This window comes from Leucopleurus acutus (genome assembly GCF_964270905.1).
Source record: "Leucopleurus acutus genome assembly, chromosome: 2".
In the NCBI taxonomy this organism is placed as follows: domain Eukaryota; kingdom Metazoa; phylum Chordata; class Mammalia; order Artiodactyla; family Delphinidae; genus Leucopleurus; species Leucopleurus acutus.
This window is the reverse complement of record NC_139143.1, coordinates 166226123-167235638: the sequence shown is the minus strand read 5'-3', so window position 1 is coordinate 167235638 and position 1009516 is coordinate 166226123. Positions and strand designations below refer to the sequence as shown.

General features: G+C 46.1%; 6 protein-coding genes and 1 pseudogene across 7 annotated transcripts; 6 read left to right on the top strand and 1 right to left on the bottom strand.

Annotated features, from left to right (window-relative positions):
* Positions 1-26577: 26577 nt before the first annotated feature.
* LOC309979072 (large ribosomal subunit protein mL42-like) lies at positions 26578-27203 on the top strand. The gene has a single exon (XM_082865650.1). The coding sequence runs from the start codon at positions 26640-26642 to the stop codon at positions 27066-27068; it is 429 nt and encodes a 142-aa protein (XP_082721776.1). The 5' UTR covers positions 26578-26639; the 3' UTR covers positions 27069-27203.
* A 341-nt stretch (positions 27204-27544) lies between these two features.
* On the top strand, positions 27545-46809 carry LOC309958263 (toll-like receptor 12; annotated as a pseudogene). The gene is made up of 3 exons: positions 27545-27749; positions 43601-45497; positions 46216-46809. The product of its transcript is annotated as a toll-like receptor 12 (transcript).
* Positions 46810-56792: 9983 nt separating this feature from the next.
* On the top strand, positions 56793-72815 carry ZSCAN20 (zinc finger and SCAN domain containing 20; the record flags this gene model as incomplete). Its single annotated transcript, XM_082834008.1, has 7 exons — positions 56793-57209; positions 60226-60412; positions 60754-60830; positions 61108-61192; positions 62613-63305; positions 70550-70975; positions 71557-72815. 7 exons carry the CDS (start codon positions 56793-56795, stop codon positions 72813-72815), a joined length of 3144 nt encoding a protein of 1047 aa, XP_082690134.1.
* Positions 72816-97711: 24896 nt separating this feature from the next.
* CSMD2 (CUB and Sushi multiple domains 2) lies at positions 97712-764133 on the bottom strand (the record flags this gene model as incomplete). The annotated part of the gene is given in 71 exon segments (XM_082863599.1): positions 97712-97871; positions 98055-98193; positions 99581-99668; positions 101512-101624; positions 103136-103297; positions 104512-104574; positions 112419-112598; positions 113174-113285; positions 116271-116344; positions 116673-116846; positions 119391-119564; positions 119952-120131; positions 121334-121510; positions 125643-125825; positions 129913-130086; positions 140596-140784; positions 143828-144001; positions 150156-150336; positions 150338-150401; positions 151945-152122; positions 153803-153997; positions 155036-155221; positions 167436-167624; positions 170333-170479; positions 172882-173070; positions 188410-188523; positions 189024-189104; positions 196158-196303; positions 197323-197500; positions 201137-201325; positions 207569-207778; positions 210883-210999; positions 212911-212980; positions 213485-213603; positions 216745-216849; positions 217964-218060; positions 218928-219052; positions 219427-219630; positions 220830-220925; positions 228788-228901; positions 231751-231867; positions 232893-233087; positions 243690-243877; positions 247583-247721; positions 252812-253003; positions 258307-258509; positions 290835-290961; positions 295879-296070; positions 297859-298015; positions 307737-307906; positions 313822-314010; positions 315465-315680; positions 330384-330500; positions 330693-330881; positions 331569-331756; positions 332653-332791; positions 344101-344295; positions 348172-348498; positions 378297-378479; positions 395355-395467; positions 398709-398812; positions 414047-414168; positions 423314-423438; positions 424144-424231; positions 429399-429476; positions 444163-444275; positions 514743-514950; positions 535935-536129; positions 649244-649356; positions 701795-702011; positions 763944-764133. Coding segments are annotated over 71 exon segments (10899 nt in total).
* On the top strand, positions 464305-464862 carry HMGB4 (high mobility group box 4; the record flags this gene model as incomplete). The annotated part of the gene is made up of 1 exon (XM_082863732.1): positions 464305-464862. The coding sequence occupies one exon, from the start codon at positions 464305-464307 to the stop codon at positions 464860-464862; it is 558 nt and encodes a 185-aa protein (XP_082719858.1).
* LOC309977488 (serine/threonine-protein phosphatase 1 regulatory subunit 10-like) lies at positions 571536-574301 on the top strand (the record flags this gene model as incomplete). Its single annotated transcript, XM_082863610.1, is given in 6 exon segments — positions 571536-571658; positions 571662-571860; positions 571863-573515; positions 573518-573757; positions 573896-574102; positions 574105-574301. Coding segments are annotated over 6 exon segments (2619 nt in total).
* Positions 764134-778322: 14189 nt separating the features above from the next.
* Positions 778323-814276, top strand: LOC309979071 (uncharacterized protein C1orf94; the record flags this gene model as incomplete). The annotated part of the gene is given in 8 exon segments (XM_082865649.1): positions 778323-778347; positions 778350-778650; positions 795278-795975; positions 799003-799263; positions 800324-800499; positions 804940-805017; positions 808635-808834; positions 814201-814276. Coding segments are annotated over 8 exon segments (1815 nt in total).
* Between the last annotated feature and the right edge of the window lie 195240 nt (positions 814277-1009516).

Here is a 1009516-nt window from a genome sequence, read left to right as displayed (position 1 = left end):
TGACTTCAGGCCCCCAGACTCTCCTCAGTTATTTTCTCCAGCAGGGGTCTCCCAGCACCTCCTCACAATTCCAGGTGTACCAAGTAGCTGAGAAAATCCTTATAGAAACTTTGTACAGTGTTTTAGTGTTTCCTTACAATGACCTTTGAGGTTAGTAGGCAGAACAATTACGGCTAAATAGCAGATGAGGAGAAATGAGGCCCAGAGAGGTGATGGTGACCTGTCTTTGGTCAAACAGCTATTAAGAACTACTGCGTAATTACTATGATTTACACTCAAGCTTGCTACTTTATAAACTTTTAAATTCAGTCTTCTCAACATGATGGTATTGCTATGACCATTTTACACTTTGAGAAACTGAGGCTTTGGGAAGTTAAGCAAATTGCCCAAGGTTACACAGCTAGGAAGTAGAAGATGAGGGTTCAAATCCAGGTTTATCTGGCTCCAAAGCTAGTCTCGTCGAGTCTCATTGTACCAGGTTCATTTAATTTAGACTTGGACTTTAGAACCCCTTCTCTCACAGAACTTTCTCTCCTCTCCTCTTAAGATGTGTCCATGTTCTCTCTTAATCCTGTAAAATATCACATGACAGGTGATACGTGTTAAGGTCACAGAGGCTAAATATTAAAAGAAAATAGAGTCACCCCCGCAAGTGGGTTAAGGACACTATAATTCTCAGCTCTTCATTTTACCCCTAGGGATTTGATCGTTCGCCTAAGACTGAATTGTTTAAAAGCATAGGCATCTGCATTTAGACTTTCCTTCTGCCTCTTCCTTTAGTTTAGCTCAGTGGTTCTCTAATTATTGGACAAAATAATAATGCCTCAAACCAACTATACTAAACTTTATAGGCATTTTAAGGGATTAACAAATGTAATTTTTGCATATATGTACATTTCACCTTACTGGGCTGACTTAAAACCCAATTTCCTCCTAAGTTGTGTTGTTGGATGTTCAAGAGCCCAAACTTGGAGGCAGACCTAAATAGGCTAAAAACCTGACTTGGCTAACTGTGTGAACTTGGGCAGGTTACATCTCTGTGCCTCAATGTCCTCATTTGTAAAATAGGATAGGAATGGCGTGAGAATTAAATGGATTCGTATGTAAAAATTACTTAGCACAAGCCCTGGCTCAGAGGTAAAACCTCCATAATTGTTAGCTGTTGTTGACACATAGGAACAGACAACCCATGCACAGAATTTCTCAAGGTTTCCTAGCTGGGTTTGGAATTCAGGAGCTGTCTCTCATCCCTTGTGGCATATTAAACAGCCTGTTGTGCTGTGAAGGCTTGTTATCTCTCCAAATGACATCCTCTCTTCTTAGGATCATAAATAATTCCTTGACTCAAAGGAGCTGGTTTCTCCTGCATATCTCCTAGCACCAAATTACCGGAGTGGCTCCTTGCAGAAGGGATCTTGACAAACAGCGGAGCCATAAGTCAGGCTTCTTGAAACACTTTTATGAGCGCCTTAATGAGGGAGATGAGTGTCATCAGGAACTCGTCCCGTCCTTCCTGGCCACAGGAAATGAGCTCTTTGTGCTCAAAGGGTTTCCAAAGCTGAGACGCAAAGAGTTTTCAGGAAGTGGTCCAGAGATGAGAAGCTGTTGACTGAGAGAATCCCAGGGCTAAACAGCACCATCCTGCCATTCACCTTATATTGTCAAATTACTCAGGGCTTATTGCAGCAATAGCACCGAAGGGTGGCATGTGAGGGCGGGTGTTAATCCTCTCCCCTTTCTCCCATCCACACACTTCAACAGCCATTCTACCACCACGCTGAAAGGGCAGTGTAGACAGTGGTTAAAAGCATTGTCTCTGGAGCCGAAGAAGCAAGTGTGAACCCTGCTTCCACTATTCTCTGTCTGTGTGACCTTGGGAAATTTGCTTAACCTCTCTGTGTCTCAATTTCCACATCTGTAAAATGGGAATAATACAGTGCCCACCTTATAGGCTCTTGTGAAGATAAATGAGTTACTAACATAGGGTGCTTAGAACACCCAATAGGAAGCTCTAGAGATATATTTGCTAATTAAACAAAATAAACATATAAGCCCAATACAAACAACATACTTTCTATAGAGGCAACCATAGCCTTAAGTGAAGTGCTTTGGGCCCTCTCCCAACTATATGCTGCCCCTTACCCACTCTGACTTGCAAGAGGAAGAATAAGTGCTTGGGAGCTCTAGTTTGAATGTGGACTCTGCCACATTCCCTGTTCTGTGAACTTTGCCAAGTTATTTTACATTCCCAAACCAGAGTTACATTATTTGTAAAATGAGACTAACTTCCTCCTGGAGTTGTTCTGGGCATTCAATCAGATAGTATCTGGTAAGAGGTGATGAGGGCCTGAACTGGACAGAGGTCCTGCTTGATCACAAGCGCTTTACCTTTTACTGAGCTATTTCTGGTGAACATCTTTACTTTCCAACAATGAAAACAACTAATATGTATTGAGCACTTACTCTGGCCCTGTGCTATATATACATCATCTAACTCAATACAGTAAAATGAAGACCCACAGGGATTAAGTAGCTTGTCCAAGATCACAATGGAAGTCACTGGTGGAACCAGGATTCAAGCCTGGACCGTCTGATTCCCAAGTCCATGCTAATTATCCACTATGCCCCAGGCCTCCCGCTCCAGCTTGGCTCAGAGAGCTCAGGGAATGAGTGTTCTATTTCTTTAGCATTCCTCCCCCATCCATACACACATACTCTCCACTGGTACCCAGCAGTGCCCAGCACAGTAAGTGCTCCACATGTGTTTACTGAATGAATGAAAGTAAATGACTTGACATCCTCTTATAGTGATGAAAGCCCCCTTTTTTCTTGGGCTGTCCCCAGCGGGGAAGAAAAGCAGCTGTCAACCCTCCTCCCCACACCCTAGCATCCTCTTCCTGCTAAATAATCATGTGGAAGGACTTCTTCCTTCCCCCATGGGGGAGTCAGGCTGATGCTGTTTTTTTTTTTTTCTTCAGAGATCCACAAGAGACACAATGATGACTCATCTTTAGTGAACATTTGGAGAGATGTCAGGGCCACTGGTGCCTTTTAGGGCTCTGTTAACATCCATCTGTGGGATGATTTCCAAATAATGGCCATCTTAGTTTCCAAGGGCTGCTGTAACAAAACATCACAAACCACGTGGCTTAAAACAACACAAGTTTACTCTCACAATTCGGGAAGCCAGGAGTCTAAAACTGAGGTGTCAGCAGGATGTGTTCCTTCCTGTGGGCTCAGAGGGAAAATCTACTCAGTGCCTCTCTCCTAGCTTCTGGCGGTTGCCAGCAATCCTTGGCTTGGGAGTGCATCACTCCAGTCGCTGCCCCCGTCATCAGATGGCATTCTCCCTGTGTGCTTGTGTCCAAATTTCCCTCTTCTTATAAGGACACCAATCCTTTCCGAGTAGGGGCCACTCTAATCCAGTATGACCTCATCTTAATTTGATTATATCTACAAAGACCCTAGGTTTTAAAAAGGTGTCTGTGTTCCGAGGCTCATTACCAGCTCCTCCAAGCTTCCATAGGCTGGTCCAGTATTTGAGGTATTTTGGAACCTTAGACAAAATCTAGAACCATCCCCTCTCTGAACTGCCATCCTGCAGCCTTTCTTTTCTTCAGCCCAGTTCACTGGCTAATCTTGGAAGCATCATCTTCTCTGAATCCCACAGCAGAACTGAGCATAAGGGAACTCCCTGTGGGCAGACACAATGCCTTGCTCATTCTTTTTGCCCCCAGTGTTAACACAGAAACCATCATGGAATTGGCTTTCAGTAACCATTTGTTTAATGAATGAAAAAACATTGTGCCATTTAGTACCAAGGGCTGCTTATTTCTTATTTTTTCTACATCTCATGCTCACTGACAGTTGCAGAGTTGGTCTGAGATACCTGAATTCCACTCTGAAAGTCACAGTTCTTTTGACATGAATATTCCATTTGTCACTACATGATTAGAAGAGATGGTAGCTTGCTCCTATTACTGATGGCTGATATGAATATTGTCCTGCCTCGAGCTGTTGTCATGTGAGCTCGCAGCCTGGAGCAGTGAGGCTGAAAACTGGGGCAGGCTAGGGTCAGAGATGGGGTCAACCCAGCAGGAGTTGTCAGATCAGAGCAGGGGTGAGAAGGAGGTCAGATGGGAGATCAAAGTCCAGGAACTAGGCAGGTACACAGGCAATCCCAGCTGTCCCGAGGATGGTGGCCTGTGGCTGGACCCCCTTTGGAAAATGTTTCATAGGCAGGTCCCCTGAGCTGGCCTTCTGCTCTCAGGTCCCTGGAGGGTTCTTTGTAATTGATCTGGGTTTGGGTTCCCTCCTCACAAAGGGGATACTATCAGTCAACATTATTTGGCAAGCCTCATGTCCATATGATCAGATAAACTTTGAAAGCCTGGCGGCAGCCTTATTTGTTTCAATCACATGGTCCCAGGCTTACTGCTAATTTTCAGATTTACAGTTTTAGGTCTAATTCTGGCTGTGCATCAGAATCAGCTGTAAAAGCTGTTCAAATACAGATCCCCAGGTCCCACCCCCAGAGATTCTGATTCTCTGAGTCTGGGTGGGCTGCTGACACCTCGAGAGGCTGTGTGGTGCTGCGGTTGAGCGCGGAGGCTCTGGAGCCTGCCTGCTCAGATCTGCAATGGTTCTGCCACTAACCCAGTGAACACGGGTGAACGTCTTCACCTTTCTGAGCTTCAGTATCTTACCTATAAAAGGGAGTAGAATAAAAGAGAATAATAATATTCAGCTACTTGATTGGCTATGAAGATTAATGATTTAATACAAGCAAAGTCTTAGAATACTAAGTGCTCAATTCATATTACTTATGATTGTTATCTTTCTTTGCACCAAGCTCTAGAAGTGATTTAGAAGCACAGTCCTTCCCTCCTCCCTCCCTTCCTTCCTTCCTTCTTTCCGTAAATAATTACCAAGGACTCCTACATGCCAGGACCCATGCTAGACACACACAGTCCTCCCCAGTTTATAGTCTAGAAGGGAATCCAGGATTGGGAAGCACTGTTCTACTCACTGACTTCAGCTCTCTGAACCCTTATTGGAGTCTGAGGCTCTGGGCTTCACCTCTGGTGTTCCCCCACCCTGGGGCACAATGACCTTCATTTCATAACCCTAAAATGGAGCAGAATGGAAGGAACACAGGAGTCTTTGAAACCAGTGTGCCGTTTTCTAGCTAAGTGACATTGGCTAAATCATATGTAGAGGGTACCTTCTGTCTACTCTCTGCCCAGTATCCCGGTTCTAGCAATGGCCCCGCCCCTTCTGTGTCCACAGGGCAGGGAGAACAGCCAAACATACCTGTGATTCCGCCCCTCACCCAAGCCACCAATGATTGGTCAGGGCAGGCGCCTGACCCAAACTGAGCCATTCACATCCCATCTCCAGAACCCTGGAATGGCACTGAAGCCGTGCTGCCCTGCCTGAAGCTGGCTGCTCTCATGAATGAAGGTGCTGTAAACGAAGGAGCTGTTGGCGGTGGGCATTTTTCACCATGCATACCAGGAAAAAGGGGCGGTCAGTCTGCCGTTGGAAAGAAAAGCAAAGCCAATGCTTGGATTTCTCAGGGCGCTGAAGCTCCTGATTGCATCCCTACCGCAGTCCTCAGCTTTGGATTCTGCAACACAACCTCTATCCTGAAAATTCCTCTCTATGTTGAGGTCAGATGTAGGGCATCTCTTGTTTTCACCTGGAAGGCAGGCTCTATCCCCAGCAGCTGGTCTCCCATGCTCAAGAAGTTTGTTTCCCAAGGGCTGCTCAAAAGAGAGAAGCAAGTTCAAGGGTCCTGGCCTGGATGAGACCAAAGACCTCCTAGCTCAGCTCTGGAGCCCCTGCCTCTACTTTGAATGAGGTTTTGGGTCAGAGAACTTTAGAAGCGCAGAGAGGAGGAAAGGGCCTTGTGTCCAGAACACTAGTGGGGGCCTGGCCAGGTCTTTCATGGAGGGACCCTGATTTCTGTCTTTCCTTAGTTAAGGAGGAAACTCCTGGAGAGCCACAGTCTCTCCTGCCACCTAGTCCTGTTCTGTTCTTTCATATTTGCTATTCCTCAGACACTGGCACCATTGGCAGATGGAGCTGGATTCCCCCCAACACTTGGCATTGGTTATTAGGATTTGTCTGTTTCTTGGGGCTGGAGGTTGGGGTGGGGAGCAGGAAGATGAAGACAGCCGTTTCCGTCCTAGTGTTTCCTAAGCTTCTGGTGTTCTCTTTGCCTCAGGCCTGCCTCTCCTAGCACGTCACAGAGCTGATGGCTGTTACCTCTCCCGGCACCCCTTTGATCAGCTGGGTATCAGTTCTTCCATTTCACAGACAGGGGTAACATCTAGCTGGTTTGTACCAGTGCAGCTCAAATGCTTGCTAATTTAGTGAAATGTTTTTATCGATTGCTGCTCCAAGTCCTCTAAGTGCCCCTCCAGCTTCCCATCACCTCACTTTCTCCCCTGGGATCCCCCAGACATCTGTACCATCCAGCAACTGAAAGGTTAATACCTGACACAGCAGGGACCTCTGACATACTCACTGCTCTAGAACTTTGGCTTAAACACTTGGCATGCTTTCTTTTTTTTTTCTGTTTCAAAATATATCTGTATTTTTATTTTATTTTTTAAAATTTTATTTTATTGAAGTACAGTTGATTTACAATGTTGTGTTAATTTCTTCCATACAGCAAAGTGATTCAGCTATATATATATATAGCTTTCTTATATGTTCCTGTCCCCCACCTTACTCATTAGATATTCTAAATACCCTCCTTGTTCATAGTGAAGTTTAGAGACGTTAACTAATGTAACTCATTCTTTTACTCATTTATCCATTCACTGAACACATGTTTATTGAATGGTAGCTTTCTACCAGGCCTGGGCTCAGTGCTGAACAAAACTAACATGGGGTGTCCATGTGATTGCAGAGACAGATGAAAAATTAGAAGGGAAGTAGATAAGCATATAATAAAAGCCTGACTCGTGCTGTAGAAAGAAAGATTAGGGTGCTGTGGGAGAGAATCACGCAGAGACCACTTTTATCTCGGAGGCCTCTGAAGGATTTCAGGCATTAAACAAAAGAGGGAACTGTTCGGGCACAGAAGGCACAGTGTGAGTGAAGAATGTAGCATTAGGTGAACTTGGCGTCAGGCCAAGGTCACTCAGCTGAGAAGGGACAGGGTTGGGTTCTGGGTTCTTTCAGACTCTGAAGCCTATGTTCTTTCCCTTTTTTTTTTTTTTTTTTTTTGCGGTACACGGGCCTCTCACTGTCGTGGCCTCTCCCGTTGCGGAGCACAGTCTCCGGACGCGCAGGCTCAGCGGCCATGGCTCACGGGCCCAGCCTCTCTGCGGCATGTGGGATCCTCCCGGACCGGGGCACGAACCCGTGTCCCCTGCATCGGCAGGCGGACTCTCAACCACTGCGCCACCAGGGAAGCCCTATGTTCTTTCTTTTCTCCTGGATTGTCTTGCCCTTTTTCCTCCAGCCACATTTCCTAGGTCCTTAGGTGTGAACCTTGGGTCTCCCGTAAACCACTGATGTCTATCGCACAAAATGATGCCCTTGTCATACAGGGCACAGCCTCAGCCAGGGACCTCTTGTCCCCCAGTAAGTGTATCTTTCACCAAACTGGGTCATCTCATCGCAAGAGGTACAGGAGCATCAGAGACGTAGACATGGATGGTGGTGGTGGTGACACAGCATTAGGAATGTACTTAGTGCCATTGCACGGTACACTTAAAAATGGTTAAGATGATACATCTTATGTTATGTGTATTTTACCACAATAAGAATATTTTTTTAAAAAAGGAATGTTAGAAAAACGGCGTAAGGGGAGCCTCCTACAGGCTAAACTCAGTGGCAGGGGTGGGGAAAGGCTTTCACTCAGCTGCCCGTGGTGTCTGCCTCTGGTACCTCTGAAGGCAGCTCTGTGTCGGATCCCCATCCAGCCCCTCTACCCGTGGGCAGAGCTGAGTAACCCAAGTGTGGGCACCTGGCCCCAGGGCAGGCAACCTCGAGTAAGGAAGCGGCAAGAATACGTGAGCTGCCCTCATGAATTAGAACCAAGGAGGACTTCTTACAGAGCCGAAGGTGAGGAAAATGCTGAGGAGTGAGAGGAAAAGGCAGCAGAGACACCAAGAAACCATGACCCAACTGTGGCAGAGTCTGCTGATTGCCTCCCAGTATCCATTACTCCCAGTGTTGGCAAATGTTTAATAATGGGCTCTTCTGGAAGATTGGGATGGCAGGGTGGGGGGTATACAGATTTGTAGTGTTTGCCAGTTTCTGTGGTGTCAGTACTCCCACTAAGGCTGGTTTCAAATCATGTCAATGAATACGGAATTGGGGGAAAATTACATGCAACTGGCTCTCGTGAGCCTCTGTGAGCCAGCTCCAGAATACCACCGAACTATCCCCTTCTTCCCTTTCCTAATAGGAAGCCCCAGTTGCATTTCATCAGCGCATAAGGCCACGTGGTTAGAAACTACCTTCGCAGCCTCCTTATACTGGCTATGGCCAGGTAAGTAAGATCTGATCAACAGACCGAGAGCAGTACATCCTATGAATGAATACAGATCATCCTTGCTCTCTCTTTCCTCCTTCCTGCAGGCTGGAAGGTGGTCATGGGGCAGATGAGGATAACACAATACACACAGCAGGAGCAGTGAGTTGGAAGGAACCTGGACCTCTGGGCAAGTTCATGGAGCAGAACTGCCTAACAACCCTGGGTCAGCCACTTACCTCTGCACTGTTTTATGAGAGAGGTCAGTGTCAACGTGTATCTGCTTCAAGACTTGTATTTTGGAGTTTCTTTATTATGGCAGCTTACCCTGATCCCTAATTAATACTTAACCCTAGGACTACCTGCGATTTGATTCATTTTACAGTTATCTCTACCACAGCCTCCCTTTTAAGATGTCCCCAGTGACACTATTTACAATAGCCAGGACATGGGGACAACCTAAATGTCCATCAACAGATGAATGGATAAAGATGATATGAGATATATGTATATATATATATAATGGAATATAATGGAATACTACTCATCCCTAAAAAGAATAAAATAATGCCATTTGCAGCAACATGGATGGACCTAGAGATTATCATACTAAATGCAGTAAATCAGACAGAGAAAGATAAATATCATATGATATCGCTAATATGTGGAATCTAAAAAAAAGTGATACAAATGAACTTATTTACAAAACAGAAACAGACTCACAGACACAGAAAACAAACTTATGGTTACCAAAGGGGAAAGGAGGGATAAATTAGGAATTTGGGAGTAACACAGACACATTACTATATGTAAAATAGATAAACAACAAAGACCTACTGCATAGCACAAGGAACTATACTCAACATTTTGTAGTAACCTATTTGGGAAAAGAATCTGAAAAAGAATACACACACACACACACACACACACACACACACACACACATGTATTTATATCTGAATCTCTGTGCTGTATATCTGAAACTAACACAACATTGTAAATCGGTTATACTTCAATAAAAAATAAATTAGTTAATTAAAAAAAATGTCCCAATGAGTCTGTCTATATTTTAAGCAAAAGATTATTAGTTGGCATTGGCTGGGCTATGCAGCAGAAACCACCCCATAATCTCAATGTCTGACAAGAGCAAAGGTTGATTTCTCATGTTACATGACAGCTGCAGGGCAGTTAGGTTCTGTTCTATGTGTCTTCACATTCTGTGTCTCAGACTGAAGGAGCAGGTCCTGTAGTAGTCTAGAGACAGAAGGAAAAAATGCTGCAGCTGAACCTTGCAATGGCTCTTAAAGCTTCTGCTGGGATGTGGCATACATCACTTCTACTCATGTTCCATTGGCCAAAGGAAGCCAATGTCCCAGGCTGACACCAAGGGGACAGTGAGGTATCCTCCCCCCACCCCACTCCCAGAGAGGCATTGCAAGTCTCATTGCAATGGGCAGACACGGATAATCCTCTTAGTGAGAGTCCAGCAAATAACTGGGAATAGTAATACAACTTATCACAAGAGCCTAAAGTGAAAAACATGCATTTATGTCAGGGCAGGTGCTGTCATTGCTCCCATTTTGCAGATGAGAAAACCGAGGCTTAGAGAGGATAGGGGCCCCACAGTCATATAGTCTTATACTTGCTCTTAGAACTAGAAATTTCTGAGAAGCTTATCTCAGTTTTTCTTCTATGGGTCACATTGTTGTTAATAAAACCTGGTAGTTAGTCTAGCATATCCTCTGCCTGCTATAGTCTATTTTGGGAAGCCAAGCTTAGGAGTCTGTGAAGAGCTCTCTCAAGCTCAGCATGTAGAAAGAGAAGAAAAGGCTGCGGATTATAAAGTTAGGAGATTTGGGGGCTAGTCCAGGGCTCTGCTACTAAATCACTGTTCAACTCCAGAAAGTTATTTAACCTCTCTGGGTCTCAGTCATCTGTACATGGAAGAGCTCAGAGTGTGCAATTAATAAGGTTAATCGAACTCTCAGATGCTAATATCTAATTCCACTATTCCCGGTAGAACTTCAGTGGTCCCTCTTAAGAAGCCCTGATCTTTATTTAGAAACTACCTTGGAAGATTCTCATCTATGTTCATTCATTTATTCATCCATCCATCCATTCATTCACTCATTCATTCATCAAAGGTTTAGGGCATATCCTCTGTGCCAGGCTCTGCTCTATGCTGTGGAGGTGCAAAGACGAATCAGATCTAGTCTTTTGTCTCTGGGAGTTCACAGTCTATTAGAGGAGACAGACGGAGATACACATAAGGGTAAAACCTGCAGCAAGTGGTCCTTATTACAAAACAGGGTGGTCAGAGGTGTACAAAGCTGCGGCACCAGGCCAGGGAGGAAGGGGTTTCCTCGGCCTAGGAGTGGTGCCCACGTGGGCGGAGAAGAGCAGCAGAGAGGTGAACGTGATGCGTTCAGATGGGGGCCTGTGGGACACGTCCAGCAGGCCATCGGATAGCTGAGTCTGAGGCTGGAGGAGCTGTAGGGTCAGGATGAGGATGGCGGGGGGCATTCACAAGTAGCTGGTCACTGAAGCCATATGAGATCGTGATTTTCCTTTTGTACACAGTCCCTGAACTCCCGGTGGCCTGACCTCACAGGGTGGCCGCACACACCAACATTTCCTGAGGAGGGTCCTGCAGGGGGTTGACCTAAGCTGGGTGCAACTGTACAAGTCGGCCCTGATAGCAACAAACGTGCAGCGCCGATTCCTTTTTATGGCCTTGTCTGATGCCGGAACACGTAGAGGGGGCACCAGGTCATCCTCGGTGCAGCAGGGACATAAATCAGGCAGCACCCTGCTTCCTGAGGCCCCAGCCTGAAGACGGGGCCTGCCGATCTCTAGCTGGGATCAATTACAGACCATTCCTCTGCCTGCCCGAGCTCACGTCCACAGACCCGTGCAGGCCTGACCGAGGAGGCCTTGGCGGGACACAGCTCTTAGGTTGTGTCCGTGATAAGACACAGAGCTCTGACCTGGACAGGGCACAGGACGGAGAGCTATTTGCCTAAGTGAAGAAGGTAACCGTGATGAGAACAGAACAACGATCTCCAGCTTCAGTGAACGCCATGCACTATGCCAAGCATTTTATATGCATTCTGTCATTTTCACCTCACAACAACCTTCTGAGGTAGGTTCTGTTGCTGACCTTATTTTACAGATGAGGAAACTGAGGCTCAGTGATTGAATGACTTGATCAGTAAGATTGAAGGCTTGGCTTGCACTTAGGAGGTGGTGGAGCCCCAACTTTAAACCCAAGTCTGTCTGCTTCCAGAATATGTGTTCTAAAGAATGGCAGAGACAGCAGGCCTAGGCAGCCTGTCCTTTGAAGTCAAATAGGGTTGGATTAAAAGTTTGGCTCTGCCGTGTCTTAACTGTGTGATATGAAGCAAGTTACTAAACGTCTGTAGCCTGGGTTTCCTCATCTGTAAAATAAGGAAAGAGAACCTACCTTGTGACATTGTTATGGAGATTGAGAATTACATATGTAAAGTATATACAAAAGTTTTGGTGGTGCAGTGGTTGAGAGTCCGCCTGCCGATGCAGGGGACACGGGTTCGTGCCCTGGTCCGGGAAGATCCCACATGCCGCGGAGCGGCTGGGCCCGTGAGCCATGGCTACTGAGCCTGCATGTCCGGAGCCTGTTGCTCCGCAACAGGAGAGGCCACAAGAGTGAGAGACCCGCGTACCGCAAAAAAAAAAAAAAAAAAAAAAAAGTTTTATAAGCGGTAGTGTTGGTCTCGTCATCATCATCATCGTCATCCTTGCCTTTTACCTTTGCTCACCACATTCAGGTAGATGGAAGAGTGTGCGCAGAGGCCTGGAGGCATGAGACAAGCAGCACCCTTAGAGACCTGAAAGTGATCTGATATGGCTGAAAGTGAAGGGAGGAGTGAAGGAACTGATCATTGAGGTTCAAAAAGTAGCTAGAGGCTGGATCATGCAAGGTTGCCTTTGAAACCATAATAAGAACTTAGGGCTTTATTCTGAGGTCAGTTAGGAACCACTGAAGAATTATATGCAGGTAGAGAGGTGACATAGCTGATTTTGTTTCTCAGAGAGATGCTCTAGGCTGTCTTTAGGGAGATACTTTATTCTCCCTGGTACCCCAGTGCCTACAACAGTGCCTAAGACATAGTAGGTATTCAAAAATATTTGAATAGAGAGCAGACTTGTGGTTGCCAAGGGGAAAGTGGGGTCGAGGAGGGAAGGATTGGGAGTTTGGGATTAGCAGGTGCAAACTATTATATATATTATATATATATGTATTATATATTATATATAATATAATATATAATATATATAAACTATTATATATATTATATATATGTATTATATATTATATAATATATATATAATATATAATTATATATATGTATAAGTGAATCACTTTGCTGTATACCAGAAACTAACACAAGGTTGTAAATCAACTATATTTCAATGAAATAAATTTTAAAAATTTGTTGAATAAGTTTACTCAGAGTTACTATTTTATCCAGGCCTGCCTGAATACGAGAAAGAGGTGTACACTCTTGCTAGCCCTGGGAAAGACGATGGATTTTAGGGATAATTGTAGTTGCTGTCTATGGAAAGCCAAGAGCAGAGACTGGAATGGGAAGATAATCCTGGATCCAAGTGGCTGTGTGTCGTCAGCAGACAGGAAGAAGGGGTCCTCACCGGTGCACTCTGCCTGCACCTCACATACCTGCTTCGCTCCTACCTGCCGGCGTCTCTCATTCTGAGTTTTGGCACATGGTCCATTGTAGCCTCACTGGCTCCCTCTACACTGTGAACTTTCCATCTTCCATCCTTTTAATAAGTGGCTCATGATTTGGTTCTTAGTTCAAAAGCTAAGGGAGAGAATCTGCTTGGTCTAAGCTCATCTTTTCATGCAGCATGAGGCCGAATAAGGGAAGTGTGAATACCTGAATAAAATCAGGATTCTGTGAGATAAAAAGAAGGGAAGGGAGATAGTTGCTGGAAAGGCAGTCAATAATGACCCCCACATTACACAAACAATGATTTAACCACAAGTCGTGATAAGTGCTTTGAAGGAGAAGGACAGGGTGCTATAAGAGAGACTTAAATTAGATTGGGGGTGAGGTAGGTTTTAAGAGGTCCGTGGATTGCCTGCTCTTGAGTCGATGCTATATTACTTCGAGTACAGGCTAAGCTGCTATAACAAAAACTTCCAAAATACAACAGCTTAAATGAGATGTAAATTTACTTTTACTTACATGAAAAGCCCAGATCTGAGTAGTCCATGGCTGGTAGGACCAGATCTGTCCCAAGGAGTCATCTGGGACCGAGGTTGATGGGTGGATGCTACTATCTTTAAAATGAGGCTCCCATTTCTGGGTCCACAGCGCCAAGGGTAAGACCAAGAAGTTGTTGCATCACTTCTGCTCACATCCTGGTGACAAGAACTCATAATGCGACCCCTAGCCGTGGGGTGAGGGGGCTGCTGGGGAGTGGAGAGTCCAGCGGGGCAGCCTTGCTCTCTGTTACAACTCTGGGGGATGTTAAAAAAAAAGAAAGAAGGAAAGGAGCTCACTGGGGCAACTCAGAGTCTCTGCTTCAGGTACCCTGCCCTTGAGGGAGGAAATGGAGGCCTCAAATGGTACTAAATAGTTAAATGCAGTAGGGAAGGCCAGTAAGATGAGGACAGAAGATACACACTGGATTTGGCATTTGAGAACTTTGTATGGTCCCAGAAGGGCAGGGTTGAGGATGAGAAGTGAGGTTATGGAGTTAAAAGTATAAGACAACCCTTTTGAATAACTTGGAGGAGAAGGAAAGAAAAGAGAGGCAGAAACACATCCGGCCGGCCGTATCCCCTAGTTCTGCGTCCGCAGATACAGAGGAACAACTGAATCACACCATTTTACGTTAAGAACTTGAGCATTCCCACAGTTTGGTATCTGCTGGTTGGGGGAGGGTCCTGAAACCAATCCCCTCTGGATATCAAGGGATGACTGTAGCCAAATCTAAAACAAAGAACTGTTTGTTGTTTGTTTTTAAGTTGGGAGAACTTTGATAATATTTACAAGCAGAAAATATTTTAAATAGTAGAGGAGAGTTTGAAGATGTGGGAAAGAGGAGTTAGCACCCTGTATTAGGTAAGAGGCAGCTCTCAGAGCAGACAGGAGGGGCTGGGACCGAGAGCAAAGATGCTGAGATGAGCCTTGAGCAGAAAGAAAAACATTTCTTCTGAGATGAGCAGAAGGTGGTGAGGATGAACGGTGAAGTGGTTATACTGGGGGATATGGGGTGCGGGTCGAGTCCACAGCTCCTGCCCCTCTGGCTCCATTTTCTCAGTAAACCAAGGGGAAGGTATTCCTGGGGCAGAGGAGGTGTTGGAAACAAAACAACAGTCTCTCTAATGGGCCATCTCAGGACTCCAGAAGTCCTGCTGTGATTTCCCCTCTAAGGGAGCAGAGCACCATGGAGGGGGATCAGTGTCTCTCTCCTTTCAAGAGTGAAAAGGCAAGGCTCAGTGTGAGAGGCCCAGGCATTGACCAGCAGTCCAGCAGATCATTAAAGGGTGGTCAGAGGCAGGACCTGCAATGCGAGCATCTGCCCAAGTGATGTCCAGGGCAGAGCAGAGGAGGCAGCCTGAGTGGCAGCCTTGACCGATGCAGAAGCATGCCTGAGACAATGCTGGGACTCTCAGTGATGCCAAGGACAAAGTAATCTTGTGATAATTCTGAGCCTGGCAGTCATCCGGGTTAGGGACGGCACAGTACTGAGCTAGCAAAACTTGTGTCCAAATGACATTGTGTCCTCCTTCGTCCTTGCAAGCTGGTGAGGCCCTTGGGTGTCCAGGTTATGCTTATAACACAAAGGGAAGAGACCATTCTCCCCTGTTCTTCTTCCCACCACTACATATTATCTAGGGAGCTCAGGGAACTGCTGGGTTTGAGAGGTCACAGGAAGGTCCAGGCACCAGATCAAAACATAAGAAGTAGACAAAAGCCCAACTGCTTTCATTTATTCACCCAGCGAATGACAGCCAGCAGTCAAGCAGAGGGCAGTGGCATTCCTCAGGCCCCGGGCAGCATGGCTGCAGGCATCATAGACAACAGCTGGTAAATCTGGATCGGAAGGATAGGTCAGCTCGGCAAAGGAGTGTGGCAAGGGTCGAAGTCAGCAAGATTGCAGGGCTGCCGTGGGAATACTCATTCCTGAATGTAAGTGAGGTGTGTCCTGGGAACCAGTAGAACTTGGCAGGGATGCTTTGCAGGGATCTGGAGGTATTCTGATCACTCAAAACCACTTGCACAAATGCACACGGACCCTCGCCTCTCTTCCCCTCCGTCGGCAGCTGGGTTCCAGCAGCCGGTAGAGGCATCCTTCCACCTCACTCTTCCATCTTCTGGGACTTCATTGCCCAAGGGAGTGGGTCCTACGTATTTCTAGGAAGTGACCTCCACATCTCAACAGGGAAGTGGGAAGAAGCTCTTCCCCACAGGAAGGTTTTGGATCCTGCCTTGGATAAGATCGGGTGAAGTAAGCCCCTTAAAGAGGGAAGGAGGCATCTGGGAGACAAGGTTCCTGGGATCCAGAGAGAAGAAGGTAGTTCAGACAGAGGAACAGTATGAGAAAGTGCACAGAGGCGTGGTTGGAGATAGCACGTTGAAGGAGTTCCATGGGGTGGTAGCGGAAGAGGCACCTGGTGGAGGATGGGGCTGGAGAGGAGGCCAGGGACCAGATTACGCTGCAAGATGCTGCTGGAAGGAGTCAGAGCCTGGCCCGAGATGACACCCACCTCAGAAGGACTTGTCACTGGAGTCATGAGACGCGTTGTAGCTTGGGATGTCTGCTGACTAATGATCCACTTCTGTAGATGGCTTTCCAGCATACACAATGCTTGCACAATTTCCTAGTGTTGTAACTATCTACTGCTGCAAAACATACCAACCCCAAATAGCAACATTGGTTTTGTTCACAGACGTGCAGTTTGGGCAGGTCTCGGCAGGACCAGCTTTCTCTGCTCCACTTGGCATCAGCTGGGTCACCTGGGATCCTCTGAAGGCTCTGTCACTCACGGCTCTGGCAGTGGATGCTGGGACCTCAGTGGAGACTGTGTGTTGGACTGTGACCTAGCCTTGTGGCCTGGGAGTTTTCACGACATCGTGTCTGTGTTCCAAGGGTGAGTGTCCTCAGAGTCAAGCAGAAACTTTGCTAACTTCACCTTGGGAGTCAGATTCCAGTACTTCTTCTGCACTCTACTTGTTAGCAACTGGGTACTAAGGTCTGCCCAAGTGCAAAGGGAGAGGAATGAGACTCCACCTTTGGTTAGGAGGAGTGTCAAAAAATTGTGGACATGTTTTAAAAATATTGGTTTGGCCAAAAAGTTCGTTCGGGTTTCCCCATGATATCTTACAGAAAAACTCAGACGAACATTTTGGCCAACCCAATACCACACCCTGGAAGTAGGTCTGATTAGGTCTACATTCCAGAAACTCTGGGTGACTCGCCAAGACCACACAGCCACCAAGAGACAGAACCAGGTTTAACTGTGTCATACTTGCACACATAAATCGAGTGCCTGCTACACCTAGCACTTTACATCATTTGACATCGTCACCAGGAGATATAATAGTCATTTTTAAAAATAGATCTTTATTGGAGTATAACTGCTTCACAATACTGCACTGGCCTCTGTCGCACAACAAAATGAATCCGCCATATGCATACATACATCCCCATGTCCCCTCCCTCTTGAGCCTCCCTCCCACCTTCCCTATCCCACCCCTCTAGGTCGTCACAAAGCACCGACCTGATCTCCCTGTGCTAAGCTGCTGCTTCCCACTAGCTATCTATTTTACATTTGGTAGTATATATATGTCGCTGCTACTCTTACTTTGCCCCAGCTTCCCCTTACCCCCACCCACGTGTCCTCAAGTCCATTCTCTATGTCTACGTCTTTATTCCTGCCCTGCCACCAGGTTCATCAGTACCTTTTTTTTTTTTTTTTTAGATTCCATATACATGCATATGGTATTTTTCTCTTTCTGACTTATTTCACTCTGTGTGACAGACTCTAGGTCCATCCACCTCAGTGCAAATAACTCAATTTCATTTCTTTTTATGGCTGAGTAATATTCCATTGTATATATGTGCCACGTCTTCTTTATCCATTCATCTGTCGATGGACACTTAGGTTGCTTCCACGTCCTGGCTATTGTAAATAGTGCTGCAGTGAACATTGTGGTACATGTCTCTTTTTGAATTATGGATTTTTCAGGGTATATGCCCAGTAGTGGGATTGCTGGGTCATTTTTTAGTCTTTTAGTTTTTTAAGGAACCTCCATACTGTTTTCCATAGTGGTTGTATCAATTTACATTCCCACCAACAGTGCAGGAGGGTTCCCTTTTCACCACACCCTTTCCAGCATTTATTGTTTCTAGATTTTTTCTAGATGGCCATTCTGACTGGTGTGAGGTGATACCTCATTGCAGTTTTGATTTGCATTTCTCTAATAATTAGTGATATTGAGCATCTTTTCATGTGCCTCATGGCCATCTGTATGTCTTCTTTGGTGAAATGTCTATTTAGGTCTTCTGACCCCTTTTTAATTGGATTGTTCATTTTTTCCATATTGAGCTCCACGAGCTGTTTGTATATTTTGGAGATTAATCCTTTGTCTGTTGTTTCATTTGCAAATATTTTCTCCCATTCTGAGGGTTGTATTTTCGTCTTGTTTATGGTTTCCTTTGCTGTGCAAAAGTTTTAAGTTTCATTAGGTCCCATTTGTTTATTTTTGTTTTTATTTTCATTACTCTAGGAGGTGGGTCAAAAAAGATCTTGTGGTTTATGTCAAAGAGTGTTTTTCCTCTGAGAGTTTTATACTGTCTGGTCTTACATTTAGGCCTTTAATCCATTTTGAGCTTATTTTTGTGTATGGTGTTAGGGAGTGTTCTAATTTCATTCTCTTACATGTAGCTGTCCAGTTTTCCTAGCACCACTTATTGAAGAGGCTGTCTTTTCTCCATTGTATGTTCTTGCCTCCTTTGTCATAAATTAGGTGCCCATATGTGTGTGGGTTTATCTCTGGGCTTTCTATCCTCTTCCATTGATCTATATTTCTGTTCTTGTGCCAGTACCATACTGTCTTGATTACTGTAGCTTGATAGTATAGTTTGAAGATTGGGAGCCTGATTCCTCCAGCTCTGTTTTTCTTTCTCAAGATTGCTTTGGCTATACTGGGTCTTTTGTGTTTCCACATGAATTGTAAAATTTTTTTGTTCTAATTCTGTGAAGAATGCCATTGGCAATTTGATAGGGATTTCACTGAATCTGTAGATTGCTTTGGGTGGTATAGTCATTTTCACAATATTGACTCTTCCAATCCAAGAACATGGTATATTTTTGCTTCTGTTTATGTCATCTTTGATTTCTTTCATCAGTGTTTTATAGTTTTTTGAGCACAATTCTTTCGCCTCCTTAGGTAGGTTTATTCCTAGGTATTTTATTCTTTTTGTTGTGATAGTAAATGGAATTGTTTCCTTAATTTCTCTGATTTTTCATTGTTACTGTATAGGAATGCCAGAGATTCCTGTGCATTAATTTTGTGTCCTGCAACCTTACCAAATTCATTGATTAGTTCTAGTAGTTTTCTGGCGGCATCTTTAGGATTCTCTATGTATAGTATCATGTCATCTGCAAACAATGACAGTTTTACTTCTTCTTTTCCAATTTGAATTCCTTTTATTTCTTTTTCTTCTCTGATTGCTGTGCCTAGGATTTCCAAAACTATGCTGAATAAGAATGGCAAGAGTGGACATCCTTGTCTTGTTCCTGAGCTTAGTGGAAATGTTTTCAGTTTTTCACCATTGAGAATGATGTTTGCTCTGGGTTTGTCATATGTGGCTTTTATTATGTTGAGGTAGGTTCCCTCTATGCCCATTTTCTGGAGAGTTTTTACCATAAATGGGTGTTGAATTTTGTCAAAAGCTTTTCCTGCATCTATTGAGATGATCATATGGTTTTTTCCCTTAATTTGTTAATATGGTGTATCACATTGATTGATTTACATATGTTGAAGAATTCTTCCATCCCTGGGATAAATCCCACTTGATCATGGTGTATGATCCTTTTAATATATTGTTGGATTCTGTTTGCTAGGATTTTGTTCAGGATTTTTGCATATGTTCATCAGCGATATTGGTCTATAATTTTCTTTTTTGTGATATCTTTTTCTGGTTTTGGTATCAGGGTGATGGTGGCTTCGTAGAATGAGTTTGGAAGTGTTCCTCCCTCTGCAATTTTTTGGAAGAGTTTGAGAAGGATGGGTGTTACCTCTTCTTTAAATATTTGATAGAATTCGTGTGTGAAGGCATCTGGTCCTGGACTTTTGTTTGTTGGAAGATTTTTAATTACAGTTTCAATTTCATTACTGTAATAGGTCTGTTTATATTTTCTAATTCTTCCTGGTTCAGTCTTGGAAAATTGTACATTTCCAAGAATTTGTCCATTTGTTTGTGGTTGTCCATTTTCTTGGCATATTGTTGTTTGTAGTAGTCTCTTATAATCCTTTATATTTCTGTGATGTCAGTTGTGATTTCTCCTTTTTCATTGCTAATTTTATTGATTTGAGTCCTCTCCCTTTTGTTCTTGATGAGTCTGGCTAAGGGTTTATCAATTTTGTTTATCTTCTTAAAGAACAGCTTTTAGTTTTGTTGATCTTTGCTACTGTTTATTTCATTTCTATTTCATTTATTTCTGCTCTGATCTTTATGATTTCTTTCCTTCTACTGACTTTGGGTTTTCTTTGTTCTTTCTCTAGTTGCTTTAGATGGAGGGTTAGATTGTTTATTTGAGTTTTTCTTGTTTCTTGAGGTGAGATTGAATTGCTATAAACTTCCCTCTCAGAACTGCTTTTGCTGCATCCCATAGGTTTTGGGTTGTCGTGTTTTCATTGTCATTTGTTTCTATGTAGTTTTTAAATTTCTTCTTTGATTTCTTCAGTGATCTCTTGGTTATTTAGTAGTGCACTGTTTAGCCTCCATGTATTAATGCTTTTTTACAGCTTTTTTTTTCCTGTAATTGATTTCCAGTCTCATAGTGTTGTGGTCAGAAAAGATGCTTGATACGATTTCAATTTTCTTAAATTTTCTGAGGCTTGATTTGTGATCCAAGCTGTGATCTATCTTGGAGAATGTTCCGTGTGTCCTTGAGAAGAAAGTGTATTCTGCCATTTCTGGGTGGAATGCTCTATAAATATCAATTAAATCTATCTGGTGCACTGTGTCATTTAAAGCTTGTGTTTCCTTATTTATTTTCTGTTTAGGTGATCTGTCCATTGGTGTAAGTGAGGTGTTAAAGTCCCCTACTATTATTGTGTTACTGTCAATTTCCCCTTTCATGGTTGTTAGCATTTGCCTTATGTATTGAGGTGCTCCTATGTTGGGTGCATAAACATTTATAACTGTTATATCTTCTTCTTGGATTGATCCCTTGATCATTATGTAGTGTCCTTCCTTATCTCTTGTAACAGTCTTTATTTAAAAGTCTATTTTATCTGATACGAGTATTGCTACTCCAGCTTTCTTTTGATTTCCATTTGCACAGAATATCTTTTTCCATTCCTTCACTTTCAGCCTGTATGTGCCCTAGATCTGAAGTGGGTCTCTTGTAGACAGCATATATATGGGTGTTGTTTTTGTATACATTTAGCCAGTCTGTGTCCTTTGGCTGGGGCATTTAATCCATTTATGTTCAAGGTTATTATAGATGTGTATGTTCCTATTACTATTTTATTAATTGTTTGGGGTTTGTTTTTGTGGGTCTTTTTCTTCTCTTGTGTTTCCCACCTAAAGAAGTTTCTTTAGCATTTGTTGTAAAGCTGGTTTGGTGGTGCTGAATTCTCTTAGCTTTTGCTCGTCTGAAAAGCTTTTGATTTCTCCATCAAATCTGAATGAGATCCTTGCTGGGTAGAGTAATCTTGGTTGTAGGTTTTTCTCTTTCATCACTGTAAGTATAACCTGCCACTCCCTTATGGCCTGCAGAGTTTCTGCTGAAAAGTCAGCTGATAACCTTATGGGATTTCCTTTGTATGTTATTTTTTGTTTTTCCCTTGCTTTTAATGTTTTTTATTTGAATTTAATTTTGGTCAGTTTGATTAATACGTGTCTTGGTGTGTTTCTCCTGGTGTTTATCCTGTATGGGACTCGCTGTGCTTCCTGGACTTGGGTACCTTTTTTTTTTTTTTGTGCAGTTTGTGGGCCTCTCACTGCTGTGGCCTCTTCCGTTGCGGCGCACAGTCTCCAGATGCGCAGGCTCAGTGGCCATGTCTCATGGGCCCAGCCGCTCCGTGGCATGTGGGATCTTCCCAGACCGGGGCACAAACCCATGTCCCCTGCATCGGCAGGCAGACTCTCAACAACTGCGCCCCCAGGGAAGCCCCTTGGGTACTATTTTCTTTCCCATGTTAGGGAAGTTTTCCACTATAATCTCTTCAAGTATTTTCTCAGACCCTTTCTTTTTCTCTTCTTCTTCTGGGACCACTATAATTTGAATGTTGGTGTGTTTAATGTCATCCCAGAGGTCTCTGAGATCATCTTCAATTCTTTTCATTCTTTTTTCTTTATTCTGCTCCTCAGCAGTTATTTCCACCATTCTGTCTTCCAGCTCATTTATTCATTCTTCTGCCTCAATTATTCTGTTTTTGATTCCTTCTAGTGTATATTTCATTTCAGTTACTGTGTTGTTCATTTCTGTTTGTTCTTTAGTTCTTCTAGATCTTTGCTAAACATTTCTTGTATTTTCTCAACCTGTGCCCACATTCTATTTCTGAGATTCTGGATCATCTTTAGTATCATTATTATGAATTATTTTCAGGTAGATTGCTTATTTCCTCCTCATTTATTTGGTCTTGTAGGTTTTTACCTTGCTCCTTCATCTGTGACATATTCTTTTGCTGTCTCTTTTTTTTTTTTTATAAGTGGGATTGTGTTCCTGTCTTACTGATTGTTTGGCCTGAGGCTTCCAACACTGGAGTTTGTAGGCTGTTGGGTAGAGCTGGGTCTTGGTGCTGGGATGAGGACCTCCGGGAGACCTCATTCCGAAGAATATTCCCTGGGGTCTGAGGTTCTCTGTTAGTCCTGTGGTTCGGACTCGGAGCTCCCACTGCAGGAGCTTCGGCCTGACCCCCAGCTCATGAACCAAGATCCTGCAAGCTGCGTGGAGCAGCAGAAAGAAAAAAGGGGAGAACAATAACAAAGTAAAAAATAAAATTAGACTAGGAAACTAACAGATATGTTAGAAAGAATATAAAAATATAGACGAAACAACAACCAGAAGGTGAAACAGAACCACAATAGTAAAAAAGAGGAGGAGAAAAAAAATGGTGGAAAAGACCTTGGTTATGGAGGGCAAGGCCTAAGCAGGAGTGGGGGTTGGGTGGTGGGCGGGGTCTATGTTTAGGACCCACAGGGCTGGAAAAGGCTCTGGGGGGTGTGGTGGGTGGGGCTTAGGCTCAATGGAACAGACGGGGCCCAGGCCTGCCTCCCACCTCTGGTCTCAGAGGGCAGGGGACCCCAACTGGGAGCTCAGTAGGTTTCCTGGGCTCGAGTAGGCAGGGCCAATGCCCTCTGCTTCTTTCCTGCCTGCTCCTCTGTTCCTGGAGGGCCCCTCCTATTCTCCCCCACCCTGCCTCCCTCCTATGGCCCCAGGACCCACGCGGCCCAGAGGGGGCCTCTGAAGGCATAGGACCTGGCCCGAGAGCTGGGCAGACTTTTCTGCTGATTGGGTAGGGGATACGCTGGGCATGCTCCTCCCTGATCTGAGCCCCCAAGGGTCCATGCAAGTGTGGGAACACCTCCCACCTCTCAGCTGCCCCTCAGGGGCGCCAGTACCGTCTGGCCTCTACTTCTCCTTCCCCTCAGTCCCCCCACGTCCTACCAGTTCACTTGGGAGTTCCTCCCATCACCTTGGGCGTTGAAGTCCCCCACCAGCGTCCCATGGGTGCCCTAGTTGTGGGGAGACGTGAACTTCGCGTCTTCCCACACCACCATCTTGACTCTGCCCCTATAATAGTCATTTTAAACTTAACATTTCCAAAGTCAAATTCCTAATTTTCCTAAATCCGTTCTCCCACAGTCTTGGCATCATCCTTGATTTCTCTTTCTCCCACATCCCACATGAAACTCATAAGTTAATGTTTTAAGTTCTGTCTTCAAAATACATCAGGATCTACCCATGTTTTTCCCCATGGTGGTCCAAGCCAACATGACCACTCACCTGAGTTACTACAATATCTCCTTGCTTGTTTTTATGCTCTGGTCTCACCCGCTGAGAGCCCTAGCCATTCTGGTCTCAACATAGCAGCCTCAATGATTCTTTAATAGTATAAGTCAGATTATGTCACTCTTCTTATGAAAACCCTGTAATGACCCTGCATCTCACTCAGAGTAGCCAAAGTCCTTACAACGACCTCTCTGACCTCATCTTCTACAAACTCTCCTGGCTTTCCCCACCTCAGTCTCCTTGGCTCCCTGCTTTTCTTCTAACAGGCCAGGCAAGCTCCCACTCCAGGGCCTTTGCACTTGCTCTTCCTTCTGCCTACAGTGCCCTTCTCCAGGGAGCTGCATATGCAAATGTGCTCACATATCACCTCCTTGGAGAGGTCTTCCTGGTCCACCCTATTTAAAATTGCAGCTCCCTCCCCACCCCTGCTTCTCTCTAATCCCCTTTATTGCTTTATTTTTCTCCCTAGAACTCATTATTATAATACATACTATATATTTACTTTAAAAAGTGTCTTTTCTCTCCACAGCTCAGGGGTTTTATGTTTTGTTCACTGCTTATTCCCTAACACTTAGAATGATTATTCTTATTCCCTAACAGCCTTATTCTTATTCCCTAACACTTATTCCCTAACAGTTTAGCACATAGTAGGCTATCACTTGTTGGATGAATAAATGAAAACTACCATTGTGCTTCTGCCAACTTCTCTTTATCTTTGTAAAAGCTATGTTTGGTGTGTTTTGTTGCTCTAGTAATATAGCTTTTATTGTTTCAACATAATCTTGTTTAATCTCACTTAATAATTTGGTCTCAAATGCTATTTTTTTTTCTCCTCCTCTTTCACCTCCTTTTTGTTCTTCTTCTTACCAAGTTATGGTCTTTTTTCGCCCCCATTGTTGGAAAGACTTCAAAGTGTTTCTTTTTGTTTTAGGTTCCAAGTCATATTATCTGCTAAGAAAATAAGATGGGAGAACAGAGCTTCTAGGTGGCCTAGGAAAATTGTTTTGTCTCAGGCAAAAAGTTCCTATGGTGGTGACTCATATGTAAAGTGATTAGTATTGTAGCATTAACTTATGATTAGTAAAAATACACACACACACACACACACACACACACACACACACACACCCCTTCCAAGGTGGGGTAGAGCATACTAGGCAAAGGGAACAGTTATTGCAAAAGCCCTTGGGTAGAGGTGGGCCTGGCCCTTCTGATGAACAGAGAGAAGGCCAAGTATGGCTGAAAGAGAGAGAGAAAGAGGAAGAAAGACAGTTGTGTGTGCGATACCTGAGGATGGCGGTGAGGCAGGCAGGGCCAGCTCAGGGAGGACATTGTAGGTCAGAGTAAGACATTAAATTTTTATTCTATATGTGATGGGAAGCCATGGAAGGGCTTAAGCAGGAGAGTGATGTGACGGGTTTGTATTTTTAAAAGCTCACTCTGGATTCTATGTGGAAACTAGATTGCAGGGGGCAGGAGTGAAAGCAGAGAGGCAAGTCAGGATGTCATTGCCATCATCTAGGCGAGAGACAATGGCCACGTGATCTAGGAGCCTAGCGATGGAGATGGAGAGAAGCGGGCAGATTCAGGATGGGTTCTGATGTGGCTTCCACAGGGCTAGCTGTGGGGGGCGGTGGGGGAGCAAAGAGAAGAATCAGGAATGATTTTCAGGTTTGTAGATTGAACAACTAAGTGGATGGTGTCCTGCTATGTACTGAAACATCGCCTGAAAGGGAGATACTTGGAGGGGAGCTGGTTTGGGGGCAGGCAGAGCAGGGCAGGAAATAGAGTTTGTTTTGGCTAAGTTGTTTCAATTGCCTGTTTGACCTCCAAGTGAAGATGACAAATAGGCAATTGGATACAAGAGTCTGGAGCTGGGGAGAGACGTCAGCGGTGGTGATAGAGATTTGTAAACTCATCGGCAAATAGATGATATTTAAAAACCGTAAGACTGGATGAAATCATGTAGGGAGAGAGTACAGAGGAGAGAAGGGAGCTTGGGAGTCCCTGGGAACAAGCCCTTGTTAGACAAACAGGAGCCTGGGGAGAGCAGGTCTCCCAGGGCTGCGGCTCCAGATTGGGGGTCCAGTGGAGCAGACAAAGGTGATAAGTGACAACCATATGAATTGGTGGAATATGTAAGAATTCTCAGAGATCCTTGGGAAAGGGAACTCTGTAAGAGACCGGATTTCCTGAAGTCTTGCAGACTGAGGGTTCAGTTTATTGCTGCTTATGCATTAAAAGGAAGTGTGACCTGCTAGCAAGAGAAACAAGAGGACGTCTGGATCAATCCTCTTGTCATGGGCTTGTCACTCCCACCTACCATGAGCCTCCCTAGGGCAGGTGCCCTGACTCCTTTGCCTCTGTGCCCTGCTCAGAATAGCTGCTGCTTGAATGAGGGAATAGAATGAACGTCTAACAGGACTTGTACAAATTGTCTAAAAAGGAGACTGTCTAAATAATGAGATCTGCAAGCCAACAGGAGAGGGGACGCTGAGAAACCAGGACCAATGGCTCCCTACAGCCCAGCCTGCAAGCCCTCTTCGGCCATGAAACAGTGGCGCTCTTTGCTGCTCCTCCTGAGCAAGAGAATACTTGCTTCCCTCTCCAGAACGGTGGAGAAACCCATCCATCCCCAAGCAGAGCACCCTGCAGGCTCACAACACAGACAGGAAACATAAGGAGCAGAATTTCTCAGAAGTCCCCAAGGAAGGAAGATGGTGGTTTCTCCGCCCTCTGAGCTCCCTCAGCGGATCCTAGTGGATGGGCAGGGGGAGCATCAAAACCAGTAGTGGGGGGACCCGGGCTGAAAAGCAGATTTTAAAAGCAGTTTCTCTTCAAATCATCTTTCATACCACCTGATAAGCATCTTGATTCACCATGGCATTGGCAGCAGTAAAATGGGCTATATCAAGCAGAACTATCTTGAAACATTTATTTCCAATTCAAAATGGAGCCTTATATCGTGCTTGTCATAAAACTATGTATCCTTCTCTTCCAGATGACTATAATTACAAAGTAGAGCTTGCTTTGACATCTGATGGCAGGACAATAGTATGCTATCACCCTTCTGTGGACATTCCGTATGAGCACACAAAACCTATCCCTCGGCCAGATCCTGTGCAGAATAATGAAGAAACACATGATTTAGTGCTGAAAACCAGATTAGAAGAAAAAGGTGAACACTTAGAGCAAGGACCCATGATAGAACAACTTACCAAAATGTTCTTTACTACTAAGCACCGTTGGTATCCTCGTGGACAGTATCATAGACGTCATAGGAAACTGAATCCTCCAAAAGACAGATGATATTGAGGTTTTCAGGAATCAAAGAGAAATGTTATCCTGCGTCTCATTTGCCATTTGAGAAAATACAATTGGGTATATTCACTAATATGTTATATAGTAAAATAATAAAATGTCTTCTCATATTAAAAAAAACAAAAAAAACAGTACTGGGAAGGGAACTTGAGCAGATGTGGTTGGTGGTGGGAGTGGTGGGATGGGGTAAACTAGAGCTTCTGCCCCCTCCAAAGCTGACCTTTGGTTTAGTTCAGCCGGGAGTTCCCTTGGGATGCAGTGGCCTCGTCAGCCATGAGAGCATAGAAGCAGAGATATCTGTTTAGGAGGAAGAGGAAAGTTGAAGTAGAGATGAGAGAGAAACTTCTGGAAGTTCTCTGATGGCTTCACTTCCTGACTTCAGGCTTTCCCCAGGCCCAGCTGATTTAGGGTTCAATGAGATACCCCTACATCCTCCCAACAAATTGTGCCTGGGGTAGTCTGAGATGATTTTTGTTCCTGAACGCAAACAGAACCTCCACCAAGACAACAGAGTAGCCCAGGACTCTCTTGGCCTGGCCTCTTTCACTTTCCCAGAAGGGCTGGTGCTACGGCAGTACTACAGGGAGCTCTTCTCCAAAAGTTCTGTCCAGCTGCCCCTGGCTGGATTCCCATTTGTTCTGTGTATCAGTGAAAATATCTCCTCATCCTGTAACCCTTGTTTAGACTCCACTGTCTGTCCTTGTGATGTTTGGAATAACAGGAAACAAGGGCATCCTTCACTCAAGGCTGTCTGGGAATTACACCTGAAAACACCAAAGCCACAAAGGCAATTACAACAAAGGAACACACAGCCAAACCCCAACTGTCCCCTGGAAACCCAAATGGGGAAGTAATAACTAGGACATTCTCACCTTTGACAGAGGAAGAAATTAACTACCCTAGGGACCTTGGACAGGCCACTGAACTTCCTTGGCCCACAGTTCTCCATCTGGAGAATGTTGGTGGGGTTGGGAAAGCACACACAAACTAGGTCATGAGGATGAAAAGAGAGCGTAGTGTCTGGCACATAGTATGTTCTCAATAAATGTTAATTCTTCTTATTATTAAAAGAGATTCTGGATAGGCAAAAAAAGGGGATTCTGGGAAATAAAATACTTCCAGGTTTATATTGCTTGAAGTGCTTCTCAGTATGCCTGGCATATAGGAAGGTGTAAAAAATGGTAGCTATCTGTTTAATGTCAGGACAAGAACCGAAGCAAATTCAGGTGAGCCAAAGCCATTTGATTTGGTGGTGGTGGAGCTGGGGGTCAACTCTTTCTTCTTTCTGTTTAGAATTCTAGTGATGTTACCTGAATGTGGTTATGCGATAAAATAGCTGAAAATTTGTTTGATTAAACATTATATTTGCTGACCAGTTAACAACCCATAGAGAAGGCAATCACATGGGTTTGTCAGAAGTCCATCCTGCAGGAGGACAGGAGTGCCTAGGCAGGGGTGGGGAGGAAAAGGAGGTGGTGGAGATGTGATCGAGGGAAAGTATGGGGAGTAAGGGTCTGCTGAGCTTGGAGGCAGGAGAGATGGGTGAATGGAGAGAGAAAGGAGAAAGTCCCTCCAGAAAGTGGCCCCCTGTTGAAGGCAAAGGCATCTATTTTATTTTACGCCATGTCACATTATTTCATTTCATTTATTTATTTGCAAAGCTGGTTTCTCAGCTCTCTTTATTTCCAGAGCACTTCTCTGGGCAAGTACTAGCCAGACCACAGCATGAGAACTGAGGTCTGACTTCAGGCTCCTTCCATAAACTCCTCACAACCCAGCCCAGGGAAGGGAAGCTGAGATCCCTGTCCTAAATGTGTGTGTGGTACAGTGGGCCAGGAGGATGGCAGGAGGGGTCTTCTAGGCTCCAAGAGCTTCACTTCACTCCCCTTGGTTGGGAGTGAAGGCTGCTTGTTGTCACTAACACTCCATCCTCACCTGGCTCGACCATGACCCTGGGTGCTGATCCCAGCTCTGCCATCTGCCCTCTGTTTGGCCCTGGAAAATCCCCTTCTTCTTTCTGGGTCTCAGTTTCCCCATCTGAAAGGGGAGGTGTTGGACTGAATGAACTCAGAGGGCCTCTCCAGCTCAGTCTGTAAATATCTGAGGTGCTCGAATGACTAGGGAAAGGAAAGAGACAGGGGCAGGAATCCCAGAGCTTCTGATCAGATGCTGGCCCTCCACCCCCGACTTGAGGAATTAGGGTAAAGCAAGTTAATCTGGTTACTGTAACAAAGGGAAACTGAAGCAGTCCCATTCTAATAGTTCCTTTTTACCTGACTGCAAATTTTACTCTTCTCACTTTTAAATAGGAAAAGCCAGGTGGACAATCACCTAAAGGGTACAGTCTATAGTTTTGCATTCTAAAGGCTCTGGAGTATGACTGTCCTAAGGAGTGACACAGTCAAACGTTGACCCAGGGGTCATGGTGTATTATAATGATCTGCTATGTATCCCTCTCCCACTAGAGTGAGAGCCCTCCAGGGGCAGAGGCTAGGTCACATTTAGCTGCAAAACAGTAAAAAATATTAGTGGGTTGAGGGGCCTCCTTTTCATCCCTGACTCATGAACCAGTTGAGAAGTATGCCAAAGAATAAACTTTCATCTTTCCTACTGTAGAGCTGTTATTGGAGACTATGTCTTAGAGCTACAGACATAATAGTGAACACTAGTTTTATCCATCCATTTATAGACATTGCAAGGAATATGCACATCTCCCCATGTGGCGTCTGTTCTTATAAAACTTGGTGCACAAAGCAGATGTGAATATGTACTCCCAAAGGGAAAGGAAAGAGGAAGGCACAGAGCTCCACACACTCATGTTCTCTCCCAAACTCATGAATAATGTAAGTTGCATTTCTTCCTCCAGGAGGTGTGAAGGGGGGGGAGACCCAGGAGGGTTATACTAATGGGTTTCTCTACAAGGAAGGAGTGGGTAAGAAGCATTCTCCCCTAAGCACTCCGTTCTAGGCATGTATCATGAACTCAGTATGTTCACATAGGGCAGTGGATGTTTATCATCTTTTTGGCTGTCCAGTATCCAAGCCTCTTTCTATGTTTCTTTTTAAGGGAGAAAGTTCATCCAACCACAGAGAGGTAGAGCCTGCTTCTCACTATAGAAGATAAAAAATACCAGAGCTTGCATCTCAACCTCCCTTGAACTGTAGTGTAGACTCATGGACTATTATTTACCAATCTGATAAAACTGATTTTAAATCATAAGATAAGTGACATTAAAAAGTAGGGACCAAGAGATTGGTTCAAGATCGCAGAGTAGAAGGATGTGCTCTCACTCCCTCTTGCAAGGAAACCAAAATCACAACTAACTGCTGAACAATCATTGACAGGAAGACACTGGAACTCACCAAAAAAGATACCCCACATCCAAAGACAAAGGAGAAGCCTCAATGAGATGGTAGGAGGGGCAGCAATCACAAAATTAAATCCCATAACTGCTGGGTGGGTGACTCACAAACTGGAGAACACTTATACCACAGAAGTCCACCCACTGGAGTGAAGGTTCTGAGCCCCACGTCAGGATTCTGACCCTGGGGGTCTGGCAAGGGGAGGAGGAATTCCTAGAAAATCAGACTTTGAAGGATAGTGGGATTTGATTGCAGGACTTTGACAAGACTGGGGGAAACAGAGACTGCACTCTTGGAGGGCACACACAAAGTAGTGTGCGCATCGGGACCCAGGGGAAGGAGCAGTGACCCCATAGGAGACTGAACCAGACCTACCTGCTAGCGTTGGAGGGTCTCCTGCAGAGGCTGGGGCTGGCTGTGTCTTACCATGAGGACAAGGACACTGGCAGCAGAAGTTCTGGGAAGTACTCCTTGGCTTGAGCCCTCCCAGAGTCTGCCATTAGCCCCACCAAAGAGACTGGGTAGGCTCCAGTGTTGGGTCGCATCAGGCCAAACAACCAACAGAGAGGGAACCCTGCCCCACCCATCAGCAGACAAGTGGATTAAATTTTTACTGAGCTCTGCCCACCAAAGCAACAGCCAGCTCACCCACCACCAGTCTCTCCCATCAGGAAACTTGCACAAGCCTCTTAGATAGCCTCATCCACCAAGGGCAGACAGCAGAAGCAAGAAGAACAACAAACCTGCAGCCTGTGGAACAAAAACCACATTCACAGAAAGATAGACGAGATGAAAAGGCAGAGGGCTATGTACCAGATGAAGGAACAAGATAAAACCACAGAAAAACAACTAAGTGAAGTGGAGATAGGCAACCTTCCAGAAAAAGAATTCAGAATAATGATAGTGAAGATGATCCAGCACCCCGGAAAAAGAATGGAGGCAAAGATCAAGAAGATGCAAGAAATGTTTAACAAGGACCTAGAAGAATTAAAGAACAAACAGAGATGAACAATACAATAACTGAAATGAAAAATACACTAGAAGGCATCCATAGCAGAATGACTGAGGCAGAAGAACAGATAAGTGACCCGGAAGACAGAATGCTGGAATGCACTGCTGTGGAACAGAATAAAGAAAAAAGAATGAAAAGAAATGAAGACAGCCTAAGAGACCTCTGGGATAATATTAAACGCAACAACATTTGCATTATAGGGGTCCCAGAAGGAGAAGAGAGAGAGAAAGGACCTGAAGAAATATTTGAATAGATTATAGACGAAAATTTCCCTAACACGGGAAAGCAAATAGCCACCCAAGTCTAGGAAGCACAGAGAGTCCCAGGTAGGATAAACCCAAGGAGAAACACACTGAGACACATAGTAATCAAATTGGCAAAAATTAAAGACAGAAAAATTATTGAAAGCAGCAAGGGAAAAACAACAAATAACATACAGGGGAACTCCCATAAAGTTAACAGCTGATTTCTCAGCAGAAACTTTACAAGACAGAAGGGAGTGGCATGACATACTTAAAGTGATGAAAGGGAAGAACCTAGAACCAAGATTACTCTACCTGGCAAGGATTTCGTTCAGATTTGATGGAGAAATTAAAAGCTTTACAGACAAGCAAAAGCTAAGAGAATTCAACACCACCAAACCAGCTCTGCAACAAAGGCTAAAGGAACTTCTCTAAGTGGGTAACACAAGAGAAGAAAAGGACCTACAAAAACAAACCCAAAACATTTAAGAAAATGGTAATAGGAACATACATATTGATAATTGCCTTAAACGTGAATGGATCAAATGCTCCAACCAAAAGACACATGCTCCCTGAATAGATACAAAAACAAGACCCATATATATGCTGTCTACAAGAGACCCACTTCAGACCTAGGGACACATTCAGACTGAAAGTGAGGAGATGGAAAAAGATAGTCCATGCAAATGGAAATCCAAAGAAAGCTGGAGTAGCAATGCTCATATCAGATAAAATAGACTGTCAAATAAAGAACATTACAAGAGACAAAGAAGGACACTACATAATGATCAAGGGATCAATCCAAGAAGAAGATATAACAATTATAAATATATATGCACCCAACATAGGAGCACCTCAATACATAAGGCAACTGCTAACATCTATAAAAGAGGAAATCGACAATAACACAATAATAGTGGGGGAATTTAACACCTCACTTACACCAATGGACAGATCATCCAAACAGAAAATTAATAAGGAAACAAGAGCTTTAAATGACACAATAGATCAGATAGATTTAATTGATATTTATAGGACATTGCATCCAAAAACAGCAGATTGCACTTTCTTCTCAAGTGCACATGGAACATTCTCCAGGATTGATCACATCTTGGGTCACAAATCAAGCCTCAGTAAATGTAAGAAAATTGAAATCATATCAAGCATCTTTTCTGACCACAATGCTATGACATTAGAAATGAATTACAGGGACAAAAATGTAAAAAACACAAACACATGGAGGCTAAACAATACATTACTAAATAAGCAAGAGATCATTGAAGAAATCAAAGAATAAATCAAAAAATACCTAGAGACAAATGACAATGAAAACATGACTATCCAAAACTTATGGGATGCAGCAAAAGCAGTTCTAAGAGGGAAGTTTATAGCTATACAAGCCTACCTGAAGAAACAAGAAAAATCTCAAATAATCTAACCTTACACCTAAAGGAACTAGAGAAAGAAGAACAAACAAAACCTAAAGTTAGCAGAAGGAAAGAAATCATAAAGATCAAAGCAGAAATAAATGAAATAGAAGCAAAGAAAACAATAGCAAAGATCAATAAAACTAAAAGCTGGTTCTTTGAGAAGAAAAACAAAATTGATAAACCATTAGCCAGACTCATCAAGCAAAAGAGGGAGGGCTTCCCTGGTGGCGCAGTGGTTGAGAGTCCGCCTGCCGATGCAGGGTACGTGGGTTCGTGCCTGGGTCCGGGAAGATGCCACATGCCACAGAGCGGCTGGGCCCATGAGCCATGGCCACTGAGCCTGCACGTCCAGAGCCTGTGCTCTGCAACGGGAGAGGCCACAGCAGTGAGAGGCCCGTGTACCGCACAAAAAAAAAAAAAAAAAAAGAAAAAAGAAAAAAAGAAAAGAAAAAGAGGGAAAGGACTCAAATCAATAAAATTAGAAATGATAAAGGAGAAGTTACAACAGACACCGCAGAAATACAAAGCATCCTAAGACACTACTACTAGAAGCTCTATGCCAATAAAATGGACAACCTAGAAGAAATGGACAAATTCTTAGAAAGGTATAACCTTCCAAGACTGAACCAGGAAGAAATAGAAGATATGAACAGACCAATCACAAGTAATGAAATTGAACCTGTGATTTAAAATCTTCCAACAAACAAAAGTCCAGGACCAGATGGCTTCACAGGTGAATTCTATCAAACATTTAGAGAAGAGCTAACACCCATCCTTCTCAAACTCTTCCAAAATATTGCAGAGGAAGGAACACTCCCAAACTCACTCTATGGGGCCACCATCACCCTGATACCAAAACCAGAAAAAGATATCACAAATAAAGAAAATTACAGACCAATATCACTGATGAATATAGATGCAAAAATCCTCAACAAAATATTAGCAAACAGAATCCAACAACACATTAAAAGGATCATACACCATGATCAAGTGGGATTTATCCCAGGGATGCAAGGATTCTTCAGTATATGCAAATCAATCAATGTGATACACCATAGTAACAAATTGAAGAATAAAAACCATATGATCATCTTAATAGATGCAGAAAAAGCTTTTGACAAAATTCAACACTGATTTATGATAAAAACTCTCCAAAAAGTGGGCAGAGAGGGAACCTACCTCAACATAATAAAGGCCATATATGACAAACCCACAGCCAACATCATTCTCAATGGTGAAAAACTGAAAGCATTTCCTCTAAGATCAGGAACAAGACAAGGATGTCCACTCTTGCCACTATTATTCAACATAGTTTTGGAAGTCTTAGCCATTGCAATCAGAGAAGAAAAAGAAATAAAAGGAATACAAATTGGAAAAGAAGAAGTAAAGCTGTCACTGTTTGCAGATGAGATGATACTATACCTAGAGAATCCTAAAGATGCCACCAGAAAACTACTAGAGCTAATCAATGAACTTGGTAAAGTCACAGGATACAAAATTAATGCACAGAAATCTCTTGCATTCCTATACACTAATGATGAAAAATCTGAAAGAGAAATTAAGGAAACACTCCCATTTACCATTGCAACAAAAAGAAGAAAATACCTAGGAATAAACCTACCTAGGGAGAAAAAAGACCTGTGTGCAGAAAACTATAAGACACTCTTGAAAAAAATTAAAGATGATTCCAACAGATGGAGAGATATGCCATGTTCTTGGATTGGAAGAATCAATATTGTGAAAATGACTATACTACCCAAAGCAATCTACAGATTCAATGCAATCCCTATCAAATAAGCAATGGCATTTTTTACAGAACTAGAACAAAAAGTCTTAAAATTTGTATGGAGACACAAAAGACCCCGAATAGCCAAAGCAGTCTTGAGGGAAAAAACGGAGCTGGAGGAATCAGGCTCTTGGACTTCAGACTATACTACAAAGCTACAGTAACCAAGACAATACTGTACTGGCACAAAAACAGAAATATAGATCAATAGAACAGGATAGAAAGCCCAGAGATAAAACCACGTACCTATGGTCAACTAATCTATGACAAAGGAGGCAAGGATATACAATGGCAAAAAGACAGTCTCTTCAATAAGTGGTGCTGGGAAAACTGTACAGCTACATGTAAAAGAATGAAATTAGAACACTCCCTAACACCATACACAAAAATAAACTCAAAATGGATTAGAGACCTAAATGTAAGACCAGACACTATAAAACTCTTAGAGGAAAACATAGGAAGAACACTCTTTGACATAAATCACAGCAAGATCTTTTTTCATCCACCTCCTAGAGTAATGGAAATAAAAACAAAAATAAACAAATGGGACCTAATGAAAGTTAAAAGTGTTTGCAAAGCAAAGGAAACTACAAACAAGACAAAATGACAACCCTCAGAATGGGAGAAAATATTTGCAAACGGATCAATGGACAACAGATTAATCTCCAAAATATATAAACAGCTCATGCAGCTCAATATTAAAAAAAACAAACAACCCAATCTAAAAATGGGCAGAAGACCTAAGTAGACATTTCTCCAAAGAAGAAATACAGTTGGCCAAGAAGCACATGAAAAGCTGCTCAACATCACTAATTATTAGGGAAATGCAAATCAAAACTACAATGAGGTATCACCTCACACCAGTTAGAATGGGCATCATCAGAAAATCTACAAACAACAAATGCTGGAGAGGGTGTGGAGAAAAGGGAACCCTCTTGCACTGCTGGTGGGAATGTAAATTGATACAGCTACTAAGGAGAACAGTATGGAGGTTCCTTAAAAAACTAAAAATGGAATTATCATATGACCCAGCAATCCCACTACTGGGCATATACCCAGAGAAAACTGTAATTCAAAAAGACACATGCACCCCAATGTTCATTGCAACACTATTTACAATAGCCAGGTCATGGAAGCAACCTTAATGCCCATCGACAGATGAATGGATAAAGAAGATATGGTGTCACTGTTTGCAGATGACATGATCCTATACATAGAGAACCCTAAAGATGCTACCAGAAAACTACTAGAGCTAATCAATGAATTTGGTAAAGTGGCAGGATACAAAATTAATGCACAGAAATCTCTGGCATTCCTATATACTAATGATGAAAAATCTGAAAGTGAAATCAAGAAAACACTCCCATTTACCATTGCAACAAAAAGAATAAAATATCTAGGAATAAACCTACCTAAGGAGACAAAAGATCTGTATGCAGAAAATTATAAGACACTGATGAAAGAAATTAAAGATGATACAAATAGATGGAGAGATATACCATGTTCTTGGATTGGAAGAATCAACATTGTGAAAATGACTCTACTACCGAAAGCAATCTATAGATTCAATGCAATCCCTATCAAACTACCACTGGCATTTTTCACAGAACTAGAACAAAAAATTTTGCAATTTGTATGGAAACACAAAAGACCCCGAATAGCCAAAGCAATCTTGAGAACGAAAGAAGGAACTGGAGGAATCAGGCTCCCAGACTTCAGACTATACTACAAAGCTACAGTTATCAAGACGGTATGGTACTGGCACAAAAACAGAAAGATAGATCAATGGAACAGGATAGAAAGCCCAGAGATAAACCCACGCACATATGGTCACCTTATCTTTGACAAAGGAGGCAGAAATGTACAGTGGAGAAAGGACAGCCTATTCAATAAGTGGTGCTGGGAAAACTGGACAGCTACATGTAAAAGTATGAAATTAGATCACTCCCTAACACCGTACACAAAAATAAGCTCAAAATGGATTAAAGACCTAAATGTAAGGCCAGAAACTATCAAACTCTTAGAGGAAAACATAGGCAGAACACTCTATGACATAAATCACAGCAAGGTCCTTTTTGACCCACCTCCTAGAGAAATGGAAATAAAAACAAGAGTAAACAAATGGGACCTAATGAAACTTAAAAGCTTTTGCGCAGCAAAGGAAACCATAAAGAAGACCAAAAGACAACCCTCAGAATGGGAGAAAATATTTGCAAATGAAGCAACTGACAAAGGATTGATCTCCAAAATTTATAAGCAGCTCATGCAGCTTAATAACAAAAAAACAAACAACCCAATCCAAAAATGGGCAGAAGACCTAAATAGACATTTCTCCAAAGAAGATATACAGAGTGCCAACAAACACATGAAAGAATGCTCAACATCACTAATCATGAGAGAAATGCAAATCAAAACTACAATGAGATATCATCTCACACCAGTCAGAATGGCCATCATCAAAAAATCTAGAAACAATAAATGCTGGAGAGGGTGTGGAGAAAAGGGAACCCTCTTACACTGTTGGTGGGAATGTAAATTGATACAGCCACTGTGGAGAACAGTATGGAGGTTCCTTAAAAAGCTACAAATAGAACTACCATATGACCCAGCAATCCCACTACTGGGCATATACCCTGAGAAAACCATAATTCAAAAAGAGTCATGTACCAAAATGTTCATTGCAGCTCTATTTACAATAGCCCAGAGATGGAAACAACCTAAGTGTCCATCATCGGATGAATGGATAAAGAAGATGTGGCACATATATACAATGGAATATTACTCAGCCATAAAAAGAGACGAAATTGAGCTATTTGTAATGAGGTGGATAGACCTAGAGTCTGTCATACAGAGTGAAGTAAGTCAGAAAGAGAGAGACAAATACCGTATGCTAACACATATATATGGAATTTAAAAAAAAATGTCATGAAAAACCTAGGGGTGAAACAGGAATAAAGACACAGACTTACTAGAGAATGGACTTGAGGCTATGGGGAGGGGGAAGGGTAAACGGTGACAAAGCGATAAAGAGGCATGGACATATATACACTACCAAACGTAAGGTAGATAGCTAGTGGGAAGCAGCCGCATAGCACAGGGAGATCAGCTCGGTGCTTTGTGACCGCCTGGAGGGGTGGGATAGGGAGGGTGGGAGGGAGGGAGACGCAAGCGGGAAGAGATATGGGAATATATGTATATATATAACTGATTCATTTTGCTGTGAAGCTGAAACTAACATACCATTGTAAAGCAATTATACTCCAATAAAGATGTTAAAAAAAAAAAAAAGAAGATATGGTACCTATATACAATGGAATATTACTCAACCATAAAAAGGAACGAAATTGGGTCATTTGTAGAGACGTTGATGAATGTAGAGAATGTCATACAGAGTGAAGTAAGTCAGAAAGAGAAAAACAAATATCGCATATTAATGCATATATGTGGAACTTAGAAAAATGGTACAGATGAACCGGTTTGCAGGGCAGAAATTGAGACACAGATGTAGAGAACAAATGTATGGACACCAAGGGGGGAAAGCAGTGGCAGGTGGGAGTGGCGGTGTGATGAATTTGGAGATTGGGATTGACATGTATACACTGATGTGTATAAAATGGATGACTAATAAGAACCTGTTCTATAAAAAAATAAATAAAATAAAATTCGAAAAAAATGTAGGGACCGAACAGAATCCCTTTTTGGTAAAGGGGTGGCCATAAGTCTGGTTCTCAATCCCCCACCCCCTAAAGAATCCATGAGGGCTTCCCTGGTGGCGCAGTGGTTGAGAGTCTGCCTGCCGATGCAGGGGACACAGGTTCGTGTCCCGGTCCGGGAGGATCCCACGTGCCGCGCAGCGGCTGGGCGCTTGAGCCATGGCCGCTGAGCCTGCGCATCCGGAGCCTGTGCCCCGCAACGGGAGAGGCCACACAGTGAGAGGCCCGCGTACCGCAAAAAAAAAAAAAAAAAAAAAAAAAGAATCCATGAGCTACCCCAAATCCTTTCCATAAGCTTCTTTTCTGCTTTGATCAACTAAAGTCAGTTTCTGTTGCATATAATTAAACCCTGACTGATGCAGAGGTGTGTACAGGGAGTGGGTGTAAACAACAGACCCTCAGGAAAAGAAGAAGAATCTGAAGATTGGTTAGTGGGCCTGTTGGGATCAAGGGCAGTGAAAATCCAGCTTTAAACAATGGGACTCTGACAGATCAGACATACAATGGTGAAAGAGTCAGTTAAATGAAAACTTCCAGGCACATAAAATGAAGTGCCCATTGAAAGCAAGGCTCTAAGAGGCTGAGTGGCTATTCTATAGAACAATGAGGGGCATATAGACTTCAAGCTCCTATACGAATTTCTCAGCTCAAGTGTCCACCTAAAAACTAAGGACTTTTTATGACTGTGATGGAAGAATCTCACCTTTCTTGCAGAGGCAGGAACAGGGGAAGAGGTGTATTACTTGGGCCAACCAGGTCAATCAGTGGGAAGCCAGAACTATAGCAGGTCTGCTCTACTGGAGCTGGAATCATGGAAGTGTTGTGGCTGGTGGTGGTGGTTCTACCAAAGCAGAGAAGGAGGGGGAAAAATATCTCAGCTTCTCCCTTTCTCTTGCCCTCCAACCTCTTAACTCACACAGAAGTCAGAAAACATGACTTACTTATATCAGTTTACCTGTGATATGGAACAGAGGAGGGGAAGGAGAAGAACGGACATGAGAAACAGATTCAGACATGATACAAATGGAAGGTCATCTTTTCCACAGTCTAGAGATATATAACTACTGTCAGATTCCAGTGTACCTAGAAGGCAATTACAAAGTCAAACCCAATAGGAGAGGCAAATAAGGGTAAATGTTTTTTGATTTGTATTGGCAAAATCTAAAGCATACATGTTGAAATAGACCCTGAGAGTGCTTGCTAGACCAAGGAGGGAGCAAAATAATTTTAGATTATACTGAATTTATTTGTATGGATCCTTTACCAGAGGTCCTTCAATAGGCTAGCTTGAGTAGCCAGAAGACTTCCAATTATTTGTTTGTTTGTTTGGGTGAATCTCGGACTAAAGAGTGGTCTACTAAACAAAGTTAAAGGTCATAAATTCCTTGGTATAAAATAGAGTTTGGAGAAGGGATAGAGAGGGGAGATTGGAATACTGAGGACACTTCCATGTTCAATGTTTTCTCCACCCACTAACTGAATTTCTAGAATCGTTCCAGAAGACAATCCTTTATTGAAAGTGTTGAGAAATACATTAGTGAGGGAAACACTGTCATCTTTGAAAAATACTATCATGGCTATTCTCTGTTTAGGCCGAGGATTGTCATAGGATGCTGCAGTTGAAATGGGCTCCCTGATTTCAATAGGGCTACCAGGATCCTAGGGTGGCAGACTCCAAGCAGTAGCACTAAAGGCAAGGTGGACATGGTTACCAAATAGGCACAAGAAAATAATTCAGATGCTAGATGAATAATAAATGCTCACTACTATCTACCTCTTTGCCTGTCCATTGACATAACTCCTTTTCCTAATACTTACACTTCAAAATAAAGCTTCCACCAACTATAACACAACCAACCATTAAAAAACAAAACCAAACCCGGTAATGTATTCCAATTATCTTCAAAAGATTCAGTCTAAATCTCACCAGTAACTGCATGTCTACAGTCTGTGGGTGATGGTCACCCCTCTGATAACTGCTATTTTGTCTAAAAATTCTATAATCTGAGCAATAAATTGTAAAATTAACCACCACCACCACCACACTATCAATAATGAAGGAAAGAAGAGAAAAATTACTTTAAAATAGATAAATTGCTGCATTTTATTGAATCTAAGAATCAGTTGTAAAATAACCTCTTATTTTATGTACCATCAAGGAAAATGATCCATTAAATGACGACACAATACTTTCTCATCACTTATAATTTAGAGCTATTTTATAATTATTTAATGTAGATATAGATTTTTATCTTATATAACTTTATGCATACAAAAATTAAAATATAAGAAGAATATATTGATTATGGCATTCCTCAGACATCTTCATATTTATAGTCCTACCCTGAATTCCTCCCACATTATTTCTCCAACAAAGATTACTTGCCCTACTGCTTTCTTTCCATGCTTTTTTTTCTGAACATAGAATAACTTTTCATTTCAATGTGGAATTGTACTGCAATATTTTAGAAGGCATTTTAAAGGACAATTAAACTAAAATGAGTATTATCAACAATATCCATAACTCAAATGCAGTTATAATAATGTGAACTGCCATGACCAAGTAAGCATATGTGCATATAGTAACTATACCATGAATGTTGACTGGTTACCAGCAATAGCGAGATAATCAATTTTAGGATGGTGATCAATTTCAAATTTGATCGATTTCAAAGGTGTTGAAACGTGAAAAAAATGAGCATCTTAGAACTGATGAAACACAATAGTTAATGTAAAACACACATGACACTACAAGGAAGAAAATACAGATCTGTAGTTATAGTTCTTTCTTTTCTGGTGGTATATTTTACTTCTGTTCTCCATTAACCCTTTCATGTTCTATTTAGCTTAATCCAGCACCTCAACTGCTGTTGTTTGTTTGTCTGCTTGTTTGTTTTATCCAGTAGGGTAACCAAAATCTTCATTCTTGAGGATTTTGAGTCATTGGTGGCTCTACCAACATAGGGTTACTGTAATGGCAATCCTTGTCTTTTTTCCTGCTTTTGTAATGGGTCACTTTATGTAATTTTCCTTTAGCTACCCATAAGATTTTCTCTTTATCAATTATTTTCAACATTTTGACACTCTTATTGTGGTTTTCTTTGTGTTCATTATCTTTAGGTTTTCTTGAAATTCATGGCATAATGGGTTTATAGTTTTCATTAAATTTGGAAGAATTTTGGTTATTTCTTCACACTCCCCCTCCCCTTTTTCCCCTTGGGACTCCAATTACACATATGTTAGACTGTTTGGTGTTTTCCTACAGGTCATTGAGGTTTTGTTCCTTTTCTCCTGACTTTATCTTTCTGTATTTCACTTAGGATAGTTTCTATTTCTAGGTCTTCAAGTTCACTATTTTCTTCTTGGTGTGGAATATGCTATTAATCCTATCTCATGGACTTTTCATTACAGATTTTGAAATTTTCAGTTCCAGAACTTCCTTCCTTCCTGTGAGGTCCTCTCATGTTGGATTTTTGACTCGATTGAATGTCATTGTTTCTCTCAAGGCAGCTGACCCTATAAGACTCTCTCTCCTTCCAGGTTCTGGTAACTTCTCCCAGTCCTTATCCCTTCAGTTCTAGCAGTGTTGATAGCTTCTATGATTGCTAGCCCCGGGTTCCTACACTACCCCTTGTAGTATTCCTAAGCACTGCTAACACCTTGTGATTAGGCTCTTTGCATACAAACCTCTTAGAAGAATCCTCATTTAAGATGCTGTTTCCTGTTGAGACCCTGACCAATGCACTGGTGTGTTAGAAAGTTTTTAAAGTATTTAGTTTCCAGTATCTTTGCTAAACATACTTTAGTTTTAATAGTTTATTTCTAGAAATTCTTGAATTTCCTATGTAGACAATCATAGCATCTTATAAATGGTGACCCTTTTGTTTTTTTAAAATACTTATGATTTTATAATTTTATTTTCTGTTCTTTTTCTTTCTTATTTTTCTAGATAAAACCTCCATTATCATGTTAAACAGAAGTAACTATAGTTGTCTCATTCCTGTAATGTGATGCAGGTGATGGTTCACCATTAATAATTATACTTATTATAGATCTGGGGTAGATACCCTTTTATAAGTCAAGGAATTTTTCTTCTCTTTGAATTTATTATTTTAAAAAGTCATGATCAGGTATTGCATTGTATTGAATGGTTTACGGCATTGTTTGAAATAATCGTAAAGCTCCTTTCTTTTCCTTGTTCTGCTCTCCCTTGGGGTCTTGCCTCCATTCTGGTAGTGGCAAATCAAGGTCAAGGACTCAGAGACTGTTCTTCTTAGCTCCAGCCTGGAAGGGCAGGAATGGAGCCCTATGGGTCCTCTTGGGTAAATTTTGGGCTTCTTGGAATCTTCCGTGTGGAGCATTACAAGATGCCCATGAAGGCCTCATTTTAATGTATTATTTTGCTTACAAAACAACTGCTTAAAAAAATCCTGATTTATTCAAGACCTCCTTTCTGTTGGAGTTAGGAGAGGAATTAGTAAAGAGAGTGTTGAGGAGAGAAACCTGTATGTATATTGCAGCAATCTTATGAAGTAGGTTATCTGTATGCTTGGCTTACAGGTGAGGAAACTGAAGCCCAGAGAGGGGACATGCACTGCTCAGGACAATGGCAGAGATCCTGGACCTCTGATGCCATACCTTGTGCTCACAAACACTGCTTGCTTCCTCACAACAGGGAAGTGAGACGTAGGTCTCACCTCCCACAAGTGTGCTTCTTTCTGTCTTTGCCTGACCCTTGGATCCTCAGTTCTAAGCATCTCTGAGTCTAGCCCCACCCTCCCAGCAGTTCTTCAGTTTGGAAGCATTGTGGCCCTCCGACCCTGCTTCCAGACCCTCCTGGGGTTCTGTGTATCCTGTCAGTGTTATGAGTGTTGTGTATGTATGTGTGCAGGGAGGGGATAGGGTCTGGGTTCCTCTCTGGAAAAGGGATGGGAGCAGAGAGGGGGGTTCTGATTCTGTTTTCTCTGTGGACCAGGCTTGGTGCTGAGATGGGACGGGCACTTGCTGTTGCCTGGTCTGCTCCTATCCCTTCTGTGACCGCAGGCTGGACAGCTTCCAACTGCCTGGTGACTGAAGACTCCCGGCTGCCTCTGGTCTCCCTCTTCTTCCTGATCTGCCCTTTGGACTCCAGCCTGCCCCTCCTTGTGGCATGCTCCTCAGTGACCAACCTGACACAGACCCTGGAGGCTGTGCCCCATAGTGAGGAGGGGCTCTGTCTCTCTGGTTCCACTTCTGTTCTGTGCCTGGATGACTTCTCCCACTTCCCTGGGCTCAAGGTCCTGGGGCTGAGTCTGCATCTCACCCAGCTCCTGCCAGGAGCTCTTGGCAGCTCGGGACAGCTGCAGCAGCTCTTCTTCACAGGCCCCTATACAGTTTACCTCTTCCTACCCCTGATGGCAACCTAAGCTCCCTCCAGGCCTCGCTTTCTTGGGCCCCTGCCTGGCTGGGAACACGGGTGTCCAGTTTTCTCCCGGTCTACGGCGGCTGAGTGTCAAGTATAGTTGCCTTCAGAATGTGGGGGAGCTGGCGGACATCTTCCCAGACCCAGTGCATGGCCCCTCCTTTGGCGATGCCTGGCTTCTGGAGATCTGGACCTGTCATTCAACAGTCAGCTGAAGATGGCCAGTCCCGGGGCCCTCCAGGGGCTCAAGCTGGGGACCACACAAAGATGAAGGCAGCTGCAGTGGTGGGACTGGGGCTGCAGAGCCTGGACACCCTGTCTGTGATCAATGCCGACACGGCCCAGCTGCCTGCTGGGGCAGTTGCACACTTCGAGCTGCAGGAGCTGAATTTGGCATCCACTCTTGTAGGGCACATAGCTCCGGAGGCCCTGGCTTCCTGCCACAGCCTGAAGAGCTTGGGTCTTAAGAGCAGTGGCCTGATGACTAACCTGCCTCCAGGTTTCCTGGAGGCCATGCCCAGCCTTCAGAAACTGAACTTGAGTAGGAACCAACTGCAAGTACCATGCTGGGCACGCACGAGACAGAGGCTGTCAAGACTGCGGGCCCTGGATCTGTCCAACAATGGACTGCACACCCTGTCCCCAGTCGCCTTCTCATGCTGCCCCAGCTGTGGGAGCTGCTCCTTCAGGGAAACCAGCTGATTTGTCTGCAGGGCCAGGCATTCCAGGGCTTAAGGAGGCTGGGGAAGTTGGACTTGGCCAAGAATCCACTGGGAGACCTGGGCAAGGGCTGGTTGGCTCTGCTGCCTGCAGTAACTGCCCTAAGCCTGCTGGATACCTGCATGGTGCTGGGCTCAGCCTTGGGCTTCCAGGGCGTCTGCATACCTTGAACCTGCAGCTCCCCTCTGGCCCTTCTGAGGTAATGTTATCCCTGCCCATGAGCTTGACCAGCTTGGAGTTTCATGCGGTCTCAGGCAGGAAGCCTGGGATTCTGGCTTCTAATGTCTTTCCAGTCTTGCAGACCTTGACTCTAAAAGGCTGGGGATTGCAGCTGGGGACCTGGAATGTCACCGAGATCTTCCCTGCCCTTTGCCAACTCTCCCTGCTTAGTGATAGCTTGCTTGCAGGCCCTCTGTTCCCAGGACACCTCCAACCTTTTCCTCCGGCAGCTCTCCAGGCTCTGGTATCAGAAGGTAAGGGGGGACGGGCACAGCCCCAAGCCCTGCTGCATCACGGGGCTGTCCAGCCTATGGGAGCGGAAGCCACAGGCACTTCAGTCCCACGCCCAGCCCTGCTCAGTGCTGCTTGAGGAGCTGCTGGGTGAGCTGCCCAGGGCAGGTGTTGCATCTGGTCAAAATGGGGTTAGAGACACTGTCTGCTGCTGCTTTCCAGGTCCTAGTGCTAGACTGGGAGGCAGGCCTCATGCTAGATGGCAGCCTCCAGGAGCAAAGTCCCCAGATACCCCAATACAGTAAGTCCCCTACATACAAACAAGTTCTGTCCCGAGAGCATGTTTGTAAGTCCAATTTGTTCCTAAGTCCAACAAAGTTAGCCTAGATACCCAACTAACACAACTGGCTACATAGTACTGTACTGTAATAGGTTTATAATGCTTTTCACACAAGTAATACATAAAAAACAAACACAAAAAATAAAGAAAACATTTTTAATCTTCCAGTACAGTACCTTGAAGAGTACAGTGGTACAGTACAACAGCTGGTGTACAGGGGCATCGGGTGAACAGGCAAGAAGAGTTACTGACTGGAGGAGGGAGAGGAGGTGGGAGATGGTAGAGCTGAAGGATCGTCAGCTATAGGAGATGGAGGGCGAGCTGCAGTTTCACTCACGCCTGACGCTGATGGCACAGGTTCTGGTTCCTTGCTGGATTCAATTCTATCTACCCTCTTGAAAAAATGATCCAGTGATGTCTGGGTAGTAGCTTTTTTTTTCTCATCATAGATGACACGGTAGCACTGGATTGCATTCTGAACGGCTGCTGAAACCTTCGTGTACCGTCCTACGTTCAGGCGCTGTGCCTCAAAAACTAACAGTGCCTCCTGAAATAAAGAAAATCCCCTTGCCATTTCCTGCGTCGTGAATCTTTTCGGTTCTTCAGTCACTTCTTCTTCCTCTTGTGTCTCTTCGTCCTTTCTCTGGGCCTCCAATTCCATCACGTCTGCATTAGTAAGCTCCTCGTGTTGCACAGCTGCTTCTGCTGATCTCCTTGCCCTTCTTACAGGAAGCCAGGAACTCCTGGATCCTCCATCTTGTTCAGGGCTTGGCTTCAGGGTCCGAGGAGTCAGAGGGGTGAGGGCAGGAGGTTCCTTTATGATGTGTTTGTGTCCCACTGAAGGCAAGACCGGAGCTGGGTGACTGGCGAGCTGCTGCCTACTCTGGAGGGCCGCCCTCCGATGGGCCGGGGGCTGTGCTTCTGTCTCCTTGAGTGGGATTTTGAGCCAGGCAAGGACGTGGATGACAAGGTGGCAGATGGCATGGCAGGGAGCTGGGTCACGCTCTGTGTGCTGAGTCGCCAGGCCCTGCACACCCCACGCTGCTGCCTGGACCTCTGCCTGGCTGCCTTCCTCCTGCTGGCTGCCCCCCACCCCCCAGGGCTGCTGCTGGTCTTCCTGGAGCTGGTCTCCCGCCACCAGCTCCCTTGTTGCTCTAGGCTGTCCTGGCTGCTCTGCAGAGGAGACTACTGCATGTGGCCCAAGGAAGATGAAAGAAAGGACGAGTTCTGGGCTTGGTTGGGGAGCAGGTTGGGGCAGCCTGGGTTGGGCTAGAGTGGGTGCATGTGTGTTGGAGGTCGGAGGAGAGGAAAAGCAAGCCAGCCTAGCAGGGAGAGAGTGGGTACGTGTGGGTGTGTGAGCCTGCCTCGGCTTCTGGCAGGAGGTCAGGGTGCTGTGTGTGTAGGGAGGATCAACTGGTGGCTTTGGGGACACAGGCTTTGGAAAGGCTCCGGAGGCTTTCCAGATGAATGAGAAAATTTGGGAGATGGCAAGTGGCAGTGCCGTATGTGATGTGATCTCAAAATCTCCAAGTCCTCAGTAAACCTACTAAATCCATGAAGTTCTCGGCTTAATTGGACTTTTTGTTTTTGATGGAAACCCACATGAGGCAGAGGGCAAAGGGGCTGGGGTCATGGACACTGTAGCCCAGAGGAAATAAAGTTGGGAATTGATGGAGAGTATGGGGACGGAAGGAGGGCTCTGAGCACTCTTAAGCTGTGGAATGGGGTCCAGGCCAAGTTCAACTAGATCTTCAAGGGGCAAAGGGGCCCCTTGGCTTATAGAGGAATTGGCAGCTGAGGACCAAAAAGCTGGGATACTGTCCAGGAGGCAGCAGATTGATTGCCTGTTCCCTCAATAAGAAAACAAAGGCACGGTCATTTCTATCATCTTGTTTGAGCCTCATAGCAGCACTGGGAGGGGAACCTGCCCCCTTGACACTCTGTGCTCTAGCCGTGCTAAACTACTTGTACTCCCAGAACACCATGTGCTCTTGCCTCTGGGCCTTTGCACATGCTGCTCCTTCACCCAAGAACACCCTTGCCCCCAATTTCTTTCCTCTGGGGAGAAAAGTATCCTTTAAGTATCCTTTAAGATTCAGCTCAGCCATGACCGGAAGCCATCCTGATCTCCCAGCCTGGGTAAGCTGCTGCCTCTGGGTTCCCACAATCTCCTGCACTTCCCTTTCTCAAAGTACTGATCACACTGTACTGGCCTTCACAGGTCTGGGAGACTTTTTTTTTTTTTTTAATAAATTTATTTAGTTTTGGCTGTGTTGGGTCTTCGTTGCTGTGCATGGGCTTTGTCTAGTTGTGGTGAGCAGGGGCTACTCTTCGTTGCGGTGTGCAGGCTTCTCATTGTGGTGGCTTCTCTTGTTGTGGAGCATGGGCTCTAGGCACATGGGCTTTGGTAGTTGTGGCACATGGGCTCAGTAGTTGTGGCTTGCAGGCTCTAGAGTGCAGGCTCAGTAGTTGTGGTGCATGGGCTCAGTTGCTCTGCAGCATGTGGGATCTTCCCAGACCAGGGCATGAACCTGTGTCCCCTGCACTGGCAGGCGGATTTTAAACCACTGTGCTATCAGGAAAGCCCCTGGAAGACTCCTGAGCAGTGGTTTTCAAAGGGGGGTGCACAAGATGAGCCACTGGAGTTTAGGAAGAAAGTGTTAAAACTTCTATTTCTATTTTGTTTTTAATCTCACTTTATTCTGAAGCTAGACTGCCTGCTTTTTAGCCATATGGCTTGAGTAATATGGAATAGTATTAGACCCTCTCTCAAAGGACTTTGAGAGACTAAATGACTTAATACATATAAAGTACTGAGAGCAGGACCTAATACTGCATTGTAAATGTTTAATAAAAGTTAGCTTTTCATGTAATTATATATGTACATGTATATCATTTATAAGTAGATAAATACACATATATTGGGCGTGTGTGCTTAAAAATGTTTTTGCTAATAGGGAACATTGCTAATTTACTAACAGGAAACTCGATTGGGCAAGTTTAGAGATCAGGCTCTGAGGATAGGGACCAGGTTTGATTCATCTCTGCATCCTTAGAGCCTAATGCTAGCCCAGTGCAGAGAGGGTCTTGATAGACAACTGTGGACAGAAAAAAATGTTGGTGGATGCTGGAGCAGAGAACTGGGATCTAGTTCAGGCTCTGTTGTTTATTTCTATATGACACTGGGCAGGGTGCTTGGCCTCCTGGGGCCTTAGTTTTCCTCTCCTGTAAAATGCCAGGCATTAATTAGAGGCTGAGGGAAAGCATGGAAAAATTCCAGGCTGGATTTAGGGTGAGGGGCGCCCTCTTGTGTCCTAATGGTGTCCTCTCCCTGTGCATCCTCACCTCCATTCCTCCCCTTCAGGGCAGGTGAACCTGAAGAGGACGTTCTTACCTGACCCTGCAAAGCTGCCTTTCCAGCTTCAGAGTCTCACGCTCTGAGTCTTAAATGTCTCCAGTTCTCCTAGCACCTCACACCGCTGCACCATCTCTCTCCCCACTCAGCACCCCGCTCCACCCGTGATCTTTTCCTTATGCAGGTATGGGGCCGAGAAGAAACCTTTGGAGTTATATACTCCGAAGTTCAAATCCCAGCCCTGGCTCATATTAGCTATTTGATCTCAAGCAGGTCACTTCACCTGTCTAAGCCCTCATTTCCCCCTTTTAAATTGGGGATAATAATACCCACCTCATAGGGTTGTTGTGAGGTTTCAACAACAATGAGTGCTTGTAGGTTGCTGTTACATTCACTGAGTAAAATCACATGAATTATTACTACCAATGAGTTGGAACATATTTCACAGGGGACAAGCGCTTTGAATTGGGTCTTTAAAATTAAGATATAGAATTCCCTTAATTTTAACAATAGCTAACATGTGTTGAGCACTTGCCATATGCTAGGTACTGTCAATTTCCCCCAAATCTCATAACTATTAGTAAAAATAATAATAGCTAATGATTATTAAACTCCTTCTGCCAGACACGTACCAAGGTCTTTACCTATTTTTCCCCATTTATTCCTCTCACAAACCCTAGCAGGTAGATGCCATTATTATAATTCCCATTTTATAGATAAGAACACTGAGGCATAAAGAGGTTAAGTAATTTGCCCAAGGTTTCACAACTCGTGAGTGGAAAGGCCTACATCCTGAATTTGAAAGTAAGACGTTTCAAACACAAGCACCTTGACTTCAGAGACCATGCTTTACCTGCATTAACTCACCTAATCTTCACAATACCCTGCAATGTAGGTTCTGTTATATCACCTGCATTTTACCAAGGAAAAAAACTGAAGACAAAAGAGACGCAATAATTCGTTCAAGGACACACAGCTATTAAGTCGTTGGGCTGGGATTTGAATCCGTTTCTGACTACAAAACCCACATTCTCAAACCCATTATTAGATTGCTCATACTCCAAAGTATCCACAACGGAACAAAGCAACTGCATTTATATTAAAATTGTTGTGATTATTCTAATAACGATTAACATTCTTCCAACACCCAGGAAGTGCCAAGTTCCATACTAACTGATTTACATAATAATAGCTAATATTCGCTATTAGGACCCAAGTTCTGAGCTAATGTTTTAGGTGTATTATCCCAGTAAGCTTCACAAAAACCCAGCGACATGGATGCTATTATTATCCTCACTTCACAGGTGAAGAAAGCGAGGTTCTCAATTGATCCAAAGTTACGCAGCTTAACTATGAGCTGGAAATTGAACCTACAATTGTTCAACTCTCTCCCGCCCACCAGTCTGGTCACCTCTAGTCACCCTCTCTCCCTTATTTCTTACTGTTTCTGCTTTGATCTCACCAGGGCCTCGGGCTCTCGCTTCGCCCCTTCAATACATCCCGCCCCTTCTCCTTGAATGCCCTCCCACTGGGCGGTGATGTTACCCCGGAGCTTGTGGAAAGGACCGGGATCACAACAGGCCCCACCCTCACGCTTAGACTCTGTTCCGATTTGTTCCGGTGCCAGGGACCCGGAGGAGTGACGCATCTATTGGCTGACGGCATCTGAAGGGCGGCAAGCGGTGGGTGCCGCCCACCGGCGCTCCCGCTGTTCCTTCTGGGAGTTGTAGTCCCAGATGCTCCATTCCCGGGGTGGCGCCGCTCGGACTCCGCGTCCCAGCATTCCCTGCGCGAGCCCTGGAACACTTCCGCCCTGTTGTGAAGTGGGTGTCTCGGTGGGTGAGTCCGGGTGGCGGGGCGGGGGCAGCTGAGACTCAAGGCTCTAGGCTGGAGACTTAGGAGTTGGTGGTGTCACGGGGGGCCGGGGAAGGTGAGAGGGGAAAAGGAAGCTTTTATGTGGGGTGGGGGTGAGGGGCGGTCAGAGGATGAAGCGTCCGGAGATGGAAAGGGTCATAGAGGGGTCGGGGATGCGGAGGGAGATAGAAGGCCCTGGGAGTGGAGGTTCTTAGAAGGGTGTGTAGGTGAGGGGACCGGGGGAGGTTCTGAAGGTGGAAGGGTCTGGAGACCTTATAGGGAAGGATAGAGGATTCTGGGGCCCTACAAGAAGTGAAGGTGAGTGGGCCTGAGCATGAAGCCGAACCTTAAAAATAGTGTTCCAGCCCCTACCTGCTCATCTAAAACAAACATCAGAGTTGATACCCCCGTACACTTTCTTTAATGGTCTTGACCTCTGGAACTCAGTGGGTGGGACTGGCTGTTGTGTTCCTCCCCAAACCTGCACCTCTTTCCTTCTGCCTGATGGAAGTGAATGGTACCAACATCCACTTTACCAGGCGCCCTCTGATTCCTCTTGCATTCTTCCACATCCAGGAATATTCAAATCTTTCAGTTTCCTTAATGTATCTTGAGACATTTCTTTGTCAGGGTTTTTGCTGAAGCCTACACCTTTTCACCTCCACAGTTTGGACAAACACATTGTAGCTACCGTGATCTATTGAACCCAAATCAGATTTGGCCTTCTACTTAAAAAGCTTCATTAACTCCCATCACCTATGGAATAAGTCTGAACACCTTAGCCTGACATTCAAGACCCTTAATGAACTCCCTTTCCAGCCTGATCTTCGTGTTGTCAAGGTTATTCCCATATCTCGGGGAGGCTGTTTGGTTTTCCACCATTATACATGCTGGTCTGTCTGCTGAGAATACACTCCCCCACCCCCCACCCCATTCTCTGCTAAGAGAACCATTCTTTGTTCTAGAACCAACTCAAAGTTTACTTTGTTCAAGTCACCCCCCACCCCAGCTCCCACAGACCTCTTTTATTGCATTTACCACATTTGATCATAATTATCTGTGGGGTTTTTTTTTTTCCTTTTTTGTCTCTTCCACTGTACTGTGTGCATCTCCAGGACAGGAACAGTTTCTGCATCACCTCCATTTCCCCACTGCCCAGCCCAGAGTAGTAAGTACTTGATGTAAATCAAGTAAGTCAGTAAATGCTTGATGAATATGTCAATAAAGACCATCCAGGGTGAGCTTTGCTATACCAGGCTTGAAAACTGCTTCGTCCAGTGGATTTCCATGGGTGTGAGCTTTAGTCTTCTCCTGCCTGTCAGGGCCGTCTTTGCTGGAAGCTGATTCAGTGCCTATGGGAGTTTAAGCCAGGGGTGGCAAATACACGGAGTGTGTGCTGCTACTCCCCCTCCTGTGTCTGGAAGTCACAACTCATTGGTCACAACACATACTCACATGGGATTCAGAATCCTTAGCACAGTTGACTGAAGGTGCCTTGAATGAAACCTATTTGCTCTCCCTGGTTTAAGCCCTTAAGTGTAAGGTCTGGCTGCTTTAAGCAGTAGCCTGGACTGTCAGCCGAGTGAGCTTGATAGCCTTCGGGAACTCCCAGTTTCTTTCTTTTTGCAGGTCACAGACTAGTCTTGACCTTTCCCATGGGACTGGGGCAGAGCTTCTATTCCAGCCCACTGTTCGCTGGCGCCCCACTAACCATGTCCACATCCACAGGAGCCCGGATGCCCCTCAGCTTCCCTGGGTTTATGAAGGGATCCTGGCTTTACTGGCAGATCCCTCATTGCTGAGAGGAATCTGTACCCTTTCTAGGTCTTCCTGGCTATTGGAAGAGACCCTTGAGATCATTTAGCTGAAAGGTGGCAAAGTGACAGCCCATGCTGAGTGAAGCCTACCATCATCCTCTATTTAATCCTTATGGTGTTTGAAACAATTTTGAGTTGGTTGCCAACATTTAGAATTGCAGAGTTCTAGCTTCTCTGGGAAAAGTTGGAAGGCCTGGGAACACTGGGCCAATGTGTGTCCTGGTGCTCTGTAGTTGGCTGCAGTCCCCACTCCACTCGTGTACTCACTTACATTGCCTGAACCATAGCCATTTAAATTTGTAACCGTTGATTCTAGTCTCCCTGTTTCTTTGCTGTGTTCCCATCTCACTAATTGGGGAGCCTGGGGCAGCTGCTGAGTAGAGTCTGGCTGTTAGCTGCAGTCTAGATAGGCGCTGACGAGACTACATGACCTGTGCAAAGTCACACAGCTGGTAAAAGGCAGGAGTGGAACTGGAACCCTGATCTGTTCCCTCTTGCCTTCATGTTCTTTGCACTCTCCATACCATCTTCTCAGGGGTTTGGAATACTGGCCAACCTAGAGGAGGCTTTGTGTGATGGTTAAGAAAAATGACTGGAGAAAACTGGGCTTAGATCCCAACTCTACCACGTGCTGGTTGTGGAACCTCACATGAATCTTCATAGAAGCTCAGTTCCCTATATGTGAATTGGGGACATAGTGAAGTCATACCTTACGGGCTAATCATATTCTAACGTCAGCACAGAAGGTGAAAATCACATTTAGCCAAAAATCACAGTCAGCTTGAAAATCCTTTGGCTAGGAGCCATTTAGAAACCAACGTGCCGTCTTTTAATAAGCTAATAGCACAGCTGGGGTTTATTGGTTGAACGTTAGATGAAAGAGCTGGCTTGTGTTTAGTGACCACAGTGTATGAAAGACACTCTGCTCACTCTCAGTGGAAAGAGGCTGGGGGGAGCTGAATCAATCTGGGGACCAGCAGAGTCATGGGTATCATCACCACGTGCTCTGGAATAGACACACAGTGAATGGAACTGGCTGCACTATTTAAATTATGTCCTTTCTTTCTCTTTCTGGTGTTTGTACGTAATTTAGTATGTGTAAGTTACAGATCAGTGTAAGTCAGCTCAACACTAATGACTCCTCAGCTGCTTGCCTGGAAGATTCAGTGAGATCATGAATGTAGAACACTTAGCGCCAAGCCTGGCACCCCGTGGGCACTCAGTAAATGGGTACTCTTTGAGGTTGCTGATCCTAGTGAGCCCCCATATTTCTGGTAGTCTCAGGACTGAGGAATGCCGTTGTCCATTTTTCCTCTGTCAGCTCTGTGTGAAGTCTGCTTTGCTGACTGTGTTGACCTCCCTCTGTGGCTAGACTGCTATTCATATTTGTCTAAGAGAGTAGCAGAAAAATCTTTCAGATTGTATTTGAAACTGACCTTTGCAACTTTCAAGTATTCCCAGAAGAAAATGCCTATTATCTGAGACTCTTTGGGCCTGGTGGGGCTACTAATTGCCTGTTTTTGTTAGTGTCCACTCTGTGCCGGAGCATACACCTCTTTGCTTGCTTTCTTGACTGTCTCTCTCATTAGACTGTAACTTTGATGAAGGTGGAGACTGTTTGTCTTACTCACTGTTGGCGCTTTAGCTCCCAGTACAGTGCAGCGTCCATAGTGGGACTCTGCAGATGACTGGCGAATTAGTCTTCGTGTGAGACAGTGATGCAAATGTGTTTGGACTGGTGCATGATTAAGGTGTGGTTAAAAAAGAAATTTCATGAAAGGTTAATTCTTTAGCTCAATGTAAGTTATGGACCTTCCATAGCCCATTAGGCTTTTGATGTATCTGATTTACCATTTTAATAAAAGCCAAAATTTCCGATGGCCCTGCTATTTATCAGACACTGGGTTGGGCACTGTGGATGCAGAAATGGGTAAGACACAGTAGTGGCTCTAGCAATACAATCTAATGGGACTGTCAGATGTAAGAACAGGTAACTACAATAGTGTCAGGTAACACCTATGTTAGAGGTACGTGCCAAGTGCTTTGGGCACACAGGATGAGGGGAGGTGATTTTTGGAGAGTGGGGATGGGAGCTGGGCATGACAAGGGCATGTCAAGAAACTCTTAACAGGTGAGGTGACATTGAGCTGGTAGCTGAAGGACAAGCAGGAAGTTGCCAGGTGGTCATGAGTTGTGTTCCTAGCCTCTCCCTATGTGTGTGGAGGTCCTTAGGACAAGCCTTTATTTTTCATCACCCTTGCCTGTTTGCAGACAGTCCAGTCAGATGGCCTAAATCGAAATATCACCCTCCCTCCATTCTCAATTCAGCTGTGTCATTCCCACTTGGAAGCAGCTAGCAGCCTCCTGTGAGTGGGTATTTTTAATGTTATCTATATCTGTTGGGAGTGACGCAGAGAGCTCATTTTTCCAGATAACCCAGCGTGAGTGTCCTCAGAGTCTTCATTGTGTAAAAGAAGCAACCCCCAGGCGTTCACTCAACAAGCGTTTACTGAGAGCCTCCTGTGTTTACTGCACCTTGCTTATTGTGGGGTGGCGGAGGGGAGGGGTGTGAAAAAAAAGAGTGAGCTATATTCCTTGCCCTCAGTGAGGCTGTAATCTTTCTGGGGACACACATGTGTACACACAGCCCTCTAGTACAATGTAGAACATGGGAAGTGTCACAGAGATGGAAATAAAGAGGAGGAAAGAATTCCTTTTGACATCAGCAAGAAGGTCATTCTCTGTTTTTTAATCTAGAAAGTGATTAATTATAATCCTTGCTTCATGACGCATCGCCGTTATCAGTTGGCCATTATTTCACTGTTATTGCTTCCTCTGTGTGCTGAGTGCTGTGCTAGGTCCCTTAGGAAGCGTAGGATCTAGTGGGTAAGATAATTACAATAAAGTATGATGAGGGTAATGGTAGAGAACACCTAAGTTGGCATGGGAGCATGTGGCTGAGGACTGAATCTTGTTTCAGGGCACAGGGAGGGCTGCTTGGAAAAAGTACAATTTCAGCTAACAGCTGCATGAAGGAAGGGACGAGACTGTTCCCAAAGGAGACGGTGGCGTGTGGGAGGGTTCAGAGGGCAGCCCGTTGCAGGAGCCACGAGCCGTGCCTGAAACACCCTGCCAAGTGGGAGCGTGGTCAAGAGATGAGGTGGAGACTTGGGCAAGGCTTGCCCTTTATCCTGAGGGCAATGGGAGGCCAGTGGAGGGTGTTTAGCAGGGAAGTGACATGGTCAGATTTTGATCTCATCTGGTTGTGTGAAGAATGAATCAGGGGTTGGGGTGAGGGGAGTGAAGGCAGGGACATGAGTTAGGGGGCTGATCAAGTGAAAGCATGATGTTTTTTTGGACAAGGAGGTGACACTCGCTGGGGATGGAGATGCTGAGAAGGCCAAGAAGACCCAGCTTGGTGATGAATGGATGTGGGAAATTTGGAAAAATATGATGACCACGTTTCTGGCATGGGTACCTTGATGGAAGGTGGTGCCTTCACTGGATGGAGAGCTCCAGAAGAGGGAAAGGTTTTCAAGAGAAAATGATGAATTCAGTTTTTGACCCATTGAGTTGGAGGTGCCCAAGAAAGAGTCAGGTGGAAATGCCTTGTAGGTGGTTGGACTTTGGAGCCTGGAGACAGGTCTCGGCTGGAGTTTTGGGAGTCATCAGTTTAGAGATGGTGAAAAATGGCAGATGGGTGGGATGACCAAGGGAGAGTGTAGAGTGAGGGATTTTGCAAGGAGAGCACTCTTAGAGGAAAGCTTAAGGCCCAGGAAGAAAGACCTTATGGAGGGGGCGACATTTGGAAAGCAACTTGAGGGAAGGTCAGACTTGGGACACATGTAGAGGGAGGAGGGCTGGGCTGGGACCAATCATGGCAGCCCTGATGCCCAGCTCAGGCGTTTAGGGTGTCCCGGAGGATTTAATACTGTGCTGTCTTCCTCCAAGGTGTGCCGGCGGCTGGTTTGGTGGTAGATTGTGGACTAACTTCCTGCTTACGGGAAAGGGCGTTTCTTAGCAGTCCCACCCCACGCAGAGCAGTGGAAGGTGTGTGGGGAGTGGGGAAGGTGAGGCTGCTGGTCCTCTTGCTCACACTGTCCCTTGTCTTTCTGCCTTCAGAGGCTGGGGGAGCATTTCCTCTCCCAGGAGCCCCTTGAGGACACACTACAGATGCAGGAAGACGCTGGACAAGGACGGCCAGCTGAAAGGAGGCATCCAGGAGAGACCATGGCTGTAGCCCTGGAAGCCCGGGCCCAGGCCTCCCCACTACCAGAGCCTGAAGAACTCTTGATTGTCAAGTTGGAGGAGGACTCGTGGAGACCAGACTCCCAACCCCGGGAGAAGGACCATGACCCTGTCCCTGGCCCCGAGGCCTCCCGCCAGCGCTTCAGGCAGTTCCGGTACAGGGATGCGGCGGGACCCCACGAGGCCTTCAGCCAGCTCTGGGCACTCTGCTGTCACTGGCTGAGGCCGGAGATCCGCCTCAAAGAGCAGATACTGGAGTTGCTGGTGCTGGAGCAGTTCCTGACTATCTTACCCAGGGAGGTCCAGGCCTGGGTACAGGCGCGCCACCCTGAGAGTGGCGAGGAGGCGGTGGCCCTGGTGGAGGATTGGCACCGAGAGGCGCGGGCTGCGGGACAGCGGGTGAGGCAAATAGTCTGTTCTCCAAGGAACAGGTCGGGCAAGGTAGTAGGGCTGCAGCTAGGTTGATAATTGCCAAAACCACAATAATAATATTATCAAGCATCTGACATTTATTGAACTGTACCATGTACCAGGCACTGTACTAAGTGCTTTCCATGTATTAACTCATTTAATCTCATTTAATCACCAGTTAAATGAGATAGATACCGTTAGCCTAATTTTACCCATGAGGAGACTGAAGCAAGGGAGAGAGAAAGGTAGTTGGCTCAAGGTCACTGGCTACTAGATGGTAGAGGCAGGATTTGAATTCAGGCAGTCTGATTCTGAAGCCAGGATTTGTAACCACTGCTCTAAGCCGCCTCTCAGTACCATATTCACAGTACATTTAATTTGTATTGTGTTTTATACTTAACAGAATCTTTTTACATATGTGATCGCTTTGGATGCCTACAGCAGTAATGTAGGTAGACAGAAATACAGACCATGTTTATGTTAGGGTTCACTCTGGGTGCTGTGCATTCTGTGGATGTGGACAAATGTGTAACGGCCTGTGTCCACCATTATAGTATTGTACAGAATAGTTTCACTGCCCTGAAAATCATCTGTGCTCCACCTCTTCATCCCTCCTTTCCCCCTAATTTCTGGCAGCCACAAAGCCACAGATCTTTTTACTATCTTCATAGTTTTGCCTTTTCCAGAATGTCATATAGTTGGACTCATATGGTGTATAGCCTTTTCAGATTGGCTTTTTTCAATTTGTAATGTGCGTTAAGGTTCCTCCATGCCTTTTCATGGCTTGATAGCTCACTTCTTCTCAGTGCTGAATAATATTCCATTGTCTGGATGTACCATGGTTTATTTGTCTATTCACCTACTCAAGGACCTCTTGGTTGCTTCCAAGTTTTGGCAGTTGTGAATAAAGTGGCTATACACATCCACGTGCAGGTTTTAGTGTGGTGCACAGGCATTTTTGATGGATTTTTTTTTTTTTATTGAAGTACAGTTGATTTACAATGTTGTGGTAATTTCTGCTCTACAGCAAAGTGACTCAGTTATACATATATATACATTCTTTTTTATATTATTTTCCATTATGGTTTATCACAGGATACTGAATATAGTTCCCTGTGCTATACCGTAGGACCTTGTTGTTTTTCCATTCTATATATAATAGTCTGCATCTGCTGACCCCAAACTCCCAATCCATCTCTCCCCTGACCCCCCTCCCTTTGGCAACCACAAGTCTGTTCTTTATGTCTGTGAGTCTGTTTCTGCTTCGTAGATAGGTTCATTTATGTCATATTTTAGATTCCATATATAAGTAATATTGTATGGTATTTGTCTTTCTCTTTCTGACTTACTTCACTTAGTATGATAATCTCTAGTTGCATCCATGTTGCTGCAGATGGCATTATTTCATTCTTTTTTATGGCTGAGTAGTATTCCATTGTATATATGTACCACATTTGATGGATTCTTAATTCACCTTACCCCAACCAATATCCTACTGAATTTTTGCCTCCTGATTGTCACTTGAATCTACTTCTTTCTGTGTCTACAATGACCATCCATAGAATGAGAATCTTTGCTTAGGTGTAGCAATAGTTGGAGGAACTAGGGCTGGGAGTGAGGATTATTGTTGCGTCTAGTCCACAGTACTTCTGTGGGTTATAAGATTGTAACTATAACAAAGTTATTTTTATCTTGAACACAAAGTTATTATTTTCTTAAAATGTTGATAAACAGGTGTTTTCTCTCTGTGAACCACACAGGACATTGTTGGGTCCCCTCACTGGGAATGGCTTTTGATGATCATGGCCCATTCTTATAGATCTTCTCAAAGATAAAGTTCCTCTCTGTGAGAGCGGATTTGAGTTTTCAGATTGGCCAAAAGATTTTTGATGAAGATGGATATTATTTTGGGTAAAAATAATAAGGTTCAGGGCAATGTATATATATATATAGTTGCTATCTTTTGTGTAAAAATGGGGAAAATAAGAAAATATATTTACAGTTGCCTGTATATAAAGAAACTTGAAAGGATGCAGAAGAACCGTGTTTACCTGTGGTGAGGAGTCCAGGAAGATACTGGGCAGGTGGAATGGAGACAGGTGGGGATGGGGTATTTTCACTGATTATATCCTTGTGTATATTTTCTATTTTTGAACGATGTGAGTATTGAAAATGCCTATTGAAAAAATTGTAATACTTTTTTTAAAGTTAGGTGTTTCTGTGACACAATGAGATTGTTCTATTGTTGGGGTTTTAGGGCCAGGAAATAACATCTAAACCACTACCTCTGAATTTGGAACCAATTGAGAGAGAGATAAGAAATTAGCTTTATGATTGATAGAGCTGAATTGGGTAATGTTATCTCTTAATTGATTATTTTCTTTTATTATATGTATATTCTCCATATCTCTGAGTACTTTTTTGCCTAAACATCTACATTGAAATTAAAATTGCCACTTCTGTTTTCTTTTTGAGTTACAGTGCCTTATCTCTGCGTATCTTTCTGTTTTGAGATCAGATGTGCCTTTCTGAAACAGCACATTCTTTCATTTCATTTTAAGATTCCATCAACAATTCTTTGAATTTTCTTTGCCTTTCAGCAGGAATATTTAGAGCAATTACATTTAGAGTTATAGTTGTATCTGCTTTTATGCTTCCTTTTGCCTTTTAACATATACCTGGTTAACTTTTATCTTTTTTTTTTAATGTCACAAAAATTTTACATAATTTATCTTGTTATGATTCAAAAATGTTTTGAGTAATAGTGGCCTCATTTAGACACTTGCATAGCCTTTCTGTGTTGAATAGAAGGTACTCATTTGGTGGTATAAATGCTGGTATGTTTACTGAAATTAGTTTGATGGCTTTGTCGTCAAACGTTAAGCCATCTTTGGTTTTTAAAAAGAGCCTGTTAACCTCTGAACCACAGCTGTACTCAAAAGAGCATGCCCTGCCCTACCAGTTATTGAACTTACGGTTGGGAATTTTGGCTGTCTGTGTGTAGGAACTGGAACTGTGTGCAGAAGAGACCAGGTCCTTAAAGACACTGAAGGAATCTCAGAGCTTCCAGCTGTGGACAGCAGATCACTGGCCCGAGGGACAGTCCCAGAAGCAGTGGGTGAAGAATCCATGTCCTGACCTTCCCAAGCATCTAGACACCAAGATGGCACTACAGCCCTTGAAAGAGGGTGGTGAGTACCAAGAGTCAGGGACAGTAGTGTCTGATGGACACCCTGAGAAGTAAGAAGATGAAGCTCCCAATGGTGTTAGCATACCCCACTGTAGCTGAATCATGTAGCAGGTTCAGGCTGGGCCTGGGGCAGGCTGGTGATCGTAGGAGTTCAGGGCTGACATCTCACACATGGCAACTTAGGAGCTAGATACTCTAGAAGGAAAGAAAGTGGAAGTCTGCGCTGGCTACAGGAATAGTCTCAGTTTGATCCAAGCAAGGGTTTAGGAAAGCTGGACCTGAGAGGGAGGTGGTTTTTTGGGAACCAGAGCTTGGGTTTCAGAGATATTTTCTCCTCCTCAGCTGTCCTCACTCCCCGAGTCCCTACTCTACCAAAGATGGGAAGCGTTGGAGATTGGGAGGTGACAGTGGAGTCTCAGGTAAGCTGCTGTTTGTTCCTCCTTTCCTGTCATTACTTCTCCTGTGCCCTTGCCCTGCTCCTCTCTTCTCTCTCTGCCCTGCTGTCGGGTGCAGGGTGCAAGCCTCTGCCCCTCATCCCCCATCCACTGGGCCTCTCCTGGGTCAAGCTGCTCCTTAGGATGCTAGCCTCACACATGGTGTCGCTGTGTCCATTATATTTCCTGGGGCCTGGTGGGACTCCCAGGCTGTTTTGAAGGGTCAGTGACATTTGACGTCCTTCTGTTGTACATCCCGCAGGAAGCCCTGGGTCCTGGCAGACACGCTGAGAAGGAGTTCTGCAAGGACCCCCCAGGAGACAGCTGTGGGAACGGCCTGCCCCTGGGTAAGGAAACAGTGCCCTCTGGATAAGATACGCTCGGGTTTCCAGTACACTCAGTTCCCAAGGAGTGTTTCATCACTCCCTAAGACTCATGGCTCTGTGAAGTCTCTGGAATTTCAGACCTAGGGAGAAGACGTGCTCTTTGTGGCCAGCACTGTGGCAGCAGGGACGGGGTGTGGGGCGTGGTTTTCTGGGCTGGCAGGCTGGCTGCCAAGAGCCTGCCCTCTCAGCGCTCATTATCTTTTATTTCCTCAGTACATTCACCACCGTCCCAGGGCTGCGCCCAGCCTGCTGGCCCAGAAACCCAGTCTTTTCAGCATCAAACAAGGTCCATCTCTCGGGGCAGAGTCAAGTGAACTAAGCCCAGGAGACTGACGTGTTTAAACCACAATGAGAAATAAATATCACAGGGCTCAAAATACTTGAAGCCCTTATGACCAGCACAGACCCCTTTCTCTTTAGGCACATTTTCACAGGAAGTCAAACAATAACGAACATTTCCCCATGGAGCCTGGGATCAGTAAGAGGAGAGCTAGACGTGAGAGTGGGATAAGGTAGAGAGACAGTGGCAGGTCTGACTCACGGCAGTAAAGTAAGACACTAGGAGCTGTTGGCTACTTGCTGGGCAGTGTATCCTTTTTACACATGATGAAAAGTGTGCCCTTTTTACACATGATATCTGGGGAAAATAGTGTTCAAAGGAACAACCTTTGGGAAATGCTGAACTACAGAATCCTTAAGCCTCTTTTAGCTCTAAACTCTTTCATCTAGTTTTCTTCAAATATCTATTTTAATTAAAGCCTTCCTATTTGCTGTGGTTGGGAGCTCTTGGGACATTTGTCCTTTAAACACAGCTAAATGTTTTGAGAAATATGGAAATTTATTTTCTCACAGTATTGGAAGTCCAGAGGAGGGTATGCTCCAACCACAGTACAAATTGGCTCAGCAACTTCACAGCAGACCTGGGTTCTTTCTTTCTGTCTGCTCTGCCATTCTTTGTGTCAGCTTCATATTAAAGGTATTTTTTGTCATAGGCAAAAGGTGGATGCCAATGGCATTTGAGACCTCAAGTTCCTAGCACGAGAGACTCACACCACACATAACCTTTCCTCCAACTGTTAAATTTATTCTGATTTGACTAATTTAGGGCATGTGCCCATCTGTGAACCAGTAACAGTGACTCTTTTGCATGATGTATTTCATAACACCAACCAAAAAGCAAATGAACAAAGCATACAGGTCAATATATTTCTGATGAGAATACCTCTAGTTACCTCTCCCTTTCTTTCCAGACTTCTTAAGGGATTAGCTTGGGAATTTCTCTTTAGTTTCTTGCAGGCAAATGTTTCAAGGACTTCTTAGACAAACGCCTTGCTCAACAGATCATTTCTACTTAATCATGTCTCTTTTTCCTTTTGTATAGGAGTTCCAGTTTCAAAACCAACCATCATCTCCCAGCAAGAGCAAGGACCAGAATTTTGGGGTCCAAGATTTGTAAATTCTGGACAAAAGAACCCTGAAGATTACAGCTGGGATACTGAGCAGACAAAACCAGCTCAGGCATTGGCCTGGAGGGATTCCAAGGCCTGGGAAGAACGATATCAGTGGGACGTGGAGGATGTGAAAGTATCAGGTGTGCACTGGAGCTATGAGGAGACTAAGACTTTCCTGGCAATTTTGAGTGAGTCTCCTTTTTCTGAAAAACTCCGGACTTGTCACCAGAACCGCCAGGTGTACCGGGCCATTGCAGAGAGGCTGAGGGCACAGGGCTTCCTGCGGACCCTGGAGCAGTGTCGCTACAGAGTCAAAAATCTCCTACGGAATTACCGGAAAGCCAAGAGCAGCCACCCGCCGGGGACCTGCCCCTTCTATGAGGAGCTAGAGGCCCTGGTGAGGGCTCGGACGGCCATCAGAGCCTCAGATGGCCCAGGAGAGGCTGTGGCTCTCCCCAGGCTGGGGGACAGTGACATGGAGGTGGATGAGCAGGAGGAAGGGGGCTGGGAGCCTGAGGAAACAACGGACGACTGTAATGGTGATGACAGTCACCTGGCCACTGAAGAGTTCGTCCACAGACCCAGGATTCCAGGGGGCCCAGCTCTGCTCCAGAGTCGTATTGGTAAGAACATTGGGGCTTAATCGGATCCAGATTCCAACCCTCTCACCAACCAAACCTCTGCTCTGTAGTTCAGGGCACAGTCTGGAGTGATGCTGCTAGAGTAGGTCATCTTCAAGCTCCTGTTCTCTCTCCTATGATCAGTTCTGCTTGTTTGAGTTTTCTTAGTTATAGAAGCAAACACTTAAATTTTTTTTTAAATTTTTTTACAATTTTTAAAGGTTACTTTCCATTTAAAGTTATTACAAAATTATTGGCTATATTCCCCATGTTGTGCAATACATCCTTGAGCTTATCTTACGCCTAATAGTTCGTACCTCCCATTCCCCACCCCTATATTTGCCTCTCCCCACTGGTAACTACTAGTTTGCTCTCTTATATCTGTGAGTCTGCTTCTTTTTTGTTATATTCACCAGTTTGTTCTATTTTTTAGATTCCACATATAAGTGATAACATACAGTATTTATCTTTCTCTGTCTGAACTTATTTCACTTAGCATAATGCTCTCCAAGTCCATTCACGTTGCTGCAAATGGCAAAATTTTGTTCATTTTTATGGCTGAATAGTATTCCATTGTATATATATATTCCACATCTTCTTTACCCATTCATCTGTTGATAGACATTTAGATCGTTTCCATGTCTTTGCAATTATAAATAGTTCTGCTATGAGTATTGGGGTGTATGTATCTTTTCAAATTAGTTTCTTTGTTTTTTTGGATATATACCCAGGAGTGGAATTGCTGGGTCACATGGTAGTTCTATTTTTAGTTTTTTGAGACACCTCCATACTGTTTTCCACAGTGGCTGCACCAATCTACATTCCCACAAACAGTGTACTCTAGGGTTCCCTTATTTCCACATCCTCGCCAATATTTGTTATTTGTAGATTATTTGATACCAGCCATTCTGACAGGTGTGAGGTGATATCTCATTATAGCTTTGATTTGCATTTCCCTGATGATTAGCAATATTGAGCATCTTTTCATGTGCATGTTGGCCACCTGCATTTCTTCTTTGGAAAAATGTCTATTCAGTTCTTCTGCACATTTTTTAAATTGTTTGCTATTTTGACCTATGCTTTTTTATATATGTTGGATATTAATCCCTTATTGGTCATATCATTTGCAAATATTTTCTCGCATTCAGTAGTTTGTCTTTTCCTTTTGTTGGTGGTTTACTTTGCTGTGCAAAAAGAAGCAAACACTTTTAAAACCTTAAGCGACCTTAAAGAGCTAATTCAGTATTTCCCAGAGTGTGTCACTGGTAGTATGGGGATGATCATAAGTGTTACCTGAGTGAACTTTTAATTTTAATGTGTATGAGCACATCAACAGGTGATTTCACAAATAGTAAATTTAGGCAAAGAAAGATGTTGAGTGAAATATTTAATAGATAGAGCAGAAATCATGACAGTATATACTTGAACAACTGATGCTAGGGAAACACCCAGTCCCTGTAAAACTGGAAATACAGAAGCCCAAGCTGTGAAGTGTCAAGACCAGAGCCCAGGGATCCCACCTCCAATTTTATTTGGTTTTCCCTCCACCATGCTGCCTCCCTGGCTGCATCATTTAGATGCAGAGGAAATGAAAATAGACCACCTCCTTTTCCTTCTTCCACAAAAGAGGAAAGGGATCTCAGTTGGACTCTATTGTAAGATTATCTGGAGTCCACTTATGTCTTTAGGGATTCTCAGTTCCCATGTTTGTTAAAAAGGCAATTCATAAAGTAAGTAGAGAGTAAACTTATACAAGCCTCTTAGATAGCCTAATCCACCAGCGGGCAGAAAACAGAAGCAAGAAGAACTACAGTCCTTCAGCCTGTGGAACAAAGACCACATTCACAGAAAGATAGACAAGATGAAAAGACAGAGGGTTATGTACCAGATGAAGAAACCAGATAAAACCCCAGAAAAACAACTAAATGAAGTGGAGATAGGCAACCTTCCAGAAAAAGAATTCATACTAATGATAGTGAAGATGATCCAGGACCTCAGAAAAAGAATGGAGGCAAAGATCGAGAAGATGCAAGAAATGTTTAACAAAGACCTAGAAGAATTAAAGAACAAACAAACAGAGATGAACAATACAAAAACTGAAATGAAAAATACACTAGGAGGAACCAGTAGCAGAATAACTGAGGCAGAAGAATGGATAAGTGACTTGGAAGACAGAGTGGTGGAATTCACTGCTGTGGAACAGAATAAAGAAAAAAGAATGAAAAGAAATGAAGACAGCCTAAGAGACCTCTGGGACATTAAACATAACAACATTCACATTATAGGGGTCCCAGAAGGAGAAGAGAGAGAGAAAGGACCCGAGAAAATATTTGAAGAGATTATACTCAAAAACTTCCCTAACATGGGAAGGGAAATAGCCCCCCAAGTCTAGGAAGTGCAGAGAGTCCCATACAGGATAAACCCAAGGAGAAACATGCCGAGACACATAGTAATCAAATTGGCAAAAATTAAAGACAAAGAAAAATTATTGAAAGCAGCAAGGGAAAAATGACAAATAACATACAAGGGAACTCCCATAAAGTTAACAGCTGATTTCTCAGCAGAAACTCTACAAGCCAGAAGGGAGTGGCATGACATTCTTAAAGTGATGAAAGGGAAGAACTTAGAACCAAGATTACTCTACCTGGCAAGGATCTCATTCAGATTCGATGGAGAAATCAAAGGCTTTACAGACAAGTGAAAGCTAAGAGAATTCAGCACCACCAAACCAGCTCTACAACAAATGCTAAATGAACTTCTCTAAGTGGGAAACACAAGAGAAGAAAAGGGCCTATAAAAACAAACCCCAAACAATTATGAAAATGGTAATAGGAACATACATATCGATAATTACCTTAAGCGTGAATGGATTAAATGCTCCCACCAAAAGACACAGGCTCGCTGAATGGATATAAAAACAAGACCCATATACATGCTGTCTACCAATGACCCATTTCAGACCTAGGGACACATACAGACTGAAAGTGAGGGGATGGAAAAAAGATATTCCATGCAAATGGAAATCAAAAGAAAGCTGGAGTGGCAATACTTGTATCAGGCAAAATAGACTTTAAAGTAAAGAATGTTACAAGAGACAAAGAAGGACACTACATAATGATCAAGGGATCAGTCCAAGAAGAAGATATAAAAATTATAAATATAAATGCATCCAACATTGGAGCACCTCAATACATAAGGCAACTGCTAACAGCTATAAAACAGGAAATTGACAATAACACAATAATAGTGGGGGAATTTAACACCTCACTTACACCAATGGACAGATCATCCAAACAAAAAATTAATAAGGAAACAAGAGCTTTAAATGACACAATAGACCAGATAGATTTAATTGATATTAATAGGACATTGCATCCAAAAACAGCAGATTACACTTTCTTCTCAAGTGCACATGGAACATTCTCCAGGATTGATCACATCTTGGGTCACAAATCAAGCCTCAGTAAATGTAAGAAAATTGAAATCATATCAGGCATCTTTTCTGACCACAACGTTATGAGATCAGAAATCAATTAAGGGAAATAAACATAAAAAACACAAATGGATGAAGGCTAAACAATACGTTACTAAATAACCAAGAGATCACTGAAGAAATCAAAGAGGAAATCAAAAAATACCTAGAAACAAATGACAATGAAAATACGACAATCCAAAACCTATGTGATGCAGCAAAAGCAGTTCTAAGAGGGAAGTTTATAGCAATACAATCCTACCTCAAGAGTCAGCAAACATCTCAAATAAACAATCTAACCTTCCACCTAAAGAACTAGAGAAAGAAGAACAAACAAAACCCAAGTGAGCAGAAGGAAAGAAATCATAAAGATCAGAACAGAAATAAATGAAATAGAAACCAAGAAAACAATAGCAAAGATCAATAAAACTAAAAGCTGGTTCTTTGAGAAGAAAAACAAAATTGATAAACCATTAGTCAGACTCATCAAGAAAAAGAGTGAGAGGACTCAAATCATTAAAATTAGAAATGAAAAAAGAGGAGTTACAACAGACACCGCAGAAATACAAAGCATCCTAAGAGATTACTACAAGCAACTCTATGCCAATAAAATGGACAACCTGGAAGAAATGGACAAAATTCTTAGAAGGGTATAACCTTCCAAGACTGAACCAGGAAGAAATAGAAAATATGAACAGACCAATCACAAGTAATGAAATTAAACCTGTTATTAAAAACCTTACAACAAACAAAAGTCCAGGACCAGATGGCTTCACAGGTGAATTCTGTCAAACATTTAGAGAAGAGCTAACACCCATCCTTCTCAAACTCTTCCAAAAAATTGCAGAGGAAGGAACACTCCCAAACTCAGTCTATGAGGCCACCATCACCCTGATACCAAAACCAGAGAAAGATATCACAAATAAAGAAAATTACAGACCAAAATCACTGATGAATATAGATGCAAAAATCCTCAACTAGCAAACAGAATACTAGCAAACAGAATCCAACAACACATTAAAATGATCATACACCATGATCAAGTGGGATTTATCCCAGGGATGCAAGGATTCTTCAATATATGCAAATCAATCAATGTGATACACCACATTAACAAATTGAAAAAGAAAAACCGTATGATCATCTTAATAGATGCAGAAAAAGCTTTTGACAAAATTCAACACCGATTTATAATAAAAATTCTCCAGAAAGTGGGCATAGAGGGAACCTACCTCAACATAATAAAGGCCATATGCGACAAACCCACAGCAAACGTCATTCTCAATGGTGAAAAACTGAAACCATTTCCTCTAAGATCAGGAACAAGACAAGGATACCCACTCTCACCACTATTATTCAACATAGTTTTGGAAGTCCTAGCCATGGCAATCAGAGAAGAAAAAGAAATAAAAGGAATACAAATTGGAAAAGAAGAAGTAAAACTGTCACTGTTTGCAGATGACATGATACTATACATAAAGAATCCTAAAGATGCCACCAGAAAACTACTAGAGCTAATCAATGAATTTGGTAAAGTCACAGGATACAAAATTAATGCAGAAAAATCTCTTGCATTCCTGTACACTAATGATGAAAAATGTGAAAGAGAAATTAAGGAAGCACTCCCATTTACAATTGTAACAAAAAGAATAAAATACCTAGGAATAAACCTACCTAGGGAGACAAAAGACCTGTATGCAGAAAACTATAAGACACTGTTGAAAGAAATTAAAGATGATAGAAACAGACGGAGAGATATGCCATGTTCTTGGATTGGAAGAATCAGTATTGTGAAAATGATTATACTAAAATCAATCTACAGATTCAATGCAATCCCTGTCAAATAAGCAATGGCATTTTTTACAGAACTAGAACAAAAATTCTTAAAATTTATATGGAGACACAAAAGACCCTGAATAGCCAAAGTGGTCTTGAAGGAAAAAAACGGAGCTGGAGGAATCAGGCTCTTGGACTTCAGACTATACAACAAAGCTACAGTAATCAAGACAATATGGTACTGGCACAAAAACAGAAATATAGATCAATAGAACAGGATAGAAAGCCCAGGGATAAAACCACGCACCTGTGGTCAACTAAAATATGACAAAGGAGGCAAGGATATACAATGGCGAAAAGACAGTCTCTTCAATAAGTGGTGCTGGGAAAACTGTACAGCTACATGTAAAAGAATGAAATTAGAACACTTCCTAACACCATACACAAAAATAAACTCAATATGGATTAGAGACCTAAATGTAAGACCGGACACTATAAAACTCTTAGAGGAAAGCATAGGAAGAACACTCTTTGACATAAATCATAGCAAGATCTTTTTTCATCCACCTCCTAGAATAATGGAAATAAAACCAAAAATAAACAAATGGGACCTAATGAAACTTAAAAGTTTATGTAAAGCAAAGGATACTACAAACAAGATGAAAAGACAGCCCTCAGAATGGGAGAAAATATTTGCCAATGAATCAATGGACAAAGGATTAATCTCCAAAATATATAAACAGCTCATTCAGCTCAATATTAAAAAAACTAACAACCCAATCCAAAAATGGGCAGAAGATCTAAATAGACATTTCTCCCAAGAAGACATACAGATGGCCAAGAAGCACAGGAAAAGCTGCTCAACATCACTGATTATTAGGGAAATGCAAATCAAAACTACAATGAGGTATCAGCTCACACCCGTTAGAATGGGCATCATCAGAAAATCTACAAACAACAAATGCTGGAGAGGGTGTGGAGAAAAGGGAACCCTCTTGCACTGCTGGTGGGAATATAAATTGATACAGCCACTATGGAGAACAGTATGGAGGTTCCTTAAAAAACTAAAAATGGAATTACCATATGACCCAGCAATCCCACTACTGGGCATATACCCAGAGAAAACCATAATTCAAAAAGACACATGCACCCCAATGTTCATTGCAACACTATTTACAATAGCCAGGTCATGGAAGCAACCTAAATGCCCATCTACAGATGAAGGAGTAAAGAAGATGTGGTACATATATACAATGGAATATTACTCAACCATAAAAAGGAATGAAATTGGGTCATTTGTAGAGATATGGATGGATCTAGAGACTGTCATACAGAGTGAAGTAAGTCAGAAAGAGAAAAACAAATATGGTATATTAATGCATATATGTGGAACCTAGAAAAATGGTACAGATGAACTGGTTTGCAGGGCAGAAATTGAGACGCAGATGCAGAGAACAAACGTATGGACACCAAGAGGGGAAAGTGGTGGTGTTGGGGGGTGGTGGTGGGATGAATTGGGAGATTGGGATTGACATGTATACACTAATATGTATAAAATGGATAACTAATAAGAATCTGGTGTATAAAAAAATAAATAAAAATTTTAAAAACCAAAAAAAACCCCAATAAATAAATAAATAAAGTAGAGCACATGTATTGAATGGGTACAGAGACAGTGTCTTGTATCTCAGTTACAGGCCTTTCCCTGAACCAATCAGCTGAAGCCAGGAACGTGGGTCAACTGGTATAATATGGCCACTTAAATCCTCCCCTTTAGCCAAGACTCTTAAATGTTAATAGAGTCTCTTAGAAGGGGGTGGGGATGGGAAGCCCTGGCACAGCCTTGAGAAACAAGGGTATATTCTTTGCTGGTGTGCCAGGCACCTGGACGATTTCCAAAGTGCCTAGGTGTTTAGCAGGGCAGGTGACCCCAATCCCTGATGACCTAGGCAAACCTCATCAAGTCTCTCAATTCTGAACTCTTCACTCCTGACAGCAGGTGTGCACTGGGGCTACGAGGAGACCAAGGCCTTCCTGACCATTCTCAGTGAGTCCCCATTCTCTGAGAAGCTTCGCACTTGTCACCAGAACAGCCAGGTGTACCGGGCCATTGCAGAGCGGCTGTGTGCACAGGGCTTCCTGCGGACCCTGGAGCAGTGTCGCTACAGATTCAAAAACCTCCTTCGAAGCTACCGAAAAGCCAAGAGCAGCCACCCACCTGGGACCTGCCCCTTCTATGAGGAGCTGGACTCGCTGATGAGGGCTCGGACTGCGGTTAGAGACATGGGGACCAGCAAGGAGGCAGTGGGTCTTCCTACTTCTGGGGAGAGTGGTACCCAGGTTGTCAACCAGGAGGCCTGGGATGAAATGGCAGGTGAAGATGCCATCAGATCTCCAACCCCAGGTCCTAAAACCCCAGACACTGGTAAGCTTGGAGTAATTAGCTGTCCACAAAATCTGCAAGCATGCAGAGAGAGTGTGGAAGCCAGGCACATTTCTTTTCTCTGAACTAAAAGAGAGAATGAAATTGAATAAGTTAAGGATTTGTGCTTCGCTGAGATTATCCAGTCTTTAGCTTAGTATAATCCCCTAAATAAGAAAAGCAGTCAGTCTAGATTTTACTTGGATTCATCTGGGAAGTTATAGAGTTTATTCAATCTCATATGACATAGGCCATACTGAATGTACCAGAAGAAAGTGTTCATTGTTCAGTAGTGGGATAGGGTAGCTGGCCATGGAGACTGACAGCTGGCTTACGGCTGTAAGTTGGGTTGGGGCTTACGGCTCCCTTGGTGGAGTTAGCATGTCCCAAACTCTGTTCCTAAGCTTTACAGGTCAGAAATGCATGTGTGCGCTGAAACTTGATCAATTTCATGTTAGTCATATTTATAAGCTGTGAGATATAAAATATAAGTACAAATTCATGTTAGCCAAATTCACAAGACACAAGATCCATATGTATAAATAGACACTAACTAATGAATGCATTTCTGTCCATTCTTTCAGGTTTTGAGATGAGGCATGAGGATGAAGACCAGATTTCAGAGCAAGACATCTTTGAAGATTTGCCTGGAGCCTTATCAAAGTGTACTACAGAGGATGATTGCTACCCTCATGATTGGGGGGAAGACAGTGAAAATGAAAACGAAGGTAAAGGGCAGTGGGGAAATCCATCCCAGGATCAGTGGGAAGAATATTCTTCTGAAGAGGACTTAGAAAAACTCATCGATCATCAAGGCCTGTACCTTGCAGAGAAACCCTTCAAGTGTGACACGTGCGTGAAAAGGTTCAGCCGGAATTCACAGTTAATTGCCCACCAGCGGATACACACAGGTGAGAGGCCCTACAAATGCCTTGAATGTGGGAAAAGCTTTAGTGACCGCTCCAACTTCAATACCCATCAGAGAATCCACACTGGAGAGAAGCCCTACAAATGCCTTGAATGTGGGAAAAGCTTTAGTGACCACTCCAATCTCATCACCCACCAGAGAACGCACACGAGGGTGAAACCCTATAAATGTGGGGAATGTTGGGAAGGCTTCACCCAGAGCTCAAACCTTCTGAAACATCAGAGAATCCACTTGGGAGGAAATCCTGATCACTTTGGTGAGCCTGGGAAAAACTCTGGCCAGAGCCCATCCTTTAGTGCTCACTGGAGGAACTCAGCAGAGGAGACATCTCTGGAACAAACTCAGAGTGCCAGTAAGAACTTGAATTCTCCTGGACTGCAAAGCACCAACTCAGGGGATAAACTTTATCAGTGTTCCGAATGTGAAAGAAGCTTCTCCAAGAGTTCTGCCCTCATCAGTCACCAAAGAATCCACACGGGAGAGAAACCATATGGATGTGCCGAATGTGGGAAAAGCTTCAGTAAGAGCTCCACTCTGGCCAACCACCAGCGAACCCACACTGGGGAGAAGCCGTATGAGTGTGCGGACTGTGGGAAATGCTTCGGGGAGCGTTCCAAGCTCATCACACACCAGAGGGTGCACACAGGAGAGAAGCCCTATAGATGCCTCGAGTGTGGGAAGTTCTTCCGTGACCGTTCCAACCTCATTACCCACCAGAGAATCCACACAGGAGAGAAACCTTATAAGTGCAGAGAGTGTGGGAAATGCTTTAACCAGAGCTCCAGTCTTATTATTCACCAGAGAATCCACACTGGGGAGAAACCCTACAAGTGTATGGAGTGTGGCAAAGATTTCAACAACAGCTCCCACTTCAGTGCCCACAGGAGAACCCATGCAGGAGGGAAGGTGTCATAGGAGACAAAAGAGAAAAACGTATATTTAAATCTCCCAAGATCCTAAGACGTATGCTAGAAAGAAACTGTCCCAATTTTTAAGATTAGCGTGTACCTGGGGAACTTACCTTGGTACAGTCCAGGTAATTCGGAAGTGAATTACAAATGCTAACGATCCAGATTTGAAGGCACTTTTCTTAAGTGTAATGTGTTTTTTCTCCTGCAAAAAACCCCACACAATCCTCAGGCTGCCCTTATATTTGCTGTCGTGTAAGAAAGAGCTTTATCAGTGTTTGAGCCAGACTGGTAACTGAGGGGATTAGAGGTAAATCAGTGATCCTGAGCAGTGATTCTAGACCTTGCTGTGCCTTCACACTGTCCACATGTACACACGCCCCATCAGTGTACATTGGCAAATTCTCATACGTGGCCATTTTCCGTTGGGGCGTAACCTCCTGGGAGAACTTTGAGACTCTCCAGTGATGGGGGCATAATTGAGAATCAGTGGCCTAGAGCAGCCACCATGAGCTTATCAAAGGGTAGAAACAACAGTGACATCATTACTAGATCATTATTAATAATAGCAAAAGTAGCCAGCATCTATCGAGCTCTTCGGCAGGCTCTGTGCTAAGCACTTTGTATACATCATCTCATTTACTCCTCACGGCAGCCCCAGGAGGTACTAATATTTTCCCCATTTCCCAGAAGAGAGAAGTGACTTGCTTGGGTCACACATCTGAAAATGGCAGAGGCAGGATTCAACCAGCTCTGTCTCTAGGGCCTGAGGTGCTTTCACTGCTTCACTGAACCCCCTTTCACATTGGGGCAGGTAACTCAGGTGCCAAAGCACTTTGTAGACCACATTTTCTGTTAAAATTCCCTGAGTTCTGTTTTTAACAAATATGGACATTGAGAATCCCAGAAGATTGAAGGACTGGGGATGTTCACAGTTGGCAATGTGCTTTGAGCAAGGCTGAACTCATCAAAGCACTTGATGTGAATTTCCATCTTCACAATAATATGGGTGAGAGACAGAGGTGAGTTGAGATTGGGAACAATAATGTAGCCAAAGTGATGTTTCTTCCAATGAGATACAGTTTTGGCTAAGGAAATGGGGTTTTTAAGAATTTCCCTTATTCTCAGGGGCTCAGCCCTGCTTCCTGTTAGACTTGGCTGGATCGTAGGTTGAACCTTAAGAAACCTGGGCTTGCTGGCCAGTGCTCACTCACCCTGGTGTGTCGGCCCCCTGGCCCTTTCCCTCCAGGCACAGCAGAAGCTTTGCGCCAAGGCTGAGGCAGAAGTGGGGTGGAAGGAGTGGTGTGTGTGGTGTGCCGTGGAGGGGGCTTTGAAGGCTATTGCTTAATCCAGGTTCATGGTGCACTCTTACTCTGAGCCATCTTGGCCCAGACCTACCCAGTGCTGTCTAAATGTTGGCCGTAAAGACCTGCCTCCAGCTCCAACAGGCTCAATCAGAAAGGTTCACACAGGATGGTTTCCTAGTTCGCAGCGCTTTGGCCTCCAGGATTTCTCCTCAGGAGGGTTAAACAATGTTGGCCAAGGACTATGGTTTCCAAAGGGTTTTAAAGGAGCATCCCTCTCCTGACATCCGCCTATGATACTGGGAATGCCGTTCATACCCTGGCTCGTTCATCAACTTGGGAAGTACTATTAGATAGTAGATGTGAGGGAACCTTGAAGAGTGGAACTCTGCATGTGAAGCAGTCAGTGGGGAGATTGGCGCTCCCACCGACGCTTATCACACCTTAGTCCCTTCCTCGGCTTCCCAAGAACCTGCTTACCTCGGATCACTGCCTATCACCCCCTTCCCGGTTTACGTCTTCTGGCTCACCTTACCTCTGAGGAGCAGGGCCCGTGAGTGAGCCCTGGCTTTGAACCACCAGGTGTCAGTAACTGCAACAGTAGGATGGTGGGTAGGGAACCACCTGAGCCAAGAGGAAGGATCCTGGAGGAAGGGAAGGGAGGTCCAGGGAAAGACCAAGTGGTATGAAATAGCATGGCTTCAGGGTGGGGCTGGGACCATAACTTCTGAGCTCTATTGGGGTGTAAATGGGAGATGAGGAGTGTTAGCTCAGATTAGAAGGGTGCGGGGGTGGGTCATGGAGGACCTGTGGCTGCTGAGGGGGACATGGTCAGATGCGCGGTGTTGAAACCTAATAGCTGAACAGAACCTGGCTATGCTGCAGTTAGGACACTGTTGGGACACAGTTGCAATATTCCAGGTAAATGTGAGGGTCCGAACTAGAGCAGGGGTAACGTTGAAGAGGAGGGGATGATTCGAGAGGTTGCACAGGTAGAATTGAGGACAGTAGAGGAGAGCCGGGACGCCTGGGTGGCTGGTGGAGCCTGCTGTCATTCAGAACTGGGATCACAGGAGGAGGTGGAGATAGGGCAGGAGGGCAGAAGATCAGAAGTTTAATTTGGGCCATTTTGGTTAGGGACATCCAAGAGGCGATACACTACGAAGGAGGCATTTGGATATCTGGGCCTGAAGCTGGGGGGAGGTTAGGACTAGACAGTTATCTGTATGCTTGGGAGTTACCTTCATGTTCAAGTCACAGAAAGGCTGGGCCTGGGACAGAACTGGAGAAGCACCACATGTAGAGGAAGATGCCCCTCAGAGGAGATCTAGACTACCCCCCAGTCCCACCACCTCCTGCGCACTCCAGCCAACTTTCGGACACTGCTTCAATCGCTGCTGACACCGGAATTGTCAATGTAATTCTGAATTTCCTGGAACCTTCCCTGTAGAAGCCAAGCTGAGCTCTGTGTAGAAGTGAGATAATGGCCCTCTCCCCTCCCAAGCATCACCCGTTCCCCTGCTCTTGGAAGTGTGCTGGTGTCTCATGTTCTCAAGTGAACAGTTTTGATGTTTATTACCTATTGGTCCTTTCTCGTAACTCAGGTTCAGCCATGAAATCGAGGGCATTGTGGGCCAGGAGAGAAAGTGGCCCAGGAGGACCTTCTCTCCTTGTGTACCTGACTCTTCCTTTGGAAGAAGTTCCCTTTCAGGTGGCTTCCATGTTTGGGGCCCGACCCATCACTCTGCCAGGGCACCCAGACATCCTCCAACAGGTCTTTGCTGCTCAAATAAACCGACATCTGGTTTGACACACCCTGAGCCTTGTTACTGTCAGTCTGCTCTTGGGAAGTAGATTCACTCTGCAGAATGGGTGGTTTCTCAGCCTGCGTGGCCACAGGTGAGACCCTGGTCATGGGAGACAGAAGCGGCACCTGCCTCCCTGGGAAGGTGTTTTGTGTGAGCTGCATCTCCTTCCTTGATTTCTGTACCCTCCACCCCAGGAAGGGCATTGGCTCCTTGGAGGTGACTAAAGGGTACCACCAAGACTCTCATTCCACAGACTCAGCAGGCAGCAGACCCTAAGGTAGCGGCAGGGAAAGGCGGGACCAGGCTGCTTTAGATACCTGTTTCTGTTCTTGCGCCTTGGCCCCAGCAGCTGAAGGCACGGTCCTGGCTGCCTCAGCTTTAACGTGTCCCCCAGCCCCCAGCCTGAAGGAGTGTCAGGCAGCTCGGTCCTCCTGTGCTGGAAAATGTAGCAGCCAGGTACCCTGGGTTCTCCCTGCCTCATCCTGTCTGGGGCCCGCAGTGGGGATGGCTCTCCACCTTCGGGCTGCAGAAAAGACTCCCTTTAGTCAGTCTGTGGAGAAGAGTGATACCCTTTGGGGCCGGGGGTGCGGAGGCTTTGAAGTATGAATGCAGTGATGTCCGGGGTGCGTGTGGGTGGTGGGAGGTCTCGTCCCCCAGGCCGCCCTGGGTCTCTGTAGCCCAGCCTTGGGGCCCAGGCCTTCTCCATTCGCTCCGTTCACTCCATTCCATTTGCATGTTTACTGCTGTGTAGATGCTGATAACTTCCGGGTGGCCTGGTGGCCAGCCCTGTGCAGGCCCCTCCTGGGCCCTCCAGCCCCGTGTCCACCGGCTGCTGCCTCCGGCCTCTTGGTCCACCGCTCAGCGCTGGCGTTCATGTGCACACTTGGGCTCACAGAAAGCCGCCTTCGCCCAGCAAGACGTGCACATCCAGACGTGGCCCCCCAGACACACGCTGTCCCTTCTAAGGGCATTTTCCAGTTGGGCTGTGGTTGCCCAGCGGCTGAGGAAGTCTTTTTCTGAACAGACTCAGAATTAATCAAGTGAAACATCACCTGACCTCAATTTTGATCCCACCCTTCCTTTGGATGTCCCTTAGCCTCCGCCTCTTAGCAGCAAACGCCCATCTTAAGCCCCTGTCACCGCCTACAAGAGGTTAGTTCTGCCTGTAGTGGGAGGTCAGGAAGGCTTTGCCAGTGAGGTGGGGTTCAGGCTGGGCTTTGGGGTCGAGGATGACAGACGTTTGTCTTCTCCCCCCGCCCGTGGCTGGTTCTCTCTGCACACTCCCAACATCAGCATTACCACCACCTTATCTTTAGCACCACTTCCCGCCTCACTCTGGTTTTAGGCAAATCTGGAATTACTTCCAAATGCAGTTTTTTTGGGTGTCGAGTTTCTCACCTCACTGTGACTTCCCCCAGCTAACCCTGTGGCAGAAAGATAACCTCATCTCCCTCTGGGGCCTCGCTTCCCTGGTCCTTGTCATGAACCCCAGTGACCCCAGCCTATGCTGCTGGGAGGAAAGGCAGAGAGCTCAAGAGCCCCTCTTCTTTTCAGCATGCGGCCAGTTCTCCCACTTCTCAAGGCAGAGAGCTGCTTTGTCCTGGGAGCCACTAGGTTAAGTCAAGGCCAGGATCCAATGAGACCATTTTGCCGAAACTCACTAGGGATCGATTTCCTAGTCCGGGCATGGCTAGTGATTCTCTTTGCATGTGAAGATGATTCTGATCTGGTCTGCCGTTACACTGTGCTGCTTTCTACAGTCACGTTTATTTTTCACGTTTTCATTGTAGGAAAATACCCCATAATCTTGCCATCCAGAGGGTGAGGGCCATGGGAGGGAAGATGAAGAAAACAGGTCCTACTGCTAAGGCTGCTTCTGGATCAGCCTTATGGGTCCATCTGAGCTCAAGCAGGAGAGGAGCTGCGGGCAGGGGTTGACGGAGCTGTGGTCACTGGAATCTCTTGAGAGTCACTGGGGGTCAGGGAGCCCTACTTTGGTGCCAGACGACCAGTGTGACACAGAGGGGAAAGGGTCTTCTCCCTCCTTCTGCACAGAACACAGCTTGGCTTTAGTGCTTTGGGGAATTCATAGACCACAGAGTCGCTTCTGTGTAGTTAGAGGCGGTAGAGACCAGCAGGAGGTGGGTCAAGGGGCTGCTCTGGAGGCGGTGGTGAGGAGCTCTGCATGCAGACTGCACCCAGGGTGCCAGGCCAGGAGCACCCTCTATGGACAGCACCCGGTAAGGACTTGTTCAGGATCACCTACGAAGTCCCTAACCCAACCCCACTCCTTGAAGTTGCCCAGAAATAGTCGGAGGAGGTGAGGCTACCTTGGCTGAAGGTCACGCTAAACCCATCTGGCGTGTCTTGGTGGGGGGAAGAGAAAACACCGGTGTTATCTCAGGGACCTTTCTTGAGCAACTAATTTCTTAGACATTTGTGATTGATTTTCATTCCCTGTTAGTGACTATGGCATTAAAATGGATTAAATTTTGGCCACTAGGAGGCGCAGAGATTTAAGGTCCAAGCCTAAAAACAGAACAGGCTCTTCTGATTTTCCATTTGTGCATCAACCCCTGCCTTCATTATTATTATTATTTTTTTTTTTGCTCTACGCGGTCCTCTCACTGTTGTGGCCTCTCCCGTTGCGGAGCACAGGCTTCCGACGCGCAGTCTCAGCGGCCATGGCTCACGGGCCCAGCCGCTCCGCCGCATATGGGATCTTCCCGGACCGGGGCACGAACCCGTGGTCCCTGCATCGGCAGGCGGACTCTCAACCACTGCGCCACCAGGGAAGCCCCCTGCCTTCATTTTATTTGGCTTTGTTTTCACTTCCCGATCCTTTATTATTTTCTTCTTCCTGTGATATTATGTACATCTCTTAAAATGAGTCAAATCCTATTTTGGGATGAAATGACCTGATAAATTAATAAATTATATTAATTGAACTGCAAACCACAAAAAAGAACTTGTCTTGGGTTCTTCTGGCATCTTGCTTGTTACACTAGAAGCATGGAGCAAAGGAGGAGGTGGGAAATCAGGGGGACACAATGAGACCGTCAGGGAGGATTGGGGCCCAAGATCTCACGCCCCTTGTGGTGGACTGCCATCTTTCACTGTTTTCTGTGGCTCTTCAGCCATGCGTGGATGTATGCAACACAGCAGTCTGCTTTTTTTTTTTTTTTTCTGTACGCGGGCCTCGCACCGCTGCGGCCTCTCCCGTTGCGGAGCACAGGCTCCGGACGCGCAGGCCCAGCGGCCATGGCTCACGGGCCCAGCCGCTCCGCGGCATGCGGGATCCTCCCGGACCGGGGCACGAACCCGCGTCCCCTGAATCGGCAGGCGGACTCCCAACCGCTGCGCCACCAGGGAAGCCCCAGGAGTCTGCTTTTTGTCCATAACAGATTGCTTCTTGGTCTGCTGGCCTTCTTCACACATCTACTTTGCTGTGTGCCCCAGGGTCTCTGTGCTGGGGAATCTGAGGTGTCTGGGACCTAAATAACATAAGGGTGATGATGGATGAAAAGAAAGGAAGGCGTTCCCAGAGGACTGAATCTTATCTGATTCCCAATTTGCTTCCTTGTTCAGGACCAGAGCTGACACACTTCATGCTTGAGAAAGAGGGAAGAGCTGGAGGGTCTTTAGGGGAGTTCTTTCCCCTCCTTCCTCCACCCATTCCACTTTTGGTAACGTCCAGAAGACATTGTAGTTTAAGGTTGAGGTTTCCTTTGTAAACTTTTACTCTTTCATCCTGAACGGGGTATAGGCAACCCTTTGCCTTTTAGACTCTGTTATCCTTGAATTCTGGTCGTGAATTAGAGAAAGAGAGTGATATTTCAGAGTTTGACGTGACTTTGATCAGAATCCACAGGAAACTTTCTTCCTGCAGGAGTCAGAATGTCAAGTGTAGGTTTAGTAGTGGTTGGAATGCACTGATGTCGTGTACATCTTGGGACAAAGACGAGACCTGGGAGAAAATGAGTCATGGTCTCCCTGGAGGAGAAGTTCTAGCTCTTGTTTACAGGTTTTCATGGAACTTCTTTTCAGCAGTTGCTCCAACAGTGACCAGAGCCACAGGGCTCGCCTTCCTGGAGACAGGACAGAGGCCATAGATAACTCATTGTCATTCTCTTGCCGTTAGCAGGGCCCAGAGATCAGTTACAAACGTTGGGGTCCACTAAGGCTGACCAGCCCACCGGGGCAGGGACAGGAACTCTTTTATTGATCTTGACAGAGAGCTGGCCAGGGCCCGCACGACTGAGAATGTACTACTAGGAGAGAAACCCTGCCTGAGGGGATGCCTGTGGGCTGGACCGGCTCTCTGTTGGCCTCACGTCCACAGGCTGCTGGGTGCTCCTGTTGCCAGAAGTTCTAGGCTGAACCAGGAATCGGACTGGCAGGGCACCTGGTCCCCAGCTAAGCAGTGGGAATCACCAGGTGAGGTCCGGGCATCCTTGCGGTTGAGGTCTGAAGAGGAGGCGTGTGGGATCCGATGGTTACAAGGCTCAAGCAGCTTGAGGAAGGAGCCAGGTCAAGGTCAAAGGAAGGACTGAGGGTGGAGGGAGCAAGTTGGAAAGGATGGTGGGTGTATGGGGAGGGCGGAGAAACAGAAAGGGAAGAGGGGCAAAGGGGCAGGCAGGGGAGGAGGCAACCAAGACTGGGAGAGAGGAAGGGTAAGAGGTAGAAGCGGGGGTGGGCTATCCTGGGTGTCCAGTGAGTGAGGTGGGGGATGGGCAGGCAGAACTGAACAGGGAGGAGCCGGAATTGCAGCAGGTGAGGGGCAGGGAAGCAGGGAAACGGGAGGCAGCTTCTTCATGGTTCCCAAGTTAGAAATGGAGGGCTGGGCTGCTTGGGGCAATAAGCTCTATCCTTCCCCTGTTCCATCCTCCTGTGATCCAGACTCCACAGTCACCGAGATCGAGCATTCTCGGCTGCGCTGCCCTGTATGGTAGCCACCTGGACACGTGTTCCTGGACACATGCTGTTGAGCCCTCCACATGTGGCTAGTCTGAACTGAGATGTGTTGAGATGTGTAATATATACACCAGATTTTGAGTACTTAGGTGAAAAAATGCAGACTCTCTCAAAATTTTTAATTTTAGTTATATCTTGAAATGATATTTAGGATATATTGGGTTAAATAAAATATATTATTAAAATTAATTTCACCTGTTTCTTTTTGCTTTTATATATGGCTACTAGAAAAATTTAAAGTGCTCATGCAGCTTGCATTTATGGCTTACGCTATATTTCTATTACACAGCATGGTTCTAGGGCATTTGAACTAGAAAAGACCCCTGAAAGCCTCATTATATAGGTAAGGAAATCAGATCCCAGAGGCTTGTACATGGTCACCAGGCAAATGTAGCAGCACTTGGACTAGGATCCAGGTTTGTTGATCCCCGTCAGTGTGGGGTCTTCTCCATAAGGTCAAGCTGGTTAGGCACAGTCAGGCTTGTGCACAGGCATGAGGTCACCCCCCAGGTATCGCGTGAGAAGCATGAAAGGCATACCTGTTGCCCCTCTATCTACCTCTTCTGCAAGCCCAGGGCCTTAAATGGCCCCATTATTGCTCTTGTCAGGAAGGCCGCTGAATGATGGGCCGTGTGCCCCCGATGAAAACAGCAGCACACCTGACCTCCTCAGTGGGCTGCAACTGAGCAAAGCTGAGTCTGGGTGCTGGTAACCGGGAAGAAGCTTCTGAAGCTGGAATAGGTTGAAGGAGAGAAGTCGAAGTCACAGTTTCAGCCTATATGTCACAACTCAGGTTTCAAAATCTTCTTGGAGTTTATCCCATTGAAATCTACTCATGTGAAGATTTCAAGAGAAGATGTTATGCTCATTTTCCAGGTAAGGAACCTAAGGCTCAGAACAGACACTTGGCCAGAAGTCTCCGATCCAATGAACAACGAGGTAGAATAGCAGATGCCTTTCAAGCAGGCTTCCTCGTCTTGCTTCAGTGCTCGCTCTACTTAATAGCCAAAAGGCAGGTGGCTAGGACACAGGGCATGAAAAGGAAGGCCACTGGCCGCTGGTGAGCGCCTTTCCCACTCCCTTGGCCCCAGTGAAGATAAAGACTCTTGGGCATTTCCAGCAGACACTTTCCAATGCTGATTTACTCTTGGTGTCTGTGGGATTCTGGGATGTGGGAGGAGGATTTCACTGGCTGCTCCACATGCACAGGGCCAAAGTCCACACAGCGCTGCCCATCCCAGGGTGCCGCCTGACCCGACTCAGCTCTCTTGTTCCTCGCCCTCTGCTGTGTGCGCTTCTCAGGCGGCTACTGCTCCACAGCCTCTCCTGGACCTCCTCTCGCTGCCCGTAGAATAGAAACAACCGTAGCTGAATTCTCTGAGGCTAAAGTGCCCCGGGTCAGGGCCACCTCTGCCAGGCCCCTTCTCACATCGCTGATTTTACTGATCAACCTCTCTACGCCCTGGGCGGCTGCTGCCTCCTTGAGCCAACCTCTTCAGACATTTGCTCTCCCCCAACCTGTCCATCCAGCCCTTTAGAAATCCTGGTCTGCACTGACCAACCCCTAGAGCCTCCACCCCCTCTTCACCTAGCCCTTGCTGCACCGCCCACCTTGTGCAAGCCCGCCGTTCTCAGGGGACCCTGCCCCCTCATCCCTCTCAGGCAGGCTGCTCGCCTGCTCACAGAGTTCCTCTTGCTCGGGAGGTAGGGCTGCTGTCCTCCTCATTCCTTCCTGCCGCCTCCAGATCATCACTTCTGTTTCTCCCTTATGCATGTGACCAATCACTGAGAACTAATAGCTCTAAAGGCTCACATTTGTCCAGTACCCGAGAGCTAGGCACTCGGCTAAGGACCGTGGGTGATGTAATTTCAGCTTCATCACAACTCCAGGAGATCATGTTATCATGCCTGTTTGGGGGCCAGAGGCAAATTCACAACTTGCCTTGGGTCACACACACAACTAGTTAAGTGGGAAAGTCCAGAGTCCAAATCCAGTAGTTTGGCTCCCAGGCCTGCACTCTTAACCTTGGGGTCCTTTGAAGCTTGCTTCTTTGATGTGAATCCCATTCGCCTGGATCACCTGGTAGCCTCTCCCTGCCTGTGCCAGCCCCAGCCCCTGGACATGCTCCCGCACTCACTGAAGACTCCCTCCTCTGCCTGGCGTCTTCCTCTGCACCCCAGCTCTTGCCATCGCCCTGGGTGACTCAAACATCCCCAGGAGGGCCACGCAGGCTTTGACTTCACGGCGGCCTCTGCCACGCCAGCTCAGCCACGTTTGTCCTTGAACCCACCACCTCTGATGTCATCAATCTGACCTATCGGGACACTAAGCTCTCTCCTGAGCTCCAGGTGTGCATACCTCATTGCTTGGCCTCTGCTCTGGGCCGATTCCCCCAACCTTGCTCCTCCAGCCTCCACCCCTTTCTTTTTCATCCCAAGAAAGAGTATCATGATCCATCCAGCTGCTCAGGCCAGACATCTGAGAGTCACCCTTGAATCTTCTCTCTCCTTTGCCTCTATAACCAACCATTGAGTCATGGGAATAACTCTCCAAAAGATATCTTGAATTCACCCATTTCTCTCCACTCCCATTGCTACTGCCTTCGTCCTGGCTACCATCACCCCCGCCTGGTTGACTGCTAACCTGCTGTCTTCTAACCTGCACTCCTACTTCTGCTCTTTTTTTTTTAACATCTTTTTTGGAGTATAATTGCTTTACAATGGTGTGTTAGTTTCTGCTTTCTAACAAAGTCAATCAGTTATACATATACATGTGTTCCCATATCTCTTCTCTCTTGCATCTCCCTCCCTCCCACCCTCCCTATTCCACCCCTCTAGGTGGTCACAAACCATCGAGCTGGCCTCCCTGTGCTATGCAGCTGCTTCCCACTAACTATCTATTTTACGTTTGGTAGTGTATATATGTCCATGCCACTCTCTCACTTTGTCACACCTTACCCTTCCCCCTCCCCATATCCTCAAGTCCATTCTCTAGTAGGTCTGCATATTTATTCCTGTCCTGCCCCTAGGTTCATCAGAACCTTTTTTTTTTTTCAAATTCCACATATATGTGTTACTATAGGTATTTGTTTTTCTCTTTCTGACTGACTTCACTCTGTATGACAGACTCTAGGTCCATCCACCTCACTACAAATAACTCAATTTCGTTTCTTTTTAAGGCTGAGTAATATTCCATTGTATATATGTGCCACATCTTCTTTATCCATTCATCGGTCAGTGGACACTTAGGTTGCATCCATGTCCTGGCTATTGTAAGTAGAGCTGCAATGAACATTTTGGTGCATGACTCTTTTTGAATTATGTTGTTCTCAGGGTATATGCCCAGTAGTGGGATTGCTGGATCATATGGTAGTTCTATTTTTAGTTTTTTAAGGAACCTCCATACTGTTCTCCATAGTGGCTGTATCAATTTACATTCCCACCAACAGTGCAAGAGGGTTCCCTTTTCTCCACACCCTCTCCAGCATTTATTGTTTGTAGATTTTTTGATGATGGCCGTTCTGACCGGTGTGAGGTGATACCTCACTGTAGTTTCGATTTGCATTTCTCTGATGATTAGTGATGTTGAGCATCCTTTCATGTGTTTGTTTGCAATCTGTATATCTTCTTTGGAGAAATGTTTGTTTAGGGTTTCTGCCCATTTTTGGATTGGGTTGTTTGTTTTTCTGATATTGAGCTGCATGAGCTGCTTGTATATTTTGGAGATTAATCTTTTGTCAGTTGCTTCATTTGCAAATATTTTCTCCCATTCTGAGGGTTGTCTTTTGGTCTTGTTTATGGTTTCCTTTGCTATGCAAAAGCTTTTAAGTTTCATTAGGTCCCATTTGTTTATTTTTGTTTTTATTTCCATTTCTCTAGGAGGTGGGTCAAAAAGGATCTTGCTGTGATTTATGTCAAAGAGTGTTCTTCCTATGTTTTCCTCTAAGAGTTTGATAGTTTCTGGACTTACATTTAGGCCTTTAATCCATTTTGAGTTTATTTTTGTGTATGGTGTTAGGAAGTGTTCTAATTTCATTCTTTTACATGTAGCTGTCAAGTTTTCCCAGCACCACTTATCGAAGAGGCTGTCTTTTCTTCGTTGTATATTCTTGCCTCCTTTATCAAAGATAAGATGACCATATGTGTGTGGGTTTATCTCTGGGCTTTCTATCCTGTTCCATTGATCTATCTTTTTGTTTTTGTGCCAGTATCATACTGTCTTGATTACTGTAGCTTTGTGGTATAGTTTGAAGTCAGGGAGCCTGATTCCTCTAGCTCCGTTTTTCTCTCTCAACATTGCTTTGGCTATTTGGGTTTTTTTGTGTTTCCATACAAATTGTGAATTTTTTTTTTCTAGTTCTGTGAAAAATGCCATCGGTAGTTTGATAGGGACTGCATGGAATCTGTAGATTGCTTTGGGTAGTATAGTCATTTTCACAATGTTGATTCTTCCAATCCAAGAACATGGTATATGTCTCCATCTGTTTGTATCATCTTTAATTTCTTTCATCAGTGTCTTATAGTTTTCTGCATACAGATCTTTTGTCTCCTTAGGTAGGTTTATTCTTGGGTATTTTATTCTTTTTGTTGCAATGGTAAATGGGAGTGTTTCCTTAATTACTCTTTCAGATATTTCATCATTAGTATATAGGAATACAAGAGATTTCTGTGCATTAATTTTGTATCCTGCTATTTACCAAATTCATTGATTAGCTCTAGAAGTTTTCTGGTAGCATCTTTTGGATTCTATATGTATAGTATCATGTCATCTGCAAACAGTGACAGCTTTAATTCTTCTTTTCCAATTTGGATTCCTTTTGTTTCTTTTTCTTCTCTCATTGCTGTGGCTAAAACTTCCAAAACTACGTTGAATAATAGTGGTGAGAGTGGGTATCCTTGTCTTGTTCCTGATTTTAGATGAAATGGTGAAAACAGTTAATTTTTTGCAGTTCATTTTGTCTTTAGTTCTATCCTGCTAAGGATGTAAGTTAATTTACTGTATTTATAAAATCATTTGAAATAGTGCCTTTCTTGTGATCATTCCAACTCCATAAGAATGTGTATTTATTTCATTTTGCTTTCAATTTGTAAATTTAGTCCCCTTCTTTATCATACAAGAGTAGCAAAATATACTCCTCTGCCCTTAGTCTTTTTTTTTTTTTTTTTTTTTTTTTTGCGATACGCGGGCTCTCACTGTTGTGGCCTCTCCCATTGCAGAGCACAGGCTCCAGACGCGCAGGCTCAGCGACCATGGCTCACGGGCCCAGCTGCTCCGTGGCATGTGGGATCTTCCTGGACCGGGGCACGAACCCATGTCCCCTGCATCAGCAGGCGGACTCTCAACCACTGCGCCACCAGGGAAGCCCTGCCCTTAGTCTTTTTAATTTAATATTATATCTTGAGAATCATTCCATATTAGTTCTTGACCAGCTTCCTCATTATTTTTAACAGTTGTGTGATACTTCATTACATGGATGTACCCTGGTTTATGCACAGATCTCGTACTAATATACATTGAGGTTGTTTCTAGTCTTTTGCTTTTATAAATAATGCTGCTGTGAGTAACCTTGTATATATGTTATTTCATATTTGAGGAGGTATATCTTCAGAAAAATTCCTACAAGTGGGATTGCTGGGTCAAAGGGTAAATAATTATGAATTTTGATATACATTGTCAAATTCTCCTTCGTGAGAGTTGGACCAGCAGAGCCTGAGAGTGTGTTTTCCCCCACATCTCTGTCAGCAGAGCCTGTTGTCCAGCTTTTGGATCTTTGCTGATCTAATAGGTGAGAAACGGTATGTCTGAGAAGTGAAACTGAGCATCTTTTCATATATTTAAGGGTCTTTGCTTATCTTGCTTTTCATTGTTTTTGACTATTTGCCCATGGTAGTACCTTTAGTCTTTTTTTCTCAATTATGAGGGCTATTTGCATGACTGTGTGACAGTTTATATTTCTTTAAAAAGAAATATATTCTCTAATATTGGGTTGCAGAGTTGGACACACAACTCTGTTACAAACTTGAGCCCTTGGACACTTTAATCAATAGAACTTGATAAGAGGTGAGACTAGGAATTCAGGCAAGGCTTTACTGGGACTCATGATGCAGCAGGAGGGAATGAAAACAAGTAATAGGTTCCCTTGTTTGCTCTCTGAGGAAGGCCAGCTGGTTCCTTAAATGGGGTGAGGGTAGGGGCAGATCAGTGGGTCAGACCAGCGTGGGGCTTAGGTGGTCTTCCCATCCCCTTGGTGGTGCTGTGTGGAGGGATCATGCACAGTACTCTGCTTTTGCTCCCAGCACTCAGTAGTGGCAGTTGGTTTGCGGCCTTTTTCTATCTTATTGCTCATAATTGCCCCAACTGAGCATGCATGCAGTTATTTTTAGTCTCTTGTAGTTTCTTTGTATTCTGTTGCTCAAGGGGACTTTGTCTAGGGGCAAGCCCTCCAGTAAAGGGTCCCAGGTCCCAGCCTATTTCATATTCACAAAAACTTCCTTATGATTATTTTGTTTCAGTCTTCAACAACATTACTCTTTTTTGTTGTTAACTTGATCTATTGTGTTCAGAGTGATGAGTTAAAGCTCCTTTTATTGGTGTGTCTCTATTTCTCTTTGCATTTCCTAGATTCTGCTTTGTGGGGAAAAAACACAGTGGCTGCTTCTTATTTGGTGAGTAGTTATGTCTTCATTGTGAATTGTGTCCTCTAGTGTCATTCTTTGTTGTGTTTAATGCCTTTGGGCCTGAATTCACTTTTCTGATACCAAGATGGTGATCCCTGGTTTCTTGTTTGCACATGCTTGCTGTCCCTTTGCCCATTGCTTTTTGTTGTTGATTCTCGCCTTTGAAAGACTAACAGTAATAACTGTAGCAGCTAAGTTTCCTTATGTTAGCACCAAGCCATGCCTCAGGTAAGGAAGCGTCCACTTGGCTCTAGTTCTCAGGGTGCCCATATCTGGCCCCAAAGTGTGGATGTGAGAGCCCCTCCCTCCTCACCCCTCCCCCACTAAAAGTTTAGGTTTCCAGAATGTGTAAATGTCTTGGACCACACAGAAGGTGTGCCTCTTCATTTGTTTTTAGCTATTTTGAGTCACTTTATTTTAGGTCTGCCTCTTATGACAGCATAGAGTTGAGCTTTACTTTGTGAGCTAATCTGAAAATCTGTTTATTTTATTAGGTGAATTAAACCTAATTACATTTCATGATACAAGGACTATGTTTGTTTTCAGATCTGTCATATTATTTTATGTTGTATTTACTTTGTGTATTTGTCATATTTACTAGTTCTTTCACAATGTGATATTTTGGGTACATTAAAAATGCATGTATTAATAGTTAACAATATAAATATTTTTATTTTAGCAATTTCACTTATACTAATATACTTATGTAGTGCCCTTAGTCCTCTTTTTCTCTACTTATGTCCTTGCTATTTTATTAGCTTTGTATCAGTGGTTCTCAATGGAGGGAGAGTGTGTGCGCATGTGTGTGTGTGTCTGTGTGAGTGTCAGTTTTGCTCCCCAGAAGATATCTGGCAATGTCTGGAAACATTTTAGGTTGTTTCACAGCTTAGGGAAGAGAGGTACAAGCGTCTAGTGGGTAGAGACCAGGGATGCTACTACATGTCGTATAATGCAGAGGACAGCCAAGACCAGCAACAAAAAAGCATTCGGCCCAAAATTTCAATATTTCCAAGTTTGAGAGATCCCTCTTTATACCATCATTTAACGCCCACCTATTACTTATGTCACAATCAATGACTCATTTTACTTTCCCCCTTTCTCTCCCTTTTCTTCCTGTTAACAAAGTATGTTATTTCCACTTTGTCAGAAATATGGCATTTACATACTATTCTTTATCTCCATCTTCATTTTAGATTTTGATATAAACAATTCTCAGTCCCAGTCATACCAGTCCTTTTGCTGAAGTTTCCCAATTATCACTTGGTTGGATGCAACTCGTCCTCCCATTAGATTTTTTTTTTTTTTTGCGGTACGCGGGCCTCTCACTGCGGTGGCCTCTCCCGTTACGGAGCACAGGCTCCGGACGCGCAGGCTCAGCGGCCATGGCTCACGGGCCCAGCCGCTCCGCGGCATGTGGGATCTTCCCAGACCGGGGCACGAACCCGCGTCCCCTGCATCGGCAGGTGGACTCTCAACCACTGCGCCACCAGGGAAGCCCCTCCCATTAGATTTTTGAGAAGGGCTCTTGAGTAAAATATTTCTTAGTTCTTGAATTTTTAATACTGTGTTTTCATAGTCTTGATGCTTAATAATCGCTGTATATACAACCCTTGGCTTATACTTTCTTTCCTTCAGTTTGTTGAAAATGTTGCTTTACTCATTTCACTTTGTGTGTTGCTATTAAGAAATCTGATGACAACTTGATTTTCTTTCCTTGCAACTGACTTAATTTTTAACCTGGAGGCCCAGAGAAAGTTTTCTTTTTCTTTAAAATAGAGTTTTACTGGGATATGTCTCAGAGTTGGCTATTCCAGGATAATTTCCCCTGGAACATGGTAGGACTTTCAATATATAGGTTAAAGATTTTTAGTTCTAGAAGTTTTTCTTAGAGTGCTATAAATATCAATTCTGTTCCATTTATTTATATTTCCTTCTTCAGGGACTCCTATTGCACATAAATTATCTTTGTTTGTGTTCCATGCTTATCCTTTTATTTTATTTTTATTTTTTTAAATCTAATTTTTATTTTATATTGGAGTATAGTTGATTTCCAACATTGTGTTAGTTTCAAGTGTACAGCAAAGTGATTCAGTTATCCATATCCATATATATATCCATTCCTTTTCAGATTCTTTTCCCATATAAGTTATTACAGAATATTGAATAGAGTTCCCTGTGCTATACAGTAGGTCCTTGTTGATTATCTATTTTATATATAGTGGTGTGTATATGTTAATCCCAAACTCCTAATTTATCCCTCATCCTCTTTACTTCTTTATTTGATTTTTATTTTCTTAAGTGCTTTAATTTTCTTTCTGTATGTCTTTATTATGCTTTCTTTCTGTGTCTATTATCTCTAGGACACTTTGCAGGTTGGTCTTAATTTCTAAACTATTACTTTTTTTGGTAAGCTCTCATTTTACTTCTTCCTGTTATATGTCCATTTGTAGTTTGAGTTTTTTAACTTATTTGTGTTGCACTGTAATATTTGCAATTGCCTGTTTAATTATGGTTAATTAATGTTGGAATGCTTTTAAAAATGATTCTTGTCCTTTATTTCTTAAGGGAGTATTTTCATTAGCTAAAACGTTTTACTACTTATTTTCTGTTTTGTTCTTATAGAAACATTGTAGGTATGTTGAGTGCCCCTTTTCTGTCCATGATAAAATAAATGTAGAGGATTTTCTTAGACCAGGAATAACAGGTGATCCTATTGGAGTGAGGGATGGAGTAATCTGGGTTCTTATTTGATTTCTTAGTTCAAAGGCATGCTCTTCTTTTGGTGTTGGGTGATCTTACAGGCACTGTCTCACAGGCACTGTCCCTCTGTGTCCTTAGGCTTATGAAAGCCTGTCCTAGCATAAGGTTTGGGAGTGTTCCTCACTCTAAGGGGTGTCTAGAAATTGTATGCAATTTATTATAAAGTGTTTCTATGCTGGGTGAATTTATATTTGGAACTTAGATTTAATACTTGCTACTTTGCCCTCCCAGCTCCTAATCCACCAGTTGCCTGTGTTTTACAACAGTCCAATTCCTGACCTTGAATCCAGCCAAGGTACTGACATCCCTGATGGGAGGGCTGGGTCTACACAGATGGTTCTCTGTGGCCAGGAGGTAAATACAAGACATTATGTCCCAGATGAAATGCGATTTTTAAAACTGGGAACGTTCATATAAATCAGGTTACTGAGGTGACTGGGGGACAATGGGATCCAGGATGCAGTGCAAAAGTGAAGGATAGCGGGAGTTGGGAACCCGAAGGTAGTCTGGATGAAATTTCCATGAAAATGATGACTTCTAATATATATATGCATTTAGAGAAGGAGACTCCTAGTTCCTGCCAGTCTTTCCTTCCCTTCCTCACCTCTCCTTTAGCAGCCTTTGCTCCTGGATGACCCTCCTGATTTGGCCTTTTTCTGCTATAGATTCCTTCTGCTTAAGCCACCTGCCCTTTAGACTGCAGTCCTTAGACCCTGACCTCCTCAGTTCAGGCCAGACCCCATCCTGAAGGGGAGCACCTTCTTTGTCCCCAGGATTCTGTCCTGAGCCGACCTGGGCATCACTATAATTAAAAAATTATTTATTATTATTTATGCCATTGTGTGTATATATACACACACATACATTATATATACATGTATATATACACATACACATTTTCTTTATCCGTTCATCCATTGACAGACACAAGTTATTTCCATACCTTGGTTATTGTGAATAATGCTGCAATGAACATGGGAGAACAGATATCTCTTCGAGATAGTGATTTCATTTTCTTTGGATATACAGAAGTGGGATTGCTGGATCATATGGTGGTTCTATTTTCAATTTTTTGAGGAACCTCCACACTGTTTTACATAGTGGCTGCATCATTTTACATTCCCAGCAACAGTGCACAAGGATTCCAATTTCCCTACATCCTTACCAACACCTGTTATTTTCTGTTTTGTTTTTTTCATGTTTTTTATAGTAGTTATCCTAATGGATGTTAGGTGGCTCTCACTGAGGTTTTGATTTGCATTTCCCTAATGATTAGTGATGTTGAGCATCTTCTCAGGTGCTTGTTGGCCATTTTATATCTTCTTTGGAGAAATGTCTGTTCAAGTCACTTGCCCATTTTTAAATCAGGTTATTTGTTTGTTTGTTTCCATTGTTGAGTAGTAGGAACTCTTTATATATTCTGGATATTAATCCCTTATCAGATATATGATTTGCAAATATTTTCTCCTGCTCCATAGGTTGCCTTTTCACTCTGTTGTGTCCTTTAATGTACAGATGTTTTAAATTTTTATGAAGCCCAATTCATCTATTTTACGAAATCATTGCCAAGTCTAAAGTTACAAAGCTTTCCCATGTTTTCTTGTAAACATTTTATAGTTTTAGGTCTTTTGTTTAGGAATTTGATCCATTTTGAGTTAATTTTTGCATATGGTGCCTCCACTATCACTTTTGCTGGGAGTTCCCAACATGTACTGGAGGCAACACAAAGCCATTTAAGAAAGGGATTTCCACATTTCCACTTGACTTTTAGTCCCAAATATCTTTCCTCCCCTTCCCCAACAAATACTTGCCCCTAGCCATGAAAAAGGCCATAAAAAAGGTAAGAAAACCAATGCAAAATTTATATTTTATTTGAATTCAAAAATTTTAAAATTGCTTTCAAATTCAGGAAAGTACCATAATGCAGGACCCCAGGGGGGGAAGCCTCATATACAGAGACAGATAAATTAAATGTATATACTGCAGACAAGCCAAGGAGGTGTGTAGATTACATATTTACAGCACTTGATGTTTTCTGAAAACCATATTTATACATTTTATTACATTTACAAAAAGGCTTCCACTACCATTTACCTACAATAATGAAAAAAAATTTACACCTTGTTTTTCTTTCTTTTTTGGTACTGTACAAACTTTGTATAATAAAAATATATCTCTGTACAAAAGATTTTTTTGTTGTTTTTGTTTTACTGTTTTTTTTTTTTTTTTTTTTTTTTTTTTTTTTGCCTCATGGGATGGCGGCGGGTATATGGTGTGAATGGTGGGTGAAGGGCCTAGTTTGCCCTGGTCGCTTCCAAGCCTCTGGAGGTGGAGAGAAAATGCCAGAGGTGGGAAAGGGTAATGCACAGCAGAGTGCTGGGCGCCGCACCAGCATGTGCTCCTTGGGCATCTCCTGGGACTTCACAAGGGGAGGGGTGGAGGCAGGGCTGGAGGAGGAGTCCACTGGTTGGTCTCAGAGGAGTGTGAGAAGTGGGGAAGGGAGCAGCCAATGAGCTTCCTGCATTTGCTTCCAGAGAAAGAGACAGATGAGCATGTGAGTGCGTTTGTCTGGATTGGTCCTCTCCTGCCAAGCCCAGGGATGCTGTGACCCAGAGCAGGTGTGGGCAGCTGGGCTCCTGCCATTGCCAGTTGCATCTGCTGGAAATTGACACTCTCACTTCAGTCCATCTTCACATGCGTCAGATCTCACGGTTTCAACTCAGAATCTGCTTACAAACGAGTGTCTCTGCCACTCCACTCCTGTACGTTTCTATCTGTCATTCCAATACGTGATCTGAACATCTGAGGCCAGCATGTCACACATGCACAGGGGCTTAAGCCCACAGGGACCTTCCTGAGGACAGAGAAAGGGGCTCTAAATGCCACAGTTTGATTCCCAAACTCATTAGCTTCTCAGCAATACTTAAATGGAATTCATCAATGACCCAAGCACGATGAAACTAAATTAATCAAACCTACTTGCAAGGAGCTGGAGAGAATATGCCTTATTCACTCCATTCTTTTGATTCAGAAGTTCCTAGGGCCTCTGTCTGCTATGGCGAGGGGCTGCTGGGAGCCGAGGGACCAGCACCAGCTCCAGGAAGCCTGGGGTAACGGGTCCTTTCCCTGATGCTGCCAGGGTGGAGAGAACAGGACCCAGATAGGACACGTGGGTCCCCTGCCTGGCCCACCAGCCTTGGCCACAGTCCTACTTAGAGATTCACCTACTCCTCCCCCTTCTATACCCAGATTGCAGCTGGTGTAGTGGACTTTGGAGTCAGACCCACACTTACTAACTGTGTGGCTTCCATCTCTTCACCTTTCTGCCTTCTCATCCATCTGGAATACTATTTCCTATGTTCTGGGGTTGCTGTAAGGTCTAGAAATGAACCACCTAAAGTGTCAGGCACAGAGGAGAAACTCAGTCCACGGTAGCCATTATTTTTGGACCCTGGGGTTGTCTTGCTGTCCTGTCCCTTCCAGCACCTCTCTGATGCCTGAAGACTTGGTGTCCCTGTCTGGGCCACATACCTGTTTCTCTTCTCTTTAACAGCAAGACTTGACCTTGGGCTCATGGCCAGCTTCCTGCCCTTATCTCCCCTGACGTGCCCTACTTCTTCAGTGTTGCTTTCAACCTAGGAGGACTTTTTATTTTATTTTTTAATTTTTTGTGGTGCGCGGGCCTCTCACTGTTGTGGCCTCTCCCGTTGCGGAGCACAGGCTCCGGACGCACAGGCTCAGCGGCCATGGCTCACGGGCCCAGCCACTCTGCGGCATGTGGGATATTCCCGGACCGGGGCACAAACCCGTGTCCCCTGCATCGGCAGGCGGACTCTCAACCACTGCGCCACCAGGGAAGCCCTAGGAGGACTTTTTAAATTCACTGGGTTTAGAGCTCAGTAAAATTATGTTAGAAAAAATAGAAACTGATTTCCAAACGATTTCTTAAGATTGTTTTCGGCCCTTGGGGTTATCCTTGCTGTCGTTCTGCGGCTGGGACTGTCCACTTGCAGATGGCTGGTCTCTGCGTACCGACCGCCATGGGATGTATCTGCTAACACATCCACTGCGTCTTCTTTACCTCTTCTCTGTGTTTGTGGGGAGCAGGGCATGGGGCATCTTTCACACACATTTCGCTTTTTTAAGCTTCTGTGGTCTCTTCTGTAGGACTCAACTGAAGGAGAGGTGTGTGTTTGTGTGTGTTCAGGCCCATACACACACGTGCACACCCACAAAATCCTTTGCTGTCTTCAATCCATAATGTCCTTCCTCTGACGGCAGCCAGCCCCTCTTCCTTTAGGGCCCCGAGTCGGGGTGGGGTGGGTGTCCTCTCCAGGGTGATGGGGGTGGATGGTGGCAGGGCAAGGGCCCAAGTCCCAGTAGTAGCAGACACGGGCGGAGAGACAGACGAAGATGGGCACTGGGCACTGTGCCAGGGGAGCTTACTTCCTGTCCCCTGGAGAACTGGGAACAAACGGATCACACCAGAGTTTGTAAAACAATAGGGGCAGTGGGTGAGGGGTGGGAGCAAAAGAAGGCAAGAGGAAAGAGGCAAAGCGAGGAAGGCATAAGGGGAAAGAATGAACGAAAAGTTGCCGTGATCTTTCCCTTTGCGTTTTAATCCTCCCGAACTAAGGGTGGAGGTGTAGGTAGGAAATATACACAGAGGAATATATATTTTCCTCGTGTCATTTTCTTCCCCCGGGGAAGGCCAACTTACCTGTCAGCCACAGGAGCCCCAGCGCCTAGGGGCTGCTACACTTTTAGGGGCCCAGGAAAGTTTTTTTAGTTTCTTTCAAAATCAGAAGGAAAAAAGTGAATATAATAATAATGGCCATGTCATAATGAATCCAGCCTGGATTATATTCATCTTTATAACAACATAGTTGTAAAGTACCATTTTTAATTTTAAACAGAGGAAAGGGTCCATGAAAGTCGTAACACAGCCCTGCCCCTTGCTCTCTACTTGCTGGCCCCACAGGCCTCGATGACTTCCCCGTGTGGGGTTTATTTTAACTTCAGCCATTCCTGTGAGGCATCATTTGAATTTATCACCTTGTCACTCATTTTAAATGTATGCGCGTCTATTCAGGGTGGTTTTTCATGCATCGCCTGCCTAAGTCAAGCAACACCTTCTCTGCTCCAGCTCCGGGAGGGCCGGAAGAGAGCAGGGGTCTTCGCGGAGAGCTGTGCGCTGGGCGGGATGCTCCGAGGCCTTGGATGCTGGCGAGGGGCAGTGCGAGGGCTGCCTAGACCTGAAGCAACCAACCCCAGGTGACCCAGAGGTGAGACCTTGTGCACACAGGCACCTGGGACCCAGCGGAGCCGCAGATGTGGAGTGGCAGTGAGGGTGTGTGTGCAGGTCTTGGGACATTCTTGTTTCTTTCCTCTACTGTTCAATAATTCTGCAACTCAAAGTTTGGAGTCACTACAGACCACCTGTAAGGCCTGATTTATGTCATCAGAGGGGATTCTTCTTTTTTCGTTTTTGCTTTCTATTTGTATGAGTAGGAAAAAGTAAAGATGGAGCAGAAAGGTGAAACCTCAGAAATAATTTGGACATGTTAAAATGACCCCACTGGAAGAATTTCTCCTCCTTCTTTAAGTATTTGTTCTGGTGCAGAAAAACTCAATCAATTACTTATTTGTATTCAATAGTTGCCTTTATATATTCTGAAGATAATTTTTATTTCTTTATGTATAAATTATCTTAGTACCTACCATTTTAAGCTTAGAGTTATGCAAGAGAGATGATCTAGAGAAAAAAAGTGGACCCAAAGAGGGGATGGGAGGGGAAGATGGGGGGCAGCCTGGCAGAGTGCTTAAAGCTGGGATGTTTGAGGGCTGGGCGTATGGTCTGAGACTCAGGCTGAAGTGGTGAAAATCCTCCTGGAGTTGTTGTGAGGATGAAAGGAAGCAATGCATGCCAGGGACCGGGCAGTCAGTGCTGGTTAGTGGTTTTACAATCCCTTTCTCTCTCCTGGCATTTACCGGTCCCGCATTTCCCGCCAGCCCACCCCTCACACAGCCTGCTCCCTCCAGGAGCTGCATACGTATCGGGCCGGGACTGCCCATCGCGTGCGCTGCCACAGACAGGAGCATGGAAGGAGAGCTGTCCCTGCTTAGGGTCTGGCTGATGACTCCCTTGCCCTGTTGGAACCCCACCTCTCTGGGCACTGGGATGCTTCTCCCCAGAGCCGGGCTCACTAAGGTCCGGGAGACACCTGAGAGAGGGCACCTGCATTCCCCAGAAAGTGGGGTATGCGGGAGACGATATGGTTCTCAGAAGGGTGTGGCTTGCACACCTTGTGGGGACAGCTCCTGCAGGTTCCCAGGCCCCAGAAGGAGGGCTATCAGTGAGGAAGGACACAGTGGGGAGTGGCCGTGCCTTCTAGACTTGTCAGCTCCTCCTGGCAGGCCTGTGTGTGTGTGTGAGAGAGGGTGTCCAGTGGACCCATGGGAGCCTCCGTGTGCATCTGCCCCTCTGTCTGTGTGACGGGGGGCCCTCCTGTCTTGCCCAATGCCAGGGATTGCAACTGCCCATCTATTACGCTCTAGGTGATGGATAGTTTTATATGCCAACTGCCTAGGCTCTGGTGCCTAGTTGTTTGGTCAAACACCAGTCTAGCTGTTGCAGTGAAGGAATTTTTTAGATGTGATTAACATTTAAATCCTTAGACTCTGAATAAAGCAGATTACTCTTCATAATGTAGGTGGGCCTCACCAATCAGTGGAAGGCCTGAAGAGAAAGGACTGAGGTCCCCTTGAGAGGAAGGAATTCACCTCCAGACAGCCTTCAGGCTCCAGATTACAACCTCAGCTCCTGATGGAATTTCCAGCCTGCAGGCCTGCCCTGTGGACTCCAGACTTGCCAGCCTCACAATCCTGTGAGCTAATTCCTTAAAATAAATCTCTCTTCCTCTATATCTACATATACAATACAAACATACACACAATATGTACATATATCTCTCTAGAGAGTTTATATATATATGTACATATATATATGTATGCATATATTGTGTATATATATGTATCTCTCTCTCTCTGGAGAGTTCTGACTAATACACCTACTTGGATATTTTGCTGAGCCTAGTGGCTAAGAGCACAGCCTCTGGAGCTGCCTGCCTGCTTCTTATTAGCTGTGTGGTCTTGGCCAAGTTAATTCCTTTCTCTGTGCCTCAGTTTTCCCATCTGTAAAAAGGGTGACAACAGTCTCCGACCCAGGTGTACGGAGGTGTCTGCCTCAGTGGCCAGCACAGGGCAGCACTGGGCACTCAGTCCCTCTCACACTGGACGTGTCTGTAGGGGTGTGTGTCTCACCAGCTGCCGGAGGTGGGGCTCTCAGTGGCGGTGACGAAGGCAGCCTGGCCTGGAGGCTATACCGCTGTACACACCGTGCTGACTGTGAGCTCCGCCTCGGTGGCCATGATGTCTGTGGGCTGGATGTTGCGGTCGTACATCGGGTTCTCAAACGTGGCCCGCACATTGGTGTTCTCGTGGCCAGCGTAGCCATTGAACGGAACTTTGGGTCTTCTCCTGGGAATGAGAGAGCGTGACCAAGACGTCAAGAGAGGAGACTCGGGGCCCTAAGAGGAGAGGGAGGCTCTGTGTTCCCTTCAGAAGGTCACAGCTCGCCTGAGCCAGGAGGGCTCTGGGTGGGTCAGGGAAAGGGAGAGGGCCTGGCACCCGTCGTGCGACCCTCTTCTCCCTTCCCCGTACCTGTGCTTGTAGAGATAGAGCACAAAGCCCGCGATGATGAGTGCGATGAACGGCACCAGGATCGCGGCCGCCACCGAGCTGCTGTTGGAAGCAAAGTGGCGGCCGATGGACTCGGGGTCTGATTCCAGCAGCCTGAGGTCTGCAAAATCCCAGAGCAGAAACCTCAGGTCACAGACACAGCGGCCACCGTGGTGGGGCTTGGGGTGCTGGTCGGGGCCCCCCAGCTGCCTCCCCCATGCACTGGGCCATCCTCCCTGGAGAAGGGTGGTCAGTCCACACGAGCTGGTCAGGCCTGGGGAAGCCAGTCTGCGGGAGAACCTGAAACCGTGTCCCAGAATAAAACCTTAAAAGAGAGCAGCCCTTTAGAAGCTTCCAGACTTCTTTCGGCCATAGAAAGTTTATCCCGTGAAACCTTACAAGGCAGCCGAAATATAAAGCACGTGCACGTGGACCTGCTCTGGAGGGCGTGGCAGCGGTGCTGGAGCTCCGGCCTCCGAGGGTCTCCCCTCCTCCCCCTCCCCCCTCGCCCCAGACTGGGAGCGCTCAGACGACCACGGTGAGAGCCTCTGCCCCTGTCAGCGAACCGAGGGGTGAGGCTCCGCCGGGCACACGGCAGTCAGCCGTGAAGCCAGAAGAACTCGGTTTCCTGAGGTCTCTCTGGTGTGTCAGGGGCCAGGGAACTGCCTTCAAGTCTTTGAAGGGCTGCCGTGTGGAGGAGGGAGTGCTTTAACTCCAGGCAGCTAAGAGGATAGAGCTAGGAATAACTCCAGGGCAGGAGCAGGGCGGAGTGGGAAGCACAGGGAAGCGGGTTTCCGCTTACGCCAAGGAGGAGCTTTCTGAAGGTCAGAGCTGGGAGAAAACGCAGTGCACTGCCTCGGTAGACAGGGGGTCCCGGGGGACAGGGCAGTCAGCACCTGGGGTGTATCGGGCTGCCCATCAGGCACCCGGGCCTGCCTCCTGTCTCCCCCTGAACTGCTTCCCAGAAGCCAGGACCCCCTCCCCACATTAGAGGCTCTGAGTCAAGGCCAGTCTCTGGAGTGAGGATGCCTGACACTGAGGATGCTTGGTCCAGGGTAAAGATGCCGGGGAGGAACTAGGGAAGGAAGCCTCCTTGATGCTTGGTTTTCCCATCTGTAAAATGAGGACAGCAATACCACCGTTCCGGGACTGAGACTGCCCTGAGAGCCCCACGTCGTAATGCTCAGGGGGTCCCGGGGATGCCCAAGGGCTGGCCAGATACTACTGTGGGACGCATCTGAGACCCAACGTCCCTTAAGCTGGGGGCTTTCAACTCCAGGGCTGAGCATGAAACTGTTTGGCAAAAGTTGAGGGTATTATGTATTGCGCTTCCTATTGGGGAGATATTACACAGCTTTTATCAAAATCTCAAAGGCGTCCCTGATCCAAAAGAGGCTAAGAGCCCCTCTTGGACTGTTGAACTTCACCAACCCCCTGCCCTCCATGCCAACATACAAGTTTCTCCGCCACCCGCACAAGCATACACTCCAGGGACAAATGCTAGTTACCAAGTCTTTGAAAGCCGAACTGCCCAAAGCCTTGGCCCTTGACAGCGCCTTGGTAAATGAAGGTGCCTCCGGAGAACTCTGGGGAGACCTGTGAGGGAGGGAGCAGACAGAGTGAGATGGGAGGCACGCCGGAGGGAGCTAGAGGTCCGGCCAGCCAGGCCGGAGACACGCCCACAGGCACACGGTGCCCACAGCTGGGCTCATCTGCCTGCCTGTCATCTCCACTGACATCGGCTCTCTGCCCACCCCCAGGCAATGGCGAGGTGCTGGGGATGGGGCAGGGGCTCCAACTGCTGGTAGGAGGGAGGGAGACATTTTTGTTTCTACTGGTCGAATCACTTAATCTGTCGGTGCCTCAGTTCCTCATTTTAAAATGGGAACAAAAACAGTACTTATGTCATAGGGTTGCTCTGAAGCTTTATATGAGCGAATACAGGAAAAGCACTTAGAACACTTAATAAGCCCCGAGTAAATGTTAGCTATTATTATTGTGATGAAAAACTGAGTTTTAGAGCACCGCGGAGCAAACCAAACCATGATTAAAATGCATCTAGCAGATTGAACGTACTTTGGAAAGTTCGTCCCAGTTCCAATAGCTGTTAATTTGGGGGCGGGTAGTTGGGGACATAACTCCTCCTGGCTGTCTCTGTATTTGCCTCTGTGATGCTCGTGTACCAGACACAGACACGCAAACTTGTGGGCTGGGGACTGCTCGGCCGAGGGCGTGCTTGCTTTGAGGATGCTTCTGCTACTGGGGTTCCTTCTGACTCATGCTCCATCCCCAGGTGCAGCTCTCTGTCTGTTGTGCTCTAGGCTGACCCCCCCTGCTGTCCCCCCAAACACACCCTGGGTGACAGAGAAGTGGGCCCGATTGCTGGCTGTAGTCCCAGGCAGCCCTTCCGGCTGTTCCTGGCCCTCCAGAGTGCCATTTACACGTAGCCCTTGGCCCGCACTCCAAGCTCCCAACTTTACCCTTGTTCTCTCCCCTCTGGCCATCCTCCCAGGACAATGGAGTCTGTTGTCCTGGCACAGCTTTTGGACTACTACTATTGACGCCAGCCAGGACCAGGATACACAAGGGGATCCGTAGAATACTCTCAAGAATCCCAAGGAACTAATCCCATGTACCAGCCCCTGGAGAAGCCACTTGCTTCTCATGTGATTATCAGCAAAGTCACTCAACCCACAGCCCTCTACCAGCCAGTTTTGTCCGTGAGGATCCACCTTGACCCCTCAGCTCTCTGCTCCTCTGGCCCCATGACCTCTTCCTCCTTCCCACCCCTCCGCTTCTAGCTTCAATAATCCAAGACAGGGAAGCTGAGGATGTGACAGATGACTGCTCCACTACCCTGCCTGTGAGATTGGAAGGTATGGGCAGAGGAGAATCACTGCAGAACTTCCACCTGAAGAATGCCCTTGCATGGAACAAGTCTTTCCCACAAGAGAATGCAAGAGAGTTGTCTCCTTTCCCCCAGCTCCTGGTGTCTCAAGCTGTGCTAAATCGCCCACAACAGGCATCTTCAAACGTGAGAAGACGCTCAGGGTGCATGTGGGACTCACCACCTTCTCCCAGCTCCCACCACCACATCGTGACCTTCAACTTGCTCGAATTTACTCATGTACTGCCAGCCTCCAATCTCTTGCTTCCTGCTTACACATCAGAACCTACTTCATCTCGCTCAGATGCACTGACCTTTAGACTCTCAGCCTCCTGGCCCTTGCTATGTTTCCCCGTGCCCACTTCACTAGCAGATGAGGACTCCCTTGCTCCCAGTCCTGGCCCCAAAGAAACCCTCCTCCCAAGTTTCCATGTTGATCCAAAGAGTTTCCACCAACTTCTCCCCTCGTCCTCCCTACCAGTGATCTGGGAATCAGGGATGGGGCAAGGGCACAGGGAGGTCAAGGACTGAGTGAGGTTTTGCTGAACTTACATGCCCATCTAAGGCCCAGTGATCACCTTTGAACTTATTCATAAAGACCTCCACAGGCCCTGTAACCTGGTAAACTTGGAGGAGGAGATGAGAATCTTCTTTCTTGTAAATTCCTGGGAAAAGAAAGTTCAGAGGGTACACTTAAAAGATCCAGGAAGATTTCAAAACCTGAGTCTGTGGGTATGTGGGTGTGAGTGTCTGAGTGGGATTCCATGTGTAGATGTTGGTGTCTACATCCCATGTATAACTGGCGTTAGGTAAGTGTAGTGTGTCCTGTGAGTTTGTGCAGGCTGAGTGTGAGGATACACAAGAATGTGCATATGTGTGTTAATAATCAACTGGATTACTGACCTGTGGTTGTCCTCCTGTTTATACATGCATGTGTGAGAATAAAGGGAATTGGATTTTGTATATGTTACGGGGTCAGTTAATGCGTGGGTGTGTTTACAACTCAGTGGGTACAGGAATACATGAGGGCATGTATATGGGAGTGTGTGAATGTGTTTAGGACTATGGCTTAGAGCCACTGAGTGAATATGAACGTTAGTTGTGTTTGTGTGTGTGTGCATGAATGAGTGGCTGTGACTACACGTGGGGTTGTGTATTCATGTGTACAGTCATTCACTCATGCATCCATCGTTCTACCCATCTATTCGAATAAACACTTGCTTTCTAAGATATTCGGTTTTTCTGATTATAGAAAATTTGAAAATTGGGGAAATTTTGGAAAATGCAGAGATGCATGAAGAAAGAAAATTCACTCCTGACCTCACTTCTGAGAAATAACCACTGTTAATATTTTGGTGTAATTACTTCCAATTTCCTTTCTTATGAATATAATTTTTTCCTTCAAAAACTGGAGTCCCATTTTAAATGCATTGTAGTAGGTGTATTTTCTCCCAAACTGGCATAATATTTTATCCGGCAGACATACTATAATTAATATATCCATTTCTTTTGAGACAATTTTCTATTCCCAGGTTTTATGTTATGGAAATAGCCCTGTAATGTGAACATTCTTTATTGGTAAATGTTTGATTCCCTCTATAACTATTTCTTATGATAAAATTTCGTAGAAGTGTAATTAATGGGGTCAGTCATTTTCATGGCTCTTGATACAAGTTGCCAAATTATTTTCTAGAACTATACTATTTTATACTTTGACCAGCACTGCCTTAGTCCCTTCACTGGGCTAGCACCAGAGTTTATTGCTTAACAAAATCTTAGTGGGATAAGTGGAAAGTGACATTTTATGTTTACTGTTTTTTGATTATTGCGAAAAATGTTTTTTCCATTTGTTTATTAACTGTCTGTACTTTGGCTTCTGGGAGTTCTCTGCCCCTATTTTTGGTTCAGTTTTTAGGGATATACGTCTCCTTTTTCTTTATTTGTAAGAGTTCTTTGTATGTTCAATTTATTAATGTTTGTCATCTAACCATTTCCCTTTAGTCTGTGGTGCTTTTATCATGTAAACAAAGATGAATAGACACTTCCTCTTCCCCTGCCTACCAGACTAGCCCTGCAAGATAGTACAAGGAAGTGACAGTAGACTCGTTCTTGTGAAGAGCGTGTGCCCATCACCCACACCATCCACAGGCTTCCCCAGAGCTGGCCTGCCTCTTACCAGCCAAGTGCAGCTCCACGCCACTGTGGTCAATCATGGTGGCGTTGACCTTGCTGTTGATGACCTGGAAACCGGTCACTCTGAGCATGGCTGGCTGCTTCTTCCCCTGGTACTCATAGGTCCCTTTCCATAGGGAATTCTTTGCAAAAACATCCCCAGGAACTAGAGGAATTGAGAAACAGATGTGAGAGGGGCGTTCACGTGTGCTGGTGGAATTGAGGCCACCTGATGACTGACCCCAGTTCACTCCCTGAGATTGTTTTCCCCAACATCAAACACGCAGGAGGTGGTGGAGTGTTCTGGCCTCCTTGTGATGCTCTGTGTCTCAGAGTGGATGGGTGGAGGGAAAGAGAGACAGAGAAAAAGTGGATAAAGAAAAAAGAGAACATGAGGGGATGGGGGAATGAACCAGAAGAAAGAGGAAAATAAAAGGAGGGAAGGGGTTGAAAAGATGGAGAAAGAGAAAAAGAGAGGAGAGAAAACCAATGTCATAAAATAGGAACATGGACTAATGGGGTCAGGCAGATCTGGAGTCTCATTTTGGCTGTCAATGATCAGTTGTTGGATTACATACAAGAGTCTCCACTTTCTCACCTGTGTAGGCCACATCTGTACTTCTGTAAATGGGGCTGTCCTGCTTATCTCGTCAGGGGCTAAATGATTGTATGTCACATGATGTTGGACACATAATGAACGATAGCAACCCAAATTGTTATTTATCCTTATAATAATTTTCTAAGGAGAGTATTATGAGCCTTATTTTAACAAAAGGTAAACTGAACCTCCAGAGGTGAAGTTTCTTTGTCCAAGGACACAGCTGGTCAGTGACCAAAATGGAACTTTAATTGAGTTTGATGCCAAATCTAGTTTTCTTTCTTGTATAACACACATGCTAATATGGTAAATAAAAGTATAAGGTTCAAAAAAGGATATGATAGTCTAGAATAATTTTGCATTGGTCAGGCCATACCTCAGTTCTGTGCCCAGTTCTGGACATCACACTTTGAAAGACACAATACCTGTCTTAAAAATGTAACCATTTCCAGCAAGCTCCCTAGGCAGGACCTGGGTGTATGTGTCTGACCACACACTGGCCAGCCCTGTGCCAGAAGGGGTTGGCTCCAGAGCTTGAAGCTCTGGACATGTTTCTAGAAGGCTTTGGCTCTCAATTCCGGATGCAGTTCCTGCTTCCTTCAAGTTCACTTCCTCCTGAGGTCTGCCTGGGGTTGGGAGGTGGGTGGGGAAATCTGTTCGGCTCTATAGACTGTTTTCACACCCTCCTATTGGGTACACAGAAACTCATGTGCATGTTTCTGGGTAAGTAGGTGAAGGAAGCAATACCAGTTTCTTGAGCCAAAGATCTAGAGCATATCTACCTGAAGCTTGAGTGAGCGGAGGCTCCCGGGCAGTGTTGATGGGTCTCCCACTGGGCCGGACCTCTGCTGGGGAAAGAGGATGGAAGAAAACAGGTTCACCCTCTGGTCTATGTTCTATTGGAAAAATAACGGTCAGCTCTCTGACATTAGGTCAGTGGGTTCTTTGAGATCTTGCTTTGGACTTATCCTCTTAGACCCGGAGGTGGGCTACTTTGTCTGGTGAGATGTAAAGAGTTTAAAGGAAATCCATTTACCAATTATAGTCATTGAAATATTAAGCAAAAAGTTAGAATATAGCTATATATGTGATTTTTTATTACTGCATTAAATAACAGGAACTAGTAGTAGGTCCAGTAACTATTCTAATCTTGAAGTAGTCAGGAACATAAACAACATTTCTTTCTTTTTTTTGTCCATGCCACACGGCATGCAGGATCTTAGTTCCCTGATCGGGGATTGAACCTGTGTCCCCTGCAGTGGAAGCGCAGAGTCCTACCTACTGTACTGCCAGGGAATTCCCAACAACATTTCGTAATATCCATAACTATTGTAGTGTAATGTGGAAATCTCTGCAGTTTCTACTGGTGACAAATTTATAGGTATTGCTAACACTACTACAAGTTTTTGTCTATATCCTAAATTAAAGAAATGCTAAATTTCAGTAAGAGGTAAAGGAAAACAAAGATGTCTATTTCCCATCCTAGCACACAGATCTGCTGAATGCCACTACTGAGGACCCTTGGTTGAAGGGCCTCTGCTTTCCTCCCAGAGGTCTGGCACAAAGGACGGCCTTCCGCCAGTCAAGAGTGAAGTGCCTAAGTTCTAGTAAGGGTCTCAGTGGAGTGCTTCCCTCCCCTGGAGTCACGATATGAAGACAGGGAAGCCCTCACAGGCAAAGGCAAAGGAGAAGGGTTTGGGCCTGAGCCCGACAGCCTAGGTTCCAGTCCCAGCAGTGCTACTTAGTGATTGTGTGACCTCAGCTAGTCACGTCACCACTCAGAGTCTTGTCTCCTCATCTGAAACATGGGAAAATACTGAAACATATCTCACAGGTTTATGCTGAATAAATGTGGTTATGAACGTGAAAGTCACAGTCAATAAATATTAATGTCTTTTCTTCTTTTGCAGAGAAACAACAGAAATATCTGTCTTGTTGCTAAGTAAAGGGGGGGACTCCCCCTACTGTCTCCAACTCTGAGGTCAGCTTATGTTCAGGTGTACAGAAGGCTGTGGACATATTTTCCAAGTGACTCCATGAAGGCACACCTCTGAACAAAAGGCCTGTATTGTCTTAGGTTTTATAAGATGAAGGGAGCAAAGAGGGAGAAAGCATTTTATGTGCCAGACACTGTGCTAGGCACTTTATTCATGTCATTTCATTTACTCCTTCTCTCAGAACTGTGAGGTAGACATTATTGTCTTCATTTAATAGAAGAGAAACTTGTTAGAGGCAGAGAGGTGAAGGGACTTACCCAGGGTCTTATAGTAAGGGGTTGAGTTGAGATTCAACTGCATCTAAAGCATTTTGTATTTTTAAATGCAAGTACCTATTATAGCTTAAAAAAATACTTAAGAATAAATGTAAACAAGAAAGTGCAAGACTGTACATTGAAAATTACAAACCGTCACTGAAAGAAATTAAAGATCTAAATAAATGGAAAGATATCCCATGCTCATGGCTTGGAAGACTTAATATTGTTCAAATGGCAATACTCCCCAGATGGACCTACAGATTCAACACCACCCTTATCAAAATCCCAGCTGTCTGTCTGCAGAAACTGACAACCCATTCCTAAAATTCATATAGAAATAAAAGAGGCCCAGAATAGCCAAAACAATCTTGCAAAAGAAGAGCAAAAAGGAGGACTTAGACTTCCCAACTTCAAAACTTGCTGCAAAGCTACAGTAATCAGGACTGGGTGGTAATGGTATGAGGACAGTCATACGGATCAGTGGAATAAAACTGAGGATCCTAATGTAAGCTCACACATTTGTGGTCAAATGGTCTCTGAAAAGGGTGCCAAGACAATCCAATGAGGGGAGAATAGTCTTTTCAACAAATGGTGCTGGGACAGTTGGATATCCGCATGCAATAGCGTGAATTTGGACCCCAAAACTCTTAGAAGAAAACACAGGTGCAAATCTTTGTGACCTTGGATTAGGCAATGGTTTCTTTTTTTTTTTTTTTTTTTTTTGCAGTACGCGGGCCTCTCACTGTTGTGGCCTCTCCCGTTGCGGAGCACAGGCTCCGGATGCGCAGGCTCAGCGGCCATGGCTCACGGGCCCAGCCGCTCCGCGGCATGTGGGATCTTCCCGGACCGGGGCACGAACCCGTGTCCCCTGCATCGGCAGGTGGACTCTCAACCACTGCGCCACCAGGGAAGCCCCAGGCAATGGTTTCTTAAATATGATAGTAAAAGCACAAGTAAACCTATAAAATATAGATAAATTGGAGTTCATCAAAATTAAAAGCTTCTGTGTTTAAAAGGACACCAACAGGAAAGTGTAAGATCCAAACTCATCAGATCGCATACATTAAATATGTGCAGTTTTTGTATATCAATTATATCTCAATAGGGCTGTAAAAAAATCCACACCTGAAAAGAAAAAGGAAAAAAATTAACACAGGATAAAATGGAGCTTAAATTTTAGGTGATGAATGAAATAAAAAAGAAAGTACTGTAAATTAAAAAAAAAAAGGCAGTGAAAAGACAACCCACAAAATGGGGGAAATATTTGAAAATCATGCCTCTGATAAGGGTCTTTTTTTTTTTTTTTTTTTGCGGTATGCGGGCCTCTCACTGTTGTGGCCTCTCCCGTTGCGGAGCACAGGCTCCAGACGCGCAGGCTCAGCGGCCATGGCTCACGGGCCCAGCCGCTCCGCGGCATGTGGGATCTTCCCAGACCGGGGCACGAACCCGTGTCCCCTGCATCGGCAGGAGGACTCTCAACCACTGCACCACCAGGGAAGCCCTGATAAGGGTCTTATATTCTAGATATATAAAGAACAGTTGAAGGGACTCTGGACCAAGATGGCAACATAGGAGGCTCCTGAATTCCCCTCCTCCCACGGATACACTGAATGTGCAGAAGAAAACAGATCAACTCTCTCCGAGAGAAATCCAGAAACTAGCTGAGTGACACCTACACATTGGGTGACTGAGAAAATACCCACATCAAAACAGGTAGGAAAGGCTGAGACACATTCTTGAAATAAACCCCACACCTGGCACGGCACCATACAATCAGGAGGGACTCCCAACTCCCAGCTTTTCCCTGAGAGTGTTGAGTTTGTACCACACGTCTAGCACCCTGACTTTTAAGGATGCCATCTGAGGGATGGGTGCCCAAATCACCTAGCTCTGAAGGCCAATGGGGCTTGGGGCTTGTGTTCATGAGTTCCACAGGACTACAGCAAACAAGGAAGCAGTTTTTAAATGGACACAGTAGAACCCCCTGTGGCTATATATACACCTGGTCTCACACTGAGGGAGCAGGTAAAAATGCACATCTCCCAGTTTCTCCCTGGAAGGGGTCTGACTGCATACTTTTCCAACTGTTGCCTGCTTCTAATCAGCCTGCATCTAGGTGCTGATCTCTGTGGGACACTGATGGGTCTTGGTACACCCTCAACTACTGGGAGCCACTAGGAATAAAGACGACAGCTTGGACAATCACAAAGGTTTGGGAGGCACCAGGAGATTGGGCTGCACTGACTGGTGAGGTTCATTGCCTAAACGAGGCCGGTCGGTCTGTGAAGACTGGGTGGGAGAGCTGCCTGTTTTATCTAATGAGTAGAAACCAACACAGAGAATCAGGGAAAGTGAATCAACAAGGGAAAATGTTCCAAACCAAATAATAAGATAAATCTCCAGAAACGGATCCTAATGAAACAGTGGTAAGTGATTGACCCAATAGAGAGTTCAAAATAATGGTCATAAAGATGCTCACTGAGGTCAGGAAAGCAACGCACAAAGCAAGAATTTCAACAAAGAGAAAATATTTTAAAAGTACCAGATGGAAACCATAGAGCTGAAAATGTAATAATTGACCTGGAAAATTCAATAGAGGGGTTAAACAGCAGGGGTTTAAGTGGAAGTGAAAATCTAGCATAAAAACACATGAAAGTATAAAACGCAATGGTAAAGATAAATATATGATTAAATTCAGAATACTCTAATATTGTAATGTTAGTGGGTAAATCACTTGTAACTCTAGTATAAAGGTTAAGAGACAAAAATGGTAACAATAACTATAACTACAATAATTTTTAATGGATATACAATATAAAAGATGTAAATTGTGACATCAAACACATAAAATGTGGGGGACTGTAAAAACACGGAGCTTTTGTATGCATTCCAAGTTAGGTTGCTATCAGCTTAAAAAAAGACTGTTGTAAATATGTGTTATGTAAGCTTCGTGAAAAACACAAAGCATAACCTACAGTAGATATACAAAATATAAAGTGTGAGGAATCAAAACATTGCCCTTGTACCAAAGTCAGACAAGGACACTTCAAGAAAAGGAAATTCCAAGCCTGTATCCCTGATGAACATACACGCAAACATCCTCAAGAAAATATCAGCAAACCAAGTGAACTGTACATTAAGAGGATCATACACCATGATCAAGTGGGATTTATTCCTGGGATGAAAGGATGGTTCAATATACACAAACCGATAAATGTGATACTTGCGCACATGTAACAGTGTGGAGGTTCCTTCAAGAATTAAAAATAGATAATGTGTAATCATAAATGTAAAGGATCAATAGTCAAATCTAATGTATAATTATGTAAAGGAATAATACAAAAGTTTTAAAAGCTGGACTGCTGTTAGAGGAGCAGACATGAATAGTAGATATTCTCTGTAATGAAGAAAAGAATAATGTAAACCAGTACAAGGATATTTTTATTCTACAAAACAAAGAATTAAAAATAGAAATACCATATGATCCAGCAATTCCATTTCTATATATCCAAAGGAAATGAAATCTCTGTCTTGAAGAGATGTTCACTGCAGCATTATTCACAATAGCCAAACTATGGAAACAAACGAAGTGTCCATTGATGGATGAGTGGATAAAGAAAATGTGGTGTATACATACAATGGAATATTACTCAGCCTTAAAAAGAAGGAAATCCTGCCATCTGTGATAACATGGATGAATTTGGAGGACATTATGCCAAGTGAAATAAGCCAGACAGAGAAAGACAAATATTGCATGCTACTACTTACATGTGGAATCTAAAAGTCAAATTTATAAAAAGAGAGTAGAATAGTGGTTGTCAGGGGCTGGGGGGAGGGGGAGATAGGGAGAGGCTGATAAAAGGATACAAGCTCTCAGTTATAAGATGTATATGTATAACATGGTAACTATAGTAGATAATACTGCATTGTATAATTGAAATTTGCTGAGAGAGTAGAACTCGTGTGCTCTCATCAAAAAAAAAAAAGATAAATACGTGAGGTGATGGATGTGTTAACTTGATAGTGGGAATCCTTTCACAATGTATATCAAATTATCATGTTGTATACTTTAAATATATTGCAATTTGTTTGTCAATTATACCTCAATAAAGCTGGAAAAAAGAAATCAACAGGACATAAAGGAGTTCTTACAACTCAACAATAAAAAGACAAATAGCCCAATTAAAAAATGGGCAAAGGATCTGAATAGACTTTTCTCCAAGGGAGATACACAAATGGCCAATAAACAAATGAAAAGATGCTCCACATTATTCGTCATTAGGGAAATGTAAATGAAAACCACAATGTAATACTACTTTATACCCACTTAGGATGGCTATACTCAAAAAGCTGGACAAGGGCTTCCCTGGTGGCACAGTGGTTGAGAGTCTGTCTGCCGATGCAGGGGACACGGGTTCGTGCCCCGGTCCGGGAAGATCCCACGTGCCGCGGAGAGGCTGGGCCCGTGAGCCATGGCCGCTGAGCCTGTGCTTCCGGAGCCTGTGCTCTGCAGCAGGAGAGGCCACAGCAGTGAGAGGCCCGCATACCGCAAAAAAAAAAAAAAAAAAAAAAAAAAAAAAAAAAAAAAAAAGCTGGACAATAACAAGTGCTGGCAAGGATGATGTAGAGAAATTAGACCCCTGGTGCATTGCTGGTGGGAATGTAAAGTAAATGTAAAGGCACTTTGCAAAATGGTTCCTTACACTGTTAAACATTGAGTTATTCTATTCCTGGATATATACCTAAGAGAACTGAAAACATATATCCAAACAGAACATGTACATTTATGTTGAAAGTAGCATTATTCATAATGGCCCCAAAGTGGAAACAACTGAAATGTTCATCAATGAACAAATGGATAAACAAAAGGTGGTATATCCATCAATAGAATATTATTCAGGCATAAAAAAGAATGAAGTAATAACACGTTACAACATGGATGGACCTCGAAAAAATTATGCCAAGTGAAATAATCCAGACACAAAAGGACAGATATCATGTGATTCCACTAACATGAGGCACCTAGAATCAGCAAATTCATAGATATAGGAAATACAATAGAGGTTATTAGGGGCTGGAGAGTAAGGGGAATGGAAAGTTATTGTTTAATGGGTACAAAGTTCTTGTTTGGAACGATGAGAAGATTCTGGAAATGGATAGTGGTGATGGTTGCACAATATTGTGAACGTACTTAATGCCATTGAATTGCACACTTTAAAATGGTTAAAATGGTAACTATTATGTTTTGTATATTTTACCACAATTAAAAGTTAAATGTACTCTAAAAAAGAAAAATGATACCACTACCATTTGTGGAACACAAATATTACTTCCCCTAAGTAAAAGAAATTTACAACAATTCATACAATGAAAATACAGCATTAAATTCTAGCTCTGATAAAGGCTCTGAACCTGAAGCCTTCTCTCTCTGAGGGGCAGGACAGCAGAGTACTTAAGAGCATGGATTCTGAAGTTAGACCTGCAGGGTTTGAATCTCAGCTCTCTCCCTTTACCAGCTGGTGACCTTGGGGCAGCTACTTAACCTCTCTGTGTGTCAGTTTCCTCATATATTAAATGAGGATACGAGTAACACCTGCCTCATAGGATGACTGCAAGGACTGAGTTAGTACAAGAAGTACTTAGAACAATATCTGGAATGTGGTGAGGTGAGGTCAGCACCCGTAAGAGACATCTTACTGAATGCCATCCTAGCACCAAACCCATCCTTTATCCTTGCTGGATTCTTTACTTAAGACTGGACTCAGACTACCTTCTCCAGGAAGCCTTCCCTGATTCTCCCCTCCCCCTTAGGCTGAATTAGTGCCTTTTCCAGCATCCCCACAGCATTCAGTGCATCTCTGTGTTCCTGAAGGTACTGTTATATCTGATAATGTGTGTGTCTTCCACAGCTGAATGTGAGCTCCTTTAGGGCAGGGTTTGTGTCTTTCACCTCCCCATCCCCCATGCCCAGCACAGCCACGCACAGTGATAATGCTCAATAAATAGAGAAGGAATGAATGAAGAAGAGGGGGAGGGAGGTGTAAGACGTTGCGGTAACCCGGAGGGATCTGTGAGCGGGTACTCTTTTATCAAGGTTATGATAGGCATATATGCATAACGTGTCATTCGCGTTTAGTGGGACACAGAGCTTTTCTCCGTCTGATGATTAAGTGTAATCCTTAGACACTATCCTTAGCACTGGGCAGGGTGTTTAAGCTCATGAGAAGGTAGCAAGGTGGAACTTGGGATGGCGTCGCTCTGTGCTCCTTAGAGCACTCTGGTTTCACCTCCTCGACTCAACACCTCAGAAGACCAGAAGCAGCCTCCAGCTTCCGGAAATTACATTTCTTTCTTCTCTTTGGCCCTGTTTCACTCGAGCTCGGCTGTCCCCTTTGGCCCCCACCCTGGAGAAGCTCGCCGAGGGGGCACACTCACCCAGGCAGACGGGTGGTTTGCCTGTCCAGCTGCCGTCTGCTTTGCACGTGCGGTGCTCGGAGCCACCCCTGAGGGAGAAGCCCTCCTGGCAGGAATAGATGAGCGTGTAGCCCATGGAGGGCAAGTCCAGGGCCCCAACGTTGGCATGGGTCGGCATCTCTGGCTGCTTGCAGTGGTGGGCTGGATGACAGGGAAGACGCTGCTGGGGGATGAGGGTCTCCAGGAGGCCTCTCCACCACTCCCCTGCTCCGTGATGGGCCACCCGCTTCCTTTCCCTTATGGGCCCCTTTCAGGTCCAGCATCCCCTCCCCAGCCCCAGCCCCACCCCAGCCTTGATGTCTATACGAGAGGCCAAGATGGAGATCGTGTGGGTATTGGCTCAGTCAACCCTGGGGGAACCTAAGCCTGCAGCAATTTTCCTGAGGGCAAAGGAGTAATTACGGTCAAAAGCCTGAAATCTCCCACCCTGAGGGCAGGCCTTGTAGTCGTTAGTATTTGCTGCCACGGGAAACTTCTTTCTTTTTCTTTGCGGAGGCACAGGAATTGCCTTCTAATATCAGAAAGGCTTCTGTGCGTGAATATCTTCTGTGGGGCTCCAAGGGGTAAGGAGCACAAAGAGACCAATACTGGTCCCAATGAGGAGTTGTGAGCTCTCTGTCATTCAGAGCACTCAAGCATCTCCTAGATGCCCAGCTGGGGGAGATTATGAGTTGCCAGGAGGAGTTGTCTGGGCTGTAGGCGAAATTTCCACTCACAGACACAGTCGGGCGGGGTTCCGCTCCAGGTCAGGTTGGGAAGACAGGTCCTGGTGGTGGAGCCCTGGAGCAGGTAACCTTTCTGACAACGGAAGAGCACGGTGCTTCCAACCTGCGGCCAGGACGAAGTTCCCACAATCACCTTCCATCCAGCGACGCTTCATACCTGTCACCTGACTGCTTACTTTCCCACGACATTACTCCTACCCACCCTTCTGTTTCTCTGCCTGATTAAATCTTATGTATCCCTTGAGGCAGCTTACGTTATGCCTCTTCCACAAGGCCTCACCCAATTCCCTGGGCCAGATCAACACTCTCATGGGATACATCATATTCTGCTGCGGGGGGCTGAGTGTCTGACCCAGAATCAGAAGACCCTGGGTTTGAGTTCTGGTATCTACATTTACTCACTGGATGCCAGGCTGCACGAAACTCTCTACACCTTAGCCTTCCTGTGTAGAGGTGGGATGAGCGGCCCTGCCACACTACACTGGAATGTCGTGACACTCAAATGTGAGGTAGATTTGAAAGCATTTTATGAAATGTGAAGAACTGTGCAAAGTAGAATATTACTGTGTGTGTGTCTCTTCCCTCCATGAATTTATAAATTCTTTTAGGACATGTCCCCTATAAAATCTGGAGCTATGCTTTGTAAAAAATCTCTTGAGCAGAATTGCTACCCTCCCTGCATCCCTCCCTCTGCTCCACTGGCCCCTCACCGTCTGACCTGACATTCCCTGCAGCCACCAGCTCCATCTCTCCATCTCTAATCCGTGCGGCACCATGCGGCCAGATGAGCTTCCAAAACTGCAACTCGGATCACACTATTTCCCAGCTCAAAACACTCACGTGTCTCTATTACCTCTGGGAGCAAACTGAAACGCAAGATGAAACCTAATTTCCGCTCCCTTCCTCCACGCCCATCACCTCGTTCAGCAAATGGTACCCCTATCCACCCAGTTGTGCAAGTCAAAAACTTCAAGTCGTCCTTGATTCCTCCCTTTCCTTCAACCCCTCCATTCAATCCTTCAAGAAGTCTTCTTGGTTCTACCAACAAAACACCTCTTGACCCCTTCACGTCTCTCTATGTCCACTGTCGCTACCCTGGCTCAGTCCCACCCTCATCTTTCTCTCAAGATGCTGCAATAATATCCTATTTGTCTAAGTGCTTCCATTCTTAACCCCTATTGTTCATCCTCTCCTCAGGGTCCTGAGTGCTGGTTCAAATGATGGATCAGATTAAGTCACCTTCAAATGGTTTCCTGTGGTATTTAGAATACAATCCAAAATGCTTATCATGGTCTCAAGGCCCTATATGACCTGGTCCATGTCCTTCTCTTTTCAAAATTTATTATGTGATATTTGGTGCATAGAAAAGAATATATGGCACATATACAGACGTGAATCACCATAATAAACTGGACACCTGCAGTGGAGCCCACCACTCAACCTAAGGGTTAGAACATCATTGACATGTTTGTCATCTGCGTGCTCCTTCCCTGCCCTGTTCCTCAGCTCCCCTCGGCGAAAACCAGTCTCTTGAATTTTGTGTTTTTTTAATTTTTTTTTTTGTGGTACGCGGGCCTCTCACTGTTGTGGCCTCTCCCGTTGCGGAGCAACAGGCTCCGGACGCGCAGGCTCAGCGGCCATGGCTCACGGGCCCAGCCGCTCCGCGGCATGTGGGATCCTCCCGGACCGGGGCACGAACCCGTGTCCCCTGCATCAGCAGGCGGACTCTCAACCACTGCGCCACCAGGGAAGCCCGAATTTTGTGTTTTTCATTTCCTTGCTTGGCTAAAAAATAATTCTATCACATATGCCTACATATATCTCTAAACAATATAAATTTTTCTTGGTTTTAATCTGTCTAGAAATAGTATCCTACCACTTTTGACGTTCAACACTATGTTTCTAACAGTCATCCGGAGCTATAGTTCCTTAATTGTCACTGCTGTGTGATGAACCATCCTGAGACTACACCAGGATTTTTCTCCTTTCTTGGTAACACGGACGAGAGCGTCTCTGGGGTTGCTTACTCTGGGTCATAGGATGTGTGGATATTTAACTTCACAAGGCAGTGCCAGCCTAGCTCTTCGGCTTCACGTCCTTCTCCTCTCTCTTTATGTTCCCGACCCGCTGGCTGGCCAGCTTTCTAGTCCTGCAACCTGCCAAGTTCCCTGCCTGAGCGCTCCTCTGCCCTGGCCGTTGTCTCTGCTGGGAACGCCCACCCAGCTCTGCACAGGGCTGGCCCTTCCCACCATGGGCGCCACAGTCCAAGTTTAGGAGGCCTCTTCCCTCACTCCGCTAAACAGCAACCCCCCCACCCCGTCACACCCTTTTATATTATGCCGCGTGTCGTGCCTATCGCTCCCAGAAGTGATCTTGTTCATTTATTGTCACCAGCCAGGGAACTCCCGTAGAGCAGGCACTCGGCCTGTCTTGTTCCCACTGTATTCCTAGTGCCTAGAATAGTTCACGGCAGTAAATATGTGATAAATCCCATTGCTAGGTAAGATCCCAACCCGCCGTTTCCGGCTTAGTCCCTGATATCCCCCGAGCACACTGGGGGCTTCAGTTCATTGTCCTGCCTTGAACACACCCATACTCTCCTGCTTCCTTCTGCTCAGAGGGTCCCATCCAGGCTGTCCATATCCTTTCCTTTTGAAGCACATTCTGAGATGTGTCCCTGGAGCCTGTATCCTGCTGGGACGGGCCTACTGGGCAGGAGACTGTCTCCCGTGTGGCACTCGCTGGCTCCGGCCACCCTGTCTGAGCCCCGTAGGGTATGGGTACCCTGGGGACAGAAGGTCCACCTGTCTCTCTCATTTCTGTCCCTGCCCCAGTCACAAGGGGCTGCCGGGAAGGGCCTGTGGAGCTACACGCGAGTCTGTTCTTCCACATCAGCTTCTCGGGTTGGTGTAAACGCCTGCCTGTTTCTGAGGGGGCATCCTGTGCAGCCTGGCTTGAAGAAGCAGGCTGCTTTCTCTCTCCAGCTTCCAAGGTCTCATGCCCCCTAGTGCTGTCCTGAGTCCTCTGAGACTGATGACAGTGACAAGGACAGAAGGCAGAAAGGCCTGATCTCGGTTGACCTCGTTACCTGGTAGCCCTGGGAACTGTTCTGTATCCCAAACTGTGGCACGCCAGGGTCCGCACACGTGGTCAGCGTGGGGTCTGGATGGCAAAACAAAGAAACAGACCACGGTCAGGGAAGCCTTCATCGCCCCTGCTCACTCTGAGAAACAGATGCGGGATCGAGGATGGAGTCACGCCCTGACTTCCCTGCCCTTGGGAATCTCCCCCCGAGTCATGCCCCGGCTGACAATGATTTCTGGCAGCACATGAGCTGTGGCCACTTCACCTCCTGTTCTGAGTAGCTTAGGGGAGCGCTCGCCCCTTTTCGCAGATGAGACCGATGAAGACAGGGAAGAAAATTCATCATCTCGGGCCCCAAAGAAGGATGCCCACCAGCTGGGACACTCTGCTCCCGGTCACCTCTCACCTATGCAGCTGGGCTGGGTGCCACTCCATGTCCCATCTGACTGGCAGAACCTCCGTGGAGAGCCCACCAGCACCAGAGGGGGCTGGCAGGAGAAGAAGACAGAAGACCTGTAGGAGAAGCCTCGGTCCTCTCTCCTGCCACGGGCCGGGACGCCAGGATCTCCGCAGAACACAGCTGGGAAGACGAGGGAGAAGGGCAGGTCCAAGTTGCTTTCTATAACTCAGTCTGCTCGCCCCCCTTAACCCCCACCCAGCCTTTGGTCCTTGTACTGCTTTCCTCTTGGTTCCACTTGAACTCTGGCTGTGGGGCAGCCCTGGGTCAATGATTACACCTGCCTCAGCGCTGCTGTGTGTTTCCTCTCCTTTCCACATTCAAATGCTTATTAATAACCATATCCATGTAATAGAGTAACATTACAGGAAGCCTAGAACATGGAGAAAAAATAAACTATCATCGTACTACCCCAAATATTTTGTTCATTTTTGTGCTCATTCCCTTCTAGCGTTTGTTCAGTTGTATGGCAACTTGTGCATGGCTGCAAACCTGATGTCCAGGTGCTGTCACCCTTGCTTTGTTCACTTGACGTTCTGTACGCATTTCCCGTGTTTATGACATCAATATCACTTATTGGCTATGTAAATTTGCAATGAGATGGTGTAACATGATTATCCTAACCATCCCATTAGGCATTTTCTATTATTATAAAGTTACTTATGGCTTTTCTTTAACTTGTATTATTTTCTTAGGGGAATTCTCTAGGAGTGAACTTCCCATCCTTAAGGGTTTGAGTGTGTTCGCAGCTCTTGATGCGTATTGCCAAATGTCTTTCCGTGGACTGTGTATTTACCCTGCAGTGAGCAGTATCTGAGTGTGCCCATTTCATTCGGATCAGCAGAGAGTATCTTTAAAAACTGACTGTGGAAGGCCAAGTTCCCCAAGACATCACTTCAAGCGTGAGGAACCTTCTTTATGCTATGGTGTGTGTGTATGTCTTTACATAGAGTCATGAGGTTCACAGTCAGATGCGAAATCAGATGGAAGCCTGGCCCTGGAAGCTGCGGAGTCTGGATGGAGCAATCAGAAGTCAGTTAAAGGCTGAGCCAATTGGAAGTCACCACACCCAGGAAGAGGCAACTCAAAGAATAAGAAATACGGGTGGATGACACAGAGCAGCTCAGTTTGGCTAAGAAGCAATGTGATGCCAATTGAAACAATGAGATATCTTTTAAAACTCCTCAGGCTGGTAAATATTAAGAATATTGGCAAAATCAACTGGTAGTGAGGGTGTGAGTCAAGAAACCTTCTCATCAACTGCTGGTGGGAGTGTAAACTGGGACACCGTTTCTAGAAGACAGTTTGGCAACATGCGTCAAAATGTATAGCATGCACACCAGTTGGCCCAGAATCATCACTCCTAGGACTTTGACACAGGCATAAAGAAATGCTACTATCGAGGCTATATATTGCAGAAATGCTTCTAACATGATTAAGTTGGAGAAACCCAACTTCATCACCAGTAGGAGAAGATTAAACCAGTTATGGCATATACAACAAGGGAATTCTTTAAAGCCATTAAAAATGATGATGTATAGATTAGTATGTATTGATAGAGCAAGGGGCTGATGGCCTGTGAATGAATACAAGTTGTGAAGAGCACGATTCAAAACCATTTATAGAAAATTGCATACATACTGCTATACATGCAAAAATGCATAGTGATTGTGTGGAAGTATGACAAGTCTAACTATGGCTATCTTTGGGAAGTGAGGGTTCAGTGAGGGTTCATTCTTCTTTGTATTTTTGGATATAGTACAGTTTTGGGTTTTTTTTTTTTAACAATAACCATAATTCATTGTTAGAAAGCAATTCAGCTATTTCTCAAGACAAAAAGCAAGGTTTCTGAGTCCAGACCCAACCTGGAGCCTTGCTCTCTTCCTAATGTTTCCCTGGAGGAATACGAAGGTCTAAGGGGTTAACCACACACCACATGCTGTCTTTCCTGTGTCCACTTCTACTGGCCCTTGTCTCTGCTGAAATTTCCCAAACTGAAGTAAATTTTCAGAGGTCCCCAAACAGTGTCATGTGTAGTTGATAGTTTTCTGCAGCATTAGATAAATGCCAAGTAGAAAGAAAAAATAGGTCCTACTGTTTGTCCAAGTTCCAGAGCCAGATTATGGGGTAAGGCAAGAAAAAGTGACCTGGAACCTGCTTCTCTCGGGGACTCGGTAAGAAATGAGCCCTGGCATGGACTTGAGGCCCTTTGAGACACAATCGGGCCAGGTAGATCAGAAATAACTCTCTCACCAGAAAATCACAAGGGCCCCAGCATCTCTTCTGTGCAGGGAATTTTCCTTGAAGACAGGCATGTTTCTAGCACTGCCCTGCTTTCCTGTCTATCACCCCAGCTTTGGGTTCTAGCGCATCCAGTTAACAACCTTTCAGGTTAAGAAACACCTCCCTTATCTCTGGCTTAATTTCCTTCCACTGTGACTCCACACGGTGAGAGGAGCCAGGGCTCAATTAAGATAGTCTCATATTCTTCCTTTAAAATCCCTTCCTTCTTTAATAGTGTCTTTGACAAAGCTCCTCCCTGATTTGGGGCCGGGAACCTCCACTCTAGGCCTCCTAGCAGCAGAGCTCTGGAAGCAGAGCAGCAGAGGAGGGAAGAGGATGGAGCCAGCAGATGGGATGCCTCGGAGGCCCCCGTGAGCAACTTACGGAAACACTGAGGCAGCTCTCCAGTCCAGGATCCGTTTCCCTCGCAGGTGAGCACCGCAGGCAGGGAGAGCTGGTACCCCTCCAGGCAGGCATACGTCACGCTTGAGCCCCACATGAAGTCGGACCCCACCACTTTCCCGTTGGGGATGAGCTGAGGCGGTTTGCACATGATAGCTGGGGGAGACCAAAGCAGGCTGAGTGCTGGGGCTACCCCGGGGGAAACGAGGCCCTGGTGGCCGCCGGCACTGACATCACTGGCTCCCTGTGCCTGCCGGGAGTCTGGGCTAAGCGGCAGGAAGCAGGGACGCCCCCTCTTCCTTTGGGAGCTTGTTCTTTTTGCACCTTATGACAACCCACTCCTCTCTGCACGGCCCTGCCCTCAATGTTCAAGGCCCAGGACCTTCCCGCTCCCTCCCTGCAGATGTTCAGGGACCACTCCTCACCGTGCACACCCCCCGATAAGATGTTAGGGCTCTGCCTCATCACACCCTCCCTTCTAGATGTTCAAGACTTTTGTACCTTCTCTGCCCCTGTGTCCACATCCGAAGCCCCCAGACACACCTTTGCAGACCGGCTTGGTGCCGTTCCACGTCCGGTCCTTGGTGCAGCTCAGCACGGACACCCTATGTGACTCCATCATGTAGCCAGGGATGCACTGGTAGGTCACAGTTTTGTTGTACCTGAAGTCACTGCCCAGCCGGAGGCCATTGGCTGGAATCCCAGGGTCACCACAGTTTATGACTAGGATGAGGAGATAGAGCTTTGTTCACTCTGAGCACAGGCCCCCCCTCCCCAGCACCCCAACGCCATCCCTATCACTCCCTGCACGTGTCTGGGAAGGAAAGCTGTCAGGGTAGGGATGTCCTGTCCCCTCCCCGGTTCCTAGTCGGGCACCATCCATTCTAAGTCCCCGCAGCCAAGTCTGCTTGCAAAGGCTGTCCTACACCCCCATCCTTGCCCGCACCATCCTTACACACTCCAGCAACCTGGGCTGGGAAACCCATCTTTTTCATTTAAAGCCCACACCTCTAAGAGGAAGTATCCAGACGGCTCGCTTCATAAATGAGGCTGGGGTCCGAGGAGAGGGACGTTTCCAGGCTGAAGAGCTTAAGATGTGCTGACGGACCACATAAGACAATTTGTCGCCGGAAAGGGCATCTTACTGCCTGCTCTTCTGCCCAGGAGACCTCTGTGGGTCCAGTGGCCTAGGAGCAGGGTCTTGTGACCGATGCAGTGGTCATACCGATGTTATGGTATCAAGTGAGGGTGGGGTTTGGTGAGCTCTGGCCTCAGAACAAAAGTGAACTTGACAGGGGATTTCAAATGGAGCCTGAAATCGCAGCTAGGATTTTGAAAGGGAGAATGTTGTCAGATTCCCTTATCTTATCACTTCCTTCCATCTGGGCCCCACAGTGATTTGCTTTTCAAGGAAAAGGGTCTGGAGCTGCCCTTAAGAGAAGCAAGAAAGGGGAGCCAGGCTGGGGTGGGGATGGGTCCAAGGGAGAGAAGGAACTAACAAAGATGGTAGATGGCAGCAGCTTTAAGGTGGAAAGAGAATCAGGCTGAACACTGGGGGTTTGCCCTAAAAGAGAAAAAGAAAGCCCAAGGAACTGGCTAGAGTCTGAGAGATAGCAAATCATTATATATTCTCAACCTCTCTGAGCTTCAGTTGTCTCATACATAAAGTAGAGCTAACAGTACCTACTTCATGGGGTTGTGGTGAGAATCAAAAGATGTGATGCGTGTGAAACAAAGCACTTAGCTCAGTGGCTGTCGCATACCGTGTGCCCAGTAAGTGGAGGCTATTTGTATGATTCTCATTCAGGGTCAAGTCCCACCATGTCAGCCAGCCTTCCCAGTCTCTTCCAGACAGCCTTCTTCTTTGGCACGGAGAAGCCCACTTGCCTTGGCCACCATTTGCCATGGAGCCCAGAGGTTCTCACCTATGCACTCCGGGTCGCTGCCTGTCCAGGTGCCATTGACCGAGCAGTGCCGGCTGAGCAGGCCTGTGGCATAGTAGCCTTCCCGACACTCATAGACGATGGAGCTGGAGAAAACCAGGCCATCGCTGAACGTGACTCGGGCATTGCTTGGAGTCCCGGGGTTCCCACAAGAGATCACTAGGAAGCCGAAAGGACACATTATTCATCAGAACAAGAGCAGGCATCCTCTGGGGGGCTGGGCCCTGCCCAGAGTGGAGACCTCGTGCTATGTAAGGACCCTGTGGATTGAAATGCCTCTTGGGATGCTTTCATGTCGGATCATCTCCCCCTTAGAAGGGGAGGAGAGACCTGTAGGGATTTTTTAATGATTTCTAAAAATGAAAGACTATATCTGTTTTATTATCACACCTGAAATTTTAAACAATTCCTTAATATCACCAAATGTCCAATCAGTGCTTAGCGTTTCTGTCTCTTTTTCACAGTTGATTTGTTTGAATCACGATCCAAGTACAGTCCACACGTGACATTTGGATGGCACGTCTCTAAGACTCTGAATCCAGAGATTACTGGATTACCCTCTCCTACAACTTATCTGTTACACAAATCAGGGCCTTTATCCGGGAGACTCTCCCACTTTCTGCATTTTACTAACTGCACCAATGAGGCATTGTTCAGCATATTCCTCTGTCCCCTGTACTTACTGTAGTCAAGTTCTACTCTTTGGCAAAGGTACTTTTCAAAGGTTTTGTGTTTTTCTTATCACATTGCATCGGGAGGCACAGAATGTCTGGTTGTTTCCTTGTTAGTGATGTTGAGGCTGACCAGTGGGTCGGGTCTGCCTGCCTCATCTGGCATTATAAAATTCCTGTTAGTTGTCACTTAATGGTTTTACCAGAAATTAAATATTGTTGACCAGATTGGTTATTTCATTAGGGGATAGAAATGGTGACATTCTAATTCTATAATTCTGTCTGCTTGAGCTAGTGTTTAAGAACTTGTCCATCATCAAATATTTGCTTACCCAGAAATAGAGTTCATGTAGGACGGCTGGATTAATGCTTGATTTCTTTTTTTTTAAGTCAGACGTGAGAACAATGAGTTGGTTCCCTAGCAAGCTCCAAAGGACAATATTTGAATTCACAGATTCGAATTTATTTGCTATGTTTCCATCTGTTGCCTCTTTTATTCTTACTGACGCTCAAATTATCCCATCTTTGACTAGTGGGAACCCCTTCAAGTTGGCTCCTGAGTTCCTTTGACATGACCCACTTGTGTTTGGTACATTCCTTGTTGTAATGACAAGATTTTCTATGTTCACCTTGCATATATCCTGCCCCAGTCCTGGAATCAGCCATTTCTCTAAAGAGCTCTGGTTCCTTTGAATGGGCAATGGATTTAAAAACTACAATCTGGGCATTAAGGGTACTCATCGCTACTGAGCTGGTCATTGATTCTAGACTTTTAGGCTGGGAAAATAACTTTTCAAATTAAAAATACATTATGACTTTATGCTGATATTACCAAGCCAAGTTTAGAATTGAGTTTTTCCTTAAAATTTTAATTTTTCTATGATATCCCTTTTATGCTGAAAATCTTGGTTCTTTTTTTTTTTTTTGAAATTTTTTTTATTTTTTGCGGTATGCAGGCCTCTCACTGCTGTGGCCTCTCCCGTTGCGGAGCACAGTCTCCGGACGCGCAGACTCAGCGGCCATGGCTCATGCGCCCAGCTGCTCCGCGGCACGTGGGATCCTCCCAGACCGGGGCACGAACCCGTGTCCCCTGCATCGGCAGGAGCACTCTCAACCACTGCGCCACCAGGGAAGCCCGAAAATCTTGGTTCTTAATGACAATAAATATTTTTAACTTGTTTTATCCATATATATTATGGTATTATATACATAATAGTTTCAGAATAGTAATACCAGTTTTATTACTAGCAATATGATTGCAAAAAACAGTTTAAGATTTCATTGTAGTTCTTTGTCCTCAGGATATATGTACCATAGTCAGATTTCATTTTTTCAAGTCAATTGAAATAATTCTCTGGGTTATTAAATCACCAACTTGATACATAGTTAAGTTCATTTGTTTCCATTTTGATTTGATATTCGGAGAGTACTTGTTTCTAATCTTTCATTTAATTTTATTTTGTAAGTGTGTACAACATTTACATAGTCCCAGAGTCAGATCTACAAAATGATTCCTATGTAATTAGCACAACAGATAGACCCTATCATCCATCCACTCAACAAGTATTTGTGCTGCCTAGGTGCTGGATATGCAGTGGTGACCAAGCCATGTCCCCTGCCCTTGAGGAGCCCAGTCTATCTTAAGAACCTACCTATAAACAGATGAGTTAAAATATGATGTAATAAGTGCTACACTTGAAGGAAAAAAAGCACTAAAAAGAGAGCAGTTTATTGGGGCTGGAGATAAGAATTTGAGTAGAGCCTTAAAAGATAAGTGGGAGCTTGCCAAGGGAAGTCACAAAGAGCTGTGTACATGTTACACATACACTCACTCAACACATATTTGCTTCCAGGTCCAAACTCTCAGCTGCCCACTTTCTGTTCCCTGAACACTCCTGACATTGATGGCTGACTCCATCCTGGGACCTGAGTGGCAAGAAAGGGAACCTGGGTCACAGTGGATATTTGAGAATATACTAAATTCTCCCCATGCCAAAACGCTCTCTCAGTACCACAAAACCTCTCTTACTATGCCTAGGAAGTCCTATAAAAACTAACTTTGCACCCCCAGAAAGGCAGGACTTTGGACAGACAAGTGGGCGAAGGCACTGACTCCATTTCTATCATTGGTGTCCCCTGATCACGGGCCAGAGCATCTCCCCTTGCTCTTCAGGACTATGCCACAATCTCAATTTCATGCAGCCCATTCTCTAACCACTGCTGTTTTTATTTTATTTTATTATTATTATTATTTTTTGTGGTATGTGGGCCTCTCACTGTTGTGGCCTCTCCCGTTGTGGAGCACAGGCTCCGGACACGCAGGTTCAGCGGACATGGCTCACAGGCCCAGCCGCTCCGTGGCATGTGGGATCTTCCCAGACCGGGGCACGAACCTGTGTCCCCTGCATTGGCAGGTGGACTCTCAACCACTGCACCACAAGGGAAGCCCATGCCTTTTATTTCTTTAGCTCGTTCCCTCTGGAATTTGTTCTCTGGTGATTGGGACCTATAATCCACTGATCCTACAACCTTTTCACAGCTTCTTACTCCACTCATAAACCCGTCCCCTCCTTACCCAGCTTAGATGCTAAGATTTATCATAATCACGGCTTTGTGTATACCCTCATCTTCCTTGCCACTTTCTTTCAATGTCTTGGTTGCCTAATAAAACCCCAACCCTACACCTAATGCTTCACCTACCCTGTGCCTGAAACTATGTAGCTAAATGTGTTTGAACAAAAACCCAGACCAATGCTGACTACTGTCACTTTATGTTAACGGCTCTTACCTTAATGAGCCCTCGGTGCTGCCTGGCAAGTATACATTTCCCTATTCCATTCCCACTCCTCCCTTGCTAGATGATGATTTCATATTGCATCCTTCCTCTTCCAACACCTCAGTCAATCTTACTCTTACTGTTAAACTGCTTCCTAACTAGGAGAGTGCTATGCAGGTTGTATTTTAGAGAGCGGGGGAGAGAGAGGGAGAGACAGAGAGAGAGAGAGAGAGAGGGAGAGAGGGAGGGAGAAATTTGGGGAGCAGGTACAAAACATTGGACTTTAGGGAGAGAGGTTTTAAAAAAGAGTTTTGTTTTTTTTTCCAGAAATTTAGGAGTGCGTGGAGAAATATATTTTCCCTACTGGGCCTACCTCAGGAACCATCATTAAGAGCTTATATTACTTTTAAAGGATTTTTAAAAGCTGGATCTGTATTTCTTTTGGCACTTTGGATGCTATTTAAACACAGTGTTTTCCCTTAAACTGTAAGCTCCAAGAGGGCAAGGTGGGTCTGTCTCCATCACCATTGTGTCTCTAGCCTATACTACAGTATTTGGCACACAGCTGTTGAATGAAACTGTATGGAAATAAATGCACAAATGTGCTTAACTTAGTTTATCCTGGTGTCTTCCCTTCTTAGGTAAGTGGGGAATATGTTTGCCTTTGGATTACTAATGAGATGAACATGAACTCTCTGTTGATGCCCACTATTCACCAGGCCAAGGGTTCAAATGGGGCCCTGCATTTTATCTGTGTATGTGAGGGCAGGTGCTAGGGCATAGGAAAACGGGGGAAGATCCTGGGGCCAGCACAGGGGAGAAGCAGAATGGTCACATACATTACCTCCACACTCAGGCTGCGTGCCGCTCCACGAGCCGTTGGCTTGACAAGTTCGCTCTGATGATCCCCGGAGCATGTGGCCAGCTTCACAGCTGAAGCGCATCAGGCTGCCCGGGGCAAAGCTATCTCCCAAACGGATGCCATGGGCTGGGATGCCAGGGTCACCACAGATTCCCATGCTGGTTCCTATGGACCAGAACCAAAAAATCCCGTTGTTTTTAGCATGGCAGGAGAGGCAGTGGAGGACTTGGAGAGAGAAAGATGCTGGGCTGATGCTAAGGAAGGGCAGTGGGCCCTAAGAACGAGGGCGGTGAAACTGACCGTGTGTCTAGCCTGAGTCACCAGGACAGGCTCCTGCCTTAGCGCTCAGTGATCAAAGGACACAGAGGGCTGAGGTCATGTGTGGGTCCCTGGGGACCATGAGGCAAGGGAAGAAAGAAGGCAGAGGGAAAGCTTTGTGGAGGAAGTCATGCCTTTTTGTTCTTTGGCTTGTGCCAGCGTGGGATGCCCGTGGTCCAAGCTGGCCTTCTCCCTTTCACCTCTTCTCCACCATCTGTTGATCTGGTACTCTCTCCATTACCAGTTCCACTGTCTTAGCTCAGATGCGCAACGTCTCTCTCCTGAACTACATTGCCGGAGCCTCCTAACTAATGTCCCTTCCTCTCAAACTCTCCCTCTAGTCTATCTTCACTTTATCCTTAAATCTTAGCAATGAACAACCACAACCACAATCTGATTTTGGTTCTTTCCTGCTGAATTAGCTCCACTGGCTTCCCACTGCGGAGAGAAAAAAGTTCCAACTTTTTAGCAGAGTTTCTGCTCAACAGCCCAGCTTGAACCTTGATCCTGGGCCTTTAATTGAGGATTTTCTATTCACAAATTGCGCAATACAGGTGAGCTCTAGATTACATATCTTAGATCCCTCATTTCATCCTTTCTTTGCCCCATGCCTCCTGCCATATTTCTGCATTTATCTGGCTTATTGTGCAAACCCAACCCAGGAGAGTTTTAAGGACCCAAGAGGTGGGGGAAAGTGGAGAACAGGAGACAAAGCTACAAGACCTAGTGCCTGTGCGAAACAGCGCATCTCAGAATACGGAGATGCACGGGAGACACCACTGGATCAGCCTAGGCCATGGTAAGCTTGAGGAAGGAGGAAGAAAATGAAGGAATAAATGGCAACTCCATGAGAAAATAAAGTTTCCCATTGATGTGGAATGCACCTCCTCGTGGATCCACGTGTGTAGGCATCGATAGTAACATCTTGACCACAGGTGGCTTAAGCCATGTGTACCCCACCATCCACTGTTGATGTATCTTCCTCTCAGTTTTGGGATTATTTCCTTTTCCAGTCTAGTCTCAGAATATGAGAACACTATATAACCCCACGTTCCCCATTCTGCTCCTTACCATGGGAGGGGGACTCATTCAGCCTTCAACTCCAACACTTGAAAAAACAAAGCCTATCACGTTTGGCCAGGTTTTCTTATCTTTTGACGTTTTCCAGGTTGTAGCTCATGCAACAGGCAGGACAGGGTCCCCTTGAAGGCAGCCCAGATGGTGAGTCGCTCGCTCTCCCTCACTGGCTAGCTGGCCTCAGCACTATTACACAACAGGCCTGAGGGTGGACTCCCGGGTCCTGGGCATTATCGGACAGAACAGTCCCCACTGCTGTGTTTGGCCTCTGTTTCAACGATATAAGGAAGTCTGGGACAGAACACTGTACCATGGGGGCATACTGTTGACTCTTTACTGAAGAGGTACATCAGCAAGATGATGACACTGCAGAGGTAGGCAATGAACTTCCTGAAGCGTGTCTCAAATGCCAGACATCTCTGCATCTCCTTTATGGCCCAGGGACTTACGACTTCTGTTATGCACCATCTGGGTGCACTGACTGTACAGAATGAGGTTTGAACATCTGACCCTGGAACTCCTGAATGTGTTTTTTTTAAGACTGATGGGAGATGATGTTGCAAAAGATGATATCTGTATCACTGGTGGAATTATATCCCACTCACTAGTACAGATCTAGCGTTACTTCCTAATCACCTATTTTTTTCCACCTTCACTTCCTTATCTAAGGTATTTAAGATTCATTCATTCCTCAGCCTTAGTATTTATGGAATCCCTTCTACTCCTGTCCTCAGAGGTCTCCAGAAAGCTCTGCCCATGATACTGTTCTCCTAAGTGTCTGTCGTCCTTGAAGAAGACACGGGAGAAGTACGATTGCAAACTATTCTTCAGAATATTCAGGATTGGGGATCAAACAGCTTAACGCAACATATCCCCTAATGAGTGAGGTCCATGTCTTCTGAAGGTTCTTTTCTGCTTCTTACTTTTTCATGTTCCCAAGGTGTCAGCGTGTTTCTAGTCTCCCCTTGACCTTTGATGTGGCCAAGGAAGAGTCCTTGCTTCCACACGCAGAACCAAGACTTAGGTAGTCACAAAATTATGAAATCTCAGGGTTGAAAAGGTTTTAGAGGTTTTCTAGCTTCGTTACCTATAAGAATTGTTTCTGGAATATTTCCAGTATGTCATTTCACAGCCTTCACAAAAACAACTTCAGAGAAGGAAAATCACAGTTTGGGAGAAAAGACTTCGGATTCTGTGCTTCTGGGCCAGGAGACACACTGTGGTTGGGTTACATATGCTAATGGGTAGGAGACACTGAAGCCTTTCTTTCTGATTTCTTCCTCCCCTACCTTGCACTTCCTTTTCCCATGGAGAACAAAGATCCCCAAATACATAAAACAGACCTTAAGAACACCATTAGTCCCATGTCCTAGAGAAACGTCTAGAGGGAGGACTTTATGCAAAAGGGACTGGTCACCAAAGAGACGGGGGCAAATGCACGCTTGGATGGGCATCTGGATGCGAAATGCACGCCTTTCTTCTGTGGAATACTTCTTCCTCCTGGAACTTGCTCTGTGGACAACTCTGGAGGCCTCAGTATACATGATCCTTGTTGTCCCCGTGCCAGCCTCCCCAAGACACTTCCAATACAAGTCCAAACAGACAGGAGTCTGGGGCCCAGCTAATAGGCTAAAGGAGTCCCAGTGGCTCACACATAGTCCTGCCAGTTCATGAACTGGGTGATTAATGAGATTAATGAGGGTGAGAGGCCAAAGTCTGGGGTGTTAACAGAGTGACGTGTCTGGGATTGTCCTGGGCAGCCCACAGCCCTTTGAAGCAGTGGCCAGTGCTTCAGGAATTTCTTTCTTAGGAGCCCTAACTAATATCTGGTGGGTATTCCAGCCGTGCCCTAAATTTTGGAAGACAGGCTCTGGGAACTTCAAACTGCAAGAGCAGCTGCACATCTTGTGGGTGAAGTCCCACTTTGAGGAGAAGGCTTCTTTCTATATCAGGAGGAGGTCAGGATCCTTACCTCTAGAGGGCATCTGGCATGGGAAGGCATAGGGGTTAATTTCAGTGCCATGGTAGGTCCCCTGAGGAACGGCAAGCTACATGAACAGCTGCCCTCTTGCGGGCAACATCCCATGTGGCATCCCTTCTTGGGGCCAGGCAGGCTCACCCCAAAGAAAAGAAAGCTGTGGGGTGCTAACTTTTTTGCTTAGTGGTTTCTTCATTGGTGGGACAATTCAATTTCAAATATTTTGTTCTTTTATGACATTACAGATGAATATCTGGAAATATGGACACGGGAGCTTTGGCAGTTCCCTACATGTGCTGTGTGGATAACATCTCTCTGCGTCCCCATAGAGATTAACAGGAAAACAAACTCATTCATAGGAAACGTCTAGGGGCTGGTGTGTTAGTGCTAAAGGGAAGAACTGTATTCACTGGGCAGTCAGGACACAGGACAAACGGGAGAGGTGGTGATACAGAAAGGGAAGCAGGCTGGGGCCCAGCAGTCCATAACAGGGAAGAAGAGAACAAAGGAGGGGGTTTGGACCTGGGCCGAACAACAGGAAGGCTTGGACTATTCCTGGGACCTCATGGTAATAAGGTCTGGACAGGACTCTGGTCATAGGGTGACCTCACAAACTGCGTCTTCACTAGTTTTGCAATCTCTTGGCTGTATGGGCTTGGCCAGCCCTGACTAAGGGCATGAAGCTGGGCTCAGACCACCAAGGGCTGAAGTCCAGTTGGGATCTCTGATAGCCGTGCTCTCTGCCTGGGAGGGATGCGATGAGGGCTCCAAAGGGCTGCTTCCCTCCCGTCCATCTGTCACACTCACACCCTCGGGAGCTCGCTCGCCTCCCAGCCAGGTGTTCCTTTGGACCCCTTTCTCCCACACCAGAGCCCATACCTGAGCAGTGGGGGAGGGAGCCAGTCCAGTGTCCGTCCAGCCCACACATTCGGGTGGCATTTCCCACTAGAGTCCGCTTGCTGGTGCAGCTGTAACGCACGACCGCCCCTGCGGTATAGTTGTCCCCGGACATCTGGGAATGGGGCGGGGAGCCCGGATGGCCACAGGACACCACTGTGGGGAAGGGCAAACATCTCAGCAACTCTGCACCAGGATGGATCATCATCACAGGACACGTGCTAGGCTTTTCATGGCGACAGGCGGAGAAGAAGAGAAGCTGGGGTATCTACTGAAGCAAACTTCCTGCTGGCACACCCACTCAGCATCAGCAGACAATGCCTACCCACCTTGCTGTCCAGTTTCCGTATCTGTGAACTGCAGAGCGATATCTGTTGTTTTAAGAGCTGAATGAGATAATACATGTGAAACTGCTCAGCACACAGTAGGGACACAGTAATATCCGTTTCTTCTCTTTCTTGCCTCTTGTGCTCACCTCTCCCTATTTCCTCACTGCCAAGGACATACCAAGAGGTCTCTGGCAGAAAGGTGGTACATATAGTATACCTATAACTACATATAAGTCAGACAGAGAAAGAAAAATATCATATGATACCGCTTATATGTGGAATCTTAAAAAATGGTACAAATGAACCTATTTACAAAACAGAAATTGAGTCACAGATGTAGAAAACAAACTTATGGTTACCAAGGGGGAAAGGAGGGGATAAACAGGGAGACTGGGACTGATATATACACACTACTCTATATAAAATCGATAACTAATAAGAACCTACTGTATAGCACAGGGAACTCTATTCGGTGCTCTGTAATGACCTACGTGGGGTGGAGTCTAGAAGACAGTGGATATATGTATATATATAACTGATTCACTTTGCTGTACACCTGAAACTAACACAACATCGTAAATCAACTATAATAAAAAATTAATTAAAAAAAGGACAAAGGGGTGATCTGTCATCCTGAGACTGTCGGCATTGGCCACAGGGTCCAGAATGAGAGCCAGTTAGAGTCCTCTCCAAAGGCATCGCACAGCTGCCCACATCAGTTGTCTCCAACTTGTCTTCTTCTGTTGCAAGTTCCCTTTCCTGAGACACCAAAGTGTAACTGTGGAAACCAGTGATGGGGTTAGAGTGCAGAGTTGAGATGTACGGGCCACGGCAGGACAGTGCTGTCGACGTCGCTGGGTTTGCCTTGCCGTTGTTCTTGCCACGGTTGATCCCAGGCTCTTTCATTTGCTCAACACATGTGTATTGAGTGCGAGGCACTGTTATATGCGTTTGGGAGAACAAAGTCCACGCTCTCATGGAGGTTATGTTCTAGTGAGGATGAGAGACCATGAATAAGAAAACAGGTAATTCTAGGGGGTGCTATGAAGGAAAATAAAGCTGCATCAGGAAAAGGGTGCTCAGGGTGGGTGAGCAGCTGATTTTGAGTAGGATGGTGATGGTCAGGGAAGAGCTCTCTGAGGCAACATTTGAGCAGTGATCTGAGTGATGTGAAAAGGCCAGCCATGTGAGATCTGGGGGAAGAGCATTCTGAGGGAAGGGACATCTAGTGGAAAAGCCCAGAGGCCGGAATGAGCCTGGGGTGTTCGCGAAACATTAAGAAAGCCAGGGTTGCTGGAATAGAAAGAACAAGGAAAGACCTGAAGGAGACATGGGTGGAGAGGTTACTGGGAGCCAGATTATGGCATAGAATTTGGACTTTATTACAAGCATGATAGGACCCCACTGGAGTGATGTGATCTGATTTACATTTTAACAAGATCATTCTGGCTACTGTGTGGAGAACATTCTAGGGCGGGGCAAGAAAAGAGGGGGCTGATGCAGTAGTTCAAGAAGAGATGATGGTGATTTGGACAGACTAAACCTTGGGGTCTGGCATGCAACTGGGAAGGATATGTACTCTGGTGGCCAAAGGGCTGTCTGTCTGTGAAGACGGCCACCACAATTCATCCTGGCACAGGCCTACCACTCTTCCCACTCCCAGATGTAGAGTCTCTTATTTCCTCCCTCCTTGAACCTGGGTTGGCCTGGGACTTGCTTTGATCAACAGAATATCGTTTTAGGAATTCTGAGCTCTGGCTTAAGAGATCCTTTAACTTCCTCTTTTTCTCTAGGAACCCAGCCTCCAAGTAAAGAAGACCACGTGTCATCCTGCTGGAGAGAGTGGCCACGTGGAGAACAGCCAGCCACGAGTCCTCAAACATGTAGGTGGGGTCATTTTGGATCCATTTTGGATCCTCCAGTCCTAACTGAACCACGCTGGGTGCAGATGAGCCAGCCCTGCTGGGACGGTTCATTTAATGTATCAACTTGACTAGGCCACAGGATGTCCAGATATTTGGTCCAACATTATTCTGTGTGTATCTGTGAGGGTTTCTGAATGAGATTAACATCCGAATTGGTAGACTAGACTGAATAAAGCAGATTGCCCTCCCCAGTGTGGGTGGGCCTCATCCAATCACATGAAGGCCTGAAGAGAACAAAAAGGTGGGGTAAGAGAGAATTCTCTCTGCCTGTCTTTGAGCTGGGACATCAATATTCTCCTGCCTTTGCACTCAGACTTGGACTGGAATTTATACCGTTGGCTCTACCCAGTTCTCAGGCCTTCAGACCCAGACTGGAACTCTGCCATCTGCTCTCCTGTGTCTCCAGCTTGTGCTCTACAGATCTGGGGCCTTTTCAGCCTCCAAAACTGTATGAGCCAATTCCTCATTATCTATCTATCTATCTATATTTGTATCTCTATCTATAAGGAATTGGCTCATATAATTTTAATATATATTATATAGTATATTTAGAAGCAGATATATAGATGGCTTATGGTTTCTATAGGTACAGATATATAGGTAAAATCATATATCTAAATCTATATAGATATAGATCTTATTACATATCTATATATACTATATATTCTATCTATCTATAAAATATATGTAAAAAATATATATATATCCTATTGGTTTTTGATTCTGTTTCTCTGGAGAACCCAGATTAATATATCTGCTAAGCTTCACCTAAATTCCTGACCTTTAGAATTGTGAGAAAACAAAAATAGATGCTATTTTAAGTTTTGAGATGGCTTACTACACAGCAGTAGGTAACTGATACAGTGAGTTCCAAGGATTACACTATCTATTCCTCAAGACAACACTTTGAGGTAGGCACTGTTTTAATCTCCACCTTCCTGATGAAGAAAATGAGGCATGGTGAGGCAGAGTAACTTCCACAAGGTCACAGGCCTGTTCAGCAGTAGAATTAGTTCTTGAAACCTGGCAGATTGACTCCAGAGGGCACACTCTCAAGCACTGTAACTGACTTCCTTCTGCAGTACTGCTTTAATACTGCTGATGAATTCTCTCATTCTGGAAGGAATGGAGTCCCCAATTATAATTTAAATGATTCTATGAGTGTTTACTAGAAATTTCTAGACTTCCAGAAATTGTCCAATTTTAACTCTGAAATGATTTTTCAAAAAAATTCTTTTTTAATGGAAATGTAACATACATATAGAAAAACACAATAACCATAAAAACAGAGCTTAATGAATTGTCACAAAGTGAATACACTACCCAGATCAAGAAAAGCATATCAGCAGTGCCTCAGAAGCCCCTTCACGCCCTCTCTCTATCACTATCTCTCTTCTTCCCTCCTCAAATTAAACTACTATCTCGACTTCATACACCATTACTTAGTTTGCCTGTTCTTGAATTTTATTTAAATGGAACCATATAGTATATATTCTTTTGTGTTGGCTTCTTTCACTCAACTTTATGTCTGTGACATTCGTCTACGCTGTATATAACAGTAGGTCATTATCATTGCTGTATACCAGGGTCAGCAAACATTTTCTTTAATTACTGTCCAGACAGTAATTATTTTAGGTTTTGAGGCTACATACAGTCTGTGTTGCATATTCTTCTGTCTCTTTTTTTTGTACAATATTTTAAAAGTATTAAAAATAAAAACTCTTCTAAGCTCAAGGGCCATACAGAAATAGGCCATAGGCTAGATTTAGCCCAGGAGCCAAAGTTTGCTGACTTCTGCTATATAGTTTACCATTTGTGTTAGTTATCTCTTCCTGTGTAACAAATTGCCCCAAAGCTTAGACAACAATAAGTGCATTACTGATCATGGTTTCTGTGGGTCAGGAATTTGGGAGTGGCTGGGCAGGTGGCTCTGACTCAGACTCCCTCATAAGTTGCAGCCAGGATGTTGACTGTGGCTGCATTCATCTGAAGGCTTGACTGGCTTCCCCCAGAGTGACTGATCCAAGAAAGCCAGGTGGAGGTGGGATAGCTCTTATAACCTAGCTTTACAAGTCACATCACTTTACACAGACCAACCCTGGTACAATGTAGGAATATGCTACATAAAGGTATGAATAGGTTGACTGTCACACCACTGTGGGAATATACCACCTTTATCATCCATTTCCTATTGATGGATGTTGGGGTTGTTTCTGGTTTTGGACTCATGAATAATGCTGATAAGAACATTTCTGTTCATGTCTATTAGTATACATATGTACACATTTATGTTGGTTACCCGTAATGATTTCTGTGACAGCAGCTGGTTGTTTTTTCTGATGTTATTATTTGGCTTTAAAATGTTTCTTTGGGGAATTTGAGGGTAGTGTTCAATTATGGTAATATCTAATAATCTCTAAAAATGTATATGCAATGCCAGAAATTATTTTTTCATTACTGGCTTGATCTAGCTACTTGGGTGTCTGTAAAATTAACAACTACAGTATACTCTCTTGTTTTATTCCCTTCCTGTGGTTTGTTCTTTTAAAGGAGGAAAAAGTCAACAATAATGATGCTTGTGACAAAAGAAAAATTAATGACAATACAATTTGCCTGCTATGGATAAGGAGAAACAAGAAAAGGACATATGATAAAAATAAAAAGAAACAACTTGCATTCATTGCATGTTTGCATAAAAATCTAGAAGGCGAAGAACAAAGACAAGGTGAATAGCTGTTGCTGCATTTCTCAATCTGTCGATATAAAAGATTAATGTTTTTAAAGTTCATGCCCATGTCCAAATGGGATCTCTTTGGATCATTCCAGTTTCTGCAGTGGCTCTCTAGCTGCTAACTATGTATTAAGCTTAAATGTGTACATAAAAATCAGCAAGATAGGTATTTAGCACTCCTAATAGTAGCAGATTTTCTTGCATTACACAGGATACACATATAACAGGGGACTGAGAAAGTATAAAATTGTAATTAAGCAAAAAACAATAATATAGGGCTTCCCTGGTGGCGCAGTGGTTGAGAGTCCGCCTGCCGATGCAGGGGACGCGGGATCGTGCCCCGGTCTGGGAAGATCCCACATGCCGTGGAGCGGCTGGGCCCGTGAGCCATGGCCGCTGAGCCTGCGCTCCGAGGCCACAGCAGTGAGAGGCCCGCGTACCATTAAAAAAAAAAAAAAAAAAGAACAATAATATAAATCAGCAATTCATGATTGGGTGCGGACTATGCTGAGTCCGATGGCAAAATGAAAAAGCCCCGCACCCTGGTTCCTAAACCATAAGTATGAGAGTTGGACTAATGGCCAGCCACCTCCAGAGCTTCCACTGTTTTTTAAAGCACTTTAGCAGGGAAGCGGCATATAACATAGATACGGATCATGCATTTTCCTTGGTCCCTGCATGTCCACACTAATTAAAGCAGTTTGCCTTCACCTGGAAGGAACAGCTGATTGACATGGTTGGGGATATGTATAGTCATCTTCAATTTGTCACAATCCTATTCACAGGTAATTGGATCTTCTAGGAGTAGAAATGCAATTAGTCCACTAAAATAATGTCATGATAACCATGAAACATCAGTGAAAATTATTTTACTGGGAGTCACCCGGGATGTAGAGACTTACAGCCAGTGGAAGTTCCTCAGGGCTGGTGTTTTTGAAATAGTCTCACCAAATCTCAGGGAAAACTTCTATGTTTTCCCCCTTCAACAAGTGAATAGGCTAATTGGATTCTGATGCTAGTATATCACTTTTATGGGAATCTTGCTGAAGTTCATATTTAGAGGAAGTAATAAACACTGCTGTCTTTGAATGGGGTCTGCTTTGGGAAAATCTACTCCAAAAAGAACTGGTCGGTCCTTTGGTTTCTGTGTCTCTAATAAAAACATAATGTGGTGGTGTCAGTGATTACTATAAGCAGAGTTTGGCACCATGTAAAACCCAAAGAGAAAAAGAAGTGACCGCTGGCTTTCTGTAGTAAAAAATACCAGCAATTGTTGAGCATTAGCCACTTTTTTTTTTTTTTTTTGAGAGAGAGAGAGAGAATGCCTAGCCTGTTTTTAGGCATTGGCTTCTACCAGACTGAGAGCTTGGTTCCTGATTCCCACAGATTAAGATCAGTCAAACAAAAGATCATAATGTAAACATAATAAAACAATGAGAAACAAGTCACCAAGAGTGAGAAGCAGCAGAAATGACAGTAGCAGAACTAGACTTGAAAAGACGCTGATATTGGAAGTGTCAGATATAGAATACATAGTAAGTATATTTAATATGTTAAATATAAAAAAAGAACACGTTTACATAGGAACAATACACTATGGAAATAATTAAGCAAATTTGAAAAACAAATATTGCCTTGATTTCTCAAATGCAAAATAAATAATTGGAAATAGGAACTCAATGAACAGTTAAACCTCAGCTTAACTAAAAAGATAATTATTGAATGGTAAAACATTCAATAATTATCTAGCTAAGAAAAATAAATCTCCATAAATTTTAAAAGACTGAAATCATACAAAGTATGTTCTCCAACCAAAATGCAATGAAACTAGAAACCAATAACAGAAGGAAATTTGGAAATATAAAATATATTGACATATATCCACAAATATATGGAAATTAAACAACACTCTCCTAAATAATCAGTAGGTCAAAGAAGAAATCAGGGGAGTGATTAGAAAATACTTGAGGTGAACAAAAACGAAAACATAGCATACCAAAACTTATGAGATACAGTGAAAGCAGTGCTCAGAGGGAAATTTATAACTGTAATTGCCTACATTAAAAAGAGGAAAGGTCTCAAACCAACAACCTAACCTTCCCCTCTAATAAATTAGGAAAAAGAAGAGCAAAGCAAATGGAAGAAAAGAAATAAAAAAGGTTAGAGCAGAGATAAATGAAATAGAAAAACAATAGAGAAAATAAACAAAATCAAAAGTTGGTCCTTTGAAGAGGTCAGAAAATTGACAAATGTTCTAGTCTGATGAGAGAGAGAGAGAGCCAGAGAGAGAGGGAGGGAGAGAGAGATAGATACGGGGGCAGAGAGAGGATTCAAATTCTAAAATCAGGAATGAAAGTGGAGACATTACTACCAACTGAGTTTACAGAAGTAAAAACTTCTGTAAGTTTTTACTTACAGAACATGAACATGAACAGTTGTATACCAATAAATTAGATAACCTAGATGAAATGGAAAAATTACTAGAAACACACAAACTACCAAAAGTGACTCAAGAAGAAATGAAATATCTGAAGAGAATTATAACAAATAAGTAGAAACAATCAATAATCAAAAAATTTTAACAAAGAAAAGCCCAGGACCAGATGAATTCTACCAAAATTTTAAAGAAGAAATAATACCAGTCTTTCTCAAACTATTCCTAAAAATAGAAGAAGAGGGACAATTGCCAACTCATTCTATGAGGCCAGCATTGTCCTGATACCAAAGCAAAAGATATCATAAGGAAATAAAACTACAGACCAATATTCCTTATGAATGCAGTTGCAAAAATCCTCAACAAAATACTAGCAAACCAAATCCAGTAGTATATTAAAATGAATTTTACCGTGACCAAGAGTGATTTGTTCCAAGAACACAAGAGTTGTTCAACATATGAAAATCAATCAATGTAATACACCATATTAATAGAATGAGGGAAAAAAAGCCCCACATGATCATCTCAATAGACGCAGAAAAATCATTTGAAAAAATCCAATACGCTTTCGTGGTAAAAATGTTCAACAAACTAGGAGTAGAAGAGAACTTCCTCAATCTGATAAAGGGAATTTGCAAAAATCCCACAGCTAACATCATACTTAATGGTGAAAGACTGAAGACTTTACTCCAAAGACTAGAAACAAGACAAGAATGTCTGTTTTGCCACTTCTATTCAACATTGTACTGAAGGTTCTAGCTGGGCAATTATGTAAGAAAAAGAAATAAAAGGCATCAGCTTGGAAAGAAAGAAGTAAAATTATGTTTTTTCACAGATGACATGATATTGGATTATGATATGACATTGGATTAAGCAGTGGTTTCTTAAATATTCCTTCAAAAGCACAAGCAACAGAAGAGAAAATAGATAACTCAGACTTCATTAAAACTCAATACTTTCATGCATCAAAGGACATCATCCAGAATTATCTTTGGGAGAAAAGTTTGCAAATTATATGCCTGATAGAGGTGTAGTATTCAGAATATATAAAGAACAGTTAAATCAAAAGATATTAAGACAAACAACCCAATTAAAAAATGCACGAAGAACTTGAATAGACATTTCTCTAAAGAAGAGATGCAAATGGCCAATAAGCACATAAAAAGATGTTCAACATCATTAGTCATTAGGGACATGCAAATCAAAACCACAATGAGATACCACTTCACACCTGCTAGAATGGCTGTAATAAAAAAGATGGACAATAACAAGTGTACATGAGGCTATGGAGAAACTGGAACCTTCATACAGTGCCCATGGGAATGTAAAATGGTGCAGCCACTTTAGAAAACAGTGAACCTTAAAAAATTAAACACAGAGTTACCATATGACCCAGCAATTTCATCCTAGGTATATATTCAAGAGAACTGACAACATATAGTCACACAAAAACTTGTACATAAGTGTTCACAGCAGCATTGCTCATAATATCCAAAAAGTGGAAACAACCCAGATGTCCATCAACTGATGAATGGATGAACAAAATGCGGTGTATCCATACAATGGAATAATATTTGGCCATAAAAAGGAATGAAGTAAACGATACATGCTACAACATGGATGAACTTTGAAAGCCTTATGCTAAGTGGAAGAAGTCAGACACAAAAGGCCACACACATAATTTCACTTATATGAAATGTCCAGAATAGGCAAAGTCACAGATGGAAAGTATGGTTACCGGGGGATAGAGTGGTGGTGGGCAATGGGAAGTGACTGCTAAAGGGTGTCCTCCTGGGGTGACGAAAACGCTCTGGAATTAGATAGTGGTGATGGTTGTATAATTTTGTGAATAGATTAAAATCACCGAATTATATACTCTAAAAGTGAATTTTCTGGTATGTGAATTATATTTCTCTACAAAAAAAAAAGGAAGAAAAATGGAAGTGGATTAAATCCTCCTAAGGAAATGATTATAGATAATATTGATGTAATGGTACATTAATTATATCAATATTAACATCAGATAAAATAAGCTTTGGGGCAAAAAATTAACATAGATAGGGTCACTTGATTATGATAAAAGCCTCATTTTACCAGAAGATACAGCAATTTGAAACCACCATGCACTCTGAATCTCAGCTGTCACCACTGTACTCAGGTGGCTGTCCATTTCCAACCCCAGATGATTTGTCAGTCATAAATGGGGCTGGATGGCCAGGTTGGGGTCCTCAAGCAAGCGAAATATGGGCAGGTGAGTAGCTGTACCAGACTCCTATCATACCTAGAGGCACAAGGGCATAACGAGATGGAGTCATCCAGACTGGGGGGCCTACAAAATATGTATGACCCACCACAGATAAGAGGACTACTGAATGGTACCAGCTCAATGCCCATCAGTCCCTCGGGACTGCATCTTCACCTCTACTACTGGGAAGAGGGGGGAGAGAGTAACCCACAGGGTTCATCATTAGCAACAAGAGAAGAGATCAGGAGCCCAGGGAATGGATTTTCTCTTCAGGATGTGTGAGGCTAGCAACCAGATGTCAGGATTCTGAGTGCCTCCCCCACCCTTTTTTTTCCCCACATGGTGTCCCCATATTTTTTCCTAATTACAGTTAAAGCAGTTATTGTTTATTGAGTAGCTACTATATACTAGACATATTGTACTAGGCACTTTTAATGGAAGTTCTCACTTAATCCTCTAATAATTCTATGGAAGAGGCATTAGCATCATTGTTACAGATGAAGAAATGGAGGATCTGAGAGGTTAATGGACTTCTTTCAAACCACACAGCATGTTTAGTGGCAGAGCCAGAATTCAAATCCAGGTCGGTCTGCCTCCAGGGTCCGTGGCATTTCTGCTTCAGTCTTTCAAGAGAAAGGGGTTCATGTGTTGTCTTTCTGGAAAAGCAAGGAGGGTGTAACATGGGAGACAGTGTCCCGCTATGCAGCCGGGACCCCTGAAGGAAGGGAACCCTGGAGGCTGAAGAGGTTGGTGGCAGCACTAGAGAGGAAAGAGAATAAGCCTGTAGCCAGGAACAGAGAGAGCGTGAGAATTGGTGTGGCAACTAACCCAACAGGGCCCAAGATGCTCTGTGACATCCGTAGAGCAGCCACAGTGACTGTCATCGTGAACACACACACACACACACACACACACACACACACAGAGGGGGCTGTTCTTTGATATGGACCATCCTGTCAGAAGGCACGGGTGATCATTGTGAGTAGATAACATCAACTTACAGAAACACTGGGGGCGGGGACGGTCCCATGTGCCATCTCCCTGGCAGCTGAGCACCGGGGTGCCCAGGAGGTAGAAGCCGTGGTTGCACTGGTAAGACACGGTGGTGCCGTAGCTGAACGTGTGCGGGCCGCTGGCGTGGATTTGACGAACGCTGTTTTCTTGGTGCCCAGGGTCTGTACAGTTGATGACTGCAATGGAACGGGATGATTAGATGTAGAGACCTGGACGTGAGGATTTTCCTACGCTTTTAAATGAGAATTCCGAAGTCCAAACAGGCACGTATTTCCAGTACAGCAAAATTTCCAGACCAAGACAGGCTACACAAAGGAGATCCTGCCTGGGAAGGTGAGCTTGTCCTTAGGCTGCTGTACTTCTCCCCTCACCTTGATCACCTGGTTAAGGGATTCATTCTTCCATGTCCAGCTAGACATCACCTCCCTGCAGAAGCCCTCCCACCTCCTCCCAGACTGGTTAACCTCTCCCTCCTCAGTGCTCCCGGTACAAACCTGGATCGCTCCATTGTGATTTGTTTGAATAAAAGAATCCCTTGAGGGCAGGGATGCCTCCTCTCTGTGAGCAGATCCCTGATACAATGTCTCCCTCAGCAAAGCTGTGGAAGCGGGGTGGGCTCTTCTGGAAACCGTTTTAACCACGTTTATGAGTATTTCAGGGGGAGATTAATCCTGGGGGATAAATTTGACTTTTAAATCCTGAAGTGTTTCCAAAGCAGCTTAACTCAAAATCGAGTGAGATTTGAGAATAATGACCATATTATTCATAACCCATGATGTGTACTTTAAAAAAAAAGTAAATAATTTATTTATTTTTGGCTGCATTGGGTCTTTGTTGCTGCGCACGGGCTTTCTCTAGTTGCGGTGAGCGGGGGCTTCTCTTGCTGCGGAGCACAGGCTCCAGGCGCGTGGGCTTCAGTAGTTGTGGCTCACGGGCTCTAGAGTGCAGGCTCAGTAGTTGTGGCTCACAGGTCCTGCTGCTCTGCGGCATGTGGGATCCTCCCGGATCAGGGCTCAAACCCATGTTTCCTGCATTGGCAGGCAGACTCCTAACCGCTGTGCCACCAGGGAAACCCGATGATCTGTACTTTTGCTTTCAAAACACTTTCACATCCATTATTTTACCTGAATCTCATATGCATCATAAGGGGGGCAGGGCCAGTACTTAAAATCTTTGATAAGCTTTTCAGGTGTGAGCTGTTTTAACTTCTGATGAACCTCTCTGAGGCTCAGAGCGGTTGGAGTCACAAAACAGGTAAGTAGCCTTTATTCATTCATGTTGTTTATCGTGATATACTGAGTGCCAAGCATTGTGCTGGGCAGTGAGGATATGACAGAGCTTACAATCTGGAGTAGGGTTTCTCTACCTTGGTACGAAGGATATCTTGGGTTGATAATTATTAATTGAGGGGGCAGTCCTGTGCATTGTAGGATGTTTAACAGCATCCCTGGCCTCTGTCCACTAGATGCCGATAGAAACCCTCCAGTTGTGACAACCAAAAATGTCTTCCGACATCTGTCCCCTGTTGGGACAGGGGAGCAGGTAAACTCATCCCCAGTTGAGAACTACTGGTCTAGAGAGAAAGGGACAAATGAACAATTATCCTGTTTGATAAGCGCTCTGAGAGGGACAGCAGAGAATGTTCCGCAAGCACAAAGCAGAGCATCTAGCCCCGTGCAGGGGGTGGAGCAGGAAAGGCTTCCCAGAAGGAGGCTCTTGATGACTGGGTAGAAATCACCCAGTCAAAGAGAGGGTGGGAGGGGACAGAGAAGAATGCAGTGGAGGAAACTGTGTCTGGTGCCCCGGGGGGTTTATGGGCACAGGGCACTGTGTGAGGACTCCGGAAGAGGTTCAGTGTGGCTGGGACCCAATGCAGAGCTGAGGCTGGGGGTGGACGAAGTGGAGAAGAGTGGGCTGGACAGGAGGCTGGGCCAGGTCTGTGGGCCCCGTTAAACCAGCAGAGGAGACTTTTATTATCTTAAGGGCAGTGGGAAGTCTCGGGAGGTGTTTTAAACATGGAGTGACTTGATCAGATTTGCATTTTAGGCAGGTCACTCTGTCAGAGTAGAGAACAGGCTGGTGGGAAGAAGGAGCAGAGGCCATCATCTCTAAGGATTTTACCCCAGCCGTCTGTTTCCAAGATCGGCCCTTGAGTACAGCACCCTGGGAAGGGGCTGGGACCGGGGGAGCTGAAGTTACAGGACAGGACCTTGTGTTGGGGAGACAGAGCACAGTTCTTGAGGAGAAGGGGGCATGGGATAACAACACCCCAAAGCATCAGTTCTCAGCTCCTTCCTGCCTAGATAGGTGATGGAAGGAAGGTCAACTCAAGGTCACGACAATTTCCCCTGTGTTCCCTAGAACCTTGTCTCACTCAAAATGGCACCTTGAAATGTTGAGAGGAATGTTATTTTAAGGTTAGCTGTGAATGTATCTTTAATGATTTTAAAACATCATTTGAAAAATTTGGTTCTTTAATATCAGTTACAAATGACATGTGACACACTGCACAGCCAATCGCCGTGCACCCCCAAACACCGCGAGGAGGAGCTGTCATCTGAGGGAGTCTCAGTCCTCACACCTTACAGCTGTGAAGACTTGATCAACCTCCAGACCAGGGCTGGCCTCGCTCACTGTTCACTCTGTCTGACTCTCCATTCAAACCTCGGCTAGCCTGCCAGGCCACTCTCAGGTGGAGGCAGACAGCTCCACTGCCCTTCATTGCTGTGAGCAGCCTTTAAAAGCCTTAGAAGCTATTTCCTAAATAGACCGAATGGGGCTGGGATATCCTCTACGCAGAGTCTGCCTCTTGAGTCCGTGGTTTCATTTCTTCCCTCCCCCTTCATCCCAACCCCTAGACTGTTGGCTTTTTACTTTTCATTTGAACCCTTGTCGGTTTTTTTTTCTTTCATCAAGAATGGGGCTCTATATGATAATGGTGAATTATTGGGTCTACGAAATGTAAACAGAAGATGGTTTTCCATTTCTAGTTTGAAAGATGAATGTCCTTTGCTCTCTTTACATAACCAGTGAAGAAATTTGACGTGGCTGTATCTAGGGGTTGAGAAAGCCCCCATTTATGGTTCTTTTCTGTCCCAAGTCTTCCCCATTTGGTCAAAGTAGCACCACAATGGAATCCACTGGCTTCCGCTTGTGGGTCACAGACCAGAGATGGCAGAGGTACTGGGGATGGGGGAGGGGAGAAGAAGGGTGACTCACTTCGGCAGGTGGGCAGCACGTCGCTCCACTGCCCGCTGGCCAGGCACTGGGACCGAGCAGCCCCCTCAGCCACATACCCAGGGTTGCAAACAAACTTGACCACATCGTTGAGGTTGAACTGGTTGCCCTGGGTGAGGCCGTTCATTGGGTTGCCTGGGTGTCCACAGGTAATCGCTGTAATCAGAACAGAAGAGAGGTAAGCCCTCCTCTTATTCCATATCCCCCAAAGTCCATCCTCTCCTCACCTGGCGTTTCTCATACCCATCAGTGAAGTTCAGCCTTAGGTCTAACTTTAGTCTCTTTTGCTGCAAAATTCTGCTTCCCTGAAATCAGCATGTGGACATTCCCTTTTCTTTGAAGGCATGTCCACTGCTTGGACAACACGAGAGAAGTCATTCTTGGACTTCCACAGGGTGTTAGGTTCACAGCGTCGTTCTCTGTCCCTCCCGCCTCGTTTCCTCTCCCTTATCCCCTGGCTCCCCAACTCCACTCTTCTTCGCCAGATACACTGGTGACTACCCCTCATGTCATGCAGACCCAGCCTAGTTCCTGGGCCAATCTGGATGGAGCCAGAGTCAATACTAACCATGCCTGTGTGGAGGGACTGGTCACTCTGACAGACCAGTGGGAACCAGAGCTCTTAGTGGGGGCACAACCCTTCCCCCACTCCTTCCACGTGAAGGGAGTTCAATTCATGTAATTCCTGGCCTTTCTCTCTGCTCTCTTCCTTACTCTGCCCCGGGTAACGTGGAGCGGCCCATCGTGCAATTTGGGAAGAATAAAGGCTCAGCCCTGCCTTTCTCCTCTTGGGACCCGGCGGCCTCTGGGCAGCGCTGCTCTGCCCCACTCCTCCAGAGACAGGCTCTCCGCAGCAATGGAGCGATGCCTGCCCCAGTGCAGCGCTGCCTCTGACTGTGTGTGAATCCACCCCGTTCTGGGGTTTATTGAGCAGATTCCACTTGGCTCTCACATTAAGCTATGGGTTCCAACTTAGTCTTTATCAGGAATAAAAGTGATACTTTGTCTTCCATCTATGACTCTGTTTCCTTTTGCAATTTGTTCAACCCTGGGCAGGGAAGGAAGAGTGTTCTGGTGCTTGTAGGGCCCAGGCTTTCACCGCTTCCTCCCAGTAGTGGAGTTCACTCCACCCAGTGGTGCTGGTCTCTTCGAGTTTTCTTGAACCAGCAAGTTCCTGCCCCAGAGCCTATGTACTTGCTTCCCTCTTGGCTGGAACATCCCTTGGTTCCTGCACTCATATCCTCCGGTGCCTCCTCAGATGTCACTAGCAGAGAGGCCTTCCCTTACGACCAGATAAACAACCTCCCCAGTACTGCCCAGCCCCCTAGCCCTGCCCTGCTTTTCTCCATAGCAGTTGGCACACTCTGCATGTACATCTTCATGTGTTCATTGCCTGTCTCCCTCTACCTGAATGGAAGCTCCCTGGGACAGGGACTCTGTTTCGCTCCTTGCTGTATCTTTCGGGTGTGTATCAGTGCCTGACACACAGGAAGAGCTTGATAAATATTTGCTGAGTGAATGAACAAATGAGTGAGCCATGAATGGATGGATGTCTGACTTCTGCTCTGCTCCCTCATCCCTAGTTCTGCTGAGTGCCTGCCTGGTACCTAGTCTCTTTGGGTTGAACTCCCACTTGATGGCTTTGAGGCCTCTCCCTTGGTTCTGGATTTTTAGCTGTGAGCGGTTGAGGAGCCATGAGGAATGCTTTCTTATCCCAACACTTGGATTTATGAGGACCCCACCCCAGACCCAAATGGTATGGACGGAGGTCGGGGAACAAGGCCAAGTAGGACCCGCTTTTGGCTGTGGCCACGTCTGCTGTCTTTCTGGGCCCGTTCTCTTATGTAAATCCCAACAGTAGCATCCCTGACTCTAGCAGAGAGAGCTGGGCAGAGGCGTGCTGTTATAATGGACTACAGGTGTTCAAGACTGCCCGGTGTGGCGGGACGAGAATGCACTAGGAGGCCAGCAGCCCAGGGTCTATAGTTCAGCTCTGTCTTTTCCTTCCTTTGGACAACTCACTCTACACCTCAGCTCCTATATCTGTAAAGTAAGGTTTTCAATATGCATTAACAGGGTTGCTTTAAAAACAGATGCATACATTTGCTCTTCATTAAATGTTTACCGCGCACTAAGTGCGAGACACTCTGCTACATACTGCTGATATGCAAGGAGCTCAGGGGGCTCACTTCTCAGCCTAGTAGGAGAGCAGGCAGGGATGCAGGCCGTCACAACACCACGGCTGGTGCCGAGACAGGCCGGTGCCCTGGAGGGGCACCTATCCTCTGCTAGGGAGGGAGTGGTTAAGGAGGGTCCACAGAGGGCATAGCGTACCCTATGAGCTGGGTCTCAAGGCTGAGCAGGACTTTGCCAGGTTAGTGAAGTGGTGGGGGAATGGAGGTAAGCTTCATAGGGTCTGTGAATCCCCTGAAATTATTTGCAAAATATTGGGTGTTTGCGATCAGCTTGGGAGAGGATCCATTTTCTCACCAGACTCACAAAGGGTCATGACCCCAAAGGCTAAAATAACCACTTGTATAGAGTGAGAGAAGAGGGCTGAGGAGTAAAACCTTTGGGAGGAGTACCAGCTTCTGAGCTGCAGATTGACCGAAATGCCCGCAAAGGACACGGAGGTGGTCAGCAAAGCAGTAAATCAAGCTCACAGGAGGTGGGAGTGTCACAGACCCATGGGGAGAGTTCAAGACTCGTCAGATGGCCCAGAGGGCTCTGTTTCTCTGGAGAGCCCTGACGAATACAGGCGCGAAGGGAGAAGGAGAACACACCACTGGGAAGGAAAAGAGGAGTTCTGCTGGACTGGGGCTTAACTGGACGTCGACCACATGCACCACTGGACCCAGATTTCCTGGGGGCCGAGACTACGGCACATTCAATTCATCTTTATCCACAATACCTAACACAGCACCTGGCACAAAGTAGGTACTAAGGAAAGGTTTCTTGAATTCGGTCTTACAGGCTGAGGGAAATTAATAGAAATGGAAGGTCCACAGTTCAGAGGAGAGAAGTAAAAACAGACTAAGCTTACTAGGAAGGCAGAAGGGAAGGAGGTCCAGAGACCCATGGAGGGATTAGCCTTGGGCCTCCTTCTAGATGGGAGGGAAGTGACAAGGACAGACGTGCGAGCCAGGGAAGCAGGAAGTGGAAGGGGTTATTACCTGATGGCTTTTATTTTCTTTGCACAGTAGAAAGTGAGATTATATGATTAGCTAATAATTATTGGGGTCTATATGCATTATTTCATTTAATCCTGACAACCCCCTGAGGTAGGCACCATCGTTATCCTCATAGGAAAAGAGAGTTTCAGAGGAGTCTGGGGACTTGTTCAAGAGGCACAGTTTCTAAGTGGCTTGTCTGAGTTCTAAACCTAGCTTCTCTGCTTTCAGGACATCTTCACTATTTGCTATTTGCTGACAAACAGAATACGGGTGTTCAGAAAGGAGGTGAAATTGTGAATCAGCTGTGAAATTGTGCAGAATGGACAAGGGAGCTGATTGAGGAAATGTAGATGGGCGGCTGGAAAGTTCTGAGAGTCTGGTTGATATCGTAAACCTTGAGTACATAGGTGATGGCAGCTAACACAGTACCTGCCACAGAGCAATCACTTGTTCTATTACTCTTGCCGTCCTACTCCAGATACTTCCTAAAACTCTGTGCTCCAGGAGAGAATGGAGCTTGGTACAAGAGATCCTGGATTCTGTGATGTGACAGGGCGGTGGCATCACTGCCACCACCACACTATCATCACAACAGCAACAGCAGCTTCTGACCGTTTCACATTATTGATTAATCCTCGCAATAGTCTCTGGGGTACCTGCTTTCCATAGATGAGGAAAGAGACCTAGTGAGATAAGCTAACTTGCCTAAAGCCACATGCTACGTAGTGGTAGATCTGGAACTTGAACCCAGGCAATCTAGGTCCAGGGTCCAAGTGTCCAAATGCTTTACTAGACTGCCTTTCAGTAAGGACCAGGTGCAAAATTAAGTATCTTAGGTTCGGCAGACATCCTCCATTTTTTCAGACTCCAACATTCCCTATTATTGGTAACCCAAATCTTTTCACACATATTCTGTGTCAATTTCTTAAAGGCATTTGAATTTGCATTTCCTGGATTAAACCAAACATGTTTTGTTTAGACACATCTAGAAGGCTGACTGAATATAGATAGGTCTTCCTTTCTGTAAACCTTCCTTTCTGTAAAGCATTTCTTAATACTTAAGAAACTATCAAGACTAGTTTTCATGCATTGCTTGTTAAGGCTCATTATTTCATTGTTCCATCTCATATATGAAAAACCAAATGAAAAAGAATTAAAAACAAAAACCTGCCTTACAAAAATTAAGAACAAAACCTGCACTCTATATAAAGGTTCACTTTATGGAACTTTAGAAAGTGAAAATTTTTCCAAATTACTTCCAGGCAACTGAGAATAAACAGTGGCCATCTAAATTCCCAAAATGCAGACTAACAAGAAGAAGAAATAAAACTGTAGAAAGTCCAGGCCTGCAGCATAACTAGAAGACAGACAATGCTGTAAACTTTTAAGTTACGTGTAAGTAGAAAAATAAACACTAAACCCAGAGAGAACTATTTCTCATGCTTCTGTCGCAAGCCTTTGTAGAGAGCAAGGCTGTATGGAGAGGAGAGGAGAGGAGGAGAGCAGGGGAATATTGATTTAAAGTCACTGCTAGAAAGAGAAAGTCTATCTTAAATGTGAACATATTGAAAAAGGATCCTGGTATGTCAATGCACTGATTACAGGAAAGGGACATACAAGTTAACAACCTTTCCTAAATTTCAAATGAAAAAAGAAAAAAAGCAAAGCAAAAAAAGCAAAGAGAACACATCATACAGAGAAAGAAAGAAATATGTGTATTATATTTTACACATAATTAAACATGACAGAATTAAAACCAAACATATACGTTATAACAATATATGTGAATGAATTTGACTAACCTATTAAAAGAAAAAGATCTTCAAATTGGCTCAGAAGGCAAGGCCCAACTCTATGATGTATATAACAGACACATCTAATTTAAGTGATTCAGAAAGTCTAAAATAAAGGGTGGTTAAAGGTATACCAGGCAAATGGGCAAAGGATGAGAGTAGCGGGCATAAGCCTAATAGTATTAGACACAGTACAATTCAAACTAGAAAATACTAAAAGTGATAATGAAGATATTTTTAAAGGCTAAAACCATAATTTGCAATGTAGATATAATAGTTATGAATATCTATGTACCAAATAAAGCAATTACTGTTACATAACAGAAACTACGGGAAATGTAAGAAAAAATAGAAGAATACTAATAAAAGAAAACTTTGAAACACAAATTTCAGAACAAAACAGGTCAGGTGGACAAAAATAGAAGTGAGCATACAGAAGACATAAACAACAAAATCAATAAGGCACGTCTTACGATTATACATAGAACTTAACACACTAATACACTTTCTTCTCAAATGCACACGGAACATTCATAACAACTGATCAAATATTAGGCCACAAAGGAAGCTTCAGTAAATTCCATGAAGTAGAAATATTATATACAGTGCAATCAATTAGAAATGAATATCAATGTAAAAATCCAAAAGGTCGGGGCTTCCCCGGCGGCGCAGTGGTTGAGAGTCCGCCTGCCGATGCAGGGGACACGGGTTCGTACCCCGGTCCGGGAAGATCCCACATGCCGTGGAGAGGCTGGGCCCGTGAGCCATGGCCGCTGAGCCTGCGCATCTGGAGCCTGTGCTCCGCAACGGGAGAGGCCACAGCAGTGAGGGGCCCGCGTACCGCAAAAAAAATAAAATAAAATAAATAAAAAATCCAAAAGGTCTTTCCATCTGGAAATAAAAACCACACACTCTTTTATTAAAAAAAACTTCTAGGCAAAAGGGGGAATTAATATCAAAATTACAGAATTTCTGAGAAATAATAAAACCCTAATTTTTATAATCTGTGGGGTATGATTAGAGCAGTGATCAGAAGAAATTTTATAGCTTTAAACACTTACATCCATAATAATCAATAAAAACGAAAGACTGAAAATAAATGAACTAAATTCCTAATTCAAAAGCAAGAAAATGAACAAAGAAGTTAATCACAAGGAAGAAAATAATAAAGGTGAAAGCAATAGTTAATGATGCAGAAAACTGAAAACAACAGATGTAATTATTGTCTTTGAAAAACATTAACAAAACATACAAAAACCTCTAGCTAACCTAATCAAGACAACACAAGAGAAAGTCCACGTTGCACCTGAGCCCGTGACTAGGGAGAGTGGGTACCATACTTACGCACACAGAAAGGGGTCTTGCCTGACCAGTGATGATCCTGCTGGCAGATGCGCACAGACATGCCGATCAGGCGGAAGCCGGCGTTGCACTGGTACACCACGCTGCCCCGGTAGTTGTAGTTCTCCCCATTGATTTGCCCGTTGACGATGGGCTCAGGGGTCCCGCAGTGTCCAGCTTTGGTGGGATGTGGGAAAAGAGAGTAAATTGAAGAGGAGCTTATAGAAAATAAGGTGGGACTTGGTCAAATGAGGGGAGGGGGAGACATGGACAGTGGGGAAAAGGACCACCCATCGTTTTTCCCACCTCCCCCTGACTGCAGCATCCAGGACTGACTTCAGGAATCCTAGACGTGATAGAAGTGGTGTTGAAGACTTGGCAACCCCAAATCCCAAGGTTGCATTCCAAATGGCTACCCATCTCTGAGCTTTAGTTTCTGTGTCTGTACATGGGTAAGAAACGATCACTGTTACTGCCCTGCCTCTGGGAACGTCCCACTCTTTTTCTCATCAGCCAGCATTTCCAGAGCATCGACTGCATGGAGGGCACCGTGGTCTCATTAAGGCAGTCAAAGCCTAGCTGTGAATGAGCTTATTTACAAAACAGAAACAGACTTACAGACTGACAGAACTGACTTATGGTTACCAGCGGGAACGGGGAATGGGGTGAGGGTGGGGGGATAGTTAGGGAGTTTGGGATTGATGTGTACACACTGCTATATTCTAAATGGATAACCAACAAGGACCTACTGTATAGCACAGGGAACTCTGCTCAATATTACATAACAACCTAAATGGGAAAAGAATTTGAAAAGGAATTAAAAAAATCTGGTCGTGTTGAAAATAACCATGTAAGACCAGGTGGCTCAGCTAAATTCATCCTTCTTTCTTGAGTGGCAAGGAACACAGATAATATAAACCTAGGTGAGTTATTTTTTTTAAATGGGGTTTAGGTAGAGTGAATTTCTCGTGTTTCCACTAGCATTTTTGGGCTCTGTTTGGAAATAACTCATGACTGTGTCTCTAACAGAGGCCTGAGACAGGGGGAGGGCAGTACTGTACACTCTGGAACAGACCGTCCAGTCTATGCTGTTGGGTCTGTGTAGCTGGGACCCTCCTTTGGAGTTGAGGGGTCCAAGAAAGGTGTGAGAGAAGAGAGAACTTTAGTATCTAATGTTTAGGCAGGGACTGGATTAACCATGGGGGAAATGATAACTCTGTCCTCTGTAAGCCAGGTTGCTTTTTATGCTTTTGTCATACACTGACATATTTTTGTCATAAAACAAGCTAATGACAAAAATATTTATTTATTATATAATATAGTACATATAATATTGTATTTTTGTATACATATGTGTGTAAAATTTGCTGATACATATTGGGTTTGTCAAAAGTTCCTCTGGGTTTTCCCCTAAGATCTTATGGAAAAACCAATAATATAAATGGTATTTTAGGTGTGCTGCAGGAATGTGTCTCTGTAAAGTGTCCCTGGAGGCGGAGACTGGGGCTTCACCCATCATACAAGGGCCAATAAGAAGGGGGTGTCTTTTTGATCAGAATGAGAGCCCCTCAAAGGTTTGTCTCCTCAGACTTGAAGTTCTTCTCATTCGTTTGGGCGCTCCAAGGGAAGCTTGTTCAGGGTTTTGCTTATGGTAGATGCCAATAGCTGTTTGGATTAAGCATTTTATGACAGTAGGTAAAACAGTTCAGTTCAAAGATTGGAATGCAGCTTTGGAAAGATCTAACCTGTCCTGAGGAGGGGAAAAGGGACAGGAGAGGTCCAGGGAGGTCACTTACCGAGGCAGCGGACTTCGGAGCCACTCCAGAGCCCGTTGGCCATGCACTCTCGCACCCTGGAGCCCACCAGCGTGTACCCGGAGTTGCAGGAGAAGATGGCCGTCGCTCCGTAGACGGACAGGGTTCCGATGCGGTGCCCATTGGGCGGGATGGGGAGCTCTCCACAGGAGATGACTATAAAGACCACAAAATGCTCAGGAAGCCAGCCCTGAGAGACGGGACACGTGCTGCTTCTGATTAGCAAGAATAATGACAAAAATCAGATCTGTTTAACCTACTCTAATGGGACTCTTGACCAGAATACGGGTCGCCACCGTGACTGCTGTGCTGTTACGCTGGGCCCGTGATTCTTAACTGGAGGTGTCGCCAGAAGCACCCGAGGAGCTTTAAAAATGTCCAGGCTGCACTCTGGACCCACGATTCACAATCTCTGGAGATATGGCCCAAGCGTGTGTATTAAAGAAAACCAAAACTCCTCAGAGGTTTTGGATATGCACCCTTGTTAGGAACCACGGCACCAGAGAGATAGCGACTCTGTGGTGTGCCCCTCGGCGTCCAGGGCAGACACTGCCAGGCACTCCCCTTGTGCTCTCTGCTGAGCCCAGCAGCAGCCCTACACTCGTTCTCCACACAGCACTGCGGACGGCGCCTGGCTGCACTGAGACGTGAGCGCCTTCATTGTAAGGAAGCTATGCCACGCTCGTGACTCCTACTCTGTCACATACATGGTTCCACTTCGGAATCTGGACTTGGATGAACAAAGGTAACAGTGTCTTGGGTCATAGGTGTTGGGAAGATACCACTCCTCCTACCCAGTCTCAAATGTCCCCTGTGCCCTGATAAGTGATCTCCTTCTGTCCCTTCACAAACACTTACTTCCTCTATCACATCTTTACTGATTCAGTAAATAGCATCAGAATATCCCTACTGGTGGATGCTGTGCTGACCCACTCAGACCCCCTTTTAGGACTGAAGGACTTCTTCCCCCAGCTGCTGGCAAACAACCCCTTGCTGCGAGCCCTCTTCAGACTGCCTTGGTTAAAGAGTCCTCCCACCTAAGGTCATGCTCTCTTCCCGGGGCAGCCTGCACCCAGTGTTTGGTCAGTGTGGAAGTATAAAGGCCTCCTGCCCTAACTTGTGACAATTCTGAAGGGCCACCAAGATTCAGAGCTCTTTGCAGGGTCAGCTGAGGCCTTCTCTGATACTGCATCAGAGATCACCTTCTCCATCTTCCCAGCCCCACCTCTTCTCCTCCTCTTGCCTCCCCTCCATCTCCCCTCCCCTTCCCTTCCCCAGGTGGTGATCCCAAGGGCATTCCCGAACAAACCTCCATCTCAGAGGTGCTTCCCAGGGACCCTGACCTTTGAAACTATCTTAAAGAACCAAAGAAAAACAACTTACAATGGAGGACAGGCAGGCACACATAGGTGGCCTGGTCCCTTGCACTATATTCATTCCCCCTATCCACACTCCCATTATAGGTCTTATCACACTTTGTTATCCTTTCTTCTTTGTCTGCCTCTCCAGTACACTCTCAGCTCCTTGTAGGCAGGAACCACAACCTTTTCTCCTCATACCTCCACAATACCTGGTATGAATGTGGAGTAAATGAATTAGTGGATGCTCACCTGGACAGAGGCAGCTTTTTAATAAGATGACAAGATGCTGAGAAGTGCTTCCTTAAAGGAATAGGCCTCTCCCAGCTCCTGGTTCTAGGCGAGTGATCAGAAGGGGGTTCACTGCAGTCCCTGGCTATACTCCTCTTCTCCCCCACCCCCACTTCAGCCCAGGTATGAGACGGCTCAGGCTGTAGGCACTGTGCCAAACTGGCCCACCCTGCCCTCCTCGGCTTACTCTGGCAGGTGGGCATAGAGTTGCCGAGGCTCCACTTGCCATTGGCCTGACAGCGGATGACCCTCTGGCCAGTGTAGTAGTAGCCAGGGTCACAGATGAGCATCAGCTGGGCCTGGAACTGGTACTGCGTCTCAAAGATGAGCCTCCATCGGCCGTGTTCCACACTGATGCTGCTGACGTCGGGACAGGTCACAGCTGGGGAGGTAAAAAGCAGAGAGGATTAATAAATTAATTATGGAAGACGCTGACAACCCAGAGCTGGGGACTGGGAGACCGTAACGCAGTAATGATGAATCCAAGAGCCGTTCGTCCCCAGGCAGGTGTGGTCAATGAGTGAAGTGAGCCGGGTGGGGAATCAGCAAGCTGGGGTGGGCAGATCTGCCAAATTAAAAAAGAAAGGGAGGGCTTCCCTGGTGGCGCAGTGGTTGAGAGTCCGCCTGCCGATGCAGGGGACATGGGTTCGTGCCCCAGTCCGCAAAGATCCCACATGCCGCGGAGCGGCTGAGCCCGTGAGCCATAGCCGCTGAGCCTGCGTGTCCGGAGCCTGTGCTCCGCAACGGGAGAGGCCGCAGCAGTGAGAGGCCCGCGTACAGCCAAATAAAGAAAAAAAAAAAAAGAAAGGGAGGTGGCACTAAGTCAGTGTTGACTGTGGATGTGAGACTGCAAATTCCAGTTGGTCAGATCTGCCTTTTTCAAGAGAAGCTAGAAATACGAATTTTTATGTAAAATTTTCTGATTTTAAAATGTTGGGAAGAAATTCAAAAATTTTTAATAAAGCACTGCATAGGCCAAAGAACCAAAGCAAAACAAAAACAAAAACATAAAACCTTGTATCTTCAGACTAGATATAGCCCATTAGGCTGCCAGTGTGTGACTTTGGCCTTAAAACCGAAGTATATCTCTGTTATTTTGGAGTTCCGTGATCAAAGGACATTCATGCCAACTTTCTGAGAGTTTTTCCATCTAAAAGGAAGTGGGCCAGTCATTCCTACATCCTGTGATGGTTTACGGAAACCTCTCAGGGAGCAATGGTCTATCAGTGCTTTGAAGCAGTTTCAAATGGGAACCCAGGTTGGTAGATGGCAGTACCCACTTGTCTCAGTTCTCTGAATCCCCAGCTTCCATGGGCATGTCTTTTCCCATCACTGGATTTTTAGCTCGCTCCTTGCAGGAATCTTTTCAGCTGCTTATCCAGCCCTTTGACACACCCCCCTCCCCTACCCAAGGACTCACGGACACACTGTGCGGGGACATTGTGGTTGCTCCATAGGCCTGTCTCCAGACATTCTGCTGTGGCCTCGGCACCTGCCTGGAGGTGATAGCCTTCGCTGCAGCTGTACACAGCCTTGGTCCCCACCGTGTACTCTTTGCCAAACACCATTCCATTCTTGGGGGCCTCAGGAAGCCCACAGGAAAGAGCTAGTGGAGGAAAAAAATGTCATGAGCATGTCTTCTTCAAGGATGGTGTTCTGAGAACATATTTTTATCTTTCCTCTCCCTTGAGGCCCTAATAAAATGACAGTAAAGACTAATAAGAGGGAAAAGCCTCATAACAGAAAAGAAAATGGGAAGATCAATAGAGGAGATGAAAAAAAAAAGCTTTGGAAGATGAAATGCACATAGAAGTGTGTTGATGGATTAAATGGAGTTGAGAAGCTGCAGCACAAAATATACAGGAGGGAGCTATGGAGTGAGACCAGTTCTCCATCCCTTCCCACAAACACAGTGTAGAGACATTCAGGTGGCCATTCTCCAAACTAAACAGAGAGGGTTTTCTTACCCACTGAAGGAAAAAAAAGAAAAAAAAAAAGGAAAGAACTCCCTTGAGAGAATTAGGGATGCTATGGTAGAAGTAGGCATCCTGGAATAAAGCTCTTTTAATCCTTAAATATAAAGGCTCTCAGCCTAAAGCCTGCCCCTCTGTCTGCTTATCTCTGCCATATACTCAACTCAACTTCTTATTCATGGGAGAGACCTAGTGGGCAATGACAGCTGCATATAATAACAGCAGAGGTAACGCACATCTGTTACCTGGAAAAATCAACCTAGCCTTTACTTTGAAATATGAACAATTAAAGATCACTATACAAATGAAAAACACCAGCAGCATGAAAGTGATAAACAAAGATAAGATTAAAAACAGAAAGAAAAGTCTCCTTAAGGAAACAGAACTAACTCAGGTAACAGAAAGCATATAACTTTAAACTTCTCATCTTGAGAAAGTCAAGGTGACGTATAATAAAATGAGAAGAGATGGCTTTGAAAAGAGAACAACAAAAAGTGAACAAGGAAGGGCTCTGTTAAGTTAAAAACAGGATCACCAAAATACGCATTAAATAGAAGGGGTGGAAATTGTAGACAAAGATATGGCTGCCTGCCGTTTCAGCAAACAAAGGATATTGCAGCCATCTCAGCCCTACAGCCACCCCCAACGGTGAGCGCTAAGGGAGCTCAGGATGGAGACCATAGGCTGCCCCCTCAGCCATAGCAGCAGCCCTCAACAGTGCATCCTGAGGGGATTCAGGAATGGAAAGAACAGGATGCTGGCCCTAGATAGCTAAGGTGCATTTCAAAGGAATGATTTCAAGGAGCCCTGACTCTGGCATCTTGTACAGAGAAAAGCGCTAAACTCATTAACCTGAGAGGTTTGGTTTTCTTTAATTAACAGTAATCTTTTGCTGTCCTGACCACCTGGTTTTTGTTGCAAAAACTCCTATACATCCTGGCTCTTCCCTTGCCACTTCGGAGCAGTCCCTCAGAGCTATCTGAGAGGCTGTCTTCTGGGCTTAAGTCTGTTGAATAAAAACACAATTTTCAACTTTTAGGCTGTGAATTAAAATTCATATTTTATGCAAGACAAGAAAAACTTAAACAAAAAATTTTCTGCCTAGTGTGCATGGTGTATCTGCCTTATGTCTCGACAAAACCTCCCCCATTGTCAGACATACCTGCTCCACCATAAAGAGCTACATTCTCCTACCATCAACAAGGCAACCCCTTAAAAGATAACATTCCTCTTGATCTTGTAAGGGGCCACGATGACATTTAGGTCTGGTTTGTGTAAGCTGTCAATAATACGTCATTTAACGTAGAGCCTTCTGCTCCAAAAAACTTATATAACTCTGACATCTAACGGGTGGAACAGTTCTCAGAGCTTTCTGAGATGCTGTTTCTGGGTTATAATGCTCTCATTTGGCTCGAATAAAATTTTCCACTTCTTGCATTGATTGACTATCAACTTTTGTCGACAAGGTTGTGCATCTTTTTTCAGTCGACAGTTTCGGTGACTGACGAAGGGACCTAGAGCAGACTTCTCTCCTTCACCTGAACTCTACAAGGGTCTGGAATCTGCACCAGCAGAGGCCTCTGGCGCCCATCTGCCTCCTCGGAGAATCCAGACAAATTCGGGTGAATCTCTCCTGGTTCTTGGAGCTCCTGATTATTGGTTGAAGATCCTGAGTTTTATTTGGTGGTGTCTAACAGGTACCTGCCTCCGCATTTGAAAGATACTAAGAGAGCCCAGTTGAAAGACACTGGGATTTGCTCAGTCGAAAGATACTGAGCGGTCTGGGCTGAGTGGTCAGGGAGGAGGCTGGGCTGAGTGGTCAGGGAGGAGGCTGACCTGACGTTTTCCCTCAAATCAGCTGCCTATGCGAGAACGTGTTGGGATAAAAGTGCAACATGAGAGCTTTTAGCTCCGAAGAAGGGACATCTCCTCCTGGCCGAGAAGGGCTTTCTCAGGCAACTGAGAAACCTGCGGGAGTGGTGGAGGCAAGTCCTCACACTGCGCACTGGTCCCACGGGGATGCAACAGGGAAGAGCCAATTTTGACTGCATGCTGGATCTGTTTCTTTGACTTTAGCCTCTGCTTTTCGTTACTTTCTTTCTTTTTCTTTCTTTCTTTTTTTTTTTTTTTTTTTTTTTTGCGGTACGCGGGCCTCTCACTGTTGTGGCCTCTCCCGTTGCGGAGCACAGGCTCTGGACGCGCAGGCTCAGCGGCCATGGCTCACGGGCCCAGCCGCTCCGCGGCATGTGGGATCTTCCCGGACCAGGGCACGAACCCATGTCCCCTGCATCGGCAGGCGGACTCTCAGTCACTGCGCCACCAGCGAAGCCCTGCTTTCGTTCTTATAATCATACATCATGGCCTCTCCCAGGGAACCCTGCCCACCTGTGAATGGCTGCAAGAAAGAAGAAATTAACACTTCCCCTCCCCAAGGTTGGCCATTCCAGGAGATGTTTTGCAAGACTGATGGCCCTTCTTACTTTACTTCCTCCCCGCCTCTCCCCCTCTATTCTGCCTTTTTACTTTACTTCCCTCTCTCATTCTATAAAAGAAATTGACATCCAGACTCTGATAAGATGGCTTTTTGGGGACCCTAGTTCTCCATCTTCTCGGTCTGCTGCCTTTCCGAATAAAGTCGTATTCCTTGCCTCAGCCCCTCGTCTCCCGATTTATTGGCCAGTTGTGCGGTGAGCAGAGTGAGCTTGGACTCGGTAACAAATCTGGCTGAGCCAGCTGGGAACCTTGCTGCTCGTGGCTAGCAGGTCCCCGTTGGGGAATATCGGGGTGAGGCCCTAGCAGCTGCCAGGATCATTTGTCCTGAGGATCTTCCCTTCAAAGTTCCCTGAAGCAGCACCGGCTACCCCAGCACTGGGCAGTTGAAGCAAGGAACCGACAAACTTCTACGAGTCGACGGACTCGATTTTGGAGGGTAAGTCGCTCTGGCGTGCACACAGGGAACACATTCCCCCCTCTGTTTGGGCTTTTCCTTTATGGGACAAGCCAATTTGGTTGGGGTACCCTGGTGGAGAGGGGAATTGTTGTTGGACTCGACCTGATTTTGGGAACTGGTCCGTTGGGAACTAGTTCGTTGGTTTTGGTCTTGGTTTTGTTTTGGTTTTGTGTGCACTGATGCTAGAATTTGTTTGTGCCTTTTGTGTTGTAATTTGCGTCTTTTGTGTTTTGGTGTTATCAAACTTATAAAAATGGGAAATACTCCATCAATCCCGAGAGAGAGCCCTTTGAGGAGTATATTAGATAAATGGGCAAAACATAGCCGTGAGCCTATGACTAAGAAAGACATGATATACTCTTGTAACAGGGTGTGGACCCAATATATGTTAGGATCAGAAGAACGATGGCCCCTAAATGGCTCACTCAGTTATACGATCTCGCAGTTAGAAGTGTTTTGCAAAAGAGCAGGGAAAAGAGATGAGATTCCGTATGTAGAAGCATTTATGTTATTGGATCAGGAGGAAAAGGAGTCCGAGGGCTGCCACTTTATGGTGCAGCGATCTGAAAGAAAACCTAAGAAGGAACGTATTCTACAGGGGGAAGAGGGAAAAAATTAGAGTGGGGACATGTTATTTCAAAACGTAACCCCCCCTCCAGCCTATCCAGCTCCCCCAGTGGCTGAGCAGCCTTCACCAGCAGGTGTTCCACCTGCAGCCCCCCTGCTGCCAACATATTCACCACGTCCTGGTTCCCCTACCCACGGGGATCAAATAGCAGTTTCTATAGTAACCCCTGGAGCACAGGAACCTGGTTTAGTATCACCATCTAAGACCCAACAGAGCAACCAATTTGGACCGGGAGGCACTTCTGCAGCAGGGCAATTTCCCTTGCGCCGATATCCTGTAAGAGGCCAGGGGACTCCGTTAGACTTGAGGCGTCCAATTCTAATTTCCCCTCAGGAGCCCCGGGTAACTTTGACAGTGGGGCACAAGTTGACTGACTTTCTAATAGATATGGGTGCCACATATTCTGTGGTAAACACCGAGGTGGCACAGAAAACTTCTCAGCCTATCCCGGTCAAGGGAGTTTCTGGAGAAGTACAAAACCGTTCATTCTTACAACCTCAGAATGCCAACTAGGGGACCTCACCCTACAGGGCCATGGGTCCCGAGCATATGTGGATCCCTCCTACCCCAAGTACCGGACCTTTTGGTTATGCATTTCATGGCCCAGTCTGCCTCAGACATCAGGAGCAAAATTCAGAAAGCAACTGCTGGTCCTCAGACTCCAATGAACGATTTGTTCCAATGGGCTTATTTGGTTTTCAATAATAGGGATACGGCCGAAAAGGCTGAATGTAAGTACCCAGAGAAATATGAAAAAGGCCCGAAAGATTGTAATGGCTTTGTCTGCTCAGAGACCAACAACGGGGAAACAAAGTCATCCTAGGAGAAACTTGCCGGTATCTTTGAGATGCAAATGTCCTATCTGGTCTTCTCAGGAACCCTTAACTCTGCCATCTTTTTAAAATGCAAATTATGAAAAAGAGGGTAAAGTAATTTAGAACCTGTTTTCCATAAATATTAGTAAAAAGGGTTTAGCCATCTAGACAGGTGAGGTTGATTGGTTCCATCTGCCAGAAACCCAATTTTAATCCAACCTCTTTTGTAAATTGATGGGTTTTACCTTGCTGTAACCGACGCAGGGCTGAAATTTTGAAATGAGAGCTATGATATCTCTCTGTTTGTGTGTCTGTATGTGTCTTTGTCTTTGGATAACATTGCTGCGGTTAATCTGTAAATGATCTCTATTTAATTGGCTTAAAGAAAAGTAAGTGCTTACAAACCAAACAATTCTAAATACAAGAGAAATTAAGATAAATGAGTTTTCAGGTTCACGTGAACTGGGAAATATTTAGTATTAAATTAATACCTGTTGTTAATGTTTGTTTGTTGATCTAATTAATATAGGCATGTCTTTAGAGCCATCAACATTAAGTATAATACTTTCACTGCACCTAGGTTTAATAGAAGTTAAATAAAATCTTGTTATACCTGTTGCAAATTTGTCAGCAAGAGAAATAACTTGATATGATGAAACTTTAAAGTAAATGGAAACGAGATAAGAGCTTTTAGGTAAACTCTATAAGAATAATTATGTTCTAAAAATCATCTAAAATACTCTCTCCAGATTTTGGTAACTATTACTTATCTCTTGGTTTTCACTAGAAATTAAGGTTTTTAAGAGTCGGGGATTCTAATTTAAATATATAGTTAAAGCTATTGAAAATAATAAAACATTTCAGTATGGTAGAATGTGTGCTTTCAGTTAAGAAGGTATGAGGAATGGAATTACATTTTACTGAGAAAGTTTTATACAAGGTCAGGATTAACTAAATTTAGATTGAAGTTAACTAAGTAAATGGATTCTGTTAAGTAAGCTAATACAAGACGAATTTGATCTCTCTCTCTGTTAGAAGTGATCCTTTTTGATAACATTGTATGAGTCTCTGTGCCCTTAGGTGATCCGTATTTGTTTTCTTTTAATCATTTTGTGACTTTGGTTAAATGAATAAGTATTGTTTCACAGTGACCTATGATCCTGTTGTTTTTTTTTGTTTTTGTTTTTGCAGTGCGCGGGCCTCTCACTGTTGTGGCCTCTCCCGTTGTGGAGCACAGGCTCCGGATGCACAGGCTTAGCAGCCATGGCTCACGGGCCCAGCCGCTCTGCGGCATGTGGGATCCTCCCGGACCGGGGCACGAACCCGCGTCCCCTGCATCGGCAGGCGGACTCTCAACCACTGCACCACCAGGGAAGCCCCCCTGTTGTGTTTTAAAACATTTTTGATATTTTTAACAAACTTCCCAAATATCAAAATCTGACTAAAGCCTTTTAGCCTCCAGCTGACTCCGGGATACTTTGAAACAGCATCTCTGAGACATCTCAGAGAGGAATGTCAAACTAAGTTTATTTGGTATGTTAAATTACTTCAAAAACATTGTCAAGTGATTGGAGATGAACCTTAGGTTACAGAATATTTAATATAGATATTCCAAAATTTATACAGAATCCTTAACAGCTAATATGATGTCCTGATATGTTATCAATTATAATTCTAGTTATTCTAAAATGTTATATGTCACAGAAATATCAGTTTCCTGCTATTTGCATTGTACTCAAATCTTTAACCATGCTATTTTAAGTTTTGTCCTGATGCTTTAACAAAATGAAGATTTTCAAGAAGACTCATAAAAAGGAACTTTTTGACAAATATAAGTTTCTGATAGCCTTCAGATAATATCACTGGATTGGGTGACAAATGACAAAACTAATGGAAAACGTGATAACTTCAACTGGATCAACAGGAATTAATCAATGAACTAGTAAATATGGGACTGAATGAACTGGTAAATATGATTTATAACTTTATGACTTTGGGAAATATACTGGCTTTAATCTTTGTTTTTCAGAAAAAAACCTTTTCTCTTATGCTATGACCTACAACAAGTTGATAAAGTATGCCTTTGTAAACAAAGATGAAACATTTATCTTTTTCTCTCTACCGGGTTGATCCTGCCAGTAGCATATGCTTTTCTCAAAGATTAAGCCATGCATGTCTAAGTATGCATGGCCAGTACAGTGAAACTGTGGATGGCTCATTAAATCAGTTATGGTTCCTTTGGTCACTCGTTATTGGAACTGGAATTACAACTAGTAATATATATATACTTATATATATCGTATACACTTATACGTATATCGTATATACTTATACGATTATACTAATCGTTTTAATTTGTTCTTTGTTTCCAAATTGTTTGTGCTTTGTGTGTCCCTGCTGCACTATGTCTTTGTCAGTGTTACTAGCTGCATTACTTATATCCTGTCTATTTCATAAGACTGTTGTCTCTTACAGTGCCTAGTGTGTAACCAGGCCCCCAGCAAAACTTCTCACATTTATAACATAAAATAGTTGTAATAGTGTGATTCTACGTATGGGAAGAAGCAACAAGGGAAAATGTCTCCTGATCATAATTAGACAGAGGATCCAGAGAATCTTTAATTATCAATAGGGCCTAATCCAAAAATTAGCACCTGGAGTGGCATATCAACAATTTTCGCCTGACCTGGGATGAGCCTCCCAGCACTGTGGGACAAAATTTGATCAAGACATGTCTTCCAAATATTGGTCAAATTCCCCTCCAACGTCAGCCGGTGAACCCTGAGGAAACTCAGGAAGGAGAAGAATACCTGCCATCTAGCAGGCATCAGACTGCAGCCATTTCCTATGGTGAGCCGTGAAGAAACTCAGAATGTGAAAACACAGGATACAGACCCCAGATGGCTGTGGTACACATCAAAGGAATGATTTCAGTGAGCCCAGACACTTGCATCTTCTCATACATAGAAAAACGCTAAATTTTTTAACTTGAGATGTGGCCTCCCAGGCTTGAAGACCTCAAAATTCCCGATAACTCTCAACTTGCTAGCTTGTGAATATTTTTTAAGTCTACAGGTGTAAAGCAGACACTTCCAAAGAGGAACAAAAGAAGACAAATCTCATCATTTGGATCACTGGCACCAACAGCGGACACTCCCAGAAAGATCCATCTGACTGAGCAGTTAGAATGGTGGTCACCCCTTTCCCACAAGATTGTGGAATGCACATTCACAGTGGGGAACTGTAACAGGGAAGAGCCAATTTTGACTCCATGTTGGATCTGTTTCTTGGACTTCAGCCTTTATAATCATACATCATGGCCTGCCTCAGGGAACCCTGCCCACCTGTGAATGGCTGCAAGAAAGAAGAAATTAACACGTCCCCTCCCCGAGGCTGGCCATTCCAGGAGATGTTTTGCAAGACTGATGGCCCTTTTTACTTTACTTCCCTCTCTGATTCTATAAAAGGAACTGGCATCCAGACCCCATAAGATGGTTTTTTGGAGACCCTGGTCCAACATCTTCTCAGGCTGCCAAACTTCCGAATAAAGTCGTATTGTTGCCTCAGCACCTCGTCTCCTGATTTATTGGCCTGTCGTGCAGCAAGCAGAGTGAGCTTGGACTTGCTAACAGGGAAACCAACTCATTTTAATTAAACAACTTTCTCTGCACGAATAAGAACCGGCCGTTCCGTGATCTGAGCACCCACAGTGCTCGGGAGGGAGAATCCGAGACATGAAGAGGAGCTGAAACAACTCTAGGGTAGAAACCTAGAGGCATTAAGATCGTAAGCAGCACATTGGCCCACCACACAATTTCACCAGGAACTTTTATCCTCAACAAATTCAACTTTAAGGTGGGAAATACAGTCTCTCAAACAGAAAAAACGAGGGGCATCAGAAAGCCAAACTCCAGCTAACACCCCAGCCAGATTCATGTCTTATACTTGCAAGTACCTAATTAATTGGGGAAATTATATCAAACGAGATCTCAACCTAAAATGGCCAATACAGGGCTCTTTTATTGCGTATGCCATTAAGTTAAAAAAAAGCCGGCTTGATAAAACATCTTTTCAGAATTCTGACCTTAGAAAAACAAAAGCTCGGGGCTTCCCTGGTGGCGCAGTGGTTGAGAGTCCGCCTGCCGATGCAGGGGGCACGGGTTCGTGCCCCGGTCCGGGAAGATCCCACATGCTGCGGAGCGGCTGGGCCCGTGAGCCATGGCCACTGAGCCTGCGCGTCCGGAGCCTGTGCTCCGCAACAGAAGAGGTCACAACAGTGAGAGGCCCGTGTACCGAAAAAAACAAAAACAAACCCCCCCCCAAAACCCAAAAGCTCTTCTAGGGGGAACTTGCATTTCTCTTCCTGTGTCTTTGAGGTGTAAATCTTCTACCTGATCTTCTTAGGTGTTTTGTGTGTGTGTGTGTGTTTTCAAAACTTGGTCTCTGCCATCTGAGAGCTGCACATATGATACACATCTGGCAATCAAGCAGACTGGGATTCTGAGCCGTCTTCTGTCTGACCGCGCCGACTCTCGGCGGCTTTTGCCGTCTTCACCTTTGTTGCATCAGCCTGTACAGCGAAGACCTTTACTTCCTTAGACTGTTTTGGGCAGTAAACTCTCTAGCTCTTGTGAAGGCTGCGTCCTCCACACTTTCTTATGGGGATGCCTCTTGCGTCTTACTGATTTGAGTCCGCTATTTACATATATCTCATTAATGGCCAGATTATGGATCCTTTAAATTGGAGGAACTTCTAAACTGATCAGTGTTTAGAGAACTTTCATTATGAAGCGCTGTTTTATTGGTACCTTTGGGGGTGGGGGAAACAAATTAGAAGGTGGAAAAATATATAATGGTTAACCTAAGAACTCCTTTAATTTAAAACAGACAAACAAAAACTGGTCTGGGAAGCCTTATTTCTGGTCTCTGATTCCCCTCAATGGGTCTAACAGATGCTAATAAAAACATTAGAATAACTGAGAGGATACCTTCCGGGCTTAATTCTGCCAAATAAAACATAATTCTCAAGTTTTAGGCTGTGCACTTTTTTTCAGTCGACAAAATGAAAAGTAAATGAAATTTCCCGGAATATAGACCAAAAAGACAGAGACTGAAAATGAGAGAGAAAAGGACTGGAAACACAGGGAATCAGCCCAGGAGGTCCAGCAGGTCTGGGCTGCAGGAAAAGAGAACAGAGAAAGTGGAGGGGATGGAATGATCATAGATGGGAGTTTCCCAGAGCTGGAGGGAGACAGTGTTCAGATTGAAAGGTGTCAAAGGCAGCTCATCTCACTGCCCCTCCCTGGCCCTTCTCTCTTGGATAACTGAGAGGACAGAAGGTAACCTCTTAGCCTGAGAGACTACCAGGCTGTCTAGTGATCTCCATCACACACCACAGTCCCCCAAACCCAGAGGGACACCTCCCGTGGGTAGGAGAGGAGGGGGGAGAATCACAAAGTACCTGAAAGCTTGTGGTGGAATGAGGCCTCTGAGGGAGAGAATGCGTAGTGAGAGAACGGGCAGGGGAAGGAGAGAGAAAGCATTAGGATGCATAGACTCTCCAATGTGCTGTGTTTGTCAGTGGAGAAGCATGGTTTGGAAAGCAGCAGCAGGGAAAGGGAAGCATGCCAGGCCTTTTGCCCTGGGTTCTGTGGGAAATAGGAGATGAGCCCCCTCCCCTGAAAGGGCCACAGCATCTGTGTTCTCAGATGAGAGCCACAGTCTCCGTGGAGGAAGGAAGTGAAGAGAGCCTTCTGGGCGGTGACTGAGGGTGTATACTTGTTGGCCATGGAACCAGGATTCCAGAGAGCACGGAGGGAATGGCAGAGAAGGAGGGCATCGGAGAGGAACTGGGGCTGGGGCTGGGGATGGAGAGAAGCAGCACAGAGCAGTATGGGGATGAGTGGACAGAGCTTGGTTTTGGGAAGTGACAAAAGATGGAGGTGAGAGGCCTGGTTGCTTCCAACTAGAACTTTGGGAAAAAAACTTGTCTGTATGGATACAGTTAGAAAAATGGAAACTGAAGCCAAAAGACGTTTGCCACTTGTGGACAATCAGTTCTCTGTGAACGTTGCTTAAAGCATTAACGAGAACATCAGTGATGCACTGCTTCTGTTCTTTGAGAAAGCTCAGGCACAGGCCCGAGAAGGTTGTGAGGGTCAGAGATGACAGACGTCATTAAAAAAGTACGTCACCATGCTGGGAACCAAAACACAAGAACCTCAACCTTAAGTGATTTCTTGTTTTTGTCTATATAATTGGTAAATTTTTTCTTTCTTTTTTAAAATGCAGTATATAATGTTGAGAATCTGGGAGGAAAGACAACAAGCTGCTGGTGGAGGTATAAGTGAAGACAAACTTTTTGGATGGCAACGAGTGTCAAAAGCTGTAGACTTTGTATACGTATGATTCAATAATCTCATTTCTGGGAATTTATTTTAAGGAAGTAAATATGGATGATCCAAAGACGGAATTATAAGGATTTTAACAGCAGCATTGTTTATAGTAGCAAAAAATACAGAAAGTCAAATGACCAACAGTAGGATGATACTTGAATAAATGACAGTTTTTCTATAATGCTGCACAACCATTGCAAATATTGATGACTAAGTGTATTTAATCACGTGATAGACGCTAACAAAATATGAAGAGATTTGTACACCAATAATGCCATTTTTATAAACAATATATGAACGACCAAAGGAAATGTTAACAGCAGTGATTTCAGTTGATGGGGTTATAGGTCATTTTCACTTTTTCTTTGGCATTATCTATAGTTTTTTTTTTCTTCTTCAGATTTCTAGTCTGAATGTATATTACTTTAAGGAAAATAAAATCCCATAAATGATCAAAAGCAATGCATGCAAACTTCCTGGTATATATCACGTACTTGATCACTGATGACTGCGTAGGTGATGGTCACTGTTCACCCTGCTTCCCTCTGCCCCTCGTCTCCTCCCACCGGACCTGGTACTTCTGCGAGCCCCAATTGCTTTGCATATTTTGTGATCTCTCTCAGTGTCTGTGGTTTTGCAAACGCTTTTGCTGTTGCCTAGAATGTTTTCCTTGCCAATGCCTGGCCCCCAACTTTCCTTGTTCTATGAGCCCAAGCAACCCCTCTTCTGGAAGCCCCCTAGCTGTACAGGAGCAGGTAGGTCCCCTCTTAACCTTGGGCTCCCACAGTACTGTTTGCGCTCCTGATACAGCACCTCCTTCCTCTGTCACTTGGCATTTTTGTGGCTACATAGCCATCTCCCTCCCTTCCCTGAAAACACTGACACTGTGTTTTACACATCTGTACATCCCCAGGGCTTCAGATATTACGGATCCTCAGTATATGTTTGCTGAAAGAATGAATTAATTATCTAGGAGGAAGCCCACATTTGGAAGTGATTGGTCCTGGGACAAGCCCAAGTTGCAGGTAGGACCCAAGCCACCTGTCACCTCTTTCTCACCTTGACAGAGAGGAATGGCCTCGCTCCACAGGTGGTAGCCCTGGGGGTGCCGGGTGCAAATGGCCATGCTGTGTCCCACCAACCGGTAGCCGGCGTTGCAGCCAAAGTGGATGGAGCCTCCAGGCTGGGTGGTGGTCTGGCCCAGAAGGAAGCCATGGAGCGGAGCCCTGGGCAGGCTGCAGTAGGGAGCTGGATAACGAGATGAGGGTCAGGGGACCACACACAGCGGGAAGACAGAGGTGGTCCTTCATGCAGGCCCCGCCCCCTTGCTTCTCCCTCTCTGTCCCTATCTTCAGCACTGCCAGGTCCACTGCTAGTGAGGAGGTTGATACTGAAAAGCAGCCAGTTTAGGAAAGCCAAAGAAAAGGAAAGGAAAGAAAGGAAAGGAAAGGAAAGGAAAAGAGAAGGGAAGGATAAGAAAGGAAAAACAGGAAAGGAAAGAGAAGAAAACAAGAAAAAAACAGCTCCATGAAGCACTGGGTCCCCTTTGCACCTGGAGGCAGCACTAGTTGTGCAGCTGAGTTCAGGCTCTCGAATCCCACCATATCCCAAAGGGACACAGAAAATAGAACCCAATGGGGTTGGTTCCAGAAGGGTGTGACCGCAGGGGTGAGGCCTCTGGAGTCAGGGCTGTGCTCAAGTCCCATTTCCCACCTTTCCACAGTTCTGTGACTTGGGACAAATCACTGAGGCGCTTTCAGGTCCATTTTCCTCACCTGTGTATTGCGATTGGCAATGCCTCCCTCATAGGTTTTGGGACAATTTAAATGGGATCGTGTCTGTAAAACCCCCAGCCCAGTGCAGGGCACTCAGTGCTCAGTAAATGGTCCCTGTCCTGCTTTCTGCTGTGTGTGGAGGATGGGGGGAGAGAGAGCTGTGGCAACCCAGGGCATCAAACCCACAGTCCTAATTCCCCCTCGACATCTGGCTTCAACTTATTTCATTCATTTATTCAACAGACAGATAGCGAGTGTCTATTATAAGCCAGGTGCTGTTCTAAGTGCTGGGGATACAACAGTGAAGAGAACAGACAAAAACCCCAGCCTTAGAGAACTTGGCAATAAAAACCTCTGCCAGGGATGCTCGGGGAAAGTTCTGTGAGGCCGGGAAAGAGGGATGACCAAAGGAGCACAGAGAGCAAGCCTGTTCATCTGCTCTAAGAGTCCCTGGCATGGGATCAAGGTAGGATGAAGATGACAGGACCCTTCCTGCATCCTCCCCACAGTATGGTCCTCTGGCCTCTTACGTGATCACATCCCTCTGCTGGTGAAATGGATGTGTTAAACACCTCCTTTCCAAGCCAGAAAGGCTTCCTTACTTCTGCTTTGCCACCTGTGTCCTGTTTATGTGGTATCTACAAGTCTACCTCGGTCAAGAACAAGAATCTCAGTTATAAAATATACTTAGTCACAGTGATAGAGGCATGTGCAAAGTATATGACTCTACTGTATTTCCATTAAGGACTCATTGTTTCACCATGTAATTAATTCACTTCCTATATGGCGTATGTATTGTAATTATAACTGACTCATTACCCACAAATAGGTGATTAATCTTTAAAAACATCAAGGGAAGCACAACTCCTTAATGGCTTTTAGTTCAGAGTTTAGCAACTAGCATAGTGAAATGCTCCTAAATTGCTTTATTTCTCTTTTGTGTTAGTAGCTTCTAGGAACTCAGCCTGAACCTCCCTGACAGATGGCTTAAGGTCTCTTTTCCATCATGAGGAAACCGAGGCCTGAAGAGGTTGAGTGACAGAGCCGACTGCCGACCCTGGGGGGCGTGAAGGTACCCTCCTTCTTGTGTGCGTGGGGGAAAGGAATTTGGGGTCCACTTTGCAGAGGAAATGGACGCTGAGATAGTAAAGCTCCTTCTCCTCCCAGGCTCCCCTCAGCTTCATCTGGCTGGTCCCCCCCACCCCCAAAGCCATACCTAAGAGTTTCTTAAGACTTCGATAGCCCACTAAGTTTGGGTTGGCCTTCCAAGTCGGCAGCCCATGAGAAGAGATGGATTGAGACAAGGGGCAACTCAGGCTATAATATGTATATCTGACATCCTTCTAAGCAATATTCTTTGAAAATTTATTCAACGTTTGTTTGGAACTCAGGCTAAATGCAGCCAGGGGGAAGAGTGCTGCAGGGGGACTGGTGCCTGGTGGAACTCGCCATGGTCTTAAGTAATTCATTTCTGCTCCCAAGCTCACAGAGCCAGCCAGCAGTTCAACGGACCCACTGCCCTGCAAAATGCTTGCCCTGCAAGCAGCTTTTCAAATTTTCTTTCCAGCGACAGACAGTAATCCCTGTGATGGGAGTTCAGATAACGTTGATTTTCTCCATCTCATTTTATTTCCAAGGATATTTTTGTGCTCCTTGTAGATGGCTGGCTGTTCAGCTATCCGGTTGGATTGGCCCTCGATCTGACACTGCCTATGAGATATGGCTTGCAGAGCAGAAGAGAGGCTCCTGGACTTGGAATATAACCCATCGTTTGCTGCTTGTCTAATATTTGCCAGTTGGGGACCCACATCTTAGGGTTTTTTGGTTTAAAGGACCTTCTATTAACATTTCAACAGTGTTAGGGACGGGACCACCTATAGGCCTTATCAGGTCATATACAATAAACTTATCCAAAAGACACAGGCTGGCAGCATGAGCAGAAAGAGGGAAGAGCTTAAAAGTGGGGAGAGGTATAGAAAAAGGGGAGGTGGGAAAATGTCAAGGACACTGTGCAGCTAGAGGTGAGAGTGCCTACGAGGAGGAGAAAGGCTGCCAGTCCCCAGGCGCGTGGAGGAGCTCGGCCAGGCACGAGGACATGGCCCATGGCTTATTCTTCTGGGTGAGAAATGTAAGGGGCTCGGGGGTTGTGGCCCTTCTCATGAGTCTTTATGTTTTACTCACCTGCATACCGAATTTTAAAGCCCTTCCGATTGTAGGCATGGTCAGACGACCAGCGCAGGTACACAGAGTTGCTTGAGCTGGTGACAATCAGGGGAGCTGAGTAGTTCCCACTGAGGGCTTTCAGCAGAGGACTTTGTCCTGAGGGACCTGGGAGGAGAGTGTGGACACAGGATTACAGACTATCACAGCTATCAGAGATACTAGATGTGATACCTTTAATGTAACCACCTCCGATTTTCCCCTCCTCAAGTGAAGACGTGAAGATTTGGGATGGTAACTCAGCACCATCACTGGTCCATCTGCTCCTCTCTCAGTATCCACAGGCTTTGCTCTAGGTGCTCTCCCCTCCTGAGCCCTAAAGCAGGGATCCAAGAAGTCCCTGACAACACATAGCCGTTGGCAGGTGAGATGACATCTATTTGCCATCCTGGGACTTGCCCACAGTCAAGCAGCGGGTTAAAAGAGCTGGTTTTCAACCTGGGAACATTTTCTATCTCACCATCCTACTTGTGCATACTAAAAACAGTTCAGTCCCTGCCACATAGAAAACATATTTATGAATGAATAGATAGCAATAAAGCTAGAGGAAAACACGATCATGTCTCAATGTCATAAATAACATAGCTCCCCAATGGTCCCTTCCAAGGCTCTTCCAGAAAGGCCTCCCTGTTCTTTCTCTCCTCCTTAGATGCCTGGAAGTGCATCCCAAGGGTGCTGATTCAAGGGAGGCAGAGTACAAAGCTAGATAATCCAAAACACAGGATTTATTTTCCTGGAAAGAGCCCTGAGTGATGGTTCTCATATGCTGCTGAGACAGCTCTTGGGAGCTTGGCAGAAGTAATAGACCACATTAAACAAAGGAGAGCCATCAGAACTGCTGTGACAAACTATGAAGGAAGGGGTCAAATGGCTCAGAGGAATGGCATGCTGGGATAGGTCTGCTGTATTAGAGCAGAACACCCACCAGCTGACCGTGACCTTCGGGAGGATCTGGGGGACACACCAGTTCCTAAAGCAATAAGGAATGCACTGCTGAGGGGGTGAGGACGAACATCAACAACCTGAGAACTGGCTGTCCTCTGTAGGCGGAAACTGATGGGAGGAGAGGCTGTCACCAAGCTGGGCTTCCTAGTATTGATGGGGAGGAAAGGAGCCTAAATACAGAGGCCAGGCAGAAGCACTGGTTGGCATAATTACTCAAATGGGCAGCAAGGTTGGGATGGCAGCCAGGAGGGCCTGACCTGCAGGACCTATGGAGATGGCTGACACAACATGATATTCCTAAGGGCAAGATAGATGGGCGGCCAAAAAAAATGAACATATGAAGAAAACAGATCATGAATATATAACCAAAAGGGTGTAGAAAGTTCCAATCCCTGGAGTAATTTGGAGACTTGAGCCAGGTTTTGTTTCTTACTCCAGAATACTTTGGCTGAAGGAGGGGCTGGGTCCTTACGAAAAAGGACCCTGCAAAATAACAACAGTTGGATACAGTAGTAATTCCCGAGTCCTTATCCCAAAAGACCCACCACTATTAATTCAGGTAACTGAACATTGGGGAAAAGGGAATGCCTGGATATTTGAAAGACTTTTGTATACAGAGTGTGTGAATTGATGCTGATACCTGGGACCCAAAGCACTATTATGGCTCCTTTGTTACAACAGGGTTATATGAGGGATGGGATTGGTAAGAAATGGAGTCTTGTCCCCAAAGCTTAACCCAGTAGTAGCCTCAACTGCAGTAGCTATGCCAGATGTAGTATATTCATTAGAGTAGATTATCATAGCTTTGGTTATATGAAATGCAGTTATTGATCTAGCAATGCATTCTTTTCTATACCCACCAGAAAGGAGGATTGTAAGCAATTTGCATTTACATGAGAGAGACAACAGTATACATCCACGGTCTTGCTCCAGAGCTATGTTAATTCTCCTGCTCTGTCATAATGTAGTATGAAGAGATGTGGACCATCTGGACATCCTGCAGAATACAGCTTATTGATTTACTATATTGATGACATTGTATTAATTGGATCTGATGTGCCAGAAGGGACAATTAGTGTAGATGCCTTTGCAAGACACACGCTCCAAAGGGTAAGAGGAAGCCTACAAAGAGTCAGGTGAATTTTTTAGGGTCCTGTGGTCTGGGGCATGCTGAGACATATCCTCCAAATTAAAGGGCAGGTTATTGCACCTTCCCCCTCCTACCAAAGAGAAAAGCATAGTGTTTGGTAGACCTCTTTGGGTTTTGGAAGCAGCATACTCTTCACTTGGAAATACTGTTATGACCCGTTTATTGGTTGACATTCAAGGGGCTAGCTTTGAGTGGTGGCTAGATTAAAGAAAGGGTGCTGTAGCAGGTCTAGGCTGTAACATGAGCAGGGCTGCTCATACAACTCATCAGCTTCCATGGTACTGGAGTTTCTGTGGTAAGGAAAGACCTTGTGTGGAAATCTGGAAAGTCCTAATTGGGAGGTTGCATCATAGACTCCTGGGGTTTTGAAGCCAGTCTGTGCTATCTTTAGCAGGGCACAATTTGATTTACTTACCATCAAAGATCTCAAACTCATCATACTGCTTCTCACTGAGAAAGTACTCCACTGTGAGAGTGATGTTATATTCGGGCTCCACTCTCACCAGCCAAGAGCAGGTCTGGAACTGGGGATAGCTTCCCGGGTAGCTCTGACTCAGGATCACACCTGTGGAGTCTGTCAGAAGCTCATTCGTTGGGCAGTGCACTTGGAGAAAGAAAGAGAAATACCAGGTACATGGGATGGAGATGGAACGAGTGCCAACACATTGGCTTTTCCCTGGTGAAGAAGACAACCATTGGAAAACCAGATGGCATCTGAGCACATTCAAGCAAGACTCCAATACCCATCATTTTACTGATCCATGGCATGAGTTGGTCTCAGATTCTGTGTCAACGTTACTATATTGCTGAGACTCAGGCTTGGTCAGTTGGTTGGAATCATTTCTTAGCTCAGATATGGGCTTTGGAGCAGGTGGGGATGATACGTACATACAGATAACTGTAAGGCATCCTCAAATCCAAGAGCTAAATGAGTGATTTGTACAAGGAGAGTATAGGGCAGAGGTAAGCCCATGGGATTTTGAGTCAAACACACCTGGATTTATAGTCCACCTCTGTCACTTACTACCTGTGTGGTCTTGAACAAATTATTTCCTTTCTGTGCAATAGCTTCACCATCTCCAACCCAAAATGATAACACCTACCTTACAGGGCTGTTGTATTACACAAAATGTTATATAATTATATATTATTTTAAGGTCTCTTTTTCCTTAAAATAATCTTTTAAGGAAAGATTATTTTAATCTTTAATATTTTAAAGATTAAAGATTATTCTTTAATCTTTAAAGATTAAAAGATTAAAGAATCTTTAATCTTTAAAGATTAAAAGATTAAAGATTCTTTAATCTTTAAAGATTATTTTAATCTTAATAAAGATTATTTTATTATAATATATAATCTTAATAAGATTAAGATTATATATTATAATATATTACCATATTATACTAAATAATATATGTATGGCATGCCTCCATAAATTATAGAGATGATGATGACAATTACACCAGGAACAGAAGGAAACAGCAGAGCATGACTGTGACCTGATTAGTAGTACTAAGATATCTAGAAAGAAATTGAAGATGAAACAAATAAATGGAAAGATATTCTGTGTTCATGGGCTGGAAGAATTACTATTATTAAAATGTCCATACTACCTAAAGCAATCTACAGATTCAATGCAATCCTTATCAAAATACCCATGGCATTTTTCACAGAACTAGAACAAATAACTTCAAAATTTGTATGGAAGCACAAAAGACCCTGAATAGCCAAAGCAATCTTGAGAAAGAACAACAAAGCTGGAGTTATCATGCTTCCTGACTTCAAACTATACTACAAAGCTACAGTAATCAAAACAGTATAGTACTGGCACAAAAAGTGACACATAGATCAATGGAACAGAATAGAGAAAAATAAGTCCACACATATATGGGCAATTAATCTATCCTAAAAGAGGCAAGAATACACAATGGGGAAAAGACAGTCTCTTCAAGGAGTAGTATTGGGAAAACTGGACAGCTACATGTAAAAGAATAAAACTAGACCATTTTCCCACATCATATACAAAAATAAACTCAAACTGGATTAAAGACTTAAATCTAAGACCTGAAACCATAAAACTCCTAGAAGAAAACATAGGTAGTATACACTTTGAAATCAGTCTTAGCAATATGTTTTTGGATCTGTCTCCTCAGGCAAGGGCAACAAAAGCAAAAATAAGCAAATGGGACCATATCAAACTAAAAAGTTTTGGCACAGCAAAGGAAACCATCAACAAAAATGAAAGGGCAGGCATTTCCTCTTGGTTAGTAAGCTGAAAGTCTTTAACATTTGGAGATGATTCCTGGTGACTTTGCCTGAGCTCCCAGAGCCGTGTGGCTGACAGGGTCTTGGTGCTCTGGCCCAGTGTCAGGCCTGATTCTCTGAGGTGGCAGAGCCGAGTTCAGGACATTGGACCACCAGAGACCTCGTGGCCCCATGTAATATCAATCAGTGGGAGCTCTCCCAGAGATCTCCATCTCAATGCTAAGACCCAGATCCCCCCAACAGCCAGCAAGCTCCAGTGTTGGATGCCCCATGCCAAGCAACTAACAAGACAGGAACACAAACCCACCCATTAGCACACAGGCTGCCTAAAGTCATACTAAGTTCACAGACATGCCAAAACACACCACCAGACGCGGCCCTGCCCATGAGAAAGAAAAGATCCAACCCCACCCACCAGAAGACAGGCAGCAGTCCCCTCCACCAGGAAGCCTACACAAGCCACTGAACCAAACTCACCCACTGGGGGCACACACCAAAAACAACAGGAACTACGAACCTGCAGCCTGTGAAAAGGAGACCCCAAACACAGTAAGTTAAACAAAATGAGAAGACAGAGAAACATGCAGCAGATGAAGGAGCAAGGTAAAAACCCACCAGACCAAACAAATGAAGAGGAAATAGGCATTCTGCCTGAGAAAGAATTCAGAATAATGATAGTAAAGATATCCAAAATCTTGGAAATAGAATGGAGAAAATACAAGAAATGTTTAACAAGGACCTAGAAGAACTAAAGAGCAAACAAACAATGATGAACAACACAATAAATGAACTTAAAAATTCTCTAGAAGGGATAAATAGCAGAATAACTGAGGCAGAAGAATGGATTAGTGACCTGGAAGATAAAATAGTGGAAATAACTGCTGCAGAGCAGAATAAAGAAAAAAGAATGAAAAGAATTTAGGACAGTCTCAGAGACCTCTGGGACAACATTAAATGCACCAACATTCGAATTATAGGGGTTGCAGAAGAAGAAGAGAAAGAGAAAGGGTCTGAGAAAATATTTTAAGTGATTATAGTTGAAAACTCCCCTAATATGGGAAAGGAAGTAGTCAATCAAGTCCAGGAAGTGCAGAGAGTCCCATACAGGATAAATCCAAGGAGAAACACGCCAAGACGCATATTAATCAAGCTATCAAAAATTAAATACAAGGAAAAAATATTAAAAGCAGCAAGGGAAAAGCAACAAATAACACACAAGGGAATCCCCATAAGGTTAACAGCTAATCTTTCAGCAGAAACTCTGCAAGCCAGAAGGGAATGGCAGGACATATTTAAAGTGATGAAAGGGAAAAACCTACAACCAAGATTACTCCACCCAGCAAGGATCTCATTCAGATTTGATGGAGAAATTAAAACCCTTACAGACAAGCAACAGTTAAGAGAATTCAGCACCACCAAACCAGCTTTACAACAAATGCTAAAGGAACTTCTCTAGGCAGGAAACACAAGAGAAGAAAAAGACCTACAAAAACAAACCCAAAACAATTATGAAAATGGTAATAGGAACATATATATCGATAATTACCTTAAATGTAAATGTATTAAGTGATCCAACCAAAAGACACAGACTGGCTGAATGGATACAAAAACAAGACCCATATATATGTTGTCTACAAGAAACCCACTTCAGACCTAGGGACACACACAGACTGAAAGTGAGGGGATGGAAAAAGATATTCCACATATGGAAATCAAAAGAAAGTTGGAGTAGCAATTCTCATATCAGACAAAATAGACTTTAAAATAAAGACTATTACAAGAGACAAAGAAGGACACAACATAATGATCAAGGGATCAATCCAAGAAGAAGATAAAATGATTGTAAATATTTATGCACCCAACGTAGGAGCACCTCAATACATAAAGCGTTTAAATATTAACAGCCATAAAAGGGGAAATCGACAGTAACACAATAATAGTAGGGGACTTTAACACCCCACTTTCACCAATGGACAGATCATCCAAATTGTAAATAAATAAGGAAACACCAGCTTTAAATGACCCATTAAACAAGATGGCCTTAATTGATATTTATAAGACATTCCATCCAAAAGTAACAGAATACACTTTCTTCTCAAGTGCTTATGGAATATTCTCCAGGATAGATCATATCTTGAGTCACAAATCAAGGCTTGGCAAATTTAAGAAAATTGAAATTGTATCAAGTATCTTTTCCAACCACAAATCTATGAGATTAGATATCAATTATAGGAAAAAACTGTAAAAAGTGCAAACACATGGAGACTAAACAATATGCTACTAAACAACCAAGAGATCACTGAAGAAATCAAAAAATACCTAGAAACAAATGACAATGAAAACACGACGATCTAAAACCTATGGGATGCAGCAAAAGCAGTTCTAAGAGGGAAGTTTTCAGCAATAGAATCCTACCACAAGAAACAAGAAACATCTCAAATAAACGACCTAACCTTACACCTAAAGCAATTAGAGAAAGAAGAACAAAAATCCCCCAAAGTTAGCAGAAGGAAAGAAATCATAAACATCAGAACAGAAATAAATGAAAAACAAATGAAGGAAATGATCGCAAAGATCAATAAAACTAAAAGCTGGTTCTTTGAGAAGATAAACAAAATTGATAGACCATTAGCCAGACTCATCAAGAAAAAAAGGGAGAAGACTCAAATCAACAGAACTAGAAATGCAAAAGGAGAAGTAACAACTGACACTGCAGAAATACAAAGGATCATGAGAGATTACTACCAGCAACTATATGCCAATAAAATGGACAACCTGGAAGAAATGGACAATTCTTAGAAAAGCACAACCATCCGAGACTGAACCAGGAAGAAATAGAAAATATGAACAGACCAGTCACAAGCACTGAAATTGAGACTGTGATTAAAAATCTTCCAATGAAAAAAAGCCCAGAACCAGATGGGTTCACAGGCGAATCCTATCAAACATTTAGTGAAGAGCTAACACCTATCTTCTCAAAGTCTTCCAAAACATAGCAGAGGGAGGAACACTCCCAAACTCATTCTACGAGGCCACCATCACCCTAATTCCAAAACCAAAGATGTCACAAAAAAAGAAAACTACAGGCCAATATCACTGATGAATATAGATGTAAAAATCCTCAACAAAATACTAGCAAACAGAATCCAACAGCACATTAAAAGGATCATACACCATGATCAAGTGGGGTTTACCCCAGGAATGCAAGCATTCTTCAATATACGCAAATCAATCAATGTGATATACCATATTAACAAATTGAAGGTTAAAAACCATATGATCATCTCAATAGATGCAGAAAAAGCTGACAAAATTCAACACGCATTTATGATAAAAACTCTCCAGAAAGCGGGCATAGAGAGAACCTACCTCAACATAATAAAGGCCATATATGACAAACCCACAGCCAACATTGTTCTCAATGGTGAAAAACTGAAACCGTTTTTTCTAAGATCAGGAAAAAGACAATGTTGCCCACTGTCACAGCTATTATTCAATATAGTTTTGGAAGTTTTTTAGCCACAGCAGTCAGCAAGGAAAAAGAAATAAAAGGAATCCAAATCGGAAAAGAAGACATAAAACTGTCAGATTTTGCAGATGACATGATACTATACATAGAGAATCCTAAAGATGCTACCAGAAAACTACAGGAGCTAATCAATGAATTTGGTAAAGTAGCAGGATACAAAATTAATGCACAGAAATCTTTTGCATTCCTAAACACTAACGATGAAAAAACTGAAAGAGAAATTAAAGAAAAACTCCCATTTCCCACTGCAACAAAAAGAATAAGATACCTAGGAATAAACCTACCTAAGGAGACAAAAGACCTGTAGGCAGAAAACGATAAGACACTGATGAAAAAAATTAAAGATGATACAAACAGATGGAGAGATATACCATGTTCTTGGATTGGAAAAATCAACATTGTGAAAATGACTATACTACCCAAAGCAATCTACAGATTCAATGCAATCCCTGTCAAACTACCACTGGCAATTTTCACAGAACTAGAACAAAAAACTTCACAATTTGTATGGAAACACAAAAGATCCCAAATAGCCAAAGCAATCTTGAGAAAGAAAAACAGAGCTGGAGGAATCAGGCTCCCTGACTTCAGACTATACTACAAAGCTACAGTAATCAAGACAGTACGGTACTGGCACAAAAACAGAAATATAGATCAATGGAAAAGGATAGAGAGCCCAGAGATAAACCCACGCACATATGGTCACCTTATGTTTGATAAAGGAGGCAAGAATATACAATGGAGAAAAGACAGCCTCTTCAATAAGTGGTTCTGGGAAAACTGGACAGCTACTTGTAAAAGAATGAAATTAGAACACTCCCTAACACCATACACAAAAATAAACTCCGAATGGATTAAAGACCTAAATGTAAGTCCAGACACTATAAAACTCTTAAGAGGAAAACATAGGCAGAACACTCTATGACATAAATCACAGCAAGATCCTTTTTGACCTACCTCCTAGAGAAATGGAAATAAAAACAAAAATAAACAAATGGGACCTAATGAAACTTAAAAGCTTTTGCACAGCAAAGGAACCCATAAAGAAGACGAAAAGACAACCCTCAGAATGGGAGAAAATATTTGCAAACGAAGCAATGACAAAGGATTAATCTCCAAAATATACAAGCGGCTCATGTAGCTCAATATCAAAAAAAGAAACAACCCAGTCCAAAAATGGGCAGAAGCCCTAAACAGACATTTCTCCAAAGATGATATACAGATTGCAAACAAACACGTGAAAGGATGTTCAACATCACTAATCATCAGAGAAATGCAAAGCAAAACTACAGTGAGGTATCACCTCACACCGGTCAGAATGGCCATCATCAAAAAATCTACAAACAATAAATGCTGGAGAGGGTGTGGAGAAACGGGAACCCTCTTGCACTGTTCGTGAGAATGTAAATTGATACAGCCACTATGGAGAACAGTATGGAGGTTCCTTAAGAAACTTAAAAATAGAAGTACCATATGACCCAGCAATCCCACTATTGGGCATATACCCTGAGTAAACCATAATTCAAAAAGAGTCATGTACCCCAATGTTCATTGCAGCACTCTTTAAAACAGCCGGAACATGGAAGCAACCTAAGTGTCCATCGACAGATGAATGGATAAAGAAGATGTGGCGCATATATACACAATGTAATATTACTCAGCCATAAAAAAAATGAAATTGAGTTATTTGTAGTGAGGTGGATGGACCTAGAGTCTGTCATACAGAGTGAAGTAAGTCAGAAAGAGAAAACAAATACTGTATGCTAACACATATATATGGAATCTAAAAAAAAATGGTTCTGACAAACCTAGCAGTAGGACAGGAATAAAGATGCAGACATAGAGAATGGACTTGTGGACAAGTGGAAGGGGGATGGTATGCTGGGATGAACTGAGAGAGTAGCATTGACATATGTACACTACCAAATGTAAAATAGATAGCTAGCGGGAAGCAGCCGCATCGCACAGGGAGATCAGCTTGTTGCTTTGTGACCACTTAGAGGGGTGGGATAGGGAGTGTGGGAGGGAGATGCAAGAGGAATGGAATATGGGGATACATGTATACATATAGCTGATTCAGTTTGTTGTATACCAGAAACTAACTCAACATTGTAAAGCAATTATAATCCAATAAAGATGTTAAAAAAAAATGAAAGGGCAACGTACTGAATGGGTGAAGATATTTACAAATGATATACCTGATAAGGGGTTAATATCCAAAATATGTAAAGTACTCATACAACTTAATAGCAGAAAAAACAAACAATCTGATTAAAAATGGGCAGAGGACCTGAACAGACATTTTTCCAAAGAAGACATACAGATGGCCAATAGGCACATGAAAAGATGCTCAACATCACTAATTATTAGAGAAATGCAAACCAAAACCACAGTGAGATACCACCTCACACTTGTCACGATGGCAATCATCAAAAAGACAAGAAATAACAAGTGTTGGTGAGGATGTGAAGAAAAGGGAACCCTTGTGCACTGTTGGTGAGAATGTAAATTGGTGCAGCCACTATGGAAAACAGCATGGAGTTCCCTCAAAAAATTAAAAATAAAACTACCATATGATCCAGAAATTCCACTTCTGGGTATTTAGTTGAAGAAAATGAAAACACTAATTCGAAAAGACATATGCATCCCAATGTTCATTGCAGCATTACTTACAATAACCAAGATATAGAAGCAACCTTAGTGTCCATCGATAGGTGAATGGATAAAGAAGAAGAGGTATGTATACACAATGGAATATTACTCAGCCATAAAAAAGAATGAAATCTTGCCAATTGCAACAACATGGATGGACCTGGATGGTATTATGCTAAGTGAAATAAATCAGACAGTTAAAGAAAAATACTGTATGATTTCACTTACATATGAAATCTGAAAAGCAAAACAAACTAACAAATATAACAAAACAGAAACAGACAACAAATACAGAGAACAAAGTGGTGGTTGCCAGAGAACAGAGGGATGGGGAGTTGGGAAAACCGCTGAAGGTGATTAAGAGGTACAGACTGCCAGTTAGGAAATAGAGAAGGCGCAGGGATGTGATATACAGCATGGGGAATATAGTCAATAATATTATAATAACTGTATGGTGCATAATCTATAAAAAGATCAAACCACTATGCTGTGTACTATGCTGAAACTAATGTAATATTGTAAGTCAATTATAATTTGATTAAAGGAAAAGATATCTAAAGATAAACATATCACCCTAAGGAAGATGGTCAGTGTGGGACTTAGAAGAAATGGAGAAGCAACATTGGAATTATATAAGAATGGCTTCTAAGGAGGAAACCAGCCTGGCTTTTGAAATGTTCCAGATTTCACTAACCTGACAGCCAGCACAGGTCACTGAGGTGGGGTGATAATTAAGTTCCCCAGGGCTTATGGTCTGCTCCTTCCAGTAGCAGGTCTCTTTCAAGCTTTTTACCTTCTACTTGAATCTGCCTCCATGAGGGGGAAACAGGGCATGCTCTCTCAAATGAGACGGGTCCATAGGTTTGTCTTTTTGTGTGCAACGTTATCAGATTTAGGCATTAGTATTTACAAGTTTTTTTGTTTTTTGTTTTTCCTATGCTTGAGATATCTGGCCTTTGAAGATTTAGTAGTATTCTTCCGTGAAACCATCTAGTCTTGATGTTTTTGGTGGGGTTTCCTCTGAAACCATTCTCCCCACCTTTTTAAAGAGAATATTGAAAGTATAAACTTTCTCTACTGGGGTCAATTTTATTAAATTATAGCTTCCTAGAAATTCATTCATATCATTAATTTTTTGGCATAGATATGTCCAAAATAGTCTCATAATTCAAAATTTTCCTTGGTTCAACGGTTATATTCCACTCTTGCTTTTTTATTTTTGTAAGCTCCTGCTTTTTCCCTTTGTTTAACTTACCTAATGGTTTGATTATTTTGCTACTCTTTATTTCAGGTACTTCTTTTTACTTTACCAGTAAGCCTGTTTTTCTGCTTATAACTCATGAATTTCTTTTTAAAATTCAAAAACTTAGAGATATAATTTATGTACAATAAAATGCACATATTTTAGGTACACAATTTAATGAGTTTTGGCTAATGTATATATCTGTGTGACCACTACCACAGTCAGGATATAGATTATTTCCGTTGCCCCAGAAAATTCTCTTATGCCCCTTTGCAATCAGTATGACCTGCCCCAATGCTCCAGGAAATCAATGATGCTATTTCTATAAGCATTAGTTTTGCATACCAGAGCTTCATGTAGTTGGAATCATATATGCATTATTTTTGTGTCTGGTTTCTTTTGCTAAACATAATTTTTGTAAGAGTCAACTCATGCTGTTTTATGTATCACTGTTTCCTTTGTTTTTATTATTCTGTAGCAATCATAGGACAATTTGCTTATTTATTCTCCTAGTGATGAACATTTGGGTTGTTTCCAGTTTGGGATTATTACAAAATTCATATAACAGTCTTTTTATGCATATGGGTTTTCATTTCTCTTTGATAAATAACTAGGAGTAGAATTGCCAGGTGATAGTGTAGGGGAATTTATCTTTAAAAGAAACTTCCAATCGGTTTTCCAAAGTGATTGTATGATTTTACATCCCAACCAGCAATATATGAAAATTCTATTTGTTCCACATCCTTTTTAACACTTTGTATTGTGAGTCTTAAATTGAAGCTATTCTAGGGGGTGCATAGTAATATTTCATTATGGTTTAATTTGCCTTTGCCTTATGACTAATGATGTTGAGCATGTTTTCATATACTTATTGGCCATTCATACCTTATTTTACAAAGTGTCTGTTCAAGTCTCTTGTACATATTTTCATTGGATTATTTTATTACTGAGTTGTAAAAGTTCTTTACATAGTCTAGGTACAGGGCCTTTTAAAAAATACACATACTCTGAATATCTTCTCTTATTCTGTAGTTTGTCTTTACTTTTTACATTCAGTTCTGTTGATTTTTCCTTCATGTGTTTTGAATCTCTTTTATCATCTGCATATACACTTGTATATCTTTTTTAATGTAGTTAGCGTATTTGTCATTTCTAAATATCTCTATTTTTGGTAATACTCCTTGATTGCAGTATTATTTGAAATTTCTTTATGTTTCTTATGTTTACCATTTGTATGGCATATCTTTTTCTCTTCTTTCCCTTGCAATCTATCTGGTACTTATATTTAAAGTACAACTTTTGTAGAAAATAAATAATTACTGTTTAAAGCCTCTAAATTTTGGCATGGTGTTTTTGCAACAAAAGTTCAGTAATATAACTATATTTTGCAAATATTTTATGTTAACTACTTATTCTTGGTCTGTCATTGAAAGAGATGTGTTGAAGTCTACCACTGTGATTGTGAATTTGTCCCTGTCTCCCTGTAATTCTATGAATTTTCCCTTTATACATTTCAATACTATTCTTAGGTGCACGGAAGTTTATGACTATTATATATTCTTGGTAGATTATGTTTACCAGCATGAAATATCCCTCTTTATGTCTTTTAATGCTTTCTGCCTTAAATTCTATTTAGTCTGTTATTAGCTTTGCTACACCAGATTTTAGAGGTTAGTACTCGCTATCTATTTTTTTTTTAACATTTTGCTTCATACCAGGGATGAGTGACACCTTTCTAGCTATGACCTTAGAGAGGCAAATGAATATATTCAATTCTAAGTTCATGGAAAGCTTATAATTAGACTTTTAAAATTTAACCAATCTGAAAATCTCTGACCTTTAATTAGCAGTTGGATTCAATTATATTTATCATGGTTGCACATATATTTGCACATGTTTTTTTGTTTAAATAAATAAATTTATTAAACATTGTCATCGTTGCTGTGAGTGGGTTTTCTCTAGTTGTGGCGCGCAGGGGCTACTCTTTATTGTAGTGCGTGGGCTTCTCATTGCGGTGGCTTCTCTTGTTGCGGAGCACGGGCTTTAGGCATGCGGGCTTCAGTAGTTGTGGCATGTGGCTTCAGTAGTTGTGGCTCGTAGGCTCTAGAGCGCAGGCTCAGTAGTTGTGGTGCACGGGCTTAGTTGCTCCGTGGCATGTGGGATCTTCCTGGACCTAGGGCTCAAACCCGTGTCCTCAGCATTGGTGGGCAGATTCTTAACCATTGTGCCACCAGGGAAGCCCTTGCACTTAGTTTTGCTACCTCATTTTGTATTTTCTGTTTACCATGATTTAAAATATATTTTTCTCCTTCAATGTTTCCCATTTGATTAAACAAATTTACTTTATTCTCTTTATTTTTGGTTATGAATTTAGAACTTACACATACTATGGACATACATACTTTAAGAAAACTATGCAGAAATTTAAACATTGTATTTAAAGGTATATATTTTTAATAATGTACATGGTTAATCAATATCTATGGCTTTCCTCAGCAGGAAAGGGTCCTCAGCTCTTTTTCTTTCTTTAAAATAGGTTCTCCAATGTCATTTATTTCTCAAATTGTCTTCAGATATTTCATTTTCTAGTCAATATATTTTAGATTTACTACCATATTTTACTGATTTCTTAGCTTATTGTTAATTTTTGCATCTGAATCATTCTACCTGTATTCATCTTTTTCTTGCTGAATGTGGTAGATATTTCTGGTGTTTACCAGTATCAGTCTTTCTTTTATTTCCTGAGCATATAAAAAACTTCACTTTCCATCCATGTGCCTATTTCTGGCCAGTTAGATGTGAGTAGAATAATGTGTGTCACTTTGGGGCTGAGGAAGTGAAAAGCCCTTATGTGAATGTCCATTCTCTTTCTTCCTCTGCTGCAATGGAGGATGGAGGCAGGGGCCTAGTTTTCAGATGGCAGCACAAGATTGAAGCAGCCTGGATCACTGAGTTATCAGCTCTATAGAGTTACCTGGACTACAGAAAATTTTGCCTGAAGAAGATACAAGCTTTTGTTGTGTTAAGCCACTGAGATGTGGGGATTGCTTGTTATTGCAGCATATGCCTATCCTATCCTGACTAATGCACTGAAGTGTATCCTTTAATTATGCTTTTAGTAAGATAGTAACTTAGTCCTTGTGTGTCTGAAGATTTCATTACTTCATTCTCACTCTTAATTGATAATTTGGCTGGGTTTAGAAGTTCAGTTTACAATTATTTTTCCTGCTGCATTTTATCTTTTGATAGGTATTATTGTTGATGCAATAATGCTATGAGTCTGATTTATCTTTTCTCCATGATGGTTTTAACATTTTATCTTTATCCTTGATGTTCTATAATTGCACTGTGATGTTTTTAGGTTTGAATTTCACCAAATTTTCTATGTTGCTGTAGCAAGCTTCTGAGCTGATAGAAAAATGTCTGATCTTTGTCATAGGAGACTAGGACATCATTGGACAAGGCATTAGCTGAAGCAGAAAAGAGAAGAAAAAGCCAAAATGTAAAAGAAAGTTGTACACTGAAGAGGTTATGAATGGAAAAACATCCTATATTCATGGATTGGAAGACCTAATATTGTTAAGATGGCAGTGAGACCCAGACTGGTCTATGGATTCAACTCAATCTCTACAAAAATGCCAGCTGGTTTCTTTGTAGATATTGATAAGTTGATCTTAAAATTCATATGGAAATTCAGCAGATCCAGCATATCCAAAATAATCTTGAAAAAGAAGAACAAAGCTGGAGGACTCACACTTCCTGATTTCAAAACATATGACCAAGCTACAGTAATCAAGATAGTGTGGTACTGGCTAAGGATAGACTTATAGATCAAGAAAACAGAATTGAGGATGAAGAAATAAAACCCCAAATTTATAGTCAATAGATTTCAACAGGGTACTAAAACAATTCAATGGGGAAAGAATAGTCTTTCCAGTAAGTGATGCCAGGACCACTGGATATCCATATGCAAAATAATGAAGTTGGACCCCTACCTCACACTATATATAAAAATTAACTCAAAATAGATACAGTCCTAAATGTAAGAGCTAAAATTATAAACTCTTAGAGGAAAGCATAGATGTAAATCTTCCTGACCTTGGATTAGGCAATAGTTTCTCAGCTATGACACCAAAAGCACAAGCACCAAAAATATATATACATAAATTGGACATCATCAAAATTAAAAACTTTTGTGCTTCTGAGAACACCATCAAGAAAGTGAAAAGACAACCCATAAAATGCGAAAAATTTTTGAAAATCACACATCTGATAAAGGACTTGTATCTAGAATATATATAAAAAAACTCCTACAACTCAATAATTAAACAGATAAATAACTTAAAGATGGGCAAAGGATCCAAATAGACATTTCTTCATGCAAATCAACAATAAGCACATGAAAAAATGCTCAACATCTTAGCCATCAGGAAGATACAAATCAAAACAACAATGAGATACCCATTATATACACTAGGATGGCTATAATTAAAAAGACAGTTAATAATAACAGAGAGGATGTGGAAAGATTGAAACCCTCATACACTGCTGGTGGGAACAGAAAATGGTTCAGCTGCTGTGGAGAATACCCTGGCAGTTCCTCAAAAGTTTAAATATAGAGTTACCATATGACCCAGCAATTCCACTCTTAGATACATACCTAAAAGAAATGAAAACATATGTTTCATCCAATAGCTTGTGCATGAATGCTCATAGCAGCATTATTCATAATAGCTAGAAGTAGAAACAACTCAAGTGTCCATCAATGATAAGTGGATAAACAAAATGCGCTATAGGTACAATGGAATATTATTTTCAACAAAAAGGAATGAAGTGCTGATACATGCTACAACATGAATGAACCTATAAAACATTATGCTATGTGAAAGAAGTCACAAAAAACCACACATCATAGGATTCTATTTATATGAAATACCCAGGATAGGCAAATTCATAGAGACAGAAAGTAGTTTGGTGGTTGCCTAGAACTGAGGGGGCTGGAAAGAAATGGGAACTGACTGCTAAAGGTTACAGGATTTCTTTTGGGGGTGATTAAAATGTTTTAAAATTGATTGTGATAATGGCTGCAAAACTCTGAATATACTAAAAACCATTGAAGTATACACTTCAAGCAGATGAGTTGCATGGTATATGAATTATATCCCGATCAAGCTGCTATTATAGAAAAGACTATGAAGGGTCACACCTTGGGAAGCCCAAGTATGATACCAAGTCCCAGAGGAAAGCACAAGGCTGAGAATGGGGAATGAAGCCAGGAAGACTGAGCCACGTAGACATAGAAACGGAGCCAGAGATGATGAGAAACTTGGGCTGGAGCAAATTAAGGAGATTCTGGAGCAAAGGTGAAAGTTCACTTTTATTGGGGACTGGTCATTTGGTATGTGGGTGGATCAGCTCAACTGAAATAAATACTGTATTTCTCAGTGTATCAGCAGCCTAATTCTGGGGCTTGTAGCCCCTCTCTTCCTCGTCAATAATCCATAATGCAGATTCTCCCTACTCTTGATTTCCCAGAGATGGAGGAGAAGCTGACCTGTTTCTCCATAGGCTACTAAATATCTGTTGGTAGCAACAGCACTAGAAGCAGTAGTAAAACTAATAACAATAATAATAGCCCACACTGAACAGTTACTATGTGCCAGGCATTGTCTTCCAAAGTGCTTTACATTACTGACCCATTTAATTCCTCATAACAAGCCCATGGCATAAGTAATATCATTATCCTTATTTGACAGATGAGAAAACTGAGGCATAGCACAGTTAGGTATCTTGCCCCAGGTCAGACGCCTTGTGAGTGGAAAGAATTGTTTTTGGTCTTAGTTGGGATAACTTGGTGAAGCACATTCATTTTCATCAAGGCATCACACTGGATTGAAGACAACTGTGGTTTCTCGGTTGCCTAGTTCAGCACATAGGGTTTTGGACGCACCTGCACGCCAGTAAGGCAAGGTTGGTGTGTGAGTCCCAACTCCCACCAAGGTCCCACAACCTCCTGCCATTTCCAGGGAAAGTCAGTTAGAAAAAAGGGAGACAGAAATAAATGTGGCCACTACAGCCAAATCACAGCCCCGGACCTAGGAGCAGAGCAGAGAACCCATCTAGAGCACTTGTTCACTCACTCATTCAAACCAAGTGACTTCTTGCTTCATGGGCAGGGACTGGGAATATATAGAGAGAAGGAAAACAGGGGAGATGTTTTGGAGGAACTCCAAGGCATGGCTTGGTGTGATTACCTTCACATATTGGGGGCGGCCCTTCAAACTGCAGGTAAGTTCCAAGTTTGCAGGTCAGGATTTCATTCCCAACTAAGGTAAAGCCAGGGAGGCACCTGTAGCGTACGATGTCACCTGTCAAGGAGAGACCAGTATGGGGATTCCCTGGAGAAGTCTGGGCAGGGCTGATTGGCGCCCCTTAGTAGCTTGAACCCACTTCCAGGCAAGACGATCAGGGGCGGGTTGTGCTCTGTTCAGACTAACTTACTAGCTCAACTCCAGTCAAATGACCCAGATGACTGTGGCTCCCCTCTCACCGCTCAGCCTTGCTGAGTCTAACAGTGTCGCACATTCTAGGAACTTTTTATAGTGTCCTGCATGGACTTATTTCTCAACACATCCTGACTTGAATCATGGAAGAAAACTGCTCTCCTAGCTCCTCTGGCTACGTATGGCTAAAAACAAAAGTGATTGTATTTTGGGTGAAACTCAGTTGACAGAATATCAACCGTCTTGCACTGGGCCTATTGTTTCTCTCCAAGGACAGGAGGCAGAGATAAGCCCCACGGGCCAGGCCCCACCCCTCCCCGGCCCCTCCTCGCCAGCCCCATCCTTGCTGGTTTGGGAGGTCTAACCTATGTTGAATTCTTCATTCTCTGTGACGACTTCAGCATTGGGGAGGATGGTGGGAGGAGGGCATTTGGTGAGCGGATAAGCTGAAAAGACAAAAGCAGACAAGTCGGTGTAAGAGCATCATTCTTGGGGCACGTGGTCATTCATTTGTTCAGTGCTTCACGTTCTCACTCATCTATCCACACAGCAGATATTAACGAGTACTTATCTGTACACAGGGCAAGATTAGCAAAGCACTATTTTGCTTATCTGCTGCCATCTGTTTTTTTTTTTGCTTTTGATGCAAAAACCAGGAACCATATATCAAGAGTAACAATAAAGGAGAGGATCTAAGAAGGCAGTGATGGTGCCTAGCACTGAAGGGAGGGGAGAGAAGCATTTACTGAACACCTACTATACGCCAAGCATTTTCACACGCTGTCACCTTGAATTCTCACAATAGCTGATCCCCCTGAGAGATGTTCCCACTCTACTTATGAGGAAGCTAAGATTCAGAAAGCTTCAGTTACCTCTCTAAGTTCACACAGGAAGTAAGTGGCACAGACAGGATTTGAATCCAGGTCTGGCTGCTCTCAAATCCCATATTCTTTCCACTACTCAGCATCTAAATGCTGTGTGTGGCTTACGTGGGTGACTAGCAAAGACAGCTTGTTTCTCTTCTGACCTTTGGCTAAACACTCTGGCTTCAGTGGATTTTCTAAATCAGAAGCCGTCCCTCTGGGCAGAGACTGGCCTGTGTGGGGAGGGTGTTACCGAGGCAAAGTTCAGGGTGGGCTCATAACTTGGCTTTCTTTCATTATCTGGTACATGGTTGAGTGCTGGATGTGTTAGCTGCTGTTGCCACTGCTGTTGCTGTTATTATTTCCAAAGTCACTTCAACCCTTGCTATGTTTTTTGAAGTAGCATTTTTTTAAAAATTTACAAATGTAACACATTATCATTAAAGAAAACCTGAGATTTTCTATGAGAAGAGTAAGAGGAAAATTAAACTCATCCATTGCCTTCTCAGAGATAACCTGTTAACCCTTTACTGTAAATTCTTAGGGTATATATTTTCTGCACATGGATTTTTCTTTTACAAAATTTGCACCATGTGACATACTTTGTGTTGGTCCTTGTGCACTTACTATTATATTGCAAGAATTTTCCCATGTCATCACATTCCTTCAAAAGTATGATTGAAATGACTTCATAGGATTTAATCATATAATCTACTAAAATTTATTTAACAGATACTCTATTGTTAACCATTTAGATTTCCAAAGTTTTGTAATTTAAAATGAAACTATGATGAACATCCTTCTATATATGCATCTTTTATGAAGTTTTTTCTTTTTATAAAACTAGGAATGATTAGAGTGTATGACTTTTTTTGTGTGTGTGTGGTACACGGGCCTCTCACTGTTGTGGCCTCTCCCGTCGCGGAGCACAGGCTCCGGATGCGCAGGCTCAGCGGCCATGGCTCATGGGCCCAGCCGCTCCACAGTACATGGGATCCTCCCGGACCGGGGCACGAACCTGTGTCCCCTGCATCGTTAGGTGAACTCTCAACCACTGCGCCACCACGGAAGCCCGAGTGTATGACTTTTTTAAACTACAGGCATCTCTCACTGAACATCAATAATCCATTGCTGGAAATCAGACATTCTGTGTCAAGATGCTACTAGGAGCCTACTTCCCATTACTTTAAATGGGAAAAAATTATAATGCATAACCCAAGACCCAAAAAGTACTGAAAACTACAAAATACCTATATATATGCAACAAACCACTATGCTAGAAGGTAAATACTTACAGCATCACTTCATGATCACCCAATGATTAGTACATTTGTAACAAAACAGCAGTTCTATGCATTGCATATTGTACCATGAACATTGCAGACTTTTCAGCTTGAGACAGAAACCTTAGGCAGAAACAAAGGCTAAATATGGAAGGCACGGCGAGAACGTGTTTGGGACAGCGCTGGGTGGTGGACGCTTCACAGTGAACATCATCACTCTGGGATAACCTCAGAGCCAGTGGCACCTGAAACACCTGTTCCAAATGTTCATGTGGCATTCTGACATTTTACCAATCGTATCCGGAATGTAACTTAAGACTCCTCCTGCATGTAGTTTTATTTAAAATGTCGTATTATGTTTTGAGGATTTAACTTTAATTTTTTCTACAGATGTGTCCACTGAAACACGTCATATTGAGTGACACATAGCTTTATGAAGTCCTCTTGGGGGAACCAGACAGGTTTAATCTTGATTTAACATAAACCAGGGAGGACCAGGCCTGTGTTTGATACATATTTCCATTTTTCTTTCCAGGAAAATTGCTCCAACAGATACTGTCCACAGAACGACAGTTTCTCCAACCCTGGGTGCTTTCATTCTTCTTTCATCTGATCCTTTTAATGATTATCTGTTGGGGGTTTGCCCTGGGTCAGGCACTGTGTTAGGTGTGGATGATGCAAGAGTAAAGAGACACAGTCCTTACCTCACAGAACTTAGAGCCATCGGGGGAAATAGTCATCAATTTAAATCTTTGTCAACTTGATAGATAGCAAACAGAGTACCACTTCTTTTATTTATTGGCATTTGACAACAAGTTAGGCTAAATATTTTTTTCATATGTTACTAGACTCTTTGCATTTTTCTTTTCTTTTTTTTTTTAACATCTTTATTGGGGTATAATTGCTTTACAATTGTGTGTTAGTTTCTGCTTTATAACAAAATGAATCAGTTATACATATACATATGTTCCCATATCTCTTCCCTCTTGCGTCTCCCTCCCTCCCACATTTTCCTTTTTAACTCTCTATTCATGTCCTTTGCCTCTATTTTCCTATAAATTTGAAAAACTCTATGTACAATATATTTAAGATTGATCTTTGCCTATTATTTCCCAATTTATCATTTGCTCCCATCTATTTATGACACTCTTTTGACTTGTACAAGCATTAAATGTTTATTTAGCCAATTCTCAATGTTTTCCTTTATAGAGCTTAAAAAAATTTGATTCCTTGCATTCTCAGCCTCGTGCTTACCTTTAAAACATACCTTCTAGAACCTTCTAGGACACACTTAACTTTCCCAGAAAAAAAATCAATAAAAGAAATCTCCACCTAAACACCGTGAGGATATCTTACAGTTTGTGGTTATTAGTGTGATCGGGTGATTTCCCATTACATTTTTAAAATTAACTTTTAAAAAATTACAAATTTCTGCTCAATGCAGAAAGCTGGTGGAGTACTGAAAAGCAATAAAACAAAAACTCCCCAAGTCCCACCACCTGGGCACAGCCATTGCTAGCATTTTGGTGTATGACTTTTGATATTTTACAGTTAACTCCCCTCCCCTCCCCAACCCCAAACACACACTGCATCTACCATGTTATTGCTGCAGAACTCTAGGGCAGGGGGCCATTCAGGACTCCTGTTTCCTTTTGTCTCCATCTCCCTTGTTCCCCTGGGGGGTGAGGCACTGATACAGCTTTGACTCCATTATGTGTTAACATGCTAACTAGTGGGCAGGGCTCATTTGCTTAAGTCATCCAAGTTTTACCACTTGTCTCAATAAAGTCTTTAATAGCAAACGCATCCAGTTCAGAACCATACGTTGCATTTCGTTGTCATGTTTCTTAGTCTCCTTTAGTCTGCAACAGTTCTAAAGTCTTTCCTTGACCTTCCTGACTTTTACACTTTTGAAAATTATATGCAGTTAATTTCTAGTATGTAACACTGTATTACATACATTACCCTCAATTTAGGTTTGTCTGATTCCTCATGATTAGATTCAGGTTGTACATCTTTGATGGGACGATTACAGAAGTGATGCTGGGTCCTTCTCACTGCATCCTATCAGGTGGGGTATGATTTCCCCTTTTATTAATCTCTCAGCCAGATAGCTCTTATTTGGAGTCCATGTTACCTAGACTCTCACGCTGGAAGCAGATGCTTCCCAAAATTTCCTTCTATTTCCTAAACTGTAAGTTTCCAAGGGCATTTTTCTCTGCAATTCTAATCCTATTTTGTCACTAAAAAAAAAATCCTGTAGAATATTGCCATAAGTCTCCTTAAGGTATTTTTCTTCTTTTTGGTTCTCATATGAAAGGAAATTTATTTAGGGCTAATGTTCGGCTAGAAAAAGGCAAACATTCTTTCCCCCATCCCATTCCCAATCCCTGCTCTTTGCAAGTCGGCCTCCTTCTTTTTCTTCAGTTCTAGTGTCAAATACCAACTCTTAAGACACATTTTCCCCAATTATTCTACATGAAGTAGATCCTCTACCTTTTCATTTGCTATCTTACTTGTTTCTTTCATAGCACATATTACAAGTTGCAAAGATTTTATTTGTCTACTTACTTGTTTGTTATCTCTTCTTGGGGGAAGAAAGCTGTATGGGGAGCAGGCATTTCACAGAGCAGGAAGCAATAAAACATACTTATTCTTTAATGATAATGAATAGATAATGAATAGATAATGAAGATATGAAAGGATGCTCATCCTCATCTTCAACATAAAAGTGAAATGCTATCCACCAGGTTGGCAAAAATTTAAAAATCCAATAAAGCCCAGCGTTTGCAAGGATGTAGTGCAACAGAAGCTCTACCTCTGTTGCTAGGAAGAGTGTAAACTGTTATAACTACTTCGTGCGATCAGTTTGGCATTACCTAGTAAAACTGAATATGTGAATACTTACAACCTCACAATTCCACACAGGCATGTACCCTAGAGAAACTCTTGTCCACAAGAAGGAATGTACAACAATGCTCATATTGTTTGAAATAAAATAACTTGAATGCCTATTAAGAGTAGACTAGATAAATCACTATTTTCACGCAATGGAATACTAGACGGCATTGAAAAATGAACTAAATCTAGTCACATGCATCTGCAGGAATTTCAAAAGCTTAATTTTGAGTGAAAAAAGCAGGTCACAGAAGAACACTTATTGAACAATTCTATTCACATAACAAATAACGTGAAATGAAACAGTATATATTTTTGGAGACATACACCTATGGAGTAAAATTATAATGTAAAGCAATGAATGGTCAACAGAAAATTCAGGACCGTGGTTAACTCTGGGGGTCGGGCAGGGGGAACGTGCTGGGGGCGGTGCACAGGGGCTTCAAAGGCATTGGTGTTCCTTTTCTTAGGCTCAGCGATGGGTGTTCATCTTATTCTTCTTTAAACGGCACATGTATGTTACCCACAATTTTCACACATTGCCACAATTTATCAAAAGCCCTGTGAGTGGGTGGAAGGGGCCTTCATGCTCACTCGGCGCCTTGCAAAGAGCCTGTCCCACCCAAGCCCGTTGGCCTGGGCCTAGCAGTAGATCCTCTCGCCCAGGCCCACGTCTGCTCTCTGGTCAATGAGGCCTTGGACCATGGTCTGAGCACCACCTAAGGGTCTCATGTCTCATCTGAGGGCATCAGGGGCACAGTGGCCAGGACACACACAGAAGCAAGCGCTCTCCTGGGCACACTCAGGAGAACTCGGGAACAAGGCTGCCCCAGGGCAGGGCTGGGCCTCCTTCACCTGGTCCTGGCGCAGGTGAATGCTGAAGAGCAGGGACCAGAGATCTGGCCTAGGACTGAGGTGATTTCCTATGGATCCTGTTAATCTCTAGATATAATAATAATGATGATCATGCTAATGATGATTATTAACACTGCCATTTATTGAGTACCTTTTATACTCTGTGCCTAGAGCTAGGCATTCCCATGCATGATTTCATTCAACTCTGTGAGGTTAGGTACTGATATGATTCCCATTTTGTGGATAATGAAATCGAGGCTCAGAAAGGTAAACGACAGACCCACAGTCACACAGCTAATATGTGGCAGAGATTTGAACCCAAGTCTGTGTGACTCTGGAGTCCACACTCTATCACTCTATGGGCAAGTCACATGGAGTCAGAATGACATAGCCTTCAAGACCTGGGTCCCATTAATGGGGTGTGCCCGACAAGAGGAGTGTGGGTACCAAGGCAGATTGAGATGGTGGGTTTCTCATCTCCATATCTTGCTCACCTGGGCCCAAGCTCCTTGGGGACAGTGGCTGGAGCCGCCGATGCTCTCAACAATGTTGTTTCTGTCTTTCGGTCTCCATATCACTAACTCTCCCAAGGACTTAAGGCTGAATGCATTCATGTTTCTATAAATGCACGTGTGAGGCAGAAACACCCTGCGGTCCCACTGGAGCAGTCAGTGCAGAGCTACAAGGACTGGGTTCTCCTCCCAATTATAGCCATGCAATTTTGGGCAGGCTCTCCTGCCTTCCTTGGCCCTCATTTCCTCATTTGTAAATTGGGGGTAATAATAGCTGCTTCACTACCTCACAGAATTCTTAGAGGTCACAAACTCCAAGCCCCTCATTCCGCAGGTGAAGAAACTGAGCTCTCAAGCTGGGGAGAGACCTACACAACGTCAGACATTGACTTGAGGTGGAGCCAGGAATAAAGTCAAGCCTCCTGATTTCCAGTCCAAATAGATGCAATGTTCTGCAAATTGTAAACAAGGGGGGTTATTTCATGGCTGGGCACAAGCCCACGGAGAACTTTTTATAAGTTTTTCTATGCTGTGTCCACTATAACAAAAATGAGGAAATACCTGGGTCCATAACCCTGGACTTTTAGAAGAAAGTAGGCTGTCGATAAGGACAGATGCACCCTGAACTGATCATGCTCCTCTATTTGAATTCTCCCTGATTTTGTCTGGGCACAGTAGTTCCTGTGGAGTCGACAGAGGCCCTGGATTCCTTTGGAGTGGACAACCCTCTAGAATGTGCTGAGGGGCAGGGTGGGGCACAGGTAAAAGGATAACCCAGCCAGGGAGCTGGTGTGAATGACGGATAAGAAAGAAGCCTCACTCTGCTGCCTCTGAACTTGAACTTGGTGCCAAGGATCAGCGTCATGGGCCTCTCCGCCCTACTAGTGTGGAGGGGAAGGAAGAGAGCTCCGGTGCTGGGAGCTCTCACATACCCTACACAATGAATTCTCATAACCCTGAGGAGACCAAGGCAGAGAAGCTATGTTACTCTTCCAAGTCCCACAGCTGGCAAATGCGGGAGCCAGGAGTCAAGCCCAGCACTTGAGAGTCTGCACCGCCCCCCACCCCCCACAGGCTTCCATACTGACCGGAGAAAGCTATGGCGAAGATCCCACCCGCAGCTGCATCACGGTGGAACTTGAGCAGGACCTGGTTGGATGAGCTGTGCATTGTCTTCTTGGCCAAGCTGTGGCTGAAGGTTCCGAGCTGTGGGGCTGTCTGCTGCGGCCCATCCCTGCGACAGGAAAGAAGGTCCTGCGTGTCACGGGTCACCATGCCTACCTGTTCCACCTGGTGTGTCAGAGGCCTTCAGTGAGCAAAGAGACATCCCTGTGTTGCCTTCCCTGGAACCTTATCCAGTCCCTCCCATTTGTTCTTAGCTATTGTCTGGAAACTAAATGAGAAATCAATCCAGGGCAGTCAGGTGACAGTTATCCAGCCCTGGAAATTTTGAGAAGAAATCCCACTATCTTCTGTCAATTCCCAGAACCTCCAAACAAAGAAATTTTTAAATTATATCTTTGTCCAAAGATTCAGTGGTTTGGAAAAAAAGCTGTCTAGGAAACTGCACTTATCAACTAATAATAATTCACATTCCCATTTTAAAATTACTCAAGATATGCTAACTACGCAACTCAGAGCTGAGCTGTCCAGTTTGGTAACCGCTAGGCTACATGGGACTATTTACTTTTAAGTTATTTAAACTTTAATAAAGTTTAAAAATCAGCTCCTCAGTCACTCTAGTCACATTCAAGTGCTCAATGGCTACATGTAGAGTGGCTGCCATATTGGACCTCACAGATATGGATTATTTCTCTCACTGTGGACAGTTCTGTGGTCAGCACTGGCTCAGCATGATGTGACCAGTGGGATTTCACAAAATTCCACTCCAAAGCTTTTTCACTAGTTCAGGTAGCTTATCTTAGGTAAATGTAGAATTTTGGTTTGGGCTCTGGAAATACTGAGAAAAGTCAGCCCATCTACGCCCTTTTCCATTCCCACACCCGTTAGTACTTTGACCCCCAGCAGGACTCCAGGTTGGGAACCACTGTCTTGCCATTCCTTTCCCTCCAAGGAGTCAAGGCTAATTGAAGCTGAGTCCTCATTCCACTATGTTTATTTGAGACCCAAGAGGCTGACAACCATTTAAAACCATTCTGCTCGTGGTATTCTGGACAAATAGATGGGTGACCCAGTTTACAGCCCAGTTAGTGCCCTTTTCTCATCGGCTGCTGACATGGCAGCTGGTCCTACCAGACGGTGATGAAGTCTCCAGAGGGCTCCGTCTGTAGCAGGCTGATGTTGAGGCGGATGCCATGACCAATGGGTACGGTGATCAGCCAGACACAGTCCTGGGAGCTGGAGTAGGGACTGGGAAAGCCCGGGGAGTACACAGTGCCATTGAAAGAGGTGACGTTCCCGCCACAGGGCACTGCCAGGGAGAGGATACAAACACAGATGAGTGCTGGAGATCACCTCCCCTCTGAGAATTCAGATGACTTCCTGATGCAGTCCCAGCCCCCAGCACGAACCATCCTGCTCCATGAGGCTGGGCGGGATGGGGAGAGGAGATGGGGCTGAGGGAGGGACAGGCCTGGTGTTCCCTGCTGTTCCCAACACACCACAGCTCTAGTGGCCCTCCATCTTCAGTGCAGGTCCTCTGTGGGCCTGCCTCAGCCCCTGGCCCCCCTCTTTCTCTTTCTTGTGGAAGAGACCTGTCCAGAAGGAAGGACACACCAAAGCTACCCCCTCTCCTTTCCTAGGAATACTAGAGTCAGGGCTTCAGTACTGTTGCTGGGAAGAGGTAAGAAATTATGATAGTATCTCTTTCTTTCTCTTTTTATTCTGAGATTCTTGGAGTCGGACTTTTGGTCTTGACTTAAGAGTTGTGGATTCTTGTGGTGAGGCTATGGTTGGGTTCAAATTATGGCTAAACCATTAATTGACTAGATAATTGACTAGATAAGTGTAGCCTCTCTTTCTTCACCTAGAAAATGGGACTAAGACTTCGCTCCTCATAGGATCGTGGTGGCAATCAGATGAACTGCTCCGTGTAAAATGCTCAGCCAGCGCTAGCTCACGGAGGGGGCATCTGCTACATAGACATGATCCTCTCTCCCTATCTTTCTGTCTCCCCAGAGCAAACGTACACTTAGACTCACTCTGATCTAGGCTTTAGGCAGGGGTATAAAGAGTCCTGGAAGTCTCCATGGTATTTGGATTTAATCACCATGGAGGAGAATAAAAAGAGGTTCTGGGCAAAAAAAAAAAAAACCCCAAAAAACAAAAAAAACCCTGGTCCAGAATAATAAGTGTATTGGTTGGCATGGGTCATCACACAGAGATATGGATGGGGCCGGACCAGGCTGAGAAGAAAGAGTCCCAATGCCTCCAAGCGGCGGCCAGGGTTCCTGCGAATGTGAACGCATCCTGAAGCTGGTGCACATGGGCATGCCATCCCTCCTCCGTGTACTGAACCTCCATCCGGTGCCAGGCATGGCCAGAGGAGGCAAAGGACAGCAAGGATACCATGGCACGTGATTCTGATCTGTGTGTCCCAGGGGACTGTGAGTGCCCTGGGACACAGCTAAGCGTACCGGCATCTCCAGCCCAGGGTGGAGCACGCCATCAACATGGAATGCCACAGAACATTTAGGGGGGGCCCTCTCATCTGGTCCTGTGAGGGGGTGAGGGAGTCCTGGCAGAATTCACATTTAGACTCAGACCTGAGGGATGATAAGGGCCAAACAGGTAAGGCAGGAGAGAAGAGCAATGTTCTATAAGGAGGGACCAGCATGTGCTCAGAACCAGGGGCCAGAGAGGACGGCACATGGTGAAATGGAAAGTATTTCAGCTGAGCTGCAGCGTAAAGTCTGAGAGAGTGGAGAACAGGGGGAGGTAAGTGGGGACCAGGCCCTGAGGCACACCGTGTGCTACCCCAAGGGGGTTGGACGTTACCCCAAGGGAGATGGGGACGCCTTACTAGCTTCTGAGCAGGGCAGTGTCTGGAGTACATGAATGGTTTCAAAGGCTCACCCTCACTACACTGTGAAAGGTGGATTGAGGAACACAGACTGAAGGCTGGGCGCCCAGTGACGAGCCTCATCTAAGTGGCCTGGATTAAGGTGGAGGCAGCACACAGCGAGAAGGGGATGCATTTGAAGGGCAATTAGGATGTAGAATTAGCAAGACTTGGTGACTAGGTCGGATAAGGGAGAGGGAGCCTGCCCAAATTGAAGGCTGAATAACCAGGGGACTAGAGGCACCCTTCACTAGATGAGGATCTCAATGTAAAGGCAGAAAGACGATGACTTCCATTTTGAACACGCTGGGATTTAGATGCCTCTGGATAGGAGAAGATATTCAGTAAGGAATTGGATGTACAGGTGAAGAATTCAGGAAAGAGACAAAGGTTGCAGATACAGATGGCATTTGGAGATGTGAGGGAAAGAAGACAGTCTGGGAAAAAAATTCAAAGGACAGCAACACTTAAGGGACAAAGAAATAGATGACCAAAAAAGTTGGCACAGGCAGAAAGGTAACTGGAAAAGCAAGAGAAGATGGCGTCTAAGAAGCTAAGGGAAGAGGGCTTCCTTGGTGGTGCAGTGATTAAGAATCCGCCTGCCAATGCAGGGGACACGGGTTTGAGCCCTGGTCTGGGAAGATCCCACATGCCGCGGAGCAACTAAGTCCGTGCGCTACAACTGCTGAGCCTGCGCTCTAGAGCCCGCATGCCACAACTACTGAAGCCCACACACCTAGAGCCCATGCTCCACAACAAGAGAAGCCACCCTAATGAGAAGCCCATGCACCGCAACAAAGAGTAGCCCCCACTCACCGCAACTACAGAAAGCCTGTGCGCAGCAACGAAGACCCAATGCAGCCAAAAACAAACAAACAAATAAATAAAAGAAGCTAAGGGAAGAACTTTCTTAGGAGGGAGAAGGGATTGTGGCTCAAGATGTCTGATGGAGGAAGCACAGCTCGTTCCTGTCTCCTGTGATGCCATATAAAGGAGTAAAAAGGGAACAAAAGTCCACAATGAAGCTTGTCATATAGCAGGTGACCAGCCAACAATTCCAGAATGATGGACTGGTTATACACGAGGATGGTTCTGAAAATCTGAAAAATGAACTGGAAGTTGAATAGTTTTAGAGATTATGATCTTATATTCCAACACCAGAACAGCTCAGTTGTGCAAACAAGGTCTCTTTATCTATGGAGAGTTAATACTTCCAGCTCATTGTTTCTGGGCCAGTTACTGCGCTGGGAGCTTTACATGAGCCATCTTGCAACCCTCGCAGCTCTTAAGAAGCAGAGGTGAGAAGCTCCATTGTACTAAGGAAGAAACTGGAGGTCAGAGAGGTGAAGTGGTTCAGAGATGAAGCCCAGGGCAGTCTGATTCTGGAACTGGGGTGCTTTCCCCTGGACTATACTGTCCTCCTGCCATATTTTCCCCTTTCAAGACAAATCCCAGCTTCTCCTCCAGGAAAAGGAAGGAAAACGGAACTGAGGTGTGCAAACAGGGGTAGGGACAGCATGACCTCCTGGTCCTTCTCCATCCTGGTTCTGGTTAATGAAGACCCAGGAAAGTACCACCTCTAGCTCCCTGACATCATCAACTCAGATCTCTCTAGGCTCGTGTAGGAGAGGGAGAATAAGCTGGGAGGTGTGAAGAGAGGAACAAGAACTTCCTAGAAAGATGCTTTATTCTCTCCTCCCTTTAGAAAAGTGTCATGATTACCTCTCTCTACCCCTCAGCATATCAGTGTCTTCCCTTCTGACTGCGGACATCTAACCCACGAGGTTGGCTATTCCCAAGGGCTGAGTATGTATTCCTTTGGCTGCGACCCACATCTCTTCCAGGTCCTCCCTAGTGCTGGCCCAGAACTCTGTCCCAGGACCCTCTTCCTGGATAGGCTTGGTCTCATCTCTATGGAAACAGGATGGACAAAGTTTGCCAGGACCTCCCAGCATGGGTGAACCCACGGGGCGGGCACGTGGAGGCGGGGACTACTCTGGATCAGTGTCCCTAAAAAGAATCACCAGGGATGAGGGAGGGACATACCTTCACACCTGGGCAGGGGGTGGTCCCAGTTCCGGTTGGTGCCGTGTTGACATGTGAGGACAGGGTGGCCCATCAGTTGATACCCTGGGAGGCACTCGAAGGTCACCGACTGCCCAACATTGTAGCCAGCTCCCCGCACAATGCCATTCGCAAAGGGCTCGGGGTCTGGGCACTCTTGAAGTTCATAGGCTGGAAACGATCACGAGAGAAGGTTACTTTCTCCTCTCTGGGCATTTTCTCCCTGACCAGAATATAGGCGCACCAGGGAGTCAGCATAGTGGTGGAGAACCAAGACATGGACTCAGATGGGCCTTCCTCATTTTCTAGCTATTGGCTTTGGGCAAATGATTTAAGTTCTCTATGCCTTTGTTTTCTTATTTAGAAAATGGTTATTGTGAGAGTCCAGTAGGATCAAATATACACAGCTCTTTGCGCAGTCCTGGCACATGGTGAGAACGTAATCAATGCTATTTGTTATTATTGTTTCCACGGGAATAGGGGACCCAAGGAAGACAAGGCTAGATTGAACCATTCTTCTTCTTTTTTTTTTTTTTTAACATCTTTACTGGAGTATAATTGCTTTACAATGTTGTGTTAGTTTCTGCAGTATAACAAAGTGAATCAGCTATTTGTATACATATATCCCCTCCCTCTTGTGTGTCTCCCTCCCACCCTCCCTATCCCACCCCTCTAGGTGGTCACAAAGCACCGAGTTGATCTCCCCGTGCGATGCAGCTGCTTCCTACTAGCTATCTATTTCACATTTGTGAACCATTATTCTTTGAGCACCTCACTGGGGCTCAGCATTGACCTCCACTCTTTCCTGTTGCTGATCTCATTCAACCACCAAGGTCACAAACATGGGAAGTGGTCAGGTGAGGACATGAGTGGGGCCCTTCTAACTCTGAGAAATGAGAGCCCATCAGGAAGGAAGAAATGGGGTGGGAGGAAGCCAAACCTGCGGCAAAGGACAGAATAGCTGGGGTAAAAGTCCCTCTGAAGTACAAGGAAGTTGCTTCCCTGAGTATGAGTGTACCTGCCTCACACTCCTTAATGGGAGTGGCTGAGTCCTGGCCCACCAGGAGAAGTCGTTGAGGGATTTGCTGAGCATGTCACAGAGCAGAGCCTTCACTTAATTGGACAGTAACTGGGCCCACCAGACAGAGAGTCAGCCATGGGAGTAGAGGGAGCGTTCCAATAGTGGAAATTCTCAGGGGGAATAGCTGAGACCCAGTGAATGCTCCATGCAGGCCGGTGCACTCACCACGTGCAATAACGACACGAATAACAGTCCTCATGAGAGTGCCATTACTGAAGTTCTCCCCTGTGAGGGTGGCTATTATGGATTTCCTTTCAGGATCGTGCAGGGAGGTCTCTGTGGGAAGAACTGGGCAGGTTTCACTGGACATCATCAAGTAGTTGGCTGTGTTGAAAAATCGAGCAGTTCCAGAGAGAGTGGGTGGGCTGGTCAGCCAAAGGGAACGTGGCTCTGTTAGCAGCAGAGGGTTTGGACGACCTGGCAGATAAAGTCTTAGTAGAAGTAGGGAGCCTGTAGCTCAGGGAGGTGACTGAATGGATGAATTGGGCTTGTTTTTTTTTTTTGGTAAAATATTTCATTTATTTATTTATGGCTGTGTTGGGTCTTCATTGCTGTGTGCAGGCTTTCTCTAGCTGAGGCGAATGGGGGCTACTCTTCATTGCAGTGAGCTGGCTTCTCATTGTGGTGGCTTCTCTTGTTGCAGAGCACGGGGTTCTAGGCACATGGGTTTCAGTAGTTGCGGCACGTGGGCTCAGTAGTTGTGGCTCGCGGGCTCTAGAGCGCAGGCTCAGTAGGTGTGGTGCACCAGCTTAGTTGCTCCGTGGCATGTGGGATCTTCCTGGACCAGGGCTCAAACCCATGTCCCCTGCATTGGCAGGCGGATTCTTAACCACTGCGCCACCAGGGAAGTCCGAGCTGGGCTTTTAAAGAGAAGCCTCGGTGGGAACAGGGGGACCCAATGATGGGGAGGAGCCTGAAGACCGAGGCCTCATGAGAAACCAGAAGCAGCCTGGAGGAGTGAAGCTGGGTCTTTCTTACAGGAATTGTCTCCAGTGGAAGGAGCTGGGCTTTTCACAAACAGAGACCCTGAAGTGAGGGTACCAGGACTTCTTTCACAGGGAGAGAAGTCTCAGAGCCCGTTCCACCAGAGGAAGCTTCAAAGGGAGAGGTTGATGAACTAGAGACTGTCATACAGAGTGAAGTAAGTCAGAAAGAGAAAAACAAATAGCGTATAATATTGCTTATATATGAAATCTAGAAAAGTGATACAGATGAACTTATTTGCAAAGCAGAAATAGAGACACAGATGTAGAGAACAAATGTATTGATACCAAGGGGGGAAAGGGGGAGTGGGATGAATTGGGAGATTGGTATTGACATAGACACACTATGTATAAAATAGATAACTAAAAAAAAAAAAAAAAGATAACTAATGAGAACCTACTGTATAGCACAGGGACCTCTACTCAATGCTCTGTGGTGACCTAAATGGGAAGGAAATCCAAAAAAGAGGGGAGATATATATATATGTGTATATATATATATATATATATATATATATATATATAGCTGATTCACTTTGCTGTACAGTAGAAAGTAACACAACACACTGTAAAGCAACTATACTCCAATAAAAATTAATTAAAAAAAAAAAAAAAGGGAGAGGTTGGGCCTAGAGGGCAGACGTGACCCCTAAGAGGTGGACTCATTAACTTTCCCAGGAAAGGGCTCCTTAGGGAGACTAGTAGTAGATGCTTCAGCAGGAACAGATACAATTTCAAACAAAGCACCATATTAAAAATACTAATAATGATGACGTCTAACATTCGGGAACAATGTCATCCTTTTGCTAAGTTCTTGTGTTTTTACAATCTCCTGAGAAATTTTAGTGGAATAAGTTAAGCCTGTCAGACTAGGAGACCTGGGTAGGCGTAGCTTATGCTGTTACTGAAAACTTTATGGGAATATTTACCTGAGGAAGGGAAAGGAGAACCCCAGCCGAGGATGTTCAGAGTGTCTAACAGGAGGGATTCTGAGGAAAAGTAAGGATTTGGATTTCTTCCAAAGAAAGTCAAGGGACCACAGAGAGCTAGGCCTGCTCTATAGAAATGGCAGCTGTGGTGACAGGTGGCTCTTTCATGAAGCAGGTCTTTTCATAAAGGAAAAACCTGGGGTGAGTGGTCAGGCTAAAGAATGTGGGTCTATGGGGCAGGGAGGATTATTTGGGCCTGACACATTGGGAGGCCTTGGTGGGAGCGCCTGGGCCTCCGGCACTAGAGACAACCTAGTCGGGAGGTTGGGGTCATCATACACGAGAAGGCTTAACGGAAGCTGAGGTCAGGTCTGAGGGGGGCAGCTGCCCTGACACCAAGAGTGGCTCCGCAGGGGCCGTCAGGACTGGGGCAGTGGGCAGGTGCTGAGGAAAGAGCTGGGCCTGTGACCCAAGGGAAGCCTCAAGGGGAACAGCCAGGCAAGTGCTGGGGTACAATGTGAGTGAGGGGAGCTGGGCTACCACAGAGTGGAAACCCCAGTGGACGTCGCTGGGCCTCTCACACAGTTGGGCCAACTCAGGTGAAGGTGCTGGTCCTCTGAAGGCAAACTTACCACCCCTCCTCGCTGCTTCCACCCCTGCCCCCCGCCACACACACAGCAAGCATCCTCAAGAAACCGGCTTCCTCTCAACATGTGGAGCCTCGGTGTGTGTGGCGCTAACCCAGAGTGCTGGCCTGTGTCTGGAAGCCTTAGTGCAGGGCCCATGTGCAGAGGAGCCTCAGGTGAAGCTCCTCAGAGGTGAGGGCTTGGTGAGCATGGGAGGGGCTGAGGCCAGGGCTCCGTGGGGATAGTTAGGTCTCTTCTACAGGGAGGGAGTCTGCAGGACTCAGAGGGCAGCTGTGACAAGGACAAAGCGGACTCAACACGTGGGGAGTGCAGCGTGAGTGTCTAGTCCCACCACGCAAGCTTGGCGGGCAGGGCTGTACCCGTCACAGGGGTGAAGGCACAGGGCACGGGTGGGCCCCAGAGCGGCTGTCCCTGTCACAATGGTGGTGTAATCAGACCTTGCATTTATCCAAGAGGAGGAGCCTCAGGGAGAGCCCTTGGGCCTGAAAGAGGATGTTACAAGTTGAATTGTGTCCTCCACAAATTCATATGTTGAAGTCCTAACCCACCCCTGTGTCTCAGAACATGACCTTATTTGGAAACAGCGTCTTCGCCTGCCTTTACCTAAATTAAAATGAGCCCGTTAGGGTGGGCTCTATTCCAATATGACTGGTGTCCTTATAAAAAGGGGAAATTTGGAGGCAGACAGACAGGGAAAACAACATGTGAAGATGAAGCCAGAGATGGGGGTGATGCTCCCACAAGCCAAGGAATGCCAGATGGCCAGCAACCCACTAGGAGCCAGGAGAGAGGCATGGAGTATATTCCTCCTCACAGCTCCCAGAAGGAACCAGCCCTGTCCACACCTTGATCTTGGGACTTCCAGGCTCCAAGACTGTGAGAGATTAACTCTGTTGTTTAAGCCACCCAGTCTGCGGTACTTTGATAGAGCAGCCCTAGGAGACTAATAACTAGGAAGCCTGAGAGAGGCATGCTTCTGTCCCAGAGAGGCACCCTGGCCTTGTATTTGGGCCTGAGTCTCTCCTGGGACAGCCTGTGGCCGTGGGACGCATCATGACCCACTGGGCAGGCCTCACTGCCCACCGAGGCTGTGTACACTTCACAGGCACAGGCTCCTTTAGTTAGGGTTGGCCTCTGCAATGCGCCCACATACAGCCCCTCTGGGTGGGCAGCTGCGTTACCGCCGACGAAGTGGCACTTTCTGGGAAGGAGGCTCGGCTTCTCGCTGCTGCTGCCTTGGTATGAGGGTCCCAGCTCCTCCTTCTGAGGCTTCCCAGGTGGTAACAACCCTGACCATACTCAGGGACGGTCCCCAGAGGGGGCAGTGCCCATATAACTGGCCCAACGGTGGGGTACCCTTTAAGGCTTTCCCTCAGTGACAAGCCCAAATCCTTGGTCAGTATTCACCTCCGACAAGGGGTAAAAAAGCCAAATGTCAGAACGGTCTGTATATAGAGATTCTATATTACTATAGAGAACACAACCAAAAAGATCGTGACGTATTACATATTCTTCACAAGAAACATGTAACTAGGTGTGGGAAAAGATCTGGAAAGATCTCGTCAAAACAATAGTGGTTATTTCTGGGGAATAATTCTGGGTTTGGAGGCTGTAGTCAAAGAAAGCTTGGCCTTACCTGTAATGTTTTAATTTCTTAATTCCTCCCTCCCTCCCCTCCTTTCCCTCCTTCCCTCCCTCCTTCTTTCCTTTCCTCTTTCTCCCTCCCCCTTTCTTTTTTAACACGGTAGGTGTGTTTATAGACTGTGTAATTAAAAATTAACTTAAAAAAAGCAGATTGCAAAACAGTATCTATAGTGATCCAATTTTGGTTAAAAATATAGTTACATCAGTATATGTACAGAAAAAATGGGGAAAGCAAACTGTTACAAGTTGATATCTCTGCATAAGGCAGGGTTATGGGAGAATTTTGACTTTCTGTGATGCGCTCACAAAAACTTCTGTGATGTTTTAATTTTTTGACAAGCATGTACTAGCTTTGGAAAAAAGTCTAAACACATGAAAAAAAATTCAGTGGAAGAATCTGGGCAAAGAGGTTAGAACAAATGGTTCAGTCAGTCACACTAGGAAAGCCCCCGAGGGAGACGTCGGGTCCGATCAGGGCCCGTGTACTGCTGCACAGGTGGGCACAGCTGCACGGGCACAGGTAACAGCTCCTCCACAGGGGAAGCCTGAGCTGGAGTGGATGGAGCTTTTCCAGGAGGAGAGGGCCAGTCACAGGACTCCAGCTCAGGATGGGGGAGCTGCGGTGAGTGTGGTCCGGCCTCACACAGGGAAACCCTCAGCGGGAGTGAACGCACCTGTCTCATCCTTAAGGCTCAGTGGGCCCTTCTGGGCTTGTTACAAGAATTGTTACTGGAATCCTCCATCATGTCAGAGGAGGAGCTTTGCCGAGCATAACGGACACACAGGGGAGAACCCAGAGGAGGAAGCGAGCCTCTCAAGGCCAAGGGGCAGTGGCTGGTTGGACACTCGGGGATGCCTGAGAGGGACTGATGGGTCACTTGCTCAGGGGAAGCTGCTGGCTGTTGGGTGGGGATGGGGATGGAGCCTGAGAAGGCGCTTTGGGGCTGCCGCCCTGGGAAGGGCTTGTTGAAGGGGTTCAACAGCCTCTGTGGGCCAGAGAGACATGTCACGGTGGTCAGGCCTGCCCCCCACCTCCCCGCCCTTCCTGGGTTCCCTCCTCCGCTACGCAGAAGGTTGGGAAGACGGGTGGTTGTAAGAGGTGGGGATGGACGGGCCTTCCCTCTCCTCACCCTGATACTCCAGCTTGAATCCTGGCCGGTTCTGTGAGTGGTCGCTGTGGAAATACACGGTGGTCTCGTGGGATGTGGAGAGCAGGGCGCCGGGAAGCTCACTTCCACTGAATCGGCCCATCATGCGGCTGGTCTCATAGGGGCCATTCCGGATTTCTATGAAGTCATGGTTGGGCTCGGTGGAGAAGTTCAGGAACTGGATGTGAGCTCCTGGGAGCAAGACAGAGGCAGACAGTGCCCAAAGCAATACAGTCCTGCACCCCATGTGCCGCCTCATGAAAGCATCACCAGCCAGAGCCCATGGGTCCCCTCTACGGACTGCCCACCCAGTTAGGGTCCCCAGACCACATGTGGGGAGTCACCAGTCCAGCCCAGTCTCTCGTCTTCAGGCAGGACTGAACTTAAAAGTATTTCTATTATTCATTCGAAATGAAAGGCATCAGTCATTTCAGAGTGCCGTCTTGAGTCTGTTTTATTTTATGGAAAACGACGTTCAGGGTTAACACCTGATTAAACTTAGGATGCATATGTGTAGTATCAGTATAAAGATAGCTTTGTTAAAATAAACTTTTTACTTAAAAATACCACCACTTAAACATAACTACACCCAATCAAAAGACATGAACTTCAATACTGGTATTTTCCAGAGCACTTATGATGATTCAGAAATTAGAAGAATACATCGTCCTATTGGTTCTATTAAGATGCCAAGTGAAGTTTATACTTTGGGGTCTTATTGGATTAATCAAGGTCTCCTAGCAACCCAACAGGTTAAATGGATCTCATTAACATCTTAACTTACATATTAATATATTCTTTGAAGAATAAAGGTGGGACTACTGATGTTTATTTATTGATAAGATCTCTCAAAATTAGATTACTATTATTGAAGAAATATATTTCTAAGCATAGAAAGAAGTCTGCAATGTTAATTATGAAAATCTGACTGCAAAGCAGTATGTAGCATACAGTTCTAATTTTTGTATTAAAAAACTGGAGGACTATTTATTGATTCACTAACAGCATTTATTGAGCTCTTGCCATGCATCAGGGCTGTGCTAGGTGGGCACTGCATGGGGAGGAGCGAGATCTACAAGGCCCTTGTCTTCATGAAGGTCACATTTTGATGGTGAGGACTAAGCTGTGAGTGATTATTTCTGCATGGTGGGATTACAGATAAATTGGAATTTTTATAATTTGCTCATCTGTACTTTATAATTTGCTTAGAATGAGCACATAGGCGTGAATTTTTTTTTTTTTTTTTTTTTTTTTTTTTTTTGCGGTACACGGGCCTCTCACTGTTGTGGCCTCTCCCGTTGCGGAGCACAGGCTCCGGACACGCAGGCTCAGCGGCCATGGCTCACGGGCCCAGCCGCTCTGCGGCATGTGGGATCTTCCCGGACCGGGGCACGAACCCGCATCCCCTGCATCGGCAGGCAGACTCCCAACCACTGCGCCACCAGGGAAGCCCAGGCGTGAATTTTTTGCATCTGACTATTTAAATAAAATAAAGACTTGGCGTATACTGTTGAAGACCCTTCATGTCTCCTGCCCTCTCCCACTGTTCTCTCCACAGAGGCAGTCACTCCCATGAATTTGGAAGATAGCCGTCCAGTTCATGTTTTTAGATTCTTAAATACATATCTGGTTTGTTTTAAACATTTGCATGAATCTTATTATACTGTATATAGAGTTTTGTAAACTTTTAAATTTAGCATGTGTTTTTCAAGGTCTGTCCTTGTTGATATATAAAGATACAGTTCATTGATTTTAACTACATATTAATTGATTCCATTTAATGAATTATCCAGCCACACTATTCACTCTCCTATTATTTAACATGTATATTGTCTCCAAATTACAGATAATTTTACATTGAGCACCTTTGTACTTATCTGCGGAACCTATGCTTTCCAGCCCACCGCCCATGCGTCATCCCAACTCCGGGGCTGCACGTCCAGGAAAGGGGCTCTTCAAGGATTGCAGAATTTCTGAACTGAGCTGCCTGACTGCTACCATCTAGTGGCAGAAGTTTGTAAATGCAGCGGCTTTTAAACACAAAGCAGGTGCCATTAGGGCCTGTTTGGAGTCCAACACTAACTTGAAAGCAAGGGATCTGGTCTTCTGTGACTGGTCCCTGCAAGAGGATGACTTCCTGGAGGACTTAAAGATAGAGGTCTCTGGTGGCTGAACATCAAGACATACAAAGAAAGTGATGCACCTCCCACTTAAACTTCTGTTTTCCTCTGGATGTAGCCCTCCCTCCAGCCCTTCATCATCTGAGCTTCTTCTGACTCATGCCTGGATGCAGAGCTACAGGGTCTCCCAGCTCCTCTTTCCTCGGTGTCTCAAAATCTGGAGTTTCCCAAGGCTGCCAAAGTCATCATCATTTTGTACCCTGATCACCATCCCCAGTTTCCTTCAGGAGATGGTACTTAATATGACTCCATTTTCTGGGGGTCACAACCTCTCTCCTCCCCTCAGGTAAGATTTACATCTTTAGTTAGATCACTTTCTCTTAAAAGCCTCTTCTCCATCAGAAGACCCACTCTAGGATGAAAAATAAAGGACAAAAGAGGTGGTCTTCACTCCTGAGGTCACAGACTGGGGGTTCACAGGCCTGCTCAGCAGTGATCTCCTCGGGACATTTCATTTGTAGAAGCAGAGAAATGACTTGGGCAAGATGACCTATGTGTACAGCCTATAAATTCCATTCAACATAAATCCTTTATCTCTTCAACAGAAATACTGGGGGTTAGATTACATTCCCAGTACACAACACATGAATCTCCACTAATTTAATTTTGTACCCAGATTAGTGTCCTCTACACCACGCCAACCCCTGTGTCTACACACACACACACACACACACACACACACAAAGACACCGCCCAACCTCTAAGGCCACCTAGAAGGTAAGTATAAAGAACGCAAACTCAATTTCACGTTGACCTTGGCTCAGTTTAATTAGGATGAGAAATTAGATACTGGAATTAAAAGAACAGGCTGAAGTCCAGTCTCAGTAAAATAGATTGTTTTTTTCTTTTTTAACCAGCCCTGAGTAATTTCTCATTCCACCTTTTAGCCCACTGCTCAAATGATAAAAATAATAATGGCAATTCCTGAAGTTTTTTCCCTGTTTTATGTCCCCAAAGCCCGTTCATCTCTACCATTCCTAATTGATCCTCACGCTTGCACAAGAGGTCGACAGTTGTGGAAGCAGAGAGGCCAAGAGCTAAATGGACTCAGCTGAGGTTAGTGACAGCCGCAGACAGCCGCCGCTTTAAGCCAGAGGCCTGGGCGTGAAGACTTACCAAAGCCCACGGGCAGTGCTATTTGCCAGGAGCAGTCCGTGTTGCTGGGGTAGCTGCCCGGGAAGCCGGGGCTCAAGATCACTCCGTCCATATCTTTCACTGCTCCTCCACACTGCGCTGTGACCGTGAGACCAGACAGAGCGTTAGGACTGCAGTGAGGTCAGTACGGGGCCATGCCGCATTTGGACTTTCCCAAGTCAATTTCCCTTTGAGAACCCAAAGGAACCTATAATTCATCTCCCTAAAAAACTGCAGACAAGGGCCAAACTGAGCATGTAAATCCAGGAAGGGAAGCATCTCCTAGGTCTGCCCAGCCGTCCACAAACCCAAGTTATGGATGCTTGACCTTAAGCATGCCCTTCAAAGTCAGTTTCCTTAGCGAGGTCATGCAGCACAAGCGGTCTGCCCCAGGAGACGTGTGACCATCTCCTACACTATCCCCCAAATCTCCCTCTCCTCACTGTCCAGTCAACTCTTCCAGGACTGAAAAATAGGAAAGAAGGGGACGGGGATGCGTTGGCACGCGGCCAGGCTCTTTACAAATACATATTCCATGGGACTGGGGGGGTCAACAGAAGAGCCCCACCACGAGCCCACCCTCAGAGCGTTGACACACGCCCTGAGCCAAAGTGACTGTGATTATTTCAGCCCAGGAGGGGTTGGGGCATCTGAATCTCCAATCGAGGTGACTTCAGTCACAGTCACCTGAAGATGCAGGGCTGGGGCACGACTGCAGCCTGGTCAGTTGACGTCGATTCTTTCCTTTTACATCTTATTAGGAAAAGGCTGTGTGAGCAGAAAGGGGTTAGCTTGTCATGGGAGGCCACAGAAAGGAGCGGAGGGGAGGCCATGTGCCGTGTGTACGCAAACGCCTTGTGGGGAGAGGACTCCTCGAGCACACAGACCCGAAGGGATCAGTGCCCGGGTGCAAAGCGGGGACCTGGGCGTTGACCCCTGGGGTCACAATCCCAATGCTCCCACTTCCTGAGTGACTTTGGGCCAGCTCTAACTCCCTCCACCCCAAACCCCCAAACCTCAGTTTCCCCCACCCAGCACTTGTGTCACAGGGTGGTGATGAGGTTACAGAAGAAAGGACTTCGCCTGACTTGGAACAGCGGCTGGCACACACAGTACACCCTCAGCCGCGGGAGCTGCTGTTCTATGAGCAGTTCCCCGGGCAAGACCTTTGTGATACAGGATGGGGAAAGGGCCCTGGGCTGACCAGTCCCATTTCTGACTGCTCTGCAGACGACCAGGTCTGTATCCTGGTGAGATCACTGAAGGGAAATCTCATATGCTCCAGTGCCACGCCCTTCGCTCACCTTGCTTCCTACCCGAAGGTTAGCCTAGATTTGCACTTGACAGTTGGCGGGGAAACCTAGGTTTCCATTCCCAACTTTGCCACTTTCTTCTGAATCCTAAAAGCCTTAGTTTTCCTATTGGCAAAAATGAGGGTGATGACAGCTGCCCTGAAGAGCTGTGGTGAGGAGACACGTAGCTCCGTGCCCGGCATGTGGCAGACCTTCAATAAAGGGATGTTCCCCCTGCCCCAAGCTGACTAGAAGCTTCTGAGGGTGGAGATCCTGTCTTTTCTTGTATCCAATGATCTCTTCATCACTACTCGTCACAGAAACCAAACCAAGTCCTCGTTTCACAGGGAACCCTCAGCCTTCCTCTATCAGTGGATTCCATCTGTCTGTCCCACGAGAAGTCACAGGGGAAAGCCCAAAGTGCCCAGAGGTTCCATTTGGGGTTTGGTCGATTATCTGGAATCAGAATGGTCATCATCAGGTTTTCGAATGGGCAAGCCTCCTGTCGTGTTTCATTTGGTGGGTGAAGGTATCCAGAAGTCAGGAAAATCTTGAGAGTTAAAGCTTACAAAAACTTCAGTCTAAAGTACTGCCTGTGAGCAGCCCCGGAATACCAAACTTCCTTTGGAGTCGAACTTGATCCCAGCGATATGTCACTGAACTCAAAGCCCTGGTAGAAATGGATTTGAATGACCTGGAAAAGTGGGGACTCTCTTACCAATACAGAGCGGAGGAGGGTAGTTCCAGCGCCGCACGGTCCCGGGCATGCAGGAGATGTGGGCGTGGCCCTGGAGGAATCAAGAACAGCGTGGGCTAGCTGCCCCCACGGGCACAATTGCGCGTACAACCTGGAGCAGGGGGCTTGTTCTGGGGCCTTGGGTCAAGGAACAAGACACATGGATCCACTGTGGAATGGGGAGTGAGGCAGAGGGAGAGAGATCTGGGGAAGGATGCTTACTAGCGGCTATTGCTAAAGAATTCTCATTTCTAAAGGTTCCTTGCGAGACTCCTTTAATTACTAGAGTCCCTCACTGCCTTCAAAGGAAGATTCAATTTTCCTAAAGTCTAATCAAACCGAAACTTTGCAGGAACACATTCAAGGCTGGCTTGTGCCAAATGGCTAAAGTCAGCACTTTGTCTTTTTCATGAACAGCTCCAGGAGGGCATAACAGTGCCTGGGGGATCTGGGGGGCTTCTCTCTGTTCTTTGGTGACTGCAGCTCTGCTGGGGGAAGGCCGGCTGACCCCAGCTCAGGGGACACCTTTCCGGCCCTGGGGGTCAATGGGAGGTACCTGGAGGGCATATCCCGGTTCACACTGGAAAGAGACCACATCGTTCACCAAGTAGCGCTCGCCAGTCTTCACCCCGTTACTGGGCACAGCAGGCTCTGGACAACTGCTCAGGCCCACCGCTAGACCAGACAGAGACAGACAACAGGAGAATGGACAAGCCCATCAGGTGGATGTAAGAGCAGGCCGAGGGCGTGGCTGGCAGCAGGGAGGAGCAGCTGCCTCCAAGATGTGTCTTCTCTGCTTTCTCTCCTCCCAACCTCTAGACCAGGGTTTCCTAAGCCTTTCACCTCCCAGCACATGAGAAAATCAGAATGTTCATACGGCACAGAGGCTCAACAGACCAAAGCCTCCTGGGGCAGGCGGGTATCATCTGGGGACTCTGGCTGTCCAGAGGCCCTCGGGCTCAAAACTATACAACATTGCTATCACCCCAAGAAGTTCCATCATGCTCTTCCCAAGCAACTTTTGTCCTACATGTGCTTTTAAGAAGTGAATGTCATGCTTGGAAATGGAAAATGTTTGGGCCTAAATCCACAAATCCCAGCATCTGGGCCAAAAGACTCCAAGGACAATATTAAAACAATTATCAAACTGAATTGAAAGTACTTCATCTCAACTGTCATCTTGTCTCTTTTTGCCCCACTCTTCCCTGCAGTCCAAGTAGAAGGCAACTCAGTATTTAGTGGGGTGATCAGAACTTAGTAACCTGACACCTGCTTACTGGAATGGCAGTGGTAGACAGAAGGAGGAGGAGGGGCAGAGAGAAAGAGAAAACAAGAGCAAAAGAATGTGGTGGGAGAAGAACGCAATGGGGAGAGAGGTGAGGACAGAGAGAGGAAGACAGAAGGACACAGAGAAAAGTCCATTCTAATTTCTTTACATTGCATAGCTTGATTTATTTAAGCCATGCTTACAACAAAGGAAGACTTAAAAAAATCATATGCAATTTATTACTTCTGAAAGCATATTGTTTCATTTCCATTTCAATTAAATAAATATTAAATACACAGCAGTAGACAAGACTTTTTAGTACCCTTCAAAACCATTTGCCTCTACAATAGCAGTTAATTCTCCCCTTCTGTACCCTCTTTGTAGATTATCTACAAAACAAACACAACTACAGGGTACTGGCTCCTAGGAATTTCAGTCTCCAAATACTAACGGAGACCTCTGTTTTCCCCTAGTTCTTTCCACTGTGAGAGGACAGTGCATGATAAACACCAGCTACTGAGAAAACTACCCATTCCTTTGAACAATAGCAACAGAAAAAAAAATTCAGAAAGGTGAATTTTTCCTGGGAATGAGGCAGTAGAATGGCAAAGAGATTTAGGAAAGTTCTATCTTTGGAACATGTAAGAAAAGAGAAGATTCTAGGGAACATTTAAGAACTCAAATTTAAATATTGGATAAGGAAACAAAACTGGAGAGAACAGAGACGAGAGGGTGAAAGGAAAAGTACGAATTATTCAAGAGCCAGGATACTTCACCCTGCTGGGTGAGTGAGGCCTGAGAGGTCTGTGGGAGGAAGGCCTTGGAGGTCCCTGTCCCATCCTCCACCCTGCAGGTCTCGGCTTCCAGCTGCCCCAGGGCTTTCTGACCAGCTGCCCATTTCAGTTCTTCCAGGCGATGAACATCCTGGGATCCAGCTAGTCCTCTCCCAACTACCTGGACAAAGCTCGTTCACTTTGAGACCAGCTGGGCAATGCTGACCCTATCTGGCCTCTAGCAGCAAGTGGGGCTTCCATCTGCCCGTCCTGTCCAAGATGGTCCAGCCAACCACACCTTCTCCCATTTCTTACTTCTCATTCCAAATCTAACTCAGGTACCCCTTCTGTAAAGTCTCACGTGGCCAGGGTTAGCTCCCCTCTTCTGTACACCCTTAGCATATCAGGTTGAACTACAATCACTGTTTCCATGTCCATCTCTCCCCCTAGACTTTGTGCTTTGTGCCTTATTCATCTTTGTTCCATGGGCACTTAGCACAGGGCGTGCCACATTGCAGGTGCCTAGTGTTTCTTCATGACGTTCACTTCTCCACCAGCCTCTGGGAGAAGTGACTGTTCTATCCTTTGAACCACCGCTGTACCTCCTGGCGACACCCCTGTGAGCACCTGGAATGCTGTCATGTCCTGCTCTGTCCACGTGTCTGCCTCTCTCCCATGGACTCAGAGGGGACTCACCCATCTTGATCTTACCCAACCCCAGCATGGCACCTGGCACATTGTAAATAATTGCTGAATGAATGCGTGGCAAACACTGCTGCCAACATATTTTTTCCTGTACCCAGTGGGGATGGGGATGGGCAGGCCGTCTCAGGATGGAAGCAGCTACCCCAGCAACCTCTGTCTTTGTCGCCCCACAAGGCACATCTGCAGCCCTTTTCCTTTTCTTTTTTTAAAAATTAAAATTAATACAATTTTTTTTTTTTTTTTTTTGTGGTACGCGGGCCTCTCACTGTTGTGGCCTCTCCCGTTGCAGAGCACAGGCTCCGGACGCGCAGGCTCAGTGGCCATGGCTCATGGGCCCAGCCGCTCTGCAGCATGTGGGATCTTCCCAGACCGGGGCACGAACCCGCGTCCCCTGCATCGGCAGGCAGACTCTCAACCACTGTGCCACCAGGGAAGCCCTAATACAATTTTTAAAGGTTACTTTCCACTTACAGTTATTATAAAATATTGGCTATACTCCCCATGTTGTACAATACATCCTTGAGCCTATCTTATGCCCAGGAGTTTGTACCTCTCCCTCCCCCTGCAACACTTTTTCTTTAAGAGTTTTTAGTTGTGACCACTTAGGGATGCTGGAAGCCAGGATGTAAGGTTTTGAGAGTGGGAGAGGAGTGAAGTTTGCAATGAGGAGAAGAACTTCAAGGACAGTTGCATCATTGACCAGGGGTTGGAGAAGCCAGTTTTTAGGACTGGAGGAGGAGAGAACCTCCATTGTCACACACCCCAAATAATTTACTGGGCCCAAGCCGGTGACCCGGCCCCCCTCCCACTCCTGTGTGGACACAGAGGAAGCACACAGGTTTTTGAGGAACGGACCCTTGGGTGAGAACCCTGGCTCCACCACTTCCTGGCTGTGTGTCTTGAGGAGGTTTCAGACCTTCTCTGAGCTTACGCATCCTCATCTAGCTTGGCGTAAGACTTCAGTGGGGTGGAGAATATATAGCCCCAGGATAACCCCCGCTCCTTGTGGGAACTTGGGCCCTGTCAGTTCCCACCCTGAACCCTGCAAGCGCTGACACTAGGGATTCTCACTTTTGTACTCCAAGTGGAAGCCGGCTGCAGACACGCTGATGTCGGAGTAGAAATGCAGGTAGAGCTGGTTGGAGGTGCTGTTCAGCAGGGCAGGCACGGTCGTACCTGGCGAGGAAATGGGGACCAATCAGACTTAGCCTCTCCTCACCCCTGGGAGCCCCCGCATTTCGCCGGCTGTTGCTACCTGCTGACGTTCTGCTCCCAAGGCCCCCAGATGTCCCCAGTTATCAAACTCACTGAATGACACATTAGCTCGCCCTTAGTGTGCTGGGTCTCCAACGGCTGAGGGAGGAGAGACTCCAAACAACTTCCTGCAAAATAGCAGTGGCAGAGCCACGTGCCAGCAGCAGGGCGACTTCCCTCAGGTGGCCTATGAGTTTGGTCCCCTTCCAGGCGTCTTCAAAGTGACTCTGACGTGGATAATTCTCTAGGCCATTCAGGCAGTGTAGACAGTTTATCTGGGGCACATGACGCCTCTTAGGTCTTGGCAGCATGAAGTTCTGGGGTCTATAAGACCCAGATAATTGCCCTGACCTTTGGGCAAAATCATACACCACACTTAGAAGTCCACTGCTGGAATGGGAAGTGGTGTGGCCACTCTGCTGACAGTCCCTCAAAAGAGTTACATATAGAATCACATATGACCCAGGAATTCCACTCCTAGGTGTATACCCAAGAGACCTGAAAACATGTTCCCATGGAAACTTGTACGTGAATGTCCACAGCAACATTATTCAAAATTAGCCAACAAGTTGGAAACAACCAAATGTCCATCAACTGATGAATGGATGAATGAAATGTGGTCTGTCCACACGGTGAAGTGCTGATGTGTGCTGTACATCGTGACCCTTGAAAACGTTACACTGAGTGAAAGAAGCCAGACCCAGAAGGCCATATATTGTAGGACTCCATTTATACGAAATGTCTGGAATGAGCAAATCCATAGAGATGGAAAGTAGCTTAGTGATTGCCAGGGAGTGCGGGGGTGCGGGACAATGGGGAGTGTGTACAGATGGGTACCTGGTTTCTTTTTGGGGTGATGAAAATGATCTGGGATTGGATAGCGGTGATGGTTGTAGAAGCTTGTGAATATACTAAAACCTGCTAAATTGTACGCTTTAAAGTGGCAAATTTTATGGCATGTGAATTACATTTCAATAATAATAATAAAAGTCCACTACTGCCCTCAGAGTCCAGGTCCCTAGAAGCCCCGCCTCACCTGAGAAACTCCCCAGCATGGTTACAGTGTTGTCTGCACCATCAAACACTTCCAGGGAGTCCCAGTTCTGCTCTGTGACAAAACTGACGACTTGAATCTGGAAAGGCAGGGGTATTGAACCATGGGTTAGGCAGCTCTCCCTCTTCTCCTCCCTTCCCATCTACGTGAAGGGAGGAGCACCTAGTCTGGACCCGACACTGTGCTAGGAACTCTGATAAAAGTAAGATGCAGTCCCCGTCCCCCAGCAGTTCATCGTCCAGTGGCGGAGAGAGGTATGAGATGCTTGCACGGCAGCGGGGTACTCTGTCAGGTAGAGGACGGGGAAAGGAAAGTCCAGGCTACTTCAGTCCAGCTGGCCTCCCCCTCACTTCTCCAACACTCCCTGGGTTTCCTCACTTTCCTGTCTTGACTGCACCAGACAGGATGTCTGCTGTGAGCCAGTAACCCGCGCCTGGCTGGACCTGTCCACCTTGAGTCCCTGCGGCTCCCCTCTGTTGGCCTTGCCCGCCCCGGGCCCTCCTCCCGGCCGCTGCAGCTGTCCTGGGCCTCCTCCAACTGGCTGTCACCCCCGGGCGCCAGTATGGTCCCGATTCCACTGCAGCCTCAGGCTGCAGGTGCGACCCCCCAGGTGTGCGCCGGGTGCTGTCCCTGCTTCATCTGTGCTTGCCGGCTTGCCCCCTTCCCCTCACCTGCAATGCCTCCTCTTCCATCCCCCCACACTCTGAAGAAGAGAACCCTTCAAGCCGTTTGAGAAACATCTACGATTCCTCCCCAGCCTTCACACTCCAGCTCCGGGCCCACCTCCTTCTTCTGGCTTCCCTGATGGCCGAGCCAGCACCCACCCCTTGTCCTTCCTGAGCCGGGACCTGTTGTGTTTTTCTGTTTGTGGGCCTCCCCCGCACACCTGGCCTGAGGGGCAGGGACAGGCTGCTGTGTCTGCCCCCGGCACCCCCTTGGCCCTCACCTGGATGCCAGCGCCTTCGGGGACCATGATCTTCCACACGCAGTTGAGGCTGTTGAGGTACGGCTCGGGGAAGCCGGGGGACAGGATGGTGCCCCTGCGCTCCGTGAGGTTGCCGCCACAGGGCACTGGGAAGGAGGCCGCTCTGGTCTCTGTGGGTCCCCAGGGGAGCCTCCCCGGCAGACCCCTCCCAGGGCCCCCGGCCTCGCTGTGACTCCACCCCCGGCTGGCTTCCCCATGCTGGGCCCCAGCCCCGCCCCCTCCCGTGGCTCCTCCCCATACGACCCTCCTGAGGGACCTGTTTCCCGCTCCCCCGCCCCCATGTCCCTCCCCCAGCAGCCCCCACTGCTCCTCCTCGCTGTCTTCACGCCGACCCACAGGACGAGGGCTTGGCTGGAAGGGGTCCCCCCGTGAAGTCACTCTGGCCGGCGGGGCTGCTGTGTGTCTTGCTGTGTGTTGGCCGGCCACCCTCGCCCCCAAGTCCTGGTTGTCTAGGACTCACCCACACACGTTGGAGCTGAGACATTCCACTGGGCCAAGGCCCCGGGAACAGGGAGGCACTCGATTTCTGGGGAGCCCTGCAGGGCGTAGCCGGAGTTGCATTCGAAGCGGACGGTGGCGCCCACCGAGAAGTCACTGCCCAGCCTCCTGCCATAGCGGGGTTCCGGCACCGAGCTGCACTGCGTGGCGCTGGTCCGGGGCACCGCTGCAGGGGACAAGGGCGCTGAGGGGCAGGCCACACCCCTCTAGAAACTGGTCCGGGGATGGGCACACCGGGGGGCTGGAACTGGGTGGGGACCTTGACAGGCTCTGGGCGCTTTCCCTCAGAGCAAGGGTAGGGGGCTTTCTAGGATGAGGCCCAACTTACTGAAACATAGCTAGACACACAATGTTGTAGCACAGCTTCTGGAAACCATGGGAGGCACTGTGAGCCCCCTGGGCCCAGACCTTAGGCCCAGTTGTGCTCTCCGCCTTCCCAATGAAGGCCCATGCCCAGTAGGGTCCCATGTCCCCTAACAGGGAGAATGGCGCTTCCTTCTCCCCTGACCCTGCTTTGCCCTCTTCACCCCATGTGCCTGAAGACCCTGCCCAGGGCCCTGCTCTCATGACCTGAATCTCCCTTCCTCCTACCTACAGGGGCTAATAGGACCTTTGAACCCAGGCCCCAGGGAGGGTGTCCCAGGGGCAGGATTACCCCTGCACAAGGCAATATAGCTCATTCTGGGCGGTGGAATGAACAGGACCATTTTTGGAACCTGAGCCCTAGAAGAGTGGACGTCCTGCTGGACAGAGGGAGGCTGGGGCCTCCAGGTGGAGGCCAGGGCGCTCCAAGACTGAGCCTTTCTGGGCTCGTAAGGAAGGGAACGGACACTGATTAGCTGCTTCATGCCAGCTACTCTGTGAACTCTTTTAACGCCATCAGTGAGGTAATATGATCACCCTCATTTTACAGGTGAACAAACCGCGGCTCCAAGAGGAGGAGGACCTGGTGCCCAGTTAGAAAGTCCCAGTTAGAGCTGGGACCCAAATCCATGTCCAACTCACTCCAAAGCCTGTGTTTTCCCTGCACCTTTACTGGGTCTTGCAGACAAAACCAGGTAAGAGGCCTGGGCTGGTCTTCCCAATGCCATCAGGACTGTGCCAGACGATGGGCAGTGGGGGCGTGTGTGTAAATTAGCTTCCCTTCTATGATTTCTTCCCTTATCCAGCATGGAGTTTGGTAAGAATTGTCTGTTGGGGACATGAATGTATAACATTCAACTGAATTTCAGGGAACTGCCCCACAAACCCGTAACTGCCCCCAAACAGCCTAAGAATGAGGCTCAGACTAGGGGGTCAACGGTCCCTGTTTTCTCTGAAGAACTGAGACTGCCTTCACACCTCCCACGTCCACGTCCTGCATACCTTGGTAGACAAAGTGGAAGCCTCTGGCTGGAACTTGGCCTTTGGCACTGAACTTAATGAGGACTTGATTGGAGGTGGCCAAGGGCAGCGATTCTCCTGCAGAGATAAGGGGCAAGGAGGAGAGGAAGACTGTGAGTCCAGCAGTCGGGCCTGGCGGGTAAAATCCTGGCCAGGATGGAGGGGCTGCCCACACCCCACACAGCAGCCCCTTCCACCTCCCAGGTCTTCCTAAAATGAAACCTCACATTTTTACTGCAAGTTACAGTTTAAAGTTTACGGAAAGCTTTCACATCCGTGGTCTTAATGTTGACCCATGTCAGTGTGAGGTTGGCATTCAGTACCTGCAGTTTATAGATCAAGAAAGATAGATTCAGATCAAATGACCTGCTTGGAAAGGAGAGAGTTTCTGAAGATGCGTTGACCCACACGGATGGGGGAGAATGGCCATGACCAAACTGACTGGTGGTTTACTTGGATATCTGATATCAATCTGATAAAAACAAACAAACAAAAAAGGCACCAAGTTCTGGAAAGGAGGGTGACGTAATCACTGGAGAGTAACTGGCTTTTCCCAGATGCCCTGTGAAATGATTGACAACCAGAATGATCATATAATTTATTGCTCATACTAGGACACTTCCGAGAGTCAAAGGGCATGCTATTAATAATTATGCTGGGACAACCAAGTGAAAGCTGGGACTATCCCAGGCAAAGCAGGGTGTATTGTCACCCAACAAATAACACAATAAAGTGGGGAAAGTCCGCACAGACACAGGAAGCTAAGGAAGCCCAATAGCTTCTATATCAGAAGATAAAGATGTATCTTCTGTTTGATGTGGTGCAGACAGACCTGCAGCCGTGAGGTGGAGTCCTGCTCACCATCGCCTTCCTGTGGAAGCTGAGGGAGAATGTGGGGTGATGGGCAGTGGCATGACCACTCTGCATGCTGCCCCTCCATAGCCTTAGGGACCCCTGGGAATGTCTGCTGACCCCACCGTCAGAAGGAAAGTAGGTGTTCCAGAAAGCCAGGCTACATCACTTCAGGAAGGCTTGGGGTTGGAAGCACCCAAGGAGCCATTGGGAGGCACATCTGGGGTCCACCAGTGCTTCCAAAAAGCCCATGTGATGCTACTGGTCATGGGGATTAGAGAGCCTTTTTCACAACACACTTAGATTTACATAGATCCCAGGTGGCTGAGCCTAGGAGTCACTGCCCAGCTAAATTCTGGCTGCCAAAGCAAAAAGAAACTCATGAAGAAAAGCTTTTCTTGATTTTCACCACCATCTCTAGTTCCTCCTCTCAATAAGTGTGAGCAGAACAAACTCAACTTTTCCATTTTTCCATCATCTGGCCGGATACATGTGGAGTAGGACCCCCTGTAATCTCTCACAGGACCCATTTCAACTTCCAGTGCTGGACGTATGCAGCTCTCCCTCTCCAGGAATAAACACACAGTAAAATCACTGGACATAAGAAAAGATTCCAAAGTTTTAAGGTAGGAGACCTCTCAGAAGTCAAAGCAAGTATCTTTATGTGAACTACAACAAAGAACAGGTAAAAATCTCAGAAGATTTTTAATAGCAGTTGTCATAAGATTAAATTTAGCATTGCGTCTCTGAAATTAGAGGAAGATGTGTCAAAGAACAGATCTGAGATCAATAAAAGCTACAAAGAGATGAGAAACTCTAGCACATGGAGCTGGATTCTGCAGAAATTGAACAGCAAAGTGGAGATTAAATTTGGGAAATTCTTCCAGAATCCAGAAAAAGGATAAAGAAATTAAACTAATGAGAGAAATGACAAGCGACGTGGAAGACAGGCAGAAAAAAAATCCAATATGCATATATCAAGAATTCTAGAGAGAGAAGACAAGAGAAATTGAACGAGAAAAAATAATTTAAGAAGGAAGACAACTTTCTAAGCTTGAGAAAGGCTTGAGGTTTTTGAATGAGATTGTCCACAAAGTGCCAGATCTAATTAATGAAAAGAGATTTCCACCACAACAATCCTCGTGGGCTTTTCCATTTTAAAAATAAAGACAAAAATGTGAACGGTTTTTAAAAGAGAAAAGCGTGGGTTGCCTACAAGGACAAAGAATCAGGTTGAATTTCAACTCATCTATAATATTAACTATTGGAATAAAGTAACCACTGCAGCTTTGAAATGTTTGTGGCCCATAATCTGATTTATAATCAGGTTGTCATTTATATGATACATCAAAGGAAAGGCATTCTCATACATGCAAGGTGACAGAAAGTACTGCAGTGAGGAGCCCTACTTTTAAAAAACGAACCAAAGTAGGGAAATCAAAAACCATCAGGGATAAAGAAAACTAGGAAAATATAGTTAAACCCAATTAATTATTGTTAAAGAGGGAACAAAACTAAATGCAAATGGAAAAACTTGTTCTTGGGGAAGAAGTCCATAATTATAAAATAATTACTAACAACATTGATAAAGTCCAAATGTATCAGCAAAGCTTGGAAATTAGAGATGGGTCAGGTATGAATGGAAACGTGAAGAAGCAAAAGCAAAACAAAACAAAAAACAGAACGAACAAAACAAGGTGACAGATAGCAGGCCACATGTTTCACTTATAAGTAAACTTCCTCTTAAAAGAAAAAGACTCTCAGAGAAAATGAGAAAAGATAAATCAGGCAAACACAGATACAAAATTGTTAGAAACACAGGGAGACAACAAAATATCACAGTTGTGCTGGCAGACACTTTCACACAACATTCTCACTGATATATAAATAGAAAAACAAAATGAAGACTGTTGAGTTGTGGTCTTCAAGCTTTTCTTTTTCTCCCCCAGCCCAGCCTCAGGGAGAGGGACACAGTTCACTCCCATCAGCACCAAAGGCTCATCATCAGTGTTTCTCTATATGAGGAATAAGAGATGATCTGAGGATATTGATATTAATGTATATAGGTCCTGTACTTCTATTTCTCTCTCTCTCTATCTATCTGTCTATCCATCTATCTATCCATCCATCCACCCACCTATCAGTCATCTATCTCTATCCCTATTTGTTTCTATTTCTATTGGTCGTTTACATTTCTATCTATCCCTATACCTATATCCATATTTATATCTACAGGTCCTAAGTGTATACCTATCTCTCTACCTGTACCTATGCTTATACTTCTATATCTATGGATATACTTATATTTATCTATCTATCAAGAGATTTTGAAAAAGCACCTTACCCTCCAAAATCCTGATTTACACTCTTGGATGAGTGTGTATGTGTGGGGTGTTCCATTTCATTGAGAACCACTGATATAATGGGTTTGAATAATAAAAATGAGTAAGCCTTGGACTTCCCTGGTGGCACAGTGGTTGAGAGTCCGCCTGCCGATGCAGGGGACACGGGTTCGTGCCCCGGTCCGGGAAGATCCCACATGCCGCGGAGCGGCTGGGCCCGTGAGCCATGGCCGCTGAGCCTGCGCGTCCAGAGCCTGTGCTCCGCAACGGGAGAGGCCACAACAGTGAGAGGCCGGCATACCGCAAAAAAAAAAAAAAAAAAAAAAGAGTAAGCCTTATCTAATGGCTATTACAAAGCTTACTGAATCCTAACAGTAAATCTAGGAGGTAGAAGTTTTACTTTTTGCACTTTGCACATGAGGAAACTGAAGCTCAGAGTGGCCAAGGATTGTGACGGCAAGCACCTAGCATGCAAGTTGGAGAGTTGAGATTAGAGACCAGGCAGTGTGACCACAGGGCCTGAGCTCACCCCCTACTCTCTACGTGGACTCTCTATGCAACAGAGAACACACATTCTTCTCAGATAATTAAGGAATTTAAAAAAATGTCCTTGGCTACTGAGAGGACCTCATTGAATCCCCAAAGTAGAAATGGTACAGGCTGCATTCTCTAACTACCTGGCAATAAAAATAGAGATTAATACAAATGTTTAAATGTAACGGGAACAAAATCCAGGTTCTTGGGGAAAAAGAAGAGACATCCTTAAACAACTCTTGGGCAGAAAGAGTAAATCATGATCATGGATTATTTAGAAAGTAATGATGATGAAAGTAGTACATATCAAAATTTATGGCATGAAGCCAAAACTACACTTAGAGGTGAATATATATATGCTGTAAACATGCTTCTTTACTACACAGAGAAAATAAACAAAACTCTCAATTCAGAAAGTTACAACAAGAAGAATAAAATAATCTGAAAAAAGGGAGACGTTATGAAACAAAAGCGGGGTTCAGTTAATTATAAAACAATAACAAAGTCTACAGAAGAATTGATAAGTTGAATATAAAACAGAATGAAGCCAACAAAATGAAACAAACTAAACAATATAAAACCTCTGGTCCAGCTGAGAAGGGCAACTATGAATATACCATTCAGTCTGTGGAGCTTGTTATTATTTTCTAATTAATTAACCTCTGCTTTTGTTTCATGACATCTCTCCTCCTATTTTTCTTCAGATTATTTTGTTCTTCTTGTGTATAACACTAATACAAAAGAGATTAAACATCATCATAGGATATTATGTAAGCGATGGTGTTACATTTAAAATAACCACAAAATAGATTTTTTTACTGACATATAAAATATTAACATTGATGTTAAGGTAATATACCTGACTAGACCAATAACCATGGAAGAAAGTAAAAGAAAAACTACTGAAAAGAGATAAAATAATGAGACAAATTTATTTTCAGATGATATCGCTTCTTGCCTAGAGGACCCAGGAGAATCAGTTGGCAGTGTTAGCATTATTATGGAGGATTCAATGACTTTACAAGATGAATATACCCCAAATATCAGTCTTCTAATATACTAGCAAAGACCACTTAGAAAATATAATGGTGGGGCTGGCAGGTGATGCCGGGGGCAGACTCATTTACAGTAGCAGCAACAAAAATTCCACAAAATATCTAGAAATAAAGTTAACAGAAAATGGATACTGCCTAAATGAAAATTATAGCACCTTTCCAAAGGTGTTTTTTGTTTGTTTCTTTCAAAAGATAATAGAGAGACATACCATATTCCTAATGGGAAATAGAGTTACTATTATAAACATGTGAGTTCTCCCCCAATTAATCTATAAGTTTAATGGAATTCCAATGAAAATTCCAATGCAATTCTTTTTAACTTGATATAATATTTCTAAAAGTTATTTGGAAGCAAAATTAAGCAAGAATAATCAATAAAAAATTCAAAATCAAGAATGACAGTGGGGGGCTTCCCTGGTGGCACAGTGGTTGAGAGTCTGCCTGCTGATGCAGGGGACACGGGTTCGTGCCCCAGTCCGGGAAGATCCCACATGCCGCGGAGAGGCTGGGCCCGTGAGCCATGGCCGCTGAGCCTGTGTGTCCGGAGCCTGTGCTCCGTGGCAGGAGGGGCCACAATAGTGAGAGGCCCATGTACCACAAAAAAAAAAAAAAAAAAAAGAATGGCAATGGGGACTTACAGAACCATGTGTTTAAAATTATTATAGTGTTAAACATTACTATAATGTTACACTAATTCAAGCTTTTTGATACTGATACAAGAATAAACAGAGGAGTCTAGAAACATACCTTTAACTTTATAAAAACTTAATATATGTGAATCTGGCATTTTGAAAATTTCATTAGAACAACTGATTAACTAAATTTGCAAGATGTTGGTTAGGTGTTCCCTAGTTCAAATAATAAATCAAAATAAATTCCAAAGGTATTAAAAGAAAAAATGAAACTAAAAAAGAAGTAAAGGAAAACCTAGAGGAATATTTATTTAGTCAGCAGAAAAGTAGAGGAGAAAACTATAACAGAAAACATTGATAGATTTAATATCATGGGAAGCTTAGATTTTCTGACATTAAAACATAACCTGAAGAAAATTAAATGGCAAATGACAAACTATAGGGGAAGGTTTTTCATAGCATATACTATAGATAAGAGGTTTTTATGGCATGTAATATATATAGCTTCTAATAATATGGAGCTCTACTAAATACATACAAAAATAATTTACAAGTAAATTCACAAATAAAAAATTCATGGGCCAATAATTACATTATACAAGGTTAACCTAAGTTGTAATAAAAAAAGGCAAATTAAAAAATGAGATACCGTTTTCACTTTTCAAACTGATGATGTTTTTGTTTTCTTAATTACCTAGTTTTTGTGAGAATAAAACATGCCCTCTTTCTTTTTTAAAAATATCTTTATTGGAGTATAATTGCTTTACAATATTGTGTTAGTTTCTGCTGTACAACAAAGTGAATCAGCTATATGTATACATATACCCCCATATCCCCTCCCTCTTGAGCCTCCCTCCCACCCTCCCTATCCCACCCCTCTAGGTGTTCACAAAGCATCGAGCTGATCTCCCTGTGCTATGCAGCTGCTTCCCACTAGACATCCATTTTACATTTGGTAGTGTATATATGTCAGTGGCACTCTCTCACTTTGTCCCAGCTTCCCTTTCCCCTACTGTGTCCTCAAGTCTGTTCTCTGTGTCTGCGTCTTTATTCCTGCCCTCCCACTAGGTTCATCAGTATGGGTTTTTTAGATTCCATATATGTGCGTTAGCATAAGGTACTTGTTTTTCTCTTTCTGACTTACTTCACCGTGTATGACAGACTCTAGGTCCATCCACCTCATTACAAGTAACTCAGTTTCGTTCCTTTTTATGGCCAAGTAATACTCCATTGTATATATGTGCCACATCTTCTTTATCCATTCATCTGTCGATGGACATTTAGGTTGCTTCCATGTCCCAGCTATTGTAAATAGTGCTGCAATGAATACTGCGGTACATGTATCTTTTTGAATTATGGTTTTCTTAGGGTACATGCCCAGTAGTGGGATTGCTGGGTCATATGGTAGTTTTATTTTTAGTTTTTTAAGGAACCTCCATACTGTTCTTCATAGTGGCTGTATCAATTTACATTCCCACCAACAGTGCAAGAGGGTTCCCTCTTCTCCACACCCTCTCCAGCATTTATTGTTTCTAGATTTTTTGATGATGGCCATTCTGACTGGTGTGAGGTGATACCTCATTGTGGTTTTGATTTGCATTTCTCTAATGATTAGTGATGTTGAGCATCTTTTCATGTGTTTGCTGGCAGTCTGTATGTCTACTTTGGAGAAATGTCTGTTTAGGTCTTCTGCCCATTTTTGGATTGGGTTGTTTGTTCTTTTGTTATTGAGCTGCAAAAACATGTCCTCTTATTTGTTGGTGAACAAAATGGTAAGAACTTTCTGGAGCGATATTTGACAATCTTTATAAAAAGCCTTAAAGATCACACATTTCCTTTAACTTAGCAATTCTACTTCTAGATATTCTAAGGTAATAGAGATGTATACAAAGATATATGTATACTATATTGAATTACTATTCATGAGAGTGAAAAATAAGAAAACAATCTAAATGTTCAATAATAGAGAATTCATTACATAAATTTTAAATAACTATATGATAGACTTTTATGCAGCATTTAAAAATCCTATTACAGAGGAAAATAGAAAAAGAAATGCTCACAATGAACATTTTAATAAAAATATGTATATTGTTGTGTTCAATAAAAAATGTAAAAGATTAAGTCCAAGTAGATATAAAGACTGGAAGGAAATACATTCCACCTTTTCAGTGGTTCTTTTGGGGTGGTTTTTATTTTAATTCTCTACACAATTAATTTGTCTTGCCGCTAAGTTTTCTACAATGAAAGTGCAACATGTTTATCATTAGAAAAACAGGTTGGGTCTCAATATCAACCCACAGGGGAATGCTATACCACTTGGGGGGGTGTAGACACAGCTTGGGGTGAGGGTAGCCTCTGAAGCTTCCTTCTGTGTGGTGTCATCAGGAGCTGACAGCAGCAGCGTACGACAAACACAAAGGTGTGGCTCCACCCGTGGCCACGCCCTGCTCACAGGGCCTCCCTCCTCCTTCCCCTCGACGCCCCGCCCACCACCCTCACCGTGCTGGCCCAGCCCTGGGTACCTGTGTGGGAGCCCGAGAGGGAGCCGAGGAGCTGAGAGTGCGGGTTGTGGCCGTCATGCACCTCCACCACGTCGTTGAGGGCCGTGTAGAAGAAGGCAAACTGTCCAAACACCACTGCGGAGGAGACACGGTGCAGAGAGCTCAGGGGCAAGGCTGGGCGGCCGTGTTGGGGGGTAGCCCTGGACAGCTGGAGGAGCAGGGCGACCTCAGAGGAGGTTGTCGGTTCATGGGGCTAACTGATTGCTGAGCCTTTCCACTGGCTGATTAGACACTGGGCACAGGGATGCGGGGACCTGGGAAGGGTTGGGCTGGCATTCTCCACACAGGTCAAGATGACATTGCGGACTGCACGAGCAGCCAGGCTAACCCTAGTCCTTTCTCAAGTTGCAGTGGCAGCAGCTACTCTAGGAAACCGAAGAGCTTTCCGTAACTTCCCCCGTGTTCCATGTTGATCTCAGGACCCTGTATTTTCCTTCACTTTTTCTTCAAAGATCCAGCCAATGAGGGCGTCCCCTGGATACAAGATCCCACACATTTAGGAGGCATGAGGGTGCTGAGTAGCAGCCTTCTCCTGAGGAAGGAGCGACTGTCCATGGAAGAGGCAAACATCTCTACCTCAGTTCCCTCTGGCAAATCCAAGGACAGAGGCAAAATGATATGTATTGAGCACCTACTCTGTGCTGGGTACCATGCTTGCCATGCACGTCATCTTCTTCAACCCTGACTCTTGCAGATATCTGATTTTATAGACAAAGAAACTGAAGCTCAGAGGTTGAGTTCCCCAAGGCCACTCAACTAGCTCATGGGAGGGGGTTGAAAAACTGGTGGACCACGACCTCGAGGAGTCCCCTTTCAGACAAGACCTAAGGGCCCTGCCCTTTGATGGCTATCACAGGGTCTTTCCTCAACTGTCCCATCTCTGCCAGCCACTGCTGGAGGGGCTGGGGTTACTGACCCTGCGGGGCCATGGGGGGCACAGCTCCATTTCAGACCCTGGTACATTCTGCCTGTCCCGGTCTCCCATTTGGCTGGGTGCATCTGAAAGCAAGTACCAGGGTAAGCCCTTCTCTATTTTGGCTTAAGCCTTGAGCATGTAGGAAGTCGGATGTGCATGCATGTGCATGTGTGTGCGTGTGTGTGTGCGTGCGTGCGTGTGTGTGTGTGTGTGTGTGTGTTGAGGCTGGGAGGGACTTAGGCCACGGAGTTGACTGTGGAAAGAAAGCATTTGCAACGATGAGTATAGTAGTGAGTGGAGTGAGAGATTTTTGCTCTCAACTCACGGGCAGAGGAGGAGGGAGAGCCTGTTTTGGTGCCTTGAAAATGGGCGCTGAGTGAGGGGTGGTGGCAGGGATATTTCCACACTGTCCCCGACAGAGGTGAACAGGATGGGCAAGGTTCCTGATTTCACACAGTGTGCATTCTAGTGGGAAGAGACAGTCCAAAGTGAAAAAAAAAAACACACTTAAGCAAATAGATAAACAAAATAATTTCAGATAGTGTTAAATTTTAGAGGCAGTGAGAGAAAAGTGATAAGGCAAGGCAGTCCACTTCAGATAGGGGATCAAAGAAAGATCTACGAGGAGAGGGTGTTAAGGCTGAGACACAGGCTGGGGACAAGTATTTCCGACCTGAGGCAAAAATCTGCACCTAAATCCCTGGGCTTAGCATCAGTAAGAAAGGGAAGATGCTTGGGACAGATCACGACGCCTCCTAGAGTCAGCTCTCCACATACAGGTTCCAGCTCAGTGAAACTGCCCCGGCTGGCGGCCTGCAAAGGCGCGAGCTCTTTATTACTGGAGGAATTAAGTACAATAGGCAGCCCAGCTATCGAGGACTCGGCTCTGGGTGGCAGGTGGGACTGGACAACCTTTCAGTACTTTTCTAACTGTGATCCTACAGGTCCAAAGCTCCCGCCACATGCATGTGCCGGGGAGCGTGTGCCCACGCACACGAGTGTGCAGGTGCTGGTGTGGGAGTGGTGCCCGACGGCAAGAGCTGTGGGTAAAGATGAGGCTGGGAATTTACAGAGGGCAGAAAACACGTCTCTCTCATCTCTGCAGCTCTGGTTCCCAGCAGAGTGCGAGGTCCCTAGGAGGTGCTTAATAAATGTTTGGTGAATGTTCAGGCCTTGCCCCATGCTCGGTCCAACCTATCTCTTGGGAAAAGGCAGCCGGTTCTCTGCAGGCTGCCCCATCTCAGATGGTCAGGATATATACACATGGCCTTTACCCCACTAACGCCAACTCTGTTTAGAAATAGTTGTTCCTCTTCCTACAAAGAGGAGATCCAGGGAGAAAGCAGCCCGGCCAGTCACTGATTGCCTGGGTACAACCAGCCTGTGACCCTCAGGAACTTCCTGAATCCTCCAGAGCTGCCAGGGCTCTTACCTGTCCCACTGCTAACCAGGTGACAAGGCGGGCTTCTCTCTGCCAGGGCCTCTTGGAATCTGGAGGTTTCTCTGCCTTTCCAGGGCCCTGACCTGCTGCTCTCTTTTTTTCTTGCTCATCCTACCAATTGCTGCTGGACCAGGCTCCCGCTCACAGACGGAACAGTGGAATGATGGGGCGCCCAGCTCCCTCACCTGTACGTTCAAGTCCAGCTCAGTCCCACTCCTTTCCTTCTTCCTGGCCCTCCGCCACCCTCCCCTGGGTTCCCAGTCGGCCTGGGTCTGCAGCACCTCTCTGCAGACCCGGGCTGGGCTAGGGAGCCCCCGGTGCACCCTGCCTTCCCTCTGTCCTGGCTGGCCCCTCCCTAACCACCCCACCCTTGGTTCCAGCAGGTCTCACTGGTCCCTTCCTCCCGTGTGTATCAGGAGTGAACTCTACAGCCCACTGCAGAGCAACGGCACGCAGCTGTCCTCTGAGGGAGACTGCTCGGCCCATTGGCACGATAGGAGTGGAAACAATTTGGAGTGGAATTGGAAGGCACTGGGAAACATAAACAAATATACACAAAATCCATACCGTAGTCCTTGGGCACGGTGACAAAATACAGGCAGATCTGTCCACTGGTGTAGTTCTGGGGGTAGTTAGGGGACAAAACCACTCCATCTGAACCCACATACTGTCCCCCACAGGGGGCTGAAAAAGAAATCAGGTAGAGGGCCAGGTGACTTCATGGGCCTCTCATCAGCTGTCCACCCTCCGTCTCTGCTCACTCTCAGCCTGACCTTCTGGCCCTGGTGGGGCTGCTCTGAGGTCTGAAGCCACTAATGTGGAGGAGGGGAATTCTGGGGACATGCCCTGCCCTGCCCCGCCCTGCCCAAAGACATCCATCCCTGCCCAAAGACATCCATCCCTGGCCTGGCATGTGGCCTGAAACCCCCCACCACCCCCGATGCTATCAAGAGCCCTCCTGGGTGCCGGCCAGTCCTTGTTTTCTAACTAGTGACACTGGCATTGGTCCCTGGAGGCCCAGCCTCGGGGAGCACTTTAGGAACCTCTTCTGCCCTACAGGTGGGACCCGGAGATAGTCTGCCACCCCACGGCTGATGTCTGCACCTGGACACTTAGTGTCTGCACGACTAAGGAGCAGAGGTTTGCCCAGAATAGCCCGCTGGGAGCAGACAGCTCACGCGACCCAGCCATGGTCCCAGTCCCACGAGGGGTGGACCTCAGAGCCAGCCTCTCCCACCTGGGCAAAGGGGCCTCTTTACTTTTCAACTTAGGTGGCCGCCATGCTCCTGAAGTTCCGGCACTCCATCTGATCCCTTTGTCAAGACCCCATGGCTAACCCAGCTTGGAGTTAGCCCACCCTGCTGGTCTTAGTTTTACACATCTGAACCCTCAGTGATTTCCCCTAGGACCGGGAACAATCTCAGGGTCACTTTTAGATTCCCCTCTCCATGGTGTGGGCTGCTGGCACGTCTCGGGCCACCGCTGAGGACATCTATTGGAGTGGGGGTGAGGACACTATGTGATCTGAGAGACATGACACATTGACGGGGACTGGTACACCTGGGGAATTTCCAGCCGTTCTCATTCATGGCGAACCCAAGGAGCCCTCCTGTGAGGCCCATGTCCTGCCTGCCCCTTCCCCTAGCCTCCAGCCCCTTCTGCCTCTGGCATTCCCTAGTTCCCTCCACCACAGCCCTGGGCTCCACCACCTGTGCACACTGGCTGGGGATGATTCCACACAGGCTTCCCATCAGGCCCCAGGATGCAGCTCAGGGTGGAGAAGCCCTCCACCTCATAGCCCCCCTGGCAGTAGTAGGTGATGGAGGAGCCCAGCTTCAGGTCGGACCCCACTCGCGTGCCGTTCTTGATGGGACCAGGATCGAAACATGACTCCCGTGGGTTTTCTGGAAAAAACAAACAAACACGTATATACACACACAGACACATATACACAGAGAGCTCATAAGTGGCCTAATCCCAGGGCACAGCACCTATGGGGAGACCCTGACTCTGATTAGCCACAGAGCGCATGGGGATTTGGGGCCGATGGGTGTATTCTCTTCAGGTCTGGAAACGTCTCTAAATTTGGTTACAGACTAGGGCTGGAGAATGAAATAATGCCATTTGCAGCACCATGGGTGGACTTAGAGATTTTCATACTAAGTGAAGTAAGTCAGACAAAGAAAGACAAATATCGTATGATATTACTTACATGTGGGATCTTAAAAATTATACAAATGAGCTATTTACAAAACAGAAACAGACTCACAGACTTTGAAAACAAACTTATGGTTACCAAATGGGAAAGGTTCAGGGTGGGGGGATAAATTAGGAGTTTGGGATTAATAGATACACACTATTACATGTAAAATAGATCATCTACAAGGACCTGCTGTATAGCACAGGGAACTCTACTCAATACTCTGTAATAATCTATATTGGAAAAGAATCTGAAAAAGAATGGATATATGTATATGTATAACTGAATCACTTTGCTGTACACCTGAAGCTAACACAACATTGTAGATCAACTCTACTCCAATACAAAATAAAAATTAAATGAAAAATTAAAAAAAAAAGAAAGAAACTAGGGCTGGAAGTCATCTTGGAGAGTGCAATCTCCCTTCTTCTCCCCACATTCTTGCCCTGACGCACAAAGGAGGGAGGTGCGGCTACACCTTTGAGGCTGTCCCTCACCCCTGATTCACTCCTCCCGCCGGGGAGGCACGTGCTGCTCTGACCGGTGGGAGATGACAGTCCTAGGATCGTGTCTCAGTAGTGACGGGTCCCTGTGGTGAAGGTCAGGGCGTAGGCACAGTCCACTTTCGCTCAGCTTTGATCCTGCACCCTCAACATGGCGGCCTCCTGGCTTTCTGTCTGTGTGGGACACCCTCAACATGGCGGCCTCCTGGTTTTCTGTCTGTGTGGGACACCCTCAACATGGCGGCCTCCTGGTTTTCTGTCTGTGTGGGACACCCTCAACATGGCGGCCTCCTGGTTTTCTGTCAGTGTGGGACACCCTCAACATGGTGGCCTCCTGGTTTTCTGTGTGTGGGACACCCTCAACATGGCGGCCTCCTGGTTTTCTGTCTGTGTGGGAAGCAGGGACGCTTTGGGAGATGCTTTCTCTTCTCTTTCTTTTGCTGAGAGCGGTGTTGCTGGCTGGGTAGGTAGGTGGAGCTGACACCAGCTTCGCAGGCTGTTATAGCCATACCTTGCATGCACTTCTGACTCTATGGGTACTGATATTTAGATTTAGGAAGAAAGTAGGAAACCCAATTTTAGCCTCTGGGATGAGTCCAGATCTCCAATGTAGTTTTCCAGGGCTTTGCATTGGGGTACTGAGCGTTTGCCAGATTATTAAAACAGTAGTATTTTTCCGTTTGACTACTGATGCTTATATGTCTTCCCAATCAGGCATACCATGGCTGCACCTACGCTGCATCCACGCTGTCCCTGGGCACTGGACAACAGTGAACTTGTTGCTGCCTGAGCCACTGAGAGTATTAGCTGGGGCTCCAAGTCTCTGGAGAAGGACACTCACTGCACAGCCTCCCTCCCCAGCAGCTGGAAATCCCGGACAGCTTTTGGGAGCCAATGTTCACATCCATCCACTGCTGCCTTTCCTCATCCTCCTTGTTCCCGAACCACTGATGGTCAAGAGGCCTGTCGTCAGGGCTGGGCAGTGTCAGGAGAATGCAACAGAGTATCAGGATACCATCAAAACCCTGGAGGCTACGCTGCAGAAGGGTTTAGAGATGGGGATTCACAAGAGGTGCCGACAGCCCTTGCAGAAGGAACCAGAAATTCAAAGAGCAGGTTTAAGGAGGAAAGACCCAGAACACAAGGGATCAGAGTTCAGAGATGAACAGGTCAGGAGGAATTTTGCTGAGGTCTGTCCTTGTCACCTGGGTACCTTTAAGCTGCGTGAATAAGAGGCAGTCATAGCTGTGAGGGTGTTGCTCAGCTGCCGATCAGCCCGTTGACTGATGGGATGGGACTCTGAGTCTGTGATTCCGTCAGGTCTAGACACCTGCGTTTGCGCCCTGATGGTGGGATGGTCCTGCTCTTTGCTTTTGCCTAGAGCTTATTTAGGATGGAGCAGTCCTGGATACATTACTAAATTTAAACTCAAGTGGGACCCAGAAAATGGCTCCTCACCTAACAGAGGACCCCTCAGTGGTTTCCTCATGTGCCCTGCGATGTATCACCTTGTCCCCCACATCGAATCTGTCCTCCCCCGAAGCTTAGTGGCTCTGGCCAGAATGCAACTGACCATTGGGTGGCCCATCTGTGAATTGCAGAGATACAGGGAAGTGTCACCAGGTCTTCTATTTCATCTGTCTTTTTTATAAATTCAGAGTGGGTCAAATCTTATTTGAAGATCAGAAAAATTAAGTAACTTGGAACCAAGTTCACATAGCTCATAAGAGGCAGAACAAGCTGTGGCCCTCAATATCCATCCCCCCACTTCATCCTTATAATGGAACCCAGGTTTTTATCCAGAGTATCAAAGCCCCAGCTAAGATAGATACCTTCCAGCCTCCCAGGCAACTAGATCTGGCCAAAGAGAAGTAAACACAGTCAGGTCAGGTCATTGCCTTCCATCTCACTTAGAGTAAAAGCCCAAATCCTTACAAGTCTACAAGGCCCTGTACCTCCTGCCCTAGTCCTCCCCTCTATGACCTTGATTCCTACTGTCCCTTTGCTAGCTTTGCTCCAATCACATTGACCTCTGTGTACAGAACATTTCCCCATCTGCACGGCTCCCCTGTTACCTCTTTTAGGACTTAGCTCAATGACCCTTCCCTGATCAGCTCTTCACAACTGTGATGTTCCTCTCCCCAACACTCCCCATCACCCTTCTCTGTTTTATTTCTCTGCACTGAGGTCAATATTATCTCATGCACCAGATAGCTACCTTATTTTCTCTATCTCCCTCCACTAAAATGTAGGTTCCACGAAGGCACTTTTCCAGTCTTGTTCATTGCTGTGGTCCAGTGCTGGGCATATGATTGGCACTCAATAAATATTTCTTAAATGGTTACGTGTGGGACTTCTAGAAAGGCTGCTTAAGGGAAGGTGACTCAGGTGAGAGAATGCTCAATGACCCTTCCTTCTTTCCTCCCTTCCTCCTTCCCACAGTTTGGAACTCAGACATGATGGCTGGACCTCCAGCCACCACCTTGGATGCTGAGATAACCCTGGGGATGGGAACCACGCAGCAGGGTAGAGCAGAAAGACAAGGGGAGCCTAGGTGGGGCCACTTCGACAGCCCTGGATGACAATACCCAGATTTCTTTTACAGGAAGAAGAATAGACTTCTACCTCATATAAACAACTGTGCTTTTGGGTACCTGGCACACTAGCATACCCAGCTGGGTATGACTGCCCCGAACTTTACACTGTGTCAGAAAGTCCTTTCCTCCCTTCTCTGTGTGGCAAACTCCTACACTTTTCAGTGCCACCCTCTCCTGAGCCAGTGTCCCGAACGTTGCCTTCTCTCTGGCAGAATTCCATTTCTCTGTTTTTGATTATCTTGGTAGGTTGTCTAAGGGTATTTCTTTCTAGTGGGTTCTGAACTCCTAGAGGACAGAAATCAATCATCTATTCTTCTCATGACCCTGGCAACGAGCACAGAACTTGGCACTAGGGCTCTATCTGGCACATAATAGGGGCTTAATAAGTGGATGCTGAGTTGATTGGCTGAACAACTCCGGGCTTAGAAAATCAACAACCACATCAATGATCCGACTACAGATTCTATTCTACCATGGCTCACATGTCAGAGCAAGAAGAGCTCATCATTCCAAGCATCATCACATTAATAATAACGACAAGGCTAATGATAATGACGATAGTCCCTTACACAGGAATATCACTTCGTAATTTTCAAAGCACTTTCCAATCTGTTATCTTATTTGTGTCTCACAATAGCCTTTGAAGCAGGCAGGGCCAGGTACGCTTCTGTTCCGGTTACAGATGAGGAATGTGGTGATCAGAGAGGCTAAATGAGTTTTCCAAGCCATTCAACTATTAAGAGGTAGAATTAAAACCAAAATCAGGTCTTCAGGCTGCCAAACCGGGGCTCAGCTGTGAATGATAAAACTAAATGACTAAAACAGCATGATGATAATAATAAATAAGCCCCAAGCCCTCCAAAATGGGAAAATAAAAAGAACTAGATTCTTTTTGTCCTAATAGATAAGGCCCATTTCCAAACACCGTAACAGCAGAATACTGAAAATAACAACCCAAACAGTAAGGAACTTGTTACAAAGGTTGGATTAGAGCCATCCAGTGAAATATAAGCAACCTTTGAAAAGAATAGCAAACGTCTTTGACTACTAATATGGAAAGATGCCCAAGATCTATTGCTGGGCAAAACCCAAGACAAAGCAAAAAAAAAAAAAAAAAAAAGCCAACCCATGTTACAGATTAGTATATATGGTGTGATCCCCATTCATATAGAACAGGGATCTGCAAACTACTGTCCACTGACTCGCTGCCTGTTTTTGTAAATAAAGTGTTACTGGAACACAACCATACCCGTTTGTTTAACGTATCGTCTATGTCTGCTTTAGCATTACAACAGCAGAACTGATAGCAACACAGACCATCTGGTCTGCTAAGCTAAAAATATTTACTCTCTGGTCCTTCACAGAAAAAGTTTGCCAACCTCTGGTAATAGAATGTACGTTATTTATATGTATATAAAACATCTGGAATGAGGTAACAAACCATTAACACTGGTACTTCAGGGGATGGTAGTATTGGGAGATGTTAAGTTTTTAGAGCACAGTTTATATGCTTCTGTATTATTTGAATTTTTCCAACAAATATGTGTTACTTTGAAATAAGCATAAATGAAGAGATCTTGAATTTAGAAAGACAGACCATGGGAGGGCTGGGTGGTGGGAGTAGTCATGGCAGGAGCAGATGTGGAAAGCCGGTGGTAATTCCTCGGCCTACAGTGTTACTTCCAAGGGCTTGAAAGAGAAAATAGGTACCTTTTAGTACCTTTCAGTAAAAATTGACTCATCTTGGCCTCTCCTGAGTTATTTCAGATTCTCTGGCACTTGCTTTGAACTCTTCATCCCTCTGTCTGAAACCCTCCCCACTTTTGCCCTTACACAGGGGGCTTCTTCTCAAGCTTTAGGTCTCTGTTCACGTGTCACCTGCTTGGTGAGGCCTTCGGCATTCTGAAGTGGGCTCCCCATTTCTCTTTCTTAGGATAGTTTGCTCTTTCCTAACTTATGCTTCTCGCTTCTTGTTCGTCTCCTTATTTACTGTCTGTTTCCCTCACTCACCTTTACGTTCCCCTCGGGTGGGGACCCTGACACTTTTGTTCACCTCTGTGTCCCCTGCATCCAGCACAGGGCATGGCATGAAGTAGGAGCTTAATAAGCATTTGTTGAATGAATGAATGGTTACCAGACACGTGTATGGATGTCCTAGCCTGCCGCTCCCTTCCCAAGAGGAGGCTACCACACCTGCTGCAAGATAAGACTAAAGGTCCCTCCCACCCATCCTATTGGTTTCTCTGGCCTGAAAAAAGACACTAAACTTCCCTGGGACTCATTTTTAATAACTGTGTTCAAAAGACAGGATCCTCCTCCTTCCCTTTGCATCCTTCTAGCAGAGGGTAAAACTACCCAGGAGGCTGCATTCAGATGAGAAGTGTGCCAGAGCATGGTGTAATAGAAATCCACAGTTGACATGACTGCATTCAGAATCATCTCTTAGAAGGCCTGCCCAGAGATGACTAACACAGCACAGCCACCTTCCAGGAGCAACGGAACAGAGACATCTACAAATCCACCCCACCCACCCATCTTTGCCTTGTAATCAGGTGGGCTTCCAACATCCCATTTGTAGTAGAAATGCCTGTCGGTCTAGGATGTGAACTCCATGGAGGCCGGGACTTTGTTTTGTTCCCTGCTCTGTTCTTAGCCCCTATAACAGTGTCTGGCACATAGTAGGTGCTCAATAAATATTATTGAGTGAACAAATGAATCAAAATGCCTGATCTGCCTTTGCCCCTTATGCAAAAGCCTAATCCACCACCTAATCCACCTAATGACACCACTCAGTGGATACCTGACTTAAGCTTGTCAATCTGATGGTCCTTTGGGATTTGGAGTTGCGCTACAAACTGGGAAGTAATTCAAAGCCAAGAGTGAGGCAGCCCTACTGTCCTAGGAGAATGGAGAAGCAATGAAAATTGACCTGCAGAGAAAGGCGAATGTAGCATGTACTCAGAAAGGAGCAGGGAGGAGACGGAGTGGCCCTGGAGATGGAGGAGGGTGATTTCAACCTCCGATTTTCCCATCCTGATTGTAATCCCCTTGGGAGGTCATGCTTCCTGTCCTTGGGCTCTTGTATTCTAAAAATGTATTCCCTTTCAGTGTTAAGTGAGAGTGAGTGTTTATCATCTGTATTGTTAAAATACAGAATGCTCTTTAGCTTAAATCAGTTTGGCTGTTAGTTGTTTTCTTATAATAAAGTCTTCTTTTTGTCTCAACTTGGTTTAAGTGTTTCTGTTTTTCACATTTTTTTATAATCAATTGCTCCTTTTTCTGCTTAAGTTGGCCTGAGTGAGTTTCTTGATATGAACTAAATGATCCCTCACTAAGACGGGATGAAACTCTTTCTGCTTCCCCCTTGGGAAGCTGGTGGGAAATGGGGAAAGGCTCCTGGTCTGTTCACCTTGGGTCAAAGGAGGAGTTGACCTGGGTCAGAGAGTGGTTTTCACTGGGCTAAGCCCAGCTGAGTCTGGCAACACCTCTCCAAGTCGGTCCTCAAACGCCTCCCAGAGCAGAACCCTTGAAGCCACAGCTCCTAGGAGACCCAGATCCTCAGCGGTAGTGGAGCCCTGGATCTCTCTGCCTTTGGACAGAAGATGGCTTCTAGATAGAGGAGGTCAATTCTTCTTTTCCTAAGAATCCACACCTGCCTCAGTGTGCAAGTCCTCCATGGGCTACCATCTCAATCCAGGGTGTTCTATGGACTCGCAGGGAGTACAGTGTCTAAATTCTTTGCCATGGATTGGAGAAGTATACAGGACACACATACACACACATCACGAATATTCATATATTTCCCACACTCATATATATATATACGTATATATATAAATCCCACACTCCCATATATATATATGTGTGTGTGTACAAAACATCATATTCATACTTTATATCTTCAATAAACAGAAAAGAAAATCTACTTCATTCTACTGGGCTAGCCCCATGAAGAGAGGTTTTCCCTTCCAAACAAGGGCAGAACGAATGAAGTAGCCATCACCCAGGAAAAAAAGGCAATGGAACGGAAGAAGTTGGATCAACGTATGTGACAACTACCTACTGGTATGGGGCACGCTGCTAGGTGCTGTGCCTATTGACCAGCCCGCACAACAACCCCTTCCTATGGTGTCACCGTCCCTCTTTGACAGACAAGGAAGGGATGTCAGGGAAGTTAAGTAACTTGTTTAAGGCCACACAGGTGATAAGTGATGGCAGTTTCCCCTATACAGATATTGAACGTGAATATCGTCTAGTCTCTGGGATCCAGTAGCAGAGCAGACCCATTCCAGGAATCCAGGGATCCTGCGATACCGAGAAGGAGACCATGGGGTAAGACAGGGTGTCCCTGGGCTCCATCAAATGGGCCACCTGACCAGAGGCTAGGGACATAGTAGAGGGATCACCCATGTTAGGAGGTGTGTAATCTGAGAAGGAAGGAAGGAGGGCAGCTCCAGTTCTCACCAGGTACCTCCCACCCCAAGCAGACACATTTATTTGGCACTTGTACCACAGATCCTCATAAGGTGGTAGAGGGTGCGTGGGGGGGTTGTGCCTCCCCCTCCCCTCTCCCCAGTAATTGGCCTCCTTCAGCTGCTTGCCTGGCTCAGATGGCAGCCCGGAAGGCTTTATTCTCTGGAGCTGTGTGTTGGATCTGAGGAGCCCTCTAGATATGGTCTTGGGCCAACAGCTGAACGTGGAAGGGGCTTCTTTGGGAAAGAGGACCTAGAAGTGTAGCTCTAGCACATGGATTCATGGAGAAGACTTGGGGAGAGGTGGCCACAGCCAGTTTGCCAGGAACAAGGTGACCAGGGAGGAAGCTGAGGGAGTTTCTGCCCAGTGGCCACTGTAACCAGGGATGATGAAATGCAGTCATCTTGTAAGAGGCTGGAAGTGGTGACATCTGGGGTAAAAGTGATGTAGAAGACCCAGGTGGGACGAGTCAGGTGTGGCTCTGGTCATTTAACATTTAACCTCAAGTGGCTGGGGTTAAAGGATATCACTTGTGGTGGCTCCAAGTGCCACGTTTGTGCGACTTCTGGCTGTGCTCAGCCACTTGAGTGTGCATTGAATAAAAGAAGCAGTTGTGCAAGGTTTAGGCATTGGAAGGATCGGGGGGCAGGAAAATTGAGGGAACTGATGAGAGTGTGATTAAAGAGATGAATAATAATAAAATGATGATGATGATACGGCAGTAGGGATGGTGGTGGGCGGAGCAATGGGGTTCCCAGGCTGAGTCTAAGTCATGCCTTCGGATAGAATCCCACAACCCGTGACTGTGTTTGTTCTGACATCAGCGTGTGGAGATTGAGTACAGGAGGTTTATCGAATGCAGGTGTCTGGAGGAAGAGAGGATGACAAAGTAGCCACTTCCCAGGCCGGCCCCTGAGAAAAGATGACCACAGGCAAAACATTCTCTAACTTGCACACCAAGCATCTTCTAGAACTGTATCTGGCACACAGCAAGTGATGGAGAGTGACGAGGATTTCGGTGAGTTGATGGATGTGAACTGCTCAGGACAGTGCTGGCAGCTGGCAGGCGCTAAGTTAACTACCATTATGACTGGGATTGTTTGTGAGCTCGTGTGAGATATTCCTAGGAGTTGCCACAAATATTTAATTAAGGGACACTTTAAAAGGTTGCTGAGGCCCCACATTATGCAAGTGGGGGACATGAGCCGGGAGCTTTTTAATTTTAACTGGTACTGTGACCCCATTTGTACATACAGGCTGATGAGGCCTGGGTGAACCTGGGTTACAGTAGCAATAATAAAATCGATCATCTCAACAGGATCTACAGAGTGTTTTAGTCCATATCGGGCATTATCCTCACACATTTCATTTATACGTATAACATACCTTCTGCAATGTAACTATTATTACCACCATTTTATAGATGGAGAAATGGGTTCCAAGAGATAATAATCTGCCAAGTCCACCAATCAAGCAAACAATGGAGCTGGGATTTGGATAACGGGGCCTGGGCTCGTTAGAGAAGAAGAAAAGGTCTAAGGGAGAATGGCAGAGTAGAAGAAAGCGGAGTGCTCGAGAACCTGGAATACTCCTGCTGCTGCTACCATGGGAACATTACAAAATGTCTGGAAGGTGCCAGAGCCCAGACCAAGGGCTTTAATGTGTGGACTCATCAATTATGTTTCTGTGCTGTAGGAATTATTCGACCATTATCTTACAGATGAAGAGAGCCGTTAAATAATTTGCTCCAGGCCACACAACAAACGCGAGCCGTGCACCCAGTTGATGTGTCAATGCTCTTGACTGGGCAGGACCAAGACCTGTTTCTGTAAGCAAATTGTTATTAGAACACAGCCATGCCCGTTGCTTTCTGTTCAGCCTTTGGGTGCTTTCATGCTACAAGGGCAGTGCTGAGTAACCGAGACAGACCGCGTGGCTCGCAAGCCTGAACTATTTACTGCCTGGCCCTTTAAGAAAAAATTTGGCATCCCCGGCTCTTGACGCTCACACTCTTCCTCTTGCCTTTGTTAATCTAAAAGCAGAATGAGAATAAAAGGATGGGATAGCCGGAGGGATGAGAAAATGTGATCAGGAAGTACCAGAAAGTGTCCAGTCTACGACAAGGAGCTAGAGGATAGCCGAGGAATGGCCTTGGGACAAAGGTCCAGGCACTGTGCCCTCAGGGGCTGGATGGGCTGTCCACATGGGTGCTGAAGTTATCCAGGAGGGTGGGATGCTTTGGGGTAGAGAGGAGGACTGAGCCTCATATCAGAACCCTCAGCAAATGCAGGGGCGTGGCAACGAAGATGTCAGCTGATGGCATGAGCTGAGGTTCTGAGACTCAAGAAGACCTACGCATGATCCTCATAGAACAAGGAGCGAAGGGGAGTAGTGACGTGGAAGCAGAAATGAGGTGCCAGGAGAACGTGAGGCCCCTTTTCTCCCAGGCCTGGGGCACCTGGGTGTGAGGGACTAAGCCACCCAGAGGGCCGCAGAGAGGCGGGGGCTCTGCAGGTGGCAGCGGGCTCCCCGTAATCCCGTCCAATGCTCTCCTCGCCACACTACACCTTCCCCATCCCTGGCCAGGTTTGGCCAGCCCTGCTCTCAGTCATCTCTCTCTGCTCCCAGGGCCCTCGTCACCTCTGCTCCCAGGGCCCTCGTCACCTCTGCTCTCAGGGCCCTCGTCACCTCTGCTCCCAGGGCCCTCGTCACCTCTGCTCCCAGGGCCCTCACCTGTGTAGTCGATGACGAAGCCGGCGTTGCTCACTGACGCATCGCTGCGGAAGGCGAGGAAGAGGCTGTTGCTGCTGCTCTCGATGCGGCCTGGGAGCTGGGAGCCGTAGAAGCTTCCTATGAGGGGGCTGAGAGAGTCCCGTCCATCGTAGATATGGAGGAAGTCATAGCCAGGCTCCAAGTTAAAGCTGGGGAACAAAAACATCCCGCCCCCATCCCACTAAGGTCAAATAAAGACGGTACTGGCCTTGGGTTCGACCGAAGGACAGGGCCTCCATCCCCCCAGCGCCCAACCCAAGACCTACTGGTGGGGAGGGGGAGGATGAAGCCCCTGTGACCTCCCAATAGGGAGAGAAGGTGGATAAGGCAGCCTCCGGCGGAGGAACCAGATTCTAGCATCGGTGTCCAGAAAGCTGGAGTTGAAAACCTATTTTAGCTGGAGCTAAAATATTTTAAAAAATAGAAATATATTTGACATGGCATGTAAATTTGAGGCATACAACATGTTGATTGGATACATTTGTCCATTGTTATATGATTGCCATTGTAGCAATAATTAGCACCTCTGACACATCACATAATTATCGTTTCTTTTTAGTGGTTGGAATGATTAAGATCTAGCCTATTAGCAAGTTTGATGATGATAACACAATATTGTTGTCTATATTTACTACACTGTGCACAGAAGGGAAAATCAGTTACCAGCTCTACACACAGAGTGGTCAGAACCCAGGTCTCTTACCTGCCTCTAATGTCTTTATACTGTCCACGTTGCACCCCCTTTTCTGAGGGGAAAGAGCCACGCCACGAGCCATTCCCAGGCAGGAAGGGGCCTATTCTGATGACAGACCCTCACTTTCTTCCTTTACCCTGGGGCTGGTTCTCAGCTCTCCTCAGGATCTGCTCCCATCCCACTCCTGGCTCTCACAGGTGTGCCTCTTTCTCAGCAATCCTGACCTTAGTCTAGGAAAAAACTCATTTTACAAACTGTCTTAGCTTAGCAAACTGAATATTAAGAGTTTTTGAGTGTAATTTGCCCTATTGGAATGGTGAGCATGAAAATGATGGAAAACACCAAGGACTGGCAAGAACGTGGAGCCACTGGAACGCTCATATCCCACTGGTGGGAGTGTAAATTGGTTCAACCACTTGGGAAAACTGTTTTGCAGTATCTACTAGACCTGAACATATGCGTGCCCTACGATGCAGCGGTGCCGCTCTTGGGTGTACATCCAACAAAGGCAATTGGTGCCAATCAAGGGTGTAAAGATGGAAACAACAGAAGTAAATGAGTTCGCAGAGAATAGAGTTCTGATGCAAACTGGTTCATAGCCCAACCAAGGGCTAGGATACTCAGACACCCCACTTGGCAGGACTGAGAACAAAATGGCGGTTCTACCCTTTAGCTAAGACATGGCAGAGAGATGAGGCCAGGAAGTATCGAGGACAAAAGGGGTATGGCTGCAAAGAGACAGGATGGGGATCTGGGAGAATTGGAGGTGGAGCCAGGTGTGCACTGGCCTCACTCCTACACAGCACCCTCTCACACTGGTGTCAGCTGCAGGGTCACCCCACCATTGCTGGGTCTATGGTCTTCTGGCTCCCATAGCTCAGCTGCTTCATTGACTCTTTCAAAGGGCACCAGGGAAGGGTTTGGGAGTGGGTCAATTTGGGTCACAAATTATGGCTCCATCACTTCCAAAATGCCTTCCATCTGCCCCTGCCCTCCATCAATCATCAGGTTTTATCCGAGCACCCTCAGTACGCTGGGCACTGTGCAAGGTGCCCAGGATGCAGGGACGCATCCTTTCTTCAAGACGGTGACGGATCTGAAGGAAACGACAGACGTGAGGACAGCAAAGTCTAAAGTCTGTACAGGCATGTGGGAACACAGCACCAGGTTTGTGGGGGAGGATGGGAACGAAGTTTGTCTTGGGCATTAAAAGACCCTCAGCGATTGGACAAGGAGGGAAAAGGAAGTCGCTATGAAGGGAGAAGCAGAAGCAAAGTCACGAAGGCATGAAATAATTTTGGAGACTGTGAGTAGTTCGGTCTGAAGCCCAGGGGTTAGACAGGGTGGGGTTAGGACTGGGGGGGGGGAACTGAGGGGAGAGGTAGGCAGGGGCCACATGGCTTGGAATGAAACTCAAAAGACTGGACCAAAAAAAAAAATCCCAAAACAGAAAAAGCAAAAGGTTTGGAACCTTAATTTATAGAGAAGAAGGAGCCATTATAGGATTCAGAAGTAAAGGATACATTGTTTCTTTGTTTTTGAACGGAGGTATAATTTATACACCATGAAATAATCAGCTCTAAAGTAAATCACTCTCAGTTTTGACACATGGATATCAAGATCCAGAAGGTTTCCACCATCCCCCAAATTTCCCAGGTGCCCCTTCCCATCCCCGCCCCCAGAAGACACCACTGAACTGATTTTTATCACCTCGATTAGTTTTGCTGATCCTAAAATTTCATATTAGTGGAATCATACATTATGTACTCTGGTGTGTCTTCTATCAGTCAGCGGGAGATTTTGAGATTCATCCACGTTGTTGCGTGTGTCAGTAGTTCGTTTCTTTTTATTGCTGAGTCGTATATTACCGCATGTTAAAATGGAAAATGAGGCGCATATTTCAGCATCTTCCAGGGTCAACATCACACTGACAGCTAGCTAAAGACGAGATTGGCACAGGAGGCAAAGATGGGGAGGAACCCGTTAGGAGCCTATGGCAGTAATTCAGACAGAAAACAATAAGGGCTTCAACCAAGCCAGCAGCCGGCGGAATGCAGAAGAAGGGAAAATCTGGGGTTAAGGCAACAGAGGCTCATGCCTCGGCCTCTAACAGAAGGAGCAGTGAAGGTGGATGATGGGGCTGCTCCCCCATTTTCAGAATAGAGCTCATCTGTGGGGAGAAGCAGGAGGCTTAGTTTTGTATGTGTTGTAATTGAGGAACCTGCAGGCATCAGACAGAGACCATCCAACAGTTGGCTATGGAGTCTGCAGCCCACAAGAGAGTTTGGGTGGGTGGTAGAGGGGAGTCTCCAGTTTACAAGAGGAGAGTGAAGCATCGGAGAGGATGAGCTTGTCCAGGAAGGAGGTGTGGCAAGAAGACAAGGAATCTGTGACAGAGCCTGGCAAAGGGCATGAAAAAGAAGCCACAAAGTCCCAGAAGGAGCTGGAGGGCCAGTGGGGAGTAAGTCCACAAAACCAAGGGGAGAAGCAGAGGAAGGATGGAGGGAGTGATGAAAAGGATAAAGCATGGAAAGTGCTATTTGCTTTGGCAGCCAGGAGTGCGTGGGAGATTCAGAGGAGTTTCCAGTGGAACCGTGGAGGAAGAAACCAGATGTCAGTGATGTGAAAGTGAGCGACAGGCGAGGAAGGAGAGAAAAGCAGAGACAATTCTTTCGAAGCGTTTGCTTTTAAAAGAAACCAAGGAGATGGTGGCGGAGCTTGAAGCGGGAGCAGCTGAGAGACACCTGGGCTGTTCCTACACTGGGGAAGCAGATGGGAGGAGCCGGTGAGAGCAGAGGAGGAGAATTCAGAAGGGCAGGGGAGAAAGGACCCAGCAGTGCCCTACTTTCTGCATCTTAGCATCTTAGCATCATCAGAGGTTAAAAAAAAGAAAGGAAGAAAGAAAGAAATAATAATAGCTACTTCATAAATTATCCTAAGGATTAAATAAGACAATAATATGTGTGAATCCATGGAGCACAGTGCTGGGCACACAGGAGATGTTCAATAAAGGCTGGTTTCTCTCCTTTTCTGGACTCCTTCACCCCCCTGGGATGAAACCCCGCTCACAGCAGACCTATGTATACTCACCCAGAGACCCGGGTTTGCACCCCTCGCTGCTCTGAACCCTCCGTCTCCCACCGGGGGGAAAGGTACATACATGTTAAATACCAGGGCGATGACGTAGTCTGGAGAGACGGTCACCTTCCAGTCGCACTCCTTGCCTGGCGGGTAGGGTTCTGGGTAATTTGGTGACAGGATGACTCCCGATGGTCCCGTCAGGTCTCCCCCGCAGGGAGCTGAAGAGAGAGGAAGATGAGGGTGAGACTGTCCCCTTCACCTGGTCACCTTTCCATGGGTATTGGTAGAGGAGGGACTGAGTCTGATACACCTAAATTAGAACTTGGCTCCAGGGGCCCAGCGGAGGGTGGATTGCGATGGGCACGAGGTTTCACCTTCAAGTGATGGGGATGTTTGGAACAGGATAGAGGAGGTGCTTGTACAACATTGTCAATGTACTAAATGTCACTGAACTGTTCATTTTTCAATGGTTACTTTTATGATATGGGAATTGCACCATGCTGTTATTAAAAAGCAAAACCAAAGTACCTGGCTCTGCCACTTCCTGGCTGTGTGACCTTAGGGAATTTACCTAACCTCTCTGGACCTCAGTGTCCTTCCTCTATTGCATGGGGGTAGTTGTAAAGATTTTAGAGATGTCTGTTAAAGCACTTGGCATACCGTACGTAGTCAATATATAGAGCCATCACTAGGCTTTTAGATATGAAATACACGGTCTCCTTCCAGGGCCTCACACCCTGTCTCTGGGCAAGCTTTGTGGGTATTTACCACGAGTCCCAGCGCACTTAATGTCAGGAGGAGCGGAAGGCAATCGTGTACCTGCCAAGTGTGCCTGGCCTCCTACACTGCCAGTGCTCTTAGGGCTGTAGATACCTTCCAATTTTCTCAAAGGCCTTTGTCCAAGAGATCACGTGTTCCTCTGTTGTACGGAGATATTACAAAACCCCAATTAGTCCACAGTGGCCCCCCTCCCCTGAGATGACGGGCCTTTCCAGGGGCAGGGAGTGGGGAGGTGGCCAGGGATACAGCAAGCGATTCATCCAGAGCCCTCTGGGGGTACTTCCCAGATCCTGAATCAGGGTCTCCCCCAAATGGCTGGGTTATTGCTCCATAGCATGAGGGTCTGATAAAGTAGAGGCTGGGGGTGTATGGGGCCGCTAACAGGAAAAGATGGCTGACACTCTAAACATGGCTTGGTCTGAAAACCTCAGGGCAGCAATGGAGGTTGGCGGTACTGTACGCAAATGGTGAGCCCACAGGAATGGACATGGAGGTGGGAGCCAAGGGTACATCCAGGACTGAACTTTAGAGCGGCCGTTTGCTTGTCCCAGGGCTGAGCTTTACTGCCTCAGTGTAGCTTTACTCGGGGTGAGGTTAAAGGGCTGGATCAATCCCCAGCAGGGTCTCTTTACAAAATGGTAGGTCTTCAGACCAGGCCATTAAAGCCCTGACGTGGCTGAACACAAAGCCCGAGGCGTCCTGAGTAGTGTGGGTTTTTTTCTGTGGAGAATATATCTCAAGTACCAACTTGAGTACCAGAAACACTCAAGTGGACACCTATTAAATGTCAGACACACGTACAGCATTTTAGATCCGTTATCTCATTTCTGTCTCATAACAACTTGCTGAGCTATGGATTATTCTTCCTGACTCAGAAAGGAGGAAACTGAGGCTCAGAGAGGTTAAGGAACTTGCCCAGAGGCACTCTGAGACTCAGACCCACATCTGCCTGGTCCCAAAGTCCGTCACTTCCCCATTCTTCTGCACTGCCTTGGAATCGTTGGCCGCAGTGGGAGGGGAGAGGGCTGTCCCTCCCTGCAAGCTGGCAGGGGCGGGGCCCCAGGCGAAGAGATTCTAGGAGCGAGGATGGTCCCTCGAGTGTGGTCTGCCCTGTATCTCACTCACTTCTTCTCCACTGAACCCTCTCTAGACAAGATGGTTTGGATGGATGGGACAGACTAGAGGCCTGCCTGATAAGGATAAAACATTGGACTTAACAAAGCAAGACCACACAGCGCAGTCCACAGAGTGGCCCTACCGAGTCTGGGCTAGAAACACAGTGACGCAGCCAGTGAGAGTAGGAAGCCCAGTCATGGCAGCAGTTCCAGCTACTGTGGCATCTTCCCAATGATGCCTCCATTTGGGCAAGGGCTGCTAGGCACGACCTGCCTTTACAGCCCAGGGGTTCCTTCCCTTAAGCTGCCGCAGGTGGGGTGAATCTGGGTGTTTCAAAACTGCTCTCGTTATTCTTCCGCCAACCCCCAAAGTGCCCTCAGTGTGTTTGGGTTCGTGGCCCCCACCCTGGCCCAGCTCCCTGCCAGATGGCTCCCCAGTATCGGACAGTCAGGCGTCCGCTTCCCACTCAGGACCCCGGCGTGGGCCTCACCGCCCTCTGCCAGTTGTCTTCAAGGCCCTGGCTGGACTCCTGGGCTGCTTCACCCACAGGACAGACAGGTCCCGCTGCTTGGGCGGGGCTGGCAGAGGGGCACAAAGTCCCCCTTTCCCTTCTAGGCCCAGGCACTGGCCAGCAGGACAACTGAGCTGCAGGAGACTAAATGAGGCCTTGGTGACATCCCAGTGGCACCCCATCCTTTCAGCGGGTACTCAACCAAGCTGGACCAGAAGCCAGGCCTCTCTTCCAATCCTGGGCACTGGCGCCCCCTCGCCCCACCGTCAGGCCCAGTCTGCTCCCCACTGAGTTAGAAGGAGAAGGCAGGCTCCATCCTCAGGCCCAGGCTTGACCTTACAAACCACGTTGCCCAGGTTGGAATGGGAACAGGTGATCATTCCAGGCGGCTAAAAAGCGGGCAGGCTGTGCCGACAGGTGAGAGTTGTGAAAAAGACCAACGATTTCGATGTTACACAGTCCTGGGTTCCACTTTTGACCCGGCTACCTCCTAACTGTGAGTCTGCGCAAGACCATCCCACCTCTCTGAGCCTCTGTTATCTAATCTATAAAATAAAAAAAAGAGAAAGAATAATGACGATAATGGCCTCTAACATACACAACGTTTACTATGAACCAGGCATGGTTCTAAGTGCTTTACAGCATTATCTTATTCAATTCTCAAAACAACCCCATGTGGGCTTCCCTGGTGGCACAGTGGTTGAGAGTCCGCCTGCTGATGAAGGGGACACGGGTTCATGCCCCGGTCCGGGAAAATCCCACATGCCGCGGAGCGGCTGGGCCCGTGAGCCATGGCCGCTGAGCCTGCGCGTCTGGAGCCTGTGCTCCGCAACGGGAGAGGCCGTGACAGTGAGAGGCCCACGTACCGCGATGAAGAGTGGCCCCCACTTGCCGCAACTAGAGAAAGCCCTCGCACAGAAACGAAGACCCAACACAGCCATAAATAAATAAAATAAAATTAAAAAGTGTACAGGTTTTAATTTAAAAAAACAAACAAACAAAACAAACAAACAAACAAAAACAAAAAACAACCCCATGAGATAGGTACTATTATCTTCCCTGTTTTACAGGGCAGGAAAATGAGGCACAGGGAGAGGAAGTGATTTGTCTAAGGCTACACAGTTTGTCATGGTAAAGCGGGACTCGAACCCAGGCAGCTGGAATCCAGAACCCAAGCTCTAAACTTATGCACGGTGATTTCACTTGTGAATACGTAGGTACAACGTCTATCCCAGCACCTGTCATGGGGATGATACTCCATGAACATTTGTTATCGCCCTTTGCTTCCTCCCTATAATGAAGGGGGATGAAGACCAGCCAGACCGTCCTGGCAGACTGCCAAGGGAGCTGGAAATTAGGGGCTTGTCACTGGGACTTCCAGACTGTTTGAGAGGACAGGCAGGTGTTCACTTAGTTGCGAGGAACATTTCCCCACGCCGAGCGCAGAAGAGTGGGTAACGAAAGCTGAGTTAACCTCTCCGCTCTGCTGGTTGCCCGTTTACTGGGTCAGAGAGTTGAAGTAATTTCCCCAAGGCTACTGAACTAGTAAATGGCAGAGCCAGGAACTGAACCTGGATCTGTCTTCTTCAATATCCTATACTCTCTCAACGTATCACAACACATAGTTGAGAACTGAGATTGCTCTGAAACCCAGGTCTCGCCTTCCTGCCTGCAGTACATTCACGGAGATCCAACCACACATACCCATGTGACTCCTCATTGCCACCGAGGGACAGGACTTAGTGTCAACACCAGGCCTCAGAGTATGCCCAGCAGAGGCCAGTCCTCAGATGCCTGGACAGCGCCTCCCCTGAGTCTGTGTGCAAAGAGGTGCAGGGCGTCGCCGGGGTGGGCAATGCTGGGGTGCATCTCAGGAAGTCCCCTGAGCCCATCTCCGGGGTGGGAATCAGTGTGGGAGGTAGGAAAATGAAAAGCTTTGCATTCAGACTGATGTGGGTGTGACTCTTGACTCTGCCAAATCCCGGCTCTGGGATTTGAGGCAAGATCCTCAAAGTCGCCTAAGCTTCGGTCTCCTCTGCTGTGAAATGAGGGAACGGTACTCATTACAGAGAGCTGCAGGGAAAGTTAAGTGAGGTTGCGTAAGTAAATGTCCAGTTGCACACAGTAAGGACTCCACGACTACTGGTCTCTTCTAAGAGCCATCGCTGATACAGCAGAGAACTGCACTCAGTATTTTACCTGAGGAAAAGAGCCATGTGGACGTGAGCCCCTGGAACGTTTGTTTCCATCAATTTCTCTTTCTTTCCTGTCCTCCTCTCCCTTCAAGTTCCTTCCTCCTCCCAGCCTTAAGGAACTGGGGAGCAGGATCGATTTCTCAGGCACCAACCCTTACGAGCTACATGACCTTGGACACATCACAGAGCCTCCACTGCTTCATCTGGCAAATGGGGAGATTTAAGGACTAAGGACAGACCTGGAGAACCAAAATCCAGGCAACCAATAATTTCCTTGCCAAGAGGAAGAGCAAAGGTCTTTCCTTTACCTCCAGGTCTGTGGGTGCCCTTCTAGCACTCCAGGTAATAGAAGGGTCATTTCAGAACCTGAAGACCCTTGCTAGCTGAGGTGATCCACAGTCCTCCTTCCAATCTATAGGGTCTGGGTTAGGAGAAGAGGGACAGGCACACCTGGCTTAAAAATCTTTGGGACCATTTTGGAGAGTGAAGGATTCATAGTGTGTAGAGTGTGGGTGTGTGAATGCGAGTGAGTGTGTGTACACATAGACACGTGAAGCAGAGTAGACTTTGAGTTTTCTGCGACCTTCAGCTCTTCTGACTCTCCTGGCCAGGCTCAAGATGCAGCTGCCACTTAAGGGGGTAGGAGGTCTGGAGCACACAAGTGGTGGGACCAGAGGGGAGGGTTCACACTGCAGCTGCTTTGTACCGATGCACGTTGGTGGGCTGGGCTGCCAGAAGAATCTGTTCTCGATCTTCACACAGCTGATCTCTGCACTTCCCTGCAGCGCATAGCCGGGGTCACACTGGAACACCGTGGAGTCACCGGCTTCCCAACTGTCGCCACTCCGGCTCCCATTCTGGGGGACCCCAGGGTCATTGCAGGATGTTGCTGTGGACACTGGGATAAGAAAACAGAGGAGGAAGTCGGGTTGCCTAAGTGTCTGCCAGACAGTGAGGCTCCTGGCTCACCACCCTCACTGACATCACCACGTCCATCACCAGGGCCACTGCTGGAATCTCCATTACCTCCCGCCGGTGTAACAGCGGGAGCAACAGCACCACCATCTCCGTTCTCACACCCATTACTGTCACCACCTCCACCACTACTTGTGACCATCACTTATTCTACTGGTACCCTCACCATTACCATCATCCACCTGTCCTGGGATACTACACTATGAGTTAAGCATGACTGCACCGCTATGACTGTAGGACTGAGTTCAACTTGTTATAACGATACAAGCCTTATTACAAAGATTAGCTTTGCAATTTTGCAAAATGTAGCTAACATGATCCGTATGAGGGAGTGACAAGGTAATTAAGCATAAACTCCAATATTCAACCAGAAAGGTCTGCAAAGGAGTTTGGGAGTTGTCCTGCCTGAATGCTGAGCAGTGGTTGAGAAGATGCTTGGAGTTACTAAGGTCGGGTGAAGGTCATGTTCTCCCTTGTATGGCGAACCACCAACAACTCATCAGACTGAAACCCGAGAGAATTCTGGTGTTTGTAGCAAGTGGCAAAGTAGAGTTCAAAATAAGTATAAATAGTGGGGGTGTATTAAAAATTCTAAAAACTCAGGAATTTGGGAGATGTTTGTAGTCTAATACCAGACAGCATAATACAGAGAAGGTGTTTTAAGAGCAAACATCAAATGAATGATGGAAGGGAGGAATAAATAATAAAAGCACAACTGAGGGAACAAATGGACAAAATGCAGCATGAGAAAACACACCAAAGGAAACGGTGCGACAGGAACTCCAGAGAAAAGATTCTGAGGCAGCTGCCTCCGCGGCCCCCGCCTGCGTCATCATTCACAGACTGTGGCTGGCAGGCCCCAGGGACAGGAGGTTCTGGAGGACACAGGACCCATAATGTTCATTGGCTTGTTTTTCTCAGAAATTCTGGCAGTTTTTCTCAGAAATTCTGGGAAAAATAACTTTTACACTAAGACAAATGAATTTATTATGGAGTAGAATGTAAGATTCACATTAGTTCTGAGGCAAACCAGGAAGCCTCAAAGAGATTTTAGGCTTCCTACATCCCTCAGATCTCCTGGGGATATACATTCACCTCCTCTGCTTTTAGGATGACTTCGGTGGAAAAGCCCAGGGCAACTGTATACACTAACAGCACTAATTATACCATCTAGGATTGCATGGACGAGTCGGGAGCTGGAGTATCTAATACCTTACACCCAGTAACGGCTAAGACAGTATGCAACAAACCGAGGCCCACAGCCAAATCTGGCTCTATGCCTGTTCTTACAAATAAAGTTTTATTGGAACACAGGCATGCTCACTTGTTTACATATTGTCTACAGCTGCTTTCATGCTCCGACAGCAGAGTGGAGTTGTTATGACAGAGATCATGTGGTCCACAAAGCCTGGACATTCACAGAAAAAGATTTACCACCTGTACTTTCACGGAAAAAGCTTACCCACCCCTGGTTTATGGTCTCTCACACTCTCCTCTTTTGAGATCACATTTTAAACCTACCCTTTGCTTTGCTCCAGCTTTAAATCATTAACACCCTCCATGATCTGCTATCACTATGCTCCAGGCACATTGGTAAAATCTCCTTCCAGTACAGCCAGCTTAGCCCCTTCCATCTTCCCCCATCCCTGCCCCCAGGGGCCTTTGCACCTGCTGGCCCTTCTGCCTGGAATGCTCTTGCCATGCATCTTCCCATGTCAGCTCCATCCTGTCATTTAGTTTTCAGCTCCAATAGCCTCTTCTCATACAGGCCTCTTTGGTCACCTTCTGGGCTCATCCCTTAACCCCCTTCCATCAAATTTGTCACATTATCCTGTTTTGTCCTCTTCGTAACACCATCTGTAATCATCTTGCTAGATCATGTGTCTTGCTAGTTCATGTGTTTGCCTCTTAACTTGTGCATCTCTACAGGAATAGAGACCTTGGCTGTTTTGATCTCAACTGTATCTCCACGGCCTAGAGTGGTACCTGGCACACAGTGGTGTTTGGTAAATATTTCTTGGGTGAATAAATAAATGAACAAACTATCACCGTCAGATACTTACTGAATTTATAAAGTCAAACAAGAACCAATCTTCTTACTACCCGATTAAAAACAGACTTAGCTTTCATCGCTAGCTTTACAGCGTACACATGTACATGATTCCCTGGAAGAAAAATAGCTCACTGTTGTGACCATACTCAGAAAGATTATTTATAGGGGAGGCAGTGGGGTGCGATGATTAAGGGCCTAGGTCTGGGAATCAGACACAGGTGTTTTGACCCAGGCTCTGCTACTTACTAACTAGATGACCTTGAATGAGAAACCTTTCTGGGCCTCAGAGCCCACATCTGCAACATGGATTAATGATGATGCCTGTACTTTACGGTTTTTGTGAAAATTATAAGAGATAATGTTGTAGAGAGTTTAGGGTGGTGTCAGCTCTATAGATGGCAGTGGTTACGCCTTCCTCTCCTTCTTTGCTCCCGCTCACCTTTCTTCGTTCTCACTTTCTCCCTTTAATGCTACTGAATGTGAGCTGCTTGGCAAAGCCTCCAGGGAGAGGCTGGATCCGCGTAGTACACACAGGATGTTAGATGTTACACAGTCATGTTTACTCAATAAAGCCAAGCCTGCACTAACCGTCCCTGGCATTTCTGTACAATCCCCCGTCAAACACACACTATAATGTTAACATGGGGTGAGCCGTTCTCGCTTCCCTAGAGTAGTGCTGGTATTTGCTAAGCGATGACAGCAACAGGGAAGGTGACCTTTTCCAAACCTCGGGTACACCAGCACACCAGGCCAGGTAGTTTTGCCCACTCCCCTGTCTGTAGGCCTAAGTGATGTTCAGGGTGGCTTGCCCAAAGCAACTCTTGTGTTAGAGAAAAACACCCTTTCATTTGTTCAAGCCTTCCTGTGCCCAGTGGTCCAGTAAGTGGTGAGTGAGCTCCTGCTGCATACACACGCTGTGCAGGAGTCTGATGGGCATGAGGTGGCCCCTACCCTCTAAGAGCTTCCTGTGAGCTGGCAAATAGGTGGCCAGCTCCCAGGCGAGGCCAGGTGCCTGGAACTGGCAACGTGCTGAAGAAATAGAAGTTGAGTGCTGGGGGTGCTATCGGCGACAGCAGTTTGTTCTGAATGGGGAGCTTGGGAAGAAGTGGCATCTGAGATGAACCCTGAAGGACGACAGGGCTTCTACGAGTTGGGCAATGCATGAGAAAGCAGCGGAAGCTGCTGGGCGAAGGCCCGGCTCACCAGAGCGCCCGGGGACTCTGTCCCACGTGGCAACTGCAAGGACACATTGGAGGTCAGATAATGCAAATCCACGGGGGAGTTTGCCGGTATGACGATGGGCTCTTTTTTTTTTTTTTTTCCTTTTTTAAAGCCATACCCATCAGCTTGAGCACAGAGAAAATACGTGTCTGGCTTAATTGTTCCCAATTCTCTTCCCCGCAGCGAGCGGACTGAGCTGTCTCTTCAGCATTCTACTCTCCTTACTGCTGGGAGAGCCTTCTATTGCTTATCCCAGCAGTCTCCAAAGTTTGTTCCATGAATGCTAGTCTCTTGAGAGGGCCTAGAAAAAAGTCATCCATGATGAAATATGTCTGAGAATTGTGACCTACCAGACCCCTTCCTAATGCGTCTGCATTAGCAGAACAAATGTTCTCGGAGGCTCCGAATGACAGATAACCTCTTTAGGTCTGCCTCAACCTAAGCACCTTCCTGACATGACGTGACCACACAGACTTCCTTTTCCTTTAAATACCAATGAATTGTCCATGGAACTCCTGGGAACAGATGTCGGGAAATGCTTATCTAAAATGACTCTCTTGTTGCCCCGCAGTGGGACCCTAACCTTAGGTGAGTTCAATGTTACTCACTGGTTCCCGGGGACCCTCTCCATGGGTGAATGGGTGTGGGGATTTCCAGTCAGAAGACTCCCAATGAACTCCACAAGGAGCTATTCCTCGAGAGGCCGGCAGCCTGCATGAGCGTTAAGTGGGCAAGTTCATGAGTACACAGGAACATGATCCTGGAGACCCTCATTTGCCACACATGCTGCTAAATGCTCGTCTCCATGGGGAAGACAGAGGCAGGAAAGAGCTAGAAGTAGGCTCTGTAATGCCATTGCAGCCTTACTGGTGCTAGAGCTATACCCAACCACCCTTAGCTGACACACCTACCAGGTGAGAGTGTGGAGGCAAAGCCATGGCCCAGGTGCCACACAGCCTCGCTCTGGCATCACCATGGAAACCCCCCTCTTACATACACACAGTGGAGTAAGGAGATGGTAATGAAGACAGCTGCTGTATAATAAACATAAGCATAGACCGAGGCAGAGTCACTCGTGCAGGGAGATGAGCGATGGAAGAGGCACTTCAGAGGAGATGAGATGATGCATCGCAGGGAGAGGCAGGACCAATCATAGAAACGAGCCAGTACTGGGACTTGGATGTTTGAGCATTGCCCATTTTTGGTAGCTCGCTGTCACGCTCCTCCATAGCTGGCTACCGCAGCACATAATTAATTGAATTTAGATGACTCGTATTTGGCTTCCGGTCCTTCCTGAGACGTGCACCAGACTAAGAACAAGAGTGTGTGACGTGTCAGCTCAGCTCTTCTGTGACTGTGCTCCAAGCCAGTGTCAGCTGTCCCTCCCCTGCCTCCCTCCCCACTCTCCACGTTTCAGCCACAGTGGACAACCCTCCACTTCCAGAGCCCGTTATCCTGCCTCTCACACATTCACACGCTCGTTGCACCCAGGATGCCCTTTTCTCTCTTTCTCATCTAATAAGGACCCACGAATCCTCCAAGTCCAACTCCATGGCAACTCGAAATCCACGTCACAGTTGACTATGCCCTCCTGGAAATACTGTCTTTTCTTCTGTAACTTCTACTCACCCTTCCGGTTGGAGCTTGGGCATCACCTTTCCTGGAACATCTTCCTTGATGCTCCAAGGTGACCATTATAGCTCACGTTTCTCCCTCCAGATACTCGTTGATTTGTATGTCAGTGTTTATCCACCTACCTGTCTCCCCTCCCCTCAGAGTAAGCTCGGCGCAGATATCGGAACAAGCACTACCCAAGGACCAGGCACAGAGCACACGCTCAATAAATGTCTTTACCCGAGTGGAGAGATGGAGGAAAGAAGGGACTTGCGGGAGGAGGAAGGGGGGTTACGGCAGGATTGGTGGATGGAAGCTGGCGGAAGGTGGGCACAGACCTGAGAACTGAATGGCAAAACCCTGCTTGCTGGTGAAGAAGTCGGTGCTGAACTGCAGAACGACCAAGCTGAAGGTGCTGTGCAGGTCCTTGGGCAGGGCCGGGCCGCTGAGCTCCTTCAGCAGAACCCCGTTCTCCACAGGCCCATCCCAGATGCGCAACACGTCGTGGAGCTCCTCCGTGTCAAAGACCAGGAAGTGGAGTCTGAACGGAGAGAAGAAGCAGGCGGTCACTCGGGGCTCAGCCCCTTCTTTCCAGGGGCTTCCGGTCAGGCAAAGTCATGCACCTAAGAAAGACTTGCAGGAAGGAAGAGGATTAGAGAGAATTATCCTCTCAATTTCCATCCAGCCTGCTCCACCCGTTGGCGGTCACCAGAAAATGGGAACAAGGGTGAGGGAGGGTAGATTTGGGGCATCCTGTTTATTATCGTGGAGCTTCCGGTTGCCACTGCAAAACCCCACCCATCTCCTCAACTCTACACGGCAGTCCCCAGGCCTCACTCCTGAGCCCCTATCCCTATCATTCTAGCTGGAAGGGGATGCTGAGAAGGCAGGATCTGGGGATAAAGGATAGAGGTAAAAAAACAAGTACTCAGTCAGAAGCCCAGCAAGGTATTTTGTGGATACTGACAGACTGACTCTAAAGTTTACATGGAGAGGCAAGAGATCTGGAAGAGCCAGCACAACACTGAAGAAGAACACATTTGGAGAACTGACACTACCTAATGTCAAGACTCATTATAAAGCTACAGTAATCAAGATAGTGTGATATCAGTGAAATAACAGACAAATAAATCAAAAGTCCAGAAATGGACTCATATTAATATAGTCAATTGATCTTTAACGAAGGAGCAAAGATAGTCTTTTCAACAAATGGTGCTGAAACTACTGGACATCCACATGCAGAAATGAATCTAGACACAGACTTTATACCCTTCACAAAAATTAACTCGAAACAGATCGCAGACCTAAGTGTAAACGTAAAACTATAAAACTCCTAGAAGATCACATAAGGGAAAACTCAGATGCCCTTGGGTATAGTGATAACTTATTAGATACAATACCAAAGGTACAATCCATGAAGAAAACAGGTGATAAGCTGGACTTCATTAAAATGAAACATTGCTGCTCTGCAAAAGATAACAAGATACCAAAATCTGAGGGTGCCCAAATTCCTCATACAGAAGGGCCTGGTATCTGCAAAGAACACCCTCCTGTATGCTTTAAATAATTTTTAGATTACTTATAATACTTAATACAATGTTAATGCTATGTAAATAGTTGTAAATATAATGTAAATGCTATGTAGATAGTTGCCTGTGCACGGCCAATTCAAGTTTGCTTTTTGGAACTTTGTGGATTGTTTTCAAATATTTTCCATCTGAGGTAGGTTGAATCGGTGGATCCTGAACGTGCAGCTATGGAGAGCCAATTCTATACAAAGAATTCTTAAAACTCAACAGTAAGAAAACAAATAACATGATTAAAAAGTGGGCTAACATTTACCAGATACCTCACTAAAGAAGATATACAAATGACACATAAGCATGTGAAAAGACGTCCCACATCGTATGTCATCGAGGAAATGCAAATGAAAAAAGCAATAAGATACCAGTGTACACTCATTAGAATGGCTAGGATTCAGAACAGCACCAAATGCGGATGACGATGTGGAGCAACAGGGACTCTCATCACTGTTGGTGCGAACGCAAAATGGTCCAGCCACTTGCGAACACAGTTAGGCAGTTTCTCACAAAACTAAACACACTCTTACCGTACGATCCAGAAACTGTGCTCGTCGGTATTTACCCAAAGGAGTTGAAAACTGATTTCCACGCAAAACCCTGCACACAGATGTTTATAGCAGCTTTATTCATAATTGCCAAAACTTGGAAGCAACCAGGATGTCCTTCAGTAGATGAATGGATAAATAAACTGTGGTATATCCAGACAATGGAATATTATTCAGTGCTAAAAAGATATGAACTATCAAGCCTTGAAAAGACACAGAGGAACCTTAAATCCATATTACTAAGTGATAGAAGCCATTCTGAAAAGGCTACATACTGTATGATTCCAAGTATGTAACATTCTGAAAAAGGCAAAACTATGGAAATAGTAAAAAGGTCAGTGATTGCCAGAGGCTAGATCAGGGAGAGGGGATAAACTGGTAGAGCACAGAGGATTTTTAGGGGAGTGGACATACTCTTATGATACTGTAATAATGGATACATGTCATTCCACATTTGTTCAAACCTATAGAATATGGGCACGAAGAGCAAACCCTAATATAAATGATGGATTCTTGGTGATAATGATGTGTCAATGAATGTAGATTCATCAGGTCTAACAAATGTACCACTCTGATGGGAGATGCTGATGATGGGGGAAGCTGTGCAGGTGTGGGTCAAGGGGGTGAATGGGAAATCTCTGTACTTTCAGCTTTGCTGTGAACGTAAGCCTGCTCTAAAAATTTAAGTCTTAAAAAAGGTGTGTGTGTGGGAAATAAAGGTCAGGGGTTATGGCAGGATCTTCGGGAAACTGGTCCAGCTGCAGTGGGGGCAAGGGTGAGCCTACACCTCCACTTCCCAGAGCAGAACTTGGATACCAGCCTGTCTCTCTGTCTCTCTCTCTCCTAATCAATTTTTTATTTCAGATTAATTTTAGGCTTACGGAAACGTTGCAAAGATAATACAGAGAATTCTTATAGACCCCTGACCACTTCTGCCATTGTCAATGCCTTCCATTTCCCTGGTACATTTGTCACAACTAAGAAACCAACATGGTACATTACTATGAACTCAACTCCCGTTGATTTGGATTTCACCTGTGTTTCCACTGATGCCCTTTTTCTGTTCCAGGATCCAATCCATTTATCACTATATCCTTTTAAAAATGTCTTTTAAAATTATAAAAATAAGATATGCTCAAGGCAGAAAAAGGCTAACAATATACAGATGTCCTGAATTTTTAAGAAGTCTCTCTCACACAAACCAATCTGTTCTCTAGAACTTTCCACTTGATATTAGGTTTGGTGCAAATACTTCCAGATTTTTTTCAATGTGCACACATACATTCCCCCCGCCTCCGCCATGGGACTGTATTTTACATAGTTTTATGTAACTTTCTTCACTTAATACTATATAATGGAGATATACATCTACTTCATTTTTTTCCTGTAGAAATGTACATTGCTATATTTCACTATTTCACATATGACTGCAAGGAACATTCCCATCTTTATGCAGTGTTTCACATTTACGTTAATATTTCAGTTGGCTTGTAGGAATACTTTGGTCGGGGCGACGGGTATACAATATATTTAAAGTTGTTGATAAATCCTGCTCAGTTATTCTCTTAAGTGACTGTGTCAATTTACATTCCCCCGAACAGTATTCATATGACTGTTCTCTTTAAACTTCACCTTACCAACATCAGATATTACAATGTAAATATATTCTATATTAAAATACTTGCCCGTCTGCTAAACCGAAATGGAATCTCACTAGTGTTTTAAATTTAGATAATTCAGTAAGGTTGCGTATCTCTGCATATATTTATTGGTCATTTGTATACCTTCACATCTTTTACCCAGCTTGAGTTATTTGTCTTTTTAAATTCTGTTCACACATTATAATTTTTATTTATTATCTTTATATATTTTTATTTCTCTTTTACATATTTGGTGCTGACATTTTCTCCCAGCAGCTGGTATCTCTTTTTCCTTGAAATTTTGTTTATGGTGTCTTTTTTGGTATAGAAGTTACTCATTCTACGTAATCAAATGTTAATATTTTCCTTTAAGGATATTGGATGTCACGGTACGCTTGGGCAAACCCTCTTCTTCCCTATATGATTAAAAGGCAAAGCTTTAGGGCTTCCCTGGTGGCGCAGTGGTTGAGAGTCCGCCTGCCGATGCAGGGGACACGGGTTCGTGCCCCGGTCCGGGAAGATCCCACATGCTGCGGAGTGGCTGGGCCCGTGAGCCATGGCCACTGAGCCTGCGTGTCTGGAGCCTGTGCTCCGCAATGGGAGAGGCCACAACAGTGAGAGGCCCGTGTACCGCAAAAAAAAAAAAGCAAAACTTTAATATTTTCTCAGCAGTTGTGTAGTTTCATTTGTTGGGTTTATTGGTTCATTATTTTTTCCAAATGGACCCTCAATTATCCCGCCACCTACCTAAAGTAGCCTCTTCCATGTTCTCTCAAAATGCTCTGCTTCTTTCCTCCTTAGCATTTATTACAGTCTATACTTTATTTATTTGTTTACTACTCCTCTCCCCAGCTAGAACATGACTTTCACGAGCATGGGGGCAGGTCCTCTTCACGCTGGTAGCCCCACTGCCTGGGCCATGCCTGACCCTTCTCATAGAGCTCATGAGTACCTGAATGAAGATGCCTGTGCCTGGATAACCCAGGCTCTCTCTCTCAACGGGTCTGAAACCTCGGCCATGGGTCTGAGTCTAGACTCTCCTCTGTTCCAGGGCTTCCTCCTTTGCCGTGACGGGATTCTAAATACTTGTGGTACCAGGAGCTCAGCTACTCGGCTGATTTCAGTTTTCAGTCTCATATTTTGATATTCTTACAGGGCAAGCTCCCCTTCGTATTTTCCCCCAAAATTTCTTAGCTAATTTCCCAAATTTATCCTTTCAAATTCCTCCAAATCCCGTGGATACTATGATTGAAATTGCACTTATTTATTTATTTTAAATTTATTTATTTATTTATTTATTTATTTATTTATGGCCGCGTTGGGTCTTTGTTGCTTTGTGCGGGCTTTCTCTAGTTGCGGAGAGCGGGGGCTACTCTTTGTTGTGGTGCGCGAGCTTTTCATTCCAGTGGCTTCTTTTATAGCAGAGCACGGGCTCTAGGCGTGCGGGCTTCAGTAGTTGTAGTTTTCAGGCTCTAGAGCGCAGGCTCAGTAGTTGTGGCGCATAGGTTTAGTTGCTCCGCGGCATGTGGGATCTTCCCGGACCAGGGCTCGAACCCATGTCCCCTACATTGGCAGGCGGATTCTTAACCACTGCACCACCAGGGAAGCCCTGAACACACTTACTGATTGATTCGGGCAAATTGATATCTTTACGTTCCTTATTTTCCCCAGCCAGGAACACTGTAGATGTTGTAACTTATTTAGGGGTTAGTTTAGGTACTTTGGTAAAGTTTTATGGTTCTCCTCTTTGCATTTTTCCTCTTAAATTCAATTTTTGGCTTTCAGCTCCATTGTGAGTGGGATTTAATTATTAGTTACATATTCATTGTTGGATATATATATGTATATGTGTGCATGTATTTCTTATTTTCAGTCACTAGTTAAGTTCTAACAGGCTTCAAGTGAAGCTCTTGGATTTCCTAGGTAGACCCTTTTATAGATACAGGTGGAGCTTCCTCAGTACCAGAGCTGTGTGGGTTTCCTCAATGGTTGTATTCTCATCCCCCTGGCAGGCCTCTCCTCCAGGGACTTCTGACGAGTGAAAACAGGCTTCTCTTCAAGGCGTTTAGGAGGGAACAGACTGGGGCCCTACACTTGGTTGGAAGGGGAGAAGGAGCTCCGCAGGAAAAGCGGAGCAAACAAGCATCCTCCCTGCTGTGCTAAGCTGCCCCTGGCTTCTCTGCTTCCTCCATGGTCCGTGAGGCACTGGGAAATCGGCAGCCGCCTGCAGGCGCAGACCAAGCGGTAGCTGTGTGGTGCTGCCAGACGTGCTCTCAGGGAAGAGAGGTTCTCGTGGGCCAGGCTTGTCAGGGAAGGCAGGAGGAGACGAGGCTAGAAGTTTGGGTGGCGTGAAAGGGAACGTGTTTTCTTTTTTCTTTCTTTTTCTTTTTTTTTTTTTTTGCGGTATGCAGGCGTCTCACTGTTGTGGCCTCTCCCGTTGCGGAGCACAGGCTCCGGACGCGCAGGCTCAGCGGCCATGGCTCACAGGTCCAGCCGCTCCGCGGCATGCGGGATCCTCCCGGACCGGGGCACGAACCCATGTCCCCTGCATCGGCAGGCAGACTCTCAACCACTGTGCCACCAGGGAAGCCCAGAGGGTGCTTTCTTTGGATGTACTAACACAAGACAAGACCCAGAGGCAGGGGAGAGGTTAAGGTACCTGGGAAGACAGGCGACGCCCACACCGGAGTTCGGGTGGCATGAGTATGTCATAGGGACAGAGCTGGATTGAGAGAGGGACATCAGTATTAGCTAGCAGAGTTGGGGTTTTATCCTCTTCTGGTTAGAGACCGACTGAGGTTCCTGAGGGTGAATAATGGAATGGATGAGTGAGTGAATTGAAGAATGAACAAATGAAATCCCAGAAGGACCAGACCGATGCGAAGTGTGAAAAGAGAATATGTACACTAGGTAGAAATGAAAGAAAACATATTTATACAACCCCTGTGTACCAGGCAATTTCACCTTATCCCATTTAGTCCTCACAAGCAACTTTATTTTGTAGGTAGCACCATTCCCCTCTTTAAAAATGAGAATACTGAGGCTCAGAGAGGTTAAGTAACTTGCTCAAGGTCAAGGGCTGGTCAGAGAGCGACACAGAATTACATTATATAATTCCAGTCCAGGTCAGACTTTGGCGCTTCCTCTCTCTCCCCTGACAACGCTGCCTGCACCTCCAGAAGGAAGAGGCTGTGGCCGAGAGCCAGGCCTGCTCCAGAGAGGCCCCATCAGTAATCAATAGTTTACATGTCAATCATACACAAGGTTAAAGGGCTGAGATTTAAGACCCTTAATTAAAAGTGCCAATTCACTGCATTCAGCTTAACTGATCTGTTAGTCAGACAAAGTCAAAGGCTTGGCATTGATGAGGTCAACAGAGGTGGGAGGACGAGGCCAGAGGAGGGAGCCTGAGGTCCTGTGCATGCAGAAACCATGCAGCTTGGCAATGGAAAGGAGAGAAGCTGAAGTTCCGGACCTCTTACTGCCTTCGTTTATGTAAATGCCTTCTGTGTGCTAGGTGCTGGGAGATAATGGCGAAGATGACAGACAGGGTGTCATTTTCCAGCTGTTTCTGGAGACGGGCAATACTCCTGCACACACAACCCCATCAGAAGACTACCAGCTGTGGGCAAATGCGATGAAGGAAACGGCAGAGCGCTGAGATGGAGCCACTGGGTTAGACAGACTGGCCAGGAAGGCCTCTCCACGGAGGTGACACGTAAGGAAGAGGAGAGGCTTAGAGGGAGCCAGTCACCAGGGCAGGGCAAGAGGTGGGAGGACGTTTTCTGTGGATAAAGGGCAGCATGAGCAAAGGCCCCGAAAGGGAAGCAGCTCAGAGCATCAGAGCAACAGAAAGGCCACTGAGGCTGTCCCTGGGCCAAGAGAGGTAGGCAGAGGCCAGGTCTCGTGGAGCCCGGTGGGTCGGGGAAAATTTTGGATTTTATTCTATGGGCTAAGGGACGTCACTGAAGGATTTTAAGCTGAGGCTTACAAGATCCAATTTTCATTTGAAGATCACTCCTGCTGCCCGGATAAGAACAGCCTGGCAAGGGCAACGTCGGATGCAGGGAAATTAGCTAGGGGGCTACTACAGGTGCTAGTGACCTCTTTCATGATAAATCCTTGATGCTAGCCAGTGAAGCTTTGCCAATCTGACCACGTGGATTAAGAGTCTTACTGAAGACGTTTTTCATCCCATAGAAATCAAAGTCTATAAAATGCTAATTAGAGGTTCTCATTGATAGGGATAATTCTGGGCCCAAGCAGACATTTGGGTTTGCCTGAGCAGCTCCCCTGCAGGTGACCATCCAGTCTCCTTCTGGCTTTTGAAATACTGAAAACCATTTGAGGATCCTGCGCCCAGCATGCTGTGAGAAGCTGATCCTTCATCTTGACGCCTCACCCGTTTGCGCTCGTTTCTCTGGGCCACAGACACGACGATAGCCCCGGAAGAGGGAGGGGGCCTGATGTGCATCGCGCTCTGTGCTGAGAGCTGCCGAAACGTGGAAGCCTGTGTCTTTGCCCTGGGGGCTCCTGCTGCTTATTGAAAGAGACACACACAACACAATAATACGTGCAGGAGGTGCTGAACGCATGGGATAAATTAAGCGCTATCGAAATAACTGGACGGAGAAGAGAACTAATCATTTGTTGGAAATCTACGTGCCAAGTGCTTCATGTATATTGTCTAATATCCTCATAACAAGCCTGTAAGTTGGAGCCTATTTTTGCCATCTTGCTGATGTGGAAACTGAAGTCCCGGGGGTTAATTGGGGAGACTTGCTGAGGGTGGGGGGGGGGGCGTCAAACAGCTTGTCAGGATCAGAGGGTGTATTCAAACCACGTCTGTCTGGGACCAAAGGCCTTTCTTTTACATCGTCATCTTCTTCTAATTGAGAGAGGCAAGGAAAACTTCAAGGAGGAGATGTCTTTGAAGCAGGTTTGGAGAAATAAAAGCGAAGCACAAGGAAAGTGAGAGAGGAAGGTGACTGCAAGAGAGAGAGCAGGGGCTTCCCTGGTGGTGCCGTGGTTGAGAATCTGCCTGCTAATGCAGGGGACACGGGTTCGAGCCCTGGTTTGGGAGGATCCCACATGCCTCCGAGCGACTAAGCCCGTGCGCCACAACTACTGAGCCTGCGCGTCTGGAGCCTGTGCTCCGCAACAAGAGAGGCCGCCATAGTGAGAGGCCCACGTGCCGCGATGAAGAGTGGCCCCCGCTCACCACAACTAGAGAAAGCCCTCGCACAGAAACGAAGATGCAACACAGCAAAAATAAATTAATTAATTAATAAACTCCTACCCCCAACATCTTCTTTAAAAAAAAAAGAGAGAGAGAGAGAGAACAGCATTACAGAGGCACACAGAGTGTGTCCCCCTCCCCTTTTCAATCCACCTTTCCCACCAGGGCCAGCTGACCTTTCTGAACCACGTATCTGACCAGTCATTCCCTTTTCCCTACAGAATAAAGTCAGGCTTCCTAGGGGATGCTCCAAGCCCTCCACGAATAGCCCCAACTGCCTCCTCCTCTTCCTCTCACTCTTTACCCATTTTCTTCTCTTTCTCTGGCTTCGGGGACTTCCCTCTGCCTGGATGTTTCCAACCCCTACACGTGCCCTCACACCACCTGTAATGGCTTCAATGGTCTCCCCCCAAGAGATATGTTCAAGTCCTAACACTCGGTCCCTGTGAATGTAATCTTACTTGGAAATAGGGTCTTTGTAGATGTCATCAAGTTAAGATGAGGACGTACTGGAGTAGGGTGGGTCCTGAGTCCAATGACTGATGTCTTTCTAAGAGAAAGGAAAGGGAGATTTGGATGCAGAGGCACCGTGGAGACGCAGGGAAGGGGACCGTGTGAAGATGGAGGCAGAGACTGGAGTGATGCACCCACAAGCCAAGGAGTGCTGGCAACTCCCAGAAGCTGGGAAATGCAACTGATTCTTCCCTAGAGCCTTCAGAGGCAGCGTGACCCTACTCGCTCCTCGATTTTGGGTTTCTAGGCTCTAGAAGTGTGAGAAAATAAATTTTTGTTAAGTCATTCGGTTGTTACAGCAGCCCTAGTAAACTCATACACCACCTGAATACCATGTCCCAGTAGATCCCCACCTCCAGTTGGTAAGCTTTTCCATGGGCTTTTCCATGCCCTCCCCATGGCCCCGATCTCGTGAGATGCTCCTCTGTGTGCTCTGTGTATCAGAGTCGTCCACTGAATAACCTGTCTCACTGAGTTCCTTAACTGTTGTGTTTGTGTCTCCTTTGTGTTTGTATCTTTGGTACCCAGCACCAGGCCTGACCCACACTCAGCTCCCGGTTTGGTTGAGCTGATGAGTAAGTGAATGGGTCATCGGCTTTCGGGGACGCCCATAGTTCAGTCCGTGCTGTGTGTGCCACTTGGTGACGGGCAACTTAAATCCTATGTGCTAAGGAAGATACTTCCTATTTCACTGGAGGTTCTGACATCTCTCTTTACTGCCCACATCCCGCCCCTTGAATCTATGTCTTTGGCATCCTATCGCCACCATAGAGATAGGACCTAGCTGCACAGACCCTGGGCCAGAGATGGCTGCCTAGTTTAAAGCCAGAAGACAGGGGGATGCTGCAGCCATGGTCTCACACTCTCCAAATACAGCTCTACAAGTCTTCTGACCAATATTCACACATCCAATCAATGAATAGCAGGAAGTGGGTGCAGATATCACACCAGGAACTGGTGATATAGACAAGAACATGGCTTGTTTCTGCCCCTAGCTGTGGTGTGATAAGTACTATGGTACAGATATGCACAGAGAAGTTCCCACCTCAGGCCAAGGGGTGAGGCAAGGTCCCCGGAGGAGGGAACAACTAAGCTGAGTCTTAAGAGGTGAACAGGATTTTCCAGATGAAGAGGGTGGCGAGGAGTGTGAGAAGAAAGGGGAATGCCGGGCAGAGAAAAGAGGTTGTGCAAAGACACGGATGGGATGGAGAGACGGGCACCCCCAGGACAGTACAGGTTCTTCAGGAGGACGAGAGCATGGGTGCAGGTGGGTGAGACCTGAAGCCATGGGTTTGGACAAGTCCACCCAATGAGTATCAGTGTGGGCAGCACACAGAGAAGGGTGTCCTGGAGATCCATGGCATTAAGGATGAGCAGGGGAAGGAGACTAAGAATGAGGAGTGGAGGAGGTAGAAGGTAAACCAGAAAAAGGTGCAGCCCAAGGAGTCAAGAGAGGAGAGGGGCTTCCCTGGTGGCGCAGTGGTTAAGAATCCGCCTGCCAATGCAGGGGAGATGGGTTCGAGCCCTGGTCCTGGAAGATCCCACGTGCCGCGGAGCAGCTAAGCCCGTGCGCCACAACCACTGAGCCCGCATGCCACAACTACTGAAGCCCCCTTGCCTAGAGCCCATGCTCCACAACGAGAAGCCACCGCAATGAGAAGCCCGTGCACTGCAACGAAGAGTAGCCCCCCGCTCGCCGCAACTAGAGAGAAAGCCCTCGTGCAGCAACAAAGATTCAACGCAGCCAAAAATAAATAAATAAATAAAAGAGAGAGAGACTCAGCAGGGCAATGATGTCCAACTGTGGAAGAAGGCAAGGCAGGCATGGCCTCTTCGGTCCTTTCCATGGTCCTGGGTCAGGCTGGGGGCAGAGAGGGGGGAGCCCCGTTTCCAAAAAGGAGGGGCCTTGAGTTGGTCTCAGTGTCCTAAATCTGCCTGGGGTAAGCCTGGGCTTTCACTACTGACAAGCATGCCAGCTCAGCTAATGAGCCCCGCTGGTCTCTGGTCCTCTTTCCCATTCCCCTGGGGGCTGCCCGGAACCTCTGCTTGCTCTCTCTGGAGCTGGGTCTTCATGTCAGATTGGCTGCCACTCCCTTTAACTGCAGGGCACCCCGACCGTGGGGCCATCCCTGTTCCGGGATCTCTGTACACCTTTTCATCATGGTGTTTCCACAGAGTCCCACCTTCCACCACAATGTCCCAACAGCAGCTCCCCAGGTGAGGGAGCCCTCACCTGGCCCTCACTCCCTTACCTCTGCCCACCAGCCCACCACTAAGAGTCCCCCCAGGCTTTGCGGTTAAGGTTCATGACACTCAGCTTCAACCACAGGAAGAGATTTACTGCCAGAACGTTCATCTAAAAAGCTAGGAGAGCATCAAATTGTCATTGTAGGGGCTGCACCCCTTAAGTGCTGTCCATAGACAAACTCGAGTCTGGGACTACGGTTTTCAGCTCTCACTCTGAAGGAAACTTTAACACATCGGGTATTTCTCGGGTACTGCCCACTTCCACACTTAGAAGTGGTTCATCTGTATCTGTCACACATTAGAAAAATGCAAAAACTAGAAAGGAAAAAAATCACAGCATCTTTATATGTTGATTTCACTTGCCTTCTGACTGGGCCCCAGAATATGAAAAGGCTTTGGGTGCTTCGAAGCAACTGTCACCACTGCGTGAACACATGGATATTGCACCGGGAAGAGTGTTAACAGCGGATCTTTACATCAGGGGAAAATGGCATGTGAACGAACAGCTGCTGTAGCAGGGGGAGGGGTCAGAAATCACTCCTGTCCCCAAGTGAGAACGCAGCTTAAATTATCCTCAGTGACTTTGGAAATGACAATAAGAAAATAATGCTTGCTTCACAAAATGCCCCCCTCTGAGCCACGGAGCAGCAAACCAACAATTAAACCATGATTATAATAGCAGACAATAATAATTAAAGCATTGTGTCATCCAAAGAGCAAAAACTGAGAAGACAGACCAAAGCTCAAAGCAAGCATTGGTGTCTAGAGCAAAAATAGAGGGTGTCCTTTCCTGGTGCCAGCTGGTATTGGGAAGACAGAAAGATTCTTCTTGTGTTATTTTCCTAAGTGAAAGAATAAACCTGGGCTTCAGTCACTGAAGAAGCTGCAGTGACTGGTGTTCTGGGAGGCTGGGCAGTGTACAGATGCAGCACTGACGCTACTGCCCTGTGTTTCACTCTTCCTTGCTGAGTAACCTTGCACCACTTGTTTTCTCATTACCATCGCCCTGTAAATGAAGGCTCTGTGACTGCCTATTGTTCACCAGAACCTGCCCTGCAGGTGTCAGGGACTCTGTGAGGGGCAGAGGTGTTTTTATCCTTTTTGGAAGAAATGTTTTCCATGAAATGAAGCTCTGCCTCCCGAAGAGGCTATTTAACAAAATGGCTACGGGGTCAAAGGCTTGGGTTCAAATACTCATTCTTGATAACTGAGTGCCTGAAAGAGCCTCAGTTTATGCCTCTGTAGAATGGCAGTAACATCATCTACCCAGCAGTGTGGCCAAGAGGATTACTGTAAATGGAATCACATATAAAGTACCTAGCACTGAGCCTGACACATAACATCAAATCAAAAGATGGTCAAATCACCTAAAACAAATTACAGTTTGGTTCTATTTTTTTACAGTAAGTCCCCTACATATGCACCTTCAAGTTGTGAACTTTCAAAGATGTGAATGTGCATTTGCGTGTCCAATCACATGTTAGTTCACGTGTCTGGTGTACATTGTCACATGCGTGCATCCTCTACAAGGGGTTGTGCTATTGTGTACTTTACTGTACAATACTGTATAGAGTACAGTAGTACAGTACCATCTCCCACCTCCTCTCCCTCCTCCGGTCAGTAACTCTTGCCTGTTTACTCGACGCCAGCCCCTGTATGCCAGCTGTTGTACTGTACTACTGTACTTTTCAAGGCACTGTACTGTAAGATTAAAAATGTTTTCTTTATTTTTTGTGTTTGTTTTTTATGTATTATTTGTGTGAAAAGTATTATAAACCTACTACAGTACAGTACTCTATAGCCGATTGTGTTAGTTGGGTACCTAGGCTAACTTTGCTGGACTTACGAACAATGGGACTTAACGAATGTGCTCTGAGAACGGAACTTGTTTATATGTAGAAGACTTAACTGTATTTGTTTTACTCCATTAAGAGAGATACGTTAAAGTCTCCTATGGCTGTCAATTTCTTCTTGTTTTTCTGACAGATTTTGCTTTAAGTTTTCTTGTTAGGTTATTTGGTGCATAAAGATTCATGACTGTTGACACACTTGTGGACTAAGCATTTTATCACGTGAAATAATTCCCTCTGTCCCTTTTAATATGTATATATATTTTTTAACCTTGAATTTTACCTTTATTTAGAAAAGCAGGGGGGAATCGGGAAGATGGCGGGGGGGGCGGAATCGGGAAGATGGCGGAATCGGGAAGATGGCGGAAGAGTAAGACGCGGAGATCACCTTCCTCCCCAAATATACACCAGAAATACATCTACACGTGGAACAACTCCTACAGAACACCTACTGAACGCTGGCAGAAGACCTCAGACCTCCCAAAAGACAAGAAACTCCCCACGTACCTGGGTAGGACAAAAGAAAAAAGAATAAACAGAGACAAAAGAATAGGGATGGGACCTGCACCAGTGGCAGGGAGCTGGGAAGGAGGAAAGGTTTCCACACACTAGGAAGCCCCTTTGCGGGCGGAGACTGCAGGTGGCAGAGTGGGGAGCTTCGGAGCTGCGGTGGAGAACGCACCCACTGGGGTGCGGAAGGCAAAGCAGAGAGATTCCCGCACAGAGGATCCATGCCGACCGGCACTCACCAGCCCCGAGAGGCTTGTTGGCTCATCCGCCGGGGCGGGCGAGGTGGGAGCTGAGGCTCGGGCTTCAGTCTGAGCGCGGGGAGAGGACTGGGGTTGGCGGTGTGAACACAGCCTGCAGGGGGTTAGTGCACCACGGCAAGCCGGGAGGGAGTCCGGGGAAAAGTCTGGACCTGCCGAAGAGGCAAGAGACTTTTTCTTCTCTCTTCGTTTCCTGGTGCGCGAGGAGAGGGGATTAAGAGCGCTGCTTAAAGGAGCTCCAGAGACGGGCGCAAGCCGCGGCTAAAAGCGCGGACCCCAGAGACGGGCATGAGATGCTAAGGCTGCTGCTGCCACCACCAAGAAGCCTGAGTGCGAGCACAGGTCACTATCCACACCCCCCTTCCGGGGAGCCAGTGCAGCCCGCCACTGCCACGGTCCCGGGATCCAGGGACAACTTCCCCAGGAGAACGCACGGCGTGCCTCAGGCTGGTGCAACGTCACGCTGGCCTCTGCCGCCGCAGGCTCGCCCTGCATCCGTACCCCTACCTCCCCCTGGCCTGAGTGAGCCAGAGTCCCTGAAGCAGCTGCTCCTTTAACCCCGTCCTGTCTGAGCGAAGAACAGACGCCCTACGGCGACCTACACGCAGAGGTGGGGCCAAATCCAAAGCTGAGCCCCTGTGAGCTGTGTGAACAAAGAAGAGAAAGGGAAATCTCTCCCAGCAGCCTCAGAAGCAGCGGATTAAAGCTCCACAATCAACTTGATGTACCCTGCATCTGTGGAATACGTGAATAGACAATGAATCATCCCAAATTGAGGAGGTGGACTTTGAGAGCAAGATTATTTTTTTCCCTTTTTCCTCTTTTTGTGAGTGTGTATGTGTATGCTTCTGTGTGAGATTTTGTCTATATAGCTTTGCTTTCACCATTTATCCTAGGGTTCTATCTGTCATTTATTTTTTTCTTTAAAAAAATTTTTTTTCTTAAAAATTATTTTTTATTTTAATAATTTAAAATTTATCTTACTTTATTTTCTTTTATCCTCCTATCTTTCTTTCTTTCTTTCTTTCCCTTCCTTCCTTCCTCTCTCTCTCTCTCTCTCTCTCTCTCTCTCTCTCTCTCTTTCTTTCTTCTCCCTTTTATTCTGAGCTGTGTGGATGTGCCTCTGAGGTGGGAGAGCCAAATTCAGGACACTGGTCCACAAGAGACCTCCCAGCTCCACATAATATCAAATGGCGAAAATCTCGCAAAGATCTCCGTCTCAACACCAGCACCCAGCTTCACTCAACGACCAGCAAGCTACAGTGCTGGACATCCTATGCCAAACAACTAGCAAGACAGGAACACAACCCCACCCATTAGCAGAGAGGCTGCCTAAAATCATAATAAGGCCACAGACACCCCAAAACACACCACCAGACGTGGACCTGCCCACCAGAAAGACAAGATCCAGCCTCATCCACCAGAACACAGGCACTAGTCCCCTCCACCAGGAAGCCTACACAACCCACTGAACCAACGTTAGCCACTGGGGACAGACACCAAAAACAACAGGAGCTACGAACCTGCAGCCTGCAAAAAGGAGACCCCAAACACAGTAAGATAAGCAAAATGAGAAGATAAAAAAACATACAGCAGATGAAGGAGCAAGATAAAAACCCACCAGACCTAACAAATGAAGAGGAAATAGGCAGTCTACCTGAAAAAGAATTCAGAATAATGATAGTAAAGATGATCCAAAATCTTGGAAATAGAATAGAGAAAATGCAAGAAACATTTAACAAGGACCTAGAAGAACTAAAGATGAAACAAGCAATGATGAACAACACAATAAATGAAATTAAAAATACTCTAGATGGGATCAATAGCAGAATAACTGAGGCAGAAGAATGGATAAGTGACCTGGAAGATAAAATAGTGGAAATAACTGCAGCAGAGCAGAATAAAGAAAAAAGAATGAAAAGAACTGAGGACAGCCTCAGAGACCTCTGGGACAACATTAAATGCACCAACATTCGAATTATAGGGGTTCCAGAAGAAGAAGAGAAAAAGAAAGGGACTGAGAAAATATTTGAAGAGATTATAGTTGAAAACTTCCCTAATATGGGAAAGGAAATAGTTAATCAAGTCCAGGAAGCACAGAGACTCCCATACAGGATAAATCCAAGGAGAAACACACCAAGACACATATTAATCAAGCTGTCAAAAGTTAAATACAAAGAAATCATATTAAAAGTGGCAAGGGAAAAACTACAAATAACACACAAGGGAATCCCCATAAAGTTAACAGCTGATCTTTCAGCAGAAACTCTGCAAGCCAGAAGGGACTGGCAGGACATATTTAAAGTGATGAAGGAGAAAAACCTACAACCAAGATTACTCTACACAGCAAGGATCTCATTCAGATTTGATGGAGAAATTAAAACCTTTACAGACAAGCAAAAGCTGAGAGAGTTCAGCACCACCAAACCAGCTTTACAACAAATGCTAAAGGACCTTCTCTAGGCAAGAAACACAAGAGAAGGAAAAGACCTACAATAACAAACCCAAAACAATTAAGAAAGTGGGAATAGGAACATACATATCGATAATTACATTAAATGTAAATGGATTAAATGCTCCCACCAAAAGACAAAGACTGGCTGAATGGATACAAAAACAAGACCCATATATATGCTGTCTACAAGAGACCCACTTCAGACCTAGAGACACATACAGGCTGAAAGTGAGGGGACGGCAAAAGATATTCCATGCAAATGGAAACCAAAAGAAAGCTGAAGTAGCAATTCTCATATCAGACAAAACAGACTTTAAAATAAAGACTTTTACAGAGACAAAGAAGGACACTACATAATGATCAAGGGATTGATCCAAGAAGAAGACATAACAATTGTAAATATTTATGCACCCAACACAGAGGCACCAAAATACATAAGGCAAATACTAACAGCCATAAAAGGGGAAATCGACAGTAACACATTCATAGTAGGGGACTTTAACACCCCACTTTCAACAATGGACAGATCATCCAAATGAAAATAAATAAGGAAACACAGGCTTTAAATGATACATTAAACAAGATGGACTTAATTGATATTTATAGGACATTCCATCCAAAAACAACAGAATACACATTTTTCTCAAGTGCTCATGGAACATTCTCCAGGATAGATCATATCTTGGATCACAAATCAAGCCTTGGTAAATTTAAGAAAATTGAAGTTGTATCAAGTATCTTTTCTGACCATAATGCTATGAGACTAGATATCAATTACAGGAAAAGATCTGTAAAAAATACAAACACATGGAGGCTAAACAATACACTATTTAATAACGAAGTAATCACTGAAGAAATCAAAGAAGAAATAAAAAAATACCTAGAAACAAATGACAATGGAGACACGATGACCCAAAACCTATGGGATGCAGCAAAAGCAGTTCTAAGAGGGAAGTTTATACCAATACAATCCTACCTTAAGAAACAGGAAACATCTCGAATAAACAACTTAACCTTGCACCTAAAGCAATTAGAGAAAGAAGAAAAAAAAAAAACCCAAAGTTAGCAGAAGAAAGAAAACATAGAGATCAGATCAGAAATAAATGAAAAAGGAATGAAGGGAACGAGGGCAAAGATCAATAAAACTAAAAGCTGGTTCTTTGAGATGATAAACAAAATTGATAAACCATTAGCCAGACTCATCAAGAAAAGAAAGGGAGAAGAATCAAATCAATAGAATTAGATATAAAAAAGGAGAAGTAATAATTGACACTGCAGAAATACAAAAGATCATGACAGATTACTACAAGCAACTCTATGCCAATAAAATGGACAACCTGGAAGAAATGGACAAATTCTTAGAAAAGTAGAACCTGCCAAGACTGAATCAGGAAGAAATAGAAAATATGAACAGACCAATCACAAGCACTGAAATTGAAACTGTGATTAAAAATCTTCCAACAAACAAAAGCGCAGGACCAGATAGCTTCACAGGCGAATTCTAGCAAACATTTAGAGAAGAGCTGACACCTATTCTTCTCAAACTCTTGCAAAATATAGCAGAGGGAGGAACACACCCAAACTCATTCTACAAGGCCACCATCACCCTGATACCAAAACCAGACAAGGATGTCACAAAGAAAGAAAACTATAGGTCAATATCACTGATGAACATAGATGCAAAAATCCTCAACAAAATACTAGCAAACAGAATCCAACAGCACATTAAAAGGATCATACACCATGAACAAGTTGGGTTTATTCCGGAAATGCAAGGATTCTTCAATATATGCAAATCAATCAATGTGATACACCATACTAACAAATTGAAGGAGAAAAACCATATGATCATCTCAATAAATGCAGAGAAAGCTTTCGACAAAATTCAACACCCTTTTATGATAAAAACCCTGCAGAAAGTAGGCATATAGGGAACTTTCCTCAACATAATAAAGGCCATATATGACAAACCCACAGCCAACATTGTCCTCAATGGTGAAAAAATGAAAGCATTTCCACTAAGATCAGGAAAAAGACAAGGTTGCCCACTCTCACCACTCTTTTTCAACATAGTTTTGGAAATTTTAGCCACAGCAATCAGAGAAGAAAAGGAAATAAAAGGAATCCAAATTGGAGAAAAAGAAATAAAGCTGTCACTGTTTGCAGATGACATGATACTATACATAGAGAATCCTAAAGATGCTACCAGAAAACGACGACAGCTAATCAATGAATTTGGTAAAGTAGCAGGATACAAAATTAATGCACAGAAATCTCTGGCATTCCTATACACTAATGATGAAAAACCTGAAAGTGAAATCAAGAAAACACTCCCATTTACCATTGCAACAGAAAAAATAAAATATCTAGGAATAAACCTACTTAAGGAGACAAAAGACCTGTATACAGAAAATTATAAGACACTGATGAAAGAAATTAAAGATGATACAAATAGATGGAGAGATATACCATGTTCTTGGATTGGAAGAATCAACATTGTGAAAATGACTCTACTACCCAAGGCAATCTACAGATTCAATGCAATCCCTATCAAACGACCAGTGGCATTTTTCACAGAACTAGAACAAAAAATTTCACAATTTGTATGGAAACACAAAGACCCTGAATAGCCAAAGCAATCTTGAGAACGAAAGACGGAGCTGGAGGAATCAGGCTCTCAGACTTCAGACTATACTACAAAGCTACAGTAATCAAGACAGTATGGTACTGGCACAAAAACAGAAATATAGATCAATGGAACAGGATAGAAAGCCCAGAGATAAACCCACGCACATATGATCACCTTGTCTTTGATAAAGGAGGTAGGAATGTACAGTGGAGAAAGGAGAGCCTCTTCAATTAGTGGTGCTAGGATAACTGGACTGGTACATGTTAAAGTATGAGATTAGTTCACTCCCTAACACCATACACAAAAATAAACTCAAAATGGATTAAAGACCTAAATGTAAGGCCAGAAACTACCAAACTCTTAGAGGAAAACATAGGCAGAACACTCTATGACATAAATCCCAGCAAGATCCTTTTTGACCCACCTCCCAGAGAAATGGAAATAAAAACAAAAATAAACAAATGGGACCTAATGAAACTTCAAAGCTTTTGCACAGCAAAGGAAACCATAAACAAGACCAAAAGACAACTCTCAGAATGGGAGAAAATATTTGCAAATGAAGCAACTGACAAAGGATTAATCTCCAAAATTTACAAGCAGCTCATGCAGCTCAATAACAAAACAACAAACAACCCAATCCTAAAATGGGCAGAAGACCTAAATAGACATTTCTCCAAAGAAGATATACAGACTGACAACAAACACATGAAAGAATGCTCAACATCATTAACCATTAGAGAAATGAAAATCAAAACTACAATGAGATATCATCTCACACCAGTCAGAATGGCCATCATCAAAAAATCTAGAAACAATAAATGCCAGAGAGGGTGTGGAGAAAAGGAAACAGTCTTGCACTGCTGGTGGGAATGTGAATTGGTACAGCCACTACGGAGAACAGTATGGAGGTTCCTGAAAAAACTACAAATAGAACTACCATATGACCCAGCAATCCCACTACTGGGCATATACCCTGAGAAAACCATAATTCAAAGAGCCATGTACCAAAATGTTCATTGCAGCTCTATTTACAATAGCCAGGAGATGGAAACAACCTAAGTGTCCATCATCGGATGAATGGATAAAGAAGATGTGGCACATATATACAGTGGAATATTACTCAGCCATAAAAAGAAATGAAATTGAGCTATTTGTAATGAGGTGGATGGACCTAGAGTTTGTCATACAGAGTGAAGTAAGTCAGAAAGAGAAAGAGAAATTCCATATGCTAACACATATATATGGAATTTAAGAAAATAAATGTCATGAAGAAACCTAGGGGTAAGACAGGAATAAAGACACAGACCTACTAGAGAATGGACGTGAGGATATGGGGAGGGGTAAGGGTGAGCTGTGACAAAGCGAGAGAGAGGCATGGACATATATACACTACCAAACGTAAGGTAGATAGCTAGTGGGAAGCAGCCGCATAGCACAGGAAATCAGCTCCATGCTTTGTGACCACCTAGAGGGGTGGGATAGGGAGGGTGGGAGGGAGCGAGACGCAAGAGGGAAGAGATATGGGAACACATGTATATGTATAACTGATTCACTTTGTTATAAAGCAGAAACTAGCACACCATTGTAAAGCAATTATACTCCAATAAAGATGTAAAACAAAAAAAAAAGAAAAGCAATATTGTGACCCCTGTTTTTATTTATGTATGTTCTCATGCTATTCCTTTGTCTCAACTTTTTAATATTCTATTGTTCTTAGCAGCATTTTTTTTTCTTTACCGAACTTGAGACTCTTTTGCTTGCAATATGGAAATTTAACTTGTGTGCACCAGCTCATATCTCCTTACAGCTCCCTCCCTACCCACAGGTTGGTCAGTGAAAGCTCCACATGTAACAGTAGAGTCTTCCTTTTCCTGTGTGCCCTCATCTCGGGGCCTCCCGCTGGGATGCTCACACATCATTCTGCCCACTCCTTTTGCAGACTCTTAGCTCAGCATTTTAGTCTTGCACTCTGCTCTCCCACTTGACCTTAGTTCTTGGCTGATCCCTCAATCCTCCCCCAGCCATCCTGAGCTCCTGCAACCCTGGCTTGCTCCAGGGACCACCTCTTCTCCTCTTATTTTCTTCTACCTCGCACTGTGGAGTGGCCAGACAAAAGTGAATTTATACTCATTTCAGAATTGATACGTTTGTTCTTGAAGCAGCGATGATGTTATGTGTTCACAAACTCTTGTTTCTTCTTCCACCTAGGCACAACCTCCCTTATAATTAGGTGAGCTGGGAAATGTGTTCTGGTCAGTGGGATGAGGAGGAAGACCTGACTCTTAAAACAAGTTTTGTTCTACTCTCTGATGCCTTCTCTTTCCCTTCTCAGCTGGCCAAATTTGAGGACACACTGGAGGACTGTGAGGGTCTCACGTGAAAGGAGCCTAATATAGGGAGACTAATAGAAGCTTATCTCCATCAACCTGTTTTATGCTTTTTGTTTATTATGTTTTCTTGCTATTTCCTTTTTCTTTGTAACATGTCTTAGTTTTCACATTTCCTTCAGTGATTTGCAAAGTATACATTTTTGTTTTTTCATTCTACTTTAGGCATTTTTAAACATTTTCAAAAATATTCCTAAATGGGTATTTTCTCTAATTATCAACTTTAAGAAAAATAATAAGCACAGGGAGATCAGCTCAGTGTTTTGTGACGACCTAGATGAGTGGGATAGGGAGGGTGGGAGGGAGATGCAAGAGGGAGGAGATATGGGGATACATGTATATGTATAGCTGATTCACTTTGTTATAAAGCAGAAACTAACACAGCATTGTAAAGCAATTATACTCCAATAAAGATGTTAAAAAAAGAAAAAGAAAAAGAATATAGCATTTCGCTCTCCTTTGTGTAAGACAGAAAAGCTAAAAAGATTTTACTTTCCCCTCTGCCTTCCGCCAACTATCAAAACACTGACAATACAAGCAGGGACTACAGACTCAAATTAAATATCGTCTTTCATGGTCATCAATCCTTTATATAGTTTTTTCCTAAACATCTCAGTAGGCTGAAAATTATGTCTATTTTAGTTTCCTGTGGCTGCTGTGACAAAGTACCACAAATGTGGTGACTTAAAACAACAGAACTTTATTCTTTTGAAGTTCTGGAGGCCAGAAGTCTGAAATCAGTATTGCTATGTGGAAATCAAGGTGTCAGCAGAGCTGCACTCCCTCCAGAGCCCCTAGGGGAGAATCTATTCTTTGCCTCTTCCAGTTTCTGGTGACTGTTGGCATTCCTTGGCTTGGCCTCATCATTCCAATCTCGGTGTCTGTCTTCACATCACCTTTTCCTCTGTGTATATAAAATCTCCCTCTGCTTCCTTCTTATAAGGATATATATGATTGCATTTAGAGCCCATCCAGATAATCCACAATAATCTCCTCATCTCAGAATCCTTGGTTTGACCACATCTGCAAAGATCCTTTTACCAAATGAGGTAATGTTTACAGGTTCCAGGCTTTAGGACCCGATAACTTTGGGGGCCTGCTGCCTCTCTTTGCAAGTTCTTCAACAAGCCCGGGCGGGCAATTTTCTGTGGCTCTTGTGCATATTATATCCTGGCTGAATCAATGATTCTCCAAAGTCTTTGGTCTTTGATGTTAGAGAAGAAACTTCAGGAGGGTTGGATTAGTTGTGATTGTTTATCGGAAATGGCTGTTTTATTTGCTGAGGGCTGACTGTGTGCTTACCTGTGTGTGTTTTGTCAAATGCTTATAGGGATTTTTTTGTTCTCCATGGAACTGTTTCATTTTTCATCAAGTTGTATCTTATTCATTTTGCCTGGAACTCGGTGAGTCCTTTCAATTCACCAGGGATAAGAAGAGTTTGCCATCATGTGTTTTATTGTACCTTTTGTTAATTGTTCCATTTGTTAATTGTTCTTCTTCATTTATGCCGCCTGGATTGGTGCTCTGCCTTCCACATTTGGCAACTTTTCTTTCATTACTTCTCCACCTTCACACCTTTTCTCTTTGGTCTCAGAGAGATTCTCCAGCTTGTCTGCTATTTCAATGTTTTTATTTCTTACAAGACAACTACTGTGATTGTAATTTTCATTCTGTATTTAGTTTCTTTTCATTCTTCACTTGTCTCTGTCACTGTGTTTCTAGTTCAGGAGCTCTCTTCCTCCATTTCACCATCCATTTTCTGCTATTTCTCATCCCTATTTCTTATATTTAAATGAGAATATTATCTATATACCCATTTAAAATTTCCTCTGCCTACTATGGTAAAATCTTTTCAGGAAACTGTTTCTATTTCTTTAGGAAAATGGTTCTCTTTTTTTAAGAATGGTATGTTTTAAGTAGCATCACAAGTTTTTCATTTAATTTAGTTTAATTTTTGCTTATTTGTTTACTTATTTTTTGAAAGGGAGAGATTTATAGTGGTCCAATGTGGCCAACCAACAAGGTTTGCATTTCTTTGGTTGAACTGTTTATTTTCTTCCTAAGAGATGTTGGAATTCATTTCTGGGATTGTAAACTGGCAGTCAAGTTGATGTATGCTGGCCAATTCAACTATCCAGTGTAGCTCGGCTGGATTATTATTCTTGGATAATTTGAAGTAGTTTTTCTTTTTCTAGAGTTAACCTATGAAAAGCTAAAGTGCCAGAGTGCACCACCACTCTTAAAGCTACATTTATACCTACGAGGTTACCTACATCCTCTCCTTCAAACACTTTTGAGCTCCTTTTTGTTGGTTTGTTGAAATTGTAAATCTGACAAAGCCATACCCCATTGTGTTTGTGCTTATCTGTTCAGTTCCTTCAGGAGGTCAGTTCTTGTGGTATGAGTACATGGACCTTCTCTGTTTAAGGTCTGACTTGCTGTCACTGCAAGAAAATAAACCTTCTGGAAGCTGCTAAACCTGAAGCCACAATTCCTGGCAAGAGCTATGAACAGAAGCTTTACTTCTGGTGCCTCCTCTGGGCCAGTTGCCTGCTTGCTGGGTAAAGGGAAGCCTCACTGACCTCAGTGGGGAATTGCTGCCCTCTGATTGATATGAAACTGCAGCGGGGCCATCTGGGCTTCAGGCACAGCCAGATGTTTTGTCTAGTCCGGCATCCTCCCAGGAAGACAAGTTCCACTGGGCAGGGGTTCTGGTTAATCAAAACCATGGCCCCCTCTCTCAGCAATCCTACTGCATCTTAACCAACAGCCAAGAACAGAGTTCCCAGGTTGCCCTCGTGTTAATCATTAAGAAGCATCTCCACAGTTAAAAATCAACAAACTAGGACTATTAGCCAAACATGAACTTTATAACTAAATGGGCATTAGGAGCAGAAATCAGAGCTTCCAGGAACAATAAGTTCTCCATTCTCCAAGTGCCCCAGATCTCTTCACGGAAAGCCTACCAGCAAAGCACTGTGTCTTATCCCCTTCCCCCTTCCCTTCTTTATAGCCAGCCACATACAGCTCTCAACCTCAATCTAATTTGTACTCAGTTCTTCTGAGTGTAACCAGGACCCCTCAAACAGTTATACTCAATTCCTCCTTGGTTTCCCAGTCAACTTATCCTCTGCATTGCTGCCACTGAACTTCCTGAAGTGGAGATATCATCATGACATACCAGATAATGAGCTCTTTCAGAAGCAGCTACCCACCCCTTCCTCTCTTTTACATGCCTGGAAGGTCTTTACCTCCACTCTGCATGGTGAACTACTACTGTTCGGTAAAGTGTAGCTAGACTAGCACTTCCTGTCTGTAACACCCTGCCCCTCAGCTGCCACCTAAAATTATGAACTGGCCTTGCAAATGCTTTCTATTGTGTTTTGTACATACTTCTACTATAGCATTTATTTCGTTATATAAGAATCTAGGTAGGCACTATAGGTAGGCTTCTCTGTACTCCATTTCCAAACCTCTCATCTGTCTCTACTATTGAAACTGTAAAAGCAAAACAAAACTGATCTCTCACTTTCCCTCAGCCAGTCATGGCAAGTTCAGACTAATGGAATGTAGGAAGATGTCTGTGAGGATGGTGGTTCTTCCTCAATAAATATGTAAACCCTCCCTAGAAGAAAACTCTGCTCCCTTTCCTCTTCCCTCTTATTTGAGACTGGAACATGGACACAATGCCTGGAGCTGCAGCAGCTGACTAGGTAACTATGAGGACAAAAGCCTAAGGATGGCAGAACAAGAAGAAAAGCAATGGTATCCTGAGCAGCTGCAGGTCTGGATGGGATCTTCAGATTCTTTTTCCAGGAGAAAAAGTGAACCCCCATCTGCTGAAGCCAGCTTTAGTCAGTTTTTTTATTTTCATTCCTAATGGATAAAATTTCTATCTGTAAGACTAAGACCTTTAAGGGAAAAGACTGTTTCTTATTTATATTTATACCCTCAGTGACTGGCAGAATGCCTGGCACTAAGTGCTCCAAGTTTTTAAATGAACTGAATGTCGTTACTGTCTTCAAATTATCCCAGTGGCTGCTCGTTATCCTGAGGAATCCATGTAGAGTTCTCATCTTGGCATTCAGGGTCCCTCAGAGACCCGTCTCTACCCATGCAACCTTGTCCCCCCACATCCAGCCACATCAAGTGACTGCTTGTTCCTCCTTTGTGGACAGACCCTATACTTTCCCCTAGGTTCATGCCTTCACTCTCCTTCCCCTCAATTGGCATGCTTCCCCTCTACACCTCCAGGTAGGACTTGTCTTTCTCTTCCCCATTACTGAACTTGGCTTGCACTTACTGTCTTGGGGGTACCTGTTATTTGCCTATTTCCCACTAGAATATGAGCCCCTGGCAGACAAGGACTGGCCATGGTCTGACCTTTGTGTTTCCCACCACAGAGCATCACACAGTCTCTGGCACATAGAAGGTGTTCAATGTCCTGGTTTGCTACATGGAACTAAACCAGGGTCAGAAGAGCAGACTGGGGCCAGACAGAATGGGCCTGAAATCTGTATCACTGGGTAATTTTGAGACATTCATCCTTTCTGGGCCTCAATGATCCCATCTATAAAATGGGGACAATAATAACTGATCTAGAACCTGGTATGCTGTAGAGACTGGATAAACACTAAGTAGAGGGGAGGCCCAAGAGCAAAAGGCTTTGCCTCCCGCTCTTCCCCAGTTGTCGTCTGAGCTGGTCCACTGATTATCAAAAGGAAAACTCAGACCAAACGTCAGAAACTGAGATGAGGTCCCACCCATGTGGGCTGAAACTTCCATGTTCTATGAACTGACAACATAGTTAGGGGTGACATGAAGGACACAGTTCCCTGGTCTGTTCTCCTGCTGTTAGCTGCCAGGCCTGGACAGAGTTCATCAGTCAGCCTGTCCCATTCTTGGCCCTCAGGGAGAAATACTTGCCAAATGCTGTAGGCCGCCCCCCCCCCACCCACCCCCCATGTTCAAGGGCAGGGTCTCACAGCCAGCCCACCCTTGTTGTGCACACCCAGGAAGGGCCTGCTTTCCTGCATGGGCCCCACCCAGGGGTCAGCCTGAACGTGAATCCCTGCAGCCACCCACTGCACTCCTGGAAAGGGACTCTCTTTGCCCAGCTTGCTGGGGTGAGGCAACCACGGATCCCTCCCGTTGCCTCCAATGCTTCATCGAGGCTGAGCAGGGTACTGGGAGGCATCTGCAAGCCTTCTGTCTGCGCCCCCGGGGACAGTCTCATGGACTGGCCTGTGGGCTGTCGCACATCCCCTCCCGGCTGGCACACCCAAGGGAAAGACCTGCTTGACACCTGCCCCCACCAACAGCACGGCACCCACCATCTGTGATCTAAGGGGTGACCTATCACCTGCTGTGCTCCGGGATGCCCATCTGGGTCAAAGGAACAACCACCTACAGCTCGTGGAGGGGGTTCTCCACATTTGGGAATTACGTCCCAGGCACTGTTCTAAGTGTTCGGATCTGTTAGCTCACTTCATCCTCACGGCAGCCTCAAGCGGTAGGTACCATTTTAATCACCGTGTTACAGGGAAGAGAACTGAGGCACAAGGTGCCTGCTTGAAGAGCTTCCCAAGCTACAGAGAGAATAAGAGTGGTAGGTAGTGTGGTGGCCGAGTCTGGGTCTCAGCTGCAACTTGATACTGAATGAATGACAACTGGGAGGACAACTGGGACACAAAGATAGTCAGCTCTTCAAATGATCAGCCCAAATGGCCCAACTGCAGGATGCAGTCGATGCGGGGGGGTGGGGTGGGGAACAGGAGCTGTTGTAAAACAAAACATAAATACTGTCCTCAGAGAGATGCAAGATGGTAATGCATTGACAAAAACAAAAGTAAGCTGTCAAGAGAAATCTGAAAACAAAAAGTGCAGTTTTCTTGAAATAAAAATGAAAACCAAAACAAGATTTCCAAAATAAAGAGGGAGGAATCACAGAATAAATACTGTTGAAAACAGAATTAATGAAAACACAAGACCATTGGCAGAATGCAAATGGGATACGGATCTTTCAAACCACCAGAGGAGAAACAGAACAAATTAAATCAGATCAACTAAAAATAGGAAGAGTTAAAAATAAAAAAAAGCAATAAAAAGCATAATATATTTTGTTTGAAAGAAAGCATAATACATTGGATGTAAAAGAAATGTATAAATCCCTGAACTCTTTCCCCTTTCTTCAAATATACATAGAACATAAGTAAGAAAAAATTCAAAAAGTAACAAGGGCACAATGCAGTAAAAGTGGAACTGATTTAAAAATCATACAAAATATATAACTTAGTAACTTTTAAGACATTCTTAAATACTCAGGTTGAAAAGAAATCTAACCTCAAATTATAGACTAGAAATAAACCCAGCTGAACAGTCTATATGAGAAAAAATAAACTGCCCCATAGAAAAATATACAAAGAGCTTGAAGCAGCAAAGGCAATTAAATACCATCTTGCCCATCAAACTGGTTAACACTGACAGGATTGACAACATAAAGTGATGCTGGGTAGGGAAGCAGGCTTTTGGTAGATGTGTAAATTGCTGCAATAGCTAGAGGGAAATTTGAGGTCATGTATCAAAATTTGCCTTCTAAGAACATATCCTAAGGAACTCATTGGACAACTGTTTAAAGATTCATGTGTAAGGATGTTTACTGGGGCGAAAAACGGAAAATATTCACTTTATCAATAGGGAAGTAGTTAAATAAATTATGGTTGTACAGACAACAGAATTCCCTGTAACCATCAACCAGGATGAGGCTGATCTATATAGATCGCGAGGATAAGATGATGATATATGAGTAAAGGGTAAAACACAAAGCAAGTTACTGAGCCACTCAAAGAGGTGATCTCGTTTTAGCAAGCATGCTTATTGCATTTGCTTTCTGTAGACGCTGGCATACAAAATACCTAAAAGAGGAAGCTGAACAAATGGATATCAGTGGCTATCTTATGTAGGGTGTGCAGAGGAGAACAGAGTAAGACGATGGGGACTTTTGATTTCTACTTTATAAACTTCTTTATGGTTTGTACTCTGAATTTTTAAAAATGAGTATCTCCTTTTTATAAAGAAAAATTCCATAAAGAAATTCTCACTTAAAAAATAATAACTAAGTCTTACTCTGAATAAGGGCAGAAACACAAAAGGGGCTTTTTTGTGTTTGTCTGAATTCTATCTGATTACAAATTCCCTTAACTTTGTGGCCGGTGATTCCAGGGAGGGGTGGCGGGATATGGGGGGCGGTGAGGGAGAGAGAGGAGAGAGGGAGAGAACACGCTAGAGTACAGATGTGCACGAGGACACTGCAGACGCTAGCTGGCACGGCAGCCTGGGGTGGAAGGATCGCAGGAGGAAGGCGGAAGTGTCCCATCACTCCATCCCCATCTTTTGGCCACTCTCCGTGCTGCCTCTGCTCATGTGGCATCAGCTCCTTGGAGGTTGTGTGGCTCCAAGAAGCCTTCCCAATGGAGGGCTGAGGTTATTTTCATCCTCTCCCCGCCATTCCCCACCTCAGGGTCCTCACACACACAGCCAGCAGGCCCCCTCTATAGTTCTTTCTATCTCTGGAGAGAATATTTCCTCTATTTGTCTCGATCCTCTCTTCCTGAGGGCTAGGAAGGGATGCTCTGCTCTCCCCTCCAGCCCACCCCACACCCATCATTCCTGTAAGTGATAACAGTCCTCACGTCTGCTCAGAAATGCCATCACTGAATTCTTGTGCTCTCCCTGTCAGCCGCTCTGAGATCTCTCGGCTCTCCTCCCACCCTTCTCCTAAACCTGAATTCCCGGGGACTGATGGCGCATGTCATGGGTGTGTTAAGGTTACTATGTCATGGAGGAGGTGCACGCCCAAGTACTTAGGCAAGAAGTATCAGGATGTCTACAGTTACCTTTGTGGGATTCAGCCAAAAAAGAAAAAAAAAAAAAGGGACAGAGAGAAAAAAAAGAAAGAGGGCAAATATTCACAGTAGTTGAGTCTAGGTGGGAGGGAAGCAGGTGCTCGGCATACTGCTCGACTTTTCTATTGTACATATCGTATGCTGCACAACAAAAAATAGGGAAACAGAAGAAATCTCAGTTTCCACATTTCTTGAGGCGAGTGAGACCGGCTGGTGTGACTCCTTAAATGTCTCCTGAACTCATCCCTTCTTCTGCATCCTTCTTCTCCATCCTTCTTCTCCATCCCATCGCCACTGGCAGGGTTCAGGTCTCCTCATCCCGACGACACTCTGGAGACGGCCTCCTCCTCACTGGGGTCCCAGACCCCATCTGTCCCCTTCTCCACAAGGCTGCCACGACAGGGCCAAACTCAGCACCACGGCCGCCACGGTCCTCTGTGCTCTGGCCGCATGCAGCCCGCTCCACCGGTTTCATCCCTCACCATGGCCCATCCCTCCACCAGATCTCGGGTGATGCTCCAGCCACGGGGACCAGCTCCTTGAGCCCGCACACCCTGCGTCACCTCTTCTGCCTAGTAGGCCCTTCTGTCCTGCCAACCTTCTTCCTTGGCTACCTGGCAACTCCTCTCCATCCTACACGACTTACTCTAGTGTTTTCATTTCCAGGATAGCCTCTCTGGTCTCCTGTCCAACTGTTCAGTCCCCTGCCCCCTCCTTCCACCACCTCGCTCTGTGTACACGCACATCTCCTCTTTGCCAACAGCGGCCGTGGTCTTATCCATCTGGGCAACGCCAGTGTCTCCCACAGGCACTGCCATGTATTCAGCAGACAGCTATTACATGGAGGAACGAATGAATGAATGAGTAACGTGCAAGGTGGGAACATGGGAACACCTCCTGATTTGTATACGGAGACACCTGTGATGAATTCATTGTTCATTTACTATTTACTGAGGGAACTTCTAGTCATAAATCTACCTTTATATCTGGGTCCTGCTTGCTTCATTCATTCATTCATTCAACACTTGACACTTGTTAAGCCTCTGCCACTGTGCTGAGAGCCAGGAGACTTGTGAAGATGAATCGGGCAGAGAGCGTGGCTCTGGCTGGGGAGCTAAAGCAGGAGCATAAATGGAGGAGAAGAGTGGTCAGTGTCATAAGGGAAATACAGGCCATGGGCAATGGGAACGCAGAAGCGGAGAAAGGACTCCTAGGAGTCTCCTGCGAGTGGACTGGGGGAGACTTCCTGGGTGAGCTGACACGTGCACTTGACTTTGAGGGAGCGAGAGTTGTAGACTTAAGTCTTTGGAGGGAGGGGGGCATTCCGGGGAGGGCAGAGTGGAAACCAAGGCACTGAGCACGGCCGTGAGTACATGTACAGGGGCCACTAGCAATTCAGCTTTGTCACTGAAGAGAAGTGGTGGGAAATAAGGTTGGGAGGTGGGTTGAAGTCCTGACAGCCTTGAAAACCAGGATAAGATGTTCAGCTCCCGTGAGCATGGGTGCCACGCAAGGGTTCTAGTTAGAGTGTGAGTTGACCAGGCACGCTTCCAGAAAGTGATTCCAGAAGCAGTGTGGGATGAAGTTTTGTATTTAACTCAAAACCCCCAAGAGCTCTGCTGACCTCATTTTGCACAGGGCCGAGCTCAAAAACTTGCACGTGGCAAACACTTCATACATTTCTTTAAGTGGACTGGGTCTAAGACCATGTGTACATCAGTGAATGTGCAAACAGCTGTATCTCTGGCAGCAACACACCCGTTCAGCCAGTTCCCCTTCACGGAGACCTTGCCAGGGCAGGGAACCTCTCCCAGCCACACTTCTGCCTCTTGTCTTGACTCCCCACTCTTCCAAAGTCTCAACAGTTCATCCCTGGATTATTGCGACAGACTTCTGACTGGTTTTCTTCCCATGAGCTCCCTCCACTGTAAATAACCCTGCTTAGGAACCTTCCACGGCGCCCTCTTGCTTACTGGCATTTAGCATCCTCCGTAAGCAGGCTGCTTCCTAACCCAGTCTGTCTCCCATTCCTTTCCACATGCATCCCCACGCCAGCCAGACCATTCCTGCTCCAACTGCCTGGTTCAATTCTCTATCCATACCTCATCCATCCTGCCACGCCAACCTCCTCTTTTCCTCACAGCTCCTCTGAACCCAGTTTGCCAGCAGCATCATCTGGTGCGAAGATTCAGAAAGACCTGGATCCACGCCCCAGGCTTTCTGCTTCACTGTGTGAGCTTAGACACACTATGAATTCTCCTGGAATCTCAGTTCTCTCATCTATAAAATGGGAGTAATAAGAATGTCTATTTATTTTTAGGGTTTACTATTCGTAGTACCAGGGCTACTGTGAAGAGTTAATAAGACGTTACGTGTGCCAGGCCCTGTGCTCAATAAGTGGTAAAGCTCTTTTCTTCTCTGACTCTCTGGAACTCCAAAAAGTACTTCCTGTTAGTCAAGCACGTACGTGGAAAGGAAGTTACATTTTGAGGGAATATGTACACAGTACCTGACAGTATGCTGGGCTTTTCTGACTATTGCTTCCACAACTCTAAATCACAAGCATTTTTGTTCTCATTTTACAGATGTAGAAACTCAGACTGAGAAAGGGCAGCAATCTGGGGTCATACAGTTCTAAACTGACCTTTCCTACCATCAGAGAAACAACCACCGAACGATGAATAAATATTTACTATGTTTCAAGCACTGTGCTGAGTACATTACCTGCAGTGTCTCGGTTAGATGCTTTATCCCGAGAAGCCAACATTATAACTCCTACGCCACAGAAGGAGAGGAGAAGAAACTTACCCAAAGTCCTACAAATGGCAAACGGCTGGGCTGGGATTCACGCCTATGCCCTCAGCGGCTGTGCGGACGCCATACTGCCTAGGCCAGTGAATTGTCTGAACTTGGATTGCAGCCCTGTGATGCCGAGGCTGGCCTTTTCAGGTTTTCCATGGGCCCCGGCCTGAGCCTGGGGTCACAGCAACCACTGTTGCTCACCAGGGCCTCCAGGTGAGGTGGGCAGGGCCAGCCACTGGCTGGTGGACTGGTGGTGACTACCCTGAACAGCTGGCAACGGTTCCTCTGCTGGCCCTGGCACTTACCCGATGGTGCAGCCGGCATTGGCCTCGATGGTCCAGATGCAGTTGAGGTTGTGCTCGTAGGGAGCTGGATACCCGGGTGACAGCACCTGCCCCCACTCCTCTCCTTTCACCGTCCCGCCACACTCGGCTGAAAGAGATCCCAGAAGAGTGAGTTCAGGGGGTGACCTGTGCTCACAGCGGCCACCCACTGGCTCCTCCGGCCTGTGTGCCGGGGTCCCTCTCGTTCATTCCAGGTGGCTGAGTGCAGCACAGAGAAAGGCCCTTGGACGAGACTTGTATCCAGGATCTACAAAAGCCCTTACAGCTCAACGATGAAAAGACAGAGTTCAGTTAAAAAATTGGCGAAGCCTTTGAACAGACATTTCTGCAAAGAAAGTATACAAATGGCCAAGAAGCACAAGAAAAGATGTGTAACATCATTAGTCATTGGGGAAACGTAAATCAAACCCACAGTGAGATCCCACTTCATAACCTCTAGGATGGTCATAACCAAAAAGACAGACTAACGTGTAGGTGGGGATGTGGAGAAACTGGAACCCTCAGACATCGCTGGTGGGGGTGCAAAATGGTGCAGCTACTCTGGAAGACAGTTTCCTATATAGGTCCTCAAAATGTTGCCCTATGACCCCAGCAGTTTTGCTCTTGGATACATACTCAAGAGAAACGAAAACGTATGTTCAGATGAAAACTTGTACACGAATGACCATTGCAGCATTATTCGTAATATCCTGAAAAGGGAAATGACCCAAATGTCCATCAGCTGTTGAACAGATTCACAAATGTGGTATACCCGTACCATGGAATATTACCTGGTCGTAAAAAAGAATGAGGTACTGATACACGATACAACGTGGATGAACGTAATGCTGAAAACGTTATGCTGTGTTAGAGAAGCCAGGCGCGAAAAGCCACATACTGTGTGTTTCTATTTATATAAAATATCTAGAACAGACAAATCTACAGAGACAGAAAGTACATTTGTAGTTGCCAAGGCCTGACGAGGAGTGGCAGTGGGAGGGATTGCTAATGGGTATGGGGTTCCTTCTGGGGAGACAAGATGTTCAAAAATTAGATTGTGGTGATGGTTGTCCCACCCTGTGACTACACTGAAAAGCAGTGAGTGCTACACTTTAAAGGGGCCAACTGTATGGTACGTGAAGTCTATCTCATTAAAGCTATTACAAAAACGGTCCCTGGGGGTAGGGCTGATGGCCCACTCTGTGACCAGATCTTTGAGGTCTCCTGAGAAGGCACAGACATGTGAACCTGGTCACTGACGGGAACTGGGCCTGTGTCACGTGGCTGGAGCACAAGGCGTGGCGTCTTTCCTCCGGAGACCTGGAGGAAGAGGCGGCCACAGTGTGTGCCCTGCGCCCTGACAGACGCACATTCACGGCAAGTGGCAGCACAGAGGAGGAGGTGATCGGTTTCCTCCAGCGCAGGGCAGGGAGAGGCGGGCGGGTGGGTGGGAGGCGTAGGCTGGGGAGGCCGACAGGGAAGAGTACTGCGAACCTCCTTGGGGGTGGGAAACAGCATGGCAGCTTGGGGGACGGGGTATGAGATGGGGCCTGGAGGGAGGCAGGGCTGGAAAGCTGGGCGAGCATCGTTCATCGGAGGGCACTGCACAGAACTGCAGTGTTTATGCACGAGAGTAAATTGATCACTTTACACACTAGTGCCCTTTACACATTAGAGAGAATGCTCCTGTGGCAGTGTGAAGGGGCACAGAGGGGTGGACCTAGAGGCAGGGCACCAGTGAAGAGGTCCATCTCCCCGTCAGAGCAGCCCTCCAGGTCACAGGCTGGCCTTCTTCCTCCCCACGTCTCATCTGCCTCTGAGCCCCAGGGCTCAGGTGCTTTTCACACCTGCCCCCCCTCTGCCCCCACTGTTAGAGTCGTGGCTCAGGCCCTTACCATCTCTAGGGTGGCAGAGTTGCGTGCCCCCCAGCAGTGCCACCAGAAGGACCTTTCTAAAATACACACTGGCCATATCACTGCTTGCTTTCCTCCTTCCCAGAGTGAAGTCCAAACTCCTTAGGAGAGCCCATCAAGTCCCCCGGAGAGGCTCCCTTTGGCCTTTTCTGGCCCCGTCCTGGCACCCCTTGGTCCAGCCAAGTGTGATAAACTCCACAAGCCCAGGCACACTGGGCCTCTTCAGGCCTCTCCTTGGACTGACAAGTCGCCCAACATCTTCCCCATGAAACCTTTTGTGACACCCTCCCCTCCTCACATCGAGTTGACACTATCCTCTTTTGTGTCTCCATTATAACATGAACTGGTTTTTATCACAGACGTGTAACAGGTTATTAAAATCTACCTCCTTCACTCCTCAGCAGCAGGAACCTTGTCTTACTTATATTTGTACATCAAGTGCCTAGCATGGTGTTTGGCACATCACAGATGCTTTAACAAGGGTTTATTGAATGAATAGGTGGGTGGATGATCAAATGAACGAGAGAAGCTTACTGCTTCCCAGGCGAGTTACTATGAAGGGTCTGAATCAAGGGAGCACGAGAGAAGATGAAGAGATCTGTTGCAAAGCTTTTTAGGAAAGATCTGATTAAGCAAGATCTTAGAAGTAGGAGATGAGGGGATCAAAGTCACACATGGGAGACTGACCTTCATCTGTTGCTACAAAGGACCCATCAAGTGTCTCTTGGGCCCCATGGCTTGCCCCGGGCCCACTAAGGCAGGGCGGGGGAGGGGCCCTCTGCAGTGAGCCTGCGCACGAGACCGGGCCCTTTCTTCCTGCGTAACTACCCCCGTGTTGACGTTGGGGTGGGAGATGCCAACCTGAATGAGAGATGTCGGGCTGCACAGGCCGGCAGCAGAGAGCAGGGTGTGGATAGGAGGATGAGCTGTAAGTTGTGGGGAGGAAGCCTTTCTGGCTCCACAAATAGCAGAGGCAGCTAGAAACGGGCCAGGACATTATCCCTGCCCCTGCGCTGTAGCTTCCTTCCGTATTCCCGATGCGACAGCCCCTTCTGCTTCCCAGAGGCAAGTGTTTGGAGGCAGGGGCACCAGCAGCATTTCCTCGGGGCAAGACTGCTCCTTCCTCAGGGGTCACTTTATCTGGGGACGGACAGGGGGGCAGGGGGAGCCAGGTGGCTGGCATGCAGCAGATTTACCAACAAGACCCTAAGACTCTCGTCTTTCTGGTCTTCTCCCCTATCCCCATCCTACAGCCCTGGCTGCTTCGTTTGGGCTGTAGCATCCACTCATCCACAAAGAAAACAGCTGGATGTTGACCACGATCAAGTCCATCACAACACGACATGTGTAAAACTATACACACGTAATCCCAAACACACAGCCTCCCTCCCCTTCGTGGGGCCTGAGGGAGTCTCGGTGGGGAAGCCCTCTGAGGTTCAAAGTGTAAGTACCCTCACTAGCACTGCTTGAGTGGATTCTCTAAGTTTGGTCCAACTGGCAGATCAGATACTCAGAAGGACCTTACGGTGGAGCTTTTTGCAAAGTGGACAAGTGTCTTGCAGTGGGAGCCATCACCTCCTCCACATTTCATTTGCTTCGGCTTGCCTGTGGCATCGTACTGCTGTCTGTTCATGCCTGTGTCTCCCTCACTGGCCTGGGAGCTGCTTTTCCCTGTATCCCCAGTGCCTGACAGAGGGCCTGGCACATGAATGAAACAAGGGGACAAAAACAGGGAAGCAGGGAGGAAGGGATGGGGCGTGCCTGTGGATGAGGTCTACTTGAGCAGACAGAGGAAGATTCTAGAGGCCACTGTCCTGATCTACCCACAGTCAGGTTTGAAATCCTCACCGTTAGACCCTCTGTTGGGTAGCGATGTCGAAGGTCCTGTTAACGTGTAGTCGCCTGGGGTAAAGAACATCGCTCCTACCTCCCCGCCTGTGGGTGGCGTCTACCCATCCTTTCAAGTCTCAGTTGAAATATCACCTCCTAGGCACAACTTCCTCGAGTTCCCTCAACGCTTTGGTACTTACTCTTTTCACCGTGCTTATCTTGTATTATAATGACCTGTTTATGTGTCTCTTCTCCTTGCCAGGGTATGGACTCCCCAAGGGCAGGCAGAATGCTTTAGTCTTTCCTTTTTTATTTCTCCGCCTCTGTACATACCCAAACATGCACCTGCGAGGACTCTGGCAGGTGGCGCTTAGTAGGCACTTAAACGTTCTCCCGGTGGATGGTTTGTCCTTGTAAGATTAACCAGAGCTGCACAGCCATGCTGAGGTTGTGAGCCATGGGGCAGGAGACGGAGAGAGGGAAAGGTGTGGTGTACGGGGCTGGGGATACAGGACAAAGCAGCGTGGTGGAATCCCGGTCAGCAGGGAGGGTCACACGCGCAGTGAGGCGGGGGGTGAGAGGTGGAAAGGCCACACAGACAGACGGACGGGTGTTGCCTATTTCCCACCTCTGCCTTGAACCAGGCTTCTCTTGTCCTGTGACACAGGGATGAAGCTTCCAGAGAGCCTGTGCTGACATGCTGGAAGCGCCACAGGCTTAAGAAGGTGCTAGTTCATTATCTTATTCTTTCCTAAGTGTGAGATAGATGCTAGCTCATGATCTGACTCTCAAGAACAAGACAGATGTTAGTTCATGACCTGACTCTTTCAACATTCCGGAAAAGGAAGCATGAGCCCCATTTTGCCTATGGGGAAACTGAGGCCAGAGTGAGCTGGAGACTCATCTGAGACTTGGCATTGAAGGAACCCCTGGAACCAGGCAAAAAGTCCACCTCTTCCTTCTAACTGACCCTCCCACCTCTCCACCAAGAGAGGATTACGATTCTGAGGGCATGACCTGGCTCTGGTCCCGCTTGCTAAATGTATGACAGTGGCAAGCCACCGCCTGGCCTTGCTGTCGTGCAGGTGTAATAAGGTGTGAGAGTGAGGACATGCGGAAGGGTGGGCAGGGCCAGCCATGACTCCGGTGAACAGGACGGTTCAGACGGCCCCAAGGCCCTGGAGTGTGAGGGCCAACGGGAGACCCTTAATGAGACCAGAGCTGGGTACTCGGGGTTAGGGGACACCCGAGGGGGGTCACCTGAAGAGCAAGAGGCCTCCTACCGACACAAGTGGGGAGCGGCCGGTCCCAGGTCCTGCGCTCCCCGCTCAGACACAGCAGCGCCTCACTGCCCCGCAGGCTGTACCCAGGGTCACAGCCGAAGGACACAGAGCTCCCTGCGAAATGGCCTCCATCGCGAACCTTGTAGCCAAACTGGGGGGTTCCTGGGTCTTCACATTTGATGAGTTCAAAACCTGGGGGTGAGAGAAGAGATAAGGGTGATCAAGACGTGTCATGGCACACACCACACCCCGCCCTCCCCACCCCCCCCACCAAGAGCACGCATCCTTAAGGAAGCCCCCCGGCACAGGCCCCTGGGTCCTGATGGAGACGCCCCTCGGGGTGCCACATGGTGAGGGTCTGTTCGTTCTCCCTGTTGCTATATGTACATGACTTCAGTTATTTCTCCCAGGACAGCTTTTAATAGTTTTCAGGTATAGAGTCCGGATTTCCTATTTTTTTTTGTTGGTTTGACCCCATAGCATTTTGGTAGCGGGAGCTGCTCTTCCCATCTTGTTAACTGAGACAGTCTGATGGGAGAGTGTACTATGGAAAAGTCACTCTAAATGTATGTTTCAAAGCTCAATTTTGTCCTGCTTAAATACACTCTATTGAACGAGCCTGGAGAAGGAGACCTCTGTGAGCTTACACAGAGCTCCTAGGGCACGGTGGCCGCCTGTGTTAGCTCTCACTTGTTATTCACAGGTCTTACCGGGAGGGGTAACTGTGCATTGCACAGCTGAGAATATTGACTCGGGAAGGTCACACAAATTGTTCCAAAGTCACACAATCTCAGATGATAGAAACGGCATTTGAATATGACTCTGTTTAATCCTCCTCCACTGATGGGCCTGCTGTAACAGCACAGACCCTACACACCCAGGCAAGAGGAATCTCGAGTGCACTCATCGGTTTTCTTATTTTAACAGCTTTATTGAGGCATAACTTACATACTAAACGCTCCCCCAACTAAAGTATATCATTCAGTGCCTTTTAGTTTATTCACAGAGTTGTGCAACTAACATTGCAATCGACTTTAGGACATTTTCATCACCTCAAAGAGAAGGTGATTTCCCCTCAACTCCCTCATCCCCAGGCAACTAACAGATTTCCTTCTGTCTCTATGGAACTGCCTCTTCTGGACAGTTCATATAAATGGTTCATGCAATACATGTGTCTACAGGTACCGTGACAGGCTTCTTTCACTTCTCATCATGTGTCCAAGGGTCACCCACATTGTAGCATGGATCAGAACTGGATCCTTTTCTATGGCCAAATAATAGCCCATTGTATGGAGGGACACGTCCCATTTTACTTATCCATTTATCAGTTGATGGATATTCACTGGCTTTTAAAATAGGCTACAAAAGCACATTTCTTTGTAGCTACGGGGCAAGGAGAAGCTCAAATAGATGAATAAAATAGCTGTGAAGCCGAAGTACGGAGATGTCATCCCAAGTACTCTGGGGCTGTGTACACACCTCGGTGCTTTCTGTTTTTGAAATCTCAGGAGTAAAGGAGAAAGTTAAAATCAGGAAAAAAGGGAAAGAATCAAGCCTCGACTCTTTAGGGAGTAGTAAAAGAGAACCTAATTATACATTAGTGCTTGCATTTTTTACATCTGACTGTAGCTGAACATTAGTTCATAACTGTCATCATGAGGAAAGGCTATCTTTGGTTGCTTTAATTCAAAGGCTCAGCGCTTATTGTTTTTAGTGAGTAAATGGTGATTAGTGAGTCAAAGGTGTGCTGTGACTCTCAGCTAAGTTACTCACAGGTGTAACCATGGAGCTGTACGCCAAGTGGCAGCTTATCCAAATCATGGGCACAATGCCTTAGGGGAAACAGTCAGCTAAGCACACACCAGTTAGAGAAAATCAAACCCACTAACTGATGGGTGATGTCCCAGAGCCCAGCCTCTCTGTGTGTGGAACCGGGGAAAGCCCGATTTCACTGTCCACTCAGATGAGAAAAAGACTTACTGGAAAACTGCAGCTCAAAGCCCTTGCTGGTGTTCTCAGCATCAGAAATGAAATCAAGCCACAGACTGCTGGACGTGCTGTTCAATGTCACCCCCAGCATCTCAGAGCGGCTGAACACCCCCAGCAAACGGGCGGAGTTGTTGTTGCCATCGTAGACCTGGACACGGGAGAGACCCCAACCCCACATCAGCATGGCCTTATCTTGAACAAGGGTTTCCCACCCAACAGCCCACATTCCCAGAGTTTAGCACTGATAACAACTGTTAGAGGGACAGTCAGTCATCAGATGCAAGGAAGACAGCAGAGTGGAGTTGCCACCGGGTGAGTTACCAGCCCCGCTAGCCTACTTGGTACCAGTTCTGTGCCCAGCCCATCTCGGTGTGAATCATACCCCTAGGAACTGGTTGCTGTTCTAACCTTTCCAGAGGAGATCTGGTCTTAGTTCCCCCACCCCCAGATGGTACCAGCTTACTCTTCAGCAGCTTGGGGAGACCAGGTTGGGGCTGCCTGAGTGCCCAAACCATCTGTTTCTGCAGACAGGCAGGCTGCAAGCATTTGACTTTTCTGCATTGCTAAACACTCCATCCTGCCCTTCCAGGAGATGAGACAATCGTCCTCCTCCCTAATCCCACCCCACTGTGGCAGTGGCCTCAGTCTCACACTCTGCTGGACATGACCCCTAGGATCCAGCAGGATGGAGTTAAAATGTCCAGCGTGTCAGGTGTCATGGTATCTTCCCCTTCCCCAAGCTCAGTCTCTGCCCCTTCCCTCCTAAAATGAGGGCTCCAACGAGGGCTGGAGCAAGCCAGGGGTGGAATCGTGCAGGCATCTGGCTTCCCTGACTCCCATCTGTCCCCTGAACTGCTGAGCACCAGCAAAGACAAGAATCATCAGAATAATGAACTGGCTCCCCGGGTTCCTAGGTTGCTGCTCCTTTCCAGATAACTGTGCAAATAACAACAGAGTTTGTGATTGAGTGAGGGACGCCCTGTTGCTTTGGTAAACATCAAAGATGGGATCTATGGGTGGGCGATGAATATTTGTGCGCGGCACAGGATGTGGTACCAGCTGCCAGCAAATTGGAACAATATTTCCATTCTTTCTACTATTCATGAAGCAAAGCTTTCTAAAAGAAGCCACCCTTCAAGCTAACAGTGCTGTATATCAGAGATTTGTTTAGGCCCCTGGGAGCTTCAAAAGTCTGTTTCCAGATCCTATGTGCAATTGTTTTATATTGCTGATAGACTGGGAGAATTCCAGAGTGCCAGCAGACATAGACATGACACCAGTTCAAAGAGTTCAGCCCACTGCTGCATCCAGATTGTTATAAAAAGAGTTTTATATTTTTGGGGGGCTTCCCTGGTGGCGCAGTGGTTGGGAGTCCGCCTGCCGATGCAGGGGATGCGGGTTCGTGCCCCGGTCCGGGAGGATCCCACATGCCGTGGAGCGGCTGGGCCCGTGAGCCATGGCCGCTGAGTCTGCGCGTCCGGAGCCTGTGCTCCGCAACGGGAGAGGCCACAACAGTGAGAGGCCCACGTACCGCAAAAAACAAAAAAACCATATATTTTCTAATTAACTGATCAAGGCATTAATCATCAACACTTGCTAGCATCACAATAAGAGAGACAGCCAGACATCATGTGCTTGTTAATGGAAGACACACCAATACCTATGGTGTCATTTTGCCAAAAAAACATCAAACCTGAATCAGATCAAGCCACTGGATCCAATTTCCAACTTATAGGAAATATGGAGGACAGAGGGACATATGAAATGAATACATTACAAATAAACAAGTTACACATAAATTACAAGGGAGTAAAAAAGAAGAGATGGAGGTAAAACCTAAAGACTAAAAAAATACTTGAGGCAACTAATCCAATATGTACAAGTTATTTGGATCCTGATTCAAATAAACTGTAAATTTAAAAAATATTACATTTATGAGATAATTGGAAATTTATACACTCACTAGATATATTATGGTATTAAGAAATTGTTGTTAATCAATAAAAGTATAATGGAAATAGGATTTTTTCCTTAATTTCAAAGCATAATTCATCTTAATTCATTAAGAATATTTTTGTTCTTAATATGTCATTATGATAAAATATTCATTGCAGGAAACTTATAACACAGAAAAGCACGAAGAAACTGAAGGCAACTTTCAGCACTCATAACATTTTCGTGACTATCTTTCTAGGCTTTGTTCTATGCATATCTTTCCTTATATAGTTTTTAAATTTATATTTTTATAAAAGCAAGATCAAACTATAGATACTATATGGTAACCTGCTCTTTCACTTAATATAATGTGTATATTTTTCAAATCATTAAATATTTTTTCCACAACAGCACTTAAACAGCTGTAGAAATTACCATCATAAAATTAACCCAACCCACAATATAATCATTTGCATATCACTGTCCAGAATATGGGGAATATGTGCCCTGGCACATAAGACGCACTCAACAAATGTACGATAAATAAATAAACCAATATTTTCTTTCAGTAATTTTGTTCGTAAATCCACCTGGAATTTTGGAATATGGTATAAGATATATTTTCTTCCTGGTTGATTAGCCATTTTTAACAAAACCCTGTTTGTAAATATTCCACTCATCACCAACTTTAAATCCAACTTTATCACATATATAGTTATATAAATTTTTTTGTTCAACTTTCTATTCTACTGCAGTTATCTATTTGCCTATTCCTGTGCATGATCTAAACTGTTTTAATTATTGTAGCTTTGTAATATATTTAAATATTTGGTAGGATGAGTCCCCTCACATTTGTCTTCTTTTAATTTAAAAAATTGTCTTCCCATGTTTATTCTCTTAGATAAACTCAAGAAGAATTTTCTCAATTTAAGAGAAACAACTACTCCCAATCCCTCCAAAAGACCCAAAACAACTTGTATAATTCTGACTGATTAATATTAAATGCCTGGATTGATAAGAAAGAAAACATATCTATATGATAGTAAATCTTCCTATCCATATACATGACATCTGGCTCCATTTTAATCAAGTTGTCTTTCATATCTCTCAGTAAAATTCTGTACTTACTCCTGGGCATTTTTATATTTTTTATTGATACTGGGAACTGGGCCCTTGTATACATTTATTTCCTAACAGAATATTGCTTGTCCATAAGAAAATTGCTTTGATGGTCCAGTTCGTCATTATATACAGGTGATGGATTTATCCCTGACAAATCCAAGAGAATCTATACACACCCATTACATCTAACCTTCTTTCTTTCTTTTTATCTATTATAGGTTTCCACTTTTTTCAGCTTTATTGAAGTGTAACAGATGAATAAAAATTCCATATATTTAAGGTGTACAAATCAAATTTATTTATTTATTTATTTATTTATTTATGGTTGAGTTGGGTCTTCATTGCTGCGCACAGGCTTTCTGTAGTTGTGGCACGCAGGGCCTACTCTTCGTTGCGGTGTGCGGGCTTCTCACTGCGGTGGCCTCTCCTGTTGCGGAGCACAGTCTCCAGGCATGCAGGCTTCAGTAGTTGTGGCACACAGGTTCAGTAGTTGTGGCTCATGGGCTCTAGAGCGCAGGCTTAGTAGTTGAGGCGCACAGGCTTAGCTGCTCCGCGGCATGTGGGATCCTTCCGGACCAGGGATCGAACCCGTGTCCCCTGCATTGGCAGGCGGATTCTTAACCACTGCGCCACCAGGGAAGTCCCATACAACTTGATTTTTGATATGCACATACCACTACATCTAATAAGACAGTTCAGCAAGATGGCTGCCTTCAAAATGAATATGCTAAATGGATAGCTTTTAACACACAGTTTCAATGTAACATTCCTATGAACAATGCTGCATGCATGTCTGCTTACACACAGGTGCTCAAGTTTCCCTAGGGCATATATCTAGAACTAAAACAGCGAAGAGAAGCAGGTTACACATGGAAGGCACATCTTCAACTTTGTTAGATGTTGTCAGACTGCTCTCCAAAGAGTAATACCAATTTAATCTCTCACTAGCAACGCGTGACAGCTTTCATTGCTTTATATCTTCACCAACACTTGATAGTTTCAGGCACTCTAAAATTTTCCAATATGATGGGTGTGAAATGGTATCCCATTTGAATTTGTATGTCCATGATTATCACTGAAGTGGAATATCTTTTTGTATGTTTATCAATTCTACTTTCCTATTCTGTGAATTGCCTATTCATAGCCTTTGCTCAGCCCTGAATATGAAACCTCCCTGCATTTATTTTAGTTTTATGTCCTTCAGTATAAAGTTTTATAATTTCCTCAGTAAAGATTATACACATTTTCGTTAGGCTTATTCCTAGGTGTCTTACAGTTTTTGTTTCTATTATGAGACCTTCTCCCCACCTCTGAATACATGTTTGAATTGGTTGTAGAAACACCAGCAGCTTTGCTAAATTGTCTTATTGGTCTGATAGGTTATCAGCTGGTTGTTTTATAGTTTCCAAATAAGAGACAATTTGGATATTCTCTTCTAATTGTTACAGTTTCTTTGTTCTTTTCTTTGTATAATTGCAGTGGCTTGGATCTGAACACTATTGGTGGTAGCAGAACTGGTGTTGTTCCTGACTTTACTGGGAATCCTTAGAAGTTTTGTCATTAAGTATAATGTTTGTTATACGTGTTGGCAGAAAATTTTTATTAGATTAAGAAAGTTCTGTCCATAGCTTTATGAGATATTTTTAAAAACCATGACTCAGTACTGAATTTCATCACATGATGTTTCGGGACACTTCGGCAGGATCATGTATTTTTCTCTCCTAATCTGTTTATAGGATGAAATTGCTGATATTGGACCGCTTTTGACCTACAAAAATGACAATTTCATATGGGTTGCCCAATAAAGACAATTAGGAGCTTTTGTAATGTTGACACATCCTTACGTTCCTGGAATCCATCCTATTGGTCATTTTTGTTTTAATGCACAGCTAGATTCAACATGATACTGTATTTAGGATTTTTTGTTGTTGTTGTTGTTGTTGTTGCGGTACGGGGGCCTCTCACTGCTGTGGCCTCTCCTGTTGTGGACCACAGGCTCTGGACACGCAGGCTCAGCGGCCATGGCTCACGGGCCCAGCCGCTCCGCGGCATGTGGGATCTTCCCGGACCGGGGCACGAACCCGTGTCCCCTGCATCGGCAGGCGGACTCTCAACCACTGCACCACCAGGGAAGCCCTGTATTTAGGATTTTTAGATCTATGGTCATAAGTGAAACTGGCCTAATACTTTATGCTGCCCTTATTCAGTTTGATATCAATATTTCTACTTGTCCTATTTAAATAAAGTGAGTGGGGAGATGGATACTAATTTTTCTCTTTTCTGACACAGTTTGATTATTGCAGGGATTAATTGTTTCTTGAAGTTTTGTGATTTTACCTGTAAAATATGCTAGGTCTGGGAACTTTGAGAGAGAATACGGGAGAATTCCAATGTTTTAAATGGTTATTGGTTTATTCAGATTTGTATTTTTTCTTGATATTAGTACTTATTATCTATAAAAATTTCCATTTCATTTAAGCTTTCAGATTTTTTGTCTGCTTTTTCCTAAACATTTTCTTATTGTTTTCATGATCTCTACCTTATCTAGGACTATATTCCTTTTTCATTCTTAAAATTACATATTCGTGGCTTCTTTATTCCTTGATCAGTCCCGTAAATTTTGTCTGTTTTACTATTTTTCAAAGAACCAGTTGGTTTGTTGATAATTGCTATTTTTTAAATTTATCTTTTTTTCAGTCACTTTTGCTTTTATCTTTAAAAGTATTTCTTCCACTCTCTTTGGATTTATTCTGTTATATTATTCAAGCTACCTAAATCCTTATTTATTTTTAACCTAGGTGATATGTCAGAGACTAACAGAGGTATATTATATCTTCCACAATGACTGTGACTTTATTAAAATTTTTTACATTTCTAGCAATTTTTATTTAATTTATTCATGCTATGTTATTTGGCACATAAAGTTTTACTGTGAATTGATTGTGCATTTTATTAATATAAAAGAATTCTCTTTTTCATTTCATTTTGAGATGTGAGAGAAGTTCTCACATTTATCTTATAATAAAGTGATTTCATTTTTCTGTGGTTTACCATCTTCTGTTCATTGCCTCCATTCCATCTTTTAATTGGGTGATTATGTTTTTCATCTCTTCAGTCTTCCCTCATCTCAGATTGCTTTGTTTTCATTATTGCCTATTTTTGTGTCATAAATATAATATTCTCTCAAATCCTGTTAAGAATACAAATTAGAAGCTTTTAAAGTGTTTTTTTTTCTTTGTTGCTTGCAGAGGGGCAATTAACTCTGACTCCTCAGACAGGTCCCCTTCTTCTGATCTACTGAATATTCACACATATCCAGTTCATTTTCCGGTTGGCACACCATGACAGATGGAAAATAAAAATGGATAATGGAAAGACCCAGTAGCTCCCCTAAGGGGGAGCAGAAGAGTTAAGCCAGAAGAGGCCATAGTAGGAGCTTCTCCTGCTCCTGGTACTAAAGCATGTGTGTGTGAGGGAGAGTGCATATATGTGTATGTGTGTGTACATGTGCATGTGTGTGTGTGTATGACTGTGGCAGCCTCTTCTCAAATGAGCTTGCCCACTCTTGTTAGGTGCCAGCCATGGCATTACTCTGCTTTATCCAGCTTGCCAACAATAGCCAAACAGAATCCAGAAAGTCATGCTGAGAGGGAACTGGCTCTGTGTGGTTTCTCAGACCCTGTGCGCTTCCAGAAGAGCTAGTTGGATTGAGATCCGGCCCCTGCCAACAGCCCCATGGTGTGTCCTTGGCTCCAGGCTCTGCTGCTCTGAGTTAGGTGGTCTTAGATGCATTCTTTCCTTGAGGTTTCTAGCACTTAATCCACTGGCAGGATTTCAATTCACTTATGTGAATTACACTTTGATTAGGCTCTTTCTCAAAATGGACCCCTTTTGGGGGGTATTCCATTTGGCAAATATTCCTTTAAGTTGTATGTGAAAGGCACCCTTGCCTAATTTCCCGTTTTCATGTCCCTTTAGTCATTTCCGTGGGAACCGTAGAGGATGTAGTTATATACATGGGCTTCGTGTGCCGTCTTGAGCTGGGAGCTGTTGTCTTTCCACACTATTGCATTTAGAGGAGATGTCTTGCAGATGACAGAGGTCGAAATTTTGGTAGAGGCCAAAACAGAAGAAATCCGGTAGTTCTAGGAGACAAGCTGGAGTATGTGTAGGGTGAGGTCTAAGAAATTTTCAGTTATTAAATGTAAGGAAAAGATTGAGAGTCACAAATGCAAGAAAACAGTCATTTCATGGGTCAGAAATCCAAGAGTGTATGGAAGGTTTGGAGGGTTGGTCAGACGCAAGTGTGGAGGAAGTGGCGGGTCTCGCTGGGCAGGAAGGAGTCCAGGTATGCACTGGGGTTCTTGGGAGGGACAAATATCCTCAGGATTGGAAATACATCAGTGTTCTGGCAGATGGGCCAGTTACACCAGGGCAAGGGCAGGGTGCTCCTGGAGGTGACTCTGGGTGTCACCTTCTTTGTGTCGAGGTAGATCGGAGTGACAGGTGTAAAGAGCATTGCCACTGCAGCTGACAGTGGTTGCAGGGTGGAAACTATAACCGTGCATTTCTTTTCACTCCAAAATAATTCGTGTCTCAGGTTCTCCCTCGGGAGGGCAAGGGTCCTGAGGGGAAGAGTTAGAACAGGAAACTACGTGATCTCCCTGGATGCCTTGCCCTCCCTTCCCCAGACCCCCTACTATGGAAGCTCTGGTGGTTACAGGATCGTGTGGATGGCCTTTCGGCCAGGTCAGCACCACAGCCCAACCTTCTGAGGAGGACACTACAGGGGCCTAGAAAGGGAGGAAGAGGCTTTTTGGCAAGAAGGTGGAGCCCAGTGTTAGAAGGCTGGTAGCAGGGCCAGCCGGGCAGGCGGCTGCAGAGACCAAGTCTGAAGTCTGGGAAGATCCCTCAAAGAAACACAGGAAATCATTTCCCTCTCCCTACAGCCCTGCAGGGTCACCTGAGGTCCTGATCCCTGCCTGAGCCCTCCCTGACCTCTGACCTGGGGATGGTGCCCCAGGTCCCTCCCTTCTTACCCTGAGCGCCTCCAAAAGTCTCTCTTCTGTCTCAACCCTGAGGCAGAACCTTGATAGTGCAGTGGGGTATGCACACCTGCTGACTATGTCTTAGGTGCTACTCTGAGTCCAGACCACCCTAGAGAGGACGCTTGGGCACCAGCCACGCTCCATGTGGCCTCCAGCAACCAAGGCAGGAGGCCTTATGCTGGTCCCATCAGGCCACATGCACAGAACTGCACACACTCCCCTCAAAACCCGAAAACTGTGTCTCCAAAATGCCTTTTCTGCAGGGTTAACAGCATCCTTCCTCCAAGAACGTCTCTGCATTGTCCAGCTTTCCTCAATTCCACCTGCAGCACTAGAGCACGGAAGTCCCTCTGGCCTTGTTGGCCCTGGGTGTGTCCTCTGAGGCTCTGTTGTTGATGATGAACAAATGGATGGAGAGAACGGAGGTCAAGGGAGACGCCTGAAGACATGGCCCTTGGAAAGTATAAAGTCCTGTCTATTGTTCACTTATTGGGAGATGCACACTGCATTTCTCTGTATGGGGAGCTTAGAGGTTGAAAAGTAGAGCTTAAGGAGCCAGATAGGAACCCACTCCCTCCTGGGCCACTTTGCCATATTCTGTTCTGTTTCAGGCATATCCGGTCCCAACTGGTCATCTCATGGTACTTCCCCTTGGGTTCAAGAGTAATTGGGTAAAAGTGAGAAATGCCTTCCAAACACACACACACACACACACACACACGCCCCAGAGGGTGGGTCAAGAGTATCATCTTTGCATAAAAAGCACAGTGTACTCATCATATCTACAGAGAGTCCTAATGGGTGGGGATTATTTAATGGTTTCTCTTTGGATTTTCTAGAGTGGTGACTTTTGGTTGTTTCTAATGTCTAGACTTCTCTGGCTACAGGGAATAAAACTATATTAGAATAAGATAAAAAAGTTTCTTGGCCTAGGATGAAAATGGACCTACTCAGTATGAGATTTTCCTTATAATCCTTTTAAATAAGGCAGCTCTTTGATAAGTTCTCCAGAGTCAACTCTTTGATTACACACTCACGATGTGTTATTGGAGGTACAAATCACACATACAAAGAAACACAGTCATAGTGTGTTCCATGTCTTAACAAGTCCCTCTCTATAACCCTTTCTTTAGTCCAAGTCCTTTCACTTCTTTCTCTTATGTAGATCTTGAATCCACTTTCTTCAACCCCACTGCTACATGCAGGCCATCACCATGGTACACTGAAGCTACTGAAACAGCCCACCGGTCACTGAAATGTAAACTCAAAACATACACAAATGCACGCACACAGAACACGAGTATGTACAGACACAGATCACCCAAACCAAATACAGACACAGACGCAGACACATGTGGAAACATACATATAAACATATCTGTAGCCACACATATCTACACAAATGCACATATTCTATGAACTCTTCCTCATCTAGGTTGATGGTCAGAGTTCACAATGGAAAACCTGATCCACTGGCCATTCCAACTGAGTTTATTGTGGTGATTTACTATCCAGACAACCCTACTCAATCACGTACATACTTGAGAGCAGTCAGCTCCTAAGCAAACTCTAAAGCCACATTCTTTAGAGTACACTCGCCTACACTTCTGTCTCAGATTCTCACTTCTCCCAGATGCGTGAGGACATCTTGGGACTCAGGAGGGAAGAAGAAAGGTTGGGTCATTCACACAGAGATAAATGAGTGTGGTGACCATACTTTTGCATCCCGTAACATACATACTCTATGAAATCTATCAGTGTTACCTTGAGGACATCTCCTTCAGAGAGTTCAAATGCCCTGGCTTTGAGCTGAATCCCCTTCCCCGGCTGGGTCTGGATGGAGTAGATGCATTCGTGGTTGTTACTGTAGTTCACAGGAAAGTTGGGGGACAGCAGAGTGCCCTGAGTGCCCGTGACTGAATTCCCACACTCAGCTGGAAAGAGAATCACAATAATCACAGATTAACGCCCATCAGCTACATCCGGAAAACAAACAACTCACAGCGCTGGAGGACCTTACAAAGATGACAAGTTGCTTGCCTCTCTACCTGCCAGAGTGCCCGTTTATCTGTCCATTTGTCTGCCTGTCTATAGGAATGCTTATCAAAGTTTCTGTTTGTTTGTTTGTTTTTAACACCTGCCCACCTGTAGTTCTGTTACGTTCCTTTATTTCTCTCCTTCGATTTGTCTGTTTTTCTTCCGCAGAAATAGAAATAAACCCACCAGGCACCCTTTACTTTTACAGTGTTATGAAGCAGCCATTCTCCCTCCCACCTGTTCATATAGTATCATAGCAACAGAAATGACCAAGGAGGGCGTCAGGGGACGATGGGGGCAGCCAAGTGAGGAGGGATGAAGCCTTTCAGTATCAGAGGATACAAACGAGGAGGGGACAAGACTGAATAATAATTGCTAGCATCTCCCAAGCTTTACACGGATCATTTCAGCCATTAGCCACAGCAACCGATCCCCACACGGCAGGCACAATTAGCATCCCTGTTTTCAAGCTAAAGACCCTGGTACTTAGCAATTTAGATCAAGTCTCTCAATTCAAGGAGAGGAGGGGGCTGACAACTCAGCCCTCTTGGTCCTGGAATTTAGGGCCTCTGAGGCTCTGAAGAAAGTTTTGGCACAGACACATGGAAACCCTGTTTAATTCAACAGCTAATGAATTCACACCTTCCTCTCAAAATCTGTTCCTGCTCCTCCAGAATTAGTCATTCTTTCCCCATTGTTCCTATACCTCTATTTATAGCGGTCATCACATTTTTTTTTTTTTTTGTGGTACGCGGGCCTCTCACTGTTGCGGCCTCTCCCGCTGCGGAGCACAGGCTCCGGACGCGCAGGCTCAGCGGCCATAGCTCACGGGCCCAGCCGCTCCGCGGCATGTGGGATCTTCCCGGACCGGGGCACGAACCCGCGTCCCCTGCATCGGCAGGCGGACTCTCAACCACTGCGCCACCAGGGAAGCCCGGTCATCACATTTTACTTATTTGTTAACATTTCTATCTCCTCCACTGCCCTGTGGGTGCCTTAGGGCTTGGTCATATTTCTGTATCTCCAGCACCCACTGGCTCTGCTCCATGCCTGGGCAGGACAGTAGCAGCGATGAAAGGGGTAGCTCAGTGCAGGGCATGTGCTGAAGGACCCTGCAGTTGGCTCTCTAGGGTCTTTGATAACTGTGAAGCCTCTTCCTGGGCTTCCCTGTGGCAGAGCGTCTACCAGATCACACCCTGACGGCTTGTTTCTTGTCTGCACCCCCGACCCAAACTGTGCGTTACTTGAAGGTAAGGGTCATGCTTAACGAATCCATGAATTTCCAAGGCTTAGCCCAGACTGTCTGTAAAATAAATATTTGCCAAATGAATGAATGAATAAATATGGAGGACGCTGACCTCAGAGGATGGCCAACTCTAAAAATGATTAGGTTCTAGAAGGATATAAATACAAGTCAGATGGCAGGCCCATTATTTGTCTGGACATATGGGGAGTTCGGAGCATACGTAGAATCTCTGAGGTTGGTGGTAGCACATCTGCTTTCCCTGAACCATTCCTCAGTGTCCCTATTCTAGGCAGTCATTGGCTGGAAGGACCCTGAGGTCACCACATATTCAACTTTAATTGCCCTGAGCCTGGAGTGTCCTAGGCCATAGCAGTGTGGAGGGAGCATGTGATACAGGAACATTCAGAGCTGAGCCTCTAGTGGGCTTAGTTGTACCTCTGTGTGTTCTCTTGTCCCCAAGGCTGCTCCTTAGAACTTTGAAGATAGTGACCATGTCCCACCAATCAGTCCTCTGATTGGTGGGACAAGCCCTCCTCCCTGGGCCCTTTCCAGTTCAGGACCAGCTTCAGGTTCCTAAGACGTCACATAAGTCATTACTATGGACAGCATGTCTGTGTCCCTCTGACAAATTCTTAGGCTGAAGCCCTGATTCCCCAGTGTGATGCTATTTGGAGGTGGGGCCTTTGGGAGGTAATTAGGTCTAGATGAGGTCATGAGGGGAGAGTCCCCATGATGGGATTAGTGCCCTTAGCAGAGGAATTGACCAGAGCCTGCAATCTGTCTGCTGTGTGATGGTACAGCAAGAAGGCTGCCATCTGGAAACCAGGGAGAGGGCCTTTACCAGACACTGAATCCACTGGCACCTTGATCTTGGACTTGCCAGCCTCCAGAACTGTGAGAAATAAATGCTTGTTGTTGAAGCCACCCACTTTATGGTATTTTCTTATAGCAGCTCAAACTGAACAGGACAGCCATCATTTGTCTTGGAGAAATCTCGCTTTGCAGTACTTTAAACTCAGCCTGTTTGCAGAGTGTCCGAACGTGCGTAATGAATATGCAGAGCTGGGGCATAAAACTAAAGGGCGGGTGGTGGACAGGCACCCTGGTGGCTGCTGATACTTTAGGTAGATATGTTTCTAAAGTGTGTAAGTATTCTGGGGGCCCTCTGACGAAGGTGGGCATTTGGGGAGGGGGTGCTGAGGGCTGTGCACATTTAGACATTTATGACTCAGTCACATCACGTGGGCAGCCCCCTGAAGCAGCTCTCCATCATCTCTGGGCATCACACAGTATTCTCTTCCGTCTAGGGAACGACATGTGGTGCATGGGATGAGCGTGGATTTTAGACTCAGACAGACCAGTTATATCAACTCTCTGAACCTCGGTCTCCTCATCTGCCTCCATCTGGACAACGACAGCACCCACATAAAACTAGAGAGAATACATATATGAAATTTTATGATGAAAGAGGTGAACATATAGGGAGTGGCTAGCACCTAGTAGGCCCTCAACAAGCGTTATTCCTTTCTCTCCCCATCTAACCTGATGAATCTACGCAGCTTATCTGCTTCTATTTGGAGCCCTAACTGCCCAGGCTCCGGGAATGGCCGAAGGCCCAAGAAGCTTCTCGGGAAGCACGTGTTAGCTGCCTGACGTTCACAGCGCCCTCACTGTTCCTGATACCTCTTGCTCTCTGCCTAGTTCCTAAAAGGTGGTTTACCTTAAACGTGGGCTTTGACATATTTTTGCACCTCCTTCCTACCCTGGCTTGCTGCACAATAGCTATAGGCCATCTCTGCCCCAGCATGACCCTCTCCTCTTTCCCACATGCCCGACACCTTTATGGGGAGGGGACGGGGGCTGACAGCTTCAGATGGGGCCAGTCCTTGGCCCCTACCGAGGCCTTTTTCCAGGGCACCAGCGAGTGCGCAGGAGGCAGCGGGACCTGGTACTTGCTTTTGGGAGAGTTTCCAAGTATCAGGGGAGGTGAGCAGATGCACGGAAAAGCCAAACACAAGCATAAATGGAAAAATAAATGTTCAGAGAAACAAACAGTCATCTGCACCGGAAAGTGCTGCGGCTGATTCGGGCATCTACGACTTCTGTCATCCCCATCAGAAGAGGTCTCGTTAAGGGCAGGGGCTGTGTCTTGTCCATCAGTCTGGGGCTCCCGAGGCAGAGAGGTAGGTCTGCTCCATCATGCGGGGCTCCCAAGGGCAGGGCCATGACTCTTGGCGCAGAATGGGGTCCTCTGGGATCAGGGCTGTCTCTTCCACATCCAGCTCAGGGGACCCTGAGGTCAGGGGCTGTGTCGCCCTGTCACACAATGAATTAGAGCCCAGGACTGTTCATCTCCTTCTCAGCAGGGAATGTTCCTGGTAAGTTATTCAATTTACACCTCCGGTGCGTATGGCGACTGGGAGCATCTCCCGGGTGGGCATTCCCGTGATACCTCCAGCCTGAGGTTCTGTTGCGTGCTGGTGGTAATTAGAGGTGATTATAATTGCTATGCGTTATGAATACATACAAAACAGAAGACAAATGTAATAATGAAAATATTGTGAGGCACCATGAACAAACAGTAATTGGAATAATAAGTTAAAGAATGAGTTTATGTAATGAGATCAATGAGGCAGAACGTAGGGCGTGTGCGTATCTGTGGTCCTGGATAATCCCATTCAGGAAAAATTCCCCTCAGGGCCACTTAGCTGAAGACATTTCTCCAGAGCAGAAAGGAGCTGCCAGCAGCCACATCGAAACTGAACCTACACAGTGGGAGTTACATGTGTGTCTGAATGTGTGTCCAGGTCAGGGTGGGTGGAGGCTCTGGCGGATGGTTGCAGGAAAAAGAATAAACTTTGAGATTAGTTAATTGATCAAAAATGGAATTCTGCATCTATTTGTCTTAATGTTTCCCCTCTGAGATCGCAAAGGGTTATTGGTTGTTGGTCATGTCATCGATAAATAATGATAAAAAGGTTATTGGCAAAATGATAATAATATAGCACCCCATTGGTGTATGTAAATTACGTCATCTAATCTGGAATAAAACCTGTGAATTGGATATTGTTATCTCTGTTTTATAAGCGAGGAAGCTGGAGCTGCTGGGGTCTGGTGGCTTGCCCAAGATATAACAGCTGGTAAGTGGCAGAGCAGAGGCTCACCCTTGGGCCCAGGTGACCCCACAGCCTACGCCCAGCCCATCTGGCCATCCTATTTACGACTGTCCTCTGCAGAGCCCCGGGGCTCCGTGTGGCTGTCTTGGGCAAGGCTGACCTCAAGGGCTCTCAAGACGCCGGCACCTGTTTCAGTCAGTGCAGTGCTGCTTTGATCTGTTTGGTATATCGGGGTTTTCTGTAATATTTAGCACTAGCGGAGAGCAGTGAGCACGGAAGGTACTCCACTGATCCAGCCTGTGTTCCATCTAGCCCCATGGTGTAAGCATTGAGCAGGCAGAGCCGTGAACCTTAGAAATGAGGGACAGCCAGCAACTGTCCCCAGTCCTTGGGATATCACCCCACTTCTCTCCACCCTCTGGGCCTGAAGCTCTGAAAAGTCTGCTCCAGCACGCTGGCAAGGAGGCCGGCAGGACCCTGGGTCCCAGGGCTCCTGGTCCCAACTCCATCAGCTGCCTCTTTAACCTCACCACCCACTGCTCTCCCCCTCGCTCGCTCCAGACTGGCCTCCAAGCTATTCCTCAAACACCGAGCGTCCTCGTGGCTTGGGGCCTTGGTACTCTGCTCCCTCTTCTCCCATGAATTACCTCCTTGAATCCCTTCAGATCTCTACTAAAATGTCAGCTCATCAGAGAAGACATTCCTACTTGTTATAAAAACCTCCAGCACTTTCTAAGCTGACCATCTTTCTCTGTAACCCTCAACACTGCCCGACACACTACACATCCACGCGTTTACAGCCTATCTCCCCCCACCAGAATGTGAGACCAGGAGTGGAGAGACCTTCTCTGTATTGTTCACCTTTGTATTCTCAGCGTCCAGAAGCATGCCTGACCTGCAATGGGTGCTCCATAAATGAACCCAACTCCTGCTTCTCTCTCTCTTCCCCAGCGGAATGGAGGAAGTCTTTCTAGAGATTCTCAAAAGCTATCGGACCCTCATTGGACAAGTAAAATCAGCCCTCTCCTCAACCAGATGGGGATTCTCCATGGGCAAAGGTCATACCTCCTTCCTATAGGTGCACCCACACACTCCACGCAGATTTCTCCGCAAGAGGCATCAATTAGCCATGGGAATGTGTGTTAAGGGTGGGAGGTAACAGCACAGAAATTGATTTCATCCGAGTGCCTACTGTGGACCCGCTTTGTAAAGGGCAGTTGAGGCTACAGAACAGCTCATGAAGCAGGCATTGCCATCTTTCCTGTACCGATAAGGAGGTTGGTGTGGAAGGAGGGTAGGCCACCCACCCAAGGTAACCGTGTGCTAAGACAGTCCTTAAACCCAGTCCTGTCGGCCTCTTGGCCCAGGTGCGTTCCACCACCTCCCAGCAATTGACTAAAGTCCAGCCAACCCCATTAGTGAAGCAAAATGAAAGCACGTGACCACCTACCAACACACCTTGGCAGAGGCGAGCTCCACAGGCGCCGTCTGCCCCCCAGGCACGTGATGCGGGCCGTGCCCTCCAGACGGTACCCGGGGAAGCAGGAGAAGGTCAAGGTGTCGCCTACACCAAACTGCAAGCCCTTCCGGATGCTGTAGGCTGGGACCTCGGGCTCCTCACAGGGCTCCAAGTCATACTCTGCAAAGGCAGCAGGAGAGCTGGGGTCACACACGGAGGATGGGAACACACAGACAAAGACACCACGGAGAAGAGGACGGGAGAGGAAGACAGAGGTACACGATACACACCGATGCACGAAAAGTAAGGAGAGAAGGAGAGAGAGCCCGAGAGGGACAGAGGCAGGCGAGAACAGGCAGGTGTGTTCCGGGCGGTCTGAGTGCCTCCAGACCACAAGCAGTGGGAGAGAGCACCGCCTTCCTGGAAACATGGTTCCCGGGAGTACTTCTGAGGCTGACCCTTCCCTCCTCTGTCCCTTCATCTCCACATGAACCCCAGCCTCAGGCTTGTGGACTCTCCTGCCTCTTTCTTCCCGGGCACCAAGCCAGATCAGTTCAATCAGCCTGGTTCTAGAGGTTCAGAATGCATGACCCAGCCTAGGGCAACTTACATTGGGAAAAAGAATGCAAGTGCTTCAGCTGAGGCTGTGTCTTGGTAACACTGGCACTTGAGGCAGATGGCATGTGTGACGGAGTGGCATTTATGCACCAGGGACCTGCCTCTAGTGACTTTTATACCTCTAGTGATGATATAGAAGTACCCTTTCCCTCATCCCCAAGGGCATCTCCCTTCTGGGACACAGTACCCCGGGGCTCTGTGTGGTGGGGAGAAAGAGCCTGGATGAGGCAGACTGGCTGGATATGTCCCATCAGCCAGGACATGGCAGGTGGCATCTGCTGGAGGGACACTGTGAGCCTGAGCTCGGCCATGTCCCATTTCCTAGAGGTCAGATATCTCTCAGCCATCCTGGGGAAATCCATCTGCTGTCTCTGCTCCCGTCTGGTGGTGGGAGGGGGGTGGTCTGGGAGCAATAGTCTGAGAGCAGCAGGAGGACTTGGTACTAGAGGAGTGAAGGGTCCTCTTTTCTCCCCGAACGCACATTAAAGAGCTTTCTTTTCAGGATTCCTAAACACAGAGATAAATACCCATGCTACTCAATTCGCATTGCTGAAGCAGCCCCCACACGAGGCCAAAACACTCCAAAATGGGAGTTTCAGTCTCCCTTCTTTTCCTTTTCATTTTTTTTTTTTTTTAGAAATTGCTGTGGTTGTGAAGTAGTGGAAGTGGAATCAGAAGAAGAATCTGGAATTACTAGGGCAGGATGGGACTCCTGAGGTCCTCTAGTTCAATCAGTTGGGTTGGTCATGTTCAGAGTGAAGCCTAAATACCTTCACAGAAGGAGATTCCCCAACAGACCTGCTAATTCCTTTCAAGCCCACTATAAGGAAGTTCGTCCTTGTGTCTAACCCGACTATCTTCTGCTGCAGCAGTGAGATCCCTCTCCCAGAGGCTGGGGAGGGGACCGATAGCCATCTACTGGGAAGACCAGAGGCCGACAGCAGGGTGGGGGGGGGGGGTGGGAGGGACAGAGTACTCAGCCATCACTTACCCCGAGGGACTCTCACGTGCTTTACCTGAGAAGGTGATGTTGAAGCCTTCGTAGGACATGGAGAAATCGGAAATGAAGCGGACCTGGGCGGTGAAGTTGCCGTAGAGTCCAGCGCTGATGGGCGCTGGCAACCGGGAACCGGTCAGCTGCCTCAGGGGCTGAGTGAAACTGCCATTCTCCGTGATGAGGAGGTAGTCGTGGCTGCTCTCCAGGTGGAAGGTGTGGAAAGTGAAGAACACACCTGCCAGGAGACCAGAGGGTCAGGGTGATGACAGTGAGAGGCCTGAAGGGGCTCAGCTGCACGATGGGGTCTGCACAAACATTTCCCGTTTGCAAGCGTCTATCGGTGTGCAGAACCTCAAGCTTGAGCATGACCAACACACACCAGCCAACCTGAATGAAGGAAGCCAGGTGAACCGCACACGCCCCTGCCCTGAGGTCCAGTCAGGGAGAAGGATGCTGCTTTCTGGTTATCCCAATTTGAAAGGGAGATTTATGGCTAGGTCATTCATTCAGTCAACGAGTATTTGTACATTTATTGGGTACTTCCTATGGGCCAGGATCCAGGGCTGCGTGGGTACAAGGGGATATAGCTACAGTACAGAGTGACAAATGCTGGAACCAATGTAGATCAGACTGCGCTGGGGGGCAGAAGGGAAAGAGGGGAGGGTAGGATGCCCTCACTAAAGAGTGAGCATTTGATTGAGGTCTTAAAAGGAGGCTTAGGAATTAACCGGGTAAGAGGGGAAAGGGCACCCCAGGCAGGGCACCGGAGACAGAGCTGCTGTGTATTCCAGGGCTCTGAGAGCGGCACGGTGCGGCTGGACACACTAAGCAGGAAACATCTGGAAGAGGGGCTGGAAATGTAGGCTGGGGCTGGACTGGATATTTTTCTGGAGGCATTGAGAAGCCATCCTATCCAGAGTGTATCCGATTTCAGGTTAGCAAGATGTTGGTGGCTGTGAGGAGGACAAAGTGGAGGGAGAGAGAACAGTTAGAAGGATGTCAGCCATGCACTGCGGGAAAGTGGATGGGGGCTGGCAAAGGGGGTGAGAGCAGGAAAGAGACATGAGACTCAGGAGGTGAAATGGACAGGGATCAGAGGCAACAGATGCAAAGGAGGAGTTAAGGGATGACGCGGAAGATTTTTTTTAATTTTAACAATTTTTTAAAAAACATCTTTATTGGAGTATAATTGCTTTACAATGGTGTGTTAGTTTCTGCTTTATAACAAAGTGAATCAGCTATACATATACATATATCCCCATACCCCCACCCTCTTGCGTCTCCCTCCCACCCACCCTATCCCACCCCTCTACGTGGTCACAAAGCACCCAGCTGATCTCCCTGTGCTATGTGGCTGCTTCCCACTAGCTATCTATTTTACGTTAGGTAGTGTGTATATGTCCAAACCACTCTCTCACGTCATTCCAGCTTACTCTTCCCCCTCCCCATGTCCTCAAGTCCATTTGCTATGTCTGCATCTTTATTCCTGTCCTTTCCCTAGGTTCTTCAGAACCTTTTTTTTTTTTTTTTTAGATTCCATATATATGTGTTAGCATACGGTATTTGTTTTTCTCTTTCTGACTTACTTCACTCTGTATGACAGACTCTAGGTCCATCCATCTCACTACAAATAACTGAATTCGTTTCGTTTTATGGCTGAGTAATATTCCATTGTATATATGTGCCACGTCTTCTTTATCCATTCATCTGTCGATGGACACTTAGGTTGCTTCCATGTCCTGGCTATTGTAAAGAGAGCTGCAATGAACATTGTGGTACATGACTCTTTTTGAATTACGGTTTTCTAAGGAGATATGCCCAGTAGTGGGATTGCTGGGTCATATGGTAGCTCAATTTTTAGTTTTTTTTTTTCTTTCTTTTGCGGTACGCGGTACCCCCACTGTTGTGACCTCCCCCGTCGCGGAGCACAGGCTCCGGACGCGCAGGCTCAGCGGCCATGGCTCACGGGCCCAGCCGCTCCGCGGCATGCGGCATCCTCCCGGACCGGGGCACGAACCCGTGTCCCCCGCATCGGCAGGCGGACCCCCAACCACTGCGCCACCAGGGAAGCCACAATTTTTAGTTTTTTAAGGAACCTCCACACTGTTCTCCATAGTGGGTGTATCAACTTACATTCCCACCAACAGTGCTGGAGGGTTCCCCTTTCTCCACACCCTCTCCAGCATTTATTGTTACTAGATTTTTTGATGATGGCCATTCTGACTGGTGTGAGGTGATACCTCATTGTAGTTTTGATTTGCATTTCTCTAATGATTAGTGATGTTGAGCATTCTTACATGTGTTTGTTGGCAAGCTGTATATCTTCTTTGGAGAAATATCTCTTTAGGTCTTCTGCCCATTTGTAAATTGGTTGTTTGTTTTTTTGTTATTGAGCTGCTTGTAAATTTTGGAGATTGATCCTTTGTCAGCTGCTTCATTTGCAAATATTTTCTCCCATTCTGAGGGTTGTCTTTGGTCTTGTTTATGGTTTTCATTGCTGTGCAAAAGCTTTTAAGTTTCATTAGGTCCCATTTGTTTATTTTTGTTTTTATTTCCATTTCTCTGGGAGGTGGGTCAAAAAGGATCTTGCTGGGATTTATGTCATAGTGTTCTGCCTATGTTTTCCTCTAAGAGTTTGATAGTGTCTGGCCTTACATTTAGGTCTTTAATCCATTTTGAGTTTATTTCTGTGTATGGTGTTAGGGAGTGTTCTAATTTCATTCTTTTACATGTAGTCCAGTTTTTCTGGCACCACTTATTGAAGATGCTGTCTTTTCTCCATTGTATATTCTTGCCTCCTTTATCAAAAATAATGTGACCATATGTGTGTGGGTTTATCTCTGGGCTTTCTATCCTCTTCCATTGATCTACATTTCTGTTTTTGTGCCAGTACCATACTGTCTTGATTACTGTAGCTTTGTAGAATAGTCTGAAGTCAGGGAGCCTGATTCCTCCAGCTCCGTTTTTCTTTCTCAAGATTGCTTTGGCTATTTGGGGCCTTTGGTGTTTCCATACAAATTGTGAAATTTTTTGTTCTAGTTCTGTGAAAAATGCCAGTGGTAGTTTGATAGGGATTGCATTGAATCTGTAGATTGTTTGGGGTAGTATAGTCATTTTCACAATGTTGATTCTTCCAATCCAAGAACATAGTATATCTCTCCATCTGTTTGTATCATCTTTAATTTCTTTCATCAGTGTCTTACAATTTTCTGCATACAGGTCTTTTGTCTCCTTAGGTAGGTTTACTCCTAGGTATTTTATTCTTTTTGTTGCAGTGGTAAATGACAGTGTTTCCTTAATTTCTCTTTCAGATTTTTCATCATTAGTGTATAGGAATGCCAGAGATCTCTGTGCATTAATTTTGTATCCTGCTACTTTGCCAAATTCATTGATTAGCTCTAGTAGTTTTCTTGTAGCATCTTTAGGATTCGCTATGTATATTATCATGTCATCTGCAAACAGTGACAGCTTTACTTCTTCTTTTCCGATTTGGATTCCTTTTATTTCTTTTTCTTCTCTGATTGCTGTGGCTAGAGCTTCCAAAACTATGCTGAATAATAGTGGTGAGAGTGGGCAACCTTGTCTTTTTCCTGATCTTAGTGGAAATGGTTTCAGTTTTTCACCATTGAGAATGATGTTGGCTGTGGGTTTGTCATACATGGCCTTTATTATGTTGAGGTAAGTTCCCTCTATGCCTACTATCTGGAGGGTTTTTATCATAAATGGGTGTTGAATTTTGTCAAAAGCTTTTTCTGCATCTAGTGAGATGATCATACAGCTTTTCTTCTTCAGTGTGCTAATATGGTTTATCACATTGATTGCTTTGCGTATATTGAAAAATCCTTGCATTCCTGGGATAAACCCCACTTGTTCATGGTGTAAGACCCTTTTAATGTGGTGTTGGATTCTGTTTGCTAGTATTTTGTTGAGGATTTTTGCATCTATGTTCATCAGTGAAGTTGGCCTGTAGTTTCCTTTCTTTGTGACATCTTTGTCTGGTTTTGGTATCAGGGCGATGGTGGCCTTGTAGAATTAGTTTGGGAGTGTTCCTTCTTCTGCTATGTTTTCGAAGAGTTTGAGAAGGATAGGTGTTAGATCTTCTCTAAATGTTTGATAGAATTCGCCTGTGAAGCCAACTGGTCCTGGGCTTTTGTTTGTTTGAAGATTTTTAATCACAGTCTCAATTTTAGTGCTTGTGATTGGTCTGTTCATATTTTCTATTTCTTCCTGGTTCAGTCTCAGAAGGTTGTGCTTTTCTAAGAATTTTTCCATTTCTTCCAGGTTGTTCATTTTATTGGCATATAGTTGCTTGTAGTAATCTCTCATGATCCTTTGTATTTCTGCAGTGTCAGTTGTTACTTCTCTGTTTTCTTTTCTAATTCTATTGATTTGAGTCTTCTCCCTTTTTTTCTTGATGAGTCTGGCTAATGCTTTATCTTCTCAAAGAACCAGCTTTAGTTTTATTGATCTTGGCTATTGTTTCCTTCATTTATTTTTCATTGCTTTTTATTTTTAAGGTAACATGTGTTTATTGCAAAAAAGCTTTAGAAGTAGAGAAATGTGTAAAGAGAAACATTTTTTTTAACATCTCTTTGGAGTATAATTGCTTTACAATGGTGTGTTAGTTTCTGCTTTATAACAAAGTAAATCAGTTGTACATATACATATGTTCCCATATCTCTTCCCTCTTGCGTCTCCCTACCTCCCACCCACCTTTTCCCACCCCTCTAGGTAGTCACAAACCACGTAGCTGATCTCCCTGTGCTATGCGGCTGCTTCCCACTAGCTATCTATTTTACGTTTGGTGGTGTATATATGTCCATGCCACTCTCTCACTTTGTCACAGCTTACCCTTACCCCACCCCATATCCTCAAGTCCATGCTCTAGTAGGTCTGTGTCTTTATTCCCGTCTTACCCCTAGGTACTTCATGACCTTTTTTTTTTTTCTTAGATTCCATATATATGTGTTAGCATACAGTATTTGTTTTTCTCTTTCTGACTTACTTCACTCTGTTTGATAGACTCTAGGTCCATCCACCTCACTAAAAATATCTCAATTTCGTTTCCTTTTATGGCTGAGTAATATTCCATTGTATATATGTGCCACATCTTCTTTACCCATTCATCTGTTGATGGACACTTAGGTTGCTTCCATGTCCTGGCTATTGTAAATAGAGCTTCAATGAATATTTTGGTACATGACTCTTTTTGAATTATGGTTTTCTCAGAGTATATGCCCAGTAGTGGGATTGCTGGGTCGTATGGTAGTTCTATTTTTAGTTTTTTAAAGAACCTCCATACTGTTCTCCATAGTGGCTGTACCAATTCACATTCCCACCAGCAGTGCAAGAGTGTTCCCTTTTCTCCACACCCTCTCGAGCATTTATTGTTTCTAGATGTTTTGATGATGGCCATTCTGACCGGTGTGAGATGATATCTCATTGTAGTTTTGATTTGCATTTCTCTAATGGTTAATGATGTTGAGCATTCTTTCATGTGTTTGTTGGCAGTCTGTATATCTTCTTTGGAGAAATGTCTATTTAGGTCTTCTGCCCATTTTTGGATTGGGTTGTTTGTTTTTTTGTTATTGAGCTGCATGAGCTGCTTGTAAATTTTGGAGATTAATCCTTTGTCAGTTGCTTCATTTGCAAATATTTTCTCCCATTCTGAGGGTTGTCTTTTGGTCTTGTTTATGGTTTCCTTTGCTGTGCAAAAGCTTTGAAGTTTCATTAGGTCCCATTTGTTTATTTTTGTTTTTATTTCCATTTCTCTGGGAGGTGGGTCAAAAAGGATCTTGCTGTGATTTATGTCATAGAGTGTTCTGCCTACGTTTTCCTCTAAGTGTTTGATAGTGTCTGGCCTTACATTTAGGTCTTTAATCCATTTTGAGTTTATTTCTGTGTATGATCTATCCTGGAGAATGTTCCATGAGCACTTGAGAAGAAAGTGTATTCTGTTGTTTTTGGATGGAATGTCCTATAAATATCAATTAAGTCCACCTTGTTTAATGTATCATTTAAACCTTGTGTTTCCTTATTTATTTTCATTTTGGATGAACTGTTCATTGGTGAAAGTGGGGTGTTAAAGTCCCCTACTATGATTGTGTTACTGTCAATTTCCCCTTTTATGGCTCTTAGCATTTGCCTTATATTTTGAGGTGCTCCTATGTTGGGTGTATAAATATTTACAATTGTTATATCTTCTTCTTGGATTGATCCCTTGATCATTATGTAGTGTCCTTCTTTGCCTCTTGTAAGAGTCTTTATTTTAAAGTCAATTTTTTCTGATATGAGAATTGCTACTCAAGCTTTCTTTTGATTTCCCTTTGCATGGAATATCTTTTTCCATCCCCTCACTTTCAGTCTGTATGTGTCCCTAGGTCTAAAGTGGGTCTCTTGTAGACAGCATATATACAGACCTTGTTTTTGTATCCATTCAGCCAGTCTATGTCTTTTGGTGGGAGCATGTAATCCATTTACATTTAAGATAATTAACGATATGTATGTCCCTATTATCATTTTCTTAATTGTTTTGAGTTTGTTATTGTAGGTCTTTTCCTTCTCTTGTGTGTCCTGCCTAGAGAAGTTCCTTTAGCATTTGTTGTAAAGCTGGGTTTGTGGTGCTGAATTGTCTTAGCTTTTGCTTGTCTGTAAAGGTTTTAGTTTCTCTGTCAAATCTGAATGAGATCCTTGCTGGGTAGAGTAATCTTGGTTGTAGGTTTTTCCCTTTCATCACTTTAAATATGTTCTGCCAGTCCCTTCTGGCTTGCAGAGTTTCTGCTGAAAGATCAGCTGTTAACCTTATGGGGATTCCCTTTTATGTTATGTGTTTCTTTTCCCTTAGTGCTTTTAATATTTTTTCTTTGTACTTAATTTTTGATAGTTTGATTAATATGTGTCTTGGCACATTTCTCCTTGGATTTATCCTGTATGGGAGTCTCTGTGCTTCCTAGACTTGACTGACTATTTCCTTTCCCATATTAGGGAAGTTTTCAACTATAATCTCTTCAAATATTTTCTCAGTCCCTTCTTTTTTCTCTTCTTCTTCTGGGATCCCTATAATTAGAATGTTGGTGCATTTAATGTTTTCCCAGAGGTCTCCAAGACTGTCCTCAATTCTTTTCATTGTTTTGTCTTTATTCTGCTCTGCAGTAGCTATTTCCACTATTTTATCTTCCAGGTTACTTATCTGATCTTCTGCCTCAGTTATTCTGCTATTGATTCATTTTAGAGCATTTTTAAGTTCATTTATTGTGTTGTTCATCATTGTTTTCTCTTTAATTCTTCTAGGTCCTTGTTAAACGTTTCCTGTATTTTCTCCATTCTATTTCTAAGAAGATGGATCATCTGTACTATTATTATTCTGAATTCTTTTTCAGGTAGACTGCCTATTTTCTCTTCATTTGTTAGGTCTGGTGGGTTTTTACCTTGCTCCTTTATCTCCTGTGTGTTTCTCTGTCTTCTCATTTTGCTTATCTTACTGTGTTTGGGGTCTCCTTTTTGCAGGCTGCAGGTTTGTAGTTCCTGTTGTTTTTGGTGTCTGCCCCCAGTGGTTAAGGTTGGTTCAGTGGGTTGTGTAGGTTTCCTACTAGAGGGGGCTAGTGCCTGTGTTCTGGTGGATGAGGCTGGATCTTGTCTTTCTGGTGGGCAGGACCGCAGCCGGTGGTGTGTTTTGTGGTGTCTGTGACCTTATTATGATTTTAGGCAGCCTCTCTGCTAATGGGTGGGGTTGTGTTCCTGTCTTGCTAGTTGTTTGGCATAGGGTGTCCAGCACTCTAGCTTGCTGATTGTTGAATGGAGCTGGGTCTTAGCGTTGAAATGGAGATCTCTGGGAGAGCTTTTGCTGTTTGATATTACGTGGAGCCAGGAGGTCTCTGGTGGACCAATGTCCTAAACTCAGCTCTCCCATCTCAGAGGCACAGGTCTGACACCTGGCCGGAGCACCAAGACCCTGTCAGCCACACAGCCAGGTACGCGGGCAGTTTCTTGCCTTTTGGGAATCCTGAGGTCTTCTGCCAGCGTTCAGTAGGTGTTCTGTAGGAGTTGTTCCATACGTAGATGTATTTGTGGGGCAGAAGGTGATCTCCAAGTCTTACTCCTCTGCCATCTTGAAGGTCTCCCCAGATGACAGGGAAGACCTTGACCTGAAGGACCGTGATGTCTTTTGTAACCCGGGGTCGGACACATAGGAAGAAGAGGAGTAGGTGGTAGAAAGGTAATGGCCTTGGCTTTGAACACCCTGCAGGTTTGGCATTCAAGCAGTGTGAGCTAGTGGGAACTGGACGTACAGACTTAGAGTTCAGGACTAAGGTCAGACTACAGCAGTAGATCTGGGACACCTGCTACCTGAATCCACAAACATGAAGAGGACCAGAGCAGGGAAGGGCGGCCATCAGAGGAGGGGCAGATTGGAAGCCTGGGGGAGGAGGGGCATCAAACAGAAGACAGGGAGGAGGGAGATTGGTGGGGGAGGGGACAGGCAGCCATCCCATCTGAGATGGGAAAGAGGGAAGGGACCTCCACTGAGGGGGAGGGGCTAAGAGCACTCAATAAAGACAATAACAGTCAGCACTAAGTATGTGTGTCACTGCCTGAGTTGCTCTTTAGTTGGCCCCTATCAATCAGAAGGGAAGATACGAAAACATTTACAAGTTCTACAAGTTCCAGCTACTAGGCGAGAGAGCTGAGATCTGAACTGAGACAATCTGGTGGCGGAGGCTGTGCAATAAACCACCCCATGAGGCATCTTCTCTCACTATGGAAAGAGAGCCCGTGGTAGGAGGGGCCAGGTGGCCGCAGGGTTCAGGGGTAAGTTATGGAGCAGCAGGATCTTAACACCCAGGGCAACTCTTGAACTTGTCCAGATGGCAGTTGTGCTTGTGTGGGCAGATGTGTAATGCACGTCCACCCACGGGTGAGTGTGCCCATGGGAATACATGCCATGGATATACCAGGGCAGGAACTTGGGTAGGCGAGGAATGCCGCACCCAAGTGCTATTCAAAGTCCACGGACCTCAGCATCTGGGGCATTGTCTGGAAGCTTGTTGGAAATGCAGAATCTTGGCCTCCACCACAGACCTCCTGAATTAGAATCTGCATGCTAACAAGATCCCCCAAGAGATCTGTAGGCACATACAAGTGTGAGGAATACTTCTCTAATTACTGACACGTTTTTGATAAGCGATGGTTAGATCCAAGGTCTTAATGCTTAAGCATTTTAGATGTTTTTGGTTTTTCTGCCTCTCTGTTGATAGAAACTGGTGATCTGGAGTATTTGGGATTCTACAGGTGGCGGTTGGGGGAACAGAAGCCAGTAGAGGTGGGACCAGGGAAGCAGCTTGTGAATGCCCTGTGCCCGGGCAGCTGACATGCATCCATTTACTTATTTACTCAAAGACATAGACCCTGAGCGCCTACTAAGTGTCAGGCCTGTGCTAAGCACCGAGAAAGATCTCCCAGTCTAGAGGAGGAGACAGGCACATGAGCAGTGAGAATACAGAGTGGGGACACAGAGGGAGAGTGGGCAACTACGCCTCCGGGGTTGGGAAGGCTTCACAGGGGTCACAGTCTGTGACACGAGGGGTGTAAGCATGCTTGGAACCCCACGGGTATGTATGCCCGTACATATCCTGTACTGCCGACACACAAACACGTGTGCAACTGAGAAAACTGTTCTCAGTCTGCAGAGCTTGGGAAGAGGCTTGGTGGAATAGATGTCTTTCCCTCCTCGCTGGAACACAGGGCTGGGTGGAGGATGAGTCAGACACAGTAACAGGCGGAAACGAAGGTGAATTAAGCACTGTGCCTTTACTCTGTTTTTCCAGCATGCAAATACAGCCCCTCCAAAGGAATAACCATTTGGCAGGGATTCTAAGGATGAGTAAACAACCGAGGTGAAACTCCTGGGTTTCCCAGCAATGCTGATTGCTTGGGGCTCTTTTGGCCATTGTGTGAAAATGAAGACATTGTCACAGAAATAGAGAGGCCCTGTGTTGGAGTTTGAATCCAGATTTGGTGTGACAGATGCACACACAAGCGAAGACTCCACTGGAGTGAACCATGCAGAGTCGTGCAAAGCACATTACCACCACACTGGAGCAGAGAGAGCAGGGCCATGGGAAAGGAGCGGATTTGGAGGGAGGCGGATCTGGGTCAAAAGCCCGTCTGCCAGCGAAAGTGTCTGGGCCAAAGCTGCTCTGCGCCCTTAGGTGACATTTAATCCTTGGGGAGAGGAACACCTGGGGCAGCACATGCAAAGCCCACGGCACAGTGCCTGGCACACAGTAGGTGTTCTTAGTACTCAGTTCATCTAACTCCCAGACGGCCTTGTGGGTTAAAAGATGTCAGGCCTGGGGTCTTAGCAAGGGCATGTTATCTGGACTCCTGAAATGGCTGCTCCCTTGGGCTGGGCATGTGGTAAGTTGAACAATTCTGAATTTCACAGAGTTTTCAGTTTTCCCAGCTGGACTTCTACCTGGTAGGGCGCAATCGGAGTCAGCAGCCTCCATAGGTCTGTTAACCCGAGATACAGTTACAAGCAGAGCCTGAGGGGTGCCCTCTGGAGAAGGGTGTGAGTTCACTTTAATTCAATTCATATAGATATTTCTGGAGTTTCTTATGTGCCAGGCATGAAGCCAGCAGCTGAGGAAACTGCAGGAAGCAAGGCAGACATTTCTCTGAAAGAGCTTGGAGTTGGTCCGGGGGACAGATGACGAGGATGCCAAGTTCCATACAGTGGGGAGAAGTCTGGGATTGGGAAGGTACAGGGTCACACAGGAGCCTGTGGAGGGGGGCCCCACCCAGACCCAGCGCTGGGGGCAGGGGGACGGGAAGGTTCGGTAGAGGAAGTGAATTCAGAAGGATGAGCAGCTGGCCAGGCAAGGGGAATGGTGGAGACGATGCGGGGACAGGAAGTGTTCCAGGAGAAGAAAATTGTCCCATTGTGCAAAGCTCTAGAGGACAACGAAAGCCTAAGAAGTTCTAGGAACTGAAAGAAGTTCAGTGCGACTAGAACTTAGTGCTTAGCGGGCTCAGAAGGAGGCTGAGGAAGGTAATAAGCCAGGGCTGTAAGGCCATGCTAGCTAGTTTACAATTTGGGGCTCAATGCTTAGGGTCTGGTGAAGCCTTTCAATGGTTCTAAGGAAGAAGTGACCTGGTTATACATCAGTGACCTCTTGATTCTCTGCCTGGAACACCTCTCATCCTGGCTAATTCCTGTTCATCCTTGAAGACTGGCTTGAAGTCTCAACTCCCCACCTGTGTCTGCTCTATCCCAGAATTGACCATGGTACATTGCGAGGTCTCTTTAGGCTGGATCTCTACCACTAGACTACAAGGCAGGCAGCGCCACAGGGTCTGTTCCCCTGTGTTTGCCTAGCACCTACAGCAAGCCCAAGTATCAGATAAGCATTTGTTAAAAATTTGTTGAACTTCATTGACTTCTAAGGAAAGACACAGGTAGAAAGGCAAAGAGGAACATACACCCCTATAATTACAGACGTCAGATGTAGAGAGAATCATGACTATGGGGGGTCGTTACTCTAGGGGTCACAGGGGGCTGCCTTTCTTTCCCTCTTGATGCCAGAGTAGCTTCTGGCCCTGGCAATGGCCAACTCTGGACCAGGCTTGGTGGAAACAGCTCTGCAGGATGAACAAGGACGCTGCCTCTGTCCCTCCTCTCCTCGGGAACAATACTGTGGGAAAAAGGGGCCAGCCCCGCATTGCCCTGACTTGCCGGAGGGTCCCGTCTTGCCCAAGGCTGTCCTAATCCCGGCTAAATACCAGGCCTATTAAAGGCAACAGTGACAGTGCTTAAATACATGAGGTGGGATTATAAGTGACTTTTCTTTCAAATTTTCTTTTTTTATACAAATAGTATACTTTACATGGAATACATATTTAGTGCTCAAAATTAGGAAAAAGTCAAAAGATGAAAATAAGAGACAACTAGTATTAACCTTTGGGGGCATAGCTCTTCAGACTGTTTTCTATGCACATATCCTTGCTTAATATTTTAATAAATAAATTAAATTAATTAATTAATTTATTTTTGGCTGTGTTGGGTCTTCGTTGCTGCACGCGGGCTTTCTCTAGTTGTGGCGACTGGGTGCTACTCTTTGTTGCGGTGTGCGGGCTGCTCATTGCGGTGGCTTCTCTTGTTGCTGAGCATGGGCTCTAGGCACGTGGGCTTCAGTAGTTGTGGCATACGGGCTCAGTAGTTGTGGCTTGTGGGATCTAGAGCACAGGCTCAGTAGTTGTAGCGCATGGGCTTAGTTGCTCCGCGGCATGTGGGATCTTCCTGGACCAGGGCTTAAACCTGTGTCCCCTGCACTGGCAGGCAGATTCTTAACCACTGCGCCACCAGGGAAGCCTCCTTGCTTAATTTTTATAAACTGAATATATTACTTTGGCAAACTTCTTTTTTAGTCAACAGTGTATTGCAACCATCTGTGTAGGGCTTTAAATATTCTTTCACATTACTCCTTTCAGTAGCTGCATGGTAATATTGAATATTTCGTTATTTGGCTATACCATACGTTTAGTTAACATTTCCTGATCGATGGACATGGGAATAGTTACTAGTTTTTCAATTAATAAAGTGTTTTAGGGGACAAACTTGTAGCTAAATCTTGATGTACAGTTTATTTATTTTCTTCAGATAAATTCCAAGAAGTAGAACTGCTGGGTCCAGAGGCACATATATTCTTTTTTTTGTTTTTTAATTAATTAATTTATTTATTTTTGGCTGTGTTGGGTCTTCGTTGCTGTGTGCGGGCTTTGTCTAGTTGCGGCGAGTGGGGGCTCCTCTTCGTTGCGGTGTGCGGACTTCTCATTGCGGTGGCTTCTCTTGTTGTGGAGCACGGGCTCTAGGAGCACGGGCTTCAGTAGTTGTGGCTCGCGGGTTCTAGAACACAAGCTCAGTAGTTGTGGTGCATGGGCTTAGTTGCCCCACAGCATGGGGGATATTCCTGGACCAGGGATCAAGCATTGGCAGGCGGATTCTTAACCACTGCGCCACCAGGGAAGTACCGGAGGCACGTATATTCTTAAGACTTTTGATTCATTGTCAAATCATCCTCTGGAAAGTTTGAGCAGTTTCGCACAATGGCAGCACGGAAGAATAGTATTCGTGTCTCTACACTGTCCCCCACACTGTTACACTGTTGTGATGTTCTCTGCTGACTTGAAAAGGGAAATGGCATTTCATTTACTGGGTGAATATGCATTTTTAAAATTGTTAGGGGCGGTCGAGGTCTTTTCATTTGTATTTCCTCTATTACAAAGTGTTTATAGTTTTGCTTATTTTATAGCCCTGTAGACCAGGCATATTTTTCTAAAAACATTTTAAGAGCTTTTTATGCATCAGGTTCTTGGTCCTTAGATGATTACATAGGTTGCGAATATTTTTGTCCATTAACTATTTGAATATTTTACATGAATATTTTGAATATTCATATATTTATTTAAAAAAACCCATAATCCATTCAAAGTATTATTTAATCAAATCTAACAGTCTTTGCCTTTATGGATTCTACTTTTGGTGTTACTCTTTAAGTAAGTCCCACCTGAGGTTAGACTTTCATATCCTTCTAGTACTAGAATTTGTGGATAAATGCGTGAGGTATGATTTGGTTTTTTCTTTTTCCCAAATGGTTAAGCCCACTGTTTTAAAACCATTTATTAAATAATCCATCCTCTCTTTAATGGATTGGAAATGACACTTTAATCATATACTAAAGACTGTCTCTCTCTCTCGTACACACATATACCCACACACTCTCTCTCTCTCTCTCTCTCACACACACACACACACACATACACACACACACATAGGGGAACCTATTTCTGGATCTTTGTTTTCCCCCACTGATTTGTGTGTCCACTCCTATACTCATACCACATCATTAAAATTATTTTATCCCATAATAACATTTTAATATCGGGAAGGGTTACTCTTCCCTTTAAAGTTTTTCTTGGCTTTTCTACACATTCATTCTTCTAGATCAGAGGTTCTTATTTAAAGGCACGCATCACAGTTACTAGTGAAGTGTTCTAAAAACATAGTTGCCTGGTTTCCACCACCAACATAGAAAATCTAAGCCTCTAGTGTAGGGGTCTAACATTAGAGTATTTGCCAAACTGCTTTAAGAACCTTGACTCTAGATGAACTTTGGAGCAAGCTTCTGAGGGTAGAAGCCATCTCTGCCTGGTTACTGTGTATTCCCAGCCCCAGGGTCTGCCACACAGGTGGAGTTCAATCAATATTTGTGGAGTGAAAGAGTATATTAGTTAATGTTTATTTGTAGTCAGCGCCCTTACTTTGAACTTGGGACTCCCAAAGGTCATTTATGCCAGGGAAGGTAGGGCAAGAGTCCAGCCTGGTGAGGAATATGAAAACACTCCTCTGAGGAACAGTGTGAGTTCTGTGAGAAGAGGATTGCCACGTACAATATCTGAAGGCTGGATGTGAGGAACAGGGAGCAGAGGCAGCCTATGTTCCTCCAGGACTCAGTACAAGGAACTCAGTCTCAGGTTATTAGGAGGGGTCAGACCTAGCAGAAAATGAGAATAGGTGCCGCTTTGTTGAGTGGATTGGTCACCTCTCCACCACGGGGGGTGTTTAGACAGAAGGTGTGCTGCCGTCTTGTGCGGAGTGATTTGGAGAAGATTCCCGACCGAATTAAGTAGGTTTGAGAGCTAGTAATCTCTAAGATCTCTTCCAGAATGGAGATTTTAGGTTTGAAAAATATTTGTTGAATGAATTCTGTGATTCAGAGAGATAGGAAGGTTCTGGGAGTTTTCTGGTTGGTGAGAAAAATTCAGACTAAGCCCAGAGGTCACTAGAGAGGGAGATCCCCACTGAGGTCATCTTGACCTGGGGACCTTGGGGCCCTGACCATGTTGCATCCCGATACCTGCCCTGGGCCTAAACACTTACCCTTGCCATGTGATGTTTCGATAATCCAGGTGCAGTTCAAGTTGTTGGGGTAGAAATCAGGGAACCCCGGTGACAAGATGGTCCCACTGGAGCCTTGAATGAAGCCACCACAGAGAGCTGGAGAGGAGGGAAGCGGGCACTGAAAGACTGGAGTGGCCCAGGGAGCTTCCCTCACAGTCCCCCTGGGATCCCAGCCCCCATCTCGTCCAAACCTCCAACCCTCACTGACAGGGTCAGGGGGTCAGTGCCTGTATTTTCAGGGCAGGAAAGGAGTCCTCTACTTTAGCGCCCCCTGCTGGTATGTCTCACCTTCACAGCTGGGCAGGGCCCGGCTCCACTGGAAGTTGGGCTCACACTCCAGGGGCTCCCCGTCGCTTAGTGTGTAGCCCGAGTCACAGCTGAAGGTCACCAGGGCGCCCACGTAGAAGTCATTCCCATGACGCTGCCCATTGACGGGGATCCCTGGATCCAGACAGTGGTCTGACTGCAGTGTTATAGCTGGAATAGAGAGCCCACAGCTGGAACAGCTCACTGTGAGCATAGAGGGCCCCCAGCTGACTCACAAAGGGAGGGGGGAGAGAGCCCTGATTGAGAGAAGGCTGGAGTTGTCATCTGCCCCCTCCTCAAATGTGGCTGTCAGTATCTGCTGAGGGTATCTGAAGACCCATCTGTCAGGGAGAACAACCTGTCTTCATCATTTGTTCGTTCATCATTCATTCAGTAACCATCAGTGAGGTGTCCCCTATGGCTTAGACGCCATGCTAAGGGTTATGGATACGAACACAGGTAAGAAAACGACCCTCTTCTCATGGTGCTCTCGGCCCTAAGTTACTAGAGTGGTCTGCAAAGAACTGAATCAAAAAGCTCTTTCAATCAAGGCACCAGTGATGAATGCAGGTGATGAGAGAGGGTGAGGGAGCGGGAGATGGCATCTCACTCCAATGTCACCATCTCTCCCCAGAGTGCCCAGCATGGTGGCGCCCAGTCATCTGCACACAGAGGGGGACCTTCCATTCTTTCTAAAGTTGAGCTCTGAGAGATGCTGAGAACAGGCAGCACCTCCCGAGGAGCACAGCCTAACTGAGAACGTCACGGCGACGCGGCCGAGCAGGGCCTCCTGGTGGAGCTCAGCCCTTGGTCCTTTCCCCACACGGCCGACCCTGTCACTGACGCCCCGACACTCACTCTCATAGCGGAGCTGGAAGCCGATGTCCGAGTGACTCTTGTCGGTAGAGAAGAGGAGGTAGAGGTAGTTGCTGGTGCTGATGAGGAACTGGGGGACCTGGGTCCCGTGGTAAACTCCGATCAAGGGCGCCGAGTACGTCCGTCCATCTCGCACTTCCAGAGTGTCATAGTTGACCTCAGTTTTAAATCTGCCGAAGATGGAAGTGAAGACGTCTTGAGAAACTTCATTAATTTGCAAATGACAAAAGGCCCTGCCTGACCTGGGCTTCAGAACAAGTGGATTTTGGCAGGCTGGGAGATTTTAGTATAATCTGCACACATTTACTGGAGATGTGGGAGGACCTTCCCTCCTGTGTTGAACCCTCCTCCTCCTGTGGTTGGATGCGGCTTTCCCAGTCCTCTCTGTGGCCTGGGCTGTGACCCATCTTCAGACCTAGAGGCACAGTGACTAGCCTCATGGGAGTCAGAATGTTCTAGGCCAGGGGTCAGTAAACTACAGCCCCAGGGCCAATTCTGGTCTAGAGTCTGTTCTTGGATGGCCTAAGGGCTAAGAATGGCTTTTACGTTTATAAAGCAGTATTTTTGTTTTTTTAAAAGCAAAGACTATGCAACAGATATCAGCAAGTGTCCCATGAAACCTAAAGTGTCTACTACCTGGCCCTTCACAGAAAAGTTTGCAACAGCTATTCTACGCCACGAACGCTTCGTCTAGAAGAAGTTTGTGTTCATACTTGGGTGGCTACTTCCCCCACCAGAGGGGCACAGCCAGGGTGGGAGTTAGAAGTGGGGCATATGAGCACGATTCGGGTCAGAGGTGAGAAGACCGCCTTCCCACACTGGAAATGCTCCTCAGATACTAACAGTCCCCTAAACATCACAGACCCTGCTACTGAGATGGAACCAAGGCCAAGGGCAAAGCCAGTGCAGCCTGTCCCCACCCCACCCAGGGCAGCCCCTCGAGTGTTCTCTGACCTTGTTGACATTCCAGCATCGGCGCTGGTCCGTCACCCACCCCAGCTTCCCTCCTACACCACCGCAGAGATATCACTCCTCACCCCCACCCCCAGGTTGTGGTTACAAGCACCTGTCGAAGGTGATTTTGATGGGGTAGCCTGGCTGGGCTTCAATCACCCAGGCACAGCTCAGGGCATCCTTGTAGAAGCCAGGCCAGCCCGGAGACAGGATGGTGCCGCTGGGTGAAGTCAGATGACCGCCGCAGGGAGCTGGGGGGACAGAAGGGAGAGAAGCAGGCTTCTTGGGGGGACATATAAACAAACAAAAAAATCTCTCTATAAAACGTGTCTGCCAGCAAGTACTGTTTTTGTTTTTATGGAGAATTACATAAACTGTATGAACTGTGAGCTCTGTCTTTTGGGTCCTTTACGGATATGTCCAGTTATATCACTTGGAGTTTTATGAAGGGCCAGAGGGGAGGAATGAAAAGAATCCTTTAAGCAAAGTCCTTTGCCATTCTAGTGGTGTTGAAGCACAACTAATATTTGGGTCACGCTGGTTCTCTCTTTGCTCCTGACTCAATCATCAGGCCTCTGGCAGAGGCATAAGCCCAGCCCACCCTGGCACAGCTGGCACCCGGTGCTCTGGCCCAGGAGCCCACAGCCCGCTCCACTGCGAGCTCCCTGAGCGCAGGGGCCGTATAATTTGTCTTACACAACTCGGAACCCCCAGCCCTTAGCCTAGTGCTTGGCACACGGGTGTCCCTCAGTGACCACTGCTTGAATGAATAAATGAGTGGACGGAAGGATGAGCGTAGTCACGGCAGGTAAAGCCACAAGACCCTCAGGGTTCAGGCACCCCTCACGCTGGCTCTGAGCTTGCAAACCCTGTTAGCTCAGTCCTTTGGCCTCTCTCTGCCCATGTTCCCATCCCTCAGTTTCCTATTCCATTCTCTCCCATCTTTCCCATCACTCCTGCCTCTTCCTGCAGCCAGTCCCTTGGCCCTGTGGTGGTCATTAGAGCTGCTTCAGTGCTCTGCCGTCAGCCCACGTGGCTGGATCTCATCGTCCACCCTTTTGTGTCCATGTAGGCAAGGCCACGTGACTGCCCTGACCAAGCCATCGAGGGGGGAAGTGATGCGTGTCCCATCCACATGGGAACGTGAAGAGCCAGCGTGGGACCTGCAGCTTGTGACTGTGAGAGTCTAGAAGGAAGTACCATCAGCCTGGGCCTCTAAGTGACCCTGAGGAGAAGAGCCCCGTGACCCAGGTTACACACGTAACCTGAGTAGTCTGTGTGAGAGCGAAACTCCTGTGTTTAAGCCACTGAAATTCTGGGGTTGTTTGTTAGTCTAACCTCGCCCACTCCCTCCCCTCACCACGAGCACCAAAGCCGCTGCCGCTGTCACCACCACGGCCATGGACTGAGAGCCCACTCCCGTCACACGCTGAGCTTCACGTGTCTATCATGTTTGATCTTCACAAAACACAAACCCTGTGAGGAGGGTGCTATTATTTACTCCATTTTACAGCTAAGAAAGTGGAGCCTTATGGAGAATCAGTAACAAGTCCTTGCTAACTAGGGGTAGCAAGTGGTAGAACTTGGGTTCAGACCTAGGAAGATAGCATCAAACCAGAGATCATACCCTAAGCAGCATCCCTGCTTCCTGGGGATCCCCTTACTGCGGTGCCACCAGATACCCAAAATGCGCTGAACAAGACTGGAAAGGAAAGGGGACGAGGAGCTCCCAACACTCCTATCTCTGCAAAATTTTGGCAAATTTCCCCAAGTAATCAGTCTCATAAAACACAGCCAAATGTACCACACCTTTCCTCTCTCAATTCTGGAACCTTCCTGAAAATATCTAAAATAATTGTCAAGCATTCTTAATAGTAAATTCTATTAGAAAGTTTAACAAAGAAGACAAAAGAATAATAATGATGTTAATAGTAGACAACTCATACCGATGACTTACGATGCTACCTGCTTTACACGTGTTATCTCATTAAAAAAATTTTTTTTTATTGTGGTAGAAGTCACACAATATAAACCATACTATTTTAACCATATTTAACTGTTCAGTTCAGTGGCACTAAGTACATTCACACTGTTGTGCAACTCTCACCATCGTCCATCTCCTGAATTTTTCACCTTCCTAAACTGAAACTCTGTCCCCATGAAACACTAACCCCCCATTCCTCCTCCACACGCCCCCCACCCTCCCGCCCCTGGCATCTACCAAGGTATTTTCTGTCTCTATGACTTTGACTATTCTAGGTACTTCGTATAAGTGGAATCAAACAGTATTTGTCTGCACCTAATGTATGTTGGAATGCATTTTTAAGGTTAACTTAATATTTGTCCTGCAAACAGACTGTACCTTCCTTTTTTTCCCCCTGTGCTATACAGTAGGCCCTCACCAGCCATCTACTTCATACATCGTAGTGTACATACGTCAATCCCAGTCTTCCAGTCCATCCCACCCAATCCATCCCACGTGTTATCTCATTTAAATGTGCACAGCATTTATGAAGTTATCCCCATTTTACAGAGGAGAAAACTGAGGCTAAGTAGGCTGATAGACTGGATCAAGAGCTAATAAAGTTAGAGCAGAGCTTTAACCTCAAGACCTCTGTCTCCAAATCCCCCTGCAGCACATAATAGCATGACAACCACAGCTGATAGGTATGAACTCACTGCTAGTGAGTTTACTATGTGCTGGGCTTAACGTGGATTATCCTTGTGACAACAGCAACATTAAAAGGTATATAACCATTATTATCCTGATTTTATAGGCGGGGATTATTATCCCATTTTCAGTAAGTTGAGGCTTGGAGAAACTGAGAAATTACATAGCACCTCTATCAAACACTGAAAGCATAAATTGCCTATAGGTATTATTATTTCCTGAGTAACCTGTTTTCAAAACTCATCCATCCACGGCACTGAAACTACTAATACTTTGCTCTACTCTTCCAATGGACTTGTGAGACCTTGGAGGTGGGGAGGGGCATGCCTGCTGCGATGTGCCTGGGTCCCCAGGCAGGCACAGAGCCTCAGAAGAAAGTGGGGACTCTCTCGTGGCTCCCATTCAGCACAGGCCCAGCCTCTTTGGTTGCTGGACTGTGATGTTGTCACTCACTTTGCAGGAAGCCATAGATCACAGAGTCACTGTTGCCTGACAAGGCTACTCTCTATTCAGTCATATACATCAACAAAGCCCTATCTAAACTTTCCAGAGAAGGAAACTCAAATCTTTCCTCTGGTGGCCACCATTTTGTTTTCTTTCTCTGCTGTATCGTTTTATCACTATGGCTAGTTCCTCTCTTCTCTGCTCAGGTGATTGGGAAACAACCTGTCCATTCATTCAATCCTTCACTCTCTGTAGTTAATCTTCATATCCCAGGGTGGTGGTTTCCAGGCAGGGAGAAGGAGGGGAGGATTCCTAAGTGCAGTGTCTCTTTAACATTTGAGACGATGCTCAACCTCCCTCTTACTGAGAAAATAAATACAAATCAAAACTCTACTGAGAAATTATTTCTCATCCATCAGGTAGGCAAAAATGCAAAAAGTCTGATGACTCGTGAAGCCGAGGGAAAGCAGGAATTCTAGTACTTTCCTGCTGGACATGCAGAAGAGCACAAACCCTACACAGGGAAATTTGGTAGCATCCAGCAAAATTCATAGGCATTTATTCCCTCACCCAGCAACTCTACTTCTAGAACTCTATCCCAAAGATACACTGGCAAAAATATGCAAAGACATATATATGTACCAGGCTACATAACGCAGTACTATTTATAACAGCCAAAGAATGGAAACAGCCAGAATGCTCAGCAATAGGGAGCTGACTAAATGAATTGGGGTAATCAACAACAGGGACTATTTATGCAGCTATAAAACAAGAATAAGGAACGTTCTATATAATGTCATGGAGTGGTCCCCAGAATATTTTATTAAGTGAATAAAAGCAAGATACAGCAGCAAAAGCAAGGGTAATGATTCCATTTCTCTAAGAAAAGTGTGGAAGACACACACATATTTTCTCATATTAACAGTCAATGAAAGGGCAAACTCAAAATGCAAAAGATTACCTATGGATGGGGGGAGGGGCCAGGGTAGAGAGGATAGAGATACAAGTTAGACTTTCTCAGAATATACCTTCTTTTAGAGGTTTAGCTTTGGAACTATGTAAATATTTTACATAATGAAAAAAGATTTAAATTTGATAAGCACTTTCTCAAATCTTAAAAGCAGTGTAAAATAAATGAATATAATACTGTATCAGCTGGTAGCATAATCACACATGAAGAAACTAGTTAAAGAGATTTTAAAACACAGCAATTTGATAGTCCATCCCCAGTAGGATGTACAGACAAGAAGAATTGAAAGGAAAAACACACAAACGATTTTCAGTAATCGTATTGCTGTTGGTAGTATTGGTATTACAATTTGAGACTCCTGGGTGTATATTAAGGAGTATGGGAAATTATGTTGGCGTTGAGAACCTGGATTACCAGCAAGAGTGAAAGAAGATACAGATACGACATCAAGGAAGTTCAGTGAAAAAGAAAAAATGTTCCTACATTGGAAATGAAATGAACCCATGATGCATTTTATCTTTCAAAAAGTACTTCTTAGCTCCGTTCATTGTAAAGGTTTAGAAATGAGGACCTACTCAATAGTAATAAGCAGAGCCAGTGCCCAGATTCCGAATATTATTTCTCACTAAAAGGAACCAGGACTCCTTGGAGAAACAGCTGATTTTAGGTCAGGCACAGAAAATGTACAAGATGAGGTTGGGCCAATTTCAAAGGGCTCCCGCCGGCCAATGGGACGATTTGAGCGTTGACTACAGTAATAACCGCAATGGATTTAAATGCATAAAATATGTTTCAGTCTTTTGGATTGTAATGATATTAAAAAAATGTTCAGCTTTGGAAGACGTTAGAGTCAACCCATTCATACGAAAACTGGTAAATAAAGGAAAATAATTAAGTATTTCTCCTGTCTTTCCTGTATGAACTATACCACAGGGTAACCAAATAGTTGATCAGGGCAAGTTTTCCGTAAGTATTCCAGCTTATAAAAGAAGAGATGGAATGTTACCATTTTGTAATCTCTAGGCTATGATCACTGATGGCTCCTAACATCACCCAAAGGGAAACAACTAGACATTACATGCATCTGACAGAGGCATAGAGCCCTGCCTATAAAATATTCTGGCCAAACACCAGAACCTGAATCTGATTAGGCTTCTAGACCTTACTGCCAATTAAAGGAAATATAAGAGAGAGAGGATCATGTTAAACAACCTCCTAGGGATGTAATCGCCAAAATTCAGACTGCAGGAGACTCCTCAGGATAAACAACCTGGCTTCCTCAACAAAAATATCGCAAGAGGGTGGGAAGACACCTACAGATTAAAAAGGACTTGAGACATACAGCCTCACTAGGGCTCTGACTTCTTAAAAAATACTATGAAAGAAAGGGTTAGATAGATAATCATGGAAACTTGGTTGTATTAAGTAATTACTTTCATAATTTTAAGATAATAGCATGGTGGTTCTGTTTTAAGGAGTTTCTTTTCATCCATTAGAAATATACACTAAAATGTTGTGCATGAAATATTATGCCTGAAATTTGCTTCACAATAATCCCAGAGCAGGGTAATGGTGGGAGATACTGGTAATGCAGAAGGTATGAATGAAATGAAATAGGCCATGAGTTTATAATTGTTGAAGCCAGGTGATGGGTACATGGGGTTCGCTATACTATTCTCTCTGAAATTTTCCATTAAAATTGTTAGGGTGAAAAGAAGGATACACACACACACACACACACACACATACACACACACACACACACACAGAAAAGACAAAAAAAGAGGAGAGGGTCCTGCCTTGAACAGAGAGAAGAATTCAGCAATAAGACAAAAGAGGTACCCAGTGCCTTATCCCAGTGCCTGGCACAGAGTAGGTGCTCAACGAATAGTTTGTGGAAGGAACGAAATACTGCATTGTGCGCCCCCTCAAATTCATAGGTTGAAACCTTAACTCCCATGTGACTGGCTTTGGAGATGGGCCTTTAAGGACATAACGACGGTGAAATGAGGGCATAAGGGTGGGATCTAATCCAAAAGAACCGGTGTCCTTACAAGAAGAGGAAACATCAGGAGTGCACATACACAGAGAAAAAGGCCATGTGAGGACACAGCAAGAAGATGGCCATCTGCTAGCTAAGGAGAGAGGTGTCGGGAGAAAGCAACCCTGCCGGCTCCTTGATCTTGGACCTCCAGCATTCAGAACCATGAGAAAACACATTTCTGTTGTTTATGTCACCCAGTTTGTGATATGCTGTTATGGCAGCACGAGATGGCTAATGCGCTGGGCTTCTGATGAGGGGCTGGTGTCCCCTGTGAGGGAGGATCCACCTCTCCTGACCTTGGATGCTATAGTTGTACGAGGCAAAGGGCAGTTGGGGGTGGTGATGGGATAGAGTGATGCCGGGAACTCATGCTCCCTGAGCCCTCACAGGCCGCATGTGTGCTTCTGCTTTTCCTGTATGTTCACCCTCACAGCAAACTTTAAGGCGGGTACTGGCGTTAGCCTCATTTCCTAGTTGAGGAAACGGGTACAGAGGGCTTAGGTAACTGGTCCAGAAACACACAGCAGGGAAGCAGCAGGGCCAGGATTTAAACCCAGGCAGTCTGGCTCCAGAGCCTCCATTTCTAACCACTACGGGTGGACGTGGGAATGCACTCCCCCCCCCCACCCCCCACCCCGACTACTGCCTTCAAAGGGGTCTCGGTGTGAATATCTAGAAGCAGTGGAAGCTTTTCCCTTGACTCCCTCCAGCGCTGCCTCCCCACTACCGCCCCCCGCCCCCCCATACCCCTCACCACCTATCCTCCACCATTCTGTGGTAGAGCAAAAGGAGAATGAACTTTGGAGTCAGACTGCATTTGGTGGTTCAAAGTGATCGTTTGGTATCAAAATATCTGGATTTGAATCCGGACTCTCCCGTTCACTTAGCTGTGTGATCTTGGTCGAGTTACTTAACCACTCTGTGCTTCAGTTTCCTTATCTGTGAAGTGAGGATCATAACAGTACCTTCCCTGTAGGGTCATCATGAAGATGTAATACAACAGTGCATGTAAAGCAGTTGGCCTAGTATTTAGCACATAGTAAGTGCTCAATTATTACTAGCTGGGTAATCGCAGGCAAGTCAATTCACCTTGCTGGTTTGCAGATTTCTCATGCATAGAGCATAATAATCTTTCTCACAAGAGTGACAAGAAGATTAAATGAAATAATGTTAGAAACTCAGTAACTACCCTTCTTCCTCAGAGGCCTAAATGAACTACCACCATCACTTAGACTCCTCTTGTGGGAATGGGGAGAACTGACCTTTCTTTTTTGGAAGACTTTTTAAAAAATTATAAAAATAACACATTTATTTTACATACAGAGAGAAAAAAATGTGGACGTGTCTACACCAAAGCGTTACGCCATTTTTCTCTGGGGAGTGGGATTAGGAAATGAATATTTCCACTTTAACTTTATTGCACTTGTGTACTGTTTACATTTTTTACAACTACCAAGTATTACTTTAAAAATGAAAATACATACTCACTGTAGATAATTTATCTCCTTTTTTCCCATGTATTTCTTTTAAACAGCATATTTTTTTAAATCCAGTTTGAGAGTCTTTGTCTTCTAATAGGGAATGTAATTACCTTTATTATCATAACTGATACGTTTGTCTTACTGCTGTCATTTTGTTTTATGCTGTCCATTTCTGATGCTTCCACGTGGTGTCCTGTTTCCTTTGTCTTTTGTGACAGGCAATATGTTTCCTTTCGTTTTAATTCTCTACTGGGATATGGAAAGTAGAAAACCTGCTTGTCATCCTATTTGTGGATGCTTTTAAGTCTTTTACAAATATGTTTGAAATTATATTCTCTCTAGTGATATAATTCAAGAAAAATACAGTAACGGGGTAGCCAAGAGCCTGGGTTTGGATTCTGGTTCTGTCACTTACAAGCTGGGAGGACCCTGGGCAAGTGACTTAGCTTCTCTGTGCTTTCATGGGACAATAACAACACCTGCTACCTATACTGGTACCTGGCTGAAATGAGGTGACACCTGTAAACCACCTACCGTAGTGATGTATAATTAGTTCGTTCTTCCTTAAAAGAGACAAGGAAGAGATGAATGTGGGGGTGAGAACCATGCGTTCCTTTGTAGCTGTTTCACTACTTGGAAGTCTTTCTTAGGAAATTTCTGATTTTAAACATATGGATCTCTTATGTCCTCTGTTCTGTAGATCAGGGGTCAGCAAACTACAGCCCGGGGGCCAAATCCGACCCATTCATTTCTGTTTGGTCAAAGCTGTTTTTGCATAACGATGGCAGAGTTGAGGGGAGATCTTAGGGCCCTCAAAGCTGAAAGCACTTCCTAGCTAGCCCTTTAAGAAAAAGTTTGCCGACTTCTGCTTTAGATCAGCTAGATGATCATCCTTCTTTCTAAATTTAGGGGAAGAAGCCATTTTCTCCCTTGTCCTCTTATAGCCTCTCAAAAGCTAAGAGGCTTTTAGCATATATTAAAAGATTTTTTAAAAGACCATTAGCTTCCACATTTAATTGTCCACAAGGTGGGGATACTTAATCAAAAACAAAACTAGAAAAAATGGAAAGACAAAGATGCTGATTACAAAGCAGCGTTCTTCCAAGGCTCAACCCAGGAGGGAAAGGGGCCAAGGAGGGGCCAGATGCCAGGAGCTTCTTACCCTGTCTGCTCTACGGTTTCAAGTCCAGAATTGGCCACCCTAGGTGGCGTCCGGCTCTCACTCTGGCTCTCTAACCTGCGGCTCCCCAGGTCTCCGGAAACCAGGTTGGTATCAAATGCCCATCATTCTAAGAAGACTGAGCAGACTCCCCTTGTGCCAAGTCAGCATCTCTCCAACAGGCTGCCCCCTTATTTCTGGTTGTCCACTGTCCCCCAACCTAAGCATTTTCCCCTCCAGGGACAGAACGAATGAGACAGCTCTAATTTCAGAATTAAGACTCAGCCTATGAAGCAGTGAACCGCTTTAAGGTCCTTTAATGAAGGTCGAGTTCTCTTGCACATTCACTCATGGTCTGGACTGCTTCACTGCACCGGCAGAACTATGGTCTAGGAGCACCTGACTCAGAAAAGTGGAGGAGGGGTCTGTAGTTACCAAGTCGTGATCCCTCTCAGGGGGGTCACCTGCACTGGGACTGAGCCCCCGCAGGCTCAGGGCACTGTGGTCTGGGCTTCTGCCCCCGGAAGTCCTATAGTCTTGGTTGGGAGATAGGGCCAAGAATCGTGGACCTGGTAAAGGAAAATGTAGCCATGGTGAGACCAAATATCTGATAGGGTGGTCCGGCGGTGGCCCATAGAGCAAGGGATCCAGGAGGAAGGAGAGATCAGGTGAGTGGGAGACAGCAGGGAAGATGTCCCGGATGCGATGGACCACGAGGAAAACCAAAGAAGTCAGAGGAGGCTGACGAGCGTGAGGGAGAATGGGGGGCCCAGCTTGTAGGAAAGGTGAGACCACTGACCGACAAGCCCCCAGACCCTGGGCTCTGCCTCACCCCCAAACAACCCCATCAGACACGAGTGGTTATGCCCCTGCTGCCGACAAGGGAGCTACCCAACCCATTGGGTCCACAACTGGGAGGGGGCAGAGACAGGAGTTTCATGGTTCCCTGACACCAAAGCTTATGCTGTTTCCAAAAGTGCTCGCTCTGCTGGGTAAAAACAGCAGAGGAGGTTGTGTGGACGTGGTTGTGTGACCGTGGAGGGCAGGAAGACGCCTGTTTGTGTCACGACTGGAGCAGGCACCTGGAAGGATGAACCCACTCCATGATCCCCCGAAGTGGACCAATATGCATCTGATGGTGTCAGGAATGGTTAAAATCAGGTGAATATCGTGCTCACAGCCAACACCGAGTGAGCGCTGCCCCTCTGCCAGGCGCTGCTCCAGGAGCCCCCCTGTGAGGGGGCTCCCATTACGAACTGCACTTTACAGATGGGGCAGCTGAGGCACAGAGAAGTCAAGTCACTTGGCCCCGGCGACTCAGCGGGTAAGTTTCAGGGAGGAGACAAAACGCAGTCTGGTGAGAGTCAGGGCTCTGGAGGCCATGAGGGAGGCTCTAACCTAGTTAAAAAGTCATTCATTCATTCATTCATTCATTCAGTGATTGATCAACCAGTACTGACAGAGCATCTAGCAGGCATCAAGCAATATGCCAGCTGTGGGGGTACGAGCCCAAGGAAGATTCCCTAACCTCACGGAGCTTACACACCAGCCAGAGCATGGCTAACACTTATGCTAGGAACTCACTCTCTGCCAGGAAGTGCCCTTTACATGTGCATCTTATTATCATCTCCCCACTTGTTTTTTAGCTGAAGAAAAACAAACCAACCAGAGGCTCAGAGGGAAGAAGGCGACTCGCCAGGATTCCAGCCTAGGTCCCTCTGACTCGACGGCCCACCTTGACGCCACCCTCTCTGCCTTGGACCCTGTGCCCTTGGTGGTCTCTCCTCCCCGCTCCCCCTGCCTGTCAGCTCTGGGGCAGTGGTCCCCCCGAGGCACGCCCCCCTCGCTGCTCTGCTCTCCTGTCCTTCCCCCTTGCTGGCCGGGGTGCTTGGATTTGGGTCTGGGGACTGCGTATGGAGAGGTCCCTTAGGTCGCTACCCTCTGTCCATCACGCGAGGTAAGAGGAAGGCGCTTTCTGGGTCCCAGAAGCAGGGAACTGCAGCCCTTGCCTCCACTGTCACTGCCTTCAAGGGGTCTGTGGGAGACTCACTTTCCACCCATTACTCACAAGTATTTATCGAGGGCCTATTCTGTGCCAGGCATTGTGCTTGGTGCACAAGTTTTACATAATTCCTGCCCTTAAGAAGCTTAATTTGTGTTTTCCATGCCTGCAGTTGGGGGGACCAGATGGCTAGCCTCTGAAACTGAGTCAAAACCTGTCTACGTGGCAAGGCAGGACCAAGGAGACACCATAACAACCCCTGTGCTTGCTTCAAGCTGTGTCTTTTTTCTGGCTGGTCTGCCCCTGGTCTCCTGGAGATTCACTGCAAGGATTATCAAGGCAGCATTTAACAGGGACACCAAGGCCAAGCCTGGGAGATGTCCCAGGGAATCGGGGTAAATTAGCATGTGGAGAAGGAAAGAGTGGCAGGCAGCTTGAAAGACACGCAAATGCACAGCTCTGCCAACACTGCTTCAGGCTGACGGAGCTCCCCTGTGCAGGAGCTGGGAGCGGGGCTCCTAATGGCTGTGATACTGAGAGCATCCCAGTTGAAAGAAGAGTGGTTTTGATGCCTGACAGTCTAGAACCAGCATTTCTCCTGTTTAATCTCTGGTTATAATTCAAATTTCTGTGCGTTGTGGTTCTATAAAGCCCCGGCCATTCCGGCGTGATGGTGAGAGGGTGGTCCCATGTCCTGGGAGAAGAGGACGACTGGGGTTTGGGCCACTCGGTCCCCCTCCTCGGCCTCTCTGGCTGACAGCCCCGGCCCCCGGCCCGGCAGGCACGCACCTTCACACCGCAGCACGGCACTGTTCCAGACCACGCTGCCCTCCTTCAGGATGCAGGTGATGGTCTCTGAACCCTGAGTCCCGAGGAAGCCTTCATCGCAGAGGAAGGAGATGGAGCTTCCCAGCTGGAGGCTGTCACCAAACCGTTTGCCGTTTACTGGAACGCCCGGATCTGGACACTCATTGTGTCGAAAAGCTGTGTGGATACGGGTCAAGGATGGGATTAGACAGAGCGGGCGTGCAGATGGACCCCCAAAGAAAATAAGCTTCATTATCATGGTCTCTCCTAGACCTCCCCCACTTCCCCAAGAGCCTGGCATGCTGGGGGGAGAGCTACATATCCTAGAACCACACTGGGCACAAAGCAGGTACTTGTTAAACTTATCTCCTGCCTTCCTGAGCACCTAATCCAACTTCATTCTAAAGCACATTTATAGACCAGGCAGCGGGCTGTTTCTCCTGCTGGCTCATTTACACCAAATAATGATTCTGTGACGTAGGTATTATTACCCCAGTTTACAAATGAGGAAACTGACGCTCCTGGTTAAGAAGCAGATCTGTGTCCTTAATGTCAAATCCATTCCATGCGTCCCCACCTTCAGATAGCTATGGGATCATTTATGTTGCAGGAAAACCGGGCTCTAAATCCTGTGACACTAATAGATACCAAGCACCATAAAGTAGGTGCCCTGGAATTAACCCTGTCTGAAGCCATTCCCTTCATTTCCTCGCCCCTTGTCAGGCTGCCTCTCACTCTGCCCAGGCAATTGCTAATACCATGGTGGTGGTGGTTGGGGGGGGGTGGGGGGCGGGAGGAAAGAGTCAGAACACTTGTGGGTTTAATCACGCTCTGCCTCTTATTAGTTACATGGTTCTGGGCAACTTATGTAATCTTGCTGAGCCTCTGTTTCCTAACCTATAAAATGGGCCGTTCTGAGATAGGAATAACATGAAAGGTGATTTGAATTTGCAAGTGGTGAATGCTTGGTAAGCACCTGACGGGTGGTCAGTGCCCCTTAAGTCTGTGCTCCCTTCCTTCTTCCTGTTCCCAACCTTCCTCCAACAGGGGTGCCCAGTTCTCACACTCGAGTCTGAGGCCACGCCCTATTTGCATCCCTGCTGTTTTAAGGACGGTGGTTTCCCAGTGGAGACCAGGCTCCACGGCTGCAAGGGCATGGGCCACTTCAGAGGCCTCGAGATTCCCTAGTGACCGAAACACTTGCACAGTCAGAAACAGAAGCAGCCCTGGAGGCTGTCAGGTCATCTTGCTGGAAGCAAACCTGGTGATCCTTCCTACTGAAGCTGGGCTGAGGGAGCATCTGACACAGAGCTGAGCCCTGACCCCCTTCCCTCTGAAAGGCAATCTTAAGTCAGCCCAGACATCAGTCTCCCAACCTTTCCTCATTAGGAACTTATGACCATGAGCTTGCCCTCACATTTAGAAACACGGGGTGGGAAGAAAAGTGGCACTTGGGGCCCACAAGTCCAGGCGTTTGTCTATTCAAAACCCTGTCAGTCACACAGACACACAGACACACACACACACACACACACACACACGTACACACTGAGCAGGGATATGCAGCTATTTCCAATACCTTGAAGCAAATGCTCTAAGTCAAGGATTTAAACACTGCCCAGTTCTACCTGTGCACCTTTTCAATCTGTTTCCTGGCAGGTGAAAGGGGACAGACCTTAGCTTAGGAAGTTTCTGTTGCGGGGTTGGCAGTGATGCCCGCAGGATGCCCCCACAGTAGGTGCTGAGTAAACAGCAGCTACTCTCATCTTTGTCCAAAATACTCACATGGAAGAAGGTTTCCTCCAAGGAGCTCTGGAGGTGGAAACAGGATCCCTGAGCCTTGTTACAGGGACACAGATTTCAGGTCATCGTGAGGGGAAGCCCCGAGTGTTCTCTAACTGTGGAGAGAGCTGTCTTGGGGGCGGGGGGATGCGAGCTCCCTGACATTGGGCAAATTCCAGCTCTTCCCAGGCAATCGTCAGTTGGGACGTGACTGAGGAGATGCACGTCCTGCGGGGGAGACTACACTAGTTCCCAAACACTTGCCCGTGGACTGTGGTTCACTAGCTACATCAGAATCACCCCAGAAGCCTGTAAAAACTGTCGATTCTAGGGCCTCCCTCCTTAGAGATTTTGATTCATCAGGTCTAGGATGGGGCTCAGAGTTTTAAAAGTTACTGCTACCTATCCATCCCACTCTATCTGTATTAATGCACAGAAAATTACCTGTAGTGTCTGTGATAGTGTTCACCAAATATTGGCAAGGATCATCTCTGGGTGGGGGGATCTAGGGTGGCAGTCAGCATTTCTTCCTTGGCCTGCCCCTGGTTTCTGATTACTGGCGTATTGGATGGATATCGTTTTTACAGTGGTGGAGGAACCTTCGAGAGGGATGCTGGGTAAGAGCTTACTCATCAGGTCGGGTTTGCCGCTTTCTGCCTCTTCCTCCTGAGGATTTGGCATTTGCTCCTCTCCTGGAAAGTGGGGACCTACTAGGCTATGGTTTTCCTCGGAGACTATGAGTTATTTGTTTCTGACCCAGGTCCTCCATCGGTGTATCCACACCTGCTTTGAACCCGTAGAGTCCCCGGCCCTCCCCCATCCTAGATCAGTGGGCTTCCCTGGGACAGCGCTCACCCTTCTCTTTCCCACTCCCACCAGGAGGAAGAAAGAGCATTTAGCCATTCATGGATCTTTCCACTCAATAAATATTTACGGATCCCCACCATGTACTAGACCCTGAACTGGGCAGAGGGCATAGAAAGATAAGTAATACATACCCCCATCCTTCCAGAGCTCATGACCTCATGGGAAAGTAGGGATGAGGACAGATAAACTAAAAGCCAGGGCTGCAGTGCTAGACTGGGAAGATTAGGGAAGACAGAACTGGGCTCTGCTTCCTCCTGCCCACAGATGATGGGAAGAGGAGTGCCCGGGAGGAGCCATCCCTGGGAAGATGGATTGCTTCTATCAAGTCCGGCCTCCCGAAGAAGGTGTTGGTGTTCCAAGGGCTTTAGCTTGGAATCTGGGGTCCCCAGTGACCCCTGTTTGGCACTTATTGTCTTCAGCTCGACTAGACCCTGGGGGCAGATGGGACAAGGAAGCAAGACGTCTCTGCCAAGGGTGGGAGGAGGGCTGGGCGGAGATCAGTTCTATCAGAAAGTGCGGGAGGGACAAGCGCTGCGTGTGCGCTGTGTTCGTGGGGCGGAGCTCGAACTGGGGACTTGCATTTCACAAACAGCCTCTGGGAAAGGATCTGGTTAATCTGCTCAGACGGGCCCAGCCTCGGCGGCTCTGAAGATTTGCCATTGGCCAAGTTCACCGGGTCTGTAGCTGGTTCCGCCCTGAACAGCACCTCTCGCTACCTTTGCCGCTTGCAGTTTCTACTCTCCAAGCTTCTGCCCCGCCCAACCGCCGAGACACAGAAACGACAGTAATCACTCCTGAGCTTCAGTTTGCTTCTAGAGAAGGGGCCAAGGGCTAAAACTGGAGGTGACGACTTTGGGACTGTGGGCCTGAGAGGGGCCATGAGGAAATGCCCCAAGAGTTGGCTCTAATGAGTCTCAGAGCCAAACAGAAACACTGCTCTAGATTTCTGTTTCTGGTTTGCCTACGGGAGTGGGAACTGGCAAAGTGTGAGCAGCCCCACGGGGAATACATGAAGCTGGCAGTGAGTAGGCGTCCAAGGACTTGGGGGAGCACATCAGAGAGGCGTCGGTAGCTAGAAGGGGATGGGGAAGGCTTGCTCTCCCTTGGGCCCCTCCTGGTTCTAGCTGGGCCTTCTAGGAGGGGGAGGGTGGGAGGGAGAAGTGAGGCCCCAGGGCTCCTTTCACATTACATGGCACATCCATAGGAAATAAATGCTCAAAAGCGAGTGACGCCACAGAAAAGAACTCTTTCCGCTTTTCCCTTCATGCTGGAGCCCCGTGCCTGGCTCTGCAGCCTCGCAAGGCTTTTGGAACTGGTCCACCCACATCAACACTCCTCTGCTGGAGCCCCCTCCACTGGACATCCCCAGAGGGACGCTCAGCTGAGGACACAGGGTGGACTCACTAGTAAAGGTGATGTTGAAGCCTCTCTTCCCCGTGGAGTGGTCGGTCTGGAACTCAAGACGGGCCACGTGGCCACTGCTCGTGATGGAGGAAGGGAGTTGGTTTCCCGAGAAGGTGCCCAGGACTGGGGCCTCAGCCGTGGCCCCATCCTTGATGACCAGGAAGTCAAACTGAGGCTCCACATCAATGTCATTGAAGGCCAGGTGGATGCGGCTCTCGGGCCGCGCGAGGATAAGCCAGACGCAGTGGAGGTGGTTGCCGTAGTCTTCCGGGTAGTTAGGTGACAGGACGACCCCAGAGGGGCTGGTGAAGTTGAAGAAGCAGGAAACTGCAAGAGAAGAGCCGTGGAGGTCAGTGAGCATCCCTGGTATTGTGCCTGGGCCACTGAGGGCTGGCGGGGGAGTATTTCTTAGTCTAAGAGCAATAGAGAGAAAGGGTGACACGAGGGTTGGGCTAGACTGGCTGGGCTCTGAGCTCTAGGTGGGAGACATGCTGGGTTCCATGCCACACGTGGTGTTGGGAAGGGTCCCGCTGGCAAATCACAGACAAGGTGGAGCTGGTCTTCTCCTGGCCCTCTCTCCGTTTCGGTGAGCCCACCCCAGGCAGGGTCTGCATGCTTCTCGGTCCCTTGCGTTGGGGGAAAAAACCCACCACTCAAGCTTAAATGTAGTCCCAGTGCCTGGCTCCTTTTAGCTGGTGGTGGTCCCCTGGGTGGTGACCAGGGTGGAGATATTCCAAGTCCATTTCTATCTTTTAAACATTTTTAGTGGGGAAATGATAGGCGTGCCCCTGGGGATTCTGCCAGCCTCGAAGCTACAAAACTATGCTAAGGAGGCGCTAGGTAGGCACCATCTTTCAGAGCCCAAAGCTTTGGAAGAAACTGGGGGAGAGAGGTGACAGCGCCTTATCTTGAGGCCCTGCATGCATTCCAAGGATCTTCTGAAAATCTTTGTTTTCAACCCTTTCCATGCCAGTCACTAACAGACCCTGGAACAAGGCTGAGGCATAGCAAAGTGCTATAAATGGAAAAACAAACAAACACTAAACCAAAATTAAAAGGAAAGATAACAGAATGAAAAAAAATTGCAACACCTATGCCAAAGGACAGCTATCAATATTGAATTAGAGCTTTTATAATTGTATAAGAACGTCACCAAGATGACCAAACTGTATGCTCAGGGGATTCATATGAGAGAAAATAGGATTAATATGAAAACACAGTCCATTTCACTAGAAAAAAAATAAAAATAAACAACCCATACTGTTGAGGCTTCATGAAAACTCATATGTATTTATGGCCAGTTACACAGTAAAGTTGATATAATCCTTTTGGAAGGGAGTGTATGCATTCTTACCAGCAGCCACAACACTCTACAAATATTCTGACTCAGTAATCTCTAGGAATTAATTCAAAAGAAAAAGAGCCACGTGGACAAAGATGTTTACAGGGACATAATTTTATTACAGAGGAAAAACTGTGAACAACCTACATGCCAGCCCAATAATGCGAGGTAAATTATAGCCTTTAATGTGGTGCGGTTTGAACACAATCATTAAAGTGATAAATATGACCCTGTAGAAAGAAGAATGTTAAACATTTTAAAGTAAAACTGTACCTCATAAAATTATATGCATGCTTGGATTAGAGCTATTAAATATTTACTTATATATGGGTAAAGACTGGACAGGAGCCCCCAGATAAAAACTGTATTAGAGTAAAAGGTTTGGGGGTGACAGTTTTTCAAAATGAAAGCAATATTTAATTTTTCTGACTGCAAAAATGATATAGGCTCATTGAAACATTTTTTAATATATAAAAGTGTAAAGAAGGTAGAAACGAATATGGACATTTAAGTGCCTTTATAACATTTATAGTGATGTTTGGTATTAATTATATTGAAATTAAAGTATAATATTTGACTTATTAATTATGATGAAGCTAAGGTGAAAAATAATAATAAAATCATGTTTGCAAAAGAAAAAAATAAAAACACAAAACAAAGGGATTGGTGATTCCTTCGTTGAGTGTCTCTTTCCTCTGCCTGACTCTACCCACCTTCCCCTTTTCTGCATTAGGTATTACTTTTTCAATCTGCTACTCAAAGCCCTCCCATCAAATTCAGCAAAGTGAACCCGGTCCCGAGGACACAATCAGTCTCATCCCTATAATCTCTGTATTTTATAAGTATTGAAAGTTTGAGTCAAGGGGAGAGAAGGACATGAAAAAGCTTTTAGGCAACACAAGGTATAGTTAATAGTAATTACCATTGTATATTATTGGGCGTTTACTAAGTACAGGCACTGTTCTAAGCACTTTCATCAATTACTCAATTTAACTGTCACAAAAACGGCATGAGGCAGGTACCGTTATTAACCCCATTTAAAAACGAAGACACTGCGGCACACAGAGATTAAGTAGCTTGCTAGGGCTGCGCGGCCAGTAGATGTTAGCAGCAAGTTCAAATCCACCTGACTCCACGGGCCAAGCCCTTAGCTACCCAGCAACACCGTCTCCCAGTATGAGAACAGTATTGCTCACAAAGTCTAATAGTGGAGTTCTTGGGGGTGTTCTTAGAATCTGTTAAAGATTCATCTGTTAACCCCAAGCATTATAACAGCCCTGAACTGGAGGTTCTAGGCTGGACACAGATGCCCCCACACAGCTATCCCATCTATGGCTTTGTGGTAGTCCAGCTGGGAGCATAACACAAATAATGAGGAATCTGAAACCAACAAAGACCACTACCTTGAAGACAGAAGGGGAAAAACCACATGGCCTGTCTACCAGCAGAACAACACCAAGGCGGACCAAAGACAAAGAAAAGCTCTATGATTTCAAAGGCACTGAAAGCATGAGAACAAATGGATTTACTGCAGAGAATTTAATTAACATCACCTGAGTCCCCACCCTGACTCCATCACTCTGTCACATTTTTTTCTTTATACCCTTTATCCAGAGTTGCCATGTTGTAAAGCTCCAGGGTCAACATTTTGAGTAGCTATACATGGCAGATCTACCTATCACTCTCTAAAATTACCTTGTTCACTGGCTTGTTTATGGTCTGTCCCTCCCTCTCCCCAGCACACACACATGTAATCCACGAGGGCAGAAATCTTGTCTGTTTGATTTCTCTGAATCCCTATGGCTCCCACAATGCCTGGTACATTGTTGGTGCTCAATCAATATTTGCTGAATGAATCAACGAGCATTTAATGGTTGATACCATCTGAAGAGATGGTGACATGGATATGTGTGCCTCATATCCCCATCCCATTCCAAGCCCCAACCAAAAGAACTGACCAAAGTCTGTGTTAGTTCTGGAAACATGGAAAAAATACTATGCTGTGATCCTCAATGTATGTCTCTTAGACACAGTACAGATCTGTCCCTAAATAATTTAGAGTAGAAAAGCATATGACCCAGCCAAACTGTCAAAGAACAAAGACAACAGAAACCTCTTCCAGTATCAAAGACCTCAAAAAGTATATTATCCATACAACACTAAAGAAATACTCCAAGATGTTATCAACCCAACCAAGAGATGAATCAAAATGCAGAACTCAAGTATGAGAAAGTTACGCTTAATAAAAAATGAAGAAAGATTGGTGATAAGCAAATAAACAATATAGTAAAGAATCTAAATAATTGCTGTAAACATAGTTAGAAAACAGACTGCAAGTGTAACAAATATTTGTTGGAAGAGAAGATAAAAGATATCACTCCTGCCTAAATCCCAGGGTAAAATATTGCAGATTATTCTGATGTAAAGTATAAAGTTGAAGCAAGGAGATATGCTAATTTCCTCATTTTGTAAGAAATTCTGTTATATAGTTTCTGTGGTCAATTAGAGAAATATAGGTTAGAGTGTGTCTTTAAAGATGTTAAGTATAATTAGTAATAGACTATAAAGTAGCTTATCTTCAAAATTACCAAAGGGGAAAAAGCAAAAGCAGTCAATTTAGAAAAAAAATGGAATTCAAAGGAAACAACAAGGAATCAAAAAGAGGGGAAACGTAAAGTAAGATGCTAAAAAAGGGGGAAAAAGACAAAACATCATTTATGATAGCAAATGTATACAGGTTTATCTGTCTTAGAAAAATATAACCCTCATTTTGGGAAAAGACACACAACTTAAAGTGACTCAGAATAGTCAAGAATAACGAAATGGGCCAAGATAGCTCAGACTTCAGATTAGAAGAGTGTTACAATTTACCAATGCCCAGGCCCCAAAGATTCCTATTTATTTGGTGGAGTACACCCAGGGCATCAGAGGTTCTAAAAGCTTCTGGGTGATCCCAGTGTGCAGCCAGGGTTTGAGAGCTACTGGTGAAGGCAAATGCAAACCACAAAAAAAAGGAGTTTTAATACTAATATCAGACCCTTGGATGTTATAATATCACACCAGACTCTTGATGATTCTTTTTTTTTCAGTACAAGAGTCCTCTGGACTGCTACCAAGAGACGTTTCCTCTTGCACCTGGAAAGAGATGGAGCTGATAAACTGACACTAATAGAACAGAAATGTGGCCCTGTAAAGCTCAGTTTTCTATCCCAAGGTATAATTCAGACTTGTTACAATGAGGGCAGGAAAAGGGAGTGTGCCTTGTCCAACAAAGGTCTAATCTCTCTCACTCTGGAAAATTAGGTTTACATATTACAGTAGAATGTTTCTGTTGGAGAATAGAATTTGCTTAGCAGTGTTCCAAATGAGGATAACAAAACGTATTGTGATTGGATCTCATCACTATCAATCACCCAGGTAAAAGAGAAAGATGACGTACCCTCTCCCTTTGGAAGCTCTTACCACATTGTGCTCATGGATCTTGACCTTGGATAAGCCTTTAAATGGTTCAGACTTTTGAAAAATAATAAAAGTGGAAACCTCATTACCAAATGGATGTATCATTACTGTGTATAATATTGGATTATTATTCAATAGGACCTTGAGTAAGAAATAAAAGTTTTGTTGAAAAACCCTCTTTTATTATCTTTTCCTCAGGTGTTGTCACTGCTAGTTTTAATGCTTTCAAAATGATAATTCAGTTACTAGGGACCCAATGAGACAAAACAAAATCTCAAATCCAAAGATGACATTTAAAAAATGGATGACGTGCACATTCCAAAATGAAGATATGACAGTTATGATACATGTGGCCCCAAAGCACTGAAACAGACAAAATAAACTAATTTTAGCACAGTGGTTAAGAATTCATCTGCCAATGCAGGGGACATGGGTTTGAGCCCTGGTCCAGGAAGATCCCACATGCCGCGGAGCAACTAAGCCCATGCACCACAACTACTAAGCTTGTGCTCTAGAGCCCGTGAGCCACTACTACTGAAGCCCGTGCACCTAGAGCCCATGCTCTGCAACAAGAGAAGCCACCAAAATGAGAAGTCCATGCACTGCAACGAAGAGTAGCCCCAGCTCGCCGCAACTAGAGAAAGCCCACGTGCAACAACGAAGACCCAATGCAGCCAAAAATAAATAAATAAAATTTAAAAACCCCCAAAAACATAAGAGTTGGAGAAAAATATAATAATTTGAAGTCAAAAGTAAATACAGTGGATCTGTAAAATACTATGAGTGTGTATATGTTATATGAAACTCTGTAACCTTCAAACAAGGAACAGCACCTTCTTCACAAGTGCCCTTGGAATATTACAGAAATGGACCCTATATTGGGCTACAATGAATTCTCCATAAACTCCTCCACAAAGCAAAAACTGTTGGGACACATTTTCTATTCACAGTGCAACTAAACTACAAATCAATAATAAAAGAATGACTACGAACCTGCAGCCTGCAAAAAGGAGATGCCAAACACAGTAAGTTAAACAAAATGAGAAGACAGAGAACTATGCAACAGGTGAAGGAGCAAGGTAAAAACCCACCAGACCAAACAAATGAAGAGGAAATAGCCAGTCTACCTGAAAAAGATTTCAGAGTAATGATAGTAAAGATGATCCAAAATCTTGGAAACAGAATGGAGAAAATACAAGAAACATTTAACAAGGACCTAGAAGAACTAAAGAGCAAACAAACAATGATGAACAACACAATAAATGAAATTAAAAATTCTCTAGAAGGAATCAATAGCAGAATAACTGAGGCAGAAGAATGGATAAGTGACCTAGAAGATAAAATAGTGGAAATAAATACCACAGAGCACAATAAAGAATGAAAAGAATTGAGGACAGTCTCAGAGACCTCTGGGACAACATTAAATCCACCAACATTCAAATTATAGGGATCCCAGAAAAAGAAGAGAAAAAAAAAAGGACTGAGAAAACATTTGAAGAGATTATAGTTGAAAACTTCCCTAATATGGGAAAGGAAATAGACAATCAAGTCTAGGAGGTGCAGAGACTCCCATACAGAATAAATCCAAGGAGAAACACGCCAAGACACATATTAATCAAACTATCAAAAATTAAATACAAAGAAAAAATATTAAAAGCAGTAAGGGAAAAGAAACACATAACATAAAAGAGAATCCCCATAAGGTTAACAGCTGATCTTTCAGCAGAAACTCTACAAGCCAGAAGGGAGTGGCAGAACATATTTAAAGTGATGAAAGGGAAAAACCTACAACCAAGATTACTCTACCTAGCAAGGATCTCATTTAGATTTGACAGAGAAATTAAAAGCTTTACAGACAAGCAAAAGCTAAGAGAATTCAGCACCACCAAACCAGCTTTACAACAAATGCTAAAGGAACTTCTCTAGGCAGGAAACACAAGAGAAGGAAAGAGCTACAATAACAAACCCAAACAATTAAGAAAATGGTAATAGGAACATACATATCGAAAATTATCTTAAATGTAAATGGATTAAATGCTCCCACCAAAAGATATAGACTGGCTGAATGGGTACAAAAACAAGACCCGTATAGATGCTGTCTACAAGAGACCCACTTTAGACCTAGGGACACACACAGACTGAAAGTGAGGGGATGGAAAAAGATATTCCATACAAATGGAAATCAAAAGAAAGCTTGAGCAACAATTCTCATATCAGACAAAATAGACTTTAAAATAAAGACTATTACAAGAGACAAAGGACACTACATAATGATCAAGGGATCAATAAAAGAAGAAGATATAGCAATTGTAAATATTTATGCCCCCAACATAGGAGTACCTCAATACATAAGGCAAATGCTAACAGCCATAAAAGGGGAAATCAACAGTAACACAATCACAGTAGGGGACTTGAACACCCCACTTTCACCAATGGACAGATCAACCAAAATGAAAATAAATAAGGAAACACAAGCTTTAAATGACACATTAAACAAGATGGACTTAATTGATATTTATAGGACATTCCATCCAAAAACAACAGAATACACATTCTTCTCAAGTGCTCATGGAACATTCTCCAGGATAGATCATATCTTGGGTCACAAATCAAGCCTTGGTAAATTTAAGAAAATTGAAATGGTAGCAAGTATCTTTTCTGAACACATGCTATGAGACTAGATATCAATTAAAGGAAAAAAATTGTAAGAAATACAAACACATGGAGGCTAAAGAATACACTACTAAATAACCAAGAGATCATTGAAGAAATCAAAGAGGAAATTAAAAAATACCTAGAAACAAATGACAATGAAAACACGACGACCCAAAACCTATGGGATGTAGCAAAAGCAATTACAAGAGGGAAGTTTATAGCAATACAATCCTACCTCAAGAAAAAAGGAACATCTCAAATAAACAACCTAACCTTACACCTAAAGCAATTAGAGAAAGAACAAAAAAACCCCAAAGTTAGTGGAAGGAAAGAAATCATAGAGATCAGATCAGAAATAAATGAAAAAGAAATGAAGGAAACAATAGCAAAGATCAAGAACTAAAAGCTGGTTCTTTGAGAAGATAAACAAAATTGATAAACCATTAGCCAGACTCATCAAGAAAAACAGGGAGAGGATTCAAATCCATAAAATTAGAAATGAAAATGGAGAGGTAACAACTGACACTGCAGAAATACAAAGGATCATGAGAGATTACTACAGGCAACTATATGCCAATAAAATGGACAACCTGGAAGAAATGGACAAATTCTTAGAAAAGCACAACCTTCCAAGACTGAACCAGGAAGAAATAGAAAATATAAACAGACAAATCACAAGCACTGAAATTGAAACTGTGATTAAAAATCTTCCAACAAACAGACGCCCAGGACCAGATGGCTTCACAGATGAACTCTATCAAACATTTAGAGAAGAGCTAACACCTATCCTTTTCAAAGTCTTCCAAAATACAGCAGAGGGAGGAACACTCCCAAACAATTCTACGAGGCCACCACCACCCTGATACCAAAACCAGGCAAGGATGTCACAAAGAAAGAAAACTACAGGCCAATATCACTGATGAACATAGATGCAAAAATCCTCAACAAAATACTAGCAAACAGAATCCAACAGCACATTAAATGGATCATACACCATGATCAAGTGGGGTTTATCACCGGAATGCAAGGATTCTTCAATACACGCAAATCAATCATTGTGATACACCATATTAACAAACTGAAGGGGAAAAACCATATGATAATCTCAATAGATGAAGAAAAAGCTTTCAACAAAATTCAACACCCATTTATGATAAAAACTCTCAAGAAAGTAGGCATAGAGGGAACTTACCTCAACATAATAAAGGCCATATATGACAAACCCACAGCCAACATCGTTCTCAATGGTGAAAAACTGAAACCATGTCCACTAAGATCAGGAACAAGACAAGGTTGCCCACTCTTACCACTATTATTCAACATAGTTTTGGAAGTTTTAGCCACAGCAATCAGAGAAGAAAAAGAAATAAAAGGAATCCAAATCAGAAAAGAAGAAGTAAAATTGTCACTGTTTGCAGATGACATGATACTATACATAGAGAATCCTAAAGAGGCTACCAGAAAACTACTAGAGTTAATCAATGAATTTGGTAAAGTAGCAGGATACAAAATTAATGCACAGAAATCTCTTGCATCCCTATACACTAATGATGAAAAATCTGAAAGTGAAATTAAGGAAACACTCCCATTTACCATTGCAACAAAAAGAATAAAATACCCAGGAGTAAACCTACCTAAGGAGACAAAAGACCTGTATGCAGAAAACTATAAGACACTGATGAAAGAAATTAAAGATGATACAAACAGATGGAGACATATACCATGTTCTTGGATTGGAAGAATCAACATTGTGAAAATGTCTCTACTACCCAAAGCATCTACAGATTCAAAGCAATTCCTATCAAACTACCAATGGCATTTTTCACAGTACTAGAACAAAAAATTTCACAATTTGTATGGAAACAGAAAAGACCCCAAATAGCCAAAGCAATCTTGAGAAAGAAAAATGGAGCTGGAGGAATCAGCCTCCCTGACTTCAGACTATACTATAAACTACAGTAATCAAGACAGTATGGTAGTGGCACAAAAAGAGAAACATAGAGCAATGGAACAGGATAGAAAGCCCAGAGATAAACCCACACACATATGGTCACCTTATTTTTGATAAAGGAGGCAAGAATGTACAGTGGAGAAAAGACAGCCTCTCCCGTAAGTGGTGCTTGGAAAATTGGACAGCTACATGTAAAAGAATGAAATTAGGAACACTCCCTAACACCATACACAAAAATAAACTCAAAATGGATTAAAGACCTAAATGTAAGGTTAGACACTATAAAACTCTTAGGGGAAAACATAGGCAGAACACTCTACGACATAAATCACAGCAAGATCCTTTTTGGTTCACCTCCTAGAGAAATGGAAATAAAAGCAAAAATAAACAAATGGGACCTAATGAAACTTAAAAGCTTTTGCACAGCAAAGGAAACCATAAACAAGACCAAAAGACAACCCTCAGAATGGGAGAAAATATTTGCAAATATGCAAAAAACTGACGAAGGATTAATCTCCAAAATATACAAGCAGTTCATGCAGCTCAGTATCAAAATAACAAACAATCCAATCCAAAAATGGCAGAAGACTAGATAGACTTTTCTCCAAAGAAGATATACAGACTGCTAACAAACACATGAAAGGAAGCTCAACGTCACTAATCATTAGAGAAATGCAAATCAGAACTACAATGAGGTATCACCTCATACCAATCAGAATGGCCATCATCAAAAAATCTACGAACAATAAATGCTGGAGAGGGTGTGGAGGAAAGGGAACCCTCCTGCACTGTTGGTGGGAATGTAAGTTAATACAATCACTATGGAGAACAGTATGGAGGTTCCTTAATAAACTAAAAATAGCACTACCATATGCCCCAGCAATCTGACTACTGGGCATATACCCTGAGAAAACCATAATTCAAAAAGAGACATGTACCAAAATGTTCATTGCAGCTCTATTTACAATAGCCAGGACATGGAAGCAACCTAAGTGTCCATCGACAGATGAATGGGTAAAGAAGACGTGGCATATATATACAATGGAATATTACTCAGCCATAAAAGAAATGAAATTGAGTTATTTGTAGTGAGGTGGATGGACCTAGATTCTGTCATACAGAGTTAAGTAAGTCAGAAAGAGGAAAACAAATACCGTATGCTAACACACATATGTGGAATCTAAAAAAAAATGGTTCTGATGAACGTAGGGTCAGGACAGGAATAAAGATGCAGATGTAGAGTTGTACCTGAGGACACGGGGACAGGAAAGGGCAAGCTGAGACGAAGTGAGAGAGGAGCATTGACATATATACACTACCAAATGTAAAGCAGATAGCTAGTGGGAAGCAGCTGCATAGCACAGGGAGATCAACTTAGAGCTTTGTGACCACTTAGAGGGGCGGGATAGGGAGGGTGGGAGGGAGGTGCAAGAGGGAGGGGATATGGTGATATATGTATACATACAGCTGATTCATTTTGTTATACAGAAGAAAGTAACACAACATTGTAAAGCAATTTTACTCCAATAAAGATGTTACAAAAATAATAAAAGAATGAAGAAAACCCCTAATCACCCAAAAAGTTATTCAACCCTTTCCTAAATAAGTTCTTGAGTTTAAAGGCGAAACAAAGGCTGTCAGTACAGACTACTTATAATAACAATGATGATACTAGGCCAAAGCTGTATTTGAGGGAAAATTAATAGCCTTATTCATTATTAAGTAAAAAAGAAATAAGTGAAATGAGCATTTATACTAAGAAAGTGACAAAGAGAATAACTAAAGAAAATTAAGGAGAAAAGGGAGAATAAACTTAATAAAGATAAAAGCAGAAAAAATTAACTGAAGAGACCAGCAGAAGAGAAACTTCTCATTGGTCTACTCAAGAAGTAAAGAGGAAAGATATATACATAGAGACAGGATAATAAAATTAAGGAGATAAGCCAATTATAAAAGAATAGTATGTATAACATACTAATAAAATTGAAATATTCACAAAATGGAGAATTTCCCAGGAAATTTTAAATTACAAAAATTGTGTGAAGAGAAAAACCGGAGGAGACAGGAAAACCTCTAGGGAATAGGTATTTTTAGGGCCAGAGCTTTTAAATTTTAAGCAAGCTATAGTAGCTATGCTATTTAATTAGGCTTGATACAAATATTCCCGTAAGATAGTATGCATGATACACATATTCACACTCATCTACTCACACATCAATACACCCACAGTGTAAAAAAATCTTATTTGTAAAGTGCTACCAAGTCAAATTCAGCCCTAAAACAATAAGTAAACAAGACCTATATAATAAAATCAACAAAACTTTATTGATAGGCAGAAAATTGAAAAATGAGAGACAAACTTTTTTCCTAGATGATGAGTTCATATTGTTAAGATAACAATTATCTTCATATCACTGTATAAATTTAATGTAATTCCAGGCAAAATTTAATGTAATTCCAGACAAGGCCCACACTGATTTTTTTTTTTTTTTCTGGAGCTTAAAACAACTATAAGATTGATCTGTTGAGAGAGACAAGGAAAAACAGCATATGAGGTGGTGCTAGCTGGCACTGCAAGACATCATATGTCTTAACCCATTAACCCTCACAGCAGCCCTCTGAGGTGGATACTATTATTATCCCCATTTTACAGATGCAGATGCTGAGTCTGGGTGTTCAAGTAACGTGCCCACAGTCACAAGGCATGTAAGTGATGGGGCTGGGATGTGAACGCAGTCAAGCTGGTTCCAAAGCCCGAGCTCTCAACCACAATACTGATTTTCTCCAGTGGCAGAGAGGCTTACCAACTCAGATATTAAAACATATTATAAAGCTGCAATAATAAAATCTGTAATGTATCAACTTCAAAGGAGAGATCAATGGAACCAAAAAGGAAAGTTCAGAAAAGGATACAGACATCCAAAAATGTAGTATATGATGAAGGGGGCTTTTTAAATTAGCAGGGTAAAGTTGATTGATCAATAAGGGATGCTTGGACAAATGGCTACCATTTGAATCTGGAATGGAGAAATTAGATCCACGTTTCACTCAGTATACCATAGAAGTACTAGAAGAAAATATAAGGAATATTTGTATAATCTCAGAGGTGGGGAAGGACTTAGCATTATACTAAGGTTAGAATCATAAAGGAAACAGTATTTTAAGTTACAGAAATGAAAAACTTTGGGATTTCAAATATCACCATAAAAGGTAAATAGCAAGGACCAAATGAAATATTTGCAAGATATTACAATTAAATATTTACTATGTTTAACATATGAAGAACTAAAATTCCACAAAAAGATAAACACTCAAAATAGAAGTATGGGCTAAGGTAATTAAGAGGCAACTAACAAGTGAATAAAGTTGGTCAATAAAGATTGGGGAAATGTACAATATTATAAGAAAACAAAAACTTCAAACAATAGGGCTGTCAAGTTGGCAAAGAAAAAACAGACAGCATGGAACTTTGCAAGAGGATGGAGAGAAGCTGGCAGGGTAGATGGAGACAAAGCAGATGAAGGTAGGAGGAAAAACAAGAGAGTGGTTTCCAGAAGGAGGGAAGGGCTACCTGTCTGGAAATAGAGTGGAGCATCTGGGTAAAACCCTTTGGGTTTTAGCAACAGGAGGCTCATTGGTGACCTCGGTGAGAGCAGTTTCCAGGTGTGGTGGACACAGAGGTCAGAACGGATGGGGTGAGAATGGACTGGGAAGTAAGGAGTGGTCACAGCAAGGAAAGACATCCCATCAAAGGAGTCTGGACGCGAAGGAGAGTATTCAAGAACGGGCAGGATGTGGGAGGTGTGAAGAAAGAGCTTTACTTTTAAGAGAAGAGGGACCTGGGGAAATTTAAATGGCGATGGGAAGGACGTAGCAGAAGGGGGAGGCTGAGACAGACGAACGAGGATGAATTACATGAGGCATAGATTCCTGAGAAGGTGGGAGGCGAGGGGGAATCTATAGGAAAATTTTTGAAACAGTGACTCTTTGTGAAAGCAATGTGGTGGGTCATGGGCTGGATGCTAAAATAAAAGAAAAAAAAACAAAAACAAAAGGAAGAGAATGGGAAATAACTGAGTGCACTATAGGGATAAAGGTAAGTACTGTTTGTGAATCTGTTTCAATCATGTGTGAGTGTGTGCTGCACTGCATCTCTTACTGTTAGTTTACAGGTGTTTGAAGGTACCTGATCTAAAGCCAAAATGGGATGCAGAAGCTACAGGGGGATTGGTTTTTGATGGGAGAGAGGAGTGAGTGAGCATCTCTGGTATGAAAGGTGGGAAGGTGAGAGGAAGGATGGGGATGGTGATGATCTGCAGGCTTGGTGTCTCTGGAATTTGGAAGTTGAGGACGTCGTCTGCCAGGTGGGAGACAAGGTCATTCTCCAGGGTAAGGTGAGGAGGGGCGCTGTTCCCAGGATGGGGTGGGGGAAGTGGAGAATGCTTGGCATAGCTTCCATGGGAAGAGGAGATCAGACTGACTTAAGAAACACAGATGGAGGCTGGGCACTGTGGCAGGCTTGACTGAGACTGGTGACCTTGAACTTGTAGCAGCACCAATTTGCCTGGCTGGGCGATTTTCTCCAGCAGTGCTCACCCAAGCAGGAGAGGCCCGATCACATTGTTGTTGCTTCACTGTGCATCTCTGAACCAGTAAACTGAGGTAGCTCTGCTGATGAATGCTAGAACTGAGTTGGAGCCAGAGGCTTTACAAAGCCACGAATGAATTCCTTTCACCTCTTCCTGCTCAGAAGCTCAGAGTACAGTAGTTTTCATCTGAGGTTTTTCAACATCTCTGGCACTGGAGCTGGTGAGAGTTCTTATTTAACTTCCTTGGGCCTGAGGAAGCTGGATGAGGTTTTCAAAGTCACATGCATGAAGCTGAAACTGGTCATCCAGCCGGGCTCATCCTTATCATAAACAAGATTAAGTTAATGCTGGGTTCTCTTTGAGGAGAACTGAGGATGCCTTCCAGAAACTCATACCCATTCCAAAAGGAGCATCAGGCATAAACAGATGACGCTGTCCACATATTTCCTGAGCAAGGAACATGTCCTCTTCAATTCATATTTGATGTAATTTGATTGAAAAGCCATGAATTGTGTCAAGTTTTTGTGTTTCTTTGTTTTGTTCCATCCCCACCTCGCAGGCAGGCAAAAGTGCAGGCCCCCTGCGTTAGGTGAGCAGGGCATTCGACAGAGCTGAGCCCTCCCCCATTCCTGAAACGCTTCCTTTCTGTCTCCTGTGCAGGCCCCTTTGCATGGCCTTGGAATGTCTCCACCTAGCTGGAGTACTAACGGAGCATCTGCTGTGCGACAAACATTAATCTAGATATGGGAGGCAACCAACCAGACAGATCAGCAAGTCCTCAGCTGGCATGAAGTTTACATTCTAATAGGTGGCAAAGAACATAAGACAGAGTGAAGGGAAAAGAGTGTATGGGGGGGGGTGCTTGCTTTCAATAAGGTGGTCAGTGATGGCCCGTCTGAGGAGGCATCTTCTGGGATGTGGCCAGCTGTCCTAAGGGAAGATCATTCCAGGTGGAGGGAACTGCAAGTGCAAAGGCCCTGAGGTGGGAGCAAGCTTGGTGTATGTGAGGGACAGAAGGGAAGCCAATAGAGCAGGAGCAAGGTGAACCATGGAGCTAGGAACATGACATGAGTAGGAGAGGACAGCAAAGATCTTTTAGACTCAGAAGGAGTCTGGATTTTATCAGAGCAAATTAAATGAAAAATGGCCAAAACTGATCTAGTCTTTTTTCCCAAACTGGTTCTCCTAGACTCTTGCATCTGGAACATTCCCCGGCATCAGGGAATGATTCAGCTCTGCCGTCACCCAGTTATGGGCTTTCCCTTGGCCCCTTCCCGCTTCCCACCACTCTGCCTTATGCCCTTGCCTCCTAAATGATACTGGTAGCCCAGACCCTCCCACACATTCATACTTGGTATGTAACTGTCTGATGTACATCTCTACTGGAGATCCCACCAGCACCCTGAATGCATGTCCAAAATTGATCTCTTTATCTATTTTCCTAAGCCTCCTTCATTCCTTATCTCCATGAATGACAATACCCAGTTGCCTAAGCAAAATATATCAACTTCTTTTCTCTTGCTCCCGAATCCAGTCTGTAACTAACTTCTGCTGATTCTATCTCTTCAGTGTCTCTTGTACTTGTCACAGTCCCACCACACCCTGTTAAGTGAAGGCCCTCTTCCTACTGCAATAGCCTATCTAGTTTTCTGTCTTTAAATCTCATTCCTTTTGAATCCATCCTACCTATTGGCTCCAGAATGAATTTTGTAAATCACAAATTCTCATGATATTTCATCTTTGCTTGGAACTCTTTAAATAAAGACCCCCTGTTGCACAGAAGATAAAGCCTAAACTTCTCAAAAGAGCACAAAAGGACCCTCAAAGACTGAAGGCCCTTGCCAAGCTCTTTTATCTTTATTTTTCCACCCCCCAACTCACCCTGACATTCCAGCTACATTAGATTACTGCAGCCCTACAAATGTGCAAGGCTAACGCCAGGTCTTGCTCTATTTTCTCTTTCTAGAATGTTCTCTCCTTTCCACCTGGAAAACTCTGTTATGCATCATTTCTGTAGAAATGATGTGTCCCCCCCCCGCCCATTTATCCTTCCTAGCTGCAGCCATAGAGTCTGTACACCAGGCTCATCCCACTCAGTGCCTGCTGAGGTCTGAATGTGTGTTCCCCCAAATTCATATGTTGAAATCCTAATGCCCAAAGGTGATGGTATTAGTAGGTGGGGCCTTTGGGGACTCCTTAAATAATGAGGGTGGAGCCCTCATGAGTGGGATCAGTGCTTTATAAAAGAGGCTCCAGAGAGATCTGCTCCCCTCCTGCCATGTGAGGATACAAGGACTGCGACCTGGAAGAGGACCTTTACCAACAAGGCTGGCACCCTGAACTCAGACTTCTAGCCTCCAGAACTGTGAGCAATACACTTCTGTGGTTTATAAGTTACCCAGTCTGTGGCATTTTATTATAGTAGCCCGAATGGACTAAGGCAGTACCCAAGCCACCCTTGGCTATAACCCCACCAGCCTGAGAGCTGAAGAATGAAATCCTGCATTAGTAGGCTCTGGGTTGCCAAGTGTCTTCCAAACCAGAGGCTCTCCCATCCCTACCATGCTGGCTTTGTCTACCTAATAACTCCAACACTAATATGATTAGTAATAACTATAACAAAAATAGGAAACCGGTACTTACTAAAAATTGGCACCGTAGATACAATAGTGAACAGACATATACTGTTTTGCCCTCAGGAAATTTACAGTCTAGGAGGGCACCAGACAATCAACAAATGACATAAGCATAGCTTATTGTGCTAGAATGTATTATGCATTCACAACCATTCCTTCCGCCCTGCCCTCGCCTTGCTTCCTTTCAGGCAGAGCCCTCCTGACCACCCCACTGACTTTGCGCTTGGCCTTGTGACTTGCTTTACCCCATGGAAGGTGAGTGGACACGGCATAGGACATGTGCATAGCAGGCACATCTAGAATAAGAGGCTATGCAGAGCTCCCCTGAGCCCTGCAGAGCTGCGGCTGACCTACAGCCCTCATGCGACGCGAGTAAGTAATAAATATTTGTTGTTGCAAGTCATCGAGATTTTTGCACTGTTGATGCTACAGCAAAAGTTGACTAACGTGTTTATGAAATGGGATATGGAGAAATCAGAAAGTGAAGGATAGCTCTTTCGGATAGGGTAGCTAGAGAAGGCCTCTCTGGGGAGGTGACAGCTCTAGGGGTGATGAGAAGGATCCAGCCTCCTGAGGAACATTCCAACATGGTGAACCTCAAGTCAAAGGCATTGAGGTAGGAGAGTTTAGTGTATCTGAGGGTCTGAAAGAGGGCCTGTGTGTCTGGGAAAAGTAAGCAAGTGGAGAGCGGCACAGGATGACGGGAGAGGGAGGAAGGGGTCCATTACAGCACCTCTTAGATCTTTGGCTCAGAGATCACCCTCAGTGATCACGGGTCATGGTTGGGGAGGCCACGTAATATAATGCCCAAATTGGGACACTTTTGAGAATGAAAGATGGTACCACTAATAATTACCTTAGGACAAAAGATGTAAACAGGGAGGGTCCCAAGCAAGTATGGATGTATGGTCACGCCACACGTGGTCTTTTTATTTCCCTTCCACAAAAGTATCCTTTATCCTGAGAAAGTAGCTTCTGCCTCCAGCTCCTCATTCACAATCCGATCCCCTTCTGGAATGGACGCTTAAATCGAAGCTCACTGGGAGGGGCCTAACAACTGCTAAATTCTTGTCTCCTGCGATTGGACCCTGATCCCTGAACCCCGAGAGGCTTGCTAGGTTCTTGGCATAAACTGACTGCTTATCGGCAAAGGCCAACGTCGCCTGGAATTACCCTGCTGTCGTGATTGACCTTTGCCACACCTCTGGAATGATGCCCACCCAAACCACTCCTGGCGCTTACCCTAGGCTTTAGACCCTCTTCAGACCTGCTCAGAGGTCCTGGCCCAGGCCAGGCTCTGGGCTGGGGTCTTATGTACTCCGTAGCTGCTGGCTGAGGACCTCCTGCCACCGGCTCGAAGGACAGTTTTGGTCCCTTATGGAACAAAGCATGAAGAAAAATCCCTGCTCTCCGCTCCTGGGAAGGAACTGAGTCTACACTCCTGGGGCTCCGCTTTTACCTTGAAAACAGGCTATGAATTCTTCGGAAAGTACATGTAGGCAAACCAAGCCACCACCCCAGAGCTGGAGCAAACGGGAATCCTGGAAAATTTGGGTTTGCCTGTTGTTTTGAGCGGGGAGGTGGGGGGAAGCCTTCTGTACCTTGCTTTCTACTTCCACGTGCAGAAAAATTAGATCGACAACTTCTAAATCACACCTTTGTTGTGACAATTCATTGTGCTGAAGCTTCTGAAGGCATGACGTGTAGCCCCACGCCCGGGCACGCGGGCGTTATACGTTCAATCTGTGTTGAATTTGCAATGAGAGGCATGTGTCAGTGCTGCTGCCCGAGGCCACGTCTCCACACAGGCCTCTGCTCGGCATGTCTCCAAGTCTCAACCAGCCTGAGGAGGCAGCCAGAGCGGGGTCCCCTCACCTCTCCCCAGCATAGCCCATTCCTCAACCAAGCAAGACTCCAGATCGAAAGGTTTGCACTCTGGTCCTCAGTCCCTCTTCTCAGTGGATGAGCAGATAACTCCAAACCCAGAGGATCCTGACAAAACTCCTCCTTTGTGGGAATGAATGCTTGGCTGCTAAGACTCCGTGTGTCACCTTCTCTGGGAAGACTGACTTAGGGAAGGAGATGTATTCTGTCAGCTGCACGGAGGTGCCTGGAGCTGAACAGCTTGACACTTGAGTGTTGGCTATTCTGTCAGACTTGAGTTCTGTCTGCGATTCCAAGGTGCTGTGCCCTGTGGGGTGAGGAATGGATGCCCTGACGACCGGTCTTTCCACGTGCCAAGCAAAGGCTTCTCAAAAGCGCTTCTCACTGCTGTGAGGTCCTACAGCTGCCTGGGCTCAGCCCCCAGGATCTCTGAGTGATACTCGTGGGGACTCTCCTTGCCACAGGGCAGACCTCAGTGGACCTCTGTGCCCTCTGCTGGGGTTAGCTTCAACTGTTCTTAATTAACTTCATCAGCCAGACACAGGTATTAGCTGGCGAGAAAAGTATGCGGGCACGATGTAGCCCAAGAACCCAAGACTTCCTATTAGCCAGGGGAATTCAAGAAAGGGTGTAGACTACATCCCCCAAAGCTCAGAAGGTGCTTCTGGGACCCCTCGGAGAGCCCCACCATCTCCTCTGAGGCTGTCTCAGCAGAGCATCTTCACTCAGGCATTCTAGTGCTATCCATGGTCCTGGCCATCCTAAGCCCAGTCATAACCACAGACCACCAGCCACTGCAGACTGGACAAGAACACTTAGTGGCTGTTCCCCTGGATTGTAAGGGAGTATGTTTGGATTCCTTCCAGGGGAATCCACGATGATCCAGGGGAGTTCACAGTTAGCCTGAGAGAGCTACCTTCAAGACCAGGAGCTTGACCTAACTCCCTGAGTAAGATGGGAGTTAACCAGGTAGCCAAGGGGAGCAGTCCTGTACTCAGCCCATCTCCTGAGACCCCCAGATTGCCTTTGTACATAGGACTGGAGGAAGGGTCTTTGTTCCCCCAAGAGAGCTAGCCCAAGGCTCTCCTTGAAAGCCAACCCCTAGAAAAGGCGAGCAGTGCCTTCCCCAGGAACCACAGAGCCTGAGGACACCCACAACACCCAGCACTGATGGGGATGTACTTCTGGCCACGTGAGATGACAGGTTCATCCAGAGGCTCACAGGACGGGGGAGGGTACTGGGAGAGCTTTGAGTCCCAGCCCCTGAGCCAGCAGCTGTGAAAACAGACCCTGACTAGAGAGGCTGTGTCTCCCCCATAGCTCTCTTAGCAGACACTGCAGAGCACCATGGAGAAGGCACGGTCTGTGCTGCTGCATGGGGAATGCACTTGGCATACACATAACTTTGAAAATTTTATAAAGGGAAAAGAACCTGTTTGCTCTGATTCCAAAGCTGAAAGCTGAAGTGAGAATGGTAGGTATACCCATTCCCCACCGGCCCTCAAGCAGAGGTCACAGTCCAGGATAAGACCCCTAAAACTTGGTCAGTTTTTCCAGCCCCCAGTCCACCCAGGTGGCTGTGGTCCCCAGGTACCTTGGACCAGGACTCTTAGCTGTAGGAATATGGCCTTCAGACTGTTTCTGCAGCTTGGTTCTGGATATATCCCTGGGTTGGACTGGGCTGAAATTTTGCCCATGATCCTCCAAGAAATCTGAGAATCTTCCAACTGGAATAAATTTTTCTTCCTTACATACTGGTAGCACTTTGTGGCCACAACTATAAATTGCAGTAATTCAAAGATTGCTTTATAATAAAAGTATGTGCTTGTCACACTCACTGGACCATGAGCTCTTGGCGGACAAGAACCATGTTAGAATTATGCCCATCCCTTCCCCAGTTCCCTTTTCCGATTGTCGGGTGTATAGCAGCCCCTCCCCTCCACATTTTGCTGCATTCAGAGAAGTGAAAGGCAGGCAGTCGCAACATCGAGTTGTAACGTCACAGTACTGAACTTTGCATCCCATGCCTCACTAGGATATCAATACTGAGGTCAACATTCCCTGGACCCCAGAAGGCCACCATCATCGTAACCACCTGAGTTATGGCAGCCTCAGCCTGGCCAGCCTCATAGCAACAACATATGATCACAACATATGACCACGTACATCCCAGCCCCGTGCCTCAAGAGGCTGCCATCTTGTCAGGGGACCAAGCCCCTGAGGAATGATCCCAAACACCCCTGCAAGCAACGGGCACACAGTAGGTATTGCCTATTAGTGGGGTTCACTAAGCTGATCTAGAACACTTAGGAAGGCTTTAGAACAATCATTCCTGGGCCCCATCCCAGACCTGCTGAATCAGAATTTCTGGGGATGAGACCACGATTCTGTATTTTAAAAAGCCTATGAGTGATTCTCACGATTAGCTGGGTTGGGTCTATTCTGTATTGGGCAGGGCCATCAAAGATACCTCCTTCCCCCATAAGGTATCCATTTAAAAATAAAGGTAACAAGTGCTGTTTGTGACCCACACTGGTGTGGTTGGAAAAGCGTTGACTCTGCTTCCTTGGATGTGCTGGGAGCCTCCTTTGTGAGCCATCGCTTCACATCCAGTCTTTGCCTGATGAGACCCTACCCAGGTACACTGAACACTTTTATTCCACAGACTCACTTCTTACAGCCAGATCTTGAGCCCAGCCCAGCCATGCCTGACAGTCATGGGGAAGTCCTGTCGCCTCAAACCAGTGGGCTGAGATGTGAGTCTGGTTTCATACAGTCAGCATTTGGTGGGCTTGCGAGGAACCCAGCACACCCACAGGCCCACAGAGTTTCAGGACCCTCCCCACCTGCCACCCCTGCCCCACCATGTGTGCCCCAGCTCAGGGACTGGGCTTCTGTTCTGGTTCTTGGTTTCCTATCCAGTCCCTGCTGTGAGTAAAGCTCTTAATGAAACTGCAGCCTCTTGCTGGGGCTGGGATGCCCTGCACAGGTAGACCCTGTTCCCCTGGGTGAGGACCTGATTCAACCCAGAAGCCACCTTCACCCATCAAGTATCTGCCTATTTAAGAATAAGGGTAACAAGTGATGTATGACCCACACTGGCCTGGTAGGACAAGTGTTGACTCTAAGTCCTTGGATATTCTGATTGGAAGTGCTGGCAGGCCCCTTTGTGAGCTATCCCTTCATTCAGGGTTAGGTCTCCGAGCCTCGGCCTCCCTCGACTCTGGGTTACCTTTCCCAGGCTGCCCCTGTGGTCCTGGTAGGCTTTGCAGCCATGACTGCAGTGTCCATTCCCCACTGCAGGAGCAGACAGAGATGCTTCCCAGCTCTTGCCATCATCAGGACTTTCTGCTCAAGGAATTGACACTTTTGGAATACTGGGGTCCTTCTACAGAGCAGGCGCCCCCAGCTCTGCTCATCACCAGGACAGTGAGACCACACGTCTTCAGTGTCCAGGTGCTGGGGGCCTGGGTAATGGAGGAAGGGGGCCCAGAACTACACACGCTGGTTTTCAATTTCCAGGAATGGACCTGAAATTGACAAACTCGGACCAAAGCAATCCCCAGGTTCCCTGCTTCTCTCCCGGGGCCACGTGTGTGTTCACGGGACCTTTAAGGCAGCCCAGAGAAATGAGGAGAACACTACATCAGCGGAGGAAGTTCACAGCACCCTTCTGATGGCAGCCCCTGCCCCAATCACAAGCAGTTCCCAGGAATATTATCGCTCACACCGAGGCTGACGCTTTCAGACTTCAGCTGATCCCAGTTCTAGCTCTGAACATTTGAAAGAGGCAATTTCCAAGGACTCTGGCCATTGTGATCATATTTTCTGGGACAAAGAAAAGGATGCTTGAAATTGCACTTGTCCTGGAAAATCTGGGATTATATATTTAGGGGGAACGCCAGGATTCAGCCACAGAGAGGAGGGAAAACGGGACATGCTTCATGTGTGCACAGGGCATCGCGGTCGAGGTGGGAGGGGAGTGAAAAAGCACCTGCCTGTTTAAAAAGACAGCTAGCAAGAGACGTATGTGACCTATGTGAAGAAAATCACAAAGCTGTTATATTTAGAGAAATGAAAGTAGATGAACAAAGAGAGTGACACACCATGTTTCTGGATGGGAAGGCTGTGTAGTATAAAAACGCCTATTTCCCTCAAGTTAATTTACAGTTTAATGGGAGCACACATACCAAATCCCAATTGGATTTTTTTTTACTATGACAAAATGATTCTAAAATTAATCTTGAACAGCAAACAGATGAGAATAACAATGAATATTCTGAAAGAGAAAATAATTAAGGGAGGAAGGAGTAGTTTCCAGCTCTGCCAGATATTAGAACATATTATAAAACAACAATTAAAATTATTCAACACCGGTGCTAAGATGGAAATGAGCAGCACAACAAAGTGGTGAGTCAAGAGACAGACTTAACTACATTTGAGGATTCAGGATGTGATAGAACAATTCATTTCTCTCAAATCAAAAGGGAAATGAATTACTCAATAAATCGTGTTGGAAAACTGTGTAATAGTTTGGACAATATCATGCATTCATCTAAATAAACTCCAGATGGAATAACAAATTATATTTTTTTAAAAAAATCAAATTACTGACAAATAACTAAAAATACAACAAGCTGTTTCTCAGATCTGTGGCAGAATGATAACTTTGTCAGCTTTGAAAAGAAATCACAAATATCAAGAGATTTGCCTATATAAAAATGTAAAAGAACTGTACAATGTAAAATAACAAAACAAAAAGAAAGAAAAAAGAAAGCTAGAGATTGGGAAGATATGTGTATCAAGTAGAAAGATCCTTCAAACTGGAAAGGAAAATACCAACATGATACTCTCGCAGCCACACGTCAGGACAGACAATTGTTACATGGGGGCCACAAATAGCAAATGCCCCATGTCCTTGCTGGGCAGGACTGGACCCAGGCCAGCTGGAGAAAGGCCAGGACTGGAGTCTCTGTCCAGGGTCCTGTAATGGACATCCTGACACGACTTTCATACCTCTTGTTCCAACAGGGGCATGCTTCCAGCCATGGGTACCAACCAGTATCTCCAGACCCTACTCCCACGGACCCCACCTCTCTTCTTTCACTCACCCACGGCTGGCAGCAGCCAAGCCCTTTAGGAACCACTGCAAATCAAGTATGCAGACTGTGCATGTGTGTGTGCACGCGCATGTGTGTGTGTGTGTATGTGTGTCAATGTATCCAATGAACATCCTCCTTTTGTAGAGGTCCAGACGCCCTGGCTTTTCTCAGAACCCAGTACTGCCACTAGGGTAGCTCCCTTCCCAGCAGGGCTTCAAATCTGTCCTCCCCTCTTTGAGCCCCAACTATTCTAACAGCGATGACCTAAGTCTATGCTGTAAGAGCAGAGGGGCTGTTGCTTCCCTGTTCCACACCCACTACGGTGCCTGCCCCATCGCTGGCCCCCAATGAATATGTGTTAAATAAAAGAATGAATCTTCATGGGGCAGGTTCGAAATGCATCTGATTCACCAATGCTTTCTAGTTGAAAAGCTAAATTTTGAACCACAAGAGCCCACTTTAATTTACATAATTATGTCTATCTTCATGTTAGAGCGAGCTCTTTGAAGTCAAGGGCTGTGCTCAATTCGTCTCTACATTCGCAGCACTTATCATAACATTTGGCACTTGGCGGAAGTTGACAAGGGTGTGCTGGAGGGATGCATTCAACTTATACCTATTAAATTAGCAATTTTTAAAAGGCCGCACAAATACTTGAGGTTTGGCGATGCTGGTAGAGGTTACAAGAGATATATGTGACCTATATGAAGGAAACCACAAAGTTGTTATATTTAGAAAAGGAGAAGTAGACGAGCACAAGAGAAATCTATGCCATATTTCTGGATGGGAAGGACATGTATTATACGAATCTTATTTTTAACCTTAAAGCTTTTGCTGTTGACATTATGACCCGGCACAACATTTTGGGGGAGAAACATAGGAGTATACAACAAGAGCTATGTTTAAATGTTCCTACTCTGGCCCAACAACGTCATTCCTGGAAACTTATCTTAAGAAAATAATTCAAGAGAAGAAAAAAAAAAAAAAGGCCATACACTTGAGGATGTTCATTATAGCCGTGTATAAAAATAATTGAACATAATTGGTAGCCTAAGTTACGGTCCACTCACTAGACAGAATATTCCAGAGGTATGAAGAATGATAACTACAAAAGACATGTAGTAGCATGGCAAGATATGCAATATAATGTGAACTTGAAGAGACAGACTGCGAGACGGTATGTTCACTTTGATTAAAACCATATGTGTGTACATATGTGTGTACATATGTGTGAAATATGTGTGTACATATGTGTGTACATATGTGTGAAATATGTGTGTACATGCATAAGAATCAAAAAGGAATGGCCAAATTTGAAAATGATTAAGGAAATGAATGAAGAGTATCTTATTCATTTAAACTTTTAAAATACTAGAATATACCAAAAGCCTGTGTTGAGTAGTGGCCCTTAAGCCCCAGATACTTATTGAAAGAGTTAACAGCACATTATATAGGACACGGCACTACGAGATCACCACTTCAAGCGGAGCAGCAGCATCCCCAGAGGCCCTCCAGTTTAGAATCTTACCAGGAAAAGCCATACCCTCTTATGCAGCTGACTCTGTACACAGCAGGTGCTCAATAAATCAAAACGGATGGATAAGTGGATGGGTAGAAGGAACGAGAAAAAGTAAAGATGAGGAAATGCCTTTGACACCAGTATACTGCATATTGGGGTGCAAATACTGATGCAGTCCCAACAAGGGACTACATGGATCTAGCCTTCATGAGCCTGTTTCACTCTTGTCAATCTCTGCTACTTCATGAGGGGTTACACAGACAACAGTTTGTTTCTGTAGTCTGGATGAATTTTGTTGTCCTAAGACTTCCCTGTTCCTCCTGCTGCAGATGACCCCTTGGGTTCTAAATGTCTGGTGCCATGGACAGAGTACAGGATATGGAGTAGAAGCCTGCGCTGTCAGTCAATAGTTTAAATTCCAGCCCACCATTTAATGGTTCTATAACCTCTGAGCCTATGTACCTTGTCTCCTTGAGCTTTGTTTTCATCTGTAAAAATGAGAGAATAAATATTCCATAACGTTGTAGGGAAGACGCCTATCTTCCCAATGACACAAAACATGTAATAAATGCTGGCATGTTCCCTTACCCCATGCTTCCTCACTGTCACTATTCTATAGATTTTAATCACGATCTAACACAAAATGCAAATATACAGATTTCATTGTATTTAGAATTTGACAAGACTAGGTTATCCTAGACTGGTGGTTCTCCATCCTGGGTGGCTTTTTCCCCCAGAGGACGTATGGCAATGTCTGGAGACAGTTTTGGCTGTCACGACTGGCGGCGGGAGGTGGGTGTGTGTGCTACTGGCTTCTAGCGGGTAGAGAACGAGGCTGCTGCTAAAACGTCCTGCAATGCACAAGACTGCCCCCGACAAAAAAGAATCATCTGGCCCCAAATGTCAGTAGCGCTGAGGTTGAGGATCCTGATGACCCTAGGACTCAATCCATTTCTCTGTCCAGCAAGGGACAGGAGGGCACTCGGAAGGACCATTCCCCGTAGCATCCCTGTGTGGAGCACCCTCCGTTACCTCCCAACCCTTCAAGCCCCAGCTCCAGCCCTGTATCATCTGTGACATTTTCTTTGAGCCCCAGAGGACCCACTTCTCCCTCCCTTGGTCTCTCAAGGTTCGGCTGCTGGTTTGTAACTCGCACTGTATACATCTCAGTATATTCCCATTTCACGCCTATGCTATATACATTGGGCACTTGAGCAATCAGGATTCACACCTTCTCGTGGTGGTTTACAAAATGGCGAAGGGAAGCTGGCATTTGTGCAGTCTTGGCGTTTCTCTGGTGAAGGCTGTTTTGAAACTTCTTCTGCAAGTGGCTGTTAATGGACCGATAATTGGTTTCCTGACTTCCTTATGAAGTGTGAAGTATTCTGCTAGCCTGTCAACAAAGCATCAAGTGTTGTGCAAACCACCATCAGAGTTATTTGTATCTTCCTTCCCTTGTATCTCTTGTCGTGGAGGAATAAGTGGACAGGCTCTCGATGCTCCTGTGGGGGAGGTGAAGAGTATGTGTAACCTGCGGGGAGCTTTCTCACCAGGACCCCAGGTTGGGCATGTTTCCCAGGCAGAGCCCAAAGAGCTCTGACTCCAATGCCTGGCGCTTGGCACGGGGTAGACACACAGTAAATACTGTTGAATGGATGGAAAGTGGCACTGGTGCCACCTGATTTGGAGCAGCGATCCCTGGAGATGGGAATGAGCCAAGGAAGAAGAGAGGGTAAGAGGAGAGGAGCTGGCTCCATCTTTTCTTTCAAAATGCTTTTCACCGCGAGAAACATCATCTTTAAAACCGAGTGAAAAAAAGACCATCTATTGAGCATCTACTGCTGTGAGGACAGATCGAAAGCCAACGAAATGATTCTGAAGTCCCTGCTTGCTACAGAAAATGTTTTGGAACATGAAGGCAACAGTGTACTTGTGTAGTCTCGGCAGGCAATTCCCGAGTAAGGAACTCTTTTGAAGAAAATGTTTCAAGAGAAGAACAATGCACTGCTGTGCGCTTTTTGGACAAATGTTCAAAGAAAACTTGAGCCATCGAAACATCCCCCCAATCCTCTTCTAAACCCTCATAAGGAAAGAACAGTACTGTTTGCTAAATATTGTGTTAATGTTTATTGTGACTAATGTGTGCTAAACTTTAGGACACTTAAGCTAACGTTTGCTAGAGGTGCTTTTCTATGTACATTTCTGACCACACTATAAAACACAGAGGCTGACTGTACTATTTTATATTTTTATAAATGCTTACAGATGTTGTCCCTTTTCCGCAGATCACACACTATGATATATTTGATCTGGGATCAGGCAGAACGCCAAAGTTTAACTTTATCCCTTGAAGCACGAGCTGCTCTGTAAATGACCCAGTTTACAGAGTGGTTTCCAAGTATTCACGATGGAAAAGGTGAGGACTGTCCATGTCACACTTGTCTTTTTCTATAAATACGATCATAGAGGCTTAGAATTTGGGGAGTGCCACCCCATCGGATAGATTAGTAAACCAAACTCCAGAGAGAAGTTGCCCTGGACATAGGCACAAAACTGAGCCGGGACTAAGATACAGGTCTCCAGACGTTGAATCCAAAGTTCTCTCAGAGCACCCAGATTTTCTTAGTACCATCTTTCACCACCTGAGGGCAAAGCCCAGGACCTAGGGGTGCATCAGCTTAGGGGCTGGGTACTCAGTAGAGAGCGGACAGATGGCACTCACTCGTGACCTTGCTTGTGGTGCAAAGGCCTGGGGCCAGCTGGCTCTCCCTGGCCTCCTCCACTGAAGCCAGCACCCCTGAGACTCAAACTGTGTCTCTTACACCCAAATGACCAGAAAAGCCCTAGTAATGGGAGTACCTTGGGGATATCATCCCCCACCTCCCAGAATCATTCAGAAGAAGAAATGCCATCCTAGCCCCCCAGAGTGCCTGCTTCACAGTTCTCATCAGTAAGCCTGGGGCTCCTCTTCCTTATTCTATTGTTATTTTTTTTTTTTTTGCGGTACGCGGGCCTCTCACTGTTGTGGCCTCTCCCGTTGCGGAGCACAGGCTCCGGATGCGCAGGCTCAGCGGCCATGGCTCACGGGCCCAGCCGCTCCACGGCATGTGGGATCTTCCCAGACCGGGGCACAAACCCGCGTCCCCTGCATCGGCAGGCAGACTCTCAACCACTGCGTCACCAGGGAAGCCCCTCTTCCTTATTTTAAACCACAGAGAGCACCGCCCCATATCTTCCAGGACTGCTCTGCCCTCATCTCTTCTCAGGTGATTGTAAGCAGTATCTAGCATCCTGTCAGCTTTCCTCCTGGCAACGAGGGGCCTGCTGAGCAGCACTTACAGAAGGTTCTAGAAACATTTCCTGAAACTACTTCTAAGAGCCAAAGGGCCAAGTAAATTCCTGGAGGGCTGGAGTGACAGACCCCGCCCCCCCTCCCCCGGTAGCGTTCTGCTCCCCGCGTCTCTCAGCTTGTGAGGCAGGGAACTTTATCCTGGTTCCAAGTGGCTGGCTGGCTCTGCTACACACTTCCCTCCTGCCAGCTCTCTGCCCCAGAGACCTGACCCTTTCCAGTTCTCCCTGCCTTGTCTCACCTAGATGGATTTCAGAGATGGAACACCCACACTAGCTGGGACTCCCACAGTCTAGACCTTTGCCTTCTGAGGTCCTGCCTCCGACCCACCCTGGGGAACTCCATTCCACCCACCCACTCTGCCCTGGGCTCTTTTCTAGACTGTCAGGCCCTTTGTTCCTGCCTGCCTGGAGCTGCCCCCTGCTAACCTCCCCTGCCCCTCTGGTCCCCTTGGCTTTCAGGGTATACATATCTAACCACACTGGGCCACAGATGGGCAGCCAATTTCATGCAATTTTATTTGTTTCAATAAGGGTGATTTGCTTCATGTGTATCTAAGAACGATTTGATCTTTAAACCTCGGCAAGAATTCTTACATAAGCTCGCAAGTCATCAAAAATGCTTTGTCAACTACACAAAGTGATTTTTTTTGTTTGAAAAGTAGAATTACCGTGGTATGACCCAACTCACCAACTCACACGCCAAACTCTCTGTCATCACAGATACTCCCTTACAGTCTCCCATGTCATTCCTCTCCCCGGCCCCAAGGGGCAACCACTCTCTATGAGGCAGCACTCCAAGGCCCTGAGAAGCCCACTGAGATGGCGAGAAAGATCAGAGGGTCAGTCTGTCTGCCCTTCCCCGAGGGAAGCAGATTGTAAGAGACAGAGAGGGGCAGTGGCAAGGGCTGGGAGAAGAAGAGGTGACAGCCCCAGAGGTGGAACCTTTGATTTCTCAACAAAGACCAAGCCTGCTCCTCTATACACAGTCCCCTTACACTTGCCAATTTCCCTGGGAGCCAGGACTTAAAGTATTCTTTGCACCGGAAAGTGAGGTCAGACCATCCCAGAGAGAGGAAGAAAGGATTCCTTGTTATCTCCGGAGAACAGAGCACTCAACTCCAACCCTTTCTCTGAAAGATCAACAATTCAAAGACAGCTTGATCCCCAATCCTCCCTAAATCCAATGCAAGAGGAAGCAATCTGATGAAACTTTGTATATATTCCCACAAGGCCATGGCGTCTCGTGGTACCCCAAGGCTGGCACAGAGTCTACCGTCTCACGAAATCATCGCCAGCACCTTCTGCCCTGGCTCGACTATATGGCGTCAATGACAGCAAGAAGGGTGAGGAGGAAATGTCGGGGTCTGACGTTGCTCTCAAGGGTCACCAGGGAGAGTAAGACGGCGTTGAAGAAGGCCCCCAAATGTCAGGAGCAATCATTCTCAGTGCTACGATCCACGTCACTGCCAGAAACGAGGACTCAGCCGGCAACGTTTTGAGAAGGAGAAGAAACCAACCAGAGTGAAGCTACGGTTACGACCTACGAGGTTCCCAAGGATGGGGTCCGGATTAGCTAGGAAGTGGGCCCCTGGCCTCTCGGTGGAGACCCCGCAGCGGCGCCTTCCCCGCTCACTTACACACGCAGCCTGGCTTCTTAGCCGACCACTGGTTATTCTTTTGGCACGTGATTGCCTTCTGCCCCACCAGCTCAAAGGCCGGCTGGCACTCAAACTGGAGTGTATCACCGTGGCGAAACCAGGAGCCTTCCCTCCAGCCGTAGGCAGGTATGCCAGGATCTCCACAACTGCCCTGCTCGATCTCTGCAAGACAGGAAAAGAGAAAACAGAGACACATGGTGACTCCATGCCTCTCGGAGCTGGAAGGCCATGCTGCACCTCCGCCACGAGGCTGGGCTCGGAGGGACCCAGGTGGGCTTTTGATGAGAAACCCTGCAAGGTCGTGTTTAAAACAGCATCTCGGGAGGATGAGACCCTCCTGCTCTCAAATGCCTGGGCTCTATGTCCACACAGAGTGTTGCAGGTGCTTGGATATTTTCATTCAGGAAAGGTGGGGCTACATGCTTTGTGAGACACCTGTCCTAGGAATTCACAAGCTCACGGTTCGGAGCGATCTTTCCTGACTTGACTCGCATTCAGATTACTCACGTCACTTGATAGATTTTCAGCTCAGTCCCTTCCTGAGCCGTCCAGGCAAGCGCAAGATGAGAAGGCGGCTGACGGTTTGCTGCTTGCCTTTCCCCCAACCAGAGACTAAGTGAGAATCAATATTCACTGGCTTCTGATACGGAAGCACTTTCACGAAGATACATTTTTAATTCGATTGAAGACGGGAGCAGGTAAATTGAAACCCATGACTCATTACGTATGCCTTTAAATTTTCACTTGATTCAACAGTGGTGAATCAGACAGGGAGTGCGTTCCCTGAGACAGCTCTGAGGGTCTGGGCTCTGGGGACATGATGGGCTGGCTGCCTCGTGGCAGAGTCAATCAGGACCCCGACGTTCCAGGAAAGGAGTCTGTCCTGGCCAAGTCCCTGGAGTTTCCCCCAGAGCTGCCCCGCCTCCACCAGCCCCGTGCTTGGAGCTGTGAGAGATGAAGGGCAGGGAGGCGGGGAGGAAGAAGCAGGAGAGAGGGCGGGGGAGGAGCTCTGCTCCCAGAGAGGAAGGCACCCTGCAGGAAGGACGGGAGGCATGGCTGATGTGACAGATGGTGAGGTGAGGACGGCAGGAGTCCTATAATTCGGGAGAGAGGCGGCTGGAGTGAGGGGAAGTTTTTGGACACCTTCCCAGGACTGTCAGGCCAAAGGGACCCTGCGCTTTCCGTAGGCACCATTATGGGCTGCCAGGAGCCATAGTCCCCGAAGTTGCTGTGCGTGGCTCTGACACGGGTGATTCTGCAAAAGCTTTCTTACCACAGCTGTTGGGCCCTGCGGCTGGTCAGGTGAGCCCCGAGTACTGCCGCCTTACATGGCTGGGCTGTTGACCGTCACATTCATGGTTCCCTACTACTGGCAGAACAAGGCATTCTTTGGCTGGGATTGTGGGAGTGTGTGTGTGTGTGTGTGTGTGTGTGTGTGTGAAAGAGAGAGAGATCTAAGTCAAACAGCAAGAGTCCTTGGGTTCGGGGGAGAAGAGGGGTCTGTGTGAGCAGACACCAGGCCTGAGAACTCAAGGGCGGGTCAGCTCACCCGCCTCTCATCTCACACGTGCCCCTGGCCTGTCCCTCTACACACAGCCTGAAAGCACACCTCAACCCTCCTCTGAAGCTGGCTCTTCTGCCAGGGCTGGGGGAAGGCAGCCACTGAGGCATTCCCAGGAAGGTGGCCCCTTGACTCCAGATCCCAGAGCCCCAGGGGATCGGAGGAACGGAAAACGGGCCCCGGGACAAGTCAGCCTGCAGGAGTGAGCAGCGAGGCCCTCTTTCTTCCGGTGTCCCCAAACACGTTCTCTCTGGGGCGTGAGGCCCTGGCGAGGACTGTCACTGCGGGCACCCTGAGACCTGGAAGAAGGTACCCAGTGTCTGAAGACAGAGCTGGGGCTCACTGCCTGGGACAGGACCCAGGTTTAAGGTGTCCTGGTGAGGCCCCAGCATGCTGTAGAAGATGTAAATGTGGGGTCCACCTGCCTGCATCTTAGACCACAGCAGCTACCCTGAAGGTGTGATCAGCTCCAGAGAACAAGCATCCTGAGCGGGAGGAAGAAGCTGCCCAGCCCTCTCCACGGTGCAGGCCTGGCTGTTTCCACACCCATCCGGTTTCTCCTGCCGTCAGTGCGATCAGAAGCATATAATGAGCACCTACTGTGTGCCAGGCCCTGTGCCAGACACTTGAGACCTGGTCGTGGGCTCTGGTCTCAAGGACTGAACAATCCTGACAAGGAAGCGAGTATTTACGACACAGGGTGCTTTGTGCCATGGATGCGCCGAGGAGGAGCAGCACAACTCAAACTTGGAGGGCGGGGCTGGAAACAGGTGCGGGAAGTGATGCACTAACCTTGCGCACAAAACTGTAGGGAGCGCAGAAACTCAGCCATCTAGACAAATACGATCTTAGTGCAATATTATGTTTTTAGAAAATCAAAATTGATGCCTATAAATCAAATCCAACATGAAGAAAAACACCAGAACTTAATAAAAAGACCAGATCCGACCCAGCACTTGCACAGCTCACCTCACCTGTCCCACCCTAGTCCTGGCCATCAGAGTCTGTCATTATTGAAATGCTATTTTTTTATCATGGATATTTTGCATTAATCTTGGTTTTTAAAAAATACTACATTAAAATATTATTTAATTACTGAGTTCTTTGGTGCCTCCCTTAAAATTATGCCCAAGGTGAGTGCCTCTCTCATCTCAGCCCAATCCCAACCCTGGCATCAGGGAAGGCTTCCTGGAGGAGGCCTTCTTGGAGGATGTTTAAGCTGAGGCCTGAAGCCTGTCTAGGAGCCAGCAGGTGAAAGGAGTTATGTGGGATTCATTGCAGCATTATTTACTAACAGCCAAGCCATGGAAACAACTTACATGTCCACTGATGGATGGACAGGTAAAGAAAACGTGGCACACACATACAATGGAATATTTCTCAGCCACAAACAAGAAGGAAATCCTGCCATTTGTGACATGGGTGAAACTTGAGGGCATTATGCTAAGTGAAATAAGTTGTACAGAGAAAGACAAATACCGTATGATCTCACTTATATGTGGAATCTAAAAAAAATGAACTCATAGAAACAGAGAGTAGCATGGTGGTTGACAAGAGTGGGGTGGGGGAAATAGATGCAGGTGGTACAAGGATACAAAGGTCCAGTTATAAGATGAATAAGTCGGGGCGATGGTGTACAGCATGGTGACTCTGGTTAACGACAGTGTATTGTATATTTGGAAGTTGCTAAGAGGGTAGGTCTTAAAAGTTCTCAACACATACACACACACAAACTGTAAGGTGAGGTGACGGGTGTGTTAACTAACCTTACTGTGGTAATCATTTCACAATATATACATATATCAAATCAACACGTTGTACACCTTAAATTTACACAATGTTATATGTTAATTACATCTCAGTAAAGCTGGGAAGAAGAGAAAGGCATTAGTGTGGGGAGAGGAGAGGAAGGACCCTTCAGGTGGGGGAGGAGCCCATGCAGAGTCTCAGAGGCTGTTTGCAGGACTGCAATGATAGCAGTGATGACAACTAACTAATCGTTACGATCATAACGAACTTTTAGTTATAGAACTAATCACTCTAGCGCTATGTGCTGGCAGCCACTCTGAGAACTTTACATATAGTGAATCATTTCATCCTTACAGTACACTGTGACCTAGGTACTATTATCTCCATGTTAAAGGTGAGGAGACTGAGGCACAGAGAGGTGATGTAATTATCCAAGGTCACAGAGCCAGGAAATGGTGAATCTGAGGTCCAAACCCAGGTTGTATGGTTCCAGGGCTCCTCACCACCACGCCACATTGCCTTTCCACAAGCATGAGTACCTTCCACCAGGTGAGGAGAGATGAGGCTGGAAGAGGCAGGCAGGGTCAACCCACAAAAGGGCCTATTCGACCTGCTAACGAGACTGGACTTCAGAGTGTAGGCAATGCGGGCTCAGGAAAGGGTTTCATTCCACTTGGCATTTCATAGTGTGGATTTTAAAAGGTCACCCTGACTGCTGCCTGGAGAATGGTCTGGGGGCAGCAATTCTGGAGGCAGGGAGATCGTTCATTCATTCAACAAACATCTGAGTGTCTCCTTAGCATGAGCCACTGTGCTGGGTACTGTGGGTGAGACAGAGAACAAGGCAGACACAGGCCCTGCCGCCATGGAGGTTCCGTTCTAGAGGGAGGCTTCCAATGATCTGGGAGCTGTTTTTTTTTTTTTTGCGGTACGCTGGCCTCTCACTGTTGTGGCCTCTCCCGTTGCGGAGCACAGGCTCCAGACGCGCAGGCTCAGCGGCCATGGCTCACGGGCCCAGCCGCTCCGCGGTATGTGGGATATTCCCGGACCGGGGCACGAACCTGTGTCCCCTGCATCGGCAGGCGGACTCTCAACCACTGCGCCACCAGGGAAGCCCATGGGAGCTGTTTTGACAGCATCCTGGACTGGGCACAGGCAGAGGGGATGGGGAGAGGCAGAAAGACTTGGGAGGTCCAAAGCAGGAAGAAGCCACAGGCCACACTGAGATTGAGCAGACAGGGGATAACGGGGAGGCAGGGGCTACGCTGCCTGCAGGACTTGGCCTGGGTACTGGGTTGCTTTCATCTTCACCAGATGTGGAGGGAGCAGGGCTGGAGGGTCACTTGGCACCTCCACGGGGACAAACCTAGTAGAAAGGGGCTACGTGGGTCTTATGCCCACGAGGAAAATCTGGTCTAGAAATACAGAATTTGGATTCAGCTCATAGAGGATCATGAGAAGAATGAGACCACCCAAGGGGAGACATTAGTCCGGACAGAACAGTTAGGGACACTGCAGGGACCAGCAGAAGGCTAGTCTGAGATCCTGCAGGGAGCGGAGCCCCAGAAGCTTAGAGGAGAATGAGTTTCAGGAAGGAGACCAACAGCATCGAACGTGGCAGGGAAGTGTAGAAAGGACTGGAAAGCAGGTCAGTGAAAGGCGCTCACTGGATACTGGCAGGAGACTGAGTGTGATGATGGGGCCGGCCCGGCACTGACGGGAGAAGAGGAAGACGATCCGGGAAGAGTAGGTGACTCATAAAGAAGGCATTTCTTGGAAGTGAAGCAATAGGGAGAATTCAGGTGGCAACTTATGAGGAATATGGCCTTGAGGGGGCAGCTGAAAAGGCTTTTTAAGGTCGAAGAAACTTGACCATAATTAAATGCTAGGGGAGGGCAGAGAGAGAGAGAATATGAATGGATATAACTGAATGAGAGACACTGGTTAGCTGAAATGGGCAGTGACAGCACGAGGCTATGGAGAAGCAGGAGCCCAGGGCCCAGCGCATGCTGGGGGGCTCACCTTAGAGACCAGGAAGCTCCCCTTCCCTCGTGATGCGGGGCAGAGGGAAGAGGTGATCACAGCGAGCTTTCAGGTAGGAGAGCGGGAGGTTGAAGAAGATCTTGTGATGACACAGGCTCTACTTTCCTAGTGGAGGAGGACGAAGTGTCATGATGTTTGCTGAAGGTGAGGGACGGGCTGTGGGGAAAAGGATGCGACGTTGACAAGAACGTCTGCAACAGTCACCTGGAGAAGAGGAATCATGGCTGGAAGGACTGCCATGCACCCTGGGTTCCATGGAGGGTGGAGACAGCTCATTTACAGGGGTGCTGCCACCGAGCAGGGCTGTGTGGCTTGTCCCAGATCCCTCAGAACCTGGAAAAACGGCAGGGCGGTGGGCAGGGAGTCAAGGATACTGTTCAAGGAATGGCTGATGTGTGATGCAAGGGTCTCAGGCTGAAGGAGGAAGGAAGTGAACAGAGGAGGAGCGGGGGAGGGGATGGGGATGTAGAGGCCAAGAGAAGGATGGTGAATGGAGTAGAGGGAGGAACCAGTGTGGGAGCGGAAGGGACAAGGGGCCCCAGAGCAGGTGGGTGGAGTGAAGGCTTCAGAGGTGCCAGAGAGCAAGGTCCGCACTGACAGGATGGGAGAAGGCTGAGAAACGAGAGGCAAGGTGATGGCGAGACCCAGAGTGGAGAGGAAGAGGCTGGTGACATCCATGAGGAGGGTAGCGAGTGGCAGAGGTGGAGACAGTCTAGGTCAAAGGGAAGGGTTTGCACATAGGTGGAACAGCAATGGAGAGCAAGTGCACGAGCCCACGGCTCAAATGTGAAGCTCACGGGGCCTGTGGACAGGAGCTGCTAGTGCTGGAGAGGGCTCCTGGGTAGGGGCGACCTCGGGGAAGTCAGGTTTAAGGGTGCACTTGGCAAAGAGGGCCAAGGCATTGGAGAGGGGCATGTGCAGACCATGGAATCAGGACCAGGTCGGGGGAGAGGAAGAACAGAGCAGGATTGGGCTTCCCTGGTGGCGCGGTGGTTGAGAGTCCGCCTGCCGATGCAGGGGACACGGGTTCGTGCCCCGGTCCGGGAAGATCCCACATGCCGCGGAGCGGCTGGGCCCGTGAGCCATGGTCGCTGAGCCTGCGCGTCCGGAGCCTGTGCTCTGCGGCGGGAGAGGCCACAGCAGGGAGAGGCCCACGTACCGCAAAAAAAAAAAAAAAAAAAAAAAAAGTGGACAGGGCTTCCCTGGTGGTGCAGTGGTTGAGAGTCCACCTGCCGATGCAGGGGACATGGGTTCGTGCCCTGGTCCGGGAGGATCCCATGTGCCGCGGAGCGGCTGGGCCCGTGAGCCATGGCCACTGAGCCTGCGCGTCCGGAGCCTATGCTCCGCAATGGGAGAGGCCACAACAGTGAGAGGCCCGTGTGCCACACACACAAAAAAGAACAGAGCAGGATGGTTCGTGAGTTTGAGAGCTCCCTTCAGGAAGCCAGCGGGGCTGGGGGCTGGCCCTCAGACACCCTTGTCCTGGTCTGGATCTTCCCTCCAAGCCCAGCGCCAACCCCTGCTGGGGACACACGGGAACCAAGTCCCCTTGCCCTCCTGCAAGGGGACTCTCTGGGCTCCACAGCCCTGCCTGAAAAGGCATGTGACCTTGACCCTTCTGGCCACCCAGAACTGCAAATCCATAAGCCAAATTCTGACTTGGGGGAAATCACGCGTGCAGCTTCCTGTTATCTGGCCTAACAGAATTCCCCTCTATAAGTGTTCATCTTTCCCTCTCCCTCCTTCTGCTGACCAGAAGCAAGGCGGACACAAGATGCGTGCTTCAAAGACCCTCAGAATTCCATCACGACTGGGCTCTGCATACTCGCTTTCCCCTTTCTCCGCTGTTTTATTCCTATCGTCTGTGATCAACCTTACTGTCTTCTCCCCAGGTTTTTCAATTTGTGATACCAAATTGGAATCCTCTTTTATGACAATGTCTGTAGAGAAGGAACTGCTTCTCGTGTCTGTATAAATTCACCACTGGATGTGCTCCAAGAAGGGCAGCATCGTGTAGAGGGAGAGGAGGGTCTGACCATGGGCTACGATTTGCTGCCTTTCCAACTGGGTGGGATTTCATTTGTTCCTTCACTGATTCACTGTTCCCTCAGCCCGGGCTGCAGCTTCCTCTCCTCCCCAATGTCACATGGCCGACTGCTCTCGCCCCAGACTTTAGCGTAAGACGTCACCTCCTCAAGGTGCTTTCCCTGGCCTCTCTTCTTAGATGTTTCCCTTTTCCTTTGCTCTCTCGGCACCCTGGTCTTTTTCTTTGTAGCACCGATTGTAAGTATTCCTCTATTCATTTCATTAGCTCCTGTTCTAGACACTGCATGTATAGCGGGAAAAAAGGGCAAAAATCTCCTCTCTCCTGGAGCCTACTGTCTGTCGGGGCATCAGGGACAACCTGGTTCACCATCTCAGCCCCCACTGGTGCCCTGCCGGCTGCCAGGTGGCTTCCTCGTTTCTCATCTCCCCACCCACTGGAAGGGAAGCGCTATGGAGGCAGGCGTCAGTTATGTGTTGTTGATCACTTAGCACAGCGTCTGGAGCACAGGGACCATGCTGCTCAGTGTGTGAGCACAGCTGATATGTGTGGCACGGGGAGTGTGTCCAATGCCACGCTCAGTGCTAATGGTACAGAGCTGCCTGACACAGGGCCCCTGCCCTTGGACAACTCACAGTCAGGTGGCTCTACAGATAGTTACAGAGTAAATGATGTGGGCCGGGACGGGGTGTGTACCTGACCACACAACCTCTGGGGGCGAAGGGGAGGCAGCTCCGGTCTCGGGCTGCGGCTGGGGGAGGCAAGAGGCTTCATGGAGGTTGTCCAGGCAGACACAGGAATCAGCCTGGGTTCTGCCCTCCCCTCCCCATCACAGCCCTCGCTAACCACCTCCTGGCGGTTCCTCCTCCGGGACATCCCTGCACCCTCTGCTCTCCATTCTTCCCCTCACCGCCCAAGTCCACCCCTCTCAATTCCTCACCTGGGCATGGCGTTAGGCAAGAGCTGTTCCCCTGCCCCTTCCCTCTACTCTGTCATATTCTGCAAAGCAGCACGAGATCGCTCAGGAACAAACATCTGATCATTAGTGTGCCCTGCTCATTGATTCTTCCATGGCTTCCCCAAAATCCACAGATGAAAACCCCAACTCCTTGGCGTGGCAGGACCTTTGCCTGCCCCTCCCGCCCCAGCCTCCTATTGTCCATCTCCGACCTTGAGGTTCACCACAAAACGGAGCCACGGGCAGTGGGCAAAACAGCGCGAAGGTGAGGACCCTGAGCAAGTCCCGGATCTGTGTCCTGGCTCTGACACCAAGTAGTAGACCTTGGGTACCTTTCATATCCTCTCTGAGTCTTAGTTTTGTCACTTGTAATACAGGAATGGTAATAAGAACAGCAACCTTGCAGGGTTGTTTTCAGGATTAAATGCGTTTATGTATATAAGACAACTGTCGAAATGTCCAGCACATGGAACGTAACCAGGAACCAGGAGGTGTTTCCTCAAGGTCATTATTGGCCCATTGCTGGCAGAGCCCAGCCGGCTCTCACGTGGCTCTAACTTGGTACCTGCTGTCCTTTCTTCCTAATAAACACCCTCCACTTGTCAACTAGACAAAGAATCATCTCTCAGTGTCAGCTCAAGTGCTTCCTTGGGGCTGTACCCTTGAGTCACCCAGGTAGCCTTAGGAGCTCTCTCTCTCTCTCTCACTCCCAGCCCCCTTGGACAATTATTTATTTATTTATTTTAATTCTGGAGAATAGTTAGAAGTTCAGTGTGGCAGGATGTGATGATGAAAGGAGATGAGGCTGGAGAGATGGTCTGGGAGACCGTGAAGAGCCGGGATCAGCTCCTTACAGATGGGGGCCCCACCCCTACTGCTCTTTGTACCTCCAGAACCAAGCGCAGTGCCTTATGCATCCTGAGCCCTCCAGACCACTTGTTCAACCAGCACAGACTCCTAATGAGCGACCAGGACATCTTTGGTGCTTTAAGACGACCTCTGGGCATGCCTGGATCTCATGGATTTCCTGGGAACCACATCCCACTGTACGTTTCTACTGATGATGGGAAGGGCACAAGCAGGCAGGAGACAGAGGGCAGCTGTACGTGTATCTCCAGGAACCTGTGCATCGTTCTCTGCACACAATTTTCATGAATGGGGTGGAGATGTGGGTGGAGGAAGTGGGTGACATTCGTCCCTCCCATCTCTTTCCTCCCTCCCATCCCTTTCCTCCACCACACTGTCATGGGTATGTCACAGACTGAAGGAGGTTGGGAAACAGGGGTGAATATGGTGAATATGGGGTGAAGACAAACATGCAGAACATCCAGGTTGCCCCCAGGCTGTCTGTATCAGCTCCAAACTGGAGCTTGCCGTTTGCAAAAGCCCATGGATTTAAAGAGTATATGTCATTGACAGATGACTTCCTGCCAAATTTTAAAGGTGCAGCATCCTTCGCTGCTTAGCACCCCTGGCCTCCCGGGGGCCAAGAAAGACTCGTGTGTAGCGTGGGTCCCACTGGGCCTTCCTGAGAGGGGCAGCTGCTGCCTGTATCTAGCAAACCTCTAGGTCCCAGTGCCTGAGGAAGCTTTAAGGGTATCATGGAAACTCAGTGAACATCTTAGAAACATGCCTGGTGTCATTCCTGGTTGAAGATGGAAAGTTTGGGCCTCTGAGCTTATGGGGATAAAGTAAGAAGAGACAGAGGTCCTGAAAATTGCAGACTGGAGGCTGAAAATGGCCATGTGCTTAACGCTCTGATTGGAGGAAAGGCAGGGTCCAAAAAGGAGCAGAGTCAGGATGCTGGGCTGCTGCCCTTGGTCTCCTTTCAAGCTCAGCTCTAACACCATCTGTTTCAGGAGGCCTCCTGGTGCCACCAGAGTTCAGTTCTGGAGAAGGGGAGGCAGGCACCGCCTGCAGAAGGCTAGACTTGGCCATCTTCCCCCTACTTGCTCTCAAACTTCATTCTGTGGAAGTTTTAGCTTCAACCCTAGGCAACCCTAGGGGATCAGGCTTTCTAAGTCAACCTGTTCTCTCTGGGATGTTGACCAACTCCTTTCCATCTTATAAACGAGTCTTAGCTTCAGACACCAGCTCCTCCAGGGAGCCTTCCCTGATGCCCTCAAGTAAGGTTAGCTGCCCCTCCTTGATATTTCCCCATTTTCTCATACTTTCTGGACTCTAATGAAGACAGACTAAGACTTGGGTGAAGGCACAGGTTGTCTTGTTATCCTTGTATCCCCTTGTGGTCTTAAGAGTGTCTGTAACATATAATAGGGGCCTAGATGATGTTGAATACACAGGGGACCTTATTTCCAACACGAGTCCCCTGGACTACAGGGCATCCTTTCTGCGTGATCTCTACGGCCCTGCTTCTCCGTATCTCCAGGGTGAGGGTCCCAGCTCCTTCCTCCCTTAGGCCGGCCTCCGAGATCTAGCATTAGGCTTCCAGATTCCAGGCTCCAAGTCAGGAAGTGAAGCGACTCCGAGATTGATGCTAAAACTTGTTAGCAAGTTGTATGTAATTTTATAATGTTTCTGGTAAGTGCTAATTGCCTGTTCCTTAAATATTTCTTATTCTGCTGGGAAGCAGAGCAATTGCAAATATGAATGCTTTCCTACAGCTGGCTGCCCTCATGGAGGGGGCCCGAGTTTCTAGGTGCCAAAGACTCAGATATTGACAGAGCTGGAGGCCCCTCCCCCACCCTGACCTGGGATTGTGACAAGCATGATGAGAAGTATTTCTGGGAAATAAATCCCTCAACTTTTCCCACCCAGGACCTCAAACTTTTAATGGGTGGTGGGGGGTGGTGGTGATGATACTGCAGTGTCACCTGCCTGCTCTAAGGCAGTTTTTCTCTACCTGAACAGGGGCAGATGGGGTATTGATGCTGATGGGGCCAGGTATGCCTGGGGGTTTCTGCCTTCAAATGCCTTCAAATGACTCATGCCACCTGTGGAACACATGCATCCCGGCCACCCTCCCATCCCTGAGCCAAGATGTCTGTCCTGCATGGAATTCCCCAGGAGCTGGGCTAAAAGAAGGGCTAAGATGGGGGTGGAGATAATTCTGAAGCTTTGGGCCATGAGTGCAGGTTAGAAGAGCTGCAGGACTAGGGAAGCAGGGGAGGGGATCAGGCTTTTAAACCGAGTGTGCCATGCCCCACGCTGGAGGCTTCACTGCACGGAATCCTCGCAAGACCCCTGTGAGATGAATGTTTATCAGCCCTTCTTCACAGATGAGAAAACTCAGGCTCAGGGATGTGGAGGGATTGGCTGAAGATCACACACAGAGCCAATGGCAGAACTCGGTTACAAAGTGGGTTTGTCTGACCCCAGAGTCTATGGGGACAGTGAAGAATGTGGGCTCTTGGCACCTGAGTGCCGGGAGGTGGTAAAGCGGGACGAAAGCGGATTGAGAGGATGTAGAGGAAGGGTGCCCGATTGTGCCAGGCACTGGGCTACGCCCTGTAGGACCAGATAGATCAATAAACTGCAATCTGCCTAGAATGGGTTCATAGGAGCTAGAATCTGGCTTGGAATTACCATCATTGAGGGCCTTGGATGCCACACGAATGACTACGCTTTATCCTGAAAGCAGTGAGAAGCTGTCATTAAAGTTTTGTGTTTTTTTTGTTTTTTTTAAGTAGCAGGGAACTGTGCCAGATTTGGATTCTAGGAAGATCACTGAGCTGCAAGCGGTAGATGGGCGGGGCTGGGGGGAGGGGCCTGGAGTCAGGGATGCTGGGTAGGAGGACTGTGTGGTCATCAGGTGAGAGGCGATGAGGGCCTAGCCACGTCAATGACAGAGGAGCTGGGGCGCCGCAGAGGGAGAACTGGCAGAATCTGGGGACTGAGTCAGAGGTGGGAGAGGGAGGAGGAGGTGGAGATGAGGTTGAGTGATGGTGTGGATGGTGGTGCTGTTCACTGGGATGGGGACATGGGAGCAGGGGGTGTGGGGGTGGAGACGGAGAGCTTGGTTTGGGATGGTGTTAATGCACTGAACGTTTGTGTCTCCCCCAGATTCAGATGTTGAAGTCCCAACCCCCACTGTGGCTGTATTTGGAGATGGGGCCTCTAAGGAAGTAATAAAGGTTAAACAAAGTCCTAGGGTGGGGCCCCGATCTGATAGGATTAGTGTCCTTATAAGAAGAGACAACGCACTCACACTCTTCTTCTCCCTCCATGTGCACACACCGAGAAAAGGTCACGTGAGGACACAGTGAGAGGACAGCCATCTGCAAGCCAGAAAGACATCTGGCAGCCATCTGAAGCCAGCCCTGACCAGAAACCAAATCAGCCAGAACCTTGATCTTGAACTTCTAACCTTCAGAATCGTGAGAAAATAAATTCCTGTTATTCAGGCGTCCCAGTCTACAGTATTTTGTTATGGCAGCCAGAATAGGCCTAAGACAGACGGGGTGGGCTTGAGATGTCCGAGGGGGAAGCTATGTAAGATGTGTCACAGCTAGACATGCAAGTGGGGAGTAGATCTGAAAGTCACCAGGGTTCAGGCTGAGGTTGAAGTCATGGGAGTAGATGTGATCAACGGTGGAAGGTTCTAGAAAAAGAGGATGAAAGCTGAGAGCCTGAGAAGTGCGTGCGCTGAGGGGGCAGTGGGGAGCCATGCAAGAGCTTAGGGGGAGTAGCTAGGAGGGTGGAGGGGACCTAGAAGGCTGCAGGGAGAGAAGCCCAGAGCAGATGGGAAAGGGCACAGTCATATCGGGGCCTCAGGGAACTCGACCACCCACTTCTTCCACAGAAGAGGGCATCTCGCCATGAAGGTGTGAGACCCATGGGTGTCACCCTCAAACAAAGGTCAAAGGTGGAAGGACAAGAAGGGAAAGGCAGGCCCATCCTGACATTTAACCCTTCCCAGGCTCTTCTTCCCGGTGAACAAAGTGCTAACTCCTTACGAGGCCTTGAGGCCCTTGGTGACCAGGGTCTGTCTTCTGCCACGTCTGCCTTCACACTTTACACAGTGGCCACCATGAAACACCTCTTTTCCCAGCCAGTCTGGGGAGTGAGGGTGAGGCAGGGGCCTAGGACCGGGGCTATCAGAGCAACCACGGGCCACCTGGGGGACAGGCACGGAGCCATGTGGCCCGCAGAGGAGGGCACAGCCCGGAGTGGAGGGCAGTGGTCATCACGGAACTTTCTCAGCTCCCAGGGGACAGCACCTCTGTGCCAGGCACTGTGCCAAGAGCCTTCGTGATCTCATTTCATAACACTGCACAGCAATGCCATATAGTCAGCATTATTACCTCCATTTTATGAGTGGGGAAACTGAGGTTCAGAGAGACCGTATAACTTGCCTAAGGTCACACAGCTGGGGCCAAGCTGGGATTCACCAGCTCTGGTCGAATTCCAGAGTCTGTTCTATCTTCACAGAAGCTGCTGCCTCTGTGCACAGAACCCGTGTAGCCCCTGTGGGTTAGTGAGGGGTCTAAACGTCCAGACTCTCTTCTCTCTTCCTACTTTGTCATGGTTCCGAGGAGAAGTCCGGCCCACACCTAGTCTGTGGCCAGCAGTCACACAGCGTATGTTTTTAGGCCAAGTCTATGTTGTCTTCTATTGTCGCCACAGTACCTAGCCTCGTTCTGGTCACATAACAGGAGCTTAATCAATACTGGCTGAGTGAAATGGCCAACCTAATCCCAATCTCTAGCAACAAGGAACCCAGGCTCATGACTTATCTGACTGGGCTCATGGCCCACTTGACTGGGGCAAAGCTTCGGCTTCTATAAAGATTTGATAAGGAATTGAAATTCTGTAACTTTGGGAGGCTCCCAGTATAAGAGAAAATCATGGGCCTTCAAGCTACAGAGACCCAGCGTCGAATCTTGACTCTGCCAGGTCCCACATTTCTGTGTGGTCCTGGGCAGGTCACTTACCCTCTGAGGCTCTGATTCCTCTTCTACAGAAGAGCAGCCATCGTCACATAGCTGTGAGCACTGCATGGGATGAAGCGGTACTATTCAAACTCGTGCTTAGCTACAAATCCCCTCTTAGAAGAAGGTTTACAGGAGGAGATGGAGGCAGGGTCAGAGGCCTCCCTGCTGGGCATCCCCTATCCCACCACCTTGGTGGTCACCGAGGGTAGCCCCGGTCTTTGTGTGACATTTTGAAAACCCTGAGACAATGAACACACAGCTTCTGGCACATAATAGGCTCTCAACAAACGATACGTCCCTTTCTTTTCCAATGAAATCACACCAAACAAGCCTAATTCCTCTTCCCCACAGAACTGCCCTTCAAATATTTGGACACAGCTCTCAAGTCTCCCCTGAGTCCACCTTCCCCCAAATAAACATTCAGGGGGCTGTTAACCTTGCTCACTGGGCTTGACTTTAAGTCCTCTCCTTATCCATCTCAAGCTGAGGTCCCCACGTCTATGCCCAGTTCTCTGACGCCTGATCAGAAGAGAATAAAGCAACACTCACTCCCTGGGATAAATTTTAGTAGCTAATATTTTTGAAACTTCAAACGACTTGATATTTATTCCCACTTCATCTTATCCTGGTAATTGAGCCAATACTCCACTCCATCCAGATCTTTCCGCACGCTGTTTGCTGACTGCTGTACCATCAGCCCTCTCAAGCTCACGTGACTTTTGTCTTATCCAAGCCATGAATAAAATATGGAAAGATTAGGGAATGTGGATGGCACAGAATCATTCCTCCCCACTTCTGGAAACAGTCACTGCTGAACATCCGTAGAAGTTCTGAAATGGGGAAACCTTAGAAACCTTTTGAGTCTAAACCCATTCCCATTTCCAGAGTAGTGAGGGCCAGGGCTTGGGCCTGAATCAAGGTCTCCTGATTTCTCGTCTGGGGCTCTTTCCATTGCCTCACAGCTGCGTATATATAACGATGTGCCAGAAGAGCCCATTCACTTAACTACCTATGTACTCACTCACTACTCACCTTGTAATTTGCAACATTTTAATTTTCACATTCTTTATCTAAACTTAATCTTCACAGAAGCCCTGTGCCCGAAGGTGTATTATTATGTCCATTTCCCAGATGAAGAAACAGAGCCCCAGACAGGCTCCCTGACTCACCATGGAGCTCGAAAGTGACAGAACCAGGATTTGAACTCAGCACGTTGTCACCCAATAGGTGTTCTCTGTCTGCTGTCCTGTCTCACTTAGATGCATGTTTCCTACTCTTCAAACAGTACATCCATCATCCTTACCCCAGTGGGCCTATCATGGTTTGACAGTGTTCCTGCAGGAAATAAGGGCTAGCCTCCCGTTATGAGTTGAATCGTATTCTCCAAGAAGATGTGCTGAATCCTCACCCCTGGTCCCTGTGCATGTGACCTTATTTGGAAATAGGGTCCTTGCAGACGAAATCAAGTTAAGATGGTGAGCCCTTAATCCAACATGACTGGTGTCCTATGAGAAGAGGAGAGACACACGGGGACGTGTGACCACAGAGGCAGAGATGAGAATGATGCAGCTATAAGCTAAGGATTGCTGGCCACCAGCAGGAGCTAGAAAAAAGCAAGGAAGGAGTCTACCCAGAGTGTCAGAGGGAGCATGGCCCTCCCGACACCTTGAGTTCAGACTTCTAGCCTCCAGAACTGGGAGAGAATAAACTTCTGTTGTTAAAGCCATCCAGTTTGTGGTGCTTTGCTAGGGCAGCCCTAGGACACTAATACATGTCCTGTGTACCCAGTTTGGTGACAGAATCCAGGTCCTGGTACAGGAAGAGCCTTTGGTCCACTGGGGGTGTGAGTCACACTGAGCAGAGCGAGAGTCCTTTGGATCCTAAATAGTCCCGTGTAGAATGATCACGTCTCCGAATGGGGTGGAGAAGGACGCTTTCTCTCCCCCTCCACTGCCTCCTGTCTCTCTAGTCATTTAAAAGACTTAAAGCTCCCTTTCTCGATAAAGCTTTTCCCGATGCCCCAGAAAGGACGGCTGCCCCTGCTCTGTGCTCCCATTGGTTCTGTTTGCTGCAATTATCTTGCTTTAATAATAGCTCGTTTGTTTTCTCCTGTCTTACCGTGATAGCGCTGGCCCCTTGCAGCGAGGGCCTAGATCTGATGCATCTGTTCCCGCAGTGCTGGTCTAGGGGCGGATACCCAACAGGGCCTTCACAAATGCTCGGGGGATGGTCTCTGCTCCACCTTCTGTGGGGATCTGCACTAGCAGTCATCAGGAGGCTTGGCAGTGCATGGAGGGGTGATGGTAAAGGTACCTCTTGGACCCCAGACTCTGCCGTTCCCTTAATGCCTGTTCCCACCAAGAGATGCAGGTCACCCGCGTCTGTACCCTCCTCAGGTCACCAACGGTGTGTGTCTGTCCCTAGCCCTGTGCACATAGTCACTCATCACTACGACACCCAAATAGGGTAGCTTGGGAAGCTACTGTCTCCAGTCTGAAGATTTTATAAAATAAGCAAGGCTCAGAAAGTTTATGGGGCTTTTCAAAGGTCTCCATAAGCCAGGTATGAACCCAGGATGGAACTGATGTGTGTGACTGATCCCAGATAATCCTCAAAACAGCCCAGGAGACCCACTGGACAAAGAAGGAGGCTGGGACTCAGAGAAGTTGAATAACATGCCTAAGGAGAGGAAGCTAGTGCAGGGCGGAGCCGGGATTCGAACCCAGGGCTTGTTGACTCCAAACCAGACCCCAAGCGTCTGACTCATTGGCTCCCCAACGGCAGTTACCTTCGTAAGAAGCCTTGAAGCCCAGGGAGCTGCCACTGCTGTCGGTCTGGAAGAGGAGCCACATTTGATGGTTGGTGCTGACAATGAGATCTGGGACCGACGTACCTGTCAGGCTGTCAGGAGAGAGAGATTCAGAGGCGTGCACCCCACTGTGGCACCCCAAGAGAATGACGGTGTGATTGATGGCATCTAAAGGAATATCTAGGTGCCAGGCCCACTCGGGCAGGTACTGAGCCCCACAGTGTGTCTGGCACTGAGCCCGGCAGCATGTGCTCACGTGCTGGGAGACTCAGGACCACTCCCCTCCGGCCACAGGCAGAGCTTGCATCTCAACCACGACTCCCCTGCCCAGACTCCAGGGCTTGGAAGAGAGGTCTGTGTCCTCACTTGCACAGGGGAGGGATGGCTGGAGCCAGATCTAATCAAGGGGGTGGCTACACCCCTGCAACCTCCTGTCTTTCGTGTGAACTGTATTGCAGAAAAGACACAGACAGAAACCCATTTCCCCAGTCGGAACCCAGCCAGTCCTTTTAATGAGGCACCTCTTTCCACTCCAGCATGAGAAGTGAGGCTTAAAGCGCAGCCACCACCCTGGGCAACGCTCTTTCTGAAGAAGAGAGTGTAGGCATGGAGAGGATTCTGATTCAATTCACATCTACCAGGCACCTACCCAAGTCAGACCATGTCCCTTTCATGATCTTATTTAATGTCCCCAGTAGCCCAGTGAGGTAGAGGTTGTGTTATCCCCACTGTACAGATGAGAAGACAGAGGTGCAAAATGGGCAGTGGCTTTCCCAAGGTCAGCCTGCTGGAGTGGCAGAGTCAGAGTCCACGGCACAGCCTGGGGCTCCTAGAAGAAACCTGGCTTCCTTTTTCTGCTGGGACCAGACAAACTGTCAGCACAGATGGGGTGTGGGGGGTTGTGAGGGGGTGGTGCGATTAACGGACCCTAATCCCTGCTCTACTCTGGGGTCTCAAAGCTTGAGGAGGGCTGTTGCGTTGGCCGCAGAGAGGGGATCGGTACTCTGTGAGCACCGTGCCGGTGGAGCGGGGAGAGACCACCTGGGATACAGCAGCCTGGTGCGTGTGACATCCCTGGGCTGGGGGCTCTGACATTCTGTAATGAGTAAGGATGGACTCCAGGGTGGTGGTGAGCAAGGGTGAAGACCAAGGCCTCTGCTCTTCCTCTGTGTGACCCAATTATGACAACTAAGGAACCCAAGGATTCTGCATGTGTTTCCCTGAAGTTTTGAAATTGATGTTGGCCTAAAGAGATCTGAGGGTGGTGGGAGAGCCCCTGGGCTGCTACAGAACTTGTTGGGATCTCACTCAAACTAGACTGGTCCAGAGACCTGGGTACAAGCCCTGGATCTGCCATTCATTTGCTGTGAGACCTGGAGCAAATGGTCGAGCCTCTCTGAGCTTTTTCACTCCATATAAATGAGGGGTTGAAATGTATGATCCCCAGAGTCTTTTCAGCTCTGCTGTTCCGTGGTTCTCTCTATGACAGAGCACAATGGGGTCATGGGGGAGACAGAGTGGGATCCTGGCCTCTTGGACACATGGAGCTGATGGACCACACAGGTCAGCATGCCAGGGCAGGTGAGGGATGGGGATGCACAGAGAGGAGGGGAGGGGTTGAGTATGATGGGTAATTCATGTGTCAACCTGATTGGGCCACAAAGTGCCCTGATGTCTGACCGAGCATAATTCTGGGTGTTTCTGTGAGGGTGTTTCTGGATGAGATTAACATTTAAATTGGAAGACTGAGTAAAACAGATTGCCCTCCCCAATGAAGGTGGGCCTCATCCAATCAGTTGAAGAACTGAATAGAACAGAAAGGCTGACTCTCTCCCAAGTAAAAGAGAATTCTTCCTGCCTGCCTGACTTCCAGCTAGGGCAGTGCTTTTTTCCCACCCTGAACCTGAACTGAACATCAGCTCTTTCTGGGTCTTGAGCCTGCTGGCCTTTGCTCTAGAACTACATCATCAGCTCTCCTGGGTCCATCCCCAGCTCGCTGACTCAGCCTGCAGATCTTGGGACTTGTCAGTCCCCATTACCACACAAAATGATTCCTTATCATAAATCCCTTTTTTTTTATATACACATCCTATTGGTTGTTTCTTTGGAGAACCCTGATTAATACAGTGGAGAGTAGGCAGCAGGGAGGATGCCCTTCAGGCTGACATTCCACTCCTTTCTCTTGAGAGATCCCAAGTCCCAGCCATGTCACCTGACATGGTAGGGAATGTTATTCAACTGCCCTAATAGGATATTCCAGGTAGATGTGAGGAAGGTATGAGAAGCACCCAGAACAGAACAGCTCCTGGACGAGCCAGCTGTTACAGAATGGCCCTTTTTTTATTTAGCATTAAGACCAGAGGGTGTTAGTGTGGTTCGGAGGGGGTGTGGCATGGGATGCTGTCCTTGATGGAAATCAAAAGACATGAATTCAAGTGCTGGTTCTGCCACCAACCATCTTTGTACCCTTTGGGCCTCAGTTTTCCCACCTGTTAAATGGGTATAACAGCACCTTCCTCACAGGGCTGCTGTGGGAATTAAATGAGATAACTGATGTGAAAGTTCCCATCACAGTGCCTGGGCACATAGCAGGTGCCCAACATATGTGAAATCTCCCCTCCTTCCTGGCAGGGGAGGTGGATGAGGTCAGGCCTGTCTATCTCTCTAACGCTGGGCCACACGCCCTGAACAGGAGCATTCTTCTGCTTTCGTGTCAGGCTAATCATGATGGGTGAAGGAGGAGCCAAATGGCCCCCAGGAGCTGAGACCCAGTGTAATGGAACCCAGGACAGCCCGACATCATCCTCTCCCGTGACTAGATCATGTCAAACCAGCCCTTCTGGCCTCAGAAAATGTGGTCCCAATTCCCTGAAACTATCCTTTTCCCAGACAGTTACAAGCATGGAGGGAAATGAGCAAAACACTTCCATTGTCTCTGTCTGAAGTCAGACCACCACACGTGTACGTGGCCTTGAGGAAAAACTCCTGGGGGAGAAGCAGGGTCTGCACAGACGCAGGCAGTCCAGTGGAATGCTCCAGGCGCACGCAGCAAACCTCTACTACCCCTGTTCCCTGAGAGGCTGTTCATTCTGTATAATTTCCCTGTGACTTCCTAGCGAGACTCCAGCCCAGTGCTCTGTTTTCCTTGGTAGGAGGAGAGGGAGACGGAAGGATTGTGGCTGAGACAGTGCTGCAGGACACCTTTCCTTGTCACAGCATGGCGGCGGGGGGTAGGGTCAGGGGGACCAAGCAGAACTCGACAAGCCCATCCTCCGCCCCCAGCCAAGGTGCCCGAGCTCCTGCCCTGCCCACCACGTGCTCCGCTTCACTCACATGTAGAGAACCGTCTTCTGGTCTCCGTCCTGACCGCCGTCCCCGACCGTCAGGGTGTCGTAACCCCTCTCCAGGTCAAACTCCTCGAAGGCCAGCTTGATCACCTAGGGAGGGAGCAGGGGTTAGGGAGAGGGCAGGGGCTGCTGGGAGACACTCCCACGGCCTTGAAGACAGCAAGGATCTTCACGTCGCCATGCCCAGAGCGCCCGCGACACCACCCCACACAGCCCTCAATCCAAACTGAGTGTTTCCATGCCACCTTTTTGAGTGTCAGCTTTTTCTCTCTGGGACCATACAGTCTCTGGGGTCCCCTGACGTTTTCCAAAGACGATCATGGTACATCTGGCCAATTCTGGGGGCTGTCATGGCAACACCAGTCACATCTGGCCAGCTGTGAGAGGATGAGACTCTTCCTTCATGCTTTAATGCACAGAAATCCTCGCGGAACTGGAGGCAGATTTTCAGGCCACATGTGGACTCTGAGCTATGCGGTCCTCAGGGACCTGCAGACACTTCCCTCCGCCTCTCCTCTGCCTGCTTTTCTCCATCCACTTTGTTTATTTGTCGAATAAATGAACGTTCCAGGAAAGGGCTTTCGACAAGATTCTTTTATCTTGTTTTCGCCCTGCCTGCTGCAAATACTCACTAAGCACTCACACCACGTGCCAGCCTAGGAGGTAGGGTTTCAATGGTGAGCATGGCACGGTCCCTGCCCTGGGTGAGCGGGGAGACAGAACAGTAAACTGATAACCAGAACCCCAGGTGACAGACGCTAGCCTATGGTGGGGAGAGGTGGGGAGGCTGCTTGTGATTGGCGGGGGGAGGCGGGGAGGCTGCTTGTGATTGGCGGGGGGAGGCGGGGAGGCTGCTTGTGATTGGCGGGGGTTGGGGGTGGGTGGTCTGAGAGTTCTGAAGGCTCTGGAAGACTGTCGGGGTCAGAAGGGGATGACGGGAGAGGCAGGGGTTTAGGGCACAAGGCCCGAGCTGTGGCAGAGATGGAACATTCTGGAGTGGTCAGTGTCTATCAGTGCAGGTCCACAAACTGAGCATAGCCGTCAGCTGCGTCATTCTGGGAGACAATGTGGTTGGGCCTTCTGTGCAAGGTAGTGGCTCCAGGAGGTCCAGAACTTGCAGCGAGGTCCAAAGGGCCTCATAGCCTCCCCTGCCCCGAAGAGCTGGGCTTTATCCTGAGGGAGGAGCGGCAGGAGAGTTTTAAACAGTGGGTGACGGGGACAGTTAGGTGTTGGAGAAGAACATGGGTCTGGCTGCTCGTGTGGAAACTGACATGGCAGGAGAGAGGCCAGAGCCGGTGGGGCTGATTCGAGGCCTCAGTGGCAGTGAGGTGAGCGATGCAGGAGGGCCACACAGTGGAGACGCACGAGAGAGACGGCCCTGCAGTCTTTAGGGCTTTGTGACTGGATGGATGTGGGGACTGAGGGAGAGAGGGAGTCTGGGAAGACCTGCAGCTTCCCGGCTTGGGCAATTGGGTGGTGGGTGACAGTGCCGTTCGTGAAGACAGAACACAGAGTCCCCTCCCCTAACATCTCGTCTGGGCCTCTTTTTGCCTGTTTCAGGCTGGTTTCAATCTGATAAGGATCTTCAGTCTCCCAGTAGGGAGGCTGCAAGTGCTTCTTTGTTTTCTATTCTGCCACTCAAGGAGTAGAGAATTCCCATGGATAGCTTTTCCTAGTGGTGCAGGCTTCCTCTGTCCAAACCAAGCAGCCCAGCAGAGCCTCACCCCAGGGTGCCTTCAAGTGCCTCGGAAGGAAACTGCTGCTGCACTTGTGGCTGAGCCCCGTACCGCCTGTGCAGTGCCCTCTGCCTGGGCACGGGACTCACGGCGAGAAGCCGTGAGCGTGGACAGACAGGACAGGGAGGACGGGTGCCGTTGGCTGGAAGGAGGCTGGAAGAGGCTTCCTGGAGGAAATGAAGCCCAGGCTGAGTTTGGGAGATGGACTGGGGTCCGATAAATGGAGAAGGAAAGGAAAGTGATCCAGGCAGAGGGAGAAGCAGGTGCTGGGGCAGAGCGGTGGGGTGAGTCAATCTAGAGTTGTATGACTGAGAGGGAAGCAGAGGGTGGTGATGCCAGAGAAGTGGGAGGAGCCAGGTTAGGAAGGGTTGTCTGTCATGCTAAGGATTTAGGCTTTGTCCTAAAGACAAGGGGGAATCATGGAAGAGTTGTAAGTAAATGTATGGCATGAGACTTTTGTTTTAGGAGCAATAGCATTGAGGGCTGGTGGAAAACAGACCGATGTCTGGGCTGTGCAACAGTGTGGGTGAGGGAGGTTGTGGGCCCTTAGCAGGCAGCAGTTGGGGCCTATTAGAAAACAGGGGATGGAGGAACTGGGGGTACTGACCTTGGAGAAGAGAGACTCAGGGGCAGAGGCAGGAGCAGCGGTAACCCTGGCTGTCTCCAAGGGCAAACGTGGAGATGACAAGGCACTGAGGCCCAACTCTGTGACTGTCAGAACTGTCCCACAATGAAAAGGAGTGCATTCAGAGGTAGTGAGCAGCCCATCGCCGATGGTATGCAAGAAGAGTGAGGAAAGCATTCCTGCTTGGGGCTCTCAGATAGTTTCGACAAAAATACTAGACCCTACTGATAAAAATCCTTATTGGCTACATAGACACATATTACAGTGAGCAACCTACAGCGAGTGGGGAAGCCTTAGCCCCTCTGGTTTTCCCGCCTAGCAGGCAAGCTTGCCTCCATGTTCCCTGATGACCCATCATCACCATCTGCTTAGGCTGGAATCGCCTTCCCATCTCTCACCCTCCCCAGTCCTGCCCTACAGAACGATGTTGCCATTTCCCAGCCCACTACGCAAGGAGGGGCCCTCGGCACCTGCTCCCCTCTGCCCTCCCACCACAGGACCTGTGTGGTCTCCCCTCATATCGGCCCATTCACGACCCTGGTTTGCACAGTCCCCTCCCCCGCCCGCAGTTTCCCTAGCAACGTCTCCGCATCCTTGAGCTTTTGTCCAAGTGCTCCCTGATTGCCCTTCCTCTCCTCTCCGTGTCAGGACTTACCTGCTGTACTGCGACTGATCTGTTTACCTGGTCTTCCACTACACCATGAACTTCCTGGAGGGCAGGGGCCAGGTCTCATGGCCTCTGAACCCCCAGCACCTGTCGGTGTGCCAGGCACATGCCACGGGCTCAGACAATGCTGAATGGGAGAACGCTTTCCAAACGTTTCCTGACTCCCCAGCATGGACTTATCGCCAGGCTCTTGGACCCCTCACAGGAGCTATCATCAAGAACAAAGGTCGGCAGACTATTCCTGTAAAGGGCCAGGTGGTAAATATTTGCCCCTGTGCATCCCATATGATGTCTGTTGCGATGACCCGCCTTTGCTGTTGCAGCATGAATGCAGCCACACATCCATGTAGCCATAATCCATGTACATTGATATGTATACGAATGGGCAGGGCTGTGTTCCAATAAAACTTAGTTTACGAAAACAAACAATGAACTGGATTTGGCCCAAAGGTGGGAGTTTGCCGACCTCTGGTCTAGGAGATTCTTTGAGACACTTAATCCCAGTTTTTGATCTTCTCTTTGATCTTCTCTTGAGAGATTTTGTCACTACAAGAGCTGACACCTATAATGTACTCGACTCTGTTCTGAACGCTTTACATATCTCAACTCATGTAAGACAACAGCGACTATGGATACCTCCATTTTACGAATGGGAAAGCCCAGGCACAGAGACATCAGGCGACTCGCCTAAGATCACACAGCTAAGTGGTAGAACTGGGACTCATCAGGCAGCCAGAGGCCAGGCCCTTACCACTGTGCTCGACTGCCTCACAGCATCCCAGGGAGGTCTCCGGTCCACAAGGTAGGGACCACGACTTATGCTCTCAGTCTTCCCTAAGCTCTTTTTCTGTATCCCAGCAGCTCAGCTAACACTTGCTCATAAAATACTCCAAGGCCAGTTGTGCCTGCTGCAGACCGAGGGGCCTGGCCTCTGCAGGGAGTCAGGGTCCTGCCTGTACATTCTCACCACCGCCACCCCTTCCAGCCAGCCCCCACTCACAAAGCCACTGCCAAAAGACAGAGCACGTGATTACCATGTCTATGATGGGAAAACATTGCTTTGAAGGCCAGAACCAGAGCCATAAAGTGATTCACATCACTGAGTAGAGCACCGCTGACGTGAGCTGCATTTTAGAGGGTCTGACCCTAACATGGGAGCTAATTACACCAGGCAGATAGCACAACATACACAACGTTGAAGCTTTGGGATGGGCCCCCAGGGCCCAGTGTACTGGTGCTTTCATTTATTTTTCGCTCTTCTCTTTGGCCTTTCTTTAAAGACAGGATCCTATAATGATTCATTAACTAACATGCAGGTAAATCAAGCTGGCAAGGTGTCTTTCTAAGGCAGGAGAGTGGCAGCACATGAAACAGGCATGATTAAGAGGCACGTGTGTATACAGCTCAGACGCCCAATTTGCACCCATTAGGTAACTGAATAAACAAACCCTGCACTAGGACATGATTACTGAGCGCCTGCCCTGTGCCAAGCACCGAGCTAGCTGCTTCCCATAAGTTATCTCACTTGTCCTACAATCTACAGCAGAACCTAAATGCCAAGTGCACGGTGCAGATGGTGAGTATTGGAGGATGGCAAAGGAGGGAGAGATGAAAGGCGGCCGCATGGAGGAGGTGGGTGTGCAGGGACCTGCAGGATGGAGGAGGGTGTGGGCTCCGTCCCGGAGATGCTCTGAGCAGTGAACAGGGAAACAAGGAGCCGGGAGGGCAGCCGAGGGGTCAGCGGGGAGGGGAGAGCAGCATGGCTGAGTCTGCATTTTGTCTGGCAGGCCAGAGCAAGCAGTCTGGATTTGAGGGTGAAGATGGGGGGGAAGCTCTAACTCGGCATGGAGGGAGGGCTGGAGGCAGAGAGACCTGCCAGGAGGCTGGTCCAGGGCCCAGCAGTGGGACGAGGGCTTAGGGGAGGCTGAGTCTGTGTTCATTGCAGAGAGCGGGTGGGGGAGGGAATCCTGGAGACTGTACCCCTCAGCACACAGCCGCCTTTCCGGAGAATTGTGGGCAATGGGAGTGGGACCCTGGAGGGTGCCCACCGTGGGCCCAGAGGACACTCCTTGCTTCCTGAGCACCGTCCAGGACCAGCCGAAGGACAGGGATCCCAGTCCTGCCAGCCTGTGCCCAAGGTCTCAGCGAGGCTCCAGAGGACCTGACAGCTCTCAGGCATATTTTGGGAAGCTGGAGTCCCAAGAGATCTAGACTGAGATTGTTCTGTCCAGTGACTGCATTTCTATAACTGCCTCCTAGCTGGGCTCTGGCCTCTGCTGCCCATCCTTCACTCTGTGCCAAAAACCCTGTGCCCCACGACCCCTTAGAGCTGGGGTTGGATAACTATGGTCCTTGGGCCAAATCAGGCCCGTGGCCTATTTTTGTTTGGCCCCTTGAGTTAAGAAGTGTTCTTACTTTTTTTAAAGGGTTAAAAAATACATAAACCACTACAAAGAAGAATGTGCAACAAAAACCTCACATGGTCCTCAAAGCTTAAAATATTTATGGTCTGGCTCTTTACAGAAAGTTTGCTGACCTCTGGCCCAGAGCAATGGTTTTCAAATTGAGTTCCCAGGCACCCCGGGGTTCTACAAAGGCTCTAAGGGGGCACAAAGAGAGGTGGGAAAAGAGCCAGAGTGGGCAGGGCCTTGCTCCAACCAAAGCAGTTCCTTTTGATCTAGTTCATGATTGGGACTCTGTGACAGACATAGTGGTTCACTCAATGTTCCTCCCACCATTTACGCATCTTAATAGAACGCTGGCTTTGTTTGGAGCGTGGCAATATATGTGGCTAACCTCAGAGCTAAGGATAGTGAAGTGACAGGATTCTGGGCAATGAGACATGAGCTGAGGAGCCCTCGGGGCATTTTCCCACCTTTCTCCTTGCTTTTCTGGAATACAAATGTGAGGACAGAGGTGAAGCAGCCTTCTTGTAATCATGAGGACAAGAGCCACAAGCAAAGCATGGCAGAGGTGCTCAAGACACTGAGAAAACTACTAAACCAGCCCTGGAGTCTTCACTTCTGGACCTTTGGGTTATGGAGAAAATAATCAGTGTTTCGTTTAAACTTCTGTGGAGGAGTTTTCTGCAACTCACAGCCAACCAGAACCTAATGACTATGGGTTCTGAAGAAAGGCTTTCATCACCACAGAAAAGTTTATCAACTCTTGAGCCTCAGGAGAAAGTTCCGCTTCTTGGCATGGAAACCCTAGGCTTTCCATGGCCTGCCCCTGCCCCTTCCCTGTGAGTCAGAGCTCCCTCCACAACCCTCGGCTCCAGGCCTGCTTCCCTATTCCTCCTCAGAGCGCTTCTCTGAGCTCCTGAGGGCTGACCTTGGCTTCCCCCAACCCCTCCCGCCTCAGGATACTAATGCTTTGAACAGCCTATTAGCTCCATGAAAGGAAGGGAACTCCCTTTCCCTGGGCACGGCCTGCATGGTGACTCCTGCCTGGGTCTTGCTGAGGGCCCAGGGCAGGGCTGGAGAACTGGCTCCTGGGGTGGGGTGGAGGGGAGTCTGGTGGAAGGGCTGCTCTGAACCCTCAGGAGTTCAAGCAGAGAGGCCTCCAGCACCTTTTTGTTTGTTTGTTTTGGTTTTTTTTTGTTTTACACGGGCCTTTCATTGTTGTGGCCTCTCCCGTTGCGGAGCACAGGCTCCGGACGCGCAGGCTCAGTGGACATGGCTCACGGGCCCAGCCGCTCCGCGGCATGTGGGATCTTCCCGGACCGGGGCACGAACCCGTGTCCCCTGCATCGGCAGGTGGACTCTCAACCACTGCGCCACCAGGGAAGCCCCAGCCCCTTTAAGGAAGGTTTTCGAGGAGGTTGGGAAAGAAAGCCCAGGGGCAGAGACTGAGAACTTTCAGAGGTTCTGGAACCTTGGTCACTACCTCAGGTTTAACTTTGCTGGCTCTGAGAGTAGTAAGCCCTTCATCCATTCATTCACTCATTGGTTGATGGATTCATTCATTCAATTATTCATTCAACAGTTAATACGTCCTTGCCAGGTGCTGGGCTTTGGAGAGGCAATAGAGGAAGACAAACATGGCCAATGCCCTGAGACCTCACAGTCTAGAAGGGGAGACACACGAGTATATGCGAAACACAGCGCAGTGTGATGAGTGCTGAAATCAGAGGAACACGGGGATGGGGCAAACGCTAGGGGCACAAAATCCTGGCTGGAGGAGGGAGCAGGCTTTGTCTTCACGAATAGAGGAGAGTGTGTGGGAACAGGCCACGGCCAGCTCTAGGGGAAGAGGAATGCCAAAATACACCGGGAACTGAAAACAACTGTAAAAAGGAAAGGGATCAGGGTCAGGACAGGAGGAGGCCATGGAAGGGTCCCTCTAGAGCCGCCCAGTCGTGAGGAATGAGCTGTGGGGGAATTTAGGGAAAACCTGTCTCATCACCAGCCAGCATCTGCGCGGGGCGCAGCACAGAGAGTGTGAGAGTGAATGTTTGCTCAATGAATAAGTGAGTGGACAAAAGGGCCAACACATGGGTTCCTGACATTTGCACGAGAGCGTCATTGCTGGCTGGACAGTTATTTCTCTGTTCTTCAGATCTACAAAGGGAAGAGTGACACTGATAATCCCCAAGGAGCGAATAATCAAAACGCTGTTATCTTTGGCTTTGAAGTTCATAAAATGCGCTTTACTCTCCCTCTCCCTTCCAGGCCCCCTCCTTCTCCTTTGCGTCCTCAGCCCTCTGCCTCCCGTATCTCTCTTTCTCTCCTGCCTGCCTTTTACTTCTTTTCTAGCACAGGTGGATTAACTGTCCTGATCAAATCCAGCGAGGATCATATGCAAATTGACTCCTACGTCTTGAGTTCATACTGAGAAGCTGTGAAGGAAAGGCCGATGGGCGCCAGTAGGGGGCACCGACTCAGGTCTGGGTTTCAGTCCTGACCATGGAAATTTCATCAGCCACATCCTTCCTGAGGCTGAGCTGAAGGGTCCTAACAGGAGGAGGCTCTGGGGCCCAGCATGGGCGGGGCCATACCTGAGGAGCTACCTGACCCAGAGACAGGTCTCTTCCGTCAGTTGTTAACGTATTCAAACATCTGCTGAGCTCCTCCTCTGTGCCCGGCACTGTGCTAACTGCAGGAGAGATAAACAACATGCCACTCCTGCTTTGGGGGCTCTCATGAGCTATGGAGGAAAGAGATTCCCAACACAGTGCAATGCAACATGCATGCAAACGGAAGGGGCTGATGAAGTGCTGGAGGAACAGAGGCAGGACTAAGACCTGGTGGAGTTAGGAAGGCTTCTCTGAAGCGCAGGGATCTGAACTGTGTCTCAAAGTTGGGTAGGGATTTGCCTGGAGGAGAAGGGAAGGCACACTGGGATAGGATGTGCTGGATGGAGTTCTTAAAGGGCCAGCTGTGTCTGAACCAGGAGTTCAGTGTGGCTGAAGCCAGGGCTGCCTGAGGGGAGGTGGGCAGGAGGGCCTTGTGTGCTTTGCTGGGAGGGAAGGGGGTTGTTATTTATCGCATACGCCAGGTTGGTCAGAACCACCAGGATGCTCTTTAAAAATGTAGGTTCCAGGTTCCCATCTCAGACCCACTGAATCAGATCTTTGAGGAAAGAGCTTTGGAATGTGTGTCTTTAAACTTTCTCCAGCTATTTCTGATGATTGACCAAATTTGGGAAATGTTATTGTGGGCAGAATGACTACAAAAACTAAGATAGCCCATCTGGCCAAGGCGGGGCTCGCATTTCTCCAGACCATCCCAGTCAAAGGGAGGATGCAGAGCTGTGTGCCTAGTAGGCCAGCAGCACTTGCTCTGAGCCGCCTTTTCTCTTTTCCCTGAATCTGCCCAGCTTCCGGGAGGATGCTTCCGGGAGGATGGACCAAGGTGGTTTTAATTGTTTTATTCTTAGTTTATCGAGGAGAGACATACCCTTCACCTGCCTCTGCTATGAGACTATCGGTTCCTGTTCCCACAGTGCAGAGCAGTACAGACGATGGCACTCAAGCAAGGCTGGCATCTTGACACAGGTTCTCGGCCATTCCCATGCCAGACCATTTTGGGGCCTTGTTTGGACCTTCCAATTGCCCTTGGAGGTGGCCGTAGTCACTGAAACATTCCCATCTCCCTCTCAAGCTCAACCAGGAGAGGTCCTACAAGGGGGATGAAATGGCAGGAAGGGTCCTCATGCCCACACACATACAGGTACCAGGGATGTGTAATCATTCCATGATTATAAGGAGACCTACTCTGCACTCCTGCGGGCAAAACTCTCACCTCCTTCTCATGACAGCAATTTTCTTCACCTGCTCATTGTACAAGGAGCTCCTGCAGTCTCAGTCCAATTTGCCTCTCACTCGCTCCAGATCCTTCACTCACCATCCTCTTTCTCCTACATCTTCATTCTCTTTCTCTGTGCTTGTTTTGCCCACAGCCTACAAACGGGCTCAAAATCCCAATATCCTAAACAAACACCCTAAGTAGCCCAAAGCTTTCTATCCACCCGACCTCCCTCATGTGCCCTTTCTCCTTCCCTCACTTCACAATGAAGTCAAAAAGACTGTCTACATGTCTGGCCTCTTGAGCATCCCCCCGTCCCCATCCATTCACTCCCCATCCCACTGCTGTTTCTGCCCCCCCAAAGCTCCACTGCAAGGTCTTCTTCCAAGACCAAAGCCGACAGTCTCTTTCCAGTCCTTTTCCAACAAGACGCTTCTCAGCGTTGCCATTATTAGACACATCCTGGTTGGAAACTCTTCCTGCTTTTGAACCTTGATTTCCCTCCTACCACGCTGACTGCTCCTTCTCTGTTTCTTTCACTGGATCTCCTTCATCTGTAAGGACTGTGTTCCCAGATCCATTCTATGTCTTTTCATTCTCTTTGCTCTCTCCAAGAAGGGTTATCCATTCCTTACGCTTCTGTTCCCAACTGTGTGTTGATGAAATGACCCCCAAATCTCTCTCTTGAACCCAGATTTATCCAGTCTCCAACCAGTGTATCCAAATTGCACTGGATGAAATGCAGACACTTCAAATGCACATGCTTCCCTCCTGACTGCTGCCAAGCTTGTTCCTCTTCTTGTATTTCCTTTTAAAGCCACCGATTGGTCCACGTCAGAAAACACTGGGTCATCATCTGTTTGTTCATTGAATAAATGTTTACTGAGTGCCTACTATATACCAGGCACTATGGTGGTCACTTGGGACACAACGTTGAATGAGACCTCTCCTTCTCCCTCCATCTCACGCCCTATCAGCCGTCAAGTCCCATCCCATTCCCTAAACTCCTCTTAAATCTGTCTCTCCTCTTCATGTCTCCAAAGCCTTGGCTGACGACCCCAGATTTCTTACTTGGGTAACTGCTTCAGCCTCCTAACTGGTCTCACTCTCCCCAGTTTCCCTCTCTAATAGCTCTACTGATGTCAGAGTAATCTTTCAAAAATTCAGACCTTCCTCCTATTGCTCTGGTTCAGAAGAAAGAATGGCCTTCATCCTTCCCAAGGCTGATCCCAGTGCTACCAGTCCCAACCCCTCCCATCTATTCTGAGACCTTGTTCCATCCAGTAGCGCAGCATAGCTGCTGAAGTTCATGGGCAATAGACCCAGGAAGACTGGGTTTAAATCTCAGTGCTGCCACTTATTTCCCAGTTATGTGTTATGACTAAGTTTCTTAACCTTCAACCTGTCCACGATTCAGTTTTTTCATCCATCAAATGGGTCTTTTTAAAACCTACTTAATTATGCTATGAAGAGAATGAAAGAAATTCATTTACACAGAAGGCCTAGCTCAGTTCTTGGCACATGACAGGCATACAATAAGAGATAGCTATTATTGTTATTACCAACAGCCTAACACTTCTACCCTTAAAAATCCGTTTCAGGATAAAACTCAAGCCTTTCTACCAAGCATGTGTGTTCACCATGATCTAAATCTTGCTGACCTTTCCAGCCTCATCTTGATATAAGCATGTTGAATTATTTTCAGTTCTAAGAGACTGTTCCAAACCTTGGTGCCTCTGCACACGTATCCACTCTGAAATACTGATTTCTAAGCCTACTTATCCTTCAAGACCCTGTTCAAATGTCACCTCCTCTGAGAAAAGTTCCCTGACCTTCCAGGTAGTGGCTCCTTCCTAGATTTTCCCATCGCACTCTAGACTCATCTCCATTAGCACTTATCCAAACTCTAGCTTTACATTTCCTTACATGACTTCTCTCCTATGTGCACGCGCCTGTGCAGGACAGAGATCATATCATGGTCAATGAACGAATAAATGCTCATCTCATAAAAATTATTGTGAACTTGGAGAGGCTGTGATTTTTGCTGAAGGAGATGTTCCCAAAGTGACCAGACAAGCAGTCCTTGGACACACTTGTATCTCTCCTGTGGGCCAGTGAACAGGGGTAGGAAAACACTATGCATTTTCCCTGCCATTGGCAGAAAGACAGCTCCGAGTCTTCAGTCTAAGACTTCGAGTTTCTACTCTTACACCCTCCTTTCGGCGTTGTATGCTCTCTGGCTGTCTTCCTGGGTGGTGTCAGTGAGGAACTCCCTTCAGCCTTTCTGGGCTCTCCTAGCACTACCTGAAGCCCAGTAAGAACCCACGAAGCTGCTAAGAACACCCTTCTGAACAACTTGACTCTGAGGGACTGTCCTTCAGAGGGGCTGGCTTCAGAAACCCAGGTTGGAGTGACCTCCTGCAGGGCATGTGGGGTAGTGACCAATATGGGGCTATTGACCTCCACACACCAGCCAAGGCTAGGCCTTCTGAGGGCAAATCAAATTGTTTCTCAGAAAATTCTCACGCCTTACCTACACTTCCTCCTGTATTCCACCTTCAGATTCAAAAGCAAACAGAGATAAGCATTTTTAACAATGCCCGAGAAAGAGTCCTCTAGTCAGCAACTTAACAACTTCATGGTAGTAGGTCCTTCTTCTGGTTTAGCCTCCATTTCCACCCTCATGTGGAGGAAACATCCTTCTCCATTGACTAGGTTCATCATCAAATGGTTTGATAAAATATGAATCTTTCTTTGTAAAATGCCTTGCAGAGGAAATCTGTTTCCAGTGTTCCAAGTATTATGGTCCTAGGCACTCTTGAGCAAACAATTTTAAAATGTTGAGTAAAATTTAAAAAGAAAAAAAAAAAGCTTTTTACAAGTTAGTAAGTGTTATGAACTGAATTATATCCCCCTAAAATTCATATGTTGAAATCCAAACCCTCAATGTGATGGTATTTGGAGATGGGGCCTTTAGGAAGGTGATTAGGGTTAAATGAAGTAATAAGGGTGGGGCCTTAATCCAATGGGTTTGGTGTCCTCAAAAGAAGGGAGGAGATACCAGAAAGTTTCTCTCTGAATGTGCACAGAGGAAAGGCCATGTGAGGACACAGTGAGAAGGAGGCTGTCTATGAGCTGGGAAGAATCCTCACCAGAAACCGAATCTGCTGGCATCTTGATCACAGACTTCTAGCCTCTATAACTGTGAGAAAATAATTGTCCCTTGTTAAAGCCACCCAGTCTATTATATTTTGTTATGGAAGCCTGAGAAGACTAGTATAGTAAGAATTCTCAGAGTCTAAAACCCAGTCAATGTAGAGATACAAAATGTGATTCAGAGCATGAAGCTGGCTTTGGCCTTGGGTGCATTTTTAAAAACTGGTGAAGTAGAGCTTTGGTTTTCAGGGCCTTGTGGAGAAGAGGGAGAAGGAGAGAAAGGTCAGGGTCCACCAAAGTTAGGGACTCTCGATGACACCCCTGAACACAGCTGAGCTAGTTAAGGCTGCACCTTTAGTGTGAGGATGAGCTAGAAATAAGCCTACCTTCCTTCTCATACAGCACTGCTACCCTCTGGGTAGATCTCGAGGCTGATTGTTTATCTCAGACCTTGACACTGAGTGAACAGCAAACAGAAAACTTCCCCTGAGACTCCATCATGATAAATCTGTCTTCACATGGGTTTTCAGCCTTCAGATTACTTGGGTGGTTTGAAACCTTCATACTGAGAATTTAGTCTGAAGCGGTTTCTGGCTGGTAATGCCCCCAGGCACTGAGCAGAAGCAAACACACTAGCTTCTACCCAGGTCTCAAGGAATTCCCACAGACAAAGTTTATGATTCTAACCACACAGTCAAAAATTACAAAACAAAGAAAGAAACATGGTTCTGGGGGCAACAGGTGAGAAACAACAGGCAACAGAGCGACACTTGTGAAGGTTTCATATACTGAGATTCATAGACACAGAATATAAAATAAATGTGTTTAACTTATTTAAATAACTTAAATATATGTAAGGAGCAAGAGATTATAAAATTAGCTCAAAAGCACCTGAAAAAAAAACTAAATAGGACTTCATAAACTAAAAATAATGATATTTGAAATTAAAATAAATCTCCAGTGAATGACTTCGACAGAGTTAGACATAACGGAACAGAGAATTATTGAACAGAATAAGAGAAAACCATAGAAGTCTGCCTTGTCAGACTTCCAGAAGCAGAAAAGAGAGAGAATAAAGGAGAGACAACAGTCAAAATGACAGTGGCTAAAAATTTTCCCAAACTGATGAAAGATGCAATCCATAGATTCAAGAAGCTTAATGAAATCAAATAGGATGAATACAAAAATATTCACAACTAGACATATGACAGTGAAATTGTAGAACACCAAAAACAAAGGTAGGATAGAAAGAGGAAAAACTCCAAATCATTTTATGAGGTTAAAAATATTTTGACACAGAGATCTGGCAGGTGTGTGTGTGTATGCATGTGTATGTATGTATGTATGTATGTGTGTGTGTGTGTGTGTGTATAATATATTCTATTTTGTTATATATATAATACATAACAAAATAGAAGCAAATTCACTATGCAAAATGTTAGTAAATCAAATATAGGCATGTTTAAAAATGATAATACTAAATGACCAGGTTGGGTTTATCTCAGGAATACAAGGTTGGTCTAACATCAGAAAAATCAACCAGTGGAATTCACCACACAGGATAATAAAGGAGAAAATCATATGATTATATCAATAGATATAGAAAGATGCTTAATAAAAGTCAACATTCATTCACAATAAAAGCTCTTAGCAAACTAGGACTAGAAAGGAACTATAAATTTAAGAAAAAGACTTCAGCAAACATCATACTTAATGGTGAGGAAGTAAAACATTGTGTTTAACACTGAACCATGGCAAAAGTGCCTACCATCATCACAATGGTTTGGCATTACACTGGAGATTCTAGGCAGAACATTGGAGCAAGAAAAAGGTTGAAGAAAAGGTATAAGATTGAAAAGGAAGAAACAAAACCATCATTCCTTGCAGATGATAACTGTCTTATGTATAAAACTCCAAAGAATTCACAGATAAATTATTATGGAATAGCTGCTATATACAAAAATCAAAGTAAAAAATTAATTGCATTTCTAACCACCATGCAAGAAAAAGGTAGAAAATAAAATCTTAAAAGATATGATTTATAAAAGAACATCAAATATATCTAGGAATAAATATATTAAGAATTGTACAAGATTTACAATGGAAAAATGACACAAGTTTACTGAAAGCCCTTAAAGAAGCCCTAAGTAAATATAGATATAGCATATTAATGGACTGGAAGACTTGGTCTCATAAAGATATCAGTTCTCCAATTTATCTGTAGTTTTGGTATAATTAAAATAAAGATTGCAACAGGTCATTTTGTGGATCTTGGCAAGATACTTATAAAATTTATTAGAGAACAAAGGGCACTTCACAGGAAAAAAAGCACTAACTCGGAAATAAAGATGTGAAAAGATGTATATAGCAGTGCAAAATGATACACGACAACACAGATAAATCTTAAGGACATAATTCTGAGTGAACTTGATTAACACTATATACAACATGATTATATTTATATGAAGTTCAAATGCTGGCAAACTAAATATTTTTATGGATACATACTTATGTGCTAACTATAAAGAAGAGCAGAGGAAAAATAAAGCACACAATCGAGGTGATGGTGACCCGAGGGATAGGGAACGGAATGAGGTTAGTGAGGGACACACATCACTAAGATATCTGTGTGTGTGTGTGTGTGTGTGTGTGTTTTTTTTTTTCTTGAGTGGGGAGATGGCTACACAGGTGTTTGTTGTATTGATGTTCTTTATATCTTATATTTTACAAGTATGCTTTTTATCTACTTGGTATTTAGTAAAAACAATTTTTAATAATTGTCTGCAGAGAATCTACCACAACCAAGTTCTGGGTTTGAAATCCCTGGTAGAACAACTGTCCCCAATCCAGTCCTGCCCATAGGACACTCCCCATCCTCCCCAAGAGCCTTACCTTGGCGGGGTTGAGTGCTGTGATGATCCACACACAGTGTGCGTTGTTGTCATACTGAATGGGGAAATTAGGGGAGGTGATGATGCCTGAGGGGCCTCGAAGGTGGGCATCACACATACGGGCTGCAGGGAGGAGATGGAAGACAAGCATTTTGGTTTAGGTTAGGATGAGTTCCCATCCCCACCTCCCACTCCCAGCCCAGAAGAGACTGAAGTTTGTACATCCCACCCCAGATATAACTTCCTACTTCCTGTTTCCTTCCCCCATGGTTCTTAGCGGGCTCAAAGGAAGTCACAGTTCCCCAAACACTGGGGGAGGAGTAGGCCCCACATGCCTTGACCCGCTGCTCTCTAGGCAACGATGAACTTCCACCGTCAGGCTAAGCAAGCCCCCTACCCTGTCTCCACTGTTACCGAGCAGCACATCTCTACCAAGAGGGTGTGGGCTACTACACACCTTGACCTCAAGCTAGGTGGACTCCATGCCCCTATGGGCCTGCTAAACTGCTCTCCTCCTGCTCTGCTGACTTTTCTGCATTCCCCCATTTTCTCTCAGGCCTCCTGAAGTAGAATCTCAGGGTGTCCTTGTCAAGGCCACCCCACTAGGTATCAGATGTCTGAGCCCAAGGACTCTGCCGGGGGCCTCTGGCTCAGCCCGGTGCCAGGCACCTAGAGTGATTTCAGGGACAATAAAGTACTTCCCCACACTTAGCATGTGCCTGAAATAGGCTTTTGACTAGAAGCATAAAGATTCAAGGTAAATTAGAAGTGCTCTCCTCAAGTAGATATAAAGTGTTATCAATCACAACTTAATCTAATTAAGCTCTTTAAAATAGCTTCTAAACTAATTAGATTAAGTAGTGATTGATACCAGTTAAGGTACTACATTGTATCTAGGTGTTTGCCTTCTTTAAAAACGTGTTCTTTAGTTCCAACCACTTCATTCTTCAATGTTAGTGCTCAGCTATTTTAATAAAGGTTCTACGAGTCTGTTCTGTTGCTGCCCACATGGCAATTTATCTTAATTGTAGGCAAAATGCCTAACGGTAAAGAAATAGTGAGCCTGAGTATATAAAATGAAAGTGGTGTCAAACCTGGTTTCCTCTGATGGGACAAAATATCCTAGAACTCCTCTCCGCGTGTGGACAGGGCTGTGATAAACCTTTCCCAGGAAACCCTTCCTAGGAGGGCCTCCCCAGCTCTGGACATAATTAATCTCTTCTCATTTCACACACTCATTCCTGTGCTCATTCATTCCCACATATACTGAGAGCCTATTAACAGGCCAGGCAGAGTGTGGGGAGAGAAAAGTGTCTAAGACACAATCCCTCTTCTCTGAAGGGCCACCAGCAAGTGGAGGGAACAGATGTGAAAAACAGTTACAACCGAGTGGAGCGAGTATTGTCAGGGGTTACGTGCAACAGACCCGGGGTCAGAATTGCTGGCTCTCCCAAGTCCTGCACCTGAAGGATCTTCTCATCCTGACCTCAAATGTTGAATCAAGTTTGAACAAAGCCCTAGGGGAACCCTCTCCCGCACTCCCCTCCCGTGCATCTGATTGCTCCTGTAATACTGTGCTGAGAAACACTGACAATCACTGATTCCACTTGATACAACTGGGACTGAAGGCGGCACCGCATGGGGAGGAGAGAGCAGGCTGTGGGGTTTACCAGCTTGGCATTCTGGGTTTGAAGTCCACTTGCTGTGTGTTTAAGTCTGGTAAGTTAGAAAACCTCTCTGATTCTACTTCATCTGTAAAATGGGACTCGTGATATTGCCCCACCGAGGCACGGCGAGGATGAGAGTTTGAGATAGAAGGCTCTATGAGAGTTTGGATAGAAGGCTCACCAGGATCCGGGACATCGTCAATATTTAACAAAGTGGGGGCTGGGACTGTCAGACTCTGATATCATGTTCATTCCATCTCACTGTCCCCAAGATTTCTCAAGGCCAGGGATCTTTATTCTACCTTTCCTGAAGTTTCTTTACAGGATTTTTCTTCCCATGACCACACTGGAGACTGACAACATCACTAAACAAATTAGAATAAGGTCGTCAAAACCGAAACCCTGATCCCAGCCCACCTTTGCTAAGAGGACCTGTGGATTCCGCCTGCTAGGCCTGCAGGGGATCCTGAGAAATGTCTACCAGCACGACCTTTACACCTGTTCGGGAGACAGGTTTTGCTGCCAAAAGCCCTCAGCTTCAGACTTAATTTATCCTGCACTTGTTTCCAAAAATTAGATGGTATTTGCAGTTTGTTGAAATGTGCTGAAGATAAATTAGAGAGAACAGGTCAAAAAGGCATTTACCACTTTAAGGGCTTAGAGGGGTTTAATTAAAATATTACAATCTGCAGCTAGTTAGCATGGAGCACCTAAAAATAGGTTCCGAATGGAGCATCAGCTCCCTTTTTCCTCTGCTGTCTGGGTAAGGTCAGGGGGTCTGCAGACAGACAGACTTCTCCCTGAGCAGCCGGCAGCTGGGATCCCACCAACAGATGGATAGCTCATCGCTGCGACCCACAAGGGCTGGCGAGATGGCTGATACTCAGACAGCGACTGAATAAATGAATAAACACATATCTATGTTTCTCTATCTGCCTTTTCCCATCAAATGCCTTGCTGGATAGCTTTCAGGAGGCTTTTCCAGGACCTTCCATGCCCAAGCTCTGCTGCAAAGTCCCATTCTTCCTCTGAACATCACTACACCATATAACAGGGGCAGTATTCCAGGGGACTCTAGGGAGATATCATTTAGACCCACAGCCAGTTCTGGCATCAAAACAACTTGGTACCAAAAAGGGAACTGCTCCAGGTGAAGTGCCTCTGGTCTTCTATCTTCTCCCCACATCTTATTCCCACCCTGCTCCATGCTGGCTTCCCTCACTTCTCCTACTACTGACCTCCCTCCTCATCCTTTCTTTTCCACAGTTCTCTCTCTAGAACCACCTCCTGACCACCAATTCTAAGGCAAACAAACTCTGACTTGTAGCTGCATCATCTTTCAGAACTGCCTCCTCCAACTCCTGCCGTGAGTGAAGCCCATCTCCCCCTCCTGGGTCCGCAGCACTCTGCAGTGGAGAGCTTTCTCCTCCCGCCAGTGTTTTGTTCCACAAACAATTGCTAACCCCCCGGAGGAAGTCTTCTCTGACCTTCATCTGTATCTCACTCCACTGACACCAACTTTCTCTCCACCATCAGCTCCCTGTCTTCTCGTCCATCCTTACCCAACTTAGACCCCATGGTCCACCATTATGATCATTTTCTTGCAAATTCACCTAAGTCTCTCGCTCCTTTTTCCTTTAAATGATTGCCCGAAAGACATCAATTGTGGATGAACTTCTCCACCTACATTCTCGAGCCCTGCCCCCATGCAGTAGAGCTTTGCTGGAGAAAAATCACATGAGTAGGAAGATTGGTGTCATTATAAATTCATGGTCACCCACCTCAGAAAGTCCTGGATATTGTCCAGCAACTCTGCCATTTAGCCCTATTAAGCTCACTCTCCCACTCTGCTCAAAGACCCTTTCACGCCTCCTGCACGTCCCTCGGACCTCTCATCTTTCCCCTTGCCTCCCCTTACTCTCAGGTGATGACCTTGCTTCAGTCTTTGTGGGTGGAACAGAGGACATTTGGCAGGCGTGCCCTCTCTCTCACCCCCCAAGTCTGCAATCCCGTCTGCTTATGTGCCCATCTTCTTCCTTTCGCTTCCAACAGAGGGATGGCTCCTTCGCCTTTCAGAGGTCAGCGCCTCCTCCTGAGATCAGGTGCCCCTGCCCAAGGTCAACCAGGTCCGTGGCCACACCCAGGGCCTGTTGTCCTGGGACCCAGGAGAGTCCATCTGTGAGATCTTAAACTCCATCACCCCGCTCCTTTCCCCGCTGCCTACGCATCCAGCAGAGTGACTTTGGTCTCCATGCACCACCTGCTGTCCTAAACCCTAGGTCTCTCCAGACCCCTGGCTCCCTCATTTCTCGCCATCTCTCCAGCCCCTCCTGACCCTTCTTCTCTCACTACCTAGTCTGGACCTCAAGACCCTCACCAGCAGCTCCTGTGACACTCTCCTATCTGCCTTTGATTAACCATCTCTATTCCTAATGCTGGCTGCCCGGGGGCTGCCAGGAGAACCATGGCATCACCACAGACTTGTGCTTTGCCACTGTAATGGAAGCTTTAGCCCAAGTCATTCCTCTCTCTTGTCTTTGCTCCGTTTCCTTGACAGTTCCTTACAGGGGCAATTTCCAACATCCACCCCTTACATGAGCCACTCAACCCCAGGGGCTGCTCTCCACTCTTTGTTGTACTCGACCTCTCTAAAGTGTCTGACCCTGCTGACCCTTCTCTCTCTGTGAAACTCACATTCACTGGCTTCCATGATGCCTCTGGCTCTTCTCCTACCTCTGCGACTGATCCAGCTTATCCATTAACTCCCTAAAAGTAGTTGTTTAAATCTGGGCAAAGAACATATAATACTTTGCACAGTTCCTGCCAATTTTCTGTGAGTTCACAATTAGATCAAAATAAATGTTACCAAAAAGTGGGGGCAAGGGGGAGGAGAGGCTGTTCTATGAGGTTCCATCTAGTGTATTTACTCCAAATTGGTGTCCAGGTGCAATTTTCAAGTAGAAGTAGGACAGAGCCTTTGGACTGCGGTGGAATCCCAGTTCAAAAGATTAGCTTTGGGCCTTTGGGCAAGTTGGCAGACCACTCCAAGCTTTAGCTAAACGTAAAACATGGATGTTGTCTCTTTCCTTGTAAAGAAATTATAAAAACTGTTACTGTACTGCTTTATACAAGTATAAATAGTTAATAAATGGGAGTTTTATCATTAGTACATACGTGTAGGTAAGGGGCTCAGGGAGCAATGGGGCATGTATTCTAGTGAAGTCAGTACATCACCCAGGGGAGAATAACTACAGAGGAGAGGAGAGGAAGGCAGGGGTAGCATGGGGGAGGGATGGGGGGAGGGGGGAGGGGGTGGAGAAAAGAGGAGGGGAGGGAGATGAAGACAGAACTCTGAACAACATTAGTGTTTAAGGGGGAGGTCCAGGGAGCTGACCCAAGACGGAAGACAGCCACCTGTAATTTTCACGGCATTAAATTAAACTTTTTTGTGCAATATTTCCCACATTTCACTCCCACCTTAGGAGAATGAGCGAGAAGATTCAGAGCATTTCAGTAACTTGCCCTGTGCCATATGGTATGTTACTAGCAAGGTTGGAAGTTGAACTTAGGTCTCTGGGTCCTGAGTCTGGTGTTCTATTTACCACAAAATCTCTTATTCTAGGAAGAAAAATAATGTACGAGATGATCCACTCTGTGACTCAGTAACTGTATTTCATCTGGGGCTGGTACTCCATCCCTATCCTCTGTCAACCCCAATTTGTGGTCACAGGAAACCAGATCTCCTGGCTGTCAATTTGGTCCTCTTCACTCCATCAGTGGTTTACAAACCGTGTTCCCCAGAACCTCAGGGCTTCCCTGGAGGTGGCTTCGCGGCTGCTGGAAGTGGTGAGAAGGGGGCAACTCCAAATCCCCCGCCCCTACTTCACTGAGAGAAGCTCCACGGCATCTATTTTATTTATGGGGCCTCTGCAAACGCTTTTTAAAAAATATTGGGCTCCCTATGTGAACTAAGTTTGACAAGCCCTATATTATACTGCCTGTATCTGGGCCTGAATAGAATTAGTTTATCAGGATAACAATGTTTCATGTTGTCCTCAATTCCAAAATCAAAATTTTCTAGTAGTTAAATGAGAAGCTTGTTTCTTCTGGTGGGAAGGGAAGAAAGAAAAGGCCTGTGAATATCTCATTTCAAATTCCAAAATGAGGGCACGTCCTCCAATTGTTCATTCACTTCAATCACTGATTCACTCAGGTTGTCCTCAAACATTTGTTGAAAACCTATCATTTGCCGGGTCCCATGTTTTGGTAGAATTAATTGTGTGGAAAATGAATGTTTAAAATCAAATCATATTTTAAATGCATTAGAGGAAAAATAATACCACTGTGTGTGGCGGTGAATCCTTCTCAGACCGTGATCTTTTGGTAACCTGCTTATTAGGGGAGCTATCGTGGAATTCAAAGAGTTTTGTCCCTTTCTGTTTTTAAAGTGGGTTTCATTTAAACTCTCTGTTAAAAAATCACAATTAGAATAGTAATTCTGACTAATTAAAAATAAGAGATTTTAAAAGGAAAACTTTCAAAACTGCCAAAATTAAAGAAACCCCCCCCCCTTGAATTTAATATCTAACTCAGCCCTTGGCCTTCAGGGAAGTGAAGGACAGATCATCCAAGTCCAAACCCAGCAACCTTTGCTTTTCTCTTCCTCCCTCACAATGACCTTGGGAGAGGGAAAAAGAGGGAGAGAGTGGCAGGAAGGTGAACCTGCCCTAGAGCCCCCTCTCAACCACACTTTCTATGAAATGGCTTGTTTCAATTTGGCAATCGCTAGGCACTGGAGGTTTTGTTTTCCCAGTTCACAAATGAGGGCCCTGTGGCTGAAAAAGAGGAAGGAAGCCGCCCAGGGCCAGCAAGCCAGCAGGAGGTAGAGTTGGTCTCTAGATCAAAGTCTGTGGGCCTCCCAAGGTGTGTGATTGCAACAGGATTGGACAGGACAGTGAGGAAACAGGCCTCTAAAAGATCTGGGGCCACTAGAGGCTGAGGGTGCGCTCTGAGGCGCGGGGAAGCTATATCCTGACAGGCCTTAGTTGTTTAGTTTAACCTAAACACGCTGCACACGAGCCTCACAGATACGCTGGGGTCACTTCTAAGTGAGGCCTTTCATGTCCACTGTCTCCTCTAGTTCTCGCAGTAATGTCATAAAGCAATGCTCTATAATCACTGCCTTTTATCAAAAGAAAAGAGATTCACAGAGGTGAAAAGACACCCGGCTAAAAAGTGGTAATGCTTGGATTTGTACTCAATTCTGTCTGGCTATGTTTTCCGTGATTTCCCCTCCACTTCCCAGGGGCAGAGGATGGGATGAAAATGGATGTGAAAAAGCTCGGCCCGATGCTTAGTCAATAGTGTGGCAGAGAATGCAGAGTCCAGTGGGTCAAGGTCATTGGAGGGACTTGGCTGGGGCACACAACATGTCTGGAGAAAAAGACGAGCACATCATTTGACTGTGAACTTTCTTCTGAAACACCAGCCCTTCCCCACCCTGGGCTTATTCATGTAAACAACCACCATTACTAAGAGAACAACCTGCCTCCAATGAAAAGGTCTTGCGGAGAGATCAGATCCCACCACCTCCTGAAGGCATCCTTGTTCTGGCTCCTCAAAAGGAATTTTGAAATGACAGACAGGCAAAGGGAGCCTTGCTCCTCAGACTTGATAATTCTGTGCCTGTCTACTCAGCTGGTGTCTTGGTTCCCCAGAAATGGAGTGTTGCGCTATTCAATTATTCAATTATTAAATCATCCATTCAACACATGCCATTGAGCACCTACTATGTGCCTGGCCCTATTCAAGGCAGTGAACGAAACAGACGTCCTTGCCCTGTAGAGCTTATATTCTAGCACAAGGATGTTTGCTTTCTTGCCCAGCACTTCCCAATTCATAAAGTGTTTCCATATCTACAGCTCCATTTGACCCTCACATTAACACAAGATGGGTAGGGTAGGAGCCATGACCTACATTTACCAGTAAGAAAATAAGCCCAGGGAAGATAGGGGCTTTGCCAAATTACCCATGGCCAGCTGGTGGCAAACCTGAGAGTAATACCCAAGAATTCTTCTTTCATTTGATTTTTTTTTTTTTTTTTTTTTTTTTGCGGTACGCGGGCCTCTCACTGTTGTGGCCTCTCCCGTTGCGGAGCACAGGCTCTGGACGCGCAGGCTCAGCGGCCATGGCTCACGGGCCCAGCCGCTCCGCGGCATGTGGGATCTTCCTGGACCGGGGCACGAACCCGTGTCCCCTGCATCGGCAGGCGGACTCTCAACCACTGCACCACCAGGGAAGCCCTTTTGTTTGATTTTTTAGACAAATATTAGTTAAGTGGAATCTTTGAAATAATATAACTAAAATCAGTGGGGATGCAAAGCACATTATTAATTGTGGATCGTGGTCACCTCAAAGTTGAGTGAGAATGAATTAATCTAAGGCTTATTTGAGAGAGATTTTCATGACCCTCTTCCAGAGCGCTTATCAACACAGTAAAAAAAGGGGGTGGGTCTCAGCTCCCACTTGCCCCTTCCTCAGTGCAGCAGTGATCTCAGTTATTTACCCTGGACGCATCTTACTCTGCATGAATTTCATCTTGATGCATGTGCCTGGAGAGAGACAAAGAATCTCCTTCTTAAACTGGAAGGATCTGGAATGTAACTTTAGTGGGCGGCACACTTTCTCTTCCAAAGGGTCACTCAAAAGGGCAACTGCTGTCTTTGTTTACAAACTCTAGAGTGATTCCTTACTTTTGTATCAAGAACTCTTGAGTCCCGGTCATGTGTGCAAACAATGGGAAAAGAGAGATGAATGCAGTGTAGGACATGAAAAGCTGTCTAGTGGTGCCCTGCGAGATGAGGCCAGGGGCTTCTCTACCATAGAAGCAGCTGCTGTCCTGTCCCAAAGAAAAAATACACGCAGGTCTCATACTTTAAGATTATTTGGGGGATGGGGACTTGGCCAGCCCAGCCTTGGTTCTTGTGAAACCTGGGATGGCAGGGCCCCCGAGCATAAGACGTCCAGGTGTGAGGTTAGAGGAATCCCACAGAGAAGCCTTTTGAGGTCATGGTCCCTGTTACTCCTGCATAGCTCAGAGCATTCTTTCAGAAGTGACAGGTCTGTTTATTGCTGAGTATGTGGAAAGACACAAGGGCATTGAGATGGAGGGTTTGGGATGTCTGTGTGCTATAATGGAGGGATTCAAGGTGACATGATACAAACTGACTTCCCTTCCCACCCTTCCCATCTAGGTGCAGCTGTAATATCTTGGTGCAGTGGGCCAGAAACCTGCTCATGTGTGACTCCCTGACTAGACTGTCAGGTGCAGGCAGGGCAGGGACCGTGCCTCTCTTCCCCATCTCTGTTATCTGTTATCTCTGCTATCTCCTGCTCCTCTATAGGCCTGGATACAGAGGAGGTGCTAAATAAATGTGTTGGGTTCATTAGTAAATGGATGCAGAATCTGAGGTGTGGGGAGCAGCGAGAATGAGGTGAGCCAGTCTGGATGAGAGCCTGGACTCAGGCATCAGAAGCTGGGCTCCGTCCTCCATGCCCAGCCCAGCTTGCTGGCCAGCCTCCCTTTCCAGGGGCACCCTCACCTCGGCAGACCGGCCTGTGGTCACTCCAGGCTGCAAACATGTCGCTGACTTTCATACAGGTGATCCGCTTGGACCCTTGCAGGTCATAGCCCTCGTTGCAGGTGAACTGGACGCTGGATCCTAACCTGGGAGACAAGGCGTATCTGTGAGCTCCACCCCTGGGCCTGCCAGGTCCCCCCTGAGTCCTTCCTAGGTCCACAAAGAAGCACCATGCCGAACTTTATTTCTCCTCTGGCCCTTAATCTCCGCTCCACCGTTTATCACTTAAAACCTCCATTGGAAGGAACACCTGCTCTTCATCTTCTTTTTTGGACCGTTTAATGGTTTTAGGATTGAGTTAAAAGGTGACTTTGTGTGCGAAACAGCAATCCTCTGAGATAAGTATTAGGACAATTGGGACAGCTAAGAGTGGGTGGATGATACCCATAAACTTTCATGAAAGTGGAGGATTATGAGAAGATGCCTCGATTAGAAAAGTTAGAAACTTTACAAAATGCACTGTCTCGGGGCCCTAGGGTGTCCTAGACTATCGGAGGTGTGAGCTGCCTGCTGGCACGTCATTCCTGATGATGGCAGCCCTTTGTACCCTGGGTATAGGTCTGCTGGGTGACACTGGCAGTCTACAGCCCTCCCTTCCCCCTTAAGGTGTGGGTACTAGTCCCAGGACTGGACCAAGAGAGAACGTTAAAGGCCAAAGCTCTTCTCCAGGAAGTGATTCTGTGCCCACACGGTCCTCTCCACTCTACCTCCAGGAAGGCCAGTCCCTGTCTTCCCCCCAACCAGGCCATCGCACCCTTCTTGTAATGAGAACATTCCCGAACAGGTCTTACCTGAAGTCTGAGCCTAGTCTCTTGCCCCTTTCAGGTATGCCAGGGTCTGGACACATATTATGCCCTTGGGACACACCAACCTGAGTTACTACAAGGCAAAAAACAGCACAGACAGAGATGGATAATCACAGGAAGAAACCAGTCGGGGCAGTGTCGCAGGGTGGGAGGTGGACGCAGAGACAGAAAGAGGCCCTGCTCTGCTGGGGCCTGTGGGGTTGCTGGGGTCTACTGGGCTCGGGTTTCCCGAGTGTGCAGAGGGGGAGCTGCTTTTGACAAATTCCTTTGGGAGCAAAGTCCAAGTGAAATTCATCAAGAGCGTGTGGGCTCAGAGGCACCCCAAACCAACAGCCATCCCGTTCGTTCCCTTATCCCGCACCAGCGGCCAGAGGGGGACAGTCCACAGCCCCCGGTGACCTCCCCACCCTTCCAATCTGCTGATGGCGGCTCTAGATGGGATGAGCCCCCCAACCTCAGCCCCCAATGGAGACATGACTCAAAGAAAGTTAAATAAAAGGTGGATGTGTGGTCAGAAACGGTAAAGAATGTAAGAGAAAGCTGCAGTCTGAAGTTCAAAGCAGGGACTTGAGCTCAAACACGGATATTTCTGCTGAGAAACCTCTTCCCACCGGACAGTTCTCAATGCAGAGTAAGCGGTAACCAGAGCATCCCCCGCCCATGCCGCTGGCCGAGGGCACCGAGGTAGCACCTGCGGTAGTTCTGGCAGGTGCTGTGATGCCCTCACGTTCGCCAACACCAGAGTCCTGTTTTTAAAAGCCACGTGCACAGTCCTCTAGGTTAAAGGAGAAGCTTGGTCAAAGGGCGGCGGATACACACAAAGTCAGTTTTCTCCCGTCTCCAGTGGAGAAGGTGGAAACCCTTCGGCCCCTGCAGTTCATTGTTCTTGAGATGCTGTGAGGCTAGAACTCCCTTGCACCTCTGGAGTCCTGGCCTTGGCAACGACCAGGAGCCAGAGTTCCACTCAAGCCCTCACCAACCCCACAGTCCCAACAACCACCTCTAGACGAGGGATGACGGGGAGTCTGGAGCAACGTTCCCTGAGTTGGCCCATTTCCCTTTCACCCAGTCAATGTCCCACAATATGAGCAACGTGCTCCATCACTCACTCACTCACCCACTCATTCCTGCACATGATACACAACAGGCATTAATTGAACACCTACTGTATACAAGACCCTATTTGGATACAGTGGGAAATGCCAATGTCAGGTATAAGATATGACCACTCCACTGTCCTCAAGGAGTTACATGAACTATGGAAAGAAACTACAGAACCACAACGGGGAGGTGATGAAAGATACAGCTACAGGGAGGTTCAAAGAGAGGACCCATCTCATATTGCTGAGAGAAGCATGGAAGGCTGCCTGGAGGAGGCAGCATTTGACATGGATCTACTGAGATAGTGGGATTTAGATACATGATAACAGAGAAATGGCATTTCAGGCAGACAGATGGGCCCGGGGAGCAAGGTGGAGACACGGAAACCGAACTGTAAGTTGTTCAGTGTGCCAGAACAGGAGGGAGGGTATGAGTGACATGGAGGAGTGAAGGTGAAGTGTCAGAGGTCAGACTTTGAAGGGTCTCAAGTCTGATCCTAAAGATGATGGGAAGAGTCCTGAGTGGGGAAGGGCACTGTAAGATCTGGATTGCTCAGAGGGAGGCCAGTTACTGTGAAATGGGTTAGAAAGTTTTGTGTTCATTCAGGTAGAGGACAACAAGAGCCTGGTAGTGGGGACAGACATGAAGTGACGGGAATGGACGTGGCAAAGAAAGAGTCATCAGGGCTTGTGGAAGAGCAGGGCATGGGGAGAGGGGGCAGGGAACTTCCCGGCCCAGGGACCTGTGAGGATGCAGTGAGTTGATGGAAGTGCAGCAGTGGGGAATCCCATTTTTGACTCAGTTAGTCTCATTTCAGACCTGAGTTTGAAGCTCATTTCTACTGTTAGAAACCTGTCCAAATCTCCAGGGAGCCCCAGGTGTGGCTGGCCAAGGGAACCTGGGCATTTGGACAGACTGAGCGCTCAAGCCAGAGACCGGTTACCCTCTTGGTTGTGTGGTGACGAGTACAAGGCCTCTTGGGCAGCCTCCTTTTCTCCAACATTCCACAGTGCCAGGCTCAAGCCAGTCGCTCCCACTGGACGCTCGTCCCCTACTCCCATCCCCTTCCTTGCCAAACCTCTATTTCTGAAACTTTCACATCCTCAACTAAGCTACGTCAACATTCCCCCAGTCCAGGACCCTTCAGGCTCGGCTTATAAGACAGAAGCACCATCTCCAAAAGCAGAGCAAGCCCCTGCCTCCTGGGGCCTCGGTGTTTTGCGAGCAGCGGGGAGGAAAGAGAAAACTGGGGCTTCCAGGATCCCCAGGGGCAGGAGGGAGAGAGGACGCCTGAGCTGTACCTGCGGGTCCATCTGTTGGCAAGCCAGCCTCACCGTGATCCATCTCTACTGAGGGTTTCTGAGCTAAGCGCCCACCTTCTTTAGGCCCTGCCTACTCAACCCTGTGCACCGACCACCCCCATCCAAAGGCCCTGCTGACCACCACATGGGAACCACACACCACCTTGCAGCGTGTTAAGAATGCACAGCGGATTCTTGCCTCCTTCTCTCGCCCTCTCGTTCAGAGCTGACACTGCTCAGCATAGCATAGAGGAAGGCTGACCAATGAGGATGTGGCTGGACGGGAGAGCTGAGGCCGTGGCGAAGCCCACCCACCGAACCGCAGCCCCTGACATGTATGGCAAACCTTGCTGCGTCCCCTTTAATCAGCCAGCCCTAAATGAGGCCCAGGCGCCATCCAGGAATTTGCAAGCCCAGCGGTGAGCAGCTCATACCCCCCAGTGCCCTCTCTTCCCGGGAGGACCGAACAGGTGACGGCATCCCCGTATGAGCCTTCAAGGCTCCCCGGAAACAAGCAAACTCAAATCCCAGTGAACAGTTTACTGTCGGAGTTTCGGAGGCAAAAGGCTTTTCCCCTTTCTTTCTTGAGTTCCAGCCTGCCCTGCCTGTTCAAGACCAGCCGCTTGTGCTTGTAGCATGAATTTGCTCTTGGCTGCAGAGGGAAGAGACTGGAAGGTGATCCTTGCCCCGGTCCCTACGGTGAGGAAGAAGCCGCCACACACTCAGAAAGGCAATGCCTTCTACCCAAAGCGAAGGGAGCCACAGACACATGGGTGGTCAGAACCAATGGCCGGGGGCCGATGGTGCCCACAGACTGGTAAAGGCAGCAAGTAGGATCCAGGAGATGTAAGTGTGGCCCACTGCTCCCCTGAAGTTCAGGACATCTGTCCACAGGGAATCTGGGCAGAACCCAATGGGCCAGACCCCTGCAGATATTTGGTGACCTGCCCCCGAGGCAGCTTGAGTCACACACCCATTCCTCCCTGAAGGAATCTCAGAAAGGAGACCAGTACCTTGTTGTAGAGAAATGTATATTTTTTCAAAGAGGTTTTGAATTTTTTTTATTCAAATAGGGTTTCTTCATCTTTCTGAGGGAGTTTTCTCTTTCTGAGAACTAATGAAAACCATAGACCCTTCCCTTCCACCCCAAAATGCACCCACAACATCACATGTGATTTTCTAGCGAGTTCAAGGACCTCCTGAAGTCCTAGGTCAAGAAGGCCCATCTCAGATCCAAAGGAGAAAGGGAGGATAAGGTTTTGCATCCCCATTCTACAGATGGGGAAACCGAGGTGTTAGGGCCTGGGGTAACACGGTTACCTAAGGACACAACTGGGAAAGAAACGTGCTCTCCCAAGTCAGAGCAGTTTCCTTAATGTTTGCCTGTGGCCCCAGGGCAAGCTCTGAAGTTGAATCGTGCCTGCCTCGGCTCCTCTGGTTTCCTGCAGCTGCAGAAAGAAAGAGCCTGGGAGGGCCCGGGCCATGTCTTGAGCCTTCCCTGCAGACTCCTGACCTAACCCTCTGCTCCTTCCTTTGGCTCCCTAGTCAAGCACAGAAGCAGGGCCTTCTGGCTGCCCTCTGCCTTCCAGGCCACTTGTGGCAGGGTGACCAGACAATGGTCCCCAGAGGCAAGGCGTGGTACCTGTCTCCAATTGGAGGACTTGAAAGACCAGAGAAAACCCACAGCCAGGCTCAGTTTTGTCATGGCCTTGGGACCAAACTGCCTTTCCCCGCGCTGCTCCCTGCCACCGAAGCACAGAGCTGTGGACCCACCCACGGCCTCTCTCCAGCAATTACTTCCAGCACCTCAGCAGAAGGGAGCACACGGAGGTGCAAGAGGAAAGGAGAGGGTCAGCAGGGAGCACAGACAGAGAGAAAAAGAGGGGGAAGCAGATAGGGTGAGGGAGGAGGAAGGAGAGGAAAGTGGAAAGAGGGAGGACGAGTGGAAGGAGACAGAGAAGGGCGTGAGAAGCAGAGGGCAAAGGGAGGCAGAAGGTAGACCAGAAGGCCAGGTGTTTGGGGGACCAAGAGAGGCTCCCTGCCGCCACCTCCAGAATGAAAACGGAGTGTTTCTTGGAAAAATTTGCTCTGCTTTCAAGTCCAGCCTCCTGGAGTGGCCCAGAACCTTTGGGAAGTCCTTCCCATGCTCCAGCTCAAAAGCGCCTTAGCACAGGCTCTGATCAGGTGCTTCTGGAGTGACATTCCAGACAACTGCCCAGCATTGGACATTCTCCTTTTGATCTTTCAAACATCAATGGCAGGAACACGTTTCCATGGACAGAATCTGCCCCATGTCCAAGCAGGGAGCCCCCGGCACTCCGCCATCAGCTCAAGAAGAAGGACCACCCCCCGCTTCTAGTCCACGTTTTGCCCAGCCAGGTCCATGGACCCTGGTGGAAGGTTCTAGGCATTCCCCTCTCTCCCCTTCCCCCAATCTTGCCTTGGGAGTTGGAATCAGGGACTTGAAGCCTCCAAAATCCCAGCTGGAGTTTACTGACTCCTAGACGAGCCAGAAAAAGGATTGTCTTAGCAGGTGGAAGTGATTCAAAAGGAAAAATAAAGAAAGAAATGTAGCAGTAATGACTCCCTGGACTGCAGTTAGAATGGGAAGTGAGGGAGAAAGAAGAGGCAGGAGGGGAATGGGAGGAGGAACACGAGAAGACAGAGGGCAGGCCCCGGGGCTGCTCGCTGGGCACCAGGTTAGTGTGTGCGCGCGCAGACCCGGGCGGAGGGAAGCCGGGCTGAAGGGACATCAGCACAGCATCATCTGGCTTCCCCGCGGTCACAGCGCCAGCGGTTCTGGCCTCGAGCGAGAGGCCTGGCGGGGCGGACACTTACACACAGACGTCTTCTGGCTGTTATCTTTGCTGGGCATCAGTTTCACGCCTCGAGACTTCAACTCAATTTGCTTCTTGACTAGAGAAGAGGTGAAAGGAAAATCAGGCTTAGTTGTCATATGGGACTGGGGATGGGTCCCTCTAGAATGATCCCTCTCTTAGCTTGGGACATTCCGTGGTGAGTCAAAGCCAGAAGCCCCTCTGGGCAGGGATATACTAAGGGTAGCGCTCAAGTGCAACAGGGTCTCAAACACGGAGAAAGAGCTGCTATCAAGGCTGGCTCTCTGGGGTGATCTCCCTGCAAACTGGTAGTGAGTGTCCACATGCGAGGCCCCGCGGCCCACCCTCTGCAGCTCTGCTCTCCTCCCGATCCAGTTCTGGCCAATTTCTGGACCAGCCCTGGCCAGGTGTGTCGCATTGCATTAGGGCCCCAAGTTGTCACCCTCGCTGTAACCACAGCTGTTGCAATGAAATGTGACTGTAGTCCTTCCGGTTAAAGAGGTGGAGTATATTTCCTCACCCCTTGACTTTGGGTTTGGTCACTATGGAGGCCTTGACATGTCCAAAGCCTTGAAAAGCGCCTGCCAGATTAGGCTTGCCCACTTGAATCTCTGCCATCTTTGGGAGAAGACATGGCTGGTCCTGGGAGGATGAGAACATGAGGAGCAGAGCCCACCATCCTAGCCGAGCCCAGCGCACACCAGCTGACCTCCTGTGAGCAGGGGCAGCCGAGTCCGGGAGGTCACTGGGGGATGGTCTGATGGATTGAACTGGGTTTTGATCCCAACACTAAGTCCAGTCCATAGCTCATCAGGACTTGGCCAACTACCATACAAAGGGCCCCAGAGCCAGAACTCCACGATTCCAAAGGCTATTCCTCTGAATCCATCAACCTCCTTTGGGTCTGAGTACCCCTATGCTCCAAAGCATTCTGCTGGTTGCCAAGGGCTTCATCCTGTCTCTGGTTATATGGCTTGGTTTATCTGTCCAACCCCAGAACCCCCTGCCGGGTGGCTCAGCCCCACTCTTACTGGAACCAGCAGCGGTAACAACTGTGACCAGCACTTCCTACGTGCCAAGCCCCGGGCTGAGGGCCTTACACGTTCTTTACTTAAATAAGCATCACTGACCCCTTTCTTTCTCTCACACCCACACACGATCTATCAGTAAACCCTCCCAAGTTTATCCCCAATGCAGTTTCTGCATCTGTATCTCTGGTCCAAATCTCCAAGACTTCTCCCTTTGTTGCCATGGCCTTCCATCTTCCACACTTGCCCCCATCTAATCTGTTCTCAACACGAGATCCAGAAGGATCTTGTTAAAACACAAGTCAGACCAAATTACATCTCTCCTCAAAACTCTTCAGGGGCAACCCAACTCTCCTATAGTAAAAGCCAAAGTCTTTAAAAGGGCCTGCCCGGACCAATTGGCCCTCTCTGTGATCTCTCTGACTCCATCTTCTTCGACCTCAGTCACTCTTCTCCAGCCACATGGGCCGCCCTCATATTCCAACAATACACCAGGCATGCCCACTTCAGCCTGCCAGTTCCCTAGAAGGCTCTTTCCCAGATATCTTCATTACTTTCTCCCTTTTCTCCTTGAAGCCTTTGTGAGAACAACACTTCCTACGGCAGGCCTTCTCTGACCACTCCACTTAAAACTATACCTCCAACCCCAGCTCTCCCTAACCCTACTCACTTTATCCCTAGCTCTCTCGTATGCATGTAATTTTCTTAGTGATTTTTGTCACCCTACGTTGCAACGTAGCTCCACGAAGACAGAAATTTTTGTCTGTTTCGTTCACTGCTCTGTCCTCAATGCCAAGAAGAGTGCCTGGTTCATAGCGGGTCCTCAATAATCATTTCATTTGGTCCTTATATATGTTCAACAACCTTGACCAGTAGCTATCATACCTACTTGATCGATAATAAAATTGGGGCTTACGATGGTTTAAGTGACTTATTGTAGGTCACACAGCCAGGAGGCAGCTGTGCCCTTGGTGGGACCTCAGCACCTTCTCTTGTGACCTGTCCCCAAAGTTATCCCAAGGGCATGGTCAACCTTCTTCAGCATCTGTCCCCTCCCCAGCTCAGCCCCTGGACACTCAGATATTCACTCTGCACTTGAGACAACATGTCAACCCCAGAACTAAAGCCCACAGGGATCAGATGTGTAAAGGGAACCAAGTCCGAGTATTCCCCCACCCCCTGTCCATCCCTGCTCTGCCTATATCAAAAAGCTTCCCAGGGCTTCCCTGGTGGCGCAGTGGTTGAGAATCCGCCTGCCGATGCAGGGGACGCGGGTTCGTGCCCCGGTCCGGGAAGATCCCACATGCCGCGGAGCGGCTGGGCCCGTGAGCCATGGCCGCTGAGGCTGCGCGTCCGGAGCCTGTGCTCCGCAACGGGAGAGGCCACAACAGTGAGAGGCCCGCGTACCGCAAAAAAAAAAAAAAAAAAAAAATAAGCTCCCCAAAGGTTGGTCCCCCAGCAAGCTGCTGTCGAAGCTGAATGCCTGACAAAATTCAGTTACTTCCACGGAGTCACCACTTCCCTCGTGCATCCAAATCCCTTTTATAAATGTGCATTACTCTCCATGTGTATCCAGCAGGAAAATTTCCAATGAACACTAACGTGGGCCCATTATCAAACAGAGGGTATTCATAGCGAAACATGCATTATTCAAGCCTAGCTAATAACGGTGAGGCGGGGGAAAAAGCGTCCTCTGATCCGACATCCCTAAGAGAACAGGAATGGTCCCAGCACTGTGAGAACAATTCCAGCTCTTCTCCCGGGTGCCCCACCAATGGGCAGGGATCAGGAGAGGGGCCTCTAGGACCCAGTGCAGCCCATCTGAGGGCAGGTCTGGGAAGATGGCTCAGGGCATCCGGAGAAGGAGGTGAGTCAGAGTCTTCCCCAGCCCCTTGTTCAAGTTCTCGTGTCCACTGGGGGAGGGGGTGAGGAAGGGGGTCAGTGCCCCGTGGATGCCATTCCCAGGGGCAAACACTGCTTGGGTTTTCGTTGTAGCTGCTGAAGGGGGACCGTGAGATGCAGGTGGATATGAGGGGGTGGTTAAGGGGAAGCCCTCTTCCTCTCTTCTCAAGGTTGCATTGAGAAAGAGGTTCCTGCCCCTCCCCCATCTCCAGGCCCCAGAGGCAATCCTTCCAATCCTGTCTACTGGGTCCTCTCCATGAAGGACTGTCTAACCTGACTCATCAGTGCTTAATAGTCACTGGATGACGTCATGATGCCTCCCAGCAGGAGCTAATTCCGTTCTTCCTCTTTGCACCCTGCTACTCACCACAGGATGGAGTTTGTTAAGGTGATGAGAAGAACTGGTTAAGAAGGAACCTGAAAAGCTAGAGCGGGCTCCTTAACTTAGATGCAAACTTTGGGACCGTTTACCCCTCTGAGCCAGGTCTGAGAGGCTGTGTCACCCACGCTGTTGGTGGGTCCCCACATTAGCTTGGGAAACGCGGGGGCCACAGCTCTGTGGGCAGGGGTTCCTCACACCAATAACACAACCTCTCAAAAAACGTATGTCCAGGCCCAGGTGGCCTATGCCATCCCCAGAACTGATGAATGGGTCAGAAAGCGACCTGGCTAGGGGGGTACCCACCTGGCAATATCCACATCGCCAGGGATCTCAGTGTCCAGAAACCACCTCCACATACCGGGGTCGCAGTAGCTTGGCAATCCCAGGGAAGCGCTCGCACGCTGAATTACAAACAGCTAATTTGTCTTCGTCTGACCAAGTGTGTGGTGGGTGACCATGGAAGATGGAGCACCATGGGAAATCAGTCTTGAAATAAGCTCGTAGAAGAACTAGCTGGACAGACCAGGGCAGACCTGGTGTGAAGGGTCAGAGGACAAGGGCACTTCTCTCTCTAGGTCTCCACAGCACACTGCTAACAGAACTAAGCAGAAAGCAAGGGCAAAACAGCAAGGACCTGGAGAATTTCTGAGGTGTATTTGTTCTTGTTTGAACAGTCATTCACGGAGCGCCCACTAGCGTAGCACCTATGGTATTACACTGAAGCGCTGGTCTCTAAAAAGGATTCTGTAACTACTGGCGCCGTGGAGAAAAAGTGGAGCCTGGGGCGGGCTCCTCGGTCCTGGCTACACTTGAATGCACATCCCCAGTGCACATATGCACGCCACACATCCATGCACGCGTGCACATCTGTGTCTACAACCAGTGCACCCACAAGAACACATTTACGTCCCTGTGTATGTATGGCTACAAACCTTTACATACAAACGTAATTCACACTTACACATGTGTTTGTACTGTATGTGAACAAAGTCAGGACTCGCAAGAGAAAAGTGCTGGCTTTAACTGGTTGACGGAAATCTAAGTAGGTACACTCATCTCCTCTGAATGATGATGACTAACAGAGACTACCAGGCTGCTCCGTTCATCCTTTATATTCTGGTTAATTACAAGACATTTCCCCACTGTTGTAAAGGTTAGCGGAACACACGGTACACGTTTAGCTGGAAGAATCTGGCGATACAAATGCCTCTCCAGTATGCAGCGCCAGTTATTGGGCCGAGCTAGTGGGAGACAAGGACCTGTTAGTGGAGGAGACAGGAGAGGGAGGCCTAACCTGCCTCCATGGCTCTGGGGACCAAGAAGTGCATGGAACCTATGGCTTCTTCTCATCCCAGTGGATTCAGACTTCCCTCCACAACAGTGAGCCCCTGCTCTCAGCCTGATCACTCGCCTTTCCCCATCACCTGGCTGTCCTGCTGGCTGGACCATCCCTTCATGTCCTCCCACATCCACATCCACACCAAATCCAGTTCATTCAGCCTCAGAAAATTTCTCCAGTGTGTATCCTTCTTTCAGTGTTGTAAGCCGTTCCTGCCCTAAACTCATCCTGTTTTTTGCTTGGTTTTGGTTCACCGATTCACTGTCTCTGGCCCATCTTAAAAAATGTTGCCGACAGTCATCTTTTAAAAATGGCAATCTGATTGCCACTTCGCAAACTTGGGTTTGCATCCTGCACTCTGCCCTTCCCTTGTCATTGAGGACCTGCCTCGCTGCCTTGGTCACCAGCCCTGCAGAAAGGCTTTTATTACCCACTGCCTTTTGCTGGACAAAGCCAGGTTCTGGCGCACTGGATCCTCATGTCACTGAGATTCATGCCAAAGATATAAAATTCGGTGCAGATGCCTAAGACCCAATGCTTCAAGCTGTAGACCTTCTAGCAGATGGGGAAGCTCTTACTACGGAGAAGAACAGTGGGAAGAACAGTGATTACAGAACAGAGCTGAAGATGCCTCAGAGGAACAAAAGATGAGGTATCTGTTGCCAGGTCAACTGACTTAAAGGATAAATATAAAACTATCACACCAGACTAGATCGGGATGCTGCCAACACAAATGAAGAGGCTGGAGTGGCACCACCACTGCTACTGCACTGGCACTCTTGATTGCCATGGAAGGCTTCAAGAAGATTAGCAAAGGTGCTAATCCGGCGGAAACCAGGAATGGTGCGAGGCTGCGTGTTGACGCTATAACTGCTGAACTAAGGAAGCAGCCTAAACCTGTGCTAAACCCCGAAGAGACTGCTCAGTTCGCCACAATGTCTAAAAATGGAGACAGAAATCAGCGACATCATTTCTGATGTAACCACAAAGATGCAAATGGTGTGCTTACAATAGAGGACAGGAAAACACTGTATGATGAATCAGGAACTGAAGGCACAAAAGGTGACTAAGATTACATATCTCTCTGCTTGAATAATACATCAAAAGTGCAGAAACGGGGATTCCAGGATACTGATGGTTTCTGGTATCCACTCTTGAAATTGCCAATGCCCAGTGAAAGTCTTTGGTTATAATTTTTGAAAATGCCCTCAGTACACTCAATTGGAGTAGGATGAAAATTGGCTTTTGGGTTATAAGAGCCCAAGCTCCAGGTTTTGGTGTCACAGAATGAACCCAACAAGGTTGATGCTACTGATGGTGTGGTATTTGGAAAAGTGAGTTGGACCCTCAATCTTTAAGAGGTTTTGCTTCATGACCTAGGAAACACGGGAGAGGTTACTGTGACCAAACGTGATGCCACATTCTTGCAAGGAAAAGGTGACAATATTGAAATTGAGAAACATAGTTAAGAAATCACTGGGCAGTTAGAATGTCACTGTTAGTGACCATGAAAAAGAAAAACTAAATGAACATCTGGCAAAACTTCAGATGGAGTAACTCTGCTGAAGATTGCTAGGACAGGTGACGTGGAAGACGATGAAAGAAAAAATAGTCCCAGATGCTCTGAATGTCACAAGAGCTGCTGTTGACAAAAGAGTCACCTGGATGCTTTACTTCAGTGTGTTCCAGGCTTGGATTCACTGATCCAGCTAAATGAAGAGCAAAAAGTTGGTACAGAAATCATTAAAAGAACACTCAAAACTCTGGCAATGACCGTTGCTAAGAATGCAGGTGTTGAAGGATAACGGATAGTTGAGAAATTTTTGCAAACTTCCTCTGAAGCTGGTTATGCACCATGCTGGGCAATTTTTAAAGTATGGTGGCAAAAGGAATCGTCAACCCAACTCAGATGGTAAGTAGTGCTCTGCTGGGAGATGCTGGTGCAGTTTTTCGGTTAACCACAGCAAAGCTCGCTGTGCCGCTGGAATTGCTAAAGGAGAGGAGGACCCTGGCATGGTAGATGGGGGGCAGTGTAGGGGGTGGCCCATGTTCTAATTCCTAGGAGCTATTTTTTAAAAAATTTATTTTATAGTGGAATATAGTTGATTAACAATGTTGTGTTACTTTCAGGTATACTGCACACTGATTCAGTTATAACCCTAACCCTAACCCTACTGTATAGCACAGGGAACTCTGCTCAACACTCTGGAATAACCTAAATGGGAAAAGAATTTGAGAAAGAATAGAGACATGCTTTGCTATTAATAATGGGCTGTGTAGCGGTCTTCACGAACAACTTCCCAGAAGTCAGCTGGAGGAGACGACCGGAAGAAGGATGTTTAAGGGAATCACTATGGCCATCAGTTATTGGTTTCAGTTGCCTTTGCAACACTTTCCTCTCTCCATGGAACATCCTTTCTCCTCTTTTCTGCTCGGCTACCTCTTGTTGGAAGGCCTCACTCAGAGGTTACTTCTTCTCTGCCTCTCTGTCTACGTCTCAGGGAGTAGCCAGTGCCCTCTCCAGGCTTCATCCAGACTTCTGCTGAAGCCCTCATTACACAGGAACAGCAGGTCTGCTTCTAGCCATTTGCCTCATGAGCTCCTACGTCTGCATCCCGGGACTGACACAGAGCCAGGCACATAGAAGGTTCCCAATAAGGGTTTGATGACTGAGTGGATGAATGACCCACTGTTACAGAATATGTGCTTTGAATTAATTTCTGGCAAAAGGAAGGGGTTACACTTGAAGCCTGGTGAGGTGAGGGGCATCACATATGTGTTCACGCTCACTTTGCAGTTCAGGCCCACTCTTTTTTTTTTTTTAAGATTTTTTTTTTGATGTGTACCATTTTTTTTAAAGTTTTTATTGAATTTGTTACAATATAGCTTCTGTTTTACGTTTTGGTCTTTTGGCCGTGAGGCATGTGGGATCTTAGCTCCTCGACCAGGGATCGAACCCACACCCCCTGCATTGGAAGGTGAAGTCTTAACCACTGGACCTCCAGGGAAGTCCAGGCTCCCTCTTGATTGAATTCAGGAGCTTGGCTCTGTAGGTAGCTGGCTCCGGGCTCCTGAGACTTGTGCTGAGGCACCCAGAGGACCAGATGAGGCTGGTAAGGGTCTGGCAGCTCAGAGGGCTGCCAAGAATAGGACAGATGAGTCAGAGCTTGAGCCATGGGACGCCTGAGGCATTTCTGCTCCGGCCCAGGACTGTGGATCAGTCACAAGTAAGAACGCAACATGTTCATGTGAAAAACAGAAGCTTCAGCTTGTTACCGTAAAAAGCCTCAAGCATCTCAGTAAGTGCAAATTGTTCTCAAATGGAAAAGTTTATTTGGCAGACAACTGAGACTCAGCACAGGACTTCTAGAAAGCAGAATATCTTCCAGTCTCCTGGTCACCAGGGTTGACTTGACAAGAGAGGCAGTGAGAAGGGACAGCGGGCCCAGGCTGGGATCTGGCTGAAGGGAGGGACGGACACTAGAGGATGATCGTGAGGTCAGAGTGGCAGCAAAGGGAACACGTGTGAGAAGGAGCCAGAGCAGGCAGCTCGCTCTCACTGCACAAGGGTTTCCCATATAACAAACAGGGGGTCAAGGTGACTGATGGGGTAGGAAGCTTCAAGTTTCCATCTCTTGAGTGACTGCCACGTGTCCAATATTTTACCAGGAGCTCCTTTAATTTCCAGTAGCCCTGTGGGGTTAATATTATTCCCTCTACAGACGAGGAAAGCAATAGTGAGGGGTGCTATCCTCCTTGCCGGGGAAGCCCCTCACCCTTTGTGATCATTGGCCACTGTGGGCATTTAAAAAAAGGGTCTTCTCACTGTCATCCCTTTAGGCTTAAAAAAATAAAAACAGAACAACCAAGAAAGCAATTAACACTCTGCGAAGGACTGGAAATATTCCTCGCCTGGAGACAGAGGGATTGATTATATAAACTCAGTGGCCTTTCCAAACTGGAAGGAACCTTATAGAACCTCAAGTCCTGGGGTTGCCAGGTACAGGAACCTCTTTTAATCTGCTTAGGTAAATGCCTGCTACAAATAGGTCAAAGAGAGAATTCTCTGGTTGCAGCTGGGGTGGAAATCCCACCTGCTCAGCCCCTAGCAAAACAGCTGCTGGGAGAAGCCCTTGGCCTCCAAGGAACCCACGTTAAAAGCCCACTCTCTTGGGCCCATATCACGCACATGGGGAGGACTCGTGCCCTAAGAGGGGATTGGCGGCCTCAGCCTCCACTTTGCCTTTATCTCTAGACTAGACCTTTCTTCTCTGAGCTACAGATGGACAGAATAGCCAAGTACTTATTCAATAGCCTCTCAACCCCTGATATCCCAGAATCAGTGTGTCTCAAGCAAAATCCATCACCCACCTCCCTGTGCCAGAGGCTACCTTGGTGAATAGTACTTTTTTTTTTTCACTCACTTACTCAAGCTAGAAACCTAAGATTCACCCCTGACGCATTCATCTGCTTTCCCCATCCCCCCTCACTCCCAAATCTGACGGGTCCTGAGTCCAGGGTGGTTTGCCATGGAGAGGTCCCTCCTGGTCTGTCTCCCCCTCTCCCTCTCCACCGCCTCTGCCTCAACTCTGGAATCTCATCATCCTCCAGAACTCTTAACTGTCCCCCACTAGTTTCATTCTACAGCAAAGATTTTTCTAGAATGAAAACATGATCACACCTTCCCTCTTGTTAAAACTTCTGATCACCTCTCATCACCACGGAACCAAGCCCGGCTTTCCTGCAGCTTTTTACGACGAGACCCCCACCTCTCTTTCTGGCCTCATGACCCGCTACCCCTCACTGCTTTGTTTTTTGTTGTTGTTTGTTTGTTTGTTTTTGCTGTACGTGGGCCTCTCACTGTTGTGGCCTCTCCCGTTGTGGGAGCACAGGCTCCGGACGCGCAGGCTCAGCGGCCATGGCTCACAGGCCCAGCCGCTCCGCGGCATGTGGGATCCTCCCAGACCGGGGCACGAACCCGTGTCCCCTGCATCGGCAGGCGGACTCTCAACCACTGCGCCACCAGGGAAGCCCCCTCACTGCTTTGGACTGCAGACTTCGCTCTAGGTCGGCAAATGTTTTCTGTAAAAGGTCTGTGAGTAAATATACTAGGCTGTGGCCCATCGTCTCAGTTGCAAACTATCCAACTCTGGTAGCACTGAAGCAGTTGTAGACAATCTGTCTATGAATGAGTGTAACTGAGTTCTAAGAAATCTTTACTTATGGACACTGAAATTTGAATTTCATGTAATTTTTATGTGCTATGAAATCTTCTTCTTCTTCTGATTTTTTTCCTCCAACTATTTAAACATGTAAAACCCATTTTTAGCTCAAGAACCATATGAAAACAGACAGAGCGCTAGGTCTGGGCTGCAGGCTATAGTTTGCTGACCTGTGCTGCAGACACACACACGTATTTGTGGTTCCTTAGACTTAGCACTTTCAAGCTACCTTGCCTCAGCTCTACCTGGAATGCTTCTTTCCATTGTCTGTCTGGCATCTTTCTGAGACTCACTGAAGTCACTGCCCTTTTTCAGCTCTCCTTAAGTGTGTCCAGCAAAACGAAGTGCTTCTTTATCTCCAGTCCTAGAACCCTTCATCAGGCCTCAACTATAGCTCTTCTCATGTGGCAGAGAAGTTGTAGATTCATGTCTGTTCCTCTCTTGAACGTGCTCTCCTTGAGAGCAGAGACTGGCCTCGTTGTGTTCATCTTTCTGTGCTGTCACGTGGTAGTGTCGCATGGGACACGCTTGTTAAATGAAATACAATTGCCCACCTTCCGACAGCCAGCTCCAGGCAAAGCAAGCCTAGAACTCAGATCCCCTGATACCATGTGGTATTGGTTAAAATTGTGTCTGGCTATGAACAGCCCTAAATTCAGATTGGATTGAGACAGGAATGGAATGTGTTGTGTTGTAGGTTAGTTAGATTTATTTTATTTTATTTTATTTATTTTAATTTTATTTTTTGTTTCTCCGGGACAAAACATCCATCGATATAATCAGGAGTTGGTAATTGTTGGCTCTGAAGTGCCCTGCATCCCTTGAGACTCTAATGCCATAAAGCTGAGTGCGGGTGAAGCCGATCCCGTGCTGATGACTCCCCAGGTCCATTCTTTAAACCTCTCCCCCCTGCTCTGTGCCCCCAGAGCCAGACCCCTGTGGACAGCTACGGAACAAGGGGGCCCACTGGTCAAACTGGTCAGTTTCCCAGGGCATAGAGCAGACTGTTCTCTTGTTGCTGGTTTCCTATTGGGTTGGCAGGTGGGAGGCACAGCAGATGTGAGGGAGGGAGAAGGGCAAGATCTGGTTACAGATTCCTGGGGCCCCCTCCTCCTGCACTGGTTACTGATTCCCAGGCCCCCTCCTCTTGCACTGGTGACAGATTCCTGGGCCCCCTCCTCCTGCATGGGTTACTGATTCCCAGGCCCCCTCCTCTTGCGCTGGTGACAGATTCCTGGGCCCCCTCCTCCTGCACTGGTTACTGATTCCCAGGCCCCCTCCTCTTGCGCTGGTGACAGATTCCTGGGCCCCCTCCTCCTGCACTGGTTACTGATTCCCAGGCCCCCTCCTCTTGCGCTGGTGACAGATTCCTGGGCCCCCTTCTCCTGAACTGGTTACTGACTCCTGGGCCCCACTCCTGCACTGGTTACTGATTCCCAGGCCCCCTCTTCTGCACTGGTTACTGACCCTCAGGCCCCCTCCTGTTGCACTGGTGATACTTCCAGGTCCCTCTTCCTGCACTGGTTACTGATTCCCAGGCCCCCTCCTCTTGCACTGGTTACTGACTCCCAGGCCCCCTCCTTCTGCACTGGTGATATTTCCAGGTCCGTCTTCCTGCACTGGTGACAGATTCCCGGGCCCCCTCCTGCACTGTAGGTTGGCAGTGGTCAGGCTCCTCAGCTGTGCCGGGCGGCCCCCCTTCAACGGCTCCGGCTCTTGTTCCTCTGTCCCCTGGCCCTTTCTCTACTGTGGTAACTGTCGTTCATTCTCTGGGTAATCTCATTAAAAAGAAACCCTCTGGGGTTTCCTTGAATCTCACCTTTACCTCTGTAATTGGACCCTTCACTAAACCTTCTTCAGTTAAAGCCATGCAATAAGTATGCTCCTGTCTCCTACTAGACCCGACTGAAAGCTCTCTCTGCTACTCTTTGGGACTGAACTTGCAAGTAGCAAAACTTAGAATGGTCTTTTGTGGTTCCAAAGTGTTCCCTCCTTTAGAGCAATGGTTCTCATTCGGGGGTGATTTTGCACTCAGGGGACATTTGGCAAAGTCTAGAGACTTTTTGGTTGTCGTGTGTGTGTGTGTGTATGTGTGTGTGTGTGTGTGTGTGTTGCTGGCATCTAGCATCTAGTGGGTAGAGGCCAGGGATGCCACTAAACATCCTGCAGGGCGTGGGGCAGGTTCCCACAACAGAGGATCATCCAGGCCACGATGTCAATTGTGCTGAAGCTGAGAAACCTGCATTATAAAGCGACCAATTGAGTTTCCAAATGATTATTGTAGACCCTTGCACTATACACCCTCAGTCTGGAAAACACGAGAGAAAGTTCACAGGGGAGAATCACGTAGGAACACAATCAGTTTACAGCGCAGTATGTTAGGATGCCAGACCCAGATGAACACGGCTGGGGTTCACACTCAGACTCCGACATTCTATCGCGAGACCTTGAGCCAGATACCTACCCTCTCTGCAACTCTCGCTCCTCATCTGTAAAATGGGGCTAGTAGTAGTACCTGCTTTACACAGTTGCTGTTAGGTCTGAATGAAGTAATAAATGCCAAGTTCTTGAAACCCAGAGAGAAACGCTGGCACACACCAGTGTGCAAATCCTGTTCTGGGCTGTCTTGGGCGGAGTCAGAGAGAGAATAAGAAAGGGCCTGCTTTTGAGAAGTTCATAACTAAAACCGCTTTTCAGATTGTGGGTTGTTCCCCGCTACAGACTTTGAAATTGATTTTGAGGTTGCAACTAACATTAAAAATTGGAAAAGAAATTTTCAGGGTGCCTCACCCTTACTAAGGGTAAATACCACTTGGTGACATTTTCCTTTTAGTTCTGCAGATATATATGTGTGTCCTGGGTTGCGATGGAAAATGTATCTTTTTATGGTGAGGTGAGATGAACAAAACAAAGTTTTAAAGATACCAGTCAAATAGGAAAGGCGAGGCGCCCAAAGCACCATGAGAAGGCCCTGTGACTTTGCAGAAAAACTCACACAGGGCTGCGAATGAATTCGAGCTTCACCATGTATATAGGCTGTGTGACCTGTGTGTGTTGGGCAAGTTACACAACCTCTCTGAACCTCAGCTTCCTCAACTGAAATACGGAAACTAAAAACATATTCGCCACTGCACTGTGGGGAGGATCGAATGGGGCAACGCGTATACACTGCCTAGTACAGGGCCTGGTGCACGGTAGGTATGCAATGGATATGTGCTCCTGACCTAGAGGCTGCCTGGCCTGTGTCCTCATTGCCTGTTGTTTGGCAGAAAACCCTAATGTATGACCATGACAAATGGGCCCTCAGAAACGTGAAATATTAGAAACACCTGGCACCTACTTAATCAGATGAAACAATAACATTCATCTCTTCTTTCCTAGTTTGGAAAACACAACAGAAAGATCCAGAGAGGTGCTTCACTCCCACAAAGCCCCAGCCTCAGCGGCGGAAGAAATGTATCCAGGAAAGTTCTCGGAGCCAAGCTCGTCAGACCAGGTTGGTTTCCTGTTTCTTTTTAAACATATTTCAAGGGACTCCTGCTACCCAAGGCTAAGGAAGTGAGGTTATTCATAAAAGATGCAGATTTTACAGGTAATGCTTCTACTCTCAGTGCTGCTTTTATCCCAGTGTCCAGCCTGAAAGCCTGGCCCTGGGGGGCTGCGCTCTGCCGGTGCCACCTCCCGGGTGGGCAGTGTGCTCAGAGCCTCCGAGGTGAGGCTTGGAGGGACGAGCTGCCAGGATCTCCTCCACTGGAGTCACTGCTCCCTCCTGACCCTCGGCGGTGAGGTGGTGATCACAGCTCACTCTTCCATCAGGCCTCTGTCCTACGCACACCAATATACCACACTCTCTCACTCACAACACAGCCCACTCTATTCCCCAGGGTCTTATATAGGGCCTTCTGCTTAATGGGTGTGCAATACAAGTTCACATTGAATCAACTAGAACCAACCTCAGTTTGTAACTGGTGATAGTAATGGTTTAATGAGCAACTCTGAAGCCAACCCTTGGTGTTTATCTCTCTGGATAAATTTTGTGTACTTTGAACAAACTCAAGGTTGAAAAGGAATGCTGTCATCTACTCCCACCCATCCATTGGATTTTGGGATCTCCTCTAGGCGTGGAGAGCTCCCTGCCTCGGGGTCAACCCACTCATTTTTATGGGCGGCTCTCGGGGTTAGGAAATTCTTCACGATTGGAGCAGAAATCTGCTCACCTGCGGTTTCCACCTGCCATTCTCGGTCTGATCTCTTGCCACCAGACAGCTCTTCACAGATCTGAGCACCCAAGCTAGAGAGCTCCCTAGAGCTGTTTTGCCTATCGTTTGTCAAACGTCTGTGTTCTACGTGAAATGAACAAGAGCTGAAATGCGGGCAGCTCTCCCACTTTATACCAGGGTAGGCTAAACTCTGCCGGTTAAGTGGGTGGGCTCTGGATTCAAAAGGCAGGAGTTCAGATGGTCTTGGGAAACTGCCTTCATTTCTCTGGGCCTCAGCTCTCTCGTCCATCAAATGGGGATGGTGATGGTATTTACTTCACAGGGTAATGATGAAGATTAAGTGAGAGGACGCTGACCAAGTGCCTAGCAGAGTGCCCGGCTCTCAGGAGGCCCTTGGCATAAACGAGTATGATTTGCCTGGCCTGAAGACGGGCAGCTCAGGGTACACCATTCTGCACAATTTGAGAAGTGTCCTCCCTTGGACAACAGACCGCAATGGCAGATGTAGACACGCAGATATGCAGACCTCTGAGTCTGCAAATGAGAGCAGGACAGCAGAGGCAAGTGTACCCTGAAGACACACCGGACCCAGTCCGGGGACAAGACGGCCCCAGGCATCATCTCTGCCGCCCCCCGCCCCCCGAGGAAGCAGGGCAGCCCGGCCCCGCCTACCTTGGTACTGGGCGCTGAAGCCGCGCTGCCGGTGGTTGCCGTCCGACGTGAAGTGCAGCCGTAGCCAGTTTTTGCTGCTGATGACGGGGGCCGGGAGGCTGGCTCCAGTGAACCTGTGGGGACGGGAAGACGGGGTCAGGGACCACAGCTGCCCGAGACCGGGCACCCGGGAGTCTCCCCACTGCCCATGCGTGCTGGGGCCTCCTCCCAGGCCTGGCAGAAGGGAAGGCTGTGCTGGCCTGGCCGCCCACCAGTAGCCTGCAGCCTGGGCTGCTGGAGCTGGTTCCCCCAGGGGCTCTTCCCACTGCTGAGTTGCTAAGAGGAGGGGGCGATCCTTCAGGCCTGGAACAGAGGCCTATTTCTGCACCTTCAGCAGAGGTCTAGCTGCCCAGGAGAGAGGTCCAGCCATCCCAGCAGAGGCCCGTCACCCCAGCAGATGTCCACATACCCACCCCCAGCAGAGATCCAGATTCCCCGCCAAGGTCCAGCCCCAAGCAGAGGACCAGCCCAGCTCTCCGGCAGAGGTTCAGCCCCCGACTCCCGGGCAGAGGTTCAGCTACCCCGAGCCAGCCCCTCAGGGACGCGAAGGAGTCAGGAGAAAGGGCTCAGGCAGCCACTACAGGCAGCACAGCCCTTCCCAGGTGTGAGAGCCTGTTTTGGGGTCACTAACTAGGCGCTGGGTCTTCTCTGGCTCCTGCCCCTGTCTCTGCTCCTCCACAGGAGGCCAGCCCCCACTGCTGGGCCACCTCTCTGCCCTTAGATTAGCCTTGTCTGCTTTCAGCCAGTCCGGCTCAGTGGCTGGGAAACCCGGATATCCCCGACCGTTGCCAGGCACTGCCCCAGCCTCTCAACCAGCTGTGTCCTGAGCCACCTTTCAGGTCAATCAGATCTTTCCTCCTAGAGTTGCTCAGAGCTCAAGAACCTTCCATGGCTCCCCGGTGCCCACGCAAGACTGGCTTTCCAAACTTTCCGCACTGTCCCCTGCTTGAACGGGCCTCCGCTCAGTGCTGGCCCCTCCGCCACACCCAGGCGAAGCCCCAGATGCCCCTCGTCACTCTGCTCACTGTCCTGCACCCCAGGAGCCCCTCGCCCTTCTCTCCTCAACCCCACAGCCTCCAGCGGGCCGATGCCCAGTGTCTCTCCGCTCCTCCTACCTGCGTCTGAATCAGGGACCAAACCTCCTGATGTATCCCCTTTGGCACCATCACTCCCACGCCACCTGGACACCCTGCTTACATCGAAGCATTCCAAGCTTTCTCCTTTTCTATGCCTTTGCCTTTTCCGCCTGGAACGTACCCGCGCGTAACCCTCTCTCCGGCACCAGCCGTATCACTCGAGACACTTCGGGATGCCCTCAGATACCATGTCCCCAGGAAGGCCTTTCCTATTCTCCTCGGCTCTGAGGCCACACGGACTTGGGTTCAGATCCAGGCTTCACCCCTTCCTACCAGTGTGACCTGGGACCAGTTAGTTGATCTTTCTGAAAATGGAGGAAAAACACTGGCCCGGAGAGTCTGTGGGAATACGTGAGAGGCCTTACGGGCAAAGAACCTAGCCCAGCATCTGACACATATTAGCTCAATAAACATAATTTTCCCCTCCTCTGTGATGCCACAGCACGTTATTAAAATTATAATTCATTTATCTAGGTGTGTGTATCTAGGATAATGCCACAAAGAGGGCAGCGCAGACTGGTGGGGGGGGGGAGGGGAGAAGCTGGGACTCTAGAGGGATCGGCTGTGTTATCTTATGAAAATTACTTAAATTCTCTGTAACTTCATCTGTAAAATGAAGATAATAATCCCTCTCTCAAAGGGCTGCCGGGATTGAATGAGATGATACACAGAAAAGACTTTAGCGCGGTCTCTGGAAAATAGAAAGCCCTTGGTAACTGGCACCTGCTATGTTATTCTCCATCATCTTTATTCTTCATCTCTGTGCTAAGCACCTAACACAATGCTCGATACAAAGCAGGTGTGTCAGGATTCCAGCAGAAAACAGATGGCTCGGTCATATGAGAATAATTCCAGTTGAATGAATGGCCTCGTCACCACCAGGGATGGGGCGGTATCCTGAGGCTGTTAACAGGGGTCTGGTTTCCACTCACAGGCCTGGAGAGGACATGGTTATCCCTGAAGGAGAGGGTAGCATAGAAAGGGCCACCCTGCAGGACCCAGATCTTCAGCCAGTGGAGACGACAGCCAGTTTGTGAAAATCCTACAAGGAGGGAGAAAGACACACTCTCCTCCCTCCCCTCCCCTCCTCCAATCTACTGCTGATGCTTCTGTTGATGGAGCCCAATTGGAAGCCAGAGGGCAAGGGAGCATATGGATGTAGTCTCACAAGTAAGTCTTCCTAAGCATGGAACAGGGTAGACAAGGGAGGGGAGATGATCTGGAGGGGTGAAAGGAAGAGATCCAGCATGCTGGGTCTCCATAAATGCGTATTAGACAAAGGAACTAACCAAGGAGCTTCTCACCCTGCAAAACTGAGTTTTTACTATAATGAAAATGCTGACATACACCAACCTCCAGGAATATCACCCATATTGCTATGGTAAGAGCTATTACAGAAACCAATTACTGTATTTCGCCAGACCCCATTTAAGATACTTTATTACAGGCAGAGTCATTTAAGTTTTCTGAGGAGCCACAAACAGTATTGTGGGTTTTTTCTTCCCCAGGCCAAATTCAATTCTATCTCCATGACAAAGCCTGGAGGCTATTTACATAAGGGAAGTAGAACTAGGGAGAAGTTACCTGAATAATTCAGAACCAAAGGCTGTTCACTGCAGAATGGAATGAGGGGAGGATGCTGGGTCCCAAGAGCAGGAGGAGAGTAATGATCAAGGTTGTAACCGCAAGTCAGAAAGTCGGTATTCTCCAGCCCTGGGATCCGCATTAACCCCCAATGCTACAGGCTGGAGGAGCCCGAAGGGACATCCCCTGCCTCCCATTTCTCCCACACCTTCACCTGCTCCCAGGAATCCTGACGATGATTGTTCATTCCCAAGGCTTAAACTCAGGGCCCTGTGCATCTTTACTCCGCACTACTCCTGCCTCCTTGGACATAAATGCACATTTGAGAGTTTTCTTGGCATCTGTCAGAGAATGGGAGGCTTAAATGTTCGAATCATCACATTAAACACTGCCATTGCGACAGTATCATGCCTCACGCAAAACTCTCCAATAAAAAGAACAAACGACCGATGCATACAACGACATGAATGATTCTCAGAAGCATTATGCTGAGTGATGAAAGAGTATATACTGTGTGAATCCCTTTATACGAAACTCTGGAAAAGACCCATCTACAGTGAGAGAGAGCACAGGGGCTGCCAACGCTGAGGTACAGGTGGGGATCGCCCGGGAAGGAGTACAGGGGAGCCTTCTGGGGTGATGAAAATGTTCTGTATCTTAAATGAGATGGTGGTGATATGGCCTATACACATTTGTCAAAGCCCCCAGAACTGTACATTTAAAATGGGTCATTTTAGGGACTTCCCTGGTGGTGCAATGGTTAAGAATCCGCCTGCCAATGCAGGGGACATGGGTTTGAGCCCTGATCTGGGAAGATCCCACATGCCGTGGAACAACTAAGCCCGCGCACCACAACTACTGAGCCTGCGCTCTGGAGCCCGCATGCCACAACTACTGAAGCCCGCACGCCACAACTACTGAAGCCCGCACGCCTAGAGCCCGAGCTCTGCAACAACAGAAGCCACCGCAGTGATAAGCCCGCGTGCCACAACAAAGAGTAGCCCCCACTCGCCTGTGCGCAGCAGACAAGACCCAACGCAGAAAAAGAAATAAATAAAAAAATAAAATAAAATGGGTAATTTTATTTTATGTAAATTATACCTTAATAGAGTTAATTAAAAACAAATCTTCAGTGGCTCTAATCCTTAGAGTCAAAGACCATACCAGGGTCTACAAGCCTTAAAAAAGCCAGTGTGTCTTCACCTCTCATGTCTCCTCCTCTACTTATGCTTTACGCTCCAGCCACATGGGTCTCCATGCTGTTCAAAACCGGCCAGGGCCGGGCTTCCCTGGTGGCGCAGTGGTTGAGAGTCTGCCTGCTGATGCAGGGGACACGGGTTCGTGCCCCGGTCCGGGAAGATCCCACATGCCGCGGAGCGGCTGGGCCCCTGAGCCATGGCCGCTGAGCTTGTGCGTCCGGAGTCTGGGCTCCGCAACGGGAGAGGCCACAGAAGTGAGAGGCCTGCATACCGCAAAAAAAAACCCCAAAAACTGGCCAGGACCGCTCCTGCCTCGGGGCCTTTGCACTTGACAGTTTCTTTGCCTGCTGGCTGGGTCTTCTCCCAGACTGCCACCTGGCTCACCCTCTCACTTCCTCAAAGCCTTTGGTCAAATGCCACCTTCCCAGTGAAGCCTTCCTGGTCTGACTTTTGCCTGCTTTCCCTCTCTGAGCACGTCACACAGACTTGCAGACAGACAGACACACACATACCCCATTCTCTAGTCAAACAGAAGACCTATGTGAACTGGAACACACACTGCTTTTTCGTGCTTCTCTGCCTTTGCATGCTCATAATGCCTTTTGCCCTTGCACCACCTGGCTGCACAGAGAGGTTAAGAAACTTGCACAAGGTCACACAGCTATTAAGTGGCAGAAGTGGGATTCAAACCCAAACCATCCCACTCATGCTAGATAGAGCCTCTGTACTCGGGGAAGGCAGTGGAACAGTTTCGGCTGAATTCCATCCTGTTCCTTTACTTTCCCTCCCTCCGCCTCCTCCCAGGATCCTCTTTAATTTTGCTCCCTGTTAGAATCATAATTAAAGAAGAGAAACACAAAGAGAGATTCTCCCCTTCAAATATTTCTGTCCATATTAACTTCACTATGGGGGGTCTGGGGAATTCCAAGTTCACCCAGGAAATTGCTACCGCAGTACAACATAAAATGTATTTAAGCAATTATGCTCAATTCTTTTTTCTTTTTGGTAAATTGACTTCCGTTAAATGGGGCTTCCTTAATGGAATCTGGCTTGGGGAGAATTAAAAAAAAAAAGTCACTCTCTTTAATGCATGTAGTTGATTATGGAAAAAGTGGCTTTGAGTTCCTCTGCAGAAAGCTCTAAGCTCTGCTTTCAGTAATAGGAGAGCGGACTGTGTGGATAGTATTTCTTCTTAAGAAGCTTCTCGTACAGTCAGGATGTTGGGGTGCGGAGAGACACGCCCCACAAGACGACAATAGTGATCTGCAAGGAATTGCTTCCTAATCTTAAACTGAGAGGAAGTAATATGAAGAGATCTTGGTTTAAATCTCAGCATCCCTGAAAACGCACATCCTCAGGGGAACTTTCATCCATTCATTTACTCACCAAGCACATACTCTGTACAAGGTACTCTGCCTGCCGGTGGCTACCACGCCCACTGTGGTTCCCTAGATACAACAGTTTCTGCAAAGCCTGTCATCTACAAGGTTCGGCTTCACGGTCTCCTTCTCTGTGCAGCTTCTCGGTCGGTCGATAGCCTCTGGCTTCTGTGCTCCCAGAACACCTTCTGTGGGCTTTATCTCTTAACCAAGGTATGTGCACAGCCTGGATCTGATTCAGGCTTGAAGAATCTTCCAGGGCCAAGCATAAACCGCCACTCCACCCCCGACCCACCCGGCCGGGGAGAAAGTGACATACAGGAGGTGCTGGCCACCCCACTCCCAAACCCTCTGCCCTTCCCACCTGCTGTCTGCTCTCCCCGCTGGGGAATGGAGAGAACACCATGATGCAACCAGGGGAAGCCTTCTGGAAATGTCTTGGTGGTGGCAGCAAAGGACACCGAGGCCCTTGTTGGAGGCTGACTCCTGTTCCCCCTCCCAAGCTTCCTCTCACCCCTGAAATGAGCCTTTATTGACTCAGCCCTGACACCCAGTCTCATCACAAATGATTTCCATATCAGTTTTTCTTTAGCCAAATGCCTAGGACTCTTGTTCTATTGAGGAAAACCCTTTTCCCAAGACGAACCTGTGATGTTACATATTTTCCAGGAACTGGGTGAACGTCTGGGGTGAGTGCAAGTTCCTTTTGGCTGTGGGCTGCTGGAGCGCCCCAGCCTCTAGACTTATCTTCGGAAAGAGGCCCTTTGGCTTCCCGAGGTTCTGGTTCCCAGCAGTGCCTGCCCACCCCAGGTACTGAGGCAGTTCTGAGAGGTCTGAGCTACCCTACAAAGATTCAACTCGTGGCTACCTGACTGTATGTTCTGGGGGTTGTTTTCTATGCTCTGAGCAAACCAAAGCTTCCCCTCTTCTTCTGGAACCCCTATAATTTGAATGTTGGTGCGTTTAATGTTGTTCCAGAGGTCTCTGAGACTGTCCTCAGTTCTTTTCATTCTTTTCTCTTTATTCTGCTCTGCAGTAGTTATTTCCACTATTTTATCTTCCAGGTCACTTATCCGTTCTTCTGCCTCAGTTATTCTGCTATTGATCCCACCTAGAGTATTTTTCATTTCATTTATTGTGTTGTTCATCGTTGCTTGTTTCATCTTTAGTTCTTCTAGGTCCTTGTTAAATGTTTCTTGCATTTTCTCTATTCTATTTCCAAGATTTTGGATCATGTTTACTATCATTATTCTGAATTCTTTTTCAGGTAGACTGCCTATTTCCTCTTCATTTGTTAGGTCTGGTGGGTTTTTACCTTGCTCCTTCATCTGCTGTGTGTTTTTCTGTCTTCTCATTTTGCTTATCTTACTGTGTTTGGGGTCTCCTTTTTGCAGGCTGCAGGTTCGTAGTTCCCGTTGTTTTTGGTGTCTGTCCCCAGTGGCTAAGTTGGTTCAGTGGGTTGTGTAGGATTCCTGGTGGAGGGGACTGGTGCCTGTGTTCTGGTGGATGAGGCTGGATCTTGTCTTTCTGGTGGGCAGGTCCATGTCTGCTGGTGTGTTTTGGGGTGTCTGTGGCCTTATTATGATTTTAGGCAGCCTCTCTGCTAATGGGTGGTGTTGTGTTACTGTCTTGCTAGTCGTTTGGCATAGGGTGTCCAGCACTGTAGCTTGCTGGTCGTTGAGTGAAGTTGGGTGCTGGTGTTGAGATGGAGATCTCTGGGAGATTTTCACCGTTTGATATTTTGTGGATCTGGGAGGTCTCTTGTGGACCAGTGTCCTGAAGTTGGCTCTCCCACCTCAGAGGCACAGCACTGACTCCTGGTTGCAGCACCAAGAGCCTTTCATCCACATGGCTCAGAATAAAAGGGAGAAAAAGAAGAAAGAAAAGAAAAGAAAAGAAAAGAAAAGAAAAGAAAAGAAAGAAAGAAAGAAAGGAAGGAAGGAAGGAAGGAAGGAAGGAAGAAAGGAAGAGGATAAAAGAAAATAAAATAAAGTAAGGTAAAATGGCACATATATACAATGGAATATTACTCAGCCATAAAAAGAAACGAAATTGAGCTATTTGTAATGAGGTGGATGGACCCAGAGTCTGTCATACAGAGTGAAGTAAGTCAGAAAGAGAAAGACAAATACCGTATACTAACACATATATATGGAATTTAAGAAAAAAAAAGTCACGAAGAACCTAGGGGTAAGACAGAAATAAAGACACAGACCTACTAGAGAATGGGCTTGAGGATATGGGGAGGGGGAAGGGTGAGCTGTGACAAAGCGAGAGAGAGGCATGGACATATATACACTACCAAACGTAAGGTAGATAGCTAGTGGGAAGCAGCCGTATAGCACAGGGAGATCAGCTCGGTGCTTTGTGACCACCTAGAGGGGTGGGATAGGGAGGGTGGGAGGGAGGGAGACGCAAGAGGGAAGAGATATGGGAACATATGTATACGTATAACTGATTCACTTTGTTATAAAGCAGAAACTAACACATCATTGTAAAGCAATTATACTCCAATAAAGATGTAAAAAAAAAAGCTTCCCCTCCCCCGTCATTCCTGCTCGTCAGCGTTCTCTCTCCCCATGATGTGCGCCCTCCTCCCAGCCACCACACCAATCATCCTTAACTCCTTCCATTCCTTCGCTCCTTAACTCCTTCCATTCCTTCGCTCCAGTGGCCAACTGTGGCCACATGGTCTTTACCGCACGACCGCATCGTTCCTCACCTGCGCCACAGAGACAGCCTTCTGATCTGCCCTCGGCCTCCATCCATCTTCCATACTCTGTGCGGGCATTTGCTCAAGTCCTTGCCTTGCTGGAAACCCAGCAGCAAAGGACCACTGACTCCAGGATAAAGTCTAAGCTTTTTCATGTCTTCCCTGTCCAGCGACACCCACTTTGAGCTCCAGGCACTTTCATGGCTCCACGCCTTTGCATAGGCTATTCCCTCTGTCTGGAATGCCTTTTCCTGCCGCCCGACCTGGCTACCTGGGAAAATATCACTGATTCCACGAACCTAACAAAATGCCTCCTTTCCTCCACCTCTCCCTCTCCCTGCCCCTGTGGGAGGAGCAGTGCCCTCCATGTGTCCACTCTGCACCTTGGACATGCCCCACTGCTGTACTAAGCACAGTAAACTGTAATCATCTTTTGACCTGATGACCACCTCCCTGACTCGAAGGCGAGCTCCATACACGCGGGGACAGAATTTTCTTTGTCTCTGTGTGTCCAGCAACACAGCACAGTGCCTGGCACACAGAACCAATCAGTTCCATAGAACCGGGCTTGGCAAACCACAGTGTGCTGTCTCTTTTGTCAGTAAAGTTTCACTGGGTCACCACCGTGCTCATTCATTTACATATTGTCTGCTTTCAGGTTACAAAGGCGGAGCTGAGTAGTTGTGACAGTAACTATAACCTGCAAAGCTGAAAATCTTTACCTTCCCCTTTACAGACGCCAAACGTAGAAGCCTTTCCCATGATGCAGTCGGTTGGTAAAAAATAATTTCTAAGTGGGGAATGATAAAAGAATACACTCATAGCTTAAACACTTCATTATAATGTAAAAACACTTGGAGGGACATGTTTTTTTTTTTGGCCAGTCCATGTAACTCAGGAGCAAGGTCTTTCCTTTGACCGTGGGTTTCTTCTCTGCATTGTCTATCTTGCATAAATTCCACCGATAATGCGTCGCTCACCATTTCCAATTCTGCCACAGCTCCTCCAGTCAACAGATGATTATGGAGCACCTGCGATGTGCCAAGCATTGTGCTAGGCACTGGGGATGCAGCAGTGGGCAAGACAGACCTGGCCCCCGCCCAGAGGGAAACAGCTCAGTGGCATGCCATTCTCTCACTCACTCACACCTAATATTTAGGAAGCAATTCTTTTCAGAGCATCTCCTTCATGGAACCATGTCAAAGCATTCAATTTAGTTTCCAGACATGCAACTATACTTCCTTTCACACTCATATTTCATCAGTTTATGTGATGTTTAATAAGTCACATAATTATAATACCAAGTATGACTGGTATTGAGAGAGTTGGCAATGAACCCATCTGATTCTCAGAAAGTGCGAGGCTCAGCTGGTGGGAGGACGGAGTGCACAGGCATCGGGGGTGGGGGAAGGAGACAGCCCGCAGGCAGCCAGCGCTGAGTGCCACAGGGCCTCGGGCAGGAGGATCCATCAAGCCTGGGAGCGCCAGCTACTCCAGGGAGCTGCGTGGGGGGAGACGGTTAATGCACTTTTATGACACATGCTTTGTGAATGAATGAATGAATGAATGAGCGAACATGCAAATGACAGTGTCTTGCTTTCAACAGTGGGGCATCTTTTCTAATGCTATCCCCTTTGAGATCAGAAGAGTGGGAAACAGCCAGTCTTAACATCATATTTGAGAATTTCAGAGGCTTTCCAGGTCTGCTGCCTGGCTCTGCACGAATCCCAGCTCCAGCGTTATGGACACATGGTCAGTCAAGGTGTGTTCTGAATGTTTCTGAAGATCAAGAACTCACCTCCCAGCCAAACTCTCCCTGTCCACTTTGACCCACCCCATCCTTCTTCTAGCGACTTCCTTTTCATCCATCCTGTGTCGTCTCACAGCCACTGGATCCCGGAAGCCAGGTGGGCTTCTCCCTGGTACCTCCTTTTCTCTTGCAAAGAGTCCTTACACTTGGTCCATCCCAGTGCTTGTCTCATCATGCATCGCGCAGGGATGTGCTTCCCCACCAAACCGCGAGCTCCCTGAAGACCGGAGCTGTTCCTTTCTTGTTTGGTTCTTCCCTCAGTACCTTGTGAGTGTCTGACACATGGGAAAGGCTCGAGAAATACTGCTCACGGGAAGAAGGAACACTGAAATAAATGAACAGATGAATGAGGTCCTGCGGGAGGAAGCAGAGGGCATACGTGGGGAGAGCAGAGGAAAAGGCAGGTGAGCAGGGAAGCCTGGGGGACAGCGGGGAGGGGCTCGGAGGCCACATGGGGCTCCATCCCGGCCTCCCGTGAAGACGTGCGGCCCCAGCCCCTTGGGCCCTCAGCCCTCACTCTGTTCCCCATGTTCTGGGTGGCTGCTGGCACCTTCTGGGGAAACTCTTCTCATGGTGACGTGGCCTCAGTGCAGCAACGGTGGAGTCTGATAATCAACGTGGGCAAATGTTCCCTCTGTCCCAGAAGCAACTCAATAAACTCGACAAATTATCATCGTTCTTCCCTGCTCGGCTAATTGAGAGCTCCAGGGAACCCACACAAACTACATCAGGTACATGCTTGTCCTCCAGACGCACTGCTCCCTGGAGGGTGTGTGTCTGAGCCCGGGAGGGCTGGGGGACGGAGCTCCTGGCTGTGTTTGCTGTCGGGATGAGAGTGTTACCATGATGTCCTGGGGCTGTGAGTTGGGGGAAACACAGTGGGAAGGTCTGGGGAGTGGCTTGGGGCGCGTTGGTTCCTTCCACTCCCAGCTCAGCTTCTCACCGGGCAGGGCTGCTGGGTGAGGGGTGTCCTGCCTCTGTGGAGAGACCGTGCCCATGATGCTAAAGGGAATGGGGTTGGGTCTGGAGATGGGCACTGGCGCTGGGGGCCAAGCTCTGGGCAGGGGGCTTGTGGTGGTTCCCCCACAGCCTTTCAGGGGATGCCCAACTCTCTCCTCTTCTGTCCCCAGGTCTAACTATCAGGCAGTTCTACTCTTTTCTGAGTGCTAGAAGCCTCTGAAGATCAGTCTCCCTCCCTCGACACACAGCTCTGGGAAGGGGCAGCCTCGTGACTCTAGGCCACAGCTGAATGGAGTGGGGCGGCCATGTGACCCAAGCTGGGCCAATCAGCTAACGGGACCGTGCACGCACAGTGACTGACAGAAGGCCTCACAGGCCTAGCTCTCCCACAGGAGATTTGGGAAAAGGGTGTCCCAGCATCATCTCTCCCACCTCTGTTCCTGCCCCCCACCCCATCACTCTTATAAGATCCGTCCTCCCCCAGGTCCCGCTCCAGTCTGACTGGGACAGAATCTAAGAGCAGTCTGGGTCCTGACCCGCTGCTGGGCCCTCAGCTGGCCGTTCCCTGCCCCCAGCCTGAGTCTCTCTTGCCATAGATTAGACCTGAGATCCAGCCTGCAGACCTGATGGTCCCCATGCCTGAAGATGTCCAAGCCTACCCCCACCAGGCTTCACCCGGGCACAGGGTGCTGGCCTCAGGAGTCTCGTGACCAAGGTGTGCTCACACGCCACCTGGACCCTCTTCCCTTACTGACTCAGGTCTCTGCCTAGGTGGAGACACCACCTGCCTGGTTCATCACCTGTCTTGTTCTCCTACAGAGGCAATAGGTTTAAGAAGGTCAGGGTTAAAGGCCAGGTCTCTAAAATCAGACAGGCCTGTATTTGAATCTGGGCTTGACTGTTATCTAGTTGTGAAATGTGGGCATGTACTACGAATTCTCTGAGCCTCGGTTTCTTCATCTGTGCAATGGGATTCTGCACTCTTGCACATAACGCATCCAGGACTGTGCCTGACACAGTAGGTATCTCACAAATGTGAACTATTTTACTCCCTTGCTTAGGTCTGAGAAGAGAGGAGATGGGATCTTATCAGTGCCTTGAACCCTAGCCTCCAGAGAACACAGGGATTAAGGGGACCCCAGAATAGTGTGGCCTCGTTTCCCTGGGGAAATAAGGATGCCTGCATCCGCTCTGGTGAGAGCACAGTGCAGGGGTGAAAGGCAGGGCACCCTGCGGCACCCAGCACAGCCAGTGCACTTGGCAGCCACCTTCCTTCCCGCCCTCAGGCAGCCCCAGCCTGGCCTCCACGGGCTCGTGCTTACTCAGCCTTGCCCAGTTTCCGCCCGTCACTGTAACAGGAATCGGAGAAGGGACCTGCCCCCATTCCAGGGAGGGTGGCAATGTACGCCTTGCAGAGGCCTCTGGGGATTAAATCTGGATAATACTTCTTATCCAGAGGAAATGTTTGCAGATGGCTTATCGAGGAGCCTCCCACGCCAGCCTTTGCCTGCCACTCCACTGCCATTCTGCCATCCTCAACGTTCCCCCTCCCCCTCCAGGAGGCAGCTAGCCGGCCCCGCCTGACGGTTCAGCAGCTCTGAAGCCCTGGCTGAGGAAGTGAACCTCCCAGGCGGCTGGAGAATGGATGGGTTAAACCGTCTCAGGGATCGGGGTTGCTAAGGTCAGTGAGGAAGCTATCGTACAGTCAGATGGAGCCGGATTCCCATCCTGCCTCCACACCCATGGGCTCTGTGACCTGGGGAGGCTGCTTTCCCTCTCTGAGCCTCTCTTGCCCCAGGGTGCATCTCACAGTGTGACTATGATGATTCAAGGTGCCGCAGGGATGCTCATAAACTCCTGCCGAGGCTTTAAGACACAGCAGCCATCATTCCTGGTCATGTCAGAGCTCCGTGCAGCAAGGGAAACTCGTGGGCAAAGGATCTAACATTTACTGAATCCAAAGCAGTTTGGGGCAGAGATTAAGCCCATGGGCCCTGGAAGGCACCTGCCTAGGTTCAAGTCTCGGCTCTACACTTCCCAGCTGTCTGACTTTGGGCAGGTAACTGGCCTGCTTTGCACCTCGGTCTCCCCACGTATTTAATATGGGTAACAACAGCACGCGCCTCATAGAACTCTAGGAGGCTTACGCGAGATAGTGGGTCTACAAGCTCTGAGCACAGGGCTTGGCACATAGCAAGTGCTCAAGAAGCATTCGCTGTTCTGGAGGGCCCGCCACGTGCCAGTGCTGTCTGTACGCTACCTGAACAACACACCAGAGACCCCGCCGTTAGCATGGTGGAGCCAACACAAGCAGAGGGGAGAGGAGAGAGACAGGAAGGAAGACTTGGAAATGGGGGAGGAGAGAGTTCCTGTCTTATATCACTCACCCCCAGCACATCTAAGTTAACGTCTTATATTCGTGGCTTCAAGTGGCGGAAACCCTGATTAAATCGGCGTGGAGTAGAGAAGAAATTACCTGCTGTCACAGTCACGATGCAGCTGCCCCAGGGATGACTAGACCCAGGGACTCAGATGCCGCAGGCCCGTCTCTGGGTCCGTCTGTGCTGTGCTCTGTCTCTGGCTTCATCCTCGCTACTGCAGATGGTGCCGCTTGAGGCTGGGACTGTGGCCATACTTAGCAGCTCCCTGATTCACTCTCCCAGCTTCACCCCCAGAGAGAAAACGAAGATCTCTTCCCTTGGGTTCAATTAGGAAAAGCTCGCTGGGAGCCTCTGATTAGTCTAGCTGGGGTTGTGTCCACACCTGGGGCCGAGGGCATGGGCCCCTACTAGAGCTCCATGACTGGTTCTGGGGACAGTTCTCCCAAAGAAGGAATGGGCTCGAAAGAAGGGAGGGGTGCCAGGCAGATAAAAGATGTCCACTGTGGTTGAAAGAGGCAGGGGTTTGGACAGAAAGATCAGGGGCCACTCTTCCTAGTCTGTGGTGTCAGGGAGGGGCTTTGTCAAGGCCCGTGAGGGGTACCCACAGCTGGTTGTGGGGGTTATCTCCTCAGAGGTGGTCTTGCTCTAGCTCTCATCCTCTCCCCCTCTGCCAAAGGTAAACCTGCCAAAGGTAAACACGTATGCCTGGTCCCCCGCACGCTGACCCCATTCTTACACCTGATCATCTGTCCCATTTCCTGTCCACCTGTTCGCTAGCCCACTGGGCTAGGTGCTGACCCCGTACTTGGCTTCGGCTAGCCTCTGCCCATGAGCGTGGACCCAGGCTCCGTGTGTACCTGCCGAGGGGTTCAGTGGGCCATCCGGGTCAGTCTACACGCTGAACTCGGGGCATCTTGTGACCTGGGGATAACTTCACCAGATGCATCTGGAATCAGGATCAACCCAGATGGGAAAAGTCTCCCCAGAACCCGGTAAGTGCTGAGATTCAGACACCTTCTCTCTTTCCACCTGCTCTCCTCCTGCAGTATTTGGCCTTGTTCCCTGCCAGCTTCCCCTTCTCCTTGGCCCCAAGGGAGTTCCTAGACGCTCAAGAGGTTAAACACATAGACTTTGGAGTCAAACCAACCTGAGTTTGAGGCCTGGCTCTGCCACTCATTGCTGTGAAACGAGAACAGAGTTGTAAAGACAGTACAGAAATTTCCTGTATACCCCTCCCCCAGCTTCCCCTAATATTAGCATCTAACATGACCATGGTCCATGTATCAAAACTAAGAAATCAACATTGGTACTGTACCATTAGCTCAATGGAAGACTTTATTCACATTTCCCCCGTTTTTCTGCTAACGTTCCCTAGTTTTTGTTCCAGGATCCAATCCAGCGTTTCTCATCTGCCCCGGACAAATTAATCTCTCTCTCTCTAGGCTTCTGGAGGTGATCTACCTAAAGCATTAACATCATTTGTATTAAACTACCATGGTCACATCTGACTGAGTAACATTTCTTGGCATGAGGTCCATGCCAAAGAGCCTAACCCTGCTCATGACCATGTCTTCCCCACCGGTCTGGCTTCCAGGAAATTTCAGATGCCTCCGACCACCACCAATCCTGAGAGGTGTCCATCCCTCCAACACTGCTTATCGATGGCCATTAAAGCAGCAGCCGCAGAGCTCCAGCAACTCAGCTACTGGTTGAAATGTGTGTGTGTGTGTGTGTGTGTGTGTGTGTGTGTGTGTGTGTGCGCGCGAGCACACGTGTGCACATGAGTGATGAGTGAGCGAGTGAATGAACTGAAAGTATAAAAGAGTGAATTAACTGGTAAGCCAGTGAGCGAATCAGTGACTTAATGAGTCAGCGAGAGAGTGAAGTGTGTAAAATTGACTAGGTCGTGCTCCCGACCCCCTCAAGTAATCCGTTATGCGGCGGCATACATTCCTCATCGCTGTTAACACAAGCAGGGGTTAAGAACTGCACAGGAATAGTTACAGACCACCAGTTGGATACTGTGTTCCTTTCTTATTGCTGCTTTCACAAATGACTGCAAATGTAGTGGCTTGAAACAACACAAATTAATTATCTGACAGTTCCGGAGGCCAGAAGTCCCAAATGGGTGTCACTGCGCCAAGGTCAAGGTGTCTGTGGGGCTGCACTCTCTCCGGAGGCTCCAGGGGTGAATCCGTTGGCTTGCCTTTCCTGGCTTCTAATGGTTACCTTCCTTTCTCGGCCTGTGGTCTCTTTCTGTATCTTCAAAGCCAACCGTGTAGCATCTTCAAATCTCTCTCTGACTCTGAGCCTCTGCATCTGTCCTCATATCTCCATCTCTAACTCTGAAACTCCTGCCTTTCTCTGATATTGACCCATGTGATTACATCAGCCCCACTCGGACAGTCCAGGATAATCTTCCCAACCCCAAATCTTTAACATAATCATATCTGCGAAGTTCCTTTTGCCATGTAAGGTAACATATTCATGGGCTTTGGGGCCTAGGATGTGGACATCTTCGTGGAGCCATTCTTCTACGTGCCACAGATGCTTTGCTCCGAGGGCAAGTGCAGCACTGATTCCCACCCTAAAGGAGAAAGGGCAGCAGGGGGATGGAGAGAGCATCACGGCGTGTACCACGTGCCCCTGCCACGTGCGTCTTCTCCTCCTGTTGTTGCCGGTATGGCCTGGGATTTAAAACATTTCCCCAAATTTGATGCTTGCCCCCAAACTTGAGAAACGCTGTGACAGATGATAGGCCAGGAGCATATGCTGCTACAATTGAGGGTAAAATTTGCCCTAGGATTCCTGGAGAAGGATTAAGAGTGGGGTGCCTCAACCCTGGGTGCACACTCCCATCAGCTGGGGAGATTAAAAAAAACTTATTTTGAAATGAGCATGGAATTGCAAAGACAGTATAGAAATTTCCTGTATACCCCTCCCCTAGCTTCCCTTAATATTAGCATCTTACATAACCATGATCCATGTAGCAAAACTAAGAAACCGCACCGGTACATTAATACTGGCTCGATGGAAGACTTTATCGCATCTCCCCAGGTTTCCCACTAGGGCCCCTTTTTGCTCCAGGATCCAGTCCAGCATTTCTCTTGCATCATGTCTACCGAGTCTCCTCCAGTCTGTCGGCTTCTCAGGCTTTCCTTGTTTTCTCAAGACCTTGAGACTTTTGTACTGGTCAAGTATTTTGTAGACTGACCTTTAATTTGGGTTGGTCTAATATTTTCTCACCATTAGACCAGGGTTATGGATTTGGGGGAAGAATACCACTGGGTGAGATGCTCTTATTATCGCATCATCGAAGGGGGTGTGTGATATCAGTGGGGCCTATTACTGATAGTCTTTGCTTTGATCCCTTGGTTACAGTGGTATCTGCCCCCTTCCTCCACTTTAAGGAGTTGGTGTTACCGCTGCCGAGAAAGAGGCTCTCACCACCTCCGAGGTGTGTGTGTGGGGGGTCCATCCCAACCCGCCTAAACAGTGTTTTCCAAATCCACCCGTGGATTGTGACCCATTTGCAGGTCATAAGCTCAGACCGTGGGGTGCATTTGAAAGAAAAAAATAAAATAGAGGAGACCATAACAGCATAGAACGGAGAAGAAAAGAGGACGTCACACACATAGTAGGTATAGTTTCGTAAAACTTCTGTTTCTGCAAACTTTATGTGCTCAGAGACCTTATCTTTACAATGGGGATAAAAGTAGCATGCCCTGACTCGCACCCCACACACAGGGCTGTCACGAGGATTAGATGGGCTGATGTGGGTGAAGTGCTTAGAACAGAGGCACACGTTAGGCATTGTGTAAATTATTATTATGAAGTGTGCACGTGCATAAATGGGTCACGGTGTAAAATACATTTCTTCTTGTAGACTGCAATCCAAAAGTTTGCAAATACTGAACTCACATCTCTAGACCGGGGTGGGCAGGCTTACGAGCCCCAACCCAACGCCTGTGTTTGTGAAGTTTTACTGGTGCACAGCCACTCGTTCGTTTACGTGTTGTCTTTTGAGCTACGATGGCAGAGCCGAGAACTTGCAACAGAAAATGCACGGCCCACGAAGCCTGCACTGTTTACTACCTGGACCTCCAGAGCAGCACCCCTGCCTGCAGGTCATCTCATGGTACAAAGGACATTAGACACTTCTTCCTAAGCCACGTGGCCTTGTCCTGCCACCGCCCGGCAGGCACACTGGCCCCTGCAGGCCCCTCTGGGCTGTGTGACTGCCCAGCACTCGGGCCTCCAGAAGCTCGATACCCTTCTACTTTGGATGGATGCCCACACTTGCTTTATTTATCCACCTCCGCTGTGAAACCTCCGCTGTTCACGCTGGAAGGTTAGAAACACAGCACACTGGTCGGGGTCCCAGCAGGAAACAGATGGCCACTCAAATTAGAATAATTTGAGGAGTGTTTAACAAAGAGGCTATTTACAGAGGGATGGGCAAGGTGTTGGAAAGCCACAAGGGAGAGCTGAATCCTCAGAGGCTAGTAAAGGTGGAGCTCTTACCACCCTCAGCAGGGGGGACAAGGAGAGGGAACCTGGAAGGAGAGTCATTTCCAGAGGATGCCTTAAGAGGAGATGGGGCTTTCAGTCTGGGGCTGGGGAGCCAGTTCCAGGCAATCCCGCGGGGAGGGAGCCAGAGAGTAACTGCCTTGACCTCACCTCCCTCCCTCCCTCCCTGATGTCCTGTTGGGGTCCCCATTGGTCAAACTGAAGTGGAAGCCGGAGGGCATAGGAGCCACTGATGTGGTCCATGTGGGTCAGCTTCCCAGGACAGGGAGCATGCTGGGGAAGGATGGAAAGGAGCAAACCTCAGATGCCAGCGCACACAGCATCGATTTAGAAAGTCTGGTGTATTTACTTCTCCCGCAGCTCCACTAGACAAAGGGGTGCCCTGCTTCACCCTGCCAAGTCGGGAATGTGGCCCCAACACCAAAGGACTGTCACAGGTTTCACCTTAACTGTCTTCCCTTCCTAGATCTGCTAGGCTCCGGGTGGCTATCATGGAGTTAATGTTCCTAGACCTTATCGTCCTGAGAGGGGGCAGAAGGTTGTGAACAGAGGCACAGAGAAGCTGCTGGGTGTTTTGTGAGTCTGAGCTAAGCTGATTATCACGTCTGGATGTTACGCAAGTTCTTCCTCACAACCCAGCCTTCTAGCCCAGGAAGGAGCTGTGTCTCATTCATCTTGGCAGCCCAGCTCAAGTCCAACAGACAGATGAGCCAACCTCTGGCCACCGTGGGACAAAGAACCCTAGCGGCAAAAAGCTCCCTAGGCTGAGAAGTGTCCCCAGATTAAACTGTTCCCACTGGCCCGACCTCTCTGCCCCCACCGCTGGCCCGAACTCCCTGACCTGGCATCTGGTATCTCACAGGCTCCCCAGTCCGGCCACAGACCTACAGCATGTCACCGCGAGGGTCTTTCCTGGCCCGTGGAACACTGATTCCACATCACTGATTTCATAGATGAAACATCATAGGCTTACAGGAAGGAAGGGACTGGCTTGGGTAGCCCAGCCGCCTTGTGGCGAGCTGGGACTAGAATTCAGGATCGGAGACTCTAGTCAATATCCATCTTTCTTTTATGTAAGATGGAAGGTGAAATCGGTTGTGGAGCCTTGGAAATGGCCTTGGCCAAAATTCAAAATGTAGTCTAGCCTCAAGCAAGTTTCAGTGTCAGACTCAGCTCAGCTGCTGAGGCCATGCACCCGGACCCTAGGCCCCCCAGGCAGCTGTTCTGTGCAGGTGGCATGAAGCAGAGGCTCCGGTCCGGCAAATCGGTTCAAATCCAGATCCAACCTGTTAGTGGCTGTTTTACCTGAAACAGGTTAATTTTATGTTAATGAGACTCAGTGTTCCAGTCCTGTAAACCTGGCTCTGTCATCAACCACCGAGTGGTATCAACTCCATGACCAGGTAAGCAAGGACTTCGCAATGTCCAAAGGTCCATAAATGCCACTTTTCTTTTCTTTTCCCTCCAGCTGGAAGACTGACGGAATATTTGCAACTTTTTCTCAAAAAGCCAGAGGCCGACTCATTTGAGTGAAGCTGCTAGAGCTCTGTGCTCTAGCCCCAAGAAACGGGGACCCCCGGGATAAAGGCAGGGGGCCTCCTGACAGGCCAAGGATTCTGCCTCATTTTCGTGGACTCAGGCGTAATTAGTAAAATCTTAAGGTTCTCCTCCCGTCTTCCCTAACCTCCGCCCCACCCCCAATTTCCTCAGAGAAATGAAGGGTTCAGACGTATAGGCCAAGTGCTTGGGTTTTAAATTAGATGACTCTGTCCTGACAGGAACCGAGTCACAGCTGCCACACCTGATTATTTTTAGAGTTACTACTAAACTCTTTGTACAGGATGAGCTGCCACTGTTCAAGGCAAACAGAAAGACTTCACATTTCATCATGACAGCTCTGGAGCCATCCACCTCCTCGTGTTCATTATTTCCAACCTGTCTTTGGAAGGGATGAGGCGGCATCTTGACAATCGTACGGCGGGGAAGGCAGACCCCGTGGCTTGTTACTACATCCGAGGGATGGAAAGCTCCCCAACTGAGCAAAGCCCACTGCCTCGAGGAAACCAAGGAGAAACATTCCGGGGGGGCGGGTACCACTCCAGAGCCTTCTCTGCATGAACCATTATCTTTCACGAGAAGCAAAATGTGATCGCCAAGTAGCCAACCAGTAAGAGCACCTGTATGCAAATGCCACCAGCACTGGCCTGGAGTGGCCAGCTTGTGAGTGATGTCACAATCCCCTCTGACCCAACAATGCCACCACCACTGAAAAGGGGACCCCTGCCTGCAGCTCTTACAGAGAGAAACATTCACCACCAGCAGAGCACCTTCTAATTGCTCCTGGAGTGTGGCAGACAAAAGTCTCTGCCGTCTGAGTTACTAGATCCAGAAAATAAAATGATCTTACGAACATGGGAAGAGAAGTCCAGCTAAGGCCCAAGGCAAACGTCTCTTCTTATATCCACTTTTTGCTGGATTACAGAAACAAGTTCATGGAGCAGAAGCCAAACACCCACCTTGGCTTTAAAGAGTTCTCTAGAAAGTGTTCGGAGAAATGGAGGTCTATCTCAAAGCACGAAAAGGCCAAATATGAAGCCCTGGCTAAGCTCGACAAAGCCCGATACCAGGAGGAGATGATGAATTACCCTGGCAGGAAGAAGAAGAGAAAGCGGGACCCCGGCGCACCCAGACGACCTCCATCGTCCTTCCTACTCTTCTGCCAAGACCACTACGCCCAGCTCAAGTGGGAGAATCCAAACTGGTCAGTAGTGCAGGTGGCAAAGGCCTCGGGGAAGATGTGGTCAGCAATGACAGCCTACGACAAGCAGCCCTATGAACAAAGGGCAGCTTTCCTGAGAGCAAAGTACCAAGAGGAACTGGGCATCTACCGTAAGGCCAGGAAGAAGAGCCTCCAAAGGTCGGCTAAGAACCGGCGCAGACGGTTCAAAGAAACTGTCAGACGCAACTGATGGATCCAATTAGAAATAAAATGCCATTCTCCGGTACTGCCTGTCCCTGGTCTCTTGTGTAGCGTTAGGGGGGCCATTGCTGCCGCTTTGGGCAACAAGTGAGTGGCATGGTGGAGCTGAGATCAGGGTTTGGAAACTGATCCCAGGAGGGGCTGGCTTTGGGACAAGAGTCTGAAGAGTGTGTGGTCCGGGCTTACCGGGTTTGGCTTGGCCAGGCAGGGTGGGGTGGGAATCTCCAGGTGTAAAGAAGCTAGGAGTCCTGGGGGTGGGAGCAGCCTGGTCCCAAGTGGTTCTCCAGGGTGGAGGACCCTACTCAGAGTGAAGTGAGCAAACGCCAGCCCTGCCACCCTCCTCGCCAGGAGGGCAAAAGGCCTGGAGTCCAGGTCAGGCTCCCAATTCAGGCCCCAGCAGAGGCTGGGAAACGAGTTGAGGTGGGCCTTAGGCGACTCAGTGTCTCCAGGGATTCCGGAACTGGTCCTCCAGCAAGGCTTACATACTATTAGTGGGTCAGGATGAGACTCCAGTGGTGGTCCCTAGTCTAGTCACTAGGATGAAGCATGGGGCTGATTTTACAAAAAGAGGCATCTGACTCTGCCCCAAGTACTATAACTTGGAGAGAACGCTTTTCTTGACATTTCGGTGAGCATCTCCCCGGTCATTTTTCTGTGGACGTAAGCACAACACAGAGTGGACATTTGCTGCCTGTATGACCACCGCGGCATCCATTCCTTTTCTCCTGCTCACAGCACACCGACTCCATCCTGACCAAGGCTGGATCAGATGGAATCCCCCTGGCTACAGTGATTGGCTCAGTGACAGTCATGTGACCCAAGTTGGTCCAATCAGAGTAGACCTCAGGACTTGTGTAAGGAATCCTAGGGGAGGATGCGGCCCTGGGGGCTGTTGGCAGCCACTTGCCTCATTCTCAGGCCAAAATGTTAGTCCCTTTGGCATCCTGGACTTTTCATTGAAGATAAGCCCACACGTTTTGGATTTTGTCTAAGATAGTTTGAGTTCGGTTTTCTGTCACTTAAAATGAGTCAAAACTTGTCATTTGATACAAATGGGATTGTTCCGTCTACTATGACTGTATTTTTCAGGCAATAATACACTGTGGGCAACGTTTCACACCAATCTAGATTGATATGGAATACTCTGAAATGGCCCTTGACTTCTGATATCAAAGAGACTGGGCCCAAATGCAAAATTTTTTGGTCACCAGGTTCTGCATGCAGAAGACTTCCTCAATTCCAGCTCTAAACCCCTATTCCCTGAGGGATCTGCATCTCTGTAGCCTGCTGTGGTTTCAAATTTTACTTTTGGAACAAAAATAAAAATACGTAGTTTTGAATAGCCTTTTAGAACTGGGTCAGCCTTTAGGGGGTGAGAGGTAATAGAGTGGAGTGATTTAGAAATTCAGGGTCTGGAACCAAGGCCATTTACGAAGGGCTCCCACGCGCCAGACCCTGTGCTGGGTACCAGGAGGCCCAATGTGGTCTACTGTTAGGTTCCTGCCCTGACGAGAGGGATGCACACGGGCACGAACCACAGCCCTACAAGGCCTGAGGAGAGTGTAGACTGCACAAAGAGCTGGGGGTGGGAGCGAGTACCACCTACCACGGCAACTGCTAAAGTCTCCGTGGAGGAAGCAGCTTTACGCTCCTCGGCAACCTTGTACTTATGTTGGCCGGATTCCTGTTCCCCCTCTCCCATTCCCCACAGGTGCTGTTCCAACTTGTCTCTGCTTCCCCTCCAGCCCAACCTCCCATCTCTCAGGAGACACCCTCATTTCCTGCTTCATGGAGAATACAGAGATCATCAAACAAAGCACTGTCGGTTTTCTTCCTTCTCAACGTGTCATCCACAGCCATCTTCCCTCCTGGTCTCACGCCTCATAGCCAGAACCCTCTCACTATCCTCTTCCCCACCAACCTCGGGCCCTTGCTCCTCCTGTAAAGATGCTGACCCTCCAGCCTGTAAGCTTGCTGTCCGGACACAAGTGGTTCTGATCACTGGCAGGACCTTGGGCAAGTAAGTTCTCATTCCTCTGTCTCAGGTTTCTCATCTGTGCAAAGGGGATGAGGCCTGCCCCTCAGGTTGTTTTAGTGATTAAATGATGTAACACACGCAAAAGCATTTGGCACGGTCCTTAGCACATAAAAGGTACTGTGGTTGACCCTCTAGGGCGGCTGTCCTATGATTTCCCCCTCCTGGTGTTCACACCCTGGTACGACCCCCCTCCCATTAAATGTGGGCAGAATCTGTGACTTCCCTTGTTTTTTTCCTTTTTTGGCCGCGCCACATGGCATGCGGGATCTTAGTTCCCCAACCAGGGGTCGAACCTGCGCCCCCTGTAGTGGAAGCATGGAGTCTTAACCACTGGACCGCCAGGGAGGAAGTTTCCCTGTGACTTGCCTTTAACCAACAGAATAGGGCAGGGGAGATGGGACGTGATTTCCTCTGTGATTACACCATGGTATATAAAACTCTATCTTGCTGGTGGGTTTGCTCTGTAGAGATTCTTCCTGCTGGCTTGATGAAGTAAGTGGCCAAGCTGGAAAAGCCCACGTGGCAAGGAACTGTGGGGAATCTCTAGGAGTTGAAGGTGCCTCGGACCAACAGCCAGGAAAAAACCAAAGCTCTCTGTCCTACAAACACAAGAAACTAAGTGCTGCAGCAACCACGTGAGCGGGGAAGTGTATCCTTCCCCAGCTGAGCCTCCACATGAGAACTCAGCCCTGGTTGACACCTTGACTGCAGCCTTGTGAGACCTCAAGTGGTGGACCCAGCTAAGCTGTTACCGGATTTGGACCCAGAGAAATGAGGAGATAATGAACATGTGTTGTTTTAAGCCAACAAGTTTGTGGTAATGGGCTACACAGCAATAGATAACTAATACAGTACTCAATAAATGCCGGCTTCCTTGTCATCTTAAAATAAACCATCTTTAACTTTCTTTCTCCCTCCAGCCTCTATCCCACCTGTTTAATTTCTTTTCCTTTGCTACCAACCTCTGGAAGGTGGCGGACGCCCCCCCGTGCTAATTAGATCCTGACTTGTACTCTGCAGTGGTTCCGGGGAGGCTGTCTTGTTTCCAGCCTGGCTCTTGGTGGGCAGCGGCTGTGTGTTACATGACAGTCCCCTCTGGGAAGAGGGCCCCCACACAGCTGGACCCCAGCCCTCATGCCACTCTTTTCTGGTTTCCTCTGTGATTAATTACGTGGATGTGGGTGGCTAAGTCAGAGTTTTGACAACAGTTTGCAGCGCCCCCGCTGAAAACTAACTCTATTAACAGTCCTTTATGAAAAAGCCGACAGGAGGCTGTGAATCTGCTGGCTTCTAATGACTGTAATGTAATGACAGTGAAGGGGGAAGGAGGGGAGGAGGAGAAGCAGGGGGAGCCTGGGTCTAAGATAATGGGCGAGAGGAAAAGCAGGCAGAAAACCTGGTGCGGTACCAGCATTCCACGCAGACCCACTCGGCTGGGCTCAGGGGCCCCTGCCCTGGGGAAGAAGGAGGCTGAGTCTTTGGGCCCATGGCTGTCTTAATGCCTGAATCACTCCACTCTGACCCTTCTCTCCCAGAGCCTTTTCCTGTGTTCATTTATTCAGCAAATATTCATGTCAATCTTAAGGCTGCAACGTACCAGAAACTGTTCTACTACCAGGGAGGCAGCGAGGCCCCTGATCTCTTATAAATAAACAAGTCAACAAATAAACACACCAGGTCATTTTGTGATAGTGTCAAGGGCTCTGAAGAAAATAAACCGGGCTAATGAGATACACAATGACAAGTGGGGTTGAGGGTGCTTTAAATGGGTGGTCAGAGAAGATGACATTTGGGTTTTGATTTAAAGGACGAGAAGGAGCCAGGCCTGCCAAGGCCTTAGGGAAGAGTTGTTCAAGTAGAAGGACAGCAAGTGCAAAGATCCTGAGGCAGGAGTGAGCTTGGCATATTACACAGAGGGAGGCTAGAATGACTGGAGGGGTGAGTGAGTGGCTGAGATGCAGTTGGAGAGGACAGGCCTTGGCAAGGAGTTTATTTTGAAACCTAAGGGCTGTGGGAGCCAAAGAGGCTTTTCTGCAGGGCATCCATGTGCTTCCATTTCCACTTCTGGTTAATGGTCATTCTAGGGTCTTCAAAGACTACCAAGGCCAATAAGGGGATGCTAGCGCCTCCCGGGTCTGCAAGAGAAAGAGGCAAGGCTAGCGAATACCATATCCATGACCTTCTTCCCTTTTGGAGGGGAGATAATCAGGAACCTCCACCTGGTCCTCCTGGGAGCAGCTGTAAGCTAAAAATCAAATGTGGAAGCTGTGGAACGTCTCTCCCTGTGATTTGTTTTCCCAGAGATGGGGGGAAGGACAGGCACGGGTGATAAAATACTCCAGGAGCGCACTGCTTCCCAGGCCTCAGATTTCCATGTGGAGCAGCTCCCACTAGACCAGTGGTTCTCAACTTTGAGGCCGCATTAGAATCACCTCAGACCTTATTAAGATACAGAATGCTGGGCCCCACCCCTGGAGTTTGATTCAATTCTTCTGGGAGTTGGGCCTAATTTGCCTTAGGATAAGAATTTGCATTTCTAAAAGTTCCCAGGTGGTACTGATGCTGCTGGTCCCAGGACCACAGAGGAGTTCTTTCTCCTCGCGCAGCCCTGGCATTTACTCTGAAGAGGAGGCATCACTGATCTGCCTAGTAGGTTGAGAGAGAGGAAGCGCTGGCCTGCCCTTCCCTCCTCCCCCAGCCAATCCCAGCTGCAAAGTGTGCCCAGGTCTGCTCTCCAACCAGTTCATCAGCAATAAAGGTGAAAGGTTCATCCTCATCTGTCTTTCTCTTTCATCTGCCAACTGATTCTGAACTTGACAAAGGAGTATTTATTTGTCTGTTTGTTTATTGATTTGGGGGGTTTCCCTCAAATCCCAACGGAGAAGTCGATCCCAGTTGCAAACAATCGATTAGCATCTGGGCCACACAGCATCACTGGGATCTTAGAGTTGATTTCAGCCTCCACTAAAGCATGTATGGAGACAAAAAGGTCCAGTTTCTGGGCCTATAAGACTGAGGACCAGGCCCCTGGCCAGGGTGAGGTCACCAGGGTGAAGTCACAAAGCCCTGGCACCTTTGTGTCTCGTCATGCACCTCTAATCACACGCCCACAAACAATACCTGCCCTCCAGGTGTGCGGGAGGATAAACGAAATGTCTGGGACATCCTTGTAAATGAAGTCTGATGTGTCAGAAGTGCCCAGCAGATGGGGGTGCCTGCCCTGGTCTCTAAGGGATGCTTCAAAGGAGGAGAGAACAACACACACAAAGGCAGTTCAAGCAGGAGAAAGAGCCTGGCCAAAGGCCAAAAGGGGGTCATGTGACCCTGCAGACCGGCCTTGACCCCTGGGTGGATCAGCAGTGAGGCACTGAGCGTCCCCCTGTGGCCACCCCCTTGTAACAGTTGCCTTGCAACAGCTCCCCCTACTTGTTGCTCCCTTTCCAGTCCTTTCTCTGCTCCAGCTGGCTGAGCGATATGTGAAGACTCCTCCCCGTCAGCAGTGAAACATTTCAGTGGTTGCCCCTCACTACGGGAGCCTGACACAGGATAATCAGGCCACTGCTGCCTCACGAGTTGCACTGTCGCCCACACTCAGCTTCTGAAATGGCTCCCAGTGAACCAGGCCTTCTGGGATTCACACCCTTGTGTGATTCCTCCCTTTGAGTGTGGGCTGGACCTAATGACTTCCTTCTAATGCACAGAATAGGGCCGAAGTGACAGGATGTCACTGCTTCGGAAGGGACTAGGCTACGAAAGACTCTCTCTGGCTCTCTCTCTTTCTCGCTTTTGCTCAGAGCAAACCGACATGTTGAAAGCCACCCTGTAGAGAGGCCCACATGGCAAGGAATTGAGGGTGGCTTCTGGTCAATGCCCAGCAAGGAACTGAGGCCCTCAAACAGCTGGCAAGGACCTGAATCCTGCCAGCAACCGTGAGTCAGCTTGGAAGCAGACACTTTTATTGCAACTTTATGACAGGCCCGGCGAAGCCGTACCTGATTCCTGACCCGTAGCAACTAAGGTGATACATGTGGTTTCATGGCACTGAGGTTTGGGATAATTTGTTACAAACTGAAATAGATAATGAATACAGATTTTGGTATCAAGAGGGGGATAGTGCCATGAAAAATATCTAAAAATGTAAGATGTCTTTGGAACCAGGCTGTGGGTAGAGGCTGGGAGTATTCTGAAGACCTTGTTAGAGAAACCTGGACTTTGAGGATGTTGCTGGTGAAGGTTCAAAAGGAAGTGAGAACATGTTACTGGAAACTGGAAGAAAGGGATCCTTGTTATGCAGTGGAAGAAAGTTTAGCGACAATGTCGTCTGCAGGGATATGGAAGGCAGGACATGCCCCGAATCAACTTTGTGATCTAGCTAAGGAGGTGTCCAAGCAAAGGGTTGAAGGTACTGGCTGGTTTCTTCTTGCTGCTTATGTGAGAAGAGAGATAAATTGAGGGAAAGGTGGTTGAAAAGGAGCCAGACTTCATAGTTTGGAAAGTTCTCAGCCTCCCAAGACAGCAAAGGATGCTAAAATTAAGAGATGGCTTTGAGCAGTGTTGAGAAAAGGTGGTCTGGAGATAAAGCTGAGGGTGTGACTGTGCAGCCTTTGGCTAAGACCTAGGAAAGATCAAAGGACTGTAGTATTATTCAGCCACATAAAGGCCCTTTAGAGAGATTAGGGTGGGCCTTACAGATCCCCAAGATCAAACAATAGGGCCTCTGGGAAGCATATGAGCATCGTCCCTTGACCTTCTTAGCGGAAGCCCAAGGTAGAGAAGTTTAGTTCAAAGAAATCTGTGGTTGTGACTTTTGTGTAAGAGAGCGGCTCTCGATGAAATTTACAGAAAACCCACAAAGTTTTGGAGAAAACTATTATCAGAAGAAACACTGTCAGCTTGGACTAAAAAGGACAGAGACAGTACAAAACAAAAAAAGGTCACTGGCCTCCCAAAATTCTCAGCAGGAAGCAGGCTGAAGAAAAGTCAGCTTCAAACATGCACTTCCTTTCATGAAGAAAAAAAAAAAAAAAAAAAAGGAAGACTCAGAGGGAGAAACCAAGAACTCAGAAGGTGCAGTTAAATATTCCCAGATTTTAAAACTAATCAAGAAACTGCCAATATATTCCTGGATGGATTTCAGAATTGTTATGGACCAGGGACTTTTTTCTGCCCCACATTGTCCCCCATTTTGAGTAAGAATGTCTAGAGCCATTACCCTGTACCTATCCCACCAATGTATGTCAGGTGAGTGGGGACAGAGAACTTGTCTGTCTAGTTTTGCAGAGCTACCGATCCAGAGTAACGGCACTCTAGGACCTGTACTCAAGGAACTACACCCAAGAGCCTCAACCACACTTGAACTTGATTTAGATGGTGGTATTCTGGACTTTGAGCTGATGCTTTCACGGGATGAGGCTTTTGGGGGCCTTGGGAAGGGGTAACTGTGTGTCGCATGTGGCAAGGACATGAATCATTGGGGGCTGGAGGGCAGCTGGCGGTAGGCAGCTTCAGAAGTGACTAAACGGTCTTTGTCTCCTGGCATTCACACCCTTGTACAGCCCCCTCCCCTGGTGTGTGGGCTGGACCTAGTGACTTCCAACACAAGGAATACAGCGAAAGTGACGGGCTGCCGCTTCTGAGATTAGGTTATAGAAGACTGTGACTCCTGTCTTCCTCTCTCTCAGAGTCACCCTGACGAAGCCAGAAGCCATGTTGAAAGCTACCCTATGGAAAGGAACGGAGGTAGCCTCTGGTCAACAGCACTGAGGAACTCAAAATCCTTCAAAGCACCCTGGGAATAAGCTTGGAGCAAATCCTTTTCCCCAGCTGAGCTTTGAGATGATCACAGCCCTGGAATACTCCTTGATGGCGGCCCTGTGAGAAACTAAGCCTGGAGAAGAACACAGCTGAGCCACACCCAGATTCCTAACATGCAGACAAGGTGATAAACATTGCTTCAAACCATAAGTTTTGGGATGATTTGTTAAACAGGAATAGATACTTAATACACCCACCCTAAGGTCCTGCCCTACAGTATCTCTCCCAGAAACACTACACTCTCCTCAGGGCCTTTGCACATGCTACTCCAGGGTGAACTCATCCTACCTTTTAGGTCTGGTAAACTTCCACCTTCAGACAAGATTCAGGTCAAGTGTCCCTTCCTCCAGGAAGCCCTCTTGGACCCTCCCATCCTCTTCTGTGCTCCCATATCACATCACCATCTCATTCATATCACATCTTAACTAGTGTTTGTCTTGACTAGTGAAGGAGGGCAGGTGCCTTGCCTTATTCATCCTGGTACCCTTAAAATCTAACACAATGCTTGACGTGCAGTAAAACAATAATAGAAAACTGTTACTTACGTACCTATGCCATGCCTGGTAGTGTTTGAGGCAATTTACATGTACCGATCTTATTTACTCATAAGCTGAATGAGGCAGAAACTTTAAACACCCCCATTTTGCAGATGAGGAACTGAGACTCTAGGTGAGGCGCTTGGTGCTGGAAAATGAGCAATGGAACCTGGAGAGGCTCTTCCCGTCCCGGGCTTGGCAGTGTCAGTTCCCTCCTCTCTCCCGGGAACTCTACACAGGCAGAGTTGGGCCAGGAGGCCCAGACACACACTCTGTGTTTGGCATTTCCGGAGAAATACCTGGATCTTTCCCTTGGCGCCTCCGAGGAAGGGCTTGGCTGTCACCCAGAGAATTTGTTGGGCACCAGAAATCACACCTCCAGCTCTCTGCTCACAGCTGTGCCTCTGGCCCGCAGGCAGGATAAGCGTTTCCCCACCCTCACACCCTGTCATTACAAACCATGTAAATTCCTCGATACTCATGTTGAAATGAACAGATGCGGCTCTGTATTTTTAATGCATTATCTGCAATTAGCAGCAGTGGGCATGAAAGAGCTCTGCGGTCCCTGGGGCTGCCCCTGGTGGATGCAGCTGCGAGTACATTTGCGCTGAATAATCCAGCCCGGCTCTTCTGGCCCACGCGGCTCTGGCGAGTGGGTGAGGGAGCGTCCATTTGCACAGCGTCTGCTCTGCCTGGAAGCAGAAGGGGGCCTGCCGACACCTGATGGTCACTCCACTGCCGACCTGGCCCTCCTGCCATCCCCCCCAACACTGTCTAAACACCCTGAGAGGATGTCCTCCACCCGCATGTCACGGGTGATAAAGGTTTTTTACGGGCTTGGGGTCTGCAGTGTGGAGTAAAGGTCTGTGAGAAAATGCAAAGGGGCGTGCTGCCGTGCCCGGGGCAAAAGTAAGGGGGTGTCTGCACGGATGTGAGAAAATGCAAAGGGGCGTGCTGCCGTGCCCAGGGCAAACGTAAGGGGGTGTCTGCATGGATTTCAGAGAAGAAGGTGCTGGTTGGTGAGAGGTACCTGTGCACACCAGCTCCGTCCGAAGGAGGAAGATATTTTTGGTAATACATATAATGCTAATAACCAGCATGTATTGGGCACTTACTGTGTTCCAGGACCTGATTTAATGCTCGCCGGGCATCAGCAGAAGGCAGTGTCAATTCCCCCTGCCCCTGCCACCTCCAACCACAGACCACAGCCAAAGACCACCGGGAATCCACCTGTAGTTGAACAAAGGGGATTTTGGGCTCTTTGCCGAGAGAGGGAGAATGCACAGCCCTGGGAACTGTGGGGCATCTCAGTAACAGGAGGTTGGAAAGAACCTACTGTAGGAATTAGGTTTGCGTTAGGAGATTCGGGGGAGGTTCAAAGAAGTGGAGCTTTGCTCTGGATTGGATGCTGTCAGGAAGTCAATATACTTCTACCATTGGGTACTTAATAAATTTTATCTAGAAGGTGGGAGGAATGAAGCAAGACTAAAGTTGGAATTGGTAAAGGAGCAGCTGTCGCTCACGTTAGCCAAGAGGGAGGGGGATGGTCGGTCACTTTTGTTTTTCCGTAATGTCCTTGTTTGTGTCTGAGTTCAGATGTGGTTACGAAGTAGTCTTGTTTTTGTCTTAATCCACCACGGTCGTGGAGTGCTCACATGCCAAAGTCTAGGTGTGGGGTACAGGCCAGCTCCCAGCACCAGGCCAGTCTCTGGTCCTCAGGGGCTGCTGTTCCCTTTCCCAACAGGCCCGGTTATTGTGCCAGTTTACAGAAATAAAGAAATTGAGGCTCAGAGAGTCGCCAAAGCTAAGAAGTGGTGCTGTGACTCCAGCATCACTGAAACTGTAGTGGGTGCGGAGGGACTCAGGGGACAGGAGGGGAAGGGGTATGACTACGGGAAGCCAGGCTGACCATGAAGGGGACTGGCTACGATGGTGAAATAGAGAGCTGGAGATCTCCACTTTCGAAATCTGTCCCTGCCACTTACTAGCTACCCGGCCCTGGGCCATTTTCTGAACATCTTAGATCCAATTTCTTCTTACGCATGATGGGAATATAAAAGTCTGTTTCCCACAGTTATTGTGAGAAAAAAAAATGGAAGAGACACAGTATAAGGCACCTATGCAACACTGGGGGACAGAAGAGTCCCCTCCAAGCACTTCCTGTGTGCCAGCCACTGTTCTGAGTATCTCACATGTACAGACTCATCTAACACAGCCGCCCGGTGAGGCAGGTTCTATTAGAGTCCCTGGTTTGCAGGAGAGAAGATGGAGGTACAGAGAGGTTAAGCAACTTCTCTGAGGTCACACAGCTATCAAGGAGCAGAACTCAGGCATGCTGGCTCCGGCACCCTCACTCTACTCCCTCATGGTAGCTGTTGGATCACAGCCCCTTCCCTTCCCTTGCTGCAAGGACTTCAACTTCAACGAGTCTAGTCACATTTTGATGGTGATTGCGTACTCTGGAACTCCCCTGGTCCCAGAGTTTTGCTCATGGAAGGGTCTAAGCTGCTCGCTTGGCTCTGGTTCGGAGAGCACTTGTTTCCTTTTGGAAGGTCAAAACACTCTTGGCATGACAAATACTATAGATTCAGCTCACCGCAGTGGATAGATCAAATAAAACATAGTATTTGCCTTATTGGTATTCCTGTACCTTTCAGTAAGTAGTAAAACCAGAGAGAAAAACACTGAGAAATGAGTAAAAACTAAAAGGGGCCCAGGGCGGGGTCGGGGGGAAAGACTCAGTACTGCAGCCAAAGCCCTCCCGTGCCACGGCTGATGTGTGGGCAGAAGGCTGCCCGAGAGGAAAGGGGTCAGAAGTGGCCAGCCGGGCCCCTCCCATCCCACAGCAGCAGGCGGCTGTTCAGAGTGGCCTCAGCGCCACAGTCCAAGGCTGAACCAGCTCTGGTTAGTCCTAAGCGGTTGAGCAGGTTTGTAGTTTGTGTCCCCAGTTCTGGAAGACTGGGAGGCAAGGACTCCTGGGCCCAGGGACGCCAGTAATCAAGGTCCTTCCTGCCTGCAACCCCCTCCAGGCCGCGTTCCACCACCACTTGAGGGAGATGAAGTCCTCGAACTCCCATCAATATTCCCTCTGCTGTTTCCCGCAGTCCCACATCACTGTCATCAACCTTCTTGAGGCTCATCTGTTCTTAATTATATCTCTAAATCCCGGGGCATTACAACTGTGCGAATTGGGGGAATTTAGCTGCTTAGAGGATTCGCAGTAATCACAGTAATCTCTGGTATTTACAGAGCTTCCCTTTGTAGACTGTGAAAGCCAGACAGACAACATTGTAGTGGTGAGGGCCCCATGAAATTGCTCTCAAGTTCTCTTCGCAGAGTGCCAGGCCCTTAGTCGGTCTGATTTTGCTTTGCTCAAGGAGGTAGGTGAGAAAAGTAGTTTTCTCCGTTACCTCCTGAGGGAGACCGAAGAGAAGCTGGAACGGTGAAACCCACGTAGAAGATACGCCTTGGATTGCGTGCCCAGCCCGAGCTCTCTGCTCAGGACTGCCGTGCTGCCCCCTCCTCAGCTCGCCGCGGAAGGGGTGGGCTCCTTCCCGCAGCTATGTCTGTTCCAGTTAAGCACCCCCCTTCTTGGTATCAGCTGATTGGATAAGAAGTTGACACTCGACTAATGAGCTGGGCCAACCAGATCCTCTCTCTTGCTAATTCAAGGCAACAGATGTGGAAACTGGGAGTCAGTCAGTTGGTCCCTAAAGCTAGAAGGTCAGGCAGACTCAGGGATGGGAGTGACCATCGGGGACTGTGTGTGCTGCTTAACAATCAGAGCGAAGGGGAGTAGACTATGACACCTGAGAGAGCTGCTCTCCAGCACTTTCTGTCCCATGTATTTAGTCAGTAAACCCTTTGGATTCCTAAGCCAGGAGCCATCCCCATGAGGCCATTACCGCATGAAGGTGAGGCATTGGAAACAACCTGAAACTCCTGCATTGTTTTCTGACACTCCATGCCTTCCCTTCAGCTTCAGTGGAAGACGAGGCCGGGTCCCGTTGGTACATGAGATGGGAGCAGCCACACCTCCTCTCTAACGGAGACACCACAGCCGGTACCACAGGTGAGTGGGAGCCGCCCATGGCCCATTCCAGAGACCCCTGCTGACCTTTATCAGAAGCCAACATGGGCCTCCCCAGAGTGTTGGGGTGTGAGGCACGGCTGCCCTTGGACTCCACAGCTTGAAGGAAAAGGACTGAGAAGAGTCCCTGCAAAGAAGCCATTGTTATGACACAGCACAGCCATCTGGTCCCCACATCGATCTGACAGCGGCAGCAGGGGTGGAACGCAGCAGACGCGGAGGCCCTGGGAGCACAATGCAATGCAGAGCCCTCATTGATCCATGTACCTGCCTGAGGACTGGCCAGACTCTCTGTGTTTAAAAGACACTCACGGAAGGTCAGGGCTGGAAGGGCACCTTAGGGAGGCCCCAGGACAGCCCAGCGTTGTCACAAATGGGAAAAACAAGCCCCAAAGACGCTACTGAGACGTGACCTTTCCATTTCAATCAAGGGAGTTCAAATAGCATTCGCTGTTTATTGGGCAGTTTTGCGGGAAAAGGGGGGAGGTATTGTTGTGCTTTGTAGCCCTATGCTGCCCTCCCACAGGGAGAAAAGCAAAGAGAATATATATTTATGTGGAGTCTGTAGGACTGAATCTTAAGTACTTGGCCTAAAAAAAAAAGAAAACAGAAAAAAAAGCACATAGTTACCACCAAGGTAAGCAATGTGTTGTCACTAATTCAGAAGTCCCATTCTCCCCCGTCCCCCGGCCCCCACCCCCACCCCGCCACCCTGCTCCATGGGACACAGAGCAGCAAATCACAGATTTATCTCAGCTGGAGGTTCAAATAGAGTATGTGAGACAGTGGCTTCTGTGATGCCCGCCTTTGCTTAGCCACATATTCTGTTTCAACCTGCCCTGTCCCAGTGCCAGTGAGTCTCTAGCAGAAAATTCATCATGAGGCCCTTGTCCTCGAGTCAAGTGGATTCTGGAAATAGTCTGTTCTCCTCCCGCATACTCCCCACCCCAATCCAAGATGCCAGGGGTTCTGTGGGGTTCAGCCCTCAGAGCCCCTGCAGACTCTGTAGTTAACCATACCACTGACTTGTGGCCTGTCCGCCTAACTGGCCTGCTGTAGCCTCTGGTCCCCACTCCTGCTTCCTCATGGGCTAGGAGGCTGGTGAAACCTTCTGGCATTTCTGGGGTTTGGCCCCATTCTCCTGAGTGCTAGGATTTATCCTTCCCTTCTCCATCAGCCCACAAGTGTCCCTGACCTAAAATTCACACAAGCACCTAGGCCATGTGGCTACCCACTCTCTCAGAATTTTCCTTTTCAAAAATATGCAGGCCCACATGAGGGTAGAATTTGCCTTTTCCCCTGGTTGTTAATGTGGACAGTTGGTCTGTTTTCAAGTCCTGCTCTAATCAGCATCACCATAGTTATAAGCATTGGCTTTAGAGTGAAAAGGGTTGGCCCTGAATTCTGTCCACACTACTGACCAAAGGTATGAACTTGGGTGACTAATTCTTCCAACTCCATTCTTCTGAGCCTCATTTTCCTCACCTGTGTAAAGTGGTTGTTAAAACCTATCCCACATTACTGGTACAGAGTAAATGAGAGCATACATGAAATAATGGATAGAAAGAACATAGCATAATGTAACACATAATACTAACATGTAACATTCACTGAGAGCTTTGATATGCTTTGTCCCATGAGGGGGTGGGGGGGGAGGGGGCAGGTATTGTTGTGCTTTGTAGCCCTGGGCAAAGCGCTTTGCAAACATTATGTTAGTTAATTTGCACAGTAATCTTGTGAGATCCTATTTTCCCAAATTTTTAAAGGAGAGCTTTGTGCCTTGAAAGGTTAAGTAAATTGCCCAAGGTCAACAGTGGGGTAGTGGTTGAGTAAGCACCGATTGTGACCTCGTGGAGACCAAAGATTATGATTTATCTCATTCAGTGTCTTAGTACAATGCCTAATATATAGTAGGCACTTGAAAAATCTGTGTTGAATTAATGCATGGCTCCCAACTCAGTGCTCCTTCGCATAACTGGGTTGAGAGCTCAGCTTCATCAATTTATTTTTTCTCTCTCTGTCTTTTTTTTTTTTTTTTTTTTTGCAACTGGGGACACTAAGCTGTTCATTTGTGTTTTATTTCTGCCAGTATTTGTGTTCTTATCCTTAGTATGGCTATTACTGGATTTTTAATACATTCAAACCTTCTATCTGAATGGATGCATAATTTCCATGCCACTTACTCTTAATCAGAGAGTACCCACAGATTCAGCACTTTGGACAGAGCTGGGATTTTTTAGCTAATGGCTGTTGCTATTGTATTTGCATTTAAAAACTATTTCCAATAAGTGTGCGACCCACATATGAGAAAATACTGCATTCCCCACTCAGTGGTTCTGGCTCTCTCTTCCTTTTCATAGTCTATCAGATGAGAAAAGATTGCCATAAAGATTTTATGAGTCCAAGAGAAACATTACTCAAACAGGATTTATTTCGAAGGCATCATTCTGAAACCATGGCATGTTGTCTAAAAGGGAATCAAAGCTCATATTGGTGAAATTTTTATACTCAAATGAAGTCCAAATGTTGCATAAGATCCTCTTAATGTCTACCAAGTGAGCGACTTCTTCAATTTGGTTCAAATCAGCAGACAATTTATAGAGTATGTATTTTCAGCATCTCTGGGCCCATACTTGAAACCAGTGATAAGAGACAAGAATATGATCTTTGTCCATGTGCACTCACACAAGGAGAAAGGTAATTACGGGTTTGGTACTTTCAGACCTTCATACTCTGGGACAAAAAATGTCTTTACGATGCCCAGTATATGTCAGGCACTCTGCTGAACACTGCAAGGAAAACAAGGCACATTTTCTACCTTCAAGGACCTACTGTCTGATTGGGGAGATACACATATCCTTATGCAGCACACTTTGTAGTGAGATAAGGGTTATGCTAGAAATAGGTACAAGAACTTGTCAGCTGGGAGCTGGTTCTAGAATTGTGCGAGATGTCTATCATCCTTTGTCTAGCTGACAAACTCCTATTCATTCTTCAAGAACCCAAATCAAACATCTTCTCCTCTGAATGCTTTCCTCACTGTCCAAGACAGAATTGGCCTTCCCTCTTTGGGGTTCCCACAAAATCTTGAATAAAGGGAAAGTGGGGGTGACAGACACTAAATAAGTAACTATTAAAAATATCTATGTCTATATCTATATCTATACACACACACACACACACACACACATTTCTGCAGGGGTAAAGAGCAGGAAATAATTAACTATCAAGGAAGAGGCAGAGATACTTGAATTGATTCTGGAAAAATGTGGAGAAGGTCATTCCAGATGGAGAATGCAGGAAGGATAAAGGCATGACAGGATGCACGGTCATGATGTATTTACAGAATGGCAAGTAGCTACAGTGGCTGAAGCAAGGCAGGGGAGTGGTGGGAGGAGCTGGTGGTAGTGGGGAGAAGTGGCAGAAGATGAAGCTGCTGTTTTAGGATGGGGTCAGATTATGAAAATCCTCTGCTAAGAAGTTTGTTCCTCATCCTGCAGATGGTAGAAACTGTCAAAATGTATTTTAACTTTTACTGATTTTTCTGCATCCAGAAAGTAACATATGCTTGTTGTAAAACTTTAAGAGAACACAAAAGAACATAAAAAATACATTAGCACCCCATTCTGAGCTCATGGTGTTACTACTTTTCTTGTCTTCTTTCTTTAGTGACTATTATATATGTATGTGTGTAAAAATGTTAGTTCATACTATATACACTGTTTCGTATGTTTATTTTTTTCACATAATACCATATTAAGCATTTTCCAATTTCTTTGAACATTCTTTGAAATTAATTGCTACACGTTTTATCAGCCACATGTACCACAGTTTATGGAACCATTAATGCTGGAAATATACTGTTTCCTTTTCCCCACTATAATAAACATCACTGCAAGGAACATCCTTGTGTATCCACTTTACAAAGACCTCTCACTATTTCCTCAAGATAAAGTCCTAAAAGTGGCATGCATTTTTTACATTTTAATCATTATGTACTGTCAAACTACCTTCTCAGAAAACGTTCTGCCAATTTATAATACCACCAACTGGGCATGAGGCTCAAAGAGGTTAAATGACTTGCCTAAGATTAAACAGCTGGGGAGTGGAGGGTTGGAAATCAAATGTGGGCACCGGTATCCACAGGGCTATTGGTGGGGAGATGGAGGATGAGGTGGCCAGAGGTAATTGAGTCTGTAGCACTGAAACTGACTTGGGTGAAGATGGATGGTCTAATGAGACAGCTTCAGAAGACAGGCTGTTCAACGGACAACACTTGCAATTTCATACTCTATAAAGCTGCCTATGTCACGACTCTTCCCACTTGAGAGTGTTCAGACCAAAGAGAAATAAAACACATCTCCCTTTCTCTTGACTGTTACTCCTTTGTAGACCCAGGCCTTGGACTGGCATTAGTGCACGTGGCACGTGTGAAAACTTGCCTGGTCATCTGAAGTGTGATTCAAGGAGGATTCCTCCTTCAGGCCTGAACAAGTCTACACTAGGCATACCCTTCGTTAAGCCATAAGGAAATCAGGCACCCATCTCTCTGGGCATACAGCATGTTTTCTCAGTTGTCTCATAACTAAGAAATGACTTGATGAGGGATAAAAGATTCAGGATCCCAGCTCTTTCAGTCCTCGTACCTTGATCTACTAGCTGACTTCTCTCTCCCCTCCCTCCCACTCCTTCCCTGCACAGCCATAAATGCAGTAATATAAGTCTAGGCAGAACATGAGGACCAAACTCGGGAAGTCATCTCATCAAAGTACTGTATCTTAGACACTACAGGCTTGGAAGGGATTCAGAGCTGCACTGAAGCTGAGTCCATAAATCCCACCGTGACACCTCCAACTAGTGTTTGTCCAGCACATACTTAACTCCGACAGTCCTCCCGCAGAAAGCTGTTCTCTTCTAACTACTAGATCTCGCACCAAGTCAAGGTTTGACTCTTGCAACAACTACCCATCGTTTCAGTTTCTGCCAATTAGCTAAACTTTCTTCCCTATGATGGACACTTAACTACCTGAAAATAGGTACCATCTTCCTCTCAGTGTGCTGCAGCAGAAACGTCTAAGGCTTTGGAGTCGTACAGACCTGGCGTTCCGCTTCTGACTCTAGTAACTCTAGTAAACAGCTGTGCTTCTTAGGGCAAGTTGTTAAACATCTCCAAGTCTCCAGTTATTTCCTGGACCAAAAATAATGATGCACTTACCTCACTGGAGAGTAGTGAGGACTGAGTGAAATGTCAGTAGTGCGGCAAGTGGTGGGTGGTTGATAGATGCTGGGTCCCCTCACAATTGTCTCTTTCTAAGTCAGTATTTCTCAGAGGTGCTCTCTGACTTGTTGCATCGAGATGGCCTAGGGTGGGTATTTAAAGTGTAGATGTCTGGGTCATAGCCCTAATCCACTGAGTCACATTCAGTGGGAGTGGGATCTGGGAACTTCTATCTGTTTAGTTCGGGCAGTATCCATGTGCCGAGAAGTTGGAAGGCCTTAAGACCTTTGGGAAGTCTCCAAAGCTACTCAGGGGTCCACACTCAAGTGCTGGTCTGTCTGATCCCTGAGTGAGACCCCACAGAGGACACATGCCTCTGAACTGGGAAGCAAGGCCTTGTTTACAGGGAGTCTCGCTCTTTTCTCACTCAGTGGCCTTCCCTCTGTATTCTGGGATCTGGAATGTGGAAGTGGGAGGGTATTGGGAAAGGTGCTGCCATGTAGATCAGGGCTTACGCTATTTTGATAATCTTCATGTTGCCCAAGGGAGAGGATCAGCCCTTCAGAGGGGGAGAAGCAGGGCAGGGGCCCAGGGGTCAGCCAAGCAGATTGATATTAAGGGCACACTCCAGGCCAGGCCGGGAGCTGGAGGGCCAACACCGTCGAGCAGTGGATGACAGAACGCCCTGGCCTTTCCTGGACACGCTGCATATCTGTGCAACCAACTCCAGACCTGCCCTCTGGTGGAGTGGGGCCCCCAGTGAGTCCTCACACTTGGAACAGTTTACGTACTTACCCTCACGTGCCCCCTCGTCATCTCGGCTCCACTCTCTTTCCCTGCTGTGAGTTCTCCTAGGTGTGAGCTCTCTCCTTGTACCCAATTTTGTGCTGACGGCTCCCAAAAGTCTATTTACAACCCCCACCCCTCCCCCAAACTTCAGAACCTTACATCCATCTACCTTAGACGGCCCGTAGGCATCCAGTGCTTAACGTGCCAGCACTCCCTTCAGCACCTCTTGCCACCCACCTGCCACGCAAACCAAGAGCGGGAGCCACCTCTATTCCTCCTCCTAATTAGTCCCCTGGGGTCACTGGATCACTAACCAAGTGATGATGCTGTGTGTGTGGTCTTCCAGTCTCTTAAATCCACCCCTCCACAGTCTCCACTGTTACCACCTGTGTTTATTCAGGCCTCATCATTTCTCACCTGGGCTACTGCAACAATGGGCAGCTTGTGTCTGAGCCTGGATCTGTCCCTGCATCCGTCCCTCCATCCTGTTCTCCAGCAGCAGCCAGAGTGGTCTTTCAAAAAGGCAAAGCTGATCACGTCATTCGCCTGCTATAAACCTTTCAGTGCCTCCCTACTGTCCCCAGAATAAAATGCAAAGAATCCGGCCTCCCTCTACCTCGTTAGGCTCATCCCCTCTCCGTTTTCCCACATCCTTCAGCTACATTTCCAGGCACGGAACCTGGGAACTCCTCCTCCTTCCAGGGCCCCTGGGCTGACCAGTCTCCCTGAAGACCAGGCTTCTGACTACCTGCCTCTGCCTTTCCCCTACCGTCACTGCCCCCAATCCACGTCACTATCCAACTCAGCACAGACAGGAGAAATGGGGAGAAAAGAACAGTTATTGTAATTATTATCAAAACCTGTGCGCCCTTGTTACGCAGCACTGAGCATAGTAAGCGCTTTACATTCAATTTCTCATTTTAACCTCTCAAGATTCCCACGGGACAGAGACAGATGAGGAACCAGAGGCTCAGAGAGGTAAAGTAACTCGCCCAAGGTCATGCAGCAGTACAAGTGGTGCAGATGATTCTTCAGCCCAGGTTGTCTGACTTCTGAGACGTATCAGAAAAACGACATCAAAGAACACAACTCCGATCTATTTCCAATGGTCTATGCAGAAAAGTCTACCCTGCCCAAACAGAGACCCCTTAAGATATACTATCCTCAAACACCCAAGTGCTTCGCGTGGCTCATGTAAAAGGCAGTGTTACTCTACCACAGGATGATTAGGACAGCAAAGAACTTAAATCCCAGCCACTGCTGGAGAATATCTGCTTCTGAATTCAGCTTGGTTCAATTCAATCCAATTTAATTCAGTGCAGTTACCGAGTGCCCACCATTCACCCTGTAAGGGCTGGCTATGGAAGGTCCAGAGAGAAAGGCAGAGATCCCTCTTGGGAAGTCATAACTAGCCAGGGCATGGCGTACCACGTGAGGAGGCAGGAATTGGGGTGTTGGAACCAGACAGGCATCTTGTGGTCGGTCCTGGAGCGCTCAGGAGGTCGAGAATTTGCCAGCTTCTTATGCTAGCCCCTGGTCAGTGGCAAGTTTTGTAATTTTGCTAATTATTTCTTATAAAATATGAGTATAGAGAAGATACCACCAGTTTAGTCTAATAGGAAGTCTCAGGTATAAAACATATGAAAGAAACTGGGATTCTCTTTCTTTCATATGAGGGCGGGGGCTCCAGTGACAGAGAACTTAGCTCTACTACTTACTAGCGGAGGCACCTTGGGCAGCCTATGTTAACTTTCTGAGCCTCAGTTTCCTCATCTGTAAAAGGGGAATGAAAGTAATCCTGTCTCATAGGGTTACGGAAAGGGTTAAAAGAGATTATGCATATAAAGTGCTTATTAGCACAGCACCAGGTGCCTGTAAGGAGTGTGAAAAGTGTTAGCCCATTCAATAAACAAACGCACGAGCGGAATGCACATCTCAGGAGTGCTGGCCAGCTGGAAGGGCCCTGGATGAAGAGCTCAGAGTTTGAACTATACTCTGTGGGGTAACAGCAACCACTGAAGGTGTGCAGCAAGGAAATGGCAAGGACAGATAGGACCACACTGGCCAGAAGAAAGGACAGATGGGAGGGGGAGATACTGGAGACTAGTGGGAGGCTGCCTCAGTGTTCCAGGTGCGAGAGCACCTGAGTGAGGTTGGGATCTTGGTGTTGCAATAAAAGGGACAAACTGGAAAGACATTTAGGAGGTAGAACTGGCAGGACCTGGCAACCAAGAGATGTCAGCAGATGACAGCTGCCCTGCTGCCGAGCAGACTCAATGCCCATGAAAGAGAGGATCCAGTTAGGGACTCAGGGGAGAAGCGATGCCCTCCCCAGAAGCCCCCGGCCACTGTTTCCGTTGGGAACGCAGGCCTTGCTGCTCCTCCTCATCCCCAGGTTCATGAGGCTCGTGAATGGTCCATCCACAGAGTGGGGCACAGTGGGCAGCCCATAGGAAGTTCTTTTACAAAAGAGGTGGTGGGGCTTACAGCGGGGGCCAGCGGCCTGCAGCAGGAAAGGACTGCCCTCTTGGCAGATGGAAAGGGACAGAAGTCATCCTAATTGCAGCCTGTTTTGCAGGGGAAGCCTCCAAAGCTGGTGAGAAAAGAAAAACCTCTCAAAATAGTCCAAAGAAAGGGAAAAGGACTCTCACGTGTTTATAGCTACTTTGAGCCAAGCACCACCACCTATTTCTTCTCATTCAACCTTCAGCACGGCTGCAGAAAGGATTAGCTGCCTATTTTACAGATAGGGAAACTGAGGCTCACAGAGCTTTTCCTATACTGTATACTTGTAACTTACATAATATTGTACATGAACTATACTTCAATAAAAATGTAAATAAATCAAAACAAAACAAAAAAAGATAGCAAATATAAAAAACATCTAACCCAGTTTGTCAATGGTGGAACTGGATTCAAACCCAGCTCTCTGACTCCACAGCACATTCTCTTTCCTCTACGACATATTTCATAAACTTTAATTTTAAAAGTCCCATTTCTTCAGACATTCACATAAGGCTGTTGGCAGTGCAAAATGATCGAATGCTTTTAGAAAGCAATTTGGCAATGAGAATCAAGAGACTTAAAAAAATATTCATTCTGGGAATTGCTCCTAAAGAAATCACCATAAATTCAGAAGAAGAAAAAAAAAGCTTTACACACTACAACATTCTTCACAGCAATATTTATAACATGAACAATTGGAGACGATCTAAATGTTCACAGAAAGAATGGTTGTGAAGATCCATTTAATGGAATATTTGGGGGTCGAGGGTTTATAATAATAAGGAAAATACCAACATTACAAGTGGAACGTCATCAGTATGCAAAATTACACAGAGCATCATCTAGCGATGGTGCTAGAGAGCCAGGCGGGGCTCCATCTTTTGGCACTTCCCCCTCCGATCTCCATCAGCCCCTTCTAAATCACTCTAGATTTTAAAAATTCATAACATTACTCAATATGGAATAATGCATGATTGATCAACCTTATACAAAGTGGGAGTATAATCATCTTTAGAAATTTTGCTGTTTTTGTTGATCTGTAATAAAGAATTTAAAAAAATTATGCGTACCTTTAAGTGTCTCCTATGCAGAAATAGGTTTGGGGCTGCCAAACCTACCATTCTTCTTGAATACAGTTCTGGAGGGATTAGCCATGTAAGAAGCCAGGGGAACAAAAAGCATACATATTGGAAAGGAAGAAGCAAAATCACATTACTTGCAGCTAATATGATTTTCTAACCTAGAAAATCTGAAATAATCAACTTTAAAACTATTAGAGCTAATGCGAGAGTTCAATAAGATGGTTGATTACAAAAGAAATGTATAAAAATCAATGGTTCCCTTATTTACAAGCAATAAACAATTAGAAAATGCAATGGCAAAATGATACTCTTCACAATAACAATAAAAGCTATAAAACTACCTAGGAATAAACCTAACAAGAAAGTCCCTAGGCCTAAATGATGAAAACTATAAAATTTTATTAAATAATGTAAACAAAGATCTGAAAAATGGGAGACATACCATGGTCCTGTACCGGAATATTCACTATTGTAAAAATGTCGGTTCTTTCCAAATTAACCTGCAAATTCAGTGAAATTCTAACCAAAATCACAATGGAATTTCTTGCGAGAAATCTGAAAATCTTATTCTAAAATTTACCTGGAAAAGTAAATGCACAAAAATTGCCAATAAAATGTTTTAAAACGAATAGTGAGGGAGAACTTTTCCTACTAGAAAAAAAACATTATTATATAACCATGGTAATTGAAACTATGTGATTCTGGCACATAAGTAGAAAAACAGATAAATGAAATAGAAGAAAAAATCCAGACATAGAACCACGGATAGACATGAGCTTAGTTTATGATAAAAGGGCCATTTCAACTCAGAAAGGACAGGTTTGGAACAATTCATTATTCATTTGGAACTAAAAGTTAGATCTATATCTCACACCTGGCACAAAATATAATTCTGGCAGATTAAAGAGCTGACTGCAAAATATAAAAGTCTGAGAGTTCTAGAAGAAATAGAGAAAATGTCTGCTATGAGGAAGAATAAAATAAAGCTGAAAGACAAGTTACTTACTGAGGAAAACTTTACAACATATAGGACAAACTGGTATAGACTGAATGTGTCCCCCCCAAATTCATATGTTGAAACCTAACCCCCAATGTCATGTTATTTGGAGGTGGGGTCCTTGATAGTTCATAAGTTCATGAGGGTGGAGCCCTCACAACTGGGATCAGTGGTCTTATAAAAGAGGCCGCAGAGAGCTCCCTTGCCCCTTCCGCCACGTGAGGACACTGCAAGGAGATGGCCAACTATGAACCAGGAAGCAAGCGTTTACCAGACAAAGTCTGCTGGCACTTTGATCTTGGACTTCTCAGCCTCCAGAACTGTAAGAAATAAATTTCTGTTTATACGCCACCGGTCTGTGGCATTTTTGTGATAGCAGCCTGAACAGACTAAGATATAGACATAGTTTTAATATTCAAAATATACAAAGAGCTCCTAAAAATCAATAAGAAAAACACATACAATCCAATAGAAAAATGGATAAAGAATATAAATAGGTAGTTCAGAAAATAAAATAGAAATGACCATAAACAATTGAAAAGGTGATCAATTACTAATAATTAAAGGAATGGAAATCAAAAGAATGAAGTGTTATTTTTCACCCATCAAGAAGGATAAAAATAACAAAATTTTAATTTGGGAAGGATGTAGGGAAATAGCCAGTCTCATACATGGTTGATGGAAATATTAAGTTGGCACAGCTTTGTGGGGGGGTATACTTAGGCAGAAACTAAATTAAAAAGACACACACTTTGACTCAGAAATCCCACTTTAAGGAAGTTATCCTATAAATGCTCCAAGATGTGCACTGAGATATATGCATGAAGGTGTTAACTGTAGCACTGTTTGAAATGATGAAAAATGGTTAATTATTAGCCAATTGTTTAAAAAATAATGAGGTAGATATAGGTACTGACATGGAAAAATATCTAATATGTGCACTTAAGAGAACAGAAACAAGTTGTAGGATAACATGTTTAATTCCCTGTCCCGTGTGTGTGTGTAAATGCATACAGACAGGTCTACATAGCTACACACCAAATTTGTTAATAACGTTTGCCTCTGGGGAGGAGAGGAGACTTCGGGTAGGGGGTTGACAAACAAGACTAGAATATTTTATTCTGTACCCTTGGGTATGTTTTGCATTTTCCACAATAAGCATGAATTGCTTTTGTAAATAACAAAAAAGGATAGATACATAAACTCCCAGAACACAGATCTTTAAATGCAAAACAAAAACAAAACCATGCCTAGAAAAAAAAAAATAGAAGGAAATACATCAACATGTTCATGCAGGGACTTCCCTGGTGGCACAGTGGTTAAGAATCCGCCTGCCAATGCAGGGGCATGGGTTCGAGCCCTGGTCCAGGAAGATCCCACATGCTGCGGAGCAACTGAGCCCATGTGCCACAACTGCTGAGCCTGTGCTCTAGAGCCTGCGAGCCACAACTACTGAAGCCCGTGCGCCTAGAGCCCATGCTTGGCAACAAGAGAAGCCACCTCAATGAGAAGCCCGCACACCACAACGAAGAGTAGCCCCCGCTTGCCACAACTAGAGAAAGCCTGCGCACAGCAATGAAGACCCAACGCAGCCAAAAATAAGTAAGTAAATAAATAAATTTATTTAAAAAAATGTTCATGCATGAGTTTCTTTATTTATCAAATTTTCTCTATTTTCTAACTTTTCTTTAATGACCATGTTTTACGTTTATAATGGAAACAAAAAAAACTAATGGTCTGTATTCTTTTAAAGCTGTTTTCCTTTTGCTGGAAACCAGCAAAATAATTGTGCTTTTACTCTTTTCCACAGAGAGTGGCTGGGTGATTTTGAAGCAGAAAGTGGGGATTTGGAATCTCTGGGCCCCAAGCACAGACTTCAGAGCATTTGTAGGAGGTGAATGACCAAGCGCAGACAGGAATCAGAGAAAATGGGATGGTGAAGGCTTATGTCAATCTCTTAAAAATGATGAATGGAATGTTCCTAGTATAGCAGCAGGTGTGCAATAAGTTGGTGATGCTTTATTATGACTTGAGTGGATCATCACACTAACCCCACATCAACAGAAACACCTGGGTCACATCTCTGCTTGGTACAACCTGGATGACTGAGCCAGGAGGAAGAGGAATTAAAGCAAAGAGAGAACTAAAATTACTTATAAGGAAGGAAGTGGGGTGGAAAGTAGCGCTTACTGAGCATCTACTATGTTCCACTTGTCTCTTGAGCACCATTTTTGACCGTATTACACCCACTTGGCAGAAGGGAACATTGAGAGATTAGTCCCTGCCCAAGGTTGCCCAGTAGAACTCCGTTTATCTGACTCTAAGTCCTGGGCTCTGTCCAGCAGCCTCCCAGCCAGAGGGTGGGAGGGGAGGAAGGATGGGGAAGCAAAGCACGAAGGAGATCTCTCCCACATACTTTAGAAGACTAAATGGGTCATGGATGTGTTTGAACTCTGGGCCCTTTTCCTGCTCTCCAGGCTGAGTTCTGAAACTTCTCATGGTACTTCCAGAAATGACGAAGTGAATGCTGGGGGAGTGTCTAAATAAAGCCCCCACGTGGGCGTCCCTGCTCAACTATGCATGAGCTCTTTGTGACTTCACCCCTGGTGCCTCCAACTTGTGGAATAAGCACGACTTCACTCAAAAAAAAAAAAAGTGCAGCCAGGAAAAAGCAAAACTTTCCAAAAATATTTGAATGTTGACAGCAGATTCTCGCATCCCAGTGAATAACTGGTTTGTATAAATGTGTATGTGTATGTGACCTAAATTCACAGAACTTACAATTCTGTGACCCCAAAATAGGTTTCATGTGCCTGATTTTCCAAATGTCGATGGCTAAGTGCCAAGCCAGAAGGCAGCCTAGCCTTTCCCAGGACCCTCGGGTGGTTGACACTGGTCCCTGAAAGGGTCCTCTTACTTGCTGGCTGCAGCCTGCTGGAAGGGCAGGAGATCCAAACACACCCTGACATGGGGTCTCCCCCTCCTCCTGTCCTGGGAGGTCTCCAGCGCTGTTGTCTGACAGTGGTGGGGGGTTAGTGTCACAGCAGTGGGGCTACTTGGATAATGGGGTCCTGCTGTCCCCTGTACCTGCTCACCAGAGCCTCTGTCTCCTCTGCAGATTTCTGTGGATTTGCCCAAGTCTCAGTGGTTTCTCAAGGCTTAAGGGAAGATGCTCCCTCCCCAAGGTCATGCCCAGTGAGCTGGGTCCCACCACAAAACTGCCTAAGCACCCAGGGTTTCAGCTCTTTCAGTTCACCTCTACCAATAATAGCAGGTGCTGTTAGTGTCTGGTCAATAATCCTGGGTCTTTCAGAGTGGGCCAGCTGACTGCCAACTGCCAGCGTAGGTACCCCTGTGCCCAAGGGCATCCTTCCCCATCTAAGGCCACTTTGTCCATGTGCACAGTAGGCTGGAAGGACCAGGCACTACTAAACCCCCAGGAGCAGCCCTCATTCAATGACTTTGGGGAATTGGTGTATAAATACCCCAGCTCCCTTGCTCCTTGGGTGGGAAAATTCTAAGACCTGGGTTCTGCAGATCTGGGTTTCCCAGAGTATCCTTGTGGGATTATGCCCCAGGCCCCTACTGTGATAGCTGGTGTGATCACATACCCCTTATGGGCTGCCGTCCCTTCCCCTATCATGTCCGCCTCCTCGACGGGTGCTATCTGCACCTCTCAGTAAACTACTTGCCCTTGAGCTTTTGTCTCAGGTCTGCTTTTGGGAAAAACCAAACTGGGTCAGTCCCCTGATTCCAGGGGCATAAGAATCCCAGCATCAGACACAGATGTGCCAAGCAGTGGCCTTCCACTGCTGGGACCGCCATCTTGTTGGGGTGTCCAGGTCATTGACTGGGTCCCCATCTCCTACAGGGCAGGTCTCCTCTTGGGAACTCCCATCTTCTGCAGGGTCCCAAATCCTTTTCTCCCAAAGGCTCCAGGTACTTCTGTGGAGAAGAGGTGCTGCCTTGCTCCTCTCAACCACATCCCGACCTCAACACCTTTGAGCTTCCATTTCCACATCAGAAGAGTGGGAGTATCTGTCCACCTCAGTCAGCAGCTATAAAAATGAATAATAATAACAGCTACTAGTCAATCGAGTGCTATCTACATGCCAGACATGCTGCTTAGTGCTAATATGAAATTCACAACGGCCCTAAGCAGCGTCAATTATTATTGCTGACAGCCCTATTTTAAAATTAAAGAAATAGAGGCTCAGAGAGGTGAACTCCCTTTCCCAAATCCTGGAGCTGAGGTGTGAATCCATGTCTGACTCTAGGCAAACAGCGTGTCATGAAATGGGTGGCCACAGCACCTGGCAGGAGACACTGTGGGGTCGGGGTGGGCCTATGGGTTTGTGGGTCAGGGATGAGGGTGGTGGAGACAGGCAGGCTGGCCCTACCTGGGGGTATGAGGCACAGTCTGAGTCCAAGGAAGCAGGAGCAAAACTGGTACAGTCTGGGCCCCCAGCAGAATCTGGTAGGGGAGGGGCGGGGATGCATGGCGGGCAAGGCGAAAGAGGCTGGGATCGAGATCTTAAACAGAAGGCGTCTCAGATATGACAAGACTGAGCGGCAGCAGGGCCTGCTCCAGGGGCAGGGGCTGGGGCTGTGGAAGGGAGGCTCAAGGCTGCTGGTTGAGCCTGAGCCTGCCCTCCGGAGAGGCTTGGGGACGTGGTACCGGGATCAGGCTTAGATGGTCTTGGATGAAAGTTGGCTGGGCACACTGGCTGTCCCTCCAGAAAGGCTCAGAGGGGGCTGCCGCATCTCCCCCAGGTTCCCAGACATGGGGTGTGGGCTATTCCCAGCCCCTACAGATCTGTGGGCCCGTGAACGTTGAACAACTTTGCAGCCTGGGCTCTCTGGGTGATGAGACCTTGGGCCAGAGGCTGCAGTGCTACGCATTCCAGGGCCTGACCCTGGGCAACCGGCACCCTCTCAGCTGAGGTGCCTGCTGGCACCTTGACCCAGTCCCCGATAAGCTCCCTGCACCGTCCCCAGGGTGGAGTCGGCAGCATCTCCGGCACTCCCCAGAACCCCACAGGCTGCGAGCCATGCGGGCTCCTAAAACCAAGCTGGATTTTCTCTTGTTAAGTCACAGGATAAAGCACTTTACATATTAATCAGGTTAGGAATCTGAGAGCACGTATCAGGGGACTGAAATATGTAGATTTTGATGATGAATTCACGCTCATCAGAAAACCAATGAATCATCTTAACTTCATTATCAGGAATTATCTGATGGGGGAATTGGCAGGGGGGGATAGGGGAACGAGGAGGGGAGTGCCAAGGGGGAGAGGATTTCTTGATTCTCAGCCCAGACTGTGTTCTCTTCTAGCAACGCATTCCTACAGCAGGATGGTTTGTTTCCAGGATGTGTGTCCTGAACGGGGCTGCCTCTTGGAGGCCTCAGTGAGGCTCAAGGGCATCACTTAGTGAAGTCAGACCCTGAGGACCCGGGCAAAGCCATAGACAGACGCAAATAACCCTGAGAGCACAACTACCTTTACAGTTGCTTTAAGATCAACCAGCAAGTCACTCCTGTGACACGAACTCCCTCGGTGACCTGGAGTAAAGCCACCTGCCACCTCTCTGTGCCTCAGTTTCCTCACCTGGAGAATGAGGATGATGCCTGTTAAGTATCAGAGCTTCCAGGGATGGAACCAAGGGCTGGAACCCCCAAATGCCAGCCCTCTTTAAGGTGTGGGGATCCAGCTGAGAAAAAAACAGACACTGAAGAATAGAAAAGGCACTTGTAATTTTTAAATAGGTGGTCGGGAAGTCCTCGACGAGAATGTGACCTTAGAGGTGACACCTGAAAGCGGTGAGGAAGTGAGGTGACGTCTGGGAGGAAGAGCATTCCAGGTGGAAAGGACAGTATGTGCAAAGGCCCTGAGATAGGAAGAGCATGTCTGGTGTCTAGGGAACAGCAAGGAAGCCAGTGTGGCTACCGGAGCGGACAAGAGAGTATGAAGAGGTAAGGGCAGAGGGGTCATGGTGGAAGGAGTGGGGTCAGAGGGTGCAGGGACTTTAAAAGGGGGCGTTGAGATCAAGAGAATATTAAGGAAAGGTGAGAAGAGGACACAGAAGATAAAGTGGCTCCTCTGTGGGGTAACCTGAGGCACTGGGTGGGGCACAGCAATGAGTCAGGACAGGCAGACGGGAGAGGAACATGGTGCGAAGTCTGGCAAACGCTGGTCCAGTGGTAGGGAGCCTGGAAATAGCAAAGGTGGTAGAAATAGGGCTGGATCAGACTTGGAGAGCCTGGATTCCACCCTGGGTCTGGTATGTGCTTGCCAAGTGATGCTGGGACTGTGTCCTTATCCATGGAATGAAGCAGGAGGGCAACAGTATGCTTTCTACAGAACTTTCTGGAAGCCTCCGATTCTCTTATTCCTCCTAGTTTTATCTTCCCTGGAAAAACAGGCTGTGGCTGCTCTCTTCAACAATGCAAATAAAATATTTGTGGGGGTTACACGGAGCGTGTCCACATCATACGGTCAGGTGGACTTTGGGCATTGGGTCCCAGGCTGGGAGTAAAGCAGGGCGACCACTGAGGTGAAGAGGTGAGCCCTCTCCTGTCTGAACTGCTTCCTTTGGGAGCCACGAAGTATCAGCCCCGGTGTACTTTAGAAACACCTGGGGAACTTAACACCCAAGCCCCACCCAGGACAAAAAGAGCTCCATTTCTTCCCGGTGGGGAGAAGGAACAGCTCTTCCCAGGGATCCTCACTGGGCTTTTTTTTTTTTTTGCGGTACCCAGGCCTCTCACTGTTGTGGCCTCTCCCGTTGCAGAGCACAGGCTCCGGACGCGCAGGCTCAGCAGCCATGGCTCACGGGCCCAGTCGCTCCGCGGCATGTGGTATCTTCCCGGACCGGGGCACGAACCCACGTCCCCTGCATCGGCAGGCAGACTCTCATCCACTGCGCCACCAGGGAAACCCACTGGGTTTCTCTGAGGAAAATACAAAATGGGTTGATTCAGGTTTGAGAAACATGTATTAAGCGCCCTCCATAGGCAGGGTGCCTTCACCTATTCTCATTTAATCCTCCCAGAGCCTTGGAGGAGGGATTTCTCTCCCATTTTGCAGATGAGGAAACCAAGGCTCAGAGAGGTGGACTGGTCCAAGGACTCCTGGCTTGTGCATGTGATGAAAGGTCATCCCAGTCAAGAGCTGGTTCTTAGTCACTTTATTATATTGCACCAATTTACTCCTAACCCTCTCCGTGGCCCTGGGAGATAGATTCAGAGAGGAGACTGAAACTCAGAGAGGTTAAATGCCTGGCCCAAGGTCACAGGGACAGAATGCAGCAGAGCCGGCATTTCCTGCCAGCCCGTGAATTGGGTTGCTAAAAAAAACGCTGTTTCTCTTGCAGCCATCCTAACCAAACGTCCCCACTCCCCAAATACCCATCTGGGGCCTTGGTTCTTGCTAAAGGGATATAGTGGGGTCATTACTAGACTCTGAGGAGATAAAGCATTGCAAATTGAATGAGAACATCTATTTTCACATCCTGATGAAGACATAACTGACACTGAAAGAGTGAATTGTTTTAGAGGAAAACACAGCCCCTGGTTTTCTCCTTTTCTTTTTTTAAACTTGGAGTTATGGCTTTAGCAAAATAGAAGCAGCTGACTATCACAGATAAAAATGCCCTTTTGCCTAATTGGATCTTTCATAAGGAATCCTAATTAATTCCCCTGAACAGAGAATTTTTACACTGGTGTTATCTCAGCCCTGGGCTGATGGGCCTGGTTATTTCCAGATACAGAATAATGAATCTTTCCCAGCCGGGCTAGGAGTCGCCAGAGACTTGTCAACTTCCCTGTGAAAGCAATTACTTGCCAAGGCACTGGCATGCGGTGGGGGGTAGAGGGGAGCCGGGGGAGGGGCTGGGGGAGGATAATTACAAGAAGAGGGATTGGGGGGATTAGGGGAGCTTAGAAGGGCATCGTGGGGCAAGGGTTGGGAGAAGATGGGCAACTGTGAAGGAAATCGCTGGTGGAAGGATGGAGGTCACATCAGCATTCGGGATGCCATCCCCAGCTCAGAGCGTGGCCTAGGGGACATTTGCCTTTATGTGAAAAATGTCACCTGATGGAGCCTGACAGATTCAGACAATTATGAGAGCCTAACAGGCAGCACACAGAAGCCAGGAAGCAGGCCTGCCTGCGTCTCCTCTTGGTTGGGGCAATGGCTAGGCTGTCATTGCCCAGGGACCTTTGTGGCATCTGTAAAGACAACATCAAATGAAAAGAGTTATCTGGACAACTCAGGCCACAGACCAGCAATGGGGAGGACATGGCTGGATGACACGGGCCATTTGTCTGCAGTGACAGGGCTCTCCTGCAGGGGAAGGCTGCCGGCAGTCTGTCCTGTGCTCATGGGGCGTCCGCTAGGGAGCTGGCAGCACGCGGTAGTTGAGGCCTCGGTGAGCAGGGAAGCCTGTCCAAAGCTCCTACCAAGTACAGCTCAAAAGACAAGGACCGGGCTTCCCTGGTGGCGCAGTGGTTGAGAGTCCGCCTGCCGATGCAGGGGACACGGGTTCGTGCCCCGGTCCGGGAAGATCCCACATGCCGCAGAGAGGCTGGGCCCGTGAGCCATGGCCACTGAGCCTGCGCGTCCGGAGCCTGTGCTCCGCAACGGGAAAGGCCACAGCAGTGAGAGGCCCGCCCGCGTACCGAAAAAAATAAAAGACAAGGACCAAACCAGGGGAAGGAGAGCGAGCTGAGGCTGTAGGCCTGGGGGCATTCTTCCAGGACACCCAAAGTCTCTTCCTGGTTTGAATTCCCACCCCAATCCAGAGGGGCACAAAGACCAAGAGGCTGGAAGGCAAATGGCCCTGGCTTCAGTCTTTGACTTGCCAGCTCTGTGACCTTGGCCACATGACCTTGCTCAGTCTCAGTTTCTCACAGTTACTTGAAAATGCGAAGGAAATAATGAGTGTAGATGCCTGCAACGTAGTTGACGCTCTACCAAGAACACTTGTCTTTTCTTCAAACCCTCCCAGTTCCAGAAAAATCACTGTAGGGGGCGGCTCCTGCTGGAGGGGAGTCTGTGGTGCTGCGTTTATACTGAAAAGTTAGAAAGTCTCTGTGCACAAGCCGCAGGTTCCCAGCAGGCTGCGGGGGAGAAGGGGGAGTGGCTGGGGGGAGAGGGGGACCCGCCGCCTGCCTTACAAAACTGGGGCCGCTGAAGTTCAGAAAGCTGAGCACCCGGCTCAGAGGGAGAAGCCAAAGCCATATTGTTCATTCCTGTGTGTCTCTGCGTGCCCTTGAGGGTCCTGCCAAATGGCCCCGGGACCTCAGCTGCCTGGCCCAGAGGGTCATGAAAACCTCCTGCTGTGGCCTCCCGCTGGGGGCCAGCCTGCAGCTGCCACCCTGACCAATCAGCTGCAGAGGCTGAGACCCACAGCACCTTGGAATCTCTGAAGGGAGCCTGTGCAGCTGTCTGCTTGGAGCACCTGCTGGGAGGCTCCAGGAGTGGGGGAGAGGGAGGGAGGCCCTTCCAGGTACTTCAGCCATGCAAGGTCAGAGGAAAGACACAAGCAGGATTTAAAGGCTGGGAAGCTGGGCCTGTTCAGTCTTTCTTGCCAAATGTTTCTTGTAACTCTGTGCAAGGCCCCCAGAGCGTAAGTTAACTGAGGTCACGTGGTTTATTGGCAGCAGAGCTGGTATTTGAACCCAACATTGACTCCTAAATCCCTGCTCTTTCTCTTGCTCAACTCTGCCTTTCTTGAGGTTCAGGGGTGAGCAGGGAGTCCTGGGGATCTCTCCCAGCCTGCTGAAGGGGAGACCCTGATACATGGTCCCTCTCTCAGCCAGGTCTGCAGATCTGGGCTCGGGGACCAGAACTGGAGGTAGAACAGGCTGAGCCCTTGCTACCTCCCGACTTGGGCCACGGACACCTGGAGCTGTGGCATCACGGGGGAAGGGCAACAGGTATCCAAGTAGGAGGATCAAGCCTAATTGGGGACCCAGCATGGGGCCGGGGGTACTCAGCACCCAGCTTGGGACTTAGCAGCCCACACGCCCTTTGGCCAAGCATTCTCCAGGCGACCTGCCACAAACATCCTCCAAGGAGGTTTCACATCTCCTTCATGGAGCTGGCAGTATAGAATGCAGGAGGGAAAACTGGGAGAGGGGAGAAGCATTGGGCAGAAGTCACGTTACCCTTACCTTCTCCATGGGAAGCAGCCTGTAAGTCTCAATGGCCTGTCTTAGGAACAGAGCAAGACTCCAGTGTAATTCTAGGGAAAACTCAATGCTTAGCTCAAGAGCCAGGGACTTGCTGCAACTGGGACTATCCTGGGACGTGAGGAGAACTGAGCAGGAGATGCAATCCTGGAGGCGTCAGCAGTGCACAGTGGACAGGGGCCTCCCTCTGCTGGCTGGGACCCAGGACTGACTCTACAGGCCTGTAGAGGGAGGAAAGAGCGGACCCAAGACTCAAAAAGAGAGACCCAAAAAGCCACTTGAATGATGGGATCAGAGCAGAAAATGAATCAGAGTTCCAGGAGCAGGAGAGACGGGCAGTAGACGAGAATTTAGAGTCCGGCATGGGCGGCGTCCAACTCCTGTCCCAGGTGCTCACTAGCTGTATGACTTTTGACAGGTGTCTTAACCTCTTGGAGTCTTAGTTTTACCACCTGAAAAATAGGGATGATGGTCCATTCTTTACAAGAGTTTCATAGGGATAGAATGACATAATGCATGTGCAACCCTTGGTACACTGCCTGACACCCTGTAGCTCTTAAAGATCGTTACACCCCTGAAGGTATATTAAGGCAGGAGGGAGCAGATAATCAGAGACTCGAAAGGGCCAGACAGAGAGCACCAGAGCCTGCTCTAAGGGCAAGGAATTATCCCAAGAGTGGTGTGCACAGAGAACGGAAAGGGAAGAACCCAGGTGGAGAGGAGAGCGTGTGGGGATAGGCTGCGGAGCCTCCGAGGCTCAATGTCTTCTTCTGCAAGATGTGATACCTAACTTGTAGATGCTGACGAAGATTCACGGAGACAACATATGTGACGTCATTCAGCACAGGAACCTACTGGCTCATTGAGGCGAACAAGAGATATCTGCCTGCTGACTTATGGTGATATCTGTCCCGTTGCCAAAGACTCTGAGACCAGGTAGGTGGGACAAAGTGCTACCTGCCTTTCTTTCTGGTGGGGTGAGACGGGGATTTGAGGAGGGTGCTGAGATTCTAAGATGTCAGAGGCTCTATTTATTCAACAAACTGTCAGCAAACCTTGATGCCTGCCTGTTGCCAGGATTTCGGCTGAGCACTGAGGATTCAGGGATGCTGGGGCAAGTTCATGCTCTTCAAGAGTTCATGTTGGGAGAAGGACGCTAGAGAAGAAGTGGCTGGTGCCAGTACAGCAGGAGTCCAGGGCGGGTGGGTGGGGAGGGAAGGCAGAGATGCTATCACGTCTCAGGATTTCACACACAAAGGAGACAGTTTTTGTGTGGGCCTCCACCAGGCAGATAAGAAGGTGAGGCTCGACTTCAAAGCCAGAGAGTTGAGACGTTCTAGTTCAGCATTGTAACCACAGGGCTTATCACAGAACCCAGTACAGAGCAGGCGGGCAAAAACATTTGTTAAATAAATTCATAAAGTCGGTTAGGAGTCAGTGTGCTTTGTTTTAGGTAACAGATGTGCCCGCCTGGCCTTGTGCATAAACCATAACCAAACATGTAAGTCAAACATAACCCAGGAGGGGCTTCCCTGGTGGCGCAGTGGTTAAGAATCCGCCTGCCAATGCAGGGGACATGGGCTCGAGCCCTGGTCCGGGAAGATCCCACCTGCTGTGGAGCAACTAAGCCCGTGCGCCACAACTACTGAGCCTGCGCTCTATGCTCTGCAACAAGAGAAGCCACCGCAATGAGAAGCCCTCACACTGCAACGAAGAGTAGCCCCCGCTCACCACAACTAGAGAAAGCCCGCGTGCAGCAATGAAGACCCAACGCAGCCAAAAATAAACAAATAAAATAAATAAATTTATTTAAAATATATATATATGGAAATTTCCGGGTGTGTGTGTGTGTGTGTATATATATATATATATATACACACACACACACACACATATATATATCTGGGAATTTCCATGCCAAGGAATTCGATAACGGAGCCATTCATAAGAAGATGGAGCAAAAATCCACCCACACCCTATTACTGCCCTGGCAAGAGTTCTGTTTAGGCCCAGCGTGGCCCTCAAACTTTCATCTACTTCAAAACACCTGAGAAAATAGTTACAAATACTGAATTTGGGCTCAATCCTCAGAAATTTTGGAGTTAGTAGTCTGGGGTAGGACTTAGGAATCTGCATTCCCAAATGCCTTCTAGGCAAGTTTTTTGATTCAGGGAGTTGGTTGGTGCAACACAATTTGGGAAACAAGGGGTGCGTTCTAGAGGGTATTTTTTTTTAATCGGGGGTAGAACTGAGAGAGATCAGGAGCTTTGGGGCTCCTGGAAGCTGCTGTGTCTTGCCACCTCTTCTCCCCTGCCCATCACCAGACAGACAGATGTCCCTCTATTTCTGGGGAAGACAGTCAACTCCTGATCAGCCTATTTCCTACTTCATTCTTTGATGTCCTTCGTAACCTCTTTCCCCAAAGCTTCCTACCCTCCACCCGTTTGTGGTCCCCCACTTTAGTGCACATGGGGATCCCATGGGAGCTTTACAAATACTGATGCCCAGCTCCCACCCCTGGGCATTCTTTTTTTTTTTTTTTTTTTTGCGATACGCGGGCCTCTCACTGTTGTGGCCTCTCCCATTGCGGAGCACAGGCTCCGGACGCTCAGGCTCAGCGGCCATGGCTTACGGGCCCAGCCGCTCTGCGGCATGTGGGATCCTCCCGGCCCGGGTCACGAACCCGTGTCCCCTGCATCGGCAGGCGGACTCTCAACCACTGCGCCACCAGGGAAGCCCCTCCCCCCCCCCCCGGGCATTCTGACTTAGTTAATCCGGGTGCTGGTTCTAACGGGCATTGGGATTGCACTAACTGCTCTAAATCCTATATCCCTGGCTTTCCTCTGGCCCAGAGAGCAACGTCAACGGATCGCTCTGCTTTCTCTGAATCTCCCCCTTGGCCAAAGCACCAGTGACCAGAAGAGGAATCTGGAGGAGAAAGATGGAGCCACACGCAAGACATGCAGGACCAGCCTTGGGAGGATGGAGGCTGCAGACTGAGGATAAAAGGGGTCCCCGGCGGTCACCGGGTTCACTCCTGCAGTGGGGGAGCCTGTTCATCACCCTGATTGCCTTTTTTCCTGTCTCCCTGGGGTTTGTAGGCAGGAGGCAAAGAGCACAAGAAGGACTCCTAGTGCGACAGGTTGCCGGCAAATTGATTCTGCCCCAACGGAGGCAGGCGGAGAGGGCAGTGCTCATCAAACCTCTCTCCTCCTTCCTGCCAGGCCCAGTGTGCTGCGGGTCAGAGGAAGTGAAGGGATAGCTGAAACTGACGTGGCTTCAGAAATTGACATCAGGTGCCAGACAGGCATCTGCTTAACAAACTGGCTAATTTTAACCTCTGTCTCCCAGACCCAAACTCTTGAAGGGAAGGAACAAAAAAGAGTGATATTTAACACATTTCTATTTCTGTGCTCCACAGTCTCTCTCTGAGGTGGCAAGTTTGAGCCTAATTGATTTCTTAGTCAAAAGGAAAAAAAAAAAAGACAAAAAGGGAGAACAACAACTGAGAAAACTTAACCTCACTCACTGTTGCAATCAAACCTCTTCAGTTCTGCCGACTGCTGAGCTTTTTATTTTTTTAAGACTGGCCAAGTGACTTGCATAATTTAAGATCCTTTCTAGCACTGATCAACCTGCCCTGGCCGAGCAGTTTGCTGATTAATTATTAATCAGACCGAGTTTAGGATGAGTAATCAGCAAGAGTCAGGGCTAATTTGCAAATGTCCCCCAGGAAGGTTATTACTTAAAATACTTGGTGGAGAGGCTCCATGTTAACCTTTGCAATTAGCCCCAGGACACTGTTACTGGTGAGGCGGAAGCAAGTTTCTCCTCCCAACAAGCCGGTCTTGGACACCTACTAAGTGCCAAGCCCCGCCTTTACAGCTTTTCAGGGTTCTGCAGGCAGTGGCAGGGGGAAGGGAGGGAACAGAAAAAAGACAAATCCATAAGTAAGCCACAAAACATCAGGGACTGACAAATACCTAAAATAAAACAAGATGTTGTGTTAGTGAGGGATTCCTTTAGGTTGCATGGACAGGGTAAGCCTTTTTGAGGAGGGGAAATTTAAATGGAACTCTGCATTTCAAAACAGCCAGGTCTTTTTTGTGTTTTTTCTTGTGGTTTTTTTGTTGTTGTTGTTTGTTTGTTTTTGACCTATGAAGGAAGAGGATCTTAAACCCTGGGAACAGCTAGTGCAGGCCCCAGGAGGGAATCTGCTTAGCCCATCCAAGGGGCAGGAGGGAGGCAAGTGGAGCTGGGGTGCAGTGAGTGGGTGTGGGTGATAGGATGGAAGTCAAAGAGGTGGGCAGTAAACCCATAGTCTTGTAGGATTTTATTCTAAGTATGATGGGAAGGCATTGGCAAGCCTTAAACAGGGGAGACATGATGTGATGTGTAAATGTCAGGCACTCCAGTTGCTTTATGGAGAATGGACTACAGCAGGGGTAGAAGCTGGGAGACAAGGCCCTTGAGCAGCCAGATGCCGGTGGCATAGAATGGGCAGAGCAGCTTCTTCTGGGGAGTAGACAGAGGTGGAGAAGGCTGGGAGAGGAGAGATTAGGGGGAGAAGGGCATGTCCTATGTCCATGGACAGATGAATGAATAAACAAAATGTGGTATATACAGACCGTGGAATATTATTCAGCCTTAAAAGGGAATGAAATTCTGATACATGCTATAGTGTGGATGAACCTTGAAAACTTTATGCTACCACAAAAAGAACAAGTATTGTATGACTTGTAGTCAAATTCATAGAGATAGAAAGTAGAATGGTGGTTACCAGAGGTTGGGAGTGGACGGGGAGTTACTGTTTAATGAGTACTGCGCCTCACTTTGGGAAGGCAAAAAAAGTTCTATAGATGGACAGTGGTGTTGGTTGCACAACAATGTGAATGTACTTAATGACACTGAATTGTACACTTAAACATGATTAAAATGGTCAGTTTTATATTACGCTTATTTTATCACAATTAAAAAAAAAAAGTCTGTTTCGAAGTGTTCATTTTGAGATCCTGTTGAGATTTTGAGATTCCTGTTCATATATATGGAGCCCAAAAGGTCCCTTAGGGCTGGACATTGAAATTGAGAGCCACTGGCGTATAGATGATTTTGAAAGCCAACCTGTGATTCATTGAGATTACCTGGGAGGGAGGGTAAATGGAGAAGAGGAGGGTCCCAGGGCCCCCTGGGCAGTCCACATGTAAAGGGTGGACGGGTTGAACAGTGGAGGAGACAGCAAACGAGACAGAGAAGGAATGGCCATAGACAGCTAGCTACGTGGTTTAAGTCATATAGGAGAAAGAACTAGTTTAAGGACAGATGGCCAGTGTTATGTTCCCAAGAAGCCAAGTCAGATGAAGATGGAGGAGTGACACTGGTCACCGGCAATCTTCCCAAGGCTGTAGCTGAATGGGGCTGAGAGATGGAGGAGTTTGGTGCGCACTGTTTTTGTTTTGACTTCAGATGGTAGATATTAGAACATGTCTCTATGTTCTTTAATATTAAGCAGTGTTTAAGAGGGAAGAGAAAAATGATGAGTGCAAGAAAGAGAAGATGTCTCTAGCAGGGAATCCTTGGAGAATATGAGAGCTGGAGCGTAAAGGGAGGGGCAGGAGCGAGGGCATTTGTCTACTGAAATGTGAGGTGTGGCAGAGATACTGGCTCACCAACCATTTCATCTGCTATCATGTTTCCAGGCTCCCTTATGGCTAGGCTGGACCATGTGACTACTTTTGGCCAATGAAACATGAGTGGGAGTGATACGTATCATATCTGGGCTGGGGCAGTGAAAAGCCCATGCTGGATTCTCTACTCTCTTTGATGGTGGAGCTATAAGATCCTAGAGCCTGGATACCAGCCTCCCCACCCACCGCCCACCCCCGCATGACTATGTGGTCTAGAGCCACTCTCATGATAAATGTGTAGCATGAGCGAGAAATAAAACTTTGTGGTGTTATACCAATGAGCGTTAGGGTTAATGAAGTTCAAAGAAGGAAGTGGCAAGAGACAAGACTGGGGTGGGAGGCAAGGGCTGGATCAAGAAGGGCCTATGAAGGGCTGGAATTTTATTCTGTAGACAATGGAAGATGATTGAAAGCTTTTGCCTGGGGCTTAGCATGTCAGATCTGCATTTTAATTAAACCATTCTGGTAGCAGCGGGAAGATGAATTGGAGAGCGACAAGAAGCTGAGCAAACAGCAAGGAGGCTATTACAACCCACAAAGAAGAAAAGATGATGGGCTGAGCTGGGGGAGTGGTAGCAAAGACGGCAAGATATGCTATAGGAGGTACATTGGGAGAATTTAGCAATTAATTGAATGTGGCTGGTGAGGGAGAGGGATTAGACGGGGATGATTCCCAGAGTTTGGGATGACTTGGTAGAGGGTGGTACCATAAACTAAGAAAGGAAACAAACCCTGTGACCACGTTAGTCGTCGATTATGAGTGAAGTTGGGACCTGTCGAGTTGGAGACACTGGGGGGACATCAAGGTGGAGCTGTCCAGCAAGAGTTGGCTCCACAGTCTGATGCTCAGTGGGGAGGCCAGGCTAGGGGGCCAGATTTGAGAGTTGTAAAGAGACAGGTGGTTTAGCTGAAGCCACGGGAACAGATAAGTTTACCCAGGAAGAATGTGTGGAATGGACAGAGCAGGAAGACAAGAGCAGGATCTTGGAGTCACCAAAGAAGACAGAGAAGGAATGGTCAGAGGGGTCAAGAAGAATCACAGACAGTAGCTCGAGAAAAAAAAAGAGAAAGGAAAGTTCCAAAGGGAGAAATAACCAACAACGTAAAGGAATGTAGAAGTATCCAGTCAGATGAGACCTAAAGACGATCTTTTGGCGTTGGCATCGGAAGTGGTCGTGTTTGGAGTGGGGGTCGGTTCTCTCATGATGATCTTAATAGGAATGGTTTCAGGGCAAGGCTGGGGGTAGAAGGCATGGTGAAGTAGGTGGGAATTATTGGCGACAGAAGAATTAGAGGCAGCCAAGATAGATCACTCTTCCAAGAACGTACATGAGAAGTTCTCAGGGACACTGGAGTTCTACTATTCCGTGACGGCTCACCTTTTTTTCAAACCAAGCCTGCCCTCTCCTTTCCCAAATGACGGAATCTGTTGAGCTCAACAGTGACCATCTGCCATTTTCTCAGACTGTCAAATGCTAGTTTTCTCTGTGAATACTGCTTCCCTGGTGAGGCTGTGGGTGTCACACACCAGCCACTGGATGAGGAGAAGCTGGGATTAAAAGAAATATAAGCTCAGGGTTACAACCAGGGCGGTAGGGCGCTCTTAGGAAGCCAGAAGAGACTGTAAGAGCAAGGGACAGGCAAAAGCCAGTGTGAAACATGGGCTAGGTGATGCCAAAAGTGAGTACAACAAACATCTGTGGCCAAGTGCGAAGAAGAAGACCAGGACTGGGGCCTTGAACGTTAAGAACGAACTAACATCATTCTGGAAGGCAGATCATACCAGAATGACGGGCCTCTGGAAGGGGACAGCTCCTTCCTTCTGACTTAGCGGCACCATCAGGCATCTGGCAGCTCCTCAAGAGAGGGCGGCAAGCGCATCTTGCTGTCTGGTGCCCTTCACGGTCCTGGCACGGGCCGCCACGCAGACGCCGTACTTATTACCAACCTGTTGCATGCAGTCAGACCCACGGGGTACAGGCCAGCTGTCTGACCTCAGCTTCCCACACACAGAACTTGGCTGAATCGCCAGCGCTAGAGGAGCCAACGTGCCGACAGCGAACAGCCCTGGCTCACTTCCTGCCCCTTCCAGCTGCGGCTCGTGTTCTCTTCCTGAGAACAAGTTCTCAGTGATGCAAACAAGGAAGTCACGTTGATACCCTGTGGCATGTGCGGGAGCCCCAGCCTCACTCCCCAGCTCTCCAGGCCTGTTCTGCCAGCAGCACGCTGGGGCACTAATCCCTTCCCACTGCTCGGCTGCGGAGCCAGTAATGCTACTTCCATCTCTGATACGGGAGATGAGATTTTAAAGGGCTGGTTATTTATGGGCTGGCTCCTGATGGAGACAACAGATGCAATTTCATGGGCTCCATGAGAAGAGAACAGCTTCTTGGGCTGGCTTAAAGCATTGTGATGGGGCAGGAAAGGAGAGGGAAGCAAGGGTGTCACAGACCCACAGGAAGGCGGGAGGTTCTGAGTCTTGGCTGGAATAGGCCCATCCCCTTGCCAGCTCAGCTGCATCTCTGAGCATCTCTGCCACCCCGACACCTTGACCCTGCCTTGCTCCTGGCATTCAAACAGTCTGAAACCCCAGAGGACAGGCATAGGCCTACGCCACTTCCCTGTGTGAAGTTCAAAGGAAAATAGGGCATTGTGACGATGGGCCTTTACATGTGCAATTCCCTCTGCCTGAAATGCTGATCCTGAGTTCCTCCCATGGTGGCTCCTTCTCAGTAGTCAGGTCTTAATCTTAGCTCCTACCCCCTCAGAGAGGCCTCCCCTGACCCCTTTATCTTAATAAGGTCTCCATCGCTATTATTCCCCATCCTGTTCACTTCCTTCATGGTGCTTATCACAAGTGTATTTTACATTTATTTTGTGATTCTTTTATTAATGTCAGTTTCCCCCAAGTAGACCAGAAGTCCCACAAAGACAGGGCCTTTATCTGTCTCCTCCACCATTGTATTCCCAGTGCCAAGCTCAACGTCAGACAATAGAAGGGCTTAAGTAGTTTGTGTGAATGAATTATGATGGAAAAATGATGGCAGTAAAGATGGAGATGGTAAGGCTGACCGAGATGTTGAAGGAGACACTCTTGATGAAGATGATGCTGGTGCTGGTCCTGAAGATGACTTCTCAAGGCCCTGCCAGAGTATTTATTTAAGTACCGAACTTTTCAGCCATAGCTATTGATCGTCCCATGACCATCTCCACTAGTCTTATCCCAAAGACTGTGTATCAGTAACCAAGGGCACCTGTGTCCCTGTATCTCCTTCCTTGCTATGGCCTTAACTTCTCTCTCTGTGCCCATTTCATGCTGGGGAAGCCAGCGAGCATCACCGTCCCTCAGTACTGCTCCTTCCACTGTGTTCCTCTGGTAAATGATCCTACCACAGTCATCTAGCCAGAAACTTGGGATGCACTCCAGACTCCTCCCCTGCCTTCATTCCTCCTTTCCAATGAAGCCCCCAAAGCAGTTGATTCTATATCTGAGGTGTTTTCTGATGTCAGCTCCTCTGCTCCATCCCTTTACAACTGCCATAATTCAAGGCTGGATGATCTCTTGCCTGAGGGGTCACAGAGTTTTATAGCTGGTTTCTGAGGCTTCGAGTTGAACCCAATTAAGATTCAGTGTGATTATGTTACTTCTCTGCTTAAAATACTTCGATAGCTTTCTGCAGTCTGTGGAATCCTCTCCCAGCTTATGAACATGGGGACGAGGTTCTTCATGACCCATGCTCTTCCTGTGCTCATCTCAGGCCTCATATCCTGTCCTTGCTTTCTTGCACCCTGTACCCCCCACTTGCAAAGCTCCAAACACACCAAGGCCTTCCTGCTCCATGCAGGAAGGCAAGCTTTTACTCACCCCTGAGTTCAACTCAAAAGTCATCCCCTCTGGGACTCATTTATCTGAGTCCTTCCAGCAGCCCCTCCATCGTGACGGAAGACTGAGACCTTTTTTTAGAGGACGTCCTTTGTTTCCGTCTTCCCAGTGACCCTGTATTCCTTTGGTGACCCACCTCTTCTCCACTCCCAGTCAGAGGTGTGGGCAGGACAGATAGTCATGTGACCTGGGAGTGGCCAATGAGGACATTCTCTAGCTATACTGATATTGAGGGTGGAGCACATGATCCAATCTGGTCCAATCAAGAATCATCTGAGGGCTTCTGTGGAACCATTAGGGAAGACACACTTCCTTTCTGCTAGGATTGCTAAACCAGGAGGATGGAGGAAGCTGATGGCAGCCACCCCTGCTACTTCATGGGTAAAGCTTGCCTGAGACTGAAGCCAACCCACGGGAGAACAAAGCTGTGGGAGGGGGAGAAGCAACTGTGGACATCTGCAGTTGTGGATAGCTGCACGCCTTGATCCAGCAGTGCTTGTAGCCAGTCCCTGGGCTTTTCAGTTACAGAAGACAACATATTCCCTTTCTAGCTTGAGTCAGCTGGAGGTGGGTTTCTGTGTCTTGAACCAAAAGAATCCTAGCTATTACATTTCTTTTTCAGCCCCTATGGGCACTTCTGTATACCTCTTAGAAAAGTACCTAACACATGAGATTGTAAAGCACTTAATTATATGCTGCCTCTTCGCCCTGACTGTGAGCTCCAGGGTCCTGTACAGTGCATGGCTATTACTTAAACATTTGTGGAGTAAATAAATAACTCCTTGGGGATAGGACTGTGTGTCTTTGTCTCCCTAGCACCTAGCAGAGCCTAGTTCATAGAAGGCTGGCAGTAAATGATTACCAAAAATAAACAGGGGAAAAGTAACAAAGAACCAAAATGATCTAAACCAATGGTTTGACAAAGTATATGTGAATGAATAAATAAGTGAGTAGTTATTATTAACAAATCCCCATTGGCATGCTGTTCTCATTCTAATTATATCTGAATCTAATGACTCCTGAATGAAATAGCTAGTTAAAAGTCATTGAGATCAAATGGTTCTAGTTGGCTCAAATTCCATGTGTAAAATGCTTAACAATTAAAACTCAGTCTTTCAAAAGGATAAAATGTTACTAGCAAAATTTTCAAACTGAATGTCTCTAAAGTAGATGGGAGTTTTTGTATCCCTACCTATAAAAACAAAAGCAAACAAGTGAAGGGAAACAAGGTAAAGAAAACCCCTCAAAGTTGAATTCAGAGAGTAGGTTGAACCTGCTTTCCAGGGAAGTTCTGTTTTCAAAAACAGCTGAAGTCTACTGGGTGGCCCTGGGGGCAGGACCTGGGAACTCCAGACAGTGGAGTCGACTTTCTTCTATTCTTCTCCAGGTGGAAGGGGCCACCAAGGCTCAGAGGTAGATGCCAGAGCCCCAGGGTGGGGGCACGGTGGAGAAAATCTTCACTAGAGAATCCCTGGGACCACTTCCTAGATCAGGGAAGGAGCTCTTACATTGGCCAGGAGGCCCAGGCAGCAGTCCTAGAATGATGCCCACCCGCCCCCTCATCTCCATCTCCCATATCAAAATGGTACCCACCCTTCAAGGCCCAACTCAACTGCAGGCCCCGTCTGGAGCCCCAGGACAATGTGCTCCTCTGAAGCCCTGCAGTGTGTTCTCCTTCCTTTTCCTACTTTACATGTTTGGTGGAGGCAAGTCTGTCACATAGAGGTCTGTGGGGGGCTTGGCTTGGGGGTGTGGGCACACAGAGAATGGGCAGCAGATCCCAAATGACTGGAGTGAAACAAAGAATGAAAATTGAAGTATATTGAAGGAAGCAAGGAAGAGAGGCTGGGAACCACAGCAGAGACTGACGCACAGAAGATGGGAGAGTGGTCCTGGGGTCTACACAGACATCCCAGGTGTGGGACGGAGCCATACGCACCCCCAACAAACACACGCTGGTGGCTGACACTTCTGCTGGCCCCAGAAAAGGGCGGCTTCAATTCCGAGTGCAGGTCATGCCCTGCCCGCCCTCCCTGCCATAGGAGGAAATTGCCAAGGGGGTGGGGGCAGACAGCGGAAGGGGAGGAGCGAAGGAGGGAGGAAGGCCCTACAATCTGCATCTTCATCAATCAGAGACAGCGAGCGGGTCCCAGGCAGAGATGTTCCTCCCCTCTCTCTGCAGTGCTCTCCTGGATATCCTTTCCATACACTCTGCCCCTGCTCTCCAAATCTGCAGGCCGCTGAGGGCAGGGGCTGTGCCAGGCTCCGGGGGAGCGCCCCTGCTTCCAGTCCGGCACAGAATAGCCATTGGTAGCTGAATGAGTTGAACCTTCCTCTGCTTTTCTAAAAAGCAGCTAATTGGCCAGCCTGGGGCTGGGTCCAGGCAGAGAAGAGGTGATGCCGCCCGCAATGTGCTCACAGAGTGCAGCTCTGGGAAGACGGTTTCACCCTCCACCTTCTGACCTTTGCAAGGGCATCCTCTAGTCTGACCCAGGGGCTCTCTGCCAGTCTGCCTTACCTGGTTTCCAGGCAATTCCCCTGGGAGCTGGATCAGGCAGCGTGACCAGCCTGTGTGTGCCTTTCTGCCTGGTAAGATGCCACTGGTGGCAGGCTGGGAGATGGCCTCATGGGAGGCTCTGAGTGGCTGGAGATGCCTCTTCTTACCCTTTTCCCCTCAAAGAGTGAGCCCCTGCCTCTTGTCCCCATCCCAGGACTATTATTCCTACTATAAACCAGGCAACAGTTTGCATGTTTATCCCTTTCCATATGCTTTGTAGGTTGGTAAAATGAGCCCCATTTTTCAGATGTGGAAACTGAGGTTCAGAGAGGTTAGTAAATATCCTGAGATTACACAGCTGTTAAGAAGTGGATCTGGGTTTTGAGCCCAAGTCCATCTGACTCCCGAGCTTGCTATCTCCCCAGTTAGATGTCAAGGTGCAGGCTTGACACCTAATCCTGGGGATGCTGTACTGACCTCACCCCTGTTCTTGGAGGAGTGTCTGGCTTCCTCTCCTTCCTTGTAGCCCAGAGGAAGCGTCTGGTGAGACTCCAATGGAGAGAGTCCAGCATGAGGCAGAGGGAGAAGGGGACAGATTCTGGGTGGACTTTAACTCACTGATTTTCTCCTTGACGGAGAGGCCGGCTCTGTAATGGGCTGACAATTATTTCTCCTCGTTACGATAACACGATCCTGATTCCCTCCAGGGACCCAGAACCCTGGGTTTTAAGAGTCTTCTTCATCCCTCAGCCCCAGCCCTCTGAAAATCCAGGGACCTCATGAGAAACTGGAGCAGTGGTGAGAGGATTTACCTAGAATTGGAGGGGAAGGAATGGGGCTCCCTGAAGGTCATTGCCAAGACTGGGTCAGAGCAGAAGAAAGACCACCACCTACCCCCGAGAAAGATGAGTGACAGAAAATCTGGCCCCTAAATTGAGTTCGGTGAACTAGAACTAGAAGTATGTACGTGTCAGGGGGTCTGACCTGGTGATGCGTATATGGCGATGACGTGGAGGGGCGTGTGTCCTTTGGCTGTGTGTGTGTGTGTGTGTGTGTGTGTGTGTGTAGTGGGGGAGTAATACCAAATCTACTATGTGGATTGCAACTCTCAGTCAATTCAAACCCAGCTTTTGCTCCTGGTCAGTCGCACACACAAGAAGGCAATTAACTTTAGGGAGAGTAAGTCTAAGATGCTTGAGACCCTCTCAGCGTGTCAGAGTTACAGGGTTCAGTGCTCACCATAGTAACAACCTTTTCCTGCTCAAAACGTGTATGGTTGGATTCCCAGAGGCCAGTGATGGACAAGCACAACAGGAATCAGCAATCCACTGATTGATGCATATACATCACAGGACTTTATAGTTACGGGCAAACGACGCTATTATGTACACTCCTCCCACCTCGGTCTTTCATTATGTCAGTGCAATTGATTATATCCTGCTGTATTTTTGGCTTTGAATTGTCCTTTGTTTTATGGAATAATGTTCTGAGGAGTTGGCAGGTTTTGTTGTTTTTTTTTTCTCTAATATCCTTACTTGGCAAAATAAAAAATTATCAACCCTATACTTCCCCGATTGTTTGGAAATTTTACTAGTCCATGAAATCCAAACCAGAGGAACCCCTAATTTAAACTCTCCTGTTTATATTCCCCCTTGGGGTAGGAGGACAGTGTGGAACCTGAGTCAGGGACAGTCTATGCCACCACCCTCTTCTGAATCAGCACGAATCTGCTACCCAATAAGGGAGATAGCGGGCTTTTTTCTCTCAAAGGTATCTCTGTTTTTCTCAATAGATAAAGGGATGCCCAGTTGTTCAAATTCATCTTTTCTAAGAAGATCTGCTGTCTTTCTATGCTTGGTGCAGAACTCAAGAGAACAGCCTAAAATCGTGACGTATGCTGATAAAAGCAGTATACTTATAAACCAGGAGCATCACATTTTCACAGGAATCCTGGGATACATAAAGGAGAGGGGCTGGGGAAAGAGCAGGTTCTTTGCACATACATCCTGAACCTCCATCCTGAGCCTCCAAGTTTGCTTATCCGTAGTTGCTATGCAGGTATAAATTAGAACAACAAATGCATCCTGCCTGGCAATGCATCAACCCTGTAAATAATTATAATTTAATCTTAGAGCAAAGAGTTCTGAATGACTCCCTTAACGATTTCCTCTGCTAAATTCCTTCCCCACTGAGTGACTGAATAGGAAAAGGAATAATCTTTCAGATTTGCTTCACTCCAGAAGTTTGGACAACCGTGTAGACCCACACCTGGGGGGCAGAAGCTGTGGGAGACCATTTGGCCCGCAGACAAACAAGTGAGTGGAAGACGCTTCGGGGCTGGAATAGAGGGAACCGGCAAGGATATTCATCTTCCTATCTGTTTACAGAAGTGAAAACTTGGAAACAATCTATCAAGAGATCTGATTGAGTAAATTGTGTCAGTGTCACGAGGGAATGCCACACAGCCGACAATCCTTCACAAACATAGCATGATTCCTGTGCTGGCTGGCTAAGAAGATGGGCTTTCAAGTCCAACTAACCTGGGCTTGAATCTCAGCTCTGCCCCTTACTACCTGTGTGACTTCAAGCAAGTGACATAACCTCTCTGGGCCTCGTTTTCCTCATCTGTAAAAGGAGGAAGATTATGCTACCTACTTCATAGAAGACGAAATGAAATTATAGCTGTAAGAGCTTAGAATTAGCCTGCCAAATATTGATAACAAAAGCTCAATAAATACTGTTTATTTACGAAATAAATACTATTATCACACCTATTATACATTGGAGACATCTGTCATGACACAAGGAAAAAATTTTCATGATATAATGTTAAGTTAAAAGTACGTAACTACTGATATATTTTAAGTTCCTAATTTTGTAATATTAAAATATATATAAGTGGCCAGCTAGCTCGATCTAGGCAAAGCAAAAAGGCCAAAGGGGAATACATCAAAATGTTAATACTTGTTATTCATTTCCTTATACCTTTTAATATTTTCTGTGTTTTCTATAAGGAGCATATGTATTACATTTATGACCAGAAAAATAGGTATTTTACAAAAAGAGTCAGGGGGACAGAAGGTCTTCAGGCTGGGCAGGTCCCTGGGAGTGCAGTTCAGTGAAGAGTCATCTAGAGTTCCACCCCAACTCGGAGCACCAAATATCTAGCCCCTGGCGCTGGACCAGCCTCCACACAGCAATTAGTCATCAGCTCACTGACGTCCCTCTCAACACCCCATCCAGGGTAGCAAATGACCTGAAGTGGCCAAGTTCACGCGACGAGCTGATGACACCAAGGTCTTCTGACTCCCAGGTCAGTGTGCCTTCCAGTACACCAGGAAATTTGAGTTTCCCGGTTCCCAAAGCTCTAAGTCCACATTTGGGAGGAGTCTGTTACCACTTTATCCCTCTCAAAGGGTCATACTTGGCTTCTGTTGTGGGTTTGTCGGATTGTCTCACCCTCAAAGGGCCATGTCCTTCTCAACTGGCGTTTCTACAACATAGCACGAAACCTGGTACAAAAGAGGTGTTCGATATCCGCGGACACCTGTTTTCTTCCTCTCCCACCCTTCCTCCCCGTCTCCGCCTGCGTCCCCAGCCCACTGACCGCTGTGTCTGTCTTTCCGAGGCGCTATCTGCCCCTGACTTTTGTAGCTACCACTTTCTGCTTCTCTCAGAGCCCTCGGTGACACCTCCTCTGCCTCTGTCCCAGGCACCGAGCCCTGCTTTCCCCAGCGCCGCGCAGCAACGAAGGCTACAAAGAGGCACACCTAAGTGCATCCTTCTCTTGGCTCCCGACGTGCTGACCCAGGTCCCGGTGGTGCCCTTATCCTGATAACAGAGCCACCAGGAGAATATGAGAACATGTTCTGAACGCCACACCACCACTCTCACAGCTTGTCACCCAAACAGGAAGCTAAACACTCCCAAAGTCGACCTCAGTTTGGGCACGTCTCTGGGAGACCACAAGCAACTAAGGCTGGTGAGCCTTCATCATCCCTCTCTTCCCAAACCTGCCAACACCGGGTCTCCATGGCAGCGGAGTACACATCCCAAAAGCCCCGCTTTGCGGTAAAGCCAGAATGATAGAGCAGGCTAGTCCTTCCCGCAGAAATCGCGACACAATGCCTGTCCCATCTCAGAGCCCTGGGGATGGGAAAAGCAACCGCCACTCAGGGCTCTATCCCCTTTGTTGGATGCTTCCAGAAATGGAACAGTATTTCAAATCATTTCACTGAGACCCTGTCCATGTCCTGAGACCAGAACACTGTTAGTCTTACTGCAAGTCACTCGACCAAGGCCCATCCTGTAATTCTTCAGCAAGGACGTGCTTCAAATCAGATACCAAAATCACTGTAAAAATTTACCCCAGCTCTAAAAATACATAGTGACTTCTCATTATGATGAGAGGAAGGCTCTTCAGCAGTGGGTGGAGGAAGTGGCAAAGGGGCCTTCAGCTGCAGGTCCAGGCGCTGAGGGGACCACACCCCAGTAAGCCACAGCTGCAGGGAACAGGGGAGGGGGCGGACAGGCACGCTTACCAGAGGGAGGAGCCTTCAGTCCCCGTGACTTCCAGAAAGTCGTAACCATCCTCCAGCTGGAAGTCAATAAAGACCAGGGCGATGGTGTCGCCCAGCTCGGCCAGGATGGTCCAGGTGCAGTCGGCATTGTTGTGGTACTCCGAGGGGAAGTGCGGGCTGGAGATGATGCCGCTCTGGCCCCGTAGGGTTCCGCCGCATGCGTCGTCCGCTGTGGACAGAGACAGGAGGCTCACCGTGAGTCGGTCAGGTTCCCAGGCCCTGGTACTCATCCTGCGCTTCACCCACGAGAGGCAGGGAGGGTCCTGGGACATGACGTGCAGAGAGGGTGCCCCAAGACCCTAGTCTGAGTTGGCCTCATAACAATGATACTAAGCACTTCCAAAGCTCTTATCACGTGCCAGACCCCGTTCTGAGAATTTTAGTTATCACTGCTCTCAATGGACAGATGAGGAAACCAAGGCACAGGGAGGTGATGTAACCTGCCTGAGGTCACACAGCCAACAAGCTAGGCTAACGAGTTGGGTGAACGGTGCCCTTTGGAGCACGTTTTTAACTACGATACCACACTGTTCTGCAACGACCAGGAAGGAAGGAGAAATCAGTTGTCACGTTTATTTCCACGGTCACGACTGTGGTGACCAGGATGTTTTTTCCCACCGGATCTTGGTACACCTCAGATGTGAGGGAACAAAACAAAAACTCAGCACAGCTCCCTTGGGCAAAACTCAAAGGGCATTCCAGGCCCGTCACAGATTGGCCGGACCTCTGCAATCTTCCCTCCTGCCCCTTGGGCCCAGGCCAGCTCTGTTCTAGTGCTGTGTGTGGTCAGACCTCCTGGGCTCTGTTCACATCGCTCCCTCTGCCTGGGGTGCCCCTTGTCCACAGCAAGTCTTCTGATGCTTTGAGACCCAACTTCAAAGCCACGTCTCGGTAAAGCCTCATTTCCCCAAGCTTTTAGAAATGGCTCTCTCCTCTGTGCTCCTGGAGCAAAGTGTCCAACTTCAGACACGGTACTTGGCACTGTTTGAGTGACCTGTCACATGTCTGTCTGCCACTCTAGGTTCTGAACTTGCTGGGAATCCCCAAGGGCTGGGACCACGTCTTACTCATCCCTGCAGCACATCCTGGTGGAGTGGCACTGCTCCAGCCTAAATCCCAGCTGAGACTTGATATTCAGAAACAATGATCCAAGGAACATGCTCTGACATAAAGTAGTTAAGAGCACTGGTTTTTCAATTATTGCAGACTCAGTGTGAATCCCTCCTCTAGGGCTTCCAGCTGGGTGACTTAGTGGACGTTATCCAAATTTCCTAAGCCTGCCCTCCTGGAGCTTGTATGCAAGTAAGTGATCGTAATCCACTTAGCATATCATGTATTAGAGATACGGACTAAGTTGTAAAGAAAGGAAAAATGCAGTATCAGGGTTCAAACGTGTATCAGAGGCAGTAGAGTAACAACAATCAAAGCTACTGCTTATTAAGCATGTCCACTGTGCCAGGCGCTATTCTAACTACTCTACATACTTCATGACCCTACGAAGTATTATTCCCATTTTACAGGTAAAGAAACCAAGGCACAAAGAGTTTCCGTTATTTGCCAAAGGCACAGCGTATAGTGATTAAATGAGCTGGGATTTTTAAGCCCAATAGTCTGATTACAAGGCCTATGCTCTTAACCAACACATTCTTGTCTCCCAGAAGTATAATTCACACTTTGAGGACAGAGATAAAATAGTACATTACTTTGCTTGGGTGAGTCAGTTTGGGAAAGCTTAATGCAGGAGGCGCCATTAGAGCTGGGTTTTGAAGGATGACTAGGAGATCATTAGAGAAGAAATGGAAAGGCATTTATGAGAAAAGAGAACCAAAGGTCATAAGCATGGAAGCCCCAAAGCACAAGGCATATCTAAGATAAGTAGTTCTAGATGGCCTAACACAGAGTGAACAGAGAGGAATGATGGGCGATGGTACTGGAAATGTAGAAGGAGCCCCAGGACAGAGAGTGCTGGGCCCAAAAAGATTGGAAGCAGCGGACCATATTGGAAAGAAAATGGATTTTAGGATGATGAAGGTGAAGATTTGAATTCAGGTTCCACAGTTTGCCAACCACGGGACCTTGGGTGATTTACTTCTCTAAGCTTCATTCTGCTTCTCTGTAGAACGGCTTCTTATGACAACTGAATGGCATAATTAATGTGACAGTACCGAGCATTAGCCAGAGACTAGCATGTGTTAGATGCCCAACTGGTGCCAAGTTCTCCTTTTCTTTCCACTTCATCTTGAAGATCAAAGGCAGTGAGGAAACAGGATTAAATTTGCGTCATAGGAAGACCACTGTGGCCGTGGCACAGACGAGGTCTGAGCTGGGGGAGCGGGCAGGATGCCCTTGATAGTGCAGAGTCACCAAAGTCAAGGTGAGGCCAGATGTGATCTGAGCTAAGGCCCTGGGGGGTGGGGGAAGGATCTGATTGAGAGATAGTTAGGAAGTAGAATCTACAGGACTAGTGGTCCGGAGGGATGATTTCCAGGCTTCAGCTACGAGCATCTGGATGGATGAAAGGTGCCGCTTCCTGCAGCAGGGAACCCAGGAGGGGGGCATCTTGTGGTGCGGAAGGCAACCAGGGTTCAGTTCTGGACACCAGGGCTGAGTGTGTGTGGGAGATGAACCAGTGGAGAGATGGAGCTGACAGTTGGATAAACAGAAGCAGTGTGGGATGGAGATAAAAGTGAGTTTATTCAGTGGCCCTGAACTATTCTTACGAATGTCGTTCTACAGGGTCACGGTCTATTTCAAGAGAGTGAGCCCATTTCTACATGCCAGCTCCCTGGTATGTATGAGCACAGAAGTGAAGGCACCTCACTCAGTAGGTACTCATGAATGTTTCCCTCCCACACTCATTAAGTGAGCACCTACTGTGTGCCAGACACTGGGCCAGGACCAGCACTACATCATGAAAAGCTTGATTTCATCCCTGTCCCAAGTGTTTCTCACACACAGTGGCTCCCCCGAATTGTTATAACCGAGGTGTCGAGGCACAGTGATAGCAGATGGGACTTAGGGAAGGCTTCACACAGGAGGCAACATTTGTGTTGAAACATTCATTCATTCAACAAATGTTTACTGAGTGCCTATTATGTGTCAGGCACTTTTCTAGGCACTAGAGATTCGTTGGCAAATAAAACAAAAGAAAATCCCTACCCTCATGGAGCTTACATTCCAGTCAGAAGGAAACAGACAATACCCAAGATAAATAAGTAAACCCTATGGTGAGTGAGGTGGTGATAAATGCAGAACGGAGATGGGGAGTATTCTGCACTGGAAGTGGGGGTATGGACATTGCAGAAAGGTGGTCAGGGAAGGCCTTGCTGAGGAGCTGACATCTGAGCCAAGACCTGAAGGAGGGAGAGGGAAAGCCAGACAGTTATCTGGGGAAAGAGCATTCCAGATGGAACAGCAAGTGCAAAGGCCATGGTGTGCAGAGGCCTGGCACTGCTGAAGGGCCCGGAGCACTGGAGTGAGGAGGAGAGTGGCAGGCCCCGTGGAGGACCTTTGAGGCCACTGTTAGGGCTTGGGCTTTAACTTGAGTGAGATGAGAAGCCAGTGGATGGTTCGGGGCAGATGACATGATCTGACTGGTGTATTAACAGGATCCCTTGAGGTGCTATGCAGACAATAGACCAAAGAGGAAGACGGCAGAAGCAAGGAGCTTGTCGAGGCTACGGTGATGGTTCAGGAGAGAGATGATGGTGGCCTGGACCAGGTGGTACTAGTGAGAGGGAGTCAGTGACTGACTGCATTTTGAATGCTGAGCCGGCAGGATCCACTTCAACTGAGGGCTGACTGCCTGGTAGGATCAGGCGAAAGGGTGTCCTGGGCAGCAGAAAGGCAAGAGCAAGGCAGCTGCAGGGGTGAGAGCGTCATTTAGGGACTTGGTCAGGACTGTGTGAACTCAAAGAGCAAAGGCAGAAATGGTGGAGCTGGGCTGGGAGGGAGGCAAGGGCTGTGCTGTGAAGGGCCTCGGATGCCAAGGAAAGGAGCTGCGGGTCTATTCTCCCCCTCCTCCCTTTCTCTTTCACTACCTCCAATCCAGGTGCCCAGGCCCCGTGAAGGGAGGAGGGAGGGAGGGAAGGTAGGCAGATAGCCTTGCCTAGCTTTAAATCTAGTTTGCCGGTGCTATTTGTTTGTTGTATCAGATCACACGGTATTTCCACCCTGGGTATCTCTCTGGCAGGAGCCTATGAAGTTTGACATTCAAGGCAGGGTTTGTCTCCTTCTGATGTAAATCACTTCACCGTGACCACTAGCAGGGAGATAAGCTACAGGAGCCAGCCAGCAAGCGGGAATTTGTCAATGTCACTCCCAGCAAGCACTGGGCCTGCCGGCCCCAGTAGTCCCACGTTGGCCCTGTCTACAGCAGGTGGAAGTGTCTACACCCCTAGCCATAGTGGCTTCATCTTGGCTGCACTGAAGGTTAGGAAAATCATGGTCAAAGAAGACACACTTAACCTGGACCTTGAAAAAGGAGTAGGAGTGTGCTGGAGGGAGAGAAAAATAAGGGGCTCCCGGCAGAGGAAACAGGGCATCTGGAGGTAAGGGGGTCTGAATGGGTGTGGTGTGCTTGGGGAGCGGTCGGCTTTCCTCCAGATGAAGGTGCAGGATGCAGAGGTGTGTGATGGGGTGGACGTGGAGAGGAAGGTAGCGGTCAGCTCAGAAAGGCCCTGGTGGTCTTGCTAAAGGGATGGATTCTACCCTGCAGGTGTCGGGTAGACTTGCCAGTTTGTCAGCAGCGAGTGAAAGCCCAGGCCTGCTTTAGAAAGATGACTCCTGGTCCCCACGTGATGGATGGATGATGTGGTTTTGGGGTGGCGAATGTGCCCAGTGGGGAGAAAGCAGTGAGGAGAACGGTGAAGAGGCTGTGCCCGACGTCAGAGCCTGAACCCGTGGCCGTGGGAGGGAAGAGAAGGAACAGAAGAGATTCAAGAACGAGGCTGGGGTAGAAGCAAGAGGATGTGGCTTCCACCACCCAGGAGTGGGCTGTGAAGGGGAGGAGGGGAAGAGCATACTGAGGTCTCTAACAGGGTAACAGTGCTGAGGATGACAGGGATGCGGGATGGTGATGACCCCTTCCCCGCCCCCACGCTGAATGTGAGCGCAAGAGGGATAGGCAGGTGGGCCTGGAGCCTAGAGACCAAGAGGCCAGGAGTGGGCGGGATGAAGAGGGAGCTGGCTCCACGGGAGCGAAGACGGCCAGGGGCAGAAGACATTTAACGGGCAGCAGGCAGAAGCAGAGGCTCCTGAAAGGAGGCTGACAAGGAGCTCCCACAGGCCTGCAGTCCACACGATCTGCGCGTCTAGATGATGACGCAGCAGCAGAAAGGCTGCAGCGGAAGCAGGTCTTGGGGGAGAGAGAACAACTCCTCAGCCTCCTGCCTGGTTCCTGGTCCTAGAAACCCTTCTAGGTATCCATCTTATGTCGTTCCCAACACACCCTGACCAAGACCGTCCTCATCCTCTCCTCCCACGACACTCAGCCTTCTTCCAGTTTCCTGTCTTGGAGGGGGGGTGTCAGCACTATTCACCCCACGCCTCATGGCAGAGCTGGGGGACATCCTCAACCCCTCCTGCCCCCCACACGCAACAGTGACCAAAGCCTGTCTGTCCTTCTAAGCGGCTCCTGATTCGGTCTCCTGTCTTCACTGCATCTGCTCTACCCTAAGCCACATCGTGGTCCAAGCCCAGCCATGAAGTCTCCCTCCTGTGTCTAAGCATCGCTCCTGCCCCAGCACACCCACTCCTCACACAGAAGCCTGAGTGATCCCAAACAGTACAGACCTGACGACACCACGCCCTTCAGCAGGGACCTTCGACAACTCCACTGTCACTCAGAATATCCTATCCAGGGGCTGACATGGACCTCATAGGGCCTCGCCTCATACCAGCCTCTACCTGCCCACTTTCTGTAACCACACCAGCCTCCTCCCAGCTCTTCGGTTGCACCAAGCATCTCTCTGCCCAAGGACCTTTGAAAGTGCTACTTTCTCTTTCTGAAAACATCTTCCCTACCTCCTTGGGCCTGGCTGGCCCCTGCTTAGCCTTTAGGTCCCAGTCTAAGTGTCGCTTCTCAAGGACGGTTCCAGAAACAGAATACCCCTTCTCCCCATCATATACTTTTAGAGCACCACATACTTTCCCATAATCAATTGATCGACTTAGTAATTTATTTAATGTCTAGACAGTAAAGTCCATGAGGGCAGGGGCCATGTCTGTTCTGTCCCCAGCAGCTACCACATTTCCTAGTGTATAGCAGGCACCCAATAAATATCTGTTGAACAAATAAATGATACAGGAAACTGAAGGTCAGAAAGGTTCAGAAGGTAACTTTGAGAAGGTAATGCAGTACGGGGCCAACTTAGGATTCCAGCTGAGTCTCTCTGGACCAGGACTGTGGTCTCCTCCATTACATCACACTTCTTGAAACCAAGCAGGATCCTGTTGGATATTCCCAGGGACAGACCCTTCCCTTCCCACCCCTAGTATCCCCCACCTCTTGTTTTTAAAATACCTTTAGCCTCCACCATCAGCTTCCTTTGGCATCAGCCTCCACCATGATACCAAAACCAGACAAAGGTGTCACAAAGAAAGAAAACTACAGGTCAATATCACTGATGAACGTAGATGCAAAAATCCTCAACAAAATACTAGCAAACAGAATCCAACAGCACATCAAAAGGATCATACACCATGATCAAGTGGGGTTTAGCCCAGGAATGCAAGGATTCTTCAATATATGCAAATCAATCAATGTGATAAACCATACTAACAAATTGAAGGAGAAAAACCATATGATCATCTCAATAGATGCAGAAAAAGCTTTTGACAAAATTCAACACCCATTTATGATAAAAACCTTCTAGAAAGTAGGCATACAGGGAACTTACCTCAACATAGAAAAGGCCATATATGACAAACCCACAGTCAACATCATTCTCAATGGTGAAAAACTGAAACCATTTCCTCTAAGATCAGGAACAAGACAACGTTGTCCACTCTCACCACTATTATTCAACATAGTTTTGGAAGTCTTAGCCCCAGCAATCAGAGAAGAAAAAGAGATAAAAGGAATCCAAATTGGAAAAGAAGAAGTAATACTGTTATTGTTTGCAGATGACATGATACTATACATAGAGAATCCTAAAGAGGCTACCAGAAAATTACTAGAGCTAATCAATGAATTTGGCAAAGTAGCAGGATACAAAATTAATGCATAGAAATCTCTTGCATTACAATACATTAATGATGAAAAATCTGAAAGAGAAATTAAGGAAACACTCCCATTTGCCACTGCAACAAAAAGAATAAAATACCTAGGAATAAACCTACCTAAGGAGACAAAAGACCTGTATGAAGAAAACTATAGGGGCTTCCCTGGTGGCGTAGTGGTTGAGAGTCCGCCTGCCGATGCAGGGGACATGGGTTTGTGCCCCGGTCCAGGAAGATCCTACATGCCGTGGAACGGCTGGGCCCATGAGCCATGGCCACTGAGCCTGTGTATCTGGAGCCTGTGCTCCACAACAGGAGAGGCCACAACAGTGAGAGGCCTGTGTACCGCAAAAAAAAAAAAAAAAAAAAAAAAGAAAAAAAAAGAAAACTATAAGACACTGATGAAATAAATTAAAGATGATACAAACAGATGGGGACATAGACCATGTTCTTGGATTGGAAGAATCAACATTGTGAAAAGGACTCTACTACCCAAAGCAATCTACAGATTCAATGCAATCCCTATCAAACTACCAATGGCATTTTTCACAGAAGTAGAACAAAAAATTTCACAATTTGTATGGAAACACAAAAGACCCCGAATAGCCAAAGCAATCTTGAGAAAGAAAAACAGAGCTGGAGGAATCAGACTCCCTGACTTCAGACTATACCACAAAGCTATAGTAATCAAGACAGTATGGTACTGGCACAAAAACAGAAATTAGATCTATGGAACAGGATAGAAAGCCCAGAGATAAACCCACACATATATGGTCACCTTATCTTTGATAAAGGAGGCAAGAATATACAGTGGAGAAAAGACAGCCTCTTCAATAAGTGGTGCTGGGAAAACTGGACAGCTACATGTAAAAGAATGAAATTAGAACACTCCCTAACACCATACACAAAAATAAACTCAAAATGGATTAAAGACCTAAATGCAATGCCAGACACTATCAAACTCTTAGAGGAAACCATAGGCAGAACACTCCATGACATAAATCAGAGCAAGATCCTTTTTGACCTACCTTCTAGAGAAATGGAAATAAAAACAAAAATAAAAAATGGGACCTAATGAAACAAAAGCTTCTGCACAGCAAAAGAAACCATAAACAAGACAAAAAGACAACCCTCAGAATGGGAGAAAATATTTGCAAACGAAGCAACTAACAAAGGATTAATCTCCAAAATTTACAAGCAGCTCATGCAGCTCAATATCAAAAAAACAAACAACAGAATCCAAAAATGTGCAGAAGACCTAAATAGACATTTCTCCAAAGAAGATACAGGATTGCCAAGAAACACATGAAAGGATGCTCAGCATCACTAATCATTAGAGAAATGCAAATCAAAACTACAATGAGATATCATCTCACACAGTCTGAATGGCCATCATCAAAAAATCTACAAACAATAAATGCTGGAGAGGGTGTGGAGGAAAGGGAACACTCTTGCACTGTTGGTGGGAATGTAATTGATACAGCCACTATGGAGAACAGTATGGAAGTTCCTCAAAAAACTAAAAATAGAACTACCATATGACCCAGCAATCCCACTACTGGGCATATACCCTGAGAAAACCATAATTCAAAAAGAGTCATGTACCACAATGTTCATTGCACCTCTATTTACAATAGCCAGGACATGGAAGCAACCTAAGTGTCCATCGATAGATGAATGGATAAAGAAGATGTGGCACATATATACAATGGAATACTACTCAGCCATAAAAAGAAATGAAATTGAGTTATTTGTAATGAGGTGGATGGACCTAGAGTCTGTCATACAGAGTGAAGTAAGTCAGAGAGAGAAAAACAAATACCATATGCTAACATGTATATACATGGAATCTAAAACAAAAAAAAAAATGGTTTTGAAGAACCTAGGGGCAGGACAGGAATGAAGACACAGACATAGAGGATGGACTTGAGGACACGGGGAGGGGGAAGTGTAAGCTGGGATGAAGTGAGAGAGCAGCAAGTACATATATACACTTCCAAATGTAAAATAGATGGCTAGTGGGAAGCAGCCGCATAACACAGGGAGATCACCTTGGTGCTCTGTGACCACCTAGAGGGGTGGGATAGGTAGGGTGGGAGGGAGATGCAACAGGGAGGAGACATGGGGATGTAGGTATATGCATAGCTGATTCACTTTGTTATACAGCAGAAACTAACACACCATTGTAAAGTGATTATACTCCAATAAAGATGTTAAAAAAAAAAGTATATCTAGCTGAGAGCTAACTTAGCTAGTAAGGTTCAAAATGGTTCAGTAAAAAAAAAAAAAAAAAAAAAAAGAGCCATGTACCACAATGTTCATTGCACCTCTATTTACAATAGCCAGGATATGGAAGCAACATACGAGTCCATTGACAGATGAATGGATAAAGATGTGGCACATACGTACAATGGAATATTACTCAGCCATAAAAAGAAATGAAACTGAGTTTTTGTAGTGAGGTCGATGGACCTAGAGTCTGTCATACAGAGTGAATTAAGTCAGAAAGAGAAAAACAAATACCGTATGCTAACACATACATACGGAATCTAAAAAGAAAAAAAAAGTTTCTGAAGAACCTAGGGGTAGGAGAAGAATAAAGACGCAGATGTAGAGAATAGACTTGAGGACACTAGGAGGGGGAAGGGTAAGCTGGGACGAAGTGAGAGAGTGGCATGGACATATATACACTACCAAATGTAAAATCGATATCTAGTGGGAAGCAGCCGCATAGCACAGGGAGATCAGCTCAGTGCTTTGTGACCACCTAGAGGGGTGGGATATGGAGCCTGGGAGGGAGATGCAAGAGGGAGGAGATATGGGGATATATGTATACGTACAGCTGGTTCACTTTGTTATAAAGCAGAAACTAACACACCATGGTAAAGCAATTATACTCCAATAAAGGTGTTAAAAAAAAGAAAAAGGTTTAGTGTCGTAGGCCTTCCCTGCATCCCAAAGAGTACATTTAATTAGAAAAGTGGAACAATGCAGAAACAAAGGAAAAGAGTCAAGCAAGACAAAACAACAATAGTTTGGCCATAAAACAAAGTCAAGGGCCTTTAGTTCCACCTCAAGGGCTATAGACAATATCCTGAGCCATATCCTTGTGTTGTTTTGCAGAGACTAAAACCCTCACCAGGTTAAAGAAGTTAACTGCATGCTGACCACCAGCATGTAGAACCCATATCTGTTGGAACCAGAAGGTTGATGATGTTGACTCCCAATTACCTCACCACCAACCAATCAGAAGAAATGTCTGCGAGCTGATCAGGCACCCCGTGACCCTCTCCCTCACCTTGCTTTTGAAAACCCTTGCGTGAATGCCATCGGGGAGTTCGGGTCTTTTAAACATGAGCTGCCCCTTCTCTTTGCTTGGCCTTGCAATAAACGCTGTACTTTCCTTCACCACAATCCTGTGTCAGTAGTTTGGCTCTGCTGTGCATCAGGTGAGCAGACCCAGGTTTGGCTCGGTAACACTCCCTGCTTGATAGCAGTTTGGTAAGCCATCCTGAGACAGTCAGACTTCCCAGTTTTAGTCAACGACTTCCAGACTGTGCTGGAACTGAGCACTCGGAGCTTAAGACCCTCTAGCCAGAGGCGCCTGTCTACTCTGAAGCTGGCACCTTTGCTGTTGGAGTCTTCCCTGTCTCTCAGGCTCCTTTGACACCCTTGTTCCTGCGCCATTCTGTTTTGATTGAAGACGCTGTAAAAGTTGTTTGGAGGTTTTCTCACACTTTAAACAAGGTATCATATTTCATGGTTACAACTTCAGAGTCATAAAATATAACCTTCAGCTGACACCACACTCCTAAAAATATTAATTTACACTTTCTCCTTCTGTGGCGATGGGCATTCTCCATTGTTATTAAGTCATGTATATTCTAGGGTGCAGGTGTGTTATGCTGATAGCTGCCTTTCCAAGTTTATGACTTTATGATTGTCTTTAAGTTCCACTGAAATTTCCTCAATTAACTATAATTTTAGAGAACTATCCCTCAGCTCCCTTTGATGTCTAATGACTCACAAATTTCAGGTAGGAATGGAGGAACCTACATTGTATTCCTCCCCACCCCAGCCCCCACCATTTCAGGCCAATTCCAGGGCACAATCTTGGATGCCTAGAAGCTTTGGGGCCCTTGGCATTGGGGTTCTACCCGTATCCTCCCTCCCCAGGGCTACTCAGCCTCTGAGGAAAGGAAAATTCCAATAGGCCCCCTACTGGGGAGAAGCTACCATCTTACAACTCTAGTGCAAGGCTGAGAGAGCCAGGGCATCGTTGCCCCAAACCCACCAGCAGTGCTCCCCCTTTCCTTGTACTGTGCAGCTCAGTGTCCCTGCTCAACCTCATTAGTCCACTCTTCTGGGGCCTCAGGATTCTGCCCCTTTATCCTTGGCTTTATCAAGGACACCCCTTCTTAAATGCCAACTGCCCGAGAGCACTGTTATTTCCGCCACCCCCAGAATTCTTCGTAGAAACTTCCCCCGAGGTGACCTTCTGAGAGGATGAATGTAAACAGGACATGGTATTCGGCTATGTACCTCTTCTTTGCTGCACTTACATTACAGGCCAGGCATCGTGCTAAATGCTGTACCTGCATTTTCTCATTTAATCCTCAAACTGCTCAAAGAGACAGGTGTTATGTCACCCACAGTTTACAGATGAGGAAACTGAAGCTCAGAGAGTTTTTTTTTTTTTTTTTTTTTTTTTTTTTTTCAGAGAGTTTTTAAAACTTGCCCACAGTCATCTGGCTACTAAATGCTGGAGCCAGGATTCAAATCCATAACTCTCTGACTCCAGACCCACGCCAGTATCCACCTATTTCTCTGCCTCTCAGGCCTTGGTCACTGCAATGCCAGTCTTGACGTGGGCTTCCGGAAGCCCCAGATCCTGGAGGGGACTTTTCCAGGTGGGAGAAGCCTCTTCCCACTCCCCCTCTTCTCTGCGTGACGGGCCTGAGGCAGAGGCATTGTGCATTCTCCACAGCTAGGACCCCGCCACCCACGCTCAGGTAGAGGTGGGGGAGTCTTGGGTCAGGTTTCCTCATAAGAGACCCTGGTCCCCCAGACCCTGGCCCCCACCCCAAAGTGGCATCTGCCCAGCAGAATCGCCTCAGGCCCTTTCCCTGGGGCTTCTCTCCTAAAGAGCTCCTGGTACAAGTTAAAGAGGAAGGTCAAAGGGAAACCACAGCAGACGGGGCAGTCCCTGGCCTGGTGGACCCGTGCAGGGGATGTACCTAAGAGGGGACCAAGTTGTTGGGTCCCGGACCAAACTGCAGGAGCTCTGGAAGTAACGATGCCATCATGAGTCTCTTGCCATGGGTCACAGGCCGTTGTCCTTGTCTACAGTAGACAGGGTTGGCCAAGATCGTGGCTGGCAGGCACACGGACTTGGGCAGAATCACCCTCTAGCTGTGCGACCACAGGCAAAGTACCTCACCTCACCAGGTCTCACTGTAAGATCTTAACCTCCTGGGGTTTTCGTAAGGATTATATTAGATAACACAAGGTCTGGCACATAGCTAGTGCTTGATAAACGCCGGCCAGCGATGGCCGTGGCTCTGAGAATCACGACAGCTAACTGTCATTGAGTCATTGCTGTGAACAAGGCCCTCTGCTGCGAGTGGAGCATTGATCAACTTGAGCCCCACTTCACCTTCTGAGTTAAGTACTACTGTTATTATAATTCACAGGTGAGAAAACCAGGGCACAGAGAAGGGCACTCACACCCACAGTCACTCAGCTAGTGGGTGTGAGTGGCAAGGCCAGGATTTGAATCCAGGTGATCGAACTCCAGAGCCCACATTCTGCGTGGTTCTGTGATAGTAACAGTAGTGATGGCAAAGGCGACAGGAGAAGGACTAGTGAGCCCAGCGGCAGTAGAGGCACCCCGTAGTTAGGAATGCCCTCTGGGAGCCATGGTCCATGCCAAGTCCCTGTGCTTGGAATCACTCAATGTCCACACTGTCTGGCAGGGTATTTGGTGCTTTCTGTAATGTTGTATAATTTGAGCAGCACAAGGGGTCCCAGCAGGCAGTCCCCAGACCCTCCCGGCTATCTCCATTGCCACGTAGGGTCTCTCACCCCTCTCCTGATCTCTTTCTAGCTTGGAACTGCCCCCAGCCACAGAACTGATACCCCTACTTGGAGATCTCACAGGCATCTCAAACTTGACCCGGACAAAATGAGCTCTCTTGACTGTATTTAGGGCACACACTTCCCACTCCCTGTTGCAGTCGTCCCCATCTCGGTCACTGGCATCCTCACCCTGCCAGCACTCCAGAAAGAGCCTAGGGGTCAACCCCGACCCTTTGTTCCATCAGCACCTACATGCCTTCCATCAGCAAGGCTGTTGGCTGTGCCCCTAAACCACGGCCCCAGTTTACCCCCTTCCCTCCACCTCTACCACGGCCACCCTTGACCGAGATGCATCGTCTCCAGCCTGCACACCTGCCATAGCTGCCTCCTGACTGGCCTCCCAGTTGTGCCTCTTGCCAGCTACAATCCCTCTCCCTTCTGGCACCCGGGGTGATCATTTTACACAATGCTGAAAAGCCTTTCCTGGCTCCCTCCTGAATTTAGAACCAAACCCACACTTCTGGTCCTGCTCCACCACAGCCCCACCCACTCCCCTCGCCTCCCCCCCAACTCTACGTTGCCCGCTGTGGGTCTGCTTTCTGTTCCTCTAACAAGCTCTCTCCCACCTCAGGGCCTTTACACCTGCTGTTCCTTCTGTTGGGAATGCCCCGGTCATCACATAACAGGCTCCTTCCTGTCATTCAGGACTCAGTTCAAATGCCGCCTCCTCAGAGTCCCCTCCTGACGGCTCCCTCTGAAGCAGCCTCCCTTCTTACTAGTAACTTGATTTCCCTCATAGCTCCTATTACGATCTGAAATTTGTTTACTGGATTTCTTGCCTGTATTCTGCCTGAGGATGCTAAAACGTAAACGCCCTGAGATCACGGAACTTGGTCTGACTTATTCATCACTGCGATTCTCTGCATCTAGAACAATGTCTGGCACTTAATAAGGCAGTTAATGAATAAGGACTGAGTCAGTGACTGGCGGGCACATAGTAGGTACTCAACCAAAAGGTGTTAAATGCTGAGTGAATGAACAAGTAAGCAATCACCCTTTAAGGCCACTACTCGTGTCCCCGCTTTAAAACTCAGAAGGGTTTAGCCGGTGACCCAGAGCTCTGGGCTGGCATGGCTAGGGTTGAATGTAGGTCTGTTTGAATCCATGCTCTTTCCATGCCTGACACTGCTTCTGTCTCAGATTTCACAGGTTCCTCTCCCTGGGGCCAAAATATCTGGAATGCATCTGGGCACTGGCCGCCCAAGCTGCAGACCGAATCCCTGTCTCCCTGGGTTTGGGGGCAGCCTGCAGTGCTGGGCTTGGACCTCAGGGGCCAAGTCTTTCTTGTTCAGGATGCTTTCTCTCTACCACCTGCCTCTCAGCGCTCAGAGCATCTGAACGTGATTCCTTCCCCATGCGGTCCTCTTTGATCCAGGGCCAATGTCCCTCACAAGTCAGGGGCCTGTTGCTGAAATCCACATGTTCTCCCTTCTTACGGATCAAAGAGGTTCCGCAAGGTTCAGGGCTCCCACGGACTTCCGCCTTTGAAAAGGTGCCGAAAGTGACACAAAGTGAAGGGAGACCATGTGGTCTCTGCCACCTGTCACCTGTCTCACTGCAAAGCGTCTCCAGTCACCCCACCTCACAACACCCCACCTTTCCTCCTTCCCTCTGCCACCTGGGCCAAGCCTTGATGGACTAGTAGCCTTGGGCTGGGCCTCCTTCGAGGTGAGACTCGCACCTGCTCTGCCCCTAGACCCTAGATGGCCCCCATTCCCTCTTGGTCTGGGCTGTGTCTCCAGACCAAGCTCACCTTTCAGCCAGGCGGGTGGCGTCTGCTGTGTGAGGCAGAAGCACCACCCTCCAAGCTGCTCTGTGAAGCCTGGGACTCAAGGAGCTCGTGTCACTCTGAGCTGCCGGGCAGGCTGGCGAACCCAGGCCAGTAATTTCCCTTTCAGGCTCATATGCCTACATAATCCTTGTGGGGAATTAGACCCATCCAGCCGTCGGTTCACTCAGCAAGTATTTACGGACAGTATTTATGGACCACTGCCCAGTGGATGACGTTTATCCACTTACAGATGCCAGCCCTTGAGAGTTCTACACGAGAGAAAGAAAGGCCAAGAGGATGCTTTAATCCTCCCTGGGTCTGAACCCATTAACCCTGGCATGACCACAGCTCCTGGTACCATGAGGCACACGAGGAGGACCCTTCTCTGTTCCTTTCAGCTCAGCCTACTAAGGAAGGGCAGTTTGGAAAATCACTTCCAGAAAATCACAGGCATTATTGAGGATGCTTCTCACGCTATTCTTGCAGCATGTGGTGAATTAGACAGAGATAATGGACCCGAATCGCAGGCAGTGGAGGGCCCTGGGGGCTCGGAGAGTGGGACAGCATTTTGTGCCCTCCCAGTTCTGAGCAGAGCTTTGTCTCAGAGCCCTCAGGCCCCGGGGAGTCTCCGGGGCTCGAAGCCCTTCTGAAAGCAAGATTTCACATGCTCGGCTGGCTTCCTTGGTGTGTGCATTCTGGAAGGGAGCATTTCTGCTGTGGCTAATTGCAAGCTACTTAGAGAGGACTTAGAAAAGTCGGCCTCGGCCTCCTTCCGGAAGGGCCTTGTGCTCCATGCTAAGGAATTTGAACTTGACCCTGTCAGTGATAAAGAGTCACTGGCGGGAGTCTGAGCAACGTGTGATGCTGTCAGATCTGGGTCTTAGGAAGTTCACTCCTGCGGTGGAGAATGAATTGGGATGTGTGTGGTGGGGTGACTGGAGACGCTATGCAGTGAGACAGGTGAGAGCTGAGAGGGCCTGGGACCATCACCCCTGAAGAGCGGCAAGGGCGTGGAGGCCAGTGTCAGTGCAGAGACGGATTTGCCAGGTCGCGGTGACTAAGGGCACAGGGAAGGGTGAGGAGTGTAAAGATGCCACTGTGGTGTCTGGCTTGGCCACCTCGGATGGTGACACTCTTCACCAAGCTGGGGAAGGCAACAAAAAAAGCAGGTTTGGGAAAATAGGAAGTTAGGTTCTTGGGCGTGCTGCATGGGAAGCACCCTCCAGGGAGGGCTTCAGGTGAGTTTGATATCACTGTGGGTCTGAAGCTCAGGACAGAGGGAGGGCTGGACATAGAGAATGAAGAGTCGTCCCCAAGCAACAGTAGAAGCCTCGGAGTGGATGAGAAATTCCAAGAGAGGCAAGAAGTTCCCAGAGAAGAGGCCATGCTGGGCCCTCTGGCTTCAAGGGGAAAGAGGAGGAGAAAAGTCAGTGGAGAAGTGGGGAAAGAATCATTGTCATCTGAGAGGTTGAGAGAAAATCAGGAGCGACTTGGGAGAGAGCTGTGGCCCCCAAAGGGTCTGCACACCCATGAATTACTGCTGTGATGTGAACACTGGGGGAGCACCCCAGCCCACTCTGCCCACTGAAAGGCCAGCCCTCACTGCCCCCATGCCAGGACGTGCAGACCCTGCACTGCGGGGCCATGGTCTGACCTGGCAAAGGAAGTCCTCCTTGAGGCAGCCCTCATCTTATCTTTGACTAGTGGGTTAACAAAAAAGATATTTTAACAGCCAGCCCCAGGGTTTCTTCCAAGTGAAAGCTCTCTCTGTTAGAGACAATATCACCCTATACTTAAAGAGCTTGGGTCGGGGAGGGAGACATCAGCCTGTAAGGAGATGGCAAAGCCAAGGGCAACCGGGCTCTTGTGCCTAAGAAGTCGACAGAAGTCCTGAGACGGGGCCGAGGTCGAGAGGCAGCAAAGTGGAGGAGGCTGGAGTGAGACGAGACGGGGCAACGCACACCACAGGGAAGCCGGGGCTTGCCAAGACAGAAGCCAGGGAGAAGCTTCCGGGGGGGAGCCGAAAGGCTCTGGGGTTCCTGACTGCTCCAATTTTCATTTCAAGCGACTTGCATTGTTGAGGTGTGAAGTCCCTGCATTGCCACAAACCTCCAATAAAGGCTGTGCTGCATGCAAACACCTTTGTTAATGGTTTTGTTTTTGTTTGGGGCGGGGGGTCAGGAAAAATGGGCCAAGTTTTCAACTTAGGTTGGCAGAGCAGAACCAAGACGGGTGACGCATGGCAGTGAGTTCAAGGTTCAAAGGAAGCCAGAGCTGACAAAGATTCCTGAAAATACTTGGAGGGATTGTAGATTTCCACCTCATTAAGATGGGATACGGATGTGAATTGTACTTCAGAGGACAGGGTGACAGTCCCTCTGCCTCTGATATATGGGCTACATTTGTCTTTAGTTTCCATATTGATTAAAAAAGTATGATATTTATAGTTCTGTAAAAAGAACGAGAATTGTGTTTTCCGTTTCACAGCTTACACACTTAATTTCATTTACTATCATGTTTCACATTCTGTTACCATGTTACAACTCTGATGCCTCTCCTTGGAAGATCAGTGTGTTAAACCGTGACATCCTCTGGGCAGGGAGTGGGTAGAGGTGCCATCAGGAAGAGTGGAAACAGCAGATTCAGACCACAGTTAGGCCACTCAGGGCCACACACTTGTGTGTAGGGGCCAAGGTCTCATGTGATTGGTCAAGACATTCCCGGTATCAATCACATGAAGAGAGATGTGTCCCAAGTTATCCCATGTTAGAAAGGGGGCCTGAGAGGAGGGGACTTAGGAAGGCGAGAAACGAGACTAGTTTCCCCAGGCTCCATCAAAAAGGACCAACAAGGCTGAGGCCAATTCTATTGGCTGAGGAGGGCTAAACAAACACAGAGTCAAGCAGCAACTCAGATTGATTGCTTGTGGCTTGCCTGTTGGAAAGGAATTCACAGTTGCCTCCAGACTCAAGCAGGAAGGGTACTATGATCAATTAATTATGCCTCCCATGGGAATGGTAGAAGAGAAAGGGATCTATGTGCCAAGTATTTTCCATTGCCCGTGTAGACAGGAAAATGGGTGTGAGCATATGGTGGAAGGAGGGAGCTGCTTCTCCTCGAGCTAGTCTCCTGATAGTAACTACAGAAAACCTTCCTCTAAACTTGAACCCAAGGAGAGCTACTTGTTCCAATCACTTCTCAACTCCTTGAAACAATCCTCCTAGACTTATACCTGGGTGTTCGGAGATCCATGGGATTTCAAGATGAGGGTTTCAAGAAGGAAAGAGTGGTCAAGAAGGCAAAAGCCTGTTGAGACATCAAGGAATATAAGGGCCAAAACAATTCCCATTTGACTTGGCAACGTGATGCAAAATATTTGCAGCAAAGGCCAGTTTGCAGGGGAGTAAGTGGGAGATGAGGATAGACAAGGCTGGGTGGAGCTTTCAAGATGCTGGGCATTGTTGGTGTCATGAGGAAACCCTTCTCATGATGTCACAGTTTATATAAGGTGGTTAAAAATATCTACATGTATTATAATCTCAATCATATATATATTCACAATATATGCATGTACACAATATGTATTAGACAAAGCTGGAGGCATAACCCTCCCAGACTTAAGACAATACTATAAAGCTATAATAATCAAAACAGTATGGTATTGCACACAAAAACAGACGTATGGATCAATGGAACAGAATAGAGACCCCAGAAATAAACCCACATGCCTACAGTCAATTAATCTTCAACAAAGGAGGCAGGAGCATACAACGGAGAACAGTCTCTTCAGCAAATGGTGCTGGGAAAGCTGAACAGCCACATGTAAATCAATGAAGTTAGAACACTCCTTCACACCACACACAAAAATAAACTCAAAATGGCTTAAAGACTTAAATAGAAGACATGACACTGTAAAACTCCTAGAAGAGAACATAGGCAAACATTCTCAGACATAAATTGTACCAATGTTTTCTTCACTCAGTCTACCAAGACAAAAGAAATAAAAGCAAAAGTAAACAAATGGGACCTAATCAAACTTATAGGAAACCAACAACAAAATGAAAAGACAACCTACAGAATGGGAGAAAATATTTGCAAACAATGCGACCAACAAGGGCTTAAATTCCAAAATATACAAACAGCTCAATATCAAAAACACAACCCAATCAAAAAATGGGCAGAAGACCTAAATAGGCATTTTCCAAAGAAGACATACAGATGGCCAACAGGCACAGGAAAAGATGCTCAACATCACTAATTATTAGAGAATTGCAAATCAAAAGTACAATGAGGTACCACCTCACACCAATCAGAATGGCCATTAGCAAAAAGTCTACAAATAATAAATGCTGGAGAGGAGGGAAATGTGGAGATAAGGGAACCCTCCTGCACTGTTGGTGGGAATGTACATTGGTGCAGCCACTATGGAGAACAGTATGGACGTTCCTTAAAAAACTAAAAACAGAGTTGCCGTATGATCCAGCCATCCCGCTCCTGGGCATATATCCAGAAAAGAGGAAAACTCTAACTCGAAAAGATACATGCACCCAATGTTCATAGCAGCAGTATTTACCATAGGCAAGACGTGGAAGCAACCTAAATGTGCATCAACAAATGAACAGATAAAGAAGATATTACACACACACACACACACACACACACACACACACACACACACACACACACGATGGAATATTACTGAGCCATCAAAAAGAATGAAATAATGCCATCTGCAGCAACATGAATGGACCTAAAGATTATCACACTAAGCGAAGTAAGTCAGAGAAGACAAATATCATACATCATTTACATGTAGAATCTTAAAAAAAATGACATAAATGAACTTATTTACAAAACAGAAACAGATGCACAGACAAAGAAAACAAATTTATGGTTACCAAAGGGGAAGCCAGGGGCAGGGGGAGGATAAATTAGGAGCTTGGGATTAACAGATATATATACTATTATAAATAAAATAGTATATTTTAAAATATACTATTGTATATAAAATAGATAAATAACAAGGTCCTACTGTATAGCACAGAGACCTATATTCAATATCTTATAATAACCTATAATGGAAAATAATCTGAAAAAGAATATATATGTATATCTGTATCACATTGCTGTACACCTGAAACTAACACAGCATTGTAAATCAATTATACTTCAATTTAAAAAAAAGAGGAAGAAGATGGGAAGGGAATATATGAAAATCGTGGTTAAAATGGGTAAATTTTGTTTCTTCTTTATTCTCTTCTGTATTTTCGAAGCTCACTTAAAATGGTCATGTGCTATTTTTATCATCAGATAAGAGGCATGGGAAATTATTTTTGAAATAAGCTTGATTACTATACAGGGGCAATAAGAAATAGGCTGGGAAGGGGGTGACCAACTGTCTCGGTTTGCCTGGGACTGAGGGGGTTTCCAGGATGTGGGACTTTTGGAGCTAAGAAATGGGAAAGTACCAGGGAAACCGGGATAAGTTGGTTACCCTAGCTGGGAGGCTGGACCGATGCAGCACTGAAGGAAGTTGGGTTTTTCTGGGGGGCAGTGCTGGGGTAAAGAGGTTTTGAGCATATTTGAAGACTGGGAGGAGGACACCATTATATAGGGAGAGAAGTTGAATTTACAGAAAAGAGAGAAGAACTGCCGGCGTGAGATCAATAGGAAAACAGCTGGGAGACAGCCGTGCACAGGAGACACATCGGTAACAGGAAGAGAAATGATGTATCTTCCGAGATAGGAGGGCAGGAGGGAAGGGCAGACAGACTAAAAATAAATTTGTTGATGCAGGGGAAGCAGGTTGAGGGAGTGCACACCTGAGGACTACGAGGTCCAGGGAGGCCTAAAAGCCCCTAGAATACCTGGGGACCCGGAGGACCCTTGGTGGCCCCCAGACATGGGCTCCCCATAATGGGTACCCCACCTCCTGCTGGAGTGGATGGAGACTGGGTCCCACTGGAAGCTGCAGCATCCCTCCAAGGTGCTGCCCACCCCTCAGGCCCTCCCTGGCCACCTACCTCTGCAGGAGGGCAGCGGGAAGTCCCACGTGGCACTGTTCTCAGAGCCAGCGTGGCAAGTAAGCACGGCGTGGCCCTCCAGGAAGAAGCCGGGGTTGCAGCTGTAGCGGACCTTGTCGCCGAGGTTGAAGGTTGAGCCCTGCTGGACGCCGTTGGGCAGCCGCCCGGGGTTCCCACACGTGTGGCTGGGGAGAGCTGTGAGCAAAAGGAGAGACACGCAGCCCGTGAGCAGGTCTCCAGCCCTGACACCTGGCCTCTGAGCAGCACCTCTCTGGGTGACCCTCCTCCCCGGACCTCCTTTCCTCTGTAGGACAGGGCTGCCCCTGAAGGCTGCCTGGTCCCTGAGTACTCGCAGGGCTCACACGTTCAGGAGGAGCTGCACACGCAACTTATACCTGGACATCCAGGTTTCCTGCCTTTTCTCATGTGCAGCCCTGGATGTGAAGTATGTCTGAACTGTGGGTAAGCATCAGTTAAATCCATTTCACCTGTATCCTGCCTTCACCAATCAAGGTCGTTTTAACTGTTGCTACAAAAGACTTGCATGTCCTCCAAGAGCCTGAACAGTAAGATGTTTGCCTGAATTGTTTTCCAGGAACTTGTGTCTAGTTCAAATTAAGCCAGTTAAGACTAGCTCTAACTGGACATGCGCAGGTGTCTGCTTGTTGACTTTTGATGTCGGAGGGCCCAAAACTCCACCCTCAGATGGTGCTAAGCACCCCCAAAATGGAGGTCTGTAGCTTAGTTACACCTGAGCAGACCGATGATTACTGCACCTTTTTCCAATCACCTTTCCCCATGCTCCCCAAGTTCCCCACGCCTCAGACCACACTGCTTCTTTAGTCTCTATCCCACAGATACCCTAAGCCCCTTGCCTTTGGGAAGGCCGATGTGAGACTTGTTCTCCCATCTCCTCGCTTGGCTGCTTTGTGAATAAACACTCTCTTTGCTGCAAACCCCGGCGTCTCAGAGCTTTGGCTAAAACGAACCTGGTTCAGTAACACGTCCATCCCCTCACTCGAGATGCCCCAGGGAAATCACTTTAATCTCTTGGGTTTGGTTGCTCTGATCTCAGACTCCACAGTCCTTTCCAATAAACACCATGGAAGGGACACAGACAGTGGCACGGAGTAGGTGCTCATTAAACCCGATGTCCTTTCTTTAATGATCTGCCCCAGCAGCCAGAGCTGTACTTTGGCCCAGCAGGTTTGGGGGAGTTGAAGGGGTCATTAGTGCTGGAGTAAGCAGTGAGGTAGGGAGACAAGAACCTGAGTTCTGATCAGACTGACCCGTTTCAAGGGGAAAATAGGGAGCCGGAGAATAAGATGTACAGTGTGCCACCTGAGCCAGAGCAATAACGCCAGCTGCCAGTGTGGACTCATTATCCAGAGGAAATGGTCTTGGTGAGCGTGCGTGAGATCATGACCCGCCAGTCAGGAGGGAGAAAGGGAGGGCACAGCTCCTCTGTGCCCGAGTCACTTGTTCAACCTGACTCAGCTCCCCCTACCCTTTACCTTTCTTCCTAGAGTTGGAACTGCCTGTGTCCAGAAGGTCCCACCTCCTACCATTTCACACCTCCCCATAAGGCAAGGACAAGTGGTCACAGCCATGTCCAGATTGCCATCCAAGTACCTCTCCATTAATTCATCTGGCGATGGTTTATTGAGGCCAACCCTGAGAGGTCGCAGAGCAGGGTGGTGGAAAGAACAGACCCGAGAGCCTCAGTGCTTGGGTTTGCATCACAGCCTGATGGATAACTACCTGTGGGACCTTGAGCTAGTCTCTTAACCTCTCTGTGCCTCAGTTTCCTCCTTTGTAAGAGGCAGTTCGCAATAGTACCTTCCTCTGGGGTCACTGTGAGCATTATGTGAGTGGCGGTATGTAAAGCCTGGATACAGTGAGCACCACACAAGTGAATCGAAGTTCCCAGTCCATTGGGAGATGCATACGATTAAAGGTATGTTAAGTGTTATGATGAGATAGGGACCAGGCAGGGGAACAAACCCAGTCAGGGGGTAGTCAGGGCCGGCTTCTTGGAAGAGGTGATGTCTATGCTGAACCCTGAGAGATTAGTAAGAATTAGCTAGGTCAAAGTGTGTTCCAGGCAGAGGAAATATCATGTGCAAAGGCCCTGAGGCCAGAGACAACCTAAGAGACCAGAGAGCCTGGAATAAGAGGGTAGGGGTGGCAGTGATGAGGAATAAAGATGAAGAAGTGGAGACAGCCAGCCTGGATTCTAGAGAGCTTCCCAGGCCCTTGCAGTACCCTCTTCCAGCCCATATTTCTGTCTTCCAGGACCCTCTTTGCCAGCCTTGCTGATCTCAGAGCCCTCAGAAAGAAGGCTTTCTCTCCCACTTCTCCTCTCCTCCCAGGAGGAGACAGCTTGTTGTAGAGGGAAAGGGCGGACTTTGGTACTAGCTTGACCTGGTCTGAAGCCAGGTGCTGTCACTGTCTTACTCTGTGGCCTTGAGTCATGTGAGCTCTCTGAGCCTTAGTTTCCTCAACTGAGAAAGGAGGACAGTAATATCTAGTGGTTGATGAGGTTACTGATAATAACTGATGCATGGCTGGCACAGTGCCCAGCACAGAGTAGGTGCTCAAAAACGACAGGTGTTATCCTTCCACTGTACTGTAGGGCCATGCAGTCCTTGGGTGTATCCTGGGAGCCTGACACAGTGTGTGACACTTGTAGGGACATATTTGAGTGTTCATCAATTAGTCATTTGGAAGGGTTACCCATTGATACATCAATTCCTTCATACAACGAAAATATATTGTGGGCCTACTGCACTCTGTGCTGGTAGTACAGCAATGAACTAGACAAAAGGGCCCCTGCCCTTATGTTTTTGTGGAAGAACTATCTTAAGGGATGAAGAGCTCCTCCAGGCCCATTCTCTACCTCTGACAAGTGACATAACCCAGGTGAAAGGATTGACTTCCGTCACCCTGTCTATTAGCCTAGCTTAGAATAGTCCTTGGGCTGCTGGATACCTTGGCATTTCCCATGATCCTACAGTGCTGGCTTCCTTGGCATTTCCCATGGTCCCATGCTGCTGGCTACCTTGGCATATCCCATGATCCCACAGTGCTGTCTTCCTTGGCATTTCCCACGATCCCATGCTACTGGCTTCCTTGGCATTCCCCACGATCCAGCTCTGTTGGCTTCCTTGGTATTCCCTACGATCCCACAGTGCTGGCTTCCTTGGCATTTCCCATGGCCCCATGCTGCTGGCTACCTTGGCATTTCCCATGATCCCACAGTGCTGGCTTCCTTGGCATTTCCCATGATCCCACAGTGCTGGCTTCCTTGGCATTTCCCATGATCCCATGCTACTGGCTTCCTTGGCATTTCCCATGATCCCGCTCTGTTGGCTTTCTTGGCATTCCCCACGATCCCACAGTGCTGGCTTCCTTGGCATTCCCCACGATCCCATGCTGCTGGCTTCCCTGGCATTTCCCATGATCCCACAGTGCTGTCTTCCTTGGCATTTCCCACGATCCCGCACTACTGGCCACAGTGGAGGCAGGAACTGCGATGTGTTTGTGAGTGTTGGGGGTGGGAGGGGCAGGTCAGGTAAACATTTGGAGAAGAAAGCAAACTAAGGTGAGGGGAGGGAGCCAACCTGGGAAATGGGCTGAGAACTGGTGTAGAACTAACGGTTCATTTTCCGCAACGAGACGCAAAGACCCAATTTAATTAAATTACTAATGTCACATTTTTAACGAACCTGTTTCTGCTTTGGACTTTCTTCCTTTGAAATTAATGATTGGAACGTCACTATAAATAAAACCCGATTCTTTTTAAAAAGTCACTCTAACGCTCACTGCTTTTTACTTAATGAGCGCTCATAATCAGATCACTCTGACCTGGCACCGCCACTGGGACTTGGGTGTGATGAGTCTCAGTTCCAACCCCGCCTCCTTTTTTATCTTTGCTCCCGAAAGGTCACACAGGGAACGAAGAGAGGGCAGACGCTGGGCTCAGAGAGGCCTGGATTCAAATCTCAGCTCGTCCACCTCTGGCTGAATGATCTTGAGCCATAAACCTTACCTCTCTGGACTTCAGTTCTTCATCTAAAAATGAGGATACTTTCTTTTTCTTCCTATAGGGTTAGAGGGTGAATTGTATTAGTTTCCTAGGGCTGCTGTAACAAAGCACCAAAACCCAGGTGGTTTCAAACAACAGATGTTTATTGTCTCACAGTTGTGGAGACTGGAAGTCTAAAATCAACGTGTCGACAGGGTCGTGATCCCCCTGAAACTTGTAGGGGAAACCTTCCTTGTCCCTTCCTAGCCTCTGGTAGTTTTTTTTTTAGCAATCTTTCACGTTCCTTGCTTGTCTATGCATCCATCCAATCCTTCACCTTCACCTGGCATTCTCCCTCTGTGTCTCTATGTCCAAATTTCACCTTTTTATAAGGACACCAATCGTATTGGATTAGGACACACTCTAATGGCCTCATCTTAACTTCATCATTTGCAAAGGCCCTATCTCCAAATAAGGTCACATCCGCAAGTACTGGGGTTAGGTCTTCAACATATCTTTTTGGGACAGAATTCAACTCATAACAGCACTGTTGTACAGATTAAATAAAGCTAGATTTATAATACCCACCATTGAGTTCCTCATATGTTTCAGGCCCTGGGCTACACATTTATTTTACTTAATCCTCAAAGCAATCATGTGCGACAACTATTATCCTCATTTTACAGATGAAAAAAATGGAGGCACAGAGAGCTTAAGCAACTTCCCTAAGACCCCAGAGCTAGAAAATGGCAGAGCTAGGTTCTGAATCTAGGTCTTTCTGGCTCCATCATTCGGCACTCTTAATTCTGGAATACAATACTGCATCTGACAGAGACAGTGTCCAGGACATAGTGGGTGCTTGATGACCAAGAGTTCCCTTCCTCCCTTCAGTATTCTAGACACTGAGACAAAATGAAGGGGGATTACCTGATTGTCCAGATGTAATTGTCTGTCTTTTCTTCTCCAGTCTGATTTGCCAATCTTGTACTTTTTAAGAGTGTCAAGGGCAACATTTAAAGTTTGGTCTTTTATATTGTGTCTGATGCACAACTTTCTGGACAGACAGAGATCAGAGATAAGCCACAAAAGCCAGGCTTTCTAAGGCACAGCGTTCTTTGATTTCTGGATTCTGCCCATGTGTTTTTTTGGCACAGACCTTATAACCGTTCATGCTCTCCCGTCTAGAAAACTTCCCTTTGATGGCTTACAAAATGAAGAGTGGGATATTTACATCCAAGGCAGCCCAGAACAATATTATTAAAGCTGTGCCTGACATTGAACAATTCCATTGTAGATTAGCTGTGGGGAATTTTGTCCCTTCTACAAAGCCCGGCTCTTGCCACTCAACAAGATATTCTCAGTGACTGTATGACAATGAATCTCCTTTGTGGCTGGAGTGCAGCAAAAGCTACATAATACCTTCTTTTATTTTTAATGTGAGACTTTATTTCCCATATTATAATGAAGAGTCACTTATGCTCTCTGGACAAGCACCCTCCATATGTTTTGATTTCTTATCTTCCATCAAGTAACTTGTTTCATGTCCATGGCCATACGGTTGATACAAAGTGGCAGGGTGGCTGGGAGAAAGGATGCAGGAAGAAAGATTTCTTCTTCCACAGCCCTCAACATGGAAAGGGGAGATGGCGTGTGTGTGTATGTGTGTGTGTGTGACTTGAGGGGTAGTGGGCATGGACAGGGGAGGGGAGAATAAGATCCATTATCTTTTGAGTAGCTACGCTGTGCTAGGCACTTCTGCATCACACATGATCTTAGTTAATCCTTAAAACTCCCTTGCTTTTAGCTGTTTGGCCTTGTAAACATAATTTACTGCACACTTACTATGTGCCATCCCCATTGTCAAGTGCTTTGCATATATTTCCACCCCAAAGAATTGTCTATACTTGTTGTCTCCGCTTCCTCTCACATCTACATCTGACATAGTATATAGCTGATGCATTCATTTGTTTATTGTTTGTCCCACTCTGCTACAATATAAGCTCCATGAAGACAGACATTTTTTAAAAATCTATTTTGTTCCCTTCTGTGTCCGTTTCTAGAACAGTGCCTGATGTATAATAATACCTTGATAAGAGTTTATTGTGTGACTTAATGATTTTACTTAATCCTTCCAATAACCCATTGAGAGAAGGGCTATTATCTCTCGTTGACATGAGTGTGATGCCGGAGGGGTTGGAGCATTACCCAGGGCCCCATAGCTCACTGGGGGTAGAGCTGGGTGTCCACAGCACTTCCTGGCTACCGAGCCCATGTACTTTCCACCTGCGTTAGGCCATGCTTGCACTGACCGTTCCCCATAGAGTCCACGGTCACTAGTGTACCTTGAAACACCCTCACAGGGGACTCACACTCATTCTCCTTGTGGGGATGACTTGGGGTGACAACCAGACAAGTCAACCCTTAGCCTGGTCCTGTACATTTCCTGCTACCTGTCAATCAGACAAAGGCAGGGGTCCACGAGTCCACAGGGCCGTGTCCGGCCAAGCCTCCTCCTGCCCAGCGTCTGGCGTAAGCTCTCCACTGTGAGCCTGTTCTCTTGGCTCACGTTTGCAATTTTGCAACCTTCAGCATCAGGGTCACGTGGGGAGTTTTATAAAAACACCAATGCCTAGACCTGTCCCCAAACCTATTGAATCAGAATTTCAGAGGGAGAGCCTAAGCTCCTGTGGGTGACTGTAGGCAGAAGTGAAACTGAGAACCACTCACGGTAACCTATTCACGTAGGTTATTCCATTAGCCCGGTTGGGTTATCTCTCTGAGCTGTGAACTGTTCAATTTCCAGTGCCTTTCTTGTTACTGGGCTTTGACTTCTGGGAGCAGCAAGCCTGGCTTCTCCCTGGGATGCTGCTGTCCTCCGTAAGTCACTCTTGCCCTCTCCTTCCTTCTCATTTGAGGATCCTTATCATCTCTCTCCTGGACCTCTGCACCCAACTCTGATCTCGCTGCCGCTGGCCCTGCGCCCTCCAGTGCATTGTCTGCACTGACGCTGGACTGAGCTTTCTACAATGGCAAATCCACCACGGTCCTGCCCTGTTCCACCCTCCGGAGCACACGTGCCAAAGCAGGTTCCCTGCCACCAGGGTGCATGGGAAAGACCTCTGGTTTTGCATGATGAATGTAAGACTAAATAATGACTTGAAAGGTCAACCACAATAAATAAAAGGGAAGAAAAAGAAAACCATGAGAACCCTCCTGTTGCTGTCAGGATTAGTCCAGTCTTAGGTTCATGCAGCCCCATCTTTCTATGATCCGACCCCTGCTGACATTTTCTGCCTCACCTCCTGCTCCCCCAATCTTTCCCCCGCACCACTTCCTCCGTGACGCCCTCCTTGATACCCTTAGCGTCTTGTGTAAACTGGAAAACCCCAGGAGAAGACATCCTGATAGAATGTAAATTCAGGTATAATGTCATTGGCAACCAGCTCCCAGAATCCTGGAACTCCCAGGCCATTAACTACACAGGCTTGTTCTGGTCATTGGGTTAATTTTGCAATCTCACAGGCCCACATTTTACATGACAGGATTTTTTGGACCCCACTTGCAGATTTAAGTCAGGGTTTTACTTGCACTTCAATTCCTGCATTTGTCATACGACATTACAATTCAATCATTCATTAATTTACAATAACCCAGTCTCCAAACAGGAGCTAAGTCTGCCTGTAATTGTTTGTTTAGGTGTCTATTTTCTTCTCAGGACTTCCCTGAGGGGCAGAAATGACATATTCTTTTTTTATCTAGTGTTTGCTTTAATGCCTGGCAGGGAGGGAGTACCCTGATGGAATGTGTTTTATACACACACACACACACACACACACACACACACACACACAGTTTATACTATGTGCATATAAAAATATGCATTATATATAGGAAACAACAGAGTAAAGCAGGGTTGGCAAACTTTTTCTGTAAAGAACCAGAGAGTAAATACTTCTGGCCTTGCCTAATGGTCTCTGTCCCAATGATCCAGCTTTTCTGTTGTGCTACAAAAGCAGCCTTAGACAATACATGTTCCAACCAAGCTTTACTTATAAAACAGGTCCCCAGCCCACGGGCCACAGTGTGGTACCCCTGAATTCGTGTTTATTCAGTTACGTACTTATCCCAGGTGTACAATCTCAGCAACCGTCCCCCATCTCCCACAGTAGAGAAAGAGAACTAAGAAAAGACCAGTTTTGCTGGGAGTCAGGGAAGGGAAGGGGCTGTGAGGGGAGTGGGCTGCACAGGTGAGAGTCCTGGACAGATGACTGGCAGGAAGAAGACAGGCCGCTGGCACCTGAGGACTGAGACCAAACTTAAATTTCCTTTCCCCTTCAGTGTGGCCCTGGAGACAGGGGGCATTGTGGTGGCTGGCTGCAGGGAAGGGCTTGTGTGCGTATGTTCAGTCCACAATCTTTCCCATTAAAATAGAATTTATGCAAGTGCTCAGAGCTACTCTTTAGGTTGGTATTTATGAAGCCCATTTTACCCCAAAGAGCTGAATTTAGAGAGCTGAAGGGTCACGCAGCAAATCGCAATAATAATAACAGTCACCTTTCGGGTGTTTAACGTGAGCTTGGCACTCTGCTCAGTACTTTATCTGGACTCTTCTATTTCATCGTACCCTGCCACGAGAGGTACTCTGACTGTTCCCTTTTGGGGGCAGGGGAATGAGGAACAGTGAGGCTACTCTCACCCAGGGTCACACGGCTGGCTGGGATCAGGGCCGGGGTTGAAACTTGAGCTGTTTGACTTCAGCGCCTGTGTCCTTATCAGGCTGTAACCTTGACCTTCAAGGCCTGTGTTTCCCAGCATGGAGGCAGTGCTCTGGGCTTGCACACAGTCCCTCTCCTTGCCAGGCCTAGAGCACGCCTGACCTACACCCAGTCAGACCCCTCGTTGGCCCCATCCCCCCACCTGGACAACCTGGGGCTGCACAGACATCCATCATCCTACCAGCAGGGGCCACAGAGGGGCTTCCGGCGGGAGTTCTCCCTGATGCTTCATAACCATAGGGCCCCACGGCCTCCTCTCTCTCACCTGAGATTCTTTAGAAGCAAAACCGAAAAGGTTACATCCTAGGCCCCAGAACAGAGCTGCCAGTTAAAATCCAGGACACCCAGTTAAATCCGAATTTCAGAGAAACACATTCTTTTTTAGTATAAGTATATCCCATGCAACATTTGGGATATACCTATACTAAAAAGTATTTGTTATTTGAAATTCACATTTAACTGGGCATCCTGGATCTTCATTTGCTAATTTTATCAACTCTGCTCTGGAGGGGAGTATCCTCTACGTCAATAACTTCAGCTTCTTAAGGAACTGGGGGTTTCTCTGGGGAAAAGGGGAAGAGGACAAGGAGAGAGATAGCCCAGCTTTAAGGAACTCAACATTGAACCAGAAGAGAGGCTGCAGAGAGGAAAGCTCAGAGCCCCCAGGGTGGGGCCTGCGGAAGTTTAGGGTCCAGCAGGATTACAGGGGAGCAGTGAGCTGGGCGGCCTCCTCCTTCCCCCGTCAGGTCTCTAGGGGAAGCTTCGTGTGTTAGTTGCACCCACTTGTCCCTCTCCCGTTTCAGGAGACTGTGGTGTGCCTTAGCCCCTCTGAAGAACAGCGTTAGGCTGGCACAAGGTCCCCTGTGATGCATGCAGCCTCTGGTGACCTCTGCAGCCCTGAGCCCCACTGTTCCCTGTTCAGCCCTCCCTGCCCCCATCACACACTGGCACTGGGATTTTCCTTGTCGAGACAGGCCAATGCCTGGAGCATCAGTGGTACCCTATGGGGCAACACAGAAAAATAACTGTCAGTGTCAGGCTTAGAAGAGCTAACCATGCAATTTGGGGCTAAATTTGATTAATTGCAGAATGACACCTAGAAATGTTTCCCAAAGTACATTCCATGAAACACAGGCTGAGAAATAAGTTCCACGAGAAAAGCATTCAGTGGGTCAAGGAACTTTGGGAAATGCTGCAGAAATTCTCTCCTCTGGAAGAAACAAATGCTTACGAATTTATCTCAGAGGTTCTGCAGGAGAGAAACCTATTAAACCTTGCTTCAACCAGAATCTCCACAACATTGACTATAGACTCTCTCCTCACACTTTTTAATTTTTTTTCCTCAGAAACACCTATGAGCTTCTGAACTGTTCTATGGAACACACTTTGGGAATTGCTAGATTCTAGATAAGATAAACCTGATTGCTTTGTTTTCCTTATTAATCATTATTATCGTAAAACAACAACAGCAATGATAGTTGACATTTATGCAGACCTTTCCAGGTTAACACGCATTGTTTTTACGAACGTGATCTCCCTTTGGCACATCTGGTTTTCTGTGGGCTGGGCTGGTCAGTAGCTTTGGGGATCGTGATCAGTTCTTACCAAAGAAGCCAATATCACTTCCAGTTGAGAGCAGCCTATGTTACAGAAGGGCAAAGGCGTAGGTTCTTCCTTTTCATCTGACAACGTTTATAGCAGGGCACGGTTTCTGCTTGGCTGGGGCAGAATGATCCCTGACCTGCTGCAACTGGACTTCCAAAGGCTTGTGGCCAGGGCCAGCTGGCTTTGGTCCTCAGCCCTGTCCAGCTGCAGACAGGAAGTCATGAATCCTGAACCAATCCTAGCAAAGGGGCTCAAAGAGGAGGCAGTGACCTGGGTCAGCTGGGGGTCCTGTCGTGAGGCTGGGACTCCTAACCCTGGGTGAGGCTGCCCATAAGAAAGGTCATCCTATCTCTTGCTAGGGCTACCCCACCGCTGCATAACTGGCTTGCTTTCCCCTTAACTTCCCTCAGACTCTGCAGCCCCCTCCCCAAGGCGGGGTGTTAGCCCCCCTATATCCTGCTGGCCAGCTGGGAAGTGCTGTCTCTGTGCGCCATTTGCAATGCCCATGGCGATACCCCACCCGCCAACTCCAGCCCTGTGGACATGGAGCCCCAGAGCCCCTGTTTCCTCCATGTGGTCCCCCGTCCAGGACCAGGAAGCCCCAGCATACCTCACACCCATCTCTCTTCTTAAGGCCAGAGACAGTTTAACTCGCATCCCATGGGAAGAAGCACAATATTCCAAAGGCTCCGGACCCCTCGGCTTCCCGCTAAGAAACACTAGACAGAGGGGCCTACAGAGAAGCTGAGAAGTGAGGCTTCCAGACACCATCATCCACCTGTTTCTCGTACCTTATGCAAAGGATGGGGGATTCTGTGACTACAAAAGACGCTAAGTAAAAGGCGCATCTGAGTCCCCGTGGGATCTCTGTAAATCCTCCTCGCCCTCACTTCCTTCCTCTGCATGAGCCCCATCACTTACTGACTTGTATGGACTAACTCCTCGTTGAACCCTACCTCATTTAATGCCCATAACAACACTGTGAAGTGGGTACTATCCCCATTTTACAGATAACGAAACTGAGGCTCAGAGACGGTGAGCTTCTCCATTCACACGACTAGAGCTGGGGGAGCTGGGAGGCACGCCCAGTGGGACTGACTCTTGCACCTTCTTTCTTAGCTGCTGCATTCCAGCAAAGAGGGAGAGGAAGGGATGGTGAGGCTGAGAAGTTGGCTTCGAGGCTCCATTTCCTGCAGGTCCCCCAATGGGGCTAAAGATGGTGCCTGGTGTACACTTTGCAGCTTGAGAATCAGGAATGGGGGGAGACAGAATGGCCTGGCTTCTTGCTTGGCCACTTATTTTCACTCCTGTCTGAGCCCAACAACCTCTCCAAAGGCTTCGTGGAGGACCCGGCGAAGGCGGGGACCATTGGTCCAGGTCCTCCAGGGTCAGGAGGCAGGAGGGAGGACAGGGTCTGCCCAGGGAGTTTCCTTACTTGGGGGTCCTCACACTCTCTCACGTGGAAGCAGACACAACAACATACTTTCACAGCCAGTATGCACAAATCCATCCATTCTGATACTCACCTCCCCATACACACGCCCGCATGTGCACACGTGCACTTACATCCTCATACACAAACGTGCACGTGTAAAACCAGACCCCCAGAATGCATCTGTGTGAGCTCTCGCATTCACACATATGACAACAGACACGACACCTACGCTCCCATGTACCAGTAAGCAACCCATGTTATGTAGCCAAATGACGATCCCCTTCTGGAGAGCCTCTGTTGGGCTGTAGATGGAGTCCATGTCTACACCCAGAGCACCTCTTGGAAGCCAGTGTCACTCTCCCCTACACTCAGGGGCCTGCCTGGCACCTGCATTTAAGTTCTTGTCATTCCAGGCACAGTATGAAATGCGGGGGTGGGGATGCAGAGCTGACCCTGGCGGGGCTCCACGCAGCTGTTGGCTCAAGCCGTGGTCTATGACGTGGGCGGCAAAAGGCGTATCTGGGTCCGGGAGGCACAGAGCGTCACGGGTCAGAGAAGGGCTCCGGCATCCCACAGATGTGGGTTTGAATTCGCCCGCGCCCCTCCTAGGCGGGGGTTAGCAGTTGTGACATAAGAGGCAGCAGAGTGCACTGGTTGGGAAAGGGGGCTCTGGAGACAGATGGCCCGGGTTCAAACCCCAACTCTGTTACCTCATGAGCAAGTTACCATCACCTCCTGCACCTCAGTTTCCTCACCAGTAAAATGGGGGTCACAACTGCACCCAGCTCAGAGAGCTGCTGAGAGGATGAAGTAAGATAAACCAGGCAAAGGGCTTATCTCAGTGCCTGGCACACAGTACGCGCTCGATAAATTTGGGATATGATTATATATGAGTCCCTAGAGCTCCCTGGGAGAAGATGCTGGAGCATTAAGAAAGAGAAGCAGCTCGGGGTAGCAGCTGGAGAGAGCAGATGGGCCCCTGGAGCTGGAACGCGGGAAGCCACCCAGGCAGGGGCATCGCTTGGACCCACACGGCTTTTACCGAGCCCGGCAGGGGCCTGCTGCTTCCTGCCTGAAAGGCCTCCCCTAGATCCTCATCAGAATAATTCGCAAATGCTCCTACTAAGCCCCAAAGCAACATGAGACAGGCAGGCGACACAGAGGCCCAGGAGGTGACAGATACCAGCCCAAGACCCTGCCCCTTCTCTGCCCCTCTCCTCACCGCCCTGTGCCGCCCTACCTGCCCTCGGCATCCAGCCTCAGACTAACTCAGAGCCATTTCCTGGAAGAGGCGCTCGGGGTGGTCTCGGCACAGAAGGGAGAGGGGCGGGCACACCCGCAGGAGCGCGCAGCCGCCGTGTGATTCAGGCTCTTGTCCCTTGTGTGACTGGTCCAGAGTCCCAGCCCGGACCCTCCTCCTGACCACAGACCCAAGTCCCAGCACCTCTGGGTGGCTCCCGTGGAAGCCTGACACGTGCCTGCAGCTGCACACGGCCCACCGCAACCCCCGGCCTCGCCGCCAGCCACCTGTCCCCAGGGCTCCCAGCGCCTGGCACTGACCTGGAGTCCGCCCAGCACACTCAGTCCCTCGAGTCGGCTTCCTTTCGTCCCTCCTATCTGACCCCCCCGCCCCAGTCCCGCTGCTAATGCCCAGGGCCACTCCCCCATCTCACCTTCTTCTTGGGGACTTGGAGACTGTCCCCCCCTCCTCATTGTTCCCGCTTTAGACTCGCCCCAGTCCAACGCATCCTCTAAACGGCCCCTGCGACCACAGCGCTTCCCACTGGAAGCCCTGCGGTGGCTTCCCATCTCTTCCAGGTCAGGTCACATCCCTGGAATGTCACTCAAGGTCCTCCACAAGCTGGCCTGGCCCCTGCCTCTATCTCCATCGTTTCCCCTCACACCCGCTGTTTCTGCAACACTGATTCCTCCAGCACGCTGTGTGTGTGTGTGTGTGTGTCTGTGTGTCTGTGTGTGTGTGTCTGTGTGTGTGTGTCTGTGTGTGTGTGTCTGTGTGTGTGTGTGTGTGTGTGTGTCACCAAGGCACGGGTTTCTATAGCCGAGCTTTTGTGTTGCTGTTACATGTGCGTGCCCGGGTACCTGTGTGTGTGTGTACATGTGTGTATATATACATGCATCTATGTATATTTATATGTCATGTGTAATTATGTGGAAGAGCCTGTTGGGGATGGGGCCCAATGGTTGGCACAGCTGGGCAAGACTAGATATTTACAGCAGAGCCAGGGCTGCTGACGGCCCCAGGGAACCAGGCCCTGGGAGTCAGGAGCTACCGGTCCCCACCCCCTCCACGTGGAATCAAGAGAGCCGCAACCCCTCCAGGCCGGGCCTGGGGCGCAGGGCATGTGCGTGGAGACAGAGCCATGCCCCGGTCCCTCTGCACCACTCTGGGAAGGATGGAGGCAAGAGGCCCCGAGCGCCTGAACCACGCTCTGTCTCCCAAGAGCTGCCGTGGACCCGCCGGCTCTGCCGCTGGGACTGCTCCCCAAAGACAGACAAGCTCTTAATTCTGGCTCCAGCTGCTTAGAGCCTGGGGTCACCGCTTTACCCAGAGCCTCCAGTGTTTTTCTAGACACCTGAGGACTCCAACCTCTCCCTCTCCTTTGTCCTCTGTCTGAACTTACCCCACAGCCGCTCCAGCCTGTCTCTGACCTTCCCGCCCTCTTTTCCTTCGGCCAACTGGTTAGAGCTGCAGGAGGCTCCGGAAGCAGGCCTCGTCCTCTCTGCCCAGCCTCGAGCAAAGTGACAAGAATCTCTAAACGCTAGGGCTGCTGTCACTCCACACTGTCCTCTGTCCAGAAGGCCCCTGGCTTACAGTAAGAGCTGCTCATTCGTTCATTCGTTCATGTATTCAAGCACCACACACGGGTGGCATGCTGGCGGTCCCACAGGGAGCCCCTTCCCAGCCCTCATTGTGCTGACACTCTGGAGATGGTGCTCTTTTATTTAAGAAACTACCAGAGCCCACCCCAGACCACAGCCCCCATCAGGAGGTGAGGCAACGGCATTTGAGGGCCTGCTCTGTGCCAGCGCGCTATGCCGTACTTTACATGCCCGACAGCCAGGAAGAATGGATCTCGTTCCAGGCCTTCTGCTGCTGACCCACCCAGCCTTCCCTGAAGGTCCCCTGCCACCCCCACTGCCTCTCCAGTCCCCCACCCTGCTTCCACTGTCACCCGCCTAGAAGACGCATCCAGTCACGGTCCTTAAGCTTCCTGTGGCTCCTGGAGGTGCAAAATGGCAACTTCTCAGCAAGGCACTCAGGGCCCTTCCTAGTCAGGACCCAGCAATGTGTCCAGGCTTCGCTCCCACAGTTTCCATCCCTCACCCCCCTCAGCCATGCACACCCCGACCCCTTTGGAATCGTCACCTCTCCTTCCCTGACCTCTCCCTTAGGGACCTTCACGCTCCAGGGCCTTTGCATTTGCTGTCCCCTCCTCTGAAGCGTTCTTCTGTCCTTCCTATCTCATCCTACTCCACTTCTTAAGACTCAGTTCAAATGTCACCTCTTCTCAAATGTCCCTTTCTCCTCCATGGAGGCAAACAGTCCTGCATGCTTGGCACTGGCCTCTGTGAAGACACACAGCACAAGCAACTGGTGGGGAGGCCATGGTAGCAAAGGCAGAGAGAACAAGAAACTTGTATGAACAGGAATGGGTGGGCCAAGGGAGCCGTGGTGCCCAGGAGGATCTTGAGATGACAACATGGCCAGTAAAGCATGAAGTGCCCCCGAGAGCTCGAGGCAAAAGGAGAACAGACTGAGTCATTGAGCTTGGCGGTCCAGTTACAGGAGCATTAAACAGAGGAACAGCAGTGGGACAGAGAGCTAGAGGTCTGAATGAGCGTGATCGGAGTGGCGGTGAATCCTCAAGCAGATCAAGCTCTTTCCCAGGGCCTTTGCACAGCTTTCCCTGGCCCAGAGGTGCTCTGACCTCTGCTCTTTGCATGGGTCATTCATGTTCATCCATCAGAACTCAGCTCAGATGCCACCTCCTTGGAGAGGTCCTGACCCCTAACCCAGCCTCAATTATCTTCTGTCTCACCATCCTTTATGTGACCTTCAGAGCACTGGCTGCAATGTGTAATCTTTCTATGTGTTCTCAATTGTTTTTTTCTCCCCACTTCCTATGGAAGCTCCGTGAGAACAGGGACCTTATCTGACATTTTCCATCTCTGTATCCCAGCATACAGCACAGTGACCAGCACAGAGCAGACACTCAGAAACTCTGCATTGAATGAATGACTCTAAGAATGAATGGAGGAATAAATGAGTGGATGGATGGCAACCTCCACGTGCCTGGTTTTCTGTGAGACTGTCTGCTGTACGCTTATCATGAACCCCTCTTTACTGAGTTTGCTTCAGTGGGCTTCTGTTCCTTGAGGACTTCCTGAGGCAGCAGAGGCAGCAGAAAATGTGTATCAAATTGACTGCATGTGACCAAAAAAAGCTAGCTGCCCACCAAAACTCATTGTCCCTTCTCTGGTCGCACAGCTAGATGACACTCTCCAGACTTCCTTGCAGTTGGGTTCTCTCCAGTAGAATGTGGGCAAAGGTGATATATGACATTTCCGGGCTTGGCCCACAAAAACCTCCGCGGCCTCCTCCAGGCCCTTCCACGGTGGATGGATGCGGTTATCCAGACCACAGGGCATGCGGAGGCTCCAAGGTGGACGAAGGCTTCATCCCTGAGTTACCACGTGGAGGAGGGCACCCCGCCAAACTGAACACCTACCCAGGACTGATACAGGAGTAGGAAACGGGCTTCTATTCGCTGGCCATGGAAACCTGAGTGTCTGTCGGTTACCATGGCCTGGCTACCATTCTCAGTGCTCTGACCTGGTCACCCTTAAAGTCAGGACCAGCTTGTCCCACACGACCTGGGTCCTGGCTGGTTCTGTCTGTCCTGCAGCCGTGGCCTGTGCTACCTTGCCAGGTTTCCATGATGACCGCAGCCTGGCTGACCCAGGAGGTTGCCTCCTCTGAGCTTTCAGCATAACATCATCTCTGCTGCTCATAAACCTTAGAGCCTGTGGCCCCTCCTGGGATCCATGGGCTTAGAACCCAAGTGGGTCTTTACCACTCTGGGGTCAGGAACCTTTCGAGAAATGATGGAACACATGGATCCTCCTCTTCCCAGGATCATAGGATTCACAGGTCCCTGAGGTCAGGTATAGATCTCTAGTACTTCTGCCCAGCAGAGCAGACCTGTCAGCCCAGCCCCAAGTTCAAAATGTCCAAGCCAAATAATGGCCTTGCCTGATAGAGCCAACTCTGCTCCCTGGAGGAGACAGGTTGATTTCATCAACCCAGGAGCCAGCTATGGCCACGTCCAAACTTTATCGCACTGGTCCTCATTTGCTGGCCACTTCCGGTGGACTAGACCCCGTGCTAGATGCCTTCCAGGCACAGGAGGCAGGATAAGGTATTAGACAAGAGTGCAAGCCCAGTGCTCAGAATCCCAGCATCACCACTTACTGGCAAGGGCTTCGCCTCCCCGAGACTCAGTTTCCTCACCTAGAAAGCAGATAACTTTATATATAAAGTTACACTGACTTTAATTAAGGGGATAACTGCCACGTAGGGTAGTTGTGGGGTCAGATAATCCGTGCAGAGCACCAGCACTATGCCTGGCACAGAACAAGGGTTAGTACCATTTTCTGCAACCCCTCCTCTTAGCTGTGAAGTAGGTCCTACTATGATTCCAGCTCTATAGGTGAAGAAACTGAGGCCATAGACAATAAAAGAACTTGCCCGACGTCACCAACCTGGTAAGTAACACAGCCAGGACTCAAACCACTACACCTGACTGCCTTTCACAGCTGGTTGACATAGGGTTGCTATGGAAACCTGCAAGACCTGGGGTGAGATCTGGTGAGGCGAGGTGAGGGGTACATGGGGGCACTGTGCAGGGCGGCAGTCCTGTGGGGGACACTGACTTAACCTGGCCACCTCAATACCCTGATTATACAGTTATGGTCAAGCCTAGGGTGGGAGAGGAGGAGGCATGTTCACAGCAGGATTATCCGTACTGGCCAAAAGGTGGAAATAACTCAAGTGTCCATCGATGGATGAATGGGTAAACCAAATGTGGTATATCCATACAATGGAGTACTTCTCAGCCTTAAAAAGGAAGGAAATTCTGTAGCATGCTATAACAGGGATGAACCTTGAGGACATCATGCTAAGTGAAACAAGCCAGTCAGAAAAAGACAAATGGTGCACATTCTACTGATACGAGGTCCCTAGAGTAGTCAAATTCACAGAGAAGGAAGGTGGAAGGGCGGCTGCCAGGGGCTGGGGGAGGGAGGAGTGGGGATTAGTATTTTATGGGTACAGTTTCAGCTGGGGAAATGAACATATTCTAGGGATGGAATCTGGTGGTGGTTGTAGAACAACGTGAATACACTTGATGCCACTGATATGTACACTTGAAAATGATGGACCTCGTTATGTCTATTTTATCATGATTAAACATAATAATTTTTTTAAAGGAAGAGGAGAAGGTGGCTGCTCACCCCTGCCGTAGACCCTGCCTCCCTCGCTGCCCCAGGAAGCAGAGAGGGTGATCCCCAGTGGAAACGGTCTGCCGAGCCGCTCTGCCCAGATCGCCATCCGCCTCCCTCCTGCCTCGTTTCCAATTCCAGACTATTTATCATCAAGGAGCTGCCAGAGATGGAATGCGAATTAGGAGCCCAGCTTAATTTCGTTTTATCTTATTTCCCCGTGAGGTGCTGTCTGAGTGGGGCGGGGCGGGTGTGGGCCCAGCCTTGTTGTGACTTGTCGCCAAGCAAAGGCGGTGTCAGCTTCCACGCGGGAGGCTGAGTATGGAGGATCCTGGGGCCTGTGCAGAAGATGCTCATTCTAGGAAATAATTATCTGTGTCCCTTCAAGTTGGCCCCAAAAATAGAACTCTGAGAAGCAGCACAGTTATACCTTCTTAATTAGCCTCCTCATTTAACCTGGGCCCTTACTAGAAAGGCATCTGGAGACAGGCCAAGCTTTGAATTTTCACTCCCACTGACTGGCAGGCAGCTTTGGGTGAGTCTCTTAATCTCGTTTAGCCTCAGTCTTCTCATCTGTAGAATGGGATACTGAAAGTGCGCACATAGGTCACGGAGAGGATCGATAAAATGTTATATGGAAAATGCATGGCACACATATGTTCATGTGTGGGAGCTGACATTTTCATCATTTTGTTATTGTCATCGTCATCTTCATCACCACCAGCATCAGCATCACCGTTTCTAAAGGGCTGCTTTGGAAAACACACACACACACACACACACACACACACACACGCACACAATTATTAGACAAAATGAAGTGTTGAGACTTGGTCTGCTTTCTGTTGTTCCCCTTGCCATTCAAACATCCACAGGTAGGCACTCAACCAGCCACAAGTAGGGCTGGCATCCTCGCCTGGTGCCCACACAAGGTGGGGTGACCCTCACCTTGGCGCTGGGGAGGTAGGTGAACTCACACACAGGCTGGGGCCCTGTGCTCCCTGGGGGCAGTTCAACACACCAGATGTGGAGTTTGCTGGGTCCAGTTCAAAACCTGGCTTGACCTCCTACTAACAGTGTGATCCTGGGCCTGTTTTCCTTTTTCTGGAAATTGTGGAAAATACGCATAATATAAAATTCATCTTTACCGTTTCTAAGGCAAAGCTCAGCGGTATTCAGTGCATTCACCTTGTTGCGCTGCCCTCACCAGCACCCATCCACAGCACTCTTCATCTTGTGAAAAGAAAACTCCATAACCATTAAACACTAACCCTACCCGCTCTTCCCCTGGCCCCTGGCAACTGCCACTCTCTCCCTCTGTGAATTTGACTACTTCTTTTCTTTTTTTTTTTTTTAGTTTATTTATTTTTGACTACATTGGGGCTTTGTTGCTGCGTGCGGGCCTTCTCTAGTTGCGGTGAGCGGGGGCTACTGTGGGTTGTGGTGTGTGGGCTTCTCATTGCAGTGGCTTCTCTCGTTGGGGAGCACAGGCTGTAGGCGCGTGGGCTCAGTAGTTGTGGAGCACGGGCTTAGTTGCTCCGCGGCATGTGGGATCTTCCCGGACCAGGGCTCGAACCCGTGTCCCCTGCATTGGCAGGCGGATTCTTAACCACTGCGCCACCAGGGAAGCCCCAATTTGACTACTTCTTGTCACTTAGCGTAATGTCCTCAAGGGTCATCCATGTTATAGCAGATGTCAGGTGATTGTGGGCCTGCTTTGTTAACTTATGAAATGCAGATAACAGTGTACCTTAGAGTTCTCACGAGGATGGAATCTACCCTGCTGCTCACCCCCAAAGCCTAGGAGTAGTCCAGAAACCTTTTCTCCACCCCCATAGCCAAATCATCAGCTAGCGCTGCTGACCAAACCGGAATGCATGTCCTTCTCTCCCGCTGCAGTGCGGCCTCCATGGTCCAAGCCATCAGCATCCTTTCCCCGGTCCCCACAGACATCTACTAACTGGACCTCTGACTGCTCTCTCGTGCCCACACAGCCATTCTTCGAGGGTCAGCCAGAGTGATCTCTTAAAACACAAGTTAGAGCATCTGCCTTGCTGAACATACCTCAAAGGCACTTCATCTCCCTTCACATAAAACCCATACGCCTCACCTGTACCTACAAAGTCTCCTTGGCCAAACTCCACTCCTGCCCTCTATTCCTTATTCTCCGCGATCCACACACACCGGCCCTTCCTTCTGTTCCTCAGGCTCACCAAGCCAGTTCCTGCCTCAGGGCCTTTGCATCAGCTGTACCTTCTCCCTGGCACAGCCTTTTATTCTGATGTCTGCTTAACTTTCACCTCCTCAGAGAGGCCTCCTCTCACCACACAAATCAAAGAAGCCCCCGGGCCCTCCCTCCAACTATTCTATTTATTTATTTTAACCTTTTATTTATTTTCTTATTATTATTATTTTGGCCGTGCTGCACGGCCTGCGGGATCTTAGTTCCCTGACCAGGGATCGAACCTGTGCCCCTTGCAGTGGAAGCACGGAGTCCTAACCACTTGACGGCCAGGGAAGTCCCCAACACTGTTCTATTTTAATCCTTTTTGTGTCACTTACTGCAATGGGTCATTTTTCCCCTTTTGCTTATTGTCTGTCTCCCCGAACGAGAACATAAGCTCCAAGTCTCGCCGTTTCACACGTGTAGACCCAGAGCCCGGCACAGCCACTGCGCGATAAATATTTGTTGAATGAACTGACAAATGAGCAATTAGACACAATGGATACAAAGTCACACTAGCTGGAAGTCATTATGATCATAGTCATCGACATAATTATTACCCTGGACCTCCTGCCTCCTCGGTCTGCTGGGCCAGCCCTCACTTCAAGATTTGGGACAAGATCAGTTAGTGTCCAGGCCTTTCTGTGTCGTGATGGCAGCTGAACTCCTTAAAGGAGTTTAGTGAGCAGCTTTGGAGCCTTCCTCAGTCCCTGGTCTGGGCTTGACTTCCATGAGCTCTACAGTGGCCTCACCCTCTCCCTGGTTGGGCCAAGGCACCAAGACTGCTGCTATGAGCCGCACGGCACAGGGAGATCAGCTCAGTGCTTTGTGGCCACCTGGAGGGGTGGGATAGAGAGGGTGGGAGGGAGATGCAAGAGGGAAGAGATATGGGGACATATGTATATGTATAACGGATTCACCTTGTTATAAAGCAGAAACTAACACACCATTGTAAAGCAATTATACTCCAGTAAAGATGTTAAAAAACAAAAATTTAAAAAAAACAAAAAAAAAACCAACTGCTGCTATGAGAAGGCCCAGGAAGGACGTGGCCAGGATGGGGCCAGGAATGTAGGCCTGGTGGGAGAAGAGAAGGGAGCAACTGGGAGACGGCTCCCTCTGGGCGCACAGTCAGTGAAAACTAAGAGGACTGAATGGTTCCCCAGTCCTGGGTCCCGCAACAGGGACGCGCAACAGGCCCTGATCACGCCAATGAGCATATTCCGTTATCAAAGGACCTTCCGGACCTCCTGCCATGCGCCTGCCACTCGGCCCATGAACTCAACCACGGGGTGTGTGTGTGTGTGTGTGTGTGTGTGTGTGTGTGTGTGTGTGTGTGTGTGTGTGTGTGTGTGTGTGTGTTGGTGCTGCTCCTATGTGCTTGCAGGGGCCACCCTGAAAAAATAATCGAACAGCTCTTTAAGGGATGGTTCATGCAGGGTTTCCATGGCAACGTTTTAGAAACAGCAATGGGAACTTTGGCGGGCTCCCTTCCCCTCCTCCTTCCCTGACTGTCAAAGGGATCCTGGCTCCAGGACGCTGTGCTTTGCCAAAGCACCAGCTCCTCCTGAGGTCCTAGCTGTGGACCTCAGGCCTCTCACTCACCCTCTCTCTGCCTCACGTTGCTAACTTCTCCTGAGGTCCCAGCTGTGGGCCTCAGGCCTCTCACTCACCCTCTCTCTGCCTCACGTTGCTAACTTCTCTTGAGGTCCTAGCTGTGGACCTCAGGCTTCTTACTCACCCTCTCTGCCTCACATTGCTAACTTGTAAAATGGGGCCAACAGTAGTATCCATCTCATAGGATCGTTCTGAGAATTAAACGAACTGATGTGTGTAAAGCACTTCCTACGTGGCTAGTATGGTGAGCAGAATTCTGAGTCCCACCTCCATAACGCCCTCCCCTTGGTGTGGGTACGACCCATGAATATGATGGGATGTCATGCCCATGATTAGACAGAGTTATTTGGCAAAGGTGAAGGAAGATTTTTTTGCAGATATAATGAAAACCCAAAACAGCTGACTTTGAGTTAAAAAAACCCAAATCTTCTGGGTGGGTCTGACCAAATCAGGTGAGTCTGAGGCTTTGGTGGTCAGAGACTTGAAGCAGCAGCAATTCTTCTGCTGATCTTAAAGAAGCCAGCAGCCGCGGCTCTACAGCTGCAGGGAAATGGAATCTTCCCGCGGTCACGTGAGCTGCAGCAAGGACCCCAAGCCTCTGATAAGACCCCGGCCTCAGCAGACACCTAGCTTCCAGCTTTGTGAGACCCTGAATAGAGAAAGCCACTGGAGCCATGCCCAAACGTCTGACCCAGGAAACTGTGAGATGACAAATGTGTTCTAAGTGGCTCTGTTTGTGCCAATTTGTGACATGGCAACGGGAAGCAGACACAGTCGGTGTTTAGTAGACGTTCGCTGTTGCTGGTGTGACAGCTCCCCACTCACACAGCCACCACGGCCCTCACCAGGCTGCGCTGAAACTGTCCCCTTATCTCCACCTCCCAGCTGCCCTGTGCCCTTCCAACTCAGGTGTGCAAAGTGAGCCTGGATTTGATTTCCAGGTGACCTGGGCTGCAGCGTGAGATCAGATAACATGCTCTTCCTTCTCTGTAACAATGAAATGATGTCTGGAAATAACGTCCCGCTGATCTGGATGGGAAAGGAAAGCACCTACTCTGATCGCTACAGACGTTTTCCTTTGCTTATCTCAAGCTTAGCTGGAAAATGCCAAAGAGAAAACGTGTGGCGACAGTGACTTCACTGCCAGTGTGAGAGACCACAAAAGCCCCAAATCCGCGAAGGCAGGACTACGCGCACCCCACCCCCGCGCACTGTTCAGAGCAGCCCGGGGCGCAGAGGACGCACTCAGAGGTACTTGTTACATCAAAAAGGAGTTGCTGTCTTCCATTCCCCTCCAACGCAGAATAAAACCCAAACCCCTCAGCGTGGCCTCAGAGGCAGCAGCCTTGCATGTTCCAGCCCCCGCCCTCCTCTCTGTTTTCCTGTCCCACCTCTAGGTGACCAGCTCAGTCCCAGGCTGCCTGGGACCAGGTTTAGTACAGAAAGCCCCATGTCCCGGGAAAGCCTGGGTCAGGACACAGCAGCACAGTTGGTCACGTGCCCCCTCCCTCCCCACTGAGCCCCTGTCTCCTGCCACTGAGGCCTTCTGGCAGCTCCTCAAACGTGCCAAACTCAGAGCCACCCAAGCAGGTGCACTGGCATCACTCAGGTGTCTGCTCAAGCGTCAGCTCCTCGAAGAAGCCCTCTTGGACTGGTCCGTCCACAATAATTCAACTCACCGCTCTCTTTCCCTGGCCCTGTTTCTGTGCACTGCTTATTCCACTCTGAAATTCAATTATTTACCTGTTGACCTGAATCCACACTAGAAGTCAACCTCCATAAGAGCAGCGACCATTTTTCACTGCTGGGTCCTAGTGCCGAGGACACAAGTTGAATGAATTAATGAAGTCTTATCTTCTACCTGGACTTCCAGCCCCTCTCCAAATACTGGTCACCATAAGACGGCAGCCCTCTGGGTCTCAGGGTCCACCTACCTTGCCCCTGGCCCCTTCTGTGGTCCCTGGTGCTCCCAGCACCAGCATCTCCTGTCCACTTCCTCCATCTGAAGCTGTGCCCCTCACCCGACGCTTTCCTCCTGATGAAGCCCCAGGAGGGGTCTCGACCTCACCCCCGCCTCCTGTGTACTGAAACTGTCTTTCATCTGTCAGGTCCGAGAAATCTCACACCTGCTCTGCCTCCGGCATCCCTCACTCAATTATTCAGCACACAAAACGCACAGGAGCCCGTTGCACTCGCACAGACGTTATCAGACCACTGGCTCGGAACCTTGGAGCTCTCCGGCAGCCGCTTCTTCCTAATTATTCACTAATTTATTTTAGAACTCTATGGAGCAGCCTGTTCCAGGCATCAGGGACAGGGAGATGGATCAGACTCAGACCCCGCCTTCCAGGGGCTCGTGGCCTTGTCGGGGAGACAGATGTATAAGCAAATAATTACAGGAAGACGAGGCGGGGCTGGAGCAGAAGCCTGCACCGGGTGCTGGGGGAGCCCGGGGGCCACAATCACTTCGCACGGAAATGGAAACTTATCTGCCAACCGTTCTGAGCTCGAGAATCAGACGCTTCCTCTCCCAGCTAACAATCTTTCCGGAGAATGAGAGTTTTCTAGTTCTTTCTTGGTGTTTTGCAGAATCTACGCATAGGTGTTTAGAAGTCACCCCCAGATTGGGGACAAATCTGGTTTGAAGGCGACTCTGGAATTAGTAAGATATTGGGAGGCAGTGCTCCAGGGCGCATGCCCAGGGGGGACAGGGTCTGGAGTGGGCCATGTCGCCCATCCTTTCTCTGATATCTGTGTTGGCTCAGACAAGCCTGGGTCAGGGTTTCTGTCTCCATCTCCTGTCCTTCTCTCCCATTCCCAGCTAGCACTGGACCTTGAACTAAATCCAGCCGATCAATGTGACAGAGAGCATCACTGTCTGCCAACCCCTTGCTGGCCAGCTGGAGTCCTACTTTCAGAAGACAGAGTACCCAGAACTCTCTGGCTTGCAGCGCCCCTCTGCCTGGTCTCACCCACTGGGTCAGACCCCTGCAGATAGGTCAGGGGATGTTTGGGGCTCTGCAGTTATGCTGCTGCGCACCCTCATTACGATCAGCGGCTTGATCCCTTCCCCCAGTTCAAGCCCAGCCTGGCCCCCAACCCCGCCCCTTCCCCACAGCCTGCCACCGATGTCCCATTATGCTGCGGAGGGCTGGACGGCTGTGTTCACTGGGAATCGGGTCTCCTGGCCTGGTGTGCCCTCTCCTGTTTGGAAAGCAGTGGCCGCCAATGTTTCAGTGACAGTTGGGACAAGCGGCTCCAAGCAGGCTTCTGGAGTCAGACAGACCCAGGCTCCAGCTGAGCTGTGTGACTTTGTGAAATCTACTGCACCTCTCTCATCCTCAGGTGCCTCATCTGTGAAATGAGAGTTATTAAGACTCAGGGGTGTTGAAAGAATTAAATGAGATAGATCATGTAAAGTACTTATCACAGATCCTGGCACATAGTAAGTGCCCAATAAATGGTACGTAGCTGTTTAGGCTGGGATGGAGAGCATTCAGCAAGTGCATGCGGGCTCAGCTAGAGGGAGAATGTTCAGGCTCTTTTGTTCAGGAACTCTGACTGCAGGGCCCAAGCCTCACTCTCATGATTCCCATCTTCTTTGCATATTTCCTCCCCTCCTTGAAGGTTTCATCTACTTTTTTTTTTTTTAACATCTTTATTGGAGTCTAATTGCTTTACAATGGTGTGTTAGTTTCTGCTTTATAACAAAGTGAATCAGTTATACATATGTTCCCATCTCTCTTCCCTCTTGCATCTCGCTCCCTCCCACCCTCCCTATCCCACCCCTCTAGGTGGTCACAAAGCACCAAACTGATCTCCCTGTGCTACACGGCTGCTTCCCACTAGCTATCTATTTTAGGTTTGGTAGCGTATATATGTCCATGCCACTCTCTCGCTTTGTCACAGCTTACCCTTCCCCCTCGCCATATCCTCAAGTCCATTCTCTAGTAGGTCTGTGTCTTTATTCCTGTCTTACCCCTAGCTTCATCCACTTATAATGAGGGTGAGCTGATCTGCCTAGAAGCAGTCCCCGGGGCATGGAAGAGCGAGTGCTATAACTGGGCAGTATTGCTATTTGAGGGTCTGGTTCTCTCTCCCAGAAGGGTTGGGGGGGGCGGGGACATAAAGATTTAATTTGGTAAAAGCAGGACTCTGCAAATGCACCTGCTCTGTGGGAACCAGCCACCTCCAAGCAAGGACCGTTAGGTCAGCCTGGGTTCTCGTAGGGGGTTTTTAAGCTGAATTCACTTGACAAACATCTGATTTACAAACAGCCCCGCAGTAATAAATTTATTACCGCTCCTCTGCTCGAATGCTCCAACAGCTTCCCTTCTCAGAGTAAATGCTGAAGTCCTTGGGAAGGCCTGCAAGGTCCCACACAAACTCTTCCTCATCTGCCCCCCTCTCTACTGCTCTACTCCCACCCCCCGCTCCTGCCTCAGGGCCTTTGCACTTGCAGTTCCCTCTGCCTGGAACCATCTTCCTCCCAAAGATCAGAAGGTTCACTCTCTCACCTCCAACAGCTGTTTCCTCAAATGTCAGCTTTTCTGTGAGATCTTTCCCCACACCTTGCCCCACCTCTCCTCATCTAACACATTCTGTAGTCATTTAACTTGAGTGTTTATATTCTCTAGAATGTAAGCTCCTTGGGGAAGAGGCTTCTGATTCGTGCCTTCCTATTCTGAGCACTAGAGCAGTGCCGGGCACATAGCTGGCCCTCAGTAAATATCCGCTGAATGAATGAATAAGTGAAGGAAGGAAGAAAGGGCAGGCACCACCCACCTGAGAGCCCAGATCCTGCTGTCACAGGGTGAGAGTCCAGATCCCGCTCTCCTGCCTTCCTCGCTGTGGCTCCCAGAGTGATCTCTCAAATGCATCCCTGACCACATCACTCTCTTCCTTAACATCCTTTATTGAGTCCCTCACCCAATAATCTGTGCTGCACCCAAGCCTTCCCGGGAGAGGGAGAGCCACGTTTGGGAAAGGGTAGTGTCATCATTTGATGAACTTTTCCCTTATCCTCAAGGAGACCTTCAAGATAAAGGCGAAACTCCTCCGCAGGGCCTGTGTCCTGCCTCTGTGTCCTCTCCTACGTTCTTTGCTTTACAACCCCAAGCTGTAGGCAACGGACCACCAAGATGTTCCCGTTCAGACGCTGGTCTCTCCATCCTCTGTGCCTTTGACCTTGGAGCTGCCCATTTTGCCTGGACCACCTTCCCTGGCATCCTCCATCCTCCTTACCCTGGAAAACTCCTGTTCAGCCTTCTAAATGCCATTGCCTTGTGTGTGATCAGCTGTCACCTGGCTGAGACATTTCCCCTGACTGCGCCCAGGCTGGGTCTGGCAGCCCTGCTCTGAGCACGCCTCCTCGGAACACCTACCGTCCACTGCTGCGTGTTTTCCCACTGCATGGCACATCTGCAGCTCGGCACCGCATAAATATTTGCAATTTATCTTTTAATTTCTACACTTCTGGTGCCTAGTAAAACTTGCCTGGCACATGTTGGGCTCTCTGGAAACGTCTGCTGGATGGAAAATTAAGCAACTGGAGTGGCACAATGACAAAGGTTCTAGAATCCTCAAGGTGCTAAGGCTTTTTGAGATAATTCTGGGACTCACACCTCCCACTCCCAACAAGACTTCTGCTTTTCTGTTTCTATTCCTGAGGATGGGGACCCAAGCCTCCTCTCTCCTCTGGCCCTGCCCAGGGGGACTGATGTACGACCCTTTCCCCTCATATGAAAGCCCCTCCTCTGGACCCCAGAGGCCACTGATGTAGAACAGGGGAGGGGCAGTGAGTTGCGGCACGAGATAGGTCTGGGTTACAACCTTGCTTTGCCCCTAACAAGTTGGATGACCACGAACAGGTTATCAGATCTCTCTGGGATCCGTTTCCTCATTTAGAAAACAGCGACACTCCTAACACTTCCACCTGCGCTGCCTGTGTCCCCCTTGGTCACCTCTATTTAGCAAGCAACTGCTTGGTAAATCTCATAGGCTTGAATCAAAGTCACCCAGGATGGAATTAGAATTCTTCTCCCCACTCATCCTCTCCCCCTTGACCATGAAGCTCAGTCCCCCATGTTCCCCGCTTCCCCTACAAGTCCTCTTGGGACGAGGCCTGATAAAAAGGCCTATGGTTTTGCATCCTACCTGATTTGTGAGGCCTCATCAGAGCCCAGCATCCCTGGCTTTACTGCCATTTGGCTTTGAAATAATGCCAGAGGACAAATGCCTTCCATGCTTAGTGCCCTAAACACATGACCTTCAGGAGTAGGTCCAGGGTTCTCATTAAAGAGTCTCCTTGGGTGCCGGGAACCCTCTCCTTATTTTCAAATTGCCCCAGCCAAGGCCAGTGGGTAAAGGCCATTGGATGGATGCCCCTGTGCCTAGGCCAATGCTCGGGGCTGTCAGAAAGTGCTGGATAACTGTGGTCCCTGCCCTTAGGGATTCTCATCTAATGTCTAGGCATACCAACCCTCCAAAACCACTGCCTGGTCACCAGTGTATTACGCATGCACAAACAGCTACATAATGTGCAAAGCCCAGTGCAAAATACAGAGCCCCTTGTTCAAAGCATGGTTAAGAACTGCAAGACAGAAGACTGGTTCAAGATGACGGAGTAGAAGGACGTGTGCTCACTCCCTCTTGCGAGAGCACCAGAGTCACAACTAACTGCTGAATAATCATCGACAGGAAGACACTGGAACTCACCAAAAAAGATACCCCACATCCAAAGACAAAGGAGAAGCTGCAAGGAGAAGGTAGGAGGGTGCAATCACAATAAAGTCAAATCCCATAACCACTGGGTGGGTGACTCACAAACTGGAGAACACTTATACCACAGAAGTCCACCCACTGGACTGAAGGTTCTGAGCCCCATGTCAGGCTTCCTAACCTGGGGGTCTGGCAATGGAAGGAGGAACGCCTAGAGAATCAGACTTTGAAGCCTAGTGGGATTTGATCGCAGGACTTTGACAGGACTGGGGGAAACAGAGATTCCACTCTTGGAGGGCACACACAGAGTACTGTGAGCATCAGAACCCAGGGGAAGGAGTAATGACCCCATAGGAGACTGAACCAGACCTACCTGCTAGTGTTGGAGGGTCTCCTGCAGAGGTGGGGGGTGGCTGTGGTTCACCGTGGGGACAAGGACACTGGCAGCAGATGTTCTGGGAAGTACTCCTTGGAGTGAGCCCTCCCAGAGTCTGCCATTAGCCCCACCAAAGAGTGGGGTAGGCTCCAGTGCTGGGTTGCCCAGGCCAAACAACCAACAGGGAGGGAACCCAGCCCCACCCATCAGCAGGCAAACAGATTAAAGTTTAACTGAGCTCTGCCCACCAGAGCAACAGCCAGCTCTACCCACCACCAGTCCCTCCCATCAGGAAGGTTGCAAAAGTCTCTTAGATAGCTTCATCCACCAGAGGGCAGACAGCAGAAGCAAGAAGAACTACAATTCTGCAGCCTGTGGAACAAAAACCACATTCGTAAAAAGACAGACAAAATGAAAAGGCAGAGGACTATGTACCAGATGAAGGAACAAGATAAAACCCCAGAGAAACAACTAAATGAAGTGGAGAGAGGCAACCTTCCAGAAAAAGAATTCAGAATAATGATAGTGAAGATGATCCAGGACCTCGGAAAGAGAATGAAGGCAAAGATCGAGAAGATGCAAGAAATGTTTAACAAAGACCTAGAAGAATTAAAGAACAAACAGAGATGAACAATACAATAACTGAAATGAAGAATACACTAGAAGGAATCAATAGCAGAATAACTGAGGCAGAAGAACAGATAAGTGAACTGGAAGACAGAATGGTGCAATTCACTGCCACAGAACAGAATAAAGAAAAAAGAATGAAAAGAAATGCAGACAGCCTAAGAGACCTCTGGGACAACATAAGACACACAAACATTCACATTATAGGGGTCCCAGAAGAAGAGAGAGAGAAAGGGCCCCAGAAAATATTTGAAGAGATTATAGTTGAAAACTTCCCTAACATGGGAAAGGAAATAGCCACCAAAGTCAAGGAAAAACAGAACGTCCCAGGCAGGATAAACCCAAGGAGAAACACGCCAAGATACATAGTAATCAAACTGGCAAAAATTAAAGACAAAGAAAAATTATTAAAAGCAGCAAGGGAAAAATGACAAATAACACACAGAGGAACTCCCATAAGGTTAACAGCTGATTTCTCAGCAGAAACTCTACAAGCCAAAAGGGAGTAGCATGACATACTTAAAGTGATGAAAGGGAAGAACCTACAACCAAGATTACTCTAGCCGGCAAGGATCTCATTCAGATTCGATGGCGAAATCAAAAGCTTTACAGACAAGCAAAAGCTAAGAGAATTCAGGACCACCAAACCAGCTCTAAAACAAGTGCTAAAGGAACTTGTCTAACTGGGAAATACAACAGAAGAAAAGCACCTAAAAAAACAAACCCATGACAATTAAGAACATGTTAACAGGAACATTCATATTGATAATTACCTTAAACGTGAATGGATTAAATGCTCCAACCAAAAGACACAGACTTGTTGAATGGATACAAAAACAAGACCCATATATATGCTGTCTACAAGAAACCCACTTCAGACCTAGGGACACATACAGACTGAAAGTGAGGGGATGGAAAAAGATATTCCATGCAAATGGAAATCAAAAGAAAGCTGGAGTAGCAATACTCATATCAGATAAAATAGACTTTAAAATAAAGAATGTTACAAGAGACAAGGAAGGACACTGCATAATGATCAAGGGATCAATTCAAGAAGAAGATATAGCAATTATAAATATTTATGCACCCAACATAGGAGCACCTCAATACATAAGGCAAATGTTAATAGCTCTAAAAGAGGAAATCGACTGTAACACAGTAATAGTGGGGGACTTTAACACCTCACTTACACCAATGGACAGATCATCCAGACAGAAAATAAAGAAACACAAGCTTTAAATGACACAATAGACCAGATAGATTTAATTGATATTTAAAATTTATATTTTCATTCCATCCAAAAACAGCAGATTACACTTTCTTCTCAAGTGCACATGGAAAATTCTCCAGGATAAATCACATCTTGGGTCACAAATGAAGCCTTGGTAAATTTAAGAAAACTGAAATCATATCAAGTATCTTTTCTGACCACAACATTATGAGATTGGAAATCAATTACAGGGAAAAATATGTAAAAAACACAAACACATGGAGACTAAACAATACATCACTAAAAAACAGAGAGATCACTGAAGAAATCAAAGGGGAAATAAAAAAATACCTAGAGACAAATGACAATGAAAAAAAGATGATTCAAAACCTATGGGATGCAGCAAAAGCAGTTCTGAGAGAGAAGTTTATAGCAATGTAATCCGACCTCAAGAAACAAGAAAAGTCTCAAATAAATGTTCTAAACTTACACTTAAAGGAACTAGAGATAGAAGAACAAACAAAACCCAAAGTTAGTGGAAGGAAAGAAATCATGAAGATCAGAGAAGAAATAAATGAAATAGAAACAAAGAAAACAATAGCAAAGATCAATAAAACTAAAAGCTGGTTATTTGAGAAGATAAACAAAATTGATAAACCTTTAGCAAGATTCATCAAGAAAAAGAGGGAGAGGACTCAAATCAATAAAATAAGAAATGGAAAAAGAGAAGTTACAACAGACACCACAGAAATACAAAGCATCATAAGAGACTACTACAAGCAACTCTATGCCAATAAAATGGACAACCTGGAAGAAATGGACAAATTCTTAGAAAGGTATAACCTTCCAAAACTGAACCAGGAAGAAGTAGAAAATATGAACAGAATAATCACAAGTAATGAAATTGAAACTGTGATTAAAAATCTCCCAACAAACAAAAGCTCAGGACCAGATGGCTTCACAGGTGAATTCTATCAAACATTTAGAGAAGAGCTAACACCCATCCTTCTCAAACTCTTCCAAAAACTTTCAGAGGAAGGAATACTCCCAAACTCATTCTATGAGGCCACCATCACCCTGATATCAAAACCAGGCAGAGATACTACAAAAAAAGAAAATTACAGACCAATAGCACTGATGAAAATAGATGCAAAAATCCTCAACAAAATACTAGCAAACGGAATACAGCAATACATTAAAAGGATCATACACTATGATCAAGTGGGATTTATCCCAGGGATGCAAGGATTCTTCAATATACACAAATCAATCAATGTGATACACCATATTAATAAATTGAAGAATAAAAACCATATGATCATCTCAATAGATGCAGAAAAATCTTCTGACAAAATTTAACACCCATTTATGATAAAAACTCTCCAGAAAAAAAAAAAAAAAGGTTATGAAGTACCTAGAGGCAAGATGGGCATAAAGACACAGACCTACTAGAGAATGGACTTGAGGATATGGGGGGGGGAAGGGTAAGCTGTGACAAAGTAAGAGAGAGGCATGGACATATATACACTACCAAATGTAAAATAGATAGCTAGTGGGAAGCAGCCGCATAGCATAGGGAGATCAGCTCGGTGCTTTGTGACCACCTAGAGGGGTGGGATAGTGAGGGTAGGAGGGAGGGAGATGCAAGAGGGAAGAGATATGGGAACATACGTATATGTATAACTGATTCACTTTGTTATAAAGCAGAAACTAGCACACCATTGTAAAGCAATTACACTCCAATAAAGATGTTAAAAAAATAAATAAATAAAAAATAAAATAAAAAACTTTTCAGAAAGTAGGCATAGAGGGAACCTACCTCAATATAATAAAGGCCATATATGACAAACCCACAGCCAACATCATTGTCAATCGTGAAAAACTGAAAGCATTTCCTCTAAGAATAGGAACAAGACAAGCATGTCCACTATTGACACTATTATTCAACATAGTTTTGGAAGTCCTAGCCACAGCAATCAGAGAAGAAAAAGAAAGAAAAGGAATACAAATTAGAAAAGAAGAAGTAACACTGTCATTGTTTGCAGATGACATGAAACTATACATAGAGAATCCTAAAAATGCCACCAGAAAACTACTAGAGCTCACCAATGAATTTGTTAAAGTTGCAGAATACAAAAGTAATGCATGGAATTCTCTTGCATTCCTATCCACTAAGAATGCAAGATCAGAAAGAGAAATTAAGGTAACAATCCCATTCACCATTGCAACAAAAAGAATAAAATACCTAGGAATAAACCTACCTAAGGAGGTAAAAGACCTGTACTCAGAAAACTATAAGACACTGTTGAAAAAAACCAAAGATGACACAAACAGATGGAGAGATATACCATGTTCTTGGATTGGAAGAATCAATATTGTGAAAATGACTATACTACCCAAAGCAACCTACAGATTCAATGCAATCCCTATCAGATTACCAATGGCATTTTTTACAGAACTAGAACAAAAAAACCTTAAAATTTTTTGAGACAGCCAAAGCAATCTTGAGGGAAAAAAACGGAGCTGGAGGAATCAGACTCCCAGACTTCAGACTATACTACAAATCTACAGTAATCAACACAATATGGTATTGGCACAAAAACAGAAATATAGATCAATGGAAGAGGATAGAAAGCCCAGAGATAAACCCATGCACCTATGGTAAACCAATGTGTGGCAAAGGAGGCAAGGATATACAATGGAGAAAAGACAGTCTCTTCAATAAGTGGTACTGGGAAAACTGGACAGCTACATATAAAAGAATGAAATTAGAACACTTTCTAACACCATACACAAAAATAAACTCCAAGTGGATTAAATACCTAAATGTAAGACCAGACACTGTAAAACTCTTAGAGGAAACCATAGGCAGAACACTCTATGACATAAATCACAGCAAAATCTTTTTTGGCCCACCTCCTAGAGTAATGGAAATAAAAACAAAAATAAACAAATGAGACTTAATGAAACTTAAAAGCTTCTGCACAGCAAAGGAAACCATAAACAAGACGAAAAGACAACCCTCCAAATGGGAGAAAATATTTGCAAACAAATCAACGGACAAAGGATTAATCTCTAAAATATATAAACAGCTCATGCAGCTCAATATTAAAAACACAAACAATCCAATCAAAAAATGGGCAGAGGACCTAAATAGACATCTCTCTAAAGAAGACATACATATGGTCAAGAGGCACATGAAAAGATGCTCAACATCACTAATTATTAAAGAAATACAAATCAAAACCACAATGAGGGCTTCCCTGGTGGTGAAGTGGTTGAGAATCTTCCTGCTAATGCAGGGGACACGGGTTCGAGCCCTGGTCTGGGAGGATCCCACATGCCGTGGAGCAACTAGGCCCGTAAACCACAGCTACTGAGCCTGCGTGTCTGGAGCCTGTGCTCCACAACAAGAGAGCCCGCGATAGTGAGAGGCCCGCGCATCGCGATGAAGAGTGGCCCCCGCTTGCCACAACTAGAGAAAGCCCTCACACAGAAACGAAACGAAGACCCAACACAGCAAAAAGATATAAAATAAATTAATAAATTCCTACCTCAACATCTTCAAAAACAGAAAAAGAGAAAAAAGAAATAGCAGAAAATTTCAAATTAGGCATGAGCATGAATTAAAAAAAAAACGACAATGAGGTGTAGTTTCTAACCAGTATCACCTCACACGGGTTAGAATGGGCATCATCAGAAAATCTACAAACAACAAATGCTGGAGAGGGTGTGGAGAAAAGGGAACTTTTGCACTGTTGCTGGGAATGTAAATTGATACAGCCACTATGGAGAACAGTATGGAGGTTCCTTAAAAAAACTAAAAATAGAATTACCATATGATCTAGCAATCCCACTACTGGGCATATGCCCAGAGAAAACCATAATTTAAAAAGACACATGCAGATTCTGGGGTTCGTTTAGAGGTTTGAATTTTCTCAGAGAAAGACGGGCCGGCCACGAGGAGAAAAGGAACAAGCCACAGCAACATCTAAGCCCCTGAAAGGATCCTGAGAGAGGGGGAAAGGGAGAACAGCAGCCTCCAGCCCCCCACTTGTGTCTTCTGCCCCTTCCCACCTATCTTGCCCACCCCACCAGCCCACGCTGCCTGGGACTTGAAATCTGTGGCCGAAGGACCGTCACCACATAACTTCAAAAATAATCAACCACCCTCCCTTCCCAAACCCACCCAAATTCACTCATCCAGAGTTTACTTTTTTTAATCCACTCAGAACTTTTTTTCTACGACCCCCCTCCCTACATGGAGATGGGTAGGGGGGGAATGAATACTGAGTTGGCCTTTACTTTTTTTGAGGAGACTTTTTGATCCAAGGAGGCTCCCCAAATAATTGAGTTTTGGGTCCTGGTTGGTTGTTTTATTTTTTTTCTCCAAAATTTTAACCCCCTCCCCCGCTGAGCCCAAGCTGCTGACGTCGCAAAAAAATTGCATAAAAACCTCGATCATGGGTTTGGGTCCCATGGACCCCAAAGAGCTTCTCAAGGGCCTGGATAGCTTCCTTAACCGAGATGGGGAAGTCAAGAGTGTGGATGGGATTTCGAAGATCTTCAGTCTGATCAAGGAAGCATGAAAGAGAGTGAGTCGATGCACTTACTTGAACATTCTCCTGCAGACCCGTTCACCAGAAATATTGGTCAAGTTTATTGATGTTGGTGGTTACAAGCTTCTTAACAATTGGCTGACATATTCAAAGACAACCAACAACATTCCCCTCTTGCAGCAAATTCTACTGACCCTGCAGCACCTATCACTCACTGTTGACCACCTCAAGCAGAGCTCCGGAAATTGGCCTCAGTCCTTGTCAGCGACTGGATGGCTGTGATCCGCTCCCAGAGCAGTACCCAGCCTGCTGAGAAAGATAAGAAGAAACGGAAAGAAGAGGGAAAGAGTCGAACCACCCCTCCTGAGCGACCGTTGACTGAGGTGAAGACTGAGACTTGGGCTAAGGAGGCCCCGGAGAAGAAGAGGGAGAAGCCCAAGTCCCTCCGAACCACGGCGCCCAGTCACGCCAAGTTCCGCTCTACCCGACTAGAGCTGGAGACCCCGTCTTCGGTGCCTGTGAAGAAGAATGCCTGTGCAGTGGTGGTTTCTGACAAGTACAACCTTAAACCCATCCCCCTCAAGCGTCAGAGTTCCACAGCTGCCCCAGGATATGCTGCGCTCCCTGCAGAGAAGAAATACAAGCCGCTCAACACGACACCCAATGCCACCAAAGAGATCAAAGTGAAGATCATCCCGCCACAGCCTATGGAGGGCCTGGGCTTTCTGGATGCGCTCCACTCAGCCCCTGTTCCAGGCATCAAAATTAAGAAGAAGAAGAAGGTGCTATCACCCACAGTTGCCATGCCAAGCCCATTTGAAGGGAAAACGAGCACAGAACCAAGCACAGCCAAACCTTCTTCCCCAGAGCCAGCACCTCCTTCTGCGGCTATGGACACAGAACGTCCAGGGACCCCAGTTCCCCCTGTTGAAGTCCCAGAGCTCATGGATACTGCCCCTTTGGAGCCAGGAGCTCTGGATGCAAAGCTAGTGGAGAGTCCCGGAGATCCTAGCCAGCTGACCTGGAAAGGCAGGAAGAGGAAAACTGTGACCTGGCCCGAGGAGGGCAAACTGAGAGAGTATTTCTATTTTGAACTGGATGAAACTAAACGAGTGAATGTGAATAAGATCAAGGACTTCGGCCAGGCAGCTAAGCGAGAGATACTGTCAGACCGACACGCGTTTGAGACGGCCCGGCGTCTGAGCCACGACAACATGGAGGAGAAGGTGCCCTGGGTGTGCCCCCGGCCCCTGGTGCTGCCCTCGCCTCCTGTCACCCCTGGAAGCAACAGCCAGGAGCGGTACATCCGGGCTGAGCGGGAGAAGGGGATCCTTCAGGAGCTCTTCCTGAACCAGGAAAGTCCTCACGAGCCTGACCCTGAGCCCTATGAGCCTATCCCCCCAAAACTCATCCCCCTAGATGAGGAATGTTCCATGGATGAGACCCCATATGTTGAGACCCTGGAGCCTGGGGGGACCGGTGGCTCACCCGATGGGTCAGGCAGTTCCAAGTTGCCTCCTGTTCTGGCCAATCTTATGGGAAGCATGGGTGCCGGGAAGAGCCCCCAGGGTCCTGGAGGAGGAGACATCGATGTGCAGGAGATGCTCACCTCCATCCTGGGTAGCCCTAACATTCATCCCTCAGAGGAACTGCTGAAGCAACCAGACTATTCAGACAAGACCAAGCAGATGCTGGTGCCTCATGGACTCTTAGGCCCTGGTCCCATAGCCAATGGTTTCCCAGCGGGAGGCCCTGGGGGTCCCAAGGGCATGCAGCACTCCCCCCCTGGGCCTGGCGGACCTATGCCAGGTCCCCATGGAGGCCCTGGGGGCCCTGGTGTGCCAGTGGGTCCACGTCTCCTCGGTCCCCCACCCCCTCCCCGGGGGTTGATCCCTTCTGGGATGGCCCAGGTGACCCCATGCGGGGTGGCCCAATGCGTGGGGGACCAGGTCCAGGGCCATACCATAGAGGCTGTGGTGGCCGAGGCAGGAGTGAACCACCTTCTCCTCCTCCTCCATTCCGAGGGGCCGGAGGAGGTCGCTCTGGAAGAGGACCTCCAAATGGACAAGGGGGCCCCGGTGGGGGCATGGTCGGAGGTGGTGGGCATCATCCCCATGAAGGTCCTGGTGGGGGCATGGGTGGTGGGCATCACCCCCATGAAGGTCCTGGCGGCGGCATGGGTGGTGGTGGTGGACATCGTCCCCATGAAGGCCCTGGTGGGGGCATGAGCAGTGGCAGTGGACATCGTCCCCATGAAGGCCCAGGCAGTGGCATGGGCGGTGGGCATCGCCCCCATGAAGGCCCTGGCGGCGGCATGGGTGATGGCAGTGGCCATTGTCCTCATGAAGGCCCTGGTGGAGGAATGGGTGCTGGTGGTGGACATCGGCCCCATGAAGGCCCTGGACATGGGGGGCTCCATGGCCACCGGCCTCATGATGGCCCTGGTCACCGAGGCCACGACCATCAAGGGCCACCCCTCATGAGCACCGTGGCCATGATGGCCCTGGCCATGGCGGAGGGGGCCACCGACGGCATGATGGAGGCCACAGCCATGGAGGAGACATGTCAAATCGCCCTGTTTGTCGACATTTCATGATGAAGGGTAACTGCCGCTATGAGAACAACTGTGCCTTCTACCACCCGGGTGTCAATGGGCACCCCCTGCCCTAGGGACCACCTGCCCACCCCGCCCACACCCCTGTGGACTGCAGCCTTGCTCCTTCCGCCCTTTTATGGCTTCTGTGAGGCCCATTTTCCCCTTTCCCCAGCTGATGAGGCGCCGGCCCCCTCACTGCCCACCTGCCTGGGTTCCTGGGGGTTTTCTGACGCCTGGTGTGCATTGATGTACATATTTTCCTCCAGTCTGGGGAAGAGAGAGACTGGACACATTCCGTACCCTGGGCGGCTGAAGAGGAGGCCCAGTTGGCTTCACTTTTTGAGGAGATTTGCCCTTTATGCCAAGCGCCTCTCCGGTATTACCCTTTATGCCTGAGAACCTAAAGCTGGTTATCCTGGAGAACACCTCTCCTCTCCTCTTGTGGGTCCTCCACATGCACACAGAACTCTGACACGGGATCAGCTGCACTTATGAAATCATCCCAGCCAAGTTCATGCTTCCTCGTGGGGTGGGGAGAGGGTAAAGGGGGCATTGTGGATCCCACTGCACTGAGAGGACTCAGTCAGGCTGGATCTGAGCTCTGGAACACATCATCCCCACTCCTCCCGACACAGGCTTTACATTGAGTCCTTTCTCAAGTAAGACTCTGCAATCTTCCGTGAACACCCAAGTTTGCATCATGGGTCTGCCAGGTTCAATGATGGCAAATTCAGGTCGGCATCCGGTGAAAAGTTTTAGCTGGTATAGGTGAGGCCATTGGTGGTGGTCCACCCTTGCCTGCAGCTCATTCTGGAAATTAAAACACTTCAGTGAGACCAGCTTTTCATCAACTGAAGCCCGGCGTGCTGGACATGCCAGTCACACTACACGCACTGCCTCTGGGAGTTAGCGTGCTCCTGGCCCCCCTCCCCCCGGAACCTTGTGGGTGTGAGGCCTCCAGCTCTCTTGCCCTGTCAGCCACCTCTGAATCCCCACCAGGTGCCTTCCTGGGTGGATTCGATAAGATGCCCTGCCCTCTCCCAGCCCTCTCCTTCACCTATCTCACCACAGTTGTTTTCTATGAAAACAGTGGATCAGTTGGGTTTTGTGCATGGTCTTGGGTTAGAGCCACAATGGATTTGACAATGAGTAGTTTCTTTTTTCTTTTGGTTTTGTATATTTTGTACATTAACAATAAATAGTGGAAAGAGAAGTATTTAATAATAAAAAAAAGAAAAGACACACGCACCCCGATGTTCATTGCAGCACTATTTACAATAGCCAGCTCATGGGAACAACCTAAATGCCCATCGACAGACGAATGGATAAAGAAGATGTGGTACATATATACAATGGACTATTACTCAGGTATAAAAAGGAATGAAATTGGGTCATTTACGGAGACGTGGATGGACCTAGAGACTGTCATACAGAGTGAAGTAAGTCAGAAAGAGAAAAACAAATATCATATATTAACGCATATATGTGGAATCTAGAAAAATGGTACAGATTAACCAGTTTGCAAGGCAGAAATAGAGACCCAGATGTAGAGAACAAACGCATGGACACCAAGCGGGGAAGGTGGGTGGGGGGGAGATGAATTAGGAGATTGGGATTGACATATATACACTAATATGTATAAAATAGATAACTAATAGAACCTGCTGTATAAAAAATAAATAAAATAAAATTCAAAAGAAAAATGAATTGCAAGATAGCAGCAGTGGAGCATGAAACCACGCAAGGGGCCCTGGTGCCCTGTGCGACCACACAGGCCTTACACCCCTGAAGCTGGTCCTGAGTGCAGGGAATTATGAAAAGGGCGCATCCTCTCCACGGGCCGAGAAGCAGCAAAATGAAGGTTGGGCTGAGGAGGATGGAAGAGAATTCTGGCCTTCAGGGGTTCACAGTCTCATGGGGGACGCAGAGAGAAACCAGCAGGTAAGCCCAGCACAGAGCCCCAGGCCCAATGGCCGAGGCATGGCAGTAGCGGCAGGAACTTCAGGAAAGCAGCTACCCGGCTGTGCAGAGGCCAGGGGGAGGTCAGGGATGGCTTCCAGGAAGAAATGATTCAAGATCTGGATTTTATAGGACAGGAAACCTACGAGGGTCCCTGAACTCCCAGGGAGTCCCTGGTCCATTGAATTGGACCTTGGATCTCTCATCCTGACCCCAGACTCCAGCTAGCCCACTAGCCATGAAACCTTCAAGACCTCAGCTCCAGCCCAACCTTGGTCCCACCTGCACATCTAAACCACAGCCATAGAGGTTTTCTGCCCTTAGGGCTGCAAATCCTTGAAGGCTCAGTCTCCATAAAGAGAACTTTGACCCAGGACACCATTCCTAATGATACCGAGGCTTAGATTTGAATCACATAGGAGGGAGACATTTGTCTAGTGGGCAGACCTGGCTGACGAGTGGACATCTCCGGTTCTCTGGGGTTCTCTTCTTGGGTGTATGCAGTGATTCCTGTGAAGTGATGAAAATCTTTATTTTATTGTGAAAAATCATTTCCCAAAATAAAGCCAACCGCCCAAGGTGGCAATGGAAGTGAAAAGTAAGTGAGGAGTCTAAGGAAGTGATGGGTTTTAGCTAGAAACTAGAAGCCATGGGGGAATTAAGGAGCGGATGTGGAATCTGACGGTGGCTCTGACTTGTGAGTGTTTGAAAACAAGGCAAAGATTTATGAAATCATTTCAGCAAGTGCTTCAGCCAGGGCAAAAATTGCTCACTGAGTGGGAATGAATACTTTGGTGACTACTCAAAAGGCGGTTGAGTATTGTAAGAATTTGCCCAGGGAACCCAGGATTCTCCGTGGAAATGCTCTTGGAATACGGCTGGGAGCCCCATTAACATTTCCATAAAGCACTGGGTGGCAGAGGCAGTCGTGTGGCTATGGGCTGACTCTAAGCACAGGAAAGGTTTAAACGTTCTGCAAAGTGTCTTCCCTTTGCCACAAAAGTTAATAGGGGCGTGGCATTATCATTCATCATGACCTCCTTTCAGCTTAGAAGCTTTGCTTCAACTCTGCATGAATGCTGGTTGAGTAATGATAGGAGGCAATGGAGAGGGGAGTTTATTTTACTGGAGAATTAATTTTAATATTTTATAAATGGCTCTGGTCTTTAGTAATGGAATCATTAAAGATCTGAAGAGGTCATCAAAATACTTTTTTTTTCAAGTACACACTCTACTAATTTAAGGGGGGAAATGTCCTATAAAGATACTTGAGGATTTGGGAATGTCAACTTCTCAGAATACACCCTGCTTGAATTTCAAGGATCTACACACAAAAGGATGCTCACTCACCCTAGCGTGAACATACCCAGGTATATTCTTGCTTAATCAGGCAGCACACCTGCACTCACAAGTTCAAGCGTGCACACCCCCCTTTCCCTACATCATGTAGATATCTCTACAGACTTCTTTCTCTTTCTATGTGATGCCACTTCCTCCTCTTTCTACTCCTCAGGTCAGATCCTAGCCAAAGGTCCATAAACGTCACTCAACAGGTGTTCTAGTGGTATCCCGAGGAAAACACATGAGCTCTTTGTGATCACCCCCAACCGCCACCCCACCACAGGTACTAACCTGAGCTTCCAAGTTGGAAAAAACATCCCATAGGGCCTGCCCAGGGTTATTGGGGCCAACTGGCTTAGAGCAACCTGCTAAAAATGCCTCATTTGGGGCAATGGGTCACTGAGAAGATCCCAGGTCACTCTGCTTCATTCCTGTTGTACTTTCAGATCTCCAGTCTGTGAACAAGAGCCTTGCAGCAGGACAAACACTCGAGATAGAGGAAGGAGGGCTGGTTTGAAGGGCTCCATCCTCTAGGATAACAGAAACTCAGGAGGATACCAAGTCTTCCCTGGATGGTTTTCTGCAAGGAGGACAGAAAACCACAGGTGAAGGACCACCCCGTTGGAGCACTCTTAGATGCTAAAGCATGGGAACCGTGCACACCTGTTATTTTCTCAACCCCTGGCCAACTGTAACAAGCAAGGTAAATGCGATGGGACATATTCTGAGGGCACCCACGCTGGTTCGGCACCTATCTGTTCTCCAGCTATGAAATTAAGTCTTTGCTAAACTTTCTCTTAGGTGAATATAAAGAATAACAGCAGATGTAAGTGAGAGAGAGGCTGAGTTGCTCTGCATTGGCTTCAACCTGTGGCCAGCATGATAGACAGTGGAAGAGGGATGAGATGGAGAACCAGAAAATGTGGCTTCAAGGACCAGCCATGCAACTGGTCCGCGAGGTCATGTGATCACTCAGACTTTCAGTCTGAGTTAATGGAGGTGTGTTGTTTTAGGCTGCTAAGTTTATGACAACTTTGTGATTAGGATGATCTATACTTGTGATCTTTGATATTTGTGATGACAACTATTTCACCCGTTTTCCGTTAGGACTTTACCATGCTAAGGCTACTTTCTTAGGCCTCTGCTAACACTCACCCTTGTTGGTCGCATGCCCCTCTTGGCATGCTCTGTGCACATCCTGTCTGTTCCCTGTCAGACTCTCCCATCATCATTCACTTAGAGGTGATAATTGAAACTGTGGGAGTCAGTGAGGTCATGTGAGAAAGAACATGGAGAGGAAAGAACAGAACAGGACCACACCCTGGGGAATGTGCACATTTTGAGGCAGCTGGTCCAAGTCGAGATGTGCTATAATACAAAATACATGCCCAATCTCAGAGACTTAGTATGAAAGGGAAAATGTAAAATACATCATTAGTATGTTTTACAATGATTACATGCTTAAAGAATAATATTTTGGATATGTTAGCTTAAGTAAAATATGTTATTAGATTTAATCCACCTGTTTATTTTTATTGTTTTAAGACAGCTACTAGGAACTTAAAATTACATAAATGGCTCACGTTTGAGGTTTACATTATATTTCTATTAGATCAATCGATTGATAGATGTTTTGGAATTATCTGGAATTATTTTCTGGTGCCAGGCACTGTGCTAATGATTTATGACACTATGTCATCTGATCCTCATGTAATACTGTATCATTTCTGTTTTACAAAGGAGAAAGTTGAGGTTCTGAGAACTTAAGTGACTTTCCCAAGATTGCATGAAGAATTCATCAAGAGGCACAAATTCAAAGCCAGGTCTCGTCGACTCAGAATTCTTTGCTGGTAACCACTATGCTCTGCTGACTCCTTAGATGGATGAATGAGTGAAGGCGTGAATGAATGAGCACGAGTGTATGTTTCTGATGGTGATGCAAGGTGGAATGATTGGCTCTTGCCACTAGGCTCTCTAGCCAAAGGCAAGCCTTGTTGCAGAGATGGCGCCCTGGACTCCCTTCCTCCTACCTCCCCTGTGTGAGGCTGCCTCCCTTGGGAATCCCTGTATCTGCCATCACTCGTCTGACCATCATTCCAGATCTCCCCCTGGTCTCTGCTCTCAGCAAGCGAACCCAGCTTTGCAGAATCGCAAGGCGACATCTGATGGCATCCGAGACTGAGCTCAGGCCTGGCACTTGGGCGTAGGCAGTTCTATGGAAGCGCCTTGGCACAATCCCAGTTCCTGCCGTGGCTGGCAGGGAAGAGCAGGTGTCCACTGGACAGAGCAGCCCTTCCTGCCAGCCCGGACCTTCCCAGGAGGGAGGTGGCTTCCCATGAAGCTCTTCCCTGCCTGTAGGGATGGAGCTCACATGTGTGGGTACAGGGCTGAAAGCGTATGTGCCCACCCGCTTTCTCCTGCCTCCCTGAAACCCAGAGCCGGGAAGTGACTTCCCAGGCCCCTTAACTGGTAAGTGGCAAACTCTGGATTCTAATCCATATGTGTTTAACTCCAAAAGGTTTGTTCCTTTTCCCATAACCCATGCTGCCTCCCTCCTGAGCTTTCCATCTGCATCATTCATGGTCTGCTAAGCCTCAGTTTCCTCATCAGTAAAATTGGGATGGTAATAATTGGGCTGCTGGGAGGATTCACTGGGCTAAGGCATGTGAGGAGCTTAGCACCGGGCTGGGCACAGCACAGACACTCTGGAAATGAGTGCAGTTATCAGCATCAGGATGGCCATTATCATTATGGGGGCCCCTGGGGTGTCTGCAGGGACTTTGGGGAAGTGGCTGGCAGTTAAGAGCATCTCTTCAAGGCTTCTGGAGTGGCCCAAGGACGCCTTCCTGGACAGCATGACTCAAGATTAACAGGCAGTGGATAAGCAGTGTTTGTCCTCCCTGGAGGCCCTGCCTGGGCCACATCCGTGGTGACTTCCCAAGTGAGTTCCCAAGGCCCCGGGTGTGCTAGCAGCCTCATGGACACTCACCATGGACCTTCCTTCAGCCCCGTGGAGGCAGCAGCCGCCCAGCCAGCCCTGATGGGGCAGCTCCCGGACGGGAAGGTCTGCAGCCCCCGGAAGCAGCGTGCCTGTCTTGGGTCATTTGCTTGAACCCCATCACTTCAGCTTTTGGGTGACGCCAGACATATTCCGATGTCCTTTCTATCGTGTGTGTGAGTGAGAGCGGGGCCACCAACTACCAGCAGCTCTGGGAGACACACCGTGTGAAATGTGAACAGAGCTGAGGTTTCCCAGTGGAACCCCGTGGCAGGGAGGCTGACTGCTCCTTTGCCGTTTCCGGAAACTTTGGGAAGGCCAAGTGGGATGTGCAAGTACCTTCAGCGGGATGGCTGGGCTCTACTCTGGGGGACGAGTGAGGGAGAGTGTCTCCAGGAGACCAGCTCTGACCCCCCTCACCTTCCTGTCTGGCTCCTCCTGGGCCCCGGGGAGCCTTCAGGGGCCGGTGCTAAGACCGGCTCCTGGAGGACTTGCAAAGAGGCAGAGTCTACTGTTCTCAGAAATGCCAAGGACTTTTTTTCAGAGGATTCAGGTGGGTTGGAGAGAGACAGCACAATTCACAAAATAAATCAGAGCCTGATACCGCCGTCAGCCCAGGAGACAAATATTTATACTATTTATCTTTATATCACTGACACTCCCTAGGGAAGCTGATCTGTATAGAATAACACGCCGCTTAGGAGGTAAAAACATTTTAAAGTTTCTGAGGGCCACGTTTATGGTTTGGCAACACTTATGGCTTCCCCAGCCAGGGACAGGGATGGGGGTAGGGGGTGGGAGTGGGGAGGGAAGGTGGAGGGGACGCGGATGGACGGAGGGTGGCTGAAGAAATGCACTCCCTGGGGACTTCTGCATGCTAAACTGTGCGGTGAGAACTGACCCGCCTTGAGAAAAGGTGGGGGAATGTGGCCCAGCCCTCACTGTTCCCCCATTATACGTCTCACAGCACAGAGAGGGTAAGCCATCCACCCAAGGGTACACAGCTCTAAGTCAATCTTGGTGTCTGATCTCCAGTCTCAGCTCCCAGGCACCCATCCTGACCCAGGCCCTGTCCGCCTCTAACTCCCTCCTCAACCAGACTCCAGGCCAGGCCCAGCCAGAATCCAGCCCCACCGGGCCCCACTCTAGCCACACTGACTGCCTCCAGATTCTCCGGGCCAACTGCCGCGCTCCCTTGCAAGGCCCCAATCTTCATAGGCAAGGGCACCACTGTGTCTGCTGCACGAAGTTCTCTCAAGCCAGACAGGAAGCAGACCCAGAGAAGGGAGCAGAGCAGCCAACCAGGAGGGGGAGCATTCCTTCCCACTGGGGGGCCGGCCAAGGGGGAGATGGGGTCTGGAATGGTTTGCGGGTCAGCAAGGAGGCTGAAGAAGAGCCTCATGATTCAGGCATTCCTGCGCTCCACCGACTGCCCCAGGCCCTGAGCGGGGATTGAATGAGACAAGCTTCCTGCCCACAGCGTCTCCCAGGTCAGCCAACAGAGGAGGCAGCTGGGAGAAGTGCAGTGAGGTGAGGAAAGGCTTGGCTGCCCGAAGGCAATTCCCCTCTGCCCTCAGCCAGCCTGATGCAGGTGGTGAACTGTGCTCCATGGAGTTGGAGGAAGCCTTACAGGAACGGCCCTGCACACTGCCCTCGCGGACTTAGGACCTGGCTCGAGAGACAGGACTCCCGCAGCGGGAGGGTCTGAGCCCCCAGGATGCCAGAGCCCAGGGCGGATGTTCCAGACAGAGGCACACAGTGCAAGGTCCTCTCTAGTTCAGGGAGGGGGAGTGACACAGACAGACCTCAAGAAAAAGGCTGGGTCTTCCACAGGAAAAACTTAGACCACCTGAGAGGAGCAAGGAGAGACAAGGGATGGCTCAGAAAAAGGTGCTGCTGCAGTGTTAGCGGGAACTGCCCCTGCCTGCACGTGGCCTCTAGTCCCCTTCCTCTGCCCCCGCCCCTGCGGAGCTGCCAGCCCTGAACAATGGCTGGGATGCTGTAAGCACACGCCATTCATTTGCCTACCTTAAGGGAGGCCTGTAAGTCTTTCTCTGTGTGTGTTTTCATCAAGAAGTAATCTTTATGACCACAAAAAATGTCCAATAACATTTCTCTCCCCTGGCAAGCATCCCCCGTATATCAAAGGCTCAAATACACAGTGTGAAAGCTTGCAGGGACAGGTGTTGGTGAGAGCTTTACAGCAGCCTGCAGGAGCTGTCTGAGCGTCACATGGGCTCACACAAATCTCACGTGGCTCCGGGAACGGACAACTGGCCCGCAGAAAGAGATTCCTCCCACGTGTGTTCGTTCTGCCTTTCTTCTGGAAACGCTTCTCCAGGCCAGGCACTGGGCCAGGCACAAGGGACACAGACATCACCACGTCAGTCTGCTTGTCCCCGAGGAGCTGGTTTTGCCGCATGCTGTTCTACGTGCTTTGTATGTTGTAACTTCTTTAATCCTTGGAAAAGCCCCAGAAGGTACTCTGACACTCCCCATTTTACAGGTGGGTAAACTGAGCCCCAGGGCAGTTGAAGTAACTTGCCCAAGGTTACAGGGCTGGGCAGTGGCAGAGCTGCTTTGCTTGCATGTTTCATCTACCGGACTGTGAACATCCCAGGGTCAGGGCTGAGTGTTGTTCATCTTGGCACCGGGCTGAGCACAAAGGAGTCCTCCGGAAAATGCTGGCAAATATATGAGCATGAACATGAGAGCCAGAAGGGAGCACAGGCCCGTCTAGAACCTAACTCCTACATTGCACGTGAAGCCACCAAACCCCAGAGAGCAGAGGGAGCTTCTCTGAGGAGTGACCTTCTTAGGACCAGAGTTTCCTGGCCCCTTCCACACCAGTGCACTTGGATGTCTGCACACTTTTTATCTGGGAGTATCTCTAATAAGTAAAGGGAGGAAGGCATTCTATGGATGAAGCAGCCACCGTGAGCCAGACACGACATCAGGTGCTTGACGTGTCCACCCAGCTCACCTCCCAAGTGAGATGGGCAGATCGACCCAGCTTGGGGGACTCTGAAGTTGGGTGCTTTCCACTGCATGGAGCTCCACTCAGCCTGCCCCTCACTGGGCAGGCTCTACCCCTCCCTTCAGGGGCCTGGCACAGGGCTAGGTGCAGGAAGGAGGCTCAGGAGAGGTCCCTGTCTCTCCGGGGTCCACCCTCATGACCAGAGGGCCTGGCTTGCAAAGGAAACCAGCTCACACCCAGACCTGTTCTGTTAGGTGCAGTGGATCCAGGGACACAGTTCACATGGACCGGAATCTACTACTGTCTCCGCCAAGGGCTCCTGATAGTTTCAGGGTCATGCTTTTGTCTACAGACTATTGTCTATCCCTCTCCATTTTCCTTACCAAACTCTATTCTTCATGACACAGAGACCCATCAAACAAAGTACTGTCATGTATTTGTCCTATACTATTGGATTTATTTATAGTTTATAGTAATTTACATTTTATACTCCTGGATTAGAACATCAACAAACTGTTCACTGCTATACCCCAAGTGCCTAGAACAATGCCAGGTACATATTAATTGCTTAATAAAACTTTTTAAAAATAAATAAATGACAACAAAAGAAAACACAAGACATCAACAAAAGACAAAAACCACATGATCGGGCTTCCCTGGTGGCGCAGTGGTTGAGAGTCTGTCTGCTGATGTGGGGAACACGGGTTCGTGCCCCAGTCCAGGAAGATCTCACATGCCGCGGAGAGGCTGGGCCCATGAGCCATGGCCGCTGAGCCTGCGCGTCCGGAGCCTGTGCTCCACAACGGGAGAGGCCACAACAGTGAGAGGCCCGCATACCGCAAAAACGAACGAACAAACAGACAAACAAAAAAACTCACATGATCATCTCAATAGATGTAGAAAAAGCATTAGATAAAATTCAACATCCATTCATGATAAAAATCTTACCAAAGTGGGTATAGAGGGAACACATCTCGACAAAATAAAAGCTATTTATGACAAACCCACAGTCAACATAATACTCAACAGTGAAAAGCTGAAAGCCTTCCCGCTAAAATCTGGAACAAGACAAGGATGCCCACTCTTACCACTTCCATTCAACATAGTATTGGAAGTCCTAGCCACAGCAATCAGATGAGAAAAAGAAGGAAAATATATCCAAGCTGGAAGGGAAGAGGTAAAATTGTCATTAAATTCAGATGACATAATACTATATATAGAAAACCCTAAAGACCGCACCAAAATTACTAGAACTGATAAATGAATTCTGCAAGGTACCATGATGCAAGATTAACATACAGAAATCTGTTGCATTTCTTTACACTAACAATGATATATCAGAAAGGGAAAGTAAAAAAAAAAAAAATCCCTTTTAAAATCGCATCAAAAAAATAAAATACTTAGGAATAAACCTAACCAAGGAGGTGAAAGACTTATATGCTGAGAACTATAAAACATTGATAAAGCAAATTGCAGGTGATTCCAAGGAGTGGAAAGATATCTCATGCTCTTGGATTGGAAGAATTAATATTGTTAAAATGGCCATACTACCCAAAGAAAGCTACAGATTTAATGTGATCCCTATCAAATTACCTATGACACTATTCACAGAACTAGAACAAATAATCCTAAAATTTATATGGAACCATAAAAGACCCAGAATTGCCAAAGCAATACTGAGGAAAAAGAACAAAGCTGGAGGCATAACCCTCCCATACTTCAGACAATACTACAAAGCTACAGTAATCAAAACAGCATGCTAATGGCACAAAATCAAACATATGGATCAATGGAACTGAAGTGAGAGCCCATAAATAAACCCATACATTTATGGTCAATTAATCTTTGACAAAGGAGGCAAGAATAAACAGTGGGGAAAACACAGTCTCTTCAGTAAGTGGTGTTGGGAAAACTGGACAACCACATGTAAATCAGTGAAGTTAGAACATGCCTTCACATCATACACAAAAATAAACTCAAAGTGGCTTAAAGACTTCAATAGAAGACATGACACCATAAAACTCCTGGAAGAGAACACAGGCAAAACATTCTCAGATATAAATCACTGTAATGTTTTCTTAGGTCAGTCTCTGAAGGCAATAGAAATAAAGGCAAAAAAAAAAAAATGCAGAGAAAGCTTTCGACAAAATTCAACACCCATTTATGATAAAAACACTCCAGAAAGTAGGCATAGAGGGAACTTTCCTCAACATAGTGAAGGCCATATATGACAAACCCACAGCCAACATCGTCCTCAATGGTGAAAAACTGAAAACAGTTCCACTAAGATCAGGAACAAGGCAAGGTTGCCCACTCTCACCACTCTTATTCAACATAGTTTTGGAAGTTTTAGCCACAGCAATCAGAGAAGAAAAGGAAATAAAAAGAATCCAAGTCAGAAAAGAAGTAAAGCTGTCACTGTTTGCAGATGACATGATACTATACATAGAGAATCCTAAAGATGTTACCAGAAAACTACTAGAGCTAATCAATGAATTTGGTAAAGTAGCAGGATACAAAATTAATGCACAGAAATCTCTTGCATTCCTATACATTAATGATGAAAAGTCTGAAAGTGAAATTAAGAAAACACTCCCATTAACCACTGCAACAAAAAGAAAAAAATATCTAGGAATAAACCTACCTAAGGAGACAAAAGACCTGTATGCAGAAAATTATAAGACACTGATGAAAGAAAATAAAGATGATACAAATAAATGGAGAGATATACCATGTTCTTGGATTGGAAGAATCAACATTGTGAAAATGACTTTACTACCCAAAGCAATCTACAGATTCAATGCAATCCCTATCAAACTACCACTCGCATTTTTCACAGAACTAGAACAAAAAATTTCACAATTTGTATGGAAACACAAAAGACCCCGAATAGCCAAAGCAATATTGAGAAAGAAAAACGGAGCTGGAGGAATCAGGCTTCCTGACTTCAGACTAAACTACAAAGCTACAGTAATCAAGACAGTATGGTACTGGCACAAAAACAGAAATATAGATCAATGGAACGGGATAGAAAGCCCAGAGATAAACCCACACACATATGGTCACCTTATCTCTGATGAAGGAGGCAAGAATATACAGTGGAGAAAAAGCCTCTTCAATAAGTGGTGCTGGGAAAACTGGACAGCTACATGTAAAAGAAGGAAATTAGATCACTCCCTAACACCATACACAAAAATAAACTCAAAATGGATTAAAGACCTAAATGTAAGGCCAGACACCATCAAACTCTTAGAGGAAACCATAGGCAGAACACTCTATGACATAAATCACAGCAAGATCCTTTTTGACCCACCTCCTAGAGAAATGGAAATAAAAACAAAAATAAACAAATGGGACCTAATGAAACTTAAAAGCTTTTGCACAGCAAAGGAAACCATAAACAAGACAAAAAGATAACCCTCAGAATGGGAGAAAATATTTGCAAATGAAGCAACTGACAAAGGATTAATCTCCAAAATTTACAAGCAGCTCACACAGCTCAATATCAAAAAAACAAACAACCCAATCCCGAAGTGGGCAGAAGACCTAAAGAGACATTTCTCCAAAGAAGATATACAGATTGCCAACAAACACATGAAAGAATGCTCAACATCATTAATCATTAGAGAAATGCAAATCAAAACTACAATGAGATATCATCTCACAGCGGTCAGAATGGCCATCATCAAAAAATCTAGAAACAATAAATGCTGGAGAGGGTATGGAGAAAAGGGAACCCTCTTGCACTGTTGGTGGGAATGTAAACTGATACAGCCACTGTGGAGAACAGTATGGAGGTTCCTCAAAAAAACTAAAAATAGAACTACCATATGACCCAGCAATCCCACTACTGGGCATATACCCTGAGAAAACCATAACTGAAAAAGAGTCATGTACCACAATGTTCACTGCAGCTCTATTTACAATAGCCAGGACATGGGAGTAACCTAAGTGTCCATCAACAGATGAATGGATAAAGAAGATGTGGCACATATATACAATGGAATATTACTCAGCCATAAAAAGAAATGAAATTGAGTTATTTGTAGTGAGGTGGATGGTCCTGGAGTCTGTCATACAGAGTGAAGTAAGTCAGAAAGAGAAAAACAAATACCGTATGCTAACCCATATATATGGAATCTAAAAACAATAAAATAAAAGGTCATGAAGAACATAAGAGGCAGACCTACTAGAGGATGGACTTGAGTATATGGGGAGGGGGAAGGGTAAGCTGGGACAAAGTGAGAGAGTGGCATGGACATATATACACTACCAAACGTAAGATAGAGAGCTAATGGGAAGCAGCTGCATAGCACAGGGAGATCAGCTCGGTGCTTTGTGACCACCTAGAGGGGTGGGATAGGGAGGTTGGGAGGGAGGGATACGCAAGAGGGAAGAGATATGGGGACATATGTATATGTATAACTGATTCACTTTGTTATAAAGCAGAAACTAACACACCATTGTAAAGCAATTATACTCCAATAAAGATGTTTAAAAAAATGAAATAAAATAAACAAATGGGACCTAAGCAAACTTATAAGTTTTTGCACAGCAAAGGAAACCATAAACAAAATGAAAAGACAACCTATGGAATGGGAGAAAATATTTGTAAGTAATGTGACTGACAAGGAATTAATTTCCAAAATATACAAATAGCTCATACAACTCAATAAGAACAACAAAAACAAAACCCAGTCAAAAAATGGGCAGAAGATCTAAGTAGACATTTCTTCATAGAAGACATACAGAGCACCAAGAGGCACATGAAAAGATATTCAACACTGCTTATTATTAGGGAAATGCAAATCAAAACTACAATGAGGTATCACCTCACACCAGTCAGAATGGCCATCATTAAGAAGTCTACAAATAATAAATGCTGGAGAGGGTGTGGAGAAAAGAGAACCCTCCTATAGTGTTGGTGGGAATGTAAATTGGTGCAGCCACTATGGAAAACAGTATGGAGGTTTTCCAAAAAAACAAAAATATGGTTGCCATATGATCCAGCCATCCCACTCCTGGGCGTATATCCAGAGAAAACTCTGATTGGAAAAGATACACGCACCTCAACATTCATTGCAGCATTATTTACAGTAGCCAAGACATGGAAGCAACCTAAATGTCCATCAACAAATTAACGGATAAACAAGATGTGGTATATATATACAATGGAATACTACTCAGTCATAAAAAAGAACAAAATAATGCCATTTGCAGCAACATGGATGGACCTAGAAATTATCATACTAAATGAAGTAACTCAGGTAAGACAAATATCATAAGATATCACATATGTAGAATCTAAAAAAAATGGTATAGTAGCTCTATTTTTAGTTTCTTAAGGAACCGCCATACTGTTCTCCACAGTGACTATACCAATTTACGTTCCCACCAACAGTTTGGGAGGGTTCCCTTTCCTCCACACCCTCTCCAGCATTTGTTGTTTGTAGATTTTTTGATGATGGCCATTCTGACAATCCCACTCCTGGGCCTATATCTGGAGAAAAACATTGTTTGAAAGAATATGCACCACAATGTTCATTGCAGCATTGTTTACAATAGCCAAGACATGGAAGCAACCTAAATGGCCACTGACAGATGAATGCATAAAGAAGATGTGGTACATGTATACAATGGAATATTACTCAGCCATTAAAAAGAAATAAGTCAGACAGAGAAAGACAAATATCACGTGATTATATGTGGAATCTAAAAAAATGATACAAATGAACTTATTTACAAAACAGAAACAGACTCATAGACTTAGAGAACGAATTTATGGTTACCAGAGGGTAAGGTTGGGCGGAGGGATAAATTGGGAATTTGAGGTTGACATGTACACACTGCTATATTTAAAATAGATCACCAACAAAGACCTACTGTATAGCACAGGAAACACTGCTCAATATTCTGTAATAACCTAAATGGGAAAAGAATTTGAAAAAAATAGATAAATGTGTATGCATAACTGAATCATTTTGCTGTACACTTAAACTAACACAACATTGTTAATCAACTATATTCCAATATAAAATAAAAAATAAAGTACTATTATCAGTTGAAAAAAAATTTTTAATGATATAAATGAACTTATTTATAAAACAGAAATAGACTCACAGACATAGAAAACAAACTTATGGTTACCGAAGGGGAAAGGGGGTGGGAGAGGATAAATTAGGAGTTTGGGATTAGCAGATACAAACTACTATATATAAAATAGATAATAAAGTCCTACTGTATAGCACAGGGAATTATATTCAATATCCTATAATAAACCATAAAGGAAAAGAATATGAAATATATATGTATGTATAGACAACTGAATTACTTTGCTGTGCACCAGAAACTAACACAACATTGTAAATCAACTATACTTCAATTAAAGAAAATAGAAGACATTCTTAAGAACGTTTGGGGGCTTTCACAATAAAAAATTCTGCCATAAGAGAATTGACTAGAAAGGGGCATGAGGGTAATTTTGGGGGTGATAAAAATGTTCATTTCTTGTTTGGGGTGGTAGTTAAATGGGCGTATAGAATTGTCAAAAACTCATTGAATTGAACACTTAAGATTTGTTCATTTTATTGTAAAAAATTATACTTCAATTAAAAGAGAAAGAATAGTTATGGAAAAAAGAAAAGAATGGACCCCTTTGAGAATCTGAAGAAATTCAATAGATCTATGGATCCTGCCTCTCCCAACAGTACACACACGTACACACACACACACACACACACACACACACACTGCTACATAAATATCTGAAGGTCATGGGTTAGGGAATTCCCCACAATGGCTGGTCAGCCAGGTTCCTCCCCTGGTAAAATTCCTGCCAGCCAAAATCTGATTTGCTCTAAGCAGAAACAATGCCACACAGGTGCCATCTTTAAAGGTCTCCCCTCCCAGTGGGACAAGGAGATCGTGAAGCCATTTGGATCTCCTTCCGATGCTCCACCATGGCCCCCGGAGATGCTCTCTCTGGGCCTATCCATGGCGCTGCCCAGGGGATGCTGAAGTGAGTCTCAGCTTTGTTTCCCTCCTAATAGGGAGAAACCTGGCTATTGGAACCGATTTACTCTCTACTCCCTCTGCCGCAGCCTCTAAGCATGGCTAATGAGTACGCTTGACCTCACAGGCTCACCCCAGCAGCTCCGCAAATGTCACCCAAGATCTCTCCTGACATCCAAATGCAGAGGGCACGGTATTTTCAATTAAAAGTTATATCCTCCCATGTTCCGTTTCTCTACTCTTTCAAAAGCAGCTTGCTGATAATTCCGGGCCCTTTGATGCCGAGCCAAGGGGCCAGGGTCGCTTTCTCACCTGAGTAGAATGTATTAATTTAACTTTCAGAGGAAGCTCAGGCTGGGGATGGCTCAGGGTTTCCACCGGCCGTGGTGAGGCCCAGAACAAAAGCGTATCTCTCCTGGCCAAGGGCTGTGACTGGGGCATGGACACATGCACAGGGGCAGGGGCTAGAGATGCCTGAGGACACGGTGACATGGATGCAAATGGAGGGGATGCTAAAAGGGGGTCTCGAGGCCCATCAGAGCATCCCTGGCGTAAGGTGTAGCCTTAGCCCTGTGCTGCATCTCTGGGGTCCTGGCCTCTGGCCTCACTGCCACTCTGGCCCCAACACCACCTTTGCAGCTCTGCCTGAGTTAGATGCGCATCCTGTCTGGGGCACCCTCTGACCCAGGGCAGCTGATGGTCTACGCCAGGCTCAGACCAGGCCTGCTCTGACCCAAGGCAGAGGGAGAGGCATCACAGTGGGGACGTGATGGGAGTGATCTGGGAAGGTCTCCCTGCTCCAAAAGCTCTCTCCCACTGTCCCATCATAAAACCTGAAGTTCCATCACTATAGACCCTTTCTTTGGATGAAACCTCTGGCTCTGCCCTAAGGAGACATTGGGCAGCTTTGAACTGCTTTGACTCTCATTTATAAGATGGAGACACTAGTATCTACCTCCTTGGGTTGATTTAACAATTAAATGAAGTAATCCGTGTAAAGTTCCTAGTGTGGTTCTTGGCATAGAAAAGGTGTGCAATTGACACTGGTTCTTTTAGCCCCTCCCTTTACCTTCTTCAAGCGTGTCTGAGTTCAGAACTTTTCTAACAAAGAGGTGGCAGATGATGGGATGAGGGGAGGGTGGGGAGGGGAAACAGGAGAGAAATCAGTTCACAGTTCACAAGCCATTATTCAAGGAAAGAGGTAAAGAGGGAGGGAGGAAGGTAAGGAAGTGAGTTAGGAGGAAAGGAGTTAGGAAGTTAGTAAGAAAGAAAGAAAGGAAGAAGAAAGAAAACACCTCTACTTACCCTAGGCCAGGCCCCGTCCAGGGTGCTGAGGGTAGAGGCAGGAATGGCCTGCCCTTAGAGGTACCCGTCTGCTAGTAGGGCTGGGTAGGGAGTGGGGCAGAGTAGCAAACAGGCCCACTTATTATGGGGTGGTGAGTGATGACTGCGGAAGCAGGAGACTCAACCAGGTTGTTCAAGACACCTCCATCATCACCCAGCAAACTCTCCTCTATCGCTCCCCTCCATCAGGGGACCCATGGTCAGCCATGACCCACCATAATCCCCCCAGTCAGGTCCCCACCCACCTCTCAGCCCCTTCCCCTGCTCCCCTGGCAGCAACAGGACCACTGAGCTGTGGGTCGTATTTACATGCTCCCCGGCCTCCAGGCCTTTGCTCCTGCTGGCTCTTCTGACTGAAACACCCTTCAACCCAACCCTCCAACAGGGCTGACCCTATGGAAGAAGAGCTCAAGAAACAGAACCTATGATTATGGACCGGAAGTCTCAGCGCAGACATCCTCTCCTCCCCATGGCCTTCCTCTCTGCTGCGTTTCCTCTGCTGTGCTTCCCCAGCACCCCATCACCTGCCATTTATCCCATGTCTCGCTCACCATGGTACCCGCTGCAACTAGCTCACCGCCTAGCGGTGCACAGCAGGGGCTCAAGGAAAGTGTGTTGATGATGATGACCGGCTGAGCTCTGGGGTGAGTGAGCAGATCAGGCCTTGCCCTCAGGGGGCTCCCCACGAAGTCTAGTGGGAAGATAGACACTAATCAGATAAAAATGCTAATTCATTAATAATCATAAGCAATGATAAAGCTGATGGAGAACAGATTCTGGGAACCATGGGAATGGGCAGCAGGGGGACTGTCCCTAGTCGTGGTGGTCTTGAGGGTGTCTCTGAGGTGTGACCTTTGAGCTCGCAGCAGGATGAGAGGAGACTACAGAAGGGGTGGCAGAGGCACAGGCCTCCAGGTGGAGGAAGCAGCATTACCAAGGCCCTAGGAGGCAGGGCCATTCCAGAAACTTAGGGAAGGCCAGTGTGGCCAGGATGCAGAAAGCAGAGGGAGCATGGTGAGAGCGGGGGCTGAGAGCCGAGCACCGACCCTGTCTGCCGGACCTTGTCGGCCATGCCTGGTGTTAGGTCTTGATTGTGAGTCCTGACTATTGTAGGCGTGGCTTTGAGGCACGCCTGCCCTCATGGGAACTGGTGCTACTTCCAGATCTGACCTGGGGAGGCATTCACACCAGATTTTTGGGTGATTTGGGGTGGAGAAGTTGCCAGATGTGAAGGAGGGCCGAGCTAGCTGCTGAAGGACTAGAGAACGAATCCAGCCCTGGGGAAGGGGCTGGTGAGAGCTATAGGACATTGGGACCCAGACAAGCAGGCTGAAGGAGACAGTTAGCCTCACCCAGAAACCGGATGAATCAGGAAGTCCAGAGACAGAGACTGAGGTCAGACGGAGGGCCATGAGGCAAGAAGAGAGTGGCATGGCTCGCCCCCATCACCGCCCCCCCATCGGCATTCATTCACACGGCATCCAGCTGAGGACAACCCAGCCAGTCCGTGATCTGGTGGCTTTCAGCCTTCTCAGCCAGCCTGAGATACCCGAACAGGGCTGTCCTGGGCCCAGGTGGGGCTGAGAACTGGGCCACATCAGAAGCAGGAAGCCCAGCCACCCAGATGGGGCCCGGCAAGCCTTGTCCCACTGACCAGGGCTTAAATTAGACACCCTGCCCTAACCAACATGGCTTTCATTTCTCTTTTTTGAACCTTATACATTTTTTGTTTGCTTTTGGTTTGGACATAGAAGGATATCAACATTAAATTTGGAAAATCACAGCAGCTTCCACAACCTACTAAAACAGTAAACAGAAGAGGGAAAGGGACCCGCAGGGGCAGACACAATTCCCCATGTGGGCAGGGGGTGTTGGGTGGAACGTCTGGTCCAAGATGACTAAGGCTTACTCAGAGCTCATTCTAGGCCAGCCCTGTTCCAAGCAACTTTAGTATATTAGCTCGTTCATCTTCCCAACGACTCTTATTATTAACGGTTTGTGGATAAGGAACTTCAGGAAGAGAAAGGTTAAGTGACTTTCCCAAGGTCACGCAGCTACTAAAGAAGGAGAATTCAGAGTCCACAGCCTCTGCTCTTGACCACATCACACTCAGCACCTCAGTATGTCTTCAAGCTGCTAAGAGACGTGCCAAGTTGGTCTTCAAGAGTCACTCAGGTTTGATAGGACAAGATCTGATACAAGTGGTTCTTTCATTCATTTCCAACATACTTATTTAGCACTCACTGTAGGAACGGATCTAGAGAAGAACCGGGAAAGAGCGCTCAGGTGGAGGGAACAGCATATGCAAAGGCCAAGAGAGGGCAGCACGTCAGCTAAGGAACTAAAGAAACTCAGGGTGGCTGGAGTAATACAAGGATGCTCAGAGCCAGCCTTGCCCGTGGCACCGTCCCTTCTATTGCTCTTTTGCCAGCTGCATCCTCATCGCCCTCCTTATTGCCATAATAAGCGCTAACATCCATGGCGTGCTTAGGACGTACCCTCGTGACATGTACGTACCTGTTTTAGAAGCTCCCAGCCCTCGTCCCCACATTCCCATTGTTCTGTGCACCTGTCTGCCACGCTCCCACCCCTCCCGCTAGTTTGCTCTGCCCCCTCTAAGTCCTGGTCAGGTTTCCCCTGCCCAACAGTCCCCCCCGGTCCCCGCAGGTCAGATTCTGTGCCCGGCAGGACCCGGGCATCTCACAGCCGCCGGGTTCCCTCCCTTGCTGTGTCTGATGCAGGGTGGAGGAAAGGGTGGAGGGCGGTGCAGAGGGTCAGCAGACCGATTTTGGTTTTTTCCTAACAGGTTTCCTAGGCATCTCTGAATTCATGGCGTAGAGATGAAGGAGGCATTTCGGCTACTATCCAAAGCGGCTGTGAAGCCAGGCCAGGGACCCGCTGAGAAATAGCCCTACCCCTTCCCCCTACTGTGGGTACCCGTATCCAAGGGAACGGCAGGCTCAGTGCTTCTCGAGCCGCATTTGCAGCCTGGCTGGCAGAGAGACCGGGGAAGCCAAACCGTCTGAGAGAGGAACCTACCGGTAACGAGAGCCCCTTTCCGGCTTTGTGCGGAGCTTCTAGCCAGCGGAGCCCCAGTGTGCTTCAGGGGAGGAAAGAGGAGGAAGGCGGGAGCCATTTTGTTGGCTTCTCTGAAAAAGCCTGTGTGTGTTTCACATGTGTGTGTACTTTTGTGAGCTGGTGTGTCTGGCAGTGGGGGTGTCTAGGTGTCTCAGACTATGACGTAGGTGTCAAGAGCAGGGGCTCTGGAGCTTACCTGCCTCATTCCAAAGCCCAGCTCTGTGACTTACTATCTGTGTGACGTTGGGCAAGTTCCTTAGCCTCTCTGAGCTTCAGCTTAGCGCGTCTAGCTAGTGCTTTCATGGTTGAGTATTGTTATTACTTAGGGTCTCTTAGTGGGTTTATGTGCCTGTTTTATGGATCTGTGGGATTCTTGCAGGCAACTCAGTGGATAGAAAATGTGGCCTGGAGCCAGGAGAGCTTTCACTGTGGATCCTTTCCTGGCCAAGGCCGTGGACATTGGTAGCCAGACTCTTTCACGTCTGGAGTCTGGGGGCCGAGACTCTTGGGAAGGCCTGGCTCGTTGTAGGATGAACATACAGGGAGCTCCCACAGAAATCAGTCCCCGACTCACACTATCACACCTGGCACAGTCCTCAGGGATCACCCAGGAGCCCAAATCCCTCTCTTAAAGATGGGGAAACTGAGGCCTAGGGTCCTTGGTTCCTTCCTTGCTGTGTCTGAAGCAGGGAGGGTGGCTGTCAGTGCAGACAGTCTTGGGCCTATTTTGTTCTTTCCCAACAGATTTCCTATCAGGCCAGGTCCTCAGTGAAGCAGTGGCCAAGACAAGGTGGGAACTGAGGGCTTCTGCCACCTGGAGAAACACACAAGCATCCCCAGCCCCAACGAGAAGGGGACAACTTATCCCAGGGCTAAGTATACCGTAGGCACTCAATAAATAGCTTTTCTTTTGGCCCTGCCTTCAAGGATCTCTCCGGTGCCTCTCAGCCACCACTTCAGTCCCTCTACCCATCCTTGCACCCATCTCAGAGTTAAGAGCACCTACTGTGTGCCAGGCTTGGGGCTAGGTGGTGAGTACAGTCATGGCGTCTGCTCTCTAGAAGCTTATGGCCTAGTAGGGGAGATGGGCTTTAATCAGATCACCCCACAGGTATATGCAAATGAAGGAAGAGTAATCACTGTTCTCACTGAGGAAGAAGAAATGAGGAAGGTGCAGAAGGAGAGCCCAATCCAGTCCTTCCGATAAAGTGATGTTGGAACTCAGATCTGAAGGATAGGGTGAGGGCCGCTCAGGGGAGGAACTGGCACCCACAAAGTATCTGAGAGGGCGGCATGCCTGGGGCACAGGAGTGGAAAGAAATAACTCACCCAGGTGATCAGACACAGACAGCGCACCAGAGTTGTTTGTAGGCTCACAAGAGACCCCCGTGGAGGCTCGGCCCCCTCTCTCAGGAGAGAGGAGGATGTGTGTGTGTGGGGACCGGGGTACTATTGGCAGATGGCAGGTGTGGGAGAGCGGGCCGCACCCACACGCATGCGTGCCTGTCCCCATGCTGCTCTGCTCCCCAGTTATTTGCAGCCTCCCCTCCAGCTGTTTGCAGCTCTTCCTCCCAGGCATTTGCAGTTCAACACTCCAGCTCTCTGCAGTCGCTCCCCGCTTACTCGCAGGCCTCATCCTCAGGAGTGTGCAGTCACCGCCCCAGCTGTTCGCAGCTACCACCCTCGGCTCTTAATCATCCTCTCCGCATGTTTGCAGCCACCGCCCCTGTGATGTGCAATTTGCACCTGCTCTGGGCATCAGGTAAGGCTTGCTCAAGGTTAGTTCTAACAACAACAGCAGTTCGTATTAGCTATAACTGGGTGCCTGTTTTATGCGAGGGGCTGTACATGCACTCTCTGGTCTGATCTTACAGCAACCCCGTCATCTGTTCATGAACTGTTTCTGGCATGTCTACTAAACATCGGCTCTGCCAGGTGCTGTGTATAGAGTGAAGCCCAGAACAGGTCACTGTCCTCCTGGAGCTTGTGGTCTCATGAAGGAGACAGGTGCTCATAAAGCAATGACACCCGTAAGTGTGTGATCGTAAAGCGAGGCAGTTCCACGCAGAAAGCAGAGGCACTTGAGATGAACAGGTGATCAGAAGAGGTCCCCCTGGGGCGAGGAATCTTGAGCTGGGAGCTGGAGAATGAGCACGATTAGACATGGCTGGGGCGGGGGCGGGGTGAGGGGTGAGAAGAGCCTCCAGGCAGATGGGACCCACACTGAGTGACCTGGTCAGATTGGCTGTGAATCTGTTGCTCTATGTAAAGAATGACTTGTAGGGGCACAAGAGTGAAAGCACCAACCATCCAGGTGAGAGATGAGGGAGCCTTGGACTAGGGGGTGGCAGGCACTAGAGGGAGATTTTAGGAGGCAGACAGACAGGACCGGGTGATGGGGAGGGCAGAGGCCAAGATGGCTTCCAGGTTTCTGATCTGGGCTACTGGATGACCAGTGGTCCCATCCTCTGAGCTGGGAGCAGGGAGGAGGACCAGGGCAGGGGAAGGGGGAGCACGAGGGCAAGGGATAAGGAGCTGGATGACACTGGGAAGAGGCCTTTGCAACAGGGCTGCCCAGCGGCGGGCGCCCAAGCCTCGGGCTCTGAGACAGACTCTGTGTTCAAACCCTAGGCTTCCTCCTAGTTGTTTCTCCTGAGCAGGTTCTTGAACCAGTCTGTGCGTCGGCTTCCTCATCAGTAACATGTAGTGGGTGGGGAGAGATTATCCTGAAGCCTATTGGTCTGTGAGTACTTTAAATGAGTTGTTGTCGTTTATACCCCAGACCGTAGCTTGGCGCATGGCACGTGGTAGGAACTCACTGAATTGTTGTTGAATAACTGAACGATGATGGACCAATGAGGTGGGGCCTGGGGTGAGTTGTAGGAGACTTGCTAGTGGGTGGGGAAAGGGTGTCCCTGGCGGAGGGAACAGCCGGTGCACAAGCAGAGAGACGCGGAAGGGCGTGGTACACTCAAGACACCAGACATAAAGTATTCTAAGTGGAGCAGAGGACACGGGGAGGGTCAGGCAAAGGCTCAGGCTGGGGAAGCAGGCAGGGCCTAGGTCACAAGGCCCTGTAAGTTCTGCAGAGGCATTTGGACTAGACCCTGAGAGTCCAGGGGAGCCGCAGAGGACTCAGAGCAAGAAATGGCAGGGCCTGGGAGCCCTAAGAAGGATGAATTAAAGCAGGGGCGACTGGGGGCTGAGGGCTCATTAGAAGCCTTCTACAGCAATCCAGGTGAGGGATGGTCTTTTATTTTTATTTTTTAATTCAGTGTTTTTGTGCACTTAGCAGGTACCAGGAACTTGTGAGGGCTTCATCCTCCAGGATATGGCTAATCCAGTTTGGCTGATCACCTGTCTCTTCCTCCCTTCCACCCACCTTGGGACATTATCTCTCTCCCAGGGAACACTTTTCCCTGTAGGAAGGTCGGGCCAGGGCAGGAAAGAACCAGCATCAACACCTTGGTGAGTGGTTCTGGAGACCGTAATTAGGAAGGGTCATAATTAGATCTGGTCTGAGACCATGGCTCTCCTTTTGGGGACAGGCCTGGTCCCCAGAGTGTCCACTGTCTCAGTCCTTCTCTCCCTGCAGCTGAAGAATGTCTCCATGGTCAAGGCCAAAGTGAGAATGAGTGAAGTTGTGGGTCACAGGTGTGTCTTCCCCCAGGCTGAGCTTGTAGAGGCTGTCACCCATCCCACTGCCCCTGGGGTCAGGGACCTCAAGGGAGAGTGTCCCTGGGAGGAAAGAAAGGAGTTTTCACAGGAAAGCTTGTTTCTGTGTATTTGCTCGCCAGCCTGCCTTCCTGATGCTATTAGCAGAGCACGAACATTAGCATCTCTGGGGGCAGATTGAGGGCTTGCACCGTGGTCAGGATGCTCTGAAACATACAGACTGCTTGGGCCCTGCCCTGGTTCTGAATCAGAATCTCATGAAGCCAGGCCAGGGAGTCTGCCTTTCACAAACTCCCCCAGTGAGTCTGACTTATGCTAAGGCAGTGCTTCTCAAACAGCAGAGGACTTACCTGTGGATCCTCTAAAGCCCAGGTTCTAATCCACTTGGTCTGGGATGGGGCCCAAGATTCTGCATTTTCACAAGCTCCCAAGTGAGGCCCAGGCTCCTGGTCCACGGACCACACCCTGAGCAGCAAGGCACTAAAGGCTGAAGCTTCTGATTTCCCAACTTTTGTTTCACGGAACAAACCCCTCTCAAGAGAAACCTTGCACCGTATCTCAGTGTATGAAACAGATGACATTAATATAAAACTATCGTACACATACAAATGTGTGATGCTTACTTATTACAAAACCTGTCAACGAAACAAGGCAGTTTTGATGAGGACAGAAGTCTACTGTTAAAGATTTCAACTGCTATTTCACATGGACCTCATCATCCATCATATTCGAGCCAAATATGTGCAGCAGCCCCAGCGCTACAGCCGTGAGGCTGCACCTGCAGGTGATGGAGGAGAGGCTGGCCTGACACCCCCTTCTCAGTGTGGGGATCAAGGCTGCGTCCTTCGCTTTCCTTCCCCTCTCTGTCCACCCCGTCCCACCCTGCCAAACAGCTGCTGCTAAATATAGCCTGAGGTGGCCAGGCTTTCTAGGGGAGGCGTGATTGGAGGAGAGCAATCGCTAGCGCGCACTGGAGTCCGCGATGCCAGACCCACTAATTTGGCAACTGGGGAGGACCGGGAAGGGCTGGGATGGGCCAGGCCCTGCGGCTGCCCCGGCTCTTCTGGAAGAAGGCAGGATTTCGCAGAAGCGTGGGAGTGGCTCATCTGTTGGGAAGGCACGAGGCTGGCAGGAGGGAGCATGTGGCGAAGATCAGGCTGGTGGAGCCGGAAGGACCCCAGTGGGAACCTTGGTGGTGCCACTTGTTCCCTGTGTAGCTCTAGGTAAGTTGTTTGACCTCTTTGGGCGTCAGATAAAAGAGGGATACATTAGGGATCCTCTGTGCATTAAGGGGTGATAAAGTGGGATAATGTTCGTGAAAGTCTCTGCTCCCCGTAGATCTTGTGTTCTTGTGTTTCCCCAGCTGGAGGTCAAGGTTCTCAGGGCACTGCCCAGCTCAGTCCTGCTGGGACAAACCCATGCTGCCTTTTCAGCATCCAGTTTATACAGTCTCTCTGACCGCACCGCACCCTTAGGGGAACACTGGGGTTTCAGTCCACCCACAGGCCGCCAGGCCATAGCAATCAATACTGATAGAAGCAGGCAGAAGCAATCGCTCTTTCACCTGAGCTCTGTGGTCTTGGCCGCCCCCTTGATCATCACCTAACACCTGGAATGGAGATGCCCCATTACTTAGCCTGACTGTCCCATCACCAGGGAGCTCCTTGAGGGCAGAGGTGGCACCCCATTCACCCTGGCACCACCCAAGTCCAGCCCAAAGGCAAGTCCAGAGCTGGCACCAGTGAGGATTTATAGACTGACAGTAGCCAGTTCCTTCCCTCTTTATGTACGGATGCCTATTAACCCCTCCAATCATAGCACCCTCCACACAGCTAATTCCAGGGCTGCAAGGCTCATACCCTTGAGCAACACCCTCCTCCCTCTGCTCTCCCAATCCACCTCCTTCCTTGTCTCCCAAATACTGCTAAAGGTTTGTCTTCTGTAGGACGTCTTCCCTCCCTGGGGAGGCAGGGCAAGGGAAGGGAAACCTACAAGTAACCCCCATGGCACTGCACAGAGTTCTCACAGCAACCCTGGAAGGGCTGTATCAATGTCATACCCATTCTACAGTTGAGGAAACTGAGGCTCAGAGAGGTCGGGCGTCTTGTGACAGAGCACGTAAGTAGAGCCAGGCTTCCAGCCCAGGTCTGCTGGCTCTCAGCGTCCTCCCCCGGACTGGCTGCCTTCCTGCTTCCCCACTGGACCATGACTCAGGCAGCTCCTTAACCCTGTGGCTCCTGTCACAACTCCTGGCCTCTATCTGTGCTTTATTCGCTAATAGCCTCAAGTCCTTCCAAGTCTGCTCTCTTGGCTGCAACCCCAGGCCACCAGGCTCTCTCAGCCAGGGCCCCTGACGAGCTCTCTTCTCCAAATGGGCCCCTGGAGCATAACGCAGGCCACCGGGCATGGAGAACAGACTTCCAACAGCACGAACTCAAAGGCGCCTCTCTCCCTCTGTTCTGAGGCTGAGGTAGGGGACACACAGCATCTGATCAGACACAGCATCATAGCTACAAGAGGAACATCATGCCACAAAATGCCAAAGGTTGTCCAGCACCATGTGTGTGCACGTCCCGAGTGAATGGACAGGGCTGTCAGAGCTAAGGGTGCTCAGAGGAGGAGGGCTCCTGGGACCTGGAGTGGGCAGGGAAGGCTCCCTGGGAGAGGAGGGAGGGATCTGGATTCCAAAGAGTAAGGGCAACGGGAGGAGGTAAGAGGCCTGCAGGCTGGTCTGCTGGGTTGTCGGCCAGGCTGGGGTTGAGAAGAAGCTGGCAATGGCTGGTGGCACAGCAGTGATGAGCACTCAGCCAGGTGTCGGAACTCCTCTGCCCAGAGGAGCTGAGTTAGTCAAGAAGCCAAAGAATCCCCAGGTCTTTGTCCGCCATGGGAGACAGGCTTGCATGGTAGACTCTGGGACCATGCAGACCTGGGTTCAAATCCCGGTTCTTCCACTTCCTGATTCCATGACCTTGGGCATGAACCTGTCAGACCCTGGATTCCCCTATCTGTAAAATAGGGAATGATAATCCCTATTTTATAGGTGTCCTGTGAGAATTAAAGGGCATTATAATTAACTAACATTTATCGATCACAAAGTAAACCACTAATCTAAGTGCTATACACATTCTCAATAATTCCATCCATGTAATACCCCCACAGGGTGAATTTATTATTACCACCCTTTTGTAGACAAGGAAGTGGAGGTATAGAGACAGGAAGTGAGTTGGTGGTAAGTGGGAATGAGGTTTGGATGAAAGGAGTTGAGTGTCAGAACCCAATGTTTTAACCTCTGTACTATGCATTTAGCAACGTGCTGGGTGCAAAGGCTGCCACAGAGCAAGTACTTATTTCGATACCTCCTGGGAATATCGCATCCACCTCCGGCATCAACCACGATCTCACTGCCGAGGCTTGACCTCCAGCCTAGACCTCCTTCTTGAGCTTTAGACCTTCAAGTACAATGAAGCTCTAGACATTTCTACCAGGTGTGCCTCACTCCCAGCAGGCCCCGAATGAGCTCATCACCCCAGCCACCCATTCCAAACCCCATCTTCCTCCTGGGTCCCCTCAGACAATCAATGGCACCACCAGCCCCCTTTGTTCAAGTCAGAGACCCGGAGTCTCCCTAGGGTCTTTCTCCCCGCCCCCATCTCCACTGCTTTAACTCGTACCCGCAGCACGGCCTGCCTGACCTATTGCAACACCTCCCAGGCTCAAGCCTACTAGGCTTCCATTTCCCTCCACCTCCAAAACCCCAAATCTGGTACCTGCACAGCAGCAAGAGCGGTCACTGGCTCAGCCGTTTCACGGGGCTCGCCTGGCTCCAGAGGACAGACCTAGTGCTCTCCGCACATTTAAGACTCTTCTTCAACTGGCTCCTGCTGAAGCCGTGACTTGGGCCCACTCTCCAACCTTCTCCTCTTTATTCGTTCATCTCTGTCTCCCCAGGGTTAAGCACAGTGCCAAGCTCACTTAGTGTACTTCATACATGGCCTTCGGTTACAGAAATGGATGGAGGAGTGAAATCTGCTAAGGTCAATCCCGGCAGGCTGGGCAGCAGAGTCACTGCTTTAAGATGCTGCTTTGTGAGCGGTGGCTGGAGCAGCTGGGGCGTGGAAGAGGCCTGGTGTAGCTTCTGACGGGACACAGGACTCTGCAGAGGGACCTAAGGGGGCTTCTGAGAAGCTGAGTGGGCAATGGAGGGGAGGGGCGTTTGAAATGAGGCTTTTCTCTTAAATGCCCATCTGCAGAGTTCCCAGTCACTGCTCCCTCCATCCTTTGAGCCTCTGTCTCACTCCAGCACGGCCTGCTGCTCTCTGTTTCCAAATCCTATTTTCTTTTTCTTTCTAGTACCTGGTTCGCTATTATTACTTTTGGTTAAATTGTTGACTGTCTCCTTCCGCTAGACTAGGACCCCCATGAGAGCAGGATCTTGTTCCACCCTGTTCACTGCTGATACTCAGCACTTAAAACAATGCAAGAGGGTTTCCCTGGTGGCGCAGTGGTTGAGAGTCCGCCTGCAGATGCAGGGCACACGGGTTCGTGCCCCGGTCCGGGAAGATCCCCACATGCCGCGGAGCGGCTGGGCCCGTGAGCCATGGCCACTGAGCCTGCGCGTCCGGAGCCTGTGCTCCGCAACGGGAGAGGCCACAACAGTGAGAGCCCCGTGTACCGCAAAAAAAAAAAAAAAAAAAGCAAGAAACTCAACAGATGTTTGTTGATTGAAAAAAAAAGGGTGAAAAAATTAAAGGGCTGGTATGGAATTAATCATGTTGCATCTTAATTAAAAAATGATCTGATAGCTTTTTCAACCAATGGTGCTGGACAACTCTCTAGATATATTTATTATGCATTCTGTGTATTTATTATATATTTATACGTAGACACATATGTATATTTTTATATGTATGTATATGTGTTATGAATATATACATAAAGTCTTATGACTCACTCATAAGATGAACAGCTCAACAAGTCAATTAAAACATGAGCAGAAGACTTGAACAGACAATATCCAAATGGCCAATAAACACATGAGAGGATGTTTATCATCACTGGCCATTGGGGAAGTGCAAATTAAGGCCTCAATGAGATGCTACTACACACTTATTAGAATGGTTAAAATTCAAAGACTGAGAATGACAACTTTCAGCAAGATCATGTCCATCCCATGTGGCTGACGAGAATGTAAAGCAGCACAACTACTTTGGGAACCGTTGAGCAATCGTTTACGAAGCTAAACATGCTCCTTCCGAGTGGCCAGTTTCATTCCTCGGGATTTACCCAAGAGAAATGGGAACATGCAAAGATTTCTATACAAACATTCATTCATAGTTATTTATCATGGCTCAGAGCTCAAACCAAATTGCAATCCACAGGTGAATGGGTAAAGAAATTACAGTATAATACTACAACTGTTTATCATTCAACAGTAAAAACGAATGAACTACCGATACAGGTAACAACACAGATTAATCTCAAAATCATTACACTGAAAGGAGCCGGACAAAAAGCCTACGTATGTTGTGTGATTACACTGTCTCATTCTCTTACGTGAAACTCCGGGAAAGACAAATCTAAGCTGAAGCGGCAGAAAGCAGGTCAGTTAGCTGGGGTGGGGGAGGGAGGAGAACGACTACGAAGAGACACAGAGGAACTTTTCCTGCCGATGGAAACATCTGTGTCCTGACTGTGGCGGTTAGGCCGATGCACAAACTTGTCAAAACTCATCCAACTGTACACTTAAGATTAGTGCATTTCACTGTAGGTTAATTATATCTCAATAAAGGTAATTTTTTAAAAAAATTTAGAAAAACTATATAAAGAAAAGTGTAAAATATGTAAACATCAGAGGCCCAGAGATGCATACATGGGCTGTGAACTCACTTCTGGAAATGGAGTCAGAGCCAATTAAATACTTATTTAATTTGAATTAATGTGATTCACTCCGTTTAAGGTAATGAGAGTCTTGCAGAGAACACACATTGCTCTCTCTCCATCAGTTCCCTCCATATTGTAATTGGTCTGTGTCTTCACACCTTTTGCTGCTCCTGGACCTTCTGTTGCCCTTCTTGGTCACAGGCCATAAAGAGGAGGCTTGGCCTCCCCAAATTCAGGGCACGTGGGAAAAGTCCTGGGCTCTTCTCTCAGAAATGTCTGATCCAAATCCCAGCTCTGCCAAGTCACTTGATCCCTTTGTACCTTAAATTTGTAAATCTAAAAGTCAAAGACATTTAAAGTGTTGCCTTTTGCAAAACATTCTCTACATACATAAATTGTACCAATGTTTTCTTAGGTCAGTCTCCGAAGGCAATAGAAATAAAAGCAAAAATAAACAAGTGGGACCTATTCAAACTTGTAAGCTTTTGCACAGCAAAGGAAACCATAAACAAAATGAAAAGACGACGTACGGAATGGGAGAAAATATTTACAAATGATGTGACCCACAAGGGATTAATTTCCAAAAGATACAAACAGTTCATACAACTCAATAACAAAAAACAAACAATGCAATAAAAAAAATGGGCAGAAGGCCTAAATAGACATTTCTCCAAAGAAGACATACAGATAGCCAACAGGCACATGAAAATATGCTCCACATCGTTTCTTATCAGAGAAATGCAAATCAGAACTACAATGAGGTACCACCTCACACTGGCCAGAATGGTCATCGTTAAAAAGTTTACAAATAACAAATGCTGGAGAGGGTGTGGAGAAAAGGGAACCCTCCCACACTGTTGGTGGGATGTAAATTGGTGCAGCCACTATGGAGAATAGTACGGAGGTTCCTTAAAAAACTAAAAACAGAGTTGCCATATGATCCAGCCATCCCACTCGTAGACATATATCTGGAGAAAACTAGAATTCGAAAAGATACATGCACCCCATGTTCACAGCAGCAGCACTATTTACAATAGCCAAGACATAGAAGCAACCTATATGTCCATCAACAGATGAATGGATAAAGATGTGGTATATTAGAATATGACTCAGCCATAAAAAGAATGAAATAATGCCATTTGCAGCTACATGGATGGACCTAGAAGTTATCATACTAAGCGAAGTAAGTCAGAAAGAGAAAGACAAATACCATACGATATCAGAGCACAAATGAACCTATCTACAAAATAGAAACAGACTCACAGACATAGAGAACAGACCTGTGGTTGCCAAAGGTAAGGGTGGGGTGGGGGAGGGAAGGAGTAGGAGTTTGGAGCTAGCAAATGCAAACTATTATATATCGAATGGATAAACGACCATGTTCTACTGTATAGCACAGAGAACTATATGCAATATCCTATAATAAAACGTAATGGAAAAAATATGAAAAAGAAAAAAAAGTGTCACCCTTTGGTTGAGGCTAGCGGATAGGGAAGGGATCCTGAGCATCGTCAGGTGCCCTGACCTTTCCCACCTCGTCCAGGTGAGGTTGCCACATAAAACACATGTCCCAGGTAAGCGTGACTTCAGATAAAAGGTGAATGGATTGGGGGTATAAGTAAATATTGTACGGCGCATACGTATACCAGGATATCACATGGGACACATACTAATAAAGCATGTTGTTTATCTGAAATTCATACTTAACTGGGTGTCCTGTTATTTTTATGTGTAAAATCTGGCAGCCCTATTCCAGGTGGCCTTGATACACTAACCTAGAACCTGTCGGGCTCCAACAGCTCCTAAGCCAATATGAGCTGTGGGCTGGTAAATCTCTTTAATTCTCCCATTGGGATATAGAAGGGAGATGAAGGAGGTGGAGTGGCCCTGAGCAAGGACCACCACCATGGCTCTCCCCCGCTCATCCAGCTCTGCAGCTTGATAAAACTTTATGTGTTCAACTTTACAAATCCTCCTGAATGGGAGCCAGGAGGACACAGCCTTGTTGTTCTGCAGAGGAATTCTGGACCTGGTGGAAGGAGCACTGGGAGTCAGAAAACAGCTCTGGGCAAGTCATTTAAAATCCCTCTCTCTGGGCTTCCCTGGTGGCACAGTGGTTGAGAGTCCGCCTGCCGATGCAGGGGACACGGGTTCGTGCCCCGGTCCGGGAGGATCCCACATGCCACGGAGCGGCTGGGCCCGTGAGCCATGGCCACTGAGCCTGCACGTCCGGAGCCTGTGCTCCGCAACAGGAGAGGCCACAACAGTGAGAGGCCCGCATACCACAAAAAAAAAAAAAAAAAAACTCTCTCTCTGATTCAGTTTCTTCATCTCTAAAATGGGCCTCAAAAAACCTTAAAATACAAGTTACAGAAAAATAGGAGAAAAAAGTCACAACGTGTATAATGGACAAAAGAGTTTTGCCCAGAATATATTAAAATCTCCACAAAATAAGAAAAAGGCAAAAGTCCCGATGTGAAAAAAAATGGGCAGGAGATACAAGCAGGTAATTCACCAGGGAAAAAAATACAAATGGAGGATAAGCATATGAAAAGAGGCACCTGATTAATAACCAGGAAAATGCAAATCAAAACCACAATGAGACAGCACTATTTGACAATCAGATGGGCAGAATGAAAAAGACTGATAAAATCTAGTATGGGGAGAAGGTAGGGAAATCAACCTAGGTCACTGGTGGGAATGTAAATTAGAATGGCTTTGGGGAAGACAATGAAAGATATAAAAATGATAGCCTGCTGACTCTTTGACCAGGCAATTCCACTTCTAGCTTTGTATCCGACAGATATTCTGACATATGCACAAAAACACGTGTAGACAATAGCCCTCCCTGCAACACTGCTTTTCACAGAGGTCACTGCGGCAACTTCAATGTCCATCAATAAAATAGATAACTCGTGGCACAGGAATCCTGACAGCCGCCAAGAAGAATGAATATGAATGTAGAAAGAGCTCTAAAGACATATGTCATCTGAAAAAAAGAGCAAAGTTTCAGCATAGTACATTTTGTACTGTCCCATTTATATAAAAAAGTACAACTATATCTGTGTCTGTACATCTGTGCCTATGTAGACGTATAGATCTCTATCTAGATATATGTACAACCGCATAAGTGTTTAGAACAGATCTAGAAGATTACAGACCAAACTGCAAAATCGCTGAGAAAAGATCTAGAAGATTACAGACCAAACTGCAAAATCGGCTGAGAGGCAAATCGGGGAGGGGGCTCTTTCTCCCTCGGAGACTTCTGCACTGTTTGAAAAATTTGCAGCAAAATATTATATCCACCTATTTACTTTTATCATTTAAGAACTTGGTTTGCAGAATTGGGTGGGGGGATTCTCCCTCCCTCACTCTGCTTCTGTCCATCACAGTGTCCCATACATGGCTGACTTCTGCTAGCCTCCTGTCTCGGAAAAAAGCCTCCCTGTCCCTGTCCATGCTGAGCCACTGGACCTGGGCCATCCACCCCATCTCGGCCACCTCTGTCCATCCTGCTTCTTCTGGGCCCTTCCCTGCCAGCCGGACACTCTTGCATCCTCAGCGTCCCCACCACCACTTCTTTCCTTCACTACTTCTGCTTCCTCCAGCTGCCATCTCACTTGCCCCTCTTACAGAGCAAACCTCTTGAAAGAGGACTCCCTCCCCTTGACTCACAATCCCATGTTATCTAGCTCTTATTCCTGACAAATAAGGCAACACTGCCCTGGACGTTCCCTTAAGTTGCCTTCTCTTGACCCTCATGCCCCTGCCCCCCCGCCTCCGGCAACATTTAACATCGCTCTTTGCAATGGCCTCCTCCACCAGCCCCTTATATCAGGAAACCCACCCCCTTCTTCCTAGTAAGTCCCGTGGCCTTCTCAGTGTCTAGCGCATAACCAACTTTCAATGATTAACAGAATAACAAACATGTTCTGCGAAGAAGGCTTTTGCCAATGGATGGAGGCAAATCCCTGCCTCCAGGATGTGTGAATAACTGAAGGGAGATGCTGGAGGACAGTACATCAGGAAGCAGGTCCTTAGAGGAAATCGGGGGAGAGATATAAAGTTGAATATAAAGTGCGGGAGCAGATGAAAAGGGGGTTAGATTCGAGGGGCCGTTGGGAGGCAGAATAAACAGGATGTGTGACCAACTGGATACAGGAGACGTGCTTTGGGTTAAGGAAGCGGACAGGTGAGCAAGAAGAAGGGGAGAATGAGTGATGGGAGGGTGTCATCACGGAGCTGGGAACGCCTGCCCTGCCCCGGCTGAACCCCATCTCCCTCCAGCTCTGGGCTCATCATCTCCACCTCCCGCCAGGCCAGTTCTCCTGGCCCCCTGCTCGCAGCACCGGGGCTGCGCCTCGGTGGTCCTTCCCACAGTCGTCGTGTACATGTATTTATGAGTTCTTTGATTAATGTCTGCTTTAAGATCAACCCAGAGAAGAATTGCACCTGTTTTTCTCTTTTATTATATCTCCAGAGCCCAACCCAGTAACCAACACATGGTAGGTATTCCATAAATAGTCACCAGAAGAAAGGAATTTAGTTCGTTGTTCATTCAAACTCCCTTCACCCTGGAAGCTCTTCCCCGAAGCCACTTCCACTCCTCACACCCTGATGCACCCAGGAATCTCACCTCATGGACTGGATACATCAACTGGCTGGTTTACGCACTTAACAGATACTTCCAAGAGCTCCCATCAGTCCTGAACGCGATAGGTGCCTGGTAAATGTGTTTCCCAATGATGAAGAGAACGAGGAAAAAAATTCTCTAATATGGCAAGTTCTCATCGTGGATCCAGGTGAACTTCTTCAAAATTCATACTTGGACTCCTCTGTGCTGTCCTGGCTTCTCACAGAATAAGCACCCCAAGCTGTACACATATGGCTGGGGGTGGGGGGTGGGTGGGTGGCTTTGGCGTTACCAAGGCTGGAATCGTCCATTTTAAACCCACATCTGCAGGACTGCTAGGTGGTCACCATCAGAGCTGCCAAGTGGCTGATTCAGGCAGAGCGGGTGGCTTCAGGACTGGGCTCCAGGACATGAGCCCTGGTCCTTTTGCATGTCACTTCTTACTAGCCCGGCAATCTAGGACCAAGAGCCACTGCCCACCTCATGTTGTGGGATTTTGCTTCCGTAATTGGCCTCCTGATCTCAGGCCCATGTAGAACTTTTGTGTCCCCCAGAACCCAGAGGTGAAGCTTAGCTCTCAGGAAATAGGAAAGTGTGGCAGCTGTCTCACCAGTGCCCACTCCTGGATTATTCGCTAATCATTTTGTTCTCACTTGGTTCCCAGGTACAGCAGGACAGTGAGAGTTCACTCTGTCTCTGCTCCCTTGTCACCTGGGAAAGAAACTGACTTTTTTCCAAATAGGAAAAGCAGTGCTCTAAAAATTCCAAAGTCCAGGTGTGCTACTATCCAGTCACCTGGAGCAGCGCTGCATCTAGATTCTTCTGTTGATGTACACCCGACAGTTCTTATTCCCATGTGTGACCCCAACCGTCTGCAACTGCGCCCACCCCGGGGCCGGCGCGTGCCTCGCTGAGGTCATTGGAGGGATGTGCATGGTGAAAAATGCGATTGACCAAGTTAGGACGAGCAGTCAACTGGAAGAAAATATGCACGAGGTACATAACAAACAAAGAATGAATGCCTGAATATTATTAAGAGCTCCTGCAAATTACTGAAAAAGGAAAAGAAATCCAAATGACCCAAGAAAACAGGCGAAGGAAGCACACAGAAAATTCACAGGCAAAGGTATTACAAACGGCCCATAAACACAGACAGATGCTCAGGCCCAGTGATCATCAGAGCAGTGTGTAAGGACCACACCCTCCGGCTAGGTGGCCACCCTTCCCTCCCGCCTCCATCCGGACACACTCTGCCCACCAAAATGAAATTCAGCACAGAGGGATGAAAAAATGTCGACGGATGATAAGAAGCCACATTCTCTCAAGCTTTGAGTTCCTCTCCCCTAGCTGGTGGCTTTTCCACAAAAATCTCTTTGTCCACAGATCCTGGCACAGATGTGAGGATTCTGTACATATCAGCTGTCGGCGCACAACAGGTGGGGAGCAAACAGAATGTACTGGCAGTGGCTCCTAATGGTGCCGTAGCAACCGAGAGCTGGGCAGACAAGAGGGCTGAGCCCAGCACACCTCCCCTCCCTGAGAAGGGGGACAGAGAAGCTTGCAAAGACTGTTAGAAAAGGGGGTACCCGCTCTAGGGGCTGCTCCAGGCAGGCAGTTTCCAAAAGGCGCCCTCTCTGAGTGGGGGGGTTTGTGCACCTCCCCTGGACGATCGAATTAGAGAAATCGTGGAGTCGGTTTTATGAATCAACTTAGAAAACTGGAACCGATTCCATGAATCAGAAAAGAGAAAGGAAGCGAGAGAGGGAGGGAGGGAGGAAGGAAAGCACAGCTAAAATTTATTGCATCTGACACTGTGCTTTGCATATATAATCTCATTTAATTCACAGAACAACCTTTGGAAGAAGTTATCTTTAACACCTGCAGAAACGGAAGTCAGAGCGATCAAGTCACTCTCCCAAGGTCATGCAGTGGGCCAGTAACAGTGCCAGCTCATCAGACTCTGGGTCTTGCGCTCCGAACCCTCAGACCACGCTGCATCTCTATAGCCTGGCCTGTGTGCAGCACTCAGCCCTAGGCATCAAGAGGGCAGTGAAGAAATTGGAGTTGCATTTCCTGCTCATCGGTGGCTTGGAAGCTGCCTGAGCAGACCAGACCCAATGGGAAGGCAAGGCAGGGATCAGTTGATGGATTTGGACCCAGCTGAATGGCTGGGGCATGACCCATCACCCAAAGATGACTTCCAGTCCAAGTCCAGTTACCATGCATCCCTGCGGGTGCCCATGTGTCCTTAGTAACGGCATTATTCTCCTCTTTCGGAGTCCAGGCTGATTAATCTAATTTGCACATGTGAACGAGAAACTGCTCTGATCCATTTAATATGTCGGGACCGCATCCCAGCTCATTTGCATGGTGGGTGTGGCCAGCAGGAGTATTTCCTGTTCCCTGCTTTCCTCCCCTCCCTCATCCCGCCCTCCCACCAGGCAAACTCTTGCTGAGCAGGCAAATGGTGATCCGTGCTGTTGCTTTTAAGTCTTAAAACCCATTAGGAGTGTATTAGCAGACGTGCTGAGAGCTCATTTGAGTAATAAAAATCTTTTTTTTGTTTGTTTGTGCAGCTAATAAAACAGAAGAAAGAAAAGAGAGAAAGGGAGAGACTTGGATGGGGAGCGAGAGGGAGGCTGTCTTCCAGCCACTGTGAGGTAGGAATAATGGGATTTGTCTGCACGATTATTAAAACTGGCTCCTTCACTTTGGTGCTGCTACTGGTGATGGGAGAAAAATGGAGTGAAAACCTAACGAACAACTTCTGTGCTAGCAGCCTCCTTCAGCAGGCTGTGGTCCGGGAAGGCAGAATAGGCATCTCACCTGCCCTGCTGGTGCAGCCCTGAGACCCACCCAGTGGTGCTCTTTGCGATATGACCACTTGCGGCTACAGGGCTCGAGGACTGTCACCTTGCCCAGGTGTTCCTCCATCTGCACAGCTGCATTCGCCTCGTTATTCTCTCAAAGCCAGGTCGCAGGATTTGAAGACTCTCAGCCCAACAGCTCTCAGATCCAGGTCTCTGCTGCTTCCTAGGACAGCCCACCCAGATGCAAGGGCTCGGTACTGTATCTGGCACATGAAGGACCAGCTACATAATCAGTGTCCAGTGCAAAGTGAAAACGCAGGGTCCCTTGTTCAAACATGATTAAGAATTTCAAGAGGGCAACAGCAGAGTATTCAACCAGACTCGGACCCTTCTCAGGGCTGTGCCCCCTGCAATGGACAGGTGGCATTCCTATGAAGCTGGCCCTGGGTACCTGTTAGGTGCTCAACTAGTTGTCATTTGCATGTGAATGCCTCCAAAGAGTCGATCCTCAATTTAAGAAAGTCTAAATATCAGCATCACATAAACAGCCCAGACTCCCAGAATCTGCTGTTAACGAAGAGGCTTTGGAAGGCCCTCCCCAGGCCTGCCCCAGCCTCCCTGATTCTTCCTCTGGTTGGAGCCGGCCCCAGACGCTCCAGTCTCCCCTAATGGCCCATTAAGGCCCCATAAAACAAGATTTATCTAAGTCCTTTTGTGTGAATCCAGGAGAAAAACTGCACAGAAATCCTCTTACAGTTAATCCCTCTAAGAACAGGGGTTAAAGCTACAAGAATGCGGAGCTGCAGGAGACAGTGAAATGTGAGAGGGCAGGCGGTGGGAAGGGTCTTTCCTGGATGAAAGGAGACACGGACTGTGGCAGGTGGACAGCTTCAAATGGGGGTCGCCCAGCTAGGCTTACATTCGCAGGTCCACTACTAACTAGATTTTTGCTCTTGGGCAAACCCCTTGCCCTCTCCGAGGCTTTCTCCCAGTTCTTTACAGTGGGATGAGGGCAAACGGACAGATATCCAAGGATATGCATCATGGCATTGTTTATATTCAAAGAAAAAATAAAGAAGAAAAGGAAATATAAATGTCCTTCAACAGAGAACTGTAGTGAATTTAATGTTGCTAATTGGCAGAGTGGAATTCTGTGCAACCATTCAACGATGATGCCACAGAAGATTTCTTCTTAAAGATGTCAAGTAAAGCCATTTATTTCTCCTGAAATCCACTGACAACAACAACATAAAGGACGAAAATAATAGGGGAGTAAAAGCTGCACCTTTGGCAATGAAACGGTCCCCAGCGCTAGCCATTAAGCATATGGGCAAATTCTGCAGAATTTTGACCTGAATGAGGGGGAATGTTGACAGCAGCCTCAGACATTCAGCCAAATGCAGATTTCCCTAAAATCACTTCCCTTAGCCCCCGAAAGGCTTCAATGAAATTTTTTTCTTTTTTTAACATCTTTATGGCAGTAAAATTGCTTTACAATGGTGTCTTAGTTGCTGCTTTATAGCAAACTGAATCAGCTATACTATACATATGTTCCCATATCTCGTCCCTCTTGCGTCTCCCTCCCTCCCACCCTCCCTATCCCAGCCCTCTAGGTGGTCACAAAGCACCGAGCTGATCTCCCTGTGCTATGCGGCTGCTTCCCACTAGCTATCTACCTTACGTCTGGTAGTGTATATATGTCCATGCCTCTCTCTCGCTTTGTCACAGCTTACCCTTCCCCCTCCCCATATCCTCAAGTCCATTCTCCACTAGGTCTGTGTCCTTATTCCCGTCTTGCCCCTAGGTTCTTCATGACCTTTTTTTTCCTTAGATTCCACATATATGTGTTAGCACACGGTATTTGTTTTTTTCTTTCTGACTTACTTCACTCTGTATGACAGACTCCAGGTCCATCCACCTCACTACAAATAGTTCAATATCCTTTCTTTTTATGGCTGAGAAATATTCCATTGTATATATGTGCCACATCTTCTTTATCCATTCATCAGATGATGGGCACTTAGGTTGCTTCCATGTCCTGGCTGTTGTAAATAGAGCCGCAATGAACATTGTGGTATTGACACTTTTTGAATTATGGTCTTCTCAGGGTATAGGCCCAGTAGTGGGATTCCTGGGTCATATGGTAGTTCTATTTGTAGTTTTTTAAGGAACCTCCATACAGTTCTCCACAGTGGCTGTATCAATTTACATTCCCACCAACAGTGCAAGAGGGTTCTCTCTTCTCCACACCCTCTCCAGCATTTATTGATTCTAGATTTTTTGATGATGGCTATTCTGACCGGTGTGAGATGATATCTCATTGTAGTTTTGATTTGCATTTCTCTAACGATTAATGATGTTGCGCATTCTTTCATGTGTTTGTTGGCAATCTGTATATCTTCTTTGGAGAAATGTCTATTTAGGTCTTCTGCCCAGTTTTGGACTGGATTGTTTGTTTTCTTGATATTGAGCTGCATGAGCTGCTTGTAAATTTTGGAGATTAATCCTTTGTCAGTTGCTGCATTTGCAAATATTTTCTCCCATTCTGAGGGTTGTCTTTTGGTCTTGTTTATGGTTTCCTTTGCTGTGCAAAAGCTTTGAAGTTTCATTAGGTCCCATTTGTTTATTTTTGTTTTTATTTCCATTTCTCTAGGAGGTGGGTCAAAAAGGATCTTGCTCTGATTTATGTCATTGAGTGTTCTGCCTATGTTTTCCTCTAAGAGTTTGATAGTGTCTGTCCTTATATTTAGGTCTTTAATCCATTTTGAGTTTATTTTTGTGTATGGTGTTAGGGAGTGTTCTAATTTCATTCTTTTACATGTAGCTCTCCAGTTTTCTCAGCACCACTTATTGAAAAGGCTGTCTTTTCTCCAGTGTATATTCTTGCCTACTTTTTCAAAGATAAGGTGACCATATGTTCATGGGTTTATCTCTGGGCTTTTTATCCTGTTTCATTGATCTATATTTCTGTTTTTGTGCCAGTACCACACTGTCTTGATTACTGTAGCTTTGTAGTATAGTCTGAAGTCAGGGAGCCTGATCCCCCAGCTCCGTTTTTCTTTCTCAAGATTGCTTTGGCTATTTGGGGTCTTTTGTGTTTCCAAATTGTGAAATTTTTTGTTCTAGTTCTGTGAAAAATGCCAGTGGTAGTTTGATAGGGATTGCATTGAATCTGTAGATTGCTTTGGGTAGTAGAGTCATTTTCACAATGTTGATTCTTCCAATCTAAGAATATGGTATATCTCTCCATCTATTTGTATCATCTTTAATTTCTTTCATCAGTGTCTTATAATTTTCTGCATACAGGTCTTTGGTCTCCTTAGGTAGGTTTATTCCTAGATATTTTATTCTTTTTGTTGCAATGGTAAATGGGAGTGTTTTCTTAATTTCACTTTCAGATTTTTCATCATTAATGTATAGGAATGCTAGAGATTTCTATGCATTAATTTTGTATCCTGCTACTTTGCCAACTTCATTGATTAGCTCTAGTAGTTTTCTGGTAGCATCTTTAGGATTCTCTATGTATAGTATCATGTCATCTGCAAACAGTGACGGCTTTACTTCTTCTTTTCCGATTTGGATTCCTTTTATTTCTTTTTCTTCTCTGATTGCTGTGGCTAAAACTTCCAAAACCTTGTTGAATAATAGTGGTGAGAGTGGGCAACCTTGTCTTGTTCCTCATCTTAGTGGATATGGTTTCAGTTTTTCACCATTGAGGACGATGTTGGCTGTGGGTTTGTCATATATGGCCTTTATTATGTTGAGGAAAATTCCCTCTATGCCTACTTTCTGGAGGGTTTTTATCATAAATGGGTGTTGAATTTTGTCGAAAGTTTTCTCTGCATCTATTGAGATCATATGGTTTTTCTCCTTCAATTTGTTAATATGATGTATCACATTGATTGATTTGAGTACACTGAAGAATCCTTGCATTCCTGGATCACTTGATCATGGTGTATGATCCTTCTAATGTGCTGTTGGATTTTGTTTGCTAGTATTTTGTTGAGGATTTTTGCATATGTTCATCAGTGATTTTGGCCTGTAGTTTTCTTTCTTCGTGACATCTTTGTCTGGTTTTGGTGTCAGGGTGATGGTGGCCTCGTAGAATGAGTTTGGGAGTAATCCTCCCTCTGCTATATTTTGGAAGAGTTTGAGAAGGATAATTGTTAGCTCTTCTCTAAATATTTGATAGAATTCGCCGGTGAAGCCATCTGGTCCTTGGCTTTTGTTTGTTGGAAGATTTTTAATCACAGTTTCAATTTCAGTGCTTGCGATTGGTCTGTTTATATTTTCTGTTTCTTCCTGGTTCAGTCTCGGAAGGTTGTGCATTTCTATGAATTTGTCCATTTCTTCTAGGTTGTCCATTTTATTGGCATAGAGTTGCCTGTAGTAATCTCTCATGATCCTTTGTGTTTCTGCAGTGTCAGTTGTTACTTCTCCATTTTCATTTCTAATTCTATTGATTTGAGTCCTCTCCCTTTTTTTCATGATGAGTCTGGCTAATGGTTTATCAATTTTGTTTATCTTCTCAAAGAAGCAGCTTTTAGTTTTATTGATCTTTGGTATCGTTTCCTTCATTTCTTTTTTATTTATTTCTGATCTGATCTTTATGATTTCTTTCCTTCTGCTAACTTTGGGGGTTTTTTTGTTCTTCTTTCTCTAATTGCTTCAGGTGTAAAGGTTAGGTTCTTTATGTGAGATGTTTCTTGTTTCTTAAGGTAGGATTGTATTGCTATAAACTTCCCTCTTAGAACTGCTTTTGCTGCGTGCCATACGTTTTGGGTCATAGTGTTTTCATTGTCATTTGTTTCTAGGTATTTTTTGATTTCCTCTTTGATTTCTTCAGTGATCTGTTGGTTATTAAGTAGTGTATTGTTTAGCCTCCATGTGTTTGTATTTTTTACAGTTTTTTTCCTGTAATTGATATCTAGTTTCATAGCATTGTGGTCGGAAAAGATACTTCATTTGATTTCAATTTTCTTAAATTTACCAAGGCTTGATTTGTGACCCAAGATATGATCTATCCTGGAGAATGTTCCATGAGCACTTGAGAAGAATGTGTATTCTGTTGTTTTTGGACGGAATGTCCTATAAATATCAATTAAGTCCATCTTGTTTAATGTATCACTTAAAGCTTGTGTTTCCTTATTTATTTTCATTTTGGATGACCTGTCCATTGGTGATAGTGGGGTGTTAAAGTCCCCTACTATGAATGTGTTACTGTCGATTTCCCCTTCTATGGCTGTTAGTATTTGCCTTAAGTATTGAGGTGCTCCTATGTTGGGTGCATAAATATTTGCAATTGTTATATCTTGGATCAATCCCTTGATCATTATGTAGTGTCCTTCTTTGTCTCTTGTAATAGTCTTTTTCAATGAACTTTTGATTAGAGTGGCAAGATGTCTGAACGTGGACCAGCCAGGAGAGAACTGGGAGTGTCCTGCAGAGAACCCCATCAGCACTAGAGGCAGGAAAGGAGGTGAGGGAGCTGAGGAAGAGACTATTGCCTTTCTGCTTAATGACCTATGGCCCCACCCCTGTCCTAGGGAGGCTGCAGAATGAGGCAGAGAATGAGCGAGGAATCTATCCCCAGACCAGACCACCACACAGAGAACTTTTGGCCCAGGGTCAATAGAAATACTGGCTTTACTGAGAGGATATCTGAGCCACAAAACCTGACCTGCAGTGCAGAACTGATCAGTTCATAATCCCTCACTTCCCAGGCCCCAGAGTTCTGCACACTATTCTTCAGCAAATATTTGGTCCTATTCAAAACACAGAGATAATTAATAGGGAACCGTCCAGAGAAGTACAGGTAGAAATCCCCAAATAAACAAGAAGGGAAGGAGTTAATGAAGTGAAAGGCTATAGAAAACATATACCTCAGAAAGAATTATCAAAAGAAACAATATAAGTTCAGAAAAGCAGGGTTCTCTAGTCTAAAATAATTATAGATTTTTTTAAAAAAAGGAATTCAATGAAGAGCTTCAAGTATCTAAAAGGGAAATTGTAAGATGAGCAAAAGGCATGGAAAGTGAGCATGCAGAGCAGGGTAAAGAAAAAGAAAGATTGCAATGAAAGCAATTGAAGACGAAGGAGTGGGAGGGGGAAGGAGAGGGGGAGGGGGAGGGGGAAGAATCAATCAAGCGTGTTTGAAAACCCAAATGAGGAACTTGGCAGGCAAGTTTGACAAAATTAAATAAATAAATGGCAGCACAGGAAACCATAAACAAAACAAAAAGACAAGCTACGGAATGGGAGAAAATATTTGCAAATGATGTGACCAACAAGGGATTAATTTCCAAAATATACAAACAGCCCATACAACTCAACAACAAAAAAACAAACAACCCAATCTAAAAATGGGCAGAAGACCTAAATAGACATTTCTCCAAAGAAGACATACAGAGGGCCAACGGGCACATGAAAAGATGCTCAACATCACTAATTATTAAAGAAATGCAAATAAAAGCTTCGATGACATACCACCTTACACCAGTCAGAATGGTCGTCATTAAAATGTCTACAAATAACAAATGCTGGAGAGGGTGTGGAGAAAAGGGAACCCTCCTACACTGTCAGTGGGAATGTACATGGGAGCAGCCACTGTGGAAAACAGTATGGAGGTTCCTCAAAAAACTAAAAATAGAGTTGTCATATGATCCTGCAATCCCACTCCTGGGCATATATCTGGAGAAAACTCTAATTTGAAAAGATACATGCATCCCTGTGTGCATAGCAGCACTATTCACAATAGCCAATACACGGAAACAACCTAAATGTCCATCAACAGATAAATGGATAAAGAATATGTGGTACATATATACAATGCAATACTACTCAGCCATAAAAAAAGAACAAAATAATGCCATTTGCAGCAACATGGACGGAACTAGAGATTATCATACTAAGTGAAGTAAGCCAGAAAGAGAAAGACAAATACCATATGAGATCACTTATATATGAAATCTAAAATATGACACAAGTGAACCTATCTATGAAACAGAAACATCAGATTCACAGACACAGAGAACAGACTTGTGGTTCCCAAGGGGGAAGTGGTGGAGGGGTGGCCTGGGAGTTTGGGGTTAGCAGATTCAAACTATTACATATAGAGTGGATAAACAACAAGGCCCTACTGCATAGCACAGGGAACTCTATTCAATATCCTGAGATAAACCGCAATGGGAAAGAATATAAAAAAGAATGGGTGTATATATGTATAACTGCATCACTTTGTTGTACAGCAGAAATTAACACAACATTGTAATTCAACTATACTTCAATTAAAAACATAAATAAATAAATGGAAAATATCAAATATATTAACATGATTATAGAGAATATCATAGATATGAAATAATGGCAAAAGTGGTCCAACATATCCATAGAGGAAAATATCCAAAGATATAATCAGTAAGAACATCCTGAAATAGAAAGAGCTGAATTTGAAGATCAAAAGGGCACACGACGTGTCCAAAACTTTTATATATAGTAATCACCTGGTGAACTTACTCAATTTCAAGGAAAAATGATGAATCATACAGGCATCCAGGCAGAAAAACCAAGCGAAACCATAGAGAAGTAAGTCTGGTTAACCTTAGAGCAATCTAATTGAGCTCTGAGGAGACTCATGGCTTAAGAATGGTATACCCAGTGAACTTAACACCTAAGTATTTAGACAACAAGCAGACATTCTTGAGCATGTAGGAACTCAGAGACTAGAGCCACCCATGAGCCCTTCTTGGAAAAGGTACTTGACAGTGAACTTCAGCAAACCAACAGACCAATCAGAATACAGAACTCTGGAATGTAAAACAGGTGGTCAGAAGATGGGTGATGAGTGTTAAACCCTTTTATAAATATGGAGTGTTTATAAAGGTTTTGTGCAAAATCACACACTTGTGAGAGTGACTGTACAGAACAGAATATAAATGTTATAGACTTTGTCAGGTAAAATAATTTTTTAAGAAAACTGACCCAGGAGGTTGAAGAAACAAGAACAAGTATAAATGTGCTAACCTCCTCATTTTTCAAGGCAGGGGGTTAACAAATATTGCAAAAAGAATAATAATAAAAATAATAGTAAAAATGACTGCCACATCTCAACGTGTTCTTTAATCTCTGTTCTTCACTTTAGAGGTCTATTTTAGGAACTAATGTCTATTTATTTGAAATGTAACAATTCCTTCCATTTTTCTTCAATTTTTCCCATCTGTTGAATTCAAGTAAAATTTTCAAAAACTAAAATGGAGAGACTGCAGCAATTTCATTTTTTTTTCTAAAATTCTTTCTTTCCAGCCACCTCATTAGCTGGTTTTCTCCCCAGGTAGCTGGATGTCCATGATGATGCTCTCAAAATGTTAACAATGCTTTAGTTTCAGATGGTTGGAACTTGGTGCGATTACAAAATGCACAATTGATATGTATTCATAGTGTTGCTGTATCTCTTTGATGTTGATCACAGACATGAACCATGAACGTGCCTCCATGCCTGGCCCTGTCTTAGGGCAGCGGCGGGCACCCACTCTGAAGTCAGACTGTCTGGTTTCAACACTCTGCCAGTCTATTAATCTCTTGGTGCCTCAAATTCTTCATCAGTAAAATGGGATAACAATAGTTTCTAGCACATACCACAGAGGACAGTTTGGAGAGGGAAGTAAGATAATGATCATAACGTGCCAGGCAACGTAAGTGCTTAATAAATGTTCTATTCAGAGCAGCCTCAGAGTCTCCCTGCATGCTAATAAGAGGTGATCTGTATGCTTCCTTCTGTCCTCCACACAAATTTAAAATGTCCCCATGTTCTTTGGGGAACAGTGGCTGTCTTTAGGTCTTCAACTGTTGTTAGGCAGAGCTGTTATTAAACAAATAATTAGCAAAGGACCTAATCTCACACATGGGGACTTCGTAGCCAGTCTGAATTGCTATATGGGTATTGCCACATAAATATGTTCTTGCTAACTCTGTTAACTGAAAATATAACCATTTAAAAAGTTGTTTTAAGTAGTTCTGAAACTGTCTATGTCACTAGGTGGCAATGGGTAATGGGCCACAGTTTTGTCAAATGGGTCCAGGGTTAGCAGTGGGCAAAGTGAGGCAGCTGAAGGCAGGTGTGGCTGGGGAGGGGGTGAAAGGGAAGGGGAGTGGACAGGGTGGTACAGCCTCCCCAACCAAAGGGAACGGATTCCCGTAAACATCATCTCTGGTCTTTGCCCTGAGCCTGTAAAGGTAGAAAAACTGGTGCCAAGGCCTAAGTGGTCTCCAAGGGATGCTGCTGCCTCTGCACATCAACGCCCCCGCCCTTCTCCAGCTCCCATTCCCTCCAACCCACAGCCCCCAACCCCTCAGACACACACGCACAGCCTCCTGGGTGCTTAGGGGCTGGAGGAGAATTACCCTACAAGCAATGCTGAGATCTATGGGAATTACATCCCCTCCTCCTGGACATCTCAACAGAAGAATTGGATTTAATCTCTGAGAACAAGTGCTCTTGTTTCCTAGTGGAAAAAACAGAAGCTTTTGATTTCCATGAGGTAAGATTCCCTCTGTGGTAGCATAGTTTTGTGCCTTTCTGTCATTGCTTTTTACAAGGTGACTAATAAATAATGCCCATTACACAAACACAGCCTGCATCCATCACGCCCAGACTGCAGGCGCTGAGGGATGATCTCTAATGGGTAATAATAATAGCTACCATTCATTGATTGAGTGCTGGGTACCAGGCACCCGGCTAAGCGTTCTCATGCATTATCTTCACAGAAGATGCAATCTCCCCTCTACCTCTTCCTTCCTGTCGGCTCGGCTTCGGCTGCCCTAACCCTCTTCAGCTATTTTGTTTCTATATAGACACTCGTGTCCCCTCTGTGGGGATGCGCCCAGTGGCAGCCCTGACCTGGGAGGACACGGAAGCAATGCCACCCTCTGCCTCTTCCTCTTCATGTCCTCTGTCACTCTGATGGGTTATTCCAGACTGGCCTTTTCTCAAACAGTGGTGTTAAGAGTCAAGACTTAGATGAAACTTGGGTGGAAGAGCTCTGGTGCTAGGCCCTCCGGCTGACCCAAGAGTAGACAGCAACAGCTTTTAGCCGACAAGCATTTCTCTCTTCCCACGGAGGAACTGCCCTTCTTCCATCCCAGGTGGCTCTGTGCAGACTGTCAGTCAAATCACAACACCCTGCCTGTCTTCTAGCCACATACGGCTCACCGGTATGGCATCTCATCCCCAGCACACTGTGATTTCTCTTGGAGATGGTACATGACCCAAGCATGGCCAACAACACTTTTTCCATATAGATTCCATATGGATGTTGGGAGAAATAGGATCTCTCTCTTTGTCCAGGATCGTGTAAGCCCAAAGCTCCCCCAGGGCCATTTTGTCACCACATAAAAGACATAAAGCAGAGCTGAAAGAGGAAGAGGGTCCCAGTATCACTGGATCCAGCTATTCCTGAAGCCGTCCATCTTCTGGACTTCCTTGGAACCTAAGCCAATAGATTCCCTTTCGTGTTCAAGTTTCTTTGACTTGGCTTTGACCACTGAAAGAATCATGCAGTTAAGCTAGTTCAAGACAGTCTCATTGGAATCCAGCCAGCTTACAAGAGCATTTGGAACCATAGCTCTATCTAGTAACCAAGGCTCCTCTGCCAGCTTCATTCTTTGTATATATACCATAATTCCTTGATTCAAGCATGCCATCAGTAATGACATGAGCTGTCAATTTAATTAGAGCTTTTATTTGGAAAAAGAAAAATACAGCATGAGTTGCATGTGTTGATTGTTTTAAGGTTTGTTTTGATTTCAGAAGGGTTCAACTTTTGGGTGGAATGTAGAAAGGCAACATCTTAGAATCAAGGATAGAGCTTCCCTAGAGGATTTTTCAGGAAGGGATGGCCTAAGGTAGGTTCCAGGTAGTCCTGTGGCCTAGGCAAATACCATCTTAATTCCATTCGATTCTATTATTACCAACTCTCTCCTGCACCTGGGAGCATGGTGTTGTTCTGAGGTGGGGTTTCCTGTCTGGCTCTGGACTCGACTCGCCAATCCTCACTCTCCCTCCCTCTCCCTCCCTCTTCTACAGCAAACACTTCTGCCTCCATCCTTTCTGGGCTGGGCTGGGCAGCCCAGGTCCTGCTGCTATTGGTCATTCGCCAATTACCACCGAAGACAGGGCACATGGTGAGGCTGCCGAGAGAGCACAATCTCCTACCACTTTCCATCAACGGCTTTTCCCACTGACATGGGCAACACATGAGCCGAGTCCCCATTTAGGGAAAAACGATCTCACGATACGGAAACTAATCAGAGCTGAGATGGAGAAATCGTCCCAGAAAAATACAACATGTCCAGACAGAAGCACTTGCAGCTAGGGGTGCCCTCTCTGCCTTGGCCAAGAGGCAGAGGGAGGGTAAGGGATCCACTTCCTGGACAGTGATGGGTCACGTGCTCATTTCCGGAGTGGACATTTTATGGGACCACCTCTGATGGCGAAAATGTAGACAGTGCTTAGGACACAGGAGAGGATTTCAATGGGGAAGAAAAGGAGGCTTTTCCATGTTCCTAAAATCTCACTTGCCAGGACTCCTAATTCCCCTCTATACGCTGATTCATGACATGTGTGTGATCAGATGTAACCCATGCAGCCCCTACAGGCTCAATCTTGCCCAAGTCCTGATCTAGTCCTGAATGGAGCAGGGAGGTCATTAGAAGGTAGAGTCCAAATTACATATATGGTCACAGGCCCAGTATCATAAGTCGAGGGGAGCCCACTGAGCTGGAGCTTTCCTTGTCCTCAGCAGGCTGGCCTGGTTATGACTGGGCTCCTGCCTCAGTTTCCCTGACTGGTGCTTCAGCTCCCCTAAGACTGGAATCTTATTTGAATCTGGTCACCAAGGCTGGGACCTTGATGCTCTGCTAAACTCAGACAATCTTTCTTCCATGGATGGCTCCCGCTCCTCTGCCACCTGGAATTTGTATTTCTGTGGGGCCTATGCAGCCCCCTTCCCAGGGACAAACATAAATCATGACACTGTCCTCTCTGGCATCCAGAAATATCTTCTGTGATGCCTGAAATCAGGGATGACGAAAATAGGATACACGTCACCATTCCTCCCATCCACTCCCATGCAGACATCACTAGCTGATCTCTGCACTTTTCTCAGTGAATCCAGATGTGGCCTCGATACATGGTCCTTGGCAGCTACCATGAATTGACTGATACTGGCATTCAAGGTGAGACCCATCTGCCCTCTCTGCCAGACCCTTCTGTCAGCCCATACGTGGCTCTTTGTCTTTTAGGCTCCAACCCATCTTGGTCCATCACTGAGCCCATCCTGATTCCCAGCCAAAGCAGACAACTTTGGGGCAGTCCTTCCAGGCCACCTGCACCTGATTCCCTAATATCCTGCTCCTAGGAGGGAAACCCTTTACACTGCACCTGGGGAATTCGTGGCTGCCAGACCCTACTCACACCTGCTCTTATTATTCCAGAAGCTTCAGCCAAGGACTGCCAATAGGTCAGCTGCATATCCCACCCATCCCACCCCAGTCCTCATTACCTGACTCTGGTTCACCATCCCACACTGGCTTCCGGAGGAACTGTTTTCTAAATTGCAAATAATGGATGAAGAAGATCGGTGAGCAGCCTGAGCCTCCAGAGCCTCAGGACCAGCTGCTCCGGGCTCACCATTCACGCCCATGTTTGTGAATGCTTGTTACGAGCTTGTCTGTCTTATTTGGCTGTGAGCTCCTAGAGGCACCAAAGGACCCGGTCCTGTTCATTTTCATTTTTCTCCTACTATCAGCTCGAGGGATGGATAGATGAATGCGTCCCAGTTCATTCTTGGGTACCAACTCGGGAAGTTTCTACTCTTTGCCTCCTCTTCTCTCCTGGGCCTCCGGCCACATCCAGGGTGGACACATGACCATTCATAGGTGGAGCAGGGCACTGCCCCAGCTGTGGGAGAGTGGAAGCCCCCAAGGAATAACAAGAAAGCACTGAGGAAGAGGAGGGTGAGCACCCTCCAGGGAACCAGCCGGCCAGTCTCCCTCCTGCAAGGGCACTCTGAACACTCTGCAAGCCCACTGCCTCCAGAAGGTCTGCTTCTAGTCCGGAAAAAGCCAGGCTCCGTGAACAACAGAGCATTCTGGAGTATGGGTGGAGCCCCAAAGAGCATCCTACCACCTGAGCCCATGCAGAAGTACATCCAAGATGATATGCAGGGGACTGGCCGTCCCCCACCTGAAATGCTTTCTCTCTCTCTCCAGGACTCAGATGCCCCTGAGCATTATTACCCCATCATGTCTGACCTCAGCCTCCTGGGAGTGCCCCACTCTGGGGCAAATGCACAGATGCACTGGCTCGGTCCTCAGTGAATGGGCGGCAGGCCCAGAGGCCCAGGCAGTGGCCATGAAACAACAAGCTCCTGAAAAACAGGAGCTCTGCTGCGATTCCTCCAGCTGTTGGGATACAGGCGACCCCTCAGGACTGGCCTCCTCTGACCCCTGTTGGTGAAACATCTTCTACATGTCCAATTGGTGAACCACTGTTTAAACATGTTAATGCTCAGTGTTGGGGAGGGTGTGAGGACTTGGGTATACATTGCTGGCAAGAACATAAATCTTTCTGGAAAGCAATCTGAAACTGCCTACCAAAAGTCTCTGAAATGGCCATGCCCTTATGGATTTATTCTAAGGAGATAATCGGATTCACCCAATGATTTATGTACAAAAATTTTTCACTGCTGCAGTATCTATCAGAGGGGAAAAGTGGAAACAATTTAAACACAAGGGACTGGTTAAATAATTATACCAATACAGCTATATTATATATATCAAAAATTCTAATTTTATGCTCACATATATACACAACGCCTGGAAGAATAAATACCAGCGTATTTACTGTGGTCCTATCTAGAGGGTCAGATCATAGTTACTTGTAATTTTCTTCGTGCTTTTGTGCATTCCCCCATTTTCTCCCATGAACATGTGATACTTTTATAATCTGTAAAAGCAAGACACGTGCTCTTGATAAAAAGACTAGCATCTCCAAGTCTGGCCGTCAAGCTGCAGTTTGAATAGAAATTGTTTGACTCTAAAAAGCCTAGAGATCTCACTTAAACTAACAAATGATTACGCTTTATAAAGCGTGCAGAACCAAATCGGGGCTCTGAATTGTGCTGCCATTACTCTGCGCTTACCAGTCAGTGGCTCAGACTCCAAGTGGGCACAGGTGAGAAGTAAAAACCACAGCTGTGCTCAGCCCTTGACGTTTCACCAGGTGTCTGCCCACAGGATCCCTGTTTAACCTTCCCAAGCACCGTGTGAAAAAGGCATGGCAGGTATTAGTACTAACCCCACGTTCATACAGGAGGGAATGCAGGTCCTGAAAGGTTAACTGTTTCATTCAAACGTGTCGCTCTAGGGAGGAGCCAGGCTGGGGCTTTAATCCAGGTTTCCTGACGACTCCAGCGCCTATACTCGTGCTGCCTTTTGTCACCTGGAGCACCGTGGATGGGCAGAAGTTTCTGTGAGTCAAGACGGAGAAATGCCAGTACTAGGAAAATGACCTAGATTTAGTCAGGTGACTTTTATCCATCTGAAGGCAGTCTCTAGTGGTCTGCCACAGGGCTCTAGCATCGCCCTGGCCTGTTCAACAGGAGAACTAAGCAGAACAACAGGTTTAGGTACCAAAAAAAAATCTTTCTCAACTAACCACAGAGGATTTCATTCATCATCCCTTTCTCTCCCTTCCAGCAAGTTCCTTCTCAGTTTTCAAGCCCACTCTTGTCTCTCCTATAGTAAAAACAGACACAAACAGACTCAGAACCTCGCGTGGCTTGACATCTCCCCTGATCGTTCAAACGTCTCTCAAGAGGTGCCAAGACACTCTCGTCTCTCCTTCCTCACCTCCCCCTTCATGCTTCAGCTCCCTGCACTGGGGGTGGGGGAGCCCTGCACGGCTCACCCCGGAGCCACGTCCCGAGAGCCAGGTCCAGCAGACACTGTGCAATCCTGATCTTCCTGGACACTCGGCTGCACTGACCACTACTGCTTCCCCTTCTCCCCAATGCCCTGACCCCTTGGGATCCATGCACCTGACTCCCAGCTCTCCCAGGGCCTCAGCGATGTTGCCTCCATGTAAGCCTCTTCCTCTGCCTACCCTGGGCATCTCCCAGGGCTCCCAGCTCTGTCCCCTGCTCTCCCCACTGTGACTGCCTCCCCCAGGTGACCCCCATGCTCTTTCACGGTGCTGACTACCACACTGTGATGGTTAACTTTATGGGTCAACTTGACTGGTCATGGGGGTGCCCAGATTAAACATTATTTCTGGGTCTGTCTGTGAGGGTGTTTCTGGATTAGCATTTGAATTAGTGGACTCAGTAAGGTAGATTGCCCTCCCACTGTGGGCGGGCATCATGCAATCACTGAGGGCCTGAATACACCAAAAAGGTGGAGGAAGGAGGAATGAGCTTTCTTCCTGCCTCATTGTTTGAGCTGGAACATCACATCTCAGACTGGGATTTATACCATCGGCTCCCCTGGTTCTCAGGCCTCAAGACTCAAACTGAATCACAACACCATCTTTCCTGGGTCTCCAGCTTGCAGACGGCAGATCCTGGGACTTCTCAGCTTCCACCAATCACGTGAGCCAGTTTCTCATAAGAAATAGACAGCTATCTCCCATTGGTTTGGTATCTCTGGAAAACCCGGACTAATACACACATATAAACTCATTAACTCCTAAATCCATCTGGAGTGTCTTTCCTAAAACTGCTGGACCTCCTGGATCTTCCTTTTCTTTCATTGTCTCCCCGCGCCCCGCCCCCCACCAAACTTAACAAACATTAAGTCCCGCTGATTTCACTCCTCTCTGACTCAACTCCCACCCCTCCTCTCCATCCCTATCCTCCCGGCCATTATCCCAGCTCGGGTCACATCATCTCGCACCTGGACCAATGCATTGTTTTCCTAGATGGACCCCCACTTCCTGTTTTGAACCCTTGCAACCCACCCCGTGTGATCTTTCAAAACATCTGATCATGCCTCTTCCTCCCTCCTAAGGGCTCTTCAATGGCTCACCATTGCTACGGGACAACATTCAGATCCTTAACGTTCAGACAGGCCTCTCTGCTCCCCACCCTGACGCTTTTTAGCAGCATCATCTTACCTCCTTCCTTCCCTTCTAATTATTATTAATTCATTATTTTACCACATGGACTTTTTCCACACTCACCACGCTGGCCTTGGCCTCCAAGTCTTGGCCCAGGCTCCCCCTTCTGCCTGGAATGCCGTCCTCTCCATGCCTTCACCCCTCCCCCACTCACTGGCGCGCGCTCTCTCTCTCTCTCTCTCTCTCTCAAGACTCAGCTACGATGACACCACCTCCAGGAAGCAGAGGCCGGGCAGGGAGTTGTGGTCCACCCTACCACACTGGATTACAATGATGATATATACCATCTACTGAGCATTTGTAACGTAACATAAGCATTTTCCTGCGTTCTCCTATTATAGCCTCAAAATAAGTCCATAAGGTAAGTTCTATTGTTATTCTCATCCTATAAATGAGGAAAGTGAGGCTTAGAGAGGTTCAATGACTTCCCCAAGGTCACAAAGGTCATGAGCAATGGAGCTGGACCTGAATCCAGGCTGATAACCGCCAGAGCCTGCCACATGACTCTCACTGATTTGTCTCCAAGTCTCCCTCCGCCCTGGGAAGGCCCGGCATCTCCTCGTTCTTTGGGTTTCTTCTTTCTCTAGGAGACATTCTCTAACCCACCCACCTTAAATCCAGCTCAACACCCATCCTCTACAGCCCCACAGATCCCTACCAACCCCATCACAGCCCCGGTCACTGTGCGTGACTACTGGCCTGTCCCCTGGCTGAGCTGGGAGCTCCATGAGGCTCAGGTGAAGGCTGCTTTGGATTGCCAGTGAATTCCCACCGCCTTGCACTATGCCAGTGATTCCTGATCAAATGACTACAGGCTTCACTTCTTTTCCCACTGGAGGCTGAGCCCTAGTCTATAACTCCATCTAATAACTGTGAGATGTAAAGGTGGGTAGAGGTGAACTAAAGTCAAAACTCCAAAAGTCCGGAAATTAGCCTGGGAAACTGGGCGTCTGCTCTGGGGTGATGTTTTTGAATGCTTTCATCAGGACGGGAGATATAAACAGAGCTGATGAGCATCTTCTCATGAGAGTCCATCCTTCCCCTATCCTAGTTCTCTGGGCCACGCCACCAGTTTTGTGTAGTGTTCATTTCTACTTGTGAATGAAATGTCTATAAACGTTTTCTGAATGACGAAATGAGTTGAATGAAAAGGAGTAATCTGGATGTCAGGGGACCTGAGTGTGAGAATCAGGTCAGCTCCTGACAAAAAGACAATGGACAAACCACGTTGCCTGGCTGGGGTCGGTTTCCTCATCCGAGAAACTGGGAATTTAGGCGGCGAGGCTCAAAGTTTTCTTCTAGTTGTAAAACAGTTTATCAGGGACTATGGCATCTGTGGCCTCTCTGATTCTGCCTCCTATTCATCTCACGCCCACTCATCCCCTCCAGCCACCCTTGACTCCTTGCTGTTCCCTGAACATGTCAGGCCTACACCAGGGCCTTTGCACTTGCTTTTCCTGCTGCCTGGAACTCTCCCCAGACATCCCCCGGCTCACTCCTTCCCCTCTTTCAGATTTTCACACAATTATCACCTTCTCAGGGAGGCTTCCTGGGTTACCCAGTCTAAAATTATAACCTCCCTACCCTGGACCTGTCCTATCTCCTTTCTCTTTTCAGTTTGCGTCGCACTCATTAATGTCTATATACTATATATCTTGCTCATCTAGTTTCTTCATTATCTGCTCCATATTCTAGAGTGTAAGCTCCATAAGGGCCCTTCTTTTGTTCACTGCTCTAAGCCCCAAATTTCAAATTGTGCCCAGCACGTAGTCGGTGCTCAATACATGTTTGTTGAATGAATACATGATTCTCCATCGAAAATGCACAATCCCCATCAACGAAGCCGGTGAACCATTGCCAATCCTAAACAGCTCTTTCATTATAGCTGTCAGGGCTTGGGAATAAAGGCGACACGGCTGCCTCTCTTGAGCTTGTGTGCATTTCATGGTAGCCAGGACTGGCCATTGCTTTCCTGGGGCCCCGACCTATGATGTGTCCCCAGCGCCTCACTTCTGTAAACCAATATTTAGACTTTAGAAAAAAGCCCAACACCGAGCCCAAGCCACAGCTTCGCTAATTATTCTCGGTGGGCTCACGCCAGCAAGTTGGCTGATCATTCAGGGACATCTCCAAAGGCACAGCTCCAGGAGCCGAGCTCAGGTCGGCATTCCGGGGAACGTGGCTTCAAAAGCAGACGTCACAGACTTCCTTTCAAGTGTTATCACTCACTGTCATGCCCGTTATAGATATTTCAATCCAAAGTTCCCCAGGCAGCAGGTGCCCGCCAGGCAGAGATGAGCCTCTGCTCCCCGTGCTGCAGGAGATCCTCTGTTTTGTCCCCAGCCCCCCAGCACCCAGGCGCGCACGCAGCCTGCCTTGACGCTCAGGGGGGTGTCTTCTCAGCACCACAGGTCTCCTCTTGTTTGTCCCTGGACCTCAGGGTAGAGGCCACGAGCTCTCCCACTCTCCTGAGACCCTGCGTTCTCTGCTCAGCCAACATTTCCTGAGCTCCTGCTGGGTGCTGGGCACCTGCTTCTGGAAGATACAGAGCGTGCCAGTAAATCCCTCAGGGCGGGGACCAGCTGTCCTTTGCCCAGGCCAATACTGTCCTCGGTCCTCGGCGCTCTGCAAGCTGGCCTGCCCTCTCCTAGACCTCTGGGAGGAACTGAAGATACAGCTGCTGCAAGAACTGGGAAACGGACATAACTGGTTCTCAGAGGCACACCTGGGAAAAAGGGGTGAAGGGCCTTCTCTGAATATCACAGGCAAATACAGTTTTGGGGAGTAAAAAGAAGCTTCCGTTTTTATCTCCACTCCTTCTCGAAGTCATCTCATCTAACCTCATGGCTTTAAATACTGCCTACATGCTGGGGAGGCTCCAAGTTACACCTGCAGACAGGCTGTCTCCATCCAGCTGCCTACCCACCAGGTCCTCCGGGTGCCAGGAAGGCATCTCCCACCTAACAGTCCCAGCAGAGCTCCCCACCTCTGCCCCTCCAAGCCCGTCCACCCATGGGCTTCTCTGTCTCGGTTAAGGGCAGCTCCACTCTGCCAGCGGCTCCGGCCCAAACCCTAGAGCCACACTAATTTCTCCCTGACACCCCACACCCAATCCGTCAACTGACTCTGTTGCCTCCACCTGCAAAATCTACCTGGCACTGGCCCACTTTTCACGCCCTCCACTGCTACTGCGCTTGTCTAGGGCCCATCGTTTGTCACCTGCGTCGCCGCAGCCGACTCCTGCCAGTTTCCCTGCCCGCAGCCTTGCCCTCCTTTGTAGGTCAGATCAGACCAGCCTCTGCTCAGAGCCTGCCAGTGAGCCCCACCATGCTCAGGGTGAAAGCTGAGTCCTTCCCATCATGTAGGAGCTGTGCCTGACCCGGTCCCTTCTTCTCTCTGACTTTAGTAACTCTTACCTCTCCCCACCACTCGCTCTACTCTGGCCACACGGCCTCATCTCTGTTCTTCAGAGGCACCAGGCACACTCTCACCTTGGGGTGCGGGGAGGGAGGGCGCTGCTGACTCAGCCTGGACATTTGCCAGCAGGTGGTGGTATGCAACCCACCTTGCGCCTAGGCAAGCAAGCACCGTGCCCCGGGCCCTCATCTCAGGCAGTGATCACACTGCATCACAGCTGTTTGATTTCTTATCTGTCTCCCCCACCTAGATCATGACTGTCCAAGGTCAAGGACTGGGTCTTGCCCACCTGTGTTTTCCCCAGCCCCATTCAGAGTATGTATTCAAGGCATGGATAGCCACTCCATCCCTCTACGGATAGATGGATGGACGGATACATAGATGAACCAAAAAGCTAGGTTTTCCATAACCTTTACACTACTGGGGACATTTTCTCCCTTTACACTGTTTGGTACATTTTCTCCTGTTTGTGCTTGATTACGCAGTGAGAAACCAAGAAATATACTGTGTCCCAAGAAGCCTCAGGCAGAAGCCAACCAGACCACGTGCTGCCTCGCAGCAGAGTCCGTGCTGTTGTCCAAGACAGCTGAGTGTGCAGCCCAGAAAAGAGAATACTCTCTGCTCATGAAGGGCGGAGTCACTGAACCCACAGCCTCCCAGACATATTTCCCAAGACAGGAAAGAAATCTCCCCACATCTCACCCTCCATCTGAGATGGACAGGGAAGCCTTAGAAGAGTCACATGTGGTCCCAGAACAAGAAAGGGCCTTGGAGGAGGAAGCAAACTCTACCCCCTTCAGACCTGGCTATGGACGAGCATGGCTGTTATCTCACTGTGCTCACGTATGCATTCCATTTTACAGATGAGGAAACTGAGGCTCTGAGATATTGTAAAGCATTCCCCAGGTAACACAGTGAACGGCAGATTGACGCAAGAAGTCTTTGGTTCCAAGATGAAAGCTCATTCTACCGTTCTGTCTGCTTCTTGCTTTCCCCCTGCCTCCAGAAGCAGGTGGATTAGCTAGGTGAAAGGCATGAGCGGACACCATGGGCACTGGGTCTAGGCTTACCTGTGCCTCAGGAAGTTTCATGCCTTCTCAAGCCCCCCACAGCTCTGGGATCAAACAGGGCTGCCGCAGTTCCACAGGTGCTGGAATGTGGGTCAGGAGGGGGTTGTGGGATGGGGGTGCTGGCCAAGCGCCTGTGTCACTGCAGTCTCAGCATCAGTGGGACTTGATTGGCAGGGCCAAGAACAATACTAGAGATTAGAAAATGCTTTGGAATCAAAGTCAATCGAATTAATGGATGGGGAGCTGTTGATTTCAAGTAGTGGGTTACAGAATCGCGGAGCCATTGAATTAGCGACTCTTCGATTTGTCAAGAATTTTAGAAGGCATCTGGGAAAACAACCTATCCAATTCAGCCAGGCTGCTCACACCAAAAAAATCCTCATCAGGAAAAGAACATGGGTGCATGCATGTGGGGACTAGGGACTCACGCTAGTGTGCAGGCCACCATCAGGACCTGTCTCTGGAGTTTCCTGTGCATCTTACCATCGATGGACCATTAAATTGATGAAATCCAGTACATACACTAGTTTGAGAAGTAAGCTAACAGCATCTCTGGCAGATCTTGATCCATCAGACCCTTGCTTGATCACCTCCAGAGGTGGGGAACTCATTCCCTCACAAGGCAGCCTACTCCAACGTATGATAATTAAGGCTACATAAAATTTCTTCTTGATTATTGGCTGAAGTTCACCTACCCCTAAGATCTATGCATTGGGCGTTGCTCGGCTCTTTGGAGCAATCCAGAAAAAAACATTTATTTGTCTTTCCTGTGGCCAATTCTCAAGTCACATCCAGGTCTTCTCTTTAAGTTTTCTTTGTGGGATCCTCACTATTTCTCTCATTCATTCCTCCCAAACACCTACTCTCTGCTGGGTCTTATGGGAGATACAGTCCCTGCTCCTCAAAAACACCTTCTTCTGATCATTGCCTCATTAAGCGGGGAATCCCTACTTCTCTTCCTCCAGCCATGTGGTATTGGCCTCACCGCACTCACAGCCAGCTGAAACCTCTATGTAGTTTTCACATAAGCCAGGACTTCACTGCTGTTGATTTTGGTTTACTCTTTGATTTTGGATTTTCTCCTATTTGCTCTTCATCACACAATCAACACTAGAGCAGCCATAAGGAGGAACTTTTTAAAAAAATCACCCACAATCTCACTGCCCTCCCATATCAATTGTTTCCTTTTTTATTTCCATCTAGTCCCTGTCCGCATAAGACCTAGTTTCCATGGTTGTAATAATTATGGGGAAACAATGTTGCATTCTGCTTTTTTCACTGAAAAATAATATCATAAACATCTTTCCATATTGCTAAATAATGCTATTATAATTGTAAATGGCTGCATAAATCCATTAGGTAGATATACCATAATTTTCCTAGTCATTCCCCTATTGTTGGACATTTTTACAGTTTCCAGTTTTTCATCATTATAAATAATTCTGAAATCAACACTTTCATGCATATAACTTTCTTCTTCTGTTGACTTATTTCCATAGGATATAATCCCAGGAGGGGAATCACGGGGTCAAATGACACAAGTACTTTACGACTCTTGACACGTGTTGTCAAATTGGATTCCCAAAGGACTAATTTCCAGTGCCACCAGCAATGTGTGAGCATGCCCGTTTCTCTGCAAATACCCCAGCACTGTATCGTGTCCTCACAAGGCTTTTAGAGCTAATTGACTAGGGATAAAGTGTAGTTTCATTGTTTTAATTGACATTACTTTAATTACTAGCAAGACCAAATACCTTTCCTGTGTATTTACTTGCTGACTCTATTTCCTCTGATGTGAACTCCAGATAGCTTTCTTACCACTTCAGATGGGCCGATTACATAATATCGAGATTAACTCCTTCCTGCCATATTTGGCATAAAATTATACAACAGTCAATTGTGTTTCTTTCCATTTTTAGATGTTTTTTATTGTACAGAACTTTTACATTTGAATATAGCCAGATTTACGCATCGTTTCCTTTTGTTAGAGCCTTTAAAGTACAAACCTTGGCATTGCTCTCTACTGTAGTGGAATATTTTATTTTGATCCAGTAGTCCCAGCTGTGTGAAACTATTTTATTCTTTTTTTCAGGCTGAACTTGAAATGCCTGGCTTCAAACCCACATTCTGCCTCTTAACTAGCTGTGTGACCTCAAGCAAGTTACTTAACCTCTCTGTGCCTCATCAGCAAAATGGGGATAATAATAGTGCCTACCTCATAGGATTGTTGTGAGGATTAAATGTTAAAATGCAAGGCAAATGATAGTCGGAAAAGGCCAATTTGGAATGTTCTGATGTGGACTTCCCTTTTCGCAGGCAATGGAGTCCTGTGCTTTTATTCTCAAGAGTGGTATGCACCTCAACACTGCCCCTTGAAAAATCCCACATTTCTGGATTATATCCGGCCACGTTCCTGGACTTGTCGTTATGTGTGTTAGAAGCTTGGACTTCGTTTCCTTCCTTGACTGAAGATCGGTTATTCCACCTGATTTGGGGCCAGCATCTGTTTCCAGCCGTTACTGAAGTTATTTGTGTTATTTGGACCACTCCAGGCTTTACAGATGGCTCCCTCCATTACTAGGTCACCTGAAGCTGAGCTGTTAGAAGTTTCCTGGAAGCTTGTACACTTTTAAGCAGTTCTTAATTTTTTCCTTTTTGGGAGAAGGGAGACTTGTAGCTGATATAATGACAGATTTTTGCTGGGTCTTATCAGCTTAAACCTCAGAAATTCTGTTTTGTTTCTTGATTGCATCTAATTAGAGACTAAACATCATGTTTTCTTGGCCACTGAATTAGCCAAAACATTGATGAAGAAATCATTCAAGTACCCCTGGCTTAGAAATGTTTTCATGTGCATTGTTGGAATGTATGCTAATTAACCACGCAATTGGGAAAGAAAATAATGTGGAATGTTTTGCTATTTCTAGTAGAGAGAAAATATCTATTTTTCCAAAGATAATCTTGTTATATAACCTAATTTGTATTTTTTTTAAAGTTCAGTTCTATTTTTATCTTGTTTTTGCTATAAAGTGTAGGTCGTGAGATCTGTGAAGCAAAATTATCCCTTTCACCTTGAATTCTTGAGTTTGCATCCATAATATTATATATTGAGGGGGACAGAAGTAGGAAGGGAAAAAGAAGTGGCACAGGACAAAGAAAAATATTTCCTCTTTTAACTTCTAAAGTGATTTTTAAAAAGAACTTGCAGAGTCAATAATGTGTTTAAAATTTTATTGTGGAACTTATGTGGAAGATAACTCTTGTTGTTTAAACTTTCAGGTAATAACTTCTTTGAAGTTATTTAGAAGTAACCTTTGGTACAGTTATTTTATCTAATAAATACTGACATGAATTATTTTTCAGACTAGTAAGTCTGTTACATAAGTATTAACCACCACCACTAATAGTAAAGGGAATATTAAAGATACAGAAAAAAAAAATGCAAGGCACTTGGGACTTCCTTGGTGGTGCAGTGGTTAAGAATCCACCTGCCGGGCTTCCCTGGTGGCGCAGTGGTTGGGAGTCCGCCTGCCGATGCAGGGGACACGGGTTCGTGCTCCAGTCCGGGAAGATCCCACATGCCGTGGAGCGGCTGGGCTTGTGAGCCATGGCCGCTGAGCCTGTGCGTCCGGAGCCTGTGCTCCGCAACGGGAGAGGCTACAACAGTGAGAGGCCCGCGTACCGCAAAAAAAAAAAAAAAAAAAAAGAATCCGCCTGCCAATGCAGGGAACACGGGTTCGAGCCCTGGTCCGGGAAGATCCCACATGCCACGGAGCAACTAAGTCTGTGTGCCACACTATTGAGCCTGAGCTCTAGAGCCCGCGAGCCACACCTACTGAGCCTGTGTGCCACAACTACTGAAGCCTGCGTGCCTAGAGCCCGTGCTCTGTAACAAGAGAAGCCACCGCAATGAGAAGCCCGCGCACCACAACAAAGAGTAGTCCCCGCTAGCCACAACTAGAGAAAGCCTGAGCGCAGCAACGAAGACCCAACGCAGCCAAAAATAAATAAGTAAAATAAGTAATTTTTTTTTAAAAATGCAAGGCACTTATAAGAGTACGTGGCACCTGGTAAGAGCTGAAGTGATGTTAGCTTTCACTGTCATCCTTGCAGTCCTCATTGTGCAATGCATTTGCCCTTCCTCCCTGCTCTGAATCCTCTGCAAAATTTCCAAGTGTGATCTCAAGGGCTTCATTCACATCACTTATCACCAGAGACCCCAGCACTCGAACATTCATCTCTTCATCGGGACTCTTAAGGTGAGCTTGTTCAGTGGGTTACACTCACATCACAAATGTCCGTAGAACAGAAAAGAATATCATAAATATTTTTGTTTAAGCCACTGGGCAAGCCAAGCTGCTCCACGTGTGGGGCATTCCTTCTGTTCCAGCAGCTTAGATACCCATCCACAGGGAATGTGGGCAGTGTGGTGTGAGCCTGGGCTAGCTCTCCCCTTGTCCTGGCACCCTCCCCAGTGCTGACAAAGGTCCAGGCACATTCTGTGCTGGACAACGGTCCCCGCCTGTGACTGGCTCCCTTGCTTCCAGTCTACCCCCCTTCCCCCCTCACCATCTCTAAAGCAGAAATCTCACTGCATCACCTCCCTGCCTAAGATCCTTTGGTGATGGGCGGGCTCTGTGAATAAAGCCCAGATGCCTTCCGGGGTCTCCCAGGCCCCGCATGAGCTGACCCCCGATCCACACCCAGCTCAGCTCCAGCTGTTCCAGCTGCCCCCACTTCTCGGACTTCACATTTCCATCCCTTGGGATTTCTTGAAGGTGCTCAAATACATACATTCTTTCTTTCTTCTGGCCTTTGATTTCATTCATTCATTCGTTCACCAAATATTTATCAAGCACCTAATATGGGTCAGAACCTGTTCTAGGAACTGAAGATTCAGCAGAGAACAACAGTAACAATGCGAAAGAGACAAAGGCCCTGATCCCAGGAGACTCACATTCCGATAGCGGAGACAGACAATAAGCAAATAGACAAATAATTGAATTACATGTCGGGGTGGGGGTGACAGGGAGTGATGGGTGGGGCGGCTGTGTCGTACAGTGTCATCAGGAAAGGTCTCTTTGATACGGAACGTTTAAGCAGAGAACTGAACAACATGAACAGGGAGAGCTATGCGGCCACCAGGGCGGAGCAGTACAGGCAAAGGGAACAGAATGTACGGAGGCCCTGAGGCTGGAACGTGCTTGGCTTGCCCTTTCCTCTGCCCCCCTCCACTTCACAAGACTAACTCCTGGTAATTTAACGCATTACCAAGGCCAGTCTGCATTACTCCTAAACTGTGGCTGGATAAAGGTCTTGAGGGAGGGGCAGGACATGAAGAGCTGGAAGGAAGGTTGAAAAGCAGGGAAGGAAAGCCATCACCCACAGGACAGGGTCTTGGGCAGCAACAAGGTCCCCAGCAAGGCCAGGCTGGGGATGGCCAGATCTGGGAGGTGCTCCAGGGTCAAGGGCTGGCCCCCCGCCTCTCCACGGCCCCTCCTTTCTGTGGGCTTGGAGAACTATATGTAACTTATGTGGGGAGGCAGCACCTAGTGGAAAGAGGTGGGCTTTGGAACCAAACCGATTTTCAAACTGTGCACGACCCTTAGGTGCTGCGTAACCTCAGGCAAGGTAACTAACCTCTCTGGGCCTCCACTTCCTCCTCTGTACAGCGGGGATTCTTGAGGCCTTGCTCACCAGGCGGGATGTCAGTGTCTGCAAAGCTCCCACTGCATTGCTGGACATGTCATGCAGTGAGCTGGTCCCTTCGTTTCCTTCATCTCTGACGCCCTGGGCTCAGGGATCCAGGGTGTGTATGAGGATACAGAACTGGGAAACAGTGCCCATCATTCAACAGGGTGGAAAGGGGAAGGGTAGAGGTGATCTGTCCACCACCAAATCTCCAATTCAGAGCCCACCAACGTCCTAAATGCTTTTCTCTCCTGCTGTTCCAGTGAAATGGCAATGGGTTCAACCCTCAATTATCCACACTAATGAAGGAAAGGGCTGGAAAGAATGATCCAAAACAGTGGCTAACCACACCCAAATTATCAGTTAATAGGAAGAGGTGGGATGGGAATATCCAGTCTGACACTTCTACTTGGAAGCTTTCTCTCCCCGCTGATGCTCGGCTCATGGGTTGGGAGATAACTTCCCCCAAGGAAGAGACGGTAGAAGGACTTGTGTCCCCTGAACCTCCAGGGTGGGGGTCAGCGGACGAAGCTCTAATGGGGTCACCCGACCCAGGTCCACAGGAAGGAGACAGGTGAGTGTGTCCAGCTACAGTCATGACCAGAGCAGTGGCCGAAGGCTGACTCTCCCATCTCCCATCCAAGTGGGAGAAATCACGTTCAGGTCCCCACCCAGTGGTATTCCTGGTGCCTTGGGAGCTATTATAGGAGGGGCTGGCAGGGGTCCTGAGGGACCCCTATTTGGGTTCTATGGGCTCCCCTGCCTGGGGCACAGATACGAGAGACAGAATCAAAACTGGGGCATCTTGCTGCCTCCCCCGACAAGGTCGTTTATCAGTTGAAGACCTGTGCTAACAGGTGTTAAATAGAGTTCAATGCAGAAAATAGAAAAGTAATGAGACTTGGAGCCGAGAGAACGAATTAAGAGGTGATCACACGTCCAGCGAGAGCCACCACCTGAATGATGAAAAGGAGCCCTGACGGTCAGAGAGCCCTGGGTTGGAGAAGAGGTCAGAGCGATAAGCCCACCCCAAACAAGGGGAGGGGTGGTCACAAGCAACTAAGCAGTTACCACACCTCGTCAGTTCTAGGGAGCACATTTTTCCATATTTTAGTATCTCTGAAATTGGGATGTATCTTAAAATCGACGGCATGTCATACTTTAATCGGCAGCATTTTTTTTTTTCTTCTTAGTGGTACATCCAATAAAGCTGCATCTTTTAACTGAGGACATCTTGGATTCAATGGAATATGGTCCCAGGTACCTTGAGCAAATGTCTTTCCATTACACTGGGTGAAATGATCCCTTATCCACTCACTTATTCAATCATTATTTACTGAGCATCTACCATGCGTCAGATCCTGGGCTAGGCGCAGCCGTGAACAGTCTGCTTTCTGAGTGTTTATTCCACACTAGGCAGCGTTAGGAACCCTTGACACGTGTTACCTCATTTGTTCCCGGTGATAATCCCACAGAACAGGGGTTATTATTATTATTGTCCCTGTGACAGCGGAGGTCAGAGGAGGTTAAGTGACCTGCTCAAAGTCCCACACTGGCTACCAACTGGCCGAGCTGAGAGTCGATTTTTCCTCCAGACCCTGAGCTTTCCTCTTGGTTCTCTCCACTGTCTGGGAGCACATACCGGAGGAGAGAAGGCAAACAAGGAACAGGAGATACACGAGGGACGCACGTAATTGGAGGAGATGCCTGGGGAACTAAGAGGGAAAGTAAAGGGAGTATTGGGCACCAGGGGCAGCCTCTGGATTTGGTTTAAGCAGAGGTTGGAAGGAAACAAAGAGGCAGAGAAGAGTGGCCAGGTGGGGGAGGAAGGTTCCGTAGAAGGGACTCAGCGTGTCTGAAGGATGGATGGGGAGACAGAGTGTGGCGTATCTGAAGACCAGACAAAGGCCAGTGTGGCTGGAGGAGGAAGCGGGTGGAGGTGAGGCTGATGCCCAGTTTTGACGGCCAGGTGAGGAGTTTGTACTCCCTCTGGGAAGTAATTAGAGGGTTTCGTTTTTTTTATAAATTTATTTATGTATTTATTTTTGGCTGCGTTGGGTCTTCGTTGCTGCCCGCGGGCTTTCTCTAGTTGTAGCGAGCGGGGGCTGCTCTTCGTTGCAGTAAGTGGGCTTCTCATTGCGGTGGCTTCTCTTGTTGCAGAGCACGGGCTCTAGGCGTGTGGGCTCAGTAGCTGTGGCTCGCAGGCTCTAGAGCACAGGCTCAGAGGCATGTGGGGATCTTCCCAGACCAGGGCTTGAACCGATGTCCCCTGCATTGGCAGGCGACTCTTAACCACTGCGCCACCAGGGAAGCTCCAATTAGAGGGTTTTAAGTGAAAGCACCCCAAGATCCTTGCACCCTGCCTCTAATGACTCACAGTGGGTGACTGTGGTTAAAACCCAGCCTCTACTCCATGCACTAAGCCAAAGGCTCACAGGGCTGTGTCCCCTCAGGGTGGCCACTTGTGCTAATTTGCACAAAAGCCCTATATGGACTAGCAAAGATCCAGGTCAGGAGAGGCAAGCACTGGCTAGTATTGCAGTGTCCCTACTGTGTACCAAGCCCTGGACTAAGGTATCTCAGTGACAGAAGAATCAAAAAATAGGTGACATTCCTTGCTCTTGGAGACCCACAAGGCTTGACCAAAGATTTTGTCATAGGAAAGAATTTTTTTTTCATTCCTACAAAACACACCTATTATAAGAGCTTCCTTTGACTGAGTGCCTAGTATGTGTCAAAGGTCACGCTAGGTGCTTTCTGTACCTTACCACTAATGCTCACTCCCCCCTTGAAAGGAAGAGATGATTAGCCCATGTCCCAGAGGAGGGAGCTGAGAGGCTCAGTGCCTTGTTCACGGTCACACAGTGAGGACATGGCAGGGCTCAAACTTGATCTCCAGACACCCAACCAGGCATGAGAGTAATTTTCTCCACGTGGTCGAGGAATGGGTGCTTCTTGACCAGAGACTCTGTACCAGGCACTTCCCAGCCATTAACTCTTCAGCCCTCATTACAAACCACTGCAGTTCCTCTTTTGCGCAAAATCAGCTCGGGGAGGTTGGGAGATGTGAAAGGTGTCATAGCTAGCCAGCGCTGAACCTACCTCTTCCTGGACCCCACTCCTCTGCTCCTACACACTCCTCTCCAACAATTTTAGGTCTAAGAGCTCCTTGAAGCTGGAAGCTACTTCTTATTCATTCATATGCCTCAAAGTCTACCTAGGGACCTGGAGTAGAGCAGGTGTGTAGTAAATATTTGTTGAGTGAATGAATGAATGAACAGGGCCAGAGAGGTAAAGCAGATGTACCCCTTACCCCCAGGTCATCCAGCCACCTGAAAATGCTCCTTTGCCTTCACCCTGTTTTCTGACACCCTGAGGTGAGGAGGGTCGCGGCACTAGAATTTGCTATGATATCATCTTCAAGCCATGTTAATATTCTTCCCCAAAGGGGGAAAATATCACTATGCATGATGGACTGTTTGTGGGATTATTGAGGACGTGATATGAAATTCATCCTGATTCCCCACTTATGGAGAAGTGCTGCCCAGTTTGTCTCAAATGTCACATCTCTGTGTATTAATTTGCTACTCCACTGTACTGATTAAAAGGAATGTTCTCCAACTCCCAAGGCAGAGCCCTCGGAAATGCAGCAGGTTGATTCAGGAAGCACACACCATCCCTTCCCAGGCAGAGGAAATGGACATTCATCACCTCCCCCCTCCCCCAAAGGGGGCCTCGCCAGGCCTGCCATTCTGGCCTGAGTGGCCTGAATGGTGCAAATTGCATATTCAGTGTATATATGTATATGGTCAAATAGCTTCCATTAGTCCAATTTTGAGATGTCTGCAGAATGTCCCTGAATTGGGGAACTCTTTCAAATTGAGGAAATTGTCTGAGAGGCCGGGAGAGGGAAATCAGCAGGTCTAATTACAGGAGGGAATAAAACCAGGAGGCGTCCATTTCTGGACCTCCATTTCCCTGCATGACATGATCACCTCTACCCTACTTCCCCCTCCAAAGGCCAGGAAAGCTCTGTCCCAAGCCTGCCTCTCCTGATAGAATGACAACAGAGAGCTCCATCCTGTCCATCTGTCCCTCGCAGATGTGTCTGTCTGACGCTGTTCCACCATGCTCCGGTCCAGCGGCAGAGGTGACATTACTGACCTTGCACTGGGAGCAAAAACTCACCAAGATGTGGCACTGAACTGAGCTCTTCCTCCCCCGTTCTGTTCCCTTTGGGAGGGCAGGTGGGTAGGGGGAGAGGAAGAAATCATGATGGTGAGGATGGGACTTGGTTGAAACATCAGGCACTGCACCCAGTAGGCTCTCAATTATATCAGCTCAATGAATGAAAGAATCTCTACCACCCACTTAATGTGTGATCCCTGACTCTCTGGGCTCAGCTTTTCAGGTGGACTAGTGGTTCATGGGTGGGCTTCAGGGCATCTGAATTATATGAAAAACAACATGGAAAAGTGTTTGTGTGTGTGTGTGCGCGTGTGTGCGTGCGTGTGTGTGTGTGTGTGTGTGTGTGTGTCTGGAGATAGTCACAGCTTTCAAGTCCATGACCCCCAAAGTCTAAGGTCTGCTGGACGTGTCACTAGCACCATTAGCCCTAAAGCCAACATCTCTGATACAAAGAGAAAAGGACATGAAATGACTAAATGCCCGGCATTGGCCTCATCAGCTCCAACCCACCAGGGGACAGGGCCCACGACCTCATCCCCATGTGGTGGGCAGTCTCTCCAGCAGTGCTGGAGCTCACGAATATGGAGACACCTCTGCTCCTTCCCCACAGATGTTATGTTCTGTTTGTAAGCCCAGACATACCACGAACAACTGGGTTGAGAATTTTAAGCAGACTCAGGAGCCAGCGGGCTGGGGTGGGGATGGGATTGTGACCTATGGAGTAGACATATCTATTCTTCCATCTCCTGAAATAATCCCAGTCTGGTGAGGTTAGGAGGAGGGTGACTTCACTCATTAGCTGACATTTATCAAGCACTGACAGTCTGCCAGTCCCTCATGTGACTTGTGTGTTCTCTCCTTAATCTTCACAACTCTATGAAGTATTATTCTTACCCTGATTTTACAGATGCAAAGGCCAGAGCTCAGAGAAATGAAGTAACTTGCCCAAGGTCACACAGCAAGTGAGTGGCAAAGATGGGATTTGATTCCAGATCTGTTGGAACCCAGAACCTGAGGTCTTAATCATTGTACTGTGCAGCCTCTCCCCTTGTGGTGATGAGGGAGTTTGCAAAAATAAGCATTCCTCATGCTTCTACATTCCACGTGGGGATAATAAGTGATTTTGATTTTTGCGGAAGCCTCTTATATTTTTGAGAGTGAGAACGCAAGGTGACAGTTAGATTTAACTAAACAGAAATACCTGTTTTTAGATGTAGATGATTAAATAGATCTAATAGACTGAGACCCAGCAGTCAGAGATGGGCTCTCTTGCACGAAAGTGTCAGAGTGACTGCTCAGGATTGATGCGGCTAAAATGCAAAAGGTGCAGCCAGGACTAGGCATTAAAACCTGCAGAGACTCTTCTCTAGTTGATGTTTCTGATCTGCTTACAACTCTTGTTTACCTGCTGATCAACCTGTCAGAGACAGAAACAACCCCATACAATCTCTGAAAGTCATGTGTGGAGAAGGCGTGAAGCCCAAGGGCTTGGGTGGGAGAAACAACGTCTAAACACAGCAAGACTAGAAACATCAGGGAGAGACACAGTGCGGGGGCTGGGGAAGTAACAGGCTTCCACACATTGAAAGACAGACAGAAGGACACAGCGAATGTTGGAGAATCAGAGACAGGGCCACTGAAACCAAGACAAACATAGCTGAATTCCAGAGGGATTTAAAAGTGAAATGGAAAAATAAAATGCTAAAAGAATAAGAGGAATATCTAAATGACCAGCTGATCTTGGCACGGAAAAGGCCTTTCTAAGCATAACACCAAAGGTAGATTATCAAAGAAAAATTAATATTAAAAAATTTGTGACATAAAAATTAAAATTACTGCACATCAAAAGGAAACTCGTAATATTCATAGCGTTAATATGCAAAATCACTTACAAAAGGGATAAGAAAAAAATACTAACACCTCAAAAGAAAAGTAGGCAGAGACAGGGACAGGCAACTTATAAAATGATCTACTAAAGGCCAGAAAGTGGTGACAGGTCCTCAGCCTTCCTGATCATCAGAGAGATGCAAATTATAACCACAAATGAGATTTCATCTCACCCATTTTAATCAAGGAAACTGACTTAAGACTCCCCAACGCGCAATGTAGGTAAAGGAGGGGAATGGGCCCTCTTACACCCTGCTGGTAGAGGTGTGCCCCATTAGAATCTTCCTAAAGACACCGTGGAATTATGTAATAAAATGAAAAATTGACACACTCTTTGACTCAGCAATTGCACTTCCAAGAATTCTAAGATAATTAGATGAGGGTTAAAGTTGTATGTACAGAGATGTCCTTCACTTAAATGTCCCCATGACTGGTTAAATAATTGTGGTATAGGCAAACCACAGTGGCTCCCTCACTGATATTCCTTAGGAAGAACAAAGACGGGCTGCTTTTATTAACACAGAAAAACGTCAGCCTCGTCAACCAGACTACAGAATTACACACACAGCGTAACCCCAAGTGCCCATGGATCTGCGTCTCTCTGCAGGTGTGTGGGCGTTCAGAGAGCTGTCAAATGGACACTCACTGGAAGGGCAGAGGTGAGCCTAGATCCTCTGTAGTGCGTGGGCAGCCCGAGCTGGGCAGAGCAGGACAGGGGCGGATCTGGGCATCAGGAAAAGGAGGAGGAAGAATGAGTGGGGTCAGAGCTCCTGGGGATTCAGTGCTGGGAATGAGGATGCCAGATGTAGCCAATAAAAATACAGGACGCGCCATTAAATTTGAATTTCAGACAAACAACAGGCAATTTTTTTTAGTAAAAGTATGTCCCATGAAATATTTGGGCTATACTTACACTAAAGTTTTTTTCAAATTTTAAAGAATTGGAATAATTTAAAAATCAAATTAACTGGGCACCCTAGATTTTATCTGGCAACCCTAGCTGAGAGGCTGTGGACATACCTCTTATTGATTCCCTGAGATGACCCAAGTCATCCGGGAGGGGCGCTGAAGCCAAGGCAGGCTTCCTGTGTCCACCCTGCCTCTGACTTATTTCCAATCTACCTGCCCATGAGAGGGAGTCACCAGTCTCTACCTTCCTCCAGGAGTTCTGCAGGGTGTGCATTGCAGGAGAAGAGTACAGTCTTTAGAGCCAGAAAAGTCACGTTAAAACTCCTGGCCATCAAGTAGCCTTAAAGCTGAACACAAAACTCCTGGGTTCCAGCTCCAGCATCTATCAGATGGAGACAGCAACGTCTGTCCACCAGGCTGTCTCGGGGATTAAATGAGATAATGTATGTAAAGTGCCTGGCGTACAGTCAGTGCTTAATACAAGTTGATGCCCTTCTCTCCTGTCCACGGCCGCAGCCCACACTCTTGCCCCCGGGGATTACAAATCAAGCATCCTCTGTCATCTCGGGCTTTGACGATTGGCCTTTTTGATCTTTTCCGTGACGCGGCAGCAGCTCTGAGCTGACACCCTTCATCTGACTTCACCTTTCTCCACAATCCCTAGCAGCAGTCCAGTTCCTTATCTGCACTTTTCACTCTCCCAAGGAGGGTGGAGGAGGAGGAGACTCCCTTTGATAGCAGACTTTCAGGGACGTCAGCCAAGGGGAGCTACCAAGAGCGGGACCCTGATGGCATTTAGAAACAGGTCCTGTGACACCCAGAAGGCTGGACGCGAGGAGGCTGTCCTGACTAGGGTCAGCCCCGGGCTGATGCGGGGCTGGGGGGAGGGGAGTTCTCTAGAGCCTGTCTGTCTGCTTGCTGTCCAGCCCTAGTGACTAAGGTGGGTTCTGCAATGGAGGGAGGGGCTGAGAGCCAAATCTTTATGGTCCTTTTGACCACTGGATCGCCCCTTCCCCCCAACAGAGGGCCCAGAGAGTTTGAAAACCTCTGCCCAAGGTCACCCAGCTACTCAGTTACAGGCCCAAGAGGCTAGTGTTTATCAGCAAATCCCTAAATGTGGGCTCATCCTGTGTCCTGTTGAGAAGTCCAGTGAGAGAGAGGGCCCAGGACCGCTGTGGACGTCGTCTGTCACACGGTTCATCCGCAGCAGTGGCTACATCTGCTGATTCCCCCCACCTGCCCTCCTTGCCCCTCCGCCGTGGGTGTCCCAAAAGTCAGTGCGACTCACACTTTTCCAGATGCACAAATTGCCCCGTGGTCCAGTCCTGAGCCAGATCGTCAGGGTTTGGTGACAGCCCCAGCCTTGGCTTCCCCGCACCTGCCTCTCCTGTGAGCCATTCTGCCAGGCAGCACGAAGAGCCACGAAGACCACGGAGCTGGCGGAAACCCTGCCCAGGTGACTACAGAGAGTCACTCAGCTATAGCAACCTGTTTGCACCATGCAGGGCCTGCCTGGGCCTTGCCTGGAGCCTTTCCCTTCTCAGTGCCGATGACTTAGAGACCTGACACCATGAAGTGGCTGACGGAGGGCGGGCCCTGCCTTCTGTCCCGCTGGTCCTTCTCCTGTTGGGGCTGCCACCCCCGGGCCAGGCAGCGGGGAGGAGGGACCCACTGGCCTCCACTTTATCTTAATGATTCATGACCTCATGTGAATCGCAGCCCCTTCGTGAATCTGATGGAAGCCCGAGCTCAGCCCTGTCTAGGAGGATTTTCTGCAGTGACGAAATGTTCTCTGTCTGTGCTGCCCGGTATGGTAGCCACAAGCCACAGGTGGCTACTGAACACTTGATAGAGGCTGGTGCAAGTGAGAAATGAAATTTTAAATTTGACTGAGTGTTTATTAATATAAATATAAATAGTGGCATGTGGTTAAAGGCTACTGTTGTTGGATAGCACAGCTCTAGACCGGGGGTCATCAAACTTTTTCTGTAAAAGGCCAGATAGTAAGTATTTTCGATTTTGCAGGCCGTGTGGTCTCTGTGGCAATAACTCAACTCTGAATGTGTAGTGCATGTAAAGAGTCATAGACAATGTCAGCAAATGGGCTTGGCTGTGTTCTAATAAAACTTTATTTATAAAAACAAGCCAGGAACTGGATTTGGCCAGGTGGGCCATAGTTTATTGATCCCTGATCTAGACCCTTTCAAGAAAAAAATACATATACCCTTATACGTTCAGAATGTGGTTTCTAATCACAAGGGGTTTGCAGACCTTTGATGCCCTACTGTAGACCTCCCCATGGATTCCAGGCTAGAACCTCTGATTTTACAAGGCTCTATGATTGTACCTTCAGCTCTGCTCTGCCTGATGGAGAAGCACTTGGCATTGTTTCCCAGAGCAGGCAACGTGGTCAGGGATCAACAGGACACTTTTTTCCTAAAACCTCCTAAGAGTCCAGGCCTCAGACAACTATCCACAAAGACTGCTAAACGAGGACACCATTAGGGCCCAGCTGGGTCCTGCTGTGTGTCAGCCCCTCCTGGGATCTCTGCAGCCACCAATCTAGTGTCAACGACTCATTCCCCCCACCATCCCCAAACACAGCCAGTCCCCCCAAGGCCCACATATTGTGGAAGAAGCTTCTGAAGAGGCCTCTCCTACTTAATCAAGAGGTTGTAGCTCAGACTCAAAGAGACTTAGTTTGGGTTCAGAGCCAAAGGCTGAGGACAGAACCAGGATGACCAAGATCACAGGCTTGCTTTTGGGAGGAACTGATTGTTTTTTCCAAAGAAATTGGGTTGTCCCAGGAGACTTCACTTTAAAGACAAATAGGTCTTTTCAGAAGCCCTCAGTTAAAGCAATCTGGAGTTATGTCAGAAGCCCCCAGTTAAAGGCATGTGAAACTTTCTCTGGAGTCTTCTTAGTACCTTTAGTTAAAAATAACTGAGACCTTCTCAGGAACTCGCAATCGCTTACGTTAAAGCATCGAACACCCCTTACCAACAGGCGTGAATTTTGCCGAGGGAGTTAGGATCTGCCCTCTTTCTGTGGTATCCTCCTAGCCAAGACAAAGGTGGTATCTATTTGTATATTGCTATAGCTCCATTCAAGAAAGCATCACTTATTCTTTAAGTTCTTAGAGGCAAGAGGAAGAAAGCTTTCAAATAACTGACATGCTTTACTAGGGTGTTATGTCATTATTGTTATTAATTATCATTAACAGTCTTAAAATACGCCTATGAACGATCTCAACACAAAATAGCAGTGTGGGTCTTAGCCAAGAGCAGCATAATTACCTATTAATGAGATGTAAATTTCCCAGGAAAATGACAGTGATCTAGACGTACCACCTTCTGAACTAACATAATAAAGTTAATAATAATAATAGTGTATAATCCGAAGATATTAGTGTTAATTTGAAGGCTAACACCATATTTAAACAGGCTGAGAGAAGCGGCAATTACTTGCGTAACTCAAACCAAGAAACCCTAATCTGTGCTATCAAGGAAAAATTGATTGTTCTTCTCTGAATGATATAAAGCTGACTCTTTGCAGTCACTACAGTGAGCAAAAAATTTTTTCAGCTACTTATTTTATGTCTTTTACTTAGGGTTTATATCTGCCTCATTTCCAAAACCAAGCCAAGGTACCTTATAACACAGTGAAGCCCAAGAGAAAACAGAATTTAAAAAATAAAAACACAAGAAAACCCAGTTAAGGGGAGAGAAGAAGATGTTACCAGGCCCTCAAGATAAACAACGGCAGCTCAGCTCTGATTTCAAGTCTCAGTTTCCTGGAAACAACGCAGCAGGGGCAATTTAAGTAACTGAGTTACCGGTTAGTAACCAGCCTTGTTAGGACAGGCACAAGCTCTGAATCTGAAGAAGCCCTTCCCGGCAGCTAAGAGCAGCGCAGCCCTGCCTGCGGCTATTACAACCTCACACATACGGCTCCTGAGGCCAGGCCGAGGCACCTACCTTCATAGCTGGCATGGAAGCCCTGTGCGCTGACTGCGTAGTCACTGATGAGGCGTAGAGAGAGGGTGGTGGCCGCGCTGACGACGGTGGCCGGCAGCTGAAAGCCTGTGAGCCTGAAAGACAAAGAGGTGAGATGGAGGGAGGATGACCCCCTTGGGAACTAAACATGCCTTAAGCATTTATTGAGCACCTGCTGGATGCACGGTGGTGATCTAGGCACAGGGAAGGATACAAAAGAAGTCGAACGCCAGGCATACGCAAGGTGTTCAAAATTAAAGTAATTTCCAGCAAAGGTGATGGAGACCGATCACAGAAATATGGGGGGCTACTCCCCCGAAGCCATGGGCTACCCCCGACCTGGAGGCTCGCTCATTTATGGCTCTTCTCTTTCTCCTCCTCCAGTTTCTTCTCCTGATGTATCCAAGCAGGACCCTATGGGGCCTTCCCCAAACAGACTCACCCCACCCCATGTCCTCTACCTGCCTCTTGTCCGTAGAAAACTGTAGCCTCCTAGGCCTTCTCTGAGTTCCAAAGAGTAAATTTAATCAGAGAAGTGAGAAAATGAAGAAAGAAAGGAAAACAGTCAAGATAGACAAAATAATAATAGCTTAGCCATTATACAAAGTCAAGGACCTTTAGTTCCTCCTCAGGGGCTACAGATAATACTCTGAGCCATGTCCTTTGAGCTGTTTTGCAGATGCTGAAAATCCCATCAGGTGAAAGAAGTTAACTGGATGCTGCCCACAGCACGTAGATCCTCAGACCAGTTGGAACCAGAAGGTTGAGGATGTTGACTCCCGATTACCTCACCACCAAACAATCAGAAGGATGTCCACAAGCTGATCACTTACCCCACAACCCCCCTCCCTCACCCTGTCTTTACAAACCTTTCCCTGAAAGCCTTCAGGGAGTTTGGCATTCTAAGCAGTAGCCAACTGGACTCCTTGCTTGGCACCCTGCAATAAACCCCAACCTGCTGTCAGCAGATCGCCTTTATTGCGTGTGGACAAGCGGACCCACATTTTGTTCAGTAACACTGACTCTTCCCCTTCTGGCTAAGGTCCTTTGAGGCTCTGGGTAGACTCTGCCACAAATTTACAATGAATAGTCACCAACAGACAATACTTATTCACACACAGAGGAAAATATATCCAACTCTAAGTAGCAGAATGCGGATGCTTCTTGTCATGGACATTATTCTTTAAAAGGAATAGGTCTACTGCTTTTACAGAAATGATAAGTGCTTATTATTTTTAAAAGATGAAACCAAAAAATAAAAACCCAGTACAATCTAGAAATAATTGTTCTTGACAGTTGACATACAAGGAGATGGAAGGATGAGTAGTTCAGATCATATTCAGTGAAATAATTTCATACAAATGGGATCATATTGTCTGTGCTTTTAAAATTAAAATGCTTACATTTTTTTCCTGCGAGTTAAGTAAAGAAAAAGAAACAGGGGTGAAACAAAAGGAGTTGTTGAACCTGAAATAATATGTTTTTAGCACAAGAGAGTCATTTTTAAAAGACGCTTCTAATTTTAAAAGGATAAAATAATGAAGCTTTCACTGAACACTTGGGAACATATTTTAGGAAAGGAGTTGTCCTCTGCTGGGTGTCCACACGTGGTGGCCCCCACAGGTGACGTGACTGCGCACAAAGGTGGTGGCGGGGTGGCCAGGCTCCTGTCCAACCTTGTCGTTTGTCCCCTATCTGAGGTTTATCTACCGTCCCCCACCCCCGGCAGGGCTCAGGGAGGAATTCAAAGTGTACCTTTACCTCCATTTTTAAATTAAAAAAAAAAAAACTGTAAAAAAGATAAAGGGAAAAGTGAAAACTGGGAAGATTATGTATAATATATATGACAGGAAGAGGGTTAGTATTCATAATCTATAAAGAACACTTACAAACCAATATGAAAAAGGTAAACAGGGAAGGAGGAAAAGAGCAAAGGATACATACGAACAGAAACAGAAAGATGTTCCACCTAATGAATATCAAAAATATGAAAACTCAACCCACGAGACTCATTTTTCATCTTTCAGGTTGGCAAATATCCAGAGCTAGCAAAGGTTAGAGAAAACGAAGCCTGGAGTTATCAAAATGATACTAAGGAAATGCCACACATGACACACATACATCTGACAAACCAGATGAAATGGACCAGCTCCTTGAAAAACACAAACTACCATAATGTCCCAATATGAAATAAATCATTTGAAGAGCCGTATAGCTATTAAGGAAATTGAATTCATAATTTAAAAACTCCCCCAAAAGAAATACCCAGGCCCAGAAGGTTTCAATAGAGAATTCTACCAAATGTATAAGGAATTTACACCAATTCTTTACAATCTCTTCCAGAAAACAGAGAAAGGAGGAGCACTTCCAAACTCACTTTATGAGGTATTACCCTGATACCAAAACCAAAGGCAGTACAAATAAAGAAGACTAAAGACCAATATCCCACAGAATATAAATACAAAATGCCTTAACAAAATATTAGCAAAGAGAATTCAGCAAAATAATAATTTTGCTGAATAATTATACACCATATACACCACAAAAATACATACACCACAAAAATAATTATACACCATAACCAAGTGGGGTCTAATTCAAAGGATGCAAGGCTGGTTCAATAGTTGAAAATCCATCAGTGTAATTCACTATATTGACAGGCCAAAAGTAGAAAAATCACATGACCATATCAACTGATGCAGAAAAAGCACTTGACAAAATTCAACACTCATCCCTGATTTAAACAAAAAATTTTCACAGACTCACAGACTTAGAGGGTGGGCTTGTGGTTGCCAAGGGGGAAAGGTGAGGGGGAGGGATGAATCGGGAGGTTGGGATTGGCATATACACACTACTATATGTAAAATAGGTAATTAACAAGTACCTACTGTATAGCACAGGGAACTGTACTCAACACTCTGTAATAACCTGTATGGGAAAAGAATCCGAAAAAGAATAAATATATGAATATGTATAAGTAATTCCTTTTCTGTACACCTGAAACTAACACAACATTGTGAATCAACCATACTCCAATGTAAAATAAAAAATAAAAATAAAACTTTCATAAAACTAAGAATAGAAGGAAACTTCCTGACTTGATAAAGAGAATCTACAAAAATCCTATAGCTAACCTCACACTTAATGGCGCAAGACCGAATGCTTTTCTCCTAAGACTGAGAACGAGGCAAGGATCTAACAATCCAATTCGAAAATAGGCAAAAGACATGAAAAGACATTTCACTAAGGGATATGTGGATGGCAAATAAGCACAAGAAAAATGTTCAACATCATTAGCCATTAGGGAAAGGAAAATTAAGACCATTATGAGACATTACTACACACCATTAGAACAGATAAAAATAAAAATAGTGACAACACCAAAGACTGACAACCATATAGAGCAACTGGATCTTTCATACGTTGCTGGTAGGATGTAAAATGGTACCGACATTCTGGAAAATGGACAATTTCTTTTTAAAAAATACTACACACACACTAGTCATACAACTCAGCAGTCACATGCCTGGGCATCTGTCCCAGAGAAATGAAAACTGGTGTCCACACAAAAACCTGCACATGACTGTTCAGAGCAGCTTTGCTTGTGTGTTTGTTTGTGGAATAGCCCCACACTGAAAACAACAAAAATGTCCTAAAATAGGTGAATAATTGAACCAACTGCAGTACATCCATGCCATGGAATACTACTCACTAATAAAAACGAATAGACTATTGATGCATACAACAACTGGGGTGGATCTCTAGGTTATGCTTAGTGAAAAAAAAAAGCTTATCTCGAAAGATAACGTAGCAGATGATTCCATTTATATAACATTCTGGAAATGACAATATTAAAGAGATGGAAAACTGATGAGTGGTTGCCAGGGGTTAGGTTTGGTGAGAGGAAGGGGAGTGGGGTGATTCTAAAGGAGTAGCACGAGGGAGAACTTTGTGGTGATGGAACAATTCTGCATCGTGATTGCACTGGTGGTGACATGAATCCACACGTGATAAAATGACATAGACGTATACACACACATTGCACCAACGTCTATTTCCTGGTTTTGATGTTGTACTGTACTTACATTAGATGTACCCATTGGGGGAATCTGGGAGAAGGGTACATGGGACGTCTCTGTACGATCTTTACAACTTCCTGTGGATCTATAATTATTTCAAAATTAAAAGTTTTGAGAAATCGTATATGTGGCTCACATTATATTTTTATTGGACAGCACTTCGGTCCTCCATTAAATCTGACATAAACTTGGTCTACCTAGATTCAGCCTTGAGCTGCTGCTTGGTTCTTGGTGGGTCCCTCTGTTCAGCCGCCTCCTGTTCACTTCAACCCCAACAGTGTCCCCACCCACCACCAAACACACACACGTGCATCCTTGGCTGGGTCCTTGCTGGAAATGGCTGACCACCAGAACCACAACCCTGGCCCCCAGCCCACCGCTCTCTTGTTCACTGGTTTCCCACCAACTTGCTCGTGCACCAGACATCCTTCTCCACCCCCAGACAGTCATGTATGATAATGCCAGACTGCGGATCCCAGTGGACCCTGATATCAAAATACCAAATTACCCCCAAGGGGCTCAGACCTCTATCTGGATCTGAACTTCAGGCCCCAACCCCTTTTTGTCTCTACCCCTAAGCGGGCCCAGTTCACAGCAGCTTCAACTTGCCTCTCACCCATGTGCACCAGCATTATGCCTTGGTGCCCTTCCCAGATACCCAACAACATACAGCTTCATGCAGAAGTTTCACACCTCACCAAGGCATGACCACTTCTCCCCTGAAGTCATCTCTGGAAATGACATTCTTCCCAATGAGTAAAATTTGTTGATTTTATCCCCCTAGCTAGTTCCATGATATTTTTGAGCTGCCATTAAAGCGTCCTAGACCCTAGTTTCCTGGTACTATATTGACACAAGCTACAAAGAGCTAATGTACACTGTCAACAAACAATGACAGCTTTATCACTTGCAATACATGGAATTGCATCTTACCAGGCATTTTCTCTAACCAGATACTTACCACTGCTCTGCTCTTTCCCAGGCTTGGGAGATAAATTCTAACATGGAGGGTTCCTCAAAGGTGCTAAAGCTGGAGGGGGTGGGCAAGCTTGAGTCTCCCCAATCTGGATACTTGAATCACTCCTCTGCCCTGCGGCCTGCTCTTCCCTGACCCACTCCTTATTGCTGAATTGATTTCAGACGAGTTGATGACCCCGCAAGCCAGGAGGAGGTATCACGTTGCATGTCGGAATAAGCAAATTAAACTTTCAGATTTTCACATCTTTTATCTGACAAGTCTAAATACTATATTGAAAGGAGTGAGGCATTGTTCAATAGTGCAATCCGGACTCATTAGCGAAATGGGGTAAAATGATAGCAGGAAAGGCAACAGGCTCCTATCGCTGTTGTCTGTCTTGTTGACTCTAAAATGTGCGGAGAACAGCTTTTGCAAACAGATGGCGTGGCCCCAGATGTAAGCTAAGACTCTTCTTTCGCTTCACCAAGGCTTCTTGGATTTTCCACTTCCCCAGGAGCCTTTTTTTGGCTTGTCTCCCTGCCCAGAGGAGCCCAGAGTCTTGGAAACGGGTGATGCTCGTGACCCCAAATTCCTCACTGTCCCAGTTCAGAATCCATCAATGGCTTCCAACTGTCCTTACGATTAAAACCAAAATCCCTAAGGAGGCCCGCAAAGCCTGCTTGGCTCCAGCCCCTCCAGTCTTCTTTGGTCAAGGGTGGGGGCAGCAGTCAGCCCGGAGTGCAGGCAATAAGGGGTGTATTTCCTGTGGACAACTTGAAAACAATAATAAAGCAGACTTGAAAAGTCTACTTATCATCACCATGAGTCTGCACCCGGAACTGTGTCAGTGATAAAATCCTCCTCCCCGCCTCTCTCCCACCCTCCTCCTTGATACACTGCTGGTTGCAGTTCCTTCAGTTGGCCAAGCCCCCATCCTCAGGGCCTTTGCACACGCTGTTTCCTCTTCAGAACATTTTCTCACATCCCCTCCACCTCTTTGATTAACCCCTTCTCATCATTCAAGTCTCCTCACAAATGTCAACATTATTTTCAGAAAGGTACATTCCTGACCTCCCAGACTAGTCTATTTTGCATTCTTTTTTTTTTTTTTCTTTTTTTTGCGGTACGCGGGCCTCTCACTGCCGTGGCCTCTCCCGTTGCGGAGCACAGGCTCCGGACGCGCAGGCTCAGCGGCCATGGCTCACGGGCCCAGCCGGTCCCCGGCATGTGGGATCTTCCCAGACCGGGGCACGAACCCGTGTCCCCTGCATCGGCAGGCGGACTCTCAACCACTGCGCCACCAGGGAAGCCCCTATTTTGCATTCTTGAAGGTCCCTGTGGAGGTCACTGCTACTCTTCACGTATCTCCAGCTTTCCTTCCAGACACTGGTGCAACGGTCCCTCCCCACCTTTGCTGAGCTCATGCCTGGCCATGGCACTGGCTTTGCCAAGGATGAATGGGTAGCAGCGAAGTGTGCTGTTTCAAGGAGGGAGCCTCGAGGACCCTGGGTTCCTTTCACGAAATTCCCCTCTTCCCTTTTCCTTGCTACAGTGACCCTGGGTCTCTGTCAGCGGGGGTGTCTGAGTGATTTCACTAAGCAGACTACCCCTGCACACCACCTTTGAGCATGTAGTATGGCAAGAAAGAAACTTCTAGTGAGTTAACCCTTGGAGATTTGAGGGTTGTTTGGTACCATAATGTTTCTAAGTGTAGATTTTTATTATTATTCAGGTGTGGTGAGGGCAACGGATGAGGAGGAATTGCCATTGAAAAGATAGTCTGGGGCTTCCCTGGTGGCGCAGTGGTTGAGAGTCCGCCTGCCGAGGCAGGGGACACGGGTTCGTGCCCCGGTCCGGGAAGATCCCACATCCCGCAGAGCGGCTGAGCCCGTGAGCCATGGCCGCTGAGCCTGCGCGTCCGGAGCACAGGCTCCGCAACGGGAGAGACCACAACAGTGAGAGGCCCGTGTACCGAGAAAAAAAAAAAAAGAAAGAAAGAAAGAAAAGATAGTTTGCCAAAGGTGGCGGAGGGAGCATGCCATGCCACACAGGGAAGCACCAGGGTTGGTCAGGACGTAGACGGGATGGGAGGAAAATGTGAGAAAGAGCCCTAACTGGGGCTGCAGTAGGGGAAGCACTGGGTGAGGCAGGGTAAGCAGGCGACCGCCCTTAGTTGTCTGACATCTGACCCTGGGGTGCTTAGGGCAGGCGGACGGTGGCTTAACAGCTAAGAGCTCAGTAAAGGAGGTAGGTGGGCTCTGAATTGGTTGGTTTGCATATAAAAGGCTCACTCCCAGAAGAGCAGTTTGCTGTGTCTTAGAATTGCTAACCCTGAGAGGGGCTGCCTCTCCTGGGTCAGCAAAGTCCCAAGATGTCAAAGCATCAGAAAATATTTGTATTATTTGTGTGATTAACACACACAGCCATACACGGCCCATCCTGACAATTACCCTTTTTTTTTCATTGCTAGCATTTATCACATTTCCTAATAAGATGTATTTTGGGGTAAATATTTTTATTATTTTTGTGATTATTTTGTTCAAGTCTCCATGAAAGCAGTGGATATGTTTGCTTTCCCCATCCTTGTCCAGTTCATTGCATACAGTAAGTTCCCTACATATGAACAAGTTCCGTTCGGGGAGCGCTTTCGTAAGTCCAATTTGTACATAAGTCCAACAAGGTTAGCCTAGGTACCCAACTAACACAATCAGCTATATAGTATTGTACTATAATACGTTTATAATACTTTTCACACAAATAATACATAAAAAACAAACAGACACAAAAAATAAAGCAAACGTTTTTAATCTTACAGTACAGTACTTTGAAAAGTACAGTGGTACAGTACAACAGCTGGCATACAGGGGCATAGGGTGAACAGGCAAGAAGAGTTACTGACTGGAGGAGGGAGAGGAGGTGGGAGATGGTAGAGCTGAAGGATCGTCAGCTATAGGAGACGGAGGGCGAGCTGCAGTTTCACTCACGCCTGACGCTGATGGCACAGGTTCTGATTCCTTGCTGGATTCAACTCTATCTACCCTCTTGAAAAAATGATCCATTGATGTCTAGGTAGTGGTTCTTTTTTTCTCATCATAGATGACATGGTAGCACTGGATTGCATTCTGAACGGCTGCTGCAACCTTCATGTACTGTTCTACGTTCAGGCGCTGTGCCTCAAAAACTAACAGTGCCTCCTCAAATAAAGAAAATCCCGTTGCCACTTCCTGCGTCGTGAATCTCTTCGGTTCTGCAGTTACTTCTTCCTCTTGTCTGTCTCCGTCCTTTCTCTGGGCCTCCAATTCCTGGCACTTCTTAACAGTACCAGCTACATCACCACTGCTTTTACGCTTGTTTCAGGACATCCTGGGCTTGAAATAAAGATACTATACTTCTGTACTCTATACAGTACTGTACGGTAAAGTACACAAAAGCGCAGCCACTTGTAGAGGATGCACGCACGTGACAATGTATGCCAGACACGTGAACTAACTTATGTTACTGGACATGCGAATGCACATTCGCGTCTTTGAAAGTTCACAACTTGAATGTTCGTATGTAGGGGACTTGTATTTATTTTTGAATGAATGGAGCATTATCTGTCATTTCCAGGGGCAGCCACACAGTGTCACAGTTCATCGTGATGCTGCCAGGATAGACAACAGGAGGGGGAGACAGCTGGACATGGTATAAGTAACACTTACTGACTCTGGCCGTCTCCGTACACCCACGAAACAGGGTGAGATACAAGGAAAAAGCAGCCTGTTCTGAACATCTCCAGGAAGAAGAGGGGCTTTTAATGGGGCTATCAGGAAGAAGGGACAGAGGGAAGTGGAGGGAGGGTGGAGAGGAAGCAGTGAGCCCAGGTGGGAAGGTGAGACTGCCCCAGGCTCAGAACTGCACCCTCCCTGCTTTGTGGAGACTGAGGAAGGGAGAGACCCTTAAAGGGGAATTGCTCCATGGGGCACCCGGCAAGGCTGGACTGTCCACAAAAGGGCTGGTACGTCCCCACCCAAGTTTGGCCCAGATGCAGCTGAGTTGGTGCTGCCCACCTACAAGAAGCACTGAGGCCCTGAGCGTATCAGCAGTGGCTGGTGTGGCCTGAAGACCGGGGGGACCCTCCTGAAATGCTGAAGTCTGTGAAAACTTGCTTGGGGGAACCACAACAACGGCTGAAATGAGATTTCTCACCTTCATGAGTGGGGGCTCTAGGTCAAAATTTTTTTAAATTCAATGATATGACAATTTTTCCACCTAAGAGAAGCATTTGCATATTCCTACCTATAAAAATAAAAGGTAGTCTTCTGACTCCAGGAGACAGTACCCATGTCTGAGAATTCCAAGGCTCTCAGTTGACTGACTACCGTCTTCCCAAGCTGGGGCCTCTGGGCTCTGAGGCACAAGGGTGGGGGTGAGACCTTGAAGGAACCCTGTCAGGTGAGGAACAGTTGAAGGAAGTAGGCATGGAAAGTAAAAGAGAATTGGTAAGGAGAGAACTGTCTTCAAATCCCTGAAAGTCCATGCCTGACACACCAACGTCCTCATGAAATGATGAGCGAGAACCAGGACCACAAGGACGGAGGTTCTGCGGAAGCTACTTGGGTCCGTCAACATACAGAAGAACACGGGCAGCCACACCTGCTTGGGGCGGGAATAGGCTGCCTCTCAAGGTCAACCCAATTTTAGTTCCTCATTTACTTATTGAGTGCCAATGGGTGTCAGCTGCTGAACCTCAGAGACGGGTCAGAGCCGAGGGCTGAGCTCACCGGGACATGGCTTTGTTTCCACTAATCAGAGGACCCATGGGAAAGACCAGGATGAAACCCTTATCTCCACGAACTCCGAGCTGCAGCCTTAGAGTCCATTAGTACCGTGAAGTGACTCCATTACTGGAGTGTGTGTAAATCCTGATGCCTGATGTCTAGAGAAATAGGAGGATAGGACAGACGGAAGAGTAAGGCTTTATTCGAGCATCTTCCAGGCACATGGCGGCCTTCTGAGACAGGGACAGAACAATGAGTCGTCCCCGCGTGAGTACTGCTGTGGCCGGTGCTCTAGGCCTCAAGTGAAACCAGAGATCTGGTCAGCTCTAAGGGCAAGATGACTGGGAATGACAGAAACAGACCACCCCTTGGGTGATGTGGCTCAAGGCTTTGCCTTTGCCGTACTTGGCCTTTCTGCCTCTGCTCACATCTCTCTCCCCTTTGCTCTCTCCCCTGCACCCACATGGGCCTTTACACTTGCCTTGAATGTGTTGTGTTTCTTCCCACCCCAGGGCCTTTTCATACGCTGCCCCCAGGGCTGTGTGCACTGCTCTCTCCCTTAGCCACCCAGGCTGCCACCACCTCACCTATCCATCTCCCACTAGCTTCTGGGGTCTCAGTTTGAATGTTACTTCCTCTGGGAAAGAGTTTGGAAATCCCTGATAAACCTCCTCCAATAACAGAGTATTTCTCCTTTATAATATGCATTCCAATCATAATGAATTGATTTTCTTATCGAATTACTTGTGATGTATCTGTCTTTCCTTCTTGATGGTAAGTCCCTCAAAGGTAAGGACGTTTAACTTCTTCTCTGCATCACTAGCACATATAAAATGGAATATTGTTACGGACTGCATATGTCCCCCCAAAATTCATATGTTGAAATCCAAACTCTCTCCAGAGTTAATGGTACTAGGAAGTGGGGCCTTTGGGAGGTAATTAGGAATCAAAGAGGTCAGGAGGGTGGACCCCTGTTGAATGGGATTAGTGCCCTTACGAGAGTCATGAGAAAGCTTGCTTCCTCTCTCTGCTCTCCATCCACCATATGAGGATACGATGAGAAGGTGGCAGTCTGTGTGCGACCCGGAAGATAGGTCTCACCAGATCCTCACCGTGCTGGCACCCTGATCTTAGACTTTCAGCACCCAAACATGGGACATAAATCTCTGTGGTTTACAAGCCACCCAGTCTATGGAATTTTTGTTACAGCAGCCCGAGCTGATTAAGACAAATATGTAGAGAATGAATGAATGAATATTCAACCATTAGAGAGTTGACAGAAAACTTGTGCATGGGACGAAGTCCAGGGAGAGAAAGCAGTCACAAGCTTCCAAAAGACAGAAAAAGCCTTGACTGTTGTCCTTTGAAAGGCCAATTTACCAGGTTGGCCCTTGGCTGGAATCTGGGATCGTGGATTTCAGGAGGGTCCCCACCATTCCCAGAACTGATAGGAGTGTCCTAAAATATTTGTATAAACATTATGGTTTATACTGAACACCTGCTTTCCCTCTGAATCTGCAACTTTAGTACAGGCCAGGCAGAGGGTGCCCATGCAACCTGCCACCAAGAAAAACTCTGGGCACTGAGTCTCCAGTGAGCTTCCTTGGGTGGTAACATTTCACCTGTCACAGTTCACTGCTGCGGGGAGTAAGCGCGTTCTGTGTGACTCAACTGGGAGAGGACTCTTCGAAGCTTGTGACTGGTTTCTCCCCCTGGACGTCATCCCATGTGCAATTTTCCTTGTTGTTTTGCTCTGTATCCTTTCATTTTAATAAATCATAGCCAGGAGTGCAACTATATGCTGAATCCTGTGAGTCTTCCAGTCAATCATTGAACCTAAGCTAAGAGTGATCTTGGGGACATCCAACACAGAGGGTGACAAATAAACACAACCCAGATTCTTCTGCAAAGTACAAATACTAGATTATTCTCTGAAGGATATTCTAGGTCTTCAGTGGTTAAACAGAAATGGGAAATGCTGGGTTAAACAAAGTGAAGCAAGGATTTTTCGAAAATAAACAAAAAACAAGGTGCTTATGGGAGCTTTTAATAAGCTAACAGCAAACTTCCAAGGCAGGAATAGATTATATAACAGTTCCCCGACACATTTGATCATAAACACTTTTATTCTTAAAGCAGCATATGGGCCAGTGTTGCGTGGAACCCTCTCTAGGAAACGATATGCCCAGAGAAGGCAGGTCACAGCTTGGGCTATCGCTACGTTGGCCAGGAGGCTGCTGACGATCTGGGTGTCAGAAGCCCTGAGACCCATAGTGACACCAAAAGGCTGAAGAGCACCCCAAGATCTAGAGATCCTTGTAAGACATCCCCATTTCTGAGGGTGACGCGTGCATGTCTCTTGCTTACGCTCTTAAAAAGCCCAATAAATATAGAATTATCCAGAAATAAACAGTAATATAGCAAATTGGGCCTTTATTGAGTGGCTCTCATTTAAGGCTCTTAGCACTTCCAACAGTGATATTTAAAAAAGACATATCAGCTGACCTTGGGAGTAAAGGAGTCTATGTAAGCAACATCTGTCACACCGAGAGGCTTGGCAAATGGTGTTCTGCTTTGCCAGCAGCCCTACTCCAGACAGCAGCCACTAGTTAGTTACATAAACCACTAAGCTAAAAACAGAACTATCATTACAGGCATCATCTAGTAATTTTCAGGTAACTGATGGACATTAGTCATAATCACACACAATACACAGACACACAGAGACACCCTTACAGACACATGTTCTCTTTGGTAATTCCCATTTGCATTTAATCAAGAGCTTCTAAAACTGGGAAACTTGGAAAAATCAGGCCTTCTATGTTTTTAAGTATATATGATATATATATCATAAGCCCTTTTTTTCTCAGAGCATCCTGTGGGCTGGGGTTCCATGAAACACTCTGGGAAATGAAATGCCCATGGCAGGCAGCTCATGGAGATCACGCTGCTGCTACGCTGGATGTAAGAGCACTGACACTCCTGGTCTCAGAAGCCCTTGAAACCCACGGGAACCAAAAATCTGTAGCGATGGTTCTTGTGCTGCCCCAAGATCTGGGGATCATTGTAATAAACCCTCATTTCTGAGAGCGACCCGGCATCAGCCAGATATCTGTTGAAAAACTCCAGCTTAAGTCCAAAGGATCTTCTCTCAAATGTTCCAGTCTATCCAGAGAACATTCACTGGCTGTACAAACCTCTCCTTTCAGCTGCCCATGTCCATTTATTTTTCGGAGGCCAGGATATCTTTCCTAAGTATCTGGTTGGATGGGAGCAATGGTAGGCCCCCAAATCACCATGTATACTTTCCAGAATGCACGCAGGCTTTAGAAGCAAGGTCTGGTGTCATAGCAGGCCCACCTGCTGAGGTCTAAAAATAGGGCAACAACACTGTATGTTCGAAATGCAAATCCTCTCAACACACTCTGTCCACACCCAGGAGTATTTCCCATAGGACTGTAGCTTCTGGTTCTGCAGCAGGGAGTTCTGGGTATTCCCTCCTTTTACTCTCTGCCAACAGTTCCCAAAACACAATCCGTGGAATACCATCCAGTGTTATGTTAATAGGTTTGCCTAAGAACATGCGGAAATAATTTTGGAAAATGCTACACTCAGAGAAGCACCATAGTTCCCAAACTGTGTGCTGAGGTACCCTGGGGTGCTGCAGGGAATTTACAAGAGCACTGAGGGATATTTTAACTTTTCAAGGGAAACTGTGATATTCAATATCTAGTGGACACACGAAGTATTAGCTAGAAGCAGCTCCAGTTTCAACTTGAAGCTACATTCCATTACATGACATCATTTCTTTTCAGACCTGGGTGTTTGGTGGTTGGTGTGAAATAAAGTAGGTGCTGTGTGACAATCGGTACAGAACAGGAGGTGAGGGTAGTAAGTGTCCAATCGGATTCCAAGGTTTGAGAAGCTGTGCAGAGCCCAGCAAGTACACATATTGCATTAGTAAGTATTTGTGATTAGTTAAGGATGAAATAAAAATATGATATTTTCTTTCAATTTATATTATTTTTTCAAAGAGCTGCAAAGTTGTTATGATATAACTACTTATTCAGCTAGTCAGCCCTTACTACTTAATAAATGGAGCTGATAGGTATTTCTTTTATCCATGGAGCATGGTGGAAATATTACTGAAGCTCTTAACGCTATCTCAAACTAAGAAATGTTGGGATCCTGACTATTACTGTATTAAAGGCTCTGTGAAGTCCTTCAGCAAGAAAGATAGAGTTTGAACCTTACACTTCTCGGTTCAGCACACCCATGAACAGCCTTCTTTACAACATCATCTCAGGAAATCTAGGTGGATGTTACCCAGGATTTGCTCTATGATCTGACAGGTTCAAAAAAGAGACCAGAGTCTTACTTATTCCCACAATTAACATTTAAAAATTATTTCTCCTCAATCATCCATTTAAGAAATATTAATTGTGTGCCCTATTATACATCATGTACTATGCTTGGATCTAAGGATAAAAATTTATAAGACACGGACCTGGCCTTCAAGGAGTTCACTCTCAAAAGGAGGCATTCATGTTAATTTATCTGAAAATTCAGCCACTTCTCATCACCTTCATTACTGCCATCCACCCTTGTTTAGGGCACATCCATCTCTTGCCCCAGTTATTGCAATAACCTTCCAACTGGTCTCCCCGTTTCCCCCTTGTCCTCCTACAGATCATTCTCAACAAGGCAGCGGCATGATTATTTTAAGTCCCATCATGTCACTTCTCTGCTTAGAACTCTTCTAAAAGTGCCCTAGTTGATTTCACAACAAGTTAAAGGCCTTGGGCAACCCTCTGACACCACTACCCACTCCCTCTTTCTGTATTACCAACTTGTCTCCCCCGCTCACTCGCTCCAGCCATCGTGGCCTCTTGCTGTTCCTTGAATCCATCTGGCAAGTTTCTGCCTCAGGGCCTTTGCGCGTGCTGTTCCCTCAGCTTTCCCCAACTACCCCATCTCTTCCCCGACATGTCCATGGCTGGTTCCCTCATCTTCTTCAGGTTTTTGTGCACTTTTACACTGAGGCTTTCCCTGAACACTCCATCTAAAATTGCAACCCTCCCCACCACCACTTCATGGCTTCTGATCTTCGTCCAGCATTTTCTCCGTAACACGAATCACCATCTGACGTATTATATATTTAATGAGGCCTTATTTATTAAGTCCACCTTTCCACACCAGCATGTGAATTCCACGACAGCGGGGAATTTCATTCATTTGATTCCCTGGACTATGCTCAGCATTAGAGAACAGAGCCAGCTACACAATAGGAGTTAATAACTCATTTTATTATCGCTGAAGACACAATGCTAATGCAACACAGTAAGTGCAGTGATAGAGATGTGCCCGGCGATTTCAACACCACCAGCCTGAGCTGATGGAAAAGATGAATTATTAGTCAGTCATGCAAAGGACACAGAGGGTAGTGGGAGGACAGGGAGGTCATTTGAAGCAAAGGGGATGGCATGAGCGGAGGAAAGACAACGCCCAACTTTACGTGTAATTTATGAAATTGTTCTCCAACCAGTGTCAGGAGAACAAATGGAGACCACCAGCTGTTCCTCCTTCACAGGTCTGCCATGACTGCTTAATTACCAGTCTCCCTGAGAGAGGGGATCTTTCTGCAGGCTGCTCAGGTGCAGACTTTATTTGCTCCTACAGGATCCTGGAAAACCCTAACCCAGCTTGGTCTCCCATGACGGAGGCTGAAGCGCCCCGCGCCACGGGTCAGGAGGGCGTGGTGGGATGGCGATGGGGAAGGGGGCCTTTGAGGAAGAGGGGCCACCGTGTTCCAGAAGGCTGCTGCTTCTGTAGCTACCCCCCGCCAAATCGGGCCAGTGACATCCCCCATTTGGGAAGGGAGGCTGTTCTCTCTCCGTCCAGGCTGCCCTTAAAGGGGCTCCATGGAACAGCTGGGACCTGCCTAGGCCCTTAGACGGTACCATCCTAGGATGGGCATTACCCAGAAGAGCTCTGCATTTCCTGTTCCTCACATACCAGGGAGATACAAACAATGGTCCAGATATAAGTGAGTGGTCAGCAGTGTCTCTCCCTGGAGATTCTCCATCCTAAGGACTTGTGCCCACCTAGCCCCTAGCAGCTGCTGAGGCCGCTCTGGGAAGACAGCAGGTGGGGTGTCTGTGAGCTCTGGGTGGCTCAAGATGCTGAAAATATCTGCAAGAGGGCAGGGGGGCTGTACTGAGAGAGGTACTGAGGTACCTGAGGTACTGAGGTCAGGCCCACCTGACCTGCCCCTGCACCACCATGCCCTTCCTCTTGGCCACCAGAGCCTGTTCTGAGCATGGTACCTGGTATGAATCATCAAGGTCTCCATGTTAGAGACCGAACTTCCAGTGTGCAGCATCCGTACCCAGGAATGACAGCTATCATCATCACCAGCTGCGGCAAACCCTCCTCCAGCAGCTGCTGGATAGGAAGCCGAGAGCTCAGGCACCATCCCTGTGACCTGGGCAGTAATGCCCCTTGGACATGGTTGAGGGCAGGGCCAGGGCCAGGCCCAGGCCACACAGGGTACCATGCTCACTGTTTTCCCATGCTCCAGGGAACCAGGATGCACAGAAGCTTCCAGAACAATGGCCTTCAGGAGGCACTGTGCAGATTCCCTTCCAAGCAAGACGACTGACTGGGGCTCTGCTCAGTCTGGGTTCCTAGGCCAGGCTAGAATGAGGAAACAGGGCGAGCAGGACCCACAGCTGTGCAGCATGAAGCATAGCACCGAAGGCCAGCTCGTAGGTGATGGGTGATGGCGGTGGTGAACAGCGGGGGGTCAACCTGACTTACCATATCCGAACAAGAGAGGTGTGTAGTTGACAGTAAAGAGCCCTTCCCTGTGCCCTTACCCGGAGACCTGAGAGGAAGAAGCCACAGGGGCAGTGAGACAGCTTGGTTACCTGGGATTTTTTTGCAGGGGGTTCGGGGAATCTCTCAGGCTCTATCTGCCAGTGTCTGTATGGTTCTCTAACTCCACGTGGCTTCCAGGGCCACCATGGAGCACAACTCCAAGGGGTACCATTCATATCCCAGTCTATGGCCCTGGATTCGGAACTGTCGCCTTATCCCTGAATTTTGTCTCTTTGCCCGGAGGCTCCGACTTAGTCAACTGGCAGCCTAAATTTGGAAATGGGTTTTACCCCCTGGATGCCGCCATTTGGGTCATCTTTGGTGTCACACTTTGCAAAGCAGAGACTGATCCAGAGCAATCCCTTAATCCCCAAGATTCTGCCCAAGTCTACAGCGAGTGAGATGATACACAAGAAGGCATGGGTGGGATAGGGAGGGTGGGAGGGAGGGAGACGCAAGAGGGAAGAGATATGGGAACATATGTAAATGTATAACTGATTCACTTTGTTATAAAGCAGAAACTAACACACCATTGTAAAGCAATTATACTCCAATAAAGATGTTCAAAAAATAAAGAAATAAAAATAAAGAAGGCATGGGAGCCTGGAGACAGCGGCAGGATTTAAGGGAGTGATGTGCGAAAGTGATGGAGGTACCTCGTCCACAGAGAGGTTCCCACTGGCCTCGCCTCCCATGTGATCATCAAACTCCATCAGTCACTCCATCTATTTCCTCATAACCCTGAATGGCTTCTTGATATGTATTTACTTGTTAATTGCCTATCTTCTTCGGCTTGAATATAAGTTTCATTTAGAGCAAGGACTTTGTCCGTCTTGGTTAACTTTATGTGTTCAGGGCCCAGCACAGTGCCTGGCTCAGAGTAGATGCTCAGTAAATCCATGTGAAATGGAATGAATGGGTGAGGAGTTGGTGGTGTCAGAGAAGCTAGAAAAAGAAAGTGTTCCAAGAAGAACGAGGTCAACAGGCAGCGAACACTTTTGAGGGGTCTGATGAGGGAGGATCAGAGGGCCGATGGATGTGGCAATTAGGGCAGTGGTGAGTTTTCCCAGAGCAGTATGGTGGAGCGGTCAGACTGCAACTGGGTTACTGTGGGGAAGCCGCCCCTAGGAAGGGAGGAAGTGGGGACACTGAATCTAGACGGCTCTCTCAAGCAGTGGGGTTGAAAGGAAGAGGGTCAATCAGAAGCTAGTTTTAAACAAAAGCCTTTTTTGCCCCCTAATCAGCAAATGCTCATTTCCACCTTCCTCTCCTGCCCACCCCTTCCTGTGGCTCCTCTCTGGGCACACACCATTAATCATCTTTCATTACTTTATTTTTTAATAGAATAAGCAAGTTCATGGGCCTTCGTTTCAGTCTAATAGTCATTGTCTTGGCAGGATAATAATTGATACCTTAAGTGACCTCATTAATCAGCAGGGACAATTAGAATGACATAAGGGGAGGATGATTTGCCATGTCGCCTGTCTAGGAAAGACGGAAAGGTCCCCACTACCTCTAGGTAAGAATGGGACACTTCCATGGGTGACTAACTCCTCATTAGTCCACCTTCCTGGGTCCCTTTGAGCAAAGCAGAGACAAGAAATCTCCAAGGAAGGTTAAAATGTAGTGGTACACGTAGGGTCACAACGGGCCCATTTTCATTGCTGGGCTCTGCCACCCTCGAAGCCCTCTTCCTCTCTTTCTTCCTTGGGGAAGAAAGGTCTGCCTTGCTCTAGAGATTTCTGAAAAGGCCAATGAAAATACAGCTTTAGTAGATGAACTTCTCAAAGCGTGGCAAGAAAGCATGCCATTTCGAGGCAGCCTTGGATAAACCTTTTGGTCAAGTGGCATGCTCTCTCCAAGTGCATGCTCATCACTTTCATTCCTTTTGGAAAAGAATTACCAGGTGGGACACTCAGGAGAATGTGACAGGTATGGAGTACCTGCCTCTCAATAAGGCATCAACGCACAAGAAGAGGAAAGGTGGGCTAGACATCACCACAGTAATACAGATTCTTTACCTGCTCAACCACCATGCCCAGATGTCAGCTGGGAATAGGGCTTTGTAACAGAGTCCAGCCCTTGGTCCTGCCCTGTCCACCATAATTTTTAAATAAAGTCCTTATACTGGAGTGATTTGAGGTTTATAGAAAAGTTGCAAAGAGAGTACAGAGAGTTCCCGTATACCTTTTATCCACTTTCTCCTCAAGTTAACATCTTCCATAACCATGGAATTGGCCAAAATGAAGAGATGAACGATGGCATTTTACTAGGAATAAACTACAGGCTTTATTTGGGTTTCACCAGCGTTTCCACTTCTTCTGTTCCAAGATCCAATCCAGGGTACCACACTGCATTTAGCACCATCATTTTAACGTCTTGTACGGGAACACAGCTGGCACCCTGGTCAACTTATGACTGGTATGATGGAGACCCAAATCCAAAAGGTCTCCCGAGGCTTAATATAGAGGACTTGCATTGAAGACAGGTAAGGGTAAATTCTTGTCCTTGACCCCTAGACCCAAACGTAAAAGTAGTTGCCAAACATTCCTGGAGCTCGAAGCTGACTCTGATTGCACGCTCTGGTCCTAAGGAAGCTTATGAGACCTTGGGATACCTTCCCAGGGCTAGAGTGTCGGAAGGGCGAGAGCGCCGATTCTGGTCCATCCGTGTGGGTTTCTTTACCTCCTAACTGCTTTTATTTTTCTAAATCGTATTTAAAAGTAAGAATCTTTCAGAAACACAAGAAAGTCCAGAGAAGAATATAATAAGCACCTTTGTGTTCAACACCCACTAAGGAAAAGAAGCACAGTAAACACAGTCGTAGCCCTGGGGAGCTCGCCCTCCCCCTGGCATGGCGACAGGACCCTCCATAATCTGGCTTCTGCCTCTTTTCCCATCAGTCATCGGCCCCCACCGCAAAGAACAATAACAATAAACAAATATGCAAAGTACCAGCACTCCAGCCATACAGAAGGTCAAGCGATTCCCCAAATACAGCCGTGGTGTATACACGCTGGCCCCTTTGTACCCGCTATCCTCTCTGCCTGGACCCTTCCTGCACATTCATCCCCTGCCATTTCCCAATTCCAAGTTCTTCTCTAAGACTTGGTTCAAGCGGCACCTCCTTAGTCATGCCTTCCTGATCCTTCCAGGTGCTCTGCCTCTCAACTCTCCTTGCTCTGGACACATCTCTCCACACTGCACTGACGTGTCTATTTCCTTTATGTTTCTGCTTTGAGCTCTCCAAGGTCAGGACCCGTGTCCGGTTCGTCTCTAGATCCCACCATCCAAGTCTAAGGCCTGGAATAAAGAGGTGCTTGGGGAATATTTGAGAGGCTTGCAGTTTAGTGTGATAATTAAGAAAATAATCTCTAAAGCTAGCAGTGCTTGGATTTGCATCCTGGCTCTGCTACTAACTAGCTGTGTGATCATGGTCAGCTGCCTTCACATCTCTGTGCCTCATTTTCCCCTTTGCCAAATGGGGATTAATAATGGTATCTCTCACACAGAGTGCTGAGATGATTCAATGAGTTAATATAGGTAAAATGTTTAGAATAGTGCTTGGCACACTGTAAGTGCCCAATAGCTATTATTATAATTATTTCTATCAAAGTTTTTAGCACCTGGTACCTAGAGTCACCTGGATCGGGTTTCCACAAAAGCAAGACCTAGCTTAAGGGTTCATGTGCAAGTGAGTTTATTTGTGAGTTGATTCCAGGAAGCACAGTGAAGGAGAGGGGAAGTGAGCTGGAAAGGAAATGCATCCCATAAAGGGGTGCTAGTCACACAAGGTGTCATTGTGAGTCCCACTGGGGGATGCTGGGAGTAGGTGTAGAACAGGCAACTCAGTAGTCATACCTGAAGGGAGAGGAAGCTGGGGTATTGATCCACCAACTTTGTTGGTTGCTCCTGGAGACTTTAGCTCCAACCACTGAGCTATGGTCGGGGTCTCTACTGGCTCTGCTGCGTCTCCCTCCACTCCCATTGGATACTTAAGCACATGATCTGTGGGGAGGGTGGGGGGCAAATTCTCGAAAAGGACTTCTGACTGTGCCCCTGGCTGCCTGCCTTCCTGCCCTGCTCAGGTCTGTTGAGTGCTGCTGGCCCCCTGCCCCGTCTCTCCCCGACTCCACTCTGATCACAGCTTCCCAAGGGCTGGTACCACAGAGAGGCAACAGCACTGAAAACTGACCAGGGTAATGGGCCAGCGAGCCAGGCCATCCTCAGCGCCAGGCTGATGACTAGCAGAAAGCATCCCTTCTCCCTCCCGTGGACCCCTCATCCCTGGGCTTCCCTCGTCAGTCCCATTCTGACAATTTTTTCTGCAGCTTTAGTAGCAGCTCCTGGCATTGGGGCAGGACCCGTAGCAACACGTACAGCCCATTATGGTGATTTGTGGCCAGGTCCCCGCCCTCTCCCAGCAGGTGGCTCACAGGCTGGGCCTGAGAGAGGTGGGCTGAGAGAGGACCCAGCTGCCCCCTCCTGCCTTCCGCCCCCCCACCCCCCACACCTCCTCCTCCCTGGCTGCCAGCTCCTCATTACTCCCTTCCATAACCCCCTCACTTGTTTGTCCCTAGTGCCTGGTAATTAGGCTGTGTTTATTAAACCATGGTCTCTGGCTCTGCTCACCCGAGCTCTGTTTACTGTAGATTCTCCTGCTAGGACTGCAGAGATCGTAAAAACAACAACCCACCTTGTCTCTCAGGCTTATTTACTAACTTTGCCATAAATAATCAGGGCAATTTGCTATTACTACTTGGCTTTTTATAGCACCACACATCTGAGCACTGGCAGGCAAGCTGGGAGCTGGGCAAGGAGGTGAGCCGTGCTCTAGGTTGGCAGTGACATTGGCCAGAGAGGCCTCTGGCTTCCTCCTTTAACCCAGACTGTCCAGCAGGCTTGGCTTCTCCTGGCCTGAAAGCAGAGGGGGACCCAGTGTAGAGGTGGGAGGAGGGGGGAGAAGGGGAAGCCAGGCATAGCCACCTGGTCAGGGGCAGAGGTGGGCACAGCTGTAGTGGGAAGGGAGAACTCCAAGGTGCCCCTTGGCAAAGGATGGCCTTTGTGCTGAGGGCAGAAAGGCCCCCTCCCCAGCGTCCTCCATCACGTAGGAGCTGGTCCGAGCAGAGCACTTGCACACTTGAATCAGACCCTGGCTCTGTCATCTACTCACCGTGTGACCCTAGGCAGGTCACATCCCTTCTCTAATCCTCATTTCCTCACCTGCGAAATGGAGAGAATGATGGCACCTCCCTCAGAAGACCTTTGTGATGACTCAGTGAGTTAACATAGGGAAGGCGCTTAGCAGGATGCTGGCATAGACGAAGGGGTCGATATGATGCTGATAATGATATAAAAACAAATCCTCTACATTCCTACAGCCATCAAACAGAATTTATGAAGAAAAATAAACCAAGATAGACTCTCAGGAAAGAGAAGGATTTAGCTGTCAGGCTACAGACTGGATCAGGATGGAAAGATGTAAAGGGCCCGCAGCAGCAGAGGGACTCCCTACCCACCGAGGCCGCCGAGGGGGCAGGGAGAGGCCGGGCTCAGGGCTATAACTGGAGGCCAGCAGGCATCGGGGTGGGTGTCAGCCCCGAGGGGCCACATATGCCCGCAGGGCCACTCCGCCCTGGTTCCCAAGGCACACAACTGGCCTTCAGCCCTGCTCATCCTGCCGCACTAAGCTCTGGTCAGCCCCCTCCCCTGCAAGACAGGACCCTGCTCCCCACGCCCCAGCCCTGAATTGCATTCTTACTTCACCCCCTGCCAGACGGGAAGCGTGTTACAAACTGGACGCTACATCCTTAGATCTTGACTTGTTCTGAACCTTGGGAGGGGAACCCCAGCCTGGACCAGCTTTAGAACCTTCTGCCTCTTGGGCACTGGTCAGTGAACATCCCAAGCAAGGAAACCCAGCTCCCCACCCCCACTGCCACCCCATCCCATATTTGAGGTTCCTGCAAATCTGGAGACTGGGCTCCTGGCTTACGTCCCATGGAACAGAAGCATGAAGGTCAGGCACGACACAAAGAAATGAGCGACAACCAGAGTAATGTGCCTGACTGGGCCCTGGGTGAGTCACGAGGGCTCAAGTACTGGGTGACATTGTGGCCATCAGGTCGCTGCTACTCGTGAAAAAGGACGAAGCTGTCAGTATCACCAGGAGTCAAGGTGCTTCCAACGACCAGCGATGGCTATGCCGCAGTGGCTGGGATGGGCAAGTGGGCCTTTCAGGGCCTTTTGCCATGTGTGCCTCTGCCTCGCACCCTCTCCCCTCTGCTCTGCCCGCCCTGCCCTTTGGATCCCTGGGGGTCCTTCTGTGAGAACTCACACCAGTGCCGCCCCTCCCCCGCCCAGGCACACTCTCTCTCTGCTAGCATCCTATTTATTTCTATCAGAAAGCTTACTGAAAGCTGTAATCCCTTTGTTTGTTTCTCTGTTTACTTAATAACCTCTCCTCCTACAGGCTAAATTTGAGCAAGATGGGAATCTGCGTGCTTTGTTCCCCCACTGTTTTCCCAATGCCTTGTTCACCCCTGCAGGGTGACCTCATGGCCCATTATAATTAACACATTACTCGGCGCCCTCGGTGCCTGGCCCCAGGAGGTGCTCAGTGACTATTTGGGGAATGAATGAATGAATGAGTGAAGGCAGGCCGTGGGTGCAGTGGAAGCCATTACCGTGGTGACCACAGCACACCCAGGTCTGGGGGGTGTCTCTCAACTGTGTTAGTTCACACGCCCACCCTTCCATCCCTCCACCGTGCTGCACCATTGGGCATCTTCACATCTTCACCTCTGGGCTGCTAGAAGCTACAGGCATGGCTGGAATGGACCCCTTGGGCTTCACCACCTCTGTGAGATGGAGAAGAGAGGGAAAGAAGAAAGGCAGGAGAGCACAGAGTGCCAGGAGCTGAGGGTGAGGGCCACACAGGCAGGCCCAACAGACGGGATACCTCAGAGGACAGGGAGTGTGAGCTAAGACGCCTGGGTCAGGTGCTTGAATATCTGCAAAGAGGCTGTGCAGGTGACGGGGTGCAGAGCTCAGAAACAAGACTTCAGGAGATGACACAGACATGGACAAAGAGAACGGAGATTTCTTAGGGGGCTGTTTAAAAGTGGAAGGAGCAGAGAATGAGGACATTTGGGAAGGAAGGCGCAGGTAGGTGTGCAAAAGATGGATTTTTTAATTTGCTTCTGAAGAATGGTAATAACCAAGCCTCTGTGCAGGCTGAAGTGAAGGAGCGGGAAAGGGGCGAATGAGAGTGCAGAGAGGCAATCAGTGGGGAACGGTCCAAGTGGGACTGGCCCTGAGAGCCAGGGAGAAGGGTGGCCTCAGAGGAAGAGGGACCCATGGGAACCTGGCAGGTCTCTGAGGCAGACGGACCTCTAAGAGGACCTCAGTAAAATGAGAAGTGACGCCTTCTACTGAGTGCAGGACCAGGCATGTAACACGTGGGGCCCCAAGCAAACTAAAAATGCAGGCCCTGGTTCAAAAATGATTAGGGGGCTTCCCTGGTGGCGCAATGGTTGAGAGTCTGCCTGCCGATGCAGGGGATGCGGGTTCGTGCCCCGGTCTGGGAAGATCCCACATGCCGCGGAGCGGCTGGGCCTGTGAGCCATGGCTGCTGAGCCTGCGCGTCCGGAGCCTGTGCTCCACAGCGGGAGAGGCCACAACAGTGAGAGGCCCGTGTACCACAAAAAAAAAAAAAAGAAGTTCAAAAATGATTAGGAGTTTCAAAACAGTGACAACAGAAGGTTAAACCAATTGTGGGCCCTTTCCAAGCCCAGGTCACACACCATGAAGTGGGCGCTGGCTGTGCACCAAGATGAGAAGGGTGGAGGATGTCAAGAGACCAGAGGAGGTTTGGGGAGGCCAGCAAAGACATGTGATCCCGGATGCAGGATGGAGATAACCGAGGCCGTCTAGACCATAGGGAGGACCCAGGTAGCCACCGCAAACTGAAATGGAGGTGACCAGACACTGAGGTGCCAAGGACCCCGGAGGCAGATGGTGGGAGTCATCCAGGAACTGTTCATCCTCAACGCGCTCAGCAGGATAGAGTGCTTATTTCATGTAAGTTCCGAACCTCACTTCTCAAGATCCGTGCAAACCTGACTGGGCTGGTCCCTCCCCCCAGCCTCTGCTCACACTGTACCCTCTCCCTGGCACGCCCTGCCTTGTCCCATCCTTCCAGCCAAATCGGATTGATTCTTCGAAGCCCAGCTTGGGTCCCTCCAGGAAGTCTTCAAGATAAGACACTGCCTTCTGACAATGCTAAGGCCATCAGTGGTCCTGTGTCCCTTTCCAGCCTGGGAGGGCTCAGGGGAGTTGGGGTGAGGCCGGGGGTATCTGGGGCGTTCTCATCCCTGTCTGTCCCTGCAGCACTGAGCGCCGTGGAGTTCATCGCTGATAGGATGAGGGCAGGGGGACCCCAGAGAGGCTGGATTCCTCCCATTGGTCTAGGACAAATTAAATGGGGAAAAAAGAAAGCAGTTATAAAATAGGATATACAGTATGATCTAATTTTGGTCAACTCAACGTCTAAGTGTATGGGGGTGTCATCAGTGGTTCTTTTTGGGGTGGCAACGTGACAGCTGACTTTTTAAAAATTCTCCTTCATAATAGTCTGCATTTTCCAAGTTTTCTATAATTAGAATTTATTTATATAATGAAAGCCTATGTATCAAAGGAAGGGAAGAAGAAGGGCTGGGAGGCGGAGAATGGGGAGGCCTGGAGGGAGCTCTGACGGGGGGCTCCTGTCCCCTGCTCCCCGGTGGACAGACCCCACCCCTGGGTGCCCCAGAATTCCTTCTCATGGGAAGACACGCTGTTCAGCTCCCAGGCAACGAATGTAGGACTTGTGCAAGTCACAGGCTCCCTGTTTCTATTTTGTTCCTCTCTCTTCCACTCTGTATTTTGTAAGAAGCTAATTTTAAACTCTCCAGATGCCATATTTTTTATCTTTTCAATTGATTCTTTGCAGAAATGGAGTAACAGAAGTACCATGCATCTGGCTAAGGGGACAGGAAAAGAAGGCCAGGGAGGCCTGGGAAGCAGTCACTGTCCGGCCCGCATCTCAGCCAGGCCTCACCTTCGTGTCCCCGGCTTCCGCCTCGAAGCTGAGATGCACAGAGGCCCCACCCACCTGCATCCCCAGGGGCCTGAAAAGCGGCTTTCGGCCACGACGGCAGGCAGCTAATTGCACGAGAGACCATAACCTACAGGTATGGAAGAGACCTTGGGACAGAGAGAGAGCTCACTTTCTCTGACCCCTAGAGCAGTGGACCTCAGCCAGGGGCAATTTTGTCCCCTCCAGGGACATCTGGCAATGTCTGAAGACATTTTTTGGCTTCTCTAATGGGGGAGGGGTGCTCCTAGCAGGAGAGGGGTGCCGCTAAATACCCTAACACGTGGAGGACAACCCCCCGCAATGAAGAGTTACCCAGCCCCGAACATCAGTGGTGACACCGCGGAGAAAGGCTCCGTGAAGGCCCTTTCTTGTGCACCTTCTCACCCTGGCAGCAAGGCGGCCTCCGTCTCTGCCCCATCCTTGGGTTATCCAGACACACATCAAGGCTCTCACAGAGGAAGACAAGGCCCTGGGCTCTCCTGGGCACTGAGGGCCACCACTCACAGACTCTGTGCCGTCTCACTGTTAAGAGTGGGGCTCAGGGGCCGCCTGAGTTCAACTCCCGGCACCAGCATTTATGAGTCACTTAATGTCCCTGTGCCCCAGCTTCCTCATCTATAAAATGGGGACACCTGCTTCCTAGGGTTATTATAAGGTGTAGAGTTAATACAAGCAGAGAGCTTACAGCGGCGCCTGGCACCCAGCAAGTGCTCAGTGAAGGGCAGCCTGGGGTGTAACTCAGGTGAGTGAAACTGGTCCCCGGGCACCATAACTCACCGTAGCCACACAGCATCCCCATCACCCACACAGGAACACACACTCCGGCTCTGGTTCCCGCAGACCTCCTGGAGGCCTTATAACCTGTTACTATGATTGCCATGCATATGCACAGCCCAAGTATTACCCCCATTTTCCCAGTAGGAGATTGTTGGCTCAGCTGGGTGAGGGGACTTGCTCTAGGCCTCTCCATATCTGGGTGTAGGATCCCCACAGCAGGGGCCAGGATCAGACAAAACCCCCTTCTGGAGAATTTGCTGGCCTCCCTTCCAGTGTGGACTCAAGCAGGACAGATGTACCTCTTAGGACCCTCGACTCCTGACCTTGGTGAATCTGAAATCAACCAGAGCACCTTCTAGCATGCCCTTTGACCTCACCAGGACCCAGGAGTTGGCCGTAGCTCAGGACTTGACCCAGAAAGCACCCATCAGGCCCTCCGAGGTTCTGCAACGGCATTTTTAGCCAGCGACATTTGGACCCGGCCTAAAAATACACCCTAAACCCTTCAGCTGTTTTTATTAACAAGTAATACCTGTCATTGGCATCTACCAAGGGTGTCTGTGGCACACATGCCTGGTGACCAGAGTGGCCTGTACATCTGACACCGTCACCTTAATGTGGGTGCTTTAAAATGTCTAAGCCAGGAAGTCCTGCTGGGGCCATGTTTCAGCATATATGTTTGAGCTGGCCTGAGCGAGCCATGCGGAAGACAGGGGACACAGAGCACAGGGAAGGTGGAGGAGGGGGCAGAGGGAGGGACGGTGGCAGCATGACCATGAGCATGAGAACAGAGAATCAGGACCCATCCCAGAGGGTGGGGCAGTGGGCACAGGAGGAGAGCCAAGGGCAACCTCTAAACCTCTGCTTTTGAACCTGCGGCCTGTCCTGCTTGACGGCCCCCAGTCCCACCCTTGCTTCTGCTGGTTTTTAAGACCCTTCTCTGACTCCACAACTGACAGCCAGTGGAAAAGCAAGGCAAAAAAATTGGCTGTAGAAACCAATTCCCCAGCCCTGCTCTGCAAGACGACGTTCCCCGAAACCCTCCCCTTTCCCATGACCCCCCTCTCTCCTCCCTCCTAATGTTCCTTCCTCTGAGAGTGTCTTCTCGAGTTCCTGAAACAAACTTCCCTCCTCTCTCCCGTGCCCAGTTCTGCCTTGGGGTCCCCCAACTCTTTCCTTCTTTTTCTCCCACCATCTTCCTGCGCTCAAAGATGGGGGTACTCTGCGGGATGTGCACAGAACCCAGCAGGTCTGTGCTGGGGTCAAAATCTCCAAGAAGCACCTGTTAGAAACCATCCCCCCAAATCTCCATTTCTCTCCTGCGGGTCTAGGTCAGCCTGGGTACAAGGGCACTGCCCAGCCCTCTGCAGGGCGGCTGCAGGGTGTACAGGGCACTGGCTTTGGAGTCAGCTGACTTGGGTTTAAGTCCATCTCTGGGGCTCACCAGCTGCTGGAGCTTGGGATGGTGACTCAGCCTCTCTATCTCAGTTTTCTTTACTGCATAATAGGGGTGAAAATTCTTCCTGGAATTATTATGGAGAGAAAAGGAGATAATTCCCAGAAAGCCTTTAGCAGTGTGCCCAAAACATAGTAACTGCTCACAAAGTATCAATTTCTGTTACTATTATTGACATTCATGTGCACAGCCTCTGAAGCAGGAGTTCTGAACCTGGGGCTCAAAGGTGGGCCCCAAGGGGTTTATGTGTCCATCCATTAAATTAAGTGTACATTGTTAAATGAGTGTGTATGCACCTGGGGGGAGAGGAGAATCCATTGCTATCACCAGGAGTTCAGAGGGGTCCATGACCCCCACCCTGCCAAAGCAGGAACTTGGGACAATACTGCGTAGTGGTTAAGGCTATGAGCTCTGAAGTCTGACCACCTGGGTCCAAATCCTAGCTCTGTCGCTTACTGACCTACTCCACTACTCCTCACTCCAATCTCCATCCATAATACAGGGATAATAATAATACCTCCCTCACGGGGCTGTTGAGAGCACGAAGTGACATGCTGCTTGTCAGGCTTAGAAGAGTGCTAGGCACATTATGTCCATCATCTGTGTGTGTTATACAGAATTATACAGATATAATTTTACTGTTGTTTTTACTATCAGGAGCCACTGTTCCAAAGCCTGCTTTTGATTTTCCTACTCTCTTCCCTGCTTGTTCCCTCCTGCTTCCCACTCTCTGCCTTGGAATTGCCTCTCCCTCCACATTCCCTTCTTGTTGGCATCATAAAATACGCCCTAAATCAGTAGGGGGTAGGGACAGAGGATGGTAGGGGGCGGGGGAGAATCAAAGCTTGGGGTTCAGCAACCAGCCTGGTAGAGGGGGAAGCGCAGTGAGGCTGGAGGCTCGAGACCTGGGGGCTGGCAGGGCCCTGGGGACCCTGTCTTGACGTGGAGTCAGGAGTCCGGAGCAGAGTCCAGCTACTGGGACAAGTGGGCTAGTGAGAGTCAAGTGGAGTCCAGCCCCAGCCTAGGGAGCCAGGGCTCAGGCAGGCTGGGGCCCAGCAGGCATGGATGAGCCAGGGGGCCTGGTGCACCGCAGCAGAGCAGGTACCGGCGTGTCTGGGCCCAGGATGCTCAGCCCTGAGTCACCCCCTGGTAAGGATGGGGTCTCTCCACAGTCAGGCTGGGGCAGGATGGGTTGGGGTGTGGGGAACAGCACCACCTGCAGCTGAGCAGGCATGGGGCCGTGGATAATGATACGGAATGATCACGTTACAGACATCACAAATTCCTGGAAGCAGAGTGAAACGACTCCGCTCTGAGGGACCAGTGATCAGTGGTACTGGCAGGCCCATCAAGCCCAGGGAGATTCACGGAGAAAGTCATGCCGGCTCCGTCTGCCAGCAACGAAGGCACTTTGGAGGATGAGCAAAGCTCACCCCCACTGGGGGCATGGTGGGTAGCCAGGGAAGGCTGGCGTGAGGGGATGGGCTCCGCAAACAAGCCTGCCATCAGAGGGGAAAATATTGAGAAATGTATGTTTACTCAAATTCTACACTGGATCAGAATGAAACACACATCCTTAGCCATAAAGGCAGGATTAAGACAACAGAGCATTATTTGCAAACACTCAGCAACCATCGGCACAGACATAAACATGTGCCGAAGATGCAAATCTGAGCGATGAATGCCTCGTTCTCCTGCTACTGAAACACAGTTCTTACGTCCTGCCTGGATTCATTCATGCCTGGGTCTTCCTTCTTATTCGGTTCCTCTCCATTTAACAGACTCTGTAAGGGATGGGCCAAAGACTCGTATGTAAGCAACCAATGTTCTGCCACTCCAGGGAGCCAGGGCCCCAGGAGCTGCTGGGAAGGGCTCAGAGACCCTCTTCAACAGGCCAGGAGCCAGGAGCACTGGCATCACCAGGATCCTCACTGGGAGATGCAGAATCTTGCCCTTCTCCCCCGCCAGACCTGCAGACACTGAACAGGCACTTTCCCCAAACCCCAGGCGACTTGCATGCACATTAAGGTTTGTGAAGCACCCATCTAAACCACTGCGTGTCAGTCTTTGAAAACCTTGGGGCCCCTTGTGATCCACATAAAATAATCACTTCCTTCTTTAACGGGCTTTAAAATTTCAAAATAAAGTGAATACAAGCAAATCAAAGGAATGGTTATTGAAGATGCTTTTTAAACTGCATGTATACCTCCCCTCCGTCTCCTTTCTAGAATATTAGATGCAACACCATTGCCCCCACTCTGAGGGTCTGGGTTGGGGAGAGGCATGTCCCCAGGTGGAGCATCACTGATCTACAGAGCAATGGCCCCCACTGTACAGGTGAGGCATCTGTGGCCCAGAGAGAGGCAGCCCTAGAAGCCTCAGCTTCTGCACTGATTCTTGCAGAAGCTGGAAGTTCAGTGCCCCTTGAGGCAGGGAACCCCACTTCTAGATAGATACCAGTGTTCCAAGTGACCTGAAGTTTGCTCTCCCCGTCCCTTGCATGTCACAGCCTGAGTGCCACCATCTGGTGTCAGCTTTTGATTCCTTTCCCCAGGCCTTTGACAAGAGCCGTCATTTCCCTAAGAGCTCCTTCCTCCAAGTAAACACCTTGGAGTCCTTCAGCTTCCATCTTGCGATATAAATGACGTCCCTCTTCGTCTTTGGTCATTCTCCTTCAGACCTACTTTGGTTTGTCACTATCCCTCTGTGGGTATGCATGGAAAGCAATAGAATCGTTTCCTTTTCTTCTACATTGAACTTTGTATTAATTGAAAATGCATTCTTCCTATAAAAATAACACCACTATGTTACCAAAAAAATTAAAGATTACAAAATAATCTATAATCAAGCATCCTAATACCTATCTTATTAGCATGCTGTTGTGTTTCCCTCCAATCATTCTCACCTGTGTATGTGTTCCTACACAGTGATATAGATATAATGCACAAGCAAGTCTAGAGCGGGCCTCGCTTTTTGAACTCCAACTTCTTTTTATGCTGCAACAATCGTGATCATCATCCTTAGCGTCCCCTCCCAGTGTGTAAAGGAGAAGTAAACTCAGTCTCCCAGCCTGGGCTGGCCAGTTCAGAAGAAAAGAACAGTTTCTCTCACTGATGCTCTCCAAAGGCAGCTCCCACCTCACTCTTCATACTGTGTCCAATGGGGACCAAGTCTCCTCAGGGTTTCATGAATGGTGCCCCCTCTTCTACCCCGTACTGGTGTCACCTATTTGGGGGGGGGACTTAAATACACAGCGTATTCATTCATTCATTTGTCCACTGGACAGATATCTGTTGAGCCTCTCCATATACAAATAATGCACCAGGGTCTGTTTTGCAATGGTGAGCAAGACGGCTCTGGTCTCCTGAGCCCACGGCGCTTCCGTGGTGGTACTTCCAAGAGGCGACAGAGCACAGGCAGGGGAAGGGTCTGACATTCAGTGACAGCCCATTACAGGCCAGGGCCTGGATATGCATGCGTCAGCTCATCTGTTCTTCTCAGCAACTCTCCCGTTTTGCAGATGAGGAAGAAGAAAAGGTACTTACCCAAGGTCACAGGCTAGATTCAAACCCAGGGACTGTCTGACTTCAAAACCCCTTCTGAGGTCCCTAAATTCACACTGAGATTCACACTGAGAGACTGTCTTTCTCTCCCGACCCTCCATGGGCTCCCGCAATCTCAAAAGGCCATTATGAGCCACTCCCAAATACGTGCTTCAATTATCTCACAAAAGAAAGACAAAAATAACAGAATATTGCCTGATCTCGGGGGCGTGATTACATTTGGAGAAAGAAGGGGAAAGGGAACTTTTCTACAGAAGCACATCAGCCAGGAGCACGATTTAGACAAAAATGTAATTTAGAGACCTTATTTTTTATCCAACTGGCTAGCAAACATTTGTGCAATTTAAACCTTTTCAGAATCCACTCTGACAACCAAGTACCCAGGGGTCGACTCAGTCTGCTTCTTATTGCCACCAGACTGAAAACTCTACTTCCCCCTTCATAATTACTCCAGGCAATCAGCACCAACTGATCAATCAAACAAAGAAAATTGCAGGTTTGAAGCTTTAATTAAATCTATCTGGCACTATCTAATTAAAGAAAATCTTTACACTTCTACATACTCCAAAGTAGAAGGAACCCGCTCCTTTGGGGTTCTACAAATAATTCGTCATGTCGAGGTCTTCACCTAGCTTATGCTGGAGAGAGAAGCACAGCAGAGAGAAGACAGTCATTCCATTCTTCTGTCCTTTTTACCCCAGTGCAGGTAAATTCTAATATCGGTGGGGGGGCAGGGAGCTGTGGAAGAGGAATCACATCTCTGGTGGTTTCCCTCTCTTCCATCGAGGCCCTTGAGGATGGATGGCTCTGTGCTCAGGCTGCCTTTCTCCCATTCCCCATTGCGTCGCGGTCTAGATGGCTGGAGGACACCCACAAAGAGCAGGGATAAAAAGCTGAGAACTCGGCCACTTCTTGTTAACATGGCACTTATTTGCCATTCGGAACCTCAGCTTTCTCCTCCGCAAAATGGGGCCAAAAAAGACACTTTGGTGATTGTTGAGAGAAGTAAATAACACAATGTGTCTGGGAAGCTTAAGCAACCAGCGTTGGGAGAAGCAATACTAGGCACTCAAAGGTGGATGATTCCAAACCTGCCTTGGTTTGCAAGAACGCCTCTGGTCTCCATTCCTCTACCTACTAAGGGCCTTGACAGCCTTCCGGCTTTCTGCATTTATCTGTGGACAGGGATGTATTCCTGTTATGATTGAAATACAGTTGGACTCTCGGAGCCAGAATCTGTCACCTTTCCCCTTTGCTGTGTAGGGGTTACATAAGCCTAAGATCCACCTTGTCTGTGATGTGTGGCTGCAGGACTTTGAAGAAGAGAGGAGTTGAATGTGCCTCTGCCGATTGGCCAGGGGATCACAAAGCCCCCAGATCACTCATTGAGAGCCCTTTGGGAAGAAATAATCAAACTGGAAAGGTGGAGCCAAAGGTATACACCTTGATAAGGCTGCTTGATAAGACCATCACTGCTTAAGGGATGAGTGGCCATGGTCATGGGGAAGACCAAATCAGGAGGGGAGAGGGAAGACCTTCCAAGTCGCAGAGGAGCCTGCTGATGTAAACCTTTGGGTGCGATTGAAGACACTGCCCTGCCAGCCTCCATGATGCTCAAGGGCAATGTGAGGTGCTATGACATCACCAGCCAGACCAGTCTACACTGTCTTCACTGCCTTCATCACATTACCCTGGGAGCCTGAGTCAGTGCAGCTCTGGGAGACAGATACCATAATGTGTGCCTGGGTGTCTACCACGTCATCTGAAGCTACCAATGAATCTATGTTTCCACTCCCTTAAATCTCCATAATAAAGCCTGCTGGGCCCTGAGAAAGGAAACACATGTAAGGCACACAACCCAACACAACAGGTGTCATAAAGCCAGCTGAAGATAGGTGGAGACACCAAACTCACCTTGTTTCAGGTTCTTTACTCCAAAGTCACCTTCTTAGTGACAGTTTCCTTGGCCATCCTATTGAAATCTCACCCCTTGCACTTCATTCTCTCCCTGATGTGTATTTTCTTCATAGTGCTTATCTAAGTAACTTTCCAGATGAGTGGCAACTGTAAGGCTAAAGGCAAAAACAACTGCACATGATCACTGTACCCTAGTTGAAAAGTTATTTTCCAAGGGGTACGGGTTAACAATTCTGATGCCACTCTACATCCTGGAATTGAACAGTTCAGTCAATGGATGGCAGATGGTGAGAGCCAGGTGTCTCACTGTTGGAGTGGGAGTTTCCAGCTAAGTACGGGGAGGAGGCTAGAATGATCCATGTGGTACTGGATTAGAGTCGGAGACTTCAATATGAACTTGTGTTTAGCACAGATACACATACAAATATTTATAGATATGTGTATACACATGAGTTAGTATACATACACATATTTCCTTGCTCTGTCAGCTGAGAGGGCCTAGAAGCAATGATACCTCAATAGTAATGAGCACACCCAGGGCCAGATCTTGGTTTCTAACACCATTTCCCAATTAAAGGATGCAAAGCTCACTTCTCCAAAGAGCTCTGGTGAAACAGTAACAGTCACAACAATAACATCAATGACAGAAGCTCACAGTGACGGGGAACTGTCAAAGGAAACAGGAGAAGCCAACCAAAAGAGTCCCCAGTGGCCAACTGAGCAACAAAATAAACAAACTAGTATTGAATTTTAACCCAAAGTATAAAATAAATATCCATGAATCCACTGATATAAATAAACTAATAAGCAGAGGAAAATAGATCTCTCCTACAGAAGAATTCCAAATAATTTAATGCACCAGGGTCTCAAGATGAAGCACGACTCCCTACTCTGTAGGTGTGAGCTACACATAGGGGCTTCCTTCCAAAGAGGACAGTGTGGAGTGGGCAGTAACTTTACAGTGGAGAAGCCTGACATACCTGAACTCAATCAGGTGCTCAAAGCCAACATCAGCAGAGACAAGTCATGTTGATGGTATGCAACCTTGAGATGATGTGACGAACATGTGACCTTCCTTCAAAAACATGACTCCAGTCTAATCATGAGAAGAACATCAGACAAATCCCAACTGAAGGACATTCAACACAACACCTGACCAGTACTCCTCAAAACTGTCAATCATCAAAAACAAGGGAAGCCTGCAAAACTGTCACAGCCAAAAGAGCCTAAGGAGGCAGAAGGACTAAACGTTATGTGGTTTCCTGGATGCGATCCTAGAACAGAACAAGAATGTTAGGTAAAAACTAATAACTAACTAATGAGGAAATCTGGATAAAATATGGACTTTAGTTAATAATAATAAATCAATATTCGTTCATTAATTGTGACAAAAGTACCATACAAATGTAAGATGTTAAGAATAGGGGAATCTCGGTGAGGGGTGTTATATAGGAATTCTCTCACATCTTCCTAACTTTTCTATAAATATCAAACTAGTTCTATTTATTTATTTATTTATTTATTTTTGGTACGCAGGCCTCTCACTGTTGTGGCCTCTGCCGTTGCGGAGCACAGGCTCCGGAGGCACAGGCTCAGTGGCCATGGCTCACGGGCCCAGCCGCTCCGCGGCATGTGGGATCTTCCCGGACCGGGGCACAAATCCGCGTCCCCTGCATCGGCAGGTGGACTCTCAACCGCTGCGCCACCAGGGAAGCCCTCTAGTTCTATTTATTTTAAAAGATTATTCTTTAAAAAAGTGAAAAAAGAGGAGATCCCTCTTGCTCTGGTATGAAGGACAGACTGAAGGTGACAAAGGCAAGAGCAGGGAAACCAAGAAGGAGGCTGCTGTGATAATCAAGGCAAAAGATGATGGTAGCCTGGACCACGGTGGTGGCAGTGGAGGGAGTTGGAAGGGATGAGCTTTGGAGAGGAAGCAATGACAAGATGACTAACATTTACCCGGTGCTTACTGTGTGTCCAACATCTTCTACACACTTTATGCCTTGTAGGGTAGTTGAATCTTCACAACTTCCCTACAGGGTAGGTACTCCTCTAATCCCAAGTTTGTTGACAGAGAAACTGAGACTCACAGACAAGTGACTTCCTCAGCATCACACAGCAAGTAGGAAGCAGAGGCAGGCTGGCTCCAAAGGCCCTCTCTTAACCACCACCCCACACGTGTGCTCAGCCGGGGCAGCAGGAGATGTGAGACAGAGAAGGATCACAACCAGAACCACATTTTGTTGCCAAGGAGAATCCACCAAAAGTCAGGAGCACACACACACAAAAAAAACGTTGCTTTAAAAAATATTGTACTTTATGGGTCAACCGCCTAATATTTAGGCACCAGGGCCAGACTGTCCAGGAGCTTCACCTCCCCAAAAGCAAATAAAAACAAGCGCCAAGTCTGGAAAGCTAATGGACTCTGCTATCTAGAATCCTTACCTACATCTAGGTCCTAAATGCCAAGACTCGGAGTTTGCAATAACCAAGGAAGCACTGGCTACAATGATAGACAAACCCTGGACTCTCAGAGGTCCAAGCGTGTATACAAGTTCAGGTCTCACTTATGTAAAGTCCAGGCCATCTGCAGCAGTCGGGGGATGGGGGTGGCTTCTACTTCATATGGCCAACCAGGCATCCAGGCTTCTTATATCTCCTGTTTCCAGGGAAAGAGATGGAGCAGTTGCAAGGGAGCTTTTCTGGGCCATGCCTGGGAGGGGTGCACATGACTTCATTCACTTTATACTGACCACTAAGTCACACAGCTCCACTTCGATGCAAAGGAGGCTGAGAAATATTGACCCAGGCTGGGCAGCTGCCTCCCACAGACAACGCTGCCCTGCGGAAGAGAAGCGAGAATGATGGTGGAGAGTTAGCCTTCTCTGACACACTGTTTGACAGGCCACTGGGAGATAAACCCTTACGCCGAAGACAAATGGGGAAATTGTTGAAAAAGTCAAGAGCGGTTCCTGAATACGGCAGAAATAGTCCAAGAAGATGAGGAGTATGTGATAGCCCTTCTACATACACCTCCAGCAACACTTAATCACACAATTTCAGAGCCGGAAGAAGCTTTGGAGTTCTCCTAGATGTAAGTCCTCAATTTATAAATCAGGAAAATTCAGCTGGCCCTGAGAAGGGATGGGACTTGGTGACAGTCACAAGTACACCAGTGGCCACACTGGGCCAGAACCCAGGTCTCCCCGCCCCAGCCCTGTTTCCTGGCACCACATCTGGTGGCAGCTCAGACCCACCCAAGGAAGCAGTAACTTGGCTCTCTGTTCACTTAAAAGCTGAGGATTGGTTTTCTTTTATATTTACTTAAACTCTAAGGGAACGAGGAGCTCAGTACTTGGGAGGTGTTTATTCGGGTACCATTTCTGCTGACAAATGGAGTAAATGCTAAAATTACAGGTTCCATACGTGCCTCTACCCTGAGGACAACATCCCTGGGTTACCAGGGTCCCCTGAACCTTGATTTCTGCTGCCCCAAAGGTTCAGGGAATGAGTTGAGGATAAAGAAGGGGATACACTCCTATCTCAGCAACACACCTGTCGGCCACCACTTGCAAGAAAGGGGCACATGAGAGTCAAGGGGAAGCCAACTCCATTCTGGGGTAATGTCACAACTTTGACAACACCGGGTGACACGGTGGGCAGGACCGATCATGGGGAGGGATGTAGGCAACACAGCCTTTTGGCGCAAGACTCAGGCTCCGTGGGGCCTTACGTTTTGGCCGCTATTAAATGGCAGACTTGGCAAATGAGCAATGTGAGGCTTTGCCACAAAAATTCACTTTGACCTTGAACCACAGGGTCCTACTGTGAAGGGAGAGATTGCTCAGGACCCCGACACTGCTGCCCACCTGGCTTTGTATATCACCGGCTGCCAACCCCTGCCCCACCACGTCTGCCCAAACCCACCCTTTGGCATTAGATGATGGAGCACAGGGCCACCCGTGGGTCACCGCAGTCGGCTTCCCGAGCCCCAAGCTGGGCAGACCCTGCTCCCTCCCTTCTGCAGCCCCCTTCAGACCTAGTATGGTTGGGCCGACCTGTGTGAAAACGGGCGTTTGAATACAGCTCGCCCAAAGCGCGCAGCCTCCTGGAGACTCAGTATTTTCTCACGATAAAGATGGAGGTGATAATTCTTATGTCTGGGAAAACTGTGAAGACTGAATGAGATGTGGGACATCAAACTCTTGGCACACAACAGGTGAATATTTATTCCAACCCCCTGACCCTCGTCTATGTCCATTTAAGTCATCAGAACTCATTGTTCAGGGGATAAACAGAATGGTTCCCCCAAACGTCCTACAGTGTTTCTGGGCCCAGTATTGTCCCCAGATGCTCTGGGCCCACAGTAAGGGTCAGTGATCTCACTGGGGACCTATGCAGGTCTCCCAAAGCTTGCCTGGGGAAAGGTCATGAACCGAGCCGACTACGGCAACCCAGAAAGACAGGCTGCTGCCCTGTCCCTGCAGCCCCGTCCAGCTACATCCGCAGGCCTTGGCCTCTGCACACTTCAGCTGACTCCTTATTAATCAGAGATAAACTTGCCGATTACATAGGAAGCTCCTACCAACAGGTTTGCCTCCAGATGGCAAATGTGCCTGCATTTAGGATGAATCAAACGTATTTACTTTTCAGATGTTAGGGGTTTAATAAAATCCATAATGCCTTTGGCCTCAAGCCCTCTTCCTATTAATTATTAAACCCTTGTGTGTTTCGAGGGTAATTGAATCCATGTTTCTAATTAGTTTACACTTAATTCATCAGAACAATTTTTAAAGGGCTGACGGATGTCCCAATAAGCCTCATGGGCAGTTTAATGAATCTTTATTTAGGAAGAAACTGGACGCACACCAAGCTGTTAACAGTGGTTACCTCCAGGGAGCGGGATTGGAACAAGGGCCTGGGAAGGAGGCACTTGTGTTTTTTCACTCTATACATTGCTGCACTGCTTGACTTTTTAAAAAAATGCAGAGTTCCCATCACTTTTACCATTTTAAAGAAACAGCTTGAAAAGGAAAATGGCATGAATTTTTTTAAAGGGAAATGGAGTGGATGCAAATGAGTCCCAAGCATTCCGAAGGCATTTTGGAGTGGAGAAGGAAGCCTGGTTTCTGGCTCTAGGAGACCCACGGTCTTCTCCTCCACGAGTCACTTAGTATCTAAGAGACCTCAGCCGCTTACTCAACCTCTGCAAAGAAAATTAATCCTACCCATCTCATGGGGCTGTTGTTGAATTATTACATAACATGTGTTAATGCCTGTTTAGGACCTTTTGGTGTGTCCCCACTTCCCTTAAGATACGTGCGAGCTCCCCAGCATGGCATACAGGGCCCCTGGTGATCCGGCCCTGACGGCCCCACCTCCCCACAGCACTCCACCCCCAGTGAGCCCTCTGCACCTCGCCTTTCTCTCTCTTTTGCCCTGACCTGCGCACACACTATTCTCCTGCCTTGAAACACTCTCCCAGCCCCTCCTTCCACGCCCAATCAGGGATCCCTTCCTCCAGAGAGCATTCATTCATTCATTCCATAAATATTTTGTTGAGTGCCTCCTATGGGCCAGGCCCCGGAGATGCAGTGGAGAATAAAATAGTCAAGGAGCCTACAGTCTCGTGAGGGAGATGGGTAGAAATCCAAGAATCACACACACGCACACGTACAGCCACGAAGGACAGATGCACAGTAATCTCAGGGGTATCACAGGAGGGTGTGACCAGGTTGAGAAGTAGGGGTGTCTCAGAGGTTTCCCCGGGTGAGAAAGTGCAAGTGAGTTGACATATAAAAAATGAGGGAGCGGTAACTAAGCAAAGGGGCAGATGGAGGGACAGCATCCCAGGCCCATAGATCCACATCTACAAATATCTCCCCAAGAATAGGTCAGGTTCCTCAGTCATGCCTCCTGGACTACCTTCACCTGCTTATTTATGTTTCCCTAAAAAGATCGTAAGTTCCTTGAAAGCAGAGGCTGCCTTGTTAACTGCTGTATCCCCAATACTAGGCATTCAATAAACGTTGAATACATGACAATGAGTGAATGAATGAATGAATGAATGAATATGTCTAGTATGGTGGCTGGCCCACAAGAGGTGCTTGGTGTCATCACTTCTTTTTCCTTTCCACTATCCTCCCTCTGTTTCAATCCTAAACAGGAATGCTCCCTCATCCTCATCGGTCCCTCCAGCCACCTCCTGACCACAACAGCACATTCTCAAGGTGCTCTGGGGAGAGGATCCTCCAAGGACAATCCTATTGATGTGTAAGGCACACTTTTTAAGGAATCCAACAGGCAGGTCCTTTAGGGGCCTCTGCTGCAATACTCACACTCATAAGAAAACAGCACAGTCTTTAGGCAGCCTATCTGCTGACCGGTGGTGCTGTGTCCTCACCCAGGTGGTTGTTCAGCCTGAGGCCTCTAGGGCCAGCACCTGCGCCTGGAGGCTGTTGGGTGGGGTCAGGTTTGGGTGCTCAAGGGCCAAGATATCAGTCACCAGGGGTGTTGGCGCAGATGAATATTCCCCAATATGGCCGCCACCGGCACCTGTGTTCTCCCTCGCCCCACCCTGAGGTGAGGCACAGCTGCAGCCGCTGCCTCGCCAGGAGATCATCCGAGACCAGCAGCCGTGTGGATGAAAGGCTCTTGGTGCTGCAACCAGGAGTCAGTGCTGTGCCTCAGGTGGGAGAGCCAACTTCAGGACACTGGTCCACAAGAGACCTCCCAGATCCACAAAATATCAAACGGCGAAAATCTCCCAGAGATCTCCATCTCAACACCAGCGCCCAGCTTCACTCAACGACCAGCAAGCTACAGTGCTGGACACCCTATGCCAAACAACTAGCAAGACAGGAACACAACCCCACCCATTAGCAGAAAGGCTGCCTAAAATCATAATAAGGCCACAGACACCCCAAAACACACCACCAGACGTGGACCTGCCCACCAGAAAGACAAGATCCAGCCTCATCCACCACAACACAGGCACTAGTCCCCTCCACCAGGAAGCCTACACAACCCACTGAACCAACTTAGCCACTGGGGACAGACACCAAAAACAATGGGAACTACAAACCTGCAGCCTGCAAAAAGGAGACCCCAAACACAGTAAGATAAACAAAATGAGAAGACAGAAAAACACACAGCATATGAAGGAGCAAGATAAAAACCCACCAAACCTAACAAATGAAGAGGAAATAGGCAGTCTACCTGAAAAAGAATTCAGAATAATGATAGTAAAGATGATCCAAAATCTTGGAAATAGAATGGACAAAATGCAAGAAACATTTAACAAGGACTTAGAAGAACTAAAGATGAAACAAACAATGATGAACAACACAATAAATGAAATTAAAAATACTCTAGATGGGATCAATAGCAGAATAACTGAGGCAGAAGAACGGATAAGTGATCTGGAAGATAAAATAGTGGAAATAACTACTGCAGAGCAGAATAAAGAAAAAAGAATGAGAAGAACTGAGGACAGTCTCAGAGACCTCTGGGACAACATTAAACGCACCAACATTCGAATTATAGGGGATCCAGAAGAAGAAGACAAAAAGAAAGGGGCTGAAAAGATATTTGAAGAGATTATAGTTGAAAACTTCCCTAATATGGGAAAGGAAATAGTTAATCAAGTCCAGGAAGCACAGAGAGTCCCATACATGGTAAATCCAAGGAGAAATACGCCAAGACACATATTAATAAAACGGTCAAAAATTAAATACAAAGAAAACATAGTAAAAGCAGCAAGGGAAAAACAACAAATAACACACAAGGGAATCCCCATAAGGTTAACAGCTGATCTTTCAGCAGAAACTCTGCAAGCCAGAAGGGACTGGCAGGACATATTTAAAGTGATGAAGGAGAAAAACCTGCAACCAAGATTACTCTACCCAGCAAGGATCTCATTCAGATTTGATGGAGAAATTAAAACCTTTACAGACAAGAAAAAGCTGAGACAGTTCAGCACCACCAAACCAGCTTTACAACAACTGCTAAAGGAACTTCTCTAGGCAAGAAGCACAAGAGAAGGAAAACACCTACAATAACGAACACAAAACAATTTAGAAAATGGGAATAGAAACATACATATCGATAATTCCCTTAAATGTAAATGGACTAAATGCTCCCACCAAAAGACACAGATTGGCTGAATGGATACAAAAACAAGACCCATATATTTGCTGTCTACAACAAACCCACTTCAGACCTAGAGACACATACAGACTGAAAGTAAGGGGATGGAAAAAGATATTTCATGCAAATGGAAACCAAAAGAAAGCTGGAGTAGCAATTCCCATATCAAACAAAATAGAATTTAAAATAAAGACTATTAGAAGAGACAAAGAAGGACACTACATAATGATCAAGGGATCGATCCAAGAAGAAGATATAACAATTGTAAATATTTATGCACCCAACATAGGAGCACCTCAATACATAAGGCAAATACTAACAGCCATAAAAGGGGAAATCGACAGTAACACATTCATAGTAGGGGACTTTAACACCCCACTTTCACCCAGGGACAGATCATCCAAAATGAAAATAAATAAGGAAACACAAGCTTTAAATGATACATTAAACAAGATGGACTTAATTGATATTTATAGGACATTCCATCCAAAAACAACAGAATACACATTTTTCACAAGTGGTCATGGAACATTATCCAGGATAGATCATATCATAGGTCACAAGTCAAGCCTTGGTAAATTTAAGAAAATTGAAATTGTTTCAAGTATCTTTTCCGACCACAATGCTACGAGACTAGATATCAATTACAGGAAAAGACCTGTAAAAAATACAAACACATGGAGACTAAACAATACAGTACTTAAAAATGAAGTGATCACTGAAGAAATCAAAGAGGAAATAAAAAAATACCTAGAAACAAATGACAATGGAGACACGATGACCAAAAATCTATGGGATGCAGCAAAAGCAGTTCTAAGAGGGAAGTTTATAGCAATACAATCCTACCTTAAGAAACTGGAAACATCTCGAATAAACAACCTAACCTTGCACCTAAAGCAATTAGAGAAAGAAGAACCAAAAAACCCCAAAGCTACCAGAAGGAAAGAAGTCATAAAAATCAGAACAGAAATAAATGAAAAAGAACTGAAGGAAACGATAGCAAAGATCAATAAAACTAAAAGCTGGTTCTTTGAGAAGATAAACAAAATGGACAAAACCATTACCCAGACTCATCAAGAAAAAAAGGGAGAAGCCTCAAATCAATAGAATTAGAAATGAAAAAGGAGAAGTAACAACAGACACTGCAGAAATAAAAAAGATCATGAGAGATTACTACAAGCAACTCTATGCCAATAAAATGGACAATCTGGAAGAAATGGACAAATTCTTAGAAATGCACAACCTGCCAAGACTGAATCAGGAAGAAATAGAAAATATGAACAGACCAATCACAAGCACTGAAATTGAAACTGTGATTAAAAATTTCCAACAAACAAAAGCCCAGGACCAGATGGCTTCACAGGCAAATTCTATCAAACATTTAGAGAAGAGCTAACACCTATCCTTCTCAAACTGTTCCAAAATATAGCAGAGGGAGGAACACTTCCAAACTCATTCTATGAGGCCACCATCACCTTGATACCAAAACCAGACAAGGATGTCACAAAGAAAGAAAACTACAGGCCAATATCACTGATGAACATAGATGCAAAAATCCTCAACAAAATACTAGCCAACAGAATCCAACAGCACATTAAAAGGATCCTACACCATGATCAAGTGGGGTTCATCCCAGGAATGCAAGGATTCTTCAATATACGCAAATCAATTAATGTGATAAACCATCTTAACAAATTGAAGAAGAAAAACCATATGATCATCTCAATAGATGCAGAGAAAGCTTTCGACAAAATTCAACACCTATTTATGATAAAATCCCTGCAGAAAGTAGGCATAGAGGGAACTTTCCTCAACATAATAAAGGCCATATATGACAAACCCACAGCCAACATCGTCCTCAATGGTGAAAAACTGAAAGCATTTACACTAACATCAGGAACAAGACAAGGTTGCCCACTCTCACCACTCTTATTCAACACAGTTTTGGAAGTTTTAGCCACAGCAATCAGAGAAGAAAAAGAAATAAAAAGAATCCAAATCAGAAAAGAAGAAGTAAAGCTGTCACTGTTTTCAGATGACATGATACTATACATAGAGAATCCTAAAGATGCTACCAGAAAACTACTAGAGCTAATCAATGAATTTGGTAAAGTAGCAGGATACAAAATTAATGCACAGAAATCTCTGGCATTCCTATACACTAATGATGAAAAATCTGAAAGAGAAATCAAGAAAACACTCCTATTTACCACTGCAACAAAAAGAAAAAAATATCTAGGAATAAACCTACCTAAGGAGACAAAAGACCTGTATGCAGAAAATTATAAGACACTGTTGAAAGAAATTAAAGATGATACAAATAGATGGAGAGATATACCATGCTCTTGGATTGGAAGAATCAACACTGTGAAAATGACTCTACTACCCAAAGCAATCTACAGATTTAATGCAATCCCTATCAAACTACCACTGGCATTTTTCACAGAACTAGAACAAAGAATTTCACAATTTGTATGGAAACACAAAAGACCCCGAACAGCCAAAGCAATCTTGAGAACGAAAAACGGAGCTGGAGGAATCAGGCTCTCAGACTTCAGACTATACTACAAAGCTACAATAATCAAGACAGTACGGTACTGGCACAAAAACAGAAAGATAGATCAATGGAACAGGATAGAAAGCCCAGAGATAAACCCACGCACATATGGTCACCTTATCTTTGATAAAGGAGGCAGGAATGTACAGTGGAGAAAGGACAGCCTCTTCAATAAGTGGTGCTGGGAAAACTGGACAGCTACATGTAAAAGTATGAGATTAGATCACTCCCTAATACCATACACAAAAGAAGCTCAAAATGGATTAAAGACCTAAATGTAAGGCCAGAAACTATCAAACTCTTAGAGGAAAACATAGGCAGAACACTCAATGACATAAATCACAGCAAGATCCTTTTTGACCCACCTCCTAGAGAAATGAAAATAAAAACAAAAATAAACAAATGGGACCTAATGAAACTTCAAAGCTTTTGCACAGCAAAGGAAACCATAAACAAGACCAAAAGAAGACAACCCTCAGAATGGGAGAAAATATTTGCAAATGAAGGAACTGAGAAAGGATTAATCTCCAGAATTTATAAGCAGCTCATGCAGCTCAATAACAAAAGAACAAAGAACCCAATCCAAAACTGGGCAGAAGACCTAAATAGACATTTCTCCAAAGAAGATATACAGACTGCCAACAAACACATGAAAGAATGCTCAACTTCATTAATCATTATAGAAATGCAAATCAAAACTACAATATCATCTCACACCAGTCAGAATGGCCATCATCAAGAAATCTAGGGCTTCCCTGGTGGTGCAGTGGTTGAGGGTCTGCCTGCCGATGCAGGGGACACAGGTTCGTGCCCCAGTCTGGGGGGATCCCGCATGCCGCAGAGCTGCTGGGCCCGTGAGCCATGGCCGCTGAGCCTGCGCGTCTGGAGCCTGTGTTCCAACAATGGGAGAGGCCACAACAGTGAGAGGCCCTTGTACAGAAAAAAAAAAAAAAAATCTAGAAACAATAAATGCTGGAGAGGGTGTGGAGAAAAGGGAACCCTCTTGCACTGTTGGTGGGAATGTAAATTGATACAGCCACTGTGGAGAACAGTATGGAGGTTCCTTCAAACACTACAAATAGAACTACCACATAACCCAGCAATCCCACTACTGGGCATATACCCTGAGAAAATCATAATTCAGAAAGAGTCATGTACGAAAATGTTCATTGCAGCTCTATTTACAATAGCCCGGAGATGGAAACAACCTAAGTGTCCATCATCAGATGAATGGATAAAGAAGATGTGGCACATGTATACAATGGAATATTACTCAGCCATAAAAAGAAACAAAATTGAGCTATTTGTAATGAGGTGGATAGACCTAGAGTCTGTCATACACAGGGAAGTAAGTCAGAACGAGAAAGACAAATACCGTATGCTAACACATATATATGGAATTTAAGAAAAAATAATGTCATGAAGAACCTAGGGGTAAGACAGGAATAAAGACACAGACCTACTAGAGAATGGACTTGAGGATATGGGGAGGGGGAAGGGTAAGCTGGGACAAAGCGAGAGAGAGGCATGGACATATATACACTGCCAAACGTAAGGTAGATAGCTAGTGGGAAGCAGCCGCATAGCACAGGGAGATCAGCTCGGTGCTTTGTGACCACTTAGAGGGGTGGGATAGGGAGGGTTATAGGGGGGGAGACGCAAGAGGGAAGAGATATGGGAACATATGTATATGTATAGCTGATTCACTTTGTTATAAAGCAGAAACTAAGACACCATTGTAAAGCAATTATACTCCAATAAAGATGTAAAAAAAAAAAAAAAGAAGAAGACAGAAAATCTGACAAATTTGTAGATTTTTTACAACTTTCAAACAGGTGTCTAATGCCAGTTGAGTGAAATCTGCAACCAGCCCCAAATGACTAAAACTGCATTCCACCTTAGGCTGATGACAGAATGTGTGTTGCCAGCAATGGAGGGAACCACTTGCAGTGTTTCCCGTAACTTGAGCCCAAATGTCTCAATTAAGGGATGCTTAGCTGTGCTTAACTGGTGCAGTTATCACCAGTGCCCTATAAACCCTCCAGTACACAGTGATGTCGTTTATTAGCAGCATCGCCATAGCTTATGTTTGCTCGTGTTCCATTAGAAAACTTCATCCCACTTTAAAGTGCAATGCAATAGGATGTTTGCCAGCACGGAAAGGCCACCTAATTGTGCAAAAGCAGAGATGTGGGGATTGTTTCAGTAATTCATCCAGGCAGGGCTGACACTGCATTATCTGAGAGGCTCTTTGTTCTTTTCTTGCTAATTTCCAAACTCCTACAGGCTCCCCAGCCTTCAGGACCAGCTCCTACTCCCATTTCCCACCCGGATCCACTATGGGAAGAACCTGATCAGCTTCTATTTGTAAATTTAATTTCAAGCAGCCAGACGCTGCCTTCTGGCACCCTGGGATGTTGCTGCTTATGAATAGCTCTAGATGAAATGTGAGATGCTCTCGAGAAGGTGGCTGTGAACTCCTGGTGGAGAAAGGGAGTTGTTGGGAGATGAATGGCATCTGCATATAGAACAAGCTGTGTGCAGTGTGCCTACTGGTACCTCTTCTTTAACAATGCCAGATGCAGCTGTCAGTACCTAGCATCACTGAGAGCTCCCCATTTTGCAGAGGAGGAAACTGAAGCTCAGATGGGTTGACTCACTTGTCCAAGGTCACTGACAGAAATAGGATTAGCACACAGGTATGTCTGACACTAAAGGCCTTCAGTCCTCCTTAATCACCTGCCTCGGGATTTCTCAGCCTCAGCACCGTTGGCATTTGTTGCAGCTGTCTTGTGCATGGCAGGACACTTAGCAGCATCCCGGCCTTGATCCACTAGATGCCAGGGCCCCTCTCCAGTTGTGACAACCAAAAATGTCTCCAGACGTTGCCAAATGTCCCCTTGGGGTCAAAATCACCTTCAGTTGAAAACTACTGTTCTACCTCATGTCATATAAATGTATTGGGTGGGTGTGTGTGGGGGTGGGTGTGTGTCTTTTTGCTTAACTGTGTTTTCTAATTTTTTTTCTACCAACCTACAAGTATTTCTTTTGTTTATATCTCATTACAGTTCAAATCAGTTTACACACACTATTTAATGTAATCCTTACCAACCAACCTATGGGGTAGATACTGATACATCCACTTCGTGGATGAAGATACTGAGGATAAGAGTCAAAGTGACCTGTCTATGCCAAGCAGCTAGCGAGGTGCTGGAACTCATGTCTTGCAGGTGCAAGATGTATATTTCACTGCATGGCTCACCCACAGCCAAACGTGGTAGAAGGCTTGACTCCCAGCCTCAAGGAGCTTAGAAGGTAACTAGGAGGGAAGCCTGTTGCTCACAGCACCACCCACGACCTAGCAGCTGGAGAAAGATGAGTGGAAAGACGGCTGAGCACTGGGGCGGGGAAGTGACTCCAGCCTTTTGCTGGAATGCATCCATAAATAAATTGAAAAGGACTGAAGGTAAAGGGAGAAAAGAGAAATGCATTAAAATGCTCAAAGAGCAGAATTACAAAACTAACGCCTGTCAAGTCTGAGACGAAAGCCCCAAGTGATGCAGAGAGAACCCCACTGCAGGCTTCTTGTCAGTCCGGCCCCACTGCTGGGCTACCGTGGGATGAGCAATGCCACCCACAACGAATGACTTCCCCTGAGCCCAGTCTCTTCTCGGATGTCCGTCCTCCACATCTGCATCTCCCAGATCTAAAAAGTCTAATGGGCAGGCCACAGAGGAAGCGTCAAGACAGGCATAAAAGCGCTCCAGGGCAGAAGAGCAGAAGGCCAGGAAAGATGCAAATAATGTTTATGGAGCAGCAGGGGATCCTAGGAGGTGGCTCATACACACAACCCTGTGAGGTGGGTCAGCGTCACCGCCATTTATTAGATGAGTCTCAGAGAAGCCCAACTTTGCGGAGGTCACGGCGCAGATAAATGTAGAAGCCAGCTGGGTATAAATCTTGGCCTGTCACCACCGTACCCTCCTGTCTCACGGGAAAACACTGTGAGAGGAGGTGACCTACCTGTTCTGCTAGACGAATGACGAGAAACATCAGTGCACAAAATACCCTGGGATGCCTCGAGAACGCATTTTCCTGGAGACTGGAATTCACGTCAGGCTGACCTAGCTTGTTTTCTGCTTCCAAGCCAGACAGTGTGGGGTCATCCTCCACCCCCTTCCTTTTTTCATACTCGCACTCTACAATCCCTATAAACCCACCCTTAATTCCAAGTACCACACTGTCCCATAACATCATACAAACCCACAGCATCTTCTCTCTTCATTATTCTAGCTCAGGTTACCTCCGTCTCTAGCCTGGCCTGGCAGACACCAGTCTGGCCCCTACCCTAACGCATTTTCCACGCTGCAGCCAGACCACGCCAAAATTCTCTGCTTAAACACCTTCATTAGAAGGACATCTACCAAACACCTACAGCCAACATCACACTTAACGGTGAAAGACTGAGTATTTTAAGATCAAGAACAAGGTAAGGATGTCCACCCTCACCACTTCTATTCAATATTATATTGAATATTGAGTATAGTCAATATTCTATCCGCTGCAATTAAGCATAAATAAATAAATGGCATCAAGATTGAAAAAGGGGCTTCCCTGGTGGCGCAGTGGTTGAGAGTCCGCCTGCCGATGCAGGGGACGCAGGTTCGCGCCCCGGTCCGGGAGGATCCCACATGCCGCGGAGCGGCTGGGCCCGTGAGCCATGGCCACTGAGCCTGTGCATCCGGAGCCTGTGCTCCGCGATGGGGGAGACCACAACAGTAAGAGGCCTGCGTACCGCAAAAAAAAAAAAGATTGAAAAAGAACAAAAACTGTTTTTATTCCCAGATATTTTTAAAAAACTATCAGAACTATTAATAAGAAGCTCAGCCAGGTCATGGGATACAAGATCAATATACAAATATCAACTGTATTTCTACATATTAGCAGTGAATCATCCAAAAATAAAATATAATGAAAAATAATTCTATTCATGACAGCAAATCAAAAAAGAACAAAAATCTTAAGAGAGATTTCCAGTTCAAGACGGAGAGCCAAGGCAACATGTTATACTCTCCTTCAACCTGACCTCCCAAGTTGTCATGGAAATAGTCTGAGGTATATAAAAAGAGAGACTATATATATCCATGTGGGAAACTAGGAAAAAGAGACAGATACCTACATGCTACAAACACTAAGGAATTTCTACAAAGATGCAGTGCTGGTGAGACCTGACTAAGAAAAAGGTTCACTAGACAGGATGCTGACAGAGAAATATAGCTTAAAATGTGTTCTCAAGAAGTAACTTTAACCACTAGCGGAATAAAAATCAGAGACGAGGCAAAGAACACTTGTGCTTAAAGATGGAGAAACGGAAATCATAGTAAGGAAGCTTAAAAACAGAAAGTATTAAATATTATACAAGAACAAATACATCAGTTATCACCAAAAATTGTGAGTGAATTAAACCTTTCTGTTAAAGAGTAAAAACTCTCATGAAAGATTTAAAAACAAAACTCTAAAAGATACATAGAAAACAATGACATAGAAATATTAAAAATAGAGAAATTAGCAAAGATGGGTGATAAATGCAAACGCAAAAGATAATAAAACTAGTATCAAAGTAGAATTTAAGGCAAAAAAGGGGGATAAATATACCTTTTACATTGGAAGAATTATAATTCACTCTGAAGGTCTGATGTTTACAAATACTGACATACTGAAGAAATAACATCAACATATGTAAAGTAAAAACTTAGAAATAAAGGGAGAAAATGATAAAAATAATAGTGAAAATGTGAAAACAATAAGTTGCTTATCCTTGACAAAAATCACTTAGACAATAAATAAGAAATGAGAAAAATTAAACAATACTAATAACATGAATTTGTTCACCCTTCCACCACAGAATACATGTTCTTTTCAAATACTCAGAACGTTTACCAAAAATGATCTCATACTGAGAAAAAAAGGCAACAACTTCTCCAAAATAGAAATCATAATCTGAACATAATGCAATACAACTAGATAATAACTTCTTAAGCATAAAAAAATACTACTTGGAAATTTTGAGGGAAAAAACCCTAGAGTCAAGGAAGGAACAAAACTGCAGTTAGAATTATTTATTCTAAAAATAACGACTATCATCAAAACGTATGCAATATGGTCAAGGTTGCACTTAGGGGAAAATGCCTCAATGATTTTAATATCCAACAAGAGGTAATGAAACTAATTCAGTTCATGAAAACAGCAAAAGAACACCACCAGCCCAAGGTAAGTGGGAGGGAAGAATGAATAAAGATAAAAGCAGAAGTCAACAAGTCAGGTAATAGGAAAGGGATAAAACTGATAGCCCTAGAGTTGGGACTCTTAAAAGACCAATAAAAGAGGCAAACTTGTGGCAAGACTAAGTAAGTAAAAAGAAAGAAAATGCAAATGCCCGGGAGCAGATACAAGAAAGCGGACGTGATCCCAGATAGTGTGGAGGTAGAAATGCTGTATGGGAAAACTATATAATTCTGAAAGGAACCAAAATGAGCACATCAGGCAGATGACAGGCATGAGGAGCCCGAGCAGGGATGACCTTGTGTAGGTGCAAAACCCAGGAGCCTTCTCCTCAAACACAGCTGGTTGGCCAGAGTGGGCTGTGCCCTGGCTGGGAATACATCCAGGGACCCCCTGCCAGGACCACCTCCTTAGGTCCCAGAACCCCCACCCTTCCCGGCCGGAGCCATCCCACCTCTGGGGGTCTTCCACACTTCACTCTCAGAACCAGAGAACTCAAATGGCAGAAGATAGAGCTTTGACCACACGTGCGTGGACCCTGCCTAAAGAGAAAAAAGAGCTGGAAGAACTTCAGGATGCAGAATAGGCCTCCAGTCATCTGCACCCCAACCAGCCGCCCCACTGGCCTGATCTGACTTTCTGTCTTTCAACATCCCTCAAGGGTCTGCGCCGGCGCCCCACCGATGGGGTCACTGGAGCTCGACATCTGATGGTGACCTCCTCCAGTCTCCTGGTTTTAAGCACTAACCAGTCCTAGTCTCCCAACTTTATATCTCTAGCCCCGATGTCCTTGAACTCTAAACTCACATATTGGAGTCCAGGCCTGCCCCCTTCCCAATGAGCATGTCACGTCCTTGAAGACAGTAGCTTTGGTTTGCTCACTGCTGCGTCCCCAGCACCCAGGCCAGTGTCTGGAACATACTAGGTGCTCATGAAATACTTGCGGAATGAGTAAGTGACGAGCACTCCAGTCCCTCCACCCAAGTTTCACTGAACACCTACTCTGTGCCAATCCCTGTGCAATGTCAAGGGCAGATGGACAAGCCTGGTCTTGTCTAAGAGGAACCACTAGTCAGGGGAGCCCCAGATGCCCATCCCAGCTGCAGACATGGCAGCCCACCTCTGCACTGCCCTGAGAGGGCAGGGAGCAAGCCAGAAGAGGGCTGGCTCAGTCCTGGGAATGTTGTCTGTGACTCTGACCCAAGAGCATCTTAAACAAAGCCTTGAGGACCCCAGGGTCCCCAGGGCTTGGCTGGTAAGCCATGAACCCTTTGTCTCCCTGGGAGCTCAAAGTGTATCTTGCAGGACCAGGACAAGTCTTGCAATGGAGGTACGGCAGGCCACCAGGTCAACAAAACCTGGACAGCTATGACCCTGGGGCCTTGATCTTTGCCCCCCAAAGTCTGCTCTTCCTGCAGAGGTGGGAGGAGCCTTCCTCCCTGTCTCCCTCCTTGATGTGAACTCTCCCCATGGGAGGTAGCTCAGAAGCACGGGAAAACAGTCTCGTCCTTTCCATTGTTCCCTCTTCTATCGAGTGCGCTGCGGTTTAAAAGGTAGAAACTTCCCTAAATTCTCGATTCTGTACCCACAGCCAAAGCCATGCAAATGCAAGGCAAAATCCAACAAAGTATTGATGGTTTTCAAGTTGGGGATGTAAGACATAGTTGCTACTAGCCTTCAGTTCATATCTGCTGGGTCCAAGGGATATATTTCTGTGTGTGCAAAAGGTGTGCACACACACACATACATATGCATGCGAAATCAGCTGTAACAGAAAGACGTGAATTGCTCTGTGTGTTTTGTATCTAGTCTTCCCAATTGTCCTACAAAACCTCCTGCCTGCTGGGAACTTCTAGGCAGGAGAAAGGAATTGGGAAACGTAAAGAAAGCAGAGGAGTTCAGGGCAGGCCTCAGAAAAACAGAGGTCTTTCTTGATGACAATTCACCCTGCCTGGTTCTTCCTCTCAGCAAGCTTGGCTCAGGCCCAGCTGTTGGCCACGGGGAGGAGGGGGTGATACCTGGTTCGCAGGTTCTCTGGCTGGGGTGGCCCATCAAACACCGACAGGACGTCAAAGTCCTCCTCCAGGGCGAAGGACTGGAACACAAGCTGGATCCGATGCTGGTCCTCCGCTGTGATGGTCCACGTGCAGTTGGCGTAATTGGGGTAGCCATACGGGAACCCTGGGCTCTCAACGGTGCCATTGGGACCCTGCAGTTGGAACGTGCAGTTCTGGCCTGGGAGAGAGAAAGGGGGCTGTTCAGTACGGCCAGAAGAACTCTGAGAATCTCCCAGAGAAATGGGAGCAGTGTGTTAGAGGCGCATGAACCCCCTCTTCCAAGTGTTTCCTCTGGACCAGCCCATGCTCAGTGCAGAGGGAAGGAAGGTGGGTGACTGACACACTGAGTGCCAGCTTGCTTGTGCCGTGAGCTGTCCAGGTGATAAAATGGGCATCGTTGTACTCAAGCCTTAGAACAACCCTTGAGGCAGGAAACAATGCTGAGTTTGAACTAAAAGGCCAGCAGACCAGGTGGAACTTCCTCTCTACAACATTAAATGCCAGACTGATGATGTCAAATTTTCTCCATTTTCCACGGCCTCCTGACCCTCCAGGCTCCGCTTCTCAGCCCCAGCCCCCTCCTCCCATCTCCAGAGAGAATAAAAGTCATCAGTGGGGATTCCGTTGTCTTCCCAATTCCAAATCCGTCTAGCCCGCCCCACACGGTCTTCCTTCCTCTTGCAGATCAACTAGCCCTCCTGCAATCTAAACATATCCCTTCTATGTGCCCTTTGGATCCCATCCTTGCCTCATCTTCAAGAACCTTATATACGTTTCTCTCTTATGTACGTTCCAAGTGTTCAATCATTTCCTCTCCACTGGAACTTTCCCATTTTAAATGTGTTCAAGACTCTCCTTAAAAAACCAACTCCCCAAAAAAAAAAAACCAACTCCCCATTCCACTTCTCTTCTCCCTCCAGCCTTGTCTCTCTCTTCCCCTTCTCAGCCAAAGTGTTAGAAAACACAACCTGTCTGTCCTTTCTGTCTCTATTTCCTTACTCCCAGCCCGTCAGTTCTGGCTTCTGGTCCTGTCAATCCACCCAAACAGGTCACTGATGGGTCCAGTGGATCTTGTTCAGCCCTCATTTTAACAGACCTCTCAGCTGCCTCTAACACTGCTGCCTCCTTTCTGGAATCACCCCTCCCAGGCCAGAGCATCTCAGACTACACTGCACATGAGCAGCACCTGGGGACCTGGCTGGCATTTAGATTCCGATGTACAGCACCTGGGAGGGGCCAAAGAGCCTGCTTGTTTACCTGGTGCCCTGCAGATGCAATGATGCTTTGAGCAGCCTGGTCCCCGGCTTCCTCCCATACCGCTCACTCTCCATCCTTCCTCCCATGGCTGTTTCTCTGGCTCCTTTCCAGGCTCAGTGTTGGGGCCTCTCCTCCTCTCTGTCTGGTCTAGAGGACCTCCACTTGTGCACTGATGACTCACAACTTCACAGTCCGGGCCAGACCTCTCTCTGAGCTCCAGACCTGACACCTCCTTTGGGATGTTCAGGCTCATGATGTCCTCCACCTACCCTTTCCTGACACTTTCCTCTCCTTCACAACCCCATGGACAACCGATCACCCTGTCTCTGTCTCTACTTCCCTCGACCCCACAGCATCTCTCCCCCAGACTGCCATAAAAACTACCTCCTAACTGGTCAACTGTGTTTACCCTGGTCCTTGCCAACACTACAGCTGGGGGTGTCTTTTCAAAACAGAAATCTGATCAGGTGACCTCCCCTTTCCTCCACCGACATCAAACCTCCCATAGCTCATCATTGCTCTTCAGTAAGGAAAAATCACTTGTAGACCTATGAGGGTCTCTGTATGATTTGGCCCTTAGTGACCTCTTACCCTTGTGTCCACTAGCTTTCCAGCCAAACCCCACCCTTCTAAAGGACTTGAACAGACATTTTTCCAAAGAACATATATAAAAGGCCAACAGGTACATGAAAAGATGCTCAACATCGCTAGTCATTACGGAAATGCCAATTAAAAACAATGAGATATAACCTCATGCCTGTTAGAACGGCCATCATCAAAACGACAAGAGATAACAAGTGCTGGCAGGGATGTAGAGAAAATGGAACTCTTGTGCACTGTTGGTGGGATTGTAAATTGGTGCAGCCGCTGCTGAAAACAGTATGGAGGATCCTCAAAAAATTAAGAATAGAACTATCACATGATCCAGCAATTCCACTTCTGGGAATATATTCAAATGTAACAAAAACACTAACTCGAAAAGATATCTGCACCTCCACGTTCATAGAAGCATTACTTACAATAAACAAGACATGGAAACAACCTAAGTGTCCATCGATAGATGAATGGATAAATTAGTTGTGAGATACACACACACACACACAAACACACACACAAATATTATTCAGCCATAAAAAAAAAAAAGGAAATCTTACCATTTGCAACACCATGAATGGACCTCGAAGGCATTATGCTAAGTGAAATAAGTCAGAGAAAAAAAGATAAATACTGTATGATATCACTTATATGTGGAACCTGAACAAACAAACAAAAAAACCCAAAAAAACAAACTCATAGAAAAACAGATCAGACTTGTAGTTATCAGAGGCGGGGGGTGGGGAAGGGGAATTGGAGGAAGGTGGTCAAAAGGTACAAAATCCCACTTGTAAAATAAATGAGTACTAGTGATGTAACGCACAACATGACGACTATCGCTAACACTGTTGTGTGATATCCAGGTAAGTTGTTTGGAGAGTAGATCCTAAGAGTTCTCATCACAAAGAGAACATTTGTTCCTTCCTTCTTTTCTTTTTATTGTTTTTATATGAGATAATGGTGAGATAATGGTTGTTAGCTGAGCCTATTGTGGTAATCATTTCACAATATACATAAATCAAACCATCACACTGTATGTCTTAAATTTACACGGTGATATGTGTCACAGATGTATATCTGTCAGAAAAAAACACCCCGCCCTTCTCAGTCCTTTGTACTGGCCACACTCTCACTGAACAGCCACAGGGCCTTTGGGTATGCTGTTCTCTCTTCCAGATGTCTAGTCAACTGTCTCTCCTTGACTAGTTCAAACCCCCTATTATATGCTCTCATGATACCATCACCTCTCCTTGGTAGCACTTATCACAGAAGCAAATGTCCATGCTTCCATGTGGTTCATTCATAAGGATCTGTTTTCTTGCCAGGCTGTAAGCTCCATGAGAAGACAGACCATACTTGAGTTTTCCCGTCTTTGAATCCATAGCCCAAGCTCAGTACCAGACGCATGGTAAGTTCTCATTCATTTAATACAGTGCTTGTATTTAGTGAGTGTTTGGCTAGACACTCCTCTGAGAACTTCACATATATTAATTTGTTTAATCCTCACAACAGTCCTAGAAGGTGGATACTATTCATATCACCTCCATTTTACAGATGAAGAACTAAGGCAAAGAGAAATTGAGGAAGGGGTCCAAGCCACCCCGTTACTCAGAGATGGGATTCAAAAGTAAGCAGTCCACTTCAGATCCACCTTAACTTAACACCTTAACTATGATGCTGATAAATGGACTCGACACTAATTTTTTTAAAGCCCACTTCAGGGATTAACTGACAAGGACAGTTAATCTCTAAAATGACTTTAATGTTGAAAAATCTCTTTTAACAGAAAAGAGGGATAACACAAAGTATCCCATTTAAAGAGGAAAAAAAAGCTAAGGTCTTATGAATAAATGCTAAATGGGCATTTAATAAAATTAGACATGTAACCCTGATTAAAATAAGCATTTGGAAGTAGGAGAAAGAATATTTCCTTAGCCTGATAGAGCAACCATTTTAAAACAATAACTTATATCCTACTTACGGTGAAATGCCTGATTAAGATCAAGAATGAGATAGAAATGCTACTATCACCTCTGAGATTTCATGCTTTATTGGAAGAGCTAATCCATGCGATGCAAGAAAAAGAAAGAAGAAAGGAGCAAGCAGAATTATGGTTTGCAGATGATATATTAATATACCCAGAAAACCCAGGAGAATCAATTAGGAAGCTATTAGAACTAATAAGAAATTTCAGTAAAGTAGCCAAACACAAAATAAGTATACGAAATCAATGCCATTTTCCATATGCAAGTGACAGATAAAAATATAAAGAAAAAAGGTCTTATTTATGATAACTACAAAATGTGTATAACAAATGGAAATAAACTTAATAAGAAACAGGCAGTCACTGCACAAAAATAACATTTAGAGAAGGATAAAATATTTGAATAATTGGAGAGACATATGTAATCTTGAGTGGAAGACTAACTTCTGAAACGTTAATTTGGAATATTAACCTTTTGAAAAGTTAATTTATAAGCTTAGTGCAATTCTGATCAAAAGCCCAATAACCTGTTTTAAATTTAGTAAAAGCGTGCCTAAGTTTAACTGGAAGAAATAGTCGCAGACAATGGATATTTTTTGAAAAGATAGAAACTGTAGTATTCTCATTCTACAAGACACTAAACGGAATCACCGAACGATGCTTTGAAAATAGTGTGGAGGTGGCCCAAGGGTGGACAGGCAGAACATGACACAGGATTACAGCAATAGTTTTAAATAGACGTAAAAATTAAAATATATATATAAGCATTAAAAATCAGTGAGAAAAGAAAAACATTTTGCAAGGTCAACAAACTGTTTGAGAAAAGAATTAAGTTATCTTGTCAATTCACACCATATACTAAACTAAGTTTTTTAAAAAGTCAAAAAATACAAGAATATATACACAAATAATTATCTGACTGTGATTTTCTGAATGTAAAAGCTGTGGAAGAGGGCTTTCCTGGTGGCGCAGTGGTCGAGAGCCCGCCTGCCGATGCAGGGGACACGGGTTCGTGCCCCGGTCCGGGAAGATCCCACATGCCGCGGAGCGGCTGGGCCCGTGAGCCATGGCCGCTGAGCCTGCGCTTCCGGAGCCTGTGGTCCGCAACAGGAGAGGCCACAACAGTGAGAGGCCCGCGTACCGCAAAAAAAAAAAAAAAAAAAAAAAGCTGTGGAAGATACTACAAGACTGATAGTTTATACAGAAAGTATGTGTAGGTCAAAAATAGAAACAAAATCAAAAGGCACACAAAAAGGTTAGGTAGAAAAGTATCAATAAAACAGTTACTACAGAAAGAGCTATCAGTAACCAGTAGGAAAACAACAAGCACTATAATTAAAAAGCTGGACAGGGTCTTGAATAAGTTAGTTCCTAAAGGAAGACATAAATGGCTCAGAACCCAGAAAAAATATTCAACTACAGTAATAATGAAATAAAGCTCCTATCTCCACAACTTTTACAGGAGCCCCCTGGTTCATGTTCCTGAGCTTCACCCCACTGGCACTGGCACCAGATCTACTCAGCTCATGTCTCTGAAATCTGTCTGGTGATGTCATTGCACTATGTCATTCACTCACTCATTCATTCATTCCTCTAGGTTAGACCCTGTGATGGGCCTTGGGGCCTGGATCATAGATCCAGACATAAGCAAATACTTCCACATGGCAATACTGTGCTACAGGGCTGCACAGAATGATCCCGGAGTATAGACCCAACAGGGGTCACACCTTGAGGACCACCCTCATTCGTGTCCTGGTCAACCACTGATACCAACATTCACCACCATCCCCAGCACCCCATCTGTTGTGTGGGTCTGCAGTTTCTGATTCAGAACCTGGGTATGAACAGCATCTTGTGCTGCGGAGAAAGAAATCAGGGGGGCTCTAAACAGAGACCCTGGGAACACTTTCCGTGTACAGGGACAAGAAAGGTGAAAGAGTAGGAGGCAGGAAGGCAGGCGTAACGGTGGGAGGAGAACCAGAGTGCAGCTCCATACAGAAGAAGGTGACTCAGGGCATTGAGCACCACAGGGAGGCTAAGGTGAGGGTCTGGGATGAGGTCACTCGGTTTGATGTCTAAATGGTCCCTCTGGAGGTAAGGATGCTGAGAGTGGGAGCTCTGTCCTGGTTCCTGTTGCATCCCCAGTGCCGAGAATTCAATAAGTACTTGCAGAATGGATGCATGAACTTCAGCAAAGACAGGTGGCAGGTGACACGGTGGACAGAGGCCAGATTGTAAATAAGTAAAGGCAAGATTGGCTGGTGAGAAGGGAGAGGCCATTATATTTTAAACAATAATGTATATATCTTCCTCCTTGCAGAAAATTTGGAAAATATAGGCAAGAATTAAAAAAAGAGGAAACACTACAATCTCGCCTTCCTCTCAGAGGCAACCGATGTTAATATTTTCTTTTTTTTCTAGATTTTTCCATGCATATTTCACATCGTTGAGATAATATTATATATATAATTTTGTGGGCTCTTTTTTCAGTCAATTATTCTTCAGTTTTAAGTTGTAAAAGGCAATGTCACTTGTAATATACATGGCTATGCATACATGCAACACAAAGATGTATAAGGACAAACGGGTCGCCAATCTCTCTCCCTTCTACCCACTCCAAAGCTACCAAAGTTAACCGGCAGGTAACTCTCTCCTCTCCAACCTTCTCATCTCTCATGCAAACAAAGACACATTCCGGGAGAATTTTTATTATTTTTTTTTAAATGAAATCGTAGTTGCACTCACTTCTCTGCAACCTGCTTTCTCATTTAACACTACATTGGGGACACCTTCCAGGTCAGTAGAGCCATATCTAACTGATTTTTTATATAAATGTGTAAGATTCCACAGCCTGGATGTAACTCAATGTATTCAACCACTCCCCTGCTGATGGCCGTTCAGGTCATTTCTCGGTTTTCTTTTGCAACAATTCAGTAAACGTGACAACATGAACTCTCCCGCCCCAAGATACTGAACTCATAAACAGCATTTTAAATGGACGTGCCACGTTCTAGTATATGGTTATACTAGAACTTACTCAACCATTCTCCTTCTGTCAAGCATTTAAATTGTTTCTGGATATTTTTTTCTGTTATAAGTAAGACCTGGCCTCTTAGTAAAGTCTGGTGACAGCATGCTGGTCAGTGCGGTGGAAAATGCTTTTCCATGGCCAGAGTCCCAGACCGAGTGTTCACTTAAGTGGTAACTGCATCCAGCTTTGGTTTCTGGGGGGGTGTGCTGTCCATAGGAGGCTGGCCGATCTCTGTGGCAGGCGCTGTTGGAGAGGGTTAGACAGGGCTGGAACCCCGACTCATTTGGAAGCCTCTCGGGAATCAAACGTTGGTTAGTGAGTTGAGAAAGTTATAACCCAGTATGGAGGTTCCTTAAAAAACTACAAATAGAACTACCATACGACCCAGCAATCCCACTACTGGGCATATACCCGGAGAAAACCATAATTCAAAAGGACACATGCACCCCAATGTTCACTGCAGCACTATTTACAATAGCCAGGTCATGGAAGCAACCTAAATGCCCATCGACAGATGAAGGGATAAAGAAGATGCCCTCAATAATTTTAATTCCTCCCTTGAGGAGCTCTCTGATGAAATTCTGGGCTCATTTTCCACTGTGGTGTTTATCTTTTCTCACTGAGTTACATATTTATATCTTCTATGCATCACATGTGCTACACATGCATTTGTAGTCGTTTTGGCCTTTTAATTTTATGATGACATACAAAGGTATCTAAATTTTATGTTCTTCAATATTCCATGAGTTCTTACTGTTTTTCTTATTAATTTGTGCTAACTCTTTAGAGAATCAGGATTTCACTCTTTTGTCATATTTGCTGAAAAGGTGGTTTTTCACCTGTTGTGTGCTTTTTGTTTCATTTAGTTTTTTCATGTAGAATGAAATGGTTGGTTTCTACAGGCAGCCATCTTTACCTGTCTTTTTCTTGGTAATATTTTTTTTCCTTTACTGACGTTCAGAAAGATTTCTCTCTGGCTTCTCATCCTACTCAACACAGCAGCCGAAGTCCTTGCCACATCTCAGAAGCCCTACTGAACGGACACCTCGCTGCCCCTGACCTTCTCTACTGTCATTCATCCCTTCACACCTGTGATGGGCCATGATACCTAAGCCCATCATGCCCACCTTGGGACCCTGCACTTGCTCGACCTCCAGCCCAGAAAGCTCTTCCCCAAGAGCTGTGTGACCCGATCCCTCACTTCCTTCAGCCTGAGTCAAGTAACATCACCTCACAGCCCATGAAATCCAAGCCTCCCTCCTCTCACGCCAGCCCTCCAGGTTCCTGCTTTATTTTTTCCACAGCACTGAGCATCCTCTGACATCTATTTTCTTGTTTATTTTCAGTGCCCCCCTACCCCGATAGAATGCCATCTCCATAAAAGCAGGGGAGCTATTTTGTTTCTACTCTCTCTCCAGCTCCCAGACCTGTACCTGGCACACAGCAGACGCTCCCACAAGAGTTGTTGGTTGAATGAATGATTCATGCATATTCACTGCCTACCCAGCTCTCTGTGCTTGGAATGCTCTCTCTCTAGTTCCCCCACCCAGCTGACTCCAGGCACACTAAGACTCGTTACCTCCTCCAGGGGGCCCTCTTGGAACCCTCGAGATAAATGGCAAGTATTCTTCCTTTGTTTGCTCATCCTTAGCGAATGAATTAGTGAACCAGTGAATATCACTGCTTTCACCAATGGTGACATAATGATATGTTTATGTGGCTTCTCTAGCCGTAGACTCTTTGAGATTTCATTCATAGTTTTATCTCTAGCACCTAGCTCAATACTTGCCCATAGTAGTCACTCCATAGATATTTTTGGAATGAATGGATGAGTGAAATGAATTAATCTTTTTATAATACCCAGAAGACACCTACCAACCTACCATTTGTGTATGTATGGCGTATTCTGAAGGTGGCTTCGTGAAAAGGTTAAAAGCTTGGGTTTTGGAAACAAAAAGCCTTCGGTTCAAATTTCAGTTTTGCCACTTAATACTTTGTGGGCAATTTATGTAAACTCTTTAAACTCTCATTTCAACATCTTTAAAATTAACAACCACTTCTCGGATGGTTGTACAGATTAATGCGATAATATCTTCTAAATTGCTAAATACTCAGTATAGTACCTGACACACTATAAGTAATCAATAAATACCAGCTAATCTTTCAGTAAAGGTTTGCACTTTTCTTTATACAGGTCTCAGTCACATCTTGTTAAGGTTATTCCTAGACGTTTTATGCCCTTTTTCTTGCTCTAGTGAATGACATTTTTTCCCGTTATTTTTTTTCTAGCTGGTTATTACTGATATACAGAAAACCTATTGATTTTTATATACTCATCTGGCATCCAACTGGGTCTCTGAACTCTTATTAATTCTAAAGACTTCTCAGTTGATTCCCTTGGGTGTTTTAGGTATACAGTCATGTCTACAAATAATGATAATTTTGAGGAGATAACTCTTTTGAGAAGTTTGGCAGGAAAATTCAATCCAATTCTGCAAATACTTATTGACTGATATGGTCAGTTTTGGACAAATTTAGTTGGAGAAGCCTGTGGGACATCCAGACAGAGACGGCCAGAAAGCAATTAGGGCCGTAGACTGGAATGTGGGAGTGCAATCTGGGTTGGAGAGATGGATTTGTGGAAACCATGCAATTAATGAGACTGCCCTAAGAGGAAACACAGAGGAGTGTGGCAGATGCCAGGTAAGCCATGCCCACCAGACATCTCACCTGCACACAGGGAGCCCACTGTACATCTCACTTCTACAATGGGACTCTGGCTTATCTCTGTGCCTGTCTTCTGCAGGGGCACTTTGTCTGGACAGGTGGGAGAAGCAGGGGCCAAACAGTATCTTTGGCCTCTGCAGTCACTTTAGTTGTGAACCAGAAGCCAGGGTCATAGAGACGCTGGCACTGGGCCTCATCTTAGCCCCTCTCTCCTGCACATTATGCTGGTCACACCAAATAGCTCATCATCTACAAACACCCCACGATCTTTCAGGCCGTACAATGCTTGGCCCATTGCCTGGAACGCCTTTCCCTTACCTTCTCGACCTAGGAAACCTTACTCACTGTTCCAGATTCAGTTCACACAGCACCTCCTCTGAGGAGCCTCCCCTCGCTTCCTGAGCAGTGACTAAGTTTTCTCTCTCTCTTTCTCCCTCTCTCTCTCTGTCACTGCAACAGCCATCCACCAAATTCCATGCCTCTTCCCTCCCAATCTATCCCTTTCAAAAAAACAAACATACAAACAAAAATTGGCCTGCCATTCTTGCTTAAAAAGCCTTCAATGGCTCCTCTGGGAAAAGCGCACAGTCCTAAACATGGCACACAAGACGCCCCCTTGAGCCACCCACTGCTTCCCTCCCAGGCTTTGCTTCTTGCCACTCTTTGCCTTAAGTGACACTCCAGCCCAAGCCAGGCTCTCTCTGTTTGGTTCCTTTGATGCTCTGTGCTCTTTTGCTCCCTCTGTCTTCAAACTTGCTGTTCCCTCTGATTGAAGCATCCTTCCTTCATCCTCTGATCTTGCCAACTCCTATTCATCTCTTAGGTCTCAGCTGAAACTTCAGCACCCCCAGGAGACCTTACTGACCACTGCACTAAGGTGTACTCCCCTCACCCCAACGTACACCCAAGCGCACACCTCGCCGTGTGTCCCCACAGAGCCCTGCACCTCTGTCGTCACTCACAACACACATCATGGCATCACTTATTGTCTGTGTTCCCTGGGAGACGTGGATTCTGTCACATTCACACTGATCTGCGGCACCCAGCACGTTGCTTGGACAACAGGTGCCCCGTAGAGATCTGCATAAGGGCTGCACCTTGCATGCAACCCTACTGGGTCACACATCCTACTGAACTGCAGACCCAGAGCTCCTCCAGGGTCGTACTCCTCCCTGTAACCTTAGTGCCCAGTGCCTGGTATATGTTGTAGATGTGCACACAGTGTTGGATGAGAGAATTATCACAGGTATTTCTAATGAAGACATGCATTGATTTTTTTTCCCTAGAAGTCTTAACAATCCGAGAAATTTCCATGAATGTGTCCAGGGTTTCTCAACTCGGCACCACTGACATTTGGGGCAGGACAGCTCTTTGCTGGGAGGGCGGTCCTGTGCATTAGGACGTTTAGCAGCATCCCAGGCCTCTACCCCTGGGCGCCGAGTAGCACCTGTCAGTTGTGACAACCAAAAATGTCTTCAGACATTGCCAAATGTTCACTAAGAAGGAAAGTCACATACACATAAGAACCTAGCCTCCCACCTTTTTTCATTCATTTTAGGGGACCTGCAGGCCAAAGAAGCCCACCCATGGACCTCCTAGACCAGGGGTTCTTCATCTTTGTTGTGCCGCGGCCCCCTTTGGCAGCCTGGTGAAGCCGTCTCAAATGATCTTTTTAAATGCATACAACAAAATACATAGAATTACAAAGGAAGCCAATTATACTGAAATATAGTTTTCAGAATATTTCCAAAGTCTGTCATACAGTATTATAGATGCTCCTTTATTAATGCATTAGGAACAAGATCTAGCAGTGGGCCTGAAAAATACTGTAGTTCAAAGCACAAATGTTCTTTCTAGATAGCTGCAACTACTGTAATGTTCTATGAAAATACCTGTGGTCTTATCAGCGACAAATTCACAGGTACTGCTAGTACTGCTGTACTTTGTTGCTTATGTTCATGATTAATAGAGATGCTAGGTTTCAGAAGAAGATTAGTGAAAATAAAGAAGCCACTTTCTCCATCCAAGTTAGAGATGCCCTGGATTCTACCCAGAACCTCAGAGGTCCAAGCCAAGTTCAAGCTTTCATTCAGCAAGTCTGAGGAGGGCTGCTCAGTTTCAGGCTCTACGAATGTGGGCGTGGGTGTGTGCGGGTCTCAGGGGGTGGGATCGGGGGTTGGGAAATGGGAGGGGTGGATTGTGTGTAATACGATCCATGCCCTCAAGGAGTTCACAGTGGAGTATAGAAGACAGAAAGACACGGCCCATCTTACTAACCGTGTCTCCACTTGCTGAGTGGTTTGAGGACACCTCACTGTTGGATTCCAGGGGCACAGCAGAGAGCACGTACATACACACCCAGAAAGACGGGTGCTTTTGGGCAGGTCTAAGAAGGGGACCAACATGTATCCACGTGCTTCCCTAACATCATCCCCCTGAATTTAGCAATGACCCTTTGAAATGGCTGTCACGCCCCCACCTCCACCACTTTATAGGCGAAGAAGCAAAGCTCCTCAAGGCTTAAGAACGTGCTCAAGGTCAAACAGGTAGCAGCGGAAGAGCTGGGATTCAAACACAGATCTGTGTGAAAGCAAAGCTCAGGCCCCTCCCTCTGCCGGGCTACAAGATTCACACACCCGCCTGGGGACACACTTCCAAAGCTATGGTGCTGTTTCCACTCTGCACCCAGCTCTAGCGGCAAAGCCTGGGATTTACTGAAAAGAGCTTAGCACGGTTGCTGTGCCGCAGGGACAAGGAAACAAAGCAGGGTCTCCTTCTTCCTCTCAAGCTGGGGATGCATGCAGCAAAGGCACAAAACAATGCCTAACAGACGGGGTAAGGCAGCAAACCTGTCCCTGTGCCACGTCCAATTGCTCTGTGGGAATAATCCCGTGCTGTTCAGCTTCCTAATTCTAACTCCAGGCTCTCTGATTCTCCAGGACATGCTGAACACAGAAGCCACCACACTGGACCAAATATGATTTTCCCTGCCTGGCGATACAGATGCAGCTCTTTTGTCATCATTTTGAGCCAGTACCAGCCAGGGGTTGTTTATCATGTTGACAGGGAATCCTGGACCAGCAGAGGTATCTTCGCATTGCTGATGGCAGAGCTTCTCACTCTTTGGGTTGTGCTGCATTCCTGGATCAGCACCAAGAGAAGAGGCCAGGTGTGTCTGGGAACAGGTGCCTCTGCCGGGCTGGTCGTGCTCCTGGCTGGGTCTTTCAGAGCAAATACAGGGAGATATCACTGAGTTCTCCTCAGCTGAGAAGACACTTGAGCTGCGGCTTTGGTTCAAGGGATGGGGCTGAGTACAGGGAATGACACACAGAAGTTCAGGTCTTAGCAAATTCATTCATTTATTCATTTAAAAACCAGTACTGAGCACTCGCTATGTCCCAGGCACTATCCCTGCCCTTATGGACTTAGTCTAATGATAATAACCATTAAACACTGTTTCCTCTGCCAAGGGCTGTCTTATGTACTTTACATCTAATAACTCATTCCATCCCCACAACTGTATTAGATAGGTACTATTATGATTCCCATACCACAGGCAAGAAAACTGAGGCCCAGGAAGGTTAAGTAACCTGCCCAAGGTCAGACAGCTGCTAAATGGTGGAAACAGGATTCAACCCCAGGCAATCTTGTGTCATATCCTGTCTTCTTAACCACTACTCCATGGATGGGTGGATTGATTTGCGGGGGTGAGAGGAGTGGCTAGATGCCAATTTGGCCAATGTGATAAGCCATTGCTCTTTCTAGACCGCTCTGATAGACAAAGAATGTTGCCTTGGGGAGCCCTTTTCTTAAGTATCTCAGCTCAAACTCCTAGGCTTCTGCCCTATTGCCTGCCTTTTGGGGGTTAAGCCCACTATGGTGAGGCTCCGTGTGGCATCAGAAGAGAGGACACATGGGAAATTCTGTACACATTGGACTTCCCAGAAGGAAAAAAAAATAACTTAGGAAATGGGAGTGAATTGTCAAAAGCAAGCCTGCGTTGTGAAATTGAGAAACCAAGCTTATGTCTCTGTCTCTACCACCAGGGCACTTCATGATGGCAAGGACCACATCTGATTCACTATTAAATCTCCAGCACAGAATTTGGCATTTCATAGACACTCAGTTAATATTTGTTGAGTAAATAGATTAGCTTGTCCAGTTGTCATCTGTGCTTCTTTTGTTTTGTTTTGCTTTTCATTTGTTTCTTTATCCATCAAGCTCACGGCTGCTATTTCTTCTAATACACACACCCATGGTGGAACTGGCCTCACCTCTAAGGGACAGAGGTAACTTCAAGCCCTTTGGTTTCATGTGACCCAGATGTGAAAATTAATTTTAAAATGGGGGGGGGGGGAACCTAACATGGTGAAATGGGAAGAATCTGAAAACCTGCATTCTTAATTCTGCTTTGCCACTTCATAGCAAGGAATATGGTCAAGTCCCTTAGTCACTAAGGCCCCAACCCCTCCATCTTATAAAGGGGGTCTCAAGGTCACCTTCACATAGATGCCCTGAGTCAGGTGACCCAAGTGAAAGGTTGGTGCTGCCTGGAGCAGAGGAGCCCTATCCATGGTCCTGAACCATTAATGTCCTCAGGGACTGTTGTTTCTCCTGACCTTGGGCCACTGAGATGCCTGTCCAACCTCTCCCAGGATTTCTGCCCAAGATGAGAAAGGAAGAAAGGAGTTGGTGAGATGAAGAAGCAGAGGGAGAGAGGGACAGCTGGGGTAAGGGGCTGACGGGGCAGAGGTGAGGGCAGAGAGCACTGGGGCTCCACTCAGGTCCTGAATGCCTGACACAACGTCCTTCCAGCCTTAGGCCAGACAGAGCCAGAGGCCACACTAGAGATGGTCTGCCACAGGAAGCCTCGGGTGAGGGAAAGGGGGGTGGTCCCTTAGGAGTGTGTTCCTGAGATGTTCCTAACACTTAATCCTCAGCAACCAATAAGTAGGACAGGTGGGAGATTACCCCTCTGGAGATGAGGGGTGGGGAGACTTGAGCTACAGAGTAAGAAACAAAATCAGACATCCTAAAAGCCAGAGTAGGGGAAGGTGTGACCTGTGGTCACCAGCAGTTGGGTACAGCCTCTTCTTCCTCTGTAGATGGCCTACCCCCCTCATTCCTCTGGCAGCTTCAGAATGGACATCTGCTGGGGATCCAAAAGGCTCGCTCATGGAGAATTTCGCAGCAGACTTTCCGTTAAATTAGGCTTTCAAAGGTCATCTGTAATTTCATTTTGTTTTTTCCCACTCTTCAGCAGATGTCCTGTTCTTTGTACATGCTAAGGAAAGGCCTTTGTGTTTTGATGCCCCCAACTGCACATTTGAATTTTATATGAGCTCTGTTTGGTGATTTGAAAATTGTTCCTATCCGAGAGCTTAAGTCAGCCCTCTCTATTCAAGAAAATTAGCGATGGGTTAGTTCTGGCCTGGCGCAGCTTGGACCAGCCTAGATGCCAGTAAAAATTCATTCATTCAACCAATACTCACTGTGCTTCTACCATCTGCCAGGCACAGGGTGGACACAATCTCTGTTCTCATAGAGATTCCCTGTCTTACTCACCCCTCCCCAACCATGCTCGCTTCCTTCCTGTTCCTCCCACAAGCTGCCATGCATTTGCTTTTATTTCTTCTTGCAAAGTTCTTTACCCCAGATAGGCCAAACCCCTTCTCTTCCTTTAAGTCTTTGCTCAACATTCTCTTCTCAATGAGTCTACCCTGACTACTCTTTAGAAATTCATATCCCACTTCCCCACCTCCATCCCTAGCACCTCCAAGCTCCCTCACCTGTTCATATCATCTTTCTCCCATAGCATGTATCACTCTGTACCATCCTACTAGTTTACTTACATGCTGTGTTTATTGTTTATTGTCTATTTCCTCTTGCTAGAACATACACTTCACAAGAGCAAAGTCCCTGTTTTATTCACTGAGGCATCCTAAGTGCCTAGAACAGTGCCTGGCACAGAGTAAGGCAATGAATGTTCAAGGAATGAATGAACTATGATCCGTGCACTCACAAATGTACAGCTCATATAAACCCAACTCCCTAAAGGCTCAGGAAGCCAAACCAGCTGGTGTGGCTCTGTCTGAAAGCAGTTCGGGGTGGAAGAGCCCACAGATCCAGCCCACAGTGGAATCAGAGCTGGGGATGGGATGCCATTGGCCTCCCAGGGGCCACTGCCCACTGCTGCCATGGTCACCTCCCCACCAGACTGAGCTCCTTGAGGGCAGAGAGCATAGTCTGCCTTTCTCACCAACACATTCTTGAGGGCCCAGCCCAGGGCTGCCAAAGGAAGCAAATGTCAGTAAGCACAAGGTTGAAGAAATTTCAGCCATCATTTATCAAGCGCTGACCACGTGCCCCACACAATGCTGAGCTCCTTACTCACATTATTTCTTTCGAACCTCACCACATACCAAAGAGGTGGGTATTATTTTTTACCTTGTTTAGCAAATGAGGTTTAGTTAAGTAACTCACCCAAGTTCACATATACAGTAATAGATGATTAAGTGGGTTTTCAAACACAGGTTTGTCTGATTCCTGAGGCTGAGATCTGAAAGTATATGCTCTACCACTGCACTGGGATGAAAGAGAGGGAGAGAGAGAGAGAATGAGGAAGGGAGAGAGGGATGGAAGGAGGAAGGAAAGAAGAGGGAAAGATGGTGGGGCAGGCCATATGCCATATGCAGCATGGAAGTCTAAAAGCGCTGACCAGAGCTAAGGAGTGGCTGGACACGACTCCATTACAGCCCTGTACCCTGCCCCCACCCCAGAGGAAGTACAGAGATGACACACCTTGTCCTAGAAGAGACTTTATTTTAATTAATTCTTTTATATCTTCTCTCTGTTTCTCTGAGCTTGAATAAACTGAGGGAAAAATATATCTGAGTGGGAGACAGATAATGTAAAAATTGTGTCAGGGAGTAATAGAGAAATGTACTTCCTCTTAAAATCTCTATAAAAGGGGGCTTCCCTGGTCACGCAGTGGGCGTGAGTCCGCCTGCCGATGCAGGGGACGCAGGTTCGTGCCCCGGTCCGGGAAGATCCCACATGCCGCGGAGAAGCTAGGCCCGTGAGCCATGGCCGCTAAGCCTGCGCGTCTGGAGCCTGTGCTCCACAACGGGAGAGGCCACAACAGTGAGAGGCCCGTGTACGGCAAAAAAAAAAAAAAAAAAAAAAATCTCCATAAAAGGAAATCACAGCTCCACTGTTGGTCCTCACCCATACACATGCAAACTATGATGAGGCTGGTCACGTGGAAGCATCTGATTCAGAACCCACCCCAGTGACCTCAGACTTCTGCTTAGAAGACATGGCTATGGCTGTTTCCCCAGATGCCCAGTGCTGGCCTTAGAGGTCTTCATTCACCCGGGGCCTCCTCCAACCTGGTCAGCCACAGCCCCTGCCTATATACCTGCCTGCTGTCCCAGTCGCATCCATGCTCCAGTGAAATCCCCATCCACAGACACTCAGCACCTGAGGTCACTCAAAGAGTGTCCCGGAGGACTGCTCTGCAGAGTTCTGTGGATGAGAGTCCTGGAGACAGTTTAGGGCCTCCAGAAATCCTGCCAGTGCTGTATCCCTTCTCCTGTGGACACACTAAAATGGTATCAGGAATTTCCAGGGCCATCAGCTGGGTGGCCTTGATAAAGATCAAAATTGTATGTTGAATGCATGGATCGCCTTCTAATAGAATCTGTAAGGCCCCTAGGAGATTCTGGAGGCCCCTATCTGTAGGGAGGGGCCTCTAGAATCTACCTGGTCCCAGTGCTGGGGAGTTGTGGCAGGAAACACATGGGCCTGTGCAAAGAACAGGAGTCAAGCCAATTCAATGGATATTTACTAGCGCCTTATCCAAGACAGCCTGACCCTTCCCTGACAATGCTCTCGGTTGAGTGGCAGCTGGCAAGCAGATGTGTAACAGGGAAGGACAGAGAATTTATAGAAAGGAGAAAGAGAGGGACCTAGAGGTGGAGGCGGAAGCCAGCTTTGTCCTTACTGCTGTGAGCTAAGCTCTGCCCTGGCGGGCCCACCCCTTAGCTCCAGTCTCTCAGCAGAGGCTGGAGAACCTGTTCGGCCCCTGTTTCCTGTACTCTCCTGGTGACAGACACTTTCCCTGCGGATTCTTAGGATCTAGAAGTACCCACCTCCTTGTGCCTCCCAAGAGGAACGTGTGACTCTGATCACGCGTGACTAGAAAGAAACCAGAAGTGTCACATCGATTGGGGGTGGCGGAGCTGAGACCCAGGACCTCTGACTCCTGACAGATCCCACCGATACAACATCCTCTCAAGACACATCTGTCCCTGAAAAAGCTAAGAGCACATGTTCACCTGCAGTATGAAGACCATGCACACTGCACTTGGTCAGGAAAAGCAGAGACACACGTGTATTCAACCATCATATGCCCCGTGATCAACTGCTGGGTGGGAGAGCATTTACTGTGGCACAGGGTGGCCTTTACAGGAGAAAGGTCCTGGTGCCCCCACACCCCTTACAGTCCAGTGGCCTTTGCTGGGGGCAGTGGGGAAGGGTGCCTGGAAGAGGTGCCATTAAAAAGAGGCTTAAGGAATGACATCAGCCAGACGGCAAACTAAGAAGCTCTGGACTTCACTTCCCCACAGAGATGCCAACTTAACAGCATGTGACCCAAAAACTCTTTATGAGAATTCCAGGAACCTGTTAAGAAGTCACAGTACCGCAGGCAAGTTCAAATTCAAGAACAGTCACATTGAAACAGGTGAGAAAAGCCATTTCACACCAACCACAACAGCCCCAAGCCAGCATAGCTAAGCAAGACTAAGATGAATAGCCCGACCAGCAGCTTTTCCCTTGGGAGGAAAGAGAAGAAGGGAACATAAGTCCAATGCCCCAGACTTTCAGAGAACTGCCCGAGGAGCTGGTTTCTGTCTTGTCTGACCTGGAGTGCAAACAGGGAATCAGCATACTTTAGGTGCCTGGGAGCCACAGGGAACAAGAGAGCTTGGTACTTGTTGCAGCACCAGGGAAACTGCAGAGACACAGACAGATACCAGAGGGAGCAAGAAATTACAAGCTCTTGCAAAAGAAAATGGCAAGCCTCTCTGAGAAGATACAGGAAGAAGCCCAGAGAAGACACATCCCTGGAGGTTTGAGTTGCCTCCAGAGGCTCTAGCCAGGCTACTTGGAGGTCTTCCCCTGCATGGAGCCAGTCCATAAAGAAGAGGATAGGTGACTATTTTTTCAAATGCACAAATCACAGCAAAAAATAAACAGGCACATGGAGAAATAGGGAAACATGGCTCAGTCAAAGGAACAAAATAAATCTCCAGAAACTGAGCTTGAAGAAATGGAGATCCATGTACTACTGACAAAGAATTCAAAATAATCTTCTTAAAGAAGTCCAATGCACTACAAGAGAACACAGATAGGCAGCTAAACGAACTCAGGAAAATGATGCATGAATAAAATAATATCAGCAAAGAGACAGAAAGTATTTTTTTAAAAAAAGAACCAAAATTTCTGTAGTAAGATGCTAAAGAATACAATAACTGAATTGAAAAATATACTAGAGGGTTTCAACAACAGACTTGGTCAAGCAGAAGAAATAATCAGTGAACTCAAAGACAGGTCATTTGCAATTATCAAGTCAGAGGAACAAAAAAGAAAAAAATAAAGTGAAGAAGGCTGAAGGGACTTCGGGGACATCATCAACTGGACCAATATATGCATTATAGGAGTCCTAGAAGGAGAAGAGAGAAAGGGGGCAGGCAGCTTATTTGAAGAAATAATGGCTACAAATTCCCAACTCTGAGGAAGGAGATGGACATCCAAATCAAGAAGCTCAAAAGACTCCACCTAGAATGAACCCAAAAAGGCCCACACTGAGATAGATTATAATCAAATTGTCAAAAGTCAAAGACAAAGAAAGAGAAAATCTTGAAAGCAACAAGACAAAAATCAACTTGTCACATACAGTGGAGCTCATAAGATTATCAGTGGATTTCTCAGCAGAAACTTTGCAGGCCAGGAAGGAGTGGGAAGGTATAATCGAAGTGCTGAAAGAAAAAAAAAAAAACCTGCCAACTAAGAATACTATATCTGACAGAACTGTCTTTCAAAAATGAAGAAGAAATAAGAACCTTCCCAGATTAAAAAAAAAAAAAAGCTGAAGGAGATCATCACCACTGCCTTACAAAAATTGCTAAAGGGAGTACTTCAGGTTGAAATGAAAGGACACTACATAGTAAATACACACACAAAAAGGACAATACAAAGCAACACTACAAAGCAACACTACACAGCAGTGCAAAATTATAAAGCTCCAGACAGAGGTAAATATATAGAAAGTAAAGAATCCTGTAATACTGTAGTGGTGGTACAAAAATTCACTTTAAATTCTGGTATAGAATTTAAAAGATAAACATAAAAAAACTAAGTTAATGGATACAAAATGTAAATAAATATAACTTGTGACATTGATAACATAAAGTTGAAGAGAGAGATGTAAAGCAGTAGAGTTTTTGTATGTGACTGAAGTTAAGTTGTTATCAGTTTAAAATAAATTGTATTAACTATAAGATATTTTATGTTATCCCCATGGTAACTACCTATAAAAGATTCACAAAAGAAAATGAGAAAGGAATGAAAGCATATCACTGCAAATGAATTAATGAAACACAAAGAAGGCAGTGAGAGAGGAAAAGAGGGACAAAATAACGGCAGGACATACAGAAAACAATTAACAAAATGGTAACAGTAAGTCCTTCTCTATCAGCAATTACTTTAAATGTAAATGGATTAGACTCTCCAGTCAAAAGATACAGAGTGGCTGAGAAGAAAACAAGATCCAACTATATGCTGTCTAGGAGACTCACTTTAGATATAAAGACACACATATGCTGAAAGTGAAACTATGGAAAAAGATATTCTATGCAAATGGTAACCAAAAAGAGCAGAAGTGACCATACTTATATCAGACAAAATAACCTTTAAGAGAAAGACTGTCACAAGACACACAAAAAAGGATATTATATAATGATAAAAGGGTCAATTCACCAGGAAGATATAATAATTATAAATATATATGCACCTACCAACAGAGCACCCAAATACATGAAACAAGCATTGAAAGAACTGAAGGGAGAAATAGACAATAATAAAACAATAGTAGGAGATTTCAATACCTAACTTTCAATAAAGGATAGATCAACCAGAAAGAAGTTCAATAAGGAAAGTGTTCAATTACAACACTATAGACCAGTAAAGCCTAACAAACATATACTGAACACCACACCCAACAACAGCAGAATAAATATTCTTCGCAAGCACACACAGAACATTCTCCAGAATAGATCACATGTTAGGCACAAAACAAGTCTTAACAAATTTAAGAAAACTGAAATCATACTGAGTACCTTTTCTGGCCCAGTGAAATGAAACTAGAAATCAACAGCAAGAGGAAAATTGGAAAATTCACAAATGTATGGAAATTAAACAACACACCACTGAACAACCAATGGGTCAAAGAAGAATCACAAGGAAAGTTAGAAAGCATCTTGAAACAAATGAGAATGAAAACACAACACACCAAAACTATGGGATGCAGCAAAAGCAGTATTAAGACAAGAGGGAAGGTTTTAGGAGTAAATGACTATGTTAAAAAAGAAGATGTCAAATCAACAAAATAACTTATATCCCAAGGCAATAGAAAAAGAATTACAGTTAAACTCAAGGTTAGCAGAAGGAGGAAATAATAAAGATTAAAAGAAAATTAAACAAAATAGGGAATAGAAAAACAACAGAAAAAATTGACAAAACTAAGAGGTTGTTTTTGAAAAGGTCAGCAAAATTGTCAAACCTTTAGCTAGACTAAGAAAAAAGGGAGAAGACTCAAATAATAAAAATCAGAAATGAAAGAGTAGACATTACAACTGATGCCACAGAAATAAAAAGGATCATAAGAAACTTCTATTAACAATTATATGTCAGCAAATTGGGTAACCTAGGAAAAAAAGGAATAAATTTCTAGAAACATACAGCTACCAAGACTGAATCATAAAGAAGTAAAAAGTCTAAACAGACCTATAACTAGTAAGGAGATTGAATCAGTAATCAACAAACCTCTCAACAAAGAAAAGCCCAGACCCAGTGGCTTCACTGGAGAATTCTACCAAACACTCTTATCTACCAAATAAGAATTAACACCAGTCCTCCTCAAATTCTTCCAAAAAGAAGAGGGAATACTTCCAAACTCATTTTATGAGGCCCTATTATGATTTTGATCCAATATAAAAATCAGACAAATATACTACAGGAAAACTATAGACCTATATTCTTGCTAAATATTGATGCAAAAATGCTCAACAAAATACTAGCAAGCTGAATTCAACAACACATTAAAAGGTTTATATATCATGACCAAGTGGGAGTTATTTCTGGAAAACAAGGATGGTTGAACATGCAAAAATTGATCAAGGTAATACACCACATTAAGAGAACAAAGGTTAAAAAAAACCTGATCATCTCAATTAATGCAGAAAAAGCACTGACAAAATTCAATATTTCATAATAAACACACACACATAACTAGGACTACATCAACACAATAAAAGGCATATATGAAAAACCCACAGCTAACATCGTACTCAATGGAGAAAAACTGAAAGCTTTCCCTCCAAGATCAGGAACAAGGCAAGGTACCCTCTCTTACCATTTCCATTCAACATAGTACTGGCAATCCTAGCCAGAGCAATTAGGCAAGAAAATGAAATAAAAGGCATCCAAATTGGAAAGGAAGAAGTAAAATTATCTCTGTTCACAGATGACATAATCTTATATGTACCAAAGCCTAAAGCCTAAAGCCTTCAAACACACACACACACACACACACACACACACACAAGTTAGAACTAATAAACAAATTCAGCAAAGTTGCAGGATACAAAATCAACACACGAAAATTAATTGTGTTTCTATACATTAAAAATAACAATTCAAAAAGGAAATTAAGAAAATAATTTCATTTACAATAACTCCATAAAATAAAATACTTAGGAATACACTTAACCAAAGAGGCAAAACACTTACATGTTGAAAACTATAAAACATTGCTGAAAGAAATTAAAGAAAACACAATAAACATAAAGACATCCTATGTTCATGAATTAGAAGACTTAATATTGTTAAAATGGCCACACTACTCCAAGCAATCCACAGATTCAATTCAATTCAAAATCCCAGTGTTTGTTGTTTTTTTTTTTTTTGCCAAAAATAGGGGAAAAAAATCCTTAAACATATAGTATCTCAAAGGACTCCAAATACCTGCCCCCAAAATTGTGAGAAGTAAAAATAAAACTGGAAGTTTCACATCTCCTGATTTCAAACCTATTTCAAAGTTACAGTACTCAAATCAGTATGGTACTAGCATAAAGGCAGACATACAGACCAATGGAATAGAATAGGGAGCCCAAAAATCAACCCTCACATATACAGTCAAATGATTTTCAACAGGGGTGCCAAGGATATGCAATGGGGAAAGGATAGTCTCTTCGACAAAAGGGTGCTGGGAAAACTGGATATCCTCATGTAAAAGATGATTTTGGACCCTAACCTTACACCATATACAAAAATTAACTCAATATGAATTAAAGATATAATGTAAGGCCTGAAACTATAAATCTCCCAGAAGAAAATGCAGGGGAAAAGCTTTATGACACTGGATTTGGCTGTGATTTACTGGACATAACAAAAGCAAAAACAGACAAATGGGACAACATCAAATGTTAAAACTTCTGAACACCAAGGAAAACAATCAACAGAGTGAAATAGCAACCTACAGAATGGGAGAAAATACCTGCAAACCATGTATTTGACAAGGGATGAATATCCACAATATATAAAGAACTCCTACAACTCAGCAACCTAAAACCAAATAATCTCATTAAAAAAATGAGCAAAAGACTGGAATAGCCATTTCTCCAAAGATATACAAATTACCAATAAACATATGAAAAGATGCTCAACATCACTTATCATCAGGGAAGTACAAATCAGAACCACAGTAAGATAGCACCTCACACCATCAGCATGGCCACTAGGAAAAAAAAAAGATAATAAGTGTTGGTGATGGTATGGAGAAATTGGAACTCTTGTGCAGTGTTGGTGAGAACACAAAGTGGTGCAGCTGCTATGGAAAACAGTATGGAGGTTCCTCAAAAAATTAAAAATAGAATTACCATATGATCCGGCAATCCTACTTTTGGGTAAGAACTGAAATCAGAATCTCAAAGAGATATTTGCACACCTATGTTCAATGGAGCATTATTCACAATAGCCAAGAAATGTAATCAACCTAAATGTCCAGCAAGAGACGAATGGATAAATAAAATGTGGTATATACATATAATGAAATATTATGCAGCCTTAAAAAGGAATTCCTGTAATATGCTACAATATGAATGAACCTTGAGAAAATTATACTAAGTGAAATAAGTCAGTCGCAAAAAGACAAATATTGCAAGACTTCACTTATGTGAGGTATCTAAATTAGTCAAACTCTTAAAAATGGTGGTTGCCAGGGGCTGGGGGAAGGGGGAAAAGGGAATTGCTGTTCAATGCGTACAGAGCTTCATTTGGAAGATGAACAAGTTCAGAGATCTGCTGCATAACAAGGCGGTTAACACTACTGTACTGAACATTTTCCAAATGGTTACGATGGTATATTTTATGCTATATGTTTTTTACCATAATATAGAAAAGGTGGGGGGCTTGGGAGTTTGGGTGAGATTTATACAGACAGTGAGGAAGGCAGGACAGCCATCAATCAGTGACTAATTTCACCCCTTCCAACTAGAGAAAAAAAGGCAATGTCCTCCTCCTTCCATATGCTCAGAGAGGCCTTTCCAACCACCCTTCCCTGCTTTATTTTTCTTCAGAGAGCTTATCCCCACTCAACCTAATGTTATATATTTACTTCTCATCTGTTTATTGCCTGCAAATAACCAGACAGGCAAGCTCCCTGTGGGCAGGAATTTTTTTTCTTTCTTTCTTGTTTATCACTGAATCCTCAGAGTCTAGAAGAGTATGTGGTTTATGGTAGATGCACGATGGCTATTTGATGGATGAATGAATGAAAGAATGTGGAGATGGGGTCAGCGAGATGGGGCATCTGAAGCCTGAGGCATCTGTTCTGCATCCATCCATCTTCTTGGTAAAGAGAGAAAAGGAGAAGGAAGACAAGAACAGACTGGGATGAGCAGAATTCTTTTGCTTGGGCTTATGGAGGCAGCCAGACCAGCTTCCAGTGTATGAGAGATGGGGAAGACCCATCCACTAAAGGGTCTGCTGCCCCTGGTCCCTTCTGGTTCAGCAAAAGAAAAAAGACTACGCCCACTAGCTCTTGCCAGTTTGATATAACTGTTTTTCCTTAAAGGTGCTGAATCAATAGACTCCACCTGCCAGGCTGAAATGTCCTCAGTTTTCCCACTTTTCATACCCCAGGTCGGTGCTTCTCAAATTTCCATGTGTGTACGAACCACTCGGGCAATCAATAGGGCTGGGTGGGGCCTAAGGATCTGCATTTCTAACAAGCTTCCAGGTGATTCTGATGCAAAGCCTAGCTTACAGTGGCTGGTTCTCAACCTTGTGGCACTTGAGAAGCTTTGTAGACTCCTAATGAATGCCCAGGCCCCCCACCCAGACCATGTAAATTAGAACATCTGCAAGTGGGACCCCAGCAATGTGCGGCCAAGGCTGAGAACCAGAGCTCAAGGACCCTCCAAGGGCACTAACTCACATGGAAGCAGAGCCACTGCCCTGGACCCTGCAGTCCTCACCCAGCTGCTGTGCCCTCCCTTGACCGCCTCGGGGGCCACTGAAACTTCACTACTGCTGCTGAGGGTCTGCTGAGAGCCACGTGTTGACACTGGCCCACCCTGCTCTGGGATGTGCAAGAGCATATGAACATTCGTAGGCAGCTGGAAGGAACCTTTCTATTTTTCCCACCTCCTGACTTCCCCTTCTCACTTCTCTTTCCAGCTGGGAGGGAGTGTCATCCTCTAAAGGTCTAGTAAAACAGTGGTTCTCAGATGCTTCTGATCTTGCCTCCCAGGGGACATTTCGCAATGTCTGGAGACGTATTTGATTGTCCTTGATCCAGAACCCCTGCTTTCTCTTGACCTTCAAGCTATGGGTCCCTGTCTGGTCCCTTACTCATTCACAGTGAGTCTTCTCTCTGGTACCACTTTATCTAACACAGCACTTTAATATTCATGGAGCTCCCCACTTCCCACTGGACTGGGGTCTACATATCTCTAAACCCCATCTGTGCTCAGGATTCATATTCTTCCTCATGAAATTCCTAAACCCCACACAAACCAGAGTGGGGCCAGTAGCCCTAAAAGCTCCATGAGATGTAAGGAGACATCTGAGCAGGGGACAGAGAGCCCCACTAGGAAGGGTACAGCCTGATTCCTAAATGCTTTTATATCTGAATCTCAGCTGTGACTCAGCCGAGATGCTCTATCACACATGTCCGGGGCACTTGCTATATGCCGGGCCCTGCTTTAAATGCTTTGCCTCATATAATCTTCCCAACGTCCCTGAGAAGTGGGTACCCCTGTTACCCCATGTACACAGACGAGCAGGCTGAGGCACACAGACTAAGCTGCCCAAGGTCACACAGCCAGGAAGTAGCTGAGTGAGGATGTGAACGCAGGCAGTTTGAGTCCAGAGCCTATGAGTTTAACCACTACACACTATATGGCCCCTCGTGCATTTCACCTCAACAACAATCCAGGCAAGCTTGGATTCTGTTCTTGATATTACAGATGGAAACCAGCTTCTCAAAGGCAAAAGAACCTTCCAAAATCACTCAGCCAGTGTGCAGGGGACCTAGGATTCAAATGTAAGACAGACTCAACATTCCGTGCTCAGGTCAGGGAAGGAAACAACATGCTATAGAAGACAGAACCACTCATTCATTCATTCACCCATTCACCCATCCATCCATTCATCATGCACTCAGTACACATGTACTGATGCTTTTTGTGGTCACATGTTGCATGTCAAGGATCTGGAGAAAAATCAGCCATGAGCGCTCTGTTTGAAAGCTCATGTCAAGTTTGGAAGACACACTGCAGACTCGTGGGTGGATTGGGGAGGAAGGAGCGGGTACAGGAGGGCAGGGGAGTCCTCTGGGAGACTAAGCAGCTGTGGGGAGGAGGTCTGGGGAAGTCCAGGTGGGCACTGCTCATGTCCTCCGATGCAACCTGCGTCAGACGATCTGTGTGACACCCCTCCCCCAGCACACAGTCACCCACACACATTCACATGGCCTTATATCCTCCCCATCCATCCTCCCCTGGCTTGCTCAGAACTCCAAATCCATAAGCACAGAATGGGGAGAAACCCAAAGGGGCTATATGCTCCCTCAATGGATCAATGCAGGCTTGGCATCCCAACTTATCATCCTGAGGTCCCAGAGAGAAACCAAATTGTAACTGTCAGGAACATGACAGAACTGTCAAAAGCAGACAAAATCAGCCCCGTAAATTGTGAAACCGAAGTCACAGTTCTATTTGTTCTGCGAGAGTGAACACCTCACATTTTTATTTTTTTGTCAGGATGGAAAATAAAAACAAAGACTAGGAGCCTTGCAAGTGTTTCATCTTTGTGGAAAAACCCACCACTACTACCTCTCAGTTTCCAGCCGTACCCCTCTCCCCATATACCTGAATTCACTTCCACTCAGTGAACACTCAGGGAGCCTTGCTACGGGAGTGGGTGGGTACATCATCAGAAATGGTTATGACCCAATCCCTGCCTTTAACTAAATTATGGTCTGTTGCTCAAAGGGCAATTCTATCTTCAGCTAACAAACCTGAATATAGTGCCAGACCAGACACAGTAAAGCAGGAGAGGCCAGGGGGTGATTAACGCCACTACGGTGGAATCAGAGACGGCTTCTTGGAGGAGGTAATATCAGCTGGGCCTTAAGGGATGAATACAATTTCACCTGGAGGAAAAGGGAGGGAAGAAGACTCCAGAGGCAGGGGAAGGAAGATATGAACGCACAGAGGCTGGAGCAAGGTAGGGAAAGGGACAGAGAATCAGGAGATCCTTTGGAAGCTGAATCTCTACTCTGTGGCAACCAGGCTAGGAAGAGTCATCCTTGCCTGGGATTGTTGGGCCATCAGGCATCCAGGACTCCCTGGTTTGGAGAGAGGGTGCAGCCCTCCCAGGCACCCCTGGGCACATGCACGTAGGCTGTGCCCAGGCGGGGCACGCACACTTCCCATCAGCCCCAGTCATGCACACACGCGTGTGCATGTGTGTGTAGGTGCTGGTGGCGATCTGGCAGGCCATCCTGCAAGAAGCCCTGCGGCACCATTGCTGCTTACCAAAACAGCATCGAGCAATTTAGGTCAGCAAGTAAGGACGGTACTATCATTACTAGTTACTGGTGAAGTTATTTAATAAGAATGTCACGTCCAATTGAGACCATGGTGGGAACTGTCGGCAGGAAGAATGTAATTACGCTAAATGGAAGTGCCCCAGGCCCCCGCCGTTTGCACACCTCCACAGAGCCACACAGAGATGGACTCTCTCCTGGCCCCATTGCTGCCTGGAGGGCACTGCCTCCAGGAGGGCCACTGTGTCAGGCCCCAGAACAGCCAGACCTATGTGGCTCCTGTCCAGGCCCCAGGAGAGGCTCTTGAGGGGGCATCTCAGGACCCACTGGGATCCCCTTCATCTATGGCCCGACACCCTAGGGAAAGGTAGAAAGACAGAAAGACAATGACAAAGAAAACCAGAGACTCAAAGGGAAAACGGGCAGAAGAGAGATGGGCAGATGGAAAAAAAGACGCAAAGGCAGACCCAGCGAGGGAGCGCGAGAAAGAGGGAGACAGAAGAGGAGAGAAAAAAACAAGAAAGGATGGAAGTGACAGAGACAGACAACGCACAGGGAGACCAAGTCAGGGGCAGAAAAGGCAACAATAAAGAGAGGGATGTTGGGCTTCCCTGGTGGCGCAGTGGTTGAGAGTCCGCCTGCCGATGCAGGGGACACGGGTTCGTGCCCCGGTCCGGGAAGATCCCACATGCCGCGGAAGGACTGGACCCGTGAGCCATGGCCGCTGAGCCCGCGCGTCCGGAGCCTGTGCTCCGCAACGGGAGAGGCCACAACAGTGAGAGGACCGCGAAAAAAAAAAAAAAAGAGAGAGGGATGTGGACTGGGAACCAAGAGGACCCACGGGTCCCCAGCCTCATGACAAAGGCTGTCAGCGTCACCAAACACGCAGGCCCCGCGCGAGGTAATTGGGAAGAGCTGGAGACTGACTGTGGCCACTGGGAGCAGCTTGGCCTTCCATGGGAGAAGGAGAGGGCAGTAGCCAGACGAGTTCAGGGCCCAGAGACAGCCCCCTTTTCATTTTGAACATATTTTAAAGAGTAAAGTCAGCGGAGAAGAAAAATAAAATGGGAGCAGTGAAGGGGAGAGAAGAGCCGACTCCCAGAGGTGAGAGAGAGAGAAGGGTGGGATCACAGGTCTGGGAACTGGAGACGGCAGGAGCGACGCCCCTCTTCCCCAGGGAGTGGGGGGAGTGGGAGAGTGGCCGCAGGTGCAGGGGACAGGCAGGAAGGATGGCAGGACTTGGGAGAAGCCCATCCTTGATGGTCTGTATGTTCTCCGCAGGGTACTGGCCGGGTCATCTTGTGTTGGACCCGGGAATTTGTGTCTTGGAACATCCACTCTCAGGACTCAGTCAGGAGCTCACAGGGCAGCCAGAAGAAGGAGGGCTAAGCCGGGCTGGGCTCGGGGCTTGGACGCAGCAGCAGCAGGATTCACAGTCCGAGAAATGAAGTGTGCAACTCAGCCCGGGCCGAGTGTGTGCAGCAGGGGCAGCAGAGGACTAAAGGTTGAGGGTCTCGGGGGACCGTCATTCAAGGGCTGAACATGGAATGACAGGGGCTGCTGCAGGGCGGGAGGTCTCCAGCTTCTAAAGAGGCCCCGCAGGGCTGAGCATTGCCATCGTTCCACCCACCCGCTGTGCCTCTGGTTCCCAGGCTCTCCTGTGCCCAGCCCTGCATGGCCGGCCGTTACCTCAGTTTGCCCTTGGCTGCGGTTCTTGGTTCGGCCCTCTGGGGAAGTGGCATGTTTTTACAACCTTCTCAGCAGCCGACCTCAGCCGCTCCCTGGCTTCCCTTCTGCTCCACGCCAGGGTGTGGACATCCTTTCTCCCACACTGTCTTCGGACTCGGAGCTCACATGTTTCTACCACGTGCACACCCCACACCCTCAGGCTGTCTATCCACCATCTCAGATGGAGGGCTCAGGGGGCCCCCTCCCTCCACCAGAACACCCACAGCCTTCTGGAAGAATCTGTGTGTCTATTCCACCTGGCGCCGTGTTTGTGAGTGGCAGAGGGCTGTGTGTGTCTGGTGAAATTGTGTTTACACACATAGATGAGAGTACATGGATGGGGGAATTTAAAAGAGCCCATGACAGTTACAATTTTATCTGCACTGCCCCCCACTATCACAGACACACACGCTTTCCAAGGCCAGTCGAGCCCACTCCCTGCTCCCAGCACGCACACACCAAGCATCCCGCAGCACAGCGGTGAGGATGAGCTCAGCCTATGGGGTCAGACAGACCTGAATTCACAGCCCCACTCTATCACTTGCTGGCTGTGTGACACTGGGCACCCTGCTCAACCTCTCTGAGCCTCAGCTCCCTCACCTGTAAGGGAAGGATAATAATAGCTCCCTCATGGGCCTGCTGGGAAGATTAAATGAGATTATGGATGTGAAACACCAGGCACAGGGAGCTCAATAAACATTAATTACCACTCACTTTTTCCCTTCCACCCACCCTTGTGCCTTTCATTCACGCAATTGATAAGTATTTATTGAGCGCTGTGTGTCAAGCCCGCTGTAGGCACTGGCGGTGCAAATTCCCCATGCGCGTCCTCACACAGGATGGAAGCAAGTAAACAGTAAGCAAATGATAGAGCGAGCGTGATCAGAGCTATGAAGAAGGTGGTGGGGCGGAGCTTCATCTGCAGTGGTCCACCTCTGAGGGCATCACTCCGGGAGCAGAGACCCGAAGGCGGAGTAAGAGTGAGCCATGGCAGATCTGGGGTGAGAGCATTCCAGGCAGAGGGAAGAGCAGGCAGAAATGCCTGAAGACAGGAACAAGCTTGTTGTTTTCAACGTAACAGCACTCCTGGGTGGAGAGAAGGCAGCAGGAGTGGCGGGAGATGAGATGGGGTAGATCAAGGCCAGACCAAATCAGGATGGGTTTAACCGTGTGCACGTGGCGGGAGGGGTGACCTAGTCTGATCTGCATGTTTGCGGATGCTGTGTGAAGAATGAACACAGGTGCGCACAGTGGGGAAGCAGGCAGAGCAGCCAGGGAGCTCTTTTCCCTGGGGAGAGACAAAAAGGGTTTTAAGGACTCACGCTGCCCCACTTCTACCCCCAAAGCCCTCCCTGCCTCTGGACTATCTCCTACCGCCCCACCCATTCACAGGATCCTCTCTCAAGAGGCCTTCTCTGACGATTCCAGACTACAGAGGCCACATTCCAACTCTTAGTGAGCAATGTTTGCAAAGGCCACATCCCCAGGAGACCCACCCTGGGCCCCACCTCTGCATATCCACAGCGCTTGGTTCCTGGTGTAAAAGACAAACAAATGTCATCCTACCTCAGACTCAAGAACAGGCATGGTTTGATTCTCCTTTATGTACCTACCCACTAGATACGGCACACAGTAGGTGCTCAATAGATGCATATCTGAAATATGGCACCTGTCCTTTTCTGCCCAGAGTTTTGCACCCCTCCCCCAGCGTCCCCCTACCTCTGACCTCACCAGTGGATGCTCCGCTTTTGTTAAACTCTGTAAGCACTTGCGTGTGCTGAGTCTTTCCAAGCTCACGTTCTCATTTCACCTTCCCAACCGTCCTATGAGACAGGGGCTATGATAACCCCACTTTACAGATGAGAAAACTGAGGTGCAGAAACAGTAAATAACTCGCCCTGGGTGACACAGCCAGCTGTGTGGTAGTGGCAGTACTTGACCCAGAATCAAAGTTCTGCCTGCTCCATTGGGGCAGTGGAGGGGGATGGGGGATGGGGGAGGTCATGTCTTAAATTTTTTTAAATAAACAAATGAGTGACTATATCTTGCAAGTTACTTACACAGGTCAGCCTGGCCTGGGGATGTCTCCATCCTGCCCTCTCCAGGACTGCGCCTAGACTAGGCTTGGCCTCAGCATCCTGAACCTTCTCCCTCCACTCCACCTCCAGCACCCGGCTTGGAGGGGCCTGCCCACCACCAGGAACGGCAGAGAGTGAAGAGCAGGTGAAATCAGACTCACTCTGCCCCCACCCCTAGCTGCCCGGCCCAGGCCTCCCTGTGTGCGAGCACAGCGCAGGGAAAAGTGGGTCCAGGAAGCCCACCATCACCAAGCTGCTCGTTCCCTTTCAGGCCTAAACTGTCCTTCTGATTTTCAGATGGGCCAGGGCGCACCTCTCAGTCTTTGCACAAGCTCTCTCTCAGCCCAGAATGCCCTTCCCCGATGTGACACAAGCATCAGGATTTTCTGACAACATCTCTGGGTGCTCACTTGGGGTCCCCTGAACCATGAGCTAGGTGGGACCAGGAGCACCCAAGCTCAGCTTCCCAAGGGACAAGGGGCACTCCAACTTCCCACAGGTTGCACATTTCCCAGGTGCAGGACAGCCGGCCTTCCTAGACAAATCTTATAAACAGCCCACTCCCAAGCAGCTTGTCCCTTCACCGATAAGGTGGCTCACGTGCTTGACCTGCAAGGAGGAAGAGCAACAGACAAGGGTGGCCCCCTCCCCTGGAACACAGACCCCCACTGATGTCAGGCACAGCACTGTGGCCCCTCTTGCTGACCCTGACTCTGTCAACATTCCCTTTCCCCAATAAAGCCTATACCTTCACCCCTGCCACGTGACATTACAGAATTCACCCTGAGCCCTGCTGAGCAGGGGGTGGCACCCACAGAGACCCACCTTGCTTATTACCCACTTCTTTCTGTAACACTTCCTCCTGTTAAGACTCAAATATCTCCTCCTTTGTTACCTCCCCGGGCAGTTCTTTGCTCACTCCTCTCTGCCCCCAAACGTATTCATTCAGTCATCAAACATTGGTTGAGCCCCTACGTGTCAGGTGCTGTGCTAGGTCCTGGGACAGAATGATAGATAAGATGTGGTTCCTGCCTTTGTACAAGCTAGCACCTTCCATTAGCACCTCTCTCCCTTTTTACAAGTATCACTTGTGACCACGTCTAGCTGTCCACTAGGCTGCCAGTTCCTCTGAAGCTGGTACAGTGGCTGGCTAAGGATGTTGTCTCAGCATCCAGGACCTTGTTCCAAAACCCTGCATGTGAAGTTGTGTGAATAATAGAAAAGGCAATCCTTTCCAAATCACGATGGTTCCCTTAATTCAGTCAGCCCATGATTATCGATGCATACATTATTACAGGTTGTATAAAAGGCTGTTTCACAATCCCTCATTCCCGATCCTCTTTTCCAATGGAAAGCCTTGCATCTCAGTGGAAGAAGGCATGCCCGGGGACAGGAGTGTTTCACAGGAAAGCAGCCAGACTGTCAGAAGGGGAGGGAGATTTTGTTTGCTCTGCTACCCCATGCTTGCGGCCTCCATGGTTTTCTCTGTGCCTCCATCACTTTAGAAACATTTGTTTGTCTGAAAACAGCCTACACACTTTGCCCTCAAACTTCAAACTTTTTTTTTAATCTCATCTCATCACAGCAATAGCCAAAAGAGGAGGAAATCATCAAATGGGAGTTTCTTTTCTCTCTTACAAACCCAAGGAATGAAGAGGCTGAAAAGATCCCTTCAGGTTAATTCAGAAATGTGAAGACTTCACATTTTCATTTTTAATTAAGTAATTACTACACTGCCATAGTAACACTTGCTGCCCTGTTTTAGATTAGAAGAAAACAAGCATTAACACGTATTCATTGTTAACTTTTATATAATCTTTAAGTGAGAAAGACCTTTCTCTAAGTATAACACAAAAGTAGAAAGCCAGAACATTGACAATCTGATTGCATAAAAATGTAGAACCTCTATATGTACAAGGAAAGAAAGAAAAGAGAGGAAGGAGGAAAGGAAGGAGGGAGGGAAGGAAGGAAGGAAGGAAAGAATCACAGAACCTAAAAACAAACTCCAAACTGGGGAAAAGACTTGCCACACTGTTACAGATAAAGAGCCAATGTCCTTCATATGCAAAAAGTTCTTATAAATCAATAAGGAAAAATATGAACAATGCCATAGAAAACTAGCAAGATGAGCAAAGTCCATGAACAGCCAGTTTGCACAAAAAGAGATAAAGTAACTTAGAAACATGAAAAGATGAGCAATTTCATTTATAATTAAAGAAATATAATAATCAGATACCTGATATATATCAGATTGGCAAGTTTTTAAAAGTTGTTGGAAAGGTACAGAGCAGTAGTTCCTGGACCAGCATATTAGCATCACCTGGGAACTTGTTGGAAATGCAAATTCTCAGTACTGTACCAGACAGACTCCATCTCAGATCTACTGAATCAGAAAACTCTTGGGTCCAGAAATCTGTACTTTTACAAGCCCTCTAGCTGATTCTGATGCACTCTAAGATATAGAGAAACCAAGAACTCTCCAATATTATTTGTAGTATTTAAATTAATGTCATTTAGCAGTTTTATCAGCATAAATTCATATATCTATTGAGGCACTAAATCCATTCTATAGACTAGTTCATTCATGTTGAAATCACTCTCTCTCTCTCTCTCTCTCACACACACAACTATTTTATTGTGGTGTTATTTGGGGGAGCCAAAAACTAGAAAAAGCCTAAATAATAAGGGACTGATTTAGTCATTTATGGTAATTTGTGAAATACTGTACAATCATTAATAAGAATGAGATGAATTAATATATGCCTACCCAGAAAGATGTATGAGAGATATTGTCAAGAGAAAAAGCATGCTACAGGATAGTATATTTGCTATACCTAGAATGAACCCATTTGTTTGTGTCATAAACGGGTTCTCACAAAAGAGTTTGTGTCATATTTCTACTTATGAATTTGAAAATCTCTAGAATAAGTGGGACTAGGGGACCTGTGGTGGGGAGAAGACCTTTTTCACCAAATGCCCTTCTATGCTGTTTGAATTTTGGCCCTGAGGATACACTGCTTTTATAGTGATTGAAAAGTAGTTATAACTAATTAAATTACAACAAAGACAAAGAGCAAGTTAAGCAGCATGGCTGGGAGAAGAGGAAAAGTAGATTATTTGGGTAACTGTATCCTAGAGACTATTCAGACCCCCAACTGAGAACCTGGGAGATCTCTTCTGTGTTTTATCTTTAGCCACCCAGCTTGCTTTGGTAAAGAACAACTAAAAACTCTGTTGCGCTGAACTGGTGGCCTTCGAAATAAATTACTTGTTTAACAAAGAATAAAACGCCACATCCATTGAACAAGGCAAGGGCCCCTGGGCCACTTGATTTTCCTTCTTCTTGGCCCATCCCACCCAACTGGGTGTGCTGTGGACTGTTCGCCATTGAATCTCATTTGGTTTCCAGCAGAGAACAAACAGACCATCTCCATTACAAATTACATAAGAGAGTAAACGCCAGTGTGGACATATCTCGTATTTGCATGTCAGAGTCAATAAAGCTCTGTGTGTGCATTAGAAGAGACACAGAGGTATGTGAACACAGTCTGCGTTGGTGTTCTAGGCCCGATACAGAGTTTTCACTAAGGACGTCACGGGAATTGATAAGAGAGTGATGCAGAGGAGTCCAGATTCCTATCCCCAGGCGGTCCCTCTAAGAAGCCAAGATATTTTATTCTCCCGTCAGCCTTTATCTCCACCTTCAACCAGACAGTCCCCGAACAGGTTTGCTTGAACAATAAATTACAAAAACCCTGATCCAACCATTATCCAATCATCCTTCCATCCACACATCCTTGGGTCCTTTCTTTTATCCATTCATCTATCCAAACACTCATAAATCTTCCCATCCCATGAATCTACTCATCACCCATTCCCTCAATCTTTTCATTCAACCATCACATTTTATCTGTATAATCTGTCAAGTCAGTCCTTCCATTTAGTCATTCATCTTTCCACTTATTCATCCAATCCGTTCACCCAGCCCATCTATCCCATCTATCCTTCCACCTTCCACTTTACCAGCCTATCAGTCAATCCTCATCTTTCCATCCTAGCCATCTATGCATTCACCCACCACCCCCATATAATAGCCCATCTCTCTATTCATCCATCCCAAATGCCCATCCATCCCATCTAGCTGTCCACCTCATCCATCCATCCACCTACCATCACCTACCATCCTGTTCATCCATCCATTCATCCATCCACTCATCCATTCATCAACTGCATCTCTTCATTCCACTCCATAGCCTGGACCTGGTTATGCCTCTGGAGGTGTAGAGAATGGGTCGACCAAAGTCAAATGACTTTACAAGAAAAAAAAGTGATTGAAACCATGCTACTTTCCTCAAGGCCTGATAAGTTCTTTTCACCCAGGACATATCTGAGCACTCTCAACAGCAAGTCTTTATCCAAATGTCACATCCCTCCTCTTTCTTTCACGCCAGACTCTCTCACTGGTCTTTTATCAGCTGTGACCTCTAGGTACCAACAAAAGCAAAAATGTCATACTCAAAACCTGCCTGCAACCTCTAGTGCCCAGGTAAACACATGTTCCTTTCCCTGCTACCCTGCACATCACTTTGAACTCTAGCCTGGGGTTCTGAAGCTCCAGCCATAATGTTTGTACCCCTGGCCCAGCTTACATCTTGCTCTGGCCTGGTCCAACCTGGCCTAAAACCATTCACAAAGCAGTGCCGCTCAGCAAGCTTTCAGCTGAAGAACATACCTTCCAACTGGAAAGGCAAGCATCCTAACATTGAATAAACATCCTCTACAAGGCAGGAACTGTGTCAGGCACTTGCTAGCTGACATCTAATTTCATCTTCACTGAAATTCTCTGAGTCAGGCAAAGAGGATCAAAGGAGAAACTGAGGCTCAGAGAGGTTAAATAATTTGTCTGGAATCACATAGCTGCTGAGCGGCAACACCAGAATTCAGACCCAGATCTGACTCCAAAGCTTTGACTATTTACACTCCCATGGGCTGCCACTAAGAGGACAATTTCCAAGCTAACCCAGAGAGAAGAAATTAGAATGACAAGGAAGAAGACCTGGTTTCCTAACTGCCTCTCTAACCAAGGAAAAATGATGACATGAATTACAATAGAGTTTATAATGAGTGCTAACTCTGCGTCAGGTGCTGACTAAAGACTTTCTGTATATTATCTCGTTAAAAAGAAAGTGAAGGACTTCCCTGGTGGTGCAGTGGTTAAGAATCCACCTGCCAGTACAGGGGACATGGGTTCGAGCCCTGGTCTGGGAAGATCCCACATACCATGGAGCAACTAAGCCGATGCGCCACAACTACTGAGCCCGCATGCCACAACTACCAAAAAGCCTGTGCGCCTAGAGCCCGTGCTCTGCCTCAAAGAGAAGCCACCACAGTGAGAAGCCCGCGCACCGCATCGAAGAGTAGCCCCTGCTCACCACAAATAGAGAAACCTGCTCATAGCAACGAAGACCCAACGCGGCCAAAAATAAATAATAAATTTAAAAAAAGAAAGTGAAGTCACTTTGATGATCCTTCTGGGGGTCCCTCTACACGTTATGGTTGAACAGGTCCCAGCTCAAGATGTCAAGCGTTTGGAGCAATGAACTGTACAATTTCCTCCAGGGGAAGGACTTGAACAGCAGATATGCACCTTGTTGGCAAGCCTACTCATAAGGCAGGAATTCTCACGTTTTTGCAAATGCATAGGGGTTCGAATCCTGCTGCACCACGTACTGGCCGGTGACTAAGGCCAACTTGCTTCCCCTTCCTGAGCCTCTGTTTCTTCCATCTGTAAAATGGAGATGCTAAGAGTCGTCCTGTCTACAGGACTGTCATAAGATTGTAATTTAGTTTTTGACATAACATTCTGTTTCACCTTTCTCTTATTGTTGGCTACCTAGTTCATTCCCATTTTTCCCTCTCTTACCAAGAATGCTATGCATTTTACACATAAATCGTTGACTGCAACTCCGATTATTTCTTCAGGGTAAATTCTTGGAAGTCAAATACTGAGTCCAAACATATAAATATTTTTAAGGCTGTTGGTAATATATTGCCCAGTTGCTTTCCAGACAGTTTGTAACAATTTACACTCCCACCAGCAGTTTATGAAAGTGCCCACCATACTGTACCCTTGCCAACATCTAGTACTTTTTTCTTTCTGGAACAATTTTTCTATTTCTTTTTACATATGCATTCATATACAATCTTGCATGCATACCTAAGTACGATCTTATTATGCATACTGAGTTTTTAAGTGCAATTTTACTTTTTACTTTCCCTTTTTTCACTTGGCTTTTTCCCCCTCACTCGCCCACCTCACCCACTCAAACTACCCACTAGCCAAAACACACCCCTAGGTAACCCATATTAACAATCCAGTTTGCATCTTTCCATATTTTTACTCTTGTTCATAAAACCATGTGCAAACATAAAATTACATACTCCTGTACACACATTTACATACAGAGTGGGGGATTGACATTGTTTATCTTTTTTAAATTGGATCACATTATACACACTTCTCGGCATCTTGCTTTTCTCACTCAATAATAATGACGTTTCAATTAAATGAAGTAATGTCTACAGAGTACTTAGCATAGTGACTAGAGCGCTGAGTATGTGTTATTTATTATTGTTGTTGCTGTAAATTTTAAAAGAACTGGGATCCCTCCTAATGCTGCGAGGTTCACGGCTAAGGTGCCTCCCTCAGTCTTCCCAGTCTTGTTTGGGGAAGAACAGGATAAGAATAAGACAAGGTCGCTACAGTTGTGCGTGCCCCTTTCACCTTCCCTGAGTCATTCCTCATCTGAACCGAGAACCTACTATTTGCTAGGGACTGTCTATAGTCCAGAGATAAGCCAGACACAGTCCCTGCCCTCCTGAAGCCTACGGTCTATGAGGAGAGTGATAATAGTAAATTAATGACTACGATCAATGTATAATCATTACCTAAGATAAGCTGTCCAAGGGCAAGGAACACACTTCTATGAAAATGAGCTACATGGAGGGTCCAGGAGGAGGAAGTGAACCTTGAGCCAAGATGAGCCTCGGTTAGGGCTTCCCTGGTGGCACAGTGGTTGAGAATCTGCCTGCTAATGCAGGGGACACGGGTTCGAGCCCTGGTCCGGGAGGATCCCACATGCCGCGGAGCGACTGGGCCCGTGAGCCACAACTACTGAGCCTGCGCGTCTGGAGCCTGTGCTCCGCGACGAGAGAGGCCGTGATAGTGAGAGGCCCGTCCACCACGATGAAGAGTGGCCCCCGCTTGCCACAACTAGAGAAAGCCCTCACACAGAAACGAAGACCCAACACAGCAAAAATAAATTAATTAATTAATAAACTCCTACCCCCAACATCTTCTTTAAAAAAAAAAAAGATGAGCCTCGGTTAATGAGGTGGAAGGCGGCAGGAAGAGTCCAGACAGAGGAGTCAGTATGTGCAAAGGCCCAAAGGCAGGAGGGGGCATGGTCCTCTAAGGACCTGAAGGGAGGAGCGGGCTGGAGGACAGGGTCTCTGAGCGAAGGCGTGGGCCCTCACAGGCCCACCAAGAGCTTAAAGAGCAAGTTTTCTCCCAACGCTCCTGATCCCATTGGATTCAGCAGGCTCGTTGCCTTGGCAACCATGACCAAGTACCAGGCCAGGCCTAGGTAAGTGCTTCACGTACATCATCTCACCGCATCGTTACAAAGGTTTTGTGAATTAGGGACTATTGTTCTCATTTCAGAGATGGGAACTGAGGCCAAAAGAGACTATTCAGTCTCTTATGCAGGCTAGGACCAGGCAGGGCCAGGATTGAAGCCTAGGTCTCTCTGAAGCTCCAACTTGTGCTTCTGAGAACACCCCAGCACTGTGCTCTGAGATCCTGCGAGATGATTTAATAGCACCTCAAATGGTGATTTAAGAGATTTCCCTGCAGGGCTGGGATGTGAACCCAGCCAGACTGGCTCCAGAGTCCGGGCTCATAATCACTTCACAGGCAGCGGCCCCACTCTCCCCTCCTCCGCCACCTGCCCCGCTCCCGGCTCCCAGCTGGATGCGTGGCCTCAGCCGCAGCACAAAGCGTCCTCCCTCCACAGGAGCTTCTCCTCCGCTCCTGTCAACAGCCAGCCCCTTGAGGTCTGGCTTTTCCTGGGGTCGCATCACCTCTTTCTTCCCCTGAAGATTGCCTGCTCCTCCTATATGTCCCACCTCCCATGTCACCTCACCCAATGACCCCCATCCACTCCCCCATTGATGCCCCTACCAACCCACCCACACATGGAGTTGTTTGTTCCATCTTCTGGGCTTCTTTCAGCCTTGATTCTCTCCATATATATTCATTCATTCAATACCCAATAGTCACTGAGCACTGACTATGTTTAAGACACTGTTCTAGAGTTGGACAAAGCCGACAAGCTCCTTGATCTCATGGAACTTACTTGTGGAGACAGACACTAAATGGGGGGGGAAATGCATATACAATATGTCAGGCAATTAAAAGGACTATGGGGCTTCCCTGGTGGCGCAGTGGTTGAGAGTCCGCCTGCCGATGCAGGGGACACGGGTTCACGCCCCGGTCTGGGAAGATCCCACATGCCGCGGAGCGGCTGGGCCCGTGAGCCATGGCCGCTGAGCCGGCGCGTCCGGAGCCTGTGCTCCGCAACGGGAGAGGCCACAACAGTGAGAGGCCCACGTACCGCAAAAAAAAAAAAAAAAGACTATGAAGAATCCTAAGGCAGCGTAAGTAAAGGATAAGGGAATCAGGGAGGCTCTCCAAGGAGGTGAGAACTGAGCAGGAGTTGATGAAAGCGATGGGCTGAGCCCTGTGGCTATCTGGAGATGTTGAGCCTAAGACCACTGAACCACGGCCAGTTTGTCTAACAAACAGCAGGGGAGCCACTGGCCAGAGCAGAGTAAGCCGGGCAAGTGTCAGGGGAGATGAGGTCAGGGAGGAAGCCGGGGCAAGAACGTGGGAAGGACTTTGACTTATTTCTGACTGTGATGGGAGCCACTGGAGGGTTCAGCACAGAGGAATGAATGATCCGATGACACTGTTCAAAGCGTCCCAGCTGTTGGGCTGGCAAGAGTGGAAGGAGGGAACCCGCAGAGGGGGCGCCTGCAGGAGTTCAGGCAAAGGAGAGGCCAGCTCGGACTCCGGGCTGTGATGGAAATGGTAGGAGGGGGTGGATCCTGGATGTATTTCGAAGGTGCAGCCAGCAGGGTTGGCTCATGGCTTGACTGTGGGGGGAAGGAAACAAGAAAGGGAGGCATGGAGGATGCCTGCCGGGTTTCCGGGCATCACGCTGCACTGTGTGCTCCACGCGTGCCTCCCCACAGCGATGTGAGCTCCTCAAGGCTGGAACGGCATCCAACCACCTTGGTAACAACTGCGCAGAGCCAGGCCCATTACTGTGAGCCCTGAGGTGTCCCCGAGCAGCCTCTCTGCACCTTCCTTGTGCTGCTGTGGCCTTTGGGGAAGAGACAGGGGTCATCCTGTCCCACCTGCCCCATCTGCCTCCAAAGATGTTCTTATCCTTCCACATCTGGTGTCCATGTCCAAGAAACGATGGATCTGAACAATCAGATCAGTCAGATCAGATCAGAGAACTCGTCCCGGGGGCCGAGGCCCACAAGTGGCTCCTCTCGACGTCCCCAGTCTCTCCCCAGACAGACACCCAGCCCTCGGGAGATGAGAGCCCTGAACTTCAGCTACAAGCGTCTTACAGGTCCAATGAAATAGGCCTTTACAAGGCCCTGGTGAGCCTGCCACCGTCTCTGTTCAAGGAAGGCAGGAATGACTGTCCCCTTAATACAGATGAGGAAACTGAGGCTTCGAAATGACAGGAACACGTGCAGGGAGTGAAAATAAGACAAGAACGGCCCCTTGCCTCCATTCTTGTGTGAAATTGCAGAGGGGGAAGTGAATAATGTGCTGCTCGACACCGTGTATCACCTTGAGCCATTAGTAACGTCACCGAGCCTCAGTCTGCCCATCTGCAAAATGGGGGTAATAATGTCATTTATCTTACAAGCCTGTTGTTAGATGTATATTAGATGGTGTAAATAAAATGACTGGTACAGCGGCTCATAGGAGAAACTGCAGACATGAAGATAATGTTATCACCACGATTATAACAAAAACAGTTTGTGATTCGTGCCAGTGTAGGACTCTCTCCAGGGATCCTGGGTTGTGTGCTGTGTGGAAAGAGCTGTAGAACCACTGTCAAGAGACTCTGCATGGGTGGCGCTATGTGGTAGCAATGGTCGCAGCTCCATCCTCTACCCGCTATATGATCTTTGGACAAGTAATTCCATTCCTCCAAACCTCAGTTTCTATTTCTATAAAATGGGAATAACTATACGACCTAGCTCAGTGGGGTCTTGCTGCCCAGTGACTGTGTACAGCGATGTGCCCAACACAGAATCAGAATCACACAGACATCCCACCCAGGCGACACACTATCACCCGCAACAAGTGGCCTCCGGCCCATGACCACCATCGCTACCAGGTCAAGAAGCCACAGGTTACTCTTCTCTGTCTTCCCTAGACCAACTCCCACTGGACCCTGTCGGCTCTACCTTCAACATCTATCCAGGAAGTTATCCCTAGTGGTCCCTGGTTGGATTCCTGCCCTTCCTCTGTCCTCCCATTACCCCCATCCCAGTCCCATGCTAAACTCTATTGTGGTACTCATCACATCGCATTTAAGTTATGCTCAGTTATCTGTCCACCCCAGTGGTGATACATTAGAAAGAATGAAAGCTTAGGGGGTGGGGCTGGGGGGACAGAAACTATACATGTCATCACCTCTAGGTACCAGAACCCCACACAGAGTCCAGAACAGTGTGGGAGCTCAACACAACATGGCTGAATGTATGCACAGGTGCATGGAAGGAAGGGAAAAAGACGGGAGGGAAGGAGAGGGGAGGGAAGGAGAGGGGAGGGGAAGGGAGGATGAGAAAAGGATAAAGTCTTGGTATTTCTACTGTTAGGCTAGTAACTTGCCCCGTCATACCCCAACTGCTCCTCTTGCCTTGGACCTATTATTCCACTCGATTTTGGTCCTTCATCTGCAAAGCAAATGTATGGTGCCTGGCCCTAAACTGACATCAGTTTCTATCAAGAAGTTAACCAAGGAGAATCAGGTCTGACTGCAGAGCAGAGGCCGTTTAAACAGCAGTCCCATTTCCTACAATTCACCTGGATGAAGCACATTCTCCATCTACTCTTCCAGGAGACGACGGAAGGAAAAGAAAAATGAACAATTTATTTTCTTATTTAAATATGTCACAGAGATAAGCGGGCCAGACGATCAATGTCTTAGTCAACATCTCCTCTAGGTCTGGGTAAGGGCTCTGAGAAATCTCCAAGGCTGGCTGGCATCCGTAGCTGCACCCAAAGTGGATGGGGCTCCAACCATCCCTCCAGGGTGGGAGGGACAGGCATGTTTGCTCCCCCAAGCTGCAGGCGATGCTGACCTGCTCTGGCCCAGATCCAGCATGGCCAGGTAGGAGAGTACGTGCTCACCCAAGCCCCAACTCCATAGAGGGGAGAACGTTCCCACTCCATGCCCCAGAGGACAAAGTACCGCACACGCATATTTCTCTGGTCTCCCTGACCCCTCACTCTCGCCCCCTGCAGGAGGGGAGTGACTTGTCTAAATAGTGAGTTGCGGGGGGCGGGGGGGGGGGGGGGAGGAGAACTTGGCGAGCTCGGCTCAGCCCCACCCACCTCGCACCACCCTAAACTTAGTCCAGCAGGCTTGGCCCCTGTGAGGGAGGCCCCAGGTTGTCCCCTTTTGCCCCTGAATGGGTGGGTAAGTTTCTCCCATTCAAGACTGATGTATTAACAAGCCACTTTGGCCGCATATCCAATGCCACATTCTCCAATCAGCTCCATCAGTAATGAGCTGACATTTTGATCTCTCCATCTGACTCCTCTTGTTGTTTTTCACTCTGTCTGGTTCCAAATTTGAGAAGGGAAGAAAGGCGTGGCAGCGAGGGTGCAGAGGAGGTACTGGACAAGATCACAGCCCTGCCTGGGGTTCCCAGACCCCTACGTGTCTTCAAAGGCAGTAATGAGAGTGTGTGAGCTACTTTCAATACTTCAAAGAGCCTAACAGAAACTGCATTTATCCACCATCAAAATGCACAGGCAAATAAATGCCAAGTGTCTGCTTCGGGCTGGAACTCGTCCCAGTCAGTGAGGTCACGCTGCCCTTTGTCCATTCTGATTGGTGGGATGGAGCCCACAGGCTTGACAATTAAGGGATGTTGTTTTCCCCAGCCTCTCTGCCTAGGGCCTCCTGAGAAACCTTAGCCCCTTGGCAGGACTGTCTGCTGCTTTGAAAGGAGAAATGCAATGAGGTGCATTTGGGAATGAATGGGAGTGTCTCAACCATAGATAAAGGGAGTAAGAGTGAGTTTCCAAGAAGATGCCTTTTCCCAGGGCGGAAGATCAGAACCACCCATGTTAGAAATCAGGGCGTCAACTCAGACAGCGTGTGAGAAATGAAGGAAGACTGAGGCCACGAGAAGGTGGGAAGGAGCCTGGGGCTCTGGAACAGAGAGGCTTTCCACAGGTTGGATGTGGCTTTGCCCACCTCCGTGTGAGGGCAGAACGGAAAGGAAGCCTGGGCCTCCTGCACTTGTTCTGACCCCGTGGCACAGTTTCCCTGTAACTGTTTCGGGGTGGGTGGGATGTGGGGAGAGAGCCGATCAGGGCCAACGGACCCGAAACAACTGGCAGTTACATATTTCTTTTAGGAATAAAAATGGGGAAAAGAATCCATGCCCCTTTCGATAAATGCAGACTGCTGGGAACAGTGCCTTGATACACAAGTTTCTTGGTAGGAACTCGGAGAACAGGAGCGTGTCCTCAGTCATAACGAAGTTGGGCTGTGTTGGGAGAAGGAGGCGTTTAGGAGCCTGGTCCCCTGCCTCTCAGCACACAGCCTCGGCCCACAGAGGAGGGGGGATCTCCCTTTCCCCCAGAGGGCAGGGGCACTGGACTAAAAGGCAAAGCGTGTCCACCAGATGGCCCCCGTCCTACCTAAAACCCCTGCGTAGAGCAAGCCCGTCATTCTCGTGCTGAGAGCCGGCTGGGAAAGGGGGCGCTGAGCGTATGCTGTAGACCCTTTCCCAGTCCTGATTCTGTCAAGGATCCCGAGTGCTCAGTTCCCAAGATTTACCCTCACAGTGGGACATGAAAAGCACCACGGGGGGGCTTCTGTGGTGGCGCAGCGGTTGAGAATCTGCCTGCTAATGCAGGGGACACAGGTTCAAGCCCTGGTCTGGGAGGATCCCACATGCCGTGGAGCAACTAGGCCCGTGAGCCACAACTACTGAGCCTGCGCGTCTGGAGCCTGTGCTCTGCAACAAGAGAGGCCGCGATAGTGAGAGGCCCGCACACCGCGATGAAGAGTGGCCCCCACTTGCCACAACTAGGGAAAGCCCTCGCACAGAAACGAAGACCCAACACAGCAAAAATAAATAAAATAAAAATTAATAAACTCCTACCCCCAACATCTTAAAAGAAAAAAAAAAAAAGCACCACGGGGCTCAGGCCTGAGCCATGCTCTCCAACATGATAGACCAAAAGCCAGTGCCTCGAAGGGTGTCAGGCACATGCCCAGCTATTAATAAATGAATCAGTACTTTCCCTTCCTCTCAACTGACACTCTTTGTCCTTACACCCCATCAGTCAGAACCCTGGAAGGGAGGGGGTGATAGGAACAGCTGTCCATGGCTCATCAGCTTAAACTCCTCCCAAGACCCACTCTTATCCCAAGAGCTTCAGAGTCTTTGCTACTTCTTCAAGGGGCGCCAACTTCTCACTGACCTTTGTCTTGTCCTTCCCCTTCCATCCAGAGAGTAAAGCCACTCTCCTGTGTCTCTCTTACCAAACCGTGCACCATCAACCGGAGGAAGACAAGAACGGCTGTGGGAGACCAAATGGTTGCCACTGTCAAGGCCAGAATGCCGGGTCCCAAGTGTCCAGGAGCAAAGATTGAGGCCTGCGCCTCAGCAGCACTAGTGAGACTGTGGGGAAGCTGGAGAGCTACTGGGGAGGTAGAATCCACAAGACTGGATTCGTGAAAGGGAATGGGCAGGGGTGGGATTCAAGGACGATGCCCAGGCTTCTGGCTGAGGAAGATGCAGGGAGGTGAGACACAGAAGAATATGGGATGGTGAGACTGCTGGGGGTAAGGGGCGTGACGCAGGTGACAACAGAAAGGCAGAATTCAGTAGATGGCATGCTGAGTGCGGGGCCAAGGATCGGCCGGGGGGTATGCGGCTCTGGAGTTCAGGGGCAAGGTCTGCACCTAAATGTGGGATGCGGAGATTATCAGCATTTGGACAGTGGCACAAAGCCACAGGAAGAAATGAATGTAGACTAAAAAGAGAGGTCAGCTAAGGCCTGGGAACAATAATACGATGGCAAATTTTAAATGGGAGGAAATGATGAGCAGTGTCAGATGCTGAAGAGGGGAGGAGGCAGATGGAAGGGCAAGAGGCAGGCTGTGGAAGGACTGAGAAAGGTCTAGAAGTGGAGAGAGAGGCTTGGATTTGGAAAATACTAAGTCATGTGGTGCCCTGGACTGGAGCACTTCCGCCGGAGTGGGGCGTGTGGAAACCAGATGACAGGGGTTGAGAAGTACCTTGGCAGACACTCTCTCAGGAAGCCACACCAGGAAAGGAAGGAGAGAGACGGGGAGACAGTCAAAAGCAGCTGCAGAGTCAAGGAAGGGGTGGTGTTTAGTGTGTTTTTAAGATGAAAACAAAGTGTGTTTCTGGGCTAATGGAAAGGAAACAGAGGAGGGAGGGGTTAGAGAAATGGGAAGCAGGGACGCCAATTAGCCAATTACAGCAGCAACGCTCCTGGGTAGCGCAGGGCACAGCATCCTGGGGGCCTTCCTACCCCAGTTCAGCAGCAAGGTTCATGCACTTGTTTCCTTTAGTGTCAATTTTTCCGTGATGTAGGAAACAAGGTTGTTCGGGGGGATGAGTGGGTGAGGCTGCCCCAGAGATGAGAACAGTCCCAGACGGAGCCTGTGGTTCAGGGTGGCACAGAGCCAGAGGAAGAAAACACCAGGACCGAGCTGAGTGGGAGAGGCCAACAAGAGCCGGATCAAGAAAAGAGAGAGGGGGCTTCCCTGGTGGCGCAGTGGTTGAGAGTCCGCCTGCCGGTGCAGGGGACGCGGGTTCATGCCCTGGTCTGGGAGGATCCCACATGCCGTGGAGCGGCTGGGCCCGTGAGCCATGGCCGCTGAGCCTGCACGTCCGGAGCCTGTGCTCCGAGGCGGGAGGGGCCACAACAGTGAGAGGCCCGTGTACCGCAAAAAAAAAAAAGAGAGGAACAAGGTTGGGTTAGATTGACTCCTAGGTTCAAAATCTGAGGCCTGGGGACATTGGGTGGGTCCCGATACATACAAATTTACCCTTTACCACCTTATCTGACCCTAATTGCTCCAGGCTGATCAGTTCATTTTTTTTTACTAAGGTGTTAATAGCTAACACTTCTCAAAACACTGACTTTTAACAATGGCTTCCAACTCAGAGATTCCAGCCACATCAGGATGGTCCTGAAACACAGGCTGGCACAAAGCAGCTATCCCACTGCTCTGCATCAAAAGTTTCCACCACCCCCTCGCCCAAGTGGCTCAGCAATTCTTCACCTTAGGACATCAGCTGTATCTGATACAGCAACAGAAAACAGAAAGGAAATCTGCACTGTGTCTCTGCTGCTCAGAAAGCAGCTTCCAGGGTGTCCAGTTGGACCTGACAATCACCTGGTGAGCATTCATTCACTCAATCAACATTGACTGAGCGTCTCCCCTGCTCCAGGCACGGTCCTAGGTGCTAGGGACACAGCGGTGAATAAAAGAACCCAAACGCTTGTCAGTGGGGCACAGATTTATATGGACAAAGGGCAGGAAAGCTGCATGCTGAGAATCAGGCAAACATACACCTTTACAGGCAGGACAGTGAAGCTGCAATTCTATGAAGCTTCCTGGCAAAGCCACGGACCACACCTTGGAAACCAGAGGTCCAGTGATTCCCAAATTCATCTGATCATGAAATCTTTCTCTCTCAGGGGCACTCATTTAATAGTCCCTACCCGACTTCCTGAAACCCAAGAAACACTTGGCCAAATGAATGAATGAATGAATGACCCCCTCTACCCTCTTCCCCCCAACCTCCCAGAGTCTCTGTACTTCTGTACTTCCTGTCTTAGCATCCCTATTTGCATAACTGGCCCTTTGCCTAGGTTTCTCTGCAGAGTCCCTGGCTCCTCACAGGGACAACAGACTCCCTAAATGTCCATCCACTGGGCTAGAGCCCCTCCCCTGGCAGCTGAGTCCTGCTCCAGCCAGGAACAAACCTGGACGCCTTGGCCTCACCCTTGGGAGCCCCCCCCATCTGCCCTGACCACGACTGGCCACCCCGCCTTAGCCTGCCTGTGTCGCCTCTGTCCGAAAATACAGCTGGCTTCCAGCAACAGGCCCCAGGAAAATGGCCCTTCATCGCTTTGTGTCCGCTCTTCAAGTATTAAATCTGGAATAATAGGAGTCAGTACACAAGGAAGTTGAGGATAAGACTCCCCTGAGTGTCCTGCTTTCTCACCTAACAAACCAGGGGCCAGTGGAAGGACGTGGTAAATCAGGAGCTCAGAGCTGTCAGGCCCACCCGGACCAGCAGGCCTTCTGCTAGGTGTGCTAAGCAGTTCAGGTATGGGATGCAGGCCTGTGGGGCCAGTATGCTTCCCCAGCCTCTTCTTGGGGGCCACCGAATCTCAGCAGCACTAATCTGGTCACCTGCGGGGTTCCAGCTCCACCAGGGCAGAGCTGAGAGGAAAGGAGTGGGGAGGGGAAGCAGGAAGCCCTTCCTCTGTTGACTCCTGGGTGAGGTCAAGGCCACAGTCATTGCAGAGGAGTGGATGGCTGAAGGCCCATCTCCTCTGGGCTCCACCTTCAGGCGTCGGGAGCTGTTTGCCTAAGAGGTTCCTAGACAGACTTAATGTGCATAATAGTAATAACAGGAATTTATTAGGGATGTAGTTTCCACACCCTGCTCTGAGATACTCCGATTCACAAGATCCAGGGAGGGCCTGGGAATCTACATTTGTAACTGAGAAACCTGGGTACAACAGCGGTTGTTAAGCCTGTGGGTGCCAGAATCAGACGAGGTTTAAATCCAGGCTCTCTCCCTCCCTGTTGTCTAGTCTTGGGCGAGTAACTTAATCTCCTTAAATCTCAGTTTCCTCAACTGCAAAATCATCACCTTCTTAGGAGTGCCACAAGGTTTAGGGAGGGGAAAGTACAGCTCTCAGCATCTCCCGAGAGTTCCCTAAAGGACCGATGCCAGCTTCCATGATAATGATGCTGATGGAGGGGCATGCAAACTTGACATCTCCCGACACAGCTTCCTGCCTCAAGCCTTCGTCCAGGCCACTCCCTCTACCTAGGACCTCCTACCCTCATATTATCCTCCTCCAGACGCCTGCTCACTCTTGGAGAGCCTGCTTACACCCCCAGGTGAAGCTTGCCCTGCTGCCCCTCCCCCTCCTCTATTCTCACAGTTCCCTGGGCCTTTAGGAGCCTGTAACTGTCCTTGGGGAAGGCACTTGGTTGTTTTTTTGTTTGGTTGGTTTTTTTTGGCACTTGGTTTTAAATGGTATTTGTATCCCTGACCCCCAGGCCAGGGCCACTGCACTGGGAGCTCAGTGAATGTCCAAAGGACCCAGCCCCACTGGTCCTAAGCAGATGGGAGCAGCTAAGAGCCTTGAAAATCCTCCTTGCTGACAGAGATGGTCGGCTGAAGCCTGGCTAAAGGAAAGGGCATGGAGAGGGCAGGTCCTAGGTGAGGAGGGGGTGGAGGCAACAAGGTCAAAGGTCAGGAGGAGGCTCAAATTGATGGTGAGGCTGGGGGTGGGAGGATGACTCTACAATGAGAATGAAGACTTTTGGTGTCAGGAAAATAACAGGACTGGGAAAAGGAGGGAGCAGGAAAGGAAAGGGGCAGGAGATAACTGGAGAGGTCAGAAGAGGAGAGGAGGTGGACCAGGGGGCGCAGACTGACCAAAATGTGGAGGGGCACACGCGACCTGGACAAGATAGAGTACAGCAGGTCTCCGCAGGAGATGGGATGTTGAAACGGCCTGTGGAGTCATCCCCGAGCAGGTAGATTAACTGTTTTAACTTTCTTTCTTGCAGAAAGTTGTGGGATGTTCTCACTGAGGCGGGATTAACAGAACTGTGATTTACAATCCACAAGTTATTACGTGGGTTTCATGGACTTTTGACAGTTCTGTTTTACCCTCTCTGGGAAGGTGGGGAACAGGGTAAAAAAAATGAGGAAGGAAGAGGATGCCCTCATATCCTCCTTGCTGACCTCTCCCCAAGGGGCACCAAGACCTGCCTTCCCCAGCAGTGCCCTGGTCCGCACCCTGCCCTCAACATCACCGCATTCCTTCAAGACCTGCACCAGCAAACCAAGCTGATGGGGCCACACCCCTGCTCCAAACCCTCTAGACTCTTCATGGCCCTCATTTGTCACACTGAGCTACTTCCAGACCTTGAACATGCCTCACTTCCACGCAACCATGAGCCTGTACGGGTATGTTTCCATTGTTGGAATCCTTCCCCCTGCTGCCTCTCTTCATCTGCTCTCTGCTATCTATCCTGCGAGTCTCAGCCTAAACATCACCTGCTCTAGGAGACCTTCCTGACCCCTGGGGTCTGGAGAGTTACCCCTCTTTTTTTCTAACTGTGGCAAAATATATATAACCTAAAAGTGACCACGTTAACCATTTTTAAGCGTACAGTTCAGTGGCGTTAAGGTGCTTCACATTGTTGTGCAACCTTCAGCACCATGCGTCTCCAGAACTCTTTCCATCTTGCAAAACTGAAACTCTATCCATTAAGAAAACAACCCCCCATTCCCTTCAAGCCCCCAACCCCCAGCCCCAGCGACCAGCATTCTGCTTTCTGTCTCCGTGGACCTGACTACTCTGAGTACTTCATGTAACTGGAACCATATGGTGTTTGTTCTTTTGTGACTGGCTTAGTTCACTTAACATAATGTCTTCAAGACTTATCCAAGTTGTAGAATGTAGAATCTCCTTCCCTTTTTTTTTTTTTTTTTTTCGATACGCGGGGCTCTCACTGTTGTGGCCTCTCCCATTGCGGAGCACAGGCTCCGGACGCGCAGGCTCAGTGGCCATTGCTCACGGGCCCAGCCGCTCCGCGGCATGTGGGATCTTCCCGGACCAGGGCACGAACCCGTGTCCCCTGCATCGGCAGGCGGACTCTCAACCACTGCGCCACCAGGGAAGCCCTCTCCTTCCTTTTCAAGGGTGAATAATATTACACTGTATGTAGATGCCACATTTTGTTTATCCATTTATCCATCAATAGACACTTGGGTTATTTCCACCTTTTGGATATCATGACTAATGCTGCTATGAATATGCGGGCAGTTGTCTCTCTTATGTACCCTTATCTTTAAAACTTGTCTATGGTCCCCAATGCATCTGAGAGCTCGGGCCCAGCACAGGCCCTCTATAAATGCCTGCTGAAGGGCTAAGTAATCCCTCACATTCTCTAAGTGTGGCACCCATCCAGTAATTTATTTGTAGTTTAACTGGCACCTTCTAAAACACAGTGCCTTGAGCCAGAAGAAAGACCTCCTATAGGAACTGGGGCCCCAGTATGGACAGGAAGGCTCTGGGACTGCTCAAAGCCCTCCATACAGAGCCATCCCTGTAGAAGGATGGACTCAGGTGGGCCTGGGAGCCCACCCTGCCCCTTAGCTCATCAGTGCAGCTGTGTATCCCAACTTCTGCCTTCCACAAAACATTGATGAATCTGACTACCTCAAAATGAAGCATCTCTGTCCAAAGAAAGACATCATAAACAAAATGGATGAAAGATTCAGAGAAGTTATCTGTAATCTCTAAAACTGACAGAGGGCAATATCTGGAATATAAAAGGAACTCCTGAAAATCAAACCCAGATTTTTCTAAATTAAGACAGGAAATCCAATTTAAAAATAGGAAAAGAGGGCTTCCCTGGTGGCACAGTGGTTCAGAGTCCGCCTGCCGATGCAGGGGACACGGGTTCGTGCCCCGGTCCGGGAGGATGCCACATGCCACGGAGCGTCTGGGCCCGTGAGCCATGGCCGCTGGGCCTGCGCGTCCGGAGCCTGTGCTCCGCAACGGGAGAGGCCACAACAGTGAGAGGCCCGCGTACTGCAAAAAAAAAAAGGAAAAGAATATGACTAGGCAATTCACAAAAAGAGAAGCTCAAATAGCTAACAAGCATATAAGAGATATTCAAACTTACTAGTCATCAGAGAAATGCAAAACAAAACAAAACAACGAGATGGCGCTTTAAAGTTATCAGAATGGAAAAAAATTAGAAAGGTGGACAATATTAGTATTGGTAACGACATGGGGAGACAGAAACTCTAGTGCACTCTTGGTGGAAATGAGCCCTAGCTCAGCTGCTCTGGAAAATGTTATGGCATATCAGAGAAAATCAACATGTTAGCTCAGGAATCCCAATCGTCCACTCTGTATAGCCCAGAGTTATTCTTACACGGGGTCCCAAGAGAGAATGTACAAGGATGTTCTCCAGAGCTTCACGTGTAGTCAGGAGGAGTTACAGACAAGCCAGGGGTTTATTCCCAGGGGGAGTGGATATACACAATGTGATGGACGCACAACTCATGATGCAGTGAAGGACTAGACACATACAAGGAGCAGGGCTAGATCTATAAAATATAGTGCTAAGTCAATAAAGCAAGACACTTGATGAAATTTACAGTTCACTATCATTTATGTAAATTTACATATGCACACAAAACAACCTTACATATTTTATAAGGATCCATGCATATTTCAAGATATATATCAAATATATTAGAGTGGGTACTGATGGGAGAAGGCAACAATTGCCTTGGGATTGGGGATAAAGGAAGGAAATTTTTTAAAATAAAACAAGAAAGGAACCTTTCATGGATAGATGATCATGAAGTGTCATGATCTGAGGGTAGGTTAATTCCATGTCATGCTCAAAGAAAAAAAGAAAAAAGCAGAAACCAAAAAACACCCAGCAGTGCCTTCCACATGACCAGGAAAACTATCCTTGTTACATTTTCCTCTTTCCGTGTTTCTTGGAACAAAATGTCACAGGAGATGTGAGTCCCAGTGGTCCTCAAACACAGGGAATTTCCATCTTGCTAGAGTTAAAAGGCCTCGGGGCAAATCTTGTCCCCTGGATGGATGTCTTAGTGAATATGAAGCCCTAGCAATCACCTCTCCCGGCCTGAGTTCAGTGATGCTGCCCCGGGGTAGGCGGGTGGGTGGGAAGGGAGGAGGCTGCAGCAGATACCTGATGGGCGGTGGATGGGAACTGTTCGTGTCCTCCCTTTCAATTTCTCAGGATCAGCCACTTGGAGGTCAGAATGGATAAGGGCCAGGAAGCTGAGTGAGTTCACCCTCCTCCATCCACTGCCCCTGCGCCAGGTAGTGAGATTCCCATCCCTGGCATGCCAAGCCGGCCTGGCCACGGGGCAGGATCTCCCATCGGATGGGGCTTACACCAGTGACCTACTCTAAAATCTCTGGGTCCTTTTTGTTTTGTTGATTAAATAATGCCCATTATCAGCATTACATAGACAAGGTGGGTACTATTATGTCCACTTTACAGGCAAGGAAGTCAGGCCCAGGAAGAAGAAATGAGACGTAGAGGCATGACCAAGTCTGGAAGACTAGTTTCCTGACGCTCAGGCCAAAGTTCAAGAAACATATCAAATATATCAGAACGTGTTCCTTTCAGCTATGAATCTGCCATGGCTCAACCCTTCTAGGACTGCACAAAAGACAAAGGCCAGGAGAGCAGGGCAACACGGGTCCCTGGGGGGAGGGATGCCATCCTTGAAGGGGCAGTTTTCATGCTAGGAACATTTTATTTTATTTTATTTTTTCATTTTTATTTTATATTGGAGTACAGTTGATTAACAATGTTGTGTTAGTTACAGGTGTACAGCAAAGTGATTCAGTTATTCACATACGTGTATCTATTCTTTTTCAAGTTCTTTTCCCATTTAGGTTATTATAGAATATTGAGCACAGTTCCTTGTGCTATACAGTAGGTCCTTGTTGGTCACGGATTGAAAATAAATCATTAAACTTTCACCTCCTTTTTGCTGCCAAGTAATGTGCCAGAAATCCCAGGCACCATCACCAAGCCTCACCCAGTCTCTGAGCCTCTCTCCACCTTTGACTCCTACCCCTGACATGGGGATGGAGGAGTGATGAGGGCAGGAGGTGGTAAGACTCAGGCTGGGGTGGGGAGTTAGGCAGCAACCCGTAGACAAACCTCCCGGGGCCTGAGTCGACTCCACCACCCTTGCTCATCTCAGAAAGGGTTATCAATCACCCTGCACAAAATGCCTAGGCAATCTCTGATAATTCGCTTGTATCTCAAATGGTCTATTTCAAAGTTTCTGCTTTCTCCCTTCCAGTTGCAACTCACACCTGCTTACTTTCAATCAATGAATAGATGTAGCTAGTTAATAATGGACCTTATTCTATTGCCTATTTGAAAACCAAGGACACATAACTTTTTGAGCTTTCTGGATTATAATTGCACTTGAGTATAAATGAGACATGGACAGGGAGGAAGGCTATTTGCGCCGCAATATGAGCCCTTATTTTCTGCTCCAGACCACGTGGGAGATTCTCAAATAAGTTTCTAAGAGTTATCTTGGTGCTGTCAGTGATTTAACTACACAGACATTATTTTTAGCACCACAAGAGTGCCTTATAACGATGATTTTCAAGGGCAGAATTGACATCTCCTTAGAGCTCAATTCAGTTTAAAATTTTCCAACAATGAGAAACAAATAGGTAGAAAGTGAAAGGCAGTTTCCAGTGGGGAAACTCCTCAAAAGAGGGGACCACAGAGGTGAGCCCCTACACTACCCAGTACTTTGCTTTCTGTGGGTACAGCCACCCTGCTAGCTCCAGGGTGGGCACAGTGCCCTTCTCTGATGTTGGGCTTGACAAGGGCTGCGCTGGGGCTCCTGCCTTGTGCCTGGCATATTTCTCTGCTAGGGTTCATGGTGGTGGCCACACAGGACTTCCAATTTCTCCCTGAAGAATGACCCCTAGTAGCAGAGAGCGGAGCCATCAGCATTTTAGAATCGACACCAGTGTGGAACCAAGGGCTGATGGGGACTTTCTATCTGCTAGAAATTTCACAGTTCAGGCAAATGAGGAACTGAGGAGTTCTGGGGAGGAAGATGAAGATGCTACAATAAGGTGAAGCAGGTTAGGTTGTTTCTGGTACCCTCCTTAATTTCCCATTTCCTCACAGTGCCCACTCAATTGGTTATATAATCCCACTACATATCCCGTATCCCCTCCCAATTCACCCAACCTAAGCCACCCCAATGCATCCTAACTCACCCCCATCTCACCCCATCCCACCACAACTCATTCACTCCACTCTACCATATCCCGATCGTCCCACTCTACCCCAACTCAACTCCACCCATCCCATCTTATCCCACCCCATCCCATCCCATTCCAATCCATTCTGACCCAATCCTATCCCACTTCACTCCGTCCTATCCCAGTCAATCCCCCGAACACTCTATATCTCCCAATTCCACCTCAAACCATCATATTTTACTCAATCCTATTCCATTTCATTCCACCACCCATCTCAGTCCAACCCAATTCATTCTATCTGTTCCATCCCAATATACATCCCAACCCATGCTTGATCCTACCCCAACTCACTCCTTCCTACTTCATCTCAATCCATCTCAAATTATCCTGTTTCTCCAATCCCACCCCATCATATTCCATTCCATCCACTCCCATCCCATCTCCTGCCCGCTCCCCTCCCATCTCCTGCTTGGCCAAAGTTCTCATTTTTTAATGTATACAGGGCATGACCATTCTTCATGTCATGCGAAACTACATGAGAAAGCCAAAGGACCCCAGAGATCTAAGAGTTAAGTGTGTATTGGGGTGGAAGAGGAGGGGAAAAAAGATACAGAATCTCATCTTTATTTTTTTTCAAACAACTTCCAAAATGCTTAATCTACTGATAGGGAATCAAAAGCATGCTCTAAAAAGAGTATGTAATTCTTATTATGTCTTGAATTTGTACAGGCCCCCCCAAAAAAATCTCATCTTTAAAGGTGGGGTATGAAAAGATAGCCCAGGGGGTTGAGCTCCCACATCCAGAAAGAAAATAAATATGAGTTTCATGTTTCTCTTAACTTACAAGAACCAGGGAAGAGCTCTAAGAACCACACCACTATTTTCAAGTTGAGAAATCCACATTGCATAGCCTACCCTTTGCTTTCTGTGGGCCCAACGGGAAGCCGAATTCTATTCAAAGCCGCTGAATCCTGAGACAGTGTCTCTGTGAGGTGGAAAACTCTGAGGTAACCCTCCATTTTCAGGTTCACCCAGATGTTCCCCTGTTGTCGTGGAAAATCTCTGTAGCAGACGGAGAGGAGGGATTGGGAGGCCATATCCCACTCAGAGTGAAACCCAAGGAGGGCAGTGTCAGTGACATTCTCCAACCTCTAGGCGGAGCTAAAGGGTCCGCCCTCTTCTCCCCTCCAGGAAGAGGTGTACTAACAAGGCCTGATAGGTGGGTGAGTCGGCCAGGTTCCTAGGAGTGTGCTTTCAGTGGGAGGAGCAGAGGAAAGACTCTTGCTGATGCATCTGGTGGCATCTTAGAGTGGCAAAGGATGAGAACTGTTTCTCTGATAATTCCAAGAGGCTGGTGCAGAAAGCATGTGGACAATAGTAGTAGCAGTAGAGGTAGTGGCAGCATTTAACATACACTGAATGCTAACAACAGGTCCGGCACTGTGACAGATGCTTTCCATGAATTAAAAGGATGGGCCCTAGAGTCAGGAAGACCTGAGGTTCAATCCTGTCTCCTCTCCTATCTGCTCTATAATCTTGGCCAAATTGTTTAATTTCTGAGTCTCAGTCTCTTCAAATGTGATATTATAGTACCTGAATTGTTGTGAGAATTGAACAGGAATGTCTATAAAGCACTAAGCCAGCACTCAGTAAAGGAGAGCTATTGTTGGTAATATGTAGAAGGACATAGGGCCGCCTCCCACCTGGGGATGCCCCTTCATCACATCCCACTCCTCCAAGCCCCTTGCCTTGGGAATGTCCAAAAGGACAGTCATAGAGAAAGGGAACCCTGGGCTCCAGAGAACCTGCCTCTGATCCTTTCACCAGGTGTTTATTGAGTGTCTGCTATGTGCTGTGATCTGGGCTACACTGCTCGCCTGAGTTCATAGAGCCTTAGGGAAAGGCAGACATTGTCTCATTAAACAAGAAATCCCGATATGTCCTGATGAGTTTTACAATACGAGGAGTTTTACAACCTGGGTTGTGAGAGTTCACAGCAGAGTTCAGTCGAGACTGGTGCCTGGGACTAGAAGCAAATCAAGGACGGCTTTGTAGTCACCCTCCAGGAGCTGTGGTGGAGATGGATGGACCATGGCTGCTTGAGGAGTTGGGAGGTTGAGATCCAGGCTCAAGTGCTAAAAGCATCACAGCATAACTGATGGGCACAGCCCAGTGGGAAAAGCAGGACAGAGATAGGCAGCCTGTGTGGAAGGATTCCAGGGGTAGCACCAGCTGGGTCTCCTTAGAAATCAGATAACAAGGTGGGTACCAGTAAAGGATTTGGAGTCAGGCAGGCCTGGGTTCAATCTCTGGCTGACTAGTGGTGTGGTTAAGTTATGTGTCCTCTCTGAACCTATTTCTTTGTGGATAAAATGGGGAGAATAATATTACTGGCCTCACTGGGTTGCTGTGAGGGTCGAATTAATACATGCAAGTGCTTGGGTTGCCATCAGCACATGGTGAGGACTCAACAGACATCAGCTGTTAGTGTCACTCCCCTGGGTACAGCTTTCTGAGCAGTGGAGGAGGATATTGGGAGGGTGCACAGACTTCCTGGCCGAGTCCTCTGTCCTCAGTGTTCCTGTTCCAACCCCATCTTGCATTCAATGGGCACAATCAATACGTATGTGCTGGGCCTGTTGCATCTCTGATTTCTAATCCCTTCCAAAACACAGGGATGCCTTGTCCCTTTTGCAGGCAGGCAGCCTGAGCCTTGGGGAGGTCTGAAGATCAGCTAGTTCTCCAACAACGAACATCTGGCTCTGCTGAGCCATCAGAGTCCCTAAATCCTGCTGGCATGACAATGATGATGAAACAGAGGCAGATGAGGCAAGTTGGTGTCGCTGAAGCCACCTGCTGGACTCTTCTGGACACACCCACACCTTGCAGTGTCCGAGCCCTGGCAAGCTGGTTCTCCAGTGCCTTTCCACATCATTCTAGCCTCACCTTCAACAGAGCTACACTGTCACCAGTCCAAGATATGGTCAACACTCTCTGCTGTGGTCAGTTTCTTTTTTAAAACCATAAACGCACAGCTCAATTGCAAATGGAAGTTCAAATCCATACATTGATGCCTTTCCTGGGGGGGTGGGGGGTGGGTAATGCTTAGGGCTTGTTCTTGCATTGGTTCTAGAACTTAAGGAGCTATCTTACCAATCTGTGACATTTGGTTCTGGAGGGAAAGCAACTGGGGATCAGGTGGCTTTGTTGTCGCATTACCTCTGCAAACCAACTGGCTTCTTTGATCCCTAAAACTCTTATTTTAGGCTTATCAGCCCCTAGTAAACTGTCCAAGAAAAAAATATTTTAAAAAAATCATCTGCTGATTTAACAACCATCTATCAGCCACCAATTCTATGCCAGGTCCTGAGCTGGGTGCTGGGGAGGCCAAGAGAAATAAAGCACTGTCCCTGCCCTCAGGAAGCTCACACTTCAATACTTGAGGCAGATAAATAACTACTCTGAATACAATTCAGTTAGTAGTGTCATCAAACACTGGGTATGGTCAGTGCTCCAGTTTTTAAGAGGCCTCTGAAAACAAGCAAAGCAGGGAGAATTTTTTTAAAAATAATTTGATATTTGATTTCTTTTAAAGCAATGAAGTGGTTAGCATGGGAAAAATCAGAACTTTAAAATGTAAGTATAAAAACCCTTACACTTTAATATTGCCTTTATTTTAAATTAACTTATTAAGGAAATGGGAAGCATAAGAGTCTTTTCAATGCTCAGAGCTGCTTAATTCGGAGAAAAGTAGCCAGGTTTGAGAACATTTGAGAGCATGAAACTGACAGAACTTGATGGCCACCTGATAAGGAAGGAGTTGAGGATGATCCTGAGGTTCCCAGCTAGGTAACTGGGAAGCTGCCAGTCCCACCAGCCTGCATGGAGGATACTGGAGGTTAGGTGCAGAGCTAATGAGTTTGCTTTGGAAGGGAAACATCTATGTGAAGATGTCCAAGAGTCAGCCGTTTCTACGGGCTGTCTAGATCCAGAGCTTCCGTGGGCTAGGAAGCCAATAGACATATATCGGGAGAAGCGTCTTGGCAGGAGAGACCTGTCTGGAAGCTTCAGAGTGTGGTAGTGGAAGAAATGGGCCTGGATGAGCTCACCCAGGGAAGAGTGAAAGGAAATGAGGAAAAGCATAGGAATGGAACACTGCAGGAAGCCAGACTTTCAAGAGGGGAATAAGTGCTACTATTAGAAACTGGGAAGGAACGGCCAAGAGGTAGGAGAAAAAATCAGCCAAGCACAGTGTGCCGGAAGCCCGGGGAAGAGAAATTTTAAAAGAAGTAATCCAAGTGTTCACAGTTCAGAGAGGTAAAGAAAGAGAAAGCAGATGGGTTTGGCGATTAAGGGGGTCACCAGTGATCTTTCCTAGAGAGTTCCAGTCCTGGGGACAGAAGCCGGTCAGCAGGGAGTGAATGGCTGCAGAGAAAGTGAGTTCAGGACTCGTCTGAAGAGAGTTAACTTGTAAATGAGAAGGAAAGATGGGATGGGAGCTACAAGGTCAATGGGGCCGAGAAGTCTGGTTGGCTTGTTTTATGTTAGAGATTAAGTTGTTTAGGGAAAACAAAAGACAGGAGAGTGATTGAGCTATCGTCCAGGAGGAGGAGGTAACTGCTGGAAGGTCTCTAGGGAGGCTGGGGGTAGGGGAAGTGTGAGGGCACAGATGGAAGGGGTGAGTGTCCAAGTTGAAGGCAGGTTCAAATCCTATATTCATTTTGTCCAGTCATCACCGGGCCAAGGAAGGGAGACGGCGCAGTCCTGAGCATGTTTTAAAGTCAACGGCATGAAGAGAACACAAAATAAATGTGCTTCCCCCTCTAATGTGCCAAATCCTGCCATCATCTGGCACCAAGTCCACTTCCACATCTCTGCTGCTGGCAAGGTCAAACACCACATGTAAATGCGGGATGGGAAGGCAGAGCGCGCCCACCAGAGGGCAAGCACCCCCTCCCCCAAGCCGTTCAGCACTCCCACCCCCAACTCTCTGCCAACCAAAGAGCTGCAAGCCAACCGACCTCGCCAAGGCAGGATTCCAACACAGCCCAGCAGTGTGCAAGCTCCGGTAGTCGGCCTTCTTCTTTCCCTGGGGGATGACATGCCCAAGGGGCAGGGACAAATCGAGCCAGAAACCCAGGTGGATCATATTAGGGGTAATCTCAGGTCCGCTAAGCCAGAGCAGGGGCCGCTCCTGGACACACGTCTGAGAGGCCCGACAGCCGGTACCAGCGGTACCCCCACCTCTCATGTGGCAAGTCTGGTGACCAGCGGCGTCGTTGTGAACTGTGCAGCCACTCAGTGGGTGTGGGTGTGCGCGAGGCCTGAGCTCCTAGGCGCGCGCACCACGGGCGCCCCTCTCTGGGTGTCGGCCGCTATGACTCTTAGGGGAACCTGAGAAAGTCCGGTCAAGTAGGGATGGGAGAGCTAGGGCCGGCTCGGGGCGCCCTTCCCGACCAGCAGCCCTAACATTCCCGGCTAAGGAGCTGGCGACACGGTCTGCGGGCACTGGCTCACAAGATGCTGGAGCCCAGAGTGGACAGAAGAGCTCGCCAGGGAAGTGTCGCAGTTTCCAAAAAGGGACCACCTAGAGGCTCGGATGGCTGAGGCCAAGCCTTCAAAGGTTCAATCGGTGGTTTAAAAAAAACAAAATAAATAAGTAAATAAAAAACCCAACACAGCTCCAGGCCGGAGCTGCTCAAAGCCTGGGCAGCAGGTGTTACGGGTTTTCTCCCCCCGTGGGTGTCAGCTTCTAGGCTAAATAAAAATGCGGCCCCAGGCATCGCCCGTCCGACCCGTCCCCACCCGGGGACAACAGAACTTTCTAGGCTGTGGCTAGAGCTGAGCCTCGGAGGGGTGCAGGGGGTAAAGCGGAAGGGCAGCAGTCGAGGCCAGTGGTTCCCAGTGGGGACTGGGTTCTCTCCAAGGTCCGCGTGCCTTCCCGGTCCGCAAGCTGCGGCCACACATCGGCGAAGTTCCGGGACTCGCCACGCCCGCCAGGTCTGTCCGCCTCCCCGACTCAGTCGCCGGGAGCAGGTCCCGCCGCCCGCGCCGCCGCTGCCGCAGACCCGGCGCTCGGCTGCAGCAGGGCGCGGGAAAGGGCACTTTGGCGCGGAGTGGAAACCGAAGGCAATGTGGCGACGCGGAGCCTGACGGCGACACTCCCTCCCCTGCCCCCGGGCGCAACCCCCGCCCCAGCCTGCCCGTCGCTCAGCACCCTCCAGCCCCCACCTGAGTCCTCCAGCTCGGCGTGCTCTGGACCCCCGCCCAGCTGACCCCCCTCCCAGCCCAGAGCGCCCAGGGAGGGGGACACTTGGGGAGGGGGGTGGCGGCCGCAGTCTCCGGGCGGCTCCGGCGGGGGCGCGGGCTTCAGTTGCGAGAGAAATGGGCGGGGGCAGGGAAAGGCAGACCCTGCAGACGCGCAAATGGGGAGGGGGCGCGCCGTTCCGCTCCAGCCCCCAGGACGGGCGTGCCAACGAGGATCTGGAGGCGGGGAGGGCTCCAGGAAAGTTTATCTGGGAAAAGCCTAGCACCTTGGGGGCTGGGAGGCTGAAGAAACTGAAGCCACGGTCCGGGAGCCCCCCAACCCCGGGCGGGGATGGTCTGTCTCCCAGGCCCCCTGGCCGGATCCGGCCAAGTTGCGGCTGGGGGTGTGGGTAGCAGTGAGGGTGAGGGTGGCGGGGAGGACGGGTGAGGATGGGGGAAAAGAGGGGGGGGCAGAGGCGAGGCTGAGCAGGAGGGTCGGCGTTTGAGAGGGCGGGAGGTTAAGGCGGAGGGCGGGGGGAAGGGACAGGGACCGGGTCGTGGATGGGTGGGCTCGGGGCTCGGGCGGGGCGCGCGGCGGCCGCCGGCTCCCCGGCGCGGCCGGACTTACCCGCGGCGGCCGAGGCGCTGAGCAGCCCCCAGCCCAGCAGCAGCAGCAGCGGCGGCGGCGGCGGCGGTGTCGGCGGACGGCCCCAGCGGCTCCCGGCGCCCGGCACAAGCGCCGAAATCCCGGCTTCGGTGCGAGCCCTCCCCGCGGGGCAGCCGCAGCGCCCCTGCTTCCGTCCCCGCGAGCGCGGCATGGCGCGACCGGCAGCGCCGAGGGAGAGGCTCCCCTCGCAGTGGAGGAGAAAGGAGGTCAGGAGAGCTCTGGAGCTTTTTTCTGCTCGGAAAAAATCCCGGTACGCGGGAGCTCTGAGCTTCTGCGGCTGGAATGAACCAAGTGTCCGCCCGGCCGGGGAGAGGCGCGCTGCGCTCTCGGAAATGACTCGCTCCAATCCCGCTTCGGGGGGTTCGCGCCGGGGGGCGGGGGGGGGTGAATTATCCCCGGATTAATCACTCCGGAGCCGCTTCTCCGCCGCTCCAAATGCTGGGGGTGGAGGCGCAGCAAAGGAGAAAATATTGGGAGGGGGCGGGTGTTCCTCTTCAGCGCCACCTCCACCTCCAGAGAAACCACAGATTACATCTAAAGGGTTGTTTATTCCTGTTTGTTTTACAATTGACCAGTTTCTTTTAAGTTCAGTTCTCTCGTTTCCATTTATAAGATCACCCATAATACACCCCCCATACACACACACACGCGCACACACACAGTGATACTGACACACAGGCGCGCGCGCGCACACACACACACACACACACACACGTACACACACGCCTCTTCCACGTTTGGAAATTAGAATACTGTCTGGGAAAAGGTAACCAAAGAAGGACGCGGTTCCCCAAGTCACGGCTCTTACGAGCTGATCTTGGGTGGTGGCTTTGAACTTGCAATCTGCGGCGTGGGGCGATGCTTACCAGCCCCAGTGGCAGCAGCCTCCTACCCCATCCCAGGAGAAGGGTGTGTGTGCGTAGACCCAGGATTAAGAACTGGAGGGAAGGAGGGGCGGGGGTGGGGGAACCCGCGGGTTTGGCTCCGTTCCGTCCTTCCCTACCCTAAGGCAAAATCTCGGGATGGAGGGAGGCTTGCTTGTGTCCGTTGCGGTGGGGGAGGGGAAGTGAGGTTGGGAGAGGAACGGTGCAAGAGTTACTTGTGCAATTTATCCTCAAAATTAAATAACCGGACCCGGCTTCTTCTCATCCTTACCCTCCTCCTCCCAGCCCTGGCCCCAAACCAGACGAGTTTCCCCCAATGGCGTGAGCCCCTCCCCACTTCTTTCCCGCCGCCGCTGCCGCCAGGCCCCAAGGGCTCAGCGCCGGTCCCCACCCGATCCCCCACCCCCACTCGGTCGCCGTCTCTGTCTCGTCTCTCGTAGGCTCCTCCGTCAGTCACGATGGCTCCTTAGCTGTTTACGCCAAACTCTCCGCGAGAGGGAACAGACGCTACGGGGGGAAGCAGGAGGGGCAGGGCCTGGGGAGGAGGTTCCCCCCGGCGCGCGGGGTGGAAAGGCACTAGCGGGGGAACACCCTCCGCCTTTGCCCGAGGCACCCGGGAGAGGCTGCGCTAGGGGCTTTGGGGGGTTGGCAAGCCGGAGCTCTAGTATCTGCGAGCCCAGGGGGCAATGGCCCGCGGTCGGTGGGAGTTTCCGGGAAAGAGAGTGGAAGGGGCTATGGGGCTGACGACCCGAGTGGGGAAGGCGGCGAACAGGGCCGGAGGAGTGGATGCTCGTCCTTGCCCCCCAAGAAAAACTTGCTGTGCGGAGCCGCGATCTCCCGATCTCGCAGCTCCCTTGATGCCCGGCTCCCTCCTCCACCTCAAGTTGTTCCGGTTTCCCAGTATGAGCTCATCCCGCAGCTGGGGAGCCAGCCCGGTAGCCCCGGGCCGGTGAGCGGCCTCAGAATCGCCGGGCCCCTTCCCCACCGCCAACAGGCTGGCTTTCTCGCCCCTCCCGACGCCGCCTCGCTGGGTGCCAAGAACCGACCGAAACGGCCAGAACTCCACAGTGAAAGGCCTGCTTTATGTCCCCGGAGCAGCGAGGAGGGGGCTTGTCGCTTCCCATTGTCCAAGCCCAGCCCCCAAAAGAGAGGGCTCAGTCAACCAAGCCTTGGCCTTCCCGCCAGCGCTGGAGAGAAGGGAGGGACTGGCTGGGCCGTAGGTGGGTGGTAGCCTTGGGGGTGCTCTTGGTGGGATCTTCCCTGGGGGGGAAAGCCCTGGCTCCTAAGCTTGGGCCTCTCCCCTCTCCTGCCAGAGGGGTCCTCGAGCTCCAGCGGGCAGAGCCCTCCCTTGCAGCCCACAGCTGGGCAGGAGAGAGTCTGGGCTGCTCTATAATTCTGGAGCTCCAGGCCAGTGGGCTTCCCCCACTCCTTCCTCAGCCCCAGAACTTTGCTCTGTGGCCGCAACCCCCAGCTGATGGTTACCCCAGAACCCTCCCTGGCAATGGGACATTTGTCATCCTTCTCCCTGGGGGCCGTGGAGGGCAGAGACACCCTTTTAATTCCTGACACTGGCCCAGCTACTCACTTCCTCCACCATTCCTCCCTCTCTCTGATCTATCTGTGCCCACATATACTTACTGAGGCCTCCTGAGTTCTGGGCCCTGTGCCAGGCTGTGCTGTGGGCAATGCAGAGATGCACAGTGTGCGGTCCTGCATGGGAGGATGCGGGGCACAGATGGAAACCCCCCCCACACCCTAGGCAGTGCTAATCGCCAGGACAGAAAAAGGCATGTTACAGACAGTAACAAAGGCATATCAAGACCGTAAGCTTTTCTTGGACTTGGGGGATCATAAGGCCAATTTAAGGAGGGAAGTAGAATTGGGGCTGGACCCTGAAGCCTGGATACGTTGACGAGGTGAAGATTGATTCACTCAACAAATAGTAATTGAGCATCATTACATGCCAGACGCTGCGCTAGATATGTACACCTGACTGAACTGTCCCTGGCTTGATGAAGGCAGGTGATAAACAATTATATAGAAAGTTACTAATTAAAGATGCTATAAAGAAAAAGTTCATAGTGGCTGTGAGAAGGACTACACGGGGCATACCTTAAATGGTGGTCTGGGAAGGCCTCTCTGAGGTGGTGACCTTGAAGGTGGGATTGAAAATTAAGATAAACAGCCATGCAAAGAGTTGGGAAAAGGAAGGGCAAGGCCCTGAAAAGGGAGGGGGACTGGCAAAGGCAGCTGGGTCCGGGTCAAGGTGAATAAGAGGGGACACCTAAGAGGTGAGGGAGGGGATGGGACCAGAACCAGATCATGCAGGGTCTCTTAGGGGATGATGAGGAGATCGGAATTTAGTCTTAAAAAGGGGGAAGTACAAGGTGTATTCATGTGCTAGGGCTGCCGCCATAACAAATAACAAAGTACCACATACTGTGTGGCTGAAACAACGAAATGTATTGTCTCAAGGTTCTGGAGGCTAGAAGTCCGAGATCAAGGTGTCTACAAGGTTGGCTCCTTCTGAGTTTGCTCTCCTTGACTTGTAGACGGCATGTCTTTTCCCTACATCTTTACATTGTCTTCCCCCTGTACGTGTCTGTGCCCAAATTTCCTCTTCTTATAAGGACACCAGTCATACCGGGTTAGGCCTCACCTCACAGATTTAGTTTTAACTTAATTACCTCTTTAAAGCCCTGTCTCCAAAGATAGTCACATTCTGAGGTCCTAGAGGTTAGGACTTCGACATAGGGAGGGACAGAATTCAGCACATAACAGGAGGAGAGGTCTTTACAGATGGAGGGAAGAGAGAGAAGAAATGCATGACAGTCAGAAAATAGATTTAAAGAGATGCCCATCAGGCTGCGTGGAGTGTGACTGCTTTATCAAGAAGTAGTCTGAGGGCTTCCATGGTGGCGCAGTGGTTGAGAGTCCGCCTGCTGATGCAGGGGACACGGGTTCGTGCCCCAGTCCGGGAAGATCCCACATGCCGCGGAGCGGCTAGGCCCCTGAGCCATGGCCGCTGAGCCAGCACGTCCGGAGCCTGTGCTCCGCAACGGGAGAGGCCACAACAGTGAGAGGCCTGCGTACCGCAAAAAAAAAAAAAAAAAAAGTAGTCTGAAAAGGTGCACGGCTCTGAAGACTAAATATGGGGCCCTGAACATTTGCAGGCCAAGAGAGAGGCAGGGGTCCAAGAGATAATAATAGCCCTCCCCTCTCTAGCCTAGGAGAGTGTGACTCAGCCCAGCCCCCAGGGCTGCCTCCCTGCCTACCCACTTCTGTCTCCCCAGGAGCAAAAGGCAGCCATGGGTCAAGGTCTCTCCACGATATCACATTGAAAAAAGCCCAATGTGGTGTGGTGACTCACTGAGATAAGCCTACTATCCAGATAAGATCAGAGTTGGTTTTAGAAGGAAAACGGGGCCTGGTGCTCTGGAGAACTTGGCCTGATTCAAGTAGGGGCTGCACTCTTGATGCCCTGAAAGTTTCATTCTGACCTAAGAAGAAAATAGAAGAACCTGCCGAAGCCGAGAGAGAGAAAATGAGCCAGCAAATGGATGCTCTAGTAACGAGGGCAGAAACGGAGCCTGAGGGCTGAGTAGGACGGCAGCGAAGGGCTACAGAGCAAAGGCGAGGGCTCAGAGGAAAAGCCTGGGGTCTGAGTGGAGAGTGGAGACTTTAAAATGATGAATGCGATGGGACAGAAGCTAGTATTTCCTAAAAGCAAGGCTGTCACAGTAGAGATGACAGTGATCTGCTTCCCAAGGAAAGGTAACAGAGACGGTTCAGGAAGAAAAAGCTCAGGACAAACTTGGGAGAGGCTGTGGGAGCCCCACAACCAGGAGGGGGATGTGAGAAGGGCCCACAGTCTGGACCATTCCTCCAGTGCTACCAAATGCTGGGACCATCGAATTCTAGCATTTCCTGCAGAAAATCCTGTGTTTGTGAAACAAAGAAAGGGACAGAACACGAGTCAGTGGCAAAAGAGGTCAAATGTCTCCTCTGCTTGTCAGAGGGCATAATCCACAGGAGAGGGGCTATGCTAGGCTCTCATCTCTACTTGAAGTTCCTCCAATCAGCTATGCTATTGTCGCCCCTACGCCTTCACTCTCGCTGCTTCCTCTGAGTGCAATACCATTCCTTCTCTCACTGTGCAGAGGAGATGATTCCTAATCACTCAGCTCAAGTGTCACCTCCTTCAGGTAGCTTCTCCTAACCAGCACCCGCAACACACACCCTCTGCTTAGTTAGATGCCCTTTGCAGCATGGCCAGCTAGCTGGACATCAGAGCGGTACGCCTCCCCTTCCATTGTGTCGAGCAATGGTTCTCCACCAGGGGCGATTTGGCCCCCAGGGGCCATTGGGCAGTGTCCACAGACATTTTTGGTTGTCACCACTGGAGGGTGCTACTGGCATCTAGGGGGTAGAGATGGTGCTAAACACCTTACATGCCCAGGGACGGCCCCCTCCACCCCAAAGATTTATTTGGCCAAAAATGTCAATAGTGCCGATTTATCACTGAGAAGTGGCTGCCTAGCCAGGACTACACTTTCCAGCCCCCTTTGCAGTTGGGTGCAGTCATAAGACAAGGGTTCTAGCCCAAGGAATGTAAGCAGAAGCGGTGTGTGTGTCACTTCAAGGCTTACCCCATAAAATCCTCCCACCCTTATTCCTCCATTTGCTGGCTGGATACAGAGCATTTGGGGTCCCTAGGGGATGACAGAGCCATGAGATGGAAGAAGCCTGGATCCCAAATCGCCCTGTAGAGAAAAGTCACCCACCCGTTTGGGACACCTGAACTGGACTGTTAGGTGAGAAATGATCTTTAACAGCAAAAAGACACCAATATATTGAGGTGTGTTACAGCAGCTAGCAACACCCTCGTACACCCCTCCATGTTTTTTCTTCAGTATCATTTGCTTACTCCTCACTCATTCTTTTATTTGTGCAGCCACAAACATTAATCTGCACACCAGGCTCTGTGCTAGGTGCTGAGGAAACAGATATAAAGAAGAATAAGACATGACCATTGGTCCTCGCCTTCAGGCTATGGATAGTTTATTGGGAAAAGAGTTAAACAGCAAAGCATAATGACCCTGGGAGAATTACAGGATGTTATGGAAATGAGAAGGGCTTCTAGCTCAGCCTGGGGAGAGGGGCAGGTAAGAAGTGGTACCTTCCAGGAAGAAAGCAGAGTGGACAAATGCAGGGAGGTAGACCCAGCAAGAAGAACCTGCAGTGCTCACAGCGGTCCAGGGTGCTGGAGGGCAGGCAGGAGGGGCACCGTCCCTCTGCTCTGCGACTCCCCAGTCTCTCTGTAACTGACAGCTTTCTCTTTTGCTGCCCCCGCAGTGGACTGGGAGTTCCCTACGGCAGAATCTTCTGGAGGTCGCCTGAGCCCCTGGTGCCTGTGTGGTGTCTGGCATCCTCTGCTCTTAGATGTCCTGCACGATGCTCTGCCCCAGCCTGCTCACAACTGAACTCACCTACTTCTGATCTTGCACCACAACCTACCCCTCTGCTCGGTCCCCCATCTCAGGAACCAGCTTCCACGTCCACCCAGTTCCTGAGCCAGAAACCTGGGGGATCATTCTGGCCTCCCCTCTCACTCAGCCCCCACATCCAGGCAGCTCCCAAGTCCTCTAAATTCTGCCTCCTTAGCGTCTCCCAGGTTCTAGCCAGGTCTCCACATCTCTCTTCTGGGTTTCTGACAGCAGCCGCATAACAGGGTCCCCCAACCCCGCTCTTGTCCCATCCAACATGTCTTCCTTTGTGCCACTTTTCTTTTAAAACACTAACCTGATTTCACAACTTCCCTGCCTTCCCCGGATGTTTCTTCATGGCCTACAGGGTGAAATCCAAGTTCTCTGCTAGACCTTCCCTTCCTGCCCCTGGCTGCCCCTCTCTCCTGTGCCTCCTGTCTCCCTACTGTCCACCCACAACGCTCGCTCCAGCCATTCTGAGGCCCCTGCGCTCCTGAAATGAGCCGTGCTCTCTCTCTTCCTTCCCTCTGGGCCTTTGTGCACGCTGCTCCCTCAGCCTGGAACGCTCTCCCCTCCTTCTGTGTCTGGCGTTCTCCTATTTGTCCTTCAAAACTCAGTCCAGCCATCAGCTCTTACAAGCAATCTTCACCAGTGCCATTCAGAGTGCCTGGTCATGGTGGGCCTTCAGTAGATGTTTGCTGGATGGATGGATGGATGGATGGTTGAGTAGGTGCTCGGTAATGTTTGTGGAATGGACCCAAAGGTGTCTCTCCTAGACTCCATTATCTGAATTCCTTAAAGAAATGCCTTCTCTGGGTTATAATTTAATGTTATGCTCTCTGTCTTCAGAGAACCCTGATGTGAGAAACTGACCAACTTAATGGCATTTCTGTCTTTATGAAAACAGAACTGAATATATTGCCCACTATGTCACTCAGTGTCCTTTATACAAGGACTTATGATAAATTCACACTTGGGGTTATTTCCAGGAAACATTTTGTTTCTGCAGATGAAGATGTGTATTTTCTGCTGTCAGAAAATAAAAACTCTGCCTTCCGACGTGTTTCCGTTTTTGCTTTAGCTGACAAATAGGGATACCCAGTTTTGTTACCTTATTACCTCACTGCATCCTGACCAATTCAGGGACCTGAAAGCAGCAACTCTTTCTGCTTTCTTTAGACGGAGTCAGTTCTTTTTTTTTTTTTTTTTAGATGTTGGGGGTAGGAGTTTATTAATTAATTAATTTATTTTTGCTGTGTTGGATCTTCGTTTCTGTGCGAGGGCTTTCTCTAGTTGTGGCAAGTGGGAGCCACTCTTCATCGCGGTGCACGGGCCTCTCACTATCACGGCCTCTCTTGTTGCGGAGCACAGGCTCCAGACGCGCAGGCTCAGTAGTTGTGGCTCATGGGCCTAGTTGCTCCGCAGCATGTGGGATCCTCCCAGACCAGGGCTCGAACCCGTGTCCCCTGCATTAGCAGGCAGATTCTCAACCACTGCGCCACCAGCGAAGCCCCAGGAGTCAGTTCTTGCTTTATCCTTCGATGCTGTAATGTTTACTTTTTAATCTGAAAGCTGCCTCAGATCATCTCTAGTATAAATCTTAAATAAATGCATACTGGTGACCAACGTCCAGGCCTGGAAGTTAGGGAAGGAAGGGCAGAACACCAAGCTTCTAGTTGAGAGGGACCCCGTACAGAGCCTCTCCGGGGATTCCAGGGGCTCCTATCACGACAGGGGTCTGGCAGGAAGGCCAAAGCAGAAGCGGAAGACCAATTGCTTTCCAACTCTGGTGCCACCTTACTGGGCCACCGCTGACAAGTCATATTCTTTTCCTCCACCAACTATGGCTTTCCTTTACCCTAACTTTAAATGGAGATCTCATCGGCCCCCATTTTTACATTAATAGCTAATAGCAACAACAAGAATCGGTATCTTTTATGGAGGGCACACCGTACACCAGGCACTGTGCTGAGAACGTTCATAGATGTCCCTCTTTGAAACTCTCCCCCTCCATACCTGTCTAGTGTTTCCATCCTTTTGCAGATGATGAAATGCCAGAGAAGTCGAGCATGTGCAAAGCCACCCTTCAGTAAGTAGCAGAGCAGGAATTCAAATTCAAGTGTGTCTGCTGCCACCGCCCAAGCTCTTAACAATCTCCTCACAAATGGGCAAGGATTGGAGGCAATAATAAGGGATGAAATGCCCTGTGGAAACGGTAGGGATTGACGATGGTGCTGCCAGGGAAGAGGAATCCCAGAGCCACAGCTTTGCTTCTAGAATCCTCTGGTGTCCTTTCCAAAGTCCTGGAAAGGGCTGGCTACTCTAGTTTTTGTTTTATTTTTTCTTTTTTGGCCTTGATGCTTGGCTTTCAGGATCTTAGTTCCCCAACCAGGTATCAAACCCAGGCCCCCGGCACTGAAAGCCCAGAATCCTAACCACTGGACCACCAGGGAATTTCCAGGGCTGGCTGATCTGAAGTCAGGTTCAGTTCCTGGGACAACGTCCACGGGAGGCCCATTCACGTGACAGATGGCTGCACCCTCCTCTCTTCCTCCTGTTCTGGGGTTTGTCCCTTAAGAAGCCTGCCTGCAGTCTCCCTATGCATGGGGCCCCCTCTGGGCGGTTTGACCCTTCAGGCACAATCCACTCTAGGCAACATGTCGCTTTAGGCATCATGTCACTGTACTTTTCAGGGTCCTACAAAAAGTCTGAGGCCTGAAAATGTTATTGTTATTAGTTCCACAATACAAAGAAGAAAACTGCAACATTGAAATCAGTAAATATTTAATTAAATGCTAAATGTACCATTATGTCAACTTCATTAACTGTTGAATTTAGTAGTCATAAGAATTTCATTACATCTGATAACAATTGGTAGGTTGGAGTTTTCTCACCACACAAGATCTCCCAGGTAGGCACCAAGATTGGTGAGAAATCATAGCTGACCATAAATTAAATAAATTATTCGTGGCCAAAAATTTGCAAAAGCAAAATGGCAAAAAAAATCTTTCAATTTTCCTTTACATTTAAAAAGAGATATTTATGGTGAGAGCTGGGTGTTGAAACTATGTTAGAGGACGGACAGGGCCTCCGCGAGTAAGCTGTAAATCACCAAAGAACGTAGGCCGTGCCCACCTTTCTGAGTTCTCCGTCCTAGCCATGTTTGTGTCTGTGATGGAAGCCACGTGAGGAGAGGCTTCGGCTGGAGAATAGGTAGGGAGAGTTGTCTCCTCCTGAGTCTTTCCTGGTTTCAAATAGAAAAGCAAGAATCCCAGAATCGTAAATAATGAGAGCTAACATTCATTGGTACGATGCATGTGCCAGACTCACTATTCTAAGCACGGCTCGTGTATTATCTCAGTTGCCGCAAAACAACTCTATGAGGTCAGTGTTTTATTATCCCTATTTCACAGATGAGCAAACTGAGGCATAAAGAGGTGAAACAACCTGCTCAGGGTAATAGGGGTTCACAAGTTGAACCCACTGTTCAAGGTGCTGAAGGTAGAATAGTGAAACCTGGTGCCTGCCTAGTTTAGAGCTTGAAGCGAAGGAGTCAATGGTCCTGGACACCATTTCACATGCTGGGCACAGAGTATATCAGTTTTCCCCACACCTGCTGTGTAGCAGGCACTTCTGGAATGCTTTGCTCCCTTCCTGTGACAATGTGTAGGCTAGAGGTGTTATTCATCTCCTAGCCCTGTGCCTTGCACAATTTTGGCCATGGTTGGTGCTAAAAAACGGACAAAGCCTAGAAAGGCTTAGTTGATGATTTGAGTCCATTCCTCCATCACAAAGCAAATTTCCCCAGTACAGCTAAAGTTCTCCCTCCCTACGCATAGCACAGAAGCTGTTATTGAGAAACTCCAGTGGCATGCACTTCAATGTAATCAACAAGGAAACTAATATACAGCACTTTTAGGTGTCTCTTGTGTGCTGGGTGTTGTTTTAGGGGTTTTCCGTTTGTTAAATAATTAAGTAGTAATAGGGCATTTACAATAATTCTACAAAATAGATATTCTTTATTGTCATCCCATTTTACAGATGAGGAGACCAAGTGTTATGAGCTGCATGGTGTCCCTCCAAATTCAGATGTTGAAGTCTTAACCCCTAGTGCCTCAGAATGTGAGGTACTATTTGGAGATAGGACATTTAAAGAGTGGTTAAGGTAAAAATCGGGTCTTTAGGGTGAGTCCTAACCCAACATGACTGGTGTTCTTATAAGAAGAGGAGATCAGGACATAGACATGCACAGAGCAAAGACCGTATGAAGACACAGGGAGAAGATAGCCGTACACAAGCCAACAAGAGAATCTCGGGAGGAACCAACCCTGCCAACACCTTGATCTTGGACTTGTAGCCTCCAGAACTGTGAGGAAATAAATTTCTGTTGAGTAAGCCACCCAGTCTGTGGTACTTGGTTGTGGCAGCTCTAGAAAGCGAATACACCAAGGTATAGAGTAACTTGCCTAAGGATACATTGCCAGGAAACATGAACTCAGACTTTGAACCCAGGTAGTCTGGTTCTAGAGTCTATGTGTTTTTCAATAATGAAAGTGTTCTCTGTGCTGTCCATAATGGTAGCTGCAAGCCACACGTGGTTCTTGAAATGTGGCTAATGTAACTAAGGAACTGAAATTTTAATATTACTTACATTAAAATTAAAACAGCCACATGTGGCTAGTGGCTACCAGATTAGATGTGGTTTGCTTATACTGGCTCTAAGTACTCCACTTAAGTATTTTTTCATTAAAGCATAGTTGATGTATAATATTATATAAGTTACAGGTGTACAGTATAGTGATTCACAATTTTTAAAAGTTATACTCCATTTATAGTTATTATAAAGTATTTGCTATATTCACTGTGTTGTATAATAGACCATTATAGCTTATTTTATACCTAATAGTTGGTATCTCTTAATCCTCTACCTCTATAATGCCCCTCCCCCCTTCCATCTCCCCACTGGTAACCACTAGTTTGTTCTCTATATCTTGGAGTTTGCTTCTTTTTTTGTTATATTCACTAGTTCATTGTATTTGTGCTTTTTAGATTCCACATATAAGAGATATCATACAGTAGTTTTCTTTCTCTGTCTGACTTATTTCACTTAGCAAAATGCCTTCCAAGTCCATCCATGTTACTGCAAATGGCAAAATTTCATTCTTTTTTATGGCTGAGTAGTATTCCACTGTATATATATATATATATATATATATATATATATATATCTTCTTTATCCATTCATCTGTTGATGGACACCTAGGATGCTTCCATATCTTGGCAAATGTAAATAATACTGCTATGAACATTAGGGTGCATGTATCTTTTTGAATTAGTGTTTTTGTGTTTTTGGATATATATCCAGGAGTGGAATTGCTGGGTCATATGGTAGTTCTACTTTTAGTTTTCTGAAACACCTCTATACTGTTTGCCACTTAAGTTTTTTGCAGCCTCTTCTAGATACCTCAGCTGTGTGTTCTAAGAAACACACCCCTGTCTTTGTTCTCTATCCCTGGTGTATTTCGTGTTTTGTTTTGTTTTGTTTTGCAATCCTTGGCCCCTGTTGCCTAGTCTCCTGCCGAAGGGGAGAAAGAACAGAAGGAATGAGTGAGCTGGCTAACTTTCCAGAATCCTGTGGCCTGGGCAGCACAGGGTCATCGGTGTTCTGCTCTAAGCATAGGTGTTAGCCAACCAAATGCCAAGCAGCACAAACACTGAGTGACATTTTCAGAACTATTAATATTTCATCAGAAGTGATCACTTTGCCTTTAAATGCACTATCTTAAAAGGTTTTCTACATTCTTAACTATAATTTTATTCAGTCTAGGTCCTCAGAATTTTCCCCAAAGGAACACATCTTCAATTTTATAATGAAAATCAAAGGGGAATCAAGCTCGGATTTCAAAATTTAGAGTCAACATTTCCAGGAACTCAGGCCCTCTGTAAAGAGCAAGGTTGTGTATGGGGCACCTATGGTATGCCAGGCACTCCGTACAGTATGCCATGAATTCATCCAGCACAGATTTATGAAGTGCCTACTATGTACCGGAAATGTGATCTTCCTAATAATTTTTAACACCATTTTACTAAAAAGGACCCCTCTCATCCTTCTGCTTCATCTCCAATGTTACCTTACCTACCCTAAGTGGCCTGCCTGCATGGTCATCTGATGCTGCCTCCTCTTCTCTCCCCATTGCCTCACTTTGTTGGTTAGTTTCCATCAGAGCCCTTACTTCATCTGTAATTATTACTTACTTACTTGCTCTGCTAGTTGGCGATCTATCTCCCTCCACGAGAGAATATAGGGTCCATGAGAACAGGGACCACGCCAGTTTCGTTCACCTTCATGCTTTCTCACTGTCCCGCAACTCACCAGCACAGATACTCATCAGTATCTGGGGAATGAATGCAGGATGGGAGAAGCGAAGACAGTTGTTAGGGCCACACAGCTAGTAAGGGGCAGTGTCAGGATTCAACCCTACATGTACAGGCTGCCATCTCGTCTATTCGCGTCCAGGCTTCTTTCTTCTTTCCCGTCCGTCCTCTTGCTCATCCTTTACTGGGGAAACATTGGCGGAACAACCATTGACTCCTGGGGCTAGAGAGCCCCGGGCAGACGGAGGTCCCATGTTGGTTCCGAGTTTAAGGAAGCCCCTCCAGTGTGGGGCGGAGCCCACTGAGCAGCAAACAGTTAGCTTAGACCTTCTCTCTGCACCTCCGCCCACCCTGGGGACCGCTGAGCCCAGCGCTGGAGAAACCAGTCTGTATCAGTAGCCTGGGGTGCCTGGGTTTGAACCCCAGCTCCCCGCTTCCTAGTGGGCCTTGGACACACCCCTCTAGGACTTTGAGACTCGGTTTCCTCAAATGTAGAACAGTACTACATAACGGTACTAAATTCAAGGCCGAGCGCTTGGCACATGGTAAGCGCCTGGTCAAAGGGCAGTTAGGGGTGAAATCAGTGATCCCCGGGCAGGGACCGGCAGGCGTCCAGGTGGGTACTGAGGAGCCCGCGGCGGGGCGAGCCGGGGCAAGGTGCCCTTGACCTCTAATGGGGGAAAACGCTCTGGGGTCCTCTGGCCCCCGCCCCCACCCCACCGGAGGGCCTGGGGCACAGAACGAACGCAGGGCGCCCCGCGCACCGAGCCGTTGAGTTTCAAACCCAGCGAGGAATTCCAGCGCTGGATGGGAAGGGGGTGGGAGCGACCGGCACTGCAAATCGGCCCCAGTCCCCCCCGGAGACAGCGCGCTTTTAAGGCTTTGGGACCCTTCCCCGGTCCACCCCACAGCCCAGGGAAGGGACCGTGGCAGGTGTCTGCTGGGGGCGCCGGGACGGGCGCTGGGCACTCGGGACTGTTCCCGTGGGCAGTGGAGCGGCCAGGAGAGGGGGACTGGAGGCGGCGTTGGGGCGAGCAAGGCGGGGCTCGGCCGGGCGGGGGCCGTTGGCCCTCGGTGGGCGCAGGGTCCCTGGGAAGGCCCAGTGAGAAACCGATGGCGGGATCCCGGATCCCGGTGCCTAGCAGTGTGCCAGGCCCTCACCAGGTCATCCCCCAGGCTTAGCCAGCGATGATGAGCTGAGCCCCGGGCGCTGCCAGGAGTCAGGGGCCGGTGGCAACGGGAGAGTGCCAGGGACTGTGGGGAGAGCCAGCCCTCCCCTTCCAGCTGTTCCCAGATGTCATTCTGCCTGCCCAGGGACCTGGCTCCTGAGCTCAGGGGGATTCCACGGTTACTAAGCTACTGTATTTCATTGACTTTTAAATATTTTCTTCTAAGGGAGAAGGGGATGGGGGGCAAAAGTCAAGAAAGAGCAAATAAAAACAAATCAAAATAAGTACCCCCTCCCCAAAAGAAAGCCGTCCTCCATCCATCACTTACACACACATCGAAGGCCTCTGAACATAGTCACCTTGCTGGACCAGCAGCTACACAGAACTGACCTCCTGCTGCCCCATCCTCATCTCCCCTTCTGGTGAATGAGGGGTGGTGGTAGACGGTCCCCCGTCTTCGAGCCCTGGGTGGACAAAGGGGCTTCCGAAAAGAGAGGAAGAGGATGGCCAGCGGGAATGGTCTGGCTTCGTCCTCAGCCCTGGTGGCCAAGCGCCCCTCCGCCCTGGGCCCGTTCCCCAGGTACATCTGGATCCACCAGGACACACCCCAAGACAGCTTAGACAAGACTTGCCATGAAATCTGGAAGAGAGTTCAGGGCCTGCCCGAGGCCTTGCAGCCCAGGACCTCCAAGGAGCAGCTCTCTGCCCCCATGGCTGGCACCCCAAGAGACAATGGCCTCAGCTTCCAAGAAGAGTGAGTGTCCCCTTACGTGACCCAAGGGAGGGGGGAGGAGATGAGGTCTAACCCTCTGGGGGAGTGTTTTGACCTGTTGTTCAGTCTGGTTAAACCCTAAAGGCTGTGTACTTTTCCTCCACCCACCATGGTCCTCCGTCCAATAGAGCGTTGACTGGGATGCTGAAGTTACCTGAGTGAAGGGCCAGACCAGGGCTGTATTTCTGCTGCCTCTGTACCAGCCCACTCAGGGGACATTTCTCGTCTAAAGGCATTGGCAACTCCAAGGTAGATCTGAGGACCTTGAAAAACCACCCTAGCCAGGGCTGGAGGCTAGAAGTCCGTGGCTTTCCCCAGAGGCAACTAGAAGATCCTTCTCCCCTGCCGCCCTCAAAGGCTAGGCATTGGCACAGATGAGTCTGATGGTTTTAAACCACATCTGGGATTCCCTAATACAGGGAGCAGCTGTCCCATTCAGCCTGCATAGAAGCCGCTGCGAGAGCGCACATCAAAATATTTACTGGGAAGGCACTGACATATTCAGAGGACATAACAGAAAATTAAAGTGCAGGAAGATGGCTGTAAATAGCCCATTTCCTGGATGGGAAATCCTGTGTCTGGGAAACACAGAGCTGAAAGTTTCTCCACCAGGGCAAAGTTGGGTAGATGTTGTTGGGGACGGATATTAGAAAGGAGACGGAGGAACAGAGAAGAAGAAAGGACCTCGTTAGGAAAAGCGAGTAAATCCGGCGAGTTATTAACGCCACCCTTGAGCGCTTGTTTACTGCTTTGCATCTTCAAGGTGGGCTGCAAACATTAATTAATCCTCCCAGAGTCCCTATGAGGCAGGTATTCGTGTCCCCATTTTACAGATGGATTAAGTGTTAATAATTAAGTGCTAATTAAAGACTAAGTGATAATTAAGTGTTGCCTCTTCCAACACATGCTCCAGCTCAGCTCAGAGATGCTCTGCAGTGGGGCAACCCTGCAGGCAATTATGAGCTGAGTCTGGTTTCAGGGATTTCTATGCAAGAGCTAAGAAAGGCAAAGCGTAACTGCTCCCCAGTTCTGCACTCCATGCTGACCCTTTTTGGGCTTATTTACTTGCTACACATGAAGGCGAAAGGCACTTTGGCTGTTATTGCCTCCCCTGCCCCCTGCTCAGCAGTGCACGGCTGGGATGGGAATGGCCTGTCTACAGCCAAAATCCTGCTGTCCTGCCCTCCGCTGGCACTGAGACCCTCTCCGCTGCCCACTGCCATCTGCTCTGGAACAGGGCCTTGGAGGGGGCCTGTGGGGCTCTGCTCAGCTCTCAATGGCCAAGGAGCTGATTGGCCACTTTGTGGACCAAGGGTCAGTGGCAATTTCCAGTAGATTGCACCCTCTCTGCCAGGTCACACGGAGTTAATGGAAACAGACTCTACTTCCAGTCTGCACTTGGCCGAAAACTGAACTGGCACACCTTTGGCCAGTCGCTTAACTCCATTTGGCCTTAATTTTCTCATCTGCAAATGGAGGATGATATGCCCTGCCTTGTCCATCTCAGAGTTGATAATGAGGATCGAATACAATGGGGACAGGAAACTGAAAGCTACATTATTCCAGTGAGGCGGTCCCTAAATGCAATTCTCAGGGTTCAGGGGTTTTGGTTGCTGTGTTTGTTGCCTTCAATCTGGGGTTTTCACATGGTGCTCACAGACCTTAGGGTGCTTCAGGGGCAACCTGGAGTCAAGTGTCCTGGTTGCTGGGTCCCGATCCCCACATCAGCCAGAGCTGTTCGGCTTTTATGGGTTTTTACTTACTGAAGTTCTGAGTAAAGGCTGCATTTGAAAAAAGGGTTCTGCTATGAGAAAAGAGCTAGGAAACCATTGCCTTAGATAAATAAACGATATCATAATCGTGCAGATATCAACCAAGTAGAGCACAGTGAGCTGTTCTTGAAATAAAGGCAGCTGCAATGGTGGAATCAGATAACTCTGGTTGCAGATCGCATTTCAGCTCTGTGCCAGCTGTGGGACTTGTTTAATTAACGTGAGCTTCAGTTTCCTCATCCGCCAAGTGGAGATGATTACTATGCATTTCATCGGGTTGTTGGGACGATTAAATGGGATATTTAAACATTCCCGGTAATAACTAGGATTTGTAAAAATTCCTTGTAATAATGATGATGATGATTTCCTTAAGCCCTACAATTATTACATGAAGTGGGTACTATCTTAAACTCCCCCTCTTTTTACTGTTTGTTATGCAAATGTTCAAACACATAAAATAGTATAATGAATGTCTGTCAATCAGCTTCATTAATTATTGACTTTGGGCCATTCTTGTTTCAATTCCTCCCTCCCCTATTTTTCAATCAGATCCTTTTTACAGATGAGGTAACAGGTTTGGTGGGGTTCATTTCTCTGTCCGAGGTCCTACAGTTAGGAAGTGGTGGGGTTTCAGGAAACAAACCCAGGACCATCTTAGCCACTACGTGATAGAGTTAGCTGCCTCCTCCTAGAAATGAAGGCATCTTTTTGGAGACTCAAAATATTCGGCAGTCCCATGGTCTGAGTGATCACACATAGATAACAGATTTCAAATCCGGGGAGCTGTCCAGCATATTTGTGGATGGCTTCAGGCCCACAAGATAACCTCTCAGCTAATCTGCCTACTGTTTAATTTTGTAAACCCAGTTTGGGTTTTGGAGATGCTAACTGCTATCAGGGCAGGTAGATAAGTAAGCTCTAGAACTCTTGTTAGCCAGATTTTTTTTTTTTTTTTTTTACTTTGTCCCCATATGTCATAGAAACCCAGACATTTCAAGTTTGAAAGGGATCTTGAAGGCTATCTTCTGCTGCTTGAATCCCTTCCTCGACATCCTTGCCAAGTGGTTATCCACTTGTACGCTTTCTTAGATGCAGAGCTCACCACTTCCTAAGGTAGCTCCTTCCTTAGCTATGAACGCTGACTGTCAAAAAACCATTTTCTTCCTGTGCTGAAATCTGTCTCTATCAAACTAAGACCCATTGATCTGGAGTCTGCCCTTAGGGCTCCAAACCAAATCTATCCCCACCTTCCTCTCAATAACCCTTTAGATATTAAAAGATGGCAACAACACTCCTCCTAGGATTTCTTGTTTTCACAAGCTGAGTATCTCTGTTTTTCTAAGTTTCCCTTCATGTACCAACTTGATCAGTTTCTTGCCCACACTGCTGGTCCCTGGGGCAGTGCAGCAACTAGAACCAAGTACAGTAATCCAGGTGTGATCCAATCCAAGCAGGTCGGATACTCCCCATCTATACTCTGTATTCCTGTTAATGGCAGTTAACACCACATTCACTTTTCTCCACAAGCCAACTTCAGCCTATGGACACATTTTGAGTCCATTCATTCATTCATTCACTTATTCATTCAACAAGTATTTATTAAGCATCTACTATGTGCCTGGCTCTGTGCTAAGAGCTAGTGGGATAGAGCTGTAAACCAGATGAGATCCTGCCTTCCTAGAGCTTACGTTCAAGTAGGGGAGAGAAACAGAAAATAAGTAAATAAAAGAGTATGATCACTGTAGAATGGGAAAAGAACTGGTGTTCTAGTTGGAAGAAACCAATAATAAACACATAAAAATAAACCAAATAATTTCAGCTAGCAGAGAGTGTTCTGATGGAAATAAAACTGACTAAAGTACTAGGGGGACCTCCTTTAGATGGGGTGGTCAGGGAAGGACTCTCTGAGTAGAGGCGGTCATTTGAGCTGAGACCTGGACGCCAAGAAAGAGCCAGTCAGGTGAAGATCTAAGGAAGGATGGCCAGGCGGAAAGGAGAGAAACCACATAGACTCTGAGATGTGAGTGGGCTTGGAGAGGGACAACGCGGCTGGGGTGTGGTGAGTGATACGACGTGGCACAGGGTGACACCAGACACAGTCAGACAAGGTCTCAGAAGGCCTGGAGGACCACAGTAGGCAGTTCACATTTGATTCTCCATGCTATGGGAGACCTTTGGAGGTTTTTAGGAAGGGGGTGTAACATGATCACATTCACTAGGTTTTAAGGATGTCTCCAGCTGCTGTGTGGAGATGGTTTGTTAGACAGGTGAGAGAGCAAGTTGGGAGACCTCTGGGAAGATGCTACAATAGTCCAGATGAGCACAATGGTGATGATGGCTAGACCAGAGTGATTGCAGTGAAAATGGAAAAAGTGGGGGATTCAGCATGTATTTTTTTTTTAAGTAGGAGATGTCACATTAAAGTCTCCTTTTTTTAAAAAAAAATTATTATTTATTTAATTTATTTTTGGTTGCGTCGGGTCTTAGCTGCAGCACGCGGACTCTCTAGTTGAGGCGCGCGAGCTCAGTAGTTGTGGTGCATGGGCTTAGTTGCCCTGCAGCATATGGAATCCTAGTTCCCTCACCAGGGATCGAACCCACGTCCCCTGCATTGGAAGGCGGATTCTTTGCCACTGGACCACCAGGGAAGTTCCTTGGCGTGTATTTTGAGAGGAGTCAAAAGAGCCTACAGATGGTTTTGGGCACACAGATAGTGACATCACAGCTGAATTGAGGTTTTTGGCTTGAGCACTGGTTGGACGGTGGGGAAGAAATGGGGAGAAATGGGCTATGGGAGAGAAATCAGTAGTTCTATCTAGTGTCAATTAAACTCCAGACTCTTGTTCAGTTATCTTTTAATTAGTCTTAAATTTGGGCTGAGAGAATTGTGGAAAGCCACTTACTGACTCACATTCTAGGATTACCTATTCATTCAATCCCCCTGTTGCTAAAACTTCACAGCCTTAGAATGGGGGTTTTGGATTTGCTGTTGACTCCATTGCCCTGACTGTGAAATGGCATTTGTTCATTCCCTCATTTACATATTCATTCAGCAAGCATTCACAGTTGCCTTCTGGGTGGCAGGCCCTGTGCTGGGTCCCAGGGATGCAGAGATAAGTAGGACAGAAGCCCATCTCTCTGAGAGCTCCCAGTCTAGTGGGTGGGACAGACACAGGTCCATGTGACAGCAATGATGTTCAACAAATATTTATTGTGCATGCCTGACAAAGTGTGAAAGCAATACAGTGGTGAAAAAGATGGGGACAGTCTCTGAGCTCCTACCTGGACCTTCAGTGTCTTGAGGAGGCCAGATCACGCATATTAGGGTAAAAGGGAAGGCTTTCTGGAGGAGGCTGGGGGAGGCGAGCTGGAAGGTCATCCTGAGCCAGACCCAAGTAGGAGGATGAGTCTACAGAAAGAAAGGAAATCTATTTAAGCATTTAAAAAGCAGAAATGATTTCCCGACTGGCAGCCTTCTGAGGTATTATCGGTCGCACGAAGGAAGAAGGCTGTTTTGCACTTGCTCCAGTAAATTTTCACTGTTTGCACCCATCGGCCAGCCCTCCAGGCAGGAGAGCCACTGGGACTTGGAACCCAACGTGCTGCCTTGTTTGAACTGTTCTCCCAACAAACCAGTCCTTTGTTGCTACAGTTATTAAAACAGTAAGAGAGCCACCTTTCCGCTCTCACCCACCCCCACGCGGTTTCCTATCATCCCAGGGAGCTTCCCGTCCTTCCCTGCGCTTACAGGACTCTTTCTGGAGGCTTTCTTCTCAAGACCCAGCTCAGGAAAAATGGGACGAATCCTGCTTTTTTGGAAAAGTGCTTGGACTACATCCCCACTCTTATTTATTAAAAAATTTATTTTTTAAAAAACTTGAAACCTAGTGATGGGAGTGATGAAGACAAGACTCACACGTGGAAACTCGGACTGATGCCCTAGAGCAGAAGCCAGTTCTGGAGACCCTTGGAGTCTAATGCTCACTCCAGGCTAGCATTTGCTCCCCTTGGAGGGGTCAAACCCCTCTTTGAGAATCTGAGGGAAGCTACCATACACCCTTTTGCCTGAAACACGTCCTCACATCCCTTGACATTTTAGAATGTCAGAAAACCCCAGGCCCCGCGTTGGAATGCTTTTCTCATGGACACTTAAGTGTCCCCTTCCCTTAAGCTTCCCAGGGCTGGGTCTCAGCAACTACTATGACCCCAATCACATTGACATCAATGCATCCTCCATCCTGGTTGTCAAGTGAATTAGTGCACAAATAGTGCTGCAGATGGAGGTTCAAGGCCCTTGACCCTTCTCTCCTCCAGTCTCCTTACACGTCTGTCCGTTGCCTTCATGGTGGTTTTTGATTCCCTGCTCCCTTGCAGGTCTCTCTTCTGCCATTTTCAGATCGTCTCCTCTTACTGTGCCTGGTTCCTTTCCCTCTTGGATGTCCTTCGCCCTTTACCAGCTTCATCTCCCTGAAACACATCAGCAGCACTGCTCAGGCATCTTCCACGGCTTCCTCATTGTCTTCTGAACCCCCTGACCTGGTCTGGAAAGAGTCTCTGCAGTTGGCCCTCCCTACATCTCTAGGTGCGCGCCTGGCTGCTTTTCTCCAGACTCTCTGTAAACCAAGATGCGCTGCAAGCAGGTGCACGTTCCCTTACCTTTGCTCAGGTTATTTCACCACCAGGAATGCCTTTCTTCCACCTCTCTCTGTCTACTGAAATCTTCCCCATCCTTAAAGACCTGGAATTAGTGTATCATTCTGTAAATTTTTCACTGCTCACTCCATTTAACATTTCTCCTTCCTCCCTCTTCCACGTTCCTTTTTTAAAATTTAAATAAACAATTATATCCCCTCTCTTTCCTAAGAGTTTAAAGGTGGCTCAGATAACAATAAAATATAGGAGTATCCCAGTATACTTCCTAGCTGTCACCAAGTTGCTCAAACTTTCTGTGCCCCATTCTCCTCACCTGAAAGATGAAAAAGTCATAGCGACCAGGCTGAAGGACTATTGTGGAGGTTAATGAAAGAATGTGTGCAAAGTTCATACAGCACCTGGCAGAAAATAAGGACTTCAAGTTCATCATCTTCGTCCTCACCCTATTATCATTACTATCAAGGACAAAATGACAAGGGTTAAGTAATCAAGAATGGTATGGGGAGAGGAGACTTATATACCAGAAAAGCTAAGCTAAGGAAAAGTATTCAGTGGAGGCCAGCATGTGGCTTTGAGACTCTAGGCAGCTGGGGCAAAAAGTGGGAATATACCAGTTAGTTTCTATAACTCATATCATCTAAGAAGAGAAAGCAGAAGAGGTCATCAGGAGAGATAAATCCTTCCTTAGCTCTGAGGACCCAATGGTAGGGGTCTTTATAGGTGGGTAATAGAAGGGAAGAGTCAGTTTATAACCAGCTCTTGTGTTGACCGTTGGCCGGAGGGGAGGACACAAAGTCCCAGTGGGATGTGTCAACGCCACTCTGGCATAGGGTTTCTGATGAGGTGGTCATCTGGCGTGTATTGTACGCTGCCGGTGGCGACAGTCTTTCTTCCCCCACCTGACCACGGCTTCTTAAGGGCAAGGGCTATGTCTTACTCATCATTGTCTCCCCAGCGCCCAGCCGAGTTCCTGGCACTCAGTGGCAATGCAGTGTGTATGAATGAATGAGTAAGTGAATGCTGGATGAACCATAAAAATGCCACTGCAAGGAGAGTGAGGCCCAGAGGTTGCCAGGATCCAAACCAGAAGTCACAATCATCAGAGGAAGCATTGAGTGACGTAGGGACGGGATATCAGGAAGCCAAGACATTGCAAGGTCTTTTCCTCCTTCTGCCTTAAGCTTAAGAAGGCAACTAACATTTTCTTGAGCACCTAATACGTGCCAGGCTCTGTATTTCAATTTTCTGTTTATCACATTGTCTTAGCAACCCTTCCCAGTTGATGGTCAATATTATTCCCATTTTACAGATGAGGAAGCTGGGGCTCAGAGAAGTTAGGCAACTTGCCCAGAGTCATCCAGCTTGGAGGGGGCAGAACAAGGATAGGGACCTGGTGAAGCTTTAAGACCAGAGCTCTTTCCCTACCCCAGGAGCCATTCAGAATAGCCCTTCCTCCTTTTCTTAATACTGGGAGCCACGAGCAGTGAAGGGAAGATGAATCATGATTAACATCCCACGTCCCGTGTCCCCCTTTTTAATTTAATTTTATGGTTTTGGGAGCCGTGTCACAGGTTGTAGGAGCCTGCAGAGATGGGCCACCGGTGGTTTGGTTTAATCCCCTTTTTAATATCTTTGTTGCAACGTGCTTTCCAATTCAGCTCCCAAGTCACATTTAAAAAATACCTCTTCCTTAGGGTAAGCCTCCTCTTATTAAACAGATTCAAATGAAAAGTTTTCAAGATAATTTGAACAATAAAAATCACTCTGTAGCTCCTAACCGAAGCTCCTTTATTGCTGTATTTATTCCTCAGTATTTCTTGTCTCATTCCCCAGCTCACTGAATCCTTCATCCCCCAGACCTTCCAGTCCGAGGCTCAACCCCTGCCTGCCTCTGTGTACTCCTTTCTCTCACCTCCAGACAGATGGAGGGTCAGGGAGGGGGCAGAGTGGGAGGTCTCACTTCCACCTGCCAATCTGTCTTAGAAGACTGTCCCACCTGCCCTGAGGGACAGGCGGGGGTGGGGAGGGGAGCTGAAGTGTCTGAAGGGAAATTCACACCTGCATGTGTGTCCTTAAGTGCATCATTTGTACCAGAACTGCAGGCCTTGGGGCAGAGGGTGGAGGAGGGATCCTGGCTCAGAATGCAGATGCCTGAGCCCCATTTTTGACCAACTGAACTGCCATTTCCCCAGGAGTGCCCAGGGAATCCGCATTTGAAACAAGCACCACAGGGGATTCCTGTGCATATTTGTAGGAAGTTCTCTGATACTTTGGGGGTCAAAGATGATGGAACCTTAGGCTTCAAAGGGACACCGCTTTGAGAAAGAGGTGTTCCAAAAAAAGCATGAAGGAAGGAGATCAACCATTTCTGTGCTCTAAGAGGATGCCAGGGACATTGTAAAAATGGACTCTACTCTGTGTGAAGGCCTTTGCTAAGAAATGAGATGAACTTCTAGCCCAGGCGTGGCATTCGGGCAGCTGAGGGATTTCACAGTGTCTTTTCCCTTAACCCCGGGCAATGTCAGCATCCCCACGGTGCAGGTGACTGCAGTTTCAGCCACTTCCCGGCTTCCCACCCCCAGCCGGCCAGGCCCTGGGCTGCGAAGGGTCAGTGGGCCTCTGGGCACCGCACATCTCTCCGTCAGAGCCGCTAACATTTGCATAGCGCTTGTTACAGTTTACCAAGCGCTTTCACATTCATCATCTCACTTAATCCTCACGCAGCCTGGAAAGCGGAGGAGGGAGGGGGTGGGAATCAGAGTTTTCTGAAGGCCCGCTGCCCACCACACCCCCACCAGAGAAGGGCCAGCAGGTGGAACTCAGTGGCTTTCCAGGTACCTTTGGGACACAGGTGCACAGTCGCCTGGGATGGCAACTGAATCTGCAGTTTCTCTCAACTGCCCCTCTCCCCTCCCCACCCCCCAGACTGAAAACAGTTGGCCCGGTCCCCTCAGGCTGTGAGATAGGGGAAGCCGCCCTCCTTCCCCCTTTCTTTCTTCCCGCTGGGTTTCTACAAAGCTATGGCGGTGGTGTGTGCCTGGGTGTATGTGCACGGTGGTGAGGTGTGTGGGCATGGCTGTGGTGTGTTTGCGTGTGTGGGTGTGTGCACGTCTGTGGTATGTGTATGGGCATGGTTGTAGCATGTGTGTGTGTGTGCGTGGTTGTGTGTGTGTGTGCACACAGGTGTGTGTGGTTGTAGCCCAGCTGTGTGCCTGGGTGTGTGTATGTGCGTTGGTGTGTGTGTGTACATGGCTGTGCTTTATGTGTGTATGCATATGCGTAAGTGTGTGTGTGTGCACAGCTGTGGTATGGGTGTGTGTGCATGTATGGATTGGGATATGTGCATGTGCACGTACGTGACTGCTGTGTGGGCACACATATGTTGGTGTGTACGTGTGTACATGGTATGGTGTGTATACCCAGGGCAGTTCAGTGAATCCTAGCTCTGGAGGAGAGGAAAGATGAAGACACCAGGTAGTTTTGACAGAGGTGGCTGTGTCCCTTCCCTCCACATTGGGCAGGGACCATCCTGGGTGCTGTGACATAAGCTCCAGGAGCATTGAAGATGGGTCCCTGTTCCCCAAGCAGACAGGAAGACCCAGAAATGTCCACCAGCCTTGGTCAAGTGAGGATGGGGGCCAATCGGGGGATGATGACTTTAGCTTCTTCATTTAAAAACTGTGATAACTGTATCTCTCTGTGCCCGTTAGCTTTTGATAAACAATAGTCCCTTGGTATCTACAGGGGATTGGTTTCAGAATGTCCATGGATATCAAAATCTGCGGCTGCTCAAGTCCCTTACATAAAATGGCGTCGTATTGGCATATAACCTACACACATCCTCCCGTATACTTTAAACCATCTCCTGATTACTTATAATACCTCATACAATGTAAATGCTATGTAAAGAGTTGTACTATACAATGTAAATGCTATGTAAGTAGTTGCCAGTGTGCAGCAAATTCAAGTTTTGCTTTCTGGAACTTTCTGGAATTTTTTTCCCAGTATTTTCCATCCACGGTCGGTTGAAGCCACCAGTGTCGAACCTTTGAATACGAAGGGCCGACTGTGTAACAAACCACATCAAAGTTCAGCAGCTCAGCACCACAGCTTCCTACTTAGCTCCCATTTCCGTAGTTGAGCAGTCTGGGCTGGGTTCCGCTGGGTGGTTCTTCTGGGAGAGGCTTGGGTGGGCTTGGCGGGACGTGCCTCGTGCCCACCCACACATCTGCAGTGTCTGTCGTCACCCAGGTCTGGCTAGTCAGCTGAGGACCTTGAGGTTTTTCTCCACGGGATGTGTTATCCTCCAGCAGACTTTCCTGGGTTCGTCTATGTGGAGGTTGCTGAGTCCCAAGAGAAACAAGAGGTTAAGCCCTAATGCCCAAGCACTTTCCAAATCTCTGCTTTGTTACTGAACCAAGGTGCATGGGAACTACCATAGGGCCAAAACTGTAATTGGTCCTCACACCACCCCACTGGGGCTGTTGTGGGAATTCAAATGAGAGTTTTGCATGGGGAGCGTTTTGCACGGTGCCTAGCCAGTTAGTTCATTCTCCGTAGATGCTCATCCTTCTGATTTTGTGAACTAGAACCTGAGGTTTAGGCATGTTAGACAGCTTGCTTGAGGGCTGGCCTCCATTAAGCAGTGGGAATCCAGTTTCTGCCTCCTTGCAGGCGCTGAGCTTTTTAGCCGCTCTGCTCTGCTGCCCCACCCACGCAGACACGTGAAGTCGGCCTCACCCCCAGCCAGGAGGTCAGCCTCCCGATGGAGCCAGAGCCTTTCCCTTGCTTCGGTCTTCAACCACCCATGTTGCCTGGGCACCGGGCCTGGGTACCGTGTTTGTCATCAATCTGAAATGCCATAGTGGGAAGAAAATAGTTGTTTTGGTGTCCTTTTCCAGCACTAACAATTTTCTGCTTGCATTTTTCTGTTGTTTGGCTCAGATGAATAGCAGTTTTCATCTTTGCTCTGTGTTATCATGAACACAGAACTGCTGTCGGGGAGCTAACAGCATGCTTGCTTAGTCATTATTCTGGGAAGGGGTGCCAGCTAGTCAATAGCCTTTATTTTTACACGACTCTATACACTGCAAATGCAGAAATGATGCGTGGTGCCCGTGTACAGAGTCGTCATGAGACACCTATCATCTCCGGAGGTGGGCAAAGCAGAGGTAGTGGCAGCAGCTGGAGCCCCAGCACCAATTCTGACTAGCTTCCTTTGTCAGCGCCCGGGAGTTGGGTTAACGGCCCCGAATGATTCACTGTGATAGAGTCTGTGGCAGATTTTATGCTTTTTACCAACTCAAAGCAGAAAGCAAATAGCGCGGGAGAGGTGCCAGCGTCGGCAAAACTTCTTAAGAAGAGAGGAAGGAAGATAGATACCAGGAAACGCAGGCGGGCAGGCTCGACGCGGAGCCCAGCAAAGTTGTTGGGAGAGGGAAAAATCTGTGAGCCCCAGAGTGGTCGCTAAGAGTTGGGCGGGTTCTGTGTGGGTTCTGCTGTGGGACTGACTTACAGGGGTTGAGAGTTCTTAGGACCTTGCCAAGCAGGCTGGTCAGTGTCATCCGGTCAGCTCACAGGGGTGCCAGGCCCAAGGTGGGACATGAGATGGAAGGCCAGAAATAGAATCAAATCCAGGCAGCTTGCAATCATTGAAGGAGTTGGGCAGTCTTTGGCCACACAACTCTTGATTTCAAGAGTTTCAAGAAATGGACAAGGGTAAAGACAAGTTCGTGGGCCAGTTTATTCATTTATTCGACAAATCCTTACTGAGCTGGAGGTATGCGCCCAACACTGCTCGAGGTCCTGAGGCCTCCATGGTGAACAAGATACAGTCCCTGCCCTCAGGGAGGATGAGTTGTTGTAGGGAGTAAAGACATAAAAAAGTACTATATGATGGTGATAAACACTAGGAAGAAAATAAACAGATTGATGGAGCATAGAGTGCCTAGTAAGAGTCAGTCAAGGGATGATCTAGCATCCAAAGGAGGTGCAAAGGCCCTGGGGTTGGAATGAACTTGACATGCCAAGGCATATTTATAAGACCAGAGTGGCCAGAAGAAGAGGAGTCAAAGCAGGAGGGGGTAACAGGGCCACTTTGTGGGGTGCCCCGGGGGGTCAGAAAGGAGTTTGGATTTTTAGTCTATGTGTAGTGAGAATTCACGTAAGGGTTTAAGTGGGGGAATGGTTTGATCTAAGTTCTAAGAATGTCTTAGCTCTGCAGGCATGCAGTTTTCTAGAACAGAAAAGAGCAAACGAATCTTGTTTTCTTGGGGGTGGAGAGGGCAGTTAGGGGAGACCCTTGCTCAGAGACTTGTAATTGTGTGCATTACACACAATTACACACACACAGTGTAATTGTGTGCTGAATCTTGACTGCAGCAAGGTATTTGATAAAGGCTGTCTTGGAGAAGTGGAGATGGGATGATAGCGACTGGATTGATTTATTCCCCCGAAGTGTTGATCCAGGATTACTGGCAGACTGGGGGCGGGGGAGGGTTTCCAGCAATGTCCCTGAGGCTCAGCCCTGGCCTCCCTCCCCTTCAACATTTCTATCCATAAATTGGTGGGGGACCCAGAAGGCGTGCTCATGAGACATGCCGCTGACACAGAGCTGTCAGGGACAGCTGATGCCACGGATGACAGGCTCAGGATTCGCCGTGCTGATCCTCCACAAGCGGGAGTGAGGGGATGATCCTAGCCATATCCCTGGTGGCATTCAGATTGGGGAACAAAGCCCAGCCACGGAGCAGGGGCCGGTGGACCTCACTGCAGAACCATCCCTGGAAAAGAAGCCGGGCTGGGGTAGGAGGAGGTCAGGAAATCAGCCGGACCCGGCAGCATCCTCACACCAGTCGCTTCACTTTCTCAGCGACAAGGTCCTTCGCCTCTTTCAGGCTCACTTTTCCCATCTGTAAAGGGAGAATGATATTGTCTATTGCCCAGGGACGTGGAGAGGATTAAATGCAAGCATATATGTGGATGCCTAGCTTCCAGTCTGGCCTGTAGTGGATTCATGGCAGATGCAAAGGAAATAGGAGTTTGTAGAGGCTGTCTCGGGGAGGGCCAGGTGCTCCGGGCCAGCCTTTCAGGGACACATGGGGGACCCACAGCCAGGGTGGGCCCCTCTGTTCTTAGCACTGCCCTGCCCCTTCTGGGAATGCCAGCTTCCTAAGAGGCCCATTGACCCCCATGATGTGTCCAGAGGAGAATGACCGGGGAATATGAACAGGGGTTCACACTCAGCCCCTGCTGGGTCCTCTCTGCCAGCCTGGCTCCCGGGTGGGGGAGTGGTAGGAGTATCCTCTCAGGTGCAGAGAAGGGACTGCCTGTGGGATGGCTTTTGGTACAGAGACCTCGGGCCCTGTGGGTCTTTTAGAAGCTGCTTTGACTTCTCCTTGGAGCTGATACTTTAAAGGATTCAGTGGTGAGACTTTTGTGTGTACGTCTATTATAGAACATTTTTATTTTAGAAAAAAATACAACAACGAGAAACCAAACACAGGCAAAAATAGAACAACTAGTATGTGATGAACCCATGTACCCCTCACCCAGCCTTAGCCATGATCAACATAGGGCCAATCTTATTTTATCTATTCCCCCCGCCCCCATCTTTTCCCTCCCCTTGCTAGGTTAAGTTTAAAGCCAATCCCAGACATAATGTTACCTGTAAATACTTTAGTATGTATCTATAAGAGATAAGGACCCTTTTTGTTGTTGTTTAAATATAACCACGATACCATTATCCCAATTTTAAAAAATTAATATAGTTGAGGAATTCCCTGGCCGCCCAGCGGTTAGGACTGTGCGCTTTCACTGCTGAGCACCCGGGTTCGATCCCTGGTCAGGGAACTAAGATCCCGCAAGCCTGGCGCAGCATGGCCAAAAACAAAAAACAAAAAAATAACATAATTGTGGTGAGTCTTTCCAATTCAGAAGATCTGTTGGTACATAACTTGCTTTGCAAGTTTGGGGGCAGGCACGGGAGAGACAAAAACTGGTCCCTCAAGTATCTGGTTTCTGTGACTCGAGACTCCACTGTTCCCTTTGAGGGTGATGATTGGCAGTCTCTTTATTCCAGGTGTTCCCAGGGACACGGCAGGAGAGGGGGGCCAATTTATAGACCGAGTCTAGAGTGAGAAGGAGGAAAGGATGGGAATAGGAGAGAGGCCAGGGAAAGAAGGGGAGGACAGAGTGGACCGCCTTGCCTCATACACGGCTTTGATGGCCTCCGGGATCTTCCAGGGCCAGCCTGCTCCCACTCTGCCGCTCACAGCCACCGTGTACCCAGGGCTTCCTTGGTGCGTGTCCATGCTGAGCCTGCACAGGGGTTACTGCACCAAGCTCTCATCCCACCCAGCGTCTGGGCACTTGTAGTGTCATACCCATGTCACAGGTGTCATACCCTCATCACAAGGGAGTCTCTGAGTTTCCAGGATTTGACGTGAAATACGCAGAGGTGCCTGATTCTGACCTCGGTCTGTTTGCCTGGAGTCTGCTTTTCCTGGCACCTCTCTCAGCTGCCAGGCCTGGGGAGACCACATCGGGGGCTGGTGGTCAGGAGGCATTGGTTGCCTCGGTTGTTAGAATAGTGACAAACTCCCAAGTTTTAAACTCTTCCCTGTGCTTCCCAAGTGCCCTGGCTACCCAAAACCTTTTCCAGGACCCTCTGGGCTTCATCAGGACCCAGCAACTAAGGGGTTAATACCCAGCACAGTAGGCAGTGGCTGGTCATCAGATGTGGAGACTGTCCCCGGTTCTGTGTGATAACTGAGTCATTTTGTGCCTGCACTGCACGTGTGTGTGTGCATGTGTGGTGTGTGTGTGTGTGTGTGTCCATGTGCATGTGCCCATGTGCGTGTGCCCATACACAGAGCATTACCAGGAAGGACCGTCCCTGCTGGGCGCATTCCCCAGTCATTATTTTCGGGGCTGACTCCACCCACAGAATGGGTTGTCAGTGCAGGAATGTGCACAGGGCCTCCCCAAAGCTCCACTCACAGGGGGCTTTAGTTTTTCCCTCTGCCTCTTTTTTGCCATTTTCACCACCTTCTACCAGCGGTAGAGCATTGAGCAGTTTCCAGAATGCTCTGTGTAGGCCACCTCATCCACCCTTCATGGGAACCCATCCAGAAGGGATAGCAGATGGTTCTAAGCTGGGTGACCATGGTCCTCCTGGGAGTGCCAGGGAGGAAGTTTCCCCCTTGCCAAGGAGGCTGGCGTGGCAGGCTGGGCCACAGGCCAGGCCAGCAGGATTGCTACCCTGTCCCACACCTGGAGAGAGCCAGCAACCAGGAGCCTAGAGTCCACGGGACCATCAGGCCCCATCAGGCTGGTGCTGGCCGTCAAGGGTCCAGGCTGGAGCTCCCGGGGTCTGAGGTGCAGGTAGAGGCCTGTGTTTAGATACAGGGAGATGCTTGTGAGTCTGTTCAGGGATCCAGAGATGGTCAGCGCTCCCAGGAAGCGGGCCCCGGTCTGTGGTCGGGTCAGAGGGCCATGCCAGCCAAGGTGGGCGTGGGCGTCCACGGAACCACTGTGCAGATTTCAGGACCAGGGGCCCAGCCAGGCTGACAGAAGTGTCGACATACTAGCTGACACGTGTATTGCCCTTACCGTGCCAGACATGGTCTGAAGTGTCTCTATGATATTCCTGTTCACCAAGACAGGAGACCAAGGTGCTGAGCAAGGGGCCCAGGATCACATAGCTGGGAAGTGACAGAGCCGGGCTGTGAGCCCTGAGGTCCCCTGCTCTCACTCAACCATCCTGCAGGGCATCTGGGGGCTTCCCAAGACGCAGCCCCAGCACTCTGGATGCCACGCTCAGAGCTGTCGGCTCCGTCCTGTCCCCTTTGCTGCTGGTCTTTTATTGCTTCCGGTCCTGAGCATGACTGAACAGGGAGAGATGGACAGAATTAAGGCTCAGCTCACTCAGCAAGATGTAGTATTGGGAGAGGACCCAGGCATCCCGATTCCCAGAACCAAGCTCTCGGTACTGTGCCCACGGGTGTGGTGTAGAAACCCCTTGGAGTCCACTGATGGTCCATTTTCTCTCTTAGAAAGCAATAGGCTTCTCACACCTGGAGGCATGTTTCCTCCATCCCCTTTCCTTGGGGCCTGTGCCCTGCTGCACAGCCACCCTCAGGGAGCTGGCACTAAAGCCATCTGTCTTTCTGACCTGTTTGCAGACCTCCGGAACTCACCAGTGGCAGAGATGAGATCTCCTTGCTGGTGGAACAGGAGTTCTTGAGCCTCACCAAAGAGCACCTCATGCCGGTCACAGAGAGCTCCGGGGAGCTGAAGGCACCCGGCAGCTCCCTCGAGGGGCCCAGGCAGCCGGCTCCCTGCCTTCTTGTGCCTTCGCTGGTGGCGGGCAGCAGTGAACGCCCAGCAGCCTCCATCACTGCTGGTTACAAGCTCCTGGAGCCAAAGGTGGCAGTGCCCGTTATCGGCAGCCGGCAGGACTGCAGTTCTACCATGTCTGCGGTCACAGGCATCCTGCGTACTGCCAAGGTCAAGAGTGCCAAGGGGACAGAGGACAGGGGCAACAGCCTGGGGGCCTCCAACTCGGAGATCAGCAAGCTCCTGGCTCAGTTCCCACTGAAGTCTGCGGAAACGTCCAAGGCCCCCGACAACAAGACGGTGTTGGAGGAGAGCACGGCCATTAAGGACTTCCTGCAGAGCAGCATGTTCAGTGGCCCTGGACCCGGGGAGCCCGCGGAGCTGGGCCCATTCCTGCTGCCAACTCCCCCGCCTCCTCCAGCGCCTCCCGACAAGCTCGATAAGCCCCCCAGACTCCCTGCTCAGAGGAAGCAGCTGCCAGTGTTTGCCAAGATCTGCTCCAAGCCCGAGGCTGACCCTGCCATGGAGAGGCACAAACTGATGGGTGAGTGGGACTGGGGGCAGGGCTAGGGAGTGGGCCCGCAGGGGAAGAAACAACTTACCGGGCTGCGTCAGGCACATGCAACGTCTGCGCAAAGTAGGATGACGTGGCCTGGCTGGCGAGCACAGTCCCCCGGTACAGGCTGTTTTCAGTCCCCACAGGCCTCCTCTGTGGATGTCCGTATACAGGGCACAACTCTTGTAAGCAGATACAGTGGCTCTGAATCCAGTGTGGCTTGGGAAGAGGGAGAAGCCCATTTGGTAACTGACTGAGGTTTTAAATCCACAGGCACCCAGAGTACACGGAAGGAAACATTTACCCTCGCTGGGTCCAGGGTGAAAGTGCAGTGTGAGGACTTTAAGCTGGATAGGAGGGAAATTTGATTGGCTTCTCACGGAGGCTCCTGTTGCAACCATGAGGCTTGGTCCCCTCTCTGTGGGGCAGGAGGGTGAATGTGTAAACTCTGCAGGTGCAGTGCAGACTGCTGGCCCTGGGATTTGTTCCCAGGTACTGCAGGGCTTTAGAAAAGTGCATTCCCACTCCTGAATTGAGGAGTTCACAGCCTCCGCAGGAAATCCAGCCGCCTCCCAAGTTTCCCCCACCCCACTCCCAGGATTCTGCCTTTTGTGCCTGTTCCGATCCAGCCACCCAGACTGGATGGTTCCAGGAAGGCAGACTGATGGCAGGGGCATTTGCCTGCTGTCAGCAGTCACTAGGAGAAAACCAAAAGAAAAATTCCCCCCAAGCTGTGAGCATGGACGGGTAACGGAGAGATGCCTGTGTTGGGAGGGCCCAGATCCATCTTCCTAAGAAAACGGGAACACGGTCACCCTAAAGAACACTCTGTGCTCTGGAGCATTGGAGGAAGGCCAAGGACTCTGAGCTGTGGACAGCACGCTGGACTCTGGGTCTTGGGCAGGCCTCTAGAAGCCCGAGGACTCTGGGGACGATGGGCTGTACATGCGAGAGGATAGAGGCCTACCTGGGGGAGGCGACGTTCCTTCCACCTTCTTCTGCAGGAGAGAGGCGTGGATGTCTCTCTGTCGGACGAGGCTGCTGGGCTGGAGGCCATCCTGTCCCCTCCACCCTCCCACCATTTGTGTGTGTATGTGTGTACAAGTGTGTGGGCAAAGGTGTGCCAAGGGGAGCTTTGCAGGTGTGAGCGTATCTGTTAGAGAAAATGCAGGGTGGGTGCATCTGATGGTGACCGTGTGTATGTGTTTGTGTGTGCCCATTCTCTGTGTGTAGTTGTGTGCACGTGTGAGTGAGCCAAAGGAACGACAGGCAGGAATGTGTGTGGGTCTGTGTGCACAGACATTGGAAGAGGGAGCTTTGGAGATGAGAGAGGAGCATGTTTCAGGCAGCTGGGTATGTATGTGTGTGGTGGCGGGTGTGGGGCCTCTGGGGAGGGGACTGGGGGCTACACTCACAACCAGACAAACTCTTGGAAGAGACTCTAGGGACATATTTTGATAAAAATGGCATTTTCTCCTAAATTGGCTCAGGCTAGAGCAGCTCTTTCCTTTGCTGGGATGGCACTAGGAGGTCAGGCCCTGTCCTGTCCAGACTCAGCCCCAAGGCCAGTGGGCTAATGGGGCCAAGAGTGGGTGGGATGACATCCACTCCCAACAGGTAGTACTGGGCACAGGTCCTCTGGTCCTGCCGCTATCAGAAAGATCCGAGGTGCCTGCTGTGTGTCCAGCGCCATTTCCCAGCCAAGCTCCATGGAGACCAGGACCTCCTGGCTGGGGAAGGTGTGACGATGTTGAGTGCAAGGCCCTCTTCCCTGCTTCAACCAAGCAATGCCTTAAAAAATTTATATATGTATATAGATTATATATGTGCAGTTATATATATATATACACACACACACACACACACACACATATATGTATTTTCCTCCCATCATACTTAATTTTGTTGGAAGAAAGAGTTCCATTGCTCACAAGGAAATATGGGTGAAAACCACTGCTGTAGAGGATCCCATGATGGTCCAGACAGTGTCCTAGCACTTGGGGGACACTCGGTCTGTTTGGAGAAAGATCTGAGCCTGGCACTGACCACATCCATTGCCTCACTGTGTCTCTCCAATGCTTCTGTGCCTTTGCCCACAGTCACCCACAGCCCCTGGTGTAAGGCCTTGCTGAAGACCCTCTTCCTTCTGGAAGCCCTCTGGTCCTCTCAGACAGAAGCTGTCTTAGCCACCTTCTTCTCCCACGGTGTCCCTCTGTCACCTCATGGTTCCCATCTGCCTTGTCCCAGAGCTATTTCTGGGTCTGTCTTTCTCTTCATCCTTGTTTTGAGCTCCTGCAGGGCCAAGTCTGGCTCTGACTCACCGCAGTGTCCCCAGGACTCAGGTCAGAGGCTGGCGCTGACGAGAGTGCTAAATTGCCATGACGATTTAGCAAGAGGAGAGTCCGTGATGAGGGACCAGACGTGTGTTCTGTAGGAGTATGTGTCCCCCCACTAAGCCAGGTGCTCCCTGAAGGCAGGAACTGTGTCCAAGTCAGCTTTGTATCTGGGACCTTTGTATTCCAACCTATGGAGGGCTGGAAGGAAGGGAGGGAAAAAAGAGGGAGAAAGGAAAGAAAAACAGTAGAAATGAAGGAAAGGAAGGAAGAAGGGAGGGAGTCAGGGAAGGAGGGAGGAAGGAAGGAAAGAAAGAAAAGATAAGAAAAGAGAGGTAACTGGAAGGAAGGAGGTTTGAAAGGAAGGAAGGAAGAAAGGAATTATGGAAGGAAGGAAGAATGGGTAGAGGGCAGGGAGGATGAGTGGGTAGATGGAAGGCAAGAAGATAAGAATGGATGAATGCATGCATGTGTGCATGGGATGGGGAGACCATAATGGGCATTGGTCAGTGAAACCTTCGGGGATTGAACTTGGGTTGAACTTGGCTGGGAGATAGAGCCCAGAGTGGTTGGGGCCTCAGATGTGCTCTGGAGGACCCATCACTTAGTCCACAAGACAGTGCTCCCCGCATCCAGCACTTGGCCTTCCCGAGTCATTGACTCAGTCTCCCTTCTGCTGTAGAACGGAACCCTGGCGCCAAGGAGCTGACCAAGGGTCAAGAGAGCCTCTTCCTCAGTCCGTGGTCCCAGAGACGGAAGGACACCTGTGGTAAGGAGGGTGGCAGTGACCCCATGGGCTCTACGTCCATGGCCCTGCCAGCCAAGAAGCCTGCCTGGCCGGCCAAGAAGAACCTGCTCTGTGAGTTCCTTGGGGCCACCAAGAACCCAAGCAGGCATCTGAAGCTTCGCAGCAAGGTGGAGGTGGACGGGCTAGAGCTGAAACGTAAGCTGACCCTGCCCAGAGGAAATCTGTAGAGGAAGGGATTTCAGAAACCCTCAGATGTCCCTGGAGTGGCTCTGTCATCAAAGGGCTGTCCCATCCATGGGCAAGTTACTGTCTTTCCCTAGTCCCATAAAACGGGGGAAATGACTTCCTGTGTCCCCTACAGGGAATACTATTGCTAGAGAAATGCAGTTGATTTTCAGGGGTCACATGGGTATTATCGGTGGTCAGTTTGAATATAGCCTTGACTCAGCCTGTCTTATATCCCCTCAAGTGGCCCAAACCAAAGAACAATCCGTTCTTTGAGATTATTTCTACATTGAGATTATTCATGTGCCGGCTTTCTCTCCCTTGTGCTTCTACAACTGTTTTAGTGTAACTGCCTTTCCCCCCGAAAATGTGCCAATAAGGGGAAACTGACACCCCAGCTCAGACTGTATAAGCCCGCAGAGCATATTGTACAAGGAAAAATCCAGGATCCATGTCCTAAAACAACTCAATCACATCTCATTCGTTCAGACTAATTTTGGGTCCCATCATACTAAATTATGTGATATTTTAAAGTATTTTTTAAAAAATGATTCCAACATACATGCAACAACCTGCACCAGGTCTTCACTGTTGCCAAGTACATGTCCTCAAGGGGTTGCTTTAATAATTTGATAAGAAAGACTTCCAATGGCATAGCAATTGTTTATACCAAACTGCATTTTTCTAAAGCACTTGAAAGAATGTAGTTTTGTAAGTCGGTGAGATACAGCCCCAGCAATCTGGTTTGTTGCGTCCTCTTGCTAAACTGCCTCCTTACTAGTGAATGACGGAGAGATGCTCCCTGCCAGGCCATGCTGGGATTTTCACCCCTTCCGAATTGGCAAGGTGTGAACTAACGCTGTTTTCCTAGAGTTGGAAATTCATCCAAAAGTTGAAGAACCCTCTGGGAGCTTTTAAAAGACCTAACCCCTGAGAACATTAACCCCTCAGGCAGTCATGGGGGCGGAGGGCGTCCTGGCCTCTCCCTTCCTCAATCACAGAAATGGTCTGCCTCTCCTGTGACTTACAGTTAACCCGCCTGTGACGGGGGCCGACAAGAACAACCTCGAGTACGCAGGGAGTGTGTTCACCCCATGCTTTGCCACCACCTTGACCTCAGCGACCCTGAACCAGCCGCTCTGGCTCAACCTGAACTATCCACTTCTGCCCGTGTTCACGAATCCCTCCACCTTCCCCCAGTACCAGGTGAGTGAGCGGATCCTGGGCCTGGCTCTCCGGTGGCCGTCCACGGAGAAGCCTTGGTTCAGGAAGCCTAATTCACAAACAGCCATAGACTCATTAGTTAATTTTTTCATCGGGGCCACATCAGACCGACCACCCGGTACACGTGTGCGCACATGCACGTGCATGTGCGTGTATATTTCTCATTTTCCTTTGTCTGAATTTCAGTTCACTCTGTGCCGTGTCTTCCAGAGCTTGGCTAAGTTTGGGCCTGTGAAGTACTTGGGCTCCCAGGAGAGGATGATAGCATAATCCTTGTTTCCCACCACCTCCTTTACGGTTGGATGACATGTGTCCTAGGTTACTTGGGACAGTCCCGGTTTAGGTCTTTTGTCCCAGCATAATTATTAATTGCACCCCCTTTCACTCTCAAGTGTTCTGGTGCAGATGACAAATTATGTGGCCATTTTATTTCAACTACAACCCAGCAATCTTAGCTTCTACCGGCTAAGATGGCTTGACACACATTCTTGGTCTTGGGCTCATAGCTAAGAGGGGCCAGACACAATGGGATGGAGAAACACTTGCAGGGTGGGAAATTGTACTCACAGACTTATTTATTCAGGGAAAGTGTAGTTTCTTTAGTTTGTCTGTTTAACTTAATCTCCCTCAAGAGCTGCCACCCACTGGGTAGATAGAAGAAAAAATCAAATAAATGTTCACTCTGGTTTAAACCATAGTCTGAACCAAGAGCTTAAATAGTCCCTTTGGGTCGGCTCGTTTCCTCCAGGAAAGGTGCTCAGCGTCTAAGGTTTCTCAGTGTTCTGTCTCCTCCGTGGCTCCTTTCCAGAATGGTGTGCAGGTGTATGAAAGGGCCAGGTTCCTGGGAACCTGCTACCCCAGTCTGGCCTGGCCAAGCCCGGAGAGGGCAGAGAGAAGGAAATCCACCTGAAAATCGACTCATCCTGTCTCTGTGCCCCTCCCCCTCCCCCTGATCCTCCGGTCCCACGTGTCACCTCCTCCTTTGCGACAGAGTGGCAAGCCTCACAGCTTAGACATCCTGCGCAGAAGGTGGGTCTTCTCTGTCCCACGTAAAGCCCCTCTAAGCTGGCCCACCAGGCTCAGCCCCTGATTCTTAAACAGGAACTAAAGTAAAGGAGTTTAGCGTGGTCTCTCTTTTCTTCTGCAAAGTTTTGTTTTCAAGCCTTTTCTTGTTTGCTAAACAGAGCAAGTGGCCACACTCTCCTCACACCCCACCACTGAGGTGAGACGTCATAAGGAAGCATGATTCATGGGAAAATCCAAGTGCGTCCCTCCCGTGTCTCTGATACGTTGTCCTGGCAGAGGTCTCGAGAGAAATGCCCTGTCCACGTCCTCATTGATTCACCAACTCTTTCACTGATGTTCCTCCACCCTTGCTCACTCACTGTGCAGTCGTTTATCACCTAGTCCCTGATGCACTCATTTGTATTTCTTTATTTCCTCATTCATTTAAGCAATTAAAAACAAAAAACAAAAAACCTTGCTTCACACTGAGTATAGGCCTTGACTCAGGTGAGGTGATTCCAAAATGACTAGGAAGCTCGGCGTCCAGTACAAGGCAGGGACAAATCCAAAGCCAGCATGGTGTGCCCCCCACCCCTGAGAGAGAAACAATTGCATAATTGTATTTGGTGTAAACCGATTCACTCTCAAATGCACCCACAGGGCTCACCACGTAAAGCTAATTTGCAATGGTCTGTTTTGTACAGAGGGGCTAGTTTCTCTCTGCTACGTGAACTTCTTCTGACTTGACTTTTGGAGTGGGTGAGATTTGGACGTATTTTTCCAGCATGAAGTCCTTTGTCTTTGGAGATGCTGATGTGTGCATCACAGGGCTGACTCTGAGCTTCCTGGGCCTCTGGGCAGAAGGGCCCTGGCTGGTAGGGCCCCTGGGTCCTATGCAGCAGTTTAGACACTGAATAGGCCCAGGTGAAGTTGGCTGTACACATGGACACTCCCAGGTGGTCACAAGGGACAGGGTAATTTACCTTCTCCCAGGTCCTCATGGTCTCATAATGCCATCAGGCTTCAAGTCGGCCGATCAAGAGGCCTGATATGATAAAAAGAAAGCAGGTTTTAGAATCGTCAGACTTGGGTTTAAGGGAATTGCGTTGCTTCCAAGCTGTGTGGTCTTGGGCAAGTTAGTCAAATGCTCTGAGCCCTGGTCTCCTCACCTGTGAAGCGGCCTCGTAATAATTACAGCAGCAGCAGCAAACACTTGAGTCAGTTGTCAGGTTAATGGAGTCCATGCTCGGGAAAGGGCTTTGTAAAATCTCAAGTATGATATAGATATTGGTTATGATCACTTTTCAGCCCTGATCTTCCTAGGAAACAGTGTCAGGGAGCTCAGCAGACCTTGAGAAGGCACAGAGGAGAAATGGGGAACAGTCTATCCTAGCCTCTTTTCCTGCTCGGTGTGAAGAATAAAAATGAGGTCCCAAATCCAATTTACTCAGAGCTCCACTGTGGACGGATGCAGAGCCGTGGAAGACTCAGTCCCCAGCACACGGGAGCTCCGGGGGCTCCTGGGCTGCTTGACACAAAGGAACTCTGCTCCCAATTAGGGAGGGAGGGCACGTAGGAAGAGGCCGTGGCCTCAAGCAAAGAGGAATGAATGTGTGTTTACCCTTGCTTGTGATTTCACAGAATTGCAATTTGAACAACTAGAAATCTCCTTCAGGTCATACAGTGTGCCTCGTACTGATGAATATAGCATCATCTCCTGAAAATCCGCCCCACGACAGAGCAGGGACAGGCGGGGCATGGATCCTAGGGGTAGCCTCACCTAGGCGGGCGTGAGGAGGACGGCGCCCTGGGGGAGTTGGCCGTGGAAAGCAGAGCTGAGCGCTGATGGGGAGGGAGTGAAGCAGAGGAGGGACACTTAGAACGCGGCCTTGGAGCCCACTGGGGGCTGGGAACAGGCAGGGCGGCTCCATCCGGCTGACACCTCTGTCCCAGTTCAGGCCACGCCTGGGGTCACAGGCTGGTCGTGGTGGTGAGTGGGGCTGCCTTGGCAGCAGGGCTTGGAGAAAAGGCGAGCAGGTGCACTGGTTTCAGGTGAAGGGGTTGGTGGATGTGGGAAAGGCCCGGCCACGGTCAAGTGCAGGTGCACGGGAGGAGAGAGCAAGGAGGGCCCTGAAAGGATGTGCTCTCTCGGGGACGTGGGGGATGGGTGCTGAGAGAGCTGGGGGGCTTCCCCAGGACCCCACATCAGGGATTCGGAGCCTTTTAGGAGGAGCCCTTTTAGGAGGGCTCCGAGGAAGTCGTCAAGGGCAGCATCAGCCATCAGCACTTAGACGATTGGCACAAGCCGAGCCCAGGATGGAGGCAGCATCTTGGGGCCTGGAATCTTCTGGAAAGACATGCGGTCTGAGGGGGGGTTGGGGTTTTGAACTGCATCTTAGGGGATTCTTAGGGGGTAACTCTGGATTGGCAGATAGAAGCAGCCTGGGACTGGAGGGGTCATGGGCTGACCCCATCCACAGTGGCAGTTCTGTGTGTGTGTGTGTGTGTGTGTGTGTGTGTACACATGGACACTTAAGGCCACCCCAGACAGAGTTGTGAATAAAGTTTCTACTTCCCGTCGGGCTGAGCTGCCAGGCAGCCTCTTCAAGTGGTGGGAGTAGCAGGGGCAGCGGGTGACAGTGAGAGATGGTGGCAGAATCCTTACTACGTGCTGCACTGTTCTAAGCCCTTTAGATGGAGTAACTCATCTATCTTCACGTCAGTCTTCATCATCAGGTACAGACACAGGTGTACGTGTGGGCAGATAGAGGCACAGCAGCAGACCCAAACTAACACACCTAGGTTCATAGTTGCACATTTGTACACAGAAACACACAGGTGCAGACACAAATGGAAGCACACGTGCAGATGTGCTTAAATAAGCATGGAGGCAAGCTAGCGCACACGTGCACACAGACGTACACGGGTACTTCACGTCTTGGGGCAGGAATGGGGTTTGGGGAAAGGCACTTAGGAAAGGGGTGTAGACAGCAACGAAGATAATCTGGCCACCTTCACAGGCTCTGCAGGCTTGAACAGCCATAATTTTAGAGACAAGGGAAAAGGGGCTCCGAGAGGTGAAGTGACTTGCCCAAGGCCACACAGACACTAAGGGGCAGATCTGGAATTCAAGAGGCAGGCGGGTTCCTAAAGCTCTTGCCTTAAATATTGACCAAAAAGGCTGTGAATCCTGCTAACCAGGGGCTTCCTGTGTGCTGTGCTGTGAGGCGTGCTGCTGGCTCGACCTGACTCCAGCTGGACTAGGCAGCTGGTGGGTCTGGCCAGTAGTGTGGTGGGACGGACTTGAACGTGTCTGGAGGTCCAGGCAAGGGGGCTGGAAGCTGAGTTGAGTGGCTGCTGTTCTCTGGCTGGGAGCCCACCGCCCCACAGCACTGAGCCTCCCCCTTCTCTCCCCAGGGCCTGTACCCACAGCAGGCAGCCAGGATGCCCTACCAGCAGACCCTGCAACCCCAGCTGGGGTGTTACTCCCGACAGGTGAGTAGCTGACCTCCTCGCCTCTGTCTCAGCTCCGCAAAGGCCTCCAGGTCAGAAGGATGTCTATTCCCTTGTCTTTGTCTAGCTGGTCACCAGCCACACTTTCCGGCCCATGCTTGACCCCAGAGTACAGACAGAAACACCAGCATGCATGTGGACACAAACCAGTGTCCCCAGGTGATAATACCAGCTGGCACTTACAGAGCCCTTACTGTGTGCCAGGCCCTTCTCTAAGGGCCTTACCCGCATTAATTTAACCTTCAGAATTACCCTATAATCTACCTTATAGATTAGAGATGAGGAAACTGAGAGAGATTAAATAATTTGTCCAAAGTTATAAAGTTAACACATAAGTCAGCTTTTACTGTGGCAACAAATGGCCTTAATGTCTCAGAGACTTTCAGCAATAAAATATTTATTTTTTTACCCACGGGTCCGCAGGCTGGCTGAGCAGTACTGGGATTGGGTTCAGGCCTGTTTCACATGTCCCCCTTTTGGGCCTGTGCTGAAGATACAGTCACTTTTGCTTCTGCCATGCTGGATGGCGGAAGGGCTGAGAAGAAACACACAATGTCTCTGAGGGGCTCAGCTCAGATCTGGGACATGGTAATGTACACTTGCCTTCCACGGGCCAAAGCAAATCACATGGCCTGCCCAGCATCAGTGGGGCTGGGAGTCATATCCCTTCCATGTCAGTTTGTCAGTTAAAATACCAGACACCTAGCTAAATTTAAATTTCAGATAAATGGTGAATAATGTTTCAGCAGAACTATGTCCCAAATACTACATGGACCATACTTATACTAAAAAAAAGAAAAACTTGCTGTTTTTCTGAAATTCAAATTTAACTGGGTGTTATATATTTTTGTTAGCTGAATCTGCACCCTCTACTCCCATGGATAGGTCGGGGGTCAATATCTACTTGACACAATGGCAGATTGGGGGTTGACCTTGAGCCGCCTGGCTTCAGGGTCCATGTTCCCAATAACTGTGCCTTACTGCCTCTTGTATACAGACACACAAAAATACGGTATCAAAATAAAGCAGCAGAGACAAAAATACTGACACAAATAAAGATGCAGTTATAGACATGCGTGCCAAGCTGCATGCGTGTGGGCCCACGCACACACACACAAAACACAAAACAACACTTCCAGAGGTTTTGAGGATCTAGGGGCAGGGATGGGGGTGTGAGGAAAGGAGCTGAGGACCGGCTACATTCTCAGGCTGGCCTTGCAACCCCACAATCAGGTGGACAGATCAAACCCACACTCAAACCCACGGACTCCTCCACCTCTCCTCCCTCCCCGGGGAGCCCTACCCTTTCTCTGCAAACTGCATCTCTGACCTCTGAAGGATGTTAGAATGTTCCAGAAGGTAGAGAAGGGCCCATAAGTGTAGGTTACTTTCTTACGTGGGCCAGGACTGCCCTTTCAGCAGTAGGAGTTTTTGCGTCCTGCGATGAAGTTGAGATGAGGCAGTCAGGCTCACAGAATCTCAGTCTCATCCCCTCCACCCCACGAGCAGTGATTCCATCCACCTAGCTCCAAAGTGAATGCTTTTAGACAAAGTTATGTAAATGCATATATTTGAAACAGTAATATAAAAACCTGGTACACAATTTTTAAAATCTTAGAGGCAATCACTGTGATCGATTTCTTAGGTATCCTTCCAGTGATATCTATTTATACAAGCATTTTTATACAGATGTGGCATTCTGGGCACACTGCTCTATCATTGCTTTTGTCAGCAAAGAGGATTTCTTGGAGATGGTTCCAGAGCCCTATACCCAGCTCTGTTTTATGTGTTTTATCAGTGACATGTAGTTAGGATACAGTTTTGTACAAAGCTTGCATAAGCTCTAGGACCCGTATCTTCTCTTTCATGTCAGCTTCCTCCCAGGTCCGGGACTGTCCCCTCACTGTGAAAACCAGGGTTTTTTTTTTTTTTTTCTGCCACGCTGACCCTCTGGTGTCTGTCTTGGGAGGTGCCTTCCTGGGGTCTCTCTGTGAGCCCTTGGCACTTTCTGACCTTCAGCTCACCCTCTTGGGGATTTGGTGCCCATGTCCAGTGTCACCAGATCCTACCTGTCCACTGGGGGAAAGATGGGGAGGGCCAGGAGGGAGGGGCTCAGGCTTCCGGAGGGAGCAGGCATAGCGGTGCAGTCCAGGGCCGTGGGCTCTGGGCTTGCCACACTGGGGATTCCAACAAAACTCAGGCGCTTGGAACACTTACTGAGCAAGTTGCTTAACTTCTCTGAACCTGTTTCCTCATCTCTAGAATGGGGATCCTAATGGTCCTACCTCACAGGGCTGTTTGGACTTTAAATGAGAGAATCCACATGAAGGGCCTGGCACACCCTTGTTATCACTTCATAAGCGCTAACCTTTGTCATCTTTTTAAATCAGATAAGGGTGTGCAGGGTGAGAAAGGGCAGTCAGTACGCGCAACCCCTGAGCAGCTTGGACTACAGACTTGCTATTAAAGTGGAAATCCAGAAATTTCCCGAGTTTTGACCAAAACACACAGGAGGATGGATGTCAGCTCCACACAAGACATTTGGAGCTGTCACTAGTGGAATACAGTGCTCGTGATGTAATGAGCTCCCTGTCATTTTAGATATTCAAGCTGACACTTAGCAGTCTCTTCTTTCCTCCCTCCTCCTCTCTCTCCCTCTTTCTTGCACTTATCCATTTAACATATATTTATCGAGCAGCTACTGTGTGACAGGCACCGTCTCAGGGCCAAGGATAAATCAGTAAATAAGACAGGTGGGCTTCCTGCCTCATCAGGGGCAACATAGGATGAGCCCTGCTTCTTGGTGGGGGTCTGATCCAGGTGGTCTCAAACCCAACGAGTTCCTACTTTTCTTAGGGTTTGAGCTCAACCGCAGTGCCCCGATTTGGCCTTTCTCCTCACTCACACCGCCCAGTACCATGACCACCAGCCATGTTTGGCTGTTTACATTGAAATCAAAACGAAGTAAAATTTGAAATTCAGTCCCACTAGCCGCGTCTCAAGCGCTCAATAGCACACTTGTGTCTGGTGGCTACCGTATTGGGTGGTCCAGACCCAGAAGATCTCCATCACCCGTCACAGGAATTTCCACTGGGCAGAGCTGTCTTGGACTTGGGGTCTGTTGAGGTCCTGAGCTAGAAGCCAGGGATGTATGCATCCCAACAAACTTTACTGAGATGGTACAACCAGGGGCTTTTGAGATGGTTATTGGCTGAGGGTAAGGCAGGGGGCACAGAAGAGAATGGAAATAATGGAAGTAATATTCCTTTGCTATTTATTATGTGCCAGTCTCTCTACTTATTTCAGCTGACTCAGTCCCCATACAATGGAGATAGCATTTGCCCATTTTATGGATAAGGAAACTGAGACACAGATAAATTAAATAACTTACCAGTCTCACATATAGAAGCTGAGCCCTGTGCTTCTTCCCCGTCCAACACATTGCCTTCTATGCACCCCACAGTGACTGAGGGGCACAGGGGCTGAGGGGTGGGGCCTCGGGTTAGGGTCAGGGCTGGGGGACTGTGATGTTTAGTGGCAGTGGGCTCTGCTGGACCTCTGTCCTCTCCTCCAGCCCCTGTCTCCTCTCTGCCATGCAGGTGATGCCATACAACAACCCACAGCAGACGGGACAGCAGAGTTTCCACTCTTCCTACAACCCCCTGCTGAGCTACATCCCCTTCGTCCAGTCCAGCTATCCGTACCCTCAGAGGACACCTCAGAAGCTGGCCAGGAATCCCCGAGACCCTTCCCCCATGGCAGGAGATGGGCTGCAGTACCCCTTCCCCCAGGCGTATGGGTGAGTCCTCAGCCCACACTGGAAATTCACCTCGTATTCCGAAAGCTGCTGGAGAGGAGAGGTGGGCGCGCTGGGCCTCACTGCTGCTCTCTTGGTACATATATTCCTTGGCTGTGGGGAGGGCAGACCCTGTGCCTTGTGGGTCCTGGGTGGAGCTGATGTGGAGGTGAGCCTGATCTGGGCCTGGGGGAGGGCCCTTTGGCAGGCCCAGTCGGGGCTGGGGTCCTCAGCTTGGTGCGGAAATACAGCTGCATGGCCAGTAGCGGATGAGCGCACCGCCCATAGCAGGTGACAAGTAGTGGAGCGGGACGCATACGCCTTTCCCCACCTGCCTGGTTTCCAGCAGGCCACGGCCAGGTAATCTTACAGCTCTTTCCCCCACTTACTGCCTCCTGAGCTCCTTGCCAGGCTAATCCCTCCAACAGCCCAGTGAGTTCGCAACCGGCCCTGCTGAAGGGCCTCTCACTGCGTATCAGGCTGCTTACACTTTTCCCCCAAAATACCCCAAACAGCAGAGGAGAGGAGCTTAGCAGCCAACAGCCAACACAGACTCAACGTTTTAGCTGACAGTTCCATACAAACTTTTCATGCCGGTCAGTAAGGAATTGGTGTTTGTTGTTTTAATGTAACAACGCGCAGCTGCTCATTCCCACCCGCCAAACCTTCACTGCTGCTGCTCTGCAAGGCGGGTGGTGCCGGGTCAGCCCTGAGAATCCAGGTGTCCCAGGCACATCCCGGGGAACGTGTGCTCCAGCTTGAGAACCTCCCTTTACAGGATTAGGACCAAACTCCCCAACCTGACATAGATTCCCTTCCTCCCCATCACAGCCCCTCACTGTAGTGTCAGCCGGGTGTCCTGGACTCGGACCCTTTCAATCAGTGTTTCCCATGAATGTCCTGATAGAGGGATAAATGCTGGAAAGAGGTTTCCATAGTCAGATCTGTTTGGGAAAAGAAAGGTAGAAACAAAGATAAACAGATTTCTTGACTGTTGGAATTTGCAGATTATTTCATTTAGTAGGGTTCATGGAGAACATTCAAGAAGCTGGTCGATAGTGTCATTTGAAGATAAAACCCATGACCCCTTATTTCTTTTTTTCTCTTTTTCTTTCCCTTCCTCCATCCCTCCCTCCCTCCCTCCCTTCTTTCCTTCCTTCCTTCCCTCCCTCCCTCCCTTCCTCCCTCCCTCCCTCCCTCCCTTTCTTCTTTCCTTCCTTCCTTCCCTCCCTCCCTCCCTTCCTCCCTCCGTCCCTCCTTCCTCTCCTTTTTCCCCTTTTCTTGTAGAGCATATCATGGTGTGTTCCGCCAACGCAGCCTGGAAAGCGCTGCGTCAGTTCACATAGTTACGGTGAATTTAGCCTGTGGGGCACTGTCCATGAATAGGACATGGTTCATCCCTTCAGAGATGAGAGTGGATGAGAGGGGACACAATGATGTTAATGCCGTGACAAAGTGAAGGCCATCCAAGTGTCCCGAGGACAGAGGGAGGATCCCTGCTGGGTGCACAATGAGAGCTGCAGGATGGGGAGGGTCCAGTGAGCAGCGACTAGGGGAATAAGGCCCTCAGGTGGGAAGGTGCGTGGTGGGCTTGAGGCCTGCGGAATAAGGGCATCTGGTTGAGGTATTAGATTTATCCCTGAACAAGGTGGAAAATAGGAAAAGGGAGGCTGGACTTGGATTATTAAAGCCTCTGACTGGTAGGCCTGGGGATTGCTGATTTGTGAACGTTGCAGTGAATTGATGGGCTGGAGGGGAAAGAAACAGGAGGGAAGAGAGGGCGTAGTCTGGAGGTGACTGCAGGGTCTGTAAGAGAGGTTCTCACCTCCCCGGAAGTGAGAGTAGATGAGACTGCAGAGGGAAGACAGCCTACCTGCAGGCCAGCAGACGTGCCCCTCGCACGCTGTGACTCTGGGCTCCAGGGAAGAGAGAGTTACTGCAGAAGCCAGAGCCTGCTGTCCTTGGGAGGCAGCGTGGTCCCAAGTTCTCACCACTCAGCGGTCAGGGAAGCACTGATTGGGAACAGTGAGAGCCGAGGGTTGGGACCTGGTCTCTGGCTGTCTTCAGAGGGGCAGGAGAGGAAAAGGAGTGAGCAGGAGACTGAGGAAGGAGCAGCCTTAGAAGTGGGAGAGAGCCTGCAGCCAGCTGGGGACACCGTGGGCGAAGGAGGAGAGTGACGGGGAGTAGCGGCAGTCAGCGCATTGGAATGGTGGCCTGAGAGGGTGGAAAGACCGGGTAAATGAGGTCGGAAAAACGAGGCGAGGAGTGCAGGTCCGTGTCCCCCAAAGGGATGATTCGTTCATTCAAAAAACGTTTGTTGCATCTTCTGTGTGCCCGGCACTGCTCTCGGCACTGGTTACTGGAGTGAACAAGACGAAGTGTTTACTTCCGTCATTCCAGGGGGGGAACTAGACAATACGGAAGTAAAGAAGCATCATACGTGTCAGGTGCAAGGGATAAGCGGGGAGGGAGTAAGGGACCTCTCTGCAGCCGAGATCTGAATAAAACGAGAGGATGAGCCATGTGTGTATATGGGTGATGGGCACTCTGGGCAGAAAGAATTGGAAGTGCAGTGGCCGCGAAGTGGGAAATGTAGCTGGGGCGCGATGAGTGGAGGAGGGAGAGCGGGCAGGATTGAAATCGGAGAGGTGGCAGGGCCTGGGAGGCGAGGGAAGGAAGAGCGGCGGGAGGCCATGAATGTCCTAATGCTCCGTGTAAGGAAGATGGTGTTGATCGACATACGAAGAGCGGGCTGGCTGGTGAGAGCTGATGGAGGGGACCAGGATGGGAGCCTTTTTAGCCAGCCAAGCAAGAGGTGCTGGTGGCGTAGACTAGGGCAGTGACCATGGGGAGGAGGTAAGAGAAAAGATGTGGAGCATTTATTTGCTTGGTAGAATTGATGGGAATTGACAATGGCTGGACGTGGAATGAGGAAAAGAGGGGAGTCAAGCGTGATTCCTAGGTTTTTGACTTGAGTGTCCAGATGATTGGCAGTGCCAAAATTCTAGGGTCCAGATGACGATAACAAGGCTCTGTTGATCAGTTTGGTTTTGCTTATGTGAAATTTGAGACGCCCGTTAGACACTTGCGTGGAGCAGTTGATAGGCAGGTGGATGTCTGAGTCTGGGGCTCAGGGGAGAAGTGGTGGCTGATAATATAAATTGGGGAGTCATTAGCATATAAATGCTATTTAAAGGCATGGGATGGGATGAGATCGCCCGGGAACACATGTACATAGATCTCCAACATGGGTCTCCAACATGTAGAGGGGTTGGGGAGATGGGGAGGCACCAGCAAAGGATCTAAAGGGTGGGAGGAAAAGTAGGAGAGTGTGGAGTCAGGGAGCCAGGAGAAGAGAGGGAGGATGACAGTATGGCAAGAAAACCTGGGCACTGTAGGATGGAATGTAGGCAGCACTGGGCACAGGGGTGGAGTTGAGGTTTACCAGCTGTGCTGGATGGAACAAGGTCCAGGAGAGGCTGCCTGGGTCAGGGAGGGGTACAAGGGCGTAGGTGGAGAGTTTAGTCTGGGAGACCAGGGGCCTCAGTGCTTCCTCTGGGTCAGGAACCAAGAGACTAAACTGTATGAGGTGGGAGAGGAAGGAGTCGGTGGCCTCCGTGTTCTCAGGAAAGGAGGAGGGGGCCCTTCCTGCCCTCTGCCAAGTCCATTTGCATACATCCATCAGGGCAGGATAACAATACCATGTATCTTCCAAAGAACAATAAGTCTGAGAGTTAAAAAGAACACAAATGATAATTACACTGGAATTACTACTGGACAGTGTAGAAACTGTCCCAGGCAAACCAGGACCGTTCACCATGCTTGTGAGGCAGGTTAAGCCCCTCTTCTTCCTCCAGGAAGCCTTCCTGGATAACTATAGTCCACATGGATTACCTCTCTTCCTGGCCCTCTAGTTTACATCCTGTCTAGACCATGCCCTTGGCAGTTGATCTGATCAGAATTTCTCCTCATGAAGGGCTCAGATGTGTGGGGTGTGGCAATCAGATACAAGGTGTGTCATGAGTAATTTGTTACCAGTAATTATTAAATACCCGAGTATGGGTTACAGCCTTTATTTTATAAATCAGAGTAGAATTCAGAGTGTCCTTATGATAACATCACTTTTAATCGTTTCTTTTCCAATATGATTTTTGAAAAAGAGAAAAAGAGGTGGAGTTACCACAGACATTAATTGCTTATCGGGCACCGACCTGGTGCCAGGTCCTGGCCTGAGTGCTGAGTGGCAAATGGTGAACAGTCCAGACAGTGTCCCTGCTGCCATGAAATTTATTTTCGTGAGAAGGGACTCAAACAACCCAAAGCCTCTCTTGCCCCTGGCTGCTCACAGCGAGCAACAGATACACATACCAGCTGAGGCATTACAAATGAATGCGCTGGTTTGTTCCCATCGCTTCTTCCCCTCCCCCCCTTTTTTTGTTTCATCAATTCATGGGAGGGCGCCACGAATGTGAGCATCTTCTGTAATATGCTTCCGCCCAGGTAAAAAGTGACTGAGAATCCCTGGATTAGACTATATCTAGCTATGTGCTCTGCCGCAATTTGTCTTGAGCTCTGTTCCAGTCATTCAGAGTATCCTAGCAGATGGGGAAAGAAATTGCAGTAGGATCCCAAGTGTGAGTAAATGATTCCATCTGGAGAGGTTGGGGAAGGCTTCACAGAGGAGATGGCTTTTGAACTCTCTTTTGAAGTATGAATTAGCAGTGTGCCAGGGAGAAAAAGCAGATGGGTGTGTTTTCCTGCTCTCGGAGGGTGAGGCCCAAGTCTTCTCGGCACTTCCTTCCCTGAGGGTCTAGCAGAGTTCCAGGCAGTCAGGGATGCCTCAGTGCTTACTCGCCAGATTGGTGTGAAATGCAGGGTCTGATCTAGCTTGGTGCTGAGAAGGGGATCAGGAACCCTGGGATTGTCCGGACTCTGAGATCTTACCCTAGGACGTGGCCATGAGTTCTCTGATGTTGTGGAATTTCCTGAGGGACACACAGGGTCCTCTAAGGCAGGTAGAGGGGCTACAGGCCCACAGGTAAGGTGCTTAGATCCAGACAGGCTCCTTAGTCTTTGGTCTTGGATATGGAGAGAGCATAGGCTGGGTGGAAATAGCCCCTACAGGCTGCCAGGGCCTTCCTGACCTAAGGAAGTGGCAGAAGAAACTCTTTATTGTCCTCCAGTTGTATCATTTCCATATTTTATTTTCCCAGAGCCAAAACTTTTTACATTATTGCTAAAGCTTTCAGCTTCCAAGCCTGTCATGATCTTCCCAGCCTTTGACAGCCCCAAAATTAATATACTGCTTTCCCTAATATCTCTGCCGACATCAGGAGTTCTATCACAACGTCATTTTCTTTCTCCTCCAGGTTCGGCTCGACATCCGGTGGGCCCCTGATGAACAGCCCCTATTTCCCCTCTAGTGGGAATGGCATACATTTTTAGATCTCCTTCTCATCTCCCTCCTCCTACCTTAGCCCTTGGAGCAGGGCTAAGGGCTCTGGAATTCTGGATTCTGCAGCAGCTTGGTATGAAGTTCGGAAAGCCAAGGTTCCGACCAGGTCACAGACAGAAAACAGCAAGGCCAGGCGCATCCATGGACCAACACTCACACACACACACACACACACACACACACACTCACACACACACACACACACAGCTAGCCTTCACACACAGCACAGACTGCACACACACCCCTCGGATTCATACTCACTTGCTCGTCCACATATGCATCTGTATTTAGCTAACATGAGTGATTTTTGTTGTTGTTGGTAAAATAGACGTAAGACACTTAATTTAGAAAGTTTGTATTTTCTGATAAAAGTATGAGCTGCTTGAAATGAAGTGTGCCTGTTACTTTCTGTAATGTTCTGCGTGATCTTCACTGCTCCTTTTTCCCCCATGAGGCTCAAAGTTTACTGAGGACATGAAGAGACACCACGGGCTACAGTCCTCCAAGTGCTGCTCTGTAAATAAGGGATCCCAGGGGTTATACACTTGAGGGCTGATCTCTTCTATTCTGTGATCCACTCACTTCTCAATAGCCCAGTTTATGCATCTCTGGAATTGATGTAAAGGAAGTGCATCCTGCTCTGCCCTATCCAGGTGGCGGTTACAGAAACAGTCTCTTTTGGACATGAGACGGGAAAAAGTGGCCTGAAAATCAATTCTAAAAATAATCCTGAATGTGATAGACTATAGCCAGTCATTGTAGATCAATGCCAAGCTAGAGGTCAATCTCAGAACTGCCCCCAATGGCGCTGTCCCTGGATCATTCTCAATCAGCTTTTATCAGTGACTTTAATGAGGACATTGAGAGCATCTTGATCACATTAATGGAGGACACAAATCTGGGAAGAGGAGATGGCCTGAGTCAGTGATACACGTATACCGTAATTCTCCTACACCCATGGCAGGCATAATTAAGCAGCTGATCCCCTGAGCCTGGACAAAGTCACAGAATCATTCTCCCTATGGTGGTCCCGGCAGCCATCACTGATCAGGGACAGTCTATGAAATGAAACTCACGTGCAATCCTCTGGCAAACAATCATAAGATGAAATTAAAGAGGTTTAATGTAAGGACCTCCTCTTGGGTCTAAAAAATGAGCCATGCACATACAGATGGACCAACATTGTCAGTTTTAAGTTGCTGTATTACCAGTCCTGTTACTCACATGGAAGCTCGGGCCCACCCTGGCTGAGGCCAGTGAGGGCTAGGTCTGGGGAACGTTAGCAGCCCCATCCTGATTGCAGTGAGAGGCTAGGGCTCTGTACGTCACCAGTGTCTTGGGACGAGCTCAAGTCCAGGGTTCACAAGAGCATTTCTCTTGCCTTCACAGTGTGACACAATTGGCCTTTCTTCCTGGGTCCCTGGAAACCAATTTCTCTCCCAAGTTCTCTTAGGACTTATGCCTTCTCCTTTCTCCATCGTCTAAGATTTCCCCCTGAGTTCTTCAGCCCCTTCCCCCAAGGCTCACCCCACTTCTAGCACATCGTGTTTCTTGTTGATATCCTTGGTTAACAGTCTAGACTCTCCACTGACTGAGAGACACTGGTTAGAAGTTCTCACCAATGCAGGAGCTCTTTTGTTCCCCAGAGGGCTTCCTCACATTGTACCTCTAGGTATTAACCCAGGCTGGGCCATAGTGAACCACCCTCTCTGGATCTCAGAGTGCTTGGGGGCAGGAGAGAATAAGGGAGTTGCCCTTGGCCAGACAAGGGATCTTAGCCACTTTCCAACTCTGATGTTGGGCAGAGAATTTAACCTCTCTGAACCTCAGTTCTACTAATGGTAATGTTAATAGTTCTGAGGATTAAAGGATAATGTAGTCTTAATAGAGGCTTAATGTGTACTTCATGTACACTTGTGGTTTCAAGATGGTGAAGATGTTTCTGTCCCTTTTCTCTTGAAATTTACCCCCAAGTAAGAAGGAGAGTAAAAACATCTATACGGGGCTTCCCTGGTGGCGCAGTGGTTGAGAGTCCGCCTGCCGATGCAGGGGACGCGGGTTCGTGTCCCGGTCTGGGAAGATCCCACATGCCGCGGAGCGGCTGGGCCCGTGAGCCATGGCTGCTGAGCCTGCGCGTCCGGAGGCTGTGCTCCGCAACGGGAGAGGGCACAACAGTGAGAGGCCCGCGTACCGCAAAAAAAAAAAAAAAAAAAAAAAAAAAATCTATACGAACTCCATTCTCAATGAAATTAGGAGAAGCCAGCAATTTCATCTGCTACATAAAAGGGCAGAAGTGTGGTGGAGGAATGGTAATGCCTTAGCAGAGGAGGGGAAGATCACGTTGAAATGTCTGCCAATCAACAAGAAGCAAACCATTTTCCCCTGCAGAGCCTGAAGTTCTCAGGGGGTGCTGGATGCTGAGGATGGAAGATGGGACTGAAGAGAGATGAACGCAAGGGGCTGTTATGAGAAGTAGCTCCTATCCTGGCCCCACAAAGCCAGGGGCCACAGACAGTTCTATAGGAGATAGGAGGTACTTTCTCTGGAGAAACATACAGACCATGCATAAGGATTGTGGAGATGAGGGTACTGATGGAAAACGGGCATTAAGTGAAATACACATCCACAGCCCAGTCCAGCAGCTAGACTTTACACAAGAGGCAGGAATTTGGAGGGTTCGCTGAAGAAAATGAGATGCCCCAAAGGCACTTGGAGGTACCAATGAAAATTACCCTACGATTATGCCCTTTCACAAAGAGCTTCCAATCAACTTTTAAAGACTTAATGTTTAATGGAAATGGACAATCTCCAACAAGGAAGACACAGATCAAAACAGAGGTAAGGGAGTTCGCTGGTTGCCTAATGGTTAGGATTCTGGGCTTTCACTGCTGTGGCCTGGGTTCAGTCCCTGGCCAGGGAACTGAGATCCTGCAAAGCCCCGCAGCGTGGCCAAAAAACAAAAACAGAAAACAAACGTTAAAAAGAACTAAAAAGAGCGTAACATTCTCAGGGAGCTAAGAGAAGCCGCTTTATTTTAAAAATAAGACAATATGCCTTATGATTATTTTTAAAAATCAGAACAGAAAAGTGCTTTTGAAATTAAACAGTGATAGCTGATTTCATTTTTTTCAGTGGAAAGGGTTGGAAGCTAACATCAAAGAGATCTTCTAGAAAGGAGAATTTTAAAAAGACACAGGGATGGATTATAGGAGATAAAAGGTAAGAAAATGAGAAGCTCAGTCCAGGAGACCAAATATCTGGCTAATAGGAGTTCTATGCAGAACAGTGAAAAGAGAGGGGAGGGAAGTATCAATAGAAAAACGTAAGAAAATTCCCCAGATTGAGTGGTCCAGACCAGTGCTCAGAGAAATGAATGAAAAAGGTCTCCATCAAGGCATATCATTATGAAATTACAGCGTATCAGGGATAAAGGCAAGATTCTAAGGTTTTCAGAAAATCCCACTCAGATACAAGTGTTCATGAATGAGAATAGCATTAGATTTCTCAACAGTAACATTGGAACCTAGAAGATCCTGGGACAAAGCTGTCACAGCTTTGAGTGGAAATGGCTTTTAATGGAAAATTCAAAAACTAAACTCTTATCTGTGAAGGTAGAATGAAGATGTTTTCAGATGTGCAGAGTCTCAAAAAATCTGCCTCCTTTGTCAGGAAGCTCTGTGCCCCACGAAGACAAGAGGGTAAACCAAGACAGAAGACATGGAATATAGAAAATAGATACCATCAGTTGGGGGGAGGCCAAGGAAACTCTTGGGGTGATGAAAAAAGATCTTAGCTCAAGAACCATGAAGCAAAGCCTGAAAAGCCACTACCACCACCAGCCCAGAGTAAAGCAGGAAGTTGGAGACCTCAGATAGGAGGTGTCTGGGGGTGGGGGGTGGGGAGCGGATAAAGAAAATGAAAATGATAGATTATTCTGACAGAGTTGACTGTGTGGAAAACTGTGCTGAGAAATGTTTTATCGTGGTTGGTGGGGGAGGGAAGATTTAGCTATAAATTCGAATAAGAAATGAAAAAATTGTTATTAACTTGGCAGTGAACAATATTTATGTGATCATAATAGTAAAAAGCCTAAATATGGATTTGAATAGAGCTAAAATCCTTTTATCATAATAGAAAATCCGTAGGTGAAATCCCAAATGGATGGTTTGAGAGAGAGCAGAATTCCCATAATTATCTGGAATTCTGGAGGTTAATCCCAGAGTAAAAGGGCCAAGAAAGTTGAAAGAGTTATCTATGAGAAGCAAGGTTGGTTTGTGAGGGATGGAGGTGTGGGGTTCGCTGCCTTGTTTATGACTCTTTTAGCACTATTTGGCTTTTTTTTTTTTGAAGTATAGTTGATTTACAATATTGTGCCAATCTCTGCTGTACAGCAAAGTGACTCAGTTATACACATATAGACATTCTTTTTTTTTTTTTTTTTTTTTTTTTTTTGCGTTATGTGGGCCTCTCACCGTCGTGGCCTCTCTCGTTGCGGAGCACAGGCTCCGGACGTGCTGGCTCAGCGGCCATGGCTTATGGGCCTAGCCGCTCCGCGGCATGTGGGATCTTCCCGGACCGGGGCACGAACCCGTGTCCCCTGCATCGGCAGGTGGACTCTCAACCACTGCGCCACCAGGGAAGCCCGACATTCTTTTTTTTAACATTCTTTTTCATTATGGTTTATCACAGGATATTGAATATAGTTCCCTGTGCTCTACAGTAGGACCTTGTCATTTATCCATCCTATATAAGTTTGCATCTGCTAATCCCAAACTCCCAGTCCTTCCCTCCCCTACCTGCCTCCCCCTTGGCAACCACAAGCCTGATCTCTATGTCTGTGAGTCTGTTTCTGTTTTGCAGACAGGTTCATTTGTGCTATACTTTAGATTCCACACAAGTGATACGGTATTTGTCTTTCTCTTTCTGACTTACTGCACTTAGTATGATAATCTCTAGTTACACCCATTTTGCTGCAAATGGCTTAATTTCATTCTTTTTTATGGCTGAGTAGTATTCCATTGTATATATGTACCACATCTTCTTTATCCATTCACCTGTGGATGGACATTTAGGTTGTTTCCATGTTTTGGCTATTGTGAATAGCACTATTTGGCTTTGAAAATGTGTGTGTATTACTTTAATAAAAATAAGCATTCATTTTAAAAATGAGAAAGGGCATGCAGAACACCATCTAGTATGGTGCCTGGCACATAGCGGGTGTCAAAAATGTTTGTTGAACTGTACTGAGCTGTATTCGGACACAGCTGGAGCTCACTGCCCAAACCCCTGTCCCGGGATGTCTAAGAATCAGACTCTCAGAAGCCTCTATGGATTTTTTTCCCTAAGAAATTCCTTAGGAGGAAACTTAAGGGAGGGCTGGAGCTAAAGCCCAAAATCTTTTCAACACGTTGCACTTCCTGACTCTGTTCACCTCTCAGAGAATTCCAGAAACAGATAGAGGGTGGTGGGCACTGGGACTCAGAACTGGGATCTTGAAGCCTGGGAAGGGATTGAAAATCCCCATCTCTTCTCTGTGTTCCTTCCAACCAGCTCTCCCCTCCATTCAGCACACTCGCATTGGAACTCATTCTTAGACATACAGTAATGAGCAAGACAGACATAGCGCCTGCATTTTATGCTGAGACGTTAACTCATAGTTACTATGAAAGGTGAATTTATTAAGGGGATATGTGAGAGCAGGACACCCACCCCAGTTCAGACTGTCAGATGAATGACATCTGCTCTTTTAACTTCCCTGGACTCTGAAGCTAATTCTCATCTGATATGTTATCAAGTCCCACCCCCCACCCCCAGTCTCTTTCCTCAGAACATACTTTATTTGCAAATCTTAAAACTAATGATAGTCTATGCGTGGTTTAAGTGACAAAACTGAGGAGTAGCAAAATTTTGGGTCCCAGAAATACTTAATAAAATAAAAGCAGCTACTAGTCATCGAGCACTTATGCGGGAACAGGCACCGTGCTGTAAACATCACCTTTATTATCTAATGTAGGGGCAGGACAGGAATAAAGATGCAAACGGAGAGAATGGATTTGAGGACACAGGGAGGGGGAAGGGTAAGCTGGGACGAAGTGAGGGAGTGGCATGGACTTTATCTATCTATCTATCTATCTATCTATATATATACACTATCAAATGTAAAATAGATAGTGGGAAGCAGCCACATAGCACAGGGAGATCAGCTCAGGGCTTTGTGACCACCTAGAGAGGTGGGATAGGGAGACGGAAGAGGGAGGAGTTGTGGGGATATATGTATATGTATAGCTGATTCATTTTGTTGTAAAGCAGAAACTAACACACCATTGTAAAGCAGTTATACTCCAATAAAGATGTTAAAAAAATAATAACATTCATAATAACCCTGTGAGATATATATATATATATTTATTTATTTATTACACATGCAGAAACTAAGGTTCAGAGTGATTAAGTAACTTATTTAAGGTCAGGTGGTAAGTGACTCAAAATCAATATTCTTACCCCTTTTTCCTCCCACTTCCCTGTTTCTAGTAACATGGCCCAGAGTGAATGAACTTTGTTGAAACACACGTCACATGGTTAATGACTATTAAGTTTTCAGGTGACTAAGACCTCTAGGTCATTTTTCTAGCATTAAGCCACGGTGGAAGAAGTGGGAGGGGAAGTAGCCCTAGAGAAAAGGGGTGTCATCTGGAGCAATTCCTCCCGGACTTCAAGTTCTCCTCCAAGGCTCCCTCCTTCAGTTCTGTGTTGTTCATTCCTCACTATGACAGGGATTTCCAGTTGGCATCAAATATACATTTCTCCCTTTCCCCCCTTGTAATAGAACTCCCCTTTTCAGATTGGCACGTGACCACCCAGAATAGGCTACCTAGTTCTGGCCAGATGGGATGTAGGCAGAAGTGTTATGTGTGATTTCTGGAGATCGGAGCTACATTATGAAGCTGGTGGAGCAAACAAGAGAGAAAGCTGAGCCTCTGGTGACCATGGTGGTGCCAGACCAGCCCCGGAGTTCCTGTCCCTGGACTTTGTTGACATGAGAGGAAAGTAAACGCCTTTGAAAAGCTACTGTTATTTTGGGTTTCTTTCACACATAACCAAACCTAATCCTATGTGACATGCTCAAAAATGAAATAACACCACTCCTTCAAGAAGACCTTCTTCTTTCTACTACTAGACGTTCTTGAGATTCGCTAACATCATCCTTCCATCTACCAATCCATTTATCCATCCATCCATTCATCATTCCTCATCCATTCACCCATCCATCTTTCCATTTATTCATCACTTAGTAGACACTTATTGAATGCCTCTCTTGCACCAGGCATTGGATTAAGTCCTGAGTTACATAGTTGGACAATCTTATTCTCTGCCCTCACAGAGCTGCCTATAAAGAAAAGCTTTCAACAAGGAAGGTTTTCCTTCCATAACCATAGTGCCCAGCTGCTACTGAAAGAAAAGGAAAAAATTGGCTTAGTGGAGTCAGTCTCACCCATGAAACATATTTACCACTCGCTTCACTTTACAGGGAGAGAAATAGGCCCAGAGAATGCAAGAGGGGCCTATCTACTTTTGGGGGATTGCATCTTTCTGTCAAATGAAAGGGGCCAAGTTCCCATTCTCAGTCAGGAGGAGACAGAACCACATTACTTACTTTAACAGAAATAATTTAATATAAATAAATCATTGTTAAATCTATATTGAAAAACTGAAAGGGGAAAAAAAAAAAGAATTCCAAAGGTAACACAGAAGTAGCAACTGCGAAAAGCAGCTACTATCCAAAGAGAAGAGGGTGGAATTATTAAAATGTAGAGGCCTGGAAGAGGAGCCTCGAGGAGCTGAAGCTCAGACACGAGGATCCAGGGAACAGGAACTGTTTTATTGGTGTTGGTGTCTCTGGGCCCAGAAAAGGTGCTCCATGGGGGTAGGAGCCCAGACCTTTAAGAAGGAAGCATCAGACTACTGGTGTGGATATTCTAAGAAGGCACAGTGAGACTGGTTCTGCAAGTATTGGAAAAATAGCAAACTGACTGCAATCGCTGCTATTGAACAAAATTGTCATTGCTACAGTGATGCTGATCAGAATAGGAGCCAAACAGGAATGAACAAGTCCCTTCTTCCTCCTCCAGCCTTGGGTCTCCCTCCAGTGCCCCTTCTTGACAGAACCAAACAGAGATCCAGTAGGCAAAGCAGAAATGTGGTTTGCAGAGTTTAAGGATTATTAGGAGTGGATTTGAAGCCAAATAATAAAGGCCTAATAACTGGTACACACCTCCTGTTATGGACTGAATGTTTGTGTAACCACCCAATCCATATGTTGAATCCCTAGTCTTCAATGTGAAGGTATTTGGAGATGAGGCCTTTGGGAGGTAATTAGGGTTAGATGCGATCAAGAGGGTGGGGCTCTCATGATGGGATTAGTGCCCTTAAAAGAAGAGACATCAGAGAGCTGGCTCTTCCTCTCCACATGCACACAAAGAAGAGGTCACGTGGTCATATGGCCAGATGGTGGCCCCCTACAAGACAGGAGAAGAGGCCTCAGAATGAAACCTACTTGGCTGGCACCTTGACCTTGGAGGTCCCTGACTCTAGAGCCATGAGAAATAAATTTCTGTTGTTCAAGCCACCTAGTTTATGATTATTTGTTATGGCAGCCCCAGCAGACTAAGACATTCTGCAGTGACCTTGACATGGAAACTTTTCAAGGTTGGTGAAATGCTCTGAAGTTGTCAAATATGGAAGTGAGCCCATCAAGAGTTATCTTCTGAGACTCACCTCAACCAGTTCTCCAGCACCCCAAGTCTTAGAGAAGAATGTGAAGGTCATCCCAGAGATTAAGCTTCCTTGGACAAGACATTTTTGCACAACGTTTCTCCAAATCTTCATTCTTCAGAAATCACCCGTTGTCCTTCAGGAATCACCCCAGGAGGCAGGGGCGTTGGTTGGGGGTTGATCAGGAACTATTAATCAACAGTCAAGTAGTCTTCTTTCTGCTTCATAAAGTCTCAAGGCTTAGCTTTAGCAGTTTATTAAATTACCAGAACGCCAAGAAAAATAGCTTTAATAACACATTTCTGTCTATGTATTATTTTTTTATAAGCCAGAGTGGAGAATAAAAAGGCTCCCTACCATTTAAAAGAGCATTTTTAAAATTAAAATGAGCATGTTAGAGGGATTATTTTTTAATTCAAAAAATAAGCCATTGATTCAGGATGTGATTACTCTTAGCCGAAATTTTATAACTAAATCTTTTTTTGGTGTAAAGGAAGGAGGAGAAATGGTTTTCCTTGAGAGGTTTAAAAGTATATTCATTAGAAAAGGTGGATGGGCAGTTCACTTTGTCCTCTAATGTGGTTTAGTGTTACAAACACTGGTTTCAAGAATTATGATGTTAAAGAAGCTGAGACGGAATTGCCATCTAGGGGACCAGCTGGTCACCCAGATGGGGTCTCATGAGGGGCACAGCTATGGTGAAGAGCCCACAGTTCAGACTCTGATTCTGAGCTTTGCAAATTCAAGAACGTTATCAGGGCCCTTATATCTGACCAAATTCCTAGGTTGATGTATAAACCCAACTAAAATTTATTTCTAATGAGACACCCCTCAGTAATTTTTGACAATCACTTACTGAGCTCCAGATATGAGACAGGCACCATGCTATGAATCCTAGATAAAATGGTAAACTAATTACAGTCCCTGCCCAAGCAGAAAGAGCTTATGGTGTGGGTGACGGGGAGAGTGGAAGATATAAATAAATATAACACAAAATGGTTTTTATAAGAGTAGAACATAGTTGTGGAGATACAGAGGATCAAAGTATTCATTTCCTATTGCTATGCAACAAATTACTCCAAAATGTAGTGGCTTAAAACAAAAACACTTATTATCTCAGTTTCTGTGGGTCAGGAACGTGGGCATGGTTTAGTTGAGTCCTCTGATTTAGCATCTCTTATAGGCTAAAATCCAAGTGTCTGCTGGGGCTGCAATCTCACCAGAAGGCTCAGCTGGGGAGGATCCACCCTCAAAGTGAGCATTCATGAATTTGTTGGCAAGATTCAATTCCTTGCAGAGGTTTCCTTGGTTTCTTGCCACAGGGACCTTTCCATAGCACATACCACAAAGACAGAAAGCAAGCAAGAAGGCAAGAAAGAGTGCCAGCAGGTGTCCACTTACCTAATCATGGAAGTGGCAGCCTGTAATTTTGCCATATTCTATTCATTAGAAGTGAGTTACAAGGTCCAGCCCACACTCAAGAGGAAGGGAGTACATGAAGGCTAGGGAGCTTCCTGGAACAATGAAGCCAGAAAACAGAGTCATTAGTAGCAGTTCTAGAATCATTTGAGTTGAATTCAAAGCCTGGATTCAAAACTCACAGTCTCTTCCTAAGTCTCTTCTCTAAAACGGACGTGTTTTATTCAACATACGTTTATTGAATACCTACCATGTGCCAAGACCTGTTGAGAGATATGAGGATCAGCAATGAACAAAACCAGGTCCCTGCTCTGATGAGGTTTGCAGCATAGTGAGGGAAGGAATGAACCTTACTACTCTTATCAGAGGCATCTGAGTGGAGGGCAGCAAGGGAGTAAGATGCAGAGACCTGGAGAACAGAGCTTTCCAGGCAGAAGGAATTACAAAGGCAAGGAACAGTAATAGTACATATTTCATATGGTTGTTGTCAAATTAAATAAAACACATGTTATAACCAGGGGTGATAAGGGCCATGCAGAAAAGTAAAACAGAGTAAGGGTTGAGGAGTGGGGAAGTGAGTTATTCTTTTCCTATTTTCTTTTCTTTTGGTAAGCTTTATTTTAAAATTATTTCAAATATATAGAAGTTGCAAGAATAGTTGACAAGAAGCTCCAGTACACCTTTCCCTCAGGACTCCTCACTGTTAACCTTTTACCGTTTTATTTTATTTTATTATTTATTTTCAGAACCATTTGACAATGAGTTGCAGGTATGGAGCCCCTTTTACCCCTAAATACGTCAATGTATCTATTCTAAGAGCAAGCACATTTTCTTTACACAGCCACACAAGACAATTATCGAAATCAGGAAATTAATACATTATCTTTCTTGCAGACCTTATTACATTTTTACCAGTTGTACCAATCATGTCCTTTATACTTAAAAAAAAAAAAAAGCTGCTTTCTCTGGTCCAGGATCCAAATCTAGGATCCCATGTTCCATTTAGTTGTCTTGTCTCTTTAACCTCCTTTAATTGGGAAGAGTTGCTCAGCTTTTCTTTGTCTTGACGTTTTTGAAGGGTCCAGGCTAGTGATCCCTCCATTGGGGCCTATCTGGTAAGACAGGAAAACCATGGAAGTAACATATCCTTCTCAGTGCATCATGTTAGGAGGCATATGCGGTAGTATTATTCCACTGCTGGTGAGATTAATGCTGATCATTTAGATAAGGTGGTGTTTCCCAGCTTTCTCCATCATAATGGCTCTAATTTTTCCTTTATAATTAATAAGTATTTTGTGGGGAGATACTTTGAGCCTATATAGCTATCCTGTTCCTCAGCAAAATTTTATCCACTAATTTTAGCTCCACTGATGATTCTTGCCTGAATCAATAACTAATACGATAGTTGCCAAATGGTGATGTTCTCATTCCGTCATTCCTTCTGTATTTATTAGTTGGTACTCTACGATGAACTATTTTTAGGTAGAGCCATCAGGGAAGGCATCTCTGAGGAGGTGACATTTGAATGGAAACCAGAAAGGAGTATAGGAATGAACATGAAGATTATCTGGAAGAGTGTGAGGCAGAGGAAACTCTAAATGCAGAGAATAAAAATAATATGTATTTCATGTGGCTGTTGTGAAAAGTCAATACAAAACTATATGTAAAGGGTGGTGTACAGATTTTAGAAATAATTCTATAAAAAGAAATGACTATTGTTATCAAATGGTGACATCTAAGCTAAGAGATCCAAAAGGGAAGAGGGCCGGGGTAGTAAAGTTGAAGGGGAGCTGGGGGAGTCCAACTGCAGTGAGCAGAATTCTAAGATGATTCCCAAAGAACCCCATCCTTGTATAATCCCCTCTATCTCGAGGTGGGAGGAGCCTGTTTATAGGACGGGATATTGCTTCCATGATTAAGTTATGTTACATGGCACAGTTGACTGAGAAAGGAAGCTTATCTTCAGTGAGCCTGACCTCATCACATGAGCCCTTCAAAGGGACAATGCTCTTCTTGAAGAAAGAGATCAAAGTCAGAGAAATTCGAAGCACATGAGGTGTTTGACGTGTGAGAAGTTCTCCATGGCTGGCTTTGAAGACAGCGTTGCCCATGTGACAGGGACAGGAGAGTGGCCTCTTGGAGCTGAATGTGGCACCCTGAGTGCATAGCCAACAAGGAACTGAGCTCTGATAACCACCTGAATGAGTTTGGAAGAAGACCCGTGAGGTCTGATGAGAATGCAGCCATCTGACACTTGGATTTCAGACTCACGAGGACTTGAGCAGAGAGCCTGGACTTCTGACCTACGGAAATCATGAGATGATATAGGCGCCATCTTAAGTTGCTACGTGTGTATTAATTTGTGATGCATCAATAGGACACCAACACACCTAGGGAACAAAGTTAAGGAAGATCTTGAAGAGAAAGAGGGCATGAGAACCCTGAGGAAAGAAAATAGCTCAGCTCAGCCAAAACACAGTGCTGGAAAAAGGAGTGGGGCTATAGAGGTAGGCAGTCTGTTCAAGCAGCCCAGGTGTTCACATCACTCTGGTTCCGCATTTACTGAGGACCTTGGTGCCAGGTCTTGTGCCGAGACAGACTGGAGACCCAGAGATAAATAACACCCAATGTTGCTCTCAAGGAGCTCGCAGTCTGGTGGAGAAATCAACTCAGTGGGTCATCAGAGGCGTGGTGATTGGCTCTCTCACGGAAATTTTGCTCACTCAGGTAACTCAGTGCCTAGAACAGTGCCTTGTGCTTAGCTGGTGATAATAACTCTTTGTTGAGTTGAATGGAATTGAAATGATATTTCACCTCAGCAGGTGATTTTCAACCAGGGACCAATGTCTGTAGACATTTTTCGTTGCCACAACTAGGGAGGTGCTACTGGCGCCTAGTGGGAAGAGGTCAGGGATGCGGCTAAACACCCTGCAATGCACAGGACATCCCTCCACAACTAAGAATTACCTGGTCCAAAACAGTGCCAAGGCTGAGAAACCATGATCTAAACAAGGGTGAGAGCTGATGAAACCTTTGCTCTTCCCAGCAGAAAACAATTCTCTAATGCTTGTTATTCTAATGCCTGTATCCTCTTGCTTGGACAAGATAGGATCAACAGTGAAATTCCCCTTTGCTGGATCGTCTCAGGGCTTTGTGAAGTTCAGCTCCCTTCTGAAGTTCAGCTTCCTTCCACTGGCATTTCTTGCAATACTATCAATGTCATTGATTAGAATCCAGTGGACCTCTTGTGCTGTTACGCTCAATCCCCAGCTTTGATTTGGGAGGTACCAAGTGGTATACTGGTCAATATTTGACAACCAGCTCTCAAAAAGATACACATATACTGTACATATGTACATACATTTATTAAAATTCTACTGATATAAAGGATGTGTTTCACACAATTTGCAAATAATATACAACACTAGTTATCATAAATTCCATAGGGCCAGTTGATTCTCATAGAATGCTTTCATCGTTTTTGCTGAACACTTGTGTCTATAGCCAACCTAAGGAAGCTTTGGTGAATGGGTGTAGTTCTGACATGAATACTGGCTGATATTTTCTTTTACATTAACGAGGGAGATGAAAGTGAAACCACAAAGGCATGCCGGAACACCATTCGTTCATCAACGATGTGAGCGACTGCTTTGCTGAACCAGATAATCATTTTCAAATACTGGAAGAATATGTCCTCAATTTTTATGCCATTCACAATGCAACATTTACAGACATGACAGGCTTTTAAGTTTAATCTGCATTATTGACATTTTCTTCATCACTTTCTTAAGTCCAATCAACAGAACAATAAATCAAGTCCTGATTTGTAGCATTTTCTGATTTACATGGGTATAAATACTACCACTTTAGCTGATGTCAATCCATCGACGTGATGTCACTGAATTGGGAAGAGATCGTAATCACACACCTTTATATGGTATTTCCACCATACATGTATAATAGAAGTAAGTAACTTTAAAAGAATAGATGGTAGCAAAATGCAAAATAATTGGGAAGTAGGCTTCCCTGGTGGCGCAGTGGTTGAGAGTCCGCCTGCCGATGCAAGGGACACGGGTTCGTGCCCCAGTCCGGGAAGATCCCACATGCGCAGAGCGGCTGGGCCCGTGAGCCATGGCCACTGAGCCTGCACGTCCGGAGCCTGTGCTCCACAACGGGAGAGGCCACAACAGTGAGAGGCCCGTGTACCGCAAAAAAAAAAAAAAAAAAAAAAAAAAAAAATCAAAATAATTGGGAAGTATATGAGTCCTGAGTATTTGTTATCTTTGTTTTTAATAAAATGTATTTAACTGTAGGTTTAGAGAATTGAATTTTTAACAATGTCTGTGCTTAACAACCAGTTCACAAAATTCCAGAAAATTTAACAGTTGGTTTTTGGAAGCTGGTACGGGCTGGTTCTAGCAACATCTCTGCTTTACCTAGTTAGGGCCCTGTGCTGATAGTAGAGCTTCCTCTCTAATGAACACTTTAAACAGATGCACTCATGAAGAGTTATCTTATGTCTGAGTTCTGGGGATCATACACTGACTATAAACACACAGTGTGAATGTAGTGACCACATAGGAGCCCATCCTGTCACCATTTCATGTCTGCCGGTCCTGTTGGCCTTATCAGCATAAGAAGAAGATATCTGACTTTTGTTTTAAACTGGTGGAGGCTCTTGGCTTTTCCTTGCCCGGCTTCCTGTGGGGTTCCCTTCCAGGCAGCAATAGTGGTGAGCAGGACAGAGGGGGAAATGTGGCTTCCAAAATCCTTAATATATTAACACTGGCTGCCACATTCTTGCAGGAGAAGCATGCAAGAAATTACCTCCTCAAGACAATTTCAAGGCTCAGTATATTCTTTTATTGATCACCCCTCAGTGTCATCCCCATATGCTGTCATGTTTCATCCTCTCCCTAAACCCCTCCTATTTCCACCCAATTCCTCTTCAGGGTGGAGCTAGCTTGATTTTTGTTGTAGCGGTCCCATCTGAAGGAGGATTTTCCATTTCTGTTGTAGTTAGCAGGAGGGGCAGAGCAAGTGGCGTGGTGGCCACATTGTTGAGCCTTTGCTTTGAGGTCCTCTTTTCTACTTATTTGGAATCCAGCCGTGTCTGTGGCTCACTTCACCCCTGTGGTATCAAGGAGGTAAACACAGCATCCTCTGAATTATCCTGCCTGTTTTGTCCAATGCCTTAGTGAACACTTCATGTTTTCTTGAATTCCCTGTCTTAACAGATTTTAAAATTTTCCACCAGCTAAACACAAATCATCCCTAAACATATTTAGTCACATAATTATACCTTAACCACTACCAAACCTCTTACTAAATGTACTCAATACACTTAATGGTTAACCTACAAATTCTCTTCTTCTAATGCAATGCATTTCCCTCTTAGCCAATTTTAGACATTAAAGACATTATTTGCTTCATGGAAAGTATTTATTTATGCTTTTTAACAAACTTGAGTGAGTGCCAGGCTCTGGGCTAATGTTTGGGGATGTATCAGTGAATAAGAAATACAGACCTGTTCCCTCCTCTTATGGAGCTTTTAGTCTGATGGAGGAGAATGACATTAAGCAAACACACACACAAATATGTAGAGTTAAAATGGTGAATAGTGCTTTAAGGGCAAAGAGTGGAGCCCTGTGATGAGGGTATATAGTTTGTACTGGGGGCTAGAGAAGGCATTCCCGAAGAATGAAAAGGAAACAGCGAGAGAAGTAGGGGCAGAGTGCAGGGAAGAGGCCTCCAGGGAGAGGGAACCTCTTATTCAGGACCTTAGGAAAAATGAGAAATCTCCAAAGCAGGGATGGCGGAGGTGAGGAGAATGACGTTAGCTGTGAGGTGGGCTCAGGTAAGCCTTGCTGCAGCTTTTATTCGAACCTCGATAAGCTGTTGACGTCTTAAGGCAGGGGAGTGAGCGTTCCAGTCCACTTTCTAAAAAGGATGATAGGAAAGTAGATTGGGGAATTAGGGCAAAAGGAGAAGCAGAATGAGAGTTAGGAGGCGACTGTATTCATCCAGAATGGGGGTAATGGTGGTGTGAACTGTGATGATGGCAGTGGGGAAGAACGGAAATGGGCAGATTTGAGGATATATTTAGGAGGTGGAAATGACTGAATATGTGGGGGAAGCTGTCAGGGGGAGGGGATGAGTGAACAGGAGGTGTACAGGATGGAGGCTGGCAGGAAGAGGGGTTGTTCATTGAAAAGACGGTGTAGGCACCAGCCGAGAAGGACAGTGTCTGACACAGAGGAGAGGCAGTTCTGCAGGAAGCAAGGAGAGAAACAAGATGACTTGAACGAATTCCTTTCATATCTCATTGGAAAGGACCAAGCAGACCAAGAGGTAATTTTCTGGTAATAAAATGTGCTGTTTTGCCTCTCAATCCCTCCACTAGCCAACTAGTCCTCAATCTCACTCTCTTTGGCCATTCATTCAACAATTTTGACCAAGTTCAAACACTCCAAGACAGTGCTGCTTAAAGCGTCAGGCAGGGAGCATTAGGCGTTTACCGGATGGTTGCAGGTAGCACGGAAAATGACTTTTCAATGCTACATGGCATCACATCACATTGAATCACAGAGTGAGAAAGTAATTTCCTTTTCAATGCTTTCTTAGGCTTTTTGATTACATCAGGGAGAAAGGCTCAGTTTGGTGTTAGTATGTCTTTACACCTCTCTAAGACTTGATAATCTCTCTTTTTAACAAAGAGAGAACAAGGCCACAATATCAAAGCATTTTAGCAGGCCAAAGTCTCTCGTTGGAATTTAATAACATTGTTTTATTTTCACTGTAATAAAACGTTTAAGATTACCTCCTATTTATGGTAAGTAATACTTGTTTTTCATTTACAGCAGTGATATAAATAAATTTATTTTAAAATAAGCCTGAGAGTACAAAAAGGGAGTAGTGATAATGCAATTTAAATAATAGCGCAAGTGGTACAGGAATATGGCAGGTATCAGGGAGGAGCACAGTGATCAAATTCTGGAAAACATGGCATGACAATGGAGTGACAATTTTTATTCCTGCATCTGCTTTCCCTTCTTAGGGCAGCAGTTCTTGATTTGCTTTGGTGAATCATCTCGCCCCTACTCTCAGACCACCATGCTGTCAGTAAAACTGATTTCATTCCTGGGTCCCAGGGAACAGGACTGGGTGTTCCATCACCTTGACCAGTGATTGGCTTAGAGACGGACACCTGACGCAAACCAGGCCAATCAGGCCCAGGGCTGGGATTTGAAACCAGGCAGTTTGGCTGCAGAGGTCATGCCCCAAACCACTGTACTCCCCTCTCTCCCATATACGTGGCTTTTGAGCTGAGAGCTGAAAGATGAATAGCAGAGTTAAAGATAGAAGATGAGGGAGGAGGGGACAATGTGATGAGGCTACAGATGTCCTCAGGGACCAGACTGCAGATGCCTTGTAGACTTTGGTAAGAGCCCCATTTTGTAAGCTCAAAATGGATTAAAGATCTAAATGTAAGGCCAGAAACTTTCAAACTCTTAGAGGAAAACATAGGCAGAACACTCTATGACATAAATCACAGCAAGATCCTTTTCGACCCACCTACTAGAGAAATGGAAATAAAAACAAAAATAAACAAATGGGACCTAATGAAACTTAAAAGCTTTTGCACAACAAAGGAAACCATAAACAAGACCAAAAGACAACCCTCAGAATGGGAGAAAATATTTGCAAATGAAGCAACTGACAAAGGATTAATTTCCAAAATTTACAAGCAGCTCATGCAGCTCAATAACAAAAAAACAACCCAATCCAAAACTGGGCAGAAGACCTAAATAGACATTTCTCCAAAGAAGATATACAGACTGCCAACAAACGCATGAAAGAATGCTCAACGTCACTAATCATTAGAGAAATGCAAATCAAAACTACAATGAGATATCATCTCACACCGGTCAGAATGGCCATCATCAAAAAATCTAGAAGCAATAAATGCTGGAGAGGGTGTGGAGAAAAGGGAACCCTCTTGCACTACTGGTGGGAATGTGAATTGGTATAGCCGCTATGGAGAACAGTATGGAGGTTCCTTAAAAAACTACAAATAGAACTACCATATGACCCAGCAATCCCACTACTGGGCATATACCCCGAGAAAACCATAATTCAAAAAGAGTCATGTACCAAAATGTTCATTGCAGCTCTATTTACAATAGCGCGGAGATGGAAACAACCTAAGTGCCCATCATCGGATGAATGGATAAAGAAGATGTGGCACATATATACAATGGAATATTACTCAGCCATAAAAAGAAACGAAATTGAGCTATTTGTAATGAGGTGGATAGACCTAGAGTCTGTCATACAGAGTGAAGTAAGTCAGAAAGAGAAAGACAAATACCATATGCTAACACATATATATGGAATTTAAGAAAAAAAAATGTCATGAAGAACCTAGGGGTAAGACAGGAATAAAGACACAGACCTACTAGAGAATGGACTTGAGGATATGGGGAGAGGGAAGGGTGAGCTGTGACAAAGCGAGAGAGAGGCATGGACATATATACACTACCAAACGTAAGGTAGATAGCTAGTGGGAAGCAGCCGCATAGCACGGGAGATCAGCTTGGTGCTTTGTGACCACCTAGAGGGGTGGGATAGGGAGGATGGGAGGGAGGGAGACGCAAGAGGGAAGAGATATGGGAACATATGTATATGTATAACTGATTCACTTTGTTATAAAGCAGAAACTAACACACCATTGTAAAGCAATTTTACCCCAATAGATGTTTAAAAAAAAAAAGAACCCCATTTTGAACTCCATCCAAAGGGCAATGGGAAATCCTTGACTGATTTTAAGGAGGAGGGTGGCAAGCCTAGGTTTGTGTTTTTAAAGACCACTGTGGTTTTTGCACAGCACTTAGCATGGAGTCCAGCACCTAATAAATGTGAGTATTAAATTGGAGAATGCCCAGTATGTGCAGCAGGTACAAAACTGGGGCTCAGTAAATGTGCATCTCCACCCCCTTTGCCCTCTGCTTGTTCCTGAGGCTGCTTCTATCAGAAGGAGCCTCCAGGGAAAGTGGAGTCTTACGTAGGACGTAGCCTTGCCCAAGGGCACTGAAGTTTAGATGGAGCCTGTTAGCTGAGGCCAAAGGCAGGAAGCAAAGGCAAGTGCTCTGTGTACTTTGAAACTTTCATAGTCACTGAACTTTGACAGTTAAAAAAAAGAGGGACCGTGGAGTGAAGAGTTAATGAGGCAAATAAGAATTTTTTTAAAAAAAGGAAAGAAAGAAAAAGCAAAACCGGTGACTGATGGTTAAGGCAGGAAGTCTGACTTAACACAGGTTACTAGACTCAGGAGCGCTCCTTTTCTGGGTCATGGCCAAAAGGCAGACAACATGCTTCGCCCACAGGAAGCAAGGCTTGTCAGCTTGCCATCACTGTCTGCACGTGGAAATGAATGCACAGCTACAGGAGGAAGATGAGAGTGTAATTTGGAGATAGAAGTAGTCAAAGGAATTCAACTGAGAAATAACATCCTGGCACAAACTTAAGACACAAAAATAAAATCAATTTCACAAGACCCAGAAAACCTGATTCTTGTGAAGTACCCTCACAGAATCTCAACAGGCTTAGGCATCTCCAGTCTCCTAACCCCTCCCACCACCATGCCTTTGCTCCAGCCTCCGTGGAAATCTGCAGTCTCTCCATCCCTCATCTGCCTTTGTCCAGGGTGGCCTGGGGCCATCAGTCCTGCTGCTGCCTCCTCCCCATCCTAGGCCCTCTGGGTCCAGAGGTCCACCAGACCCACCTCACTGAGTAAAGGCACCTCCCGTGTGCCACCCCACCCCTCCTGGCCTCTGACTGCCTGGAACTTGGACTGGCATCACCGTCTCCTCTGACACCTGGACTCTCTCCCGTGTCAGGGCAGTGCGGCTCAGTAGTTAAGCATAGCGTCTCAACCAGTATCTGGCATTGGTCAGACAGACCTAACGTTTTGAGAAGTAGCCAAGAGAGCAAGCTTTGGTGCCAGGTTGCCGGGGTCTAATTCCTAGCTTCCCCCACTTACCACCATAAAAATAAAATCAGTGTGCTATCTTGGATAGGTTATCTCACATCTGTGAGCCTCAGTTTTCTCATCTGTAAAATGGGGATAAAAATGTTACCTACCTCTGGGAGCTGAGGGGTTTATGAAATGAATTCATACGTGTTAAGAACTGAGAACAGTTTTGGACACCTAGTAAGCGTTCCGTGTGTGTTAGATACTATTATTTGAATCCCCTCCCTACCAGGTGCCAGCTGTGAAACCTCGTGCACGTGATTTAATCTAAGTTCCAGCTTCAACACTTAATTCCTTGTTCCCCTGCAGCCGCGCTTTCATTCCCATGAGCAAACAGGAGTGGTTAACAGACAAGCCTTGTCCTCTAGGCTCAGAATGTTTTCTATTGGTTGGGCCATGACCCAGATAATGACTACTCACCTGTATTTAGTAACTTGTGTCATTCAGTCTCTTTTCTCCCTGAAGGATTTGTCAGGAGCTACACTTTTATACTTCATTCCTTTTACCTCCTTCTGTCTCAAACTTTTGGTCAAGATTTCATGCCTGTTTTTTGGTTTTTTTTTAAATGCAGAGTTTTGTGATTTCCAAATGCAAACCCAGGCCATCTCAAGAATGGGGTTAATCATAGGATTACAGGAGATATTGCAGGCAGCCTGGATGAATGGCCTCGGCAACTATCAGAGCTGCAAACAGGGAGCCATCCTGGACTCCTTCCTTTCCTTCACCTCCGACATCCAGCTGGTCACTAAGTTCCATCAATTTGGACTTTTAAACATTTATAATTTTTTAAGAAAAATTTTAAGAGCAGCAAAATTGCGAGGAAAGTACAAAGCGTTCTCATTTCCCCTCTACCCACTCTTCATTATTAATGTCTCCCATCAGAGTGGTACATTTGTCACAATTGATGAACCTACATTGACATATTGTAATCACCTAAAGTTCACTCTTGATGTTGTACATTCTATGCACTTGGACAGATGTAGAATGACATGTACCCATCACTATGGTATCATTCAGAGAATTTTTACTGCCCTAAAAATCCTTGGTGCTCCACATATCCATCCCTCCCCCAAACCCAAGTCTGACTTTTGAATGCCTCCTGAATATGCCTCTCTCTGCCATCTTCACCACCATCTGTCTAGTTCAGACCACCTGTATCTCTCATCCCATCACTGCAAAAGTCCCCAGAGACTGATGGCTCTGTCTCCAATGGGGCTTCCCTTCTGTAATCCATCCTGCCTCTGTGGTGGCCAATGTGACCTTTCCAGAACAGAAACCTGACTCTGTCCTTCCCCTACTTAAAACTGTCTCATTTCTCCTCATTGCCTCAGAGGATGCCCAGACTTCAATGAGGAGGATTACCACTCCCCACCTTTCACATCGAAAATGTTTCTAAACACCTCCCTGCACCTCAGCCCATGACAGAGATTGTACTTTTCGTCACTGTCAGAAGGGAAAATGCATAATGCCCAAACATACTAGGACCATTAAGTGCATCTGAATTATAAAAATCATGGCAATATTTAGTTACATCTAAAAATAGTAGCATATGTATTTACAGTCTTTATTCATTCAACAGGCAATATTTGGTGCACATAAGAATTTGAGAACTCCTTCCACATAACTTTATGATTCTCCCCAAAGTTCTCTGGGAGTTCAAAGAATAAAAATAGTTGGCCTAGAACTTAAACTCTAAGCTCTTTTTCCCTCTAGCTCTCCTAAAAGGCTTTTGGGCACACTGTCTTCCCATGTACAGCCAAGCTCCAGTTGTGGGAATCTCTTTGTTTCTTCAGGACACCCCAGAACCTTCTACACCTTCTCAGAGGGTCTCTGCCTCCAACCTTCTCTCTGGCAAATCCCTACCCCTTTTAACCCCATCTCAAATGTCATCCCCTCTGACATTTTGCTACTTTTCCCTCTATACAAAACTCAATTAGCACCAAGCTTAGTGTGTTGGAATTATGTGTTGATATATCTTTTTCTTCCTTTATAAACTTTTCATGGGAAGATACCTTGCCTGCTTCATCATCTTTGCACCTCATCCAATGACACAGCTCCTACAATTGGTAGTTGCTTGATAAATGTTGGACTGATGAGTGGAGGAAGGAACAGTCTCTAAAGAGATTTTATCTCATTGGTGCAGATGTGCTAATGGGAGAGAGCCAACAGGCTGTCCAAGGTAAAGGATGTGCATTTTGTTAGAGCCCTGGAGGAGTAATAGATGTTGGGTCTGTCATGCTATCCAGGAGGATGGGTGGCACATGGCACCTTTGTATCAGAGGTGATTTTCTGATTGTGGCTTTAGAAGGGAACCTAGTGGACTGCTCATCATCTTATGGAGAATTTGCCCCTGAGATCCCAGCTGCCTCAGGATAAAATGAACACGTGCTGGTAGCCAGCACCTTCACCGTCCATTACTTCCACTAGAAAAGTCCGCATGTGACAGGGATCTAACCTGTGTAGGATCTAATCTATTGTCTAACATCCTAGTATTCAGAGGAGATATTTGATGGAGAGAAGAGGCAGCTGATATTAGCAATATCCGTGGATGATGGAAATGGCAGGGTGAAGGCTGTCTCCCCAGCCAGCTACAGCACTGCCTGCCACCCCAAAATTCAACTCCAACCTAGAAGCAGGATGGTAAGATCTATTCTGCTCAGGGTCCATAGATTCAGGGGTCTCAAGGGTCAAGAGGTTTGGGTTTAAGTTCCAGTTCTGCCATTGAAATGCTATGTGCTTTTAAAATTTTGTATTCACAAATATTATATTCATACAAAAGAATAATTATAATGTATGTTTCCAAAGAAAAAGAATAAAAATCTATGTTACCATCATTCAGCATAAGTAGAATATTGCCAACACCTCTAGCTTTTTCTTCATGCCTCACTGCAAACCCATATTCCTTCCTAACCCTCCCAGAGGTAACCAGTTTATTGCATTTTATGTTTGTCATTATCTTGCTTTTCTTTATAGTTCTCCCACATACATAAGCACGTAGATGATATATATGTTTATGCACTTTAAATATGGACTCCAATCTGTTCTTTTTTTTCAATCAATGTTATTCATTCACATTGATGCTTTTAATAGTTATTCATTCGTACTGATGTATGAATATACTACAATTTTCCTGAAGTTGGGTCTTTGGGATGTTCCTAATTAATAGCTATTATGAATAAAGCTACTATGAACATTTAAGTATCAGTCTTTGTACAGGCAAATGTGTTCAGGTCTCTTAGATAAATATGTAGAAGTGGAATTGCTACGTTTATGGAAAATATAGGTTTAACATTATAAGAATCTTCCGAACTGTTTTCCAAAATGGTTGTACCATTTTACAGTCCCACCAGGAATCTATGAGAGTTCTGTTGTTGCATTTCCTTGTCAGCACTTAGCATTATCAGTCTTGTTAGTTTTAGCCATTCTAATGGATGTCTAGAGGTATCTCATTGTGATTTTCATTTTTATTTTCCTGATGATTAATGACATTCAGCATTTTTTATGTACTTATATTTTATTCATATATCTTCTTTGGAGAAGTGTCTGTTCAAATCATTTGCCCATTTTTATTGTTTGTCTTTCTATTATTGAGTTGTAAGAATTCTTTATATGCTCTGTATACAAACCCTTTGTCAGATACATACATGTGAATATCTTCTTTTAGTCTGATACTTGCTTTTAACTTTTTAATAACATCTTGGAAGATCAGAGATTTTTAATATTTATGCAGACCCACTTGCTAATTTTGTTTTTATAGTTTGAATCTTTTGTGTCCTAAAAAATCTTTGCCATCCTTTAGATCATAAAGATTTTCCTCTAAAATTTTTTATAGTTTTAGTTTTTATGTTTAGATATATGATCTTTTTCAAAAAAATATTTGTGGGTGGGGTAAGGTAATGGTCTAGGTTCATTTTTTTTCTGTATGTCTATCCAATTGTACCAGCAACATATGTTGAAAAGACTACCCTTTCACCATAGAATTACCTTGGCGTCTATGAAAGAATAATGCCCCTCCCCCCAAAAGAAGTTCATGTCCTAACCTAACATAAGAATATGTTAGGTGAATATGTTGCTAATAGGATGACCTTAAAATAGGGAGATTATCCCAGATTGCTTGGGTTGACTCAATGTAATCACAGAGGTCCTTAAAAATGGAAGAAGGAAGCAGAATAGAAGTTAGAAGCATGAAATGTGAAAAGTACTTGACCCACCACTGCTAAATTTGAAGATGGAGAAAGGGGCCACAACCCAAGGATTGAGGGCAGCCTCTAGTAGCTGGAAAAGGTAAGGAAACATTCTCTTCTAGATCTTCTAGAAGGAACAGAGCCTTGCTGACACAGTGACTTTTGCCCAGTGGGACCTGTGCCGGATTGCTAATTTACAGAATTCTAAAATAATAAATTCATATTGTTTTTTTTTTTAACATCTTTATTGGGGTATAATTGCTTTACAATGGTGTGTTAGTTTCTGCTTTATAACAAAGTGAATCAGTCATACATAAACATATGTTCCCATATGTCTTCCCTGTTGCGTCTCCCTCCCTCCCACCCTCCCTATCCCACCCCTCCAGGCTGTCACAAAGCACCGAGCCAATATCCCTGTGCCATGTGGCTGCTTCCCACTAGCTATCTACCTTACTACGTTTGTTAGTGTGTATATGCCCATGACTCTCTCTCGCCCTGTCACAGCTCACCCTTCCCCCTCCCCATAACCTCAAGTCCGTTCTCTAGGAGGTCTGCATCTTTATTCCTGCTTTACCCCTAGGTTCTTCATGACATTTTTTTTCTTAAATTCCATATATATGTGTTAGCATACGGTATTTGTCTTTTTCTTTCTGACTTACTTCACTCTGTATGACAGACTCTAGGTCTATCCACCTCATTACAAATAGCTCAATTTCGTTTCTTTTTATGGCTGAGTAATATTCCATTGTATATATGTGCCATATCTTCTTTATCCATTCATCCGATGACGGGCACTTAGGTTGTTTCCATCTCCGGGCTATTGTAAATAGAGCTGCAATGAACATTTTGGTACATGACTCTTTTTGAATTTTGGTTTTCTCAGGGTATATGCCCAGTAGTGGGATTGCTGGGTCATATGGTAGTTCTATTTGTAGTTTTTTAAGGAACCTCCATACTGTTCTCCATAGTGGCTGAACCAATTCACATTCCCACCAGCAGTGCAAGAGTGTTCCCTTTTCTCCACACCCTCTCCAGCATTTATTGTTTCTAGATTTTTTGATGATGGCCATTCTGACTGGTGTGAGATGATATCTCATTGTAGTTTTGATTTGCATTTCTCTAATGATTAATGATGTTGAGCATTCTTTCATGTGTTTGTTGGCAGTCTGTATATCTTCTTTGGAGAAATGTCTATTTAGGTCTTCTGCCCATTTTTGGATTGGGTTGTTTGTTTTCTTGTTATTGAGCTGCATGAGCTGCTTGTAAATTTTGGCGATTAATCCTTTGTCGGTTGCTTCATTTGCAAATATTTTCTCCCATTCTGAGGGTTGTCTTTTGGTCCTGTTTATGGTTTCCTTTGCTGTGCAAAAGCTTTGAAGTTTCATTAGGTCCCATTTGTTTATTTTTGTTTTTATTTCCATTACTCTAGGAGGTGGGTCAGAAAGGATCTTGCTGTGATTTATGTCATAGAGTGTTCTGCCTATGTTTTCCTCTAAGAGTTTGATAGTTTCTGGCCTTACATTTAGGTCTTTAATCCATTTTGAGCTTATTTTTGTGTATGGTGTTAGGGAGTGATCTAATCTCATACTTTTACATGTACCTGTCCAGTTTTCCCAGCACCACTTATTGAAGAGGCTGTCCTTTCTCCACTGTACATTACTGCCACCTTTATCAAAGATAAGGTGTCCATATGTGCATGGGTTTATCTCTGGGCTTTCTATCCTGTTCCATTGATCTATCTTTCTGTTTTTGTGCCAGTACCATACCGTCTTGATAACTGTAGCTTTGTAGTATAGTCTGAAGTCAGGGAGCCTGATTCCTCCAGTTCCTTCTTTCGTTCTCAAGATTGCTTTGGCTATTCGGGGTCTTTTGTGTTTCCATACAAATTGTGAAATTTTTTGTTCTAGTTCTGTGAAAAATGCCAGTGGTAGTTTGATAGGGATTGCATTGAATCTATAGATTGCTTTGGGTAGTAGAGTCATTTTCACAATGTTGATTCTTCCAATCCAAGAACATGGTATATCTCTCCATCTATTTGTATCATCTTTAATTTCTTTCATCAGTGTCTTATAATTTTCTGCATACAGGTCTTTTGTCTCCTTAGGTAGGTTTATTCCTAGATATTTTATTCTTTTTGTTGCAATGGTAAATGGGAGTGTTTTCTTGATATCACTTTCAGATTTTTCATCATTAGTATATATGAATGCCAGAGATTTCTGTGCATTAATTTTGTATCCTGCCACTTTACCAAATTCATTGATTAGCTCTAGTAGTTTTCTGGTAGCATCTTTAGGGTTCTCTATGTATAGGATCATGTCATCTGCAAACAGTGACAGCTTTACTTCTTCTTTTCCGATTTGGATTCCTTTTATTTCCTTTTCTTCTCTGATTGCTGTGGCTAAAACTTCCAAAACAATGTTGAATAATAGTGGTGAGAGTGGGCAACCTTGTCTTGTTCCTGATCTTAGTGGAAATGCTTTCAGTTTTTCACCATTGAGGATGATGTTTGCTGTGGGCTTGTCATATATGGCCTTTATTATGTTGAGGAAAGTTCCCTCTATGCCTACTTTCTGCAGGGTTTTTATCATAAATGGGTGTTGAATTTTGTCAAAAGCTTTCTCTGCATCTATTGAGATGATCATATGGTTTTTCTCCTTCAATTTGTTAATATGGTTTATCACATTGATAGATTTGCGTATATTGAAGAATCCTTGCATTCCTGGAATAAACTCCACTTGATCATGGTGTATGATCCTTTTAATGTGCTGTTGGATTCTGTTTGCTAGTATTTTGTTGAGGATTTTTGCATCTATGTTCATCAGTGATATTGGCCTGTAGTTTTCTTTCTTTGTGACATCCTTGTCTGGTTTTGGTATCAAGGTGATGGTGGCCTCGTAGAAGGAGTTTGGGAGTGGTCCTCCTTCTGCTATATTTTGGAAGAGTTTGAGAAGGATAGGTGTTAGCTCTTCTCTAAATGTTTGATAGAATTCGCCTGTAAAGCCATCTGGTCCTGGGCTTTTGTTTGTTGGAAGGTTTTTAATCACAGTTTCAATTTCAGTGCTTGTGATTGGTCTGTTCATATTTTCTGTTTCTTCCTGATTCAGTCTTGGCAGGTTGTGCATTTCTAAGAATTTGTCCATTTCTTCCAGATTGTCCATTTTATTGGCATAGAGTTGTTTGTAGTAATCTCTCATGATCTCTTTTATCTCTGCAGTGTCAGTTGTTACCTCTCCTTTTTCATTTCTAATTCTATTGATTTGAGTCTTCTCCCTTTTTTTCTTGATGAGTCTGGCTAGTGGTTTATCTATTTTGTTTATCTTCTCAAAGAACCAGCTTTTAGTTTTATTGATCTTTGCTATTGTTTCCTTCATTTCTTTTTCATTTATTTCTGATCTGATTTTTATGATTTCTTTCCTTCTGCTAGCTTTGGGGTCTTTTTTGTTCTTCTTTCTCTAATTGCTTGAGGTGCAAGGTTAGGTTGTTTATTCGAGATGTTTCCTGCTTCTTAAGGTGGGCTTGTATTGCTATAAACTTCCCCCTTAGAACTGCTTTTGCTGCATCCCACAGGTTTTGGGTCGTTGTGTCTCCATTGTCATTTGTTTCTAGGTATTTTTTGATTTCCTCTTTGATTTCTTCAGTGATATCTTCATTATTAAGTAGTGTATTGTTTAGCCTCCATGTGTTTGTATTTTTTACAGATCTTTTCCTGTAATTGATATCTAGTCTCATGGCGTTGTGGTCAGAAAAGATACTTGATATCATTTCAATTTTCTTAAAATTACCAAGGCTTGATTTGTGACCTAAGATATGATCTATCCTGGAGAATGTTCCACGAGCACTTGAGAAAAATGTGTATTCTGTTGTTTTTGGATGGAGTGTCCTATAAATATCAATTAAGTCCATCTTGTTTAATGTATCATTTAAAGCTTGTGTTTCCTTATTTATTTTCATTTTGGATGATCTGTCCATGGGTGAAAGTGGGGTGTTTAAGTCCCCTACTATGAATGTGTTACTGTCGATTTCCCCTTTTATGGCTGTTAGTATTTGCCTTATGTATTGAGGTGCTCCTATGTTGGGTGCATAAATATTTACAATTGTTATATCTTCTTCTTGGATCGATCCCTTGATCATTATGTAGTGTCCTTCTTTGTCTCTTTTAATAGTCCTTATTTTAAAGTCTATTTTGTCTGATATGAGAATTGCTACTCCAGCTTTCTTTTGGCTTCCATTTGCATGGAATATCTTTTTCCATCCCCTTACTTTCAGTCTGTATGTGTCTCTAGGTCTGAAATGGGTCTCTTGTAGACAGCATATATAAGGGTCTTGTTTTTGTATCCATTCAGCTAATCTGTGTCTTTTGGTGGGAGCATTTAGTCCATTTACATTTAAGGTAATTATCGATATGTATGTTCCTATTCCCATTTTCTAAATTGTTTTGGGTTCGTTATTATAGGTCTTTTCCTTCTCTTGTATTTCTTGCCTAGAAAAGATCCTTTAGCATTTGTTGTAAAGCTGGTTTGGTGGTGCTGAACTCTCTCAGCTTTTTCTTGTCTGTAAAGGTTTTAATTTCTCCATCAAATCTGAATGAGATCCTTGCTGGGTAGAGTAGTCTTGGCTGTATGTTTTTCTCCTTCATCACTTTCAGTATGTCCTGCCACTCCCTTCTGGCTTGTAGGGTTTCTGCTGAGAGATCAGCTGTTAACCTTATGGGGATTCCCTTATGTGTTATTTGTTGTTTTTCCCTTGCTGCTTTTAATATGCTTTCTTTGTATTTAATTTTTGACAGTTTGATTAATATGTGTCTTGGCGTATTTCTCCTTGTATTTATCTTGTATGGGACTCTCTGTGCTTCCTGGACTTGATTAACTATTTCCTTTCCCATGTTAGGGAAGTTTTCAATTATAATCTCTTCAAATATTTTCTCAGTCCCTTTCTTTTTCTCTTCTTCTTCTGGAACCCCTATAATTCGAATGTTGGTGCGTTTAATGTTGTCCCAGAGGTCTCTGAGACTGTCCTCAGTTCTTTTCATTCTTTTTTCTTTATTCTGCTCTGCAGTAGTTATTTCCACTATTTTATCTTCCAGGTCATTTATCCGTTCTTCTGCCTCAGTTATTCTGCTATTGATCCCATCTAGTGTACTTTTAATTTCATTTATTGTGTTGTTCATCGTTGCTTGTTTCATCTTTAGTTCTTCTACGTCCTTGTTAACTGATTCTTGCATTTTGTCCAATCTATTGTCCATTCTATCTCCAAGATTTCGGATCAACCTTACTATCATTATTCTGAATTCTCTTTCAGGTAGACTGCCTATTTCCTCTTCATTTGTTAGGTCTGGTGCATTTTTATCTTGCTCGTTTATCTGCTGTGTGTTTTTCTGTCTTCTCATTTTGCTTATCTTACTGTGTTTGGGGTCTCCTTTTTGCAGGCTGCAGGTTCGTAGTTCCTCCTGTTTTTGATGTCTGTCTCCAGTGGCTAAGGTTGGTTCAGTGGGTTGTGTAGGCTTCCTGGTGGAACAGACTAGTGCCTGTGTTGTGGTGGATGAGGCTGGATCTTGTCTCTCTAGTGGGCAGGTTCACGTCTGGTGGTGTGTTTGGGGGTGTCTGTGGCCTTATTATGATTTTAGGCAGCCTCTCTGCTAATGGGTGAGGTTGTGTTCCTGTTTTGCTAGTTGTTTGGCATAGGCTTTCCAGCACTGTGGCTTGCTGGTCGTTGAGTGAAGCTGGGTGCTGGTGTTAAGATGGAGGTCTCTGGGAGATTTTCGCCGTTTGATATTATGTGGAGCTGGGAGGTCTCTTGTTGACCAGTGTCCTGAAGTTGGTTCTCCTACCTCAGAGGCAGAGCCCTGCCTCCTGGCTGGAGCACCAAAAGCTTTTCATCCACACGGCTCAGGATAAAAGGGAGAAAAAGTAGAGGGAATTAGTAGAAGTATGAGGAAAGAAAGAAGGAAAGGAGGGTAGGAAGGAAGGAAGAAAGAAAGAAGCAAAGAAGGAAAGAAGGCAAGAAGGAAAGAAAGGAGGGAGGGAGGGAGGGAGGGAGGAAGGAAGGAAGGAGGGAAAGAAGGAAAAAAGACAGAAAGAAAGAAGATACAGTAAAAATAAAATAAAGTATAATAAAGTTATTGAATTAAAAAATTCTTATTTAAAAAAAAAAAAGGGACAGAAAGAACCTTAGGACAAATGTTGGCAGCAAAGCTATACAGACAAAATCTTACACAGAAGCATACACATACACCCTCACTAAAAGAGGTAAAGGGGGAAAAATCATAAATCTTGCTGTCAGAGACCACCTCCTCAATTTGGGATGATTCGTTGTCTAAAGGAGGGAAGGAAGGACGGAAAGAAAGAAAGAAAGAACGAAGGTAAAGTATAATATTGTTATTAAAATTAATTATTAAGAAAAAAAATTAAAAAAAAACATGGACGGATAGAACCCTAGGACAAATGGTGGAAGCAAGACTATACAGACAAGATCTCACACAGAAGCATACACACACACATTCACAAAAAGAGGAAAGGGGAAAAAATCATAGATCTTGCTCCTAAAGTCCACTTCCTTAATTTGGGATGATTGGTTGTCTATTCATGTATTCCACAGATGCAGGGTATATCAAGTTGATTGTGGAGCTTTAATCCGTTGCTTCTGAGGCTGCTGGGAGAGATTTCCCTTTCTCTTCTTTGTTCTCACAGCTCCCAGGGCTAAGCTTTGGATTTGGCCCTGCCACTGCGTGTAGGTCGCTGGAGGGCGTCTGGTTTTTGCTCAGACAGGATGGGGTTAAAAGAGCCGCTGATTGGGGGCTCTGGCGCACTCAGGCCGGCGGGGACGGAGGGGCACAGAGTGCGGGGCGGGCCTGCGGTGGCAAAGGCCGGCGTGACTTTGCACCAGCCTGAGGTGCGCTGTGCGCTGTCCCGGGGAAGTTGTCCCTGGATCCCGGGACCCTGGCAGTGGCGGGCTGCACAGGCTCCGCGGAAGAGGGGTGTGGAGAGTGACCTGTGCTCGCACACAGGCCCCTCGGTGGCGGCAGCAGCAGCCTTAACGTCTCCCGCCCGCCTCTGGGGTCCGCGCTTTTAGCCGCGGCTTGCGCCCGTCTCTGGGGTTCGCGCTTTCAGCTGCGGCTCGCGCCCGTCTCTGGAGTTCCTTTAAGCAGCGTTCTTAAACCCCTCTCCTCACGCCCCAGGAAACAAAGAGGGAAGGAAAAGTCTCCTGCCTCTTCGGCAGGTGCAGGCTTTTTCCCCGGACTCCCTCCCGGCTAGCTGTGGTGCACTAACCCCTTCAGGCTATGTTCAAGCCGCCAACCCCGGTCCTCTCCCTGCGCTCCGGCCTCAGCTCGCAGCCCCGCCCGCCCCGGCGGGTGAGCAGACAAGCCTCTCGGGCTGGTGAGTGCCGGTCGGCACCGATCCTCTGTGCGGGAATCTCCCCGCTTTGCCCTCCGCACCCGTTGCTGTGCAGTCCTCCACAGCTTCCAATTCATATTGTTTTAAGCCACCAAGTTGGTGGTAATTTGTTACAGCAGCAATGAAAAATTAATCCAGTGCTATCAAGTGACCATATATATGTGGATCTATTGCCATACTATTCCACTGATCAATACATTTCCCTGTCTTGCTTACTGTACCTTTATATTCAGCTTTATATCAAATCTTGAAATCAGACAGTATAAAAGTCCTCCATTTGTTCTTCTTTTTTAAAATAGTCTTTGTTATTCCAGTTCCTTTGCATTTTCATATAAATTTTAGAATCCCCTTTTCAATTTCTGTATAAAAACCTACAAGCGTTTTGATTAGGATTGCATTGAATCTATAGATCAGTTTAGGGAAAACTGACAAACATCATAACAATATTAAGATCTGATCCATGAACATGATATATCTTTACATTGTTTAGTCTTTTACACTTTCTGTCTTTGTTTTGTAGTTTTTAGTGCATAGGTCTGAATATATTTTATTAAATATATCCCTAAGTATTTCATGTTTTGTGATATGATTGTAAATGGCATGGTTTGCTCATTCCAATTTCCAATTGAAAGCTGGTAGTATATATAAGTACAATATATTTTGTATATTAACCTTGCTAAACTTGCTTATTAGTACTGGTGACATTTTTGGGTACGTTGCTTAGAATTTTCTATTTAGAGCCTCTTAAAATCCTCTTCTTGTCATTTTCTACTGCCTAGGACTGCCGGTACAATGTTGAACAGAAATGGTGATAATAGACTTCTTCATCTTTTTCCCAATTTTGGAGGTAAAGCATTTAGTCTTTCACTACTAAGTTTGCTTTAGGGTATTTTTGGTTTTGTTTTTCTTTTTTCTGTAGGATAGTTTTTGCAGATGTCCTTTTTCAGGTTGAGAAAATTCCTTTTTATCCCTGGTTTGCTGAGCGATTGTATCATGTGTAGGTCTTGAAGATTTCAAATGCTTTTTTCTATCTATTGAGGCGACAGTACAGTTTTTCTTTTATTCTGTTAATATGCTGAATTACACTGATTGATTTTTTTAATGTTAACCAATACTGCCTTCCTGGAATGAACCCCAATTAGTCAAGATGTATTATCTTTTTGTATATTGCAGGATTAAATTTGCTAATGTTTTGTTAAGGATTTTGTGTCTATGTTCACAAAGGTTATTAGCTTATAGTTTGCTTTTCTTGTAATATCTTTGTCTAGCTTTGGTTCATGATAATTCCAGACTCATAACATTATTTGGAAAGTGTTTAACTCCTATTCTATTTTCTGAAAGGTCTTGTGTATAGCTAGTATTATTTTTCCCATCAATATTTTATAGTATTATTTTTCCCATCAATATTTTATATTTTTCCCATCAATATTTTATTTTATTTTCCCATCAATAATTTATAGGAAGTCATCTGGACCATGTGTTTTCTTTGAGGGAAGACTTTAAGGATTCAATTTCACTAATAGGTATAAGACTATTCAGATTCCTTGCTTCTTTTTAAGTGAGCTATAGTATAATTTGTCTTTCAAGGAATTAGCCTATTTTACCTAAAGTATTGAATTTGATAGCATAAAGTTGATAACAATATTCCCTACATGATATGTAGTGGTGGTCCCTCTTTCATTCCTGATATTGGTAATCTGTACCTTCTTCTTTATTCTTGATCAATCTCACTACGGTTTTATCAACCATTATATTGTTGATTTTACTATTTTCTCAATTTTCAGTCTGCTTCCTATTTTATTAATTTCTGTTCTTATCTTATTTCTTTCCTTCTACTTACTTTGTTCTTAATATGTTATGCTTTTTTATTTTCTGAAGATGAAAGCTTAGAAAACTGATTTTAGACTTTTCTTCTTTTCTAATGTAAGCATATAAATTATACATTCTTCTTGAAGCACTCTTTTAGCTTCATTTCACAAATTTTGATATGTTTTGTTTTTGTTTTCATTCAACTCAAAATACTTTCTAATTTCTCTTGTGATTTCCTCTTTGATATGGATTATTTAGAAATGTTGCTTCAGAGCTTCCCTTCCCTGGTGGCGCAGTGGTTGAGAGTCCGCCTGCCGATGCAGGGGACGTGGATTCGTGTCCCGGTCCGGGAAGATCCCACATGCCACGGAGCGGCTGGGCCTGTGAGCCATGGCCACTGAGCCTGCGCGTCCGGAGCCTGTTCTCCGCAACGGGAGAGGCCACAATGGTGAGAGGCCCACGTACAGAAAAAAAAAAAAAAAATGAAATGTTGCTTCAATTTTCAAGTATCTACAGATTTTCCAGGTATATTTTTACTATTAACTTGTCATTTAATTCCCTGTATTCAGAGAACATCCTCTATATGATTTCAATTCTTTTAAATTTGTTAGGATTTGTTTTATGGTCTAGCACATGGTTAAAACTTGGTGAAAGATCCATGTACACTTGAAAGAATGTGTGGTCTGCTGTTGTTGGAAAGAATGTTCTATAAATGTCAATTATCTCCAGTTTTTTTTGTTTTGTTTTGTTTTGGTTTTTTTTATGGTACGCAGGCCTCTCACTGTTGTGGCCTCTACCGTTGCGGAGCACAGGCTCCGGACGCGCAGGCTCAGCGGCCATGGCTCATGGGCCCAGCCGCCCCGCAGCATGTGGGATCCTCCTGGACCGGGGCACGAATCCGTGTCCCCTACATTGGCAGGCAGACCCCCAACCACCACGCCACTAGTGAAGCCCCTCCTTATTGCTTTTTGATCTGGGTGATCTATCCATTATTGAATGTGAGGCATTGAAGTCTCTTACTATTACTGTGTTGCTACTTTTTTTCTTCTTTCAGATCTGTCAATGTTTGTTTTATTTATTTAGACACTCTGATGTTGGGCGTAAAAATATTTATAATTGTTATACTTGCCTGTTGAATTGTCTCTTTCATCACTATGTATCGATAATTACCTTCTTTGTCTCTCATGATAGTTTTTGACTTAAATACTATTTTCTTTGATATAAACATAGCCACTTCTGTTCTCTTTGGATGTCATTTATATGGAATATCTCTTTCCATCCCTTCACTTTTAGTTACATGTGTCCTGAAATCTAAAGTGAGTCCACTGTAGACAGCACATAGTTGGATATTGCTTTTTTAAAAATCAGTTCAGCCATTCTATATTTCTTGATTGTTGAGTTTAATCCATTTCCTTTTAAAGTAATTGTTGATAGATTAGGCCTTACTATTGCCATTTTGTTGGTTGTTTTCTGTCTGTTTTGTAGCTCTTTTTTTCTTCTCTTGCTGTCTTCCTTTGTGATATGATTTTTTTTGTAGTGGTATACTTGGTTCTTTCACCTTTATTATTATTTTTAAATGTACTATAGTTTTTTTTCTTTGTGATTACCATGCGGTTTTCATGAAACTTCTTATACTTACAGTCTATTTTAAACTTATAACAATTACATACCAAAACTCTTCAGTTGTAACAATTTGTAGCAATTCGTGCAAAACTCTCTACACGTCTACTCTCCCTGACATTATATGTTATTTATGTCAGAATCTACGATTTTTATATTGTGTATCCTTTAATAAATGTTGTGGCTATAGTTATTCTTAATACTTTTATCTTTTATCTTTTATACTTGAGTTCAAAGTGGTTTGTGCACCACCAATACAGTATTACATTATTCTGTATTCGTCTATATATTTGTCTTTACTGATGAGATTTATACTTTCATGTTACTGTTTAGTATCCTTTCATTTCAACTTGAAGAATTCTTACCACTTCTTGTAAGACTGGGGTAGTGGTGACAAAATTCCTGTTTTTATTGGTCTTGGTAAGACTTTATATCTCCTACGTTTTAAAAAGACAGTTTTGCTGGGTCTAGCATTCTTGTTTTGCAGGTTTTTCTTTTAGCACAATATAGTATCCCATTCTTTCCTGACCTGTAACGTTTCTTCTGAGAAATATGCCAATCGTCTTATGGAGGTGAGCCCTTTGTATGTGATGAGTTGCTTTTCCCTTGCCGCATTCAAACTTCTCTCTTTATTTTTGACTGTTGACAATTTAATTATAATGCATCTTACTATAGACTTCTTTAGGTTCAACATATTTGCAGTCATTTAGGTTTCATGGGCCTGGATGCCCATTTCCCTCCCCAGATTTGGGGAGTTTTCAGCCATTGTTTCTCTAACAAAGCTTTCTACCCCTTTCTTTTCCTCTTCTCCTTCTGGGACTTCCATAATGCATATATTGGTTATCTTGATGGTGTTCTATAATTCTTATAGGCTTTCTTCACTCTTTCTCATTTCGTTTTGTTCTTCTGACTGGATAATTTCAAATGACTTGTCTTTGAATTCACTGATTCTTTCTTCTACTTGATTAAGTCTGTTGTTGAAACTCTTGATTGAGCTTCAATTTAGTTATTATATTCTTCACTTCCAAAATTTCTGTTTGCTTTCTTTAATGGTTTCTATCTCCTTTTTGAACTTCTCGTTTTGTTCATGTATTGTTTTCCTGGTTTCATTTAGTTGTCTGTGTTCTCTGTAGCTCATTGAGCTTCTTTAAGATGATTATTTTGAATTCATTCTCAGTCAGTGATGGATGTCCATTTCTTTAGGGTAAATTCCTGATGCTTTATTTTTGCCCTTTGGTGCCTTCTGTTGGTATCTGCACATTAGAAGAGGGAGTGACTTCTTTCAGTCTTTACAGAATGGCTTCAGCAGGGAAAGCCCTTCACCAGTCAGTGTAGCCAGAGATTCTGGGTGGGCCAGGTGACAGAGCCCATGGGCAAAGTAGAACCATAATTGGGGTCCACAGGTGGGCAGGACTGACACTGGGCTCCACATGTGGACTTGCTACCTATTACGTGGGAGAATTCTTAAGCCAAAAGGATCTCTCTTGATGCTGCTCTGTACCAAGTTGGGGGAGGGGTGATGTGGGTGCAGTGAAATTGTTCTTACCCTTTTCAATGCATCCTTTCTCATTCTGTACTTCACTGAGTTGCTGTAATCTCTCACCTGGATTCCAGAGCTCTCATAAAGTATTTTAACCTGGGGATGGCTATTAAATTGACATTTTTGTGGAGAGGCAAGGGCTGGAACCTCCTATTCCTCCATATTGCTGATGTCACTCCAGGCTTTGTTTTTTAAATCCAGTCTGACAATCTCTATCTTATAATTGGAGAGCCTAGAATATTCACACTTAATGTAATTAACAATATGGTTGGGTTTAAATTTACCATTTGCAATTTGTTTTGTATTTGTCCCATATGTTCTTTATTTCTTTTTCTCCTTTTCCTACCTTCTTTTATATTGAGATTTTAAAAAAATGTTCTATTTAATTTCCACTTTGGCTTATTAACTATGTTTCCATGTTTTTACAAATTTTTTAGTGGATGCCCTGGGATTTACAATATACTTCTTTAACTTACTGCATCTGATTCAAGTAATATATAACACATGACCTTTCCACATTGTGGGTTGATTGCCTTAAGGAGACAGTATATATATGGATACTAAAGAGATTCTGAGGGGTCAGAAAGAAAAGAGGAGAGCTGAAGAGAAAGATTCTATTGTCTTAGAGAGTATATATAGCATCATGAATAGAATTTTGCTAGAAATATGAATGCTAAAGATGCTTTTGGTGAGGTCTCATACAGAAATGAAGGTCATGTTATTGAAAATTAGAGAAGCACATGTAAGTAATAAACTTGGATATTTAGCTGAGGAAATTTCTAAGCAAATTGTTGAAGGTGAAGCAGTCTGTCTCCTTGCTATGAGTGGAGAGAAATAAATTGAAGGAACTAATAGGCAACAACAAACCAGCACTTGACAATTGGGAAGAATCTCAGCCTATCCAGATATGATGCTCTGGAAATGGAGCTAACGGTGTGACTGGACAACAGTTGACTAAAGGGACTAGGCATGGGACTCATGGGTCCAATCAACCATCTCAGCAGAATCCAGGAATAGAGATGTAGTTATTCAGGAAGGATATGGGAGGACTGTCTTGTCTAATGACTTGATCTTTCACAGATTTTATGTTAGGCTAACATGAGATTTAGCAATTTTTTATCAACAGAAACACTGCAGGCCTGGACTGAAAGAGACAGTGATAGGATGAACTGAAGGAAGAATTACTTCAAGGACAGAGCCACAAATGCTGAAGCCAGTGAGGCTGCCACTGCCACCACCAAAGGCTCAAACAGCAGGGGCAAAGCTGCCACCCAGGATGGAGGGTGGGACTGAAGGGCAAAGCATCAGTCCAGAAAGGACTGTTGACTAGTCTCAAGTCATAAAATTTAATGGAATTTTCCCTGCTATGGTTTGGACTTCATTGGGACCCATGACCTTACATTTTTTTTCCTTCCAATTTCATCCTTTTGGAATGGAAATGTCTATCCTGTGCCTGTGCCTCCATTGTAGTTTGGAAACTGATGATAGGTTCACAGATGGAGAAGAATTTTGTCCCAGGATGAATCATATCCCATTTCACCCATAACTGATTTAGATGATATTTAAATGAGATTTTAGACTTAGATGATGGAATGGGTTAAGACTTTTGGAGATGTTGGGATGGGATGAATGTATTTTGTGTAAGATATGAATTGGGGAGCTCCAGAGGGCAGCAGTTATGGATTGAATTGTGCCCTCCTCCTATATTCATAGCTTGAATCCCTAACTCCCACCACCTCAGTATGTGACCTTATTTGGAAATAAGGTTGTTTCAGGTATAATTAGTTAAGGGGAAGTCATACTGGAGTAGAGTGGGTCCCTGATCTAGTATGTATGACCAGTGGGGAAAATTTGGACACAGTCATTATGAACACAGGGAGGACAACATGTGAAGATGAAGGCATAGATTAAAGTAACGCTTCTACAAGCCAAGAATGCCTAAGATTGCCAGCAAACCACCAGAATCCAAGAGGGAAGCATGGAATGGAGTCTTCCTCACAGGCTTCAGAAAGAACCAATCCTTCTGACACCTTGTCTTGGACTTCTAGCCTCCAGAACTGTGAGACAATACATTTCTATTGTTTAAGCCACATAGCAACCCAAGGAAACAAATATAAACAGTATGTTTTTATTTTTCCTTTCCCTTTCTTTGTGTTACTTATGACATATATTTCATTTTTATGGGATTAAAAATCCAGTAATATGTTGTTATTAATTTTAATTTAAAGAGTCAACTATCTTTTAAAGAAATTAACTTCATTTTTTGAAAGTCTTAAGGGTGTAAGATTAGAATGTTTTTCTAACTCCTTATGAAACTGAGCATCTGCTTTTTCATGTTGTTCATTTTTGCTTCCACATCGGTCAAGTGACTAACTCCTCATGCCTTTGTATATTTTTCTATGAGGTTTTTCTGTTTTTAAATTTTCCTTATTGATTTGTGGAAATACTTTATATATGCTGAATACTAATCCTTTGAGGCTTTCCTAATTGGTGATTTATTTTTCTTTATGGGCTCTCATAATAAACAAAAAGACTTAATTTCAATGAGTTGAATTTATCTATATTTTCCTCTATGATTTGTGCTTTTGGAGACTTAGAAATATTTTGCAACTCTGAGGTCTTATAGATATTATTTTCTATTATTTTTCTAAAAGTTTTATAGTTTCTCCTTTCATACGAAATATGTAATATCTAGAATTGATTTTTTTTAACATCTTTATTGGGGTATAATTGCTTTACAATGGTGTGTTAGTTTCTGCTTTATAACAAAGTGAATCAGTTATACATATACATATGTTCCCATATCTCTTCCCTCTTGCGTTTCCCTCCCTCCCACCCTCCCTATCCCACCCCTCCAGGCGGTCACATAGCACCGAGCCGATATCCCTGTGCCATGCGGCTGCTTCCCACTAGCTATCTACCTTACGTTTGTTAGTGTGTATATGTCCATGACTCTCTCTCACCCTGTCACAGCTCACCCTTCCCCCTCCCCATAGCCTCAAGTCCGTTCTCCAGCAGGTCTGTGTCTTTATTCCTGTCTTACCCCTGGGTTCTTCATGACATTTTTTTTCTTCTTAAATTCCATATATATGACTTAGCATATGGTATTTGTCTTTTTCTTTCTGACTTACTTCACTCTGTATGACAGACTCTAGGTCTATCCACCTCATTACAAATAGCTCAATTTCGTTTCTTTTTATGGCTGAGTAATATTCCATTGTATATATGTACCACATCTTCTTTATCCATTCATCCGATGATGGGCACTTAGGTTGTTTCCATCTCCGGGCTATTGTAAAAAGAGCTACAATGAACATTTTGGTACATGAATCTTTTTGGATTTTGGTTTTCTCAGGGTATATGCCCAGTAGTGGGATTGCTGGGTCATATGGTAGTTCTATTTGTAGTTTTTTAAGGAACCTCCATACTGTTCTCCATAGTGGCTGAACAATTCACATTCCCACCAGCAGTGCAAGAGTGTTCCCTTTTCTCCACACCCTCTCCAGCATTTATTGTTTCTAGATTTTTTGATGATGGCCATTCTGACTGGTGTGAGATGATATCTCATTGTAGTTTTCATTTGTATTTCTCTAATGATTAATGATGTTGAGCATCCTTTCATGTGTTTGTTGGCAGTCTGTATATCTTCTTTGGAGAAACGTCTATTTAGGTCTTCTGCCCATTTTTGGATTGGGTTGTTTGTTCTTTTGTTACTGAGCTGCATGAGCTGCTTGTAAATTCTGGAGATTAATCCTTTGTCAGTTGCTTCATTTGCAAATATTTTCTCCCATTCTGAGGGTTGTCTTTTGGTCTTGTTTATGGTTTCCTTTGCTGTGCAAAAGCTTTGAAGTTTCATTAGATCCCATTTGTTTATTTTTGTTTTTATTTCCATTACTCTAGGAAGTGGGTCAGAAAGGATCCTGCTGTGACTTATGTCATAGTGTGTTCTGCCTATGTTTTTCTCTAAGAGTTTGATAGTTTCTGGCCTTACAATTAGGTCTTTAATCCATTTTGAGCTTATTTTTGTGTATGGTGTTAGGGAGTGGTCTAATCTCATACTTTTACATGTACCTGTCCAGTTTTCCCAACACAATAATTGAAGAGGCTGTCCTTTCTCCACTGTACATTCCTGCCACCTTTATCAAAGATAAGGTGACCATATGTGCGTGGGTTTATCTCTGGGCTTTCTATCCTGTTCCATTGATCTATCTTTCTGTTTTTGTGCCAGTACCATACTGTCTTGATTACTGTAGCTTTGTAGTATAGTCTGAAGTCAGGGAGCCTGATTCCTCCAGCTCCCTTTTTCGTTCTCAAGATTGCTTTGGCTATTCGGGGTCTTTTGTGTTTCCATACAAATTGCAAAATTTTTGTTCTAGTTCTGTGAAAAATGCCAGTGGTAGTTTGATAGGGATTGCATTGAATCTATAGGTTGCTTTGGGTAGTAGAGTCATTTTCACATGTTGGTTCTTCCAATCCAATAACATGATATATCTCTCCATTTATTTGTATCATCTTTAATTTCTTTCAACAGTGTCTTATAATTTTCTGCATACAAGTCTTTTGTCTCCTTAGGTAGGTTTATTCCTAGATATTTTTTTCTTTTTGTTGCAGTGGTTAATGGGAGTGTTTTCTTAATTTCACTTTCAGACTTTTCATCATTAATGTATAGGAATGCAAGAGATTTCTGTGCATTAATTTTGTATCCTGCCACTTTACCAAATTCATTGATTAGCTCTAGTAGTTTTCTGGTAGCATCTTTAGAATTCTCTATGTATAGTATCATGTCATCTGCAAACAGTGACAGCTTTACTTCTTCTTTTCTGATTTGGATTCCTTTTATTTCCTTTTCTTCTCTGATTGCTGTGGCTAAAACTTCCAAAATTATGTTGAATAACAGTGGTGAGAGTGGGCAACCTTGTCTTTTTCCTGATCTTAGTGGAAATGGTTTCAGTTTTTCACCATTGAGGATGATGTTGGCTGTGGGCTTGTCATATATGGCCTTTATTATGTTGAGGTAAGTTCCCTCTATGCCTACTTTCTGCAGGGTTTTTATCATAAATGGGTGTTGAATATTGTCAAAAGCTTTCTCTACATCTATTGAGATGATCATATGGTTTTTCTCCTTCAATTTGTTAATATGGTTTATCACATTGATAGATTTGCGTATATTGAAGAATCCTTGCTTTCCTGGAATAAACCCCACTTGATCATGGTGTATGATCCTTTTAATGTGCTGTTGGATTCTGTTTGCTAGTATTTTGTTGAGGATTTTTGCATCTATGTTCATCAGTGATATTGGCCTGTAGTTTTCTTTCTTTGTGACATCCTTGCCTGGTTTTGGTATCATGGTGATGGTGGCCTCGTAGAAGGAATTTGGGAGTGTTCCTCCCTCTGCTATATTTTGGAAGAGTTTGAGAAGGATAGGTGTTAGCTCTTCTCTAAATGTTTGATAGAATTCGCTGGTGAAGCCATCTGGTCCTGGGCTTTTGTTTCTTGGAAGATTTTTAATCACAGTTTCAATTTCAGTGCTTGTGATTGGTCTGTTCATATTTCTATTTCTTCCTGATTCAGTCTTGGCAGGTTGTGCATTTCTAAGAATTTGTCCATTTCTTCCAGATTGCCCATTTTATTGGCATAGAGTTGCTTGTAGTAATCTCTCATGATCTTTTTTATTTCTGCAGTGTCTGTTGTTACTTCTCCTTTTTCATTTCTAATTCTATTGATTTGAGGCTTCTCCCTTTTTTTCTTGATGAGTCTGGCTAGTGGTTTATCTATTTTGTTTATCTTCTCAAAGAACCAGCTTTTAGTTTTATTGATCTTTGCTATCGTTTCCTTCATTTTTTTTTCATTTATTTCTGATCTGATTTTTATGATTTCTTTCCTTCTGGTAGCTTTGGGGTTTTTTTGTTCTTCTTTCTCTAATTGCTTGAGGTGCAAGGTTAGGTTGTTTATTCGAGGTGTTTCCTGCTTCTTAAGATGGGCTTGTATTTCTATACACTTCCCCCTTAGTACTGCTTTTGCTGCACCCCATAGGTTTTGGGTCGTTGTGTCTCCATTGTCATTTGTTTTTAGGTATTTTTTATTTCCTCTTTGATTTCTTCAGTGATCACTTCGTTATTAAGTAGTGTATTGTTTAGCCTCCATGTGTTTGTATTTTTTACAGATCTTTTCCTGTAATTGATATCTAGTCTCATGGCATTGTGGTCGGAAAAGATACTTGATACAATTTCAATTTTCTTAAATTTACCAAGGCTTGATTTGTGACCCAAGATATGATCTATCCTGGAGAATGTTCCAGGAGCACTTGAGAAAAATGTGTATTCTGTTGTTTTTGGATGGAATGTCCTATAAATATCAATTAAGTCCATCTTGTTTAATGTATCATTTAAAGCTTGTGTTTCCTTATTTATTTTCATTTTGGATGATCTGTCCATGGGTGAAAGTGGGGTGTTAAAGTCCCCTACTATGAATGTGTTACTGTCGATTTCCCCTTTTATGGCTGTTAGTATTTGCCTTATGTATTGAGGTGCTCCTATGTTGGGTGCATAAATATTTACAATTGTTTTATCTTCTTCTTGGATCGATCCCTTGATCATTATGTAGTGTCCTTCTTTGTCTCTTCTAATAGTCCTTATTTTAAAGTCTATTTTGTCTGTTATGAGAATTGCTACTCCAGCTTTCTTTTGGTTTCCATTTGCATGGAATATCTTTTTCCATCCCCTTACTTTCAGTCTGTATGTATCTCTAGGTCTGAAGTGGGTCTCTTGTAGACAGCATATGTAAGGGTCTTGTTTTTGTATCCATTCAGCCAATCATTGTCTTTTGGTGGGAGCATTTAGTCCATTCACATTTAAGGTAATTATCGATATGTACGTTCCTATTCCCATTTTCTAAATTGTTTTGGGTTCGTTATTATAGGTCTGTTCCTTCTCTTGTGTTTCTTGTCTAGACAGGTTCCTTCAGCATTTGTTGTAAAGCTGGTTTGGTGGTGCTGAACTCTCTCAGCTTTTTCTTGTCTGTAAAGGTTTTAATTTCTCCATCAAATCTGAATGAGATCCTTGCTGGGTAGAGTAGTCTTGGGTGCAGGTTTTTCTCCTTCATCACTTTCAGTATGTCCTGCCACTCCCTTGTAGGGTTTCTGCTGAGAGATCAGCTGTTAACCTTATGGGGATTCCCTTGTGTATTATTCGTTGTTTTTCCCTTGCCGCTTTTAATATGCTTTCTTTGTATTTAATTTTTGACAGTTTGATTAATATGTGTCTTGGCGTATTTCTCCTTGGATTTATCCTGTATGGGACTCTCTGTGCTTCCTGGACTTGATTAATTATTTCCTTTCCCATATTAGGGAAGTTTTCAACTATAATCTCTTCAAATATTTTCTCAGTCCCTTTCTTTTCCTCTTCTTCTTCTGGAACCCCTATAATTCGAATGTTGGTGCATTTAATGTTGTCCCAGAGGTCTCCGAGACTGTCCTCAGTTCTTTTCATTCTTTTTTCTTTATTCTGCTCTGCAGTAGTTATTTCCACTATTTTATCTTCAAGGTCACTTATCCGTTCTTCTGCCTCAGTTATTCTGCTATTGATCCCATCCAGAGTACTTTTAATTTCATTTATTGTGTTGTTCATCGTTGCTTCTTCCATCTTTATTTCTTCTAGGTCCTTGTTAACTGTTTCTTGCATTTTGTCCATTCTACTTCCAAGATTTCGGATCATCCTTACTATCATTATTCTGAAATCTTTTTCAGGTAGACTGCCTATTTCCTCTTCATTTGTTAGGTCTGGTGGGTTTTTATCTTGCTCCTTTACCTGCTGTGTGTTTTTCTGTCTTCTCATTTTGCTTATCTTACTGTGTTTGGGGTCTCCTTTTTGCAGGCTGCAGGTTCGTAGTTCCCGCTGTTTTTGATGTCTGTCTCCAGTGGCTAAGGTTGGTTCAGTGGGTTGTGTAGGCTTCCTGGTGGAACAGACTAGTGCCTGTGTTGTGGTGGATGAGGCTGGATCTTGTCTCTCTAGTGGACAGGTCCACGTCTGGTGGTGTGTTTTGGGGTGTCTGTGGCCTTATTATGATTTTAGGCAGCCTCTCTGCTAATGGGTGGGTTTGTGTTCCTGTTTTGCTAGTTGTTTGGCATAGGTTGTCCAGCACTGTAGCTTGCTGGTCGTTGAGTGAAGCTGGGTGCTGGTGTTAAGATGGCGGTCTCTGGGAGATTTTCGCCGTTTGATATTATGTGGAGCTGGGAGGTCTCTTGTTGACCAGTGTCCTGAAGTTGGTTCTCCTACCTCAGAGGCAGAGCCCTGACTCTTGGCTGGAGCACCAAGAGCCTTTCATCCACACGGCTCAGAATAAAAGGGAGAAAAAATAAAGGGAATTAGTAGAAGTATGAAGAAAGAAAGAAAGAAAGGAGGGAAGGAAGGAAGAAAGAAAGAAAGAAGCAGAGAAGGAAAGAAAGGAGGGAGGGAGGGAGGGAGGAAGGAAGGACGGAAAGAAGGAAAAAAGACAGAATGAAAGAAGATACAGTAAAATAAAATAAAGTATAATAAAGTTATTGACTTAAAAAATAATTATTTAGAAAAAATAAAAAAATAAAGGGACGGATAGTACCTTAGGACAAATGTTAGAAGCAAAGCTATACAGACAAAATCTTACACAGAAGCATACACATACACCCTCACAAAAAGAGGTAAAGGGGAAAAAATCATAAATCTTGCTGTCAGAGACCATCTCCTCAATTTGGGATGATTCGTTGTCTAAAGGAGGGAAGGAAGGAAGGAAGGAAGGAAGGAAGGAAAGAAAGAAAAAAAGAAAGAAAGAAAGAAAGAAAGTAAAGTATAATAAAGTTATTAAAATTAATTATTAAGAAAAAAATTAAAAAAGAAACTATGGACGGATAGAACCCTAGGACAAATGGTGGAAGCAAAACTATACAGACAAGATCTCACACAGAAGCATACACATACACATTCACAGAAAGAGGAAAAGGGTAAAAAAATCATAGATCTTGCTCTCAAAGTCCACCTCCTTAATTTGGGATGATTCGTTGTCTATTCATGTATTCCACAGATGCAGGGTACATCTAGTTGATTGTGGAGCTTTAATCCGCTGTTTCTGAGGCTGCTGGGAGAGATTTCCCTTTCTCTTCTTTGTTCTCACAGCTCCCAGGGCTCGGCTTTGGATTTGGCCCCGCCTCTGCGTGTAGGTCGCTGGAGGGCGTCTGTTTTTTGCTCAGACAGGACAGGGTTAAAGGAGCCACTGATTCGGGGGCTCTGGCTCATTCAGGCCGGGGGGGAGGGAGGGGCACTGCATGCAGGGCGGGCCTGCGGCGGCAGAGGCCAGCATGACATTGCACCAGCCTGAGGCCCTCCGTGCGTTCTCCCGGGGCAGTTGTCCCTGGATCCTGGGACCCTGGCAGTGGCGGGCTGCACAGGCTCCGCGGAAGAGGGGTGTGGAGAGTGACCTGTGCTCGCACACAGGCCCCTTGGTGGCGGCAGCAGCAGCCTTAGCGTCTCCCGCCCGTCCCTGGGGTCCGCGCTTTTAGCCGCGGCTTGAGCCCGTCTCTGGGGTCCACGCTTTTAGCCACGGCTCGCGCGCGTCTCTGGGGTCCGCGCTTTTAGCTGCGGCTCGCGCCCGTCTCTGGAGTTCCTTTAAGCAGCGCTCTTGAACCCCTCTCCTCGCGCACCAGGAAACAAAGAGGGAAGAAAAAGTCTCTTGCCTCTTGGGCAGGTGCAGACTTTTCTCCGGACTCCCTCCCGGCTAGCCGCGGTTCACTAGCCCCTTCAGGCTATGTTCAAGCCGCCAACCCCAGTCCTCTCCCTGCGCTCCGAACGAAACCGAAACCCGAGCCTCAGCTCGCAGCCCCGCACGCCCCGGCGGGTGAGCAGACAAGCCTCTCGGGCTGGTGAGTGCCGGTCGGCACTTATCCTCTGTGCAGGAATCTCCCCGCTTTGCCCTCCGCACCCCTGTTGCTGTGCACTCCTCCGCGGCCCCGAAGCTCCCCTCGCTGCCTCCCGCAGTCTCCACCCGCGAAGGGGCTTCCTAGTGTGTGGAAACTTTTCCTCCTTCACAGCTCCCTCCCACTGGTGCAAGTGCCGTCCCTATTCTTTTGTCTCTGTTTTTTCTTTTTTTCTTTTGCCCTACCCAGGTACGTGGGGGAGTTTCTTGCCTTTTGGGAGGTCTGAGGTCTTCTGCCAGCCTTCAGTAGGTGTTTTGTAGGAGTTGTTCCACGCATAGATGTATTTCTGGTGTATCTGTGGGGAGGAAGGTGATCTCCGCGTCTTACTCTTCCTAGAATTGATTTTTGCATGTTATTTGAGACAAGATTTCAGCATACAATTTTTCTGCAAGACTATAATTCTCCCAAAAACATTTAAGGAAAAGACCTTCCTTTCCATACTCATCTGCAATTCCACTTCTTACATATCAAGTTTCCAAATATATGTGGGTCTGTTACTGGGCTCTCCAATTTGTTCCATTGTCCTGTTCAATTTATTTGTCCCTGTAATAAAAGGACATAATTATGATAATTTCACAACACATTTTTTATCTGTTACAATAAACCTGCCACACTCATTTTCCTTTTCAGGATTGTCTTCTGGTTTTTCACATGAATTTTAGAATCAACTTGTCAAGTTCCATGAAAAACCCTATTGGAGGCATTCACAGAGCCAGACCCCCGGGCTGCAGGAGGAGAACCTGAATGCAAAGAATCACAAAGTTTGCACAAAAACTTGTGAGAAATAGGACATTTAAAAACACTTCTCAGGGGGACCTTCAAGATGGCAGGGGAGTAAGACATGGAGATCACCTTCCTCCACAAATACATCAAAAATACATATACATGCAGAACAACTCCTACAGAACAACTAGTGAACAGTGACAGAAGACCACAGACTTCGCAAAAGGCAAGAAACACCCCACATAACTGGCTGTGTGGCAGACAGAGGATTGGTGCTTTGGCTGGGTGCCAGGCCTGAGCCTCTGAGGTGGGAGAGTCGAGTTCAGGACATTGGTCCACCAGAGATCCCTTGGACCCATGTAATATCAAATGGTGAAATCTCTCCCAGAGATCTCCATCTCAAAGCTAAGACCCAGCTCCACTCAATGACAAGCAAGCTACAGTGCTGGACACTCTATGCCAAACAACTAGCAAGACAGGAACACAACCCCACCCATTAGCACAGAGGCTGCTTAAAATCATACTAAGTTCACAGACACCCCAAAACACAACACTAGACATGGTCCTGCCCACCAGAAAGACAAGATCCAGCCCCATCCACCAGAACACAGGCACCAGTCCACTCCACCAGGAAGCCTACACAATCCACTGAACCAACCTTACCCACTGGGGGCAGACACCAAAAGCAATGGGAATTATGAACCTGCAGCCTGTGAAAAGGAGACCCCAAACTGAGTAAGTTAAGCAAAATGAGAAGACAGAGAAATACACAGCAGATGAAGAAACAATGTAAAAACCCACCATATCAAACAAATGAAGAGAAAATAGACAGTCTACCTGAAAAGGAATTCAGAGTAGTGATAGAAAAGATATCCAAAATCGTGGAAATAGAATAGAGAAAATACAAGAAACGTTTAACAAGAACCTAGAAGAACTAAAGAGCAAACAAACAATGATGAACAACACAATAATTGAAATTGAAAATTCTCTAGAAGGAAGCAATAGCAGAATACCTGAGGCAGAAGAACGGATAAGTGACCTGGAAGATAAAATAGTAGAAATAACTACCACAGGGCAGAATAAAGAAAAAAGGATAAAAAGAATTGAGAACAGTCTCAGAGACCTCTGGGACAACATCAAACACACCAACATTCGAATTAAAGGGGTCCCAGAAGAAGGAAAAAAAAGGGGGACTGAGAAAATATTTGAAGACATTGTAGTTGAAAACTTCCCTAATATGGGAAAGGAAATAGTCAGTCAAGTCCAGGAAGCACACAGAATGACATACAGGATAAATCCAAGGAGAAACATGCCAAGACACATATTAATCAAACTATCAAAAATTAAATACAAAGAAAAAATATTGAAAGCAGCAAGGGATAAACAACAAATAACATACAAGGGAATCCCCATAAAGTTAACAGCTGATCTTTCAGCAGAAACTCTACAAGCCAGCAGGGAGTGGCAGGACATATTTAAAGTGATCAAAGGGAAAAAGCTACAATGAAGATTACTTTACCCAGCAAGGATCTCATTCAGATTCAATGGAGAAATTAAAACCTTTACAGACAAGCAAAAGCTAAGAGAATTCAGCACCACCAAACCAGCTTTACATCAAATGCTAAAGGAACTTTTCTAGGCAGGACACACAAGAGAAGGAAAAGACCTACAATAACAAACCCAAAACAATGAAAAAATGATAATAGGAACATACATATTGATAACTACCTTAAATGTAAATGGATTATATGCTCCCACCAAAAGACATAAATTGGCTGAATGGATACAAAAACAAGACCCATCTATATGCTGTCTACAACAGACCCATTTCAGACCTAGGGACACATACAGACTGAAAGTGAGGGGTTGGAAAAAGATATTCCATGCAAATAGAAATCAAAAGAAAGTAGGAATAGCAATTCTCATATAAGAAAAAATAGACTTTAAAACAAAGAGTATTACAAGAGACAAAGCAGGACACTATATAATGATCAAGGGATCAATCCAAGAAGAAGATATAACAATTGTAAATATTTATGCACCCAACATAGGAGAAGTTCAATACATAAGGCAAATGCTAAAAGCCATAAAGGGGAAATCAACAGTAACACAATCATAGCAGGGGACTTTAACAGCCCACTTTCACTCATGGGCAGATCATCCAAAGTGAAAATAAATAAGGTAACACAAGCGTTAAATGATACGTTAAACAACATGGACTTAATTGATATTTATAGGATATTCCATCCAAAAACAACAGAATACACATTCTTCTCAAGTGCTCATGGAACATTCTCCAGAATAGATCATATCTTGGGTCACAAATCAAACGTTTGTAAACTAAAAAAAATTGAAATTGTATCAAGTATCTTTTCTGATCACAATGCTATGAAACTAGATATCAATTACAGGAAAAAAATCGGTAAAAAATACAAACACATGGAGGCTAAACAATATGCTACTAAATAACGAAGAGATCACTGAAGAAATCAAAGAGGAAATCAAAAATTACCTAGAAACAAATGACAATGAAAACACGACGACCCAAAAACTATGGGATGCAGTAAAAGCAGTTCTAAGAGGGAAGTTTATAGCAATACAATCCTACCTCAAGAAACAAGTAAAATCTCAAATAACCAACCTAACCTCACATGTAAAGAAATTAGAGAAAGAAGAACAAAAAAACTCGAAAGTTAGCAGAAGGAAAAAAATCATAAAGATCAAATCAGAAATAAATGAAAAATAAATGAAGGAAACGATAGCAAAGATCAATAAAACTAGACGCTGATTCATTGAGAAGATAAACTAAATTGATAAACCATTAGCCAGACTCATCAAGAAAAAGAGGGAGAGGGCTCAAATCATTAAAAATAGAAATGAAAAAGGAGAAGTTACAACAGACACCGCAGAAATACATAGCATCCTAAGAGACTACTGTAAGCAACTCTATGCCAATAAAATGGACAACCTGGAAGAAACGGACAAATTCTTAGAAGAGCATAACCTTCTGACACTGAACCAGGAAGAGATAGAAAATATAAACAGAACAATCATAAGCACTGAAATTGAAACTGTGATTAAAAATCTTCCAACAAACAAGAGTCCAGCACCAGATGGCTTCACAGGTGAATTCTATCAAACATTTAGAGAAGAGCTAACACCTATCCTTCTCAAACTCTTCCAAAATGTAGCAGACAGAGGAACACTCCCAAACTCATTCTGCGAGGCCACCATCACCCTATACCAAAAGCAGAAAAAGACGTCACAAAAAAAGTACAGACCAATATCACTGATGAATATAGATGCAAAGATCCTCAACAAAATACTAGCAAACAGAAACCAACAGCACATTAAAAGGATCATAAACCATGATCAAGTGGGATTTATCCCAGGAATGCAAGAATTCTTCAATATATGCAAATCAATCAATATGATAAACCATACTAACAAGTTGAAGGAGAAAAAACATATCATCATCTCGATTGATGCAGAAAAAGCTTTTGACAAAATTCAACACCCGTTTATGATAAAAACCCTCCAGAAAGTAGGCATAGAGGGAAGAACATAATATCACAAACCCACAGCCAACATTGTTCTCAATGGTGAAAAACTGAAACCATTTCAACTAAGATCAGGAACAAGACAAGGTTGCCCACTCTCACCCCTATTATTCAACACAGTCTTGGAAGTTTTAGTGAGAGCAATCAGAGAAGAAAAAGAAATGAAAGGAATCCAAGTCTGAAAAGAAGAAGTAAAACTGTCACTGTTTGCAGATGACATGATACTATACATAGAGAATCCTAAAGATGCTACCAGAAAACTACTAGAGCTAATCAATGAATTTGGTAAAGTAGCAGGATACGAAATTAATGCACAGAAATCTCTTGCATTCTTATACACTAAAGATGAAAATTCTGAAAGAGAAATTAAGGAAACACTCCCATTTACCATTGCAACAAAAAGAATAAAATATCTAGGAATAAACCTACCAAAGGAGACAAAAGACCTGTATGCAGAAAATTATAAGACACTGTTGAAAGAAATTAAAGATGATACAAACAGATGGAGACATATACCATGTCCTTGGATTTGAGGAATAAACATTGTGAAAATGACTATACTATCCAAAGCAATCTACATATTTAATGCAATCCCTATCAAACTATCAATGGCATTTTTCACAGAACTAGAACAAAAATTTTCACAATTTGTATGGAAACACGATAGACCCCAAATAGCCAAAGCAATCTTGAGAAAGAAAAACAGAGCTGGAGGAATCAGGCTCCCGGGCTTCAGACTATACTACAAAGCTACAGTAATCAAGACAGTATGGTACTGGCACAAAAACAGAAATATAGATCCTTGGAACAGGATAAAAAGCCCAGAGAAAAACCCACGTACATATGGTCACCTTATATTTGACAAAGGAGGCACGAATATACAATGGAGAAAAGACAGCTTCTTCAATAAATGGTGCTGGGAAAACTGGACAGGTATATGTAAAGGAATGAAATTAGAACACTCACTAACACCATACACAAAAATAAACTCAAAATGGATTAGAGACCTAAATGTAAGGCCAAATCATAGGCCAAATGTAAGGAAATCATAGGCAGAATGCTGTATGACATAAATCACAGCAAGATCTCTTCTGACCCACCTCCTAGAGAAATGGAAATAAAAACAAAAATAAACAAATGGGACCTAATGAAACTTGAAAGCTTTTGCACAGCAAAGGAAACCATAAACAAGACCAAAAGACAACCCTCAGAATGGGAGAAAATATTTGCAAATGAAGCAACTGACAAAGGAGTAATCTCCAAAATATACAAGCAACTCATGTAGCTCAATATCAAACAATCCAATCCAAAAATGGGCAGAAGACATAAATAGACATTTTTCCAAAGAAGATATACAGATTGCCAACAAACACATGAAAGGATGTTTAACATCAGGAATCATTAGAGAAATGCAAATCAAAACTACAATGAGGTATCACCTCACACCAGTCAGAACGGTCATCATCAAAAAATCTACAAACAATACATGCTGGAGAGAGTGTGGAGAAAAGGGAACACTCTTGCACTGTTGGTGGGAATGTAAATTGATACAGCCACTATGGAGAGCAGTATAGAGGTTGCCTAAAAAACTAAAAATAGGACTACCACACAACCCAGCAATCCCACTACTGGGCGTATACCCTGAGAAAAGCATAATTCAAAAAGACTCATGTACCACAATGTTCATTGCAGCACTATTTACAATAGCCAGGACATGGAAGCAACCTAAGTGTCCATCGACAGATGAATGGATAAAGAAGATGTCGCACATATATACAATAGAATATTAGCCATAAAAAGAAACAAAATTGAGTTATTTGTAGTGAGGTGGATGGACCTAGAGTCTGTCATACAGAGTGTAGTAAGTCAGAAAGTGAAAAACAAATACCATATGCTAACACATATATATGGAATCTAAAAAAAAAAAAGATCATGAAGAACTTAGGGGCAAGACGGGAATAAAGAGGCAGACCTACTAGAGAATGGACTTGAGGATACGGGGGGGGGGGTGGGAAGGGTAAGCTGGGACAAAGTGAGAGAGTGGCATGGATATACATACACTACTAAATGTAAAATAGATAGCTAGTGGGAAGCAGTCGCATAGCACAGGGAGATCAGCTCTGTGCTTTGTGACCACCTAGAGGGATGGGATAGGGATGGTGGGAGGGAGGGAGATGCAAGAGGGAAGAGAGATGCAAGAGGGGGATATATGTATATGTATAACTGATTCACTTTGTTATACAGCAGCAACTAACACAACATTGTAAAGAAATTATACTCCAATAAAGATGTTAAAAAAAGTAACCCTATTGGATTTGCAATAGGAATAGTATTACATTGATCTTCTTATAATTTTGATTCCTTCTATTCATGAATAAATTTCTCCATTTAATTAGATATTATTTATATCGATTAATTTAGATCTTCTTTAATATATTTTAATAACATTGTATGCTTTTCTCTCATGTCTTGTATTTTTTTTAGATTTATTTTACTTTTTTTGCAATTTAATTTTGTGTATAGAAAAAAAATTCAACATCTATATATATTGATTTTCTACCCATCAACTTTATTAAATTATCTTAATTTGAGTAATCTGCATATTCTTTTGTGTATTTGTCATCAATAATCATAACACTTATGAATAATGATAGCTTTCTTTACTCCTTTCCAGTCTTTATGACTTCCATTTCTTTCTTGTATTACTGAACTGTTTAGAACTAGAATATAGAATTCAGGTAGTGACAGAAAGCACCCTGCTTGTTCTTAATTTTGAAGAGAATTTTTAAAAATTTAAACTGTTCAGTATACTCTTTGCTGTAATGTTGCTGTAAATACCTTATGTCAGCTTAAGGAAGTCTCCTTCTATTTGTAGCTTGCAATAGTGTACTTTTAAAACATCTCAATGGATGTTAAATTTTACTGTATGCTTTTCTTCATCTCTTGAGATTTTAGATTTAGGTATCAAAGTACACCAGTCTTATAAAATGAGTTGGGAAGTGTTCCCTCTTTTCATAGTTTCTGAAAGAATTTCTGTGATATTGGAATCACCTCTTTTTTAATGTTTGGTAGAACTCATGGGTGCAACCTTCCGGGCCCTGTATTTCTATATAGCAATAGAAAAATTTTAAACTAGTGATGGTTTCTTCAATTGTTATAGAACTCTTCATATTATCCCTTTGTTTTTAATAACTTTAGGCATTTTTCCCAGGTACTTATTTTATCTATGTTTTCTAGTTTACAATTAAGTTGTTCATAATCATTTCTTATTACCTTTTTATTCTCTGTTATATCTGCATTGTGTGCCATCTTCTATACCTCATAATTTTAATTTCTCTAAGAACCCTGGCAGGTGTTTGATAATCATTTTAGTCTTTTTGAAGCATTTACTTTTGACTTTGCTGATTATCACTATTGCACATATTTCTAATTTTAGTAACTTTTCTTTTCTCATTATTTCCTCCCTTTCACTGTCTTTGTGTTTATTCTATTGTTTTCTGTTTCTAATTAACTAAGTTGGGAAAAGTTTAGTTCATTAATTTTCAATCTCTATGAATATAAGCATTTTGCTGCACAGACTTTCCTATAAGTACTATTTTAGCTGCATCCCACAAGTTTTTATATTTCGTGTCTTCAATATTATTTAGTTCTAAGTACTTTCTAATTCCCATTGTGTTCTACTTTTTGACATATGAGCTATTTAGACATGTGATATTTGATATTCAAATGGATTTTCCTAGCTATTCATTTGTTATTGTTATCTAACTTAATTGCATTATGGTCACTAAACACAGTCAATGCAATACAAATGGTTTGAAATTCATTCAGATTTTGTTTAATGTTCCTTATTTATGAGGGAAGATTATTATTCTCCAACAGTTGCTATAAATTTCAATTAGATCTAACTTTAAAATTTTGCATTTACATCTTCTATATCTCTACTGATTTTTTCTTTCTTTGTCTATTTGTTACCGTGCTATGAGAATATTTTAATGTCTCCCATTGTACTGTGAGAATATTTTAAACTCTCCCATTATGGAGGCAGATTTATCAGCTCTCCTTATGGTTCTATCAGTTCTTGTTTCAATTATTTTGAAGTAATATCACTACATTACATGAAAGTTTAGAATTTTTAAATCTTCCTAGTGAATTGAATTTTTATCAATATGTAGTGACTCCTGTTATTTCTATCAATGCTTTTTGTTTGTTTGTTTGTTTTTTGTTTTTGGGGCTTTTTTGCTGTGCCACACAGCTTATGGGATCTTAATTCCTGACCAGGGATGGAACCTGGGCTCTCAGCAGTGAGAGCACAGAGTCCTAACCACTGGACTGCCAGGGAACTCTCTCTAGTAAAGCTTTTTACTTTAAAGTCTTTTAAATTAGATAATACTAATAGAGCCATGAGCTTTCTTTTGTTTAGTATTTAAATGATGTATCTTTCCCCATCTTTATGCTTTAATCTTTCTGTTTACTTCTGTATACTTTCTGTCTTAATTATAGTATATAAGACATTATTTTCTCTGGTAACCTTTTATTATTCTGGTAACACTTAAAAAATTCTGGTAACCTTTTAATTTTAACTGGAAAATTTAGTCATTTTATATTTATTGGGATCACCAGTAGAGTTGGAGTTTATTTTTCCATTTTATTTTATGCTTTCCATTGGTCTTGTCCTTTTATCTTCTCCCACTTTGTTCTACTTTTTTGCCTTTTTTTAGATTGATTCTCCCTAAACTTACTCATTATTCCTCAAATAGTATAGAAGTTACACATATTATTTTTGTTCTTGTAGTGTTATGCTAGAAATTATATTCGCATATTTAACTGAATAAATTAAATATATGCTTTCCACCAAAATAATTCAAAGAATTTTAGCTACATTTCACTTTACTACAATTATTCTCCTCCTGACTAAAGGCTACTGTCGTTCAGTATTTTTTAACATCCCAAATTAGACATTATTATAATTATTTGTATAGTCAGTATTTATTTGGGTTTACCCACATGTTAATATGTTCCTTTATCAATTCTGGAAAATCCCAAGTTACTATTACTTTGAGCATTTCCATTCCTCCATTCTACTATGAAAAATGGCTAGAGGGCAGAAAAACCCATAAAACAGGTGCCATGTACGTTGCAGTGTCTTTTACCTGGCATCCTACTCCCAGAGGCAGGGAAAGAACCTCAGACTCCAGGAGAGAAGCTCAACTTTGGCCTGTGGGAAGCTGATAAGTTCAAAGGACAAAAGGTAGAGTCAGGCTGGTGGTCATATTGGGCCGACTGTAAGCTGAGTACTCAGAGGGAAAGAGATGAGAGGGACTGTGAGGCTGCTGAGAGAAAGAACAGCCTGGGTCCTTGATTGGCCAGTTTCTGTCCCTGCAAGACTCAGCTGTACTCTGGGCCCAGGTCTCTCATGTTCATTAGATTGTTCAACCAGAGCTAGCTTAAGTAGCTTTTGGCTTTTGCAACTAAGAATCCTAGAACTATAACACCTAGAACCAGAACACCTGAGACTTACCTTTCTGTATCTGTAAGATGGGACAACATCTGCCCGATCAACTTCATGAAACAAAGTGCAATGGTAAGAAATAAAAACACAAACAATAAATAAGAAAACACCTTCGTCATGCAAACAGAACTGGCCTGTCCACAGGAAGCCATGTCATAGGGCATGGTGTCCATGGGCAACAGCACGTTGCTTCCCTAAAACAGAGGGACCTACCTAGTTTTCCATTATCTCTTTGGGAGACTACTGCCACTCATATATGTTAGCTAAGGTTCTCCCTGTATAATTATTGCGTGTACCCGGTATTCATATTTTGTGAGGCTGTAAAGTGGATGGGACTTTGAAAGGGAGCTAAAACTTATTGAATATTTTATAATGCGTGGTCCGCTTTTTACATACATGATCTCACTTATTCCATCCTCATAGCAACCCATCAAGATCAAATTAATATGCCCATTTTGCAAATGAGGAAACGGGCTCAGAGAATTTTATGACTTGGAGCTAGAACTTGAGTCCAGGTTAATTTGACTCAAAATCCATATTCTTTCAAGTTTAACATCATCCTAAATGTGAACAATGGGGGTTAACATGGATGAGTTAATAAGGAATGCTCCAAAGGTAAATGATATCAACGGCCTAAACAAGACCATTCACTGGACCTTTGGGATACCAGTCATGCTGGCCCCAAAGTCATTATGTGACCCTCTCAGCACTGAATTGAGTAGGAAGTTTGGAAAGAAAGGTCAGTCTTTTGCATTGTTTGTGGAGAAGGTCAATGAACAAGGAGAATAAATAGCATTTAGAACAGTCCTTCATTCACAGTAGGCACTTAATAAATAAGGAGTTGAAAATGACAGGTACCCACAAGGTCACACGGGTACTGTAAATGAGTGAAGCAAGCTAGAATGTGTAGGTAACTACACATTCAGACACTGGGGTGTGGTTCTGTCCATCTGGAGACCAGAGCTTATGTCCCAGTTAACAGGGGCAGCCATCGCTCAGCACTAGTCAACCATGGCCGTGTGGGAAGGCAGGCTAACCTTGCTTCAACTTCCAATTTTTCTAGGGTCCAGAAATATGGATTTTTTGAGTGATATCTCCAGATATTTTTTCATGTTGCCTGTCACTAGTCAGAGTCTAGTTTGCAAATAGACATTAGTCCCTCTCTGACTTTCTTCTTTTTCCCAGCTCCTTAGGAAGTCAAAATGGCTCCCAGATACCACATGGACCACAAACAGGCAGACCATTGAGGGAAGAAGGAAAGTGAGGGCTATATCCCTGAGGAGACAGGTCATCTCTCAGTTGGGGGTTGTTGTCATAATCTTGGCTTGAGTTGTAGGCGTCAACTCTGTACAGCTCTTTATATCACTTTATATTTTGGTGCTCATAAACGTAGACTTGGGAAGAGAATTGAGCTTATGTTGTGTGTGTTTCCTATGATTTCTATAAATATTGTGTTTTAAGGACATGGTTCCCGGAGGAGAAAGAAAATGTATGATTCCATGCGTGCTAGGATTGCGAAAAATGCATGAAATCAGTTATGGAAGTTGTCACACTTAAGTCTTGGTTCTGCTTGTGCTATGATGGTGTAAATATTGCCAATTTTTCATCAAGATGGAAGACGAACACAGCTTTTTCAGAAAGGTGTCATGATGATTCTTTACGACCAGCCTGCCTCTCTACATCTGGATCCTCCCTTTTCCTTATTTCCTAAGGGTCAAGCCTCGGGAGGGGCTTCTAAGCTAGAAGGCAGGTGCAAAGCAAAGACAGGCCACTTTGGAGTCACATAGTCCTGGTGCGGTAGACTGTTTCATTCTACTTAACTATTCCCTGAAGGAGGGCTGTATGTCTCCTCTGCCCACCTACTTTGGGCTTTGCCATTGCTTTGGCCAATATAATGCAAGCAAACTTGACATATAATATGTCTGAGCAAAGGCTCTAAGTGTGTGCTTTGTGTCAGCTTCTTGCTCTTCCCCTCTGCTCTGAGAATGGGTGTATCCCACACAGGGGATGTTTCTTTCACCTGGGTCCCAGAATGAGAAGATACATAGAACAGCTACACAACTGTCCTGCAGCTAATGACATGCAATGTGAGTGTAAAGTAAATGTATGTTGTTTTAGCCTTGAGATCGGGAATTGTTTGTTATAATTCCAAGTTAACTCATATACCTAGCTTTGCCACTTCTCAGGTGTGTGATCATCAGAAAGTTGCTTCCTGTATTCAACCCCCAAATTCACTGATGCTTATGTGATAGGCCCCATTTTTTTGGGGGGTGGAGGGGTACGCAGGCCTCTCAATGCTGTGGCCTCTCCCGTTGCAGAGCACAGGCTCTGGACGCGCAGGCTCAGTGGCCATGGCTCATGGGCCTAGCAGCTCCACGGCATGTGGGATCTTCCCGGACCAGGGCACGAACCGGTGTCCCCTGCATCGGCAGGTGGACTCTCAACCATTGTGTCACCAGGGAAGCCCATAGGCCCTATTTCTGACACAAGAGATCAAAGAAGAATAAGACAAGTCCCCACCATGGGGGAGCTCTCAGTGTTGAGGGGGAGATAGTGAGTTAAGGGTTGTGTGAGGGGCCAGCGCAAGAGTCAGGAGGACCTCTGACTCAGTGAGATCATGGAAGACTTCCTGGAAGTACTCATGCTAAATCTTGAGAAAGAAATAAGCCTCGAAAAAGGGGTGAGTGTGGGGTAAGTTTTTTTTGCAGAAGAAACATCGCGGCAGAGGCTCATGACATTTTCACACTGAGGGCTGCCTAGGATGGGCCTGCAACCAGATGGCCTCTGAGACCCTTCTCCCTCCCTCCTCAATTTCATCCATCCCTGAACCTTGTTGAGGAAGCTCAGACTCACATCCCAAGTCAGTAGTTGTTCCTGGTTTGTGTCTGGGGTTATGTCTAGACACCCCAATGACTACCATGAATCATGAATTGCTTCACCTCGGGAACTGACTGAGGAGGAAAGTGGCAGCTCTCAGGACTGAACAGTTTTGGAGAAGCCCCACTACCAGACACCAGGAACCAGGGCAGGAGGGGGAGAGGCTGGAGCCTGGGCTGCTGCATTCTCACCACGGTCACAAAGAGTGACTGATTTTGAGTGAGTAATTTACCTGTGTTTCCACATTCATCAGCCCAAATGAAGAGTTCCCTCATCTGAACAGAATGGATTGCCCAAGTTAATCCCAGAGTCTGTCTGAGGGAAGTGAAGCATGGTAGAAAAGTAATACGGCAGGCTTGCTGCTGGGAAATATAGTGAGTCCAAACGGCAGAGAGATGAGAAAGGGGCAAAATAACAGTTCAGAAGAACAAGGTTCCTAAGTGCTAAAACCTGTATTAGCTCCAAACAAGTTCAAGCTATTTCATTACAGTCCTGACTGTACTCAGTAACACTTTTTTTCTTTTTCTTTCCTTTTTTTCCTTTTGTTGTAACTGAGAGCAAAGGATTTCAGCAGTATTAACCCAGACTCATTTGATTTCTATCTTTCTCTTTCTTGACAAATAACAAATAACAACATTTGGCTTTTCACTGACTCCTTCCCTTGGGTCTTGAGTGCCGGCTCTTTGCCAGTCACTGTTGTAGGCACTGGACACACAGCAAGGATAAAACAAAGTTTCTGCTCCATGGAGCTTGCATTCTTCTAGGAAGCCTTTGAATGCTCTCCTTTTTTTTTTTTTTTTTGCGGTACGTGGCCCTCTCACTGCTGTGGCCTCTCCCGCTGCGGAGCACAGGTTCCGGACGCGCAGGCCCAGCGGCCATGGCTCACGGGCCCAGCCGCCCTGCGGCATGTGGGAGCTTCCCGGACCGGGGCACGAACCCGTGTCCCCTGCACCGGCCGGCAGACTCCCAACCACTGCGCCACCTGAATGTTCTCCTTTTAAGTGATGCTGATAAACATGCCCAACAAGGCAGCACCTGAAAACCCTGCCCCTGCTCCAAGATTCTAAAGCTTCTCAGTACAAAGTTAGCTTCAAGAATGTTCTCTCATTTTATCCTGAGATAAATAGCTACCCCTTTGAGGTAGCTGCTACTGATCCCATCTCAGAGCAAGGACACCAAAACTCACGGTCAAGGGATTTCCTTGGAGTAAAGGATATAAAAGGCTGATGGGGACCACTGCTTCTCTGAGCTCTTGGACCTCACACATCCTTACTGTTCTTTTTCTTTTCTTTTCCATTATAGTTTATTACAAGATATTGAATGTAGTTCTCCATGGTATATAGTAGGACCTTGTTGTTTATCTATTTTATATATAATAATGTGTATCAGCTAATCTCAAACTCCTAATTTTTCCCTCCTCCCTTTCTCCTCTGGTAAGCATAAGTTTGTTTTCTTTGTCTGTGAGTCTGTTTCTGATTTGTGAATAAGCTCATTTGTGTCACATTTTAGACTCCAACATATAGGTGATATCATAAGATATTTCTTTCTCTGTCTGACTTACTTCATATAGTATGATAATCTCTAGTTTCATCCATGTTGCTGCAAACATCATTTCATTCTTTTTTATGGCTGAGTAATATTCTATTATATATATGTACCACATTTTCTTTATCCATTCATCTGTTGATTGACACTTAGGTTGCTTCCATGTCTTGGCTATTGTAAATAGTGCCTTTCTAAACATTAGGGTGCATGTACCTTTTCAAATCAGAATTTTCTCTGCATATATGCCCAGTAGCAGGATTGCTAGAATCATTACTTTTCTAATTCTTGTTGCTCTTGGCTGTGAAATAAAGTCTGTGTGGGCCCCCCTGCACACTTCAAAAAGTCCCTTCTTGGGCTTCCCTGGTGGTGCAGTGGTTGAGAGTCCGCCTGCTGATGCAGGGGACACGGGTTCGTGCCCCGGTCCGGGAAGATCCCACATGCCGCAGAGCGGCTGGGCCCGTGAGCCATGGCTGCTGAGCCTGTGCGTCCGGAGCCTGTGCTCCACAACAGGAGAGACCACAACAGCGAGAGGCCCACGTACAGGAAAAAAAAAAAAGTCCCTTCTTAAATCCTGCCATATGTGACAATATGGGTGAACCTTGAGAACATTATGCTAAGTGAAATAAACCAGTCACAGAATGACAAATACTGCATGATTACACTTATATGAGGTATCTATAGTAGTCAAACTCAGGATGAAATGGTGGTTGCCAAGGGTTAAGGGTAGGGGAGATGGGGAATTGCTGTTCAGAGGGTATAAAGTCTTGGTCATGCAAGATGAATAAGTTCTAGAGAGCTGTTGTACAACATTGTTAACTTATAGTTAACAGTACTGTACTGTACACCTAAGATTTGTTAAGAAGGTAGATCTCCTGTTATCTGTTCTTAACACACATACACAGACACAGAAGAGTACCTTTTATTCTCTCGGGAGCTGGAAATGTGGGCCAGGTAATTAAGACCCAGAGTCCTGATGAGTGGGGAGAAGGCGAAGAAGAGGAGGACCACTGTTTTTCCCCCCATATGATGTGGGGTGAGGTTACTTATTCAATCAATCTACAAGTATTTATTGAACACAGACTCTGTGCCAGGTTCTCACAGAGGCAACAGCAGAGCAAAGAGACAAGATTCCTGGTTTCCTGGAGATTAGATTCTAGTGAGAGAGGCAACAATTAACAAGTAAACAAACATCCAAAAAGATGGTTTGGGACTAAGAGAAGGGTGCGGGAGGAAACAGGTGGTGTGGTAGGGCTGTAACTGGGGGCTGGCTTGTAGATATGGTGGCCTCTGTGAGCAGATGCATTTGAACTGAGACCTGAGGGGTGAGAATAAGTCAATGGTGCAAAGAACCGGGACCAAGGCATCCCAGGCAGAGGGAACAGCAAATGTGGAGTCTGGAGGTTGGCGAGGCCCATTGTATTCAAAGAATAGAAAGGAACCCAGTGTGGAAGGAGCATTGTGAACAAGGAGAGTGTTGCAGGATGGGGCTGGAGAAGTGGGCAGGAGTCAGGTTATTCCAGGACTGTATGCTACATCAGCACTCTGAGCTTTATTCTAAGAGCCATAGGAAGCTAAGGGAGGATTTTGAGCAGGGAATTTCAGGATAAAACATGAGCCCCATCTTTCTCTTAAAAAAAAAATCACTCCAGGGCTTCCCTGGTGGCGGAGTGGTTGAGAGTCCGCCTGCTGATGCAGGGGACATGGGTTCGTGCCCCGGTCCGGGAAGATCCCACATGCCGTGGAGCGGCTGGGCCTGTGAGCCATGGCCGCTGAGCCTGCGCGTCCGGAGCCTGTGCTCTGCAATGGGAGAGGCCACAACAGTGAGAGGCCCCCGTATTGAAAAAAAAAAAATCACTCCAGCTGATGAATGGAGAGTGAGCTATGAGGGGTAGGAAGAGGAGTAAAAAGAGTACTTTGGAAGCTATTGAAAGGGAGGGTGATCAGGCTTGATCTGGAAGTGGAATTGGGGAAGAAGGCAGGAGAAAAGACCTGAGATAAATTTTAGAGGTGGAACTGATTCAGACATGCCAGTGGATTGGATGCACAAGGTAAGGGAGAACAAGGATTCCTCAGATTTAAGTCTGAGCCATGGAGTAATTGAAGGTGACATTTAAATGCTGTGGAAAACTGGGGGAAGAACAGATCTGGGACCCATGGGAAGTGGAAATCAAGAGATGTTGATTGAACACTCACCTGGAGACAGTCGTCTATGTGTACCTGGGGCTGAGGCCAGTGGCTTTAACCGGAACGTGTGGAATGTCTGGGAGAGAAGATCAGTACAGAAGTGGTTGGGCATTGTTAGAAATCTACTTTTCCATGAGCAAGATAACTTATTTCAGGATGGGTGGAGTCAGAAGTAGTTTTCTTATTTTCACAGATGATGTTTTCTTTTCTTGAACAGTCACCATCTCCCCTCACCTTAGGAAGCTGTTTTTCCCCAAAAGGCAGAGTTGTTAAGAAAGGCAAGATTTTGGAGCTAGGCCCTCTGTCATCCCTATATCTCCTCATTATCAGGCTGTCTCTGGGATCCAGGAGCTGCAAAAGACTTAGAGGCCACAAAGCAGAAGAAAGTGACATTAGTTGGAGACAAATGCCCTTGCTCTCCTCAGCTAATCCCTCCACTGCCATCACCAGCTGCTTGTGTGTAGGAAAGGCATTCGGTGAGCTGCAGGCACGCTATCCTTGAGATGCCTCTGGACATGTCACCATCAGGTTGAGAAACCTGATAGCCCAACCCAGGGGTCAGCAAACTATAGCCCATAGGCCCAATCCAGGCTGCACCTGTTTCTGTAAGTGAAGTTTTATTTGCTCACAGCCATATCCATTCATTCACACATTGTCTATGACTGATTCAAGCCACAACAGCAGAGCTGAATCATTGTGACAGACTATTTGGCCCTCAAAGCTGCAAATATTTATTATATGGCCCTTCACAGAGAAAATTCGCTGACTCCTGGCCCAACCGATTAGACTGGAAAGTATATTTGTAGAACTTGCTGGTCACTTCCCTCCACTGTTGCTTTGGCATCCCTGTCCTAGAACAGCTCCCTCGGCAAAGCTGCTTGTCCTTCCAGCAGACCCCAGTTTGGAGGAATGACCCTAAGAAACACCTCTGGACAAGGTACCCTAGGACCAGCCACACAGCCTCACGATCTCGAGACTGGACGATAACTTGGAAGATCCTCTAGGATCCAACACCACTTAACCATCTGTCATTTTAGTCCCGCCCATCCACCCCCAGAAGCAAGAGTGTGTCCAGTGCTCCGCCATGACCATGACTGAGACACGCTCTCATCTCAGCTCTCCCCGTGTGTCCTCCTGCTTCCATTCTTGCTACCCACTGTCTAATCTCTGGCTTGCGTTAAGGCAGAGGTTACCCCACTAAGGAGAGTTACCCCCTTGCTACCCACTTACCCCCACTGTGGAGAGTTGGGTTTGACTTTTAAGATGACGTTTTCCTCTGAGTAGAGCTTTCTGGCTAGACTGAGTCAGAGGTTACTCACAAGTCTGTAGCTCATCCACCCCTTGGCCTAGGTGCTCTCCTGTGTGGTATCTGTGGGGTCCGGGTGAGAGTGGTTGGGTCAACCAGCACGGCAATTTTTGTAGAAGGACTCCAGAGTGATGGGCTAATGGGCATGCCTGTTTGGAGACTCCATCTACTCTCTATTTTGATGAATATTGACCTGGGTATTGTTTCCTTCAGGTGGGTTGGAACAATCCTCAGAGCTTCTCATATTCAGAGGTGGGGGTCCACAGGACCTGGCAAGACAGAATTCCCGCCCTATAAACTCAATATCTGTCACCAGCTAAATGGTTCGCTCCCCAGGAACCATGTTTCTCACCAGGACCTGAGGTAGAGGTGACTGACCAGAGCAATATCTTTCATCCAATTTTCTTGGGAGCCTGTATCCATCCCTCTCATACTTTTCCTCAATAAGGACATTGCCGTCCACAGAATTTCTACACAAGTCAGCTTCTCCATGAAGCTCACAAGCTATTCAGAGAGATCTGTCCTCCCCACTGCTCAAAGTCTTCAGTGAGGCATGAAAAATTCAGTCATTTGGCTCATTCAGAATTTCCAGATGTCTGATGTTGGGCAAGAGATGTGTGCTTCTGACAGATGGCACTCTTTTACCTTCCACCCATGTGTTCGACATCATGCAGATGTAGGCATTTGAGAAAAAAGATCGATTTGTTTTATTAATGAAAAAGTGATGAAATAACACTGGAGAAAGTTTTGACAAGTCACACATAATCCTACTGTTCTAATACAACCAACATTTCTGCTTTTGCATATTTCCTTCCTGGTTTGGTTCATCTCAGATGCATATGGGTAAAATCGCAAACACAATGTTCCCACCATTTGGCAATCTGCTTCTTTCATTTATTATTTCATCATATATATTCTCCCTCTGTTTTCACATTATCTTTGAAATTATTGATCTTGATTTCATAATAGTCCTTTGGAGTGGATATACCATTTCTTTACTGTAATGATTAATGGTCTTTGGGTTAGCCTGCCTCATTCAAAACCTTGTTCTGTGACCTTGGGAAAGTTAGCAATTTAACTTCCCTGAGCCTCAGTTTCTACATCTATAAAGTGGAGTCAATACTAATACTGAGGGACATTATCAGGGTTAAAATGAGATAATATGTATGTATCAGTCAGTGTAGGTTGTATGCTGCATAACAAACAACCCCAAGTGTCAGTGGTTTAAAACACAAAGGTTTATTTCTTCTTCATGTTACATGCATATCATGGGTTAATTGGTGGTGGGAGGGGTTTTTGATGGTGTGGTTCTGCTCATTGCAGTTACTTAGGGACTCAGAATGACAAAGAAACCATGTGTCACCTGTTTACAACTCTCTTGACAGAATTATATGGCGCCACCCACCAACGAAGGGGACCAGAAGTATAATCTTACCTTGTTAGACAGGGAGAACTAGAAGCATTTGATAATTTCCACAACACATGACTGTGGAATTCTATGCTATTATGCTTATTTCCACAACATATAATTAAAATGGAACCATACATGCGAGGTTCTTAGCACCGTGTCCCAGGAGAATAGGGAACACTCATTAAAGGGTAGACACTATCATTAATGTTATTATTATTATTGTGTTTTTCAACTTTTTTTTTGGCAATGATAGGTAGTGCTTTGATGAATATCCTTATGCAGACGTTCTTTGCTTCTACTGAATAGTTACTTAAGAATTAATCATCCAAAGTAGTATTAAATGTCTAAGCTTTGGGATCAGGCAGAGGAAGATTCAAATTCTGGCTCTGAAACTTACCAAATGGGGAACCAATGCCAGAAGGTATGTGAAATCAGTGAGAACTAAATCACTGCTTTGGTTTCATTGCTAATCTGATTTACGTTTTTCACCCTTAGCATAATATCTTCCACTTGTGGGGGTTAAAAATTTCTAATTTATATTCTTAGGTACTAGACAGAGTTAATGAATTTTTTATGTTTTGTATAGTATGCCACACTCTCTACAGCTATAGTTTAATTTCCATCTCATGATGCTAATATATACGAACTACTCTGTGTATCTGACTGGTGGGTGATCTTGGTCTTGCTGAATTCTTATTGATTGAATGTACTTGAGGTCTGACACCTGGTGATGTCATTCACAAGACGTGAGTTTAAAGAACTTCTTTGTGGAAACAAGAGTGTTGCACACATTTTCTATGGCATGTGGTGTCAAGGTCTAGCCCCAGACACAGGGTCTAGCCTGAACCCCCAGGTTATGATTTGTGTAGAGTCTGCCTCATGGTGGGTGGATTGGCTTCTGACTTTGGACAAGCTACTTAACAAATATGTGCCTTCATTTATTCCTTGGTAAAACAGACACAGTAATATCTAGGCATCTAATAGGTGCAGTGAACTTGATTTCCCTTCTCTTGCACAGAGACAAAATATCTTTACCACTTTTGCTAAGCACATTTATATTGGAAAGAGGATGTTTGTGGATTTGGCTATTAAATATTTAGGTCAGTGGTTCACAGCTTTCAACATCTATCAGAATCACCTGGATGAACTTAAAAACACTGATGTCTGGGTCCCACACTGAGGCATTCTGATTTAATAGGGCTGGAGTGTGGCCGGGCCATTGGGATTTTAAAATTCCCCAGGTGATTCTAATATTCAACAAAGTTTGGGAACTGTTGACAGGACCAGTGGTTCTCAAACTTGAACATGCAGCAGAATTCCCTAGAGGGCTTATTAAAACCTAGATGCAGGGACCCACCTCCAGAATTTCTGATTCAGTGTTTTCGTAGATGTGAGGTAGAGCCTGGGAATTTGATTTCTAACAAGTTCCCAGGTGATGCTGATGCACTGGTCCAGGGTCCGCTCACTGACAGGCATTGATGGATGCTACCATTTGCTTTCTGTGCATTTCCCTCCTGTGAAGGGCTTTGAAAGGGGAAATTGGGACAGGCCTTTTGAAGGCAGGAAAAATGGACAGAATGTCCTCTCTGCACATTTCCCAGACCCGAGGACTGTGGGACTCTTTCCTGAGATGCTGTCACTACAGGCAGCCTGGTTCACCGCTTTTTTCTTTGAGGAGCTAGCAGCTGGCTGAAGTGCTCAGCAAGCCCGTGCCACCAGCTCTCCTGTGAACTGGAGACATCAATCTCCCCACTTCCATTACCTCCATTAGCACGGTTATTTGTGGCAATTCCTCTTCCTGGCTGCTCAGGTTATAAAATACTGACTGTGAAGTCACACTTGCTGTTTGAAGCTTCCAGGATGGAAAGGGGGGATAGGATGGTATCTGACCCAGGGGACCAGAGTGGCATGAGGCAGAGGTGGGGGGACATGATGTAGTAGCAGCCCCTGCTTCCTGGGGGTGGGGGAGGGGATGCTGAGGCATAAGAGGAGCCTGGCCAGAGTCACTCTGGGCCAAAATATTCCCAAATGAGCTAGCCTTAAGATACCTGGGCGATTTGAGGACAAAGCAGGATTTATTTCTCTATTATTATCCAGATAAAGGTAGTTATGAGGAGGTGGTGTGCGTGCATGTTGGGGTGTGGGATGGGGGGTAAAATGGGGGGAAATAATGGAGAAAGGATAGAGGTAGAGATATAATATCTTTGCATATCATCTGAGTGACTGGTGTGTACATTCTGTAGCATGGCTAAAGGATAATTTAATCATCCTGAGTTTATAAAGAGAAAATGTTCAGTCCTACAGACCTTCTACTTTGGCAGACAAAAGCATCTCAGAATGAACAGTAACAAAAGCAATAGTAAAAGCTAACACTCACCCAGTACTGCCTCTGTGCCAGGCGCTATGCTGCACACCTTCCATATATTAACTCATTTCATCCTCACATCAACCCTAGGAGGTAGGGACTATTATGATTCCTGTTGTATAGATGAGGAAATTGAAGCACAAGGAGGTTAACTGACTTGCTCAAGGTCACACAGCTAATACGAACTTGGTCTCAGAGTCCATGTTCTTTGTCCTGGAGGGGCTACATGTGAGGGATTCCATCACCAGGTAGAGATGTACGTTGTGAATCCATTTGAAATCTGTGGTCAGGTTTTGTGGACTGAGAGCAGGGACCTGGCTCCTTTCTGGCCCAACCCTTATGAAATCAAGTGTGTAACCCGAATCTTACTCCTTTCCAGGGTTGTTTCTTTTCATGAAGTTTCCTTGCACAAAGTGGTGCCTGATGTGGCTTAGGCAAGAGAGCAGATCTTTGGTGTGAGCAGGCAGAGTTCACCTCTTTGCTTTCTCTTTCCGTGTCCCATCTCTCCATCCTCTGGGTGCCCTCAGGATGCCCCAAGCCCCTATCATCGTGCCTCCCCAGACATGCCTCCTGCACCCCTTCCCAAAGCAGCCTCTCCTTCCCATCTCCCAGGCACCTCATAACACCCTCAAATAAATCCAAGGGGTGTATCACTAGAAGGTGAAAACAGTAATTCATTTTCTTCACAAATTCCAACCACCTCAAGCGCAAACCCACTCTGCCTTTTATCTCTCATGTTCCCTTTTTCATTCTTCCATCCTCTTGTCATTGTTCTTTTCTACTTGGAAGATACAGGAGAAAAAGAAAAATTGATAGTTGTTTAAGCTGAGGTCTGGTCCAGCTCTGACATTTATCAACCATGAAACTGATGACAAATCAGGCAGTGTTGTTAGTGGTTACAAGCAATGACTATGGCATTAGACAGACCTGGGTTCAAATTCTGGCTTTGCCGTTTTGGGACCTGGGGCGAGTGACTGAATGTCTCCTTATCTCTGGTCCCTGGTCTGTATGGTGGGGCCAATAACTCTGATCTTGTGGGTTATTGGGAGGAACAAATGACTACACACCGTGGAGTGCTGACAACAGTGACTGGCACAGAGAGCGAGCATTCAATTCACGGTAATTATGAGATGTGTTAATATGATTACTCTCCTCCATGGCCTCAGTTTCCTCAGGGTTACGCTGCTTGATTTCCCAGGGCCGTCCCAGCTCTGACATCCTCTGACTCACCGGCATCCTTCTTGTTTTGGGTTTTTTATTAGATTTCTCCAACTGACTCATCTTTCTCCATATCTCTCCCTTATCATCACCTTCCGTGAAAAACGAAACTTCCTTCTCTTTGTGCTCAGGCTACTGCCCCATCATCTCTGCCCAGGGGTGGGAGTAGGGGGTTGAAGAATCCAAGCCAACCAGCCCCCTGTGTGCCACGACTGCTTTGAGTCAGATTCCTTTGGATTTATAAGGCACCGGAGGAGTAGGTAGACGATATGAATAACCATTACATCGGGGAGGGCTTTTTCTTCTCCCTCTGACTGATGACAGCTAAATTACTGCTAAATATAGGCCCTGAATTTGCATGAATCTGCAGCTTGCCACAGTCAGGCTGGGGGTTTTATTGACAGGCAAGGCACTGGAGGCAGGCAGGCACCTGCTCTGATACACCTCTTGCAGAGGATGCGAGGAGTCAGGCAAGGCACACCCTCCCTCACCTCCTCTCCAAGGCACGCACTCTTCTCTCCAAGCCTCCAGGCCTATAGGTTCCCAGGGAAGAGCCTGGGCTTTGTGTTTGAATCCTAGATCTGCCCTCTAGCTGTGTGATCCTGAGCAAATGACTTAACCACTCTTCACCCCTCCCCCAGCCTCAGTTTCCTCACTGGCACAATGGGTTAATAATAGCATAGAAAGGCTAATCGTCGTCTCACAGAAAGAGAAGTTTGGAACTAGGCTTTCTAAGTTTCTATTGCGCCACACCAACATGTTTGCTTTTTCATCCTTAGGTTATTGTTTCAAAATCCCAACATGACAGTTCCAGGTATCAAATCTTATCACAATCAAATTCAAAGCAGGAAAAAGGGGGCTACCTTCCTTGTCACCTCCCTTTTCATCAAGGAGCATGGTCTTGTATAGAAACTCCCAGGGGACTTGCATGTTGTAGCTCATGGCAACAACAACAATAATAATAACCACCACAACAATAGTAACATTTATGGAGCACTTAGGACATGACAGGCACCTTCTAAATACTTACATGGGTTAACTTACTTGAGAAAACAATCCCAAGAAATAGGTGCTATTTCTAAGATGCAGAGAAGTTTAAAAAACTTGCCCAAAGCTATTCAGCAGATAATTGTCAGAGGTTACATTTGAACCCAGGGAGTTTGTCTATAGAGCTCAGGCTCTGTAACTGGAGTTGAATGAAGGTCATGTCCATTTGTTCAACCTTCCACTCAGACTGGTGAAAGCTGAGATGCTGGAACTGGAGAAGAGACCTACTTTCCTGAACACGTTAGACTTGCTGAATACAGAGGCCAAATTAGGGCTCTATAGATTAAGGAAGAAGGGGGAATGGCTTGGCTCTACCTCATAGGGTTGTTGCAGAGTTAAAAGGCAAAATGCCCCTGTCTTAGTCTGCTCAGGCTGCCGTAACAAAATACCATAGACTGGGTGGCTAAAAAAAAAAGACATTTATTTCTCATGGTTCTGGAGGCTGGGAAGTCCAAGGTCAAAGTGCCAGCAAGGTAGGTTTCTTCTCTTGAGTGGTAGGCAGCTACCATCTTGCTGTGTGCTCACATGATCTCTTTTTTCGTGTGTATGTGGAGAGACAGAAAGAGAGAGCACACTCTGATGTTTCTTCATATAAGGACACTAATGCCATCATGAGGGCCCCACCCTCATGACCTCACCTAACCCTAATTACTTCTCCAAGGTCCCATCTCCAAATACTATCACATTGGAGTTTAGGGCTTCAACATATGAATTTGGGAGGGGACACTACTGAGTCTGTGGCAGTCCCTTAGTGATTTTCTCAAAGTAGGTGTCCGGTAAATGAGAGTTTCCCTCTCCTCCTCCTCCAATCATTGATTCAATTCGTTATTTTGAGCACATGGTCTGAGACTAATGTTAAGATACTACAATCTAGTCGGGAAGAGAAGATAAGCAGTGAAGTCATGACTCACGATGGCATTAGTTTAAAGGCCAAATGCCCAGGCTTGTTCAAAGATGTACCAGATGGAGCAGCTGGTCCAGCCTCTCCTGTCGATCACTGTGGCCAATCCACTGAATGTCCAGATCTATCCTGGGCTGAGATGCAACAGAGCAGACCTCAGTTAACTCAGAGACAGATTTTTTTGGACATCCTGGCCTAGACCATTTAAGGATAGAAAATCTCAGCTGGCAGAACGAGTTTTGGAGAAAGATGCTTTTCTCTGGCTGGGGAAAACTGGACTAAATGTGGGTGAGGCTCAGGCTTAAAGCCTCTGACATCATCAGAAGATATTTCGGGAGGGATCACATTGAGGGGGGCACAAAGTGAATGGGATCATGTCCAACCGGCCTGCCCCTCGTGTCTCAGCTGGCAGGGCTGTGGGTGGGCTGATACTCAGGTGAGGATTAGGCAGAGCAATAGTGCTGTTGTGAAGTTTGGAGGAAACATTACTAAAGGAGGAACATTGGCATTAAGGGTCAGTAGCATGGAGGTGCCAGTTGCCAGGTGGTGGAAGCCAGAGTGAGGGTGGAAATGCGGGGATGCCAGGCACCTGGAGCTACTGCTGCCACCTGAGGAAGAAAGCCAGAGACCTGACCATCCAGAAGCAGAGTCCAGATCCTCACCAAGTAGGAGTGTGGTTGTTGTGGTTATTGAAATGCCAAAGTATGAAAGGCCGTGCAAAAAGATGACCCTGGGGCATCTCTGGAGGAGCCAGGCCAGAACAAGTAACAAGGGGGTAGGATTGCCCAGTGCTACAGCTCCCACACTGACCGGGTCTGAATCCCAGCTCTACCATGGCTAACTTGTGATCTTGGCCAGTGACCCTTCACTTGTCTCATAAAGACAATGATGGTTGTCGAGGATTATGGGAGAGGTGTGTGCAAAGTGGCCAGAAGCATCTGGCACTTAGCAGAAGGGAGATTGTGGGCTCTGTCTTTTTGAAGTTGATGGAGGGGTGGATGGAGACAAGTTGTCTCCATCCTATGGACCTTTCTGCCAATGAGAACAGTCACCCCAGGCTTTCATGATGAAAGACCGGTGTTGGAACAATGTCACCCGGGGAGAAACTCTTTGAACCCCTTCTTGATGGAAGATGAATTGATGGTCAGCTTCATCTCAGAGGCAGACCCTCTAATCTCAACTTCTCATCTGGTTTTCTGCTGCCTCCAAGACCTCTTCAGGGGAGGTTGCAGCCCCTTTGTTCTCCAGGACTGACCCTGAGAATGGCCCCAGCCCTCTTTTCCCCACATGAACTGGACTGATCCGGTGGCTTGGAACCTGGTGGCATTTCTGAGGGCTCTGGGCAGCATTCACCCATTCTAGTTCCCGCGCTCTGGAGCTGTGGCCAGCCCTGACCTCCCATAGAGCCCAACAGCAAGAGATTTTTTCCTGGAAACAACAGTGAGTTAGAAATAGTCGTGACTGCTCTTTGCAGAGCAAAACCAGAAATCCCTGTGGGAGACCGGTGTCACTGCCTGGCTCTTCTTTGACAGTATCTCTTGGATTTTTCTATGCCCTTCATCTAATCCTTCAAAGCACTGGTAGAGCACTGAGGGTGCTCTGCTTTCTGCCTGGGTCTTCACCTTTCCCCTCTGCCAGAAGGAGCCTAGTTTGGTTTTACTCCTGGAATTCCAGGAAAGCCCTGGCTCTGAGTCTCCCTCTCCCCTAGTCCCTACACTGCACTTCAGAAACATCTTTGCCTGCTCGTCCTGCCAGAAGCATTCATTCCTCTTGGATCTTGATCTGCTGGGGCAGGTCTGCTCATGCCCTCTTAGAGTTTGGATTTTGTCACCATGGCTGGCTTCCCTGGACACTAGTTCAGTCTGCAGTTGTTCTGCATCCTTGCTAGCCCTGTATCCTTGTCTGCGGATGTGTCTGCCATCTTCCCAGCATGGCCAGCAGCCAGCCGGTCCCTGCTCAGCTGTGTGGGCTTGGGAGCTAAGAGGTTGGAAGCACAGACTCTAGGACTCCATCTCTCATTCTCCTGTGGACTTCAATTTTGGATATAAAATATTGTGTGGGAGTGCATGTCCAAAGCTTTCTTTGAGCGGTACACGACTCACTAAAAAGTTACAATTCAGTGAATGAGAGTCCTTCTGAATACCCCGATACCACAATATACCTTTGCGGTCAAAGAAAGGGCTGTGTCTTGTTCGCCTTTGCATCAATTGTTCCTAGCCCAGTGTCTGACACATAGCAGGTGCTCATTGGGTGAACAAATGGTCAATGAATGAATGGACTAAGATGTGGTACATCTTGAATCCATTGGGGAAGGAAGGAAATTCCTCTCCAAGGCCCCTGTGGATGAACATTCATCTCTTCAGAGACACTTTCAGCTATGGGGAGTTCCTTCTTTCCTAAGATAACTCATTCTACTGTTTTTCCTGCACAGAGCTGGGTTCTGTCCTTCTTTGACATTTCCTCTCGACTCATACTTTGGCCTGGGAGGCTGCCCAGGATTCATTCCACCTCTTGGGCCCTTTGAAGGACCATCACATCAGAGGTGCAGGCATCACCTTCTCAGCCTTTGCCAATGTTAATGATGTTTGCTGTACCCAGCGAGGCCCATCCAAAGATAATTAGAGGGGTAGTCTCCACCCTCTGGAAGGTGTCAGCCTCAGATGACAGCTCATGACAAGTCGCCGTCCCCAGATGGACCATAATTCTCTTGATACAACAAAAAGGGTCAGCACAAAAGAGAGCTTTAGAGCTCATTTCAACTGATCACCTTAATTTATGGACAAGAAAACTGATATCTCCAGAGAGGAAATGATGTTCTGTGGCTCACACATCTGGAACCAGAGCCCAGTTCCCCTGGCCCCCAAAGCCATGCTCCTCCTTCTGTGCCCTTCAGCCTCCTTCCTGCAACACGTAGGGGTGACCAGAGTCTTGCACCTCCTGACCGGTTCCAAATATTATACTCCTGATGGATTGCCGAATTTTCCTGGGTCTCCCAGGGTCTGGGCACATTCTTGCTTTGTGGAAGTGAAGAAGGTCCTGGGGGTCAATCCTTTGCCCTCTGTGGATGTACTCTGGGCTGCCAACTTCAGACACAGTTTAGGGTGGTGTTTAAGATATAGCCTCCGGAACCAGACTTTCTGGGGTTCTATCCTGGTTCTGTCCCTTCCTAACTGTGTGATCTTGGGCGAGTTATTTGACATGGCTATGCCTCACCTTCATCATCTATAAAATGGGGTAAAGTAGTACCTAATTAATACGGCCATTTGACACTTAAATGAGGAAGAAGGGTTTGACACAGTGCTGGGTAAGTGTTATTAGCTCTTATGAGCGCTGATTCCTGTCCTGCTTTCCCTGCACTCGCTGGAGCCAGCTCACGGATACCAAGGACTGACCTTACAGCGACCTCAGGAAAGTAACCTTCTGTGCCACAAAGAATGGTCCTGGGCATACCTGAAGTGGAGCTCTGTCTGTCTCCAAAGAAACCTGGTGTGCAATGTTGCTTCTAACAAATCCATTTGAAGAGGCTGCATTGCTGGGCAGTGGAGTACAGGGTTTAGAGTCAAAAATGGGCTCTGAACCCAGCTGCCTGGGTTCACGTTTCAGCCCTACCACTTTCTAGACATCAGACCCTGGGCAGGTTACTTTGGTTCTCTTTGACTCAGTTATTTTATCCACAAAGGGGGATGATAATACCTGCCTCTGAGCGCTGTGTGAGAATTAAATAAGATAACACATGTGAAGGACGATGTCTGCTGTTCAGTAGATCATTGTTAGTAGTGATACTCGCTAATATCTATTGAGCACTCTGTGTGCCAGGCATTGTTTTAAGGGCTCTGAGATTAATTCATTTAATCTTCACAACAATTGTATGAAATAATACGAGTTTTATCCTATTTTGCCAGTGAAAAAAACTAAGTCACGGAGAAATAAAGCAACTTGCTTGTGAGTGAGATGTGCAACCAGGTGCTCTTGCTTTGGTGCTCATCCACTGAGTTACCCCTGGACACAAAGAGGGTACCACACACGATAGCTGTGGCTGCAGAACTTCCCGATTGATGTTATAATTTGTGAAGTATCTCAAACAGGTATGAGTCTTTCTGGAGCCATCTTTCTCCAAAAAGCCTGAGTCAGCATTGTGGATACACATTAGCATGGGGAAGGAGTGGGAGAGAAAATGACCCCTGGCAGAGAATGACTACTAAATTTGCCATGCACTAACCATTGACCATGTGCCTAGGTTGGCAGCCCAGGGGCAAACCAGCTGCTGATGCCATCTCCTAGGCTGCACCTGGCAAAATCTGCTATCGTGATTGGGAACGGTTTAATTACAACTGTGGCCTAAACTGTTGGAGGAAGGGGTGGGCTGTGCAGGGGCCAAGACAGAAGAAAGGGTCTTGGGTATTACGACATACCCTGGGCTCCCCAGCCTCTGACCCATAGGACACGCATGGGTTTCCCTGACCCACACTGGGACTAACTCGGCACATCTTGCACTCCAATCTATCAGTATTCACAACCAATCTCAGATCTCCTGACCTCTCCTGAAATGAAGTCAATCCATCTTGCTAGCCCTCAGCTTTCTGGGAGCTTGGCCAAACAAGATCTATATCCTTCTTGCCAAACTCACTCTGAGCAGCCTAGAAAACTGTCAGACCACTTTGCATGCATCTAAGTGAGATCTGGTCAAGAAAGCAGGTCCTGTCCTTTGCTATTACTACCAATCCTATAAGACTTCCACTGTACCCAGCACACAGTCGGTATCAAGGTATCACTGTGCCCAGCACATGGCTGGTGTTCAATAAATATGTTACTGCAGTTGCAAGGTAGAGCTACCCTGGGGAAGATGCTGAACAGGAGGCCAGATGGCAGGGAGAAACATAACCTGGTCTGAAACTGTGGGGGTTCATGATAAGGTAGTAGGAGTGGGGGCAGGGATCCCTCCCAGTCTGCCAGACACAATCATCACATCTCTAAAAGACAGTGCCCGAAACTCTCAGCACACTCAACCCCGAGGTCCATGCATGTAGTACTCAGCCCTTGAGGCCCTGCTCAGGTCCCTAGCAGCAAGTGATCAGGACTGGAGTATTCTGAACTCCAGGAAAGCAGTGCTCTGTATATAAGACAAGCCATCAGCAGTCCAGGCAGAGAACTCAGGACCCCAGGAGGCAGCACTGAGCACTGTGGGCATCTGTTGGGGCTGATGACTCCAGGTGGGGTGTGGTACCTAGTTTACCTGAGGGGAGAGTCCAGCATTGCAGGAAGCAGTGCCTGGTACTCCAGACGCAGTCGTAAATACACCAGGAGTCTGCGTTCATGCAGGAGGTACGACACAGGACTCTAGGAACTGTGCTTGGTATGCTGTTCAGACTGTACTCCACACGTCAAGGGCAATTGGTAATGAAGACATGTATCCTGGGAATGGGTTTCTGCCTCAAGGCTCTGAGTTAGGGGTCTGGCCACTGCACCCACCCCATGCAGCCCCGCTCCATCCTTGCTCGGGGGCTGGTGATCAAGCAGATTTTGGATGATGAAGAGCTCTTTCCTTCTTTAGAGTTAGGGTGCGGTTGGCCTGCAGTGGAACAGAATGATCCATTTTACTGTATACTTTTTGTATGGGCAATTTTTCTTCTAGATCTATTCTATGCATATATAGATTGTTTTTTACATCGATGATGGAACATTCAGTACCATGCTCTAAAAACATTAATATATCTTGGATTCATCTGTATCAGCTGTCTCACCCTTTTTCATTACTGCCTGATTTTCCATTGCATGATGGCCTATAATCTGCCTAGTTCTCTACTGATCGATGTTTAAATTATTTCTGTCTTTTGCTATTACTACCAATCCTATAATCATACATGTGTCAGCATACTTGAAAGATAAAGTCCTAAAAGATAGGTTGCTGGGTTAAAATGTATATTCCTTTGGGGAGAGCTACAAGATTCCCTTTGTGAGGAACAGTGGAAATATTCAAAGAAACCGTGGAGGATGCTTTGGTACAGCTTACGCATGGTGGAGAAGTTGGTTCCACATTCACCCCGTTCTTTGATGCATAACAAGTACATATCAGGTAATGAACCTCAGAATTCACAAAGTGAGGATCATCTGGGTCAACAGCCTGTCTGTGCAATTCCTTTTAACAACAAATTCACACTCTTGTTCAAGTGTAATGCACACTTGCCTGCATTCAATCCCACTCTCATTTGCCGCGGGCTGCGCTCTTGGTTCTGAAGGAGGATGGCCACCTTGTAGCTTCTGCAGTGCTTTTGGTTTCTAAGCGTGTTCCTCCCTTAATGGGATTTGAGAAGAAAACCTTTGGCAGAGTTCTCCAAAGGCACTTCATACTGGTCAATGTGGTAAGCCACGGACAGTAGATTCAGGGGGCACAGAGCTCCAGGTTGGTCTGGGGTTGAGGGAGGTCTCCCAGTGCTTCTGGTGGTTCAGGGGGATGTGAGGTCCTGGCAGGCAGCTGAGGAGAGGTGGCCTTGGGGACCCTGAGGGACTGGTCAAGGTTCGGCCCAACCACTGCTGAATCAGGAATCTGCATCCAGGGAGCATCTGACCCACTCTCTTCATTTTGATAGATATCACCAAATTCCCCAGCAAAAGCCTGCACTAATTTAGTTTCTACCAACAGGCATGAGAGTATCTGTTTCCCCACCCCCTGCTACCACTGTGTCTTATCAGATTTCTGAATCTTGCCCATCTGAAAGATGAAACATAATTTATCATTTAAATTTGCATTTCTTTCATTATGAAAAATGCTATAAACATATTTAAAACATATTATTAGCCACCTGCAAGCCTTTTTTCTCTGAGTTGCCTGTTTCTGGTTTTTGTTTTGGTTTGGGTTTGCCCATTTTTTTGCTGGTGGGTTATTTGTCATTTTCTTAATGATCTACAAGAGCTTTTGTTATATTAAGTCAGTCGGCCTTTGTGTGTCATATGAGTTGCAGGTATTTTTCCCAGTTTGTTCGCTGACGTTTGAGTTAACTTACAGTATTTTTTGAAGTTCTGAAAGTTTTATTTTTCTATTCAAATGAATCCATTCTTTACTTTTTCTGTTCAGAGTTTGTGTCTTACTGAGAAAGGCTGTCTCCACTCCATAGTCATAAAAAGTCTTCCACATTCCTTTCTAGTATTTTTATGAGTTTATTTTTTTATGTAGAAATCCTTGCTCCATCTGGAATTTTTTGGATGTGATAAGTGAAGACAAGATCCAATTTTACTTTTTTCCCAGATGGCAAGCTGGTTTTCTCAACACCCCTTGTTGAATAATCCCTTTTGCCTAACTGATTTGAAATACCATATTCATTATATACAAAATGCCTGTGTCTTCTTGGATTTTTATCTGGATTTTATTTTCCTTTACTTGACTGCCTTGTCTTACTCCCAAATGCTTTTAAGTATTATTGATCTTTATTATTTTTTTAATATCTGGTAAGTCTTGTCATTTTCATTTATTCATTTTTTTTAATTTCAGAATTTTTCTGCCTAGTATCACATGTTTATTTCTCCATGTAGACTTTATTTCTTTTATTTCCTTTTATTTTTTTTTAACATCTTTATTGGAGTATAATTGCTTTACAATAGTGTGTTAGTTTCTGCTGTATAACAAAGTGAATAAGCTATATGTATACATATATCCCCATATCCCTTCCCTCTTGCATCTCCTCCCACCCTCCCTATCCTACCCCTCTAGGTGGTCACAAAGCATGGAGCTGACCTCCCTGTGCTATGCGGCTGCTTCCCACTAGCTACCTATTTTACATTTGGTAGTGTATATATGTCAATGCCACTCTCTCACTTAGTCCCAGCTTACCCTTCCGCCTCCCTGTGTCCTCAAGTCCATTCTCAACGTCTGTGTCTTTATTCCTGTCCTGCCCCTAGGTTCTTCAGAACCTTTTTTTTTTTTTTTTTTAGAATCCATATATATGTGTTAGCGTATGGTATTTGTTTTTTTCTTTTTTTAATTTTATTTTATTTATTTTTTTTATAGAGCATGTTCTTATTAGTCATCAATTTTATACACATCAGTCTATACAGGTCAATCCCAATTGCCCAATTCATCACACCACCATCCCCACCCCCCCACGGCTTTCCCCCCTTGGTGTCCATACATTTGTTCTCTACATCTGTGTCTCAACTTCTGCCCTGCAAACCGGTTCATCTGTACCATTTTTCTATGTTCCACATACATGCGTTAATATACGATATTTGTTTTTCTCTTTCTGACTTACTTCACTCTGTATGACAGACTCTAGGTCCAACCACCTCACTACAAATAACTCAATTTCATTTCTTCTTATGGCTGAGTAATATTCCATTACATATATGTGCCACATCTTCTTTATTCATTCATCTGTGGATGGACACTTAGGTTACTTCCATGTCCTGGTTATTGTAAATAGTGCTGCAATGAACATTGTGGTACATGACAATTTTTGAATTATGGTTTTCTCAGGGTATATGCCCAGTACTGAGATTGCTGGGTCATATGGTAGTTCTATTTTTAGTTTTTTAAGGAACCTCCATACTGTTCTCCATAGTGGTTGTATCAATTTACGTTCCCACCAACAGAGCAAGAGGGTTCCCTTTTCTCTGCACCCTCTCCAGCATTTGTCGTTTGTAGATTTTTTGATGATGGCCATTCTGACTGGCGTGAGGTGATACCTCACTGTAGTCTTGATTTGCATTTCTCTAATGATTACTGATGCTGAGCATCCTTTCATGTGTTCATTGGCAATCTGTATATCTTCTTTAGAGAAATGTCTATTTAGGTCTTCTATCCATTTTTGGATTGGTTTTTTTGTTTTTTTCATATTGAGCTGCATGAACTGCTTGTATATTTTGGAGATTAATCCTTTGTCAGCTGCTTCGTTTGCAAATATTTTCTCCCACTCTCAGGGTTGTCTTTTCATCTTGTTTATGGTTTCCTTTGCTGTGCAAAAGCTTTTAAGTTTTCACTAGGTCCCATTTGTTTATTTTTGTTTTTATTTCCATTTCTCTAGGAGGTGGGTCAAAAGGGATCTTGCTGTGATTTATGTCAAAGAGTGTTCTTCCTATGTTTTCCTCTAAGAGTTTTATAGCGTCTGGCCTTACATTTAGGTCTTTAGTTCATTTTGAGCTTATTTTTGTGTATGGTGTTAGGGAGTGTTCTAATTTCATTCTTTTACATGTAGCTGTCCAGTTTTCCCAGCACCACTTATTGAAGAGGCTGTCTTTTCTCCATTATATATTCTTGCCTCCTTTATCAAAGATAAGACCATTTGTGTGTGGGTTTATCTCTGGTCTCTCTATCCTGTTCCATTGATCTATATTTCTGTTTTTGTGCCAACACGATACTGTCTTGATTACTGTAGCTTTGTAGTATAGTCTGAAGTCCGGAAGGCTGATTGCTCCAGCTCTGTTTTTCTTTCTCAAGATTGCTTTGGCTATTTGGGATCTTTTGTGTTTCCATACAAATTGTGAAATTTTTTGTTCTAGTTCTATGAAAAATGCCATTGGTAGTTTGATGGGGATTGCATTATATCTGTAGATTGCTTTGGGTAGCCATTTTCAGAATGTTGATTCTTCCAATCCAAGAACATGGTATATATCTCCACCTGTTTGTATCATCTTTAATTTCTTTTGTCAGTGTCTTATAGTTTTCTTCATACAGATCTTTTGTCTCCTTAGGTAGGTTTATTCCTAGGTATTTTCTTCTTTTTGTTACAATGGTAAATGGGAGTGTTTCCTTAATTTCCCTTTCATATTTTTCATCATTAGTATATAGGAATGCCAGAGATTTCTGTGCATTAATTATGTATCCTGCTACTTTACCAAATTCATTGATTAGCTCTAGTAGTTTTCTGGTAGCATCTTTAGGATTCTCTATGTATTGTATCATGTCATCTGCAAACAGTGACAATTTTTTTTTCTAAAATTATTCCAAAGCTTTGCATGTGTGGTTTTCTTTGTTTGTTTTTTGCAACAGTGACAGTTTTACTTCTTTTTTTCCAATTTGGATTCCTTTTATTTCTTTTCCTTCTCTGATCGCTGTGGCTAAAACTTCCAAAACTATGTTGAATAAGAGTGGTGAGAGTGGGCACCCTTGTCTTGTTCCTGACCTTAGTGGAAATGGTTTCAGTTTTTCACCATTGAGGATGTTGACTTTGAGTTTGGCATATATATGGCCTTTATTATGTTGTTCCCTCTATGCATACTTTCAGGAGGGTTTTTATCATAAATGGTGTTGAATTTTGTCAAAAATTTTTCCTGCATCTATTGAGATGATCATAAGGTCTTTCTCCTTCAATTTGTTAATATGGTTTATCACATTGATTGATTTGCATATATTGAAGAAACCTTTCATTCCTGGGATAAATCCCACTTGATCATGGTGTATGATCCTTTTAATGTGCTGTTGGATCCTGTTTGCTAGTATTTTGTTTAGGCTCTTTGTATCTCTATTCATCAGTGATATTGGCCTGTAGTTTTCTTTTCTTGTGACATCTCTGTCTGGTTTTGTTATAGGGTGAGGGTGGCAGTGTAGAATGAGTTTGGGAGTGTTCCTCCCTCTGCTATATTTTGGAAGAGTTTGAGAAGGATAGGTGTTAGCTCTTCTCTAAATGTTTGATAGAATTCGCCTGTGAAGCCATCTGGTCCTGGATTTGGTTTGTTGGAAGGTTTTTAATCACAGTTTCAATTTCAGTACTTGTGATTGTTCTGTTTATATTTTCTATTTCTTCCTGGTGCAGCGTCAGAAGGTTGTGCTCTTCTAAGAATTTGTCCATTTCTTACAGGTTGTCCATTTTATTGGCATATTGTTGCTTATAGTAATCTCTCATGATCCTTTGTACTTCTGCAGTGTTAGTTGTTACTTCTCCTTTTCCATTTAAAATTCTGTTTATTTGAGTCTCTTCCATTTTTTTCTTGATGAGTCTGGCTAATGTTTATCAATTTTGTTTATCTTCTCATAGAACCAGCTATTAGTTTTATTGATCTTTGCTATTGTGTCCTTCATTTATTTTTCATTTATTTCTGATCTGATTTTTATGATTTCTTTCCTTCTGCTAACTTTGAGGGTTTGTTTGTTCTTGTGTCTCTCATTTCTTTAGGTGTAAGGTTAGGTTGGTTATTTGAGATTTTTCTTGTTTCTTGAGGTAGGATTGTATTGCTATAAACTTCCCCCTTAGAACTGTTTTTGCTGCATCCCATAGTTTTTGGGTCCTTGTGTTTTCATTGTCAGTTTTTTAAAGGTATTTTTTTATTTCCTCTTTGATCTCTTCAGTGATCTCTTCGTTATTTAGTAGAGTATTGTTTAGCCTCCATGTGTTTGTATCTTTTACAGATTTTTTCCTGTAATTGATATCTAGTCTCATAGCGTTGTGGTCAGAAAAGATACTTGATACAATTTCAATTTTCTTAAGTTTACCAAGCCTTGATTTGTGACCCAAGATATGATCTATCCTGGAGAATGTTCCATGAGCACTTGAGAAGAAAGTATATTCTGTTGTTTTTGGATGGAACGTCCTATAAATATCAATTAAGTCCCTCTTGTTTAATGAGTCATTTAAAGCTTGTGTTTCCTTATTTATTTTCATTTTGGATGACCTGTCCATTGGTGAAAGTGGGATGTTAAAGTCCCCTACTATGAATGTGTTACTGTCGATTTCCCCTTTTATGGCTGTTAGCATTTGCCTTATGTATTGAGGTGCTCCTATGTTGGGTGCATAAATATTTACCATTGTTATATCTTCTTCTTGGATTGATCCCTTGATCGTTATGTAGTGCCCTTCTTTGTCTCCTGTAATAGTCTTTATTTTTAAGTCTATTTTGTCTGTTATGAGAATTCCTACTCCAGCTTTCTTTTGATTTCCATTTGCATGGAATATCTTTTTCCATCCCCTTACTTTCAGTCTGTATGTGTCCCTAGGTCTGAAGTGGGTCTCTTGCAGACAGCATGTGTCAGCAGACAGTCTATGTCTTTCAGTGGGAGCATAATCCATTTACATTTAAAGTAATTATCTATATGTATGTTCCTATTACCCTTTTCTTAATTGTTTTAGGTTTGTTATTGTAGGTCTTTTCCTTCTCTTGTGTGTCCTGCCTAGACAAGTTCCTTCAGCATTTGTTTTAATGCTGGTTTGGTGGTCCTAAATTCTCGTAGCTTTTGCTTGTCTGTAAAGGTTTTAATTTCTCCATTGAATCTGAATGAGATTCTTGCTGGGTAGAGTAATCTTCGTTGTAGGTTTTTCCCTTTCATCACTTTAAATATGTCCTGCCAGTCCCATCTGGCTTGCAGAGTTTCTGCTGAAAGATCAGCTGTTAAGCTTATGGAGATTCCCTTATATGTTATTTGTTGCTTTTCCCTTGCTGCTTTCAATATTTTTTCTTTTATTTAATTTTGATAGTTTGATTAATATGTGTCCTGGTGTGTTTCTCCTTGGATTTATCCTGTATGGGATTCTCTGTGCTTCCTGGACTTGATTGACTATTTCTTTTCCCATATTAGGGAAGTTTTCGAATTCCCTAATTCCCTTTAATTTGAATGTTGGTGTGTTTAATGTTATCCCAGAGGTGTCTGAGACTGTCCTCATTACTTTTCATTCTTTTTTTTTTCTTTATCTGCTCTGTGGTAGTTATTTCCACTATTTTATCTTCCAGGTCACTTATCTGTTCTTCTGCCTCAGTTATTCTGCTATTGACTCCTTCTAGAGAATTTTTAATTTCATTTATGGTGTTGTTCATCATTGTTTGTTTGCTCTTTAGTTCTTCTAGGTCATTGTTAAACTTTTCTTGTATTTTCTCCATTCTATTTCCAAGATTTTGGATCATCTTTACTATCATTACTCTGAATTCTTTTTCAGGTAGACTGCCTATTTCCTCTTCATTTGTTTGGTCTGGTGGGTTTTTACCTTGCTCCTTCATCTGCTGCATATTTCTCTGTCTTCTCATTTTGCTTAATTTACTGTGTTTGGGGTCTCCTTTTTGCAGGCTGCAAGTTCATAGTTCCCGTTGTTTTTGGTGTCTGCCCCCAGTGGGTAAGGTTGGTTCAGTGGGTTGTGTAGGCTTCCTGGTGGAGGGGACTGGTGCCTGTGTACTGGTGGATGAAGCTGGATCTTTTCTTTCTGGTGGGCAGGAGTGCGTCCTGTGGTGTGTATTGGGGTTTCTGTGAACTTAGTATGATTTTAGGCAGCCTCTCTGCTAATGGATGGGGTTGTGTTCCTGTCTTGCTAGTTGATTGGCGTGGGGTGTCCAGCACTGGCACTTGCTGGTCATTGCGTGGAGCTGAGTCTTAACGTTGAGACAGAGATCTCTGGGAGAGCTCTTGCCAATTGATATTACATGGGGCTGGGAGGTCTCTGGTGGTTCACTGTCCTGAACTTGGCTCTCCCACCTCTGAGGCTCAGGCCTGACACCTGGCCGGAGCACCAAGACCCGGTCAGCCACATGGCCATGGATATTCTGGGTGTTGATCTGTCACGAGCCTCAGATTTCCTTCTGATAAATTAAATATTGTGGTTTTAAAAATCTACATTTCTGCAATCATGTTTCTTCTTAAAGCATCATTAACAATAATGACTTTTCCACTTAATTGTTTGAAGAACTTTCGATAAAGTATCTTATTTAATGTTATTTTGCCAGGAAATCTCATTCATTCTGCCTACTGCTCTCATCATACAGTTCTTAGAATTTTCTGCTCTATAGAAAGAAAGAGAGAAATTTCTGTGATTCTGAGTCACCACATCCCAACCAGCTTGTCCAGCTTCCCTGGGTTCCTGCCTGGGAGCCTGCTGTCAGTGCCCACCCACGATGGTGTGAACCTCAGTGAGGCTCATTGAGCTTGGAGCCTCAGCTCTGCCTCAGGGCCTCGGAAGGAGTTGGAGCAACTTCCACGTGGCTCAAGTGCAGCATCTTGATGACTGGGAATGGTGTCCCCAGCTGATTGGCCCCACGTCCTGCGGTAAGCCCTGTGGAGGTACTGGAGGAGGCTTAGAGCAGAGGGCTGGTGTGGCCCGCTCATGGCTGGTCTGCGCCCTCTCCATGTAGACTTTAAATCAGTTCATCTGCTCCTCCTCACTCTTCAAATCCCATAGGTATGTTCATTGGGTTTACATTGGCTCATGATTGTCTCCTTTTCCCAAGGAGAGAGTAGACTCCTTTGGCCCAGGAGGAGGGGGAGGTCTGTAGTCAAGCTGGCCTCAGGGAGAACCAATGTTGTCAGCCCAACTTGTTGGCAGAGACCCCCACCTTTCCCCAAATCTGATGTTCTCAGGTGCTATAGGGGGAAGGGTTTAATGGTTAAATAAGTTTTTGACCAGGGGATAAGGGGGTGGGTGAGGGATAAATTGGGAGATTGGGATTGACATATACGCACTACTATATATAAAAGATAATAATAAGAACCTGCTGTATAGCAAAGGGAACTCTACTCAATACTCTGTATTGGTGTATATGGGAAAAGAATCTAAAAAAAAAGAGTGGATATATGTATATGTATAACTGATTCACTTTGCTGTACACCTGAACCTAACACAAAATTGTAAATCAACTATACTCCAATAAAAATTTTTAAAACCTATTAAAAACAGTTAAGTAAGTTTGGACAACCTTGAATTAAATAAAGTTAAATAATTTTTTCTTGATCATCCATTCAGCAGATATTAATGTGTACCTCCCATGTACCAAGTGCTGGGCCCAGAGCCAGGAATGCTGTGGAGAAGAAGTTGGACACATCCTGCCTTTCATGGAGCTATGGTCTAGTTGGGGAGAAAGATATTAAACAAAAGACAAACTCCAATGTTCATTGCAGCACTGTTTACAATAGCCAAGACATGGAAGCATTGTAAATGTCCATCGACAGATGAATGGATAGAGAAGATGTGGTACATATATACAATGGAATATTACTCAGCCATAGAAAATAATGAAATAATGCCCTTTGCAGCAACGTGGATGGGCCTAGAGGTTATCATACTAAGCAAAGTAAGTCAGAAAGAGAAAAGCAAATATCATATGATATCGCTTATATGTGGAATCTTAAACAATGATACAAATGAAAGTATTTCAAAACAGAAACAGATTCACAGACTTAGAAAACAAACTTATGGTTACCAAAGGGGAAATGTTGGGGTGGGGAAGGGATAAATTAGGAGTCTGGGATTAACAGATGCACATGACTGTATGTAAAGTAGATAATCAACAAGGACCTACTGTATAGCACAGGGAACTCTACTCAATAATCTGTAATAATGTATATGGGAAAAGAATCTGAAAAAGAATAGATATATGTATAACTGAATCACTTTTCCATACACCTGAAACTACCACAATATTGTAAATCAACTGTATTCCCATATAAAATAAAAATTAAAAAATAACTCCAAATACACATTTTCTCAGGCTGTGATTGTAAGTGCAAAGGAAGGAAGCCCAGGGAAGGTGCTATGAGAAGAAACTGCTGGGCTGAGAGCATGAGGACAGGTCTTGCTGAGGAAGTGAAGGTTAAGCAGGTTTCATGGAGTTTCACCACACACGCTAGCAGAGAGGACCTCCAAAGCAGGGCATTTCCCAGCTTTTTGACTATGGAATTCTATTCAGCTGGCCTTTCTGGGTGCATCTCGGCAGGTGCTCTTTGGAAAATGCTAACCTTTTGCTCCACCCTGAGGTCTATAACCCAGATCTGTCTCATCTGAGCCAGGTGTCCTTAGAGAAGTTGCTCACCTTCTCTGAGCCTCGTTTTTCTCGTCTGTAAAACGGTCTAATAGGGCCGCTGTACAAATTACTACAAACTCAGTGGCCGAAAACAGCAAAAATGTATTCTCTCATAGTTCGGTGGGGCTGGAGCATGAAATCAAGGTGTCGGCATAGCTGCGCTCCCTCTGAAGTTTCTAGGGAAGGATCCTTCACTGCCTCTTCCAGCTTCCGGTGCTTCCAGGAATTCCTTGGCTTGTGGCAACATCACTCCAACCTCTGCCTTCATCATCATGTGGCCTTCTCCACTAAGTCAGTGTCTCCTCCCCTGTCTCTTATAAGGGCACTTGGCTTTGGCTTTAGGGCCCATCTGAGAATCCAGCGCGATCTCATCTCAAGATCGTCAACTCAATTACACCTGCAAAGAATCTTTTTCCAAATAAGATCACAATGTCAGGTTCCAGGACATATCTGGTTGGGGGCCGCAGTTTAACTCACCACAGATGGGAATCCGAGAACTCATTTTAGAGAATTGTTGTCAAGATTTGACAAGGCAACATATGTGAAGTTGCCTGCCTCAGAGTGGTGTGGATGCTAAATGTTTGTCTGCTCCCTGCTTCTCCCTCTCCAGGTGTCTCTGTTCTCGAGAGGGTTGAGCATGACTGATTCACAATGAAGCAGGAGGGACCAACGGGTTTCTTCTCCCATCCCACCTCCACTGGAGGGAATTTCCTTTTTAGTGAAGAGTCAGGGAAGGGGAATTACTCCTCTTTCTCTCAGAGCTTCCTTTTCTGAATTTGGAGCCCCTGCAGGAGACATTTATTATCTTTCCTCCCAGGAGGTCCTTGCCAGCTGCTCCTCTACAGTCCTGGTCATCTCCAATCTGGATCTATCCTTATCAAGACACCTCTCCTTATCACGACATCTCTCCTTATCAAGTCATCAGTGAAGATGTTTCTGGGACCCAGGGAGGGAGAGCCGACAGACCCTGCCTGAGCCATTTGCCACTTCTCTGACAGCTCCCAGGAGACTCCCATCTTCAAAGAGTAACTCAAGGCTTTTCCTCATCGTCTCCTGGGTCTTCACTGCAAAACAAAGACAACCTCTCTGACCTCTTCCCTTTTCTGACTTGCCGTGTTGAGGTGTGCTTGTCAAGCTGATGTTAAGGGGCATGAGCTAGATGCCATTCAGGGGGAAAGAAACAAATGTGCCAGGAAGCAGCTTAAAGGCTTCCCTGCCTCTGGGATGTGTTAATGGCCTTGCCTGGCATTCCCGTTCTTCCATAGACACTGACTTCTCCAAGATGCCTGCCTCCACAGAGGCAGCCCCTGTGCTACTGGGTCCCTCTGTCCCAGGCTCTTCTGCACCTCCGTCTCTCGGCTCCATGCCCATCCTCCCATCCTCCCCTCGTAATGACAAATCGATGGTAATTGCTTCAGTGCAACTGTTCAATCCTCAGACTGTTGGGAGAGAACTTAATGTCCAAAGAAGTCCCCAGGGAGCCACATGCTCCTTGAATTATGTAAAGGTGAGCAGAAAAGGGTGAATTTATATGCAGAAATCCTTTCTGGCATTAAAGTTTCATGGGGAAAACTGAACCCTTGGACTCATATTTCTGGTCAAAGCTTATTTTCCTTCATTCAGTACACATTTGTTGGACTCTTATTATGTACAAGGCCACAGTCTGGGTGGTATAGGAGAAAAGGAGATTAATTGATCAGTTTCAGATCTTTCCTGGAGGCTCCCTCACTGCCACATGCGTATACCTGCCAACAAGTTAGGGTATCATACCATCCATCTGTATATCCATCCACCCATCCATCCATCCATCCACCCTTCCATCTATTTACTCACCCAGCAAGTATTTATTAAGTGCCTGCTATGAGCCAGGTTCTGTGACAGGCACTGGAAGTACTGAGCTAGGTGCAAGGCAAGGCATCTGTTAAAAGGCAGAAGTGATGAAGGTTTTAGGGATGGTCCTGTAAAAGAGATGCTGTTTAAGCTGGATTTTGAAGGGCAAGTACAATTTGGGCAGAATGCTTATGTCCATGCCTGTAAGATATGAGCAAGGTCGAGCCTCCCAGCTCATTTCCTTTCTTCCCCAGAATTTATGTGCATTCTCAAGGTTTATATTCATTCCCAAGGTCTATATTCATTCCCAAGGTCAATTCCAGCTCCCTCACAAAGCTCAGCCCCACAGGCTTTTCCTACCTGGGGCTCTACTTTCCCTCTGCTTCACATTGACCTATCCCAACATGACATCAACCTCTTGCTCTTGATTTCCACAAGAGTCACCAACACAAAGCATCTGTGTGAAGATAGCAGTGGGTCCCTCAGAACTTTCTGGCTTGTTCCATCTCCAGCCCAACTTGCAAATCCAAAGAGAGGTAGACAGTGCAATCACTCTCTCATCTCCATGTGGATCTCAGCAAGAAGAGAGCTGAGATTCATCTTCCCATTGACAGCGATGTAAGCCCCACAAGGGTGGGGAGTTTGCCTATTGTGCTCACTGCTAATATTCCCAGGACCTAGATTGAAGCCTAGAACAGTGCCTGGCACATGGTAGGGACTCAAAATATATATGTTGAGTTTGTTGAATGAATTATTCTGTTCCCCAACTCCCTTAAAATACTTGAATGGGAAACAAAAGGGTGGGGATACCACTGTAACAGCAGCAATGGCCATGACACAAAGCTCTCCAGCATTATCCTGTCACATTTGGAATAAAACCCAAAGGTCTCCAGGTGGTCTAGATGCTCCCTTTGACACATGCCGCTCCAGCCACACTGGTTTTCTTGCATCTCCCTTGACCACACCGAGCACACTGCTGCTCCAGGACCTGTTGCAGAGGTCGTTTCTCTACCCAAATTGCACTTCTCCATCACCCCACAAGGCTCACTCCTGCACCTCCTTCAGGTCTCTGCTCAAATATCACCTCCTGCCTTAGTTTCCTCATTACACGCATTACTGCCTGCCATTATCTCATACATTATTTATGGATTGCCTCTTCCCTTTGAGAATGGTAGCTCCATAAGAGCTTTATTTTGCTCACTACTGTATTCTCAGCGTTTGGGACCATGCCTAGCAAACAGTGAACACCACATAAATACTTGTTGTTGAGTGAACGAATGGTTATGAGTGAACATGGCCTCTCCACAAACCTAGGGATGGGGGTGGGAATCAGTAGTGGCCTGGAAGAGGAGTCACAGAGGTCATTACCTGAATGAAAAGAAAAAGTGTAGAGGAGAAGCTTGGCAACTAGATCGAACCCTGAAAAGGCAGATCGATTAGACTAAGAGCAGTTGTCCAGGATGGTGGAAAGGTCAAGACCTCCACTGGCCCATGTGGTGCCCTTGTGTAAATGAGAGAAATAATGCCCCTTAGTTTAGGTGGATGTAGCTTTGTGCAGGGGGCTCTGCATGGTGAATGCAGTATGGGCTGGATTTCAGTTGACACCCACCACCATGTGTCAGTGCCTCTGTGCATGGTGCATCTTGTTTCACCCTACCTGATGGTTTCAGGAAGTTGGTCAGTTGAGGTCTTGTTAGGGACAAATGTGAGTGTCCACCATGGCATTTCTCTGTTGCTGAGTTTGGAAAGAAAAAGCAACAACCACCCTGAATTTGAGCTTGGTGAAGACCTGCCCAAAGTCACACAGCTGCTAGAGGGCAGAACTGAGATCTGGGAGCCTTCCAATCAGACGACTCGGTGTATCGACTTGCGTCATCCTCTTACTATTCAAAGCTCAGCCCAAGGACCAGCTGTATTGGCATCACCTGGGAGTTTTAAAGAAATGCAGAATTTCAGGCTCTGCCCCAGACCTACAGATTCAGAATCTGCATTTTTGCAAGTTCCTCAGGTGATTTTTGTAGGCACTGAAATTTGGGGAATACTGTACTGCTCCCAGATTTCAGGCTGCTATCTTTATTATTTTTCTACTTAACTTGAGGCTGGATCACCTTACTTCATCCATCTGGCCTGTCACCAGATGTTATTCACAGGGCCAGCCAGCTTGGAGTTCTAGAAAGAGCCCTGGGCATTTAGTTGTGTTTCAATGGCTGTGTGATGTTGGACAGATCTTTCATTCCTAAGAGCTTCCTAATCTGAAAAAAAGTGGGAACAATGACCCAGCACTTTTATGGGGCTCAAATGACATGATGGATGTGAGAGTGCCCTTGTCAATCCTAAAATTCTGTCCAAACACACAGCATTACTGCTCCCACATAATGTAATATGAAGGCCTCTGACAGAGACCACTCATCTCTAGAATGCTGTTTCAACAAATTAGAAGGAGGGAGAAAATGAATGGTCTGGGGTCAGTAGACTCTAATTAGCAGACTGGAATAGACATAGGAGTCCATAGATTCATTTAGCTTACAGGGGTGACTAACTGACCCCTGGGAGCTTCACACAAGGCTTTGATCATGGGATTAGCGCTACTCTGGGGAAATTCTGAAGGTTGGTAAAAATTAGGTGGGACATTTTCCAGAGAGGGAGATTTTTAGGGTTGCCATGTGTGGTGAGTTAGTGGGAGGGGAGAAAGACTCCTGCAGATAAGCTGCCTGCTCCCCAGTATGACCAGGGATGCCTTATCACTTCCATGCCTGACCACTGCCTGGCTATCACACTTTTCATGTTGTGTCTAGATGGTCTGTGCCACATGGAAGTGGTCAGTAACACTGCAGCCACTTAGCTGGTCATGAGCTTGGGGAATGCCATTTGTTAGAAAAAAAATAGCTCAGACCACAGTGGTGCTCTTGGGATCCTTAAGAGAGATGGTTGGCTGCCCACCTCTATCAAAAGGCTGGGCACGTTGAGTGTTCAGTAATTTCTCAATGGATGAATGAATGAACGGAAACCTTTGCCTTTAGGAAGATTTCTCAGTCTCAGTAAGACCTACCTTAACCATCATGTTTTAAAATTAAGCTCAGCCATCTATACAGCTCTCCATCCCGCTTATCCTGCTTTATCTTTTTGTTTGTTTGTTTGTTTTTATCCGTAGCACTTATTCACTCTTAACATACTATATACTTAACTTAATTGTTCATTATCTGCTCCCCACTTCTCAGAATGGAAAGCTACTAGAGCATGGATCTTTATCTCTTTTAATTCACTGATACATCCCTAAAACAGTGCTCAGCATAGAGTAGATGCTCAACAAACATTTGTTGAATCAAACTGAATTAAGTGAATTAGAGAGAGTGGCCGTGTCAGACTTAAGTTCTTATCTGGTTCTGCCACCAAATTATTGTCTAACAAGGGGCATGTCTTCTGTTTCCTGAACCCCAGTTTCCACATCTGTACAATGAAGGGATTTGGATCTATCTCTAAGGGCATTTTCAGCTCTAATTTAGTTGCCTTTCAGGACGGCTTTGGAAGATTATTTACATGAAGTGCTGAAGAGGGTTCTATAAAGGAAATGAACAGACCTGGGTGGGAGTTCTGCTCTGACACTTCTTAAGTCCTGAGACTTCGGGTGAGACTCTGACTTCTACTCCATATATGCTGCTCCTAGCACTGTCTCTGGCATATCTTATAAATTGATTAAATGTGAGCTTCTGCCTTCTTCTCCCCATCTGGGCCTGGATGTTTTGTTGCCAAATGAGTCCCAGCTCACACAATCACATAACAATGAGCTGAAAGGACTTCGCACACTATAAAGTCTTCCTCAAATGTAAAGGGTTATGATGGCTACCAACACACCCAACCCCTGACCTTGCACCACACAGATGAGATTGAGACCATAGTTGCTATTTATACCCAAATCATCTCATGATTCACTGACCTCACTGCTTGTCAGAAATGTTGCACCTGACGAGATCAAATTCACATTGGTTTATCAAAGTCTAATTAAAACTTGATCATCGTGTCTAACATGCTGCCTTATTATTTTGGCTTAATTAAGGTGATGAGAGGAGGCTGAAAGCAGCAAATCTAGCAGTGCTGTGATACAACATCTGGAGAGGAATGGGGCCTAACCAGATGAGCAATTAAGTTGAGCTATACACATAGCGAGGATCTTTGCATCTGCCAGCCCTTCCTCAATACAGGGTTTGTGAAAGCCAGACCAGGGTGCTCTTCTCCACCTTCTAAAATGTCAGGAACTAGTCAGACCCTTCAGAGAACATGGTGGCAAAGCTACCACTGTGAGGAAGGTTCTGCTGTCATGGTTTTTAGTCACTGGGGGAAGGAAAAAGGGAGCATCTGACAACTAGGAGAAACTAATTCTCCATTTGGCCTTGGATTTGGTCAGCTGTCGTCACAACGTTTACGTGAATCATGCCAGGAGAACTCAGTCCTCTTTGAAATGTCATCACTCATCTATTCAGTTATGAAAAACCTGAAACTGTGCACTTCTGCATCTACTCCCAGGAATAGGCAGGAAGCATGGGGTAAAATGTTCAAACAGAATTGTTCAAAATTCTCAGCAACACCAAAGATGTAAATTGCTCCATTAGACTTATGGTAATAGGGTAGGCTAGCTGCTGTAACAAAGAGACCCTGGGATAGGAAGCCTCTGAAATGGCTTCCAATGATTCCTATCTCCTTGCTCTCATATTCTTGTGTAATTCCCTCTGATTGAGCATGGGCTGGACCTAGTGACTTGCTTCTAATGAATAGAATGCAGCAAAAAGATGGGATGTCACTTTGGAGATTAGGCTACAAGGGATTGTGATTTCTGTCTTGCCAACTCTCCCTCTGGCTCTTCTTGCTTGCTGGCTCTGATGAAGCAAGCCGCCATGTTGTGAGCTGCCCCATGGAGAGGTCCACATAGCCAGGAACTGAAGGCTGCCTCTGGCCAACAGCCCTCGAGGAACTAAATCCTGCCAACAATCACATGAGTGAACTTCGAAGCAGATACTTCCTTCCCCAGTTGAGGCTAAAGCTGACTGTAGCCCTGGCTGACACCTTGATCTCAGCTTGAAAGTGACTTTGAAGTAGAAGATCCAGTTAAGCTATACATAGATTCCTGACCCACAGAACTTGTAAGATAATAAATGTCATTGTTTTGAGACATTAAATTTGGGGTAATTTGTTACACAATAATAGATAATTAATACAGACCCCAATGTGAATAATGGCTCAAATACAATAGAAATTTATGTCTAGTACTTGTAAGTGTGCTTAAATAGACTGTCATTTTCAACATTTTCAACGGCTTCCAAGAATGCCCTGAAGTTATCTCCATTTCAGCCAGTTCCCAGGAAGGGAACAAGAGTGTGATGGAGCATGTATGGGAATTTTTTAAAAATTTTAAAATTGTGATAAAATATGCATAACGTAAAATCCACTGTAGCAGCACCATTTACAATAGTCAAGACATGGAAGTAACTTAAATGTCTATCAACAGATGAATGGATGAAGAAGATGTGGTATATATATATATATACAATGGAATATTACTCAGCTCTAAAAAAGGATGAAACAATGCCATTTGCAGCAACATGGATAGACATAGAGATTATCATACTAAGTGAAATAAGTCAGACAGAGAAAGACAAATATCGTATGATATCACCTATATGTGAAATCTAAAAAAAGAAAAAATACAAATGAACTTACTTACAAAACAGAAACAGATTCACAGCCTTCTAAAAGAAACTTGGTTACCAAAGGGGAAACCAAACATGGTTTCCAAGGGGGAAATGGGGGGGGGGATAAATTAGGAGTTTGGGATTAACAAATACACACTACTTTATATAAAATAGATAATCAACAAAGACCTACTGTTTAGCACAGGGAACTCTACTCAATATTCTGTAATAACCTGTATGGGAAAAGAATCTGAAAAAGAATAGATGTGTGTATATATATATAACTGAATCACTTTGCTATACACCTGAAACTAAGACAACATAGTAAATCAACTATATTCCCATAAAAAATAAAAATTAAATTTAACAATCTACTATTTTAACCATTTTTAATACATAGTTCAGTGGCATTCAGTACATTCACATTTCTGTGTACCCATCATCACCACCATTCATCTGTAGAGCTGTTTCATCTTGCAAAACTGATGGATAGGAATTTTTAAGGGCCAAGCCTAGAAGTGGTACACATCATCTCGCCTCATATTTCAAGGGCTAGAACTTGGTCTCATAGCCACACCTATGAGTGGAGGTGGAGAGTGTAGCAAGGGAGACTGGAAAATGTAGTCTATCTGTGTATCCAAGAGAAGAGGACACCATGGATTTTTGGGTGAAAAAAAGTACATACTTATGTACAACAGTATTTACATTCTAAAATAATACCACGTCATTATTACAATGCAAACACCACTAACTCAGGGATAAACTAACCCATAGCCCCATGTGATCATTCTGGCTCCACAGCTCCTCACTGCTATGTGCTTAGTTTTAGAATCAAGGACTTTTAACAGAAGGCTGTAAAAATGTAGGTGGCAAAAGATTACTTGGCGTTTCTTTGAGAAACTTTGCAAAATGTATTCTAGATCTGTTATATCACCATATCACTGTTCACGCCCTGCACACTTCGTAATGGCTTTTTTAATTGCTTGGGATGCTTCCTAGAACCCAGGATTTTGTGCTCTAAAGACTCTCCTCTCCTGAAGGCAGCTTTTTTCATCGCTGTCTCATCACATCAAAGATGTGGCTGAAGTGGAGTGATGACACCTTCCCTTCCCCAGCTGGACGATAACAACTTCTGAGATGGGGCTCTGGGGAAGCCCCGCCCATCTAGAGAGGGTTTGCTTTCACTGTCAAAAGAGAAGTGCCCTTTTGGGGCCATTTGAATTTTGCATTGCCTGAGATATGGCCAGAAAAATGGGTTCCATTCCTTAAATCTCTCATTTCCAGCACCTTTTAGAGTCTGTTTTCATGAGAAAGTGTTGAGCAATGAAATAAAAAAAGAGCAATCACCCTATAATCTTGCATTTTCTCTTCAAGCCCACATATTAGAGTTTGGGGTGAGTGGCTTTGCAAATTCCCTGTCTGTGAAAAGTTCATTTTAAGACCCACTGTGTTAAAAATTGCCAAGTGGATTGAAATTTCCATTTCTGTATGAGTAGCTGGCATTTCTATCGGTTTTAGGTATTCCAGTTCTACTTATCTCAGTTTGCGTAGTGCCATGGTGGTATCTAAGCAACATTCTTTTGGTGTATATTGGCTTATGGTGCCTGACTGGGTGAGGTGATACTCTCACCCACTGACCCCATTCCTGAGGCTAGAATCCCTGTCCTCAAGGAGTTTACAGTCTATGGAGAGACATAGCATCAATATAATGCAGTGAGAGTAGGTAGAAGTTTGCAGGGGATGCTATGGTGGCAGAGAGGAGGGTCATCTAATCCATTCTGGAGGAAGAAGGGGAAGTCAGAGAAACTTTCTAAGGAGGTAATATACAAACAGGCTTGTAAAGGATAAGTAGGAGTTAGCCAAGAAGAGCAGAAGGAGGGAATGTGTAAGGAAGAAGAGTCAACATCAGTAAAGTTAGAGATGTGAGAATGTGATACGTACTTGGAACCACAAGCAGTGGGGAAAGGCACTAGAGTGGTGACTGTCATAGGCTTCTGGAGTCTGGCAGACATGGATTCAAATCCTAAATCTACCAATTGCTGCTGTGTGATTATGGGCACATCACTAACTTCTCCTTGCCTTGGTTTTCTCACTTGTAAGTTGGGGTAATGGAAAAATCTACCACATAGGGTGGTTGAGAGGATGAAGAGAAAGATGTGTGTAGCATTGCATCTGGACCATATGAAAACCTGGATAAATGCTATTATCTAGTAGGCAAGTATAGATGTGAGTCTGGTAGATCTATGCTAGAGATGTAGTCTAGAAAATGATCAACACAGAGATGACCATTGAGGCATGAGAGGGAGTGAAACTATGTAAGTTAGCTTTTGCTGCATAGTAAATTATCCTCAAACTTAGTGGCTTCAAACAACTATGAATTATTGTTCATGAGTTTGTAAATTCTGTCATCTTGGACAGGCTTGGCTGATCTCAAATGGGCTTGCTCATGTGTCCATGGTCAGCTGGCAGGTTGGCTGAAGCTGGTTGGTCTCAGGGGGATTCACTCATCAGCTGCTTGTTTGGTTATTGGCTGAGGTGACTAAGCCATAGACTCTTATCATCCAGGTAGCTAGCCCAGGCTTGGATCTGGTAGACCATTGCTTTGCCATATTCTCTGGGCCAAAGTAAGTCAAGCCCAGTCCAAATTCAAGAAGTAGAGAAATAAACTCTACTTATTGATAGGAGGAGTTGCAAAGTTACATTACAAACAGCATAGAATACAAGGAAAGGTAGAAAATTGGGATGATTTTTGCAAATAATCTACCATAGAATGCATCCAATATTAAGGTATAGCAAGAAAAAGAGAAGAAACCCAGCCCAGAATTCTGTCATTCAAGGTCAAGCAGAGGAAGACTAAGTGGTAACTTCAGTGTTCATGGGAAGGCCAGGAGAGTGTGCCAAGGGGAGGAGCGAATTTCTAGGAGGGAGAAGTGGTTAACAGCATCAGACTGCCAAGAATCCAAGGCGCATGACTGAAAGATGACAACTGGGATTTCAAACGGAGGTCATTTCAAACAGAGGACAATGACGAGGGCAGGTTCACGATGAAAGCAAGACTATGATGGCTTGTGGAGACTGTTCAGTAAGAATTGGAGACACAAACAGTGTTGACAACATTTTCAGAAAGTTTTAATAAGAAAATAGGAGAGGGATCTGGCAGTAACTAGTTAAGGGAAGAGAGAAGGCTAGGTTCTTTAAAAAAATTTTAAAGTTGGGGGCAACCTGAGAAGTTTCAATGCAGTTAGGAAGGAGCTGGTAAGGGAGTGGATGAACAATACAGGGAATAGAGGGGATAAAAAAAGAAGATTCATGAAAAATAAAAGGGAATGAGATCCAAGCAGAAATATTACTTTTATACAGAAGGAGAGATTTGTAACCAGAGAGAGATAAGAAAGAATAGTTTTAGACTGAAGTAAGGTTGACAGAAGAAGACTGAGGTAGTTCTACTTTCTGATAGCTTGTATATTCTCTGTGAAGTAGGAGTGGATTCATCCGCTCAGAGAGAAGGGGAAGTGGGGTCTAAGAAAGGGTTAAATTCTGCAATGGCAATTGTGGCGAATGAGAGAGAACTGGCAAGAGAAGTAGAGGATTGCCAGGCAGCACTGAGGGTCCATCTGAAGTTGGAGACCATAAATTTAGAGTGGCACCAAGGGTTTATATTGACACCAGTCTGTATGGATTTCCAGCAGTGCTTAGCAACCAGAGATGAGTGATAATTGGATTCATCCAAAGGTAGTATTTTGCCAGAATTTGAGTTGGGGGAACACTGGGGCAAGAGTATTGGTAAAAGAGAGGTTGAAATGATAAGAAATAGTATCTATGCTGGATAGGGAAGGAAGTAAAGTTAGGAGGGGCTGGTATACAGAGAGGAATGAATACTGGTGTTATGGCCCAGCAAGGTAACACTTGAAGTTCATCTCTAAGGAGTGAATTTCACAATGCTTTGTATAGGCCATGCTCCTCAGTCTTCTCCATACTTTGACATCTTTCAGTTTGCTCCTAATCAAGCACTCTACACCCCAATTACTTTAATGACTCACATCCCATAAAGAGCTGGAAAGGGCAGGTGATCAATAAAGATAGGACAGTAAGCCTCCATATCTGACCCTTCCACAGGCTTTCAGTAAATGAAACCAGCACCTACTCAATTGCTCAAGTCAAAATCTTAGGAGTCAGTCTTCAGTCCTTCATCTCCCTCACTCTCTGTCACTGAATCTATCACCAAATGCCACTGGTTCCAGTTCCCAATATATCTCTGCATCTGTTTCTCACCATCTATACTGCTGTCACCTGGGTCCAAGCCACCATTATCTCTTACCGGCACCTCAGAAATAGCCTCCCACTGGTCCCTTTGCTTCACCAATTGCCCCCACAAATTCATTGTTCACACAACAGCCAGGGTGCTCTTTTAGGAATATGTCAGATCATATGTAATCACTTTTCTGCCTAAAAACTCTTCAAAGATTTCCCATTGCTCTTAAGATGAAATGAAATTCCTTACCAGTGAGTTCAGGCCAAGGAATCAGTGAAAAGTTCCTGTGATGCGAGGGAGCAGAGTAATATGGGGCACTGCGAGGCCAATGTGGGTTAGAGAGGAAGGTGTCAGGGAATGAGGGATGTTCCGTGAGGCTGGAGAGTTAGGCAGAGGCTGGACCACTGGGGTCTTGGAGGTGGCGGTGGCAAGAAGTTGGGGTAGTCACAGTTTGAAAAGACCATTCTGTCTGCAGGTTGGAGACCAGACAGAGAGGAGGCAAGAAGGACTGCAGTGAGACCAGTTATGAGGACATTATAATATTCAGGCAGGAGGTGATGACAGCTTGGACCAGCTGGTGCTGGAGATGGAGAAAAGCAAATGGCTTTGAGAGATAGTTCAGGAGATAAAGCGAAAGGCTTAGAACACCCGCCCTACCCCCCTGCTCCTCTATTTACTGGCTAGTGCCTCCTCATTATTCTGAGGTCAACTTCCACATTCTCAGAGAGTCTTTCCCTGACATTCCAGGCAAGGTTATACAGAAACCCAATAAATGTCTGTGGAGCTGACATGATAGAGAATATTCTTGTAAAGATGGAAGAGACCTGAGCGTTATATGGACTAAAGGAAAAGATCTGGTGGAGAGGGAGAAAGTAAAAATATCAAAGAGGAGAGGTAATTGGTGGATTGTGGTTCCCAAGCAGGAGAGGGGCATAGAATCTGGAACCCGGGCAGAGGGTCAACCTTGGATCAGAGGAAACATCTAGTCCTGCACTCTCAGTGGGCTGGGATTACACTGGGAGACAGTGATGCCATGCTGGTGACTAGACCTGTGGTTACCAGTTCTTCCTTATTTTAAGCTCTTTTTGAACTTCAAAATATTTCCTGAATTCCTGAATGTAGCTATATTTTAATATCCATTGATTGAGAAAATATATAATGGCATGAAGCAACATGAGTTCAGAAAATCTTTTTTTTTTTTTGCGGTACGCGGGCCTCTCACTGTTGTGGCCTCTCCTGTTGCGGAGCACAGGCTCCGGATGCGCAGGCTCAGCGGCCATGGCTCACGGGCCCAGCCGCTCTGCGGCATGTGGGATCTTCCCGGAGCGGGGCACAAACCCGCGTCCCCTGCATCGGCAGGCGGACTCTCAACCACCACGCCACCAGGGAAGCCCCTGCCTTTTTTATATCCCCAGCATCTAGCATTAGACATGAGACAAAATAGGTTTTTGAAAATTATAGTTAAATGAATGAACATAGAATTATTTACATGATGACTTTATTATTATTTAAAATGAGATGCCCAGATATTCTCACATATTCTAATTCTTTTTTTTAAAAAAGTCCTGCTTTCTTTCCTCCTAGTGATTAAGATCATTCAAATTCAACCCATTTCCGTTAGGTCCTTGTTTTTGGATTCCTGTCTGTTTAAGCCGAGGGACCTGCCCTGGCTCAGGTTCATTTTTCTGTTTCTAGACAGTCTTCAGCAATGCATCATCTTAGTAAAGTGCTGGCTCATTCCACTGAGTAAAACGTACTAACTGTGCAGGCACATCCTGTCCTTTAGATGTTCCAGCTCAAAACTCAAATTTCTGCATTTGCACAAGCTTATTTGGCCAAATGTATCTTGCTGGATTAGTTTAAGCCACTGCACAAGCTGACTTTGTATTTTGAACATTAATGTACAAATCTGAAGCGAGGCATCACCTGGTTTTACGTGAATGAAATAAAGAGGCATTTCAGCCCTTAGCACTTTAATTGGATCATTTTGACGAGAAAGGCCAACAGAGACACCAAATCTCAGGATATGATTCTTCAGCTTCAGGCTGTCCTTGGAATAATGGAGAGAAAGCTGGCTGTGTGAGCTCTTGGGGGTACTACTCACCAGGAACAAATTGACAAATGGATTTGAAATTTCAATTGAAGAGTCAACTACCATTTCACACGTGGCCCAATCTTACCATTGAGTAAGTGTGGTTCTTCCAGTCACAAATATAAAGTGGTGACAATGTCCCACAAGGGTAGTAGACAATGAGACGTATGGTTTTGGAGATGGGAAAGCCTGAATGGTGGTCTTGAAATAAATGGAACTGCACACACACACACACACACACACACACACACACACACACACACACACACACAGAGATGCTGTAGGGCTGGGCCCCAGACACTACTCATGTAGACTCCTGCTCTGATTGGCAAACTCCCCTGGATCCTCAGCCTCTTCTCCCAGTATCTCATCCACCCCTTGCCCTTGTGAAAACATGGCTGTCCCCTGACGATATCACTGCTCAGACAGCCTCTCAGGTGGAAACAGCATCTTCAGGTTTGTATTTCCAAATGCCTCCGGACCAGGGAGGGAGGCCTGGTTATTCTCCTTACTCCTTGTGGCTGCTTCCCGACCACCTCTCTCTTTTCAAAAGCCGCTGTTCCTCTGAGACTCAGCTCCCCTCCTACACATACCTCCATTGCTGCCACCACTGGCCTGGTCATTCCCCATTCACTGAACACTTAGTCCACAGTTCTTTAGTTTCCTTTAGGTCTCAGTTGCTGAGTACCCTAAGGTCCACATAAATGACCCATCTAATACCCTGTTGCCATTGTTGAATTGTACCCCTCAAGTTCACATGTTGAAGTCCTAACCCCTAGTACCTTGGAATACAGCTGTATTTGAAGACTATTAAAAACTTATCCACAACCCTTGCTGATGAACACCAAGGCAGACTATTCAGGAGACTATTGCAACAGGTATAGGGACTCCCCCACTGGGGTTTTGCAGTAGAAGAGAGACTGGGCTCAACTCTGGATACAATAAAGAAAAGTGGGGATTTTATAGCCAAGGAGCCAGGTAGGGGGGTCAGTAGATAGAATATTACTAAGATGAAGCATCGCGGTAAAGGGGGATTCTAGCCAAACTGACCTAACAAAATTCTTGCTGAAGGCATGCCACGGTGATCAGACTCAGCAGGGGCATGGTGGAGGATGAGGAAGTCTGATTAGATATTGAGGGGATTTTGGTTAAAATGACTTATCAGGATTCTTGCTAAAATTGGGTAATACAAGAAAATCCAAAAGTCAGGACATATTTGAGAAGAGAATTCAGAGATCCTGACTAGAGTTTAGTCAAAGAGAGGATCTTTGTCAAGATAGGCCCTTTAACAAGGTAATTAAGGTAAAATGAGAATATGTGGGTAGGTCCTAATCCAATATGACTGGTGTCCTTACAAGAAGAGGAGATTAGGTACACATAAGACTGAGGGACCATTCTCTGAGTACACTGAGAGGACAGCCATCTACAAGCCAAGAAGAGAGGTCTTAGAAGAAACCAAACCATTATGTTGGCCTCCAGAATGCTGAGAAAATCAAGTTCTGCTAAGTAACCCAATCTACGGTATTTTGTTATGGCAGCCCTAGAAAACTAATATGCCCATCTTTTTTTTTCACATTTTATATACAATTGATTCTCGTTAGCAATTCAAAAACAAATGGGAGTCATTTGATTTTTTTCATTATACACATTTAAAACCATTCTACTTAAAACAATATAATAGACTTACAGAACTAAAAACCAAGGACTTTAATTTCAAATATTGTCAGAATGACTGAATGTGTTTATCTTTTTCTTCCTGTAATACATCCATCTTTTGGGTTTTTATACCTCCTCATCTCCAAAGACACTTTCTTCCACTCCAAAAACGATGTCCAAGGCTTTCTTCTGGATTCCAAACTATCACCCCAAATGGTACTGATATCTTCCAAATTATAATTCCAGCACCCTGCCCTCTGACTACAACTTATCCTACATTCACTTTTTCAAGTGCCTCCACTAATCATTCTGAAATACACATTGATTCCCATCTCCCCTAATGCACATAATGTCCCTCCCTCATCAGCTCTCCTTTGTCATCACTTCCCTTCTATTATCACTGAGATTCTGGGGTCCATTTGCTATAGCCGCCCCCTTGCAAAGAGCCTCAACTCCCTTGCTCATCTCTTCATTTTGCATATATTCTTCTGAAAAACTCCACCTATGGATAAACTCAACCATTTGTCTTCTCCATGCCTGCATCCAAGCAAGTTAAATATATCACACATCCAAGCTGATCAGCTTCTCTTTGTATCATTTTTTAATTTGACCCCTTTCTTCACCGAGACCTATGCTAAGAAATATACTGAATGTACATGAAAATCAGCCTGTCTGTAGGAGCACCCTCATCAGTGGCCAGAAATACCACTCTCTAAAAAGTCTACATCATGCTTTCCCTCTTGAAAACCTTCTACACCCCAAGTCTCTTGGATCCCTCCATGGCAAAAGTTCTAGAAGGGGAGGACCACATCTACACTATACTTGCTCATCTTCCAGGTTTCATTTTACTCAGTGCAGTCTGGATTTAGCTTCCCCTGCTCAAACTGTAACTGATTTTTTCAAGGTTACCAGCAACCTCCTTGTTACTAAATCCTGCAGACACTTTTTTATTTATTTTTCTTTCAGCCGCGTTGGATCTTCGTTGCTGCACGCGAGCTCTCTCTAGTTGTGGCGAGCGGGGGCTACTCTTCATTGCAATGCACGGGCTTCTCATTGCAGTGGCTTCTCTTGTTGCGGAGCATGGGCTCTAGGTGTGCAGGCTTCAGTAGTTGTGGTTCACGGGCTCTAGAGCACAGGCTCAGTAGTTGTGGCGCACGGACTTAGCTGCTACGCGGCATGTGGGATCATCCTGGGCCAGGGATGGAACCCGTGTCCCCTGCATTGGCAGGCAGAGTCCCAACCACTGCGTCACCAGGAAAGTCCTCTCAGCTTCTTTTGACGCAGTTGATTTCTCCCCTCTCTTCAAAACACTCTCCGTGACATCACTGTCTCCTGGTTTTCTCTCATTCCTCTGGTCACTTCTCAGTCTTCTCACAGGTGTCCCCTCCTCTGCCCAATTGCTGTGTGTTGGACTTCTATACGGTCTTCTCTGTGTTCCCCAGGACTCCTTGGGACCTTTGCTCTCTCTTCACTCTCCTACGCTCTCATCCATTTCCAGAGCTTTGAGTGGCATCATAGGCTGATGACTCCCTAATCCATACCCCCAGATGAAACTCACCTCTGACTTCCACACATGCGTAACCAACTACCTCACTGACCTCTCCACTTGATTCTCAGATTTAACGTACCCAAATGTCCTCAAGCTCCTGTCTCTCCTCACACGTGATCTTCTAATCTTTCCCACCGTTGCAAATGACACCACATTCTACTCAATTTCTCAAGTGAGAAATCTGGATGCCATCCTTGCTTCTCCCTCTCCCTTAATCTCTTCCTTCATATCCAATCCATTATCAAGTTCAATTATTTCCATCTCTTAAATATAGCTTGAAACAAGATACTTTGCTCCCTCTACTGCTCCTACCTCCTAGTTCCAGTCACTTTCACTTCTTGCCAAGACAACTGCACTGGCCTCTCCTTGTTTCCCAGGTTTGGCTCTTGGCTGCTCCAATTTATTCCCCACACGATGGCAAGAGTAAAAATTGGACCATGATGTTACCCTGCTTAAAACCCCCAATAGCTTTCCGTTACCCTTTAACTAAAATGTACACTGCTTATTCTGCCTTAACTGGGCCTGAGTGATCTGGACCTTATTTAGCTCAATGGTTTTCTCATTCCATGCTTATCTCATCAACACTTCCAGTCCTGCTGACCTTTCACCCTCTCAAACAGAACAAGCATTTTGTTACTATCAAGCTTTACAGATGCTGTTCTATCTGTCTTTGACCTTCTCCCCCTCACTATGTGTGGCCAGCTCCTTCTTATTTTATGCTTCATCTATATTTTTAAAAATAGTTTTACTTTTAAAATAAAATTTATATGCACATTAAAAGACACAAATATAAGCTGTATAGTTTTGACAAATGGATACATCTTTGCTATCCACATCTCTATCAAAAAATTCCTTTCTGTCTTCTCCCAGTCAATTCACATCCCCGGCCCAAAGGCAGACCTCTGTTCTGAATTTTTTCACCATTGGTTTTGTGTGTTTTAGAATTTCATATACATAACGTGATAAAATATGAAAAATTTTGTGTCTGGCTTCTTTTGCTCAACATAATACCTAGGACATTTAACCATGTGGTATGTATCAATGGCATATCTTTCTATTGTTGATTAGTATTGCATTGTATGAATATATCACAATTTTAAAAGCTCATTCTCATACTGATACACATTTGGGTTGTTTCTGGTTTTGGTTATTAGGAATAAAATTGCCATGAACAATTTTTTGATTGGGCATTTGCTTTTATTTCTTTTGGGTAAATACCTAGACCTGGAATTAGTAGGTCACAGGGTAGTTCTAGGCTTAACTTTATAAAAAACTGACGGAACTTCTTTAAAAGTAAATGTACTATTTTATATCTCCATTAGCAATATATGATAGTTCTGGTTGCTCCACATCCTTAGTGATATTTTGTTGTCAATCTTTTGAATTCTTGCTCTTCTGATGAGTATGTTGTTGCGTGTATCATATGTTAGACATTTTGTTATTGTCCTACAGGTCCCCGAGGCTCTTTCCTCCTATTGTTTGGATGAAATCATTTCTATTGCTCTATCCTCCAATTCCTTCTTTCCTCTGCCATCTCCATTCTACTATTGAGTCCATCCATTGAGTTCTTCATTTCAGTTCCTGTGTTTTTCAACACAGTTCAAATTTTTCTTTTTGGCTGAGATTTTTTATTTTTCCATTTGTTTACATTGCCTGTTGGAGCATTGTAGTAAGAGCTACTTACAGCCTTGTCATAATCCCGACATCTTGCCGTCTTGCTGTTGGGACCTGTTGCTTGTCTTTTACCATGGAAGTTAAGATTTTCCTGTTTCATTGTATGGTAAGTAATTCTTGGACTGTATTCTGGACATTCTGAATATTATGTAATGATACTCTGAGTCTTATTTAAATACTATGCAGATGTTGATATGGTTGTTTTAGCATGCAATCAAGCAGGTTAGCAAGAGGCTTCAAGTTCAGGCCTTCTGTGGATTGTTGTTCCAATGACAGTTCAACTTTCAGAAGACTCACAGTGCTGTTTTAATGTTTTCCCCATGTGTGCCACCCAGACACTAGTCCTGGGTCTGGGTGTTGGGCTGTTAGTTAGCTTAATTCTCAAATTCTTTGATGTGCTGGTTAGGATTGGAATCATACATGTGCAGCTTGAGGGTGAACCCAGGAGTTCAAAACAACTTTATGGAATTGCTTTCTTTATTTCCCCCCTCTCTATGATTTGGGGCACTACTTTTTGGTTCTCTGTCCAGCAAGTTGGAGTTTTAGTTACCCTACTTTACCATATGCTTCTGTAACTGCATCAGCATCCAAGGCCAAGCTACATGAGGAGAGAGAGAGAGAGAGAGTGAAGGAGAGAAAACAATGGGATTTTGCTCATCCTCTGAGACTACACCAGGGCTCTCTGTACTATTCTGAGCATTAGAAGTTCCCTTTCCCACTCTTTGAGCCAGAACAAGAGGTGTTCTCTTGAAGCTCTCTTTTCTGCACCTCACTGCTCATTTCTGGGTTTGGGAACTGCATTGAGATTAGGTCAAGGGATACTGGGAAGAGTGAAAAGTCAGGTAAACTCACCACCAGCTCAGTGGTACCTTGCATTCTTGTCCCTTCACCAATCTGCTCATTACTATTTTCTTTTCAGAATACTCAAATAGCTGCTCCAGGTTTTATAACTGCATTCCATGGGAAATGCAGGGTGGAGGTGCTAAATCCATTTTAACCTTACCCCAAACTGGTACCCCTTTTATAGCTTTTTAAGGTGTAAGTTTATATAATTGATTTTTGACCTTTTTAATATAAACACTTAAAGCTATGGGTTTCCCTCTAAGTACTGCTTTAACTGCATGCTATAGATTTTGATACGTTGTTTTTATTATCATTCATTATGAAATAGTTTCTAATTTTTCTTATGATTTCTTCTTGGACTTATGGGTAATTTTTGAAGTGTATTAATTAATTTGGAAATATGTATGGCTTTTCTAGATATCTTATTATTAGTTATTTCTAATTTGAGTTTGAGAATATTCTTGTTAAGATTTCAATATTTCAAAACTTTATGGAGACTTGTTTTATAGCCCAACATATTAACTATCTTGGTGAACATTGTATGTGCCTCCCAAGATCATGTGTTTTCTGTCACATTAGGACAAAATGTTTGGCAGTATCATATAGTTTCTTTAAAATTTTACAGATTTTATATATATGTGTGTGAGTGTGTGTATGTGTGTGTATTTGCTCTATGATTATGTATTTTGCTATTTCTATCCTTAATTCTATGAATTTTTGTTTCCCGTATTTTGAAGTTCTATTATTATATTCATGTATGTTTGTGCATGTTATGTTTTCCTAAAAGAGTGACACTTTAATCCTACAAAATGTTTTTATTTATCTTTGGTAATACTCCTTGTCTTAAAATCTATTTTGTCTGATATTTTATAATGTCATTTCACCTTTTAAAAATATGTTTATGCACAGGAAATTGTTTTCTTTAAAAAAAAACTTTAAAACTCTTTGTCTCTCTGTACTTGAAGTTTGTATCTTGTAGACAGCATATAGCTAGGTCATGATTTTGTTTAATCCATTCTAAAAATTTCTGCCTTTTAACTGAAATGTTTAATTCATGTATGTTTAACATAATTATCAATAAAGCTAGATTTAGGTCTACCGTTTGCTACTTGACTTTCTAGTAGAAATTTTTACTGAGATAATTATAGATTCACATGCAGCTGTAAGAAATAATACAGAGATATTCCTTGCACTTTTTGCTCAGTTTTCCCCAGTGGAAGTATTTTGCAAAACTATACGTGACATCACAAACAGGATAGTGACCTGGACACAATCCATCAATCTCATTCAGATTTCCCTAGTTTTACTTGTGTGTGTGTGTGTGTGTGTGTGTGTGTGTGTGTGTGTGTGTATTAAGCACCATATAATTTTATCATATGTATATGTTTCTATATCCAACACCACTGTCAAGATATTGAACAACTCCAACACCACAAGATTTCTCATGTTGCCCTTTTATAACCACACCTCCCTCCCTCCCACTTTACTCACCTCCCCTTCCTAGGCCCTTGCCACCACAAATTTGTCCTCCATTTCTAAAATTTAGTCATTTCCAATGTGTTATATAAATGGAATCATAGTATGCAAACTTTTGTGACTGGCTTTCTTCACTCAGCATAATTCCCTGGAGATTCAACCAACTTGTTGCATGTATTAGTAGTTTGCTCCTTTTTATTGCTGAGTAGTATTGCATGATACGCATGTAGCACAGTTTAACCATTCACCTGTTGAAGAACATCTGGGCTAATTCCAGTCTCTGGCTATTACAAATAAAGTTGCTATGAACGGTCATGTATAGCTTTCTATGTGAACATAAAATTTCATTTCTCTGGTATAAATGCCAAAGAGTACAATTGCTGGGTCTTATGGCAATTGCATGTTTAGTTATTAAGTGAATTGCCATACAGTCTTTTAGAGTGACTGCACTATTTTATATTCCTCTTAGCAATGTATGAGTGATCTTTGCTTCCTTGCCAGCATTTGGTGTTGCCATTATTTCTTTTTTAATTTTAGTCATTCTGATAGGTGTGCAGTGATATCTCATGTGGTTTTAATTTGCATTTGGCTAGTGATGTTCAACATCTTTTCACCTGTTTCTTTTCCATCTGTATTTCCTCTATGATGAAATATCTGTTCATGTCTTTCATTCATTTTCTAATTGGGAATTTTTTACTGACTGATGAGTTTTGAGAGTTCTTTATGTATTCCCAATACTAGTCCTTTGCTTCAAATGTGTTTTGCAAATATTTTCTCCCAGTTTTGTATTTTCATATTTTTCACCTGACCTCTCACAGAACAAAAGTTTTAAATTTTGATGAGATTCAATTCATCAGTTTTTTCCTTTTAGAAATCATGCTTTTGGTGTCAAGTGTTAAGAATTCTTTGCCTAGCCGCTAGTTCCTAAGGATTTTCTCATATGTTTTTTGTTAAAAGTTTTGTAGTTTTACAGATTTCATTTAAGTATTCCATTTTCATTACTCTCTTGGCTTTTAGCTATGTCTTTTTGCAATATTTTTTAGTGGTTGTCCTGGAAGTTATAATATACACCCTTTACTTGTCACAACCTCCTATGTTTTCTTCTAGGAGTTTTATAGATTTGCATTTTACATTTACATCTATAATCCATTTAGAGTTAATTTTTGTGAAAGGTGTAAGGTCTGTGCCTAGATTCGTATTTTTGCATGTGGGTATCCTGTTGATCCAGCACTGTCTGTTGAAGAAACTATCTTTTCTCCATTGTATTGCCCTTGCTCCTTCACCCCAGATTAATTCGCTATATTTGTATGGGTTCATTTCTGGTCTCTCTGTTATGTTCCATTGATCTGTTTTCTATTCTTCCACCAATACCCACACCATCTGATTTATCATAGCTTTATACTAAGACTTGAAGTAGGGAGTGTCAGTCTTCCAACTTTTCTCTTCTCCTTCAATGTTGTGTTAGCTATTTTAGATCTTTTGCCTCTCCACATAAGCTTAGGAATCAGTTTGTCTATATACATGAAATAATTTGCTGGGATTTTGATTGGCATTGTGTTGAATCTATACATCAAGTTGAGAAGAACTGACATCTTGATAGTATTGAGTCTTCCTTTCCATGTATGTAAATATCTCTCCATTTACTTAGATCTTCCTTTATTTCTTTTACCAGAGTTTTATAGTATTCCTCATGTAGATCTTGTACATATTTTGTTAGATTTATATCAAGGTATTTCATTTTTTGGTGATAATGTAAATGATGCTGTGTTTTTAATTTCAAATTCCAATTTTTCATTGCTTGTCTATATAAAACCAATTGACTTTTGTATGTTAACCTTGTAGCCTGAAACTTTGCTGTAATTACTTATTAGTTACAGGAGTTTTTTGTTGTTGTTGATTTTCTGGTATTTTCTATATAGAAAATCATATCATCTGTGAACAAATTTTTTTATCTTCCTTTCCAAATTGCAATTTATTTTTGTCTTTTGTCTAACTGCATTAGATAGGACTTCCAGTATGATATTGAAAATGAGCAGTAAGAGGGGGCATTCTGGCTTGTTCCTGATGTTAGTGGAAAAGTATCTAGTTTCTCACCATTAAGTACGATGTCAGCTGTAGGTTTTTTGTAAATGTTCTTTATCAAGTTGAGGAAGTTTCCCTCTATTTATAGTTTTCTAAGAGTATTTATCATGAATGGGTTTTGGATTTTGTCAAATGTTTTTTCTGCATCTATTGATATGATATGATTTTTTTTCTTTAGCCTCTTGATGTGATAATAACATCAATTAATTTTCATCCAGATAGTTTTTAATAGCACTTATCACTAGTTGCACACACACACACACACACACACACACACACACACACACACACTTGTATTTATTTCTTTATTCTTTGTCATCTCCAATAAACTGTAAGCTTGATCCCCTAGCATATTATATACTCAATATGTATTCGTTGAGTGAATGAATTACTGCCCACTTATATTTATTTGTATCTATGGAGAAACTAGGGGAGGAGGATGCCAGTTTATTGGACTCCAGGTACACGATAAAGGTGGAAAAAACTGAGGGGAGAGATGCCATGATATCCACTCCTCTTAGTTCCAGATGCTAAGTTTAAGCCTCACTGGTTGAAGGGCTAAAACCAACAGCTGATTGAGTTGTTTTGTTGAGACATATCATGGACTCGAGGAACAAGCAGAACTGCTTCGAGCCCAGGAGACAGAGTATGACAGAGTTGTAATGAAGACTATGATCATGTTTTATAAACGTTGTAATCCAGCAAGTGGGAACTTGGAGCTATGAACTTGAGCATGAAAAGTGACCTCCTTTGCATCTGCAGCCTGCATTTGAGGTACATACAATGTACAAAAGAATCAGAGCTCTGCTTGATATGCCTTAAAATATGTCTAGACTTTTAAAAAAAAATCTAACCTCTTTCCCTTCAGAGAAGCTTATCTTTCTGAGTCTTATGGTCCCCAGAAACCTTAGTTCCATTTGACTGGTTTCCAAGTTTCAGATGTATCATTCAACAGTACCCAATTGGCTGGAAGATCCCTTTTCTGGATCCCACGTCCGGAAGGCGTGAACTCCTGTAACATCAGAGCCCTTCCAATCCACAGGTTCTCCAAAAAGCCTGTTTCCTTCATCTCTACCCATAATTTGACCGATTTTACTAATATTTATCATCTAGGCCCTTGCCTGCTTGCAACAACTTTTACTCTTCGTTTTCAGGAAATTTTCAACTTTCAGGCTGGAAGGCTTCTGATTTTTGTTCTACCCATAGCTGCTTATAGTGAACACCTGGGGGTGTTCCCCCATATCTATTGACCCATCTTCAGATTTTTAAAAAAAGGAATCTTGAATTTCCTTTGGGGAATTACTCTTTCTCCTCTCTAAGTGTTTGGAAAGGGCTGAGCCCTGCCAGCTCTCAGGGTAAGCTCTAATCAGCTTAAGCCAATTAGTGTATGGTAGGACTTTAGGCACTGGGATTGGTCAAGTATGAGCAAATGGCCTAGCTGGACCAAAGACAGCCAGAACCAGGACTTTGTATACACTATTGAAAGAGAGGCTCTCTCTTCCTGCTGGATTTAGATTGCAGTAGATGAAAGATCTAGTGCAGCTGTAGCTTTCTTATGCCTGTAAAGGAGGAACCTGTCAAAGACAACAATAGGGGAGAGCAGGGCTGAACAAAGAGACAGAGAAAATTGAGTCCTGGTGACACTGTCACTGCAAAAAGCCATGCCTTAAAACAATCCTACGCATGAACTTTTCAGTTTTGTGATCCACTAAATTTCCATTCAGATTAACTCATGTTAGATGGGATTTTCTGTGATTTGCAGAAATCCTGAACAACATACTATTCATGTTGTCTTTAAACACTTGCCACAGAACGTTCCCTGCTTGCTTTATCCTTTGCTGTGTGCTGGCATTGGTGCTGACCGTGGGTGCATGATCCTTAACTCTGATTTTCCCGTGGACTTTAGATTTACAGCTCTTTGATGGACTTGATTTTGGTGTCCTTTCATGCAAACGCCTGATCCTGATTCCACAATCCCACAGTCCACCCACGATGCTATTTCCTGAGTCACTGACACTATCTTAAGCCGGATTCCAGATTTTGGTTTCTAACATGGCACTGCCTACATTCCTTTTCTGGAACAAATTTTATTAAGATTATTAGAATTCATTCAGAACTATGCACAGGAATAATTTTACCCCACTCAACATTTATACTGATATCTGGGTGGTCAGAACTAGGCAAACAACTCCAAGCAACTTTCTCCAGAAGGAACCTGAGAGAAGAGAAGAGAGGACCGGGCTTCCCTGGTGGTGCAGTGGTTGAGAGTCCGCCTGCCGATGCAGGGGACACGGGTTCGTGCCCCGGTCCGGGAGGATCCCACATGCCGCGGAGCGGCTGGGCCCGTGAGCCATGGCCGCTGAGCTTGCGCGTCCGGAGCCTGTGCTCCGCAACGGGAGAGGCCACAACAGTGAGAGGCCCGTGTACCACCAAAAAAAAAAAAAAAAAAAAAAAAATGAAGCGAGAACCAGGGTGCGTGTTCTAGTAGGATGCTTGTACTTCTTTTAGGAGATGTGATGGAGATTGCCTGGACATTCATCAGTTCCGTCTCAACTTGTAATATTAGCTGAAAAATCTGTGTGTTCACATATGTTGATAAAATGCAATGAATTATCACAAAGCCAGCATCTCAGAGTGTCTGTTCCTGCTGCATAGACATTCAAATTCTTGAAAGTGTCTGAAAGCAGAGGTGCCACCGAGGAAATAGCACTTCATCATTTTGGATTATCCTGAAAGACAAAAAGAACTGTGAATTATATTATCTTTCTTCATAGATGAAAGTAACAGAGGCTGAGAATCATGGGAGCACAGAATGTGTCGGAGCCTGAAGAGTCTAAAATTAGTTAAACTTGCTTTTTTAATATATAGGTAAAGGAATCAAGGTCCAGAGATGTCAAGTGACTTGCCCATGGTCACACAGTTAGTTGGTGGCAGAGTCAGGATGAAGATTTTGGTCTCCTTGCTTCCAAAGCAGTGCTTTTTTGATCATATCCCTCTGAGGCTTTAGAATTAGCAGTAGAATTGCTTCAGGATCTGACATGGGCATCTGACTTCTAAGGACATATTATTTCAGGAAAAGTTCAGATTTAGTCCTTCATGTAAGGAAGTACATCTGTTAGCTATTTTAAGGTAACAAACTACCTCAAATTTAGTGACTTTAAACAACAATCATTTGTTATTACTCATAAGTCCATTAATTGGCTAGACAACTCTTCTGATCTGGGCTGGGTCAGGTCACTTGCTGCAATGTTCACTCATGTATCTGCTGTCTGATGGGGACTGACTTGTCTAGAAAAGGCTCAGCTAGGATGGCTCATCTCTACCCTGTGTAGTCTTTTATTCTCCAGCAGGAAAGCCTGGGCTTGTTCACAAAGCAGCTGGGCTAGTTTCCAAGAGAAAGAATGGGAGCATTCAAGGCTTCTTGAGATGTATGGAACTGGCGCTATCTCACTTCCATCCCTTTCTGTTGGCTAAAGCAATTCATAAGGCCAGCCTAGATCCCTGGGATGGGAAAATAGACTACTTCTAGAAAGGAAAAGGGCAAATTCACATTTCAAGAGGCATGGACACAAGAAGGGAAATAATTGTGAATTTGCAAACAGCCTACCCCAGGAGCTATGCTTGACTCTTCTTTCCAAAAAAAGACCTAAACCATCCTAGTTTTTTGGAATAAATATAGCAGGAGTTGAATGCATACATACCAAGTGAGTTTTGCCATCTCACTGTTCATGAGAGTACGTGTGGATGAGTTTATGACGTATGAGTGTCTGTAGGGCTGTGTATGTGCACGTACATGTGAATTTGTGTTCTTTTAGGGCTTTTGAGATGCAGGTTTCTGCAAGGACACGTTGCAAAGACAGTTCATTTCAGAACCAAGGAGAGCAGCCTAAACTGAGTGTGAAGATGACGGCAGGCCCCCAGCAGAGCCCATCTCAAGTGTCAGACCATAAATTAGACTTTGTTTCTGATAGCAACAGCACATTGGGTGATACAGTTTTCATCTTCTGACACCAGAAAACACTGAGATTCAGGATGGTGGAAAGGGGTAGGACAAGAATAACAGAGGTTACTGGTGGTAAAATATTGGCAGCACACACACAAAAACATGTTTCCTAGAAAGCTAGAAAACCGTCTCAAATGAAACACACTAGGGAAGGGAGATCACTTTGTACACAGCCACCTTCAAGGGGTCTTGACCCTCAGGAACAAAACCTCTTCAGCCCCCCAATCCCACAGGTTCTTACCTAAGGGGTCATGGCTACCACCACTCCCAACATTCCAGTAAGTTCTAACCTATCCTAGCTTTGTGGCCTTAGGGTAGACAGTCCATATCCCTTAACTCAACCACACTGAGGTTACAGACTTTCCCACAACTAATATTTACCGAATAGACACTGAGTACCAGGCACTTACCTAAGTGCTGGGTATATAGAGTGAAATTAACAGCTATATAAGTGTCCTTATATAGCTCACAGTATAGTAAGAAAGGAGACAATAAATAAGGAAACGGTCCAATACATAAATATCCAAAAATTGCAATAAGTGATATGAAGGGAAACAACAGGGAGAAAAAGAAGGAGCAGTCAGTTTAGATCGGGTGATTGGGAAAACCCTCTTTGAAGAGGTGATGTTCCAGCTGAGAGCTAGAAAATGAAAAGGAGCCAGTAATGTAAAGGGAGGAGGGGGACCATTCTAAGCAGAGGAAACTGCAAGTGCAAAGGCCCTTGGGCAAGAAAGATCGTAGTGCTTAAGCACCTGAAGAAAGCTCAATGGAACTGAAGTCTAGTGAGAAGACACAAGTTCAAGATGAGTGTAGAAACAGCAGAGGCCAAACTATGCATGGTTTGGTAGGCTAAGTTATGGAGTTTGGACTTTATTGTAAGAACAATAGGAAAATAATGAAGTGTTTTCTCAGATTTTCTCAGGAAATTCAGATATGGCCACCTTCATCTCCTGTTGGGAATGCCTAGGTTGAGAAATGTTGTAGGAAACCGAGGGGGAAACACCTCCAGTCCCTCCCTTGTCCCCGAAATGAACAGCTTTGCAGGCCAAAGTCCTCATCCTCTGGACCAGCCCAGACACAGGTGCAAAGGATCTAGCCTTCATGGACCAAGCTCTACTACCTTGAACTGCATGTTGTTCTCCATGCCAGGCTTTGTTTCTCTCCTAAAACTTCTCTTCTTCTCAAGCGCGTATAGCCTAGTATGTGCTGTTCCCACTCCCCTCAGCCTTGGTTAGTCTTGTGCATGTTCTCACCTCTTCCTGCATGGCTCCTGGATTGCTCCTCCCCTGACCAAGACTTTAGGCCTTTCAGCCAGTGCAAATCTGATACTCCCTTACCTTCCCAGAGATCCTTCCCTTTTCTCTCCCCATTCGTTTACTAAATGGTCAAGTGACTCTGTCTCTTGGGGAAATCTTGTTTCTGTCGTTCTTTTAAATTAATGGTTGCCAATATTTTACCACCAGTAACCCCTTTGATTCTTGCCTCAACCCTTTCCACCATCCTGATATGTTGAGAGACATCTCCCAAATGTGTTGTATCTAATAACAGTAGCTAACCTTTATGAACACTTTATGCCAAGCATTGTCTTAAATGCTTTCCACGAAATGTCTTATTTAATCAGTATGTAATACCATAATACAAGGCTGGCAGATTGGGTTTTCCAAAGGTTACCACAATATCTCCTGTTTTATATGCTCTTCTAGACCCTTCCCACTCCCGCATTCAGAGGCAGAGTTTAATTCTCTGCCCTTGAACATGGCAGTCCTGTGACTCACTTGTAATCAATAGAATACAGTGGAAGTGACTGAATGATTTCTGAGCATCTACCCTAGAAAGGCGTTCAGCTTCCCCTGTTAGCTGAGACTCTTTTGGAGTTCTGAATTGCGATGTAAGGAGTCTAACCATAAGACTGCTAAGCTGGAGAGGCCTTGTAAGCACTCCAAGGAGTGGCCCAGCTGTGCTCGCAGCCGACAGCCAGCACTGATTGCCTGCCATGGAGCGAGCATCTTGGATGTCCAGCTTTGTGGAGCCTTCAGAAAGCAGCAGCCCCAGATGACATCTGACTGTGATCATATGAGAGCCTCCAGACAGATCTGCCCAACCTTGCCTTCCCACAAATTCATGAGCAATTGTTTTAAACTGATACATTTGGGATAGTTTGTTACACAGCAATAGTAACCAAAACAATAGATATCGGTATGGCCCTGATTTACAGTTGAGGAATCTGGGACCAAAGTATCAAAGAGCTAATAGGAGGTTCGGACTGGAATCTTAGGTCTTTCACACCACTTAGCCTGTGCGGTTAGCCTGTATGCCGTCACTGTCCAGCTATTAAGCAATTGTCTGTGCAGCCTGGTTATGGGGATGATACAAGGTTCTTAGCTTGTGGACCCCATTCAGGGATGGATCCCAAGGCTAAGAGCTCCTGTTCTAAGCTCATATAGGGGATTAACTTCAGGAATTGCCCTCTAGCCTCCAAGGTGGACCCACGTGCCATAGATAGTCTATGCGCCATGCCCACCCTGTCCTGTAACTAGCAAGGGTATTCTCTTCTCCTTTCAGAAGACAGCATAAACCAATGGTTAAGAACATGGACTGGGCTCTGCCATTAATGGCTGTATGATCCTAGAACAAGAGGTTACTCCCCCTCTCTGGGCCTCAGGTTTCTCAGCTAGAAAAAGGGATGATTATATTGCTAATTATTTGAGGAATGCAGATCAAAATTACAATGAGACATCACCTCACTCCAGGCAGAATGGCCATCATTAAAAAGTCTGTAGGGAATTTCCCAACAGTCCAGTCGTTAGGACTCAATGCTGTCTCTGTTGGTGCCCTGGGTTCCATCCCTGGCCAGGGAACTAAGATCCCAGAAGCCGAGTGACCAAAAAGAAAAAAATCATATTAAAAAAAAGTCTACAAATAACAAATGCTGGAGAGAGTGTGGAGAAAAGGGAACCTTCTTACACTGTTGGTGGGAATTGGTGTAGCCACTATGGAGAACAGTATGGAGGTCCTTAAAAAATTAAAAATAGAGTTACCATGTGATTCAGCAATCTCATTTCTGGGCATATATCCAGAGAAAATTCTAATTCAAAAAGATACATGCACCCCAATGTTCATAACAGTACTATTGACAGTAACCAAGACATGGAAGCCAACTAAATGTCCATTGACAGATGAATGGATAAAGAAGATGTGATATGTGTGTGTGTGTGTGTATATATATATATAAAATGGAATACCACTCAGCCATGAAAAAGAAAGAAATAATGCTTTTTGCAGCAACATGAATGGACCTAGAGATTATCATTATTATAAGTCAGAGAAAGACAAATGTCATATGATATCACTTATTTGTGGAATCTTAAAAAATGATACAAATGAACTTATTTATAAAACAGAAATAGACTCACAGACATAGAAAACAAACTTTTGGTTACCAAAGGGGATAACAAAGGGGGTAGGAGGGAGAGATAAATTAGGAGTTTGGGATGAACAGATACATACTACTATATATAAGATAGGTAAACAGATGAACTGGTTTGCAAGGCAGAAATAGAGTCACAGACATAGAGAACAAACGTATGGGCACCAAGGGGGTAAAGCTGGGGGTGGTGGTAGTGGTGGTGGGATGAATTGGGAGATTGGGATTAACATATATACGCTAATATGTATAAAATAGATAACTAATAAGAGCCTGCTGTATAAAAATAAATAAATAAATAATTTTTTTTAAAAAAGGATATCCAAACAATAAGGAACTACTGTATAGCACAGGGAATGATACTCAGTATCTTGTAATAGCCTATAATGGAAAAGAATCTGAAAAAGTACATATATATAACTGAATCACTTTGCCGTATACTTGAAACTGACAAAACATTGTAAATTAACTCTACTTCAATTAAAGAAAAAAAAAGAAAATGGGATGATAATAGAACCTAATTCACAAGGGTGCTTGAAGTGTTAAATGAAATAATGTATATAAAGTATTTACCACATTTCCTGGCTGTTGATATGTTTCATATAAACGTTCCTCCAGGCTAGAGAAAGATACACATTGAGCCTGATGGAAAAGACAAGCCCCTCTCCCCACCCCTACTACTCCATACTGTTAGCTTCTCTAACAGTACTTAATTCATCTGGTTGTCCTCACAAAAGCAGTGATTAAAGGTAGATCACCGGGCTTCCGGGCTTCCCTGGTGGCACAGTGGTTGAGAGTCCGCCTGCCGATGCAGGGGACACGGGTTCGTGCCCCGGTCCGGGAAGATCCCACATGCCGCGGAGCGGCTGCGCCCGTGAGCCATGGCCGCTGAGCCTGCGCGTCCGGAGCCTGTGCTCCGCAACGGGAGAGGCCACAACAGTGAGAGCCCCGCGCACCGCAGAAAAAAAAAAAAGGTAGATCACCTTCCCCAGGTGGTAAGAAAACACACCCAAAATGAGGGGACGCTAACCTGACACAGGGTCCCACCTCCTTATTTCTTCACCCGAAGACAGGATTGCCTTAACAGAATGATTAAGAATTTGGATACCTCACTTCTCTGGCTCTCAGTCTCCTCAGATAAAAAATTGAAATGATACTGACGACCTCACAGTGGATGTGAGCAGTCAGTGAGATGATGAATGTCTGGCACCTGGAACACAGAGCTTAGAGAAGAATAATAATTCTCCCTCTCCCTCTCTGCTCTTCTTTGGGCCACTCTCTAAAGCACAGCTAAGTATGACATCTCTCCCTCCCTCCCTCCTCTCACTGTTACCAGAGATCTGCAGGCTTGTAGCAAGGGCTTCAAGGAGCTGAATTCCTTCTATGGAAACTCAAACTAAGCTGGGGGCACCCTCCTGCTCCACCCTTTCTGGGGTACTCAGAAATCCCCCTTCCCCTGGGAGACAGGAAGATCAGCATTTAGAGTTTCAGTGGGTCTCTGTGCTATCACATGGACTTTGGGAAGCCTATGAGGAAGGAAAAGGGAGTAACTTGGGGTCATAGAAAGAGTACTGGCTTTGAGAGTCTTTCCCTTTTTATCCATCTCTCCTTGGCAAAGGCACTGAACTTCAGTTTCTTCAACTGTAAAAATGGAAACAATAGTATACCTGTCTTGTCAGTATTACAAGCTTATTGTGAGATTTGGAAAAAAGAAGCAGGTATGACAGTCTCTGCTGATTCCCATTATTGCTGTTAGTCGTGGGCAAGAATCTGGTCTACTTATACAAAACTGAGACAGCATCAGCGGTAGTCCTCAGAGAGAAGCTTCATTCTGTGCACTGGGTACCACTTCCGTTTTCCTGTAGGGGAGTAGACTTTTTGTAATATTCTCATATTTCTTGCCCCTGGGAATGGCAGCATCGTAGTCAGCTCTGTAGAAGCAAGTTGAGGCTCACCCTCTAGCTCACTGCCTACCTGCAATCATCATAGGTCTAATGGATTATAAATGAGAATAATCAGTAATTACAGAGCATTTGCAATGTACCAGGGGTGGTTCAGGTGCTTTACATGGATGAACTCATTTCATTCATAGAACAACTACTATGAGGTAGTTGCTTTTATTATCCTTAGTTTACAGATGAGGAAAATCACGTGCAGAGAAGTTAAGTAACTTGTCCAGGATCACACAGTTGTTAAGGATTCCAGGCAGGCTTTGAATCCCAGAGATTGACTCCAGAGCTTTTGCACATAACCACTGCACTAATGCTCTCCAACCACGACTGCCACCATCGTCTTTTGCCGAGATTCCTGCAGCATCTCTTAGCTGGTGTAACTGCCCTGGTCTTCCCCATCTATAAACCAACCCCCACATAGCTACCAAAGAACTCTTTCCAAAAGACAGTTCTGATCACATCACTCTCTGGCCAGAGTCTTTCAAGGACTTCCCATTTTTCCACTGGAAGGAGTCCAGGCTTCTCCAGCTGGCCCATAAATCCCTGCACGGTCTGTCTCCTGCCTGCCTCTCTTCAGCCTTCTTCCCACTGAACTCTGTTCATCCTACAATCAGGGGCACTGGAGTGTTCTCTGCTTTTTCATCCTGCAACACTGTGGTGTATTCATTCCTTATTCCTTCTGAAATGCCTCATCATCACCGGAAAACTCCTACTCATCCAACCCATATATGAAGCCCTCCCACCCAGGCCCTTTGCCTCTGCTCTCTGCACATCCTAGGCTTGTTCCCATTAGTGTCATCACCTTGGAATGCAACAGTTTGTCTGCAGACCTATCTCTCCCAACAGCCCATGAGTTCCTGGAGACAGAATCCTCTTCAGCTCCCCAACACCTCCCACAAAGTCAGTACAATAGGGCATTAACAAATAAGTGCTAAAAAGTCCTTTTAGGTATGAAAAACTGTTACTGTTATTATGCTGGTACAATACAGGTAACAATGACCTCAGGACTCCAACCTAACCCCTTGGCTTCCTACAAGAACACAGCCTCTGGCAACTCTGCTTGTGTTCCTCAGCTCTTCCTAGGTGCATGGGTTTCAGCATCCAGACACACCCCCACTTCATCACTTCATCTGTCTTTCTCTTATCACTATCCCAGCCCCCCAGGCTCCTTCCCATCCTGGAGAACAGAGCTCACTGCTTCCATCACCAACCAGGACAGGTAGGGTCCACTCCTGGTTCACCTTTAGGACCTCCTGATTTCTCACCTAGCTTTAGTTAAAACAGGAATCAGAATCTTCAACAGCTGCATTTAAAACTAATGAGACATCCTGGGCCAAAAGGAGGCTGGAGTATCACCACCCTGATTAAATCATAAGTAAGGTTTGGGAGAAGAAATATAAGGAAGTCACTCAACCTCAAATACCCCCTTATATCTATTTTAAAATATATTAATAATTTTATACTATCTTATTCCATTATCACCATTTCCTTAATAAAGAGGAAAAAATAGATGCGTTTACTGAGCAAGAAGGGAAAGCAAAGAAGAGGTGGCTAGAAAAGGTAGGGTTTTGTGGACCCCAGGCTTCTGCTGGTGTCTGCCCACCATACTAGGCTGTGAGCTTCTCCAGGGCATCTTAGAACAACTGGGAAAGTTTATGGAATGAATGAATGAAGGACTTGTTGAGTTGCTCACCTGGGCAGATGATGTGGCTCAATGCTTTCATCAAGACACTGCTAAGAGCAGCCCTGCTGGATTCCACGTGTGAGGGTTACTGGAAAGCACTTTGCACTCTATGCAGACAAATTGTTCCTTCAGGATTTCCCAGGGCACAGGACACCTCAGGGCCACCCCAGTCGGGGGGGTGGGGGAGAAGCTGGAGAAAGAGCAACATTTTCCTGTGGCCCCAGACTGGGATTCCAATTCTCCATTTGAAAGGGAGACCAACATTCAACTTTGCTCCACTCCAGCCCTCAGGGTAAACCTACGAGAGGCTGCCAGGGAATCTGCCAGGTGTCTTTTTTTTCTCATCGGTGTGTAAATGACATCTAGCTGCCTTTTTGGCCAGAGCGAGGTTTCTACTTAATTCAGGCTCTGGAGAAACGTCTCCAGCAACCCACAGCCCCAGCGGTGAGGTTTATCTAATTGTACACGCAGGCCCACCTCCCTGTTCTGCTTCAGGAGCCTTTGCTGTTTATTGTACATCCCGCAATGCGTGAGCTGTCACCTCTTCTCTGAAGCCTTCCCAGCCACCTGGCTCACAGCCTCACTGGAGTCCCTGTCTCCCAGACTGCATCCACCACACGGAACCCAATCAGGCACCCACTAGCTTTTGCTATGTAACAACCACCCCAAAACCTGTAGGTTTAAAACATTAACTGGGACTTCCCTGATGGCACAGTGGTTAAGAATCCAATTGCCAATGCAGGGGACATGGATTCGATCCCTAGTCTAGGGAGATCCCACATGCCTCAGAGCAAGTAGGCCCGCGAGCCACAACTACTGAGCCCGTGAGCCACAACTACTGAGCCCGTGTGCCACAACTACTGAAGCACGCACGCCTAGAGCCTGTGCTCAGCAACAAGAGAAGCCACTGCAATGAGAAGCACATGCACCACAACAAAGAGTAGCCCCGGCTCGCTGCAACTAGAGAAAGCCCACGCGCAGCAACGAAGACCCAACGCAGCCAAAAACAAATAAACAAACAAAAACAAAAAACGTTAAGTGCTGTGAGTGGTGGGTGGTTATGCTGGACTGCTACATCTCTGATCACCTGCCAGACTGGTAGTTTCTGTGGGCTGGGGATGTGGGGCCACTGAGTCAAATATCTCTCATCCTCCAACAGGCTAGCCTGAGCTTGCTCACACGACCGAGGCAGGTTCCCAGATGAGGGGCCTCTTGAGACCTAAGGTTGGAACTGGTGCAATGTCCCATCTGCCCCGTTCTACTGGTTGAAGCAAACCACAGAGGCCAGTGCTGATTGCAGGGTCAGGGAAACATGTTCCACTCTCAAAGGGAGGGGTTTCAAATGGACATCACAAAGAGGTGTGCAGATAGGGAGGAAAACAAAATCTGCCGTAAGTGATCTGTTATTGCTGTTTCATTATCTCAGCTTGAACCTGATAAGGAAGAGGTATGAGGCTGAAATCCAGGAACTTGGGCTCTGAGTAACTGTCAAGAGAAAATCTAGTGTTTAGCCTAGAGCTTGTTTCTTGGGAGTCTTCAGACTGAGGTTTCAATTCTGTCTCTGCCACACACCTACTGTGCAACATTGGGCAAGTCATGTGCTCTTTTTGAACTTCCATTTCCCTTTCTGCAAAATAAGTGTATTAATAATTCCAACCTCGCAGAGCTGGGGCGTAAAGCCCTTAGCACCGTGCCTGGCACGAAGCAAATGCTTAACGGAAGTAGCTTTTATTATTGGTATTATGGTTAAAAACAACAGTAATCAATTTTTGCCCTGCCATAAATGAAAGAGATGCAATCCCTGTCCCAAATTCTTATACTGCGAGTTCCTCAAGGGCGCAGACTGTATGTACAGAAACATTCACTGCAACTTTGTTTATAACAGGAAAACAATTGCAAGCAGCATAAATAGCCAACAACAGGGGCTTGGTTAAATGAATTTTAGAATATTAACCCAAAGCATTGCAGTGTAGTCATTAAAAATGATATAGAACTGGGTGTGCTGACGTTGAAAGCTGAACATGAAGTATTGTCAAGTGGAAAACAAGGTTACAAAATAGTACATATAGTACAAACCCATCTGTGTAAAATATATTTATGTGTAGATAAACACATGGAAGTCTTGGTGGAAAGGTAAAAGTGTTAATATGTCTATCTTCAGGTAGTGGGAATATAGGCTTTTTTCTCCTTTTACTTTAGTTTTTCTAATTGCTCTACAATGCAATGTGTTACTTAACTAAACTTAAAAAAAACTGCAACAGGAGAGCCGCTCTGGGTCACCCTGAAGGCAGGCTGCAGAACCACTGCCATGTGCCAGGCTTTGAACTTGACACAGGAGTTTCTGAGCCTGATGTCAGGCCCTTTGCTGGGCACCCTGTATGATGAAGCTGGTGCCTCCGTGAGGCGCTAAGGTGTGTTCCCCAGAAGCTCCTCAGGGGCTACAGCAGTCCACGCCTGACCCTCACTGTGGGGCTTTATTTTGAGGACACCTACAGCTGCTGCTTCTTCTTCCTGCTCCTTGCAATGTCCCAACAGTCCCCGTGAAGTTAGTGCTGGGGGAGAGATGGGGTGGCTGTCCTCAGGGGCTGCCCCTTCCCCATCCAAACAGCCTGGCAATGGAAGGAGAAGGACTGGACCCACCCAGGTGCCCAAGCTTGCAGCCCAGGCCATGGCAGTGGATGGGGGCTGGAGCGCCTGGAACATACGGGGAGGAGGGCTCCAGCTTCCTGCCCTGCCTTCACTGCAAATCAAGAGCATCACTACAAACCCTTCAGACCTGAAAGGAACAGAGAAGGCACTTGCCACCCTATGTAGAGGGACTGAACTAGTTAAAAATCAAGAATGTCCATTAGCCATCATTTCACCAGAAGAGCCCTCAGGCCCTCAGGAAATGAATGATCCACTCTGGCATCACTGTCTCTCCCCATTTCACCTAAATCCCCTGCTGACTTTGTTCCCAGGTTCTGGGTACTTTCCTGGGCCCTGAAGCATCGTCAATAGGTCTCTCTCTTACTAACTGACCTAGTTTCTCCTGGAGAAGGCTTGTGGGTCAGTTTATCCTCTTAAGCATTTACTGAAAGCAAAGTTAACAATTCCAACCACTACCACAAGAGAAGACTGGATGCTTTTACCAAAAAGGTATTTGTCACATCAGGACCAAACATGCACCGGTAAAGGTGGATTACCTTGGTGAAGCAGCTGTGGCTGGATCCTGGCAGCTGAGGAAGACTGGGAATGCTGCGGAAATGGCAAAATACTTGGGGGCTCAAGGGGCATGGGAACCAGGGGATTAAGATAATCAAAGAGAACAGAGTTTAGGGGAAGAATATACTGCTTTTTAGAACATCTAGCTGAGGCATTTCCCAAGTCTCCGGGTAGATCAAGACGTCCATTTCCCTGGTTACGCACCAGGAAGCATGGTGGATACCGCATCCGCCCTTGGAATACCAAAATGCAAACGTTCGTGGGCGTGTGTGGATGTGATGTTGAGTCACAATATTGTTAGTTACAAGGAAGTTTAGGAATTGAGGCAAACTTTCTCCCACCTCCATTTGCTGACAATTAAGGCAGGCTGGCTTCGAATTACCAGCCATCCTTCTTTCCTTTTCCAACTCCTGTAATTGGGTTAGAATGCCTGTGTGAAACAAGCATGCCTCCAGAACCTGAGTGAAGTTAGAGCCCTTTATAAATTAGGCGATATATTAGAATACGTTTCCCCATCTGGTATCCAGCCTTATAAAATCTGTGATTTCGTGTGAGGCACTGAGATCTACATCAAAGCCCAGGGTTTTGTGGTGTTTACGGGTGCTTGGGTGGTATAGAGAAGTGGTGGAAACTCTGGGGTTCGTAGTAACTGCTGAGATGCCTCTTCCAACTCTGCCATTTATTACCTCCATGGCCTTGGGCAAATATTTTAAATCTCTCTGTGTGTCTCAGTATTTTCATCAGCAAAGTGGGAATAATAAGGGCACCTGCTTCATAAAGTTGTCACGAAGTTTAATAAGATCATCCACGTAAAGTGCTTAGGATGCCATCTGGCAGAGAACTCCGTAAACATTAACAAGCTCTGTTACTACAATTAAAGTTCATAAAATTCCAAGAGCACAGAGGCATCCTAGTACAAGAGACCTTTTGGAACAACACAAGGCAAACTTGGCATCAGCACGCTCTCTCTCAGACAAGTGGCTGCCCTGTGACAAGCATCTATCCTAACCAGCTTGGGTTAAACCCAATTTCCTGCCCAGCTTCATGCCTGCACCCTTACAGCTGGCTGGATGTGGCTGGAGGAAAACCCCGCATCGTGCTGATTGCTCTCTCTCTCAGCTTATGTCTCCCAACCTCAGAAAAGCCTTTAGTGCAACCTGGTAATTATCCTGCATGCTTCTGGTTTGGGTTGCTTCCCCCGATCCTAGAAAACTGTTTCACACTCCCTTCCTCCTCTTCCTCAATTTTAGCTATAATCTTGCTTCCTAGGTCCTTCAGAAAATGGAAACTCTCAGAGGATAACTTTCACAGGTTTCCAGCTCCTCAGCTAACAGCCTGATTGATACCTGTGTCTGCCCGTAAATGCCACCTGCCCTCCTGTTGACCTACACATGCATCTGTCTTAGGCCACCCTCCCACAACTTATGCACTGGATCTCATCCCCTCCTTCCTCTGAAGGATGTCCGTCAACCTGAAAATATCTCCTCTATTTTCCTCGTATCAATTTCCTTTTTCTTTTGGACCATTCTTATAAGCATCCAAACATTGATTTTTAAAAAAGGGAAGTGCAAATGTGCCCACTCTCATTCCATTGGCCACAACTTATATCACACCTAGCTGCAAGGGACGCTGGGAGAGAGCCTCTAGCCAAGTGGGCTGGAGAAAAAGGAAATGGTTTTGATGAATAGTAGTTTAGTCACTGCCACAAAGGGAAAATGAATGTCAACGTTAGCTTGCCCCAGGCCACATAAGGACAAATTCTGTTTCTTGGAAAACCTTGGCTAAATTAAAATCACAATGTCTTAGTTTTTTCTCTGCAGAATATCCTCTTCCCCCATTCCCTTTTCTCCAAATGCTACGATGACCTCCTCGAGGGTGAGGAGTTTAATATTTATTTGACTACTACTCAGCTGTTTTTCACTTTTTAAGGTTCTACTGACTGACCTATCTCACAATTCAACCTGATATCTGAGATCTGCTACATGGAGGCTTGGAGCAAATGTCCATCCTGTGACACTATTATTATCAGTTATTGAGAGTGTCCCAGGCAGAAGCAACAACATATGCAAAGTCCTTGAGGCAGGAGAGAGCCCAGGGTGGCTGAAAAGCATTTTTGGCCCGGAGGTTCTGTATGAGGGCTCCCATATCAGGCTGTCTGAATCAGCCCGTGAGTCCACCACTGGCCAGTTAGCTGTGTGAGCTTAGACAAGTTATGTAATGTCCAGGGCTGTTTTCATTTCTGTAGACTAGGACAATAGAGGCATTGATCTCATGCATATATTATGAGGATTGAATGAAATAACACATCCAGAGTACTTAGGACAGTGTCTGGTTTCTTAGCTGTTATTATTGTTAGTATATCACCAGTATTTTATCATAATTAACAACCTTCCTTTGCCTGGGTCCTTGGTTTAGAGAACTCTTCCTTCCGGGCAGTTTCCACCTTTCTAATCCAGTGCCCAAATGGCACAACTACAGCCCCTTGGGGCAGATTGCATTTTTCTTACAGATGCTGCAGTTCAATTGAAATCTAAGCTTTGCTATGCGGCTGCTTCCCACTAGCTATCTACCTTACGTTTTGTAGTGTATATACGTCCATGCCTCTCTCTCGCTTTGTCACAGCTCACCCTTCCCCCTCCCCATATCCTCATAGCACAGGGATATCAGCTCGGTGCTTTGTGACCACCTGGAGGGGTGGGATAGGGAGGATGGGAGGGAGGAAGATGCAAGAGGGAAGAGATATGGGAACATATGTATATGTATAACTGATTCACTTTGTTATAAAGCAGAAACTAACACACCATTGTAAAGCAATTATACCCCAATAAAGATGTTAAAAAATAAAATAAAATAAAATAAAGAAATCTAAGCTTTGGCCTGTGGCCTTACTTTTCAGATGGCATGTGTCCCGAGTGCTTGAACTTCGATCAGCGTAAGATTCATCTGTCCACTCTTGCCCTGCTTTTCCGTAATTGCACTTGCTTTGTGGAGCTTAGCTTAGGTCAGAGTTACATTCATTGGATCAGTTGTTCTGGAAATCCTGACTTTGCCAGGAGTTTCATGTTCATCCATGCTGCAATTGTCTTGAAATTTCAGCTCAGAGTCCGAGCCATGAGTCTCTCTGAAGCCTGTCAGATGCAAACCCTTGTGAATGAGGACAAGAGCATGGCCAGGCTCTCTGATGCTCTCTGTTGGCCCTCATCCCAGGCATCCTTCCCCACTCCTTGGGGACTTACTCCAGACAGACAGGGGTCAATAGGATTGCCAGAAAGTCTGCTAGGTCAGGCGCTCTGGAAACAAGAAATCTCTGTACAACCAAGGGAATCTCTAGCCCCCTATCTAATGGCCTTTCATTCCAATCAACATGCAACAAACAGATATCCCAACAGGACAAAGGGATTTTGACAGCTTGTGGAGTTCATTGTGGTGAAGCTGCAAGTTGAACAGAGCTGGTTTGCCACTGACTTTGTCTGCAACATTCACCTACAGGCAAAAAAAGCAATAAGATTTAACCCTTCATGGAGCCTGTCTCCAATTTAACTCTAATTCTTCATTTAATCTGTTCATCAAGAAGAGTATAATAAACACGTATTACGTTGCAAGCACTAAGATCAGCATTAAGAACACTAGTATTAATAAGGCTGCTTCTTTCCTTGAGGAACCCATGGTCTAAATACACAGCAGATTACATAATAGTGTACAAAATGCTGCAGCAGGGGTGAGCATTAAGTATTACGGGAACACAGAAGAGGAAGGGGACACTTTTTTTTTTTTTTGCGGTACGCGGGCCTCTCACTGTTGTGGCCTCTCCCGTTGTGGAGCACAGGCCCCAGATGCTCAGGCTCAGCGGCCATGGCCCACGGGCCCAGCCGCTCCGCGGCATGTGGGATCTTCCCGAACCGGGGCACGAACCCATGTCCCCTGCATCAGCAGGCAGACTCTCAACCACTGCACCACCAGGGAAGCCCGAAGGGGACACATTTTTCCTGCCAGGGGAGGGTGAGTCAGACACATCTTCATGGAAAAAGGTACACAGCAGACTTGAAGAAACAGAGAGAGAATCAGGAGTGTGTTGAATAAGGTTATTTTGGTTGTAAGTAACAAAATGAACTGGTTAGTTAAAATAAAAGAGTGTTATTGGAAGAGTCCTGGTCGTTTCAAAGAATCCAAGGGAGAGATGAGCAAATAAATCTCAAGAATGGCAAGAACCCAGAAGTTTGGGAAACCGTGGCAGCAAGAATCTATGATCCTTCTTTCTAGAGAGCATATCTGAACATAACTCTCCTTCACCAACTCCTAGCCTCTGGGTATCTTAGTCCAAAATTCCAGATTCTTCAAAGAATCTGATTGGCCCAGCTTGAGTCACAGGTCCATTCCTGGTTTATTTAGCTGGACCTGAAAACTGAGCTCTGATAGTTCAGAACCAGACACTGAATCTAGGGCATTTCCCAAAGAGGAGTCATCATATGGGCTTAATGTCCACCCCAGGAGATGGTTATTGCAAGGAGAGAGGATGTTTGCTTGGAGAGAGCAGTGTTGGCAGACTCATTGAAGCACGGAGGTAAAAAGGTACATGGTGTGACTGTGGCAAAACAGCGACTTTGTTGTTACTTTTTTATGCCATCTCTGTGACATGATATGTACACTGAATATCCATTAATCTTGTCACATTTTATATGCACAAAGGTAACCTGCTATTTACAATCCTTTTAGTTAAGGTTTATGGGCTAACTTAAACCAAAAGCGCATTTATTAGAAACCTATGAGGGGTGAATGTGTCGCAAATGGAAAGGGAGGTAAAAAAAATAATCACACTTGGAACTGGCAGTATCTGGACACCTCTAGGAAATCTTGGCGGCAGACACCTCCCCCACCTTCCTCTGATCACCACTGCTGGAATCAATGAAGTTGAACTGTGTACAGTATATTTGATAAGGCTTCTAGTGAGTTGGCAAATTGAGGCTTTGTCGTGACTTAGAAGATGAACATTAAAGGGTGAATCATATGTCTCCTTCTTTAGTTGACACATCTCTTTCTCTCTCTCTCTCTCTCATTCATCGCCCTTTTCTAACACCTTCTCAATTTTTTTTTTTTTGAGAATTATCTCCTTCTGGTGGATCTGCCCCCTCAGGGCTTTGGTATAGTCAAAAGTAAACCCGTGAATAAAACCCATTTCTTCAGACTCTCTCTACCTGAACTTTGAATCATGAGCAAGTCCACAGGATAGAGCACATTGTTCTTGGTGAGATGTTGAATCCAGGTGTCGGTTTCCCAGCAGAGAACCGACAGGGTCCCTGTGGGAATGTGGCTATGGCCAACCTTCCTCTCTCTGCCCTGGTTCAGCCGAGGGCATGCCTGAGACTGAGACTCAGTGATTCAGATCCCTCCTCTCCATCTTCATTAGGAGCCTATATTAGGGAAAAGGGGAGGCAGAAAATCACCCTCATTCGGCAGAGCAGGTGTCTGTCCTTAGCGACTACGGTAAAGAAATTAACTGGAGCATTTTAGAGTTTCCAGAGGAAGGGGCAAAGTAAAATTGTTTAGGAGTTCATGCTAGCTGGTCACAATTTATAAAACCACTGTAAGAGTTATAGGAAGAACCCAAGGGTGTTGTTTTGTAAGTCTGTTCAGGCAGTCACCTGTCCTTCTTGGACAGTGGATCTGCACTGATGGGTCAGTGCATCCACTCTGATTGGCCAGTGCAACATGCTGATTGGTTGGCACTAGGGCCATATCAGCTGGTAAATATTTTGGATCTCATCCGTATTTACTATGTGTAAGGCACTCTGCCTAGTGCTTTACAGACGTCATCTCATCTAATCATTACAGATTTCATTAAACAAATATTTATGAGGTATGGGTCTTATTGTACGAATTTTATGCATTACCACTTCATAGATGAGGAAACAGAGGTTCAGAGAGATTGGTTCCTTGCCCCTTAGTAGAACAGCTAGTGGGTAGTGGACTCAGGATTTGAACCCAGAGCCCACACTCTTCACTGTTTAGATATCCCACCTCAGTTACCTAAGATTACTCACTTCTGTAGAACAGTCCCCACTCTGAATTTATGGCTCTTTGAGCCATGGCTCAAAGTAATATTTTTATCTTGACTTTCACATATCAGGTTGGAAAATGCTGGGAACACACGTGCAGGGGAAATTTGAGAGTATTAGACGAAATGGATTTGTCTGGAGATTTTCAACCTTTATTCTTTTTTCTACCCTCTTAATCTAATCGTTACTTTTTTTTTTAAACACCTTTATTGGAGTATAATTGCTTTACAATGGTGTGTTAGTTTCTGCTTTATAACAAAGTGAATCAGTTATACATATACATATGTTCCCACCTTTCTTCCCTCTTGCGTGCCCCTCCCTCCCACCCTCCCTAGCCCACCACTCTAGGTGGACACAAAGCACCGAGCTGATCTCCCTGTGCTATGCGGCTGCTTCCCACTAGCTATCTATTTTACGTTTGGTAGTGTATATATGTCCATGCCACTCTCTCACTTTGTCACGGCTTACCCTTCCCCCTCCCCGTGTCCTCAAGTCCATTCTCGACATCTGTATCTGTATTCCTGTCATGCCCCTAGGTTCTTCAGAACAACTTTTTTTAAATTCCATGCATATGTGTTAGCGTACGGTATTTGTTTTTCTCTTTCTGACTTACTTCACTCTGTATGACAGACTCTAGGCCCATCCACCTCTCTACAAATAACTCAATTTCGTTTCTTTTTATGGCTGAGTAATATTCCATTGTATATATGTGCCACATCTTCTTTATCCATTCATCTGTCGATGGACACTTAGGTTGCTTCCATGTCCTGGCTATTATAAATAGAGCTGCAATGAACACTGTGGTACATGACTCTTTTTGAATTACGGTTTTCTCAGGGTATATGCCCAGTAGTGGGATTGCTGGGTCGTATGGTAGTTCTATTTTTAGTTTTTTAAGGAACCTCTATACTGTTCTCCATAGTGGCTGTATCAATTTACATTCCCACCAACAGTGCAAGAGCCAACCTTTATTCTTAATCTGGAGAACCCCTTGTCCAAACACGATCTCATAAGGAAGCTCAGTGCTGAAAGCAAAGTTGCTCTGACTGAAGAAGGGCTCAGGATCACAGTGTGAAAAACTCTTGTCCAAAAGACAGTTGAGATCCTCTTGGCTGGGATGCCCTCTGAAGGGAGGGAAGCTGAGATGGCATGTGTCATCACTCTTCTTGTACATACTGTTCAGCAAGAGCTCTGGGACAGGTGTCTGGTTCCACAGGCTTAGCACTCCCCAGCCCTGCATGTCCTGACCCAGGCTACAGGGGCACCGGGCACCTCAGCCACCAGGAGGTGTGGCCTGGAATTAGTCTTCTCTCTGGAGAGCTGGAGAGCCCATGTGAACCTGGTCCTCCCAGGGCACCCCAACAGCACCCTAGTACCTGCGATGCTGTCCCTATCCCTCTACTCAAGCTTTTGCCTCCATTTCCTTCTTTCCTCCATAGCTACCACTGAGCTGGAGCCTTGTCCTAAATCCCAGCCACTGCTCAGTGGGGCCCCAAGGCACTGCTCAGCAACTTCCCAGGACCCAGTCTTCATCTTTTCTCATGTACTCCTGTGAACAGACTACTTGAATCACACTATAGGGTGTGAGGTTGGTCCCCCATAAGAAGATCCCAAAGATTCATGTGAAAGTGATTTGTTTTGAGTGGTTTCCAGTTAGGGAATGGGGAAGTGGGACAAGTGAAAGAAGAAGCCAGGCAAGGTGTGCTCTCAAGCAAAATCCCACATAGGGTAACTTGGCCTTAATTCCATAAGGGAGCTCCAAAGACAACCCAAGTCACACTTCAGAATTGTCCCTATCAGAGGCAAAGGAGTCCCCTGGCTCTCTGTATGCATAGGCAAAGTGAGCTCCTGTAGCCCACTGCCACCCTCCAACAAAGAGATGCAGGAGCTGGGGAGGGAGTGAAGGCATGCTGGGAGCTGGGTGTACAAAATGGCTCAAGGACCCAGGGAGTTGAAGCAGAGCTGTGATGGAATGTGTCTTGCTCACTGGACTTTTGGTGCAGCCCTTCGCTGGCCATAGCTCCTCTGCTGCCATCCATACTCCCAATGGTTGACTTTCTTGGGTGTGAAGGTGGGCAGACTCTGTTTATTGCCTACTAAATATCCATTCCCTCTTTCTTCCTTGCCCACTGACTCCTTATTTTGTTCAGATCAGCAATGTGCCTAGTCTTTGGAGATGAGCCATGATTAGTCTCTAACCCAAACATGACAATATTAACCCTACCTTTCCTGGCAATTAGAGCTAGACTTTTGACATTTGGGGGCTGCAAAATTATATATATATATATATATATATATATATATATATATATATATATATATATATATATATAGGCCTCTGCCCCCATTTCCTCCGACAGAGTCCCTAAATCCCTTGGAATTTCCTGGGTGATAAGAGTGTCTTTTGTTCTAATGAGGTGACTCTTGATGGACTCCTGGCTAGGCTTCAGGATGGGGGTTGGTCACCAGAAAGACCAGGTCATGGTTGACTCTCATCCCCTAGGATGGGGAGAAGGGCTGGAGATTAAGCTGATGACTGATCATGTCTATATGATGAAGCCTTCATAAAAACTCCAAATTTATTGGGGTTTGGAGAGCTTCCAGGTTGGCAAACACATCCATGTGCTAGGAGGTTAATGCACCCCAACTCCAAGGAGACAGAAGTTCCTGCACTCAGGACACTTCCAGACCTTGCCCTATGTATCTGTTCATCTGCCTGTTCATCTCTATCCTTTATCATATCCTTTATTATATAATAAATCAGTAAATGTGAATAACTGTTTCCCTCAGTTCTGTGAGCCATTCTAGCAAATTACCAAACCTAAGGAGGGGGTCATGGGGAGCCTGATTTATAGTTAGCTGGTTAGAAGTACAGACGACGACCTGGGACTCGCGATTGGCATCTGAAGTGGGGAAGGACCATCTTGGACTGAGCAGTTAACATGTGGGATTTAATGCTATCTCCAGGTGGGTAGTGTCAGAACTGAGTTAAATTGTAGGATACCCAACTGGTGTTGGAGAATTGCCTGATGTATGGAAAAAAAAAAACAACAGTATATTTGGTGACCAGAGGTGAAGTGTGGTAGTAGGTGAGACTAAAGAAGAAACACAGGAGTGCATTTTTCATATACACTGGCCAACTGAGCCTGCATGGAAGTTTTTGGAATGGTTCTGGCTTCTACTACCCTGATTAAAAGGGGAGAAAGACAGGATCAGAGCAGTCTCTGCCTCTTCCCCCTTCCTTCTTCTTCCTGCCTTGAGCATGGGTGCCATGTCCAGAGTTGTAGCAACCACCTTGTGACCATGAAGCAAAATGCAAAAATAAAGTCCAAGAGCATGTCAAAGACCAAGAGCATCTCAGAGATGCTGCCTCTGACATCATTCAGCTGCTGAGCCATTTCCAGAAGCCTCCTACCTCTAGGCTCCTTGTGGTGTGAGAAAAAAAAGCTCCCTATTTGCTTAAACAACTTTATTCAATTTTTCTGTTAATTGAAGCTGTACACATTTCTAAGCAATCAGGAGCCTGTAGGAGTCCAAACTGACCTCTCCATGCCCCTATGAACACTACATACAGGATGGATGGCAACCTCCCTGGGAGGTCAGCTCCAGAGTAGAGCCACCTGCTCAGTCCTGGTCCCATCTGGTCCTGTCTCCTTCCATCTCCGGGTGGATCATAAAAATGCAAATCTCTTGTGATCAGTCATAAATAAGGAACAGGCAAGTTGGACCAGCAGAATCAGGAAGCAGAACTTGGGAAGATTCCCAGAGGAATAGAGGGAGAGAAACCCTTTTATGGGGTGTTTGTTTTTAAGCCCATAGGAAAAAGAGAGCCAGCATAGACACTTCTAGGCATGACAATAATACTGATTTTAAAATACAACTGTAAATGCAACTGGCATTTGTTGAGCATCCACTATGTGCTTGGTGCTTTGTAGTCATCATCTTATCTGCACAAGTACTCAATGGCGTGATTACTATTTCATCCATGTTTCAGATGAGAGTAATGGGGCTCAGAGAGGTAAGAGCATTCACCTAAGGTCACTCAATTAGAAAGAGGCAGAGTCTGAATGCATGACCAGCCGGTCTGACTCCAGTGCTCATGGATTTAACCTCCATGGAGCAAGGGCATCAGTAGGTGTGAGATAATCCAGTGATATAAAACATGGGCAGGGCAGGAAAGGGAACGCCCAAGTCTACCTTGTCTACAGTTTGCTGCACACTCTCTAGGCTCCATAGGGCTCTTGGATCTCCTTCCACAGCCCTGAAGCAGTGACCTGTCCCAATGATAGCCTGTCTAGATGCTCCACTTCAGCTTCAGCCCTTCGGTTCTTAGAACAGCCACTCCTCCACAAAACAAGTGTTTCTCTAATGTGTGCCCAAGCCAGGCCTTGACAAGCTGTTCACCTGGAGAAATCTGAGTCTTTCCACACACTGTCATTCTTGCCGTTCCACTGTGGGGCAGGGTTCATGGGAGTGAGAGAATTCTGTTCCCCTGTCCCCACTGCCTCCTTGCGGTCCTATCCTGCATCCCTCCTTCCTTTACAGGTTTTCCTCAAGAGCCCTCCCTCAACAAATCATATGCATCCAAATTCCTCAGGCTCTGTTTCCAGGGAATCAGACCTAAGACAAACGCTGTGTTAAATCCAAATTTTGCAAATGTCGTTACACCTTAGGTACCATTCAGGGACTATTGCCATTGAGTCTTGTAGCCAGACGATTCCTCATCCTTGCAGCCTTGTCATTTGTGACTGTCCACCTTACAGATGAAAGACCCTCTCTCACCTCCTATCTCTGTTTTCTTCTGCCCTCTCTTTCCCAAACTGCTTTCTTCTCCCTTAAGCCTGATCCAACCTCATAGCTCCCACTCTCCCAGTCCTTCCCAGCCAGGTTCCTAAACAGATTTACCTATATGCTCAGACTTTTCCCAGAACACTCTTTGCACCTCCTGCCTTAAGTGAGAATGAGATCCCCCCCACACCCCACTCCCCAGAAGACACTGCAGTCTCTGAGATCTTCCCAAGTCCAGGCTGCTCATTCTGCTAAGGTACGAAAGCTCAGGTCAGCATTCTCCTTGCCCCTCGTGACCATTTCTCAAGCCATTATGCCTTCACCCTCATATTAAAATACGTCTCCTTTGTTTCTCATGCCATCTGGCCATATCATTAAAACCAACCAATTACATATCCTTTGACACAGCAACTTCTCTTTATACAAAAATACTAGTGCAAGGTGAAAAGATATATGTAAGAACACTTGTAATAGCATTGCTTGCAACAATAAAATAAAAGAAATTGGAAATGATCTAAATATCCATCAACAGGAGTCTGACAGAACATTGTAGTGCAGCTGCACAATGGACAACCACACCCCTATTAGAAAGAAGTGGTAGGTTTTTTTGTGCTGACATGTGGGATATGCACATGATATGTAACTGTGTTGAGCAGAAAAACTGTGGACAAAATATAATACGATCTCATTTTGATAAAGAAAAAAGAAAAATATGCATATGTTTATAAGATTAGGAGGAATGTTCTAAGCTGAATGATCCTTGTTTAGCAATGTCCTTGCAGTTGCTGCTATGGTTATGGTTATGGAAGTTCTCAGAAGTGCCACACCATCTTCAAAGTCCATAAAATGAGACCAGAAACCATCATGCTCTTGATATAATATGCTGATGCTTGCTTTGCCCTCCTGGCAGGGGTCGACCAGGTCATGGTGATATTTAATGACTCTGAAAGCCCCATTCTTAAACTCTTTTAAATATACTCTGAAGTTGTGTATACAATGGAGTCCGCATCTCATCCCTCCAGATGGGAGAGATCCAGGGGGATAACTATTCTAAGTGCCAAAAAGTTGTTCTGAAATTCAAGCTTTATTGTCTTCTCTTCCTATATCAACACCCGCGCCCCCCCCCCAAATAATAATCAAGTCAGTCTAGCATTGTCTCCTCCCTTCCTATCTCTTGTCAGTAGGGCACTGATGGAAGTGTGTGGAGCAGGGATAATATAAAGATGGGGTGGGTTGGGTTGGGAGGAAAATTTGACTCTGTATTGATTGCTTTGAATTGCTAATAGAGTATGTCTCATCTTTTAGTAACAAACGAAGATTAAAAATAAAATTTTAAGATACCACTGATCCATCAAGCTACCATACACTGACGTGAAGTCTCTGATAAAGAGGGTCCCATCAAGTACAGTGCTTAAGAACTGGAACTCTAGAACTACATTTCCTTGGTTCTAAGCTTTGCAAACTTGGGTAAGTTAATTAACCTCTCTGCAGACTGACTGTACAGTTTGTGCCCTATATACCTCCAGGGGGCACCATTCGCATAGACCAAGTGAGAATGAGAGGCATCCTTGGAGTTGTGTGATGCGGTGGCACAGGGAAGCCCTGAACCTGTGTTTTCAGCTTCCTCATCTGTAAAATAAGGATAATAACAGTCCCCACCTCTTAGACTTATTCTGAGTATTTGGTCAATTAATCCATGTGAAGTGCATAAAACTGTACCTGGCACATCGTAAATATGCAATAAATGTTAGCTCTCAATATTATTACCATCTCCATCACCACCATCACTAGCATCATTATCATCATCATAAAGATAAATCCAGGGAGGGGTTCTGTGTCCTCATGTCCCAATCTGATCTCTCAAGCACAAACTCCAAGCCAATCTCTAACTCTATCCAGAGGAGAGACCTTGGCATTTTCTCAGGAATGAAGACCTCGATGTCTAATGTCTCTGTTAGAGAACTCTTCTCCAGAGAGTCCAATGGTCTGAAGGCAATGGTGCCTGCAGGAGATGGAGCAGATCTGAAAATCTCCCTGAAATTGCTACTAGCTGGGAAGGAACTCTCCATGGTTCTGGACTTATGAAAGCTAAACTGACTTTTCTCTCTCCACCCTCCCACGTTCTGACTTGGTTTGGCCATAGGCACCTCATCAAGCAGCTCCCCATTTTAAGGCTTGCCTCAACTCTGATAATGTGTTACCCTTATTAGAAATATTTTCACTTTAAAGATTTCTTAATTCAAGTTAAAATATCCTCAATGGTGGAATTTATAGACCTTTAACAGACAAAAGGAAGTATTTTGGACAGAAGGGGCTTCCAAAAAGTCCATCCTACAGGTAGCTATCTCCAGCTAACCCTGAGAAGCATGTGTTTCTGTTATTCCTTCAAAGGTCCTCCTGTGATCCTATAAATATGTCACCTTGAGTCAAATATTTGGGAGCAGAGAGGAAGGAGATGTGCACATGTAGCAGAACGTGTGCAGAGAAGCTGATGGTACTGGCTCACACTCAGTGTGTTGTGTCCCAGAGTTCTGCTCGCGGGAATGATAGGCAGGATCCTAGTCCTACAGCCTTAAATGATACAGAAGGAGGAAGTTGTAGGTTGTGGGGAGACTTGGAGTTGTCCCACCGAAGGCTTATATCTGGCACATTGACTTCTGGATCTGGTTGGTTACAAAGGAGACTTAAGGGAATCATAGGAAACCAAAGTTGCAGACAGTCCTTATATCTCAGGCTAGGAACTGGATGTAAATTTTGGATTATCTTGGTCATGTTTAGGGGTTGTGGAGGTATGAAACAGGGAAAGGTGTCCCATACCCTACCAGGCCCTAGCCCTGCAGCAGCTCCAACTCATACCCCTGTAGGGTCTGAGGTTCATCTCCCTGGGGATGAGCTGGCACATTTCATATCGCCTCCCTCCCACCCATTTACTCACTCATTCTCTCCTTCTTTTCCCCATCCTCCTCCAGTGCCTATGAGTTCACTGGACACACCGCTTCTATACAATACTCCACTTCTGGGTCACCACCCACCCCTCCCACATACCTTCCTAGTACAAGCAGCAAATAAATAGACACATTCTGATCATTCTCTGCAGACTCACCTATCATCTTCCATAACACCGTTGTGCCCAGAATTATCCCATATGCCTTGTATAGCTGTTGTGTCTAATCTTCATAGCAATCAGTGAAGTTTCTTGTACCCATTTTAAGGCTAAAGAAAGGGAGGCTCAACTCTCTTCATCTGAAGAGAATGAAGAGAATAAGACCTACATTGTGCGGCTACTGTGAGGTCTGGAGATAATGCTAGTGATGTGCACGGTCTAGGATAAGGTGCCCCACACACCTTGCCATTGCACCATATCCAACTCCCTTTCTAGGCTATAAGCTCCTCAAGATCCTGAGCAGTGCATTTTTTAGTTTTAAACTCACACTATTTAAGGGAGATTTTGCTTCTGAATAGAGTGCCCTAACAAGATGCAGGTGGGGAACAACAGTTCATAGAATAAGTCTCTTCAGAGATAGCTGCCTTCTTATGGTCTCCCACATCAATGTGCCAACTTTTGGGGGGCAGGATAATAATCATAATTATGATCAGCATAATTATTATTATTTATTTAGCATCAACTATATGCCTGGGACTATGCTGTGCATTTTACAAACATGGCGAATATCTAATTCAAGCAACACAGGAGCCAGTTCAAGTTCAAGGTTTCAGAACAAAGAGGCTATCTCTGCATACCCCTAACCCTTTCCTTGTATTCAGAGATCTATCTACCCCTGCCTCCAGGCCCCATTACTCTTGAGGTGCATGTTTAAATGTTCTCGCTATCCTGGATTTCTTGACAGCTTAATTGTCCAGCAGTTTATTTGGAGCTTGCAGAAAATTAAGATCTCCAAATGTTTCTGCTTCGCCCTTCCTCCTCTCCTAGCATCTCTCGCATTGAGTCTGAAACACATTATCAAACTCCTGATTAGATATTGACTTCTAGAAATCTATAGTAATACTAATAGCAGTTGCTGTTTATTGAGCCCTTACTAACTACATTAGTGCATTTGGCACCAAAACTACTCTGAATTGTTACTATTACAATTCCCATTTTACAGATGTGCAAATTAGAGGTTAACCCATTTAATTAAGGTCACCCAAATAATAAATGGCAGAGTCGACAGTTGAACTATGTGTGCCTCACTTCATAAACTAAGCTCTTCACTACTGCAGTTGAGCCATTCTTACTTCAATGTATGCCTCAATATTGCTGTTCCAACAATAGCAGAAATGCACTGAGGACATGGACATTTCCCATGGAGGTAGTCTAATGTACAGGAAAAGATGTGAGTTTTCCTTTTGGAGACAGTCATGAGCTTGAATCATACCTTACCAGTTACTGGCTAAGAAGTATGTCTAGTGAAGACAGAGATGGATTGTGAATTAAGCTTGCATCAAAGGAATAAAGATAAGATATAAGAAGGTGGGCTATGATGGGTTGAAAATTTGGGACCCCAGATAAGAATGGCTGTAAATAAACCCTCTTTTCAGAGGCTGAACCATTGTGGTAGACATTACTAGAACTTATAAATATCAGGTTCTTTTCTTCTTCCTGGGAATTTTTTAAATGAGGTGGTGTCATGCGACTAATTCTGGTCAAGACTGTGAGCAGAAATAATGTATAGCACTTTAGGGAACATGCAGTGAAAACCCCCCAAATGGCTCTCCAGCCCTCCCTCCTGCCACAGCAAACATGTGTTAAGATGCTAGAGTCAAAAGGTGGAAGCCCACCAAATCCCTAAATCACTGCTTAGAAGGGAATCGCTCTGGAGAGCCACTGAACCTGCTTCAGATTTTGCATGAATAGGAAACAAATTTTTGTTGTGTTAAGCCACTGACATTTGGGTGTTATTTGTTATTGCAGCATAACCTAGTCTATCCTGACTAATACCCTAGAATACCTTGTACACTCACCTGGTCTGATTACTAAAGGGTTGGGGAAAGAATGGACTGGTGTAAGTCAGCAGCTAGCAATGGGCTGAGCTGGAAAGATAAGGTGTAGTCAGATTCCAAGAATGGGGACTAAGCAGTCTCAAATGCCTCTTGAGAAAGGAAAGAATATTCAGGAGTAAATTCCAAAGGGGAGTGCCAGGTTTACCCAAAAGGCCAAAGCCAGAAGCAGATCATCAAGGAAGAGAGTTGATTTTGCATGCATCCCATTCCCCACCCTAGGTCCTAGGCAAGCAGGTGTAATTGCTGCAGTATCTGGCTTTTCCATTATGTGGTGCGCTTCTGGGAGAAAGGCACCGAGTCTTGCCCAGATTGGAGATCTTCCTCAATACTTTGCTCTCTTCATTGGACATCTTGAGTTGAGTGGATCAGAAAAGATTGCCGAGTTAACAAAGGGAAAGGTGAGTCTACCTTGAACCAATTCTGATTTCTTCCCTGAGATTCATTCCTTGGACTTGAGGTTGACTTAGACATTTTTCACAGTAAAAATTATTTATCTATGAGACCACTGGTTAATATCTGTCCACTCAAATCACATTTAACTCCATAAGGCCAGGGCCTGTGTCCTGAATATTTCTAGATCCTACCATGGGGTCTCAATAAAAGTGTTGAATGAATGAATGGACTCGTGATCTGTGAATTCAATGTGGAACATTTCTGCTTCTTGCCAGCTGGGTCTGTCTCTTGGGCCTTCTGTTTCCAGTCTTGTTCTTTTCCATGTCTTCAAAAGAGGTCATCCAATTCCAACCAATTTCTTTGTCCCTTGTCTGCTGACCTCACTGACTTATCTCACTGAAGAGAGATCTTCATCTGAAACTTCTTTGGCTTTTCAGGACAGGAGCAGTGAGAAATGGACCCTTCATTTAGCTGACTGAGCTATCAAAAGGGAAGTTTGAGACAGAAAATGAATATAGATCTAGCTGCAGCAATTAGAGGGAAAATCGATAGAACATCATCAACGGCGTCAGACCCCTGTAAGTCGGCGTCCCCAGGGATGGGACAGCAGAGCGGTGTTCATTTCATTTTTGTTTTCCTAACTTAATCCTCAGCAAGTGAAGAGGGATAGTTGTGGTGGATGGGGTGGGGTGGAGGGCAGGGGAGGAGAGTAGACAGGCAGGATGAGATGGAAGAGAAGCACAGGGTCTCTTTTCACACCACCGCCGCTGTCCATGGTGGGCAAGTCCGTGATAGGAAGATTCATCCCTCACAGATGAGGTTCAAAAGGGCTTGGGTTTGAAACTCGGACCACCACGTGCTAGTATGTAAGTGTCCATGGGCAGATGATGGAGTCTCATTGAGCCACTTTACTCATCTGTAAAATGGCGATTGTGAGGCTGCTCCACACGGTTCTCATGAGGAGGAAATGAAAACATATACAGAGTCCTGAGAGCGAGTGCTGCTGGCCAGTAGTAGAGGCCAATTTCCCTAATGCTCCCTTGCCCTGTACTTTGGCCCAATCAAGCTTCTTTTCCACTTTTTGGGCTTCTTTTCCTTGGGTGAAGTCCCTTAGCCTTGTTGGGTCACAAGTATCTTTGAGACTTTAATAATCAAATGTAAATGGGATTCACAAAGCCTGGGTTCAGATACCAGTTGCACCTCTTACTGGCTGTGTGATCTTGAGTATATTACTCAATCTCTCTGTGCTTTAGTTTCTTCATAAATACAATGAAGCTAACAATAGTGCTTGTCTTGTAGGGTTATCACCTATAGTGATAAGGATTAAAACAGTTAACACATGCAAATGCATCAGTGCTCACCACAGTGCCTGGCACACAATAAATTTGAGTAAATGTTTACTATAATTAATAAAAGTGATAGAAATGCCTCTATTAAAACGCACACAGGCACACACATATGCATACAATCTCGTGAAACTAGTCTCCAATTCTCGTTTGCTGATTCTTGCAGGGCAGAGGCCAGATGCTAGTCTGGTGTTACTACTGTGCATTTTCTGGCACCAGTCTACAGAGCTGCATCTGTAGGTTTACAGAAGCTGCACCTATGCCATTGTAACAGGACATCTCCAAACTGGAAATCAATTCCACATTTTTCAGCTCTCTCCACTTAAAAGTCCAGATGAGGACTCTGTCAGGCAGTGATTTAAGGCCAAGACTACTCAGGCTTGAGAGAGGGACCAGCAGTCCAAACTCCAAAGTTCAACCAGTGAACTTTGTCTGATCTGGGTGAAAATCAATACCAAAAGTGTTGGCCCCAGAAGCAGGAAAAAGGCACTGGTCATCTCAGGCTGAGAATACACTATAGGAGCCTGTAGGCTAAAATCACAGGCTAAAAGCACAGGGATCAATGTCCATCTGGAGAGAGGCATGGAGGAATCTTAGCGGATGGGAGACAAGGCCCCAGCCAACAGAGCTGCTTTGATGAGACAGTTAAGAGTTGGAAGGGAAAACCAGGGGCTGTGTCAGAAGCCTGTCAGTGGGGCAGAGCACACGCCCAGGACAAGGGGACTCTGGCTTGAGATCTATGAAACCTATCTCAGCCCATGTGGCAGGCATGACTCTCTTTTGCTAGTGGGATTGGGAACCTCTGATCCCAAAGGTTTCCTGCTCCACTAGTGGAACTGACCCCAAAGGGCTGACCCATCTTCTCCAGAAGCTCTGGAGACATTGCTCAGGACGGCTGCTCCTCTGAGCCAGAGGGAGTTGGGAAAGGATGTGGTAGCCAGTGGGTTCAGGAGGACTCACAGAACAGAGTTGGCCTCTGAGATGCAGCTGTGCGAGTGCCTGATGAGCAGGAAGAATCAGGCTCAGCTGATGGAGCTGCCATCCTTTTCCCCAGGACAGGCAGGCAAACCAGTGGCTGGGGTGGGCTGTCCATGGGGACCTTTAGCCTGGATTTGTTACATCTAGGGGTGCGATGGAGAAGCAGGCAGTGCCAGCATTGTCTGGGAAGCCCTACCCCACAGGCGGCACCCAGGGACGTAGTTCCTGCACAAGGTGGGGTCATGCACCTCTTTAACCACAGATCCAATGTCTTTCTGTGTAGAGAGTGGAGTGGAAAGAGGAAAGGACTTGAGCATCAGTTAGGCCTGGGTTTGAATCCCAGCTCTGCCATTTGTTAGCTGTGCGACTCTGAACAGTGATTTAACTTCCTTGGGCCTCAGTTTTTTAATCCGTATAATGGAGGAGAATCATACCAGTCTAACTAACAAGGATGGCAGCTTGAGTCTAAATGAAATCCAGATATATGTGAAGTGGGCTCACCAGAAACTATTTGGCATGAGAACTGATGCAGTATTTTATCCATTCAACCAACCAACCATTCAACATACAGTTACTGAATGCGTACTCTCAGCCAGTTAGGAGAAACCCTCCTGAGAAAGGAGAATCAGACATACAGGATTCGACCCCATAAAACAGCCTTAGGTTGAGTTCGTGAGGTAGAGAGGGGAAGAAGGAGAAAGAGAAAAAGGAAGGCAGGGCGGGGAGGTGTGATTCTTGAGCTCAGCATGGTTTCTATCACCTGTACTTGTCTCGCAGCTCAGTCCCCCCTGGTCTCACGCCAGCGTCCAGTGGTCAAGGTTGTGTGATGGGGAGTGGGGTGCTGATGGAGCCATTTCAGTAATTGTATTGTGTATCAGGGCACAAACAGATCTGCTCTAGGGCCCCACTAACAGCACGTGGCATAGAGTGGAGGGGAGGAGAGAGGCATCTTCCCCCTTCCATGCAGTGGCAGGAAACACAGTGCCTGGTGGCTCAGTGAAAAGGACCTGGGTACAGGTAAGCAGCAGCACGGAGACCACGGAGATTGGCAGAGCCTAAGAGCCCATATTAGATGGGAACCCACAGAAATATTTGTAGGGGGCGGGAGATTATGCCCCAGCATGTGGAGGCAACAAGTCTGAAATCTGAGTAGTTATTAGCAAAGTGATCCCGTTTGTACCTAGGGATGGGCAAAGACTGTGGTGGTCTCAATTACACTATCCTGCAAAGCTACTGTATAGACATGCAGTGATATGTTTAAAGGGCTTGGTGCATTGTAGACCCTTAAAGTGGAAGTGGTAATAACAGTGACTATCATTGTTGCTAGTGGGATCGTTATTATTGCGCAGATCTGGGCAGTAGTGTCGGTGGCCACTATTTCTGGCTGAGCAAAATCCATGCTGGGAAGAAGAGGGAAAAACCCAAATTGCATTTTTCTAGGTTTGCATCAATTTCAAACTTTTCCGGCCCAGTGGTCTGGAATGAGGAGAGGTGGGCTGACCTGCTGACAGCTGCCTGTGGCTTGGGCATAACAAGCTGAGGGCTTCAGGAAGGAGGCACAGGAAATGCAGGGGAGTGGCTGATGGATGGGACTCATGGACACAGAGCCCCTGCTGGGCTAGTGAAGTTTTGGAGGGCTTCCGTGACAAGCTCACACTGTGTTCTCTGTTGGGATGGGGTCATGGAAGTAAGCATGTATTGATAGTGACTACATGTCAGGTGGTGGGACCTGGCAGTTCCATGAGCAGTGCCAATCAGCACTGTGCAAATCAGTATCCTCACCCTTCTTGTAAGATACTCAGCTTCTCTCTGGGCAGCCACCTCTTTCTTAGTCTAAACTTAAGCCAGTGAGAATGCTCTGCCTTTGCTTGGCCATGGTGATTGGATCAGTGGAGAGCACAAGGCCCCATCAGAACCTGAGGGTGAAATAAGACTTTTGGGGGGATTCTAGGATATTTTCTCATCTGAGCTCGAAGCAGAGAGGATGTGATTGCTGGAGCTGCTGCAGCCCTCTTGTGACCACAAGGGAAATGTCTATTTGAGAATGGAACCAACCTGGAAGAAAAAAGCACAGAGATGGAGAGAGAAATCAGGTCTTCTATGGTGAAATTGCCTGAACCCCTGAACCAAACTACACCTGAAACCAGTCCTATGCCCTGGTTCTTAACAGTTATAAGAGACATAAATTCCCCTGTGTTCAATCCAGTTTGGATTGGGCTTTCTCTAACCTGCAACTGAAAGAGAACTGACTGAAGCAAAATCACTGCCTTCAGAGGATTCATTGTCTAGAAGGGGTGGCAGACAAGCAAGTAGACAGTTATGACACACAGTGGTAGCTTCTTTGTGGATACAAATGAGGGCCGTGAGAGCTCCCAGGGCTGTGTGTTGAGGGTGTGGGGTCACTCACTCCTGAAGAAAGGGGAGGGCTGATGCATGCACATCGGGGGAGGTGAGAATGAATGGAGAACACCTCTGTTTACACTTGTCAGTGTTTCTAGTCACTTCCAGCTTAACCTACTTCCCAATTTCTACCTTTTCTACTTCCTGTTTTTATCTAGGACGGACCTAATATCTATCCATCCATCTACTCATCCATCTATCCACCCATCCACCCCCTCCCCCCCGCCACCCGTGCACACAAGCTTAGCTCCAGTTTCACCGTCTATTCCAGTAGTAAAGCTGAGTAGGTACAATCTGTACTGGGGGCCCTTGGGAGTTTCAAACATCTGTACCTGGGGTCCAAGGTTAATACAAAATGTCTTTGTGTAGAGCAGCCCACTGTCTCTACAGTGAGACGGAGAGAAAGTCCCTGGAGAGAGAATCAGGCAAGAGTGGGATGGAGGGGACAGGCAAGGGGAAGAGAACCGAGGTGGAAGGTGGCCTCCATAGGACCACAACCTCTGCTCAGAATCAGGGTATCTTGGTGACAAGAGCATCCTGTTGGCTCCCACAGAAGCAAGGAATGGGGGTCTCCTTTTCACATGTAGTGAACTTCTCATGAGAGGGAAGGGGTAGAAGCCAGGTTTACTAATTATGGCATTCATTGATATCTTCATTCAACTCATCACCAGCCCTATTCCGGTCACAGAGATGCTTAGGAATCATCCTTGCAATCAGACCGCAGATGGTCTTATACCACCAGTCCCTTCACACTGGGCGTCTTCTGTGGAACTCAGGTGAGCTTCGCTCTGGCTGTCAGTCCTCAATTTCAAAAGTGAGACAGGTCTGAGTCTGACCCAGATTAGGGGAGTTAGGGATCCATTCCTGATACTCCTAATATTATCAATTACATTATTCTCGCTAATTCTACCAAATTCAATTATTTTGTTTGTGACATTTTATTTTCTGAATGCGAAAGTAGTTCTTTGCTAATTCAGAAAATTTGGACAGCACACAGAAAAACACAAGAGAAATAAAGACCAGTAATCTACCGCCAAATGAAAAGTAAATATTTGGAAAATAAATGTTTCTAGGTATACACACACACACACACACACACATTTATGGGTTTATCTATATTGTTCTGTAGCCTGCTTTTTTCACTTAGTGACACATTACAAACATGTCAGCAAATATTCTTCTATCACTTCGTTTTAATGGTTCCACAGCATCCCATAGTATGGCTATTCCATAATTTAACCAACTGCCTATGGATATGCAGATTATTTCCCTGTTTCATCAATATAAATAATTCGTTATAGAATATATTTATTCATATATAAATAGTTGCAGGTGTATTTGCTTCGATCATTTAGATAAATTCCTAGAAATAAAACAGTTGAGTCAAAGATCTGTATGCACGTTTTTAAGACTTTTGATAAATATTGCCAAATTGCAATATTTTGCAAGTTGGTTACACCAACTTGCACTCCCTCCGGCGGGGTATAAGAATGCCCAATTCCTACACTCACTGTTGATTTAATTTGCATATCTTTTGCTTCCAGTGAGGCTGAACGTTTTCTCATATGTTTATTGTCTATTTGTAATTTTTCTTTAGTGAATTGCCTACTTATGTCAATTGTCCTTTTTTATGGGGGTGTTTATCTTTTCCTTTTTGACTTCTGAAAGCTCTTCATATACATCAGCCTTTTATCTGTAATATATGTTTATTATATTTCCCTCAGTGTGTCATTTGCCTTTTAATTTTGCTTATGGTGGGCTTTTTGGACACAGTGAAGATTTTCTTTTTAAGTAATCGAATGCATCAATCTTTTGCTTCATCGTTTTTGCTTAGAAATGCTTGAATGCTTAGTGATACTTAGAAAGGACTAACCAGCCCCAAGTTTTTTGGTTGTTTTTTTTTTTAAATGTAAAGAACAGGAATCTTTCTTTTTTTATAGTTTTTTGTTTGTTTGTTTGTTTTTTAATTTTATTTATTTTTGCTGTGTTGTGTCTTCATTTCTGTGCGAGGGCTTTCTCCAGTTGCAGCGAGCGGGGGCCACTCCTCATCGCGGTGCGCGGGCCTCTCACTATCGCGGCCTCTCTTGTTGCGGAGCACAGGCTCCAGACGCGCAGGCTCAGTAATTGTGGCTCACGGGCCCAGTTGCTCCGCGGCATGTGGGATCCTCCCAAACCAGGGCTCGAACCCGCGTCCCCTGCACTGGCAGGCAGGGAAGCCCCAGGGAAGCCCCAGCCCCAAGTTTATATAAACATTCCTCTAGAATGTTCCTCTAACTCTTTTATGGTTTTAATGCCTTTAGATTTAACTCTTTAACCACCTGAATTTTATTTTGTTGTATGCTATGCAGTAAGTCTTTAACTTTTTTTTCCCCAAGTAGTTAACCAACCCTCCCAGCCCCATGGCATCCTTTCTTCCCTTATTTGAAACAGATCTATGCAATTTAAACCATATCTGACATCTTTGGAGGTAGCAGTGATTTCTGTGAATGGGGAGGTAGTTTAAAAGAGATAATGAAGCATGATGCTTTCATCTTTGCTTCGGTTGGTCCTGAATGTCCATCACCATTTATCCAGCAATATTTACAAAATGCCTACACTGTGCATTCAGGGAGGTATTGGAAATAGAGAGTAAGAGAGCATTTCTGCTCAGCACTTTCCAATATCCACATCAGATGTGTAGTGGATGCCATAGTGTTCCACCTAGAGCCCTCCTGCAGGACTAAGGCACTTACTCCTGAAGTGGTCAAGAATGTTGGCTGCTGACAACCCCCCCAGTTACCTCCCTGGGAGTTACCCTCCTTCCTTCAAAGGGTGCTGACTTGCCCAAGGTTATATGCAGCACACATCCTTAGTCTATGAGTAGGGTCAAAGGCCCAGCCCCCTTACCTTAATTCAGGGCAGCTCTGAAGGGCCACCCCAGCTCCAGAGCTCCCTGTGGGATATGCTAAGAGCTGTCAAAACTACTACATCTCAGCTCAACCTCTCCCTCTGCCCAACCCTGTCTCTCTCATTCGTCCCCTTCTGGGTGCTCCTGAGAGCCCCCTCCCCACACCCTCATGCCCCACTCCGGGACGATGAACTTCTTGTATGCAAATCTCTATCTCCTGAGACAGGTGCAAGACCCAAGCTTCTGCTGGGTTGAAGATTATGGGTAGGTGCAAGGGTGACTCCTGGGACGACAGCAAGCTGGCATGGGCAGGGCTCAACTGAACAGGCTTGGCACCGTCTTCCTCAGAAGAACTTTATACATTAGATATTGTGTATCTCTTGAATTACATAACGAGCTCTGAACAGGAGAAGGACCATTTAGCATCCAACTTACGAGTTTCAGTTTTAACAGCTGAATTACGGTTGCCAAAGCCCTCTCCTAGAAAACTTGCACCAATTAGGCCCTAAGCTCAAGGACAAGATATTAATAAATGCCACAATTTAATTGGCTTGTTCTTACCCAATCCCACCTGGTCGTGCTGCATTTCCCTGATCTGAACAAATCTAGTCCCTTGTTCTCTAGGCTTTAAGCATAACTAGGTTCTTCTCTTAAGAATATTCACGTAATCGCTTCCATTTCTTGACTGATGTTGGCACGTATGTCTGTGTGAGTGTCATGAAGCATGTGGGTGTGTATGTTTACAGGAGGCATAAAGCTGGACACTGAGGCCCAGATTTCTCTTCAGATCAATCACCACAAAAGAGACAGGAGCACCACAGCTCCTCCTGAGATGTCTACATCTAATCACACATTTTGCTTTTTCACTTTTGGGTGTAGCAAACGCAACTCAACAACTCCAGACAATGGGAAGATCTATTAGCTCATGTTACAACCAGTCCGGAGGTAGGACAGCTCCCGGGTTGATTAATTCAGTGGCCCATAGATGTCATTAAGGACCCAGGCTTCTTTTATATTTCTCTCTGCTGCCAAAAATATCTTGGCTTTGTCTTAAGTCGTTCTTCCCATAGCTGTAACCATTTCCAGGCAACACGTCTAGACCTGCTGACATGGAGAAAAAGGCAATACCTTCTTTCCCGAGGGTCTACTTTCAAGAGCAAGTAAGTCCCTCCCAGAAGCTCCTCTGCAGGCTTTCCTCACAACTTACTGTCCAGAATTGATGTCTAGTCACCAGTGGTGCGAATAGGAATAACCAAGAATGGTTTAGCTCACCAGGAAGCACCACCAAGGCTGTGTCCACTCCTCCCAAGGCTCAGGGCAAGATGAGAAAAGTGGATATCCAACAAAATAGGGCCCCGCTGGGAAGGGGGGAAGCCTGAGGTGGGACTGGATATTGGGGGTAGGCAACCGCCATGCCTGCCACACTTCAGCTCACAAGGCAAAGGGGGAGCAGGAATGTTTTGCTTCGAGGCAGTGCAGGGGAGAGGAAAAGGGAAGGGTGGACAGGTGAGAGGAGGGGTGTGCAGGAAGCTGGATGCCCTTGTGCCCAGGGAGCTGCTATCCCCTGTTCCCAGAGCTCTCCCCACCACCCTCACTTGCTGGGATCCACACCCTGGTCTCTTTGACATCAAACCTTGAGCACATTCCCCTCTGCCGCCATTCTTAAACATTCTCCTACAGTTGAGTAATCACAGGAGAAGGGGCTGGCAGGAAATGAGATAAAGAGAGCCCTCAACAGCGGGGTTCTCTCTGAGCTGCTCACAGATCTTCAAAAGCCTTGGGGCTATCACACACGGCCCCCAGTCCTTTGGACAGATCTTTAGCATAATCTTTAGACTTGTAAAGGTTAGAGCAAATATTAGTAGGGATAAAAGACATCCAAAAGAGGAGGAAGAGGTCACTACAATCAAACACCGAGTTACTATGTTTGTCCCTTGCCTCTTGGCCCAGACGAATGACGGGCTAGGGAATTTAAAAACACTTGCAAAGGCAATCGCCCAACGACCATTTGTTGATCTTTGAGGAATCGTGCTAGTCTGGTAGCGGCTGCAAGTCTGGAAACAGGCAAATGTCATTTATATTTTCAAAGCCTTGGAGAGGGTGTGTTTCTTAAGGCATTGTCTGCACCCAGGAAAGCACCTCCAGGGTCTGTAGGGGCTGGATGCTGAGTGCCCAGATGAGGACTCAGGCGCGCTGTCGGTCTGCACAAGCACACTTAGAACAATTCATGTCAGACTGACCTGATTTCCTTCTTTGTCAAGGACACTCGAGGCTGAGAGCAGGGACATGTGATAGACACAAGGTCAGGCCCTGCAGGCCCCAGCTCTACTCAGCTACATGAAACGGAAAGTCTTTAAGTCCCTCAAGCCAATCTTGCTCAATCAGGGCAGAAACTTGGGTGCTGCAAAGCGTCTGTCTGGTTCACCCATTTGTCTCCTGCTGGGATATCCCAGCCCTATTCACTGAGGACCCCAAACAAGGCAACAGAGCTTCTGAACCCAACAGTCATCCATTCGCTCGTTCACTTATTCAGTTACTCATTCACGCATCTCTCTGCCAAATATTTACAAATGCTCGCTATGTGGTAGGCACAATGCCAAATGCTAAGGATACAGTGGAGAATAAAACAGACACAGTCCCTGGTTGCATGGCATGTACAGTCCAGTGGGATCTCAGAGAAGGGCCACTGAATCCACTCCCTGGCATTTGGACAGCAAGAGTGCTTTTCAAGATGTAAAATGCATAGAAATCACGTAGGGATCTTATTAACATGCAGATTCTGACTGAGTAGATTTGGGACAAACCTGGGATTCTGCATATCTGATAAATATCAGGGGGAAGCTCATGTTGTTTATCCTTGGACCACACTTTGAATAACAAGAAACCAGAACACCTCATGTGGCAGGATGCTCATTCTCCTTCCTAAGAAGATAAAAGCCCAGCCATCTTGGCAACAACGTCGTATCAGTAATCATCTGCTGGTGAGCCCCACCCTCCTGAATGCCCAGAACTTTCTCCTATCACTGACCTCAATCCGGGGAATGATTTCATTCCAGTCAGCTTAGTCCTGGTCTCCTGGAGACTCCTTTGCATATACGTGGAATCTCAGCTCCAAGGACAATGAAGGAAAGACGACCCAGAAATAATCAATTCAACCAATTTCCATCTCTCTTCCCTTCCTGAAGCTGCTCACGTCACCATCATCAATCATCCTCATTCTAGCAAACACTTACACTGCACTTACTGTAAGCCAGGCATTGTTCTTAGCATATTAACAAGGTATTAAAACATTTAAATCTCACAAACAAGCCTATGAAGTAGGTCCTGTGATAGGTAGGTTGACATCAGTACTTCCATTTTGCTATCCCAAGGAGCCTAAGCGCAGAGAGGTTAAGTAACTTTCAAGTCCACACAGTTAGCATAAAATCCAGGCTGCCTGCCTCCAGAGCCCATGCTCTTAGCCATTCTCTACATTGTATCAGAAATGCTGAAGGCTTTGCATTCTTCCATCCTGAGTCGCAGTGGAAGGCGCCAAAGCCAAATGGAGGAGAGCCTCTGATCCTTCTGGCAGGTCTCTGCTGTGAGCAGCTTGGGAGGAGGACGAGGACAGGAAAGAAAAGCAGAGTCAGGATGCATTGACTGCGTGGCTTTGAAATCTTGGTGAGATTAGATCTACCTGTTAAATTGCCTGTAACTTGTGGGTGGATTTGGGGAACCAAGGGGAGGCAGAGAGTGGAGGCAGGATGGAACTGTTCTTGCATAAAGAACAGGCACTGAAGGAAACTGTTTTTCTGGTCCTTGCTGCAGAAGCTGGAAATTCCTGGTTCTTGCTGCAGAAGCTGGAAAGTGATACAGTCTGGACTTGCGGACCATGGGCACTCAGTGATCCCGAGTCCAGATGGGGAGTTCCCTTCCACACTCAGTGTGGGAACCACTCTCTAGGGACACCTGTGGACTGGTCTGACTGAAGAAGAACCCTGGGGAAGCCAGACGCAGCATTGCTTTGTTCTCCACTCCATCCTCTCCCTCCCAAACCTTTTCTCAGTTTAGGAATGATGCCCTGAAGGTGGAGGGGGACAGCAGATTAAAACCCCATGAAAAATGAAATGGATTCATTTAAAACGTATTAAAGAGCCTGCTTCTTTACATTATTATTTTCCCCAAACAATTTCATAAGCTTAAACTGACTTTTAAATTTAGCCTCAGGTCTCCCAAACCAGCTTTGATCCATTGGAATAATTGACTATTACATGGAAACAACCTTCACTCTAAATGCACTGTCCCTAGCTGAAGCCTCAGGAAGATCAGGCTGATAAAAGACCCATTCGATCATCCAGGCCTCAGAGGCTGGTGCCAGATGACAGGTGAACACAATGGGGTGGGCCATCTGAGCCCCTGCTATCACTGTTTTGCATGATTTGGAGTGAGCCCAGTACAACCCCCTGGAGCTCTTGCTTATTCTGTAAGTAGGATTTCACAAACAAAACAACCATGATTTTTCCCTCTTCTTCTAACTTTCCATGTAACCTTGAGTTTGTGACTTCATAATTCTGGAACTCCCTTTTCCCCTCCTGAAAAATGGGTGAAACTTTTGACCTTGGAGTGAAGTGAAATTGTCTTGAATCATCAAGAGACTCAGGATCTCCTAGTTAAGCCATTCTATGCTATGTGAACTTTAGTCATTAATGTCCCCTCTCTGGATCTGAGTGTCCTAATCTGTAAAACTAGGGGATTGGTCTCCAAAAACATTCATTTTCAGTGCATTAGTGAGTACATCAGGTGGCGAGAACTTAGGATGAGAGGGGGGCGGCAGGAGATGGGGTTGGAGAGGTGATGATGTTGGAATATGCAGCTATACTGGAGAGCAACGGGGCGGGACTTAGTCAACTGAGGAACCACATGCCCCATGACTCCACAATTCTGCAGAGCAATTCTCACACCAGTCCACAGTGGATATGCCGGGAATACTCATAGTGGCATGATGTGTGGGGAGGGAGTCAGAGGTAATCCAGCTGTTCTTGCAAAGCAGTGGAAGCAATAGAACCAGACACACACACAACAGAGTGGACAAGAGTTAATACAGTGCTGAGGAAAGCGATAAGGAACATGGCAGATCTTGAGCAGAGATCCGTTTAATGGAGATTAAAACAATCCTTACTTTCCAAAGATACATACAAATTGAAGAATATACATAAGATACATTTGCGTGGTTGCCTATAATAAGAGGAGTAGTGAGAAAGGAGAATACACATAAAATAAATGAAATCAGAGGGGTCTTGGAAAGATCATGACATTAACGTCCTGCAGAACAAGGTGTGTGATAACTTGACCCTTTGTCTGAGATCCAAATATGATCCCCAAACAAAACAAATCAAAAATCCCACACTAACAACAAAAAGCATTCGCGCTTTACCCTATAGGTAATAGGGAAAATTTTTTGTTCTTTTTGTTTTTTTTAAGCAGGAGGGAAATAAAATTTTATTAATGTTTTAGAAAAATTGCTTGGGTGGCTCTGTGGAGAATGGGCCGTAGAAAGAATGTCTGGGGCTGGGGAGACCAGTGATAAGGCTGCAGCCAAGTCTAGGGGTAAATGGTAAAGTCTGAATGAAGGTCATGATGGAGTGGGGTCAAAGATGGGGAGGGGCAGGTGAGCCTTTAAGAAAGGGATTGGCTTGTGACCTGGTATGTCACCTAGTGGGTCACAGAGAAGGCTAGTTCTGGTGTAAGGAAGAGTATGAACCTGCAGATTCAGGGGCAGAGGTGCTGTAAGGAGCAGAGCCTGGCTGAACTCATACTCTCTAATGGCTCAGACCCTTTGGGAGAACTCACTGGGGGCTCTAGGCCCAGGAGGGAGTCCCCCAGAGGCAGAGCTAAGGGTTGCCCTCCAAAAAGGTATCTGGAGCTGGGAAACAAGGATTGGCAGGATAGATATGGCATGTAGGATGGAGGCACTGGTAAACTGGAGCTGGTTCATACTGGCTCAGGAATTTTGCAAGCCATTGGGAGCTTGAAATTGGCTATGGTGGGAGTATTTACACCACAGAAATCGGCAAATGCTACTAATCAGAGTTCTTCTTTTCCCCAGAGAGTTGTTTAGCCAACACACCACAGGGGAGTAAGAGAGAAAGGATGACCCCAGATTAGTCCTCCCAGAGGCCCAGTATCCGCCACTCATACTCAGAGGCCCTGGAACCTGCCTCCACCTCAGAGAATGAAGACTGTGTCAGGGGAAAGGAAACAGGCCTGGGAAGAACTCTCAATAGCAGTCAGACTCTGGTACAAATGGGGTGGGCTGGACAAAACTTTGCCTTCCACCTGGAGCTGGAATGGAGGCTGGAGGAGAAGTTGAAGGAGCTCTCTTGGTGCTCATCAGAAAGATGGGAGAACTTGGTTGAATAATTTTCATAGGTCAGTTTTTTTAATGGGGTGAGGGAAGTGATACTAAAGAAGTGGAAGTAACTTTTATTTTGGCATATGGTGGACAGTTTTTAATATTTACACTATTGCAGAATCTATAGAATGATGATCTCTGCTTTGTAATTTCTGCAGCAGTTTTCCTGTACCCAGGAAAATTTTTATTATGTTTCCAACACGTAAAAATTGTTTCCTTCTGGGAACTTGGGAATGAAGGGGACATAGGTCACTCTCTCCATCCTAAGTCTTGTTTATAGTAATGAGAATAATGGTATTTTATAAATCCTTCCCATATACCAGGCTCCATGATAAATACTTTATGAGTGCGACCTCTCTAGATTTTTCCTGGTGAGAATTATTATTCTTGCTCTTTACTCTTTTATAGGAAATGAAATGGAGGCTCCAAGAGGTTAAGTAACTTGCCCAGGGTCACACAGCAAGGAGGAGGCAGAACTGAACTGAACTTGGGTCAGCCTGCTCTTAACCTGTATGTCCCATTTGCCTATTTTCCCAGATGCTCCTCGCTTGGGGAACAGGCTAGAAAGTCTCTGTCAGACCAGCATCCATCCTTCCACCTCCTCTATAATTCCCTCTTTCCAGCCCTGAAATTCTCCTTCTCTCCTTATTCCTCTGATTTGAACAACAAAGTCCAGGCTACAGTCTCCTGAAGTCTTCTGGGAAAAGATGGTGTTACCTGAGCCATAAAGGAAGACTCAAGTCTGGTTTCACCCATAAACATTTATGCATCTAATCCAGGGACTGGTAAACATTTTCTGTGAAGGGCCAAATAGTAAATACTTTCGGATTTGTGGGCCATACGGTCTTTGCTGCAATGACTCAACTCCGCTGTTTTGTCACGAAAGCAGCCACAGACCATACGTCAATGAACGAGCATGGCTCTGCCCCAATAAAACTTTATTGACAAAAATAAACATTGGACCAGATTTGGTCCATGGGCCTTAGCTCCCTTAGGAAACCAGAGAAAGAGCATCTGCTGAAGGGGCTGTGGATGGGTAAGTCTTTTGCTTGTGTTGCTGCCTGGGGCAGATCAACTTTGGCCACACTTGTCGTGGGAGCCCTGAGGTGGTGGCCAGGAGTCCAGCTGAGGGCCCAGGTCATTGAGGCAGGGGAGAGACATTTCAATTTGATTTTTTTGTCCTTTGTCTGATTCATATTCTTCGGACTCAGCCCATTTATCAAGCCCTCTGTGACAGGGCTTTTCATCCATTACCCTGCGTAATCCTCATGCCATCCTTGCGGGATTAGAGTCACAGCAGTCAACTTTGATTCCGGTCTTTTAAACCAGATTTGCCCACTTTGATCAGGCGCAGATATATTTGGGTCTTGGGTATTCCAGACCCTCTTCCACGTGCCCACCCAGGCTCCCAGCAAACAGGGATGTCTTCACCTGGTTCCACGCCTTTCTCACTCTATACCTGCCTCCACCCCTCTTACCCTGCTTGCTCCTTGAACTCTGCCCTTGGAAACACTGGCTCTCCCATTCTGACTCTGTGTTTCAAGGACATGTACTCCTATCATCAGGCTCGCCCTCATCCTGTCCATTTACCCCTGATCTTCAAGAACCCCCCTCTCGTGTCTCCTGGATGATGTCTGGCAATTGTCAGACAGGTGAATGAGCTCGCCCAAGGCCACACAGCCAGGACAACTGGATGAGTCCAGATGCAGCCACTCCAGGCTCAGCAGTCTGGACACCATCTCGGCTATGGGGAAAGAGCAAGGGCTGGCCCCAAGGTCAGGCTGCTCATCTCCAAGGACGATGGTGTTTGCTCCCTGCCCGGAGCCCGGGGAGCCACTGGAAACAAGAGCTCAGAGGAAATGACTTTCTGCAGCAGGCAAGCCTCAAAGTTGATTTCCCAGGAGGAATCCAACAAGGCCCTTGAAACATGGACATCAAGGAGGAAAATCAATCGTCTTTTAAGTTTTCACCTGGATGATTGATCTGCTGCTTCCAGCCCCTTTTTTCTCTCTCTCAAGTCCGTGGACGTGACCTCTCTCTTACTTCCATATATTTCCCCTCTCATCTTTAAAGGGTGGGGTGTCCTGGTTCTGATCTGAAACCAAAATACATTGCTTTATGCCAACTGACAAGGTATTGGTCCCATGCTACCAAACTTTTTATTTGTTCTGAAGGAAAGAAGCCCTGGGATCCTTCGAGGAGGGAAGAGGAGAAAACCAGCATTTGCTGAGTGCCCGCTGTGCTCTGGGGCCTCTCACTACATCACCAGAGTTAATTCTGCTCCCAGTCCCATCCAGGCAGATTTTACTGGCCTCACATCTCAGATGAGGACACTGGATTCAGGGCAGAGAAGTAACTTGCAAATATGGTTTGCAGGCAGGAATGCAGAACTGAAGTGGGAACTCTGCTATTCTGCCTCCTCTCTACCAGGACTGGCAGTGAGCACCTCAAGTGGAATGGGAACCTGCAACTAGACAGCATTACAACCTCTCTTGGGACTTCCCTGGTGGCGCAGTGGTTAGGAATCCGCCTGCCAGTGCAGGGGACACTGCTTCGAGCCCTGGTCCGGGAAGATCCCACATACCGTGGAGCAGCAGAGACCGTGTGCCACAACTACGGAGCCTGCGCTCTAGAGCCCGTGAGCCACAGCTACTGAGCCCGCGGGCCACAACTACTGAAGCCCACACACCTGGAGCCTGTGCTCCGCAACAAGAGAAGCCACCACAATGAGAAGCCCACACACCACAACGAAGAGTAGCTCCAGCTCACTGCAACTAGAGAAAAGCCTGTGTGCAGCAACAAAGACCCAATGCAGCCATAAATAAATAAAAATAAATTTATTAAAAAAAACCCAACTCTGTTGACCTTGACCACAAAGAGATCAAAGTATCTAGGAAACCAGCTCCTGAGTAATATAGGGGCCTCAGGGTGCTGTTTATTCATTCAGGATGTACTGAGTGCCACCTCTGATTCCAGGCACTGTGCTGGGCACAGAGGGAAAAGAGATGAACAAGGCAGACATGACCCCTTTCTCTCTAGATGTTACAGTCTGGTAGGGAAACAAACAACTAAGAGATCATGACAAAGGGTGATAAGAGCTATAATACGGTAAGTGCAGGGTGCTTGGGAGCATATATCCCAAATATCTCATCTGAGGGGTGGTTGGAAAAGACTTCTCAAGGTCACCACCTTGCTCTAGGATGGGTAAGAATTAGCCTAGCAAAGTGGGACAGTGAGGGTGCCGTGGGGCCGGTATGCCCAACAGAGTGGGTAATAACATTGAAACTTCAACGTGTCCTTCCATGGGCCATGTCAGTCCCTTAGAACAGAGACTGTTCGAAGCACCTTATGTGTTTCAATTCATTTAATCTTCACAGGAGCAAGTACAGAAGAAGAAAGGGAGGGACTGCAGGGGCCTGGGGCAGAGGCTTACTGAGAGCGGAGCTGCAGAAGAAGACAGGGTCAGTGGTAGAGGGCTTTGTAAACAGGGCAGCCAGATAAAATTCAGGACACCCGGTATGAATTTCAGATAAATAAGAAGTTTGGTTTTAGTGTAAGTATGTCTCATATTGCACAGGACATACTTACACTAACAAAGTGTTTGTTGTTTACCTGAAATTCAAATTTTACTGGGAGTTCTATATTTTTATTTGCTAAATATGGCAACCTTCTTCCTTTGGAGGCCATTTGGAAGGACTTAGACTTCAACCTCCGAGCAATGGGGGCTCTTGGAAGGTTTTAAAAAGTGGAGTGACACCGCCAGCTCTGTGCTGTAGAGAATTGTGTTGGATACAAGCCCAGAGGCAAGAAGGCAGCTTCGAGGACACACTTCCAAGTCCATGGCAAAGGCCCTATCACCCAGGTAGCATGTATCAACCAGGTGTGCTGCTACCTTTCCAACCCCAACCCAAGCAGCCCAGTTGCCCATCAAGTAGGCATTGAGCAATTGTGCATTGAGCAGCTGTCTGGGGAATAAAAAAGCTCATGACAGGTTACCCGTCCTCCCCAAGCTCCCAAACTGGCTCTTGGATCTGGACAGGCCAGTGGTGCCGTAGTGTGGTAAGTCCCTTAAGAACCCAGGTTTTGAGCAGCAGGTGGAAAAGAAGACCAAGGAAGGCTTGAGGAGGCGAGGCTTGAGCTGGGTTTTGAAGGATGCATCAGGAATTTGGGTCTCTCTGTAACTGCCATTAAATTAGATCCTAAATAATGCCCCTTTGGATTGGGCCTGCTTCTGTATCTTCTGCTCTGTGTAGTAAGTTGCATCCTTCACTTTAAATTAAAGGAACTCATTTCCTTTTCCTGTGACTGTTGGCTTCTTCCCATCAATCATATCACTGTCACCTGGACAGTCACACCCCAGGGAGTGGGGGAGGGCATGCAAGCAGTGGAAAGCATGTGCATTGGTGTGGGCAGCAACATGCCTTAGGGAACTCCTGGTGCTCTCTAGAGTCAGGGGCAGAGGGATGGGGAGGGGAAGCTGGCAGACGTGGCAGGAGCCACATCAAGAAAGGCCTTATCCTTTAAGCTACGAAATGGGAACTTGCACTAAATACTTATAAAGAGCCGCTGAGGGCTTGTAAGCATGGGGCTGACATGGTCAGTTAAGATGTTCCAAAGAACAGCTAGGACAACAGCTCTGGCTCCCTTTTAGAAGGTGGTTTGAAAAGAATCTACTGCTGGTGAGAGAACATGGGGGCGGTGGGCTTGGAATGAGTTGGCCACAGATCAGATGGAGGAGGTCCTTCCAGGCAGGTGTCTGAGTCCACCCCTTTTAGCTTTCAGGAAAAAGAGACATCAAGAGTTAAAGCCTCACAGAGGAGAGGCTGGGGCCCTGTCTGTCCATATTCATAGGTCTGAGTTCATGCCCAGTAGATTGATTTTTCCACCAAGAACCTGAGAGATGCTGTAAGGCACAAGAGGGGCTTCTTAGGTATTAGCTTTAACTGAAATAATGCTACATTAAAACCACCCCCCAAAACTAGTAACTTAAAATGGGACTCACTTATTTTCAAACCCACAGGTCTGTAGCCTGGGGCGGGGGGGTGTCTCTGCTTCAGACTGTGGTTTGGCTGGAGAATTCTTCTTCCATATGTCTCATTCTGGAGCCCAGAATGTTCTTAGTGTAAGTTGGATGTTCTCTGAGGGGTGAGCAGAGTGTGGGATACTTCCTAAGACATTTCATCTTAAGACTTCGACCTCATATAATGTCACTTCTGCCCATATTCCATTGGTCAAAGCAAGTCACATGGCCAAGCTTAACATCAATGGGGTGGAGGACTATACACGTCTCATGAAGGTGGGGTAGCAGGGAGAAATTACCTGTGGAACAAATATCTCACTCTCACAGTTACTACCAAGGAGCACAAGTCTGACCCAAGGACAAACTTGCCTGGTGACTACAGAGAAAAATACCACACACAGTCATGCTCTTCACTGTGCCAGCTGGAGAAGACCAGCATGCCTGCAAGAAGTCTAACCATCTCTCAGTCTTTTCAAGGAGGCCATCTCAAAGGAAGTTCAGGAATGAGGCAGAGATCACATGCATTTTACAGGGGAAAGAGTATAGTAGAATTCGTGACTTTATCATGAATGGTATTCATCCTGAGATTGAGGCATTCCCTGGGGCTGGTAGACCAGGAGTCTATTTTGATGGGAGGCAGAGGAGCCTATAGAGAAGGAAAGATTGGGTGGAGGTGCATGTTGTGATGGGTTGTCAGGTGGAGATCAGGAGAGGGAGACCCTAGCAATGCTTCATCTATTAGTCAATGTCCCTCAGCTGCCATGAGCTCCAGTCTGGGTTCAGGGTAAGAGGATTTCCATGGACAGTGAGAAAGATCTCAGAGAACTATTGCTATATGGTTTCCAGAAGCTTTGGAACCAGGGTTTCTACAGCAACTGGTATGTATCAGCATAAGGTTTGACTGCATGTAATATAAAGACCCAGTGAAATAAGTCAGACAGAGAAAAACAAATACTGTATACCTTCACTTATATTTGGAATCTAAAAAAAAAAATTAAAAACCCGAGAACTCATAGATACAGAGAACAAATTGGTGGTTGCCAGAGGCATGGGTCAGGGGTGGGAAAAGGGCCTCTTAAGGTAAAAACTTCCAGTTACAAGATGAATAAGTCCTGGAGATGTAATGTACAGCATGATGACTCTAACAGTACTGTATTGTATAGTTGCTAAAAGAGTAGATCTTAAGAGTTCTTATCACAAGAAAAAAATTGTAACTATGTGCGGTGATGAATTTTAACTAAACTTATTGTTTCACAATATATACATATATCAAATCATTATGTTGTACATTTGAAACTAGCACAATGTTACATGTCAGTTATATCTCAATTTAAAAAAACTTGATGATGATGTAATACATTATAGTAGATAACAGCTATTTGCATTTTCTAAGAACTTGTTTAATAAATATGAAGAAAATTAGCTTGGCTTTTATTTAAAAAACAAAAACATAAAGACCCAAAATGAAAGTGGCATAAACAAGCTGGTATGGTGGCTCCCGGGGCCTTTAGGAAGCAAGACTCCGTCATCCTCAGACTGTGGTTTCCATTCTAAGGCCATCTCGTGATTTAACATGGCTGCTAGAGCTCCAACAATCACATCAGCTGCATTCTGGGCCAAATAAGGAGGAAGGGGAAGGGAAGTACCTTCATACCTTCTTCATTATAAGGAGAAGTCTCTGAAGTCTCCTGCAGCATTTCTGCTTAAATCTTATTGGTCAGAACTTACTTTCACAGTTACATGTAGCTGCAAGAAGGCTGGGAGATATAGTCTTTCTGCTGAATGGGAATATGTCTAGCTAAAAGTCAGATTTCTTATACTTAGAAAAAAATATAATAGGTATAATAGGCATCCTCTTCCACAAGGAGAAAACATCAGTGTAGATACCCTTGATACTGGGCAGCATCAACCATGATCTTGAATTGGCAGCCATCCTGGCAGCTCTTGCAATATTGATGTCCTCAGCATCCCTGCAAGTGTGGACATGTTTGCTACTGTTGGTGGCAGGAGTAATTTCGACAGTGACCTAAAGCAGATGAGAGGAAGATGATGAACATTGATGGTTGCCAAAAAAAGAATATCTAGGGCACACATGGACCTGGCAGGAGACCTCCAGGGAATCCCACAGAATCTGTTAAGACCAAACTACAGAAATACCGTGTGTGCCTGAAACTGTGAGCTTTTCCCTATCCTGGTGGGATAACCCAAGAGACAAAGGTTACAAGCCTTCTCCTTGTCCTGTTGATGGGTTTCTTGGTCACATGGCATCCCATGCCCTTGGCCTCCCTCCTCACCACGTGGCTCTGCCCCTGCTTCTCGGCTGACTATGTTACTGAGGTATGGAAATTGTATTCTGATCCACAGGGACTTCTTAAATCTAAGAGCTGTCTGTGGGACCTGAAATTGTCCTCACAGTGATTTCATTCAAAGTAATAACAGCATCTGATGCTATAGAAATTTCATCCTCATGATCATAAGCATTTATAATAGCCCATCATCGAGCAAGTGCTTACATTGGAGAGGAATTTCCATGGAGAAAGTCAATCTTTTCAAAAATGTTAATTTTTTGTGTGTGTGTGAGGAAATCAAATGAGATGCCAAATTGTCTCTGTCATTATGTTGCCCTTCTCTCCTGAGCACTTACTGCTCTGATCAGTATGATGTTTTCACATGTAGCAATGCAGATGGGGAAATTTACCTCCTGTTGGAGACCCCTCATTTGCCCATTCATCAGCTCTGTTTAAGCAGCCGTCGTCTGCTCTGGTTTTACTGTAGGTAGAGCATAGGGGCAGAGTTAAAGACCACCAGACCTTGAAGATTTGGCTACCCTTTGGAAGAGAAATAAGGGAAACGTTCCCCACAATAAAATCAAGCTCCTGAGAGATAGAAAGTGTTGGAACACATGGATAAGGAATTTGGGGGCACCCAATTCCTGACCAGTCTTGTTGCCTTTATAAAAGGCCAGCCCTAGGCTATGACCCTTGTCTCCTTAGCTGTGACTCTGGTCCCTCTTTATGACCCATTCCAGTTCCATGCCCCACTCTGCTGCCTCAGACCACCTTGTGAAACACCCATCTTGGGCACCCTGGTGAACTTGGTGGCCAGGCACACCCCAACTCTCTCACCCACTCACCTCAAGAGTGAGTGCAGGCATCGACCAGGGGTCACTGGGTAGAGGGCTATTTTACCCCTTGGGTGCTCTATTCACCGTCTCTAGGAATTGCGATCTCTTCAAAGCCCTAAGAAATATATGAGGTCCAAAAAGATGACTATTGGCTTCAATACACAAAAAGAAAGCAGCATAATCAAAATTAATAGGCATTTGCTTAAATGTTTGTGAAGTGCAACATTAGTTCACATTCATTAATTGTCAAATTTCATATTCATAAAAATGTCATTACATTTACAAACTATTTGCAGGTTAAATTGTCCCACTTTGCAAGAATTCCTGACTATGCATGATGATTGCTGAGAAATTGTAGTCAACCATAAATTAAATGTTAGACCCAAATTATTTCAAAAGCAAAATCATAAAAAATCCTCTTAATTTTTTACAACAAAAAGTATGATATAGAATGTGGGCATACTTATATATGTTTGGTGTGATGTGAGGTAGAAATTCCAAAAATGAGTTTCGTAGGCTCAGGGCCTATGAACGTCATAAAATGCCTGTGAGTATGTGGCCTTGGAAGAAATGATTAACTATTTTTTTAACTTTTTATTTTATATTGGAGTATAGCCGATTAACGACGTTGTGATTGTTTCAGGTGCACAGCGAAGCATGCATATACATGTATCCATTCTACCACAAACTCCCCTCCCATCCAGCCTCCCACATAACATTGAGCAGAGTTCCCTGTGCTATTCAGTAGGTCCTTGTTGGTTATCCATTTAAAATATAGCAGTGTATACATGTCAATCCCAAACTCCCTAACTATCCCTCCACCCCCCTTCCCCCCTTCATACCCCGTAACCATAAATTCATTCTCTAAGTCTGCCAGTCTGTTTCTGTTTTGTAAATAAGTTCATTTGTATCATTTCTTTTTAGATTCCTCATATAAACAATATTTCTCTTTCTCTGTCTGACTTACTTCATTCATATGACAATCTCTAGGTCCATCCATGTTGCTGCAAATGGCACATTCTTTCTTTTCTTAATGGCTGCGTAATATTCCATTGTATATATGTACCACATTTTCTTTATCCATTCCTCTGTCAATGGACATCTATGTTGCTTCCATGACTTGGCTATTGTAAACTGTGTTGCAATGAATATTGGGGTGCCTGGATCATTTCAGATCATGTTTTTCTCTGGATGTATGCCCAGGAGTGGGATTGCAGGGTCATATGGTAGCTCTATTTTTAGTTTTTGAAGGAACATCCATATTGTTCTCCATAGTGACTGTACCAACTTACATCCCCACCAACAGTGTAGGAAGGTTCCCTTCTCTCCACACCCTCTCTAGCATTTTACTGTTTGTGGATTTTTTGATTAACTATTAAAGAATCTGTTATATTTTGCACCAAGCTAGACATAAACGTCATGATGGCAGAGGTTACAGAAATTATGGTAAACAATGGACCACTATGCAAACATTCAAAAAGAACAAAGTATATCTGTATGTACCAATAGGAGAAGAGAACCGAGATATATATTGTTACATGAACAAAGCACGCTGTAGAACAATGTCTACGGTATGATTCATTTGGTGTTAAAATACTTCATGTATGTGTGTGTACACAAATAAATATGTAAATGCATGCTGGTTTATGTGTGGAAAAGTCTGAAAAGATCCACAGATATAACAGTAGTTTATCTCTGAAGATCACAAATGACGGGCTGGGAGTTGGCGGGGGGGACTTCTATTTTCATGTTATAATACTCATCTGAATTGCAAGAAAAACATTCAGTAAGTGCATATATTAATTTATAATTTTGAAAAACAACAACAAAATTTCAGAAGAGATTGCTCTGCAAGCAGACTGGAAAGGGAGAAATTTGCAAACCAGGAATTGGCATTGTTAACCTCACACTGTCCATGGGGGGTACCTCAGAGCATGGCAGACCTGAATACCCGTCCCTACAGAGGTGGGCAGAGGGAGCATCCAGGAATGGTTCAACAGACTCACCGGGGCCTGAAAGAAATAGTCCTCCAGATGTTTGTCCTTCCTTCCACATCTGTAAAGCAACCTTCCAATTCAATGTACTCTTACAATGCAACCAGTTTGTACTGAGTGCTGATTGTATTAGTTTCCTGTTGCTGCTATAACAAACCACCAGAAAGTTAGTGGCTTAAAACAATGGAAAGTTATTATCTTACAGATGTTCAGAAGAGATCAGAAGTCCTAAATGGGTCCCACTGGGCTAAAATCAGCAGGGCTGTGTTTCTTCCTGGAGGCTCTAGGGGAGAATCCATTTTCTTGCCTTTTCCAGCTTCTAGAGGCCACCCTTATTCCTTGGCTTATGGCCTCTTTCCATCTTCAAAGCCAGCTGCACCTCCAAATCTCTCTCTGATTCTGATCTTCTGTCTCCCTCTTCCACTTATAAGGACTCTTGTAGTTATACATGGATTACAATGTCCAGTAATCTCCCCTTCTCAAGGTCAGCTGATAAGGAATTAGCAATCTTAATTGCATCTGAAGACTTTTAATTCCTCTTTGCCATGGAATCTAACATATCCATGGGTTCCAAGAATTAGGACATGGACATTTGCGGGGGCAGTCTGTTATTCTGCCTGCTACACCAATTAAATGGCAAATGCAGTCTGAGGAGGTGAGTTGTGAATAGATACAACCCCTGCCTCCCTGAGCTCTCAGGCTGGAAAAGAAGCAGATGACATACTTGACCACCCATATGGATTTACAAATGGGAAGGAGTGGCCAAAACCAGTTTGGGGAACGTTAGTTCATCATCCATGTCAAAGGTATAAAGGGTCCAATTTGCAGTATTGCAGGGTGAGAGCTTGAGCAATTTATTGGAGAGGGCAGTCAGTGCACTGTGCATCCACCACACCTGGCAAGGAGGAGAGGGACATCCCCCCACCTTAAGCCAAGTGGAGAAGGGGGCTTTGAGGGAATCTCTTGGAGAGTTTGATATGTGCCCCTTGGAAATAGAGGAAGACAAGAGCTGGTGCCTGACACTCATCTGAGAAATATAAAGCAAGATGTCAAGGCTTGGCTCACTGGGTGAAGGAGACAGGGAGAGGCCAGGCTGCACTGGGCCTCGCTACACATCCACCAACTGAGCAGAGTGAGGTGGAGGCTAGGGTCCCTGTGGGCCAAGTGGACCCAGGAAGAGTGTCGCCAAGAAGGGTCCCTGAGTTACACTGAACATCAATCAAGCCCAAAGAGAATCCGTAACAATCACAGCAAGTCCAGTAAGGTCTTGCCTGCCCCAACTCTCTCTCCCTCTTCCTGCTTTATCCCCAGAGCAGCCAAAGGCAGCCTGGTGAAGTGGATGAGGCAGAAGAGTTGTGCAAAGAGAGGAAAAGAGAAAGACAACCTCTTGCTTTTGCCCCTACTTTGCTGAAGCCCAAGCTAGGGAAAGGGAAGAATGTTTACTTTAAATGAAGCTTTGAGCTTTAACTATTGTACTGGACTCGGTGCTTTAATGACTAAATGGAGATAATTGGGGTGTCTGAAAGTGACCAGAGGAATCTATTATAAAGGTGTGACCAGCCCAGATTATGAGATCACTGCAGAGGTAGGAAAGTGGAGATTAAAAGGGCAGGTGTTATTGAGCTGCATGAGCTGCTTGTAAATTTTGGAGATTAATCCTTTGTCAGTTGCTTCATTTGCAAATATTTTCTCCCATTCTGAGGGTTGTCTTTTGGTCTTGTTTATGGTTTCCTTTGCTGTGCAAAAGCTTTGAAGTTTCATTAGGTCCCATTTGTTTATTTTTGTTTTTATTTCCATTTATCTAGGAGGTGGGTCAGAAAGGATCTTGCTGTGATTTATGTCAGAGTGTTCTGCCTATGTTTTCCTCTAAGAGTTTGATAGTTTCTGGCCTTACATTTAGGTCTTTAATCCATTTTGAGCTTATTTTTGTGTATGGTGTTAGGGAGTGTTCTAATTTCCTTCTTTTACATGTAGCTGTCCAGTTTTCCCAGCACTACTTATTGAAGAGGCTGTCTTTTCTCCATTGTATATTCTTGTCTTCTTTGTCAAAGATAAGGTGACCATATGTGCGTGGGTTTCTCTCTGGCTGTCTATCCTGTTCCATTGATCTATATTTCTGTTTTTGTGCCAGTACCATACTGTCTGATTCACTTCGTTATAAAGCAGAAACTAACACACCATTGTAAAGCAATTAGACTCCAATAAAGATGTTAAAAAAAAAAATAAATAAATAAAAAAAATAAAATAAAAAAATAAAAAAATAAATTAAAAAAATAAAAGGGCAGGTGTGAGAAACAGTTGTTTTCTGCTTTCACTGGTGTCTGGGTCGTTCAGTGACGTCATCTTAAGTGCTTCACTCCCACACTGACCGAGCCCATGTTAAACTCCACCTGGCTGGGGCCCTGGCGTCCAGGCCACTTCTTACCAATGCCTCCCTTTAGGTTTCACATCCATAGCCTAGAATTTCTCCTGCTGGGTGGCCACTCCCATTCCAGTCTTGAAGCCATCTGTGTCTTTCCCGTCAGGCCCTAGTGACCAAGATAGGGGCATGTGAGGTTGACTCCTCGTCTCTGGAGGACAGGCTGAGCCTGCTAGATGGCCAGAGCCGAAGCTGAACCTGGGGCTCAGGCTCTGAGAGAGCTTCCATTCCATGGGTCCTGGGCATGGGCATGTGTAAGCATCCCCTTAACTGAGCTGCAGGCCTTCTGCTTGCGAAAATTCACTCACAGAAGAAAAGGGTTGAAATCCCAGCTGGGCCTGCCATTCGCAATCTGGCTCCAGTTTCCTTTTGCAATCTCATATCTGACAACTCATCCACTTGCAGCCTCATGGAGTCCACACAGGACAACCATCCAAAGTTGATGACAATAACAACAACCATAGCAGCAATAGTAGTAATAACAGCTAGCACATCTATAGAGCTTACTCTGTGTCAGATCCTCTTCTAAGCACTTTATGTGTATTAACTTTTTAAATATCCACTCCAATCCTATGAAGTCAGTACTATTATTATTGTCTCCTTTATAGATGAAGGGACTCAGGCACAGAGAGGTTAAGTAACATGCCTGGGGTCACACAGCTAGTAAGTGGCAGAGTCAGGATCCAACCTTGGCACTCTAGCTCCAGAGCTCTCTTGTGCCTCTTTGCTTTTGCTTGTACTATTCCCTGTTTGTGCCTAGGATGAGTTTCCCTTCTTACTCACTCAAAGTTCTACTCATTCTACAATGATGGCCATTTTAATATTAGTTCTTCCAATCCAAGAGCACAGGATATCTTTCCATTTCTTTGTATCATCTTCAGTTTCCTTCATCAGTGTTTTATAGTTTTCAGAGTATAGGTCTTTCACTTCCTTGGTTAATTCATTCCTAGGTATTTTATTCTTTTTGATGAGATTTTAAATGGGATAGTTTTTTGCTTCCTCTTTCTAATAGTTTATTATTAGTGTCTAGAAAAGCAACAGATTTCTGTATATTAATCTTGTGTCCTGAAACTTTACTGAATTCATTTATTAGTTCTAATAGTTTTTTGGTGGTGACTTTAGGGTTTTCTATATATAGTAGCTTGTCATCCAAGGCCTCTTCTTATTTCACAGATCTGAAAACCCACCTCTTATAAGCTCTGCCCTTCTGGAAGGAAACCTCCTGCCTGTAGGCCTTGGCCTTGGGTAGAGCTGTGACCCATCTACCTGTGGTCACCATGGTGGCTGCATTTCTGAAACCAGCCAGACTTGACAGATAGCCTAACACCACCTTTTACATTGAAGCCCTCGCTCTGCAGCCCACATCACCTTGCTGCAGTAATTTGATCAGGACCTCTGAGGATTTTTTTTCCTGTTAGTAAAGAGCTTAGTTTGTTGAAATTCAGGCAACAGGGCAGTAGAATTTGTCACTCCATCCGGGCCAGCATGGAGCTGAAAGCCTGCAGACACGTCAGTTTGCAAGCACAAACATCAATACATATATATTTACTGGAAAATACACAGGGGCTTCAGCCTTAGAACAAAACCCTTAGCCAGACAGAGGACTTAGTGATCTAAGGAGTGTCTTTTAAGCCAGAGACTCCCTGGACCAAAGGGTGGAATTATTCTGTAGTAAATAAATCAGTCCTATTCTTACAGGATCAGGTAGCTTTGTGAATTTTAGTGACCCCAGCAACCTTGGATATACCATTAATGTTCAGCTGTAAATCTGAAAACAATCAAAAGAAGACCTTCGAAATGACATTGATTGTTGTCCCACTCCCTTAAATAACATTCTATTTTATTCTAAAAGTGTGTGTTTGTTGAAGAAAATTTGAAGACAAAGGATGATAAGAAAAAGAAAATTGAGATTATCATCATTCTATAACCTACATAGTGAAACTACTGTTTACAAGCCTTCTCTCTCTCTCTTGCCCATCCCCGCCCTCCCCACCCCCACTCTGCTGCTTTCTTTCACCATCTATCCTTGTTTTCCTAGGGAGATACATATGTTCTATATGTTTTTTCGCAAAGTCATGTGGCCACGTATTTGGTACCCTGTTCACACACATGTTTACAAACGTACTGTGAGCACTTAGTGATGTCCCTTTATATCCTCTGAGAAACATGATTTTGCATGACATTACTACATTTGCATTATTTTTTCTCCGTGACATGTTTAGCCATCCTCTTTGGCTGGGCATTTGAGTTGTTTTGATCTTCTATCTCCTTATCTGTTAAAATAGAGATAATAACAGGATAGAACTCACATGGTTGTTTGAGGATAAACTGAAATAATGTATAAATATTAGATGTATTATCATCAATTTTGACCTGCTTTTAAAATGCTGTAAGGATCATCCTTGCAGGTAAATCTTATTAAAAATCCTTGAATGTTTCCCTAGAAGAAATTCCTAGGAATGGGATATATATATACCTAAGATTATGAACATTTTTAAGGATTTTGATGTATATTGCTAACATCTCCACCCATAGGTGCATAAGAGTGCCTGGTTCTTGTACCCTTTCCAGCACTCAATAATTGTGTATGTTTTAATCTATTTCAAATTGCCAGTCACGTTGAATATCTTTGTTAACTAATGAGGTTGAACATTTTTTCATATGTTGATTGCCCACTTGTGTTTCTTCATTAGTAATTTATCAGTTTGTGCATTTTACCCAGTTTTTCCAGTTAGGTGTTTTTTTTTTTTCTAATTGCTATTAAGTTCTATATAGTCAGGACATTAACCTTGTGTGTGTGTGTGTGTGTGTGTGTGTGTGTGTGTGTGTGAGAGAGAGAGAGAGAGAGAGAGAGAGAGAGAAAGATATTAGTTTCCAGTTTTGTTTATTCTCCTTTAAACTTGATTTATGGACTGTTTGAGAAAGATCAGTTATTATTATTGTTATTATTATTATTTAATATTTATGTAGTCAAGCCCTACATTTTCTTCTGTTGTATTTTTTTCTTCTTGTGCCTTTTGGTCTAGAAATCCCTCTCTGTCCAGAGATCAAGCAAATATTTAGCCTTGTTTTATCTTTACTTTATTTTAGTTGTTTTATCTTTTACATTTAACATTTTAATCAATTTGGTATTCATTTAGGTATGTGCTATAATGTAGTGATACAATTTTATTAATTTCCAATAATTAACATGTTACCTCACCACAAAGTACTGAATAATCTATTCTTTACCCAATAGCATGAAATGCTGCCTTATTTATGTGGGTCTTTTCTGGGGAATTCTAGTATATTGCAGTGATACCTTCATTTTATACCCATACCATATTCCCTCTATTAATGTACCTTTTTTTTTTATTGGAGTATAATAGCTTTACAATGGTGTGTTAGCTTCTGCTTTATAACAAAGTGAATCAGTTATACATATACATATGTTCTCATATCTCTCCCCTCTTGCGTCTCCTAATGTACCTTTAATATATATTTTAATGTCTAAAAATAAGGGCCTTCTTTATTCTACTACTTCAATTTTTGTTTTGATTTCTCCTATGTTTATTCTTCCAGAATAATTTAAAAACCATTTTGCTACGTTTTAAAAATTCTCTTTGAATATTTACTAGAATTATATTGTATTTATGAGTCAATTAGAAATAAATTAAATCTTTAAAATGTTGAAACTTCTTATCAAGGAACATGGTGTATTTTGACATTAATTCACTTTCTTTTATGTTCTAGAGTAGGGTTTTAACTTTCCTGTGATATAAACTTGTTGGATTTCAATTCATCATTTAATTGAGACTTTTAATTTTAACAAGGAAGCTTAGCTCATTCACATCTGTTTTCACAAATGAACACTAGGTAGTTTTATTTCTGTTATTTTAAGCTTTTGTTTTTATGCTTACTTATTATCTTCTTTGTTCTGCTTTGTTGTTGTTGTTGTCTGGAAATGAATTTTCTCTGTTCTTCTTGTCTGATGAATTTGCACTTTATATCCCTTTTTTTACCCCTGAAACATCTTTTTTTTTTTTTTTTTTTTTTGCAGTACACTGGCCTCTCACTGTTGTGGCCTCTCCCATTGCGGAGCACAGGCTCCAGACGCTCAGGCTCCGCGGCCATGGCTCACGGGCCCAGCCGCTCCGCGGCATGTGGGATCTTCCCGGACCAGGGCACGAACCCATGTCCCCTGCATCGGCAGGCGGACTCTCAACCACTGCGCCACCAGGGAAGCCCCACCCCTGAAACATCATTTTTAAATGTAAAAAATGACCCTACTTCATGTCAAAAAAAAGAAACTTTTATCAATACCTCTTTGTGAAAGAGGAGAAATCTAATAAATTTTGAATTCTCTCCCATCATCCCCAGGTCTCAGTTAAAAAAAAAAGGGACCTATTAGAATGACTAATAACCTATCTAAAAGACAAGAAATAACAAGTGTTGGCGAGAATGTGGAGAAAAGGGAATCCTTGTGCTCTGTTGGTGGAGATGTAAATTGGATTGGAGCCACTATGGAAAACAGTATGGAAATTCCTCAAAAAATTAAAACTAGAACTACCATATGATCCAGCAATCCTGCTTCTGAGTATTAATCCAAAGAAAATGAAAATGCTAACTCAAAACGATATACGCACCCCCATGTCCATTGCAGTATTATTTACAGTAGCTGAGACATGAAAGCAACTTAAGTGTTCATCAATGGATGAATGGATAAAGAAAATGTATGTATTATATCTATACATTTATATATACACATATATGTAATTTAGCCATAAATAAGAATGAAATCTTACCATTTGTGACAACATGGATGGACCTCAAGGGTATTATGCCATGTGAAAAAAGTCAGAGAAAGACACAGGATCTCACTTATATATGGAATCTAAAACAAACAAACAAACAAACACCCACAAACTCATAGATACAGAGAAAAGATTGGTGGTTGTAGGGGGATTGGGGTGGGGGGCGGGAAAATGGGTGAAGGGGGGTCAAAAGGTACAAACTTCTAGTTATAAAATAAATGTCATGGGAAGGTGATATACAGCATGGTGACTATAGTTAATAATACTGTACTGCATATTTGAAAGTTGCTAAGAAAACAGATCTTAAAAGTTCTCATCACAAGAAAAAAATTTTGTAATTATATATGGTGACAGATGCTAACTAGACTCACTGTGATTATTTCTCAGTGTATACAAATGTCAAACCATTATTCTGTACACTCGAAACGAATTTAATATTATATGTCGATTGTACCTCAATGAAAACTTTTTTAAAAAAGAAATGCATGGTATTGGATCTGGGTTTGTGTTAACTTATTTCAAGGTTTTTTTTACATTTGCATATTATAAAACTTCCTTAAAGATAATCGTTTGGCTTTAGCTTCATCTTAGTTCTTTAAATTCTGAATTTAATTGATTTCTGAAGCGTAGACCATACCTTCAAGTGATTTTTTTTTCATCACTCCCATGGCCCCATGGAAAGTATGCTCCTGAACCCCTTCATGTAAGAGAAAACCTTTTTCTGCTGTCCTCAAGGGAATGATAGCCCAGAATGGCAATCAGAATTCATCATCATTCTTTACCTGTCCTATTGCTGCTTCTCATCTGGAGTTTAGTTTTGTGGGACGATACAAAGCTAACCTGAGTTTCTTCCTTTGTAATGAACTTCTCTTTTCTCTTACATCTGGCAAATCTTTTTCCGTATCCCTGCGATACAAAATTCTCACGAGGCTGTTTCTAGTTGTTGGTCGGTTTTCCTTTCCTGTTGCTCAGTCTGTCCTTTCGATTTGCAGAAATATCAAAAAATGTTTTCATATTTTATAAAAGTAAATAATTCAACCACATTTGCTCTGTATTCACCTACTCCACTTCCTGTTTTGAATTTATTGTGCCTGCGGTTTATGCCTCTCTTTTTTTAAAGCCTTGTTATTTTCACTTTTTATTTCTTTTCTTTTGAAATCAGGGAGAACTTCCCAAACTTGATTTCCACTTTGTTCTCGGTTTCCTGAAGAATCTAACCTGCTGTTCACTGCGATCTTCAAATTAAGCAGTCACATTGCATTTTCATGCACGTTCTCATGAAGAATAATGTATAGTGGGTGCTTCTTGAGTGCCTGGCATTGTGCTAAGTACTGATCATACACCGGTATCTTGGTTAAGCCATGCAACCCTCCTGGAAGAAGAACTCTTTTAAATCCCCTTTTTGTAGGAAATTGATGAGCTCTAGAACTTGCCCATGAGCACAGAAGCAGCAAGTGTGGAGCCAGTATTTAGCTCAGGCCCCTCACACTCACCCTGCAGTCTGCTAGCCTAGTGTGTCCTAATTTGCCCTCTCCTCATATTTTCATGGCTGACTTTCTGCTTTAGATTCATAGATGCAATGACATTTTGAATCTTGTTGAGAGGAATATTAAAAGTTGTCTAAAATTATCTCCTGCTCCTTCCCATAATTTTACTATTTAGGAAGATGTGTTCTCTGATGTCGCAGATGGACCCCCATCTTTTGAACTTTAACTTTTTACCCGGAGTCTGGTTATTTCTGTTCCTTCACCCTCCCAGGGCCAAAGTTGGTTCGCTCGGTATTGAAAGTTGAAATTAGTTCTGGCTGAGATGGTCAGGATGGGCCCCTCTTTTTATCTGTTGGGTTCAGGCAAAAGGGAGAAGGAGAAAGAACAGATTTATTGTAAATGTAATGGACGATCAGAGACCAAGCAGTTTGGAGCAGGGAGGGAGGGAGGCAAGGGCTTTAGGACTCTTGACCTAAGCACCGAGGTGACCTGGCTGTTTCTGGTGAGGTGCCCCAAAGCACTGGGGCAGTGGCTCTTGTTTCCCTGGCCCAATCAGGAGCTGATGTCACTCATGAGACCCTGTGCCCCTGGCATGCTTCTCCAAGCCCTGGTTGAATCCATACATGTCCCTGACGTGCCCAAAGCCCTCCCCCACCTCCAGGCCTTCCCTTTGAGGCGGAGGGAAGGGTCTGATAAGAGTGGAGTTCTGCCGGGATCTCTTTCTTTAACTTAGGAGGGCACCGAAGTCCATTCTTCGTAGACTGCGTGCTTTGTTAAAAATAGAAACCAGCTCATGTTATTTTGTATGAACCCTTCAATGTGTCCCCAGCACTCTTCACATAAAATCCAGACTCCTCCCCATGGCCTGCAGGGCCCTCCATGATCTGCCCCTTTTGCCTTCCTGGCCTCCTTTTGCACCATTCCAGACCTCCCTGTGCACGCTACAGCCACTCTGCACTTCTTCCTGTTCCTCCAGCATGCCAGGCTGCTCCCAGGCCAGAACCAGGTGGCATCTTCTCATGAGCTCTCTCACAACTGGCTCCTTCTTATCATTCAGGTCTTAGCTCAAAGCTTCCCTCCCCTGAAAAGCTTTCCTGACGCCCTGTAGAGATAACCTGTTGCCCCCATCCACACATGCACGCCCTCCATGGAGTCCCACAATGGCTCTCACTCTGAAATATCTTGTTCCTGTCTCCCCAGACTGGAATGCAATCTTCATGAGAGCAGAGAATGTGTCTCTCCTGTCCTCTCCTCCATGTTCCCAATACCTAGAGCGATGCTTGGCACATAGTAGGTATCTGCTAAATGTGTGAATGGATGTAGTCCATTCCTTTGCAGGGAGAGGCCGCCCTCCTTCCATCGGGGCCAGCCTGCCTTCTATCTTTCAAACACCCACGTACGTTTCCATCAGCTTTGCTTACTTTAGGGCACCAGTGCACACCCTCCCTGTGTTTATATTCTACTGGTAATTTTAACCTGACCAGGGGTGGAGGGAGGGAGGGGGGGCAGGTGGAATCTCTAATGAGAACTCTGGCTTTCCTGCAAGTTCAAACTGAATCTAAATCAAATCCTTTCCCTCTTTGCCTGACCTCAGAGGTCATGTTCAAGACGTCAGCAAGGCCTTTGGGAAACTGCATGAAGTACAGTTCTGCCTGGAGTGACACCTGGTGAACCAGGTGACTTCTAGGAGGGGCCTCCATACCCCGGCTCCCTCTCACCGTTCCCACCCAGGAGGGTTCCATCAGCTGCTGCAGGGCAGTCTCCAGGCCGCTTTGAGGATATCAACGGTCAACACACGGCAGGTCATCCCATCAGATGTACACGTGTATAAGCCATCTGTGAGAAATTGATGTGCCCCTCTACTCCCTAAATGAGAGCCCCCGGCCATTCCCTTAAGCCACCTGACACATCCTCTTTTGAGCAAGGACTCCAGGGAGGCTTGAGCACAAATGCGAGGTCTCTGCTCTGCCCAGCATGCACAGAGCGGAGCTGGGCAGGCCTCGGTGAAGCCTGCATTCCAAGTTTATAGATTAATAAACTCTGAGCTGGAGGAAACATACCCATCTCACCTAGGCTCCTCACTTTATAGATGAGGCAGCTCCAGCCGAGAGAAAGGAAGAGATTTTCTCCCAAGCTCATATGACAAGCAATTGGCAGACCCCCATGTCATCCCTAGTCTCACATCATCCCTAGTCTCCTGATTCCAGTCCAGAACATTCTCACTCCCCTGTGCCTCAGTTTCCCCAAGGATGCAGGATTCTAATCTAGGAAGAATGGAAAGCAGCAAGTGTCTGCCACTCTTCCCCTCCCCCCGCCCCCGCCTCCAGCCTTGCCACCCGGGGAATCCATTTCCCAGGAAGCAGACAGGCTGCACTTCTGCTCAGGGAGGCCAGGACCCCTGGCAAGGGCGGGGGAGAATGCTGCTGGGACACTGCAGGAAGCAGCGGGGAGGGGCATTGGTCAGCTTCTAAGCAGGTGCGACCTAAAGCCTGCTGTTCCCAAGCGGCCTCGCCTGGGCCTGCTGATGTGAGGGGCTGACTCACAGGGGCAGGGAACTTTGGACTCGACTCTGGGCAGAGCACGATTAGCTCAGTGTTCTGACTCATGTAATGATGTCAGGACAATTCCAGGGCACATAATCAAGCACTCCGTAGAAGAAAAGTGTCCATGATTACCAATCAGGGAGGAATATTTCAAACACCTTAAATCGGTAAGGCTTAAAATCGGAGGCTGTTTCTTCTCCTTTCTCAAGGCAGAAACTGTCTTGGAAAACCCCAGTGCTGTAAAGCCTGTCCTTCTGTCAGCAGGAGCAAGTCCACGGGGCTATCAGGGAGATGAGACCTGGGAGGAGGCCCGGCTCAGGAAGCTTTGAATTCTAAGTGGGGTCTGACTTCTCATCCACAGTTAGCAGGGCCCATCCAAGGAGGGCAAGCTATCCATTAGTCTCCATCACAACATTTCATTTGAGGGTGTGCTAAAGAAAATCACCTGATTGGCAAAGAGTAAACTCACTTAATAGGCTCTCTCCCTGCCAGACATAGATTAAAAGTGATTTTATTTTTTTGCCTAAATTACATTTTATTTTCTCACCAGCTGCTAACTCTCTGAGACAGATTGGGAGATAAATTATCACAGCAGTGAATGAATCTAATTTTTCAATATAATTCACGGTAATTCTATATTTTCCACACAAGATGGAAATAGAACTGGCTCTTTGCCAAGAGCCAAACTTTCAAAAAAACACAATATCCTGGACTCCCAGAGGTCTGTGAGTTTAGAAGGTGCAGACTGAGAAGCTGACGGAGAGAAATCCTGTAGGCTTGGGCAAGGAATGGGGACAGGGAGAAGGGGGGTGGTAAGGAGGAGAAGGACAGAGTAGAGAAGGAGACAGCAGGTATGTAGATGCCTCCATCCTTCCCCTAGCTCATGACAACCTGACCCCACAGGCCTCTTTTCATCCTCCACAGTCTTGGCTTGTCTCTTCTTTATGGAATGTTCTTCCCCTGATCCTTCACATAGCTGATTCCTGTTCATCATTCAAGTTATGACTCAAAAGTCACCTCCCCAGAGAGGCCATCCTTGGCCACTCAATAAGAGGTAGTCCCATTCCCCCATCACATTCTATCACATTAGCCCATTTTGTTTCCTTCGTAGTGTTCCCAGTGTCTGAAACGGTGAGTTTATTTTCCTTTGTTTGTGTCTGTTTCTCTCCATAGAATATGAGTACCCTATAGAGAGGACCACTCCCAGTCTTTTTCACCATGTACCTGGCACAAGGTGGGCACTCCGTAAATATTTGTGGACTCTGAAATATGAACAAGAAAGGAAAGGAGGAAAGGAGGGGAATTTATTGCAAGCACCTCATCAGGAGCTTAGTCCCAATAGCATGGTGAGGGAGCCATGTAGCAATTTGTTACTGTTAGTGGGTTATTGATGGGAATTTGGAAGAGGGAATGGATAGAGCAGCCCTTGATCAGGCAACCTGGCTTGGCTGTGCATGACTGCACCTTGTGTCAGTGAATAATCTTTCAAGGTTCATTTTTCTTCCACAGGGCCTTCTCCTGCCAGTATTTCAGGAGAAATTAAAAATGGTAACTCTTAGGAAGGTTGTTTACTAACAAGTCTTTCCCAATCAGAATCAGACTGCACACAGCTGGGGTCTGCCCGGTGTTGCCTGACCTGCCTTCCTGTCACCCTGGTGACCTGAGGCATGGGCCTGAGTACCTGTCTGGGCAGCTGAACCACAGCATTGGGTCCAAATGAGCTTAAATAATTGAAGGAACTAGCATCTGCCATAAGGGAGAAATGTGGCCGTACTGTTTGCTTTAAAGAGGCTGAGATCAGATCTGCCTTGGATCTGTAGGGAATATAAATGATGCAATTAAATCGCTGTAATTTACAACTCATCATTTGCACAGAGCTCTGCAAGAAAGGGTTCGGAAACCATATATTGTATGCTGTGGGCTCTGGGGCGTCCCCATTATTCTCTCTACCTGTGGAAAACCGTCTCGGTCTTGAGGGCTCAGCTCAAGTGCTGCATCCAAAGAGCCTTCCCAGGATGATGCACTCCTCCACCCGTTTATCTAGTCTCCTTGGGTCATTTCATCTGCATTTAGCCCTCACTTCAGTTTTACTTTGAATTATGGTTGTTTGTTTCTGCCTCTTTCAGTGAAAGAGGCACCATTCCTCTCCAGCACCATTGCTATTTCTTGCCTATTGTATGTAATCAATAAATATGTACCATGTGGCATTACACTGAAGATGAAGTGGCTAGCCACTCTCAGCTCTGCCCAGCCAAGGGCCATAGATATTAGAAAAAGAGTCCTTGATGAATTCAGTGAACCAGAGAGGGTGGAGAGAGAAAAGGGTTATTTACTTCTTTTGTGGTGGAAACTGGTGGTGAAAGTTTCCCATTTCTGCCCCAAAGTGATAATGGTATCTCAATGTTCAGTTAAAGCCCCCTGCTTTCCTCCTCCTCAGTCCATTTTGAAAGAGGCTGACCCTACCCCTAGTCCCAGGGACAGAATATGTGACCCAAACCCAAGCCAACGAGAGCCCCACACTCCCCAGGCTTGGGATCTGCAGCTCAGCCCTCAAAACCAATGGGGTGCCTGAGGTTTTGGGTGTGATATCTGGGCAGCGGCAGGTGTATTTCTGGGCAGCGGCAGGTGCATTTGCCAGGTGTATTTGACACTGAGAGGAGTAAGGTCTGGAGTGACTGCCGCCACGGAGGTACCATTAGGAGCTTAAGATCAAAAACACAACCCAGTAGAAAGAAGAATTAAGGATGACAGTGAGACACAAAGCCCAGACAACATCCTCTGGGCCCTGAATCCAGTTAGGCCTGGATATGACTTTTCTACCCCTGGACTTTTCAATTTTGTGAGACACATTGTTTTTCACTTGCAGTAGACATGCCCCGCCCCACTGGACTAGTATCTCCTTCATGGCAGCACAGGTGAACTGTGATCCTAGTAATGACATGGGAAGAGTCAAACCATGTAGTCAAGGAAATGTTCAACCTCACTTATCATCAAAGAATAGCCAATTAAAACAATGAGATATCATTGTTTGCCTAGAAACCTGGCAAAGATTAAATGCAAAGATAATGCTCTGTGGTGAGTAGATAGATGATGCTTAATAAGAGTGCTGTGGAAAGGATATTAATAAACTGCTGGGCAGAGGATAATTTGGAGAATGATTAATAAATGCATATTAAAATCCTTTAGAACATGCAAACCCTTCACCTGCATCTAGGAAAGTATCCTAAAGAAATAAGAATGTGTGCATTTAGCTAATAGAATAAACATATATAATAGATGTTTCTAAAACAGTGAAAAATTGAAAATAACCTAAAGTAGAGGATGGGTGAAGTAATTCTGGTGTATTCCATAATCAAAACTATGTATTTATTAAAATTATGTTTCAGAATAGAATTTATTTATGTAGAAAGTATTTGTAATGTATGATAAAGTAGCAAATAAAATATTAAATATATGTAAAGAAACAAGATAGATATTCTGGAGGAAGAGATTAGAAGTATTTAAAATATTTTCTTCTTTTGTATTTTTCCAACTGGCTCAGCTTTCCAAATATATCCCATATTTGACCACACTCACCACACCTGTGGCTACCAGCCTGGTCCAACTTGCCATCAGCTCTGGAGTGGACAACTGCAGTAACTTCTAACTGTGGTCCCGTTCAGTCTGCTCTCCACACAGCAGCTGGGGTGATTCTTTCAATGTGTGTGTGAAGTCATGTCTCTTGCCTGCTCCAAACCCTCAGTGGCTTTCCATCACACTTATAATATCAATAAAATTCGAAGCACCGAGCTGATCTCCCTGTGCTATGCAGCTGCTTCCCACTCGTTATTTTACATTTGGTAGTGTATGTCTGTCCATGCTACTCTCTCACTTCGTCCCAGCTTACCCTTCCCCCTCCCCATGTCCTCAAGTCTATTCTCTACGTCTGTGTCTTTATTCCTGTCCTGCTCCTAGGCTCATCAGAGAGGAGTGGGATAGGGAAGGTGGGAGGGAGGCACAAGAAGAAGGGGATATGTATACATATAGCTGATTCACTTTGTTATAAAGCAGAAACTAACACAACATTGTAAAGCAATTATACTCCAATAAAGATGTTAAAACAATAAAATAAAATAAAATTCAAAAGCTTAAACTCATAGCCTAAAATTCCCTACACCTCTGCTTAAACTACTCCTTCAAAAAGGCCTTTCTTGATCAATGAATTACAAATAGCATGGCCCTACCCACCCACCCTTTCTCTATATCCTCTTATTCTGCTTTAGAGCACTTAGCAATACCTGGAATTATAATTTAAATAAATGTAATTTGATTCAACACAGCACCTCTCCCATCTAAATGTTAGTTCCTTGAGGATAAATGTGATCTTTAATTAACCATTGTTTCCTCAGTGCCTAGAACAGTCTGGAACCTAGTAGACACTCAATAAATACTTGTTGACTAAATGAATGAATCAGAACTAATTTTATCTATTTTTTAAAATTTTCCTTTTGATTTTCATGGGCTATATACATATTATTTTTAATCATTTAAACTTAACTTTAAAAAACAACCCAGGGACGTTGTTTTCCGCTCCAACATGTAAAGAGCTTGGAGGTTGCCACTCATGTTCTCACAACAAGAAAAAAGCTAACAAAACTGAAAATCAACAACTCCTCCTAGATCCATCAAAGAATTAAGATCACAGGACAAACTGACTCCCCCCAAAACTGGAGAGACAGGGGAATAACGAGAAACACAACTTACTGGGAGTGGAAATTGTGGGAGCAAAAGAAGGGTAGAAAAAATATGATTTATACACTGCTAGAGTCTTAGTGGGGTCTAGTTTGAGAGTTTATACTCCTGGGGGCCAGTCTTAGGGAGCTCCCACACATCTGTGAGTTTTAAATCCAGGAGGCCCACCAGGTTCTCACTGTGAAGGTCATAGAAAAATCCCCTTCTGCTTCTGACTTCAGATGGCCTTGGCCTGCAGCGTCTTAAAGTAGGATCTCAGTTCCCCAGCCAGAGATTGAAGTCAAGCATGTCAGTGAGAGCACCGAATCACAGCCTCTAGACCAGAGGGGACAGTGGCCAGTGACAAGGCCCCTGGCCCATTAGTTTTGTAGAAATGAATTTCCACAAAGAGACGGAAACAACTAAAGTGTTTATGAGGAGGAAAAGAGCATATGTGAATAGACACACACGGGTGAGCTCAGAGAGAGTCGTGTGCTCATAGTAGTTTAAATCACTTATAAGGGGCATTTCTTCTGGGTTTTCTTTGGCCAATCATCTTGCTTTGCCTGGTTCTGAGTCTGTGTTCGGTTTATTTCAGGGTCCTCCCCTGTGCGCATGAGCATCTCTTAGCCAAAATGGATTCTGGTGAAGAGGCCTATGGGTAGGTTGACATCAGTAACTATGGGGTGGTGCCCCCTCCCTTTTTGACCTCTGAGGAGCCTTTCTGCACATGTGTAGTCAGGAAGGTCTCCTTGACCTTGAGAGTGAGAAATATGTAGTCTCTTTATCTTTTATCTGGGCAGGGCTCAGCTCCTCCTTGCTCCTGATATTGTCTTCATCTTTTTTTTTTTTTTTAACATCTTTATTGGGGTATAATTGCTTTACAATGGTGTGTTAGTTTCTGCTTTATAACAAAGTGAATCAGTTATACATATACATATGTTCCCATATTTCTTCCCTCTTGCGTCTCTCTCCCTCCCACCCTCCCTATCCCACCCCTCCAGGCTGTCACAAAGCACCGAGCCAATATCCCTGTGCCATGCGGCTGCTTCCCACTAGCTATCTACCTTACTACGTTTGTTAGTGTGTATATGTCCATGACTCTCTCTCGCCCCGTCACAGCTCACCCTTCCCCCTCCCCATAACCTCAGGTCCGTTCTCTAGTAGGTCTGCGTCTTTATTCCTGCCTTACCCCTAGGTTCTTCATGACATTTTTTTTTCTTAAATTCCATATATATGTGTTAGCATACGGTATTTGTCTTTCTTTCTGACTTACTTCACTGTGTATGACAGACTCTAGGTCTATCCACCTCATTACGAATAGCTCAATTTCATTTCTTTTTATGGCTGAGTAATATTCCATTGTATATATGTGCCACATCTTCTTTATCCATTCATCCGATGATGGGCACTTAGGTTGTTTCCATCTCCGGGCTATTGTAAATAGAGCTGCAATGAACATTTTGGTACATGACTCTTTTTGAATTTCGGTTTTCTCAGGGTATATGCCCAGTAGTGGGATTGCTGGGTCATATGGTAGTTCTATTTGTAGTTTTTTAAGGAACCTCCATACTGTTCTCCATAGTGGCTGAACCAATTCACATTCCCACCAGCAGTGCAAGAGTGTTCCCTTTTCTCCACACCCTCTCCAGCATTTATTGTTTCTAGATTTTTTGATGATGGCCATTCTGACTGGCGTGAGATGATATCTCATTGTAGTTTTGATTTGCATTTCTCTAATGATTAATGATGTTGAGCATTCTTTCATGTGTTTGTTGGCAGTCTGTACATCTTCTTTGGAGAAATGTCTATTTAGGTCTTCTGCCCATTTTTGGATTGGGTTGTTTGTTTTTTTGTTATTGAGCTGCATGGGCTGCTTGTAAATTTTGGAGATTAATCCTTTGTCGGTTGCTTCATTTGCAAATATTTTCTCCCATTCTGAGGGTTGTCTTTTGGTCTTGTTTATGGTTTCCTTTGTTTGCAAAAGCTTTGAAGTTTCATTAGGTCCCATTTGTTTATTTTTGTTTTTATTTCCATTACTCTAGGAGGTGGGTCAGAAAGAATCTTGCTGTGATTTATGTCATAGAGTGTTCTGCCTATGTTTTCCTCTAAGAGTTTGATAGTTTCTGGCCTTACATTTAGGTCTTTAATCCATTTTGAGCTTATTTTTGTGTATGGTGTTAAGGAGTGATCTAATCTCATACTTTTACATGTACCTGTCCAGTTTTCCCAGCACCACTTATTGAAGAGGCTGTTCTTTCTCCACTGTACATTCCTGCCACCTTTATCAAAGATAAGGTGTCCATATGTGCATGGGTTTATCTCTGGGCTTTCTATCCTGTTCCATTGATCTATCTTTCTGTTTTTGTGCCAGTACCATACCGTCTTGATAACTGTAGCTTTGTAGTATAGTCTGAAGTCAGGGAGCCTGATTCCTCCAGTTCCTTTTTTTGTTCTCAAGATTGCTTTGGCTATTCGGGGTCTTTTGTGTTTCCATACAAATTGCGAAATTTTTTGTTCTAGTTCTGTGAAAAATGCCAGTGGTAGTTTGATAGGGATTGCATTGAATCTATAGATTGCTTTGGGTAGTAGAGTCATTTTCACAATGTTGATTCTTCCAATCCAAGAACATGGTATATGTCTCCATCTATTTGTATCATCTTTAATTTGTTTCATCAGTGTCTTATAATTTTCTGCATACAGGTCTTTTGTCTCCTTAGGTAGGTTTATTCCTAGATATTTTATTCTTTTTGTTGCAATGGTAAATGGGAGTGTTTTCTTGATTTCACTTTCAGATTTTTCATCATTAGTATATAGGAATGCCAGAGATTTCTGTGCATTAATTTTGTATCCTGCCACTTTACCAAATTCATTGATTAGCTCTAGTAGTTTTTGGTAGCATCTTTAGAATTCTCTATGTATAGGATCATGTCATCTGCAAACAGTGACAGCTTTACTTCTTCTTTTCTGATTTGGATTCCTTTTATTTCCTTCTCTTCTCTGATTGCTGTGGCTAAAACTTCCAAAACTATGTTGAATAAGAGTGGTGAGAGTGGGCACCCTCGTCTTGTTCCTGATCTTAGTGGAAATGCTTTCAGGTTTCACCATTGAGGATGATGTTTGCTGTGGGCTTGTCGTATATGGCCTTTATTATGTTGAGGAAAGTTCCCTCTATGCCTACTTTCTGCAGGGTTTTTATCATAAATGGGTGTTGAATTTTGTCAAAAGCTTTCTCTGCATCTATTGAGATGATCATATGGTTTTTCTCCTTCAATTTGTTAATATGGTTTATCACATTGATAGATTTGCGTATATTGAAGAATCCTTGCATTCCTGGAATAAACCCCACTTGATCATGGTGTATGATCCTTTTAATGTGCTGTTGGATTCTGTTTGCTAGTATTTTGTTGAGGATTTTTGCATCTATGTTCATCAGTGATATTGGCCTGTAGTTTTCTTTCTTTGTGACATCCTTGCCTGGTTTTGGTATCAAGGTGATGGTGGCCTCATAGAAGGAGTTTGGGAGTGTTCCTCCCTCTGCTATATTTTGGAAGAGTTTGAGAAGGATAGGTGTTAGCTCTTCTCTAAATGTTTGATAGAATTCGCCTGTGAAGCCATCTGGTCCTGGGCTTTTCTTTGTTGGAAGATTTTTAATCACAGTTTCAATTTCAGTGCTTGTGATTGATCTGTTCATATTTTCTATTTCTTCCTGATTCAGTCTTGGCACGTTGTGCATTTCTAAGAATTTGTCCATTTCTTCCAGATTGTCCATTTTATTGGCATAGAGTTGCTTGTAGTAATCTCTCATGATCTCTTTTATTTCTGCAGTGTCAGTTGTTACCTCTCCTTTTTCATTTCTAATTCTATTGATTTGAGTCTTCTCCCTTTTTTTCTTGATGAGTCTGGCTAGTGGTTTATCTATTTTGTTTATCTTCTCAAAGAACCAGCTTTTAGTTTTATTGATCTTTGCTATTGTTTCCTTCATTTCTTTTTCATTTATTTCTGATCTGATTTTTATGATTTCTTTCCTTCTGCTAGCTTTGGGGTTTTTTTGTTCTTCTTTCTCTAATTGCTTGAGGTGCAAGGTTAGCTTGTTTATTCGAGATGTTTCCTGCTTCTTAAGGTGGGCTTGTATTGCTATAAACTTCCCCCTTAGAACTGCTTTTGCTGCATCCCACAGGTTTTGGGTCGTTGTGTCTCCATTGTCATTTGTATCTAGGTATTTTTTGATTTCCTCTTTGATTTCTTCAGTGATCACTTCATTATTAAGTCGTGTATTGTTTAGCCTCCATGTGTTTGTATTTTTTACAGATCTTTTCCTGTAATTGATATCTAGTCTCATGGCGTTGTGGTCAGAAAAGATACTTGATACAATTTCAATTTTCTTAAATTTACCAAGGCTTGATTTGTGACCCAAGATATGATCTATCCTGGAGAATGTTCCATGAGCACTTGAGAAAAATGTGTATTCTGTTGTTTTTGGATGGAGTGTCCTATAAATATCAAGTAAGTCCATCTCGTTTAATGTATCATTTAAAGCTTGTGTTTCCTTATTTATTTTCATTTTGGATGATCTGTCCATGGGTGAAAGTGGGGTGTTTAAGTCCCCTATTATGAATGTGTTACTGTCGATTTCCCCTTTTATGGCTGTTAGTATTTGCCTTATGTATTGAGGTGCTCCTATGTTGGGTGCATAAATATTTACAATTGTTATATCTTCTTCTTGGATCGATCCCTTGATCATTATGTAGTGTCCTTCTTTGTCTCTTTTAATAGTCCTTATTTTAAAGTCTATTTTGTCTGATATGAGAATTGCTACTCCAGCTTTCTTTTGGTTTCCATTTGCATGGAATATCTTTTTCCATCCCCTTACTTTCAGTCTGTATGTGTCTCTAGGTCTGAAGTGGGTCTCTTGTAGACAGCATATATAAGGGTCTTGTTTTTGTATCCATTCAGCTAATCATTGTCTTTTGGTGGGAGCATTTAGTCCATTTACATTTAAGGTAATTATCGATATGTATGTTCCTATTCCCATTTTCTAAATTGTTTTGGGTTCGTTATTATAGGTGTTTTCCTTCTCTTGTGTTTCTTGCCTAGAGAAGATCCTTTAGCATTTGTTGTAAAGCTGGTTTGGTGGTGCTGAACTCTCTCAGCTTTTGCTTGTCTGTAAAGGTTTTAATTTCTCCATCAAATCTGAATGAGATCCTTGCTGGGTAGAGTAGTCTTGGCTGCAGGTTTTTCTCCTTCACCACTTTCAGTATGTCCTGCCACTCCCTTCTGGCTTGTAGGGTTTCTGCTGAGAGATCAGCTGTTAACCTTATGGGGATTCCCTTATGTGTTATTTGTTGTTTTTCCCTTGCTGCTTTTAATATGCTTTCTTTGTATTTAATTTTTGACAGTTTGATTAATATGTGTCTTGGCTTGTTTCTCCTTGGATTTATCCTGTATGGGACTCTCTGTGCTTCCTGGACTTGATTAACTATTTCCTTTCCCATATTAGGGAAGTTTTCAACTATAATCTCTTCAAATATTTTCTCAGTCCCTTTCTTTTTCTCTTCTTCTTCTGGAACCCCTATAATTCGAATGTTGGTGTGTTTAATGTTGTCCCAGATGTCTCTGAGACTGTCCTCAGTTCTTTTCATTCTTTTTTCTTTATTCTGCTCTGCAGTAGTTATTTCCACTATTTTATCTTCAAGGTCACTTATCCGTTCTTCTGCCTCAGTTATTCTGCTATTGATCCCATCTAGAGTATTTTTAATTTCATTTATTGTGTTGTTCATCATTGCTTGTTTCATCTTTAGTTCTTCTAGGTCCTTGTTAACTGATTCTTGCATTTTGTCCATTCTATTGTCCATTCTATCTCCAAGATTTCGGATCAACCTTACTATCATTATTCTGAATTCTTTTTCATGTAGACTGCCTATTTCCTCTTCATTTGTTAGGTCTGGTGCATTTTTATCTTGCTCCTTTATCTGCTGTGTGTTTTTCTGTTTTCTCATTTTGCTTATCTTACTGTGTTTGGGGTCTCCTTTTTGCAGGCTGCAAGTTCGTAGTTCCTCCTGTTTTGATGTCTGTCTCCAGTGGCTAAGGTTGGTTCAGTGGGTTGTGTAGGCTTCCTGGTGGAGGGGACTAGTGCCTGTGTTGTGGTGGATGAGGCTGGATCTTGTCTCTCTAGTGGGCAGGTTCACGTCTGGTGGTGTGTTTTGGGGTGTCTGTGGCCTTATTATGATTTTAGGCAGCCTCTCTGTTAATGGGTGGGTTTGTGTTCCTGTTTTGCTAGTTGTTTGGCACAGGTTGTCCAGCATTGTGGCTTGCTGGTCGTTGAGTGAAGCTGGGTGCTGGTGTTAAGATGGAGGTCTCTGGGAGATTTTCGTCGTTTGATATTATGTGGAGCTGGGAGGTCTCTTGTGGACCAGTGTCCTGAAGTTGGCTCTCCTACCTCAGAGGCAGAGCCCTGACTCTTGGCTGGAGCACCAAGAGCCTTTCATCCACACGGCTCAGAATAAAAGGGAGAAAAAGTAGAGGGAATTCGTAGAAGTATGAGGAAAGAAAGAAGGAAAGGAGGGAAGGAAGGAGGGAAGGAAGGAAGGAAGGAAGAAAGAAAGAAAGAAGCAAAGAAGGAAGGAAGTCAAGAAGGAACGAAAGGAGGGAGGGAGGGAGGGAGGAAGGAAGGAAGGAGGGAAAGAAGGAAAAACAGAAAGAAAGAAGATACAGTAAAAATAAAATAAAGTATAATAAAGTTATTGAATTAAAAAATTCTTATTTAGAAAAAAAAAAAAGGGACCGATAGAACCTTAGGACAAATGTTGGAAGCAAAGCTATACAGACAAAATCTTACACAGAAGCATACACATACACCCTCACTAAAAGAGGTAAAGGGGGAAAAATCATAAATCTTGCTGTCAGAGACCACCTCCTCAATTTGGGATGATTCGTTGTCTAAAGGAGGGAAGGAAGGAAGGAAAGAAAGAAAGAAAAAAAGGACGAAGGTAAAGTATAATAACGTTCTTAAAATTAAAATTGATTATTAAGAAAAAAATTTTAAGAAAAAAACATGGACGGATAGAACCCTAGGACAAATGGTGGAAGCAAGACTATACAGACAAGATCTCACACAGAAGCATACACATACACATTCACAAAAAGAGGAAAGGGGAAAAAATCATAGATCTTGCTCCTAAAGTCCACCTCCTCAATTTGGGATGATTGGCTGTCTATTCATGTAGTCCACAGATGCAGGGTTTATCAAGTTGATTGTGGAGCTTTAATCCGCTGCTTCTGAGGCTGCTGGGAGAGATTTCCCCTTCTCTTCTTTGTTCGCACAGCTCCTGGGGCTCAGCTTTGGATTTGGCCCTGCCTCTGCGTGTAGGTCGCTGGAGGGCGTCTGTTTTTTGCTCAGACAGGACGGGGTTAAAGGAGCCGCTGATTCGGGGGTTCTGGCGTACTGAGGCTGGCGGGGAGGGAGGGGCACGGAATGCGGGGCGGGCCTGCAGCGGCAAAGTCCGGCGTGACCCTGCACCAGCCCGAGGCCCGCCGTGCGCTCTCCCGGGGAAGTCGTCCCCGGATCCCGGGAACCCGGCAGTGGCGGCTGCACAGGCTCCGTGGAAGAGGGGCGTGGAGAGCGACCTGCGCTCGCACACAGGCCCCTTGGTGGTGGCAGCAGCAGCCCCAACGTCTCCCGCCCGCCTCTGGGGTCCGCGCCTCCAGCCGCGGCTCGCGCCCGTCTCTGGGGTCCGCGCTTTCAGCCGCGGCTCGCGCCCATCTCTGGGGTCCGCGCTTTCAGCCGCGGCTCGCGCCCGTCTCTGGGGTCCGCGCTTTCAGCCGCGGCTCGCGCCCGTCTCTGGAGTTCCTTTAAGCAGCGTTCTTAAACCCCTCTCCTCACGCACCAGGAAACAAAGAGGGAAGAAAAAGTCTCTTGCCTCTTCGGCAGGTGCAGACTTTTCCCCAGACTCCCTCCCGGCTAGCTGTGGTGCACTAACCCCTTCAGGCTATGTTCAAGCCGCCAACCCCAGTCCTCTCCCTGCGCTCCATCCGAAACCGAAACCCGAGCCTCAGAGCCTCAGCTCGCAGCCCCGCCCGCCCCGGCGGGTGAGCAGACAAGCCTCTCGGGCTGGTGAGTGCCGGTCGGCACCGATCCTCTGTGCGGGAATCTCCCCGCTTTGCCCTCCGCACCCGTTGCTGTGCTCTCCTCCGCGGTACCAAAGCTCCCCCCTCCGCCTCCCGCAGTCTCCGCCCGCGAAGGGGCTTCCTAGTGTGTGGAAACTTTTCCTCCTTCACAGCTCCCTCCCGCTGGTGCAGGACCCGTCCCTATCCTTTTGTCTCTGTTTATTCTTTTTTTTCTTTTGCCCTACCCAGGTACGTGGGGAGTTTCTTGCCTTTTGGGAGGTCTGAGGTCTTCTGCCAGCCTTCAGTAGGTGTTCTGTAGGAGTTGTTCCACGCGTAGATGTATTTCTGGTGTATCTGTGGGGAGGAAGGTGATCTCCGCGTCTTACTCTTCCGCTAGCTTCCTGCTCTCTGTCTTCGTCTTGGAGTATCTGCCTACAGGGGACAAACTCCAGCTGCTCAGCCAGGGGCCCATTTATCTCCAACCTCACTGCTAACAGGTGGAGTGGAAAGTAACCATTTTGCAATATGCCCAGAGCTTTTCATTTTTCACCTTCCCTCAAGGGAAACTACTTTAACAGAGCCTCAGCTACCTGGAGGAAGGAAAATACCCAACTTCTGTACTCTACCCTTCTTGTCTTGCCTAAGAGTGGAGAGCGTACTGAGAAGCACTTGTGAAGGTCACAGCCTTGGGACACAGGCCACTAAGAGACTGTGACTTAATCACAGGATTATAAGATACTTCCCCTTCCCCCCATACCTCACCACCATGATAGAGCTCCTGCATAACAACAGAGGATTATAGCAGAAAAACTGCCAGCTTCAAACCCTATTTAAGAAGAAGTTTCTAGGGAATCACAAAGAGAACTGTGGAAACAAAAACAAGGACACTAGAAAAATTGAAGCATTATCACCCACAACTACAGCAAATAGTAAACAGAGTAGGAGTAAAACTCCTAGCCAGATAAAATAAACCTTTAGTGACAACACTAAAGGTTTATTTACCTCAGCTCCTATTACCCACATGTAATGACCAGCTCTCAACAAAGAGTTATAAAGTATGCTAAAAAGCAAGAAAAAAAATCAGTCTGAAGGGATAAAGCAAGCATCAAAATTAGACTCAGATATAATAGAGATTTTTGAATCATCAGACAAGGAATTTTAAATTTTAACTAAGATTAATATGCTAAGGACATGGGGAGGGGGAAGGGTAAGCTGGGATGAAGTGAGAGTGGTATGGACATATATACACTACCAGATGTAAAATCGATAGCTAGTGGGAAGCAGTCACATAGCACAGGGAGATCAGCTCGGTGCTTTGTGACCACCTAGAGGGGTAGGATGGGAGGGTGGGAGGGAGACGCAAGAGGGAGGATATATGGGGATATATGTATATGTATGGCTGATTCACTTTGTTATAAAGCAGAAACTAACATACCATTGTAGAGCAATTATAGTCCAATAAAGATGTTAAAATAAAAGATTAATATGCTAAAATTTCTCATGGATATCATGCAAGAACAGATGGATAATATAAGCAGTTAAATGGAAATTCTAAGATCAAAAGGAAATACCAAAAATTAAAAACACTGTAACAGAAATAAAAAATGCCTTTGATAGTCTCCTTGATAGACAGGACATAGCTGAGGAAAGAATCAGTGAAATTGAAGAGAGGTCAATAGAAACTTCCAAAACTGAAATGGAAAGAAGAAAAAGAATGAAATAGACTTAACAGAATACCAAGAACTGTGGGACAATTAAAAAACGTGAAACATATAGGTAGTGGGAATCTAAGAAGAAGAAGAAAAAGAGAAAGGAACAGAAGAAATGTTTGAAGTAATAACTGAGAATCTTCCAAAATTAATGACAGACAGCAAACCACAGATCCAGGAAGCTCAGGGAATGACACATAGGATAAATACCAAATGCACACACACGTGCATGCACACACACACATGCACAGAGTCATATCATATTAGAACTGCAAAAAAAAAAAAAAAAGTCAGAGGCAAAGAGAAAATCTTGAAAGAAGCCAGGGGAAAAATGTAAAGTGATAGAGAAAGATATGCCATGTTAACAAAAGAAAGCTGAAGTAGCTACATTAATTTCAGGCAAGCAGATTTCAAAACAAGGAAAATTACCAGGGATAAAGAGGGGGACATTACTTAGTGATAAAGAGGTCAATCTTCAAAGAAGATACAACAATATTTAATGTGTATGGCCTAACAACAAAGTGTATACAAGGCAAAAACTGATATAAGTGTAAGAAGAAATAGACAAAGACACTATTATAGTTGGAGACTTCAACACACTTCTATCAGCAATTGACAGATCTTATAGCCAGAAAAATCAGTTAAAAATAGTTGAACTGGGCTTCCCTGGTGGTGCAGTGGTTGAGAGTCCACCTGCTGATGCAGGGGATACGGGTTTGTGCCCCGGTCCAGGAAGATCCCACATGCCGCGGAGCGGCTAGGCCCATGAGCCGTGGCAGTTGAGCCTGAACATCTGGAGACTGTGTTCCACAATGGGAGAGGTCACAACAGTGAGAGGCCCACATACCGCAAAAAAAAAAAAAAAAAAAAAAAATAGTTGAACTGAACAGAACCATCAACTGACTCTAATTGATATTTATAGAAGATTTCATCAAACAACAGCAGAACACATATTCTTCTCAAACTCACCTGGAACACTCACCAAGATAGACAACATTCTGGGCCATACCTCAACAAATTTAAAATAATATAAACCATGCATAGTATGCTCCAAAATCACAATGGAATTAAACTAGAAATCAATGCCAGAAAAAGAGCTAGAAAATCTCAAAATATTTGGATAATAAGCAGCACACTTTTAAGTAACATATGAATCAAAACAGAAAACTCAAGAGAAAAATTTTACTCTCCATGCAAATGCCTGTTAATTGTGAAATAACTAGTTTATGTTATATTTGTCCAACATTCATGAATTATTGCTTTTATGACCTGCTCAGGGATTTTAAGAATAGTTTTCATTATATTTAATGTTGTTCAGAAATTGATTTGAAGATGGGAGTAATTCCCCAGTGAGCATATTGAGTTGATTTTGTTTAGATAATACATTTTATTTCTTCCTACTTAATTGGAGAGGAATATTAAGACAACTTTTCTTTATTTATTGTTCCTTTCACTTCTTGTAAATGACATCATCACAGTTATTCACTTAACTGTGACAGATCAGGTGAAAACCTGGAGAATTCATAAGTCATGGGGTTGTTTATAAAAAAAGAGAAAATTTTAAAATATAAACTAATTAAACTGAAAATATAACATCAAAAATTGTAGAATGCAGCAAAATCCATACTTAGAGGGAAATTTACAGCATTGTATGCATATTACATAAGGATAAATATCTAAGTTTCATCTAAGCTTCCACTCCAGGAAACTAGAGGAAGAAGAGTAATATAAACCTTAAGCAAGCAGGAAAAAATAATAATAAAAATTAGAGCAGAAATCAATAAAAGTGAAAACAAGAAAGCAATGGGTGAAAAAAGCTGATTCTTTCACAAGATTAATAACATTGATAAACCTCTAACCAGGCTAACCATGAAAAAAAGAGAAAAGATACAAATTACTCGTATCAGAAATGAAAGAGGGGCCATCAGTACTGATCTCTTGAACATTAAAAGAATAATAAATGAGTATTATGAAAACTCTATGTCCACAAATTTGATAACTCAGATGAAATGGACCAATTCTTTGAAAGACATTAACTACCAAAATTCACACAAGAAGAAATAGAAGCTCTTAATACACCCACATCTATTAAGGAAATTAAATGATTAATTAAAACCTTCAAAATAGAAAGCATCAGGCCCAGATAGTTTTGCTGGTAAATTCTACAAAACATTTAAAGAAGAAATGATATCATTCCTCTATAAACTCCTCCAGAAAACACAAGCAGAGAATACACTTCCCAACTCATTCTATGAAGCCAGCATTACCCTAAAACTAAAACCAGATAAAGAAAACTACAAACCAGATAAAGAACCAAAGACATTTATCTCTTGAACATAGAGGCAAAATCTCCAACACAACACCAGGAAATCAAATTCAAAAATATAAAAAGAATTACACAACACAACCAACTGGGTCTTATTTCAGGTATGCAAGGCTGGTTCTGCATATGAAAATCAATTAAAGTAATCTGACAGGCTTAGAGAAAAATTGTTTGATCATAGAGATAGATGCAGAAAAGGCATTTAACAAAATTCAATGATAATTCATGATTAAAACCCTCAAAAAGCTAGATATAAAGTGGAATTTCCTCAACTTGATAAAGAACATCTATAAAAAATTTTACAGCTAATATCATATTTAATGGTAATAAAATAAATTATCTCCCTAAGGTCAGAAAGAAGGCAAAAATTTCCCTCTCTTTCACCACTCCTATCCAACATTATACTGGAAGTTCTAGCTGATGAAATAAAGCAATAAAAGGAAGTAAAATGTATGCAGATTGGGAAAGAAGAAATAAAACTTTCATTGTTCATAGAAAAAATCCCAAAGATTTACATAGAAAATCCCAAAGACTCAACAAAAACTGGAACTAACAAGTAATAATAGAAAGATTGCAAGAATACAAGGCTAACATACCTAAGTCAATTGCTTTCATAAATGTAAGCAATGCACAACTGGAATTTGAAATTTAAAATATAATACCACTAACATTAGCACCTTTCCAAAATGAAATGCTTGGAAATAAATCAACAAAACATGTATAAGAACTATATTAGGAAAACTACAAAACTCTGCTAAAAGAAATCAATGAAGAATTAAATAAATGGAGAGATGCTCCATGTTCATGGATAGGAAGATGTCAGTTCTTCCCAACTTGACCTAGAGATTCATTGCCAAGCCATTCAAAATCCCATCATATTATCTTTTGAATATCAACAAATTAATTCTACAGTTTATATGAAAAAGCAAAAGACTCAGAGTAATCAACACAGTACTGAAGAACAAAGTTAGAGGACTTAAACTACCCAAATTCAAAACTTACTATAAAAGTACAGTAACAATTAGAAATATTTATGCACCCAACATAGGAGCACCTCAATACGCAAGGCAATGGCTAACAGCCATAAAAGGGGAAATTGACAGTAACACAATAACAGTAGGGGACTTTAAAACCCCACGTACACCAATAGACAGATCATTCAGACAGAAAATAAATAAGGAAACACAAGCTTTAAATGACACAATAGACAATAGACTTAATTGATATTTCTAGGACATTCCATCCACAAGAAGAAGAATACACCTTCTTCTCAAGTGCACATGGAATGTTCTCCAGAATAGATCACATCTTGGGTCCCAAATCAAGCATTGGAAAATTTAAGAAAATTGAAATTGTATCAAGCATCTTTTCCAACCACAATACTATAAGACTAGAAATCAATTACAGGAAAAAACCTGTAAAAAACACAAATACATGGAGGCTAAACAGTGCGTTGCTAAATAACCAAGAGATCACTGAAGAAATCAAAGAAGAGATTTTAGAATTCTATCCTATTTATGTTGTTTTCAAGTGTATCTTTTTGAAAAGACTTTTTAGTTGTTGCTATAGGTGTTATATTTATAGAATACATTCTACTGGTGTCATTTTACCAGTTCAAATGAAGTATAGAAGTCTTACCTCCCTTTATATCCCTTTACCTTCTCTAATGTATAATACAAAGTATCTTAAATTTTCCTCTATATAAATTTTAAATTTCCTCTATATAATATTTCCTCTAATAAATCAGACAGTGTTATAATTTTTTCCTTCAACTGTCAAACATTATTTTGGAAATTCAAGAGAAGGTAAGTCTATTGTATTTACCCATATTTTTGCCCATGATATTTTTTCTTCCTTCTAGATGTTTCCAAGTTCCTTCTTTTATTATTTTTTTCTATTTATAAAACCTCCTTTAGACATTTTTTAAGGTATGTCTACTCGTGACAAATTCTCATAGTTTTCCTTCATTTGAATATGTCTTAATTTCTCATTCATTCTTGCAGAGTAGTTTCACTGGATATTCTGGGTTGATGGTTGTTTTCTTCAGCACCTGAAAAAAACGCTATGCCACTTCCTTCTGGCCTCCCTGTTTTCTGCTGAGAAATCCAGTGTAATTTGATTTTTTTTTTTCCTTATAAATAAGAGGTTATTTCTTTCTCAATGCTCTCAATTTTTTTCTTAGTTTCTAGAACTTTAACTATGATGTTTTGGATTTATCTTGTTTGGGATTTGTTCAAGTTCTTATGTTTATGTCTTTTGTCAAATTTGGGAAGATTTCAGCCATTGTTTCTTTGAGTACCT

What these genes read in the sequence shown, in the direction of transcription:
- LOC309979072 (XM_082865650.1), top strand. Translation starts at nt 26,640, where the DNA reads ATGGCATTGGCAGCAGTAAAATGGGCTATATCAAGCAGAACTATCTTG.